The sequence below is a fragment of the Acanthochromis polyacanthus genome, chromosome 15 (assembly GCF_021347895.1).
Source record: "Acanthochromis polyacanthus isolate Apoly-LR-REF ecotype Palm Island chromosome 15, KAUST_Apoly_ChrSc, whole genome shotgun sequence".
Taxonomy (NCBI): domain Eukaryota; kingdom Metazoa; phylum Chordata; class Actinopteri; family Pomacentridae; genus Acanthochromis; species Acanthochromis polyacanthus.
The window spans coordinates 24793949-25823484 of NC_067127.1; the positions used below are offsets into that span (position 1 = coordinate 24793949).

A 1029536-nucleotide genomic window follows, 5' to 3' on the forward strand; every position below is an offset into this window, starting at 1 on the left:
GAGGTTTGGGAAGAAATGTTTTGGGCTGCTCTGTAACTTCAACAGATTGCAAAAACGCTGTTAGTAGAACCATAAATAGAACACATACCTATGGGTGTGCTTGCTTGCACATTGGAAATAGACATCTGCCCCTCTGATGACATTCTATGGCTTTTTTCTCTTTACTGTCATTGCCTTAATTTAGCATGTAGATTTTTTTTCTTGCAGTATTACGTACAGCCTATCAATCTGCTTCATCAGGAACCAAATCACATGAAGGCATTAACATGATATTTGAATGTGATGCACATGACACTTGTCTCTGAGGAAAACTTTACAGTTAGACTGAAACTAAAGTGATGATTATTATGATGACATTTCCTGAGAGAGAAGAGAGACAAAACTGTACACTGGAAAGCTTAATGTGACAGTTTGTGTGAGGCAGATTTCCACACTAAACAAATGTGATAATGATTAGAAACATGTTGGGATGTTTAATATGAATGGCTTTGTGTATGAGTGCACGTGAGCAAACTAGGTTCTCGGTTCTTATCTCCTGACCTTGAACACATCCTCACAAGACTATGTGGCATTTTCCAAAACTCATTCATCTCCCTGAGCAAGGCAGGTTTCAGTGCAGACTTCAGGCATGCACACACACATGTATTAACAGTACAGCATATGTTTAACTTAGCAGTTAGAATAGTCCCCCAGTGAGAGGTGTTGATGGATGGATGTCAAAAGGCAGTGACCTGCCTGGGTCTCCTCTATTTCGCACAGCCGCATTAACTGGGTCATCAATCAGTGTGCATGTGTGTGTGGGTGTGTTTTTGAACATAACCAAGTGCCATGTGTTTGACTACACCAGCGTTCCAGCATGTAAATTGCAAGCATGAATCCATATGTACTGGCCACAGTCTCATTACCAGCAGCGCACACACTTACACAGTGAGAGGGATAAGGATCTGTTGACCTGCAGGACCTCATTATTGCAGCCAATCAAGAGACAAAACATCGGACTGATTAGTGAAAGACTTGCACAAATAAACAGTTAAAATACTTCAGCAGCGAGAGAGAGCAGGGTGAGGGGGTTTGGGTGAAAGAGAGATGAGGGAGATAATGTAGCCTGAGGTGAGAGGGGTTTGTCTCTCCTACAACTTAACCTCACACTGCCCCCTCTGAGTTCATGTCAGAACCCTGTGGATACACTACAGTATGAAAAAAGGGAGAGCACACCCACACATGTGCAAACACGCATCAGTTTACACACTTGTTTTTCTTTTTCGCACTTATATCTGTCTGTCCAATACACACACATGAATGTAGTGGTCCTTGCAAAGAAGATCTGTCCACAGTTGAGTGGTGTTACAGCTCAGTGGCTGGGATGAATGTAGAAAATCAAAGCTTCAAATCTTATCTGGGCCTTCACTGTGCGCTTACGTGTGTGTGTGTGTGTGTGTGTGTGTGTGTGTGTGTGTGTGTGTGTGTGTGTGTGTGTGTGACAATGCCCTATGGTGAAGCACTCTGCTGTAAAACAAAAGCTATCTGGAGTGTACATGCAGATGTTTATAACAGTGATGAAATAGAGGCTGCACGTACAAAAACACTCAGAGTAACATTTTAACATACAGTACTGTATGGCTGCACACCCCTGCCACAGGGACACACTCACACCGGTGTGAATGGCATTACAAAAGCTAAGGAATCTGGCTGCTAGATATTTCCGCCATTCCTCTGTCAACCATTCATCTCTGCTCTGAGGGAGGAGGGGAGGGAAGGACGAGAGAGGTACACAGATACGCAGAGAGAGAGACGGTCTCTTCATTCATCTGCTGGCAATCAGCCAAGAACATTCTGTACTGTTTTTTTGTGGGGGAAATAGAGAATATGTTTCAAATCCTCATGAAGCTGACCTTCCTGTCTGCTTCGCTGTCCAGTTATTGTCTGTAGGATTCCCTGTCAGACTGCTTTAACAACTTTCTGCGTTCAAGCTCCTGCTCAAAGTCTTAAAGGCTCGTACTTTAGATGGAACAACTAAAATGATCACTAAAAACGATTAATATGTCTGTCTTTGTAGTTGTGTATGTAGAAGTGTGAGGCCTGCTCACCTTTTTAAAAAAAAGACAATCAGTTCAGTTTCTTCAAAACTCTAATTCAGTCATGTTAGCCAAAATGGCTACACAGGCCTAAACGTGGCACACCTGTTTCGAAGGACTAGCTCAAAGACTTTTACACAGCCCAAAGTACAAACTTAGGTAAATCTGAAAGCTAAATATAGGCAACCTGCTAGCTAGCATGCAGCCTTCCAGTGCTAACCCCGAAATTGGGAATAACTCCTTTGGAAACAGCAATGCACAAAATTAGATCAGCAAAATTAAACTGTGACAGACCATTGTGCACTTTTTCAGTCTCAACTACGAAATGCAATAATTATTTTTTTTTTAAATAAAGAAAAAAAACAGAACAATGCATTTTTTGGATCAAGCTGACTGACTAACCTCAGACCATGGACTACTGTTTTGAAGCCTCGAGCTCAGCATTTGGCAGTCACCATATAGGTCTTTTAAAACTATAAACAATAACTTAAGGACACTACACACAGTGAGTCCTCGGACATATCCTGATTTGTCATCTATTTTAAACAGGAGCAAAAAATGAGCATTTTGTTGTTTAAAGAAGTCATGAAACTAGCACCTCAAACTCTAAAGTCACAAGCAAAATGTTTACTGAGGTTGTTAATAAAGTGAGAAGTGGGGTCATTACTTTGTAGACTTTTACATAACCAGACTTGTTTTTGCAACCAGAGAAGTCGCCCCTTGCTCATTGTTAGAAAGAACGCAAGTACAGGGGACTTCGTGTTGGCTTCACTTTTGACAATCAAAGGCTACATCCATCTTTCACATAAAGTCTATGGCTGCACCACATTTGTATGATCAAGGTGGTTGCAACTTTAAGAAGAGTTTGTCAGTGGAAAAAATGAGCAGTAGTTCCATCCACCCCCAGAAAACAGTAGAGCTAGTCGTAATGAGGATCACTGTAACAGGGAAACAGTTGATTCCAAACTTGGGGGAAAATAGTTGTGTCAGATCATGTGCCACTTCATTCCAACCAAGTTCCTCATCACTGGTTAAAGGCGTGCTAATTAATGCACTCTGCTGGAGCTGAATCAAACTGCTTTAGAGTTACTCCATTTGCTCTAAAGAGATTTTTATAGTTTAATCACAGGACGTACATTAGCTGCACACCTAAGACGTGAAGGATGTGATCCTTAGCTGGAATGAACACCATCTCCATCCAGAATTAAGCTACACCGGTGGAAACATTTACCAGTTAGACTTAAGTGTTACTGCTCACTGACATTAGGGGGCACCAACTTGAGACAGTTTCACATGCCGCTTTAAACTTTGTACTAAATTGCATGACATGTTAATGGATATGTTTAAAGCATATTTACCTGTCTGTCTGTCTCTCTGTCTGTCTGTGCGTCGCTTTGTCTGTCATTTTGCCTGCATAAACCACAGTGGTGTACATGACAAACAGTCTAAACACAACCAGCTGTGGCCTGGCCTGCTGGAAGCCTCCGTCACACAGCTCGGCTTTACACACACACACACACACACACACACACACACACACACACACACACACACACACACACACACACACACACACACACACACACACACACACACACACACATACATTATGATATGCAGTTACATATATTTATTGAGTGGACTTATCTTTCAAAAGTCCATTTCTAATAGTTATACTTCTTCTATTCTTTCCTCTTCTGTTTATGCCCTAGGGCCTCTCTGTGTGTGAATTTTTATAAGACCATGTTCTTTGTGTGTATATTTATGTAAGCACATGGTGCACAAATGTCCACTCAGGCCAACAATCAGTAAAAGCTTCATTGTGAGGAATGTATTAGAAGCAGCAGACCTCTCAATTGACCTTGCTGTGCCATAAACACCACTTATTAAACTTTACAAATTGGCTTTTTCCAGCACAGATCTAACAGTAAAAAATGTATTTTCAGTGCTGCCTCTGGCTGGCGTATATCAGTAACAGCTTCTATAAGTTATTAGTAAGGGTGTGTGGAAAGACTATGATGACAGCAGAATATGTGCTGTACAGCACACAGCTATAAACATAGTATGAGCTCAATGTGAATCAGAAAGTATTACCATGCATTTCAGCACAGCGAGCAATTAGAAAAAGGAGTGGAGTTCATTTGTTTGCTGTAAGCCGAAGAAAGTCAGCCAGTGCTGACTGACAGCTCATAAGTGTCTGATTTGAATCAGTGATGCAGATGATGATCGAGGTAAAGAGTGCACGAGGGCCCAAAGAAAATAAAGTATGCACTTTTCTATGTTGTCAGTCACTGTTGACATCTTGCTGTAAAACAGCATACGTACAACTGTACAACTGTCAACCTGAACTTTTGAGACCCTTGTAAAGCTTTGACACAGGTTTCAACCATATAACTTTTATGTGCTGTTTGGTATGTGGTGAAATAAGTGATGGTGGGACAGACAGAGTGTTGCCGATATTCTGTCATATTTCAGTTTGCTATCCAAAATTGGACTACCACTCCCACTGAATGACCTCCTTTTACACACAATCTAACATGGGACTGAAGGTTTTTGTTTGTCCAGAGAAATATTGTCTTTTGTTCTTTGTTAAAGTCCTTCTCTAGTTGTTTACTAAAACCCTTAAAACTAATTTATTTGCTTCAGGGTGACCTATTTATAAGGTTTTTTTCCATGAAAATAACTCCTTCCAACATGTATGTGACTCTATAGCATTGCTTCCTCTAGATTACTGAATCTATCTAAGTCTGCACCTCTCTCTCCACTCACCCATTTGCTACTGAAGCACACCAGCTCACCTACGACTCGGCTTAAACCATCTAAAATTACTCCACAGTGCAAATAGTAATATTGGAATAAGTAAATCATACATGTTTGCACCAGAAACCAACAATTAAGAATAAAGATATGGAAAGCCCTGCCCCACAAGTTGAAAGAACTGGTTACTTAAGTGCTCAAAACAATCCTGTCACCATACATCAGAGTGGACCAGGACCAGAGCAGTAGCAGGCATGAGGTGGTACAAACATTTACAGAAACCACTTTATCATTAGTCATCTCAGGCTTTGTTTCCATTCCATGGAGGTTTCAACAGGTTTGACTGTGATTTTTTATCAATTGTCTTTGAATTAAACCAATCAGAAGAACTTTCCCCACAGCAGGTACTATTTTTCCTTGAACATTGCTCTGAACAAGCTTCTCCAGGAGCAGTTCCTTGAGTCAAAACACAATCAGAGCCTCCAGCCACGTTCAAATGGACCACAGTGAAAGAACTGAAAGCTGCTATAAAGCATTTCCTAAGCTGAGGAGTACTGGTGGATGTTTCTGTGTGTCAGTATGATTGCCCTCTGTCAGGTTACACACACAAAAATGATTCAAGGTTGATATAAAAAACATTTGTCAGAGCAATTTTAAGTTGCTGCAGTGCAGATGGCCTACAAGTGTCAGCAGGGCCAAATGTTCATGAAACTACAGTGGGAAACACTTTAATTTTCTCCCTGACTTGGCTCTGCCTTTTCAAACCTGTCTCCAACAGCCTCAGGCTGTCTACTGTTTCACAGGTAGACAGCTCATCAAAATGAGTGACAGTTGCAAGGGTGGGAACTTGACCAACTGATGGGGGAGGAGAGCATGGCTAACAATACACTTTCTGCCTTCAGGCCAAAAGATGCATATTAGTGCTTCAAGTTGTGTCTTGCAATGTAAGACCGTGAGCAATTCAGGAAACTTCCAACAGGTTTTTCTTTTTACATCTGGAATTCACAGCCGCTAATGAATATAAAACCTTGTATCTTATACCAGATGAATAAAACGAAACTTCAAAGACTCCCCGGCCTCTTAAAAACACCCACAGTTAAAAATGGATCATCAAGCTTGGTTTTATCTAGAGTGGAACCTTTGATTTTACACTGAAAAAAATCACATATCTGCCTTTAAAACCAATCCAAACAATCACACACACACAAGAGGTTGAGTGTGTAAAGGTTCCACCTTTGAACGCAGCCTGAGCGTTCAGCAGCTGTAATACTCTGCTGTTGACTTCATGTTGACTTAGCCATTAAAGGCTGTAGCAGGTCTGAAATCAAAACCTGCACAACTGTTTGGCTTGGACCAAGCGTGCCTTATAAGTGTACACTGGAGCTGCGTTAAACACTTGTACCTCTGACACAGTCCTCACACAGGTCGCTGGTGCATCTCTTAAAGAGGAACGTCACTCACATTTATGGGTTATTCTTCCATATGGCAGAAAAAAGGATCACAATGAGCAGAAAAAGTAAAACCCACATTGGGCTTCAATGACCTGAGAGCAGACTTGAGCTATAAAAAAGAAGTGTTTGTGCATGTGAGTGCACGTAGGTGATTAATTGCTCTGGTTCAGATGGAACAATAAACAGAGGAAGAGCTGGATTGTTCCCGTTAACCTGACTGTCATGTCAGACTCTCACATCTTGATTTCAACATTCCTCCATTTCACTCCTGACTCATATGTTTGTTCTCCTTGAGTCTGCGTTTTGCAAACTAAAGACATCTGAAGGACACTTCTAACCTCTTTTCTTTTCAACCTTAAAACTTGATAGCTTTCTCTCGAAACCGCACAATCTTGTTCTATATAATGTATTCACTCTGTTGTTTGGTTTTGCAGCAGATTGATACACCTAAACATGCTAACAGTGTCTAGTAACATTCGTAAAAACCTTGAAGACTGATTCCTCCACTCTGTTACATCTCAGATAGGTTGCATGAGCCCACTCATTTTTCATTTTACTGTTTTACTTTGTTCGTCTTCGTTGCTTTGACATTATAAAGATACTTTGACACATTGTTGGAACAACGTTTAAAGTTCTTCCAGATGGACCGTCAATGGATCCCCTAAAAAGGAGTCCTTGTTTTAGGGAATAAAAGTGGAGTCTGGCCTAATTAGAGCTGGGAGTGACATGAGAGGACAAAAAGGCAAGGAAGGAAAGCAAAGGAACGGGAAGACGAAAGCTTGTGCATCTTAGTTCCAGATGTCTTTTCACATCCCTCAATTTGAGAAGAACCATTTACTTTACCTGCATATTTATATTCATATTTTCATATTTGGTGAACCCCAGTCAGGTTGGTGTTGTCTCTGAAAAACAGTCTGTGTTTGTGTTGGCAGATTAGTCCTACAACAGTAAATGCAGATATCTGACATTAGTTGGACACAGGGAGTGGTGGAATAAAGGACCTGAGACAGGAAAGTGTTTCCTGAGAATCTTATCACTCATCTTATCACTCATCTCAATGTTCACTCTCTTCCAATACAAACACACACAGAAACACATTTCTCTCACTCCCATGTTCTGTGCTGGGACTGGGAATGTGTATTTTCCGCTGTATGTACAGACATTTTCTTCTTTAAAACAAAATTAAAAACAGGACAAAGTGCAATAAAAGTATAGCTGTCTACTTTTGCTGCTGATAGAGCATCTGCTGGCCTTATTGCTCAATTAAATACTTCACCTGGGGTACTTGGACCTGGAAATACTGAGGAGGAAATGACTAATATACAAACACATGAGTATGTGCGGAGAAATGTGCTATCTGTGAGGGGTTGTACTGGGATGGATTCAAAAGGCACACATCTTCTATTTTTGGAACAATGTCATAATAGATCCCTCACTACTGCACATAGTCAGCTAAATAAGTAATCCAAACCTTCACCCTAACATGCAGCAGTACTCTGAAGGTCTGTCACTAAATGAGCACAAGCCATTTGGTTCTCAGAAGTGTAGACATACACACACATACATCGTACATCTACTACTATTTAGTCTGAGTAACTGGTATTTTTGAAGTTTTATTTAACCGTGATATGCCTTGGCCCAGTGGGATACCATCTTAATGGTTCTATGGATAAGTCAAAGTGTCCTTTAAGGGGCCTAACTGCGTCTCTGGCTGGTTAAAATGCCCGTACTTCAAATACCATTCTTTGTGTGACTCCAGGGCAAAAACAAAATCGCAACCTGGGCTCCTTTGAGATTCTTTTCATGCTTCTGGCCAGACATAAGTATGTATTTTCACCATTTAGGCATTTTGCTGCACCCTAATAGGTACAACCTATCTGATCAACGGTGCGCCCAACATGAAATCCTACATGCAATAAAATACCCCCTACACCAATGAAATGCAGATGTTAAAGCTTCATGATTTGATTTTCAAGATTTTTAAGTTTGTTATGGTGAACCCAATGACATGTCTAGCAGTTAAGCAGCAACTTAAGCAGTTCTTTAGAGTCATGTTTCTGGTCACCTCATGGATTTAGGTCTAATAGTCACTGTCCATTTTTGTATTTCGTCTACTCCTGAGAAGAATCGACGTTTGGTTATGTAGCCACTAAATGCTTCGATTTGTTCACTAACCACTTAGCAAGCTAAATTTGCCCACTCTTAAAAGCTGAGAGAATAGCATGTAGTGGGTTTACTGCGCTTTTAGGTTAGGCTAATACTAACCCTAACGCTACAATAGCTGTCCACACTTACCATGACAGGAGTGGATGAGGCTGGTGAGACTAAGTCAAAATGGTGAAATTTTGGCTTACTGAGTTAAAAAAAAAACACATTCTATATAGCTGAGGGTGCAATTACCAATTCGTCACTACAACTGAAATATTTCCTACTGCACATAGTCAGTTCGTCCATTGGTATTATAAAGTAAATTGCATGTTTTTTCTTGTGCATGTCAAAGACTGCTATGAGATAAAAAAAAAAAAGTTAATTAATTCAGTTTGTATAGTAAGTTCAGAACAAGTTGTACAGGCATCCAGGCAATTTTGTGTATTTTGTGTATCCTTTATTAGCAAAAATGTCAGCATGTAGATTCAGAAACAAAATCTGGCGTGAAACTGACTCATCTTTAGAGTTACTGTGTTTTAACAACTCCTGCCAACATTTTTGCACTGCGCCTGTATTTTAGTGCATTTTCTGATTTCTTTAAAAGGCATTTTTGTGGCAGACTGACCCTAGCTAACCCAAACTTTAACACAGTCTGACAGCAATATCATAATAGTTTTTTTTTCTGCTGATCCATAGAATAATAAAATATTATTTCACCAGACACTGTTATCATTCCCCATGCAAGGCAGTTTGGTTCCAGTAGAAACAACACTGCTGCTATCTCACCGTTGTCCAGCTATCTAAGAAATAATATTTTTTCTCAATTAGCATTATGGAACAGGGACTAACGCTGAGGTTTTAACCCCTGTCCACCCTGGAAGTGCCTGAACTGGGACCAGCTGGCATCTGTGATAAAAACGCAACAGACACTATTTCATTCATTAAAGTGGCGCGCCTTGAACACAAATATTTGTATTTGTTGTCTGTCATTTCTGTTGATTTAGTAGAGCTGAGATTTATTAGACCAGGCCAAATATAATCAGTGTCACTGACTCATTGTTTGTTTATTACCCTCTAATGTACACTTTTTGTCATTCAAAAGGAAAAATGTCAAAGTTTTTCAATGCTCACTTTAATTTAGTGATGTGGAAACAGACATTAAATAATTCTCCCAAGTGTCCCGAATCCATAGAACTCAAGACTGTTCAGATTAGCCTCAGTCCTGCAGCTGTTACTGACTAAATGTAAGAAGGTTTTTCCTCCCAGGTAGAAATTTCAAAAAACAGCCTCGGGCTTTAGGGGTTAACATAACAGGGCAGCAAATCACAGGCAGGCAGACATGTCAACGCACACAAACAGGCGGGCAAGAACTCACAGGCCAAGACACACAGGCGCATAATACTGTACACACACGTGGACTGTAAGCACACACAATGCGTCAGCTGGGTAGTAATTGTGTTGAGCAGTGTAAACAGGAAACATGTCGCAGGACCTTGAGGTTCGTCATCAGACCTCCCAGAGCTTCAGTACACAGCAGAACAATACGAGCAAGACCCTAAAAATACACACAGATTTGTCAGCATGTCTGCATATACCTGCCATGTGTGTCCGAGCGCATGTGAGCATCTGCGCGAGTCCGTACATGCATGATTGTGTGTTAGTTTACTGTATGTGAGTGTGTGTGTGTGTATGTGTATGTGTGTTTGTAGTTAACTGTGTCGGTAAGGAGGCAGAGATATAAACAAACTTGTGGAGAATGGGGAAATTTCCTGTTAAACACAGCAGGATAAAACCTCAGACAAGCCGAGACAGAGAGAGAGAGAGAGAAAAGAAGAATGGGCGCTGATTTGCTTTTACATCTTCTCACTGCTTCCACAGGAAATGCTGAGGGCTTCACAGATTAAGAAGGGATCACTTTCATTTTCAGCTTCCAGAGAAGTTGCTTCTTACTTTACTAATAGTTTAGCTTAGTTTACTTTAGTTTGCAGGGACAGCGCACAATTAAAAGTAATTGCACCAGAGTTAGTGAACAGCTGATTTGTCAATAACACATAAAAATTATACAACCTTGTGAGGAAAATAAGAAGTATAGAAAATACATTGCAGACATAAATTAAAACAAGGATACTTAAAAAGTTATATTTATTTTGTTGTTTCAGTTTCAGGCTGTATTTTTCTGTCTTTAGACAGCCACAAAAGCTGAAATCTCCTCACTAGCATCTACAGCTAACATGCGGATGTTCAGCAAGTATGTTAATTGATCTTATTCCTGGGGTGTCAAATACTGCAATTTTGTCAGAGCCACTGGCATCGTAGTTATATACACAGTGCTCTTTAGCATCTGTGCCACCTGCATCAATATTCAACACAGATAGATGTATTTTTGTAGTTTCAGTGACTTGGCAGTGTCTTTAGATGAAAAGTTATTACAGTTCATCCTAGAAGGAAGTTAAAGTCACAGGAGTCATGTTCACATCTCTAGAAAGACAGGTAGCACAATGCCTGTTATTTATGGTCTAATTGAATTGCGTAATTACACAGCAGGTAACATGTGAGAAAATAAAATCAGACAGTTCCCTGTTTGTTTGAATGTTTGAATGCACGTGACAGTTAAAAACTGAACCTGGCTGCACATGCACATACTAGTCATACTGATGTAACTGGATGGGAAAGAACAATGTTATCATTCTGTCATCAGAAAGCAGTCATTTTACACACAAACATTTCTACATTGCTTTGGCTGCAGTTAACCTGCCATTAATTAATGGTGCGGTTCCTTTGTCTAGTTTGGAGTTGGGCCAAATGTTCTCACAACCTGCATGTCTGACTAACTTTCTTCAAAACAGGTTAAGATATAGGCTCTGGATCAGCCACGCATGTTCACACTAATATACGCATACACACATGCACAACTTATTAATGTGCGACCCGAACTAAAACACTTAAATCCTTACAGATTACTCTGGGGGTAAGCCCTCTGATGATTTTCATTTGAAGTGCAGAGAGCTTGTTTCAGTACAGAACATTTAAAATATTTTTAAAGCTTAATTGACCACGAACGTGACTTAAGATTTTTCTCCCTATCTGTGCGCCACTGTTTTTTTCCACTCTGGAACAAAGACGGCTTGTGTGTCTGCAAAGTCTGGAGATTATGATTAACTCTTTGATTACTACGGCTGTCTTGGGGAAAGATGGAGGGGTGAGAATGGGGGAGGAAGAGGGAGAAACAATGAGATAGATAAGGATAAGGTATTGGTGGGAAGTGTGTGGGGGGAGTGGCGAACAAACATTTCAACAAGTACTGATTTGTGTGTGTGTGTGTGTGTGTGTGTGTGTGTGTGTGTGTGTGTGTGTGTGTGTGTGTGTGTGTGTGTGTGTGTGTGTGTGTGTGTGTGTGTGTGTGTGTGTGTGTGGCATGATGCCAAAGTTTCACACCTTCTTAGCAACCTGACACCCGTTTCTATTGTTATCTTTGTTTTCCATCAGGTTTCCAGAACACACTATGTGCACGTGTGTGTATGTGTGTGTGTTTGTGTGTAACTGCTGCAGGCTGGTACAAGATTAACCCTACTGTAACTGTAACACAATGTTGTGTAAATGTGAACAACTGCACAGTGCACATATACACTAGCTGTAAACTAATGCAGAGCAGATACCATTCGAGTGCAAACTACATGAAAATACCCTGCACTCCTGCTAATTTTAGCTGTAACCAGGATCTAATATAAGTTACCTGCTGATCTGTCAGAAAAGTCAAATGTTTACTGGTCATGTCACTGTCTGCTGCATCGCTTTGAGCTCAGCAGGTGAAGTAAAGGTTTTCCCCCGAAGAAGCAGTGAACAAACAGGAGTCCAGCAAAACAGATACTGACCTGAGAGCAGCCTTTGTTCCTCCTGTAGTCAACCTAAGTATGTGTGTGTGTTTTGACAGGTACACTTTCCTTCCCCAGCAGCTTCCCATCACGATGTTACAACTCATCTCAAAATAGTTTCCGAACAAGTAAATAAATATGACAGATAAATATGCTATTGTTGGTATTTGACACTAGTCAGCTTACAAGCATAGAAAGACATAAATGAATAAAATACGTGTGATGAGACAGTCGGGGTGAATTTCCACAGAATGGTTTTATTCCAGTCCACGTCGGCTAGCTAAAGATCCCTGGAGTCTATCAGTTATCACCAAATTGGTCACAGATTTTCTTGCTTGTTTTTGTTTCACTGATGTGGGGTTATTTCATTTTTCTATACACATGCATCCTGTTTAGGGTGTATTCAGGGCCTTGAGTCCATCTCTCCATGTATTAGGGAAGCAGCATTACATGCATTTAACATACTACCTCAATCACAGAAGTTAGACACCAGGAGAAGCACATTCACACTGATTTAAAGCTGATTTAATCATTAGCTTTATACAAAAAATTATCAAATGACCATGTGCGGTGTGAATTGGGTCTTTGGTGTGTTGATGGCCCTACAGATGATCCACACAGCTGCACTTTCCCTAAACTAACCCCACTAGGTCATTTTCCACCGCTGGAAGTTGTGGTCCTTCAGAACTCTATCAAGGCACTTGTCAGGGAAGAAATTAAAAAATAACTCTAGGGTAGGTACTTCTGTCTCTGAAAAACAAATGCTGACTGGTTAAACTTGTAGAGGACAACAAGTTAAGGACATTAAAAATCCATCATCTAACATCAACAACACACAATTCACAATATGGTACAATATTATCAAACTTCCATAGTTGTGTTTCCTGTGTGTCTACAGAGCTTGACTAACGACAGTTTGTCATTGTTTTGGAGCACTCTGAGTTAATGTTACAGTTGATTCTCTCACTGTATCTGTACCTACCCTGAGTTCCTGGGAAGCCACCTATTGTGTTGGTTTTCCTCACCTAAACATTACAGTTCAAATTTACCATTCTCATCAATCTCGTACACAGATGTGGCACACAGCAGTTTTCATTGATAATCACACAGAACCATACCAACCACATTGACAGACTGCCAAGTTAACAAGTAACAGTGGAGCATTTAGCAGCTGAAAGGTCACATACTTCCTGAAGTAGTAGGTTTAGATCAATGTGGCCAGAAAAGCATCTCTAAATTCATGCTAATACATAACCTCATATATACTGGATGTTTTTAAAAAAAAAAATCTGTTTGCCAACACAGACTTCACTTTCAGAAATATTTAACATGTTTGTAAGTATTGGGATGGTTGTTCAAACAGATATCTTAAAACTCAAAACCAGACTTTTTCTGCATGGTACATCCTACTAGATGAAAGTGATTTGTAATTCAGATAAACCAACTCTTAAAATTCTGAGCACTTCATGTGTCAACCACCAAACAGGTCGGTTCAACCTCTCAGGTTTTTACTGCAGGAGGAGTCCCTCCCAATCCTGAGGCTGACTTTTGATTTATGAGTTCATATTGTTGCTGTAGCACGGTGGTATTAGAGTTCTCAGAGCAGGAGTGATGTATGCTGTGAGATGGATTCCACTCTCATAAATGTACAGATTTGTCAGATTTTTTTCTTGCCTCTGCCTTTGAACTGCGGCTCGTGTAATAAACTCTGAATTCCAGCACAATTTCCTGTCCCAGTGGAAGACGTTTTGTGATTGGAAGATGAGATCAATAGATGTGTGCAAAAGCCCACATACAATACAGTTGATCTCATATATATGTGTATGGATGCACACTCGCCCAGAAACACTTGTTATACAGGCGGCATGCACTATGGGGCCTGAGGGTATCCAGATAAAGTTTGAGGGTAGAGATAAGCATGAATAAAACTCAAAGACAACCTGACTCACTGGCTTATAGGCCAAAAGGCAGCATAGAGACAGGATGTAAAATGCAGACAGTAAATGCTTCATAACAATCGCCCTCAACCTGTCCTGCTGTGTTTCATACCTGCCTCTGTTTGAACACAATGAAAGCAATATTCATATATTTTAACATACTTCCTGATGACATAATGACACATTTTCACATTGGTCAACATTTTCGTAAATTATCACAAAACAGAAAGTGCAAGGCTGATGGAAATTACGCTACTTTTGCAGGTATTTGTTATTAAATTACAGTAATACTAGGAGTAACAGGAATGTCTGTATCAAATGTCATCACTGTCCATTCAGTAGTTTTGAAGGCATGGCATTTCAACTGTAAATAAGATCCAGAGGGATTCATTTTCTGAGCACTATGTTCATCTGCACCAAATTGTATACCAACAGATCCAATAAATAAACTTTTACCAAACCAAATCTGTCAGCCTCATGCTGAATGTAGGAGTGAAATCTGCACTCACCATCAATAAATTCAATATAACTGATTCTCTGGGGACCATGAATGTTTACAAATTGCTACTGTGTCTATCTTTCAGTGCCTGAGATCTTTTAGTCCATATAGTAGCTCACTGACCAGGCTGTAGATAGAGCCATAGCACCTGCGTTGGTTTCATTGCATTCTGATTTAAAATTACAATACCTTCTTTCTGCATTCTTTTCCACTGTGTTTAAGGCCTTAAAGGGCAGCAGAAGGTACTTTGCATGAAATCCTGAGGCGTGGATTATTCTCCGACCAAAGATCCAGACTCATCTAAAATCGCAGAAGCATTCCTCTGCAGCAGAGTGCAGCAATCTGCCTCTCTTTGTCTTATACAGAAATCTTAAAGGGCAGAGCAGATTGAAATCGGAGCGTCCCTCTATCTGATGTGTCCGTTCTTCTCATTATCACACCAGACACACCTCAGAGAAATAATACTAAAAGGACTCCACTGGGACACAAAATGCACAGCCAACAGTCAACAAAAAGTTTGCAAACTAATGAGTATGTAACTTAACTATTTTAATCATTTAATACTTTTATTCCACTCCATATATCCAAGAGGCATACTAACTTGCATATTATGCAGATTATTTTTTAAAGCAAAATATGTAGGGTTAGTCAAATCTATATTCTGTTCAATTCAGTTTTGTTTATATTGCACAATTACAATTCAAATTGTCTCAAGATGCTTTACAGAACCCATATGCCTAAATCTATGGAGCATTTCTTGAACTTGATTCAAGTTGATTTTTGATTTTCTCATTGTGCTGCAAGACATGACAAGCAATATGTCTCTGCAAGATTAGTGTTTTTGTACAATTAACAAACATAATAGTGTCATGAAAACATAAATGGCAATGAAGGGGGTCATTTCAAATAAATAACAGGTACTTTTTTGTGAAGAGTATGACTTTTGTTTATAAGTATTTTACATTTTAGGTCATGTAATTGAATTTCCAGAAAATGGGAGTTTTTACTTCCGAAGAAGACGTAAACAAGAACAGCAAAGACAACTAAGCACTGTATGTCTGATTACACTGGCTGTCTTCTAAACAGTCATGCGACTCAACCTCACCAACTCCAGTTTGAAATGTTGAATTAGCCAAACTAACTTTAACTGCATCCTCCAAAATGAATCTATAGAAACCACAGGCAACAACAGGTCGCTATAAATGCTAAACAAGGGCCCAAAAACTGGGTCTATAGGCACTCATTTCATTTCATCCTTCAGTTTTCTCTCCCCTCACCCAAACCCTCTCTCTTTCTCTCCCCCCCTCTCACTCTTTGTCTCTCTCCCTCTGTAGCCTCAGGACTTTGATAAACACAGTTGATCCTGGGCCTATGCACTGAGTACAGAGTGTTTGAAGGGCAGCCTTTCTACTCAGGACCTTGTTTATTCTGCCCACTCCCCGTCAACCGTGTTTAATGTCACCAAGGCTTTTCTCTCCCCTAAACACACAGACACACACATACACACACACACACACACGCACTCTTTCTCTCACTCCCTTTACATAAGTTGTAAAAAAAAGGAGAGAGTGGAAGAAGAGAAAGGAACAGATAGCAGCTCCCTGTGCATATGTGTGTATGTGTTATGGCAGGAGGGGAAGTAAGTCTGAGCTGCTGATTAGATCTGTGTTGAGAAGTGTGTGTGTGTTTGTGTGTGTGTAGAAGTATGGGGGCAGTTTGCTGAGCAAAACCAGGCATACCAACATCTTGGCACATGCACACAGGTTTGGCATTTTGTTTTAAGAAAAACAGCGTTCTGTCAGTCCAGCGGCTGCAGATATATGTGTGTGTGTGTGTGTGCATTATTAGGTCTGTTACAACAGACTGTAACACTCAGGCAAAGGTGTGTGATTTGACTGGTGCGTTTGTGCAGTTCATGTTAATAGCGAACCACCACTGTAATCTGAGTGCTGACAGTCTAAATCCCCAGAGGGAAAGTGGCTTTTGTACAGTTAAAAGAAAACACACATGTGACCTGGATAGCTTGCAGCAGTGTACACATCATTAGATTTTAAAGCATATAATCAAATATCATTCATTAGAATAGAGAGCTCATGATTTGGAAAAAAGCACACAAGTTATGCAAGACCAGAGGATAACCTCAGGAAAACAAATAGCGAAACTAAGGGCAGGCTTTTAGATGTTTCATGTTGTTTTTTTATGACATTGGATCAAATTATTTTGTTCTGTTTTTACTAAGCCAATTATTGCAAAGCACCTTCCTACTTTCCAAAATAGCTGCTATATTTACAGGTATATTATGCAGTATTTCCACATTAAAATGTCTAAATACAACTAGAACATTACTTCATATTTTGTTGACTTGTGCATTTGCATTATCCTGGATCCTTTGAAGAATGTTGAAATACACAATTTCATTTAGTGAAGCAATACATTTCAATTTGGTGTGTCAACACATCATGTTCCAATGCTGGAACTTACAGTTTTTGTGGGGAAAAAAATCTATTTACTCCAGGGTAGGCACTTCTGAGCAACCCTGAAAAACTGCTACATAGGTCTGGATACTAATTGGTTTTACTCAAAAATGACTCATCCTGAGTGGTAAAATTTAGCAAAGGCATCAACTGCCATTTGTGGGTTCTCTTGATGTCCTAATGGCAGTCTTCTACTTCCTGCGTGTTCACAGAACTGGAGTTACATTCAGTAACTACCATTTGTTGCTGTATTCAGAATCCCACACCACAATGGGAACATAGCCTGAAACTGACGATTACATGGCGTTTCCAGCAAATGTTTGCACCACCTCACGTCTGCTCCAAGTTCCTGCAATGGACAGCCACTTACTGCCGTTATATCCTGTCAACCCCCTGTAACCAGGGGAATATGACAAGTGCAGAAGGAAGAAGTAGGCAAACTAACTAGCAAGCCACATTTTTTCTATTTTATTGTGTGTATTGTGCACTCCTGATGGATTAGGATTCGTTTTTGAATGATTTTTTGGGGCACTGGCTGCACAGTGCTTGTGGTTAACACTGTCACCTCACAGCTAGAAGATCCCAGTCTGGGACTATAGGGTCTTTCTATGTGGAGTTTGCATGTTCTCCCTGTGCGTGCAGTATATTTTGTAATGGGGCCATTATATGCTTCCCACACCTGTCCTCTCTAATCATTAAAGAAAACACCAAAATATGGCATAACATAATAAGAAATTCCCATTTATTGTACCATAAGTGGTTGCAGTTAGAAATATTAGTTACACATGAACACAATTTTCAGTTTTTTTGTCAGCAACACAGACAACATGCTTGGTCTGATTAATATTATTTGTTATCTCTTGCATTATGGGAATTTATGGGTTAACTTTCTTCCCTTACAGCACAGCATCTCTACTCCTGGACAACTTACAATTCACCTGAATTACTATTAAATTACTTAACTATTTCCAAAAATTAACTAAATGTTGTTTGGAATAAAACTTTAGACAGTCTGCCTAAGAGCCCAAATTCCCACAGTCTGACTACACCACAAAGTGAGCAATTATATGTAGTAAGCAAGACGGTCCCACTGAAGACCTTATCACTGGGTCTCCAGGTCTGTAGACCAGTAAGAACAGTATGTGATCTTTAGAAGCTGGAGGGATTGCCTTCACTGTAGGAATGTGAGCAGGAAATAACAAATATGTCTCATAGAGAGGAAAAGAGTGTGCTAGTCTGAAAGTCACTGAGATTTACAGAATAACGCCAGCAAGCTGACGTAAGCGTCAGTAAAGCAGCAATATATAGAGAATTCTTACTAACACTAGCTGTTATAAGCTATTGGTTATAACAGCAACAGAAAAACCAGAGTCTGCTTAACTGCTAAGGCATTCACTTGTAAAACAAAGATTTCTTCTTACAAAGCTTACATAGACTAACTGACTCGCTGAGCCCACCTACATTCTTACTGCTGCTAAATAAATCCTGGTTTGTATCAGGAGCCAGTAGACAGATTTGTGTTTTTCCCACTTTGTCTCTGCACGTCTACTTGATAGAATTCTATAAATCAATGGAAGCAGCAGCTAAAGACATTTACACACTGGGTCTGATGTTTTACTGAGACCTGGGCTGAACACGCGCACACACACACACACACACACACATGCACAAGCACATGCACACACACCAGAGATGCACATGTGCATATAAAATCCCAATTGGTTCACAGTTGAGATCAGGGATGCAAGCTAGCTACACGGACACATCTGCACACACACTATGCTTGTGCACATTCAGCTCACACATGCAAACAGCCCCCTGAAGTCCCCCCTAATGTCTGCTGAGTTCACAAAGAATTTAACAGTCGAGCGGAGCCACATCTGCAAGCCATTTCAGCTGTTGTTGTTGAGTCGGGCCGGAGCGAGGAGAAGGACTGGACACTGCATCCACTAAACTCCCCCCTTGCCTCGCCTCCCTTCCCCAGGTCAAGACATCTGAAAGAGGTCCGGGGAGGAAGCGGATTGGAGGATCGAGTGTATGTGAGGGGAGAGCAGCAGGAAACCCATCCTCCCATTTCATGCTCAGGGGGACTTTATTGTGCAGGTCCGGTGCTAAACCCCTCAAGTTCATTAACAAGTTTTAACTGCTTCAAGGTTTCTGATGGAACCCCTCCACATCCACCTCCCCACATCTACTGCAACAGCAAAACAATACATCTTTTCTCAAGCATTACCATTCAAATGATGCATACAGTACAGGCCCTTTCACGTTCATATTAATGGACCATATGCATGTGAATGAGACACAATGGGGGGGGGGGACAGATCTGGATGAAGCCACTAGATATTTGCATGCTTCATTAATCTGCTAACATTTGTCCTTGGGTGGGCCTTGTGCATGTGTGTGCAGAAACATTTAAATTTTCCACTATTTTAGGCTTTCGATCTCTGCTGAATAGAGATGGCCTGTGAAACCACGAGAAAAGAAAAAGAAGTAAAAGGAGCACACAGAAAGTTTGGGTGGCCCTGTCGTATACATATAAGTGTGTGTGTGTGTGTGTGTGTGTGTGTGTGTGTGTGTGTGTGTGTGTGTGTGTGTGTGTGTGTGTGTGTGTGTGTGTGTGTGTGTGTGTGTGTGTGAGAGAGAGAGAGAGCTGGGGATCTACAGTAAGCCCCATGCACACAGACGGTCATCAGTGATGAATAGGCCTACCTGGTGAGAGAGTCCCTCATGAACTCAAACGCACACACAGCCTGCAAATGGATTACTCTGCACCGAGAATAGTCATCTTCTGTTTCATCTTTTTTTATCCCACTCTCACACATGCACACATACACCACAGACACACTGAGTGTAATCCACTGTGCATGTTTATATTGTCCACGGCACTCAGGATTACAGCAGCTAAGTGGGGAATGCTGGGAACAGCAGGTGAAGTGCTGTGATGGGGCTTCTTTCCGTGACGTGCGACTCTGAAACAGGGGAGCTGAGATGACCACAAAGACCTGCAGAGACACAGACATGAAAGCAGTTAAGGAACACTGGGCTGTTTTTTGTTTTTGTTTGTTTGTTTTGTTTTTTTTGGGGGGGGGGTTATTTAAAGCTACACAAATGAACATTTAGAGATTGACAGTGGGTGAAATGACTACAGGTGGTGAGAGAAGAGTCACCTCTAGTGACAAATCCATAGAAAATCACAACCAGATTTTACAGTTTCTCTCAGTTCTGCTAAGCGTTTTAGCATCTTTAGCTCATCATTTTAGGGTCATTGCCCAGAATCTGGTTCACTCTCACTTCTCTCTTCAATTCAGTGTGATCCAAAGAGCCCTCATAACAGCAAAATGCTAAATGTTGACACAAAGTAAACCACTAAGTTGGCAAGTATCACAAAGTTGATGACTAATACAAAGTTATTGTATACTGTAAATTTTGTGCTGAACATGCTCACTGGTGGTGGTTTTTGACTTGTTTGATTAAGTTGTGATGTAGTGAACATTGAGCATAAGTGATCTGCTGTGTCCACTTCTTTTTTTTAATCTTTGCCTCCGGACAGCATATAACATGCTGGCATAAAATAATTATTACAATTTTGTGGCCAAAATAGTTTGAACTTCTATGTTGTTTCTTCCACTCTGTTTTTCAGTCATGACCTATGTAGTTTACCAAGCAGGTAAAATATAAGTCCATCCACATTTTTTGTGAAATTTTAAAAGTTTGCCTCAAATTTCCTTGACAGTTAAAGAAACACGGTCATAGCTAGCACCTAGCACATGTTAGCAACTAGCACAAAGCTGGTCCCTGACAGAAAGTTAGTGGCTAACACAAAGTGCATGACAACAATGCTAGTAAGTTACCTGCATGTTTTCCCCTTGCAAATAAGCTTTGCTTACATTGAGTGTAAAAATCCATTTGACTGAATGACTGCCCTGTAAGATTTATTTTTAGCAATGTTACTGCATTCATAAATCTCAAAAGAAAACTGAACGAAAACACAAATGACCAAAACTGCAAAAGTCATGCAGAGAGACAAACATCCTCTCCTGCTGATCACAGAGGGCAGCGGCAGTTAACCCGCCCATCACTCGTTCCACAACCGAGGAAACTGCTGTCCAAACAAGATATGCTGTCACTCTGACACCCGGCTCTGACTCATCTGACTCATCTTCCTCGCTTTTATCACCAACAACACTTTCCCACAGCCACATGCAAAGCCATTACCGAGCAGCTTCCAGGTCAGAGGTCAGAGAGGCAGCCTGGGTCTTGTGGATAGAAAATGAGATTCTTCATTCCGAGATGACCCACAGTATCAGATTATCGTTACTACTGTCAATGGCGTAAATGTGTTACTTTTGCAGGTGCTGCAGGTGTAATGGTGGCCTTACTTTAGGCATAGAATTATCTTAGTGTGTAAACTGAGCTTGTGATACTATGTCGCCACACTGCATTAACATTTGTACTTCCTGGATTTATGTGTGAGCAGATATTGACAGTGATTCTATCCACGGCATCTCTCTTGAGTGTGAAGATGCCTGACCTTAAAAAATTGTCAGCAGGCTCAATAATACAGTGTTTTGAGAATTGCTTACCGAGCGTGCCAAGGGAAATTTATGATAGAAGGAGGTTTCTGGTTCCCAAGCCAGGCTATTTGAAGCACTGAGCTCTGTCAGTGCTGATTCCACCAGCCAATTTTTTTTTTACAAAAACCGATATCAAAGCAGCAATACCATATGATGCCTTAACGTAGGAACAAATGTCAGGTGTAGCAGAGATGCTTCAGGCAGGATTTGCTTGTAGTATGACAGCACACACCAGATTGTAGCAAAAAGAAATGTGGGAACGGTGCATCTGTGCTTGTGGGATTTGAGGAGAGCATAGATAAATGCGCCCTACATTAGTCTGAATAGTTCTTTATTCGGGCTTCCCACATTTCTATCAGTTTTCTACATGGTATAAGGCCTGTCAGTTGATGGCGGTTTTGAATTTGAAACTAAAGTAGCTTTTCAGCATTACAGCCAATCTCCATACTACCCATCATTGGTTGATTGTCAAAATCATAGAAAGAAAGTTAGATGTAATTATATCTCTTCCTTTCAAATGACAGCTGGTTGGACTCCTCCTCAACCCCCTAAAATTCTTGGGGCATCCTAGCTTAAAGCATCTGGAAAGATTTACCCCATAAAAATGTTTTGTTTTTTTTTGTCACTGAAATTCTTGTCTGAGGGTTATTTTTTGATTTCATCTTACTTGCTAGCTTGAGTTTTGTAGAAAGTCTCCTGTATAGAAATGTTCTGAAATGACCGGCAGAGAAAGTTTAAATTATGAGACACAATAAGAGAACAAATATGGACAGAAAGACGAGGAGACGTGGATGTGGCGAGGCGGCAGAGAACTGAAGGGCGGATTTGGAAAAAAGAAAGAGTGGAGAAAAAAGAAAGAAAGTGAAGGAGGGGGTTGATGGGAACAGCAAGCAGGAGGGTGGTATTCATCACTCAGTTATATAAGCCAGCTAAATGAGTCAGTGCAGAAACCAGAGCTATCAGAGCAGTGAGACAGACAGACTTGGCCGAGGAACTGGAACAATATGAGGAATAACACACAAATGATAAGGCTGTGTTTTATGGCGCTTGGCTGTTGAGTCATGATGGTTCCTGATAGACCTGCTGATCAAAGGTTGTTAATCTGGGTCCAACAGTTGCTGTAATCATTTCTGTTTCGTTGAAAGTTCCTATGTCACATGCAGGTTGTGAACACAGAAGCTGTTGCGCACGTACATGAATACTTCGACTTAAGTTTCTGGCATCTCTTTTGTGTTGTCACTTTGCCAACAAACCCATTACCTTCGTATTCTATCTTACCTTAAGCAAACATGTGCAATAAAACAAACATTGTAAGTGTGTGTGGAGCTGATTGGCTCTGATAAGGATTAGAGATAAACGTATAGGATTTCATTTCCTTAAGCCAACTTTCCGTGTGTGTTTGTGGCCCCTGTATTCATGTGTGTGTGTGTGTGTGTGTGTGTGTGTGTGTGTGTGTGTGTGTGTGTGTGTGTGTGTGTGTGTGTGTGTGTGTGTGTGTGTGTGTGTGTGTGTGTGTGTGTCTGCTGTAATGATCCGGCTCAGTTTGTTTGCACACAGCCACCCAGAGACCCAGCAGGCCCACGGATTCAATCAGAGAGGATGTGGTTTCACCTCTAATTTTGTACAGTTTCTCCTACGCTGTGGATAACGGTAGAGCCGGGATGAATGAATGTACAGATGGATGAGTAGCAGAAGATATGAGACTGTAGTATGCATTCCTTTCTTTTCCCCACTTGCATTCATGTCTGCATGTGAGGCATGAAGGAAAACGTCATTCTGTTTGTGTAAAGGCATGCAGAAAGCACAGCAGAGCGATGGTGCGGTTATGTATATGTGCTACAGGTGTATGCGTAGTATTAGTGTGTAATTCTTGTGTGTGTGCAGAACTCCTGACCCACTGCTATTAAAGCAAAGCAGTAATGAGCTTATTAGTCTAGGGATGTATTTAAAGCAGGTCACAGCAGTCTGGATTGTTAACAGACTGCGTGCACATGGACATGTGATATATATGGAGGTGGCAGCGATTCCAGCAGCAGGAACTGTAGTAAAGACAGACTTAGTTCTAGTTGTTAATGCTGTGGTTGTGCAGTTTTGCTCATAAAGGAGATGTGCCATGGATTTTCTTTTGTAATTGTAACCGTTTGGCTGTGATACACTAAAAACTATGTTTTTTGTTTGATGGAAAAACATAGTTCTTAAATGCTTGACATATATCAGCATGGAGTGAATTTCATTACATCTGGCACAAACATTCACTTGGACTCAGAACTGAACTGATTCGATTTGGTGGTCAAACATCAAACCTGCTTTTAGACATAACTAAAGAATTTATATGCTAATTAGTACACACAATATCTAATAAAATAAATTATTAACAAATCCAATTTTTAATCCAAAAGGTCAAAAGTTAACTTCACTGTGACATCAGCATATTCTGCGAAAACTATTTTCTGGCTGTTACTAAACACCATAATTTAGGGGAAAAAAGGGCTGATGGTGACCATGTTTCACATTTGGTCAGATACTGAATTGGAGACACTAATCTTCGATGTCGCATTGAAAATATGCTGATTGTTTAGATCGTCAGTGCTGCTGGGTAGAAGATGTGTGTGAAGAATTTATGTTCGAGAATTCATAGATTCTTGATAGCATCAATATTTGAAGCATTGTCTCCAGTCATGGCAACAACTTCGTCTTCTCTCAGAATCAGTTTTATTACCAAGCATGTGAACACATACTGAGACAATTTTTTTTCAGTCAACTTAGACGGTTAAATGTCTCCAATACATATGCTATGTAACTTTGGACAGACATGGATGTAAAATGCAATTAGATTGGCTAGCAGATGCAACTACATGATTCTATTTTTCTTGCTTCAAATTCAAGGATTAGAATTCTTTAAAAAGAGGCTCCACTGACTGTGCCATCAGTTCATACCTCCACAGATACGCAAATTCCTGGGTACCACATGTTAAAGTCCAACCAAATACATTTATCCAAAAAGTTTTGTAATATAGGCAGGTGTTAAATAGAGGATGATACAGTAAAATATCCTCTTTGGTGTAAGGAAGCTACTCAATCAAGCTCAGATCCAGCTTCAGAAAGGTGTGTTTATATACGTAATGTTGTTTTCCTTTTGAGGGCTATCCTATAAATCATTATATATCACGAGATGTCATGTTTAAAAAACACAGCTCTTTTGCTATTTGCTGTCCCAACACAAGGTTTTTGGTTCCCTCTGAGCTAGACTCCAGTGATGGCGGTAATTGAGTAAAAAGGAGAGTAAACACACGGGTCAAAAGTTAAAGGCAAATATTGACCCACAGACTCGACACCAGGAGGTTCGAAAAAAGAGCCCCACAAAATGAAAAAGGTGAACATGGAGGCTGTGAGACATTACTCGTGGAAAGTTTTTCCTGCTGGTTCGCAGATCTGCTCTTCTTGGACCATTTTCACGAGTAAAGAAAGCCACACCACACATCCAACTCTCTCCATTTCTATGTGAGCTTTAAGCTTTCCAGCAATGAGACAACTATTTCAAGTGCAAGTTCCTTTTTATTCCCACAGAGTCAAGCATGAGGAATTTATTTCAGCTCAGATGAAAATCGCTCTGACATTAACTGTACCTAGCAGTGCCATGCAAACCTAAAAACAACAGATCCTCCAGACAGAGGACAGTACTGAAGAAGAAACTGATGTGGTTGCATTGCATGTTACCTTATGTTGCTTCCTTTGACTTCCACAGGCTTCTTTTTTGTTTTAAAGCAGTCTAAGAAACTCAACAACTTCTTCATTCTGCTGGCTAAACTTTCCAGCTCCATCTCAAGTTACAGCCGGCTATCTCTAACATCTGCACAGAAAAATTAGAGCTTTGAAAAGATTTCCAATCTGCAGAATTGGACAAAGAACCTTATTGCCTTTCATAGTAAATTACCTATATCAGAGAATGTATATCTTAGCTATATCTTCAACTGCTTGCTTTTGCTTCCAGTGGGAATTCATTATGAAAACTCTTGTGTTTCAGCCAAGCAACTATCATGATAACGACCCTGCAGTGGAAATCTAGAGCAGGGGCCATTTTGGTTCTTCAATGACACGTAATGGAGGCCATTGAGTGGTCCCTGGACAGGAAACCAGGGGCCGTTGGGGGTCGTTGACAGGCGTCACTGACCCCTTTCTCCACTCATCTGGGGAGAAACCAGAGCCCTCCAGCTGACAACACAACGTCTCCTCACATTCAGAGCCAGCCAAAGATTTGGTGCTAATAGCTGAGGAATGATGATTGTCCCTGCGGTTGGGTTTCACAGAGGAGATATTTGCAGACAAAGGATGAGGAGGGGGAAAGTGAGCTCAGTGTCAAACATTGTGTGCATGTGAGCACCAAGAGGTAAAATCTACGGACATTTTGCAGAAGGTTCAACCTATGTAAAGTTCACAAAAGTTGAAAAACTCTCAACATCTTCAAAATAATAGATAATTCAGAGCAATACAAATTATTTCCTGAAGAGCTTAGGCTGGTCATAAAATGCAATGTGAACACAGCCAGCTGCAACATGAGCAGTACTGGTCATCTCAGTCTCAATGACGCTCAGTCTTTGACTCAAGGGAATATGGACTCAGATGAGTCCGAGGTGATCCTTCGTACATGCTGCTTGGCCCTGGTGGAGCCCAGCTGATCAGCGGAGGCCAATTTGCAGTCAGGGATCTTTCCAGTCGATCAAATGATGAGCTGCAGCCTCAAAAAATCTTGTTTATTTGCTGCACTGTGCCAGACAGTGATGGATGATGTAAGGATGGACATGATGACAGCAGAACTGGATCAAAACTGGCTGTGGTCGGTTGAGCTTCTTCAGGTGCCTCTAAAAGAACATCCTCTGTTGAGCCTTCATGTGATGCTTCTGGTGATCCTTGGAGATGGTGGTTCCCAGAGACTCTTGTCATCTACGTTCCCAGTGGTATTTATCTGCAGGCCCCTGTAGCTGCATCAGTATGGTAAGGTTAAGACCAGGGCTGAAGTCAGAGGTGGGTAGTAATGAGTTACATTTACTCTGTTACATTTAGTTTAGTAACTTTTTGAAAAAAAATGTACTTCTGAGAGTAGTTTTAGTTGTCATACTTTTTACCTTTACTTGAGTAGATTTATGATGAAGAACACTACTCTTACTCCATTACACTGGGCTACACTCCACTCGTTCCTTTTTGTTTTTTAATTTATCACATTAGATATGCTTTATTTTGACGGAGAGATGCCCCAGTGGATCTACCACATGACTGTGTTTCACCAATCAGACGCAGCAACAATAACCAGATGTCGCTCTGCGGTCACATTAGCAACATAGCGGCACAAATTCTTCACACATAGCAGACAGGGAATGAAAAAACAGAGGCATTTTCCAGAAATTTGATCTTGCTTCGGAGTCAAAAAATATTAGCATAGCGTTAGCATGGATATCTCCGTCTTTTGTCTTCTGTTTACTAACATGGACAAAGTGAAGTGTGACGTCAGGCTTGATAGGTCCGCGTGATACGGGGGGGTACAGCATTCACATACAGACTCTATGAACATGTAGGATATCTTGTCACTGGAAGTAGTTTGCACTGTTCTTCCTTACAAACGTTACCTTACTACAAGTATTTGTTTCAAAAGCTTTACCAGAATTTGCACATTATTTTACATTTTTGTCCGTCTGAGCTAACCATTTCTAAAAAATAAATCAGACATTACAATAAAACAGTTACTCAGTACTTTCAGTACTTGAGTAGTCTTTTCACCAAATACTTTTTTTACTCTTGAGTAATTTTTTTTGGCTCATCTGAGTGCTAAAATGAGTGCAACTGAAGTTTTTTGATCATGTTTCAGTTCTTATCCAAGTCTTCTACAGCTCAGAACTGAATCATTGCTTCTGTTTTAGTATTTAAATGTATTTGGACTGAAATCACTTGTGCTTAAGTAGTGTTGGTGTACAGCAAATAGCACTATTTGATGACTATAATAATCCATATTAAGTCAAAAGTTGCTCAACTTACCATCATTACTGTTAGAAAAGCGGATTAATGAGTCCAAACCTGCACCTAAAGAACTTGAAAAGGTTCTTCAAATGCAGTTATAAAAAGAATCAAAATATCAATGCGTGTTTTTAAATAGTGTGAAGGTCTTCAGTGCTGTTCTACAATGCAGAACATAGTTTAAAACATATATGTATATATTATATATAACAAGAAAATAATAAGAAAAACCTTCAACTGGGTGTCCAATCTTTTACCGTAATGCGCAGTACACATATACCTCTCTGAAAATGTCTTGTAACCACAGTCAATCTTGAATCTTGTAAGTTATGAATTCAGAAGACACAGTCATGAATCGCCACAAGACCCACATACACCAATACTCCTCTGAGATAATGACATGTGCAGTGAATCAAGTGATCAAGTGACACACAGATCCCTCTCTTCAAACACTCTCAGCCCACCACAGACGGAGAGGGAGAAACTCCTGCTTGAGTGAAAAGTCAAACTCCATCCGAGAAGCAAACAAACAAGAAGATTTGCTTAAGACAAGCGAGACCAGACGAGGATTAGTCTCGACTGCACAAAACCCTGACATGAAGGATGTACAGGAGTGACTTGGATGTTGCAGACAAAACTCTGCTTCAAGTTTCCGACCACAGTTTGAAGTGTAAAGATCTGGATGTAGATCAGCATCTCTTTCTGCCTATTTTTAAAAGGCATCCAGACCTTTCGTCCTTCCTCCAGCCACAGATATCCTACCACTTCTGCCAAGTCTTCTCTTGGATTCCATCCAGCAGGCAAGCACAAACCTCCCCTTCCTCATTCCTCCCCACCATCTTTCCAGCCCTCCTCCTTCTTCTTTTTCTTCTTCTCTCTCTTCATCTGTTGTGTAAACCTGGTAATTACAACCGCGGAGATTTTCATGTTTTTACAAGAAATAAAGTTTGACATGGCCCTTAAAGGTACAGCTAGCTACATGACCCCCAGATCCTCTGAAAGTTATTCAAGCCCCAGTGGAGCAAATTAAAAAAAAGCATCGTCATTAATCTGGACTGACAACTTTATTTTTCTTTTTTTAAGAAAGGGGTTTCTTTTTTTTTGCTTTGAAGAACCTACAAGCTTCCCATCCGTCCATCTTCCTGGCGAAGCACTATTACCACTAATCTTGCTGTCTGACTCAGGCCTGGGACCCTCCTCTCATGGACAGCCAAGACAGAGAAACCCCATATGGGTGCAGGGAACCAAAACCACACAGCTTAATGAAGGACGTGTGAAAACCCTGCAACTATCTGGGTTTGGAGTAATGAGAGGGAATCTGATGTATAGCACGGAAACATAAATGCTCCCTCTTTGTTTTGTTCTCTTGCCCGCTCCTTCTTCCTGCTCTTTCCCCTCATGTATCAGTGGATCTGTGTTTGCGTTGCTGGTACATTCACAGAGCTGATAGTTGTATCAAACCTAATTTTTTTTGGCACAAGTCAAAAGCAAATACCAGTGTTCCAGCAGTCAAGCACAACACACCCACACAGTTTTCTTTGTTTAAAGATACAACAGCATGCCTGGAGTGCAAAATTAATCAACAAAAAAAGCTGCTTTTTTGTTTGTTTCCAGTCACATATAATTGTCCACAGATCTTCATCCAATATTTGACTTGCAAGCGGGCAGTGTTTAATGTGCCTGTGTTCCTTAAGCAGAGTATGAGTATGTTTAAGTTTGGAGAAAATCTTTTGTCTCCAAACACTTCAGTCAGTGAAAGCTGATGTCTTGTGACTTTGTAAAACATGGCTGACATATTTTTATTAGTGATGAGAGTAACAACTCTGCAGACATAAAAGTCCCTGCAGTTGTTTTCCCATCACTGGAGCAAGACAGAGTTCTGGGAAGATTGATTTCAGCGTACCTTTAGTCACGCTGCACGCATGCACATGTAGTGGGAAACTGTGCAAAACTCGTTGTGGAACTATCCTTTAATAGCTTTCCTAAAAGCTCTCATTAAAGATTCATCAGTACCCTTTTAAAAAAGCAGATCAGACACCATGATGTTCAAAGTATTTCCATTTACTAAAGGCACATGTCAAATCCATTAAGTTGTAGGACAGCAGATAAAAGGACAGAGGTCACCAGACTGTCAGTAAAGATGAATATGAAGTAAACTACCGTGGGGAAGCTGGAGTGTGTAGGTTTGCTTTCGTAAAATAAAGACACATAGAGGATCAGCATGAGACCACCCATCATACAGAAGCACATACAAATGAGGCTAGATTTAAACTCCAGAGGAGAAAGATAAATGACATCAGAACATCAACATGGATCAACAGGACTGGAGGAGTCAGCACGGCTTGAAAGGCTAGACTCCCTATTGACCCTGATGTGATGGTAACTAAAAAACAGAATAAGTAAAGTCTGCAGGGAGTATATTTAGTGTATGTGCTACTTTGACAGGGATGCTGCTGATTCAAACACTGCATAAGGACCATAAATGACTGCTTTCATGCTGCTACACTGAACATAATAGGAGTATGGTTTATTTTCACATGGTTGACTCACAGATCCCATATCTGTGTTGTTATGTTGCCGTGCTTTCTGATCATTAATAACTGACAAACAAATGCTGAATTTCTACAAAAAATTGATGCATTTCTGACAATGGTATATGGAGGAGTGAACAGCCTTGGCGGAGTACTGCACATTATGAGTGCTTTTCTAGATTGTCGTTGTAACTGAAAAGTCTGTATAATTGGATTCTGTGGTTTACTCAGAACCTAAATAGCATTATGGTAACAAACTGTTGTATTTTCTTCAGGACAGATAATGGCACAGTGTGTTCCTGAGCCCCACATCTCCCTTTTCCAGGAGAAGGACCACCACACTGGAAGAAATGACTATAAACTCTATGTGTCATGTCTTGTTGTGGACATTTTGTCACGTTGGGGCTGTTTTTGGTGGTCTCTTTGTGGTGTGATTGTGGGGCTTCATGTCGCTTTGTGTTGGCGTTGTGTTTCTTGTTGGTCTTTGGGGACATTTTTGACTCTTTGTGGTGGTTTTTTGTCTAGTTATGGTCACAATGAAAAGGTGTGTTTGGCAATGTTCAGCAGCAGTTGATATAATATTTAGCTATGTGGTCAACAAAAACGGCTCAGCACATGTGGCTCAGAAATCAAAGATTCAGAAGCAATAAATCACAGCATGGTTTGAAATTTTGAGCTCCACAAGGAATACTAAATTATGTTTGTGTTGAGAGGTCTTCAGAAGCTTAAGCTAAGGTTGGACAGTATCAATGTGGTAACAAAGTCACGGGAGAGCCTAACAACACTTGGTGCTATGGTAAGTCTTACTTCAGCAACCAAATGCTGATGGGAGGTTAGTATTAAAGTCAACTTGTTCTGAATTGGAGACAGTAATAAAATCATTCCAAGAAAACAGCTTGCAAATTCGGATTTGTCTGAAGACATAAGGCCTCATATTCAAGACTTAAAGTTATTTGACACACGCTACACAATCTTCAGTACTATACACTATCATCAAAAGTGAAAGTAAGTAGCATAAGTACTGGTTGGCACTAAATGGACCATATCTGATTTTTGAATAAAAAATAATGGGCAGATACATGTATACTAAGACTTAAACATCAGTCTGAGCGTAATATGCGACGAAATGTTTAAAATGACTTTCCTGTAACACTGAAATTGAGAATGGTACTCAAGGACTCCGTATTTTCCTCTTCACACCCCACCAGCGTACCATTTACTGTGGCATTTGTGAAGTGCCATCATTAGGTGCTATTATGAGGTGAATTACAGTATATCCCCTAACACACATACTGTTCTCAGTAATACTGTCAATGTACGTACACACACACACACACACACACACACACACACACACACACACACACACACACACACACACACACTCAGCAGCTGGTGTTCAGCCCACCCCACCCCCCATCCGTACATCTCAGGCACTGATAGACCCCCATTATTTTAATATGAAAATTACAACCACATGAAATTTCTCCCATGGTTCAAACATGTAGCGGCCGGCGACCGCACTGTAAGGCAGCCTGTCGCTCCACTTCTGTGTGTTTTTCCCTCCCCTCCCTCCACTGATCAGGCACTTCAAGGTTTGCCAACCATAACACAGTTGGCACAGCATTTGCCCTCCCATCACTGCAGTGCACGCAAACGCTGTTTCACTTCTTTCTTCTGTTTTCCCTCATCATCTGTTTATTTTGGTTTTTCTTTTCTTTTCCGAATGGAAATTTTGAGGTCGATTGGTGTTGCCTGTTCCGGGCGAACAGCTCCGAGCACAAAGGGTAGAATGAGCGATGGGTGGAGGGCTGAAGGGAGACAGTAAGAAGTCACGGGGGAAATTTAGTTTCTTAACTGGCACTGAAGCAGCTTCAAAACAGCTCCCATGTGTTCTTTATTTCAGCTGGGGTTCGATGGCAAATGGAGCGAGGCGAGAGCTGGCTAGACCCTCTACCCGACACACAAGCACTGTACGCACACACATGTACATACACACACAGAAAGACATACAGACTCAGCCCACTATCCCCATCCGGCAACCACATCCACTGACTACAAACCGATGCAGAGCAGAGGACTGTACTTTCCCAGACCCGTTTGCCAGTTTGGACTTATTACATTACCTAGATTTGGTTTATGACAATACAACAAGACACTGAGGTTTACAGAAATGTGGGACCGTCTTACAAAGCCATGAATATACACATATTGGAGCTTACAGTCATCCAGGGGAGGCAATTGAGAACACTTTCTCTTTTCCAGGAGCAATAGTCTGTTTCATATTCAGTTATTTTCAGGCCTGGGAGCTGCCAGTAGACCGGTTCCTGCTTCCTACCTTGCTCAAGGGCAAACAGCTTTGGTTGATGAGAAGGAAAAGGTGATTATTCATTTCTGTCTCTTCGTCATCCTGGCTGGTCAAAAGATTGAAAAGAACACCCAACTAGCCACAACTCTGCTGTCATACTCGAAAGATTAAGTTCTTGGCCTCAGATATTAAAGGCAAAGTCAGGTTAATTACAAGTTGCACTCACATTACATTTTGCAGTTTTGTACATCTACACCAGTAAAACGGGAACATTAACTTTAAACCATGATGAATGTCTGCAACTGAAATAATTTTACGACCAGTCTTTGCTTTCTCTTTTATTAACCCCCTGAGCCCAAAACCTGCCAGAGTGTTTCAATAGTATATTTTTTCAAAAATGTTAAAATGACACCATTTATTCTACATGTCTTGATTACAACCTTGCAAAAATAAGCCATTTGCATCAGATTCTGAATCACACAAAAAATTCTGCACACTTCAGCACAACCAGGAGGACATTAGTGACTCAGTTTTGACCAACAGTCACGTGACAAAATTCTTGGACTGTTTAACTAAACTGGGTCGAACTGCAGGCTGTGTTTGCATAGAACAGATAGAAGACAAGTATGGAAGCAAATTTGTAAAGTACGCTGATAAATAATCTATAACATGTAGAACCATAGAATACTGTTAACCCCTGAGGGCACTTGGAAAAATGTTGTGCATGTTGCTGCAAGAAATAAAATAAGAAACACATTTTTTTTTATGATTTTCGGCATATTTACGATGTCAAACTGCACGGGTGACATCTTTGAGTTCCATCTACTTCTAGTCATAGTTGTGCTGTGTCCATGGAGATACAGGATTTTATACTACAGTGAAAAAGGAGCCATTATTTAACAGAATAAGTTCATTGGCCACAGTTTTCGTTGTTTGACTATACTAAACATCTGATCCCATTTGTGACATAACCTGTGTTCATAAGCAACAATCCTAACTTTGTATGAAAACGAAAATTACAAATTACAACGAGCATATTTCAGCTGTTCTTTCATGCTTGCTGCTTGTCAGGCTCTAATCCTTCAAGCAAATGTTTTGTTTCTTACTGCTAGGAGGGAAGGCAGTCATGGAAACAAGCATATTACAGATAAACACAGGAGGTGAAGCCCTCATCTGTTTGTTCTGCTGTAAACATGAAAGCACTTTCATGTTGGTGGAATGCAAGCGGCCTGTGTGCTTCTGAGTGCATATGTGTGCTTTTATGTATGAATGTATATGGAGCTCTATGTCTGTTTATTCTCAACCTCGAGGGTCGCGGCACTATTGCTCAAGCTTGAAGTATTAACTGTATCAACGCATTATGTTTCGGTGAAGAAAGTGAGCTTGTTCGCTGCCATTTGTAAGAGCAAATGTTGCAGCAGCAGGCGGGATGTATAGTTACTCCGATCTTGGCTGCTCATGGGAAATGTCGCTCCAAAGTTTAGCTGCAGCCAAGCTCTCAGCCCACCAAATGAAGAAACAAGGTGACCGTGGTTAACATTAACCAGCCAAAGTTTTGCTTGTCATTTAAAATAAATGGATTTCTTGAGGTTTCATTTGTTTATTGTGGTGACACATATCTAGCAGTCAAGGCATGTGGTTGTAAAGAGGATATAGATAGAAACAAAGATCATAAATCCATGTGTGTGAGTCTGAGAAGGTGGTTAAATGTACATTTTTTAAACATTATTATATGCCTGTCATAGATACTGCAGAGATGCCACAACACCACTGACACTGCTAAAGAATCAGGCCTGGATTATTTCATGTTTATTTTTAACAGCAAATGTAAAGAAAAGACTACAGACTGGAGCTTATATATATTGTGCTTAGAGGGGAAAAAAAATCTAATCAGTATCAGTGTGAGCACCTTTTTCCTTTTAAACAGCACAGATTCTCCTCAAAATAATTATTTACAGTTCAAGATATTTGGCAGATTTCAGTATCTTCTGCCTCTGCATGCGGTCCCAGACTGACTTCATGATGTTGAGATCAGGGCTCTTTGGAGGCTAAATCACCTGGTGTCAGGTGAAGATAGTTCTCTATGATTCTGACTGTACATGTGAGGTTGTTATCCTGCTGTAGAATAAATCAAGGGACAATCAGATGCCTGCCTGATGATGCTGCATGATTGACAACAATTCAAGCATCTTTATTTGCACAGCATTCTATATACATTGTATTTAAAAGACATATGCCTTTATTACAGTCAGCAATGGCAGTGCAAACAAAGCCTTCAGAAAAAGCCTGATTTGATCGTCAGCAGGCAGCTGAGTCATAGTTACAGTGACGATATGTCGCTATCTCGCAATGATACTGAAATATTTAACAAATCTGTGGATCCAGGCTATAAGCTGCATCACTTCCAAAATTTAATCAGGTGGTCCTTGTGTCATTTCTGACCTTCCCTGAAAAATTCATCCAAATCCATTACTCTGTTTTTGAGTTGCACACAGACAAACAGAAGGACAAACGTACTGTACACCGATCGTCACATAACTCTGCCGCACTCCTTGGCGGAGTAATAGCAATTGACTTTAAGTGGACCTTCAACATCATGGCTATAGTAAAAATTACATGGCCAAGATGAAGTGATGATCATGGTCATGAATGGAAGAAACCCCCCATGTACAGTGGTTAGGAGTCTAGAAGCAAACAGTGATCTTCTGTGTTAAGATCTGATGTCTTGTTTTCCTGTCCTGCCACCCCAAGCTCCTCCCTACATGGATTTTAGAACTCTAATAACAACAAACTGTTTCCTCCTTTGCTCCAGATAGCACAAGGGTCATGACTCCTACAGCTACTAGTAGCATTTGTTAATTTGATTTTGGGCACTTGCTGAAGGCCCTGTCACACTCTAGCGTATAGAGCCAGCGTATGAGGAACGTATGGACTTTTTGGGCATACGCTGACATACGCTGAAACACGCTAGGGGTACGCTGGAATACATTTCTAGTACGCCGGGGTACGTCGGTGTACGCTGATGTACGCTGACGGCCAAAAATTTTTTGAACATGCACAAAAATTTTCAGCGTATGCCGACGTATGAATTTTAAGCTTCTCATACGTTCCTCATACGCTGAACACACTAGAGGTACGCTGAAGGTACGTTACTCACACGTCGAGTACGCTTCTCATACGTTGAAATTGAGTGGGTCAGGAAACCTAGCGTTAGAGGAGCGTATAATGAACGTGTGTCTGACGTGTGTCTAATGAATGGCTAACGTTATGATGGTAGTTCTAACAACAGTCTAACGTACTCAACTTATGCCTAACGTGTTCTGAGCGTACAGACAACTTATCCCATGCGTATTACATGCGTATTTCCATCGTATGGGGGGTATATAAAGTCTCACATTTCCAAATCTGTATCGGTTTGCACCAGCAGTTCAGAGATGGAGGTTGCTGTGCTGCAACATCACCAAGATTTGTTACAGTTGGCAGTTGAGTATGCTAGACACAGAAGAAGAAGGTGTAGAATGAGACGTGCAATCTGGGTGAAACCTTGGATTGGAAGGCGGCGTCAATTTGGCCTTTATGACCAGCTTATGGTTGAATTGAGAAATGAAGATCAGAGAGCCTTCAGGAACTTCCTACGAATGCCTCCAGAAATGTATGATGAACTGCTGGACAGGGTTGGTCCCAACATCACCAGCTGTGTACGCTCCTCATACGTTAGGCTGACGTTCCGCATACGTTTCTCATACGTTGGAGGTACGCTGATATACGTTACTCGTACGTCGGTATACGGCCAACTCAAATACACATCACATACGCTCACATATGCTGACATACGCTATGCGTACGCTACTCATACGCTACTCATACGCTGACGGTACGCTAGGCTCACGTTACTCTAAGGGTCATTACCGAAAATCGACCTCATACGCTGAAAAGTTGTGCGTATAAACAATTTTTAGAAATATTCGATACGTTCCTCATACGCTGGCTCTATACGCTAGAGTGTGACAGGGCCTTGAAGCAAGTGGTGCTGTTGCATTGATAGGAGGACAGTGTAAATCGTAGGTTCAGATTCTGGGTTTCAGTTTTATTTAATTTTTTTACTACTATCTCATCCATGTTCTGGAATGTCTTCACAGAAATCAGACACATTGGTCATTTGGTTGAAGACCCAAAATGATCTAATGTAATTTTTTGTGACAGTTGGCCTTTGTGACTACAATTTATGTCTGTAAGAACAATTTTATAGCCCTTACTGCTATGACTGGTTGGTATCCAAAGCATCTCACTTTGACACCAAAGCGTGGTTGTCCGCACACTACTTCCTACTCAACAAGAAATGTTCCTTAAACCAAGAAAATCATTCCTTATTAACCTTAACCAAGGTGTTTTATTTGCTTAACCAAACTTCAACCACAGAGGTTTCAGAGTGCACATGTTTATTGTATTGGAAGGCAGTAACGTGACACGCCATTCTGTCATTTGGTTGGAGAGTTGGAGGATGTGTTGGCAGGTGGCTCAGCCAGAGAAAGCATCAAATACACATTTGCTCGGGTTTTTAAAAAGCTGGAGTCTGAAGGACACATTTGGCAGCTTCTACTGGAGTAAATGAAACACCATATTGGAACAAGATATGTAGTTTTCTAGAAACATTCAGAGTGTAAACATAAAAATGTTTCCCCAACAGGCTCAATGATGTCTTGATGGAGCTACTTTCTAGCCAGCATTGTCATGTTGTGCAGGGCAAAAAATTGTACAAGGTCTCCAGAATTATCGGATATCAAAGGAAAAGTCCAATACCAAAACTCTAGTTTAAACATGCATCAATTCTAGCGAGTGTTTAGGTCTGTGATTCATCTATCCAATCAACCACAACGTTAAAACCATCCATCCATTTTCTATACACCGCCCAGTTCTCCTTTGAGTGAAGGGGGGACTGGAGTATATCCCATCTGAAATAGGGTGGAGGCAGGGGACACACTGGACAGATCAACAGTCTATCACAGGACTACACATAGAAACAAACAAACACAGTCACATTCACACCTACAGACAATTTAGAATCACCAATTAACCTAAGCATGTTTTTGGACTGCATGAAGAAGCCAGAGAACCTGGAGAAAACCCACACATGCACAGGGAGAACATGCAAACTCCATACAGAATGATTCCAGGCCCAGGCTGGGAACCAGGGATCTTACAGCTATGAGGCAGCAGTGCTAAGCACTACACCACTGTGCAGCCCACATTACTACCACATGCCTAATTTTGTGTAAGTCACCTTTGTGCTGTCAAAATAGTTCTGTGTTGTGGAGGCAATGACACCAGACCTCTGCGGGTGTCAAGTTGTGTCTGGTCATTGGCATTAGATCCTTTAGGTTGTGCGGTGTGGAGACCATGGCTCTGGATTGTATAGCAGCATGCAATGGATGCTCACTCTGATTGGGGGAGTTCTAAAACTCAATTAATACCTTGGGTTCCTTGTTTTCCCTGAGCCATTTCCAGGCAGTTTTTGGTCTGGAACACTGTTTAGGTGGTACACATCACAGTAAAGTAATGAAGTGGTTTTCATGGTGTGGCAGATCAGTGCACATTCTAGTTCTCAAGCAGTAATGTTATTGACAAATATTTTTGTTACAGAAAGTACAGCAGTCTATACCTTCTATAACAAACTGTTTATGATGTTGTACGTATCCACGCCATAAATCATCTCTATATGCAAAAATGATGTCAAATTATCAAACATTTAGGGCTACTGATTGTAACTTATACAATTCATATTAATATGATAATTACACTGCGCGACAGGGACCAGAAACACAGTTGAGGATTTGAATCAGAAGAAACTAACCTGTTCATGCTCACTGTAATGTATTAATACACACCCTTCACTCACTGCTCTTTTATTTGTAATATGAGCTCTTGAATTGCTCATAAAAAATAATGGGTCACCCCAACTATTGAACTTCGTTATACTTCTGTAACAATGAGCAACCTGTGGCCCTCCAGTCTAGACTTGCTGTAACAGGTTCCCTCGTGACTCTGATTATGCTCTTAATCTCACAGAAAATGTCAGTGATCTGTGTTAAATAGCTTGACCTATAGCCTTGAAACACATATTCACACACACATACGCACATGCACCATGCAGAGTGGCCATTTGGTTTCCTTTAAGATACAGAAAAAGGTGTGGTGTAACAGATTACTGCCATAGATATCGATCAGAACGTTACATTGCTCCCCAGGTTCTGTCTCACACACATACTGCTGTTTCAGTCAAGTCAGACCCCCTTTAGGGAGATCTAACAGCAGACCAGATGTGGCTGTAATGCTGTTTTAATGTTGGACTTATATAGAAACCTCTATAGGAGTAACCTGCTTTGACCAGAGGGCCCTCAACACCTCATCATCATAGGCAGAGCCACTGTAGTAGAGCAGTTAAATCCCTTGTTTGAGGCTTCAGTTAAACCTCACTGCAGACTGCAGAAGGTACAGGAGATTTGATAGCATCATTGCTAAACATTCGGATGCTTTATCTGTCCAGAAGTTCTGCTGTCTGGTGATAATGTTTGATAGCATTGCAATGGAGATGTTGGACATAACAATTATTATCGTAACAGGAGTCATGACGAGGGAATTTCCACTGGAGGAGAGCATGTGTTGATGTGAGTGTGTATATGAATATCTGTGGAGGAGATGCGAGCAGAGATGGGAGAGATAACTGTGTGATGAGGGTGGTTTGGACTGAATCATCCTGCAGGTTGGTACGGCCAAATCTCTCTCTCTTTTCTCTCCTTCATCCATGAAGCCTAAGACTCTTTCTATGACTCCCTCTGCTTTTTCTTTGCTCAACGCTTTATCTTATGGAAAATGTTCCTTCTCTTCCTTTCTTGGCTCACCAGATACTTCATGTTCAGAGTAACTGCAATCTGTAGCTCTTTACAGGAGTAATGGAGAGAGTTTTGGGCTGTATTATCACACAATTAACAATCTGATTAAATCTGCCTTCAGCGATTGTGTGTTTTTGTGGACGGATCAATCAAATCCCTGCCTCTCTTTCCACCCATCCCTCCTCTACTCGGTTCAGCTCAGCAAACCAACTCACCAACCACTCTGCTCACTATAAAACTACTCTAAACTTTACAGTGGCAAGAGTTAATATTAAAGTTATTTGGTCAAACTAGAAACTGATCCTGAAGAGGAATAATGATACACAAACTCCAGCTCTGCAAGTTGACAGGATTGTTTCCTTTTGTTTGTTACATATGAAACCTTGGAGGTCTGAATCTGTGTTTTTAAGGCTGTCATCGGGAGAGTGCCGTTTTAAGGTGGAAATGCTCAGCCATGGTGTTGACTGCTTATTTTACTCACGTGTCATCTAGCATCTAAAAACCACCACATGGACAACAAGGTAAAAACTTTATTTTTATCAGAGGGCGTCTTCAAAGGCACTTGGCTGAACTTATATGTGTATTGAAAGTAAAGTTATGAGTAATGTAACATATTAATTTTGCTGCTGGGTTATGAGTAAAGTAATGCAAATAAATTATTTGCGCACATTTTCAATTTGCGCATAAAACGCTGAGAAAAAAATGGGCTCTCAAAAAAACAGGAAAAATATCATAACAAAGTTTTCCCTTATGGCTGACGCAGAAAGATTAGTACACATAAAATGTGCTAACCAATCTGAACACATGTATCATTCATGATGTGGCCTAAACCTTGATCATACTGCAGGAGGCTGCAGCTGCATGTGATTCTGTTTATCCTACAAACAGGGGAATGTATACACACATACGCTCCACATGTGCATTTGAAAACATGACTGACTGAATTTGGCTCAACAAAAAAATAGTCCAAGAAGAAAACAGTGTGTGTCACTTAACGAGAACAGGATCAAGGCTCTGGGATACGATACAGTTCACAGAAAAAGTTCACGTCTCGAGCACATGTGCAGTTTTGATGCTTGAAGCGTGAACAGTTTGAAGACAATCTACTCAATGTGTGTGGAGTGACGTCACCTCCCACAAATCAATACATGAAACATACAGAAATGTCATATTATCATCACGTTTTCTACATGAATTTAAGGTCTGACTGGCGATCGTTTAACTGTGTCATCTTGTGTCTTCTTCTGCAGTGGTTTCAAGGCATCACTTGCTACAAATTGTTTTTCCAACTCACAGTAGGCTAGGGGATAGAAAGTTGTCTGAAAATACAACATGGATTTGTTTTAGTTGTTACTCTTAAGGAGTTAAAATACATTTAAATAAATATATAAAATAAATGCCATTTGAAGAACTTTTGCTGAATATTAGTATCCCAAACATGTTTGTCTGTATATGTAACCCTGTGACAGACCGGCAACCTGTCCAGGGTGTCCCCTGCCTTCGCCCGAGTCAGCTGGGATAGGCTCCAGCACCCCCCGCGACCCTAGTGAGGATAAAGCGGTGTATAGAGAATGGATGGATGGATTATTATCCCAAACACCTTTTGGCAAACATTGCGTGTTTTTAGCACAACCTCATGAGCCTGACTTCACTCCCAACTCATTGCATGCAGTCATTTCTTCAGGATCTTCTGATGTCACGTTTAAATGTATTATTTTCCCTTTAGTGTCATTTTTCAATGTACAGGGCAGATTGACCCATTAAAACCTATTAATGTCACAAATAGATGCCATGAGTCCACAGGCAAATGTTCTCTGCTGGTGTCACCACTGTCACTCCTTTTCAGGATGTTTGCCTTGTTGATATTAATGTGGTGAAAGTGTCTCCATGCTACTCCCACATAAAGCACTTCAATTTGCACCCAAAGTGCCTTCAAAACTTTCATATATAATTACCACAGCAGCCTTCATAACTCTTGAGCAGAAAAGAGACAAAAGGTGCTTACAAAACAAGAACCTTGCCAAACAAAGATGGGGGGAAAAAAGTCCCAAATCAATAAGATGTTGCTTCAAATACTATCACAGGACCTCTGTGTTTGACAGAAGTTGGCTAGGTAATTTGCAGTGGAAATTTAACCCTACATGATAGATTTGCACAAAATTAAGATGACAATTTGTTTGAATTATTGCGAAACGTATAAGTTCTATAACAGCACTACTCCCCTGCAAAGAAGGTTTAAGTCTATTGGCATCAAATACTGGTGCCAAAGAACATTTTGTGTGTGTGTCTGAAACACCAAGTTCTTTGACATAAGTGCAAGCCCCAGTGATGAGAATATGTTGAGGCAATAGGCCCAAAAAAGACAAAATTGCACTAGAGTTGGTTAACTTACACCATGATGATGAATGAATCATAATATCAGACACACAGGCTGCTACTTTGTTTTCTAAAATATCAAAACTGGAGAGAATTAAATATATTGATGATTGTTGCTTTTGGCTGTCTGAACTGTTTTCACTGCAATCACCCCATTTAGTTCTTATTCAGCTTTAATTGTTGGCAAATATTAATGGTTGAATACATTGTGCAATTGTCCATCACCATTACTAAGCGTACTGCACATGAAATCCTGTTTCTCATGCACCATGCCAGAACTCTGTGTATCCTACTGTGAAGAGATGTTTGCCAATATGTCATCGTCGATGTAACAACATGAAAATCCAGATTTTTTATTGCAGTCACTGATCTATAGTGGCTCCAGTTTTGTTGCTAAACTAATGAGTCGGAGTTGCAGACAGCAGTTAGTTCCAAAGCAAACCAATGCAGACGTCGGGTTGAGTCTGTCATTCTTGTGAAATCAAGCCCATTAACCTCCTCTTATTCCTCCTCCTCCTTTACAGTAAATGCTGAAGAGTAAACACAGCACAAAGAGGGAGAAAATGCAAACAAAGAGCCTGGACTCTGCTCGGTTCTCTCCCTCCCTTCATTCAAAATTTCAGTATTCAGTTATTCAGTCCTATACTCAACCACTCTACGAAAGCTGTGTCCGCAAAGTTCGAATTAAAGCAGCATGTGTATATAACAACTTCAACCTTCAAGAATGCCACATTTGTTGCAGGACTGTTGTATCAAACTGCTTTAGTTGTAGTTAGATGCAACATAAAATAGCAACTGGGCGCACATACACTTGAAAACTAAAGCGAACACACAAAAACTTAACCCTTACACACACATAAACTGGAACAGCAGCCAAGCAGGTGCACACACACACTCCACAGCCTTAACTCCACCTCCGCCCTTATTTTTCTACCTGATTAAACACTAAATTAAAGGCCTTGGTGTTCCTGGCTCAGCTTTGGCACACACACACATTCTGGCTCGAGCTCTGCTACACATCCTGGGAAAAATCATCATGTATGGCATATACACTATTTCCATGTAGAAATCCAATGGAACAATATTGATGTTTTAAAAAGGCAGTATTTCCACCCCCCTCATCCACACACACATGGTTATACACACTGGGACAACGAGTTCATTGAGGGAAGAAAATACGGCTAAGCCCTCTTGATTGCTGGAGCGGCCTGTTCCTCTGACTCGCTTGGGTCACCTGCTGCTTCACCACCACCAGCTCCTCCCTCTCCTCCCCACTCCACCGTTTCTCTCTTTCTTTCTTTACATTGTTTGCCAACAGAGGGCCAAGAATGTGTTAATCCGCTGAGCACGCCAGCAGATTAATTGAGGGTGTTTTTCTTTGATCAGGACAGCGGTATCCAACGCTTGAAATATTTAAACCCAATCAGAGGTGATCAATTAGCAGAACAATAGCTGCAGGGTCGGAGTTAAGGAGCAGCGAGTGCCCCCTCGTCTTTTTCACCTCCTTCTCCTCCTACATCTTCTTCTTGATGTTATTTTTTCTGTCTGCCGATGATGACCCCCCGGCCAGCAATCAGAGCAGCGCAGGAAGGATTAGATGGACGTTAACTATGATTAATGGGGAAAATAACAAGGCAGCCAAACAAAGGCTCCCCTTCCACGGCATCTTGGAGCCACTTTGAAGGAGGCTTCTCTTTCTTGATCTCCTCACACACACCGCGCGCAAACATGCACACTCTGCAAAAGCACACATGTACATGCAGATACACACACGTACAAACACACTCCCCTAAGTAAAACACACACTTTTCCATCCCTGGGCCGCCTTTCGCTCTGACTGAGGACCTATAAATCAAAGCCTGAAGAAAGAGAAGGAGCCCTGGGCTTGTGTTTGTGATATAAAGGAGCAGTGTGTGTGTGTGTGTGTGTGTGTGTGTGTGTATGGGTGAGAGATTTAAGGGTTACTGTAGGGCCATAAACCCCCTGTGCAGCAAGAGAACAAAGGGCAGACATTCATTAATCTCTTTGTGCAGGCCCCTATTCTCTCCACTCCACTGGAGTACAATCAACCACACACACACACCACTGCACTACTTGTTACTACTGTGACAACCTGCCTCTTCACTGGTGTGTGTGTGTGTGTGTGTGTGTGTGTGTGTGTGTGTGTGTGTGTGTGTGTGTGTGTGTGTGTGTGTGTGTGTGTGTGTGTGTGTGTGTGTGTGTGTGTGTGTGTGTGTGTGTGTGTGTGATTTCAAATCAGGCCCATATGGAAGCATTGCTCCTTGAAAACTTTACTGTTTATCTTCCACTGATGTGGACACAAATAACTGAATGATTTGTGTGTATCCCGGCTGGTGTGTGCTGTGCTTCAGAGGGAGCTGGTGCTGCAGGGAGCCGAGCCAGAGAGGCAGGATGTTCCCATGCTATGGAGTGTCAGGCAGCCGTCTGGCCCGCAGCCAAGCCAAACCTGTGGCGGCTGGAAGGAGCGCGGCCCAGCACTGAGATCCAGTTACCATTTCCTCAATCACCGGGCAAGAGAGAAAGAGACCTGATGAGCAGTCTTTCCTGTCTACACAGAGATGATAAAATGATAGATTTGGGAGAGCGGGCTCGGCTGTGGGCAAACGCTGCACGCCAGCTGAAGATGAAAGCTCCATTTCGAATTTCACTCAGAAAGATAAACTGCCAAATCTCTTGTTTCTTCTTCTTCTTGTCCTACCGTCGTACTCATCAGCCCCCCCACCCCCTGTGGAAAAAGAGGTAAAAAAGGAGGGTGTGTGTGTGTGTGTGTGTGTGTGTGTGTGTGCGTGTGCTCCATATGGAAGCCATTCTCCCGTCCCTCCTGTATTCACTGCTGGGAATGTTTTGATGTTTTCTGGAGATGAACGCTGTGATGTCACACGCTGGCACAGGACTGCTGTGTCAGGAAAGAGGAGGAGAAAGATGGAACAGGGGGGAGGGCGTGGGGTGGTGATGGCGGTTGGGGGAAGGAGGGATGGAGGAGAGGGGAGAAAGGGGAGGGAATTGCTGAGCCGCCAGTTTCTTCTCACCACACTGTAAATTAGCGTTCCTTGATGGAAAACATTCGGGGGGCAACACCGAGGGGCCTCGAAATGTGAGAAAGCCATGTTCTGTCAGAGTGTGTGTGTGTGTGTGTGTGTGTGTGTGTGTGTGTGTGTGTGTGTGTGTGTGTGTGTGTGTGTTTGGGTGTGTTTGTTCAGGTTCTGATGTCTTTTCAATTAAAAAAGGCCGCGGAGAAAACATCTCGAGTCCCAACAGAGGAGCGAGAGCCTGAGAGAGAGCAGATGAGTCCTGCTGCTTCTAATGAAGTCTACATGCTCCCCCCTTTACGGAAAAATCAGAGGCAGAACAAACAGCCTGGCCTTGCACTCCACTGGAGATAATTAGGTAAAAATAGAAGTTCAATTTCCACTGTTTAATATTCCAGAGCTGCGGTGTTGCCCCACTGACTGATCCTTGAAGTGGGACATGCTTCGTTCTTCTTTCTCACCCTCAGGGAATCATTCAGCCACAGTATGTAAACACCCACCAGATTCACATAGAGGTATTTTAATATATTCATTCTGAAAAGTATTATGTATAAAATTACTGTGTTTAATCAATTGTCATTGAAGACATCAGTGGTTTTGGAACATCCATCACATCACAGGATCAGGTGAGGTGAGCTGCATTTCAAAGTGAACTTTAGCCAGAGGAGAGACATAAGCGTTTGTTCTGTTGCCATGTGTCTACCATGCGTCCACATGCTCTTCAGAATCAACAGTTTGTCTGAAGGCCACTTTGTGCATTCTGCATCATTAGTCCATAAGGCTACACATGACATAAATTCAGTGACCTGTCAAAGGCCTCAAGAATCCAGGCAGTTCCCTCGGCCCAAAATGTGTCACCACGTGGACATTTATGCACTGCAAGAACGCCGTCTACATGTGTCAAGAAAACAAATGGTGCTTTAAACAAATGCTTGTTATGAGGAGAGACTGCGAGGAGATTCTCCATCACCTACACCTTTACAAATAATCGTTAATAGAGTTCTAAATGAAGTAGTTTATCCAGTGCTACACCCCAAACAGAAGCTAACTGCTACAGTATATCCTGTCACAGCCTTTCAGAAACATCCACAAAAGCTCCATATATGTTCACTTTGAAATTCCTCATCTTCCACGTGGAAACCATAAATTGGCTTTAACTAAAATTTCTCATTTGAAGTACATTAGGCATCACCTTATGGAATCAGTCCTAAGTCCCTATTTTAAACAACATTAAGGCTATCATACTAGAACAACCCTGCCTACTGTTCATATACAACTACATTGTTGTTCCAGTTCCATTAAGGTGCAATGTAATCTATATATTACACAATATATATATATATTTTTAATGAATTCCAAATTGGCAGGAGGTTGTCAGGGTGGATGGTGGGTATACAAAACATGTCAAACTCACACTCACATCTGTGGATTAGGCAACAAAAGTTAGGAAAGGACTGTGGTTCTGATTAAATGTAAATAAACACGGTGTGTCCCAAATCAAGTGTGGATGTTTCCTGTATGACAGGAGCCCACAGTCTGTACCTAACATTAACCAAGTGTTTAAACAAAACCATAAAACAGTTGCATGCTTTTGTCACTACAAATGGGCATTCCTTAACAATCAAAATGAACAATCAGAACTACCAAAATAATCCTTATTGTGTTGTAGCAGTTGCTCAAATAAGCAAAAGTTGTGAATAAAAGAACAGAAGAAAGCACTGGGGTAGAGCAGATGTCTGTCCGTGTCCAGAGGTAGAACAGCTCAAAAAGCTACAACAGCCTGCATTTGGTTTATGTACTGAAAACTGTATGTTGCCAGTGAACAAGACACAGAAAGGACCAGTATTAATGTATTTACAGCTTGACAAATATGCTAAAATGTCCTCATTTTGTTAAGTGAAAGCAGTCAAAACATATTTAGTGTTGTAGTAGTCTCACTGGGGCCGGACAACATAATGATCTGGCTGCACCTCATTATTATTTTGCTATGGGGGGGGGGAACAGTCTTGGCTTTTAAACCAATTACAGTCATCCTAGGCAGAGAAATATGCGGCTTCAGTGTTTACTCAAAATAGTGATGGGTGGAATTGTTTTAGTGGAAAATGTGCATGCAGAGAGAGGACCACTGTCATTAAAATGGATAATCCACCAAAAATGACTAGCAGGGCTGCTTTACTGCACAATTCAATCCCTCGACAACACTTAAAAATTTTCAGTGTGGTAAGCTGCTGCTTGTAGCAAAGTGGAAAAAGAGAACAAAACTGTCCAGTGGCCACTTTATACCTGTGGCTTGCATGTTGCAGTGATGAAAATGATGGTGTTAGATGACACTGTGACTTCACTGGGGGTTAGATGATGAACCACTGTAGCTGGTGGCCTAACAACTAACATGCCAGTCAATATGGCACATGCCAGTCACAATCGTGGTCGCTGTGGTTGATAGCTATGTTGCTATTGAGGCAAAGTTCATGCTGTTATTCCAAAGGTGTACTTGTAGAATAAAGCCACACAAAGCAGGGGGAGTTCTGTCACACACACACACACACACACACACACACACACACACACACACACACACACACACACACACACACACACACACACCTAAATTTAAGCCATTCCCAGAGGCCAGGCCAAAGAAAGCCTCAGGAAAAGGGCCCTGCTCTGGTGCAGTGGGCCAACACAGGCTGCTAGTCTGAAAAACAACAGGAAACACATGTGCAGGGCTCGATACAGGGAGGGACAGCGTGATCGCACAGCAGCCGGGAAGCACAGATCCCAGGACTGAGACCCGACCTGACCTGGCTGGTTCCCACTGACACTTCCTCATCCGCTAGATTAGGGCAGAGGTCGGGGCAGTGGGACAGGCCGGGCAGATATCACTGCTGAGCTCAGCTAGAGGATGTGGGCACAGGCTGAGAGATGGAGGGAGTGAGAGGAAGAGATGATGAATGTTTTCATCCTATCTACAGCAAAGGTCTCCTGTGTCATGCTTACATAACAGATAAACACTGCCTCATTGCTTCATGCTCCCACAAAGCTACTCCTGCGTTATAGATCAGAGCAGCACATTAATATGTCTCGGTATTTATATACAGAGATAACAGTTACAGCAGCCAGCTGTGAGGCAACAGCAGCACCTGTGTCTCATACTGGAAGCTGAGGTGGACAAGGGTCATTCAGCCATGTTTGTTTTGGGAACGAGGCCTCATTTGCAGAGAGTGGGATTACCCAACGACCTGAACAGAGGCTGAAATGGGGTGTCAGCTGAGCTGTGTATGAAGCCTTGTCTTTCTCAGGCTTACCAGAGATTGATTGCTCTTCCTCACCATCGCCATCATCCTCCTCTCTTTTTTTTTATCTGCATCTGTTCTGCCCCGTGTCATTCATCAGCAACTCAGACGGAAAGCGGAGCAGAGTTTAGTCTGAGTTTGGGAAAACGTTAATCTCCTTTTCCAATCTATTCCAGCCACTCAGCCCACAGCCAATGTCAATGTTTAGGCCGACACAGTGAGGCGAGCAGGCCAAGTGCTGAGCAGACGGGAGTGATATCAGCTTTAAACCTGACAAACAACTGTGAATACAGCCAGTGTCCCTCATCTGTTTTCATCATGCTCATTTATGAACATCGCCATGTCCCAACAATTTTAGATCTTATTGACGTTTTTGAATATTTTTGATGTCATCCATGTTTTCAGTGGGGGTTTTTTGTTGTTTGTGTAGGTTGTACGTAATCTTCACAAAAGTTTCAATTCAAGACTGTCAAAATGTTTCCTGTGTGGCCTTTAACTGACTGATTTTTTGATCACTGTTCTGACCTTTAGCAGCAGCAGCACACAGTCTAAGCACATTTATGTTCTGAATGTTTTTAATACAGCCAGGCCGTCTTCTCATTCAGGGCCTCACATCAGTGCAACATTAGTGCCACAGTCAGTCAGAGAGTCCACATCATTTCTGTCGTTCAAGTATAATGCCAAGCAATGACTTGTTAATAAACAAAGATGTGAACATTGACTGACTGATTTGCAATACTTTTTAACTTGTGTTATACACTGTTTTTCTTATTGTTGTTTATTTTAGGATGCCAATTAACAACAGATGGAGGGACTACCGATGACAACTACCTTTTCTGCTAACCCGGGTGAATTTACATTTGTTAAAAACTGATTTATGTGCATTGTCCCTTTCTTAAAAAATAAAGAAAAAAAGAAAAAAATGCAGTAAATAAAATTATATCAGGTTGGCATGAATGAGAAAAGCAGTTTGAGGGTTAGTTAAGTGTTGAACTGACTCCAGAGTGGGAAAAACATTTTGCTGTTCCAGAATCACTATTGCTAAGGGTGGAGGGCAAGATTGTTATGACAAACTATCAGGGGATAGTTCCACCAGCTCAGCCACAGCCTCCCGGTGTAAAGGTTATAGGGAGGCAAATACCAATTGCCATTCGCAATAACATTTACGAGTGTCGTTTAGTGTTTTAGAATCCTCAGCTGGCATGTGTAGATTCCATTGTAAATACTAATGCATAGAGCAGCATTTACAACCAGCAACAGCCAATATTTCAGAATCGAATGGCAGAGAAAAATTAGAATAAGCCTCGTCAGTAGGAGAGACAAACTGTCTCCTTCACTGTGGTCCTTTCATAGAAGTTCATCAAAACTAGATGGAGTTTCAGTAGCGTCTGATATTTTGTACTAAAGAAACTTGGAAAAAAAATTCAGCGCTGCTCTGGAAGTAGAACTGGATCCAAATTCCAGCTACTGGAGGGGAAAGGAATGCAACAGCTCATTTACAACATAGCAAATACACCAATTCATAGCGCACAACATGTGCTTAGTAGTGCAAGAATGTTTTTTTTCTGTACACAGGGAATATTCTGATATTCAGCCAGAATATTTGACATGCACATTTTATATTTGCCTGCTTTGTATTCGACAGTTTAGTCTGTAGGTCAGTTTAATTTTTTTGTAACTCTGTCTACCTAGCTGAGCTGAGGCCTTGCAATATTAATTGAATTGTTTCTTAACTCTTAGATTTATAAATGGGTCAATAATGACCTGGTGAGGTCGTTTCCATGTAATATCTTTTTAATGACAAGCTTTATCATTTCATATTCCAGCTACTCTTCAAAAATATGTTTTTGATGTCATTCCATTTAAAGTTTTAAGTTATCTTTTGTACTCTTTAAGAAATTGTAATATTTGTATTAGTACCCCAGTTCCATAACACTGAGGTAAGCTAAGTCGGCCTATGTTTGTTTGAAATTGACATCATTAAAATTAGAATAAAGAATTAGCTAATAGCTGCACTGTTTTAAACTACTGTAGCTCCCTCAAAACAGAAGCTGCAGATTGTAGGTAATAACAGAAAAAGCACTCAGAGAGCTCAGTACTCCACCAAGGCTGCTCAGTCGTTCCATTTCCGACAGATGAAATCTTGAAAAAATTTGTGGCAGAAATCACCCCAGATAGCAAACTATGGGTGAATCAATGTTGAATCTATGTTGAGATCTAACGTCGAAATTATACAGAAAGCGCAAGGTTGATAAAATGTTGAGTCAATGTTTGCTTTTCAACCATAAATCACACTTTACCCAGATAGCAAAAGATGTTAAATCAATGTTGAATTAGGGTTAAGAAGGTTGAATTGTGGTTATGGTTGAAGACTGATGGTTGGATCAACGTTGATTCAACAACATTTTGTCAACATTGAAGTTTGTGTTTAAAAGATACCATTGAATCTACATTGTATTTTGGTTTAATTAAAATGTTTGACAGGTCAATGTTTAACTAATGTTGAATCTATGTTTGCAAACATGTAATCTATGTAAGCAAACGTTGACTCAACATTTTATCAACCTTGCGCTTTCTGTATAATTTCGACGTTAGGTCTCAACATAGATTCAACATTGATTCACCCATAGTTTGCTATCTGGGACATCACCATAGAATGTGTCCATTTAATATAGAGGTATCCACAAACAAAATGACCTTACGCTGAGCACAAGCGTGTGTTATGCATGTATATGTTATGTACGGATACCGAATCACATGCCCTAAATATGTAGCGGGCAGCGGGAATTGTTTTGACTCAGAAGCACCCCTACAATTTAATCAATTGTTCCTTGTTTCATCGCCGATGAATAAGTCCTGATAAGTCTGCAGCGGTGGATTTGTAGTAGGATCGCAAACGTGTGATCGTCAGCAGATAGCTGACATAGAGTTCACTTGTTGTCATTGTTATGGTGACGCAGTGCCACTATCCCTCAATGATACAGAAATCTTTAACAAATCTGTGGATCCAATCTATAAGCTGCATCACTGCCAAAATCTAATCCTTATGTCATTTTTGACCTTTCCTGAAAATTTCATCCAAATCCGTTGGTCTGTTTTCGAGAAATGTTGCTGACAGACAGACAGACAAATGGTCACATAACTCCGCCGTTCCTTGGCGGAGTTATAAGGAACACATGAGTGACCAGCAACTAACTTCCTATTACTTCCTAAATACTTCCTATTTAGCGCGCAAACTTTCTGGTCATCAGCAACAATGGGGCGCAGATGTTGTGTGGTGGGTTGTGACAGTAAGTCTCACCACTGGTCTGGGAGAAAATTGACAACAGACAAAAATATTTAAGTTTTCCCGCTTGGAAAAGACATCAGGGGAGGGACATCTCTGAAATGACAAAAAGACGCTGAATGACTTGGATTGCTGCCATTAAACTAAAGTTAATCTCTTTTGGCAATATTCCCAAGAGGATGTTCGTTTGTTCCAGGTATTTCCATAAGGGTGAGATGCCTTTTTTTTTCTTGTTTCTGCCTGTCAGTGATATTCTTAGCCCACTATTGTAGCTAAACATCTGTCAGTCCGTCTCATTTGGTTGTCACTGGACCAGCTTTTGTGCTGGTATGGATCTATCCCATCAATTAATCCTATTTTCTCCATATATCTTTGCTTCGCTTCGTTATTCAGTTTTTCCCTCTGTTTCGGTCCTTTTTTTAAAAGAAAACGATCTACTCCACCAGATGATGCTATTCGGTTGTTTACTATTGCAGGCCACAAACATGGTGGACGTATCCCATAATCCATCGCAGTATGACGTCCATTCCCGAACTCTATTTATTACTGGGCCAGCAGTTCACCCAATCTTTTCATTTCAGACTTAGAATTTACAAGTTTTTTGAACACATCTCAAATGAAATCCTAACAGATTCTTAGAAGATCCGATAACAGGGCATGTTAGAGCTTGGAGGGCCTATAAAGTAAACTGCAGACACTACTCAGGGCTCAAAAAACTTGGTCTCCTCTGCATGCTGTTTACAAATTCATTATTTCTGTTTTCTTCTTTGAGGTTTCCAGAATAGAATATTAATCAAAGCATAACTTCAAAGGTTAGTATTTCCATAATTACTTTAAATAAATAAAAATTCAGGTCACATTTCTAATTCTTTTGTCAAAGTTGTGGAAGAAATGAGGATTAGTGCTACTCATTGATGGTGTCACCCTTTCCGCTTGAAATTAACCTACACTAGTATGTTTGAATGAAATTTTGAAGGCCTGCATTGGGGTAAAATATATTTAAAAATCTAGCAGTCCACCTTTAAAACACAGGAGTGCCATGTTCATACTGTTTTAGCTGCAATGCTGTCAATAGATGCCTTGGATTGAAGAGCTTTAATAAAAAACAAAACACCTTTACAGAAAGGCATTTGTATATTTTCTTTTGTCTTCATGTTTTATTTTCTTTTTAATGCTTTATGGTAGTTATTTTTGTAGAGCACCTTGAAACTTCAGTTTTGTAAGGTGTTACAATAATAAAGTACATTTATATTGTCACTGTTAGATAATATATTTTCATGTTAAATACTCCTTATTTGCTTAAATTCATCCTCCTTCTTCATGAATACCACTGTTACCACTGCAAACACCCAGTTTCCCCACAGAACCATTAAAGTTTCATCTCATCCTAAAAGCAAACACTGTTTCCCTCCACATAATGCTGTTTGCACATTCAAGTTGTCCTACACGTTGACAGAATCATGCGTCAGAGCCTCGTGTAAAAACCCATATCGCTGATCCAAAATTATGTAGCACTCCTTATATCTACAAGTTTTATGTCTTGGGGATTATCCGTAATGTCTCCTGTCAGAACACCACGGTGCGATTCTGCAACTCCATCCAGAGTCAACAGCAGAGTCAGAGGCGCTTTGAGCTGCTGGTTCGCAGGTGTGATCCCAACGTGCCGGGACGGAGCGGCTAATAGACTACGGATGTGATCCAGTAACACACAAACGAACCGACGCGTAGGCAAACCTGCACATGTACTCACAAGCTTTCCATAGCCCTCAGCTAATCGAGATGGGAAACTGTTGATTCATCGAGTAAAAAAAAAAATCAATCACTTAGGTGCATGTTTAAACTGTGGGATTGGGGCGTGACACTGAAAGATTAAATGCATTTGGATGAATTTCTTACTCATTTGCTTTCCATCCTCATGCAGCACAGCCAAGCTATTCCAATGGTAATGAAAATAAATACAGGCTTTAGGAATCCATGTCCATTCCAAGGGCCATTCATCTATGAAGCAACCTCATTGTTATATAAGAGTCCCTATTTGGATTCAGTTCACATCGCAGTTTATTTAACTTCATTTCTCTAAATAGTGTCCTGATTGGGTTGCATAAGGGCTGCGGGTCCTCAATGGAAAGGAGGAGGGCGTGATGGGATGAATAGTAGAGGGAAAGAGCAGAGGGTGAAAGAATAATGAAAAGGATGTTTTAAGTTCAAATTTCATCTCTATTTGTCCAAGTGGGGATCTGGTTTGGCAGCGAGGACTTATACTAACATTACATGAATATGAAGGCCAGCAACCGACTGAAGGTGCTGAAAACAAGCAATGTAAGACAAATCATCTCTGTCATCAACACCACTGACAGCTTTGTCATCATCATCATCCACATCCTAACATCATTACATTGACTCCTCACTGTACTAACAGTCAAACGCCAGAGAAATAAATTATCCTTACACCTGTTTGTCTCAATAGGTCAGTTAGTCAAAGGCTGTACAGTAGGGGACCATGTTCACTCTAGCATGAATACTGCACACTGATGATGACTGCACATACCGTATCACTGAGAATGCTAATTTATGATGAGTCAAAACAAGATGAACTTCCCTTGTCAAATATGCTGTTTGTCTGCGAAGACATCTCTGACTATGAAACATATAAAACCTGGAACCAAGATTTTAGCAACTTCTTTGAGTTCCTAATCAATCAAGTGCCCTGCCATTCAGTGCAGACGATCATTCCTCTCCATCCAATCTGATCTTTTGCTTTCTGATTTGTGACTGTTGCCCGTTCCATGTGTAGTCATGATGTCAGTCCATCTATCATTTTAATTTTCTATCCGCCTCGGCCTCTCTTCCATTAATTTCTCCAGCTGTGACAATATATTCCAGGGTCTCTTTCCTCATGATGTGTCCAAAAAATGTTGCTTGTCATTTCCTAATTTTGTTCAGTAGCATATAATTTGTGTTTAATCATTTTAAAACGTCTTCATTACTTATTCTGTCCATACAAGATGTATGTATGCATGAGTCTGTAAAACCACATCTCTGCTGCAGTGATGTTGTTTGACATTTTATTATTTATGTTCCAAGATTCACGTTCATACATAAGCCTTGTATTTTCCTCATAATGTTTCCATTGTACAAGGAGAACAGGTCAGGTGATAGCACACATACCTGTCTGAGTCCTTGTTTTATTGGTTGTTCTTCACTGATTTCGTTGTTTAATCTCACTGCTGCACTTTGTTGCCAATGGAGATTTTTTTTAGCAAGTAAAGTAAAGTAAAGTAAATTCGTTCCATCTGGATTATTGCTTGATGGTATCCTGTGTCGAAACACGTGTAATTCTTGCTGTACTTCTATTGACCTTTCCATAATAGTTATTAAATTGTCTATTGCATTTGATGTACCTTTGCCTTCTACAAATCTGTTTTGCTCTTCACTGATCTGTGGTTTAATTTTGTTTCTTATTCTGACCATTATGATTCTTAATAATTGTTTCGTGACGTGACTCTACAGACTGATTGTTCTGAACTGCCCACATTCTGTTGATCCTGGTTCATTGGTTGGGAATGCGATGAACACTGACTTTACAAGGTCTTTTGGAAGATTACCACTGTTGTACATCATGTTTCGGAGAGCTGTTAATCTCTTTGCTCCAAAATCCTCACGTGCCTCCTACATTTCCACTGGGATGACATCTGGTCCAGTTGCTTTTGCCTTCTGCATGTTCTTCATAGCAGGTTCCACTTCTGCTTTTAGTATTGATGGTCCATTATTATTGTTGTTGACATGGAAAGTGTTGTCCCCTTCTCTATCTTATTATTAACCACGCCCGACGGGTACGTCGGCGGGGTTATTGCATTCGGTGCGGTATCTGGCTGGGTAAGTATGTATGTATGTATGTATGTATGTGGCTATGTCCGGTCCGATATCTCTGCAACCACTGAAGTCAGGATAATCAAACTTGGCACTAAAGATCAGTCTAAGGTCCCCTGCTCAGTTGTGGAGTTACAGGTCAGCAGATCAAGTAGGGAGGGAGATACGTATGATGATCAAAATTGATACGTATTGCATCAGTTGTATAGGGAGGACAGGGTTTTCGCCAGCAGAGAGCGTGGTTCTGCCCTCTACTGAGGGCTCATCTAGTTTTTACTCTGCAAAGGAGGCTTGTTGGAGTTACATGACGATCGGCATACGTTTGTTTGTTTGTCCGTCTGTTTGTCTGTTTGCAACATTACTCAAAACCTGACTAATTTTCAGGGAAGGTCAGAAATGACACAAGGACCAACTGATTAGATATTGGCAATGATGTGGTTTATCGTCTGAATCCACGGATTTGTTAAAGATTTCTGTGTCATTGCGAGATAGCAGCACGGTGTTACTGTAACTATGACGACAAGTAAACACTACATCAGCTGCCTGCTGACGATCACATGATTGCAATCCTACTATAAATCGACCACTGCGGACTTATCAGGACTTCGCCGTCAGAAATGATACAAGGAACAATTAATAAAATTGTGAGGGTGTTTCCGAGTCCCATCAATTCCCGCTGCCTGTTACATGATTAGGGCACACGATTTGGTATCTGTACACAATGTACACATGCATAACACACATCTGTGCACAGCACAAGGTCATTTTGTTTGTGGATGCATCTATATTAAATACATTTTTTCAAGTGGTATCAAGAAATGATACTACTGAGCAGCCTTGACAGAGTACTGTGCTTTCTGAGTACTTTCCTTGTTCTTTTATGTATTCTGACCATCTTCTCATGATATTTGTATCCATGATGATAGCACCATCCTTTCCTTTTTTGCAGCCTGTTGCTGTCTTGCTCTTTTTCTGTTTGTTACCTCTTTGATTTCATCATGAATGTGTTTAGTGTATGTTTTTTTCTCTGCAATTCTTCAATAAGTGAGGTTCAGGATTCCAACTGTCATCCATCTCCTTTTTCATATTCTTTCTTGTTTGGAGATGACCTTTTCTGCAGCTTTTGTTTTGCTATTCTTCGGGTTTCCCACTGTTGTTCAATATCCCTGATGTTTTGCAGTTGTCCATATCTTGTTTTTTACTTCAACTTGGAACTTAGTTTTGGTGTCATTGCTTGTTCTCTGAAGTCCCAGATTCAATTTTGATTCCGTTTTTGATTTTCTGAGTTCTACAAGTCACAAATTGGGTCCATCATGGATCAGGCTTGCTCCAGCACATCGTCCAACATCCTGTTGACAGTTCATGATTTAGGTGCTCATCACTGCTGACTTGGAGCATCTCACTGCTGTTCTACAGATGCTGCAACCTAGCAGTCTTGCCATAACTATTTGGTCCTTGCCATGGCAGCTCAGATGTTAAGAACTTTAAATTTCTTTCTCCTCCACCATGACAACCAGCTGCTCACTTGCTGTCCTGTATGTTCCAGATGTGGATACAGATACGATGAAGTATCATTAAATGCATGGCATAAAGATGAGACGAGTCAACTGATTAAAAAAAAAGTGTCTTTGCACCCTTTAAAACTTGGTTTTGAGCTCACTGGAGATGATAGCTGATGGCTGAGGGTTAAAGTCAATATAGTGAACCCCTGAAGGAGAAGATCAGTTCAATAACAGGCACAGACATAGTCACCTTGTAGACTCACACATGGAAAAACTAACTGTATTTTTAATTTTTGAAAGAATGAATACCACATTCATTGCTTGACACACAAAATGTTTCAGTAATAAGTAACAAAACAGACCCATGTTGCATTAATGCAAAATTGCTTCTATGTTTTCAGAAAACTTTATTTGTCCCCAGGGGGCAATTAAATAATAGCCTCATTTAGTCTGCTGTGACAATAAGTGCATATTGGTTAACCAGCTAACAGCAAACTTTACACCGTACAGCCAATATGCTGTGTGATTGTCTATAATTAAACACCAAATTAGCAAACACAGACTGAGGCAATGAGCTGTTCACTGTTTTGTAATGCCACTACTAAACACAACTATGTCGGTGGTGATTGTAAAATGTTTTATCAGTTCACAGGTTTTTTTTTTAAAATCACCTTCAACAGTTGAACATAGGCTTTTAAAATGTTCCCAAATGTGGAAAACAGATGTCTCCAGATGTGCTGACTTCATTTTAGTTTATTTACCACCTTTACTGTTGCACCCAAACATACCTCACTGTCTGTCTAAAATTACCCTCAAATTCAAAAAGCCCTCTCTTATTCTGTACCTGAAACACAGAAGGTTTCGTTAAAGACGGCAGCTGTTGCACTGCTCTTTTTCAGTCATATTTTATCCAAGTATAAATTGTAAAGTGTTTCAGGATGACTTGAGAAGGTTGAATTCCATCAGCAACTGAATCTATCAAAACAAGACAGTTGGATGCAAGCATGCCATTAGACTCTTGAATGTCAGAAAAGCATGTCCAAGTATTTGGAAATATCTGCCTCATAGAATTTCTGATGCCTTTTAGAGAAAGATAATAATCCATTGTCTGTTTTCACAAGATTGTTTAGATTTTTATGGATGTTACCCGTTTGGTTTTTCCTTAGTGCATCTACATCTGAGCAAAATATAATATCTTAAACAAGCTTCTGGCAAACATTGAGAGGAAATGACAAGAAAGTGGAGACTTAGTGAGGCTCTTCCCATGACTGCTTGTATCACAGAATATTTTTGCAGATATTTGGCCCCAAAGCCTTTGCAGTCAGTACATCCAAAATAAATTTGGAGCTGCTGCTAAGTGAAAAAAAAAGAGAACCAGTCTGATGATTTACTCAGGAAGATTTTTGACTGGAGAGGTTTCACACAAGCATAGACACAACAACTGTTGAGTCGATAAAAAGGTGCACGCACATTTCCACAGAGGGTGACCTCATGACCCGGAAAAGCCCCATCGCCCCACCAAATCCCAGGCTGGCCTGACCGCACTTTTTAACACATACCAACAGGTGTGGGTGGGGGGAGTGTGAGAATCTCTGCTAGTGTGGCAACAATGGTGAGAGATCGCTAACACCACAGGCTTAATGTATAGATTCCAAGGTCAGGCATTTTCTCCCACACGTCTCGTCTGGTGAATAACCCTCTATGTGCCATGGCCGCTGGTCCAATGGCCCATCCGGATGCCGACACGATTACCACGGGGATATTGTGGTTGGATTCTTGAGTGGCTGCTGTGACATTTCAAGATTAGTAATGATGGCTGGTAGCATGAACGACTGCTGATTGCATTATCAATGGATAGTACTGTCTGCTCTGTTTGCCCACTCATATTTAAGGAATTCTCGCTTCCTCATGTCCAACTTTTTGTCTTTGTGGTTCTTCTCTGTTCGGCCCTGCATTGGAGGGATTCCAAATGATTCTTACTTTATGTAAAAACCATGTCTCAGACAGTCTAGAAAGTATTCTGGATTTGGTTTGATAACCTTGGTAAGAGTCTGTTTGGTTTCACTGCATTTTGGATTAGGTGTAATCATCTTTGGGTTTGCTGGAAACAGGTAATAATCAAGTTTGGGTGTTTTTTCCACGGGTCCATTTTGAATCAAGTCCAAAATGTTGGTCTACTTTAAAGCTCTGATCCTCAGGGGATTACTGTATAGAGATGGACAGTGAGAACTATGCAGACTATGAGATCCTCCTCTAAGCCCCAGTGATTGTGGGATAAGGCGAAGGTCTGCCGAGGCGTCTTAGTGGAGTGCGAGGAAGCATGTTAAAACCAACAAAAACAAAACCCATCATCTCTCCTCAACATCTGCAGCCACTCACAGTTTCCATGTTCTGGCCTGATGAGCCACAACACATGTTGGGTCTGAGCAAGCACTTACACAAGCACACACATTCACAACGAATCACTGGCAGAGCTCATACATGTGTGTGTGTGTGTGTCTGTGTTTGTGTATACTAGAGGCAGGGGAGAGATGTTCTTGGCCGAAGCACAATCGGGAATCAGACATCTTTCTTTGCCAAGGACAAGTTTAACTCTATTCTGCTTATTTTTGGCAGCAGTGGCCCGAGTAAATCACAGTGCTGCTTTATTGGCAATCAGTGAGAAGCTGCCACAGGCTGCAGCCAGCTCTGATCCACTCGCTACGTCAACAAGACTCCATGCTGTGTGGGGGTCAGGGTTCGCACGGCTGTACAGCTACAGGCCAGTGAAAGGGGACTGAAACTGTAGAGCATCAATTACAGACGGGAAAACTATTTTTCAAATGTCTGGAAAAAAGTGAGACAGCTGCCCCTTTTCTCAGTGACAGACTAAAGAGGAATGTACAGTAATACTAGACTGTGACTTAAGAAGGATGCTGACAGACAGAGTAGTTTTTCCATAGAAGCGTTCAACGGTCAAGTCTCTGATGTTTGTTGTTGGACTTCTGGTCAAAGAACAGTTTAACACTTGGCGTTTATTTACATTTTTGCAGAGACTTCTATGAGTAGACAGACAACTCTCTTTCTTTTTTGCAGTGATACCTTTTATTATTTCCTCTAGAAACATCTGTAACACAGACGAGCAAAGATACATAAATACATCAAACACAAAATAAAAATGATAATAATAGTAGAATTATAACCATCATTTATAGGTGCATATATGTATGTGTGTGTGTGTGTGTGTGTGTGTGTGTGTGTGTGTGTGTGTGTGTGTGTGTGTGTGTGTGTGTGTGTGTGTGTGTGTGTGTGTGTGTGTGTGTGTGTGTGTATGTTAGAATACATAACAAGTCAGGAGATAACTGAATAAATAAAAGAGCGATAACTCAACAAAAATATACTTTGAAAATGGTTCAGTTTAGAGCCTATAACCATTTTAATAGACTACATTCTCCCCCATTACAAGATCTGCAATGTGTCCCAACCTTTAAGAAGGAGCTGTATCTTGTTGAGAATTGGACTGAAATTATCAGGTATCATGTTCTCCAGCCCTGGGTTTAAAAGAATCCCAAAGTATTTTAGACTTTTTGGCACCCAATGAAATTTCCAGTTTTGAAAGGTACGTCTGTAACAGTATTTGGAAAAAGGCGTCACCTCAGATTTGGCTCAGTTGATTTTATAGCCTGAAATGCCTGATAAGGATTTGACTAAATCCGGCAATGGGGGTACAGACACAAGTGGGTCTGACATTAGGATCAGGATATCATCAACAAAAATCAACAATTTGTTTTCCCGACCACCTGTTTTGACCCCTCTGATAGATTAAGTCTGATAAACACCACTCTTAAAAGTGAATGAAGCTACAGCCATGTGACTGCTAGCTTAACTTAGCATGACTCTGCTAAATATAAAAAGATCTTAGTTTTTTAAATCTATACAGAAAGAGAAACTGATACATTGTGGTTATGGCAGGGTTATGTGCAGGGCTGTTTGTAGGTCAGAAGCACACTGTTTGCCACTTCCTGCTGTTTTTATGCAGTTCTACCTTTAAAAAATAAGTGGCTAGTTTCTTTACCTGTTTACAATGTTTATGCAAAGCTTGGCTAACCATCTGCTATTTGCCACTTGATATTCAACTGTCTCAAGACTATTCCTTTAAGATTAGTACTCTCAAGTGAATTTGAAGTGAACTTTTAAATTGTTGTCGAAAATAAAACAGATAAAATGTGACTTAAGCTTGTATCCATGAACTACAGCTACATTTCACATGGCTGTAACAAACAGAGTAGAAGTAGACAGAAACAAAACCAGTTCACCAAAACTATGTAGAAGAACAAGAGACAATCAAAACTTTGTCCATTTCAGAAAAGTGAAAATATCATGTCCTGTCAGTTGGTATCAGTTAGCTGTGTAATCTCAGCAAAGCAAGGCAACAGAGAAGTGAAGACACAATATAAAACTGAGAGGTACTGCTATATAACGACTTTGTTTTGTAATCATTTTGTCTCAGATCTTTGCTTTTCTGTTGGAGAAGTCCATCTGCTCATCTAAAAACTGCTCATTGCATGATGTAACTGCTCTCATGTGCCACCTCTGATGAGGGCTATGAGTATGTGTTGCTGTACCCCGCATTTGGCTATAAAGGGTTACAAGCAGAAATAACTGGGTACAAGTGGATTTATTATTTCCTAAATAATGATAATATGTAAGGATTTGTAATTGTATTGGACTGTATCCAAACCTTCAACTTTGTTTTCATCTTTACATGAAAACAAGTAATGAGATGCAGCCAAAATTGTCGGCACTTTAGAACAATAGCAACCCTCTGGGCTTGAATCACTCTTTCCATCTTTTTCGACTAGATGTGTTTACTGGCTATTCAGGAAGCCGACACCCACAGCATGGAAACATCCCATTCTAAAGTCAGTTAATACAACATTTTTAAACATTTGCAGAAAATTCACTCATAAAGGCACAGTTCTGCAGCTCGTTTGTACTACCATAAAAGTGAACAAAAGCAAACATTTTCTGTGTTTGTGTTTTTCCAGTGTTATATAAAGCATCAAGCAAGCTCAGAATGTCATGTTCACAGTCAGGGGTCCTGGAGGGGTAAAGGGGTTAACAGTGTTGGTGCCTCTCTGGTGATTAGAGTATCATTACAGGAGGATTACTTGGAGGATCATCCAGGAGGTTACACTAAAGACAGCTGTGCTGTGGAGGGTGGTCTGGTGGGCCTGGGAGCTGAGGGTCAGACTTGGAGACACAGAACTACACACAATCAGGTCATTTCAAGTGTGAGAAAAGTCCAATCCCGCTACCAGCTCAGATACAGTGTTGTGTCTGGGAGTAAGACGTGTGGTAGGCAGGCAGAGGAGACCACTTTGACTTCAAACTAACCTCAGCGGGGGAGTCAAGTGTCTGCAATGTCACCACTACAATTTATGCAGAGCTGAAACCAAACCTGGTCCTTTGGGAGTACTGGGCAACCACTGCCTCCATGTGTGTCACTATAAGATATGTATGTGTGTGAAGAGGAAATGTGAGAAAGTGCAGTGCAACTCCAGAGTTTCAGGAGTAAAACATACTACACACACAATCAGATAGAGAGGTTACACTCACCAGTCCAAAATGGTGTAGAAAATCTGCAGGGCATCGCTGCATGTTGTCTGGCTTGTTGGCAGGTTTAATTTACGTGATGCTGTGTTGTAAATGTCAATGACAATTTTCATATCAAAGAAACGCATTCCACCTATGGAAAGAATAAGAGAGTAAGGAGTGCATGCTAAAGACTTAGACTTTATTATCATTCCGTATACAGCAGTGCACACAGAACAAAATTACGTTGCAGTTGGCTCAGTAAAGATTTAGCATAATAAAGAATGTGTTCAGATACAGAATTGTCACACACACATTGGATCGCACATCTGATACAACAGTGATTGAGCGGATGGATGAATAACAGCCTTGTATCAGACGTCACTGTGTGAAAAGAGCCAAAAAGGTCTCCATTCATGATTGCTAATCATAGGACTGTCGCTTAGCAACGGCAACAAAAACAAAAAGTGTTGTGGAGCAAATTAGTCTACGTGATTCAGTGAAAATTCATAAGCGAGGACATGAAGCCCTGGATGGTGAACGTTTGAGTCATGAGTGAGATGCCGTACTAAAGAGCTTTGATACAAAGCATGAACAGACACACAGAAGTAGACTTATTAGCATACAGAGTCCATCATGCATACATTTTAACATGTTTAAATATGCATGCAGCACACACATGCACCACTCTCTCTCACACATAAACATCTGTATACTATGGAGGGCCTTTACGGTTCCCAGTGGATGAAATCCCTTTGTTAGTGGCCAGTAGCCCACTGGCTGACTTTAAACCTGGCAGCGTCTGCCTGGGCCCCGGAGAGAGTGGCGAGCCATCTATAAATGTGATGATTGTTGCCCTGCGTTTTCCCCTGCGCTGTGTAAAAACCAGCCGCTGACCCTCCAACCTCCCACCCTGGCACCAGTCTCAGCATCCCACTGGCCCCAGAATGGCTCCCGCAGCAGAGCCACGAGCTCCAGTTGCCTGCACTTAACTGTAATCTCAGGGACGTTATTGGGAATTCAATAAAAATAACAGCCGCTGAATCTTTCACCCAAATTATAGGTTTGAGTGTTGTGCAGACTCGGGAAGGGTAGGGGCTGGAGGGGTGTGGTGTGGAGGGTCTTGACGAGTAAAAATAAGAGGTGGGAGCAGGAGAGGGGGTTGTGTATTGTACAGGCTGAACCCTGAGTTACGGCCACAAACTGACCGCTAATGAACCAAACTCGCACTCCTCTATGATTTGTGAGGGGTGAGGGGTCGGCCCACAACTCTCTGTCCCTGCTCTGTATCCAAGAACCTCGCAACACTGCTATTTATTTTCTCCATCCTTCAGTTTCTTCCTCCATCCACTAACACAGTGCCTCTCAATCTCGGGTTCACGATCCCCAAAGGAGTCACAGGATGATTCATGGAGTGTGAAAACATGGATCTTTAATTCACAGCTACACAGCTGCATGATTAATGACTTTCTCCATATGAAATTAGTGTTTGCAGACTTGAGCCCCCTAAAATGAATCAAATAATATAGCCTCAGAAAGGGAATATCAAATTTGGTGTTGCAAAGTCTTCCAAACGTATGTTCCCATCCACAGCAAGAGGGCTGAGCCTGGGGGTCAAGCTGAAAGATTGGTTCGATTTGGACCGTGCTAGAAAAATATTGGCAACTGAACAGAATCTGATTTGGATCTCACAGTAAGTGTTTTGGTCACTGCACTGACAAAGTAGAAGTTGCAGTCTAGAACCAAGTCAACAAGAGGGGAGAAAACATGCAGTTTAATGAGGCAGATTGTGAACAAGCCAGTTCTACTACACTATTTGCACCATTTACTACTTATATAATGGGCTCTATAGTTCAGTCCTTAGTGAGTAAACTGAAAGATTTTCTTATCATCATTTTTAAGCCAAGATCATGTTGGCGTTTATTTGTAGTGAAATTGCTCAGAATGATCCAAATTAGGTTTGGAAACCAGAACTCATCTGGTTAATGTTTTGGTTGAAATGCCCCAGTAAACTGTAATGGTTGCTTAAAAGAAAGCTTGGGCTTTACGATTTACCAAGAGCTTTACTATTTTCAAGTAGATTCTTGTAACCTAGGATTGTGCTTGCATATTTTGTCCCAGCTAAACTTTTAAGTGATCTCACCATGTTTCCAGATCTCAGCAATTCATGCCATCAATATAGTGCTGTTATTATCAAGAGGAAATAAGGCCAAAACCATGACAATAAGCCAGTATATCTAATGTGTGCAAATATTTCCCAGGAATGGTACAACATATGGTGCCGGGGTATACTTTGGCAGAAATCCAGAAGATGCACTAGCTGTACAGGGTTAGCAGTGCAAACATGTGCCACTGATGAGGATATGATGTCAACATTAATCACCTATCTAGCACTTTTCAAACATGGCCAATGCTAAAGGATTGCTTTGGTCAGACAATGAAAATAAATGTTTCATAGATATTAGATTAGACAAAAGCATCCAGTCAATTAGATGGAAACACTGACTGTACATAGAGGCGGATGAACCCTCCGTGATGTCATCCATTGGTTTCCTGAACAGTAAAGTGAAGTGTGGTCGCTCCAGCTGTTTCCATCTTTGCATCTCATGACTCCTCATAAATCCCAGCTGATCAAAAAATTTGCAGAGAGATGGAATGGAGCTAAAATGACATGGGCCATGCAAACTTCCCTGGGTCATAGATTGTCCTATGATCCCCACCTGTTAGTTAAAACTGGTACACCATTAATTATGTAATTTGAAGCCTTAATACAATTTTGAATAGGTGAGTTGTTCCCATACAGTTGTCATCGATGGGAACGACCCACACCTGAGACCATTGCTGTTTGTTTGTTTTGTTTATCAAGATGTAAAGATGGTTTTTCCTCCTGTCAAGTTTGATGCTTTAACACTGGAATCTATGGAGACTGGCCTGCTTTTGTAGGCAGTCTCAAGTGGCCATTTGATGAAGTGCAATTTTTTGGCCTCAGTTTTCAGCCCTAAACATCGCTGCTTGGACAGAAGTCATAAAAATTAAAGTGTGTTGAATGTCCTTGCGTTTGCATACAAAAAACAAAAGCCGCCACAACAAAAACTACTGCTCCATTATAAACATTATTAGGGAAGATTATTGTGTGCTCTGGGCAATGGAGGAGTTATAGGAGGGGACAATAATACCCAATAAGAGTAAAGTTGTAATAAACTAGAATGACTCTTTAAAATTATTAAAATACATTTCTAAATTGTTGTGTAATTTTAGGGGCTTTTAGAGTTTCCCACCCTGAAAACAATAAGTTCAAGCAACCTCCAGCTCAAGCGTCATCCAGAGGTGCAGTAATGTGGGACTCCCAGCAGACCGGCCCAGGGAGGGTGTTTTACGACTGGGTGGAGGCCTGAGTCTTTGGACACAAAGGCTTGCCATAAGAAATAGTTATAGCAGCTCAACAGGGACACATAACATCAGATGGGCTTAAACTACAATGATCCCTGTGAGGAGACTGGGCAGACAGGGCATCCAGTGGTCATGACATAAAAACTGATCTGGAAAGGAAGATGACAGGATGATGTGTTTGAAGAACACATCCTAGTATGAAGAAAGAATATGAATTCATTCCGTTTGTGCTGCACTTCAATCAGTGACGCCATCTCCCTTTTCTGTCCCCATTTGACAACATGCCAGCAAGTCAGTACAACCAGCTGTTTCTTATTTTTCTTCTGCGCCCCCCTGCCTCTTCGCTCCCTGAATCATTCAACCTCCCCCTTCTCCAGTCTCTCCTCCATCAGCACTCCCTCCATCCAAACATCCAGCCCCCCTCTCCCCCACATTGAAGCCACAGAGCCTACCTGATATCCACATCACACACACACTCTGGAAGGGCGGACACATTCAGAACACATATGATTGGTCTTTACCAGCATCTGAGGTGATTTGATTGGCTCGTGGCCTGCACACACAATATCACTTCTGCTTTCAAATATTAAGCAGCTTTAAAGATGAATTTGGAAATTTGTGAGATGTGCTTTCTCACATAGAGGCTGTGTATTAATGCCGCCTGTTCACAGACTGAGGTGGGTAACACACACTCCAAGGTGTCAGCAGTGAGCCTCTACAGTGACAGTGTTGTGAGGGTCTACACACACACACACACACACACACACACACACACACACACACACACACACACACACACACACACACACACACACACACACACACACACACACACACACACACACACACACAAAGCCTGTCCAATTAGCTCCTGACATGAAAAACAGTGCTTAGTGCTGTTTTCCTGTAGCTTATTGAGTAAACAGTGCAAGTAAATGAGCATCACACATGAGCCGTAAAAGGCACACACACAGCTGACAGAGCCTCTCTCACTTTCTCTCAGTCTCTCTTTAAATCACTCACTAACTCGCCCTCTGGTCCTTAAATAGAATCTCTTTATATCTAAATATTTTCCTTTTTCTTCACAGAGGAGATGATGGAATGATTCCTGAAATTTAAACTTGTCAAAATAAGTCTATGGAAGCGTGTGTGTATGTACATGCATGTTTCTCATAACGGAGATTTGAATCTCTCGGCAGTATCTCCAACTGACTTAAGGCACATATTTACTCAAATCAGGCTCATTCATCTAGCAAATACGAAACTTTTTCTGCTTTTGTATGTTATTTCTTAACTCCATTCATGCACATGCACTCTTTGTCTCAAACATAACTACAAAAAGCATCTTTGTTCTTGCACTATCTGGAGTGGGCCCAAAGATAAACAAGCATTCTTTTGGGGGAGATGAAAGAGAGCTGGAGAGAGGGAGGGAGGAAGAATGTAAAGGGGGAGATGATAGTGAGATGTAATCCTAATTATATGGGTGAGATACAGCCTTGTATTGGGAGCAGAAAAGCCTCTCCTGCACACAAACAAAGCAGCTTCTTTCTGATAGCAGGATGACAGAGTTGGTAATCAGGATGTGGGCATTGCAGCTTTTTAAGCATGTAGCTAAATACAAAGCCTAAGCCATTCGATTGCCTTTGCTTATCATGAAGTCTGAAAATAAAGAATCTGCTAGATTGGTTCTCATGAAAAATACTAAAAACCTCAGTCTGCCATTAGAACACAGCTGGTTAGCAGGTGACGCAATTCTCACAGTGGAAACTTGGCAAGATGCAAGAATCAGGGTGTTGAAAGACAAAACTCCAACTGCACAGTGAGAACAGCTGATTAAATGACTGAACAAAGCCAGAGCATTGGATTATTTATATGTGCATGTTGAAAAGTTCTTGTTTTGCATTACAAAAGTTGGTAAATTATTAAGACATATGTGAATTTTAAATTTTGAATTTCAAACTTTTCCAGACTTCATCAAGTCTAGAGATATGATTAGCAAGCTTTCTTTAAATGCAGCTTAAACTTTATCCGAACTTTTGAGAGAATCAGCAAAACAGTATTATTTAATGCCTGTTTTCCATTGACTGTAATGTAATGCCCACATGTTGAAGTGGTCTTGGGAAAGATAGTGAAGCTGAAGTTACTCCTGATCCAGACAATACCTTGCATGGCGGCGCTGTCGTTTTTGCAGAGTGGATGGGTGAATGGGAAACACACTGGTAGAAAAGCTCTATGTTATTGCAAAGCATTTAGCATTTGATACAAATAAATGGTGTGATCAAAAAGGTCTGGGATTGTTCACTGTTAACGAGCATGAAGCCCATCACTGTCACTCATGCAACATACAGTATGTGAGTAGTAACTGTCAGAAATCAGAACACATTGCCGTATCACCAGCTGAATGTGTGTCAGGTAGCTGTGTATGTCAGATTTCTTTGTGGTCTGCAAATGTGAGCAAAGTTGAAAACATCATTTTTGAAGGTGATACAACCTTCATGCAGAGGATTATTACTTGTAATGTGTGGTGGGTCTGCAGCAACCACTGAGAGAAGAAATTGCACTTTTCACAGTGGATGCGCAAGCTGTTTTCTGAACTGGACAAAGTGCTTCAGGTCAGGAGTGTACTATGAGCATGTTGTTGTCTTCAACATTCCCATGGTTGTCAACTGGGAATTATTCCTTCAGAGTCAGACTGTCAGGCTCTTCTGTTTTACTGCAACAACTTGAGGTGTCTGAGGGAGAACACTCAGCAATACTCCATTGCATTTTCTTTGGAAGAGACAGTATTAACATTTAGTACAGCCATTTGGGAGCAACAGCAACAGAATTAGCTGAAAAAATGAGTGTCTTCATAAAACGCAAATGGGAACCCTGTTAACAAGCCAGTTCTTATTTCTGCATCCTGCATGCACATTAACATGCATTGAAGTCATGTTTTAGGAGACCTGGCATATGTAATTCCAAGGTTGAATCTCCTTTTAGATGTGGTTGGATCTTTATCAACCCATGAGAAAAATATCTGGTGGTTAAGCTGGTAAATGCTCCACGATCTTCACCAGCTTGTCGCTAATTTCATCTGTCCTCACGTTGGTGTTGGGTATGTAGCGCGCAGTGGAATTTATCAGAACCTTTTCACTAAAAACAGATGCAGGTTGGTGTTCGGGGCGACACTGATGAGAGTTGTGAAAGTGGAACAAACAGTAAAGTTGAGTGTCATAAAACAACAAGCTGAAAGAAGCTGCAGCTCTCCATACATCCGAGGAACTGCAGAGTTGGGTGATAAGCAGCTGTGGTTCCATCAGTAGTGTCACCCCTCATCTGAACTCATTATACAAAACAAACAGTCATTTAATCAACTATTTGCTGGTATCTTGGGACATTGACTTAAACTGGTGTTATTACTTATGTAAAAGACTGCAAGGCATTTCAACTGCAGTGTGCAGAGTTCAGAAAGCCAACACAGCAGACATTGTGACACTGCCCTTAAAGTACTGGTGCTAGATCTTTCTGATGGAGACAAATTATACAGTATCTATGTTGTCGTACTCCACAGACCTTTAACTAATGGTTAACATTATGCAAAATTACTGGATTATCTCAGGACTCTCATAAATCCCCCAAGGGCCAATCCTTTACTATAAAACTGTTCAAGGCACACCATGAAAAGGAATTATCAACTGTCTTTGAATGGCATGTGTGTGTGCATGTGTGTTTTTAGGGCAAGGGGGTTTGAAGACAGGAGAGCAGAGGGTGATAAGATTGAAATATCTCAGCAGTGTGTTTACTTTAAGCATCAGCAGTACTGATGTAGTCCAGACCAGCTGAGAGTTCTCTGCAAAATGAGGGATCAGGGAGGAAAAACGTGTGTGTGTGTGTGCGTGTGTGTGTCTGTGTGTGTGTGTTTTACTCATGTTGTGGCAACATAAATCGATTTACACAGTCACATTGTGGGGATCTATACCTATAATATGACCCATTAAATTTTACTATGTAGATTGGATTTAAGGTTACGATTAGGCAAGTAATAATCATAGTCAGGGTTCATGTAAGTCTCCAGGAAATGAATGCAAGTCAATGTACTGTTCTCTGAAGGGACGGAAACATGGCTGTGTATGTGTGTTTGTCTGTCTTCACTCCCAAAGTATTGTACAAAAGGTCAGCAGGCTAAAGAGGCTTGCATCATATTCAATAAAAGCAGAACGACATAATATTTTTTCCTACATCTGTCTCACTCGATCTTGGATTCTCTCTCTGTCTCTTGCTCTCATTCATTCTGCAGGGAACTAGTGTGGACAACTGTGTCCCTTTGCATCCACAGCTGTCCTCAAGTCCTCTGTGCCAGGCTTGGCAGAGTTTTTGAGTTATGTGTACACAGAGGGTCGCAAAATCTAAACACATGGATGCACTTAATGCATTTGGGACAGCACCCTTAGACATGCTGGAAGCCTTCAATGGACATACAATGGTTGATCAAAAATTTCCACAAAGCATAGCTGAACAGAGAGCATGCAAAAGGTTAGCAATAACTGCACAAGTCAGAAGACTACATTAGTTTTTGTGACCGCAGGCGGGTACACATTTGCAATTTCTCCATGGATGTCAAACTAGATCACACAAGAGTATCGGTATCAGTCAGCAGCTGGAAGGAGTCAGCCTTTAGGCCGAGGAGAGAAGAAACGGCGGATTTCACAGTGGAGGAGCTGGCAGTTTCCAACACTGGACAAAATCCGTTGGGTGAGGAGTGCATTAGTGCTTTCTTTGAAATTCATGTTGCTGCGCATATTAATGTTGGATCTTAAATGCATTCTCCAGGATCAGTTTGACAGAGCACAGTTCTATTGTAATGCTCTGAGCTGTCTGTCACTTGGGGCAGATGACCTTTACTGTGGTGCAATGCCATATGGCTGCTCCAATGTACTTTCTGCCTACTTGCAGCATGGTGATTACACACTATTTTTCTATTGACAACAGCACAATCTTCGCATGCTTCTTGCTGAAATGTTTTCATGTACATATGTTGGTACCTTTAGGTTTTTACTGAAGAACAAAATGTTTGCTATCAGTGTTGCTCAGGCCATACACCGATAATTCAATTTGAAGAGTTTCAAGCTCACGCAAACCATAAAAATACCCCAACTGTCAGTCAGCTAGCATTGTCAGCTGGAACATAAGCAGGAACAACCAGTAAGTCTCTACAGTGAGAGCCTTAATCTGCACACATTCTAAATTCTGATCAGATTGTAAACGTTGGCAATTTGTATGAACTGCTGGAAAATGAGGAAACAACAATCCATTACTTTGAATTTGATCATATTTATTGATAACTGTGGTGTATTACCTTATTCAATGAGAGCAGTCGCAACTGTTACAGGAAGCAATGGAATAAATAACACTGGTTTCCCAGAATAGTGTGGAAAATAACCCTGATTTAAATTCCCAGTGCCACAACACCCTCCTGTGGCCTACAATGAATGAACTAAAGCATGCTCATTGACACATCATGATGTTCCTTCACACGCAGCACAAACATTGTTAAATCCCCTTGATTTTGGGTTCCAACCAAAAGTTCAAGAAAGCAGGATCTGAAGTGGTGCTATTTTCCTGTTTTCCTGCTCCTATAGTTACCCCCCCTCTTTACACGCTCTGCTGCTTTTCATTTTCTCAGATGGTGATTGCTGTCTGTTTTGAAGAGCCCAACGATACTTCCCTGGTGAATGGGGGCCATGATACTTTACAGATGTGTGTGTGTGTGTGTGTGTGTGATAGAGAGAGAGAGAGAGAGAGAGAGAGAGAGAGAGAGAGAGAGAGAGAGAGAGAGAGAGAGAGAGAGAGAGAGAGAGAGAGAGAGAGAGAGAGAGAGAGAGAGAGAGAGAGAGAGAGAGAGAGAGAGAGAGAAAGTGCATCAACGCAGTTTCCAATGATCTGTTATTGGATTTACGAGCTGGACTATCAGATGAAGAAAGCTCCTAAACCATTGCTGCCAGTTTCTTCTCACCACAACAACTGCGCAACTGAGATATGAGCTTGTATTTGTTTGTGCATACTGCATGCATGCACGGATGCGTTGTTCTCCTGGGCCAACAGGCATTTTCTTTCTGTCACTCAAAAAGCAGGACCCAACAAGCCTGCATTTATTAACCAAACCAGTCCGTTGGAAATCCCTTGTAATCCTCCATAACTCCCCTATAGCCCCTTTATAAACACTCCAGAAAGTTTACCTCATGCTTTAGCCTCATCAAGGATCTGCATTTCCAACCACCATAGACAAAAGATGAAGAACGCCCACCGCTCAATAATGAGAGACAGGCTGATTGAATGGTGGGCAGACTCAGAGGCAGCCAGCGCCTGTCATTTAGGACACTGTGCTACAAAAGATGAGCAGGATCATTGTTATTAAAAGACGTTTTCTGTCTGCCTATTTCTGTCTGTGTTAGTGTGCTTTTGTCCTAAATATATACAAGTTAACAATTTCAATAACATGTTTCATTAGCACTTCAATATGGCCTCTCAAAAAGCTAAATGGTAGTTCCTAATAAAATGAGCACAGACATATTCTGTGCATATATTGAAAAAATAACAGGATCAAAGTTTGCTTCCTAAGATACTCCACAAGCAAACTTAATTTTTCCTAATGAAGACCACTAAGACAGAGTGATTGACGATGTAAAAGACACTTGAAAAAGAAAAAAACATTTTACTAAATCATCTGCTTAAAGGCAGTTGTTCAGTATTGTGCAGTGCTCTCAAGCAAGATCATAAAACAGATCCCAACTGCTTACAGCAGCCTGTGTGTTTCTGTTTTCTCTGGCTGTTTGCATGGGAAAAGCTATTTGGTCTGTAATAGTAGTCTTAAAATAAAGTGTCTCAGAGCTACAAATATTGAATGTCAATTGTGCATATACACTGGTTGTGAGTATTGCAGTAGGTGTACGTGTCGCCTTTTAATGAGAATTACTGCCATTTAATAGTCATCGTCACTTCATTCATTGATTTAACGGTTGATGATACAGTTGATGATACATGCTCTTCTTTAGGGGAAGAGTGCTTCAGTGAACAGTAATCCCAGTCACATAATCATGTGTGTGTAGTGACAAACATTCCAGTCAGGTCTATGCCTTTGTCTGAGGATTAAGTGTCTCTCGGCACCTTCACCCAACTTCTGACCTCTGGCTAACAAACACATACATAGAGACACAAAATGTGTGCTGATTGCACAAGTCAAGGCCAGTTACAAGTGTTGCAATCAGTACTCACTTACTCAGTAACAAGGGTTACTTTGCACATAAGTATGATTTTACAGACACCTGTAACGTTTTTCACAAATTCTTATGCATCGGGTCTTTGTGTGGCTATATGTGTGCACAAGCATGCATAGATGCTCAAATTAAGATCTTGACTTTATATGGTTTCTTTTGCAAGTGCGTTCTCAAATACATGTGTGGATACCCAGCAGTGCAGGTACAAACATTAAAACCTCTGACAAGTGAAGTAAATACAAATGATTATGACACTACAATGGCCCCTGCTGAGGGATAGGAAAGAGATGACAAGGGAATGTAGCAGAAGTAGTCGGATGCTTTGAGCAATGTTCTGTTGGGAAATTTTGGATCCTGCATTGACGTGAATGTTGGTATGACACGTACGACCTACCTAAACATCGTTGAAGACTTCACACTACCCTTTATGATGACAGTACTGCCTTACAGCAGTGGATTCTGCCAGCAGAATATTGAGACTACATTGTTCAGGAGCAGTTTGGGAAACAACAAAGAGTTCAATGTGTGGACTTGGCCTCAAAATTCCCTAGATCTCAATCAGATTGATTGAGTACAGGCTTCGAGATGACAGAGCTGTTTTTTCAGTTGAAGGGGAACCTGCACAATATGAGGCAGTTCTATAGACAGCAAGAGTAGCACAGCTAGACTGTGATTCATGTAGGTCTGGAATAAAGCTTCTAAGATTAACGCCAACCAACAAACAAGACTGGATCAAGATGAATTGTGAGAATACATGTTTTCCATTTCCTGTCACAACCCTGCTTTGGGGAGAGCCACCCTTGCTGTCTGGAAAAGTGCATCTGAGCCTGGAGCAAGTCCACCTGTATGAAATCTGATATTTTTAAAGCTTTACTCACAATGTAAGTCATCATTACTCTCCCTGAGTGTTTAAACTTTTCTCTGCTTTTTTTTTTTTTAAGTCAAAATAACATAAACATCCAATAAAGTTGTATTTTTGCTTGATGGCTTATTGTAATTCCTCATGTCAACCACATAGAAAATGCACAAATGCTCAGATGTGTTTTTTCAGGTGAGAAGAAAAATTAAGAAACAAAACAAAATACAAAAGACTTTTAAGGAAGCCTTTATCTCAGCAAAAAATCATCATGTAATGGCTTGTAGCAACTGGCAATTGGAACGTGGCTTTAGCTGTAGTGTCTCCTTATCTGGACAGGACCTTTATTGAAGATCTGTGGTCTCCCTGTGAGCAGTGTTGCATTTCAAACACTCAGCAGTAATAAACCTTGTTGTTTCCAGGTCCACACTCTGACTGCCCCAAAGAGGGGTCATAACACAGGACAGGAATCCAACCAGTTCCCCTTATTTGTGTCGGAAGAAGATGGTTACTGGAATAGCACTCAGTGTAAGTCATGTGCAGTACCGTCTTTATTTGAAGGAGCTTCAGATTCATGCGGGCACTCCAACAGAGAGAAGCAATGAGGAATAGACTGTGAATAGATGGGTGGTGGGGTGGAGGTAAAGAGTGTCTGTAGAGAAACTGTGCGAGATAATTTAATTTCTGACATGTCTTTATGGTTGCAATATATTACCGAGAACAACCGATAAAAATACCTCATGCTAAACCAAGCACCAGTACAGCTACACCAGATGTAGACAAAACTGACTTACAGTTGGAAATTAAGTTCCAGTATAATAATAAAACAATGGAAAAAACTGTAAAGGTGAGTAGGGCTACAGAGTAAAGGGCTTTTAAATCAAGGTCACCTACACCATAACTCATTTTGTTGGTCTGGTGGCCAGTTTGACTGCACTAGCTTGGAAGATCCTACAGAACCCAGATCCAATTCATTTCCAGTGGGTGGATCTGCATCCAAGGGGGACACATTCATGTCCCAGTCTCCCTTACAGGCTTGACTTCCTGCTGTCTAAGCAGAATGAATGGAGTGTGAAAAGACCATCTGGAAAAATGAGAGGTGATCCAGGAGGGGAAAAGAAAGAGCAGAAAAGGAAAGATGCAAAGTGAAAGGGAGAATGGTGGGATATTTATCTTTTCCATCAGAGGTACAGCACAGAGACAGCTTGTTCTGCATCTCAGGATTTTTTTTAATTTAAATGCTACTTTTCATTAAAACTATTGCTTATAATATTTGGCAAGATCATTTGACAAAATTAGACGTGATATCTGGTATTACTTATAAATGGGGTGTTTTCCCTAAGTACCAGTTTACTATATTCAATATCAAGAAGGTTTGTGATTCTCTGATATGTGGAGTTCCTCAAGCCTCTGCACTGTGTCCTATCCTCTTTTCTTTTTGGTTATAAAAAATAATTAGTAAAACTTTCTGTATTTCTGAAACTTGTTGACCTTTGGTCATACAGAGAGCAAATTTAACCATTTTACATATTTCCCTTATTTCCAGGTACATACCTGGATGTGTCATAGTGTTCTTTAGTGAAATCACATCTACACTGAGGTTCTGGTCTTTTGTGGATCTCATACATCTGGGTCATAATCTGTCCCTGGTCCTTTTGGAAATACTAGCTGAACATTGATTTTCAGAAATCTTTGAGTCATCTTTTAACACCAGTTTAAATTTGAGCAATTATCTGAAAAGACTGATATCATGCTAAATCCTGGTTTTGATCGTTGTGAACATAAATATGTCCCCAGTGTTACTAGATACCTACAAAATATGAGAAAAGACCGCTCCATTGTTTCTTCCTTTCTCCATAGTTCAGAAAGTGTCTCTAAATAAACAGGTTTGCACTCTGTTGTGACGTCAGAAAGAAAATTCAAAATTGAACCCTTAAGATAAATGTGGTTTAACCCTTAGTGAGTTGCTGATCCCATATAGTCCCACCATGCCTCAACGCCCATCAGAACAAGGATTCCTGGTTGTGCACCAGAATTCAAGACTTGTGATGACCAGTCTTCTGCTGGCTGGTTTGTTGGGATACAGAACACTCTCCCTCTGGGGCTCCGATGAGCAAACTACGTTGAATGTTTTGAACTTCATCACATCACCTCTTCATTTCCAAAGGCTATTGAATCAAACAGACTAGTTTTGAAAAATGCTTTGAAATTGTGCAGCAAAATTAACTAGTCTAGTACTGGGTTGACTTTGCCCACTAAAAATGTTTGCAAACTGCTACAGTGTCCTCTAGCTCTACTTACATGCCCCTATTTCATACTTTATTTTTTAATATATGTGTAGTCTTGACTGTCGTATGCACATTGTTTTGTACAGCTAACAATACGTTTATGGCAGTTCTAAGTCAAAACCTGAACTTGTGCTAAATAACTCAACAGTAACAAAAAGTTACTCTTAAGTTTCCTGGTGTCAGAGTGATATTTAGTGTGTAGCAACGCGAGACTGTCAGTCTGCAAAAGATGTGTTATGCAAGTGTCCTTTACAAAAAAAAAATGTCAGAAGTAATTAGCTGGCAGGAACAAGTAACTGTAAAATAGAGGAAAAGAAAAGCAGCCAAAGGGGGAAGAAAGAAATTATGATATAAATGGGAACAGACAGAGAGAGCAACAGACCCTGGGTCAAATCATTTTTGAACATTTTCTTTAACCTGCCTGGAGTACCAGCAGGTTAAACAGCACAAATAATGTTAAGTCAAACTGCCAGCCACAGAAAAGTTCAACAAACTGACTTTCAAATACTTTCAAATGATTGTCTAATAGTTCTGGCGCTCACTGTATTGTTCTATGTGGCAAATCCCACCCATCTGGCACCGAAGCAGAACCAACACAAATCATAAAAATTATCGTCAAATATTATTTGGCTTTGGATTGCAGGCCCCTGGTGGGAAGCGAAGGAAGGAGAGATGGAAAAATAGCAGAGTTATCCTCTCCTCCGTGAGTCTCTAGCTCCCCCAGTGGGGCGGCTGAGGCGTCTCACAGGCCCTCTGCATCCGTTTGTCATGTTCTTATCTGACATCCATTAAAACATAATGGAGAGCAGATGCCCTGGAGATGGATGGCTCACCATAACACCCACCCACACACGTACACTGAAGCACACACAGACATCTGCAGCATCTATAGAAATAGGTCTAATTACGTAACACATGCCCCACTCTCTGTGGAACACTGGCAACCATGCCAGGCTTTTCTAAATCAAGAGATGCTTGGGAGATAAGTGACACCCACTTGCAAAAATATACAAAATGACAGCCTGATTGTATGCTCTCTATGGAAGTGAGAACGTGCACACACACATTTTCATGCAAATATGCTAAATTGATTAAATGATCACAAGCAGAAAAAGACAAACGCACCCACACAAACTCAATCAGTCACACATTCAGATGCAGTGATGTAATGATGGGGAAATGGAATAACAATTAGTGAAATGCCTTGGGAGAGCAACGCCTATAAACTGCTGAGGACGCAGAGTCATCGGCCAAGAATAGACCGTCAGAGAAAGGAAGGGAAGAGAGGAAGAGAGAAAAATAGGGGAAAATGTGCAGTGTCACTGGGACCAGACCTCCATCGTGCCTCTTCACCTGCCAAGAAAAACAGCCATCACCAGCAACACAGAGGGAGAGGGAGAAAGAGGAAGAGAAAGAGAGAAACAGACAGGGAGTGATGGAAAGAGAGGAAAGGAAAAGGCCATATGTAGAGAAGCAGAAGGACAAAGAAAAGGGTACAAATGGAAAACAAAAGGAAGCCGGTGTTAATCTGTTGGAGGTCAAGGCTAGCAGGACAATATGATTGGACAGCCTTGTGAAGGCGATGATGATGCTGCTGATTGGAGGTGAAGGGCCAACGCCTTGGAGACGGAGCCAAAGTGACCATGCGTTTACGTGGAAACGAACATTGTTATGAGTACAGTTTGTCCTCTGATGTCATCCTGCTGCTTCTCATGGCCGGGCCTTCAGCCATACCGCTGGCCTGCTGGTTAAACACACAAACACACAGTGACACACTAACACAGAAACACACACACAGATGTACAATATGCAACAGCAGAAAACACACACTTAAAGGCACATTAGCATACATGGCCAAAGCTCACACAAACACACACTCAGCCATGCAAAGGTATGAAACAGCAACTAAGACCTTATGAATCCAGCACCGCAGTGTCACTTGGACCTCCACCATGAGTCCACACAGATCATGGTGGTGATTATATGAGAGGCTCGGTTTATGGAAATGCAGCGGGTAAGCTGCTGAAAGTTGCTGAGAATTTTGCCCCTCCTTCCAAACAGAGATTTCAGGGTCTGATCAGAGACTAAGTAAGCTGGCTGTCTCACTCCAAGCCCAGCCAACGATGACTGATTCTATCTCCTTCAGGGTTTGGCAAGCGCTGACGGATCCTGTCACCATTGGCAAAGTGGATCTCCACATGCACAGTCACTAGTCTCCACCCTGCAGCCTTCTAAGACAAAGACACACAGAGAGCAGGATGGATACACACAGTCTGCTGGATTTGGGGTCGTATTAAATCAGGCTATCTAATGCAACAGATTGTTTTCCAATATCAAAGGGACATACCTCTGTATAGACTATCTACTGAACTTATCACTTGGGTGATGAGACCCAAACCATTCATTGTAATGCTTTAGCATGTAAGCGAATGTGAAACTTACAACAGTGACGCAAAATGACTATATGTTAGTACATCATGGAAAACACCTATTATCACTAGCACACTTGATAACCCGTTGTACATCAAGATTTACATTTAGAAATCAAAGCATTAGTACCTGTCTAATATAAGTTTGGTTCATTGCATGCCATCAAAACAGCTCCAGGCTGCCAAGGCTTTGACTGTACAAGAACCCTGAAGGTGGCCTTTGGTATCTGGCACCAAGACCTGGCGCTGTTGACTTGTTCCAGCACGTCCTACAACACAGTGCTGCCAGGTTATGGTATTTTCATTTTCCTACTATTAGTAGGTACTCACCACTGCTGAGAGGGAGCATACCACAAGCCTCGTCATTTCGGAGATGCTCTGATTCAGTCATCTGTTTATAAGACTTAGACCTTTGTTAAAGTCATCCCTGACCTTGACATCATGTCTCTTTCAGTACTCATGTTTATACTCATCCATGTATTTCATACATGTGAAGTAAATGCAGCTCATGGACTCTGTGCAAAACCATGCTAAATTCAGAAGAAAACATGACATTTAGTTCTTAACAGGCCTTAAATGTGCTTCTAGTGATTGCCAAAGCACCATCACACCCACTGTCTTTCTTACTAAAGAAACATAGATTCCTAAGCTGCTCAAGGTTGTTTAGCTCTGGTTGCCATCTCCACAGCTCTGTCCAAGCAGTGCTTAATCAGTTTCTCCTCATGTTCAACATCTGGCTCAAGGCATAAGGAACTTTTTTATGAGACATCTGCAAGATTGTCCTTACCAAAATATGTCATCAAGAAAGTAAGTTCCATATACGCTCATTGAACTGTTGTTGGGAGACTCTCTGGTTGTAAAATCATTTAACCTTGCTCGTCACTGGTAACAATAACATGTTTTCATACACACCAAAAGATCAGCTTAGCAGCATTTGGGAAAGTTTTGGGACAGTGCCTGCCCTTAAAATTGGACCAGCATTGGTTAGATTTTGACAGGCCATTTATCATTAGTGGGGCATCCATCCCAGAAGCAGGCATACTAGTTTGGGGTCTCTTTTGAGACATTTACTATATGCCATGTTGGGATTCTAGCATTAGGTTTAGTCAGCGACAACAAAGTAGCTTCATCTGGCAATTAAAGTGAATAAATAATTGGTGTCATTTAATACAAAACTGCCAGACTTGTCATATCGACATAGTAAACATACTGTTAACATTACCTCACCAGAGATATACAGATGTTTGCTTGCAGAAGGCAGGATTAGTCAAGACTAGGAGTGTAACTTTAATTTTCTTTTACTGTGTAGGATGGGGAAACTTGTGTAGTCTGTAGAACTCAAGTCCAGATGAACTTGTCACAAAGTCCACACCAGAGTCAGCAAGCAATCAGCACTACAAGAAACCTGTACAATACAAAACTTGCAACTAACTGCCAGGTACGTAGTTTCCCCAGCAAGGTAGCATAACGAGGATGCAGTAGTGTTAGCTTAGCACAATCTTAGTCAACAGGACAGACAACCACACTGAATATTCTTATTGACAGGAAATCCCAGTTGCTGAAGACCAGCCAGTTTATACAACTCTGCTGTAGGTGAGGCCAAGCAAGACTCTGCCTGCGTCTGACTTGAACTATTAAGACGTGACTGGATTTGTTCTTGTTTAATTTTGGCTAAATGCAACATCACTGGTTTCCTGTCACTCCATGACTGATGACATGAGCAGCGATCTTGTGAAATTTATTCATAGATTGTGAAATTTGAGTATCCTTTGTTTTGTAAGGCACTTTTAAAGTTGATATAGACATCCTGAACAAGGACCAGGAGACAGCCAAAACTGAGAGAGTTGAAATGTATTGGACATTATACACAGTAACCTCAGGGCAGTAGTTGGAGGGTGAAATTCTTACAGCTCGTAGCTGCACTGCAAAGAACACAATTACATGTCAGCCAATAGATCGACAAACTAGACCGGTGTTAAAGTCCATCTGCAGTTGTCAGTCTAACCTCTCAAAAACACATTCAAAGTTTTTCATGACAATAATCCCTTCCTGCCTTAAATGGCTAAGATGGGACTCTACACTGTTTCTTCCTTTAGAATGGATCTATGAAGTCCTTGCATCTACCTCAACCCACCTCTACCATTCGCAGATGCTCAAGCGCACCAGATCACAGACAGTTTTGCTCAAACACTGTAAAACTACTTTACAAATGTATTATTGTAATATTGGAGTAATTCAGTCATTTGTGTCCATTGCTGGAAATCGATTGGAAAAAGGATGCAATGACAGAAAGTGCCACCCATGAAGTGACTGAATTGGTGCCTTAGATTTGTCATTTATAAAATCCTGGTTGTCTGAATATGAATTTGTTTTAAGACTTTAGAAGTGATCAGTATCCACCACAGTTTCAAAGTTTAAAAAGCTCAGTAACTGCTCTAACTGCTTCTTTTGCTGATGAGACCTTACCAGCATAAAAAAAAACTATAAACAACTCCATTTTCACTGGAGGAGGTCAAAAGGAATCCCTCTGTAAGTGGAGTTCCCCTCAAGAAGGACTGTTTCTCCCTATAAGGAAGCTCTTAAGCAAAGCGCTTTCACATATAATTGTAACATCATATTAATTGAAACTAAATACAAGTAAGAATTGCCACTAAAAGGAAAAATCTGATTAACCACCACTATACGCTTAACCTCAGCCAAACTCTGTGTACTGTGTTTACATCAGCAAATGCACTGACAGATACTTAAGTGTTCTTCAGGGCCTGATTGTGTACGCCCTATGGGAAACCCAGATAATATGAGTCCTCTCATAAATTCGTGGCTTTCCGGGCTTAGTGTTCTTTGGGCAGCTATGATTGACTGCCCTTCCAAGAGTCATTATTTTCTGGGTGAGTGGCTACGTCTTAGGGGAGACAGAAAGTAACTCGTGCCTCTGGGACCCAGCTATAAATCTGCATGTGTTTGTGAGTGGACTCAATATGTGTGTATGTCTGCATTTCACTTCGAGGCTCACTTAACTCTGACGTGCAGTTCACTCTTGCTCACCTATCAATCAGTTCTCACTTTATAACAGCAGGGGCTCGCTGTTCAGAGAGAATCATGGAGTCAGGTACTTTTGACCGTAAAAGATCAGTGACTGGTGTATCCTGACTTCTGAATTCTGCAGCCACGTGAGATGATGTTTTCCACTGTGCCTATTATACAGAAGGAGAAAGATGTAATAGCAGGTGTCAATTAAATACATAATGGACAAAATACAAGGAAACAATGTGGCCATTGTTGAACTTCTTTGATGTAATTATTTAAAAGCAGGTGTCCTATTGTTCACTGAATGTGATGTAATAGAACTTATTAAATATTATGTAATCCAGCTGCAGGTGTGGTTGTTAGTTCTTTTATTCTCTTTTCATACGTAACAAAATATAGGTCTGCAACTATCTTGAAGGCAACTCACACTGATTCCTGTTCTGACTATAATTTAAAAAATACAGTTTTACAGGCAGTAATTATCATGATTAATTGTTGATGTATGAGGTTTGAACTGTTGCTGTTACACAGTTTCCAGGCAGGCTTGTTTCCTATCTTGCTTCCTAGTTTGCTATCTCTACTCATTAGCTACAGAGTTTACTATGACTTGTAAACATATAAAAGCGAAGATTTTTAACAGCTAATTTAAACATTAAAGACCTTTGACATCTACCACAGTCGGAATGTAGCAAAGTTTCAGCAAAGCTGTATACATTCTCCTCTGTTTTACACATGCTCATCTTCTGTGTGCACAACTGTCACATCATGTGAAATCCGCATAACTGACTTTACTGGTTACCAAATGAGACATGAACAGGCCTGCGGTTGGCGCAATGAGGATGACTCATTCACCCATAATAGCACACCCTGGCTGTGATTTGCCTAAATCAATCAAACCTCAACAACAACAGTAGGTCTTCTTTGACCTTATAAAATGAAGATTTGAAGTGAAGCGAGTGATGTTTGCAGTTTAACCTGTCTGCACAAAGACTGGAGACTTTCATATGACAGAAACGCATTTCTTTTCTTATGTGTTTTCTATTTACTACTGTGTGCTACTTTTGTTTACACTTACAATTCACAATTGGATGACAATTTTGTAACAACAGTGTTAAAAATCTTGTCTTTCAAAATCAGAAGTAGAGTGTTACAGTCCTATGGCACTGCAATGAAATGTTTCAGTTCTTTATACAAATGTATGTGCAACATAAGCTTGATCTACAGATGAGCCCATGTCTTTGTGCTGCAATTTGAAATATCTGTTTTTTATCTGGATGTAAAAGAAAAAAAGCCGCACAGCTACAGCATTTAATAACCATTTTGAACTAGAAAGTATCAGAAACAAGGTTTTATTTTCAGTGGCAACAATAAGTTAACTAGCCAACACTCTTCTCTACTGCAGTTTGGATTTTTCACACTATGTAGACTTAATCTGCCTGTAAATTATTATCTGAGAAGTCCATTCATGTTTTATGAGACATAGAGGTGAGGCAAATGTGGTTTGTCCTGCTTCCTTGAACTCCAGCCCGTCAGGACATTGAGTCTACACGTGTCCTAACTTGAGCATTAGTTCTAGTTTTTCAGCCAGTCTTCATGCAGGTGAGGAGAAGGGAATTCACTGTTTCACCTGCAATGAAAAACACAGTTATGTGCAGCACATTTTGTTCACATGAAAATTAATGTTTCTGAAAAGACCATGGAGTTCCAGGTGGGATGTCTAAGCCAGGACGTGTGTGAAATGCAGCCGTTCTGCTCATGTTGTTATCTGAGATCGGTTATTAATATCTCACACTGTGTTAATCACCACAGTTAGCATGACGTCCACAGCCACTGCTGAGCAGCTCCACAAACTCTGCTGTTGCTTCTGATGTCCTCCAGGTGGAATAGACTAAAAAGAGGTCATTCTCTACCAGTCAGACTTAAATATGAATGTAATGTACAAATACATTTCTTGAAGATAAATAGCTAAAAAAAAAAAAAAACTTTAATAGTTTGTAAAGCCAACTAATATGAAAAATCTGAGAGGGCACATGCCTGTTGAGATGATGTAGAATTTATCTACAAGAAAAAAAAAAACCTTGTCTGACAGAAACCTGGGTGGCCATTTTGGTTGGTTAGTCATATTATATTGTTTATTTATAGCTGGGCAACAACAATGTAATCCAAGGAAATGTCAGCTCAGTCTGTGGTCTTGTATTCCAGCTTCCACTCTGCTTCTCATTGATACTATCACATCATTATTCCTCCAAATAGCAGGAAGAACCTAAATCATTGTGATGTAGGCAGAAAGCAAGGACATGCTCTGAATGGCTCGATGAAAGCCGAAAACAACATCTCACTGTGAATGTGGGAGACCCGGAATCGAGGAAAAGCATTGTGACAAACTGTGCCTTCATGTTGTTATTGTTATGATACAGCAAGACAAAAGTGAAACATATTTCTCTTTGCAATGGAAAATCGCGCGACTCAGTGCGCTCCAGCTGCTTCGGTTTCCTCCCTCACCCGTCTCCCCCGGCAAGACGTCTTTCATGCCATTGTGGATGTGGCATGTTGGAAACACAATGAGCCCAAGCTACACTTCCCCTGGCACCAGTGCTGCATTGTGGGACCTGCTGGGAGGAGATGTGGGGTCAGGGGAAACTCAACTGAGGCCTAAGAGTTTACAGTTGAGAAAGCAAAGACAAAGGGCAGCCATGTATACATACTGACCTTTTGGCTTCTTTAACCTCGTCATGTTTTCTACCTTTACAAAGTTCATTCTTTCCATTTTACAGTCTGTTGGAAGCCAAGTATGTGGAGATTAAATGGGTAGAAGTCTAATCCATATTTAAATTGTTTTACCAGCAACAGCGGAAACAAATTCGGGATGGCAATGATTTATATTGGCAAACAGATACTAAATATACCCAACTATATCAATGACAGGGATGTCAGTGCCACCACAGTCAGAAAATGTACCATGGTTGTGTAGAATTGGATTGTGGGCTGTGGTCCCTCCATCATTTTAAATAAAGTTGTGTGCATATCCTAGTTTTTAGCAGCTGCCACTCATGGTATCATCTATAGATTTTTTTTTTTAAATCGCTGCAGGCCACCATTACAAAGACAATGTTTGTAAAACTTCTGACAGGACACCTCCAGTTGCAAATATGGCCAGTTTTTACACTTTTTATTATGAACTTTATTTCATGAACATTACAAATTTGTTAAACATCCCAAGAGCTCCGGGAAAGCAAGTGTCATTTGTGCAACATCATCTCGATGTGGGTGAGGGGCATCATCAGGGTAGGGGCCTAGCGGCTTCACTTTGTTGGCACTGCGGCATACTTTCAAGCTTGCTAACAGAGCCGAGCCCCACCACTCTTGACCCATCACATACATCATACTTTGTTGAAGCCTCGTGGCATTACATTTACATGTACTCTGTAAACATTAGTGTCATTTTTAGAGTGAAATTACATAGTCTGAAATAGACACACTAATGTCACACTAATGTCATGCTTTCCTCAACTTAAAGTTTCTATCCAGTTTTGGATTAAACCTCTAAAAAGTCACCCCAATTCATTGAAGTTACACATAGACAGGGTTGGATGTAACTCTACAGCAATGCCTACTCGAGAAAGTGCAGATCTGTGAGGTCTCCAACTCTTTCTCCACTCATCCCTCCACTTTCAAGCAGCTCAAGCATACCAGCTCACCTCATGACTCTGCTGTAAACTACTCGACGCTACACAGTTGCACATTGTAATGCTAGACTAATTCAGCTGTACACGTTAAACGTTAAGAGTCCACTCTGCAAATGACAGGATTGTTTTTCTGAGCTTGTTCTATATGAAACACCAGACGTCTAAAAATGAAATCTTTTTAAGACACCGACATGCACTGCAGCTACAGATGGACATTCACAACTATAGTGTCGAGTGCTTATTTTGCTCATGATTTGCCTTCCAGCAAGCAACAGGTCATATGGACATGTTGGGTGTTGTCAGTGGAGAGTCAGTGGTTCAGAGATGTTTGCATTGGCTATCTCAACTCCAACAGCATTTGCTGCATTTAATACAAGCTATTGGTTCGAGTCAGAGAGCTTTCAGTAGTTTTCAGTATTTTCTAATCATAACTGAAATTCTTCTCGTATATCCCTGTTTAAGAAAATGTTTTAGAAAAGGCACTTGACATATATGAGTATGATGTATTTTCACAGTTGGAAACAAAGAAGTCGATGGTTTGAGATCTTCAAAATATGTCACCATAGCTGTTACAGTTTTTTCATCAGCTCACCATTTTTTCACATTGAACCTTGGAGTGAAGACATTTAGTGGTCGGTGTTTTGGTTTAACTAAAGAAACACCCTCAAGCCCATCAGCAACACCTATTTACAGCACGTATCTCGAGCTCACCCCAGGGGCCTCTGTAGGTTGCAATTACAGCCCCTGCCCACCACACACACACACACACACACACACACACACACACACACACACACACACACACACACACACACACACACACACACACACACACACACACACGCATACACACGCACACACACGCATACACACATACACACTGAAGCTTACACCCCTAAACCCTTTTCTCCTGACCATGACCCCACTATCCACCTCCTGTATGCCTCCAGCTTCTTCCTCCTCTGTCAGAGCTCGGATCAGGTTAGAGGCCCATCTGATAGCGGTAAACACTGTGGTTAAATGTTGGACTGGGCGTGTGAGTTTGTGCGTATGTTGTTGTTAGGTGGCGAGAAGGCAGGAGTTGTAAGTGTATAACAAGAGCTGCCGCCATCCAGCTATTCTGCTTTACAGACTATGAACCCTGTTTGCGTTTCAAAGTAGATTATAGGCTGTTTTGTTTTCCTCTTCTTCCAAATTCAATTTGCAGCTGTGCACGTGGTCTGCGCTATGTGTTTAACTCCATTATCTGTTAGGTCATGGTCTGTTCAGCCGTGACATCCATACCGTCCTGCCTCTGCGACTGAGCCAGTCAATTACAGTAATACTATTGATCCAAAACACACCTAACCCCACCATTACATGTTATCTTCCAGATCGACCACAAGCAGCAAGGCATTCTCTCAACCTATACATCCGCACCACGAATAGTCTCTGATAGCGGCGCTTGATTGTTGTTAAAAATTGCATCTCACCTCCCATCCAAATCAGACCTTCCTCTGAAGCGCTTTCCCTCCAGCTCCTTTCCAGCTTTTTCAAATGTAGCTGGGACTATGAACAGCTGTCTACTGCACAGATGAGTTGGACTTATGTTTGTATGCTAACCTGTTTCAATCCAAGTAGGCTGAGGGATGTGTAGAAGGGCTGGAATTTGAGCTGGGAGTCTGTGTTTTTCTGTCATCTTCCTTATCGTTTAATGGTGTAATTACAAAAGTCTATATGATCTCTCCATATATGGGCTTAGTTTGACGTCTGAAAGGCTAATGCCAGATGTAGTCATATTTTACAGAAGGTGATGAAAGCCAATATTTATCTAATATTTTGTTTCTTCCTGCATTTTTCTGCAAGTGAAGTTGAAATGTTTTCCCTCATTCATCTATGCTTGTAAAAGCTGGAGCATTTTAAGGAGACAAATGTCTTCACTGAAAACCATAAATGGTCAAAGGAATTATGGATAAAAGTGTACTAAGAAGAATTCTGAACAAAATGGTTTCTCCGCGAGGTTTTTGTTGTTTTTTAATATCAATACATGTGTACATTCCCAGCAGCACAGAAGAAAACACAGAATAAAGAGCTCAAAAGCAGCTTGAATCACGACTTGGATTTGTTTAGTCAGTTCTCCCTGATTGTGACCATATAGGTAAATGTGTGTGGAAACCACCAGCACGGACTGTTGTAGGTGCTCCTACTGATTGCATTAGCATTAGCAATAGATTCAAGCTTTGATTAAAATGCCGTGCAAACATGCACATGAACAGCTACAGAGACTATGGATCTGTACTTGTTGTAACTATATCACCTAATAGCTAATTTGGAGTTAGTTCAGAGGACTCTGTTCAAACCATGGGTCAGTATCTCATACTAGCTGCCCCTTCAAATTTTGAACATGGATGTTTGTAGGGTGTCAATCACGTGCTTGGGGAGACAACATCATTCATGCCATGTGGACCCTAGTGGACCTTTATAAAGACATATATCCCTCATCTTAGTCCTTTGGAGTGACCATCAACACAGGACACAAGACATGGACCTGCCAATAACTGTGCTGTATTATAAGGTTTAAAGTCCTGATTGGATCCTTAAGTAAACACTGTTAAAGTCCAACCCTGCAATTTGGCAGGATGGGTTCTTTAGTTTGTTATTGTGAAATCCTGCAAGTCTGAATCCAATCATAATCCTGGCATTGCAACACTGAACTTTCAAGGTGTTCAAGCTTAACTGTGCTGTAATGACATGTCCTCCAGCATATAAAGAAAACATATGCACATGCTAACAAGGTAAAAATATCAGTTTTCACCTGACAGGGTCTTTAGGATGAGCCTGATGAACTGTACCACTAACCACAGTTACCAGCAGGGTGTTAGCTACGTGCTGACTCGTCCTCACAGAACACCATAGAATGGACTACAGCTAGTGACTGTAAAACTTAAGCTTAGCGAAACTAAGTGAGGCAGTAGCCTCTCATGGAATTCGCTCTGACTACCAGCTCTTTGTCACTGTCTATCTCATAATGATTGTCAATCAGAAGGTTAGCATGTCCTTTGTTAGCTTTCCTACTTATTATGCTTAGCTTAAGCAAACTAGCTTAACTAAAAAAGACTCTACAGCCATGCTGGTGGTTCATTAAGATTGTGTTTGGACTCAGTAGTGCTATGACCTGAATGCTAACATGCTCACAATGATAATTTTTAAATGCTGGTGTTTAGCAAAAATAATGTTACTTAAGTTTCATTAAGCAATGTAGCATGCTAATATTTACTAATCAGTACATTCCACCAAGTACAGTTGAAGTTGATTTGAATGTCATTTATGTTTTAAGTAAATGGTAAACCAAAGAATTACAAAAACCTTCGATCTCATGACTTTTAATCAGTAGTCTGAAAATCACAGAAATTGTGAAATCTAGTAAATCTAGGATTATCGAGCTGACATAGAATGACTAAAATGAAGGGTAAGTGAAATTATGCCAGTTAAATTAGCAGATCATTAAAACAAAAAGCAGTTGTTTTATTCCCCTGAAAATATATTCATTTGTTCTGGAAGACAAACAACCAAAATATTGAAAGCTTGTTACAGTATAGATTAAAAAAACTTGAGTCACCAGTTACTGTGAATTTCCCGTTTGCAAAATTATTAAATATCAAGTGACATATGTAGGTAGTTTGCTGAATATTGAAAGACAGTCCAACAGAAGCAGTGACTTGCTCTATAAACAGATAAACACTCGCAGTGTTCTTGTGCTGAGAGTTGACAGATGAGCCACATACCAGTGTGACAGGCCTGTTTCCAAAAAAAGGAAAGGAGTCCTGTGATTACCTGCTGCAGACGGGTGGGACTCTCATCTGCTCGTACAACAGCGCTGACAGATGGACAGATTGGAAGATGGGGGGCCAGATTCCTCAAACACAATCACACACAATCACTCACCTGAGATCAGATCATCACCTGCAGAGATGCACACTCACACACAGATTACACCCATCCCTCATCTACTCACACAAACGCTGAAACACACACACACACACACACACCTTCCACAGGCAGACACAGTCCACATGTACAAACCACTGAAATGAGTGTAAATTGCAATGACATAAATGCAGGAAACTCAAGGATTAAACCAAACAAGCTGCAGCAACAGGTACCAGGATTCAAACCACAGCTGTGGTGTTTGCAAAGTATTTTGTGGGGGTTGTTTCATTGCGCTGAGATGACACAGGTCATGTCAGGTAAACAGTGACATCACACAAAACTGTATGACTACTCTGGGATTATCCAAGCTTTCCTGGTAATCACTCCAAAGCAAATATATTTTTTGCCAGGTTTATTTCAGATGTTCAGTCCAGGAGGCCTCTGCATCTGCTGCTACTGGCTGAGGGGGATGTAATGTAAAATGTGCTTTTCAAGCTGATCAAGCACACATAAACACACACACGCCAGCACATGGAGTCAGGAGGCAGGCATCCCCTTGTAGGCATTTCTGTGGGCAGCTGTGGCTCATAAGTGGTCAAGGCAGACGCAGACACAGTCAGAATGAGAGCGGCATGGAAATCTAAGGCCCTCATTAGCACAGATGATTCAGCCCCTTTTCACACGACTGTGCTGTGTGTGTCTGAGTGGGGAATGAAAGTGGGCGTGAGGGCATCTTCTACTAAAGTATTACTTACAATGGAAAGGTTGCGACCCCTGGATTTTCAAACAGGCCTTGCACTTAAAATGTTTCCTAAGTAGATGCCAGGAACTAATGGTATTATTACGCTCGCTGCTGTTGCCGTCATGTTTTCCTCATCTGGGCAGTTCTCTTATAATCGCTTGTACATAAACAGCTTTAAACACAGGTTGAGATTTATATGCAGCTACTGAAGCCCCTGAGGTCAGAGGTCTGGTAGGAAGGCTGCAGGTGACCACAGGTGTGTGTCTGTGTGATCACAGAGGTGTGTTTTACTGCTGGTAGGGGTCAAAGGTATACACTACAGCTGCAACACAACACCAATAGTAAACTAGAGACACGGACTGACAGTGCTGCATAGAATAACAAAGAAGAAATTAAGTGAGTGCTTTAGCTTTTCATCCGAAAATAGAAAAAACTGACCAGACACTTATTATGCTTTTAAAGGGATTTTATTAATTAATGGGCTGCTACATTTTGATGTATTTTAATGGGTAAAAATCAAGTTAAATATACAAAATATAAACCAAACCTTAAGCCTTAAAAGAGCCTTAAAATTTCAGATATATGCCTTAACTTGAAGTGGTGTGGGCAACTCTTAAACACCAAAATAACAGCAATAATTGGGGAAAGCTGTGTAGCTATTAAAGCCTTATATCATAATTAATGGATTTAATAGTTTGGGTGTTTTTAAGGGTTTGGTGTTATCCTACTGAGTGCTGCTGCCTAATACAGTATAACTTTATATTTAGCATTGAACAATCTGTGTTTTAAATTGCTGTATAAATTAGGGGAGTTGTGTAGTAGTCTAAATTTGCTAAGTTCTTTTGAGATTAAAGTAGTACACTTTAATTTTTAAGCTGCAACGTTGTTCTTTCTATGTGCACTTGGAGGTAATGTAAGAGACTGTAAAAACAATAGGGACACGGAGCATCCACAGACAGTTTCCAAGTGACACAGAGCAACATTAGCTTTTATTAGGAGTTATGTTTCTGGCCATGTGGTGATTGTAAGTCACACTTCTCTTTGAACTATTTTAATCTGCACTGATTCTTGAGTCAAATCTCTGGCTCTTAGCTGCTAAATGCTCCGCTGTGTTATCCAGCTATAGTTGCTAACTTTGTCTATGTGCCCTTTGGTGCCAGGAAGACAGCGTGAAGTTGGTGTATCCGAGTTTTCCGCTGCTGTTGCTACTGGAAACAAGGTTGATAATAGCAGTGACATTAAACCAAAACAGTGAAATTGCAGGGCTGGAAAACCAAAACACTGAGATGAAAGGAAGCTAAAAAGCTCCACAGAGCTGAGGCAAAGTGTAGTATGAGATTCTAACTCTGTAGTTTTGTCACTGTAGCAACACCTCTCACACTACAAATAGTCATTTAATCCACTGTCAGCGTATTTGTTGGGCAGCTACAAGGTGTATAAAGGGGGTTATTAGGGGGCTTTATAGAATGCCTAATCATCTTCATATCTTAAAAAGATTCTTTGAATTAAATAAATGTCAGAATCAAAACATGAAATATCAATAATGCAGCGCGTCAAATCTACCTTGTGTGTTAAGATAAAGATCCTGTACAGGGTTTAGGTTTATCCTCTACATTAAAAAATCTTCAGTTACTTACAATAATTTGATTAGACATTTATGGAATGACAAACTAATCAAATGACAAATATTTTTGACTCCATCACATCTCTGTCCTTAACACATGAGGTTTGCCAGTTTATTTCAACTTTTTCTTTTCTTTCTGATGTCATTAAGCCGGCTCTTCCATGATTGGCTTAAAAGGTGAGACTGTGAGTTCAACTCTTGACCTGGAAAGAGCTACTAATTGTTCCAAGCTGCAGACTGTTTCCTAAGCTACTTTTTCCGCCTTTCAAATAAGTCTTTCAGTGTTTTCAGGTTAATGTAAGAAATCATTGCTTCATAGTGCTTGAAACAGGCCAGATCGGTATGAAAATGAGAGTATATTGTCAAAATACAATATCATTATCGTCATTCATGCATAATTACTGGATGGATGGCAATGCGTTCTCTTAAAATTGATGTATAATCAGATTATCCACTTTGCTTTGTACATGCAGGTGTGGACAGAAGCTTAACTTATTAAACTAACCCCATTAATTAATACAGCCTCAGTAATGATGAAAAATAGGCCCCACTGCCTCGGGTAACCTACAGCCAAACACACCCTGCCGACCACCTGAAGCATTGTGAGATACTGGAACAGCCCCCTGCCCCCAATCCTCACCACATCTCTTGTTGTCCTCCACCCAACCCCATTAAAAAACTCAAGCTCCAGGAGGAAACACCCACTTCCTCCACATTCCTGAAGGATTTTCCATACAGAGAATAGTAAACAAACCTGCGAACAAAGAGCAAGGTTGGAAGAGGGAGGTGCGCACAGACAAGTTAATGTTATTTCCTTAGCGTAGTAAATCAAACCACAGGCCGAGGAGGTGGAGCAGCCGGTTTCTTTTGTGACTTTGTGGAGGTGTTTACCGTCAGCAGCAGTGGCAGCAGGACTGGTAGAGGAACAAAGGCCTGGGCAAAGACCTGCATCACCCTCCTCATCCACCCACTTACCTTTCCCAGCTGCCTGACACACAGACAAACGCACACTGCATGGCACTGCATGGGGAAGAGAGCGGAGTTGGCAGGGGTAGGAAGGCCTTCCTATCAGCTTTCAGCATGGGAACCTCTGTGTTGTTCAGTGACTCGTGTCAAAACCTTGGCCTGAACTTGACGCAGAGGGAGCGCTTTTGTGTGACTGTGTGTGAAAGGAGGAGAGAGAAAGAGGCGAATCTGGAGAGACAGGAAGAGAAACAGTTTGTCATTAACTGACGAGTACAAACAGCCAGTCAGACAGTTAGCCCAATGATAGATGTCTGGCTTATTCCCAGTGCGTTTGACAGATAGGTAAAACTCCTGATTCGCCAACTGTTGTGTGTCTGTGTGAGATGCCAAGCACCTATTGGCGACATTTAACATTTTCCCCGACAGAGCAGGTGAGTCTTTGAATTTTCCAGTGCTGAGGGGTCATGCTGGCATTCAGCTGTTGACTTTTAAAAGCGCTGATTTGTACAGTTGTCAGACGTTTCCTGCTGGCACACTGGCACACACACACACAAAGCCTTGGCCTACACTAACCTCCAGCCTCTAAAAAAGTCAGCTTCCTTCTTTAAAGGTCACTCCACTCAGTGCTGACAGTTTCAGAGGGCATGTAAATTCATCGTTCCACCTTGTCCAGAAACAATAAAACCCCAGTTTCAACCTTAGACCTCCAAGTTGCACAAAATATCAGTTATGTTCATATATCACAGGAGGCCTGTTAAAACCATGTTAGAGTGTCATGGAGGCCAACACAAGATGTGTGAATGACTCATCTTCTATGCTGCTATCTAGCCAGGGCCCACTAAATGTGAGTCCTGACCTGCTGCTTGTTCTGACGACGTCCTTTGTTATTTTTTTTTCTTTGCTCAATCCCTCTGGCAGAGGCCGGCCTGTAGTTGCGGATCCTGTCCCGGCTTGCACACAGGAATGTACTATTGAGAAAGCGCTGCACCGCAAACCCTTCCAGCCATTCCAACCCGTAATCAGATCCAGCCTGTCATCCCCCATCCCGTCTCCAATGTCTTTCTCTCTGACTCTTTTTCGCTCTTCAATCCCCCCCCCTCTCTCTAAATGACATGCACACACGCAGAACACAAACACCCACATACACAACAAGCAGTCAGACACCCACACAGAATCATAGACATCAATTTGTAGACATGTAAGCTTGTGCAAACACGCCTCTCAAGTCAGTAGTAAAGGCAGTTCTGCTGAGAGAAATGCAGCCTGGTTCCACTACAGATAACAAAAAGAATGAACTGATATCATAATTAAATCAAATAATTCCACATTTCCATAACTCATCTGTCATATTTGTGTATAATGGAGAAATGGATACTATAAAAGGCTGGTCACACCAGAAAGTGCCATGACGAAATAGGTACGGGAGCTGGGATCATGCTAGCGCTAGTCAGTTTGATCTATTTTCTCTGTGTAACCTTTTGTTATCAAGACTGTACGAAATTTAAATCAACACAGAAATATCAGACATGACAAGTTAGAAACTTACATTAGCTTGTCTGGATTTCTGTTTTCTTGATTATGTTTAACACTGTTAATCAAATCAATCAATAGAGTTACCGAAGTGGGAACAGTATATAAAAGACAGATGAAGCCACTGGAACCTCACCAGTTAGTTTGTGGAATACTGTTCTTTTAGAGTATAGTCTTTTTTGACCAGATGTAACAAGGATGGATCTGGTTGAAGAACGAGAGGACACTACTCACAGTGACACAGTAGTAATCTGCAGATCACAAAAAAGCTAACAAGAGTGCAAATTGTCAGTTAGCAAGCCTATCACTTAGAAAGTACAATAGTTTGGTTATGACATGTGTACAGCCTGGTAAACAAAATTGTTTTGGTCTCTATTTCATGTGTCATGAATTTTTATGTAACTTAACTGCTTAAATTGTATTTGGGCTTAAAGTTATGCAAAATCAAAGATGTGGCTAGTTTGAGTGACCAGTGGGTGCATCAAAGGGTAGTCCATGTTGGAGACATTTGCATGGCTCAGCTATGGGTCACTCTTTGCTCATTTTTAGATTAGTCGGGAGTAAGGGGGTTATAATGAGATGGTTATAATGAGACTCAAAACACTGAGCTTTAAAACCTCTGTTTGTAAAATCTCTTTCTATCTTTATATACAGCCTAAAGGGAGGAGAACTGAATGCAAGATCACATGATGATGGTATAATTATTCAGATAAAAAAATCATTATGGGCCAAACTTTTATCTAAACTGACCATTAGATACCCATTTGTATCTACAATTTTGGGCCCATAAAAGATGCATGTTAGCATCTCTTTTAATCAATCCTCTATAGCGTACATGTGACTGAGATTTCCACTGTCCGAACTGGCTGACTTCCCGCTCCCTGCAGGCCAGTCTCCATCACATGATGGTGCAGTAATAACGTGGTTTGGCCTTTACATCAAAATCACAGCTCGGGCATGACTGGGGGCTTGGCTTTTCCAATGATTATCTTTTCAGAATTAATGTTTGTGGTATAAGTAGCTAGGCTACTAAAAGAAACAAAACTTGAAGATTGTTGGGACAAAAAAGCAAAGCTAATCTACAAGTCAACAGTTACCTCTGGGTTCCTCTATTGGCCACACTGATCCTCTCCCATTGGCCAATTTCATCCTGATTGAACTTTTGTGCAAGAAAGTCTGCTGATGGTCATTAGTCATCACAGTTTGAATGGCCGGAGTCAGTAACACAGAGTACATCTTTTCAGACAGGCATACACTTTCCATATGTTTTGAATTTCAAATGTGATCGACATCTCAGCCTGGTTCTGACATTTCATGAATGTTTCAGTTGACTTTCCCTGCTTTTGATAATCCACTGGTTGTCCCCTGCATGGAGAGATTTGCTAACACTTGTTTGTGCATGTGCTTGCTGTGTTAAATCTAGCTCCTTGGTGCTTTCAGCAATAATATTCCATCAGAACAAATATTTCAGCTGACATGCTGAGTTACAGTCTTAGTTGTTGTCTCAGTTAGTCATTCATCCCGACAATGAGCAGTCTCTTCATCCCTCTATCTCCAACCACCAAATCTCCTCATCTCTTTCCACCTGAGTGGTTCTGATTGCTGCTGATCCTTCCCTCTTCATCTCTCCATCTTGAGACCTCCCTCCCTTTCCTCTCTCTTTCTGTCTTTTCACTGAGGCAGGATGGGGAATATTTCTTTAAGCTCCCTTTTCTCTCTTCTTCTCTCAGGAAACTCTGACTGCAGGGCTGTTTTGTTGGCTTTCAATAAACTCTTGGATCCTGTGCCTCTCTGAGAAACCACAGCTTCGATTACACAAAATGAAGCACCACACAACCCTGGGCAACCGAAAGGTGTTTTCAATAATTACTTATTATATGTGTTTGGCGAATCAGAAACATCTGCGGCAAATTTGACTGAAAGAGCCCCAAAACATTCCTAAAATAGGAGTGACGCACGCAGGCTCAGAGACACACACTGTCTCTCTAACACACACACACACACACACAGCAGAGGGCTACACTGCGCCATTGTCAGTATGGGTCTATTTGCAGGCTGTTTTTTTAGCTGGCCACAGCTGCGGAAATGAATATCAAATGTGGTTCTGCTCCCATAAATCAAAACCGTTTGCTGTGTTCTGACTTTTTTTCCCCGTTTAAAGTCAATTCGCTGGGGCAGTGTGCATTACACTCACACCCCACGGCTTAACTCTTTCCTCTGATACAGTCACAAAGCAGCACTCAGGAGCTGGAGGTAAAGAAGACACAGAGAGGGTGAGGAACAGATAAAAGCTGGTTTTGAATGTACAGTCGCTTGAATGTGTACCATGTATTATATATAGCAACAGGAAGCCTGAGAGGGCAACACTGAGTACAGAAAGTGTGGAAAATAAGGTATTATGATTGCAGAAGAAATCATGGAAATGAGTCTGTGTTGTACGCCCACCATGTATGGAAAATAATAATTATAAAGAATAAAAAAGAATTGGTTTCTCTTCAATGATGTCTTTGTGGTGTTTGTTCCTCTGAGCTGCCACACCTTTATCAAATTCTGGTGTAATACTGTCTGGAGTAGTATTTCTTATGATGGTTGAGATTAGAAGTAGGTTGAAGTTAGAATAAAAATATTTTCATGGCATTTGCATGTGTATATTTATGTGAGTTCATTTGATATGAAGGAGAATTCCTTTCAATTTTGTAGCAAAATCAGTTCAATCGAAAACTGCAGCAATTAGCAAATCCACTGATTACATCCTGCGGGGGTATAATAAGTTCAACTCCGGCTACATAAATCTGAATACATATAATGAGTTGCACGTGCAAAAAACATTGGAAACTTATTATTGTCCTGTTAGCATGTAAGCTAACAAACATGCTAACTTATGGTACCTGCCAACAAGATTTCAAGAGACAGAATGTTTTCCTGCAGGTCATTAGCATTAAACTGAGGTTTTATACAAATCAAGACCATCCACTAAATGACCAATGGTTGTTGAGTACAGCTGCAGATATTGCAAGGCTTATTTCTATCATCAAATATTTTCAGAGAACAGTTTTTACATTACAAGAGAAAGTTTCCAAATGAGACACTTTGCTGGTCCGGTTTGAAATCCAGGAGCTGACATCCCACAAGTGAAGTTTTTGTCCAATCATGTGCAGCCATTTTTTGTTGTAAGAGTGTGTGGTCTGCTTGTTTTTCAAACTCTCTGTGTACATTCTAATCCCTAAATTACCATACTATATAATATGCCATAAAAAGGTACAGTATGTTCCTAAACATAGTGCTGTATGTGATGCTGTATGCCAAAAACACCAGGATGTCCTACCACATCTCGTCTTATTTTAGTGTCTGTGCCATTTTCTAATGTCACCAGATTTTTTCTAGTAATGGACGTCATAACTGCTAGTCATATGGGGCCCACTGCGGCAATCATAACACTGTGTGCGTGCCCACATGTGTGTGTATATGCAGGTGAAGGAGGGTGTAGCACTGAAAGCGCCGGAGGTCCTCCAGGACTCGGCTTTACCTCTGTTTTTTTGGGATTAGAGGGGATCCAACACTGTCCAAATCTTATCCTAACCTACCGGCCGGGCCAAACCAACACACACACTCCAGATCAAGCTGTGGGACAATAGACCTGGCCGTCTGTTGGTTTAGCAGGTCTGGATGCTTGCTAAAGGGGGATTGGGGAGGCCTGCTCTGATGTCCAAAGGCCTGGGAGGGTGAGGGAGGGAGGAGGGACTGAAGCATTGCCAAAGGGGAGTGTGTGTGATTGTGCGCGCATGTGTGTGTTCAAGTCGTGCAGGGTGGAGAGGGGTCACACAAGGCCGTGTATGTGAGTGTATGTTTGGGACAGTGGAATGTGAGGGAGGAGGGGGCTGACATGCAGCAAGGGCCATCCCATTATTACCAGACCTAATCTCCACCCAGGGCACCGACTATACACACTCATACACCAGGAGACTGACAGACAGACAGCCAGACAGAAGGCGGGGGGTTCATGTTTTCATTCCAAACTGAAATGGAAAGGAAGAGGAAATGTTTTCGTTCCATGTGATATAACCAACTCCTACATTTACACTGTCAGAACTGAATGTTTGAATACACACACATCAAAGTACTCTGTCCATTTGACCACCTTTTATGGCCTGATACATTATTACCCAGAAATATCAGAGTAATATACTTTCAAAAATCATTCAGTAACAAGGTACTGTAGCTCACCTTAACATGACAAACCAGTAAGACACAAGCAGTAATCGATAAACCCACTAAATAAGTGTGCATCTATTCATTATATTCCTTATGAAGAGATTTTTTTTAAAAATGAAAGACAGCTTTAGTACATTAAGATGTTGTCATATGTAGCTTAAGGAGATGACATAAACATCGATGCTGAATGTATGATCACACATGGATTATCTTTAAAAGACCAATAAATTTATTATTAATCATAGAGATCATACATGTGGAATTATGTAATACACAGAAAAATAGATATAAGTATGTTGTTTTATGTTTTAGGTTCCTCAATGTAGCCACTGTTTGCCTTCATTTGCAAACTACTGGTAGTATCTTTATTGTCTTTATGAAGTAAAGACCTAGAATGGACACTGGTTCAGTGAAAATCTGCTGTGATGTGGTCGATTGTAAGATTGTTAGTTACAGTCACCAACTTTGTGAGAGTCAGACACGTCTGTAACTGTAGTTCCCACCAATTAAGCATGCTGAAAATAAATAAGATAATGGGGTCTATAAAAGATCTATACAGTACGTTCAACATTTGTGTTATCATGGCCTGAAAAAGTTTTCAAGAAGGCTCATTTCCCATCAGCCATTTCCCAAACTCAAAACTTTTTAATACATATGTGAGTGTGGATGGTCAAATAAATTCCAGATTGCACCTTTAAACTCTATTCAGTGAAAATGACTGCTTCGCCCGCACTGTGCTGTCAGGCTCCATAAATTTCCCCTGAAAGCATGCTCTTTGAATGCAGCCTAATGTGTTTAAGCCCCAAGTCTGGGCAACATGTGCAAGCAAGTGCCTACTTGTGCTGTACTATTGCACACACACATCCCACCCCCCAACCCCTGTCACCCGCAGCTTTAACTTATTAAGATGGGCAGATTTACAGCTGATACTGGGCCGTAACTGGCAGTTCCACCCGCAATGATAAGGCAGCAGTGTCAGTTAATTGAACTGGAACTTATCCGCTGCTGTGTGTGTGTGAGAGAGAGAGATAGTGTGAAGTGTGTTGGTCTTTTTCATGCTTACGTTGGTGCGAGAATGCATAAGTCAGACTCCTTTGGTGTGTATGTGTACAGTAGGAAATGACAGAGCCCCTGTGATGTGAGCTGTGGCTCCAGCTCCTCTAAGCTGAGAATGGCAACAATAACAACCCCCTCAGCACTGGAAGGAGTGATGTCAACCTCTCCCCTCCCTTCACACGCACACAAACAAGTGACACCCCCTGGATTGCTCACATCAGACACTGGCTCAGCTTACCACCCTACCTTAGCCAGTCCTTACTCAACACACACACACACACACACACACACACACACACACACACACACACACACACACACACACACACACACACACACACACACACACACACACACACACACACACACACACAGCTTCCTTTGCCGGGCTCTCCAACCCTTTCCTCCACTGAATAGCCACATTCATGGCCGTCTGCATCGAAACATAAAAAGCTATTAATAAACAGCAAGGGCCTGCTGAGTGACACCTGCCCAGCCCTGCCAATGTACACTTAAGCTCGCTCCAGCAACAAGTGTTATCATAGTCTGCCCTGAGAACGGTGTCATAAAAAATATGTTGGAGTTTAAAAATGTAGGAAAAATAAAGATCCTGGAGGGTCGCTTTTTGTGGCTGGGGGAGGATAGCTGTACTGCACTTTGAGGCAAGGCAGGATGGCAGGGCAACAAGTATAACAGAATCCGCAGCCAGGTGTGAGTGCATGGACGGCAGGTTGTAAACACTGAGCGCAGGGCGTCAGAGGTGATAGCCAGACTGTATATAGGGCAGAGAAGAATGGTGTTACATAGAGAGCCAGTGGAATAATACCAGTGGGAGCACTTTGGTGAGCTGCTGCAGCACGGAGCCAATGGAAAATAAAGCTGTGCCATGCTAGTGGATGTGCCAGAGTGAGAGGAAAGGAGAGGAAGAAGTCCATGAATAGGATGAGGATGACAAACAGCAGATCCAACTAAAGAGGAAAATGGCTGAAAGAGGAAGAAGGTGAGGAATAGGAGTGTGCACTGTATTATAGGCTGCTGCATCGATCTGAAGTCCATATGGACTGGTTAGGTGGTGCTACATCCCATAGTTTTCACATCTGTATAAGTGGTCTTCACAATCTTTCATGGCCTTTCATGGCCCTTGTACATGGCCACCATTATTAGATAATTCCAGTTGTAAGGCTTTACAGATCATCTTTTGGTTTGAATATCCCCTTTTACAAATTCAATTTAATGCATTTCAACCACACACAGACATGTTCCAGTAATTGTTGCATTTGTAACTGAAATCCTTGGAGTGAAAATGTTACTTGCATGAATCTACACTCCCCGTCAAAAGTATTGGAACAGCGAGGCCACTTCCTTTATTTTTGCTGTAGACTGAAAACATTTGGATTGACATCAAATGATGAATATGAGACAAGAGGTTAACATTTCAGCTTTTATTTCCAGGTATTTACATCTGGATCTGATACACAAGTTAGAAGGAAGAAACTGGCCTCACTGCTCCAAAACTTTTTGAGGAGAGTGTGATTCACACAGTGATGTAAACACAAGCCTAAGTATGCTGATGATGACAATGCTTTCCTGCTTACGTGGGTTTCATTTATTTAAATAAAATTCAACATGACTTGTTTTTAATAGCAGTGTCCTTAATGATAGATTCAAATGACAAATGGGTCTTGCTTGAGAGGGGCACAAATGTTTTCCGCTCTCCAAGTGGCACATTAAAGAAGGGCTCAAACCAGAGTGCCTTCTTTAAAAACTAAACTAAAAGCACTTATTGTGACTTCAGGAGACTGATTTATTTGGTTTTAACAACACAGTTTCATATACACTGCTCAACAAAAGTTAAAGGAACACTTTGAAAATACATCATATTTCAATACGGGGAAAAAAACAAACTGGATATTAGCATTGATATGGACTGGATAATGTGTTAGGAATGAAAAGTGCCACATTGTTTGATGGGAATGAAAATTATCAACCCCCAGGAGGGCTAAATTCAAGACACCCCAAAATCAAAGTGAAAAACTGATGTGAGGCTGGTCCATCTTGCTGAAATTCCTTGGCAGCAACTCAAAATGGTATTCAGTAGTTTGTATGGCCTCCATGTGCTTGTATGCATGACTGACGATGCCGGGACAAGCTCTGAATGAGACGACAGATGGTGTCCTGGGGTATCTCCTCCCAGAACTGGACCAGGGCATCGCTGAGCTCCTGGACAGTCTGAGGAGCAACCTGATGGTGTCGGATGGAACAAAACATAATGTTCCAAAGGTGTTCTATTGGATTCAGGTCAGGTGAGCGTGGGGGCCAGCTAATGGTATCAGTTCCTTCATCCTCCAGGAACTGCATGAGTTCTCTTACCACATAAGACTGGGCATTGTCGTGCAACACAAGGAATCCAGGACCACTGCACCAATGTAGGGTCTGACAATGGGTCAAAGGATTTCATCTTGATACCTAATGACAGTCAGAATGCCATTGTCCAGTCTGTAGAGGTCTGTGCGTCCCTCCATGGATATGCCTCCCCACACCATCACTGACCCACCACCAAACCGGTCATGCTGAACAATGTTAGAGGCAGCATAACGTTTTCCACGGCTTCTCCAGACCCTTTCATGCCTGTCACATGCGCTCAGAGTGAACCTGCTCTCATCTGTGAAAAGCACAGGGCACCAGTGGTGGACTTGCCAATTCCTGTGTTCTATGGCAAATGCCAGCCGAGCTCCACGGTGCCAGTCAGCGAGCACAGCGGGCACTAGAGGACGCCTCATGCTACCAGAAGTGACACTTACCCTAGCCAAATGCAAAACTAGTGAAAAACAGTCAGAAAATATTAGGAAGGAAAAAAATGTCAGTGGCCTTCACCTGTAAACTTATTCCTGTTTTGGAGGGTGTCTCACTGTTACCCTCTAGTGCATCTGTTGTTAATTTTATGAACACCAAAGCAGCTGAAACTGACTAAAAAGCCCCTCAGTTACTTACTTGACCAGATCAGTATCCCACATGTTACACTGATTTGATGCAATAGATTAAAAAGTGTTCCTTTAATTTTTTGAGCAGTGTATATAAGTACGAGTTTCTTGTGAGTGTCTCTACATCCTCAGAAATTAATGCTTCACATGCAATTCAATACATGGCTAGTGAGGACAACAGAGAATGTCTGTGAGCATGCTCTGATGTCATCACAGCCATTTTCTCTGTCATGATGTCGATATGAAAAATATTGTAAGCTCCTCGATTGTTGCCATGGCTTCTGTTTACTACTGTCTGTTTTAAGCTGAAGTTCAGTGGACAAAAGATATTTTACCTTTTGGCTGGGGATGATGATGCCCCAGAATGATAGCAAAGATAGTGAACTGCTACAAAATGTTATCTTAGAAAGGTACAAGGATTAATTGATTGTACAAATACCTTAAAGTACATGTGATCAAATTTTTAAAAATGCAGTTGCTCTTCTTTTGTTTACTCTTTTGTTGTACATCCTTGCATGGTCAGTAATTCCAAGTTGTGTCTTTTTTTAACGTGGTGTCAGTTAGTACTACTGTACCACAGTAGTACGGATTTGTAGTGTCTGGTATCTTGTATAGTAAAGCTGCTGTTTATAGTGACCTGTTTAGTTCGTGGCATCGCAAACATCAGCCCATAATCTTCTCTGTATAAAACAAATTTGCATTCGATGAAGAAAAACACTTACTGAAACACATTTGCTTTTGTTTTGTTTCAAGTTCAAATACTTTACAAATATGAACTGTGGAATGGCACAGATGGAGGTCAGAGGTCAGATGATGACTTGGAGCCAGAAGACTTGAGTTTTCAGCCTGAGTTCTCAGCTCTGTCTCTGATGGGAAAGCATTTCAGACAGACCATCTTGTGGCGTTTTCACTCTGTGCCATCTATCAGCGCTTAGCTCTCATTGAAATACATGGGATATTGTGATTTTTTTTTCTTTAACAGATCACAGATTCTGACGTATTACAGAGCCTGAGCAGCACTATGCAGCACCTGTAAGTCCACTTGCCTCCACACACAGGCGAGGACGAAGGGGGGCTGCAGAGTTTTCCCAGGCTCAGCCAAGGTGACTATAAAGGCTGCTGTGTTCCCTCTCTGACTGCATCTCCTGCTCGATCTCTTTGAACTGGGCGGTCATGTCAGCAGCTCCCAGCCCCCAGCCACCATACCGCCCTTCATGTGCCCACGGGGAGCGATAGGCCGGGCGCCGACAGATCCACACAATATACAGGACTAATGCACACACGCGCACATGCAGTCACACATGCTGCACTGTGCCCTGTCTGCCTACAGGAGACGGTGATGCAGACATGTGCTGAACACACGAAACACAGAGGCAGGAGGAATATGGACCATTACTTGCATCTGTTCATTTAGCAAGGTACACAGGGTTTGACCCAGAGGCCATCATTACAACAGTAACATCAAATGACTTCTTATTACAATATTTGTCCCCCATAAAATAAATTACCTCCGCTACTGTCTCCTTTCTTTCCTGCTGTCAGTGTGTAATGTTTGCAAGCTAGCAGGTTAGTAGCTCATTAGCAAACACTGTGTAATTAAGCACACTGTAATGACAATTTGTGTCTGGATTGCATCTCTTAAAGCGTAGTTACGTGAAAACAGCTGTGTCCTGCTTAAGAGTGATGCTTTGAGTGATTAAAGAGAGCCAGAACTTTAAAGTATTGGTTTGAATGGAGAGTCAAAACTCACTATGAAGTTCAGAAAAGGGAAATGCAGATTAGTGCTATAAATATCTGAAGGTTCATTAGTTTTTGCATTGTTAATTCACACATTATCATAACAGCTTTATACATTATATTAATATCTTGAGAGATGGGGTTGATTGGTGTTAAATGAGGTGACTGAGGAGGCCAGGTCATCTGGCGCTGCACTTCATCACTCTCCTTCTTGGTCAAATAGCCCTTACACAGCCTGGAGGTTTGTTTGGAATCATTGTCCTGTTGAAAAATGAATAATGATTTAACTAAACACAAACTGGATGGGATGGCATGTCGCTGCAGGATCCTGTGGTAGCCATGCTGGTTCAGTGTGCCCCAATACTGTCACTAACAAAGCACCCCCACAGCATCACACCTCCTCCTCCATGCTTCACGGTGGGAACCATGCATGTAGAGACCATCCATTCACCTCTTCTGCATCACACAAAGACAAGTTGAGTGGAACCAAAGATCTCAAATTTGGACTCATCAGAACTAGGCACAGATTTCCACTGGTCTGATGCCCATTCCTTGTGTTTTTTGGCCCAAATAAATCTCTTCTGCTTGTTGCTTTTCCTTAGTAGTGATTTCTTAGGGGGCGGCATGGCTCAGTGGGTAGAGTGGCCGTCTTGTAACTAGAAGGTTGCCGGTTCGATCCTTGGCCCGTCGTGCTCATGTCGAGGTGTCCCTGAGCAAGATACCTAACCCCTAATTGCTCCTGATGGGTTGTGGTTAGTGCCTTACATGGCAGCTTCCGCCATCAGTGTGTGAATGGGTAAATGTGACATATCATGTAAAGCGCTATTTAAATACTACCATTCTTAGCAGCTATTTGACCATAAAGGCTTGACTGGCGTAGTCACCTCTAAACTGTTGTCTGCTACTAGAACTGTGTGTGGCATTTATCTGGGCTCTAATCTGAGGTTGGTCCTCATGTGAGCCAGTTTTGTCATAGCGCTTGATGGTTTTGGAGGTTTGCAAATCCTATAGGTGTCCCAACTGTTCTTGATTACTTATAACCCCCTCTGTCTGCATAAAAGTAGTGTTGGAACACACCATGGCACCATACCCTCCAGAGCATTATTTGAACAGTATTGTACTGCAGAAAGTAGTGTGTTGCTATAAAAATGGTGAGAAAAAGGCAATTAACAATAAAAGAGAAACAGACCATCAAAACATTTAATAATGGAGGTCTGTCCTACAGAGAAATTGCAAAGAAGTCAAAGTGTCAGTGAGTACAGTTTTCTTCACCATCAAAGAAACTGGAGGAAATTCTGACAGGAAGAGGTTGGCTGATAGGCGGCTCACACGACAACAGCGCTTCAAAACACAGCTAATAGTGGTCATAGTAAGTAAGTCTCAGTTTCAACTGTGAAGAGAAGACTTGGAGTTGCAGGTTTGACAGGTCCAGTTGCAGCAGCAAAACCATTGCTGACACCATATATATATATGTGTGTGTGTGTGTGTGTGTGTGTGTGTGTGTACACACAATTATATACATATATACACACACATGTCAGGGTTCAGGGCCGGAGCTCAGGATGCAGGGAATGAACGAGTACGCCAGGGACTAAGTTTAAAAGGTTTATTTGCCAGAACTTCGTATTAACAATAGCAGCTAGCGGACGGAAAGCTAATTCAAACAAACAACTGAGAAGACTACGCTCTACTGCTCCTAGAGGCAGGAGGATTCATGAACAAAAAACCACGAAGGAAAAAGGCAGAGATGAACTAAAATATGAAATACTTGATTTAACTAAGGCAAAGGCAAGTTAACAAAAGGCGAAGCCAACAGGCTTGGAACAAAAACTCATCAGACGGTTAATTGACTAAGGCAAAGGCAAGCTAACAAAAAACGAAGCCAACTGGCTTGGAACTAAACTCATCAGAAGCTTAACTACACTAATGCTCACAAAACAAAACAACGCAATACCAGGTCCTTAACACTTAGAGACGCTCGGACCGGGCTCCAGCTGGTGACTCTCCAGGGAAGGGACGCCGGGAGGGGAAGAGGTGACTTGTGGGTGCTGGATGGACCGGTGAAGACAGTAAGTGGTTTTCCAGTGGTTCTTGGAGGAATTTGGATTATTGGTTGAGGGAGTCCCAGTTGGCAGACGGCAGGTGCAGGTAACAAAAACTATGGCAGAGAGAAACCAGAGTTACTAGAGGCATGCGAAGGCGAAAACTCAAACTATAGGTGCAAGAGTGTTTACAGGTTGTGTCACAATCCAGCGTAGGAGAGCGTGTGGCGTCTGCTCTTGAAGGTAGAGGAAGTTGCGCTGATTGGCTGGGATCACCTGCGTCGATAATCCAATCAGCTGATTACAACCAGCTACAGCTGAGGGCTGCCGCCACACAGAGCAACACATAGGCTGTGTCCGAAATGGCATACTAACGTACTACATATTCAATGAGTATATACTGTATACTACATACTATAAGTATGATTAGAATGCCAACCGTTCACACTGTAGCATACTACTACATTTCCCATAATGCATTTCAAACCTCTGATGACAAAAACCAGAAGTACGGCTATCAAATATCTCGGCTGAATGCCGGCTTCAGGTCGATTTTACGCTAACAAACAGTTGCATAATTAATGTGGCAATTTCAAGCCGGCACTCCTCATGCAGTTATTAGCCAGATTATGCGAATCGTTTCAATTGTAGCTGCAGGCTACTGGAGGTAGCTGCTACTTGTTCTGTATGCAAAGCGAGCTGCTGCAACTAGCTGCTAGCATTCAGTAGCACATTGTGAGGCGTCTGACAAATTTAAAACGTTGGTCAGAAAACGTCTGTTTTTCAAATCTGTGGGGTGATTAGGATGACTACTTAACCACATAAAATAAAATAAAAATCACCCCGGTCTGGCCACAGATCCGGCGGAGGCTTCCATTTCGGTGGGTAGCTCGCAAAGCATTATGGGGCGTTTGAGTATGACTAGTGTGGTCACCGCGCATGTTGAATACTGTAGAGATGTATATTGTATTGAAATGACCACGGGAAAATAGCATGCTGTCGAGCTTGACCTTTTTACTGCAAGAACGACAAGTTGACGATTTTTACATGCATAAAACTTCCTGTATTGACGAAGGCACGTAACCAGGCGGCACGTAGCAGATCAGACCACACAGAACGATGCCAGAGTAATCAATGCTAACTTAATATTCAACAGCGCATACTTAAAAATTTTCCAGAAATAGCATACATCCGGGTATTTGTCGCATACTCAATCTTTTCATACTATCTAATGTGAATGCACTACATACTTATTTTGACGTCACACTTAGTATGAGTAGTACGTTAGTATGCCATTTCGGACACAGCCCTAGAGACAAGGAGAAAAGGGGAGGGAAGGAGGCACTTGGCGGAGCCGCTAGTGGCCGGCCTGACAATATATATATATATATATATATATATATATATATGGCATGCCGTTTAGGAAATTATATATATAATGAAAGTCGATATATATATAATGAAACTTGATATATATATAATGAAACTTGATATATATATAATGAAACTTGATATATATATAATGAAAGTCGATATATATATAATGAAACTTGATATATATATAATGAAACTTGATATATATATAATGAAAGTCGATATATATATAATGAAACTTGATATATATATAATGAAAGTTGATATATATATATATATCAACTTTCATTATATATATATCGACTTTCATTATATATATATATCAACTTTCATTATATATATATCTCGACTTTCATTATATATATATATATCGACTTTCATTATATATATATATCGACTTTCACTATATATATATCAACTTTCATTATATATATATCAAGTTTCATTATATATATATATATCAACTTTCATTATATATATATCAAGTTTCATTATATATATATCGACTTTCATTATATATATATATCAACTTTCATTATATATATATCAAATCTTTTTTTCCTACCGAGCCCCGGAAGGGACATGTCCGTATGGCGAAGCGACAACGAAGGACACTCACCCGGACGAGAATTTTATTGAGTTTTATTTTAAAATCGGCCTGAAACACACAGACATTCAAGCAGTGCGATGCGCTAAGAGTCTGCCATGCAGACCAGCGATCCTGATAATGGTAAGTTTTATTTCTCCAACATCCTGCTGTTATCCTACTATGAATACGCTAGCTACAACAGTCCCACATCAGTATTATGAACGTTCCGCCAGCTAACGCGGTCCGGACACCGGATCAGTGATTAGAGGTTGGCGTTCAACTATTGTTTGCCAGCCAGTTAGCCGCTGGTAAGCTAACAAGCTATGAAACAACTCCTTATAAAACCGGAGGAAAGCAGCAGCAATATTTCAGTCCAAGACCTGTATTCAGAACCTCCCACGCTGTTGCACAATGACCCATTAATCATATTACTGAACTATATGGTTATCATTGAAATTTCCCTTGAAGAACCAGTGAACTCTTTGCGAACACATTTTAATTTATGTGTTGATTATGTTTCGTATCAGTAATACAAGTCTAAAAAACTGATTGAAATGATCAAGTTAACACAATGAAGTAAAGAGTACTGGTAATCTGCAGCTATTTTCATAATTTCAAGGTGAAATTCTGATGTGTGATTTTCTAGCTTTGCAGATGTGGAAATCAAATGCACTGATTTCTTATACACAGATGCTTTTGGTGTTTTTTGTTGTAAAATAAAACAAGGCATTTATCACTGTTGGAAATTATTACAGGTATTATTTGTAACACTTTCTAACATTGTATGGACAAAGCAATAAATCAGTTAATGGATAAAATCATTTGTATTACAGATGCTATCAACAGCATGTCTTGTTCATTTTATTTAGTTGTCGGCCTTGGATGATGAGGTCCAGTTACCAGGAGCACTAGTCTGCAGCTTACTGGTTCCGTCCTGCAGCTCCTCCACGCTGTCCTCCTCTCTACAGACCAAATCAAGTAAGATCTGTTTAGACTATGCAGACATCAACATGATCAGTATGTTATCTTTTGACCCATCCTAAAATCACAAAATAGAACATTTACTTTAAGTTAACTGTGTTTATGAAAATAGAAAATAATTACTGACAACTAGTACTTTTTGGTGCTTTTATGCAGGAAAAGGGAACCAGGAAGCTGCTGTGGATCCTCTGCAGTATCTGGAGAGGTCAGAGGAACGGTTCTTGGAACAGATCGGAAGACACCAAGACGTGACCTCTGCCATGCTCCAGAACATCCAGAAGATGAATGAAAACCTTGGTTGCACTGATGGGACGCATGGTGTCGGTGCTGGAGCAACTGTCCCAGAATTAAACTGCATTGTTGACTATTGGCTTTTCTAGAAAATAAATCTTTTTTAGTACTTCACCTGTTTTGTATTTTACTCATGCACTTTGGATGAATGAACAGAAATTTGTGATGAGAGATGCAAATTTTGTCTATAATCTACAGAGACTTTATTCAGTGTTCAGTGCACACTTTTGTTACACACATTTTGACAGATAAGCAGTTGTGCTTTTCAAGCAGATTTTAGTCAGAAACATCAGTAGCATATGTTTTTTTTACTGTTACACCAATCTAGGTAGATAAACTGCACTACTGCAGCAGACATATTATTGAAATGTGCTTCTATTATGTGTCTACATACACTGCTCACAAATAGTTATTCAACTTTTGGGTGAAATTGATGGAAAATATAAAAAGTGCATGCTGTAGTGATATATCATAAAAGTAGGGTATTTAACTAGAAACATGCAATAGTGATTTCCTCATCTCAAAAAAAATTATTGAATCAAAAGCTAACAACAGTGGAGGGTATGTCACAATAAAAATGTCTCAGTTTGGACAGAACAGCAGCCTTCAGCTGAAATCCAGTACAATTGTGTCCCACCAGTGGCGTGATCATGGATGTGTCCAGGCAGCAGCTGACCTCTGCCTCGTAATTAGCCTTAAGACCAGCTATAAAGATAAACATAGATATTATCATTATCATCAACATATGGTGCATGTGTTTAACCTTTAAGCTATGTAGGGATGCAAATGTAGTCGAAGCTAAGTAGCTAAGCTAATGCTAACACGTTCAGTGTTCAGAATCAAAACATCTCTAAAAATTACCTGTTTTCTCAAACGTAGTCGCCATTCCCTGTGACAACCATGAAGACAGATAGATAATCACAGAAGAGCTCATCTGAAGAGCAAATGTCCAATAAGGTTCCTGTTTTTGTTTGCCATGTCCTTCCAGGGCTCAGTAGGAAAAAGTCTGAATATATGGAATGAAACTTTGAATAGATGGAATGAAAATCTGAACATTCTATATTCCGACTTTCATTATATATATATCAAGTTTCATTATATATATATCAACTTTCATTATATATATATATCAACTTTCATTATATATATATCAATTTTCATTATATATATATCAAGTTTCATTATATATATATCGACTTTCATTATATATATATCAACTTTCATTATATATATATCAACTTTCATTATATATATATATATATATATCAACTTTCATTATATATATATCAACTTTCATTATATATATATCAACTTTCATTATATATATATATCAACTTTCATTATATATATATCAATTTTCATTATATATATATCAAGTTTCATTATATATATATCGAGTTTCATTATATATATATCAAGTTTCATTATATATATATCGAGTTTCATTATATATATATCAAGTTTCATTATATATATATCGAGTTTCATTATATATATATCAAGTTTCATTATATATATAATTTCCTAAACGGCATGCCATATATATATATATATATATATATATATATATATATATATATATATATATGTATATATACATACATACACACACACACACACACACACACACACACACACACACACACACACACACACATATTAGGGCTGGGACTTTAAGGCGTTAATTTCGATTAACTAATTACAGAAAAAACGATGCGTTAAAAAAAATAATGCATTTAATCGCACCTTTCTCTGTTCCCTACTTTGGTGAACAGTGAAGGAAGACGAGATTGCATTGAGTTTATTGGGAGGAAAGGCTTCTTTTAAAAAATCTTCTTGATGGCAGCTTCAATAAAAGCGTGGTTGTGTGCAAATTATTCAACAAAGTGTTTTCTTATCACCACAGCACTTCAAGCACTTCAAATATCACCTCCATGCAAAACATGTTGCTGTTGGCACCAGAGCTAACGTTAGCTACCACTAGCTACCACATCTTGCTACTGGTAAACTCTGTAGCCATCCCATCATAGATCACTTTAGAAGACACTGAAAGTGCTTAAGTATAGAAAATGTCTTAAAATGTTGAACATAATCGCTGCAATTGCACTTTGATCTTGCAGTAATCTGTGAATGTAGCAGACAGAGGAAAAATGCAGATAAATATTAATGAAACAAACATTTTTGTGGTTTAAGTTATTACTCTGTTGAGGCTCCGCCTCCTCGGAGGAGTAGTAACTTAACAAAAATATCTGTCTTTTAATAACTTAATTATAAACTTCTTGTTTATGAAAAAATTACATAAATACAAATTTATATTCCTAAAAAAAGAAACATCAAAATCAAAAACACAAATATTTCTATTCATTGATTCAACTGTCAACCACAATTTTATTTGAATTGAAAAATTTCACTAATTGTGTCAAATATTGCTGTTTGACATAGTGCGATTAATTGTGAATTATTAATTACAAAGCCTGTCATTAATTTGATAAAAAAAAAATTTAAATCGCGTCCCACCGCTAATATGTGTTTCTCTAATGTGTTTCTCATGAAGAGCATCAAGTGACTACCCAATATAATTGCTATTTGTCATGTAATGATAAGAATTAGGAAAAGGTCCTTTTAGCTACAAAGAATCTGAGCTACGGTACTATCGCTAAATGATAACTATAGAAAATTGGTTTTCTCTTAATACAGATGAACCTTGTGTTCTTTAAAGCTGACTTCAAGCAAAATACTGGTTAAAAATCATAGGCTTTCATAATTTCCTTTGAAAAAAATTATTTTGTTTAATCATCATTTTTTTATTTGACAGTGCAGTGACCTTCTGTTAAAAATGCTTACAATCCTATTCGGCTTCTCCCAGCTAATCCTACCTCATTATTACTTTACGCATTCTGAATAAGAAACTTAGACATGCAATAATGTGTAGTCATTTTCCTCACTAAACTACACATGAGCATCACAGAGAGGGAACAAATTATGTATAAATCATTTATAAAAACATGTTAAAATATGCTCAGTCTAGTCAGGCACATGCAAATAAACATCCCCTCTTGCACAGAGTAAATATACAAACACAGTAATCAGGCGTCCTTCACTTCTTTTCCGGCCACAGCGATGGTGAGCTGACTGCACAGGTAGAGTATACAATCACACTGGCAGAGGATCACACAGTCTGCTGCCTCTATCAAAGGTCATCATTCTGTTATTTATACTATCCCTATCTGACTCATATGTGTATGTGACACAGTGAGCAAAATGGACACAATGGAGGCTTTATAAATCATCAGGTCCATATTAAAAATTTGGAGCGCTGATGAAACACACCTGACCCATGCCAAAATCTGGATTGTGTTTGTCATAGCAACAAAGCAGCAAATACACAAGTCATGGTGACTGGAGGGGAGTGTGTGTCTGTGCTTATGAGGCAGAAGCAGATGTTTTTAAGAATTTAGAGATGTTAAATATGTGTGTGTTTATCTGTGCATGCAAACTGTTCCTGGGAAAAGACAGAGCCATGAGAAGGACAACTGTGAAAACAAACGCACATCTACAATCTCTCCTCTCTTTTTGTGATGACTTTGGGTCAGCCTTGTTGGGAGGGCTGCTTGGCTCAGACTCTCAGGAAGGACCCTTTTAAGGATCCTGGCTCTCTATCAGGTCACACACTCTTAAACACATAAATCAAACACGCTCCCAGTGCTTCCCCCGCATTATTCCTGACATCTATGTGGATGGGCAGGCACATCGCAGAGGATGTGGTTGCTCACCAGGCCCTGCCAGGGCAGAATCCCAGGTCCAGGGGAGAGGGGGCTGGGATGCAAACAAACTCTCCAGCCAGGATTATAATACTCCCCATGCCGTTTTTATTTCCCTTTGACAAATGAAAGCCTTAAACCTTGCTGGGAAGATATAGGAAGTTGCAGAACTTAAAGAGTTTCAAGTTTCCTGGAAGTTATGGCACACTGAAATAGTTTCCTGGATATAAAACAAGGGAATGCGTGCATTCATGTGCACCTATAAACACTGATTCATACAACATGTTGCATATGTGACCCAAGAGATCATAAATGAAGAGTGAAGTGCTGCAAATCCTTAAAATCCACTGTAATTTCCAGAGAGAAAGAGAGAGAGAGTGTGTGTGTGTGCGCGAGACTGCAGTTGGAAAAAGAGCCAGGCTGTTGGACGGATGTTTAATTAGGTTAAGTTGGTGCAGCAGGGAAGGCAGCCAGCTTGCCTTACACACTCTTGTCCTCAACACACACACATTTGTAGACACTCCACTTCTTAAGTGCATTTGGCTCCTTGGGCTCAGCACACTGTTCACTCCACGTACAACTTGGACTACTGTATAAATTTCCAGCTCCCACCTGCTGCTGTGCTCACTTTTCATAACTCCTGAGTGAGAACGTGCAGCACAAATTACAGTAACCTGTGACATCATGTATATTTTTAGTTTCTATACAACTTAAAGTACATTTGGAAATGTTGAAGTGCATTCTTTTGACCTTTGCTTTCCCTTAAAAATGTAGTGTTTGTGCATGTGCTGCACGCCTGTGTTTACAGTATAGGGATTGCAACACAAGAGTTCTAAAAGGTAGAATCTAAACCAATATTTACATGTTCTAAGCAGAGAAATTGGATTAGTCAAACCAGAAGGTGGTTAGAAACACTTTCTAGCCAGATGTTTAAAAGGTGTACAGTAAATGCATTCCTATCAAATATAACTGTGTCCCACCGTCTGTAGGATCTGTCCCCTGTGACAGAGGCAGTTAAAGGCTCTCTGTGCACCTCCAGTAGTGCCGTGAAGCTCTGTAAGTGGGAACCAGTTTAAGGCCAATTCCTGCTTTCTGCACCTGCACAGTGGAAAGTTCTATATTCTCCAGAAACCCTGTAATATGTCAGCCCACTGTTCTAAAGTGAATCTATAACCAGCTGCTGTATTGTATAAAAACTCTCAGCCCTTCAGAAGCATCCAGAGGAGTCCTGTGTGTATTTCTGTGTTTGATAAGGAAAAAACAAAGAATTTGCATTGTTTTTGTCCTGTGACACAACAAGAAGTCTTATCATTGTCACTATATGCTCCACTGATCTTTAGGAGCAGTTATTTATGTCAAGATATGCAGCAATGCCTCAACTATAGCAGGAATGAAAGAGACTCCAAGCTAGTACACACAGAGATCAGCAATGCTTAATTTGAAAAATTATGTTTTCTGAGAGGGGGAAATGCTTCAACATGAGCTTAAGAATGCACACACAGCCCGTGTTGGTGACTGAATGTGAAGATTTCTTTTGTGTGCTCGAACCAAAACTCCACAGGTCCATCCTTCTAGCTGTTTCATTTAAGTTATTCAGTTTATACTGTAATACAGAAGGTGCTCTGTATGGTTGCAGAATTAGTATGACCTATGAAGAGATAAAAAGAGAGCAGCGGTCTGCATAGGTGACTTACAGTCTGTGATGAGAAATTCATTTGTTGTATTTTGTTGATCATTGCAGTATTACCTGTATTAACACAAAGCCCCTAAAGGCAAGTTTTTGGCAGTCATCTTGGTCTCGCCCCCCCCACACGCAAGAGATTTAAGATGAACCAGACCAGGTTCCTACCTAAGTGAATGCTAATCACAGGACATTAAAATTGCATGATCAGAATCACTAGTCAAATCTGATTAAAACAAAGAAAAACAAAAAATGCTTGAAATGTTTGGTGACTTAGCTCCAAAACACAGTTTCGTAACATTATACTTGCACCAGTAATTAGCAGGACTGGCTGGAAATTTCTGGTGCAGCTGTTAGAAAGCAGATTCTTTGCTTTTGGGGTGGATCAGTGAGATATGAGTCATACAGCTGCCATCTTTGGTGTCAGAAGATTCTCCTATAGATTTCTATCCAGAATATAAATGGTGATTCTCTCCTTTATAATGCCTTTGATTAGAACGATCCTCTGGGATGACCGTGATTTGTTGGCGAACCAGAACACAATGACAGATGCAATTGAATTATCTAGTCAACTAAAGCCATATGGACTTAACGAGCTTTGACAAACTCACATGTTTATTTAGTAATTTATATCGGGTCATGCTGATTCTCTTTACTGTATGTAATGAGCTGGCAATGCTTTAGTTGAGATGCAGTACTGGAATTAATTTTGTATTGTAACAGCGCCATTGTGTAAAGCCAGAATGTAGCAATAACCCTAAATTTGGTTTTGTTCAGATCAGCTGGAAAACTGCATTAAAAACACACTGTGTTGGTACTAGGACACTGCTGCCATAATAATGTTGTCAAAAAAGTTTGATCGTAAACATTCATCCATCCATTTATTGTCTATACAGTTAGTTAATCTATTATTTCCTAAACAATGAAAATTCTGTCCATGTGTGATGATAATCTAACTATTACTATACCAAAGAAATCTGTAATGGCAAGTCACAAGGCCACGATGATTTTCCAGGGCAGCTGTGGAAAGCATCAGGTGAAGAAGGACTTTATATCATGTGGAAGCTATATGTGATAAAATTCAGAGGAAGGTTGAATGGCTGACAGGCTGGGGAATATGGTGCCATAATTGGGTCAAAAGTCACGGGTACCTACTCTCTCTCGCGTGCGCGTAACACTCTCACGCGCGCACAAAACACGTACCCCGTGCGAGCGGAAAAAGGTCTCCACGGGCGCAAAAAACACTCTGCGCGCGCGTAGCAATGTCTCCGCGCGTGAGGAGCCTCCTACGCGCGCAGAGACATTGCTACACATGTGCAGACCAAGCTCCGTGCGCCCAGTGTCTCACGAAACTGTCCTCCTGTGTGCTTGGAGCTCTGATCTACGCGCGCGGGGAGCAGACTTTTGACCCTTTGTGGGCGGATACCAGTGCTTGCCACAACCTCCCTATGACTGGCTGTCTGCGACAGCAAGAACTCACCCCCCACATGAGGGAATAACACGGGCATCAAGTCTCGTAACACATCTCAACGTACACTCAGGAAACGAGCTAACACCATGAAAGCAGCTAAGCGCGGTTAGTAACTAACACCACAGTCCGTGTAGCAGCATTTACCACGATGCTAACAATCTCACTATTCTCTGGACGCACACATCTCCGAACACCACTCGAACACGATGATCTCCGCCACTATGTCTCTCCGCTACACAGTCTGCCGTCAACATCGGAAGTCAAGCTTGTTGGTGCCAGCATAGAGCACAGTCCCGAAGCGCCCTCCAGTGGATGAGTAAAACATAGCACCAACCGCAGCCCTCTCTACTGTGACAGGTGACGTCATTTCCTCTCTTGTATACAGTGGCATCCCACTCAGGACACCCACTCAGGACAGGGAGAGTTCTTGCTGTCGCAGACAGCCAATCATAGGGAGGTTGTGGCGAGCACTGCTATCCGCCCACAAAGGGTCAAAAGTCTTCTCCCCGCGTGCGTAGATCAGAGCTCCACGCACGCAGGAGGACAGTTTCGTGAGACACTGGGCGCACCGAGCTTGGTCTGCACACGCGTAGCAATGTCATTGCGAGACATTGCTCCGCACGCGCAGAGTGTTTTTTGCACCTGTGGTACGTGTTTCGCGCACGCAAGAGAGAGTTACGTGCGCGTGACTTTTGACCCAATTATGGCACCATAGGGGAAGAGCAGTCTTCATCCCTATCCCAGAGAAAGGCAACATCAAAGAATGCTCAAACCATTGGACCATCAGCTTGATAAGTCAAGCCATGTCAAGTCAACTTTCTTTATATAGCACATTTAAAAAACAAGCAAGGTTGACCAAAGTGCTTTAAAATAGAAAACAAGACATAATCCATGTGGAAATTTACAGAGCAAGAAAAACAATGCCATAACATGAAGGTGTCAGTGCTCAGTTACAATTGAAAGTCAGAGAGTACATATGTGTCCTCAGCAGGCACTTGAAGGTATCAAGAAACTGAGCGTTTTTAATTTGAACAGGTAAGCGATTCCACAGACTGAGTGCAGCCACAGAAAAGGCTTTGATAAGTCACGCTTGTAAGATTCTCCTGAAAATCATCAACAACTGGATGAAACAGAAACTGGAGACAGAGATAGCAGAAGAGCAGATCAGTTTTTGACCAGGAAGAGGGACAAGGGACCACATTGTCAACATTTGCAACCTTATTGAAATTGCTGTGCACATTCTATACCTCTTTACTTGTGTTTTATCAACTACATCATAATGTTTGTGTCTGCCACCAGAAACTCTGGAATATCATGGAGGAAATGGGTTTTCCCAATCACATCGCAAAGTTGTAAACTTGAAGACCAGGAGTCTGCTGTAAGGACAAGCAGAGGTGACACAGACTGGTTCCAGATTGGAAGAGGAATCAGACAGGGGTGCATCTTATCTCCACAGCTTTTTAACATCTACGCTAAACAGATCATGAAAGTTGCCCCTGGAGAATTCTGTGGATGTGTTAAAGTAGGTGGCCAACGGATAGCAAATTTAAGATATGCTGAAGACACCACCCTGGTCTGTAATAGTAGCAAGGAACTGATGGACCTGCTGAGAAAAAATCGTGGTTGTTGCCACAGTGATGCAGATAGAATCTTTTCTCTGGATGGTGATGTAATAGAAGAGATGGCATGCTTTGAGATCCCCGAACAGGACAGGTTTTTTTGTTAGATTGAACACATCTGATGGTGAGCTAGAAAACCCTCAAATCCTGGTTCGGTGCAGGCCTTAAAGCCTGGCTGCATTAATGCTGTTGTGGTAGGAACATACTGTGTCAGCAGTTTTTTTCCCCTTTTTATTCATTTTTTCCTTGAGATTCAGAAAATCTTAAACGGACATTGCATTTTGAACTTTTTGAACTGTATGATTATGTTTGTGAACTTAAAGGATTGAAACTTATTGAATTGTTACTTCCTATTTTATTTTGTAATATTTTCATTTAATTGATTGTATTTGTTGTTTTTATTCATTTATATCACTTGTTTTTGTATAATGCAGTTGGTTAAAAAGAAATTTGTTTTGTTTCATTAGTTTTCCTCCAGCTCCAGAAGCCGCACCTAACTACGCCTGTTTGTAATTTATTATTTATTTTGTTATAGGTTAGCTGTGCATATGCATATAAGTAATATTAAATATTGCATCATATCTTTTGTTCTGTGGATGTGTGTGGATTGTGTTTCTGTTTGATTCTGCAACTATTTATTACCTCAGAGGAAAGTGCTGCGTTGCTGTTGCTTTAGTTTCAGTCTAAAGGCCCCCAACGCACACGCGCACGCACACAGTGCTATCAGTTGCTGCTAAAGATGATGATGATGATAAAGTGCAAGGGAAATCCACAGTTTACCTTGAGAAAGTGGATGGTAAAAAATGTAAATGTCACATCTGGGAATTCTTCACCAGATGACCCCAAAAATTCACTTCCCCTGAAAGAACAGCCAAACACATAGCTGACTTCCCAGGAACAAAACATTATCTCATGTCCTACTTTAAACTTCTTCACCCTCCCTGGCTGTAGGTTACATCCAACACACACATAAATCTACCCTTCTGACAAGACCACACCTTTGACCTCAAAGTTTTACTGGTGTGGAGCCAGGCAAAATGACATCACTTCCTTTTGCCACTTTGTCAGGCGCTTCATCAGTGAAGTTGCTGCAGGCTTAAGAGAGCAATGGAAGAAAAAAAAACAAGAATGATAATAATTATACCTTCACACGTAATGAGCATAGAGCCCATGGGCCACAATACATAACAGCTGGGCCTGGGAGCTGTCAGACAGCTAGATAGTGAGTGAACACTCGGTGCTAACCAAAGACAGATGTGAATTACAGCTTGTGACACATAGCTGTATGGTTAGTAACGGGCTGGGGGCGGGCTTGGATCTAAGGATCGTAATATACTGCTGCAGGACGCCTTACAAAACTGAAATGCTGCACTAAAGTTTGATGTTGTGTTGCTACATTTTTGAGGGAATTTTAATGTGTGTATATCTTCCCACAATGTCTCCGGTGCAAAGTGCACTTGTGGGAAGCTATCATTCTGAAGTTGGCAGTCTCAACAGGTAAATAAATGGTGTTCATGACAAGTTTATTCATCATTTATCAAATAAAAGCCTTGGTGGTTAATGTGATATTTTAAACTGAAAAGACTACACTGATTTGTGGTTTTTTGGAGTGGTGTGTGTGCATGAAGCCAATTGATGCTGCAGGCCAGATCAGGGTTAAGATATGAGAACAGGTCCTGCTACAACAGCTACAGACTCGCAGTTACGGTGCCTTAAGGTTCTGTTTATACTCCGGTCTCTCTCTCATCACACACTCATCATCACACACTCTCTCACTCTGCCTTTCCCATCAGACATTTTTTCCAATGGCGTCTTCTCACTTTTAAATATCACTCATAGCCCTGCACACACACTCCGACAAGGTCTTTATTCAAATCATAACAAACCAAAGCTATTATGCAGATAGAGACATGATGACCCACATATTTCCCAGACAGACAAGATGTATTCCAAGTGGAATGTGTTGGTTGATATGAAACTACTGTTTAACCAATACTAACCCGTGATCTAATAATACTGCACAGGTTATTCTGACATAATGCAAACAATACCAAAAGCATGTGTAATGTCTGTATAACATTAGACTGCTGCTAGTATGACATGCACTGTCCTATTACACAACATCCAAAAATGATTTGGCAAAATTTGAAGAAGAATCCATGCAAACACTATGGCAAATGGTTTGAGAGACAGTGCTAACATTTGTGACTATAGATTCCATTGTGCGTTGCATACTCAGCTGAGTGACTCCATGCTAATTCTAGCATACTAAAAATGAATGGCAGCAAGTTCCATGCTAACACTTTAGCATGCTAAAATAAATGACAATAGACATCCTGCGAATACTTTAGCATACTAAGTGGTAGTGAATTCTATACTAGTTCTTTAGCATAACATGAAGGACACTTTAGCGTACTAAGTTAGGTGATGGTGAGCTCATTGCTAATACTTTAACTAACTAAGATGAATGACATTAAACTTCATGCTAACACTTTAGCATACTAAATTAGGTGATGGTGAGCTCCATGGTAACACTTTAACGTACTAAGACGAATGACAGTAGACTCCATGCTAAGCCTTTAGCAAGCTAAGATACATGACAATAGACTTCATGATAGCAGTTAAGCATACTAAGTTAAGTGGTAGTAAACTCAATGCTAGCACTTTAGCATACTAATACAAAGGACACTTTAGCATACTAAGTTAAGTGATGGTGAGCTCATTGCTAATACTTTAACAAACTAAGACAAATGTCAGTAAACTTCATGCTAACATTTTAGCATACTAACATGAAGAACACTATGTTAAGTGATAGTTAGCCCATTTCTAACACTTTAACATAACACGCTGGGCTGAATGACAGTAGACTCTATGCTAACACTTTAACACATACTGCGTTGGCTGTTCATCATCTATACCCTAACACTTTAGCATTTAGTAAACTGTGTAACAGTTTTTTGTCATGCTAGCACATTAGGTAGATACATTTTATAAACTTTATTGTCTGCCCCAAACAGTGACAGAAATTCTCCTTCAACAAGGCTCCAACAATAAAATGCAGCACATATCAGAACACACTGAACACACAAGCTCACAAGTAGATGTCTGAAAGAAACGTTAATAAGAAACAGCAGCAGATTAAATAAATACTGTGTAGTAAGCTGACTTCCATTGAACCCTGAGTTTGTATTCAGCAAAGTGATAGCAGGCTCCATCTTCCAAACACATTTAATTTGAGTGGCACAATGCTACACACTAACATTATAGCAAGTGTTAAGCTAAGTAACACTAGGTTTTACTTTAGCAAGGAGTGCCAGTAGGCTACATGCTAACACTAGTTGAGTGGCTCTGACCACTATGTTGAGAGGTGGCTCTGACATTGTAACAAAGCTGTATATATTACAATGACTGAGAAGTTTGATTTTAAATTACTAGGCATCAGCTGTAACAGTACTATTTCCCCTGTTTTAATGACAATACAACTCCTCTAACCCAATAGTGTCTAAGGTTGTATGTTAATGGTTGTTATCATACAATGATAACAGACTCGAATTCATTGTTTACTCAGCCACTTTCCTTTCCCTGCACTTTCACATTTATTCTAAAATGTACACAGATAAAACACATGTTGAGAGAAGATGGCTGGTTTACACTAAGAGCTAAGCGTAGGGAAAGAAGTCAGCTGCAGGAGGAGGAGGAGGAGGAAAGACAACATTGGCAGTGAAAAAACTCTCCTGCAAAAACAGGTATGCTGCAGTAATGATAGAAACTGCAATGAATGCAATGCAAGGAAAATGAACAAAGTCTGTTTGTTTGATCCGAGCAGACTGGGTAATGTCTTGAGCAGTGTTGCTGAGATTCCCATCCCATACTTAAGAGTTTTCTTGTAAAATGGTGATCTCATGCTCATTGCATCTGGCCTCAAGTGATCAGCCGGCATTGTTTCTGCATTTCTGCGTTCTTGAGCTTGTGACAGTCAGTAATAGAAAACATAACCGCTCATCTACCTTGGGGTTAAAACTCTTGTGTCTATTGACTTAAGTTATGTATTGTATTAAATCACCTCTATTGGCCCCTCTTTCCATCCTTGCATGCATAATACCAGCCATATTCCTGCAACTTTCTTGCAACTCTCATGTATTTTTGCATGCAGTAAGGTAAGATTAAACTGTGTGGAGGAGAAGCCAGATGACTCTCCAAAAAGCATATTTTCATCAACATTTAAATAAAAACAACCTCCTCAGACATCCATATGCGCAGGCTTGTGTAAATGTGCAGAGAGATGAAACACACACACAAGTCGGTAAAGTACACACACCACACACACACACAGAGAGAGAGAGAGAGAGAGCGAGAGAGAGAGAGAGAGCGCAAAAAACGGATTGTTTTCATTCAAACAGCAGAAGCAGCCAGTCAGATTCAAGCAGGAGAGAAAACAGAGCAGGGGTCCAATCAGTGGACAACAGCGGCCTCTAGTGTCGGGACACTGAAACATCATGTCAAGTTAGTGACTGTTAAACATTAATAATTTTTGCACACATTTACCCTCTATTAATCTATTCGCTTACATGTAAGTTAGTTTTTGCATTCCCCTATTAACTTTAAACCTTGTTTTAATTAGGGTGTTAACCAGATGATACAATTGTTTAAAAGAAATAATTTAAACCATTTGTAGCAGAACCGAAAAACAAACGTAGAACGACTGAACTCTGTCTACATTTTATATATGTACACACACACACACACCCACCCACCCACCCACACACACACACACACACACACACACACACACACACACACATATATATATATATATATATATATATACAAATTTAAAATAAAAAGGTAAAAAATTCTTTCATGAGACAATCTATGACTTTTTTGGACAATTATTGTTTTTTGATCATCATGCGAGATTTTATCCATATTTAACATTCTGTAAATATATATCTAGTTTCACATTATGCAAGCTGTATGCTTTCATATTTATGACAAATAAAAAATTAATGTCAAATAATAATAACTGTAATAGTTATCTTTATTTCTACGGTATAGCACCTTTCAAAACTGGAGTTACAAAATGCTTTACAACACATTAAAATATACAGTGCACTGGAAAGCATTAAAATGAGACAATAAAACAATATGAAACACTAAAAGAGCAAGCAAAAAAATTTAAAGTGACAAAATGTTTTTAAAAATATTTTTTGAAACTGTAGTTTGGTTGAGAGTCTGTACACAGATGGAGAGCTGCTGCCTCCTACTGCCAGTGAAGCTGAACTACAGTTTTATATTAAATGTGAAAGCACACCGAATCACATCTTAAATGAATAACACAATATGGCACAAATCTGTCACAAAATATGGCTGCGGCAGTTTATGGGCGTTTGAAAGGTGGCTTACGTGTTTTGAATATTTCGTACATTCTACTGCTGGTGCGTTTAAGTTTACATAAAGTCGATGTGCTAACTGAGTGATGCTTGCAGTGATTAAATGTACTTGTGGTTGCTTTTGCCACCACTATAATAACTTTGTCACCTTGCAGTGAACATGTTCTTCAAAAACTGTGTCGACATTCAAAAGACTGCTCCAGGTGAGGCTCGAACTCACAACCTCGGCATTGCTCTACAGTGTACTGTCATATAAGTACCGCGCGCTAACCGATTGCGCCACTGGAGCTCACTACGGTTGGCCCGCAGCTCGGTTTATAAACATGAGGCGGTCCGAGTTCCATCGTATTGGTTGATTTCTTTTCTTTAACAACGCTATTGCTTTATCTTTACGCAAACGTTTATATTTAGAAACAAGAACCAAGCAGCAACGCTAGACTTATTGAATAATGTCAGCTAGGGTGTTACGCGAAGCACTGCTAAAACGTGTCAACAGCGTTACCGAGCAGAGGGAATGAACACAACAAAAGCAGAGCCTCAGTAGAGCCAAATATCAATTTATGATGAAATAACATGTCTGCAGTGGCTTCTCTTAACCAGTAACTGCATAAGGTGATGACCTCGCAGCCTCTCCCTCTGACCGCTCAGCTCTTCATATCTATGGCTCAGCTCCCCGCTGATTGAAGGAGGGATCAGTGACGTCACATGTGCAGCTGCTGCTGGGACTCAGGAAACACAGACAGACCGAACCAATGATATATATATATATATATATACGTCATTGGACCGAACAGTTCCGATGGTTCCGACCGTGTGAAATGTTCTGAAAGAATAAATGATCTCAAGTGCACCGCAGAATTTAAATCCTCAAAATAATAACAACAATAATTAGTGACTGGATTCATAGGGAAGCCAGGGTTTTCATACATCATTTTGTAGGGCCACAACTCAGGCACAATCCACACCATAAATAACTATATATGGTTTTACCTCTGGGTGGTGCTGCATCAGATTATGTTTTAAATGTACTGCATAAATAACAGTGACTCAAGTACAGAAATAAGATTGGCATTACAAATGACCCTTACAAATTTTGTACTTCAATGTTTCCATTTTATGTTGTTTTATACTTCCATTCCACTACATTTCAGAGGTAAATATTGTACTTTCTACTAAACTACATTTATTTGACATTGTTAGTTGCGTTTAAAATAAAGATTTTAAACAAATGACATTGCACTATAGGATGCTATTAAATTACAACACGTTGTTCAAGACTCAACCAGCATTTTCAAACCATTTTGCCGTCTTACAAAAAGCAGTACGTAGTTGGCTCACATTTCAGATGACTTTTCCTTCAAAACATCTCAGATGGTTTAACTTAAATAAATGTTCCTATGATCCAGTGTCACCAAAACCCAAAGATTAGAGAATAAGTCCAGAAACTGAAAACAGATTTGTGTATCAGAACTTGATTTTTATTCCTTTTATCACCTGTTAATTATGTGATGGACCCTCAGATTTATCTGATGTCTGCAGTAAAAAGTAGTTCAAACCTGCAGTAACAACACTAACATGCTGCTGAAACACTAATGCTTCATTATTAGTAATCTCAAAATATACAACTACAGTGGTATGCAAAAGTTTGGGCACCCCTGATCATTTTCAAGGTTTTCCTTTAGAAATCACTGGTTGTTCGGATCAGCAATTTCAGTTAAATATATCATATAGCAGACTAACACAGTGATATATGAGAAGTGAAATGAAGTTTATAGGATTTAAACAAAGTGTACAATAATTAATTAAACAAAAGTTGGCAGGTGCATAAATTTGGGCACCCTTGTTGTTTTATTGATTTGAATACCTTTAGCAATAATTATTGGAACACAAAATTTGTTTGGTGAGCTCATTGACCCTTGACCTACATACACAGGTGAAGCCAATCACGAGAAAAGGTATTTAAGGTGGCCAATTGCAGGTTGTTCTCCTTGAGTGGCAACATGGGAGCCTCAAAAAAAACTGTCAAATGACCTGAAAGCAAAAATTGTTCAACATCATGGTTTAGGGGAAGGATGCAAAAAGCTAGCTCAGAGATTTCAGCTGTCAGTTTCCACTGTGAGGAACATAGTGAGGAAATGGAAGACGACAGGCACAGTTCTAGTTAAGGCCGGGAGTGGCAGGCCAAGAAAAAATCTCGGATAAGCAGAGGCAAAGGATGGTGAGAACAGTCAAACTCAACCCACAGACCAGCTCCAAAGACCTACAACATGATCTTGCTGCAGATGGTGTCACTGTGCATCGTCCAACTATTCAGCCCACTTTGCACAAGGGGATGCTGTATGGGAGAGTAATGTGGAAGAAGCCTTTTCTGTGCACATGCAACAAACCGAGTCACTTGAGGTATGCTAAAGCACATTTGGGACAAGCCAGCTTCATTTTGGAATAAGGTGCTGTGGACTGATGAACGTAAAATGGAGTTATTTGGACATAACAATGGGCGGTATGCATGGTGGATGAAGAACACAGCATTCCAAGACGAACACGTGCTACCCACAGTAAAATTTGGTCTTGGTTCCATCATGCTGTGGGGCTGTGTGGCCAGTGCAGGTACTGGGAATCTTGTTAAAGTTGAAGGTCGCATGGATTCCAGTCAGTATCAGCAGATTCTTGTGAACAATGTTCAAGAATCAGTGACAAAGTTGAAGTTGCGCCGGGGCTGGATACTTCAACAAGACAACGACCCTAAACACTGCTCAAATTCTACTCAGGCATTCATGCAGAGGAACAAGTACAACGTTCTGGAATGGCCATCTCAGTCCCCAGACCTGAATATTATTGAAAATCTGTGGTGTGATTTAAAGCGGGCTGTCCACGCGTGGAAACCATTAAACCTGACTGAACTGGAGATGTTTTGTAAAGAAGAATGGTCAAAAATACCTTCAGCCAGAATCCAGACCCTCATTGGAAGCTATAGGAAGCATTTAGAGGCTGTTATTTCTGCAAAAGGAGGATCTACTAAATATTGATGTAATTTTTCTGTTGGGGTACCCAAATTTATGCACCTGCCTACTTTTGTTTAAATAATTATTGCACACTTTCTGTAAATCCTATAAACTTCATTTCACTTCTCAAATATCACTGTGTTCGTCTGCTATATGATAGATTTAACTGAAATTGCTGATTTAAACAACCAGTGCTTTATAAAGGAAAATCTTGAAAATTATCAGGGGTGCCCAAACCTTTGCATACCACTGTATATATTATATTAGTCAGAGGGATCAAATCAGGACTAATACATTACTGCATTTTGCTGTTAATCGTCATGTCAGTACAATTTTTCACTGGGGACTTTTGGATCCTGTGGTTGTACTTTTTCCAACAATGCAAACAAGAAATGACTAAGTTCCCACAACCAGTGAGAAAAAGCTAAAAATACATATAGATAGATAGACAGATATGATATATATATATATATATATATATATATATATATATATATAGATGTCTTTAATGAGATACATATTAATCTCTTCCTTTGGTAGCTTGTCTGACGAGCATAAATTGTAATCTTGACATATCTAAGTAAAGCATTATCTAACATTTTATATAGAGAGAAATGGATGTAATTAATTCCACATACAAATCCACACAAGATTTTATTGTGTCTATATTTCATCATTGTATTGAAATATTACTATTGAATCCATCCAACAGCTCTTCTGATACACTGTGTTCTCTTGTTGCATACAAAATCAGGCTATCTATATATCAATACACACAATTCAAACATTTAACCAGCTGGAGAAGTTAGTTCGAAACCTTTAATAGGAGACACTTTATCCAAAATAATTACCGAGTCATCTCAAATATAACAGGAAACTGAAGAGCTGAAAGAATACAACCTAATTTTTACTATGCTTCAAAATCTCTCCAGTGTTGCTTTAGTTTAAAAGAATCCAGAGTGCCACAAGTACATGATAATGTCAGCTATTTTGTATGTGTATTTACATCATGCCTTGTAGAAAATAGTTGATACTTTGTTCTGCTGTATATGTCAATACATGAACAACTGCAGGACAAATTTCCCAGGACAGATTTTCAGTACCACCATTACAGTCTTTCGCTCTAGCTCTGTTTGAGTGTCTGAGCCTATGTATTTCAGTGCATCCAACATTCCACAGTTCAGAGAATCTCCAATTTGTCAGTCTGTCCATTCAAAATTGATAATATTTCATTGTCTTTCTTTCTCAGCATTTATGGACTTGGCTGACATCCTTTTTGAAGCAGTTGGATCTCCTGAGAATGTTACGGAACATGGAGCTGGAGTAAAAGTAGATGAAGGGGTCCGAAGCACTGTTGAGGTAGGTGAAGCTGATGCATGTCATGAAGAGCTGAGTGGACCGCTGGTAAATCTCGCATTCCGTAGGATAGAGGTATTTGATGGACAACCCCACCAGGCCTGTGATGACACTTGGCATGAAGCAGACAGTGAACACTAAACTGATCACTGCTACTGCTCGAATGGCCCTCCGGACCCTCTTTTGCATCTCCTTTTGCTTTTGTTGGTTCAGATAGCAGGCGATTCTGGCTGAGGAAAATAGTAACAAGAACCAGGGCAGGAAGAACTCTGCAACAAAGGCCACATAATGCACCATTACCTCAGGGGGAATTACTTTGTAGAAGTTGAAACTACGACACTGGGAGATGTTGCCATCCTGGTGGAGGAGGTTGGTGGTCAGCAACGGAATCCGAAGGGCAATCACAGCAACCCACGTCAGGCCTGCGAGCCAGGCCGCGTGAGTCATAGTCATTTTGCTGATCCAATGATGTGGATGGATCACTTTAAAATACCGATCCAGTGCCACGACTGTCATGAATGCAATACTGGAAGAACGATTCACAGCCAGCATGAAGAGGTTGATGCGGCACCAGACCTCTCCAAACACCCAGTACTCCCCTTGCATGTGGGTGTGGATGCGGAAGGGCACACTAATGAGGAGCAGGAGGTCAGCCAGAACCAGGTTTAAGAGAAAGATTATGTGGGGCTTCCAGAACTTCATGCGAAATAAGAAAATCCACAAGGCTATTATGTTTCCTGGCAGGCCTACAATGATCTCGATTATCATGATCACTGGCAGGAAACCTGTCCCTGCATCTTCTCGGGCGGATGGACAATGTGTTGAAGTTTCATTCACCACTGTGGGGGTTCCAGTCACCAAGGCCATTTTTTTCAGTTTTTTCCACTGCTGCTTATTTTCAGCCGATCTGCCGTGCCTGAAAATTTCAGAAGACAAAGAAGAGAAATGTACTGAAAAATGTGTATCAGACCTTAGTATTTTACTGAGCAAATAGTGAAAACTACAGTTCACCATTATGAGAAATACATGCACCTGAGTATTTGCTGTGGGTTAGATTGTGCCCCATTTATGCACATTGCTTTGAACAAAAGCATCTGCCAAATACATATACTGTATCTAAATACAAATTGTATAGAAATATTATGTCAAGCTGACTGGAAACACAGGGAAAACAGTTAGTTTGACTTTGTCCAAAGGTAATAAAATCCACCTTCCATTACCTCTGAGGTGTGCTAATGTTATATTGCATGTTATATTTCATGTATTTATATCATGAGAAAAAGTGTAAAAATTAGAGCGAGTGGTTATATAAGGCTTGTGTGCAAGAATCAGTCTTCATATCTAACTCTGCGTAAACAAATTAGTAAATGTGCCGAAAAGTCGTAGCTGCATTTGGAGCATATTTCTGTCCATATTTGTACCTGAACTAAAACTTGAACTTTCTCTATTTTCGTGTCTTAATTTGTTGTCATGTTACTGGCTATGGAGGACATATACTTTAGAAGTACTGCAAAACACGACTCAAAATGCCAATACAATTCCGCTTTCATACTGCAAAGTTGGTAAAAAAAAAAAAAAAAGATAATTAAAAATTAAAAACTGCAGTGCAAGCTCTTTGCAGGGCTAACTAAAAACAACGCAAAAAAAGTTTAGATTTCAGTACTTACCAGAAGGTAACACGGAATTACTGCATTGAACAGATGAAGACGATAGAGCGTGCAGATGTTAGTCTCCTCTTTTGACAGTGATCCGGTGAGCTAAAATCCTTCATACAGTCTTCCTGTAAAAGCTGGGCTTGTTATAACATGTAGACAGGAACAGTTCCTGGGTAAAGGTATATTGACGCCTTGTATTTCAGTTGGGGGTTATATAATGACCTGTAATACAACCTTTCCCTGGAACTGTGCAAGATACAAAGGTGTCAAAAGTATTTGCATTCATTACTTAAGTAGAAGTATAGATAATAACGTTCAAAAAGACTTTTGTAGAAGTTGAAGTATCAACTCCAGCTTTTTACTCAAGTACAAAAGTACTGATTTTAAAACTACTTAAAAGTATAAAAGTAAAAGTAATGTGAGGGAAAAAATGGCTAGAGTGCAATCATAAAACACATTTTCTAAAAGGTTATAACGACTAATGTTGAAAAATTTGGAATGCACTAGAATAGGCTATCTGTTTCCACCTCATATATGTCCATTGAAAAGGAATGCATTTTAGTAAATATATATTACAGAATCGTGTGTGTACTACTGACAATTAACACGTGTTTCATGGAGCAGCAAATATGATGACTAGTTGTTGGAATGGTGCAAATAGTAAGTCATCAGACGCATATTATCAATTAACCTTTATTGTGCCACATTCTTGGTCATGCCCATTTCTGTAGGTAATCGCAACGATTCAAATTTAAGGAGATGTAACAGGCACTTTTAACATAAAGACTGACATCAGTCAAGGAAAGGACAAGCAACAAAGAGTTACCAATAGTCTTTGTTCAGCCGCAAAAGTAGCTGGTTCTCAAAGTTTACTGAGCCAATGCACGCTCTTCTTGGCCTGAAGATCAGCCCTGCAACACTGAACAGTCTTTCACAGGCTGCTGAGGCAGGGAGTGCCGTATTAAGCTTCAGTGATAGGTGGCACACAGCTGGGAAGGACTTCATCACCTCTGTCATGTCTCCTGGGCACCCCAGGTATGCATCCAGCTGCTGGGTCTTTTCAAGGGGGCCAGTCTTCTTTAAGGAGGAAAAGAAGTCCTCTTCCTCAGATGACAGGGAGCCCTCAGAGACAGGATTCCTTTCCTGACAGCTCAAGTGGCTTTTTATGTAGTCAAGGCCTGTGGAATAAAAACAAAAATCCAAACAATTTACATTATATTACAGTGTAGTAATTGTGCCATTGATTGTTCTGTGCGTGTGTCGTTAAATGTCATTTCAAACTCATTTCACTGTCCCCAAAGAAATTACACATATTAAGAGCAAGTTGAGAGGTGAGATACTTACCAAGTTTCAAGATGTTTTCATCATTTGTCCAGCAGGTTTTAAATTTGGGAACCAGAATGGCTGCGGCTATCAGCTCTGGATCTGCAAGCATTTCTCCGAAGCGTTTTTCAATGCCAGAAAGAAGTGCAGCAATCAAAGGCTCACAAAACTTGGAGGTGACCTGAAGGTTCTGGAGCTTGGTCTTTAGTAGAGTTATGGTGGGGAGCAGCCATCCCATCTGCACACTGGTTTCTCCCTGAAGAACATCCACTGCCTTGGCCACTGGGCTCATTGTCTTCACATATTCTGCAAGAAATGCAAGTTCCACTGGAGTAAACCTGCACAAATAAAAGAAAAATACAACATGGAACATTTAGCTTACTTGATATAGAACCTTTAACTGAAGGAACTGATAATTAAAAAGGAAAATACTGTCATCTGAGACTTTCAGAAATTTAGTTATGTTGCTACAAATAACATCCAGAGTAAACATGGGGACTGCATATTGTGCATTCAAAAGAATAAAATTGTGACAGTGATTGGGTAATCTCTTTATTAAAGGCAGAAGACAGAAAAACAAACACTTACTTTTGTATATCCAGCTTACTGCAGACAGCTGCAAGTGCTCCTTCACCTTGTTCTCTTGTTATTCTCACAATTCTTTCCGCAGCGGAGAAGAATGAATTCCACCTTGTAGCAACAGGCCTTATCAGTTGGAGTGTGCAGTGGTCTTTAATCACTTCAGATGCGATGGTTGTTCTTGAACTTTTGTTCCACAGGCTAGAGCATTTGGCAAATGTGGACCTTGATATGCGCTTGTACAATGGGTTGTCCTCTGCTTTTGAAGCATCAACTGTGGACACCAGATTGAGGAGGTGGCAGGCGCAGCGATGGTGCTTGGGTAGTTGATATTCCAAGTAGTCATCTTTGTCCAAAAGGGCTCCAGTATCAACAAATTCAACACCCTCAATGCTTTCTTCTTCTTCATCAGTATCATCATTTTGGCCACCATCGTCCTCTTCTTCAGCACGCTCTCCTACAGGTTCAGGATTGTTGTTCTTGTCAGTCTTCCCATAAACTCTGAAGGCTTTCAGGAAGTTCGATCCATTGTCAGTTGTAGTGCGAATGATCTTGTCTCTGATATTGAATTCTGTGTGAATTTCATTTAGGGCACTAGCCAGTGCAGAAAATGTGTGTGACCCTTTAAGTTGCTTGCATCCCAGGGCAGCACAGAATCTCTGCATGGTCTGGGAGTTAAACCAGTGCGCTGTGACACCAATGAAACTGCGACAGTGTGCTGTCCAGCAGTCTGTTGTTGTTGCTATGAACTCAATTTCACTAAGGGCCGCTTTCAGTTTGCTTTTCATTTCAACAGCGGCATTTGTGACTTTGTTGACAACAGTATTGCGTGTCATGACATTTGTATTTGGCTGAAGATGTTTCACAAGATCAATGAAGCCCTGTTGCTGAACAATGTGCGGTGGGTGCAAGCCTTGGACAATGAATTTGAGAACTAATTTGTCCACACTTGCCTGGGAAACTTTACGAGTCTCCCACAGCTTGGTTTGTTTGGAGGGTGGGGCCAAAGAATCTTCAGCTGATGTCTTCCTTTTGAGGGATGCTGAAGTGAGTTGCTTGTACCTCTCCAGATGAGTAGGGTGTTTCTTCTGTGGAGAAAATGAATGCACAGGCACAGATTGAGATTCACATCATTGAACTCAAACCACAAACTCAGACTGTATGGGACCTCTGTTGTATTAAATGTCATTCTTGAAGTTCATGAATGAAGGTTAGACTACAAGTTAGGGAGTAGTTTCACTTGTCTATGTAATTATGTTAAGCAGACCAAACTCTCTTAGGACCACAGGCAGGTGCTGGCATTGCTGAGATAATGGGACTTTAATTAGTTTTAAACATTTTAAACACATCAGCATTTGGCTGAAAGTTGGGCCTCTTTACAATGACCCATATGACATGTCCAACACAGGCACGCGCACGTTCAAACACAGACAGAACTAGAAAAGCACTCGGAGAGCGCATACCTCCGCCATGCCATCTGTCTGTCTGTCTGTCTGTCTATCTGTGTGTGTCTGTGTGTGTGTCTGTTTGTCTGTTAACAGCATAACTCAAAAAGTCATAGACGGATTTTCACCAAATTTTTACAGGATGTCCGGAAGAGCAAGAGTAAGAATCGATTAGATTTTGGAGGTGATCCGAATCACCGTCTGGATCCAGGCGGCCATCTCTCAATTGTCCTTCGACCTTCAAAAAATTCCTGGATCCAGACGGTGATTCAGATCACCTCCAAAATCTAATCGATTCTTACTCTTGCTCTTCCGGACATCCTGTAAAAATTTGGCGAAAATCCGTCTATGACTTTTTGAGTTATGCTGTTAACAGACACACACACACAGACACACAGACACAGACACACACACACACACACACACACACACACACACACACACACAGAGAGACAAACTCTGGTGATTACATAACCTCCTGGCAGAGATAATAATTATGCAGATTCTTGTAAACTGCCTGCCTTATTTACCAGCTGCGGAATAGCTCCGCACAGTTACCTTACAAATATTGCATATAACAACAATACAAGCTCAGAAAACATTTGGCTAACGTCGAATTTTAAACCTTACACGGAGCCCACCAAACAAACTTGCAACATTGAATCATAAGCTAGCATGCAAAGCATGGCATGTCTTAGCATTTACCCAGCCATAGCAAACATTGCAATTTTACTATTAGCAGATCACGACTGAATCTTAGAACTTACCTCAATATGCTTCTTTAAATTTGATGGTGAGTTTTTGAAAGCCATTAGCTCGTGGTACTTCGGTGCGCACAGTTTGCATTGCATGCGAAAAGAGTTGTTTTTGCATCCTGTTATATCAAAAAAATCCTCCAGATAAGGCCAGGGATGAACAAGGGTTGGTTGGTCTTCCTTGCCTGCACCCTCCTCACTGGTGCTTGGTTGGGAAAGCTCCTCGTCTGCCGCCATGGACATTTTCTCTTCCACCATTTACTGTATTAACGCTTCTACATTCTGCTCCGGTGTGCGGGTGTGTAATGCGCAAGCGCGTTGCATCGCTTTGAAACCAATGGGGTATAGGAATGGTGTCACGTTGAGACTTCTCATCCAACCACAATTAAATTAATTCTATTCGGATGGCGGATTTTATCTGGATAGCCGGAATAAAAACAAGTCGAAATGAAGTAACGAGGCAATTTTTAAAATGTAAGGAGTAGAAAGTACAGATAATTACATGAAAATGTAAGGAGTAGAAGTAAAAAGTGGTCCAAAAAATAATTACTCCAGTAAAGTATAGATAACCAAAATATCTACTTAAGTAAGGTAACGAAGTATTTGTACTTCGTTACTTGACAGCTCTGGCAAGATACAATATTTCAGAGAATGTTGCACAGATAAACATACTGTCAGGGCTCCCTCCTCACCCCTGTCCTTCCCACCTGACATCCCCAATACCCCTTTTCCCATCTGGTTCCTCTCTTCCTCTCCCTCTCCTGCTCCTCTCCCACTCATGCTCTCCTCTCTCTCTCTCTCTCTCTCTCTGTCCCTCGGTTTCTGTCTCTGTCTCCCTTCTGCTCCTCTGCCCCTGTCTCTCCCTCTGTCTCTTCGGTCTCCCGTCCACTCCTCTACCCCTGTCTCTCTCTGTCTCCCATCCACTCCTCTGCCCTGTCTCTCCCTCTACAGCTCGGCGCCTGAGTGGAGTTCAGCTTCCCAGCTGACTCCACTCAGGCAATCAACCACCTCTACGGCTCCCGGACAGCTGATGGACATTCTACTGATTACACAACCTGCAATAAGAACCGGCTCATCCTTCCACTCCCTGCCCGATTGTTAAACAAGACTCCACAGTCAGTTTGCTCTCGAGCCTCCTGAAAGTTTGCTGAGTTTTTGTCACCTTTTTAACTTTGTTTCTTTCCTGCCTTCACCCAGACCCAGCTGTCCGGGATCTCCGCTGCCCAGAACCCTCGTCCGCTTTCCTCTACCCATTCAGCACCGGTTTCCCCCTCAACGGACCCCCCGTTCCTGCCTGGACCCCCTGACCTGCTTCCCTCCCAACCACCCGGAGACCCACAGCAGCAAGCCTGCTGCTCGTCACCTCCCGGAGCCTCCAGACCCACCTGGCCAAGCCCCCCACAACATCAGCCGCTCCCCACTGCTGCACCCTGGTTTCCCCCCACCGAGCCACTATTCACTCCCTAACAATAAAGCACATTCTCATTCCAACCAGCCTTGGTGGTGTGGCTCTCTGCTCGGGTCCGACCCGCTAAACCGTGATACATAATAAGGGTAGGAGAATGATTATCTGACCTAATGAGTAGATGATCAGATGATGAAGTATATTCACATCCTTTCTAAAACATTTCTCCTCATTGCTTTTTTTTTGTATAATATGTGTTTGAATCTGGGAGTATTTATACACTTATCCAGTATTTCCATACTTTCCTGGATTAGAGGGAGGGCTTGTAAACCACGCTTTCCCGTGACTAGCATTTCGTGGAAGTCTATCAAAACTACGACAAACAACAACAACAGGAGTGGAAAAAAACATTAAAATTAAACTACAGAGAGACAAAATGATGAAGGGGGAAAACAGCTGCAAAGATGCAAAATTACTACAAGCTAGCAGAAACAATTTTCTAAAAAAGACACCGAAAATTACAACAAGTCAGCATAAAACAAATTCAAAGTAATCCTAAAACGACTCTAGAAGAAAACACAGAATAACATCAAACAAGCACAAAATAATTTAAAGGACACACAAAATGTATGAAGAGGCACAAAATTACCACAAACACAAAGCATCTTTTAAGACAAAATAACTACAAAGAGACAAAAATACTCCAAAGAGATACAGAACAATGATAAAGCAAACACAAAACAACTTTAAAGAATGCAAAACAATTTTGAACATGAAGTAACTACAAAAACACACATTCTACAAAGAGAGACTAAAGAACTGCAAGGTAATACAAAACAACTGCAAAGAGAGGCAAAATTACTACAAAGAAAACAAAATGACTTCAGTGTTTTGAATGTTTTTCTCTTATCATTGACTGATTTAATCTCATCTTCAATTCACCTCGCAGTTCATCTCATGTCATTTCATTGGATTCTTAAGACCTTGTGGTAACACATTTCACTTCCCCTTATTTCACCTCACTTACATTTTTCAAATCTCACAGCACCTCCTCTCATTTTTTGTCATATTTAATACCACCTCACTTCACTTTGCTTTTATCTTCTATCTCATAACTCTTGTCTATTCATATTTTCTCTGAATCCTTTTATTACATCTCATTTTGTTTCATTACATCTCATTTTATGTTATTTCAGTGTATTCTGTCAGACCTCACTGCATCTAATTTGATCTCACCTAACATCACCACATTGCATCTCAGTATGTCTTTTCCACACCCTAATTCATTCATTCATTCATTCATTCATTCATTCATTCATTCATTCATTCATTCATTAAGGACACAAAGATGGTCCATTCATCTGATCTTATGTAATCTTTAGATACACTTTTATCTCCTGCTCACAAACTCATCCTATTCCATTTTATCAACATCAAGTCATCATTTCTCTCAACTAATTTAAAGTTAATTTATTTGCAGTCAGTTCAGCATACCAGACCAACTTTTACTAAGTGCAGCACATGAAGACTTTTCTGAGAGAGAGAAGGCTAATTTTCTTAACCAAACATTCTTTGGTAACAATTCAGTTACAGTACTGCAACACACACAGAACCCCCAAGTCCATTACTGTCCGACCTTTGTCAGCTAGATAACTTTATGGTCACTGACACTGGCACAGCAGTTCAATCACCCTCCACAGCCCTAAAGGTGTGTTTGCTGGAACCACTGGACTCTGATCTGGAGGTGTGCCATTCGTTCAATTGCTTTATTAGAGTACACACAAAACAAACACACAAGAGACCCAGAAGTGGCGTCATGTCAGGATGGACATCTGTTCTCAGTGACACTTTATGGTTACATTGTATACAGTGTATGTGTAAAAACTGTAATGTTACAGCTCTGCATCCATATTCACAGCATCTGTTGGCAGCTTTCTGAACATGGCTCCATCAGTCAGTGCTTATACTCTACTTCCTTATTTTAATAACTTTAATTTTCTAATCATAATGACATAATAGTGAGCTCTCTGCTGTACCAAAGCCATTCAGCTGGTTTGGTAAACTAAATGGCAAAACTGTATTTGCAGAAAAAAAGATAATGGATTGTTTATACCGTATCTACCAAGTAAACAAAACAGAAGTAAACATAAAGTAAATAGGAAAATAACTACAAGAAATATTTGTATGTGGGCTACAAAACTCAGTCCATACACGTGCTAGCAGCTCCATAAAGTTTTATCTATGCACTTTAGACTAAATGCTAACATCTGCTATGATACTCACAATGACAATGCTAACATGCTAGTATTTAGTGGGTTGCTTACTTTATTCACTTTAATGTGTTAGCATACTAGCTTTTGTTAATTAGCAAAAAGATGTCAAGTAAAACTGAGGTGGTGGTGTTAAACAAAGCATTTCATTGACTATTACATTCAGTTTGGAACATTAATGTTTGCACTGAATCTCATGCCATTTTATCCAACAATTATACAGACACTTTGCCAAAAACTGCAAATATTCTAGTAGCACTTAAAGGAAAAGCTGGGGATCACAAAAGTCTCCAGGATTCATTCTCTGGGAATCATTAATGTCTGGATTTCATTGCAATCAACTGACTGTTCATGTATTTTAGTCTTGACCAAAGTAGTGAACCTACCAACTGAGAAGACAGTATGCCAATCCTTAAATTTACCTGAATATAATATAAATTTTAAACATATCTCCACAGACAGTCAGTACATTCATCAATCGATATGTGTATATAATCAACCAGGCTCTCTGACACACCCAGATACTGTGTCTCACCGATAACCCCCAGTGTGACCCACAACATGACTCAGATATAGTATTATATTGAGCTTCGGTGTGACAGGAACACTGTCAAGTTTGCCTTTTGAAAGCACACGTCAATACACTTATTTGCACACTTACTGTATGTGTAAGAGAACACTGAAGCAGCCACTGTGAGATCAATACTAGTATTGATTCTACACACATACACTTTTTCCTCAGGTGGTCTGGGTTTTGCTTCCTTGGTTCCCGGCTTCAGCCTGTGACAGAGACATCACTGTCTCATTCTGATAACATGGAGCAGCTTAATGTTTAGCTCAAGATCCACACACACATAAACACACACACACACACACACACACACACACACACACGCATGCACACACATAGGGAAGCAGAGGGATTACAAAGCCACAGAGTCCCATATGCTGTCCGGGGATGGATGCAAGAAAGCTCAATGTGAGGAGAGTGCGGGACGGTAAAGAACAAGGTGAGAGTTACAACTGTTTGCATTTTGATATTATTCCTAGTGACTGCACAGGATCACAATTCTGTCATTACTGCATTGCATCCTTATTTTAGTTGCAAATAGGGAAATAGTGAAGTGATGGAGTTCAATTCAGTGCTAATGTTAAATTACTTTTTATTATTCTATTGTTGTTTGAGTAGAAATAATTGACAGCAAGCTGTCATCAAACTGATGGTTTTGTTGAATTAATGACTGTTTTCTAGTACCGCATGAAAACCTGTTGAAGATATTCCAAGCCTTTAGTTTGCTGAGCAGGGCTATTAGCCTGTTAATCCACATTAGAGCTTGAACCCTGTGCAGGGTGTCCTGTGGAAGACGCATGAAACAAGATTGTATGCACTACAGGTAGTATACTGTAAGGATGAAAATCTAGCTAAAACAACCTGTAATATTTATTAAAATCTTAACATAAGTTATGTTAAATTGAGGATCACAGTAAAAGCAAATGCTGAATAGATTTACAGGAAATTTTTTCAATCTGTATCGAGATTGTTGAAGGGATATGATTCTATGTGTTTAAAAATAGTCCAGACTTGAGATTTTTACAACTGTGTGTGTGTGTGTTTGTTTGTTTGTTTGTTTGTTTGTGTATGTGTGTATAAAATAACATTAAAAACTTTTGACATCTTACCATCTTATCTTATAAAAATAGTTATTCTATACAGTTCACAACTTGGGGTGACAACAGCATGCAAACTTGACAAAAACTATGAAACTAAAGTAAAAACCACATACACTTCAGCTAATTAAGGCTAGCTGTTATCATTAGCCAAGGCTAATTTTGCCACTCCTTCCTGTTTGCTCAATTTTTTTTTATTTTATTGCTTCACACATTAAGAATTACATTTTTTTTATACTACATAAGACCATAAATAAATATTGAAATACTATGGAGAAAAATGCAACACCAGGTAGGACTCTGTGGCTACAACCTAACTAGCCTGGATTAGCAGAGAAGTGTTAAGTCTTCATGATCAAAACTCAGTCATCTCTATGGCCACAGGAGTGGAATTCATGTGACCTGATGTGTTTTAACACATTATTTATTATATATAGTGGGATAAAAATGCACTGAGTGGCTAACACCACTTCCTGTTGTCATTCATTTTATGTATCTTAATGTAGCTTAACTTAGCCTACCATAGTAGAAGGATTGAAAGACAGCAGTTAGCCAGATGCAGTCCATAGCTAACACAGTTCACCTACCAGCTCTTCCAAAGGTCACATATGTCGTATGCTGTATGTTTAGTGTGCATAAAAATGAAACAATAAAAATGAGAATCTGGCTGTATGGGAAGCTGGATGTCAAAATTGAGACAGTCAGCAGAGACTTTAAGAAATTGTTCCAGGCAATGAAATAGTCATATAGTAAAACCACAACTTGCTATTTTTACAGTTTAAATGTTGTACTAACTAAAGAAATACATTATAAAGAATGATTTTATGCTCTTCAAACAGAGCTAGGATAGGTGTCTTCTCCATTTTCATTTTTGTGCTAAGCTAAACAAACTAGTCCATGGCTGCAGCTTCATATTTACCATAAAGACATGAGAGTGGTATTGATCTGATCTCACCAATGAAGCAAATAAGCTTTTTACTCCAAATGTTTCAAAAACATACAGTAAAGTTACTGTATACTGTACTCTTTTGTTGTGACAGGGACTGGTGTTGAAGATGAAGCCTCAGCAGAATCCAGTCATCCTCTCTCTGCTTTTGCACGTCTCTATATGTACGCGCTGCATGGCTGCCTCTGTGAGGTGGCCTTCACCGCTGTGTGGGACTGGTGCAGGACCCAGGACAGGAGACTGGCCGGTCACAGCAGCCTGTGGGCACTGCCCATGTATGCCACTGCAATCTACCTCATGGAGAGCCTGAGGGCCATGCTGCTGGCTCAGCATTACCCACTGCCTGTGCGGCTGACAGCCTACACCATGTTCATCTACCTGTGGGAGTTCAGCTGGGGGGTGGGGCTGAGGCTGCTGGAGGCCTGTCCCTGGGACTACTCAGATCATAGATACAACCTGGGAGGACTGGTGACTCTGGAGTACGCGGTGCCCTGGGCTGTGGCAGCATTTATAGCAGAGCAGCATGTAATCAGGAACACTCTGAGGATAAGGCTGCACAACTGAACAGATATCCCGATGATCTAGAATTGTGTGCTTGCAAAATTAGCAACAAAACATTTTTTGACATTGTTTGTAAAAACATCTGGCTGCCTGACTTGTGACAAATTAAAACTGACAGCTTCAATTCAACCTGTGGGCTTTGTCTCAGACCCTGTAGTAAACTATTATATTGGAAAAACTGGTTTGGTAGGTAACTTGAACTCACTGTTTGACAGCATCAGTGAAACGCTGATGAGATCTTTTGTTTTCTTGCATAGAGTTAGTTTTCAAGATTGACATCACTCTTATATCAATCTGTTAAATATGAAGACTCAGCGAGGAGTTGCAGTAGCTTGTTTTAACACAAACTTGAAAAAAGTGGAAAGAGCCTTAAGAGTTATTTTTTAAATTCTAGAGAAAGTCGTGCTAGGTGTTTCCTGCTTCTTCTAGTCTAAGCTAAACTGAGTTAGCCTAAGCTAAACCAAGCTAAGATAATTGCCCCTTGGCTTCAACCCACCAACGTTTTCAACTGACATAGATCACAAAAAATGAACATCTCTTTAACCCCTTGATGCCTATTGTCGCAAATTTGTAACATACCACTTTCATTCAGATTGTAGCCGAGATAGCAAAAAGGTTTTTTTTTAATTTAATTGTAAATAAATTCAGGCATCAAGGGGTTAAAAATGTTCCTTCAAGTCCCTCTGCAATCATTGATGAAACCCCTAAAAACTCATCTCTGTGTATCACAGTTACAAGCTTTTATCAATTAAAAACAATTTTTGTCTTAAAATGACTTAAATATAACTCCACACCGTTCCGTCCTCTAGAATGTGGATTTCTATGCTGTTGTCTTTCTCCACTTGTCCCTCCCCAAACTGCTGCAGCTCAAGCACACCAGCTCACCAACAACTTTGCTCAACCACTATAAAACTACATTACAGTTTACAATTGAAATTTCAAATATCGAGTGTTGCTAATGCGACATAAAGACTCAAAGGTTCACTTTTTGCACTTTTGAACCAAAATAAGGATCTCTTCTTTTACTTTACTCCTCTCATACAAAAAGCCCCACACTGCAAGTTGACAGGTTTTTTAAACATATAAAGCAATACCATATGACCATGTTAAAAAGGTTAAAAAAAAAACAACAAACAAACAAACAAAAAAAACACTTGCTTTTTATTGGAAAAGGTTGAATGAAAATAAGACACAATGCCTAGGTGAAGTTTGTCTTTAAGGAGACGTCTCTGTGACATGAAAAGTAGGATTTAGAACTGTTAGTACAAATCCTGTTTAATGTCATTTTAATGCACCAACACAGTTTATATTCAGAAAATCTGACCATACTGTCCTAAACAAACACCAGACCCACGTGTATTCCATTTGCATATTGCCATTTTATCTACAACACATAAATCAAAAGAACCTTAGCCTCATTAATAGCTGCACCCATTCCTGGGAGACAAGTTTTATGAATGTGTCTTACCACGTCTCACAGCCAAATCTTTTCTGAACTCATGTCCAGGCATTTGGGACTTCTCTAGAAACGGTCATTTCAGTTGAAAAAAGATTGTAAAGTGGATTAAAAAACTTTCAAGCAGAAGTTGGCATGCAACACATGGGCACCATCTGACAACAAGGTTACATTCCTGGTGCTTGTTGAAACTTGTGTTTTACATCTTCTCAGTCACCGGGATTAGTCTGGAACTACTGGAACTACAACTTTTACTTTTTTCAAAGTCTGACAACAGTAGCAGTCATTACGCTTAACGAACTGTAATTAACTGTCAAGGAGAGTGTGTGTTAAGACAAATAACCATATTGTGCACTTTCATTTCTTAAGATATATCTTTATTAGTTCTCTCTTAATGTTAATACAGAATTACATGCAGTGTCAAAATGAATGAGTGCACTTTCAGTTTCTGTTGTTTCTTCTAGCCAATAATGCTGAAAGCGGTTTATACTCATTTCCATTACCAATAAACAGAACTTAACTGAGTGCATAGTTTGCACAACGTACTGTATGTGATAATGATACCCATTGCACTGTTCACTGACCGATAGAGCTCTATGTGAAGAACAGGGGTATATTTCCACATGAGAGTCTGCTGTATTTATGCGAACAGGCAGTTGATGGTTAGGGTCTTTTCCGCTCTGGGTTTTGAACCACACACAAAGCCACAGTCCCCTCATCTCTCTGCCACTGGTATCTACAAAAGAAAAAGCCATTTTTGGTTGGTTTTGAGGAAGTAATATTTCAGTCACAACTGTCAAATCACATACTTTAAAACGACACTGGGATATCTTGGAAGCTAAATTTTAACACCTTCGATCTAAAAATTGCCTAATACTTTGATACTGAGTTGGTTAATTATTCATTAATATTGACTCACTGGCTCTGCTCGGGAACAAGCAAACTGTCCCCTGCAGAAAGGGTGAACTCCTGCTCATTCAAAGTTACTCTTGAGGATCCCTCCTAATAGAGAGACAGAAAATAAGAGAATAAGAGAGGAATAAGTTTGGCTGAGAGAAAGCAGGTCAGACACATGTCCATGTGATGATCAAAAAGTTCTGTGACTGTGGTGCCCATGAAGTGTGTCGTGCTCATGGTCATGTGACATGACACCACACTATTAACATGAAGGCCTGTGTTAGACGTTTTTGGTGACAACTGGTAGGTGTGCATTTGTGATACAAAAACACATTCTGTCATTCAGCTCCAGAGAGGATCCAGCCTTCATGTAGAAGAGCATTGTTGATAATTAGAGGTGTGTCTGTGGGTACTGCTAAGAGAAGAAAAAATAAGAGGCCACAGTTTCCAAAACTGGGCAAGACACATCAGGTCAGGAGTATACCAACAGAATGTTTTTCTCAACATTTATGTAGTTATCAACCAGGAATTAATGCTTCAGGGTCGGACTCTGTGTCCATGTCAAGACAGACTTTTACTGTTATGTCCTGAAGTGTATGAAAGAGAAGAATCAGTGCAAACAATCTAGGTGCAAGAACTGTTGCAGAAGCACCGGGAGTGCACAACCAGAGTACTTGGCCAAGGTAAAATCAGGTACAGCTGATGATTTTTACAGGCACAGTTTTGAAATTTTTGAACAAAATTTTTACATAGAGCAGCACAGGAGATGGCTGGGACACACTACACTGTACATACATACCATTTGCCAAATCCACACATCACTTTGTCGCACTGACGTCTCTGTCAGTCCAGGTCCGAACACTGTTGCCTGTTGGAGTCATAAGAGAATCTTCTTTATCTCTATTATCATCTATGATACATCTCATATGCTGATGTTGTCTCAACTGTAATTCTGCCTTTGTGTTGAAATTTATGCAGTCAAAACTTGCTGTGGCATAATCGTATCCATGACACCAGTAGGGAATTTCCACAGGCTTGCATTAGATGTTAGTTTCAATTTTGCCTTAGTACAGCCTGCTTTTTGCAGAATTCACTCAAGTGTCAAAATTAGTTAGAAACCCGAGGAACTAGGACTTGTGTTGAAATTTTCCGGTCAAAACTTGCTGTGACATTATCTCATCCACGACGCCAGTAGGGAATTTCCACAAGCTCGATATACCACTATTATCCTGCATTAGACTTTAGTTAGAGTTTTGCCTTAGTAAAGCCTGTCTTACAGAATTCACTCAAGTATCAAAATTAGTTAGAAACAGTAGGAACTAGAACTTGTAACACCATTACCAGCTACTGTACATGTATAAAAAAATAAATGCTACGTAAATAATACATGCCATTATATAAATAATACAAACCCTATTTAGAGTCCCTATTGTGTTTTGAACACTTTTTTTCTTTTCAAGGTAAAGTTTAGGTCATAACAATAATCACTTAATGCAAAAAACAGAAAAATAATGTGCTTCACAAAAGTAACAAAAATACCATTAAACATCAGAAGCAAGAAGTATGAACAATCAAAATGTTTAGTACTCTAGAGTTAGTGTGTTTTTCTTATTTTAAGAAAAGCAATCTTGAAAAGATTACTTTAAAATAAGGTACATTTTGAGACATCCAATCATTCATTGCTGAAATACAATTTACAAGTCCTTTAGCAGGGTTTCAGTCATAGGGTGAAGCAGAGGTATAGAGCTGTATGTCATCTGCATAGCATTGGAAACCGTTGCCATATCTGCAGATGATATAGCCTGATCTCTGCATCTGCAGAATGATGAATGGGGGCTTGGATTTGGCTTTACCAGTTTTCCTTCAAAGTTTTCATAACTACCAAATTCAAATGGGCCGCATGTTGCTCTTTTATTCTTGTAGCAGACAGGTCAGTAACAGTTGACTGGCTATCAGCTGTGCAACCATCCTGCATGTCCTACCAAGTCCTACTCAGATTTGGTACATTATGATTTAGGGAAAGTTATGCTGCAACTAGGCTAAGTTTGAAATTTGCAGCAACTGACTCCTGGATTTGGCCTTGAGGTGAACTACACAGAATGTTTTGTCTTTACTATCTGGGGGGGAAAGTAGTTTCTACCTGTCATCTAAAAACAAATTAAATGTTTGACAAATACTGCTGGCACTATTAAAGTTCAGAAGCTTAATATAAACCAGTTTCTCAAGTATTTTCCCCAAAAAATATCACATTAGAAATTGATCTTCTTTATATTATATATTCAACTAAAAAAGTTTCCAAACCAGCTTTGTAGGTCACTGGATACCTGACTTCTGGTACTAAATCAGGAATGTCACTTTTTAATGCCTTAGTTGAAGAAATATGAGAGTGTTTCCTACGAAAAACATTTGTAGTTTACTCTGTTCTCGATTGTTTAAACTTTATTATACAACAATAACCACACAAGAGCTTTAACCCATATAAAATGGTCAATTAAATTATCAGCAACTACATGAGGAAAGAAAAAAAATTCTTGTACCTCTGTTTCAAACTGAGCTCCAAACATGTCGACAGACTTTCCATTGCCCAGTGACGGCCTTTGTTTTTCCAGCCAGTCTTTGAAGGAGAAGGGTGACATCACATTCATGGTATTAAACTGAAATGGAGGCTCCCTGAAGACTTCATCTGTTTGTTCAAAGATAATCAATTTAATGTTTCCACCCTTTAGATCAGACACAAGACACTTTAATAAGTTTCTGAACAACTCACTTGGATCAGGTTTTCCTGTTTTGCACTGCTTAGATGCCATGAACCTGCAAGCAAAAAGTTTATAAACCAAACAAACTACAACAAAACCAATAAACTTTTCTAATGGCTTGTTTGTAAAGGCAGGAAGACGTCTTACTCTTTAATTATTGGCACCAGTTGAGTTCCTAGGTTCTGGCAGTAGAACCATTTCTCAAACAGGATGTCAGTGCTGTTGCCCACATAGTACCTGGAAACACCAACACACTCTAATGTCAATTCTGCTTTGAGTCACTGAGAATCCTACGAATCTGCCTATAGCACTGACTTTTATGACTGTTCTGGGCAGAGATGCAAAACAGGAAGTCTTTGTAATTACATTCTACAAATGCACATGTAACAATGCATCCATAGGACATCAAATAACATCAGTGCCATCATCACTACAGTTGTGGATACATCATGATTTGGGGTTGCTTTGCTTCCTCTGGTGCTGGGCATCTTGACATTATTGAAGTAGAAATGAATTACAGAGGCTATCAAGCTATTTTACTATGAATTCTACATAAAAAAAAGAAGTGATGAATGTGATGTTGCCTGTTGGTTTGTGGACTACAATGTTAAAGCATTTTTTAAAGCCTTTTAAATTTTGACACTTTGCCATCTTGGTCTTTTAGAACTGGTTGTGACAAGCGAACAATGGATCCTTACCAAGGACCTTGAACTTGAGAACTCAGGGTCAATAGGTAGCCAGGCCCGACAGCATATAGAATGCTTTATTATCTAAAGCAAGATTAGACTTTAAACTAGTGATTGAAACCATAAACTCTTTAGGAAAATCTTTACTGTGGCAATAAATCAAGTAAGAAGTAGGGTCTTTTTTATTAGATTTATGTCTTTGAAGTATGTTTGGGGTCATTGTTTGTCTTCTTGGTCTATGAACCCATGACCAATCAGACCATAGTGGAATCTCCACTGCGTTTCACTATGGGTGCAATGCATCTAGCATCAAATCGTTCTCCAGTTTTATGTGGATACAAACATGGTGATGCTGACCGAAGAGTTCAAACTTGGACTCGTCTGTCCAGAGTACCGTCTTCCAGACATCTACAGTCCAGTGTTTCTGCTCCCTGACAAATTTGAGGTGTTTTTGGATATTTGCAGGCCTCAATAATGTCTTCTTAGCACCTATTCTTCCCTTTAAGCCTTGTTCCTTTAGTGCCCTACTTACGGTCATTCTGGACATTTTGTCAGATTCTGATCTTGAAACCATAATCTCTGCCTGAAGATCAGCAGTGGCCTTTTGTTTCTAATACTTCAAATCTGGAGGTGCCTGACATCTGCTTAGCTTTCATTTTCGATCTCTCGCATCATGAACTGCTTTAATTTGGACTCTATCAAAAAAACAATAATGTGCTTTACTATTTTTTCAGTTTTTTGCAAAAGAGTACATTTGAAAATTCATGAATAACAACAATATTTTAGCATTAAAGATATCCTTTTGTTTAAAGAGCTTGCACATTGCGGATTAACCATTACAGAAACATAAGATATTTTGGTAATCAGCAATACTATAAATTTAGGGCAGTGGTGGCAAACACCTTACACTGGGTGGTGGTCAAATATATATGCAACTGGTCAAAAGTTTTAGAACACCGCAAATTTTTCCAGTTTTTTATTAGAAATTGTGCATGTTAATGCCTCATTGTACTATGAAATTAAACAATAGAACAAAAAACAAATGAAGTAAAAAAATAAAAATAAAATCAGTTTAGAAACCAAAATGTATTCTAAGCTTTGAACTTATCAATGTAGCCACTTTGGCAGATAGAACATCTGAACACACTCGTGGCATTCTTTCCACAATGGAAATCAAATCAAATCATAAATGTGTGGCACTTGTAGGTTGCTTTGCTTTCTCTCTTCTGTCCGGTTTATCCCAAACCAGCTCCATGGGGTTTAAGTCTGGAGACTGTGCTGCCATTCCATGTTTCCAAGCTTACCATTCTTTTTCCTATGGTAGTTCTGGCATAGCTTTGACTTATGTTTTGGGTCATTATCTTGCTGTAGGATGAACCTCTGACCAACTAGGAACATAGCAGAGGGTACTATATTGCACTGCAGAATGCTGTGGTAGCCATTTTGGTTCAGGGTACCTCTCATTCTGTACAAGTCACCGACCCTGAATCCAGCAAAACAGCCTCAGGCCATCATGCTTCCTCCTCCATGTTTGACAGTTGATGTCACACACTGAGGAACCATCCTTTCTCCTACTGGACAGCATACAAAAATCCTATGTGATAAACCAAACATTTTAAATTTTGATTCATTAGTCTATAATACCTTCTTCCAGTCTTCAGTAGTCCATTGGCAGTGTTTCATGGCCCAGGCAAACCTCTTTTTCTTATTCTGACGTATTAGCTATGGGTTTCTTGCTGTAAACCTGCAACTCAGAGCCTTCTCTTCACAGTGGAAACTGAAACTTCTTACTACGACCACTGTTTAGCTGTGCTTGAAGCTGTTGTCCTGTCATCCCTATTATCATTATTAATCCTTATAATCTTTGGTATTAATCTAAAATTTAGAAAAAAAACTAACAAATAAATAAATGAGGTGTGTCCAAATTTTTTTACTGGTCGTGTTTAAGCATTAGTTAAACATTAGTAAAGTGCTTAATTCATCATTAACTCATCATTTGTAACTAATTAGTTATACGTGCTTAATTAATCATGAATTCATGATCTGTATGACATTTATTATGCATTACTAAGCGCTTAATAAACCCGTTTAAAATGTTTTGTTGCTCATTGATAACCTCAGTTGTTAATACTTTATAAAGGGTTAGCAACTGTGTTAGTATATGATTTACAAACACATATTCATACTCAATGAATAACTTATTAATGCGGTTACTACTCATTAGTTAAGTATATTCCGTGAGCCCATCTAAAGTGAGGACTATCTATGCTTTATAAAGCATTTATAAATGACACAGAAGCAAAGATATACAAAGTGTCAGTTTTATTGGTCCCAAACAATACAAGCTCTTTTAAATACACACTTTAAACAAATACAATCTATAAAATTTCAAGTAAACTTGACAAACATCTTCAAATAACAACAGTCTGTGATCGTATAAAATAGAAAAATAAAATACAAGCTCTTTTAAATACACACTTTGCAATCCTTAACATTTCAAGTAAACTGGTGAACTATCTCTTTAGGTCACACACACACCAGAGGTAAGTGGCTGCCTGATTCTGGGATTCCGCCAGTGCATTTCAATGGGAAACGAGTGCACTCCTCCTCCTGCCAAAGGTAAGAGTTGCAGCAGGAGGAATCCGCTCGTTTCCCATTGAAATACATTGGCGGAATCCCAGAATCAGGCAGCCACCTACTTCTGGTGTGTGTGTGCCCTTGAATTGCACAAAGTGCTTTACAGTAAAACAAATATACCGTTTTCAAATATTGCAAGATAACACTAGATCATTTCTGCAACCTGTTTGCCTCTACGATCAGCTGCCATCTCTCCAGCGTGACTTCTGCATTTTGGAGCATGCGCACTAGCGTTTTTGACGGTAAGAGCATGCGCAGTAGCGTCCGCACATCCCAGAGTCCTACAAGTCCCAGCCTCCTCCGCGGTTCTGGAGAGCGAGACCGCGCGGTTTTTGTTTTTTATTTTTCTCAAATGCGGAAGTCGGAGAGAGAACCATATCACGCTGGAGAGATGGCAGCTGATCGTAGAGGCAAACAGGTTGCAGAAATGATCTAGTGTTATCTTGCAATATTTGAAAACGGTATATTTGTTTTACTGTAAAGCACCTTGTGCAATTCAAGGGCACACACACACCAGAAGTAGGTGGCTGCCTGATTCTGGGATTCCGCCAATGTATTTCAATGGGAAACGAGCGGATTCCTCCTGCTGCAACTCTTACCTTTGGCAGGAGGAGGAGTGCACTCGTTTCCCATTGAAATGCACTGGCGGAATCCCAGAATCAGGCAGCCACTTACCTCTGGTGTGTGTGTGACCTAAAGAGATAGTTCACCAGTTTACTTGAAATGTTAAGGATTGCAAAGTGTGTATTTAAAAGAGCTTGTATTTTATTTTTCTATTTTATACGATCACAGACTGTTGTTATTTGAAGATGTTTGTCAAGTTTACTTGAAATTTTATAGATTGTATTTGTTTAAAGTGTGTATTTAAAAGAACTTGTATTGTTTGGGACCAATAAAACTGACACTTTGTATATCTTTGCTTCTGTGTCATTTATAAATGCTTTATAAAGCATAGATAGTCCTCACTTTAGATGGGCTCACGGAATATACTTAACTAATGAGTAGTAACCGCATTAATAAGTTATTCATTGAGTATGAATATGTGTTTGTAAATCATATACTAACACAGTTGCTAACCCTTTATAAAGTATTAACAACTGAGGTTATCAATGAGCAACAAAACATTTTTAAACGGGTTTATTAAGCGCTTAGTAATGCATAATAAATGTCATACAGATCATGAATTCATGATTAATTAAGCACGTATAACTAATTAGTTACAAATGATGAGTTAATGATGAATTAAGCACTTTACTAATGTTTAACTAATGCTTAATAATGTATAGCTATTATAAAGTGTTACCGAAGATGGTATTAAGATTGTATTAAGACCCTCTGGAGCAGACACCATGCTGTATTGTCACCTGCTCCGCATTACATTAAAGCAATTGCAGTAACTGTTGTACTCCTTGTATTTCCTGCAGCCCACTAAAGATCTGATTTTCTGATTTGTCACTTAGTTCTGTAAAGTATATTTGACTTTTATTGGCATGCTTTTAGTTGGACTACAGCTCTGTGTATTTCTGAACATGTCCTGTGGTTATTTTCTTGGCATTATTTCGTTGAGAAAAGGGAAAGAGATGGAGTTACAGGGGTTAACCTCAGGCAGTCGGTCTCTGTCAGAAGCCGCCTCCTCTCTACCACCAGTCCTACAGTGTTGGCCTGTCTCTGAGGGGAATGAGGGATCCGAGCAGGCAGCAGAAACATCTACAAATTGGAAGGGAATTAATGGAATGTAGATTGTTAAAAGAAATCATCACAGAAGCATGATGCATTTCCTTATTTTCATTAGTAACCCGTATTACAAGGGGCAAGGACATAATGCATTGATTTAAAGATGGACTCTCTATATAGACAAATTCTGTATAGCTTTAATGTCAAGGTAAAATGCAATAGTAATGCATATTCAAAATATTAAAGCTCACCTCTCCCTCCTTGATGTGCACATCCTTGTGTTTGCCGTTTTCAATCACTTTCAAACACATGTCCCCCTTCAGCTGGTAAAACAACTATTTAAAACAGTGAATGGAAGACAGACGAAGAATAGCATCAGGTTAAATGTTATTCATCAAAATGTATTTGCAGGTGTTGGTAAGTTCTGCTTATGTGGTGAAAGAATGTACACTGCTTTAAAAAAAATTAAAGGAACACTTTTTAATCTAAGTATTGCATCAAATCAGTGAAACATGTGGGATACTGATCTGGTCAAGTAAGTAACTGAGGGGCTTTTTAGTCAGTTTCAGCTGCTTTGGTGTTCATAAAATTAACAACAGATGCACTAGAGGGGTAACAATGAGACAACCCCCAAAACAGGAATGAGTTTACAGGTGAAGGCCACTGACATTTTTTTCCTTCCTAATGTTTTCTGACTATTTTTCACTAGTTTTGCATTTGGCTAGGGTCAGAGTCACTTCTGGTAGCATGAGGCGATACCTGGACCCTACAGAGGTTCCACAGACAGTCCAATTCCTCCAGGATGGAACATCAATGTGTGCCATTGCCAGAAGGTTTGCTGTGTCTCCCAGCACATTCTCAAGCGCATGGAGGAGATTCCAGGAGACAGGCAGTTAGTCTGGGAGAGCTTGACAGGGCTGTCGAAGGTCCTCAACCGATCAGCAGGACAGGTATCTGCTCCTTTGTGCAAGGAGGAACAGGATGAGCACTGCAGTAGCTCTACAAAATGACCTCCAGCAGAATGTGAATGTGTGAATGTCTCTGATCAAACAATCAGAAAGAGATGTAATGAGAGTGGTCTGAGGGCCCAGCGTCCTCTAGTGCCTGCTGTGCTCGCTGACTGGCACTGTGGAACTCGTCTGGCATTTGCCATAGAACACAGGAATTTGCAAGTCCACCACTGGTGCCCTGTGCTTTTCACAGATGAGAGCAGGTTCACCCTGAGCGCATGTGACAGGCATGAAAGGGTCTGGAGAAGCCGTGGAGAATGTCTTGCTGCCTGTAACATTGTTCAGCATGACCGGTTTGGTGGTGGGTCAGTGAGGGTGTGGAGAGGCATATCCATGGAGGGACGCACAGACCTCTACAGGCTGGACAGTGGCATTCTGACTGCCTTTTAGCCTAGCCATGCTACACCCATGTTTCTGACGGCACAAGGGTCTAGGGAAGCTCGACAGGGAGGGAGGCGGGATAAAAGATTGTCTATCAAATCCCTCTGCAGCAGTTGGGTAGGTATACAACCAATCAACGCAATGAATAGGCTGACGTAGTTCCGAGAGCACCAGCGGATTGTGGCTAAGTCCCATTAGCTTCCCAACCAGCGGAGCCGTGGAGCCGCGGAGCCAACTGGTATATTAAGGATTTGCCTTATCCCGTCGGCATTAGTCCAAATACGTCTTTCTTCTCAATGAAACACTTAAGTGCCGTCCTTTGTTTATATTTCAAGTTGAATTTTGGCTTCAAATCTTTAAGGGCTGTGGCCAAAGCCGAGTCGAAAGATAACTGTTTATTGTGCGCTGGTTGTTTCTGTCAGAATCGTCACGCCTCTGTCGTCACTTCGTTACGCCCGCCTTCTGACTCTACACTTCATGGTGATTCGTCCGGCCAGTTTTAGGAGAATCCAGCCTCGAGCCTTATGGAGGGTAACTAGACCCACCCTGGCAGAGAATTAAATTCGTTGCCGTGGGTTGTCTAGCGCGGCTAGGCTAACTGCCTTTAGGTATCAGGATGAAATCCTTTGACCCATTGTCAGACCCTACATTGGTGCGGTGGTCCTGGATTCCTTCTGGTGCGCGACAATGGCCAGTCTTATGTAATAAGAGAATTCATGCAGTTCCTGGAGGATGAAGGAACTGATACCATTAGCTGGCCCCCCATGCTCACCTGACCTGAATCCAATAGAACACCTTTGGAACATTATGTTTTGTTCCATCCGACACCATCAGGTTGCTCCTCAGACTGTCCAGGAGCTCAGTGATGCCCTGGTCCAGTTCTGGGAGGAGATACCTCAGGACACCATCTGTCGTCTCATTCAGAGCTTGTCCCGGCATCGTCAGTCATGCATACAAGCACATGGAGACCATACAAACTACTGAATACCATTTTGAGTTGCTGCCAAGGAATTTCAGCAAGATGGACCAGCCTCACATCAGTTTTTCACTTTGATTTTGGGGTGTCTTAAATTAAGCCCTCCTGGGGGGTTGATAATTTTCATTCCCATCAAACAATGTGGCACTTTTCATTCCTAACAAATTATTCAGTCCATATCAATGCTAATATCCAGTTTGTTTTTTCCCCGTATTGAAATATGATGTATTTTCAAAGTGTTCCTTTAATTTTTTTGAGAAGTGTATAACACTGTAAGTCGCTACTAACAGGACATGCTGTAGTCTCCAACTGAATTGTTGGCACTGGTAATAATAGTGGATAATGCAGGTACCAGTAAGAAGGAAGCACAGAACATAAAATGAAAATATTTCAGTTTTTGCTGCTTGAACAGAACATCTTGTTTCAGTCAATATTGAGAAAACTGTGATGAAAATTTAGGCATTTTAACACACAGGGCCCAAATTTTAAGGATTCAAACGTAGCTGGACACTTTTGAGGTGATTATGTTGTTTCACTGCTCGTTATCAAAGAGCCTACCCATGGCTCAGAGCTGATAAAGTTAGGCAAGGTGATGTTCCAGAAAGAAGAACACTCTGAAGCCAGAGGGGTCTATGGGACCAGCAGTGCAAACTAAGAAGCATATTTTAGCAATTTACATTTACATTTTAGGGCAGATTTGTAGTTGAGCTGTTGTGTTCAAGCTACAGTAAATAGAGGAAGTGTGAGTGGAGAACAACATCTAAGCCATTTGAAGGCAGAAAGGAATTGATTTCATCGAAAAAGAAAACTCTACATATGCACCTCAGAAACACAGAGAAGAATTTTTTTGGCTGTTAATTAATGACCTAAGAGCTTTAGTTTTAAATTGAATGCACTGAACCACAGAGCTAAAAAAAAACAAAAAAAAAACAATAAATGCAGGAGTGTCCACCTTATCCTCTGGGCTGTTATTTAGACAGTGTAGAAGATAAGCACAACTTTAAAAATATTAAGGACCACCACTGAGTAATGACTTTTGAAAGTGGCTGTCAGCTGACACTCTGTACTTTGAAACTTCAAATATCATGGCAGACAAGGATGCCAACAACCACACTTCTTCTAAAAAACTAATAGTGGCAGCTGGCCACAATCATTTGACCATGTATTGCAACACTAGCAGAATTTGGCCCTGATGTGGAGGCAGTAATATAGGGGACTGAAAGCATGGATTAGGAAAAAGCAAGAACTGAAGGCTACATTTTGTTCTCATTCTTCAAGTTTGCATGAAGCAATCAGGTTGAAGGTGGTCTCCTGGTTTCATTAGGAGCATGTGTGGGTTGGAATGAAGGCAGGATAAATCAGTATTTCTCTCTCACCTCCTCTCCCTCCTCTATATGATAATCCTTCCTGGTATTGGGACCTCCAACAAACATGATAAGCAACTGGGAAAAGTGCCTGACAGAAAGAGGAATTAGAGACAATCTTGTAGTGACCAGGTCCTTAAACAGTTACTCTAGTTGCTCATTTCTATATGCACCAAAACAGAATTTTCAGCCTAATTGTAAAAATGTCAAATGAACTACACATTCTTTAATACATTGTGTAATCTATCATTTGCACTTACAAACAAATGTCCACTGTAATGACAAAAATATATAGCAGTTTGGCAAATATGAAAGAAAAAGATGGTACTCACATGAGCTTGTTGCACACTGGTGGTAGAAAAGCATTTTGGTTCTCTACTATCCAGTCATTCACATTTACTAGAAAAGACTGGTTGCTCATTTTAAAATCAAGTGGGTTTTGTGTTGAAGTGTTAAAGCTCTGGGACTGATAGTCTCGCTGCAGTTGTGACTGCTTTTAATACTGTAGCACTGAAAGTCCAAAATGCAGAAGTGGGTGTAAGCCAATCAGGGACTTCTGCTTCCTAGACTGGTGAAAGGTTGCTTGCATTGACATAATAAGTAACATAATGGTGTCCTGCCGTAACTCTGCAGACCACCTGATGTCCTGCATGACATGAATAGAGCTGAAATGAAAGCAGGTTTCACTGAACTTACATACATCTTGTGAAGTATTGTTCATACTGTTTATCTTGCATATATACACTGTGTGTTCTGTTGCTCATACAGTTTATAGTAGCCCAAGTATTTAAACTGGTTATCCCATTTTTTATCCCTAACTGTACATTTACACCATCTATTTAATATTATATCCACGTCTGTATATTTATGCATTGCCATTCGAAAGTTTGGGGTCACCCAGACAATTTCATGCTTTCCATGAAAACTCTCACTTTTATTCATGTGCTAACATAATTGCACAACGGTTTTCTAGTCACCAGTTTGCCTTTCATCACGATTAGCTAACATAATGTAGCATGAGAACACAGGAGTGATGGTTCCTGGAAATGGGCCTCTGTACCCCTATGTAGATAATCCATTAAAAATCAGCCGTTTTCAACTAGAATAGTCATTTACTACATCAACAATGTCTAGACTTTGCATGTAAACAACTGATGATCATTCGCCCAACACACTGAGCTTAGTCAAGGCTGATAATCAGAATAGTTTTGAGTTGACACTAGATGTAATGATTTAAACTGTCCACTACATGGAGCTATTTAACACAATAAGTCCACGGCTGTTCTGTCTACAGCTGCACCCTGTAAGAAAATTGCACCTCTAAATGCACCAAACTGCTTCACCATTCTTATTTAAACAGCAATCAGAATTTATTTCAAGAATGAACAAATTCTTAGCAACATAGCAACATACTGGTATCGTGTCAATAATGAAATCTCAGGTGATATATATTTTTTTACACCAGCTGTGGTTCCTCTTTGACTGTGAATAAAAATGTGCACCAAAAGACGCATTTACATATCTGTCTAATTATATAAAGAGAGTGAAGAATAACATCAGAACAATAGCATTTCCTGGATATAGTGGGTTTTTTTTTTATTAAATGAAAAAAAACAACCTTAAATGTTAAGTTAGCCTTTGTTTAACTCTTTAGCTTTTGTAGCTACAAGAACATCAGTTATATTTTTCTGCCAAAGCTGCATTTGATCAGCAAGCGCCTTGAAAATACTATTTTGTTTATGAGAAAGACCTAGGCTAAAAATGGCATCATATTTAATTTAGAAAAAAATATCTAAAGTCAAAATATATTATAGAATCAAGCATGACAACACAACACATGGGACAAAAGTAAATTATATTGAAACAGCTGAAGCCTTGCAGATAATTAAAACAAAATCCAGCTCAGGAACATCTACTGCTGTCTTCACTTACACATATTTTAATAACAGCTTTGAAATTTGTCAGGGAAAAAAAGTCATTAAGCTCTAGTGTGTTCTGAGGGTTACTTCAGGACCAGGGTACAAAACAGGAAAAGGCCCTTTTATCAAGTTTAAAACAAATCCTGGGCAATGTGCAAAGCAGTCATTTAGATAAGCAAAAATCATTACAGCTGGTGGCAAGTTATAGAAGATTACAGGAAAGTTCACCCAGTGTCACTTTGTATGTGAAGATAAGTCAATGCAGCTGCCTGCTTGGACAGCCAAGAAACCAGATAATAATGGACACAGTGATGTATTGTGGACACATTAAGTACAAAAAGCCCAGACAACAGGCTGCAAAAGTAGCAACATGCATATAAATAATCTCCCCATAGTCTAAAACACTCAAGACTGTTGCCGGTATGAGTATTTTACGAACAATTAAATTAAGGCAAGCCGTATCTCAATAATTAAAACCCATCCAGTATTTCATGAAGTGCATAATATTTATTCTGACAGTTACCCTGCCATCCACCCAGATACCCAAGTATTTGTAGCATGATGCTTGTTAAGTTAAGCTGTTGGTAATATCAATATCAGCCCCAGCAAAGAGAAATTTTAAATTATTGGCAAAATTCCATTGTGCCATGTCTGTCATTTATTCATGTTGTTACTTTCTAGTTTTATGCCTTTATGTTTCCTTCGGTCCACCTTATTTTTGTGGTGATGAGCTCCCTGGTGGACACAAGAACACACAGTAACATTAAGCACAACACAGCAGTTTTAATTTCCAGAGATGAGGCAAGTTTTATCAATCAGACTTTATTTGTAGAGCACTTTTCATACACACTGCAGGTAACACAAACTGTTTTGTAGGACAACATAATAATAATAAAAACAGAAACTCCCACCTTCCCACTCCAGTTCCCCTTACACACCGTATATTATTGATGAAGGCTGCAAGAAACACAGTGACTAAAGAAACACTAGAGGCAGGATAAAGTCAAAAAATACTATTGCAACGGAACAATAACAAAAACTAATTTGTGAAATGATAAAAAAAGACAAAAAGGGTTACAAATAATGCAGACAAATAAAGAATTTTAAATACAGGCTATACGGGTAAATTTTTTGATTTGCTTTTTAAGGTATCAATATTGTCATCGTGCACACAGAAATGCATTAATAACATGTCATAGTTTATATTAATCTGGTGTCTACACAACACTATAATGTGTTGCAACTTAAGTCGTCTACTTTGTTAAACACTTTAACAAATACACTGTTACTATGACATTAACACAATGTTTAATTCGTCTTAGAACCAGAATTTTGCTGGTTCTCAATAAAGAAGCTTTTAGTGGGGAAAACGTGTTGTTGTTTTGAATATACTGTAAACACATGAGCTACCACAGGCTAACAAACTTAGAGCTAATAATAGTTGTGCATACATTTGACCGGCGTGCCTTCTATGCTGCGTATTATACCTTCGCTTTTCTGTTACCTCAATTCCAAGGTAACAGTTTACTTTTGCATGAATGTAGGGCGTATTTTAGCCCCTCAGACCCACCTTGTGTCAGGTGTGTTAGCAGTTAGCGGCTAACGGTGCTGTTGGATTCATGAGCTTCAGGCCTCGCAGGTCACGTGATTTGTGGCCTTTGCGAGGCGGTGCCTCTTGGTGATGGTCGCTCATCGCGCTGCACGCAAACGGTGTTCCAAAAAAACTCGGTTACATTTGTAGTTTGGGATTTAAAGAAAAACTCCTAACAGCAATTGAAGTCGTAATTAACCACCAGCATCCAAAAATACCGTGTGTTCAACGGATGAAGTAGATATTAAAATAGTTTCAGGATTATGAACTGATACGTTATCTGTTAAGAAGTGATTCCGGGTCAGTGGGAAGGTTTGAACTGCTCTCTGGAAAGTGACCATTGTTGTAATCAGGTCGAGGCTGTTATCATTTCCACTTGCTGACTTTCTTAGTTTTTTTTACGGGTTTACAGCAGAAAAACAGTGCAAGCGTTTTAGAGTGTCATGAAAGAAATGTCAAGGTAAGTCGTGCATGTGGCACATTTTTCACTTATGAGCGTTTTCCTTCGCGTTTAACATAGTCCTGAAGAATAGGCTAAAAGCTAATGTTAGCCAACTGTCACAACAACCAAACAAGGCCTACAGCCGCTTGTTGGCTAGCTCGCATGTCTGCTGGTGTGTATCTACTGTGAATATGTCTAACGGAATGAACATATTTAAGTTGTTGGTTTAGTGTATGTGAAAGTCAACTAGTAAGAGGTCTGACTGGAGCACAAATCATTCGTTAAACCAATTCTTCCGTAGCAAACGGCTAGCATTTGCTACTTGCTAAATTAGCCAATTTGTTAGCGGTTCCAACCTGTTTGTAGCATGTCTGCTAACGTTCGCTCGCCGCCTGAGATTGAATAGAGGCACATTTTAAGCATGTTTTTCTGAACTCATTTTTCAAGATGAAATTGCTCACAACTATGAAGTCGGCGTCTGATGTTTTAGTAATGTAAATTAAGCACGGTGATGTCAGTGGAGTGTTTACACATGGATTCGCGGCAATAGTATGGAGGAACAAAACTAGCTAACTGTACATCAAAACAAATGCTGCTGACGTTGATGAATGTCAAACTGTTACCTACATGGCTAACAGCTCATATCTTTTCCAGTATTCAATGCATGTTTTAAAAGCCCTAACGTTAAAAAACGAACGTGATGTGCTGTTCCGCTTATTTACTTCATTATCCGATAGCGAGCGAAGCACCGACTGATATCCTCGATTTATTGCGGATACTTGTGTGTAAACGCTAAACAGGAAATATAAAGTAGCCTATAATCAGTTATAGTCCGAGTCATCTTGTGAATATTGCTGCTTGTGGAAATCCATCTACACATGACACAAATACAAGGCAAACTAACTGATCGACCTCCAGTGTCTGTATGCTAAATCTGGTCTAGCTCGAGCTTTGCATGCAGCCTCTGTAAAAGCTGAGAGGAGTGGACCAGATTATGGGCTTGCTGATTTATATATATTGCCCTGTTATTCAAATTGAAAATAAATGCTTAATTAAGTTGATAAATTCCACAGTAACTATATGAATTAGTCAGTCTGTCAGCCAAAACAAATCAGACTGGATCAGTGAACATCATTGACTCCTTGGCCTACATTCACTGTATTAAAGGTAAGTTGTGTTACTGGTCGAGTAAACAACTTTAAATTGAAGTGTCATGAAAATATCCAGAGTAGTGATGATAAGACAGCTATGTCAGTATCACAGGCATTGAAAATAATGAAGACCCAAAAATAATTTTACACAATACATCTAAGGATGAAAGTGGATGAACAAATACCACACCAAACTTTATGTATGTTGGATTTGTGTATTTTTTTACTATTTCATGTTCAGATGTATTTATTTTGCTGGCTTATTTATTGATATGAATTTGAATGAGGAAACATTTTGTAGTTTTCAGCATGTGAGGAATCCCTAACATAGTCCCACATGGACAAGAGTCAGTTTCCCGTGATCAGTGATAAATGTTGCCATAGCTACAAACTCTCTGTACTGGGATATTACCTGCCATATTCCAAGGACTCCATGATAGAAGTCTCTCGCCCTAGCATCACCTTTCTTGTTCTCTTCAGATCAGTTTCAGTCGCTCACACGTAGAGCCATGGTAATTCCTGTCATCTGAATATTCTTTAACATAGATCCCCGTGGTAGTATATTTAATTCCTACAGTGTCCTGTGTCAGTGATAAAATGCACATTTTCCCCAAAAGAACAGAGCTTAGATACAAATCTTTTCTTATAAGGATTGATTCCAGAAGGGAAACATGAATTGGAAGTATTCTAATGTGTTTTGGCTCATCACTAGAAGTAATCTTAGGTAGTCTTGGATATACTGCTTGTCCTTTTATGCATTATACCTTAGTCTCATATTCTGTTCCTCGCAGCACCATGCCTGGTGGGCAGCAGCCTCAGAAACACTATGGCATCACCTCTGCCATTAGCCTTGCACCACCACGAGAAATAGACCGCCAGTACACCAAGAAGCTCTGTGATGCTATGAAACCGTTTGGGGTGTTTGAAGATGAAGAGGAATTGAACCACAGGTGAGGAAAAAAAAACGTGAACTTTTTATGAAAACACAACTATTAGGCACCTTTCATTCCAGCAATCACAGCAACACTTACAAAGGGAGCACAAATAAGCATGAACAGGTGTGATCCCTTCACTGGTAATCTGAACAAACTTTTAAATTTGGCCTTTCCATGATGGCATTTGATTTTAAAGCTCTTTATGTGACACATTTTCATGTCATTGCAGTAACTTAAATATACCTTGATGCTTAAAGGACAGTTTCAGTACAGCATCTGCTTAAAGTTGTATTTTCTTTCAGACTTGCAGTCCTTGGAAAGTTGAATAACTTTGTTAAAGAGTGGATTGCAGAGATCAGTGAATTAAAGGTAAGTTCTGCTATAGTACCGGAAGCCTTTTGTGTCCAAGCCATGATTTCTGTGGCCTTCTGAGGTCATCAGTAGTGACTATCCAAGCAGAGACACTAACAAAATTGAATGTTTTCTTCTGGTATGCCAATAGAATGGAAGAAGTCATACTGACTGTATACTCTGTGCATCTGTCCTTTACAGAACCTTCCACCATCAGCTATTAGCTGTGTTGGGGGCAAGATATTTACATTTGGTTCATACCGACTCGGAGTACACACCAAAGGTATGTCTTGTGGTTACTGTTGTGTATTAACATCGTCAGTCAAATCTATTCTGTTTCCCTGGCAAATTTTACAAAGACATTAAACTAACATGGCAGCAACCGTACAGTGTATGTGCACTGTAAAAATAGAGGTAACACAACATGACTGCCACACAGCACTCAGTCCTTTCTAAGCAGGCGCGCATCATTGTTTATGAAAAGCTCAGCTCACCCTGACTACACTAAAGCACAAGGCTGGCATTGTCACATCGCTCTGCTGTTGTGTGTTTTTGAAAAGACCAGTTTTGGGGTCAGAAAGCAGGGTAAACATTGGCTGACTGTGAACTGAAGGCATCAGTGTGAATGTGTATGTAGGAATAGAATGAGTTTCCCATTGTTTTAAACAAAAGTCACAAATGTGAACAAAAGCTAAAACATTTATTTTGAAAAAAAATATACACGTACAATAGAAATGTTCATCCTGTGTTTTATAATTTGTTTTCCAAAAAAAATTGAGTCTTTTTTTTAAATTATGCAGTGTTATCAATTTATTTAAATAAGGATGTTCTAAGCTAATCTGCAAATCTATTAAGGTTTCTAATGGCAATTTTATTATTTGCTATCAACTGTGTAGTCTGATGAGTTTGGATGCTTGTTTATACCAAACAGCTATAAAGTGTTTCATTACAGTTTAGCCACCTCATTTTACTGTATTGAGTAAACTGTATAGTGGAGCAACTTACTTTAATTTCAGGACAGTTTGACAGCCTAAGCCATTTTCAATGAGCTGAAAACTGCATTTAAAGATGTGTAATTTGCTTATGCTGGACAAAAAGAGGATGTTCAAGTCCTGTCCAAGTATTTTTATAGCAATACTTTGTTGTTACTGGCAAGAAATGTCCTAATCGGTTTATTTTGTCCCAGATCACATCTTTAGTCACTTTAAAGTTAAATATTTCCCAGTACCAAGTCCGAACGCACTCTAAAGGAGCTATGGAGACCACAGAAACTTGATCTGTTCTGGACTGCACAGTAGTGTTAGATTGGAGTGTCTTCACACAAATACCATTTGGTACAATACAGACGTTGGCTGTCGTGAGGGCTCACAAATCAGACAACAGACAAATGAAGAATGAGCATCAGAGTTTCATCTATCTGTGACATGCATTTGATCTGATTTATTTAGCAGGGAGATTAAAATATGCATGTTCATTATATAATATGTGTGGATATCCCAACACAATAGAAGGTAATGATCCATGCCTGTGTAGTAATATTTGCTGTATATTTTACAACATACAGTTCAAAAATATATAAATAGTGTTGAGTGAAATTGATGGTTTGTATTACGCTAGGCATTTTTAATTGAGCTTAAAACATGACAATGAGCCAAAAGTAGAATCCAGACTAAATTTTTATTCCAGACAATTCATTTGCAACTAGTAAATGCATGTTAGGGCTGTCAACCCAAAACGGTTCTAGACTGACTGAAATCAACCGGTCACAAGGACATCTCTGATTAAATGGATCAACCACTGTTCACTTAGTACACTCTACAGCCTTACTGCCTAAATCATTTACGATATACATTAAAACCCAGCATTTGCAGCATATGTAAACATTCAAACCTGATTGTTGTGCAATAAAATGATAACATATTTGAACCAGACCAGCAGGCACCTGTCCATATTCACATGATTTCTGAAAATGTAACTATATGAACTGGGGGTTCCAGGACAAAATACACACGTGGACAAAATTGTTGGTACCCCTCAGTTAAAGAAGGAAAAACCCACAATTCTCACTGAAATCACTTGAAACTCACAAAAGTAACAATAAATAAAAATTTATTGAAAATTAAATAATCAAAAACAGCCATTACTTTTGAATTGTTGATTAACATAATTATTTAAAAAACAAACTAATGAAACAGGCCTGGACAAAAATGATGGTACCTCTATAAAAGATTGAAAACTATTTGACCAGAGTGACATGATTAACTCAGGTGTGTCATTTAATTGACATCACAGGTGTTTCCAAACTCATAATCAGTCAGTCTGCCTATTTAAAGGGAGACAAGTAGTCACCCTGCTGTTTGGTGAAAAGGTGTGTACCACACTGAACATGGACAACAGAAAGCGAAGGAGAGAATTGTCCCAGGACATCCGAAAAAAATTATAGACAAACATCTTAAAAGGTAAAGGCTATAAGACCATCTCTAAACAGCTTGAAGTTCCTGTGACAACAGTGGCTCATATTATTCAGAAGTTCAAGACCCACAGGACAGTAGCCAACCTCCCTGGACGTGGCCGCAAGAGGAAAATTGATGACAAATTGAAGAGACGGATCGTTGGAATTGTATCCAAAGAGCCCAGAGCAACCTCCAAAGAAATTAAAGGTGAACTCCAAGGCCAAGGTACATCAGTGTCAGATCGCACCATTCGTCGTTGTTTGAGCCAAAGTGGACTTCATGGGAGACGACCAAGGAGGACACCACTGCTGAAAAAAACTCATAAAAAAGCCAGACTGGAATTTGCAAAAATGCATGTTGACAAGCCACAAAGCTTCTGGGAGAATGTCATTTGGACAGATGAGACCAAACTGGAGCTTTTTGGTAAGGCACATCAACTCTATGATCATAGACTCAAAAACCAAGCATACGAAGAAAAGAACACTGTCCCTACGGTGAAACATGGAGGAGGCTCAGTAATGTTTTGGGGCTGCTTTGCTGCATCTGGCACAGGGTGTCTTGAAAGTGTGCAAGGTACGATGAAATCTGAAGACTATCAAGGCATTCTGGAGAGAAATGTGCTGCCCAGTGTCAGAAAGCTTGGTCTCAGTCGCAGGTCATGGGTCTTCCAACAGGACAACGATCCAAAACACACAGCCAAAAACACCCAAGAATGGCTGAGAGAAAAGCGTTGGACTATTCTAAAGTGGCCTTCTATGAGCCCAGATCTGAATCCCACTGAACATATGTGGAAGGAGCTGAAACATGCCATTTGGAGAAGACACCCATCAAACCTGAGACAAATGGAGCTGTTTGCTCATGAGGAGTGGGCCAAAATACCTGTTGACAGCTGCAGAACGCTCATTGACAAATACAGAAATCGTTTAATTGCAGTGATTGCCTCAAAAGGTTGTGCAACAAAATATTAAGTTATGGGTACCATCATTTTTGTCCAGCCCTATTTCATTAGTTTTTTTTTTTTTAAATAATTATGTTAATCAACAATTCAAAAGTGATGGCTGATTTTGATTATTTAATTTTCAATAAATTTTTATTTATTGTTACTTTTGTGAGTTTCAAGTGATTTCAGTGAGAATTGTGGGTTTTTCCCTTCTTTAACTGAGGGGTACCAACAATTTTGTCCACGTGTGTATATGAAGGAATGTAATGCAAACCAGTTGGTCTACCGTTTAGGTGATCTGCCGTGTTCGTTGTTCATCTGTAACGTAGATAATGTTTTTGGCAAAGTTTAGACTCTGCTTTTTGGTGATCTATTTGAACAAAATGCAGCCATGTTGATAACTGCTTTGCTACTTGAAGCCAAGTTTGAGTAAACGTTCAGTGTATGTAAATGTTTAATAAGTTGGACCTAGCAGGTATTGTTTTCATGAAAGTAACAAAAACAATTGTCCGACCAATGAAAATCTAGTGGGAAAAGAACATATTAACCAATTAGTCGACCTGAAATGTCACTGCGTTGGTAAAATACTTTTAGAGAATACTGTTAATATATCTTTTACAGTAAAAATTGAAAACCCTAAAAAATAATACTTAGAGACGCTATCTGAGCCTGATTTTAAGTGCTATTTTAATAAGATGAAGTGTAATAAAATGATTTCACAGGGTTCAGTGGAGATCATTACAGTCTAGAAAATTACGGAACAGAGATATTTAATTTTTTACTTTTTTGTTTGCATTTTGTGAAAATATCTTAACTGTAGACATTTTGTACTGGCACAGTATGTAGAAAACCATAATGAAATGTTGCACTTGGAAATGATCTTGTTTTATTCACCTGGTATCATGTCTCTAATCTGGTTTTCTGTCATAGCTGCTCTACATGTTTTGTGGAGCTTCCACTCCAAGATGTTTACCCTTAATGTTTTATCACATGACCTCTTTAACCTTGAATGCAGCAACCTTGTTAATATTTCACTGAAGTCATTCACCATTTAATCTACCAAGTGACACCAGTTAGAATTAGATTGATCAAAGTTGCTGCTTTTTTTACAGGAGCTGATATTGATGCCTTATGTGTGGCTCCACGCCATGTAGAGAGAAGTGACTTTTTCCAGTCTTTCTTTGAGAAATTGAAACAGCACGAGGAGATTAAAGATCTTAGGGTAAGTCATTTTACATTTTGCTGCCTAAACACAGGACAACATAGTTGCATATCACTATGTCCAGGTTTGTTTTTGGATCAACCCTTATGTCTTTGTGTTTTTCCCATCAAGGCTGTCGAGGATGCTTTTGGTACCAGTGATAAAATTCAAATTTGATGGAATTGAGGTGAGTTATGCTAATATCCATTGGGTGCACATTGTAGTTTAGATTCTTACTAGGTAAGGAGAGACACAGAAGCTGCGTTTCCATTACCCTTAGATATGCGCAAAATGTAAATAGTGCAATAAAAACTGGTAATGGAAACACCTGAATTTCAAAAAGGACTAAAACTATCGCTAAAAAGTTTTTACGCTCTCATGAGGTAGTTTTTCAGACGTTTCGATATTGAAAAATATCGCAAAAGCGCAATGGAAACACTTTTTCCGCAATTATACGTCATGGACGTGACGTACTGTCACATGACCAGTCTCTCGGAGTAACATGCGGCGGTATGTGTGGACAGAAGAGGGAGACCGAGACTTTTCTTGCCATTATTCTTGAGAAAAACATCACTGCCATACTAGACAGCAAACAGCCGAGGAATGCAGAGTGTTTTTAACCCGTTGCGCTTCAGTGTCCCACCTGCGGTATACTTGAGATCTGCATAAGCATTTGCTAAATGTCTGAAACTGCAAACCCGATTATACAAACACTATACACCGATGGAAAGCTTAGATTCTCATGAATCCGCCGGTATAAACCACTTTCAGATGTGATTACCACAGCGGGTAATATAAACACATCTGCCAACAAACAACGAATATCCATCCATCCATCCGTTCTCTATACACGGCTTCAACGTACACAGCGCGACTCACATTTCCGGGTTCATTATTACACACGGATGAAAATATTCCACAAAAAACGGCCATAATCCAACCTTGGACATCCAGATGAAACAAGCCAGTAAACTATTTTGTCCAAAACATGTCTTGAAGTCGGTATATACTCCACGAATAGGTCGTTTTCAAGGAAATGCACCTCGCGATGCGCGTCCAATATTCCCTGTATTTCTCGTCATATTTTTATTTACAAATAGAATATTAGCGATTTTTTTTGTACTGAAAATGGCTAGAATTGACTGCAGCTTAAAGGGATAAGATAGAAGCGGAAATGAGGGAGAAAGAGTTCGACATCGAAATCTTGCGGGATGGTATTTTACGAGAGTTACGATGCTTCTGCCCAGAACAATCTTCAATGGAAACGCGTTCAAAGCGCAAATATACTTTGTCGAAATTTTAGAAATATTGCATTTATTTTGCGAAAAACTGAAATGGAAACCCAGCTAGAGATGAGATGCGTTATCTGTCTAACTTTGGAATCTCTATGCCTTAAGTATTGTATTTTGTCTAAATCAAATTTCTCAAAACCTTTAAATAGAATCATTTTAAGACTAATGGAATGTTTTCGACTTGATGTCCAACCACCCATTATTCCCTTGTGTCATGAAAAAGGGATGAAGTGGTCCTCATCCAGCTGTGTGTGACATTTAAATTTTGTTGTGCCTCATCTGTTACTTTTCTAACCTCTGTCTTTTCTGTATGTTACTGTGCTCCGTGGCAAAATAAACATGATAGGTTAAGCTTAGCTGATGATGAGCAAATTTAGACGTTTTCATCTCTCTACTGCCTTTTTTGTCTGTCTCCGTCTCAACAGATTGACCTGCTTTTTGCCAGACTGGCCTTACAGTCCATTCCAGACAACTTGGACCTGAGGGGAGACTCCATTCTGAGAAACTTGGACATTCGGTGTATTCGCAGCCTTAATGGTAAATTACTGTGGCATTTATTTAATCATGTTCTTACAGCAGTGAAATTGATATTGCTGTTGGTGGTGGTGCTGTTTTTACTGTGACATTCAGTCAGCATCAGAGTAGAACAAGCATATCCATTTGCAGCACCTAGTTGTGGCAGGTATGAGAATTCAGACGGCAGAAGTTTGTTCTTCTGAAATAGAAACCTTTTTTTGTGGGAATTTCCACAGCTGTAAGAGTATAGTACTTGTCTGTGTCTGAGATTTCTGTTTTGTCATTACAGGTTGTCGAGTAACTGATGAAATTTTGTACCTGGTGCCAAACAAAGAAAACTTCAGGCTGACATTAAGAGCCATTAAACTGTGGGCAAAGCGTAAGTGTTCTTCACATGCCTGATGCACTTGTACACCTCCTGTTTTTGGTTGCTTTTAGTGCATTTTGTTAGCCTAGCCGTGCTAGACAACCCACGGCAACGAATTTAATTCTCTGCCAGGGTGGGTCTAGTTACCCTCCATAAGGCTTGAGGTTGGATTCTCCTAAAACTGGCCGGACGAATCACCATGAAGTGTAGAGTCAGAAGGCGGGCATAACTAAGTGACGACAGAGGCGCGACGATTCTGACAGAAACAACTAGCCTAGCCGTGCTATACGACAACAGTCGTTGAGCTCCATTAGCACCGACTCTGAATAATCTTTCTGTTAACATGTCTGTAATATACTTGAGCTTCACCCATTGACTGTATAAATAAGGCTTCACCGAACTACCGCATCCTCTGATTTCCGCCGCTCCAGGAGTCTATTCGTTGCGCTGATTGGTTGTATACCTACCCAATTGCTGCAGAGTGATATGATAGACAACCTTTTAGCCTGCCTGCCTCCCTGTCGAGCGTGCCTAGACCCTTGCGTCTTCAGAGCATGGGTCTAGCGCGGCTAGGCTAGCATTTTGTTGTATCCGTGGCTATAAACATTTGCTGCTTTGTTGTCAGCATTGACCATCAATAGATGTTCCTTTCAGTATTAACTCGGTTTCATGTATACTTAACAGACACTGTTTATTTTGGATAACGCCACCTTGCTGTAATGTATCTCCTGACTCCAGGTCGAGGGATCTACTCCAACATGCTGGGCTTTCTGGGTGGAGTGTCATGGGCCATGTTGGTGGCCAGGACCTGCCAGCTCTACCCCAATGCTGTCGCTGCCACGCTTGTCCACAAGTTCTTCTTGGTTTTCTCCAAATGGTGAGACAGTTTAATAATTTCTTATTGTCTTCTTCCACTTGATTACATCAGAATTTTCCAGCCTTGCATGACGAAAATCACTATAACTCAGTATTCCCTCATTTGATGACTGTACTTGCCTTTATGTAGGGAGTGGCCAAATCCTGTGCTATTGAAACAGCCTGAGGACAGTAACCTGAATTTACCCGTGTGGGATCCTAGAGTGAGTATGACACCAGAGTTTTATTTCTTAATGTTTCCAGTGTTGTTGTGCCTCTGTTTTGCTTCAATATTGCTGTGTAGACACAGTAATGCAATCAGAACATAGTTGTACAAAGTTGCTTGGACTGACAGCGGGAGCTTTTCATTTCTCTTATTTCATGTCTCCTCATCCCTCTGTCCTCATGTGACCATGACATTGATCGGGTCCTCCATCATGAGCTCCAATGGTCTAAACTCTGCTCGTTGGAGGCTTCCCAAAGCAGCTTGGAGCAAGGAAGACTTTTTTTTCCCCCAATGTGGATGCTGTTTATTAGCTAGATAAACCCCGTCAATAAAAACACTGCATTAGCACTTGAATGGTGCAACAGATGTGTATCTCTGCTTAAGTCGCATCAGACGAATAGAAGTAATGTATGGGGTAAAACTGAACACTTTTGCACTCCTTTCTTTCAAATTGTCTTGAAAAGGCACTTGTCCTTTATCCCATTTCTGCCTCGGTTGTTTCCCCCTGATTTTACCATTCTCTGGTCATTGCTTAACAACTGCTAATGTAAACATCGCAGAGTTATGAATAAGGGCCTAAATTGAATCATTCAATGTATTTGCTTAAATTAGTTTATTAGCGTAAAAATGTAGGATATTTTACACACTCTGTTTGGAAAACAATAAAAGGATTTTATTTGAAACTTGTTCTTGTTGCTCTGATGGTAGATGATTTGCTGATGAGAAAGAAAAATTGTCTGAGTTTTAGTATCTTTTTAATGGCGTTTATTTATTGCAAATATGGTGCACTCTGTGGTAATAAAAATAGAACAGGGTTTGGAAGATACTCGGTCTGTTATAAAGCAATAGTAGCACCTACAAACTCCTAGATTCTCATACTTGTAGGTGAAAGGTTGCTTATGATTAGACCCACGTTTGATTCATGTAAGTGAGTGTTTGTTTCACATGTAAGCAAATTGTAGATGCCAGCATCCACACACCAGGTGGCGCTGCAGAGTGGGGTGAATGTGCATCATACAGTCAAGAGTATGAGCAGTCGTTCTTTAAGATTATGTGCTCTGCTAAGACTTTGATAGATATTTTTTTTTGTGTTGTCACATTTTTCTTTTGTCTACTAATCTACGTATTCCAAACCAATTGCTTTTTTGCCTCAATTGAAAACGCTCTTGCAGTTGTAACTGCTGTGACATGTTTGTTGTGTGCCTTCAGCAATAAACAGTTTTTAACCATCTATTGGTCTGTTTTCCATTCAGTCACAGTGATGACTGCCGAGCTCAGGGTTGAAAGTTTATAATCAAAGTCTAGCCCGTTAAATAAAATTAGGAACAAAATGAATGCTAAAACCAGAGATTTCATGGCAATAACGTAGGGCATTCTTAAATAGTCATCATTTTTAATAGGGGAAAGTCAAGTGTGTTAAAGACTTTTAACTAAGCATATGCAGTATATTTAAGAAATGTAATGCTGGTTTGACTGATCTGTATGCACTTTAAAACCAGGCTTGCTATGCATTTGTTGATGCTAGTCATTCATCTGATATTAAGGAAAATACACAGTACTCATGAATTTCAAGGGAAGATTCTTAAAAAAAAAAGCTTCTGTTCACAGGTATGAGATCCAGCTGTGTAGCCTCAGTAACAGACAAATTAGTTCACATAATGTTTTTACGGGGTGCATGTCTAACTTCAGAAATTGTTACCTTAGTTCCTCCATACTTAATAACAGTTGAGGAAAAAATGCAAAGGAGAAAAATGTGAAGCCAGAAAAAGGAATTAGGACATACCATGTGTTTGTGTGATATGTGCCTTTTAGATTTATGGCGCCTTTCAATGTCGGGGGGGGGCTCGCTCTACTCTTTCAGCTTGGTGGGCAGTGTGTGCTGATATGTTGACAAATACTTAATCTTGCTTCTCTGTGCTGTTTATAAATCTTTAGGTGAATCCATCTGACAGGTACCACCTGATGCCCATCATCACACCTGCCTATCCCCAGCAGAACTCGACCTACAATGTGTCCACGTCAACACGCACCATCATGAGCGAAGAGTTCAAATACGGTAAAGACTTGCGGTACTCAACACTGTAGGATTGTAGAATGTGCAAAGACAAGTTCATTTCTTATATTCTCCAAAAACATTGAAATGAGTGTCTCGAAAGACAGCGGTAAAGGTGCATTTATGCACACTGAAGTATGAATAAGAACTTTCAAAGCTAATAGGTGTTTGTCCCTTTGTGTGTTGTCATGTACAGGTCTCAGCGTCACAGATGAGATTCTTCAGGGCAAAGCAGAATGGTCCAAACTCTTTGAGCCACCCAACTTTTTCCAAAAGTACAAGTAGGTGTTAATTTTGTCAGATAAGGAATTGATTTACTTCATTTTTCTGCATTAAGGATATTACTATTATTTAACATGTCAGCTTGGTGCATATTTTTCAAAACATTTTTTGGAGATGAGCCGTTTGTGTGACATTAACCGTTTTGGGAGGCTGCAAAATGCCCTTGTGCAGTTGAAATGAAGTGATGCAACTTTTTTTCCTAACCAACTTATTTTTTTACGCTTTTTGGTTTGGGCAGATTTGACTCATCCTAACTGTGGTCAGTAGAGTTTGGTTGACTCATGCTGTTTGTGAAAGTTTCTCCCACACACTTGAAGTATCACAGTTAAGTTTGCTGCCAGGTTCTGTTGTTGCTGTTGCACCAACTCTTGAGCTACATGAACCACCTGAGCAGTGGTGAGACAGTTCACGGTTATGCAGCACACACTCCCAGGAGTTTACTTAAAAAACAAAACAAAAAAAACCATGAAATTCCTGCTGGATCAGGCTTTTTTTTTACTTTTTATTCATGCCACATAGGTAGAACAGATGATGTACAAAAATCACACCATCACAATTTACTCACTGGATCAGGCTATTTAATGGTTAATATCACAATAGTAGTAAAATAAGGTATAACATCAGCAACATTGTGCCATATTTTAGCAAATGCTGCTTGACTGGGGTCTTGAGGCTGTTTTTCTGTCAGGAATACATCTGACAATGTGTCCAATCCCTGTACAAGCATTTAGTGTCTCTCAAAAGGACTCTCTTAGTTTTAGTTGCATAAGATTGCGACTGATGGCATGCTTTGTTTTCTTTCTTTTTTTTTGCAGACATTACATTGTTCTAACTGCCAGTGCATCCACAGAAGAAAACCACTTAGAATGGTGAGTGTCAAATGGTAGGATCTCTAGTAGATCTACAAGGGTAAGGCACCTTCAGTTTTCACTGTGTTTAAATGTCATTGTAACATTTCAACTAAGATAGCCGGCACACCATTCTTGAGTTTTGCGTGTAAAGTTCTTCTATTGTATTAGTGTATAATAAGGCTGTTCCAGTATGTGTTAAAAGTGAAACACTGATTTACTGTCCATCATATACATATAATAATATCGTAAATAATGCAGTGCCAGTAACTCTGCCGTTGACCACCTACACTGAAGCAACACACAGTACAGTTATGACTTTCTGTCCACCTCCTACTCTTGTAGTTTGACTCTCATTCATTTGGCATAAAAGAGGCAAAACAAGCAATAAACAAATTTACCATTGAATGGACTGAAAGCATCGAAGCATTTCTACAGATCTCACAATAGTATTATCATGAATTCTTCTGGCCATGATAATCATTTCAGGAAAATGTCATATTGTGACAGCTCAGCTGTTGAACCAATCCTTCTCATAATATGAAAAACAAATCTAAATCATGGAAGGAAATTGTACAACTATTCTGCTAAGATCACTTTCATTACTGGCTTTTTCCATGAATACATCCCAATGTTTACCTCCAGGATCGGCCTGGTGGAGTCAAAGATCCGCGTTCTGGTGGGAAACCTGGAGAGGAATGAGTACATCACCCTGGCTCATGTCAACCCCCAGTCGTTCCCCGGGTCCAAAGAGAATCGCAATGAGTGAGTCCACTTTTATACACGAACACACACAGCTCTGTGACACAGTAAAGCTTTATCCTCCTAACAAAATGTTTTTGTGCTGTTTGTGTGTTTCTGCTACAGGAACGACTTTGTGTCCATGTGGTTCATTGGGATCATCTTCAAGAAGGTGGAGAACGCGGAAAGTGTAAACATTGACCTGACGTATGACATTCAGTCCTTCACAGACACCGGTAGGTCCTTTGAGATCACTGAGCATTTTCAGGCTGTGGAACAGTATGAAGAAGTCACACTGCTTTTCCTTACACTCTACTTTTCCTCAAGTCTACCAACTATTTCCTACAGTAAAAATGGGCAGCACCATACTCATTGACAATATCAAAACAGTTTCTATATTAACACCTGAATATGCAGGGCTGTGTTATTTTTTTCTGATTCCATTATGTTGTTTTTCACGGTAAAAATCAGGGAACTCAAATACATTTTAGTCCAGGGGCCACATAAAGCCCAGTCTGATCTCAAGTGTGCGGCACCAGTAAAATCACAGCATTATAACCTATAAATAACCACAACTCTAACGTTTTCTCTTTGTTTTAGTTCCAGAAAGTACATTCTTATCTTTCTACGAAACATAATGAACACCCTGAAATTTCTTTAAAAAAAACAAGTTCAACTTCAACAGTATGATGCCTTGGTTGATCATTTACTGATTACAACTGCCAGATCATAGCCCATCGACAAAGAAACAAGCATTCAGTCATAGGTATCTGGAGCTGAACAATCTAGTGTTTGACTTTATGATCAAAACAACTTGTCATGGTCTGTAATTTTTGCCCTTTGCGAAGTCTTCCTGTGGGCCAGAATGGACCATCTGGGGGCCATATGTTCACACCACCTGGTAAAAATAATCGGAGTAGATGAGCCGAAGTGGTGACAAGATAGCGTACGCCGGTGTTCCAATTGCACATTAACGATGCGTTCTCCTGTTCTCTGGAGTCCGTACGTCTGAGTCCGAAAGGCCAGTACAGTTTGCGCATCGTGGAAAACAGGCCCGACATTAAAACAGTAGTTCAGATAATTAGTTCCCCATAGATGGACCTTTTCCTCCCAATCGGTTGTGCCCCCATCATGCCTCTGCGCCTCACTATTTGAAAAACACTGCTATATGCTGTGGTGTTCAGTGTATACAGTTGTGAATAAGATTAGTTGGGTTGAAGACTAAGAACTACTGAAAAAATGCCAGATGACTTTCCATCTGTTAGGGTTACAATTTTTGGCAATTTTTTTGTTGCTGCATGGCTTCAAAGAGAATTTGAAAATATGAATGTACCAAGGTTGGGTATTCAAGTTTCAGTGAGTCAAGAACTCATTTACATGACAGGATAAAGTCCCACAAACATTCATGGCAGAAGTCAGTCAACCTCAACATCACATTGTTCTCTACAGTGTACAGACAAGCCAACAACATCAACATGCTGAAGGATGGGATGAAGATTGAAGCAACACATGTGAAGAAGAAACAGCTCCATCAGTACCTTCCTCCTGAACTGGTGCAGAGAAGAAGAGGGTGAGATATCTTCCTCTGCATGACAGTTCAACATCACTGTGTATTTGTTCCTGTTTATTCACCTCCCTTTCCAAATCTGCCCTCTTTTCTGCAGAGTATAGCGGAGTTGAACCGCAGCTCTAATGGTGGGAGCTCTAAGCGGATCTCTCTGGACAGCAGTCACCTGGACAGCTCCAGAGACACAGACTCAGGGACTCCCTTCAGCTCCCCAACCAGCAAGCCCTCTAAACCTGCATTTGACACAGATGACAGGTGTGATAAGCGTCATCTAGTGCTGTGTGTTTATTTTTTACAGCTGTGTTAAATGCATTTCTTGTATCCACAGATGTTTAGTTCCTCTTTATGTATTTTTTTTCTTTATAATTCTTGATGATGAAAAGGCTCAAACCCACAATGTGATGCTGAATGTTTTCTTTCTGCTCTGTGTTTTGCAGCGTCAGCCCTCCCAAGCAGCTTTTTGTGGAGAGCCCCCCAGCACCCAGTGCAGCACCCACTGCTACAGACCAGGGCATGTCCATCCCTGTCATTGGCTCAAGTGAGTTAAAATATTGTAGGTTATCAGACGGATACAATGTATAAAATAATAAAGTAATCTTCATTACCTTAATAACACAAAGTATAATTTTTCAGTATCTATTTAACCTCCACTGTCCAGCCATCAGTTGCAGACCTAATAACAAACACTAGCTAAAATCTTGAAATCAAGGAAGCAAGATTAATTTGGTAAACAAGTACATGTTCATATTCACAGTGTCAAAGCTGTGGATAAACACCCATTACGTATTTTATTAATTTTCTTCCCGTCTGTTTCCCTCTCGCTCTGAAGTGCCTCCAGTTAAAGCAAAGCCTCCTTCCCCACCAGCCAGCAGCTCAGTCAGCACAGTGCTGAGCGGGAATGTGAAGCCCACCGCCACCAGCAGCCCCGAAGAGGAGCCCAACGGCCTGGACGACTCCGTCAATGGAGCTCCTGTCAAGAGACCACACTCACCTACACAAGAGGACCTTACCAAGAGGCACAAAGACGCAGAGGTGAGGATGGAGCAGTTTGTTGATTTTGGACTCAGTTACAGATTTGATGCAATTTGACTATCGTGTAAAAGTTGTGACATTGTTCGGCTTTTTGTTGCAGGTGGTGCCCAACGATGACTCTGCATTCAAAGAGCCATATCCAGTATCCTCTGACGCCTATACACATGGAGATGGACCTAATCTTGTAAGTGTAACTCTGTCTGCTTTTGTTAACTGTTGTTGCAAAAATGACATTTTGTCTCTATTCAACATTAGACTTCTCTGTCTGGATCAAAGGCAAAGCCCATTCCAACCATTGATACCTCAAGAACACAGGTAACCGGTTTATGTGCCTTACTAGTTTTCGATATGTAGTGGACCTGTTTTCTATGTTGTTGATATGTTTTATTTAAGTCATAAAGACAAGTCTGGTGATGTATAATGTTGCTGTTTCTTACCTCAGAGACTTCCCAGCATGGAGCTGCCAGATGCCTCCTCACCTCTGCCAGCCAGTAACAGCTGTCGTGTTGTGAAAAATTCCATTAAACTGGCACTCAACCGCCACAAGTGAGTTTCAGTTGTTTTTTTCCAAATCTGTTATGGCAGATGAAACTGCTGCTGTTACTTCTAATGTATTAACGCTGCAACATTTTTATCTTTTGTTTCACTGTACGTAGCATCACACCTCCCAAGCCTCCAGTGTCTGAGGGCGCCGTCACCACCGACGCTCCACCTGCCAGCGAAGAAAAGGGCATGTCCATTCCTGTCATTGGCTCAAGTGAGTCTCTGTTTCTTTGCCATCAGTTCTAGTAGCTGTCATCAGAAGGTTTTGTTGTGTAATCTTGATTTTTGTCAACAAAAGCATAAGACACCAAACTTATTTTTTCCAAGAGAAAAATAAAAATCTTAAACAATTTTATTGTTAGTGGAGAGCAGTGATGAGCAAGTCACGTCTGCAAGTCACCCCAGCAGTGCATCCCCTGCTGTAAGACTGTATTGGAAACGTATGTCATTGTGGTTTGGCTTAGCCCGAAATGCCGCTGCTAAAGCAGACCAACTTGGGCTAATGGAAAAACACTACAAGTTATACATAAAAGTATAGAAGAAACAGCCATCCAGACATCTCTGAGCAAACCCCATGCATCTCCATTAACATGCAGCATCACTCCAGCCTCAGTCTGATGTATCTCTGCAGACCAGGGTGACATGAACTACGTGCATGAGCCAGCAATCTGTCAGTTATACACAAACTAACAGTGCTTGTTTCACTAACCATGCAACAAGATCAACACCTGTAACTAGGGTAACTGTACAGAACAAACATGGCTCCAGAATTAGAAAAACATGATAAAAAAAAAAACATATTAAAATGTCAGTGACCAAAACCAGACTTCAGTGTTTAATAAAAACGACTTAAATAACTAAAATGTGACTACCACAAACTAAATCAAATGGTAAAATGAAAAGTTTTATGCCCCTCTTTCTCTTTGTAGAACACGTGGCACCCTCTGTCGGCAGCTCCATTCCCACACTAGTGAGCCGAGGAGCCGACCCGCTGAATGGAGCAGCCTCCAAGAGACCCCTCTCCCCCTCTATGGAGGAACAGGCCAAGAGGTTGAAAGAAACAGAGAAGGCCAGAATCCACATAGCTTGAACACACATCCAATAAACTGGATTCATACACAGACAGAGGTGGGGCTTTACAGTCAACACCGAGGGGATGACTTCACACAGGGACAGGGAGCAGGTTCAGGTTAGTGAGTCTGAAGTGTGAAGCAGCAGAACGGACCTCACCTCAAATCTTTCAGAGATTACAGATTTGCCAGTGGATAGGGGATTTGGCTAATGCTGTCTCGCTCACAGCCAGAGGGTGTGTAAGCCCACAGTCACCGAGATATGACATGAGAACTAAAGCAGCAGTTTTTTACTCCTCTTCTCCCTCAGTGTTTAAAATGTACACAGTTCAGATGGAAAATGGTCTATTCTTTTCATTTTCCCTTTTTCCAGTTTAACATGTTTTAAAAACAAAAGAAGACCCAGGACATTTATCGACGCTTGCTGCACACACTTCTGGTGTATGCTGATTTTTTTTTTTTTTTTTGTTTAGTTTTTCTTTTCATTTCTTCTCTCAAAAACTTGTACAGTAAATGTTAATGTACATAACTTTTTGTCTTAAAAAGAAGCAAAAGATCACTGTTAAGTCTTTTGACCATTCTATTGTAGTTTTATCTAAAAAGAAAAAAAAAGTTTAAAAAATTGTAATTTTTTTTTTTGTTTTTCTCTACTGCTTGTCCCAAAACAAAATGTCTCCAGCCCTGGATATTTTTTGTAGACACTGTATAAGTTTGGATACAGTTGCAGGGAGGATTTGTTGAGAGTTTGCTTGGGTATGACAGAAATCACAACCACAGCTCTTTGGACCAGCGTAACTAGCCAAAGAGGTCTCACGGTTAGTATCAGAACTGCAATGTGTTGGTGATTGTAGACGCCCAGTGACATCAGAGCTTCTCAGGTGCTGGTAAGTCCAAGAAAACATCCACATAACGGGAACCATCGTGCATTTTCTTGAAGTGTTTCATTGTTCAGCTCTTGGAAGGATTAGTACAGAACATTAGAAGAACCATATCGGAATGCTGAACGTTAATCCTTCTGTCATTGGAGCCTTTGTCACCTACTGTTCATCTTGGATGGCGAGTTTCCTCCCCACTTTTCATGGTGTCATCAAGCCGTCAGATAAGTGTAGTTGCCATAGAAACGTGAGCACTGAACAGTTCAGACAGTTGTAAGGATGTGTTTAAATATCAGTTTTGTGTATGTACCTGTGACAGATTGTCTGACACCTAACATTAACCTCAAGTCCATCAGGAGGACTAAACAACAACAACAACAAAAAAGGAATTTGTTCGGGATGCTGCTTGACCCCCCCCTCCAAAACCCCACAGTCACACCCACCACTTCAGTGGTCTGTTTGCTTGTGAAGTTTGTTCCTGGTAAGACCAAGTTTCATTTGCGAGCGCGTTTCTCGTCCGTTGGAAATTTTGTGGTGCTTTGTGGAAAAAAAAAAAAATGGTTCGAAGCTTTTTGAAGAGTCGTGCCGGTTTGTGTGTGTATGCATGCATATATGGCTGGCTGTGTGTGAGCGTGCATGCATAGGTGGTTGTGTTTGTGTTGGAGTGAGACAGAATTCCCTTCGTTTTGGGTGTTAGCCCGCTGCGCCTCCTGTGGAGGTTCTTAAAAGGCATCTCCTGGGGCCACAAGTGGTGGTGGTGGGGGGTCAGGAGACAACTTTTTACTTGCCTTGGGTCCCAACTCTCCATCTTGAAGCTGGGTGTCAGGGTTTGATTTCAGAACAGAGGTTATATGTATACAGCGACATGTAAAGTGATGCTAACAAGGCGCCCTCTTCATGGAGCAGGTAGAGAGTTGGGCCGCAGGCTTTTTTCCAGCACCAGTTTCCCCAACTAAATGTACAGAGAACAGTTTTTTCAAAATGCATATTCTTCATTATTGGGGGTTTTCTTATCACTTTATTTATATTTGCATATTTGTACCATGTGATCTTTTTTTTAATAGCATTCATAGCAGGTAGGTCTTTTTTGAAATCTGCACCACTCTGTTTCAGACAACTCATGTTTTGCTGTTTGAAAGCATTTAACAAAACAGGTCATTTAGATGTTTGTTTCTAAAATGTATTGAAAGGGTATTTTTGTATGTGTTTATCACTTCCTTTAATTGAATCCGTACATCCATTAAACCCCTAAAAAAACTATGCAGTCTGTGCTTATTTTGTTGCATCTATTATATTGTTCTGTGCGTCATTATCGGTTGCATCACATTTAGAGCTCTCCTTGCAGTAATGGGAGGTGTCCTTAATTACTTACACATCATGTTTGCTTTTCTGGGAAAGTCTTAATGCTTTGTGCTTGTTCACTGTAATAACAAAGTAAATCTTACTCATCAGAAATGGGGGAAAAAAGCCTCATAACTGTCATCTTTCAGAGTAGATTTCACATGAAGAAAATGAATAAAAGCATGTTAAATGAATTGGTGAAACAATAACCTGTTGCAAGTGTCAAAGGAATTGAAATTGTAGTTTTACAGTTAACGTGGACAAGGTGCTCTAAAGTGCTTTCAAAATGGAAATCTGGAGAATCCCATGATGTTTGTTAATTGGTCTATACAGCTTCAGAAGCATTATGAAATAGACCTTAAGGGAAGGAAAATATGATTCTTCTTCATGGAAAAGTTCTGTATGATCTGTCCATAACTGGTTGACTGGTTTCCTGCACCCATAGTATCCGGAGTTTAATCCCACGAAACCTGGAAATATCTTGAGCAATCAGGGATGTAACATGAAGTTTAGCAACTGCATAAGTCAGCCACATAGACTATATAAAAGACGGACATAGCCACAGTGATGTCACTTGTTGGTTTGTGGACTACTCTTCAAGTCTCAATTTTGGCATTTTGCCGTTGTCATGTTGCTCTTTTTGAAACCAGATGTGATGAGTGAGTGTGTGGATCTGACTGAGAACTCAGGGACACAGTGATACAATAGCAACCTGCCTTTTACAAGGAAGGCAGATTCTGTTTCACTGTCTTTTGCTGTAAATTGGACCATCATTTTCAAATTGAACCTCATGTACTAAATACGACTTGAAGCTAGCAATTGAGACTAAAAACCTATTAGCTTAATATTTGCTATGGTAACAAATCAAAGAAGAGGAAGGGTAATTTTCACATCCAGAGGAGTAAGCCCCCTTCTGGCTGTTACAAATAATGCAGGTAACTTCTGCTCCACTTTTCAGACCCAGAGACTAAGTCCATCTTTTCCGTAAAGCCTACGGTCAGCCACTGATTTCACCTTTTTCATATGAGTCTGGTCACAGCCAAGCAGCCGCCTGTGGTGCTGGAAAATGAAGCCAACAGCTGTGCTAAAAACTGCAGTTCCTTAAATGTCCACTGGAGGCTGGCTAGAACGGCAAATCAGTCCTTATAGATTCCCAAGAGGACAACTTTAGACGAAAAAAGTTCACAGCATGATATAAACAAATATTTTGACTTCATCAGCTAATTTATACATTTGAAACAACTCATATGACGCCTTTCTAAAATGGAATTAAAGCTTAAATTCATGTGTAGTCAAGGATGTGACCGCTTTGAGTGATGGGAGGGTGTTATCACAGTCTTACCCCGCCTCAGTTTCACTCACAATCCACCTGTTTGCTCATTTTTGGGTTAAACAGGGGTTAGAAGGAATCAGGGACCTGAGGAGAGGTTCAGGGAACCCAGAGGTGACATCACAAAGGGTTTGTCCTTTTTAAACAGTCTATGGTCACAGCTAACCCCAGGTTACACTTCTCACTGCATTATATTTGAGGTAGTTCCAAGCATCTGGTTTAATGAAAATGTAACAGAGATATTTGAAAAATCTGTAAGATCACTTTTAGAGTTGCTCAGAAAATATTTTCTACTTTTACAATCATCTGGATGCAGCAATATTAAGAAATGTTTTCATATTTTCATATTAAAGCATTTTCAAGGGTAGACAGTATGGGCTAGTCTGTATAAAACTTTCAGATAAGCTACTCCCCCTCCTATGCATCTGCCTTCTGAAATAGATGTAAAAACATTCTCTGACATAAATGAAATGTATTATTTGCAAGGCACACTTGACATAAATAGCTAAATAATTGTCTTCCTGTGCACTCACTGCGGAATTAATATAGAACATGGGCTGGGCCTAGAAAGTGAGAGGGATGGCCTTACCTTGTACAGCAAAGATTCTCACACTGTATTTTCATTTTTGTCTGAAATAACGTAAAAATTGTCTAATTATCAGACAGATTTCTGGGCTGGGCTGAGCTCTGTGGGACTAACTCATGTCATTCATGTTTCTATTGGAGGGTATGTGTGTGTGTGTGAGGGGGGGGGGGGGCAGTGCATGTGCTGTACATGTGAGGTATTCCCTACGTCCCCCTGGGTATCGCCTCCTCCGTGGCCGTCCCCACAGTTCCCACTCTGACCATGGAGCTCCAGCAGTGGATCCTCTCAGCTCCGTCCGCTCTGTGCTCTGACTCACGGCGCTCCTGATTGGCTGCTTCAGACGCAGCGCAGTGACGGAGGGGAATTCCCCGCCAGCCCGCCGCTCCAACAATTAACACTTTTCTGTCCTCTGTCAGTCATTCAGCCCGAGCTGCTCCAGGAGACGGTGCCCGCTGACAGAGCTGAGAGAAAGCGAGAGACTGCATCATGGATGGTGAGTAACGACACCTTTATTTACTGTACAACAGCAACAGGAAGGTGGAGAGTGAAAGGCTTAAAAATGAATACTAACAAACACACCGGTGGAACTGTGTTCAAAAACACTGCTATAGAGTGAGAAATTGCAACTCTAAAGTCTGATTGCACAATGTTATTATAAGGACCTTATTCTTCGCATTATTTACTGTTTGGCACCATTATTTTTTCTGTTTAACAGCCCAGTGAACTTCCTCTTTATTGCAATGATTGACAGTGTTATTCAGCATGGATGAAGTGGTATTATTGTGTCACTGTCTACGCTCCAGTACAGGTTTTTCTATCCAATCTGCATGTTTATTTGCCTAATTTGTTCCTACTTGTCACACTTTCCTCCTCAGTTCTTATACCCTCCATGCTAGGGGAGGATCCACACCTAAGTAAGTCCATTTCACTGCTGTCAAACTTAGCTGTAGAAGTGCACAATTTAAAGTGTAAATTAAAAGAAAAAAATCACACAATACATGCAGTCATTGCACTTCCTCATTTTGTTTTATTGCTAAGTGTTGCCTCTTCGGATCTTTGTTGTGAGCATGTATGAGAAGTAGAGTTTCTTCTAATACTTGTGTTTATAGTTTGTGGTGTTTCGACATAGTGTAATATTTGAGTTTGAGCTACATCATCTTTCGGTTCTGTGTTTGGAGCATCCTCTGCAAAATGAGGAAGACTGAACATGGGTGAGCCATTTTTAAAAATGGTATTTGGCAAGCGTACATTTCTTAATTATGCCAGAAATGTAACTTGACTTGTTTCATTCCGACCTACATAAATAACATCTGCTGCACTTTGAGTGCTTGCTGCTCGGCTGTCATGTCCGAGAAAATGACATTTTGTGTTGTTGAAGCAGTAGAAATACTGCAAACCAAAAACAGAAGTGCTTCCCATGTCAGTTTTAGTTCCTCTCTTAAACAGACATCATGTGGGGACACTTTTGCTTCCTGCATATGGGCCAAAGACCTCAGACAAACTCATTTCTTGGTGTCTTTTGAATGCACAAAGGCTGAGGCTTGCCTTCTTTGGAAGCATTTATGGCACAATTTGTAGTTTAAAACAAATAGAATGCATCTAGCTGGGCTAAAATTATTTTTAAAAATGAAAGATTTTTTAAAATGTAGGTTACATAAAAGAGTTCCTTGCTTTAGTCATTTAGACACACAGTGTTCCAACGCTCTAACACAAGCTGCAGCATCTTAGGAACATTCTGGCTGCTTTGGCACAGTCGTCTCATAGCATTAAAAGTACAGTTGTCACTAATACCATTAAACATGACTTCCAGCAGGACATGACTCTGAAATTGAAGCCGCTAAATGGAATTCATGGAATTCATTCACTTCATCATGTACACCTGTGTCTTTCCTGCTGTAGCATGTCAAAATGTCTTCTATGAAAAAGACCTTTATAGTTTGAACCTTCACATCTAATGTTTGGTGTGCAAGTCACCAAATCAATGCTTTATGGGATATTAATGATCAGAAACATGATTCTTAACTGCGTATGCCTCAGCTTGACTGGATCCAGCAAAAACCTGCAACCAAGTAGACAAAAAAAAAAAACCTTTAGAGTCAGAGTCTTAGTTGACATTGTATCATCCATTCACCCTTTCTTTCTAAATCTGTATGAACCCCTTGTCTTCCCTCTCCAGTGGCTGAACCGGCGGTTCAGATCTTCGAACAGCCCAAGCAGAGGGGAATGCGCTTCAGGTACAAGTGTGAGGGTCGCTCGGCCGGAAGCATCCCCGGTGAGAAGAGCTCCGACAACAACAGGACGTACCCCAGCCTGCAGGTCAGTCAGGAACACTGTCACCTCCTCAGCCGCAGTGATTTACATGTATATTTGTGCATAGAAGATGTTTTTCCTTGTTTTCTCTTCCTCTCCCCTCTGTTTACATCTTTCTGTACAAGTTGGCTTGCATATATGTCAATATATACACCTTCTCCACAGATCCTGAATTACTGCGGTAAAGGGAAGGTGCGTGTTTATCTGGTGACTAAGAATGAACCGTATCGGCCGCATCCACACGACCTGGTGGGGAAGGACTGCAAAGACGGATTCTACGAGGCTGAGTTTGGTCCAGACCGCAGAGTGATTGCGTGAGTTCTCCTGCCACGGTCACATCTGTCCAGAAATACTCTGCAGCAGCGTTTGCTTCGCTGTCAGTCACCATCAAGAGCAATTAACACCCCAGTCTCAGTCTTAATCATCATGCTGTCATCCAAATAAGTAATCACTCTCTCTTTTGTGTGTACACACACTGCAACATAATTGATTTGCTCTCTATTGACAGCATTTCGTGTTTCGTTTGACAGTTTCAGAAGGCATCGAGTGTAAATCGATGACCTCTCAGATACACATGAAGAAACTCATACAACAGACACACACGCGCGCGCGCGCACACACAAAGCATATTTGTCAAACCATGTCTGTGATGAAGATGGCAATATGGGAATTCCCCAAATGACATCATCCATATTTGCTGTGTGTTACAGAGAGAAAACAAAGTTTGTGTGTGTGTATGTATGCGTATTGGCGCATGTGTGAGAGAGTGTGAATGAGTCAGAATCTATTGGTGTGTATAATCTGTAAACCCCTCATGGGCTTGTGCAGTAAATTCAGGATGATTTAGAATATCAGGCAGCCATGTAAACAAATTGGATTGTTCCAGCAGACCTGGATCAGCCATGATCAGAGAATAGTTCATGAATAATGTGCTGGACTTGTTATGATTTACTGGCCAAACTGGATAGGTTAGGATTATTGCATCACCGATTCAACCTTTGCACACAACGTTTTTTTCAGATCTTTCTTCACTCAGGTGTGGCCCTGTGTGTTGTATTGTGATGAGCTTGTTGCATTAGTGTCGGTTTCTCATGTTATTGTTGTCCTATTATTGACACAGTTTCCAGAATCTGGGTATCCAGTGCGTGAGGAGGAGGGAAGTGAAAGATGCGATTCTTCAGAGGATCACCAGAGGGATCAACCCATTCAATGGTGAGTCGTTCTGCTCCCAAATCCTGAAATCTGCCTGTTTCCGTTTTTATCTCTTTCATTGAGAGCTCATATCACACCACCACCCCTCGAACATATCAAGCTAGTAAAGCTGACAAAATGCAGAGAGTATAAATGGAAGCTGTGATGACAAAATTTTAAATTGTACTTGTTAGTAAAAAGTAATCACATTATTGTACTGTCCTAAGTAACGCTCCCCAACACCAGACACAAGTGGTGCGCGAACTTCAACAGTCAGAGATTGCCATCCCAGGGCGATGCTAGCTTCATCATTTGATACAATTTACCTTAACTTTAAGAAAAAGATATCTAACGTGACTTTACCTTTAATAGAAAATGATCTTCACAAACACACGTAAACAGTCTCCAATAATGATTCAGCAGTTTTTAAGCTACAGCTCTAGCTGTGCTGACTCATATTAGCTACAGGACATTATTGAATCACTATGCTAACTCTATCCTGGGTAGCAATACATCTCTGATTAGTTGGTAGTATCAGTTATGTATATGTATGTGTATGTATATATATATATATATATATATATATATGTATAATTACACATAACAAACATGAATCACGTCGCTGCTGCTGCCTTTCCTGCTGTATTTACTGTTAAACAAGTTAAAAAAAATTTCCAAGAACTGTTTTCTTAAATCTGTGTTGACCCAGTTCTCCGGCAGTTGAGCTGATTTTCCAGCATCTATTTGAAAATCTGCTCTCCTGCCACGGCGCTATCTACAGTAATGCCATTTCCTCTCCGTGCTTTCATTCTGCGGTCCTCTTGAGAAGACAGACAGCAGTTCTCGTGTACAAACAGGCGTTGAGCTACTTCCCCATTCTTGGTCACAGTTGCTCAATTCAGCACAGTGCAGGATGCCACGTGAGAGCTGGGAATGCAGGATTCATTAAAAGGGGGAGGGTTGAACCGAGGGGGTTCCCCAGCGCTCCAAGATGATGATAAAAGTAGGGTAGGGTGCTTTACAGGTCTGTAAAACTGTGGAGGGAATGGAAGCTCTATGATCAGGTTGGATTTAAACATGTATGCTCTTAATGTTTGAATTGATCTCAGATTTTGTGTCTGCTGCATTTTTTTAAATGCACTGAGCAAAGTTGCATGTTAGTTTGAAAGTCTGCTATAAACTGCACTTATTTCACATATTTACAGTTTGTTTTGATTTATTGCTTTCTGTGCTTGCAAAAGTCTCTGACTTAACAAAAATTTGAAAGTGCAATACAGATGGCTCCTGTGTGAATTGAAACTCTGACCCTGCTGACTTTTTTTAGCATCTTGCACTGTTGACTGAGCGTCACCTGACATGACCACATCTCTATTATCATACATTATTGTTAGTTTTAGAGCTTTTAGACCTATTATAGGTCTTAGAAGACTTGAAACACTTGTCATGTTTTTGATAATGATGTCAGGCTATGCAGTCAGTTCCCTGTACCTGCTGCTATTCAAGACAAATTATGATTTTGCTTTAATACAAGCAACCAGAGCGAGAGCTTTCCGTTGGACACAGAACGGTAGCTCAATGAAGCATATGCAGTAAAGTGCCAGCTACAGATACAGGATCTGTTCGATCTTTGATGTTACTGGTCAGGAGTCAGGTTGCCATGGCAGCACCACCAACTCAAATCAGATATATTTATTGCCTCAGACGTGTGCAGTGGACAGTTGGATGTCTATGTTTTTTATGGCTCAACCCTTCCCCTCCCTTTAGTTCACTTCTGCTGTGAAACTCAGCTGCTTCCTGTGTCAGAAGAGAGATAAAACATACCCCCTCCCTCACCACAAGCACACTTGCATGACCACTTTTACGCACACACATACACACTCACACACGCATGTAAACCAACTGAAGTCACTTCATCTGATGTATGTAGATTCACTAAGACTTTGTGAAACACAAAGTGGACAGTGATGACTCAGAACATGCTGTGAGTGTGACGTCAGAATACAGAATATACATATGTGTCAGTGTTTGCTCACTTTATATGTGGGACAGAATCTGCTCTAAAACCGTTATCTTTTTGCCACATTTGCAAGTAAGAAATTTCAGTTAGTTTCTAGCTCAAAGTCGTGTTGGTCTTCATCTCCTGAGCCTCTCTATCACTTACTGTTCAGTAGTGATGAAACCTGCAAAGCCACAGCACTGACCACTAATCAGAGCCACATATTGTTATTTCCCCCCTAGTTTACTTGTGTAAATCACCTTTTCACAGACAGACTGAGATCACATTCTATTAGGACAGCTCACCTCACACAGACGTGAGCATGACGTACTAATGTTTCTGTATTACTGTCGCCTTACATTTTTACATTGTGGTTGTGTGGTGCTACACCTGTCAAATGTTTACTCCTTTCACACGGGACAGAAATCTGCTGTAACACACAGTTCATCGTGATTTAGGGTTATACATGTGGATTTGTAAAATCATAGACAAACTGGGACTCCAATATCCATGAAGATTTGGTTTTATGACACCAAATTTAAATGCTAAGTGGCAGTATTTAACAGTTAAACAACACAAGCTGACAATCTATTTAATGTAGATTTCAGTCCATAGATTTCTTCTCTGTCATTCGTTGCTTAAATCTTCATAGCCACGATAGAGATTTTTTATGAAAGCTCATTTCTCCCATTTTTCCCAACTTTGAAATTGTTTCAGATCGTCACTCAACATGCACAAAATCCTCTGAAACAAAACATCGTAAATGTGACATAGATTATTTCTGAAACTCAAATCATTGTGGACAGATGGTTTTTAGTGTCATCACCACTAGTCCCTTCCCTGATTGTCTTTGCTGACTGAAAAGGGTTAACATGAGGAAATTGTCCTTTTAAATATACCCATCATTGGTTCTTGTAAGAATAAACTAAACTGTGTTTATATCCAAACTACAATACCTTCTGTAATTTTTGTGTGTTAAAACAATTTTCTTTTGTTCCATACACACAATAGTGCCGTGAAGGTGTAGTATAGATGATGTAACTATAGTATATGACTGTGTAGTGTAGCCTTGGCCTCAGGAAGACACACAAACTCAATGTCGCATGTCGTGAAACGTGGTGAAATTGTGAGTCACACAGTGGAGACGCTCATTGTGGTGAGGCTTGGCACCTGCCTCCCCTTCTTTCTCACTCTCAAATTCTGCTCCCACACTAACACTAACCACTATACTTACCCCGCACCCCACCTAACACCCTCCCCCACCACTGCCCCCCCCCCCCCCCCCTCCTCTCACTGTCCCCCATCACCAGTGACCTCCCCCCTCTCCCTCCCTCCCCAGCAGCTTGCAGCTTCATGCAGCTCAGGATGCCTCTTGGCTCTGGGGCCTAGTTTCTTTCCACCACAAACACACACACTCACCACTCTTTGTACCTACAACCCACTTTCCTGCACCTGTCCGTCCAGCCTCGATCAGTAGCACACTCCACCAACACTCGCTCGCACACATGCAGACCAACACAGCATGTTCCATCAATATTTGCTCTGACAGTTCCGTCCTCCTTCAGTTTCTCCACTGTGTGTGTCTCTGCCACCTACAGCAGGCAAACCTGATGACCCAACACAAATCTGAAGTCGAGCAGAGCTGCTGCAAGGCTTTGTTTGTTGTTGTTGTTGCTTTTATTTAGGACACTATAACCTCTTCACTTAGTGAGCATCCAGACAGTACCTACATTTTAATGAAGTTGTGCCATATGAATAGAGTAGCTTGACAGCACCCCACACAAAACGTGCAACACAAATATAGTCAATTAACTACACATACACTTCTCACTATGCTTACACAAGATGTAAAGGTAAAGCTACTCATCAGAAACACAATAGTGTAAACATCTTTACTACAAAATAAAATTATAGTTTACTGATAGAATGATTATTGCTAAGATAATAGATTATACTTCCTGATTATATTAGATGATATTAATTTCCTGTAATGTATTTTGCAACTAATGCCTGTAAATCTGCTTTTAAACCTGCACAATGCACTTTAAAGTTGACCCTTCATATTTTGTGCAGATTTACCTCATTTAAATTAATACATACACATATATTATTCTTATCTGAGCACAACTGATGACCTGACAAGGAGGGAACTCATGATGTATTCATTTGCATCCTGTTTCCAACTCTTTTACATGTTTCTGTAGTGTTTGTCACACATTATGAAGGAATGCGTTTTTGTGCTGAGAACCTCCCCGATTACACTAATCTTATATTTAGCCAACAGATATCCTCTGTATCTCTGTATTAAAGAAAGTCTGTAACCCTTCAAAACAGTCTGCGTTATTCTGTCCACAGTCATACAGCAGACTGTCTGAATGCCATCTGATATGGAACACTGTAATAAAAATTAGAGCCAGCCACACATTTTGGCTGAAGCTGATATTCAATATCACAGTTTTTGAGCAAAGTGTGAAGCTTCATGGTGACACCAGCCAACATTCGTCACATGTATTGTATTATTTCACACTAAAAAGCATGGAGAGACATGTTAGCAGTTGTTTTCCTCCTCTTCTGTTCTTGTTAATTCTACATCTGCGGCTCCAGTCAGACTCTCAGCACAAATGTGTTGACTTCTGACTAAGCAAAATCCAAACAGATCTTGAGCCTTGGGAAGAATATTGGCTGGTGCCAGCAGCGCATGCAGAGACAGAGCAGGAAAAATATCTGGCTGGCTGTTTGCACTGAACATGTCCAGTAAAGATGAGGACTTTCCCTACACCTCATGTGTAGCTACACTGCAGTGGTTTTGATTTTGTTTAGTGTTTCTGTGCAGAAGAGCCACATATTATGGCTGTGGTGTACTTTTGGAGCAAGAAAAGAAATATTTCTGGTATTACACTGTTGGTGTTTAATTTCTGAAAAGGCATTAAACATGGTGAATAATCTTAAAACATTTTCTGGTGTCCCACCACTTTCATAGACGTCAGGAGCCACCGTGGTCACTCGTGCAGGGAGTCTCATCTCTTGCTTTAGTGTCGTGCAGACACTCACATACAGAGACACACACTACTTTCCACTTTGAGGTGACGTCGCAAAGCGTCACCGTGGCGACAAATTGTAGGCGGGGATGGCCTCGACTTGAGCGCAAAGATAGCAATAGAGAGACGGAGGAAGAGAAAGTAGGCAGATGTGAAAGCCTGGTGTGTGTCTGTCGATGTGTGGGTGTCTCTCAGTCAGAGCTTTGCTGCAAGGTGTGTGTTTGCGTGTTGCCCCTGAAGGGATGTGTGATGCTCGTGTGTGTGAGTGTGTGCAAATTAGAATGTAGGCTGAAGACGCTAGAAAAAGTTTATCTGTGACGTGTTTATGTTGATGAAAGGTGAGGTTTTGGGGACAACCTACAGATGTGACTGACACAAGCACGAGGACATCTATCTATCTATCTATCTATCTATCTATCTATCTATCTATCTATCTATCTATCTATCTATCTATCTATCTATCTATCATATTTTGCTCTAGTAGGGATTTAGTGAATGGTTACCATTCTCATAACCTGTTTAAACTCCAGGTCACACTTAAAATAATAGTGTTTTCTAAAGGGTCAATTCACCCAAATTCATGTAGGACCCCTTCTATGTGCTGACAAGCCATGCAGATAATTAGATGTCCTGACAGTTTCAAATGTACCAACTTTGAACAGAATGGTACTTTGCTTATAGCAATTAAAAATTTAAATCTCACATTTAAAGAATTGTGCAAGAAAAAATGTATCTGAAGTAAGAAGTAGTTGTAGTTAGAGGTAATCCACAGAGTCTGTATTTAACAGTTTTCTGAGAGACTACTTTGCCAGTAGAACATTCCAAGGCAGATTATTTCTGGCTAATTCTGCAGATTAAGTGAGGCATGAACACTGACTGATATACTTTTACTTTATTCCATACGTCAACTTCACTACAGTCCAAAGACTATTCTGTAAACTGCCATACAATCAATAATGCATCAGTCATAATAAATATCCAATAACAACACTGTTAATGAACACATTTACCAGCAGCACTTGAAGTGGCACTTAAAAGACAAAGTATCTTCTCTAGATAGTATTACATATTCATCTGTGTATTTTGGTGTCAGTGATCCTTTGTTTATTTTACTGATTGTTTGCGTCATGGCAGTAATAATGCCTTTTGTGAGTCACTGTTTGCTCTCATCTAACTGTGACACTGACTGTGTGTGTGTGTGTGTGTGTGTGTGTGTGTGTGTGTGTGTGTGTGTGTGTGTGTGTGTGTGTGTGTGTGTGTGTGTGTGTGTGTGTGTGTGTGTGTGTGTGTGACCTCAGTGCCACGTGAGCAGCTGCAGCAGACGGAGGAATACGACTTGAACGTGGTTCGTCTGTGCATCCAGGTTTTCCTGCAAGACGAAAACGGCCACTACACCCGAGCACTCAGGCCCATCGTCACCAACCCCATCTACGACAACAGTGAGTGGCCAAGCTCCGTCATTCACATCATCTTAGGCCTTTACAAATGATGAGAACATGAGGAAACTGCCATATAGTTGCACTTATTGGGATACAGGCTGCTTGGATCAGCTGTCCACCTTAGGGTTTAGGCGATATTGAATTTTAAAAACTCAGGATGATAATCACGTTAAAGTAAACAATTGTAATGAAACTGTAAGAATCGAGAACTTACACAAGTAGCTGTGTGTGCACCTACATTACATACGGTATGTGCTAGCTGCATCTGTGAATGGAAATGTTTGTGTATGTGTGTACAGAAGGTTTTCTCTCAACACTGTTTCTTAGTGATCTAGTTTACAGTTCTTCACACACACAGGCACAAAGGGGAAGTTCTCTAAATACACCAACCCTCTAACAACACTGTTACCATAGAGCACTTCCTCTTCTGACAGCAGGCATGTGACATGTGGGACTTCAACTGTAAACTGAACGTGTGTTTTTCTTCAAGGCTGAGGCACATACTAAAACAGCAATACTGAGTCACTCACACATTTTTATTTCCTGTACAGTATGCAAACAATCAAGTCAAGTAAAAGGCAGATTCTGACGTTATTCTTGCAGTATAGTGGAATTCTTTAGATTTGTTGCGTTGAGTGTTTATACTTTGTTTCTGCATCACCAGGGGCCCCAAACACAGCAGAGCTGAGGATCTGTCGGGTCAACAGGAACAGTGGAAGTGTTAAAGGAGGAGATGAGATCTTCTTACTTTGTGACAAAGTGCAAAAAGGTACATATTTTTTGCATTTTGTACCATGGATTTTTCCCCAACTAACTGTCATACATGTGACTATATATTGTATGTTTTCATCTACTTTGCATCTGTTTTCTCCCCATTCATCTTCATTCAATCCATTTTACTGTTCATAACCATAGAGCCCATCTCTTTGCATGCTGATTCAGTTTTCTGCTTCTGTCACCCCATTGCCCCTCCTTCCTCCAGATGACATTGAGGTACGCTTCTTCTCCTCCGACGGCTGGGAGGCCAAAGGCTCCTTTTCTCAGGCTGATGTTCATCGCCAAGTGGCCATTGTTTTCAAAACACCGTCCTACTACAACACCTCCATTACAGAGTCCATCACTGTGCACATGCAGTTGCGACGACCCTCCGATCAAGAAGTCAGTGAACCAATGGATTTCAGATATCTGCCCGACGACAAAGGTGAGCAGTGATCACCTTTTTTGTGTGCCAGCTAAACTCAAACTCTATCTGTTCTTCTGTATCTGATGGTCGGGTTTAGTAAGATCCAGGTGATAAATGGGAACATTCTGTGTTTGTTACAGATCCTTATGGCTACAATGAAAAAAAGCGAAGAAGAGAACACTTGATGAAGATGTCAGGATTGTCAGGTAAGACCTGTAGTACTGTATCTACAGCACTGCCCATTTGATATGATTTCACATGTCCATGCAAGTTCATGTGCTTGTATTGTAACTAAGGTTTCTCTCTCTAGGTGCTCCTTTTGCTGGTTTAGCTATGAGTAGGCCAAAGGCGGTGTCACAGAGTACCATGGGTCACATGCGGAAAGGTAGTTCAAACAGCAATTATTAAATCTTAAGTCAAATACAATATATTTCCACTAAATCAGGATACCACAGTCCTCCCATCACACTAAGTGCCTCTATGTTTTCCAGACCTGACGAACATGTACCTGAGGCAGAACACACCTATGATGCAACAACAGTCTGTCTTCAACCAGCCATACCAACCCAACCCTCAAAATGTAATGATGACATCTCCGGCTCCTAATCTACAAATCAACCGTTCATGGGTAAATCCCAATCCAGTACTCTCTGTGGACACAGTGACCGTCAACCCATCTGCTGGCATCAGCGCTCTACCACGTCCTAATAACAGCAGGCTACAGCAGCAAAACCGCGGGTCTGGTTACTCCAACAGAAGGCACGGCAGCTGTGAGAACAACACCCTCCCTCAGCTCTCCATACGGGACTTGCAGTGCTTGGACACAGTTCCTCAGGTCCAAGCAATGAACCAGACGGAGACTCAGCCACCCTTCCAACCACAGCATCAAAGGGAGGAGCTTGCACCTGAGACTCAGGCTCAGAACCCTATGGGCAACCAGGGCCATGGCCTCCAGACTATGTGGTCTGGTTTCAATACCCTCAATGCAGGCCAGAACACCTTTAATGGATCAGTTGGAGGTGGACAGGCGTCACAGGGACTTGGCTCATACCCCTTCCTAGAGGGAATCGAAGGAGATGATTTTCTGAAGGGCCTTGTAGGAGTGGGTACTCAGACCAGCTGTCAGCTAAAGCAGGAGCCCCAGATCACAGTGGGGCAAGAGAGCCATGCTTCTCTCATGCATTCCCCAAGGGAAAGCCAGGGGAATACTTACATCAACCTGCTTCCTCGTCCTATGAGCAATGGTGCCAACATGGATCCAATGAGACATGACGGTGTTGGCATCACTCAGCCTCTTACAAATCTGCAGAATCGTTACGGAAACAGCAGCATGGTCTCAGAAAGTCACTTTCCAAGTGTGGCTGACTGGCTGAAAGCACCTCGGCAAAATGAGTAAAAGAGTGACATTTTTGATATCGAAAAACAAGCAAAAGCAGCTTCACGGTGAACACTGATCTTGTTTAGTCTTGAAAAGTCAGGAATTTTTTTTCACCCGTACTGGCTCAGTAAGGCTTAATAGGTGTTTGCTTGAGGAATTTCCTCAGTGGACATCAGACCAAATTATTGGCAGCCAGCTGGATCCATCGCCAGATGAAGGCTTTGTTTCAGACAGTGAACTGATTGACTAGTTTCCTGTTTAGCAAAGACCTCACCAGAAACACTTCCTACTTCTGTATGGCCAAACATGTTACTTGGTAGGTTGTCTCCTGACTGATCAGTAGAACTGAGCTCACATGAGTCCAGTTGGTTTCAGCAATACTAAGACTTGTATGGCTGAACTATGCCTTAGGTTGTAATTATGACCTTACCACAGGCTAATGGCTTCCAAACCAAAAGGATGCCTTTGAAGAAGTGAATGTACTACTTTCTTTCTTTGTCTTTGTCAGGTGATGTTGGATTCACTGTCAGCATACTGTGTAATAAATCTTTGTTGGTGCGGTGGTTTGCTCTTAAGAAAAAAAAGGAGGTTGACAGATTTTTTTTAAAAGTAAAGCAGAAGAAATTGCTTATTGCCATGGATTTACTTTTTATTTTTTATTTCTTTGTAAAATTTGTCAGTTTGATTTTTTTTTTTTTTTACCAGAGCATTTGCTTTAAAGTGCGCTCTGTACATACATGTTAGCCGTAGTTGAGAGTGACAGCAGTAACCATGCTGAAACACTCAAGAACTGGCAAGGTACTGAAATTTCCATTGAGGAAGTGGGAGGACGCACATTCAGTGGTGTTTCTCCTTTGTAATGACTATGTCATACCAGCGATCACATGTTATTCAGAGTTCTCAGAGCATTTCTAGCAGATGTTTTATACGTAGATACAGACATCAGATACAGATGTCAATTTTAATGTTTTATTCATTTAACTGATGCTCTTAGGGATAGTTACCAAAAGCTTCTTGCTCAAGGACTGATGGCACATGGCTGATAATGGACAAACATTGATTTCTGTCAGACAACTTTAGCACCTCTGGCCTCACTCAGCCTAAAATGTTTTCTTAATTTTATGCCTTCTAGAGGCTTTTTTTCTTGAATGAAAGTATATATTTTGATGACTACTTTGTAAGATTTGATATTTTTCTCTTTTTTCTACAAGATCAGCAATAAACAGTCTGTTTCTACATCGTCTGCCATTCATTATGTCATATTTTTGCAAACATTAAAAAAATTCCCAGTTGTAAATGCACAATGCGGTGTTTGAATATCAGAAAATGATGGTGGGGGAGAAGGCCACATACATTATTTTCTATACTGGCACACCTCAGCAAGCATTTCCACACAAATACCATTACCACACGACACTAAATGATTTACAATCCCTCCATACAAGTTCATAAATAAGTAATATTGTGTTAATGATATAAGCATATCACTGTACTCTTGTATGAAAATTAATTGAACTTTTACTAAAATCTGTCACATTATAGAAAGATAAGAATAAGCATACAACATTGACAATGGTATAGTGATGTCAAAGCTGAAACTTAAAGGAATTGACAGAAGGTTACCACCAGGAGTGGACCCTGCAGGTTAATTTGACTCAACACGGGAAACCTCACCCGGCCTGGACACGGAAAGGATTGACAGATTGATGTCACATTTATAGCCATTGGGTGTGTAAAACAGTGCTTATATCTGGTAAAGAGATCATGTGTTGTTAACAGTCTAACAGTGAGTATATCTTTCCCACAAAAGCATGTGTCAAAAACAAAACGATGGCATTGAGCTGTATGAGTTTCCACTTTCAGTTTAAGCAACATGTGCATGTCCTCTTTCATTATCATCATGATTTTAGTTATGGCAAAAACGTTACTCACTTCCCTCTCAGTTAACACTTAAATTCCTAAAATGAAAGTCTGCAGCTCAAAACCCTGCTTGTGTGTCTTAATCAAGATCTTTATGCGTCCAATCAATCAGACAATGATCTTTTAGCATTGGTCAAGTGTATGATTGTCTCAAATGACATAAACATATCACATTATCATGAAATAGTTAATCCAAAGCAACTAGCTTAGAGATGTTTTTAATTTTTGAAGGAAGAGTTCATTATTCTGAGAAATATTTTAATTTGTTACAATCATTTGTTATAGTCAATATGTGATGATTGATACCATTTTTATTTCTGTAAAGTATAGTCGATAACGTAAGACTACAGCATGCAATTAGCCTAGCTTAGCATGCAGGCTATATACAGAGACAAACAACATAAGAACTGTTCCCTCTTGAGAAATAGTGTGGCACATAGCCAGCATAAAGGTACTACATAATTATTTCACGTTTACCTCCAATTTTTTACAGTGTTCATCACAATGTCTGAGTTAAGAAGACTGAAATAGTGCTTGGTGTATTCTCCAGCTTTAACTAATTAGCGTCCAGACTTGCATAGCAGTTTCTTTCGGGTCACCTACTCTGGAGTAGGTACTTCTTTCTCCTAAAAACTTTCCAAGATGAGGATCTACAGGAGGGGTTTCTGTGGCCAGAGCACACAGGTTTGTCCTGCTAACACAGCTACAGGTTTCTGCAATGGAAAACAGCCTGATGTCCTCTGCACTCAGATATGATCACAACAGCATAACATTCCCCATATACACACGTGGACAAAATTGTTGGTACCCCTCAGTTAAAGAAGGAAAAACCCACAATTCTCACTGAAATCACTTGAAACTCACAAAAGTAACAATAAATAAAAATTTATTGAAAATTAAATAATCAAAAACAGCCATTACTTTTGAATTGTTGATTAACATAATTATTTAAAAAAACAAACTAATGAAACAGGCCTGGACAAAAATGATGGTACCTCTATAAAAGATTGAAAACTATTTGACCAGAGTGACATGATTAACTCAGGTGTGTCATTTAATTGACATCACAGGTGTTTCCAAACTCATAATCAGTCAGTCTGCCTATTTAAAGGGAGACAAGTAGTCACCCTGCTGTTTGGTGAAAAGGTGTGTACCACACTGAACATGGACAACAGAAAGCGAAGGAGAGAATTGTCCCAGGACATCCGAAAAAAAATGATAGACAAACATCTTAAAGGTAAAGGCTATAAGACCATCTCTAAACAGCTTGAAGTTCCTGTGACAACAGTGGCTCATATTATTCAGAAGTTCAAGACCCACGGGACAGTAGCCAACCTCCCTGGACGTGGCCGCAAGAGGAAAATTGATGACAAATTGAAGAGACGGATCGTTGGAATTGTATCCAAAGAGCCCAGAGCAACCTCCAAAGAAATTAAAGGTGAACTCCAAGGCCAAGGTACATCAGTGTCAGATCGCACCATTCGTCGTTGTTTGAGCCAAAGTGGACTTCATGGGAGACGACCAAGGAGGACACCACTGCTGAAAAAAACTCATAAAAAAGCGAGACTGGAATTTGCAAAAATGCATGTTGACAAGCCACAAAGCTTCTGGGAGAATGTCCTTTGGACAGATGAGACCAAACTGGAGCTTTTTGGTAAGGCACATCAACTCTATGTTCATAGACTCAAAAACCAAGCATACGAAGAAAAGAACACTGTCCCTGCGGTGAAACATGGAGGAGGCTCAGTAATGTTTTGGGGCTGCTTTGCTGCATCTGGCACAGGGTGTCTTGAAAGTGTGCAAGGTACGATGAAATCTGAAGACTATCAAGGCATTCTGGAGAGAAATGTGCTGCCTAGTGTCAGAAAGCTTGGTCTCAGTCGCAGGTCATGGGTCTTCCAACAGGACAACGATCCAAAACACACAGCCAAAAACACCCAAGAATGGCTGAGAGAAAAGCGTTGGACTATTCTAAAGTGGCCTTCTATGAGCCCAGATCTGAATCCCATTGAACATATGTGGAAGGAGCTGAAACATGCCATTTGGAGAAGACACCCATCAAACCTGAGACAACTGGAGCTGTTTGCTCATGAGGAGTGGGCCAAAATACCTGTTGACAGCTGCAGAACGCTCATTGACAAATACAGAAATCGTTTAATTGCAGTGATTGCCTCAAAAGGTTGTGCAACAAAATATTAAGTTATGGGTACCATCATTTTTGTCCAGCCCTATTTCATTAGTTTGTTTTTTTAAATAATTATGTTAATCAACAATTCAAAAGTGATGGCTGATTTTGATTATTTAATTTTCAATAAATTTTTATTTATTGTTACTTTTGTGAGTTTCAAGTGATTTCAGTGAGAATTGTGGGTTTTTCCTTCTTTAACTGAGGGGTACCAAAAATTTTGTCCACGTGTGTAGGATAGCATAGCAAACCCTGCATTGTTTTTTGTCCTGTGGGCTCATAGATCTGGTTTTGTCCATACTACTACAATTTGTTGTTGTTTTGGTGAACTTGGAGTTAATGTTGTGCTGAAATTGATTGATCCTACAACACAATAGAAAGACAAAGGTTGAAATGCCCATTTATGGTTAAGTGCATTCCTCAGGTTCCTGCAGTGGAAAACTGTATGTAATACAACTATATGTATGTGATCTTATGGAAATGTTCTTATGTAAAATTCCATAAAATATTAAACTGTTTCCTTAGACTATTTGTTCAGCATTACCAAAGTTTCTCAGTGAACCCTAAACCCTCATAATGCCACACTTATAATCAAGACAGTCACAAGAACATTTTAGGGAACTGAATTCATTTTGTAACATTAAAGTTGAAAGGATAGTTAAACAGCAGTCTAAGAGTGTGTGAGGAAATAATTTAACAAATTAAGTATCTTAAACGTGAGGTTTTATCACATAATATGGTTAAATTTCGAAGGGTCCATTGCACAATAAAGGAAATGAAGTGACGACAGTCCCTACTGTTGAGCAATATAATTTCAGTAAGTGCTTATGATGTTGGACCCATATACTTAGAAACAGTCTTTATTCATTTTTTAAAAATTATTTTCAACTCATAACTTTGGAAATCCACACAAACTGTCATATATGAATTATACATTGTGGATTGTACCAAACCAAATATCAGAGTAGAGAATCCTAAACCACTAAGGATTTTTAATACGGTTAATACTCTTGTAGTTTCGAAGATGAGTATTTCTCCATGATCTTCTGCATATCTAAGTCTCACAAGCTTAGTTCCTCTAACAAAATGTAGTGTCATAATATAACTTTCTTGAACAACTCACGTTCTTATTTGGATTACATTTACTCATGGTTGCAACCAAAAAACAGAAGAAAATTCATGTCATGGCTCTGTAATGACTTAAATGAGCAACAGATAAAATCTTTTGAAAACACTGATCAGTGCAGTGAATTTTGGTTAGTGTGTATGACGTACACATCTGACACATTTGAAACCAAATAGTACCTCAAGGTTTCAATAATCCTTGGGCAAGAATTTAAGAAATCTCTACTGAATATAAAATCTTTAATGTCAGAATACTGTTCCTGCTCATATTCAGTGGCTCATCCACACAGCAGGTTGCTACCACAGGCCAAACCCCAAACCCACAGTCTGAAGGACAGACTTTTAAAACATGCCTCATTTGCTGTAAAGCCTTCTGGTAAATATTGAGATGGTTCCACTTGGATGGAAGAACTGTCAAAGGAAATATAAAATGTGATTGTAACACTTCACAAAGATGCAACGGAATACTGAAAGATCAGTGTCCAGCCAGACAGTGAGGACGCTGCATAACATCAACAGCTATGGACAGCGAGCAAGAAAAGAAACCCTTTTTACTCATTAACGCAAAAATAAGAACAGAGACAATTTTTTTCAGACCAGATGAGGTTCAGCATGTGGAGTGCTATGGTTAAGGTTGCATGACTGTTAGGGAGATGACAGATGTAGATAGCACCATTAATGAATTTTGGATATATCAAAATACTGACTGAAACTATGACTCACAGTCTGTCAAAGCTCGACAAAAGAAGAATATACTGGCATAATGACTGTTCAAAACACACACCAATATCAGACAAGAGTTTCTAGAGAAGAAAAAGGATAGAACTATGATGTGGACAAGTAATGTGATCTGACTTGAACCCAACAGAGCACCTTTAGGAGATTTTAAAGAAAAAGGTAGAGTAATACAACCCCTTCAGCAAAGAGCAACTGAAAAACGTCAGAACATCTGTCCAGAAATGTGGTATCTTCCATGCAGCAGAGAATAAAGTCAAAGATTGGAAAAAATAAAGATTTGAAACCCAGTAATGAATAATGTAGTTGCAATACTTGCGATGGAGCCTGCATTTTAAATATAGTAAATCCAAACTGCTTGTCATTAATTTTACATTACAATAAATACCTTACTGTTGAACTTAGAAGCAGAGTACTTACCGTGCGGTGCTGCAACTTAGAATCATTTAACATTTTAATGATATTGCACAGATGTCATAGCTAAAATAGCATGTGAAGCTCTATAGAATTTCACCTTTAAAGGAAAAAAAACTATGATCACAACCTTGGTGCAGTATGTGTTCACGTGTGATTATTGTTACAAGTGCAGTTATAAGGAATCCATGAGCTTCGTATTTACATCAAAGTTGATCATATTTTCTTCACAATAAACCAATGAATGCTGATAGGTTACAAATCAATGTTCTGATTTTAATCTTGTTTCTTGGAAAATTATGCCTTTTGGTGTCAACAACGTACTTTACAGTCAGTGTGTCCTGAAGCGTCATTACCAAGGAACCCAGGATGTATTACACTGGAGATGTTTGTTTTCTCTTGTATTGGGAGACTGAGATGAAATGCTGTATGTAGCTTCCTTCCTGTCTTGTTGTACAGAACCACACTGAACCCTGATTTCACCTCAGAGCACAGGATACTGTCTACAATCTGCTCACAGGCTATTGGTTTTGCTTTACTGCTCCCAGCTCATTTATAGACAGAATTTCCCATGAAACTTTCAGCTTCATTCTTCATGGCTTACAGTATTCTTCTGTTCTCTAACAAAAAACCATGGTTTAAAGAAAACACCTTCTGAATGTTGTGCTTTTCTAATGAATTTAATCAGCTGATAAGACAATGAATGATTTGCAGGGAAAAAAAATCAGAACACATGCCTGTGAAATGTTTGTCTTGCCCTTTATTAGAGTTCATGAGCAGATAAAATGGTGGTGATGCACACAATATGTTTGTTCCTGTAAAGCTCCTATTACTACATGTCCTTAAGACTGAACATTGATATTATGACATCTGAACTAGCGTAATTTCTGTCCTGACATGACGCAGAGTTCAATTTAGATTCAAAACCGTGTGTTGCTGAACTCAGAAGAAAAGTACTGACAGCATCAATCTTGAGACAACATATGTTTTTGTATGATTACAATATCTTCAATAAATGGCAAGAAGATCAATAATAAATGTTTTAACACTACAGGGACTGTGCTGAAGATGAAAACTGTATCCAGCCTCTCATGGTCCAGCAGTACATTTCTGGTCCACTACTAGCGCATGAAATTTGGACTTTTTACATTTTTAGCTATACCCTGTTACAAAGTTGGACTAGTATGAGTCCTAAACAACCACTCTTACACTGCAGAAATTTAAACTAGCTATTTTATATTCGAACTCCTGCCAAATCCCACTGCCTCTTGTATTAGATTTCACCATTTGTCATTTATTTAACTTATTTACTTCTGCTTTTGACGTTGCTTTGTAGTGTGTGGCTGTGAACTCACCAGTCAGGAGTAGTAATTGTGTGTGTAAAAGTGTTATGTTCTGCACAATACAATGACAGTAAAGGCTTAGCGTTGTAATCTCCCAGCTGTGTAATTAAGCAAACTATTGCAACATCAAATCCAGTTTGTGGATAAAAAATAAGAAGACAGAATGTCCTCACGTGAACAGGGCGATGTCATTCACCAGGATATTACATTTCTGCAAGCAGCTGCAAACTCTCTTCTACGTAAACTCTGCATGTGTGGATGTGTGCATGTGCAGTGTGTTGTGTCTGTGTGCACAATTACTTTGTCTATACACAGACAGTTTGTCGTGGATGCTCGAGTATCTTTCAATATTTCCTCACCATGTCCTGGAAAAGGCAAGCTAGACCTGTTTAGCCACCTATTTCCAGTAATGCCCCTCCTCTGCTGCTCTGTCTCCTCCTCCCCCCTCGCTCCCCCTTCCTTTTGCAAACTCACTGCAAATGGTTGCTGACAACACCCGGCTATGCTCCACCTGAATGAACGTGCTATCATCTCACAGAATCAGGCTGGGGTTACTACAGTGTAGTCCCGTCATCGCTGAGTTCAGTGCCCTGACAGACGTGTATTGCTGTCAGCAGTGTTAGATTTTAATGATATTTATGAGAATCACTTAAGGATTTATTTGCACATTTCTGAGCAATTCTACCTATTGTTTGACTTGTATATTTCATTTTATGTATGGCACATGAAAATAGATGAAAATTCAGAAACAGTTGAAAAAATAAACCAGACTTTTAAAAAGTGCCTTTTATGATTTTTGGTCTTACTCTGTGTTACAGATCTTTCTCATATTCTCATTTCTGACCCATATACATCACTGTCTTTTATATGATGATTCTATATTACACAGTAAAGTCCTATAAATATGTCAATATTTTTTGAATTCACTGAAGGAAATTTATGATATGTAAAGTCTGCATTCAGGCTCCGAACACCTATTTATTTTATCTTCTTCTGAATTAAGTGAATGACGCCCAAAACACATCAGGACTAATTGTAGTCTTCTTTTCCACGTGAAAAATCACTGAGCCGAGACTTGAAATATGGAGCACAGTTACTGCTTTCATTCTCTGATCCTACAATTTGCAAACTTCCTGCAGCACATTTTAATTATAGGTATTGTACCTTATGTGTTGCTAGAATGGCTCTTTGGCAAGACCTAACCCATGTTTCAGAGCAGGGAAAATCCCGCCAAGCTCTTACTGTGAGTGTTTGACCAGTCACAGAATTTACCTGTGTGTTACAGTGTTCAATAGATGTGTGTGGCCCCGTTGTTTTTACAGATCTTATTTTATAGATGAATGTTCTAATCCATAAAGAAGAAGTGGAAGAATCCCTGTTGTAAATACACACGTGGACAAAATTGTTGGTACCCCTCAGTTAAAGAAGGAAAAACCCACAATTCTCACTGAAAACACTTGAAACTCACAAAAGTAACAATAAATAAAAATTTATTGAAAATTAAATAATCAAAATCAGCCATCACTTTTGAATTGTTGATTAACATAATTATTTTAAAAAACAAACTAATGAAATAGGGCTGGACAAAAATGATGGTACCCATAACTTAATATTTTGTTGCACAACCTTTTGAGGCAATCACTGCAATTAAACGATTTCTGTATTTGTCAATGAGCGTTCTGCAGCTGTCAACAGGTATTTTGGCCCACTCCTCATGAGCAAACAGCTCCAGTTGTCTCAGGTTTGATGGGTGTCTTCTCCAAATGGCATGTTTCAGCTCCTTCCACATATGTTCAATGGGATTCAGATCTGGGCTCATAGAAGGCCACTATAGAATAGTCCAACGCTTTTCTCTCAGCCATTCTTGGGTGTTTTTGGCTGTATGTTTTGGATCGTTGTCCTGTTGGAAGACCCATGACCTGCGACTGAGACCAAGCTTTCTGACACTAGGCAGCACATTTCTCTCCAGAATGCCTTGATAGTCTTCAGATTTCATCATACCTTGCACACTTTCAAGACACCCTGTGCCAGATGCAGCAAAGCAGCCCCAAAACATTACTGAGCCTCCTCCATGTTTCACCGTCGGGACAGTGTTCTTTTCTTCGTATGCTTGGTTTTTGAGTCTATGAACATAGAGTTGATGTGCCTTACCAAAAAGCTCCAGTTTGGTCTCATCTGTTCAAAGGACATTCTCCCAGAAGCTTTGTGGCTTGTCAACATGCATTTTTGCAAATTCCAGTCTCGCTTTTTTATGAGTTTTTTTCAGCAGCGGTGTCCTCCTTGGTCGTCTCCCATGAAGTCCACTTTGGCTCAAACAACGACGAATGGTGCGATCTGACACTGATGTACCTTGGCCTTGGAGTTCACCTTTAATTTCTTTGGAGGTTGCTCTGGGCTCTTTGGATACAATTCCAACGATCCGTCTCTTCAATTTGTCATCAATTTTCCTCTTGCGGCCACGTCCAGGGAGGTTGGCTACTGTCCCGTGGGTCTTGAACTTCTGAATAATATGAGCCACTGTTGTCACAGGAACTTCAAGCTGTTTAGAGATGGTCTTATAGCCTTTACCTTTAAGATGTTTGTCTATAATTTTTTTTCGGATGTCCTGGGACAATTCTCTCCTTCGCTTTCTGTTGTCCATGTTCAGTGTGGTACACACCTTTTCACCAAACAGCAGGGTGACTACTTGTCTCCCTTTAAATAGGCAGACTGACTGATTATGAGTTTGGAAACACCTGTGATGTCAATTAAATGACACACCTGAGTTAATCATGTCACTCTGGTCAAATAGTTTTCAATCTTTTATAGAGGTACCATCATTTTTGTCCAGGCCTGTTTCATTAGTTTGTTTTTTTAAATAATTATGTTAATCAACAATTCAAAAGTAATGGCTGTTTTTGATTATTTAATTTTCAATAAATTTTTATTTATTGTTACTTTTGTGAGTTTCAAGTGATTTCAGTGAGAATTGTGGGTTTTTCCTTCTTTAACTGAGGGGTACCAACAATTTTGTCCACGTGTGTAGTGCCCTGCCAAGTAGCAGTAACTACATATTTGGTTAAAACAGAGTTGCCTTTTTGACTTCTGTCTTGCAAAACACAAATTATTATGCAATACAAAATTAAATCATTGCATCTAAGTTAAGCAGTATGATATTTGCTTTTATTTGAAATGGAAAAACTAACAGTTCAGATTTGTATATATTAAAAATGCTGACTTCACAGTATGAATTCAGTGCAACAAAGGCTAGTACACCTTTCATTACTGAGATTTAACTTCACATATTCACCATGTTGATGACACACACAGTCCTCCTCGGCATAGAGGATACCAGTGTTGTATACATTTTTTGAGAGATGATATGCCATTCAGACTCTTGTGTGGCTCTAGCTCTTCTGTAGACTGGGAGTCATCTTGTCGTCTAGTATTTTGGTATATTCACACGTGTTCATGGTGCCACCTAGAAATGTCACTGTACTTGTTCAGCCCCATACCATCACCTCTGTGCTTTACTGTCAGCACTATACAATCACTGTGACAGTCATGGCCAGGCCTATACCAAACACGCTGGACCCCATCTGAGCTTAGAATTTATTGTGGCTTCATATGACCAAAGAAACTACTCATAGTATGCATCAAGCTTCTTTCTGTTTTGTTTTTAAAATAAATTTTAGTGCAAGTAAGGATGTTTTTCTTGGATGCCATCCATTCAGGTTGACAATATTCACATTGTGTGAACTGTCAGAGAAACTCTCACTGATAAGCCCTGTGCCAGCTCTGAAACACTCGCCTGTCTGTAATTTAGAGCCACTTTATGAAACTAGCACGCTGCATGTGGTGACATTTTAGGAGCAGAGCCACTGAAGTTCTGATTACTGGTACTATGACTTGTTCAATACTGTGATTTTGAGTTGGTCACTGATCTTCATGTGTTCTTTTCCGTAACACAGTGATCATATCTGTATTACTCTGTTACACTGACTTTCTACTTTGAGGTCCATATTTTAAATACAGTCTTTATAAAGTATTTGTTTTTGATTTTTATAAGAGGAAATGCCTCAGTTTGGAAACTATGAAATAATGCAGTTGTTGCAGTGGTACGGTTTTGAAGCATGTGTTTAGGTGATGTTACACACTTACATTGTAGACTGTATAAAAACCCAAACAGAGTAACAGCACTCAAACTAGCTAGTTACATTATTGTAATTCCCACCTTGAAATATGTGCTTTGTTGATCTTACATGTTTATGATTGAGTTAATTATGGCAAATGCAAAGGGCTGTAACTCAAATTAGTGCCTAAACTGAAAAAATAACATCGGGAAAGCATCCTAACATAGTAATACAGGTTTGTAAAACATATAAAAGCAAGGTTTTACGACTTTTTACATATGACTTTTTACAAGTATCCTTCAAACTTTCAATCTCATTTTTCTCAGCATCACTGTTTTTGTAATTATGGATTACTCTTTACACCTCCAATAACAGAACTTAATGAAGTTGCCTCTATTATAACAGAAACTACAGTGTTGTGTAGCTCCAGTCTGCACTCAGTTACTGTATTTCCTTTTTGAACAAGCAGCCACAAAACCATGTCATCATACTGTCTCAGACACAGGTGTTGATAAATACACACCAAGTTCAAGTTCTGTACGTTCCACCAACATTTTTTTCTTGACAGTTCCACTTTTGTAAAAGCTCCCATCTTCCTCTTCCGGCCTGTATGTTTTGTGAAATACTCATGTACGCGGCACAGCGACAACACACACATACTCAGAGGAAGAGGGAACCACTGGGTGCAAAAAGTACCCATATCTAGTTCAGGCCAATCCAACGTGCTGCCCAGCAAAAATACAGCAGGAACACTGGAACTTCAGAATGAGTGAAGGAATGCTAACAGAGTAAAGTCACAGGACTGGTCGGACCAGTGGGCTAAACCTGAACTTAGGAATAGAAAGAGATGCGACAGATAAAGGGCACTGGGGAAAGGTTATGGAACCGCTGAATACTACTATGTCAGTCAGTCTTTTACGAGCACTGCCTATTTTGGTTTCATAAACACAGGAATATACAGGGAATGTTTATGACTACTCCAGCAACTTTTTCTTCAGTGTCTGTTAAATGTGTTACGCAACATTTGCACATTAAAATATCTGACAGAAGACTGATGCAAGGGTGTTTCTGTCAGCTTTAACTGTGGTGATTTCTTGCCATTTTAACTTGAGGGGGTTTGTCCCAGAACTCCCAGACTTCAACAGAGCTTATAGTCCTACATTTTTGTATTTCAGTGCCTTAACATACCTCAACTTTAACCAATATCATTAAATTCATGTATAAAGGAGTGATGTATTTTTAGTCTGATTTGGAGCTCATTTCATTTAGGCCTCTTAGTTTTAAAGGAACAGTTAGATATTTTGGGAAAGGTGTTTAGTTGTGTCCCTACTAAGTTAGATAAGGAAGCTGATAAGCACAAAACTCAGTCCAGTACATACAGAGAATGCAATTCAAAGTGCTTTATTAATAAAAGGAAATAAAATAGAATAGGAAAATAAAATGTATACACTACTGTTTAAATGCTTTGGGTCTCCTTGAAATGTCTTTATTTTTGAAAGAAAAGCAGCTTTTCTCAATGAAGATAACATCAGAAATACAGTCTAGACATTGTTAATGTGGTAAATGACTAATGTAGCTGGAAATGGCTGACTTTTAATGGAATATCTACATAAGGACACAGAGGAACATTTCCAGCAACCATCACTCCTGTGTTCTAATGCTACATTGTGTTAGCTAATGGCTAATTGATAATTAGAAAACCCTTGTGCAGTTACGATAGGACAGGAATAAAAGTGTGCATTTTCATAGAAAACATGCAATTGCTTGGGTGACTCCAACCTTTTGAACGGTAGTGTATATGATTAGATAATACAATACAATAAACTACAAGAGCCCATAACAAGAGCGTTCTGATGTAATTACAATACTAAAGGTCACAGTGGTATAGGACAAACCCCAAATAACAAGGCTATCCTCATCTCAAGTCTGTTCCTACACTCAACGACATCAAAGGTCGGCATTTTGGATGCCCACTTTTGGCCTGAAATCCTGACTCTGTGATGTCACACACGGCAGCCTCAGTGTCACACACCTACACAGGCATTACACAGGCTTCTGCTGTCGTCCTACCCCGGGAGAATCTAACATGACATCTGTGCACACGGCTCCCCCACCCTCCGCAATAACACTTGACATCACAGGACTCCCTCCTAAAACCACACTGTACACCTCTGCACTAACCTGCTTGTACTCAAAAACATGTTCACAGCAGCACAGTCACAGTCCACCCCCTCACAAACCCCACTGCAGGGTTAACTGCTGACATTTCTGAGAGCAAGGTAGCGCTCACAGAGGAATGCACCCCTAAACTAAACTCACACATGTCATTGTAAGTCAGGTCTCAGAGCTTTTTCATCAGCAATATAAGGATGCTGACATTAGAAGAACTAACACCTCATTTTGACAAATTCATGTTTTTGAAGACGTAGAAGCATTCTGCTCTGCAATCAAGTGTCAGTGTCAGTTTTGTGAAATGGCTGAAGTGTTTAAGATACATAAGACTTACATGTGTATTTTCTTAGAACAAATCTTCAGAGACTAAAAGACAACTGTTATCAGATAGATCATAGCACATTTACAGATAGAACCTGTGTCTTAAAAATGTATGATATAAGATATGCATTAATGGCCATTAATGTAATGACAGCGGACTTTAGTGTACTATTTTGCTTGATAACAAAAATCTTATCTCTCAAATTTCACATTTTCACTTCCTAGAGGAAACATTGCAGGTATGTAATGTAATCTCAACCTCAGGACAGTGTTTATGTTTCTCCTCAGCTAAAATTTTAAAAATTGAAGTTAAATCAGTGAAAATCTGTGCTCTTTGTTTAAACACAGTGTATAGTGTACAACCAAAGGGGGAAAGTCCCCCTTATCTTACTTACTTTAATGGAAGAGGCTGTAAAGACCATCAATCCTTTCTGATGGGAGACAGCTCCCTCTGTTGGACAGAAGTAAAAAGTGCATTTTGTTTTTTGAAAGAACAGAGTGTATTATTCATGCATGAAGAGTTGTTAATGGATTGGGATTCGAATTCACGCACTGCAACAAAGGAAAGACAACAACATTAGATGTAGTGATTTGCTAAATCTGTTTACAAGAGATTTGAATCACACATATGGATGGATTAAGTCACAGGAACTCCACTATAAACTATAGTCTACAGTCTACAGATCTACAGAGCAGTCCTGAGTGGCTGCTCTGCAGATCAGTAGCTGGTGCTTGGCTCCCCTGGTGTTACCAACTCCTTTCTGGTCCCTGCTCATGTACTGAGGCATGTGAATACTCATCCTAGCTGCTATGATGGCCGACAGTGGCTTCCATTTTGTGCAGAGGGAAGTTATTGGCCAGTAGCTGGATGGGATTGCTTCCTTCTGGGGATCCTTCATTTTCATGACTGTCTGGCCTTGAGTTACCTACTATGGGTGGGCCCTATCCATTAGCAGCTGGTTCATTTATGCTGCTAGGCCACTGTGGAGTGCAGTTGGCTTCTTTAGCCAGTACTTGTGAATCATACCCGGTATTGTTCACTTTCAGGTCTTCATCCCATTATCCTCCTATAGAGTACACTTTGGATGGTTTGGTAAAGAACATATTGTTCAGCATCTTAACTTCCAATTCTCTAGTGTCCCTCTTCAGAAATATTCGCAGTCAGGGCTGTGAGCCTTTATTTGGCAGTGTCTGGTGCCTTAGGTATGGACAGCTTGCTGCATTTCCTAGATAATCCTCCCTTCATCACACCTTTCTGTAGTTCTGAAAGTTGGCTAACTTCTCTTTGTGTTGCCTTGATCTTGGCCTCTAACCTCGTTTTCCATGGGGGATGTTGCTTCTAATGGCTAATAGTGTTCATCTTGTAGCCAAGCATATCTAGGACTAGGATTACTGTTGCTTGCTGTTGTTGTGTTTATCAAACTATTGATCTCACTGATGGTCACAGTAAGGATAGTAGAGCTACATTCACATCTTCTAGAGGACTTTCTGAAGATAGGTTTTCACTTTGGCTTGGTAAACATGACTTACAGGTATTTAGCTTAGCTTTTATCTACAATCTGAGTTCAACTGCCTTTATGTCAATTCTATATAGATTTGTATTTGTTGGGGTATGGAGTCCAATCTTGGAGTGAGAGGGTAATGATATATCTCTCCTCTTACCTGTCATCTTGGCTCACCTTTGCCATAGCATCTTTGCTGTACTTCATCAATCTCTAGCTGTGCTAGCAGTTTACTTTTACAGACTTTGGAACACTGTGCAAGAAACTGTTTCTTGTCTGATGGCTATGAATGCTATAGTATCATAGCATGTGATTCTAGCATTGCTAGTGTTTTACTTATAATGACCTCATTATTGTAATTACAGAAACTGCTTAACGTCGAACTTTTAGCATCCAAGTTAAATTGCCAGACATGAATTATTATTTGGGTGAAATAAAACTTTCAAAAATGTAATTATAGAACTACACTACACATAATCGCAATTTATGTTGTTTTGGTTGTAACAAACGTGCACATATGGACCATCCAACTCGGTAGGTGGCGCTGTCGTAAAGAACAAGCGTCAGTGAGATGTTTTTTATTTTATTTCAAAAAGTCACAGATAACATCCAACATCAACATGACATTGAAGCACACAGCGACAGAGTTAACAAAAATCACTTTGAAAAAAAAAGGAAGAGAAGAACAAAAAGAAAGAAAACCAAACAAACAAACAAACACAAAAAAGAAACAGCTGAGCAAATACAACATTTATAGCAAATTACATTTTTTACTAATGTTAACAGTTTTTATTGCTTTCTGGTTATCAGATGGGGCTATTGACTTCAAATAATATTCAAATTCTTTATGGAAGACAAGATAATTTGGCTTTTGATTACTGAATTTTGCTTTATGAATATGAAATTTTACTAATAATAATATGAGATTGATAATAAAGGCTTTGTCTTTTTCATATCCATCCTGTGTGTAAACTCCAAAAATGATGTGTTTTTAGAGCAAATCAATTTGCAGATTTAATTTTTCACTACAAAATTTAGAAATTTCCTTCCACATTTTTCTACTGTAACTACAATAACAAAAAAAAAAATGTGGTACTGTTTCTGGCTGTTCAGAACAAAAAGAACATTTTACATCTATATCCTGTTTGAACTTAGTCATATAATGTTTTACGGGATAGATTTTATGCAAGATTTTAAAGGAAATTTCCCTGACTTTGTTTGTTATCATGAATTTGTGAGGTAAAAGCCAAACCTGAGACCAAGAGATAAATAGTTAACCTTACTCTTTAATCATATATCATCAATTGAGGTAATATCAGAATTTTTGAGAGCGAATAGCTCACAGTTATTTAGGTTTAAGTACAAACCTGATGCTTTTGAAAAAATTTGGATTGCACTAATTGCAGGATTTATCTGTAGAGCATTCTTTGAAAATAATGCTGTATCATCAGCCAACTGACTTAAAAGTATGCTTCTACCAGCGATAGAGATACCTTCCAACTTACAGAATTTAACAAAATGACAAAACATTTGGGCAACAACCAGGAAAAGGTAAACTGACACAGGGCAGCCCTGTCTTACTCCTCTTTCCAAACAAAATCTCCAAGTTGTGCCATTACTCGATTTTACCAAGCTATTGGTGCCAGCATATAATGTTTTCATCACACTGCAAAAGTATGGCCCAAAACCAAACCTGTTAAGACAAGAAAAAATAAACGAGTGTTCAACTGTATCAAAGGCTTTGTGAAAATCTAAAAATAAAATGAAACTGACATCCCTAATAAGATCAGCATAGTCTATGAGATCTAAGACTAACCTAATATTATTGAAAATATGCCTGTTACTCATAAATCCAGACTGATTCTCATCGATAATAGAGTTAAGAACATTTTTAAATCTTTTAGCAAAAACAAGAGCAAGAACTTTATAATCATTGTTCAATAATGAAATTGGTCTCCAATTATCAATAAAGAGAGGCTCCTTTTTTGGTTTAGGAATTAAAGTAATCAAGCCTTGTGTCATACTTGCTGGAAGAGTCCCTTTACTAATACCTTCCGAGAACACTTTAAACATAAATGGGGCCAAAAGATCGGCAAAATCTATATAAAATTCTGAAACAATACCGTCAACTCCAGGTGACTTATTACTCTTAAGTTGCATCATTGCATCTAATACTTCTTGTTGTGCGAGAGGGGTGTCACACATCAAGCGCTCTTCCTCCGTTATAGAGTTTGTAAAATCAACACATTGAAACAGTCTATCCATTGCATCTTTGTCAAACTTTGTTTTATAAAGTGAGGAAAAGTAGCTATAACAAAACTCAGAAATACTACTCTTACTTTCAGTCACAACTCCATCAATATTCAGTTGAGACATGGCATTGTACTTAGCATGAGTTTTTTCCAGTTTAAAGAAATAGGAAGTCATTTGTTCACCATGTTCAAGCCACTTAAGTCTAGATCTAACAAAAGCACCCTCTGCTTTAACCTTATATATATCATCTAAAGTGTTTTGAAGTTCAATTAATTTTAATTTTTCATCATGTGAAAGACTTTCAGGTGCAATGCTAGCCAAAGACATTATATCTATGATTACTTTCTTGTCGTTTTTACGTCTAGCTTTGGCTAACTCACTTCCATATCTTCTTAAAAATCCACCGATTTCAAATGTAAGGAGTTCCCAATTTTTTCCATAATTTTCTTCCTTCAGAGCATTTAACCAATGAAACTGAATAATTCTACTAAGTTCATGTTTGACATTGTCATGCCTCAATAAAGAGCTATTCATCTTCCAATAAGAGAATTGCTTAGTGTCAACCATTCCTGGAAGGAGATGTAAATATATAACGATGGCTCTATGGTCAGTTAATGGGGTGGGTAGGACATTGATTGTAATATTGTCTTTAGAAAATGATTAAGAGACCACCCAGTAATCCAGGCGAGACTGTCTGGAGCCATTTTTATTACTCCAAGTATAGAGTCTACTATTTGGAAACTTATCTCTCCATACATCATATAAATCATACTTGTCAATTAGAGAATTTAACTGAACATTTGGCTGCGAGCATTTACCTGGGGGCCATCTATCCATCACCTCATTCATGACCACATTAAAATCACCTCCTACAATTAAGTAAGCATTAGGGAATGTCTGAGTTAGAATTGCAAGTTTACAGTCTCATGTATAAGCTTATCATTTTCTGATTTTGAATTATAACCGTACAAATTAACAATAATCATTGCTTTGCCATTCCAGTCGACTATTAAGCAATTAAAATGACCTTGACTGCCACAAAGGGAGTGAGAGCGTCAGTGAGATCTGGGGCCTATTTCACGAAGCAGGTTTAGTGAAAACTCTGAGTTTGTTAACCCTGAAATGAGGGAAACTCAGAGTTTTCCGTTTCAGGAAGCGAGGTACCTCTAACCAGGGAATGCGGGGTAACTCGAGCCTGTTTCACAAAGAGGGGTAACTTCAACTCTCCGTCAGTTACCGCAGTAACAGACTCTATGACTCTAACCTGCTCGCCAGCAGGTTTATCTGAGAAAACCTCGAGTTTCTCTCCGTCTCCGCCCTCTTTCAGCCACACACGCTGTTTCATTTCCTCATTCATTCAGTCAGTAAGCGAGCGAGTTTTGGCGTAGAACAGCTTTTATTAACGATCCAGTGGATAAAGGAGCAGCGTTACTGCACAGATAATTAAATATTCGTCGGTAGATTGTTATCAGACCGAGCATAAATGTTCTCGCATTTCCGGACAATTATCGGTTTGAGCGGTACCGTTTCGTAATCGTTTCAAGTCCATAATCTACATAAACAACCTAATCCGTCCTTACATTTACATTACCAGCCGCAGTCATGCTCTCACATCCAGCAGATATTGTGTGTTGCGCTGCGGTTCTTTTCAAATGAAAGTTTTTATATGATGTCGGAGATGCAGAGCACTACAGTAAGACAACTGTGTGCAGGACAGTCAGAAAAGTTTTCTGTGTGATTGGCTGCATAGATGCACATACTTCCCCATCACAGTTCCCTCGCATCATGAATAGGAAGTCCATTCACAGCATAAATGTGCAGGTAGGCTACAGGTAGACTGACTACTGTTTCTGAATGTTGAAGACTGCATCATAGTTCAACATCTGTCATTCTCTGCACTGTCCAGATCATATGTGATGCTGCATACATCATTTCTAATGTGGAGGCTAAGTGGTCTGGGTCTGTTCATGACTCCAGGATTTATGGAGAGTCTAACCTGAGCAACAGACTGCAGCGTGGTCAGCAGCCTAAAGATTTTCACAATAGAATTCTCTTGTCTCCCTCCTTTAATATGCTCTGATGTATCCACTATACATTACAGGAGAGTTTGATGGCCTTCTGCTGGATGACAGGGGTTACCATGCCGACCCATGCTGATGACCTCATACCCTGACCCTCAACCAGGCCCCCAACAGAACTTCAACCAGGCTCACTGCAGTACCAGAGCCCGGGTGGAGATGACCATAGGCCTGCTGAAAGCCCGTTTCCAGAGCCTACGTCTCCTCAGGGTGACCCCTGAGAGGGCCTGTGATATTACTGTGGCATGTGTTGTTCTTCATAATATTACCACTATTAGAGGAGAGCAACACCCTGCCCTACAAACTGAAGACCCAGATGATGAGTCCATCCACCTGCAGCTATCCAGGACAGCAGAGCAGTCAGAGGCACCGTATGCAATAATCACTTTAGAGTTTAAGTCACCATCATCACCACCACAGCAAATAAAGACATGATACACATTTCATTTGGTCTTCTTTATTTCCTACAAATAAAAGAGATAGTTCAGTTAATGTTCCAATAGTTAACATAATTCACCTGTGACCATCACCACCTCTAACTTGTGCTCCAGTATTTCAATTTCCAGATCTGCCCTCCTAATCTGTTTTTTGGATTTTTCTCAGCAAATGCAGTTTCTAAATCTGTTTTACTGATAACTGGGAATACATAGAGGACATTCAGTTATACAGTTGCACATGAATTCCACAGAATGAACCTCTGGTGTTTCCTGAACATCCATGTCACTGTGTCAGTCTGTGCAGTGGAAGATGAGGGACCATCCTGCTGCTGTCCAGCCATGCTCTGTTAAAAAGGATGAGAATGTGCAACACTTCAGTGTAGGCTAAATGTCACACTCTATATTCCACCCAAAATCTGAATGAGAAGAGAACTATCAGTAACATACCTCTATATGCCTTTCTGGATCCCCCTCTGTAAAGGCAGCAGACACAGTTTCATCCTCTTCATCCTAGATCAGTGACATGTTTCAGTAAACTTAAACTACCATTTGGATAAATCTTTGGAGTGTTGCCTACTTACAATTACAAGGTGTATATATATATATATGCATCCATGACATTTTATACCACTGTTTTATAGGCATCTGCTTTCTTTCTGTTGGCTGAGCAGAAGTCTATGTTAGTTTAAATAGGCTCAATTATTTAGCAGGACATGATATGGATGCAGACATTTAGGCTATGTGTGGATAAAACAACTGCACAGTCAAACAGCCACTTAATATTTAGGCTACTTTACAATGTAAAACATGATCAACATGAAGTACCTCCATGAAATAATGCCGAGGTCTGACCTGTTTGAACAGTGTTTTTATATTTCATCTTAAGCTGCTGCCCTGTCGGGATTTCACCTAAATGAAATAACTTACTAGGCTGCCATTCAGACAGTTATTCCCTGTAATATTATTACGATTACAAAGGACTACATTTAAACTTACGCATTGATACGGGCAGCAGTGTTCTCTACGCCGTCTCTCTCTCTTTTGCAGCTGCAGCGGTGTTGCACTTCTTTCTAAAAACGTGTTCAAACTCGCCATATGAGCGCGTTAAAAACTTCCAGTTCAAAAACGCAGCCTTTCGCTTCCCCGTTTCCATGGTGACTCGTCGAATCGGGGTTCCATTGATGCTGTCTTTTCAGACTTGCGGTGCACGCGCGTAACTCCGGGTCAAACTACTCCGAATTGATTAACCCAACTCATATCAGCCGTTGTGAAACCGAAAACTCAGAGTTTTCTATCTCAGAGTAGATCAACTCAGAGTTGTAGAAGAAACTCAGAGTTTGTAAAACCTGCTTCGTGAAATAGGCCTCTGCTCCTGAAACTGCAGAAACTGTTGCCAAAACCATATATCATTGGTGGTACCTTTAGGAGCCACGGGGAGAGTGGGTCAGAGGGTATGGAGTGGACAGTGTGTAAATACACGGGTAAATAGTGGTTAATTTGCGCATAGTTGCTAATCAGTGACAGAGGGGAAGACAACAAAGAAAAAAATATAATCAAATTAAGATGTCTGGTAGATATTAGAAAGTAAGAGACGAGGGGTCTGACACAGTAGCAAATAAAAAAATAACTGAATTGTGAATAACAGTGGGTAATGGAATGAATGAGTGACACGTGACACTAAAATGTATCTGTAGCAAAAGATGTGCTCCTTCTTCATCATCGGGCAAATACATCTACATAATAAACACCCGAGTTAAGCTTTTTGAATTGGGAAATTACGAGGAGTCCTGAAGGCAGCAGAAGAGGCAGTTAGGGACAGGGTCCGGACAGGCTCAGCTGTATTTCTATTTTTGGACAAATATTTTGAGATGGATCCACAACCTCCGCCAAAGCCATGGGAAAGGCGGATTCCGGGGGCTATGAGCGCACCTATAAACTACAGGTATCGTGCTTAAGCTCGGTCGTAGTCCGAACAACTTGTCTTGTGTTTGCTCGCTACGGTTAGCACACAGCTTTTGCTAGCTAGCTAATGCTAAAGTTGTTGCCCAAGCAGGGCCCATTATCGTTACAGTGACAAATAGTGTCCAGTAAGTGTTGATATGGTGGTTTAAAAATATTGCTAATTCTTCAGTTATATGCGCAATTGTCAGAATAAGGTGGCAGCAGCAGCCATTTTATGAAAATCAGTCCAGCTGTGCTAATAGCTAGCTAGTTAGCTAGGTCAAACAAGGCCTTGTCATGTTTTTTTTTGTGTGTGTGTGTTTATTTTAATTTAGCTTTACAAGATACAGTGATAAGTCAATAGCAATACCATTAGGTAATATTAATAAAAGAGAACAAAAAATAAAACTGACGAATAAAAAGTTTTGTAAAATTGCAACTTCAGTATAAAATTGATTAATCGTTCAGTCCCAATTTGAACATTTATTAAAATGAAACAGCATTTTTTTTTTATAGGAAAAAAGCACTGTTTGGTTTAGCTGTTAACACTTTAGACATCCTAGATCTGAGCCTGACTGTTTTTGTAAGAAGCACAAAGGTTAGAAAGCCCTGATTTAATCTTTAACAGTGTGTTGTATTTTAAAGCTTGGTGTGTTGTCCATTGTGTAAAATCTTCATCTTAAGTAACTAAAGCTGTCAGATAAATGTGGCGGACTGCAAAGTAGAATATTTACCTTTAAAATATTATGGAATAGTGGAACACTCCATACTAATAATATTGACTTCACATTTGGAAAGTATGAGCATTTTGCCAAAACAGTGTTATTTGGAATGTCCTGGTATTGAGGTCAGCTTGGTTTAGTTTTAACATCTTGCCCTGAACTGACATCTCCCTGGTTGTCTCCTGAATAAACTACCTTAAATTCACCACAGATGTAAACAGTCTGATGTCGTCTTTCTCACTACACAGGTCGACAGACTTTGGACCTGCATCAGGCCTTTCCTCTTCTGCTGGTCCTCCTGTCCTGACCAGAATGGCTCCCCCAGTGCCCCCTCGTCCCGTCCAGCAGTCCTACCGTCCATCTTACAGCTCTTTCGCCTCCTCTTACAGCCCCTATGGGAGCTCCATATACAACGGTTACAGCCCCTACAGCTACGGTGGTGCCTATGGTGGTGGCTATGGCCTGGGAGGCTACAACCGCTTCTCCCACACAGAAGACGCTGTCGCCCCCAGTCGCTTTGTGCAGCAGGCAGAGGAGAGTAGCCGCGGTGCCTTCCAGTCCATTGAAAGCATCGTCCAGGCCTTTGCCTCGGTCAGCATGATGCTTGACGCCACATTTTCAGCTGTATATAACAGTTTCCGTGCTGTGCTGGACGTAGCCAACCACTTTACAAGGCTGCGTGCGCATCTCACTCGAGTTTTGTCAGCATTTGCCCTGGTGCGTACATTACGCTACCTGTACCGACGGCTGCAGAGGCTGCTGGGACGGGGTTCAGATGTTGAAGACTTGTGGGCTGACAGCACAAGTGAAGCCCTGGCTACGAGTTCATCCAGAGCAGGGATGGATGATCATAGCGTTAAGTCCTGGCCAATCTTTCTGTTCTTTGCTGTTGTATTGGGCGGACCATACCTCATCTGGAAGCTGCTGAGCTCCACTTCTCCCTCTGAAGAAAGTGGTAAGGCCAGTATTTAACATTAGGTAATTGCAGATGGATCAGTGAACATTCACATGTTCTTGTAAATATATATGCATGTAAGCCAGAGTCACATCTGTAACTGGCTTTTTTTGAGGGTTGTTGTTTGTTAGGTAGTTTCAGTTTTGCCAGCAGGGGGAAAAAAAAGTCTAAGTAACTTAAGCCCGAAGCCATTTCTCACAATAACCTTGAGCTGTGGCTGACACTGCTCAGTATCACACAATCGCAAGTTAATAAAGTTCACTTATCTGCTATCTCATTTTGTGATTATTGAGAAGTAGGGTCATTTTTTTGACAGACTTCAAATAAGGATATGAATTCTCTCTCACTAATTCTCTTGTTCTTTGAGCTCAGAGAATTTTCAGAATTTAGACTAAAGTCCCTGAAGTGGTCTTTTTCTAGGTATCACAAAGACCAGTGTCTTTCACAGTTACTTGGAAAGACTCGGCAGCAAACAGCTGAGAAGCACCGCTTGATACAGTATCAGTTGGACTAATTTATGACTGAAATAAACAGTACTCAAGACAGCAAGTTTGTTTTTGCTGATGTTTTTGTATTTGCTTAAAACCAAATAGAATTATTCATGTCTAAATAACCAAAAGTTAATATCTTAATAATGGTCTGTCTTTGATTCCCGGCTGCACTGAGTTGAAGTGTTTTGTGTTGCTTCGTTTAGCTACTAACTGGTCCAGCGGGGAGGACGACCACGTGGTGGCCAGAGCAGAGTACGACTTTGCAGCTGCATCTGAGGAGGAGATTTCTGTGCGGGCCGGAGACATGCTCAACCTCGCTCCTAAAGGTGAGAGCTCTTTAGTGTCTGCTGGAAATCATTTTCGGGCCTTTAGTTTGTTGCACACAAAAATGATGTGTGGATGTACTGAGCCACTATGCACTGTTGGAAAATTTAGTTGGCTTCTCATCTGGTTATTTTGTCCACCTTTTCAGAACTAAAAATACACGGTGACAGAGAATTTTATCCATGTCCCACTACTCTTAGTGGTAGTTTGGCAGATTTTGTGCTGTGGTACTACAGATTAGCCCTATTATAATAAACACACATTATCACTGATGGCTGTAGAAAAATGAGTCTGGCTTGGGAGTTACTTGAATCACATTATTACAAGAAATTATTTTCAAAATTACTTTTTAATTAAAAAAATAAAAGTTTAAAGTATTAAAAAGTAGTTTTTAAATGTTTTCTTTATTATTTGGTTGCTTTTGACATGATTTTATGTTGTAACCACAAAGTTGCTAGTTATTTTTAAAATAGGTTATAAGTACTACTACGTCGTTGAAACAAAATATGATCTGGAAGCTCCAGGACTGCCTGATTTTCAGCTTAGTCTTCTTGTGCAGTAATACACTGTGATCCCAGTGCTCCTGCTGTGTTTGGAACTCTCTCAGGAAGTCTGGCTCTGTCCATGTGCTGACGTACATTTTTAAGTTCATTTCATTTCACAGTGGAGCTCATACTTGCATAGAGAGCAGACATGAAACCCTGTGTGAAACTGACCCAACCATCATGCCAAAGAGCTGAAGTCTCTGAAGGAGAAAATTTGGTGCAGATAACCTTGAAAACGCACAGTCGCTACTCTCTACTCATCTGTCTTGCCAGATTTTGCTCCCTGCAACTTCTTCCTGCTCCCCAAAATGAATTCCAAGTTTAAGGCTCACTGTTTAGATGGAACAGAGGAGATCCAGGACACATCACAGACTTTAGTTGTGTTTCAAACGTGCCAGGAGTACAGAGAGCAATGTATCACTGCACAAGAACACTACAAAGAAGGGGATGCATCCTAATTTAAATCAAGTATAGTTTTTGTTTTAAATAGGCACAGTGTCTACACTGATCACAGCTTCCACATCTGTGGGAAAACGAGATGTATTTTGCTCAGTTCAGTACAGTTTTTGATTTTCATAGGAACACACGTAGAACTCCTTAAAGCAATTTGATGTGCAAACTTACCAAATTGAACTTTCTAGCTTTTACATGGTTTTCTCTGTGAAAACTTCATCATGAAATGTTCAATAAAGGGACTTGCAACAATGGTAGTGTTTGTTTGTTTCTTTTTCTTTTCTGAGAAAGAGTTGTGAGCTTCTGTCATGTTGACAAGCTCAGATCGAAACCTTTTCTTCCTTCCTGTGTTTAGAGCAACAGCCCAGGGTGCGTGGCTGGGTGCTGGCCAGCCTGGACGGGCAGACCACAGGGCTTGTCCCCGCCAACTATGTCAAGGTCCTCGGCAAAAGGAGAGGTCGTAAGCATGCTGAGATGGAGAGGCTCGCTCAGGCCCAACCAGGAAACGCACAGGGCTCCCAGGCCACCTTGGCTGCACAACCACAGGCGGTTCAAGCTCAAGGCTTTACCCCAGATCCCTCAGCCTCTGCCTCAGTTTCCTCAGAGAAGCTGCTGGAATCAGTGTACAGAGAAACACCAGCTTCCTTTGGCCTGGGAACATCCAGCTCCAGCATCCCCTCCAGCACAGTGCTAAACATCCCTGAGAAGATGGACCTGTGATATATGTTCATGTTGGCAGAGCTTTTCATTGATCGGCTCAGTCAGTACTTGTTTGCAATGTTTGACCTATAATCAGCTGACAGTAGATATGTGGGAGGTAACACCATGAACATCAACAATCGCTAACGGTAGTTTTTGATTCAATTGACTGAATGCGATGTAGACCTTGTGATGCGGTAACTGGTTGAAAATGGTTTGCACACACAGGCTCACTGTGTTGTATTTTAAGAGATTTACCTTTCTTTAGTCAAAGCTTGTACAAGAACGTTTTGTGTATTCTCCTCATATGTTTAAGTTCATGAGGTGCACTGGTACATCATCTGTATACAAACAGTGTATAAACAAAGCCAAGGAATTTTGTTGGAAAAAGTGATCATGTAACCTGGTTTTCTGTTTCTTGCTCTCTCTCCTGAAGGCTGCCCCTCTGTATTGTCTTCTGTGTGAAGCAAATAGGATTAATCCAGAAAAAGAAGTGACTAATTTTGCACATTTTCAACAATTCTTAGTCACATAATGTAATTTTGTAAATAAATATAATTATTTTCAAAAATCTTATTTTGTCCATTATGTTATGCAGAGCTATTACTGAGTTAAAATGGGTCACTGGATCTAATAGACTATGTTTTAGCAGGGCTTTCACACAGCAAAATTGTAGGTCTTATGTAAGAGCAGCACAGTGGCAAAATCACAGTCTGTGTCAGGATGGCCAGACTGAGAACATTACTCACACTGTCCTGGTAGGCTATTTTGCCTTTTAGTGATTTATTTTTATCATTCAGTTTTCAGTAATTTGCATATGTAGGCAAGACCACCATGTAGAAGTAGATTACAGCTCGTGCACAGTATAATCGTTAGTATAACCCTCTACTGATTACATCTGGAATAGTTGTAAAAGTAATGCTTTCTGGATTGCTGATAAAGCTCAAAGATATGTAAATGTAAAACATTGTGTCTTTGTTCTGCTCAGGACACTGCCCGTTGATGCGTCACACTGTGTCCATTCAGCATTTAGTTTCTTTTGGCTTTGGTTCTGGCTCAGTCTTACATTGTTCTGCTGTTTGTGCCATTTGCTTTCAGAGTTCTTCAATGTAGATTCCATCCCTACAGTCTTGAGAGTCTGTGCAAGAGCTTTTACAAAATCTACAGCCACAGCCTCACAGGGACACATATAAAGACAATCACACTCAAATTCACACCTACGCACAATTTAGAAAACACACACATGCACACAGAGAACATGGAAACTTCATGCAGAATGATGCAAGGCCCAGGCCTGGCCTGCTAACCACCAAGTCACTGGGCACTCCAAATAAAAACTAATAAGAAGTCAAAACAAATCTGCCAGGAAAAGTAGTTGTCACTGGATGTAACTTCACCTCTATCAATGTGTGTCGCCCTCTCAGCAGGATTCACTGTTGGTGTGTGCATGGGTGGAGGTTTGTTTGATTGTTTTTGTATTGCACTAATACAATTATTAGTGTAACGTTATGCAGTTGATTGAAAAGGATGCTCTATGGCAGAGATGTTGGATTTACGGCAGCCGTCTCTAAGCAACAGGACGCCTAACCTGCTGCAGTGCGACAACAGGGACGAATAAGTGCTGCAGTTACTGACGAAACTAGCAAGCTTTTATTCGTCTGAAGTATTTCAGGAAATGAAAGCTTAGTGACAGTGTGACTTGTCGATAGTATTTCTTCCACGTACAGTCTATGCTACCGTGTTACTGGACTTAGGAATACACCAACGTCAAAGCTGAGGAGTTACTTAAGCTCGCGCTTATGCTAGCTAAATACGGCTAATGCCGCCTTCCGGGACTGTAGGAAATATTGCAGTTACTGGTGGAGTTAAGTCTGAAGGCTCCTTGAGGGCCCTGTAGTTTAGTTTTACAAAAAAATTGATTCCTGGGGATTTTTTTAGATGCATCGTGAAAGTCCCTGCAGTCCTACTTTAATCAAACATCTCGAGTAAAACAAATGACGATGTCTGCGCGTATCTTACAGCATATCCAGACTATGATGATTGAATTAAACAACCTGAAGGACAAAGTAGTATCCACTTGCACTTGAGTGATAATATTCGACTCACAACATTACTGGAGGTCGTAACGTGTGGTTTGGACCTGCTCGTGAGAAGTTTACGAGGAGTACCTGAAGGCAGCAGATCCTGTCCCGTCCCGCAAAGTTAGCTAGCATTAGCAGAGGATGCAGCTAGCCGGCAGGAGAAGACCGCAGCATCAGCATCATCCACACACAATGACATAAAATATCCTCCAGATTAGGTTACTGTACGAGACGACGGTGAGGAATTTCTCCAACACGGGATAAGTATGTATTCTTCTTGCTGTTTGAATATGTGTGGTAGAGAAACAGCTGGTTTAATTTGACCTAAAATCTTGTGGTGTTGATGCAGCAGGAGGAGGACAGGGGGACTCGGCCTGCATCACTGTTCACAGCACATTTATCTATTTTACACCATACATCTCTATTAAATGCATATATCAGTAGGTGTTTCTGCAGTGCATAAATCACGGACCTGTTCTTTGTCTATCAGCTAACATCTCCTCAGATTAAAGCTCTGCACAGCCATCAGGATGTTGTAGTCTGTGATGTATGTGGTAGTAGAAAATCATGGTAACTTTGAATTATGTCAAATATATCACAGACAGAAACGTTGAAAACCAAATTTCTATACATGTGCAAAAATTTGACACCAATTGCGATGCATGTGAAAATCACGGACTGAGAAGTTTTAACGTAAACGTATAAAAAATAGTATACTTAGTGGACGGATTTTCCGAAAAAGCTATTATTTTCTTAAACAATGTGTCATCTGTGCTTTAAAGCAAGGGAAATAATTCTTCAAATTTTCGTCAAGACAGTGCATTTGCTGGACCAACAGTCCAGAACCTGAACATGTTCGGTTTATTATCAAAAGACAAAGAAAAGCATCAAAGTCTTACGGTTAAGAAGTAAATCAAAGAATATTCATTTATTTCTATTTCTTTATATTGTTTTGTATTTCCCACTAGAGGTACACGTTTAATTAATCATTCAGTTGTTAGCTGTTAAATTGGGCATTTTGATATTTTCAGTTTGAAGAATTTTTAAAGAAAAAAAAGGTCAAAATTCTTAAAAGTGGATGTTTTCTGGTTTCTTTCCTCCTCTCTGACACCACACAGATCATCTTTTGGTTCTGGATGAAGCATGATATTTGAGGACACCGTGTTTGGCTTTGGAAAACACTGATCTACATTTGTCATATTACTGATGGAAGGCCAAACAGCTAATTATTAATCAATAAAATATTATCAACAATCAACAGTTGGAATAATTGTTGTTTGCAGTTTTGGTTGAAGATACGTTTTCAGTACATTCACCAAATATTTTATTGGACAAGAGGAGAATCAAGCAGGTTGAGATATTTATTTCTGACTCTTTGCATTGTTTATGTCTCCGTCTGTTTAGAGATGAGTCGCTTCTGCTCAGACAACAACAACTTTCCCTATGACAACAATGTCCTAGTTTTGGACATGGTGCTGGGCTCTCTGTGGGGAGTGCCTCAGCCCATAAACTGGGACAATGTGGCCAAGCTAGTGCCAGGCTTCACTCCCAAGGAGGTAACTGGAATGCTGGGTAACTATGACTGCTTCCATCCACCCACTTCTCCATGTACCCCATCCCATCCATCTGCCGCTCCATGCTTTAGTAACATCAGGCTTGACGTGTTAAGAAGTAATTCTGTGGCACTGATGTAACCCTACAGTGTGCCCGTCGATTCGAGGAGCTGAAGAGCACAGGAGGATTTCCTAACGTGGACAACCAATGTAACGCCCTGACAGAAGGAAACACTTCCCTTTCAGACGGCTTGTCCACGCTGCTAGAATCTGGGGAGGTGGTGGAGAGAGGAAGCATCCAGAGCAGCAGCAAAGTTACAGGTCTGTTAGTGCCATCTTCAGTCTTCAGCTTAGTTAGCTTAACCAACAAGAGCCAACATTTGCTTGTCCAAGTTTTAAAAAGCTCTGAAAGCAGATTTACTGCCTTAGAAAGACAGCAAAAGGGGCAGGTGCGGAAGTGCATTAATTGCACTAATTAATTAGAGCAAAAAAAATGTGTGTGATATTACATACTACTATGAAGTCATGAAAAAAAAACTGTGATGATGGCGAATAGGTTGAGTTGTCATACTTTGGCTGGTGTGATCATGAAGTGAAAATTAAAATGCTATTGAAAGATTATGGATCATGTAATGCTTTGCAGTTTTTTGTTTCATTCCATCAAAATGAGTCACATGAAAAATGGCTTTGAAACTCTTCTTAACCCTCCTGTCATCCTTTGGGTCAAATTGACCCGTTTTAAAGTTTTAAAAATGTGGAAAAATATATATGTATATATATTTTCACAGTGAAAACTTCCACATTTTCAACAAATTAAAAAAAATGTTTAAGAACATTCAGAAAAAAATCAACCAAAATCCAGTGAATTTTGTTGTCAAATTTGGGGATTTTTTATTTAAAAAAATAAAACTTTTGAGGGAGCTTTTCAGGATTTTTCTTCCTGAAGATTTTGCAAATTTTTATAAATTTGGGGAAATTTTTTCTGAATTTTTTGACTTTTTCCAGGCAAGGCAACAACATTTTTTGGTAAGGACAACACAAGGGTTAAATCAGTTGTATTTATTACTTTAAAAATCACTTACTGTCTCATGGTTTATTTTTTAAGCTTCACTTTTAGGTTGTAACTTTCAATTGTAATGTTTGAACAAATATATAGTGTAGCCCAAAGACTGTCTGTGGTGTAGCCCATTAGTTATTACATGGTCAGATTTGCTTTACAGGCTGGATAATGTAAATGTACCACTGTGTCTGTGGCTGGCCAAAAGTCACAGTATGGGTGCTAATGGTACATCATTACTGTATCATTACTCTAATTACCACAGACGTAATTAGAGTAATGACACAGTTTTATTTGTGTGAAAAAAATGAATTTTGAAGCAGTAGCTCAAACATGATCAATTAAAATTGATGAATTTAGTTTTTCTTTAACAAAAGCCTGCATCAAATCAAATGTAAAGAGTTGATTTTGACTAAGCCTTTTGCTTTACATTATATAAACAGATCAGGCACAGCTAATCTGGTAAATAGGAATGGTCTCAGACTCTTCCAAAACACATATCAAGGTTTGCTTTTTGTTCTGGTGTTTGCAGGCTCCAAGTCGACGCCTTCAGGAAGAGGTGGTGCTATAGAGAAGAAAGAGAAAAGAGTCTCAGTAGAGGAAGAAGACAAACCTCAGAAGCCACGAGAGTACGTTGAGAGATGTCTTCAGAATGCATTTTTTTTTATAACAGTGAACCCAGCAAAGATAAATGCACATTAACTCCTTACACATGATTTTTACATCTAACTGTAAAAGATGCCCCACTTTATACTGAAGATCTTTTTAGTATTTACCCTTCTTATGCACAGTGCAACTATATGGGAAGTAAAGTTTTTCAAATCTTGAATGTGAACTGTTTCCTGTAGTCCCAACATGGTCATCCACGTGTGCGATGAGACCAAGAACCTGAAGCAGGACTTCACATGTCCGAGAGATCTTCTTGTCAAAGAGATGCGCTACTTTGCTGAGTATTTGTCTGTGGACCCTCAGAGGTGGGAAGAGGTGGACATCTCGGTACACTGCGACGTGCAGATCTTCGACTGGCTCATGAACTACGTCAGGAGGAACTCTGCAGGAGAGGGGAACAAGGACAAACCACGGCTCGGTAAATCCCAGGAAAAGCCAAACAGTAAAGCAATAATGGATATCACAGTTTTACACATGCCTGAGCTGTCACTTACACCACCTGTTTGTGTAAATCCGTGGATGGCGCTTGATTTATTGGTCACTAAACGTGGTGTGTGTTTGGTGGGTCACTGGCTGTGTGTTCTGTGCTGTTTGTTGGTTGTGGGGTTTGCTTGGTTGGTCATGTGGTGTTTGTCGGTTACAGAGCCCAGCAATGTGATCTCAATCCTGATCTCCTCCGAGTTCTTGAAGATGGATACGTTAGTAAGTGTTGTGTCACGTGACGCTAGGTGTGGTGATGTGCTTCGGGCCTTTTGTTTTTCAGATGAGAAAATCAGCAGTATATATCCAAGATTATTAAGTTGCTCAGAAAGCACTAGTGGCTTGCAAATGTGTTTATTGTTGTGAGTCTCTTTTAATCCAAGAAAATCAAGAGGCCTGTACATAGAGCTTTGTTAACTTAGTGTTGCATGGATGTGAAAAGTGTAGATGTGTTTGCCTCCAGGACTTATTTAGACAGTTTCCAGTGCAATTTATTACTGTTATTGTACTTAATAAAGCTCTATATGAAGAGCTAGAATTGCAATGCTGATTAAGTAGTGTTTGGGTATTATTTATTCAAGATCACTGAAATTACATTTACCTTTTATATGAAGGTCTTTGAAGAGTTCTGTGTGTTTCTCTACGTTCAGGTGGAGGAGTGCATCCAGTACTGCCACAAACACATGAGTGCCATTGTGGCCACTCCCTGCAACATGAACTGTATTAATAGCAACCTGGCAACACGGATCGCTGAGCTCTTCAACCACAACGAGGCAGATGACATCAGGGACAAAAAAGACAAGTTCAAGAGGTAAGAAGATGGAGGTGTAAACAAGTACGATTCCAGGTGGCTGGAGTGTCAGGGTCAGTCAGAATGAAAACACCACGGGACTGCCCCAGCACCTGCCTCCAGCCTCATGATGTGAAGTCTACACGTACACGTTAACACAGCTTTTTGTCAGTGCAAGCAGTGTGCATGGCCAAATAGTGTGGAGAAAAAAATGGATTAGAGAGTAAGACAGAACGAGAAAAGGTGGAGCTAAGGGGGCTCCACATTAAATGCAACACACCCCTGGCGGAAAGTGCAGAACCACACCTCATCTGTCCATCCATCCGTTGCAGGGGGCTGCTGGCATTTTGAAAGAGTCAGGGTAAACTCTGGACAGCTTGCTAGTCTGTCGCAAGGGTAACATAATGAAAGAGGCTACTGTGCATGCTCACTCAGAATTTTAGAATCACTTATTTACCCACCATGCATGTCTTTGGAGTGTGTGGGGAAGCCAGAGAACACAGTGATTACCCAAAATGGCACATGGGGAACATGCGAACTTCATGCAAAAGCTTCAGCCGACTGCTGAGTTCATAATAACGGTCTTGCTCAAACGTTGAACATTGGCAGCTTGGCCGCATTCGACATGTCGGAATATTATTACCCTTTCCAGAGCTGATTCATGAGTAATCATAAACCTTGGGAAGCAGGAGGTGTTTTTGCATGGAAAAAGTATTATTAAAAGACAAAGACCTGTATCCACCATATTTTATGTGTGAACTGGCGTCTGTAACAGTGACAATGGCATGCAGATCGTCTTCTTGGAAATAAAGCATGTGGGAGTCAAAGTTGTTAGACCTCAAACAGCACAATATGATCGACCCTGTGCTTCTGCTACTGAGCAAAACTGGTTTTGAGTAGCTGCAGACTTGTTCTCCTTCAGCATTTTTACAGAGCAGATGTAGCGAACAACGACTTCCTCTCAGAGCCGGTGCAGTCTGCAGGTAACCCACTCAGAATACGAACCTGTAAGGAGTGGAAGAAGAATTGTGGCCATGTACTGTGCAAATAGTGCATTAAAAATCTAAAGTAAAAGCTCAAAATTGTTGGCAGCAAAATGGGTGAAAGGTATTGAGATCATCATTGTAATTATTGCCCTCACTCAGTTGCAGAAAGCAGCTGAGGTACCAGCGCTGAAGCTAGAGTCAGGCCTGTGTTGTTGAGTCATCCTTGCAAATTCAATGAATGGATTTCGTGTGAAAAAGGTTTTTCTATTTTTGAAACTGTCCAAAAATACAGCAGCATCTAATGTTTGTTTTATTTCCTTACTTCATTTCCTCGCCCTTGAAGCAAACTCTTCCAAAAGAAAATTGAGCGTCTCTTCGATCCCAACTGCCAGAACAGAGATTCACCAGGAAATGCCTCGACTCTTTACAGGTCAGAACAAGTTTCATAGTTTTAACATTAGTAGCTTAATAGCTTTCTTTGCTTATTGTTTCAGCACTTTGAAACACTTTCTGTACTACTTTTATTGTCGTTCTTTGTCATACTTGTGTTGCATCCCAGGTGTGGTCTGTGCCTTAAGCTGCTGACCAAAGACACAGAGAGGAAGATTTCTTGTGTCCCAGGGAAAATCAACATTGATGCTCACGGAGAGATCATCTATACACACACCAGGTAACATCGCAGTCTTTTAATATGACAGAGCATTGGACAAGATTCATGGACTCTTAATTGCACATAGTTACTATTTTCAAGAAGAATTTAACTTCATTTCCTTTTAAAGCGATAATTACTTTCACTTCTTTCTGATCACTGTGTGTGTTTGTGCATAATGTGTTTGTGTGTGTGTGTGTGCTTCTGTGTGTGTGCTTGTATTTGCAGACAGAAGAGCTGGGATGTGCATGAATACATCACAGGCCTGTATGAGGAGCTCAAGTCCTGGGTCCTAGTTTACTGGAGAATCTGGGGTACTATCAACTACCTCACCTGCTCCCGATGCCAGCAGGTTAGAGAGAGAGATGAGTAAAGATAATAGTTTAAATGTATTGTTTTGAGAGAAAAAAAACCCCACATTACTCAAAGTATGTGATTGTGTGTGTGTGTGTGTGTGTGCAGGTGTTTGTGTGTGCAGAGCTGACCCATTGCAAGTACCACCCAGACAGTGTGCTGTATCCTGGCATGGGTACAGAGAAAGGCTGGCATGGTGCAGGGATATATCCTTGCTGCAACCAGCGGGTTCTCCGCTTTGACCCCACTGGGATGCCCAAGGTAAAAACAAACACAGACATCCATCACTTCCAGGACATTACATTTAACTCCGCTGATTTCAAGGATTAATCCTAACTATAACTATTACTTATGTGACCTTAACCAAACTTGAACCCAGTCTTCAAAGTAAAATGTAATGAGACATATAATGTCCTCAGAAGGGATGTGACTCATCTGCATGGCCTTGGTTTGCTACAGAATAATAAAAAAGTAACTGAATTGAGCTGAATTTTTACTTTCTCCATAAAGATCTTCTAAAATGACGTGGGTATCTATTGGAAGTTGTGATAACTAAGTGGACTGTGGGGATTTTTCAAGCAGGTTTTTGTCTTTGGTTATTATCACAGGTCTCATAAATCCTACAGTCAATCATTTAGACCGTTCAAGGGGGGAAATATGTTTGGTATCATTGTGTGCAACCCTGAACATGGACCAGATTAAGAAAAAAAAAAAAAAGAATAGATTATTTTGTCATCTTCTAAAAAAATCTAATTTTAGTGAGTGACAGCAGGTTGGTTTCCTGTGTCTGTATTTACACTATCTGATCGGCACAAAAGCTCAAGAAATAAACGCTAAACAGTGTGGTTATTGTGGTCATTAATAAGCTACAGACCTTTGCATTTTAGGAATAATGATAATGAAAGAGAGACATTTTGTATAGAAATGCTTCTAGGGCATTACGGAAGGATAATTATGTCTTAGTAATGGACTTGATCTGACCAAATCCACAGAGAATACGAATACACCAGGCCACAGTTTAAAATTCACTCACATGCTGGGATTAATACGTTACCATTTTTTACCATGATTCATGTAAATAAAATAGCATCAGTCGTTTTTTTGAATGGCAAAATGACAACCAGGTGGATTTATTAGTTGTTTTGGTTTTGAACTTTTGCTAGATAGAGCCCAGATGCACTAGTTTTAAATCCTAATGCAGTGTGTGTGTGTGTGTGTGTGTGTGTGTGTGTGTGTGTGTGTGTGTGTGTGTGTGTGTGTGTGTGTTTTCAGGGCTGTAAGATGCGAGATCACATTGTGAACGTACCAGATGAGGAGAACTGTGATGAGGCGACATCTGCACAGACCAGAGTCCTCAATGACCTGCTGCTGCACAGAGATGCAGTGTGTTTGTGTCACACACCACCTGCAGAGGGGTGAGCGTGTGTGTGTGTGTGTGTGTGGATTGTTTGATTTCAACCAGTGTGTGATTGTGTGTCTATTTGTGAACATTTTACAGGGGGCTTTGTTATGAAATGTTTCGCCTGAAGTGCTCTGTGTGTTTGTGTGTGTGTGTCAGTGCTGAGGAGAGTCCGCCTGGTGCAGAAAAGGTTCAAGACTGCGACGTTCTCTTGGAGCCAACACTCCTTGGTCCTCTGAGAGGAGACGGCAGCACTGTAAGTCTGTCTCAGTGTCTGTTTATCAGCGTTTTTCCTGTTGGCGCCTTTTTCTGGTCCTTACTTCATCTACATTGTCTTTTAACCAGTTTTCCCTTTTGAAAAACTGGAGTCTTCAACTGGTAGGACTTTCCTCATTTCCTACATTATCTGTTGAGATTCCAGTGCTGATTGTTGTACTTTGAACTCATCAAGATGATTGAAAAGGAACTGTGGATGATTCTTTAAATCAAAAGTTTATAAAAACTCAAGGGTGAAACTTCCATGTTTGCTAATCAGTGTTCAAATGTTGTTACCTTTCCTCCTCCAGAGGCAGCAGTCTCTCCTGTCAGAGGATGAGGAGTACACCACCGGGTCAGAGGTCACTGAAGATGAGGTGGGGGATGAAGAGGAGCAGTCCAAGAAACAAGGTGGACAATCTTTGCGTGTTTTTGTGACAAATTAAAGTTGGATCGTGTTGCTCTTTCTGTGTTTTTATGTCTTACAGTGTAGCAATTGATTTATATCTCTGTGGGATTAGGCTACGAGTAATGCTTAAAGGAAGAGTTCCCCCTTTTGATTAAAAACACTAATTTACTCATTTTTTCAAGAATGAGATGAGAACCTGATACCGCGCCCATGTTTGTGTCAGGTACAGAGCTGGAGTCTGGACATGGGTAGCTTAGCTCAGTATACAGATTGGAAACAGAAAACGTTAATCTGGCTCTGTCCAGAATGTTAAAATGTGGCCATTAGTCTCTCTAACAATGACAAGTAGATATGATAAAGTAACATGTCGCATCTGGTTTGCTGAATCCAGTGGTGGCAGAAATACTCAGAATCTTTACTTTAGTAAAAATGGCAGTACAGTACAGTCTCTGATGCTGCTCATTTTCTTCCAATAATATTCATGAATGTGTATTTTTTGTCATACAAATACTTATGCAAATGTTTAATTACAGAATCATAACTACATTTGTCATTATTACCATAATTCTGTCTTCCAGTGACAGTTTCCTTGTAGTTGATCATAAGAATATCTTCGCAGTTGTAATGGTTTTAACTGAATGATGCATACTGTGACTGATACTAATGTAGCTTATCTTTTCTTTCTTTTTGCACTCCGCCCATGGTTAGAAAGGTTCTTATTATTTTGTCAGTATTCCCAAACATCAGTTCAGAGCCAGAGGGCTGCTAGTTTCTACTTCAATTAAATTGTCCAATAATGATGCCATGAGAGTTCTTCTCATGAATAGTGGATAAGGTGGGTAATTTTAAAATGATTTAGGCTGAGTTTAGCACAAGAGGCACTTCTGTTTATGCTCTCCACAGCAGCAGTCCCTGGTTTCATCTGGACAGTGTTCTCCAGTTTCCATTTGGCAGTCAGCTGCGGGAGAAACTTGAAAGACACAATAATAATAAAAACACGAGATAAAAGATCCTTGAGAGAGGAGAGGGGGTCAGTCCAAAAAGGTCAAACCATGACTTTCAGAGTTTTATTGGTAAATTTTGGATTGTGAGACAAAGCAAAGAGGAAAAAAAAGTTTAAATGAAGGAGGTTGAAGTTACTTTACATTTGCAAATATGTAAGTCCAAGCAGCCTGTGCAAAGAGGTGATTATTCTACACTGGGCTCCAGATTGAAACTTGAAATCAAAGTAAGGTCTGAACTGATGCCAGACTGGGGTTAGAAGGGTGATGGGAAGGAGTTTTCCATGATATGTGAAGATGCAGAGAGAAGGCCAGTCTAATCATTTAGCACACGATGACGCCTGGTTATCGTGTTCTGTGATTAATCACCTCATAATAAATGTCATGTTTACATGCATTTTGTGTCAGTAAATTTTTGCCTCCTTTGACCCTTGCAGTGCTGAGAGCAGCTTCCATTCAACACAGAGCCGCTGTTCCAATGTAGTTTAAAAGGCAAACGCAGAGTGAGGACACATAATGAAATGTGGCTCCATATATAGCACGTCTCCACTGTCCCACCCTCACTCCACATTTCCATCAACTCGTCTATTTTTAACTCGTCACTGTCGTTGCTTCCAGTAATCGCAGTTTTCAGAATGGAGAATGAAGTGATGACTCCTCTCGGCCTGCAGATGGCGTCTGATGCCTTCAGTGTCTTTCGTCATGCTCTTTGTTTTTCTGTTTCCAGCTGCTAAGAAGGCCAAGAAGGCCCACAGACCTCTGAAAAAACAAATGTCTTCGCCAAACTTCCAACGCAAAGAAAAATCTGACAAAGTGAGTCAGTGATTTCATTAATGTTTCTTTTCAGTTCCTCAGTGCAGTAAAATGACAGATGTGTGCTCTGTTGTGGTCTTATGACACAACAGAGTCTATTGTTTGACTTATAAATGATGTAAAAACCTTAAATAGAGATAGAGAGGTTAGCATAGTGACTTTTTTTTCTGTTTTGATGTATTGATGAAATTGCACTGCCACTCTGCAAGTTGTTTTATATGTTGTTTATCACAGTAAAAACAATTTCATGAACTTATTTACCCTCTGACATCTTAAAGAGAGTCATGTTCCTGAACGTATCATACAAACTGCTCATTCATGGTTTGATTTCTGTCCTTCAGGCACAGACCAGGGACAACACACCGTTCATGTAAGTTCATCAACAAACATAGGTTCCTCATTTTCATGTTAACACACTGCTCTAACTCTCAGACTGTATATCTGAGCCTACAGATAAACGATTGGTGCACATAAGCACAGTGAGGGTACGCTTGCTGACATCGGTCCATGACTGCTCACTCAAAGGTCCCCTCTGAAAGCCAAAGTCTGTGATTCTGGAGAGATTGGTATTTAGCTAGTTAGCATATTTAGATAGCTGGCATGTGTCTGGTTTGCCGTCCTTCCTGGTCCCGCTGACCCCTTTGCCCCTGTCCTGTACATGAGCACGGACGTACAGAGGACATGCTGTGTTGTTGTGTGGATCAGTCTTTCTTTGTTTCCTGTTCACAGAGCCAGGGCTGTGTAACAACACTGGATTCTTTTTCACACACAGAACGGACAGCTAGCAGGCCAGAGGTATAGACGAGGGATTCACTGAACTTGACAAAAACTGTCAAGTGTTAGAACTGCATACTCCCCTGTCCTTCCTTTATGTGAAAGTACTTTCCAAAAATGAGCTAATATGAGCCCTCAGCAGTCTGGATTCATCATCATAAGTGTTATTTGTTTCAGAGTTCCTGTCTTTTCTGTGCTGTTTTCAGACTACACGATATTTTTGTCCGGTAAAGTGATCATTGTGTCAGATTATAGAGCCAATAATTCTGGATGTCAATTCACCAACAAGAATATAATTCCAAAAACAATTATGTAAACAAACAATGATGTCTGAAGCAGTGTGTATGAAAAACCTAAAAAATAAGTCCGTCAGTGTTTGTCTTTTGCTTCATGTTTCCAGTTGTATGTGGGAAAACTGTGCTACTATTTGTCATCGTCACAGACACCGAAGATGTAGCTTCTGTTATCATCATCCACGATCCACTGCACAGGGGGACATAATTAGCTGCTGCACCTGATGCCCTGTGTCTTTCAGATGGTGTCTTGTCTGAAACCAGCACAACACCGTATTTATTCCGTGAAGTATTTTTACATTAAAGGTCTGCAGACGTCGGCCTCATCATTCACACTGAAACAACATGAACAAAAAATATCTCTTATTGCCCAGTAAGAAGTCAGGACAAATGATTACTGCAAGCAAACCCCGATTCAGTCTGTATTGACACTTCAATTTCATGTATCCATCTGACAGAAGGATTCAACACTAACACTGTGTGTTTGTGTGTGTGTGTGTGTGTGTGTGTGTGTGTGTGTGTGTGTGTTGTAGTGTGAGCGTCCAGAAGAGTAAGTGGGACAGCTCTCGCTCTATGCGCTACAACCAGGATGCTCAGAGAGAAGAAGGTAAAGGAGGACTTGGAGTCATATCAACTGAATCAGCCTTCTAAATGTTTGTTTTCTCAAATTTATGTTTGATCATTATTGTTGTTCTAACCAGACCAGCGTCGCATGGTGGAGATCGTCGGCTACCTGAATAAGATGAGGTTTGGAGAGCAGGAACAGAGTAAATCCAAGGATACTAAAGAGGTGCGTGTTTGTTTGTGGACTTGATTTGTGATTTAGTGTTCAGGAGGCTGGAAGTGTGAGTTTGAGCGGGATTTATTGTCTCCCTTCACATCATGTGATTTATGATTGGTGCTGAGCTGTCAGACCTGCTGTCCTAGTTTGTGCAGCTGCTGCCTGATGTTTTTGTTCTGTGTGTGTTTGCAGCCTGCAGGGGGAATCTACTCCAGACTGGAAGCACAGTTTAAGAGTCCCTCTCAGACCAGACAGAGTTCAGAAAAGGCACCCAGGTACTCTATAGTATTACACACTCACACCTCCTCATGTCCTGTTCAGTAATTGACCAGATTCTTTTACGTCCGCAGATCTAAAATCCGTTACGCTCAGATCCGAACAACATAAAAGACTCGATGAGATAAAAACCCACCGAGCTGTTCAAAAGGCCAGCGTCAGACCAGATGAAGAGGACAAAGAGGAAGAGGAGAGTCCTTCTGTGAGGGCTCAGCAACATGTCGTCCTCCTGGCAGCCCCTCCAGAACGGCCACCACTTATAACCCTGGACCCCTCAGACCTCCCCTTGTCAGTCCCGTTCCCTCGCTTCTCTGCTTAACTCAGGTGACTATGTATGGATCACCATCAGCTGCATTCTCTGTCGCTCAGCTCGCTGTTTATTTGTGCAGCTGTGGCCAGTCTGTGAAAAACAAGGTGAACTGTGGATCCAGCTCAGCTCGTAGGAAACGCACTCTGACTTCTTCTCAGTGTTTCTGCAGGCGTAGATGTGTGGAGCAACATGACACACGTATGGAAGTCTTTTTCTGTCAGTTAGGGAACTAAAAACAAAAGTTATTCATGATTCTAAAAATATGGCTTGATAAGTCAGAATTTTAAGTAAGGTGTGAAGTCAAAAAGATAAGGAAATTCTGATGAAAAGTTGAAATATTGAGAACAAAAAAATACAGTTATTATTATAAAGGTCATAACTGTGGCTAAGTCCTGAACTTTTCCGTAAAAATGCAAAAGTTAAGAGATTAAATTTCTAAATTACTTGTGATAAAATAATTTAAAAATGAGGCAAAAATCTAAATCATGAGATAAAAAATGTCAAAATTATGAGAAGCCAAAATAATGGGATGAGAAGAATTGTGATATTGTAAAAGTTTTTTTTAAAGCTTGCTGTATAAACAAAAACCTTTGTACCGTAGGCTTTTTATAAACATGTCTTTCTTGATATATGTACTTTTAATAATATTTTGTTGTTCTGAGAGAAATGGGCTTCTGTAGGTCTGTAAGTTGTTGTATTTCTGAAGTGACTCTAATGTTGACCTCCACACTAGTTTGAGACTGAGTTCAGAGGTGCAGAAACCTGAGTGTGTTTGAATGAACCTGCTGATGGCAGAGCTTCAGGACCTTCCACTGATGTCTAACTACTAATCCTCATTGTGTTCTGTGCTGAAGCGTCGGCTCATCTGATGCTGCACTTACGTACTAACGCCCCCCAGTTCTGGTAGAGATCTAGCTCTAGTCGTTCCTGTGTGTACTGGAAAGTGACTGTACTGTTCAACACTGGGACTAATAAAACACAAATGACACTGAACTGCACTCAGAGCCTCATTTGACAGCTTGTTTCTGGTTTTTGTCCACTTGGTGGCAGCAGATCACCTCAACGGAGTAAATGAGCTCCCAGTAATCAACTTTGCCCCAGTTTGACCAGGACCTGTCTGCTCCGCTCCAGCAGGGGGACAGGTGGTATCAAAGATTTTAAACAGCAGTCAAAGAGTGGTGAAGTGTCAGTTTCAGGCCTGTTTTGTTTTGGGTTTTTTGGGGGTCTGAAAACACTACAAGGAGCAGTTTGTGAAAGGCCTGGGTAGGGGCTGGTATGTGCCACTGGGTAGAGGGTCAGCTGGCCTCTGCAGGAGAGGCAGCGAGCGGTGGGTGTGCTAACCTGGCTCTTCCTGTCAGACTTACTCACAGGGGTATTAATAACCCTGCCTGCCCACAGAGCAGGGCATGAGGGGCGTTGAACAGGCGAAGTGGGCATTTTTTTCTCCCTGTAGGCGGGGGCTACCCCAGCTGTTCCCTCTTCTCCTCGACAGTGGATGCCGAGAATGGCTGAGGATCTCTGGATCTGGGTCAGGAAGAGAGGGAGGGGGGTCCAGTTACAGCCGGACTGAATTATAGTCCCACAGAGATGGTTAGATGTAAGAGCATTAAAGCCAACATGAGCGCAGAAATGCTGAGTCCACCAAAGACTACAGGCCCTGTAAAAGTCATACGTTGCCACTAATATGACCGGAAACCTTTTGCAGAACTCTTTGCAGCTTCAGTAGGTCCCTGAAGTCCAGGTCAACACACTGGTTTCTAACAAAATGAACCAAAGCCCTGCTGAGTGCGATAGTGAATTATCTGCCAACATGAAAGCCCAGCAGCTCTCTCTCTGGTTGCATCAGAGCCGACAGGTTGTGGGATTGCATCAGATGAGCGTTTCAACTTTCAGCGGCAGAGCATCATCGTAACCTTTAATGTAATACCAGTATGTTAACAGGGATTAGTGGCAGAGTCAGCTTACACAGCAGCAACCTTGGCCAAAGATGTCTGGGCGGAAAAGGCCGGATGCTGTGTGGCGAGTGTGACAGATGTCGTCCATCATCGTTATCATCAGCAGCAGCTTTTCTTTTTAGGATTTATGTCAGTGTGTGTGGAAGAGGCTGGCGAGAAGTTTGTTGTTTTAAAGGTTTACAGGTATTTTGAAGTTGTGCTTGGGATCAGAGACTGCAAGTACAGATGAATGTAAAAGAGAAATTTGTTGCACCTTGTTTAAAGATACAGAAATTACAAACTCATTTAGATGTTTCTTTTTCAGCTGCTGGACACAAGATTTCTACAAATCAGATAGAAGACGTCTGCTCATACTTGTGCATGCATAATTTGTGAAAGAAATTCAAGTCTTTCTGATAGATAATGCCATTAAATTTATAAAAGAATTGTTTCAAGTTCAGCTTCAGCCAGGGGCGTCACTAGGTTTTAAGGACGGGGGGCCTTAGCCCCCAGGAGATTCACAGGATGTGAGTGAACGTGTAGTTTCACAAACAGCTAACAAAAACTGAGAAATTGCTTTTCCACTTTTTGGCCAGATTTAGATTTATTCAGAGATACTTTACTGTGTAAATGTTTTAGGCCACAGTGGCCATGACTTTTGCTCACAACACAATAATTCAGGGCTGCCAACTTGTGACCAGACTTTAGAGTGAGATTTGGTTTGTGCGTGATGCTGGTGGGGGGTCTGGGGGCCCTCGTCCAGAAAATTAAAAAAATTATTGATCCTATTTCCTGCATTCCGGTGTATTTTAAGAGCATTTTGTTAAAATCTTATTATAGATATAACATTATGGGATAATAAAAAAAAAAACATTGAGCTTAAAAAAACTGAAAAAATTGTACACAGCACAACGAGACGGCATTCTTCTTGTTTTACTTTTTGCGTACACGTCAATGGAAAACACTGAAACTTTGCCCCCACTAGCTTAATGATGCAGTAGGCACGCTGCTCAGAGGGGCGTGTCCTATCTACTCTTCCATACATATCATAGACTGTATGATACATATCTATGAGCGCTACACACAGGCTTTGGTGCATCACTCAGAGACAGCCAGCCTGACAGCTGCACAATGACGGAAAATGCGGACCGGATTTTCCCAAACCTGGCGTTCTCTGGAGTAAAAACTCGAACTGGATTTCCCCAAAAGTTTCTGCTGTTAGCTAGGGGGCTGGAGCTAACTTATTGTCACTATCAGCAGTGATGAATACTTACTCTCCTGAAAACATTTCGTATATCCATTCTTGTTCACGTTCTTCGCCTCTAGTCTGTTCTGTGTGCTCCTCCCGGTAAACACATGCTGCAGGTACCGAGAGCAACCTAGGTTGCAGGGAAAACGTGGACTGGATTTCAGTGATGTGGGCGTGCTCTATATGAACAAGTGGAATGGACTGGATAACAACGCACTGGGTCGGACTCTCTACCTTCCAGTGAAGGGAAACTAAGATTTATGATCATATTTAAGTTAATAATGACTGGTTATGTGATTATTTCTTCAAACTCATATTCTGGCCACATTATATTGAATTTGTCAGCACTTTTTTTTTGTAAAAAAAAACAACAAAACTTTTAAAAAAAATAAATGAACATAAAACTATTTAGGAGGCTAAAGAATATTTTAGGGGGGCTGAAGCCCCTTCGTTTGGTCTAAAAATAACACCTGTTCCTGTAAAACTGAGTCTCTGCTGTGGAATGAAGAAACCGGAGCAAAGGCAGGGTTATAAAATTCTCAACTTTAATCAGTTCAAAAAGTTCACAACAAATGTAACACCTTGAGAAGGGAAATTTGCCATTAGAGATTGGGTGCTTATTTGGATTTATACATTCTTTCCTAATTAAACTCATTGGCAATTACTTTGCTCTGTGGACAAAAAGCCTTTTGTTTATTTGGACAGAACTCAAACAGGTACAAATGAAAAATGCAAAAATACAAAATTAAATGTAAACCCAGTCTTATTTTTTTCATTTTGCTCTAAAGGTAGTGTGTTGAAGCACTACTGCATGGTAAACAATCTAAATTAGTACAATTCAAAATCTTGAAAGCCATCTGAGTTAAGCAGGAGTTGTTATAAAGATGCAACCAACCAAGACCCCATAAATACTTCCGCCACTTCCTTAAAACATCCCATTAATGAAAGGCTCACAAATGAGCAACAATCCTCTTAGAGGAAAACAAAACGCTGATGTCGACTAGGCGACAGCACACACGCGCACACACCCACAACAAAAAGAAACAATAGAATAAAAGGAAAAAAAATGTTCCCATGGTATTAAAGATGCTATACAATTGGGATGATATGCACATATTCAGTTCTGCTTTCCCTAGAAAACCTCCTGCCTGCAGCAGCTCAGCTTTTAGGTGAAGCAGAACTCATGAGCAACAGATGCTGATACAAGAAGCAGCATCTCTCAGCCTTCATTCATTTTCCGTTAGATTCACATTCTCCCACAATGCTGTGGGGCACCAAACAAGCGGTGCGTGCACCTCTAAAGACCACTCCCCCTCTCACACCAGAGGTCTAGAAGCTTCTATGCCGACTTGACACGTAGGCCGTTTGTCACAAACACCCTGCTCAGACTGTATTTATAATATATTTATATATAAACAAAAATATGGAAGAAGGGGAGGAGCTGGGAAACAGAAGGAGGGCGGTGAAGGAAACAGAACAAAAACAAGATGGTTAACTTGTCCTAATCGTTACAATGTCATCATGCAGGTCCGGGTGGGCCAGAGACCAACAAAACATAAGCTTAGATTAACAGTTCTGGAAAGTTGTTACACAAAAAGTCTCCATAGAAAACGCAGATTATGTAAAAAGGGCCACAGGGTGACGCGGTAATCATTTACATACTATTGGCATCATTTTGGTCAACAAACATCCAATGGGTCGGCGTGCTCTGCAGACAGTGAGCAGCCTCCCACCACACTCAGGTGCCTCTTTCGGGTTTTGTTGTTTGCTGTGGTTAGGGCTTATTTGTTTGTTGTTTGGAGGACTGTACAGTTTGGTTGAGCTGAGGCTCAGTCACACATCTCCTCTGGGATTTCGTGAGGGTTGAGGATGCCCGGGACTGACATCTGGATCTTGTGTTTCTCCTCCTGGGCCTGACGGAGCGACGCCTCCCTCTCCTCCAGGAACAGGTCTGAGGTGTCCTCGCCTGCAAACTCCTGAACAGCAGCACAGGAGGAAGGAACACTGCTGTTAGCCATGAGGACTACATCACCTTTCTTTACTGTAGGACCTGGACTGAGTCCTTCACCCGTACTTTTAACACTTATGGCGAATTGATGAGTCTCTTAAGTCCCATTTGGACCCAATATCAGCATCATGATGGCTGACAAAATACTCCCTGAGTCACTGGTTATCAAACCCTCTGAACCCAAAGACCTGCTGGTGGCTTTGACAGATACGTTTCCCTCCCTCCTAAAATATATTAAAAGGATAAAAAACACAATTTGGACACAATTTCAGGGACTACTTGGCTGAACTGCAGGCTGTGTTTACACACAGCAACTTCAAGAAAATGGGAACAAATTAGAAAGACTAAGAGTGAAACAAATCCTACTTTATCAAATCAATCAATGCAGCATGGCTCAGAAACCTAGTTTTTGTTCCGATCTGTGGCATCTAACTATTCACTACTATCATGCTACACTGCAGGAGACTTATTTCCTCTTCTCGTCATGGTTGCACTGTTTTCATAAAGATGGAAGTGAAAAAGTAGTCCAGAGTGAATAAAACAGTGACAGGAGTAAAGAAAAAAGTCCATAAAACTGGGGTTTAAAGGGCTAAGTCATTGTTGCTAAATGACAGGATGTGGTGTGTGATAAGGCAGGAATGCTGGTAATAACCTGAAAAAACGACAGATGAGCTTTCAGGGGGAAACACTGTTGAAAGCTTTCATTTTTGTCATATTATTGGTTTGTGATTGGCCCCGTTAACGTAGAATTAACAGGATTTGATCCATCGGATTGGTAAAAACAGGTTAAACTTCCACCATTTTGTCTCATTTGCTGATGCAGTGTAGAATCAAAAAACAAAGAAAAGGTCTTTCCGTGAAAGATCAGGAATGGAATTTAAATTGCTGGAGGGGCTGCAACTTCACTGAAAAACAGCAGGTTGTTGTGGCTGACTCACTTCAGACTGATCTTCAATTGCTGATCAGGGAGGGTAACATTAAAATAAACACATACAGAAATAAATCACGTCAAAATGGGGCTTTAGTCAGATATGGAACTTTCCCATTAAGCATCTAAACCCCAAGCAGTTTCTGGTTGTCTTTTGTTTCTGTCACATTTTTTTTAATTCATTGTGGGATATTTTTTTACTGCACATCTATGGAAACAGAACATCCATGAAGGAGGGGAGAGAAGTCAGAATAAAATACAATTATGATGCCATGAGTCATAAAAAAAGACAAAAAAGGTACGTAAAATGAACATGCAGTTGCCACTAGTGTTACTGGAAAACATGGTGGGTGTTTTATCTTCGTCTCAATCTCTAATTTGTTTCCACACTCGCCTCCTCTCTGCTCTGTATGAACACAGCCTGCAGTTCAGCTGAATATTCACTCCATTCTGTTGGGTCTGCTGAGTCAGTCATGTCCAGTGTGCGCCAATGATGTCGGACCATCGGTCAAATCCGATTTGTGTACCAAAAGTCCGGTAAAACTTACTACATTACTGGTCTCATGTCCGGTGTAATTTGTGATGTGATGTGTGCGGCGGCGCAGCGACTTCCAATTGCTGGGCCATTTACAAATCGAACGACAGCTTGTTAACGTCGTTAGCAAGCTATCGTTAACGTCGTTACCATCTCGCGGGAGTATCAGCGACAATAAAGTGTTCAAACTTGAAATGAAATCCGCGGAAAATTCCCATCCCTGAGTACAAATTCAAGTTTCTGCAGGAGCGTGTGAAAATATCGCCAAAACGAAGCTGAGAGCTGTTTTTCTGGTCAAATTGGACGTGTATGGCGAGTAATTCAATGGTAAAAGTGGAAGGTGGTATGGTAGAATGGTGTGGGAGGGTGTAGTGACGGTGACAGTGCATGTAGATGGTGATTTACCAGGTGTATAATGAGAGAGGGTGGATGCTGAGTTAGATTTGGCTGTTGCTATGAGAGTATGGTAGGTTATTTCATGGTATGGTATGCATAAAATATTCGGTCCAGTAAAAACTGTTTCGGTCCAGTAAAAAATTACTGTTTACTGCTCCACGGTCCAGTAATAAATTGTGCCCATTCACGCAGACTGATGTCTGCTCAGTTGTGTTGACGAGTGCCGATTCTTCATTTATTTAGTTATAAATATGTTTTTAACAGGATTTGGTACAAATAGATTTTTAATTGAGACAAGCAGAATAGAGCAATTTTGATAAAATATCTTGATTTTAATCCTCAGGTTGCTTAATTATCCTACAGCTTATTAAAGTGTTTCATTGAAGAACAATCAGACAGTAAAACAATGTGGAGATTGTTCCTGATTTAACAGTTTCTAGTTTGCATAACTGATGTTATATTGGCATTTTTTTAAAGGCAGGTTTAAACGGCATATTTTAAACCAAAACAGACAGCAAGCAGCAAACACTTGCATTCGAGAATAAAAAAGAATTTCCAGTAAATCATTTCATTTGCTTTAATTAAGCTTTAATCTAGACTACATCTAAAAAAAAACACACATTATTTTTCATGCTTGCAGTCTGAAAAATAAACCTGAGTGTCTTTTGAGCTGCAGCTGGACTGAACAAGAGACACAACACACTGTGTGTCACTCACACACACTTTCTACCAACAATAAACTGGCATGGCAGCCTTAAACCTTCCAAATACTTATAAGGACAACCTGGCCATGTAGGAAAATGTTATTTGTGGAAACAGCAGCTAAGCAGCAAGCTATGTAGTCACTGATAACCTCTGTGAGAGGAGACAAAGCCCCCGCAGGAAAGACTACAAACAGCAGAGCTGGAGCTTTGCAGGGCCTGGCTCGCTCTGGTTCAGCTCATCGACAAACAATTAGAGAACGTAGACATGTGGCATTAAATTACCACAAAGTGGAACCATTGATTTTTGTGCACATCTCCCTCACAGAGCAACAATTTATGATTTTATGACTCCAATACACTGCAAAAACTCTAAATCTTACCAAGTCTATTTGTCTTATTTTTAGTCAAAATGTCTCATCTCACTTAACAAGAGACATTTCAGCAGATAGAGGGACTTGTTTTAAGACAATGCATCTTAAATATCTTGTTAAGTCAAACAATCTTGAAATGATCTTGTTTTGAGTTGAATTTTACAAGAAAACATAAAATAAGTTTAACCCTGGAGTCGTTCTGTGGGCCAAACTGACCCGTTTTAAAGTTTGAAAATGTGGAGAAAAAATATATTTTCACAGTGAAACTTCTGATGTCCACATTTTCAACATTTTCAGGAAATTTTTGAACATATTTTGGTGGAATAAAACAAATGCTAACAATGTTTCTTAAGAACATTCACAATTTTTTTTGTGAATGTTCTTAAAGAAAATATTAGAAGTTTTACTGATATATATGTAATCATTTAAGATATTTTTAGGATTTTTTGAAGATTTTAACTCATTTTTTGAAGATATTTACAATATTTTTTTTTTGCCAAATTTGGGATTTTTTTAAATTAAAACTTTTAAGAGAAATTTAAGGAATTATTGGATTTTTTCCTGAAGGTTTTGCAAATTTTCAGAAATTTGGGGAATTTTTTGGTGATTTTTTCTGACAAGGAAACAATATTTTTTGGTGCCCGTAAATGAAGACATCAGGAGGGTGAATACATCTCAAATTAGGAGGTTACATGAAATCAAAAATCTATTTTTGAGTGAAAAAGTTTTTTTTTTTTTTTTTTTTTTGCATATTTGGATTATTTTAAGACACCTAAGCCTGGCAGTCCTGGTAAAATATCGCTTAAAATAAGTTTTCCCAGCTAATTTTAAGGTCTCAATATTATAAATATATCTTATTTCAAGAAATCTTACCAAGTAATTTTTCGCTTGTTCTATTGGCAGATTTTTTTCCACTTATTTCAAAGTAAAAGTTCCTTGAAATAAGTTTTTTTCCTTGTTCTGAGAGGGGCATTTTTTCCAGTGTAGAAGCTGATGCTATTCAGTGACTGTAGATGATTTGTACGCTCTGACAAGCTCACCTTGATCTGGACGAGGAAGTCCCTAAGGTGCTCCTTGAAGGCAGGAATGTCCTGGTTTAAGCTGAACAGCCCGGTTACAAACACCTTCACCTGAGCACTGAGGCACACAAAGACAAACACAACCGTGAATGATGACAAACAAATGTGTCTTCTCCAGCAGCAGAGATGAAGAGCGCAGGCGTGAGCTTACTCTTGTAGGTGGGGGAAGGCGGTCTTGAGCAGGTTGGCCACGTACTCCTGGATGAACACCTGGTTGTTGGTGGGGCTGGTGGGGTTCAGCGCTGTGGTGATCTTCCCCTCCTCCACCAGGTTGAACATGTAGGCCAGGATGGACGCGTGCATCGTCAAGCCTGCAGGACACACACACCGACACACACACACACCTTCACTGCACAAACTGTATCTACCTTTAATTCCTCATCTTTCTAAAGCCATATTTGAATGGGATTTATTCCTCGGGGGGAGGAGGGAGGGAGTTTAATATAACCTGCCCTGGTTGGCGATTTTAATCCTGTTCTTGAAATGAACGTGTCATTTTTTCACACCCTGCCCCTTCACAATTAAATCAACTTCTGAACCAATGCGACTACAGAAGGAAATGAAAGTGGTGAGTAGAGCTCCATCCTGTGTGCTCGTTACTGTGCTGCTGAAATGTCACAACCAGGCAAATACTGCTGTCCTGTCCGGTCTGTTTAAAGCTAGCTGTTGGTTACATCTGTCAAACTGGTAACATTAAAAGGTGTCAAATTAGCAGCTCCTGTTTGCAGAGCGCTTATAGGTGTACAGACATTTCACAGGACTGCTGTGATACTGCAGAAAACCAGAAAACATGATGGTTCTCATGCAGGTTCTGATGTGTGTTTCCTGTATCATTTCTAAGCAGATTTATGGACATTTATTTGCCGTCTTCAGTAGTTTCTCCTGCTGAATATACGACTACATAAGTGACCAATGTGAGCTTAGGTGTCTTAAAGCTGCTGTCCGGAGTTTGAATCGCAGCGTCTCCCAAAACACTGGTGGTCCCACCCTCCCTCTGATTTCGCCCCTTTATTTGTGCGCGCGCGCAGTACCTGAGAGGAGTACCCGGAGTGCTGCAGCATCTCGCCTGTTTTGCTGTTTTCCACTCTTCTACATTTAGTACATTTAGTAAATAATAAAGGAATTACGTTAGAATTCTGTATTGAGTCTAACTTGTCCGAATACCAAAATAACATGAATCTGCTAGGACGAACTAGTAAAGTTTCAATATGTGATTACACTCGTGTATCCCTCTCGATGACGTTGTTTATCAAACTTAGTGCATTTACGCGTGTATATGTGTTACATTGTTTATTTATTTCTATCTAGAGTTCAGAATTGCATGACTCCTCTGACGAAGAGTATGTCCCAGACGCCCCAACATCTTCCTCCAGAGGTCGGGCATCTAAACGAAGCCGTCAGGTGGGCTGTGGAGGCCGTGGTCGGGGAGCGACGCGAGCACCCCGAGCCAAAAAACGTCCTGCAGTCTCTTGGCCTGACAAGCCGTGGGATTGGTAACTTTTCTGGAAGTTGCTGAGCCCTGATGCTCTCTCCTCCACAAGCAAAACAAATGTGCGCGCGGTTGCGTAGTGCGTAGCTCGCCCACCTCTGCATGGGCTTGCTTGCTGTGCGCGTAACCGTTGATTGACAGCATGACAAAGCTGAAGCTCGAACTTGATTGGTCGGCAGCAACCGGCGCTTTTTGGAATAACATGGGGGTCTATGAGAGGAAGGCGGAGCTCTGGAATAAATTTTCATATCGCGTTATTCTAACTTTATATTATAGTATCGAACTAGACTAACACATTTAAGCTTTGTTAAAAAATGATACATAAATTGAAAACAAACGGAAACTCCGAACAGCAGCTTTAAAATAAGCCAGACATGCTAAAAAAAAATAACAGTTTTTCACTCAAAAATAGATTTTTGATTTCATGTAACCTCCTAATTTGAGATGTATTAAATTTATTTTGAGTTTTCTTGTAAAATACAACTCAAAACAAGATAATTTCAAGATTGTTTGACTTAAGATATTTAAGATGCACTGTTTAACCCTCCTGCTGTCTTCATTTACGGGCAACAAAAAATATTGTTTCCTTGTCTGAAAAAATCCAAAAATGCGGCAAAAAAAAAATAAATCCCCAAATTTCTGAAAATTTGCAAAACTTTTAGGAAGAAAATTCCAATAATTCCTTAAAAGTTTTATTTTTTAAAAAATCCCCCAAATTTGGCAAGAAAAATCTTATAAATATTTTCAAAAAATGAGTAAAAATCTTCCAAAAAATCCTAAATATATAAAGTGATTCCATATATATCAGCAAAACTTCTCTTTTCTTTAAGAAAATTCACAAAAAAATCTAGCAAAATCCAGTGAATTTTGTTAGATTTTTTGTGAATGTTCTTAAGAAACATTTATAACATTTCTTTATTCCCACCAAAAAATGTTCAAAGATTTCCCAAAAATGTTGAAAATGTGGACATCAGAAGTTTCACTGGGAAATATTTTTTTACTGCATTTTCAAACTAAAACGGGTCAATTTTGGCCCGCAAGACGACACGAGGGTTAAAACCAGTCCCTCCATCTTGCTGAAATGTCAGTTTTTAAGTGATTTTATCTTCAATCAAGTGGGATGAGACATTCTGACTAAAAATTTTAGTTTTTGCAGTGCATATATTTAAATAGCCTTTGTTGTACTTAAAAAATGCAATCAGTTACTTTCTTATGCCTTACACTACAGAATTTGTGCACAGATATATCAACAAAGTGTAGCCCCAGTGCGTGAGCTCACCAGCAGTGTGTGACGTGTCGGTGACCACAGAGAAGATGTGCTGCAGGATATCGCAGAAATACGTCTGGTAGAAACTCTGAGCGGCTGCTTCCTCCTGGGCCACGTTCTGCAGCATCGTGTACAGAATCTGCAGACCTGATGAGCAGAAACGTGACTTCAGCTTCATACACACTGATGACTTCAACATTCCTCAACGTTTTTCCCTTTATAGAGCAGAAACGTTTTACATCCCTGAAAATCCAGAGCCCCTTAGCATGACTGTACTGACTTTTTTGCTTTTCTGATACATGATCTGACACATTTCTGAATACTACCAAGAGAAGTACAACAGTGAACCTGTAGCGTCACATTTCATCAAATTAATTGGTTCACAAGTTTTTTGCTGATAACCTGTTTGATAGAACGAAGCAATCAGGTGGTTTCTACATCAATTTGAATTCATGCTTCAGGCAATTGCCCAATCTGAATGTTAATAAATGTACGCACTAAATAAATGTGTCACACTTACCGGTGTCGGCCACATTTCTCATGGTGTGCTTGAAGGCCCAGATGATGGAGTCCAGCACTAGTTTGAACTGGGCCGGGGGGATGGCGAGGAATGCGGGGAAGCAGTGAGAGTTTACAGCTTGGAGTAAGTAGAAGAAGTGGGTCCTGTGCTCTGGGTATTCCTCAAAGTTCTGCAACAAAAACACAACAAATATGACGTTACTTCTACGACATCATGCAAGAGTTTGTCCAGCAGGCTCTACAATGTTTACATTCATATAGACAGGTCTCTCTTGAGAATGAGATTACCTGTGTAAATAAAGGTTAAATAAAATTTTATTACGTGGAGTAATGTATTACCAGTCTGATTCTGACATGGCTGACCGCACTATGAAATCATTTCATACATATTTTGGATGCAATCGGTAGGTTCAAGGCTGGATTACCAACTCTGCCTCAAAGCCCAAAGCACATTTTAGCCCCAGGGCCCACTAGTGGTAGCCTAGCCGCGCTAGACAACCCACGGCAACGAATTTAATTCTCTGCCAGGGTGGGTCTAGTTACCCTCCATAAGGCTCGAGGCTGGATTCTCCTAAAACTGGCCGGACCAATCACCATGAAGTGTAGAGTCAGAAGGTGGGTGTAACTAAGTGACGACAGAGGCGCGACGATTCTGACAGAAACAACCGGTGCACAATAAACAGTTATCTTTCGACTTGGCTTTGGCCACAGCCCTTAAAGATTTGAAGCTAAAATTCAACTTGAAAGATAAACAAAGGACGGCACTGAAGTGTTTCATTGAGAAGAAAGACGTATTTGGACTTATGCCGACGGGATATGGCAAATCCTTAATATACCAGTTGGCTCCGCTGGCTGGGAAGCTAATGGGACTTAGCCACAATCCCCCGGCGCTCTAGGAACTACGTCAGCCTATTCGTTGCGCTGATTGGTTGTATACCTACCCAATTGCTGCAGAGGGATTTGAAAGACAACCTTTTAGCCCGCCTCCCTCCCTGTCGAGCGGTCCGAGACCCTTGTGCCTTCAGAACATGGGTCTAGCGCGGCTAGGCTACACTAGTGGATTAATCTGACCCTGATTAGTGTTGCAGGTACTTTGCCACTTTAAAAGTGAGCTACAAAGCATGGGGAAGTTTCTCTGCAGACTCTGAAAAGTTTGTCCTGTGGGCTTCAGCAAAATTTTCAGCTGGGAAACTTGAATGATAGCTTTCACCTGCCACCTTTTCTGTAAACAGCTTTCAGAGGAGAGTCATACAGACATAGATCTTCTGGGACTTCAGTTAAAACTGTTGTCAGCTACTTGCAGGTAGAAAGTCCTGCATGGCTGAAGGAAAACCCTCCAACCGAGAAGGACTGGACTGAACTAATGAATTAATGGAGAAAGTACAGTACAATATTACCGTGTAAGAACCACACGTAAAGTGCTGGGTAAATGCAACAATATTTGCCTTGTTAATATTAAAGCACTTGTTTTAAAAATAAACTAAGTTCAAAGAAAACCCATCAAGAATTATGTAAACATTTTAAGCACATTAGAAGCACACGATCATCCCAAATACATTCTACAGCAGGACAAGAAGCACAAACATACGTTCAGTCTGCAAGAGATGGTGTGAACTCCACAAAGCCTGAACTCAGCATTACAGAGTTATTCTAAGATTACTTTAAGAGACAGAAGACTCCAAGACAGACAGAATCCATTCAAGAAATGTGGAGAGTTCTCCAAGATGCTGGAACAATCTACCGGCTGAGTACGCAGAAAAACTATGTGGTGGTGTTTGGAGGGCAAAGAGTGCTCACACCAAGTAACTGTTTTAGCTGTTTAATGTTTACTGCACTGAGCACGAAATCAAGTGAAGCATTATCTTTGGAAGCATCATCACTCTCTGTTTAGTGCCTAACACCTTTACTTAGTACTGTACATAAATGAACTAGTCAGTTGCGCTCTGTTTTTTAACAGTCCAGCATGTGGAAATGATGAGTGTAATAATTAGTCGTGTGATTTACAAACTGCTGTGAAGGCCACATGGTAAAGACCATTACCCCAGGGTTTCTGCAGAAATCCACCAGACAGATTTAATGCTTGTTAAGGCCATTTTAATGCTATACTGTAAAAAATTTTAATGTCACGACCACGAACTCAACAAATTACACAGGTTTGTTTTTATGTAAAAGATGATATTTATATGAAAACTGTCCCTACATGTCACTATTTCTGCATCTGGAAAACACACCTGACCACCAACGGGCTGCAGCCATTCTCTGAATTCCAAGTTTTCTAGTCATTTTTGCTGGAATTTGCATTTCCAGATTTCCCAGCTCTCCTCCACCTGGTCCAGCCTGCCGGCCACTTTCCAAACATGCAGTTTTTGACAACTGTACCCAACCAGCCGGAACAATTATCACAATGCTTTGGCATGTTTAGGCAGATGCACATATCTGACAAATAGCCCTCTATAATTACATATTATTATATTATCATTATCAAATATTTTTCTTGAAAACTGTAGAATGAATTTTTAATGTCACTGAGAATCAAATTTAATGATTTTTAATGCCATTTAAGGCCCTAATTTTCACAAAATCAGTTTAATAACTTGATGCTTTTTAATGCCCTGCAGAAACCCTGTACCTTTGGTGTAAATGAAACCGACTAATTTAACCGTTGATCACTCTTGATGCTTGAGGTGTTTAGTCATTACACTGAGTTATACTGTTAATCAATAAACAGAAATACGATGATCACAGTCTCAATCACAAGTTCAGGAAAACTCATCAGTACAAGTATCCTCTTATGACACATTAACTTTGACTGCAGCTGTCAGATTAGCAGCAGCTCATTAGGCCCTACCTTGTTGATCATGTTGAGGGTGCACTCGAAGACAGCGTCAAAGATCTGGGGTATCTCACTGGTGATGTGCCCCCCAGCTTGTTGACAATGGTTGCCATCGTGCTGAGGACCTCAGGCTCACGGGCGGCGGGAACATTGCGTTGGTAGTCGATGAGGACGGCGTCCAGAAGTGGTGGAACAAAGTTCTCTCCAACCTGGGAAGAACAACAGAAGGGATCAGCGGTGAACAACAGCAAAGAAAGACGAGAAACATCCACATCTTTAAAAACACGTCTCAGAAAGACATTTAACCAGGCGTTCTAAAAGGTTGAGTTTTGACAAATACATTACAAAAGTGCTGCAAAAAAATGTTTTTTTGCATAAAACTCTGAAAAGGTGACCAGTCCCAGAGTGCAGAGTGAAACTATGAATATTAATTATTATGCAGATGCGAACACAGTTGAGGGCAGAAAGAGCCACAGGGAAATGAAATCTTTGTGTTTGATCTAAAAATACCAACTGGATTAGTTCTACTTCTTTTCTTCTGTCAGCCGTTTCATCGACTGTCACAGTGTGTAGTGTCTTGTGAGGACACAGAAGAGCACAAATAAATGACTTCTTTTTGCTCAAGACCACATCGACATTTTTTTAAAGCACAATTTATCACCCCAGACTATGGCTACTATTCCAGTTACAGGTGTCCTCGTCCCAGCAGTGATGGGCTTTAATTGATCGATGTACCTGAGCGACTTCTTACCATCTGTGGGTCGTTCGATCGGCTGACCCAGCCTGAGATCAGTTTCAGTGTTTCTCGTTTCACCGTTCTCATGCTTCGGATCAGCGGCTGCTTCGTCACCATCTCACCTGCAACACATTAGGACAGAATGCTGCTTACCGTCAGGTTGCAAATAAAGGTTAAAATATAGCAGGTGATCTGGAGTTTGTGGCTCACACAAAACTACATTTGCACCACACACTCATGCACACGAGAAGCCCTGAGCATCTGATAAATGCTGACTGGTTCAGCAGTAATAAAAGATGAGTCTGGACTTTCAATTGTTGTATGTTTTAGCTCAGTAAATGACAAACAAGATTATGTTCAAAGGACTGTAGAATATGACAAAATGTATGCGGAGCTAAAGCATTTCTATTAAGGTATTGTAGCTCTCTCTTTAAAATCAAATGACTGGAGGCCTTCTATCTGACTGATAGAGCTGCAATTACTAATCAATTAGTTGTTAATGATTAAATTAACTGTCAACTATTCTGATAATTGATTTACCAGTTTTGAATTCTCTGACTGCAGCTTAATAAAAGTGATATTTTATGGTTTCTTTCCTCCTCTATGACAGTAAACTGAATATCTGTGGGTGTGAACAAAATGTTTCTGTCCTTTGACATTTTCATCTTTGGGGGACACTGATCAACATTTTTCACCTTTTCTGACATTTTAAACAGCAAACAACTAATCAATTTCATCTAGAAAATAGTCCACAGATCAACTGACAATGGAAATAACTGCTAGTTGAAGCCCTGCTGATAGACATACAATTCACTGGATTAGCCAAAAACTGACATTCCCAACAAATGCTCACAAGAAATCAACATCACAGCAGAGATTATTGAGGACGCACTATCAGGTGTGGTGAATCTGGCTTCTATCACCAACTCAAATTCCTCATTTCCTTCCATTGAAAAGCCATCTGCTGTAACTGTCTCACTGTCTATTTGTGTCTAGAAACAGACAACTCAGAGTCACGCTGACCTGCACGTTACTCCCAATAACCTTTTGAACAGAACTCATTCCTCCCGCACAGATTGCATTTCTTCCCTGCTCTGAATCAGCCCTCAATGCAAGTAAAAAAAAAAATCCTTGATACGTGATCATTACTGACACACCTCATACCGCACCGAAAGACTCACAGATGAGTCACCAAAACTACGGAAAGGAAAAGGATTCAGTCGAGCTCATCTGCAAACATAATGGATGAGGCTGAATGACAAAATGTCAAATGTAACAAGTACATAAATATAATCTAGAATTAAACAGATGATACAGAAATACCTTCTGTTAGCGAATGTGAAACTTGATCTTCCATCTCCAGACTCAACATAAAGTACTGACACGTGACATTGTAAGCATTTAGGCATTTTTCAAACCTGGCAATACACTGCAGTAATGCTGGATTTACTCAAAGGACTGCTTGCCAAAACAACAATGAAGCGACAGAGTCTATGCAGGATGCAGATCTGTACACAGGTTTTACAACTCACTCAACATTTTCACATATGCAAAACTCAAGATAGAAGAGCAAACAACGTCAGCCCTCATTTACTGGAGTTTTTGAGACAAATCATGGCTTGTGGAGACGTAAAACATCTCAACTTTGTCTGCTGTTACAACCTCACAGCTTTGGTCTTTGGCAGGACGTCACATTCAGGTGGTACCTTAACAATCTCCCAACATTCCCTCAATATTAACATGTCTGAGGACTGTTAAGTGACCCTCGAGTGAACTCACTGATTCACGTGACATCTCAGTGTGACCAGCAATACGAACAATCCACAGACGTGTTTCCAGTCAGCCTCATGATGAAAAACACACCCACAGCCCTCACCGTTTGTCTGAATTGCAGCAGAGATGTTCTCGCTGAGGCACTTGTAGACGTTGAGCATGTCAAGGTAAATCCGTCCCAGCTGGATGACAAATGGGTGTCCCACAGCCTTACAGGCTCTGACATTGGTCTTCAGGATGCTGCCCAGCTGTTTCACAGTCTCTGGGTCTTTCAAAATGTCCACGTTCTGGACGGAGCAGAAAAGCAATAAACACTTTGTTCTGGTTTGTCTGCAATAAGTAAAAGCACGTATGCTGCTGTCTCACCTTGGTGGCCTGCTGGATGATGCTGTCCCACACTTGATTGGGCAGCAGCATATATTTCTCTATCAGGTGCTCCTGAACAGCCTGGTCTGTCTGGGCCCCAATCATATATCCTACTGCCTCATAAAATGTGTGCACCTGCACAAACAGAAAAAAAATTGTCAGCATGTAAACTGATAGCACTGTCAAACAAGAGACACTGTGTACGAAAAGCTGTGCCTCTGTGTACTATGCACAGTGTGATAAATCTCTAGTGAGAACGCTCATGAGCGTCTATGTGCTGACCTGCTGAGGCTGAAGGTCACAGATGATGGTGTTGATGTTGTTTAGGATCTCGTCAATGAAAGGCATCACCTCTCCCACCTGAACCTGAATGAAGTGGCGTCGGCACTTCTGGGCGATCTTAATGAAGGTGTCACATGCCATGTCCTGAACTCCGTCGTGGGTCTCTGATGACACATGAAAATACAAGTACTGTCAAACTCCTCCATCATCCAGCTACAACTTCTCCATGGTGAGTTGTGGAGGGAGCAAGGGAATGACCCCAGCTGGCACAGAGTTGGAAAAAAAAAACTAACCGTGCATGAACTCAAAGAGCTTGTTGACAACCGTTTTGAGGAACTTCCAGTGGGCTCTGAGGAAGCGTGGATACTGGCCAACAATGTACATGATGTTGGAGGCTATGATGGCCTTGTTGTCCTTTCCTCTCTTCTGCTCACACAGACCCAGCAAATCCTGAAACAACAAACACAAGATTATTCAGCCTCACAAGCAGCGTTTCTATGAAACATTTGCTTACTGACAGACAGCAGAATTTACCGATGCTACCTAAACGCATCGCAGTGCAGGCTATGGGATGCTGATGAAGTGGCAGCAGTGTGCTATGACAGTTGCGTGAGGAAAAATGTTTGAAAAGAGTGATACAAAGTGCTGTAATCTCAGATTTATTCAAGATTAAACCGAGTGATTTCATCCCCATGTGTTGTTTTCTATGAGCGGAGAACAGAGCGTGTTAGTGCAGTACGCCTTCTATGAGCAGAGCGCATTTTTAAATGTAAAGACCACAGTCGATCATTTACATATAGTGGTTAGAAGCTAAAATCATGATTGTAATTAGTGATTATTTAATTTTGCAGCCCTGCTGGTGAGCTCGCCATTACAACTGGCTCGCTCACTGGTTCAGTATCTTCCTTCCTGCACCTGCACTCTGATCATCAGGTGTGTCTGACTCGGACCTCAATTTTGGTTGAGGAACGTACAACAGCACATTTTACACATCAGACAGGAACAGACTGACAGAACCACGGAAGAAATAAGTTAGATTTTCTACCACTAAGACTAACGCAGAAGCTGCCTGTGCTGGTTAAAGCAACAACAAAACAGCTGAATGATCATTATTCATGCCACCACTTGAAATTTGCGACCATCATATGGAACCATTTCGGTTTCAGTCAGGAGGACTGATCTCTACTTCAGCTTTCAAACTGCACATACATTGGAAAAGTTATGCGTTTATTTAAGTATACCTTTATGACAGTGACCAGGAACCTCTTCTCGTCCTCCTCGTGCATAGCCCCGCTGATAGATCCAATGGCCCAGCACAATGTGTTGAGGTTCTTCCAGGACCATTCAGTCCCGTTTACCTGGTTGTGAAGCTTCTCTGTCATTATGCGTTCAGTGTCTGCGTAGTCCAAATGAGTCAGGTACACTGTGGGACAGCAAAATACATTCGTGTAATTAGTCAATGTACAATACCTGGCAAACAGATATCAAACTAAATCTGACAAAAACACAAGTGTATGAACAGAGGTGGTGATTTATTGACAGACAGTGTGGTGAGTGACACTGATCAAGCCATCGAAAGTGAACTACACAAGCAGAAGATTTACACACACACACATATATATTTATTAGGATGTTGTCGTCTGTTGGAATCAAACCTATAACTTTCCCTACATCCATCCGTTATTAAAACAGCTTATCTTATTCAGAGATACAAAAGTTTCGGGCTGTCCCTGAAGACATAACTTGAACAAACTGACAGTCTGTGACCAATCGATCTAACCTGCATTTGTTTTTACTGTGGCAGAAAAGCAAAGCACCTGTAGAAAACCCACGCAGACATGCAGGAAGGCCCCAGTAAGCCAGCAGTGCCAACCACTGATCTACCACGCTGCTGAATTCTACTATAACATTTAAATATTCCTGAGATGCTAAGAAAAGCTACCCTTAATTCTTGATAGGATGAATGTGATCAACATTTATATTCAGATTCATATGAATGAAGCATTCAGTGGATGAATGCAGAATTAAAAAGCTAAGTGAAAAATGTCATGTTTATAATCAATTAAGCACGGCTTTTTAAAGACAGGTGGCAATTCAAGAAAAGAAGCTCAGAAAGTGGACGTGAATTTCATTCTTAAATCATACCAAGGGTTTCCCTCATGTTCTTGTAGAGATTGATAGAATCGGTGTCCTTCATGAACTCTCTGACCACCTCCCCCTGGTCATTCTCCACCACCAGGACCTCCTCCGGCTTGGCCATCCGACTTACCATAAGCAGGCGCACCTGTCACAAGAGATAACCTGTCAGCATGCACACACATCCAAACACTTCCTCACTTATAGGACACTTACACACACACACACACAGAGTTGAGCTTGTGCAGGCATAAATAACAATGGATAATAAAGAACAAAGTGTTCGTCTCATGTTACATTTATGCACCACACCCTATGACATGAAACGTAAAACATCACAAAGGAAGAAAAACATTTTTTTTCTATTTGTTTATGGGCTGTTGATTTTCAGTAACATTGTAACTTGTAACTATTTTGGCTGCAGTTAAACAGCCACCTGTTGTTGACCGGTGCCAACTGATTCTAGTATGACAGGAAGCAAAGACGCTGCATGTTCCATAAACTGAAACACTTCTGCACCCTCTGTGCCATCTCCACTACGCAAGTAAAGGAATGCTTCTTAAAGGAAAATTCATAAATCCAACTACAATTGTGCAAATTCACTGTCACTGACATGTGAAACAATCTGTCGTGTTGCATCATATTACACCAATAAAGCATATAGTTGGCAGTACCTTGGAGAGTACGGGCAGATAGAGCTGTCTGCGTGGTGGCACGTCAAAGTGCTGGTTTCCAGAGAGCAACGGGGACGTTGATGTAGAGAAGGGACTCTCTCTGTAGAGCTCAGCCGCCAAGTGGTTCCAATACTCGAGACAGATTTTGAAGATCTCAGTCTCTTCTACCTCTGACACCAGAAGCATGTAGTGGAGGGCCTGAAGTAACACAATAGGAATTAATTACACTTTAAATGGAGTTGTAAACAAGATCATTTTATACTGTATTGATGTATTGTTTATTGAACAATGTAACTTTCCTACATTTTGTCCTGTGTGGCCTGTGTATACAAGCTGTTACGCCATTAAGATGGAACAAAAACTGTGCTTCTGTGACAGCATTACCTCCATTAATGTCTCTCTGAGGTTGAGCCGCTTCTCAATGAGCTGCCCATGCTCCTTAAGGAAAGTACACAGGAACAGACTGAGGTTCTGGATGAAGTTCTGCTCGTCGTCTTTCCCATTGGCGTAGGCCAGTCGAATGTTGGTGTTCAAAGGCAGCATCTAAACACAAAGGTTTCATGTTAATATTCTACTGAACGACTGAGACGGGGGTAAATGTAAGAGACATTTTCTCTCAACCTAATATTTAACCCACCTGTTTGAGCTGACACATGGTCAGTGTGAAAAGGGTAACGAACTGCTCCTCATACTGGCTGACGCTCACACCGGCGATCTCCGTCAGGCACTTTAGCGTCACATTGCGGAACATGGGCACGTTCAAGAACTGAAGACAATTCAGATATCCAAATGCAGTCGGTTAATTGTGACTCGGTCAGCACCTCCAGTGTTATATGACGATTCTGTGTGTCCATACCTTATACACCAATGTGCTGATCAGTTTGGTTTCAAAAATGTATCCAAGAGGAATCCAGTTGAGAAAGCGTAGGAGGGTCTCCAGGGTGGCGTGGACCAGGGGAGCATTCTGGGAATTTTCCTAAAGTGCAATCAACGACACAGCAAACTGCTGAAGAACAAAGCCTGGTGTGTAACGGATGATAAAACATGGCACAACAAAGTGAAAAAGTAAGATGAAGATGTGTATACCATAACAAACTGACAGAGCTGGAATATCTGGGAGAATTCATTGCACATGCTGAAAGAAACAAAACACATATTAACGAACATATGCATCGAACAGGCTGATAATGACATGATCCTGAAAAAAGGAAACGCTATATGCTTCATGTAAAACATATGCTCAGTAACAATGTCAATAATCTATGACTTGTTTCTTTTGATCAAATCATTTAAAAGCTCATTATCTAACAATCAATCATTGACTATATTACATTTTCTTTGTGGAACAGCTCCTCTAATCTTTTTCCCTGAAGGGGAGTGTTTGATTTCATAAATGAGCAACATGATTTATTTTAGAGGCTATCCCTATTTTAAAGAACTGAAGAGAGTCTTGACAAATCTAAAGTTACTGTGTAAGCTGCTGCAACACTAGAAGCAGAAGCAACACTGCATACAACCTGTAGTCAAATTCAGTGGTTTAAAGAACGTGAGCTTGTTTAGGTGAACTGGAATCTGCACTAAACAGCTTCAAACAGTAAGAAAGGCTTACTTCTGCTATATAGAAAATAGTTGTGAACATTATATTGCTTTCTCCACATTGACAAGGTTTCAATCCCAATGAACAAGTCTGTGATCAACTGAATAAGGAAAGGTCACAATAAATTAAGAGGTAACCTGCACACAGTAGAGTAATGCAATGAAAACATCAACTGTTAATTGTGCTCGACAGGCAACATTTATCATTAGGAATTAAATATTCACCTTCTACATCCTACCCTGAACTATTTCTTCTACTGTATACCTGTCAAAACATTTCACTGCTAGTGTATCTGCAGGCATGTGCACACCAGAATGCAGAGCTGCCTTTAATTAAGACAACACTGAAATTACAAATCAACTGCATGATACGCCTAACATTGCTCATTGGCTTGCCAAACGCAGTTTTGTGGTAATAAAAGTGTCAACAGCATCCAGCGCACTGTAAGTTAGTTTGTCTACAAGTGTGTCGGATACAGATCACAACATTACTTTATTGGATTCACTCCCTCATGCAGGATTTTCAAATGCCAGCACGATCACATCATGTTCTATGATGCTGTGAAAGTCCTAGACTTATGTGGACCTGGCAAAATGTTGTCAGAGGAATGTTACATAAATGCTTTAAAATTTCTGGAATTGATTTAATATTTTGACATCAATCTTTTGGTTGACTTTGTAAGGGTAGGTTAATGATGGAAACTTTTTGTGGTATACTATGGGTCTCTCAGCAATGCTATCAAAACTAATCCTGCTTCCAAAGGTTTATGAAGACGCAGCATGCTGACCTGTCTTTTAGATGCTTGGCCTTGACCTGAGTCATCTGGCCACTGGAGAAGTCAAAGACCTCCTCGCTGAGCAGCTTCAGAATGACCATGTTGTTCTGACAAAGGCTCTCGCTGGTACGACTTGCCCCCACAATGTCGCTGATGAAAGTGGGCCAGTGCTTAGGCCACTCCTGCTTCAGGATCTGCAGGAACAGCAGCACATGCATGTTGGTATTACATGATTCAAAAGCGACATCATTCACTACGAAACCAAACGTGATCTGAAAATGAAAAATTGAGGGGATGAAACTGTGACTTGTGCTAAAAATAACAACCTCAAGTCAAACATGTATCCCTGCTCTGTAGAAGAATTTTCCACGAAGAGACAAAAGTGTGATTTTGACGGTTAAATATTTAAAAATGCAGGCACATTTACAAACACAACATACATGTACATTAACATTTTAAATACAGCCTCCTGAGGATGGACATAGAATCTGGAACTCTTCGGTCCCTCAAGGCCAAAACAATGATAGCTCAGCTGACGCAAGCAGTGACTCATTCTCGCTGGCATTAATGCAAAGTCACTCACGTAGCCAGTGAGCCTATCTCTCTCACTACCCAACGCAAATATACATCAGACACACAGACAAAGATGTGGTGTCAAATGGTTTTACATTCAGGAGCACCAATAAGTCGCTGAGGTTTCAACTGTTTGGTCTCAAGTCATTTCTGATTCTTCTGCAGATGAGGTGTTTAAAGAATTCATTACTGGAGTGATGATACAGTTATTAATGTCATTATTTGCTACATCATGTGTTTTGCACTTACACAGAAAATAAATAACCTCTTTGCTTGTTATCAAATAATAAGTATTGCAGTTTTTCGTTACAAACATGTACATTGTGCCCTCTGCAACGCCTTTCCTCCAGATGATTGTCTTTACAGTGATGACACCACAGTGACATTTTCTAAACAACATTTGCCTTAGCTGAGACGTTCAAGGAGAAACAAAAATTTTAATCAGGAATCCTGTTGTTGTTACTGACACTGACAGTTTTTGAGTCAGGCAGACTAATTAAGAGTGACATCTTCAGGTTAAAAAGCATCACTACAAAAGATGAAGGGAGCACTGAGGCAGAAGTATAAAGCCCGCACTTATAATGTAGATGTATATATATGAACTACTTCATATACAGATGTCAAAAATACTGAACATTTTCTGAATGCGCTGAAAATGTATTGGACCATTGATCACTGCATTGCTCTGTACATACGCCCTCGCAGTAGTGACAGAAACACTGTTAATCCATAATCCACACCTACCTTTATGCTCCTTCCTTAAACCCACAAGTAAGGTTGTGAGACTCTAACCAAGCACCTTGCTTTTGGTAGCAACAGACCAAAATGTAGTATTTTTCTGAATACACTTTGCAACACAGTCTCCAGTAAAAGTGCAGATATTGTTCTGTGTATTATGAACTTGTATGGCGTACTCTGTATCAGTAAGCCTCTTAGCACTCGTCAGTGGCTTTCAAATGTTCTAGGCAAAGATGAGAGTAGCTGGCTAGAACCGAGTTTCCTGCTGCGGTACACTCTCTTGCTGTCAGGCTGGATATATTCATTGAAACTGTTTGCTGCCACTTTCTTTGTACCTCTCCACAATTCAACTCACATGCAACACTGAGGGGTTAGGCAAACATTCCAGTTTTAAACAGAGCACAATGAAATGTTCCTCACAGCTGGTGTAACCACAGTGATGGTGAGGCTTCATCAGGACAAGACTGATCAATTTAAAAGGAAAAATCCTTGCAGACTGCCTTGTCATCCTTAACAACAAGCAATTCCTGTTTCAACAAAATAACCGTTGTGTAATGAAGGTAGGCAGCCTAGGTTTAAGGTAAATAAGACAAAGTCTGTGGTTAAAACGTACAGACCACACTCAAATATCTCAGATGTCAAAGTTAGCAATAATTAAATACATTTACCACATCACACTTACAGTAAGCACACATAAGCTGAAGTACTGCGTAGATGCCACATTTTTCACATTATGTAGTAAATGAGTTCTAACAGAGCAAAAAGACAAGGTTAACAAAGCTGTGCAGGTCTGAGATAGAAGGAAAAACAACCTCATCCACTCTGCCGTAACTCCAAAGAAAACCTGAGTCATAAAAGCAGCTGACATATGCTTCTAAAATGGTTTGGATTCTTTGATTTATCATTAGTAGTGAACGTACCTGAACAAGGATCATGTTCAGCTTCCCAATGTACACTTTTTCTTTCTAAAAAACAAAAACAAAACAAAACAAGGAATACATTACTGCTGGTTCCACCGTCTCAGTTTCAGAAGCCTTCTGTCTTTTCATCATATCATCAAAAATTTAATCTTGAACACTGTAAAAACAGAATTTCAATATAACAAAAATAACAGAATTCTGGGTTTAGAGATACAGTCAAGAAAGAGACCTTTGAAGTTTCATGTTTTGTAAGAATAGTGTGTCCCCACATTACCAATTGTAAAAAAAAAAAAAAAAAAAGAAGAAGAAAAAGAAAAAGTAAAGTTGCAGGTGTTCGTCAAAAACGTATTATGACTGTTCAAGCATAACTTGTACACCATGAATCAAAATTATCCTAAAATTACAGCCTCCAGTAAAGTAAGTGGTGAAGTCAGACATAAATAGTACTTTCTCTCACAGCAAGTTCTGGTGTTTTCAAGCTGAATTAAATTATTCTTTCCCAGTGCTCTTTTGGTTTGTAAGACTACGAAGAAAGTCGTCGTGATTGAAGATCAAGATGAAACTAGTCAGCTTGTCTCAATAACCTACATAACCTTGCAAAAGTCGGTCTGGTTAAGTTTAATTTGTCAGGTCTTGCAGAGTTACATACTTGAGAATGATGCAAACACCAGAAATCTGTCTGGGAAGTTGCTTTCTCAGCAGGAAGTTAAATACTAACAGGCAAGTGGTAGGTGATCAGATAGAGATCGGCTTCACACAGGTGGCAGCAGAACTCTGTCTTTTTGTTAATGACCATCACATGATCAAAATGAAACTTTCATTTTCTTTCAGTTTTGTTTCCCTTGCCAGTGTCATGACTATCTTTTTTTTTTAGCCATTGTATTAGTTTTCATAAACAGTAATGTTGCTGCTAATATTAGGCACTGACAAGAAAACAGAGCCTCAGTTAAAACTTCAGTGAGGTGTTGCAACACGACATATACATAACCAACATAGTCTGTTCCTTCCTGTTGATTTTATCAATTAACCATTTGAGTTTAGTACACAGTAGTGTAATTTTGCCTTTTCCGTCTAAACAACAGAAGAAGCTGGCATCCGTGTTTGTTAAATACAGTCTTAATATTTCAAGCCTCTAATTGTTTGAGTGGCAAAAATGGCGGAAAACAGTCAAGAAGCTGCTGCAGTCATCATCTTTGATCTGCTTGACGCACTATGATTAGAAGCTTTACTCATGGCTGCCCTGATACATACTAGGAGAAATGACTGTTTACCTGCTGCTAAGATGTAACACAAAAAAAGAAGACTCATAACTACTAGATCCACAGTGGTTTGTGAATATGGCTGGCAGAGTGAGCACTGCCCTAATTACGCTAAATAAAACTTCATACCACACCAGTGCAGTTAAATGTTGTCTTGACATGACAAAGATACATGGTTGTGTGGCCAAACACACATTTTTAAAACGTTAATACTGTTCTACGTTCACAATAGAGTTTAAAAAACTAAACAACCATCTAATCAGTCACAGTCATAAGCGGCTCATCTAGTATGTCAACTTTCATTGTGTTTTCTACAAGTCATACACTGATGCACCTAAACAATAACCCCAAAAATGTAATTCATGCTTGATTTAAAAGTTTACTAACCTCTACATTTGATGCATCTGATGAAGTCTTGATAATGAGTCCAACAACATACTTTTTTATACCTGGCAAATACACAAAGATATCAGAAGAAGACTGTTAGCTTGCACCAAATAAACATGTACATCAACATATCCTGACATGACGAGCTGCCTGGAGCACATTACTCAGTAACCCTAACAGTCTGCTGACTCAAAACAATTCAATCTGCCAATCTGATCCCACATTTGTACGGTTAAAAAACCAAAAACATGTGGTTGTCCTCCGTTTACATTCTGTTGCAAAACATGGATGTGGGTTGCAACTGCCACTGAACTTCTACAGGGCAAAAAAGTTTTGGTCAGTTCAGTGGAAGTTACACTTTCCTGGGAGTTTTCACAGTCAAGATTGTCAATGTGAGCAGAGCATCTTTAAAATCTGTGTTTTCAGCTCCCTCGCATTTGTTTCTGGACTGTAGCTGTACTCAGTTCTGAAAATGATGTGTTGGGATGTAGTGAGAGGAGCCGAAAACAAGGCAGTACTCTGACACAAGGGGGAAAAGACATACTTGCCGGTCGCCCTGCACTGGGTTTGCCACTTGAACAAAATTCAGGCATCTACGGTCAGAAGCAGGTAAGTCTTAGGTCAATGGAAAAATGAATTTTGAGCAAAATTATTGAAGAATGGAGGGAGGTAGAATCAACTGATTTGCACATGATTATTAATTTATTTCATTTTAATTTCTTTTTTTTTTAAGACAAAATTTTTAGGACAGTTTTCCACTGTTTTGAAATATTTAGGATGATCTCGATCAAAACAGCTTCAACCTCTAGGGTGGTAACAAACAAATGCTGAGGAGTAGAATGGGCAATTATTCAACAATTAAAGTTTGAACACTGAAGTCTTAAATTTTTGTTGCATAAATGACAAAAAAAAACCTGTCCTGATTAATGCAACACTAAGTACTGTTTGACACCCATCACCTTATCTATTCAAACAAAGCAGAATTTACCTTGTCAACAAAGACGCACAACATTTATGATTATTAAGGAACATCTGAATTTTTTCCAAAGCCCCAGTGTTTAAAATCACAAGTTTTCTGACTTGGCCGCTTTTACCGAGAGTTAGAAAAAAAAAAAGATATTGTGGCAGGGATTATCGTCTTCCAATCAGCCTTTTCTTGTTCCCCCATGGGGACAATAAGAGGAATGCACTCAAAGCACTCAGAATGTCTAATTTTTCTACAAACAAAACCTATTCCATTTAAATAATTTGAAAAATAAGGCTACAGAAAAAGTGCTCACATGAGAGCCTTAAGCCTTTAAAGTAACGCAAGAAAGCATAGTAATAACTTTATGGGTCTTTTACTTCTTCAAAAGATGCGCCTCACAAAGCTTTCAAAATCAGTGCTGGGGTGTTTTGGATGTTTCTTCTCTTAAACAACTGCTAAGTGCAGAGTCCAACCTTTCTGCAACAGCCAGTACCAGCCAGTCGAGCAGAAAACAACCCAGCATGCTCAGAGGGGGAATACTTCTCAACATGGCAACGGCACGTCACAACATTTAAAAACGCACTAACACTGACACAATTGTGAATTTTACCGCAAAATAAAGTTGTACCTTCACACTGATTCCTGGGAAGAATCTTCCATCTTGTTTTGATAACCGTTTCCAGAATCTGAAGAGCATAGTACTGTAACATGCAAGGAGGGACAAGCGTTAGGATGAAGCCAATATGACTGAATTCAACAACCAGCATTCTGTAACTTTAATACAAACCAAAAACAGTATGAAGTGGACCAGCCTGTAGTAACTTGCATTTCTAAATTGGATTGGACTGAACCATCTTTCATGCAGATTTTGTAGTATGCAGAACATTAACTTGTAGTCTGTTTTTTAAAAAATCTCTACAAGCAGCATTAAGCTGGAACACTGCAGAAGTCCTGCTGTTTCTCCCAGCATCACACCAGACAGCAGAAAAATACGCCAACCCACTAGCCAGCTTTGGCACTGATTGCTCAGAATGTGAGTCAAATGGTCTAGAAGACGGAACAAGGTTTATGCTAAATGTTCTTTTACCGAGGCTACAAGAACTATGGAGGGTTGGGCATCGAGAACTAGTTTCAGTCTTTGAACTCATCACAGTAAAGAAGCACTGTAGACCTGTTGTGACTCTCGGTCAGATTTTGCTTTAATACTCCTGAAATTACATTTTGAACCTGAGGTGTTTCTGTTTTCCTCACAGGCAGACTGTGTGTCATACAAGTATAGTACTTAAAGTAAGAGAGACTAGAGCTCAAAAGTATAGTTTTAGTTTTGTTCACAACTCAAAGATATTTAGTATATTTTCATTGAGAAGGAAAGAATTCAGAACGTCTTCACATTTAAGAAGCTAGAATCCCACAATTTACTTATTTTCTTAAATACTTAGTCACACTGGTTATATCAATAGGCAAAATAGTTAGCAAATATTTTGTAGTTGCCAACTAATGACTAAAAATCCCAACATCCAGGGTAAAGCTGAACTGAGCCTTCCTCAACTTTAGCTGTAATGTGACATCCTCGGGTCAATGTACAATTAAATATGTGCAAACAGACTTTTCAATCTGATAAGTTCTCAAACTTACAGATCTATTCCTCAAACTGGAAATTCTGGACCGCATTTCATGTGTCATATCTTAAACAACAAGCCACATTCAACACAAGCATGCATTTTTTTTAATGTAGATCTTTTAGGTATGAATGTCTACTAAGGATGCAGCAATTTGAGTTGTAGCCGTAATGACCTAGAATCAACTAATGCCACCATCTTCTCATAAAAGAGGTGGATTTTTTAAAATTTCATACCTATAAAGGAGTCAATTGATTATTAGCCTGGCTACTTTATTTAATACTCTAATTTTTTCCAGTAGGTGTTTTTTTTCCTTTTCTCCCTCGTTTCCAAAAAATAAATTCATTTGAAAATGCAGTACTTTAGTTCTGACGCAGACGTCTCTTTCCATTTGTAGTCACTAGTCTGTGGTTTTGAGCACTATCTGACTGATTGCACATCACGAGTATTAACTTAACACTAAAGGATAAATGCTGAAAGTTGTCTATTAAATAAACATCAGAAAGCTAAGCTTTATGTTGAAGTTTCTGCTACTCTAAATTTAGACAGTTTTTCATTTTTATAGCAAACGTATACTGGTGCGAAACATTAGTTATCGATCTCCTTAATTACTATAAATCAGTATGGGCACAAAAAAAAAACATACTTGTTAGCCACTAGTATTAATCTTGTTTTGTCTTCTAAAAGAAAACATACAAAATAGCTTGTTGTTTATAACAAGTTTGTGTTAGTAGCTTTGGTCCTGCTAAACATAAAAGGTAGTTTTTGAATTTCAAATGTGTTTTTTAGAAATCAAATACTATTCCAAGAAACCAGCACGTGATAAGAAGAATAAAATAATAATAATAATAATAATAAAATGTTGTCGATACCCAACCCTAACCAATAGGAGTCAGTTTTCTTAAAACAAAAAAATAAAAAGTTATGGCTCATTTCTAAGGTAAAACCAAATTGGAACCCTTTATCTGGTGTGTCATAAGGAACAGCAAGACCAGCCACAGGTTAAGTTCTGTATTAATTCATGATTGCATGAAGAAAAAAAACAAAACAAAAACATTTTATTTACAAGTTAGCCTTTTGTCTAGCATTACTTCAACTGACTGTTTCAACTGTAGGGATCATCAATTCAAGAGAACAATGATTCCAAAACATAAAAAACAAATAAATAAAAAACAATGGATGACATGTAGTATAGGATGTTATTAAAGCAGGATTAAAAATGTGCTACAGACAATGGATGCTGGAAGATTAAAGGTGAAATCTCCTTACAGGCACACTGACTGTACAGCACCCACAGGTGTCACCTGGAGAGCTGAAACACATTTCTGGTGGGTTTTATTTCACCTTTAACTGCCACACGGCACAAACCACCACGGGAGGTAAGAAGAGGAAATTATCAGCAGGACACTGCCAAATGCTTTGTAATGTTTTAGCTGGCAGAAGCACATATTTAAAAGAGGTCTTGACTAAAGAATTAAGGGGAACAGAGGGGAGAAGAGGAAAAAGATGCACTGTAAAGGAGAGAAGGGTGGGGCGGGAACAGCGCCATGATCCCTACAGGTGAAATTAAGTCATTAAAATTGCCCGTCTATAATGGATCCTACTGACTGCAGCCTGCACCCTCCCTCTGTCCAATGAAACAGATGCAATAGAAACGGATGAACAGAATTCAGTCAAAGTGAAATTTAAAAAGGGTAGACCTTGTGGAGGCCTGCCGTCAAAGCCTAGCTGTGTCATGATGCACAGGATGACACACCCCTTTTCTTCCTATTACAAGCCATAAACATAATGGAACATTGTGATTAATATCAAATAGTCACAGCTTGAATTCATTACATTTCCAAACAGTATAATTACTGTAGTAACTAAGAAAAAGCCAGATGTTCAAAGTGCTTTTAAATTATGCACTTTAAAAACTAATTCATGAAGATGAATGCAGAATTCAAGAGGTGTTTACCTTTTGTTTCCTCTTTTCCTCTAATGCCCCTATTTATTTGGCAAATTACAAATTTAAAACTAGAAAAAGAACTGTTGATACATCAACTCAGACATTAGTAATGAATGTCAGTGTTAAAAGCAATCTTACAGGCAAGCAAAAAAAGAAAAAGGCAAATGTCAAGATTACTTTGAGGAAGTTGTGGATGTATCGCACTTCAATTAAATCGTATTCTTGCACATGTTCATTTTCCACAATGAGTACAGGATTAGGCTTGATAACTTTAAATATGACAGTTTTGTTCATGCTATCGTTAATCAATCTGAACACTCTGAAAGTGACTTTACCATTCACAGTCAGCTTGCTTTACCAGCTGCGTCCGTGCACAGCAGGGACACAATACACACCTATGATCACATACTGCAAAGGCACCAGACACTAATCTGTGGTCTTCCAACACAAGCTGAAAGGATCCTGGGACGCTAACAATTTATCAATAATCCCAAGACATAAATTTTGTAAATGAAGAATATAAAACAGAAAATATTGGATGCTGTTTACAACTGTATATGTTAATAGTACCAAGGTGTGTGCAGAATAGTTGGTGACCACAGCAGGAGTGTTCTTAAAAGACAGGAAACTAGAAGGGATTAGGTTGCTGACCTTGATGACATCCTGAAAGTATTAGTCCACACTAACTAAACACCCATCAACTATACACACCTACAGCTTTTTATCTGAGCAGTTCTTGAGTTTGCCCCTTATTTTTTTTTACCACTACTTCTTGTAAAACCTACATTCCAAATCATAAATAACAGTGTGTTGCTGTAACAGCCTGCACATCTAATTCACCATGCAATATAGACATGTACCGAAACAGTACAAGGACTGGGGCAGCCCATTGGAATCCTCAACTTAATTATTTTTTTTTTAGCTTCAGGCTGTTTTACTAACACAAAACATAATAGACTTGCCAGGCATTTTTAGTCCCATCTAAATGAAGTGCAGTAAGGCATTTGAGCTACACAGAAGCATGCTTAAACTTTGGAGTTTTGTGTTGCCATTTGGAGACAACCATGATCAATTTCACTAATAATGTTGGTATGATTAAGAAAGAAAACAGCAGGAGCTCATTTTCATCTGAACAACAGGTCAGACCTTGAAATGGACTACTTGGTATTTAGATTATACTACAACCGTGACATGAAGGGTAGGGTCTATTGCTTGTGTTCAGATTCAACCAAATTCACCGTAACAGAAGGACAGAGGTCCTGTACAGCTCCACAGTTAGGGCATGAGACAAATCCTGTCAGTGCTGAGAATTCAACCATGTGCACCCACATGTACTAGCACTGCATAAAATGACTTTATAAACAAAGATACACCACACAGCTTCTCTTACAAGTATTTAAGCATGGTATAAGCAAACCACTGTGATGTAGGATAAAATGTTTTTATTTTGTTTTATGATTGTCAAAAAGACTTCTTCCTCAAAGCACAAGTAAGTGTCTCTCCAACAGTGTTTTTTGAATTTTAGCTTGCTTACTTTGGTGTTCATGTTCTGGGAGAACTCGAGGATGGTGTCCACTCTTGTCCAGGCATCTGGGTGCTCTTTTAAGTGTGTCAGCACTTCCTGTGCCATTCTTTGCTGTAATGCAAATATTGATAACACTTTAGACTTAACACTGCGATTCCAAAAAAAGTCTTGCAAACATATTTGAGAAAATACAAAAATAAATCAAGACTTGTGTGTCCTGTAGCAACTATGTGAAAATGTGAATGTTTACAGATAAACATGCTGAAAGAAGAAATCAAAATACATCTTGTTTAGGTCTGGTGTGGGTTAAAGAGAACTTGCGACATACAAAGACATAACATACCTGTGGTCCCACCCCATGATATAGACAGTTCACCACATTATCCAGCAGGTTGATATCCAGTTTCTGGTTGAAGTCCAGCAGCTGCTGTGCTGCATGGTCTGCTAACATTGTCATAATTGCTGGCATAGAGCTCTGCAACAAGGACAGCAGAGGGAGGGGTCATGAGTGCAAAGAACACATTCAACCAGCAAAGTCATGTGAACTGTGTGTTTAGAAACAATTCCAAACAGCTGACCATGTAACAAACATCCCCCAGACCCACCAGTGAGCTGTCATTTTAAGAAGTTAAGCTCATGGTGTCACATGCCTGTCACTGTTCAAAAAGCATACAAAGGGAAGGAAAGCTCTGTCAGTTCTCCTGCTGGGCTGAGTTCAGAACACTGCAAATTGCCTGAAAATGTTGGACACAGTTCACTGAGTTTACACTTGCAAGAAGGGGCACAAGCAAAAAAGACAAATTAACTTATTAGTTTACTTAGTTGCAGATAACGCTGTAAAAATGTATCCAAACTTGAGTTAGCCTAAACATTATTGGGGGTGTGAAAGCTTTTAGCAGACTGGCACTACGTTATCTTTCCAAAAACAGGCCAGTATCGATTAGTACACGGTTGAATAAACCATTCATAAAAGCAGAGTCAATGATATTTTCAGGTCAGTTTAAACAAATAGCAATTGCAAGCAATTGACTCCAACACGGAAACAAGCAGGCAATAAGCAGTCTGTCCACATTGTCTTCTCTGATCTAATAGTCAAGCTCTTCTTTCTACGTCCATATTAAGATGTTTAAACGAGCCACGTGCCGGATATACCAGGCAACGTCACGTTGTTTACATCTGTAAGTGACGGAGCACACTTCTCCAAACACTGACCAACGCCACCGACAGGCACCCAGTCTGAGAACAGTCAATAATGAATGCAGCTTACAACTGTGTTGACAGCTACTAGCATTACCTGTAACGTGACTAATGCAAACAGCACGCGCGCGCCACTAGCGCACACCATGCTAACATTAACATTAGCTAGCTATGGGGCTACATTTGCAGCTAGTTGTTAGCAGCGTGTGGTACAAACATCTCACATGTGGTCCTTCACTGCTCACTACAACCACTCCCACCAAGGATACCAGGCACAGCGTACGCTCATACATTCATGTTATTCTGTATCATCCCAACTGTTTGGGGAAGTAACGTTTCGTGTTGTGGCTGCACTCCAGAAAGACTGAAAACGGTGTGTCCCAGGAATAACATTTTAGACACTTTACGGTGCGCAGAGGAAAACTTAACACAACGGCCACAGCAAAGTACCTAGCAACATGAACTTGACATCCGCTCACATCACGCACACGAGTGATGCTGCTATGGTGGGAGAGGCACATATTTAATCATACGGCGTTTGGTTACTTATTCACCTGCAAAGTCATATATAACAGCTCAGGATGAAGTCATGATCACGTATACATTTAGTCAGGTAAAGTTACAGCAAACTGTCTGACAGCCAGCGTTAGCTAATCCTTACAAAGTGGTAAATGCTAGCTAGCGGACAGTCGAAGCCTATTTGGTCATCCCAGTGATGCTATTACATTCTGAATTAGCGTATCTTTCCATGAACACTATGACAAGCTACGTAAAATACAAGATAACACAACTTAACCACACACAATGCATTTTTATTCTCTGTACAGGTAAAGCCAAGAAACGTTAATCACAGCATGGCAGGTTTGTACTTCACCCCAGTTACCTACCTAAAGTCCAAGGCTCTGACTGAAAAGAGTGGCGTGTGCCAAAGCAGCTATAATATATAGTGAGTACTTCAGTACCACTGTTGATCAAAAAAGATTTCCTATTTCTGCAGCGTTGACTATGTCCAGCTCCAGCAGTGAGTGATGTCTGGCTGGTAAGAACCCCTGTTGTGGATTCCAAAACTACTATCACGGCAAACCCTGTAATCTGTCACTCCGATACATTTTACGAAACAAAGTAAAGCTTGATTCACTAATTAATTCGTTACTCTAATAATTTTCCAGCGGGGCGGTATAGAGGTTGTGTGCCTGCGCCTCCTCTCCTCTCTCAAGCAACTAACTCGCAACCGGTTGAAACCGGTTCAGACTGGGAGATTCCATCTCGGTTTAGTTTTCAGCCGATGGCGCCGCGTAAAGTTTGGACTGGGGTTACGCCCACACCACGCAGTGATTGGCTGCGTCTTTGGCGGAGACTTCCTATTTGGGGTTCCATTGGAGGAATGACCTGTCATTTTATTTCAATTCGCTCAAGCGCCCACGCGACTACTCCGCCCGGAGAGAAAAAGAGGGCAGACTCCCATGCAGAATGGATTTCTACATGACTCCGCTTATCAGAATAGCGAATAACTTCCCGACTACTGTTTAAAGCCTCTCCTCAGGGTTTAGTTATTTATTACCTTCATTCATGTTAATGGCAGGTAGCATTTCAGCACGCGCGTGCAGTACGAGGCGCAAAACTAATGCCATTTAATGATTTGATCCGCTTCTACTCTCCGTGGCGGCTCTGCTACTTTCAAACGTTATATTTCCCGAGAGGACAGAGATTGTCACACGCACGTACACTGTAGGGTTGAACGATGTGATAAACCGCAAGTACCATTCATTTGCCTGTTGCTTGTAAGCTGGTAATTTTCCACCAGCCACGAGTGGGAGTGGTTACATGATCATGAACGCACGGGGTTAGAAAAACGACCTGGAGGAGAATTTGTTTCCCGAATGGACAACAGTGCCAACGTGAACGGTGGACTTTATACATATATAATGACAGTAGCTGCAGAGCCAAGAAATGTAGCACCGCAGTGTGCATTTAGCTAATTGAGCGCCATAGACTCTGCACCGCTGTCAACTGAGGATGCAAACATGACAGCGTTTTTTTCTCGTCTGTGGTCACGTGGTGCAGCGCGCTACTTGATGGAAAAATACTGGATTTGGTGTGTAGTGGTGGAGACAGTACACAACCGAGTAAAGTCATTCAGAGAGGATTTTTCGAAGGGCGTCTGAATATTTACCCAGCAACACTGTCTACCACTCATTTCTTTATGTCTCTGCGACCCGTTGAGATATGCACAGGTCATTTTTTAATATTACAAGCAGTCTGCAGTTGAAAATGCTGCTTTTGCAAAGTCATCTCATATCTATTTTTGAAGTACATACTGGATTTCGATTCACAAGCAAATGTGTCATCTGTTGGTTAAAATGTGAAATTTGTAAACAAAACCTACTATTTCCTGTAGTTTGTCTGTTTTAAAATTGCACATTGCATGTGTTTATATACCCACAATGCATTTCATAATGCAATGCATGACTAATTATGAGAATCATACTTAGCTGCAGTGCATAATAATATCAGAGGCTAAAATTTAAATGCTTTTATTTAATATTTTCCATGTCAGCTGTAGGTTGTGTTATTTCACCTGTTAAGTCTATGCGCTGTTGGTGTGTCAGTGTCCTTGGATCAGCCTCACACCCCAGACAGTTGGCCTATATCCGAGCCTTTGTTATTAACAAACAAGATTTCAAAGCCTATTATCTATGTGTGGATTCATGAACGCCATTTGCTTCTCACTCCATGCTGTCACATTCCTAGAATCCTCTACACTCAAGAAGAAAGAAAACAACCATTTCTAGGCACAAACAAGTTGGTCCACTTTTCAGGAATACAGGAATTTTAAGAAAGCTGCGTCCGAAGTTCAACTTCAGTCACATCATATGTGCAATAAAATATGTATATCTACATCTGTAATCACTTCCAGTTGTGTGACACTTCAGTGCTTTAACTGTTGTGGTTTATTATTTACATGTACTGCGTACTTACAGTTGTTCAGGCTTGTGATTTTGACTGTGATATTAGCTATGCAAACAAATAAGCATGCAGCGCAGGCTGTCACGTCCCATGATATTTTTATCTAAGCGACTGCGTAAAGAATACACACTCATTTAGTCTTAAGTGCACAAACAACATTATGTGAGTGCAAGTCAACAATCCTGCATTTTCTTGAGGCAAAAAACAATACGCGCAAAAACATAAGCTATATTTTTAGAGGAAGGTTCACTAGTGTCTATTACTCAAAGTAGGCCACACTTTACAAAGTTTGCGTCACTGTGGTATAATTAAAAATAGACATAGTACTATGAAGGTCCATGTCATTTCATTCAGAGAATCAATTTGTTCACAAAAAATTGCCTTCAGGCCCTCGCTGTCCATCAGACCATCTCTTAGTGCAGTGCTGGAATTTATTGTCAAACATGTGTGAAGTTTGGAGGTAAGCAACCTCCGTCAGGCACAGGCTGGTTAAATCTTGTTCTGTCTGGTTGGGGCATGGTAGTCCATTTACATATATTATCATTGCACCACACTAGGGGGCTGACCTCCATGTGGCAATCAACTAAAAAAAACTTGAAATTTGTTGGTGCTGGCTTACACTGCTGTTGTCCCACTGCCTGAATGGTCAGCCCTGGCATGTAAGCCTGTGACTGGAAAAGGAGAAATGAACACTGGTGCACAATTTCAGAGGTATCATTACACAATAATGCCTGTGTGGTAGGGAAAATCACCATGATGGTTAAAATGTGTGTTCTCAGGATTGTTTAAAGTAATGCAAGGGCTTCATTTGGTTGTGGTTGATGATAACTGGTGCAAGAAATAATCTCTGACATCAGGTGAGGACACTTGCTGTCTCTTGATTAGCTTGCTGCTCCACTCCATACTGAAGTCTTACTGACTTAATATAAACAAATAACAGCGCCATCTTCTGCAACTAAGTGTTTTAACCTGCTGCATATAGTGTGTGATCCTGGAGCCCCCTCTACTGGGATATAACAGGCACGTTTTATAGCAAACCACAAGATATAAAGATCGTTTATCAAAGGAATTTGGCAGATTTTTTTAACACAAAAAATTAAATCTGAAATTTAAGCTAATCTCACTGTATTTAACTCAAATATTGATCATTATTTTTCTTTGGTATGCTGTTATCAGAGTGTAGATTGTCTTCTTTGTAATGTTTTGGTGTACTCAGAAGGATAAAGATGCTAACTGGAACCCAAAAAGGTCATAGAGGAACAATGTCGTGCTCCTCAAAGAACCTATTTTCTGAAAGCTCTCCATCACAGATACCTCAAAGAACCATCAATGGCTATTTTAGAAAACAAAAATGTCTCTCCAAAGACCTTTGGCAAAAACAGGCTCTTCATGGATCCATATGTTGATGCATTTCTATTAGAACACATTTCATATTTGGGTTCTGGACTGTTGGTTAGACAGAACAACATGTTTCAAGAGGCCAGCCTAGGAAATTATGTTGGCTTCTTTTTTCTTTTCTTTTCTTTTTCCCTGTTTCTGATGTTTTATAGACCACAAATGATCTGCAGATGATGTTTTATAGACCACAAATGATCTGCAGATTAGCAGTTTTGTATTATTACCTGCCACCAAATAAGTCCAATACAAATGAAGAAGCTTTAGTACTTTAAAGAATAGTATGTACTATACAAGAACCAACCTCTATATAAAGTTTTTTTAATGCTCTTTCACTGGTATACAGAAGAAGGAAACTAAATGGTGTGTGGTAGAGAAAAAGTTGCCATTTTACCAGAAGTCTGTTGTCTTTGATGTATTGAACTCATCCATCATACTATCTCTGCTTGAACTCCAAGACAGTCAGTTAGTTGGTTTAAATTTTTAGCATTTAAATTCTCACTCCTCCAAAGACAGGACTAAGTTTCTTTCACTTTCCCAATTTTTTAAAAATGTACTTCATTCTGCTTGACTCTTTCAAGACTTAACATAGTTGAGAAATGGTTCTAAGACCCAGGTCACCTTTATATGATGAAATAAAGGTTTTCCATATACCATGTCCTGATGCTAATTTTCCGAGATCCTCTTTGTTAAATGTTTTATCAGTGTGATGTCTCAACAGTTAAAGTCTAAAACTATCTTGGCTGACTAAACCACTTTGTTCCCTCCACCCTTGAAGCTTTAAGGTGAAAATTTCTTAGAAAAGTCCAGATAATTGCTCAGACATAACTCCTGTCTTTTTGTTAAAAAAAAAAATGCATCCAAGCTGTTGGGTGTAAAACCTGGATTGTAGGCCACCCAGCAGATGAACAAATTCCAAAGAGCTTCAACATTTTAAAGGAGATCTTCAGTGTGTGGTCTGTATAGATTGGGGTTGTCAAATCACTAACTCCAGCAACAGTTTGAGGGTCTAAAATCATATTTTCCCCAAGAGTTTCATGCTTGTTGTGACCTCCTGGAAAAGGTGGAGTTTTTGGAGCTTCATTCATACTTTACAGATTTTCACATCACCTGTTGATAGTTGTCAGTAATTCTGGTCTATTATTTAATCTGATAATCTGACAGTTCTAGTTCTCGCTTTTTCCAGTTTGAGGTTCAAGCTTTGATCAAACAGAGTAGGTGCTAATGCAGAGACTGCTGTCAGTTCAAAATGCTTGTTCTGTACAGCATTTTTTTTTTCCACCAGTGATTGAAAGTCCATCCACTTAAGCAGTGTATTTTACTGCAGGTATTCTACTCTATTTTTAGTGTTATAACTGTAATTTACTTTACTTTTTATTTACTGTACAGTAGAATATAAGGCTTACTGTTTAATACTGTCCTTCTGATAATGTTCTGTATTTATATTGTGTTGACACAGTAATGAACATTAATCGTTACTATAGCTGCCTGTAAATTACAACATCCATCCATCCATTCTCTATACACCGCTTTATCCTCACTAGGGTCGCGGGGGTACTGGAGCCCAGCTGACTCGGGTGAAGGCAGGGGACACCCTGGACAGGTTAAATTACAACATGGTATTTTAAAATTACCATTGTTATTCATATACCATTAATAACAATGTGTCTTTAATCTTTCTGATCCAGATTTGAGGTGGTCCTGTGTCACATTCTACAATACAGATTCCAGTGAAACACCTAAAACTGTTAGGGGGAAAAAGAATAGGCAAGTTACATTTTTATGGACAATGAACATTATTCAAAAGCAGCAATGTTTAGCAAATTGTACATTTTAGATACAGAGAAAACATAAATCACATTTTACAAAATATTTTTTTAAATGAGGAAAAAATAACAAAAATCTCCTGTCTTCAGTCATCACCATAAAATTAGTAATAGTATTCTTAGCTACCCAAATCAAGTTGCTGGTGTAAACAGTGCTTCATGAGTTGTGAACTGTTTTTACAGTAGCCTGCTGTTAATGGTCATTCTTGTTTTTGGCTTGAATAAAGGTATCACTATGCACAATTTTTAACTGTATTTTGGAAAAACAGTACAGTACTGTTAGGATTTGGCTGTTTTTTATTACAATGAAAAAAACACCACTTATATTATGTATAAATATATCATTGGTAATGATACAGTCATACAACACTGTCAGGGGGAAGTTTACATAGGTGCTAAAACCCTTGACACTGAGAGTGTATTTTATAGCAAACACTTACATATATTTCCTGAGGTAAAATATTAATAGGACTTTTACTAGCAACAGTATTTTTATAGTGTAATATCGTAGGTTTTACTCATAGTTTTTCTGCTCTCCTATTTCCCTTTCTATTAGCCTAGCTCTGTGTCAGATATTTAATCTTCGAGTCCAAACACATTCTTGAATTATCTGTTATAGTCTTTTTCAGCTCTAACCAGCTGCACTTTTCTACAGCAAGACGTTAAAACACAGCTTACAATCATTTTTACCCTTATTTTCTAAATTGCCCAACTTAATGGAAAACAGTGAATCTCACTTAACCATTAGTAGCATCCTTAGTATAGTAATGCAATTTAGAAGACAGTTTTATATATATATATATATATATATATATATATATATATATATATTTTAACAGATAATTTGCAGACATTGAGTCAAACCAATTAAGCCTCTTTCAAATTAATGCACAAAATGAGGCCTTAATGCAACTACATGGTGTTCTAAGAATCTTAATTCCCCTCAAACTCTCAGATTAATTAAATCAGTGATTCACTGATTTAATTAATTAATTTTGGACTCTTATCCTAATTAATTTGTTTAGTAGGCATGAACTGATTGAGGAATCAGGTCAGAGGAAATCGTTTCAATTCACACAAAACATCTGTGCTGGACTCCGTCTCAATTGAGGATAGTGATTTGTAGACAGTCTGAAGATTCTGGCTGAACAGGTCACTTCAACCTAACATTTGGGATTATGAGTGGGCCTTATGATTCAGACACAGTCCTAATATGATAACACTGCAGCCAGTGATTGCAATGCTGCTAGAGGCACTGTGTCTTATCTATGGCCGCTCTGAAGGCGTTTTGATTTGTCAGGTCAAAGCGCATGGACGGTACAACACTAAAGATCAGTTTGCTTTGTTCTGAGGTTTCACCTTGTTTTTTCCATTCTTACTTTCTGTTGAATCTCTTCTGGCAGCAAAGAGAAGAGACTATAGAACCAATACTAACCCCCTTTTATCACCAGTTTTATTAACTCCCTGAATTGTGGTCCACTGACTTCACTAAAGGTCAAGAGCGGCCACACAAACACATATGAACCTCCACAACATGCTGTCTGCATGCCAGAGAGAGGCTTTACTGTGAGGGCACAGCACGTTGGAAGATTCAGGCCTGACGGAGCTGCAAGGGCAGGGTGCAGAAAGGAGGGAATCCAGTGTTGTCCAGGCTTGACACTGCTTTGTCCACATTAGGATCATGGGGGGCTGGAGTCTATTCCAGCTGACTTAGGGTGAATGCAGGGGACACCCTGGACAGGTGACCAGTCTATCACAGGACAACACAGAGAGACAAAGAATCACACTCATATTCACATTTACGGACAATTTAGAATCACCAATTAACCTCAGCATATTTTTGGACTGTGCTAGGAAGCTGCAGTACAGAGAGAACACGTCAACTCCACACAGAAAGATCCCAGGACGCAAACCAGGGATCTTCTAGCTTGGAGGCGACAGTGCTAACCACTGAGCTGTGGGACCTTTAAAATAAATTTAGTATGTATTGGACAAACAAAACACTTGATGACTTTACCGTGACCTTTAAGACATAGTGATGAGCTTTTTCCACGGTTTTCTGACATTTTAACAAGCAAAGAATGCATTCTTGAGAACAACTCTCACCTCCATCTGTTTCTTGAAGTATGTACATTGAGAGGTGGAGATGCTGTCCAAGCAGTCTGTCTGTTGATTGTGCAGCTCAAACTGAACAAGGAAGAACAATATTTAACATCGTAGTACAAATAGCGGGATAGTTTTATGTCATTAAATGGTTTAAAAATCCAACTTAACATTTATTCTATGTGCTGAAAAAACATTTAGCAACTTAATTCTCGGCATGTCTGTGCCAACTTATTTACCTACTGTGTCCAACGTGACACTTTAAGTGCTGAGTGACTCTGAAAGACTCACTAATGCACTAAAACAGCTGCTGGTTTAGCAACGTTACAGCTAATAATCCATTATTGTCTAACTACCAAATATAAGATGGCTCTTACTTTTTCTGACCTGATTTCCAGAAAAAGCTATCATGTCACATTGGCCCAGTACAGTGTTCTTTCACTCCAGATTAATTAAAAAAATATCCATGAAGGTTTTTGTGTTGTTTTTGCTTTGTGCCTAAATCTTCTAAAGGTTGGAGATTCTTCTATATGAGAATCAAGTTTTTCCGAAAACAATTCTATTTTCTAAATATTCTATTTTCCTTGTAGTCAACAAAGCCTCACACCAACAGTGTTAATACATCTGTGATCACCTCCTACGCTGCAGCCCTCAGCTCAAAGCTCATTGGTTCCTGCTAAAAACAGATATCTTTAAATCAACTAAAAAGAAGGATAAGGATAAAGATAAACTTTATTGATCCCACAGTGGGGAAAGTTCACCGTTACAGCACCTCCAGAGAAAAAGTATAAAAGTACAAAGTCAGTGCAAAAAATAAAAACAAATAGAAAAAAAGAAAGACACAGTGCAAAGATTGCAGATTACATTATATACGGATGATTTTTTTGTTTTATGTACCATGTAGAAGACTACATACAGGAGGATGAGGTATCAGTTATTGCACTGATGAGGTATTAGTGATTGCACATAAGTAGGTGGATGTGTGTGTAAATTAGGGAGAGGAAAAAAGTGCAGCAGTAAACAGCATGCAGTGAAGTTTATATTGAGGCATTATATAGTCTGACAGATGCTGGAATAAATGACCTGTGGAAGCGTTCCTTCTAACACCTAGGGAGTGCCAGCCTGTTGCTGAAGGCGCTTCTTAAGGAGTTCACAGTCTGATGCAGAGGGTGGGAGGAGTTTTCCATGATGGATGATAGTTTGGCCAGAGCCCTCCTCTCTCCCACCACCTCAGTGGAGTCCAGGGGGCAGACACAAAAGCTCAGTAATTCCTTAAACAGTGGCTTACTGGGATTTATTTTTTTATTAAACAGAAGGTAGCAGAGCTTCCTGAACAGCTACTTTGTCTGAAATGCAACGAATACATCTGTTTACAGTGTTTACAAGACAGGTGGGAACTGCACCACTAATATTAGAATTACCGTATAGAACTGTAATTATACAGTGTAAACAGATTAAGTGCATGTTGCAGAAAAATGCTGATAGCTAAACCTTAGGGATTAGAACTATCACAGATCATGTTCCAAAACATTTAAATGACAGAAGTATTTAAGCTTGTGTCTGAAATACTGAGTCCTGCTGTGTGTTGCACAAGCATTTTTTTTTACACATAACTAATGAAAACCTGCATTTCTTGCAATGCACAATCTTGTTTTTTAGTCACACAAGTTCAATTTCGCATTCACGGAGGTATGAGTTTCGAGTTTCAGTGTTTCCTGGTTTCTTATGAACGAATGCTGCATTCAGCCATAAGCTGCACTTCTGCACATCAGCCTCTAGATGGAGCTTCTGTTTCTCTAAAGAAATCTTCCCACTCGGTATATATCCTAGCCAAGACACCTGCACATACACTGTTTTGCAACCATATAGACAATTAATTGAGTTTATATGACTTAATTCTTACGTTTCATTGTTCTGTGCATTCACACTTTTCTTACCAGCTCTTCTTTGTCATTTACTCATCAGTTGAAAGTCATGGCTAAAGCAAAAAAGCTTAGTCAGCTTGTTATTAGGATACAGAAACAAATCTAAGAAGATGTGGTAGGAAGCCAACAGTGACCCCTGAACTGATAAGAATGGTGGTGTGAGAGACCAAGAAAAGTCCAAGGTTCACCCCCAAGATCATCCCAGTGGATCTGAGCAGTTCTGGTACCAACATCTCAGTTAGAGACCCCAGCAGACACTGAACAAGGCCGATCTTCACGGACAACTCCACTTCTTCAAGAGAGTCCAAAACCTCACCTGGACAGAGAGGAAAGGTTGTTGTCATAAGGTAAGTGGTGAGATGAGGCAAAAATGAAGTTGTTCCAAGAGCACCATCCTCATGGTAAAGCATAGTCATGGGGATTAAATGGTTTGGGGGTGTTTTTCTGCTTGGCAGCTGTCAAAGTCAACAGCATCATGAGAAAAGAGGAAAATATTAAGATTCTGGAGGAAAATACCAGACAGTCTGCAGGAAGACCTCCAAAAAAGAAAATGAAGTGAATAATGACTTAATAACATGATATATTTAATAAAAGTGTATAAATGAATAAATAAATAAACAATCTTACTATATTTTGTCACTTGTTTGTGTAATTTCAAGCCTACTGGTCCAACAAAAATCTATGTAAATCAAAATTTTCCATGGCTAAAACATGTAAACATTCACAGTGCAGGGTGGAAAAAGTACCCCTAAGCTAATGACTGCTTCAAGAGCTAATTGGAGCCAGGAGTTGGCCAACCTGGAGTCCAATCAACATGATGAGATTAGAGGTGTTGGTTAAAGCTGCCCTGCCCTATAAAAAACACACACCAGTTTTGAGTTTGCTGCTCTCAAGAAGTATTGCCTGATGTGAACCATGCTTCATAAGACAGACTGTCTACAAATGGAGAAAGTTCAGCACTGTTGCTACTCTCCCTAGGCATGATCATGCTGTAAAGATGACTGCGTGAGCACAGAGCAGAATGCTCAATGAAGTGAAGAAGAGTCCTAGAGTATCAGCTAAAGACTTACAGAAATCTCTGGCACATGCTAACATTTTTGTTGACAAATCTACAGTAAGTAAAACATTAAACAAGAAGTTCATGGGAGGACACCGTTCTTTTTTTTTTTTTTTGGCTGTTCAAAAAAAAAAAACATTGCTGCACGTTTGAAGTTTGCAAAAAAAAAACAACACTTGGCTGATCCCCAGCATTAGTGGTAAAAATATTCTATGGACAGATGAAACCAAAATTGAGTTGATTTTAAGGAACACACAATGGTATGTGTGGAGAAAAAAAGGCACAGCACACCAACATCAAAACCTCATCCCAGCTGCAAAATACAGTGGAGGGGAAATGAAGAAGTGAAGTGAAATGAAGTTTATAGGATTTACAGAATGTGTGCGATAAATATTTAAACAAAAGTAGGCAGGTGCGTAAATTTGGGCACCCTTGTTGTTTTATTGATTTGAATACCTTTAGCACTAATTATTGGAACACAAAATGTGTTTGGTGAGCTCATTGACCCTTGACCTACATACACAGGTGAAGCCAATCACGAGAAAAGGTATTTAAGGTGGCCAATTGCAGGTTGTTCTCCTTGAGTAGAAACATGGGAGCCTCAAAACAACTGTCAAATAACCTGAAAGCAAAAATTGTTCAACATCATGGTTTAGGGGAAGGATGCAAAAAGCTAGCTCAGAGATTTCAGCTGTCAGTTTCCACTGTGAGGAACATAGTGAGGAAATGGAAGACCACAGGCACAGTTCTAGTTAAGGCTCGGAGTGGCAGGCCAAGAAAAAATCTCGGATAAGCAGAGGCAAAGGATGGTGAGAACGGTCAAACTCAACCCACAGACCAGCTCCAAAGACCTACAACGTGATCTTGCTGCAGATGGTGTCACTGTGCATCGTCCAACTATTCAGCCCGCTTTGCACAAGGGGATGCTGTATGCGAGAGTAATGCGGAAGAAGCCTTTTCTGCGCACATGCAACAAACAGAGTCACTTGAGATATGCTAAAGCACATTTGGGACAAGCCAGCTTCATTTTGGAATAAGGTGCTGTGGACTGATGAACCAAAAAATTGAGTTATTTGGACATAACAATGGGCGGTATGCATGACGGATGAAGAACACAGCATTCCAAGACGAACACGTGCTACCCACAGTAAAATTTGGTCTTGGTTCCATCATGCTGTGGGGCTGTGTGGCCAGTGCAGGTACTGGGAATCTTGTTAAAGTTGAAGGTCGCATGGATTCCAGTCAGTATCAGCAGATTCTTGCCAACAATGTTCAAGAATCAGTGACAAAGTTGAAGTTGCACCGGGGCTGGATACTTCAACAAGACAACGACCCTAAACACTTCTCAAATTCTACTCAGGCATTCACGCAGAGGAACAAGTACAACGTTCTGGAATGGCCATCTCAGTCCCCAGACCTGAATATTATTGAAAATCTCTGGTGTAATTTAAAGCGGGCTGTCCATGTGCGGAAACCATCAAACCTGACTGAACTGGAGATGTTTTGTAAAGAAGAATGGTCAAAAATACCTTCAGCCAGAATCCAGACCCTCATTGGAAGCTATAGGAAGCATTTAGAGGCTGTTATTTCTGCAAAAGGAGGATCTACTAAATATTGATGTAATTTTTCTGTTGGGGTGCCCAAATTTATGCACCTGCCTACTTTTGTTTAAATAATTATTGCACACTTTCTGTAAATCCTATAAACTTCATTTCACTTCTCAAATATCACTGTGTTCGTCTGCTATATGATAGATTTAACTGAAATTGCTGATCTAAACAACCAGTGCTTTATAAAGGAAAATCTTGAAAATTATCAGGGGTGCCCAAACTTTTGCATACCACTGTATTTGAACCCTACAGTGTTTATTCCTTTGGCTCAGTTCTTTTGGTCAAGTGAGAGCATTTGAAGTAAAGCTGAAACTGCTTCCTAGCTTATTGTAGTACTGAACAAACTACAGGAAACAAGCGCAACGTATCAGGCTTTGTGTTGTTTCTAAGTAGTTCTTGTACATTCTAGCACTATCTATACATCAGTAATAGCTGTGCTGAACCCTTAACCCCCTGTCTGTCTGTCTGTTTCAGGCTCCTTTCATGTTTACTTATCTAGTTTAACTTTCAGCTTATACCTCTTTGCTTCTGTCTGTCTTATCAGCTACCTATCCTTCTCATAGTGATCTAAAGCCTGTTGTTCTTTATCCCACGGTGATTTAACAGATACAGCTTAACTAAATTTGAGGCTTGGTAGTTACATTTGAGGGTCTGGAGCCCACTTTGATTGGTTTGACAAATAGATTGCCATCAATCAAGCTGCCGTTTAACTATGACATCGCAGCCTCCCCACACGCCTGCCGCCACATCTGCCTGTCTGCCATCTGCTCTGCAGCTACTGCAATAATAGCTTGCAGCTGCAAAGGAAGGAGGGGATGGGGAGGGGAAAGGGTTTGTGTGTGGAAGGAAAAACCCAGAGGGGTGAGGGGTAAAAGGAGGGCAGGCAGGCGAGCCAGGAGGAGGGAGGGAGGGAGGGAGGGGAGGGAGGAGAGAGGAAGAAGGAAGGAGGGGGCGGTGAAAGCAGAGCTGTGATGCAGACAGCGAATCACATGAGCAGGGATCTGTTTACAAACTGAGAGCTGTAGACGAGAAGTGGAGAAGAGAGACGAGGAAGGAGAGTGAATGTGAAGAGAAAATACAGGAGAAGAGAGCAGAGGATCTGGATCTGAATGAACATTAGCTGCATTGTGTTCCTGTGATACATACCTCCCTGTGTTCAGAGCAGGAAGCCAGGGGAAGAGATGAGGAGTTGCTTTCCACAGGAACACTGAAAGGCTGCCTGCCTGGCTGGCTGGCTGGCTGCTGGCTGGCTGGCCGTGCTGCTGGGGAACCCATCCATGTCCTTCCCTTTGTCTCTCCATAATTGGCCACGGCAGGTTTTCACAGCCAGAGAGGAGGAAAGCGACGTTTAGATCTAAAAGGACAGGACAGAGGAGAGAGAAGAAAGGAGAAGAGAAAAGAAGAGGAGGAAGGGAGGGAGAGCCTTGTGACAATGTTTCGACGGGGAGACAAAGCAAAAAGGCAGTGACTGCACTCGGCCTGAGGTTCATAACCAGAGAGTTGGATACGATTTGGACTGTATTTCCTCATCTTGTCAGTGACATTGGTGTCTTCTTGTCTACAAGACTCCACGCTGCTTTCTTTGTCATGCACTGGGAGGACACAAAGGAAAACTTAGATCTCTACCTCTGATGTATTTGCAGTTGTTTGGAAATCTTAGTTGAGGTGGATGTTTGTGTTACATTTCTGGGGGTTGATCATCACTGCAAGCTGGTATATCGAGCTGAGGTGAAGAGCTGGTTGTTTGACATTTTAACTTCTCGAGGAACTGACTTCAATCTGATGTCCTGATCCAGACCACAAGGATTTACCTCACTGTACATCTGCACCATCAACTGTCAGAGTCAACTTGAACCTGAAAGGTACCTGACACAGAGGCCAAAATTCCTCATTTTGAGTCCCAGAAAGAAATTACAGTTTGTGTTATTGGAGGTCACAATCCCAAAGGTTACCTGGCTGTGCCATCAACTGCACAATTGATGCATCCTATCCAATGGTGTAACGGTAAGTGTCCTGGAGCAAGCCGGACCAGCTGCTTCTGTGTCCTAACACAGTCTTTCAGATATGAATCACAAAACATAGCTCTTGCACAGAGATTAAGCTTCTCCTTAGAAAAACCCAGTAAGAGTCAGATGTAACTGTCAGTGAGCTGATGGAATCTCCAGATAAATCTGATGTTTGCTTGTTGAAGTGGTTTGACTTAAAAGTTTAAAATTAATCTTAATTGAAATTTTGTTGAATAAATATGTAAACAAGGAATATTGTACTTTTACATTTCATAAAAATAACCCAATGTCCTCCATTTTTCAAAACTCCAAAATGTAATGTTTGACGAGAGTTAGCTGAACGGCTAAAGTTGTTTAAGCTTAATTGGATATGTTCCAGTCATTACAATCTGCACAACTAGTGTTACTGAAACACATCTCTGTGTATGCTCAGTCACATTATTTGTCTAATTCAACAATGCCTGTTGTGTGTCTAAAACTCATACATTTAGTTGTGTTAGAGGGATTTACTACTTTTGATTGGACAGCACTACGAACATGTTCTAATGACTGACTTCTAAGGGACTATAATATTTTCTAGCTGAGAATTTCTATTTTTTACATTTTGTACATCACTACTTTGAAACTAGCAAGTAGTTACTGAGAGCTTAGGAAGGACTTTCCCCACAAACTTACCACTGCATTGATGAATATCTGGCCCAACCCAATCCTTATATTAAGTTTTATTAGAAGTTATAACAAGAGCAATAAGAGCCACAACCACAATGTATTTTTATGTCATCTACCACTGACATGGCAAATATATGACGGCAAACCTTTTCCAATATATAGTCCTTTCCAATAACCAAGTAATCTGAGGGAAGCCTTCATGCAACCAGCTTCTCTCCTCTCAACAGCCAAAACACCTAAAACCAAAGCCACCTCTCCTGCTGAACAATTTTCAGCTACAGTCCTGTCCATGCTGAATGCATTTGTAGTGTCCTACCTTTTAGTGCTCCACTATCAATGATTTACTAACATCGTGCTAAGATTACAGCTGCCTCCTCCTTCACCCAAATGTCCTGCCAAGCCTTCTCTAAACCCCAGAGACTATACCCTCCTTCACTGACCCTTGTCCATTAAGGAATGTCTCCTGAACCCAGGATCCCCACACCACAGTCGGAGTTGTTGCACTTTATCTCCAGAAAGAGTTAATAACTGCGGTTTAAGGCTGACGTGTGTCGTGTGGAAATTAAAAGTGCTGTGTTCAAGCCCTGCAGGCTGAAAAGACTTCTTTTTCCCCAAGCTCAAGCTCCAGAGAGTTAGGCCAAAAAGCAAGTGGAACACATTCCTGTGTGATGCAGGGATGGTTGTAAAAGTTCATACAAAAGTGCTTTGCAGTGTAGTGAGGTGCTTTTTCTGTGGGACCTATAACTATTTTGTAAAGATATGAAAAGATTCTCTGCTGGTTAAGTCAGTCTGTATCGTGAGGCTTGAAGCAGTAAAGACAAAAATCATTCACAAACCTCCGTTTCTATCGTAACTTTTCCCCAAGTTCAAAAACTCTGTGCAGCTCAAGAATCCTACAGTGTAAGCAGTATTACATTGCAATTTGAAACAAGAGACTTCACAGATGCAGTGTGGAGCAAGTCTGCCAGGCCTTACAAGTTACACAGATACGTACACATGAGTATGCTTTCTAAAATCCAGCCCCACTTCCTTACCATGGGGGTGGAACAGGCTAACTAGGGGGTCGGCAGACAGGTTGATGTATGATGGGGTTCTGGATGTTTGTCATGAAGACCATAACATACTGACAACCTGAGTGGGCAAATGTCCTGATACACACAAGTACATACAACCTCTTCTTGCTGTCCTACTTGGGACAATATTTACATGTCATCCCCTTGCATTTGAAACTTAACTATCAGAGCTACATGTCCAATACTAAGGCCGCATTGATTGGTGCTTTTAAACATTCTGGGGAAGTTCAACTAGCTGTACACACATCACAATCGTTTATAGTTTTATTTATGATATATTTGCTAGTACCTGGTATATATAGTACACCCAGTACATACAGAAAACATTAGCGTTCGCATGTAATGACTGCTCTTGCTCTTTTAGTCTCTTCTAGCTCCTGAGAAAAATGCCTGGCTCTTTAATCCATCCATGTTCCACATGTTTACCCAGTTAGTCATTATAGCTTTGTAAGCTGTTTGGTGCTCAGCAGGCAGTTTCAAGCTGGTTTATTATCACCTGTAGCTTGAAATAGCTATAAACAAGGTTGATGGGAGACTCAACCTAAGCAGTACAGCTGTGGGCCATAAATCCAAAAAAGGAACTTAAAGGTGCTCAGAACATCTTAGGCTGGCTACAGAGTTGGATAATAATAAAGTGTGTTTGTCAGTGACAACTGACACATTGCACCTGATCATCTGATTCATTGTTAATAAAGACATTTTGAGTACTGTAGCTTTCACTTCTGCTGTAACTAAAAAAATCCCCCAAATTTTCAGTTAATTATGTGATCGAGTCTCCACAACAGAGTGAGCCACCAGGATAGTTTGAGATGGAAAACAGAAGAAACTATTGAATAGTTAGAACATTCAGAAATACATAAAAATATACAAGCTTGTCCACATCAGCATAAAATTCACGAGCTATTTATGCTAACATCCTCTGTCTGCGTAATAGTTAATGTGTGCAGAAGAGAAATACATTCTTTCTTGGTGATTTGTGCCACATGATGTAGGCTCCAGTCCTTACAATTCAGTTATCACTGTGGCTTTGTGTATTGTGCTCTGCCTGTTGAATGTCATTTTCAACATACATTTGGAAGCATGAATGTGTATTTGCATTATTACTAACAGTATGAGTGCCTTATTCTTTGTTTAAAGACAACGTCGGCTCACAATACAGCTGGACCACACTTACATACTGGCCCAAACCAGTCTTTCAGGAAAATAATATACTGTATGCTAATATGATGCACGCTGTGCATAATAATAATTATTTGTAAAAATCCTGAGAAATAATGCATTATATTATGATGAAAGTCATCTGTGTTTCTGGGACACTGTGGTGAAGAATGCCAAGCTAATACACAAGTTCTTTTGTTGTCATGGCGGCCAAATCATGCTGATTCAGCTGTGTGAATACAGACTCTATTTGATCATCTTTTTCATATGTCCCATCCTCTCAGGGTGTCTGTGTGACCTTGGATTGCAGAACTCTGATCCCTACTGCAAGATGACGTCTGAAGAGCTCTTTCACCTGCCGCTCAACGTTTACATTATCATCCTGGGCATTGGCCTATTCATCCTCATGCTAAGCCTCATCTTCTGCTGCTACCTGTTCAGGTACAAGACTACAGATGAGACTGACTTGCACCAGTGTGTTCCTAAAAATCTTTCAGTTAATCCATGACAAGACTCGTCATTCTAGTTAAACTCCACAGTCTGTCAGACGTGCAGTGAAATTGACCTCAGGAAGCCCTAAAGTAAAATTCCTATTTTAAAACCTCTTGGAATTACTTATTATCACCTTGTAAACTTAATTAGTGACATTTCGTTTTGTTTTTTTCTTTCAGCAACCCTGTAAAGGCTTAAAATATCAATAGGCGGTGTTTCACAGCATAAGAAGAGTTTTAAGTAGCCACAATCAGGCAACCAGTTGATTAACCTACATGCAAATTACAAAATAGTACACATGCAAGTTTCGACTTGTGTTCCAAGATAATAGCATGTACTTTCTACCTATTAGGAATTGCATGACAAAAGAAAACATCAGCATTCTAAGTTACCTAACTTCTTGGCATCATTTAGTATCATTTGTCATTAATTTGGGACAGTCCAAATCAGCCACATGAAATAACAAACCTTTTGGAAACCGCTAGTTGTATTTTGACCTGGTTTCACATGTGCACGTTACACTGGCTGACTATGTGTAATAGCAGATAGCAGTTTCCTCTTTAAACTCTGTACAAAGTGAGTTTTAGTTCATGAACTGCACTCATTTTACTCAGGTCATCTGTAGATACAGAGGTTCCTCAATGTATTACTTGGAAACACCATATGCTGCGCTGTCTGTTGTCTGACAAATCACAAAGTGAATGCTGCTTAAGGCAATTGCAGACAGGCCTCTGATTAGGTCAGTGTACTGCTGTCAACTTCTAGGAGTTCTGGAAAAACCAGTTTAACCCTTGTGGATGTGGTTGTTTGTGTTTAACAGTCTGTCAGCCAAATACTTGAAAAACCCTAATGGAGTGTAGGAGTACAGTGTGAAAGGCTGGGTGCAGTAGGGCTGAAGGATTTGGGGAAAATACCTAATAGTGGTTTCTCGGAAAAATTTCATTGTGATTTGCAACATAGTTTACAGTCAAGCTTCAGTTCAGTATGCAATGTGTAATAGATTTCAAACGTGTGATCCAGCATTACCACATGAGATACCATCAAACACAACATTCTGCTGCACAGACAACAACTTAAAGACATGAATTTTTAAATGGCATAGAAAATAAGCAATTATTACAAAAGCCATGACAGTTTTAAGTTAAATAAATGCATAAGTAGTAATAATAATGAAAAAAAACTATATGAAAATCCTAGGAGCTTTGTATAAATGGTCTCTGACACTGAAATAGGTCATTGATGGCTCAGTAGCAACATCTAAGTGATACACATTCTGCAATCGGCCTAAATGGAATTAGGAATAATGATAATAAAACATAAATAATAAACCTTTGGTCAGAGGCACTGCATCATGTATATCATAAACTACAACTTTTGCAGTGTGCTTATTGCATTTTTCTAAATTGTGATTTCAACGTGAAATCGATTCCTTGTTTGACTGCTGTGTATAAAAACACCTTGAACTGAAGAGCGTGAGAAAAGGTTGTGTTGGTGTCCTGAATCAGAAGTTATATTTTGAGTGTTTATAAGCCATAACAATACTAAAAGTCTGAAAATATAGTTATGAAAGCCTGGACAGGGGTTCAGATACTTTGGACACACTTCAGATTTCACACGGAATTTCACTCACATATCTTCTGCAAAGGCATTCTGCTGACAGTGTTACCTCAATGTGAGCGGAGAGGCACATGCTGTTACTTGAATTTGGCATTGTGTGAATTCCAGGACTGCTTGAACTATGTAGTATCCCAGCTTATTCATACAGCATGACAAGACACGTCCTGAGGAAGGAGATATGAGGCCACCAGATACATTTTATTATGACTGTAAAAGACAGCATGATAACTTTGTTGTTTGTGTTTGACAGACTGAGGCGACAAGGTGCAAGAGAACAGTATGGCTACAATGAGGTAGTACTTTAATACTCCGTCCACTGTGAACTTGTACATCAATTAAATTTTGTCTTGGAAACCTGCATTTTTAACAAATCCTTTCCTGTCAACAGGTTGTTTTGAAAGGAGCAGGGAAGAAACTGAGTCTTCTTGGAGTAAGTTGACTACTTGGTGAATGTGAAGGGATGAGCACTGTTCTACAGTGGGTTATAGGGGGAAAAAGCACTGATAATGATCTAAATTCATGTGGGCAGTTTAAGACAGGAAGAGATTATTTACATGGAAAATAATTTCAAAATATGTGGAAATAGTATCAAATCTTTGGACACAACTATTTCACCTTAATATTAACATTAATTTCCTATATGATAGAATATTATAATTATCTGAATAAGATGTCAGGGGAGTACAGTCATGAAAAAAAATGCAAGAATTATGTTTTACAGCCACCAAACAAAAGCATGACAATTCAGACTTTAGAAATTCTGCATACTCTCACAATCAAGGAATTATGACAGGATATACTGCACAAAGTCAAAAAATAAAAAGGTGGTAGACATGTCAACCCTAAACACATTTCATGACCTGTCATTTTCTTTTTTCAGCAAACATGTGCGGTGTGTTTAGAAGAGTTTCGCAGCAGGGACGAGCTTGGGGTGTGCCCATGTTCCCATGCTTTTCACAAGAAGTAAGTTCCTCGGCCTTTCCTGGTAACTATGAAAATTTCATGAGGCTGGGCAACTGATTCAATATTTGTAAGCATGCAGAGCAGTATTTCAAAGTCCCAGTGAAATTAAAAAACTCCAGACATGATTCATTTGTTTAGCTGTTTCACAAACTGGTAATCATGGAGTGAATTTTATTGACTCATACATTATGTTTGAGGCGTAAGATGCAGACAGTCTTAAGCTGAAACCATATGCAATCACACACAGTCACTGTGTCTGCCAAGCCTTTGTCAGTGGCTCCACATGCATTAGTTTGAAAACCACAAATTGTTCAGCTGGCCTTGATTTTGTAAAGTTTTGGAAATGTGCAAAAATCTTGACCAAACAGTTCGAAAGAAATTACTTCATTTTATAATGGATGTCTGCCTTCAATTAAGAGCTGAAGCAAACAGACGCAGTGAAATTCCCACACACAAAAAAGAACAGACTTCGGCAGGGTTCCCTGCTGAAAACGATAACCAGATTCCTGAAAGCATATGTCCTTGCGTGTTTGAACATGAACACACCTTTTCCAACTGCATGAGATCTGTTTTGCCCTGCAGCATAGGTGTGACACTGATAGCATTGCTTTTAGACTGGTTTCTGACATTTACATTCTGTATCAGAAGCGTGCGTGAGCAGTGTAAATATCTGGTGTTTCTGTCTTTTGAGTCCTGTTTTAAATCTTAAGCTACAGTTTTTACCTGGATCCGTCTGTGTAACTTTGCATTTGTTGTCTCCCTTCTTTGTGCTTTTCTGCAGGTGTCTGCTGAAGTGGTTAGAGATCCGCAGTGTGTGTCCCATGTGCAACAAGCCCATTTGCCGCCTCCAGCCGGACCCACCGCCTGCACCTGAGCGCCCACAGAGTCTCCTGGAGGTCTGAGAGAGCAACGTACGTCCAGCAGCTCGTCACACTCTCCAGTCAAATGACCTGTCATCGCACCGGATCCTGTTCCACATGAACATCCACTGTCCAACTGACTGTAGTTTAGTAATGCAAACATTTTGAAGCAGAGCTGCTCTGGAAGTAGAAATAATATAAACATGAGACCAGACAGGCAGAGAGTCTACCTGGCAAACTGTAGGAGGGACACCATACCACTGAGACTTAGGCGGTAATTCTAATGATCATATCAGTTCACTAATACTTGACATGGCATTCATAAAACAGGACTGAGGCTAGCTATTGAAACTACATATTGGAATTTTCAACACACAGCCTAAAATGCTTATGCTAATGCACAAGTGCCTTAAAGCTGCATGTCCTCTAAAGGCCACTCAAAACAAATGAAATCGGTGTTATCAAGACAAGTTGTCAGCCAGCCAATTCCCCTTCATATGTGTGTACTGGTGACAGTATTCAAATTAGTTTCAATGGGAGGATAAGGACTTGAAGAGAGATGTGTTTGCCCACCTAATGGGTTCTCTCATTTTATTTAACTTTTTTGGCTTATACAATAAGAACAAAAACAGTCACAGTCAAATCACACAACACAGTCATGTAAGTGAACAATGCATCTACATCATGATGCAGACAGTCTTTGCTTCTGCTGAAAAATACAGTGTTCTGCTTCACCTGTCTGTTATGACACCAAATGATTAAATGTGCTAAGTCCTCGTTTGCTTGGCAGGGACCCAAAAACCTAAACTCCAGACTGCAAAAGGATCTGTCTCAATCTCTTGGTTAACATGCTGGTCCCAGCAGAAAAGCAGCATGGCTTTTTGAGTTGGTTTTAGGTTGGGCAGAACAATTCCTCTGATTTCAAATCGAAATCACAATGTGCAATCAAGGTCAAACCTGTGGAGGAAAATGCCTTTTAAACCTTATTCTGGGGAGTCATCAAATGTTTTGTTTCTTTTTATCAGATTTAACTGATCATTCTTTATATGCACTGAATTTGTAGTTTGGCTCTGCTTATTCATTTAGAAAGTAGTCTGGTCTATGCATCTATTCATTATCTATACACTTTAATCCTTAATCTTCATGAGGGCCACAGGGTGGTTGGAATCATAGACATAATAAAGAGTAGACGCCGCTCGGGCTGCTGCGCAGCGAGAAATACGTCCGCCCTCTTGGTCCGGTCACCCGCTCCACTCAGCGCTGTTTGACAGCGCATTTAATCCATCTTAACTCTGAATATTAAACTGATATTCACGCGTTTTTATTTTTATTGTTTTTGCTGCAAATGTCATACATGTAGCTATGATACAGGACAAATGGTTCAGCGTATTTTAATATTCATAGTGGGATTAACAGTAATAGAATATTCTGATATTAAGCTCGACTGTAGACAGGTATTTTGCAAACACTGTAAACACACACACACTAATATATGTTAGAGAAGCAGATAATGGCAGTAAAGTCAATTATTTTAATAATTTGAAGAGACAATATATGATTACGCTATATATACATATATAAACAAAATACTGATTAATGAACACATATTTCTATATAAAACAATAGATAGAATTTATATATCAGAGAAAATGAATATATATAAATCATAGATGGAGTATTAATATAATCAATATATCAGAGAAAATTATTATATAAATCATATATAGACTATCAATATAATTCATACATATATATTAAAAAGATATATCAGAAAGTGATTATATATATATATATATATATATATATATATATATAAATATATATATTGTTTTATATAGAAATGTGTTCATTAATCAGTATTTTGTTTATACATGTATAGACAGCGTAATCATATATTGTCTCTTCAAATTATTAAAATAATTGACTTTACTGCCATTATCTGCTTCTCTAACATATATTAGTGTGTGTGTGTTTACAGTGTTTGCAAAATACCTGTCTACAGTCGAGCTTAATATCAGAATATTCTATTACCTATTATTATTATTATCTATTATTCCCGCTATGAATATTAAAATACGCTGAACCATTTGTCCTGTATCATAGCTACATGTATGACATTTGCAGCCAAAAAATAAAAATAAAAACGCGTGAAAATCAGTTTAATATTCAGAGTTAAGATGGATTAAATGCGCTGTCAAACAGCGCTGAGTGGAGCGGCTGACCGGACCAAGATGGCGACCCCACCGCTCGTCAGCCCCAATGTACAGTAGCGGTTGATGCGGCATCTACTCTTTATTATGTCTATGGTTGGAATCTATCCCAGCTGACTTCAAGGATGGCTCCTTCATTGTGTCAGTTGTGCCAGGCCCTCAGCATGCGGAGGATGTCGATGTGCGATGCTATTGTTGTCACCGAACTAATGAGATTATTTCTACTTCCAGAGCAGCTCAGCCTCTCAAAGATGTTTGTATGACAAACTCCAGTCTGCTCAGTTTTCAGTTTGGCCCCAAGTGACATGCAGCTCCTCGTAAATATAACGTGTTTTGGTGTATTGCCACAACTTAAGAGCCTGGAGTCTGGAAAGAAGAAAACTCATCCACCAAAAAACACCAGCTATGAAGATATCAGAACATCCTATTGCTCACCGTTGCCCCAAATCTGATGGCAAGTGCAGAGACTGTAATGAAGGATGTGCAGGATTTTTACAATCAAAACAACCAGAGAGGCTTATTTAATTTAACAAAACAGGACAATTATGGACTAACAAGATGGATGCAGTGGGATATGGCTGTATCTATTGTCTCACAGTCAGTTGTACAGTGTGTTGCCAAGCTGAGTGAAGGTAGCGATGCCTTAAATGGCAAGACAGTTGAATCATACAGGATCTGACAGAAAAGACAACTATATGCTGTCACAAGCTTGTTCAGCTATAACGAAGAGTCCTAAGTGACTCAACCACTAAAAAACAACATATATACATGATTTTTAAAGTTATTTGTAAGGAAATGTTTTGTATTATAACTAGCTTTCAATAAAATGTATAGTGTGTCAGTGATGCTAAAACACTTTGGCTGTCGTTTGTTGAAATGCTGGGGGGTTAGAACCGACTCTATCGTTCTTCAATCAAATCTTAGCTCAGTGCCCAAAGAACTGCTCTGCACTGTAGTGATATAAATAGATGCTGCAGTGACAGGAAGAGCCTGTTTGAGCTGGTTTCTTGTTTGAGTGAGGTACACCACAAACATCTTTCTCTGTATGTTATATACTGTGAGCGCTGTGTAAATTGTAAATTCAGTTAAAATTTCTGTCTTTATATAAAAAGAAATAGAGCCAGTGTTCTGATAAGATCAATTTGGTCTTTTTTTTTAGTTTTCCCATGTGGGCGGTGAAGGCTGTTTTTGTATTTTTTCAATATCATATATGATGAGGTGACATTATTGTGCTGTTGGTGTCCTAATTTTGTATCCGGTAGTTTTGGTCTTATTAAATGTGTGCATATGTACAGTATTGCTACAATACTGTCACCTTTAGGATGCCTCGTTTGCTATATAAATGAGCCTGAAACAAAAAGTTCCCCTAAATTAAAACATAGTTTGTTGTTGTTCTTCAAGTAGCAGCGCTCTAAGGATTGCGACATCAGTCTGTCGGTTGGTTGGTTTGTTAGTCCTCCACTTTGAGCCATGTGGAAATATCTCAGCAGTTATTGGATTGCCATGAAATGTTGTAAATAGAATAATGGTCCCCCAGTCGGTGACTCCAATTTCCTGGCTTTTTTTCTTACGGAAGATCAAAGCATTCACATATCTACTGAATATCTCCAGATGTGCTAGATGAGTTAACCTAAAATTTTGTGCAGACATCACAAACTATATACAGTGGTGGAAAAAGTTTTTGGACACCCTTAAAATTTTACACAATCTCAAATATATCATGAAATATTTGTGGAAAAATCATTTTTGGTGTTTCAAAAGGCATGGCTGCTTTAGACACTAACAAATACAAATGATTTTTTTTGTTTATTGTTTACAAGAAAAACTAACAAACTAAATTCTTGTCAGTTTCAGTATGTCAGTTCTCAACATTGTCGGTGTCAAAGTCAACAAATAACAGAGAATGTGTTCAAAACTGAACAAAAAATAAATAAGCCATCACATTGTCAAATTAATATTTTGTTGTCCTGCCATTAACATGCAGTAGAGCTCTAATGCTGGCTGCGAGCCTTTCACACTATTGAGGGGTAATCTTGTCCCATTCTTCTTGAATTGCTGCTTCTAAATTATTTGGTTTACACTTTGAAACAGACCGCCACTGATTTTCAATGGAGCTCATGCACAGGATTGAACTGGCCACTCTAAGATCATGATACTGCTTCCGCCATGCTTGACAGTAGGTACTGTACATGCTGGAGATAATGCTTCTGCTGGCCTTCTGCGTAACCTCACATTAGCAGGAGGAAGATAAAGCTGGAAACTGGACTCATCTGACCACAGAATCTTCTTCCAATTTCTGTCTGTCCAGTTCTTGTGTGCTTGGGTCCAAAGACGTTGGGCTAACCTCTGTCTCTCATTGATGAGGGGCTTCTTGAAGACTTTGTAGGCCTTAAGCCATGATCTAAAGGTGGGCCATGTAAAGTGCAGGTGGAACACTGGACATCAGTTTGGTTTGACCACTGCTACTGAAGCTCCTATGATGTCATTTGGCAGTTTTCCCTGCACATGTGGATCAGGATGCGGTCATTTCTTGTTGAAGAAGCCCTTGGACACTCAGGTCTTGGTTTGTCTTCCAAGCTGTTGGTCCATCTGTGTTTCTGCAGAGTGTATCAAAATGCTGAAGGACTAGATCTGCACTTCCTGGCTATTTGGCGGCAGCTGTACACTTCCTGGCTGAGAATCTGCATATCTCTCTCTGAAGAACTTTCAAAGCTTTGTGCTGGCTTTATATAGGCACGAAACACAGCAACAAAAATTGTGTCTTTTAATAAAAAGCACAACCTTCCTGAATGGATCACTGCTACCAAAACGACTCAAGACTCAAAATTTCTTATGTATTTTTATGGAACCAATCAATTTCAAGTTTTTAATGTCTTTTTAGGATTTGTTTCGTATTTTGGCTGTGGCTGTACTAAAAGAAAATGCACTTGAAGACCCAAGACTGATTCTTAATGCAATATTCCACAAATGCATGGGGTGTCTGAGAACTTTTTTTCCAAGACTGTATAAGACAGACAGAGCCTCTGGGTCTGAAAAGTGAAGCCAGAACTAAAGTTGCTTAAACTTGCATTCTTTTGATGACCAGAGGAGGCGCCTGTGCTCTGGTTATGCAGAAGTCTATGAGAAAATGACCCTTCTTCTCCCTTGATATGTTACCTCAGTAAACCTTTTTCTAACCGATTAATGGTCTCAATGACTCATTTCAAGTCTTCTTCCAAAAAGCATGATGTTCACTCTGTAAACTGTGGTCCCATGAAGGATAAAATAGAAAACAAAGCATGGTTCATTTTAAGGCAAGGTTATCTTGTGATTGACATGTCGCCACTGTGCCACCATCTTAAAATTCTCAGCTGGATCCAGCTTTTGCTTGTATGTGTTATTTCAAAAGACACAGATGGCGACAGCTGAAGCCCAAACTCAAGGCTTCACAATGGTAGTCTACAAACCGTCACAGCTGCTGCCTCCATCTTTTATAGTTAGTTAATGACCCCGGTGACCCTCTGACTTTCATCTAGTGGATCGGTGCTACTTAGCAAAGGGTACCTGCTGATCGGCTGAACCTAAGAGTTCACATGATAATTATCTATCCATCCATTATCTATAGACTGCTTTATCCTCTGTGGTTTCACAGTGAGCCTGAAGCCTATCCCAGCTCCTGGACAGGTTACCAGAGACAGACAAATAAACACAGTCACATTCACACCTACAGACAGTTTTGAAGCATCAGCTATCCTCAGCATGTCTCTGGACTGCGAGAGGAAGTCGGACCAAGCAGTGAGAAGTGGCACAGGCACAAGGAGAACATGTAAACCCCCACACACAAAGACAGCAGACTGAGATTCGAACTCATGACTTTCTAGCTGTGAGGCGACAGTGCTAACCACCTCACACTGTGCTGCCCCATGGTAAATATAAGAACTGTATAACACTAGCATATTAGGACTACAAATGCAGACAGGTTTGCATGAAACTAATGTGCATGTGACGAATAAAAAAACAAATCGAATCTAAAATCTAACTAGTATTTAGCTCACAGCCTTGGTGTGCCTGAGAGCACAGCTTTGTTCTGCTGCTAACAGGGCTGATCAGCAGAAAACAGGACAATAGTCCGAAATTTCCTATTGTCATTTCTTCCGGTATTTATTAAAGGAAAATAAGATGTGTTGGACTCTTTCTGCAGTACAATGGTGTTCATGTGTGGCTCTAACATGACTGGCCCAATCACTATGCACATGTTTCAGTATTGCTTGAATTACTGTATCCTTCCTCAGACAACTCCATGAACAAATTAGATTACATCCTGAAATGTACTGCATGGTGCTTCCCAATGAACAGAGTAGTTTGTGTAACAGTGTAGTTAATCATTCTAAAATATGGCCTTTGATCAAGGCTGCACGCGTGATAACACACATAGTTGTAGGAATATGCACCACTTACTAACACAGACGTCACAAAGTTGTTACACATAGTGGTCACATGACCCTAGTTCAGACATGTTAGAATATTTGCACAAGGACACCACAAGTGTGTCATGAAAAGTTTTTCAAGGATACTGATCCTCCATTATTGAGACTGCCTAAGTAAACACTCAAGGCATAGTAAGAACAATTTGAACACAGACATCCTGTTGCAGACAGAAAGTAGCCCTCACTTCCTCATAAAGAAATCTCTTAAAAGTAAATATTTAACTACAAGAAGTTCAAGATATCTGTGAACATTCAGGGCTCTGCACATAAACTGCCTGATTAAACTAAGAGGAGGAAAGTTTAGAGGATAAAGAGGATTATCATGGATGAAGATGGCTGAAGCATCACTGCAAATAGCTTCACAAGGTCTCTCAGCAAAGACTCTTAGCTTCAACTTCAAACTGAACAAATACATATTAGTGAGAATACTGTATGCACCGTGCTGCTTGACTGCTTTTTTTCCCCTTGTCTTGACCATGGTTGTTGTTCCTGCATGTACAAACCATCATATCTCTGAGGTTCCTGAGTCACCAAACCAGTCCTCCTTCTTCCCAGATGTACAGCTCTAAGCAGCTATCTGCTGTTTTCTCTGAGTCAGCAGACAAGCTGATTTTTATCCTCCAGATGCATGATGACCTGCCACATCCTGCATAATCTGGCTCTTCTTCACTCACCAGGCAGTGTTACCAGAAAACAAAGCGAATGTTCTCCAACTTGAAGTTACAGTACAACATTATACATATCATGCTTTAATGTTTTTCCAGCCATAAAAGGGGCATCCATGACTATTAAATCTTTAATTAAGACATTCCCAATGCACTAACTCTCTGTTCAAATAAACAAAGCATAATACAAACTAATCAACTGCTATTTTTGCTTCTTAATTATTAGTTAGTAAAATCCCAGGGGAAATGAAGCACATGTTCATATTAGCAGCCCCAAATCTGACCTGATGATAAGTCAGCTCCATTTACAGTATTTCAGCTAAGCTAAATCAGCAGCCACCATCCAGGCAAAACAAGCTTGCTGTATGTTGAAAACAGAAGTAATTATATGTTGGACTTATCAAATAAAGCCTCATTATCATTATCATCTGACACAGACTCAGAGCTTAGTTTAAAGAGCTAAGGAAGTAGCACATGTTCTACCACTGCACATAAAATTCTTGCATTTGTTAGTGTAACCACCAGTCTTATATTTGACTATTTTTCTTTGCAAAAAACGACACTACACACAAAAATCATGCTGCATGTAATGTTTTAAAAAGTTCTATCGATTCTTCTTAACATAAGGGGTAAAAAGGTTGTTCTTACACATGGCATCTCTAAGTACGAACTCTGTTGAAAATTATAACAGATGAAAAGTGAAGTCACAAGAAATCATAAGTCATTAACAAGTCACGCATTCGTAATGACGCTGTTAATGATGCTTGTGGAATGGTGATTTGTTACACGACAAATGGTCAAACAGTTCTAACTGACAAGCAGCATCCTGCATCCTCATCTTTCTCTTGTCATCTGTGGCATTGTATCATTGAAATAAAGCAACATCCTAAGAGGAGCTTTATAGCCTCAGGTCAGTGGAGTGTCTGTGTGTTGGTCGCTATCTGATCATTGTCCTTTAAAACCCTCTCTGAGCAGCGTGTGGATTCAGTCAGTGGTTGAGAATTTATTACAAGTTAAACAGCTCTAAAACATTTTTGCATACAGTTGCTAAATATCGGTTTTCTAACCAGAACAACCGAAGTCGGATGAAAGTCAGAAAAATAGGACCATTTGCATCCTGTGTTAATATTTTTGCTTTGCTCCGGTGGTGAACACCTTGGGCTTTTGTCATGTGCCTCAAACTGCATTAGTAAAACTAAAGATCTTTTTCAACAAGAGGCACAGCAGCTGACAAGCTCTGTGGGTAACCAGTGATGGAGGTTTTAGTGGTGACTATAACCTGCATTGTTTCTGGTTCAACTCCAGCCAAAGAGCCTGGTTGCATGTCATTCCTCATTTCTAATTACCTGCCATCTCTCCACCACCGTCTATCTAATAACAGCACAAAATGCCTCCAAAATAATTATGTTAACTTTTCCTATTTCCTGTTCAGCTGCTCCTCAGAGAATAAGGTGCTACAGCAAACAGGGCAGCCTGCACCATCTTCACACACACATGGGCTGATTCAGTGACACTGTATGCAAATCAGACAGATGAAGGTGTAATACTGTCAGTACATTCTGATTTAAATGAGGAGTGAAAATTTACATTACACCTGCACTGATCTAATGTGCAATAGGGGTTTTATTTAGGAAAACTGAAACAATCATTTAGGCTTCCTTAGCTTAACTACAAATGTACTTGAGTAAATAGCATGAGATCAGATCATCCTGGTTTATAAAACAGTCATTAAAAACATCCATTATGAACTTTGTTTGATGAAGTGGCACACGCTTTGGAGTCTGTGACCTCCGGTTAAAGGAGTTTCATCAACTGAAACAAAAATATCAGAGCAAACAGCGATGGATAACACTTCTCAGGTAAACAACATGGTGTAAATCATGAGTACTTGTGCCATGAAGGAATGTCTGTATGTCGTGCTGCTAGGATTATGAATCTAGTGAACATGCCACTACAACAACCAATACCCAAGACTCTTGCTATAATGTTACCACGGAAACAAGGGGGGCTTTTGTTGATTTTGTTCTTTCTTTCTTTCTTTTGGTTCCTTAAAACCATAGACTGTATATATAATGGACGTAGCATCTGGCTGCAAAATTGAAGCCCACCCGGAAGTGTCAAAAACTTGCAATATCACGCCGTCCGCTAGGGTAGGCTCCAAAAAGCTTTTTCTCCATAGACCCCAATTCATTTTTGGAAAAAATAAAATTTGATAGACTGATTTTCTACAGCTCAGGATTTTTTTCCCGTTAGTTTTCATGGTCAAAATGAGAGATCAGGTGGCCGATCTTAAAATAAATCAATACTGAATTTTAAATAAATCGTTAAAGTTGGCGGAGCCAGGGGGCGTGGCTATACTTGATAGACAGCAACAGAAGCCTCTGCGGTAAAATGTGGGCAGGACAAGAGAGTCCTCAGCCAATCCTGCCCCTAGTTGCTCTCCGGTCCAGTCTGTTTGATGACGCTTTTTACGTCACTGGCTCCAAAAAATCCAAAATGGCGACCAGGAAGTAGCAAAATCTGGGCTTCATTTTCTCGATGTTGAAACCAACAGGTGACGTCACGGTTAGTTTACACCTGCTTAAAACATATTCTCAAAACATACTAGACACTATACAAAACCCTCTTGACACAGAGAATCAAAATACTTTTAGGCAAAATATCTAAATGTAATTTTTCAGACAGATAGTGTGATTGGCTTGCAATATAATTACATTTTTAAAGTCAACCTGAGTATGACTATTAAATAATGAGACTGTGCATATGTCAGCTGAGCCACAGCCTGCGTACCTGAACCACATGGTGTACACTGATGATTTGGCAAGCATGAACAACCCCTGAAAGTTTCAATCTCTTAGAATTAAATAAAACTGAACTCAAGTGCACCACGTTCTAAATTTCAGCAACTGCAAATTGCATTGTTTTACAATATTGCTTCAAAGCTGATTAATTGTTCAACCCTGCAACACACAGAGGAAAAAAATATTTCGTCTTGCTGCTCACCATTTGCAGTTGTGGCTCATGCAGGGAATGTTTGCAGTAAATGGCCAAATTCACCAGTTTTTCAAGTGACATTTTCATTTTCCCTGGGTCACTAAAACCCGAGGGCTCCGTCCTTGGCACTGTAGGGGAAATTGAATTGGTACATCTACAGACAGTGTTTTCCACATTGCTATGTCTGTGTTGGATTTAAAAGTGGAAAAATAGTCAATGTCTTATTACTGTTAATAGATAATATCAAACCTCAGTTAAGCAAAACCTTTATACAGCATCTCTTTATATTTTCTCGATTTCTTCTTTGCTGGAGTTCCATGTACACACGTGGACAACATTGTTGGTACCACTTGGTTAATGGAAGAAAAACCCACACTGGTCACAGAAATAATTTGAATCTGACAAAAGTAATATTAAATAAAAATTCTAAGAAAATTAACCAATGAAAATCAGACATTTCTTTTGAACTGTGGTTCAAAAGAATTATTTTAAAAATGAACTCATGAAACAGACCTGGACAAAAATGATGGTATCCTTAATTTAATATTTTGTTGCACAACCTTTTGAGGCAATCACTGCAATCAAACAATTTCTGTAACTGTCAGTGACACTTCTGCACCTCTCAGTAGGTATTTTGGCCCACTCCTCATGAGAAATTACTTTTTAAAACCTCCTTCCTGTGGGCACGATTTGTGTTTTGGTCTCACCTGTAGACACTTCATTGTGCCTGTTTGGAATAACCTGAAAAATATCAACTAATTTTATTTTTTGTATTTTATGCTGCCGGACTAACTGTAGTTAAGTTCTGCCATTCCCTGATTTTCTTAATTTTGTTAAATTGAATCTATTAGGTATTAGCTGTTTCATGTATGGTTTTGTGTGTATCATGTTTTTGGCTGTTCTTAAAGCTTAGAAGCTTCAAGGACCTTTGTGATTTTTGTACACAGCTACAAATTAGGTGCAAATTACATAATAAAGCACAAGCCAGTCTTTGATTTATGTGTGTAATTTATTCATTGCGTTGGTCAGGTTACATTTTTTTTATTGTGCATATATACATTATTTACAGTGTGATGTATTTACAGGGCTGCACAGTGGTCTAGTGGTTAGCACTTTCGCCTTGCAGCAAGACGATCCCCGGTTCAAATCCTGGGGTGGGCCTGGGATCTTTCTGCATGGAGTTTGCATGTTCTCCCTCTGCATGCGTGGATTTTCTCCGGGTACTCCGGCTTCCTTCCACAGTCCAAAAATATGCTGAGGTTAATTGGTTACTCTAAATTGCCTGTAGGTGTGAATCTGAGAGTGATTGTCTGTATATGTAGCCCTGCGACAGACTGGCGACCTGTCCAGGGTGTCCTCTGCCTTTGCCTGAGTCAGCTGGGATAGGCTCCAGCACCCCCCGCGACCCTAGTGAGGATAAAGCGGTGTATAGAGAATGGATGGATGGATGTATTTACACATACATAGACTTCATTTCGTTTTAACGTTACCAATAAGGAAAAAGGAAAAATAACAATAAACTCAAAGGGGGAAAAAAAACTAACAAAAATAAGTAAATCAATAGATAAATATGGCAATAGTAGACAAACAGGAGAATACAAACAGATTTACATAATTTCTTCAATAATATTACACAAGTCAGTGGATCTTTCGTTTGTTATACATTTCAATGAGTCAAAGTAATTTGTTATGTCAGTCAAAAATACAGTAAATATTGGTTTTGAGTTTGAAAACTTTGCTTTATGATTGTGATTTTGCTATTTTAGCAATCTTTGGTCAGGTTACATTTATTGTGAAGGATAAAGGCCGGAAGTTGTAATGTTGTGGCGCCGCGAGGACATAAGGAGGGAAACTAAGCTGCTCACGTGACTGTGAAGAAGCAACACAGTGGATAAAGTTAGGAAATCCTTTTATTCTCTGTTCAGTGGGATTTCTCGGCACTAGTGCAGACGAAGGCTTGTTGTTCAGCCAGACTCGGTAACACCAACGGCTAAACTACAGCTGCAATCTATACTCACATGTATTTATAGTTTTAGTAGTGCACATTACAAGCACGCTAACGTTAGCCGACTAGCCACGCGTAGCTAACTTAAAATAAGTTTACTGAAACCTCAAGTTAGCTTTGACCTTTGGACCAAAGTTCAACTTTGGCTAAAGGTAGCTATTTAGTTAGCTATTTAGTTCTCGTAACTAAAAGAAACAAAGGAAGTGTGTTGCAGTGCTGCTGGGAATGTCATCGCTTCCGTTTGGTCGCAGGAGTCATGAAGGGTCAGCGAACATATCAGACAGCGACTCTGAGGACGAGGTGCGTTCAAGCACATTTACTCACTTCAGAACTCTTTATTACATTATTTACACTGAATCTGTCTTCATCCTGTTCTGACAACTGATGGTTATATCTAGCGTTTGACGGTTGGTTGTCTTTCTCACTCAACTGACACATGTAATAACTGAAACATGTCGATGCTAATGCATAGTAGTTAGTTTTATTTAAGGCAGATGTGAGTTCTTGTGTTTAAATTGCAGCAGTATTGATGCTTTAAAACTTTAACTTTTTGCTTAAACTATTGTTTTCCACAGCCCAAGCTCCCCATCAATCAGTTTTATCCATACATCCGCTGTGCCCTGTGCTGTGGTTTCCTCATAGATGCCACCACCATCACCGAGTGCCTGCACACATGTGAGTTCCAGCAGATGTCCTGCAGCTCCTGCAGCCCTCACAAGGCTTTAAGAGGATCCAGGGGTGGTTTTGGGTCTACTCAAATATATTCCTTATGTAACTGTCTCGTGGATTGGCTCATACTAACCTGTCATGGGAAAAACTGTATTATCATAGACACATGTGTCAATAAGTAACAAGAAATTTATAACTTGGGGGTTAACAAGTTGAGAAAACTTATTTTTTCTTCAAGTAAAACTTCTTTTCACTGTGTAATTGATTTCAAATATGACCAAGAATTGCCACATACCAACAAAAGCACAACTGTGGAAGTCTCTCCATTCTGCAGCCATCTGTATTTCACCCTGAATCAGTAATAACAAGGCCAGCTTCCTGTCTAAATGAATCAATATTCATCGGGGTATAAACACTGCATATATACAATCCCAATGAAACGGTCTTAAAGTTGGGAGATTTTGCCACAAAATAAAGGTTCACACATGGCAGCCACCTTAATTTTTCACACCATTGACATGATAGCTAAGCTCTGGGTCAGACATGTTGAAAATACACCCTAAACTGCAGTCTTTTCCAATTTTCTAATTGCATTGTTTCAAATCAATATTTCAGTTTGAAATCAATTTATTTTTCACTCCTAGTTTCAGTAAAGCTGCGTATTTTGTGAAATGTATATATGCCTAAGGGCAGTGCCTCTATTACATACTCTGTCCTGCCATTTATTTTTCTGCAGAAAATTGTCCGTTAGTCTCAGTTCTTTTACCGCCAGATTCTATGGATGCTTAAAAAATGTTGGTGTTGTCTGCACAGTCCATAAAACATTTACATTTCACTGTGCTTTGTCTCCAAGTTTGCAAAAGCTGCATTGTGAAGCACTTCTTCCGCAGCAACAGATGCCCCACATGCAGCATTGTGGTCCACCAGACACAACCTCATTACAACATCAGGTGGGTCTCTGTGTTTGTCAGATTGGCAAAATTGTTCCCCTCGTGTACATGGTGAATGAATAGTTGCCTGACAGCAAAGTAGATATTTGAGTTTTGGTAATGTACAGGGGGAAACAGATTCTTTTGAAGTACAAATTCTGCTGTGACTCATCTCTCTACCAAAGTAATCTGTACTGAGGTTTTATAGTGTTTGTTTTGCTTTCCTTCAGGCCTGACCGACAACTACAGGATATTGTTTACAAAATGATTCCCTTCCTGGAAGAGGGTAAGTGTGTGTTTATATATATATATATATATATACATACATACATTATACAAGTGGATGCATGAATGTAATAAAGCACACTGTTGTTTTTTTGTATTTCATTTGTTGTTGTTTTTTTAACTACAGCTGAAAGACAACAAATGTGTAAATTCTACAAAGAGAGAGGGCTCGAGGTGCCAAAACCAGGTAAAATAGTTCACCCATAAAAGCTTAAGTACATGGGCAATGTTAGCTGAACTCTTATTAGACCCTTGAGAAAAACGCAATTATGCGATCGCATGAATTCCCGCATTAATCACCAAAATGCCGCTGATTATGCGTGGGTCAATTATTTCCCAAAAGGCCACATAATCCCTGCAAAACAGTGCATAATTTCCGCAAGAATCTCACATTTCCACGAAAGAAAAGAGGAATATGCGGGTCCTGCTTGATTTCACAATTTCCGCATAAAATGAGAAAACTATAACCAATATAAATGGAGTTGTGAGTGAGTTTTTATGTGACACCCGGCCTGACGTCATCAGTTTGTGCATTCACACACACACACACACACACTAGAAGCACGAGCTGATGCGGAGTGCGGCGCCAGTGTTGCCAACTTAGCGACTTTCCAAAGCGTCCTAGCGACTTTTTTTGTCATAAGCGACTCGCCACAAATCTAGCGACTTTTTCTGCCGTTTTGGAGACTGACAGGAAAACTCGGATCATTCTGCAGCTACTGTCCTCAACAAGCAGCAGGTGCTGCTGTGAGCTTCTCCCCCTCCCAAAGCACAGGCTGTCAGTCCAGTAACCCCGCAGCAGTCTTAGTGTCTGATTAGAGGAAATATCCCTCCGTGGCAAGACGGCAGGTGAATCACGCATATTTTTGCATATTTCAAAACTATTTGCGTACTTTGCAACTTTCCGCAATTTCTCCGCATAAAATGGCATAAAAACCCCACACATTTATTCACATAATCAAGGATTTTCGCCCGCATAATCAAGGATTTTTGTCCGCGTTTTTCTGGAGGGTCTATCTTATGACTGTCTGTGTGTGCACTGTAATGTACAATATGGCACAATAGAGAGAGATAATGACTGACCATCCTTCAGCAAAAGTTAGTTTTCCACTTGTAAGTGCATAATGTGTTTGAAATTTTATCTGTGTTTTTTTTTTAAATTAAATTAATATCATTAAGGTATTTGTGGTCATGAACTGGTAATTTAAAGATGGAACAGGACAGTAGCAAAGGCATGAGAGCTGATCCCTCAAACAGTTAGCCTTCTCCTCCCTCTGTTGCAGTGGTGATGTCCCCCCCAGGTCCTGTTGTGTTGAGGAGACAGAAGAAGGATAACATTCCCCAGTCTGTGTTCACCATTCCTCCTGAGCTGGATGTGTCTCTGCTCCTGGAGTTTGTTGGGTAAAGATTTATGCACTTCTTTGTCTTGTGTTAAGAACTGATAAATTGACCGTTAAAGGTACCCAGCTTCTTAATTGCTTTAAACGCTTAAATGTAATTTAAAGGCCCTACACAACTTAGATAAAAAGAAAAGCTTGTTTGCAAATGGATTTGATTTTAGTTTGACACAGCAACAGAATTGTAATGATTGTTTATGGAATGCAGGTCTTTTTGCCTCTCAACATGAATTAAAGCTGCAAACAGCGTTAAACACGTCCTCACACTCCCACACTTGTTGGGGTGTAGGACACGTCAAGGTGTGGTGGATATCGGAGTGTGGGAAATGTTAAGGTATTGTGATTTAGCTGACCAATTTCAAGGATTATGTGACAAAGTTTCGAGCAAGAATACATGCAGATATAATGCCTGTAACTTCCTGTTTCCAATAGCTAACTTAAACAACTTTTCTATGACTCAGTGGTGGAATGTGGACGTCTTCAGATGTCCACTTTTGTCCAGCAAATGAAATGTGGGCCAGATTGGATCATGTGCAGCAGGGATATAAACACTTAAGTTATCATGGTGTGGCCGTGCCGTCATGGTGTGGCGTTTGATGACAACTCAGTTTTCCTCACGAATCATCATCAGTGTCTTAAGGCTTATGTCAGCAGGTGGTGCTAACTGGTGGCAACAGGAAAGGACACGTTTTACACTTTGATGAGCTATTGTTAGCAAGTCAACCATATTAATGTCAAATATGGTGACAAACCTGAAGACACTGATGATGATTCATGTGATAATTGTGAGTTTTCATTAAACGATGTGCGTATGGCGGCACAGCGAGGGAACATTCAATGCTGCTTGCACCTTTTAATGAGTAGTGAACCAAACACTGTTGTATTTTGCTTTCTCATTGTTGGGAATCTCTTTGAAAAGCTTAAATGTGGCAAGTTTAGATAGTAGTTTTGCTTTTGACTGCTAGGCATGAATATGACTGCCTTCTGCTTTGAATACAAATGGGAACCTTGTTTTTAGGCATTAATTATTAATCATGCCCAACGGGTACGTCGGCGGGGTTATAGACCCTGTGCACGATAGCATGTGCTAGTTCCGGTTGAAAAACTCCGGGTGCTACAGTCACTTCCGGTCCTGCTTACAGCGCTGTCAAAATGGAAGAAGCCAGCAGTACACTTTACTTTTCCAGATGCCTAGGCAACTTGCCTAAAATTTCTGTTGACGATGTTTATCGTCTCGATGATGATTTTGCGTCAGCTCCTTAAAGCAAACGGGAAAAGGGATTCAAATTTTATATATCCCAGTACATATATAACTTTGAAGGTAAGTGGCATCGCATCCTACATAACTAACGCTAGCTTAACTGTAGGGCTTGTCAAACATGCACCTTATCATTTTATTTTCCAGTATTTATACATTACTATTTTTTGCTTAGTTAGCTACTAGAATCCACTTTACACTTTAGTCTTTGGTACTTAGCCCGTTGCGCTTCAGTTGTGCTTCAGTATCCCATCTGCGGTACACTTTGAGATCTGCATAAGCAATTTGCTAACTGTCTGAAACTGCAAACGCGATTATACAAACACTGTACGCCGATGGAAAGCTTAGATTCTCACGAATCCGCCGGTATAAACCACTTTCAGATGTGATTACCACAGCGGGTAATATAAACACATTTGTCCGACAAACAACAAATATCCATCCATCCATTTTCTATACACGGCTTGAACATACACAGCGCGACTCACATTTCCGGGTTCATTATTACACACGGATGAAAATATTCCACAAAAAACGGCCATAATCCAACCTTGGACATCCAGACGAAACAAGCCAGTAACATATTTTGTCCAAAACATGTCTTGAAGTTGGTATATACTCCACGAATAGGTCGTTTTCAAGGAAATGCACCTCGCGATGCGCGTCCAATATTCCCTGTATTTCTCGTCATATTTTTATTTACAAATAGAATGTTAGCGATTTTTTTTTTTTTTTGTACTGAAAGTGGCTGGAATTGACTGCAGCTTAAAGGGTTAGTCGAGTTCAGCAAGACATTTTATATTTGTAGTTTTGTTTGAACAAAATGACAAATGCTTGGATTTCCTCTATATTTGATTAGATGTCAAAACGGAATAACAAATGATTGAAGAGTGCACGGATTGTTGTTATAGTTTATCAGATATTTGCTGTTTGATCAGTGACTATGCATTAATATTCCCGATCCTCAGCTCAGTGTGAAACATTTTTTTTCGTCTAATTTTGGCAATCCACTGAGCCCGCAAATGCCGGTATTTTGGAAAACGGTGAAGGCTTATAGAACCGTTATAAACACCAGAAGCCAAACATAATGGTACACTACAGTACCTCCCATATCGACCTTGAACACGCTGAAATCTGATTTTTTGTTTTGCCGAGAAAACAATGTTTTTCCTTTTTGATTCCATGTTATCCATGCTGCGAAATAGCCTCCGGAAGGACCTGTAAGACCCTCCAGTCAGAACCCGGAAGTTACCATTTTTGACATGCACAGGGTCTATTGCATTCGGTGCAGTATCTGGCTGGGTAAATATGTATGTATGTATGTGGCTATGTCCGGTCTGATATCTCTGCAACCGCTGAAGTCAGGATAATCAAACTTGGCACTGAAGATCAGTCTAAGGTCCCCTGCTTAGTTGTGGAGTTACAGGTCAGCAGATCAAGTAGGGAGGGAGATGCGTACGATGATCACAATTGATACATATTGCATCAGTTGTATGGGGAGGACAGGGTTTTCGCCAGCAGAGGGCGTGGTTCTGCCCTCTAGTGAGGGCTCATCTAGTTTACTCTGGTGTACTCATTTAACATGCAGTTACATGAGTACACCAGCAGGTGGTCCTATTGTCCTACATGTACTGCTGGCTTCATACAAGAAAGATGCACTTCTCTTGACTGTTGGCTTTGTTTTCAGGGCTGAAGAGGGCATCTGCAACTATAAGGTAAGTTCGTTTGATTACAATAGTGCATTCATGACAGCTTGATAATAGCTTTTCTGTGAACTACACCCAATTTATTTTCAAAAATAGTTTTGTCCCCGAGTTCTGCATTTTTCTACCACAGTATGTTTCAGACATAACTGTTGAGTAAAACGTTTAACCCTCCTGTTGTCCTCATTTACGGGCACCAAAAAATATTGTTTGCTTGTCTGAAAAAAAATCCAAAAATTCAGCAAAAAAAATCCCCAAATTTCTGAAAATTTGCAAAACCTTCAGGAAAAATTCCAGTAACACCTTAAAAGTTTCCCTTTTAAGTTTTGTTTTAAAAAAATACCTCAAATTTGACAAGAAAATTCTTGTAAATATTTTCAAAAAATGAGTAAAAATCTTTCAAAGAAATTCTAAAAATATCTGAAGTGATTCCATATATATCAGTAAAACTTCTGATATTTTCTTTAAGAACAATATTCACAAAAAAATCAACCACAATCCAGCAAATTTTGCTGTATTGTGTTTTTTTTTTTTGTGAATGTTCTTAAGCTTTTTTTTTTTACATCTCTTGTTTTTCCGCCAAAAAATTTCACAAAAATGTTGAAAATGTGGATATTTTCACTGTGAAAATATGTTTTTTTTTCTCCACATTTTCAAACTTTAAAACGGGTCAGTTTGACCTGCAGGACGACATGAGGGTTAACTAGTTCACTATATTCTGCTACTTAAATAGTAGATTTTAGCTGTTTATATATTCTACTTTTTTTACTTGGGTCAAGCCTTTTTAGTGGAAACAATAGCCTAAGGTCTTGTGTGTGGGATCTGGAGCAGTGATGACACTGAGACGAAATAAATACTGAGTAAAAAGTTCTGTTTGTCGGCATCCCGGTGACCCAGAACAGAGGCTATAACCCCCGATGCAGTGGTCATGGATTCGAATCCAGCCCATGGCCCTTTGCTGTGGATCCTCCATTCACTCTTCTCCCTGTTTCCTGTCTCTATCCACTATAAATTCTTAAAGGTCATTTAAAAAATACTGTGTGTACTAAATCTGAAGCGCAATACTTTCATTGTCAAATGATCAGTTAATTATTTTGTTTATTTATCAATTAGTAGTTATATCTAATAAAAGAAAAGCCAGAAAGGGGTCAGTGTTTCCAAAATGACGTCCTCAGATGTTTTACTTTGTCCACAACCCAAGCATATGATTATTCCAAATTTAAGTATAATTTTAATTCCATGTCAAAATACTACAGGGTGGGGAAGCAAAAATGTCCTGTCAGGTAAAAACTATAAATGGGTATAACTTTTTTTTATTCTTTGGAATTTTGAACTGATTTCTTGAAGAACACAAATTTAAAGCTTTCAGAACATGTTTAGTCAATATGTCCTCCATCAGCCATGATGAAGGCCTCGATACAGCCTCTGAGAGGCACAGGCCCTTCTGATATCCTCCTCGGGGTAGGCCTCCCATTCCCTGGAGAATGCAGCATGTGTTAAGTTTTATTTAGTATTCTTTAGAGCTTTCAAAAACATATCCACCCTGAGCATCTTTTTCTTGTTTAGCCACTAGAGAGGCGGTATGTTCGTGTGTCGGGCGAGGCCACCATTCGCCATGTGGAGCTGTTCATCAGGAGGAAGATGGAGCTGAGCCCAGCATGTCAGGTGAGTCTGCCAGGTTTACAGCTAATGCGTTCACAAAGCTGCATGATTACAGTCTGGATTCCAGTATTTGTTTTAGACAGACTTGAAGAAGGACAATCAAAGGAAGTTGGCACTACTGAATAGTAAAGGTGTGTACAGCGACAAGGGTCACCGTGTGTGCAAGTGGGCAGATGTCCTTTTGTAGTAAGAAGACAGCCGACACAATATGGGTCTTCAGTATATTCAAAACGTATGACCTAGCAACACTAATTTATCCATATGTCCACACTGTAAGGGCAGCATTCTCCTGTGGGACATGATTTATATTAAAGCAACTGTGTGTTTGTCTTATGTGTTAATCTGCACTCTCAGGTATCTTGGCTATTTAATACAGTTAAGACGTAGTGTGTGGAGCACATCCAAAAAAACTACACTGTTGTTAGATGTAACAATAATTGTACAAATGTTTAAAGGTGACAGAATGAATCCCCATTCAAAAATTCAATTCCTTGAAAAGTACCAGAAGGTGTATTTTTAAAGTCACCAATTGATTGTCTGAAAAACCCTTCTGGTAAAATCAGCAAAACTGTGAACTAACGCTTGGTGTACTGGTGATGTGACTGAAACTACATGTGTTTTGAATTTAGTTTGATTTATTTACTGGCTAACAATGAAATCATAGCAGCGGTGAACAACGTGTAAGTCCATCCGTTGTCAATACATATCAGTGTATTCATACTGCTGAAGAATTGAAAATGTGCTTCACTAGTAATGCATCTTTTAGATAAAGCAGTAATGCGCATCATGTCCACAATAGGAGTGTGTCTGGTGACTTTTGAGACTTTTGCGTTGGGACAGTGGCTGATAACTGCTCCTTTGACTCTCGATATGAGTTGTGGTGTTTGGTTATTGCAGCTACTGGCTGATTAACCAAATGATGTGGATTACTGAGGATTTTATGTTGTTGTTTTTGTCTCTCCAGTATGGTGGACCACTGCAGGTCCTCACAGCTGGCTAAAGTAATGAAAGGTACTGTAGGTAAAGTGAAGAAGTAGAACTTAACACGCCAACATATAATTTTTTGACTTCATATTTCTGCTCTACTGCAATTCAGAAGCAAATGTTAAATGATGTACTTTTCACTCTGCAACATTTATTTGGTAACTTTAACTCCAAGTCATTTTGTATATTCAGATTAATAATGCAAAATAATTTAAACCAGTGAATAATGATGTTGGAACGTTCTGCAGTGAGTCATTGTTAGATTAAGATATAAACTTTTTGTGATTCCCAGAAATACTACATAACAGTAAAAAACATGAGCGTCAAAATCCGTGTACCTTTACCAGCTGTAACATTTAAGTGGCGAAAAACAATAAATATAGACATTTGTAGCAATGCACTCATCCATAATGAGTACTTTTTTCCTTTTTGTCCCCTTTTAGTGGCCTAATTTAAGTAATCGAGACTTTGATGTTGATGCTTCTGAACTTGTTCTTAAGTAAAAATGAATGCTTGAGTGGAGCATTTTAACTTGGAACAGTGTATTTCAACACTGCAATATTGTTAGTTTTACATAAAGACAAGATCAGAGTCCTTTTTCCATCACTGTCAGAGGGTCAGAGACAGGCCACCGTTGAAAGTGACCAGTTAAAGGAGTGGAGTTGAGCATTGTCCTGCCTCTAGAGACTCAAAAGTCAAGCAAGTGTTTCGCAGTAGCGAGCAGATGGGGTGAATCTTGAGCGCTCGTCACTGTCCCACGATAGGATAGCAGATACAGCTAAAGAAAAACAAGAATGTACCCACCTATGACATCTACAAGATCTGACTGACTGTAGCTTGTCATTTTGTGCGTGGGTGGGGGTTGTATGGATTATAGGTTTCTAATGTTTTCTGTGCTGTTTTTATTGGTGTCGTCGGTCCTCTGACTACTTTTACTGAGAAGCCCAACCAGGGACAGGAGTTGAAAATTAGCTCAGTGCTAAACACTCTATATGTAATGCATGAGATGTGTTCTATGGTAATTGCATGGTCGTGATCAAATAAATGAATAAATAATAAATAAATCACAAATAAATAAATCACAGGACTGTATTTGTGTACACAGAGCAGAACTGTTCTCTACTGGGGATGGTTTTCCACCGGAAGATGTTCTCAGTGCTCGTATGATGTTCCATGCTTTTTTTTTTTTTATTCTCACAGTTGTTAAGACTAATTAAATGCTGTAGATGACGTGTCTTTAAGGGGTCAACATGTGTCTGTGAACCCCGCTGAACAGGGCCGGACATGGGTCAGAGGCTGTTTGCCTTTGGTGAGTTGGTGTCACTTGAAGGAATGAGTTCTTTAAATATGTTTTTACTGACTTTCCCCAAAAAAGGGGAACCTAATTAAACTGAAGGAGAAATGGAAACACATAATTATGGCAAAAGGAGAGAGGTCAGTGGATGTGCACAGAGAGGTGGTGCTTTTATTTGGCCGTTATTTGATTGTTTGTCATCCAAGTGTATCACCTACACCGCTGCTGTGAACACAAATATGAATTGGTCTAACGTGTTAAATAGATCCATGTGACTTGTGTCTGTAGTTCTAAAGTGGTAGAGGCCAGAAACATGAAAACATAACTGGAGAACAAAGCAGCGCTAATAGGACTGTCCACTGGAGGGACGAAGAACTGCTGGATACGAGCAGAGCTTAACATAGAAGGGGCAGCTAGTCGGGTCAAAACTCAGCAGGAAGCCACCGTTTAAAGTACAACAGACACTCCTTCGGGACACCTTAATCTGATTTTAATCACATTATTAGTGCAGTGATACCGTATGTCTGCCTTAGAGCAGTGAATCTGCTGTATGAGAAGGTTCACGATTGCAAAGATTAGTCTTATAGTCAGATGTGTCCTTTCCTGAGCAGAAAAATGCGATCAGTTCAGCAGGCTGTTGAGGAGGTGTATTTTGTATTTAGTAACACGTGGATGAGGATTAGCAGCTTATATTGATTTTCTGGCTTCAGTGCGGCACTGCTCTGGTCTCTCTGCACAAACCTGGATGACACATTTACATTTTTACTGTTACAGTACTTTTAAAATCATTTGACACTCCCAGTTTTCCTTAACATTTTAGTGTAGTTCGTCATCCCCCTCTAGAGTTTTTTCTAAGTTGCCAAGACAGTTGTAGCATTTTGAATGTTTTTGCCAGTTGATGGTGTACCCGCATTTGGATTTTCATGTAGCAAAGCAACTAACGTAGTTTAATTAATGTAAATCAATTGCTGTAGTTCTAAAAACTTTGCGTTCTGTCATATATTGTCCTCCAGAATTTAGTAAAATTGTTTCTTTTACTTCTTTCCCATTATTTTTTACCAGATTTTTAAAGAATTAAAAAACCGTATTCTTTCTAGGCGTCACAGTACTGGTGAAGAGCTTTGTCAAGTTAAATCTCTCTTACAGTGGTCTGAAATGTTCTTTTTTGTCCTACAGGTGGATGTGGTTTGTGGAGATCACCTCCTGGATCACTACCAGTCACTCAAAGACATACAGAACTCTGTGGGTGAAGACGCTCTGCAGGTGAGAACCACCGAAACACACAGCAGGAACAGAGCTTCACAGAGGTGCACTTAAAATGAATGAAAACTAAACGCATTTAACATGTTGCATCAAGTTCATCAAAAGACACAGAAAGTAGAATTTTAAAATACAAGAAAATGAGACTCTTTGTGGCGTCTGGCTGTGTTTGGTGAGACTGACGAAAGGTTTCACTAATAGAATGGAAGTGAATAAAATGTGGTTTTGCCGTTTAAAAATGACTTCTCCAAAATTAAGCTGCAACATCTCTTCTTAGAGCCACAGTCATTTTTACTGTGGACAGTCCACATCTGCAGAATACAATGTGTACAATTTACTACTTTGGAAATAGTACTGACATTTCCAGTCTGCAGTCTGATTTACGATCCCTGACTTTGTTTAACAAGTGTCCCGACTTGCCACAAATTCCAATCAAACCCCTACAACAACAATATAAAAGCTATAACATTTCAACTTTTATGGAATGCAGGGAATAGCTACGTGTCTGAGTGATCGTGTGTTCTTGTTTGCCTTTTGCTCCAGGACGGTCTGCTGGTGCTACACTTCGGTTTGGTCCTGCCCTCCCAGTCTTGAACATGAGAGATGGATTTAGTTAATTCCTCAACTGATAAGCTATCCTTTTGGACCTGTCTTCATCAGACTCGTGTCGTAATGTGGACTTAAGTTTCTACACTGGCATAACTTCTAATTATAACTACTGCAAAACTGTCTTTGATGAATTGTTAGAACTGATAAAACTACTAACGTAAAGGTAGGCCTGCAGAACATGTGGAGTGTAACAGGAAGTCTAAGATGCCTGACCTCATCTGGAATGAATTATCTTTATCTTATATTCAGGACAGTCCTTGTGCCTGACATGAACTTGATGGTCACAGGTGACTTATATGTGATTGACTAAAGTACCAGCATGTACAAAACAAGTTTCAACTGATGACTGGACTGTAGAGGTTCTTGTTTTTACCGCCAATGTGACTTTTGAGGTTAACTTTAGTCACAAGAATGTGACTTCTGCTTTAGTTGAACCTGGATCGAATTGAGTCTGAAACTCTTTAAGGTTCAACCAGTATGTCCATGAGGGCAGTACGAGCTGCACCTGTCTAGTTTTACTGCCTTTTTGGAAACCAGGGACCTGCATCTCAGTTATTTTCTATTTATTATTTCACGGGTAGGATGTGGTTTGAAATAGTTAAAGGATTCGAAGTAAAAGGACTACCACTACCAAAGGTTTGTGAATGTATTTATATACAGCTTAGATTTCTACTCTTTTTGCTTCTTATTGATTGACACGTTTAATTTAAGAGCCGTTAACAATTGTATATTGCCTGCTGATGTTTACTGATGACACATGCTTTAGTACTACAGCACAAAGCAATTGTTTAAAGGGAGTTTGTATAAAGAGGTCTTTGATAAGGTTTGTTTAAAATCTATTTTCTACTAGCTTTTGTGGCTTTGAATAAATAAGTTGCTACATAACAGAAGTATCTGCTGATTTATCCTGGTGTGGGTTTAGAAATGTTTGAATGAGGGTGCTGAAGGAGAAAGTTTGGGAAAAGATGAAAAATATGTTCAAACTGAAGTGTGAAACTCAGCGATATAAAATTTATGTCAATAGAAGTAACATTTTTTTAAAATTCAAAAACGCATGTTTTCCAAAAACTCAACTGTGATGAATTATTTCTGAAGGTGAAAATGAATGCATTTTCAAACTAATACAACTGTGATGAGCACACTTCTGAAATCTCACCAGTCTACCAGTCAGTGTAACTGGATGAAGAAATGATGATTTATTGTTGGAAAGTGTTGTAAAGCCTACAAAAATGACACAGAAGTCAGGGAAATGGTTGGGATATGAAAAGGAACCGCTGAATATAACATTAGAAGCTGTTTTAAGCACAATATAGCCTTAATATAGTGGCAAAAATGTAGATGTTGCAGAAATATATAATGGGAGTAATGGCATCCTTGACAGAGAATGTAATCAAACTGCTGTAGGGTGTGTAATACGAGCTTTTCTGTTCTTTTTCAGCAGCCTGATTCAGCTGCTCACATGTTAGTGCATATTAGTACATGTGAATCCTCCTTTGAGACTCTTCGCCCTTCACATACAGAAGAGTGACCTTTAACACGACAGAGGAAAAGACGAAGTGCTGTCCAGAATTCAGCTGGAGCCCCCAAAAAAGCAAAGGATGACAGGAAGTGCAGAGGTTGAAATATCTGACTCTGGTATGTTCTACTCTGGTCTTTGTGTGTCCGCTTCCATACATGGGTCCACTCCAGTCTGACTGGACCTGGTAAAGATTCACATTTCAGTCTTGAAGGAACATCCTTGTGTTATTACCTTCGCCAAGGAGGTTATGCGATCGGGTCCGTTTATTTATTTGTCTGTCTGTGTGCGTGTCTGTGGACAGGATTTCTCCGAAACTACTTGTCGGATCTTCATGAAATTTTCACCAGAGGTGGATCTTGGCCCAGGAAAGACTCCATTCAAATTTTGTGTTGATCCGGATAAGGATCTGGATTCTGGATCCGGATTTAGATTTTCCGACTTTACCATCCACATCTTCCCTTGGCGGAGGTCAGAAATCTCGGATTGCTCTTGTTTGTGAATGTGCTGACTTGCACATAAAAGCACAGACAATCATTTGTCAGCTGTGTTATTTTATTCGGTGTGTTAACCAGCACAACGGAAACAATAGTTGGTAACAGTTTTCTTATGGGTTCAGACACTAACTGCAGCCAGGTGAACTGATCTGTGCTAAGTGCTGGACTACATGTAATATTTGACTTATTCAATACTTTTATTGTGCCACTGTAGGATTTTGTAAGCCTTGAACTATGATTGTGTTTGCAAAGTGGAAACCATCTTCACTTTTTTATAAGTATCTAAAACTCTATAAAACACAACACAATGGTGCAAAGACACAACCAGCAGCGGCTGTCCTCCTACATCACGTGTCTAAAGTGCTTGAAGCTTAAAGTTCTCTGACCAAACAACAGAAGACTGGAACTATTCTGGCATTTCGTTTCCTACGATATCTGAGCAAACTTCCCTTCACCAATTTCCAGTGTAGTAACAAAGTAGCAAAATGCACATTTATTCCATTAACATTCACGACTTGGTCACATGTTTACTGTGAATCAGTGTGTCCATTCTTTCTTTGTGGAGATGTGCAGAACATTACATCTAGTTTCCTCATCTAATGTTGGAGTAATGACACTCCCAAACCTTGTATTTTATTTGATGGTTTTCAAGTCTGGAGATCATCCAAATACTGAGATCTACATCCACGGTGTCAGCTACAGCCTATTTGTTATTACCATTGATTGGTGTCTCCCTTCACAAACATAATGTGACTTTAAATACAGATATACAGTATATCTGTATTTAAATGTCCCTGCCTTCAGTTGTTGGAGTTGATATCTGCCTCGTCTTTATCCTCGCTCATCTCCTTGAAGCTTTCCTTCGTGGCTCCTTCTTTGTCCCTCTGGCTGCTCCTGGAGGAGCCGGCTGAGGCTCGGGGGTGGTAGCTGTAGCTGGCAGCCCCGAACGACATCCCTGAGTTAAAGTGAGTCTCCTCCCCCTCCAGCAGTTTCCTTATAGGATCAAAGGAAACAAATGTGAAGCTGCACGCACGGAAGAACGAGTCTAGTTGTCAAGAGATAACCGTGTTTTATTACCAGTTTGTTTTTCAGAAATATGGATTTAAACAGTGGTTAACTTTAAACACATTTTCAGCTTCTAAATAGTATGAGGTTAAAATACCCCCAAATTAAGCCCCCCCTCCATTTAAATGTGTTTTGCTCGTTGTTACTTGTCTTGCTGAAGGAACCATTTAAATTTTTGATATTCTGTTAATTTTTTTACTTACTCTAAAGGAATAGATGAAATTGTAAGAATTTTTAACATAGTTACTGGATTTTTTTGTGGTAAAACTATGTCAGACAGAGGATTGTTTAAAGTAGTGGATTTTTAAACATGGCTGGAGGGGGTCTTTAAATAAGTAAATAAATAATTACAAGGAATAAATGAGTGATTTAGTGTTTAACGTAACAGCTAGGTCTGTGTTTCTTGAATCCAGTCAGCACCTGTAAGCAGCTATCTCTATGTCCAGGGCCATCTTGACATTGAGCAGGTCTTGATACTCTCTCAGGTGCTGGGCCATCTCACTCTTCAGGTCCCTCAGCTCCGTGTCCAGGTGGCTGATGGTGTCCTGTTACAGTGGAAATGAGACAGGACTTAGAGATTATCAGCTGTGTCTAACAATTCACTGCATGCACATCCACAAAATGTCTAAATCTGCTACTGTGTAGTTTTCCTGTGTTGTAGCTATTAGATAGTGATAGCTGCCTGACATTGATTTGAGGTATAGTTTCCTGTGACACTTGGAAAGCATCCTTCTAAAGTTTATCATGGGATTTCCTTTTTGTTTCAGTTGCCTGTGGAGCTTAGTTTTACCTTCTGTAAAAAGCCAGTGAGAGACAGATGGCCTTCCTGAATCCGATTTAGCAGGTCAGAGGTTAATCTAATTGACATGCACAGTCGGTTTACCAAGACCTGTTTCGGTCAGTCTCACAGAGGCTTGTTAGACTGACAACTACACACTAAAGGTCATGTCTGCACTTCACTTTAAACCTGAATTAGACATTCACTTTTACCATAAGAGACAGTCAGAATTCTTTTTAAACATTTCTTTATTCTTAGTGTCTCCCAATTGAAGACTCACAGCTTCCATTTTTATGTGAATTTGCCTGTTTTTATTGGTTGCTGACAAGGAATAGTTTGACATTTTGAAAAATAGCATGATTTACATTTTTTGATGATGTCTTGATGAGAAGTCCGATACTGCTTTGCTTTGATTAATTTAGGACTGGGATTGTGGGAAATACCTAGTGTGGTTTCTTTCAAATGGAACAACATATAGCTACCAGCACCTCTAAAGTTCATGAATTAACATGCTATACACTGATCAGCCATATAATCACAACCACCTACAAGTAGAGTGAATAACATTCATTATGTCATTAGAATGCCACCTGTCATTGTGGGGTATGTACCAGCCAGTAAGTGAACAGTCCATTATTGAAGTAAATATGTTGAATGCAGTAAAAGTGGGCAGTGTGAGGGCCAGACAGCAGAATCAGAGCATCTTCAAAACAGCAGATTTTCTACAGTGTTGTCTGTTTGCAGCAGAAAGTAAAAAGTGGTCCAATGAAGGACAACTAGTGAAGACTCAGTGATGCAGGAGAGGGGTAGAGGCTGCCCTGTGTGGTCTGATCCCACAGAAGATCTACCGTACTGTAGCACAAAGTGCTGAAAACTACCTGCTTTTGTAATAGAAAGGTGTCAGAACACACAGTGCATCTCAGCTTTCTGCATATGGTTCTGTGTAGCCACAGACAGGGCAGAGTGTCCATGCTGATCCCTCTGCAAAGCGACCAACAGGGGGCACATGAAAGAGCAGGACCACCAAGCTCTGGAGGGCGGCCTGGTCTGATGAATCGTGCATTGAATCAAAATATGATCTGTGTGCATCCTTTACCTGCTGGTTGCAGGATACAATGTGGCAGGAAGTCAAGCTGGCTGAGTGAATGTGATGTTCTGAGCAATGTTCTGCTGAACCTGCCTTCAGTGTGGATGTTAGTTTTGACACCCCTTCATGGCAGCTGTATTCCTTGATGACAGTGGCCTGGAGGATAATGCTCCCTGACACACTGAAAACATGATACAGGAATGGTTTGAGGAACATGGCTAACACTTGGCTTCTGAATTGCCCTGATCTCAATCTGATTGAGTGTCTGTGGAATGTGCTGGAATAGACTCCAACTGCCTATCCATGGATGGATGGCTGGGCACAGGAGGCTACAATCAGAGAGACAATGAGCGATTGATTTCAGTCATAAGATATTTTAGTATATGGCTGCACAGTGGATAGTGGTTAGCACTTTTGCCTTGCAGTAAGAAGATCCCGGGTTCAAATCCCGGCCTCAGCCTGGGATCTTTCTTCATGGAGTTTGCATGTTCTCCCTGTGCATGCGTGAGTTTTCTCCGGGTACTCTGGCTTCCTCTCACAGTCTAAAAATATGCTGAGGTTGGTTGGTTACTCTAAATTGCCCGTAGGTGTGAATGTGAGTGTGATTGTTTGTCTGTATATGTAGCCCTGTGACAGACTGGCGACCTGTCCAGGGTGTCCCCTGCCTTTGCCTAAGTCAGCTGGGATAGGCTCCAGCACCCCCCCGCGACCCTAGTGAGGATAAAGCGGTGTATAGAGAATGGATGGATGGATTTTCAGTATACATTCCTTGCCTCCACTGAGTCCTTGACATGTAAAAGTTGGGGACACTGTGCTGAGTCCAGTTAGCTAACAGACTTACTCAAGCTGTGACATAAGTGATGATGAACTAGACCTTGAGATCTACTCACTTCCAATCCTATTATTCTGCAAAGTTGCAGACAGTAACAACCTCCATGCAACTGTGCCAGCAGTGCTGCAGCAGCTCTCTTGCCAGCACAGTTAATAGTTCCTCTTTGAACCATTTACAGCTCTATTGCTTACTCTGAGTGTGCAGTATTTTGGCTGATTTAATCGAAATCATTGTGATCTTTCTATTCCCAAAGACTGCATCAGAGTAGTACAATATTTCTGTCTTTTACTGTTTCAGTGCCTGTTCAAACACTGCGTGGTGTTGTGTGTTCAAGTTTGGCTTTTATCTGTAGGCATATTTAAAATGTGATGGTAATTTTTGCGCATAATGTTATGCTATATATGAGTGAATTTTTCTGGTGTAATTCTGTCAAAGCAACTTTTTATACCATGAGATTTTGATGTATTTGTGCACAATGTCCTTGTGCTCATTGAGAATGTTGAGTGATATATTTAAAGGTCGTTTCAGCCAAATTATGTCCACTGATCATCCAAACATTAGGAACAGCTTGAGGAATATGACAGAGTCCAAAGTGTTGACCTGGACCCCAAACTCCCCAGATCCTGCCAATGTTCCAGTGCCAGACCTCCCAGGACACCATCAGAGGTTCTGTGTCCATTGGTTGGGGCTGAGCTCTTATGGCGACATGAGGGGATCTACGTAATACTGAGCTGGTGGTTTTTTTATATGAAAAACGCAGCTAAACCAACAAAATCCATGTTCATGGTTACCACATGTGGTGCTCTGTAGCAGAAACGGTTTGGACTTCATGTACCTTTTCTAAGGAGTCCATGTCTTTTCTTCTCCAGTAGAACAAAATTACAACCCAACACAGGGAACGGTCCCAGTGAAAACTGTTGCTGTTTGCTCTGTGCTTTACCACCAGCATCTTCACACTCTGTCTGGAAGAGTACATGTACATCCACATATAATTCCATTTACCTCCACTGGATTATAGCTGAAAAACTGGACATATAGGTGTGCTGATGACTGTAGCTACCAGGATACTTTGTGTAACTGGAGGTTATTAGTAGCACTTTGGAAGTTAAGACCGCACATTAAAATTCTGTCTTTTTTAAAGCATGATTCAGGTATTTTCCACTACAAGTCTGTATCCATTAGGCTTTTTCCCCTGGTGGTTGTCATTTTATTGGGAATAAAACAGAAGACCTTAATTTTAATGATCTGCAATTGACTAATTACCATTAATAAATAAGTTTCCTAGAAAGAGAATGTAATCTGGTGATTACTCTCAGTGAAAAGGGGGATTTCTGAGACAGTTATTGTAGTTGGAGTGTAGTCAGTCCTGTTGAATTTCTCACAAATGGAACTTGTATGAATCAAACTTGCCAAACAGATAAATGAGTAATATTGTGACTGTGGCCCTGCTGGATACTGTCAGATGTAATGCTCTGCTAAGACATTGCTGTACTTGATGGTGATTGCTTGCCTGCATGGCTGAGGCTTCAGCGTTGTGTGTATCCTCCATCTCTGTGATCTGTCTCTCCAGAGACTCGTTGGCGCCCCTCAAGGTCTCTATCTCGATGGTCTTGGACTGCAGCTGCCTCCTGAACTCATTGATCTCCTCCCGGCTGGCCCTCATGGCCTCGTTGCTCCTGGTGGCCTGCTCACTGAGGCTTGCAAACTTGCTCTTGTACCACTCCTCGGCCGACTGCAGATTCTTGGAGGCGATAGACTCGTACTGATTGCGGATCTCCTTAAGAGCTGAGGTGAGGTCCGGTTTGGTGAGCTCAAGCTCCACAGAGACCTGCTGCGTCTCCATCAAGCTGCTCATCTCCTGAATTTCCTCTTCATGCACTTTCTTCAGGAAGGAGATTTCGTCCATCAGCGAGTCCACCCGGCGCTCCAGGTCCAGGCGGACGGCTGCAGCATCATCCACATCCTTCCTGAAGGACTTCAAGGTCTGCTCAGCTTCCTCCCGTGCCCTCACCTCATCATCATACTTCGCACTGAGTTTCTGAAGTGAGACGAGAGAGACGAGTAAGATTTGAGAAGATAAAACAGGGTTAAGATGATCAGATCATGTGACTCTGACTGACAGAAAAAAAGATGTACCAAGATATGAAAAGCTGTCATTTCTGAGAGGATGTTGGGTTTGTAGCAGTAAAAACTAACAGGACACAAATTAGAACAGAAAAGGAAGCTTTTTTCTTGCTCCTTTTCAAAACTGTTCAAAATCCTCTTACTTGAAGCTCGTCCTCTAAGTTGTTCCTCTCGATCAGGAGTCGGTTCTTGTCCCTGTTCAGCTCCTCCAGCTGACAGCGCAGCTCCCTCATCTCCTGCTGGTAGAGATGAGCCACGCGGGATGGCTCGGCCTGTTTCTGCCGCAGGCTGACCAGCTCCGTTTCCAACCCTTTGTTCTGCTGCTCCAGCTGTCTGACTTTATCGATGAACATGGCAAAGCGGTCATTCAAACCCTGTGAAACAGAACCAACACTATCAGGATTGTACCAGCATACATGACCAACTTCAAACTGAAGATGTTGATTTACTGAACTTGCTGTAGAAGCTCCTGACATCATATACCAGCCACACTTAAAGCCCATCCATTTTAACAGCCTCATTTCTAAATATATATTTGCACATCCAGCATGTTTCTGGTCACCTGGCACAAGTAAATCCAGGATTTTTCTTTCAATTCTGAGTTGGTCTCCACTAACTCCTGAGGGAAATATCTGTTTCTGTCGCCACTAAAGCCTCCACTATCCTCTAAAGCTAGCTGCTAACCTTGTCTGTCTGGTGTTTGGTGCAGGTCGGTAGGAAACTGTTGAGTCACGACTCACAGTAAGCTCATCACTACAGATGATCACTTTTATATTACAAGTATTCATATGATTAGTTTTCCACATATAAATAGTAATTAGTGCAGCTTTAAATGTAGTAGATGCAGCAGACCTGAAGAAACACATTCCATCTCTTCTAAATGAAAGTCTTTTCATTTCTCTGAGTGTACTGATCATATTCCTGTAATGGTTATGGACAGGCTTAACTCTTTTTTCTAAACAGCAAACACTGTGCTCACAAGAGAAAGTGAACATCAGCAACATTACATTCCTGTTGGTATCTTTTGTTGTGAAACCTCAGATGTGACTGGTGTCACTCTACAAGCTGCTCTGGTATTAAAAATAAAACATTTTAGTTTGTGTAGGTCTTTCTGCCATTTGGGTTCCCAAAACAGGTTCCAGGCAAAATGTATTAGAGATGATCCAGGCAGTAGTAGAAGAATTAGTCTTCTTTTTTGGCATGAAAGTTTTTTTGTTTGTTTTGCAGTGTAGAAATACTCCACTAGAAAAGAGCTTTTTCATTTGTCATTTTACTGAAGCAAATGTACATAAAAAATACTTTATCAAAGTAAAAGTGTCTCTAAAGTAGAATGACCATTTTCAAAGTAATCTATTACTATCACTGACTGGATGATAAGAAAAGGGCTCCCAGGGGTCAGATGTTTTGTCTCTTTTTTGTACATTATTTTTCTGTGAATTTTGGGTGATTTTGCTCATCTTCTGGTTGTTTGGCATCACTCTGAGCCTCTCTCCTGTCAATCTGCAGCTCTCTGGGCTCATGTGGCACCAGTTTGTAGTCATTCTGAAGTAGTTTTATGTGTTTTTGCTTCTGTTTGACTCTTTGTCATTTGAATGACAAGAAAAATTAACAATTACTGCTAAGGTCCCACCCTGGATTATTGGGGTCTCCGATATTGTACCATTTCTTCCCCATCTTTAGAACATTTTCAAAAACTCTTTCTAATAATCTATCATTCTCCTCATGTCCCAGTTTGAGTCACACCTACCTGCAGCTGCTCCTTCTCGTTAGTTCTGATGACTTTCAATTCATTATTGACCACGGAGGTCTGGGTCAGGTCCAGGGAGCCGGTTGTCACCGGAGAGAAGGAAACGGAGGAGCGACCGACCCGCCGGTACAGATTCAGGGAGGATGCGCCGTTACGGGGCGCAGCCATGGACCTGAGCACCGGAGAGCCCCGGGAAGAGGAGCCGCTCATCCTGGAGGAGGAGACGGGGAACCTGGGGGAGTCCCCAAAAAGCTTCCGGTAGGACGAAGAGGTGTAGCGGTCTCCGTAGCTCATCTTTGCTGTGACTCACAGGTAAAACTGGAAGCCTTAAAGAGCTTTACAGGAGCTTAAAGGACGCAGACTGCAGGTGGAGCGTTACATTATTAGTGCAAAGGCACCTCTCTGAAGACTCACAGGCTCAAACTTCACTGTACAGGTTTCAAGTTCATGAAACTAAGGAGTAGAATCAGCAGCCAGTCAGCAAACCCCACGGTTGGTGCAGAAGACACAATTTGTGACTTAAGCTGGTGGAGATGCAGAGAGGTTTGTTGTTCTCCGTTGCTTGTGTAAGTCTTGAGTTTAAAAACCTGCAGCTGTCAGTCCTGTCAAGGCAGGACTGAGGAAATATGTTGCTGCTCAGAGGGTACTTTTTTGTCATTTGGTACTCAAGATCAGGTTCTCCAATGTATTTTGGCCAAATTTGTACAATTTCACATCTTTACAGACCTATTCATTTATTCTTTGCTTTTATTTATTTAGTTTTGGCAATTTCACCCTCAAAACAGTCCAGGGAAATACTTTTAAGGGTTCAAATTCTGCAGGAATATAACTCCAGAGATAAGAGATTTTGGTGAGAAGACAGAAAAACTGTTTCCAGCAGATCTATGTGGTTGATCGGCTCCAGCAGAGGACATTTTTTAAACAACAGTAAAACTGCAACAATTTTAGGGGAGGGTGGTAATATATTATGGTGGCTGGAGTCTATCCCAGCTGACTTAGGGTGAAGGCAGGGGACACCCTGAACAGGCCATCAATCTATCACAGGGCTACATATGCAGACAAATACATTCACACCTACGGAGAATTTAGAGTTGCCAATTAACCTGAGCACATTTTTAAACTGTGGGAGGAAGCTGGAGAACCTGGAGAAGACCCACACATGTACAGGGAGAACATGCAAACTCCACGCAGAAAGATCCAGGCCAGGACGTGAACAAGGGATTTTGTAGCTGCAAGGTGATGGTGCTAACCACTAAACCACTGTGCAGACTGGTGATAATTTAGCAAACATCACAATAAATCTGTTTATTGAAACCCACCATGTGAAGCATTTTTAACACTGAAATCATCAATAAATGACGGATGCCTGGTCTGTGGGTGAACTTCACCTTTCAAATACAACAGCATCTTCTCATGGCCTGTTTTGAATGTTAAGGTTGTCACTTTAATAACCACAATGTTAGCTGTAATCACATAACTGATAACATTAACTATAAAATAGAAACCAAAATATATCCGCTGTGATTTCTTTAATCTCACATTGACCGAGTTTTCAACTGCATCCTACAACAGCTCCGTAGAATTTACCCCTGCTGGAATGTGAAGACATTAAATGAGGCTTTGCCATTTTACATGACTAAAAATTTATCTTTTTTAAAAAAGTGAAATACATGAAATGAATCCCTCTGACTGAGGGAAAATCCACTCAGTTGTATATACCAAAATAAAGTTCCAAATTTGCCATGAGATGACAAAAAATTGCGGTCTTGGAATAAGAAACAAAGGAAGCACTTGCCCACCTTAGGCCAGAATCATCCAAAGATGCCTGCCATGGATGATTGATTAGGCAACACAGCTGCTGCAGAGGTTAAAGGCTTTATATGTACAGGTTCATTATTTGGAAATTATTTGGTGGCACTGAAACTAATACACTTGAAGACAGATAACTCCGTTTTGATAAATTTTCAGAAAACTTTTTTTATTGTTTACTTGAGATAATATCAGTCAAACTGAAGTTGAGTGGATTTGACTCAGTAGAAAAATACCTGACAAAATAGAGAAAAAAATAAATTATTAGTGTTATTATTATTATTATCTCAAGTAAACACTAAAAAATGAGTTTTCTGAAAATGGAGTTGCCTGTTTTCGCAAATGAACTCTTCGATTCTTTATCTTTACACTCTTTGTGCTGCAGATGCAAATTATCAACAGAAATAAAATAGGCCTTTATACCTGCCTTGTCACCTGTTTCTGAGGCCCCATTTGGACAGAGAGCCTGGCTCATATTGTTAAAAATCACAAAATGACACAAACCAAGAATATGTTTGATACCCTTCCTGCAGCTTTCTGTCCCAAGCTCATTAGTTTTTTTTTTCTGAAAATGTAAATCTTTTCACATGTTTTTGATGTTATTATTTAAAGGTTCATTTATATTCTCGACAGCTGGACACCAATTTTAACATTTTGGAATATATCCAGCTGAGACACTAGTGTGGACCAACAGCTCCTCCTGTCTGTCACTCTAAAACTTCAAAACTTCAACTCTCCTTAAAATGTGGCTGTTAGTCTGAAGCCCTGAATTGATCCTGTTCTGCCTGTTACTGAAACTCATCTAACCACCTTACTGGTTTAATTGTTGCTACCTACTAATTAAACAGAAAAGAATATAGCATATATTTTAAAAATACATGCAGACATGGTGCACAGTGCAATTTATGCTTCACCTGCTCTGGAGGAACCGTGTTGAAGAGTATTCTTGGGTTACAAATCTCATTTTCATCCTGGTTGTGTGTTTACATGTTACATATTTAAAACTAATTTTATTTTATCTTGTTTTTTTGGTTCCATTTCCACAGACCAAGTCTATGCTCAGGATGTATTCCAGCCCCCAGAATCCAGCACAAACTGTACTTAGAGGAGGAATAACGTAAGAATAGAGGGGCAGTAGCTGAATCAAAGCTGTTTTTCTAAAGGTCATGCTGTAAAATGCTACCAGGCTCAATAACTTCATTTGATGGCTCCAGTGAACAGTTTTGTATTTAGTTGACACATGAACTGTATATGTTCTAAAATGTTTCCACAATGAAGGACGACTGCTTTAGAAGACTTTGACAGTGACAGTGTGCTGGAGGATAACAAGATAATAATTGGTAGAATGGAGTGAAGCTGGGCAATAGTGGAGGGGGAATAATAGAGGGAATGTAAAGTGGTAAATATGAAAGAAAGGAGGACTTGATAGAGGTAAAGAGGTGATGGAGGGGGAGATAAAAGAGGGAGAGGAGATGTGGCCATCTCCAGCAGCACATCGTCGTCTTCTTCTGCTTCTCTTTCTTTTACCTTTTCTCCTTTCCTCTATGTTGCATACTCAAGTGTTTCTTCTTCTACAGTCCTTATATGCTCCTCTTGCAGTTTTTTGCTTTCTTCTTCTGAATCTTTATTGTTCTCTATTGTTCCTTATTGTTCTCCTGTATTTATTTTTTCTCCTTTAGTATTTTCTTGTCCTCCTGGAGTTTTAGATGTAACTCCTTAATTTTTTCCTTTGATTCTCCCAGCCCCCTTTTCTGCTTTTCTTTTCCTCCTGAACCCTGTTATTCTTCCCAAGGTTAGTTCTTGTCCTCCTGAAGTTTTGCTTTCTTCTGCAGCAGTTCTTTATTATTTGCTTCCAATACCTAATTATATTTCTCTTTTTTTCTAAACAAATTAACAGAAAGATAGACATAATGATGGAAATTAATTTTCATCCTGACTGTAGGATTTTGGCATGAAGTTGGGACACACTGTACTGATTGTTTTTGAAACAATCCGTAATATTCCACTTTAGGAGTTACATTACATTAATTTAAAAGCAGATGGGTTAATGCCTTCCTAAATATTTTTATACCATTTGTTTCGAAGTCCGCTACTGTTCAAATTAATTTGGTCATTTTGCATGTTTTGCAGGTTAAAAGCAAAGTCTCCCAGTGTTTGTTCTGTTCTGGTCCACGTCTCCTTCAGAGTGTCATTACACCCTCCCCACCACCTGGGGGCGCAGCAGGACAAAACATGTCAGGGAGAGCAGGAGAAAGCGGTTCAAAAAATTTTACCAACCTTCCCAGACATTCATCATATTTCTGTCATCGGGATTATTTCTGCTACATTGTAGTTTTCGGGGGAAGAAAATCACATTAATTTATTTAATTGCACATCTCCAAGGTCACACATTTATCAAACTCAACACTAAAACTGACAACATGGAAAAATTCCCTGGTGGTGTCCTTTGGTGTTCCATATGTTACCGACAACATGAGAAACAATGCTGTTGTAACATAAAACAATGTCATCAAATAAGTAAAAACAGCCAGTCCTTAGTCATATGTGACCTTTATGATGAAAGGAGAGTGTGACATGATCAAAAGACAGCAGGAACTGACCTCAGCATGAACATACATAGGTCATATGTCAAACAGCTCCACAGAAACGGGACATCAGAATAGTTCTTTTGGGAACATTTCAGTATAACGATGACGTGATGATGGTTAACTGAGTGAGTAGTCTATTCAGTTAAACCATAATGTTCACTCCTGACTGCCAGCTCAAGAAATTAGAAATCTGAATGTCAGTATACATGATCGAATAAACTGATTGAATAACCTGAGCTTAATCACGTAATGTGATGTTAGTAATGCATACACAGGAAAGTTAGAGACAGTTCAATCAGCCTGTCTTCACCTGAGGCTTTTAACACTGATTTCTGACACTGCCATGCGTTTTACAGTTGGCTGTTGTCTGAGTTAAGCTAAATCTTCAAGATGACCTCACTGATGTAAAGCTGCAGCTGGATTAAAAAAAGAACATTATTTTGATTTTAGTGATTAATGTGCAGAACAAATAAGACTTAATTCTGCTCCTCAGGCACTGAGCAAATATAATGCCTTCAGTATCTATCATAAAATCACTTTTCACATATGAGTACCACTCAACTTCTTCTTGCTGTGAGCAATAAAGAACAGGTCTGGTTACAGACTGGTTTTACCCACTGAGAGACTGTGCCGCTGAGCACAGACATGTACAAGATTGTTTGTTGTCATTTTGTATCTCTTTGGTTGCTTTGTATCCCTTCATGACTGTTTTGCATCCCTTTGTAGATGCCTTTTGTGTCTGTGTAGTGATATTGTATCTTGTTTTTGCTTGAGCTTACGTGTTTAGCATCTTTTTGTTAATGTGCACAATTTCACACAAATTCAACAGGTTGTGTTCATATCATCATATTCCCATCACAGACTTCATGTATGCATTTATCTCCTCTGGATGCTCCAAAGCTTCCCTCTGTGTCAGTGAGTCCCTCTGCTCTGATAGTGGAGGGCAGTTCAGTGACACGGACCTGCAGCAGTGATGCTAACCCAGCAGCTAATTACACCTGGTACAAGAAACATGGAAACCCAGCCTTTGAACCTCTTAGGAAAGAATCACATCTTTACCTCAGCTGCATCCACCCGGTCCTCTGAGTATGGAGAGTTTTACTGTGCAGCAGAGTGTGAGCTGGGGAAGATACACAAGACCAATCTGCTCTCTGTTTCTTTTTCATTTAGTAGGTACAGTGTTGTGAGAAAGTATTTGCCTGTTGTTTTCTATTTTTGCATATTTCTCAAACGTAAGTGTTCCGGATCGTCAAATTAACTCACAAAGTACAATTTTTTAGATGATAATTTATTGAAGGTTTGTTAAAAAAAGCAAAACAAAACCTGTATTGCACTGGTTAAAATTTAATTTCCCCCCTAAACCAAATAACTGGTTGGTCCCTTGGCAGCAACAACTACAGCTAAACATTTGCAATAGTTTGTGATCAGTCTTAGATTGCCATAGAGGAATTGTGATCCACTCCTGTCTGCAGAATGGTTTTAATTTGGCCACAGTAGATGGTTTTAGATCATGAACTACCCTTTTCTGGTCTGCCACAGCATCTCACTTAGATTCAAGTCTGGACATTGACTCGGCCACTCTAAAACCTTAATTTTGATCTTTCAGAGCTGTTCAGGGATGAACTTTGCTGTGTGCTTTGGGTCATTGTCTTGCAGCATAAAAAAGAACTGTGCTGAGCTTCAGGTCATGAACTGATGGTTTTCCAGGTGCATTTTCTGACAGAGAGCAGAATTCATGGCTCCATAAATTCAGACAAACTGTTCAGGTCCTCAGATCGTCATGCTACCAGCACCGTATTTCACTGTTGGTATCACATTCTTCTTGTGAAATGCAGTATTAGCTTTACACTAGATGTAACGGGACCCATGCCTTCCAGAAAGTTCTACCTTTGACTCATCAGTCCACAGGATGTTATCCCAAAAGTCTTGGAGCTCATCCAGATATTTTTTTTTGTTCTTTATGTTCTTTTTGGTCAGAAGTGGTTTGATCCTTGCAACTCTTCCATGGATCCTTTTCTCCCAGAGTCTTCATGTAGATGGAGGTCTACAGATCTTTTGATGTTCGTCTGGGTTCTTTAATGACAACCTAGATTAGATATCAATGCTCTTGGAGAAATGTTTGTCGACTGACCACTCCTGGAAAGGTTCACCATTGTTCCGTGTTTCTCCATTAATGGATAACGTCTCTCACTGTGATTCTCTGGAATCCCAGAGCCTTACTAATGGCTGTGGAACCCTCCAGATGGATAAATGTCAATGACTTTCTTTGCAACGTGGCATCATGTGCTGCTTGAGACCCTTTAGCTACCTCACAATATCAGACAGGTTCTATTTAGTGATGCTTAGATTCAGCAAGCCTTGTGGTAATTGTATGTGAGTGTGGATGGTGAAACTGAACCCAATTGTCAAAATTAATTTGGTCATTTCATAGATTGGTTGTTGGGGGACTGAGAAGTACCTGATGAGAGAGTAAGCAGTAGCACTGAAGAAGCACAGGAGAGGCTGTAGGGAAGTGAATATAATTACAGTGCCTTGCGAAAGTATTCGGCCCCCTTGAACTTTTCAACCTTTCGCCACATTTCAGGCTTCAAACATAAAGATATAAAATTTTAATTTTTTGTCAAGCATCAACAACAATTGGGACACAATCGTGAAGTGGAATGAAATTTATTGGATATTTTATACTTTTTTAACAAATAAAAACTGAAAAGTGGGGCGTGCAATATTATTCGGCCCCTTTACTTTCAGTGCAGCAAACTCACTCCAGAAGTTCAGTGAGGATCTCTGAATGATCCAATGTTGTCCTAAATGACTGATGATGATAAATAGAATCCACCTGTGTGTAATCAAGTCTCCGTATAAATGCACCTGCTCTGTGATAGTCTCAGGGTTCTGTTTAAAGTGCAGAGAGCATCATGAAGACCAAGGAACACACCAGGCAGGTCCAAGATACTGTTGTGGAGAAGTTTAAAGCCGGATTTGGATACAAAAAGATTTCCCAAGCTTTAAACATCTCAAGGAGCTCTGTGCAAGCAATCATATTGAAATGGAAGGAGTATCAGACCACTGCAAATCTACCAAGACCCGGCCGTCCCTCTAAACTTTCACCTTGAACAAGGAGAAGACTGATCAGAGATGCAGCCAAGAGGCCCATGATCACTCTGGATGAACTGCAGAGATCTACAGCTGAGGTGGGAGAGTCTGTCCATAGGACAACAATCAGCCGTACACTGCACAAATCTGGCCTTTATGGAAGAGTGGCAAGAAGAAAGCCATTTCTCAAAGATATCCATAAAAAGTCTGGTTTGAAGTTTGCCACAAGCCACCTGGGAGACACACCAAACATGTGGAAGAAGGTGCTCTGGTCAGATGAAAACAAAATCGAACTTTTTGGCCACAATGCAAAACGATATGTTTGGCGTAAAAGCAACACAGCTCATCACCCTGAACACACCATCCCCACTGTCAAACATGGTGGTGGCAGCCTCATGGTTTGGGCCTGCTTTTCTTCAGCAGGGACAGGGAAGATGGTTAAAATTGATGGGAAGATGAATGGAGCCAAATACAGGACCATTCTGGAAGAAAACCTGTTGGAGTCTGCAAAAGACCTGAGACTGGGACGGAGATTTATCTTCCAACAGGACAATGATCCAAAACATAAAGCCAAATCTACAATGGAATGGTTCACAAATAAATGTATCCAGGTGTTAGAATGGCCAAGTCAAAGTCCAGACCTGAATCCAACGGAGAATCTGTGGGCAGAGCTGAAGACTGCTGTTCACAAACGCTCTCCATCCAACCTCACTGAGCTCGAGCTGTTTTGCAAGGAAGAATGGGCAAGAATTTCAGTCTCTCGATGTGCAAAACTGATAGAGACATACCCCAAGCAACTTGCAGCTGTAATTGAAGCAAAAGGTGGCACTACAAAGTATTAATGCAAGGGGGCCGAATAATATTGCACACCCCACTTTTCAGGTTTTTATTTGTAAAAAAGTTTAAAATATCCAATAAATTTCGTTCCACTTCACGATTGTGTCCCAGTTGTTGTTGATTCTTGACAAAAAATTAACATTTTATATCTTTATGTTTGAAGCCTGAAATGTGGCGAAAGGTTGAAAAGTTCAAGGGGGCCGAATACTTTCACAAGGCACTGTACCTTCAACTCCAAAGACAGATTTCAGTAACTAGATTTATACATTATGTGCAGTTCAAGTCATAGAACGGATGGAAACAAGTTCATTTCTTGTTTGTTTTTTTTTTTTTTAATGTAACAACCAACATTGAAATTGTTAGAATATGTTGTTAATGAGACGTTCTCTAAATCTTTACAGTTACAAAACTATTGAGACATGTCTGACAGTAGATTAGTGCTTTAAAACCCTCCTGATGGTTTTTACGACTTTCTCTTCGGCCGCAGCAAAAGAGGAAATGCACAGAGAGGTTTAACTGCAACAAAAGATTATTTATAAAGAAGAATATGACAGTGAGGTGTGGTAGTGAGCATTAGTTGTGTGTGAGGGTGTGTGGTGGCAATGGTCGATGTGTGGTGCATGTTGTCAATGTAAAACAAAGGAGAGCATGGGTGTCTGAGTGTAAGAGGAGCAGAGCGAACTCTGGCTCAGCAGGCTAGCTTCTATAACCAGGTACAACATAACCAGGAACACTGACCAGGTGTACCAGGTTAGATGATTATTGGCTCCACTCAGTCAGAAACCTGCAAGAGGAGAGCAACCAAGAAGGCCGAGGCTCTGAGGCTGTATCAGTAGTAAAACATGAAAATGTTTTGTTTCGTACATTATTTTTACTCCATATAAATGAGCTTGCATTTACAGTTCAGTCATTAGACAAGAGCGTATCCATCACTGGCAGCTGGACTGCTCGTGCTCAGGCAGAATAAAGCTCGCTGTGAACTCTTGGAAACTGCAGAGGTTTTTAGAAATGATTATATGAATACAACATTTTTTTTCTTTTTGTCTTTGTGGTGATTTGTTGTCTCTTTGCAGTCCTTTTGAATCTCTTTCAGTTGTTTTCTGTCACTGTGTCTTGCTTTCTAGAGGATTTGCCTCCTCCTGCAGGGCATTTGTTTGACTTTCCAAGAAGATGTGTCAACAGCAAGCACGTCAAACTCTGGTCCAAGTCCCGTTGAATCTAGAACCTGTGTCCTCCACATGGCCTGTTCAATAATCTCTTCGTGGCTTTGCCTTTGTTGGGACCCAGAACAACCCCAGTCCAGGAAAGGAGCTTTCACATTTGTCATGTTTGTCACTAGTACCTGATAGACTGCAGATGGAGCATAGGGTTGCATCCAATTAATAAACATAAAATATTTCATAAAAAGTTAAGATAGGCAATCTTGTGCTGTTGATCTGTTAGCAGTGCAAGCGCCTGCATGTTAGGTTTGTAGCGCCACCCTTTGACCACACAAGTACATTTTGTGAAGCAGACTGCAACATCAGGCCAGGTGGAATCTGACCGAAGCTGGAGGTGGAGGCTTCTGCTTCAGTTGTTTGCTTGGATCTGACCGCAGATTCAGCTGAAGGATGATTCAGGTCTTTCAGGTTGCAGTTGTCTGCCAAAGTCTTCAGATGTAGGCTGCTGCTGCAGGTTGTTGGTAAAGACTCTCGGCAGGAGTCAGAGGACACTATGTAGGTGGAGGTTTGGGTGCAGCTGTTTTCTACAATCTGCAGGTGAAAGTAACAGAGGTTGACAGGTTGTTTGCAGAGGATTCTGGCACTGCACAAATGCATGGAGAAGAGGATAATATGGCATCAATAGATGTCCGAGCAGCTCATTTCTTTCCTGGTTCTTCTTGTGGGTTATTCTAACAATGCCTACTCAGAGTCATACGCTCCTTCACCGTTTTCCCTGATGAATGGAAAATGTGACCATGATGGAAGGTGCACCAGTCCGTTCTCCTTAACCAGTGTTAGTACATACATCCTGTATCATAATGAGAGATGTGTTTTATCAGCTGTCCCAGCCCCCCACACCACAGCTTTACACTTTATGTGGCTGAATGCAGTTTATCCGTTAACAGCAGTATTCCTCGGTTATTCACAACTTTTCTGTTTTTTCTTCTCTGTTTTCTGAACTAACCAGATCTTCACCAGTGAGTAGACTGGGGTGGTATGCAAGTAACTGAATAAGTTAAATCCTGTGGTAAAGGAAGAACCTTTCTTGCATTTCACTACTGCTACCTCTGTTTCAGAGCTCAGACACCTCCACCCTTCTGCAACCAAACACACACACACACACACACACACACACACACACACACACACACACACACACACACACACACACACACACACACACACACACACACACACAGTCTACATACATTGATGCTTTCAGTCGAATCAATGTTTTCATTGATTTCTTGTGAGAATTAATGCATTAATTATTTATATCTCTCAGAGGCAGTTGTACCTGAGGAATTTGTGTTGCAGCTCCCTCTGATTACCACTAGAGGTCAATACAAATCAGAAGTTATCTAATCTTCCTTGTACATGTATCACTGTAGATCGGTCCAAAGCAAATACTGCCCATTCCTCCTGGCGGTTGTGGAGCTGTGACATGTGAAATGAAGCAGGTGCAGGGATAGAAGAAAACTGGAGGGAGGCAGTTGTGGCAAAGTGTTGATTCTACAGGTCAACTTGCTCAGGTTGGGTTTAGAAGACAGAGGGCAGCAGACATTTAGAAAGTGTGTCTGTGTGTACGTGTTTATCTATACCGGTGGGGACTTCAACCTGACTATGTGCTATATAGGTGGGGACAAAAATGAGGTCCCCACGGGGGGAAACAGTGTTTTCTTGGCCATGTTGTTGTTACTGAAAAAAGTAAAAGTGCAAAAACGTTTCTTTAGGGTTAGGCATTGTTTTGGTCTGGGTTAAGGTTAGGGTTAGGGTAAGGGTTAGGGGTTAGATATGAATGGGAGTCAGTGGTGAGTCCCCACAGGGATATAAGAATCAGACATGTGTGTCTGTGTCTGTGTCTGTCTGTCTACGTCTACACTTCATTCAAACAAAACTGCCATGATAAACACAGCAAAAATCATGGTCGTGCTGTATGTGAAGCTCTTTTCCAGACTACGTTTAAGGATTCATGAACCCACCATGATGCCTCCTGTAGGTGTCCTCAACAGGAGCTTTGAAGCTCAGTCTGGTGGCTCTGTTTGAGCAGTGCCTGACTCCTCCTAATTCCCAGTTAATCCACAAATCCACAAGAGATGAGGTGTGAGTGGACTTGAGGCTGGCAATGAAAAGTTCTCTGTGCCATAAACTATCATATGATGTTCCTCAAGGCGGTCACAACTCCAGATTAGCATAGCTTTAAGTCTTCATACAATTTAAACAGCCGAGTTACATAAAATTTCCCCCTATGTGTTGCTGTCAAATGGGTAAATTACCTATTGAGACCACACTGTAAACAGGTTTATTTCTGCTATGAAGTTGGACATTTTATTATGGGGTCTATAGGAATGGGCTCACATTTGAAGCCAGTCTCAAGTGGCGACTCAAAGCACGGCAGCTTCAGGTATTTCAGTGTTTGCTTCATTTTTCAGCCCTGGAAGTTGCTGCTTGCTCTGTTTGTGACAGAATTCTGTTAACCCGCTCTGTATGGTAACATAAACCTGGTGTGTAAATAAGTTTGTTTTTTCTACAGCAGAACTTGTGGTCAGAAATACACTTCCAGTCAAAAATTTAGACACACCTTCTCATTTAAAGTTTTTTTTATTTTATTTTCATGACTATTTACATTGTAGATTCTCACTGAAGGCATCAAAACTATGAATGAACACATATGAAATGATGTAGTAATCAAAAAAGGGTAAAATAAGTTAAAACATGTTTAATATTTTACATTCTTCAAAATAGCCACCCTTTGATTACTGCTTTGCACACTCTTGACATTCTCTGGATGACTTTCATGAGGTAGTCACCTGAAATGGTTTTCCAACAGATGTGAAGGAGTTCCCAGAGATGCTGAGCACTTTTTGACCCTTCTGCCTTCAATCTGTGGTCCATCTCATCCCAAATCATCTGGATTGGGTTTATGTTAGGTGACTGTGGAGGCCAGGCCATCTGACGCAGCGCTCCATCACTCTCCTTCTTGGTCAAACAGCCTTTACAAAGCCCAGAGATGTGTTTGGAGTCATTGTCCTGTTGAAAAATAAATGATGGCCTAACTAAACGCAAAGTGCCTGGGATGACATGCTGCAGGATGCTGTGGTAGCCATGCTGGTTCAGTGTGCCTTTAATTTTGAATAAATCTCCTTTTCTGTGTCGCACAAAGACACAACAGGTGGAACCAAAGATCTCATATTTGGACTCATCAGACCAAAGCACAGATTTCCACTGGTCTAATGACCATTCCTTGTGTTTCTTGGCCCAAATAAATCTATTTTGCTTGTTGCTTTTCCTTAGCAGTGATTTCTTAGCAGCTGTTTGACCACAGAGGCCTGACTGGCGCAGTCTCCTCTAAACCGTTGGTGTTGATGTGTCTACTACTGGAACTGAGTGTAGAATTAATCTGGGCTCTAATCTGAGGTTCTGTTAACGTGTGATTTCTGAGACTGGTGACTCGGATGAACTTATCCTCAGCAGCAGAGGTGACTCTTGGTCTTCCTTTCCTGGGGCGGTCCTCGTGTGAGCCAGTTTGGTCGGAGCACTTGATGGTTTTTCCACTGCACTTGAGGATGCATTCGAAGTTTTTGCAATTTTCCTGACTGACTGACCTTCAGTTCTTAAAGTAATGACGGACTGTTGTTTCTCTTTGCTTAGCTGGTTCTTGCCATAATATGGATTCTAACAGTAGTCAAATAGGACTGTCAACTGTCTACTAAACTGACTTCTGCACAACTGATGGTTCCAACCCCATTAATAGGGGAAGAAATTCCACAAATGATCCTTGCCAAGACACACCTGTGAAGTGAAAACCATTTCAGGAGACTACCTCATAAAGGTTCATTGAGAGAAGGGTTTGCAAAGCTGTCATCAAAGCAAAGAGTGGCTACTTTGAGGAATCTAAACTATAAAACATATTCAGTTATTTCACAATTGTTGGTTTGCTGCATAATTCCATATACAGCATCTTGCTTCATAGTTTTGATGTATTCAGTATATATCTACAATGTAGAAAGTCGTAAAAATAGAGAGAAAAAAACATTGAATGAGAAGGTGCGTCCAAACTTTTAACTGGTAGTGTTGCTGAAAATCTTTTCTTTCTTTCTTTCTTTCTTTCTTTCTTTTTTTTTGTTACATGTCCATATGATGTTATCGTATACTGAAACACATTTCATGAGCAGAATAAGCTGTGACTGGTTAGTCAGCAGCGGGGCATTTCCAGCTTGAAACGGCTGTGCTTATAAAAAGCATAAAAAACAACATGCAGAGTGGGGCTTTCTGTATCATTCTTCTTCTTCAGAATGTTTTCCACTGTGAACTTCAATGGCTGAATTAGTCCAATAGTACAACTTGCAACTGTGTAGCATAAAGCAGTTATAGCATATTTTAGCAGAGTCGTAGGTGAGCTGGTGTGCTCAAGCTGCCGTAAGAGAACAGTGAAGAAATGGGATTTTATGGCTACACACTGTGAATAAACAGATTATTTGTAGAAATACAGACTCTTGATTATATTAATATTTTTTCTTTTGTTTTTACAGTCAACATGTAAATTAATAATTTTAATGACAAAATGATTTACAATGTCAGTTTTTAATATACATACATTTCTTTCAAACAATGGAATGTATCTGCAACTGTAACATAAAATATTTTTAAAGTGTAATTTGTTACAGTCAGCTGTTGTAAAAGAAGAAGTTATAATTTGAAAAAAACACTGTTTTTTGATATAGATGTTACTGACCGTTTTCACTGTTAGCATAAACAAGTGCAGTGGAATAATCTGTAATTTACAAAATGGGGAAGTTTTGAAAATAACAGGAGAATGTTTCAGAAAATCACAGTTAAAAACTTTCATAAGTGTATGCAAGTGCAAAGAACCTTTGACTGTACATGAAATGAACACAGAGTTTATCTTTGCTCAGCCAGGATTCTTAGCTGTTAAATTTAATGAGATTCTTTTTTTCTTCTTTTGGGTCATTGACTCTGATCCGGTTCATCTCTGATGTCCGCTCATCTCTCTGTCACATGTGAGTAACGTGTCCGGCCCTCTGCCTTTCATGGTCACCGGGACAGATTGTCCGTGGACCGGGACCTGGCGTCCCTTTAACCCGCACCCGGAGGAGCTGTGGACGGCTGCGTGACTGTCCGCCACCGTGCACACTTCCGCACCAGCGCCATTGGCCGCCACCGCAGTGTGGGCGGGACACGAGTCCGTGACTCAGCTGTGAGTCACCGCACGACACGTCTGTCACACGCTGCCTGCTGAGGCATTCAAGGACTGTGGGAATGCATAGCTGTTTTCTACGTCAATCAAACTAATATCTGTACAGTGAGATAAGTCTCAAACCGAGCCAAGTCTCTCCTGCTGCTTAACAACTGTGAGGAACGCTAGTAGGCTGTGTAGCTACATATATCACAGGTTTTACATGCGGCAAGTTTGGTCTTAGAGGTGTCAAATTAAAATGTATATCGTTAAGTAAAAGTTAAATTAAGGCTCCGGTGCTCAAACCTAGCAAGCTCGGCTAATATTGCAACAAGTGGAAGCTGGCATTAGCACTAAAATCTGTTTGAATGTTAGTTACGCTACCATAAAGCGTCAATAAACCGTGATTCATAGTCATATCGAAAATGTAAAGTGAGCCGAGTTTTATGTGGTGTTGACAGCCCACGCGCTCGGCAGCAGGCTTGTTTACTATCTGTCTGCTGACACGTAAATGCAGCAACAGCCCGACCGTACAGGACTTCGCATTGGCCGCGATCTGTGACATTGGAGCCGTGGGACTGAGTGGGAACGATCTGCTTCAGTTTTTAGGTGAAATAGGAACCAGACATCCCGGCAGCAGCGGACTGAGCTCTCTCTCATCACCGCAGCCCGAGAGCCATCTTCTTTCACATCTATTTTTCTACTTTAGCTCCGTGCTGGACGGATCTGCCACACAGGGTGAGTGTCTCCAACTACATCTTGAACTCTGCTGCTGCGACTCCGTGTCTGCTGGTTGCGACTGTAAGTTGTGTACGCGAAACGCTGTGCGTTCCCGTGTTGCCTCCAGAAAGTAGCTTTTGCTGTGTTAAATGCAGCATCTGTACGTGTCCAATGAATGGGACAGTAGCTGTGGATGTGGACATCAGTCAAGGCTTGCCGAAGTGGAAACGCGCAGCGTGGAATTCCCGTTACGCATGGCTATATCGCACGTAGACAGTGTACCGCAAAAGTGCATTAGGAAAACAGCGATCTATTGGATGTTGCACGTCATTTAAAGCTGAAACATGATAGAGAAAGCACACAGACTGACTTTAAATAATCACTGATGGCGCTCTTAAGTCTGACAAAGGCAACATGACTTGCTGTGGTATAATGCTACAATTTGGTGAAGGTGTTTTTTTGTGCCAACATGCTTCTCTGCTGAAAGAGACGGAGATTGGCATAAAAACACACACAGTCTGAACCAGTTTTGAAATTTTAAATGCTATAAAAATATGTTTACTCTACTTCAGTGTTGGGTAGCGGACTGTTGCCTATTGCGCAACTTGGTAGACTTTTCAGGGAGTTCAGTTTACACAGGTTTTAAGAGCAGGCAGACCTTGTGAACCTTTTGGAGTTGGATGAACTGACTGTAGTGTTCTGACTCTGAGGACATCAGAGCACATTTGTTGTGCTGCTGCCTGTATTATGTAACCAGGTTGTGTTTAAGCTCACAAACACCAACACTGACTGACAGACATATCCTGATGTGCTGCTCCCACAGCTGCACAGCCTTCCCTGACACTACTGCTGTGGCACCATATGTACAAGGAGGCATCAATGTAAGAACCAATGTGAGTTTTTTGATCGTCAGAGTGAGGACATTTACAATTCTACGCTTCTACAATTTCACTTAGCAGCCGCTTTGATCCAAAGCGACGTACATCTGAGAGTAGATACAACACAAGCAAGGATCCAGCCAGGATAAAACAACCTGGATAAGAGCGGTCAAACAAGTTCAAGTGTCTCAATTTCTGGAAAGTAAAAACCTTGTTGACTTTCTCGCCCCCTACCAGGGACTGTTTGTGGGTTACGGCTCGTATTGAGGGTCATGGTTAGAATACAGAAGTTTAAGTTGGGTTTAATTGTGATCTTTGTCATTGCAACGATAGCCATACACGTGTGCATTTGCACTGTCACGATTTTGTGAGTGAAAGGTATGTTTTCAGTGTCTTTGATATGATTGATGATTTTAATACTGTCATGAAAAGTATTTTAGAATTTTAATTTCATACTACAAATCGTGAATCTTAGACACACAGGGCCCAAACAGTCCATGCTTCTGGCAGGGGTCAAATGATGTTGCCATACTTAATAATGTCTTTTTCTCTTTGGTGTCAGTTCAGGAGTCCTTTGACATATTGCTCTCACATTCTTCTTCAGTTAGCAAAGAATGTTAAAAAAAAAAAGAAGAAAAAAATCAAAAGAAATGTCACAATTTTTCTCTTCTATTTTTTGGATCTATTAAAATCCCACCTCCCCTTGATTTCCTCTTGTGACAACTGAGTTAGAACAGCTGAACTGAACTCTTGAACTGCATATCACACAGTTGGAACCAACTACACTGAGTAGATATGCTCAAAGTTTAAGGCAACATGTGTGTCAAATGTGTTAGTGGTTAAGAGTTTAATATGTCAACAAACATTAATGTACCAGTAGCACACAGTGGGCTATTTTTCTGTAATGGTACTGCTTTTGCTTTAGATTCTTTATTTGCAGTTATATGCGGGACTTTAATTTCCTTTATTGTGATATTGAGCTGTTTCTTCCTCCCACCACTGCTCTCATGATTCTTGACAAGAAGTCCAGTATCACCATAGGATTTCTTTAGTATCTTAATTGAGTACTCAAACAGGCATGTTGATAGAATTCGTCTCACATTTGTATTAACATGCACAGCACATAATAGCTACTGCAACTGTCAGTCTGGCCCCATGTTGGTCGGGCCTGAATGAACCACTGGCGTCAAATGGCCATGGGGGCTGGCGGAACTTTGTCACTGGGATTATACAAGCAACCAGGCTTCTAATTTAGCAGCTAATCCAGATTAAGGTGCCGTGGCTCGTCTGCGTTCCCAGCCTCGGCCTCAGACGCTGCACGCTGTCTGACAGGCAAAATCAGCAGCTACACCGTCCGCGTTCATATGTTCAAGACCCTGCTACTCTCTACTTTAAAAATAGAATTTCTAAATTCAGTGCAAACCATCACCTGTGTAGGGAGGATTTACTTCCTAAATGACCAAATCTGGACTCATTTTGGCTAAATGGGCAAATTGTTTCATGGCCACACTGAACTGAAACGTAGGGTTTGTGGCAGGAGGTCCACAGGGTGATCTTACTGACTGAATGAACTGGCTTTAATAGTCCAGGGATCAATATCCTACTCAGTAAATGAGGTGCATCTGCAAGTTGAAGTCTTAATGAAGCACGTTAATAAGAACCTGACTGTGTCAAAAATCTCCAGCTGTGTGTCTGCACAAAATGTCCCTGAACTCAGTCTCATTGGCTGATTAAAACTATAACCACAAATGCAAAATAAAGTCATCCACTGTGGTGAAAATGATATTTATGTGTCATATAGGGGCATATTTAAAGTTTACAAACTTGAGAAGAGCCCTCTGTGTAAGATGAGGACAGTGTTGTTTCTTCTGAGTCTGAAAACCACTAAACTGCTGGTTAGTGGTTCTGTTTTTTCTGACCTTCTCCTTTTAATGCATTTGGCATTCAGAATGGAGAATCTGACAGAGACTGAAAGAGAGGAGAGAGGGAGAGAGAAGAAAGAGAGAGAGGGAGAGGGAGGGAGAGCTCTGTGAACTATAAATAGACAGTGGGAGAGGTGGTTGTGATGATAGCATCACCCACACATATCCTCAGTAAACTGGCGTTACTCCACTGCACTACGCCTCTCTCCTGTACAGTAAGCAGGGTTATCTGGTGAACCTGAGCCTCCGACCCTCTGCTCAGTGTCTCTGCTGCTGTATAAGCTCGTTAATGTGCACCTGTGGGTAAGGGAACATGCTTCGCTCTGCTCAACAGTCTAAGTTCAGAATAAATCCTTTTAAATTTGTAGAGTGGACGGAGCCTTGCTGGTCAGTTCGATGACAGTCGGAGGTGCAGTCATGTTCCTGCAGTGTCGTGGGCTTTAACTGCCATGTGCTGAATGACATGCTGGACTCTCCCATTAGTACCACTCACCAGCAAGTAATTTGCGCTCATCAATTTCAAAAATATTGCTCTTGACTTGGAAAAACTGGCTGTACGCTTAAAATTCTAAATCAAAAGGCATCAATGGAGTGCTCCCTGCAAGCTGGTTATTGCAGTGTATACAGACGTGACAGTTTGCAATCCCGGTCCGCCTTATTGTTGCTATGAGCTGCAAAGAAGTGGGAGCTATTTTGGGCGCCACTGGTTAGGAAGTAAGTCTCATTCATTTTTCCTATTGAAAATGTTGGCCAGAGTCCACAGCTGGACCACTGTCACTTGGAACTTCTTAACTGTCCTGGTCAATCACTGATTGATTATAACTGCGCTGCTCTATTATGAAAATCAGATTACTGTTCATGTAAATGCATCTTAGAAATGTCACATTAGTTGGTTTCACTCAAAATGATTTTAGTTGTTTGAAATAGTAATTCAGAGTAGTTTATACTGAGTCAAGAGTTCTTCTAAATTAAGTTCTTTGTATAATCATTTTTGGGTGTAAATGTAACATTTCTTAGTAAAACACACAGTTACAATTCTACTTTACAATTTTTAAGTAATGCATTTTTTTCTTTTTCAGTTGGGCTATCTAGCTAGATTTTACAGTACGGTCAAAACTCTTCAGGTAAAAATTATCTACAACTCCCAAGTTGCAAATTGATGGAAAAAAAAAGAAAAAACCCTGTGCTGATACTGTTATGTTCCAGGATTTATTTCAGTTCATTAGTTCATTTTTGAATTCTTTACGAATAGTATAAATTCTGCAGCTATAGCACAACCATAGACTGTATATAAAGGAATGGACGTAGCATCTGGCTCCAAAAATGAAGCCCACCCGGAAGTGTCAAAAACTTGCAATATCACGCGGTCCGCTAGGGTTGGCTTCCCAAAAGCTTTTGCTTCATAGACCCAATTCATCACCGGAAAAATCAAATTTGATAGACTGATTTTCTACAGCTCAGGATTTTTTTTCCCGTTAGTTTTCATGGTCAAAATGAGAGATCAGGTGGCCGATCTTAAAATAAATCAATACTGAATTTTAAATAAATTGTTAAAGTTGGGCGAGCCAGGGGGCGTGGGCTATACTTGATAGACAGTCTTGTCTGGAATGATTGATAGATCCTTTAGGGTGAGGCTTTCAGCAGTCTGGGCTTCAGTCTGGCCCGCCCATAGACTGGTCCTGTCCCTAGTTGCTCTCCGGTCGGTTTGATGACGCTTTTTACGTTACTGGCTCCAAATAATCCAAAATGGCGACCAGGAAGTAGCAAAATCCAGGCTTCATTTTCTCGGCGTTGAAACCAACGGGTGACGTCACGGTTAGTTCACGCCTGAGCACAACATCTGCTAACTCAAAATGACAAATCATTAAGCTAATACTAGCTTAATATCATGTCTCTGGATATCTTTTATTATTCCATTTTAAAAAGTAGAATCTTGTGCCGTACACTTATAACCTATCTTACATATCATGAGAAAATGCTAACTTGTCCTAAAAGTCAGGACTTCAGCAGCACATGTGGTTCCCATCAAGACACAATGCTGGACGTAATACTGCACTTATTAGCCAAGCACGATGACACACTTTTAACAGTGTTTCCTCCTTAGTTTACGTAATTGTCGTATCTTTAAACAGCGGACTGCATTTCATTTGAGTGTTACGGGAGAGAGACTCAGGATGAAGAATAACCAGTGTGTGTCTTGAGTAATACTACTGGGTGCTACACACTGCTAATCGTGAATGGGGTGTGTGTAAATGTGACCTGTTAACCCATAAACTAATGGGGTTAATTAATGATGTGTTAGTAGAACATTTATTGGGTGTCAGAATAATTGGAAAAATGTGGCAGAATTCCCTGTAATATCCCCATCAAGTTGGAATACTTTAGAAAGTTGGGGGACAGTTTGGTTAAAATATTTAATTTTAGTTGTAATTATATGGTTCACCATAGCAAGCGTGAAAGTAAAAGTGTTTGGTTGATATGAAGGACTACTGCACGAATATGATGGATATTAAGAGATAGAAGTCGATGTCCAGGTTTGAAAAGCCAAAACAGAAAGCCACCACCTTAAATTGCATTCTTTCTAGCAAATGTTAAATTTTTATTTCCAAAAATAAGTGTTCATCGCTTCCCTTGATTGGGCTTCCATCAAGTGTTGGTTAAGGTGGACATGCCACAAATTACAGGCAAGTTTAGTCCATTCTTGGCCACGTTTTAAATGCACCCTGTTTGATTTCGAAAGCCTCAGAAGACACAACCTGCTTGCGTTTAGATAGCTAGTGTTTCTCTTTCGTTAGTCCTGTTTGAACACTTTGATACATAGAGAGTTCAAAGCTTTGTCTAAATGTCTCGTTCATCAAGTGTAATAAATTTCTCAAGTCATAAGCAAACAGTTGAGGTGAGCTGTTCACTGTGACATTAAATGGTACAGTTCACAGTTTGTAGCTTTCACACCTTATCAGTAATTTTAAGAGGGGCAACTACAAAGGCAGGACATGAAGTGTATTTTGCTGCATTACTTGTCAATCCACCATCACAATAGGACGTGCAGTGTGTGTGGCAGGCAGCTCCATGTTCTCTGTGCTTTACTTTGAGCAGAGCGTTCACCATCGCCCCCCCTTCAGGCACTGACCTCCTTTTCATTATTCACACAAGCAGCACCTTTTTCTCGCTTCTTTCCTTCTCTTTTTCTCTTATATGGTGAATGTGCATCCAACTTTCTTTCTTTCTTTTTTTTAAAATCACACAGATCCGCTGTGAAGCGTTGTGAGGGGAACACAGACAAGACATCATTGTTCAGATATTTGATACTTTTTGCTTAATGCCTTCTGTGTGTGTGGATAGGAATCTGGAAACCTTTGGTGTGTGAGTGCCTAAAACAATTGTGTTTGTAATAAATGCTTCGCTGCGTGATTACTGAATGCTGCTGTAGTGTACGAACGCCACTTCTGTCTTATCTTTGAAGATCGTGTAACAGTCAGGAAATGGTTTGGGAGGCAAACTGGGAGTTGAATTTCACTGCTTTTATGATAATAGTGACATGTTAAATGTGCGCTACTATTGCTTATGCTCAAAGGCTAAAATAATAAATGAAATGATCCGGTTGTAATTTTCTAGAAATTTTAGAATACTTAAAAATTGGGCATGGAAGAAAATAAACTAAAGGTCCTCTTATTAGCTTTATCCAGGGCATTTTTAATACTGATCTTCATCACCAGTATGGGAGATTGAATTGTTTTTTAAGTAATATTTTACTTAGCTATTAACTTACAGTTTTCCCGTGTTAGTAATTAACATTATTTGCAATATATTCCAACAAGAAGTAGTCTTGAAGTTGGTTGCAATGAAACTTTTTACACTGTGCCTTGGGTCAACATTTTAGCTCTGAGGAAGGACTCAAAACATGAGAGCATTACATCACAGCATCACACCACAGCCCATGTTGTTTTCTGATGTGCTTACATTATGTTTAGGACATGCAGGCATCATGATGCACTTAGCATGTGATGACTGAAGACGTATTGCACTGGTTCACGAGATTCCGAGGAGACAAGATGAGACAAGCAGAGATGTGAGGCACATATTCTGTACATGCAAAACACACACACTGAAGCACACATGAACACAGGGATCGGATGTCAGAAAAGCAGCGTTTGCAGAGCTGGCCTCTTAACAGGAGCCAAAAAAAACAAAGCATTAATAATGGATGAGACTGCACTCACAGAGAGGATAGATAGATAGATAGATAGATAGATAGATAGATAGATAGATAGATAGATAGATAGATAGATAGATAGATAGATAGAATAGATAGATAGATAGATGCAAAATCCAAACCCTAACCCTGGAAAAAAAACTAGTAGACCTTAAGCTTAATATTTTATTTGGTCAAACTGTTGTTCCAAGGCCGCTACTAAACTTTCTATTTCGACCACATTCCAATTTAATCAGCAGTCCGCGCCAAGTGTCAAATGGTAGCTGTAGCTGTTTTGTTGTAAAAAGGTGGCATTACAAAGTGCTGTTTATTAGCTAGAGAGAGTGTAAATGATCAGTGTTGCAGTGGCTGTTGAGAAAAGGAGCAGCTCCGACCAAACAGATGTGTAGTCGCTGGGATGTTATCATGTTTCCTCCCTCAGCACAGTGACTCAGTGCTCCACTACCTGTATAGTAGTCCATGTTACATCATGCACTGTGCTGGAATACCCCTCCCACACACTCTTCCTCCCTGTCTGTAAGGCTGTGAGAATATGCGACTCAGTGCTCAACACAATGCTTTACAGTCACTCACATTAGAGTCATCAGGCTGCATTAACGCCAGCACGTTTCTTGTGTTCAACAACTGGTTTAATGTCAGTCTTGGTTTTTGGATGTGAAGAACATCTGGCATGCTAAATGCTACCTGGCTAATATAGCAGATGGGAGGTTGTCAAATGAGAGTGTTTTCAGCAAGTTCCTCCTGAATCCTAAACATCTTTTTAAAGTCAATTCCTTTAGTCAAGTGGACTTTATAAAATAATAGATTTCAACATAAGGCATCAAAGTGAGCCATTTTGATCTCATGTTTTGAATGCACTACAAACTCAAAGCATATGTGCAAAAAATCTATCAAAAATGTTGTACAGATGGGCTGCTATTATCTGATCTATTTATAAATAATACATAAAAAGTCAAATTGTAATTTTTGACAATATTGTGATTGCAATGTAAGGCATCAGCATTATTTTTGTGTGTATCAGCATTTTTAGATTTCTTTTCCACTTGAAAAATATGAAAATGTGATTTTGTTGTGGTCTTTACCAGACAAGCGTGTTTCCTTACATCTGGTGCATATATTTTGTGGACTGGTGCATCTATATATCACCACAGTGCTGTATTTTGAATATTAGGTTGTGACACATTTCACCTTAATCGAAGAACTGCAGCTCCTGTGATCTGGATATTGCATTGGCCATACTGCATTTTTGATCATTTTTCAATTAATCGAACACATGTACTGTACCCTGTCCTCTGAGCGGTATGAAGTCATTGTAATACTGCTGATAACCTAAGAAGATATCTGTTTAGCAGTATGTCACGCATAAAAGCCTACAACCACAGTAGCAGCAGCTTTGTGAGGCTGTACAGAGACACAGAGCTACATTCTGCATGCTAATATGCTCACAATGACAATGTTGATCTACTGACTTTTGCCGAGTTTAACAGTTTAGCTTTTCTTGTCAGCAATCTGGACTGGACAGTGGCTTGGTGGTTAGCACTGTCACCTTGCAGCTAGAAGATCCCTGGTTCCCGTCCCTTCTTCCCGGTATCTTGCTGTGTGGAATTAGCATGTTCTTCCTGCACATGTGTGGGTTTTCTCTGGGTACTCCAGCTTCCTCCCACAGTCCAAAACATGCTGAGGTTAACTGGTAATTCTAAATTGTCCGTAGGTGTGAATGTGAGTGTGATTTTCTCTATGTGTAGCCCTGTGATAGACTGGTGATCTGTCCAGGGTGTCCCTGCCTGGGAAGTCAGCTGGGATAGACTCCAGCCTTCTGGTGACCCTAATGAGGATTAAGCTGTGTAGAGATATTGGACAGATGCTGCCTTATGCTAATCAGTACTAAACACACAGTACAACTGAGGCTGAAATGATTTAAATCTTTTTTTTTTTTTTTTTACAAGGAATATGGTCATAAAGCAAAGTTATGGACAAATCAAAACTGTTAAGCTGTTGATGTTGTTCAGTGAAACCACGAAATTACCAAGGTAACATCTTCCTCTTCCTTTCCTCCCTCTTTTAAAGTTTCATTTTATGTCATTTTGCTGTCGAGCTGCTGCGGTCAGAATGACTAACGACTGGCAAATAGAACTATTTATTGCTTGTGGCATTTTTACATGTTGCAGTACTTCAGTTATTTATTTGCACATTTCTTGATGCACTTTTGCATGTTAGATGTTACCTGTGTTGTTCTTTTAATTAGTGCGTTATATATGCTTATATATGATGGGTGGCAGGACAGCGGTTTTGCTGCTCACAATAATGTTTTTTAAAAATCTCACTTTGTTGTATTCTGAAATTATGAGCAAAATGAGCAGTCGACACCATGGCTGAGCATTTCCACCTTTAAAGTGCAGACAGCCAATGACAGCTTTAAAAACACAGATTCAGTTTTCCAGGCTTCTATACATAGCAAATCTAAGAAGCCAATCTTGCCAGTTTCTGGAACTTTCTGTGTCTTGATTCTTCATCAGAATAAGTTTCTGTTTCAAGCATATATGGATGACTTCCTCCATTGTTACAACTTACCATTGTGTAGTCCGGAGCAGTTTTACAGTGTTTGAGCAGAGTTATGGATGAACTTGTGCTCTTAAAGAAGTAATGGTGTAGAGTTGCATCCAAGCCATTTTTAGGCAGAAAGGGATTATTTTCAAGAAGAGAACCCCATCTAAAGATGTAATTTTGATACACAGAGACAAATATTTAAAGGTTTAATCAATGACAGGAAGAACTTCCGTGAGCCCTGGAGACTTTTTCACCTTGGATTAAATGGTGGAGCTGATTTGGGGTCTGACAAAGAGAGCTGCAGACCGAAGACCTGCATTACCACCTCCTATACATTCACTAATATATAAGAAGGAGAATTTAGATTTTCATATATGCCAGTGCAGTGCAGTTGAGTACATGCTCCTTGAAAGATATTGGAATTGAACTACTATAACGAAGGATGAGGCGGGAGGGTATTGTTATAGATACAAATCCAGCAATATTCATGTGGACCACCATTCTTTCTCCAACTATGGGAAAAAAAGACTTGGATGTAACTCTACTTGATTGCTTCCTCGAGAATATGCAGGTCTATGAAGTCCTGTCTCTCTCTCTGCACACCCTCCTGGTGACCACTGCAGCTCAAGGACATCAGCTCACCTACAGCTCTGTTCAAACGCAGTAAAAGTACTCTTCACTGAAGTAATTCAGCCATATTTATTTAGAACAAATTCTACAGAAGAATCAGTACACTGCAGGTTCGAGGTGAAAAAGCTCAGCTGTAGAGTTGACTTGCTTACGACAGTCATGTTGTGTCTTATAGCAAAAATAAAGAACAGCATATGGACATGTTAGCAAGGTTGAAACCTTGACTTTCTTGGGAGGGGTTGTCAATCATTCAATCCCCATACAAAGGTGTGTATTAAGATACTGTTTCTATATTGAAACTGCTTTCTGAGATATTGAAAGTGTGTTGGCTGCCTGATACTGAAAGTGTCTACTTTCTACATACTGTAAGTTAAAATGTGTAAGAGTAAGTCTTTCTCGTACAGTGGACTGTGGCTAACTTTGTATTGCTTTAAGGACTGTAGAGGCCACACTGAAACAAATCCAGCCACGGCGAATGCTGAATGAGTGAGAGAGTGTTAACAGGCCAGCCCTGATATTGGGATATTTGGCTTCCAGCCGCTGTATGATTATGGCCTAATGATTATATACTTTGTTATACAGTGCTGTGTCAGCTTGGCAGCCATTCAAGAGGCTGATATGTGTGTCAGTGGTGCAGAGTAGCATTTGGGGAGATTACTGTTTGGGTCTCTGACTGAATGATGATGTGTGTAACGCCATAATTTGGGTTTTGTGTGGAAGCAAATAGTGTGTCCTTTGGGTGGTAAATTTACACAGCTGGTCATACCTGCACACACATACTGTATGCAGGAAATAGGTAAAATGTGCCGGATTAATGCTGTGGTAGGAAAGTGGTTTTATTCTGCTTCACGTTTCACACAGCACAGTGTAACATGGTGATTTCCAACTGGAGGATTCACAAGATATGAAAGAAAAAGAAACATATTTCTTCTGCACAAAATTCTGCCTCAGTGGTTTGGCGTTTTCTTTTTGAAAAGCAGGAGATTTTCCCTCGTCAGACCTCTAAAAAACATTAAAATAAAAGAAACACCTGTCTAACTGAGCTGCCAACTACTCATGGACATGTGCCAATAAAGGATCACAAGCTCAAAAGTCTGTGAAGCAGTGGTATGTCATCTAGCATCTGATATTTGCAGATTTTTTTCTACAATTTGTCAAGTTGGCACCATCAAAGGTATACCGAATTAGCTATTAGGAGTTCCTGTTTGCAGTATACCCATGGATATGAAGACAGCTGTTACTGAATTGGTGTGATACTGAGAGAAACTTAAAAATGTGTGGATTTTCAGGCAGGTTCTGGAGTTGTTATATGTGATTAGAAAATCCCATGAATTTTTGTTTATTTGTGGTTAATATTATTATAAAGCCACACGGAATTAAAATTTGAAATTCCCGCCACAGCATTAAAACCACCTGCCTTAAATTTTGTTGGACCCCTTATGCTGCTAAAACAGCTCAGAATTTGGAGGCTATGTCATCACCTTGGGCTCTTGGTCTTTTTCCTCAAGCTGTTCCTGAGCAGTTTTTGCAGTGAGGCGGGGATCACTGCTCTGGTGGGGGAAGCCACTGGCATTTGGAAAACGTTACAAAAGCACAAATCTAGATGTCACAGCAGATATAATGAAGGGAAAGCATGTTTCATTAGCTAAATACGAATGTGCTGAAACAAAGTAGTGCCTTAGATAGTTCATGTTTCCACCTTTCAAAAGCTGTAAAAGAAAAAACTAGAAAAGCACTCAGAGAGCGCAGTACTCCGCCAAGGCTGCTCAGTTGACGTATCGTTTCCGACAGATGAAATCTTCAATAAACAATGACCTTGTACTGGCGTGTGTTATACATGTACATGTTATGTATAGATACTGAATCGCGTGTAAATTACTCTTATAAAGGTCTGTTGATCAGTTCATTACTTTTGGTAAGTCTTTGTTTTGCTAGTGTTAAAATAACCGTTCCCTCCATGCTTTTTTTTGAAAACACATTTTTAATGTTGTGGCCTTTTATTTTGTCACCATTCCAGCGGCACAGGAAGTGTTTATCTAAGAAGCGGTTGCTTGAAATGACAGAGAAGAGTCCAAAAATTCACGTAAAGATGAAAGAAAACGGTTCCATGTCGTTGCTAGCAAACGATGTGTCTGAACTTAAAAGCACCTAGCTGGAATGGGGACAAGCTCTGACGATGTTTCCTGAAGAAGGGAGTGAAGAACAGAAAGGTGAATTTGTGCTGGTTACAGTGACGTTGTGCCGGCAGCTATATCGCCCAATGGGAAATCCTTTACAAAGCCTTGGATCCAGACTATAAGCCCCATCACTGTGAAAATTTAATCAGGTGGTCCTTTTGTCATTTCTGACTTCCTCTGAAAATTTCATTCAAATCTGTTAGTCCGTTTGTCAGTAATGTTTCACACTGACAGACAGATTCACAGATTCACAAACGTATGCCGATCGTCACATAACTCCGACTTTCCTTGGCATCAAAAAATATTGTTTTCCTTGCCTGAAAAAAATCCAAAAATTCTGCAAAAAAAATTCCCCAAACTTCTGAAAATTTGCAAAACCTTCAGGATGAAAATTCCAATAATTCTTTAAAAGTTTCCCTTAAAAGTTTTATTGAAAAAAAATCCCCCAAATTTGGCACGAAAATTCTTGTAAATATTTTCAAAAAATGAGTAAAAATCTTTCCAAAAAATACTAAAAATATCTAAAATGATTACATATATATCAGTAAACTTGTAATATTTTCTTTAAGAACATTCACATAAAAAAGCAACTAAAATCCAGTGAATTTTGGTTGATTTTTTTTGTGAATGTTCTTAAGAAAAATTTTTAACATTTCTTTTTTTTCCACCCAAAAATGTTAAACCGGGTCAGTTTTGACCCACAGAATGATACAAGGGTTAAGAGATCATTCCACAAAGGAGTGTGCTTGGTCTGTAGCAATGTTTAGGTAGGTGGTACATGTCAAAGTAACATCCATATGAATGCAGGACCCAAGGTTTCCCAGCAGATCACCGCATAGAACCAAAATGACTGATCAGTGTACATGTAATATGACTGTGGTTCCAGATTTGAATAAGGTATGACAGTTTTAATGTCCGGTAAATACCTCTGTGGGTGATGTGTCACAGCCAATGCTGCAGCTTCATCTGCTGACTGTGTTAACAATCAGGCCCAGCTACAAACACTAACATCCTGTTGTTTTCAGACCATAAATGTACACCTGTCCCTTTCACCTCATGTAGTATCTTGTATCATGTAGTATGAAAACACACCCTAATCACCATGAGGAATTTTGCTAACATATGATTTCAAATAATCTACATGGACTGTAAACGTAAGGGAGCAGCAGCACCAGGTTTCAACCAGGACAGATGCAGAGTCTGATGACAGACGTTATTGTAGTGGTGGCATAAATTTAGGAAACACTGTAAGATATTGTGTGTGTGTGTGTGTGTGTGTGTGTGTGTGTGTGTGTGTGTGTGTGTGTGTGTGTGTGTGTGTGTGTGTGTGTGTGTGTGTGTGTGATAGCTGAAGCTAGTTTTCATGACTCTTGGCTCTTGGGTGGATTTTTCTGTTCAATAATTAATGAGGAGGACAGCAAACACATCCCTCTGCTGTATAAGGAGTGTGTGTGTGTGTGTGTGTGTGTGTGTGTGTGTGTGTGTGTGTGTGTGTGTGATCAGGTGTTTGCGTTTGTTCAGGGCTGTATTGTGTTTCTTTGTGTTTACTGGGACTGGTGCTGGAACTGGTGCTGGGCCAGTTAGCAGGGCCAGACTGCCTCAGAGGGATTTGGTTAAGACCGCTGTAGACGAGATTGGGACATACCGTTGCAGAATGCGCTGAACTGGACCCGGTGTAGCTTTGAGCCAAACCAAACCGTCCCGTTCTGGTTTAGCTTTACCTCGCCTGGGTCTGACTGGTGCTAAACGACGTCTCAGCAGTGTGTTCAGACAGGATTGAACCAGATGAGTGTGGACTGGATTCAGTTCAGATCATTTTTCCCCAGTTTTCCATCCTATTTGCTGTTATGCTCCCGAACCTTCCAGAAGCGGCTCACATTCTCAGGTTTTCCATGTTGTGTTGTTTCCAAAAAAATCTCTTTTCATTTCCCCAGTATTTGTTTGTTTGAGTGGTTTGGGCTGAAGAAGCTTGGAAGCAAAGCATTTTTCTTACAGGTTTGGTTTGGCTCACAATCGCTGTGCCGAAGGAGAAAGTTAAACTAAACATTTAGTAGTCCAGTTTGTTTTTTCCCCTCCAGCCATAGCCTTGCCCTGACTGCTTTCTCTTGGATTTTATGAAGATGAATTTTGTTTTGTTGCACATTTTAGTTCCTCTGCTAAAGCTGTCCACTTAAATCAGCTGCTGTGGATCTCTGTGGATTTGTGCCTTGGACTTTACATCACAATAATAAAGTGTGATAAATAATACAAAATGCAGAATCAATAAGGATATAACAGCATGTACTGACATCCACTACCAGTCAGAAGTTTGGACACACCTTCTCATTCAATGGAACTATTTCTACATTGTAAAATAATACCGAAGACATCAAAACTATAAAAGAATACATATGGAATTATGCTGTAAACAAAGTGTTAATCTTTAGTATTAATCTACGATGTAGAAAATACATATTAAAAATAGCATTGAATGAGAATGTGTGTCCAAACATTTGACTGGTATCGTACATGTAAGATTAAACTGTCTTGAAGTGGTAACGTCAGGATTCACACGTGTCCTGGAAAACCTGGAAAATCTGGAAAATGATTGGCCAATTTTCCAGTCATGGAAAACATGGAAAAAGTGAAATGTCCTGGAAAATTATTTACCTTGCTTCTACCTTGTTAGTGAACAAAATGAAACGGGAAATGAAATAAAATGTACTTTGTAACTAATTCACAACTAGCCATAAAATATGAGTAGATAAAATAATGCAAGTTAAGGGAAAAAACATAAAAACTCAAAACAGTGGTGACAAAAAGAAATCGTAAAAAGTGACAAAATAAAATTTAGGCTATCTAAACAGTAAATCAACAAAATGTATTTATAAAAAGCAGAGTAAATAAATATTAAAATATAAGTATAAACCATAAATTTAGAATAGTAAGACACTACATAAAGCCTGACTAAAAAGAAAGCTAGTAGACAATGTTCATGCCTGTGAGTTAGAAATAAATAGATTTTAACTTCAGTATGATACAGTGGATTTAGTTAGAGATATTGGTCATCAACCTTTAATCTTATTTTTAGAAGGATAGAATAACTTGAAAAGTGCCAGCACCAGTATTGTAGTTTCAGTTATGTGACACCGGAAAACGTCCTGGAAAAGTCCTGGAAAATGATTTGTCGAGGAGAGTGGGAACCCTGGTATTGAATTTTTAATGTTTTGTTCGGGACGTGCTGACTCATGTGAGAATAACAAAATTGTATTTGTTCTACTTGTGCCACATTTATGGCTGACAAACCCACTGACTGCTGTCCGCTGGTTTGTTGCTTGTGATGGAAAGAAGGATCAAGATGATGATGACGATGATGGTGGAAGAAGATAAAAGGTCGTGCATAAGGCAAACATAGCATTCAGGACGTGTTTATTTTTTTCACTGCTCAGTTTACACATAACTCTGTTACTATGTGACTGAAGTTTCATATTTTAGTTGCGTGATGACAACTCATGTATCGCCATGATGACCGAGCAATCTCCATCCAGTGTGGAAGACTATGAGAAATGTGAAAGTTCTAAAAAGAGTCAGAAAGTGCACCTTGAGCTAAAATTTTTCACCAAGCTACTGTTTTCAAAGTCAAGGACAAACTTTTATGCTCATCAAAAAACAAGCTTTCAAAGTTTTGTGTGTGATGACTAAGCTGATTATCATCAAGTCAACCCAGTGTTTCTGTGTGTAGCTGTGAACGTGATCACATACAAGGGTTTGTACCAGATGACCAACTGCAAACATGGATAGATCCAGAGCTGCATACTTCTCACAAGAAGGGTAACTAGAATTTTCAAACAACACCGTATTCTTCCAACTGCAACACTGGTGCTGTTATACAGTTGTGTGTACAAGTAAAGAATAAATATAACAACATCATTTAAACCACTAAGTAGACCGACTGCAGAGCTTATAGGGTCAACAAGTACAAAGCCTAGTGTTTTAATTAGTCTCTGTTTTTGGATGGCATTGCTCTACAAAGACCTATAGAACAATAAACGTGCTTTGAAATTTCTTGCAGTCAACAGTAAAAAAGTACAAAGAAGACTGGAGTTATAGCTGTCATCTCTATGCTTGTCAGGGAAAGAGACGAGTTTAATTCTCCAAAAGCATGAATCGGTCAGCTGTAGTGTTTTTGTATGTGTTGTTCTGCTATCTCAAATATAATCTGCTCAGGAGCAGGTTAGGTGTGGAGCTTAAGTTTCCTAAATAAGAAGTAAACCACAGTTGTAGAATTTAAAAAGTCCATGGTTAAGCATGATGTTATATGGCTAACTTCAAATCCTGCTTGGTAGAACAGACCTCTGGTGTTCACAGACAGCTGATTTAGTTTGTTTTGTTCATTCAGGCTCTCTCCTGATATAGTGTTACCCACAGAGGTCACATTTTTTGTCACTCATTTCTTCACTCTCTCTCTCTGTGGCGGTTGTGTTTTAGGTTTTCTCAGTAGCCATTTTAAGGTGGTGTAGGATTTGTGATAAGTGCTGAGTCTCAGTGATATAAAGCTTTGATGGGAGCTCACTGTTATGACAGTCCAGCCACATATGGGAGTCCTACTAAGATACTCAGTGTGGTCTTTGTTCAGTCAGCACTGTCTGTCCTAGATCGGAGTCTTGTCGTCCACATTGCCAACCGTGCTTGGGCCATATTATGTTTAAGATATGTTGATAATGTTGAACTTAATTTGTTTTGTCAAATACAGTGTCATTAAAGACACTTAATACTTTCAAATTGCAGTGACGTGGTTTCCTTTAAAAACATCCAATGCATAACAGGAAGTAAGTCATACTGAAGATATTTAAGGAGTCCACCAGGTCATTGAAAGTAGTAAATGTACCAGTAATAGCACGTCACATTCACCACCTACTTGTCTTCCATTACAAGTCATAACGCCACAGCTGACCTGATTTAAAGGCTGAATTAGGTCTGAAATGCCTCACACATGTGAAGGTGCAAGCTTACAGCCAGGCACACTCAAGGCCGGGTCACCACTCGGGTAAAGTGCGCAGGGATTTAGTGAAGCAGTCAGGGAATAAGAGGTCCAAACTCCGCTAACACTTTTCGTATACACTGATGAGCCAAACCTATGAACACCCCTGCTCAGTAAGCTGTTTGTCCTTTGCCTGCTGTCAAAACACGGACTCTACAGGACTTCTAAAGGCTGAAGATGCTAGCAGGAGATCCTTTCAGTGCTGCAGGTTGCTGCCTTGGATCAGACCTGAACCTGTCGTCGGTTCTTGGTCTGTTCATCCTGGAACTTCTGACTGGTAGAACCCCAAGCTTCGCTGTTTGTTTACATGCTCTGACAAAGTCCCTTAGGATTTTACACAGTGCATTCTACTAAATATTACATATCAAATTTGTATGTATTGCACAAATAAAACATGGAGCAGTTGGAGCCCTCACACCTCTGTTGGATTAAAATGGCCCTGATCAGAAATTATTACAAAGTGACACTGACGCCTCTGCTTACTTACTGGAATGGTAAAAAAAAAAAAAAGAAGTATTTTACATGGATAATAAAGACAGATTTCTCATTGACTTTTTTCGGCAGAACATTCTGGTTGTCACAGTCTTTTTCATCTAAGGTGCCTTTATTGTAGCTTGATTCAAAACTGCAGCAAGTTCTTCTCTGGGCTTTGTCAAAAGTCATCCTTTGAAACTCTGAAAAACGTAACAGTAGAAGCAGCTAGAAGGAAAGTAAATAGCTACAGCAGTTAGAAGACTTCACTGCTGGAATGCGCTGTCCCATACACACCCATGATATACAAGAAAGCTCAGGACGGGTGCAGAGGGTTGGCTTTAAGTGCACACACGACCATGCAGGTTTATGGAGCTGTGATTTGCTACTAGCTACATATAGTATTAAAGAACAACAACTGCACTCTGTTTTTGTGCTCAGTTGCACTTTTAATGCATGTATGTGAACGTGGGTGTGAGGCCCACAAACGCATTTACTTTGCTCTTTGTGCCGACTTCTCTTTTTGGACCAACACATGTTCATCTGTTTTTCCCCCAAATATGTCTTTTTGTGTGTGTGCAGAGCAGAGCGTGGACAAAGGACTGGGTGTCTGGAGTGGGTGCTGGAGAAGGGAGAGGGGGATGATGGGTGGGGGACTGGAGGACGGGATGATGGGTGGGAGTCTGCAGGGGACGGCTGGCTGGCTGGCTGTGTTTATGGATGTGAGTTGGGGAGGGCAAAGGTGGGGGTATGGCTGTGTGTGTGCGTGAATGTGTGCGCATACATCTGCATATCTGTCTGCCTGTGTCTAAGAACATGCATATACTCATCTGCTGGTGAGCCGTCAGTGTGTATGTGTGTGTGTGTCGGCTGCCTGTTTGTACGCTTGTGTGTGAGTGTGTGTGTGTTCTTTTGTTTTGCTCTGGGTTGCTGGGTGATGGGACCAGCTGGGAGGGCTGAAGCCATTCACTTCCCTTCTGCTACCCTGAAGGCAGCCAGCAGGGAGGGAGGAAAGGAGAGAGAGAGGAAGAGAGGGGGTCGAAAGAATGGAAAAGAGGAAAAAAGCATGGAATATACAGAGGGGGCCTGTTTGTGTGTCATCACAATGAGATAGAAAAGCATCGAGAGCAATCAGACAGAACAGTAAGAGACTGACGGCAAAAGTAGAGAAATGAGGAAGTTTAAACGCAGCTCCGAGTGAATGAAGAGATTCATGAAGGAAAGTTGGGGGGAGGGAGTGAAGGGAGAAAAAGTGTGTCAGGCTGAATCGTGATAGAGCAGCGGAGCTGACTCAGCCAGTCTGGTCTGGTGTGGGAGGGCAGCAGCAGGGGAAGAAGTAATAGATTACTGTGCATGGAAGAGGGATCCAAAATCAGATTACCTATTGTATCAGTGTAAGAAACATCTGCATATAGAAAGATTATATCAATAAACTGATAAAAATACGTTCTTTAACATATTAACAAGAATAATCTGGTTTCAGCAAAGAAAGATGATGGTCAAATAATTGTATTGTGATTGAATTGAAAAACCGGTTCTGTCTGTGATTTGATAACATTGAATGATGGCAACTATATTTTATGATGATGCTGTTGATGTAATGACAATAAATTAGTGAAGAGAAATACAGAAGCAGGCTGCACAGTGGATTGTTGTTAGCACTGTCACCTCACAGCTCAAAGATCCCCAGTTCGCATCCGCATCCTGGGATCTTATTGCATGGAGTTTACATGTTCTCCCTGTGCATGCGTGGGTAGCACTGGTTTCTGCAGATTCCTCATACTCTCCAAAAGCATTCTCAGGTGATTCTAAATTGTCTACAGGTATGAATGTGTCTTTATGCATAGCCCTGTGAAAGACTGGTGACCTGTCCAGGGTCCAAACAGTGGCATCTTAGTATCAATATCAGTGTCTTAAGTGTGCTAACATTAGCAACCATAAGCATCTTGCATAACTCCAAGTTGTATTGGGGTTGTGTTTTATCTTTTTATTTTTTTTACTAATAATGGTAAATTATGTGCAACTAACAAAGGAAAATGTCACAGAATCAGCAAGCTGGTTAATTAATCTGCTGTCAATTACCTGCATCTCTCTAAAGTATGCTAACTTTAGCTAACCTCAGCAATGTTTAGCTACTAGTCATAGCAGAATACACAAGGTTACAACAGCTAATGTGTCAACTTTTCTTTTTTTCCTGTTTGTTTAATTTTACTTTACTATGCCGTTTTCTGCTTCAGGAACCTGTGGGCCGTTTAAGGGTATCCTCCACCTTAGTGTGTATTCTGACTGCAAGAACCACCCCTGTAGAACCTCTGTCAGGGCTGTCTTCAGGGGAGAAAAAAAGCACCTACTCCAGGGTTGGTACCTCAGAGCAGCCTTGAAAAAGCTGAATTAACCAATCACTGTCGAGATGAGCACACCAATTAGGACAATGAATGCTAGGCTACCATACCACCTCCATTACTAGAAAACTGGAGATATGTCCAGTAACAGATGACCTCTCGTTGCTTTGGAGCACTCATGGTTACTGGTGCAGTGGAAGTGTTTGAATCCTACCCCAATGAAAAGGAAAAAGCTGAAAGGGCCTGTTATGGGGTCGTTTCTTACCACAGAGTTCCTGCAGTGGAAAGCTGCTTATTGTTGTTTTCTGTGAATGTCTTAAAAGAGAAAAAAGACTGAAGAAAGCACATGAATCAGACAAGCTGAAACCTTATTATGAGTGGAGACAATGGAGACAATGCGACTCAAAATGAACATATTAAAGGAGAATATTGCATATATATTGAGGTACATTGCAGAAGTAAAAATAAAACTGCAGGTACATAGTATGAAATGACTATACCAGCTGAAGCCAGAACAGAATAGAATGAAGGAATTCCTTTATTGCCACAGGACAGTGTACAACAAAATTAAGCAACAATCCCGTCAGTGCATTCACACAATCACACATTTTTAAAAACTTAAGGTATTTCTATTACTATATTGTGCTGAAAAGCAAGTAATCCGTTAGTTGACGACAATTTTGACAATTAAATCAATAAATGGAACAATTCATTATATAAAGCATTCCAAGCATTTTAAATGTGAGGATTTTCTGATTCTCTCTTTTCACAACATTACTGAATATCTTTGGATTTTGGACTGTTGGTTTTATGAGTTTTTACAATTGAAGAGTTCATTTGCAAAACCAGATACAGTAACTCCATTTTGATAAATTTTCAGAAAACTTTTTTTTATTGTTTACTTGAGATAATATCAATCAAACTGAAGTTGAGTGGATTTGACTCAGTAGAAAAATACGTGACATAATAGAGAAAAAATAAATTATTTGTGCTATTATTATTATTATCTCAAGTAAACAATAAAAAAAAGAGTTTTCTGTAAATGGAGTTACCTGTTTTTTTTCAAATGAACTCTTCAAGTGTTTCTAGGTGTGTAAGATCCAAGTCCTCTTGGAAAATGCCATGAGCAATTTTAGCCATTCATTACAGCTCTTGGTAACAAAGACCCAAGGTGAGTCCTGGCAGTGGTGCCTCTAGCTTGCTACACTTGGTCCTAGCAGTGGTGTCCAAAAAATGGGAAGCTGGTGAGGAATCAAGTAATTTTTTCATTTTTTGCTCTTTTTTACTTCACCACTTGCCATGTTCTAGCTGGCCTCTCTGCATTGTCTTACTTCCATCTTCAAAATTACATGAAAAAGAAAAGTTGGTCACTTGAAGTAACTTATTGTACATCTGAAGGTATATAGCGTAGGGAAGACCCTCAGGGAACATTTCTATGTTTTACTACCTGGGTCTTATTCTGTATCACTGCTCCTGTTCTGACTATGTCTCATGGCTACCTTGGACTCACTTCCTCTCCTGTGAAGATGTGAGAAATGCAGACTCTTGCAGAACATCGCTAACTGGAGCAAGCAGTACCTGGTTTCACCTTTTGTACTCCAGAAGGTTTAGTTCCACTCTACTGTGACACCACGTGGTCGAGGCAGGCTAAAGCTCCAGTTTCTTACCTTTGACTCTCTCGGTCACTTTCTGTTTCAATATGACTGATCACACAGTGTAGCTGTTGCCAATGACACAAGTAGAAAACGGTAAACTCAAGAATCACTAATGCTTCTGTCGTCTCAGTCACAGTTATTGCTGTGCTCCAATGACGATATTGTGTGAAAACAAAATAAGGGAACAAACAACACTGCAATGCAAGAATGACATTTTCAAGTGGGCCCACTGGGGTGAATTATTTCTGAAAATGTAAAGATGACAACATTTTTGGATGTGGACGCAGTGTAGTGCGTGAATGAGCAGCTGAAAAGAAGAAAATCTTACCTCAAAAGTGGTTTTATGGTTGAATGTTGTTCTGTTTAGGGGACACAAAGGAGTGGTAAATGTCTACCTTCTATTTCCAGCTGACATCAAATTTGTTTTTTCAATACATCAGGTTGTCTTTCCTATTGTCCACAATATCAAACAGAACAAAAGTAAGCTAGAGGGTAATACCAGAGAGGGGAAATAGTTCTCTGTGGATCTTGTGACTGAAAGGAAGACAAGAGGTAATAAAATGAAGTTGGTAGAGAGTGGAAAGCTGAGAAAAGAAAGATGGATAACCTGCTAAACCGTAGTCGCTGTCTTCTAGCCTGTAAAGCAGAGCTGCCGTGGCTGCTTCCTTGTGTGCCATGGCTTGTGAGTCGGCTCGCTTTCTCTCGAAGATTAATGGCCTTCCTGTTTTCAGCTACAGTATCTCCCTCCACAGAGTTTTCACTGCAGTTCGCCTTGACTTGAAGTGCATTTTAAAAAACGCTGCAGAATTTATTGTTGGAGGCAAGACATCAAAGATATGCGTGGGGGAGGAATGTACACACATGAAATGATACTGGAGTGAGTGTGTCGCAAGCAAAAACGCTGAACTTTTCACTGTTACTACTACTACTACTCTTTTTACTTCATTGAGTAATATCTTTACTGCAATTAATAGCGCCACCATCACTTCCAGTAATACTTCCATTGCTACTACTCCCTTCACTACTCTATCATTCAGAATGAAACTAACCTGCATAAATTCTCTGCCATCAATGTGTTTTTGTTGAGTTTTCCCCAGTGGATAGAGGTATCTGTGTCCCATCTACTGCTAGACTAATGGTGAGTTGTTCCACTGGAATGTGTCACACTCACCAGTTTGCTATGGATGGGTACGCGCACACACACACACACACACACACACACACACACACACACACACACATTAAAGGGTTAGGGTAAACCTTTTCACATAGCCCTGAGCCATTCGCCATTAAAACACACAACAGAACACTGTACCTTATGTCTAAGATGTTATTATAGTGTCTCATAAAGTCTTGACTGGCGTAAGACCACGTGCTCAACTTCAAAACTTTCATTTTTTATCAGATTTCTTACATCTTATATAATTCTGTTGCACTGCCTCTTGCTTGTTTTTGACATTTGTACTCTGGTTAATATGATAAACAACATGGCAGTGAAGCTGGTAACTAGAGAGAGAACAACAATTCATCTCAGAGGTTATGAAACAAGGAAAAAAGAGAAAAGGACCCAAATGAAAGAGAGAGAGAGAGAGAGAGAGAGAGAAAGAGAACAACAACTTCTTTCCTGTAAGTCACCTGACACTGGAGGCGTCACAGAAGCCATGAATAAACACACCTCCCTGCTTCTCACTCTCTCTCTCTCTCTCTCTCTCTCTCTCTCTCTCTCTCTCTCTCTCTCTCTCTCTCTCTCTCTCTCTCTCTCTCTCACTCATGTTCTTAGTCAAGGCACAAGCGCCCGTCTTGCAAGATGAAAAGTTTTGTTTGGAGCGGCCTAACTATTTTCTATTTTTAAACCTATCTCCCTGAATTCTTTAGTCTGTGCACAGAAGAAAAGGGTTCTTTGTCACTGGAAAAAATGACTCAAAAATCCCTCAGCAATTTATTAAAGGATAAGACAGGTGCCATTCTATATTTTTCATTTTCTCAACAAATGCCATGAAAAGGCCCAAACCAATTATGTGTTTGTCTGTCTCACAGTAAATCCTCACTTCCTTACTCTGGCAGCCCCAAGTTGACATGTCAAATCAAGAATAAGATCTTTAGAAATAGCTCCAAATTTACACTGATCCACTACAACATTAAACCACTGAGAGGTGTTTTTTTTTTTTTTACCTTGATTATCTTGTTACAGTGCAGTATTCCGTTAGGAAACCTTGGGTTCCTGCATTCATGTAGATGCTGCTGTGACATGTATCATCCACCTACCCCGACTACTCCCTGATGCCAGCAGCCTCCACCAGGAAGACAATTCTCCACATAAACTGCTCAGAAACATTTCAAGGAACACGACTAAGAGCCCAAACTGTTACCCCAGCCACCAAACTCTTCAGATCCTAATCTGCACTGCAAAAACTCAAAAACTTACCAAGTCTATTTGTCTTATTTTTAGTCAAAATGTCTCATCCCACTTGATTTAAGATAAATTCACTTAACAGGTGCCATTTCAACAGATAGAGGGACTTGTTTTAAGACAATGCATCTTAAATATCTTGTTAAGTCAAACAATCTTGAAATTATCTTGCTTTGAGTTGAATTTTACCAGAAACTCAACATAAGTTTAACCCTCGTGTCGTCCTGTGGGCCAAATTGACCCGTTATAAAGTTTAAACAAAAAATTTCACCGTGAAACTTCTGATGTCCACATATTCAACATTTTTGGGAAATTTTTAAACTTGTTTCGGTGGAAAAAAAGAAATGTTAAAAATGTTTCTTAAGAACATTCACAAAAAATTGTGAATGTTCTTAAAGAAAATATTAGACGTTTTACTGATATTATGCAATCACTTTAATTATTTTTGGGATTTTTTTTAAAGATTTTTATTCATTTTTTGAAAATATTTACAACACTTTTTTTGTCAAATTTGGGGATTTTTTTTTAAATAAAACTTTTAGGGGAAACTTTTAAGGAATTATTGTAATTTTCTTCCTGAAGATTTTTTGCAAATTTTCAGAAGTTTGGGGAATTTTTCTGCAGATTTTTTGGATTTTTTTCAGACAAGGAAATTATATTTTTTGGTGCCTGTAAATGAAGACAACAGGAGGGTTAATACATCTCAAATTAGGAGGTTACATGAAAGCAAAAATCTGTTTTTGAGTGAAAAACTACTACTTTTTTTTTTAAAGCATGTCTGGCTTATTTTAAGACACCTAAGCTTCACAATCCTGGTAAACACGATAGCTTAAAGTAAGTTTTCCCAGCTAATTTTAAGATCTCGATATTCTAAATATCTTATTTCAAGATATCTTCCCAAGTTTTCACTTGTTCTATTGGCTGTTTTTTTCACTTAATTCAAGGTTAAAGTTCCTTGGCATCAATTTTTTTTCTTGTTTTGAGAGGGGCATTTTTTCCAGTGTGGTCTTCCATCCATGAGATGTGCCAGAATAAGCCCAATTCGTGATGGTCCACCCTGCAACATACAGGACCCAAAGGAACACCAAAAGACACCCCCAGAAATCATGTTTTAATTTCCAAATGAGTCAGAGCTGTTTGGTGCACAAGGGGACGCTTGCAATTTTAGGAGGTGGTTTAGATGTTGTGGCTAACTGGTATATAGTTCAATAGTTTCAAATGTTTTTTTAAAAAATACTTTTTGGCTTTGTTGACACCCCTGCAGTGAGAGAGAGACGAGAAAGTGATGAGAAAAATGAGGAAAGTCGCTGTGTCGGGGACTAAACTATAGCCCCTGTTGATGGGTTGCCCGTTCCACCTGTTGAGCTACCAGGGTGCCCAACATCTAATGTTTAAAAAAAGAATAAATAATCTCCTGAGACAGCTGTGCACTGCAGTAATGAACAGATGTTTCTCACACAGGAGACAACAGTGCATTTGCTGGGCAGTATTTTCAGTTGAGGATTAACACATACAATATTTGTTGCTTCATGCTAGTGAGGGAACGCCAGAGCAGTGTACTTTATGTGCAGTAAAATCTGTGTAAGGAGTTGGTGTTTGCGTCATAATAAACTGAGCTACTAGTGAATGTGTTTTTAACAGTTTTTGGACAACAGTGCAGCTTTATTACAAGGGAATAGGACTCTAGAGACATATAGTACTTGTCTATAGCGTGTATTAATTTTTTTGTTTAGGTCACATAAACTGTTGATATAAAGAAAAATACTGTCAGAGCTGCCCTTCAAATACACCATTAGTTAAATTAGAAAAATGGTTGCTTCTTTTGCTAAAATACCAGTTTCCAACTACAATTAACTTTTAAAGTAGATGTCAGCATCTACAGAATGTCCATAAATTATATGGATTTCCCCCCTATTTTATGGGTGTATACATAAAATTGCATTTTTTTTTCAGATTATTTAAAAAAAAAAATTGTTTCAAGAAATCTGTGGTAAAAGTTCAGTCAGGTGGTGTGCTACAGCCATCAGTAGTTTTGTGATAAGAAGCTGTGAAGCAGAACTTCAGCCTTCACCACGTGTCAGGACATCAGATCTGGGTCATGCAAACATCGTCATCTGAAACTGATGAGGACGAAGTTTCTGCCGAATGTTTGCATCACATACACCAGATTCTGCCACCTTTATGTCTCTTACACACTCTGCAGTGTGCAAATTCTTTTGTTGCTGGTGTAGATGCACTTTCCTTGATTTTTTTAAATTAACATGTTGATATCTGATGCATCTTGTTGCCATTTATAGATCCTACAGATTTTAAAAACGTATTTTTCACATTTTTCTATTGGATTATATACTAGTAGGTGGGTTACGCCCTTTCAGGGATGGGTCCAGGTAAAGATGTTTTGTTCCAGTGCACAATAGAACATGACTTACTTAAATCTTAATGACATTTAGCAATTCAGTATGAAGTCAGTAGGAAGGAAAAATGAACTATTGTGAGCAGACATTTGCAGCAGTCTGAAGTGTGCTGATTTAATGACACTGCATGACAAATGGGGAAGTTGTGAAATCATTTTGTTCACATTTCCACACCTGAGCAAGAACTCAGCACAGCTTTACGTACACACTGCTGCATGATTGTCGAGTGATTTTGACTAGTTGGGCCAACTGTGTTGCTCTAAAGCCTGACACTGTTTTGATCACAAACCGTCAGTTTTGTGCTAAAGCCTGGAGCAGCTGTGGTTGCTGACGCCAGTTATCTCAAGATAATTAATTATCCCGTAATCTTGAGATAAACTGTTTGTTCGGGATCGCAGCTTAATTGCCCAATTTTGTTTAGATAACAAACTTCTATCTCATGGATAATAGAAACGACTCAATAACGAAACCAGCTTGAATAGATCATGTTGTACAGAAGCCCAGTGCCTCAAGATAACAACACATTTAAGTCGGAATCATCTTTAGACAACAGTCTTTGTGATGTAGCAACAGCACAGTAATCCTAGTGTTCTGTAGTCATAGGCTTTAAAAACACTAAAAAACAGCATTTGTCATCTTGACAGACATGTAATGATATAATTAGGCCATGAGATAAAAGTCTGAAGTCAGGATCTTGTGATAATACGATGTAAATCTTTGCTTCCTGGAGGGGCTGCTTTGTGTTGTTTTGTCGTGTTGTGAAAGGAAACAGTGGAGTGCGACAGAAAAACGGAGAGAGCAAGAGGGATGATGTGCAACCAAGTCCACCAAGATGCCCCAAACTCACTTCATTTATTTTCCTGCAGCACTGACACCACAGTACCGATCAACCAGCTGTGTTCTACTTTATTTTATGTGCTCCAAACTGACTTACATGTGGTGGATTTTAGGCTTTTCACTGAATTATAGATACATTTGAATCTCTAACCAGCTGATTAGTCAGAAAATGATAAATCATTAGATTGTAAATGCATACTAGGTAAACGTAGATCCTCATCTTTGCAGTTATTTCTTCTTCTGCTTCTTGATAACCTCTGTAGAACGTAAACTCACGTAAGCTGCCATTGCCTGTCACTGTATGAGTGTACATGCTCGGATCACCTGCTTTACACGAAACCACTCGTGAGTCTCAGGAGCATGAGCGCATTTTGGGAGCATATTTGACTAAACTGGCAGCTCTGTAAGAGACCGACTCGCTTTGCTTACTTGTACTTCCCCTTTTGAAGTTTGTGAGTCAAGGCACTTAACAAGTGTTTGAAGTCACAATGTAATGAGAAGAAAGGAAGATGGTGAGATGTGCAGTGGAGGATGCGGGGAGGTGGACGGACAGAGATTCCACTTTGCACACCAACCGGCTCCGTCCCGCTTTGCAAGTGACCGTGTGGGTGTTTAGATCAACCCAAATGGCACAGTGGTAAACTGTGGCCATAATCCTGGATGTATCATATGGAAGATGAAGAAGCCTGTGTGGGTGCTTGTGACTGAGGCAACAGCTGGGGCAGAGAGGGGGGCAATGATGGACACTAATAAAGAGACTGGTAAAGAGACAAAGAGAGAGAATAGGAGGAGGTAGGGACAAAGAGGGAGGGAGAGAGAATGGGAAAGAAAGCAGATGGGTGTTTTTTGGTGTAGAGCCCTTCCCCTCCCCGCCTCCCTCCCTGTCTCCCTCTCTCCTTCTTTTTTTCTCCATGTTGGGCCTGTGTGCCACGCCCATGTCTAATGGTGTTAATAGTATTCTTTTCACACCCCCTCCTGAAATCTGCCCGCACATAAGGATGCTCATCTTTCTCTTCTTCTTCTTAAGGCAAATTTGAAATGGACACCTTGTTGAAAATACCCAAACATTTGAATTTAGACATTTTCAAAGCTGCATTATCAAAGGGGAAATCGTCCCATCTGTGCTGTCCACTGTGATTTCCCACATGTGACACAGCTTAAATATTCCCACACGCAAATCTGGATAGACCTTAAAACTTGCCTTGAGTTGAATCGACTGCAGCCATTCAGGTTAAACCAAGGTCCTGTTGTGCTACACTGTTGTTCCACTGTACAGGTGTTCATGATATTCTGTCCAACCCCTTTATCTTTACTGGGTAAACACCTACTTTTTCATAAACACAAACCTCAGAGAGCATTAGAGGAAAGAATAATTATGGATTTGAAGGAAGTACTTTATCTTTAGCTGTACTTGAGCAAGAACAGATAAACTGACTTTTTTGTGTTTGACTTTTAGCCTCTGAGTCAAGCTAAACAAGAAATACAGGATCCTATGATTCCCTATGATGCAGTTCTCTGGCATCTCTTTTATAGATCCTCTGTGTGCTTAGCATAAGTACTTCTTTCTATTCAATTATCTTGAGGCTTCACTGACAACCCAGTAATGAAAATAATTTCATTTTACAACAGATTTTACTGGCTGACTAAGTTGATTAGAAAAGTGGACTTCCCATTAAAACCAATGTTTCTGTTGATCTTGGGTGTCTGCTCATATCCCACATCTGGAGCTGAACGAGTTTAAGGACTAGTTTATGTGCGGGGCATTCAGACCAAGGATATTTATGTGACGTTTTTTGGTTGTTCCTCTCTTCTTCCAGAGATCTGTGGGGCATTTTGAGGTAGAAGCCTACATTAAGGATAATGGTTCAACATATAATTGCCATGTTTACATGAGACCTTTAATTCCTCTTTAATTCAAAATTAAAGTTAATTCCGCTTTAAAATTTCCTTGTAAACACTCAATTCCGAATTAAAAAGGAAATTCCGAATAAACTTAGTTCCGAATAAACTACCTGGTTTCTTCCGACGTTCTATTCATGTATACAGTTAATTCCGCTTTAGTTAATTCTGGTCATTCTGCGCATGCTTGGCTCCTCACGTAGCGATAACATAGCGACGTACATGTTCTGCGACCAAAGTAGTACACCATTGTCGAATTGCTGTTTCAAAATGACAATATAAAGCAAAGCGAAAAGCGTGCTTTTTAGTTGTTCCTCCGTGTTGTTGGGGAAAAGAAATGCAGCGTCAAATGGAGTTTGTTTTCTTCCGGTAAACAGGGATATGCCACGTCCACTCCCTGTCCAATCAGAATCCTTTAAAACGCCCAAGCCGTAAAGCAGAATTAAGAAAGGGAAATAAATGTGCGGTCCATGTAAACCTTAATTTGGAATTAAAAATTCAATGTAAACGTGAAGCACAAAACTTTAATTCTGAATGAGTTAATTCCGAATCAATAATACCAAATTAAAAAACTTCATGTAAACGTGGCCATTGTGTTTGTCTGCTCATGCAGATGCTTTCTGAAGCCTTGTTGTGAGAAGTTGATGTTTTCTCTGTATACCCCAGCCCACCACAACAGTAACTTCTTTCAACTTTTTTCAGCAAATGAATGAAAGTCTTACATGATCCTAGAAAATGTCTTTCAGCTTTTCAGCTCAAAATACTGGAAAGATGGTTCATTTCACTGAACTTACTTGTTATGTGATACATTTACTAAACCCTTCATACAACCAGTCATCAACCTGCTACCAGTAGTGTGGAGTGATTTCTTTCTTACTAATACAAATATGCAATAGAAGACGTGATCAACACGTCGTTCAGGTAAACAGAACTAATGAGTAACACAAAGCAGAGCATGAATCACTTCTCTGGTTGTCGGCATTTTTCTGCTCATGTATCTATCCGAATTTATAGACCCTGATAATATAAAACCTCACGGCGTGTTGTCACAGCGACTATAAACGGAACATGATGGTGGTTGATCTAATTCTGGTGGCAGTTGTAATCTCTCCCCGCGTTACCACCCAAAGGTGCAACACTGTGATGGATGGAAGCAGCATGTGGCCTCATGCGCTGGCTGATGATTGGGACCGGTGAACTCACCGTGAGTCAGGTTCACACTCAAGTTCAGACGGATAGTGACACACATACAGCCTTCGACATGTTCAGAGGAACGCAGACAAAGAGAGCGTGATAACAAAAGAACGGCACATTTACTGGCATTTTAACGTGGTCTCTTTGATGTTGGTGATGGTTATGTAAATGTATTCAGTTCATGTTTGAATTGACATCTGAACCTGAGGAAAAAATGGACAAAACAGAAGAGAAAAACAGAATCAGAGAGGCAGAAGAATAAAAATTTGGTCAAGGCAAAAGGCGAGAAAAACGTGGAACAAGCAGAATTTACACAGAGAGGGAAATAAAAGAAGAGCGAAGGAGAAATAAATAGAGATAGAAGGAGGGAGGGCCGGAGGAAGGGAGAGATGTTGTGGGTGCTGCTATCCAGTTGGTGTTGCTATGGCCCGGCCCTCCCTGTTCACTGAGCCATTTCCTGTTTTTGACCTGAAATCTTTATTTAGAGCCATCCCTCCTCGCTGCTCGGCATTCATGAGTCAACTCGGAGTCCAGAGAGATGAACACAGGACTAAAATCAGATCTCCATTCACCACAGGAGCTACGTATGCGTACACGCTCAGAACTACCTCGGATAACCCGCCTGCTAGCCATGTAGTGCAGCTGAGGTTTCATTCAGGCTAAAGTGTTTGCATAATCCTGATACATTGGGATACATCCCTGTTGCTAAGAATAACATTATGCTTCTGTTTTTTATTGTTTGACTAGCAATTTCCAGCTGCTCTGCAGTCTGCACTAATTGAGCTGTAATACTGAGTCAGTTTAGCCTGCTATAAAAATCTCATACACCGCACTGCTCACGCTTTTTGCATCTCTCAATTTTCATCTAATCACAACTTAAAGCCCGGCTGAAGCAGTGGTGCATCAGATGAACTGTCATCAGAAAATCAATGGACGAGTTGATAAAGAGTCTGCATTAGTATCTGTGTTTTGGCCATCAGTGACTTTTGAGCAACAAATTCATTTGTAGTAGTCAGCGCTCACCTGACAGCCCACAATAGAGGAACCTTTTGTGTCTTCTGTGTTCACTTTTATTTAACTTGCCACTTAAAGTAAATGACCTGCAATCTCCACCAAAGAGGAATGGTTTGGAGACATCTGTTGATATAAATATGTCTTTGAATGAACTATGTGAATCGTTAGCTGTGTTTCTATATGCATTTTTGCAAAATTTTAAAAACCTTCCCCAGTCTGGTTCACACTCAAATTCAGTTCAAAAAAGTTTTACATTCACTTAAGGTGGGTTTTGACTTTTGAAAAATAAATAAATACATACATAAAAATTTAATTAGTTAAAAATATTGCACACAGTTGGATAGAAAAACACCAATTTTGAAAACTAAGTTCTGATATAGCAAACATTGAACTTTTGTTTCCTCTTCTTTCATTGTTTTTGCCTCCAGACAGCACAAATGAATCATGAATCATTACAGACTTTTCAGATTGAAAACAATTACTTTTTTCTGTGACATTTCAAAAGTTTGCTACAAATTAGCTTGACAATTATATTTCTATATGGCTTTATGCGATTCATTAGCCATTAGTGACCAAACTCAAACTTTGCTTTCATAAAACTTCGTTTTAACTTTGATCAAACTTTTTATTGAATGTAATGATGTTCAACCTGAAGAACAAAATGTCAGATTGTCACAAACAGCACATGACGGAGCAAAAAGAAGGAACCTTGAGGAGCTACTGTCCACCTAGCAATAGCTAAACTTCTTGTGATGACTTTAAGGATCTAGAACCGAATATTTCCCCAAAGCTATGTGGATGATTTTTGTCTTAATTGCCCCCTGGGGACAAATAAAGTTTTCTGAATCTGAATTACTGCTTTTGGGTGTGACCAGGCCCTCATTAGTCATGTTTCCATATACAATGTCTGTAGAATTTGAAGTGAACTTTTGAAATGTTGCCAAAAAAAGAGAAAAGTGACATGGCTTTAGTAAACCGAGTAGAGGTAGCTGGAAAAACGAACTGTTTGCCAACTGCTAAAAGCCCTCAAAGTAAAAGAAGAAGCAACTATTCATGTGTGAGCGAAAAATGGAGGGAATCTTCAGGAATTCATTTCAGTTGGAAATGTTTTCTTTCATGTCAGCTGGTAGTGGACGTGTTTTGTACTGTCTGGAGGCACAACACCAACAAAAAAAACAGAAACAGCTTATTAGTTGTGTGGGTTAAATGTTTGCTACATCAGAAAAGATGCTTCCATCTTCAATGATGTGTATTAAATCTTCAAAAAAGCCACCTCAGAGCAGCACGAAAACTTGGGAACACTTAAAAAACGAACAAACAAAAAAAGCCATTTCTATCAACCTCTATAATGTGATACTACAAAATACACATAGAAATACATGATGGAAACACTGCTACTGTGGACTGATTTTAGTGCACCTTGAGGGTCTTAATGTTGTTTATCAAGAGAGAAGAAACTGAATGATTTTGTGGCAACGACTGCGTTCTGTAAACACTTGGCTGCAATAGATGGAAATACTTGTGACAGCAGGTTGATCAAAGGCCACGCTGAGAACAGGCCGCCTGTCTGGAAAACAGGGAGCCTTGTGCTGTGAATGTATCAGTGCACATCTAGGCGAGCGTGCAGCAGGGGGCATCAGGGCCACAAACGGTCTTAGATGCCCATGTCGTGTCCGGGGATGCTCTGGTGAGCTGCTGTTTTTGTCTCTGCTGGGTTTTGTTTGAGTTTACCGGACATCATCCTGCCATCTGCTGCAGGGTTCAGTCCACTGCTTTTTTCTGCAAACACTGACCAGTCCTGCGTTAATTAAGAAGTTAATCAACGATTACAAGTTTTCAGTGCATGTAAAAGAGGAAAAGGCAAAACAGATGAATGAGAAAAGGAACAGCACAGACCAATATAAGTGTATGGATTAAATGAGGCGTAGACAACATGAAGCCTGAAACCAGTTTAGACTTTTAAAATGTTGTTAATGAACCAGGGTTCTGCTGAGACGGACAGAAAAGAGGTACAATGTTACAGAGCATACCGTGTGTGTGTCTGTCTGTCTGTGGTGTGTGTGTGTGTGTGTGTGTGTGTGTGTGTGTGTGTGTGTGTGTGTGTGTGTGTGTGGGTGGGTGGAGGGGTGGGCGGAGCAAAGTTGACGCCGCTTCTCGGGGCAGCTGCTCGGTTTCAGCTTCTCCTGCTGCCTTCAGGTGCACCTCGTAAACTTGATAACCGTGGATGAATTGATCGAGCCCTGGCAGAAATTATGCAGTCGTTACATTAATAACGACCCCTGTTGCTGATAATTACAGAAGAGAGCCCAAAAATCAGGCATGTCTGAGAAATATATACAAATTCATTATTTTGAGACTAAATGCTATCTGCAGAGTTTGTCTCTAAGCGCTGAAGAGCAGAAATTGTAAGGAAGAAATTGTTTTGCATTAACAAATGTCCGGAATTTGAACTTTGTTATCAACATTTTATTTTTTTTAATCCGCAAAGTATTTTATAACAGATGTCAAATCTAAAATATTGATTATTCTAAAGAAAAAATCTAATATGTGAAGCATCTAGCACCAGATTCCACTGTATGTAGCTGTATTGACGCAGGAAGCCAAAACAACAACCCCTAAAAGGTTCCTTGAAGATTGCTTTTTGAAACCTTTAGAGAACCTTTTAGTTAGGACTGTTTATTTTCAAGGAACATTACCTGATTGGTAGTTTACAACATAAGGATGCTTTTTGTAATCTTCATGAAACCTGTGGGTAGCCTTCAGGAAAACTTCTGTAATGGTTCCCTGAATGTTGTGGGAACACTCTGTGAAAGTTACAAGCCACCCTATATGTTCCTTAAAGGTTAAATTCATCAAACCTTTAGGGCACATTCCCAGAAGGTTATCAGAACACTGCCAAAACATTCCCTGAAGGTTCCTTGAAGATTACAAAATGGTCACTTTCAGGGAACATTCTAGAAAATTCACCTGAGCTTACATGAAGGTTACTTTATGACAGAAATTTGCTTTATGTAATCTTTTGGAAAGATTCTGGGAACATTCCCTGAAGCTTTACATTATGATTGTTAATTTTTGTCTTTAGGAAACATTTAGGGAACATTACCTGATCGTTACTTTATGACCTAAGAATACTTTTTGCATACTTCATGCTTTTTGCATATTCCTGTAGGTGACATTCAGGAAAAAATATCACTTAAGGTTCCCTGAATGTTCTGGGAACATTCTGTGAAAGTTAAAAGCATCCCTAAATGTTTTTAAGGACAAATTCATGAAACCTTTAGGGCACATTCCCTGAAGGTTAGCAGGTCATTGTCAGAACATTCCTTGAAGGTGCCCTAAGGTTCCTTGAAGATTGCAAAATGGTAGCTTTCAGAGAATCTTGTGGATCAACACAAGAGTCTTGCAACGTTCTGGGAATGTTCTGGAGGCCACAAGTCTCCCTGAAGGTTAAATCCAGGGAACCTAAGGAACAGTCCATAAAAGTTACCTGAACCTTCCCATAACCTTCCACGAAGGTTTCTTTAGAACAGAAGTTTAATTTATGTAATCTGTAGGGAATATTCTGGGAACATTCCCTGAAAGTTTATGGGTGGATATGAATTTTTGTATTCAGGGAACATTTCAGGAATATTACCTGAAGGTTACTTTATGACCCAAGATTGTTTTTTGTAATCTTCACGGAACCTGTAGGTGTCCTTTTTGAAGCGTTCTCTGTATGTTAGGGCTGACTGGACAATATCGAGGGCAGAGGCGCACGTGCAGCTCAGCTTGTGTCTTTTGGAGCTCCGACGGTCCATGAAGGCAGCAGCGTTCCTGTGAGCGGAGGCAGCTTCTCCTACTGTCAGCGCCATTGTGTGACAGAGTCTCCGGGAGCGAGGACGGACTGTTTTTCTGTAGGCGACGGGACTGTTTAAATACCCCCTCCATGTTTCTCTTTAAACCTCCGGCGGACCTGGATGTGGTAAGACTCAGTTATTTTATCTTTCTGAGAGCGAAGTGAAAGACGCCGGAGAGGCAGCGGAGGCTCGGCACTGGAACCTATTTCTCTTGAATAATAGAGACGGGGACGGCTGCTGTTTCAGTAGCTGTGGGGCAGCGGACTGCTTGGAAAACTTTTCGTATTTAATGGATAATATTCGCCATTACGTTTCACCGCTTATTCTTCCACTGACCCTCGGTGTTTATGTGATTAAAACTCATCCCAGCGCCCAGAGCCGAGGCAGCAGCCGCCGCTTTCCTCTTTATTACTACCGAGAAAAGTCTGTGATAAACTTTTCATTACCCAAAATACACAGTGGGCTCCCAGAATACACCGAGCTATTGGCACACACGGCCAGCACCTTAAATAAACCCAGAATTACGCTCCGGATACTCTGTATTTAAAAAGTAATTGATAAATTAGGGTTTATTAAACGACATAAATTAGTATAAAATCTTAAATGTCGTAATTTAAAATGCACTGGGACCTGATACAGTGGCTCGGTGAACATATGTGTGGACTACAGCAGCCCGTAGAGAAGATGGACTTCACTCTTCTGAATGCCTTCTGCAGTCACATAAACTGCACATTTTCTCTAATAGTGAGTGAAGCATGGTGCTGGACACCTGTACAGCTGCTGTGAAGTGGTGAAAGTGCTGTTGCAGTGTACAGTGATTTGGTTTCCAGTGTTTGGGACTGTGTAAGTCAGTGTAGCTGTTGTGTGGTGATTAGAGGGGCCTCTGTTTCATAACAGGCACCACAACACAGCAGCCAGCTCCTACACTGACAGCACCTCTTCATATTCTGCCGTTCCTGTGCTGCGACCAGCACGCTGCACGTTCAGTCAGAGGGTCTGACTTTGGACCAACAGCCACAATATAGACTCACGTCAGACCACAGAGGGCTGTTTGATCAGGGCTCAGGAGCAGACAGATGTGATGCAGAGTTATACAACTGTAAGTCAGCAGATAACCACAGAGGGGAGAGGGAAGCCGAGGTTTTGCTGAGCGGGGAACCCCTCAAGAGGTCCCTAAACTCCAGGGTGCATTAAAGCACTGATTGTAAATGTCACTCTTTGGTTTCTTAGAACATTTCAAATAAGAGACACTGGTGAAATTCTGCTGAAGTCATCTTCCACTTGGTGGGCCTTTAGTGTTGAGATGAGCTAATTTGGTTCAAGCACCCAGCAGCTCTCACGTTTACTGCTGCACCGAGCTGGGAGGAAAACTTTGGATTTAGAGGTGCTGTGGTGAAAGACTTCATTTGTAGAGAGCCTTTTTATGAAAATATTTTAGTCATTGCAGAAGAGATGGCAGCAGCAGGCTTTTTATTGTCAACCTATACGGCTTGAACTTATGATAATAAGCAAGTTTATTTTAACACCTACCCTATGACAGATGGATACAGTAGTTATTACAGGTTATTTACTGTCGGCAGCTGGATATCTATAAGCATTAATTGCGATGAAGCTCACACTGCAGCAGTATGGCTTCACATGCAGTAGTGAGGCTTATTTTGCAATGATAAGGATTATAGTCAAGTAATAAGGGAGCTGCCTGCAGTAGAAATGATGACACTTGCAGCACTGAAGCTGGTGCTGCTGTAACAAGGTGGGCACTGTGGTAATAAGGCCGATTCTGCTGTGATATAGTGCATGCTGCAGTAATAAGGCAGATACTGCAGTAATAAGGTGGATTCTACTGTACACCCAGTGACCAGACATATTGACGCTGTGCATTTCTGTAGCTTCTGAGGCTTTGCCACCGAAAGTGTCAAGCTGTTTTCTCCCTCGATGGCTCGGTGGAAAGAGTGGAGTGCTCCACGGCATGTAGACACGTCTGCTGACCTAAATCTGCTCTCTTCTTCTGCCTTTTATTTATAGACTTAAGTGTGAGTGTGTGTTAGAGGGAGTCAGTGAGTTTGTGTGTGAATACATTAATGACCAGATATTTGACATGCACATAGACACACACCTTTTGTGCGTATGTGTGCCATTACGGGTTACTTCTGTGCGAGGGACACATATAAACTTAAATATGTAAAATTGTACTGGCCCTTTAACTAACAGAGTACATTTAATCCCAGAGAATAAGGCACCTGTCAGGTCTGTGGCATGATCGACTCACAGTGCTCGCTGTACTTTTCTGTGCTGAAGTTTGCTCCCTGATTCTACAGTTATTCTCAACTGCTGGTTGCACCTAGCTGAATAACAAACATGTAAATCCTCCCTGCTGTTGACTCGTCTTTCCTCATAGTGAGAAGTGTTTGTAATATTTTGTGCAGCCCTGTGCAGTTCTGTTAATGTAGGTTGGGTATATATTAGAAATCAAAACCCCTCTAGAAGCTATATGTACCAAATATACTGGCAGCTGTGTGCAGTTTTATCACGGGTCAGGAAAAAAAAGCTTTGAAGTCAGTGACTGTTGTTTGTCCTGAACTTTGCACTCCTTTCTTGCTGCGTTTTTCTTTACACTGCTTGTGATGTTAGTGATATGGCATAGAGGGAATCTCCTCAGTAACTTGAGACCCCACGTCTTGTACCTCAAATACAGCGAATCGACTTCAGAAGACTATTCATTCAAGTAAACAAAATTAACAGTAGTGCATTAAAAACTTCAAAATAATAAGATATTTCAAGCATCAGTAGGGCCTTTAGATTTGTGTTCATTGAAACGGCGTCGCTCTTCCACGTGGCTAAAGCCAACCTGAGCTTCATACTGGCCTTTACACCGGTGCCTCTTTATTAATGGGATGCTGCATGTTGCGCAGTAGGAGCTGTAGTGTTTTGTAACCAGTTCTGTCATTATGTAAGCGATCGTAGTGAATTCCCTGTCTGATGCCCAGCTGACCTCTGTCATGTGAGCATTTGTGATCACTATGAGGCAAACCACACACACACACGTTTGTGGCACACGTACGTACACATGGATGATTGGCGTATTTATTTTGGTTTGGACTCTCTTCTACCATCTGTCCTCTGTTCTTGTTGTTCCACATAAACCCATAAGAACATGTCTGGAGCAATTTTAAAATGACTGTGTTTGCCAAATTAGCCATATTGTTTGGGGTCAAATTTATAGAATTTCAGCTCATTCTTAATTGACAATTTGACAATTTACTGAAGCTCACAGTAATCACAGTCCAAGTCATATTCTGCCACATATTCATGATAATAATATTATATTTAAAACTGCCTGTAAGACTACACTTAAAAGCACTTGAGATCAAAAAGCAAATTCAATGACCTTCAGTATGTAACTGACCTTTATTCGCTACCTCCAGATTTCCTTTCAGCATTTCTCCGTTTAAATCACACATGTGAAACAAACTGTTATTTTTCTTAATGATTTGTCTTGAACAGTGTGATGGCATCACTTTAATTCACTATTATTTTCCTGGTTTGGGACATTTGCCTGTTTTATTGCAGGCGAATGCAAAAGAGAAAGTTCTAGTGGAAAAACTGGCAGCGGTGTGTTGGTGAGGATTCTTGACGATTAAGTGTAATAATTGTGGGCACGTCTTAATGAATGTGTGCAAGGCCTCAGACGTATCATAAGACCAGCACTACTACACGAGTAGACAGAGCTGTAGTAGTAGCAGCTGTAGTTGGTAGAAACAACAGTAGTAGTAGTAGTAGTAGTACTATCGTCATGGTGTAACTGTATCTTAAGTTGTGTGTGAAAGCGTAGCTGCTATTGAGTGTCGTGGGTCTGGTCAAGCGAGCACTACAACGCACTGTCTCTTCCTCTGGGTTTTGTCTGGAATGTGTTTACTAGTTCGACATTGTGTGTGTGTATGTGTGTGAGGGAGACACACACACACACACACACACACACACACACACACACACACACACACACACACACACACACACACACACACACAGTGAGTTGGACAGTGTCGTCCTCATGTGCAGAGCCGGGTGCATTACAGTGAGGAGGAACAGCAGCAGCACAGTTCCGGCTGAAAGCTGCGAGCCTGCTGCTGCTGCTCACGTATGAGCACATGCTAAGATTAATGCATGTTGTGCGAGGAGCACAGGACAGCGCTGCGTTCATCTACCTGCAGCAGTGGAGTGTGTGTCCATACTTTGTGCATCTAGAGAACCTGAAATAGCCCGATGTGGAGGTGAGGGGGAGGGGTGGATGTGCCGCTCAGGCATGGAAACCAGCGTATCCGGTTACAGGATCATAATATCACTGCAGAGTCCATCCACTAGCACTGCACTACTGCACAACACACACACACACACACACACACACACACGTACTCACTACAGCCAGCTACTGGAATACTCAGCCCACATTTCTAGTGTGTGTTTGCAGGCACAGTCGGCACGCTAATACACACTCCCATGCTTGCACACACCTGACCTCACCTCAAAATGCATAAAACATTTGTTCTTTTGTTTTTTTAACCACCATTTTGTGATTAGATTTACTCTGTGCTTTTCATTCATTCGTATTAAATTAGTCCTACTTGTTAATTAAGCTGCTTTTCCCACTTTTTTAACTCAAAAAGCCCACTTCCCTGAAGGCATCATCAGCGTTTCATGTAATCTTATTTTAACACACACGTAGCCACAAGTATGCCTGTATATGTCATGTTAAATTTCACTTTTCGATGCAGCTTTATTGTATTTTTTCCTTATCAATTGCAGTTGATCGTCATCACTCCTTCATGAAGGGGCTACGCTGTGTGGGCCTGGCTGTATTGACATTTATAGAGGCAGAGCCAGCTGCGGTTGGTTCCTGGTTTTCTATCAGCATCTCTGTTGATATTTTAGGCTGCAGGCAAAACCAGAGAAGTGTTTATTTTCAGAAATGTTCCTTTTCATGGATTAGATCACTCTGCTGGAAACAACAATTTACGCATCGATTTTCATTTCTTTTGTATCTTCGCCGCAATTTTCAAGATGTTTTTTAGGGCAAGAAAAAAGGAGGAAACTGCAAATGGGACGATTTGCACAACAAGTCTTATTGATTACATATATTGATGAAATAATGGGTGGATATTTGACTTTTATTAAGGGGAAGTCTTGTCCATTTTGCATTATCTGCGCCTGATTTGATAGACATTTGATTGATACACACTTATTTTGAAATTGATCTCACTGTTAGAGACGCTGATTCGGTCATAGATTACTGTTACTGCCATTGTAAGCACTTTTTTTGCTACACACATTGAATGCTCTTCAGTCCATGCAACTTTTTGTCAAATTTAAAAGTTATGGCCTTTGGGAAAACAAAATTAGTTAAAGTGCTGACCTTCAGAACTGCAGCTGGGTTGTTTCTAGTCAAAGCTGGTCACTTCTTTGCTTTTAAGGCCTGAAGAGAGCTTCAGCTGTATTAGCCTCATGGAAAATCTTGTGGAAAAGGTAGTTTTAAGAGCCTGCTTTGCGAGACCGTTAACAGTGATCAGCGTTAAGTCACAGTGACCTTGAGCAAAGACCATGGCTCCATTTTGGAGTGCAGTACTCCTCCACTGCTGCGCTTTATCTCCTCCACTCATTTATGATCTGTTTCTCTTCCTCTGGTGTGCTCATATCTAGACATGGCTCATCGAGTGTAGGATGGTTCTGGGCCTGTAAACTTTGACAGTCAGTGGAAGGAGGGGGGAGGGTGTGAGGTAAAGACGGGAAGGAGGATGAAGAAGAAAGATGGAAAAGAGGTGAAATAAAGTGTGAGTGCAGAATAGAAGAGGTGGAGGAGAAGGGAAGGATAATGAAGTGGAATGTAAGGGGTGGGGCACCTCTGGTATGTCAGCCCTGCGCTGTGTGTGTGTGTGTGTGTGTGTGTGTGTGTGTCTAAACACCCGCCATGACTCAGTGAGTCAGACATGCGCAGCTGCTTCAGCTCTCAATCACACACCCGCAAACTGCTTTGAAACTATCTCTGTTGCTCTCTCTTTGATTCTATGTTTCTGTCTCTCTCTGACGCCGTCTGATTCGCCATTTTCCTGGAGCATCCATAGGCAGCTGCAGTAAATGTAGAGACTCATATGTGTTTTAAGTGGGATTGCTACTAAGAGTGGTTTTTCTACCGTTTCATCCATTGAGCATTTTACTCATTAGTTGATTCATTTAAACAGTTTTCCATCAAATGGGCAAAATGATCATTTTGTTAAAGCTAATTATATATTGATAAAGTGTTGGTCATGGTATAATGCAGTGCAGTATAAAATGCAAGCAAAGGTATACATATTGAATTGCCAAACAGTACTTCAGCTGAAAACTCCAACATGATAAAAAAAATTAAAGAAGAACTTAGCATATAGTTATAATTAATTATAGAATTATAAATATAATTATATTATATAAAATTAATTGTAATTATATATAAGTCAGCACTGTACCTTGTAAAGAAATCAATTTTTTTCATAAACCCCTTAACAAAATGAAAACTCAGTCTGTATTTTACCAAAGTGCAACATGGACACAGTGGATATTTTTCCTTTTCACCTTTTTGGGTTCTCTATTTTTGGTAGTAGCATGGAAATCTATGAAAATCTTGCCATATTAACATAGCTGTTGTCTTTACCTTGTGTGTACTGTGAGTTCTGTAGAACAACGCTGCTGCTATAAAGTCAGTATTGTAGAAGTCTACAGCAGCAGCTTTAAAATGACTGAGGGTTAAAATGCCGTCTTAATGGAAGTAAGGGGATTTAAAATATGAAACTATATACAGCATTTGCTACATTCATTGTGCCCAGCCATCAATTAGGTCAACTAATTCCATCAACCTCAGTTTTACATTCACTAAGAGGACCTAAATAAACCTCTACAATCTTTTTACTGCTGTTCTGTGCTTGTTGATTTTGACTGTCTTAGTTGCTGTGTGTTTATTGCTGTGGTGTCTCTTTTCTGCGTGTCCCAGAGATCACCTGCCAGTCAAACATTTGGCGATGCTGGCGATTGTTCCTCAGATATGCAGTCAGTACTAGATATCGCTAGTGTCGTGATGCTTAACCAGGGCTAGTTTGTAGTTACACAGTACACAGCATGTTATAGTGGTTCCACGCTGCCACACTTAAAGATAGAGTGAGAAGCTGGCTTTTGTAAAGATGGGGTAGATGCAATATTGTTCATACCAAAAGTTAGCAAATGTGAATAGTGAACTGGACAGAGAAGTTCAAACTGAGTGAATTTTCTCACCTATGTACAGCTTCGCAAGAATGTCGTCGTAAAGGGGTGAACACACCCCTGTAATCCCAAAATCAGAGATGTTGGGGGTAGAGAATTTCAGAAGATATCCAGTCATCAAACAGGTAGTTTGCAGCCTCTTTATTCAGACATGAACCCAAATCAATTTACATCACACACACCTTAGTCTGATGTCAGTCCAGCCCTCATAACCTGTAAATCTTCAATAAGAACTGATGAAAACAGGACATATTCGAAAGTTATGCTAATGTACCAGGCTTAAGTAGAGGTCCTTGTTGATCCAAGCATGTATGTTATTGCAAGGATGTTTCCTATCAGGTATCAAGTGTGGAAATTACATTCACTGTTAGCAGGAAAGTAGAAATCTGTGGTTGAACTCCAGATTGTTTTCTTGCTGTAAAGAGTGTTTTTATGTTGAACTGTAGCCGTCACACTGCCTTCTTTAATTGAAGAAGTCAGAAATGATATAACTAAAGCATTTATGATCTATGACAAGAACTCTTTGACTCAGAGGTATACATTGTCTACCAGGTGATTATATTTACCTTTTCCATCACCTGAATCACATTTTATTTAGGTGATGTCCTGCCAGTGAACTGACACAGAGATCTATTGGACATAAAGAGTCCTTCAACATAAGATAGCATGAGTTCTAGCATTGCCATTTCTGTCCTTTGATTTCCTCGTTTTTTTCTGATTGGCAGAAATATATGGATGCATAGCTTAGACAAGCTAACAGCAGGCAGTATATTAAACTGCAGAATATGTCAACCTACCATTTGTCAGGCTAGTTCCGGTATTAAATACAATTAACACTATGTAAGTTTTGTCCATCCATCCATCCATCCATCCATCCATCCATCCATCCAAAGTTTTGTAAGTGCCACTCTTTGTTTTGACTGGTGAGCCAGGGTAGCAGCCTCTGCAATTCTAACAAGTGAGTTTTAAGGGCTAATAAAAGCTAATTAGTTTGATTGTGCCTTGTAGTAGCATGTTCAGCAGCTCTTACTTTGCTAAATGGGCCTGTTGGGTGTATGATTAAAGCCACAATTCAACGTTTTGACAAATAAGCTTCTTTGCAGGAGCAGCTGTGAGAAGATCAATATTATTATTTGTATGTGTTAGCTTGGGCACACGGCTAACGCAGCTCTGTGCTAAGACAGAGTTAAAAATACACGTATCAGCATCTTACAAGCTAAATAATAGTACATGTTATGACACTTTAATAACTGGAAATGGGGCGAAAGATGATGCATATAACATTTAAGGCGCTGTATGTGGTACTGCTTGGAGGGTTCTCCTAGGGATTTGTACTTTGTCTCAATCGAATAAAAGTCTAGTTAAGTCAAATCACCAGCCAAAAGGCTTTCTAGGAGAGAAATAAGGTTAGCGGTACAAATTAACCAAACAAGTTTAGATACTGAGGTTGTTATTAACAGTGTGAATCTATGTATTAAAACACTACAAAAATTCAACAAAACACTAGCTTGGAAAAGCCAAACTGAATCTCCATGTAATCTCCTATCTCCATGTTAGGAGATACAGGAGAATCAGTTTGGCATTGGGCGAATTGAATCGCGTTTCCCTCCCAGGAAAGTTTGGTACGACCAATCATAGCACGGGAGGCGGGAGTTAATGCTGCGTCATCTTCAGCGCCTGGATGACCCATAAAACACCTGAGCACCTCCCGTAACCAAACACAAACATTAACAAAGTTATTCCTAACACCACTAATCGTTCGGAAGGAGTCTTTTGTTGCGTAGCCTTTTCAAAAATAAGTGTTGTACTTGAGAGTACCCCATGCATTCGCAGATTTTTGTGACAAAAATGGCAGTAATCATTCACCGCGACACTTTCTCGGCTGCATGCCATTGTTGTTTGGACTACATGGACTTCAAGGTCGATTTGTTTGTGCGTCACATCTGTGTTACGCTGATTGGTTCTTTCTCGTTCAAGCTGCATTCGTTAGCCCCTCCTTTTTGAAATCGTCTCCTATCATCACAATGCCAGACTGCCTTCATTTGTATTTATATTAATACGTAAATAAAGTCAGTCTGGATTTTCCAGGCCAACAAAACACAACTTCACCTGACTTTAGACAATGTTAGGGACTACAAAATCATGAACTATGGAAATTAAGCAAACAAATTTACATCTGAAGTTTCAACCGTACAGAAATATACACAAAAATCCAATAAATCCAACAATTCCCGTTAAGCTTTCTTTATCCTTTTCCATATTTTTTCCTACCTCATTTTTTCTGTACTTTCTGTTGTTTTTTTATAGTAAGCTACAATAGGAAGCCAGTCTGTCTTTTCGTTCTATTCACTTTAACTGAGAACCTGATAGACGGCTCCATTTTGTACATAATCACTTCATTCAACAGCTGATGTGCTATCATGAAAGAATGGTAAGTTACTTTCATTACATATAAGGCAACAAAATCAAACGGTCAAGGATTTTTTACATCCCCTAACAACAGTAAAACATTGTTAGGGGAGAAGCAACCAGCAGCATTAAAGATGTAATTAGAGTTTAAATGCCTTGCTCAGAGGCAGCTCAGCAGCAGTTTTACTAACGGGAGGAGAGAATGTTGCTTGTTTCCCTCCCACCAGTCTCCAGACCAGTCTCTCACCTACTCCTCTACTTCCTCTTCTCACTTCTCCTCCTCCTCCTCGTCTTCCTCCTCTTCCTTCCTGCCCCCAGCACCGCCCCCCCTCCCACCTCCTCCTCCTCTCCCCCATCCCATTCTTTGTCATCTCTTTGGGTGAATTCCCAGCTGACTCTGTTTGTCATGGCAACCAACCAGTCGTGGTGACTGGGCCTGCAGCTCACACTTCCTGTGTGTGTGGATGTGTGTGTGTGTGTGAGGAGGCGCATGCGCAGTGTGTGTGTGTGCATGTGTCTGTGTGTGTGTGTGTAGACAGCGACTGGCTGCATGAGCCTGTCAGCCTGGATTAAAGTCAAACACACTGCAGCAATGCCTGCTTTCTCTTTCTTTCTTTCTCTCTTTCTTTCTTTCTTTCTTTCTTTCTTTCTTTCTTTCTTTCTTTCTTTCTTTCTTTCTTTCTTTCTTTCTTTTTTCTGCTTTACATTCTGCCTCTCTTGCTTCTGCAAATCCAAAAAATAAACTATTAAATCATTTTATTAGATGCAGAGACCTGTTAAACTATTGGAATATATATGTTATCTCTCTCTTTTCTATACTACTGTATGTTTCTTGCCCCTCCTTCCACTAAGTAACTCAATGTGCTATTCTAATATGGCAGGAGGAGGAAGAGTGAAGGGGGTTGGGCTTTAAATCTGGCCTATGATCCTGTGGTACAGCAGGGAAGGCTGCTATTACATAACTTAGTCTGTGTGTGTGCTGGGCTACGGTGCGCAGCAGTGAAGCTCCCATTGCAGCTGCTTATGGTTCCAATGTATGTTTTTTTTTTTTTTTTCAAATCCCCTGTTGCTGTAAGCTTGTTGTGTTTAAGCAGCTTCTTGAATCACCATGGTTAAGCTGCAGGGTTTCAGGCTGAAAACTTCACCGGTGATTATTGCTGTGTTTTAGTGATGGTTTGACAGTGATGGTTTTTGGCTGAGATCCAGAAGTGTCAGTGGATTCAATGTTAAAAAATTATTAAATAAAAGAAATGTCAGGTGGGAAGTTTTTGGAAAATCAAAATAGTTTGATCTTTATTCCAAGAAAAGAACAAAAAAAAAGCATATGTCAAGTTTCATTTATTTAGAAACCCCTTTAACAAGTCAGGAGGACAGAACAGTTTTTGGTCATGGAAGTGTTCTGATTTGGTTAAAAGAAGGCAGGAAAAGTTCACTGCTGAGAGGAAATCCTGTATTTAAAACATGACTAGCTGTGGAAGAATGGTAGTTTATTAACAACATTTTGAAGAGAGTTGAATTTGAATTGTCACAAAACTCTCACCGCTGCCTTCTGGCATTTTTTGATCTACCCAAAGGGGGTACATGAACACCCACAACCTGACTGAGATTTGCTGAAGCGCAGTGCCACCATGACAGATGAGTGTAAGGTGATGTAATTGTTGAGTGGGCCACACGAGGACTGTAGTTAATTTTGGAAAACGTCAAACTGAAATAATTTGTTGATGTATCGATTGGTTAGTGGACCGGAATTGAAATGATGAGTAAGAATTTGAACAGTTTCTCAATTATTAATGTCAAACATTTTGCTGCATTCTTTTTCCAAAAAACTTGTCTCACATTTAAATAAGATAACTTTTGTTTTTTGTTTTTTTTTTGTGTGTGTGTGTGTGTGTGTGTGTGTGTGTGTGTGTGTGGGGGGGGGGGGGGGGGGGTTCTACTATGATGTTTTTAATAAAGCAAATAATCAGTACAGTCTATTATCTATACATTAATCCTCATTAAGGCTGTGGGCTGACTAGAACCTAACCAAGCTGAGTAAAACAATTGTCCAACAATAAACAAATGCAGCCCTACATAATTATTGCTTTTGTATATTATTCACTTCTTTTGAACTCGTGTCCTCTGCTTTTGTGTTTTTCAGATATATGTTCGGTAAAGGTGCGAAGCGGAAGCTGGACGAGGATGAAGAGGGGCTGGAAGGCAAAACGCTGGAGGCGTCGGTGGCGGGAGGGGGACTAGGCGTTTCTCCAGAAGGTCTTTCCAAGGTGTCCTACACTCTGCAGCGGCAGACCATCTTCAACATCTCCCTCATGAAGTTGTACAGCCAGCGGCCGCTTGGCGAGCCCAGCCTGGAGCGCCGTGTCCTCATCAACAACATGCTCCGACGCATCCAGGACGAACTCAAGCAGGAAGGCTCCCTGCGTCCGCTGCTCCTTCCGCCCTCACCACCACCCGATGACCCTATGGATGAGGGTTTCCGTGAGGCACCACCATCTTTTGGTGTTCTGTCAGCGGCTGCGACTGCACAGGTATCCCAGCCTTCTGCACTGTTGATGCCGGTGATCGCTCCGCCGCCTTCACCCCACCCAATGGTGCCTCCCAACTGCCAGGCATCACAGGCCTGCTCCAACCGTGTGGAGGCCTGTCTCGCCCCTCTGGAAGCCTGTCTCACTCCAGCCTCTTTACTCGAGGAAGATGGTGGAGATTCAGCCTTTTGTGCTCCCTCCCCGCCCACTCCTCCTCTGTCACCACCCCCAGCGCAGCCTCCCTTGTCAGCACTTCTGAGCCAGGCGTCCCCCAGTGTCCCTGTGCCTGTCTTATCCAATGACGATTTCCCCTCCACCCTGAGTGACATGGAGTTGGGTCCTCCCACAGCCATAACAAGGACAGCAGCAGCTAATACTACGACCATGACTACCTCCCCAGCTCCCACACCTAGCACCCAGCCCCCACTTTTAGCACCCCTCTCCCCATCACCCACAGGCTCACCCAGAGACTGCAGGACCATGGGTGCTAAACCAGAGGCAGCTGGTGTTTTCCTAGTGGAAGGCCGCTGTGCTGAGCTCCGGTCAATGGACGCTCTACCCACACTGCCCCCTGGTGGCCTAGTAGACATTTCCTCCTCTCCTCCCTCCTCTTCTTCACCCTCGGGGTTTCTCTCAGACTTGGCACTGGACGATGTCCTGTTCGCCGATATCGACACGTCCATGTATGACTTTGACCCCTGTACGACCGCGGGGGCTGTGGGCATGACGGCAGGTGGAGGCCTTGCCAAACTGCCACAGGTTGTGACGGCAGACGACCTGCTCAAATCATTGGCGTCACCATACAGCGGCCCCACGCCCCAAGTTTCAGCCAATCAGCCTTTCAAAATTGATCTGACAGAACTGGACCACATCATGGAGGTATTGGTGGGCTCGTGACTCGAGGACACCACCACCTCAGACACAGAGACGGTTTAATCCAGAGAACAGACTGGAATGAAAATTTGGGATTGATTTTCCTGGTTGTTGTTTTTATCTTGTTTCAATTTTTTAAAAAATCTTTTCAAAGGTCGGTAATTGTAAACATCGATGGTGATGTCAGTTAGTACTACTATGACAACTACTACTACTACACAACACTGTGCATGCACTGTGCTCGCCTTTCCAAATATGGAAATGAAGTAACCGGGAAACAAAGACACACTTACATTTGTATTTCTATACTTGTGAGGACCTTCGTTAGCTCCCATCATTTCCTTACCCTAAAGGTAAACCTAGTCCTTGTTCTAATGTTTAACCTGAATCTAAATCTGAACCTAAGCCTTAACCCTGAAGAGTAACTGTAAATAAAAGAAATTAATTTGTCCTCATTCTGGACGTTTTTTTCAATCATTCTATCTTTGTCGGGACACATACTCCTCACAGGTACAGAGGTACAAGTGAACACACATAAACATGACACACACACACTGTATTCATGGCTTTTAGCAGATGAGTGCCTTTCAAAATGACCACTTATTCAATTCCTGTTTTTACAGTATTTTTTCTAATTCCTTTCACTTTAACAGCCTAGAGAGGTCACTCCTCATTGTTTTTTTTTTAATTTATTGTATTGTATTAAGCCTATTGTTAAGTAAGGTAATTGCTCATGATCAAATAATAATTATTTAATCTTTATCTTATTACAGATGCTATGTTTTATTTGTAAAGCAAACCTAAAAAGGTTTTTACGAGGAATACATTGTTTTACCAGTGTGCTAGGTTACATGTAAGCTTGGCTATATAATTGCGCTTTGGGAGTAGCTCTAAAACACATCGCCAGATTGTTTGTTTAACTCTTTTGGTAGAAGGAGATGTCTGTTCTTGTATACATCAAGTCTATTAATTCACTTTGGGACTTTTTCTTTCCCTTCCTTATTGGCAGGCACAAGTAACTGTGCTGGATGTTATTTTACATGAGCTCGGTCATATGAGCTGGTTATCATGATTCAGTTACAGCAGAATTCAAATGAGCTACACCCACGGGAAAGCTTGACGTGTTTACATTGGAAGCAACATCAGCGCTGTCACCAACTCATGGGTCCTAGTTGGATGTAGATGATCTGAAAAATGCAACCTAAGCAGAGGCTTAGGGCTCCACACACATATTTAATTTAGCCATACAGGCCTCGAAACAAAACAGCTGTCACTGATTGCAGGGAAAGTCGTTGTGGTACCAGTGTGACTCCATGCATTTCTCAGCAACTTGGGTGACAGACAGATTGTAGTAGGGCATACAGTATTACACAAACCCTGTATTTGCATGACATTTTGAGTATGTTTACTTGTGTGTAGAATAGGAGCCCTTACATGTCAAATCTCAGGGTTCTGCTCACTTCTGTACATTGTGCAGTGCAGTTTTGAGGTTGACCCAACAGCTCATGTATGTTTTAAACACATGCAAGAGCAGGAGGGCTAAATCTGTCTCGTAAATAATTTGAACACGGATATCCACTGAAGGAGGAAACCCAAACCACAGTGTTGACCTGATACTGAAACCATGCAAAAGACTGTGTTGTTTCAAACACTATCCCCCCTTGCATCGGCCACTGTGCACCATTTTTCACACAAAAAAGCAAAACTGGATGGCAGTTTAATGTGCAATTTGGTGTTAATTATCTTTGGGTTCATCACTACACACAACACAGGGCGCTTCACCATTTGATGCAGTGATATAAAAAGTATTGATGACATCTTAGACACTGTTGTAACTGTTGTGCGCTTTATCCTATAACGATACATATCTTCTACATTTGACTAGCTATTCACAGAAATACATTTTCTGCAGATATATTGCAGGGTACATCACCGCTGGCTGTTGATGGTAGATTTTTCCATCAAAGTCATTAAGAAACCCTAAACCCTTCTGTGTTTGCCAGCACAGTTTTGCAGTGGTGTAAAATGGTATGTTAATGGTATTTCTAGCAGCGTCCCAGCTGGTGGAACTTGGTAGTTGTTAATAGGACAGAATGCGTTATCTGAAATCCAGTCTGAGTCAGCTTACTGTGTTAGCCAACAGTAGCAAGGACAGGGTGAATTTCAAACTTGTTCCAGTGGCAGATCATTAGCTTCCCGGTGTGCATTTGACTTCAGCTAGTATGTAAAAGACCTGCTTTTTAACTGAATTCAAAGCAGTGTGAGCCGAGCACATAGCAGCACCAACTAATACTGTTTGTAGACAACTGTGTCTTGTTTCTTTCACTATGTTTGAATTTTGGAGTGCTTGTTTTTTTTGTCAATGAAGTTATTTATTCATATTGTTTTTTCTTTTCTGTGTAAATATATTTATTTTTGATGTGAAGTGAACATTTGGATTGTAAATGTGTGTACAGAATGTGTGGTAGGAATGTACTTCAGATAGGAATGTATCTGAGTGTGGAATTATGGGTGGAAGCCATTTTTTATATACATAGATAGTTATATTATCTTGTTTATTTGTCTGTTTGTTGCTTTGTTATTGATTTTTTTGTGGGGTGGCGGCCACAACTTTTTACATCTTTTGTACTCTTTTGTTCATCATTTTCCAGTTGAAGGCGAACAGTTCATGCAGCAATACTCAAAAGCCCTGTCTCCAACCTTCAGATGTCAAGACTCCAAAGCCTGTCATAGACGCTTCAATGCCAAATGTAATGTACATAGTATGAACAACATTCGAGCTCCTGACACTTTTTGGATCAGTGTTTGCCACCGAATCGGTTTATGCGCTGACCGAGTGTGCAGCGATTTGAACTGCAGACATAGACTGACCGCAGTTGAGGCTGATTCCCTCTACGAAGGCTGTATTTTACACAGACCTCAGAGCTGTGCCTTTTTCTATGCAATAGAACACAAACACAGAGAGAGAAACTATCAACTGATCACTGTATTGGGATCCAAAATGTGGACTGTAGAACATATATATATATATATATATATATATATATATATATATATATGTATATATATACATGAAAATGGACAGCTGTCTATGAATTTGAAACAGTCTTACTTTTGTAGTTTTATATATATATATATATATAAATATATATATAAATAATAAACTGTAAAAAGAGCAGATGTCTGTTTTGTGTGTTCATTTTATCATATGGTTTAGTCTTGCTTCTTGACATTTGCACATATGTATTAACCTTCATATTTGTATAAGAACTATTTCTGATAACTCCAGTTTGTGCTTTTGATAAATGATGCTAAACAACATCCAGCATTTGACAAAGTGATTTGAACTCATGTCCACTTTTCCAGAGCTTTCAGCCCCTTCTTACGATTGGACCCGTCACGTGAACAAATTCTTGAGTTGTGCTTAACCCTCCTTTACATGACAAAAAATTCCAACTGTTTACTGATTATGTTGTCTCATGATGCATGAAAGCAGAGTGATGTTGAGAAGAAGGGGAATGCAACCACTCGATTACTACTGCATGTGTCTGCATGTATGGAATAGGGCTTTCAAATTGAAGATTCTGGACGCAGCATATGGGTGAAGAAAAAATCTTGACACAAAGTCAATTTGTGCCCTGTGATAGACTAATGACCTGCCAGGGTGTCCCTGCCTTCACCCTAAGTCAGCTGGGATAGACTCCAGCTCACCTGCAACCCTGGTAAGGATTAAACAGTGGATGGATGGATGGATGGATGGATGGATGGATGGATGGATGGATGGATGGATGGATGGATGGATGGATGGAAGGTCAACTTATGTGTGGAATTTGTCTCATAAGGTTATGTACAGTGTATGTGGTGAGGATGGCCATAAAATGTTGCTGAAAGCTGAAAAGGGAAATTCAAACTTACCAAACTTAACTATACATTTTAGATTGTGATTTATGATGCAGTCCTATGAAGTTCATACAGTTAGGAGTGCTATTTTTAAGAAGGGCTTGTAATATATTTATTCATTCAGAAAAAATAATACTAAGGCATCAAATCAGAAAATCGAATGTTTATTTTTTAGTCAGATTCTTTTTTTTCAATTGTTCATCACCTCAAGGATAATCTTGATTTTTATGCCTCAATGTTAATAACAGCCGAGACCATAACTTAAAAATGAATATGATGTGTACTGATGACATTTATATGTCATATTTAAAAGCTCGAGGATCAAGTCTGGACAGACATGAATGTAAGCTGCAACGTGACTGTTTGACAGAGACACACGATGAGACTGTCATCCCAGCTAGTTCTTTTGCCATATTGACACACTTTTCTGCATGTGGTTTAGGTTCCGTAGATTCTGCGAATGTACATGACTTTCATGATTGGTGGATGATTATAAGGAGATGATCCACATGTTGAATCTCAACAGCATGACTGTTGTATTAATTCAGCCTTTATGAAGAAGGTTAATGAAAGCCCTGTATAAATATCAGAAAACCACTACTACTTATGTAAAACCTGTTGATGACTTACTGGACTGGGATCTTTAGTGATCATATAAACAATAAAAGAATGAGTAGCGTAGTGTAATTCTCCCTAAATGCAATTTAAAAGTGTTTTCCTTCATTTCTGTCACTACACACAGTGGAAGCTCTCCTCCCTGAATCTGCCAGTGGACCTTAATTTGATCCCGCTGCTGCTAAGATGACACATCATTTTAGAGGAATTGCACGTATCAAATTTATGTATATTGGAGATGTACGAAAACATTCATTTCAGTTCATGGTTTCATGTTTAAGGATATATAAGTGACTTCTTCAAACAGGTATTTTTGCAATCCACTAAGTTCTTAAATCTATCGACACAACTGCCAAGTTATTGACTAAGATGTCATCTCCTGTGGACAAATTAACAATAAATGAATACATCAATATATGACACTCAACAAATGAAATGGACTGTAAAAGAAAACAGACTGGCTGTTAACTCCAAACGTATCTCTGTTGTACTTTCCTGAAAATACTCTGCTACAGTACATTAGCATATAACCAGGTTGTTGTTACATAAACCACAGGGGACGTTTGCTCACTGGAGAAGCTACCGTTAATGCTAGCCCTTTAAAACCTGGAATCAATTTTTCAACTTAACCTTCTCTTTTTTTGTCAGTATCAGTGTTTGTGTTAAATGGATTTCATCTGCCATCAACATAAAGCATCAAAAAAATGTTACTGCTCAGGATAAAGAAACACAACACAATCATATACAGTAAGCTAATTAATTTTTAGCAGCACATTAGCTTCTGTGTTATGGACAGACTATATACAAAAGACACAAAAACCTAGGCTCTGAGTCTAAGAAGGGAAGCCAACACACAGTATCATTATCATACTACTGTGGCAATCAGTTAAATACTTCTTTATCATTATGTCTGGGTGTATTCATTGAAACACTGAGACAGCACTGTTACCAGGAGGTCACAAAGAATTCAACATAGTCCACCAGTGTCCAGCATACGTCCATCAGCTATCTACACTCAACAAAAATATAAACGCAACACTTTTGTTTTTGCTCCCATTTTTTATGAGATGAACTCAAAGATCTAAAACTTTTTCCACATACACAATATCACCATTTCCTTTCAAATATTGTTCACAAATCTGTCTAAATCTGTGATAGTGAGCACTTCTCCTTTGCTGAGATAATCCATCCCACCTCACAGGTGTGCCATATCAAGATGCTGATTAGACACCATGATTAGTGCACAGGTGTGCCTTAGACTGCCCACAGTAAAAGGCCACTCTGAAAGGTGCAGTTTCGTTTTTTTTTTTTTTTGTGGGGGGTGTCTATCCCAGCTGAGGTGAAGGCAGGGCACAGGGTGGACAGATCACCAGTCTATCACAGGTCTACGTAGACAAACAATCACACTCACATTTACACCTATGGACATTTCAGACTCACCATGATTTTGGACTGTGGGAGGAAGCTGGAGTATCTGTAGAAAACCCGCACAAACTGGGGACTTTCTAGCTGCAAGGCGAAAGTGCTAGCCACCAAGTCACTGTGCAGCCCAGGGGTGACTAATCTGTTTGCAAAAAGAAGTCTGACTGTATAGAATTCTATGAGAAAATTACCCTAATTCTCCCTTGGTTTATTACCTCAGTAAACACTGTCCCTCATGACTTCATGGTCTCACATGTGACTTTGAAGTCTCCATGAATCCCGGGTGATATATATATCATATATATATATATATATATATATATATATTGTGTAAATTAGGTTTCATTTAGCCTAAAACAGACAATAAAGCAGGATATGTTTTAAGGTGGGGCTACTATGTGACTGACAGCTTGATACTGTGTTGCTGTGTATAGTCCCTGACCTTATCAATCACATCCACGTTTGCTGTGGCATCCAGTTTTAAGAAGTCAAGACGGCCAAATTCCAAACTCGAGAATTAAAAATGGTAGTTTATTGGTGGATGACACCACAGCATCTTTTGCACACAGTCTGTGGTTTTATGTTGTGTAAGCTGGATACTAATGCGCTTGTTGGCACATCTTGCTAATTGCTAATGTCTGAAGCTATTTTGTTATCAGCTAAAGATAAAATCATAGCTGCCAAGTAATACTTTAGCATTTCATTTTTTTAAACAGAGAGGATACTATGGCTCTTTCATTCTGAATCTAAAAGAGTAAATCTAAAAGTAAAAGCAGTCTCCAGTTGCATCTATATTTTGTGACAGATAATGGAGTCAATGCTACTCAGAGCTGTTGCCTTTGGCTTCAGACCCTGCAATCCTCAGGTGTGAGGTCTTCAGCTGTACCTCTCTCATTAAATCTTTATCATGGCAGACATTTTGACTTGTGATAGCAGGACAAAACAAAACACTGGTGAACGATGGCTTGGTCCAGGTAGTGTGATAGTAAACAACAAAAGAGAGCTAGCATGCACAATGCAAGAACCCGGAACTGGAGCTAGCTGAACTAAATGGAACTCAGCAGTTTTAGTTTTTACACTACTCCCAATAAGTTAGGGATATTGTGAGGTCCTCAGTGGATTTCGTTCATAAGGTGTTTGTTTCACTTCAGTGATTTTGGGGATAGGGAGGCAATTGTATTAGGGTGCTACACACACCTCATTTTGTGTTTTCCATGTAATGTTCTCACTGTGTACAGTGTGCTGTACATATTGGGTCCAATACCAAAAAATACAAAAAGACAGCCCTTTTCAATGTGGCGTCAATTTCAACATTCAGGGGGTATAAAAAGCTGGTATTGTCAGGAAGTCATTCCCAGTTCATCATTCAAGCAGCCATGTACACACGACATCGCTTAACGGACGAGCAGCGCCACCTGGCCATAGCGCGCCTTCAGGTCGGTAGCACGCAGTCATGTGTTGCTCGTGAACTTGGTGTGTCTCAAAGTCAGCATCATCATCAGCAGACTTGCAGCAAGACACAGAACTAGTGACAGTGTTGGTGACAGACCCAGGATTGATGGACTGCAATAATGACCGGTACCTAAGGACCTGTTCACTCAGACACCGCTACGCAACTGCCACACAGCTGCAGGCCTGTTTACAAGAGGTGAGGGGTACTAGGGTTTCCAGGCAAGCCATTCGCAACCAACTCCACCGCTTTGGCTTGACTGCCAGATGACCGCTGCAGGTGACTCCACTGACATCAAGACACCGCCGTGACCGTTTGCAGTGGGCACACAACCATTCAGCGGTGGTGTGCCATCCTGTTCACCGATGAGTGTCGGGTCACCTTGCACAGAAATGATGGTCATCAGCATTGCTGGAGAAGGCGAGGTGAGCGATACGCTGAGGTCAACATGGTCCCCAGGGTTGGCTTTGGTGGAGGAGTGGCAACGGTCTGGGTAGGCATCACCAGTCAGCACAAAACAGATTTGGTGATTGTAGATGGCGCAGTCATTGCATGTTCTTACCTCAGAGACATCATAGAACCCATCATCATCCCGCAATTCCACCAGCACACCCCCAACTTTCTGTTCATGGATGATGATGCTCCACCACCACATGGTGCCAGAATTGTCACAGCTCGACTTCAGGAAGTGGGAGTGCCTCATATGGTATGGCCAGCAATGTGAACCCTATAGAGCACGTCTGGCACCAACTGAAGCAGCGACTGGATGCTTGTACCCCACCCCCATGTGACCTGGCAGAACTGCTGTAGCACTCGTGGAGGACTGGAACGCGTTGCCTCAGAACAACATCATGAGGCTAGTTAGGAGCATGAGACGTTGCCGTCAAGCTGTCATGGCAAATGGTGGAAACACCCGCTACTGACTTTGTCAGTTTTGGTTATTTGGGGCATCTTTGTTATTGTCTAAATTGCTGGTGTCATAAATATTACACTAATGAAAATGGTGCTTCTTCTCATTGACTAATAGTAATATCAAAGGGGAACTATTACTTATTTCATTAAAATTTAGACCAATAGGAAAAGTACTCATGTAAATAACAATATCCCTAACTTATTGTGAGTAGTGTAAATTACATCTGTGAAAAAAACGGTTTGGCTGTTTAGCTGATAGCTAAACACACCAGCGTTTTGTGCTGGTTACCAGCTGAAACTCAGATGCCCTAGCGTTACTATCATCTGCATGAAAAGATTGGCACCCTGTGCTTTTACCAAGGACGGCAGTGGAAATACAGTAGGGTTGGTGCTCATGTGTTTATCAGAATTTGTTGCCAGTTTTTCTTTGTAATAGTCTGAGAAACAGAATTAAAGCTACAAATTAGTGTTAGCTTCAATACAGTTAAAAGTGTAAAGATTTATTTTTATTTCTCCTCTCCTTTGTAATTGTTCACCTAATTTTTCTGAGGTTATTGTTTTTTGACTTGCCTGATATTCTTACATTGCTTTTACATTCTTCCAATATCTGGAGTTAATTCTTATGTTATCTATATGTATGCTGGATTAATGCCACATGATCCAGCATTTCACAGCATTTTAGGGCCTTTCAGATTCACAGAGCTCAACACTAAAATACATACAAAACAAGACAACATAAAACTCGACAAGAAATATGAAAACAGCACCAAAGACAAACAATGATGCAATGACCATTAAACTAATGGATGTCCAGTCATTTTCATGACTGTATGAGCAAAACCTTTACTGCTTTTGGCCCGTTTTGGGCCTTTACAGCACCTCATTGCTGTTTCTTTTCTGGCTACCATATGTCTCTGTGTAACAGTTTAACAGTCTCCATGGCAAAGCTAAGCCTGTGTCTTGTTTTCATTTTTTTCCTCCAGTTTACGGCGGCACAGAGCCAACCTTAGCCACTGTTGAACAGCCATGGCTCCTGATCCGCAGGCCGGTGGTTATTTCCAGCATTCAGGCCACACAGCTGTGAGGGGAAGGGGGACAGTCTGTCTCTATTGCTGGAGGGAGGCAAAGTTTAACTCAACTTAGCAACAGCAGAACCGAGGTCAGTGAGGACAACACAGACGGCTGTCAGGAACAGAGGCAGTGAGACAGAAGGCTGTCTCTGTCTCTATCTGGATATCACTTCTCTCTCATTTGGATGCATTAATATGTCGACTTTCATAGCAGGATCACTAAACCATGGCAGCGTTTTGAGTATTCTTTGTATAAAGATGTGCAGCTTATTTTACTTATATATCATATACTTATTTTTCTATGTAATATTGTTTGGTATATTTACACTAAAATCTCAGAAAATGGGAAAAAGCTGTTGCATCCCCACAAAATGCTATCCAACATCACAACTATAATTTATAAAAATCAGTAAATAACAGTCAGCTCGGTCATAGAAATGAGGTTCAAAAAAATATTAAAATCAGAATTTCCTGTTAGAACAGTACTCAGCTGATTTGGCACTGAATTCACAATTAAAGGTTGTGTATGTCATCCCAGGCCAGCTGCCCAATCGCTTCATTCTGGCGCCATCACGTGGTTACACAGCGGCGGTGCAGTCGGGATTCACACGAGGACAAATATGTACGATTCATCAGCCCACAACTCACAACAGCAAAGTGTCTATCTGAGCCCTCTGTTTTCTAAAATAATTCATTTTAAGTGAACAATATCCATTTGTCTTTCTTGATTTGCTGCCGTTTCATTCAAGGGAGCTGCCATCAAAAAGAAAATATGAAATCCAGCGGACTGCAGCGCCCTCTAGGCGGCGCAGCGCTGACCGTGGTGCTGACACACCTCTGCTTCTTCCATCACCGTCTCACTCTGAGCATGCTGGCTCACTTGCTTGAAGAATGGTGATCATAAATGGTTGTTAAAACACAATTTAAAAAAAAGAAGTCATGATCTCTTAAATGTTCTGTGCAGGATCATAATTTTGCCAAAAGTAGAATAGCAGATGATGATTTTTTTTTTTTTTTTATCACCTGCTACTGTTGCAATACAGCCAGTATAGAAATGACTGGGGTTGGGTAGCTGCAAGCTGCAATACAGAGGACGAAAGATCTGTGAAAGCATCAAATTTAATCCCATTGTCAGACCATAAAAAGTCACTGAATATACTGATCCTGGCTTTTTTTTTCTTCAGAAAACAAAACAAATCAATCATATGCATTATGTAAGTCATGCTTCCATGTTAAGACAGAGCTAAATCAGTCAATAGCAAACTAATATGATGATCAGTCTGACTGCAAGGTTCTTCTTTATATTACTATTACTAGGCTCTGTTCAAGTATTTGGATAAACTGCATTTGATGCGGAGGCATTATTGTTTCATTGGAATATCAGTAAAGCTCCATTAGATTGAAGTGATAACAGGGTTCCTCATAGAGTACAAATCATGTGTGAGTGTTAGAGAGGAGAAGGAAAGAAGAGCACACTGCATCTGAGACGGCTGTTTTTTTTTTTTTGTTTTTTTTTTTACTTGTCGTTTTAATCTTAAAAATCATCTGTTTCTCATTCAGCCCAGGAAAATGTGCCACACTGCCAGAGACCCTGGCAATTTCGCCTGCTCTTGCATCATTTGCTCTTAGTATGAAGTGCCGGCTTTTGTGCGCATGTTCCACTGGCTTTTTGTGTCGTCGCTCCCTCTCCATTGGCTCTCCTCACGCTCTGCCTCTGGCTCTGCGCTCCTCTTTTACCCCAGACCAGCCTTCACACGCCAGAGTGCGTGCGCCAAACGTGTGTGGGTGAACATCCGACCCACGCTGCCTGCAACCGGACTCGACTTCCCACGCTGCTCTAAACAGGAAAAAAAGATGGAGAAAAAGAGCGAGATCAACGGCCACGCCATGGCCGGTTCGGCGTCCACCGACCGGATCGTGGAGAAAAGCGCGCAGAAGAGCTTCAGAGAGAAGCTGCTGGAGTTTCTGAGGAAGAACCTGCTGGTGATCTTGACGGTCTCCGGCGTGCTGGTGGGCGTCGGGCTCGGGATGATGGTCCGCAACATGAGCCTGACCAAGGCGCAGATGACCTACTTCGCCTTCCCCGGAGAGATGCTTCTCCGGATGCTGAAGATGATCATCCTGCCCCTGGTCGTCTGCAGCCTCATCTCAGGCGCCGCCAGCCTGGACACCCGCTCCCTGGGCAAGCTGGGGGGCATCGCTGTCGCCTACTTTCTGGTTACCACGTTGATCGCCTCAGGGATTGGGGTGACTCTGGCCTTCATCATCAAACCAGGAGTGGGCGCAGGAGCCCTGAACACCAACAATCTGGGACTGGAGAGCGTCAGCAGCAACAAGGAGACCACCGACTCCTTCTTAGATCTGGCCAGGTACTCCTTTATCTTTCTTAGCATTCTGTTCTGGGAGCCTGAAGGCGCAGCTTGGTTCGTTTTACAGTGGTTCTAAGGGGAGTTGTACCACAGTGCGCCTCAGACACTGAGGACACTGGTTAGTTACACACATGAGCGCCTCGACGCGCGAAGTCATCCAAAGCATGCGTGCACACACTCAGCGTGTCCTTACTGAAGCACCCAAGCTATCCTCTGTTACCATCAAACACTGGGTCTGTATGGAAATGAATGCAGTGGCAGTAGTTCTGTACTGGTGCCACTGTCTCTGCAGGAGAATGAAAGAGAACCCAAAGTTTCTGGGTTAAAGTTAGTGTCATAATGAGCTATTTCAACTGTCTGACTGACTATGGAGAGCAGGTCAGTATCCTGCACTCCAACTGTCCTCACCACTATTTGTTTAGGTAAGGTTTACCGTTGACCATGTAACATACCCTCTTCAGTAGACTATTTATACAGAACCATGGTGCTGTGGAAGCCAGTTCTTAAGTTATGTTTACTTAGAAATTAACCACAAGTGTTGTGTAACTCCTAGAGTTGCTTTGATTTGCAATTCAAATTGACAGTAGACACACGGCACTGCACATGTCCCCAGTACAAGACGTTACTGCCTGTTTCAACAAGTTTCACTGTGACTGAGTAGTTATTGTTGCATGGATCAGGCACCGTTGTTACAGACTTATGTCAGGTTTAATTATGCCTTTGTTTAAACTTTAGCTGGAAGTAGCTAGAAAAAGCTATTTGCATTTTTCTGTCCACTCAGCCAATGGTGGAAGTGCATTCACTCCGGTACAGTTTTGATGTACTCCCACTTTTCTTGAGTAAAACTTCCATGTTATTCTACTTGATGCTTTTGCTATATCACAAATACTTTAGCTTAAACCACACTGCACTTAATTGCTGTACTATTAAGATATTACACGCAAAACACATCACAGTCAAACAAAATGTCATGCTTAGTTAAAGTGTTAATTATGCAAAAGTGAATACAGTACTTAAAAGTAGCTCCACCTTCACCAACTGCAACAGAAACGTGCTGCTTAATGCCTCAAAATAATCAATAGATGCAATCTGTAATACTACAACACTTCCACATAATGAATACTTTAATTACATTTTTCCTTTCTGTGCTTTTGAGTTAGTAAGTCCCTGAAGGCATCACTCTTAACAGACTAAACCTCTGAATGCTTCTTTAACCACTGAGCTCGGCATGCAGTGAAAGGCAACGTTCAAGGGCCACTTACAGTAGTTATGTCTTTTTTCTTGCTTTGTGCTTTGCGTGGGAAAGGGAAAGGTAGACTTGCCTAGTGGACTTTTGCAGGGGCATGTCAAGATCTGGCTGATTTTACACCACAAAGATTTGGAATTATGTCTGTTTTTCATGGTTTGGTTTCCAGTTAAAAAAAAAGTTTACAGTGTTCAAAGTTTTTTTGCGGTGTTTTAGAAACAGGATAAACGAAATGTCAAACCCCATTAATGCCTTTTTCATAGTTCACATCAGTGGATCCCTGACGACACTCTAAGGAGTCAGTAAGCACAAGTGCAAAATGTACTAATCTCTGACTCTAAACTGGCAAATAGTCATTGTCTATCCAGAAAACTCTTTACTGTGTAGATGGAGGTTTTGTGGTACAATTTTGCTCACTGAAGCCAAAAAGGCTTTTTTTGAGTTGACATTTGTTTATGAAAGCTCTACCGATAGCTGCAGCCTATAAATACCGGCATGCTTACTGGCCATCAGTGGTCCTAATAATAAATTCCCACAGTGTGAGGGAAAGCTCACAGCTGTTGAAAGAGTTGAGTGTATTCTGAGGAAGGCAAAGAGGTGGAGGGATAAACGCTGGCAGCACAGTGTAGAACAAACTGAACACTGTCTGCTGCAGTCAGCACTTCTCCGTTATCACAGTCACAGGTGGACACTGCTTTTATTTCTCAGAGTCTTCAGAGCCACGCTTTAGAGCCTGTAGTGGTGACCAGCTGCTCTAAACGTGAACAAGGTTCAAACCAGGAGAGGATTTGAAGTTCTGATGGAGACAGTATTTTTTTTGTGTGTGTAATTCTGAGCTTACACATTTGGATTAACGGTGAGAGTTTAATTGTCTTAAAATAAATCATTTCTATTCAAACAGAGTATACAAACACTAAGTGGTCATTTACACCAGTCAAGGCATAAAAGTGTTGACTTTTGGCAGAACCTTTGATTTTATGGCATGTTCAATGTTCAAGTTAAAATACTGTCCTAATTAACTATCTCCTCCATTCTATTAGGGGACTATATATAATTTCTCTGTCCACCACTCCCTGATTAAATTCCAGAACAGCTCAGAGTATCACTCACACAAAGCAGAAAAAGAAGAGGCCTGTTGCTGTCAGGTTTCCAGCAGGAGAAGAGTTTTGTTAATGTTTTCGCTGTGCTAGCAGCATGGCTGGAATTATGTTAATAGACAGAGACAGAGATGGGTGACAAAACTCCTCTCTTTAATTATCCTAAGTTTGATCAACACTAAAGCTGTTGATAAAAATAAAAATTGTTCTTTCTCAACTGCATTTCTATGTGTACAGTGAAGATTGTTTTGAAAATTAGCATCCAAGTGGAAGAGAGAACTTGTAAACTATAGCCACAAGTGCAACTGAAAAAGGTTAAGAGCCAGCAAACAGACAGAAGCACTTCAGATGACATGACAGTAGCTGAATGAACCTTATTTCTGCTGTCTTGAATTAAAATAATCATGCATGATTTTTGGCTTTTATTAATTAGGGAGTCAAGCTGTTATGTAACAGAGTATTAAAAATCTGTCCACAGAGAGGAGGCAGTGGGGCTGGAGGAGGGTCTATGGGAAAAGCATGCCAGCTCTGTGCTCTGGTTTCCCAGGGTTAATCCAGACCATTGCCTCAGTCATGTGATAGGAAGAAACTCAACTGCTTTCATGGAGGGAAAAGGAGTTTAAGAAGCCTTGTGTGACCGTAGGAATTTAGCCAAAAAATTACATTTGTTAGTATCATTAGGAGAAAAAAGAAATGACTAAGTGAAGATATAGTGGCTACCTGCCAGTGTGTCCAGTGGAGCTGACATATTAAACAGCTGAAGCAGCGTTTGGCCCTGAACTGAAGGCAAAGTTGACGGGGGTCATGAGGTTATGAGCTGAATTGCTTGGCTGTGGTCTGGCCATGGGAATAAATGTGAGCAAAGTCTGTATTTCTTTGCACAATACAGTGTGACCCCAGAGGATAACGTTACCACAAACACACTAATACATGGAAAAGGCCTGCAGGCTTCCAGTAATCCCTGTATGATTATCTTACAGTAGTGAAAATAAACTCAGCGTGGTGCCTATACAGACAGTCTGATAAGGAAAATGTTTTGATTACGGATTTATATTAGTGACAAAATGCCTGATGAAGCAAACCGAGTGAAAATGAAAAACCTGATAAACCTGGATAATACAATCCTCTTCATTATTGTGGCTGTTGTGAATACAGAACAAAACAGCTTTTTTCCCCACCAGATTTGCTATTTACTTCAATTTTTTTTAGGAGCAAAATGCTGGTGTTGAATATTGATTGTGGATGGTGCTATGTCCATTAGTAATACTAATAATATGTTCAATTTATATAGCGCCTTTCACAAACCCAAGGCCGCTAGTAGTCAGTGTTTGCATTTATTTGATATGCATTGACATCTGTTATCGCTGTGGTCTATGATGCTGTGGATAAATGCAAATTATGCAAGTGATGAGCAAACACAAACAGCAAAAACGCAAAATCAAACAAGACAACGGTGACGTGAGACAAACGTTTTACCAAAATGAAGACTTGACAAAGCAACAATTGCTTTGTTAGCAGCATGGTTGTTAGCTGTTTGGTTCACCATGTTGGTACACGGTGGTTTACTTGCAGATCAACTGATGTGTTAAAATAATATTTGTCTAGATTTCTAGACTGAATCTACTGCCTTGAGTTTGTTTCAGCTGCATGTGTTTGTTGTTACAGCAAATTTACGTAAGTAAATGTTGCGCCCTGATGGTAGTTCATGTAGTTCAAGTGAGGTAAAACAGTCACCTGGACACTTTCCAGTCCAAAAGTTATAAACTTGTTGTTTATAACTTTGGAGTGTTCACTCTGGCTGTAGGCCATGACTTGGCTAACTAAGTGTTATATCACATGCATGGGAATAGCTGTTTGTACATGTTTTATTGATACACTGGTCAACAACAAAAAAATTGTCTGAGGTTTTAAAGCTGTTTTAAGATAATTTTGGGGTGCAGAATTCAAATATAACATTAGTTTTGCGCTATCAGGTCAACTTTTTTAACTATGACCATTTGTTGTTTTTCACCTTTTCTTTATATATACGCATATGATTGCTTTATTGTTTACGCATCTACAACTTACAATCACTATATTTTTGGTGTATATCTCTATCGTATATTGTTTTGGATGATACCCAGTTTTTGTTTCTTGAAATGTCTTCAGTAAATTGCTTATTTTTATTCTTTGCACATCGGTGAATACCATGGCTTTTCGCAGAAGAGCTTGCAAAAATCAACCTGATGTATTCTGCTACATCTGTGGTGAATACACATTGGCACCTAACAGGAACTCTGTTACAAGCTTCATAAAGTGTGCCTATAATGCCTATTTTCGTACAAAGCTTGGTGACCAGGATAAAGCCTGGGCCCCACATATGGTGTGCAAATTATGTACTGAGTATCTGCGTCAATGGACAAAGGGCAAGAAGAGTTGTCTAAAGTTTGGAGTTCCCATGGTTTGGAGAGAACCAGCAAACCATGTCACTGACTGCTACTTCTGTGCTGTAGATGTAACTGGGATTAACAGAAAGAACAGGGGCAGCCTTACATATCCTGATCTTCAATCAGCACGTCGTCCTGTAGCTCACTGTGATGAAATCCCAGTACCCGTCTTTGGAGAGCTTCCAGATATTAGTGAGGGAGATTCCTCTAGTTACCATGAAGATCAAGAGGATCAGGTGTTTCTTGATGATGATGCTCCACATCCTTTCACACAAATAGAGCTAAATGGTCTAGTTCGTGATTTAAGCTTTTGGCTTCCCGACTGAAGGAAAAGAACCTTCTTGCAGACAGTACTCACATAACATTTTACAGAAACAGACACCAGGAATACCTCTGTTTTTTTCTCTGAGGAGAATGATTTGGTGCATTGTTCAGACATTGCGGGTCTCCTGCACAAGCTAGGGGTGCCAAAGTATGACCCCCACATATTAGAGACTGTTCACTGATAGCAGTAAGCGATCCCTCAAATGTCCATCCATCCTCTATACACCGCTTTATCCTCATTAGGGTGGCTGGAGCCTATCCCAGCTGACTTGAGCGCAGGCAGGGGACACCCTGGGCAGGTCACCAGTCTGTCACATGGCTACATATACAGACACACAATCACATTCACACCTATGGGCAATTTAGAGTGATCAATTAACCTCAGCATATTTTTGGACTGTGGGAGGAAGCCAGAGTACCTGGAGAGCACAGGGAGAACATGCAAACTCCATGCAGAAAGATCCCAGGCCCAGGCCGGGATTCGAACCGGGATCTTCTCACTGCAAGGCGAAAGTGCTAACCACTACGCCGCTGTGCAGCCCTCCCTCAAATGTGTATTTTGTAATAAGAAAGCATTCTTAGATAAGAAGTATTGGCATAACTCAGCCGTTAACTCCACAGAGGTGTATTTGATTTGGGCAAAAAATTAGATTTTCAACCAATCTGTATAGCTTCAAAACCTGACCTGATAGAGTAAAACGGATGTCATTTTCGGATTAAGCGCTACTTAATCCCCCTAAATCAGTTAAAAAACTCTAGACAATTTTTCAAAAATTTTTTTTTGTTACCCAGTGAATAATTAACCTCTTCCACTGTCGAGGTTCCTGTCCTGAGACCAGGCCATATCTGTTGTAGTAATACAACCAGCACTCTTTTTATTTTGAAGGTTGCCAAATCTCATTCTGTCCTGGTGATCAGATGCATAAGGTGCAGGAGATTTACTGCATTTTAAAATTCTCCTGATCTTTTATCGACAGAGACCAATGTTGTTCAGTTTGCCCTCAGTTTTGCAGCTGTTAGTGACTAAAACTAGGGATGTGTTTTTGGTAGAAGTTTCAAAAAGTAGCCTCGGGCTTAAAGAGAAATTACATTCCTTAAGTACAAGAACAGACACAGACAGATGAGGATTTATTACCTAAGGGTTCACTCATGAAATTAAAGAGTAGAGCAACATGCAGGAGTGGTTTTGGTGTCTGCAGACAACACGGGTCCAGATGAATGTTTCACTCATGTAGCCTACTTTGCTGATCTTCACTGTTTGTTCAGTCTGACCTTTGGGAATGCATGGTCTGGTCTGGTAGTTGTATCCTCACACCCTGCCAACACTGATTTCATGTCATGGATGTAATTTTGTATTTCTGAGTGGTTACAAAAACAGCGATGAGTATCATCTATGTTGTCTTCCAGTCTTATTGTGAGCTTAGTGATAAGCTTCACATGTGCTAGTGACTACTTTTATGGATCAACTAAAGGTAAGATGAAGCATAAAGGAATACAATGAAATCCTCAGGAGTAATGGCTAATCCCAGCAAAGAGCTTGCTGATTTGTTTCAATAAAACATGAAGTCGACAGTAGATCAGTGTCTCAACAACTGCTCTGTCAGGGAATTTAGGACGCAGTGGAGTTTATAGAGGGTCCTGGGAAACAAGCCAAAGTGCAGTGAGTGTTTGATGACAAACCAATTCAGTGAACAATTTACTGAATGGATTAGTCAAGATGATATGGTCAAGTGATTTTGAAAGATTTGCTCAGTTTTGATGCAAATGTTTGACTTGTTGTTGTATTTTTTTTAAATGTGTCGATTACAGTAGCTCACACCAGAGAAACAGTCTGATGGTTGTAATTTTCTGTGGCTCTAATTTGTTTTCCTCTTCTTTCCACAGGAATTTGTTTCCAGCAAACTTGGTGGCTGCTGCTTTCCGTTCTGTGAGTGCCAATGCCTCCCCACCACCCGGTGTTGTCTTCACTTTTTTTTAATCAACCTCCCCACTTAGTGTCTGTTTTACCTCACCACATGTGTCTCATTTAGTTTGCTCATCAGAATTTATTTCACCCACCACGCGGATGCCACTCTATGTTCATTTACAGCAGCTGTAAATTCTGACTGTAACACTGAGAGCCTCATAATGCCTCTTAACGAGGAGACGTTCACAAGAGAGACCACTGCTCTCCCCCGCTCACCCGAACGCCTCTTTTCCCTGTCCCTTACCAGCCGTTACCATGGCGAGACCATTCCATTCCAGCCAGCCTAGCAACCCACCTCGCCTCACTACTCCTGAACACGACCCGCTCCACTTCCTACAATTATGATCGCTGTCTGTTTAAGCTAAAATAGGAACCAAGAAAGTTCAATATTTGGGGATGCAGTGATACAAAACGACTATGCACACACAAAGGAAAGCACGTACACACGCTTAAGTCACGAACTCGCATAATCGGACCAGTGGCCTTAAACTTTACTGAAAGCAGGCCTGTAAATTATAAACTCACAAACAAGTCAGTTACTTCTTCCAGAGAGAGTAGTGGATTTTCAAAGCGTGGTTGGGTCACAGAGTTTAATATACCCCACCAGTCACCCTCGACTCAGTCTATACTGTGGCAGAGCCCCTGTGGAATGGGTCCAACTGTGGATTAAACCAAGAAAGCAGAGGAGAGGAGAGGTTTACACAAAATGACAGGCAGCTAGATGTTTAAACAGACATTTAAACAAACGAAGTGTAAGATTTAGATTGTGGGGATAGCTGACATTTTAGCTTTGAGACATTAATTATGCACTGTACAGCTCTGCATGTCAAAGAACATTTCAGAATCAAGCCTTTTATAAGGTCTATAGATCTGTGTAGATGGTGGAAACCTTTATCCTATCGGGCTGCTTAGAAGAAATGCAGAGAGAGAGCTTTGTTGCAGTGCTGGTTACTGAAAAGATGGTTTGACTTTAATGCACAGTGCCCAGCTGGCCCCCCAAGTCTACATGCATGCACATACTGCAAAACACACAGAGTATAACAGACAGACTCTTTAACAACCTTACTGTCAAGCTGTCATATCAAGTCTGCATTTCTTTGCACCAACATGGCCGCTTATACTGCAAAAATAACTATATTACAAAAAGAAGTTAGACACAAAAATGCGACATTTTCATAAAACTTGAAACCTGTTTATGCTTCTCTGACTGTGAGACTGTGAGCAGGGGGAAAGCTAGCATGACCTAAAATAGATGTACCAACACATTTAAGGCCTAGTTCACACTAATAGGGATTACTGACAAAACAAATATTGACCTCTGTGTTTGGGTCTCTCATCTCGGTGCAAATGGGGTTTTAGGTCACTCAAGCAGAGATTTTGTCAAACACGTTCTAAAGAGCAGATTTTTTAAGAACTTTGGTTCATCTGTCATGTAAGACAGTTAAAAGTTCACAACTTAGCATTGTTGCATCACTTCACCAGCATGCTAAAGCTACAGTGTCTGCTAAAGCTAATTAATAAACACACTGTGTCTTGCTTATTTAGTCCGTGGAAGACATAAATGTAACAAAATGGCCGTTCGTGGTTTTATTAGGGGTGTGCTTCAGTCAGCCGAGTGACTTACTTCCTATAGCTGTGTCATTAATGCGTCCAGCAGAATGGCTACATAGTAGCACTCAGAGCAAAGGAGTTATACCATGTAATTCTTCTTTAACCACACATTCTCATACTTACATTTCAAACTTCAAATGTTTTTACTTCTAGTGTTTATGCTAATCTAAATGTTCCAACTTTGTTCTCAAAACACTGAAATAACAATAACAACAATAATAATAATCTTCTCATTTAACTCCTGGCAAAAAAGTAAATGATTGTATTCCAAATATAATCCATTTCTTCTAGTAGTTTCCCATGTACACAGGGATTCAATTCTGGCATCTTTATCCATAGCTAGGATAAAATCCTCACATGAAACAGAAAGAAACCTAGTTTGTTCAGCTCTCTTTTGACGTTATTTGAACATGTCCAGGCTTCTGTCAGCATCAGTGAGGGTTTGTTGCTCTCTACTAAGTCACTTATCTCACATGTACCAACTTCCTGTCAACAATTCACTGCTGCACTTATGACTATGCTGACAGAGGCCTCGGAGATGATTTCCCATGCCACAGAACGTTCACTGGTCATCCTTGATGAACTGGGACGAGGCACAAGCACCCATGATGGGATTGCCATTGCCTATGCTACGCTGGAATACTTCATCAGAGACGTGAAAGCCCTCACCCTGTTTGTAACCCATTATCCTCCTCTGTGTGAGCTGGAGCGAGTGTATCCTGAACATGTGTCTAACTACCACATGGCTTTCTTACTCAATGAACCCGACATCCCACTGATTTCTCTTTTTGATAACGGGTAAAACAAGAGCAGCAGAATCATATCATCATTCATCACCATGTCTCTGGATACTACTACTGTGTGTTTTATACGTACATGGGCAATAAATGAGATAAACCTGGATAATGTGTTTATATGTCATAAATCCCTTGTGTTGGTGCACGAGTAAGCATGTAAATAGACTCATTTACTTCCAGTTTACATAAACAGAGACTTTTAATGAAACATATCAGGATACAGCTTGCACATTTTTAAATATTAGCATGTTGACACTGTAGCCACTGTTTCAGTAGTAGAATGGACTAAAGAAAGCTGAATTAATAAAATAAATGTGTTTCTTTCCTTTTTTTTGCAGTATGCCACTGACTATAAGATGGTCGCTGTAGGAAATGACACTAATGGGACCGTCCTCTACCAAAAGGTAAGAAAGGGTAGCATCCCATGCATGCAATTACAAACTGTATTTACAAAAGTTAAACAGTTATCTCGGTTAAATTGACTCCTGGAGGTTAAGCTCCTGTCCATCCCTGGAGCACATGTTTGGTCTGTGTGCTTTGTGCATACGTGAGTCACCCATGGGTGCAAACTCACTGAATAGGCACTGTTTGTGATACTAATGGAAGACTTTATTTTGGGACAGTGGGTTCAAGGTTGATGGGGAAATGCTGATATTTCAGGGACAGTGAACTAAATCATGTGAGCTCTTCAAACAGGATTTGTTTTATGTATTCACCATTACCAGAACCAGCTGACGTATAAATACTGGTGCTAGTAACTGTATCTCCCTTCATGACCACAGACGCAGGCAGGTCTTTTAAACCTTTGATGTACAGCATGGATCAAAAGTGACCCAAATCCAATGGAAAATGGGTATCTCCTGACCCACACTACGCATCAAAGTGTTAAAGCGGCCGTTTATTCTTTACAACCTTTGGAGCAACTTCATCCTTAAAGATACACCAAGCTCATACCGAACGACCTGCATTGTGCATGAACAGTAGCAGTACTTTAAGAACAGAATTTAGAATAACGATAAATGTTCAGACGTGAAAGAAATATATACGCAAATAAGTGATACCTCGTTGCACTGCCTGTCATGAAGGAGTTTCCTTCTTAAAGTCCTCTAAAGTCCATAAAAAGTCTCTCAAACATGTCCAATCCAGCTCAGGAAGTAAACTGTTCTCCCGTCTATGCTGTCCACCACCAGAACCAAAAACATGCAACCTTATTTTCTACATAGAAACGTAACTATTTTCACTGTTTGTAAATTGTAGTATTCCATAAATTACTTATTAACTTATTCAGCTTGTTAAATTATAACTCATGAAATACTATTTATTACATGAAATTATAACCATATAAAATTATTTATGACATGAACTTAGACCTTAAATAACATTTACAGTAACTATTTTTTAAAAAACTGTTAGAATTTCATGATGGTACAATCTGATGTTAAATAGATCAATAGGCTTTTCAAAAAGAAAAGATAAGCCACTCTTTGATACAGGCTTTTACCCACTCTGCTGCTGTAGACAAATGCAAACACATGAAGAACAAATACTGTTAGATGACATCTCATGTAGTCTGCAGAGTTCAAACACACTTTTGTTTGCATTTATCGTTTAGTACCAAAAAGCATATTAGGCTTTCAATACAGTTATCTTAACACAATACTTACAAGTCATGCACCGTGTAGTGTAAAAATGGGATATAAACCACAGGCATCATCTATGCAAAAATTCCAAAAATTGAAGTTACTATCCTCAGCAAGTCTGAGTTCGTGAAATCAGATCGGTATCCTTAACCAGCAGCTTTTCCATGCAACACTATCCAGCGCAACACAAAACTGAATTTTATTCTACCAAGACTGTAACCTACTGGCACTGATTGTAGCTTTATAAGATACCCACTAAGTCTGGATAACCCAACATCTTTTTCCCTTCAGCTGTATCAATACTGTTCCACTTTAGAAAACCCGTTCAGGGGTTTAGATAGGTGCTGTGCTTCTTTACATACAACAGCAATTATCCTCACAACGACTTCATCATCTTCCATTGTTTAATGTAGTACCATCGATATGGATGTTTTGATTGTCCAGCATTTCAACTTTGTGGTGTTTTAAGTTTTTTTTTTCTGGATTCACAGCTGGAACACAATAGAAACAGAATCATTTGGCTCTTAAGGTGTAAAAGTATACTTCAAATGAAGTAGTAAGGCTCTGTTACAATCTCTAATCTCCAGAGTGGAGATTAGAGATTGGAGATTGTTGGAGGTATCATTCCACACCTCTCTGCAGCTCAGTTTGTGGGACTTTGGTTGCTCGGATATCATCTCATCTTTACTGTTTTTAATTTTGGTTGACAGATACCAACTTTTGCCTTCAGACGTGATTGAACAACTTTTGAAGCATCCATCCATTATCCATATACCGTTTAATCCTCATTAGGGTCTTGGGGTGGGGGCTGGACTAAGCTGACTTAGGGTGAAGGCAGGAGACACCCTGGACAGATCACCACTTTTTCACAGGAATGCACATAGGGACAAACAATCACGCCCACATTCACATCTACGGACAATGTAGAATCATCAATTAACTTCAGTGTGTCTTTGGAGTATGGGAGGAAGCTGGAGTACACAGAGAAAACCCACACATGCAGAGGGAGAATATGCAAACTCCATGCAGAAAGATCCCAGACCCAGGTCCGGGACGTGAACCAGAGATGTTCTAGCGTAAGGCAACAGTGCTAACCACCGAGCCACTTTGCAGCCCCCTTTTGAAGCATACTGAAGTCCTCAGAATACATGTTTGCAAAGCTGCTTCAGAAATCTTAGAGACTGACTAAGCATTGCCTGTAGGGAAACACTTGCTCTAACATCAATTTGTGACGCCCTGTGGGGAAATCTCCCCCCAGTAATTGTACCAAAACATAAATATTTGAAATAATTACAACTACAGTTTTGGTGGGGTGTTGGGTTTAACGGGAAGTAACATTGGTCTGTAGTTCAGCAAAGGAGGTCAGAAGTACAGCCAAAACTTGGCAGCTTTAAAACAAATACAGCTCTTTTTTGTGTTCAAGTCAAAGTGTTAACCACAGTGATACAGGTCATATTGACTCAGCATATGCATAGCCACTGAGCCTGTGGCGAAAGTAATGTGTCACTCTATACCGGGAACAAGCAGCAGGCTTCCAGATTACTGCTGAGCCTCTTCCACGCCGTGATGTTGCATCATACACAAATTTATGATGAATTTGTTCACTTGTCAGCTGGAGAGACAGAAGATTGGAAGCAGAGTAACAGATGGTTGGGAGCACACAGACTGTTGAACAAAAGCATTTAGCATAGTAGTACAAAAGTCTTTTTAGGCTTCTACCACAGCAGCATCCTGTTAGCTCATCCAAGGCGTTGCACTCAGATGGTTGCTACACAGTACTGAAGGATGCTGTAAAAATGCTGAGATTCTTAAGAAATTTCATGACACAAAAAAGTCAGAGGTGTCCATACATATATGACAATATGATTTGCAAGATTCTGAACATAATTTGAACAATCTTTTAAATCCTGCTACTTTGCCCCAGTGGCCACAGCTTGGACCCATTGACCCAGTATGGGGGAACGGTTGGGGGATCTGAACTTGGCATCTGTCCATGGTATTTGTCTATCATGGGTCATGGTGGAAAGTCCTTCCAGTGCCAGGGGATGAAGCTGGTGGAGCTGTGGGAGAGCTCAGTACAATGGAAGGGGATTGAGCTCAGGATTTGTCCTTGTCCTTATTCGTTATCCATCATCCAGTTCATTGAATTCTTCAACTCTACAGGCCTACGCACCCACACACGCACACTCTGGAGTAAGAGGTGTCATACAAACTAGCGCAGACTGTATCAGCTCTATTATTCAACAAGCTTACCTTTCCATAATGACAGGGTACACATAAGTCAAAGTTTACAGTGTGCGACCATCAGTGAGCAACTGCTATTGTGTGAAAGTGTTTCATGACCGAAGAAAACTTGTCCCCTCTAAAGTCCCTCTCTGGTCATTGATTAAACCCATAAAAACTGATGTCTGTGCATCAAAGTTACTTATTTAGAAGTTGTTAACCACGCCTGACGAACGTCAGCGGGGTTACTGCATTTGGTGCGGTATCTGGCTGGGTAAGTGTGTTTGTATGTATGTATGTGGCTATGTCCGTTCCGATATCTCTGCAAGTGCTGAAGTCAGGATAATCAAACTTGGCACTGAAGATCAGTCTAAGGTCGCCTGCTCAGTTGTGGAGTTACAGGTCAGCAGATCAGATAGGAAGGGAGATACGTACGATGATCAAAATTGATACATATTGCATCATTTGTATAGGGAGGACAGGGTTTTTGCCAGTAGAGGGCGTGGTTCTGCCCTTACTGAAGGCTCGTCTAGTTTTCTTCTTTTAAATGAAAATAATCCCTTCCTCCCAAAAAATGGCGTGTCATTCCATGCAGCTTGAGCACACCAGCTCACCAACGACTCTCTCTAATTTAGTCCTACATGTTCAAACCAGGGACTAATTCTGAAGAAGATTAATGATACTTAAAGGTTCTCCTTGCAAGTTTAGGTTTGTTTTGTTTGAAACCCCAGATGTCGGAATCTGTGACTGTCCTGATGTTTTAAGGGAGAACTAGTAATGCTAGTACTGTAGATTATGGATCATTATTTCAGTCTGATTGGTCCACCACTGTTGTCCCGACCAGTCGACTTTGTACATTCATTGTCCCCAAAAAGGTTGTCCCAAGGAATCTGGTAGTAATAGTTTCACTTTTCTTCCTCTACCACATAATGAGATGAACATTTTGTTTTGGAGAATAACACAATGTGCTACAGATATTCAGGATTGCAGATCTGCTGTAACAGCTTTGGTTACTTTTTCTCTAGTGCCACCATCAGATCCACGGTCAAATTGTCTCAGAACTTATGACATTCCCATCAACTGTACTGCAGCAATAAGAGACAAATGTTAGCATGTTAACACACCTACAGTAACTACAATACTAAACGTATTTTAGTATTGTAGTTATTGTGAACACAGGTCGCTTTGTATTGCAGGAACTTTGACAGACGCAAGGTGGTACAAATATTGACATGAATGCCCCACTAAATTGGCCCTTTCAGCCTTTCTGTTTCATTGTGGTGCAGGATCCAGCAGCTACAACTGTGAAACATTAAGTCCAAGTGTGCTAAACTATGATAATTAGCAGTTCTGTGAGCATATAGGAACCTCAACAATATATGATTGTTATAAGAAAAAAAATAACATAGAGCTTTATTAAACCCAGAGGAAATTCTTGTTTTATGTGGCAAATTTTTCATGGAAGTTGGTGATCTACTAGCCATGCAGCATTTTATCAGGCAAGCTCTGAAGTACTTCCCCTTTAAGAAGTTCTACAGAAGTGGTCATTGGAATCAGAACATGCACAAAGGTTTGGACTGCACTAAAAATGCTCTCAAGTTTTGACAGCAGAAAACATTCCAGTGTTGTCATGCTGACAGATGACAGATAAGAATAAGAAAACAATAAATTCTTTTGTGGCCAAGGACAAACTCACATAGCCTAATGTGTATCACTCCTAGTCTTTTTATGTTTTAATTCAACTTAGCTATAAAAGCTTTCATAAGACAAAAAATAGACATTTTTAAACAAGTGACTGAGTAAAATTGTTGTTTACAGTTATGCTCATAAGTTTACATACCCTGGTGAATTTGTAAAATATTCTCCATTCTTTAATGAAAACATGAATGATCAGAGCAAATACAATTGCATGACAATAAATAGCTTTGTCTGAACACCAGCCCTAAATGAAAGAAAAATGTTTCCATTAACAAACATATTTGCTAAAAAATAAAGGACAATATTTCACAAATTTGGCCAGGGTATGTAAACTTATGAGCACAACTGTATGTCACACAATTGACTTTTGTCCAAGTAACCAAGCTTAGCTGCTAACGACACTGTTTGAAAAGAATGTTTTTCCTACTGCAGATGCTTGATGGTATTTGGAGAGATATGTCGACAATAAAATACAGACAAAAGAAAGTAGATTACATTGTTATGATGAAACTGTCAACAATCTGCATGACTGGTTTTGCCATTTTTATTGGAACTAATTGGAAGGATTTTGACAGCTCTCCTTCCCACAGTCTCTTCTCCATATTGAGTCTCTCACTGTGTGACTGTGCTGGGTGTTTTAGGTCCCTATTGGCACAGAAACAGATGGCATGAACATTCTTGGTCTGGTATTATTTGCCATGGTGTTTGGTGTGGCGCTGCGGAAACTGGGAGAGGAGGGAGAGGAACTCATTCGTTTCTTCAATGCTTTCAACGAGGCCACTATGGTGCTGGTGTCCTGGATCATGTGGTGAGTGGAGCTGGATGCATTTAAAGGCTCCTATTAATAAAGGTTATATATTTGAATTTAAACTGGTTATGTTTTGTGATCATTTTTAACATGTTAATGCTCAGATCTGAGCAGGCACATATTGTCAGTAAGAACCATTTGTTGCTGTCCTCACCTTCCTCCAACTGCATTCCTTACCTCTTTTGTGTCTCAGGTATATCCCCATTGGCATCATGTTCTTGGTGGGTAGTAAGATCGTGGAGATGGAAGATGTGGTTCTTCTGGTCACTAGTCTGGGAAAATACATCTTTGCTTCGATCCTGGGCCACATCATCCACGGAGGCATTGTCCTGCCTCTTATCTACTTCGGCTTCACACGCAAGAACCCCTTCAGTTTCCTGTCAGGCCTCATCACACCCTTCACCACAGCCTTCGCCACCTGCTCCAGGTATTCTGTCACGTCACATGTCTCTGATGAACTGTAAACAGCAGTCTGTGCCAGTGCTAGAAATCTGTGGCAGTTAAAAGTTACATTGACTGAACTATCAGACCCTGAATCAAAAAGAAAAGTTGTCATGGAGTAGCTACACTGTAGAGCAGGAGTAATGCACATAGTTTACTTGGATTTAGTCTTGTCACCTGACTGTTCCTCTCGTTCCACCATCTGCCCAGTTTGCACACATAAAAGACCAAACTCTGGCAGACTGCCATGACACATACATCTATCGTGTGCCGCACTCAGACACAATGTTATCTCTGCCTGCAGGGTGTCATATAATCTAATACACATATTGCCATAACTTTGTTCAGCACATTTATTAAAAGGTAACCCCTCTAGTCTAATCTTTATTGTAGCAACATCCCCAAGGCAAACATTACATTTTTAGCCTCAAAACTGGAAAGGTTTTAGGAGAATAGGTAAGTAATAGGTTCATGATAGTCATTAAGAGTAGTTAGAGGATTTAAGTGAAGCTACTTTCCACCACTGAATCTATTTCAAAAAGTTCTTGGCCTCACCAGTAAACCATCGCATGCCCTGAAGCAGCAGCAGCCAACTTGAAGCAATCCTCTCCTTTTTTCTATGGCTGTTTAGAACATTTCAGTTTTTGTGGACAGTGACATAAGGGCTTATAGTTTACAGTTATGCTCCATAATGGGAGTTTTTGCTCCTTGTTTCCCGATGAGGCCAACAACTTTCTGAGTCATGCTTTGCATTTACAAAGCATGCACCTTAGCATCTTGCTGTAATCTCTTAATCCAGGTAGGACAATGTGGACATTTTAAGGCCTAAAAGGGGTAAAGGTTGAGAGTAAAGAGTGAGGAGTAAGGACAGTAAAGACAGCACTGTTTGTCTCACCAGTTCAGCAACTCTTCCCTCCATGATAAAGTGTGTGGAGGAGAACAATGGTGTGGACAAACGCATCAGCCGCTTCATCCTACCCATTGGGGCCACAGTTAACATGGATGGAGCTGCCATTTTCCAGTGCATCGCCGCAGTTTTCATCGCTCAGCTCAACAATGCTGAGCTGAATGCCGGACAAATCTTCACCATTCTGTGAGTTAAGTTTAAGTCAAGGATAGTAACAGAAACCTACATTTTTCATCCATGAATCTAATTAATTAATTATCACATTATTGTTATTTCTAGGGTGACAGCCACAGCCTCCAGTGTTGGTGCTGCAGGTATCCCTGCCGGCGGCATCATCACCATCGCCATCATCCTGGAGGCCATCGGCCTGCCGACCAACGACCTCTCCCTCATGCTGGCGGTTGACTGGATTGTGTGAGTAAAACTTCTAAAGCTTGTGTATATATGATCTGAATTTATTCCAACAGGGCCCTGAACCTGTGGCCCCCCCATAGAGAAAGAAATGCTCTGCTTTATTTTTTTTAGAGTGCTTTGTGGTATCAGAGAAAACATGCCTACTCAACAGCAAGTTAAACATAAACAAGTAGAGATTGTTCACATCTGAAAGAGCAGTTTCAAAAATCACTCCAGGGCTTCTGCAAGTACTCATGTTCCTGGTTTTTGTTTGAAGACAAAATGTAAAGCTGTAATTTACAAGGATAAGAATGATGTTGAAATCTTTAAACTCTTGATGAAGAAATCCTGGACATTTAACTCCAGATTATATATGTAGTATTTAATAAAAGGCCCATCAATACACATAGCGAAGGAAAAAGAAAGATAATCTGTGATAGTGGTTGTTGACCCCAAATGATGAGCCATGAAAAATGATAACTCTTCCAGTCAGTACTAATTGTAGTCACAAAATATAATTTGCCATGTTTACTGAGACAAACCTTGCCTCATACAGGGACCGTACCACTACGGTTGTGAATGTGGAGGGTGATGCTCTGGGTGCAGGAATCCTCCACCACATCAACCAACAGGAGATGAAGAAGCAGCAGCATCAGGAGGAGGAGCTGGCGGAGGTCCGGGTGGAGGCGGTGGCAAACGCCCAGGCAGAGGAGGAGACATCGCCACTCGTCACACACCAAACCAAAGCCCTAGAAGCCACGCCGGAAGCCATCGAGTCTGTCTTGTGAACTCAGCAAGACTTTCTTGCTCCTTGACCTTTTGACATCTCTGACATTGCTGCTGATGGGGCACTGTTGTGACTCTGTGTCCTTTCAAAAAAGGAAAAAAGAAAAAGAAAGTCACTGATGATTTCCCTTGTGCCATAGGTACAGTCTGTCTACAGCAGAGACAGTCCACAGTGCACCTGGTGCTACTGTTGTTTTTCAGTTATGTTTCCATCAAAACATTTTAACTCAAATTAGATTTTAATGAACTTCACAATTGTTTATATTCTTCATATTTCCTCAGTTATTTAAGTCAAATTTTTAGGTATTTTTGAAACATTTTCATTGAAGGATTTTGCCATAAGCATTGCTGGAAACAAACTAAAATAGGCGTAAAACATTCCCATAAATATGATAGTTCTGTTTTTCTCTTGTGCTGTATAAGACACTCATGGCCATAAGTTTGTATATTAGAGTATCATCATGTGCATTTCTTTGTTTTTATCTTCAGACAGCAAATATCATGACCAACATAACTGTAGAACACTAACAACTTGCCAAACATATTGTCTAACAAAAGCTTGACAGTGTCTGTCAAAACCTAATGACGCAGTGGATCACTTTGTGTCAGCTGGTAGGATAGTTTGTATTTGCGTTTTACTTGTTAAGCCTATTTGCTGTTCCTTCTGGATGGAAAAAAACTAATTATTTGTTGCAAAGTCACCTTAGATTGATGTGTGGACTATTTGTTCCCACTTTTCAAACAGTTTTTTTTTTTTGCCATAATCCGGAGAGATGTTTAGAAGGTATGTGAGGACTCATGTTTGCTGACTGTCAACAGATGATGTCAAACATTAACTCTTCAAATGACAGGTTAAGTATTTGGCCTATTTTCTGGATCATTCTCTTGTAATGTATTAGGGACCCACTGGCCCAGTGTGGTAAAGCAATTTGAACATTGCACCATAAGTATTACCATTATGTTCTCTTGGGAAAACCCACTGATACAACTTATACTACTATTTAACCCTGAGTAAAGACACAAACATGTCTAATATTAGCTTCTTGGTTCCTGGCTGTTCCCAAACATTTTCAAAGCTTGTTGCTATAATTTTGTAGTGGCAGCAGACTGTAGCTGTTTTACAGAACATCTGTACACCTGCCATGCCAGTTAGCTCTCACAGCTGCATTTATGCATAAGCTCATTTTGAATCAGGAGAAAATAATATGTTTTTAGGCTTTTTTTAAAAAAAACAAAATGCTATAAAACAGTCAATTAATGCTTGTCTGTATTGGTTAAACTAGTTATTACTAGTTGCTGTTGAGAAGTCTGTCTGAAAGTAACTAGTTTGGTTTGAGTTTTTAGCCAGCTAAAGCTGTGCTAGCATGATGTGTGCATAGCTAATGTTCAGGTGTTTAGACAACAGCCATGGCTAGCTAATTTGATATGTTAGTTAAATAGTAATTGTAACAAATTCATAAGGTATAATAAGGTGTGAAAACATTAATTTATAGTACAAAGGGTATTTCCCAGTCAAAAATATACACAAAACTAACAAGAAACTGCCAAATAGGAGCTGCTAAAGAGCAACCTTATAGTGTCGCCCTGAAGTTGAAGACTTCCAGCGTGACCACAAGGATGAGTTGTTGACGCTACTGAAAACACATTTACGGTGTGTAATAACAGTTAATTTAACATTAGCTTGCAAGTACTGTACACAGTTGCTTGACATCATGAAAACACTCCAGTCTCCCTTTTTATCAAAGAACCGATATCTGATTTACAGATTTCAGTAAGTCAATAGTTCACAGTATTTTGTTTGAGAAATCACAGCACATCCATTGGAAATTTTCTCAAAAATCTAATGTTTACACTCAAATACTGGACCAAAATGCACGATGAAGTCACATCTTATTGAATGTCACTATTTTGTGAATCCATCCTATGATTTCGGGGTGATTGTTTTCATTGGTGTCTTCGAGGTTTGACGTGGACCTACAGTGGAAGTTATATGAAGTATATTTATCTTTGTATTTGGACAGTTTGTGAGAGTAGAGGTGACAGTTCAGTGCATCCAAAGTTCTGTCACATCATCTGGATCTTGTCTTTCTCACTTCCCGGTTATCATGAGCTCACTGACTCACACTCAAAGCATATTTTTTTCAATCAGTGTGATCAATGATTGTCTGTGGTTGTGAGACCATTTTAAAGGGAAGGTGGATCATTGCCATAATCACAGCTCATTTTTTAAAGATTTTTTGTAAGGTGTAGATAGTTCTCCAAATTACTGAGTTGTGCTTTTCCTTGATCTAGGAAAAAGAGAAACTTTGAGAGCACCTGCTACTGCTGGTGTCCACACAGGGCCACGTGTGGTTTGACATGAAGGACACTGTGCCAAGTCAGCCATGATTTAGCTGCAGACTGACGGGATGAGCCTGTGCTGCTCTCTAGTGGCATTAATGTGAAATTGCTTAACTGAGTGTCTTTCTTGTGTTTGTCTGGAACACCTGGCATATCAGTAGTAATATTTCCTATTTATTTCATCTGTTATTTAACCTTCGTCGGCAGCAGCTGGTGATGAGGCTGTTTTGTCTTGTGATATTTTATTGTGTTTTAAAGTGAAGACCACTAGTAGGTTGGGCATCTTTACCATGTGTGAAATGAGCTCATCCATGCCATTGTCCCCTTATGCTTCATCATGATGGGGTGGTACAGCCTTGTCTGCCGATCGCAGTTACGAATCTGTCTGATTTAATAAAGTAGTATGTTTAACAATTTCATTAAACATTTCTCAGATGACTTTTCTAAGCTAACAACTGCTCAGTTAACCTAAGGCTTCTGACTAAGTCTGTATAATATACTGAATCTGGTACAATAACATGGGATTATATATATTGTGTGACACACACACACACACACACACACACACACACACACACACACACACACACACAGAGAGAGAGAGAGACACATTTGATATTAATTTATTGTAATTCATTTTATTTTTGTATTCTTTGTACTTTCTCCTCTTAACACTTTCAGTGTCAGAATTTTTATTACGGTACACTTTTTAAAAAATAAATTCTTCTGCTAATGTTCTTGATAACCTGCTATTAGAAGTACTTTAATTTGAGGTGTTTTTTTGTTCCTTAGAAAAGCTGCTACCCTGCTTGTACCATGTTGATGTCTAACACTGTCTATTTGCTGTTGGTCCTGCTGTCTGTCAACAATAAAGCTGATTTTTTTCATGCAAGCCAAATGAGAAGAATGCTGTTTTTGTGCTTCATTGTTTGGTGATATTGTTAGTCAGGAAGTCTGTGTGAACTCGGGATTTTTATCTGATTGCATCTGAATAAAAAAGGGCAGCTTTGTCTGCTTTAGCAGGGAAAAAAGAATCCTACAAACTGAGACCACACTGACCTGTAGAGGCAAACACAGAAAAAGATGAAGCTATTGTAAGGGCTAGTCATTTTTATGATGCATTTTGACATTTTTTATGCTAGTGAGAGGTTGATAAGCCTGTTCATCAATATGTTCACACTTGAGTTACACTTTTTTTCATCTGGCAGCTCAGTTCTCCCATTGAAAAGTATTTTTTCATTACTACTTTTCTCTTTTTCTAGTTACTGTTGTTTATCTCATAGACATGCAACAATGTAATGCAGTGCATTCCAGAGATAGTTTGTGCTATGACTACTATTATCAACCACCATAATTTGACTTTAAAGTACAAACTGAGCTAATAAAAGCAGCATTTGATTTTTATTGTGTGCTATTATAGTGAGATCTATTCATAAAAGTGTATAGTAAGATTTTTTACAGTGTGGATCGAATTAATTTATTAGTAGAAAAGAGAGTATAAGGTCTCACAGCCACTAAAGTCTTAGCAGCAGTAACAAGATTGTAGCTCTTTTACTGTGTTGTGATTTTATGCTTTCAGAAGGCCAACAGGTCCTTTATATTAAAGTCCCACCATGGTCATATACAGAACCCCCAAGAACTCATCAAAATGACATATTCAGTTGTTTTTTAAAAAAAGAAAATAATCCCGTTCTGACTTGCTCAGATGTAACTGTACACGAGTGGCTCCTTTAGAATGTGTGAATCTATGAAGTCCCTGCCTCCGTTCAAGCTCTGTAAAACTACTGTGCACTTCACAGCTGATTCTGAAGTAAAATATTGATACAGAAAGTCACTCCCTGCAAAGGTTACAGAACAGAAGAAAACAAACGTTGGTGAGTGACATTAACAATCTCCCAATGACAAAATGATTCATCTTAAATGGCTCAAGGCAATCAAAGCTTTCATTGGACATGAACTGATGAAACCGATGCTCTTCGCAGACTCTGACACACACACACACACACACACACACGCATGCACGCACGCACACACATCACACGCACGCACGCACGCACGCACGCACGTGCACACACACACACACACACACACACACACACACACACACGCATGCACGCACGCACGCACGCACGCACGCACGTGCACACACACACACACACACACACACACGCATGCACGCACGCACACACATCGCACGCACGCACGCACGCACGCACGTGCACACACACACACACACACACGCATGCATGCACGCACACACATCGCACGCACGCACGTGCACACACACACACACACACACACACACACACACACACACGCCCATGCCTCTACACTGCATGCCCGCTGGCACCCGGACACCCTGACCCCGATAGACAGGCGCACTGCCACACCTAGGTATGGAACCCCACAAGCAGTCAGGCCGAACTGACACATGGACTGTAACCCCAGCAGCAGACCGGATACAGACCCCAGTGTGGAGGACCCTCCTAAGGAAACATTGGAGTGAAAAAAATAAAAATTTTAAAGAGACACCAAATGACCAAAATGAGACACTACCAAAGTGAGACACAAAATGAACAATATGAGATACTAAATTACCGAATGAGACACAAAGTAACCAAAATGAGAGAGGAAATGAACAAAATGAGAAATCAAATGAACAATACAAGATAGTTTTTCTGCCACTTGAAGCTGAAACTTGGTTTTGTGTAAATAACTTTTTAATCAGGGTGCAACTCTAAATGTAATCCAGAATTAATCTATAAATGTGATGTTGTTTATTAAATTAAATAATCATTTAATTTCATTTATTTATTTATTGAATGAAGTTTTATTTTTGAGGTCTTGACCCAGCCCAAGCTCTCTATAAAAATGAGAAAAATTTCCCCATGGAAGATGGGAAGAAACCTCTGGAAAGGCAATTCAAAGAGAGAATCCCTTTCTGTGAAGGAAAAATTGTACCAACATACAGAAGGTCATCCCTTGACCCAAATTGAAGACACACAGAAGCACACCAGCTCAGACAGACAACAATTTGCTGATAGTGCAACAATAACAAGGTTTTTTCTTTCTCTCAGTCGGTATAAGCCCCAAAGGACGGTGAGTCTCCTCAGAGTTGATACTGGCAATGCACTTGTTATGTCAATTCTCCTGAATTGAGTAAAACCTAAAACCTATTCATCTCAACATCAGCCATCTGTGTCTCCTGAGTGTTCCTGAATTCGCATCCTGGTTTCCTCACCTGACATCACAGAATTCTCTAACACTTTCCACAGACCGCTGGGTGGAGGCTGCAGGAAAGAAGGCAGAAAAAAAACAACATGAGTTCTTCTGGTTTGACAGAAAACAGCATCAGAGCAGGATTAAGTGGAAATGATGACGGTTATTCTTACAGACTTCCAAGAAGTCCACGGGAGTTTGGGAAGATGATGGTACGACACATACGTTCAACGTCGGTGCGTATGTTAGGTTTCAAATGTTTCGTCAACTTCTCAAGTCTACCAGAGTCTGTGCAGACTTGAGAAGATGAAAATACATCTTGTTTTTTTGAGAAAGCAAGTATGAGTCAGTGTGAAGTGAATTTACAGGAAAGAAAGGAAATTTTAGCACTTTAAAAAAATGACAAAAGTTACATTTCATGGATTTCCTCGTACTGAGTGATGCAGACAACTGAAGTTGTACCATCCTCTTACAAAGATTTTAAGAGTTTGTAAAGTTTTTGGGAGAGGACGATAGGATGTACACTTTCTGCGTCTACTGCGTCTGCACACTGCCTTTGTTTTGTCTTCAGTTAAACTCAAGAATTCCCAAACAGCAGAAGTCTTCGGCATCTTGTCTTGTGTTTATGCAATGAAGTGAAGCGTGATGTCAGAGTCGGCAGCCACCCGGCCATTCGGGTGGTGGTAACAAACACAAATGGATGAGCTGAGATGAGCCGAACACGGCGGGATGAGCCGAAGTGGGCCGAAGGCGAAGGGAAGAGACGAGCTTATTCCTATTTTCGTCTGGGGGGAGGAGGGGGTGATCACATAGACATATTTGTATATATCTATGTGATCACACGACGGGATGAGCTGATATGAGCCGATGTGGGCCGAAGGCGGAGAGAAGACAGTAATGCCGAATATTCGTTCCCGGTAACGTCTGACCGGGGGGCGCGAATATTCAAATACCAAAATTAATATCCGGATACTGCCGTAGCGAACGAATATTGGGATATTCGGGATATTCGGGTCCAGCGTCTACGGGAACAAATGAGTCCATGTAATGTAACTTTCATCATTCTACAAAGTCAACCAGAGTTTGTGCAGACTTGGGAAGATAATAGTACAATGTATATGTTCAACATCAGCATGTTTCGTCAACTTTCAAAATCTACCAGAGTCTGTGCAGACTTGGGGAAATGAAAATACAACTTCTACTTTCCGAAAATGCAGTGCAAGTACAATAGGGGGTGAAGAGACATGAATTTCGATGATGATGCAACTTACACTTTCCGCACTGCCAAGTCTGTAAGGTTACACGAGACATAATTTTCAATATTTTGGGAAAAGTTTCCAAACCCCATGAGTCTAGACTTGAGAATAGGATGGTACAACGTATGCCATAACGTTGGCAAGGTTATAAGTGTTTTGTAAATTTCGTCACCTTCCAAAGTCTCGAGAGTCCACACAGACATGGAAAGATTGCTTTACAACATGTACCTTCCTACAAGTGAGCCAATGAAACGCAAATTTCAACATCTTCCTTCGTTTGCACATACTCACACAGTCTTAGGAAGATCATGGTACGATGTGTATCTTTAACATCGGTGAGTACTTAATAATTCGTAAAGTTTATCACCAACCAAAGTCTACAAGATTTCATACAAACTTGGGAAGAAGGCGGTACGACTTGTTCTTTCTGCATCGGCAAATACATGAGGGTCCAACTGAAACTTCATTATCTCCTCGAGTCTGTGAGAGTTAATGCAGCCTTCTGCTTATCCCAGGTCGGGTCGCGGAGGCAGCAGGCGAAGCAGGACGTTGCAGATGACCTTCCCTGCAGCAACGCTTTCCAACTTGGGATCCCAACGCGTTCCCAGGCCAGCCGAGATGAATAATCCCTCCAGTGAGTTCTGGGTCTGCTCCTGGGTCTGCTCCCAGTCGGACACGTTCAGAAAACCTTCAAAGGAAGTCTCTCTGGAGGCATCCGAATCAGATGTCCAGACCACCTCAACTGGCTCCTTTCGATGCCAAGGAGCAGCAGCTCTACTCCGAGCTCCCTCCGGATGTCTGAGCTTCTCACCCTCTCTCTAAGGCTGAGCCCAGCCACCCTACAGAGGAAGCTCAATTTGGCAGCTTGTATTCGCCATCTTGTTCTTTTGGTCACTACCCAGAGCTTATGACCATAAGTGAGGGTTGGAATGTAGACCCCGGGGTAGACCCAGAACTCGCTACAGGGATTGTCTCATCTGGTCTGGGAACACCTTGGGATCCCCCAGGATGAGCTGGAAAATGTTGTTGAGGGGAGGGACATCTGGAACGACCTGCTTTGCCTGCTGCCTCCGGATAAGCAGAAGAAAATGGATGGATGGGTGATTAATTAATTATTTTTATTGTATTGCTAATTTTATTTATTTGAGTCATTTTTATTGTATTGCCAATTTGTATTGATTTTAATCATTTTTGTTGTATTGTTAGTTTTTATTTATTTTATTAATTTTTATCGTATTGAGAATTTTCATTATTTCATGATTTTTTTATTTATTTTTTATTGTATTGTTCATTTTAATTTATTTTATTGGATTTCCGTCGAGCACAAACGAGTCTGCATGTTTTTTTCATCAATATCTTTATTGAGTTTTCAAAATGTAGAGAACAAGACAAAACAAAAAGTCAACAAAGTGACACAAATGAGACAATGTGTAAACTCACAGGTCCTTGTTGAGTGGGGACATTCGATGAAACAGAAATATCAAAACCCTATATTAGGTTTTCCCCTTTACTCACTCTAACAGTTCAGACCAAACTGAATCAAAAACAAACAAAACATGGCGACTAACAGAGTGCTTTCGTAAAGATAGAAGTTCATGAGACCTTTCAGTTTTCCTTGCTGTACCATCCAGCGATTCTAGAATAAAGGAACAGAGTTTAGCAGAGGGTGAGTCTGCATGTTTTACTCATCTTCGTGCCGACTTGGGAAGATTTCATCATCTTTGTCTTAAATACATCTGCCAGTACGCTGCAGTTTAATTGAGATTTTGTCATCTCTCCTTGAAGAGATGAGGATGCGTCTTCTACTTTTTTTTAAACATGAATGACTGTATAATATTATTAGTTAATAATATTAGTTATTTCTCAAGTCTGTGAGACTCCGTGCAGACTTGGGAAATAATTTCCTATATCGACGAGTTTGCGAGGGTTCACATCAGTCTTGACAAAATGACAAAATGCATTCGGCACGACAAAAAACAGACGATAATTAAGGCTTTATCTGTCACGTGATGTTTGTATTGTGTCTGAGATTGGTGTTTCTATCTCAGCCATGGATGACGACGAAGCTCCCTCAGTTTGGGCCGACATTCAGGGACCATTGTGAGGCACTTTTGTAAGAAATCCTGGCAATCTGCAGAGAAAGATGAAGGCCAAAGCTGCAGCTCATCAAAGGGCCGCTGAGCATCTGCTGACCAGTTTGTTTTCTTACCTTTGGATAGTTCATCACTGATTTGAATCCTTTGGCCGAAATACATTGTGGTTTCAAATTTGTAGTATCTGTGGAGCACGGCAAACAGCACCACCCCCATTTGAAACACTGTGGTGGGCCCGGGTCGGTAGGTTCGGCGGCAGTGCCACTCTGGAGGGGCGTAATTGACAGTGCCTGAAGGACAGACAACAATAAGAACATGTGTTTTTTTCCTCTGTTTCAGAGGCTGTCACACAGAACCAGGTCACTATTTCTGTCATAACTGATTTAATGAACCATTCGCAGTTTCACTGTACTGGCTGTGTGTACTTAGACTTGCATGGCTTAATCTTTGAGGCAAGCATTTACTAATGGCAGGATCAACCAGGTTGCCCAGAGCAGTGGTTCTCAACCCTGTTCCTCAGGACCCCATGTCCTGCATGTTTTAGATGCTTCCCTGCTCCAACACACCTGACTCAAATGATCAGCTCGTCATCAGGCTTCTGCAGAGGCTTGATAACGAGCTGATCATTTGAATCAGGTGTGTTGGAGCAGGGAAGCATCTAAAACATGCAGGACATGGGGTCCTGAGGAACAGGGTTGAGAACCACTGGCCCAGAGAACCATGATGCCCCAATAATCTTAAATGTTTTCTGAACATTGCACTGACAACATTCTCCCTTTGTTAGCTACATAACCATATAAACTAAGTCATCTGCAATCAGTTTATGTTGTGCGTTAATCAGTTATAGACTGACAATGCTGTTGGCTATGGACCTTAAAAACAAGATCCTCCAAGCAGCCTACCTTCGCCTCCTCCTCTTCCTGCTAGCCTCCGTTGCTCTGCACGTAACAGAAGAAGTCTTCTAAAGGAAATGGTCTCTCTAGAACCGGGATCAGCTCCTGGCCCAGGTCATACCAGTCCAACAGGGATATCGGTGCCGATGCCCCCACCGATCCAGCCATACCAGCCTGAATCCTCAACATAGCAGCCACTTCAAAGGAGAGCTGCTTTCCACTGCGGTTCTGAAACATGAAACACAATGAAGGATGAAGGACTGAAGCTCCACAGAAGAACACAACACTTTCAGGGCTGAACACTCACCACGTTTGCAAAGCTTGTTGCTTTTTGGGACGTGTTTAATCGCCACCTGTGACACACAAACAGAGCTTTTGGTTAGTATTTTCCAACCTGAGACATTTCAGCTTCAGACAGGAACAAAACCTCTCACATTTTGTAAAAAGCTGTAAACATTACAAGTGTTTCTTCATATCTTACCGGCAAACTGTCGAGCTGATGCTTCTGCTCATTTTTGCTGTCGAATTGCGCTGAACAGACACTCATTTAGTTTTACTACAAATGTGCGGGACATAAATGACAGAAAAATTATTTTTTCCACCACATCTCTTCCTGCTGACCTCTTTGTTCCTCTTCTGACAGCTCTATTCTGTCCTGTACCGATTCAAGACTCCTCTTCAGCAGCGTCAGCAGACTTCCTCTTCTCTCCTTGCTGACATCAGCCCTCTAAAGGGTCGCTGCTGGTCTCTGCACAGGAAAAAGGTACAGGACAAGTGCTTGATTTGTTTCAGAGAGTGTGGTCACAAGTGTGGAGACGCACAGGGAAGCACAAAATCACCCAAATGGGACAAAAACAATCACATAAAGAGACATAAAATGAATAAAGTGGAAAAAATGTCCAACATAGAACAGGAAAATCCATAAACACATGCAAAATTATCCAAATGGAACAAAAAACAACATGGAAAGATAGAAAATGACCAAACCGAGAAACAAAATGATCAAAATTAAACACAAAATGATCAAAATGGGATACAAAATAAACAAAATATCGAACAAAAGTAACAGTAGAGCAAAAAAAGATAATCAAGAGGTGAAAAATAGCCAAATATGGAGAGCAAAAATACACACAGCCATAAATATACACATAGATGTACAACTCCCACGGTGCATTTTTGGTAAAAAAAAATACTGGAAATTCTCAGTTTAAATTCAGATTTGTTGGCTGGTCATAAGGTGATAAATACAAATCATTTGAACAAGAAACAAAGTAGAAAATCAGCCAGTATTTCACTACAGGTCCTGCAGTAGAAATTCTCCTTACTGAGAATCTGATCTTTAATTTTTCTACACTTTGCTTGCCAATATTTCTAATTTAAGACAGACCTAATCCTCTTCAGCATAGAGGACATCAGATTTCTGGAGAGATGTTTCTTCAGGATCCTTCAGGATTATTTTTTAGCTGCTCTTTGCAGGAGGGGTTGTGTTGCTCCACCTTTTACTTTAAAATATCTGTCATGTGACATATTTGGCATAGTTTCACTTTTCTCTTCTTTTGAAAGTCTGATTTTGGCAGGGTGCTTCGAATCATTGTCCTGCTGAAATATTCCGCTTCTGTTAAGCTTCTACAGACTGAAGCAACCTTGTCAATATATTGTATTTATCTATTTATCAGTATTTTAGTATATCTACAAATATTCCTAGTGACATCTATAAATGCCCTCTCCTCAGCACTTCTTGCATTCATACAGCCCCGTATCATTGCACTCAGCGCTTCACTGTCAGGATTTCCATCCACTGTGGGAGTTCTGGTTAGGTTCACACCAAACATGCAACAAATTTATCCCGGTCTCATCTGACAACAGAATGTATTCACCAGGCTTCTTTAAATGTTCTTAAAACAAATGTTAATATTGGATTTTTATTCCAAAGAGCAAACAAGGTCTTATAATTGTATTCATGCAATTAGGCTGATTGAAAATTACAAGCGTACTCAATTTAACTATAATACTGATGACAGATTTTAAAAGTTTTGTGTCCGTGATCACACTTGTATTCACTTTTGTTGCATTGACTCTCTACTTTGAGGCCTGAATGTTCAGTTTAGTCTTTCAACATACTTTTGCTGATTGTTCATTAAAGCAAATGCACTATCCTTTCAAAAAAACAAACAAAACTAAATAGTATATTTAGTGAGAGGTGATGGGACTTGATGTGATACTGCACAGTCACTTGTGTTGTACGCTGTTATAATCCCTATTTTGACTTCATTTTTCACGTACCTGCCTGTGCATAATAGATGTTCGCATCTGTATCTTACTGTGCATTCGTATGTAAGTTCTATCAGAGCCACTGGAAATCAGAGTGAAATTCTCTCTGCTTTTAAACTACATGTTTGATTGTGAATCACGTGAACTGTAGAAATTCCCACGGTCTTGAAGGCAGCAGGGATGATGCTGCCTTAGATCCATATTACCTTGCTAGCAGGTTGCAGGCTAACTGAACGGAGGCAGTGCAGTGCGGCTTCTCGGGGATGTCCCACCCTTTCTAACACGGACTCAGGACTCCGAGGCTTTCAGCGGCTCGACACTTTCAGGACTCACCTCCAAACTTTGTGCGACATGACGACGCGGTCGGAGAGAGAAAAAGCACAGAAACTGAACGAACAGCATCAGGCCATTCTGACCAAACTGCTGAGAGAAGAAGACAACAAGTACTGCGCTGACTGTGAAGCGAAAGGTGAGTCTGACAGTGTCGGTCATAAACAGCACAGACTCACGTGTGTGTGAGAAGATGTCATGATGAGGAAACTTGGCAGCTAACAGCTGGCTAAGGCTAGCAGCAGACTGTAACGTTATTCTGATGGGGTCACTGATGTGCAGCTATTCTCACATCCTTCTGTGAGCATAGCGACTAAATACAAAGTGTAAATATAAAATGTGTCTTTTATCGATCATATTTATGTTGTACTGTGCAAGCACTCTAGGTTATTGTTTATGCACTTAGAATTTTGCCAAAATTACCAGTAGTGAGAGACATTTGTCAAGCAGCCACAAAAATATGCTGCTAACGCTCAGCCTTTTCAAAGTAAAGCCCCTCTATTATTTGGGTATTTTGAATTATAGCAAAAGTGTTACTAATAATATAATATAATAGAATATAATATAGATAATATAATATCATGTATGTATGTATCTCAATAATGAAAAATATTAAACAGGAACCATGAAAGGAAATAATACTCTAAGAAAATTTGATTTAATTAGTCATGAAAGGACATGGATATTTTTGTTATACAATATAGTACATTATACTCCAAATGGAATTCTTGCATTTGATTTAAATTTTTGTAAGTTCACAGATTTAGTTCTGAATCATGTTCCTCTGTGTAAATGAATTTACCTTAAGATGTCAGCCTTTGAATGAGTTACAGTCATATAAAACAGTTCATTACAGATGTATATATTTGTAGGATTGCAATCCTTTATATTGTAATTACCCAGGTAGATTCACACTATACATATTTTGAGGGTCTTAACCTCAGTATCTAAGCTTGTTAGTTTAATTCGTAATAATAATTTGTAATAATTAATGGATCATGAATGATCTAATAAAATCTTATTTTTTATTTTTGTTTTTCCGATTGAGTAACAGCAAGTTTTGGATTTGATTTTCTCCCGTTGTTCTTAGGTGCATTGTTTCTTCTAATTGAACAGGTACATTTTAAAATGTACTACTTTGGATCTAATACAGCCGCCTGTCTCTACCTGTAGTCATTCTGTGGTCTCAAACTGTGTGTTATCCACCAACTATATGAAGACTTATTTATTTATTTAACCTTTATTTTACCAGGTAAGTTAGCTGAGAACTCGTTCTCATTTTCGATAACGACCTGGTCAAGAGGCAGCAACATTACACGAGTAATAGCCTTTCAACACTAAAGGATAAATGTTGAAAGGATCTCTTTTAATTAAGCATTAAACAACAACGTGAAACATTAAGACTATTCAGCAAAGTTTCATGTTAGAATTTTTCAGTCTAAATTTTGAAATCAATCATGGAAATCGTTTTCATTTTTACTGCAAATACAAACTAGATGATCAGAACCATTTTTTGAATTGCCATTATTTTATGCATTAGTTGTTCATGTAAAGCCAGTGGATAGACCAGACTAGATTATCACTGAACAGCATGGCTCCACCAAGATAAAGCAGAAAACTGTGGTCACATTGGTCTAAGAATTTCAAAGCAGTGTAGTAATTGATCTTTTGATTATTAATAATTGGTTTCACCTCTAAAAACATAATGGTCAACTCCCTGTAATTATACCCTCTGTGTACTGACAAACTAAATGCAATTAAATGAGATTTAGCATTGTGAATGTTAGGGCTTTCTTTGATTTATCAAATTTTGATGTTGTCTTTTTCTTTTTTTTTCCTCCTTGTATAGAAGCTTGAATATGTTTGAAGAAATGTTTTGTACTTGCGGGTTTGCTCTCGCAGGTCATGTTTGAGGTTTTATTTTGAAATCGAATATCCTGTAGTTCCGGTGTGAGTCACACTGTTGTGTAACTGTGTAACTTGACGCACCTGTCGGCCGACAGTATCGATGTCATGTCCTTGACTGGTTTATTTATGAGCGGAAAACGCGTGTGTCGTGTGTAGGCTGCATTCAATTCAGGTGTAGTTTGCTGAAGAAGCCGTCAGCATCACAGACTGCAAGTCTGATGAAGCTGCAGCCAACACCTCCTCTCTGGCGCCGACTGCCTTCGTGCTGGGCAAAACCACCGCCAAACTCCATTAAAAAAAAATATATATATATATTACTCAGCGCAGAATCAAAGATACAGTCTTATCACGAATGTTTCATGAAACCTTAAGAACCTACCCTCAATTCGGCATACATCCAGTGCATTTCAAACCATGTATTTAAGCAGCATGTACATTTTAATATTTGTATTCCTTTACTCAGTTAATAACAGCATGCGAAAATGGCATTTTAATGTATAAATGTTTTGCACAATAGGTCAGCCCAAACTGCCACATGATCTACAGAGCTGTCCAAGCGTCTCTGTGTGTGAAGTGTATGTTTGCCGGTCTGTGTGGAAGCGTGAATTTCCCAGCCTGGTGACAGAGCTTGAACGGCTCGTATCGGGGCTACGGGCTACCTATGACTGAGATTAAAAGCCTTTTGCGTCATCACCGCGCCGATGCTGCCCTCTGACAGCAGCAGTCTGTAGTAACAGCCTGCTGCTCTGTCAGTCTCTGCTGCTCCAGTTTTCTGGTTCTATTCTCACTCTTTATGTTAATATAACAGAACTTCATGATTCTGTAGCCATCAGACACACAGTGGAGGTGCATTCACCTAAACATAAATTACAGCCGTTTTTATTTGCAGAAAACCGTGAAGCCAACCTTTATGACCAAGCTGTTTTGCAGGACAAATAGAGGTGGGCAGTTTAGTGAAGAGACTGTATGACCATCTTTTTAGATAGAATCACAAGCACCATTCTGAAAAAAAAAAAAAAATCAAAATGTAGACTACTTACAACTATTCTGTTGACTGTTTTGAACATTTCTTAGCTCTTTTTGTTTTTTTTATTCCATGACCATGGTAGATACCATTCTCATTGTTTCATATTATTGTCTGTCTCACATCCAAAACGTGACAAAGTGGTTGAAGGTGACGCTGTATTGCTACGAATATTCTAATAAAATAAAATAAAAAAACAAACAAATCAGGTCTAAGTGAAGTTCTGATATGAAAATCCAAAAGTTCAGAAGATAAATTTACAGCTTGAGCTACTTGTTTCTGTCCTGTTTTCAGCAGCGCTTGTGGGCATATAACATTTAAATGTGACAGAATATTTCACGTTCAGTCCTCACATGAATCAGGTGTGTATGTTTTTGTCATTGAATGAAAAATAAACAAGGTGGTATTCATCAGCTATTATAACTACCAGTTAGAAACTAGTCGTCCTGTAACACCTTCTGCAAAGATCCACTGTGGACGTGTCTTTGGGATGTTTCAGTCTGAGATGGTTGAAGATGATGTGTTATGTCCCAACACTTCTCCTGCAAACTGGCAGATAATATTCAATTCCTGAACACCTGAAACTACACAAATACAACCTTTTTCAGCATCAGGGTCAAGCTGCAAAGTGCATCCAATGGGCATTGTCCTGATAGTGTCACAATCAATCAGACGTCTGAGTTCTGAGCTCACATTGAGGAGGAAAGTTTGGACAGCTTTTCATTTCTTTATTTCATGACCTGATCTGTGCTATTCCTATTAAAAGCATCGTATGCCACAACATACGATTGTCAGCTTACCCAGTATTAATTAGAAATATGTTGTTTTTATAATGAGAACGAAAATGAACCAAGATGAAGGTCCATGTTTCACTGTGCTGCATATTGCTTCCTTTTCTGGGTTGATCTGTAACCTGCTGGTTCTGGTGAGATGCCATAAACTTTACTGATCCCTCAGGGAGAAAATCTTCATGTTACAGATGAGACATGAAAAAGCAGGACAAGAATTCCAAAAGTACAATGGAAAATAAAGATATATTAAAGACAATGTACAAGCTACGATGAACTGACATTTGGATATGAACAGGTATGATTTGGGTAAGCTTAATAGGAACTCTTTCAGGTTTGGGAAGATCAGGTGAAAAGCAGTATTCTGATAGCCTAGCCGCGCTAGACCCATGTTCTGAAGACACAAGGGTCTCGGACCGCAAGGTTGTCTTTCAAATCACTCTGCAGCAGTTGGGTAGGTATACAACCAATCAGCGCAACGAATAGGCTGACGTAGTTCCTAGAGCGCCGGCGGATTGTGGCTAAGTCCCATTAGCTTCCCAACCAGCGGAGCCAACTGGTATATTAAGGATTTGCCATATCCCGTCGGCATAAGTCCCAATACGTCTTTCTTCTCAATGAAACACTTCAGTGCCGTCCTTTGTTTATCTTTCAAGTTGAATTTTAGCTTCAAATCTTTAAGGGCTGTGGCCAAAGCCGAGTCGAAAGATAACTGTTTATTGTGCGCCGGTTGTTTCTGTCAGAATCGTCGCGCCTCTGTCGTCACTTAGTTACGCCCGCCTTCTGACTCTACACTTCATGGTGATTCGGCCGGCCAGTCTTAGGAGCATCCAACCTCGAGCCTTATGGAGGGTAACTAGACCCACCCTGGCAGAGAATTAAATTTGTTGCCGTGGGTTGTCTAGCGCGGCTAGGCTAGTATTCTGACTCAGTTATATTTAAGTTACAACAACTTGTGCAAAAGGCTTGTCATCCACCTTCTTTCCCCTTTCTATCGCTCTCTCAAATACACACACATCAGAGGGTGTAAGATCTTCTTATGGCTGTCAGTAATCTGCATCATCTAACTATAAAGTAGCCTGCAGATTCAGTTTTTCTTCTAGATGTTTGGTTTTGAGGTTGCATAGTGACTTGGTGGTTATCACTGTCATCCAACAGCTAGAACATCCTTCGTTCATGTCCCGGCCTTTCTGGGATCTTTCTGCATGGAGTTTGCATGTTCTCCTTGTGCATGTGTGGGTTTTCTCTGTGTACTCTGACTTCCTCCCACAGTCCAAAAATATCCTCAGGTTTATAGGTGATTCTAAATTATCTGTAGGTATGAATGTGAGGGTGGTTGTTTGTCTCTGCATGTAGCCCTGTGATAGACTGGTGACCTATCCACGGTGTCCCCTGCCTTCACCCTAAGTCAACTGGGATAGAGTCCAGTCCACCATGACCCTAATGAGGATTAAGTGGTGTATACATGATGGATGGATGGATGTTTGGTGTGGCCTGTGAGTGGAGCAGGCATTGTGACTGAGGAGATGAACAGTTAAACTTCTCATCTTAATACACCTATAAAAACAATTTTAGTTTGAAAAGGAGGTTTCATTAGATGTATTATAAATATGGTTAAGGCATACTAACAAATCAGGGTGGTGTAGGTGTTAACAAAGCCCTGCACCACTAATGGACAGTCTCCATGCTGTTTCCATCTTAACTAGTCCTGTAACGTTGCCCCCAGCATGCAACTGTTCCATCATTAGTTCAGCATTGATGCTTGCTGTCCAACTACAACACAGCAACACAGCAAAGCTTCTCTGCAACAGTGTAGCAGAAAGAGGAGTGTTTGTGTTTTTGACTGTACTGAAGGGTTATAATCTTCTCCAACTCACGGCCCACTTGCTTTAGTCAGTGTATTATTATGTTGGATTTTAATTTATTGTTCATTATTAAAAGTGTCAAGTGATAAATGGTTGAAATTTCCATATTAATGGAGCATAAATGACCTAAATTTGAATTGGCTGTGGTTCAGCGACAAAACAACACCATTCTTCAGTGAACTCTGACTTTCTTTTGTCAGTGGTGTTTCGCTTGACACAACACAATTAAACTGTTCTTTTAAGATGAATTTTAAAAAAAGGAAGGATAATTCGATCATCAAAGCTGGAATAAACAAACCTTCTGTGGTGTCTGCAGGGTCACAGTGTGTTTAATGTGCTTCCTGCATTGTTTACTGTCAGCTCGTTTGAAACAGAAACAGTGGTGTTAATGTTCTTCATGTGACTCGACTTATTTCACTGTTCCTCTAAATCCAGATAAAGGTGTGTGTGTGTGTGTGTGTGTGTGTGAATGGGAGTGTGCTAATTACTGATTACTTAAATCAGTAGGTGTTTCTTACTGCAGCATATAAACCATAACTTTTTTCATTTTGTCTTTGCCATCAGACCTAACCTTCCTTCTGTATTGTCCTTTGGATTTTTACATCTTTCATTTTATTGCTTATGAATAGAGAAGTCTAGATACACGTGGCAACAGCATGATGCACAAGTTCTGCTTTTTTATTTGAAGTTTCATAAACTTGAATTGACATCCACATCTCCCTTTGGTACAATGCTGTGAATTTCATTCATGTATTAATTGCTGAAAGTATCGGCTCTACTCTGGTCGTCTTTGGAAAACCCCTTGAGATGAACATTATGGTGACTGTGTTTGACATTTTAAATGGGCAAACTAATATTCAAAGCTTAGGTGTCTGACAACAATAGACTTTTGCTTGAAAATATCAATCTAATGCAGACCTAAACCAGACCTGTGTGATGAAACGATAGCGTTATGTAGTGATTATAAACTCATCAATGGCAAGAAGAAAATGTAGTAGAGTCTTGATAGTTTCACTTAAATGCACCAGATGCAAACTGCCATTAAAGCACACGATGAAGAATTTGATCACATTAACAAATCTTAATTGTTTGACCCCTGTCATACCTTGAATCCCCCTCTTATTGTTCGTTGTTAAAAAGAACTACCAATCTGATGTTTTATGAGTTCATTTTGAGTCCGTGGATCTAATCAGCGCCTGTGATGTTCATTAGTTAGGAGGCTGTTGTAAACTCATGAGCTGTCGTATATGACAATTTCTCAATTTAGATATGCAATAAATGTATATTTGTAGCTTCTAAGAAACTGTGAGAGGTGCTTGACTGCAGCTGTAAAACTGAACGAGCAGCTGATGCATCTCTTGAAGTCTTTATTATTCAGAGTCGATATTAACGGGTGTACATCAGGCTAAATGTCACTTTATTTCCAGCTCAAGCGTGACTCAGCTCCAGCGCCCATCCCTCCAACTCCACTGCATATTCTTCTCTGAGATAAACCTTTTACGTTATATGTGTCCTGTCACTGCTGATTCTTATTCTAACAATCATAGCAGCTGATCAGGTAAATATTCTTTACTGATCTGCAAATAAACCCAATCTACTGATTTGTATTTTCTGCATCAATCCAGCGAATCTGCAACCTGAGGCGTGTTTCTAATCAGAGAGCAGCAGCATCCAGCTGTTTCCCGTGAGTCATACTGACTATGTCACAGCTATTTTTGATTCGAACAGTGAATGGATGTTGTGAAAAAGAATCATAAGACCAAAGTTTGAAAGCTGGAAACCCATTTTTCTTGTGCGGAGCTCGACAGAAGATACTTTCAAATGGCTTTTGATGCCTTTGTTTAACCAGGAGGTCCCACTGAGACTAGAGAGCTCCATACAAAATTTCAAAGTTATATCAAACAAATACATTTACTCAGTTATAAATAAGAGTGCAAAATGATGAAAAAGTTGCTACCAACTAGTTAACATCTGCAGAAATCACTCCCACCAATTTTTTAATGACGATAGCCAAGGCTGGAGGTATCAGGCTTTCATGTTCTCTGTCTGTCGATCCCATTCTTGTGGACACATTATCTCTTGAATTCCTTGAGTAATTTTCTTAAAATCTGGCAAAAATGTCCACTCCAGTGATTAGCTAATTAGCATTTGGCCAAAGGCGAAGGTCAATGCAGCCTCACATACCTCGCCCATAACTCTGGATTGATTGCACTAATTATGATGAAACTTCACTCAAACATCTCATAGGATAAAATTATTATTTAATAATATCCTACAGAAACACTTTTCTGGCTGCTTTTTTTTAACATCATAGCTCAGGAACAGAAGCAGAGATTGTGACCATATTTCACATTCAGTAGAATCCTGATTCAGAGAGACTGATCTGAGTGCTCACCTGTTAAATTCATTTATTACAGTCTACAAGAATGCAGTCTCCAAACCCAACAGTTCTTGGTTGCTGCTGTTTTTGTCAGCTATAATGACAGCTGCCATTCAGCTGCAGATAGTAAATGTTGAGTCTGTGAGGTGGTTAATGCTGCATATAGAGCAAGCACAGTGTTTATTTTTTTTATCTGCATGTCCAGCTCAACATGTTCATAATCTGTACACTTCTGCATGACATCTAGCCTATCCGTGCTAGACCCATGTTCTGAAGACACAAGGGTCTAGGACCGCTGGACAGGGAGGGAGGCGGGCTAAAAGGTTGTCTTTCAAATCACTCTGCAGCAATTGGGTAGGTATACAACCAATCAGTGCAACGAATAGGCTGACGTAGTTCCCAGAGCGCCGGCGGATTGTGGCTAAGTGCCATTAGCTTCCCAACCAGCGGAGCCAACTGGTATATTAAGGATTTGCCATATCCCGTCGGCATAAGTCCCAATACGTCTTTCTTCTCAATGAAACACTTCAGTGCCGTCCTTTGTTTATCTTTCAAGTTGAATTTTAGCTTCAAATCTTTAAGGGCTGTGGCCAAAGCCGAGTCGAAAGATAACTGTTTATTGTGCGCCGGTTGTTTCTGTCAGAATCGTCACGCCTCTGTCGTCACTTAGTTACGCCCGCCTTCTGACTCTACACTTCATGGTGATTCGTCCGGCCAGTTTTAGGAGCATCCAACCTCGAGCCTTATGGAGGGTAACTAGACCCACCCTGGCACAGAATTAAATTCGTTGCCGTGGGTTGTCTAGCGCGGCTAGGCTACATGACGTCCATTGTTTTTATCAAATAATTAGTGTGGTAGGAAGTATGATGGGTAGAGAGTCGTAGCTAATATGTCTTGCTATTTATCTCTACTGGTGTCTTCTTTGTATCTCCAATAATGAATGAGAGGCAGCAAAATCTTCGCAGTCATTACTTCCATTTCCACGTCACATAACCACAACAACAACGCAAGGTGTACACTAGTGATGTTTGGATCGTGTTTGACTTCATCTGAATCTACATACACACAGAAATCATCCATTTGCTACAAATCAGAGCTTATTCTTTTCTCCAGTTTAGAGACTGACCAGACATTCACATTATTTCTCAGTGGGATATATTTCACTGTAATTGGTGCACTGAGAGTTTAGTCTCTAAATTCATGCCTGACCAAAAGTTAAAGCTGAATAAAATATATATATTAATATTAGTGACATAATGGTGAACATTCATCATAGTGTCACTCATATTTCCTCGTTAATAATGTAATATTTTTCCCAACTGCTGTGAGTCAGAATGCTGTTTTAGTGACCTGACCCTCCTGATCCACAGCTTCATTGTGGTGCCCACTGATCACTATTATTGACCCAGAACCTGCAAAATACAGAAAGAAATGGCTGAACAGACATTATGTGATGTCTTTAGCAGAACGAAGACTCTTTTGATGTAACAGTGTTATGTGTGCGTATCTTATACTTTTAAGATTCAAAATGTCTTATGAGATTTATCAGCAATTAAAAAGGCATGGCTTTTGTCAGTAATTTCAATTTTAATCAACTGAAGATAAAAAAGCTTATTTTACAGTATGAATTCTCACCACCCACTGATGCCAAAAAGCTTTTTTGTTTTTTGTTAGTTTCCCCTGTGAAGGATCACTAAAGTTTCTGATTATCTTTAGTATTTGTTTTTGTCTTTCTTTGACACATTGAGGATTTGTTTTTTCTGCAGTATGCAGATATGATAAGACATATTCATCAGAAGTGAACTTCCCAGAAATGAACCTGGAGTTGAGATTGTTTTAACTTCCTAAATTTTCTTTCCTTGAGCTGGAACATGGATTCTCTGCTGGATGCAGCTCAACGCAAACACAACAGAGGCTTTTATTGATTTCTGAAACAAGCATTCACTCCATGGCTGATTGACCACTCAGAGTCCAGAGCTCTGGTCTGATTGATCAGTTTGTTTATGGGTCTGGCATGAGCAGATACTGTCTGTCCTCCATATGTCTGCTGCACTCAGGGTGTCTGGGTGTGGCAGCTCAGCTGTGACCACTGCAGTGTGGTGACTCACCTTAGCCTCTAAGCTGTAATTCCATCCTCAGTCCTGCCTTCTGCCTGCACACACTGCCCTACATTTCCTGTGTGTCTTTGTATGTGTGTGTGTGTGTGTGTGTGTGTGATAGAGGAAGAGAGATTTGGAGTCCTTATTGATTGCACTTCCATTTTCCTGTCCTCTCTGGCATCTCAGTCTATCCACTACTTAGAGTCCAGACTATAATTTTCGGCTTTCGTTTTTAATACAATCCTTTCACCAAAGTGACTCAAATGCTGCTCTCTCACACACACTCACATCCTGGCTGTGTGTCAGTGTTATGATTTGTGGTGGGGGGGTGCTCTGAGCTGGCACATGCTCTCCTCTGTGCTGGCACAGCAGATCTTGGCAAGCGCCCGAGGGGCACTCAGCACTTTGACGACCTGTCCTTGGTAGCGCTCTTCGGCTGCACACACATGTTTGTACTTCTATCTTAGTGAGGACATCCATAGGCGTAATGCATTTCCTAGAGCCTTACCCTAACCTTAACCATTACAACTGATTGCCTAAACTTAATCCTTACCCTAACCCTAACCAAACCTCAATTCATACCTGTTCTCTAAAAACAAGTCTTCACCCTCAAACATGGCTGTTTCAAAGTGAGGACCGGCCAAAATGTCCTCACTTTGTAAAAATGTCCTCACTTTGATAGTTAAATGCAGAAAATGGTTCTCACAATGTAGCAAGTACAAGTACACACACACACACACACACACACACACACACACACACACACACACACACACACACACACACACACACTCTCATTTTCAGCCAGTCTTGCATACACATGTGCAATTGTACGCACCTCAGAGGTATGAAGGGCAGGTTAGTTTTGCAGTGTCCTGTGAAGGTGACAGATGTTTGTAGGCTGCTGCTCGGTCTGCATTTGCAGTACTTCAGTGTCACATAGTTACGTGGACTTTATGCAAATAATTAGAGGTGTACTTTAATTCTGTTGTCTGTGTTAGAGCATTTACAGTCAGCATGATGCAAGGAGACTTCCACAAACACACTGTTGTGTATCTGTTTAAGTTTCAGCTAATGCTTGCTATAAATCATACTGATGAAAGACCACAACAAAGACGTGCACTTCAGGCCTCTCACTCAGCAGCTAATAGCCATGAAATTGCAACAGCATAAGTGACATTGCTCTGACATTTCTGTCAAGACAAATTCATTTTGACTGAAAATATTCATTGTGGGATTAAGCAGTGGAAAGAGTTAGAAAATGGTCAATTATTAAAATTGGGTTTTCAAGCACAAATGCCAAAATTTTCTCATTCCAACTTCACAAATGTGATTATTTACTGCTGTTCTATATTCTCTGTCTGTGCTGCATCACACTAATATAACTATCTCTGTGCTTGGGGCTGTTCGACTACCCAAAAATGTCTTTTAAAGATGTGAATTTGGTGTAGCATTTTCGTATTCTGCTTGAATAAAGCTGCTCTTCGGTATTAATTCAGATGATATTTAAAATACACGTCAAATAGGACTTATGGCTTATTGGTTAGAAATTCTTAAGGATCCAGTGTGTAGCATTTAGGGTGGTCTATTGGCAGGAATTAAATATTCATAGATGTGCTTTCGTCAGTTTATAATCATCCAAAAATAAGACTCACTGTATGATTGTCACTGTAGAATCAGCCCCATTGGAAAACATATTAATTCATAATGAAAATGGTTGAGCTTATTACAGTGAAGCCCAATGTTTGATACAAAATGTGCTGATGTCTCAAGATAGAACAGGAAAACCTGCTGGCTTTATGTATTAATTTTCATCTTAACAAGTTGAGCTAACCTAGTGATGTGCATTGGAGAAGGTCAGATCTTGTCACTTCATTGTGACCATTTAAACTAGTAGCATTAAGACGTCAAGCTAGTGGCATTTGTTGGAGCTTTCGGTTACTCTGTCAGTTTGGCTGAAGCATGTTGTTTTCTATCATTGTAATTTTCCCCTATGTTGCCTTGATCTGTAAAACAACTAAGAATATGCCATCATTTTGTGTCTCTCACGTATTACATTGAGCTACAGAGCCATGCTGTTATTAGTTTTAATAAAAAAAGGAACCAAAAGAAAGTGAAAAAGTGTAAATAACCTTTCACTGCACAGTACAAAAAAGATCTTTATCCTAACCTAATAAAGTCAACAAACATGTTAAATTATTTTGTGTGAAATATAATGATAGAATTATTTGTATTGCAAAAATATTAGAGTAATGGCATACCTTCAGTTTGTTACTACATAAAAAGTTGAACCAGAGAATGTCTTACATTTTGAGGAATGATCTAAATGAATACATGGACGATCCCTAGACCCATTAGTTAGATATTAATCCTAAATGGGTCATAAACCTTTAGTTTAGAGACCACTGTTAAATGGAGCAAATGGTTCAGTTCAGTGGTGAATTAGTCCACATTAGGTGCTTCAACTGCGTGATAATGAACTGCAGTGTTTGTGTTCATGATGATAACCATAGTATTCAGTCATTTCTGAACAATAATATAAGTCTAAATATGTTTTAACAAGCTTTAGATGGATATATAACCCCAGAGAATACTGTAGGATCAGTTTGCCTTTGCTTTGGGTTCTGTCAAAATGAACAATATGAAAAAGCACCCGCCTTATCTTCGGGTTAAATCCGCTGCACTGCCTTTTATTACCAGCAGGTGGAATCCTGTCTTCACTTTACTCATCCATCCAACAATGCATTGTTTTTAGGTGGTGAGAGGATTACTGAATGCTGGGGCCTGTAGGCTCTGTGGTGCTTCTGTTTTATTTATCTGTTTCCTGTAGAAAACATAATCAGACAAAGCACTTGGCAGATTGTGTGTTTCTGCTGGTGTGGTTCATCCCCTGTGTATATCCCTCTGTCTCTTTCAGCCTTTATTACCTCTGATAATGCATTTTATGTAGTATCCGTCTGTTCTGTTTATGGACTGTCTGGACCGTAATGTTTAAGACCAGACGATGGGAGCAAATGATGAGTTTTATTAGGCTTTCCTGTTCATTTTATAAAGTGGAGACAGTGCGAAGAGGTGAGGATGGTTCTCCTTTTGGAGCCAGTCTATCCACTCCTCCTCATCACTGCTGACACTGAATCACACTAATGGGCCAGCAGGGAGCAGCACAGTGCTTCTTTATTCTCCCCTCAGCGTCCCGCTCATTGTGCACTCTCTGATTCTCCACTCTCATCTGGTGTGTGCTGAAGATTCTGGCAGCCTTTCGATGATTTACTAAGAGGGCATTTTATTAATTAGGAAATGGAAGACGTTAACCTTCTTTAAAGGAGAATACTGCTGAATTTCAGCACAGGGATGGTCTGTTTTGTTTTTTGTTTTTTGTTTTTTTTTGCCTGTGGAATCATTCAACCTTGATGCTGTAGCGTTAGCTGCTTTTATTCCTAGAAGTGAAAAGGAGACAGACAGCCAAACACATTCAACAAGGAAAGCAACAATAGCCTAAAATTGACAGCGGTTACAGAGGTTGTGCTGTGTTAGGAAACCATAAATTTATTGTTTGAGCATGTAATGTATTTAGTAGGTGTCATTTTTTGCAAGAGTCAAAGACCAAAATTGTCTGTCTGTCTGTTAAATACTACATAGAGATTTGAGCATCCAAGGTGTTTTAGAGGACATCAGAAAAATGTAAGAAGAAATGACCTCATGATTCAAATAAAAGAAGGGAGGTGGAGTGTGGTTGTGACAGTGGCCGAGATGCATTTCTAGGTGCTGTGGTTTAGAACAGACAAAGACTGCAGCATTATTGGTCCTGGGGGATTTCTAAGAGTCAAGTCTGACACGCTTTAAGTCCACAAAGTCTGCCTCTTTCAGCCTTAAGCTCTAAACTTTGCATCTTCACTCTGTCCCAGGAGAAAGACCAGGCTTGGGTTTGTCGCTGCAGACCTCTGTTCCCTCTCATAAATATTGATTAAAGAAGCCAGCGGGAATCGCACCACTAAATTCAGATGTGCCTTGTTCGGCTTTTCTTACTTATTTGTTGCTTCAAAGCATTTTTACACCCAGACCAGCCAGCCGTGGGCATTTATTCTACAGGATTAAACAGCAGATCAGTGTGTTTTAAATCACGGGTTGATCTCTGTGGAAGAGTCTCACCTGACATCTGTGGTCACCGTTTCTATCTTGCAGTCACTGTCACACACATTTCTTCACACTCAACCGTCAGTCGTCGTCCTGACTGTCCTCAGGTTGACAGTTGGGGCTTTAATTTCATGCTCTGCTGCCTGCCCACCCCCCTCTCAGTTGGAAAGTTCCGCTGTCACTCATCAGAGCTCCAGGGTTTGTGTCTGCCTGTGTGTCCCAGCGGGAAAAACTCCATTTGTTTGTCTCTGTGTGTCTGCATGTATGTGAAAATGTATGTACATGTGTGTGTATTAGTGGACATATTGATCACAGTGTGTATGTGAGATGTCAAGTTTGTGAATATGTGTCTGCAAGTGGGTGTGTTGTTGTACTCTGACATGCGTGTGTCTTTTGTGCAGGCATGCACACTCTGCATGATGTGCTCGAATTTACCTGCATGAAAGTGCTTGAAAGTCTGTCTGTGTGGGTGAGAGAGAAAAGCTCATTTGTGTCTAATCAGGTCAGCAGTCTACAAATTAGCCCTGGTGTGTTTGTAATGTGTGTGCGTGAAGGGACTGCAGGGCTCACGTCTACAGAGAGAACTCAATTCAGCTGTCTATTTTTGTCTAACCTTCAACGCAGAACAGTTGTAAAGATGAATTATCCGCATGAGACACAGATGAACAGATACTAATGTCTCAGAGCCAAGGCTACTGCATAGCCATGTGCAAGCTCAGTTCACAGAAAGAAAGATTTCATTCAATACAGGATGGCACATAAGCAGGCCACGCAGCAGACAGCAGGTTAATAGAAACAGACCAGTGCAGCAGGTCAGGGCTCATAAATCAGGCTGGCCTTTACTCCGTACAGCTCAGGCTCCGCTTTGAAACAATTGCTGCTAAATTACACCTGACACAAAAGTTTAAGATTACACCAAAGCTCATGTAAATGGCTGTCATTTTCCACGTACGATACCAGTGAGGTTGTTTTCTTCCTTTTTTTTTTTTTGGTGTTAATATTGCAATGATTGATGTTTTTATCCATTTGAGGTCAGGGGAGGAATTTGTGAGGATGACACTGACATGTTATCAGCTTAGTTGTTTTTGGCAGGCTCTGTTTTGGTGGCAACCACTGTGTCCATACTAAGCTGGGTAAATTCCTCAACGCTGCTTTTTCTGCTTAGTTCTGGGCATCCGTCTAGACAAAAACTGCATTTATTTTCTCCTCAAAAAACTGAGCTTTTCCAAAGCAGGCTTCGGAGGATGTAAATTTGTTGAAAAGGTATCATGCTGGTTGGACAATATTTCGTTGTTTTCTCCAACCAAACCCTGAAGAAGAAGAAGAACAGCTATGAATGCAACCTTGAAACAATGTTCATACCCGATAGTCTGCAGCGTTATCAATCAATAATCGATTAATCATTAATGTGGATGAAATGCAGTCGACATGCCTCCAATTACTGTCTACAGACAACCAGGTACTACAGATAATGTACAACACATTTTCTGACATGAAATTTGTCTTCTACCTTATCAGTATGTTTTTAATTGGTTAAGTTATTAATAGTAACTAATCGATTAACTGATAATCGATAACCTTCTTAATAGCAACATTGCTTCGCTGACAGTACACTTTTCTCACTAAAATTGTAGTAATCAACAAATGATAGTGCATACAAAGTGTCAGGAATCTGCAATTTTAGTGTAAATTTCTTCTTTGGTGGTTTTCTGTGGGTGCCTTGCTCAGGTGACATGCACGCATGCCCAGTAGTAGCAGTTAGCTGTTTTAGTGTTTTATTGAAATGCATGGTGTAGACACAATATCATTTCATTTCAGCCATGTTACCTTTCCCAAACGTGTGATGAATAATAAAGTTTAGGATAAGGTTACCTGCTGTTACCTTCTAAAATCTTAGTGATGTGACGGAGCTCAAGGTTGTAGCTGCGAGATTTTACACCATTAATATAGCAGTGAATAGCTTTCTGCTGTGTAATGATATGGTAGTGTAATGGCATCCTTAGTATAACACAAGACAGAATTATATTAATCCTAAAGAAATTCTTGAAAAAAATTAGAAGCTGTCGAAACATGTCAGCAAAGGGAATACAACTTTTCTTTACTGAATTGTCGGTTTAAATAAGCAACACTATCACCGACATGTGATGAACTCTGAACCAATTGTTCATTAGTAATGAACGACAAAATGAACCTAATCCAACGGCTAGTTTACATGTTTGAGGACATCTTCACAATGCATGGGATCTCGACACGGTGCATAGAATTTGCATGAAGTTGAAGTCCAGTCTACTTTATGCAAATGAGCTGTGGCCCGCTCCAGGTAAACACACTGGGTTGCACCTGGAAACACACCGCATGTGGCATGCTGGTCCGGTTGCGCAACAGCAAGTCGATCACAGTGGTCGTTCGGCCCTTGCTTTCACTCACATTGGCCCGCCTTCTTCTTCTTTGGTGTTCGTCTCCTTTCTTCTTCTTTTGGAGTTAATGTCAGTTGGCAAACCAGCGCATTACTGTCAACTACTGAGCTGAAGTGTGGAGGAGAAGTTTGTCAGCAACAAAAAATATTTAATAATAATTAAAAGAATTTACTGGTCACACATGCGTGAGCAGATGAACAATTTACTCACACTGTCTCAAATTTTAATTACCTCCGCCAAGGAGGTTATGTGACACCCAGCGTTTGTGTGTCTGTCTGTCTGTCTGTTAGCAAGGTAACTCAAAAACGCCTGGGCAGATTCAGATGAAATTTTGAGAGGATGTAGACTATGGTAAGAGGAAGAGCTGATTTAATTTTGGTGGCAATCCGGAAAGGATCCTGGATTCTGGATCACTTTGAATTTTTTAGTATGTGGTCCAAAATATGACAAAAACATCATAGTTTAGTATGTCGTCCAACAAATTGGAACAAGGTGTCCAGATAGCTCAATTGGTTAAGAAGGTGATTCGTAAACAGAACTGTGTCAGAGACACAGGTTCAATTCCAGCTCATGATCCTTTACTGCATGGGTTTCCTGTTTTCCTCTGTATCCTTGGCAGAGGTCTGCAATCTCTGAGTGCTTTTCTAATTGTAAAATGCGACCATTTAGTCACAGTCTGGAGCCCTGCCCTAACCCTTCACCCACAGCAGGTCTCCCCAATGACTTCAGTAACATTTGATCCGTTTATCAGCTATGTCCAACCCTATGACCTAATTGACAGTTGATTTTCATACAGTAGTTAAAACTCCCGTTGGGGTACTTCAGTCAGCAGCTGAGGGAGCTACTCAAACGAGCTGCATCCACAGCACAGCATAGTAGTCAGAGGTGGTCGTAATGCTTTGGCCCATTAGTGCATACATGCTAGCTTTAACTTTAGAGGGATGTTGTCTGGATACAGCAAAACACCGGCACAAGGTAAAGAAATTGCTTTTATGTTATTATGCTGCTGCCAAAGCAATAATCATAAAACGATCAGAAACCCACAGAATGGCAAAGTAATTCTAATTTGCCAACAGCGATCTGCTTGTGTTAACTGGGTTATTCATATGTCTGATAAAGAAAACCCAAATGTCCATTCACTTGAGCTTTTTAAAATAATATTGCTTCAAGTAGGGGATGATCACATTACACTAAGTGACTCAGAGGGCAGCTGGTCATCATCTGCAGACACTGGTGCTCACCCGTCAGAGAATCAAAGAGCATCAGAGCAGATAAATGTGATTGACTGCTTAAAATAGTACAGCACAGTTTAGTATTTAGAGCATAATTTGTGTCTAAATACAACCAGAGCCTACTGCTTCATTGATTTTGTTAATAGAAATACTCAGAAGCAGAAGATGAGAAGTGTTGATTATGAAAAGATGCTCTCAAGAAGATTTTAGTGTATGTGGAAGCTCTGCAGTGCATCGAAAATTGATTTTCAGAAGGAACATGCGTATATATACATTGCATGGATATACTCGTACAGCATGCACTGTGTATACCACTGTATCTAAATAAGACCTTTGCTGAGACTGTCACATACATTTGTTCTGGAATATTTTCTGAAAGAGGTTATCTGAGAGCAGACCAAATTGAAGTCCAAAGGATACTGATAGATATCCAGCAGATCGAGTCCAGCTTACAATGGCTGAGCTGCTTGATTTAGGCTTATCACTCAGTCATCCCTGCTTTAATGCTCCTTTAGGCCATCTAGCGCATTAGTGCCACTGCATTAACACACTGATGCTCTTACCCGAGACCAACAAGCCCAGTGGACTGCGTGCGTTCCCACTAGCATCCAACTGACACTGCTGCACCACCATAATGCAGCCTGGATCCATAAAAGTTGAGCCTTTGCACTTGCTGTGTTCAAAGTAGCTTTCAGTCCTCCTATTGACAGATAGTAAGCTTCACGGTCTAGAGAGGGAAAGAGCCAAAGATGACGCGCAGGGACTGTAGCCACTAGCCCATTAAAATGATTTGCCTGTCATTTCCATGCCATCTCCTATTCATCCCCACGGAGATTTGGCTGAGCTTGGTTTGCTTTGTGCCATTTTCTACGTGATGGATGATGCATTTGGATGACATATTTCTATGTGAGGCTCTTAACCTGAGTTCACTCAAAGACCATATTTTAATGATACTTCGACAAGTATGCATGAGTGTGTTAATTATTCTGTTTCGCTAAGTTAAATGTCCTTACTGTGTCTCCGACAAATTGCTTGTTGCATTTTCTAACTGTATCTAAAAGCCACTTTTCATTTGTGGGTTTGGGTGAAGCTGCATCTGACAATTTTGTAGTTTTCTGAGTCAGAAAATTCAACTATTATGCCCACTTTGGTTTGCAGAGGTGTAAAAGCACTTCTTTTATTACATTTCTTCAAGGAAAGACTGTCTAAAGGGGTGTGTGATTATTCCAGAAGTCATTACTGCAGGACTGCAGAGAGGCTTTGATGGCAGTCTAGTCTCACCACTGAAAGTAAAATTTTTGACCTTAAGGCACAGTTGGAGACACACATTGCATGCAGCATTGTTTAACCCTAGGATGCATAGGTGGGGTCAAAATTGACCCCAGAGGTTGTTATTACTTAATATCTTTAAGATTAAAAGTTTTGATATTTTCATATTCCAGGTATTCCTCATAAAACATGTTTGTGACATGATGCCATTTGCATTTTTATTCATTTTTTCATTAATTTAAAAAAAATTCAGTTTTTGTATCAGTACCCCACTCTTCCATGGGCGGGGTCAAAAATGACCCCAAGTATTTCCAATGGGATATTTCACTTAACATTGGTTCTTGGCAACTGTGAGTGTAAATAAACATTTACTGTCCCACATACAACTGATGTCAGCAGTCCCACCACCTAGGAGGTCATTTTTGCACAGCATTATACATGTAAGTATTATCTCCATTTATGGACTTATTTTTCATTGACAGAATATGTGAATTTTATGTGAATATCTGTGAAATTTGCCTAGTTTGTGGTTAGCTAGCAATACTGTTAGCTAACAATACTGCTAGCTAACATTATTATTAGCAAACAGTATTGTTAGCTAACACAATCACACACACACACACACGCATGCACACACGCATAAACATACACTCATACACTGTTGTTGCACTGTTATTACACAGTATCTTAGCTAACAGGATTGATAGCTAAAGTATTGTTAGCTAACACAAACACACACACTCTCTCTCACACACACACATACACCATTGAATAATTGATGATCATATAATAGGCTACCTAATGGGTTAGTGTGTGTGTGTGTTTGTGTTAGCTAACAATACTTTTACCTAACAATCCTGTGAGCTAACATACTGTGTAATAACAGTGTAACAACAGTGTGAATGTGTGTGTGTGTGTGTGTGTGTGTGTGTGTGTGTGTGTGTGTGTGTGTGTGTGTGTGTGTGTGTGTGTGTGTGTGTGTGTGTGTGTGTGTGTGTGTGTGTGTGTGTGTGTGAGTGAGTGTGAGTTACTTACAAAGCTACAAATGATTTATAGTTTTAGACCGCAAAGCCACCAACTTCTGTTGGAAATGCAAAAGCCCTGTCTGCAATGGTCACAGCCACAAGAAAATAGTCTGTGAAAGCTGTGAAGAGTGAGAAGAGACATGTTTGTGTCTGAACATAAATGTTGAATGAATGTTATTGAATGTTATGATTGTTATGAATGTTATTGATTATTGTTACTGAATGTTAATTTATGTGTCCCTGTGTCTGTTTTAAAATACGGAGGAAGATTAAACACGTTTTGATACCGTTTCAGTGATTATGTGATAAAATTTGAATTAAAAGTGAAGAAAGAACATATCAAAACTGAAAATACTCTTTTGTTGAACAAAATATATAATGTCTAACCAACATGAAAGAAATGTCTCAAGTTTATTGCAAAAATGCATTGATTTCAATTGGGGTCATTTTTGACCCCACCCATGGAAGAGTGTAGGTATTGGTTGGCCATGCATCCAAGGGTTAAAGCATGCAGAGGATGCACACGGTGTCCAGCATTCATTTTTATTACATTGGTTAATTTCAGCCTGAATTTGACTTGATCCTTTCCTGAGCCCTGCTGTGACATTTGTTCTGCATTGTTAAATGACTCCAGTGGCAGATTTATCGTCAGCATTGTTTGCAACTGCTGACAGAATAATATGTTCAAATTCACACTCTACCTGTCTTTGGTTTAATGTTGTGGGTGATTGATGTGGTTAGTTGTAACAGTGTATGTATGACAGTTATTTCATTTCATTTGGCTGCTTAGCAAGCATACTTGTGTGTATTGTCAAATGACTTTCATGGTTAACCTTATACTTAGAATGAAGACAAAATGTGTGTTTGGTCGACTGTCTCAGGCCCTAAGTTCAGTAAACACAGAGCAGCTAATTCTATATGAAGTACTGCAAATTGCATGTTAGAATCCTGAAACTTCATGAATTTAAGTACTGTAATTATTTAATGATCTGCTCCATGGCCATGGAAGTAACTAATGGTTAGTGCTGTAGGTAGCAACCTACACTCAACAAAAATATAAATGCAACACTTTTGTTTTTGCTCCCATTTTTTATGAGATGAACTCAAAGATCTAAAACTTTTTCCACATACACAATATCACCATTTCTCTCAAATATTGTTCACAAATCTGTCTAAATCTGTGATAGTGAACACTTCTCCTTTGCTGAGATAATCCATCCCACCTCACAGGTGTTGTATAATATCAAGACGCTGATTAGACACCATGATTAGTGCACAGGTGTGCCTTAGACTCCCCACAATAAAAGGCCACTCTGAAAGGTGCAGTTTTATCACACAGCATAATGCCACAGATGTGGCAAGATTTGAGGGAGCGTGCAGTTGACATGCTGACAGCAGGAATGTCAACCAGAGCTGTTGCTCGTGTATTGAATGTTCATTTCTCTACCATAAGCCGTCTCCAAATGCGTTTCAGATAATTTGGCAGTACATCCAACCAGACTCACAACCACAGACCACGCGTAACCACACCAGCCCAGGACCTCTACATCCACATTGTTCACCGCCAAGATGGTCTGAGACCAGCCACTCAGACAGCTGCTGAAACAATGGGTTTGCATAACCAAAGAATTTCTGCACAAACTGTCAGAAACTGTCTCAGGGAAGCTCATCCGCATGCTCGTCGTCCTCATCGGGGTCTCGACCTGACTCCAGTTCGTCGTCGTAACTGACTTGAGTGGGCAAATGCTCACATTCGATGGCGTCTGGCACGTTGGAGAGGTGTTCTCTTCACGGATGAATCCCGGTTTACACTGTTCAGGGCAGATGGCAGACAGCGTGTGTGGCGTCATGTGGGTCAGTGGTTTTCTGATGTCAATGTTGTGGATGGAGTGGCCCATGGTGGCGGTGGGGTTATGGTATGAGCAGGCGTGTGTTATGGACGAAGAACACAGGTGCATTTTATTGATGGCATTTTGAATGCACAGAGATACTGTGACGAGATCCTGAGGCCCATTGTTGTGCCATACATCCAAGAACATCACCTCATGTTGCAGCAGGATACTGCATGGCCCCATGTTGCAAGGATCTGTACACAATTCTTGGAAGCTGAAAACGTCCCAGTTCTTGCATGGCCAGCATACTCACTGGACATGTCACCCATTGAGCATGTTTGGGATGCTCTGGATCGGCGTATACGACAGCGTGTACCAGTTCCCGCCAGTATCCAGCAACTTCGCACAGCCATTGAAGAGGAGTGGACCCCCCCACAATAAAACAAACCTGCACCTTTCAGACTGGCCTTTTACTGTGGGCAGTCTAAGGCACACCTGTGCACTAATCATGGTGTCTAATCAGCATCTTGATATGGCACACCTGTGAGGTGGGATGGATTATCTCAGCAAAGGAGAAGTGCTCACTATCACAGATTTAGACAGATTTGTGAACAATATTTAAAAGGAAATGGTGATATTGTGTATGTGGAAAAAGTTTTAGATCTTTGAGTTCATCTCATAAAAAATGGGAGCAAAAACAAAAGTGTTGCATTTATATTTTTGTTGAGTGTAGTTACCTGGAAATGCTAAGGATTCCATGTTGTGTGAGAGAAGACTGACATTACATTTTTATCATTTAATATTTTCATGGTTTTGAAAGGATTAAAAACATTCAGACAGTTCTGATTTCTAAGCAATGCTCGGGTATGAGTGAACGGTCACTTCTTAGGTTGGTCTGTTAGGGTTAGGATTTAGCAATACTGAATGTCACAGAGTATTTTGAGGATACTGAATGTTGTCTGAGAAGCAAATCAGGAAGACTCTGTTTCAGACTGACCCGTATAGGGGCAGTTGCTTGTGAGAAAATTCTAAATTTCTATCCCTCCTCTCAGCAGACATTGCACAATTGTGTGTCAGCAAGAATCAAAGTCTTGTCTTTGTCTGCCTGGAGCTTCTTCACTTCTCATAGCTCTGTGCAGCACACTCATGGCCTTCTTTCTTCTTCTCTGCCAGGGCTTTTATATAACCCTATGTTGGTTATTTTTGCAGTGGCCTCTGTCTAGCAAGCAAAAATACAAAATCTGACTTGGACTTTCTCCGAATCGGGCATTTCTGTGCCATTTGTACTGCTTTCAGAAAGAATAAATTAAGATCTGGGGCTCAGCCTATAATGGAGTTAGTGGCAATTTTCTTGTTTTATTTCAAATTTTGAAAGATTAGGTTTATAGGTAAAAAAAAAATCTATGACCCTGGAATGCTTTTTAATACCAGTTTAATAAACTTCAAGCTGCTTCGATTGAGATGAAGTCTTTTTATGACACCTTTCATATTTTGAAATGGGTTTTTAATCATAGCCACATTGAATTATAGCTATTATTCACTGAATGAAAGTACATTGCATGCAATAAAGTACAAGAATGATCATTTTTCTGATTTTAAAGACTGAAGTTAAAACAGTGCAGAAATCTGTAGCATTTACTTTGTAAACAAGACGTGTCTGCACATTTTCTTTTGCTTCAATATAGCTGTTCATATGTAGGGTTTTTTATATTTTGTGAATCCCATGGACTGTAATAAAATGATGTCCATAAGTGATAGAACATGCTACAATCCTTTAAAATTCCATTAAAATGTATTGAAGGGATTTAGGATAATACTTCCTGAGCAGTTTTGATAAGGATGTCTTCAAAATGTGTCGGGATAACCTAAAGTGTGAGTGTGTACCTTCTGAAATAGTAAACTGAGTGAGACCGTTTCACCAAAATAATGAAGGTCTCTGAATGTTTGTGCTGCTTGGATTATATCTCTTCATTATAACTTCTTGAGTTTCTGCTCAACCCTGATAGTGTACTGTAACTCCCTGTTACAGAACTTTTGAGAAATCCCTTGTCAGTCAAATAGTTTGCTGAAACTGCCACTTCTGAGCTTGAGTTTCTGTGGATTAGACTCTCATAATCTTTGTTTTCTAATAAACTCTCTCCGAAGCACGCTGATATTTAAATAGCCACTAGATTTTTGAAGACCAGGAGAACATTCATTAAGCACTTTAGTTGGAACACTGGCCCTTCTTTTGCCCTCAGAAAGCCTCATTTCTTGGATTCTGTGAGACATTGGACACCTTCCTCTCAGATTCTGCTCAATGTTGACATAATTGCATAATTTCTGCAAATTTGTCAGCTGCACATTCTTGTCGCCAATCTCCTGTTGTACAACATCCCAAAGTGGTTTCAGATCTGGACAGTGTCCTCTGTCATGTTCGTTTAACCATTTTGAGATGGATTACTGACTTGATGTACCGTCATGCTGAATGTGCCCACTGCAACCTCGGATTTCTGTTCTTGGCTGACAGGAGTGGAAAGCCAACATGGTCCTCTTCAAGGTTTCCTGCATTGTGCTTTCTAGATCAGTGTTTCTCAAACTTTTTTTGAGGCACAACAAACTTTTTTTTATTAAAAAAAAAATCTGTATGTCATCACTTCATCTGCCAATTGTGTTATCAGAGAGACTTGACCTGTTTCTTCAGATGCGTCGGGGCCAAGCATCTCCTTTACAAGGGCTCTGCAGACATGTGGTGTTAATGTCTCTGCCACACTGTGTCGCTTTTTTGATGTGGCTACGAGTTCAGCTATTCGGTAGCTGGCTTTGAGAGCTCTTTCACTCATCTTTGTGTTTTTTTTCTCTAAAGTTGTCTGTATTTCAGTGTGTTCGCGCAGATGAACAAAATGGTCCGCGCCCTTGTTTTGAAATGACGGATGTTTTGTTTGGAGATGCCGTTTAGCTTGCTTGGGACCAGGGCACTGTTGTATAGCTTTTCCACACACACCAAACATAATGGGGTTGGTGCAGTAGGATCACCGGTGAAGGTGAATGAAAATGAAAGATAACTTTCGCTGTATTGCCTCGAGTTTACTGTTTTTTTCTTTTTCTTTTTTACCAGCACTCATACTAGGGCCTTCATCTGGGTCAGAACTGTGTCCAGGGCCTACTTTGGAGTTTGTGTTTTTTCTTTCCAAGTATTTATCCATTGCTGTCACCACTACCTCTTGCGCATTACTAGTCTAGTTTTGTTGTGTTAAATTGACAAGGTCATCAGCTACCAGCTGCCACCCACTGACATGGAAGAACATTTAATTACTCTGCCAGTCACTACATTGCAGTCACGGGCATTCAACAATGGGAAATTACTTTCAGCAACTAAATAACATGTTTTTGAACTAATTAAGAAATAGGATTTTTTCCTATGGCTCACATGACGATCTCTCAGGGTACACCAGATTTTCAGCCACCTTGCAACATGGTTGAAAATCACTGCTCAAGGTGCATCTCTGCTCTCCACGGTTGTAAAGAGTGGTTTTCTGAGCTACAGAACATATTGTTCTGTATGAGTATCACAGGACATAGGCAGTTTGAAACATACTCCAACCAGTCAGTGTGAAAATGTCAGTGGGACTTGAACAGCTCCCACTACAGCAGAAAGCTGTGAATTGTTGTGGACAGTACTGTGGAAATGGGGCCTTTACTAGAACCTAGAAAAGCTTTTTTCTTTGGTGACACACCTGGTAATTGAGAACTGGGCTTGCCAATTTGGTGCTTGTGTAGCGAGATGGCAGTGAGAGTTACCTTAAAAAATGTTTTGAAGAACAGTGTTGAAGTGAGGAAGTTTTAAAGAGAAGAGTGGTCACATGCTTGTTCCTTCATCTCACTGCTGAAACTTACTCATTCTTCACCTATTGATGTATATGTTAACTTGACAATTTGAAATGAATTTCAAAGGAAGTCATAGGCTGTGTTAAATGGGAGGAATACTCTTTACTGCAGGAGTACAACTTAGTAAAACAATTTTACATAAAAATATTAACCACTTTTGTTTGTTTCTCTTTCTGTTCGTTCCTTTTTCAGGTCCTCGATGGGCATCATGGAACCTTGGCGTGTTCATGTGTATCCGCTGTGCCGGCATCCACCGTAACCTGGGCGTCCACATATCCAGAGTAAAATCTGTCAATCTGGACCAGTGGACACCTGAGCAGATCCAGGCATGTACACATAAACGGATCCATGCACACACTCTAAACACACAAGCCCAATGCACACAAGCAGGAAATGTCTGCCATAAATTCTAAACCACTTACGGTCGCTGCTTTTCCTTCCTTTTCAGTACAGTGACTCAGTTTCTGGCCTCCAAAAAAAAAAGTTACAAATGTTCCATTGATAATTACTCCCCTATGAAGTTGGAATCGGATGTTCTCACGAGGCTGATTTCAAACATGATTTACTTTTGAAATTGGAATAATTGGAACACACCATGCGGTAGAAGCAATGAAATTTGTTAGTTTGAAAGGATTTGCTGTTAAAACTACTGGAGCAGCACAATGTATTCTGACTGTAATGGTGGACGTCTCCTTCATCCTGTTGGACTGAACTGAGCCATTTTTTTGGGAGGGGAATTCATGCTGTTTCCTCTCACACACAGACATGCTGGAATCGCTGTAAGTATTTGTAGTGATAAGAATATTTTTGATATTCACTACTCACATCAATAAATTTATCTGCTTTGCCTTTAGAATCAAAGTAATCCTGGTGATCCATGGTTAAAATGAGAACAGGAGCTGCTTGTGGCTAATGCCGCATGATGCTTTTATGGTTAAGATTGTATTAAGCTTTTACATAACCTAAAACATTTATTTAATTCTGCTTTTATTTATCCAGGACCGGGTTCATTGAGAGGCCAAGACAGGCAGCCGCACAGATTAACAGGATGCAGACATAAAACTATTTAAAAATGATTTACATGAAGATTAGTATCATCAGTTGAATGATGGGAAGCGTCGGGGCACAATTGTGAAACATATTCACCCTGAATGGAAATAAGATAAAGAAATGAAGAGGAATGACATGTTTGGTCAAATCCGGCCGCTTTTGTTTTCCACATTTGCACAATTTTCTGTCTATTCCTATACATACACACAAAAACATCTAATATACAGTAGGATACCACTAGCATTTAAACTGGTGGCATTCCAGGATAACTTAGCTGACAGTATCAATATACAGAATTCAGAGAAGTGACATGTTGTGATGAGCGTGCTATGAAGGCAGTAAATCTGGCAAAAACCAATTCCATTTTTTATGGATTAAGGTGGTACATACACACTAATGCCTGTCACTGTCCCAGAAATGCAGTGTTTAATTTACATTTTAGGGCTCTGTCACACACACTGTGCATTGTTGACTTACATGTACATGCTGAGCAACATGCAAAGAGAGCATGGAGAAGTGTGATTGGTTTGTGTATGACTGTGTTTTGTTGATAACAAACATCGATTACATGACACACAATAAATCAGGGATGTGTGTGTTTATGAAAGTCACATGAGCATGCCAGTAATTTATTTAATCATCCTGTTGTTATTACATCCAATTGTTTGGTGCATGCGTGTGCAGTACAGAAAAGGTGTGTGTCTGTGTGTTTCTTTAAGGCAGTGCCTATCCATCAGCTGAGTGTGAGTAGAAAGGGTCTCACTCTGAATGTTAATCACTGTTTTCAATGACTAATTAATTCTGGATGGCTGATTATTCCGACTCCGTCTCCTCCACTTCTCCTATCATCACCCCATTCATCACCCTCCTCTTAATTTAGCCCTGACACATACGGCCACAGTGTCTTTCACTCTGAGTGTGTGTTTGCGTGCGAGTGTGTGCGTGGAAAAGAGTCGACAGGCAAATTGAGTTGAATGCAAATGTGTTGTATGAAAGAACTCGCTGTGTGTGTTTGACAAGTTCTTAAAGGCGTTTTACCAGTTGCCCTCTTAGTATTAATGATACATTTTTTCTGCCTTTCTGCCTCCTTTGTTTCTTCTTCTCTCCTTTAGAGCATGGTGGACATGGGCAACACCAGGGCCAGACAGCTGTATGAAGCCCACCTACCGGAGAGCTTCAGACGACCACAGACAGACCAGTATCCTCCTCCTGCTTTCTCTCTTTCTGTTTATTTATTGGCTTTAGCCTTCATTTCACCCCACCTTCATTTTCATAAAACCTTTGTTGAAGACTTGCCTGTCACTGCACATTTGCTTATAAACTACTAGATATGCATGAGAACTCACAGACGTATAACACTATATGCCACCATACATGTCAGTCCTGATTTGCATTAAAAGTCTCTGTATCACTGTATATGTCAGCCTATGTTTACATGCAACTCTAAAAGCTCCCTAAATTGCTTCATATTTGCATATTAACTCCCAGTGTCACCATAAACATGCATGACAATGGCTGAGTCAGGTAGAGCAAGTTGCCCACTAAACATTAGGTTGGTGGTTCAATCTCTGTCCCCTCCACATGTCATTGTGTCCTTGGGCAAGATACTGAACCCCCGGTGCCTCCAGATGGCTGGTGAGGACCTTACATAGCAGCTCTGTTGCTATTATTGTGTAAATGTCTATGAATGGGTGTTGTGCTGCCAAAGTAGAAGTGTTATGCAGACCGTCTACCCTACCACAGGGATCACAGACATTGTCTGTGAAGAATTTGGACACTCCTTTTTTTTCCTACACTATGGAACAAAACTGAAAACATCTGAACTATAAAATGAAAAATGTATGTGGTTTATGCAGTAAGCAAAGTGTTTACAAAGAGAAAATATGTTTTTAATGTAAGATTCTTAAGATTCAGGTTCATACACTGACATTCTCCAACAAGCTTCATGAACCTGTTGCCTGCAGCTTTTCCAGCAGTCTTGAAGTAGTTCTGTCACATGCTGTGCACTTGTTGGCTGCTTTTCTTCCACTCTGTATTCCAACTCATCCTAAAACATATCAGCTAGCTTGATCTCTGCTAATAGTGGAGTCCAGGTTAACGGATTAAACGCCACATGAATCTGCTTCTTTGTTAAACAGCCCTTACAGAGCCTAGAGAAGGGCCTTCATTGAAGAAGGAAGAAGCTCTGCAATGCAAGATTGTAGCATAAAAATTCTGGATACAATCCATCTGTGCTAATAAAAAAAAACCAACAAAGGTTATACAGTTGTGTTCAAAATAATAGCAGTCCATCATGACTAACCAGATTAATCATGGTTTTTGGCAGAAATTTTATTATTAGATGGCAAATAATTTACTCGTAGGTGTTGTTGAGTCACAGAAACCAGCAGACCTAACATTCATGACATGCATGCTCTTGAGTTTGTGTAATTGAATAAATAATTGAAAAGGGCGTGTTCAAAATAATAGCAGTCTCGAGTCCAATCAGTGAGCTCATTCATTATGTGACGAAACAGGTGTGATACAGGTGGCCCTTATTTAAGGATGAAGCCAGCACATGTTGACCATGCAATTCTCTGTGAAAACCAAAGATGGGTCGTTCCAGACATTGTACAGAAGAGCAGCATACTCTAATTAAAAAGTTGATTAAAGAGGGGAAAACATACAAAGAAGTGCAGAAAATCATAGGCTGCTCAGCTAAAATGATCTCCAATGCTTTGAAATGGAAAGCAAAACCAGAGAGACGTGGAAGAAAACGGAAGACTACAGTTCAGATGGATCGATCAATAGCCAGAATGGCAAAGACTCAGCTAATGATCAGCTCCAGGGAGATCAAAGACAGTCTGGAGTTACCTGTGAGTACTGTGACAATTGGAAGACGCTTGTGTGAGGCCAGTCTATGGGCAAGAAGTCCCACTGTTAAAAAAAAGATGTGCTGAAGACGATACAATTTGCCAAAGAGCATATGACCTGGCCTAAAGAGAAATGGAGAAATATTTTGTGGACTGGTGAGAGTAAAATTGTTCTTTTTGGGTCCAAGGGCCGCAGAGTCTTTGTCAGGCGATCCCCAAACACAGAATTCAAGCCACAGCACACCCTGAAGACCGTGAAGCATGGTGGTACAAGCCTCATGATATGGGGCTGTTTCTCTTACTATGGTGTTGGGCCCATTTATCGCATACCAGGAATCATTGATCAGTTTGCTTATATCACAATACTTGAAGAGGTCATGCTGCCTTATGCTGAAGAGGAAATGTCCTTAAAATGGGCGTTTCAACAAGACAACGACCCCAAACACACCAGCAAGCGTGCAACATCTTGGTTCTCGACCAACAAAGTTAAGGTTATGGAGTAGCCAGCCCAATCCCCGGACCTTAATCCAATCCAAAGCTTGTGGGGTGACATCAAAAGGGCTGTTTCTGAGGCAAAGCCAAGAAATGCAGAGGAACTGTGGAAGGTTGTCAAGTCATCCTGGGCCAGAATACCAGTTGACAGATGCCAGAAGTTGGTTGATTCCATGCCTCACAGATGTGAAGAAGTTCTCAAAACTGTGGCTACACAACAAAATATTAGTTTATTTATTCACAGGAATGCCAAATCAAACACTTTTTTTTAAGTTTGAAATGAACAGTGCAGATACTGCTATTTTTTTTGAACGGGCAAAAATATTTGTTCCTGTAATTTTCTGCAAATGATTTAAAATAGAGAAATTTCTCACCATGTTTTAATGTAAAATGTAAAGTGCATTGTTCTCAGTTAATAAAATAAAAAACTTTGAATTTTCCAAGCAGGATTTTGATCTCTACTCACATTTTGAAGAACACTGCTATTATTTTGAACACAACTGTATAAGCAATAAATAGTCATGAAATGATAATACTGGTGTGGACGATAAGTTTGGATCACAGATGTTGTCAGTGCAGGTTGTTGTGGGAGCTGAACCTGGTTAATCATATAGCAACATGTCGCTCCTCCTCCACTTCATGGTAGTAACCTCACATACAGATACCTTCACCTGTTCTGTGTCCCACAAAGACAAAGACACAGCAACTGCAGCCAAAATTCTCTTGTTTGGACACAGCAGACCAAAATCCAGGTTTCCACTGGTCTTTCCTCCACTTCTTGTTAATGGTCTTCCTCAATAGTGGCTTCTCTTCAGCAATTTAACCTGGAAGGTCTGATGCTCAGTTGCGTCTGTACTTCTTTGATCTGAGGAGCTTTTAAATGGTGATTCTGGAGGCTGGTAACTGCAATTGTCACAATGTGTGGGTTTGGACTCGAGCGGAGAACCACGCCACCAAGGCTGAATAGAGGAAAAGCTGGTTTATTGTCTGAGGGAGGGGTGAGTATGGTCAGGGGTGAAGGTCCAGGAGTGCAGCGGCGGCGGAGGAAGGGTTCCGGCTGCTGAGGTGGAGGGAAGCCGGGGATCGGCGGCCGTGGAGGGCTCCGGAGGGGAGCAGAGTGTGGCGGCAGATGGTACGGGGATCCCTGGCGGCTGATGATCCAGGAGGTTCATTATGGTGGGGCTCGTGATGGTCCAGCGGTTCCAAGGGGCACCAGGAGGCGAGGAGGGGAGGCCAAGTAAGGGGATCCAGGAGTCTCAATGACGGAGGGGTCCAGGGGGGAAACGGATGGATCTTGGCAGGCAGGGAGGAACCCGCACAGCTGGTCCTAAGCAGGCAGAAGAGAGGACAGGTTAGCAAAAGGTTTCGCTGAATGCAGAGCTTACTGTGCGGCGAGAAAGAGACTGACGGGTCTGTCAAGTACAACGATCTGGCGGAGAATGGATGAGTGAACCGGTCTCTTATTGCAGCAGCGGTGATTAGTGGAATGCTTCTCAGCTGTCCGGGCTCCAGTGCAGCAGCTGATTGTCTGAGTGGCCACAGCTGTGACGGCGGAGCTCCACACCGAGCTCTGCTGGGGAGGAAACAGAGAGAGAGCAGAAGGGAGAAAGGAGGAGGGAGAAAAAGGAGGGAGAAAAAGGAGGGAGAGGGTTTTGGGATGCCAGGTGGGTGAGGGTGAGGGGAGAGCCCTGACAGGAATGAACTTCTCCTTCTCAGCAAAAGGAACCCTTGGTCTTCCTTTCCTGGGGCCGTCCTCATGAGAGCCAGTTTCATCACAGTGTTTGATGGTTTTTGCATTGTCACATCAGGATAGAAATGATACTTGGATCTTTTCTCTTTGTGGTCATCAGTGCATCAAATCAAAGCTGGCTGCACCCACTTAGAGTTTTTCATCCATGCTATAGAGGAAGTCTGTTGCATCATAGATATCTGTTTCGCCACAGGAAGGGGCAAAATTAAACCAGTAGAATTATTATTATTTTTTTTGTTTGTTTTAATGTGCGTGTAGAGTATGTCTTGCGTGACCAATCCATATTTCACTCTACGTTTGTACAAAACTCCTTATTCCACCATTCACTTGGATATGAACTCCTGATTTCAAAGTCTTCTAATTAGATTAAACAAATACATGTTTATTATTGTGTCATTAGTAAAAGCTTATAAAAATGCAATTTTTCAAATCAAATCAAACTTTTTTTAATATAGCACTTCTCATACAATTAAAATGCAACACAAAATGCTTCACAGCATTTAAAAACATTTAAAAAGCACTTTTTTTAAAGCAGTTTTTGTTTTAAAATCCGGTTGAATTTGGTTTGCAATACTTTATTAGTAGCTGTTTTTTTTGTGATTGTAAAAGTTGTGTAAACTTACAAGGCCCAAAGTCCACAGAAAGGACAGAATATGAGAACATGTGTGATTGCATTGTACAGTATGAGAAATATAATGTGCTGATTGGACATTGATGCATGTGGACATATTATAGTAGACCTCCAACATAAAATTATTAATCACTAAATGTAAATAATATGAGCTCTTCAAAAAAATCCACAAATTAATGCAAAATTATGGCATTACTGTGTTATAGCACAAAAAATATATATTATCAAGTTTGCAGGCCTCACTGCCAGAGATAAAGACAGTAAGGACGCTGCCTACAAATGTTGGCAATTTTTATATTGATCACGACTGAGAATTTCCATCACAAACAATTGTTTATTCTTAAAATCTCAATTGAGGTACAACATGAAGTTGGTAGACTTTAGTTATGTTTTTCCTATCTGAGAAAAGTACACAATATTCTTGTAAATGTTTATTTTTTTGTTTTAATGGTGGTGAATGAGACAGGTATCCAGTACTTAGTGCACATGGCGAATCACCATACTGATCCACTTAGCCTAATTTTACATCACTCCTGCAACAGGCCCTTTTCTGTGTTGACACAGAGAAATTACAGTATCAAATCAGTGTCGATGTCAAGCTGCAGCTTCATCGGCACGCCCTTAATCATTTCGAGCACCAAATAAGAAGTGACAGGCGTGTTGCTTCAGCGTCATTCCACACATTTAACCAGCAGAGTCGATGTGTACAGTGGTATAACCACAGTTTCCAGTTTGCCCTTTTCCAGGATACAACACCAGACAGCTGTGTGGTTAACACAGCAGCATATGTTCATATTTCCACCAGTACACTGAAATAAATAATCTCCTTGTTTGAAATGCTGCTCTAATACCCTATCTTGTATCTGGCAGGCCCATTTGTGCGGGTGGTCATCATTCTTCACTCTTTTGAAGTCCATTAGTCGTTCTGACAGCAGCACCGCTGGCTGAAAGCAGCAGATAACAGATCCAGGATTAGGAGTGCTGCTGCCTTAATAAGTGTGTTTCTATGTGGACGTCTGTGTTCATACACACACATCATTTTGGCTGCGCTGTGCTCTACTTATGTATGGAAATGGCAAAAATGAGTTTAACTCCTCTGCTCTAATTGCTAATTTGTGTTCAACTCCAAAATCAGTGTGTACTATTGAATGTTTTCATATTTATAAATACACACATGCATGTTTCACATAAGTAAACTTTCATTGTGTAATTCCAAGTGTGCAGATGAAATTTAAGTAATTCCAGTAATGCAATACCCAACTATATACAGTATATTCAACGCAGAGTATAATGCAACAATGATAGTCTTCTGCATAACCACATCACAGCTTATGTCTTCAAAACATCTGAAGACCAAAAACCATCTGGGAAATAATTTTCTTGCATATCTGATCAAACCCTTTTGATTTTCTGCAGAAACAGTATGACCACATGTCCAGCATCCAGGAGCGACATCAGATTATACGGCTGTTTGTCTGCTAGGTGGAACTAAATGGGCTGTAAATCACATGTGTGTGTGTGTGTGTGTATAAAAACAAATTTTCCCAGTACATGCTTAGAAGCTGCACTTTTAATTTTAACATCAAAGAAATAGACATCACTCAGGGGATGTCTAGAAAAGTGCAATGTAAGATGGCAAACACCCATTGCCATATGCAATCTGACTGTAGGAGATGGTGAAATTCCACATGGTCCAAACAAATTGAGTGTTTTGGATTCTACCTACTTTGGATAAACCTACTCTCGGTGTTCTATGTCTCGTTTAGAAGATGAGAGCAGAATACAGCAAATACTAGTGTAATCTGTAGTAAGTTTGTGTGCTGTGTGAGGCTTTAAATATACATTCAACGGTCTTTTAATAGGATGGTGATGCGTAAAATGGACTTTCAGGTGCACAGGTAGTGGTAGGTTTTGAGTGACTGATAAGCGATTAACAGTGTAGTCCACATTGTTGTGCTGACCTTGATCTATGTACATGTGTGCAGAACCAAGAATAGTTTATAATCTTCTCAGCGACATGGCAGCTGAAGAGCAGGACCACAATAGGAAAAATTACGCACATGTATTTTCTGATTAGTTTAATTAGTTCGGGTCTTTCTGTTCACACTCAGAAAATGTTCGACAGTTTGAAATCCGCTCAGCTGTAAGACATCTCACCAAAGCTGTACAGCACTGCCTGGACCACATATGGTTTATGTCAAAGGTCTTCTTGATTCTTTCGTCATTATAGCATCCGTCTTCATCTAACACTCCTTTGTGGGCATGTATACATCACCACTGTGTCATTTAACTCACATTTACCCACCACAGGCTTGGAGCTGTGTATCTTAGTGTAGCCTCCTGTCTGCTCTGCTGTTTCTCGTCAACAGTAATAAATAAGCTGCGTGTTTGAGATGCAGCTCCAGCATCCTGCCGCTTCTAGCCTATCTCGAAGCTCCACTCGTGCGGGTGGTCATCATTTTTCAATCTTTTGAAGTCTATTACTCGATCCGACAGAAGCGTCGCTGCTGAAATGGGGAGATAAGAGCGTCTGGATTAGGCCTGATGTAGTGACTGCTTGTGATAGTGCCGCATGCTTGGAAGAGTGCGAGGTTGAGAGTGTGCGTGTGCTTGCATATCTGTTATGGTATTCTGACAAAGACAGGTTTTCTAATGTAAACATCATGTCCCCTCATGAACCATCTTTTAAAAATAACTGCAAAAGTTCACTGGCCTGTCACTTTGACTGAGCAGTATGAGTTATGTCACTGACAGCAAGAGGCAGAGAGGCAAGATCCATGTCTTGATCTAATGTCTTTTTTGAGGAACCACACTAATCATGAACTGTGGAGACAAGCATTGCCTGCCAGAAACATCATAGAGTTTGATTAATCTCCAAGAATGCCAAGAAACGGAAAAGAATGTCTCTTATATTTTTGTTTCCAAACATTTTCACTTGGTTTTCAGCATTTGAACTAAATCTGTCGCCATGTTGCTGACTTGAATTGGGAAATTTAACAGTTCTGCAGTTAAACCCCAAAATCATAGGCTTTAACATCAGTGAATTTATCAGTGACTCACAGTTTAGCAAGTGATGCAATCTGGCGTGTTCAGTGTAACAGTTGGACTGAGAAGTTGAATATCTCAGTGTTTGTCTGACATTTGCTTTATTGACAACAGCCCTCACACTGCATGGACTTCAGACAGTTGTCCAACCTTGACAATCCTTGTTCTCTCAGCATGATTTGACAATGTTCCAAAGAGCTTCTTGCCATGTCAGGAATGTTTGTTATTCTCAGTCTTCAAATGTCCATAAATGTTCACAGGGTTTAAGACAGGTTACTGTGGAGGATAGGACATGACATTCAGCACTCCTTGGTCCTCTTTAGTCTACAAGTCAAAACTTTAAGGTGTGTTTATCATCCTGCTGCAGTATGAGTCTTTCTCCACAAAGATACAAACCAGTGGGTGGAGTGTTCTAAGGAATGCAGTGCTGCTTCGTGGTCAGGGTGCACAAAGTGAAGGTGTCCAAACAGAGAGTGACAAAACTGCAGCCAACTTGAATATTCCTGGTGGTTTGATTCACTGTGACTTCAGTCTTTCCTCTGTTGGTTTCCGTACATTCACTGTTCTATTGCTGCCACTAATCTCCAACGGATATTTGTCAGTACAGGTTACTTCATCGTCCACTGTGAACTGCTGCGGTATCTTTGCCAACCCCAAATGTTTAGCCTTGCTTCCCCTCCAGAGAGGTGGTTTGGAGACACTAGACAACCTTCTTTCGACAGAACTTTTGCTGATTGAAGTTTTGTGTGAGAACACAGAGCTTAGTGAATTTTTAATCTGTGATGAAGTTGCTTTTCTGTCTCTCATTGAAAAAAGCTTGACGTATTGATCTTCTGATCCTGATCCTTCTTTGGATACAACTGATCCAGTTTCCTCAAAGTGCTTTAGAGTGATTTGACTCTGAGAAAGCTCCTCTTTACTTAGAATAACAATTTGACTTCTGACACTTAGTTTTGTTCTGTTTTCCACTATCGCAATGCTCCAGAGTGACCAATGATCTATAGAAATTTAAAGCAAGTGAACAACGGCTGGAGTTTGTTCTGGTTGAGCAAGCTTCTGATGAGCTGATTAAAACAACCTGAGTGCCATCCGGATGCTGGCTGAATGAAAGGATACAATGCAAGGCAATCTGAGTTTGTATAAAGCTAGTCATAGCCACTAATCTGCTTTGGTTGGACTGCTGATCTACAAGTAGAGCAGCGATTGAAATATTTCTTCTCCATTTTATTTCACAAATGTGTTTGAATCCTCAAGCTTTTTGGATCATTCCCAGGTTTACATGTTAATATAACGGAACATTTGATATTATCTAAAACATGAAAAACAACAACTTTAAATCTTAATTACAAAAGAAGCAAAAACTTCAGTCATCTAACCATTTTCCAATCTTTGCCACTATACTTAGTGTTTGGCCGGTTTAGGTCCAAATCCTACTTGGGGATCACATGAGATAGGAAATGAGATAAGATAAGGTAGACCTAAGTCTTTTCTTTTTCTTGTGTAGAAAAACATTTTTAACTGCTCACTTTGACCCTCCATCCTCTCAGTCTTTTTTCAAGGCTCTAAATCAGCATCATGTTGCCTTTGCTTCTGTCAGATCAGTAATTGTTGAAGCCTCTAGAGGTATTTGTCTTTTAGATAGCATGCTTTTGAACAGTCAATTTTCTCACATATCTCCACTTAGATTTCTAGTATTTAAGAATTCAGATTGGAAAGACAAATGTTCCTGCCTGAGAACTACAGTATGTTGGTGATTTTACTGTTGTGTGTGTAGATGTTGTGTATTTTGGACGACTTTGTACATGGTTTCAGTCCTTATCGCTAACCTTCAGAGCAGTGGAAGTCTTCATCCGGGACAAGTATGAGAGGAAAAAGTACTATGACAAAGAGGCTGCAGCCACAGCTCCAGTGAGTATCACCAACACATCTTGTATTTTGCATTTTGTCAGTTTATTTTATTGTTGTTATTGTGTACAGAGCTGCCATGATTGGAGGCCTTTTTATGTAACCTGTGTGCCAATGGTTGCTTGGTAACTGTTTCATGTCAACTTGTGCTTCAAGGTGGACTCAACAATGCAAGTTGTCACCACAGTTGGCTAGCTGCCTATTTTGTGTGTGTGCCTAAAATGGAGAAACAAAGTGTCCTTGACTGATCTGAACTGTCCTGTGCACATTGGGCCTTGTACACTGGACAACAGGGAACGAAAGGAAGATGGGGGGAAGTAGAAGCAAGGATGGTAAATCTTATACACTGTAACAAAATTGACCAACTAGCCAAATATCAACAGTCCATTTTCCAGAATCACAGACTCCACCTTTAAAACAGAAAACGCCATCAATGCAAAAAAAAAAAAAAATTCTGCTCCTTCAGCTTTTGCGTCTTAGCATCTATAAATGTGTCAAAGTCTGTCTGACTCTTCTTCGAAAAGGAATCTTCCCATTATTAATCAAATGTGAATGATTTCCCATCACTCATCTTTTGATAAGAAACTGGAAATGAATGCTGAAAGACCAGAAACTGTAACAAAGAGTGTTTACATGGATTTGACAGCTGCTGTGATAAAAGTTGAAATGTGCTACTTATTATATTTGGCATCTTCTCTTTGCACAAGGTTTTTTGGATGAGTTCCCGTACTGATTTTCCTGTGCCAAAGCCTTGTTGGCTTCCAGTATCATTGTCTTTCACTCAACAACCCCATAAAATCAGTATTTTTTTTTTACTGCTGTTGACCTTTTCTGTACTTTAATCTATCACACTGGTGATGAGAGCTAAGCTCAAATGCGTGGACAGGCAGTGAAATCCCTTTCAACCCTGATTGCAGCCCAAACAACTGTCTTATTGGATCTGATACCAAGAGTTGCTGCACACCGTTAGAGAATAACCTTTCAAAAAGCCTGTTATCTTCTGATACAGGTCTTTATCAGTAAGTAGCGATGTCTGTATATGTGTTTGTGTCAAGACTGAAGCTCCTTGCTCTTTGCTGCGTGGGTGAAGGAAGAGAAAGAACATGATTGTGTAGGTGTATTTGTGGGTGGGTGGGTGCACATCTCCTTGTCTTGTTTCCAGAGAGATTATCTGTGTTAGAGGTGTGCGTTTCTGTGTTTCAGTGAGTGGGTTGACTCTTTTGTGAGCTAAACAGGATGGTGTGAAACTTCTCCAAAATATGTGTGATGTAGTCTGTATGTGTGCCTGCACTGAAATATGTAAAATATGGAATTGCTGCACCTTTTTAAAAAAATATTTTACTCAGTTTTCACCCAGTTGTGACATATTTGGCAACAGGTGATCATATTAATAATTGTCATAAAACTGAATTTAATCAAATTAATCAAAGTACTATTTCAGAATCACCCCATTTTCTCCTGCCGTGGCTGTGACTTGTCATGTGGTCAGAAACAATGGTCTTTGGATCCATTCGGCCCCAAAAAGTTACTCCATCCAAGCTTCTGCTACAATGTGACTAAAGTGAATATGATTAGAACCTAGTTGCGTGTCACATCTACTGCTGTGTTTGGATTATGTGGGGAAACTATCAATAAACTAAAAAACAAAAACTTGTATGCTTCCATTCATGAAAAAGTTCAGATTTAATATGGCCATATTTATAGAACTGTTATATTTCAATTTGTTTCTGGAGCTTGGTCCCTGTCACTTCCCTAATCAATGACAGCACACATGTTGTGAAAAGCAGCATTTGCCTGTGATCAACATGTTTTCTTAAGGATGCTTGTATATCTGAGCTTTGCTGTGAACAACAAGCTTGATTAATGGCAGCCACAGTAGCTTAAGATGGCGGACTAGTACCAATATTACATTTGCGATATGAAGATGATTTTGCCTTGCAAGGTCTGACTTGATGTTAATTTAGCAAAAGTCTGTTAAACCTAAAAGTAGCAGCATGACAAACATGTTCCAGCACCTGGATCAAAAGTATGCAGTGCAAAGGCAGCAATGACGGTCTTTTTACGATTCTGATGCTGTTCTGTTCCAAAACCAGAACTTACTGGCATTATATCTGCTTCATTTCCCAGTGTCACCCTGTATGACAAGACAGGGTGCTCGAGGGGGGATTTACACAAGTGTTGGCATTTCATCCTGTAAATGGTTACATTTACATGATCCAAATTCCTGGGTTTGTCTCGATGTATTTCAAGTATGAAACAATGGCCTGCAAATATTTTGTGGAACTAGCATTGCCACATTTGTACAACAAAACATGAGAGGAGGTTGTGGTGCAGTTGTAGAAAGTGCAATTTGAGTCTCCAACAACAAATCTCTGAACAAGCAGAACCATGCAGCTTTCTGAGCCTGACTGCTCATTTTATTGACAAGCACTGGGGACCGAACAGTATCTGTCCCCAGACATCCTACTTTCTCAAAAGCTGCATTGGGGACATAATAGCTCAAGGGATTAAAGACTTAGACAGATATTAATAGATATTAATACTGGAGAATTCTGTAGACAACACTAGATAGAATGGAATAGAACGAGAGAATTTGCCATTGTTCTTTCCAGAGACCACGACCCTCCCTTCTCCTTAAAAGATGTGATCTATCTGCACACCAGCTTATCTCTGTCCAATTGGGTGGAGTTCAAGACAACAGTTTGTTCAATGGATACATGAAAAGGAAGCCACTGAGCAGGTGTTAGGCTTAAAAAAAAATGATGTCACTTGGTACTCACCTGCAAGACAATATTGTCTAATGACTTCACGGATACATTGTCTGGTGAAATATATGCAAGCATCTCTGTACTCAAACCAGTGTTCCAGCTGTTCAAACAGTCTACTGAAGCCTGATGAGGGTTACTCTGACCTCACAAAGAAAATTATAAGCGACATACTGGAGTATCTAAACACAAAGATAGCGATCCTGCTCCAGTTTAATTCCTAGTTCAACTGCTTAGATCCGCAGTTCCAGACAACTTACAAAGTACATGACAAGGTGGACGGATTTATAGAAGAAGCTATAGTCTTGATTATACTTCACTAGGTTGACACCATGAACTAGTGGTTGTGTGTTATTGTTAATACTTTCTCAACCACTTGGAAGACTCTGTTAGACACATGCAGAGTAGGTCATATCTACATGTTCCTGGCATGCACGCTACTGTCAATACAGGTGTCAATACTTCCCTTGCAGTGTAGTTGCCACACAGAAACAAATTTTGGGCTATACATGGATGTCTGCAGAGGGCAATGTGTGGACTCTCACAGATCTGGCGAGATAACAGACACAATTTACGTCACATGCACCCTAGCGGACTCTGGGTTACCCTTGGGTACTTTCTGATGCAGAAAGTATAACACTGGCCTGTTACCCAGCTGCTGTTCCTGATGGCTGTCATGTGTCCCCCTGAGTCATTCACAGCTGTGAGTATACATCAAGAGCATCCTGCTGTTCAGTGTGAGTCTCTGGAAAAGATGTCTTAGATATGCTGAGCCAGTGACAAAAAGGATGAAAACACTAGAGAGCTTCTTCAAGAAATCTGTGGCAGCTGCCTTCCAGACTTCTGAGGAAGACAAAATCAGAGCTGAACTGTTAGCGTACTTGTTGTCCCCTGACACAGACCCAGACACAGACACACTTCAATAGTGGAAACTGCATGAAGCCAACTTCCGAAGACTAAATGATTTGTGATGAAATGCCAACCCCTGCAAGTGCCTTTTTAGAGAGGGTCTTCAGTACAGATGGGAACATCATGACGTTCAGAAGAGCATACCTCAATTCTGTAGGTAAGCTTGCTTTTCTGGCAAGAAATCTGACACACTTTAAACACGAGACAAAAAATAGTAACTACACATCAGTGTGGCTGTCTGACACAAGGTTTCTTAGTTAGAATTTTGTTCATACAGCAATGATCTGTCTGTCTGTCTGTCTGTCTGTCATCATTTCCATGGCACAACCCGTCTAAAAATGATCAACATGATTGATGTATAGAGAAAGACACATCACACTGGATTTTTATCTACCTACTCTCTTAAAAATCTGAATGATTCGAAGTGAGTTTTTTCTCAGCCAAGTAATGTTTGCTTAGTTATGCTGACTGATTAATGAAAAATGACCTATAGCTAATGTTGCAGCGACAGTCATTTTAACATTTCTCACCATTTACAGCTAAAGAGATAGTTATATCTGAGTATAAGCTGGTGCTCTTGTAATTTGAGCAAAGATCACGAGGGGTGTCCTGAGGCTGATCAAGGCACTTTTTAACTAATCCGTATTGGCATTAACCTGAGCCCAATGCTTTCTTCATGCCTGCTTTCACCAAGGTGTCATAATTTTAAGAATTTTCTTGATGAGTGCGTCATTGTCAATCCAATTCCCATCCTTACATCCAAACTGACTGGGAGGTGCACAAAAACCGAACAGCTTAAAGTTTCAGGGAAATGGAAACGCTCTCACAAAAAAACAAAAACACCAAGCACTGTTACATTGATGCAAACTGTCTTGTTCACAGCAGTCGTTCTCGGGTGCATCTTTATTTCACTTCACTATCTTTTAGTTTCCCTCATTTTCTTCTTCTCTCTGTTTCTCAGCTTGTCTTCTTATTTTTTGCTCTCCCCTCCTGCCTCTCTCTCTCTGTTTTTTTCTGGCTTTCTCTGAAGCGTTGCCAGCAGCCAGACTGTGATCTAGGATCTGTTTCTGCCACCCACACAGACGGCTTGGCTTTTATATGCAAATTAATTATTAAAAACAACTCATTATCACTTTAAGCAGTTTCACGCAGATGGAGAAAGAAGAGGAGAGGGCGGTCTACAGTAACCCTGAGCTATAGTTTGTGTATGCACATGAGTGTGTGTGCTGGAATGAGAGTGTGGAATATGCTGGCCTGATTTATTTGTTGAACGCTTACAGAAAGAAACTGTGTCTCTGCATGCATCACTGCAGTTACATCATACTGGATTGTCATTGTTTACCAGCATGTTTGGATGGTATTGGCACTTATCTGAGAACTGCAAAGGGTCAGTATTCATATTGTGAGATGATGGATGCTACAGCGTGTCTTAGAGAAATGTCATTTCTATTCTGGCTGTCAAAGGAAAAGGCATTTACACTGAATTGATGATAATGAGACATCATTTTGTATTCCACATTTCACCATGATTGTTCTGAATAAGAATTTAATCAGATGTTTTACACAAAATTGACAAACACCGCAAGATGACATGTGCTAGGTCACATTCCTGTGTATAAGTATTAATAATTTGTGATGAACAACCTTTAACCCTTAGGTCCGTTTTTGACAAATTCTGATTTTACCTTTATATTTCACCTTAAAAGCTGTTGATCTTGCTTTGCTTGGTATCTTTTTTTTCAGCACAACCTCACCTGTGTGATTCTATAATTATTTAGACATTTTGATATAATGTATGGACACACTTGACCTAAAATATCAGAAAAAATACAAAATCCGAGTAGAAAAAGTTAGATTTTTTTTGCTGTGGACACCATAAACATGTGTAATGAATCTTTTTCGGAACTTATGATGTAAATACAAATTGTTTGTAATAAAATAATGTACAAATTTAGCAGTTAACACAGTTATATACCACTATTTGCACTAAAATGGAGGAATTTTTTAGGCGTTTTTGCACAACTATTTACAAAATCACGAGGAGTCACTATAAAATTTTACATAAATGAATTTGTACCATTCCAAAAAGCTTTTTCTGTCCACCACAATCTATACAATGACAAAAACAATAGAACAGTCTTTAGGACCACAGGGAGAATCCAGAGTCCTGGTGTTCTCCATTGCTAGAATATGTTTATTATGAATGTTATTATTATTGTTGTTTTATTTTTATTGTAATTATTGTTATTATTATTTTATTATTATTATTATTAGTAGTAGTAGCAGTAATATATTACATCTGAAACAAAATCTTCATTTTCTGTGCATCTTTGGTGTCTAGCAGAGAGAGTGATCTATGGCCACAGCCAGTGAAGGACGTGCTGCTCTCCCAAAGAGTTATAACTATCACCTCACTAAAAATTTTTTTTAAAAAATGATAGAAAGTTCCAAATCCGCACTTTGGCCATCTCTCCTCTGTGTATTTCTAGAACATTCCACTCTCTTACTATGAACACAGAGACTGGGGGCGTGTCTGTGCTCCCTGTCAGAGCGTCTCTGTCACTCTGCTCCAAGTTTCTCAGTCACCTCTGGGGAAATCCAGTTTGCGTTTTTTACTCCAGAGAACGCCAGGTTTGTGAAAATCTGGTCCACATTTTCCTTCCTACACCAAGCATAACTCCAAAGGTCTGTGTTTCTCACCAGATGCTTTCAGCAGAGAGGAGTCTCCGCTGAGTCCAAAGTTCAAAATTTTGCAGCGCATAAAAGACGCTGGAAATAGCTCCGGTGAAGTTCGGTAAAAAATGTGGCGTTTATTATTGATCATATCTCTGGTTTTACTTGGCCAATCAACATGATTCAAAAACTGGTAGAAAGTTCAAAATCTGTACTTTCAGCACACGTTTAAAGAGAGACTCGCCGACACTTCATTTTCCTGCTTTGTTTTGATTACCGCGGCGCAACAAGAAAACGCTCCAGAGCGTCTTTCGGGTGGCAAGTGTTAATAGAAGTATAGAAAAAACAGGTTTAGGTTGATTTTACAACTTCACTTTGAATTGAAGCACTTCAGGTCATTGATCATTTTCTCATGGAAGATGATGTAAGTAAATAAGGACAAAGGAGTCATCTCACCTTAGTACACAAGTAAAACCTGGAGTCATGTAAATGGTTTCAGGATGAAGCAGCCCCAGATACTGCACTGCAATTTTTCATTCTTAGTGACTGAGTGTAAGTTGACACAGAAACTGTGCTGGCCTCCACCTGCACCCAACATTAAGTCCATCAGCCTGTGGAGCAAGCCACTGGGAGTGTGTTGCTTAGGTCAAAGTTTTCAGATGGCGAAGCCTGTCTTAAGGCTGGGTTATGCTTTCCGCACAGAAATCCGCGTGAGAGAACGTGTGTGGCTTCATACTCCGTGCGGCATCTGCTCCCGAACTGTAGGAGCAGTGTATCGCAAACACACTACCTAGTCTACTCTAATACTGAACTAGAGTAGAAGAAGTTTGCCATTGTTTACAACACTTACAATGAGGCATTTTATTGAATTGTTGCATTTCAGCAGTTTGTTTTAATTTCACACCATGAATTGTTCATAGCTCGGTTGTCGCAGTCATCTCTCTGTGATGAATTGTATAAGTGCCTGTATTTCTGGACTTCAGCTACTAGTAGGTCCTGGTCTTCTGCCATGTGTTTCCGCACGTCTCTGTCTGCTTTCTTAGAAAAATGTGGAGGTGCACAACGCGGAAATTTTCCGAGTGAGAACGACTGCTCGAAGGGGCGTGGCTGCTAAAATGATGTAATTTGTCCGCATGGACCTCTCAGACATGGCAAGCATAAAAAAAGCTTTAATGGTCCCTAATATCTACAACTTCCACAGAGGAAGGTCCACTGACTAGCATGCCTCAGGAGACCTGTATAGAAACCACAGGGAGGGAGACAGAAGGCATAGAGACTACATTATCAACAGATGGAACAGCCTGTTTAAAATTCAGGGAGTACACTTGGGGGTTTGTTCATGCAACCAAACCTTGTGTTTTTATTATGTAATTTCATGACAGTTTGCATCTAATGTATTTAACTGGAACTAGTAAACATTCTATGAAGCAATTTTCTTACGGCTACTGATGGAGCATCTATTGCTGGTACATATCACTATTGTTGAATCGCCCACACCTACCAAGACCTAAAAGAAGTTTGACTAACACGATGAAAAGATTTGGATCAAATAAGGGAAATTACTCAACTTTTGTAACTTTGAGTAAAAATTATTGGCACATACAGTTTTACTTGCAAGCAATCTCTTGAGTTTTAAAAAAGCAGCCAGGAAATTACCTTTTGGTCACGGACATGGGCTGTGCAGCGAGCTGTAAAGACAAAGTACAAATTCCTGTTATTTCCCCTAGATGAATCTAAGTTTATCTTTGGCAGAGGTCCTGAAGCTGAGCAGAGCTAGAAGTAGCTGTTGTTGTTGGCGTCTTTTCTGGTGCCTCTGCTGCCTCATGTAATGCAGCAGGTGAGTTTTCATATTTTTTGCGAGGTATACTCCATCCATCCATTCTCTATACACTGCTTTATCCTCAGTAGGGTCGCGGGCGAGGTATACTGTCTTTTCAAAAAAAAAATTTGAAAAGATAATTTTTTCAGTCTGTGGCGTAGAACTTGAAATGCTACCACACACCTGTTCTGAGATATGTCAGTGCTGTGATCAGACATGCAAATTCCTTACCCTTTAAAATTCACTGTTTTGACATCAAAGTAGATCGCAGAACTGTGGGGTTAATTCCATGCAGTCTACCATTAGCTGGCGTACTAGTTATTCCATCTTCCATGTACGGTGGCCGACAGGTGCAAACGTGCTGCAAACGGCAAAAGCACTGCAAACACAGAAATGATCCAAAACCAAAAACTCACAAACACATAAAACGCATGCAAGAAAAAAAATGCTGCAAGAGAAACATGCTGCAATCACAGAAACGATGCAGAAGCAAAGACTATCAAAATCACAAAACAGATGCAAACAAAAAATACTGCAAATATATAAAAATACACACAAACCCCCAGAACAACCGCAAGAGAAAAACGCTGCAAAAATTCAATCCACAACAGAAGTGCACCAGACACGAAGAAGAAGAAGAAAAAGAAGGTGTGCAATTTCTTTCGGTGTGAAAAGGTATGTTTTCCTTTATGTTTTATGTTTTCTTCTTCTTCTTCTTCATGTCTGGTGCACTTCCGTTGTGGATTGAATTTGCAGTGTTTTTTCATGCGGTTGTTCTGGGGGTTTGTGTGTGTTTTTATATATTTGCAGCATTTTTCGTTTGCATCTGTTTTGTGATTTTGATAGTCTTTGTTTCTGCATTGTTTCTGTGATTGCAGCATGTTTCTCTTGCAGCATTTTTTTCTTGCATGTGTTTTATGTGTTTGCGAGTTTTTGGTTTTGGATCATTTCTGTGTTTGCAGTGCTTTTGGCGTTTGCAGCACGTTTGCACCTGTCGGCCACCGTATCCATGTGTATAATGTGACTGACATCATGTTTTGGAACCCTCACAGTTTGATTTTCTTTATGCTAAAGCTATATTAATAGGCTGATACTGTCTTCACCTCAATGTAACCGCACAGTGGGCTTCTGGATTAGTTGTGGAATACAAGACTAATTCATGAGTCAATAGTGTAGACATGTGGCCAAAATTGACTTATGTGACTTGTGGTTTACTTAAATGGAACAATTCTAGTAGCCTAATTATGTGTCAAAATGGGGAGAGTCATAAAGTCATCAAATTGATCCAGTACTTTAACTGAAAAGGAGAGGTTTACACTCACAAGTGTAAAAAAGTACTTGTTTGGTATTAATACTCAGGTCCAACACCCACAGTTCTCTTCCACGTATTTCTTTGCATTCTGCTTCTGAAATTTAGAAGAATATGTTTTTTGTCCTGAACCAAATAAATGGCATTCACAAATGTTTGTTGTTCTAGATATTAACTGAAAGTTGTAGTGTTTCTAAGAATTTGAATTGCTGGATTGTATTTGTGTACATGACTGAGACCGATGAAGAGAAAGATAGTGATAGAGAGCAGTGATCTTTTTTTGCTAAGGTGCTTGAGTGTTCTTTCTTTCGACTCCCCATCCAGCCTGAACTCATTGTTCTATCATGAGTGAATTAGTAGATGTGTGTCTGTGTGTGGAGACACACTGGAGATTATTTCAATGTTACTTGAATCAACAAGGCATCAGAGTGCATCTTGCAAACACTCTGTGATGAGCCCAGTGAGTGGCCTAAAAATGTCACAAGAGAACAGCACAGTCGCCCTGCAGGAGGACTTTGCTGATTTTCAACCTAATTTGCCAGTGTTAGTCACAGGCATGTTCTGTCTTCTATGTCCACAGCACTTACCAGTGTTGTGTGTGTTCCTGCAGTCAGCTGTGGCTACCTACTTAACTTCTGCCATTGCCTGACATATTGTCTTGGGACGCCAGTGGATGGTAGAAGAGCTACAGGGAGAATGTGGCTGATGTCACGTTTGTTGTTTCGTTGAGCAGAACAACACAGACTTGTCTGTCAGTTTTAGTGAAGCTGAATGGTTCATTTACATTGGAGACCATGACTGACACAAATTGATCTTCACATTATGACTGATTTAGTTTTTCACGTCAGTTGGTTTTTATTTGAAGAGGCTTGATGATTGTCGATGCTTGTATGCTTTAGCATGCTGACAAACAGGAGGCAGTCTTTTGAAACCGATTCATGATCGCAGCCTCTCCAGGCAGTGGTTGACCAGCTGTGTGGAGGGTTGGATCATCTTTCTGAAGCTCTCTCTTTTGAAGATTTGCAGCGTTATCACAATGTTTAGCGATTGTTGCATCAGTCCCTTACTCTCAGGGGTGTAGCTCCAAATTCTGGCCCCATGCATAAGCAGTCTCTGTGGGTCCCCCCTACTCTTTTGATCCATGTCTCACACATCTTTTGAAAATGTTTTACAAGTAATTCAGCAAACAACTGTCTGTACTGATGAATCTGTAGTGGTAGTATGGTAGTCACTGATTAACCAAGAAAATTGTTTTCTACCAGTATTTAATTGGTTTTTCCATTGAGAAAATGTTTAGTGTGAAACTATAGACAACTGAACAGACAAAAGGAAGCTGGTGTCCTTCAATGGAAAATGTCTTTTTTGAATAGCAGCCTGCCAACAAGCCTATTTTTTAGCATGATTTATCTACTGAAATAGAACCATGGCTGATGACCATGATCTCAAAACTGCAAATTGTCAGTTCTTGGTTTACTTGACCTACTCTTAATGCTCTGAATGATGCTGTGTCATCTGGAATTAACACGACTGCCTTTTGAAGGTCGTTGCACGCTTACTTTTAAGTTAGTGAAGCCTGCGTGTAAGCATATGAATCTTGAGAATGCAATGAATTTGTTGATACTAAACATGCCACAGTAGTTTACTGCACTCGCTGCTATATGTCACCCCAGGTTTGAGCTGTCTTTACTGTGAGCTCTGCGACACCTCAATGTCAAATAACTGCTTGTATTAACTTTTAGTGTCCGCTTAATGACCTCACCTTGTCTTATGTCCTCAGTGACAAATGAGTGAGTTGCCCTTCTTTACTGTCTGTGCCTGTTTCTGAAGCTGAGGTCCATGGGTTTGATGATGGTAAGCTTTGCTATGTGATTCTGTAGATATAATGTCATATGACTTTGGAGCTATGATGCTGATTAATTTATGATTCTGATTAATTCATGTTATGCAAAGTAAATATGCTCTAAGCTGCATTCCTGGCTGACTGCCTTCAATTTAAACACCTGCTGAGCTTAAGCCATTGTTGAATTGTGTGAGTGGAGCTCTCCTTTCTTTGGAAGGAGATTTAGTAAGCAGTTGTTTTAACTCAGTTTGCTTTCTGTCTTTTTACTACTTCAATTGATCTCTCCTTCTTGGGCAAAGACATGACTTCATCCTAAACAATTTGGTGCAGGATTTTAGTTTTGGTATAGAACTTCAGATTGGTGCTTTGTAGTCCAAACAGTCTGTCTGAAGTCCATTCACTCTTCAGGACCAAAATCAGCTCTGTTTTAGTTTCTGCTTACACTGTGTGAGTCAGTTACCAGATTGCCATGTAGAACGTAGCCCCAGCTCACTTTCTCCAGTGATAATTCCCGTGAAGCTTATTCAAACAAGACACCCATGTCCTCGGTGTTGACATTAAGAGAAAAAATTACTTTGTGCAGTTCTCAAGCTGAAACTGCACCGATGACTTAAATGGTTCATTTAAGCTTTTTATGAATATGTTCTACTTGTCTTAATGGACTGTTTTAACTCTCTTATTGATAATATGCAGCATTTAAGTGCATTAACTAATCATTATGGACTATTAGACACTTCTGAATATTGTTGGTTTTTGTTGCTTTCTCTGTAAGCAAAAGATCAGTGCAGATTCACATCGTCTCTGCAAGCGTATCCACCAACGGACGGGATTTCAGATGCTGCTGGTGTTACCTTTGTGTCAAATTTTGCAAGAATTTTCAGTCTCCATGTATCCCTCCGATATATATATATGATTTAATGTGTGAACCTTCTAAACGTAGACAAGGAATGCCATCAGTTATTTGAGCCTGCAACATCTGTGTGATGCTACTACAAGCTGGAATAGAGCCAAAGATGACCTTATCAGACTGTAAAGGTTTGGCTCTAATGTTGTAACAAGTGTCTATCTTTTCTTTCTTCCCAAGTGTATTCAGCTTTATGAGAAGTCCTCCCTAATCCATGATTCATCACCACAACTGAGCCACAACACATAGCTCAAGGTCATTCAGTTGACCATGACTCGATGCTCTGTGAGATCGCAGTGGGATTATATTACAGCTCAAACATCTAAAACCATCTCCCACCCTCCATAATTCTTTTTTTATTAGTCTCTGTATAACTATTCCACTTTGGCTCAGCGAGTGTCCTCTGTAAGAGTACAAATGAAGCTGTTAAAGGGCTACCCAGCAGACAAATTTCAGTTAAGATGTTAACCATCCCTCTTTCTCACTATCAGCACTCGCCACAGCAGAGAGCCATACCCTTCTATCTCCAAGTCCTAATGTCCATTCAACCTCTGCTCATCCTCTTTCACCCAGCTCGTACCACTCCTCTTGTTATCTATCCTCTTTTTATCCTCCCTCCCCTCCCTCTGTATCCCTTTCGCTCCCCTCCTTACCCTCCAGCCTCCTTTCTCTTTATCTTCATCATCAGCCCATCTGTGCCTGTTTAGTGCTGTGTCGACATCTCCAGCAGCATCAAAGTCGGAAGAGGAAGAAGTTTTGAGAGAGAGAGAAAAAAACCCTCAAAAGACATCAACAGAATAAGTAGCGGGGTAGAAAATGCTCTAAATTCACATCTCAGCTGCACTCGTTTCACCACCACAGGCAACAGGAGCAGTTGAAGGGGGAGGGAGAAGGATAGAAATGGGAAGAGATGAAAAATGGAGAAAACATTTCTCTGTTCTGCCCTTAGAAAGACATACTGTAGTCAGCGTTAGTTTCCACCCCAAGGTGGTTTAGAGAGCAAACGAGGGGGGAGATGATGGCAATGAGGAAGGAAAGGAGGTGGGTTGATGGTCGTGATGTACGGTAATCGCTTTCTGCAAATTCATGCCTGCTTTTACTAGTAGAATGGTAAGCGGTGCTTGGAGTATCCTTTCAACAGTCCTGAGCAGGACTTGCATCTTATTTCAAATTCACAGCTTTTCTAGCTGCAGCAGTGTGTGCGGAGGCAGATCATACTCAACTGCTAGAACTTTGTAGCTCGCTTATATAGCTTTTGATTGAAATCCACATCTCTGTTTTGCCTGGACAAAATGTACTTACGAAATGTTTCATTCAGTCTGATCATCATTCTACATAGCACTCTTTTCTACGTTTTTTCAAAGAGGAGCCTGAACATCTGTCATACGGGAATGCCTGCAGTGCTGGTTCATTTATTGATATTCATGAACATGCAACCAGGTGCTCCCCTTACATTCAGAGCTGACATTAGAAACAGATTGAAACCAAACAGGTGGCTTTAGATTGTCTTTGCTGAAATAATTAAAAAAAGAAAAATGCCTTATCCAGTTAAATGACAATTCTGGTTATTTCAGTGTGATGTATTTCCCAACAAAGTCTCATATTTGTTAAAGTTGCACAAAACAGCTTGTGAAGGGTGTACAGCTGGCATGAGTTTCCTGCAATTTTTACATGAATCATTTTAAAAGTTTATTTTTGACTCTGACTGAAGTTAAGCAAAAATTGCCACTGGGAATGGAAATTTTGCTAACTGCATAAGGAATCTCGCTTAATCCGGGAAGACTTACTGACTGACGTAAACACCAGCATATACAATGGCACATGATAGTTTGTTCTTGTGTGAGAGGTGGACTTTCACTGTGGGGATGAAGGCAAGAAGTCAAAAGGACACCCTGAAAGACGGTGTGCCTCTGGAAACTGGTGGTGTTCCTGCTGTCACTGCTCTGCTGCCCACTGAGAAGAAAAGGGAAGTGTTGCAGCAGAGTTAGACCATTTGATGTCAGACTGACAAAGTGTCCATGTGTCCATGGATGAGAGCTACAACTAATGAATCTGCTGATTTGAAAAACATTGCTGTCCTGGAGATGATATTTCATCTTCCAAAAATTTCATCAACTAGCTGGAAGGAAAGACCCAGACCAACCTGACTGAACATTCAGCTCTCCATATGGTCTATAAAAGTGAATGCGGTTAATAAAACACCTGTTCCAGACAAACAGTTTACTTTCAGTCAGTCTTGACAACAAATGTTTAAAATGAGTGATTTTAAAACTCTTGTTTTTTGGAAGGTTGCAGACATTCAGGCTAATTACCTTCTAAATACTGTTTCCCAAATATCTGCAACAGAGGTGAAGAGTACACCGTTAGCATGGAACTTAGCCACAATACCCACATTAATAAGATGTACATCAGATTAACATAAACCAGAATCATCCTTTAATACTGGAGGCAAGAAGACAAGGATTTATGTATATTTCTGCTTACTCCTCATTTTCACCGAGCAACAGCTGCATGATCTGAGCTTATGCATTGTCCATCAGAGATTAGCTAGGACAGACAGGACAGAATTTAGTTTATTATAAATCAGGTAATTTAACATCCTCAAATGATCCTGATAGTATGTGCAGCCTGTAAGAAGTCCACTCCTGCAGAGCTGTAACTTTGTGTCCTGGGAAGAATTTATTTGTTGGGTTGTTCAACACTGAAACATTCCTATTTATTTAGTCTGAGGTAACTGCCTGAAGGTAGCCATATATCTGACACATATATCTGTAGGTATTCTTTTTCCTTTGTTAAACGTGGGCTTGTAAAGCCTGTTGAGTCTGTAACTGTTGGTCGAGACAGTACAAAGAAGCTTGACCTTGCTGGTGTTAAGTGACAGCTGACAGTGGAAGTTTCACACAATCTACGAGATTGAACAATAAACTCACAACATCATAACTGCTGCACATCTGTCCTGAATTTGTAATGTCTCTTGATGGCAAGAACAAAGCTGTCAGTTGTCTCATCTTCGAGGCTTCTCACATGAATGAAATGGTTTAAAACACCCCCCTCTTAATACAAGTGTTTTCACCAATATTAATAATTTTCAATTAATCCAATGTCTCTATTGAAATGCACGATGCCCCTACAAAAATCCCTCCCCTGACATGCTAATTGGGCTGTCGTCTTTTGGACACCTCTGCTGTTTTGCCACATCTCGGTTGATTGCTTGAGATGGCCTCATCTCTTCCACGATAGACTACTCTGCTATCTGTGGAAGAATCTCCAACATTTCCTCCTCTCGTCTGTGTGATTGGTAATTGTGTCTCTGATCCACCTGACAAAAGGATATAATTTGACATTTTTCTGGGCCTGTGGTTAAAGTTGTTAATGCCACAGGCATCAATTTTTAATATGTTTATCTTCAGCTTGTTAAAGTATGCTTAAACCAGGAGCTGAGTTAAACTTAACTGCTTATTGTAGTTAGCGTGGCTCATTCTTTATGAGTCAGTAAAGGATTTTGAAGCCCCAAGTTCGATAACAAGCCTCCATTACTGAAGAACTCAGACCAAGAGCTTAGAAATAATTAATTATATGAGCCAAACTTGGATCACAGATAGGAGAACACTACACCTGATGTAAGTAGGCCTGATTCTTGATACTATACTGGTAAGATGGCATAGTCCTCAGCATAAACCTTGAGGAAAATAAGAACCTTAACCTTTATTAAAACATGTTTTTAGGGGTCTTTCTGTGCTGGATGCTTGTGTAACTTGCACATTAAGTAAAACCTTCCAAAAAATGTGTCAATTCTTACAAATATAACCTTTTTAGGAGTGTGACCTTGCAAATGCTGTTCATACCTACCATGCTGGTTGAGGTAGAGAAAGTACTTTAACTGAGAGATTCTGTCACGTGTCCATCCTGACCTTTAATGCTCAGAATCTGAAAATGATACATTCTTATCAGACCAAATGATGGAGTTCTTCTTGCTGTCTCTCTTGATGAATGGGATGCTCTGGACTGCTCTGCTTACTTACCTGTACCTTCCCTGTACCACACAACGACCTGCTGCTGTTTGGAAATAGAAACAAACTGCTCATTTAAAATACAAACTGTTGTTGACTGACTGGTTCAGCTTTGACCTGCAGCACTTGTTGTACCTGTGGACATGTAATGTTTTCAGTCTGAACATTTGGCTTTGTGTGTTTTTCCTGCCTTTGGAACTTTTTGCAGCTATGTTAACAAAAAAACTCAAATTTTAATACATCATAGTTTTCCTTTAGGCTGAAAGGAGGCTTTTTGTGTCAGCACAGCCATGTAAAGGTTGGTAAAGGTGTCCTGACTTGATAAAGGAGAGGGGTTATGTCACAAAACTAGGCCATGTATTTGGTGGAAATGTGCAATTATTTTTGAAATTGGTGGTCTTTGATGACAAAAAACAGAAAGCACTCCCTTTAAACCACAACCAGAATGCTTTGCAGTTTGTTCTGTCCAAGTCTGCTCCTCATACTGCTGCTATAGGCTTCATCATAAGTTCTATAGTGATGCGATATCAGAAAACAATAAAGTATGGAGTGAGGTTTGAAGTAGAACCAGCAGGTGAGTGAACAGCGAGGTGTCAGTAAAGGTAATATACAGACAGACTTCTCAAGACAGTGTGTAGCCATTTAGACAGGCAGTGTAGCATAAGCTGTACCTCAAATTCACACATTAATTCCTTCAGCAAAAGTTGCTACTTGTCATCTGAGTAAACCACATTGGCATCTTTCTATAGTTTTTGCAATGGATGAAAATGAGACTGCTGGTTTGTTGTCTTGAACCACTGGATTAGATAGTTGAATTTTCCACATTCCACCAGTGTATGGAATTCAGTTTTGCCATGAAAGTATATTCCAATCATTTTAGAGTTGTTTTTTTTCTCCCAATTTTCCCTCATTCTGATTCAGAGAATAATCTTATCAAATGGCTCACTGTTGCTTCATATGGCTCAGTGTTCTACGGATGCACTCTGTCCTTTTTACCTCTTCAACAGACTGCAAAAAGCATATATATTTTTAGTGTTTTAATGACCTGATTACTTTCCTTTCCTTTTGAGGTAATTAATCCGTTCAGCTGTTGTGTGGAGAGGCAGTAAGTGGAGACAAAGCACAGATCTTCAGGGAGGTAGCTGAAGCTGTAGTGCATGTAGAAGGCAGTGAACAGCCAGATGGCAAAGAATAAACAAAGAAGGGATAAAGATGAGGGCAAGGTAGCTTCAGAACTGTTTAGTTAAATCTGTTAACTGACGTGCCTTATTACAGGCTGAAAAGCTTTAGGAAGTTCTGTGTTGAAGTGGCTGATGGAATTGGACTGGTATGGACTTTGAAGACAAATTGAAAATGGCAGTAATTACTGTAGAAATCACGTTTTCATTTCTTGGTGCTTGCCTGCATTCATGATGGATTTTGTGTGCACCAGGCAGTGGAAGGCAAAGCTTTTCATTTACTTCATTTGAATACTCTTGAGTGTCCTGAACATGAAAGGCCATGCATGCAAATTTACTAATGGAATTGAACCTTTCTTGACTTTCTCTTCGTTCTCCATCCATTCCTCTGTATTTCTCTGTCCGCCTGGCATTGTCAGAATTTCTATTTGTGGAGAACTGCATAGTGAGATTGACTGCCTTACATTTCTGTGCACTTGATGCACAGACAGACATGCTGTTGGACTCATCAATGTTATTTTGATGCACATTTTGGTTTTCAGCACCGTTTGGTCCTTTTTTTCGTACAGTAGATTAAAATGAACCATTACTTTAGCCACCAATACAATTTCAGCTTTTAGAGTTGACAAAGTATCGCAGCCTTTCCCTCTTATTGTTACCAGCCTTCATGCTTGAATAAACATTACTGGACTTGCTACCAGAAAAATTGACCAAGGGCTTCAGGCTTATGTTCCTTGTGCGCTCCACATGGTGGCTGGTTGATTGACCAGCACAGTGTGAAGAGAGAAGTTGCAGATTCAGGTAGAATAAAGTGACGAATTATTTCTATTTAGCATATGAGGTCCATATAACTAACTAGGTGTTTTTGAACTGTGGACAAAACCAGGTTAGTGTTTTTCTTCTCCAGTCTTTAAGCTTATTTTAGTGCCCCCTGGCTGTAGTTATAAAAACAGTTCAGAGTGGAAAGACGGGATTCTTTTAAATCTGTGTGACCAGGAAAGCTAAATGCTAATGTTGTTCTGTGGATGTGTGAGCAGGGAACTTTTAGCTAAAATGCTCACCACGCTAACCTTGGAGCTTCTTGTGCTTCTGCTACCAAAAACAAAAGAAACTATAAAAAAAAAAATCAGCTTTAAATGTTCTATATTATATATATTCTATCTATTCTATATATATTCTCTATCTCTGTTCAGCAAATTAATCAGTGTGTCTTTCAGCTTAAAATACTGCAAAGATGGTTGTATGATGACTGAGTAATATGGCTGTTCTAAACGGGCTGTTTTGCCCTGAAAACCAATTAGCTGCTGTCCACGTTCCCTTCAGAAAGAAAACTTTCTCTATCTGCAATTGAAAGCCTGAAGCAAACAAGTTGACGGCACAGCTACTGACACCAGAGATTGAGACTTTCTACCACTTCTAACATTTTCTCTGAGCGGTCATTTCACAGCACAATATCACAGAATTCGCAGCACTTTCTTTTTATTTCTGGTGAGTTTGTCAAATGATGCAAAGTCCGTCTAATCAAGAGTTTAGCAGCGCAGAGCAGCTTAGAAATGACTCTGAAGTGACTGCTGTAGTGTTAATGAGCTGCATTTCAGTCACTGTTTTATACTTGTTTCAACAGAAACTGAAAAATATGTAAATGAGGACAGCTTTATTGGGAATTCAGCTATAATAAAATGTGGTTCATGTGTGCACAGAGAGCAAAGGAGACGCAAACAGATGGAAGCAACCATTCAGTTTACGCTGCATTGAAGCACAAGCAACAAGAAAACACAGTAGCTCACACAGTTCTTGTTTACTGGTTTCAAATCAGTCTTGGGTGAGTAAGGTGTATGGGGCTGCAGCTCAAAGCCACATTTTGCTCTTTTTGTCCCCTGTGCTGTATGGACGGGCACATTTTCAAGCTTCAGCAACCAACTAAAAGCTTTCCTCTCTTTGTTTCTTTGATCACTGCAAACATTTAAGTGTTTGTGGATGATGATACAAGGCTTGGTGTGGCATACAGCTATGTTGTAGAATGGAAGTTACACCCCTTGTCTCAGAGTTAGGCCAAGAACTATTTTAAGTGCACTTGTATCCTAACAGCTTTTATGTTGCACATCTAAGTTTTTAAGAACCACGAGCCTCAATACAAATGATTATGTGATGATATTAGATCTTTAATGTGCCTAAAATGTGCTTATAATCTATCTTTTTTTCTGTAATAATAATTTCTTTTGACTGAATAAGGACATAAAACATGACTAACAACCCTAGTTGTTGTTTATTCGTAAAACCTATTGTTGCTTTTTATATTGATCTGTGGGCATTTTTTTTGCGACTGTCACTTTTTTCCCTATGGCAATCCTGAACTCTATGGAAACAGCACAACCAAGGGTCTTTTCTGCAGTATCAGAAAGTTGTAATGCCATAAATCATACAAAGAAACAACAAAAATAGAATTTCTTTGAGTATTTACTTTATAAGAACTAAAAGAATTTTGAATCAATTTGTACAGCATTTTTCAAAGTGTCCACAGATGTTACTAGTACTGAAGAAAAGATATTCTTTCGTTTTCCATTTGTTTTCATTGTCTCTTATCTGTTCAACACAGTTCAGCCTGTAAAGTTTCTGAACTTTTGTCACTAATATCTTCCTGGTTGAGACAAGTAGCGCAGAATTTTGTTGTTTTAATCTGGTGCCAACACTTTTTTTAAATTTCAAAATGAGATATGTGAAATGTAGTAATTTTGATTTATATCAGAATTATAAGCTATAAAGTTTTGAATGCAACGTCACAGATGAGTTGTTCAAGGATTGTTGGAAAGTTGAAAATCCAGTGATTCTTTTTTCCTTAGGCTTTGATAAATAGTAGAATTTTGAAAATACTTTTTTTTTTGTACTTTTTTGTATTGTTTATCAATTTTAACAAAAATCCTGTTGAGAAAATAGGTTTTCATTGCATTTGCAAACTATAAAAATAAACTCATGCTATAACAATGCTCATAAGAGTCTATTGTCTGTGATCATTTATGTGAGACAGCTGATTTCGGACAATTGAAGTAACCCTTCTTTTAACTTTTCCACAGTCATAGGGTCAGAGAACCGTACGGTTGCTGTCAGGCTGTCTGATCTGTTGTTTCCTTCTCTACAAAACACTGGTGAACCGAGAAATAATAAAAAAAAAAGGCTTGTGAAAACAACCAGACACTGTTGCTGGGATACTGCAGAGTTCAGTTCAAGCCCTGCTCTTTGTCTGTCTCAAAGGTCAACAGCAGGTTAATAGAGGTCATGCCTACACTCTATAATCGTGCGTTTGTGGGAATGTGCGACCCTATTTAGACACTGTTCATTCCGTGCAGCTGTGGGGTTGAATACAACCTTGGACTACACAGCATCCACTGAAGTGAAGAGTACTCTGCTGTAGCGGAGAGAATCCTCCTTCATTCCCACTAATTAACTCAGTTCTTTCTCCGCTTCACTTTTTCTCCTCCTGCCATGCTCTCTCTTCATACTGTGCTCTCATTGTTCTCTCTGTCTGTCTTCATTTTCCTGCTCCTCGTCTCCATGTCTGACCCGCTGCCTGAAATTCTCTGTCTTCCAGCTGAAGTCATGTGAAGCTGCTCCTTCCTCCAGCTCGCCGTCCTCCCAGGCTGACAGAACTAGACATGAGGTGTGGATCTCCTCTGTACTCTGTGGTGTGCTGCTGCTGCGCTCTGCTTGTTCTCTTGCCTTGTAGTCTTGTAGATTCAGTGTGATGGTGTCATCTCATCCTGCGTCAGTGTTTTATTGGGACAGCTGAGTCAGGCAACAATAGACTGACTAAGCTTGTACATTTTTTGCATGATAATTAGCAAACACCAGTTTGGAGAAAGCCTGACCATTTCTTTCAATGTGGCCTCATAGGTTATTTATCCATATAAATTATGTCAGACATGTTTTACACTATAAGATAACATAAGATTGACTTCATTAATCCTGGAGGAAATTGTTTTGCCAGAGTACAACACAATAAACAAAGGTTAGTGGAATGTACAGGGGTTAGTAGTGAAACAGAAACCAAAAAGAAATCAAGAGATCCTTTCCAGGCCATGGGTGCTTCTCTGTCCACCTATTCTTGCATTTTTCATATAAAATCCCCTTAATGGAAATGCTAAAAATCGCCCCAAAGTTCACAATATTGCAAATCTATTTTTACTCTTGCCTGAGGTGGAAAAGTTGCTCTATCAATTAAGGCAAAAATGAAACACGGTGCAGTGGAAACAGATGTAGTGATTAAATGATGATGTACAAGAAGCATGCGACATCAACATCAACTGTAGCTTCCACTCTACTGGAGAGACATGAAATAGTGGCAGAGAAAAACATCATGTCTGAGTGGAGCAAGGAGGACATTTTCTTAGTTATTCATGAAGCATTAAAAATACTGGAAAACTGGCACCACCAGCTGTTCATTTTAATCAACTAACTCTAATATTTGCAAGAATAACAAATATTAATTCACTTTTTCGTTTGCCCATTTTCTCAAGATTTTCCTGAAATTTCTTCCACTTTTGGATGGAAACCAAGCAGCCTCATCAACATTTGGTTTCATGCATGATACAAAAAATGCAAAACTAAAATCCGTCCTTCGTTTTTGTTGCAAACAGCAAAAACAGGGTTAAAACCTGCAGCCACAACCTACAGGTTAAGCAAACAGTATCTATTGCAATTTTTATTCTGTTTGTAAAAATAAATTTGAAAATAGTGCAGCCTGTTTATTTTTATACCTTAAAAACTTTAAATAATCTTTGAATATAGACTCTGACTGCAGAGAGCACTTTCATGTTGACTAGGCAACAGCCCAAAGTCACTTTTTAGCCGTCAAGAAATGTCAAGTATGAAATTAATATCATTTTTTTTTTTTTAAATCAAAATCTTCTGCCAGCGCAAATATCAAAAGCCTTCTGACTTTTCCTGAGTATTTCTTGCATTGTTCTTTGCTATAAAAAATTCAAGGAAAGATACCTGATATTGTGTGAGCTTACTAAATTCAAGTATATGCTCACCTGGAATAGAGACATGGAGGATCCACCTGTCAACACAGGACTCCAACTTAAAAAAAATGGGCATGTTCTGAGAAACGGTACTTGAACAACAATACAGAAAATCTAATAGTGTTTTTGATTTCTACAGTACTGTACAACAACAACATGTAGGATGGCAATGGCAAATGCAGATGCAGCAAACAGCTCTGCTGAGATATATAACAGGGTTTCTGCAGGGCATTAAAAAGCATTAATAGTCATTAGGTTGATTTTGCAAAAATTGAGGCCTTAAATGGCATTAAAAATAATTAAATTTGATTCTCAGTGGCATTAAAAATTCTTTCTGCAGTTTTCAAGAAAATATTTGACAATAAAAATATAAACAATTTTCACAGTGAAACTTCTGATGTCCACATTTTTAACATTTTTGGGAAATTTTTGAACATTTCTGGTGGGGGAAAAAAGAAATGTTAAAAACATTTCTTTAGAACATTCTCAAAAAATCAACCAAAATCCAACGAATTTTGCTGGATCGTGGTTGATTTTTATGTGAATGTTCTTAAAGAAAATTTTAGAAGTTTTACTGATGTATATGTAATCACTTTAGATGTTTTTAGGATTTTTTGGAAGATTTTTACTGATTTTTTGAAAATATTTACAAGCATTTTCTTGTCCAATTTGGGGGATTTATTTTTTTTTTAAATTATTGAATTATTGAAATTTTCTTCCTAAACGTTTTGCAAATATTAAGATTCTGGATTTTTTATTTTTTTGCTGAATTTTTGGATTTTTTTCAGACGAGAAAACTATATTTTTGGTGCCCGTAAATGAGGACAGCAGGCTGGACCAGGTGGAGCAAAACTGGGAAATGCAAATTCCAGCAAAAATGGCAATTAAAAAAAGAAAATGTGGATTTCAGAGAATGACTGCAGCCCTTGACTGGTCAGGTGTGATTTCTGGATTCAGAAATCATGAAATGGAGGGACAGTTTTCATAGAAAAATCATCTTTTACCAAAAAAAAAAAAAATCCAAAATAACAAACCTGTGTAATTTGTTGTCATGGAATTAAAATTTTTACTGTATAGCAATAAAATGGCATAAAAAAACATTAAATTTAACTGGTTGATATCTGCAGAAACCCTGTATAAGGTAAACAAACAGACTGATAATTTGAGTTTGAGTTGAGTGATCAGAGTTACCAATCCTGTCGGCCTTCAGGTCAAATTGACTCGTTTTAAAAATGTGGAAAAATAGATATAGTTTCACAGTGAAAACTTCCACATTTTCAAAAAAAATTTTTTTGGTGGGAAAAAAGCAAATATAAAAAATCTTTAAGAACATTCAGAAAAAAAATCAACCAAAATCCAGTGAATTTCGCTGTCAAATTTGGGGATTTTTTTATTTAACAAAATAAAACTTTTGACGGAAACTTTTCAGGAATTTTCTTCCTGAAGATTTTGCAAATTTTTATAAATTTAGTGAAATTTTTCTGAATTTTTGAACTTTCGTCAGACAAGGCAACAACATTTTTGGTAAGGACAACATGAGGGTTAAAGTTATAGATGACCAAATGCCAGAATGCAAACGCTGTCAGAGTATTTAAAATGAAATAAGTAAAAACCTCAAAGTGATCAAAGCAGCATAAAGACAGACGTCTGGATCTATACACAGGAGAGAATTCATTATTTACTTTATACTGCTTTAAAATAAGCTAATGTTGGCTTACCATATTTTATATTGTAGAAATTGTTTTTGAAACAAAAAAAATGAGTTTATGTTGAAATACATTCATTTTTTGTTTGTTTTTGCCGTTCATCTGTTCTGAATCATGATATGAGTGCTGAATGCCAAATTTTAATTTTTGTGATCCATATTGCAAACTAACCAAATGTTAACATTTATCATTTTTAGATTGCAAATTCATATTATGAATAATTCTTCCATTCATATTGGTATTTTCTCAAGGTAAGCTAACCGATGCCAGAACAAATATATTTGTTTGTGTTGGCATGCAGACAGAAATCACGCCCTCTGTTACTCATCTATTCCGCACACACACTAGTTTACTCTATAGTGAGTAGTGATCTAATATCATTACTAGTTTTATTGTTCCATTGATGAGTTTTTTTCTATCCAGAGCACAGTTTTCACACTTGTAGTTTGGATAGGGAGTAATTTCAGACAAACTCCACCAACCATAATTCCTTGCACCTGTACACAGGGTCAGTGTTCCTTTGAGCTCCACCGGCCAACCAGACGGAAACTGATTAAATAATCCAAGCAGGAACCATTGCCAACGTGATATGTGGAGGAGGATCCCAGCTGTAATTTGCTGTGTTTTATTAGTGACGATCAGATGGGAGTATGATAGCCTGCTAATGCTGCTGAAGCAAACTGGGCAATGCTAGCCTCATTAGCTCATAGTTAATAGAGTCAGAGAGTTGGTGCCTGCCAGAGCCTCAGAGATAATATGGTCTAACTTGCTGATGGATTTGTCAACAAAAGTACATGCAAAATAAAGCATATGTGCTGTAAAATGAACGACCAAGAATATTAGTCAATTTGTACAGAACAGAGGCCAGCATCTGCTGTACTGTTCATATGTAAACAACAGCGATTGTTATGATGTTCCCCTGAGGAAATCATCAGAAAATCAAATTCAAGCAAATAAAAATAAAAAAATTCTCCTCTATGACAAGATTGACCTTTGACCCAGGCCTTTGTCTGTGTGACAGTTTTCACTGTATTTTCATTTTTAATATTAGTAAGACAGTAAGAGAATTGCATCGAGTGCAGAGACACAGACAGAAACAGACTATTATTGGTACTATATTGGCAGGAATGTAGGCTTCATTCCCTGTTCTAAAGCTTTTCTCTTTGGCATCCTGACAGTCATTAGCTAAAGCCTTTTGGCATCAGCACTGCCTCATTTACATATAACAAAGCAAGACAGAAGCATTAACCTGAAAACACTACATCAACTCTCTGCACACTAATAATGTCTGCACATTAAATCTGCATTGTAAGTACATTAAAATCACATTAAGGAAAGGGATCTAATTGTCTTCAACCTGCTATGAGGTACCGCGAATCTTTACCGCTAGGCCTCATACTTCCTCCCAAAGAATGATATAATGGGCACTAAATGGTGGTTTAATGAAGGAAGGTGCTTTCTTTCTTCTTCTCTTATGCAGTTTGCACTATTACATGATAGCAAATGTGTCAGTTCAATGGATCAGTCTGAATTTCCGTGTCCGAGGTGACTTATACAGTAGCATTTATATGGTTGAATGTAAAGACAAAAATACATTAATAAATAATGCATATTATGTTCAAATTTAGTCGAGCCCACTGTGCATTAATATGCATTTTCATTGGTGATGTTACCCTTAATTTTTAAGAAGGTTTTTAACGCTGTTGATGTAAATAATGTATTGGAGACTGAGCTCAGAATGGTAAAGCGTAAAAAAATTGATTCATTAAAATCAATTTTCATGTGTAATACAATGTACGCTGTGAGAATAATGTACAGGATTTGTAGGTGAAGGACAGTCGACTGTGTAAGGGGTTTCTTCACTGTACGCTATACTACTGTGTTCCCATTTCTTTTATTTTTATCAGCAATATTCTGCTTTAAATAGAAAATAATTCTAGCCATATACTATAGTTACATGTTAGCAACAGCAGTTTCCCTAAGTTTGTTTCTTAGAAATCCCTCATCTCAATCCTGTAGTACCCATGAGCCTCAGCTGCCTTTCTGTGGACGACAATCCAGATTGGACTGTGATTAGGAACTGCTACTCAAATCCACCAAAGCCGACCCCAAATTATAACATTCCTAATATTTTGTACTGATAAATTACCCAGGAAAATATCATACCCATCCAAGCCATAAAAGAGCCCCAACTCCAGGAGGGGTATTTATTGTGTGAATGTGACTTCAGTGGATAAGTTTAAACTCAGACAAACCTGCCCCTGTCTTACACCATCTCCTCTTTATTTGTCTACCGAAGGAGCGTGAAAAGAAGAAAGAGGAGAAGAAGAAAGAGAAGGACTCTGACAAAGTGGACAGACACAACAACACAAAGGTACAAACAGCACTCATCAATAATGGATTACCTGTAACCTGAAAGACAAGTCATTTATTGATGCTGATGTTAAATTGGCTGCACAGTGGATCGGTAGTTAGCGCTGTAGTACTTCAGCTTCTCCCCACGCTCCAAAAGCATGCTGAGGATAATTGGTAATTCTAAACTGTCCGTAGGTGTGAATGTAAGTGTGATTGTTTGTGTCTGTAGGTAGCCCTGTGATAGACTGGTGACCTGTTCGGGGTGTCCTCTCCCTTATACCCTCAGTCAGCTGGGATAGAATATAGGACCCCATGACCCTATTGAGGAGTGAGCTGTGTAGATAATGGATGGATGCTGTTAAACTGGTATACTGTAGGTTTGATTTGTGAATGAAACATCATAAAGCTCAGAATTACTGTTATCTTAAGATAAATAGAATTTGTTAAAGCTGCAGGTAGAAGAGCTTAATTCACTATCACTACACTGTACTGTTGCATAACTCTTGAAGTTATTTAGCACGTTTGAACTTGATTTTTTGCCTTTCTTTGACCATCTGCAGTATTTTTATTTATTCATTTATTTTTTACCAAAAGCACAGTTTGTTTAGTCAAAACAGAAAGCTCAAAGATGCTAAAACCAAACTTGAACTTGAGATATGTTTGGTCACATTTTGGCCTTTTTAGGTGATGCAGTTCTAGCACTACAAATGTTCCCATACAGTCACAGGCCCAAAATGTTGGACCTGATTAAATCATCCATCCATTAGCTGTACTCACTTCATCTTGTAGAGGGTCATAACAGGCTGGAGCCCACTGTAGCTGACATGACAAGAAGTGGGTAAACTCTGGACAGGCTTCCATTTCATCACAGGGCCAACATAGAGAGACAGACAGCCATGCACATGATCCAAAACAGACCTGAGGTTGACACAGATGAATTTATTTAATAAAAAAAAGAGAGACTCAGTCTGAAGGAGACTTGAGAGCAGTGAGACACGACCCAAAATAGATCTCAGGTAATCCTGACCTGAATGTATTCAACCTGAACAGACACACACCAACTAGAACACCAAGCTGCAGTGCTGTGATGTACCATCAGTTAAAAAATCTGTGAAACGATCAACACAAGTTTGATCCTATCAAATTTCAACCGAGAAGATAATTCTAAAAATGCATCAAAGACAGATTTTTTTCTCCCATATTAGCAAAATTTGGGTAAGTATTTATCATTTAATAGCATACATTTGTAGTATAGATACTAATTTCCAAAAATGTTTTCTCCTGCCAGGCTTCTGATATATGTGTTAGGTTCCAAAAGCACTGAGGAGACTCTGTTTTTTGCTCTGGTCCTGAATTTGTTGCTAACAGTGGGGTCAACCCTCTGCACTGCACTACTCAGCACTTGGCAGGCAAAATACAGAACTTGGCTGGGTTCTTGGGGACCTGTTACAATATGTAGCTCAAACTGTTCATTCACGGCTACATACACAGTTTTACTGCTAACTGTACTCTGCTCCTATCATCAGCACATACTGTTACTCCAGCTCTCCTGGGTAACCACATAGAGATGTAAAAAGTAGCTACACTGCTCTTACAACACGTGTAATCAGAGCTGATAGTGAATACTTGTGGATCCATCTGGGGTCATTTGAGGATTAGAAATACTGGCACACAGACCGGAGGCCCAAAGCAGTAAAACGAGACCTTATCTAGTTCAATTAGAACAAGTATTACTGGGACCCAGTCTGCCTTTGGAAAGCAGTGGACCTGTAAAGGCCTCTATTGCATCCAGAAACTGTATTGCGATTATAGTACACAGGGCTGTGTGCTGCCACATCACCTGAATTCAGGTAGTTGAGGGTTTAATTGGGGAACAATTAGTCAATCGCTTTTCCCCCAACGACAATACCATTATTAGTGTTGAAGGAGGATGATAACGGATATTTGGAACAGATATGCATTTGCAGTAAAACTATAAACCATAGTGTTTTGTGTTTAACTTTGTGTTATTCTAAATTTTGACACAGTTTAAACGACTTTCTGTATTTTTGTTACCGCCCGGAAAAACTCCGTTTTCCGGAAGGTATTGTTTTCAGCTGCATGGTCTTGCTTGCTTGTTTGTTTGTTTGTTTGTCTGTAACAATTTGGTTTCCGTGCGATAACTCGATAAAATATTGATGTAGCCCTACCATATTTGGCACACAGCTGTACCATAATAAGATACAGGTCAAGTTCACATTTGGTGACCTTGACCTCATTTTCAAGGTCACAGGGGTCATCTTTGTAAATGTGGTTTCCATGCGATAACTCGATAAAATATTGATGTAGCCTCACCATATTTGGCACACAGGTGTACCATAATAAGATACAGGTCAAGTTCAGATTTGGTGAACTTGACCTCATTTTCAAGGTCACAGGAGTCATCTTTGTAAATGTGGTTTCCATGCGATAACTCGATAAAATATTGATGTAGCCTCACCAAATTTGGCACACAGCTGTAACATAATAAGATACAGGTCAAGTTCGCATTTGGTGACCTTGACCTAATTTTCAAGGTCACAGGGGTCAGCTTTGTAAATGTGGTTTCCGCCATGACATACAGATGACCTCGCCGGGCGGTCCAAGTTTGGTAAAACTTCTTGTTTTAATTTATGTTTAATTGAAAAAGAACTTTTCAGCATGTATCCTGTAGTGATGAAAGGCTGTTACTTATAATGTGTGGCCAATCAGATAGCACTGTATGCGGGACATTCCTTGAGAGATAGAGAGGCAACTCAATCAGATTCAAAATAGCACATTTTAAAATTAGCTTGTTTTAGTCTGATCTTTTTTTAAAACAATAATAGCCATAATCAGAAAAATGCTGAAAGTCTGATTTGGGAATCAGCCAGGCAGTGCGTACTGCACAGTGGATTTTAAATTAAATGAATTAATCCACAGTGTGACTATGATCCAGGTCCACATGAGTAATGAATGCTCAAAGAATCTTACCAACTAGCAATTAAGACCTAATCGACACACAACCAATCACTGTCAGTTAGCCTGTTGTTAGCATGTTGTCTGTATGGTCACACGCAGAGATACAGTTGGCATCCTCCTTCCTCACTGGCAGCTAGCAGTTTTAACCAATATAACTGAACTATGAGGACAATGAAGGTGAGCCAACTGAGACAGAGAAGTAGTTGTGGGTGCACAGAAGGAAGAGCTGGTACAGAAAAAGAAGCTGCGTCAGTTGTGTGGGCTACTTTGGCTTCAGCAAACACTGCACAGAACAGAATGAAGCTATATGCAACTATTGCAATAGCAACAATGTTTCTAACTGAGGACTTTTTCACAGCAGTTAATTACACAGCTTTTTGGTAACATCCCGTATGCTAATGCTATTTCATTTATGTAGAACCTGTGTTAATACATGCAAAGACCTGCAGTAATCACATTTATTTTCAGTTCCCTGAAGCATCATGTCATACGAATCAATCCTGTAGATTTTTTTTTAAAATTTCAGCAAATGCTTAACAGGGTCAGAACCAGTGAATATGACAGGAATTTTGCACAGACATATGCAGTTTGACGCATTTCTCACAATAGAGGGGCATGGCAGTTGTTGTGTTTTGATCTGATGCACACATATGGCCATACTGTCTTTTGATAATGAGATTACAAATTTCAGGATTGTTCTGGCGATGGGTAAAAAGTCAGCTGTGTGCTACAAGTGTCAAATGTTGTGTGCCAGCTGATGTGACTGTCATGTCTTTGATCAATTCTATTTTAACGAACGATAGAAACTGCCCCAAGCTTACACTAATACTTAGACTCCAGCACCAGAAATCCAGCCAACTTGTCATTAATTTTTTTTCCTCATTTTTCTTTGGTGCCAGAATTTAAAGCACTGAGATTAGATTTCAGTTTTTATGCCATAGAGAGTGAAAATACATACTGAAATTATTAAACAGAAGTGGGAGTGTTTCAGTCAAAAACATGTTTGTCTGTTGAGCCCACACTTGAGTGCTTATCTGAATAGAGGTAAGCACACAAGAGTCAAATTTATGGATGTATACGGTTTTCAGCATCAGCTTGTTTTTTTGTCATTAATATCCTTTAAATTTAGTTAACTAAAAACTGACCTGCAAGTGAACTTATCGTCCAGTAAAAATGGTCATGCTGTACGCACATTGTTTGGTAAAGCTTTGTGAAAGCCTGAATGATGGCAAGAAGCGCTGCTTTTTCTTTGTGCGTATGTGTGCCAGCGTGGCGTTATGAATGTTCGATGTGTGACAACAAAGAGGCAGGGAGCCGCCGCTGCTGCTCCACCTGCATTCTGAGCCGAACTGTCAAGGGAAGCTCCTCATAAAGATTCATGCTGTTCACAGATGCTTTAGTTTTGCATCAGTGTGGATCATTTTTCATTCATGCACAGGGACACAAAGATAGGAGCCATAGCTCTAAAACTATGCTATCATCCATGAAAGTCTGTGCTCAGTAGTGTAAGTGAACCTCAGCTGCATTAAACAGGCTCCTAACAGACAGGCTCAAGCATACTTGGACAGTGACACAATCTTTTAAATGTACACCACTGTAGTCCATTTCAAACAAAATCAATTATGTTAGCTTCAGTGAAAAGCAACTGGAATTGTCTTTTGAGGTCTTGAAGATTTTTATCCTCTCATCGGAGAATTTTATTTAGCTAAATTTTCAATCCAGTTGCTTTTCCCTGCAGCTCTTAAGATTACCATAACATGGATGACTGAGAAACTGTCCATTTCCAGTCTCGAAAGTGATTTGACAGCTGACTGGTTAGCAATTTGATAGTCAGCCATGGCATGTTTCCCTGTAACTTCATGACAAATTCAGTGAATAAAATGTTGAGAGTTGATTCCAAGCGTTGGATTTGAATTTGGCAGCTGTTGATGAGACCTCTCAACATGCAGTCCAAGATGTGTCATTTCAAGTCTGTCTTTAGGCTGAAAACCTCAAAACAGACCAACTGGAGAGATAGCAGACACTTTAGGAGTGGCCTTTTCTTACAAAGAGAGACTACAGTGTTTCACTGGGCAACACCAAAAGGCCTTGAAGACCAGTGAAGGCAACTTAAGGTGATTATTGCAGAATTCCTTCCATCAAGTCAAGTCCAGAACACTTTCAAGGAGGTAGTCATACCATTGTCAAAGTCTATAAGGAAGAGACGTCTTTATGAATGTAAATACAGAAGGTTTACCATAGGATGCAAACCACTGCTATCACTGAAAAACAAAGAGACCTGATTACTTTCCTAGAAAACCTTAAAACATCCTTAGAAAGCTGCCCAGTTGTTCAACAAGATACTTCAGAAAGATGAACTTGTAGCAAAATGATAGTGACACCTGATCGCAAATCACCTGAGCGTGCTCTTCACTTATTGTTAAAGTGAAGGTGGAAAGAGCCACAAACAAGTAGCAACTGAAGGCAACTGCAGTAAATTACTGAAGAAACATCGCAATGGAGGAAACTCAGCATTTGGTCATTTTAGCGGGTTCCAGACTTCACACAGTCATTGACTGCAAAGGGTTTGCATTAGAAATAATCTTATGATGATAATTAGATCTGTTTGCTGAATTACTTCTAAGCCTGTGAAAATGGAGGGGTTTTCTAAATACAGTTTGTGATATTTAAAGGGTTAATGTAGTATTTTGTTAAACCCCTTGAATTAGAGTCAAATGTCCTCATTTCAAATTAATCGTGGTCTCGTTCAGATGAAGAATTCTGAAAATGATGTTGCCATCCAAATAGTAATGGACCTGAATGTATCTGTAAAAACTGTTACCCACTAAACAGTCCTCCTCATGCTCTTCAAAAACAGCATTCTGTCAGTCAGTGTAATGAGTGGAAACTTTAATGCTGGCACATTTAGCTTTTTTTAAAATGCGGATAGACCGTTAACACACCAGACTGTACCTGAGGAAGACACCCAACCATTATGAGAGAACACTTGTATAAAATTGTGATTTAAAATATAATCTGAAATTAGATGGAAAGGTAATTTTTGCTGCTGTTAGCCAAGATAAGATGGAAGTGAGTGACGTGGTTTTGACTACAATATAATTCCAGATCAGACCAACATCCAAATGTCTGGAAGTGAATGTATGCGTGATAAAGACAGTATGTCTGTGAGTTGCTGTGTGTTGGCTTTTGCTGTTAACTGAATGTATGTGTGGGCCCATTATAGCTGGGAAAGGTGCTCCTGCCTATCTCTCTGTGTGTGTGTGTGTGTGTGTGTGTGTGTGTGTGTGTGTGTGTGTGTGTGTGTGTGTGTGTGTGTGTGTGTGTGTGTGTGTGTGTGTGTGTGTGTGTGTGTGTGTGTGTGTGTGTGTGTGTGCGCACTTGTATTTATGAGACATAGAGGGGAAAAATACAGGGTTGAATGTGTGTGTTTGTGGGTCATGGTTAGTAAATTCAGAGTATTTCCATGGCCTGCGAAGCGGTGAGGGAATAATATAGCTTTCAGCAGTGTGGGTACTGCTGTGTGTGTGTGTGTGTGTGGGGGTGGGGGGGGGGTGGGGGGGGGGTTTGGATGCTCTACAGGGAACTGGAATGTAGGCTATGGGCAACTGTACCAACTGAGAGTGAAATGTAATAATACTGGGGTCTGTACTCTGTAGCGTGTCTTATTCTTCCTCCATCTGCTTTATTGCCTTTTTATTACACTTTAAAATGTATTGTCACATTTCTGTTCTGTTTCCATATTCTGTCCTGACTTGTTATTGTACCAGTCTGGTTTTCCACTTAGTTTCCGTCTAGTCAAGAACAGGTTTAACCAGCTTTTTGTACCTCATTTGAGACATTTAGCCATGTTGTAGTTACTGGTAATTGCACCACGTTCTGCACAGTCCATGCATATCATGAATGATTTCACAAAAAGCAAAGCCATCATCATTGTGGTCACTAAAGTGATAAGTTCAATTTAAAGTTGACACAGTGCTGAAGGGTTAGATTTGCATGAAACCAGATCAGTCGAGCTGTAAAGTAGCAGGTGCAAATTTCCATGTGTGTAGTATACAGCAGAAGTGAGTACACACTTTCTGCTTTTGGGTCTGAATTTGTAATATGGTCTTTCAAAAAATCTTGGTTTATTTACTTCTGATATATATTGTATATTGAAGGATTGCTATTGGTCAGAAGACTTCCACTAAAATAATCTGTAAAGTGTCAGCAGATTAATGCTAAGCAACAAAAACATGCAGGAACGCTGCACTGAACTTATTCTAAAACAAAACATAACCAATTTTTAAACGGTTTATTCTTATAAGTTGTTGTGAAATTCTACCCCACTGCTTGTCTTACTTGGGGGTTAGCGTCATTTGAGAAAACAGTCTGTGAAATGGTGTAAATATTGCATAGTGCTGATTAATATGACCAGTCCTATATTGATCACTGTAACAATAGGTATTTATTACAATTATCGAGGCAGCAAACACAATCATTATGTCCTCAAGGATACACACAGTGTGTTTTGGTGAATGAGACTGAATGAAATAAACTCTATGGGAACCTTTGAGCTATTTTCAATTCAGAATTGAATACTAAACTAGTCCAATTAATGTCTGTCTGTTCCAAATTGTCATTTATGTTTAAATCAATGATTTGATTCTGTCCACAGTCAACACGGTCAAACATTACGCCTCAGCGAGGCAACAAGAACACTGCTTTTAAATAAACCTGACACAGATCAACATGCACTGGCGGCACATATTGGCTCCTGCACATTGATACTAGCAGTTGTATTGACTTTTATGTGCTACATACAGTAATAACAGCAAATAAAAATATCTCAATTGAGGGGGAGGTTTTTTAATGGGAACTTTTTTGTAGTAATCCTCAAGACTGATCTAGTTCACTGTACTATTTATAATAATGTAGCAAGAGGGGTCATGAACAGGATTTACTTTTGTTCTTTGTTTCTTCAAATCTATAAAACATTGTTTGAAATTTCTTAATTTATTTTTGAAATTAGCTTTATACAATGTATTTGATAGTTACTGGTATTGCATTATATTTTTTATATGTGCCTCAGTGTGATTAAGTATTTTTGTTTATTGTGGTGAATCAGTCAAAATCATACAATCACAGCATCTTGTTAAATTTTTTCTTCTTCTTCTTTGAGCAGACCCATCCAATGCCCAGAATATCTGTTTTGTCAAGATATATTATTATATTGTAGTGCTATAGCTGGCAGTTACATATCAGATTCCTATTTTCCAGGTGATGTCTTTTAAATTGTGGCAATCATTCTAAAATAAAACATTTAGCAAATGTTTATTTAAGAAAGAGAAAAGCAATAAATCTGTAACAGTGGAGGTGCTTGATATAGAAAATCTGTGGCATGAAAAACACATTTTTTAAGTGATACTGTTACAGTGGTACAAAATTACATCTACTAGGAAGTTTTGTTTATTTTATCCACTACTATTTCAGACAGTTTTTAGTTTCCTCTTCAGCTCCTGTAATGTCTTGACAAACCAAAACAACCAGAAACTCAATCAAGCAAGGTGACAGCTCTGAACTCGTCTCCAGTCGTCAGGGAATCAATGCCTGTCTTTGATTTTACTGTGTATCGCTGACTCCCTATTATTTGTGTTTGAATTACATCTTTTTTTATTATTGTCAAATCTGAAATCAAAATTAAGTCATATGGAAAATCCTAGTGTTATCTCACTACTTTATAAATAGCCTGCTGGTAATCTGCCTTGTTGTCATTTGTCTCAGGTTACTGTTAACCTAAGACATGCATCCAAAGCTTGTCTAAAAAACAGAGGGATGTTGTAATGAATCCTTTCCAGTGTGAAAAGAAAAATCAGTCTTGAAAAAAGATATTGCATTTTATTATTTGCATCAGAAACAATCAGCATATGATTATTCTCAGTCGATGAAAAATGAAATTACCTCCAAGCTCAGTTTATTGTCACACGTTCTTCCCATATGGATCTGCAGACCCTCGATTTCAGAGCTAATATTAGCTTTCTTGTGTGGACTTCAAGTGGCTAACATTCACAGAGCATGAGCTTTCTTTGGCACCAAGCATTCACATGAGGCTGGGCAGATATAGTTGAAATATTTACCACTATAAAATATTTCATTCTAGTTGATTTAGATAATTATCGATAAGAGGATAATGAAGGCATCCAGACCATTTCCAGTGCTGTGGAGATAGGGACCTGGGACCTGGCTATGCAAGACCACTGCTGACATTTTTTTGTTTGTTTTTCAGTCTGATGGCACATCAGCTAAAATGTTCATTTCAACCTAACCCAAGTATTTTTGCTGCCTGCCAATAATCACGCCCATGACAGATGTGATGTCTGGAAGTTGAAGCAACAACATCAGCTGCAACAGCGAGCATAAATTGAGTTGGACCACGACGCTGTTCAATCAGCTACTGTGTGTGTGTGTGTGTCTGTGGGTGTGTGTGCGCGTGCGTTCGTGCGTACGCGTGCATGTGTGTGAGGCATGTACAGACCCTGCTTTCACTCTCTGCAGGCAGATCGTACTTACTGTCATGTGTAGCCTAAAAGCCTTATTCAGTGCCACAAGCTCTGGAAACTACGATACTGAACTAAACAAACTAAGCTGTGGGCATTCTGTTGGGCTGATGGGTTGTATACTTTAATCACATATTTGATCACTGCTCTTTGACAATCGGTTTCCCTTTTGTTGTGGAGGACCGTAATGTTTGCTTAATAATGTGGTGCTGTATTGCCCAAATAATGTTAGTTATTCTTTTTCATGGAGTGAATATCTATTAACTGAATGTTGTGCATGCATAATTAACTTACCAAGGCCTTGAGGCAAATTCTTTGCAGTGCTATAGGTCACAGAATCCAATGAGCTTCAGAACACCTGCTGGCAAAGCAGCTTCTGAAGTTATCAAAAATGACACAAATTCTTACTTCAGCGTGTTTAACGGCAGAAAGAAATTGTCATTCCTTCCTGTCGTGGACCAAGCAGCCAAGCACAAAAAACAGGTTTAAAGTTCCAAATAAAAGATGGATTTATTTATTTTTTTAAAAAGTAGCTTTTACAAAGCAAATGACTACCGGTAGATGACAGAAAGTTATAGGGCCCTTAAAAGAGGTCAACATAATGTAACTCTACTGAAAATAAGATGAACAAAAACTAAACACAAACTCAACTGACAGACCTACCAGAATGAGACAGTGGGGCAGCATGTATAGCAGTTGATCAGACCCCATGTAACACACGGGGGGAAAACTATACACAATGACACTCTGATCCTCCTCATGATGTAAGAGGTCTTCGCCTGGTTCATAGGAGAGGCTTCAGCATAAAGCCATGCATCGCCCTCAGCCATGCATTTTGTCTGTCTCCAAGCAGAAAATGCCACACAGCAGCCAGGTAACTCAAAGAAAGGAGAAATGAATTAATACAAACAAATACCAAAATGACAATGTAAACTATATGTGTGCATTCCATCCAGAAAACAGTGCGTTCTCAAAGTGCTTTTAAACAAAACAAACTGTGTGTTGTAATTTAAATGAATAAGTGTGTGTGTGTGTGTGTGTGTGTGTGTGTGTGTGTGTGTGTGTGTGTGTGTGTGTGTGTGTGTGTGTGTGCTGGTAGATATGTGGTGTTGTTCATCTCCTTCTCATCCTTATCAGCTACACTCCTGCTGTCAATGAGCCCCAGTGTCAAGGAGATATTTGAGGACATTTATTGTGTGTGTGTGTGTGAGAGAGAGAGAGAGATAGACAAAGTGAGAGACTTGTTAGCCCAAGTGTATGCTGACATGCTGAAAGCTGTTTAATCTTCACTATGGTGGAGAACATGCTGACAGCCATGTTTCTCTCTCTCCCTCCACTTTTTTCACACTTTATCTTTGCTCTCTCTTACTCTCTCCTTGTCTCACTCTTTCTCTCATCCCGTTCTCATCCTTCACTCTGCTGTGTGCCTTTTCCCGCCCCCTTTAACTGTATATCATCATGGCATGAACTCTTTTTTCCATGCAAAGAGAAGAGATGTAGCAGATGCCTGGGCAAGCAAATGCATTTATAATGCAAATACAAATTCCAAATACAATTAGTAATTTTTAAATAATATTAGATCCATTGCCTCTTCAAATGCAAATGGATAAAATATAAAAAACACCAGTTTCAGACTACTGTTAACATACTTTTAGAGGACATTGTATATGAAGCAAAACAGAATTTTATTGCTGCAGAGTTGCAACATTAAATATTTTACATGACTGACCAAGAAGAAACTGATGTGACCTTCAGCCGCTCCCCTGTACTCATGCTGTTAGAAAAAAAAAAAAAGGTCTCAAACAGTTTGCTCACCTGGTTATTGATATTGTTCATTTAAAGTAATCACTCTCAAACCAGATCTCTCCTGTTTCACCAGCAAGTCAATGCACATGTTCAGGAAGTTCTAAATGTGCTTTTAAGTCTTGAAATGATATGATAAGTTGCTTTTTGGACTTGGATGGACTTCCATTCTATGTGACATCATTAAACATGCTTGTACAAACATACACTATATTACCAGAAATATTTGCTCATCCATCCAAATAATCAGAATCAGGTGTTCCAATCTCTTCCATGGCCGCAGGTGTATAAATCAAGCACCTAATCATGCAGACTGCTTTTACAAACATTTGTGAAAGAATGGGGTGTTCTCAGGAGCTCAGTGAATTCTAACTTGGAACTGTGATAGGATGCCATCTGTGCAACAAATCCAGTCGTGACATTTCCTCGCTCCTAAATATTCCACAGTCAACTGTCAGTTGTATTATAAGAAAGTGGAAGTGTGTGGGAACGACAGCAACTCAGCCATGAAGTGATAGGACACATAAACTGACGGAGCATGGTCAGCGGATGTTGAGGCGCATAGTGCCACGAGGTGGCCAACTTTCTGCAGAGTCAATCGCTACAGACCTTCAAACTTCATGTGGCCTTCAGATTTGCTCAAGAACAGTACGCAGAGAGCTTCATGGAATGGGTTTCCATGGCTGAGCAGCTGCATCCAAGCCATACATCACCAAGTGCAATGCAAAGCCTTGGATGCAGTGGTGTAAAGCACGCCGCCACTGGACTCTAGAGCAGTGGAGACGCCTTCTCTGGAGTGACCAATCGCGCTTCTCCATCTGGAAATCTGATGGACGTCTGGGTTTGGCGGTTGCCAGGAAAACGATACTTGTCGGACTGCATTGTGCCAAGTGTAAAGTTTGTTGGAGGGGGGTTTATGGTGTGGGCTTGTTTTTCAGGAGCTGGGCTTGGCCCCTTAGTTCCAGTGAAAGGAACTCTGAATGCTTCAGCATACCAAGACATTTTGGACAATTCCATGCTCTCAACTTTGTGGGAACAGTTTGGAGCTGACCCCTTCCTCTTCCAACATGACTGTGCACCAGTGCACAAAGCAAGGTCCATAAAGACATGGATGACAGAGTCTGGTGTGGATGAACTTGACTGGCCTGCACAGAGTCCTGACCTCAACCCAATAGAACACCTTTGGGATGAATTAGAGCGCAGACTGAGAGCCAGACCTTCTGGTCCAACATCAGTGTGTGACCTCACAAATGTGCTTCTGGAAGAATGGTCAAAAATTCCCATAAACACACTCCTGAACCTTGTGGACAGCCTTCCCAGAAGAGTTGAAGCTATTCTAGCTGCAAAGGGTGGACCGACGTCATATTGAACCCTATGGATTAGGAATGGGATGTCACTTACGTTCGTATGTGAGTCAAGGTGAGCAAATACTTTTGGCAATATAGTGTATGTTGAATTAGCTTTGAGATGAGCTCAGATAAAGTTTTCACTCGTGTAACAACAGCTCTCTAGTGTCAAACTCTGGACTGATGTCACTAGATCAGAAAACATAGAACTGGAAGTGGCGAGGGACTTAAAAACGACATGCTGCTACAACATAACAATGCTCTGCACACAATACAATACAAGAACTTTATTTATCCCTGAAGGGAAATTCAATCAGTGGTGTTAAAAGAGATGGCAGTGCTATATTGTGTTGTGTTTAAAAATGGTAATACGTTCTGTGTACATATAGTCACAAATAAATACAGTTTTAACTCTTGAAAGAAGACACAAGAAAACCTGAACAGATTTTTAGAAACCTTTAATGTTTTGTTTCTGATTTCTCTGTCCTATATTGTCACTTTGGGTTTTGGATTTAACAGTTTATTCTCATTAGGCTGCCTTTTTAACATCAAAACATAGACAGAGTGAACATGTACATAAAAAAAAAGCCTTTTGGACTAAATCAGCTTTTCGAAGCATGAGGCTACTGTTACTTAGACTTGTTCAGATGCATGTTGAACAGTCACTAAGCGAATAGTAATACTGTCATGCAAGCAAAAGTTTGGGCTTGCATGTGTATATTTACCACTATGCCTGTGTAGACGTTCATGAAGCTCCACATGAACCTTTAACTTTTTATTCATCTCTACCCACATTTATGTTGGATGAGAAAAACTTAAAAGATACAGATTTTTACTTAAGACATGACAAATCTTGCATTGCCTGACTAATGTGAAGGCACCATTCACTTTTAAATGGACTGTGCTTAAAAAATAAGGAAGCCTAGGTTTTGGAAGCTGACCTTTGAACAGATGAAGCCCCAAATTGGTTGCTGATAGATACAAATTATAGCTCGGTCCTTCTGCAGCATGCAGGAATCAGAGGAGTGGGAGCAGATGTGAAGTTTAGCCGTCATTTATTACAGAGCTCTAAGGAAAACAGACATGAATATCAAAGATGGATATTTCATAGATTTTTCAAGTAAAGTGATTATATAGTGTCCTTAACCTTTCATAGCAGCTTCTCATATTTCCTTCCCCGGACTCATATTTCTTTACTGCTAATGTTCAAAATACAGAAAGTTTCCTTTAATGGTCCTCGTTAATTGGCTCTAATTAGCTCCAACAGAAAATGAGTACAAAGATGTGTACGTTGGAGTAGGGTCAAATGTACATCTATGCTGGAGTAGGGAGAGCTGTTATAACAACAAGCTATATCTGCATATTCTTCCATCAGTTGCTTCCAACTAATTTTCGATTTTGTCAGAAGTTCTGACGATCGGTTGCTTCCAGTTAGAAAGGAGCCTGATTAGTTGTCGGAACAATCAGAGATCTGACTTTTAGCTGATCAGATGCATTTCTGGCTTATCAGAAACTTGGTGGGCTGTCTTGATGTTTGAGTTGTTTTTGGTTTGATTTTCTAAACTGCTAAAGGCTACGTTTTAAACTGAAGTGCACTTTGTGTAATATCACAAGTACTGTTTTACATGCTGTGGCTGAAATTGTACTTTTGACTAAAACAGCTGTAAGCAGAAGGGCAGGCACTGTATTGTCTGTAATTTCATTTTATGTGACTTGTTGAGAAATTTAAGCTATATTGGATGTGGAAATTTAATGAGTGCTGTATTTTAATAGCAAAAATTATACTGTCAGGGTATTTAAATAGGGTCACATATTTTTATCAGCTATTTTAGCTATGCATTTTATTGGACATAAAACTATTTAAATTTAAGTATCTCGATATATAGGGTCACACTTCTTATCCACTACCAGAATTTGTAACTTTTTCTACATTTCTCTGCAAAGTTAAGACACAGTAGCTACATATCTGATCAAAAGCCCATACCTAACATTTTAATATTTCACCTAAATAAGTATTTTGACGTCATAGACATGTAATGCAGGACAGTTTTAGTTAAGGATAACTGACCCTTTAATTTCCTGTGTCTTGTATTGGTAAAATCTGCATTGATGCTGCAGCTCTTTGGTAACTAAATGTATTGTATCACACAAACAATATAAAGCAGTTGGCAGAGTTAGCACTAACTGATTCCATTTGTTCTTTACATTCTTGTAAATGAAATCATTAAAATAATATTTTTTTTAAATTATTTATGGCATTAGAACGGTCTTACACTGCATAAAGGCGTATTTGAGTTCTCTCACCTTCTAGCCATAGTCATGCTGCTTCCATACAGGACTTTACTGTATATTGCCATAAAAAAATTAGGCTGCAGTGATTAGAAATGTGACAGAAACAAAAAATAAGTTTTCAGAAAGTTAAAATTTAAAACCCTATTTTCATATCAGTGTTTTTTTGGTGAAACTGTAAGACAGTGCATATACTGTGGAGGCATCATATCTGACACTACACCTAACAATTCCAAACTAAATTTGGGATAGTACGACAAGAATGTTTGCTGTACTGCTGAACTGCTCAAATTGATGCATCTTAATCCTTTCCTACTCGGTGAGAACATTGATGACAATTAATGTGATTTAAAATAAACTTTGCTACAGCTAGCGGTGGGCAAAAGCGTTTGACTTGTGATCAGTGTGAACACCCACATCATGGCAGGTCAAGTATACAGTGCAAGCAGAAAAATCCCAGGTTCTGGTTTGGCAGAAAGGCTGATTATAATGTGCAGTTTGAGTTTATTCTGTGCAAATGCTTAATGAAAATTATTTACCAAATGCTTAATGAAAATTAAGCATTTACCAAATGCTAAACACTTACTACCGAGAGCATTTCTAATAAAACCAAGTTACTGGCATAGTGCAGGAAACAACGTGAGTTTAATTACCAGCATACTTCAATACTCGATAACAAATTGCTCTGAAGAAAACTGTATTTGCTTCAACATGTTGATTTTGTAATTAATGGTATCTTCTTTACTTCTTTAATCAAGCTTAGTAAGTGTGAATTTTTCCCCCAGCGTACTACAGCACAGGTGTGAGGACAGATGTTCGGCAGTTCCTTCACGGCACGTCAGTCCAATGTGATCATCTCATGCTGTATCTTACCTCAGCCGCTCAGTTCCCTAACAGTAGTAGCACTTGTACATTCATCTTAACAACGCTCCTCACACTGTCATTGTATCAGCCGCCCCAGATCTGCCTTTATTGCTCATAGCTCACCAGACTTCACTAGATAAGATGTCAGGACTGAAGGCAAGTCACAGATCATGGAAGATAGAGTCAGGTCATGTGAGTTGAGATTTGAGCGAATCTACAGTGCAGGCACATGAGCTACCTGATATTGTATTGTAATGGACTGTCTGATGGTCCCCAACATGAGAAATTCAAACTTTTTAAAACATGGATGCTGTGTCATGCCAGCATTCACGCTGAACACTACATTGCCTGTAGTGCAGTGGAGAGAAGAGGTGTGCCGCTTGGAATGGTTTATAGTGGTATATTGAAGTCATGCTGGAGTTCAGAGGCAAAAATGGTTCATTTGCCATCAGTCATTCCATGGATAGCATGTGTAGGCACTGCAGAAAGTGAGAATGTAAAAAGCAAAAGAAAACACATATAACCCAATCTTTAACAGGATTTAGTATTCTGTTGTTATAGAATATCACTTCTGATTTATGGCACTTTACTCCAAAGCAATCAGACCTGACATGCAAGCGTTGAACAGTTTTCCTAACTAATAACTGGCAGACTGATCGATCATTAGTCAATTAATCAATTACACCAAAAGAACTCAGTGGATATTATTCTGTCGTGCCTTCTAGAGTTGCCAGTGTTAAACAGTAAGAGACACCACCTGGTGGTGTAAGCAGGTATTGCTGCTAATCTACAATACATTTTCTTTGTCGTGTCCCCGATTGGTTGATATGTTTTTAACTGGTTAAATTATTAGTGAAAATTAATCGATTAACCAATAATTACTAACATCTCCAACTAAGAAAGATTTATTTGGGTTAAGGACACTGAATTTTTTGCACCTCACCTTTGAGTGTGGGACAGTTTTTTTTTTAGTTGTAATGCATTTATGTAAGCCAGTTGACCAATTTAGTAGTTTGTATTCGAGGGTGTTTGGAGATGTGCTGGAACAATTCGATCTGCAGCAGCTCCAAATCACAACTTCCAGGATTTAAAGGATAATCTGATGATGTCTTGGTGCCTGATACCACGGTGTATCTTCAGAGTTGCTGCCATACATTCACAGAATGCTTCTGAAATTAAGTCATCAGTAATAAATTTACCCACTACACAATACTCACTATTTTCTTGTGGCTTTGTCACGTCCCATTGTTTTTGCTCATCGGGAAAGCCACTCGAACATTATATTGACCTTCAAAACCCACTCAAATTTTATCCTCTCAGACTAAATAAGTTCCTTCTTGTGTTTGCCGCTAAAGGGCAGGCAGGGTAATGTGTCTATTAATTGACAGGAGGAACTCGGGGATATGTTGGACATTTAAATGAAAAATTAACTGGAAGCATTGACATTTCTGCCCAGCCATCTTAAATTAAATGGTAATAACAGAGTCACCAGCTGTTTTTCTACAGAAATCTCTAGAAAATCTCTTATTTGGAACCAAATGTTAGAGACATACTTACAGGTTACATGGATGAAACTGAATACAGACATAGATGCTCAGTCTCACATTTACAGTAGAATATTAAGTAGTTGTCTTTCTTTTCTCCACAGTCCAATGAACCATTTTATTCATCGTGATTGGGGTAGTCAAAGCTCAGCTTTGCCTCCTTCTCCTCACTTCCTATTCAATGTCTATAGGCACTAATTAAACTACAACACTGAACTGTCATCTTAGAATGTGTGTTATACTCTTGTGTCCTCACACAGATAGAAAGAAATTAAGGTACTTAACTACACAGTTTTTTTTAGAGTATTATTGTGAAGATATGGAGTAAAATGACGTGTGGATGGTGGTTCGGACAAATGTCTCACATGTAGATGGGTTTCCTCTTGTTATTTTCACAGGCCTGTGAACTATCTGTTAAACTGTGATTAGCTGATTGGTATTCTGTTTTGCCACCAGACAAACACAATAAACATGTATGTCTACTTGAGAAGGACCAACAATACTGGTGCGGTGCAAATTCTGATGCTCCTGTCTTCCAGGCAAATGTAGAATTGCTGTTTCGTGGTCACAGTGCTGCAGAACCTCTTAGAGAGGAGATTAGGATGGATGGTTGAGTCAACAAAGCATTTGTCTCTTCTTGTTGCCAACTGACAGTTTGCTTTATATCATGAGCACCGCTGTGTACTTGTTGTGCTTTACCTTATCTTCAACCATCTTCAGCAATAATTTTTCACTTTATACTACAGTTAAATGGACAGCAAAACCATAGTTTCTTAAAGGCATTAGAGGAGATTTAATTTCCTACGACTTTGAACGTAGCATGCGCACATACAACCTCTCCCTCACCCCCCTCTAACCTCCCCCCTCTTAACATTTACGAAGAAATGCCCCCCTCCAGAAACTTGCATAGCACTCGTGAAGTTGTCTTTTATGGCTGGGTCCCCCTGGATCTTTATCTGTCATTATGTAAAAAAGATGAGCAAAAGAAGTCGCCAGCTAACTACGAAGCTATACCAAAGCAACACATACACAAAACACGTAAGTCCAAGGCGTACGTAATCTACGTAACTAGGCCTGAGCCAGAAGATTTTTGATTGACAGGAAAGGGAGCAAACCAAACGCCTCGGTCCGAGCGCGTTGATTGGCTGATGTTTTTCAGGTCCTGCCATGTCCACAGTTATTTTTTAAAATTTTTAATTTTTTTAGAAACCAAACATACAAGTCCACTAAAGGTCAGTATATTCATTTTATGTGAATCAGACAAATTGAACAAAAAAAACCATCCTCCATAATGCCTTTAACTTTTCTATCCTCTATTAAAACACATACTTGTTGAATCAGGAAGTGCTGCAAACTGTTTTCATGATACAATTTTAACAAATAAAATGCTTCCAAACTTAATTTTCTTTGTATTTTTTACGATAACAAGAGGTTGATATTAGGGTCAAGGATTTACTCTCCACCTCTGCGAATCTGTGAAAGTCTCCAAAGATCTGTGTTATATAAATTTAGTTATCTCCCCAAGTGTGCAGGAATCCATGCAGACCTCGTCCCACATGTTCACTTGCTGCAAAAAATTTATGTCAGCAACTGCACTACAAAGGCAAAAGTAGAAAGAATACGCAGATACAATGTATTGGACATATATGGAACAGAATCATCCAAACACACTCCCATGGACTAGAAAAGTAATGTAATAACAACAAGTACTGGACTGTCGATGTAGCTGCTGTCCTTGTGCACATCTGCAAAGAGTTCTAATCATTGCTTAAGGTGTTAATTGACTAGAACTAGACTTGGAATATAAAGTATTAGATAACCTAGTTTAAATTCCAGGAACAAAATCTATTAAAACACTTAGTGGCAGAGAATTTCTGTCAGAGAAAACAAGCTCTTTTTTCACTGTCATGTTATGAATATAGAGTTAATGTTTAATGCAGATTTATTTAAAGTAGTGAAAATACCAGTGAAAGAGCAGGGACAAGTGTGCCACAGAGAAAGGACGGATTGCACTTCACACTCACTTAAAAAAAACTATGCAAGGAGAGACTCCATTATCTCTCTAGTTGGTTTCACTCTCCTCACTTCCATTCATCTCCATCTCTCCTTCATTTGCCCCCCCCCCTTTGTCTCCTTCCTCCCCTGTCTTTCCAGCTCCGCTTGTGTCTATCGCTCTCTCTACAAACACTAAATCACTGTCGTCCCGTTAGACTGCTGGCGTATGTTGTCTTTTTCTTTCAGCCCATGAATAAATTATCAAAGAGAACAAGAGGCTGCTTTCCTTCATGGAAAACACTGGCGCTTGCCTTTGTTGGCGATAGAAATAAAGCAGTGTGTGTGTGTGTGTGTGTGTGTGTGTGTGGGTTGATGCATTTGTGTGTATCTTTGTTCATTCAGTGCAGGGATTTGGGGAGTGTGTTATCGCTAGGTGCTCTGTACATCTGGACTGAGTTGGGCTCTCAAAGGTTCCCGAGATTGGATGTGACACACCGAAACACACACACACACACTGAAACACACACACATTCAGCAGCAGCTAAAGCATATCTGTGGTCGATTGGAGTTAGTTTGAGCGGATGGTGTGAAGGGCAGCCAAAGGAGCAGCGTTCTGTGACTAATAACGTGACACACACACACACACCACACACACACACCATACACACACACCATACACATAGCAAGCGGTGCTCTTTGAGCTCTAGCAGTCAAAGGATCGATAGCGTAGCCACAAGGAGGCTAATCAATAAGCTGGATTTGCGCTGCTGGAGGAAGAGAATCAAACCTGTTTCCCAAGAAAACACACACAAAGGCAGATGCAATCATAAACGCACACACACCCACCCTTCCCGACTATAAATGCACAGATGCACAAATACACCCACATGCTCCTCCTCCCATCCCTCATGTATACAGCCACACACACAAGCACATTTCCCCCCACTGTGATGCAGCACAGCCTATATACCACTGAGACAGTTATATCCCAGCTTACCTCCAAACAGAGTGAGCCACAGCCACTGAGCTAGTTGGCATTTACAAAACCCAGGGCTTTGTAATATATATCATACAATAGATTCATAGCCAATCACAGACTTGTGTCAAGGCCCTGCTGACGTGTGAAGGAGATGGACCATAAGTTATTAATTTTGACAGAGATCAGTAAATACTGCAAGTTTCTTGTTATATTATAAGTGACTCATGTAGCTATCTTACTATAAATGTCAATATCTTTATCAAATTAATATTTTGGTTGTCTGAGGAGAAGACATAATGGTTTTTTTTAAATGATAGCTGAAGAAAAGTGTTGCATTTACTGTTATAATTTATGTAACAACAGAGATATGAATCAGTTGACCCAATTGTGAAATATGGTTTTAGTCCCATTGGTGAAGGGATCAAGTTGAAATTAATCTGCTGGTGTTTATAGTAGCAGATAAAATAATACAGTGTGTGATATGAAAAAAGATTCTGATCTTAAATCTTCCAGTTCAGCTGCTGCCGTTTTTACAATTTAAGGTTTACTGTATTTTTCCATGAACTCTATGTCATATGGACAGTAAGAGTATGAGATTATTATTATTATGATTATTGAACACATCATAGTTGATGTTTTTGCTACGATTTCTTCTTAGGAGTCTGATCTCAAGTTATTGCTGACATTTCTTCAGGATTGTTAACTGTATGTACTCAGTTATAAGGTGGGTGCTTTTAGATAGGAATGAATTCTGTATGAAGGGCAGGAAAGTAATGTCCCTCTTTGTAGTTTTTCTAAAATGCTCCTTGAGGATCATTATATTTGTTTTCTAGAATCGACTATGAATAAAAACAAACCTCACCTTCATGAAAAAACATATACATGACACAGTTATTCAGAGGTGTTCAAATAATTTAATACCGAGTCTTGAAGAAACCGTACAGGAAGCTCCATGTCTGGTCTTGAAGCACCATGCTGTAAAGCAATGGCACAGATTACCGTTGTCAGGTCAGTGAGATGCTGATAAAGATGTGTTTGGAGCCTTCTGTTCATAATCCTCACTGCACAACTGCAAAATATGTGTATTTCTGCATATACATTTTCACTTGTATTCAGGTGGAGCAGAGAGGTGGAAGGAAAAAGCACTTTTCCTAAATAAAGTTCAAACAACATTTGGCATTATTTTGGTAGTGGAAGACACCATCAAAAACACAGATATCTGAAGGTTGATAGAAATAGAGTGAAAGTGTGTGCCAGCAGCAAAATATGCACAAATCTTCAGGAGGCAGAAAACTTTTGAAGAATGTTGCACAGGGAGTTTTATGCAACCAGTCAAATAAAGCCAAACAAAGAATGTATCACTTTTAAAATGCTTTTCAGGTTATGTAGGAGTAGACGCTGTGGGCTGGAGGGAGTGTTTTCAGGCATGATGTACTCAGAGCACTTAGTAGAAGCAACGGCAAGACTTTTGTTTTTGTTGTTTTCAGACTGAGCCCAGAGAGTGAATCACTGTGTTCTCAACATCAAATTTCTTCAAAGAGCATTAAGTTACACTGCCATTAATGCTAATGGTTTCCTTTAAATCAATCTGTAATATGTCTTCAAAATGATGGTTCGGATGCACATTTTTACGTTTAGTTGTCATAGCACTTGTATTGGGATCACCTGAACCTGATTTTGAATCCATCATTTCGCTCAGATAATACTTTGACTTGACTTTAAAGTGAGCATTGCATTATTCATGTAGCCATCAGTCAACTGATTTTGTATGTAGAAAGATAAAGAAACTACTTTGCTTCATTCCATAAAGCTGTACAGCAGCAGTGTCCAGATCCAAAAAATTCTCCTGGACAGCCAGATTCAATCCAAATACACTTGAGAATAATTTGACCTTATTCAAAGTGAGCAGCAACATTACACAGATTTAACTGCCAAGCAGCAGCACATGTCCCTTTTCCCTGCACTTCAAAGTTAACATTCTGCCTGCCTCAAAAAACTTGTTTGTTCTTTAATATTTATGACACAGGTGATAAGAGCAGACAATAAGTCACCTCAGATCCATTAAATTGGAGACACACAGACTTGAGTCTTGCAGCCAAAGGACAACAAGAACCTCACTGACCCAGTTCAACTGAATATTATTTGGACTCCCCTAGTCTCTGCTCATTCACTGTCAGTTCCTATAAACCAAGTGAACCTTGGGACACCAGTGATGTTGTGTCTCATAACTAAGAAGTATGATCAATAATGAATTTGTTTAAGAAATAAAAAGACAAATATGTATTAATGACAGTTTTTCACCACAATAATGAGACAAAATGTAAATGAAAGGTAACCTCTGAAAACAATAAGCAATAGAAACATAACTGCTAATGTTTACCGTATATTTATGACCAGCGTAAAATCTGTAATAATGTCTCTTTCAGAAGTGGATGTAGCCACTGGCTGCTTTAGCTATGACCTGCTGTTAATTTGAAAAATACTGAATGTCGGATGTAGTAATCAGTCGACCCCTTTTGTAGATGCTGTGTGTGGACCAGTAAACAAAGTCTTTCCTGCTAACCTCACAACAGGAGAGGGTTGTGGTCATGATGGTGACAGCTTTAGCCTCAAAATACCTAGTACAGGGTTGTCAAACAAACGGCCCACGGGCCAAAACTGGCCTGACAGAGGGTCCAATCTGGCCTGCGGGATGACTTTGCAAAGTGCAAAAATTACAGAGATGTTATTAATGGCAATCTTTCAATAACAATCACTGCTGTTTTATATTTGCCCACTGCACTGCCACAACTTTTATGTATATTTGTTGTATATGTTTTATACATTTACATGGCAGAAGGATAGCTTAACGTTCTTCTTTAGTAGTTCCCATTTAGTTTCAGGGACTGGGCTGAAGTGTGGGTCTCATTTTGTGGCTGTTTAAATATTCAGAGTAGAAAGGAGGCTCAAATGCAAACTAGAGACTTTGGGTTTATGCAAAATGTACTTGTCAAATAAGTCAAGCTCTCGTCATTAATGCCACAGCTTCATTCATGGTCCACTGTACTTCCATACTCACACACACACGCACACAGGCTCATTCACACTGATTACTGATTCACACATCCGACAATCAGATGCAGAAACAGCTACTGAAACACCAGCATGTGCAGACTATGTACATGTGCATACATACTGTAATTGCACTCCCTCTTTACACACTTTGAGGTTTCAGTTCTTTGTAAACTTTCCTAATTTGACATGGACACACTCACACACACCAGAGTTGTTTGTTGTTGAAGTCACGCACAGTAAAGTCAGGACACCGTATGTAAAACACCATAAATCCAATTACTTTATGCAAAATAGGGAAGTAGGGTTTTGCAGCAGAAACGTGAGGTCCAATCCAGCTTCTTTGCTGTTGGAATTGGATGAGCTGTTGTGAAGAGGCTAGCGAAACACTACAAACCACTCTCAGAGACATACAAATATTCCTCCTCGTCCTTGGTGTCTGCGGTTAAAACACTAAAAACAGAACGAAGATCGCCTTCGTCCCCAATAGACGGCTGGATCAGTGTTCCATGTTAGCACTAGCATCCTAATCCAAATCCTGCCTCTCTGTGCCTTCCACAAATCCAACTGTGTGTGTTCCTCAAATCCATGTGTGTGAGAGTTGGTGTTTGAGTGTGTGGCAAACCCAGTCCATCAAGTTTGCTCCTGAAAACCGTTGGCATGAGCATTGGGAGTGTGTGCTGTGAATCGCAGCAGCTGTTGAATTTGTGCATGTGTGTGTGTTCCTTCAATCTGACAAACAAATTCTAACCTGAAGCTGGCTGTCACTTTCTGAAAACCAGAGCCTAACAAGATTCTCGATGCTCTGAAAGCCCTTCTGTTTGGTAACAAATAAGATTCACTTCTGAAAATACCTGGAGATGCCCTGTTTAAATTGGGATGTGTGTGTGTGTGTTGCCAGTGTTTTGATTTGATTAGGTATTCTTTCCCCGAACAGCACCGTCACGCATCAGCCGTCAGACCACACCGTGACCTTCCTCACACTCAAGTGTGCGTGTGTCTTGTTTGTGTCTCTGTGGATGCATATATTTAAAGTGTGCATGAGTGTGTGTTTTTGTGTGTATCCACATTGGCATGCACTACTTGGATTTTTTGTTTGTTTCCCTTAAATGTGTGAGTGTGCCTCTTTTACCTGTGTGAGTCTGCATCTTGATGTTTGTGTGAGTTAAAATGCAATGGGGTCTCCATGACTGTCAGATAAATGTAACTGGGTGGAAGAGATGCTCGCGTGTGGCAGCTTAAGATCTTCTCTGTGTGACAAAACCTTTTTGTGTGTGTGTGTGTGTGTGTGAGAGCCACCAGCTGAGTGACAGATCATGTTGAATACTGCAGAACTGCAGCAGCCCGGCGCTCCTAACAGCCGCTGAGTTACTGCGGTGCCAAGCAGACACGCATATACACACACATAGACTTTGTTGTGTGTTTCTGGGTAGATATGGGGGACTGCCGACTTTATGATATGGATGTCGCAGCCTGTATTGATAATGCATTTTCAACACACTTCTCCTCACTCCATGCACCCACCCACGCACACATTTCTAACACAGAAACACACACGACATTTGGCCTCCTGCCTACTAGCTCCCCTCCTCATTCCGTCTCCTCCTGTTTCTCCTCTTGCCATCCCCACCCGTCTGTCCTTTGTTTCTCATCTTCCAATATTTTTTTCATCATGTCTTGATGTCAGCTTTCTCCTCCCTCTCTGTCCCTCCCTTCATCATCCTCTGACATTTGTCTTTCTCACATATTTTTTCTCCTGCTTCCCATCCTCTTCGTTTCCACATCCAATACTCACCTCTCTCCTTCTAATTGCCCCCTGCCCCCTGTTTCTCGCCTACCTTTTTCCTCCCTATTCCCCCTCAGTTGACCCCTTTATCGTCACTTCCCTCCTCTGTGAACTTTCTTCTTCTCCTTTTTCTTTCTTCTTCCTCGCTTCACTGCAGCTGTCTGTCTCTGGCATCACTAGTTCATCCAGACTCTGGCAGCTTTATTATTCTCTTTTATAGTGTTAATAAGGCAGCTGTCAGCCACAAGATGACAATCCACTCTGCAGTACTACAAGTACCAATGTTCTGCAGCTACTGCTGCTACTGGTGACATTGCAGTTGCCACCAATAACTGTCAAATAAAAGTTAGTATTCAAATAAGGGTCCACAGCACTATTTGACACCGTCATTACCCTTCTGGCTGTTGGAGCTTTTCTTTTTTAACAGAAAAAAAACTGTGTATTTGTGTGTAAACGTTCACTCTTGCCCTTCCTACTGTTGTCTTGGACAGTTTCTTGACATCATCAAGTAGAACGGACTAGACTCAGTTAATAAATAACTAGAACAGTCTCCAGCAACCAGCCACGTTGGAAGTTACATCCATGTCTGTCCGGTCTTGAGCGTTGACCTTTTGAATATTAAATGTTATCACTTCAGCATTTTTTCCTATTAGATATTTGTGTGAAATTTTGTCATTTGTCATTTTTGGCCAAAAACTTGTTTTACAAGGTGACAGTAACCTTAAACCATTAGGATTAGGACTACTAAAGTGTAATCAGTTCATACTTAAGTCAAAATGAGTGTTTGCACCAAATTTAAAGAAATCACAATTTTCCTGGCTTAAAGAGGTAAGATCAGAATCACAAATTTATTTTAAATGAACTAATCAACTGTGTCCTGTAGAGTAAACTGATCTTACTCAGGTGGCATGAAGTTCTCAAAGTGCAGAATATCACATGATGACAAATGGTTGTGGACACGTGAAACAGCTTCACACCAAGCTCAGTCAAAGCCAATAATAAATATGGCTAGACATTGGAACCAGATTCCATAATTCAGATTTTTATGGAATTTTAATTTTAAATATTCTTATTAGTTCCAAAACAAGTTTCACACATGCTAGTTAAGACTTTCACAAGTGGATCAGATATTTTGATGAGCCCGTTGGGTATTGTGGAGAGAGGGATCTGACAAATTCTGACCCAAGCAATGCCATCTTGATCGATAAACATCAATAAAGTTATGGAGTCCATATGTCTGCCACCTGGTGATGTCATAATATGCAAATTAGATGAGTGAATTTACTCCCATCACAAACTTTGGGTCATACTGATGATTTTTCTCGTTTACAGTTTGCCTTTATCTGTAATCATTTTCAAGTTACAACCTTTTGGAAATAGTAATATCAAAACTGAATATTTTTTTGAAAAAAGTGTGGCATCTAAAGGGTTAACAGTGTACAGCAAACATCTACTGTATTGCTTCTGCCATCTGTGTGCCCCATCACTCATGTGAGTTCAATGCCTCTGTGTCTTCCCATCTCCTAATGCATTTTTCTTAATAAATTTTGACTTGGCTAGCATCATTGTCAGTTAACCCATTTAGGCACTGCTGAGTTAGTTGATTAGCAGGTAAATAATACAAACTTGTCTCATAGCAATCACCTTAACTTACCAAATGTCAATGCAAAGTATTTCCGACAGGACTGAACTCTGCTGTTGTTACAATAGAGCAACTGAGGTAAACATGAAAATGTAAAGTAGAAAACAGACCACTGTTGTTCCAGTTCTAATTACTTTATCGAGGTCTGTGTTTCTTCTGGTAACATTTTTCAAGGTAAGGTAACAGTTCACACAGCTCTGATCTACAATGTAGCAAATAATACAAATAAACAAAAACCACTGAATGACAAGGTGTGTCCAAATGTTTCACTGGTAGTGTGTGTGTATACCTTGATAGCAAAGCAGTAAATAAATGTATACAATTGAAGCTACTGTATCTATGTAAAAAACTGTGAGTGAAACTAACCAACAACCCCTGCAATATGCCATGTATATATGTATGTATGTATGTCAGTCATGTTGCAGGGGCTGTTGATTAGTTTTACTCACAGTTCTTCACATACATACAGTTGCTACAATTGTATACATTTAATTACAGCTTTGTTGTCAAGGTTCTTCGAATAAGCCTGTCTCTGATATACTAATATTTTAAACATAAGCCTGGATTTGTCTGTATATGAATGGTACATAAAGCTGTTTTAGAATTTAAGGTCTTCTACATCCTGCTTTTAGTCATAGTATTATATGCAGCTGTCTGTCTTCTGCCCCCTTACTCATCCTTGTTTATTCTGTCTCAGTCTCCTTTTCGTCCTCTATTTCCTGTCCCTGTTGGATTTGTCCTCCATAGTTCTCCTTCCTTGCCTCACTTTCCTCACTAACCAATTTTCAGCCTTCATCTCCTGCTCGTCTCCTTCCAGACTATTTGTTTTTCCTTTCCCTCTTTTAGAGTTGTTTGTTTTTTGTTTGTTCCATCACCTCGCTCTGCCTCCTCTCTGAGGATAAGACGTTTGTTTCATCTGTCTCTCGTACTTGTGAAGGAGGACAGTGGAATACAATGTAAAGCTGTTCAGTACCGCCTCAGTGGGTCATCAGCTTCTCTGTTAAGGGTTTGAGCTGCAAGCGTCTGTTTATGTGGTATGACTTTCGTAGAATTTACTTCATTTTTTCCCCACTTTATTGACTTATTCATTTAACTTTAAATGGATGGAATTGCTGTTTTTGCTTTGTCACTCTAAATAGAGGTGGGTTGTGTCCTGTTTGCTTCCATTTGGTTGGAGTCCAACTTTAGCAAACTCAATGGATTCCATATAAGTTTAGAAATGCACCTGTTTATATGCAGCTCCAGAACTAACACTGCATTTAAGGACAAAACCCAAGCCAAGATGTTCTATGAACTATAAGGAAAACTGTGATTAGACTTAGATCAGGGCTAGAGTCTAAAAGCACTGCTAAAGCTTAGAGTGTTCCCAGCAGTACAGTGGCAGAGCAGTGCAGTCTTCACAGAGTTGGCCATCTGTCCAGACTGATTAACCAAGCAAAGACAGCCTTAGTCAGGGAGGTGACCAAGGAAACCAAGAATCACTCTAAAGGCCTTGTCACACTCTCGCGTATAGAGCCAGCGTATGAGGAACGTATGGACTTTTTTGGAATAGGCTGACATACGCTGAAACACGCTAGGGGTACGCTGGAATACGTTTCTAGTACGCCGGGGTATGTCGGTGTACGCTGATGTTCGCTGACGGCCAAAAATTTTTTTGAACATGCACAAAAATTTTCAGCATATGCCGACGTATGAATTTTACGCTTCTCATACGTTCCTCATACGCTGAACACACTAGAGGTACGCTGAAGGTACATTACTCACACGTCGAGTACGCTTCTCATACGTTGAAATTGAGTGGGTCAGGAAACCTAGCGTTAGAGGAGCGTATAATGAACGTGTGTCTGACGTGTGTCTAACGAATGGCTAACGTTATGATGGTAGTTCTAACAACAGTCTAACGTACTCAACTTATGCCTAACATGTTCTGAGCGTACAGACAACTTATCCCATGTGTATTACATGCGTATTTCCATCGTATGGGGGGTATATAAAGTCTCACATTTCCAAATCTGTATCGGTTTGTACCAGCAGTTCAGAGATGGAGGTTGCTGTGCTGCAACATCACCAAGATGTGTTACAGTTGGCAGTTGAGAATGCTAGACACAGAAGAAGAAGGCGTAGAATGAGACGTGCAATCTGGGTGAAACCTTGGATTGGAAGGCGGCGTCAATTTGGCCTTTATGACCAGCTTATGGTTGAATTGAGAAATGAAGATCAGAGAGCCTTCAGGAACTTCCGACGAATGCCTCCAGAAATGTATGATGAACTGCTGGACAGGGTTGGTCCCAACATCACCAGCTGTGTACGCTCCTCATACGTTAGGCTGACGTTCCGCATACGTTTCTCATACGTCGGAGGTACGCTGATATACGTTACTCATACGTCGGTATACGTCGAACTCAAATACACATCACATCACATACGCTGACATACGCTATGCGTACGCTACTCATACGCTGACGGTACGCTAGACTCACGTTACTCTAACGGTCATTAAACGAAAATCGACCTCATACGCTGAAAAGTTGTGCGTATAAACAATATTTCAAAATATTTGATACGTTCCTCAGACGCTGGCTCTTTACGCTAGAGTGTGACAGGGCCCTAACAGAGCCACAGAAGGCCTCTGCAGAAATGGGAGAACTTACCAGAAGAGCACTCATTTTAGTAGCACTTCAATCAGGCCTTTATGGTAGAGCAGCTAGACGGGAGCCACTCAAGTCAAAGGGATGGTGACCTGCTTGGAGTTTGACAAATGGTATTTAATCGACCCTGAGAGCTTGGCTAAAAGGTTCTCTAATCTGATGAGATAAAGATTGAACTATCTAGCAGCATCATATTGTGGAGACCTGGCGATGGCAGTTAACACAGTTCCGATCAGACACTCTAATCAGATCATATCCCTCTGAAGTTGGAAAGTATCTGCCAAGGACAATGATTTAAACAGCCAAAATCCAGGTGTTGAAAGCCTGAGAGTAGAGACCAGCCCAAGAACATTACAACACAATAAAATTTCCAAAGTGAAGGGATCTGGTTATTCCCTGAATCCACTGTACTTGTATGTTTTATTTTTGTGGCTTCCACAGGTCATCATTTATGCATAAGGAGCTGGTGATACACTATTAGCGAGAGTTGGAGTATTGCAAATAAAGGCGACTACCACTATATTTTTTTGATAACTGGCGAAGGGGATGAAATGCAGTTGGGGGCATTGCAGTTCATAGTAGACATCTTAGGAGTGGACAGTCATATGCGTGAGAAACTTTCTATCTGTCAAAACCAATTGTATTTTGTCCAAAATGGTGTTCATTTAATGCACTGTACAACATGTTCACAGGCAGGTGATTCATAGTTTTGGTGAATAAAAGCAACCTCCATGGAAACACTTCACTGTCAGAAATTTACAACTGCAATACTGCAGTGTGACTGCTGCCTCGACCCACAACGACAAACCAATCTAGTGGCATTGCAAGCACCGTTTGAATTAGCTTTAAATGGATGTAAAAAAAGTAACCATGTAGTAGAAGGAAGAACTCAGAAGACTGTAAAAAAAATGAATAAAAAAATAGAATTAATAGTCTATGGGATAAAAAAAAAAAGTCAATTAAAAGCCATTATGCTTTATGCTTGGTAGAAGTCTACACTTAAACTTGGAATCGCTTCTAAACTACTACAGTTTCCTGACTGAAGTGTCTGTTTTACACATATGAGTTTCATAGGTTAGAAATAGTGTTTGGAAGTAATCTGTTTAATGCTTAACATATAATTTTTTCCTGTATTCTTGGAGGAGTTTGGAGCCAATAATAGTTATAGACAATGTTTTTAGTTTTAATTAAAAAAAAATAATTCAGCCTTAATTTGAACTGCTTGAAAAAAGGCAGACTTTTTATTTTTACTCAGCTCTAAATACAATATTCAGGATAAACTAAAAGCATAAAATTGTTTACCCAGGTCAGCAGCACAGAAACATGGTTTGAAAGCAAGTCGGAATAATCCCTTGTAGTGGCATTCCTTTCATTGGGGGAGATACAGGAAGGTTGGTCCCTGTATTATGAATGTGATACATTTCAAACATGTAAGGGTTTGACAGACTGTTTAAATGCTTATGTCATTGCTGGGTTCAAGTTTCTGGTTTATTCAATAACCTTGGCGATACCTGTTCAAAATCATCTTTAGTTCCAGACTTCACTGATAATCCTGCCCTTTAAATTTCATCATGAAGATGAAAACCACATTATTAACTCATTATTGCATTGTTACTCAGCTGCCTTGACAGCAGGATTCTTTTGTTTTTTCTTCCACATTTTTGACCCGTTGTTGTGCATGTGTTGAAGATGGTCGAGATCTATACAACCTAAATGTCATGTCTCTCTGCCTCTGAATGTTTAGTCTGCTGTTTTGCTTTTGAGATGTCAGCCTGTGCTGTCCACTTAATATACACTGCGGCAGAAGCATAAAAGGCAGAAACAACAAGCTGCCACCTGCTTTCAAACTGCTGCTTATCATCTCATCAAGCACTTTTTATAATAGCATTATTTCGTGCTTTGATGTAATTTGGCTGTGACAGGTACCTGGGGAATCTTGGGTCCAGTTTCATGTACCTAATGAATATTTATATACAACATTAACATTTTTGGCAGGTCGTTTCTCTAACTTGGTTAATTCTTTGTATTCTGAATCCCCTGGTGTTTGTTTCCTTCACTGGTTGTAAGGTAAATTGATAAATATTAAAAATGTATTTAATATAATTTCAATTACATTCAAATCTTGTTGAATCTTTGTCACTTTGACAGCAGTAAAAATGATGGAGCCTAATAATACCTCATTGTCATTATTTGTTGTAAAAAAACAGTTATGAGGTTAAACATAGCATAGCACATCTTCACATTATTTGCTTCAGATTCTATTATCAGCAATTCATTTTGAAGCTGGATTTATGCACTTTGCGCTGCTACACACGTGGACAAAATTGTTGGTACCCCTCAGTTAAAGAAGGAAAAAACTCCAATTCTCACTGAAATCACTTGAAACTCACAAAAGTAACAATAAATAAAAATTTATTGAAAATTAAATAATCAAAATCAGCCATTACTTTTGAATTGTTGATTAACATAATTATTTAAAAAAACAAACTAATGAAACAGGCCTGGACAAAAATGATGGTACCTCTATAAAAGATTGAAAACTATTTGACCAGAGTGACATGATTAACTCAGGTGTGTCATTTAATTGACATCACAGGTGTTTCCAAACTCATAATCAGTCAGTCTGCCTATTTAAAGGGAGACAAGTAGTCACCCTGCTGTTTGGTGAAAAGGTGTGTACCACACTGAACATGGACAACAGAAAGCGAAGGAGAGAATTGTCCCAGGACATCCGAAAAAAAATTATAGACAAACATCTTAAAGGTAAAGACTATAAGACCATCTCTAAACTGCTTGAAGTTCCTGTGACAACAGTGGCTCATATTATTCAGAAGTTCAAGACCCACGGGACAGTAGCCAACCTCCCTGGACGTGGCCGCAAGAGGAAAACTGATGACAAATTGAAGAGACGGATCGTTCGAATTGTATCCAAAGAGCCCAGAGCAACCTCCAAAGAAATTAAAGGTGAACTCCAAGGTACATCAGTGTCAGATCGCACCATTCGTCGTTGTTTGAGCCAAAGTGGACTTCATGGGAGACGACCAAGGAGGACACCACTGCTGAAAAAAACTCATAAAAAAGCGAGACTGGAATTTGCAAAAATGCATGTTGACAAGCCACAAAGCTTCTGGGAGAATGTCCTTTGGACAGATGAGACCAAACTGGAGCTTTTTGGTAAGGCACATCAACTCTATGTTCATAGACTCAAAAACCAAGCATACGAAGAAAAGAACACTGTCCCTACGGTGAAACATGGAGGAGGCTCAGTAATGTTTTGGGGCTGCTTTGCTGCATCTGGCACAGGGTGTCTTGAAAGTGTGCAAGGTACGATGAAATCTGAAGACTATCAAGGCATTCTGGAGAGAAATGTGCTGCCTAGTGTCAGAAAGCTTGGTCTCAGTCGCAGGTCATGGGTCTTCCAACAGGGCAACGATCCAAAACACACAGCCAAAAACACCCAAGAATGGCTGAGAGAAAAGCGTTGGACTATTCTAAAGTGGCCTTCTATGAGCCCAGATCTGAATCCCATTGAACATATGTGGAAGGAGCTGAAACATGCCATTTGGAGAAGACACCCATCAAACCTGAGACAACTGGAGCTGTTTGCTCATGAGGAGTGGGCCAAAATACCTGTTGACAGCTGGAGAACGCTCATTGACAAATACAGAAATCGTTTAATTGCAGTGATTGCCTCAAAAGGTTGTGCAACAAAATATTAAGTTATGGGTACCATTATTTTTGTCCAGCCCTATTTCATTAGTTTGTTTTTTTAAATAATTATGTTAATCAACAATTCAAAAGTGATGGCTGATTTTGATTATTTAATTTTCAATAAATTGTTATTTATTGTTACTTTTGTGAGTTTCAAGTGATTTCAGTGAGAATTGTGGGTTTTTCCTTCTTTAACTGAGGGGTACCAACAATTTTGTCCACGTGTGTAGTAGGCCTGTAGTGTGAAATATCTGACAGTAGTGTAGGCATTTTCCAAAGGCCTCTGGAATTCCTGAGCTGATCAACCTCAGATAAGCTCTCTTTCCCCAGCACTGACCAACACCCATTACTGGAGACATGGGGATACACATGTATTTCTGTATGTTTCATCCACAGGAAGATGGAATTCCTGTGAACATTGAACACCTGGAAGAACCTTTCTGACGGACAAGGATGCTCAATTATATGCTATAGATGTCTTGTTAATGAACTTTCATGGTAAAATCCCTTTTTCTGAAATCGCGCGATAGCTCGCGCCAAAACCGGTGTTTTGGCGCGAGCTATCGTGCGATTTCGGAACGAGATTTGCTTTCTAGCGTCCTGAGATTTGGATACAGACCACAACAAATAGCGATCACCAAGTAATGTGGAGGTTTTCATTCACTTCTCATCTCTAGTATGTTGTGGGACACTCATTGAGACTATCCGAGCCGGTCAGTGTGGGGAAAAAAGCATGTTAGGGCAGACTTTGACGCGGGGGGGCAAGTTGCCCCCTACTTTTCGCTAGCTTAGCTGCTAGCTGAGCTGCGAAGCTGCCTGGCTGGCTAAATACTGGAGCTATGTCGAAAATTCATTTCTCCATCACTCACATGTATGAAATGACATATGAAAACAGATCCCAGGTTGAAAAAAAACAAAGTTCCCCTTTAATTGTGTATGTTCATACTGTGATGATAATACAAATGCAACGTATCAGTCCGTACTAGTAGCTGACTCACTTTTTATCACAACAGCGTAGAACGTAGGTCAGTTTGATTAAATACTCCAGGGAAGTTGTTCAGTTTGGACCTTAGGTTGAACTTTTTTTCTGTTTTCATTCCTAAATTCCAAATCATTTCTACTTTGCTGTTTTTTTTGTTGTTTGTTTGATGTAAAACTGCTGTCAGTACTCCACACCCAGCACTTGGAGGGAACCTCATATGTTAAGAGAAAGTGGATAAGACTCAGCAGTACCTCACTGTCCCTTACCTAGTCTGTTGAATACGTCAGGGAGAAAGTTACAGCAGGCTGTGCCCCCACTCAGACGTTCAGTGTGACAGCCATCAGATGGTGGCTTTGTCTGGTGTGTATTTGACAGCAATCTGATTTGACAGCAGTCATCAACGGGTTTGGTTTGCTCAGTGCTTTTCATTCAAACTGTCATCGCAATCAAGTGAAGACTCCTCACCTGTTCAGGGGGTTGGTTATCGATTGCTGGCCTCCCTTCCAATTTCACATTCTCTTTCTTCAAACACGGCCAACACTGACAGCCAATCACGGTCTTTTGCTAGCTGTCTGTCAGCTGCCTCACTTGGTGTCACCTAAGATAGTTAATTACAAAGGCTGTCCATTCTTCCATAACCATATTGTGGGCAGTAAAACCAAACTTGTCTGTTAGTGTTAGAGCAGAAATTTGGGCTGCATGTCATTCCAAATCCTTTGCAACATACAGCAGTGAATGCAAGCTTTTCATCCACAGTGACATTTCGGATTCCCTCATTTCTTTCTTCCCTTGTTTCACAGCAGCTGTGTGGGATGTAGCATTGAAAGCCTTTGTAATCTCAACTTTGTAACACTGTGTATGGTCTGAAATGTCTGAAATCCAGCGGACAGGCATAACACAGCATGTTTTCTGGGTGGTCTCTCCTTGCTTTATTTTGTAATGGGCTTTTCTGAAGAGAATTTCAGATTAAGGTTTTGACCAATTTCCGTTTAGGCCGATAACGATACGCACATTTTGTTATTTTAATATTGCTCTTGTTTTAATAGGAAATGCTTTTGTACTGCATTCAAAATTGTCAAATTTGTGTAGATAAATAAATTTACCTAATTACGTGGACACATGACTAGTGCACATTTCATCAGCATATTTGTTATTTGTAAGTCCATTGGTATAATGTATGTCTATTAGGGCCCAACCAATATGGATTTTGTGAGGCCAATGCTGATTCTAATATTTGGTAGAAAACAATTCCGATAAACGATTAATCGACCGATTAATTTTAAAAATACATTATGACTAAAATAGCTTCTTTTTTGGTCCCTTAACACTTACAACAACTAAGATGGGAATTGCAGGCAGAACATTTTACTGTTTTACAGTGTTTTGTCCTTTAGTATTTTTTTTAACTTCACAACGGAGCGGAATTTTCAAGAACAAAAACATGCAACAAAGCATTAAACCAAACCTCTGTGAAAATATATATAAAAAAGAGTTACTCTATGAATGAGTTATGAACTACATCTTGCCTTGTACTTCTTGTTGCTGTAAATTAGAGGTGGGATATACACTGTATATATGCTGTATATAAGTAACATAATGAGTGAAGTTACTGCCAAAACATTATTTATGAACGTAGACACTGAGCACTATTTATTGTTTAAATAATCAGTGTAGCAGGACACACCTGGGTAACAAAACATGCCTGTCAGTCACATGTTCCAATACTTTTGTTCACCTAAAAATTTGGTGTTCTCTTACAAATAGTGCTATCTTCCAAGTTGTGTATCAGATCCAGATATAAATACCTGGAAACATAAGCTGAAATGTTGATCTCTTGTCTCATCATTTGATGTCAAATCTAAATGTTTTCAGTTGACAGCAAAAACAAAGGAATTGGTCTCACTGTTCCAATACTTTTGGAGGAGAGTGTATGCGTGCTAGAAATAATTCCAGTGAATTCTATGCATTGAGGTATGCATGTTTTATATTTTAGAAATAAACACTTCTTCTTGGCAGTTACTCTGCATCCGGATACTCAGAGCTGAAGTATTGTGTTGGTATCAAGAGAGGAAAAATAGCACTGTGCATCCCAATTAAATTACATTTTTCTCACAGTGGAAAAAAAATCATCTGTGGATCAACATCAGAAAGAATTGCGCTGCTCAAAACCTTCCTTTCAAAGCAGAACTGAAGATCTCCCAATGATGGACACTTTATCAATAGCAATAAAAAAACTGTCTCTTAAGTGCGTCAGAAGCAAACTGGCATGAAAGTACACAGCAAAAACACAAAATTCAGTTACCTGAACAAACTTTTCACATGCTCCCTTCCTAGCTCATAAACTTGCCTGTACTATCTCATAAATGAACCCCCTCTTCCTACATTGTTCTCCTGATGTTCATACAGGTTTCCTTAGGCTTGCTAGTCTTCCTGCTCTTCTCGTCACCCCTGTCCATGGAACTCTCCTGGTGAAGGCTGTGACTAATGGACAACAGCTTTGTAATCTAAAAACATCCATTACCACCTCCACCAAGAGAAACACTCCTGGCAGCCTCCTCTGAGAGCTGACGGGCTTCATATTGGGGTGCTCGTTGAAGTCAAAACGGGGTCTTTGTCCAGTGACCCTCACACCAGCCAAGCCACTGGGAACCCTAGCCTCAGCACAGAGCAGCAGCTTTGCATTGGTCACCCTATGTCACCCTTAGAGTTTGTTGTTTTTGTTATTTAATGTGTATCAAAAGTCCTTGATGCTTATTTATCTTTATGTCTGCAAATCTATTTATTTGTATGTGTTTTTTTTATCATTGTGTTCTCCGTTAAGGTTGCTCAATACAAATGACTTTTTGACTACTTGTCAGGAAAAAGATCAATAATTATTCATTCACAATATTATTCAGAAACATTTTATTGTGATATTTTTGGTTCATCACCCAGCTTTAGCTTTAGTCCAACCAAATGGGAAGCTGTGTGTATGTGCAGTATGTAGTATGCAATGCTGTTTTCCTTAATGGAGAAATCTTTATAAAAATAGTATTTAGTTCAGTCAAAGTCTTCAAGTATGCTCTTTGATTAATTGGCATCAGTTTCTTTATTCGTGCGTGGCTTATTCATCTTAGCTACCAGCTGACTAATATCATCCAGTCATACTAATGCAAATCTTTTGTCCCAACTGTATTTCCTGCCCTCCTCCACAAAAGCCTCCCTGGTCTGTGCATTTGCTATTATCCACTTAACTGTTACCTCAAAAAGTTCTCTCGAAATGATCTCAAACAGCATCTCGAACTGTATAACTATCTCCTATAAAGGGACAATTCTTTGACATAAATACGTAGCTCTTACTAGTAAAGAAATATCTTGTAGATTTCCTTTTTGTCTGTTTCTGACCCTAACTTTAGTTTTGCTCCAGCTCTTCCTTAAGTTTTCCGTCATTATATAACTGCCCCTCAGTGTTGGCCGATATGAATGCACAGCACAAACCAGCCTTTCGCTGCTGAACAAAAACGACCTTCCTGCTGCGATTCATGCCGCTGCTGTTCAAGCTTTGCTGCAGTCCCAACACACATCAATTCACAGCCAATGCATTCTTGATTAGGCGTGGACACGGTAATTGTTTTCATTGCCTAGGATTGGAACGACATTGAATCTAATGTGGTCCATCGATCTTTTGTTGGGGGGAAATTGGGTTTGTTACCAGCGTTGTAGATCTCTCATGGCCCACGTGTTAACCTTTTATACTCTCTCTCCCTCGCAACATTTTTCTTTCCAGTTTCACTTCATTTCTCTCTATCCCCATCCTACTGTCTTCACTACCTTGCCTCATTCCCCTACTTTTTGACTGTATCTCCATCGTTCTCTCTCTCTTCCTCACTCTCTTTTATCTATGTTCTTCATTTGTTTTCTGATTAAAGCTCATGTAGCATAATTTGTTATCTGAAACAAATAATACCAAAATAGTATACCACAAACACCAAATAAAATGTGCATTCAGCAAATAATTTGGGTTTACTTGATATATAATTTGTAGGATGAGATTATTAATTCATTATTGGTTGATACTACTCTGCAGGGCTTTTAGATGTTTTCACCTGATTATTTAGACTTTTGCAGCCATGAACCTATCGTTGAGTTCATTCTCATTTTTTGCATCACACTCACATCCCCCAAGAGGCAACAGCAAGTGATGCCGTCTCATTCTTATCAGAGTGCGAGCCAGACATTGTTCTAAGGAGTTGGTTTAAGCCATAACAAAGCTGAAAGGAGTGGTATAGACAGAAGCATTATTCTAAATGAATAGTAATTTTGCTCCATATTTTCCTTTTGTGGCTGATATGGTCTCTGGCACAACTTTATTTGATGATATGCTGTATGTCAGTGTTTACAGCTTATTCCTCTAACTCAAATGGGCCTAAATAACCAGTATTTGATGCTGTTAGAATATAAACCCTGTGTTAAAGTCAGTCATCTGTCCTCTTTATTCATTCCATTGGCTGGTGATTTGATAATTTCCTGAAGGGTAATTTCCAACGGGCTGCACAGTGGATCCGTGGTTGGCACTGTAACCTCTCAGCTAGAAGATTTCCTGTTTGCGTCCCGGCCTGGGATCTTTCTGCATGGAGTTTGCATGTTCTCTCTGTCCATACGTGGGTTTTCTCTGGGTACTCCAGCTTCCTCCCACAGTCCAAAAGACATGCTGAGGTTAATAGGTGATTCTAAATTGTCTGCAGGTGTGAATGTGAGTGTGATTGTTTGTTTTTGTATGTAGCTCTGTGACAGACTGGCGACCTGTCCAGGATATTCCCTGCCTTCACCCTAAGTCAGCCGGGATAGCACCCCATGACCCTAATGAGGATTCAGAGGTGCATAGATGATGGATGGATGCATAACTAGCAACTTGTTTGATTGTAGTGTGAAGCTCTACAGCAGCAAGACACATCATGTTACCCATATGCTTACTGACAGATAGTTTTGCCATAAGAACACTGCATCATATAATGTCACTCACTGCCAAAAACTCCTCTGTATCTCTTCTTCTGGAATCAAACATAATATTCTTTTTTAGGTCATATTCTGGTTATAGAACTCACAGGATATACTCAGTGGTCTGTATCAGGACATGATTAAAAAAATGATCCTGCTAAATTTGCACTGTAAATGGTGTGTTGACTGTGCTCAGGGGAGAGCCCACTGGGTGACATTTAATATACTGTTTTTAATAAAGCTCTTTGTTAGAATGTTATATCAGAATTGCAACAGACAGGTCTATTTCTACCACATAATTTCCATACGTCCAGTATAATGATATTGCATTTAGGTAACATGGAAGCCTGGTGGGACAACTTAGATGTTATATGTGTATAAATCTCTCTTCTCTTTATCTTGCTCAGCAGTCGGAGTGCAGAGCCAGCCCCAAGAAAAGCACAGAGCCGGCCGTGGACCTGCTGGGTCTGGGTAAGGAATGAGCCATCTTTTTGCAGCTTAAATAACCTCTGGGCAATATAATAACTTGTCAAACTGCATTTAAATGTCTGCCTAATATGTCAGATATGTAAATTAAACCAGTTATATTGGATGATGTAAGAACATTTTAGATATTGCAATAATTGCCCCTTAAATAATGTCATTATCGGGGAAGTTTAATGCTGTCAGGCTTTATTTGAGTCATGCTCGGAGAGCTTTCGGTACATTTCGATGACTTATTATACCATCTGGCTGTTTTATTCTTCATTACAGGCTTCAGACAGCCATGTGAGCAGACTACAGGTCAATCCACCCAACAGTCCACTCATGTACAGTCATATCTAATTATGATTTAGTGTTAATTCCAAACCTGAGTAAAACTGCAGAGTGACAGGGCGATTTTGTGGGAGGGAAACAATTAAGCTTAATCCATTTTTAGCTTAAAACGCATTAAAAGACAAGAAAAGCACTCAGAGAGCTGGTTGGCTGCTCATTCCTCAATTTGTGTATTCAGAAATCATGGCAACATAGAATCTGGCTATTTAAGATAGATTTCCCTACAAACTAAATAAATAAGGAAAAAAATGACCTTGCAGTGAGCACAGGTGTGTGTTATGCATGTGTATGTGTATGTTATGTACAGATATCAAAATGTGTGACCAAAATATGTAGCATACTTGTCATAATTACAGTCACGTCGTGCTGCTGTCTCGCAATGATACAGAAATCTTTAGCAAATCCTTGGATCCAGACTATAAGCCACATCACTGTCAAAATCAAATCAGTTTGTCCTTGTATCATTTCTGACGTTCCGTGAAAATTTCATCCAATCCGTCTGTTTTTGAGTAATCCTACGCACAGACAAACATATTTACAGATAGGCAAACGTACGCCAATCGTCACATGACTCTGTTGCATTCCTTGACGGAGTAAATAAAGACGTGAGAAAGCACAAAATGCTTCTGAGTCAGGAAAAAGCGAGGCTTTGTAGTCTTGGCTGAACAATGTCAGCTCATAGAGCAACATTCAAAAGCTCTAAATGGAACCAAATAACTACTTTCCAGACTAGAATTGAACATCAAAGATATTTTTGAAATGGTACAAGAGCATCTATCATGTGTGCACGCACAAATTAGTGGTCAGATTCAGCATGTTCCATCTGGGCCCTGTGCAGTCATTGAAAATGTCATTTTGTACCAACACGTGTAGTTTCCCCGATTCCCTGATTTTGGATAAATAGAGCTCTTCCTCAAGGTGCAGTCAGCCTGAAATTTGCTCCTCATTCATTTAAGTGATGTGGATGCAAATGAATCCCTCCTTCATGCTACAGGGGCCTGTTTCCAATTTTGCACCATTCAAGCTGTAATTTGTAACATGAGATTATTTTCTCCTGCTTCTATTTTGACATGTTTCACTAATCAAAACAAATGTGATAATTACAACTCGCACAAAAGCTGTGTAACATTCAACTGTGGTTTGATATGACGCTCTTTGCCGTGTAGACAGAGCTCACAAATAGGCTTTGTGAATTGGGCCCCAGATTTTAGTGTAATTCAACTTTGAAAAACAAAACTGTGAGGTTCCACAGTGAGTTACCTCTCAGTCAATTACAATTCCCATGTCAACATGTGCACAAGATTATCACTGTTCTTTTTTCAAAAAACAATTTCCCATCAAAAAAAAAAAAAGAAGATAAGCAGAAACACAAACATCTTTAAGAACATTAGGGAGTGACCATTACATTGTCTTTAAATTTTCAGACTCAAAATTAAATTGGGCTTTTTAATTTTTATCTGTGCAACCCATTTTTCCCAACATGCTACAAACCAGTCTTGTTTTTGATTTATAAACGCTGTCATCTCTTCCATTTTATAAATACCTAGTGTAATATCCCACATCATGCTGACATGATCCTGTGACATCCTGTGATAACCATTTCTTAGTTATAGATTTCTTACTTGCGACCAACAAAACACTAGATGTTATCATGTTTTCCTCCATTCCTGTGTTAAACATCCAAAATAAAAATAAAAATTTCCAAAAGGAATTACACATTTAAAAATGTCTCGCAGTGCTCCATGAACATAGTTCCAGTACTGTCTAATAGGTGGGCAGCCCCATAGGATATGAAAATGGTTTGCACGTTGGTCTCCACACTTTCTCCAACAGATAGGAGGCATTCCATCATAGTGTGTGTTTTGACCTGGAGTGACAAAGTATCTTATCAAGGTTTTCCATCCATATTACTTCCATCTCTGTGTTTGTGCATTTCCACTGGAGCTTCCATACTGCAGTCCATTCCTCCTCTGATATGGTCATCCCTCCTTCTTTCCCCCACATTGTCTTTACTTGTTCAGTGGAATGACACTTATGATTTCTCAGACATTTAAAATTGAAAGTGGTTTGTTATTCGTTTTCCCATCATATGAATTTCTAAACAATTTCAGTAAGTCCATGTTGACCTCTGACACTGGAAAATTCACTTTCTAATAGGTTGGTTCTAACTATTTCATAGACAAGTAGATCCCTAAGGCTAGTGGTTCACAACCTAGGGGTTAGAACCCTTCAAATGATCCTAAGGTGAATCTGAGAGCTAATGAAGAAAGAAAAAACTAAATTCAGCTACTGATTTTTTTATCCCCCGCCGTGCCATAGGCACGAAGGGGGATATTGGCGTCATTGCGTCTGTCCGTATGTCTGTACGTACGTATGTACGCATTTCGTTTCCGGAGCATATCTCAGGAACTACTTGAGGGATTTCATTGATATTGCACCCAGGCCATCTCTATGTAGTATAGATGTGCTTTTTGGGGTGTATGACCTTGACCTCATTTTCAAGGTCATACTGAGGCACTTCAAATATTTTTTCGCTTCCGGAGCATATTTCAGAAACTACTTGAGGGATTTCATTCATATTGCGCACACTAAGCCTGTTAGTAATGTAGATGTGCCTTTTGGGGTGTATGACCTTGACCTGATTATTTTTATTGTAGTCACAATGTATCATTTTGTTGGTGTATCGTCCACTACAGATTATCTTGCACTTCCAGGCGCTATATATACGGCGGGGGATGTTTTAAGCGAAGCGTGTTTATTCAGGCTCTACATTAATCTGGGCTGTTTCTGAGATACATCAGATAATTTATTCTCTTTGTAAGCGAAGTTATACCACAGAGAAGGGTCAGTCATGTCAGTTTTTGTAAGGAGATCGCAACCCAGAAACGCATGGAAATCTTAGTTATGGTCTTTACTGAAGTGCTGTAATATTATTTGTAATATAAAATCTTATTCTTAAAAAGTTCAGTACTTGCCTCTGAAAAGAGATGAAGTAAGCTACCACTGCTACTATTGGTTATGATGCATTTGTTATGACGTATGTGGCCTCATCCAGCTTGAACATTGTAAAATCTCTAATCATAGAAAACAATTTTAAAAAATGCTCCCATATCCCTGATCTCTTATATCTGATATAATTTACTATCAAATCATCTAGATGTACTCAGATGAACCACAGTCATAAAGTGACACAAGAACCACTAGGAATTTTTACTATCAGTTTGCAAATTCTTAGGTGTCAGTTTAGATGCAGATCTAATCACATGGTCTCTTGAATAGACGCATTTAATGGCATTTGTGCTATACTGACAAACACAACAGCACAATAACCAGAAAGATTGAATGCACCGAGGATATGACATTCAACAAAGGTCACAAGCTGGATTCAAACCTGTGACATTTTGATTACACGATATGTGTCTTGGCTTGCTAACCACCAGGACATTCTGCTCCACGCTTGTTGACCTTAATCCTGACCGGCAACAACGCAGAAGAAGAGGCAAGTGCCACTTAAGGGTTTTGACCATAAATTTCTCATATGTAATCACACTTTCCCCAATATATGCCCATATTGTGTTCGACTAAAGTGAGGATAAGCTGCGTTGACGGAAGAAGGCGCCGGTGGACACAGCATACATCAGAAATTCCCGACCACTACGTGGAAGAATGAGTGGACGCCCTCCTATAAATAACTAATGCTACACACCTTACAGCCATGAGGAGTGGATGAGATTTCACACACATAATCAATAAGTCAAATGCGTGGCAATATGCCTTCAGCACCCCCACCTCCCCCGTGGCTCCATCCATCCCTCCATGTCTCTGGTTACTGTACCGCTGTCAAAGAGCCTCTGTCTCCCTTGGCTTCAGTGTCTGTGTGTTTCTGTCACTTCACTGAAAACATTCAAAATCATCCAGAGTAGTATTTAATACAAGAATTCGCCTTCAGTTCTTGCTTTTGTCTGCTTTCTTTGCTATAAAAAGCTTTTGATAAAATGATTGTTACCAGCAATTCCCTTTTTCAACAGATCTCCTTACAGAGCACATAAAATATATATATTTTTAAATTGATGAACCCCCATTGTTTGTTGGTTTTCAAATTCTTCTTTCTTTTCACTGCCACCTCAGTCGTTTGCTGTCATGGTTGTGACACATTACATTAACACTGGTGTTCAGAGAGAATAAACTCTATTCAAAGAGCAATGTTCTCAGTCAATCCTGGTAGCACAAGTGTCTTTGTTTTAAACATGGATCAAGCTTTTCAGTAAGAACACTTGTACTCCTGGTTGTTCATGCGGTCAGCCAATCATGTGGCAGCAGTGCAATGTGTAAATGATGAATATAGAGGTCTGGAGCTTTGGTTAATGTTCACAGAACTGTCAGAATTTAGAAAATCTCTGTAACAGTTGCATGATTGTTGGTGGAAGATGTTTTTTATTTTTTTTTAAGTTTTCTAAAACGGCCGATTTCCTGATTTAGAGTCTCTGGAGTTCACACAGGAGGGTGTAAAAAACAAAAATACCCTCGTGAGCAGCAGTTCTGTGCATGGAAACGCCTTGTGGATGAGCGAGGTCAAAGGAGAATGGCCAGAGTGGTTGGAGCTGACAGAACCTACAGTAATTCAGATATCTACTTTCTGAATTGTGGGCTTTCTAACCGGCAGCACTCCTGCCAGCCAGCAACAGAAATCTGAGGCTGCAATGGGCACAGGCTCATCAAAACTAGACGGCTGAAGACAACCTGAAATGTGTAAACATGCATCCTGGTCTGATGAATTTATGTTTGTGCTGAGGCAGCATGTCAGAATCAACAGCAAGAACCCGTGGTCCAGAGCCATGTGCCAACCGTCCTGGTTATTGCCGCTGGTAGTGTCAAGATTTGGGAAATGTTTTCTGAGCACTTCAATACTAACAGCCATGGTTTGTATTCCATGATCTATCTAAGTATTGTTGCTAACCATTGCATTCATTTATGGCCACAGATTACCATTTTCTCATGGTTGCTTCCAGCTAATGCACTTTGTCACAAAGCAAAACTAGTCTCAAACTGGTTCTGAAGCATGGCATCCTAGATCAGCTCACCTCAATCCAAAAGAATATGGGATATTGTGGGATCTATTTTTCCTTTATAAGTTTATAATTTTAACATTGCTTTTATTTGAGCTTATCTATTATAGGCTCTTTTTTGGATTTGATGGCTTGTGCAGTTATTATTTCAATAGTGGGATGTATGCCATCTTACATTGTTCTTTCTTTCTTTCTTTCTTTCTTTCTTTCTTTCTTTCTTTCTTTCTTTCTTTCTTTCTTTCTTTCTTTCTTTCTTTCTTTCTTTCTTTCTTTCTCCCAAATCTTTGGGAGGTTGGGCAGCATGAGTTTGAAGTGCAAAAATCTGTAGAAAAGATGAGAAAAATTATGTCAACATGGAGCAGCATCTCAGAGGAAGGTTGCCTACATCGTGTAGAATTCATAACACCATGAATTTAGGCTGTTTTGGCAGTGAAGTGAGGTCTGATTCCATGTTTGTATGGTGCTCCTTATTAAGCGTTCAGTAAAGGTGTATATTTGCTTTGTCTGTGAGTGGTGGTCATAAGCTTTTGTCATCATTCTCAATGAACACAATTAATTACCTCCGCGGAGGAGGTTATGTGACACCCGGCGTTTGTGTGTCTGTCTGTCTGTCTGTCTGTCTGTTAGCAAGATAACTCAAAAACGCCTGCTCAGATTCAGATGAAATTTTGAGGGGATGTAGACTATGGTAAGAGGAAGAGCTGATTTAATTTTGGTGGCAATCCGGAAAGGATCCTGGATTCTGGATCACTTTGAATTTTTTAGTATGTTTTAGTATGTGGTCCAAAATATGACAAAAACATCATAGGTTAGTATGTCGTCCAACAAATTGGAACAAGGTGTCCAGATAGCTCAACTGGTTCAGAAGGTGATTTGTAAACAGAACTGTGTCAGAGACGCAGGTTCAATTCCAGCTCGTGATCCTTTACTGCATGGGTTTCCTATTTTCCTCTCTGTGGGAATGTCAATATCCTTAGCGGAGGTCTGCACTCTCTGAGTGCTTTTCTAGTTTATTATTTGCTGAACTGGAAAAAGAAAGCATCTTAACCAGTAAGGGGTTGTGTGGTGACAGCAGACACATGTGTACATGGTTTTGTCTTTAAAAGCCCAGAGACCCACAAAATAACCAGTACTTTTGTACTTGAGGAAAACTAGTTTATTTCATTTATTACAGCTTCACTGACCAGGCTACAAGATGTAGTAATGATGCAGAGCTAGTCCGTTAACTACACTGTAACAGTTCAAATTTGGATTTACAATTAATCAAATTGCTTAAATTATTTGTCTGTGAGCCCCAAATTTTAGGGCCACTGGTGTTTCCAGAGCAGTTGATCACTAAGCTTTGACTGCAAAGGGAATGCAGCTCACTTTGTGTTATTCAGCGTAAAGGAGAAAGCAAGGGATCCATGCATGGTTGGCATGGGGCATTCATTCAAGTTACCCAATCATTCAACATTCAAAACCGTGGAAACAGGTTATTTTTTTTTTCTGCAGTACAGACTCCCTTTGCAAACCCACAATGTTCTGAGAAGTACAAGTTTGCCTTACCTCCTATAAACATATTGCTCAGACAGAAGGTAATTTTATATCCATTTTCCACCCTTCCTAGTAAATGAGTCATTCTATCAGCAGCTAATGTCTGTGATCTCCAAGCTCATGCTCCTCTTGGTGGACTCACTACCAGGCAAGCTACATTTCATGCCTTAGTTGTGAGTTTCAGAGATAAAAAGGGGGTTAAATTTACATATCTCAGGATTCATGGCTATATAAACATGTCAGAGACTATTGACAGAAAGGAACGGCATTCAAAACAGCAGTTTGACCATCAGGGCAACATCATCAGTGGACATTTTGCTCATGTATTTGTGTGCAATCTAATCAGAATATTGATTTGGAGTCAATTCACAGCTTAAGTCAGATATTTGACCCTTTGTGGTGGTGACCAAATCTTTAACATGACAGCACCTCCCTGCTCAATGAGGTCACTGTATTTTGTGAACATAGAGAGGGAGAGGGGTGTGTGTGTGTCTCTCTGCGTGTGTGTGTGTGTGTGTGTGTGTGTGTGTGTGTGTGTGTGTGTGTGTGTGTGTGTGTGTGTGTGTGTGTGTGTGTGTGTGTGGCAAAAGGGTGATTATAAAACACACCCCCTGCCTGAACCATTGGTCTGTTTCCATGGGGAGGCTAAGAGTGCTCTCAAGAAGTGTCTCCATCCCATAATAAGGGATAGCGGGCACATTGCCTGACACGGCGGTGATGATGTGGATGATGGGCCCTATTCTTCCTGCAGTTCATTTCCATGGCAATGGGTGAATGAGTTTTTGGTAAGAGAGGGGGGATTAGACTGGTAGGAGGGTAACTGATGCACATGAAATCCTGTTTTTCTCTCTTCTATTTCACTATGTGAGTAATGTGAGTCACACCTGACATTCTTGTCAGCCCCTAAAGTAATCATCCTAATAGACTTTATTCTTCAAGTATGTTTCTTTTCACAGCAATTTGCAAAGCTGCTGAACAATCACAAAAATGCCTAGCTGGTTAGAGGGCAGCAATCAATAGCCTAAATATTAGGATGGAAGTCAATCCAGTCACAGTAATTCTTTGAAAAGGAGTTTTAATAAGTTTCTTAAAAGGATGTCAAGCAGACTTTCTGGCCTCCTTCCAGTAAATGGTTTTCCTTGTACCCTGCTGTCTGGCTAAAGGGCTCAATCTTGTTCACACTTTAAAAGGGCTAAATTATGGATGTTTCATCACTGTGGTTATATATAAATGACCTCTGCTGCTTGTGTACTCGCTCTCACACTGCCAGTTCACCTTTAGTTTTCCCCTTTCTCACACTCTCTCTGCTCCCCCTCTTTCTGCCTCTTCATCACTGTCTTTCTCTCTGTCAAATGACAGTACATTGCATACTCTGGGTGCCATGGGAACAACTCTGTGGACAGCCCAGTCTTTCCTCAGTGATACTGCAGTTTAAACAATCTAAATATCAGCTTAAAATACAGTGAAATCAATACATAGTAGCATTTAATACTTTTAAAAACACTTGCAAAAAAACAATAATATAAGGGGGAAAAAAGAACAGCTATACAGACCACTCAAAGACTTTTCAGCAACGTTCCATACTGTCAGCTTACATAGGGAATTCCAAAACTGAAACATCTGAAAATATATTGAGTAATTCATACTGACTAAATCTGTTTTAGAATTATTAGAATTAGAATAGCCTTCTTAATCCAACTGAACTTTAATAAAATCATGCAAAGCTAAATCAGCTCTGTGACATAGTATCAAAAATATTTGCAATTACAGACAATTAATTAACAAGTATTACTCTAAAGTATTACTCTAAGGGCAAAAGGAAAATCAAGAGTGAAATCATTTTCACGGCAAAGCTAGCGACTGAAGGAGTACAGTCATCAAAATTTCCTTGAGGATCTTCCAATTAAAAAGCATGAAAATTGTAAATTGAACTCTGTGGGGAGCTTTGACAATGTGCGAGTGCATAAATGTTATAAATAGCCTTACATATGTATGTAAAGGTCATACTGAATAATTCTAATTGGTGTCACTGTCTTTCCTTTCATTGTTCTTCCTTCTTTTGAATATACTGAAATACAGGCTATTGTATAAAAAATGCAAAAGTTTAAACTATTAGCAAGCTTTTAGGAAGTTCAGAAAATATGAAATGAACTGTTATTCTATTCATAGAAAATATTTAGCACAGCTCTGACAATAAATAAAGCAGGTTGTTACAAAAAGTACTTGGCCAAATTATGAGTGTCAGACCTTGCAGAACCTGTTAATGTGATAAACTACAGCTGTGGTTATTCTGTCAGAGACACCTGTGTGAACCTAAGGGAAACGGGTTATGCATCCACAAAAATGACAACGACAAATGAAGTGAGCTCGGAGAAAAGGTCAAGCATCATTTGTTTTCACAAGGAAGGACACACCATTCATCAGAGCTGCAAAAACCATCCAAACAATCGTCAATCCTCCACAGTTGGGTATATTGTCAAGTAGTTCAAAAATGGAGAACTTGTGACAGAGAACAGAAAGCACACAAGTAGCACCATAACAACCAACAGCAGACTGGACTGCATAATTGTGAGCAAAATCGAGACAAACGGCAGCAAAGAATCACTTCAGACATTAGAGAATCACCAGATTCAACTGAGTTCACAGAGCACTGGAAATTAGTATGGGTGCAGTATGCAGCAGAAGTCATTTATACGTTCAAGGAATAAGAGAGCTAAGATTAAACATTCAGCTTTTGGAGATGCCTGTGATTTTCAGATGAGTCCAAATTCAACCAGAATGTTTGTGTGGGAAAAAGCCAGGGAAAAAATCAGAGGGCACGCTAAAGCATGGAGGCGGAAGCATCAAAGCCTAGGATTGTTTTTGTTTTTTTTAGAGTGGTGTAGGTGAACATATAATTTTTGATGGAATCACAAATTCTTAACTGTTAATGCAAACTTAAAGAAATAGACCAACCAATGATTCAAGCAACAGAGCTGAATCTCTGAGTGAGATAATGATACCAACTGCCTGTGAGAAAATCAGAGTATTGGAATGGCCCTCCCAGAATCCTGACCTAAATCCCACAGAGCATCCATGGAGAAAGAAAAAGTTAGCTGGTTGATGCTCAAGTGTGGATGAACTGAATGCTTTTCTGGTTGAAACATGGAGGAAACAGTAATTACAGAAGCTGGTTAGCTCAATGGCCAGATGCAACCCCTAATGGATAACAAACTAAACACTAAAAAACATACAACTGTGATCCTCAGTGAAGCCATTACTGTGGCCGCATACATTTCTGACAATTTTATGATAGTATTGTATGGTATGTAATATACATGGTACAGTGACACAATTTACAGCATTTAAACTAAAGCACATAAATAATCATAAATCTGAAAAGAATTACATCAGGTGTTCAGGTGTTGTGGTTTTTCCTCATCCGATGTGCTTGTTTGGATGTCTTTGATTCTGTCCTATATTTTCGAAGATACAAATCTCTTTCAACTTAAATAACTAAAATTAAGTTACACGTGTGATTTTTTGTTGGATGACTTAATTCTCTTCCTCAGATGCTCCAGAGGGTGGTGGAAAAAGCTCAGGTGGCGCTGTACCAATCAGTGATGAAATGGATATCTTTGGACCAATGGTCTCCAACCCTCTCCCTTCCTCCCACAACGCACAGCAGGCTCAGGTACCACGCACGCACGCACGCACGCACGCACGCACGCACGCACGCACGCACACACACACACACACACACACACACACGCTCTCTGACTTTCATCAGCTGTTTATCACCACAGGCAGGCTGCAGCACAGTCTGCAGAGACCCTCCTGATGAAAACACACACACACAAGCTTATTCACAAACACACCATCTTCTGTCCGTGGTGACACATACTCTCTGAGGATCATATCAAAGCAAACTGTCATAGACTTGCTTTCATTGAATTAATATGACCAATGTCCTTCAAAGGTGAGTGTGGGCTTGTCTGACAGAGAGCAATGATTGTGAACTATTGCAATAAAGAGAGCAGGCAGGGTTGTAGAGCTCCATTAAAAAGAGTGTTTTTGTTTTCAGAACATATCTGCAATGATTTATGCTACTGAATTTGTGCAGTACTTCTTTAAGTTCCCTTCCCGATCTATACCACAGAGTCAGAATAAAATATACAACCCAAATACTGAATATAAAATGAACATTTCAATAAATATGAAAGCACTTTTTGCAAGATGTGTTCAGCTAATGTACACAACCGATGAAGTGGGAAATGTTAAATAGCATTTTAAGGTACATTTTTAAAGCTTAATTGTCTGTGTTATATATATTAAGATCAGCACCAAGCTGTATGAGGTTAAAACTGTAGTTCCTGACCCCTAATTTTGTTTGATGAAAGTGTTGCCAGCTATGGCTGATTAATGGTAAATCTACAGCCTGAAGAGCTGTAAACCATTTGTCTGGTTTGTGCGATACTTTATACCACAATGACCACCAACCAGTTGTGTTGAATCATCATTCTACCATTACATTCAAATATGTCCATTCAGACACCTAGGAAAGCTAGGTTTCTAGTGAGTGACTAACTATCAGCTGACAGAAAATAAACAGTACTGGGAACATCCCAAACTTTAGTTAAGCACCGCCAGTTGGCTTCAATTAGTCATACTGTGACTCTGGTTCATGGCATCTGGTATTCAGTGGCAGTTGCTTTGGGAGGGTAACATTAGCTAACCAGCTAGACCATGGAATCGCTATTAGCGCCATTCCTGTGCATGACCTTCACTTCAATAATTACTGCAGTTATTGCTGAATTGGCCTCATGCTGCTAAAGTGTTCGAGTTCCACCTGGAAATGGCTCATGGATGTATTATGGAGCTGGATGCAGAGCCACCACTGAGTCCTGCTGCTCATTTTTCCCAGTGCTTAGTCCTGATATTGTAACAAAAGCAACTTCTGTGGCCCAAAAAGCATTGTGTGAAAATGTCCAATGTAAAATGCCCAAATTTACAGCAGAAATAAACATGTTTACAGATCAGTAGAAGAAACAGTTTGGGCTCTATAGCTAATTTCCAATTCGTAACAATCAAACAGGAATGGATGTTTTTATAACTCTCCAGTTTAATTGTATTTGGGCTTTAATTTTCCATAATCAAGGGTGTGGCCGCTTTAAGTGACAGGTGGGTCCATGGTCGGACTTTTTGGATTAGCTGGGAGTTAAGAGGGGTCAGGTATTGCACTGCAGCAAATCTATGAGTGATGTCCTAAAGGGTTTGTCCCTCTTACCATAAACAGCCATTATAAAACAGATGTCTGTAAAATGGTTTGCATGACATTTTCAACTTTTTGCTTTTTACTTCATTGTAATTTTTTGATTCATGGTGATCTCATAACATCACTAGTGCTTAGCAATTTTTTTATTTTTGTTGCATCATCACTGTGTAAAATCAGACAGCTACTGAAGCACAAACCAGGAAGTGAAAAGACTTTATTGGGTCAGGCATCACACATACTTGATTTATTATATTTACGTGTGCCTCATCTTTGAGCCTAGTGTCATCTTATGACACCCACGGGACAGCTGTGGTTGTAGAGATGTAAGCTAAGCTAGGCTAGGTGGATTGCTGTAGTTAACTACACTGTCACTGCCATCACTGAATGTAACTGTCATTAACTGTGAAGCTCGAATAAATGAATGAATAATCAATAATGCCACGTATGATGCTAATATGCTGATATAGTATCTTTCTCAAGGTGAACTCATTTTCAGTGATAATTCCTGCATCAGAAGCAGGTCTGCTGGTAGGTTTTGATTATGCTTTGTTGAATGTAGTCTGCAGTACTCATCATTGTATTATAGAAATAATCACATTTAAATTGCAATGGGAATGTCAGAATAGTTAAAATGAAATATTTATGAGCTATTTTCTTCAAATCATTTAGCCCTAGGGGTGACTATTTTTACATACTTCTGACAAAAGACCAAAAGCAGGGAAGATGATTAAGGATAGAGAGAGACAAACGCGAGTGATGGAAGGATGGAGAAGAGCAGAGATTGAGTTGTGTGCCCAGTGAGTGTCTGAAGCCATATTTGATGGCTTTCATTTTCTGGGTAAACAAAAACAGAATGAGATGCCCATCAAAATGAGAACAGAGAGAAAAACAGGAGAAGAGGCACATGTGATGACATATTTCACTTTGTTTTCCAGATATTTGTCCTCATTTTCCTTCCTTTCTCTCATGCCTTCAGCAAGTAGTCTCATAGGGATGAGTGAGGCTGGTTGAATTAAGTAGCAGCACACTTATAAATGCTGTTTTGGTCCTTTAAGCATGACCTGTGACCTCTGGTTTAGATAGAAATAAGGACTCACACTTACATGCAGAAACACACATACACATACATCCATATCTATATCTATGCACACAAATAACACATCCACACAGTCAAAAGTTGTTCATGCGCACTCACACATTTCTAGTTGTAGAATGAAAACAGGAAACTCACAGGTGATATCGGATGCGTGTTTTCTACCGTTAGACCAAGAAACACACATAAACAAAGACCCCTCACAGCAAAGCCTACCTGGGCTTTAAATTCATTCTTTCAGTCCCTGACCTTTTCCTAGGTTTTAAATTGTGTATCTTGCTCTCTTACTTTCTCACACAAAGACAGTCACATCTCTTTGCCTTCTGAGACAAGGCCAGGCAGTGGCTCATGGGAGACCCAGGCATGAAGAACAATTACAGGCTGCTGGAACTGCAAGCTTCCCCTCTGCCACTACCAGCTTCCCACTTGCCCTCTAATCTCCCCTCCACGCTCACCTCCTATGTCGTTCCATCTACTGCAGCTCTGCGTCTGCCTTACACTGGGGCTCATTTCCATATATCCATTAGTCCTATACTCAATCCCTCAGTCCACTTTTTTTCCTCTCAGTGAAGACCTGGTGACACTGCACATGCAGCCCCTCGTTTGGTCAACCAGTTTAAAGACTGTGATCACACTTCCACATTAAAATAACTTATTTTCCGTAGGGCTTTTTAACCTTACATGCCATATGGTATTTACAGCAGTTTTTGACTTGTAAATTAGTGATTTCAGAACCTCAGATTCTTGTAAGCTGCGGTGCATCCATCCTGCTGCATAATAATCCCAGAACTCTTTCACTGAAGCCAAGACAAATTCATACTGTCAGAACATATGTTGTAACCTCCATCTATAATCAAACAACCAACCTAAGCTGTAAGTTGGCTACCAAATATATCTACCGTATATTTGAAATGATGCCAACAGATCACTGACAGTGCCCTGTCAAACCATGCAGTGGCGCAGAGTCTTTCAGTGACATATCCTCACAGGATTCGTGACAGAGCTACTATTTGTGCAGTAGCTGGTTGTGCCCAGTTTGTTTTTAATGGCTACACGGGTACAAAAGCTTCTCTTGGCTTTGCCTTTCATTTGGCAAAGCAGTGTTCTATAAAACTGAATGGTGCAAATGGCTTTCTTTATTTTGCTTGCTCCCTCAACAGTTAGTGCAGTCCAGCTAGTCTGGAACTGAATCGTGCATGCTCTGCATTTATATAGCACCTATTAACGTCAGCAGTTGTACACAGCGCTTATTTGCACGTATGCACACTTTGACACACTTTGGCAACTTTGGAGTTAGTGTCTTGCCCAAGGACACTTCAACATCTAGAGAAGCTGGGGATCGTACCAACCCCCCACTTAGTGGACAACCTGCTTGACCACCTGAACCACAGCCATCCATGATCATTATGTACCTTCTGCGAACTTGTCAGGGGCTGTGCTGCCAGGTTTCTTTTTGTGCACGATAAAGCAGGTTACAGGGCTGCAGTCAGAGTTTTATTTGTCTATTTTTTTTAATTTACCTTAAACATACTCAAAAACACTAGAGCAAAAGTGTTAAAAATGGATGAAACAGCATGTTGTAAGCCAGAAACTGCGCTAAGTGCTTCCCACATGAAGTATGAGCCAAGCATCTACTCCAAGGTCAAGAGCCAGCATGTGCTCTGTAAAACACAAGGCCTAGATTTTACATAAGCTCTTCTCAGATATTGCAGGATCTGGAACATGTTAAAGTAACACCATTCTGTCATTCAGACATAGATCTCTTTTACATTAATGTTCCTCATGACTTCATTCATTCATACCCACAACAGTGACAGACACTGTCACAGTATGTGATTGGACAGCATAACAAGGGATGTATTGTGTATGCCTCTGTGTTAATTCAACTGAATTCAGTTGTGACTTGTGCCAAGCCTGAAGTGAAATACGGCCATCTTTTAAGTTTTTTGTTCTCAGTCAGCACAAACCGCATCATTTAGTGTCTTCTTATTTCCTTTCTTTCATTCCTCAAAGAATAGTTTTCCAAATTAAACTCAGAACAGATAAGAATTTGACAACAGTCCCATTAGTCCAGGAAACAACATCCAACAAACAATTTTTGGAGAATGGTTGCACTTGGAGTTCAGCAAGCTCTGTATCTTTCAGTATTTTTCCCTTTAAATTTATACAACAAACAGTAATGATCGCTTCCAAGCTACAGTAGCCGAAGTGTTTCAGAAGCCTTTACCAAAGCAGTGAAGCTGCATGATTTAATTGTTTGATACTTTGTCGCTGCAGGCCAGTGTTTAGCTGTAATTGGGGGGTTATAGAATAGAGCATCATTTATGTGATTTAGGTCCATAAGTAAATTTTAAACATGCTATCCAAGTTTTGTTATATGACTATACTATGGCTTTTCTACCTGCCTGTCGTGGTTTACCTTCTGTTTGACTTTTTCGCTTTTTCTCAAATTCTTGCTCCATTCTCTGTTTGTCTTCTCTTATCCCTGTCCTTCCATTTTCATATCTCTGCAGGCACTCACTATTCATTCTTTCACAAGAATATATTTTCCTTGAATCCGCACATTCAGCACTGCTCCTGCTCATCTCCCCTTCATCTTTTTAGAGGTCCCCTTCTTCCTCTCTTTTTAATCTCTTTGACTTACTGTCCTTCACTCTCTTGCTTAAGTATCTTAAGTTAACTAGGGCCTTGTCAATCAAGTAAGTAAAGAAGTAAGGTTTATTTCTTGTTCACATTAAATACAGCTTGAGATGAACAAAAAGTTGTACAAAAACAGCAATGGGACTCAATTTTTGATTTTTTTTTCCTCAGTGTTTTTACCACATACTGTCTTGCCTGTTTAACAATCCTTACAAAATAGTATCCAGTGTAAATAAAAATGTTACCTCAAAAAATAATGCTGGAAGTTCCATTTTCAGCCCTTAGTGGTGTCTGCACGTATTTCATTCAGGCTGCATAAGGCCCCATCCGTTCACTAACAAGCTTGTGTGTAGCCTGAAAGGCATGCCTTAGGGCAAAAAAAAATATAAAAATTTTTTTAAATTTCCTTGTGCTGCATGAAGCTGCTCCTTATTGCTCTGAAGGCACAATAATAAATAAAGATGACTTAAATGAGCGTATCAACATTTAGTTCTTATGTGTGAACTGTCGTAGCATGATGGTAAGTCAACAATATTCATATAGACTGTAATTTAAATTAGATTTTGCAAAGTCTGCACGACATTAGTCCTTGGTGATAAAATGATAGTGATGTGTGCAGCAATAGACACTTCATCAATAGCAATAAGAAAGGCTGGGGATTCCAGGTCAGTCAGTAGGAGCCTTAACCTCAGCGGAGTGCAGCAGCTTCACTCGGGCCACTTTCCATGTGCTTCCAGGTTTAACTTGCTCTCTTTACATAATGTGCATTACCATTAGATTCTAGTGTATGAAAATGTGTATCTATGGGTGTATTTGTGTGTGTTTGTCGTTGTTGTGTTAACATTAAAATTATTTTCTGTTTTCCTCAAAAAATAGACGAAAGTGGGTAATTCAAAATAAAGTCTCCTAGTCTTTAGGAGTCATTAAAAATTCTCAATAATTATTAATATAGACAGAAACAAGAAAACACTCAGTGTGATACTCCACCAAGGCTATTCAATCCTCCATATGACATTGTCAGAAATGCAGCCTTTTTTAAATTTTATTTTTTTTAAAGAAATGCAGCATTTGTTTATGAGTTATTGATGATCAGAAATCAATCTAAAATGTGACTATTTAATATAGATGAGCGTACAAACAAAATGACCTTACACTGAGCACAGGCATGTGTTGTGCATGTGTACGTCATGTACGGATACCGAATCATGTCATAGTTAGAGTGACGCCGTGCTGCTGTCTTGCAGTGATACAGAAATCTTTAACAAATCCGTGGATCCAGACTATAAACTGCATCTCTGCCAAAATCTAATCACCTGGTTCTTGTGTCATTTCTGACCTTCCCTGAAAAGTTTGTCTGTTTTTGAGTAATGTTGCGAACAGACAGACAAATCAATCTGTTTTCACTTTGACATTAAAGAGTTTTTTCCAATAATTTTTTTTGTTAAAAAAGCTAAATTTTATTGACCATGATTGATTTATGAAAACAATAAAAGGGTAAAACATCAAAGGGGGTGAATACTTATGATAGGCACTGTATGTATAAATGACTTTATACTAGAAAGCTCAGTTTTGTACTTAAATAAATGTACTTTCCACCACTGCTCAGCAGATTACACAATGAAAACATGCACATAATGCTGTAGGCTAGAAGAGTTATCAGATTAGAACCATTGTCACTGCAGCAGAGCTGGGTTATCTGTTAAGAGCTCCGACTCTTGCACAATACTTCATAGTCTGCAAGTGATTGTTCCACAGTGGCTGTTTGATTCCAGACAGGCTGCTCTCACATGGCCCCCTGACTGTGGCAGCACTGTCTGTCTTCTTGACTATATTATTTGAATGTCAAACAGTGCATTTTGTTTCTGCCTCAGTTCTCTGTTCAGAGGAAGGAATTTACTGCAACTCCCCACTGGGACTATGTTTTTCTTTCTGTGTGTATTAAAATACCCCCAAAGTCCAGAACAGTTCTCTCTGTGTTGCCTTAACTTAATCAGAATTTTTTTTTTTGCACCAGGAAAGATTCTGTTTATCTGAGCCATGACCAACTTTATGTGCTTCACTGAAATTTCCTGCAGCATTTAAAGAAAACGCAGTTACCTCACAGCATGTGGATAATAATTGCCTCTGGCTTGGTGTGAAGGTCAACTTGTAATTGACTCCCTTTGTTTGTTTGTGTGTAACCAACAAATCTGTCCAACTAATGGCCTGTGTATGTTCCTGCCTCAGACAAAGGAAGAACCACATTGAAGTTAGGTGACCTTATGACCTTTCCTGTGTTTCCAAACTCACAGATATATGAGTGTATGTTCTCATCACCGACTCACTCACATACATGCAAAAATCAGTAAGCAAGTTCCCAAAAGAAAACCCTAAAATCAGTAAGCAAGTTCCCAAAAGAAAACCCTATCAACCAGCATGTAGCACCAGCACTCTCACATTATAACATCATTTTTCAAATGCCATTACGTACAGGCAGCACACAAGGGCACAGTTTCAACAGTCAATACGCACCCCCTTTTTCTTCCATGCACACACATATACAGCAGGCTGAATTTGGGATTCAGCAGGCGGATATTGCTTTACAGCTGTGATTAGCTGGGTGCGTGAAGAAAGAGGAAGCCGGCAGCCTGCTGATTCGGGCAGCTATTAACCGGCATCGGGGAACATTCGCCTATCTGCGCATATGTCAATTATAAAAATGCGATTATAGCCTTGTAGGAGGGGGAGGATTTGTGTTATCCCCAGCTTTTCCCATTCTTGCTCTCTCTCTTTCACACACATTTTCTCTGTACGTCCTGTCGATTCCCTAAGTGAGGAAAATGTCGTTAAGAAATCGGTTTTACAAATCTCATAGGATCTCTAAATCACACATTCATAAATCAACAGATAAAGGCGGTCTTGGTCTCCCGGTTTTCAAGCACTACTACTGGGCTGCTAACTCGAGGGCCTTCACATATTGGAAACAAGGGAGCCTACCCGATGCTGAAAGGCAAGGTTATCTCCCTTCTTGGGTACAACTTGAGGTTTCTGATGCAGATGTTTCTCTAAGTACATATTTATTTTCTAGTGCTACTCTAAACAAACTACAAACTACAAATTTTGTTTTGAGGAATTCCTTGCCTATACTACGCCAGATTAAAGTGGTAAATAAATTGCCTAAAGATTCGGTATATTCTCCTATTTGTCAAAACTCTCAGTTTAAACCCGGACAAATGGACATGGCATTTATTACTTGGAAAGAGAAAGGCATCTCATCCCTGGATGATCTATACATCGACGGTCATTTTGCATCTTTTGCACAACTACAAGACAAATATGATATCCCAAATTCACATTTTTTTCGTTACCTCCAAATTAGACACTATGTAAAACAGACATTTGAACATTTTGAATCCATTCCAACTTCTCACTTATTTTATGATAATCTACAGCTTTGTCCTAGTTCAAAACACCTGATCACCAGGTTTGTCGAATGTTTCACAACTTCTGTTTCCACAGAACATTTGCGGTTGGCCTGGGCTCAAGATTTGAATTCTGAGGTGTCACATGAGTTATGGGAAAAAGCCATAGCACGGATTCATTCTTGTTCCATAAACAGCCGTTACCGGCTAATTCAGTATAAAGTAATTCATCGGTTGTATTATTCAAAAACAAGATTGAACAAAATGTTTTCTACAGTGTCTGCTACGTGTGATAAATGTTCCTCTGCTGAAGGAACTCTTGCACATCTTTTTTGGTTTTGTCCCAGCTTATTTGCCTTTTGGTCTGCAGTTTTTAAGTGGTTTTCTAAGTGCTACTTTATAGACATTAAACCAGACCATAACATCGCAGTCTTTGGATGTTCAATGGACTTGGGATACACAACGGACTTGTGGTTGGCGTTACAGCTAGGAATGGTTGTGGCTAAAAAACTTATTTTGCTGGCCTGGAAATCCACTACTCCTCCAAACTTTGAACACTGGCTCAAGGAAATGGTTTCTGTTATTCAACGTCTTCCTATGAACAATATGGACAGACAACATAGACACAATGCAGTGTGGGGACCCTTTCTTGCCCAATGTCAGATTACTTGAACGGTATTGCAGTTATTGTGCTTGTCAAATAATCAGTTGCCTTGCTTTTTCTTTTTTTTTGATTGTTCTTGTCTGGCAGCATCTGTTTGTTTGTTTCTTGTTTATGTTTTTTGTATTGTTATTGTAATTTTGTTTTGTAATGCATAAAAATGAAAATCTAATAAACATAATATGAAAAAAAAAAAAAGAAATCGGTTTTACCAAGAAAACTTAAAGGAATGTAGTAAGGAGGGCAAGAAGGATGGTAAAAGAAGAGATAAGCTCTCTAGTTGTCCTTTTTTGTTTTACCATGGGCCTTTCTATTGCCTCCTTATGTGTTGATAATTACATCTTAGTCTCATGTAGACAGCGGGTCAATGGTATTTTCTGTTGGCCCAAACAGTCAGTTGATCAGCAATAACATAGCAAGCAGGAGCGTGTTGATGGACCTCTTAGAATACATGCATTAGACACGATTCTCACTTCAGTGTTTATGGTGCAATGGTGTGCTGTTGTTGCACGGTGTAGCGATAACAGCCACTGTGATACCACCAACCACTTTTTACTTTTTTTATAAGTACACTGCAGCCTTATTGGTGACAGGAGCACAGGCATGGCAACCAAAGTAGATCCACAGCATTATTTTGCTTACAGCGAACATGGAGACTGAAACAACCACATCTAACCACACAAAATATCTTTTTGAGAAATTAACGGGATTTGTTTTGTAACAAGCGTTGTCGACTATCAGACTATCAGAATTTGACAAGGTCGAGGAAGCCATTGAAAACTGTTTCACTTGGCTTTATATTTTAAGCTTCCTGACCAATATGTCGACCAGTTCTGGATGCAAATGCAGCATTCACGTTGGTACCATTACCTCATGCTAGATGTCTTGAGTATGTGGCTCAACATCAGTTAGAAATGTTCCACTTGATTCATGCAGAAAGAGTGAGAGAGGGTGATTAAAATGTTCACTAAAGTACAGCTGCACTTATCTCTACAAGGCCTGAACCTTTTCTCAGCAGCAGTGTGGCATGTGAAGGTACAGAGACGTGAACACGTAAAGAGCTGATCTTCATGAAGAATTCCTGCAGCTAGAGTTGGATTTTAAAATGTATGAGCACAGTGGCGCAGTAATTCTTTGCACACCCTCCATCACCTTGCTTTGACGGTGTCAAAATATTTTCTGTTGTTGAACGATCGGCTTTGGTCTGTCTGTCTGTCTGTCTGTCTGTCTGTCTGTCTGTCTGTCTGTCTGTCTGTCTGTCAGTCATAGTTTTGATGCCTCGAAATTAAACCTCAGGCTTTTTAAGGAAATGATGGTTCTCATTCCACTGTGACTATTTTTTTTAGAAATACTTTAATTATTTGTTATATGTCAGGAACTGTTATATTAATATTTTTTTTGCATTTTTCTGTTTTATTTTTTAGCCAACTATGACAAGATATTCACCAAATCAGTACAATCCTGTGGCCATAATTGTCTGTATTACTAGGGCTGTTAGAAGAAAAGACTTGTGCAGTAACATTTTTTCCCATGCTGTATAATGATGTTAGAATAGTGTTAATGAAGCAGTTGGGGACCAAATTGTTCTCCTGAGTGCTGATAATGTATTTCAGCACCAAATTACAGTTAAACTCAAAGTTTCACTGTGGGCAGTGCAATGAACACCAGAGAGATTTTCATTTTCATCTAAAGCCGTACCTGCAGACAAAACAAGTCAGCACAGAATTTGAGGATCAGTAAAACAAACCGCTCTATTTGAAGCAGAACACCACTGGCATCTAACATGCAAAGCCATATGATCAGTAGGCTCCCTCCTCAAGACAGAGCACAATCAAATGATGGCTGGCAGAATGTCTGCAGTAAGTCTAGGAATCTTTTAGCTCACTGAAGTTTTTTTGACCCAAATGAATCAGTGCTCCCTTCTGTGAGACACGTCGGGCCTCAGCAAGAGCCACTTGAACAAACAGCTTTGTTCTTAAAACGACAGTAGCAGAAATCTGGAAAGGAAAAAACACCACAATCTGAAAAAATATACACCCCTGCTCCTGCGGCTTTACTGTGTCCTCTCTGTGTGTCCTCTTCTCCCACCACACGAGGCACATTTCAGACTCACAAACATTGAAATCACTTGTCTAACCTGTGGGACCACCATCTCCTGCTTGGACTGGGCTTTGTTTCTCTTCATAGTATCATATGTGATCGGGGTGAAAAATCTTTGCTAACTTCTACTGTCACAGGTCAGATTTCCTAAAGCCTGAAACGGAGCCAAGACCATCTGAAGGTGTATAGTTTTTTTTTTTTTTTTTTTTTTTTTAAAGTCAGCTTTAGTTAAAATATTCTAAAATGCTAATATGGACTTTTTGCTAGAATGCCAAGAAAACACTACCTTCCTCACCTTACAAGTAATGAAGGAGAATCCGCCAATTTATTTTTACTTTTTGTTGGTGCAAAAGTTTAAATCTGTCGAAGTTATGTACAGATCTGCTGCTTTTGTCTACAAGGACAAGTCCATCATCTGAATGAATTACTGAAGCAGACTAAAGTGAAAACAAAACTACTGATAAAATACAGTATACGACACCACAATAATGGGAGTATCATAGCTTGCCAATTTTATCATTTTATTTGGAGGATTTCAGCTCTGCTACCTCTACAGTACCTTGGTCTTTATGCAGATGTCATGAATGTTGCTTAACCTCTACCATCCCACCACTTTTAGCACCTGGTCTAATGCAGGACCATTCCTTCTTTATGTCTGTCACAGCTTAGCAGTTTCTAGTTACACATTAATGCCATCTGTACTCTTAATCATCTTTTGACTCTTTAGTTGCACTTTTGTTCATAAAAAGTTGCCTTGTATTGCGACACATTGGCCCCTGTGTGATTAATAAGAATATTAAATTGTAAGCTGTTGTGAGCATGTGCAAGTGTCAAGAACTACAGGATGAGCGAGAGGTGAGGGGAAGAACAAAAGATGAAGATAGACAAAACCAATGGCGACGGTAGAGGGAGACTGAAGTAAACAACGGGAGATGCAGAAGGAAGTGCAGGTGATTGCTGAAGAAGAGATGATGGTCTAGAGGAGGAAATGGATGAACTATGGTTTGTTGAGAGCAGAATGAAGAGGTTAAGGGAGGTAGGGAGAATAGAGATCGTGAACTGGTCAAGCGAGCCCTTTTTGCCTGTCTTTCTCTATTTCTTCATTATTTCATCCTGTCTTTCTTTCTTTTTGTTTGTTTGTTTATTACCCATTTTCCCTGCTGTTCCTATCTGGCATAGTCTTTTCTCTAATGCAGATTTTCCAGTTCAAGCTTTGCTTTTGTTTTCAATAAATTAGCACAAATCCTTCAGCACACACACGCATAGAACCCAGTGTGGGGTTTTAAAGCCACAGATGGTCTATCAGAGGGGAGTGTATGAGTATTTCAAGCAGTGATGGAAAACCATTGGGAGAAAGATAGTAGTGTGTGTGTGCGTTTGGCTGTAGAGGTCTATGAATAGCGACGGTGAGGAAAAGGCTGTCAGAGCCGTAATTCAGAGCTCCGGCTGCACCCATCAACACCAACACTGGGCTAGAAGAATGGAGCCTTGTTGAAGAGGCTTTCGATTACACAATTTGCTGCTAGGAGCCCGACAACACATCGCACACTATGTGGATGTTGTGTGGATGTGTGTGTATGTGCATTAATGTCAATGTAACTGAGAAAGACAAAAAGAATAAGAAAAAGAGTGGACGCACATGTGATGTACTCTGCTTTCCTTCAAAAAGAGATGTTAGGTGTGTTTTACATTGTGTACCACCTGTTTAGATTTGGCAAGAAATCCCCTGGTTTGCTTTGCCGTTCTTTTAGTACAAATGGAGCTAATGCTTCTGAAGTGTCTGGCAGTCACAGATGGTGGAAAGAATAAAAAGGCTTGGGGAAGTTGTTCAGTATAAGGCAACTACTTTTTTTGCCAAAGGATGCTGCAGTTTTACTAAACAGGCATACCAGAATGATAGAATGATATCATCATCTTCGCTGCTCCAGAGAATCCAAAACTTGAAATTGCTCAGGACAAAAGCATTTGCCAAATAAATGTAATATAACAAGTTATTTGGCAACATAAAAATTATGGTTTGGTTTGTAGCTCAATTTTGGGATCATGTTTCTGGACATTTTCAGTACAGAAGAAAAAAATAAGAAGTGAATGTTACATTTTTAGCATTTAATGTTCAAAAGTGTCTCATTGGCCATATTTTGTAGTGCATCAGCCATTAAAGTGTTCACTTGCTGGCATGTTGTCACTGGCATGCTATAGCTGAAAGACAACAGGTGGTGCACAGCGCACAGTGTTGGTGGAAATCATGCTAGTAGCAAAACAGAAGTCTGATCTAAACATTTTCTACTGAATGTTTCAGGATGTGCACCTTTACATGCCTATTATTATGCCATCAATCAATCATCAGCTCAGTATTGTTCCTTTTTACTTCCAGATGAGTCAGAAGCACAGGCTTTTGAGACATACTGACTTGTCAAATTAGGAGGAGAGCAGGTGCATCTAATGACAGCAACAATTGCTCTGTTTAAGTAATTATAGGAGGACAATGCAGCAATTACTAACATTTTTCCTTGCACTTGTGTACCATTCTGAATCAATCAGTCAAATCAAGCAGGCCTCCCCTGAAGCTAAAGCTTCTGCCGTACCACATTTCCTTTTTGTGTTACTGTCTGTTTACTTCATCTTAGCAAGGAAACAGTGACTGATAACGGGAAAAGAAGCCATGATCAGTGATGCTACGAAAAATATCCTAACTTTGTAAGATGTGCTCTTAATGTGCTCTTCATCTGTCTAACTCTGGCAGCTAAAGCTTCAATTTAATTTCACTTATGCTCTGGAAACCATTTTGGCACTGAGCAAGCATAGTTGTTTTTTTCTGCCATCGCTTCAAGGTGCATTATGAATAGACTTGTAATGGTCAGTATGGACAGGAGAAATGATTGCAGCAAACCAAACCTGTTTCAGTCTTCATAAGGGCATTTAAATATGGCTTGCATAAAAAAATGTCAATCTACAGAAGGGTGGCAAACTAAAGGAAAAAACAACATGAAGTGTCCATGTATGGTGTTTGGCCACTATATCCTGCAAGAACAGCTTCACTGCTCCTTGACATTGATTCTCCAAGTCTCTCAACTCTACTTGATGCATAAAACAGCATTCTTCCAGAACATGTATTCTCATTAGGTGTTTTGATGAAGGCGGTGTAGAGTGCTGTCTTAACACATGGCTTCAAAATCTCCCAGAAATGTTCTGTTGTGTTGAGATCTAGTGACTGTGAAGGTCCCAGCATATGATTCACATCATTTTCAAGCCACCCATTGACCCTTCAGCCCTGTGGATGGGGACATTATCGTTCTGGAAGAGACCAGCTTTCAACAGGCCACAATTGTTTCATCACAACATGAAGTTGATCACTCAGAACTTCTTTGTATTGATTTGCAGTGACTCTTCCTTGTAAGTGGACAAGTAGACTCAAACCACGGCAAAATGCCACCGACAGTAATACCAAGCCATGGAGTCTGTTATGCTGTAGGGGTCAAGCATTCAGATTTTTTTTCTCTAATTTGGCACGCATATATATCTTTTTAGTTTAGATTATTGTTGTCCTGACTTACCCTCATGATTAAGTCTGTCTGTCTGTCTGTCTGTCTGTGTCATGTGGTTGGTAGTATTTTGAGCATGAACACTGATAATTGGTTAGTTTGTTGGAAGGCTTTATTATACATTTAAGATACAACTCTACATCTGTTACTTTTTCTTTTGTCATTAGCACATCAATTTTCGTTTCTTTTGTATAATTTGTATCAGAAGCTGTCACTTTTGCAAAAATTCAAGTTGGATTGATTTCAGACTAAGAGAATTTCTTCAACTCGCATCACTTAATGTTAAAATAAGTTATGTTTGGTTGCACTAGGTTTTGCTGGTTCATAATTTTCCAGAATGCTGTTGTTAGCCTATACGAAACTATTACTTATTTAAACCGACAATTCAGGAAAAAGTTTGTTACCTTGCTGACATGTTTTGACAGCCTCTGCTGTCTTCTTCAGAGCGTCATCCGACGTTTGCTGACGTGTCCTTTTTTTGGTTTTACTGCTGTGTTGATGTCTCCTCATAATAACAACAAAAGGTAGCAAAATCAAAACACACACAAAAATCGGACAATAAAAATAAGGATTTAATCACCATTCCATATATCCGTGGGATAACCGAACCAATACAATGCATTATGAGGAGACTTAACATCAACACAGCAGTAAAACCATATACAAAACTCCGGCAGCTGTTAGTCCATCCCAAAGACAGAATAGAACCGGACAATAAATGCAATATCATCAACGAAATACCGTGCAAATCATGTAACAACACATACATTGGTGAAACAGGCAGGTCATTCAAAACAAGAAGAAACGAACACCAAACAGAATGGAAAAAGGAAACAACCGGACGCCTCACAAGATCACCAAAAGAAAAAGCCGAACAAGAAAATAAAAAATCAGCCATCACAGATCACTGCAGAAGACAAAATCACATTATGGACTGGGACGGGGGGAGGATTATAGCCTCGGAGACAAACTGAAACGATGGATCAAGGAAGCCATCGAAATCAGGAAGCGGGCGGGCCACACTATGAACCGGGACGAGGGGGCCTACATTCTCTCGCACACCTGGGACACCATCCTCCGGAGACCACGGGACGGTGGGAGGCGTGGTTGGTTTGACAGACTCTGACAGATCTGTCAAACCGACCACGTGATAAAAAGGACACGTCAGCAAACGTCGGATGACGCTCTGAAGAAGACAGCAGAGGCTGTCGAAACATGTCAGCAAGGTAACAAACTTTTTCCTGAACTGTCGGTTTAAATAAGTAATAGTTTCGTATAGTACATAACGACAAAATGAACCTAATCCAACTGTTGTTAGCCTGTTAGCCAGGCTAGTTCTTGCAGTTTTTGCTCAGAACTCAGCCTGTGCTTTTCTCCTATCCCTATCCCATCCTCACTGAATTTTACAAGGCAGATTTGAGTCTGGTTCTTCACAGCACCTCTGCTGCTTCACTGCCAGCATCACAAAGTGGTCTGCTTTTATGAAGTCACATACAGATCACTGGACTGTAAGACACTTATACACTGAGAATTTAGAAATAAAGACTTTTACACGCTGATTGTTTAAAGTGACAACTTAAATGTGTGTGTTTGACTTGAATGTTTGTTGTTGAGCCTTAACATTTAAAATATAGTAGGTCTTAATTTTGGTTTATGACATTTGAGTCTTATTGTAATTGTAGCAATGTCACCATGTTCCCCAATCTAATTACTGCTCTGTCAATTGAAATGTGCTTCTAAAATACAACATTAAAGTCAAAGGTCTGAATTTAAGACTAACACTGTAAGTTGCAAACATCACAGTTTAAGTCGTACAGTAGCAATTAAAAGTGTACACATCAGCAAAAAGTTAGTTATCACTTCTTAGTGCAAACTGGATTAGTCTTGCCCCACCTCCAGTTTTCATTGGTTCACTTCCCACATGCTCCACATGTTGCTGCTCCTTTCCAAATCTTACTGGATGATGGTCTTATCACAGCGGTTCAGAGCCGGCAGACGATGCCTTGAGTCACGCCATCCACCCCACAACACTTCTGAAAGAAGGAAGCAGAATCACCGGTGATTACCACAGCTCGGAGGATTTGAAGTCTGTTAAATGTATTTTTTAACTTTGCGAACAAGCTTAGCAGCAAATAGGCTTTGATTGAGTTACCTTATATAGCTCACTGACATCAGGCAGATCGGGTGAGGACAGTTTGCTGCCTGCATGTCCTCACCTTCCATCGCTCCTTTATACAGGAGCAAGTGTCATACTATTTTGCAGCAGCTATTAATAGCTAGCTCCATCCTGCCTCCATCAACACCTGACTCACCTTAACTGGCTCCACTTGAGAGAAAATGCACTCTGATTGTGTATCTGTGTCTTTGGCATGACCAGCCATCCATCTTTTCTCCTCAGCTCTGTTCATCCCTCCATCGAGCCTCTACCTCCTTTCCTTTTTGCTCATCCTTGCCTTAGCTGCCTGTTTTTCTCCTTACCTTATTTCTCTGCCTTCCATCACTCTTTCTCTCAAATTTCCTTCCCTACTTTTCCTTGTGCACCGTTTCCAACCTACATTATTTTTACTTTTTCCCCCTCTCCTCTCCTGTTCTTCTTGCATTTCCTGGTCTTGCTTTTCTGTCCTCTCTCCTACCCTCCTTCCAACCTCACAATATCTCTCACCATCCTCCCCTCCTCTCTACTTTTCTCCCCGAGTCAAAGGGAGTCAGCAGAGAGAGACTGAGGGGAGCAGCACTGCCTGCTAAGCAGCAGGGGACAACACACTCGCCAAGCTGTGTGTGTATGTGTGTGTGTGTGTGTGTGATTAATGTATAATTTGTGTGTAGATGCAGTGTGCTTGTGACTCTGGATTCAGTGTGTTTATTCACTGGAGAGTGGGTTGCAGGAGCTGCTGTTTATCACACTGTCTCTCCTTATCTTATTCATGAAGTCCAGCAGACTGTCGCCTCCCCCTTTCTCTCTCTGATGTCTGTCCCATCCCTTCTCACACACACCTGTGCAGAGCTCTTAAGCAGGTGCTACTTTTTTGTCAGCTCCATCCATTACATGTAATGGATGTGTGCCTGAAAGGTTCTTTAAATATAAGGTGTGTGTGTGTGTGTGTGTGTGTGTGTGTGTGTGTGTGTGTGTGTGTGTGTGTGTGTGTGTGTGTGTGTGTGTGTGTGTGTGTGTGTGTGTGTGTGTGTGTGTGTGTGTGTGTGTGTGTGTGTGTGTGTCCTGTCTGCAACAGTTCATGTCTACCTCTCTTTGCAGCCACCTAATTAATGTCATCTGTCTCACTTACAGTGACAATGCGTCTCCTCTATTGTCCCCTCCATTTTTTCCTCCTTTCCTGTCCTTTATTCACCTCTTGCTCTTTTCCCCTTCATTTTTAACCTTTCTTCTCTCTTCTTGTCTCACCCTGACATACAGTTAACTATAAATATGAGTGACTATGTTCCCAGTTAAACTGTATCTACTATTTGTTACCTGGGCAGTCTTGAGATCAAACAATAGGGAATAAAAGAGAAAGAAAATGTCAGATTTAGCTAGTGAATGTTTTTGAAACTCCACATGAGCAGCCTTGGCCAAAGAAGGTGTCAAAATCTGCCAAGTACCAGAAGGACAGAATGTCTTGTTTGCTCATCCTTTGGCATGATAGTTTCTGATTTCCCTCATAATTTAGCTGCTTTATTTGGGAAAAGTTTATTTTTTGTTTAGTAAAAGTTCTTATATGGTTGCTTGTGTTTAGATAAAACATTATAGAATTCGAGGTTGGTCTTGTTTCCTTCTACAGTATCTCTTTTGTTTTTCTCACAACTTTAACTGTAGTCCTTGCTTCTTGGCCTTTTTGTTATATTACCATCAGTGGCCCTCAATAATTTGTGCAGATTTTTCACATGAAAAGCCTGCCAGAAAAACTAGAAATCATGCCCTTTCAAGCCACTGCAAGGCTTTTAATGTAAAATATGCCTGCAGGGAGCCCCGAGTTTGAGTCAAGGCAGCTTGATGGTGATTGAAAGAAGTGTAAAGTAAAAGTGATTGGACTTTTTAATTACTAAGAAAAATATTGGGGTTGAATAATGAGGATAACAAATGTGTCAGATTGATCACATTAGTGCTGTGGAAGTGTATGCTATGCTGAATCTATCAAGATAAGAGAAAACATAAAAGGAACTGCTGAATTTGTATCAGAGACCATTAAGGTGCAGCAGGTTAGAAAACATCTACTAATGTGATAAAATTGGCACAAAATGTCCTGATTCTCTCTTCTAGTTTGGTAAATAAAGGCTTCAGTCACACTTTAAGATGCTACTTTTCATGGTACATGCAGTTATGAATTGACAAGAGCAAGTACAGTAAGATATAACCCATAAAACACTGAATGTGTTTGGGTGGACCTATACATATTTCATGACAGTTCTCTCATCCTCTCCTCTCTGTTTCTGTCTGACAGTCTAGATCCAGTACAGCACCTGCACAGGTGGATCCCTCCACCTCCTCCTCAGTCTCCTCCTCTACCTCCACCACTACCACTACCAAGGCAGAGGAGAAGAAGCTTTTATCTAAGGACTCCATTCTGTCTCTGTATGCCAGCAGCTCAGTGGGCAGTCAGCCGCAGAGCCAGCAACAGCCGGCTCCAGGACAAGGTAATGCACACCCTCACATTGGCAGTCTTTTTATTAACTCTTCCTTATCGGCATTAAGGAAACTCAACAGATTTTTCTCTTTCAGCATCTCTATATATTTACATTGTGAAATTCAAGCAAGATTCTGTCTCACAGTTGTTCTGACCTTTGTTGCAGTTACTCCTTTACTCAAATTCATCTGACCATGAGAGCTGCACTAAATAATCACATCCATCCATTCTCTATACACCGCTTTATCCTCACTAGGGTCGTGGGGGTGCTGGAGCCTATCCCAGCTGACTCGGGCGAAGGCAGGGGACACCCTGGACAGGTCGCCAGTCTGTCGCAGGGCTACATATACAGTCGAACAATCACACTCACACCTACGGACAATTTAGAGTAATCAATCAAACCTCAGCATATTTTTGGACAGTGGGAGGAAGCTGGAGTACCCGGAGAAAAACCCACGCATGCACAGGGAGAACATGCAAACTCCATGCAGAAAGATCCTGGGCTCAGGCCGGGACTCGAACCAGGGATCTTCTTGCTGCAAGGCGAAAGTGCTAACCACTACTCCACTGTGCAGCCCTAAATAATCACATCACATATACTAAATCACATACACTACCATTCAGATAATTTCATGTTTTCCATGAAAATTCACACTTTTATTCATGTGCTAACATAATTGCACAAGGGTTTTCTAATCATCAATTAGCCCTTCAGTATGATTAACTAGCACAATGTAGCATTAGAACACAGGAGTGATGGTTGTTAGAAATGGGCCTCTGTACTTCTATGGAGATATTCCATTAAAAATCAGCTGTGTGATTAGTCAACGAAGTAATTAACCCTCGGAACCCTAAAAAGTGCTGGCAGGTTTGAATGGATCTTTAATGGATCTTTTATCTTTAAAATAGTTGCTAAAATGCTCCTATTGTCAGAGCCAGAAACTGTAAAAGCAGACAGAACCATCTGATTTTCAGATTTCTGATTGTTCTTCAACTAACCACATGCGACTTCCAGTTACGCTGGAAAAAATATGCAAGCCTAAGCTTAAAATTGTAATTTTTTTCTTTAGAAATTTGCCAAAAATCAATAGCTCAGACCAATCCTGTAAAAAACAAAAAAAAATCTGCACTCTTCAACACCACAGACAGTGACTAAGCTAAAACCACCTGTAATGTGACTAAAAGTTTTAGGTTAAACTGGAGGCCGTTTACACGGAGCATTGTTTAAATACAGACTTTCTAATACAGCTCAATCTATAAAGATACTGGAAATCCAGACTGGAGCATGACAAATGTCCTCTTACTTTATGACTAATCAACTAGTCTAAACTTATATTTTGAAATTTTTAGTTTTGAAATCTTAAATGTTTCATCAGCATGGAAATTTGTCTTTAGGAACATCCCTACTTGTACTAATTGCATCTGAAAATGAACATTAAATCTATGTCCTCTTTCACCTGAACTGGGGTGTAGTTTATGCTAAAAACTTACGAACATCTTACTTTTTGTTAGCCTAGCCGCGCTAGACAACCCACGGCAACGAATTTAATTCTCTGCCAGGGTGGGTCTAGTTACCCTCGGTAAGCCTCGAGGTTGGATGCTTCTAAAACTGGCCGACGAATCACCATGAAGTGTAGAGTCAGAAGGCGGGCGTAACTAAGTGACGACAGAGGTGCGACGATTCTGACAGAAACAACCGGAAACAACTAGCCTAGCCGCGCTAGACAACCCACGGCAACGAATTTAATTCTCTGCCAGGGTCGACAACAGTCGTTGAGCTCCATTAGCACCGACTCTGAATAATCTTTCTGTTAACATGTCTGTAATATACTTGAGCTTCACCCATTGACTGTATAAATAAGGCTTCACCGAACTCCCTCATCCTCTGATTTCCGGCGCTCTAAGAACTACATCAGTCTATTCGTTGCGCTGATTGGTTGTATACCTACCCAACTGCTGCAGAGTGATTTGAAAGACAACCTTTTAGCCCGCCTCCCTCCCTGTCGAGAGTTCCTAGACCCTTGTGTCGAGCTGGGTCTAGTGTGGCTAGGCTAACTTTTTGTACTTTTACTGTTGAAATCTGAGCTACTCAACCAAAGCTAAAGTTTACAGCCGCAGTGTGTAATAAAATGTATCTCTGGACCAGGCTGCATGGTACCCAGGAGGAAGATGTAGCAGTCAGCTTTGCAGTGATTCTCAGCCTTTTCATCTCCTCCAAGTGACAGCGAATGAGGTTGAGTTTCACTTTGTTTTGCCTCATTTAACTTAACTGCGTCTGCTTTGCAACCGTTGTTGTTTTACCTTACCTGCTTTGTAGTCACAGACCTTTTAATCATGATGAGTGTGCTGATGCTCACAGCAATGCATGCAGTGACCCACAGTTAGACTTGTGGTGATTGGTGACCAGACTGAGTATTGATGATTGAGGATGCCAATGCAGAAAACTTTTATTTAGTGACATAGGTATCTCTACTACTGCTTTTTGTCCCTCTTTAGTCATTGATTAAACTCCTAAAAAAGCTGTGTGTCAAACTTATATATTTACCATGAAAATAATCCCTTCCTGCCTTAAAATGACCTAAATGTTATTCTGTACATTTGCCTTCTTTCTTATGCATAGATCTAGCATCCCCAGCTCTCCCTCCACTCACTCCTCCACACTTGCTGCAGCTGAAGCACACCAGCTCACCTCTGATTCCGCTGAAACACTATAAAACTACTCTATGCTATGCAAGTTGTAGTATTGGGGTGATTCAGCCATACATGTTCAACTGGAAACTGATTCTGAATGAGAAAAAGAATACAGAAAGCCCAGCCTATAAGCTGACAGGATTATTTCCTTTGATTTCTTACATATGAAACCCTGAAAGTCTGAATCTGTGTTTTAGAAATTGTCATCAGTACAAAGCAATGTCAGGATGGAAAACCTCAGCTGGGGTGTTGAGTTCTTATTTCGCTCATAATGTGTCTTCCAAGTTATAAAAGAACCATATGGCGATGTTAACAAGGTAAAAAAAACTTTCAAGAAGGGAGATCTTTATAGCAACCTGCTTGAGATTTATTTTCCATCTGCCAACCTGACAAGTACACTGTGTGGTCTGACCCCTGTCTCCATCGTCCATATGAAGATGATAGCGCTGATTCTAGCCTGTAGGTGTGTGCCACTCTTTGTGAGCCATGTGTGACCTCAGCTCTTCTTTCCATGTGTCAAATGTGTTTCTGCTGAATCCATGACATTCCCTTGTATATTCAGTAAATGTCCGGTAATTATAGATCATTGACTTCCTTGAGGGCTGCACAGTGGCTCATGGTTACCACAATCGCCTTGCAGCTAGAAGATCCCGGTTCGTGTCCCGGCCTTCCTGAGATCTTTCTGCTTGGAGTTTGCATGTTCTCCCTGTGCATGTGTAGGTTTCCTCTGGGTACTGTGGCTTCCTCCCACAGTCCAAAAACATGCCGAGGTTGACTGGTAATTCTAAATTGTTCGTAGGTGTGAATGCAAGTGTGATTGTTTGTCTCTATGTGTAGTCCTGTGATAGACTGGTGACCTGTCCGGGGTGTCCTCTGTCTTCACCTTAAGTCAACTCATATAGACTCCAACCCCCCCACCACCCTAATAAGGATTAAGCAGTGTATAGATGATGGATGGATGGATGGATGGATGGACGGAGGAAGGGAGGGAGAAACTACCATTCAGAAGATCCAAGCTGTAACTGCAGAAAACTTATCAGTCTGTTTTATTATCAGTATATTTTAGTGCATCTTGCGCTAACCAAAACATAGAAATCTTGACATTTGTTGAGTATAAGATGTTGAAACCTAAATCCAAATGAATTGGAATTATGCTGTGCAGGATGTGAAAATTTTTTAACTGTTTGCTAGCATTTTCACCATATTAACTTTATCATGTGATGTAAAGTTAGATGATCTGTTAATAGCCGACAGTCCACAAACATCAGTGAATGCAGACAAGTGTAAATTTGCCTAGGGTGGTGCAAGTTGGAGCAAAAGATTGTCTGCATGAGTTGAAAATAGTTAAGCTGGGGCAAAAAAGTGTGTATCCTGAGGCTTAGTGTCTGTATTTCATAGATGTACAGAGGGCAGAGGAGAGGGACTGGAGGAAAACAGCATAAACAAGTAGAGTTTTGAGGAAATGGGCTGAGCGATCTCCCAAAACCTGCACAGACTCACCCTACATACATTCTTAATGTGTGTTTTGCTATCCAACATGCACAGTGAGTCTGTTATTAGAATTTGGATTAATTCATCCTGGCCACGCCTTTACAGACACACGCAGAACAAGAACGTAGAAGACTAGTAAGCAGCCTTTTTGGACTGACATCTGACACCACTGGGAGACTAAAGCAATGTCTGTTTGTGTCTAGTTTTTAGGAGTTTCAGAAAGTTTCTTTCAAGGTTGGGGAGTATGAATACACACGTGGACAAAATTGTTGGTACCCCTCAGTTAAAGAAGGAAAAACCCACAATTCTCACTGAAATCACTTGAAACTCACAAAAGTAACAATAAATAAAAATTTATTGAAAATTAAATAATCAAAATCAGCCATCACTTTTGAATTGTTGATTAACATAATTATTTAAAAAAACAAACTAATGAAATAGGGCTGGACAAAAATGATGGTACCCATAACTTAATATTTTGTTGCACAACTTTTTGAGGCAATCACTGCAATTAAACAATTTCTGTATTTGTCAATGAGCGTTCTGCAGCTGTCAACAGGTATTTTGGCCCACTCCTCATGAGCAAACAGCTCCAGTTGTCTCAGGTTTGATGGGTGTCTTCTCCAAATGGCATGTTTCAGCTCCTTCCACATATGTTCAATGGGATTCAGATCTGGGCTCATAGAAGGCCACTTTAGAATGGTCCAACGCTTTTCTCTCAGCCATTCTTGGGTGTTTTTGGCTGTGTGTTTTGGATCGTTGTCCTGTTGGAAGACCCATGACCTGCGACTGAGACCAAGCTTTCTGACACTAGGCAGCACATTTCTCTCCAGAACGCCTTGATAGTCTTCAGATTTCATCGTACCTTGCACACTTTCAAGACACCCTGTGCCAGATGCAGCAAAGCAGCCCCAAAACATTACTGAGCCTCCTCCATGTTTCACCGTAGGGACAGTGTTCTTTTCTTCGTATGCTTGGTTTTTGAGTCTATGAACATAGAGTTGATGTGCCTTACCAAAAAGCTCCAGTTTGGTCTCATCTGTCCAAAGGACATTCTCCCAGAAGCTTTGTGGCTTGTCAACATGCATTTTTGCAAATTCCAGTCTGGCTTTTTTATGAGTTTTTTTCAGCAGTGGTGTCCTCCTTGGTCGTCTCCCATGAAGTCCACTTTGGCTCAAACAACGACAAATGGTGCGATCTGACACTGATGTACCTTGGCCTTGGAGTTCACCTTTAATTTCTTTGGAGGTTGCTCTGGGCTCTTTGGATACAATTCGAACGATCCATCTCTTCAATTTGTCATCAATTTTCCTCTTGCGGCCACGTCCAGGGAGGTTGGCTACTGTCCCGTGGGTCTTGAACTTCTGAATAATATGAGCCACTGTTGTCACAGGAACTTCAAGCTGTTTAGAGATGGTCTTATAGCCTTTACCTTTAAGATGTTTGTCTATCATTTTTTTTCGGATGTCCTGGGACAATTCTCTCCTTCGCTTTCTGTTGTCCATGTTCAGTGTGGTACACACCTTTTCACCAAACAGCAGGGTGACTACTTGTCTCCCTTTAAATAGGCAGACTGACTGATTATGAGTTTGGAAACACCTGTGATGTCAATTAAATGACACACCTGAGTTAATCATGTCACTCTGGTCAAATAGTTTTCAATCTTTTATAGAGGTACCATCATTTTTGTCCAGGCCTGTTTCATTAGTTTGTTTTTTTAAATAATTATGTTAATCAACAATTCAAAAGTAATGGCTGTTTTTGATTATTTAATTTTCAATAAATTTTTATTTATTGTTACTTTTGTGAGTTTCAAGTGATTTCATTGAGAATTGTGGGTTTTTCCTTCTTTAACTGAGGGGTACCAACAATTTTGTCCACGTGTGTACATCCTAATCTTTTTATAGTTCAATTTTTCTTTAGAAATCTAGAAAACAACTAGAGAAAAAGTTTGGACAGCAAGTATAAAACATGTTTTTCCTCTCTTTTATCCCTGTAATCATCCTCTGACCTCCAACAGTAACCTTGTGCCTATTTTTTTTAAATGCATCAGATTTTTTCATTGTCATTAGATAAATGGTAGTTGTTGAACCAAGAATCCTCAGTACTATTATTTTTGAATGTTGAATTTGACAGGCACATAAAAGCAGTGCAATGTGTTGCACATGTAAATATAAGCAAATACTACATATTTAGAGTATCACGAGCAGAAACAACATACACTATAGATGCATAAGGTTGCACATTAGGTTTTCATACATAAATGTACACACTCTTACGTACATATACATCAAAGGAAAGATGCATCAGAAAAATGGAGGAGAGTGAAGACAGATTAAAGGTCAGAAAACAGCCAGGTCTCATCCATGCTGCATTTACCAGACTCCCACTGCAGCAGTGAAAATAAAGATGTGTCTGCAGATTCACTCTCCTCTCACTGTTATTATGTATAAAGACTGAAGTGCCAGGATGTTTATGTGTTCGCACGTAGGCAAATATTCATACATACTATATGGTAAATATGCATTACCCTGAGCGTGTTTGGAGTGTGTGGGAAAGAATTAGCACTTAGCGTGTTTGCTGCATACTGGAGAATAGTAGGCAACAGATTTGTACGACAAGCACATGTGCATATTGATCATACTGCTGCATGTTTACACTGATGTAGCGAGGATTAGGAATTTAAATCAGGATGAAGGGCTTTCTGCTGCCTTATTGTCTCTGTATCCAAATAAATGCTGATGCAGATCAAAGCCCAATAACCTTGCCAGACTAATGCCCTAAATCACCGACTTTCATCCTGTGTGTACTGTATGTGTGTGTTTTCTTATTGTAGCAGGATGAATGTTACTCAAAGTTCGACTAATAATGAATTTTTCAAAATGCCAGATTACACAGAAGGCAAACCAAATTCCATAGTATTTGGTCCATTATTGGTGATATATTGATTCCGAGATATCTAATTTATACAAATGAAAGGTTTTAAACTTCTAGACTTGATATGAATTGTGCTACAAGATGCCATTTTTCCCTATAATTTTGTCTTCATTCACACCAGTGTCCCAGTTTTGAGTCTTGTATTGAATTTCCTCCTGTTCATTGTATTGTGTTTACATGGAGCACTGGCTGGGAAATTATTTTTTTCATTTCCTTGCATACATGATAAATACTGGTATCCCAGTTATTGATTAGTACAAGCTATTTGCATATGTGCCTGTGAAGCTTACAACACAAACCAACAATTTATATGACACTCCTGTACCTACTAGACTAACCCTAAATTAATTTGACTGTGGATATTGAAAACGAGGCCATTTTGGCTTATAGCGGGCTTAGCACTAATAAATGCCAGCATCACACTGCGGATTTGGTTTATCCATCTTAGTGCCAGTAATGGGAGACGGGGGGTGACAGGAAATATTAAACATGTCTTCCACTTTGACTAGCAGTCATGCTGACACTGCCACTGCATTGGATGAGGGAGCAGAGGATGAAGATGATTGGAATAGGGTCATCATGATGGAGATCTATGGTAGAGTTGAACTATATGAGCACCAACTCCAACCCCCATGAGAGTGGTAATAGTATAGTACAGAGAAGCCAGTTAGGGGGAACAACTGTTCATCATTTGAATGAAACCTCTGTGCAGGTTCAAAAACTTGATTATAACTTAGATACTTAAGTTCATGTAAATACAGTCAGTGAGGAGGCAGTCTGTAGCTTTGTTTACATGCAGTCAGAATATCTGGATAATGTCAGAAGGTTTTTATTGCCACTTTAAAGATGCTCATCTCACAGCTTCTTGAAGTGTTTCTATCCAGAATCGGGTCATGTTGGCATCAGGCTAAGTAAAGATTTCTAGATGTCCACGTCTTCAGCACCCTTTTCCACTTCTTCCTTGGTGTTTCCTGTGATCTATCCAGGCCAGATGAGCTTTGTAATCTCCAATAAGTGTACAATGGTCGTACCTGGAAAACCTTGTTTACCTCATGAGCATACAGCAGCAGATCAGCAGGTAAATCAGTGCATTGCCTTCCAGTCTACACTACAATGGTCGAGGACAATTACTGCTGACTGTGCCAGCCCACCTGTCGATCTCACACTCCAGTTTTATGATTACTGTCAACGAAATCCTGGGACTCTTGAATCGTAGGTCTTGGAGCAACAAGTCACTCCCAGCCCTGAGGGAGCAATTCACAGTGTATTGGCAGAATACTTTGGCGTTGGACTTGGAGGTGCTGACATCTCGATCCACTTCACAGTCTGCTGGAAACTAGCCAGTGCCTGATGAAGGTCACGGTCTGATGGAGCCAACAGAACCACATCGTTGCAAAGAACAGAGAATCAATCCTTATGTCCCCAAAGTGGACAAGCTTCTCACATTCTTGTCTTGTTTCAGCACTTTTCACTTTTTTCATGATGAAAAATGCCGTGCTGATGGGCATTTGGGAAACACCAAAGTAGCTAATGGTTCTCTGGATCTGGTCAAAATGTTTCAGTGAAAATAAAATCAAGAATCCATCTTTCCTCACCTTTATCTAATTCAGTAATACACTCTGCACAAGTAGTGTTCCACACAGCAGTGCAGTACACTGTTGTGTCATGTTGGAGGTGTGATTCCAGTAAGAGCTTGTAACCTGCTGCTCTTCCTCACACTGTTGCACCTTCTTCTTCTTCTTCTTCTTGAACTTTCCATTTGCATGAGCAATAATGTAATACAGCTCTGATATCTTGTTAGGAGAATGAAAAGTGAGGGTTCTATTAATCACTTAAAAGTAGGAACATTAATGTTGAAGAACATGCTGTTCAGTCTCCTGTGAATCCCCAGTGTGCATGTAGCAAATGTCAGCCAGCAGCAATGGTGGAAAACTGCTATCTTGAGAGGTAATTACTGAACATATAAACATTTAAAGGCTAGTGCAGAAAAATGTTGATACAATGAAAAATGACTTGTGATACACTATAATGGAATTTAAAGAATCAGTCTTTTCCACAGAAAGGAGAGAAAACAAGATATATTTCAGGACAAGACAATTTAATGGGCACACTGTCAGATATTATTTTTGAACATACAGACTACTTAGTGCTTTCTGCAGAAAGTGGTGCATTATGGATATCCTTGATGTTGTTGGCTTAGTGAGCCTTTTCAGTCCATTTCTAGTAAGAGTCAGTTTGTCCTGAAAGTGTTTGATTTGGTCAATTGAATTTGCAGGTCGTTCTGAAGCCTCCTGCAATAGTTCAGGAAATACTTTCATGGCTATTGAAAATGAGTTCATAGACTTTCCTGATGTTTTGTTTTGTTTTTGTTTTTTAATTCTGTAAGACAAAATGACTCATCCACCAGAGAGAGTCTTTGACTGATGCACAAATATAGATTTTACATATTCTTGATGTTTATGTTACATATACCCTAAATAGGTTGCCTGTCAGTGATTTAGCAGCAGGTTCTCCACAAACATGTGATGTGAAATAGGAGAGAGATGACCATCAACTGACCACACACCAACAGAGTAATTAGTAGTAACTCTGGACCAGCTAGAGTCGGCAGAGATTCTGAGTGGATTCTGCCTTAGAGGAGTCACAATCAAGGCGCCCCTGGAACAGAAGGTCTAGGGCCTTGCTCAAGCTCCAAACTAAGGCATTTGGCAATGCTGGGGTTTAAACCTCTAACCCTTCTGATAAGTAACCTAGAGTACCAACCACCAAGTCACCAGTTCCAAGTTATCACTGCGGTAATTTTTGTACCACCTCATAAAGCCATGATTTCATGGTCTGTATTCATACTGAAAATCAAGATCTTGGCTGCTGCCACTGTAAGCACAATAAAACAAAAAGATGAATGGATGGTTTCACATCAAAATGTTTCCATTTCAGCTGGATTGCATGGGTGTTAACATTGTTATGTTTGCATTTGAAGTATGAAAGAAATACCTTCTTGTAGAGCAATGCAAAACTGCATTCATTGAGTTTATTTAGCACAGCTCTGTCTACTTAAATGTATCGGAGAACATGGGTTCAGTACTGTATTTGCTGTTCTTTGTTCCAGCAGGTATGTACATGGGACAGCCTCAGATGCCGTTCACTCCTCAGGGCTTCGCCCCAGCGATGGCAGGAGGGATCCCTCCTACCACCATGATGGGTGGAGGGGCCATGATGTCTGGCATGGCGTTGCCGAATGGCGGCTATGTGGGCATGCAGCAGGGTGTGCTGCCAGCAAACCAAGGACAGAACATGTACAACATGCAGCAAGGACAGCAGCAAGGACAGTGGAATATGAGCCAGGTAACACATGGGACACACATTTACATATGTATTACCATTCTTAAGCACAAACAGAGTGATGGTCATTTTATGGAAATGAATAACTCATTTAACATTTAATTCACTGGACATAAACTCCACTTCCTCTGCACATTAATGTTTTAAGTAGCACACTTAAATGTTTACTATATTTTTATTAGAATAAAGAATGCTCTCATAAATCTGGTGTGTTTTTGCTCTAAAGTGCACCTCCTGTGAGAGTTCACTGTCCTTGTCCTAACAGTTGATATATGGTCTTATGGTTTCAACATTGTGCTTCCTAATTCCAAGTCCACTGCAGTAATGACCTTGCCCCTTCAATCTCCCTAAAAGCCCAAGAGGAGCAGCTTTTATCAGCTATTCAATCTTTTCACAACCCTGGTTATTGTATAATAATATCATAAATTTTCTTCCAGAATTCTGTCTCTTTCTCGTCCCTAATTCAGCTCAGTACAGTGACATGAATAGTGAGCATGTAATCTTAGAGGCAGGGTTTCTACAGATTTTTTTTCCTACAAAACACAGAATTCTATTTAATATCGGTTTCATGATCATACAGACAATGTGATCAACATGATGAATGCCTGAATGCGTTCACTTTTTTTGTTGTTGCTGTTGTCACGCATTATGGTACCAGTTGTGATTTTATCATTGTTCAGCACAATCTAGACCTGGATAAGCAGCAGAAAACAGATGAATAAATGAATAGAAGGATTAACCAATTTAAAAATAAAAGGTTACTGTTTTGAAATTACATAAAAATGTCAGCTAGCATCATAATTGTAGAACAGAGCTGGAGATTTTTAGTTTTGACTAAAACCACATATTAAAACTTTTTTTTTTTGGTAAATTTACAGCATACGACAGAGTAGAAGAATGACTTTTAAGACGCTTTAATAACTTTAACACTTAGACAAAAGCAAATCACATGTAAATTCACATCCCTTTTTCCTGGTTGAATTGATCCTTAAATATTTATTGCAGTGAAGTGTAGTGTGATCTTTCCCAGAATGCTGTTTTCCTGACTGTACATAAAACCATATCCATGTTATGATTTGTTATTAATGCATTACAAAAAATAGAGCTTTGTAATTATGTTTGTTAGGCTACCTGTTCGTATGTGCAGATCCATTCTTCCATTAGCTACACCAATTAATCCTCATTAGGGTCACAGAGGGGCTGGAGTCTATTCCAGCTGACTTGGGGTGAAGGCAGGAGACACCCTGGACAGGTCATCAGTCTGTCACAGGACTACACAGAGAGGCAAACAGTCACACTCACGTTCGCATCTATGAACAATTTAGAATCATCAATTACCCTCAGCATATTTTTGGACTGTGGGAAAAAGCCAGAGAACCAGAAGATAACCCACACATACACGGGGAGAACATGCAAACTCCATGCAGAAAAATCCTAGGCCGGGACCCGAACCGAGGATCACAGTTTGGGTTTTGCCAGATTCCAGAGAATGTCTCCTACACAGTTATGGAAAGGTATCTCTGCTGCCAGCACTTTATTGTGAAATATATATAAAAACAGAACACTTTCATCATGCATTTTTTCTTAATATAAAGGGTCATGTAAAAAAATTGCACATATTGTCATAGCAAGTGATGAAATATGTGGATAGCCAAGACTGTTCAGTAGATAACTCCATTTAGCATGTACGCATATATGGTTGATAAATGACCCTGAAAATAGCCTCGGGCTCATAGGATTAAAGGTAATTTGATATAATTGAAATCAGTGTGTTTAACTAAATTTTTGACTGTGACTGGCATGATTGGACCGATACAACATGGAGCCAGTTCTACAGTCCAGTCAGTGTTGTCCTGCTGTGTTATAACAGATGTGATGAGAAGGAAACTGGTTCCCTGACCTCCCTTATCCTTCTCAAGTCGGACTTTTGGAGTGTTTTCACAGAGGAAACTAGCTGTAGTGTAGCTGCAGCAGGTCAGTCTGTTCTGTCCTTGTTTTACCTTTCTGAAGAGTCTCCTCTGCCCCGTTTACACCTGCTATAAACACACAACTTATGTCTGTGTCCATTATCTTTATAATAACATGTGATTACTGATGTTTTCATGTACACATTTAAGAAGCATTATTGTTGTGATTCCACACACATAGTGGAACTATCACAATGTGCAAATTAGGAAGGTGGAGCAGGCCAACGCAAACTCTGAGCTGCAGAACAAGAGAAGCTAAGCTGCTGACTCGGCTTCACTTTTCTTGCAGAGCAGGTCGTCTGTGCAGCAAGGAGAGGAAAAGTCAGGTGACCCTTTGAATATGCATTTTCCTTCTTCAGATAAGACATCTAGATCACACATTTACATCTTGTGGAAAAGTCGTCTCAGATTTTATGTTTAATTTGATCCCAGCTAATGAACCAGACTCACTAATATTCAGCCACAAATTTGCCTCAAAGGGCTTAAAGTACATTTGCTCTGCCAATGAGGGATTTAATTAAATAAGACATTAATTATGAAGCCCAAGTGCAACCGTGACACTGTTAATGACAACATCAGCTGAGTTAAAATAACGCTAACAGGATATGTACGCAGTCTGTTGGTCAGCATCAAGGGAGTAACTTGGATTAAAAAAAATCATTTTTGACCCATTAGCTTGCAGTAAACTGTCGGACGATATGGCATCTGTGAAAGAAACATTACTGAAAACAGGCAGATGGAGATGCAGCGGACCATATGCTTGGTTACTACCAAAAACCACCTATGTGTTACACTAACACTCTTCACTCTTTAAAAAACAGATCCATAGAAGCAAAATGTTTTGCTGAAATGCCTGATGGATGTTCCTGATCGGTGTTAGATTGAGAGCTAAAATGTCAGAGACGGGGATTCATGGAACACAGCAGGCCTCATGATAGAACCACTAACTCCAAACTAGCTCATTCTTACGTGGTGTGAAGAAGATATTTTAGAGAATTTAATTCATCCATCAGTTCATGACTCATAGGTCATGAACTGATGGTGTTCTTCATTTGACTGGAAATCAGGATGGATCTTGTCATGTAGAATTTACCCATAAACGACATGTATTACTGAGATTAGCTAAATTTACATATAGTGTTTTGTTCTCTTTTTCATTATGACTTCACAGCATACTGAGGGGTAATCACATGTTTTTGGAGACTACTAGTGACATTTCATTGGCTTATTTTATTGGCAGTGTTATATCGCCTAATGTAGGCTGGTATATTGTCTCCATTAATACCTTCAGGACTGCCACAGCCACCTCCAGAGCACCTGCTTTGCTTTTCAAAGATGTTTTTAGCATGTCCTTTTCCTTCATTACCGCTGTTAGTTGCAGTGACACGTCACTGGCAACTGCTCTGTATGTAATTATTTTGTGTCTTGTTTTACAACTCCTGGATCTGCTAGCAGAACACACGGCCTTATATGATAATTTTTGTTGATTCAGTGATGTGCAGCCTAAGTTCGGCTGAGGAGATTCATTCAAACACTCAACCATGGACTGCCCAGTGATTGCCATTTTTAATCTGTAATCAAATTTAAACAATTGAGTTATAGAAAAATGCACCCCCTGTACCCTGTACAGTTGTCATAAATGGGAAAATGTACTATAACAACCAAAGCTGTTTTTTGTACTAGACTGTTAACATGTTTATTTCTGCTGCTGCATTAGACACTTTAACATCAGTATCCATGAGGACTGGCTCACTTTTTTGGAACAAGTCTCAAGTGGGCATTTGGGGAACTGCAGTTTTTGTGCATGTCAATCTTGCTTCTCTCTTTAGCACCAGAGGTTGCAGCTTGAGTGCAGCTGCCAGGAGATGTATTGTAAACCTGCTATAGTACTGTGTTGCTTCACAGGGCCTCCAAGGTGTAATTAGATCAAAAATGTCATTAGGAAACACTCTGCAGTCAAAAGCACAGGACAGTCCCCTTCTTCCTCACTTTGACATAGCTGTGTTGAAGAACACAGCTCCGTACAATTGTGAAAATGACTCTGAGTTGTTGTCTGGCATCTGTCCTGTTTAGGTGGCTATCTGAGGCTCACGCTAATCCTAAACTTAGTTGGGATATCACAGGCCACAAACTAAGAGTCTATCAGCAGAGAGCAGCAGTACTGGCTGATATTAAGGACGCTTGTGACAAATTAAAACTGAAGTATTGAATTGTATCAGCTTTGCTGTGTGCAGCTTCATTTTAGAGGTGGCTGGAAATACTGAGCTGTGGGTTAGACTGGTCAAGCTGATGCAACAGTATGTGGTTAAATGTTGGACAGCAGGGAACAAGGCATCTACTTACTATCACAAATAGATGTTTTATGTAACATGCATAGTGACATTAGCAAGATTACAGCTACTGTGGCTTTTTAAATGGAACAGCTGGACAACTCACAATGGCAACCCACAACATGTCAACATGTTGATATTCTGTTCTCTGAGTGCTCAGCAGTCATTATTATTTTATTACATGACTATATGAGAACTCAGTAGTCTTAGGTCAGACCACACTCATTTTCAAGCTGAATCTTCATTGTAGTACTACAAACTATACACCTGTGTAATTTTGTGACTGCATTGTGTGCAGTTGTGGCGCCAAAGTGTTGAAAAATAAAAACCTATCAAAGCTCTCATCATAGCTGACGTCTCCTGACCACATTTTGGCGTGATGAGACACACAGATGGTGTGTGAGTTTAAAAAAGTGTTGCTTATTTTATTTGATCTTCAAATTCATATTGTGCTCTGGATCTGCTGCATTGATTCGCTGATGGAAATCCTCATGGTATTACTTACCTGTATTTCGTACAATTTTAATGAATCATTGATCATTGGCCGATAACAAGTCCAGCTGTCATTCAAGGGAAACATTTGTATTCTTAGGAAGAAAAAAAAGATCCTTGCATGAGGTTGATTGTTTTTTGTTAGCTCTGTAGATTCCTGTGTTTGAAAGATGGTAAAATATGAAACGCACAAACTGACTGACGAGCTGCATCTGTATTAGAGCTTCTTCTAGGTGTGTTCACCTGCCGTTCACACTCACAGTGTGCGTGCATACGTGTGTGTGTGTCTGTGTGTGTGGTTGCACTCACCGCTCAAAAGTCTTGTCAGCATCCTGATGACAGGGGAGGTTAGTGACAGATCATAAATACACACATGGTTCTATGGCTACCTTTGTAGGCTCATTGATTAACACAATGCATTCTGTAACCTCTCACCCTAACCTTGACCATCACCAGTAAATACATAACCCCAGCACTAACCCAAGGACGAACCTAAACCTGTTTGTGACCTGAACCCTGAAATCAAGTGTGGACCCTCAAACAGCACTTTGAGGTTCTGTCCCAAACTGAGGACTGACCAGAATTTCCTCACAAAACATTAAAATACAAGAGCAAAGGCACACATCACAAGGCCTTTATGGGACAGTGAGCTAAAGAAGTAACTGCTTGATTGCACATACAGTGATGGAGAAAATTGTTCAGACACCCTAAAAATTTTACACACTCTCAAATATTAACATGACATATTTGTGGAACAATCTTTTTTGTGTTTCAATTGTTGTGGCTGCATTAGACAGACATAAACAAATGCAAATTATATATTTTTTGTTTATTGTTTACAAGACAAATTAATGAAACTAAATTCTTGACAATTTCCGTATGTCGGTATCAAAATCAACAAATAACAGAGAATGTGTTCAAAACTGAATTAAAAAAACATCACATCATCATGTTAATATTTAGCAGTTCTGCCATTAGCACCCAGTAGAGCTCTAATCCTGGCTTCCATGTTCCCCACAAGCCTGGATACTGTGCTCCTGCAGCCAAATTCTACTGGTCCTGGATGTATAGATAAGGGGCATTATCTGGATGAAACATCCAGTTTTGACCTCGATGGAACAGTGCACGTGCAGAAGGGAGCCTGTGGGTGTGGAGAATGACACAACCTTGGCAGAGTTCATCACAGACAGTGAGATGAGCAACACCAGCAGCACTCATACATCCCTAAACCATGATACTGCCTCCACCATGCTTGACAGTAGGTACTGTACATGCTGGACATAATGCTTCTGCTGGCCTTCTGCATACCCTCACATTAGCAGGAGGAAGATAAAGCTGGAAACTGGACTCAAGTGACCCCTGATTCTTCTTCCAATTCCTGGCTGTCCAGTTCTTGTGTGCTTGGGTCCAAAGACGCTGGGCTAACCTGTGTCTCTCATTGATCAGGGGCTTCTTGAAGGCTTTGTAGGACCTTAAGCCATGATCTAAAAATCAGCCACATACAGTGCAAGTGGAAGACTGGACACCAATTTGGTTTGACCTCTGCTGCTGAACCTCCTGTTGTCATTCAGTGGTTTTCCCTGAACATGTGGATCAGGATGCAGTCATTTCTTGTTGAAGAAACCCTTGGATTCCCAGATCTTGGTTTGTCTTCCAAGCTGTTGGTCCATCTGTGTTTCTGCAGAGTGTATCAAACTGCTGAAGGACTACATCTGCACTTCCTGACTATCTGGTGGCAGCTGTACACTTCTTGGCTGAGATAAGATAAGATAAGATAAGATAAGATAAGATAAGATAGACTTTATTAATCTCACAAAGGAGAAATTTAACATTACAGGGCTCTTAGAAACAAAAAACAGAGGAGTGCAAAAGTCACGAAAGTGCAAGAACAAGATAATAAATATTGCACATAATAACAACTACACAGTAGTGTTATACAGTCTGATGGCAGTGGGGACGAAGGACCTGCGGTAGCGCTCCTTCTTGCACTGAGGGTGTCTGAGTCTTGTGCTAAAGGAGCTGCTCAGCTCCACTACAGTCCGGTGCAGTGGGTGGGAGCTGTTGTCCATGATGGATGAGAGCTTGGTCAACATCCTCCTCTCACCCACATCCATCACAGAGTCCAGTGGGCAGCCCAGGACAGAGCTGGCCCTCTTGGTCAGCTTGTTCAGTCTCTTCATGTCCCGCTCTGTGCTGCCCGGGGCCCAGCAGACGACAGCGTAGAGGAAAGCAGAGGCTACCACAGTGTCGTAGAAAGTCCTTAGTAGAGGTCTGCACACTCCGAAGGACCTCAGCCTCCTCAGAAGGTGGAGGCGACTCTGGCCCTTCTTGTACAGAGCATCAGTGTTGTGGGACCAGTCCAGTTTATTGTTGAGGTGAACACCCAGGTACTTGAAACTGTCCACTGTTTCAATGAGAGTCTGTATCTTCAGGTGTGTTTCCTGTGTTAGGTTCCTTGCTTTAGCCATTTTTGTCTCTGAAGAACGTTCAAATGTGCTGGTTTTATATAAGCATGGAGCATGGCAACAAAAATTGTCTTCTCATAAAATGTGCGACCTTCATCAGTGGATCACTGGTATCAAAATGAAACAATAAGTACTCAAAATTTCTCATGTATGTTTATGGAACCAATCAATTTAAATTTTTTAATGGCTTTTTAGGATTTGTTTATTATTTTGACTGTGGCTGCCCTAAAATAAATTGCAATTGAAGACCTGAGAGTGATTCTTAATGCAATATTCCACAAATGCATGGGGTGTCCGAAAACTGTATGTCCAGAGCTGGCCACCACACATGCATATCTGCACGCATACGCACACACACGCACACGCGCACACACACACACACACACACACACACACACACACACACACACACACACACACACACACACACACACACACACACACACACACCTCCACCTCCACACACAGAGGCTCTCAGATGACCAGATAAGTGAGCAGCGCTGCACCAAAGCACATTCATAATAGATAAGACAGAATGGAAGGAGGAGGGAGAGTGAGGGATGAGGGTGAGGAATTGGCAAGTGCACTGGGAGGAAGGAGGAGGGAGTAGGGGGAGGGGGCAAGGAGCAGGGGAAGCCTTTAAGAGCAGAGGCGAAGTTAAAGAGTGGTGGATGGAGGAGAGTGGAGCTAAAGGTTGGAGAGGACCCATCCCCCCTCCAGCTGTAAAGTGATGGAATAACAGTTTTTGCTCTGATGCATTCAAACACTCCCCCTCTCTCTCTCTCTCCCTCTCTGTTCTCACTCAGATGACCCAGCAGATGTCAGGCATGGCTCTGAGCGGTGGAGGGCCAACGCCTGGCACTTTGAACCAGTCAGGCGCCCCCTCGGCTGGTTGGCCCGCTGCTCCACCGCCAGCCTCAGGCCAGACCCTCAGCACCCAGCTGTGGAAGTGACGAGGACAGGGTCCAGGGGAGGAGTTGGTGGAGGCGGGGGGCAGTGAAGGGCAGTCACATGGCAGCAAAACAGCCAAATTTGCTCCCAACTCACCCATCTCCTCACAGGTCCAAATAAACAACGCACAGCGGGGGCAGTTTGGCTGCCCAAAATGCCCCTCCCAAACCCAACACACCTTCACCGTGGTTCCTTTAAAAAGCCAAGACAGCATCACAGTGGACGGAGTGAGAGAAAAAAAAAAAGACCGGCAGCTGTCGTCTCGCGTCTTTATTTAACTGTTCTTCTTTTCTGGTTTATTTTTGTTGTTGTTGTCTGAAGAACGAGACAAAAACAGCAGAGCAGGCAGAACAGAACACTGCTGGACCAACATCAAGTGTCTGTGATACAAATATTATATCATTACCAAAATGGATAGTTAGTGAATAGTCTTTCAGTACTTACAGTAGATATGGCTATCTTGTGGTTGGTCTATGCTACCCTGTCCTCACCCCTCTCTCTGCAGTGCTTATTGTAACCCTCTCCCCCCTCTCTCCTCTCTCCTTCCTCCCTCTGTAGGGCGAGCAGAGCCTCGCAGCAGATAATTGTCAGAGCAGTACTGTATTTATGTGAAAATGATGTGAAGCCTCCCGCGTTTTCAGAGCCACAGGAGAGAAGTCGATGCTTTGACTCTGGACAGCCTCGTGTGATTTGAGTTTATTCATCTTGTGAAGCTCCATTGGGGGAAATGAAGCGGAGATGAGGCTCTCCTGCGAAGTTTAACTCTGCTAAATGAGGTCTGACTGACATGGGTTTAAAGCTGCTTATATAGAATGTGTTACTTTGCACTGACAGTCACCAAGTTCAATTATTTTCCCACAAAGACTTCCAAACTATTAAGTCAAGCTTTGTCTTATTACAATCACTGCAGGTTCAGTTTATTCCCACAGCAGCCAGTGTACTGATTATATTCACCAGTGGTTTCCAATTGCAGGGCTGGAACCCTCCTGGGTTCATAGTACATCTGAGAATTTATTGGAACAAATATTAAGAAACAAAACACACATTAGCAGCACAAATTGTTCATTTTTTTTCTTTTTTGGTTTTTGTTTTTAAATACTGTGGTTTTAACTTGAGAAAAAAAAAGAACTGGATCACTTGCAGGGCTTTGTTCTGCATATTTAAAAATTATTGGATGTCTCATGCAGCTGCAGTAATTAGATAATTTGGAGTGTACACTTATTCACGCTCTTGCTGAGAGCGAAATGGACAAATTCCTCTCATGTTGTGTTAAATTAGGAGCTTAAAGTTCGAAGAAAATTATTTTAGCTTAGCATAAAGATCGGAAAAAGGGGAAACAGCTGGCATAGTTCAGTGTAATATTTTAACGAAAACATCTTTTTTAAATTGTACACAAACAGTAATATAAAAGATGTGCAGCATCTTTGCTGTTTACTGTTGCTGCAGTTGACTGTTCACTGATAAATAGTTCCAGTTACACGTAAAACCATTTACATTTCTGTGTCTCAACTAAACATCAAAATACTCTATGCGTTAATGACTTTTAGAGATGTTTTACCCTTTAAATTTTTTGACAGAGACTTGGGCAGCAATTAACAATTATTTTATTGTCTATTATATTGGTCAATTAGCTTTCCGAAAGTCTGTGTGTCCCCCCCAGTCAGAAGATATTGAGTTTACTGTCATAGAGGAGGAAATAAACCAGAAAATATTCACATTTAAGAAGCTGGATTCCTACAATTTAGCCTTGTTTGATTAACTGTTGCAGGTTTGTCCCTGCTTCCAGTAATTATGCTAAGCTAAATTAGTAGCCTCCTGGTGCTAGCTCCAGCTGTAACACAGCTATTTCCTGAAATGTTGGTTTAAATAGAGCACACACATGCTCACTGACTGGTGTGCTTCTGCTCTCCATCACCCAGCAGCTGCCTGGCTAGCATTAGCTATATAACCTACATGGCAGGGACAGGATGAAAGTAAAAATCACACACTCTTTACTTTAAACTCATAGCTTCATCTCTCATAACATAGACATAAATGTCATGAACAGAAACACAGAAGTGCAGATCAGAGTCTTTTGTAGGTCTAACCATTTCACCGACACGTAAATTTGCTAAAACTGCCCTACTCTCAGCACAGTCTGCAGCTAACGAAGCCAGTTATCCGTCATGTCGTATTTGGACTGAAGACACCCTTTTTTAATAATTCTGTTTTTATTATGGAGACACAGTGTGAAATAAAAGATCTAATTATTTCCCTCTATTTCCTGCATAGTCATGATTAGAAATGCCTTTTGCTTAAAATGGCCAAAAGTCAAAAAGGTTCAGAACGCTACATTATTCAGTGTGTGTACTTTTATCAGCAGATGAATATTTTGGTTCAACCCTACTTCTCAAACCTCCTGCTGGTTAAAAACACCCCAGATCTTCAAATGTGTGAGTAATTGCTGGGCGGGCCCCTGGTCCCCTGGGTGTCTTTGGTAGCTTTGCTGTGATGTTTGTAAGTGTTTTAAAACTAGACGAGCTGGGTTCAGTAGAAACTGGACTCCGACCCAGTTGAGACATTCCTCGTTGTTGAAATGAGCCATTCCCGCCCCTGCCAATCGTGCTCCCGGAGGCAATTTAAGGAAGTACTTGAATCATAGCGGTTTGTCTTTACTGCACTTCACTTTATATAGCAAAGCAGGTGCTATATCTCGTGCTGTGTTCTGCTTTCATGTCTCAGATGGTTGTCAGGGAGCAGATTAGCTAACTTGTCAGTTTGCTTCCTGCTGCCGGGTCGGAAATCCAACTTTTTATTTCAAATTCTGGACCAGTGTGACACCCACAGTGTTTCTCCTTCCATATATGACGCTATAACTGTATGTTCTGCCATCCGCCATCTTTATTGTGGTGTTTTGTTGTGTGCAGTACAAGAGAAGCACAGTTACTCTACAGCAAATAAACCTGGACGACCAATCAGAGGGCTAGACTGGCAGGACGACGAAGAGGACTGGACAGTGCTGAAGGAAGGGGACCTGTATGAAAACCCTGGATGGGTCCCATCATCACTGTCCAGCCCTTGTAAGAACAGACAAGCAAAACACACATACACACTCATATGCACACAGACCACACTGCCGAGCGCCGAAGCAGAGATTCATGTCCATATACACAGGGTCCCTCTGCCATGCAATAACTGTAGCACTCTGTGTGTGAGCGACACGTAAAAATACTCAATAAATCCACGATGTCCTCCAGGTTTATTTCCAGTGTGTTTACATTTTCTGGTGCCTAGTACAGAGAAACAAAGTGGTTTTGTGCATTAAAACCGTAAATATACAGGAGTTTTTCTGTGTTCATCTTCTTCCAATGACTACTCTGAAAGTACTGTTTTATCTTTGGAGAAATTTGTTTGTTTGCTCCTTTTTTCTGTTCCTGTTTACAGGAGGGTCATTTGGAATAAAGGCTGTTGAATCCTGGATTTCATCCTGTTTTTTTTCTCCTGTGTGTACATCAAACCCATCACACACTCACTCCCTTCACACCATTTCAGTGCTCAGGACAATACTGCTGAAGAAAAGGGTTCTTCACACAGTGGAGCTGTGAAAGTCACAGCCTCTATGATGTGCTGTTTACGGACTTTTCATTCCCTGGCTGGCAGGTGCGTTTTCTTTGTCGACTCACAGACTCTACATTATTGATGGCAGCTTGTCAGGAATCATGTTATTTGTTGCGTGATGTGGGCCACTTCACGCAACATACTTCACATACATACAGAATGAGAGGACGCCAAAGGTCGCTCCACTTCATAAGATATACAGATGATCAGGTGGATCAAAGGAAAATGAAATAGCATTTAAGCATCAATAAACCATTACAGCATTAACTGTGAGACATTCATGTGAATCACTGAAGCAAAGAAGACCAGAGCTGGATGTTTCTCTCACTGTCTGGCATTTTATCGGTATGAAGCTGTGTGCAGGAATGAAAAGGATGTTGTTCTTCTAGAACAACCTGAGCTAAAACTAATTAATAAAAGGTGAAAAATAAATAAGTAAAACCCCTTGTGCATTGTTAATTTCCGTAGTGAAAGCTGTGTGGAGTTGGAGGAACAGCGATAATTATTCAGTGATTTAGGAAATACTTAACTCGTCTTCTCTCCAAGAGCTTTTTGAGAAAACGATGTCTTTTAAGTATGGACCTGGAATTACAGTACTGTTAGCCTCGCTTAGCATAAAGACTGCACGAACAGGAGAACAGCTCGCTTGGTTTCTTCTAAAGTAAAAAGAAAAATGCATCTCTGAACACTTTTAAAGCTTAGAAACATATTGTATTGTACCTAGCATGCTGAGGTATTTGCAGTATTTCTGTTCCAAATTATGTGGCAAAAACAGTAACTAACCATGTCTTTAAACTAAAAATGTATTTTTGTCACTTCTGATTACATGAGATAAAATACGGTAAAGAACAAAAGTGAAGTCAAATGATTCTAAATTTAATCACCTCAATATCTGGCTCGATTTTAAGTTGAGCACTGAGTGTTTCCTCCCATGTAAAACTAAAAACTGATTGTTTAGATTTTCTATATTAGAACTACAGACTCCATAGCAGGAACTCAATGCAACAGAAGTCAGCACACCTTTCATTACAGAGATTCAGATCTTTTATTGTTTCAATACATCAAATTTCTCTCTTTATTTTTGATAACAGACTCAATCCTCCGAAGCATAGAGGATACTAAATATCTGGAGGGATATTCTGTCATTTTTAGAGACCATGTTGGTTCAGCTGCTGTTTGTGGATGGGGTTGTGTTGATCTATTTTCTCTTTAAAATACCCCAAAAGTGTCTATTGTATTCAAGTCAGCCATCACACTTGCTCAGGTCATAGTTTGTCCTTTTTTTCTTCTTTAGAAACTCATGTTATTTTGGCAGTGTGCTTTCGATGGTTTTTATGGTGGAATATTCCTCTTCTGTCAAGCCTGTGTAGACTGGGAGTCATGTTGTCACTCAGTATTTTGGTGTATCCACAGACATTCATGGTACTGTCTAAATCTCCCCAACACCTTTTGCTCTCATGCAGCCCCATATCGTCACACTTCCACCTCCGTGCTTCATGTCAGTTCCATGCATTCACCGTGGCAGTCTTGCCAAACATGCTGGATCTCATCTCATTGAACAAATTTATCTTGGTCTCATCTGACCAAAGAATGGGGGTTTGCAATATTCATCAGGCTTCTTTTCACGTTCTTCAAAGTTTGATCTTGCAATTTTGTTCTGAAGAGCAAGCAAGGGTGTTTTTCTTGGACACCTTCCACAGAGGTTGATGTTATGAACTGTCCTTCACTCTTCCAGAGCTTCACAGAAACTGATTTCCATTGATAACCCCTGTGCCAAGTCTGAAGCAGCTGCTTGTTGTTTTTCAGAGCTAGGTTGCCAAAGTAGTGCACTGTCCATGCAGTCATTATAGGATCACAACCACTGCAGATCTGATTAGTGGTAAATACTGCAGCCACTGTGTTTCCACTGGCTTATAGTTGGTCACTGACCCTCCAGTATTCTTTACTTTTTGTGAAATCTCACAATCAAAATTTTTAATTCCTCTGCCAATTCTTTTCAAAATGGAGCCATTAGCAGACATGCAGAGAGACACAGTCCATAGATCCAAAGATGTGTTCACAGTTAATTTATAAGCATATTCAAGTAATTAGGCTGATTGGAAATCACACTTGGACTCAGTGTAGTTGAGATCACAGATTTTCTAACTTGTGTGTCAGTGATCACACATTTATTTACTTTGGTTGCATTAAGTTTCTGATTTAGGGCCTGTATGTTCAAAATAGTCTTTCTAAGGTATTTCTTTTTGATTGTTCATAAGAGAACATTTTCCATTGTTCAACTTAAAAATAACGAAATCTTTGTAAGTTGATACAGTTTAGTCATTTGACAGTTAGCTATTGCACAGGAATGTACTCACTACTGTTGTATCTTGTATGTTAACACTACAGCTTCCAGGGTGTTGAGTTATTTTAAATGCTATTTTCAGTTTGAACATTATTTCTCCCTTCTACCAGTCTCTATACAAAGCTAGCTTTATGCTAACTGCAACTGATACCAGCTCCATACTTAATTCACAGGTTTGAAATTTGTATCAAGCTTATCACACTCATAAATAGAAAGCAAACAACCATGTTTCACAAAATGTCCTTTGATTTTTGGGAAAATGTCAGCACTTCAACATTACAGTCATAAAATATGAACCCATTATCTGGCCTTCTTTCTATTGTAGTTATATCACGGTGCCACAGTTAATTTGACAGTGATGTATTAATAATTAAAAATGACATTAATGATTCAAAATGACTCACATGGTACTTTTCCGTTCAGCAACATGATATTTTACATTTAGAGTTTACTTTTTACATCAGCAAGCTGTGGATGGAGGGAGCCAACAGTCCTAGTCATCCCAGTTTGTAAAACAAACATATTCTGTGCCGTCCAGCTTTCACAAAGCAACATTTGACAGACAGCCAGGAGTCTTGAATCATGCAGCTCCTCAGAGTCTGTATCCATCGTGAACAGATTGTATTAACCCGATAAGGAGAGAAAGCAGGGTGCTATCGTTAGCCTCGGCCAAGGGATGATGGGCAGCCACAATCACACCTCGATGACCACCGTGTCTTTTCGGTGTTTGGGCTCATTTGCAAGGTGTGGTTTCTCTGTGCGAGTGTGCCAAACCAGCACCTGAAAGAGAGAAGAAGAATGAGAAAATATGCAGACAGCGGAAACACTAGGCATTTAAAAAAAGAAAGAATAGATTGTTGTGCTAGAATAAATACAGCTCTACATGAAAGCTGTTGATCCCTGACATTTTGTACCCACAAAATTTTGGTTCAGTCTAGAAAATGTCTGAAAAGCTTTTAGAAAATCATAGGGCATGTGTCATTATTATTACAGAGCAGTTCAGTTTCAGTTTTTAGTTTTCAGGTCCAGACTTCCAACCTTTTGTATTTCAAGTTACATGCATCAAATATGCAGGTGATGTGATATATACACTCCTCTAAACAGATTTAAACCAAAGGCAGTGAAGTTGGCAACAGCTAGCAAGCAAACATGGATGTGAACGTTGTCAAGTACAGAATGTTTTTTGAAATATGGGGCTTTAAGATAGTAGAAAAGGATTTTAGCTTGCCTATTAGAACTTTAGAGAAAACACTATGTAAACACCAGCGGTGAAGAGGATGTAAACAGTCATGATCAGATTCCAAGTTAGCTACGTACATTTAGCTGGATGAGCGAACGACGGCAGACAGTTAAATTAATAGTCAAGCTGTGGGTTGTAGATTTCAGGAACATTTTACCCTTGATTGCCTTAAGCAGTAGCTGTACTCCAGTGTGAATGTGCACATCAACAGCTGCAGACACCCGCAGAATTATAGCTGTTATTAGACTACTTTTCCAGTCCATCTCACAGCAGACTCCATTTCATACATGCACAGTCAGTTGTATCTTCTTATTCAACTCATACACACTGTTATTGAACATCTACATGACTGTCCTTGAAGCACAGCTGCCCTACAGACATAAATTTTGGGCTGCCCATGGACATCTGTGGAGAGGTCTTTATGTCACACAGATCTTTGCATCCTTGCAGACAGAAAATATAAACACCATTTTCCCAGTGGTCACTTGCAGTATTGCAGTATAAATCTCCTGCAGCACAAAGATCCTTTTCATCATACACTACCACTGTAATGACAAATGTTGACATGTTGAACTGCTAAAAAAGGTTGGTCTTTATATTTTCTGTCTTGAACTTTTAATCCACAGGGGTATTCTATTTGTAATGTCGATGAACTGGAATGTGGACGGGCCCAGCAAGAGAAAAACTACTGCACGTGTAGTAGGTAACACATCCGTAAAAGCAGATGTGTAAGCGAACAGATTTTCAGCTCATGTATCAGGTGAACAATTGACTTTGAAATGAACCATCCTGAAGTCCAATATCCAGGCCTTGTAATGCATCCAGACAGGTGGACTTTGTAAGTATTCTTCATTGTACAGGTTAACTGTGTGTGTTAAACTGTGCACCAAGTACAGCTTTTCAAAGAGGAACCACAAAGACTTAATAATCTGCCTAAACTGTTCATTTCTTTACAAGATGTCACATTTTGATGTGCTTCCAGTAGAGCTCTTCACAGAACTGGACACACACACCTGAATATCGAATTGCAATAGAAGTGACAGTAATGAGACCCAATCTAAAAACACATCTGATGTGAACCAGCCCACAGCATGATGCTTCATTTATTAGTGAGTAGCTGCATTTGAAAACACTAGGACAGTGGGTAAATTCAGAGATCATTACCTCTCCTCTGCCAATACAGTTGTTTTCTCCTGTGATAATAATTTCATGTGATCAGAGCTGATAACAAGTCAGTTAAGACCCTCTTGGACATCAGACATATCGACACAAACAAAGATCTGAGACCAACAGAATGAGGTACACTTCAGAGGAGGTTTTACAGATATAGATCAGAGGTGACTGGTATCAATAAAAGCCCAATAGATTGGTCTACAGTCAGGCGGGCAGTTGTGTTTCCTCTCACTGCAAACGCTTTTGGAAGAACAGGCTCGACTCTTTGATGATGCTCTGATGAAATATCTGTCCAATAAAAGATGCTGCTATATTCTTAGCAACACAGAGTGCGTAGTATCCTCTTGCTGATGAATTTCATGCTCACCAGTCTGCCAGGAGGGATTCCACACACAGGAAACAATCTGACACCTCCTGAAATGGATCAAATCAAAACCAGCGCGCACCTCACTGCAGCTGCTTGTCTTGTGTTTGCAGCCAATTTCACAGCAATATAGAAGTGAGAAAGCACTGCAATGAATGCACAGATCAATATTTCATTCCTGGTCAACTCAAGTGAGGTTTTTTTTCAGTGTTTCTTTTTTTATAGAACAATACCTAATGAGCCTATAATTCAAGTGTGTCCAAAACTGCACACACACAGACTCGAAGTAGCATGATTTATTGCTGGCTGCAGACACTGACGTCGTTTCTGGGCTTCTTCAGGTGGAACATGTCACTTTCTGCACACTGTGCTGCTAATTGGCCCACTTTGCATATCTAACGAGGCTAATGTAGCAGCCAGTAAAGCGGCGCTCCAGAGCTGTGGGGAAAATGGTGTTTGAGAGTGAGCGCTCACACCAATTATGCAGTCAGAGTGCCCTCCTCGTTCCCCCGGACCCATACACCTCTCCCTCTCTTCCTCCCAGTTTGCTCTCTGTTTTCCTCATTCATCACGTCCACTTTTTCTCTCATGGCTGTGCTCCCGTTTTTACCTCTCAGTCTTCTGGCTTTCTCCTCCTGCCTCGGGCAACTTGGAGACAAAAAGCTTTGCCCGGTCAGGGTTTTTTTTTTTTTTTTTTTTTGCCTTGATAGCATAAGGACAGAAAATACCTGTTTCTCTCCATCAGTCAGAGGAATTTGTGCAGAAGCAGTTTTACTTTAAGATGCATCATTGATGACTGTGCTGAATTTCTACTTGTATTGTTGTTACTTTGGCCATTCAGTCCACCGGATATGAAACAGCTTTTTTTTATAGCCTGATAATCACACTGAATATAATGTTTGAAACAGCTAAATCATCTTAGTTTAGTTCATGTCCTACTCTGTACCTAAAGAGCCTGGTTCTGGTTAGCTAAAAATGATTGTATTTGTAAGTTTGCTTTCAGCACTTCTGCTCCACTTGTGTACAATTTCTCCAGCTGTCATGGTTACAGATACAACCAAAGATACAGAGGAGGATTTGCCAGCACATCTTACCATGGGGCGTAACAAAATATCAACAACCACCCCACTGGGCTGCAAAGTACCTTGAGTGGCTTTCAGGAAAACAATCACCACATGAATGCACCACAGCTGGAGCAGGAGCTCCTGGACATTAGAGACGGAAAAAGCTTCAAGAAGAGCATCGACAGTCATGCGCCACAGAATGAGGACAGAAATCTCTGAGCTGGAAATGGACCTGAGAGATTTTTGTTTCATTCAGTGTGAGACAAAGAGTGAGATCAAAGACAAACTTCTACAAGTAGAAGTGCAACAAACGGGAGAAACAGACTGAGACCAAGAGGAAGAAAATCCCAGAGAGATGATGTCTCCACCCAGAGTGAGGATCCATCCATAATGTTGCCCTACATCATGGATGAGCTGAGGAAGCAGCTGCAACAGAAACAGAAGACGAAATCCTCAGACTCCAGCAGGAGATCCAAAGTATCTCTTAAAAGAGCTAAAATTCTCCAGAGAGGGACGATGCTTGAACGGCAAAACACAGAACTTTGAAGGAAAATATAGACCTACAGGAGGAGAAGAAGGCTCTTCAGAAGTAAAAGAAAGAAATGGAGAAGAATATGAAAGAGCAGGGACCAAAGACTAAACAACTGCAGCAGGGGGAAGAAGCACTTGAGGAGCACAAGAAAGACTCTGGGAAGAATAAGAAGCAAACACAAAGACTAAAGATTTCTAGAAGGAGAAGAATTAAATGGAGGAGCAAAAAACAGCTAAAACTCAAAGAGGACAAGAAAAAACTTGAGAAAATGGAAATGGGGAGGAGGAAAAATTACTAAGGAATAAAAGAATATCGGAAAATCAGGAATTGAAAGAGAAGACAAACTTGAAAATTAAGAAATGGAAAGAAAATGAGAAAAACAGAGAGAAAGAGGAGAAGAGAGTGGGCTACTGGCTGTGCAGGAAGGTGGAGGAGGCTGCTGCTTGTTCATCGGATAGACAACAGGAGCTCCTGCTGCCTCCCCCTTTTCTCCATCTTCCCTTCACCTCCTCCTCTCCTCATCCTTCCTTGCTGCTCTATCCCGCCTCTACCTCTACCTTCTTCCATCGCTCTCATCTACACCACTCGTCCCTTCCTCCATGGAAAAATTAGTCCATGTACTTGTTACGTCCAGGCTTGACTATTGCTATTCCTTACTATCAGGATGTCCCAATAGCTCTCTGAAAAACCTACAGCTGATCCAAAACGCTGCAGACAGAGTACTGATACGAGAGAATTCATATTTCTCCTATACTGGTTTCTCTTCCTGTGAAATCGAGAATAGAATTTAAAATCCTTCTTCTGACATATAAAGCTCTTAATGATCAATCACTATTGTATCTTAAAGACCTGATAGTACCATATAATATCATCCTAGCAGAACTCTTGCTCTCAGACAGCAGGCTTACTTGTTGTTTCCAGAATTTCTAAAAGTAGAATGGGAGGCAGAGCCTTCAGTTATCAGGCGCCTCTCCTGTGGAACCAGCTCCCAGTTTGGGTTCGGGAGGCGGACACCCTCTCTACTTGTAAGACCAGGTTAAAAACCTTCCTTTATAACAAAGCTTATAGTTACGGCTGACTCAGGTGACTCTGAGGTGGTCAGATGGAGTCTGCATATAATTCTTAAGTGTCCCTCAGTTATGGCCCTAGTTATGCTGCTATAGGCCTAGGCTGCTGGGGGATCTCTCTCGATGCAGAGCCTTTTTCTCATTACCTATGTGTTTACTGTATACACCATGGGGATGGCTAGTAACTACGTCATCGTGTCCAAAAACGTCACTTCCGTGTCCTACCAAACCAACGATATAATGGTGCTGTGTTGTGTCCCGTGTTGCAACAATAGAAATGATGTAAATAAAATGATATCTTTCTACCGCTTTCCTCTGGACGAAAAGGAGAAGAGAAGATGCCTGACACTGATAAGGTAAGTCGGATTTCTAATCTTAGAAAATACATTTAGCGCCGGGAGCTAACGTGCGCTAGCTAGTATTAGCCGCTTGAATCATGTTATCTTTATCTGTTACGAGGAGTGTTTGGGCCACATTACAAAAGAAACTAAAAGTGGTCGAGATTAAAGTCTCTGATAATAAGTTTATACTTTTAATTTATAAGAATAAAGTCTGCCGAGGGAGACTTTTGTCCCAGTTTTGGGGACTTCGACTTGCTTGACCAATCAGCCCAAAATACTCGACTTGACTAGGATATGGGTCTATGTGACTTGGATTTAATTGAGTCCAATACTTGGACTGACTTGTTAAAAATGTTTGGCTAAGATTATTTTAACTGTTATGGATTCATGATTAGTGTAAAGAGATGCGTAGTTATTTACATATGCAAATTAGCCATGTGCCCCCCGCACAAGTTAGCTAGAGTGTGCTGCTGGGAATCTTTATAGTGGGAGATAGTAAAAACAATCAGATTAATAAATAAGAAGATAAAATAATATAAAATAATAAGATGTCACAGTGAAAAAGGTGACCGGTTCTTTCGCTACTGCCATTGTGTTTTCATTCGGTGCGCTGCAGCGTAGGACATGGAAGTGGTCCGTGACGTCCCACTAGCCATTCCCATTATCGCATGGCATTCACTCTGTGTCCCCCTGTGTCCTTCTCTGAGTGTCCCAACCTCTCACCCCCACCCCCCTACCCCTCATCAGTTATCACCAATAATTAAGATGCTCAATGAGGATGCTTAAAGCTCCAAAATATCTGAATAGACCTCTTTTTATTCTTCACTGTACAGACAGAAAAAACTCATACTGGACACACAAAATGAGCTTTTTCAGTCCTTTATCGGGACCATGTTGAAGCTTACAGCATCTTTCATACCTTAGCTGCTATTTTCCAAAAGTAGGAAATATATTAGTTGTTGATTTTTGTTCTTTTGTACCAGTGTACTCAGAGGACTTTTTTTTTTCTCCACAGAATGCAAAATAATACTGGAGAACTTAGAAAACATGTCCTTCACGCACACCAACAGACACACCAACACTGATCAGTGATATTCAGTATTTTCTAACAATGGCAGGCTATGTCTCACAGAAAGCCTTTCACTGCTTTTCAAAATAGCAACCAACTTGTAGAAAAAGATTGAACCAAGAAGAGCGTGGTGCCTTAAATTGTTCGCTTAAAGTCTACTGTATAGTGTTTGTTGTTTTGCAGTGTCAGACAAATGTTATATTCTATGTAGTAAACTGAAATTATTCCACAATTCAAAATTTAAGCCAGCATACACTCATAAGCTCAAGCGTGAACCACCATCCCTGACTGTACAGGAAATCGCACGCAGTTGATTTAGGCAAATACCATAAAGAAATGACCAGAGAAGTGTCCATTAAGCATTAAGTCTGATTGCATCAAAACAGTGATAAATAGCAGTTGCTGGATGCAACTGCAGTTCTTGAGCACATGCACTTGATCTGCATTTAATCAGTCCATCAGGTGCCCTGCTGCTCTGCAATCAGACTAACCAATGTTGTTCTCTTAACCAACACAGAATGGAGCAAACTACCGAGTCAGGCTGAACAGATAATCATGAAACTTAAAAGAGAAAATGTGAACTTATTTTCAATTCAGCAGCAAAGGTGGAAAAATTGAGAATGAAAGTAATGTGCCTGCTTCATTGGACACGCTGCATTAATCGCATCATGTCAACGTTACAACTCATTTTATGATTCAGCTGTGGATTGTGTTCAAATTATTTCACTGTGATTAAGTGTTGCTTCTTCCAACGGTTCATATTTAATTCATTTGAAGGACAAACAAATCACGACCAGTTGTACGAAAACAAAATGAATTTACATACAACTTTGTCCTTTAGCAGCGTTTCTGACGTTTTCAATCATGCACTGCAAAAGTTCACATTTCCAGCTTTTCTGAAAATGTCAACGACTTTTTGTTTGTGTTTTTGAGACCAGTGACTCTCAGTCTCCACTCCCAAACTAGAATAAACCAGACTATCCCCTGATGGGACAAAGAGCTAAAATGCATCTAATCTTTAATTTGTAAATGCACTCAAGATGCTTTGGAGATCACATCACCCAAACCAGACCAAGTACTGGTCAGCGATGTGTTGAGCCACACTGATGCCATAAAAATTAAGTTTAGCAGGAAGCCAGGAGCCAATGCAAATGAAATAGACAATAGTATAGTCTTTCAGCCCATGGCAGCAGACCTCCCAGTGCCCCTCTACTTTCCCTTGTGCCATTCTGTCTTCTTTCTGATCTCCACTTACAATAAATCCTCCTCTCCTCTCCTCTCCTCTCCTCTCCTCTCCTCTCCTCTCCTCTCCTCTCCTCTCCTCTCCTCTCCTCTCCTCTCCTCTCCTCTCCTCTCCTCTCCTCTCCTCTCCTCTCCCTTCTTGATCTTTCTTCCTCCTGTGCTATCATCTGTCTCTATCTGTTCCTGCATTCCCACTCCTTTCTTGTCCTGTCACTGCTGTCTGTTGCCATTACTCTCCTGCTCTAACTACATTACAGATCCTGTCAGTCGTCTCCAGATTCTGACCTCAGCATCAGATGAGCGTTTCTGCCCTACATTGTCAAGGTCGGCATTCAGGATCTGTGATCTGATCCCAGATACCTTCCTCAAAATGGACAGAGCCTGGAGTTAGGGAGTGTCTCAGCTCCTGGTAAGAGCATTGTTTTAGCTCAGCGTTGCAGACCAGCCAAATTAGCTTCTTAAATGTGCCAACTCTAGGTTCAGTTCTGTCAGGATTTACCCTCAGTGACTTGCAAAACTAGGATTTGATCATTCAAAACTTTGTATCTTCTACCGCCACATTAATAAATGGATTGTTGTCTGACATATGAGAAACAGTGACATTTTATCTGACCTTTTTCACAGTCTTGGAGAAAAATTTAAAAAGAAGCAAATATCATGTGTATAATAGGCTGTGCAAAGATAACTGCAATATAATTCAGTAAGGTTTTTATTACACCTCAGCTAACAGAATCTGTTGATTTTTGATGTCATTTTGTACAGTGAAGTTTGGGATTAATGATTCCTCTCTTACATCATTGTGTATTTTCAGAGGAGATGATTCCAGGTCTCTACCTCTCCTGCCATGCACTGACCACACACTCTTTCTTCTGTCAGGAAGCACAACATCTTGTGTTGTTCTTTCCCTGTGGCTCCACTGTGGTCACTGAGTCTGTGTTTCATCAGGAGCGCTCTCTGCTTGTTCTGACAGTAAAGACACATTCTGCCAGTGTTCCAGATAAGCATTGATTAGTGATTGGAGATCAGTGCTGCTCTGAGGTGCAGAAGGACCATCTGACAGAAGGGATTTTTTTTTAGGGCTTCAGCTTTTGGATTTGTAGTCCCTGAAATATCAACATGTCTTTAGGACTTAATGTGAGATGTAACAAAAATGGATGTATTATTCCTTAATTTATAATTCTACCCTTCATGCATTGGTCGGTGTTTGGATGTCTCATTTGTCACCTTAATTACACAGGAGAAGTTAAAAGGAATGTCTTGGAATTCTATATTTTGAACGACAAAAGCTAGCTATCACTGGTTAGGTACTGCAGCATCAGATCTCTGAGTACAGAGATGCAGCTCTAACAGATGTGGCCCTAGTGAGGAAATAAAGGTGGACTGCAACCAAGCTGTTCATTCATTGCTTGAGGGCCAAACTAGCCTCTTGTCAGGTGTTCTGCTAATTTGTTACAAAGTGATAAGTGAGAGACTAGTAATGGAGAAGAAGCTTGGATGTCAAACGAGGAGTTCTTGGCCAGTAAAAGTGCAGTTTTTTTCTGCAGAAAGAATTATTCCCTTTGGTATGAACTTCAGCATGCATAAACAAGGTAAAACAACTAAAGGAAAGGGGAAAAACAAAAGCATGACGTAGGTTCCTTGAATCTGCTTTCTGTGTTGCCATGCCTCTGCTGATGCTCCGGTAGTGATTGCGTTTGGTTTGCCAGAGCTGAAGAGAGAAGCAATCACAGCGACAGAGATGCAGTAAGCTACAGCTGTGACTAGTAACAACATCACCTAGGAGCAAAAACGCAAGGTACACTGATATTAATCAGTGCAACTCTGTAAAAATGGATGATTTATTCCGTTTTAGTAAAAAAAAAAAAAAAAGTTACCTACAGTGCAGCTGTACTGTATGTTGACAATGGTGTTTGCATGGGGTTTTCCCTGTTCAGTTTATATTATTTTCTATTTCCTGTATTTTTGCTTGATTATTGTTTAACTTTAAGCTGCAGTCAATTCCAGCCATTTTCAGTACAAAAAATCGCTAATATTCTATTTTTAAATTTAAAAAATGGCGAAAAATACAGGGAATATTGGACGCGCATCGCGAGGTGCATTTCCTTGAAAACGACCGATTCGGGGATTTTATACCGACTTCAGGACATGTTTTGGACAAAATAGTTTACTGGCTTGTGTCGTCTGGATGTAAAAGGTTGGATTATGGCCGTTTTTTGTGGAATATTTTTTTCTGTGTGTAATAATGTGTGTAATAATGAACCCGGAAATGTGAGTCGCGCTGTGTGCGTTGAAGGTAATCGCATCTGAAAGTGGTTTAAACCGGCGGATTCATGAGAATCTAAGCTTTCCATCGGCGTATAGTGTTTGTATAATCGCGTTTGCAGTGGACATTCTTGAAATTCCTATGCAAATTAGTAGGTGTACCGCCGGCGGTACACTGAAGTTTAAGGGGTTAAAAAAACACAGATTAATGCTGCTCCTTTCTGTGCACACAAATCAGTTATTAATGATATTGTTGTCTTTGACTGTACAAGCTTTTCACGATGACACTGCACTTGCTATCGGCACAACAGTTTAATTGATGGATGATGATGTCACAATTGTCTAAAGCAATTAGTCATGAGTTATAAATAATGTCATAGTTAACTGTATGAAGCACTGCATTCTGCACATACTGCATGTTGTCACATCTTTTAAGTTCACATCAGTGGTTTTATGAGTGAAGACATCACATCTCACTGCTGTTGTCAGTGACGTGGTAAATGCTGATATCACGTCCTCCTGTCTGTGTGCTGCTGGTGATGACTGATGATGTCACAGCCTGCTAATAGCCTGTATTAATATCAGCGGCAGGGCACCTCCATTAGTGTAATGGGGCTGATAATGATGATGATAGTTTCAACACACTACTGTCTGCCGTAGTTGCCAGCTGTAAATGATGATCCAGCAGCTCCGGGGGTCTTCATCCTATTCCCTGCAGGAAACATTTACCCATAACCCACCAGGGAGTTATACTACAGCTACGTGACCTGCACACATACGGTGAACCAGGAAATTTGAATTTGCTGATTGCAGGTGAAACTACTGCTTACAGCTGCAGTTTTCACATTCAATATATGTAATGTTGGAGAGGCCTTAATACAAGGTGGAGGATGTGGCTACACATGTAAAATAAAGGTAAACAAAATTTATAACCAAAACCATCTTGGTGCTTATCAGACCCTACAAAATAAAACTGTCCAGGACTGAAGTGACAGCTTTGAGCCTGACAGTGTGAAATCAGTCTATTAGCAGTGAATGCTACTAGCAGCTTAAAACTGAATCATACTTGTAACACGGCAAAATATATAATGACTATAGAACGTCAGAACAGCAAATCTCCTTTCAGTGTAAACACCTGCAAATAATTGCTTGATTTAACTAAGACACTGCTGAGCTCAGAGCTCAGTGTAGCTGATCCACTCTGCTTCTCAGACTGAGGGCAAGGTCGATTCATTTATCAGCAAACTGACTGTTCGGATGACCGCTTTGCACCTGGATAAAGCAGGAAGCTTGCAGCGAGATAAGGTGCAGATCAACTTCACATTACGAAAACGAAAACAAAAAAACAGACAGCAAACCAAAAACTAAAGCAAGGCACTTAGCTGCCCCCCCCCCCCCCCCCACACACACACACACACACACACACACCTCCTCTAGCTCTCACTCAACTGCCAGCTTTTTACTGGCAGCCCATAATCAGCCCCTCAGGCCTACCAACACAAGTGTTAACCGAAAATAATCAAACACAAGAAATTCACAAAAATACAATATAACATTACTTTTAACTCTAAAAACAAATATTAAAACAAAGTATCTATTTCCTAAAAACGACTACTGGCATCCTCATCAAGCACTTTATTTATTTTATCACCTGAAGAGATTTCTACTCACCCTCTCTTCACCTACACTTGGTTCCTCCCAGAACCTTTAAAAAGGTGTTCCAGCCAAAAGAGTCCAAATAAGCTGGAACATCTTTTTTTTTGCTGTGAGGAGAAGCCATCAAACAGCACATGTTAGCCCCAAAGCTGCACTCATTAAACCTATCCAACAGTCATTGTCTGGTGTCCTATTATGTCTTTATCCCAGAATATGAACTCTCACATAGGTAATGAAGCTGATCTTCATTACACTGACCATTACAGGGGAGGTGATCACAATGTAAATCAACTGGTCTTTGAAAAAAACAGTATGTCTCCCTGTATCTCTTTTTATATTCTAAAACAAGCAAGCATCAGCTTTTGAAATCTCAGGTAAATGACGATTACCACAGAAAAAAAACCTACCCATGAAAGAAAACTACAAACATGTTGGATTGTTTTATTAACTGACCAATGCCCACGTCCAAAGTCTTATGACGTTTAGCACAAATGTCCGGTGGCTGATGGTAAACAGTGCTTGCTGCATGTTGCTAAAAATGTAAATAGTGAATGGATGATTTTTCCAAAAAGCTACTATGCCACAATATACACATGATGTGATCCACACAACATGCTATTGAGAAAATTTCTGTTCCAAGGCAGCACTTTTGTTCCTTTGCGCTGGAGACAGACATTGTCAGGCATTATGGTTTCAGGTTGTCTGACTGTCTGTACATCCCATTCTGATGAAATCAGTATCTCCTAAACACCTCCAGGTAATTTCTTCAAACTTAGCATGAACGTTTACTTTGATTCAGGGTTACACTGATTACATTTTGGCGGTCAAAGGTCATGGTCACTGCAGCCTCACACAAACACCTTTTTATCCATAACTCAAAAAACCATATGCAAACTATGACTAAATTTAACACAAATGTCTAATAAGATTAAAATGGTCAAGTGATGACATTTTATATTAGGAAATCCACAAGTACAATGTGAAATCATGTTCTGCAAAAGCAATTCTGCGTAGTTTCACTCGAAGTGGTCTTTAATATTGCCCAAATCAGAAAAGCAGTTTATAAAATTCAAAAAACAAAACGCCTGTAAATGCATTTCCACTTGAATGCTTGGTGCTTGCTTGAAACTCCGGCCGTCACACATTTAACTTACGTATTCTTTAAAAGGTAAAAACACAATAGGATCCATTTCTCACAAAAAGTCCTTTAAGGCAGCTCTGTGATGGTTGTCAAGAGGATGAGTGGCTTCATAAAACCAAGTGCCAACAGGGGCTGCGGTGATTTGAGATGGGCTGCATCGATCTAAGCTGTCCAAGCACACAACTGGAATTGATAGCACTATAACCCCATTTCTATCCAATTCTAGCTGTGTGTGTCTAAGTTTAGACTGTGCCACTAGCTTAAAGCATGACTCATGCTGTCAATGGGGGGGTGGGGGAGTGAGGGGGATGCCCCACTGCTGTGATGGTGGCCATTATTATGACTGCAGCTTCATATCTCCCCAACACACACACAGGCACGCACACATACACACACACACACAGATACGGACACACATGCACGCACAAGTGCTAGATTAAAATGGATAAATTGGGCTTTTATTCAGTCCTAGTTTGTGTCATTCACCTCCGGTATGCAGGTCAGCACAGTCTGACTTCATTCTTATTATATAACTGATCTCTTCTGCCCTGCATAGTCAAACTGAAAATGAGAAGTGAAATGGAGAAAGTCACTTTCATTTTTTAGACAATACAAACTACACACTGCCTTTGTGTTTAAATGAAATCTTAAACTTAGGCTTAGACTTGAAGATGAAAAATATGTTCCAAGCTCATGTTTATCTGCATGCAGTGTGAGTAAAACAAGAGCCATGAGCAGTCCTGCAAAACAATTTAAATGCTGTTTGCATGTGTTGATGTGGGACTGAAGGCTGGTGTCTGCATTATGCTGATTAAGGTCCTTGTCCTCAGCATGAAATTATGATCAGCAAATAAATCTCTTGACCTGCATGTGTTTCCACAGTGACAGAGGTGCTGGTTACTGACCCGTGTGCAGTTGTTGGCTTTGGGCTCCAACTCAGTGACCTTGGTGATCTGCTTGAGGAAGTCAGACTCCTGCATGCCCGGCTGGGAGCCTCGTCGTTTGAATTGCGCCCGCGGGTTTGCCAGGATCACCTGGAGATTCACTGCAAAACCTGAGGAAGAGCAGGATGAGGAAGAAGGGGGGCAAAGAGACAAATGGTAAAGAGGTTAGCCAGTATAGATTAAAAACACATTATGGGTCTGTTATAATTACAGCAGAAAATGATAGAGTTCATTCGTGTATCTAATAACTATGATAAGGCAGATAAGAAATTCATTTACCACAGGGCCTGCCATTCTCCTGTGATAATTGTACTATAGATGAGGAGGAGAGCATGAGAAGGTCAAAGGGAAGTCAAAGTGCTCATCAAAGCTGGTGAGTTGTAGCAGAAGCAGGCAGTGGCGACATTAAGCATATTTTAGGGGGGCTTCAGCCCTTCTATACTCGACCACTATTAGTACAGTCTGGTCCCCCTTCTATAAATCTGCTTGGAATCTTCCACTTCCTATTTGTCAAAGTGGCCTTCTACCTGGACAGGTTTTGTTGGAGCTCATGCAACAAACATTTTGGGTAACTGCACTTTAATGTGGATGGATGACACTGAATTAGAGTCTGTTTTAATGAGACTGAGTTCAGATGTGTAGCTCTGTCATTAAATAGTAAATTATTTCTCAGAATTCACAGAGAAAAGTCTGAAATGTTTGCTAGGTTAGCATCCCACATGTTCTTTGGCTCAGCTAAAGCTAACTCTCTCCAACTTCTGGATCTCTGAGTTGCTTGTTGTTCAAATATCTTGCTGGAGGTACTGAAGCTCAGAAAGTCTGAGATCTTTGTTCAAAATCAGCTCATTCTCAACTCTTATCTGAACTGTCCTCTTTTGTTTGAACTTTCCCTAAACTTAGGAGTTAATGACAGAGCAGCACATCCAGACTCAGTCTCATTTATGCAGAGATTAAACTTCAGTGTCATTCATTGATGTTAAAGTGCAGTTTTTCACATGGTTGTTGCACATGCTCCCGACCAAACCAGTCCAGGTGGAAGACGATGTGAAGAGAAGTTCCAGAGGATGAATATCACACATTTATGTTGGAAATAAATGTCCTTTAATTAGACATTGTCATGCAAAAGTTGGATTTCCCTTTAAAGATGTTCAAATCTTGGATTTTAGGGATGCTGGTTAAAGACCTGCTCTTCTACTCGTCTTCCTTCTAGTCGCTGTAAAAAGTCACTCCGTCCTCTCAACACCTCTTCATGACAACTTGTTCTGCCTTCGACCTCGTGGAAACTCCAGAAACTCAGGAAAACTTGTTGAGATTCGAAGAACTTGTAGGGCGGGGGAAGGGGTGGTGGGTGGTGGGGGGAGGTGGGGGAGAAGAGGGGGGAGGCCGCCACCCACTTCCCCGCCTACTCGCCACCCTGATTCCACCTTGACTCCACCCAGACTCCACCTTGGCTCCACCCATGTGGTCACTTTATTAGGAACAGAAACTACGATGACAAAGGGACGACAAAACTCTGTTTTTCTGTCTGATCTGTAGCTCAGTGAGTTAAGAGTTTGCCTGTGGAGCGCTGCAGGTCACTGGTTCAAGACCAGACCCTTCATAAAATTTATTAAAATCCTGACAAAGAAGGGAAAATGCCAGTAGTGGGTCTTGAACCTGTGACCTTCCAATTGGTAGTCTCTCTTCTTATCCCCCTGAGCTACTTGCTCAGACACCAATTTTTCTTTTTTTCACATTTATCATCTATTTTTTGTCCATTTTTAGTTTTTTTTTTTTTTTTTTTTTTTTTTTTTTTTTTTACTTGAGTCTCAACTCGACCATTTTTCTCAGGAGGTTGGACTTCAGCCTCTGTGCTGGAGGGTTGAACCCTCAGTTCCAAGACTTTCCAAAGCCTCCAGACCTCCCGAGTCCTCAGGACCTGAGCTTTCACACAGTCTGAGGGCTGAAATTTTCTAAGTCCCACAGTAGATCTCTGTTAGATTTAACTTTCAGACAGTCCAAGGACTGATATCTTCTAAGTTCCTGAGTAGTCCTCTGTTAGTTTGAACCTTTCTGAGGACTGAAGTTTTAAAAATTTCTCAGTACTTTACTGTAAGTTTGAACTTTCTGGTTAACAGAAGCCTTAAAACTTGTGACCATGAGTCTTGATTTCACATTTAGACCATCCATCTGAGTTCTTCTCAGACCTTCACCTGTGGGTTCTTTAGAAATCCTGAACAAACTTTGATTCTCTTCATTGAACAGTAAAGTTTGTGGAGATCAGAAGGTAACATTAGTTTGATCGATGCCTTCAGCTACTAGTAGGCTTTATCTGGAAAGCAGCTTTTTGAAATGAGTTCTTAGTAAATCTGTCCACAATCAAATAAAGAACATAGAAAGAGGAAATGTTTGAAGAAAGAACTTGATGTTTTCATTTCAGACTAGAAAACACTTTAAGACCTTTATCTGTTTTTGCTCTTTTTGATCGTTTTATGGTCTCTTCTGTTTAATTTGATCTTCTAAAGTCTAACTGGTGTCTTTTCAAATGTTTTGTCTTTAGTTTGATTATTCTTAAATGTTTAGTTTTGCCCTTTTCTAACCTTTTGTTCTTTTCTAATGTCTGATTTGATTTTAAAATGTTTTGTCTTTTTAATGTTTAATTGTTTTTTCAAAGGTTTTATCAGCTTGTTTTAAAATTTTCCTTTTCTTTCCCAGTGTTTAATTTTTAAATTAAATCTTTAAGGTTTTTTTTCTAAAATGTTTTACCACTTTTTAATGTTTAATTCTCTTTTTAAATGCTTCATTGATTTTCTGTTTAATTCCTATTAAAAGTTTTGTCTTTGAGATTTAATTTTCTAAATAAACATTTAATATTTTAATTAAATGTTGTCTTTGTAAAGGTTTAATAATCTATTTAAATGTTTTGTATGTTTTGTTTAATATTCTTGTTTATTTGTATTTTTGAATGTTTAATTATCTAAAATATTTCATCTTTAATGTTTAATATTCATTTGAAAATGCATAATTTCATAATTACATTTTGTATCTTCTGTTTAATTATTGAATTAAATATTTAGTCTGTTTAATATAATTTAATTGTATTTAATGTTTAATTTTCTTTATAAAAGTTTTATTGTACTAAATGTTTTTTCCTTTGATTTGTTTTTAATGTTATTTATTTCTTTAATCTTTTTTTTCTGTTAAGGTTTTCAGCCCAACCTTTAAAATGAAACAAACCCATAAATCACAATGAAAATACTTCTGTTGTCACAATCATGAGTTAGTCAGTTATTCAGTTTATCAATTCATCTTTATTTGTTTAGCACCTTTCACACAGATGACAAAACTAAACAAGCAAAGAGAAAAAACTATGATTAAAACTCAAAAACACTATAAAAAAGATTTAACATGGTAATAAAATGTGTTGTGTCCAGAGGATGGAGTTTTATTGAGGTCTTCTTGGGCTCACATGGTAAATCATTTAAAATAGAAACTTGAGATTCAGTCTAAGGAAACTGCAGAGCGACAGAAGAACCAACAATATCTCCCGTTTTCTCCTTTAATGAGTAGACTCTTCTTGTGCTTTCAGACCAAAGAACTTCAGATTCTTCACAACCTGCTCGAACTCTTGGTACAGGACCTCACCACAGGGGTCAAGAAAGTTTCTCATTTCTACTATGAAGATCACATTCTCCTGCTCCAACTACTGAAAAATGTTTCTGCTGCTCCAAAATCTGTTTTCCAGAACTTCCTAAAACCTCTCAAAGTCTCTTCTGCTGCAGGTTGCTTTGCAGAACTGTTACAGAAAACCTCACTAAACCACATGGAGGGGCCTTAAGATAGTCATTCAAATGAAACCGTACAAAAACCAAACTAGCGCAACCCAAAAGCTAAAGTCTCCTGCAGCCTACCAGAGAGCCTCTTTAAACAGACAATCAGGACAGGAACTCTTACCTTCTGGACAACCAACGTTAGTTCACAAACAAGAACACAGGATGTGTCTGACCAAAAACCTCTGAAGACTCACTACAGCCAAGATAAAGACACAACTCAGCTGCACCAAATCCACTAATCACTGCACACATTAGCACCATGGGCTAACTGTGGCTAAAGAACCACATTTACCAAGACTACTATCCAGTACAAAGCCCTAAAACTCACCAAGAAACACATTAAAGACGATTTTACTGCTGGAAGCTGCAAGCCAACGCCTGAAGAACAACCTAAGGCAACGGAGCCAAACCCGGTTCAGTGAAGAGAAGCAGATAAAATGTTTGACTGCAGCCATAAAACAGGAAGACACTGAACTGCTCAGGTGTTCCTGATAACACCAAGCAGCCACCTGGACAGCTAATAGGAACACAGCTTACTGGAAGTCCAGAGGGCTGGCTTAGTGAAGTAAATTTAGTTTAAAGTTGAAGCAGAAAGTTAACAAAGAAAGTTGAAAACCACCTTCTGATACCTGAAATCTTTGAGTTTTTACACATAGAATGCCTGAACATGTCAAACCGGTTCCATAGTAGAACCTTCACTGTAAAAACGTGATAGTATGGTGTGTTGCTCAAAAAACATTACGACCCGGCTGTCTAGGGTCGGGGCTGCACAGTGATGTAGGGGTTATCACTTGTAGCAAGAAGATCCTTGGTTCGTGTCTCGGCTTTCCCGGGATCTTTCTGCATGGAGTTTGCATGTTCTCCTTGTGCATGTGTGGATTTTCTCCGGGCACTCCGTCTTCCTCCCACAGTCCAAAAATATGTTGAGGTTAATTGATTACTCTAAATAGCCCGTAGGAATGCAAGAGTGATTGTTTATCTGTATATGTAGCCCTGCGACAGACTGGCGACCTGTCCAGGGTGTCCCCTGCCTTCGCCTGAGTCAGCTGAGGCTCCAGGCTCACATGTATTTTTTGGATATTTAATAGAGAGTTTAGTGTCTGATTGTAATTCTGTTCAGTGAATGGATAATTCTTACCACTCCTTTTGCTTAAGCACTTTTTATTGTTTAGTTAGCTGATGTGGTCAACTTGAAGCTGTTGAGTGTGCATTAGAATCCTCCAAGACAAATGTTACAAAGTGGTTGCTGGAGTTATTTCAAATATGCAGATATTTATGGAAAATACTAGGGCTGGACCCGAATATCCCGAATATGCGTTCGCTACGGCACTATCCGGATATTCATTTTGGTATCCGAATACCAAACACCACCCGAATGGCCGGGTGGCTGCCGACTCTGATGTCACGCTTCACTTCGTTGCATAAACACAAGACAAGATGCTGAAGACCGGTGTTTGGGAATTCTTCAGTTTAAGGAAAGACTAAACGAGGGCAAAATGTGGACTCGGGAGACCAGACAAACAGATCCGACTATTCGGGCCGTCCCCCCCCCCCCCCCCCCCCCCAACACACACACACACACACACACACACACACTCCCCCCCACACACACACACACACACAGGAATTAATGGGTGGCTTTCAATTATAAAGGATATTCTATTCTATTCTATTCTATTCTATCTGATGAAAAAACTTAGTAACCGTGGGGAAAACTGCTTATTTCACGCTATGTTACTACCAAAAGAACATTTGCTGACCTACATCCAGAAATATGCTTGAAGGTTAAAAAGTAATTCAGATTGTGAGATTAATGCCAAAAAAAATATTTTCCATGACTAAAATTATCCAAATGTTCACATTGTATTATTTAGAGACAAATCAAAATCAACAAACTCAACAGAGAATGAAAGCTACTCACTGCTCTGCTTAACCTCAACATGTATGTGGAGAAACACGTTATTCACACATCTGATGTGTTGTCTGACCCTGAGGCCAGACGTCTGGAGGTGACACATGGTGAGTCTGGTACATGTCTGTAGTGAGCTTAGATGACCCTTCACTGTGCTCAGAGATGAAGCTACGGACAAGAAATAGATATCCAAGTACCTCATAAAGAATGGGATCCTTTAGATAGAAACTGTCTCGATGTGGTCACCCTGTCATCTTTCACATCTTTCCTGCAGTGTAGTTTTGGGGCAAACCTTTAGCAAATATTCTGCCTTCTCTGCTTGCCAAAGTGATTCTGCCTTGCTGTTTCTTACTCTGGCAGCAGTCTGCAGTTTGTCTTGCATTGTGACGTTATTGTTATGTTAAGTAATTTTGCATTTTTAGTGACTGATGATTGTGAAGTTCAGGACTCTGGCCTCCATGGATCTTCAGCTGCCTGAAGTTGTTTTGAAAACACACACAATAGCTGACTGTTGGATTGACCTATTTTAAAGCGGACAAATGCTGGTAATTGGCAATCAGCCAACTACGTTTTCCTTTTCACACCATGCTCCTGAGAGTTTGTCTTCCACATACTCATTAGTAAGCTAGATATTTACTCTTTAATTTGATCTTTAGCCACATGCACCACAATGTAGTGTGAAAAATGTAGGACTTCATTTGAAACATCTGACTGGCTAACAAGACTTACAGCAGGTCCACAGCTTAAACCCATGTTGTAACTTCACAGACTTTCCAAAAGAATCTAAAAACAAACTTCGAGTGTCCAAAACATACATCGTTCATTCATAGTGAGGCTCAAACATCTGAGAAGAGGGACTTTAAGCATCTGCAGCCACAGTAGTAGCTTTATGAGACTGTCCTCAGGCTAATTGCTCATAGCTTCAGAATGCAGAAATTTCCACAATGACAACATGAACATGTTTAGTAGTAGCAGGAATATTTTGCACGTATGCAATGTTTGTATAGCGTGTTAATGTCGCATTTTCAAATTAGAACTGAATCCAAAGTGCAGCTGTTTTTGATGGTACTCCCATTAACTGTGCAGGTATATGGTCATAAAGCAAACCAGTGGGCAAACTGAATGTTTGGGATTGATTATATTAGTTATTAATTACATTCAGTACTTAAATCTGGACTAAAAGGATGGACTGCTAATTATTATTTGTTATTATTATTATAATTTTAAAAATAACACAATCTGTGATTCTGAGTCCTTGTCAAATAAAGAACTTCTACTTCATTGTAACTTGTAAAATAGCTCTAATATTCTAAACTGAATGTGGCTGTTGCTGTTCACAAACTGTGATATTTCCCTTTATAAGCCCAGCCTGCAGCCTAAGCACTCCCCCACTGGGCTGAGGACAAATCCCATCAGCACCTTCTCCCCTTTATTCTACCTGCTGAGTCCATAGACAGAAACAGCAGCAGAGGAAGAGGCCTGCACTGACAGATGTTACAGCTGAAATTAACCAAATGAGTGGCCCACAGTCAGGAGGACATTTGAAAATTCATACTTTATGTCAGCAATCCTGGGATATATTTGTGAGCTGTTTACTTTGAAGTTCGAGGAGAAGTTAGAGGAGACCATCTTTATCACTCTTATGTCTCTCGTGTGTTTGTTAAAGCCTGAGCTGAAGCTATGAGGTGATTAGCCTAGCTTAGCATAAACACTGCAGCAGTGAGAAACAGCTAGTCCGGCTCTCTGCAGAATGCAAATATACATCTACCCGAAAGTATGTGGATTTTTTATAAACTTACGACAAATACAGGAACATTATGCTACTAAGTTGATCAGCTCCTGACTACAGTAACATTTTGAAAGTAGCTATAACTGATATTTTTTCAATGACATGGATAAAATGACAATGTACAGTGTGAATGATTGATGAATCCACATTGATTTATGAACAACTCCTGAGCTCCTCTTGGCCTTATGGAGATTTATAGGGATTTGACTTGTTTAGCTGTGCAGCCCACAACGTTACTGTTGTGGTTCACTTTTACCACTCATAGTTTAGAGAAAAGAATATGCTTTTTTTAGAATAAACCTCGACACACCCACTGTACAACCTGCTTAGCACCAAATGACGAAGTTAAAAACAGCTGGTGAACATAGTGGAATGTTAAACAGCTAAAGAGACAGGTATGCTACATAGGAGTTGGACAGAGCTTGAACATTGGCATTACATTCCGCAGATGGCCAGAAACATGAGTTCAGATTTGGGCTGCCACCTGAATGTCAGTGCTTCCATACATCAGTTAAAGATCCTTGCTCCATTGATGATTCTTTAAGACAAGCATTTGTTTGTCCAAGAGACAACTTGTGCTAAGCTCATGGTTAAGTGATAAGAGAAACTCAAACCTTAGGTGGAGTGATATTTAGTTTTGTTTTGTTCATCTTAAGGAATGCGGTCTTGTGAGTAACCTGTGTATCAGTAGGTCCAGTGCTACGAGAAGTGAGGAACTCGAGTGTATAAAACAGGTACTAGCATGTAGCCGTAGCCACTGTAAAGTGCACGACGATAAGTTTGATAAGTGTCTAGATAACCCTAAATTTAAGTGAAACAGCAGACCTGGTTCATGCAGTGGTACGACAGTGTCTTCTACTCTCTTCCCGTTATCACTTAGTTAATCCAGACAGTGACAATGCCATGAATTTATTTTAAATGCTTTCATTTTTTTGTGTATGAATTTACACATCATTCAAACAGAACAAAATAGGCTAAAAGAGCTTAATTTAAACATAAATACTGTATATGTGTGCTGCCTGACTTCATTTTAACGAACAGCTGAATCCAATTAATGTGACAAAATTCTGATTCAGATACAACTCAAGTGGTAATGAAGGATTAGGATGCTCCATAAATGCTGAATACGTAAATAAACAACCATATCCGTACAACCCACTGAAAAATTGTTGCAGTCCAAGCATCAGACTACTCATTTCAATTTCAGAAAAAAAACCTCTCTCATTTTTATAACATAGAAGACAAGAAAGTGCGTAAAGATGCAGAGTTTCTCTCATTTTAAATTTTAACGGCCCATCTCTAAAGCTTCAGATGCTGTAGCTTCACGCTGACCTGAATGCAGCATGCCAGAGGTCTTTTAGAATGGCAGAATATAAGTTCATGAAGAAATTACAAAAGGGAAGCACACAATGATAAATCTAAACACTATGGCATGATTTCAAATCACATGATATTTACAGTATATAAGCCAAAACATTGATGCAGTCTTTAAATGCCCCAACAAGACAGTAAAAATGAAAGTGTATGTGTAGTTAAGTTTTAAGCAGAGCAGCTATTAGGGCTGCTAACGTTTCTTATTCTGAGCATGACAGGAGGATATTTACAGAAATTGCTACGATCCTCCATGCACAAGGTCTTGGCATAATTGCTGAATATTTATTTATGCAAATCGTTAGTGGGTGGCACGCCTTGGCAATCAGTGCATTAGTGTGGGAATTCACCCCTCGTAATTCAGCATCCTCACCCCCTCCAGCCCCCCTCAAAGCACTCACCCGCAGCTAAATAACATTTTCTAGGCTGCAGCTATCTGAGGGAGTGACACATGACCAGCAAACAGGACAGCAGTCCTCTGAGTACCGTTAGTGTCAGTGTGGGTTACACTGAGAGAGAAACTGTAGACATGCAAACATGTTTGGTCTATTATCTCCCTATAGGCTTTAGTTTGCTGCATATTTAGCCAGGTCAACAAACACAAACGCATCCTGATTGTTGCACATATCCAGACACTAAACTTTCTTGCAGAACTCATATTTATAGATTCAAAGTTATGTTTTCTATTCAGAACTATTATATTTTCATTTTAAAATATCTTCTTTTTGTGACACATTTGGTGATAAAAAAAAAAGCCCCTAATACTCAAAAGAATAATCGTTCAAAGGCCACAAGAAAATGCCCTCCACTTCCACACTAACTTACATCTGCACAAAGCTACACCCAAAAACTGATATAACACCTATACAGTTGTTAGGTTATGCTGGTGTCAGGCTCATTATTGCTCAGTGTGCGATACTGCAGGCTAATCTCCGAGATAAATGGAGCTCAGGTGGAGCAGATAGATATGAGAGCAATTACAAGATAGACATCTCCTAACCTGCAGCCAGCCACTATGATATGGAGATCACTGCTTATCTGAGCCATGTTTGCCCAGGAGGCTATTGTCCAGACTCTGCACTAGCTTTGTTCCACTTTACTACTGACCCACTCCAGCTGACCTATATGACTATGAATCTATTGCAAGTAAAGCCCATCTGCAAAAGGCATGACCCTGCTTGGACAAAACTATTTGCCAGCCGTAAATCACTCTATGGACCCTGTCCATACAGTAAGCTGTCAACAAGTGTAATTAGAGCTCTTTGTTCTTGCATGCTAAGACACTTTCTGTTCAGACATACTGTGTCAGGCTTTTCAGAGCTCTGGAACCTCACCTGTGTTATTACTGGAGGTACCACAGTCTAAATTTAGCTCCTCAGGTGAACTTTCCTGTTGGGATTCTATTCTCTGATAGTGCAGGAATTACTGAGGCAGAATTGTAGCAGCGGCACTGAACATCACTCACTGGCCAAACAGACCTTTCAGCTGCCTAAATTTGTACAGCTTCTTTCTCACTGTGAGTACCACTAGTATCGATTTTAGGATGGAGGTGAGTACTGGTATTTCTTGTAATGTTTACTGATGTTAGGCTCCTTGTTCAGTGTTTGAAAACTATTAATGGTACGAAGCATGAATGTTTTTATGTTTTTTGTTGTGTTTGCATGCGCACACAAATGCATGCGTATGATGTGATCCATATTCCAGTGGTTTCACAACATGTCACCAAACAGAAAGCCAGAACACAGCAGCAAAGAAGAAAAAGAAGACTTCAAGCTAATACACACAAAACATTTCAAGTAAGAAAAATGTACTTTGCAATTCATTCAACTCAACTGTGAGACCTCAAGGATGGACATGATGCATATTGGTAAGAATTGCTGAATATAAACAGAAATACTGTTTACAATAAACCTCAACCAGGACACCTTCACCAGCAAAGTTACAGTCAGCCACCTGATGAGCTTAAACAGTGTGATTAAGACAGAGAATGTGTCAAAATAAGAGGTAGAGAAAGCAGCAGCCAAGAAAGCTCATGAGTGAACAAAAAAAAGAAAACCTAATTGACGTTTGATTGATTGTGGAGACATACAAAACTCAATTTGGACACAACAAAGGGGAGTTTGACTCTCCTTTAACTACCTCTGCAAGTCTCATGTAAGTCTTTGTCTTTAGATCCATTCATTAGAGTCACACTACAGTACAAACACACAACAACACAGTGACTCTCTGTTGTTCATTGCTCTGTTTTCACTTAATTTCCCTATTGTTCTTGGCTTTGTAGTAGGAACACACACAAGGTATTTAGCTTCTGTAGCTCCTCAGTACCTGGAAGTGCAACTGGTGTTCAACAAGGAGCATTGGAGCCCAGTCACGCCAATTATTATCATTTAAAAGAATACTCCTGCAGCATTTATATTGTACTTATAATGGACCTTAGACTTGCATTCTTCCTTCAAAATCTGCTGGAAACCATATTTACCGTTCAACTATCAACAGCTTGGTTGCACATTAAAGTGTGTCTTGCTAGTTGTGGCAAATGTATGGAGTCACATTCCTTTTCTTATTCAAGATATTGATGTTTCCGTTCAAGAGTACTATTTGTTAATTTTACATTCAAATTTTATGCTTTCGCTCAAAACCCTGCCTTACTCTAACCCTTCATCAAGACTTTGCTCACCTCGCCAAGTCAAAATTTTCCCATTGACCAGCACTTTAATCCAATGCCAAGTCATCTCAGAAACGGATTGGCTTTCTGCTTATGTGGTTGTTTACATACGCCTCTCCTCCAGTACCATCTGACTCAGTCTCCGGCTGTATACATATTAAAATATAGTGGGTTAAGTGTCATAAATTGTAAAGCACATGTAGGAAATTGCATTTTAATTAGCTGTATGAGAAAAAGAGACATCTACTTTTAGATTTGAAAGATACTGCACTCATTTTGATTACTGGTTTAATTAGGTTAACAGAAGAATAAATAAAACCATACAACGTGCCTGGATAGACTGCCTGGCCTGCCCTCATGGGCTTTATTGATTTATCTTATTGTAGTGTAACCTGAAGCTTTGGCAGCCTGATGGAACCATGGGATCACACTGTTGTCCTCTCAGTCTAAATGCAAGTGTGCAGCCAGTATTTATTTTTCTTTCCTCTCTTCTTCATCCCTTCTCCTCTGTCTCTGTTCCTACCCATTGCTCTGAGATTCAATTTCAATTCAGACACTGATATGAAACACAAAAGAGTTTATCTCCAGGGCAAAAACAGATATATTCACACTCAGTAACCACAACACGGTGACTCTAAAATCATAAGGCAAGAATGAACCAACTGTTATGAAAGCTTTGTCACCATTTCATAAAACATACTGTAGTTTGTGATGTGTGGTACATGGATAGCCTTTTTATTTGTTTTGAATAATGACAAAAACATATGGTGGCCCTGGGGTCCAAAACACACAACAGCCGACAAAACACAATAACGTAACCAAAAAGGCAAAATAGTGCACACAACTTTACATTTAACAAATCCAAAACACAACACTTCCTGTTTCTACCATCTACTGCTCTCTGCAGTGTCCTTGTGTGACTTTTTGCCTAAGTTTGAAAGGATGAGAGAGGAAAGTGAAGTCATAAGGGAACACTTTAACAAAGAAGTGATTCTTGACATAACTGCCATCCTCTACACTCATCACGATCACTCCAGTGCTTACCATGCTGGTGTCAGAAACCATATGGTTGCGCCATCAATGTGCACACAGAGTCCAGAGGCCTGAACATTAAAAGAAGGACTTGGAATTAGTGGGAAAACTTCAGGTTTAACCCTGAATTCACTATGGCAACAATTCTACATACCTAACCTTCTGTGGAGCAAGTTAAATTGACATATTAGATCAACACATATAAAAACACTACCTACTGACCAAGCAGTGTTCTCCAAGTGCATGACAGTGAGAGGATTTCTTTGGAGAGCAACACTTTTTTTAGCATCTGAACCTTTGACATACACGAGAAATACAGATTCTCAGTGGAGGGAGCTCCAGTCTTCCTTACTTTATTTATTTTTTCCTTTTGACTACAAGCAGTTTCAAAACCATTTTACATTTCCATGGTTCTTTGTATAGTGATATAAAACAGACTAAAAAAACAGACTGAATAAAGCACTAAAGCCTTGTACTGATTGACCTTTTAAGATTTGCAGTCAGAATATTTGCCAATTCAAATTATGTTTTTGAATTTGATCTTTACTTCCTCGCAAGACTGTTTAACATCACCAGAGCTGCAGCTGAAAGAATAAAATTAAAATGATCTTACACATCATGAGAATAGATTACAGCTAAGAAACACTGGAATGCAAAATTGTGATTATAGTCAGAGTCTGAATAATTATACTGATAAGCCTGACAGTTGTCAGTTTTTGCCAGACTTTGTTGTTGCTTTTATTTTTGCTTTTGTTTTATCCTGTAGTGCTTTTTTTTTATTAGTTCCCTCTTTTTGGTTTAGAAATATAATTTGTTCTTTCTGTAAGAAATATGCAGCTGTAGACCTGTCCATGTTTTTCATCTGGTTCCAACACCACCCCTACTATGAGAGTGTGTTCACCCAAGGATTCTCAACCCCTTGACTTACCAGATAGCTATTCAGCTTTGTACGATCACATAATGTACTATTGTGAGGTTTTGTGATGCTAGATAATGAATAGATACCCTGGGTATGCTGCACTTGCTTTATAGTCCAGGTTCCTGATGGTCAATATTGAGAAAGCAGGGGTATATAACAGTGTATATTTGTGTATAATTCTCCTAGATGACCCAAACATATGGCCTCTGGCACCAGCACGGTAATGCTGTGGTGACGGCAAAGACTGCACTGGATGGCAACTATTCTTCCATTCTGTGTTCCACAGTGTCAGCACAGTCTTCTGGGAACAACGGCAACACTTTCACTACAGTCAGTAAAATAGTTTTTTAATAGTTCAAGGATGTTCTTTGTTGGCCCATGCTTGAGCCACATGAGTCTGTGGAGGAACCCAACTATACAGTCAGATATCCTGATGCCAAAGAGTTTTTATGTGCTATAATGTCCACATGCCACAAGCAATCTGCACCTATAGAACAGTGACTGTGTCTAACATGTCCATGATGTGTCCATGACAACATTCTGCATTGGCTCACTTCACAAACAGCTTGTTGAACAGTAGCCATCTTGACTGATCTGTTTTTAAAGACTATTTTTGTGGGCATACTCTAAATTGTCCATAAGTGTGAACATAAGTATGCTTGTTTGTCTGGATATGTGATCCCTGCAACAGACTGGTGACCTGTCCACGGTTGTGGGGGAGCTGGAGTCTATCCCAGCTGACTTGGGGCAAAGGCAGGAGACGCCTTCGCCCCAAGTCAGCTGGGATAGACTCCAGCCCCCCACAACCGTAATGAGGAAAAAACGGTGTATAGATGATGGATGGATGGATGGATTTATTTTTGTGGGCATGTTTTCGCCTTGATTTTTGTTGAAAAGTGACAGGAAAGGTAGGGGAGGACATAACCATAGGTCGGACTTCCAGTCCTAATTCATGGGTCACTCGCTCAGCCCGCTAATGGGGCATCCCTCGGTCCTAATTCTCATGTGAGTGTCCTTTGTTAAAATGGTCCCTTAAGATTTCAATCTCCTCTTCCATCCTTTCAAATTCTGGATTTTGGTTCAGTCCAGTCACAAAAAATGCTGTTTCTACCCTTTCAATAAAATGAAATGTTGAGGTTTGTGACATGCCTTCCTTTTCTGTTTTGTTGTATTTTCTGAAATACCGCTATGCTTCTCTTTTCGTTCTGTGTTTGGTTTTGTTGTTGTGTTTATCTAATTTTTTCATGTTTTTGCACCTCAGGGCCACTGTAAGAACAACTGAAAATCCAAGGAGAAAGGTGTCAAGTACCAACGACACTATGTGATTGAGGGGTGACCGCCGGGACGTGCAGTGCAAAAACAAGCACCTGGCACCAACAACAGAAAAATTCTGCAGCAAAAAACCCAGCTGAGTTATAGAATCTGCGTCCATCTAATGGTAACTAGGTGGTGAGTAGGGATGTACCAACGCATGACTCTTTGTCAGACTAAGTACAAATACCTCCTATAAGCAGTCAGATACATACCCAGAGTCAGTAAGTGCATAAACCCTTCTAAGGAGTCATTACACAGTTGATCAAAAGTAAAAAAATAAAAAAAATCCTGTTCTCTTGACATGGCAGAAAAATATCATGACTTAGGTATTAAGTATTTTTAGATGTAGCCATCCTGAAAAACCTGGAAATAAAATAAAATAAAATAAAATAAAACTACAATGCAAACTACAGAACACAACAAATGATTCATTCTGCATCAGTATTACATCTCTGGGCTTGGTCAGGCCATATGACTGAATGTACATCAAAGGCAATGTTCTGCCCTGCAAGGCATCAAAGTAGAATCCTTGAAAGAGCAAAATCCAGCCTTGACAAGATTTCACACTGAGATCACCAAGCCAATTTTCACTGACTGCAATAAATTTTCCTGAGCATAGGGGATTTATATACTTTCAGCTCCATTCTGAGAGACATTCTATGATGGAATATAGGAAGGGAGACTACAGTGGAAAGAGCACATTCATACAGCTCTAGTTACTGTAAAACCAAACACGTAACAGCTCACACTGTCCCAAAAAACAGCATATGCAGGATGCTCTGTCTGCTCATGGTCTCTGTGCTCATGTTCTGCTAAAACATCCCATAGACCACCCTGAAATGTCTGACAAGTGTGTGTTGTATGGCTCCATCATAATATGATGGTACAGAAGCCCATGACTGTTGATGGCTGCACATCAAACTGCCATCATGCTGGTCTGGCACTTCTATCATGGTAAATGATCTTTATATTATACATGACCTTCTTCTATTTGGACTGAATCCAGCTTCATTCTTGGAGATGTACTCATAAGGCCTTTCCGTTTAAACATCCTCTTGGAACACAGTGAAAACAGACCAAAATAAAGAGTTTTATGGGTGTTACAGCAGGACAGATGTTTGCTGTATATGCTTTACATTGCTTTACATACATACCAGCATATAGTGAAATGAAGTTTGTGTTTGCTGTCAGAAAAATTTTCATCCTTTCCAAATTGTACCTACAGGGTACTCTGAAGGCTTGTTTCACTCATCAACATGGAGCAGAACACAATAAGTTGTGAGAACATTGCTGATTTAATATGTCTTCCTTCAATAATCTACTGATGCGTTTTGCAGTGGAACTGCATTATTCTTAATGACCATATCGACAATGATGCCACTGTAGCATATTCTTGTGGCAACATGTGTGTCTTCCCTGCTAATGCTTATGTTATGGACATTTATTATAATGTCCACTTTCTAGCATTGTCAGCGTGCATACTGAGACATTGCACTGTATAAACTGATACACAGTACCGGACTGATACCAGATGCTTATTTCCATCCACATCCCTAGTGTTGAGTTCAGGAGACCTCCTACTGATATACCAACTTCTTTAATAAGATGTTAGTAAATTACCTATTTCCAATGACAAAATGTGCACAATTATTGAATCACTGTTTTACAATATGTTTGTTGGTTGACACTGTACCACTCTGGCCAAACAAACTGAGTGTAACAGTAGTTCAGGATCTAAGACTGAATAGTGGAGAGTTTCTGTTACTTCTAAGGAATATTGCACAAATTTTGGAGCATTAAAATGGCCAGAAAGACTGTTCTATATACCACATTATCTAAGGGAACTGAAATATTTGTAATTGCTTGTATTTTTGGTTACTTAGCAGCAGTGCTGTGTTTTGAAGTAAATATTCCCAGATAATGAGGAGACCTTCACCCCAAAAAAAATAAATGTGTCTTATGATCAAATGCTAGATTCCCTTTCTAATCATACAGTCACATCAGAAAGTAATCAGTTGCCTTCAATTTGAGCATATTTGTCATGTTTTAGATTTGATTTACAATGACAAATTTGGATTTCTTTCAATTTCAAATCAATCTACCCTGGGCAGATGTGTCTAGAAGCTAATTTGAGCCAATGACTGGCAAACTGAACTCATGGACATTGTTTAGATTGACACGTATGTGTATGTAAGGTTCAATGATTCACAGTGCATTGCAAAGAGAAAACAAAGCCATTAAACTCTGTGTAGAACCTCATGTTAAGTGTTAGTAAGACATAGAATAGAATAGAATAGAATAGAACTTTATTTGTCATTGCAACAAGTACAACGAAATTGCAAAGATGAGAGTGAGCATATAAAACCACTTCTAAAGCTCTGAGTATTCCTAATAGCTCAGTGGTCTCAATAATTGTAAAATGGAACCACCAGGACTCCTCTTAAATTTGGTCAAACAAACCTTTGTCTAGACAGACTAGTGAAAGACATCATGACAGTACCATTTGTGTGTGGTTTACCAAGTGGCATTTAAAGGACTCGGAGCACAAGGAAAGTTTTCTGATCTAATGAGGCCAAAACTGGTCTCTTTGGGTGTACCTCTGAACATAATGTCTGTTAAACACAGTTTGCTACTTATCACTTAGCTAATGCCATCCCTATGCTGAAGCATGGTGGGGGCAGCATCATACTGTGGGGGTGCTTCTCTGCAGCAGAGAAAGGAAGACTAGCTAGATTAGAGGGAAGGAATGCAGCCAAATGCAGATAGATCCCTGAGGAAAATCTGCTCCAGAGAGCAGCAACCTGAAACTGGTCCAACAGTTTATCCTTTCAGCAGAACAATGAGCTGAGACACTTTCTGATTTTCAATAAAAGTGTGAAACTTTGTCTTAATTGATATATATTGAAAATATAAAATACCAGCTTTATGATATAATTTTAAGCAAAAGGGCTAAATTATTTGCTGAAGTGACTTTACTTTTATAATGTATCACCTGAAAATAAATAAGACTTCATGTGTATACACCAGTGCTGATGCAGTGGGCATCGTCCCGGCCACACCACTGGCCTGCTTTCCCCCTGCACCTACAGCCTCATTTTACATTTAATTGAATTAACCTTGCTCAGACTAGCAGAGAGCAAAACACTACACTAAAATACATTTTATTTCCACAATAAACAACAGACCTAAACCTTGACCTAGATGTGCACCCTGGAATGTACTGATGTATCTGAGGACTTGCAACGCGCATTCTCTCCCTGCTTAATTTATAGGTTTCTTTTGAGCCACACATTCTGCTGATGTGTATTTTCACCTAATTTCAGTCCTTCAGAGCAGAGGAAAAGGTCTTCAGCTGCAACTGTCTCTATCTACTCTCTGCTCCTCTCATCTCACCAGCTCAGGAGCAGCGTATAAACACTGGGGTTGGTGGGGTTTCAACACTTTTATGTCCCCATCTCGAGCAGCTCTCCCACTGCACAAGTACCACTTCAACAAATGTACAACTATCCTTGTGCTCTCGTGTCGGTACGTGCATGTAGCTTTTGTATATACTCTGCTTGTACACATACACTCATTTGCTCTGTTTTGCGACTGTAGCATGCTTTAGGTAAGTTACATGTGTGTATATGTCTGTGGCTGTGTCCTGGAATATATACGCTTGTCTACTCATCTCAATTCAAGTGCTAGCAGGTGCGTGCTTGCGTGTCTCTCCAGTAGATGCTTGATGTAATCGTGTGTGTGTGTGCACATGTGCCTAATCACAGACACGCACACGCACTGAGGTGAATAGTGCTCCACACCGTCATTGCCGTGGCTCCATTGCGTCTGGATAAATGAGACAGAGCAGTAGATGGGAGGCTTTAGTGGTCTGCTAACAATACAGCACTGTATAACACAATACTATTAGGACACGCACTGGCACTCATTCAGCGCTCTGCAGACACCCCATTGTAAATCCCATGAATAATAATTTAAGAGTGAATAAAGTTTGAGCTGTTTGCTCAGTGCCGCCATTGTTGTCCTTGCAGAATTTAAAGCAAAAAATGATTTGTAATGCAGCTGCAGCAGTAAATCTTAGCGTTGCAAATTGACAGTGTAATTATATGGTGCAGTGTAAAAGTAAGACTGATAATTACAGTGCATGTGTGTGCGTGTGTTTGTGTGAGAGATTAGGTGGAATGGGATATTTGAAGGAGGACGGAGGGTTGAGATCTCGGCCGTGGTGGAGCAACAAAAGGTGGAGGAGGGAAAAAGGAAAGCTTGCTCTTGTTCTCATGGTTTAATTAAAACTAATCCCCAGGGCAGGATCTGTGTGGAATGTATGTCTTATGAATAATGCAAGCATGTAATCACCATTTGGATCTACCTGGTCACTTCTCTCCACAATTCATTTTATTTACTAACAAAAAACATGTTCCGTAGAGAGTCTAAATACAGTACATTATGTGTGTGGGTGAAGTGGGATAATGAGCAGTGACTAACAGGGTGTTATTTGGTCAGTGTGCTGAGTTATTTTCTCTCGGGTCAGGGTGCTGATCACGCCTCTGATTGGATTTTTACACGAGAGAAATGAAGATGTAAAAACATTGATGTGGAAGTCTGCCTTGTCTTTACTCTCCATTAGGATGATAATAACAAAGACAAATGTAGAATGCAGTGTTTCCATCTGAGAACTCACTATCCCTCCTGGATGCATTCATATTACTGCAGTAAAACATCCACAGTATTTGTAATGTGAGACAACATCACACCATAATCACCTATACTTGTGAGCAGGGATCATGAAAAACAGTTTCTGTGGACAGGACATGATAAATATGTCATTTTGAACACTTTCACATGGAACAACGAACAAGAACACCTGTAGATCTTCTGTACATACATAATTGATCACATGACTACATTTCATACCTCATGGGATTTATATTAGTTCAGTTAAAGGCCCCCTCTAGTGAAATCAATTTTTTGCCTTGTTAACATGTCCATATGGCATTTTCTTAAAAAAATATGCTGAGTGACACACGGAGTCAGATCCATGCCTGAGTGCTTTCATCCTGAAGCTGCAGTGTGCTGATGACAGTCTCAGAAACATGAATTCACACTTCAAGATGTTCATACATAAGAAACTTCAGGAAACAATCCTGTCAGCTTGCCAGGTGGGGATTTCTGTATCATGTTTCTTCTTCAGATGTGGGTTCTGCTGGTAAACTCTTGGAAATAATAGGTTTTAGAGCTCACCCTTGCTGTAGTCTTGTTCTGTGTGAAAGGGTTTGGACGGGAGGGAGACATCATTTTCATGAAGGCTTTAATCCATAGAGTTTTTAAGTGTCAAATAAATGATTAGAACAGGAATTTATGTCTCTGTCCTCACAGACCATATGGCTTTTTGTTGTCATCTGAACTTATTCTTTATGTTTTAGTGTGTAGAGATGTATTCAATGGTAGCATGTTGCCAATGTTGCATCTACAAGGCAGGGAATTTAACAAGAGGGGAAAAAAAGCAATGCAGGTAGTCAAATTATTTTCACTGAGATCAAGAGGAAAAAATGCAGATGTTCATAATGTTCCAACTCGAAATGTGGTTGAAATTAGATAGCTGAAAGTATATTTACAATATGTGTTAAAACAAATCAGATTTTTTTTTTATCTGTGAGGTCAAATTGTACATTTATAAATTCTCCAAACATTTCAGCCTCAGGAAATTTAAGCAAAAGCAACACCAGCAAGACAACGGATCCATTTACACCTGTAACTATCGTTAAAAACGAGTCTCTAACATCAGCTGATAGAAATGATTTAAAGATAGAGCCTTTTAATGATTTAAAAGCTGACAGATCTAACTGTCAGTCTGATTTAATATAGTCCGAAGCCACTGTTCTATACAGTATGCACGTGATACTTGAGTAGTGTAAGGTCAATCCAAAGAATGTTTCAGAGAAAACAGCCTCTGTTCAGAACATATTACCTGGTAAGTTTTCTGATGCTTCAAATTTTAATTTTCACTCCACTGAATTCCTTAAGTTCAGATTCTCTTGACTCCGTCACTTTTTAGCATTCAATTCAACAAGACTCTGCAATCCAATAATGATTTATCTTAGAAATAAATAGTTAAGCAAAGTAGCAGAGCTCTTCCTGTGTGGAGGAGTAACAGAACATTAAATTGGAAAGATCAAATCTCATTTTATGGTAAATTAATCCATGAAAAAACAGCAGCTCAATAGAAAAGCGGTCTGATCTCTGCAGGTAAACTCACAGTCTTTCTACTCTGATGAAAGCCAACAGGCTAAAACACTCCAACCGACTTTAACTGCCCTGTAATCAATGAACTGATCAATAAAATCTTTTGATGTTTCCACAAAGCACTAAGAACTTCAAAGAGCAGCCAGAGCTACACATTCATCTCTATTTCCTAACCAGTCTTGCAAGAATCAGATTAACAGCTATGACATTTCTACAAGGACATTTTACAAATTCATACCATCAGACTAAACATACAATTCTGTGTTTTATTCTGTAAAAATTGACTTTGCAATTTTTCTGCTGTGCTGGCTATAATTCAGCGAGGAGTAGCAAGAATTTTAGCAACAAGTCAGTGACATGTAACCAAGTCATACTGTGTATGAAACAGATTTTAGTATTTCATTCCAATCCGTAAAGTGTATGTATTCCTAGAGCCACAATGATTATACTCTTAAAACGTCACCTCTTTATATCAAAGAAATATATTAAGAGGTTTTTACCGTACAAAGCATTCTGCAGCTTCAAGGTGGAAATGCTTGATGACTGCCTATTTCACTCGTGTCCTCCAGCATTAAAAAAAGACATCATATGAAGATAAAACAATTGATTTTGACCAGAGAGGGTCTTTTTTTTTTTTTTTAAATGGAAGATAGCTGAATGAAGTAATTTCATGTGTTCATAAAAATCACTTTGGTTTAGACACTGTCCTCAATAAACTAAGATTATGCCAACGCTGGTTGAAGACACCTTATCATAAGTTACTTCAAATTCACTCTGACCAGTACAGGAGTTTCTAAGGGTAATATTAAAAAACAAATCAGCCAACAGACTTTTAGTTTTATTTTTAGCACACTCCAGATGAGATCATGAACAACTTTGATGTGGATCTATAAGATTATTTGGTTGTGAAGATGCAGACAGAATGTGATGTTTTACACAAATCAACATGACACCATTCTCTGGTGTTTGACTCTACCTGGAAATAAAAATAGTTTAGAATTATTTTGTATTGAGCTTCCTTGTTACGCTACACTCCCTACTGGCAGCAGAAAAGCTTGTGGGTTTAATCACTATGTGAGAAATTAATGTGATTCTGCGTAAGTTCATCACATACAAACACAGTAATCATTTTTCTACAATGGAATGTCAGTGGTTGAATATAGAACACAAAGCTAACAGCAAGTGCCTTGAGTGTGGGCAGAGAAACAAACACACACATGCCTTAAGACTAGAAATGAAATATAAATGGCACAAATTTGATGCCAAATACAGCAGATTGCCTGCTGCCTCAGTACCTTTAACTAGACGGAATTATTGTTGTTATTTCCTCAGATTCACACAAATCTGAATGTCTCCATTTCAAAGAAAACCTTGAGATTAAACACCTCAGCCTCCACCCTCATGGTACATAATTGGAAACTAGTCTCCTGGTAATAATCGCAGAACACAGATGGCACTTTCTTTGTAGGATGTTGGAGGGTACAACACTCAGTCCAGAACAGGATTTCAGGATATTTCTTAAAGAATTACTAAATATAACAACAGTGTCTAGACTAGTACAACAAAGTAAAAGTATGCTTCAACAGCAGAGCTAATAAAAACTGGCATCACACAACCAGCACAAGTTAAACAGCATAACCATCAAGCTTGGTAGAAAAGTTACATGCTCACTCTGATTATCATTTGTTTTCAACTACATGGGAAATATTAAAAAGCGCTTTATGTCAGCTTGTGAACTTGTGTAACATTCTGCTCTGGCATCTGTCCACCCAAAAAGTGACTGGAACAATGGTAACATAAGGTAATGTCGGCCAAAAGTAGCAGCTGATGCTCAGGTGGTGGAGCAGGTTTTTCACTAATTGCAGGGTTGGCAGTTTGATCCCCAGCATCTCTTGTCCAGAAGCCAAAGTGTCCTTGGGCAAGGAACTGAACTCCAACCTGCAGCTGATGGCAGGGGAGCACCTTGAATGTGTGTGAGTGTGAGTCACCTTCGGAAAATATCATCCAGGGTAATTTATCTTTTATTTTAGGTATTGCCAAGTAAATGTGTGGCATCTGATGACTGGACATTTTCAAGTGACCACAAATACTTTATGCATACCAAATTCAGTAACTGCTGAGTTACAGTATGTGGCTCTGGTCCACAGAACATCAAAACTGAGTGCACTACATAACAAGGTTAAACAAAAATATTCAAGTTCAGTCAGGTTAGCGTTTGGTATTGCAATCTTCTTTTGATTTGTGTCCACGTATTACCTGAGTATATCTGCAAGTTGCCTCTTACCTGCCATGTCGGTGGCGAAGGGCCGGTCCGGTCTCCAGCCGGTGTACCAGCCCACAACTTTGCCCCCAGACACCAGGGGGCGCTCATATGCTCGGCCACCCACAAATCCTACAGGCCAAACAGACACACCGCGAGTGCTACGCATCTGCAAAAAGACAGAAAGAAACAGGATGGGTTATGACATGCGGTTCATAACTGTATTTACTGAGTGTATCCAGATATAATAAGCCTGACCACTTGACAGTTATTTAAAAACAGCAGAGGCAGATCTGCTCTCTGGGGCAGTTGAAAGTATAGTTGCTGCAACAACAACAGCTGGGATGTCATAGAAAGCCACAATTTATGCAGATCCACATTCAGTTTTCCTGCTAATCACAGTACAACGTCTGCAAAAGCGAACCAGACATGATGTCTGAGCCTATGGGTGACATCTACCCTGAGGAGACGTCCAAGGCCCCAGAAAGTCAGAGAGCAGGCCAGCGATGTGACTCTGAAATGAATTACTTGTGTGTCAGTTTGCATGAGTGATTAGACATCTTTAATTTCATCTGAAATGTGGGTGAGAGCAGCATGCAGGGACTCTGTGGCTAACTGAATATAAGACTAAATGAAACTGTGCAGCGCAGAGCTGCCTTCCATTTTCACAGTGAATGAATTTGCACACAGCCGGAAGCAGTGCGACAAGAAATGAGACGGAGAGAGAGCGAGATAAAAGAGTGGCCATGTGGAGGGGGGTGGACTGTGTGAGGATGGCTGAGTTTTTGTGTAGAAGTATGAGACATCTGTATCTTTTCTTTGTGTGTGTGTGTGTGTGTGTGTGTGTGTGTGTGTGTGTGTGTGTGTGTGTGTGTGTGTGTGTGTGTGTGTGTGTGTGTGTGTATGTGTGTGTGAGATTGTGTTTTCCAGCCCTGGCCATCCTGAAGCCCGCTCATTCAGACGTTGCTCCTCATCGCTCACCCAAACAGCCTCCAGCCAGTCGCTCATGACAAAGCAACAGAACAAAGCCAAATCAGTAAGCGGCACTGCATTACTTCACTCAGACATCATACTGAGTTCTAGCTTTTAAAGCTGCGGGAAACCAAGTGTATATATAGCACAATGTATAGAGAAGATTTACAGCTCATTTGTACTTCCAAGCAGCAGGGGGAGACGTGGTGGTGTGCAAAGAACAACTGAGTGCATGATGTGGAAAATAAAAATACCCGAATAAGTTTACATCATTGAATGGGTATTTACTGAAGAATAATTTAGAAGAAATGTTACATGTATGCCGTGTTTTTCTAGCTTTCTAGTAATAAATGTATGTGTAGGCCAGTGACAGTTGTGTGAATGGTCTGTTAAGGTTAATGCTGATGTATTAGCGATGGTGGGAACTGTCAATCTGCCACTGACAGCCTAATTAATTGATGTCTGCCTCTAGCAAAATACATACTGAGCTTTGCCAGAGCTCAAGAACAGCACAATAAGCAAAACTGAAGACTGAGCTGTGAGGCAAGCAAAAGTAAAGCACTGATCATTTTAGTGAAGGTGAACTCACCACTGATTACACTGTAAAACTAGGGTGGATTTCAGTGGAAATAACATGTTTTCACATCTGCTTAATATAATTGGATAGTTAATACCAAGTTTAACTTAAAACTAGGTTTTAGTTTCAGACTGGGGGCCTTTTGACTGAATCTGAGGAGCTGTGAATAAATGCATTCAACTAAGTGATTGAAAATGTTCAAGAGGCAGAACTAGCATTTTAGCAGACTTTCCACAACGCATTGTTTGAGAGACTGTAGTTTTTGTAGTTGGAAGGAAACACATGATAGAATCTTCATGTGTGTGTTTTAAATACACATTAGGACAGGTCCACGTCAGCAGTGACACTCAAAATTACTCCTAAATGGATGTATAAGTTGAAACAACCTGCTGCCTACACTGTCCAATAAATGAACAGATCACAGTGGAACAAAGGAAGACAGGGGGTTACACAACAGGTCAGGTTAAATCAACACAACATTTACTGGTGATAGAGGAACAAAAAATGCTTAAAATGTTTTCACAGCCATTGCACAAATATTTTAAACTGAAAAAACACAGTAAAAAATTGTACACGGCACTAGCCTACATTAACTAAATGTACCAGAATGACAAAAAACTACTTAAGTTATAGAGTGTTACAACCAAACAAAAATCTTGACCAAATCTATAACACTTGAGAATTTGCCAGACATAAATATCACGCTGATGCGAGATTTGATTTTCTTATTATTTGAAATGGACTTCATGATGAACGTCCAAAATCCTGTTATCATCACATCCTGTTTCTTTAACAGGTTGATATTAAACACCAGCAGGTTCACAAAATTAACAATTATAATTACAGTATGAAAACTACATTTCTATATTTGCCACTGAAACAAGATGTGAAAATGAGAGATTCCTTTGTTCTACAGTTCATAATTACACCTTTTCAAATCACTACCCTCATTAATTAATACGTTGGGCCTTTATTTTGTAGAATACAGTATAATGTATGTTTGAAATGTAAAAACAAGAGCTGGCAGTGTTGCATGTGCTGTTAATCTTTCATGATGTCCATTCAGGACTTCTGTGCAGTGTCTCAGCTCCATCAGTAACATGTTTCCCAGACGTCAGTGTAAAAATACATCCCTTCATGTGTCCCATGTAGAGATTCGGCCATACGGTATAAAAGCTTTCAGGTCTATAAATGGGCTGAATGTCTGTTGTGTTACAGCAGAGGAACAGAGATAAAGAACAGGAAATTGACATTTATTTATATAAAGCTGTCAGAGATGGTAACTGTAACTTATTCATCTTCCAATAAATAACATGATGTGCTGCAGCTTTAGACTCAACAGAATGAAAGGAAGCGGATAAATCCAACATTTAGTTAGTATCTGACCTCACTTCTATCTCAAGAACAAAGCATTTTCTCCTATGAGTCACCTGTTTTTTCCCTTTTATTTCTCTTCTTCTTTCTGTTTCTAACACCTCTCTCCTGCTTGGACCCCAGAGCAACACCAACAGCTTTGAAGCCCCTTCCCCATTATTACTGCGGCCCCTTGAGTTTGTCCATGTGACGCTAAACCCCTTTCCCCTTGCTCCTCTCTGCCTCTCTCTCTCTCAGTTCATTTTTCAAAGACTCATTGCTTTGTGAAGATACAGATGAAAATAACAGGAAGGAAAGACGTAGAAAGGCGGACTGACTGTGTTGGTTGTTCCCAGATCATTTCTGGACTATGATCGTTATTTTGGCTTAGCGGTTAAGTCCTAGTTTGACTGCTAATGATTCACTGGTTAGAATTCTGAACCTCAAGGCTCAGTGCAGTTTGACACATTATTAGAGAGTGTTAGAATAGAGTCCATGTGTATGCAAACATATTCACAATCTGTGGGGGGTTTTACAGGGAAACCAGTTTTTTTCAATCCCAAATACTGAAGACCAGCATTTGATTTTGCCATTGAAATAATTTTTTTTTCTGCATAGCTGGCCTTGAGAAACTAGATTTCTACCAGAAAATGATGAGAAAAGATCTCACTTTTTGCATGAATATACCAGGAATATCTGTTTTTGCTGTTATCTTATTTAGGACACTAAAGCTGCATTCTGAATTTTGAAAAGAAATGTAGTTTGAGCTTTAAAGGAACATATTTTTGTAAGTCGGAAAGGCTTCCAGTTTGAAGGAAGAGGTAGAAGGGAAGGAAGGGGACATAAGTCAACCACAGTACTTTAACCAGAGACAAGGACTTACATCCCCAAGTTTGTTTTCACTTGTTTATTACTTTTGGTTTTTAATCATTAGTTGGTTAAGTTTACACATGGAAACTATATGAAAAAATATCACTCTTTGGGTCATTTTCACCTACGATAACTACATGTTTAGTTATGTTTAGGACCCCAAAATGCTTGGTTTGGTTTAAGAAATCTCACAGGTTGGGTTAAAATAGGACTCTTTGACTACTTGTCTGAAGCTGCTCCTCCATTTTCGGGTTACCAAGGAAACAAGTTCTGCCCCATCTACTGACTGATTTGGTGAAAACGAGCAACAGTGATGCAATAAAATAAATGGCAAAGATATGTTCATTAGAGATATTTTTGGAATAGATCACAAACAAACATTATCCAGCAAAAATATGTTTCCCTCAAAATCTAACCGAGAATATAATTTAGTTGTACAAGGATGCATTTTTTTGGCAGACAGAGGTGATGGCTAACAAAACAACAAAAACATTCATTTAGACTCAAGTTTCTGGAGACCTGACAAAACTGAGCCAAATATTCACCATCCATATACTTCTGTTTTGCTCTTTAGCAACACCTGTGCAAAATATCTGAAGTTAAACTGCTAAAAGTTCCACTATGTTCAGCAGCTAGTCTGCTGTTAGGTGCTGACAGGTAGAGTAGGTGGTGGAATTAACAGTGCTTTCACTAAAACATCTGCCTGCTGCTGGAGACAAGGTTGATTAAATCAGTGAGACTGAGCCAAAACGGTGAAGCTCTCATCAAACCAGGAGCTCAAAAGAACTGCAGATTAGGATTATAATTTTCTATGGGTTGATGTTTATGAGCATTTCCTTCACATGACACATATTCATTGATCCATTTGTAATGTTTTTGTTTTTTTTAAATGAGTGGTGCACCTTAAATAAGGTTGGAAATCAAACCAGGATTCTGTTATTACATTGACGCTTTTGCTTAAAATTTGCTGCTGTTTCTCATCTCTGACAATCAGAAAAGTGGGCCAGTGAGACTACAGTGAATTGAACGAATGGAAGTTTGTGCTCTGACTGAAGGAGTAAGAAGACAATAACAGATTATATAGCCCAGTTAAAATACATTTTCTCACATGAATGCCTGTTGAGCTTCTCCGTGCGGCATTAAATGAGTGAAAAAAAAACTGTGGACAGGCAGTGCCAGACTATATAAGCAGCACGTTTTACTGCATTCCCTCTTGTCGTCTTTATAGCTTTCATTTATCCATTACAAGTGGAGTGCATTCAGACTATACACTTATTTGTGTGTCCATCTAGAGTGGCAGCATCGTTAGCCACAAAATGACACTCAGGATCTTCCAGGTATCTCTATTAGAAGATCTGATGATAAAGACCTAATTAAAATGACAAGTTGATCACAGACAGTAATGATCCGGGGGTGTCCCTGTTCAGCATCATCAAGCTTGGCTTTGAAAAGATATGATATCACAAGATGATAATAAAAAGTCCTATTACACCAGCTATTCGGGACAGTTTTGGGCTGAAATCAGAATGATTCTGTATTTAGATTCTGTTACAGGAAGCAGCCGACTACAGATGTCATCTCGATTTTCATTTTCAGCGTTGGTGCAGGCCGTCTTATCAACAGCGATTCAATGTCAAAATATTTGCTGGGAGCCAAACAAAGCAGTGGGGTGACAGTGTTTCAACAGATGGTACATTATTCTGCTCGGTGGCAACTGCTTTAACACATGCTGGTTTTCATGCCACCATCTGCAGATTACTGCTGGCACAGGAAAAGTTTGCAGCACAAACTTGTAGTTGTACCTTTATTTATACAGAGAGGGCTGGCTGAGTGTTCGGTGCGTGCTGTTATACAGCAATGCCCTTTTGGGCAGGTACAGTGAAAAATAATCAAATAATGTGACAAGAGCAGACACAAACAGAATATTAACACAGCAGAAGCTTAGATAATGGCAGATACAGAGTGGAGATTGCACTGATGAGCCACAACATTAAAATCACCTGCCTAATACTGTGTAGGTCCCCCTCAAGCTGCCTTGAACCAGTAATGCCATGAATGTCTGGCACTGGGACGCTGGCAGTAGATCCTTCAGATCCTGTGGGCAGTGGGTGGGAAGCCGTGGACTGAGTTTGTTCCAGCACATTCTATGGATGCTCAGTTGGGTTGGGATCTGGGGAGTTTGGAGGTAAAGTCAACAGCTTGAGCTCTTTGTTGTGTTTCCCTGCAGAACATTAGATTGCAACAAGGTGATCAATGTGAAACACTACACCAGTCTGTGGATTTAATGTTGGGACTGATTGGGAGTTTCAGATTTTATATGCGCTCATGTTATTCCACACGTTATTCTATTTATTGATGAAAGCAGTCTTTTTTTAAAGAAGGTCAGGTAGCTTCAATTCACTTTACACCAACGTTGTAGCACTGCATAAAATAAAATGTAAAACAGCAATTTTCAGATTGGTATTTTTATGTAAATAGATTCAAATGGATATTACATCTGCATGCAGTGTAATTATCTCCAGTAATGACCCAAAGAGCTGAATGAAGACAAGAATAAAAGTGGAGGCAGCAGTGTGTCTATGTGACATCTAATCTAGACCTGAGAGTAAAACATCTTTTTTACATCTCAGAGTAAAGCTGAATTGTAAAGGCCAAGCATCAGTCACAGATTGTCAATAAGATATTTCACTGTACATTTCTCTAAGAGCTTTATACCAACATTTTGCATTCTGTGACCCTGTCACTGTGGACATGTTGAAATGACTAGAATCTGTCTGTGGATCTTTTGAACAGCATGAATTTTGATTTAGTGGAGTTAAGCACCAGTTTACTGAGTTAATGGGTGTGTTCTTTAACCGTTACAGGATAGTTTTAATTTACTGTGGCCAAAGTCAAAGCTGCAGCACCAAATATCATCACTCTAATAAATGTCAGGGGAAGAGTGATTGAAGGACTTTAGGGGTTGAATGGAATAAAAACCAGAAACTTCAATCTGAATGAAATTGCAGTTTAGATTTTACATTATATTCAAAAAACACCTAAAAAACAATATGGCAAATTCATTTTCTCTTGTATATCTTTGCATGACACTGTTGTGTATCTACTCTTACATGCAAAAACGTGATTAAACTCAATTCTACAGAAGTGTGTAGACGCTTTATTTATTTCTCGCTATTTTTTCACTATGGTGTGTGACTGTGCGTGTGTAACTGTGCGTGCGTGCGTGCGTGCGTGCGTGCGTGCGTGCGTGCGTGCGTGCGTGCGTGCGTGCGTGCGTGTGTGTGTGTGTATGGCAAACCAGAAATGTGTGTGTGTGTGTGTGTGTGTCCTGTACAGTACTTCAGTTTTTGAGAGAGAGCTGGTGCTGTTCCTGGCACAAAGAGAACTCTCTTTTGTATCATAGAGTTGGGGAAAAGAAATGTAGACAGAGACAAAATAGTATTTATGTAGTATAATAAATAAGAAATTTATTTTCTTAATATATTCTGTACCATGTCGAGTACAACTAATATTGTAGAGCTTATCAATCCTCCAGTCGTTAATAATTTTGCCCAGCGGGGTCGTTTAATTTCCATTTCAGTACCCATCACTACATGTCACAGTACACCACTGTTCTGACAACATGTTACTGGCAGCTATATAACTGTGTCATCTGATGATTTCTCATTGCAGGACTTGAAATTTTGTGATGTCCAAGTCTACTTTGTAGTCTCACATATATACATAAGACTTTTGAAAATTAAGTTGGAATTGGTGAAGCAAACATTGCCTTTTGTAGAAATGTAGGGGTGTCAGTTATGTTGATGATGGAATCTTGTCAAATGTTTTTTTTTTATGTTTCAATGACTTTAAAAAGTTGGTGCATTGTAAAAGCATAATACAACCAAGTATTCAACATCAACTGAAGCTTTCTCTGAAACTTTTGTCAAATCAGTACATGAAACAAACAGACCTGCCAGATTGTCATCATGTGTACCTCATTGTTTTTTACAGGCTCAAATGGAAAACAATGCTATCCCTTTGTTTGCAACTCTGAACAGGCAGGACAACATGAAAATGGTGCAAGGACTGACAGCGTCTAATCTTAGTGGGAAAAAAAGTTCAAAGTTGAGCGATGCTGTAGTCTCTTTACAACTGGATATTGTACTTGGAAACTGGATATTTTATCTAAACATATACATATGTTGTTATTGTACGTTCAGTACCAGTTTATTTGAAATCAGAATTGAAATAAGCAAAATAATGACAGACAGATTTCATAGATCTTGTCATGTAGGGACTTCCACATGCACTTCTGTGCATTCAGTCATTTAATACCTAAATACTAACCAGTGTTTATGTTCCTCAGCTTCGGGCTGCTGCCCAGACTCTTCACTGTCCAGTTCAGGAGGAAACCAGGAGACCAGCCTGTCTTTTATTAACTGAGTTTATTATCATGCTTTTCTCATACTAACAGAGCTAAGTCAAAACACTTAATGCAATTTCAAAACAGCAATTTCTACTTTGAGTTTGTATTGTGCTATTTTGTTGTAGTTCTGTTTGAAAGAATTTGACCAGCAGAGTTTCAAACAGTCACCAAAAACTGCAACAATCCTGTGAAAGTGTTGAGTGGAAGAAGAAAATCAATATAGCCTCGATTGTAATCCTCTGCACAGAAAGGCTTCTATTTTTGAGTGTGTGTGTGTGTGTGTGTGTGTGTGTGTGTGTGTGTGTGTGTGTGTGTGTGTGTGTGTGTGTGTGTGTGTGTGTGTGTGTGTGTGTGTGCGCGTGTCTACATTTCACTAGAAAGTAAGTAAGAATCTATATTTTTAAAGCAATGTTCAAATAGTTTTCACAGAACGAAGGAAAGTACATACCCACTCATTTCACACTGGCATTAAGCTTCATGAAATCTATACACTGCATTCATCCCATCAGATAGCAACAAAATTCTAAACTTGTATGAGGAAGAGATTTTAGGAAAGAACACAAATATATGAAGAAAGAATGACAAAGCCTGGTCTCAGTATGAATGTTTCACTACAGAGCAGGTTACCTAGCCTGTGTGAGAACACAAATAACTCACTCAGAGAGCCAGAGACCACAGAGCACACCTTATGATCAGGTTTGAAATCAAGAACAAACTGTACAGCTTCCCCACTGGGACTGCAATGGAAAAGCAAAAACAGTAAAGGTTGCTGTGAGAGCACACAGTGGAACTTTGTGGAGATAAAGTAATTTTTTTTTTTTCTAGTTGAGAGCTGCCATAACTCCAGACAAGACATCTCTCCTAGGGGTGTAAAAACTCAACAAACTCTGTGGGTCGACAATTTCTCTCAGCTTCATATAGTCTATGAAGCAGCTGCACATTTTAAATCTACAGAGAGGACTCTTATTTTATCGGTTTGAAAAATAATCTCCTTACTCTGGATCAATGCACTTCAACAGATTTTAAATGCTTAGTAGGGTCGAATCTATTTTGTTAACAAAGACCATTTTACAAATGTGTGTATCCCTCTTGGTACCAAAAGACTGCACACAATATGAAACAAATGTGGCTTTGCAGGCTCTGTAAAATCACAGAACTATCTCAAAGAGTTTTATAATCTCAATCTCAAAAAATCCTCCAACCGGATCTACCTATAAACTGAATTTGGATAAGGAACTCCAACACCCCGAAGACAGGGGTTTGATACACTTGAAAAGGAACCTGTATATAAAGCCAGCTGTCTCCAGAAGGTTTCTGTGACCACAAATGTACACCTCTGTCCATCCTCTGTCATCTGTCCTCAGTGTTGGTGAGGGCAGGCAAAGAAATTATAGGGCGTTGACTGTAAAAAAAAAAAAAAAAAGTATTTAGAAATCCTGGGAGAAGTTGGTTGTGATGTTCATGAGAATTTGTAAAATTTTGCTGCCATACAATGTATGAAGTCTTTCCAGCCTGTTGATGTTCCCCAGTAGGAACCTCCTCCACCTTCCTCTGGACTGTTACATCCATTCTGGTCATCGATCTACAGAAACTAGACAACACGTAAAACCTCTCGTTGACCTGTCAACCTGAAAATATACAAATGAAGCTTTGTAATGAGGTTCAGTAGTGACAGTGTCTATTTTAACCCAAACTATGATCATTTTCTAAACCTAACTAAGTACTTTTGGTGACTAATGTGAACCAAACGCCAATGACAAATCTAATGAAATGAGTGAAAAACAATGAAAGTTTCACGTGAAAGTAAAAATGAGACTGAAGTGAAAAAATGATTAATTTATGAGTAAATAATAAAATAGACTGACCTATGCTACCATTCAACTCTCCCAACCTCCATTAAATATAGCAATAATGACTACTGAAGGTGTAGGAATGTGGAGGTCAGAACTGGCCCAAAGGGGAATGATCTGTGATAACTAACAGCCCTCTTATGAGTTGATAATGTCCAAAATACCCAATTATATAGAGAAAAGGCCTCAGTGCTATTTTATATATAATCCAGAGGTGGAACAGAGCTTAATGCAAGAACATTTTCCAACACATCCTCACACCCAGTCCACAGGAGTGTAATATGGCACAGAATTTTTTCAACCTCCGTTTTTTTAGATTTTGGTTAAAAACCATTTGTGTACGTTTAGAGAAACATGGAGATTTTGGTTAAAATACAGAACCTTAATTACCAGGTTTTAATAATAAGCATGCAGTTAAATGGGACAGTCCCAGTTTAATGATACAGGGCTGCAGACTGTGACCAAAATGGTGTGACCATTTCTTGAAAGTGTGCGAGTTAAAGTGGTCAAGTGGTCGCATTTGTGCGAGTGAATAATGATTATTAGCTGTTCGTTGTTGCTTTAACCAGCACAGGCAGATACTGCGTTAGTTTTAGTGGTAGAAAGTCTAACTTTTGTTTCTTCCATGGCTCTGTCAGTCTGTTCCTGCCTGATGCGTAGAATGAGTTGTGGGGTATTCATCCATCCATCCATCCATTCTCTATACACCGCTTTATCCTCACTCGGGTCGCGGGGGGTGCTGGAGCCTATCCCAGCTGACTCGGGCGAAGGCAGGGGACACCCTGGACAGGTCGCCAGTCTGTCGCAGGGCTACATATACAGACAAACAATCACACTCACATTCACACCTACAGACAATTTAGAGTAATCAATTAACCTCAGCATATTTTTGGACTGTGGGAGGAAGCCGGAGTGCCCGGAGAAAACCCACGCATGCACAGGCAGAACATGCAAACTCCATGCAGAAAGATCCCAGGCCCAGGCCGGGATTTTGAATTGTAATGGCGAGCTCACCAGTAAGGCTGCAAAATTAAATAATCATTAATCACAATCAGAATTTTAGCTTCAAACCACTATACAAAGATGATCGACTGCGGTCCTTACTTTTAAAAATGTTGTCTGCTCATGAAAGTCGTACTGCACTAACACGCTCTGTTCTCCGCTCATAGAAAACAACACATGGGGATGAAATCACTCTGTTTAAATTTGAACAAATCTGAGATTACAACACTTTATCTCACACCTTTCATTTTTTTTAGTGTATTTTCCTCACACAACTGTCAGAGCACACTGTAGCCACCTTATCAGCATCTACCATAGTCTGCACTGTGATGTGTTTAGGTAGCATCGGTAAATTCTGTTGTCTATCGATAAGCAAATGTTCAGCTAGTGAGATGTTTTGCCTGTGACCAGGTGGGAGGTGCAACCAACTGACAATGTTGGTTGCACCGATGTGAGTAGTGAAAAAGTAAGTCCGGAGCCCTGTGATGGTTTGAAACACAAAATAAACAGCAGTCTGTGTTATGAAAGTCATTTGATTTGTTGATCCATCCATCCACCCTGACCTCCTCTGCATGCACTCTGTGGTCCTATAGCAATATTACCTCATTTCCTCCTTTTACCAAACTCCTGTTGTATCCCCTTCATTATTTCTGTTGATCAGTTAAGTGTAATACTTTTATTAATTTATAATTTTTGCAAATTCGTTTGTACCTCAAAGTTCAAATTAAGTTTATCCAAAGACACATCTATTGTATTTCCTGCTCAGTCAGCTGTCACAGAACAGTCAGGAACCAGTCAGAGAACAGTCAGACGACAGGAATACCATCAGTTTTCTGATGCATTTTGTCTTTCCAGATGGTTTAGCTTTCTTTCTGCATCTGCATCCTTCCTTTGTAACCATTAAACAAACAAAGAGAAAAGACTGATTGTCCTCATCGAAGTTTACAGCATAATCAACCATTGCATTTAGCTTTTTGAGTGTCCTTAGATGACAGTGTAACTGCAATGAAAGTCAGCCTCACAGGTAAACACACCAGTCAAGCTGCAAATCATTTTGGATTTCACTAAGTCTACAGTCATCAGATTTGTGACTCATGTCTGACCTGAATCTAAGCAAAGGTAAATCTCATCCATGGGTCTGCAATCCAGCAGTTCTATGGAATCAAATTTATATGTAAAACACCATATGGATGTGGGTGTTAAAGTCAGTCAAGAATGGGAGGAATTCCAATAAAATGAAGGAACTGATGACAAAACCGGCTCTCTGCTGACTCTCTACACTGTCTCTGTCTCAGTAATGAATCTGTAAAGCCCTTTGTTTTGCACTCTACATCAGTTTAGCCTGTATAGGGGGCCACCCGCGGACATTGTCATGCGTTAAGAAAGCTCCCGTCTCATTATCAATATGGATATCTTCACCAGAGGGCCGACACTGCACTGAGATAACAAATAATTCATCTTTGCTGCACATGAAAAATAATTTCATATGCAGCTGAGTTCACAACAACCTGTAAGTCCTGACAAATTACAGTACTGGCAGCTCAGTCAGTAAACGCATGCTATTTACAAGTAAACAAAAGAAAAGCTGGGGGGGGGGGGGGATACAGTGCTGAGAGGAATCACATTTCATTTGACTCGCAGCCAGGACACTCTGCCTGGGAGCGCCCCAGCTTCGTCGGGTAATCAACTCTGACTCCCTTCCCTGAAAACAAATAGGTGAGAAGTGAATTGTGTGTACACACAATGAGACTTTTAATGATGAAGTATATGAAATCCATTATGGATGTTCTCGTTTCCTGCCTCCTGCCCTGAAGAGAGAGCCGTCATTGTGTTGTTTGTGCAACGGGACGAGTGTTCGGCGACTGGGCCGGGTGTGATTTTAATCAAGCGTATTTTTATCTGTGGGTTATTAATATGCATGGCAGAGGCAATCAGAGAAAGAGAGGGAAGAAATGAGCTGGGAGAAAATGAATGAATCAAATTAGAGAGGCTGAGAACGGGCTATGAAACTGATGCAATGGTGCATGATATGTGTGCAGGTTGAATGCTTTATGGGTTTATGTGAAAAACATAATGAAGAGATAGGGGGCATGCATAGTGGGTGTGTAGGGGAGACTATCCACAGAACTGCTAATATATACACTATACAAAAATGTAGTCTCTTTGCATATGCTGTACATGCATCTGTGGATTTGTGTGTTTATTTTTAAAACATTTACTGTAAAAAATCTGCAGCTTTGTATATCTATTTTATCAAGTAATCATTTAGGCCAATGATGGACAGATCATCTTCACAAAGTCTGGTCAGCACAGTACCAGGTTGCACTTACATCACAGGGTTTCAGCTGGTTTCACTGAGTTACACTAAAGACCTTTTTATTACCACATAAAATTAAGTTAAGAGGGTTAGTTCACCATCACACCAACCAAAGATTTCAGTAAACCAGAAGGCATAATCTGGACCAGAATTATTTATCGAGTGCTTGAATTTCTTAACATGTATATCACATTTTGTTTTTCCTTTGAGCAACATACAATAATAATAATTCCTTCCAGTAGCATTCATAAATCAGTAAACATAGCCTGGGCCTGAATAAACAACAGAAAGACACTTAACCAGTTACAAAATAATGTATCTATTCAAGGTCTGCATTTGAATTTATGTAATAGGAGATGTCTGGAGTAATACCACTGGCGATTTCTCTGCTATTTTTTTGCTATAATCACATGGAAACATACTGTCTGTGGCAGGCTTTAAACAATATATAAGGCCCAGTAAATAAACTTTTAAAGAGCCCATGTTATACACATTTACAAATGACCAATTTTACTATTTTTCAAAAAGACATCATTTTTCTCATAGTGTGTACAGGTGTGTATTTCACACTGACACGTGTGTCTAATGTCATGCCCGACATGGTTACATTAGTAGCGGTAGGCTAAAAATAGAAAAACCTCTCAATATAGCACAACATTTTTGGTTCTGACACAGTTTAGGGCTTTTGATTTCTTGGGTCCAGTTTTAATTGTGCAACCTGATTTCCACATCACTAGTGTCACACTAGTGATGTGGAAGGACTCATTCAAATTTAGTAATTTGATTTACACATTACTAAGTAATCAAAATCAGTCATTTGATTTACAAATTATTAGTGCAAACCAACAGTGGCGTAGTGGTTAGCACCGGTTCAAATCCCGGCCTGGGCCTGGGATCTTTCTGCATGGAGTTTGCATGTTCTCCCTGTGCATGAGTGGGTTTTCTCCGGGCACTCCGGCTTCCTCCCACAGTCCAAAAATATGCTGAGGTTAATTGGTTACTCTAAATTGCCCGTAGGTGATGAATGTGAGTGTGATTGTTTGTCTGTATATGTAGCCCTGCGACAGACTGGCGACCTGTCCAGGGTGTCCCCTGCCTTCACCCGAGTCAGCTGGGATAGGCTCCAGCACCCCCCGCGACCCTAGTGAGGATAAAGCGGTGTATAGAGAATGGATGGATGGATAGTGCAAGACAATCCAGACAACAGAGCTCCAGCTCTATATTAATGCTCTAAAGAGACATTAGATGAACACTTTCCTTTCATTTCACCCTCTGTAAGAAAACAAGTAAATTTTCAAAAATTCTGGACTATTTCTTTCAAACCTTCTTCTAATGTTGCACACATTCCCAGCCATGGACAGCAAACGATATTTAAAACGCTGAACTAGTAGACAAAATTCATCAACTAAAAGGAGCCACAAACCTCAAGAATCAATGCCATGACCACCATCAAATGTACATATAGCTCCTAAAAACAATTCTTCAGGCATACCACAATTATGTATAATTTCCCCAGTTTTGATGTTATCACAGAAGCTCAGCAGTGAATACAACAAGCTGGGCACCGTGAAAACTGAGGACTTAGGGCTAAAGAGATAACTATCTGGACTTGCTCCTTGCAAACCAATCACCAGCCTTGAGGACAGAATGTGTAAATTTAATGAATTTCAGCTTCTGTATCACATCCATTGTTACACACAGTGGTGAACAAGGGAATAGATTTGATGAGGAAGTGGAGCAAAGGAAGGGTGTCTCATCAAACTGCCAATTCAGAAAAAGGGGAGAGAAAATAAGCAGGGAGCTGGTGTATAACACCTTTTTTACATTTACATTGGCCCTAAAAAAGCTTTCAGCTTTCTGTCACCTTCCTCTCTCCCCCATCCTTATCCTCTCGTCGACCTGACCACGGACAATTTCTCTCAGCAAGGTTTGTCTCCTTTCTGCTTCGCTTCCCTGACATTACAACCCCCCACCCCTCACTTCTCCCACTACACTATGTAATTATGATAATTGCTCATATGGGTTTGAGGAAATTGAATTTCCCATTTCGCTCTGGTTCCTTTATCCCACCAGTTTCTCTTTGTGCCGCCTTTCCCATCATCCCACTGTTCTCTGAAGGCCTGCAGTGTGCTGCTTGGACACTCGATCAAATACATTCTTCATGTTTTGCATATGTGACTTGGGAACAAAAACCAAAGCCCAGCTGATCCCCATTTGGGATGTTTGACAAAAAGAAAATATATTCATTGTGACAGTAAAGGGAATTATAATTAATTTTAAAGAAGACATTTAATGTAAGCACATGTTTTTGGAGCATTCTTTGGAGCAGTTTGATTCAAAATCGAAAAGATGTCTCCTGCAAAGAATTTCCATTACTAACACGCAATCTGAGAAGCCGTCAGAACTAATAAATGAACACTAGACCCAGCATGGCACCATCCCAGAAAGGTGTTCCTGAGTCACACTTCAGCACAGAGCATTCGCCACAGTACCTGCTCCCTAAAATAGTCGCTGTGACTGCTGCGAAGCTCTCAGGGCCGGGGGAGTTCAATTATTCAAAAAAGGTCTGACGAAAGTCTTGCCTGGCTGACAGGCTGCTGCAGCTGAATCAAACGGCTCTGCCATGCTGCCGTCAGCTGAAAAACCCTCCATCCCCAAAGTCAGCTTTTCAGGAATGAGGAGTGAAAAAAAGGCACAGCTTAATTTTCCTGATTGCTTGTTACACAACCAAGTCTTAATGGGTCGATGCGCCAAGAAACTGACTCAAGAAAGACGGAGTCGGGGTCATAATAGTGGAAATAGTAGTGAATACCCATTTATACATTAACAAAGAGGAATGTCATGAGTTTTCATGTGATGAATTTTAGGATAATATTGGTTTGCTACAACTCAGGTTGTATTTTCTTGATTTTTGTGTCATATGTCCAAAATGTCTGAAGCCTACAAACAGAGACCTTCATATCACTATTCAGCATTAGATTCTGATTAAGGAAGGCGTCACTTAGTACCATTATGACTGAAACTAAAGTAGAAATGTTGGGCTTCGTTTCTGCTGCATCACATTTGGTAGAGTTGCAGGTGAGGAACAGGTTCAATAACATCAGTGTCACTGACTGATTGTTAGAAAATTGTTATTCACTCTGCACTTTACAGATTAGAGTTGGAAAAAGGAAAACTGTTGATTTTTATTTGAGTTTTTTTAATTCTCGCTCTGGCATGATGATGGGGACGAGGAGTCTCAAGGCCAAGTCATGCTTTCGGGGTCTCCCCATGACGTAAATTTCATCATCCACCGAAGGATCTTTGGAGCTTGCTTTTACATCAATGAAGTCCTAACACAATGAGAAGCTCTGAATTATCCATAAATCCAGTGCTGTGTCTGCACATGTCAAGAATAATCACATAGACACGGTGTTACAGCCCAATCGGAAACTATCTACCACAATATATCCTGTAAAAAGAGCAAAGCCAGCCTTTCTGAAAAACATGGAGCCCCAAGTGATTTTCTGTGTTTATTATGAAGGGCAATGTGACCTACCTAATTTAGTATGAATAGAATAGAACGGCACATTCGGTGTTTGTTTTCAAAATCTGCATCCTTCATGTGAAAACCATGAATTTGCCTTCAACGTTTTTCAAAATTCTCCCACGTTTCTGATCCACAGAGGCCAAGGTTGCTCCATTTGGCCTCACAGTTGGGAAATTTTTACTGACTGAATTTGGAAGTGTTTTTCAGGTGGAAATAAAAAGAAATAGCCTGAGGCTTAAAGGATTAAAATGTGACTGATCCATATATGATAACTTAAATGGAATGTCTGTAAATTGTAGGGATTTTTCTCCACTTATGTTGATTTCAGACATATACACAAAATCATCGATCCTGATATCCTGTTATCTTCTGTTTTTTCATATTTCTCACATTGTAAATGTTCCAGATCATCAAATTAATATTGATATTTAACATATTTAATATTGATATTTATTGTATATTATACAGAGATTTATTAGAAACCGATATCACCCCTGTGAAAAAGTAATTGCCCCCCTAAACCTAATAACTGGTTGGTCCCTTGGCAGCAACAACTGCAATTAAATGTTTGTGATAGTTTGTGATCAGAATAGCTTTAATTCAGCCACATTAGATGGTTTTCAAGCATAAACTGCCCTTTTATGGTCTTACCACAGCACAAATTTTAGATCTTGACACAGCTTCCCCCAAGAGGTTCAGATGCTTGTGTGCTTTGGGTCATTGTCATGCTGTATAACCCCTCTGTGGCTGAGATCCATGCAAATGCAGTATTTGCTTTACACCAGATGTAACGGGACCCATGTCTTCCATGAAGTTCCACTTCTGACTCATCAGTCCACAGGATGTTATCCCAAATGTCTTGGAGCTCATCCAGATATATTTTTTTGTAAATACCAGATGAGCCATTATGTTTTTTTTCGATAGGAGTGGTGTGATTCTTGCAACTCTTCCATGGATCCATTTTCCCACAGTTTCTTCCTTATTGTAGAATCATGTAAATGGACCTTAACTGAGGCCAGTGAGGTCTGCAGATCTTTTGTTGTTCGTCTAGGTTCTTTTGTGACCTTCTGGATTAGATATCTAAACTCTTGGAGAAATGCTGGTAGGCGGACCACTCCTGGGAAGGTTCACCATTGTTCCATGTTTCTCCATTTGTGGATAATGTCTGTTATTGTAGTTCTATGGAGTCCCTGAGCCTTATAAATGGCTTTGTAACTCTCCAGACAGATAAATGCCAATGACTTGGTTTGGAACATGGCATCATGTGCTACTTTTTGAGATCCTTTAGCTACTTCACAATAGCAGACAGGTTCTATTTAGTGATGTTTAGGTTCAACAAGCCTAGCAGTAATTATAAGTGGGTGTTGCTGTGAAGCTCAACCTAAGTGGCAAATTAATTTGGTCATCTGGTAGATTGTTAGCTAGAGGGGCATTTACTTTGTCACACAGGGGTGGATAGGCTGGACAGCATTTTTCCTTCAATAAAGGAAATCATGTTTTCTTGGCGGCTGCACAGTAGTAGTGGTTAGCACTTTCGCCTTGCAGCAAGAAGATCCCCGGTTCAAATCCCAGCCTGGGCCTGGGATCTTTCTGCATGGAGTTTGCATGTTCTCTCTGTGCATGCGTGGGTTTTCTCCGGGCACTCCGGCTTCCTCCCACAGTCTAAAAACATGCTGAGGTTAATTGATAACTCTAAATTGCCCGTAGGTGTGAATGTGAGTGTGATTGTGTGTCTGTATATGTAGCCCTGTGACAGACTGGTGACCTGTCCAGGGTGTCCCCTGCCTTCGCCCGAGTCAGCTGGGATAGGCTCCAGCACCCCCCGCGACCCTAGTGAGGATAAAGCGGTGTATAGAGAATGGATGGATGGATGTTTCTTGGGTTGTCGCCATCTTATATTAAGCTTAGGTTGATGATCTGAAACAGTAAGTGTGACGATTAATAGCAAATATAGAAGAAATCTGTAGGGGGGCAATACTTTTTCATGGCACTGTATTTGAGGTTAAAGTTCAGTAAGGTAGCCCAATACATGGACAGCAGATTATGTTTTGCTATGAAGTTGCAAAGCAGAACTTGAAGCAGTGACAAATTTGTTGGGTTTGGGATGAGTGAATATCCTCATCTGTGGCTGATTCTCCCTCTGATGTATTCCTCTGGTGCAGTTTCCATTTAAAATGTTCTTTGGATTATGCACACTGGACGCTGTTTCCTCGATGTCTCATGCACCCACTTCAACATAGCTTTTTGTAGATTTTTAGGAAAGTGTTAATGTCCAATACATTTTATTACCATGTATAGATCCTACAAATTTTCAATGGATTTTACAGATTTGACCAGTGAATGATACAGGTGGGCATCCAAAGACATTGACATGTTTGTTGATCCTCTGAATGCTTCTGTTTCTTTCCTCGCTGCACATCCCTTTAGCAAAGTCATATCAACCCAATCCCAGATCTCAGACCTTAACTTAGTGAATGTAATGCATACTGTCGATACAGCAGTATTTTTATATTAGAAGACAACCAAAGCAAAACCCCCTCATTCCCCTTAATATTCCTTCAACCAGAGAAATCCTTCTATTGTGTAATGGGACATGTTTCACTAAAATACCCCAAAACCATCAATGAAGCCTCATTTACTGTGGCTTAGGGAATTTCTTACCTTGTAAAAATTCCATTATTCTGCTTATAAATTGAGTTTAACTGTCCAGTGGTGATTTAAGTGCAGCTTAACAAGCTTGTCTGTCCTCACAAGGATAAATTTTTGAAGAAAATGCTTAATGTACCTAAAACTTTGGAGGGTTTAGGAATGAAATTTAAAAGGAAAGACCAGTATGATTTCAACTATATAAATTATGTGGTTCAAAGTGAGTTAGTTCGCATGATGGCAGCACATTGAGGGCAAAAGTGCAATATCACCTTACCAAACCCACAGGAAACAGTGTGCGTTAAGGGCTAATCACAGTGTAATTGCTTTGGGGGCATTAAATGAGCAGTCTTGCATTTTCTGACACTCTATTGACTGCAGGGAGGCGACTCAGCCGGAACGTGTCATGTGCATAATAAACCATGCCGAACTGAGACCTGACTAATGTGTGGAAACGAAGAATACACCCTTTAGGTTTTGTCTTGTTGTTAAATGCCTTTCCACCTGACTTCTCGCTGTGACTCTGTAGCCAGAGAGAGAACAGGCAGGCAGGGAGGCCTGTTAAACATTTGCTATGTACCTATGTTTTTTCATAAGAGGGGAAAGAGGGGGTGGTTGAAACACATTTTGCTCATTACAGTGTAGTAGTTTGTAGTGCGCTCTTTGAGCAAAACTGCCCGGGCAGTTACTTTCATGTAATCAACAACCCAGAATGAGGTTGATTTTGCCACAGCTGGAGTTTTTTCATTTGTTAATTGGACAATTGCTGGTCAGAAATACACTGCTTTTTGCCCTACAGTAGGAAAAGCAGTGTAGGGGGGAAAAAAAGGTAAAAATATTGAATGAAAATGCTCTTATGTATGGCTTAATTACCATGAATTTACCCATGATATATAGCTAAACATTTTATTAATCATCAGCCATAAAATTATAATGCAGCTTACCTTCACTAAAAGGACTTGAGAATGTACATTACTGCATGATAAAGTTACCTCAATGCTGAGTTGGTGCAAAAGCTGGGGGTTGCTAGGTACAGACATGCAATGAAAAGCTGTTTCTACTTTGCAAATGTAGTTTTTTTTTCTCTAAATATATATAGAAAGACATGGGAAGAGGATACCAAGACATTATAAACAAAGAAATTGAATTGTTTAAATTTAAATATTTAAGTGTGCAGTCTCCTTGCCTTCACTAGAAACTGTATTCTACAAATAGGTTTGAATTTTTATCTGTATGTCTGACTACAATACATTGCCATATTTATAGTGGAAGATTAATTGTGGCTGTAATCTTATCATCCTCCCCATAATGACTGCTGAGTAGTTAATCTAATAAATCGACTTGGCCAATTCATCGGCTGATCATGGGCTGATTCCAGGCATGTCTCTACTCCACAGTATATCCACCAGAATCCTCTTTGTGTGACGGTAATGGTTTTGATGGTGTCTCATGTCACATTTAAGGTCATTAAAAATTATATTGCAAACTTAAATTGGTATATCTGTCAAAAAAAAAAAAATTGCAGCTACATCTTTTCCCAACATTACGCAGCCCCACCAGTAAAAGCTAGATACAGCTAACAATAAGGTGTTGGGCAACCACGTCACCAGAACAGGCAGCATACTTACAATGCCAACAAAATGGATGCCACAGCATAACAGAGCCACCAGATTCCCTCAGTGTAGGGCTCAGGGATTTAAGATTTTCCTTTAATTTGACACCTTTCTATGTCTTGGTCCCTTGTGACGAAGGTTAAACAAAAACAAAAAAAACGATGCAGCCCATGTTAAAGTGCATACAGCATAACTCTTTTGACAGTTTGGTAACAGAGTATCAGCCTATTTGATTATGGGATGCCATTTTCATCTTCCATCTTCCAAATTTTGGTATTTTTAAAACTGATTACAAATCAACTAAACGGGTAAAAAAAAATGTGCTGCTTTGCCTCTGATGTAACCGTCTCTCTTGGTCACTCTGGTCTCCAGCAAAGTCCTGCCCACAGCCTCAGATTGGTTCTACATCATGAGGAAAGGGCAATGAAAACTAAAGGGAAAATGTTTAAAACTTCTAATTAAACATGTAAAACATAAATACATGAAGGGATTTCAGCAAAGTTCTGTGTCGGATGATTTTTTTTCCTGTAAATGAATACCTTCCAAATCTCAGTCATCAGTCTCCTTCATTACTAACAATCTGTATTGGCCTTGAGAAGAACATACTGGACGACCCCTGGTTTGACCTCCTTATTGCATGTCCCACTGCCTCTCTTCTCATTCCTGCCTTTATATTTGCTTCAGCTATCAAATAAAGGAAAACATGCCAATATATATATATATATATATATATATATATATATATATATATATATATATATATATATATACATATATATAAAAACACACATACAAATGTATATACTAAAACTCATTTTGGCTAATATGTCACTGTATGGTACATGTGTTGTCATGAACTGTCAGTTATTAAATGTATTTTTACATATTGACTCTGCTTCTGTGCACAGTGTTGTGTAATGAGCTGTGAGTGTTGCCCAAACAATACTGTAGTTATCTATTTTTATATCCATATGGCATATTTGTGCATTATGTCTAACTACCTGTGCTGACCAATGAAGGCCTTCACTTTCGATGTGAATATACAGAACTATGGTGTACAGAGGAAACAAAATAGAATGAAGCCTGTAGGGTTTGTGCAATCACACTATGAAGCTTCTACTTCACGTCCAGCGTGGCAGCACTGTATTAGGAAAGACTTGATAAAATCCATACCCACCCTTTAATGCCTAGTTTTACACAACCACAGCTGGCACAAAATTAAAAACGTACAACGGATTACTTGAAGAAATATTATTACCAAGGGTCATGGTAAAATAATATTTAAGTTGCTTAAATGTTACCTCAATCATTTTTCTTCCTCAAATGATATAAGGGTTTCTAATGTGAAGCTGCCACATACTGTAAGCACAGTTACTGTCATCATTCTAAAGCCTGCAGACAGTTTCTGCAGGTTATTACTGCCGTATGACAGCCTATTATCTCTCTATGACAGGCCATTACCTGCACAGAGGAGCTGGGTAATGAAATAGGAAGGAGGGCAGAGAGAAGACAGTGTGCTATCAACAAATCAAACAGATGCTCTTCACACTGAGTCACAGTCATCGAATCCAACACCAGAACTGTGCGTCGGAGTAGGCCCAGCTTCTGTACTCTAGGTCGAGAATTTTTGTCCGAGCATTCAGAGAAGCTACACAGGATAAAGCTCTCTACAGTCAGCAGCATTTAAATTAAAGCAGGATTTCTTTAGCCGGAGCTGATGGGGAGATTTGATTGATTGGATCTATAAATTGCTTGCAACTAGATGACGGCTGAATTGATGGCAGAGACCAGAATGACTCCCTTGTTAACAACTTAGCATTTATGTCATCAACATGATGGCATGATTGCAGAGTTGGTTGTGTGAGTATTAGAACGTTATACAATGACAATATGATGTGTGTGAAGCTACAGTGAGGCATCGGTATTTGTTTCCTAGAACTATATTAGTGAAGTTGCACTTACAACTGCCCAATATGTTTTCTCAGTATCGACATTGTGAAATAATCATATTGCAGGAAGTGCAATATGAAGTGAGGCAAAAGAAATCAAACGCATCATGCTATAACTTGCATGACTCAATGACTAACCTGCAAGAGAAGTCTGTCTGATAGAACATCATTAAATCTGATTTAAGGGTTCTTGGATGCACTGACACAGAGTTAGTTGACATGTAGGCTCCACATGACAGCAAAATGACTGAGGAACACAAGACAAGTACTGAAAATGAAGGTTTGGTTGGAACAATTCAAAAGCAGCTTCAGTTGTAGGGTTGTATAATTAATGGAATATTAATGACAATCATAACTTTGATGCCGCACAATTAAATGGAAATGACTGACTGTGATATTGACATTTAAATTGCCTTGCTAATATAAGACAGCCCGTGTAGATAATATCACTTGGTTTAAATTTGGCTAAATCTGACACCTTATTATACTATTTTCAAAGTCATGTTTGGTCACACAAATGTCTGGACTGCTACCTTGCAGTAACTGACTGGATTTGTGTGAGGTTATGGAACATCAGTAAATGGAAGTGCCTGTCAAAAAACGCTACATTCTGGTGACGAAGGACCTTATTGTAGCTGATCTGAAATTATTTTGGAATATAAAAATATTATAAATACTAATACACTGGCCCAAATAGCCAATGAATAATTGTGATAAACAGGCTAATCTTGACCCCAGTTTTGATGAAAATTATGGTGATTATCCTTTTGGTGCTAGCCTTGGACGCTGGTCAGTTGTGTGGGAATATTTGACTGACAGAAAGGATGATGTTGACTACAAACAGGTTCACTGTTGGTAGTATCTTGCAATTGTTGCCACAAGAGGTTAAAGAACTAATTCAAAATTTGAAAGCGATCCAAAGTAAAAAAAAAAAAAAAAAAAAAAGTTTTGTACATCTCTTTACCAGCATATGAGAAAGGTCCCAAATGGCTCTCACTCAGTAAAACATTTTCACAAATCACTTAAACTTTTTACAAGTGTGAAAATTTTCCATGGGGATTTACTGTTCTATAGTATCAACCTCATATTTCTAGAATGAATAATTACAAATAAAGTTATTTATGTCATCTGGTGCAAATTCTTGTATTTTTCCATTTTGCAATATATTCCGCAGAAAAATTAGATATCACAATGTCAGTTTTTTTTAGAGTTCATGCAGCCCGAGTGGCGTTATCAGGAACCTTGGAGGCAATTCAATATTCCCTGTCATAATCATGACTTGAAATCTGACATTACCAACCATTTACAAAGATTCCAGAACTAATTCAATGCTGTTGCCAATATGATGCTGATATGGAGGCTGCATTAGTTTTGTTATGCTAAGCTAGGCTAACCACAGTCCAACATCAGTTCTGTACTTTATCTTCACAAAAACAAGGACCATCCATGTCAGCACTGTCACTGTGAGCATGTTAGCATGCTAACATTAGCATTTAGGTGAAAGCACCAGTGTGTCAGAGCTGTCTGTTAGCTTGGCTAGATTCTACAGTTACACACACACACACACACACACACACACACACACACACACACACACACACACACATATATATATCACTGTAAAGTGATTTAAGAAAACTGTGGTAGGCATTTTTAGGGATGCTGATTTTTTACCGCTTTTCTCCAAAAGTGACACTGTCTGTCATGATGATCATGAAGGCTGCACAGCTCAAATAAACAATGTAAATGCATCTTGGCCTTTTGCACAGCTGCTTTCAAAATCAGATAAAACAGTAATCATACATTTTTTTATTCTGCAAAGATGTGCAGACAGAGGAAATCGCATAACTATACGGATGTAGCTTTTACTGTAACATTCAGAGTTCTCAGCTGATTTGCAGTTCATCAAAATGTTCTGCATTCTGAAAATTGTGTTTCTGGCACAAACTAATGCAGTTTCATGTTTGGGGGCAGCTCTGATTGAATAGCAATAATCAGAGTGAGGAGCAATCAGCAATCAGAAGCATTCTTCCAATTTGTTTGTGCATTTCTGAGAGTGTGAGGATTTATTATTTGCTTCTGATGCTTCGATTGAATTTCTCTTTATTACCTGCAAGTCTGCTCTAGTTGAAGGCAACAGCATGGTATCAATATGAACAACAACTGACTGGTAACGGCACCACATGCACACACAAACACATCAACACACTCAGACCCAGAGCTGGTTTACATGAAGGTATTAGTTTGCTAATAATATCAATACTGGCATATCATCTAGTCCAATTTGCAGCCTACAGCTAGTCAATATGGTTTCATGTATCAGCAGACTGTCAGAGCCTCAAATTAGTCTAAATGCTGCCGAGACAGTTTTACATCTTGATAAGGAAACAAATTAAGGAGTGTAAAATATTCTAAGTTAATATAAATATATAAAAATAAAAAGCAATCAATCCATTCGGCATCACCATTAGCCCTGTCTCACCCTGAGACTCACACAAGAGGAAACTAAATAATCACACACAGTCCTACGTACTAACTCAGGCCCGGCGAATAAAAAAAGATAGCAATACTGTTGATGAGATAAAGATTTGTAACACCCGATCACCAGCTCCACCACAGCCTCTTCCACCCTCCTCATCTCTGTCTCTCCATCACTGCTCACTCTTTGTCTTCGTCTGCATTTTTTTCTCTCACTCATTTTTCCACTCTCTCTCTGTGAACAACCTCCTGACCAGTTTCCCTGTTCGAGGGTCTGCAGCCTCCCCAGTGTGTTTAAACAGGGTTCCAGTGGGATGCCGTCAACAGGAAGAATCTGAGAAATTCCATGTTTGGATTCCTTTGAAATAACCCTGCTTGGGGAGTACCTAACAATGATTTCTGAGTGCAGTGGGATGACTACAGTGCAGTACTAACACAGTCCCACATGTTACCCTGACAGTGTGGATGCTGTGAATGCCGTTGCATTATACAGATTCCTAATAACTGCATCTGTGTGACAGAATCCACATCAGGACTTACCTCCACATGGAAAGCATGACAAGTACAATTCTGAGGAAGCTTGCTAAAGCTACTACTTACTTAACATGGTAAGATCATAAAGACATAAGATATGATGCAGCTGTTTAGAATTAAACAGGAAGCAAGTAAATTAGTTCAAATTAATTAAATTTACATTATAATAGGTGCACAGTTTCGTGTTTGAAACATTATGTTTGGAGATCAGTGGCACTGACCACAGAGACAACCGAGGGTTGACGCTTTCACACCAAAGTGCTTTAACTGAATTAATCTGAATTATGAAAAGTCAGAGATTATGTGCTATTTGTGTGACAGCCATGGTGAGGGCTCCACTCTCAGACCCATGGTTCCCCTGTGATAAGGCTAAGTGGTGCCCGGTGAGCAGAGGGAACACGGTACCTCTTCGAACAGCTCCAGGCTGTACGTGTTGTCGTCATCTGCGAAGAAAACCACCCCGGTGTCCCGCCTGCTCCGGTGCTGCCGGAGCCACGCGAGAGCCACATTCCTCTGTTCGGTGGCGCGTGGCATCCCGGCGCGCTTGAACCTGCGGGGAGTGAACACATGCAGGTGCGTGTACGGGACGCCGCACCGGGCCAGGAAGCGCGCCACCAGCTCCGTGCGCGCCGTCGAGTCCTCCACTACGATCCAGTGGAACCGGGGCACCTGGCGGAAGGCGTGGGCCAGCCGGGTCAGCTCCGCTTTCTGCACAGGACGGGTGTAGGTCGGAGTGATGGCGTAGATGACCGGCAGGGCGGACTGGTTCTGGGTGCCGCCGACCCCCGGTGCGCCGGTTCTGGCCGTCCGCTGCGTCCTGCCGGTCCGACCACCGACTGGAGCCCGTATGGTCCTTTTACTGTCGATATCGATCATGATGATGACAATCAGGACCCAGGGCAGCAGGATGAAGAAGCGGCTGAAAAACACTGATTTCATGGCGAGTGTGAAGTTACCGTGCGCCCTCACTCACTCCATCACAAACAGACAGGGACGACCGACCGCAACTCCGAGAGCGTTCCTTTATATCCCGTAACCTCAGTCTGCACAGCCACACAACACAAACCAGAGACTTGAGTCCATTCCAAACTATGAACCATCCGCTGCGTCCCCCGTCCCGGCGGGACCGTTTCCCCGGAGCCCCCCTCCTCCTCCTGCCGCGCTGCTCTCGGATGGGACTTGAGTACTTCTTCGTCGTCCTGCCCTCCTTCGGTTTACGCTCTCGCAAGCCCCGTTAAATTCCCATATTCAGCCGCCCTTAGGTGCGTGTTTTCCGGAGGAGAACAACAAACCGAAGCGGTCTTCCCTGCAGCAGGCGCTGAAAAGCCACCGATGTGCGCCGCCGAGGAGCATCACTTGGCGAGGACGGAGCAGTGCTCTGAGTGTGAGGATAATAAAGCAGGAGGGGAGGAGCAGGTGCAGAGCAGAGGAGGGGAGACGGGATAGAGGAGAGAACCTGGAGAGACAGAGAGATGAGGAGGGAGAGAGGGAGAAAGACCTTGTTGTGCATCAGTGTCCGCTGAGAATTAAGCCAGCTGATAGAGGAAAGAGAGAAGCCTGTAGAAACTCTCGCTGTGTTTGTCAAGAATAAATTATTAAAGCAAAATAAGAGGACTTGATATGTGGACTCGCGGGAACCACGGATCCTAAGAGGCACTCTGGGGGCAACAATGTGAAAAATATTCATTTTAGAAACACACCGAATGAATTATGCTTTTCAGTCTCATCACCGCTCTTAAAGTACTGTGAAGCTGCAAGCAATATTTATTTTCATTATCAATACATCTGATGATTATTTTCTTTTTATTCGGTGTATAAAACGTAAAACAAATACACATTTTTCTGACTAGCAGTTAAACGCCCCAAATATTAGTTTGTTATTACAGATATCATAGAAGCAAAACTGATGTCAGTTTTGTTTTTGTTTTGATTTTGGTAATCAGGTTTTTTAAAAATCCAATTTATATATATATATATATATATATATATATATATATATATATATATATATAAATATATATATATATATATATATATATATATATATATATGGCATGCCGTTTAGGAAATTATATATATAATGAAACTCGATATATATATAATGAAACTCGATATATATATAATGAAACTCGATATATATATAATGAAACTTGATATATATATAATGAAACTCGATATATATATAATGAAACTTGATATATATATAATGAAAATTGATATATATATAATGAAAGTTGATATATATATATAATGAAAGTTGATATATATATAATGAAAGTTGATATATATATAATGAAAGTTGATATATATATATATATAATGAAAGTTGATATATATATAATGAAAGTCGATATATATATAATGAAACTTGATATATATATAATGAAAATTGATATATATATAATGAAAGTTGATATATATATATATAATGAAAGTTGATATATATATAATGAAACTTGATATATATATAATGAAAGTCGGAATATAGAATGTTCAGATTTTCATTCCATCTATTCAAAGTTTCATTCCATATATTCAGACTTTTTCCTACTGAGCCCTGGAAGGACATGGCAAACAAAAACAGGAACCTTATTGGACATTTGCTCTTCAGATGAGCTCTTCTGTGATTATCTATCTGTCTTCATGGTTGTCACAGGGAACGGCGACTACGTTTGAGAAAACAGGTAATTTTTAGAGATGTTTTGATTCTGAACACTGAACGTGTTAGCATTAGCTTAGCTACTTAGCTTCGACTACATTTGCATCCCTACATAGCTTAAAGGTTAAACACATGCACCATATGTTGATGATAATGATAATATCTATGTTTATCTTTATAGCTGGTCTTAAGGCTAATTACGAGGCAGAGGTCAGCTGCTGCCTGGACACATCCATGATCACGCCACTGGTGGGACACAATTGTACTGGATTTCAGCTGAAGGCTGCTGTTCTGTCCAAACTGAGACATTTTTATTGTGACATACCCTCCACTGTTGTTAGCTTTTGATTCAATAATTTTTTTTGAGATGAGGAAATCACTATTGCATGTTTCTAGTTAAATACCCTACTTTTATGATATATCACTACAGCATGCACTTTTTATATTTTCCATCAATTTCACCCAAAAGTTGAATAACTATTTGTGAGCAGTGTATGTAGACACATAATAGAAGCACATTTCAATAATATGTCTGCTGCAGTAGTGCAGTTTATCTACCTAGATTGGTGTAACAGTAAAAAAACAACAACGTATGCTACTGATGTTTCTGACTAAAATCTGCTTGAAAAGCACAACTGCTTATCTGTCAAAATGTGTGTAACAAAAGTGTGCACTGAACACTGAATAAAGTCTCTGTAGATTATAGACAAAATTTGCATCTCTCATCACAAATTTCTGTTCATTCATCCAAAGTGCATGAGTAAAATACAAAACAGGTGAAGTACTAAAAAAGATTTATTTTCTAGAAAAGCCAATAGTCAACAATGCAGTTTAATTCTGGGACAGTTGCTCCAGCACCGACACCATGCGTCCCATCAGTGCAACCAAGGTTTTCATTCATCTTCTGGATGTTCTGGAGAATGGCAGAGGTCACGTCTTGGTGTCTTCCGATCTGTTCCAAGAACCGTTCCTCTGACCTCTCCAGATACTGCAGAGGATCCACAGCAGCTTCCTGGTTCCCTTTTCCTGCATAAAAGCACCAAAAAGTACTAGTTGTCAGTAATTATTTTCTATTTTCATAAACACAGTTAACTTAAAGTAAATGTTCTATTTTGTGATTTTAGGATGGGTCAAAAGATAACATACTGATCATGTTGATGTCTGCATAGTCTAAACAGATCTTACTTGATTTGGTCTGTAGAGAGGAGGACGGCGTGGAGGAGCTGCAGGACGGAACCAGTAAGCTGCAGACTAGTGCTCCTGGTAACTGGACCTCATCATCCAAGGCCGACAACTAAATAAAATGAACAAGACATGCTGTTGATAGCATCTGTAATACAAATGATTTTATCCATTAACTGATTTATTGCTTTGTCCATACAATGTTAGAAAGTGTTACAAATAATACCTGTAATAATTTCCAACAGTGATAAATGCCTTGTTTTATTTTACAACAAAAAACACCAAAAGCATCTGTGTATAAGAAATCAGTGCATTGGATTTCCACATCTGCAAAGCTAGAAAATCACACATCAGAATTTCACCTTGAAATTATGAAAATAGCTGCAGATTACCAGTACTCTTTACTTCATTGTGTTAACTTGATCATTTCAATCAGTTTTTTAGACTTGTATTACTGATACGAAACATAATCAACACATAAATTAAAATGTGTTCGCAAAGAGTTCACTGGTTCTTCAAGGGAAATTTCAATGATAACCATATAGTTCAGTAATATGATTAATGGGTCATTGTGCAACAGCGTGGGAGGTTCTGAATACAGGTCTTGGACTGAAATATTGCTGCTGCTTTCCTCCGGTTTTATAAGGAGTTGTTTCATAGCTTGTTAGCTTACCAGCGGCTAACTGGCTGGCAAACAATAGTTGAACGCCAACCTCTAATCACTGATCCGGTGTCCGGACCGCGTTAGCTGGCGGAACGTTCATAATACTGATGTGGGACTGTTGTAGCTAGCGTATTCATAGTAGGATAACAGCAGGATGTTGGAGAAATAAAACTTACCATTATCAGGATCGCTGGTCTGCATGGCAGACTCTTAGCGCATCGCACTGCTTGAATGTCTGTGTGTTTCAGGCCGATTTTAAAATAAAACTCAATAAAATTCTCGTCCGGGTGAGTGTCCTTCGTTGTCGCTTCGCCATACGGACATGTCCCTTCCGGGGCTCGGTAGGAAAAAAAGATTTGATATATATATAATGAAAGTTGATATATATATATAATGAAAGTCGATATATATATAATGAAACTTGATATATATATAATGAAAGTTGATATATATATATAATGAAACTTGATATATATATAATGAAAGTTGATATATATATAGTGAAAGTCGATATATATATATAATGAAAGTCGATATATATATATATAATGAAAGTCGAGATATATATATAATGAAAGTTGATATATATATATATAATGAAAGTCGAGATATATATATAATGAAAGTTGATATATATATATATATCAACTTTCATTATATATATATCAAGTTTCATTATATATATATCGACTTTCATTATATATATATCAAGTTTCATTATATATATATCAAGTTTCATTATATATATATCGACTTTCATTATATATATATCAAGTTTCATTATATATATATCAAGTTTCATTATATATATATCAAGTTTCATTATATATATATCGACTTTCATTATATATATAATTTCCTAAACGGCATGCCATATATATATATATAAATATATATATATATATATATATATATATATATATAAAACAATCTAGTTTTTTTTTTCAAAATGTTGACAACTGCTTAAATCGCTTATTCAAGGACTCGCTTTACCTCTAGAGCCCTGCTCTGTCTGGGAAAGTGATGAATCTGTGTGTTGTGAGAGTCATTAGGGGCACCACAACAAATTTGCACCACTGGTCACCGGATCAGTGGTCACCTGGATCCAGACGGATCACCGTCTGGATCCAGGATTTTTTTGAAGGACTCTGTACAATTGAGAGAGATGGCCTGGATCCAGACGGTGATCCCGATCACCTCCAAAATCTAATCGATTGTTACTTTTGCTCTTCCGGGCATTCTGTAAAAATTTGGTGAAAATCCGTCCTTAAATTTTTGAGTTATGCTGTTAACAGACAAACAGACAGACAGACAGATGGCCTGGCGGAGGTCTGCGCTCTCCAAGTGCTTTTCTAGTTTAAATATGAATTGTGCTCAAACATTTTTTACATCAGTTAACTGAGTGATAGTGAATTAAATTGTGACAGTGTATATTGTCAGTTTCCATGCTGCTTCAGTCACAAGTCAGTGAGAAAATTCCTAATGTGAGGATCATACAACATCAGTCTGACAATGGCCAGACCTGACTGAGGTGAGGTGTTGGGATTGAAAATGAGTGCTGGTCACAACAGTTGCTCTTTTTAGTTTCTCATTTGGTGCCACATTGACCAAGTTTTACAATTTAAACATCGAAACGTCCTCTGCTCTAATACCTTCATAAATACGACTCCATCGTTCATCTGTGTTTTCTAAACCTGCTACAGATCATTGTTAAATAAATGAAGGCATTTAATGTCACAATGAATGGATAAAACCTTGGCTATGTTTAAACATGAAAACAAAACTTATTGTTTTATATTACAATCAATGCATTCGGATGTTATTAAACCATGAATTGTGCATTATCATTGCTGCTTACTCCCATATATGTGGGCCAGTACTCCACCATTTAGAAAGTCAGAGAGTGAGTTATCATCCATTCTGATCACTTATAAACACAAACTAAACCAGATTTTGTGGGCTATATCTTCCAGTCGTGAAGTAAAACATAAAAAATTGAGTCTTTGTAACTTGATAAACGTAACAACTGAGTGCATTTAACTCAAACCATGATGATGATGATTTTGTAAACACAGTACTTTCTCTGCCTACACAGTACAAGCAAACACCTGCAAAAATATGCATATGTAAGGGAATGATGAGTGATCAATAGGCTGTTCACATCTGACACCAGTGGCTTTGATAAGGAGACAGGGGACACCGTGATGTGTTGGGTTAGAATGAATGCTAAGGTTAGAGGACCCGCCTACTTTGTCATGGTTACAATGTTGTGGTTGTCAGAAAACCAGCAGTGACTTTTGGGCCCTTGTTTTGTTGACTCATCCATTTACACCAATACCCAACTGCTTTTGGCCTAATTCTTACAGCTCACTATGCAAATGACTGATGCTGGAAGGATGCTGCCAAAGATATTGTGTAGGAAACTACAGCGAATGATATACAATAACCCTAGCCTCATGTCATTACCCCCCATGTTGTTGTCCAAGGTCAGATCAAACAATAGCTGAATTATCAGATGCATATAAAGTTCCTTGAAACATGTGAGTGCAGGAGCTGCCTGTCTTACTGGTATTCTTCACTTCAGCAGAGAAGCTAATCATTGATGGTTAATTACGCACACAACACAGATCAAGAGATTTGTCTGGAGGAAAGGGAGGAGAAATCACTGAGGCACGCTAATAGAGTTGGTTCACACTGAACTAATTGCAGCCAAACAAGCTCATAATTTCACAGGTTGAAAGCACCTTTTGAATATTTGAACTCGATAGCGACCAGGGAAGGCTGATGTTTATGGAGGGCAGTCAAAAGCAGCAGTACATTTTAGCGCTGTGTTTGCTCCTTTGAGACTTATTGAGTATTACATTGTCCTCAAACAAAATGACTTTTGGAGGCTTAATCAATCTCATGCTCAGGGATTTGGGGTGAAAACCCAGTAATGGGCTTATTCAGTGATAAATCACTTTTAAGAGACTGATGTGACGATAGCAAATGGTTTAATGGGCTCTATTCTAATATTAAATTGTCACGCTTTGTCAACCTTGAATGCGTGTTCTTCCATCTGTTCACACACAATGAGCAATTTGGAAATTAAGATGATGCATCAAGCAAGATGTAATTTCAAATGAGATCATTTTGATGAAAATTGCTTCAGATATTATTAGCAGCTAACACAGAGGAAAGACAGCGCTTTCATTTTATGCTGGACAACTCATTTCAAAGGGTTGTTCCAAGAAATGGATATGTACATGTTGGATTAGCTTGTCTGTAACCAGTATTGGGACAAATCAGTCACTGGCCCTTTAATGCCAGGGTACAATGAAAACCATTCTTGCTTTTCCTTTAAATCCTGCCATCAAAGTTGTCCATATCATACCTGTCAAGTCATGACTCCAGTCCTAAGCCAACAATGTTTGTAAAATCTTTTCCCATCTCCTCCTCCTGTCAGGCTGCCATACCTGTCAGTCACATGTCAAACTGTCTTGCCAGTCACGTCTCCACATCATAAATGGTGTTTTATTCATGAGAAGCGCCCACCCGTTACTGTGTGTCAGTATGTAAATGACAGCACAACTGAAAGGACAGTAGGGGCCCAAAATAGACATGTTGAATTTTACATAACTGTAACCTTCTATCACACAACCAGTCCTGATGCTGATAAAGGAAATGCAGAATGCCCTCAGACATAAAGCAACAGCACTGAACCTCAGCTTTCAAAACAAATTAGCCCAGCATGTTGTTAATTCTCACAGCTGAGGAATGCTTTTCTAAATTGAACGATAATTTACAATAACAAAAGCTTTGCTAGATGATAATATGCAAATTCCAGTGCTCAGGAGACATAATTAAACCTCAATGGGCAGACAACAGTGTGTAAAATTAGACATACGCCGAATGAAGAGCAAAGGATAAAAGACGGGAATAATGACACACTCTCATGCCACTAACAACAATGTAGTCATAATTAAGTTTGTTTTAGCTATGTAGCCTTCCACTGTAAGCTTCCCTTAACATTGGTTATGTATAAAGATGCACATGACCACTACCCAGAAGTTAAATATCTCAGTCAGCCTCACAGTTTAATAACTGATAGTTTACACCAATCAACCATAAAACCATTAAAGCCACTGACAGATGAAGTGAGTGATATTGACCATCTTCTTACAGTGCAATGTTTTTACTGGGACACCTTGGGTTCGGACATTCATATCGAGGTTACGTTGACATGTACCACCAAACTCTACATTCTTGCAGACCAAGCATATCTCTGCCATGACCTTAATGACAGTTCTCTCCTCGAGCAAATCTGTTCTGCCAAATTGCAAAAAACTGCTCAGAAACATCTAAAGGAACACGACTAAACGCCCACAGCACTGACCGACAGCTCCAATCCAATCTAGTGTCTGTGGGATGCACCGTAACACACAGCATCCATGGAGGCCCTGCCACACAACACGCTGGACAGAAAGGATTTGCTGCCTACAAGTGACCCGCAGAGGTCCTGAGTCCATGTCAGGATGGGAGATGAGATGAGAGCTGTTTTGGAGGCACAAGGGGAACTTGCAAAGTTCCGTGGATGGTTTTAATGTTGTGGCCAAGTGGTGTAAGCTAGCTGGTCAACCAAAATAAATTCTACACATATTTATGATTTAATGAAAAATATACATCCCTTATACAGTGCCCTCCATAATTACTGGCACCCCTGGTTAAGTAGCTCCTAATAAATTCAGTTTTTTTCTGAATAATATAGGACCACAATGGAAAAAAGAGAAAAATCCACCCTTTATTTCAAGTGCATTTATTCAGTGGGGGAAAAAAATCACACATTAAGAAATAATTCTTTTACATCAAATCATATGTGCCACAGTTATTAGCAGTCCTGAAGCTAATACTTCGCACAACCCCCTTTTGCCAACAAAACACCACCGAATCTTCTCCTATAATACATTTTTCAACAATTTTTAGTGTGAAAGTATGAAAGTATGCTTCTGCAATAAAAAATGACTTTATTTTAAGGCTTTCAACACATCTTAACCAGGTTATATATATATATATATATATATATATATATATATATATATATATACACACACATGTATGTATAATAGAAAGTCATTATTGTCATTGTACACGGGTATACAACGAAATTGGGAGCGCTGCTCCATTTGGTGCTTGGAAAAATATATACATTACAATAAAGAAATAAATAAAAATAGAATAAAATATGATAAAAAATACAATAAAATACAGTGAGAAAGAGAATTGCACATACTGATAAAGTGGCTTTGCATATTGTTCTTGGAGGTGAGCAGAGATTCAGTGTGAAATGAATATGGCACAAGATATTGCACAAGATTGCACTCTGGCAAGATGGCGGCGCGCAAGGGTGCAGCGACTCACAGCTCTCCAGTTTGGTGTTTTCTTTTTTTTTTGCTATAGATATATATATATATATATATATATATATATATATATATATATATATAAATTTATTTTTCTGTCCTATCAGAGCAGCTAAGCAAATTAGTCTCCCAACACTGACAATATCATGTCGCAAAATCTGTCATAGCTAATGTGCTAGCTGATACACAACAACACTAGCTTTTGTTTGAAGTAGTGCTGACTAAAGTCTACTGAAAGCTGCCTGTTGGTCTCTGCAGACCCCTGGGGTACATATCGAACTTTTATAGGTTGAAGTGCTATGTTTGTTAGCAATTTTAGGTCCAATTTTATTTTCTATTTTTTCTTTACTTCCCCTTGGTATTTTAATCCAACACCAGTGCAAGAAGGAGCGCTACCGCAGGTCCTTCATCCCCACTGCCATCAGACTGTATAACACTACTGTGTAGTTGTTATTATGTGCAATATTTATTATCTTGTACTTGCACTTTCGTGACTTTTTGCACTCCTCTGTTTTTTGTTCCTAAGAGCCCTGTAACAGTAAATTTCTCCTTTGTGAGATCAATAAAGTCTATCTTATCTTATCTTATCTTATCTTATCCTTTCATTTTTATGCAGATGACACACAGATATACCTTCCACTGAGACTTGTTGATCCAAGAGGCCTAAATACTGTTTTTAACTGTCTCAGGACAATAACTCTGGGATGGCTCAAAACCTTTTTCAACAGAACAAATCAAAATCTCAGGTGTTACTTTTAAACCCTCCGAACTACACAGCAATCTCACCGCCAGTAACCTCAGTCCATTATTCACCAACATAAAGCTCATTGCCAGAAACTTTGTTTCAGTTTTGCTTCCCATGTCTTTTTACCCTCCATCTGATTCTTTTATTTTTAAACTACCTAGTTCCTTTGTTTGATATGAGTGCTAATCTAGTGAATTATTCATGTAGTTTATTATCATTTTTACTATTTATTTTTAATTGACTGCTCTGCCTGGTCTGCTTATTACTTGCTTTATTGTCTGTGTTGCATGTTTAAGTATCATAGCACTTTGTGAACGCTATACTCAAGTGTGCTATATAAATAAACTTATTATTATTATTGGTTGTAGTAGTAGTAGTAGTAGTAGTAATAGCAGTGAGTAGGTAGCTAGCACCTCTCCAGCCTCACTTGTTGGTTGTTTTAAAATGTACTATACAATACTGCAGATTGTGCAGTCAGAAAAGTTGCTTACAACAGAAATGGAGTTTATGCATAAAAACAACTGGAGGAACTGCATTTTGCTGCATTTTCAGATCTCATACACTGTTTTGCCTTTCATTACATACATTGACAAGTTACACAAAGTTAGTTTTACATATTTGTAGCCACAGATATGAAGCCTGCCTCACAGGGTTTTTAGGATCGACACACAAGACTGGATTTAATGTGAAATTATTGATGAGTGCAGTTTTAATGTGATGTATACATTTAGTTGTTAGCCAGTTTGCAGACTTGTGCCTTGTGCTCAGAGAAAGGTTTATAAATCAGTGTTTTTTTCCCTCTTTTTCCTCCTGAGCAGCTCTGAGAAATGTTTGTACAGCTTAAACTCCAATCTACTCAGCATTACCAGAGCACTTTGTCAGAGCACGATAGGAGTAGATACTTTTTTTTTTCTTTTTTTTTAAAACCTTCTAATGTAAACACTTGCCTTGGGTCAAGCTCTCTGTATTGTGGCTCATACTAGCATCCCCAGTAAACACACTGGTCCAAGGAACATCAGCTTGGTTGATGTGTGTTGCATTCGTTCTTCACAGACCTGAGTCTGCTGCCTGCTACCAGTGTGGGGTTGAATTAGGAGACGCTGTTGGTTTGAGGCTTCGCTGTTGTGTGACATTATGTCAAATGTCAGGAGTCAGTGTGATTGAGTTTAGCCTGGGACATGCAATAGTGACACACGATGACGAGGATGCATGAGGTCTTGCCTGCTAGTGGCAGAGTGCAGCTACGTGACAGAAACACACACAGCAGAGTCTGCAGAGGAGACTGCAGACCCCTGTCAGCTTCATCGTCATTCACTTCTCACATTTATAGAAAATGGGGTTGGTCATATCTGTTGTACGCTATTTTTCATCAACGTGGTTTGTTTACTGGAAAGTGGGACATTTAGGTTTTGGTGTAAAAATTATGAAATGGAAAGATCCATACTAGTGAATCTCAGCATGCAGATATATGCATATACATACACAGTGTAGTATAGTACCAGAACAGTATTCAGGATGGTACACTGGAGCATAGAGACAAAGAGATGGAGAGAAAATGTGTCACTGCCAAGTACAGCGATAGACAGTAAAAAATGACTAAGAAGAGAAGATAAGTGTTCACATATGCGTGTGTGTGTGTGTGTGTGTGTGTGTGTGTGTGTGTGTGTGTGTGTGTGTGTGTGTGTGTGTATGTGTGTGTGTGTGTGTGTGTGTGCATGCTATGAAGGAGGCAGATCTACTATAATAACCCTGAGGGTACCCCACTGTCAAATACTGCTGAGACAGATGATGGAAGATGCCAAGAACAAAGGAGCAAGTGAAAGCATCGCTGGCAGGGAAACTTAGAGGGGAAAAAAAGGCTTGGAATGAATGAATGAAAGCAAGTAAGACAGGAAGAGGAAAAACGAACAAATGAGTGGGGAGATCAAGAAAGGGGGTGGTAAAGACTGATGTTTCCTGGTGAAGAAACATCCTGACCTGTTTAGAGCTGCAGAAATGCCATGACCAGCTAACTGGAGCACACCAGCGCAGACATGCACATAAATCATGGCTGAGAATGCAATTATATGATAATTCACAGTACAATTCAATTCAGGGGACAATTCAGATCCACTCAAAAATGGCAACCCGATCACAACACATTTGTCAACACCATTAGCATAGAAATAAGTTTCTGTCCAGCACTTCTGCAGATTGGTGGGTGACTTAATACATTCTGTGTTGGGATGAGAAGTCTTCCAGAGGCGTCGCTTGACATTTGATGGCATCAGCATGAAAAAAGTCAAGAGAGTAATCCAGGGTGAGATGTTAAATTGGTCAGTCTCCTGACTCCTGACATTCTCTTAAATATGAAATGGAACTGTGGGCCATATTACTCCACCAAGGAATAGCGGTGTTATGTGATGATTGGCATATGTTTGTCTGTCCGTCTGTTTGTTTTTATTCATTTTTTTAAATTATTTATATTTGTCTGTTAGTAACATTACTCAAAAACAGATTAACGGATTTGGATTTAATTTTCAAGGAGGGTCAGAAATGACAAAAGGACCAAGTGATTAGATTTTGGCAGTAATGCGGCTCACAGTCTGGATCCACAGATTTGTTAAAGATTTCTGTATCATTGTGAGATAGCGTCACAGCGTCACTGTAAATATGACTACAAGTGAACACTACGTCAGCTGCCTGCTGAGGATCATGATTGGTTCCATCGATTCCTGACGCTATGAAATGAAATGCTATTTGGTGTCTGTACATAACGTACTGTACACATGCATAACACACGCCTGTGCTCAGCGCAAGGTCATTTTGTTTGTGGGTACATCTGTATTAAATGGCCACATTCTATAGTGCCGCGGTTTCTTACACAAATTTTTTCAAGATTTCAGCTGTCAGAAATGATACGACTGAGCAGCGATGAAGAAAATAGAGCAACTTTTGCCGCTAGTGTCATGTGCACCCTCTTAAAGGAGAACTTCGTTTTTTTTTCAAGCTGGGGTCTGTTTTCATATGTCATTTCATACATGTGAGTGATGGAGAAATGAATTTTCGACATAGCTCCAGTATTTAGCCAGGCAGGCAGCTTAGCAGCTCAGCTAGCAGCTCAGCTAGCGAAAAGTATGGGGCAACTTGCCCCCCCCACGTCAAAGTCCGCCCTAACGTGCTTTTTTCCCCACACTGACCGGCTCAGATAGTCTCAATGAGTGTCCCACAACATACTGGAGATGAGAAGTGAACGAAAACCTCCACATTACCTGGCGATCGCTCTTTGTTGTGGTCTGTATCCAAATCTCAGGACGCTAGACAGCAAATCTCGTTCCGAAATCGCACGAGAACCGGTGTTTTCGGTGTCGAAAATTCATTTCTCCATCACTCACATGTATGAAATGACATATGAAGACAGACCCCAGGTTGAAAAAAAACGAAGTTCCCCTTTAATTCCATTTCCCACGGTTATTCACATTCTTTTTTTGTTTATTGTTATTGTCTGTCAGACCTCCTCTTACTCTTTGTTGTCACACCTTTTCCATTTGCAACTGTTTGGCAGATCATTTGATTCGGTTAGTCTTTTTCTTTTTGTCTTGCCATGTTGGTTACTGATTAGCAACCCTACGTAAATTAACCATATTCACCCTTGTATTTGCATAGGCCCTCCCTCCCTACCCTCTTACCCACTCTCTGACCATCCCTATAAAATGGTAACTCTCCAAATGCTCTGGGTCAGCTTGCCTTCGCAGACTCATGTTCTGTGTTGGTAAGCCCACCGTATACTGGAATACCAATAAACACCCCACTACAGCAAACTTCAAATGACTAAGAGTGAAATTTCTTCAACAGCAGCCTTGGTGGTGTTAATTTTACACTTTGTTTATTCTTTTGCAGTGTCAGATTAACTCTAACCAAATTTGTCTTGTAAGTAGCTAAATAGTGAGTACAAAGCACAATCTTCCAATAGCATACATTTAACAACTTTCATTTTCTTGTCAGGCCAAAATATCATTAGGCAGAAAATACAAAAACATGTTCCAAGATGACAATGCCAGGATTCATGGGGCTCACATTGTGAATGAGTGGATCAGGGAGCATGAGACATCATTTTCACACATGGGTTAACCCGCTGAGGACTCTGTGGAGTCCAGACCTCAGCCTGGACTCCACAGAGTCCTCAGCCCCATTGAGAATCTTTGGGATGTGCTGGATAAGACTTTGCATAGCGGTCCAACTCTCCCATCGTCAGTATAAGATCTTGGTGGAAAATGAATGCATCTCTGGACAGAAATAAATGCCTGTGACATCGCATAAGCTTATCGAAACAATGACACAGTGAATGAGTGCCATACTCAAAGCTAAAGGCAGTCCAACAAAATATTACAGTGTGGTTTGGTTTTGGTTTTTTGCCTGGGCAGGGTATATTCATTAAGAGCAATATAGCATTGTCTATTCTGAGTTTGTTTAGCTTACCAACACTCCTGAGGTATGTCAGTACTTCATGACTCTCTCTTATGACTGTGTGTGAAAATTTTCAGTCTCCTTCCCAGTGTTCCCACTCTTCTCCTGCTCCTCTCCTGTTGGCCTGCTGCCTCAGTCCTCCAACCTTCTCACCAGTGAAGCCGAATAGCTGCCTAGTCTAACCTGCCTAAGTCTTCAGTGAGATGACACTGACGGGCGGTTCTCTGTCCTTCATGTCAGCAGTTGCCACCTTCCACTGGTACAGGTGTCTCATTTCCATGTGTAGTTTAGCAGGGACTGCCTAGAAGCACATCTGTTTCTACTTTGACACTCATTTTGCTTCAGAAAATTCCTCGACACTGCTGCAGGACTGCTGGGAAGTAGTTTTGAACAAAGTTTATTCATCTCTCACTCACAAGCACCTTCTTCTTCCCCCAGGCCTTGCACAGAATCCTCTCGTCCTATTATTGACAATGGTTTGTTCACGCTGTCCCTTGAGGGTTTAGGGGAGAGTGCCTGGTGCACTGTCTTGTTAAGTGTCATAGTCAGGGAACTCTGCAGCACATCTCAGAGTAACTTCTTAACAAACTCCACCACAGATAACCTTTAGGATCATGATATATCCTTATATTTTCCTGGTGGGATTGCCTTTCTCTTGAGTACTTTACTTTCTTGTTGCTTCCTCATTTTTGTCTTCTTGCTGGGAACTTGTTCCACACGATGAATGTGGCCTTCCATCTTTTCAACTGCAGTTTCTGCCACATTGGTTTAATACTGTTTAATTGTTTCATATTTTCTGAAAAATCCCATATTGTAGTGCAATATTTTGGGCACAATGTGAGCAAAAGATGATGTAAATATGACAAATGCTATTAAACAGAAGAATAGAGTTAAGAACTCCGTAATGATGAATATTTATTTGGAACTGATTGATGTTTTGATGGTTTAGTGTGTGTTTGTGAAGGAGAAATTTAACAATACAGTGGTCCCTTGCCATATTGTGGTTCACTTTTTGTGGTCTCACTATTGCGGATTTTAAAATTGTATTTAATTTAATAATTATTTTTGCAGTAAAATAAGCATTTTCTAGCCTAAAAATAACATAACATCTAAAAAATAATAATAATTAAAACATATTAAAAGAATATTAAATCAAAATAAAATGCATAGTACAGTGCTGGATGCTGATTGGCTCAGCAACCATAGCATCAGTCTCATCCGTCTCCATGAATAGCATGTGTTCAGCATCCTCTCCTTGTACATTCTCACTGTGCAGTACAATAATCTGATCGCCATCAGTACTGCACAGCTAATTCATCATCATCTTCATCATTTAAGTTATAGACGAGTTACCACTATTTATAATGGTATAATATGCATAAAATCTGTCATAGAATAATATAGGTAAAATGTGTAGGGGGGCTGTAGCAGAGTCTGAACATGTCCAAACATGTTCTCTGTGAAACATGACCTGATGATATCCTGATCTACACGTCCTCTGTATGGTGTGATGTAGTGCTGAAATATGATAACCTGATGTCAACATCTGACCAATAGAGTTAAAAATGTATATATATAATGGTGTCAAAACTGACTCTAAAAATGTGCCCTATAGGTGTGGAGAAAATGACCAAGTCTCACAGCATAAAAGATGCACCACTCAGTACGCCTGTTTTTTGTTGTGGTATTATCACTACTCCTGTATTTTTTTTTTGTCAACAATAAATCCTGCTGCCCTTGAATGCTGGCTTCTGGTGATTCTTTGAAGATCTTGAAAGAAGTTTTTAGACATTTGAACACACTGAAGTCTTAGATTCTGGCCCATGATTCAGACAGTCTCCATGTCATTATCACCTCCAAAACTTTTATGAAACTTTCCACTTTGTTTGGATGAGGGTTAACAGTTTCTTTCCCATCTTGTGCCTGTGTAGGAGAACTGTGTTTCCTTTAGTTTTAAGGCTCTTCAGTTTTTGTTGTTTCCGTTCTGCTTTCCAGTCTTGGCCTTTTACCAATCCAAGAATTATCAAGAAGCTTTGTTTTTGATGAGCAAGTCTTTTTGCAAAAAAAAAAAAAAAAAAAAAAGTCAATAAAAAGAAAAAGAATACTTCTTATCAAAAGTCTGAATAAAGAAATCATAACGACAGTAGGATCACAGAAAAACACCTCAACATAACAACACATACATGACTTTCCCCATCAACCTTCATTCCAGCTTTCAGATTTGTATGGAGAACACCGGTCAATTGTAATGCTTGATGCCGATGGCTGTTTTCTATTTTTTTCAGATTTCAAAATTGCTAATAAAAGAACAACTTCAAATTAAAGGTCACATAGAACATACGACTGTTTTAGAGCTGAGGGCAGAAAACCAGCCTTGGATAGACCGACTGCTTGAAAAAGGCTCTCTGGGGTTTTCCTTTTTCCCTGCTTTTTCCCAAAGTCTGCAAAGCATTTTAGCTTCAAATGTTTGCCCACAAAACCAGCCACACAGACCGTTGCAAATGTGTGTTTTAATACATTGTATTTTATATTCATTGCCCAAAAAGGGGGGAAAAAATATCATGATGCAATCCAATACAACAGCCCTGTAATGAATGGTTCCCTCTGTTAAGCGAGTGAAGCTCAGCTTTTCATCAGCTTTGTGTTAATTCAACTCTGTGGTCATTTTGATTGGTTAATTTATGTTGTTGCTTCTGGTTTGTATTTTACTGACATGCTGCTCGATAACTAAAACTGTAATAAAGGCCACAGAGTTCAATTTGTTTGTGTCTGACAGTCAAAGCAAACCTGAACATTGCAAGCACTGCTGATGCAGAATATATAACAGGACAGCTTTATTGGACTTCATTACAGTGCGGGAGAGGCTATATTTTTGTATTTGATGAAGATTATTGACATTTGGCAATGTGTCAGATTTAAGAGGCCAATATAAAATCCTCTCCGTGCATTGTTAGGTGTTTGGAGTCCAAGTATTTTTTCATCCTCAGGCAGCTGCTGTTTGATACTTGTCCTTGCCAGGTATGTTAATGACAGCTAGTTATTTTGATCCTTTTTATTGGCAAATCCAATCCTCATATGTATTACAAAAAGAGCCCCAGTTGTGATGTGTGCATCAGTAGTCTGTGTGGGCTGGCACACTCTTATTATTTTTTTGGCCAAACCTATAATGGAAGTGAGGAACAATATAACCATTTACACAGCAGTAACAATAACAGAGCATTATCAGTGTTGGGCATAGGCGTTACATTTAACAAAGCTATTAGTTGACTTTTTCCAATAATGGCCACGTAACTTGACTACTTTCAAATGATGTAATTTTTTACGTGGGAAGCTATTTCCCTAAGTGGCAGGTTAACATGACTCAACAGTACATTGTCACAATTTGTTGTGTTCACTGTGTTCCCAGGTTAGTTTATTAAATTACACTATCAAACAACAATGCACTAGATGTTTGTGGGAGACAGTAAAAATACTTAATGTGAAGCTGAACTGAGTGCATAAATACGTATAGCCTATAAACTGCACATAGCCTGAAATGTGCAGCTTTTTCAACATTTGAATTAGACTACCAACGCAAAAGACAGTTTTTGGGCCAAATCCTAATTCCCCAACTTGGCACTTGGCCCTACTCCTCCGCTTTGTGTACTGCCATGTAGGGTAGGGTGTCCTGTTTCGTCAAGCCCTCCAAATGACGTGTAGATTATCACTACGCCCTGATCCTCAAAAGAAACATTTCATGTAGGACCCCATAGTAGGGCCAAGGGAGGGAATATAGACTATATGAAAGATTCATCGTAGCATCACCCAATTGGGTTGTCAAGTGTCAGTTTGACGATCACCATCCTGGTTATAATGCAACATTATGAGTGAGGGGTGGATCTAATTGAGAATACACTGATATGGTACCAACCGGTCAATCACAAGGTAGCCCTGAAACATAGAATGCTTTGTTATTTTTATTACTACTAAATAAACATTACATTGTACTGAAGGAGACCTAAACCTAGTGACTGGGGCTACAAACTTACAAAATGCTCACTGACATCAAATGAGAAGTACGGTCATTTTCTCCGAGTTTTCTATACAGTTGCTCTTCTTTTTGACACCAGAAGAATTGCTCCTTGCTGGAGGTGGCTCTATCAGCTGTCAGGTGGCTATGATGCCATTTTTTTCACTCCAACTGCAATCCTGTAGGTACACTGTGTGTGTGCTGAGCATTCACACTGATTACACTTCTACTGTAATCATAAAAAGTGGCTACGCCAGGCATGAGAGCAGTGCACAAGTGGAGCTGCAAATGTAAAAACAGACCAATCTTGAAATTACAGTATGTATTGTCTGGAAGGTGTTTGTGATGCTTTTACTCACAAATGGGTCATAAAGTGTCTATATGATTTGAACAAACCCAGCGGTATAACAGAAATGACTCCTTTGTATCAGATAGGGCCTGCACTTTGGAGTCTTGATCACCCTGGTGGTACTTATTTGCCAGCACTCTGCCTCTGATGGTTGCTAAGTAACTGTATTCCTTCCAAAGTCTATATAGTTTGTAGTAGTCAATTTTCCCACATTTCCCATACTTTGTGAAAAACTTCACATTTCACTGGGCCCAAAAAGAGAAGTCACAACAATCCTACAATGAAAGCTCACAGTCTGGTTTTGGCACAAACTTATGCTGTACTTGCATTGCAGGTGTAGCCAACAAAAAGACACATTCTGCAGTACATCTGCTCTTCGAACTGTTCACATATGTTCAGTGTAGACCCCTATAAGTGTGGTCATCCACAACAAATATAGACACCTTGGCCACAACACAACATAAGATGTGTTACAGCACTGGTAGAGAGACTCAAACGCAGGACGACAGAGACACGGCAGACAGGGATTTGGAGTTAAACGATTTCCAAACCAGCAGAAAACTACAACAGAAAGTATTACTCATAAACCACAGAACTGAAAAGACATACGGATAAACAACAGAAAGCAACTAACCAGGACTAGGTATAATTGAGATGGGAAACTACAACAGAATACACGAATAACAGGGAGTACTAGACACCAAACCGAAGAAATAGGAAACTTAATTTAAACGCTCACAAAGAAATCCAACTACTGATCTACAAAACTAAACTGATGGTGGAGAACATGTGAAGAATCCAGGTGATTGCAGATTGGCAGCACCTGCCGACATACCACACACCACGCTCACACCCACCTGGAGAGAGAGGAGAAGGGAGAAGGAAGAGAGAAAATTTGCCACCACCTGGCACCAGAGGTGGATGATGTGACAAAATGGATCGTTTAAAATCAGTTTAAGGAGAATTTACGGACAACCACTGTGCTGCTGATACCTGGAAATCCTACGTGGACAGCACTGAACGTCTGATCCTCATCAAAATATTTGTTGTTGATTTCTTGGTACGTCGACTGCTTTTGGAGATCTTCAGCGAGGACTAGATGTCAGACATGTTTAAATGTTTAACAAAGCCCCCTACCCCTTATCAATTAGAGCAGCACAACTAAGGTGCTTTTTAGTCATTTTGTGTTTGTTCTTGATGTGTTTGTTTTTCATATTTTGGTTTGGAACACTTTGTGGTCATTTTGATAGTCCGTGTGGTCCACGCGGCCATTTAAGTTTTTCGTGGTGTTTTTTTTTATCATTTTGCAATAGTTTTGCTTCATTTTGTGATCCTTTTGCAGCTGTTTACAACATTTTTTAGCATCTCTTTGTAATGATTTTGCATCCTTTAACAAGGACTTTGCATGTGTTTATTGATGTTTCAACTCTGATTTTGCTAATATTTTGTCACTGATTTGTCTTTTTAAAAATTTTTCTATCAACAATTTATGCCTCTGTGTGATGATTTTGCTTTTTGTGAAAAAGTTTCATTTATTTTTTGCAATTTTGTCTCTCTATGGTTGTTTTGCATCTGTCTGTTGACGGTCTGCCACTGCTTGTGGTTGTCTTTCATTTCCTTGAGGACACGAAATTGACCTGCCAACAAGATGTATCCACTCTCAGATGTATGTCGCTTTGGATAAAATCATCTGCTGAATGAAACTGTTGAATTGTAGAAGAAATGTTCACAGTTGTTTCAAACAGAGCTTGTGGAACCCCATGATCATTTAGGCCCCTGGGCCTGAAGGCAGCACCTCTTCATACTGACTGCTTCTCTTATGCTACTGAGTCTGAAAGTTAAAAAAAACCCACCAACTTCTAACTAGGGATTCTTTAAATGAGCTTTCAATGGTCACATTGTATCAGTAGCAGTCACAGTTCAAGCTTTCCTGAGCAGCAGGACAATGCTTGTTGGAAACATGACTATTCATTAGGTGAACCAGGCTTCAACCACAAAAATGAGGAAGACATACTCAAAATACAGTGCAATTCAAATATGTGTCACTGGTTAAGCAAACAAGTTCTCTGTTCCTTTTCAGAGATTTTTTTTGAATTAGACATTGCAGGTTTTACCATTATCCACTAAGAAATACATCTATGGATTTGATACAGTTGACTTTCTGGTGATAGATTGTTTGAAAGCTGAACACTATTAGACCTTGTGAGAGAGACCATAAAGGGTAAAATTGCCTCTTCTGTGTTCCTATAGTGTACTGAATTTACTCTCTGCTTCTAAAATCAAATCTCCAAAAGAATAACTCTGTTTGTGTGCTTCCTTTCTTACCAGGCAGAGTGGAAGAAAATGCAATAAAGATTTTTTCTGTCTGTCTTTACTGTTTCTTTTTTTTTGTCTCTTCCTTCTCCTTGTGGCTTTTGGGTTTGTTTTCCTGCCTCCTATTCCATCTTATTCCCTCTTTTCTTATTTCATTTGATATTAATCTCTCTTCCTCGCTCTCTCTTTCTGCAAGCGCTGAAGCAATCTAAGCTGATTTGTTTGAGAAAACAATGCAGTTTATGGCGACAGTACAGTGCAGGGGTCTGAAAAGTAGACACACACAGTAGTCAGTTGAGATTCATCCTAAAAAAAAAGCCCATCAGCAGCTGTGAAGGCATTGATTTAGGAGACTGAAATTGATAAAATTCCTGTCAGGAGACTTTAAAGTGTTCATATGTAAGCCCAGTATATGCGTACGAAGGTGGCAAAATTTTCCTCTTCCTCGATTTGTGTCTCTAACACTCCAGGCAGCGATACACTCCATACTTCTCACTGGGACTACATTCTCTGCTGGCTCTTCGCCTGGCCTTTTCTTTTGTGTACTACACAGGACCAGACTCGGAAACAAATGCTCCATCTCGGGCTGTCTGTGAAGTGACATTGATGGCTGTAGCTCCGCCAGCATGCTGTCGAGCCAGGACAGGAAAGTCTCTCGAGCGTGCCCAGCAACCAAACAAACTGCTGTTTGACTAACCTTGAATTACTGGCAATATCTAGCCCATTAGCATAACAGAGGAGACCTTCCCTTTAGAAACAGCGTCAATGTAAACTCTGTGCACTGTGAGCGCATGTGATGTTAAATGCATGTTGGGGATCAGCTGAGCGAAAGCTCACAGTTCAGCTCTGTGTCTGCTGAAGAACACGTTAGTTGTGTGTTTTTTATACAGAATGAGATAAAGACAAGTGTGTGGTTGTGTGTGTTTTAGTAGTACTAGAAATGATACCTTGGACAATATCAACACAAATTTGGGAAATCCATAAAGCTACCAATTAAGCTACTACTTGTAAGGACACATTTTTGTGCATTTCAGACTCAGGAAACCCTAACTCTAACCTTAAACTTCCAACAGCTACTGGTGGTGATATTTCAAACAAACAAACAAACAAAAACCCTCTGTCAAACACTGCAGACAGCAAAACTGGGTTTACTTCTCACCATCATATCAAGAGCAGGAGAAGTCTGTGTCGTGTTATTGATGATTATTTTTTCAGTTTTTAAAATGTGCTTTTATAATTACACCATTTCACTTCCTTTGTTGGAAATTTAAAACTCAATCAGCTGTGCACTTTTTCATAGTCTAACCTTTGGGGTTAGGGAGGGTAACAGTAATATTAAACTTTTTTTAGTGCTTGGTTACACTTTTCAAACGTGCCTTACATAGTTGAACCAAAATTCAAACGTTTCAGGGCTGCAGGAAATAAAACTAAGCACAGTAAAGCAATATTGAATTTAAAAGAACTACAAAAAAATGAAAATGAAAAAGAGCATTGTTGAGTTTTGTATGTGTTTTAACACAGTTTTGCCCAAACTTGAAAAAAGCCTGTTTGGCCATGAGGAACACAAAGGGACAACTGGGTCTTCTTTCTTTGTTTTATTGATGATGTTTGGTTTAAAGATGGAATGAAAGTTGACAGGTTGATAACCTTCAGTACAAATAGACACATTAGTGTTTTCAAACATCATATGTTCTTTAAACCAAAGAAATTAGATTTACACATTTACTAAATAAACTCAAATTGACATCACCATTTTCCATTCATGTAGTGGGAACATGTCGGCAATTAGTGAGAGAAAAGTCTGTGAATTTCATCCTCGTGTGCTTGATTCAACCAGATTGGATAGTCTGTAGTGTGAGCCTGCCTTATTATGTATTTTATATGTAATTTTTGAGGAAGTATGCAACAGAAAAAAACAAGGTAAAATCAGGCAGAAGGCCTTAAACAAGCCTTCTTTTGTGCCCATAGGTTTCTACTTTAAAATGCGCTTTTTAAGGATTTGCTCTGCCAAAGACGAAGGCACAGAATGATACCATGCCTTGCAAGACAACGCACAAGGATCAAGCAGGACATCATGACCACCTGGCAAATATTGTGTTGTTCCCCCTTTTGATGGATCAGACATGTTTGTCCAGCACATCCCACAAATGCTTGATTGGATCAAGATCTGGGTAATTTGGAGGCCAAGTCAACACCTCAGACTGGTTGTTGTGCTCCTCAAACCATTCCTGAACCATTTTTGCTTTGTGGCACAGCACATTATCCTGCTGAAAGAGACCACTGCTAATATGGAATTCTGTTTCCATGAAAAGGTGTACATGATCTGCAGCAATGCTTAGGTCGGTGGTACATGTCAATATCCACATGGACGGCAGGACTCAAGGTTTCCCAGCAGAACATTGTCAACACAACTGCCTCCACTGACTTGCCTTCTTCCCATAGGGCGTCCTGGTGCCAAGTGTTGCCCAGGTAAGCGACGCACGCGGTCATCCACGTGATGTACAAGAAAACGTGGTTCATTAGACCATGACACCTTCTTCCATTGCACTGTGGTCCAATTCTGATGCTCACATGCCCATTTTTGGTGCATGGACACTTTGGTCTGTGGCTGTGCAGCCCCACACACAACTGTGATGCACTGTGTATTGTGACACCTTTCTATGAGAACCGGCATTAACTTCTTTAACAGTTTCAACAACAGCAACTCGTCTGTTGGATCGGACCGCACGGGCCAGCCTTCCCTCCCTACGGGCATCAGTGAGCCTCGGCCACCCATGGCCCTGTCACTGGTTCACCACTGCTCCTTCCTTGGACCATTTTCGATAGATATTGACTACTGCAGACCAGGAACACTCCACCAGAGCTGCAGTTATGGAGATGCTCTGACCCAGTCGTCTAGCCGTCACAGTTTGGCCCTTTCCAAATTCGCTTAAATCCTTACGCTTGTCCATTTTTCCTGCTTCTAACACATAAACTTCAAGGACAAAATGTTCACTTGCTGCCTGATATATCCAGCCTACTAACAGGTGCCATGATGAAGACATCAATCAATCAATGTTATGCACTTCCTCTGTCAGTGATCAGAACGTTAATCCTGATCGCTGTATATTAGATCACTTACTAGTTATTTCAACAGGATTTGACTTCTACATACGAACATTCCTTACATTAAAGCTTTCTCCGAATGAGTTCACATATTGCTGATTCAACCTATTAACATCAGGTACAGCTAATCGTATTTCACAATATACCAATGATTTAAATCTGGTGTTTGTGGTAATGTTTGTGCACTGGCACACCAGCAGAGATTTTACATCAACCTGCAGTTGTTGGTTTGCCAGAAATGAAGACGTAGCAACGGAAATGGAGAAGGCTACAGCAACTAGGGCAATGGCAAAGCCTATGGCAGAAAAAAATAAGTGGTAGTGTCCAAGAAAGGCTTCTGATTCTCCAGATGAATAAGAAACAGGAACAAATATGGATTACCATTGGTGTGACTTTTCCTCATTTGAGAGCTGTAAGAGGTGAGAGGGAGCTGAGGGCAGATGCCTCCTTATTGCTCTTGGGTAGGTAGGTATTTCAAAATATTTGAAGAAGGCAATGTAGCTATTACATTCACATCATAAGCAAGGTTTAATAGTGTTTGTGTAATTGTTCTCACTGCCAGAGGGGAGAAAGGAGACAAAAGTTCTGAACTGCAGGTTGAGGTAATAATAAGAAGTGCAATTTAAATGTCAGTGATTTGGATTCAATTTTGTCCAGATAATAACTGATAATTACTCATTCATCAGGATGCCGTGCTTCCAGCTCCACTGGTCCCCTGTTCGACCACCTTCCAGCTGTCTGCGTGTTTCACTGTCAACCAGTGTAGCGAGAGCTGAACTAATCCATCTACATTGTGTCAGCTGTCATTCTGAGCAAGCTGAAAAACTTCCCAACGTCAGCTCAGCTTATCACTTTTAAATTGCTATTCAAATATGGAACTAAAAGATTATTTTTTTAGGTTTTAAAAAAACAGAGTAAAGCCTCGGGTACTTAGCTGGATGCTATTTGAAATGCATGCTTTGGAATGATTTTAGACGGAAATTCAAAAATGATTTGATGGGTTCCATCACCCCAGTAGTTATTAAACACTGCTGATGATTTAATTTTTGGCTAAATGAATGATTTAATTTGTTATTATTAATACCACACTCTTAGTCTTGTTATCCTGTTGTTGTGTGGGAAGAAAATCAATATTTAAGTATTCAAAACTTGTAATCTATGTTTGATTGAATTAAAAGGCTAGATTAATTGGTTGATGTATTGATTTAGCACCATTTTGGGCTGGTGGCTCTTGTTCATTTGCCACCAGTTCATTTTGGAGCCATTGTGGATGAATGATTTATCACAGGCAACATTCACGCCTGTAGCTTTTAGTGTCTGTAAACAGGTCAGGGTAGACAGCAGCCTCATCTGTTACGCTGACACTTAGTCGTTAGCCATGAGCCAGACTGTTGGCCTGAGAGATTAGCTGTAGCGCACTGCTACTTAAAAGCTCCGGGGGAATAGAAAATAGAGGTGAAATTCGACAGTATGTGTTTGGTGCAACACTGAATAGTTAGAAGTGAATGTGAAGTCGCAACTGACAGATATTGGATCCATTATTTAATAGGAGGAAGTTTACCAAGCATAGTTTTTCATCACTGCTCATTTCTCACATATACATGCATGTCAGATGTCTTGAGATCAGCTAGAGGTTCTAATTACCGAAGTGGAGCGATAGTGTTTTTCACGAGCTGTAATCTGTGCTGATTGCTGATTGCTGATTGTTAATCCTAAATGACCTGACGCAGCGCTCTCAGATTGTGATACTCATTTGTGACTGTTCCACATGACGATAATGGTGCAGCTGTTTTTCACTCTAGCAAAGACTCCAACTTTTTTGTCCCTCTTTATTGCCTCAGAGCCATTGTGATTTTCGCAGTGGATAATTACAGTACAAGCTCAACACATGAAAAAAGGAAAAGCATATCTTCTGGATAGGGAGAATGCATTGAACTGTTGAACTTATTTAATCTGCTTTGTTTATTTTTCATAAAGAAGAAGCTGGCATATTTTATTTCCAGCAAACAAACACTACATATGTTTTTAAGTATGCTTGTAGCCCTCTTCAGTTCTAAGTATCTGCATGTGTCTAACCACATCTGATGTGCTCAACAGTGGACAACGGGTTTAGTTGAGTTTTTCACCAAGATTAGTTGCACTGAGAAAACAATGGGTCGAAAAGTACTGAAGCGCCCAGCAGAGCTGAAGATCACAGCAGAATTTAGTCATATATTTCTATAGGCTCATATATAACAGTGAACCCTTTTTCACAGGACATTGGATCTCACTCAGCCCAAAGACTTTACATTGTGATTGTGTTACAAAATGGAAGTATTTTGAAGTGCTACAGAGATGAACACCATGCTTTATGGACCACATTTTTTTCTCAGCATGACTGAAAAGTGGCCCCATATCCAGCCCTTTTTAATGTTATGGGACCATAATGAAGAGCTTTACTTTAACATGTTCAGTTTATATGTCCTTGTCCTTGAGATGCTGACACAAAAGAACATTTAATTTTGGTTGGATGTGACTTGAATACTGTATTTTACCATTTCTCCAGACAATAGAATCAAGTTTTATTAATTCCTTAACATGCTTTATCATTAATTAATTACTATTGCATGGTGTGCCTGTAGGTTAAATGTAGATGACCTCTGTCCTGTTCTTACAGCTTCTGTAAACTGGCACAATGGTTTGTGTCAGCTGTGGGGTTTGATGTAAAAAGGTCCAACACTAGTATTAGAGAAGTCATTTTTCAAGCTGCATAAGCTGGAGTGTGTTTAGCTGCTGAATGAGTGGGCGGGGGAACAAGACAACTAGCTGGGCTGTCGAAGAGCTGCTGTCCACCCAGAGTGGGAGGTTGATTTATTTGAAACAGCGTGCCGACTGCAGACTGTGGAAAGTCTGGAGGATGAGTTTGCTGTTTGATCATTTGCGCCCAACACTTATGTGATCTTCACAACACCTGTCTGGCATTCAACCGGCACTTTGAGGAAAAATACTATGGCATACAGGATACATGATGTATTTTACATTTTCAGCTTGACAGAAATAACCGAAAAAGACCAAAATGTTTAGGATGGCATCACAGTGCAACCAGTTTAAATGACCGGCCATCTCCACTGAAGCTAATGTAACATCACCTCCCTAAAGCTCCTCTATAACAGCAGCCTCATCACATTGCTGGCACAAGAGACCAGTGTGCTACCAAAGATGAACTCCCCTCTCTGGGTGAAGCCCTACATTCAGAGCAATAGGTCTTATTCCTGCCAGCAAGACAAACAGCAGCCCCGCAGCATCCATTGAACCAAGTCAAAAGGCCACTTCTGAAGTAGCTGAGCGATAGACATAAACACATTTATCTCTGCGACATCAATAATCTGTGTTATTTTTCATTTTGAGTTACTTGAGGACATCCAAGGACATCCTTAATGAACACAATAGCTGCAGAAACAATTAGTTACAATGAGGCTTACTCTATCAGCCTGATCATGTTCTGCTTGTTCCAAAACAAAAGCAGTCATTTAAAGCATTGTTTTCTATATTATATAACATTTGATTTTCCTGGGAGAAGTGTTTTTTTTTTTTTGCCTTGTTTAAGTTGTTGACAGTGTGCATTACATTTTTGTACCACCAGTGAATCAAACCTATTATGTTTAATTTGCAGCACTTAGAGGAAATAGTACTTACTTAAATTTCAAAATCTTCTAATTGGATGTGCTCATGATTAATGTCCAATCTGAATTTTAATAAAGTGTGCTACAGACCATAATGTCCAGATTTAATTTTTATTGTGCAGTCAGAATGTTTTGAAGGTTTGCTATTAAGACAAATAGCATATGGTAAATTGAAATATGCAATTCTCAAATTGTATAATGGCTGTAGTTTTGTGTTTGTGTAACATGCATTAGTGATCTCCACCAGCTGAACACAGACCATGAGCTCATGGCAATTCAGAGAAAAGAGCAGCTCTTACAGACATCTCTCCATCAGAAAATCAAAGGTTACCAATGTCACACTGGCAGACTGGACACTCAGTTTGATTGGCAAGTGACCTCTGGAAGTCTAGTGATAAAAAACACACTAATAATGAGGTCTTGACCCAAAAAATGTTTAAATAAAACTCCACCGAGTGACCAGTTTAAGAAAGCAAACTGTGCCTGGTTTCTGCTCTCATTTCGAGGGCTGCTGCATATCAGCACAAAGGGAGAGTTTCCCTCCTCCAGTCTGCTTCCCACCTTCATTTCTTTTCACTCCATTTTGCTATTGCAAAGAGGCAGCTGCTCAGTGCTTACAACCTCACACAGACATTCTGTATGGTCGTTACGGCTGATGGCTGGTTTCTCAGTGTCAGCTCAGGTAGCTAGCATGCTACTAATGGCTATGTTAATCCCTGGAGGAACCCAACAGCTTTTAAAACATATACCCAAACTGCTCAGCAGACACACAATTCTGAGCAGCTCATTTCTCTCAGAGGCAATTTCCTTAAAGAGCACATGTAGCTTCTGTGCTCCAAACTTTAACAGCAGCCCTACGAGTCTATGAGCATTAATGCATCTCCATATTTTATCACAGCCCCTCCACCTCCGGGGATATGAGCCCACACACACACACACACACACACACACACACACACACACACACACACACACACACACACACACACACACACACACACACACACACACATACATGTTTGTACTTCTATCTTAGTGAGGACATCCATCGGCGTAATGCATTTCCGAGAGCCTTACCCTAACCTTAACCATCACCAAAACAGTACCTAACCCTAAAGAAACGTTTTTGCACTTTTACATTTTTTATTAACAACATGGCCAAGAAAACACTGTTTAAATTTGGGGGACCGAAATGAGGTCCCCACAAGTGACATTGTTTTCGGTTTTCCTACAGTTGTGGGGACATTTGGTCCCCACAATATAGCAAGAAAACGCACACACACACACACACACACACACACACACACACACACACACACACACACACACACACACACACACACACACACACACACACACACACACAGGGTGGGGAGGGGCTAGTGAGGAAAGAAGATGACAGTATTACATTGAAAACAGTGCTCTCTGGTGGTAAACACACTATAGGTACAGCAGAGACCAGAACAAACAACCAGTCTGTCTTGGAGGCCGAATCCGTTATCTGTTTATTTCTTCTCTTGCCGTCATTGTAACCAGTAACTTTACATTTTCATCTTACAATGAGACTACAGTTTATGTCCTCTCACAAACAAATCAGTAGATTTAAGTTGCTTGTCGTGTGAGATGGATGTTCACATTTTATCATCCCACAAAAATGGGAATTCCAAAAATTCATGTGATTTTTTGTAACATTATAGTTTCATTAATCTCTGCTTGCTTCAGGTCGATGTTCCACAACAGTGTAAGGACTGCAAACACACACACATACATTAGCTGACATAGTACATGTGTCATAACATGGACTGATAGACTTTTTATAGGTAACAGTAGGAAAAGATTTGCTGCTAACACATCCAGCAGACACAGAATAACATTAGCATCGTTTGGATTTGTGGCTCTGGACGCCTGACAAGTCTGCCCTTGACCTCTTTGCTTTGTTTGAAGAAAAATATCTGCTTCCTTAAGCTCTAAATAGTTCCAACACATTGCTAGCAGTCTTGTTGCTAAATGTGGACTGCAAAGCTGGGCGATGACTCTCCATGGGTTGGATACTACTCATCACTCTTTTCACATTACGCATTTGAACTCTTGTTGATATAAAATTATTGACAGTGCAGCTTTAGCTAACATCTATGTAATGTAAAACAAATGGACTACAAAAAAAGCTGTACAACCTCTAGCTGTGCTTAGAGCAGTCACAGCTTGACAACGATAGACTAAATATGCTGAAGCATTGCAAAAGTATTATTTTATTTTGTGCTTCTTTGCTTTGATTGCCATTTATGAGCTTATTGCATAAGGTCCAGATATATGATAGTGGGGTTCAAAGTCAGAGACCACACTGTAAATCTCTAAATAATCAGAAAGTCTGAGAAGAGAAAAATACTTTTCTCAGAAGTTCTGACATGTGAAATAAGAACAAAATATTTCAGACTGTGCTGTGTTTCTAGATCAGCGCTCTGATTGATCAGATTAGTGGCAATGATCAGATTTACTTGAGTCATATCCTTTAATTGAAACAGCGTTCAGATGACATTGATGGACTGATAAGAGGCTGTTCAACTAAATCAAACTGCAGCTGTTGTTCACCTGTAATAAGTTTCCAACACAACATCGCTCAGTGAGTGACACTGTGAGTGGGAAATGCACCATCAGAACTAAGTGAAAGTGTCAGAAGTCAGGTTGCTATTCTGAGAAAAGAAAAGCTCTCTCACATCAAATCCTGACTAGACGGAAGGTTTGTCAGCGGACAGCACATGGCACTTTAAAACACTTTGTGGAAGCTGGATCAGTTGTATCCTAAGCACGAACAGCACTAGAAGAGTGAGAAAGACAGACATGCCTGGCATGACAAGAAGCTCTTCAGAACATTGACACATCATGCTGAGAACACGACTTATCATGTTTAAACATACTGGCAGAGTCTGTGCAGCTCAAGTGCTGCTCTCATCCATCCATCCATCATCCATTCTCTATACACCGCTTTATCCTCACTAGGGTTGCGGGGGGTGCTGGAGCCTATCCCAGCTGACTCGGGCGAAGGCAGGGGACACCCTGGACAGGTCACCAGTCTGTCGCAGGGCTACATATACAGACGAACAATCACACTCACATTCACACCTACGGGCAATTTAGAGTGACCAATTAACCTCAGCATATTTTTGGACTGTGGAGGGAAGCCGGAGTACCCGGAGAAAAACCACGCATGGACAGGGAGAACATGCAAACTCCATGCAGAAAGATCCCAGGCCCAGGCTGGGATTTGAACTAGGGATCTTCTTGCTGCAAGGCGGAAGTGCTAACCACTACACACACTGTGCACGCTGCTCTCATTACAGCAGAAAAGATGTACATGTACATTCTGAATGAGTTTTTACTCAAAATACTAAACTGATATTGAAATTTATTTTTTGATGTTTTAAATATCTCTATATTAGATTTATATATTTATGTACGCTACTAGTCAAAAATTTTAGAATGTCCCAGTTTTTTCATTTTTTTACTGAAATTCTAGTAGTTTAAGCCCAACAAATAGCTTAAAATGGTACAAAGGTAAAAGGTGAACTACCAGAGGTTACAAAAAAGCAAGGTTACCCAAAACTGAAAAATAATGTACATGAAAAGAATTACACAAAAAGGCGTTATTTTTAGGGAACAAAAAATGGATTGCAGCAGTGGAGGTTGATCAAGCTTTGAAAGTTGGTGCCACAACTTTAATGGGAACTTCTGCAACAGACCTGGGAAGAACTTTCTGAAGAATATTTGATTTCCATTGTGAAAAGAATGCCATGTTTAGCTGTTATATCTGCCAAAGTTTAAAGTCCAAAGTTTAGAATAAATTTTGGTTTTGAAATAGATTTTTTTTAAAACTTAATATGTTTGAAATATAGTCTCATATTAAATTTCCTATAATGACACTTAAAATACCACAACTGCACCAACACTTCAGTTCCTGTATTTACTGACACAACAGAAACTCCACTAATGACAATGTGTGATACTGTGATACTGACTCTCGATTGCCTCATTCCGCAGTTTCACTTGATTTCCACATTTCACAGACTTTTCTTTGGACCAGCAAAATGACTCTACCCTGACTTCAGTGAGGCTATTTTACATTTTGTTTCACCCAGTGCAACAGCTGGAGGGCTTCTGATCAGAGTCACATCAATGTCACAGGTGTCATTCACACTGCCAGGAACCTCCCCTCCCCTCCAGGTGAGTCCTCTTCCCAGTGTAACGGTGGCCAACATACAGGGCAACTAACAATGGTTAGTCAGTGTGTGACATCAGTTGTCAAACATGGAGGAGGAAGCGTGATCGTTTGAGGCTTTTTGCTGGATCCAGGGTGGGTGACTTGTACAGAGTGAGGGTTACCCTGAACCAAAATAGCTACCACAGCATTCTGCAGCGCCATGCAGTACCCTCTGCTATGTTGCTAGTTGGTCAGAGGTTCATCCTACAGCAAGATAATGACCCAAAACATAAGTCAAAGCTATGCCAGCACTACCATAGGAAAAAAGAACAAGATGGTAAGTTTGGAAACATGGAATGGCAGCACAGTCTCCAGACTTAAATCCCATGGAGCTGGTTTGGGATGAACCGGACTAAAGAGTGAAGCAAAGCAGCCTACAAGTGCCACACATTTATGGGAACTTCTGCAACAGAGTTGGGAAGAACTCTTTGAAGAATATTTGATTTCCATTGTGGAAAGAGTGCCACGATTGTGGTCAGCATGTATATCTGCCAAAAGTGGCTACTTTGATGACTCCACAATTTAGAATGCATTTTGGTTTCTAAATATGTTGTTTTCAACTGAATTTGTTTATTTTTTCTATGCTTTCATTTCAGAGTATGATGACACATTAACGTGCTTAATTTTTTAAAAAATGGAAAAATTGGAGTTTTCTAAAGCTTTTGACTGGTAGTGTGTATTAGAAATGAATGCAAAATAGAAGAATCTTCACAACTGGTCTCAGTCTCCTGGTTTCCGCTGTATGTGTTGAGCACAATGTATATAATAAGAATAATTTTCACAACACTTACAAATACACTTTGTTATTGTGCTTCTTTGGAGTAAAGAAGAACTCCAGTTGATTCTTCATTTTGGTGGTCTCCTTATTAATGCGACTGGTTGATGTGATATCATATAATTTCCACTGTTTCCACAGTCTTTACTAACATAGAAGTAAAATGAACCATTGTGCTAAAACCTCAGAGACAAATTCAGCTTATAGATATAAATAAACCAAAGAGGGATCAAAAGAGCAAAGTGCTGTTTGTTGTTCTCTCAGAATTTAACAGTTTCAGCATTAGACTGTCAAAATTACTGACTGAAAATTACAGTTTTTTACTATTTCCTGGCATTAGATAAACCAAACTATTCTAAGTAACTCTTGAAAAGCAAATGCAGATGATTTGACAATGAAATTTATTGCAGCAGTGTAAGCATCTTCTGCACACTGTGAAATAATGACCCTCCTGCTGTACAGTGACAGACTCTTGCCAGGAAACTTCAGAGGAAGCAATGAAGTGCTTACTGGCAGAGAACTCCTCCGTCACTGATTTAATATGAGCGCAAGAAAGCCATAAAGGTATCTCTGTATTGTCACATGTGGCTCCTAGAGCTCATAGTTAGATGAAATGCTGATTCCTCCACAGGCTGTTTCTCCATCTTCAGATTAGGAAAAGACTGACGTACATCGTGAAACAGCCAGCTTCAGAACACTTCAGGAGATCTCTGTACTCAAATGTGTTGTGGTTGATTTGATTGCAGTGATCATCTGACACTGGGATTTCTACCAACAACAATAACTGATTCATGGTTATGAGAATCCATGTGTGATGTGTGAGCAATCCGAAAGACAACCTCCACAATAATGAAACAATGTTCTGTTCACTTCCACTTTATAGATAAATTAGGCACAGAAAAAAACAACAGATAAACATGAAGCATTACAGTGATGCAGCGGTGAGAGTTATTTATGTATCATACAGTGCACTCTATGAGGCTGTTTCTGATTTAAATATAGTCTCATAATCAATGTCCTATAATGGCACTTAAAATACCACAACTGCACCAACACTTCAGTTCCTGTATTCGCTGACACAACAGAAACTCCACTAATGACAATGTGTGATACTGTGATACTGACTCTTGATTGCCTCATTCCACAGTTTCACTTGATTTCCACATTTCACAGACTTTTCTTTGGACCAGCAAAATGACTCTACCCTGACCTCAATGAGGCTGTTTTACATTTTGTTTCACCCAGTGCAACAGCTGGAGGGCCGGACAGACCTTCTGATCAGAGTCACATCAATGTCACAGGTGTCATTCACACTGCCAGGAACCTCCCCTCCCCTACAGGTGAGTCCTCTTCCCAGTGTAACGGTGGCCAACATACAGGCTTAACAAAATGTGAAACACCTGCTAGAGCTGGATGTCCTTTTTGAGGTTGAAAGTGATACATTTGCATTAAAGTTGCTTGTAGTTACTTTTAGAAAAGTTTTATTTTGAACTAAAAAGTTATGATGATACTGCTCTTAGTAAACTATGGAAGGTACACATTCTGTCATAAAATGTTCTCTTTTACTGATACATCATTGGTTATTGCAGGGCATTTTACAGCTGTCTGCTTGAGGTGAAGCTACTTCTAAATAATCTTTATACAAATTAAAGGTTCACAACCTAGAAGTTGGGTCCCATCTATAAGATAAACCTTATGAGGTCGTGGCATAATTAATGGGACTAAAGAAAAACGTGCAAAAGAATGTTTTTTCTGACGTTGTAATTTGTGAATTTTTCTTGTGATACATTTTTTTTTTTTTAGAATCTCTGCTGTTTTGGCCTAAAATAGGACATAGAATGAAACCTTTAACAAATCTTAGACACCTGAAATGTGTCAAGTTAGAGAATCACAAGCCACAAACTGGTGGGAACCACTGGTTTAATCTTGAATGATATGTTTATTAAACTTTTTACTGTAGATATGCTTCTGAAAAGTAGACTTGCAGGAAGATACTGGAGAGTTCATAATTCTTCCCTGAAATGTAGTGAAACAACAAACCAATAATCAAGTACCTCATAACTGCACTTAAGTACAGCCGTTGAGTAAATGTATTTTGTACCATGAGCAAATTATTATATAAAAAACAAATCTAATTGAATTACCTTACACTACAATATTTAAATCAAAACTTTGGAGTTTCTTTGTACAACTAATACAGTGTTTACAATAATTAATGACAATATAATTACTTCAACATTGATGAATTACAGAATGAATTAGAGTAATTTTGCAGTAAATTTGTAATTATTCAACATCATACATGTAATGTTCAGCGTTACAATTGTTTTACTGGATTCTTTTTTCTTGGTTTCAGGGTTACCTGAAAGGATGTCATGATATGTTGCTGTGAGATCCATTGGAGGAAATCGATCATTTTATCGCCTCACCTGACAACAATGTGTTCATGGAAAGTCCCAAAACAGTAACACAAAGACCAGTAAGCTGTGCATTTGCAGGGCTGTTTTTTTGAAAGAAGAAACCACAGAGAGCTTCCAGCTACTGTGTCATGAGAAGGAAAGAGCAGGTGCAAATGTGAAACCCAAGCACAGCAATAAAGTGGGAAATTCCTGTCTCCTTATACCATCTGTTTTCTTAAGTCAGAGTTCTTGTTAAAAAAAACCAAAAAAAAAAAAAAACAACAATGATGCAAATGTTATATTCTCTGTCAAATATGGAAAGTGACACCTTAAACAACTAAGTAAAGTTTTTCTAGGAACAGGTTAATTGTCACTGCTAGCACAACAAGTATCTCTGTAGCACATGTGACTTTTACTGAGCATTTTGATTGTGTGTGTTTGTGCCAATGTAATTCTCATGGGATATGTCCATAGGATATGTCCAAGCCTAATTTTGTATATTTTGGAAGGTGCGGAAAGTTAAAAAGACATCTTTTTAGATCTATCCTTTATTTAACTAAAACCTTGACACAATAAAATAGCAATATCAGTTGAAGTGCTCAAAATAGGAGCATTTCTAAGCCATCACAGATTCTTTTTGCTCCTGGAGTGACATTGATAAGCTCTGTCCCAGGATCACGTGATGACGCTCTGGTCCTGATGCTGACTGGTATAGGAGGTGCTTAATGCCACACAGGAACAGGACAACCTGTCAGCCGGATGGTGGACACCAGAATATTTGCTACAAATAGTAATGGTGCCTTCAGAGAATGAAAGATGACAGATATGACATTGGTACATTCTACAAAAAAATACAATTAAGGGTTGATTCAGACATACTGTTTTGATGTTGAGAAAAAAAATCCAAACTAGCCCTGTAACATTATCCCCTTTGGTCCTTGTATTTTTTAAAGTTTCCACCTGAAAAACAAACAAACATTCTAACAAAAACCCCACAAACATACTAGGGCTCTGTGGACAGGAGATGGGTAGGAAAATTCAATTGCAGGACCCAGCACAGGGCTGTAAAAGTTTTTCAATGAGTTTGTGTAGTGTGGATAAGTAGACATCTATAGACTGCAGTAGACTATGTAAGGGATCAGGGTGCTAAGCAAAAATCAACTGGTATAACAATCAAATATACGTAACACGATCAACACTCCAAAGTTCAAGCTCTGTTAAAAGCAAAGTAGTTATTTCCTGTATAGCAGTAGCCTAAAAAATACACACTAACTTAATGACACATTTCTGTGAAATTGGTAGCATACCACATTCACTACTTACATGCTAGTACAATGTCTGGTGCCACCACTTTCACTGATTACAGTAAAAGCATAGTGTCAAGGCAGTCGCTCCATGAATGGCCTGCATGTGCTACACAGTGTAGCAATGGAGTACATCTTTGTATCTCTCGTCACCACACCAGAGTAAGATCTGAAAAACTGAAGTATGACGAACTAGAAAAGCACTCGGAGAGCGCCTACCTCCGCCAGGCCATCTGTCTGTCCGTCTCTCTGTCCGTCTCTCTGTTAACAGCATAACTCTAAAAGTCATGGACAGATTGCATTGAGTTTCAACAGTTTGTGCAGAAAGCATAACATGCATGCACAGTGTAACAGCACAGTGTTTTGTACGTGGCGCCGCTGCACGCACGTACCGTTGCACGCGCGTGTGACGGTACCGCACGCGTCGCCGCCACTTCGTTTCATCGGTCCCGACTCGCCCGGGAAGCCCGAACCTGCCGCGGGGGATTCGGCCGTCGCCCGGGATCGTTGCAGTGACCTCTGTCTGTACAATTGAGAGATGGCCGCCTGGCCACCTGGCGGCTATCTCTCAATTGTCCTTCGACCTTCAAAAAATTCCTGGATCCAGACGGTGATTCGGATCACCTCCAAAATCTAATCGATTCTTACTCGTGCTCTTCCGGACATCCTGTAAAAATTTGGTGAAAATCCGTCCATGACTTTTTGAGTTATGCTGTTAACAGACAAACAGACACACACACACACACACACACACACACACACAGACAGACAAACAAACTCCGGTGATTACATATCCTCCTGGCGGAGGTAATAACTTTAGCAACACTGGCATGCCTTCATGATGGCTGTATGGTTGCATTTTGTCATTGCAGCAAGCCTTTTAATGTTAGAATTCCACCAAAGCTCAAGCTTAAACAATGAGCTGTTTTTTCTATTTTTCTATTTTAGGATTTACAGGTGTCTTCATGATGTTTTAACAGTCCTGAAGAGGTTTGATTGTTGTAATAGTCAGAAATCCCTGCTGTATCTTTAAGACCTCCTCCTGCCTCTCCACTGCGGCACTAATCACCTGCCATACAGAAATACGCATCATCGCTGCTGATCTGGAATTTCCCCCTTTTCTGCCATTTAAAGGCTCCTCTCTGAGTGCAGTGTGAGTGCACCGCCAGAGAAAAGAATACAGGCTGGGAGCATAAATATGTAGCATTTAATGTAAAGAAGAGGATAATAGAAGAAGGCAGGTGTTGCATGTGTTTAAATGGGAAACCTGGTGGGCAGCTGGCGCTTCAAGGAGCCGAGCACCGTTGAGGAATGCGACTCGACGTGGGGGTCGGACTCGGAGAGCGACGAGCCGGCGGCTGAAGATGACAGCGGCATCTCCGACTCCGTCAGCCAGGCGGAGAGCGAGCGGGCCGCGGGACACGCCGGAGACTCGTCCCCGCAGGTACGGTGACGGTTTGTTGGCATAACGGATGTTAGGCAGCACGGTATTGACAAGGCCAGGACACAGTAAGGGCAGCCGTGTAGCCTCCATGCATGCAGCTGACGCCAAAGTTCATTCAAAAATATGTCAATTTGTTGTAACCTTGATAATAGGCAAATATGTCCAGTCACATGTGTGAACTTTACTGATGCTGTGCTGCTCCCCACCTCTGTACACAGAGCTGTCCAGATAAGCTGAGGTCTATTGTGTGCCATACGAGTGTGTGGAGATGATCAACCTGCTGACATGCTTACTGTCATTTAAACAACATTTTTTTGGGGGTTATTCAGATAGCTACTACTCTGCCTGCGTGCTTAGGAAGATTGAGTAAAATGTTTGATTTGATATGGCCTCATGAATATGATCCACCTGGCCTGGATGCTCAATGTAGTTGACTGGATTGTTGATATTAGACTATTTCGCACTGTTATTTAATAGTAAAACCAGCATTTTCTAGCAGGTTGTAAAAACCTGAGCTCTTTTTGTTTGATTATTTCAGCTTTCTTAAACCACATGTCTCTTCTATTTGCATTTTTGTCCCCTAAAATTGAAACGCAGTTTGCAAATTGTTGCAATGTGATGTTGTTGATCAGATTAAAACACAGCAATTAAGTAGCATGATGCACTATTTTAATAGTCTGACACCTGTGTTTTGGTATGACTTATACACTTACAGTTTATGTTAAAAGTGAATCTAACGTGATCAGACCTGGCAGAACACTGCAAGGCTTTCTGACCAGTGGAGGTTAGCATGACCCAGATTAGATTTAAGAATCAGATCTAGTTTCTGCCATCGTTTTGTAGCAATTGTACAGCAGTGCTGATGTGAATTGTCCTCCTTTGCTGGAAGAAATGGATGGTGACAGCCCTCGACCTCAAAAGCACTTTCAATGCTTTTAATTCAGCTGAATGGCAGATGAGTGCTACACTGCATCTGTTTAGACATGGGATGTTTTATATCAGACTTGCATTTGAACCTTTTTTTTTTTTTTCTTTTTTCTTTCTATCTGTCTTTCTTTCAGCTGACTGACTCCCCGGAGTCTGTTCCAAAGATGAAGAGGAGTTTCTATGCCGCCAGGGACCTCTACAAATACCGTCACAGCTACCCGGTACATTCACACACACATAGACGCTCCCCAAAATGTAGACAGACAATATATTTCTTTCTCTCTCACACACACACATATTTATGTTGGCATCCTGTGTGATCTCATTACTGTGTGTTTGTGTGCAGAATTATAAAAAGTCCCGGCAGCCCAATGAGTACCGTAACCTGCGCTTCTATCTGAACAAGATCCCTCTAGTACCTGATGGTAAGACTGAGACACACACATCCATGCACGCACACACACACACACACACACACACACACACACACACACACACACACACACACACACACACACACACACACACACACACACACTATGTATGCGGACCTCTGAGCACTGGAGAGAAGTGATGTTGGTTCTGGGCTCGCTGAGTTTTGTTTGGCTAAAGGTCATGTTTGATAGAGAAAGCCCAGGAGATTAGCTGACTGATCCAATGTTTAAACACACTCACACACACTCACACACACACACACACACACACACACACACACACACACACACACACACACACACACACACACACACACACACTTTCTTTAGAAGTGTGTGTACCAGCTAATTAGCTCCTGTCTCTTCTCAGGTATCTACATAGAGGAGATTCTTTCGAAGTGGAGAGGCGACTACGACAAACTGGAGCACAATCACACCTACATTCAGTGGTGAGACATTTCAGCAGTCTGTTTGATGTTCATGTGCAGCAAAATTGTTCAGGGCAGAGTACAAGAAAAAGAGACTGCTTATTTTTTTCTGTTCAGTTGTCAAACAAATGCCAACAGAAATAATGTGAGGACATTAAGCAGAAGGAATTTGAAATTGTCTGTCCACCTGCTGTGAAGCTTTATGTTTTCATCGCATTCTTTTTGGAAGCAGTGGGCCACGGATTTAAGACGTTGGCAGAATTTGTCAGTTCTATCTAGCTAACATTTGCTCCATGGGTGGGCTGAAAGCAATGTCTCTGTGTGACTTATTAATGTATTCAGCTGGCCCTTTTTAAAACATGAACCTTTTAAGTTAAGGTCAGTTCATGCTTTTTGCATCAGCATGTCTGCCCGCATTCAAGTGGTCTGCAAGGTAATCCATGACATGGAAAATTCAAAATGCATTGCATTGTCAGGCTTGATGGTCTTGATTTCTGGAAGTCCAAACTAATAGCAAATAGCAGGACAAAGCTGATATCATTAGCTTCAACCCTGATACTGTAGGAGCAGTTTCCATGCAATGAGAAAATACATTTACAGAGTTTTATTGAAATGTAACTTGGAAACCCACAAACTACAGCAATCAGCTAAGTGAAGCTCTGTTACGACTGTAGGTAGTAAAGTCATTTTTTGAACATGCTAACACCTGCAGCCTACATGCAAGCAGACACATTGTCTCCTACACTTTTGCTTTTGTTTTTGGGAGATAGTGTCTCCCGGAATCTCTGAATGCAGAGTATCGCTCTACACATTGCAATACACATTTCTCCACAAGTCACTGTTCAGGAGAGGCAATAGTTTCCTATCTGTACTTTGCACTGTGAGCTGCTATGACAGATGCTGAGAAATGACAAAGTGACAGTTTAAATTATTTGGAAAGCACGTGTTTTCATCCTATCCATTATATCTTGTGCTTTCTTATTCCCTTTTTCGTGTGCCAGGCTGTTCCCATTAAGAGAACAAGGGCTCAACTTCTACGCACACGAACTGACTCAGGACGAGATTAAAGTAAGTAAAACACAGTGTTTTTACAGTGCATCAAGTCTGCACGGGTTAGCAGGCATTGTGCTGCATTAAAACATGAGGACATCAGGACATGCCTTTCACCTGCAGCCTCACAGCAGGGCATAGCAGCGCCACGCTGTGCTACTGTGGTCCTGCAAGGCAGCAGGGCTGACCATGGCCAACCCATGCTGGTCTCCTCTCCTCCGCTGTCCTCAGTGCCAAACATTACTGCAAACTACAGAGATGTCTGTTTTGTAAGGTCTCTCTGTTTTCAGATTTCAGTATTTTTGCAGCTTCTAATGTGTCGTCTGGAGTTTCGTTTCACTCGAATGTCTGTGTGTACAATCAGATTTAAGTCTTATTTTATTGTTTACTCATGGCTTTATTAGAGTCACTACCAAATATTTCCTGCAGTGTCAGCCTAGCACCGAAAGTTTTCCACTGGTGAAATGATGGGGTGCTTTTATTTTGAAGAAGATGTAATAAATGCAATGTGTTTATCACAGTTAGGAGCATCTTTAAGAGTTCAGGTAAACTCTAGTACCTGTTTGGTAGTACACTGGAAAAACCCTTGAAACTAACCCAGCAGTACCCCTCCTCACAGTGGAAAAACCCTAATGGACAGATTATACAGTATCTGTATCCGGACACAAGTTTTACATGCCTGATTTGTCTGCACTTCCTGATTGTGTAAATGTTTGAAATGGTTGAGTGAAAAGACAGTTGTTGTACTCAAGATTACAGTTGTTCATTCCTCTTTACACAAATCACTCAAGCAGGGACAGAAACAAACTGCTGGCGTGAAAGAAATGCTCTGGGAAATACTCATAGTGTTTTGGCTGTTCATAAATTTCACATCAGTTTGAGCAACACTGATGTCTTTGGGAGTTTCCCTACTCAAGTGTTTATGTCCCAAGTGTATTTGTTCGGCTTTAAAGTTAGTTTTTCTGGGGCTTGTTTAGAAATTCATTTATGCTTCCATTGTTACTTGGTGCAAATCTGTCTCCAAACCAAATTCAGATGTGGTTTGGGTGAGACTAGAGAGTGTTTACACATAGCTTTAATGTCCTTCTGTTCCATCTGATTACCATCTAATTACCCAAGCAGAAAGATGCTGTTTGGGCGGTACCTGTCTGTTGGTTACTGACGTGTTGCATTGAATCTTGTCAGGAATTCCAAAGCACTCGGGAAGCAAAGCGAAGATTTCTGGCAGCCTATTCCCTGATGTTGGACTTCTATGGCATCAAACTGCTGGATAAGAGCGGTAATGTTGCTCGGGCTCCCAACTGGCAGCAGCGCTTCCAGCACCTTAATGAGTAAGTACACACACACACACACACACACACACACACACACACACACACACACACACACACACACACACACACACACACACACACACACACACACACACAAAACCACATTGTGAGCAGCTTCAGGGTATAAAATTGCATCCAGATTTTGTGAACTTATCGCTTGGTTGCCAATTGCTGCTTTTGTGTCTTTAGCAAGGCAATCATTCTAAATCCTGTGCAACCTAATTGCTCCTCTATCAGCAGCCAAATGGGAAACAGCACGTTTTAAGCCAGCAAACAGATGGTTTAAGAGTAATTTAGAGAAAGATTTTTTTTCCCTTCACATCCTTTTTTTGATGGTTTCTTAGCCTGAGATAAGTCATTGTGTTTTCTTGCCAAAGTGCCACCTGAATATCTCATTTTATAGTTTGTACTGAAGTATGTGTTTCTCTTTGTATCCAGCACAGTCTCAGGGCTGTTACTGCAGCCTCCTCAAGTCACAAACCTCCCCTAAACCTAAGTGTCTTATGGTAATTGTTGCCGTTCATACCCAAACACATGAAAAACAAGAAATTCTCCACCATTAAACAGCTGCTCAGTACAGTTTCATTTCACTGTCTTGCTTTTAATTCCCCATTAAAAATGCTGGAAAAGCTCTGCATCTGGTTTCTAGATTTCTCTCAGGACAAGTAACCATCTTAAAAAATCATTAAAGAACAGGTATTCTTAAAGACCCAATCAGTCATCCTCCTTATGCCTTCATTAAGACCAAAGGCCAGCCACTGCTTGGGTCACTCCATTTTCACTTGCAGTATTTTATAGTTCGTAGTCAGGGCAACAACATACGTGACTGATACCTTCTAAATATTACCAGTAGATGTGGGATTGTCCATCTTCCTGTGTCTCAGTCCTGTGATCGACTAGTGACCTATTCACCGGTCGGTCTTTGACGGGGTATTGCAGGTTTTTTTTAACATTTAATCAATGAGTTTGACTGTCTGGAATGATAATTACAGACTTCAATAACATCCTTTTGACTAGTTGTACTAACACTGTGTCAAGTCAAATTTTCCTTCAGATATTTATCATTCTGACTAGACGACACAACAATAAAAGATGAAGTGAAAATAATAATTGTAGAAATGTCATTAAACAAACATTATTATGACTAGTCTGAATTGTTGTGCATGATGCTGCTCATACAAGGCTTCATATTGAATTTTGGCCCAGCCAAGCATTTGAGCAGCATTAGAAGAGGAAATGGCAGTTGCAGTAGTGGATAAAGTCGTTAGAAAAGAATATGTGATAGAATGACCTAATTAGCAAGGGGGTTGTGGAGATCGAGAGCTTTGTTCATTAGAGAATTGTCGTCAAAACTTATCACATCTTTGCCCTGACATGGCAGCAAATTCTCTTCTTATTATTGATTACGGTTGAATTACCATAGTATGTTTAAAAAGTTAGTAATCCTCGCCTCTACCTGCGTTATGCAGTAGCACTGGACATCATTACAGGTATCTACAACAATCCCTTTGCTGAGTCAATACTGTAATTCAGGATATCTGTAAGTTTGACTGTACAATATTCCACTTTGAGATATCTAAATGTGATTCTGCGTAGTTCTGACATAATTTAAGATATCTTAAAAGACCAGTGTAGATATCTTGAATTGAGGGCCTTTTTAATCTAAAATCAGAATGAAACTGCAGATATTTGAAACTGGATGTACAATTATCATGATAATATTTGGAAATGTCAGAAATGAGAAACCCCACACTTATGAAAGATAAAAGTGGAGTCCATTCTCCAAAGAAGAATCATGACATGGGTATCTGAAATGTTCTGAGATTTGTATATATCCAGTTTTGCTATTAAATGTTAAAATGTACAAACTTAGTACGGACTGGAATGGGTACTTTAACTGTACCAGTCTTTATATCACAGCAGACATTTTGATTTGACACTATTAATGAGGCCTCTGTACTATTCATGTGTTTTGGTAACTCATGATGATGTGACAGTGTGCTAGCTTGTTGAATACCCCACCACTGCTTTTACTATTCTGACATGTCAAAATGTGTTCTTGGAAAATGTCCTGTTACACACCAATAGATCATCCCGATTCATCGTATTTGTTTACCTACTCTTTTTCATTTGAAGATCCCACCACAACTACCTGCGAATCACTCGCATCTTGAAGTCCCTAGGTGAGCTTGGATATGAGGCCTTCAAAGCTCCACTGGTCCGCCTCTTCCTGGAGGAGTCCCTGTGCCATAACACCCTCCCCAACATGCAGCACAGCATCCTGGAGTACTACGTCTACACCATCCGCCTCCCAGCAACCCGCCGTCGCCTGCTCCGCTACGCCCGCCAGCACTACAGGCCTGCCCACGCCTTCCTCTGGGGTCCACCACCAAAAAGGCGAAGTGGTGGTGTTGGTGCTGGGGGCAGCTTCAGTGCTGGTGGTAGTGGGATCAGAGCACCTGCTCCAACACCAGAGCAACCGAGAAGGGGGGAGGACAGCACCACCTCCACATCTGCAAGTAGCGGGATTATTGTGTCTTCCCACGATGCCATGATGTGCCAGGACCTGGCTGGAGGAGGGCTCAAGGGCTGTGCAGGGCTTGGTTCCAACATGGCAGGACTGGAGGGAGCACTGATGTTGGCAGGAGCTAGAGGAGAGAGGAATGAGTACAATGAGATTGTTCCTTTGTAGGGAATGTGGTTCTTAAAACAGAAAAAAACAGCAGTTTTTAAAATCAACCCATTTAATTGTAAGGTAATAAACTTCTGAAGGACCCCATAGGTCATGTAAACCCAGAGTCCGGGCAGTAATAGAGGAATAGTTATTTTGACTGTTAGAAACACATCTTTAGAATCAGTTCAGGTTAAGGGCTTACCATAAACTCTTATAGTACATCATTGCAAAAATAATCAGCTTAACTGTATTCGGTATTATGACAGTGGGCTGCAGCATTTGTGGAGGTGGGCAGCCATATCCAAAATCCCCAAACTATCTGAACCAGTAGAGACCTAAATTTGTTTTATAAGGCTTTTCCTCATCAGGGCGAAGATCACAACACAGAAGACTGCCTTATTTACTGTTTTAGTCTGGAAATGAAATGTGATGACTGATTCTAAATACCATTTTAGAACCAAAGATATCTGCTTATTGACAGCTTGGGGTTGCAATGGTTTTGGGAAACAAAGTCCTGCTTATTCATCAGCGGGAGCTCCCTACAGCAGCAGGCTGAAGTGGGTTCTCTGTGCAGGTGCTGTAAAGAGAATACTGTGTTGTATAGATGTAGATCGGAAAGATTTTTTTTCATTTCCTTCGACAGGAAATATTGATGGCAAAAGAAAAGGCCTAAATATCAGCAATATTTTAAAACTGGGCTTTTTAAGATTGACTTGAAATTCTCACATTATTGTTAACAGCAGTCACAGTTCAATTATGTATCTCCTCTGCAATTTTTTTTAAGTATACAGCAAAAAATAAAACCTGTTAGTGATTTGATTTATTCAAGAAACACTTAGGAATAGAATGGCTTTTGGTGACATAAATACCTGTAAATTGGAACTGGCAGCACAGAGGTCCACTGAAAAACTGGCTGTGTGAAAAGCGAGGGCTAAATATAATATATAACAATGGGCTAAAGACAAAGGCAATGCCTGCTGGTCTTTAAAAGGCAAAGGCAGACTGCAGTAACTGTGGAAAAGGTGAAAATTGTACAAGAGATTTTCCTGCCATAAATTCTTAATTTCATGCTGTTCAAGACAAATTTTCCATCATCAGTGACATTGCATTAACGTTATTTAAATACTGCTCTCTGTGTTTCAGTTTAAAGGGTGCTCGTAAATGAAGTATTTACTAACAAAATATGCAGTACCTTAGCCTTGTTATTCATTTGAACTAACAAGATAGGTTCACACATTGACCTTTAATTAAATCAATTTAAACGCATGCTTTAAAGACAGCTTCATTACAATACAAAATAATACAAGAAACAATGCACAAGACAAACTATATTACAACAAAAGCATTATTGGTGGATCACAGATTATTATTTTAGATTCTTCGGATCTGCCATGCAGAGATCTGTGTACCTGGTCCACCTGCAGTGTACACACAAGAGTGAGAAAGCGCTGCATGTATTTAGATAATCCAGTGTAGATAATGAACTGTACTTGCTATAAACCATTTCTTTGTGCATGTGCAACTTAAAGCAGCAGTGACAGTTAGTGCTGCTAGCTTTTACCAGGACCTCCTTCTGAAGAATTTGTCTGGTATTACTTTTCTCTCTGTGGCCTAATTAAAACGATTCAACTGCTGTAATATTTGCGTGATATTACAAACTGAAATACTCAAAAGTTGGAGCTTCGAAAATGTTTTTGAAATACAGGAAACAAGAACATTAGCCGCAGATCATGCTATCTCACCAGCTAGCTGTAATTAGCCAAAGCGGAAGAGGAAAATGGCATATTTTAATGATATCATAATGTTTTTGTGGTATCTTAAAATATATTGCATATTAAAAAAAAGTCTGATTTACATCCTTACTTACTTTTCTTTAAACCAAATATGCAAATACGATTTTTAATGAACAAACAAGCTAATTTAAAGTCTGTGAATATGCTTTAGTTTCTACCTCTTACAAGGGGTTCAATTTAAGCTATATTAGCTAGCTGGTGTTAGCAGTAGTGCCAGCAAACTACTGTAGTTTAAGGTTGTAGCTTGCTGAGAAAAGTCAATTATGAATAAATAAGACCTAATACATAATAGTTAAAAAATATTCAATATGCCCCTGAATATTGAAACACTCAATTAGCTAACGAGCTAATTTAGTCAAAGTAAAAATGGTTTCATATGCTGTTAGTGTGGTGCAAATGAAGCTACATTAGGTATCTAATGTTGGCAATCAATTATAGTTTAAGGCTGTAATTTGTTATGAATAAATAACAAGTAACACATTGTGTAGCCTAATATTAAAATATACTGAGGAATGGATGCTCTGTACAATAGCAAGCTATCAGGTGCAGACAGTTGTGTACTAAAACAGCCCTGTTTTCATTAACTTTGTTCTATTCATCTGTGGTGCTAAATTCCACCTATTTTTCTCAAATGGTTGGTTCAGTGATTTTTCTGTTCGGTGAGGCTAACTAATTCCCTCCATTTTTGAATTAATGAAGTGCACAAGCATATCCTAGTTCACTGAGCCTAACAGGGCATGCAGTGGATCAGAATGTGTTTAATGAAAGCTTTTCACTGGAGTTATCGAGCTGTCCTTCTAAACCATGAATAGTGAACAGATCATTACAAGTCATATATTATATATATAGTCATATATATAAATGACAGCGTTTCAGTGGTTTTTATGGCTAACACACTGATATTTTTCACGATGCTCGTTTTGATAATATGTGAGTCACAGCCACAGACTGTTGTGTCACCTAAAAGCCTTCTATACTTAAGTGAAAATGGTAATTCAATGTGGATTGTGACTGAAGTTAATGTGATCAGACAGGTGATGTGTGGTGTGTGCTGCACTTTTTGGACAATCTGTGTCTTCCTGTTAAAAGCGCTGTAAGTTTCTCCAAATGGCTGCGCATCATTAACATAATAGATTGTTCTTATATTGTCTAATCTTGCAATAATTTGAATTAATTACATGTAAAATCAAACATTGTATTATATATAGTTTTCAGCCATAGTGTAACCTGTGAATTTGACACTTAAAGACATCTAGGTCTCAGTTTGTAGAAGTCAGGTATTCAGTATCTTAAGATTAGGTCATTTGCTTGTCAAACAGTAATAATCCCACACAAAAATAACATTTCACAGCAAACTGCACTGTTGTAAGGGTGCAGGAGTCATGTAGAATGTAGAACCCTACAGTGATTTAACCCTCCTATGATATCAGACTTTTTTTCAGGTCTGCAGTGTTAAATAAGATCATGTCATTACTCCTTAGCAGTACTTTGCTTGCATTTTTTTTTTTTTTCAAGAGAAGGTCCAACACATCAGGAGCTGTACAATAGTCTGGCCTGTCAGGTGACACAGACAATATAAGTCTGTTTTTTTATTTTATTTATTTATTTTTATTGTAGGTATCATTTGAAACAGTTAGATGTGTGTTCCTGGTTGCAATAGATAGAAATCTGTGAAATTAAAAGCCATGTGAGGTGTATGACAGATTGATCGGGGTTTAAACACTTCCTCCTGACTTTGTCAGCTGTTCTTCCTGTGGGATATGGCCTTGTTTATAATTAGCTGACAAGGTGTCTGCATTGCTACCCAGCCAAGTGTATCTGATATAATTGTAAGAATACTTTTCAGGTGAATTGTATGATACCATGGGCTGAAGTATTTGAATTTTTAGTATAATGTACATGTACATATATATATGTGCGAGTGTGTGTGTGATATTCTTAAGTGCCTCTTTTGTATTTTTTATTTGTATCTGTATGCTGTAAGAAGTGTCTTTCCCAACTTATTTCCTGTACAACCTGTTTTTTGTACAACATTTTGATATTTACATTATTGTCTGCATTATAGTCATATACAATGTGAATATTAATGTACACTAACAGCAGGAATTAATCCTATAATAACTGGTATAGAGGAGAGGTTAATACTATGTAATACTTGAAACTGTTTATATATGGTTTATTCAATAAAATGTGATTGTTCTATAGATGAATATTCACTATGCTTGCTGGAGACACCAGTGTGTTTTTTCAATAGACTGGCCACAATAACTGGACATTTGCCCTAAAATGTGAATTTTGTCACACTTAATTCCAATAAAAATGGAGATGTGAATCAAGAATTTTGTCATTTGGATGTGTTTCACGAACCATAAATAGCATTGTGTATTGCATTACTACAGAACTACTCTGAAAGTTGGAATAATCCTATTGATTGAGCTAAACCTCAGTGGTTGGAGCCAAAAGACCATAGTTTGTCTGCCGAAGGCTTAAAAGATATCGCTGTTTAGCTCACAGTAGAGGATTAGACTTAGCAGAAGGAATCACCTTTAAATACTCAAATAACAAATTATCTTCCTGATCCCCGAAACACCACTGATGTCAGAACCTCTTATCTTAGTGGAACTAATGCAACATTGATTTATGCACACTGATGCCACATGTTGTAATAAGTACCATAAAAGAAAGAAGATAGCTCCAGAGAAAAGGGACAAATGGTTTCATGTTTGAAGATATGTGCTGGCTTAAATGCACTGTTGCTAACTGTTGTTAACCAGATAGCCCTATTTAACTCAAGCAAAGCACCCACTTCTGAAATTTTGTTTTACCATTTAACACATATAATCCCGTATTTCAAAAATGCTTGAAGCAGAAATGCTCAGGAGGGAGGGTGAATTACTCGGTGACAGCTGAGGAAACTTGATCCTGATTTTAAATGAAGGCTTGAATGGTTAATCCTGCTATTAAAAGTTACCTATACCCAACAGTTATTTTGACATTGTCTATTTTAAAGTCCAACTAAAACTGAACTTTTTTTCTCTATTACAACATACATAACTTCTCCTGTACTATGCTCAATTAAGAACAAAAACCTGAAACAGAAAGTGAATATCATGACCTACTGTGCATTGTTCATTTAGAATGATGTTAGTTTTCAAGGCTGTCCCAAGCTGAGGTTAGCTTAGCAACCACACTGATGTCTGTAATGCTACTTGACTGTACAAATAAGGCACAAACTTAGGGGAAAAGTCCACATTAGCTTTCTTTTTAACTAATGTCTCCATATCTATAAAATAAAGACACATTGCATCTATTGTCTTGACATTTTACCAAAACAAACAAGTGGACTGATAAGACAGGACATTTTATTCGGTTTAGCTTAAAAGTGACGGAAGCATCTTAAAATGTTAACAATACATGCGGTAAAGACTAGACTGATCAATTTTTTTTAAAGTTTTATTTTTATTGCGAGAAAGTTTTTAACACAAGACTTTTACATTCATTATTCTTCCCCCATTTTTTAAAACTACTGAACAACTGAACATACAGCAGGTATCAGACAGAAAATAAATAAGTAATAAAATGAATACAAAACCAATAATATAAATAAAAGCACAAACAAGCACACCAAAAGTTTACCCCTCTGCACCACCAAAGTGTCAATTATTCTTAAATTGACTGGAATACTGTTGACTTAGTAAAACAGGGTCCAGGCTAAGATGTGTCCATATTAGCCACATAGTCCAGAATGGGTCGCCATATCTTAATAAATCCTTCAGTATTGTCATGAAGGGTGTAGGTCAGCTTTTCCAGAGGGAGTATTCTCAGGACCTCCCTGTACCAGTCCTCCACCATAGGGCTGTCCTTTGATATCCAGAATTTGAGGATTGTCTTTCTTGCTATATATATATACATATATATATATATATATATATATATATATATATATATATATATATATATATATATACAATATGCTAGTGGCTAATTGACGAACCGTAAAATTTAGCTTACTATCAGGTGGAACAACACACATTTTGGTTCCAGTAAAATGTCAGCTAGATGCTGAAAATACAGCAAACCATTTTAATATTTATTAGTTAGCCTGGATATGTAGGCTACTGCAGATATCTATAATTTTGTTGTTGACTCCAAAGCTCTGATTCTCCGAAAATTTCTCACTGATGAGCTATGGTAGTATAGCCATTTTCCAACAGTCTTGTTCAACATAGCATTTGTCATTGCTCCTGCTAATGCTGGTGGATTCTTAACTTGTCCAATATCCAGCGGGAAGCCTGAGCAGCATCATGTACTACAATTCAGACTGGTTATGATGACATTTGAGATATCTGCAAATATTATTTTGACTAGTACAAAGTGGGCTGCACAGCGGCGTGGTGGATAGCACTTCTGCCTTGCAACTAGAAGATCCCAGCCTTCCTGGGATGGAGTTTGCATGTTCTCCCTGTTCATGCGTGGGTTTTCTCCGGTTACTCTGGCTTCCTCCCACAGTTCAAAAACATGCTGAGGTTAATTGATTATTCTAAATTGTCCGTAGGTGTGAATGTGAGTGTGAATGTTTGACTGTATATGTAGCCCTACGACAGACTGACGACCTGTCCAAGATGTCCCTTGTTTCACCCCAAGTCAGCTGAGATAGACTCCAGCCCCCATGCAACCCCAATGAGAATTATGCGGTGTATAGAGAATGGATGGATAGTTCAAAGTGAATTACAGATATCTTTGACTGTTGTTTTGACTGATCATAGTTATCTGTGATAAAAATTCAGAATAATGTAATTACATATAGTCCAAATGACCATGGTTTCTATCATGTGTATTTTTTGTTCTGACAATGAGACTCTGCTATTAAATATTTTAAAGTTTTGCCAAATTAGATGGAAATCCCCTTTCATAGAACATTAAAGCTTCCCCCCCCCCCCCCCCCCCATTGTTACAAGTAAAAATCTATTGTGCCAAAACAAACAAACAAAAACCCTCTGTAGTGGGAGAATGACATGTTGAATTAAAGCTAAAGTTAAATCTATGAGGGTTTAATGCATAAAGTGGAGCTTTAGTTTGGGCCACATGTCACACAATCAGCATCTATGGCATTACAGAATTCTTTCCATAGATTTCTAGTCAGGATTCTTGAAGTGGCAAGTCTCTGCCAGTACAGGGCAGTACTGGCTTTTAAGGCATCTCAGTTACCTTTGCTAACAGTAATTCTAATAACAATGTTTTTTTTTTGCAATATTTCAGCAAAGTATAACTAATTTAGCCTTTTCATTGTATCTATTTAGCTATACCATTATTAATTCTACTACTTGTGCACATCATATGCATGTCGAGGTGAACTTCAGAAAATCAATATACATCGATCACCAAATGACAACGCCCAGGCTAACATTTCATGTTCCACAGTGTGTGCTGTAGCTGTACCATCAGCATCTGTTACAAGCTGAAGAGTGTCATCTTGAAGATCTGTTACTGTATGTCTCACTTGTGGTCTCAGCAATTCCGAGCTTGCATTAATTACTTATGAATACTATTTGTGTAAAACATTGCTAACTTACACTATCATTCTTCTGTGGTTGCCAGACAAGAGATAAATTACCCCTTTGGCAGGCATAAAACACCAGCGCACATGCCTACGTGGTTAAATTATACTGTGACAAACAGATTGGCAAAAGAGGAAGCAAATTAACAACAGCAGGGCTAAAACGCAGCAGACGGCACAGATTTTTCCTGTAAAGGCCTTCACAAAAATGACATGCAGTGCTGAATTGTATTTGTCTGGAAACTTGACAACCTGTATTAAAGTATCAAATGTAGTTCATTGGTACTGTTAATCATTCATTATATACAGAACCACTTCTGAAGCCTCTTACACTGGTGCCTAGCCTTATAGAGCTAAGACAAGAAAGAAATACTCTGTTTCTTCAGTACTAACAACACATCCGTTGTACCAGATCTGCCAGCTGAATAACAGGATTAAAATCCTCTGTAAAGGGAGTTGGAGAAGGAGATGTACATAATGTGAATAGGAAACCAACTGAAGAGCCCTCTGTGAGAAGAGTTTTCTTCATATAGCTGCTGGAAGATAACAAGATGGATTAGATGAGAACACTTGCTGCCTTAGCAGAAAGATGTGACGTCCAGAGCCATCAAAGAACATCAGCTTTGTTGTAGTGCGAGTCATCTCGCTCCTGCTGAACCTTTCTTCTTTTTTCAATCAGTGACAGCACTTATCGAGCTGCTCATCTTTGCTACTGTTGATGAGGCTTGATGAGAAAAGCCTAGATTGGAGAGAGGAAGCTTCCGGCAGCAGTTTTACTGAAAGTCAATAACAGATATGATCTACATGATGCAGGTTATAAAGTACAGAGGAAACTGAAATTTTAGGTTGATTCTTTCTGTATAGAAAACATTTTTTTTCTTAGCCTTGATTTGGCTAGGATTGAATAGCTGGCTAGATACAGTTATCCTTAGAAAATCATCATGTTAAGATCAGTGTGAAGGCTTTTGGAAGCAGATGCGCCACAGTGTACAGGACAGAACGATGCGTTCATTGTAACTCCAACCACCACAGATAAAATATGTAAAAGATCAGTGGTAAAGTCACTGCTATATGGAACACAATAGATTGTCAGTGAGGGGGAGGATAGAGAGGAAGAAAGGTGCAGCGTGCCTAAGTAACTCTGTCTCCTTTAAATAACTTCTATAGATTACAGAATCAATTATTGTACACACCTTTTTTCAGATAAATTAAGATTTGTTCATCATTGCTTGACAGGAGGATCTTAACACTGTACGTACCTGTTAATAATGTAATTTATGTTCAATTAAGACTTTCATAGAGATCATAACTTACTGCAAAATGTGTTTCAAAATCTTTGTAAAGGGTATAAGATGTGTACTGATGATTTTACTGTCACTAAAGCTAAAATTCATTGCTGTTATAGTGAGCCAGGAACATACACAAACTCACTGTTTGTTATGGATGTTACAGTGGATAGCATTGTTGCCACACAGCAAGAAAGGTCTGTGCTTGAACCGACTGGTCAGTAGGGAGTTTGCATGTTCTCCCACTACTAAAACACTTACCAGAACTTAACACCCACATAAGAGGTTTCAGTCAGAAAAGCTATGCAGTTGCAAAGCACACAAAATGAGCAAAAGTGTGATCAGTGAAAATGAAGCCAATGAAACTATAAACTAAAGGATATACACTATAACCATTTCAGGTGACTACCTCATGAAGCTCTTGGCTCAAGCCAAGAGTGTACAAAGCAGCAATCAAAGCAAAAGGTGACTATTTTGAAGAATCCAAAATATAAAACATATTTTGACTTATTTCATATTTTTTGTTTACTATATAATTACTCCACCAAGGAGGCAGAGCCTTGGCAGAGTTACAGTGCCCTCCATAATTATTGGCACCCCTAGTCAAGATGTGTTCTTTAGCTTCTAATAAATTCAATTTTTTTCTAAATGACATAGGACCACAATGAAAAAAAGAGGAAAATTCCAACCTTTAATTCAAGTACATTTATTCAGTGGGGAAAAAAATCACACATTAAGAAATACTTCTTTATATCAAATCATGTGTGCCACAATTATTAGCACTCCTGATGTTAAAGGGGAACTTTGTTCTTTTCAACCTGGGGTCTGTTTTCATATGTCATTTCATACATGTGAGTGATGGAGAAATGAATTTTCGACATAGCTCCAGAATTTAGCCAGGCAGGCAGCTTAGCAGCTCGGCTAGCAGCTCAGCTAGCAAAAAGTATGGGGCAACTTGCCCCCCCGCGTCAAAGTCCACCCTAACGTGCTTTTTTCCCCACACTGACCGGCTCGGATAGTCTCAACAAGTGTCCCACAACATACTAGAGATGGGAAGTGAACAAAAACCTCCACATTACCTGGCGATCGCTCTTTGTTGTGGTCTGTATCCAAATCTCAGGATGCTAGAAAGCAAATCTCGTTCTGAAAGCGCGCGAGAGATCGCGCCAAAACACCGGTGTGAGAGCATGCTTCTGCAATGAATTTATTTTAAGGCTTTTAACGCATCTTAACCAGGGGTGCCAATAATTATGGAGGGCGCTGTATGTGAAGATCGACGTTGGCTTGTCTGTCTGTCTGTTTGTTAGCTACATTACTTAAAAATGGACAAACAGATTTGGATGTAATTTTCAGAGAAGGTCAGATATGACACAGGGACTAAGTGATTAGATTTTGGCAATGATGCAGCTTATAGTCTGGATCCACAGATTTGTTAAAGATTTCTGTATCATTGCGAGATAGCCAGGGCCGGACTGGGAAAGAAATTCAGGCCGGGAGATTTCCAATCAGTCAGGACACTTCCGCCACCGCAAGGGTTGTGCCACGTGGGATAATGCACCAATTTTTTTTTTCCTTCCAAAAATATGCCTTTTACAGTTATGTTATAGCAATTACAACACTACTAAACAGACAGTAAGTCTATTAAACACAACCATAACGACAGCTCCATACAGTCCAGTACTTTTCTCTTCAGTAATCTCTTCACTACCCTCACCAATTTTTCCAATGTTTTCCTTTTCCTATTATTTATATAACATGTGGAATTAAAAAAAAATATTATTTTGTCAGCAAATCATTTAGATGTTAGCTGGTCATAGCTAATAGTATATGCAAACACCAATGTTCATTTTATAACTGAAAATTGTAAGTCAACTGCCTATCCTATCTGAAGAGGGGGTCTCAAACGTTTTCAGGCTTCCAGCAACCCACCTGACACCTGTGTAGCTTATTTGGGCCAGACATTTTTTATTATATTTTGGCCTTTGAAGTCTGATGATGCATTTGTGAGAAGAACCGACAGTTTGTAAACTTACTTGAAGTAAGAGTGCTCCATAATCTCCGCTCCTTCCACTCTCTGGTCTCACTCTCATATCACCGCTCTGCAGTTCGTTCTCGCTATGAAGGGGCGGGCCATAAAGCAACTAACCAATCATGGCACGTTTCTTCTAAAAAAATGTCACTTTGACCAATCACTATCCTTCTGATTTAGAGCTCAGAGCACTTGCTTTGTGTGAGTGACAGGAGGGTGGGCGTGTACTCTGTAAGGCTTCTGGCGCTGCTGTCTCTGGCCTGTCTGCCAAAAAGCCGATCAACTTTTTTTCACTGGCCTGCCAGTCCGTGGCTGGCCTGTCCAGGCAGGCCAATAAGGAGGCAGGCCACCGGGTAAAGTCCCGCCTCTCCCGATTGCCAGTCCGGGCCTGGAGATAGCAGTAGCCTAGCCACCCTAGACCCATGTTCTGAAGGCACAAGGGTCTCGGACCGCTCGACAGGGAGGGAGGCGGGCTAAAAGGTTGTCTTTCAAATCACTCTGCAGCAATTAGGTAGGTATACAACCAATCAGCGCAACGAATAGGCTGACGTAGTTCCTAGAGTGCCGGCGGATTGTGGCTAAGTCCCATTAGCTTCCCAACCAGTGGAGCCAACTGGTATATTAAGGATTTGCCATATCCCGTCGGCATAAGTCCAAATACGTCTTTCTTCTCAATGAAACACTTCAGTGCCGTCCTTTGTTTATCTTTCAAGTTGAATTTTAGCTTCAAATCTTTAAGAGCTGTGGCCAAAGCCGAGTCAAAAGATAACTGTTTATTGTGCGCCGGTTGTTTCTGTCAGAATTGTCGCGCCTCTGTCGTGACTTAGTTACACCCGCCTTCTGACTCTACACTTCATGGTGATTCGTCCGGCCAGTTTTAGGAGAATCCAGCCTCGAGCCTTATGGAGGGTAACTCGACCCACCCTGGCAGAGAATTAAATTCGTTGCCGTGGGTTGTCTAGCGCGGCTAGGCTAAGATAGCAGCACAGTGTCACTGTAACAACGACAACAAGTGAACACAACGTCAGCTGCTTGCTGATGATCACATGATTGTGATCCTACTTCAAATTGACTGCTGCGGACTTATCAGGACTTATCCATGATACAAAATGATATGGTTGATGCAAGAGGTACGGACCCGTACCCGTAGCATCTGTACTAGAGGTACGGACTTGTTAAGGTCACTGAAGAGCTGGCGATGGTTAACTACTATTTGCTGCACATTACAGGCAGTTTATATGAATGACTTTGACGGCGAACATTGTATAATTTAACTAAAAATACACCGTCTCCTCTCACACTTTAGACATTGCAGTTTTTACGCTTTTAGACGCCGTGTCTAAATTGTTTGAAGTCCAGTTCCGATTAATTAGTTTACCGCGTTCAGTGGTGGAAGCGGCTGATGAACTCCATTGCAAATGTTCCCATTTAATTTCAGACGCTAATTTACAAGATAAAGTTAACCCTTTACGCTTCAGTGCGTCGTAGGTGTACCGCCGGCGGTACACCTACTAATTTGCATAGGAATTTCAAGAATGTCCGACGGCTGCAAACACGATTATACAAACACTATACGCCGATGGAAAGCTTAGATTCTCATGAATCCGCCGGTATAAACCACTTTCAGATGCGATTACTACAGCGGGTGAGAAAAACACATTTGTCCGACAAAAACGAATATTCATCCATCCGTTCTCTATACACGGCTTCAACGCACACAGCGCGACTCACATTTCCAGGTTCATTACTACACACAAAAAAAAGATTCCACAAAAAACGGCCATAATCCAACCTTTTACATCCAGACGACACAAGCCAGTAAACTATTTTGTCCAAAACATGTCCTGAAGTCGTATAAAATCCCCGAATCGGTCATTTTCAAGGAAATGCACCTCGTGATGCCCGTCCAATATTCCCCGTATTTTTCGTAATTTTTTTTATTTAAAAATAGAATATTAGCGATTTTTTGTACTGAAAACGGCTGGAATTGACTGAAGCTTAAAGGGTTAAGGATGTCAAATATGAAACAAACACTCGTGAATGGTGAGGAGCAGCTCTTTAATTCGGCATGAATTAAAAAAACCCACAAACTCGATTTACTGTGATATTGTGAGATTTGTTTGTGGTTATGTAACTTAGCCATTCAACAGAGTCCGCTAACATTAAAGTGACTGTTACAGGGTCTGTGTTGACAGTAGGGATGGGAATTTCGACTAATTTCCGAACCGACTAGTCGCCAATAAAATTAACGACTCGTCGGTTCGGAAATTAGTATTGAACTTGCAATTTAACCCTTTAAGCGCCAAAGTCGCAATATTGCCACAAGCAACATTGCTGAACATAACAAGCCATAGCTTCAAATATACTGCCTCATGTGCCTCATGTACTGTACACCAGGAGATGGCGGACATCTGGAACTTCAATCTGAGCATCAGTTGTGGGCGTGTTTTCATGCAAAGTTTTGGAGTTTACAGAGTTTGAAAACCGAGGAGACGAGACTCACTGTCGGAGCGTATCAGAGCGCAAGACGGCCCATTTTAGAGTGAGAAAACTCACCGTACCGAGAGGTCTGGTCAACGCTGACAAAGTACTTTGTCAAGTATTGGCTTACTCATATTCTGAAGAAGAATATTCACCCTCTGATGAAGATGTTCAGCCGTCCACTGAGACAGAAAGTGCCGCTGCGTCTGTGCGTAACGGCAGCGGGTCGGTGCGCCATGACAGTCCAAGCAGCACATAGTGGAGCCGATGCTCGGCCGAGCGTAGAGCTGCATGGTGGCGCACAGTCGGGACCGGGGGCCGCGAAGCGTGGCTGTGCGGGGGGGGGGGCACACACTAGCGTTTGACTGACTAGTAAAATACTAACCGTTTAATAAATGAGTCGACAATTAACCGATTAAACGACTCGTCCGCACATCCCTAGTTGACAGACGCAGAAAATACGTCAGGGTTTTGTTTAGGTTGTTAATATGTAATAGTTTGTCGCTACTTTTGAAGGTAAAAAAATACTTATAGTTTGCTGGCTGTTAGTTCCGCCATTCATTCCGCAGATTCACCTCGAATCATGGAAGCGCCTTCATCAGCGTCGCCGGCTCATTGATATTTATGTCCGTCGGATTACCAGCCAATCACGAAGCGCGTTCATCAGCCGGCTCATTAATATTTATGTCCGGCTCATTAATATTTATGTTAAGGGAAAGTGCCGTATCCGTAGGCCACAGGCTACGGGTACGGGTCCGTATCTGTAGACACTACCAAATGATATGATACAAGGAACAATTGATTAAATTGTGGGTGTTTCTGAGTCCCATCAATTTCCGACACCCTCTACGTATTTAGGTCACGCAATTCGGTATCTGTATATACCGTACACATGCAGAACACACGCCTGTGCTCAGTGCAAGGTCATTTTGTTTGTGGGTACATCTCTATTAAATGGTCACGTTCTAATGGTGCCCTGATTTCTGCCACGACTTTTTTCAGCCTTCGGAAATGATACAATGACTGAGCAGCCTTGGTAGTGTACTGCGCTCTCTAAGGGGTTTTTCTTGTTCCATATGTGTTCATTCATATTTTTGGTGCCTTCAGGGAGAATCTACAATGTAAATAGTAATGAAATTAAAAAAAAAAAAAAACATAAAATGAGAAGGTTTGTCCAAACTTTTGAATGGTAGTGTCTTACACTCTAAAACAGAATGTTGGGCTCAACAAGATAGTTTTTGTTTTTTTAAATTTTTTTTTAACCTGACAAAAGTGGCACCTGGTGTGATCTTCAACGGCTGTAGCCCACCTTTTTTAAGGTTGGACATGTTGTGCATTCACAGATTGTATTCTGCATTCCTTGGTTGTAACCAGTGGTTATTTGAGTTACTGTTGCCTTTCTATCTTCTCCAATCAGTCTGCCCATTCTCCTCTGACCTCTCACATCAACAAGGCATTTTAGTCCATACAACTGCCACTCACTGGATATTTTCTCTTTCTCAGACTATTCTCTGTAAAGTCTATTGATGTTTGTGTGTGAAAATCCCAGTAGATCAGCAGTTTCTGAAATACTCAGACCAGCCCATCTGGCACAAATAACTATGCCACATTAAAAGTCACTTAAATCCCCTTGCTTCCTTATTCTGATTCTCCGTGTAAACTTCGGCAAGTTGTCTTGAAGGCATTTGCATGCCTGAAGGCATTCAGCTGCAGCTATGTGATTGGCTGATTAGCTGTTTGTGTTAACAAGCAATTGAACTGATGTACCTAAAAAAACCCAACGCTAATATATATAGTTTTATGTAGCTTTATATTAAATTCCAGCGCATTGTTAATCCATCGGCTTCAAAAATATACCTAAACTGCCATTAGAACAGCTTTGAGTCAGAGCAATGAAAAATCTGTTGTACACTTAAAAACTACTCAGTGAACAAAGCAGACCATTTTGCAGTCGATGAGCCAGATAATTCCCTGAGGGGTTGGTAGAGACCAAAAATTGAGCTAAAAGAGAATTATTGCTGGCCATAAATGCAGCTAACAATGCTGCTTATCTCCTCAGCATGTGAAAAGACTTGCTTTGCTAACAGATTCATTGTGTCAGTCAGAAGGTGAATATAGTTTATCATTGTTGTGTTCACAACTTGTTTCTGCTGCCTCCAAGTGGCCAGAATTATTTGTTTAAAAGTTTGCTATTTCAGGTTTAAATTAAGCTGCAGATCCTATCCTTTTTTCTTTTTTTTTAGCAGAACAGTTTTATGTTGAGTTTTCAAACTCATTTGTTCATCATTTTTAGTAACTTCACAGGGATACATTTCTGCTTTGACTGTAACATTGCTAATAGGAACAATGGATGGAGCATTTCCTGTTGAAGTACAAAGATGTCTGATAGAGCTCTACATTGCAACAAATAAAATAAATGGTACAAGCAGCAGGTTAATACATAAGTTAAATAAACTGTACAAATAAATAAATAAATAAATAAATAAATAAATAAATAAATAATATGCATTTAAATCAACATAATCAGCCGTAGAATTGTGTTCTATGCAACAGTGTTGCATTATTCCAATAAAACAAATAGTTTTATCATTTCTGCATCCACTTAACCTTCAGACATCAGGATGGTTTCTGAGATTTTGTTATCCTCTAACTATGGATGTAAACAGGAGTGCCTGCTGCTTTTTATAGACAGCAACTTAGAAGCAGATCTACATCATGCATTTTGTCACAGCCAGTTACATATCCATTGAACATACATCACACATACATTGTGTGATGCTATGCAAAAAAATACTTTCTATTATCATAACATAAGAGAATAATCATGTTCAGTGTGATGCTTTTGAATGTGTGAAGCCCTGAGAATATTCCTCAGTAACAACAGTTTTGAGATACCTAATAAAAGTACCAAGTTTAGTAGCTAAAGAGTAAAAAATGAAATAAATTGCACTCTGAGCATCACTTGGAAACAATGTTTGCGGACATCTGCATCACATGTGAGTTAACGGCACTTTGCAGTAGCATTTTTTGAAGTAGAACACAGTTACCTTCAACCTGTAGGCTTTACACACAGTGTCAGTGCACTCCTGTCTAATATTACTTGTAATAACGATTGAAAATTGCATCACCCTTCAATTATTCTTTTTTGATTTTTAAAGATGTTTACGGTCTTCTCATCTTTTTTGGATCTTACTTTGCCACCTGTTTTAATGTTTTACATTGCATTCTAAGTTAAAATCCTTAAGTGTTGACGCATCCTTTTCAGATGAACACTTATTCACTGTTGATGTCATCTGTGTTTGCCCCATTTCCCATTTTCTTTATGTCGTGTGTGTGTGTGTGTGTGTGTGTGTGTGTGTGTGTGTGTGTGTGTGTGTGTGTGTGTGTGTGTGTGTGTGTGTGTGTGTTTACAGTTTGGCACTTCTTTTCTGCATTGTTGCCCAACAACAGATGGCGTCTCCATGTGCTTCCTGTCCTCTCGTCTTCCATTTCCTCGCAGCATGTTGTGCAGCACGCTGCTGTGGCTTTAAAGAGATATTCCACATTATTCTCCTCTCTCATTCTCGAGGGCAGATCACAAGAGTTCTGACACCGTTGGAGACCAGTGATCACCAACACTCACTTATTTTCACAACAGTCTGACTAAAGGCCAGATCTGTACAAAACAGCGGTGCCTTTTGTTGTCAAGTTTTTGACAAGAACTTATCTGTTCCTCTTGTCGGTCTGCAGATGTCAATACTGAGACTGAGAGATGAAGCCTGAAGGCTGCTGGTTCTGGCAGACTGCACTAACCAATTGGAGAAAAATGAAAATCATAACAGCATTTTCTGTCTCTTATTCCCTGACAACACACTCTTATGTCAACCAGTCCCAGCCAGTGGATGTTTTGTAAGGTTTTTTTTGTGATTCTCAGTGGTGCCACCACATCAAATTAAGCACTCTTGATGTCTTGTGCTTAATTTTTCCCTTGGGAACCCGGAAATCTGGATTTCAGTGAAGCTCTGGAGGGTTTGCAATGAAGTTCGCCACAAAATGTGCCAGTAAAGGCATCCACAGCTGAAGTGCATCCAACAAACTCTAAAATTAGAGTTCTCGTATGAGTCAGTTTTATATGTATGGCATAAAGACACATCTGCAGGTGATTAAAACAAATCTAATCAACATTTCATTCTTCAGGGTCAGTTCAAATAGTGATTCTTCTTTTAATAGAATTAAAGTATGGTCTGTCTGACTCAATGATGTAAAGACAATTCTTCCTCAAAACTTTTCATGGTTGTAGAAAGTTGTGAACTGGTGTGTCTGAAATCCTTCCATCATTTATTATTCCTTTTGGGAGAAACACTGTTTTAGTGAGGTATAAACTGAGGATTCAGACATTTGCCAATACTATTATTTTGTTTGGCATCTTTAAAATAAGGTTGTATGAAATGTTTGCATTGCAGGATTGTTAGCAAAAAGTTATCTATTCCATCATGATATTTTCTGAGGAAAATACATAAAGCATACATTTCACACTTGATCATGCAAATAAAATAAAAGCTGTAACAGTGTTCTTCCTATCATGATAAGGTGATGTCAAAGTGTACTGATAGACAATGTGCATGACTCTTTGGTTGTTTTTCTTTTGGTTGATATTTGCTAATTAATTACCGGTATTAGCTAGCGATTTGCTAATAGAGTATCTGCCAGTCTGTTTTCTAGTCAGGGCTCATTCATGATCTTTGTGTCCATGTGTGCAAACAGGTGCAGGGTTTGAAAGCTACTGCAACAGGTCATTCATATCATAAGCAGAAAAGCACTTGGGGCTCCTGCAGATATTCTGAAAGGCTTTGACTTTGCTCTCTTCACAGGAAAATGTAGCTGGATACAGACCGGACTGCAGCACCGTGTCAGTTATCATTCCTCAGTGTGCTGGGTACAGTGAACCGACATAATACAGCACTTCAGGAGAATTTAGAACGTCCTACTGTGTTTGGATGTCATTAATAGAAATCCTGAACAAATCAAAGCTCCTCTTAAGTCCTACAGGAACCGCTTCAATTACATCTCTTTTTATTGAGAATTATAAAGGTGTGGATTATAGAGAATCTCCTATGAACAAGCAGCAAGTACCATTTGCATTCCTGACAAAGTCCACTTTGTACCATGGACAGTGTGTGGGGTAACAAATTCCGGGTTGCAGAAGTGAAAAGCCTGAGCTGGCCTTAACACATAATTATCTCCTATATAGTCTTGGATTCAGAGTTACTCAGGAGCTACTCATTAATGATTCATTATGTATCAGGTCATTTCTCACTCTCATCCTTCTGAGTTACTGGTAAATGAATAAAACCACACATGCAGACATCTGTGGACAAGACACTATAAAGAGCTATGAGTTGTAACTCATGACTATAGAATGCTTCATAGGTTGTCCACATGATTCTGGCACTCTCAGAGGTTGGAGCATTTGACTTTGCTCAAATGAAATTCCTTTACCATTTATAAGTAGGGTGAAAATAATTTATGAAATTATGTTCAGACTGAGGCTGCACAGGGAAGTAGTGGTTATCACTTACACCTTGCAGCTAGAAGATACCCGGTTCGTGTCCTGGGATCTTCCCGGGATCTCACTGCATGGAGTTTTCATGTTCTCCTTGTGTATTAATGGGTTTTCTCCAAATACTCCAGCTTCCTTCCACAGCCCAAAAGTATGCTGAGGTTAATTGATTATTCTAAATTGTCGGTAGGTGTGAATGTGAGGTAGGTGTGAATTGTTTGTCTGTATATGTAGCCCTATGACAGACTGGTGACTTGTCCAGGGTGTCCCCTGCCTTCGCCCCAAGTCAGCTGGGATAGACTCTAGGGTTAATCCACACACTGTTCTTCCATGCTTGGCTCAGTGATCATCACAGTCAACTGGCCATCGATCCTTACAACAGCAGTAATGCTCTGTTCTACTGTGTGCACTTTGGAAGACACACTGACGTACTGTTGTGTCTGAAAACTCCTGATTCTGCAGTGTTTTCAGAGAGCATGGTGGCTCTGTTTCCAACTCGATGACAGACTGAAACTGCAAATTTTGGTTTCAGGGGCTTTCCCTTGTGGTAGAAACTGGAGCGGAGACAGAAAGTGCACTTCTGCTTTCTGATATGCAGAAAACAGGAACTTATTATTTGTCATTACTTGTTACTGGCCCCAGTTTCTGACCCAGAAAACTACTTGCAACCAGAGCATGTCTGTCCCCAGGATACTAATTATCAACACCATGCCTTTGCACACACCAGTTCACAGAGCTATTATCCACACTGAATTCTAAGAGACACATTGATATGCAACAAGCTAAGTCTTTATTAGTCATAATTCATTTTTATTCAACCTGAAGTTCAGTCAAACATAATTAGATCTGATAGGAACTGAACCCGTGCAGCAGTGACGGATCACAGTAGGTGCTGTTATTGTGACACTGTGGCTCCATCTTATGGCAAATGTTTGCACTGCATGTTACAGAACTCCTCCTTGCAGACCAACATGAACATCACATTTGTGCTTTTGTTCTCTATTTGTTCACTGTAAATAAGCCATCCATTATCTATACACCGCTAAATCCTCATTAGGGTTGATGGGAGCTGGTGTCCCAGCTGATACCCTAGACAGGTCACCAGTCTATCTCAGTGCTACATATACACACAAACAATCACACCAAAAGACAAATTAGAATCACCAATTAACCTGTTTTTGGACTGTCGGAGGAAGCTGGAGAACCTGGAGAAAACTCACACATGCACAGGAAGAACATGCAAACTCCATGCAGAAAGAACCTGGGCCCAGAATGCGAACTGGAGATCTTCTATTTGCAAGGTGACAGTGCTAACCAGCAAGCCACAGCCCTAACTCATAACGGCATACAGGATATAAGAATAGAACATAAAAACAGAAGTACAAAGTGAGAAAATTCAGCACATGTGACATGAAAATGTAACAGTTTACAATACAAATAACATGAAACACAGACTTCCTATATACACAATGTGAAACATGGAGGGGATCCACACATGTAAGGAGAGACAAGTCTGTTTAGAGTCAAGGCAATGTATCTGTGTTACCTTATTTGAGAAAGATCTATGCATTTTTTTGTTGTTTCTGTCTTGTGATAAAGACAAATGTCTATTATGACGAAATAAATGACATTGAACAAATGGGTTAAACATACAATTTTAAACAAAAGTTTACATCCACTTGTAAAGACCACATGAATCATGGCAGACTTGGTTTCCAATGACTCCTCTTCATTTTCTATGATGCTTGAAATACACACGTCTTTGTCACAATCATGTATTTTAGTTCTTTAATAAATGTATTACAGGTCTTCTAGAAACATGACGCATTCTGCTATACATACAGCAATTGCAAAATTTGTTCCATGTCCCCTTGGCCATTTTCACCTCAATAAGACACTTTCATTAGCTGTCTACAAGTCTCTGCCAAGCTTCTGTGGTATCTTTGACCACTCGACTTTAATAAATTGTTGGAGATAGACTAAATTTGATGGCTTTTTGACTTGTTTCTTCACCATAGTTCACAGGTTCTTGATGGGGTTTAAGTCGTAAGGTTAAGGGCCGCACCACCTCTCTTCCAAATATATTTCTGGTCATTGCGGCCAAATTGTGATTTTTTTTTGTTTGTTTCATCTGAGCACAGAACTTTCTTGCTACAGGCCTACTCTTTGTCCATGTGATAAACAGGAAACTTGAGTCAAAGCTTTAAGGTACTGCTTCTGAAGGAAGATGATGTAAAACACACTTGACTGTGGGCACTGTCACTGAGTTCCAGCAGCTTCAAATTCATTGCGGACCTGATTTTTGGTGATTCTTCGTTGCTTTTTGACCATCCTGACCAATTGTCTCTTATCCGCAGGTGACAGTTTGTGTTTTCTTCCTGATCGTGGCAATGACACAACTCTGCCACGTGTTTTTTTACTTATAAAGAATTCTTTGTATACATGATTTGGGGATGTTTAATTGCTATGAAATGAATTTCCCTGACTTCTTCAAGTCAGTGATTGCTCTTTCAGATTGGTTCTGAGGTCTCATTGTAATTACTCATGAGAATTTAAGAGTTCCTGCCACTAACAAAGGTTTATCAACACATCTGTCTTCCTCACCCAAATGGATAATTCAAGGTGCTGTATGTATATTTTTGACCCCACAGATTTTGCATTGGAACCAAAATACATGATTGTTTTTTGGAACAAAGTCACACGCTTCATTCATTCCATCACAGACAGTTAAGAGCTGTAATTATGTAAATAGTCTTTACAACTGCTTATACCTTTTACTCTCAGTTGTTTTTGTGGCACTGATAATTTTCTTTTTTTGACACAGGCTAAATTATTAGTTGGTGTATGGCAAAAATTCTCTACGCAGGAAAAACCTGTTTATAATTTGAGGCTGTAATGATTCTTGGATTTCCAACTGACTGAAGTTTTGTATTGAATTTTGCCGTGTAGTGGCAGTCATTCCCCTTTTAGCAGCCACATCTTCCCACTCTATGCGTTTCTACAAGATGCTTAAATGTATATAGAAATGTGTAGTTTAAGTTCGAGAACAGATTTGCTGCACAGACTACACCCAGATTCTGCTTCCTCTGTACGTCTTTCCTCCTACTGTAACTGAAATCATGATGAACCACACACACACACACACACACACACACACACACACACACACACACACACACACACACACACACACACACACACACACACAGGGAGGTTACAATATGACACAAAGAACCACTGATATTAATGTTTAAACTTTATTGGCATTTTTTTTAGCATTCACAAGTAAACACATCGATGCACTTTCATAATAGTTCTGTTTTTGCAAAAAGATTTTTTTTAAAAAACGATGAGCTTATTTTCTGTCATTATTCTATCCACCTCCTCCACTCATTCCTTTTCTCTGGACCACCACTCTCTGAAGTGTGTGAGTGTGTGTGTCCAGGCCCGGTGGGACAGCCATGACCGAGGTCGCTGGGTCAGGGAAACTGGCCAATCAGAGATCAGCCGCTCCCTGTTTCCTGTCCCGAATGGCAAGCATTCCCAGCAGGCCAACTGAGGATGTCAGAGGAATTCCACAAATCCTTTAGCTGAAACTTTAATAGCTTTATATTTACAGAAACTGCCGACCGCTTACATCAAGTTACATTTAACACTGCTGATCTCCCTTTTAATGTCGCAGAGAAAATGGCACAAATGGAAAAATGTGATACGAAAGTCACTGCAGGCCTAGGGTAGTGCAGTAAAGCTGTGGCCTGGCAGAAAAACTTTTCAGAGCTCTAAACAAAAGAATTTAGTTATAAATATGGTGCATTTAACTGCAGTGAGATCAGGTAATAGCTGAAACTAGTTAAAACTTTCAGACCAAGTTTATGTAATGTGAAGTGTAGAAAAGACTCTAGTTGGCTGTAGAGTTCATGTAGAACAGAGAGAACATGTAAAAACGAAGGTAATCAGAGAAAAATCTGCTTCAACTTTCCTCCACTGCTGGTTGAGAAACTGAGCCAAGCAGTGCAAACAGTCCCACTCCCGGCCACCAGGGGGGGGATGCCGAGAGTGTAGGATGTTTACACTTCCTGGAACTCAGAGGTCAAAGGTCAGCTCTACACTTACTCTCTAATCATGTCCACATTTTAAATGCATTAAAAAGCTGAATATCTAATTTACTTTTCTTAACATATAGGTCTTAGACCATATCACTACAAATTGCAATACTTTAAAGGATACTTTTCATGTTCAGATTCTCAGTCTTTGGCCATTGTCAGTCATATGATGAAACAAAGTCAACCTGTGACCACTTGTCATGTCTATGAGCTGTCAACAGTTTAACCAAAAAGTGATGTTTTTCCTGGTTTTATCTGTTTAAATTTTTCAGCCTGAATAGATCAAGTTATACAGTTATTCAATAATGTAAAAAGTATGAAAATACAAACATGACTTTACGTAGCAGAAACATGTTTCCTTCCCTATTCTTCAATATTCATTCAGGACTTGATTTTAATTTACTTTATCCTTTGACAAAAAATATGTTTTATTGAAATGTGACACAAAAACTTAAAGCATTTTAGTATTCCTGAGTGATGTTTTAGTCTCATTTTGAGTTCTTAATGTTTATATCCTCTACATATTTTGAGGAGACAGCTGTCATCATGTTTGTGTATCGCTACAATCCTTACCGGTGTTAGTGACCAGAGGTTCATACAAGTCCGTCATCTCCAAACTCTGAACAGAAGTGCTGTCTCTGTCTGTTATGCTCTTCTATGATAATGTATGAGCATTACCTTTATAACATTTTCTGTCCACTGAAGAGCAGCAGCTCCTTCAGAACATCTAGACAATGATTTAAGCCTGTCACTAATCATGGAACTGACTCATTCCTTCTGACAGTCATTAAACATATCCGACTAAAGTACCTTTAACATTACACTTGTAGCGTTACATTAGCAAATGTCAGCTGCATGTTCATAGTTTGTCTCAGCTGTCTCAATGTTTGTTGTTCTGTTGTAATTCTTGTTTTTGTTTGTAGATGAATTTAATTCATAAATCAGTTTCATCAGTCTCCCGACCCCTGGTTTGGGAACCCGTGGAGTAGTGCTATCAATCCAAGTAGATTGGTTTGAAATAGCATAAATGGACTGAACTTACATAGTGCTTTTGACCACAGTCTACAAGTCTGTAATGATGTTTTGTGTCTTTCTCTCAGTCACACATCAATGGCAGCAGATGCACTGTGAACCATTGTCATGTAAAGATACCAGAGATCCAATCCTGTGATTAGTGAACAACCAGCTCTACCACCTGAGCCACTGCTGCCCTACAAATACCAACCTGTTTCCTGCTCCTGTTTCCCCCCGATGCAGAGGAATTGAAAAGAATTAAATATATTTAACAGCATTGAAAACTTATATTTAAATAAGAGTGCATAGACAGTGTTGTCAACAGTCGTCACTAGCTCCATTTCAGCAACAGTCTTCAGCAGTTTCCTTAAGCGCAAATCTTGAATGACAACAAACACCATACAAATATGCACATGGTAAGGCAGAAGTTAAAAAGTTAGTTTTGTTGGGGTGACTCAACCAATGGGCAGCATTTTAGCAGAACTAAACCATTCCAGCATTAATTGTTGGAGCTGCAATGATGTTGTTAATGTTCCCAAACAGGAGTATCGCTGAGAAAAAAAAACACATTCCAACCGACATGTACATTTTTCTCTTCCGGGACAGATTTGGCAGGAAATCTGCTCAACGCCTTCTTTTCACATAAACTGTTGCAGAATTTAGTTACATCTAAATGCAGCAACAAATGAGCTGCTGAATCATCTTTAAGTTGCTTGGTGTGACTGAGCTGAGCGGCCTATTTCCTGGCTTTTCCAGCACCAAGGAAGGAACACTGAGACTGTTTAGACAGAAACTGCAAGAAGCACAGCATGTTTTCATTCATGCTATGATGAATGTGGGGGTGGGGGAATCTGTAATATTAGAATGCTTCCTTCCTTCCTTCCTTCCTTCCTTCCCTGTCTATGGTCCTGTAGTGTGTGCTACACCCACTTCCCCTCAGCTCAGGGTCATGAGGGCGAAGAGAACTCAAGAGCAAACTACCCAAACACAGTAATTTTCTTCTCCCCTCTGTTCATTTTCACCTCCTATCCCAAAAGTTTCTCCTTCCTCCCATCCTGCATGTCTTTGCCTTTATCCTCTTCCATCCCATCCTCCCCCCCTCCTCCCCCCTCGTGTCTCAGGAGAGGATGAAGCCGCTCCCATCCACTGGGAACTGAATGGCCTGAATGGAGACAAGCATCAAGGGCAGCTGCTTCACACTGATAAACATTTACTTTTGCTGTGATTAAATGTAGTTTTACTCACTGACAGCCATGCAGCTTTCAAAAGCTCCGACAAGAAGTGTTTATTGAGACTGTGATTAAGGCGTCAATGTCAAAAGCTGAAAAAGTGAATCACTAATATAAACCAAGATCTGAACTATAATTCACATGACTGCCATGCTTAGTACTCTGCATGCTGCGACATGGGTTTCAGTTTGTGGCTTCATCCACTGGCTCTATCAGTTAATACTGTACTCACTGGAGCTGCTTGAAAAACACAGATGAACCAAGTAGTTGCCAACAAATTTAATTGTTGATTAGTTGGTTACATACTTGCACTTGCAGGTTGCTCCTGTTTGAAGACATTCACACTTTCTGGGCAGAAGCATGTCTACCTGATGAAAGTCACTGCCTGATGGGATGATGTATAAACGCGGACAACCCTTTCCACTGTCTCAGGAGATATGGATCGAGTTTATAGCTGGAGGAAAAACGCATGAACCAAATACATGACCATAGGTCCTACCACTTCAGCGCAACAGCAGCAGTCATCTGGGACTAAGCATTAGGGAAAGGGCTTTATTCAGCTAATTAAACTACAGTTACAGTTGGGCAGCTCAATTGAAAAGCTCACCAGTTACATCTAACATTTGTCCAGTCTGCAGCTGACAAAGAGCAGCTAGCGAACAACTCCTCCCTGGTACAGCTGCGGTTTAGCACCAGCAACCAGTTCCAAAGTTCTGATTCTGAAGGAATCAACTAACAACTTTAAAAGTCATTTTACTTGCACTAGTTTATATACTGAGGACTGAAAACATCTACTACGTATCTACCACTATCTGTTTGCACTACTGATCATCTGAGCTGAATGTCTGCTGATCTTCCTGTCTCCTAATAGATTTATTTTTGGAAAGTCACGAGTCTACATTATTTTCAGCTCATTGAGGCTTTTTACAGCTAACTGAAATGGCTTTACTGCTGGTATAGTGACACTTTATTGTGACTGCAGCAACATACTGAACATTTTCTGACACATCGGGAGAGATACATGTTACAACAAACCTACTAATCTATGTCACCACCTTCATTAAAGTGGAGGTGCAGTCAGCTACATAGTAACCATATTATCTTATATAATTACCAAGTGTTTGTTTACTTTGATAGTACTCAGATCTTAAACACCAGTAAAAGTATGAATACCACACTGTAAAAATCCTGAACTCAAAAGGTTACTTAAAGTAAATAGTATTGATGTACACCACCAGTCAAAAATGTAGATGCACCTTCTCATTCAGTGCTTTTAATGTATTTGTGTTATTGCCTACATTGTAGATTAATACTAAAGAGAAACACTTTTTTGTCTGCAACATTCTTCCATATGTATTCTTTTATAGTTTTGATGTCTTCAGTAAATGATGAAATAAAAACCACTGAATGAGAAGGTGTGTCCAAACTAAACTATTTTCAACACAACAGTTTCATACTGAAAAGCACTTACTTTTGATTTTACATCCGAGTAAAGCAGCACTGTCAGCTTTTTTACAGTTGCTGTGTTTGTTTCCCCACAGGACCCATGTAGAGCCACTTCACCATGTTCCAGGAACAGTGTGTTGAACTGTCATGTTCCTATAACCCAGTTATCATTTATATCTTACCTGTCTTTCATATCTTCCATAAATATTCTTTTAATGAGCAATTGTGTGTGCAGTCAGTGTGACAGTGTGCAGCAGCTGAGCTGTAGTGATGGTACTAGCAGTTGGCTGCTGCAAACATCCGACTGAAAGCCCCAGAACCTAACACCAGCTTCCAGTCAAGGATGTTTACAGTAGCCCTGACTGCCAACCGGCCTGGAGATGATGGAGCTCCTGCGAACACACGCACACATTTTACTTAATCAATCAACAGCAAGTGAAAAAAAATGTACATTAGAGAAATTTGCAGTGAACAAAAGTGAATGATCAGAACTGAGCTGGTTTTCTCCTTTCACCTGTTCTACTCATGCCCGCACCATCATCTGAATATCTCATAATCAATGATCACATTTGCTATCAACATGAGAGAACACAAGTACAGAACTCTACTGGAAAGATTTGCTTTTTGTCTCATTGCCAACTTAGACTCAAAGAAAGTGCTTCCTGTCTGTGTCACTTCCACTCTCTCTGTCGTCTGTTTCTATTCTCAAACTAGCACATGCCCGCTCCTCGATGGAGAGGAATAATCTGCAACCACACAAAACTACAGGAAGACTTTACAATTACACCGGAGCTGTCCTGGAAAATATGTAGTAGGGTGCAGCCTTTAAATTTAATTCCAAAATATGAAAGTTTGCACTTATATTCTCTTTTGTATTCTATACTAGTTTAACTATAACTTTTGACGAATGTAATTCTGTTTATCACCGTTGCATAATTGTTTAACTACACACGTGGACAAAATTGTTGGTACCCCTCAGTTAAAGAAGGAAAAACCCACAATTCTCACTGAAATCACTTGAAACTCACAAAAGTAACAATAAATAACAATTTATTGAAAATTAAATAATCAAAATCAGCCATCACTTTTGAATTGTTGATTAACATAATTATTTAAAAAAACAAACTAATGAAATAGGGCTGGACAAAAATGATGGTACCCATAACTTAATATTTTGTTGCACAACCTTTTGAGGCAATCACTGCAATTAAACGATTTCTGTATTTGTCAATGAGCGCTCTGCAGCTGTCAACAGGTATTTTGGCCCACTCCTCATGAGCAAACAGCTCCAGTTGTCTCAGGTTTGATGGGTGTCTTCTCCAAATGGCATGTTTCAGCTCCTTCCACATATGTTCAATGGGATTCAGATCTGGGCTCATAGAAGGCCACTTTAGAATAGTCCAACGCTTTTCTCTCAGCCATTCTTGGGTGTTTTTGGCTGTGTGTTTTGGATCGTTGTCCTGTTGGAAGACCCATGACCTGCGACTGAGACCAAGCTTTCTGACACAAGGCAGCACATTTCTCTCCAGAATGCCTTGATAGTCTTCAGATTTCATCGTACCTTGCACACTTTCAAGACACCCTGTGCCAGATGCAGCAAAGCAGCCCCAAAACATTACTGAGCCTCCTCCATGTTTCACCGTAGGGACAGTGTTCTTTTCTTCGTATGCTTGGTTTTTGAGTCTATGATCATAGAGTTGATGTGCCTTACCAAAAAGCTCCAGTTTGGTCTCATCTGTCCAAAGGACATTCTCCCAGAAGCTTTGTGGCTTGTCAACATGCATTTTTGCAAATTCCAGTCTCGCTTTTTTATGAGTTTTTTTCAGCAGTGGTGTCCTCCTTGGTCGTCTCCCATGAAGTCCACTTTGGCTCAAACAACGACGAATGGTGCGATCTGACACTGATGTACCTTGGCCTTGGAGTTCACCTTTAATTTCTTTGGAGGTTGCTCTGGGCTCTTTGGATACAATTCGAACGATCCGTCTCTTCAATTTGTCATCAATTTTCCTCTTGCGGCCACGTCCAGGGAGGTTGGCTACTGTCCCGTGGGTCTTGAACTTCTGAATAATATGAGCCACTGTTGTCACAGGAACTTCAAGCTGTTTAGAGATGGTCTTATAGCCTTTACCTTTAAGATGTTTGTCTATAATTTTTTTTCGGATGTCCTGGGACAATTCTCTCCTTCGCTTTCTGTTGTCCATGTTCAGTGTGGTACACACCTTTTCACCAAACAGCAGGGTGACTACTTGTCTCCCTTTAAATAGGCAGACTGACTGATTCTGAGTTTGGAAACACCTGTGATGTCAATTAAATGACACACCTGAGTTAATCATGTCACTCTGGTCAAATAGTTTTCAATCTTTTATAGAGGTACCATCATTTTTGTCCAGGCCTGTTTCATTAGTTTGTTTTTTTAAATAATTATGTTAATCAACAATTCAAAAGTAATGGCTGTTTTTGATTATTTAATTTTCAATAAATTTTTATTTATTGTTACTTTTGTGAGTTTCAAGTGATTTCAGTGAGAATTGTGGGTTTTTCCTTCTTTAACTGAGGGGTACCAACAATTTTGTCCATGTGTGTACTTATGGACTTCTCCTGCACAAGCTTTTACCTTGAATCTGTACTTCCATATTCTGGTGTCATTTGGGTCATGCCATTTCCAGATTTCTGCAAACTGCAGCTTTAATACATTCAGAGGTTCTTTGGTCAGCATGCAAGAACACTGAGCCTGAATTCCCAGTGAATTAGTTCTACTTAAAATAATCAAAAGCTAAACGGCTATGTGCAATGAATAACTTTACACATCCAACTAAAGTCTAAAGACATCAACAGAAATGCTTCCTTCAGGACCAGTGCAAATACAAATGACTAGTTATCTAGCAGACTGATAATTAATGTTTGGAAATGACAGACATTTACAGAAATAAATGAAAATCCTGGAGTCAAAATTTGGAAAGACACCATCTTTAACACAAAACTTTGATGAAATGCTTCATTCTTTACATTTGTTTAATGAAAAGAAACCCTAACCTTCAATAGGATATTACTTGTGCTGTTAGACAGTGCAGTAGGCAGGACAATAATGTGAACCACAGAGTGATGATTAGAGACAATCAAGAGAAGTGACTGCATCAGAGCCAGAGCAATTTTTAATCATTTAATTTATTTCGAAATAGGTTAACACATAATGATACTTAAAATCTGACAAATGTTTTGATAAGACAACTGGCCAAACCAATAGTCGGATGACTCCTAATGTTTTGTATCGTTACATGGTTACACGTATTTTGTTCAGTCTTATTTTCCTTTTTGTCAGGTTTATGATTTGGTGAACTCTATTTGTTGGTAAGTACAGGCTTTGGTGGTTGACTGGATAACTTGAAGCGTTTAAATAAGTCAGTCTTTATTTTTTGCGAAACTGTCTAACTTGTATGAGAATAATAGAAGATCAACTTTTAGAATGGCCTAAAACCATACTGTAAATCAGTGCAAATTTTCTTTGTTAAACAAGCCCAAGGTGTGAGGTCCTGCTGCTCTTCATCATCAATAATTACTTTGCCAAGGAACGCGGCGTAGTTATGTGACCATTGCCGTGGCTTTGTCTGTCTGTTTGTCTGTTAGCAACATTAGTCAAAAACGGACAAACAGATTTGGATGAAATTTTCAGAGAAGGTCAGAAATGTCACAAGGACCAACTGATTAGATTTTGGCAGTGATGCAATTTATAGTCTGGAGACAGATTTGTTAAAGATATCTCTATCACTGTGAGATAGCGGCATGGTGTCACTGTAACTATGACTACAAGTGAACACTACATCCGCTGCCTGCTGGCAATCACGTTTACAATCCTACTATCAATCCACCGCTGCAGAATTATTGGAATGTATTCATCAGAAATGATACAAGGAACAACTGATTAAACTGTGGGGGTGTTTCCGAGTCCCATCAATTTCTGTATATTTAGGTGACGTGATTCAGTATCTGTACATAACATATACATGCATAACACACACCTGTGCTCAGCACAAGGTCATTTCGTTTGTGGGTACATCTATGTTAAATGGCCACATTCTATGTTGCTGTGATTTCTGATCATCAATAACTAATAAACAAATGCTGCATTTCTGACAATGCCGTATGGGGGAATGAACAGCCTTGGCAGAGTACTGCGCTCTTTTGAGAGCTTTTCTAGTTAGTTTTTGTTTGTTTTACATAGAGTCAAAAGAAACACAAGTAAACTGTATCTAATGTTCCTGTTCATGCATTCAAAAAGACAAAAAAAGTAAAAGTCTTTAAAAACCACCTGATGACAGCTCTCTACACCCCGGACCTGCAGAGCTGCCACCTTCATTCTTCCTGTTTTACAGTGCAGACTGAGCACTGAGCAGCATAGTTAATGGTTTCCACTATGTTTTCTTTGTCTGGCTTTGTTGTCCAGTAAGCATTCTATCAGCATGTGACATTCCACAACCTTAACTCCCAACCCACACATGCACACACACATACACACATATTTACCATGTAAACACAACTCAGCCTTTCTGTTTAGCCATCATACACACTCCCACAGCTCAGCATACGGACACACACACACAAATCTAATTACTTCTTCACACGCAAATGAATGTGGAGGACTCCCATAGTGCCCTGTTTGACCCTCCTCCCCAACCCCAAACACTCACTTCCTGTTTCTTCCACTCTCAGCCTCTCGTATCTTTTCTCCATAGATACGAGGATGACATGGCAGTATCGATAGCTTAGTTAGCTGTGTGTGTCTGTGTGTGTGCGTGTGTGTGTGCGTGTGTGGGTGAGTTAGAAGGACAGCACAGTGCATGTTTAACAGTTTGCATGTCTTTGTGAGCATGAATGTGTCTTTGTGTGTGTGTGACTGATAGACTGAAAGAGCCAGAAAGCATGTAATCACATGTGTGTCCTGTGCTGAGATAAAGACAGGAATGCCATTTCTCCCTTGCTATCCCCCTCTCCCTCACCAACAAAGAACTCAAGTGTCGAACTACTGTAAAGCAGGCAAGGCCTTTTTAACCAGCGTGTACTAAAACTGAATTTAAGTGGCTGTAAAGCCACTTGGAGCTCCTGACATTTTCTACAGCAGCCTGTTTAGAAGTCAGAGGTAAAAGGTGGGTGAGAGCATGTTGTTTACTGAACAGCTTTCGAGGGGAAAATGTGGGATTCTAGATGTCAATGCCATTCTCATTCTGGTTTCTGCAGACAGCTGCAGCCCGTATATATGAAGACGGACGTAGTGACACACATTGGTTTTGTACATTGTAAAGCCTTGAGTTTGGCATCAGGCCATTGCCTTTTTTTTTCTTGAAACTGGATGCAATGAGAGTGGTGAATCTGACTGAAGCCTGAGGACAAGACAGTAGGAACCTGTCAATCACAAGGTAGTACTGCCTTTAAAGGGACTCTGTTTTATCCTGAACACTTACTATATTAGAAGTGCTGTATTAAAAATCCTGAAACTAGCAACCGAGTTCATGAGCATATTAGGAAAATGTTTACTGAGGTAGCAGGTCAAGGAAGAAGTAGGGTCATTTTCTCAGACTTCTATACAGTGCGATTTCTTTTTTTACATCCAGAGGAGTCTTCCCCTGCTGGCTGTTAGAAAAAGTACAGGTTTAAAGCTACATACCACAATGTGGACACATGCACACAAGAAAACAAGAAAGCGACCTCCTGACTGGCAAAAAGAAGAGCAGTTTTGCTTACCATGTTTGGCTGGACAATGGGGGAAAAAAAGGTAAAAAAGTGTAACAAGAACAGTACAAAGGATAACTGTGCAAACAAAGAAGTACGAGGCACAAAACAAGCATCCAGTTTACATTTCTGGGACATACACAGTTGGTGTGTCTCAAATTCTGGGCTTGTTTTGGAGCCTTGCCACTGTACCATTGTCACCCGTTCAAGCAAAAGGAGAGAAAATGGATCACTTGGAAACTATGCATTGTTCATGCACACTTTCTTACACACTGTCTTTTAGGATTTTCTTGCTACAGTTTCACATGGAACCCAGAGAGCACACGCTTTACGGCAGTTACATTTAAGTGATTAATCCCCTTTTTTGTTGTGTTCAACCCAGTATAATAGCTTTTGGGGAATGTTCCCCACAGTGGATAAATCTGAAAATGTAAACCTCGCATTTCAGCTTGGTGACATGTAAGCCTGCCTTGCCTGTTGTTTCAGTGAGCAGACATTTTTACAAAAACATCCGGAAAAAGCGACAAATCTCTGCTGTGCCCTTCAAGTAATCCTGGGTCCCACAGTGTTTGACTGGTCTTAACTCAAAGGCAGTCTACTGTAAATCAGCTTCATGGATGGTTTGACAATGCGGGGTAAAGATGTGTGAATGCTTCAGGAATGCTACTGAAGCATTCCTGCATGTTGTTTAGCTCCATTTACATGCTACATTCACAGTACATCTCGGTAACCATCTGCGTCCATGCTCTAGTGTCTTTTTGTACAATAACAACATGGTCATGTGCTCCTATGCATGTGTGTGGACTGTTAATGTGTCTGTGTGTGCGTATGTGTGCGTGTGTGTGTGCGTGTGTGTGTGTGTGTGTGTGGACTTATGAGTACTACTCTCTCTGTTTCTCTCACTCACTCAGGTCACTTGGGGAACAAAGCAAACTTTATCAGAACATTGCAATCCTGCATTCCCCAGATTCTTAGCACTTGGCAACCAGCTAACACACAGAGCGAAGAGGGAGAGACAGAGAGGAGGAGGAAGGCAAGCGGAAGACAGAAGAAAGAGGAGGAAGGCAGGAGAAATAAAAGCAGGTGTACAGTACACACTAACTTGCAGTCTTTCCTCAGTGTCTGCTAGCAAGTTTGAATATAATCTGTAGAGTTGCTTAACAGAGTGGTAAAAAACAAAGAAAGTTTTGTGTTTTGGCCACACAAAAAGGTGAGAAAAAAATCCTTTTGTCCCATTGTGATGATTGTTTGCAAATTAAATTTGCTAGAGTATGTGATTGTGTGCGTGTGTGTGGTCCAACAGTGTTCTTTCTCTAAATCAGAGGCATGTCAACAAGCACATATTACCAAAACCTCCAAACAGTTCCTTCTTTGGAGGAAAAGGGAACAAGTTCTATCAAATTCTAACCTTGTAAGACAACACTGATAGATGTGGACGAACATTTGTTTAAAAAAAACATAAGTACGTAAATATGTAAAAGTTCCTTTTCAAAGTACTTAAATACAATTACAAGTAAATAAGTAAGTGCATTGTTGCAAAAATGCACAATCCACTTCAGTACTTCTACCATCTAGAAATATGACTGAATTTTTTAAAACCTAAATTGCGAGCAGCACCAGTTATTGCTGCACTTTACCGTACAAACTGTGACGTAAAAATGGAAGTAATTCAAAAATCGGACTATTTAACATCTTCTGTTTTATCAACGTAAGTATACACCTGGAAGAACATGACTAAGAGGTAGTTTTTCAGTTTGGCTTTCATGCAATCCAGCCAGCAGCTCCTACTTTGATAAAATCTCAACTCTTGACACCACTCGCTACCAAAACGGAGGTGGCATTTTGGCTGGACAAAAATGCTTCAAGTGGCTTTAAAAAGAAAGTGTCTTTGAGCCATAGAGCAGTGTAGGGGATGTATTTTTCTGAAAAGCTGGGAACAAAATGAACACTGGCATATTACTGAATAGAGTTTAGTGTGACCTTCAGTGGGACAATTTCAAAGCTTCAGGCTCACTGAAGTGTGCATTTTGAAGGCCCTCAACAAGGTCTGTGAGGCAATGTCATGTATGTGAAGGGGACATAATAGCAGGAAATGCGCTTATTCATTTTACTTCCGACAGCTAGATGAGATATTTGATACTGTTGCCATTTTAGTCTGTTAAGTACAGAGCTGTAACATACACCCTACTGTATGTCAAGATGGACGATATGACAGCTCCACAGACATGAAGCCAAAATATCTGAATCATGCCTTGGTGACAGCTGGTGACAGCACAGGTCACAAACCCCACCCCCTCCATGTTGGACATGATCCAAACTAAAGAACCAGAGCACATCGAAATTTTTTTGCTAAATATGGTTTCTGTCGCTGCCCAGCATGGCTACAATTGTCTCAGACTACAGGCTGGTCACTCCACACATGAAGCCTGTTGGAGGCTTACATGCATGTCCATACAGCTGGAGTTAGAGCTTAACCCGAATGTAATTTAGATTCTAACAATCAACAGTTACAAAAGCTTCATTTGAAAAAAATAGATGTTTTTTTTTTTTTAACATGACAGTCATGCCTGCCCTGACATTTAGAAACAGGTAAGCTTGCAGCAGCAGAGCTACGTGAAGTTTTCATCTTGATCAGTGGTGTAGTCCACGGCGTATACCCACTTATTTTTCAGTTAGCATTGCGTATACCCACTTCTAATGCTCCCTGGTACGCATCATTCAGTAATATATGTGTGCCAGGTAGCCCTCTTTTCCTTAAGGATGATGAAGCCATGAACAACCCTCCTCTGCCTGTAATTGGCTGGTACATGCTACCTTCACTGATTCGATTGGTTAACTTTAGGGATGAGCCAATCAGAGGCAGAGTAGGGCGGGTCATACAGAGGAAAATTTTGCTAACACCTCTGTGGCACTCCAGTTGATTGACAGGTCTGCTTGAAAGATGCGCGGAATAAACGCCTTTCAAGTGAGTGGCACGTATCGAGCGAACCTACTTTCATGGACGATATAATTCTCAGGTAAGTTTTAAGGTGGTTTCCAAATGAATCATTGTTTTAAACTCCTGGCAACATGACTGCACATTTCAAGGAGAGGATATTTTGTCGCCAGTGGTTAAAGCTGCAGTCAATTCCAGCCATTTTCAGTACAAAAAAAATCGCTAATATTCTATTTGTAAATAAAAATATGACGAGAAATACAGGGAACATTGGACGCGCATTGCGAGGTGCATTTCCTCGAAAACGACCTATTCGTGGATCATATACCGTCTTCAAGACATGTTTTGGACAAAATAGTTTACTGGCTTGTTTCGTCTGGATGTCTAAGGTTGGATTATGGCCGTTTTTTGTGGAATATTTTCATCTGTGTGTAATAATGAACCCGGAAACGTGAGTCGCACTGTGTACATTGCAGCCGTGTATAGAGAACGGATGGATGGATATTCGTTGTTTGTCGGACAAATGTGTTTATATTACCGCTGTGGTAATCACATCTGAAAGTGGTTTATACCGGCGGATTCATGAGAATCTAAGCTTTCCATCAGTGTATAGTGTTTGTATAATCGCGTTTGCATTTTCAGACATTTAGCAAATTGCTTATGCAGATCTCAAAGTGTACTGCGGGCGGGACACTGAAGCGTAACTGAAGCGTAACGGGTTAAACTGAGTGTCGGGCCGAGTCTGACCAACATTTTGAAAGGCTAACGTTATTCTAACGTAAGTCTGAAGCTAGCTAGATTGGGATAATGTGGGAAAACCTCTAGGCTGGTAGTTGATTTTAAAGTAAGTAAAAACACAAGAATGGGGACAGGTAGTTTAAGATTCGACCTAAAACAATATTGAGGTTTTATTCATGATGAAATATGAACAAGGATGCACTGTCAACTTCATATTTGAAGTATTTTATTTAAATAAATGTTCAAAAGTAACTGAAACACCATGTTTGCCTCATGATAAATACATGTTACATTAATCCAGTTTGCTTGTGTGACCAGTAATAACTACAAACTGCTCCTAATCAAGTCATGATAATTTTATAATAGTGGGCAAGTAGAAATGACTGAATAAATTGAACAGAGTAGTCTTCTATGTCACTGTTTCTAAAACTGGGTGGTTTTCTGGACTAATTAAAAAAAAAAGGTGAAAATTAAGAGTATACCCACTTCTCCAGGGACCACTACACCACTGATCTTGATTCTAAAGTCTCCACCACAGACTGTAGATAAAAGATGAATGTAAAGCACAGTGACATCACCCATTAGTTTGTACACACATGGTGATATGATACTGACCTGAGAATCACAGGTAGCCCTGTCCTAAATCATACTCAACTTTATTGTCTATTTTACTCTAAGTGGGAACAAATTTGCAAAATAACCATCAGTCTGTATTGAAGGAGACTTGAAACTAGTGACTGAGACCATAAACCCACTCGGAAAATGTTTATGGAGGTAATAGATCAAGGGGGAAGAAGACTCATGTTCAGATAGACAATCTATAGCTATAAAACTGTAGAATGTTTTAACAACCAGAGGAGTCGCCATTTACTGGCTGTTTAAAAAATTTAAGTCTGAGGCACTTCTGCATTAGCTTCACTTTTCAAAACCAGAGGCAATGTCCAGCTTTAACAGACATTCTGGGCTATCCTCCTTCTGGTCACTACTGCACAGACTCTGGTTGCAAATGACGGTACCAGTGCAAGAGGCCACCTTCCATCTACGCAGGTGACACATTGTCCATATCTATATAAAGTTTATAAACTGGAGCAAGGCTAGCTTAGCAAAAAGACTCAGGTGAACAGCTAGCTGGCTTTCTGCCATCCATGCCTCATCTGGACATTGTTTGCCGTGAAATAGTCGCAGCACATAACTTAAAGTTCTTTTCCAATGCAATGACTGTTCCAGGAAGCAGAGTAAAGGAAAATGTCATCTGGATTTTGCCTGATTTCTCGCAAAACAAACGTCACTGGTGCGCGGTACAGGCGATGTATCACGGTCTGATCTGTGTACAGTAAATATGCGACAGTGACAGTGAGTTCAGAGGTGATAGATGAATGTTTAAAAATGCTACAGAGGAAACCTTTAAAGTACGGCAAGCACCGTGTCTGTGTGTTCTTTCATCCACTCAAGAGGCACTTCTCTTACATCACAAATACACCAGCACAATGAGGGAGCCACGGTGTGCCCGGCCAAATGCTATTAAGGGCGCAGTATATCAAGGACCCCGGCACTTCACATGACCTCTAGCTGTGCTATGAGCCAAAGTGAACCTTTGAAGTCCAGCAGCTTTTCTTCAGTTTCATCACCTGAAAGTATAATGCATTCTGCTGGCCACGGCCTGTTGTTGATATTTGGATTACAGTCAGAATTCTGTTGGTTTCCATGTGTGAAACTGTTCTTTGTTGTGGATCTTTACCCTCTGGAAGTAGGAGTTATTTTCACTCTCTTTCTCTCTTGTTGCTAGTGTCCCTTTTCTTTCTTCTTTGCTGAAACCAATTTGATCTTTAAACTGCTTCACTTTCTTGACCTTAAAACCAAGATCTAATTTTAGACTTTGATTTTTAAATTTTGCTTATTTTGGCTTACACTGTGCTTCACATGGTGCATATTCCTACATAAATGATGGGAGACATGTGAAAACCTTGCTCTTATTCCAGGCCCATAAATTATCTAAGGCAGTAACTTTATGACCGTAAAGTTGTTTTTTTTTTTTAGTATTTTGAAGTTTAATGGAAAAGATAGAACATTTTTAAAAAATTGTCAGCTTTGCTCGAGGTGCTTTTAAGCTTTTTCTGAAAAGTGAAAACACCTTCTCTGACACAGTAAACATCTAACTCACATGGCTTATCAAATGTTCCTGCCTCTAAAAAGACTAAAACTAAATCAGGTGCCAAAATGAACACTGGTTTGAAGTTCTAACTGACAACAGCAGCCACCAGTTCTCGCTTAGTGTTGTAGCACCTGACTGCTGCCTGAGGTGTAATTGGTGACTCAGTACCTGGATTCCTGGATTATCGAAACCTTCGCTCAGCTGGTTACTGCTGAGTTTAGTAGATTTTACAATTTACAGGTTTCCTTCCATGTCTCTGATGTCAAATAACTTCCTACCGTTAAGCTAGAAGGCCTCCAAAAGCTACAGGAATTCACACAAGTACATCATCTGTTAAATGCTCCAAACAATCTAAACACTCTTACCGTAACTATCACCTTTTTCAAATCACCACTCTGAGAATTAAGAGTAAACGAGTGCCTTTTTTAAGGAGATTACAACAGAGCTTCTAATCTTCACTCACAACATCAACAATTGCCACAACCTTCACTTCAATGTGTGAGCGTAGCTGGAGTTTTCCTACAGTTTTCCATTCTTTATCTGATAGTTCAGACCCTGCCCTTTCTTTACCACCCCCCTTCCCTCACCTTTCGCTCAGCTCTCTCCCTCTCTGACAAGTTGACCTTCATCAGTCTCTGTCAGCAGTTTAACGGACCAGAGAATATTCCGATCAGGGCCGTGAATACTAACAGAACCAGTGGCCCGTATAACCAGAACTCTGATTATTAACACTGTTGACTCCTAAAGGACAAAAACGGTGGGTTAATGTTCCTAGGCACCTTCAGGTGCAGAGTACCAGAGGCTTGCAGTTCACTCTGTTTTACAATGAAGTTGGAAAAGTTGATAATAAACCATCTGGTCTTTCATACTTATTGTGTATTCTGCTAAAACATATAAATGCTATAGTTCATGTATTTATATCTACTGTCACAGTGATGTGCTGCTTTAAGTTTAAAGAAGTTGTTCTACATTTTTGGAAATATTTTTATTCATTTTTACTGATAGTGAGAGAAGTCATGATGGCACTGCGTTGGCTACGGAGCTGCAGCTGTGGTTAGCTTCCCTAGCTTAACTAAGAGATTTGGAAACAGCTAGCCTGGCTCTGTCCAAAGTTCAAAAAACACAACCAGTAACTACACTAAAACCCAATAATTTACAGTTGTGTGTGTAATAATTAAACAATGTCTACAAAGTGTTAATTAGTCAGCTACAGCAACCACAGATTGGATTTAGAAACTTTGGAAGAAGCATAGCTAGCTGTTTTACTCACAAGGTATGCTAGGCTCAGAAAAACCCTGTGTTCATCATAATACTTTGCATTGACCCCCTCAAAGTATTCTGACTCTTTTTTTAAATTCTAATATTTAATTCAGTTAATTAAACCAATAATATTTCTCTAATGCTGAGGAATTGGCTATCTGGAGGCTAATAGCTTAATTAGCATTGGATATGAGGTCAGATAAAGTTCTTGACCTGACAGTAACGTAGAAAGCAAGCTAATGAAAGTTTTAACTTTGAACCTACTTTACAGTAAAATCAATATTGATGACTAATTCACTACAGCAGTGTGGCCTAATACAATGTAAGTGAACTAAACAAAGTGTTGAATATATTGTCTGTATTCTTTTTATTTTATACTTAACAGTCTTGCTGCATTACTTTATATGTCTTCGAATACTTCTAAGTAAAACAAAAGTGTTTTTCTCCTTCGTCCCTCGTTTCCACCCCAGTCGTGAGTTCGACTCAGATCCCCTGCCTTCTAATGTATTGCGGGATGGGCCGAGAATTCAGGAAGTGGCTCCTACTGTCTCTATGGCAACCCTGAGGTCAGCCCCGTGAGGCCGGAGACCCCTCCTCAAACACAAAGAGCTTGGAGGCCTAGATCAACACAAACAACCAGCTGGAACACACACACACACACACGCACCCACATACACTTAGATGCACAAAGGCAGGGAGCTCACAAGGACATAAACTCTGCTAACTAACGCACTTCCTCTGTAATCTCTATGGCTACAGCACATTTTCAGTGCTCAACATTAAAGCTGCTGTAGTACGCTGGTGAAGATCTAGGTCTGGACTGCAGTCATGCATTGTTACTTATATTACTAGTAAACAAACTGACTGTACAGTCATTGCAAAGCTCCAAGTAGATGACTGCCTCTGCTTCCACATGCTAACACCTTACACTACGTAGTACAGAATTCATGAAGTGGCATGTTGTGAAAAGTAAGACTATGAAGACATGACTGCTTGCACATTTATCAAACCTTTGTGCTACAGAAACTGCCAGTTTTGCACAGGAAGTGATAGTAGTGTGCCACCAGAGACTTTGGATAAATTAGATCCACTGGTCAATCGACTGCACAGATTTTGGTTCCCCAGTTCTCATCACCCACTGAACTGACAGAAAATAAGATATGACTTGCTACTTTGCTATGAAGCGGTCAGCCCTGCACTGTTAGAATAATACATTTTCCTCACTGAGGAAGTTTTTCCTCTCTTTCATTTCTGCCTGGGAACCAAACTGACCTTCATCCCCAGGGAGGAAGGAGACGGGAGAATCGGCAGCGATGAGAGCTTCGCTTACATCCAGCAACATGCAATTTATTACAGATTACCAGTTAGTTTAAGAGCTGACTAACCAGTGATGACATGGTTGAACTGTGACCTCTGGTTGGTGATTTTCACAACGCAAACAACCACTAATACCAAACAAACACTGATATATATATATAATGTTAAATATAATATGCTGTAAGGCCCTGTAACCTTTGATGCACCAAGTTCACACAAGCTCGTCCTCCTCTACATCTCTTTGTTCTACTAATCTACCGATTTCTATTAATGTATGACCTGATTACAGTACTTCACAGTATTTTTGGAGTAGCCTACTTGAACTTCAAAAAAGTTCAGAACTAAGAGCTATGTATAGACTATAGCTCATGTAAATTCATTTCTGTCTCCATAGTCAAACTGAAAACCCTCTTTTCATCTTTGAATACAACTCAGTGTAATCAGATTACTCCAGGTCTTAGCAGCAGTATTCCCTCTGCTGCTACTGCATGCAAGTCTTCAAAAAGATAAATAAGCCTAATTTACATCAAAACATCATCTGTGCAGGCATCCAGTGGAAACCGAAGCTGATCTACATAAATCAAATTTAGGCCATTATATGGAGGTCTGAATTTGTGTTATCTAATAGCCCGAATACCTTTTTTCCTTAATATTCTAAATTTAGTTGTATGTCCACGTTAGAAATACTTTCTCCCACCAGAATGAGCTGACCAGTGTGTTCTTCAGCCCAATTTCTGTAGCTCTAAACTTGTGGCAGCAGCAGAGGTCTAAAAGCCCTAAACTTCACTGTGGAATACACTGATGGACGCTGGCACGGCCTTTAAAGATGCTCAATACAAAAAAACATTCCGTTTAAGAGTGTTTTGTTTATCAGCACAGTTACATCCAACTTACAGAAAGAATGAGAACATAGTGAGATTATAACGTGTTTCTTTATAAATCGGCCTATAGATAATTCACTGAGTAGCTCTTTTCCCTGTAGATCTGCCCTTCTTTCTACATTGCTTGATCGCTCTCAGCGGCTCATTACGCGGGTTTAAGTTGTGAGAAAAACTGATTCAAAGTTTTTTTTGTTGTAAATTAGTGGAGCTTTCGATGCTACATCTATTCCGAATTTAAGAGCGGTGTGCTATAATATTGAAAATACTTCGTCGACTGTTCTACAACGTAGGCAAAAGCACTAAACGCTACAATATCTAAAATTTCGTAAATTTCTAAATGGAGTTTGGCATCATAGTGATCCCGTATTGGAGACAGCAGAACCAGTCCGGAGGTAATTCAACTCAGCAGCAGAGCAGCTTTGCAGCTTTGCAGCTTTTCGTATTCCAAGATTAATTTAATTATCATCGACCATTCCTTATGACCTTTGACAAACACTGAGTTAAAAGTTAAAAGATCAGATGTGGGCCAAATAAATCGGTGCCGGTCACTGGTCCCCAGAGGCTGCAGCGGAGCACGGATTAACGTGGTGAGAAGAAACACTTTGTAAAGTATAGAAAAACAGAAGATGACATACCTTTTCTCTTTGCTTTTATTCTGCGGTGCCTATTTTCCCCTGTCGAGACTGTAGTCTGTCAACTCTGAGGTTTTTGTAGGAAAAAAAATTGACGGAGTCCGGCCCCCTTTTCTGCTGACCGCTGTCAAGTTGGCATAAGCAAGTTAGCCCGCAAGCCTTTAACGGCGACAAAAGCCCGCTTCCGGGAATTCTCTTCGTTTTAAAAAGTAGTGCAGGTAAAATTGTACACAGAATTCAGAGAGAACGCACTTATTAATGCGTTTTTTAAAAATACTGTATTTGTCCAAAATGTATTTTTTTAAAATGCAGAACTGCGTATTTTTCTAATTAAATCAATGCTTTTGTTGTAAAAGCTGTAAAATTACTTCCGGTGTTACTTTGTTTAATGTGTCTAACTTACTTCAACTTCAAGAGTGGCAAAAAGCCAGGAAGCTGCTGGACAGAGGAGCCAAATCTCACCTTGCAGTCAGAGACTGGCACACACACACACACACACACACACACACACACACACACACACACACACACACACACACACACACACACACACACACACACACACTGCTTGATGGACAGTTCATTTTAACTAAAAACTTTAGATATCCACTTCTACTTCCTATACCTGTGCAGACATTTAGAGTGCCCTACAAGAAAATTGCTTTAAAGGACACTCAGGTCTGACTGTAACTCCAAACAAAGTTTGCCAAGAATCACCTTGCAGAGGCTGCACCAACCTCCACACTGTACACTGATGTTCTTTTCATTCCCCACGGATCAACTCAGAAAGTTTCAGTCACATGTCTCCTTTTATGTGCAGAGGTTCTCTGACTTCTTGTGTTGGTTCAGAAAAATCCTTTTGTTGTACTCTAAAGACACCCTCTTTAAATTTCTTGTATCCGCTGAGCATAGACATACCCAAACGAAAGGCTCTGCTCCTCTGTCCATTCAAAGCAACTCATATTCGACTCTGCTCAAACATTGTGAAATTACATGATGGCAAGTCATAATATTGAAAAAGTTCAGCAGCATGAGTTTAAAGCTAATTCTAAACAGGATAAAGACATGGAATGTCCCACCATCCAAGCTGATTGAAATGGTTCCTTGGGTTTGTTACATATGAACCCCTGGAATGCTGAATTTTGAGACTGTCCTTGGTAAAGTGCAGTTTCATGGAAGAAATGCTCAGTCTTGGTGGTGCTGACTGCTTATTTTGCTCATGATTTGTCTTCCAGTGCAGAAAAATAAACACCATATAGAAATGTTAACATGGTAAAAACAAAAAAAAAAACCCTTGATTTTCACTGGAGGGGTGTTAAGAACCAAGACGCATATAAAAGACTTTCCACTGAAAGAAGTCGTGGTGCATACATTTCAGGAATGTCTCTCTAATTGGCCCTTTCAGCCTTTCTGTTTCCATTGTGGTGTAGGACCAGACAATGTTAACTCCCAGTGTGCCAAAACAAACACAAATAGTTGTTACCGGACATAACTATATTTATGTTAGCATGTAGGAAATAGAACAATGACGGTTTATTATGTTAGTCTGCACGACAAATTTAGATTGAAGATGGTCATAATGAAGAAACACAGCTATTCAACAGAGACACTTTGACCGGTCAGCTTTAAGACCTGCACAACAGTTCTTCAGGGCAGCTCAGGATTACCTACTCTGGAAAAGGTATGTTTTTCTCCCTTGAAATTGGCCTTGATCAAGGTTCTATGGGGTGGATTCATGCTCAAAGGTACAGCCTGTCCATAAATGCATGAAAGAACATAATATATAATATTAGACCTGAAAACAAGTATATGGCATTCCATGTGCACCATGCAATTCTGAACTGAAGGCTCATTGACCCCGAATGTTTGAGTGTTGCTGAAGAAATATCAAAGAGTTTCCTTCATTCTGGTAGGAGTCATACATGCATGTTTTTACACTGACTGTAACTGCAGCAAGCAAAATGAAAAAGCCAAACCAACATGTAAGCATTTTAATGAGTGGTAGGATAGCATTCAGATCCTTCACTTTAGTAAAGGTAGTAACATTAAACTGCAAAAATACTCAGTCACAAACAGAAGTCCTGCACTAAAAATGGTATTCAAAAAGTTAAAGTGTTAATAAAGGGAAAGGCATTTATATTAAAACTGAAGATATGCAAGTAAAATAAACCAAATTTGTACTTAAGTTCAATAAATTTACTCAGTGATTTCCACCACTATTTTCCTAAAACATGTATTAGTTGCTTTAACCAGATTAGACCCAGCCGGACCAGAGCATCAAGCTGTGTGATAGTCTCACAACAACTAACCTGCTGAGAAGGTGATGGTCCGTTGCTATAAATTTTTCACCAAATACCTGGAAAACATGCTGTACCTCATGAATCAGCCCAGAATAAACAATTAAACTGTTAAACTAATATAAGTAAACAAAGACCATGGTGACCCATGTGACACTTTCAATGGCCTACTTTGAGCCTTCAGGCCTGGCTTTGTCCAAGCACTGCGTGCTGTTTGGGTAACCCGAGGCAAACCAGATCCTAACCCTGAACTGGCCCCTGGAAGAAGGGAGGGCCGACCCAAATATCCCCACTTCACAAGCACTTTCTCACTCTGAAGAATTACCTTGGAGTCTACTATGCATTGTGCACAAGAACATGCAACTGCTGTACATCTCGAGCTACTGTACATCCCACATTTTCCACCTCATCGTACACTAGGCTGTTTGCTTTTTCCACTGCCCTCATTATTGCTTTGTTTAGGGTACAAACTAGAGCAGAGACCTACTGGTATCAGGATCCAAAGGCAGATAAAATGCCTCAAGGTTGACGAGCAAGTGTTTATACTCAAAGCACATAAAGATGTGGGAAATAGGTAGGAGAGTTGACACTCAAAGCAGAGCTGGGATGTGTGATCCATCAACAGTTCACTGTAAGACATACTACACAGTTTAAGAAGACATCCATTCACCATCATGTGACAGTTACTGATACAGTCACTCATGAATGAATAATGTACATACATGCAGGGTGAACATTGTCAGACTTGTTTTTTGCAGAATCGATGTTAACAGAATGCTAACTGTGTAGCTGTAATGACTGTCTGTCAGTCCATCACTTTGGTCACAACCAAAATGACTCAGTGTGGACTAAAAGTTTGTACAGGAATTCTTGAAAAGTATTATATGAAGTGAAATAAGTTCATCCCCAACCCTTCTTCTACAGTGCAATACTGATGTCAATAAGTCCCCATGTTACAATATCAGTTTGGAGGAGTATACCTGCAAACTGACACTGTAACATGCAAATTAAAAAAATCATTAGTAAGCTGACTCTTGCATTGCACTTGACAGAGTAAAAATCATAGCTGCTAAAACAGTCAGCATTGCTGTCTAGGACAATACAATGTACCTGATTATGTACCAAAGATGTCAAGATATAAAAGAATAGGAAGTCAAATGTGTCAGTCACTAGCATATACTAAAAAATTAGCAGTGTGTGCTGTTTGCAAGGATGCAGAGTGGACATTTCCAGTTTTATGCCTGCATTTCAGCAATTTATTCATACTGTTTTAAATAGTTATTGACACACAAGTAGCACAAGGGTGACTGGAGTTTACCATTGACTGTAAAGGTGATTGAACTATCCATTACATCACCCACAAGTTTCCTGAAGTACAGTATTAAAGTTAAGGGTGTGTCTCAGTACACATAGTACCATACAGCATAGTAAGGCAGAAATGTATTTAATGTGTCATAATTAGGATGACAAATGCAATGCATCAACAATACCAGGATGTCTTACTACATCCAGTCCCACTTTTCAGGATGCAGCCAGCATGCTTCTGTGGCCCTTCTGATCCACAATCCTCTACACAGAGAAAGATACATTGATATGGTGTCTGGCTTGAGTCGAATGTTTGAGCTAGTTGAGGACACAAATTGTGTAATTTCACACTACAGACTGTGATGGATATGTAAGACAGTCACTGTTTAAAGAGCAATATCACGATAAAGTAGTGTGTTCCAAATGTATGAATACTGCATGCAGCAGTCTATACTTTGAAAATGTAGCTGCAGGGCATACTGAAAGGAAAACAAAAAAGTATGAAATTTGGAAGTGGAAGAACACCATGGTGGCTCCACTTGCCAACATCTTTGTAGTGCCGGACTCCTCCAAACTGACACTGGAACATGGAGGCTTATTGAAATTGACTTGCTTTCGGAAACATATGAGAAACTTGTATTTGTAGCTTCTTTGCTGACTTCATTCTTCAGCTCTGGAGGTTGCTGCTGGATATTTACATACAGTCTAGACCTTTGTCCATATTCTGTGTGTAAGCAGTAATGATCTAAGGTATGACACCACAGCCTCTATCAGAAGTTGCCCACCTTTGTTGTGTTTTCATATATTCCATTGCGTAGACTTGTGTTTCATCTTTGATGTCATGCTCAGTCATGTTTCATGTAAGTACTTTTGTCTGGTTTATCATTTTCATTGTCCCATGAACCATTAAGAGAATGCATAAAATACATCTCTATCATTGTTTACCATTCTTTTTTTATGTTTAGTTTGATGCAAGACTTTTTCGTTTGTGGTAGACCAGGCAGAGATAATTCCTTGAGATCTTCTCTATCTGGATCCCTTCAGCAACATGATAGTTCCTAGTCCATGTCACCATGTAAGATGTGATTTTTGTTCTTTGATACCCTCACGTATGCATCCTTCTCTACATTTATTAACAGAATGGATAAAAATTAGAGAAAGAAAGAAAATCTGTCAAAAAAGGTCACAGAACATTTGTGTTGTGGATATGTTAATATTTAGTGGAATAGTGCCCTCTAGTCAGCCTATCGGGTTAATGTATACAGTCAGAGCCTGAGGTCACACATCAGTGCACTGCAACACTCAGGCTTCATGGGCAAGTAAGGCAGCAACATGCAATGCACAGGGATAAAGGGATTTATTGCCTTTATCTACATTAGTAATCATGCAGCAGTGGAATGTAAAAGATCATTTGTTTTCTTAAGACAGTGCATCAAAATCTTTCAACAGTGAAAGCAATCCACTCTCAGAAAGGAAAATGATTTACAAGAAGAACAATCTTTATAGATGTTAGGTTTGCACATCTAAGCAAATGTGTTTCATATACATTGAAATATAAACTTGGCAAAGGAGAGAGTTGAGGGGATGGAGGTCGCATTTCACTTGTCTCATAGAAGTGGCAGCGAGCAGATAACAAAACACAGCTTTCTGCGGAGCAGTTTGACTGTCACTGAGGCTCATCCTGCTGTGTGTAAAGTGTGGGTTGTTTCTCTGAGCTGCAGCCCAAGTCATATGGAAGGAAGAGAAACAAGACACCCAGAGGCCTATGGGTCAGGTTCTTTGGTGCCAAATAAGATTGATCCAGAACCGTGGAAAAATGTGTTCAGTCTTTATGCAAGATTGTTCCAAGTGACCGATTCTTACATGTAAAATGTCTCCAGTCGAAGATTAAACCCCGAAAAATTAATCTCTGTGTATCAAAGTTATGTAGTTAAAAATGCATTCCATGAAAATACTTCCTGCATTAAAGGGGCTTAGATGTGACTACATTGTTGCTACCTGTGGAATGTGTAGCCAATGCCTCTCTCTTCACTCACTTCTTAACACTCGCTGCACCTCAGCACACCAGCTCACCAGTAACTGTCTCAAAATGTAAAATCTCAACCTGCAAGCTGACAGTACTGGCTCTACAAATTAGTTTCGTGCAAAATTCTGAAAGTCTGTGTTTTTGAGATTGTCACAAATACAGTGCAGTTTCAATCTGAAAATGTTCAGCCCATTCACAAGATTAACAGATTTCACCAGATCAGTCTGCTTTGGAATCAAGACTTATAGTTTAAGCTGGCTTATCAAGACTTTCAAAACATGGAAAAAGGTCCCAGAAATTTACCAGAGAACTACTGTACAGGAAATTTTTAGAGATAAAAGCTCCATTGGAGTATAGTAATTTGCATTTTATTTTGAAAGATTACACAAAGGATTCAGCTAATGTATCAAAGGACTGAAATTTTCTCAGAAATTTCCCCTGTGATAGAAATGCAGGTAGACATCTATTAGAAAAGTTCACCACTTTCTCCAGTTTAATGAGATGATTGAATGGTACACCAGCAACCACATTTTATGATCAATCATGAACAGAGAGGCAAAAATCTTGTGAGTACTTTATAGATAAAAAAAAAAAGAAACATATATTCAAAAAGTTACAATAGCATTTAGTTATCAAGTATCCTTTCTGTAGGTCCAGCTTGACATATTCATGTCAGAAAACAACATGATGTCACGGAGACAAAGGCTGCTGTGGTGATTTAAAATGTCTCCCGTTTTACTGGGATGGCAGCAAAAACCTCTGATACAGATATGTCAGCATCAGAGCTAATAAAACAATCTGTATGGAAAGAAACAAGTACTGTGAAGACTGACTCTAAAATAAAGGAGTAAGAAGATAACATGGTTTAGTGCAAATGTGTTTATTAGTTCTGTTTGTATTAGGTAGCAGAGAAACTTCATATTTCTAGCCAACAGTAATGCTGCAAACTGTAGGAACAATTAAAGTGTCTAGTTTGTTTTAGAATAGTTGTATGTCGTAAAAGTTCAGAACGGAACATGTGCAGCCAATGTCTCTGAACAACAATTACAGAACGGTAGCCTTCATGAACCTACAAAGACGCTGTAAAGGAGAGAATCGCCACTTACAGAAACTGGATATGCACCTGAACATTTCGTCTGTTTTTATACAGAGTAAAAATCAAAGCAAAATGGCTTCATTTGGAGGAGAATCACCTCATGAACAGTTTAAACTTGTGTGCGCTGAGGTTTTTCAGGGTTGATTCATATTCAAACAGCACCATCTAGTGGATGGAACACGTGCAGCCAGAGTTTAACACGTGAGTGCTCCTCCACACACAGACTTTAGGGGGAAATGAAGCATGAAACACACACCGTCCAGGGATCAGAGGCATTTATTGTACTCATCAGTGTTTCCCTAACACAGAGCTTCAGCATCAACAACCATCATCTGATCATCAGCACTTCACAAACACTAGTTGAGGCTCTGTGAGTGGTGGAAGTGTTTCATCTTCCAGTACAGTACTGGTACGAAATGTGCAATGAATTCTCTGTGACGAGGAAAGACGAGGTTCAAATCAGCAGCACTCTAAAAAAGATTTCAAGTACTCCATTACATAAGACAAAGACGACTTTTAAACAGCAGTAATAATAGTAAAACATGGCTTGTAAATAAATGTGTTATTAGGTATTGAAAAACAAAATCTTTAAATTTAAGCCATATTTTTGACAAAGAACAACAAAACTCAACAAGAAATTGGAGGAACATATTTAAAGATCACCATCAAAACCATTCTTATGTTAAAAAATGAATTTACTATATTATATATATTAATCTAAATTAGTTTGGCCTACTAAATATCAAATGAACTGTCTCAGCTATAGTTCACACATTGACATGTCTTGTTTTCCACAAAGAATAGCAATAAAATGCTTGTAAAATGACTAAAATTGTTAACAAGATAGCTGCTGATTGTTTTTGTGTGAATCCACTATTACATTAATAGCTAAATAACATCTGCTGTGTGACACAATCAAAAGGAAAATATTTTTTTCATTGAACCACATCAAAGAAATAACTTCAGGTTAAAACCGGTTTAATTCAGCAGTTTTAAGAAAAAGAACGGGAAATTCAGTAGTCTTTCCAGATTGACAGATAGGATGGTGTGCAACATTTTGGGCTTGATCTGAAAGAAGCTACAGAATCTATTTAGCACTGCCCCTACAGATATAACAAACTAGAAAAACCAGGTACGTGGTTGAAAATGCCAGTAAGTGAACATTTAATTTATGTAAGACTATTGTGTCAAATATTCTGCTTTCAAGCTCAAAACAAGTGTAGAAGCTCTAAATGAATCTGAGTTTTACTTAGTTTCAGCTTCAATAAGATGCTACCCAGCTCAGGCTGCAGTTTGATTTTAAAGCTGCATCACATTCACCTGAGTTTTAATGAATTTTCATTTATCTACATAAGATTGATTTTGTTAAAATTAATTGTCTTAACGTTGATATTTACCAAAAATATGTTTGAAATTATGAAGTTGGATTATCCAGATCTGAAGTGTGTAGATTGTTCTGTCAGTGCACCTTCAACTGTATATTATTTAAAGTTGTATTAGTATTTACTACTATTAACATACTTTGTGTTTGGTTGCATCAATACAAAAGCTCATCCCTAAAAAATGTAAATCTCAGGAGTTGTAATCGCTGTCACAGAGGTTCATCGATGCTCTGGGTGAAGTGTTCTCCACCGTACAGGCCGTAGTGCAGCATGTCTTTCTGGGCTGCAGCCCAGGACATTTGCTTGCTGGAGAAGCGAGCAGCCCAGTGGCCCTGTGGGTCCACTGTCACCACCCCACCCAGAGCTTCAACTCTGGACTTCATGTAGGCCAGGCCCAAATCACTGGCAGCCTCTGGTGAGTGACCTGAGAACGGGGAACAGAGAGAAGAAACTCCTATAAAAAGCCTGGTTCGATAGCATTTGTCAAACAGTCAGTCACCTACTCTGTGCTTTTAAATCAAAATAACATTTTGTTTGGTGCGATAGGGGCCTGAAGTCATTTTTTTCTTATTTTAACAGGTAGTCCAACACTAAAGCGACATTTCATCACCTTTGCATCCCCTTAAAACACACTACCATCTCTCGTATCTACTGAGCTAAAAGAGGAATGCCTGCAGAAACGACTGCTGATATGGAGTCCTCCTGAACTCATTTGTATAAAACACAGTGGTGAACATTTGTGTTTTTAGTTGTCTATTTTTTATCATTTGTTATCAGTTAGTCCAAGGATCACGTATCGACAGAAATGGATCGTTGGCAGCAGGAACAGAACCAAAAATCTATTCTCTGGTAAACAGCTGTTGTGTGTGTTACCTTGCTCCATGTGGAACAAGATGAGTCTGGCCAGTGTAACTTTCATGATGGCTTCTCCGTGGCCTGTAGTTGACACTGCTCCCATCTGGTTATCAGCATAACCTCCACTTCCTGTTAAATGCAAAACATTGCACAAGCCTCGCACAAGCTCAGCGTTATTTTGGCAGTCTGCTGCCTGTTTACACTTCCGGTCGACACAGAATAAAGTCATTATTTAGCTACTCATGGTAATAAATCGCTCTTTGTTGCTTCTGCAGCCATAACAGATTTTAAATTTATCAAAATGAAACTCTTATACTGTCCTGGACCAAGGTAGTACAGGACAGATTGTAGAAGTCATTGTCTTACTAACCCCATCCCAATCTCCACCCTAACACCAGCATTCACAAGTATGCAAGGGTCTGTGTGACATAAAGCTTTTGACCATGTGCATGTCTGAAAGTGTGTATAATCACGGCTGAAGGCACAACCACTGAACCCTCACAGACTTCACTGATGTCTGCTGCGGTGCCAAGTGTGAGTTCGTAAGGGATCAAAATGGTATTAAAAAGCAGTAATGGGACGTGTTTTAGTGACAGCATAAAATGCTTGGAAACAATGTATTGTCATAAAAAAGGAAGCTGGACTTCTGCTTCAAGGCACAAAATAGTGTTGAATAAAGTCTCCATCACAGCCCTCACTCCCTTGTTGGTTTGACAGTGGGACAGACACAAGACCTCACGCATAAATCACGAATATGCCTCAGAGTCCAGCAGTGCTAAGATCAGGACAGATCAGGACAGATACTAAGAAAACACTGACACTGTATTGCTCCGATCTTGGCTGTCTTGTCAAATGAATCCAATTTTGTCTGCCATTCTTGGCTTCCAAAGTCATCATTACTACAAGAACTAGCTTTTACGCAAAAGAGGTTCATAAATAGATTAAGAAAACATTATTAGGAAGATTCTGCTCCGTAAAGACAGCCAGAGACAAGATAACCGCCTTCAAATGTTTGCTTCGATGTTCTGTGAGTTTGCATCCTTAATCACAATTCCACAACACAGACTGAATTTTTCAACTTTTTATTGCCTTTCTTGTTGAATTCATACGTCTGATTCAGAAAGTGAGGCTAAAATCTGCCAAGTCATGATAGTCGAATCACTCATTTACTGATAGTGACCGGTTAGACAGGGCCGACACGCAGGCTAAAATCCATTTGCTGGCGTTTACTAAACTGGAATATGATTTAACCAATGTCACATCAGTGTACACATTTTGTGAAACCACAGTTCAGATTCTGACATAGCACTCATGCAGCATTAGGTCATTAGTATCGGCCAGGCAGTGCTGTCTACCTCTGACAGAATGAATAAGAATTGCTCAGCATCACACTTGACATCAATTGGACGCGATTTTGACAAGACTCAAAACAAATATGTGCTATTTCTTTCTACATAAAAAAAAATTAAAAAATTAAACACACTAACATGAGTCAACACAATGCATGTTTTGTGTCGGAAAGCACAGAGCTCACAGTCAAACATTAACCATGTGTGCTTTGTTTACTAACTAACCATACATATCAAACTTCTTCTGGTCAAAGGTTAACACACTGGGAGCACAGAAACAATCATTCTTCAAGGGACTTCACAACAGACTTAGATAAAACATATATTAAAGCCAAAACTATTCACAGCCATACCAAATTTTAATTCATAGTGAATTTTCATTTGACTGTAGGTATAACTGTGGACGGTCTTCATTTTCCTATACAGATTCTCAAAGGGACTCATGTCTGGACTGTGGTTGGACTGTTCCAAAATGTTGATATTGCTTTCTTTTACCCATTTTTGACCACTTTAGCTGTATGTTTTAGATTATTCTCTAGTTAGAAGGTTCAATCCAGCCCAAGGCCAGACTTGTTCCAACATACTGCCTGATGTTTTCCTCCAGATGGTAATGTTCTCGTTTCTCATGCTTGGTCATGGGCAGAATTCATGGGGTTGAACACTCTCTCTCTCTCTCTCTCTCTCTCACAGTGTGCAGGGGAGGGTCTTCACTAAGCTCTTTAGTTTCAGCTATGACTTGCAATTATCCAGTAACTGACTAAAGACCAACGGCATCATCTGCTCTCACTCGATGGTGTGTTAGAACTAGACGTGGTAGCAACAACTAGAATCATTTGGAATGGTACAGAGGCTGTGTTTTCTCAAAAACAGAAATCATTTGCAGGGATATGAATAATTAAGGACATTGTAGCTTCAGTTAAAAAAGAAATATTAACATATCCACAGTGTTAGAACATCTTCTGTCACTTGTTTCTGTTATTTCCAGCCAAAAGAAGCCAGGTGATCAAATAAGGCCACTATCAATCAAAGCTTGGCATGGGTAGGAATACATTTGGGCTTGACTGTATGATTACAGACAGAGAACAGAGGAGAGGACTGACCTATGCAGGGAGTGTCGCCGACCCGTCCTTCCATTTTGTTCAACATTCCGCCAGTGGAGGTTGCACAAGCTACGTTGCCCTCACTATCCACTGCCACTGCTCCAACTGTTCCCATTTTCCCCCTGCAAAACAACACAATCCGTTTTTATTATAAAGAACCCTAAATGACTAGTATCATACGAGGAACACTGCACCAAGAAAATCCTTTAGAGTAATAGGTCACAGCCAGTTAGACTTAAAAAGTGTCTGTGTAACGTCCGTATGTTTTGCGGTAGGGGCAGCTGAGACTCACAGCAGTGACAACAAATTCCAATGATGGCCCCACAGTCAGACCCTGTCAAAACATCTATAGACGTTTTCAGTGTACTTCTATTGCACATTCCACTTTACTATCGTTAGTTTGTGTGCTCAGTGCTGGTGCTTTTCCACCAAAAGTTCCAGGAACTTTAATTTCCCAAGAACTAATGTCCAGAAACAGTCCCAGAGGTAAAAGTTCCTCCAGCACATTGTGAGTGTTTCCACAGCAGAGCTAAAGCCCCAAGAAGATTAAGCAAATTAATCCGCTGATGTATCAGAACCACAACGGTCTCAAATTCCCTCTGAATGTTGTCCTCCATCACAGCCTGGACTTTGTAGTTGGTCCATTGCCTACATAATGTATTTGACTGCTGAATTCTGCTTACTGTCAGCCACAAACTACAAAATGTCGGGTATGATGCTCTGCTCGGACTCTCATCCCACCAGTGAGACCACAGACCCAAGTCTTCAAAAAGTTCAGTTTTGCTGTGAAAATACACTTTTTTGAACACAATGTCACTGGGGCCTCCATAAAATGACAGCAGATTGACTGAGGATGTGTCCTTTGGTAAATACTCCTCTAAACACCAACTTTTGTTACATACGGATCAAGAAGAACAGTGAAGTGCATTATGTGACAGAAGTTTCTTGATATATTCTGACAGGCTACATACTACAAGGACTCATATCTCAGTAACTTCCTTTGAAACAATCACAGGATTTTTGGAACAAATGTTTATAGGTGGAAAACAATGTCTCACATTTGGCACTCCACAGGTTTGGCATCAGCTGCAAGGTTCTTTCTCCAACGCATGCGGGCGTACTCAGTGATGAGGGACTCCATGGGCACTTCTGCGACACCCATGGACCGGGCGAACTTACTGGCACCCTCCGCTGTGAGACACGTATGACTGGTCTGAAGTAAAGATCACAGTTGACATCTGTAAACAATTACAAAGCAGTTTTACGCTTTGAATATATGAAGTGTGCTGCGAGGTCAAGCAAACTATTCTTACGGTTATTTTTATCCCTTCAACATACACATAACAAGATATTTTGGTTCTTAACACAACATTCTGTGTGCCTGCTTTTCCAGCTACACTAAGTATAAAAGAAGTGCTCTGCATCACACATTTCTGTAAAAGTCCAGGAGTTTGTAGTTGATGCTAAAGTGTTAGTAGTTACACAGTGTTAAGATTGACCCATCCCATTTGCAGAAAAAACATCATGAAATCATACAGAATGCGTACCTTGTCCATAACCAGTCTCGCTAGACAGACAGGGTTGGCTATGTTTCGTACTGCAGACACTGCACCGCTGCCTAGAGTTTTCCCATCCATCACAATGGCATCCATCTCCACCTCTCCCTTCACGTTCAGCACGGACCCACACCCTAAAAGACAATTAGTGAAATGATCTGATACGCCGTTGTCTCTGGGGATCAAGAATCTTTGGTGTATATGGGATGTATTTAGCCTGTGGGTGGAAATAAACTGCATCTAAAATAAAGAATGACTCATCTCTATGGTTTTTGCAGAGAGCATGCATTCATCCATTCATTACACAGCCCATGTTACTATTTTTAAAAGCCTGATTTAAATCATCTGCAAATTTACGAAGTAGTTTTGCCATGAACATTTTTTATACAAACAAAATAAACATAACTGACTTCCACAGGACTGTGGAAGTATCAACAGAGAATGAAGGCAAAGAATGAACTTTGAGTTTCAGCAAACTCAAAGCAGAAGTGAAATGTAAAGAGTCAAGCTGAAGTTATTTTAATTTTTGTGCATTTAGAACAAAGACAGAGGAGAAGTAAGTTCTCCAGAGACTCATTTAGACACATTTTCAGCTCCTTCACACTTCTGTCTGTCTGGCCCTCCCCCACTCATTGGACACAGGCAGTCCTGAGAGCTACAGCCACATGAGAGCGCCTTCACGTATTAGCAACTCTCTGCAAGTAGGGAGCTAAAATCTTTCCAAAAAGTTGCCGATTTACCACTAGAAGTGTTTTCTTGGGAAACAAAACATAAAGAAGAAAACACTAACATCATATTTTAATGCCACTCACTCTGTTCTGCCACCTTCGGAAGTTGAAAAAACAAACTCACCCAACTTGTAAAATGATTGCACTTTACTAGCCACAAACATCACAAGGTAAAGCATTAAAAAACAAGTTATTATCAAGTACAATGAAATGCATTTTCCTTTCCCAACCACTGTTTTCTTAGGTGTCAAAAGTTCATGTTGAACTTTACATTTCACCTCTTGGCTATGTCCTTCTATCAGAGCCAATAATCTTACACAAAACCAAAACTTTCAAAAATTACATTTAAGGCCTTGAGCAAAACCGCTCACGTTACAGTGCAGAGTGTAATGTGCTCACGAAAGACTTTTTTTTTTTTAAATTGGGAGCACAAACAAGCAACATGAGACCTCAAACACTGGTTGATTTATCATGAGACATGTACAGCCATCTAGTCTTTGAATGAAGCCGGCAGTACATCACCAGCACCTTGATCGATGTCGAAAAAAGTGAGATCACATGAATAAAACATGCACACGACCACAGTCACAGTGTTAAATTGATTACTACAGACACCGGCAGAGTAGGATTTGAAACATTTATAATTTATTGCAAATGATTTTGAGAATGTAAATAAATAAAAAAGGGAGAACTAATGACAAAAACTACCTGGATATTACTATATCTTAGCCAGTAATAGTATTTTCTGTGTCTACTAGTATTATCTACAAATTGATTTCATTTTGGGCTGCATGGTGGCTTGGTGGTTCACACTCTAGTGTATGTTTTCTCTTTTTCCCTATATTTTTTCAAGTTTTGAAAGATCCTCTTTATCACAGTGCAAGCTCGGAGATATTTTTGGGCCAAATTACATTAATGTTTGTTGAGTTTTCTCTTTGATAAATGCCAATAGACTATTCAATATTCTAATCTGACTTCTATTAGCTGCAGTGCGGGCAGTGTAAAACAGACTTTGCAGCAAATCACAACCATTGAAAAAACATATTTATACATTTTCTGCATTACTGACTAAACATACTAAATACATGACATTTGCTGAACGTGTTTGTAGATATCGTGTGTTCTCTCAGGTGAAAATCTGCATCGCTCCTACTGATCATCATCAGGAAAAGAACTGGTGACAACTGGTCATTTGAAAGTGAGACACCCTTGAGGAATTAAAAACCTCACGAACCCGTTAATCTTACTTTGTAGTTCGTTTTCCTGTGTACCTTGTTAAATGTTGGAAATGATAGATAATACCTGTGTTGGTAAAAGTTTTTCCTAAACTGGAAGCCACTGACTTGGTGTTGGAGACAATAAGACACAACTGAGCAACCACCCAGCAGCTCTGCTTTTAGGCTGACAGATACAGTAGGTTGGTTAAATGCTCACATGGATGAACAGCACATTATGTTTATAGAAAGTGACATTATGCTACACTGAGTTCATCACATTACAGTACTGTGTGTTTTTACATTACCTGCATTGAAGGCGGGGTTATTCTCTAACTGGGTCACTGCTTCTACCACAGCGTCCATGCTGCTGCCCCCTCTCTTTAGGACGGCATATCCTGCCCGCACTGCTGAGCACACCCCCTCCATGGACTTTTCTGCCCGCTCCTTTGGGATATGGCCTGCCCCCCCGTGGACCACCACTACTGGCAACATGTCAGGCACCTAAGAAGGAAATTTCATTAGCTGCCTTCAAATACAGCTTGGTAAATCTTTTAGAGTAAAAAAAGTTGAGTCTGTAAAAGTATAAAAATATGGCTTCTATTTGTGCTTCATTGCTTGGACTCCAAGATGACGCACTGTTATTTGGAGTGTCTGGTTGTTGGAATAGTGTTATACAGCAGCTGTACAGAGAAAACAGATAAAGATTAAAATTCCCAAACCTCACAATGTGTTTTTCCATAGGAACCCTGCAGCAGAACTGCAACACCTCAGGCTAAAACCTTGGATGTTCTGAATGAATAAATGCATCTATTACAATGTGGCCATTAAGTATTTCATTTCTTTTTTCTTTTAAAACAGCTTGCAACATTTCAAGTGAAATTATGAGCTGTTATTCAGTATGTCCCTTTTGTTCTTTTAATTAACACACTTGACGTGGTCCAGCCTTATAACTGCATACTTTAACTGCAGCTTCAATGGATGGTTTTCTACTTGGGTACCTCTGTTGCATGTCATACTCTCCTCCCTTTGCCTTTATTTTTATTTTTTGTCTTGCTACATTGTCCACAGTCAAAATATCTGGGTTTTTCTGTGCTCAGAATGGGCCCTTGTTGAAGAGTGACGTACAAGTCAACAAGCATGACCTGTCAACAAAAGCAATGACCCTGTTGTACCTTATTTGACAGAAATCAACACATTTTCATGGTATTTGTGACCATTTGATAAAGGAAAATGTCTTGTAAGCCTGAGTGAATGAACTCCTCCTTCCTATCATTTTGGAGCTGGTGATTTTTCCTTTGGGCCCAGTGGTGACAATTTTTACAAAGGTAGTAAGACCAAGAACACCACTCGCATTGGGGTGGCACAATGTTTTATTAATATTTTTCCTCAGCAAATCACTGTATGCCAAATACTCATTTTTGGTACGTCACTCCTATCATTTGCTCATAGAGGCTAAACTGCCATGCTGAAGAAAATGAGAACTAATAAAAACTATCTTTAATATAAATCTCTGTAGAAAAGGTCAGGAGCCAAGGTCTTTATAAATAATGGATTTAGCACTGCTAGAACTTTGGAATAGTTTCACATAACCACTGACCCCATGAGCAAGCAACTGAAACATCTGCAGTCAGACCAAATACGTACAACACTCTCTACTGATTAAAATCTGGAGTAGTTTCTAAGGTATGCATTTCTGTGGTCGATATTGTTATCATGCATCAACGACTGCAGCTCCTTAGTGGCAGGCCTCTCCAGATGCACGATCAAACCTCTGCAGATGATCCAGAATGCAGAAACAGATCATGTCACCCTACAGTTCAGATTGTTTCACTAGTTGTCTAGTTGCTGCCCACATAAAATTCTAAACTCTGACACTTGCGTACAAAACTACAAAGAAAACCGCTGCCTCCTGCCTTAAATCTCTCATTCAGGTCTTCGCCTGGCCAACAAAAGATGTCTGATACAACCACAACAACAGGGCCAATGGATAGCTAGATTCTTCTCCTCTGTGGTTAACTGGTAGTGGAACGACTTACCGAACTCTGTTCGATCTGCAGAATCCCTCCCAGTCTTTAAGACTAAAAAACAGCTCTTCTTTGAACACCTCTGCACTTGACACCATGCTCCTATTATCACACTTGAACTTGTTTTATGGCTTTAAGCAAGTTTGTTTTCTCCTGACTAGATCCTTGCTTGTGTTGTATGTACTCTCAGATGTATGTTGCTTTGGATGAAAGCATGTACTAAATGAAATTGTGGAATCGTAGAATTTAAATAACATGAGTACATTTGAGACACAAGGGTACCAAAAATTTCACTACGGAAGAAAAACTCTTCAAATAATGACAAAAAAAATATTTGAATGTGCTCTGTTTATGAGCATATTTTGATTGTGTCATGAATAACAAGAATTTCAGAAACACTCACATTTCTTTTTATCTTTTCTGGTGTTAAATACAAAAATACAGAAACACTGATCGGCTTCCTGTGAAATAATGACAAGCTAGATGGCGTGGTAGTCAAGAGAGACAACAAGCTTCTGTCTGCATATTCTAAACTAACCTCTCTATTTCAACACTTGTGTACAGCTAAGCTATTAAGACAGCTCTGACACATCAGCTGTTTCTTTGGTTAACCACAAAATAACGTCAAACTTTAACAAACTACGACATCTTTGTTTTTTCACTGTGTAATGACAGTTGGATTCTGTGTAGCGCCGCCTCGTGGTGCAGTAACTCAGCCTGAGCTGCTTTATTAATACAGCATAAGAACACATTAGAACACGTTTTAAAGAACACCATGCCGTCACAGTGAATACACCGACAGTTTACACGACAACACGTGAAATAACGCAGTGACCAACAAGCCGGACAGGTTCAAACAGTCTGTATAGCAACGCTGTTTGGGTAGTAGCGATCAGCTAGTCTGACAATTAGCCGCTAAACTGCAAACTATCACTAAATACTCGATGAAAACAACCAGGCTAATTTAAAAGCCGACTATTTACATCATTTGCGTGCATTCTCACTGGACTGACCTGTTCTTGCAGCTTAGTGGGGCCGATAAAAGCTCAGAGCTTTAATACCTATGGAGATAGAGGAGTGAATGTAAGACGACATGACAGCAAACCTACATATATACACTCTTTGCCAATTCTACAGTCAATTAAAAACACATACAGCACCTGAAATGTCTGTTACTCACCGAAATATCAACCACAGCCGTAAAGCTACAAACAAGCAGCACACCTCCGGGAAATCACAGCGACACCTTCAAAATAAAATGCGGCCGCTGATGAACGGAACAAGATTACAGTGTTAGTTTTATTCCCCTCACAGCTAAAATGAGCGAGAATTGACTATATTTGTAAATTACATAATTCTTGTTTTTTATGTAATCTACACATTTCCTTTGCTTTTACTACAAATAAATGTCAATGGTTTGTTTTACAAACGAGAAAATCCAATAAAGACATTAGTCAATAATATGCCTTGCAGCAACATTTCAAGCACCATTTACTTGCAACAGAAGTTGTAGTACTGGTGTGTTTCCTGATTCCACTCAGACAACACTGTTTTCCTCTACAACTAAAAAGGATTGTGTTTTAATATGAAATCAAATTTGGTTCATTCACTTTATTTTTTGGGTTACTTGATGAAAACCTGACCCAATTCCATTTACCTAATGCACAGGTCATTGCAATTCCCAGTTCTCACATGGAGCTAACTTTTAGAGTCTGTGGAAATATTCACAATTGTCAAATGACACAAAACTTTGTGTTAACACAAAAACACTTTTTGCCAGCTTGTCGCTTTTAAATAATTTATTAAACACTGGTGAAAGCTAGATAGGACTGAGGTGAGGTCCTGTGATACAGCTGATTTATGTCAGGTGTTCTCTTTATGTTACTGCACTGGACCAAATTAAAAGTTTTGTGTGAAAATTTGTTCCAGTTACACCGTTAAGTGTGCTGGGTGTTTTGGGTTTCACAGTGAAAGGTAATTATTGTGCAAGCAACCATACTCAACTGGCATAGCCCAGGAAACACGTTGGAAAGTGTCTTTAACATTTCTATTTTCTTTTCATTTTCTGCCATTGTGGGAGCAAGTTGCTCTGTGCCTCCTTGAAAAATGAGATACCTGAAACAAAGTTACTGGAAAAGAGATAGTTGGGTGTGTAAAGTATTTGAGATTGCTGCCTTGAACTGGTGCCAGACATACACAGCCGTCTATGGCCCAAGCTCTGGAACAAGTCAGGCAAGTAAGGCAAGTATACGCCCAGAGTAATGTTGTGGGAATTACTTTTGGTTAAGGCTGGGTCCTCTCTTGATGCCTGTTCTGTCAACATGCTGCTTCCAGACTTGCAGTAACTTGTGCTACTTTTTTTTTTTTTTTTTTTTTACCACATGGAAGCATGGCTGCTGTTCAGTGAGCTGACCATGGTGCTGAAATACAAATCATAGCTGATGTTGGATTTCACTCTAAACTCACAGTGATGCTGTTTGACATTAACTCAGATGGTCAACAACACACTCAGTGGAGACCTAGAGGGGACCAGAAAATGTGTCATAGTCTAATTTTTGTACAAAATATTATTATATATAAATGTATATAAAGCTGCTCATTTATCATTTTGCACAACTGTGTTTATATATTCTTTTCAGATGTGTAAATATCTATATGCTTTTTAATTTTTTTATTACAACTATAATTTTTTCTTTATTTTTTCTTCTTTCTCTTCTTCTTTCTATAACTATTTTATTATTCTTATTCCTTATTCCTAGACTGACACCAACAGCCAAAACCAAATTCCTTATATGTTGTGTACTGGCCATTAAAGCTGATTCGGATTCTAATTTCTGACACAAACTGTGGCTGAAGATCTTTGGTACCTAAGAACTCAATTTTTTATTTATTTATTTATTTTTTTACCAAATCTAGATCAGTGTCTAAAAATAGACCATTCAAGCAATTTTGTTTCTAAATTTAGTCCGCTTTAGCACACGATTTTGTACTGTGCACTTTGAGTGATCTACGCTTCCCATCTGTGGCTGAACCTGCTGTATGTGAATGACAATGACGTTTGGGAATCCCTCTCCAGACCTCACAGCCTGTAATTAAAATGTTGCACACTGACATACTGTAAATGTCACCCTATAACCATACATGTGTATGGCTGTGTGGTAGACCTCAGGCTCCCTTCAGATTGTTTCTCTGCATGAGGAACTAGTGTGTGTGTGTGTGTGTGTGTGTGTGTGTGTGTGTGTGTGTGTGTGTGTGTGTGTGTGTGTGTGTGTGTGTGTGTGTGTGTGTGTATGTGCGCGCACTGCTGGAACGATGGATAAGGAGAAAGGACAGAGGGAAGGAATGGAGAGAGAGTGACAAAGAGGGAAAGAGAGAGAGGGGAAGAAGGAAGGAAGGACAGAGGGAGAAAAAGGGGGATGCGCGTCATTCAAACACGCAATCATTGGTGGGAGGGAGGAGGAGAGTCCACACACTCTTACTGTAAAGGGTTTCACACAATACTAGAAAATGATTCTTTAGACTTTCAGTCATTCTTTCTCATAATAGGATTTTTAGTTTTAATCTGCTACATGAGCCACATAGTCCTACATTTCCTTTTCTGATCTGTTTTGAAATCATTGTTGTTCATTTGTTGTTGTCTTGTCACTTTGTCTTCTCAATTTACATTTCTTGTTGACTGCATAATATATACCTTTTGCTCTGTTACTCCTTGATACACAAAAACAGTGACTATATGGGTGTATAAAACTCCAGACTATTGCTTGTTTTATTTCAGAGCCAATTAGGTTACATTAAATCAGCAGTAGAAGTGGGACCCACAGTTTTAATTCTTTCAGCAAAAAGGTATTACAACTATACGGCATCATACACATTAAGAAATCACATTCTTTTCCCTCCCTACAGTTCTTTTCAATTTCTGAATAAATAATAATGTAAATGTTAAGTGAAACTTACAAACATTCATGTAAATAACACCATGTGTTAATGGGTAACTTTGTAACTTAAATCTGGATTGATTTTTTTTCAATTAAAGTGATAATTGATGGCTATTTTTGTTGTTATTTAAAAACTCTGAATATATTTAGACTAATTAATTCATCCTTTAACACAGCTCATTTCGGGGGCAAAGACCTGAAATTGCATCTTCACTGAAAACAATAAAATGGAAATGATTATTTGGTAGATTTGACCTGATGAAAAACATCTCTGTATTTGTAAATTACAGGTAAAATTTTCATGTTTGCCCTTTAAAATTCACATTCTGTCCACCCATCTATTACTTTTCCAAATATAGTATCTTCGAATATATCTATGATTATGTATACAAGCTAATATTGCCCCATTAGGGAGAATCCTGTCAATTACACCATTCAAACGCATTAATAGAGTGTTATTATTATTATTATCAATTTCTCCATGTCTACATTTCATCTCTCCAAATTAGCTTAAGCAAAACAAACAAACAAACAAACAAACAAACAAACAAACAACAAATAAACAAAAAATGAGCCACCGTGTTTTTTTTGTTTGTTTGTTCGGTTTGGTTTGGTTTGGTTTCTTTTGGTTTGGCTTGGTTTAAATGATTCATAGCTAACTACAGGTTTCACGTTTGGGGGCGATTCCGTAAACTCCACAATGAACCCTTAAATAACCCTTTATTCTCTATGTGTGCTACGGGCTGCCGAGAGCGCGCTTCTTAACGGTGAGTGGAGCCCCCCATTCTCAAATGAGGGCTGCGCGCTCCCGCCGCAACAGAAGTGAACGCGCTTGAGGGGCTGCGGTCCCATTGACGGTCCTGTCTCCCTGACAGCAGCATCAGCATCAGCATCAGCGGCGGCGCTGGAAAACAAGAAGTCGCCGCCTCGCCCCGCAGCCAAACAGCCAGCCCACCGGACCGAGACCCGAGCCGCCTTCAGGGACCCCCCTCTCTGCCCGGCCCTAAGGAAGGAAACGAGATCCCCCTCCCGTATGCCATCATCCCGACCGACCGCCGGTGATATGGGCTCCCCGTAAAACGGAGGTGGTGGAGGGGAGAGGCGGGCGGGCGGGCGGTGGGAGGGGGGTGGGGGGAGAAGACAGCGGAGCAGCAAGCGGGAGAAGGAGAGGCTGAAAACGGCAACCGGGAACCGAAGCACTACAGTCACAGTCATCGCTACTACTACAACAGCTAGCACCGACACTGCTGCTGCCGCCGCCGCCGCCGCCGCCGCCGCCGCCGCCGCCCTGGGTGCCCCCCGCCACCGCCATGGGAACTCTGCATCAGTCGCTCCAACCTCAGTTTTGTCCGTGGGCCATGTCGTGATCCGTGGGCTCCGCCAGCGGGTTTTCTATCGGTGATCCCGACTGAGGCGAGGAGGAGGAGGAGGAAGAGGAAGGGGAGGGAGGGTGGGAGGGAGGGAGGAAGGGAAGGTGGTGGTGGTGGGGAAGATGTTCGCCTCGGTGGGCCCTCGGGGCGGCCCGCGCCCACCAGTCGCCCCGGCCATCCCGGAGCCGGACCTCAGCCATCTGACGGAGGATGAGAGGAAGATCATCATGGCTGTGCTGGCTCGGCAACGGGAGGAGGAGGCAAAGGAGGAGGCCATGTTAAAGTAAGGGAGGGAAAACAGAAACATAGTGTGTGTGCGTGCGTGTGCGTGTGCGTGTGTGTGAGAGAGAGAGTGTGAGAAAGAGACTGGGCCTGGGCTATTTCCATTCTGAAAAAGTCCATCCACCCCTGCTCTCTCTTACGGATGAAATGTTTCAGCATCTGGACCTCTGCTCCTCTCCACTGTATCTGACCATGCATGCATCTTGCAGGTCCCTCCACACACAACTCACTCACTCACTCACTCACTCACTCACTCACTCACTCACTCACTCACTCAGGTCCAAATAGGGTCCAGGTCTCTGTGCCACAGCAAACATGCACAGGCCAGTGTGGGCTTTAGGTTCACATCCAGTTCACAGATTGTCACTGCTCCAATCAGAGGCCCAAAGAGTGTGCAGGATCAGGAGTAACTTGCTCAGGGGGCAGGAAGGAGGGGATGGTTGGAGGATGAAGGGGTGTGTCAACATTCCCCATCACCATCATCATCATCATGAGCGTCACACTCCACTGAGATGAAAAATACCAACTAATTCTCATCTGCACTAATATCATCACTATCATCCACACCAGCGCTTGAGCCCGGTGCAGAGTATTTGTGCTGTCGCTGAAATATTTCATTGATAGATGCAGTGGGAAATTGCAGAAGGCTCAGTGAAGCCTGGTATTGAGAATAGTGAAAGTAAAGCCCTCCCTGTTGGATTTTATCTGTGCAGCATCCATCTCAACAGCTGCTGTTCTCAGCTCTGGGGTGCGGTTGAGCCTTTCCCAGCCTTATGCACTGTATGTAGGCCAGTGCTCTTGCAACAGACATCAGGCTGTTATAGAAACAGTAGGCCTGTAGCAGGGGAGGAAAAGGTGCCTGTGTAATCTTATTTTGAATCAAGAGTGACTTATATTCACTGTGTGCATCCACCTCCTCCTCCTCAATATCACCACCACATATGCATGGAGAAAAGTCTGATTTGTCACCGCGATCAGTACAGAAATGAACCCATGTCCACCTCCTTCTCCTCCAGGACCAGAAAATGCATCAAGCTTGAAACTGTGCCTGTCTCATGTTTTCTGCATGGTCTGCATGGAAGCTGCATGCATAGTTGTGCAGATAGATAGATAGAACGACCCACCTAAGCGAGGCGCTCCTCAAGCTTTACGTCCCTGTTCTATTTTAAGCCCTCTGTGCGGACTGATGGCCCAGCACTGGAACGGAAGATCGATTCATTGCATCTAAAGAAGGAAATGTCCAATATATAGCTCCGGCTCTAAGTGGCTATGCATCATTTTCAGTAATGTATTAAAGAGCCGTGGATTCACTCATGTCGTAGTGTAACGACTGCAAATAAGGCAGACTGTCAGCACATACATGTCATAACCTATATTGGCTTCGGCACCGTTTCCTCTCACTACTGTTTGGAAGGAGATTGCTGTAGAAAAGCTGTGTATGTTTGTGTATGTGTGCGTGTCCTTACGATTGGGTCTGCACTGAAAAGCTGCACTGGTTGACTAATACATGCATAGTGAGTGTACTAGGAGTAGGGTAGTGTGGGTTGTAATGCAGAGAGGCAGTCCACTTCTGAGCTGTTTAAGATACACATGTCAGTTTTCTTGATATTAAAGGATACAGGATCACAGTATGCATGCCAGCTTCATTGTAGGTAAAGAAACAATGCTCCAGTGGTAAAAAAAAAAACAAACAAAAAAACATTTAAACAATGCTACAATCTTCTTTTAATGCCCAAAACCCACATACAAAAATGGATAGCTAAAGCAAGACAACATGGCACAGCTACATACCTATAATCAATTAGTAGTACTCAATTACTGCATTCTAAACATAAATTTTCACTTTAAATAGCCCCAAATAGTATAACTGTGCATCTTAGGTTTAGCAGGTAGGATAACCCTCTTCACTGAAGCAATGGAGGGATAAGTGTAGCCTTACTCTCTGGAAATAATGAACAGTGTGTGTCTGTAAACCTAAACCCTTATTTTCATATCTCAGAAAGCTTGCATATGTTACTGCCCTCACCTTAAATACAGAATACACATACATACACTGTATGTAAACCATAATGCTCAAGAATGTTTTTTTTTTTTTTTACTGTTACTGTGCGTCATGCGCTTTGCTGTTTTTTCTGAACTAGGATTCAAGATGAACTGTAATGCAGCTGTGCCATTTATGTCCTGTACAGTCTTTATAAAATGTGTTAGCTCTGCCAACACAGCCATAATGTATTTATTTATTTATTTTGGCCTTTTCAAGGTTTTATTGGATAGGAGAGACAGGAAATGGGGAGAAGAGTTGGGGGAAGACATGCAGCAAAGGGCCACGAGCAGGAATCGAACCCAGCCCGCTGTGTCGGAGCCCAGCCCCTAAACATGGTTCGCCTGCTTAACCCATTGAGCTATGCAGGCACCCCTAATGGACTGTATTTATATTGTTTTCTGAATGAGCAGATACAGAGGACCAATTCAACGCCAGCATTTTCCCTGCAATTACATTGCCTTTTTTAATCTACAACCAATTTTTATGCAACATAAGGTCATAACACTAAAACGTTCTTGTTGTGGATGAATTAAGTGATAATCAACCAATTGATATTATCAGTTTAGCCTTGGTGGCAATGCTAAAACTCAGATCGGTTTGTACATATTTATCAAATATGATGCAACATTTACATCACAACTAACCATTTGGTAAACCACACTGACAGACATTTGTTGGCTTTCTTTCATTTTTAGACAATATTAAAGTATATTAGCTGACCAAACATTCTGATTTTAAGTCAACACAGTGCAGACTTTTCAAATCAATCTGCACCTGAATTTGTTGAAATAATTTTCATACCATACAGAGGTGGACAAAAATTGTAATCTTCAATTTATAAGAAATGCTGTGTCCGCTACCAAGGTAACCCACGGATGTCAAATTTACCTTGATCTCAATTGTATAATGAACATCAGCCAGAACAAGAGATATCCTCATTCCTTATGTGCCAAAAATGTCTTATAGTACGCAAGCTGGGTGCCCACAGTATTGATGATAAAAAGACATGTCTTCTGTTTGGCGTGGGTGTTGGTGGGGAATTCTCTCTTGAGTTCCCAATGTGATCAGACTGATCAGGGTCCACTGTTCCTGTTTATGGATGAGATGGTTTTGAATCACACTCTAGATGTGTCAGTGGACATACTGAAAACATGTCATTGTTATCTAAGGCCTGTCATGGATGTATCTGAGATGCTGCAATGAGAGATGGAATGAGGATTGTTTTAAATTTGGTTTGCATTTTTAGCATTTGTGGCTTGTAGTCTCTTCAACAGTCCTCTGTTACCACTCATGAAGAGTGAGAACATTATCTGAACCACCTTGAGTAAACATCATTTAAACACAAGGTTTTACTCAGATAACAATGCAATGATTTACAATCAGTTTAAGCTAGCAGTTCGCATGTAAGCCTAGTGTAAGATCAAACCAGGTGTGGGCTAATGCTTATATTTAGTTGTTCAACTTATATAAATGCCAAGAAGAAAAGTTAAGACATGTCTGTCAGAGTTTGTAAAAGTTACAACAGCAAGACAAAGGTCTACAGGATCCTGAAGCGCTTTCAAATTGTACTTAGTTACCTTTTGAGACCAACTGAATTATCGAAACTTGATATTGTTGGTTGTAAACTTAGCAATTGAAAGAACAGGGGAGGTATTAGAAACAAAACCAAAGTAACCGTAAAGTGTTGCACTAACTATTTCTCTAACGTTGTGTGTTTCAGAGAAGAGAAGCCCATCCAAGCAAGAACGGTGAACCTGGTTGGGCAGAAGAAGCCTCCACAGCAAAATGACGTCCGGTGAGTGACAACAATTGTTGTCTAACTGCCAGCTCTATACCACCCAGTTCATATGGAAAGTAAAACTGGCACAAAGAGTTAAAAATGCAAATTAACAGTTGCCTTTGCGTCACATTAGCGTCATTTCAGTCGCACAAAACAACCTTCCATCAAGAGTCTGTTTGTATGCCTCATATTCATGTATTTGTAGTGAAATCCAGTTTACACCTCGGATGAGTCAACAGTATAAAAGATAAACCAGCGGCGTGGTGACTATCTTTTCCAAGTGTGACTCAAGCCATTATTATGCAATTTGTATGATACTCTAAGTGGAAAGGAATTGCACAGGCACCTTATTTAGACTTTTAAATTTATATTTAGGAAATATACCTCAGCTGATGTCATTGAAACTGTATTTTAGCAAGCCACACTTACCTCCTGAGCGACTTTATTTCCTGTTAAACACACACAGCCTAGTAGCTGCCTGTCTGCCAGACAGCTACTGCATAGCTTCCGCTGTAAAGATGGACGTGACAGCCTGATAAGTCCAGTCCATTGCCGGTTGAGTCACTAGACTAGCTGATGTTGTCGTCCTCCGTAGAGTTGCTGGCTTAAGACTGGATTCAGATGCTTCTTACTGTTTGCTTGGATTGCCTGCCAAATTGCTTGTCTGGAGGAATGACTTCTATCACGTGTTTGTGTGTGTGTGACATGTTTCAATTTGAATTCTTCTCACATCCATCTGGAATTTCACATGGAAAACAGATAAACAATGCAGTATGATTTATAGCAAGGTGTCCATGAGTCTGGGTGTCATTTAGTGCTTAAAAATTACACTTAGGCTGAAATCCACATTTCTAAAGTCTTAAAATTGAAATGGCAAATGAAGTTTATGTTTAGTCGGTTTTTGTTTTAAAATTAAATATGTTTCTATGTCTGAAGATTTTTGGTTTCAGTATGGTGTAATTGCTGTAATTCTTAAACAATGATTACTTTGTGAGCACAGACGAAACAGCTCCCATGAAAGAAACTACGAGTGTGGCAGCAGGCAAAGAGCTTTGGTGTCATCTGAATCTGTAACACTCACCAACGCTTACCAACAAAGTTTGATTGTTTTTTTCTGAATACTGCCATATGTACTGTTGAAAGGCTCTGTGGTCAAGCTGTATTTTCCATATATTTTCCATTTAAATTTCACTGAATAGGTGGATTTGAAAGAATTGATGGGTGGATTCATGCTTCTGTGATGATACCCAAAAATTGTGAGCTACTTCAATGTAGAATCTGGAATGTAACACCATTAGTGCATACTGACCGATGTGTTGCTTGAACTGATGAAGTACTGTGGCTGGTGTTCTGCAGTGGTGGTGACTTGCGAGCTAGCTAACGCTTGCATGCCATTCATAATCAGTTCCAGTTCTAAAGTAGCTGCCTGATAGTTAGATTAATTGCTAAAGGAACAATGAAGTTTACTCAGGAGATCTAGCTGTTGTACTATTGTCTCTAGTTTCATAAGCGATGTACTCTGACGGTGCTGAGTTGAATCACAAAACGAGATGATGCCAGTAAGCCTTAATACCTTCTTCTGTTATGCACGAAGTGATCCTTTATCTCAAAGATCCACATGGTGAAGCCATACAACTGACCAATAACAAGATTTCAAAAAGGTTTTAGTGGAAACAAAAGCTTTTTGTACAATTTGTGGCTAGTTTTGCTGTTCAGATACTGTTGTGACTGAGACTTTGTTCTTGCTTACTAACTCTTTCTGATTCCACATATGAACAACAGCAAACTGAAGCACTATCAACAGAGATAGTGTACAAAGATGCTTGACCCTTAGAGGATCTTAATTTTTCCGTTGCACACCTCCAAAAAGGGTCGCTATGTTTTTTCCACTTTGCACCAGATTAAAGTAATAGACTTTTTCAGCCAGATAGTGGTGAAAAGCCGTAAGGATTATGTTGGATACCAAGGGTTGTGAAAGTAAGACTTAATTACTCTTGAATAGCCATGAGTTCAATCACCAGTTACTGTATGAAATCTTTACTAGCGAGGTTAGCAGTGATCCCTAAGCAGCATTGTGCTAAGAAATTTCTTATTACAGAGGTTAGCATGTGCTTTCTTGTCAGAGATCAGGACACTAAGGAATTGTGAGCAAGCCTAAACAATCTTGGGTGGTTCAAGGTAATTTGACAGAAGAAAACTCAGAAACAAAGCTGAAGTATCTCTTTAAAATGACCACTAAAGCCAGCAATAAGTTCACGGAGACTTTATGTGATGACAGACGAAGAGGTTGTTGCTCAAGTTAACTTTAAAATGTAAATATACCCTGGGAAATTTACATTTGGTTTCAGTGGTGCCAACCTCTTCCTTCTACATTCCACTAAACTCGTAAACTGAATGCTTCTCTTCATTTGCAAGCTTTCCAACTAGCATCATATTGAGAGTGCAGGTGGTTAGAGGTTAGCTTTCTCTGAAAAAGCGCTTGCTATCTCACCTCCAATTGGTGGGGATTGGATGCTTGATGGGTTGGTCAGGAGCAATTCTTTATAATGGAACCGCTCAGTGATCATCTTTCCTTCAGCACTGTGTGTGTGTGTGTGTATGTGTGTGTATGCAGACTGCTTATTTGATCAGTGGTTGTTAATACAGACTTCAATTGCCAACGTTCCTTGAAACAGACTCTGTCATTTTTGCTCTTTGATATTATATGATGACCTCCGTCTCTGCTGGCCTATTTGCGCATTGAAACGCAAGTTTCCATGCATTTCTGTTCACATCGACTCCAGCAGCCAGTAATGTCTTTTTGGCTACACAATGATCAACGAATAAAGCTTGTTTATGTTCTATTTGTGAGCACTATATATGTGTATCGAAGTGTGTGTTTGTATGCGTGTGTGTATGTGTATGCGTGTGTACTGTTGGATCAGTGAGTGAGGTGGGATTACAGAATAAGTCAGCTGGAGCACATCTGCTTCTCTGAGGAATCCCACAATATGGCCCCCATTTATAACATTATACAATCTGTGCTTTTTTCTGTCAGTATTCCCCACATTATTCCTTTGAACACCAGACACTACAGTTAGTATTCTTCCTGCCAGGGACATTGAGCCTGGACAGAGATTATTTCACGTCTATAAAGTGGCTGTAATATCGACCACAGCAAATCTGGAAAACTGTTGGGCTCCTTGAAATATCGCAAATGTGTAATTTGTGATATTGAGCCATGTTAATAAAATGGAAAAATAACTGTTTGCCAGTGTTTGTACTGAAAAAGACATTTTTGTCAGCTATGGTTTAACTTTACTATCTTAAATCTGCTCTTTGGCTCAGTTTGCTAACGTAGCGGTTTCATAGTTCTAATGTTTGAATGCAGGCTTAGCATGATGTTTCAGTGTTACCTTCTCACAATACTGGGCTTTAATACTCTTCTATTCGCAAATACACAATGGGTGACAGGTACGCAGTACCAAAGTATAGAAAGTACACAAAGTATACAGATGTATACTGCAGACATTATTAAACAAAAAACACAACAGCAAAAAGACAGATTTTGTTGTTTTCTTAATATTTGTCAGATGTACTAATTAGCTGAACAGCTAACAGCAAGAGAACTTCAAAGGAGCTCTATTATAAGTATCATATTAATAGTACATTCAAATAAAAAACAATGGTATTTTAGCTTCTAGCTTGGTACTTGTGAAGTTGTTTTTAACTTGTTCTAGTTTATACAATTGCTGGTGAGGTTGTTATCTACTAATTCATCCAGCTGAATTTTGATTGTTCAGGGAATCCCTTAATGGCAGACATCCACTGCTCGTTGTGTATTTCTCGAGACGTAGCGTTTATTCACAGAATTGTTGTAACACCTGTAGGAACTAAAATGGGCAGGAAAATCTGGCTGCTGATGGTCAGCTTTTGCCAACCGTTTGTCAGGTTGATCGGCTGAACAGAGACAGAAATGGACTTCTGGTGAGCTGCTGGCAATCAGAAAGCACTGTGGAGAGGCTGTGGCTTGTTTTAAACTTGACCCCTGTGTACTTTTTGCATTGGTCTCTTGGGGTTTTTAAACTTTTAATAAGACCAGGAGTTGTAAAAGTTTCTTAATCTGTAGGGGAACATGTAATCCTTCAGCTGTAGCTAATCACTGTATGCAAGGCCTCCAAATGATTATATCACAATGCCACAATGTGTGCTATTAATGACCTTGAGTGATTTTAAAAAAGCATTTTTCCTGTGATTATATTGAAATTCATGCAATGTCCGAAGATTATCAGTTACAGTAATAAAGTTTTCATGACAATAAAGCAGTATTTTACATATTGATGTTTGCATTGAGTTGATGATGTTGTTAGGTTTGTGCATTTTTGGACAAGCCACTGAAATAATTACATGCCATTTGAACAGCATATTGATATGGTAACATACTCTCCATAACACACTGTATCAGTAGAAGATCCTTTCCCAGTTAAATATAGCAAATACTGATTAAACCAGTTAATTAATGCCTTTTTTGTGCTGTTGCAAACTGGTCATGTTTGTTCTCTGACATCTCCATGCCTGCTCCTTCCTTAATGCTCCTGTAAATGCAACATGGATGCAGTGCACTGTAAGGATGTTTACGCCTCACATCAACAAATATGATTGGCCAGGTGTCCCCTGATAGCAGGGTACCATGGCAATGGCCCAGCAGCCCCGTAGTAACCTCGGTGAGCCCTGGGATTGGCGAGGAGTCACTTCCTCACTTCCTTCAGGGATTGGCTGTTATCCTGGTCTTCCCATGAGTCTCTGCTACAGTGGGGATCTGGAAGGGACGAGGCACACTCACATTTCTGTATGTTTGAGAGGGTTCCGTCTTTACTGGAGACAACGCACAATGAGCATCACGTAATTTTTGTTATTTATGACTGGATTTTCTTATGAAGTAGTAAACAGAAAAGAATGACAATTCTGTGATTTGATGTGTAACCCTAATGTAGACTTACAAACATGAAACTATGCCACCCCATATCAATTTAGAGACTCCTTTACGGATCATCCATTTTTTATTATAATTTAGGTCTTATTTTTTTGTAACTGGACTGCCTGAAGCATTGCTAAAAGTCTAGAAGCATAAGCAAACACTTGATCTTAGCTTTTTAACCAAACCTCAGATTAGCAGGACTTGTTTGGTCGAAGAATAATTGAACTATGGAATTATTACTGACTCTCTCCACAGTTACTTGTCTATTTCTGCTTACTCCACACTTTTCCTGGGTTTTTGGAGAGAGTGTTCATCATGAGTTTAATTTCTAAGAAATATTCTCACATGGATATTTTTTGGATGATCTTTTCATAGTTTTAAAGGAGACTGAGCTTCAACTGAAGGGATCCTATCAGCTCCTTAATGCAAAGAAAAAAAGTCTGAAAGAATGAACTCTTTGGATCTTTTGATAGTTGAAGACATAAGCAACTTATTTACTGATGCCTTTCCCATTTCTTACAGCAGCCACCACCTACACTTAAAAAACTCACTCCCATACAATCCTTTATAATCAGCTACTACAGACTCTGCAAAAAAAATAAAAATGCAGTCGCTTGTATATTTAAAGTTAGTACCTTGTGTTGGTGCATTTAAAACCATAGAAGAAGAAGAGGGTGTCAATATTGGAAAATGAAGTGGACAAAGTGATGGAAACAGAACATTTGTGTTTTGCTGAGCTGTTTTTATACAGGTGACTGGAAAAGATTCAAACTATTGTACAAAGTGATCTCAGTCAGCTCAAATAATTGCAATCAGGTCATTTTGTTTTAATTATGAGGAGCCTAAATATTGCAAGTAGGGCTTTACTGTAGCGATGTTGCCACCTCCCCAGATCTCTGAGCTTTATTGTGTATAATGTTATCGTAAGCAATGGAAAACATGAATATAGACTCCTACACAATTTGCTGAATGGAACCTGGTGATTGGCACACAGTGCTAGATTCTAACATACATCTTTTGTTTGGAATCCATCTATAGAGTGAATCCAAGACAAAGGTGACCTCGTTTTCCACCCCAATGAGCACCTTATGGACAGCCACAGTATTGGACAAACATACCAGTTGGGATGATTAAAAACATTGAAGCGGTTCTTGCCATGTCTTCATTCCAGATCACACAAATAAAAAGTGCACATAATAAATCAGTGAACACAGCTGAAGGGAGTGTCACCGAAAAACTGTGCACAGACCAAACAAGCGCTCCCCTTCATTGCTTGTGTTTGAAAATTTACGTGCAGCTTTTCGAGCTGGATGAATCTCTGCTGCAAACATGGCAAGCTAATACAAAATTTTCAGTAGTTTTTTTTTTTTTTTTAGCAAATTCGAGCCCTTAAATAGGATTTCAGCATGTCTGATGAAATGGTTTTGTGATTTTTTGAAAGAGTGGAAGTTGCAGGGATGTGCATTGCAAACGAGCCTTGTCTCTAAATGTTGTGGTGTGGAGCTGCGGTGCAGGCTATATACTTGTCCCTATACAAATAAACTTTAAAAATCCCCCTTCAGACTGAGCTCTCTACATGTGTGGGTACATGGTAATTAATGTGTGAATATGCACTACGTGTGCGAACTGGATTGTTTGTGTGGAGGAGTATTTGGGTACGTGTGTGTATACATGCTGTGTATATGTGTGTGTTTGTGCTGCCTGGCTGTGTATGGCATTGCCAGGCCATATGGAGCGCTGTCTGGGGAGCACACTACCCACTTAGCTCTGCTGTTGGCTCTGGTGCTCTCTCCATCTGTCCCTCCTCTCTCTCTGTGTCTCTCTCTATCTCCCTCATCCCTCCCTCCATCCCACCCTCTCTCTCTTTTTTCTCTTTATCTTTTGTTCTGTCTTTTATTTTTTTTTATTTCACTGCCTCCTTCACTCCTCTACACTCTGCGCTTTATCTCATATTAAACGGAATCCAAGAATAGTCATCCATGCCTATTTATCTAATTATAAGCGTGCGTGTTTGTATGTTAGCGTGCTTGCTTAACTAATAAGGTTGTGTGTAAGAGCCAAGTGCCTTCTCATCGCTCTTCTTTTCACACTTTTACATTTTTTTTGCCATCTTCCCACTGCTACTGTGCTTTTGAACATCCCCTCAGCTGATGATGATGAGCTGCAGACCTTGATGAGCAGCCCTGAGCCACAGTAGAGAACACTCTCCTAACGGGTCCCAGACTGCTGCTGGGCCACTTAACCAAAGGCCAGGTTGGGAGTCTGGAGCCAATAATCGATTAAATGACCGGCAGGTGGTCTGTTGTTGTTAGCTTATTGACTTCCATTGGTAGCACAGTACATATTTTGAGCCACTATGTTACTCCACCCTAAACCTCTCCTCAAAGACCAGGTGACATGCTGGGAGGCCACAAGTCCTGGAAGACCGCTGGAAGTCTTTGACTGTATAACACTGAAGTCATCTTCAGTATAATTCAGGGATCGTTATTATTATTTTTAGTTTGACTTCATTTGAAGCAGTATTTAGATGAATTGATGAACGATAAGGGAATTACAGGCACTGAGCATGTAAAGTATGGACTAGTGACAGAGAACTTCACGCTGTGGATCAAACTATGAATTCTCCCATAAGTAACAAAAAAAGAATCGCAAAAAAACTCCAAAGATATGTCTGAAGTGGTTAGTTTGAAGAACTCATTGTCAGCATCAGCCTTGCTCCAAATTATGTAGAAACCACAACTGAAGGACTGTCAGTCGTATGTGTTAAAGAATATCACCCAATACGTTGTCAGGTTTTTAAACTTCATAGTGAACTCAAAGATCCAGTTTTGGTTGGGGTCAGTCTGTGTACTTGTCCCTGAATGCAGTACCAAACTGTCTGAATATACAACACATTCTTAATTTTTGTTTGGAAAGAAATATAATTTAGTTTGGAAGCAATTGTATTTTCTCAGTGAAAGGTAAGACTGGTTTAGTAGGAAAGGGTTCCAGTTTGAGAGAGCCATAATGTCCTTGTCAGGGGATGGAGGGGAGCAGTACAATAAATGGTAAGGTTATGTCAGTTATAAAAATATATGTCATATGTCACAACAGTTGTGTAATTATGCAACAACTGTAATTTGAAAGAAAATGCTTCTCTTAAAATGTGTTTGTGCACGTGGTTTAGTTTCATAGGTACCTAATTTTGGAGAGACATAAGTGGAATATGTCATATTGTGACTGTAGGTGTAAAAATATGAATGAGTGACATATGAATAATAACTAATCATACACGGGCCATCATTGTTGTGCCACCTAAAATTCAAATACAGCTGCTAAATTCCATTTGCCTGTTTCTGTAACTATGAAGGTGTGTTCAAAGGGAATTTTTGCATTGTGTTGCACCAATTTTGAATTTAAAAAGCCAATGTAACACACCAAGTACCGATGTATTACTAGCTAACAATGTGTACACTGATGTGTTTGTATGGTTTTGCTAAGTAGCGATAATGTGTGTAGAGTCTGAAACCAGTCATCAATTTTCTCTTGTCTGTGTGTTAAGTTAAAATATGTTCGAAATATCTGTACTGATTGAAATTCTATAACGACAGCCTCAGTTCTTCGCATGAATAAGATGAAATAAATATTACAACACTGCAGAAAAGAGACTGCTTCATTTGCTTAGCCCAGGGTGACGGTCCTTCCAGATATTCAGAGGAGAAAGACTATTTAGCCTTACCTTCCATTAGCTATGTTCATCTGTGTTTCCCTGCTGCTGGTTCCATCATGCACATACAGACTTTACATTGTGATCAAATAAATTAAATAAATAAAAGTATGGGGAGGTTTTACAAATGTAAACTTCATAACAGAGAAGGAATAAAACCTGACATTGTTTGCAGTTGGATTTGTGCTGTAGCTGTGGTCTGAGGGGAAATGCGTTTTGGCTTCCAGGTGATTTTTTTCATTGCAACACTACAACTGACCACTGGGACAAATTGACTTCTCTGTAGATAGATAGATACATAGATCCATCCATGCTGGTAATGCATCATGTACTTGCTGCGTGACTGCTGCGTGACAAACTTTTTCAGTAGAGCTGCTTAGTGGTGACATGTCCATACTGTTCACATGCTTTTGACCCAATGCAACTTTATGAATTCCACATATCCTATGAATGCCATCTCAACAATCACTCAGTAGCTCACTGAGGAGTAGTTAAAGTGGAACAACCAAGTTTCAGTTTGGCACAGCCGCTGACATGAAAGGATATTCTGTCTTTGTAACTGTAACAGTGAAGAGTTTGTCTAGGTGTTGGTGCTTTTGCTCACCCTGCTGGTGATGCGTTGGTATATCGGCTGTCAAGTGGCTTTTTACAGTCATATTATTCATGTTTCTGCGTTACTGACATTTCAGTTTGGTTATTTTTGCACCAGCTGCCACTGTTTGATATTCAATGTTAGCTCACTTTGAATTTTCAAAGCCACAGCAACAAAGCAACTGGCATTAGCTGCTTCCCATTCCAGTGCCAGGAAATGCAGAAGGTGTGTGGTTATAAGAAAGAAAGTTTTTGTCTTGAGCTCATAAGAGGGAAAAAAAATGGTTGAAATCCAGAAGACATAACATGTTTCGGCTGTTTTGTCCAGCCTTTGGTGAACATAGTTCATTAGAAAGAATACTGATGTGTCCCAGGATAATTGTGAACCAAGGAGAGAACCTATTTACACTATAGCAGAAGGCCTTTCTCTGCTGCTCCATGCTTTAGAGACAAAGAGAAATTAGTGAGGAGAATCGCAATAAAATATATCTAGAAAGACACTTTTCTTGATAGCAAGATGAGCATAATTTCGAAAACAGAAGGCACCAAAGAATGATAGAAAGAGAGATGGAGTGAGAAACAAAGAGAAAGAGCGAGAATGAGGCGTGAGTGGGTGGGAAGGCAGTCAGGGAAGTGTATCGAGAGAAAGAGGAGGAAGGGGGAGGTGAGAAGAGGAGGAAATGAGGAGAAAAGAGAAAAATGATGATTTGATGAGCTGAGAATCATCACATACTGCACACTCACACTGTTGTGTATTAAATTACAGCTGTCAGTTTTAACATGAATCATCACTTTGTGTCTCTGGTGGGGTTTCCCAAAACCCTAATGTGGTCTTCTTCACCAGATATTACACCAAAACTTTCACTTCCAGTGCTTCAAAACTGTGATCTTGTCTCTGGTAAGTTGCAAATACTACCAGAAAGTGGAGGGAAATAGGAGAGAGCGTGATATAAGGAAAGGATGGGAGGATAGACGGATGGATGAGGGAGTGGGGGAGGTGAGAGTACACCCAGGCAGCTCAGCATGGTGAGTTCTCTGACGGAAGAGAGGGAGGGGAAGGGATGGAGGAGGAACAGCAGAGCTTGGCACAGAGAGAGAAAACTAGAGAGCGAGAGATTCTCCATGTCCCTTCAGCCATATGGTGAGCAGCCAGGCCATAGCACAGCACATACGTGACCTAATGGAGAGGTAGGCACAGTGGACGGACCATGAGAGCCAAAAGATTCTACCTTTGCATCAAAAGCTGCTTTAATTTCAAAGGCGTTTGTCAATTCGGTAAAGGCACCAGGAAAAAAAAAACAGCTGAATTGTACTTCGTCAGGTTGGGTAGGTCTTGCCTTCCTGAAGTGTCAGTTTTAGCAAAAAGTACACCAGGCCATGTCCATGTCAGGAATTATGGACGAGAGCAGTCAAGATTGAAATGTCAGTAAATTACAAAATAACTTTACATCATACTGGCTTCCATCATGCTTTTCTTGGAATAGCAGAAGCCTCTGAACAACAAATGTGTAACTGCATACATTTGCAAAGTGACGTTTTATTCAGGATGAGATTTCTTTGGTTTGGTACTACTTGTGATCCAAACAGTTACTATCAGGGGTCTACATCTATGTATATATTTTTGATCTGTACAGTCACAACTGAGAAACAGAAATTTAATAGCCCATCTTTCACATGAACTGTTTTGGCAGTGCACCAGCTGTTGTCTATCAGCTATAGCATGCTACGTAGGCTAGCCATTGCAGCGGAATACAGGCTGGATGATTTCTATTCACTTTGCAATTTGACTATTTCAATGAAGTTTTCTCTAACGAGACTGCTGAAACTGCCCTGCTTGTTTATAGGTTAACTTGAGTTCATTGTGAAGATGTTGCACTCATTTCAATGGACATTAGATAGATTTTTCAAAGCAGATGATAAAAATGTTATTTTGTGAATTTATTTTGTTTGTGCATACTGAATTGTGCATTTTGTGTACTGTCAGCCTTAGTAAACATTGCAGAAGCCCCTACAACAACTCTCTGCCTTGGTTAAACTGACCCTCACGCTGATGAAGTGCTTTGCAAAATGCCCCCCTTGGCATTTTTCATGTTTTGTTGCCTCACAACCTGGAATTAAAATGGATTGTTTGAAGGTTTGCATCATTTTATTTAGAGAACATGCCTACAAATTAGAAGATGTGATTTTTTTTATTATTGTGGAGCAAACAAAAAAAAGGACAAAATAACAGAAAACATCAATGTGCATAATTATTCACCCCCCTAAAATCAATACTTTGTAGAGCCACCTTTTGCGGCAATCACAGCTGCAAGTCGTCTTTGATAAGTCTATGAGCTTGCCACATCTTGCCACTGGAATTTTTGCCCATTCCTCATGGGAAAACTGCTCCAGCTCCTTCAGGTTTGATGGTTTGCGCTTGTGAACAGCAATCTTTAAGTCTGATCACAGATTCTCAATCGGATTGAGGTCTGGGCTTTGACTAGGCCATTCCAACATATTTATACGTTTCTCCTTAAACCACTCAAGTGTTGCTTTCGCAGTATGCTTGGCGTCATTGTCCTGCTGGAAGGTGAATCTCCGTCCTAGTCTCAGATCTCTTACAGACTGCTACAGGTTTTGCTCAAGAATATCCCTGTATTTAGCACCATCCATCTTTCCCTCGACTCAGACCAGTTTCTCAGTCCCTGCTGCTGAAAAACATCCCCACACCATGATGCTGTCACCACCATGTTTCACTGTGTGGATGGTGTTCTTGGCGTGATGAGATGTGTTGGGTGCGCGCCAGACATAGCGTTTTCCTTGATGACCTAAAAGTTCAATTTTAGTCTCATCTGACCAGATCACCTTCCTCCATACATTTTGGGAGTCTCCCATGTGCCTTTTTGCAAACTCAAAACGTGCTTTTTTATTTTTAGCTGAAAGTAATGGCTTTCTTCTGATCACTCTTCCATAAAGCCCAGCTCTATGGAGCGTACAGCTTATTGTGGTCCTGTGGACAGATACTCCAGCCTCTGCTGTGGAACTCTGCAGTTCCTCCAGGGTTACCTTTGGTCTTTGTGCTGCCTCTCTGGTGAGTGCTCTCCTCGCTCGGTCTGTGAGTTTTGGTGGGCGGCCCTGTCTTGGCAGGTCTGGTGTGATGCCATGTTCTTTCCATTTGCTTATAATTTTTGATTTGATGGTGCTCTTCGGGATCATCAAACATTTGGATATTTTTTATAACCCTACCCTGACTTGTACTTCTCTACAAATTTGTCCCTGACTTGTTTGGATAGTTCCTTGGTCTTCATGGTGATATTTGTTTAGTGGTGCCTCTTACTTCGGTGTTGCAGCCTGTGGGGCCTTTCGGTGTGTATATACTGACAGATCATATGACACGCAGGTGGACTTCATTTCACTAATTAAGTGACTTCTGAAGGCAATTGGTTGCACCAGAGCTTTTTAGGGACTTCATAACAAAGGGGGTGAATACATATGCACATGCCAATTTTCAGTTTTTTATTTTTAATTTTTTTATATATATAAATTTCTCATTTGACTTCAAAACTGACTATTTTGTGCAGACTCATCAAATAAAGCTCAGATTTGTAAAAAAAAAAATATTTAAATGAGATTTTGTAATGTTACAAAATAGATTAAAAGCCAATGGGGGTGAATACTTTTGCAAGGCACTGTATGCCTGTATCACAATGGCTCTTTTAATTTGCATTCTGTATGGAAAAAACAGACTTGAAGCTGTCTTTGGAAAATTGAAAACATGGAGTACTCACTAACAGGTACAAAGCCTATGTCCTGTATGTACACAATTCTGTCTCCATGACTGCATAGAAGCACTTCTAATACCAAGTAGATGATGCTTTTGCCGTACTAGATAGACAATGACGAGAGACAGGAACATGGGGAAACAAAGCAGAGGAATCACATGCAGTAAGGGGTCGAACCAGTTGTGCTCATGTAGAAAGCTACCAAACCACTTAACAGGTTGCAAAAGACAAAATATTGTATTTGACACACAGTTCTGTGCAAACATTTTACACATAATCACATAATACATTGGGGAAGGACTCAAATTCAAAATGACCCCGAATGCACTGCAATATTCTGAACCCCAACTGTAGCAAAAGGCTTGGAACAAAGCATCAGCTACATACTTTGAAAAAATGTGGGTTTTCAAATATTGAGCCGACTGAGGGTTTGTCTGTTTGTTGCACTTTGTATGAAAGTCATGGAGTTACATTTGAGATCATCCTCACTTTTATTGTCATCTGTATTAATTGCTGTTTAATAGCAACATGATTCATCTTGATTGTTGTTGAATAGTCAACATTTGGTTCTTAATCACACAATCTGTTTGATTTCAGTCAGTGCTTCTTCTGTGCACGTATGAAGCATCCTCTTTGACCGTGTATTAAAACACTGTCTTTATGTGCGTTTCATGTCTATTTTGTGCAGCCAAACCCTCTGCACTGTATGTGAACAGTTTCATAATCTAGATCATCAAAGGTTTCTATCAGCCTGCAAAGGAGATAAACTATTTTCTGCAAATAATAAGGTGTTAAAGTGAGTGTAGGAAGATCTATTTTGCATGCACACACACACACACAGCTGGTGCAAACTGGAAACCCGCTCCTAATTCTGGCATGCATTTTACCTTCCATTCAATTTCACAAATAGCATGAGAAACTTTTTTAATACTCGTCTATTATAGGACACTGAATGAGTTCCAGTCAATCTTGTAAATGACTCTTCTACAGTGTGTGTGTGTGTATGTGTGTGTGTGTGTGTGTGTGTGTGTGTGTGTGTGTGTGTGTGTGTGTGTGTGTGTGTGTGTGTGTGTGTGTGTGTGGACTAGATTAAAGACAGAAGCGAGAGAAGGTTGCGGGGAGGAGAAGAGGATGCTGACAAGTTTGAAAGTTGGAGAGACTGAAGCCTCTCACAACAGAACTGAATAACAAGAGACTGAAGTTACTTTAAAAATAAGTGTTGGAGAGCAAATGAGAAAGTTGGAGTGCTTAATTTCTAAATGGCTGAGAGGTGATTTTCTCTGACACTGACTCATTGTTATTTGATTCATGTCTGCCTGCTTTTTTGAATATCGATCCCGGAACTGGAGGAGTGACTCATATTCAGCCATAGAGGCCTGAGTCACTACAGGAAAAGAGTCGGAGCTGGCTCCCAATCCCAATCTGATGCCACTGTACTTTATGAAAGCCCAGGACTGGGGAAAGCAGTGCCAACATTTGGCTTAGCAGCAGTAATGACGCTCAAGGACTGTAGGACTCAGCTATTTTATCTGCCTTATTTTTGGACACATCTACTGTATGTCAAGCAGGGGGTCTTTAACTTTTCGAAGTTGTTTAAGTTTAATTGAGGCTTTGATGGAGGAACCAGGTTCTGGCAGAGAGAGAGGTCAAAAACCATTTTGGAACACATTTATGGAAACTGAAAGGCAGAAATAACTGGCCATTAACAATAACCATTAGCAAGAGGTGAGAATGAGTGAATTCACAGTGAGAACGTCTGGTTCAAACTTAAGAATATCTTCATTATTTCCAACCTATGTTCTTCTAAGTGTAAGTGTAAGTGTGCACATGATAGCATTTTTTATGATAAAATTCTGCCAAGTGTGGTCTGTTGCTCAGACGAACATCTTCGCTGTTTAAAGGCCAGGCTGACGTGAATGAATAGTTGTCTTTCTTTCAATTAATTCCATGAAAGATTAACGTAATAATGGGTTAGTCTACCTTTCAATTCTTTTTCTACCCATCTGCGGCACCCATCTCTAAGTCCTTTGGTTCCAAGTGTAGATTTCCAGCCAGCCACAACATAACAACATAACATAATATAATACAACAATAATCATAATAATAACACAACATAATATGTTGTGGCTGAACATGCTAAATAGTATGCAGGTCTCTCTAGCGCCAAAAAAGACTGCTCCAACCCATTAGGAGATTGACATGGGATCTCTGGGGGCATCCTGTGGTGTCTGGCACTGTGATGGAAGCAGAAAATTCTTTGGATCCTGTCTGTTGTGGATTGGACTTGTTTCAGTGCATCCCACAGATGCTTGATTGAATAAGGATATGGGTAAGTCAAAAGGCCGCTGCTTAGGGCTCTCTGTCTTGTTCTTTGAGTCATTCCTGAGCAGTTTCTGCAGTGTGGTGGGGTATATTGACCTGCTGGGGGAGGCCACTGGCAGTAGGGAGTGCTGTTGCCATGTTCAGCAGACATACTTGGTCTGCAACAATGTTTATGGGGGTAATGTGTGTCAAAGTGACGTCCACACGAAGGTGTGGACTGAAAGTTTCCCAGCAGAACACTACTTTGTAAGAAGATGATAAATGTTATGCACTTGTCAGCATTTTACATTTTTTAAAAACAAAAACTGAACCGTCTCTTCACTGTTGCTCAACAAATATTAGTTATTGGTGCATTTGTTGGGGTTATGTTTTACAGTGGACAAATCCATATTTGGTGAGGTGCTGATTTGACAGTGTGGGTAACTTCACTCTGTCTGTAAAGCTGCAAATGCACTTTGGAGTAATTAGCTTGGATGATTTATGACTAGTCTAATAAACTCAAGGACTCCATTTAAATTTTTCCATTTTGTTCTTCTCCTGGCAGTCCTCTTCTTTCTTGACCTTTGTTGACATAATGCAGCGCCAGTAGATCAGTGGAGCAGAGTGAAAACACTGGTGATAATATACATGCACAGCCTCCTGCACATGCATGAGAACAAGTCATATGGAGACCCACTGTAAAGGCACCGCTCTATAATGCTACTAGAACACATGTAATGACCCCTTAACTCATAGTCTCCAGAAGAATAAAACTCGCAGAGTCAACCAGTAACAGTATGACATCTTAGGCCAAAATGAACAGCTTGGTTTTATGGATCAGAGATACTGGAGAAATTTTGAAATACAGTTTGTCACGTGGTTTTCATCGCCATCACTGAAGTTCATCTTCAGCAGCAAACACTGTTATTTCTACCTCTACCTAATCAAAACTGTAAGTTAGTGTAAAAAAAAAACAATCTCATACCAATGATAGTGCTATTGATAAGCTTTGGGTAGGGTAAGAATTCTTGTTGATTTTGCTGTTCTCAAAAGATTTGCTGAAAGATAAAATATCACAAGACTTATCCTATAACTGTGAGTTTAGAGTGTGGTTGTGTATCTTGGTGCCTGCACAGTGCTTGGCTGAGATGGTCCAGCAAGGCACACAGGCTGATTAACTATTACACCTACAATACCGGACACTCTCAGTGTTGGACTGAGCCCATCTGGTGAGCAAGTGAAAAGGTCAGTGACCTACATAACTGTCATTTCAAAATGACAATCAAACTGTGAACATCAATGAAATAAAAACTAGAATTTATGTGCTGAAATCACATTCCTCTTATTGATGTTGTATTCTATTGACTTGTAGGGACATTTTTCTTGAGGATTACACCTGTATAATACAAAATGTGTAATCACACCTCTGGATGTAGAGCAAATTCAGAATTCACATTTTAAACACTAAAGAGTAAAACAGCAACAAGACACAGTCCTGCAAGATACATGGCAGGGCGTGTGTGTGTCCTCTCCATTTGTCCTTGCCAGGTACAGGCCCATGCGCTGTCCAACTCTGAGTTACGATGCATCGTATCTGTCAGTGTGCTATAAAGTTAGTCCGGAAGCTCCTCCCCCTTTTGCTCCTCCATCCTTCTTCATCTTTTATCCATCTGTCTACTTTCTGCCTTCAGACCTTCTTAGTATCTAAAGCCTGAGATGTATCAATCCTCTCGCCCACAGAGCTCTACTGTCATCCAGCAATTGCCACATTAAAACCTCCACTGTTCTACTGGGTGACATATTCTTTCATTGACATGAACACACACGGTAGTTTATGTTGGCTCAGTCCCACAAACACCATCAGGCTGCTGGAAATACTCACTAGGAGAACAGATATGTGTTAATTCATAAGAAAAAATAGTCCCGAATGCAGCACTTCATTTTGTTTGAGTCATACAGCAGTTTTATAAAAATTACTAAGCCTTGTAAAAAAATGGGACTGCATATGTAAGTTTTTTTTTTTTTTTTTGAAGATTCACTGAATCAGAAAGTAGGCTTGTGCCTCTGAGTGGCACATGGTTAACTTTGTTCTTTGGTGGTAATATATAGCCTTTACCTTTAACCTTCCTAAGGTAGGAGGCATTTTGCAATGAGGTGTGATCATTTTTCTTGTTTCTGGAATCTTTACTCAACACTACAAAATGTACTGTAAAACTGACAGTTTATGATGTCAGTTTGCATTAGAAAAATTAAGTTATTTCTCTCTGCTGATGCATTTATCTCCACAGCAGAATAAATTAGCTGTTGGGATGGATCCTTTACAGCTCTAATTTCATTTCATTTACACAGTCATAATTACAATGCTAAGTTTCTCACCAATTTACCCATAAACTGCAAAAAATCGCAGTTTGAGCAAACCTGTATTTGGACCATTTTTTCCCCTTTAAAAATTCCCAAAAGTACAGTAATATATTTTTGCATGGCAGTTGCATTAAAAACATCCTCCTTACTACTTGATTTACTTTGTCCAAAAAAATATGAATTTTACAGTTTAGATACAGGCTAAAAATGAAGGATTCTATTTATTTTTTTTTGCAGTGTGTGTCTGTGGCATGTGATCCAATTTAATTTACATTCTCACTGACAAAACTTTGCCTTCTCTTTGTGTGTGGAGTCAGAGTGCAGAGCTTGTTAGTGCTGCACAGCTTCATTATGAGACACTTTATGTTAATGCGGTTTTCTGCTTTGAATCATGGAGCCTTTGTTGAAAATATGTATGCAGCCACATAAACACACATAGTGAGTTTGTTGTTCAGCTGTCCAAGAGTGAAGGCACTGAACGTTTTGATGGGAGCGTGGAAAAAGTGTGTTTGGAGTATGTGTTTGCATAAGAAAGCGAATCCTCACATTGCTTTAACCTTGTGTCTTGCTAGATTTGAATATGGATATTTTCCTGCATTTTCTTAATGAGCTCCCTGCTTCTCCATCACACTCTCCGCTTCTCTCTGATCTCTGTCTCTCTGTCTCTCTGGCTCTCTTTCCCTTCACTCCGCTCCATCCTCCTCCCTGTCTGTGTTCTCATTACAATCTGCCACCCCCCGCCCTCCGTCCATACATTTCCCGACACTGTTATTTGATGTGGTAAAGATTTTTTTTTCCTCACCTGTGACGGAGGATGTGATGACTTGTTGTGCTTGGCTGATTTGCGGAGAGCTACTTGATGTATTTCCTGCTCCTGTTGTCAGATTTTGCCACTACAGTATTATGTCCTATTTTGCCACAATTGCAACAAAACACACACACAAAACCACACACAAACAAGTGTAGCACAGCACATTTATGTCAAACTGTCCGGTGGCTGCCTGCTTTCTGTTGACACAAGAGAATATAGACACCAAATGATACATGTATCCACAGCAGATTGTTGGCTCCAGCATACTGTTTTGTTGTGTTGAGTGATGATAAGCATGAAAGTGAACTTTTGTAATGTGTTGAGTGATAGTGGGTGCCATAACTGTTAGACACTATGTTAAGTTGAAACATCATGTTAAGGGAAATTTAATGTCAACATTAAAGAATATCGACTTCAGTGAGTGATGGTTATAGGCTAGTGACAGTGTAGCATAGGACTGAACTTTGGAAATAGAACTTGACAAGCTGACAGTGAACATGTAAAATCTGTTAATCGTATTGAGTTACAGTGTTAGCTATCAGTTCTGAATGCTAGCTGGTGTAATGCTAATTGTTTAGCTGTGTTTGAGTTTAATGTTAGCTTGAAGACTCGTAGGTTCCGAGCTATAAGTTGTGTCCGTGTCAAAGAAAAATCCCACATAAGTTACTTGTATGCCAGTTATTTAACATGTGAGTGAGCACATAAGCCCTGATTATAGTTGCTTGTCTTGTGTATGGACAGATGTGGTCATGTGCGGGAGGGTTTACTAATCTGAGACAGACTGGCGACCTGTCCAGGGTGTCCCTTGCCTTCACTCTAAGTCATCTGAGATAGACTCCAGCCCCTCCACGACCCTAATGAGGATCAAGCGGTGTATAGATAATGGATGGATGGGTCTACTAGTGCCTACCTGAGGTTCTATCTACATATTCCATGCATTCACACAAACATAAAGTGCAATGTAGATTCAAAGCTACGTCACAAAGGATGGAGATTAAACACACTACGTTGAGGGAATAATTCTCTGGAATGGTTGTGCAAGGTTCTAGTTTAACTACTCCTGAGCAGTTTTTGCAGTGTTTCAGAGTGCATTGTCCTGCTGAGGGTGGAAACTGGCCTCAAAGACTGCTGTTGCCATTGAGGGTGGGGGGTTGGAGGGGTTGCTCGACCTGAAATGTTTAGGTGGGTGGTACATGCCTAACATCCACATGAATGTCAGGACTCAAGGCTTCCTACCAGAACATTGCATTATAACAAGATGATCAATGTCATTCACTTCGCCTGTCAGTGGTCATGATGTTGGGGCTGATCAATATACATTATGTGTATACAACTTATCGTCCTCATTTGAAGAACGAAGACAAAACATTAGTGCCTTAATCCAGTATTCTTCCTGACACCCAGCAGGGGGCGACTCAAAAGGAAGTCTGATGGCATAGAGGTCTATGAGAAAATGGCCCTACTTCTCACTTGATATGCGCCACCAGTAAAACTTTTTAATGAGTTATCAACTCAATCCAACCCGGTCTCACGGGGATTCGTGAAACTGTCACGTAAGTTTTAGTTTCGGTTTCGTGCACACCAACACGATTTCGTCATGTTTTTCGTGCCGCTCACCACGAAATGTTTTTCGCTGTGGTAATCACATCTGAAAGTGGTTTATACCGGCGGATTCATGACGATCTAAGCTGTCCATCGGCGTATACTGCTTGTGTGATCGCGTTTGCGGCCGCCGGCCGCCGGACATTCTTGAAATTCCTATGCAAATTGGTAAGTGTACCACCGGCTTATGGTTAGGTTATGGTTAGGTTATGGTTAGGGTTATGGTTAGGGTTATGGTTAGGGTTATGTTTAGGGACGATGTCATGCAAAATATAGCGTTGGATTCGCCACGGTTTTACATTAAAAATATAATTTACACATTCTTTTGAAATACGTTCTGAGTGGCACGAAAAGTCCGCCGTTTAAAATACATTGGTGCGCATTTCGTGGTGAGCGGCACGAAAAACATGACGAAATCGTGTTGGTGCACACGAAACCGAAACTAAAACTTACGTGACAGTTTCACGAATCCCCGTGAGATCGGGCTGCTCAATCACTAGTTTTAGGTCTCTGTCAGTGCAGCACAATGTTCATTTTATGAATTATGGTCCCATTTAAAGTCAAATAGATGATAAAGCAGGGTATAATACTACACAGCTGCCTTGTGTCTGGTTTCAAAAGAGCAAGATAGCGACAGTCAAATGCCAAACTTAAGGTTTTAAAACAGTAGTCCTCAAGCAAATGGATGATGCTACATCTATCTTTTACACACGTGGACAAAATTGTTGGTACCCCTCAGTTAAAGAAGGAAAAACCCACAATTCTCACTGAAATCACTTGAAACTCACAAAAGTAACAATAAATAAAAATTTATTGAAAATTAAATAATCAAAATCAGCCATCACTTTTGAATTGTTGATTAACATAATTATTTAAAAAAACAAACTAATGAAATAGGGCTGGACAAAATGATGGTACCCATAACTTAATATTTAGTTGCACAACCTTTTGAGGCAATCACTGCAATTAAACGATTTCTGTATTTGTCAATGAGCGTTCTGCAGCTGTCAACAGGTATTTTGGCCCACTCCTCATGAGCAAACAGCTCCAGTTGTCTCAGGTTTGATGGGTGTCTTCTCCAAATGGCATGTTTCAGCTCCTTCCACATATGTTCAATGGGATTCAGATCTGGGCTCATAGAAGACCACTTTAGAATAGTCCAACGCTTTTCTCTCAGCCATTCTTGGGTGTTTTTGGCTGTGTGTTTTGGATCGTTGTCCTGTTGGAAGACCCATGACCTGCGACTGAGACCAAGCTTTCTGACACTAGGCAGCACATTTCTCTCCAGAATGCCTTGATAGTCTTCAGATTTCATCGTACCTTGCACACTTTCAAGACACCCTGTGCCAGATGCAGCAAAGCAGCCCCAAAACATTACTGAGCCTCCTCCATGTTTCACCGTAGGGACAGTGTTCTTTTCTTCGTATGCTTGGTTTTTGAGTCTATGAACATAGAGTTGATGTGCCTTACCAAAAAGCTCCAGTTTGGTCTCATCTGTCCAAAGGACATTCTCCCAGAAGCTTTGTGGCTTGTCAACATGCATTTTTGCAAATTCCAGTCTCGCTTTTTTATGAGTTTTTTTCGGCAGTGGTGTCCTCCTTGGTCGTCTCCCATGAAGTCCACTTTGGCTCAAACAACGACGAATGGTGCGATCTGACACTGATGTACCTTGGCCTTGGAGTTCACCTTTAATTTCTTTGGAGGTTGCTCTGGGCTCTTTGGATACAATTCGAACGATCCGTCTCTTCAATTTGTCATCAATTTTCCTCTTGCGGCCACGTCCAGGGAGGTTGGCTACTGTCCCGTGGGTCTTGAACTTCTGAATAATATGAGCCACTGTTGTCACAGGAACTTCAAGCTGTTTAGAGATGGTCTTATAGCCTTTACCTTTAAGATGTTTGTCTATAATTTTTTTTCGGATGTCCTGGGACAATTCTCTCCTTCGCTCTCTGTTGTCCATGTTCAGTGTGGTACACACCTTTTCACCAAACAGCAGGGTGACTACTTGTCTCCCTTTAAATAGGCAGACTGACTGATTATGAGTTTGGAAACACCTGTGATGTCAATTAAATGACACACCTGAGTTAATCATGTCACTCTGGTCAAATAGTTTTCAATCTTTTATAGAGGTACCATCATTTTTGTCCAGGCCTGTTTCATTAGTTTGTTTTTTTAAATAATTATGTTAATCAACAATTCAAAAGTAATGGCTGTTTTTGATTATTTAATTTTCAATAAATTTTTATTTATTGTTACTTTTGTGAGTTTCAAGTGATTTCAGTGAGAATTGTGGGTTTTTCCTTCTTTAACTGAGGGGTACCAACAATTTTGTCCACGTGTGTATATACTGTTTAAACCATACATTATGTTAAGTGGCAACTTTCACATAAAAACCAGGGATTCACATCCAGAGGCCTGTTTAGAGTCGGCCTTAGGCAGCAAAGTTTAATTAAGTACAGGAAATGACTGTAGTTTTGATTAAATATATATAATATGGTTGTGTCTGACAATCCTGTGAACCATAGCAGACCCGATCTTTCACCATCCTTATTTAAGTGCTGCCAGAATCTAAAGATACACAGAAAATTAGAATAATTTGTTAATAATAACTACAAGTTGATATCATAATGCAAGACCTGGCATTTGGCCGAAAAATGACATTGCCAGTGAACATATATCTGATACATTCACTGTAAATGCATTTGTGACTTGTTAAATACATTAATCAACAACATTCTTCATTATGCTGAAAACAGAATCTGTAGCTTAGAAGATAACCTTAAATAATCACAATTTCAAAAGGTACAAGATGCTATTTCACCCAGTGTGTTGGTGATAATGGAAAGAGCTGCTCAAACATAATGATACAAGCATGTTTTATTGAAAGTACATAATAAACAAGGGTTACGATAGAACAGAAAAAAATACAGACAAAGGCAATGGACAACCAAGCAGGAAGGTACAAGGAGAGGAAGTAAAGTGTTTTGGAAATAATGAAAGAACCGATGAACCCAATAATGGAATGATATTAAGGACAGAGGCAAATGAGATATACTAAGGATGAGCAAACGCACCAAGTTCTTCTATGCATTAAATAATCAGTGTAGTTACATCCAGCCAACATGAATTTATTAAACTTAATACCAATAGAAGCTATTTTGGATTAAAGCCACCTATCATCAACAAAAATGCCTCTGAAATCACAAAAAAGGTGCCAATAATCATAATAAACCCAAAGACAATCTCACCAACATCACAGATGCAGTTCTGTTTTAAGATTTCACATGGGCAGCCAATGTAGTATTGATCAATTTAACAATAAACATCTAAACAATCACTGTGGCTCCACATATCAAACCGTTACTGTAGACCGGTCAAAGTATTAGCAGGGAAACAGAGATGGGGTTGGGACAGACTTAGAGAGAGTCGTGAATCAGGAAGTGATTCCTGCTGTGCTGCAGCAGCAGGTAACCTCTCTGTGACCTTTGGCTCCCAGGAAGTGTGTGTTTGCATGAATGTGTGCTACATTGTGTGTATGTTAGTGCTGTTTTTTGTGTAGAGATTACAACAATGTAATGAGTGTATGTGTGTGAGTGTGTGTGCACGTGTGTGTACATGCATGGGTGTGTGTGTGTGTGTGTGTGTGTGTGTGTGTGTGTGTGTGTGTGTGTGTGTGTGTGTGTGTGTGTGTGTGTGTGTGCGTGCAGGCAGGTGTCTCTGAAGGGTGTATTTAGAGGAGCAGTTTGTCCTGTTACACACAGAGGTGCAATGTTGAAAACTCAAGCAAACAACTGGATGCTGGACTTCCTATTTTACGGCCTCTACTGCTGCGATTTGTAGTTTTTAACAGCTAAGCTGATGGGGGAGGAGGCTGCACCGCTGGCCCCCAGTCTGTAAGTACTGTACTGCAGTTAGAACTATACAGTGCTGTGCAGATCGTGTCACATTGGTACTGTTATAGGCAGTTCTGTGTTTATGTTGCATGCGCCGCATACTGTGTGCACTGTGTCCACACTCTGACTGTTTTGAATTATAGGAATCACTTTTGCCAGCTTTCACATTTCATTTGTTTTGTTGGGTAGTTGGTGTAAGGGGAAAAATGTTAAAGGAGCAGTTTATCTTTATGACATAACTGGTACAATTAAATATTTGCTGTCTTTCAGACACATCACACTTTTACCTGGCTTCCTCTTCATCTTTTGTCTTTTCCTTCCCTCTACTCTTTTCCTCCATACTCTCCTCTCCACCTCTTATCCTCTTCCCTTTTACTTTCGCCTCTCTTCTCTGCTTTTCCCTCCCTTTCTTCACTCCTGTCTTCTAATCTGTACTCCCCTCTACCTTTTCCCTCTATACTCTCTGCCTGTCCTCCTCTCCTTCTCTCTCCACTGTCTCTTCTTTTTCACTTCAATATAATCTTTCACATCTTCACTTTCTCGCTTCTCCTTTATTCTATCCTACCCTGTACTTTCCCTTCCCTCCTGTTTCCTCTCCTCTTTTCTTATTTATCCTACTTTTCTCTCTCCCATCCTCATTTTATCTACTCCCTCCTTCTCCTCCTCCTCTTCTTTAACTCCTCTTCCTCTCTCATTTCCTCTTCCTTCTACTCGTTCACATATTACTCTCTTCTTTAGGAAAACCATTTTCTGTCCTCTTTTTCTGTACTCCCGTCTGTCCCTCTATATTCTCTTTCCCTCCGTTTCTTCCCTTCCTTCTCTTTCTTTTCTTACTTCTCTCCTTTCAATTCTCATCTTTTCCCGTACCATTTTCTTCTCTTCTTTCTTTCTGTTTCTTCTCTCCTCTAACACTGTTTTCTTCTTCCTTTGCTCCTTTTCCCCTTCTTAGATCTGTCCTTTCCTCTCACACCCTCACCTTTCATTTCTTCTCCTTTTTCCCTCCTCTATATTCATTCATTCTCTCTTCTCTTCTTTTGTCCCCTTTTCTTCTGTCCTTCCCTCCACTTTTTCAATTTCTTCTCTATTTTCCTCTTTCTTTTTCTTTTCCACGCTTCTGTCATTTTTCATCTTCTCTTTTGCTCTCTCTTGTGCACTCTCTGGCCTTAAATTTTACTTCCACATCATGCAAATATGACACATGATTGAATTATTACCCTGTATGCAGAAAGTGAATCACAATGCAACACTTCATATAGGCCACACTAACACAAAACACCTGAACAAATGATCACCAGAGACTGCACAAAGCAGAATATAGGAGGTGTGGTAAGCGCAGACATTCTTAGCTGCTTTGAGAGCTATTTTGCTGTTTTCCCCGCAGGGTGGAAGAAAGTTCACCCTCATTCGTGTGGTGGGAGATTTCTCAGCCGTCTCTTGTCTCTTGGTGGCCAGTCCTGTCTGTGTCTACCTGAGGCTGTGCATCATCTGTTTTCTTCATTTTTTTTTCAGCTGCTACATTAAAAATACATTCAGATACACCTAAATTACATGCCCAAAAGAAACACATTTCCACTGGTCAGGTAACAGTATGACATAGACAAAATGTTTCAACTTTCAAAGAGCTACACAGTCAGCGTTAGGAGGTTGGAGGAGTGCTGGTGTCATAAATCCAACAGGACTTCCACCCTGTAGATTAGTGGTTTGCATCCCTTGTGGCGCCATTATTTCTAGACTTAAGTTTCATTTTCACTACTCTTTACTTTTGCTCTCCCTCACTGTTTGTTTAGGCTCCCAAACTAATTTGTTCCTATCAAAAAATATCATGGCTTGAGTTCAAATACAGTCCTCTTACAGAATAAAAGCTACATGTTATTGCTGAGTATGCTGAAATGTTTTATAACAGTTGATACTGATAGTTAATGATGAGGCTTAATTGGAATTTATCTACCTTTGAATCTAACTGTTTTTAGCCTATTTGTCAAAGTACAGAGGATAAAGGAATAGAATAGAATGATCTGGCCTTAGTACACTTTAAATAAAGAAAGCAAGTAAAACCATAAGGAGGGTGACCAGGGTGAAGCTTCTGATTAAGATACACACGTGGACAAAATTGTTGGTACCCCTCAGTTAAAGAAGGAAAAACCCACAATTCTCACTGAAATCACTTGAAACTCACAAAAGTAACAATAAATAAAAATTTATTGAAAATTAAATAATCAAAAACAGCCATTATTTTGAATTGTTGATTAACATAATTATTTAAAAAAACAAACTAATGAAATAGGGCTGGACAAAAATGATGGTACCCATAACTTAATATTTAGTTGCACAACCTTTTGAGGCAATCACTGCAATTAAACGATTTCTGTATTTGTCAATGAGCGTTCTGCAGCTGTCAACAGGTATTTTGGCCCACTCCTCATGAGCAAACAGCTCCAGTTGTCTCAGGTTTGATGGGTGTCTTCTCCAAATGGCATGTTTCAGCTCCTTCCACATATGTTCAATGGGATTCAGATCTGGGCTCATAGAAGACCACTTTAGAATAGTCCAACGCTTTTCTCTCAGCCATTCTTGGGTGTTTTTGGCTGTGTGTTTTGGATCGTTGTCCTGTTGGAAGACCCATGACCTGCGACTGAGACCAAGCTTTCTGACACTAGGCAGCACATTTCTCTCCAGAATGCCTTGATAGTCTTCAGATTTCATCGTACCTTGCACACTTTCAAGACACCCTGTGCCAGATGCAGCAAAGCAGCCCCAAAACATTACTGAGCCTCCTCCATGTTTCACCGTAGGGACAGTGTTCTTTTCTTCGTATGCTTGGTTTTTGAGTCTATGAACATAGAGTTGATGTGCCTTACCAAAAAGCTCCAGTTTGGTCTCATCTGTCCAAAGGACATTCTCCCAGAAGCTTTGTGGCTTGTCAACATGCATTTTTGCAAATTCCAGTCTGGCTTTTTTATGAGTTTTTTTCAGCAGTGGTGTCCTCCTTGGTCGTCTCCCATGAAGTCCACTTTGGCTCAAACAACGACGAATGGTGCGATCTGACACTGATGTACCTTGGCGTTCACCTTTAATTTCTTTGGAGGTTGCTCTGGGCTCTTTGGATACAATTCCAACGATCCGTCTCTTCAATTTGTCATCAATTTTCCTCTTGCGGCCACGTCCAGGGAGGTTGGCTACTGTCCCGTGGGTCTTGAACTTCTGAATAATATGAGCCACTGTTGTCACATGAACTTCAAGCTGTTTAGAGATGGTCTTATAGCCTTTACCTTTAAGATGTTTGTCTATCATTTTTTTTCGGATGTCCTGGGACAATTCTCTCCTTCGCTTTCTGTTGTCCATGTTCAGTGTGGTACACACCTTTTCACCAAACAGCAGGGTGACTACTTGTCTCCCTTTAAATAGGCAGACTGACTGATTATGAGTTTGGAAACACCTGTGATGTCAATTAAATGACACACCTGAGTTAATCATGTCACTCTGGTCAAATAGTTTTCAATCTTTTATAGAGGTACCATCATTTTTGTCCAGGCCTGTTTCATTAGTTTGTTTTTTTAAATAATTATGTTAATCAACAATTCAAAAATAATGGCTGTTTTTGATTATTTAATTTTCAATAAATTTTTATTTATTGTTACTTTTGTGAGTTTCAAGTGATTTCAGTGAGAATTGTGGGTTTTTCCTTCTTTAACTGAGGGGTACCAACAATTTTGTCCACGTGTGTATACTGATTACTCAGAATCTTTTTTGTGATACAGTCCAAACTGTTTCAAACACTTCTTGAGATTGCAGTGCAGTGGCTTAGAAACATATTTTTCAGGAGACAGAGCTCTGTACAGATCCTTTTTAAGGTCAAATTAAGTTTTGGTCGTGATTTTGGTCATTTCAGCTGAGCAGGTAGGGCGTGTGTTATTTGTCTGGGTCCTCAGTCCTGATGCGTGTTTGAGGATCATTTCTTTTTTCCTTCTATTTCCTCTCTCTCTCTCTCGTCCTTTATTTCTATGACAGCAGGATTCTCTCACATCCTCTTTTCTTTTCTCATTTTATCTCCCCTATGTCCTCCTTCTGACTTCTCTTTGCTTTTACTCTCCTTTCTTTTCTTCTTCCCACTCTGCCCTTCTCCTTTCTCCTTCCCACTCCTCCTTTCTTTGCTTCTTCCCTCTTCAGCTTCCCTCCCTCTTATTGCTGTCTGGACTAGTCTCCCTATTGTGCTATACATACACTACCAGTCAAAAATTTGGATACACCTTCTCATTTAATGTTTTTTTTTCATGACATTGTAGATTCTCGTTGAAGGCATCAGAACTATTAATAAACACATATGGAATTATTTTTTCAAAAAAAGTGTAAAATAAGTCAAAAGATGTTTTAATTTTTAGATTCTTCAAAATAGCCACTCTTTCTTTTGATTACTGCTTTGCACATTCTTGGTACTTTTCATGAGGTAGTCACCTGAAATGGTTTTTCCGACAGTCACGGAGGAGTTCCCAGAGATGCTGAGCACTCGTTGGCCCTTTTGCCTTCACTCTGCGGTCCATCTCATCCCAAACCATCTCAGTTGAGTTAGGTCAGGTGTCTGTGGAGGTGAGGCCATCTGACGCAGCACTCCATCACTCTTACTCTTAGTCAGACAGCCTTTACACAACTATACACAAATACAAAACATGTTTTGACTTATTTCGCACTTTTTTGGAATTAATACATAATTGTTCATTCACAGTTCAGATGCCTTCAATGAGAATCTACAATGTAAATAATCATGAAAATATGGACAAACCATTAAATGAGAAGGTGTGTCCAAACTCTTGACTGGTAGTGTATATGTCATCATACAGAGTTTATATTGTGGGATGGATTTTGTTCCCTTCCCAGTCATCTCTAAATAAGTATTTGTTTTCAGCTCATCTGCCTCCTCAAATGAAACAACCCCGACTGCATAAAAAAAAGATGGATATACGCTGTGTCCTCTCCCCTTTTGATTCTCAGCCCATCAGTTCTTCTCTTCTTTGGTCTGTTTCCCCTCTATTTGCTCTCTCCTCAATCTCCACAGTGTGAAATCCAATTAATCAGCATACTGTAACGTCTCAGATAAAACCAATACTCTTCCCCTCTCTTTCTCATATAGATTTGAAGAGTTTCTTGTCGGCAAAGCAGCCTGAAACAATAGCACGTACAAAAAAAGTTGATTGCACCAAAACACACAAACTGTACAGAGAACAGTGATATCGACTGGACTTAATGCAGCGATTGTCTCCTGCGCTCTCTAGTTTCAGTTTGCTTCTCCTCCCCTTTATTTATTATTTATCCAATGTAGCAGTTGCTTATTTCTAATTTTTTTTTATTGTGTCTTATCGCTCTTTGACTCGTGTGATTTGCAGTCATCACCAGTCTATGGAATTACTGCAGAAGGCTGAAACTAATTGGATCAAAAGCGTGGTATGGGGTCATGTTATTTCATCCCATTTCTTCACAACAGTTGAACTCCTTCAGAAGCAGCATGATGTTTATTTTATGTTTAATATCTTATCCACACTGCTCACAGGTGTGGCAGTGTTGATCAGTTGGTCCTCCACTGTGATCCAGACTATAATATCTCAATAATTACAGATGGACTACCATAAAATGTGGTACATGTGTGGTGACAAGAGGATAAATCCCAATAAATTAGATGATTGTGTGATTTTTCTGTATGCATGTGGATTTTTGAATTTGTATAAAACTTCACAACTGTCAGATAGGTTGTCATATAATTTAGTATAAATATTCATGGTCTGCAGAGTTTAAACTGTAATACTGATGAACCACTATGTAGTGCTTTCTTGATCTCCTGACCTTTTTGTATTGAGTTTTCTCTTATGTTGTGAACTGGATAGATAGATAAATATTGGTAAAACCATTCATTCTCCCCTGAAGATGAACAATTGTAACTTCAGTGATCCTCTGACTTTTATTTAGTGTAGATTGCAATTAAATTTTTACAGTCCTTTAGGTTTCCCTCTGAATAAATTCCAAAACCTTTGGTAATCATCCTGCAATGTCATTGTAATTAGAGAAAAAATCAAAATGAATACTTTAAACTTTCCACATCTGCAAGTGTATGAGGGTCTGCTAGGGTCTGTGTAGTCTTGCATAACCAGACCGTGCTTGAGCACTGACACAGCACCATGTAGAATGGTCTGGCTACACCTCATTATCTGCTATCATGTAATAAAAGCTCTGGTGTGTTTGTATTTCTTTAAACCATGCTTACCTAAGGTGGTAAACTTGGCACACACTATACCTGGTTAATAATAACAGTGTGCTAGCATGCTAACATTAGCATGTAGCTCACAGCATTGTGTGCATGTATAGGCTCACAGACACACCAGCATGACTTCTGACTCTCAAGAAACAAATATAATCAGAATTAGCTCGTTTGTATGACATATATATTGCATCGCATGTATTACGTGACCACATCAGAAAGCGCAAGTGTCGATAACTTGGCACAGTGACATGGCGGCCGTCGTACGTGAGAGACAAGACTTCATGTACTCTCTTGGACAATCCTTCCTCAAAGGCATCTGACTAGCATAACAGTGTGAGAATGAGAAAAGCTGGAAGAAGCCCTCGCTGTCTGACTTAACTGGTTCTGTACTGCTGGCTGTTTGTTGTGGAATGAATGTCATGTTGTTAACTTTCAGAAAGTCACAAAACTTGTCAGATGTGACCTCCTGAGTTTCTACACTGGTGACCTATAGGTGAAGGAGGTTTAAAGTGCTCTTTAAATATGCACTTCAGCCAAAGCATACCTAGGCCTGTTGTCTTTGTCATGAATTTCCACACTAAAATGCAATACTCCTCATGCTTCCACCCTATTTTGTTGTTTTTCCAGAGGTATCCAGCAGCAGTTGTCCAGCTACAGGGAGACGGTGATCAGGCAGGCCTCGGCGGCGGCAGGCTCAGCCGTTCACCGGGATGATGCACCGACCTGCGGCATCTGCCACAAGACCAAGTTTGCAGACGGCTGTGGGAACTTGTGTTCATACTGCCAGACCAAGTTCTGTGCCCGCTGTGGGGGGCGAGTCTCCTTGCGATCTAACACGGTGAGGAAATCTTCTCTTCAGGCTCTTTACTCTGATTTGTATCCTGTGAAAACCACAATAATAACTCATGTTTGCTTTTCACAACAAAACCACAGATTTCTGTTTTTGTCAAAAACCACACAACAGTTTATATAATACATGTTAAGTGAACATTTAGCCAATTCTTACTGACACATACGGGGATGGACAAAATATTGGAGACACTGCTTAGTCTATAGCAGTGCATTTAAACAGCAGTACAGCTTCCATAATTACCATTAAGTTGAATTAGCCCCTTACTGTGGTAGCCAACTGGACGAGTACAAACAAGATAACTTTTTCACTAATGTCTTAACCAACTATTGCAAAATGACTTAACAAATATGTTTATTCAAGTTTTTGAAATAAATAATAGTATACACAGACAGGACATTGTTTGTACTGCTTATTTTAACATGCAACTATTATATAGGGTTATATCTATGTTATGGATATGACTTGGATCTATCTATCTATCTATCTATCTATCTATCTATCTATCTATCTATCTATCTATCTATCTATCTATCTATCCTCATTAATTAAATAGATTTAAATAACACAGGTGGGTCCTATCCTATGTAAAGCACCAGTAGTAAGGCAAAAAGTATCACACTGACCACATGAACAGTTAGTACCTCTGAAGTTGCTAATAAATGGACACAAATAAATACATGGAGTAATGTAAAAATACCATAGTAAAGAATAGTAGAAAAACAGCATTATGTTTTTATAATTTGTATATGATAAAATGATAAAATAAGCCTCATATTTGTTGCTGTCAAGAGCAGATCTCTCTTTTTTGATCTGAATGAATTAATTAATTTAGATTTTTTTTCTGTGGAATCATCAGAACAAATGTGTGTGCACACAAAAATTCTGTTTCCTACACTCAAAAATGTACACAGCCACAAGGTTCGTACCATCATGGAGCCAAAAATCTGCTCTCAGTGCACTTCTAACACATGCAGCTGTTCACAGAGGTATATACTGTACGTCATTTCAGGCCTCAGGTGGTGGAACTCAGGTGGAGGTGATGAGCCATGGCACATATGTGTGTGTGTTTGTGTGTATATATACACACACACTCTGTATATATACATGCTCTGGATGTGTGTTGATTTGTTCTGTAGATGAGATCAGTGTGTGTCACTGTGTGCTTTTGTGTGCCTCCACCCATGTGTGTGAATGTGAGCTATGGCTGCATGTGTATGTGACCCAGGCAAGGGCTGGTAAAGGTTAATTGGGCATTAGACTGAGCTGTGGACAGAGGGGGTGGTCTCCCACTCTGTCTCAGTCTCCCAGGGGTCCGGAGGTGCCCTATACACACTCAGCGGGGTATACATGTAGGTGTGTGAATGTGTGTGTTGGTGCTGCAAGGCGAGTCTTCCTCTGAATTAAGTGATGTCCTGTTTCTCATCCCATTCCCCTCCCCTACATCACTGGGGTGGCATTTAATGACCTCACACACACGCACGCACACGCACACACACACACACACGCACATGCAGACACTCAAAAGTACATCCTAATTAGTTAGTGGCTGACGTGGGGAGAGTTCAGCTGTGGGGTTGGGTGGTGTATTAAGAAAGGGGCAGCTGCATTCAGTGGAGAAGCTCTTTGAAATGTGGATTTAGCTCATGTACACACACAGGCAGGATATATTTCAAGCAAACAAAGCCTTCACAGGGTACTACTTTTCACTTTATATTTTTTAATATCATGCTTTGATTATTGTCTAATGGTAGCTGTGTAACTTGTAACAGTTGTTTGATACTGTTATTTATAGGGATGTAAATGTTAACCTAAGGAAACTGGCAGCGTTACTAATCAATAATCATTTTTTAATGAATGAAAGACAGTGTGCAGGCATTCTTCTTAGGCTAATAAAAATGATTACTGCCAGTGGAGTTCATATCATTGTGGAAGTACATTACAAATCTGAAGAAATAAATCTGAAATTAAATAACACAAAGTATTAATTTAGAATAAAATTGCAGAGTTCATGCTTCTATCTATTGCTGTACAATGCTGGTCCCAGACAACAGCTGCACATAAATGAGATCAGACTAGAATTCTGACCCATTTTGCAGCTGGAAACCACTGCTCAGTCTTAAGAAATGAGCACCTATACTGTTGCATCAACTTTATCAATCCAGGGATTTTGTCAGTATTCACTGGTACGGCTAGAATACAGACAGGTCGTATTAATTTTTTCATTGAATTCTTTGAAAGAAATTCAATATGAACAGTAAATTAAATAACAAAACAAAAACAATGACATCACCAACAACAACAAAAAAAAAAAAAGCAGTTCAGGTAAAGCCCATTCAACCAAGTTTTGTCTTTGGCTGTAGAGTTTACAATACAAAGCGTGTGGGGCAAAAAATGTGATTCAGCTCTTTTACAAAAAAACATTCTTTTCCACCATCTTTTAACCATAAAGCATAAACATTTTACGGAGGTGTCAATAAGACATCACTATGGAGGCGTCAGGCCATATAGTGACTTATAGTCTTTAGTTGTTGGAGATTATGTATTTATTGGAATAAAAGCAGACATGTAAAATAGAAATCCATAGCATATTGTTTTTTGTTTGGTGAGAGTTCCATATGTTATAAGAAACAAAACTATTTGTGTGAGAGTGTTTGCTACTGGCAGGGCTGTAAGATCATTGCCATGCTTTCAGATATCATCTTTGCTCACATTCTCTCTGTCTTTCTTTTCATTATACATGGATGGCTGGCTGGGCTGCAGGAGGAGAAAGTGGTGAGTGCTGTGTTCTTTTTCTTTTCTGGACTGCATCCCTCTGCCTGCAACCTTTAAGACGATGTATCTTAATGGGTTCAGACAGTATGCATATATGTGTGTATGCACCTACGAGTCTTTTTGTCTGCCTGTGTGTCCGTTGTTATTATTGCAAGTCGTACGAGGTGTATCACTAGTAGCAGAAGTAGTGGAAGTAACCTTAATGTTATACACACAACATGTATTATCATTTAATTAATGGTATCATTGTACAGTGATCTTGCAGACTAAATTCCAGTATCATTATCAACAAAACATTCATATATTTTCTAAATCTAATGGTGTTCCTTTATTGTCACCCAGCAGGTAATTAGTACAGATACACAGACAGATTTGTTTTTCAGGGTGAGCTCTATCTTCATTAGTATATAGCCTTTTAGCTTGACATATCACCAGAAGCATGTTTAGAGGTAGTTAAACAATATACTAACTGATCAGTGGATTTCATTAATTTACCATAGTCTCTCTGAAAACAGAACAAAAAAACAGCAAAAAAATACTTGAGTCAAATCTTGAATGCATGGAGCCGAAGAAGCACTGAATAGTAAATGGTCTGCACTGAAATAAAGTTTTTTGACCTTAAACTCAAAGGGCTTTCCAATGTGTTTCACACTCACCTACATGAAGTAAGGCAGAGCTGCCATGCTAAGGCGCTTACCTGCCCTCAAAGTGAAGCATCAACACTACATTTAAGGGACAACCCACTCTACCATCTGAGCCCCATTCACCCGAGCAAACTATTTGAAGTACATTTTTCACAATTAAACTAAGTCCTAATTTAAACAAGATATGTTGTTTTGAATATTACTTGCTGGTGTGTCTGTTGCCGTTTGCTTTATCCATGGTCATACGTCTCACGATTGTTATTGACTGTCATTTTTGTTGCTGCAAGTGTCAATCATGATCAGAATTTGTGATCTGTCCAAAATGCATGTTTTGATGGACTCCGTCCTTGAACACTCTTTTCATGATATTTGTCACCGTGTCGCGATTTCCATGTAGTGTTCTGAAACTGACGACTACATTCACACCAACCTCACACCGCAACTGGCTGGTTGAGCAGGCATGAATCTGAAGGCAGGGATTGTACCTTTCTTTCTCACACTCTTTCCTCATTTGCCATTTAATTATTTGTGGCACTACTCATGTTAACAACTCAATGCAACCCTATCAGTGTCTGTCTAAACAGATTATCTAAAAATGTGGGCTGTTATCCCTGTTGCTCTATATCATGTCTTTCTTCTTCCTCTGACAACTAGCTTTTCATAACACTTTCTTGCACAGCTGCACTTTTTCGAAAGTGTTGCCCAGAGATTGCATGCACGATTTTAATGCAATCTATATAGATTTAGAAAGTTGATTTCAATCTCTCAAGGACCAAAAACTTTAGCTTTTAGTTTGACTAAGGTAACCCTTTCAGTATAGCTGTATATGTACGAACGTTAAGTTGTTGTCAACACAGTGAAGTCTCCAGACAACCAGCAGCGACACTCTGACAACTTTCCAAGCACCTAAACAAACCATAGCCATTTAGTCTATTTCACTGCCACAGTAGGATACACAAACCTGAATGCTTGCTTTATTTTCACAGTTGCAGGACATGCAGTGAATGATCAGATATTACAACATGGGGCTGAAAAATCTGACAGCCTATCTAATACTTTGGAGTTAGTGTTTGGTGTATTGGTTGCTTCCTGTTACTGTAAAGAAGACTTCCTCATGTGGCCTTGTTAAATAAAAGTTAAGCAGAATCATATGATATGATACTGTTGGAAAAGCATACCTGGCAAACATGCCTTTAACACCTTCCTGTGCTTGTGTAGTTGTGTCAGGTTTAGAACCTTCCTTGGCCTTGGCTGCCTTCCCTCAGGGCAGCTGCCAGACTGGCACTTTGATGATACTTGGCTGGGCCTAAACGCCACGGCTGTCCAAGAGTGCTTTGGTGTGCTGTACATAGCAGGCTCCCACTTTTGCTAAAGCTCCGTACAACAATCACTGGCTCTAAAGAGGAAAGTTTTGGCAGAATGGAGACCTTATGTAGCATTAGCTGTATAGCTGGACAGCAAACTGGGTTGGAATTACTGTTTGACATGGATTCATTTAATTACTTGGGGATTGATTAATCTTGCTGGCATAGTGGTCTAAAAGTGCAAAGTTACTCTGCCTGCTTTTTCCACTCCACTCAAAGTTAAAACGTTGGCTGGGGTAATTCTGGCCCTGAATGATGTATGGTTTAACACCGTGTTGTATAGTGCAGGTCTGTTTTATAATACAGTACTCTTTACACTAGGGTTCTAGGGGTATTTTGGGTCATGTCATGGGAATATGTAGCTCACAAATTTGTTAACTTCACTTGTGTAAGCCCTTTTAATTGACATTTAGCAGCACAGTTTGTCAAATAATACTGTAAGTTGGGCCCTTATCTTAGTTATGAAAGGGTTAAAATGGTGTTTGTTCAAACTTACTTAAAGAATCTGAATATTTTTTAAACTCTGTGAATCATTTGCATTAAAATTTCTCTCTGATTGAACAGGCTGACTTTCTGCTAGCTCTTTGCACATGTTTTTGTACTCGATCAATGCTATTTTAGACTTTTGGCATGGCAAGCTGATTCATGTAATAACTGAGTTTGCCAAACCAGAATTAGTTTCAGTATTTTTATAATGTTATTATGACCAGTCAAAGGGAGAGTTAGAATCATCTGTAATTTAATTTTGACCAGTCAAAATAAGACTTGCAGATATCTCAAACATCATTATGACTAGGTGAACTATTGTGTATGACATTATTCATGCAATGATTCTCTTTGAATATCGGTCCAGCAAAGTCTTTGAATAGTGTTAGCAGAAATATTGGTTGCGACTGTGTGGTGAAAAACATCATTACGAAACACCTTGAAATAGGAAGAGTTTATGAAGAACAGTTAAAATTCTGACCAAAAAAAAAGAGAAAAAAATGTGACAGTTGCAGTGCTATAGTATGTGTGTTTGAAACTCAAGCTACCTCTGCATCCTACTTATTTTAGCTTCTGAGGTAACTACAGATATTGGCAATGTAATATTGTTATTCAAATAAGGGCGAATAATAAAACCTATTGCTTGTCAGAAATTCAATGTATATATATTTGTGACATTAAACATATTCTTAGTTGCTTTGGGAAAAAATCTTTTTAGACCAGTAGTTCTCTTGGAGTTTGTGATTCCAACAGTGGCCTCTGCACTAATTGTGTCATTAGCCAGCTTGCTTTAGCCGAGATGGTAATCTGTGTTGTTAGCTTCTCTTGCTAATGACACCGTTTGTCAATTTTATTGTCTATAAAATATGACAATATTACTTTAAACATGATTTTTAAAGTTTAATGGGTAACAGTGCTTTTACAACAGACGTAGTGTTGATATTATCACTGTGCTAGCTGTTGGTCCATTAGCTTATGCACGTCAGTGTCATCTTACATAGATGTGGATTTCATCTGTTAAACATGTCTCAAGGACTCAGTACACTTTACAGTATACAATCCCAATATATTCAATCATTGTGATTTCAATAAAGTTGAACAGTTTTTTCAATAGCATACAAAATATATCTTTTATTTTCACTAGTCCAGCTATGCGTAAAATCCTTTATTGTTGTTGACAGTTTCGAACTCATTTAAATTCATGTTTTTTTCTTCTGATGTCACCTTTAAAACTGTTCTCTCTCAGGTCTCAACTAATTTAACTGCATTTATAGAGTCATACCTGAACTAACAGTGGCCAAATGCTTTAGCTGAGCTAACAACATTTAACCCATAAAGGCTTGGGTTTTTTGTTAAAGCCAGCTAATATTTTTATTAGCTTTTCTTTTTCAAGCCACTTTAGCTCTCTACATAAAACTAAGAGGAGAAATAAACGCTTAATTGTTGCCATATTTTTTTCGTAAGCATCATCTTTTCTGTTTACTGGATTCGGCATGTACTGAACTGGGATGAGAGAGCTGTCTTTTGAAAGAATGTGTTTGAAAGTAGATGGATAGAAACAGATAAATAAATTACCAGGCGCTAGGACATGCAGAGTGTGGTGCATGCAGCCTAGCGCTAGCGTGTTGTGCTAATGATATTCAAGGTTCATTATCTGTAGCGAGCTGAGCTCTAGTGAAGAGATGAGTGTGTGTTGTGGCCATTTTCATTTTTGACGTCTTGATTCCTCTTCTCATGGGGGACTAGGCCCACACGCACAAACACACACACACACACACACACACACACACACACACACACACACACACACACACACACGCACACACACACAGCTATGGCGTCAGAATCGTGTCAAAAAGCGTGCGCAGCTATCAACTGAACGTGTCACACGTGCGCGTACTTTGACGCCTGTGTGCCTGACGCGTAATGCAGTTTCCCCATTGACTTATAATGGCCTCCCGTTCACGCGTGCGTTCACGTGTGACCATTGCTGGGCGCCGGCTATCACACTACGCGGAGCGGTCACGTGTAAAATTCATGCGTTTTTTTTACAAACGCACGCATTAACGCTCACATGAAGATAATAGAACATTTCGGTCACGCGCTCACACGTACGCGGAAATGACGTGCGCGAACTCTGTCACGCGTAACAAGAAGCTGCGCGCGTATGAAGCAGCGTGTACACGCCTGTCTGTCACTGTTTGACAAATACTTTTACGCGCTCACACACGCGTGCGGTCGCAATTTCTGATTGTACACAATAGTTGTTGATCTATGGCGTCAGAATCGTGTCAAAAAGCGTGCGCAGCTATCAACTGAACGTGTCACACGCGCGCGTACGTTGATGCCTGTGCGCCTGACGCGTAATGCAGTTTCCCCATTGACTTATAATGGCCTCCCGTTCACGCGTGCGTTCACGTGTGACCATTGCTGCGCACCGGCAATCACACTACGCGGAGCGGTCACGCGTAAAATTCATGCGTTTTTTTACAAACGCACGCATTAACGCTCACATGAAGATAATAGAACATTTCGGTCACGCGCTCACACGTACACGGAAATGACGTGCGCGAACTCTGTCACGCGTAACAAGAAGCTGCGTGCATATGAAGCAGCGTGTACACGCCTGTCTGTCACTGTTTGACAAATACTTTTACGCGCTCACACACGCGTGCGGTCGCAATTTCTGATTGTACACAATAGTTGTTGATCTATGGCGTCAGAATCGTGTCAAAAAGCGTGCGCAGCTATCAACTGAACGTGTCACACACGCGCGTACTTTGACGCCTGTGTGCCTGACGCGTAATGCAGTTTCCCCATTGACTTATAATGGCCTCCCGTTCACGCGTGCGTTCACGTGTGACCATTGCTGTGCACCGGCAATCACACTACGCGGAGCGGTCACGCGTAAAATTCATGCGTTTTTTTACAAACGCACGCATTAACGCTCACATGAAGATAATAGAACATTTCGGTCACGCGCTCACACGTACGCGGAAATGACGTGCGCGAACTCTGTCACGCGTAACAAGAAGCTGCGTGCGTATGAAGCAGCGTGTACACGCCTGTCTGTCACTGTTTGACAAATACTTTTACGCGCTCACACACGCGTGCGGTCGCAATTTCTGATTGTACACAATAGTTGTTGATCTGCACCGTGCGCAGCATAACGCGTAACATGAGCGCGTTGTGTAGTTGTTCGGTTCCAGCTGATGGCGCTATTGTTCCAAAACACGGGGATAAACTTACCCAGTTTTTATTATTATTTAAATTAGGTTCTCAGGCTTCACAGCCCCGAGCCACTAGGCTGCAGTTCTTCTGACGTTTATTATTATTCCATAATTCATTTAGCTTAGCTACTTAGCCTCAAATACGTTTGCATCCATTACATAGTGGTTAAACTTCTTTTCCTTTCGGCTTTTCCCTTCAGGGATCACCACAACGAATCAATTCCCTCCATCTAACCCTGTCTGCTGCATCCTCTTCTCTCACACCAACTACCTTCATGTCCTCTTTAACCACATCCATAAACCTCCTCTTTGGTCTTCCTCTAGGCCTCCAGCCTGGCAGTGGGAAACTCAGCATCCTTCTACCAATATATTCACTCTCTCTCCTCTGGACATGTCCGAACCATCTCAGTCTGGCCTCTCTGACTTTACCTCCAAAGCCTCTAACATGTGCTGTCCCTCTGATGTACTCATTCCTGATCCTATCCATCCTGGTCACTCCCAAAGAGAACCTCAGCATCTTCAGTTCTGCTACCTCCAGCTCTGCCTCCTGTCTTTTCCTCAGGGTCACTGTCTCCAGACCAAACAACATGGCTGGTCTCACCAGTTTTGTAAACCTTTCCTTTCATTTTAGCTGAAACTCTTCTATCACACCTGACACTTTTCTCCAGCCGTTCCAGCCTGCCTGTACATGCTTCTTCGCCTCTTTTCCACACTCTCCATTGCTCTGGACTGTTGACCCAAAGTACTTAAAATCCTCCACCTTCTTGATCTCTTCTCCCTGTAACCTCACTCTTCCACTTGGGTCCCTCTCATTCACACACAGATACTCCGTCTTGCTGCGGCTAACCTACATAGCGGTTAAACAAACACAATAAATTGATGATAGTATCTATATTTACCTTTATAGATAATCTTAATTACGAGACAGAGGTCAGCTGTTGTCTGGGAACATCCGTGATCACGCTACTGGTGGGACACAACTGTACCGGATTTCAGCTGAAAGCTGCTGTTCTGTGCAAACTGTCATGAGACATTTTTATTGTGATATACTCTTCACTGCTGTTAGCTTTTGTTTTAATAAATTGTTTGAGATGAGGAAATCACTATTGCATGTTTCTACTTAAATGCCCTACTTTCATGATTTAATATCACCATAGCATTAATTTTTACAATTTCCATAAATGTCACCTGAAAGTTGAGTAACTTTTTGTGAGCAGTGTATGTAGACATGTAATATAAGCACACTTCAATAATATATCTGCTGCAGTAGTGCAGTTTATCTAGCTTGGTGTGACATATGTTGTAAGAAACAACATACTGGTATGTTGCTGATATGTTTCAGATTGAAATCTGCTTGAAAAGCACAACTGATTATCTGTCAAAATGTGTGTACGTAGAAGTGTGCACTTAACACTGAATAAAATCTCTGTAGATTAGAGACAAAACACGCATCTTTCATCACAAATATATTTGTATTCACCCAAAGTGTAAGAGTAAAATACCAGTGTACTTAAATAGCTAAGAAGGAAAAGAATTTATAAAAAATATGATTACTTTTTCTAAAAAAGGTAGGAATAGTGGACAATGCAGTTTATTTCTGTGACAGTCGCTCCAGCACCGACACCATGTGTCCCATCAGTCCAGCCAAGGTGTTTGAATTTTCATCCGTCCTCTGGATGTTCTGGAGCAGGGCAGTGGTCAGGTCTCGGTGTCTTCAGATCTGTTCCAAGAACCGTTCCTCTGACGTCTCCAGATACTGCAGCAGATCCACAGTAGCATCATGCTTTCTTTATCCTGCATAAAAGCACCCAACCAGCATTAGTTGTCAGTAATTATTTTCTATATTCATGAACACAGTTAACTTATTTCCTCCGCCAGGCGGTTATGTAATCATCGGAGTTTGTTTGTCTGTTTGTCTGTTAACAGCATAACTCAAAAAGTTATGGACAGATTTTGGCGGCCATCTCTCAATTGTACAGAGTCCTTCAAAAAAATCCTGGATCCAGACGGTGATCCAGGTCACCTCCAAAATCTAATCAATTGTTACTTTTGCTCTTCCGGACATTCTGTAAAAATCTGGTGAAAATCTGTCCATAACTTTTTGAGTTATGCTGTTAACAGACAGACAGACAGACAGACAGATGGCCTGGCGGACGTCTGCGCTCTCTGCATGCTTTTCTAGTTATTTCTGTTGTAGAAGTGTGTATGTGTGTGTGCGTGGCTGTGTGACTGTCTGCGTGTGTATGTGTTGATAGGGAGTATGATGGGAGTTGAGTTGGGAGGGATGTGGGGCATTGTCTTTTTATTGTTTGTTTTTAACTTGTTAAGCACTTAGTGCTACTTTATGTAAGTAAAGTGATATAGAAATAAACTTTGATTGATTGATTAAAATAAATGTTGTACGTTGTGATTTTAGGATGAGTCAAAAGATAACATATTGATCATGTTGATGTCTGCATAGTCTAAACAAATCTTACTTGATTTTTTTTATTGTAAATGTATGGTGTTTATTAATTAAATCAAAATCTTACTTGATTTGGTCTGTAGCGAGGAGGACAGCATGAAGGAGCTGCAGGACGGAACCAGTAAGCTGCAGAGTAGTGATCCTGGTAACTGGACCTCATCATCCTAGGCCGACAACTAAATAAAATTAACAAGAAATGTTGTTGATAGCATCTGTAATTTAAAACCATTTTCTCCATTAATTATTAATTTGTCCGTATGATGTTAGAAAATGTTACAAAAATGCCTGTAATCATTTCCAGCAGTGCTAAATGCCTTGATATATTTGAGCAACAACTAAAAACCATCATAGAAATCTATGTATAAGTAATGAATGCATTGAATTTCCACATCTGCAAAGCTGGAAAATCACAGAACAATCAGCATTTTACCTTGAAATTATAAAAATAGCTGCACATTACCAGTATTCCTCACTTCATTGTGTTAATTTGATCTTTTGAATAAGTTTTAGACTCGTATTAATAATGTTAAACAGTTTATTGGTTCTTCAAGGGAAATTTCAATGATTATCATATAGTTCAGCAATATGATTAATCGGCCATTGTGTAACAACGTGGGAGGTTCTGAATACAGGTCTGGTAATGAAATATTGCTGCTGTTTCTCAGGTATTATAAGACGGTTTTCATAGCTTGCTAGCTTAGCAGTGGCTAACTGGTTAGCAAATAGTCGACCTCTGATCCTGTGTCCGGACCACGTTAGCTGGCGTAACGTTCATAATATTGATGTGGATCTGTTGTAGCTGGCGTATTCATAGTCGGCTAACAGCAGGGTGTTTAAGAAATAAAACTTACCTATCAGGATCGGTACTGCAGCCTGCATCAACTCCTGCTCAGCTGTTGCGTTCAGGGACCCGGTTGGAATCACGGAATGCAGCCGGAAAAAATTGGGGCTCTTTTTGGCCAAAAACTGCTGCATCCCGGCTGCCTTTTCTGGTTCTTGTAGTCATTTCTGAACTTTTTAGTTGTTGAGGAGTTAGTCAGGCTCCTTTCGTACAGCTGTAGCCATCTCCCACTGGATTGTTTCGAACACTGGTGTGGTCCAAGAGGCTCCCTCTAACTTCCACTGAATTTCATATGAAGACCACAGTTCCAGGAAGCTTTGGGTCTCCTCCTCAGACCATTGCTGCTTGGATTTTGCTTCTACATTTACCGGTTTTTAAAACACAAACACTGAACATTACTGCTGCTCGCTCGGCTGTTTAAAAACGGCGCTTCTGTGTTTCCGCTGTTGACGGTCGGACTGTAACCCCAGCCCCTGACGTACTGGGCTCTCACCTCGGGCCACCTCTGGCCCAGCAACGAGTTGGGGCCGGTGCGAGTCCCAGTTTTTGGAGCCCGGAGGCGGCCCACCCCCTGTCGAAAAACAAAAAACCGGAGCCGAATCGGCCACCGACTCCAACCTCGAACCGGAACTGCCTCGGTCGAAAAGGGGAGACTCTTCTTTGTCTTTCTTCTTTTCCGCCAGTATGGCTCACTGCTGCCTCCCTTGGCTGACTAAAATGAAAAGGCCAACTACACGACACGCTCATGTGAGGCGGACTGGTACGCACGGTGCAGAAACGTTCTATTGTGTATGGCGACCGCACGCGTGTGTGAACGCGTAATAGTATTTGTCAAACAGTGACAGACAGGCGTGTACGCGCTGCTTCATACGCACGCAGCTTCTTGTTACGCGTGAAATACAATCTGCACACGACAACGCACGCACGCACGCGTAAGAAAATAATCATGCGTGTACAGACACGTTGCTGCGAGTTGCTTTGATTGTTTTGACACGATTCTGACGCCATACACACACACACACACACACACACACACACACACACACACACACACACACACACACACACACACACACCTTTTTCACCCTTTCTCTCTCAAATTGTAATGTCCAGGGCTGTATTTGTATTTCTGTGCTTTTGTCTATAGCTCACACTGCTGGTAGATTGCTGTTTTTAGACCAGTTCTGATTCAGAATTACTGGCAGTGCGGCTTCATCCACTGGCGTTTTCAGACCTTTGATGCTGTTAGCTAGCACTGTAATGTGGCTTTTATAGATATACTCTATTTCAGAACAAGGCATTTTCCTGTGTAGGAAGAGTTGGAGAAGATGCTGGAAACTGTCTAATTGAAATGTTAGAAGTTCTAAAAGTAGATGGTTAGAATGCAGCTCTTTTGTATATTTTCTCCTAAATCAATGGAACATTTAGTGCTTTAATAATTATTTTCATGATCTATATTTCCATTCATTTTTTTATTTAATCTATTCTGTCTACAAAAACATAGTATAAAACTGAATTGATACAGGGGAGAAATTGGGGGTGAACCTAATCTTAAAAATACCATTTTCACTGCAGACATTTGTACTTGTCAAACACAGGCATAAATGAAAAAATAATAATTGCTGTATTGGACTGCAACATTACAAGAACGAGGCCATTATCAATATTATTAGCCCTTGCCTGAGCTTTTCCTGTTGTGACAAGCCCAAATGTCTGGTGTAAAAAATGATAAATGAGTGACGAGGAAGTTGGCAAAGCTATTAAGATTCAGTTTGGTCTTTTTAAAAAAAAACACAAAATGTCAAGTATAAGATGGACAGACCTTTAAGCTAATTGTATCCAAGAAAAGTTAGTCAAATGTGTAAGTGAAGATCACTGGTTGAGTTGGTATTTAACTTATTGTAAAGGAGGTGGATTTTATCTTGTAAAGAAGACTATGACAGAAGATGTAGGGACTCACTGGGCATCAGATGCTTTTTGAATTTATTTTTATAAATATATGTGTTATTTTAAAACATGGCAACGCAAATGCAAGATGTATTTCTGTTGACAGACAGCAAATGATTCATGAAGGTCATTACACTGATGCAAAGTAGTGTTAGTAGCTGAGTAGTCTTTTGTAGGAATATGTGGTAGCCCAGCAGTCGTAGTTTTGCTTAGTATATGCAGTACTGTTACAAAGTATCTGCCCCCTTCCTGATATCTTATATTTTTGCATATTTCTGACACTTAAATGGTCCAGATTACCACACTAATATTTATATGTATTGACTATTAGATAGAGATAACACACACAAAACACACAAATAATGATTTATTGAAGATTTATTAAAAACCATAGAGGAATTGTGATCCACTCTTCTCTACACAATAGTTTTAATTTGGCCACAGGAGATGGTTTTAGATCATGAACTACCCTTTTCTGGTCTGCCACAGCATCTCACTTAGATTCAAGTCTGGACATTGACTCGGCCACTCTAAAACTTAATTTTGATCTTTCAGAGCCGTTCAGGGATGGACTTTGCTGTGTGCTTTGGGTCATTGTCTTACTGCATAAACCATTTGTGTTGAGCTTCAGGTCATGAACTAAAAGTGGATTCTTCAGTTGGATTTTCTGACAGAGAGCAGAACTCAAGGCTCCATCAGTGATGACAAGTTGTCCAAGTCCTCAAACCATCACGCTACCACCACAATGTTTTACTATAGGTGTCAATTTCTTCTTGTGGAATGCAGCATTAGGTTTACACCAGATGTAATGGGACCCATGTCTTCCAAAAAGTTACACCTTTGACTCATCAGCCTAAAGAATGTTACCCCAAAAGTATTGGAGCTCATCCAGATTTTTTGTTTTGTTTTGCAAATACCAGACAAGTCTTTATGTTCATTTTGGTCAGGAGTGATTTGATCTTTGCAACTCTCCCATGGATCCATTTTGTCCCAGAGTCTTCCTTATTGTGGAATCATGGAGATGTTGACGATTGCTGACGTTCATCTGGGTTCTTTTCTGACCTCCTGGATTAGATATCAGTATTCTTGGAGAAATGTTGGTCCTTAGTCCACTTCTGGCAAGGTTCACCACTGCTTCATGTGTTTCCATTTGTGCACAATGTCTTTCAATGTGGTTCACTAATGTCCCAAAAATGTAGCAATGGCATTGTAACCCTCCAGACTGATGAATGTCAATGACTTTGTTTCTTATCTGTTCTTGAATCTCTTCAGAACAAAGTATCATGTGCTGCTTTTTAAGACTCCTTAGCTACTTCACAATACCAGACAGGTTCTGTTTAGCGATGTTTAGATTCAACACGGGTTGCATAGTGGAGTAGTGGTTAGCACTTTTGCCTTGCAGCAAGAAGATCCCCAGTTCAAATCCCGGGGTGGGCCTGGGATCTTTCTGCATGGAGTTTGCATGTTCTCCCTGTGCATGCGTGGGTAACTCTAAATTGCCCGTAGGTGTGAGTGTGAGTGTGATTGTTTGTCTGTATATGTAGCCCTGGGACAGACTGGCGACCTGTCAAGGGTGTCCCCTGCCTTCTCCCGAGTCAGCTGGGATAGGCTCCAGCTCCCCCCACGGCCCTAGTGAGGATAAAGCGCTGTATAGAGAATGGATGGATAGATTTAACATGCCTGGCAGTAATCATATGTGGACATTCCTGTGAAACTGAACCCAACTGACAAATTAATTTGGCCATTTGGTAGATTGGCAGCTCAGGGAGTGATTACTTTTTCACATGGGGTGGATGGGCTGGACAGCATTTTTCCTACAATAAATGAAATCCTAATTTAAAAATTGTATTTTGTGTATTCTTGGGTCTAATATGCAAAAATAGAAGGAACATGTATATAACTGTAGAGGAGAAACAGCTAACCTGGCTTTCTGTTAATCCACTCCTGAATGTAAAATGACAATAGTTTTTATTTCACACAGATTACAGTTCTTCTCATACACACATAAATAAACTTTTTGCAGTTAACTACACTATGTGCCCACCCACTAAATACATGTCAATAATACATTAGTACCTATAATCATTGTGGCCTTGTCAATGCCCTCCTTTCTTTTGTTTCTTTTCTCCTCAGACTTGTTTTCCTCTCCCTAGTTTTGTAGCCTGATTGATATTCGTCAATGTAAATATCGCTTTTTCTTATATTAAAAAATAGTAAAGCAATTTCATCATGTCCTGACTTACTGCTTAATACCACTTTTATGTCATATCGACAGACTGTATGTAAAATATGGAGGTTGAAATTTTATGTGGCTTCCATCTGTATTCTTTCTAACAGACAACAGGGGCAATTCCTCGGGTTTTAAAAGGAGTACAGAAGCCTATGAGAAAATGACCCCACTTTATGACTGACAAGCTGCTATCATTCTCACCATGCATGATATCCTCAAGTTCAGATTCACCCATCAGTCGTTAGATCCAGTTTCAAAAGTGAAACCAGAATGCCTGACTCACTACTTCCATCTTTCATATACAGTCTACTGCCATACCATAGTTATTCTAAAAAACAATTTCCCACCGGAATGCATTGTACATGACATTATCCAAGTCAAAATAATAACTGGTAAAGTTACATTTTCATCAGGCTGCAATGTGTCTGAGGTGCTGGTAAAAACAGCAGCACATGCAAGCAAACAAAGTTGTCAGCCAAAGCACATTGTTCAAGGCCATAGGCTGAAATTTAATAGATATAGCACTATATGAAACAAGCCATGTTATTTATAACTCTCACATGTCTAATTCTGCAGTAAAACATCACTCAGTGTTATTACACTTTGCTTGCTTACACTCCTGCAGGCATTAATAGAGTTTTTAGCAGTATTTATTATTCAACATAGTCGGGATCTCCAGTAATGAGTGAGAAATATCAGCACAGAAAGACTGACAGCTACAGTCTTGAGCTGTCTAATGACGTGAACAATCGTAAACATGGGAATGTCTCCCATCATTACCTTCCCTCCCACATGATATGAATATGGCTAATGCACTGATGTTAAAGTGGTTTCGGCCTTCTCATCTCACTCCTATAAAGACATGCAAAGGCGTGTTTCACAAATGTTGAGCTGTTGCGTTAAGTCACTGTCAGTCGGCTGGACAGTCTGTAGAATCTGATGCAGCACATACTCTTACTGCTTACACCTCTGCTCATAGCCTTCTGTTGGCTTTTAGCTTTACTGCCAGTATCAGTGTAGTTTCACAGCCTCCTCCAGGACTTGACCCATAGAAATTTATTATAGGAGGCTCAGAATGTTCATTCATCACACGTGTCCATTTATCTTTCATGTTAATATAATAGTTGTGAACTACACCCTTTGCCCTGTGGGGTGGTGTTTATGGCCACAGACACATGTACAGTATGTGTCATGCTTGTGTAAATTTGCTCAAAGCAGCATGCTGTTGTTAGGTGAAGAAATGTTCAGCATGTAAGCTGACAAAACTTCCATTTGTTGACCACTGTGACAAAAAGTTAGTCTTTCATCATGAGAGAAATGAGCTATCAAGTGAAGGCAAAAAAACCTAAAAAAATCTTACTATGTGCCTGATACTTGAGTAAATGTATATCTATTGATCTAAGCCTGCAAGGAATTATGGCTTTGTGCTACTTTGTGTCGGTGTGCAGCGCAGCAGAAAAGCCTGAGCAATGTGTCATCTGCTGTTAACGCCACAGCGCCTCATGATTACTATTGATCGCCAGTCTCGCTAGCTGCGTCCGTCTCCACGTCCGTCTCTCATTGACTGGTCTTAAGGGGGCCATCTTTCTCTTGGTTGTTGTTGCACACACCCTTATGAAAGCGTCCTTACACACAAAAACATTCACTGTACGTTGTTTGCTTGCACATACAACCACGAACCGCAGTGCAAACAAGGAACACACATTCACATGCTCATGTTCAAACGTGCACGCGTACATGTGCACAGAGAGTGCCCAATGCTGTCTTCATTTTCTATATTCTATACCATTCAACAGTGTACTGACATTGCATCTGGGTCTCAGAAAAGGTTGTAAAAGTAAGTAGTTAATAACCACAGATTATTAGTTAAAGAAATATTTCTTTCCTACTGTCCCTCCATATGATTTTCTATGTATGTTTTATTTTCCTCATGTTCCAGCTCTGGCTATATGTCTTTTGGATCTGTCTATATGCATAGTTCAGCTTAGTAATGATTGGTATCTTTGAATTACGCTTCCATAGTGTTTGAGGCTAGCCTAGCCGAACTAGACAACCCACGACATCAAATTTAATTCTCTGAAAGGGTGGGTCTAGTTACCCTCCATAAGGCTCGTGGTTGGATTCTCCTAAAACTGGCCGGACGAATCACCATAAAGTGTAGAGTCAGAAGGTGGGTGTAACTAAGTGACGACAGAGGCGCGACGATTCTGACAGAAATAACCGGCACACAATAAACAGTTATCTTTCGACTCGACTTTGGCCACAGCCCTTAAAGATTTGAAGCTAAAATTCAACTTGAAAGATAAACAAAGGACGACACTGAAGTGTTTCATTGAGAAGAAAGACGTATTTGGACTTATGCCGACGGGATATGGCAAATCCTTAATATACCAGTTGGCTCCACTGGTTGGGAAGCTAATGGGACTTAGCCACAATCTGCTGGCGCTCTCGGAACTACGTCAGCCTATTCGTTGCGCTGATTGGTTGTATACCTACCCAATTGCTGCAGAGTGATTTGAAAGCCAACCTTTTAGCCCGCCTCCCTCCCTGTCGAGCGTTCCTAGACCCTTGTGTCTTAAGAGCTGGGCTAGTTTGAGGCCTCATGATGATAAAAATCTATGCCACAGATGTGACGATATTGCTGAACGTTACTATTTTCATTTCAGTTGATATTCATAATTATTGATAACATAATTTTCAATTAGCTATTTTAATAAATCCAGGATAAAAAGAAAACATGTACTTTGAAAATAATTAATTATTCTTTAATAACAGCCAATTTATCACTGCATGCTAATAATTTGAATGTTAACACATCCATGAAGCCTACATACACGCATGCACGCACATGCACACACACACACACACACACACACACACACACACACACACACACACACACACACACGCAAAATGAATACATCATGTTCGAAAAATTCAAAAGGGCAGATGAATGATCTCACCTTAATTCACCTTACATAGTGAAAACTAGTAGAATCCGTAGGTGCAAGCAGAGCGACCAGACCAGTACGGAGGTTGACGTTCTGGTGGTTGAACTGGCCCTCGTGTCACCAGGTGGGGACCCACACTGTGCTCTGTATGCTTGTTGAGCCAAGTCCGTCAGCAGGACGCTGGAAGTGCATCACCTAGGTAAAGGTTGTGGGCAACGCAGTGTCATGGGTCATCTGGTTCTGCTGTCCAGGGATTATGAGAGGCTCAGGTAGCTGCAGACTAGTGTCCCTCTATGGAGAGCTCAACGGAGGATGGAGGGGCTCCAACATCAAAGGATATGATGGATTGTTTATGAGCCGTGAGGCAGTATGCTTGGATTTGGTTCATGCTACTGAACTTCGCGTTTTCATTTTGTCCTTTCAGCAGTTTGCTTATAATACATTTATGTGAAACTAAAGGACATTCTTTCCAACTATTTTCTTTTTGCTGTTGAGGAAGTGTCTATTATCAGTATGTATCACCACTGTCATATCGCCCAGGTTACATTTTGATATCCTGTCATTCAGTCATCCCTGTGCTTCCACACAGGAGATGTTTTAGCCATGTTTTTCAGTCACACATCCCATGTGTAGGAACCCACTGTGAACACAAACTGCATAAAGGATCGAGTATCACCTGTGATACATGTATCTAAGAGTATTTTTACACTTCAGTCTCTTTTCCTTCCTTTGCTGATGAGCTACTTTCACTCAGTGAGTCCCGTAGGCATTATATTAATGTGGTCAGCTTTAGAATCACTGAATCTTACAGGGGCTGCACAGTGTATTGGTGGTTAGCAGTTTTGCCTTGTAGCCAGAAGATCCCCAGTTTGCGTCACAGCCTTCCCGTGATCTTTTTGCATTGAGTTTGCATGTTCTCCCTGTGCATGCGTGGGTTTTCTCCAGGTTCTCCGGCTTCCTCCCACAGTCCAAAAACATGCTCAGGTTAATTGATGATTCTAAATTGTCAGTGAAAATGTTGGTGTGATTGTTTGCCTCTCTGTGTAACCCTGTGGTGACCTGTCCAGGTGTCCCCTGCCTTCACCCTAGGTCATCTGGGATAGACTCCAGCCCCCCTGCGACCCTAATGAGAAAGAATAGGATAGATAATGAATGGACAGATGAATCTTACAGTTACTTTAATGTAACTTTTTTGAGTGTTTTTGTTAGATTCACTCTGGTTAGACATTATTCAAACATCACAACCCCAGTAATGCAGGCTTTTTACCTCCAAACACAAGTTACTGTTCACCAGTGGAGGGACTGCAGGAACACACTTGTGTTACATATAGTACACTAGATCTACAAGTAACACAAGTGTGCTTCTTCATTCTGGTCCCATTTCCTAAATGTCAGTGAATACAGAAACATGTGACTTTCTGGATAATGTAGTGACACTATATAGGGTATATGTTGAGGCCACTCATTTGTACTACTTCAATTATATTTGATATATCCTGTTTTGTCCGTCAGATAAGTACTCGAAGTACTACAGTACCCATGAGCCTAGGGCACTGTTGCTATGGCAAAGAATCCAGTCAGAGGTGCAAATCAGAACAGTAGGGAATTCACAATGCTTCATTGTGGCAGTTGTTAACAAAATCTATTCAAAAGTGAGCTGATTTAAGCTGCAGCTTGTGTTCCCAGTTTTCTGAACAGTGTAATCTTTAGGGTTGTGTCACCCTTGGGCACTCACATGACAGAGTTTTCAGCTCATTCATTGGATGTTTCTTGCTGGATTGCACATCAATAGTTGGTCTTAATTTCTCCCTCAAAAATTTTATTCATGCAAACTTGGAAATTTAATTTTCTTGATTATTTGGGGTAGGAAAGTTTAATGCCAATCCAAGCCGAGGAAGAGCTTCCACAGTTAGTATTACAGCACTGTCTAGGGGGCAAAAGAGTTTTTTGGTATTTTTTGGAATAACTCCTCCTACTTTGCTATTCTATTTCTGTATCATGATGTGTAAAATTGATGTAATGTCTGTTCAGAATAATGGTCTGTCACTCAGTACGACCTTTGTGTAAGTTAATGGAACATGATTGCAGAACTCACTCACTCACTCACTCACTCACTCACTCACTCACTCACTCACTCACTCACTCACTCACTCACTCACTCACTCAGACAAACCTGTGCTATGTTTGCGAACTAGAGACATTTAGTGGTGAACAAAGGGAAGTACAGCATCGTTCTGACCTTCAAGCCCACTACTACAACTACTGGTGTGTGTGCAAAGTTTAGAGTAAGTGTTTGTGCGTGCATGCATGTGTGTGTGTGTGTGTTAGATCAGGCCCTTGGACAGAAGCCCTCACATGGCCTTTCTATATTGAGCCAAAGTCAAATATTTACAGTATTGATCAACTATTTACTGTTCACCTGGGTCCTGTCTATATGTTGAATGTAGGTATGGCCCATGTGCATGCATGTCTACTGTATGCGTGTGCAGGTGAAGATGTGTGTAACCCATCATACATTGTGCTTGCTTGTAAGACTAGTGTTTTGTGTGTTACTGTACAAATACAATGCACTTGAGTGCCCGCAAATGCATTTATTTGTTTGAGCTTTCTGTGCATGTCCATGTGTGTGTACTGTGTGTGTGTGTGTGTGTGTGTGTGCGCGCGCGTGTTTTGCTGCGGGTGCCGGGTTGTGCTGATATAGTACCTCATTAGCTGCTGTGGACACTAATCTCCTTTGTGGCAGTCTTTCATCCTTAGCACAGGATTTATAGACGCCCTCGGTTACGGCACCCGCCTCGCATGCTGCCGGTGTCATATGTCAAACTGTCATTGGCTGATGCTACTTTCTAGTCCCGCCCCTCTTCCCACTCCCTTCCACTCCCTTGGGGTAAATGTGGTATTTGTCTGACCTGTTTGGTGCGTTGAAACTCAATTTGTTAACATGACAATAGTTCATATTCAGCATAAACTGTGACACAACTGGCTGGAGACACGGAAAGAGATTGTGATAGATGCTGATATGTGTTTGGCATTGGTGTGAAACTGCCCAAATTAACTAATGATAGGAGGAGGAAGGAGTTAAATAGAGGAACTGCTAGGAAGAGTCTGAGGGACAGCTGATCACACAGCATGTAACTTTTCAGGTATTGCCTCTTATGTAACTTAAAAAGTATAATAAACTTCTCATTTTGCAATTGCTTCCTGTCAAATACATAGTTTATCATTTTCAGAAATTCACTTGTTCACGGTAATTTTTTGCTGAGAGTTAGATAGCACAGAACATATCTGTGTATTGGGCTGCACAGTCGATTGGTGGTTAGCACTTTGGCCTTGCAGGTACTTCATCCCCGGCATCCCAGCCTTCTCAAGATCTTTCTGCATGGAGTTTGCATGTTCTCTCTATGTATACGTGGGTTTTCTCCAGGTTCTCCGGCTTCCTCCCATAGTCAAAAAATATGCTGAGGTGAATTGGTAACTCTAAATTGTCCGCAGGTGTGAATGTGAGTGTGATTGTTTGTCTCATTGTGTAGCCCTGTGATAGACTGGTGACCTGTCTAGGGTGTCCCCTCCCTTCACCCTAAGTCAGCTGGGATAGACTCCAGCCCCCCATGACCCTATATGATGATTAAGGTGTATAGATAATGGATGGATGTCTGTGTGTTCTGCAGTAAGGTGGAGCCAGGAGATCTTAGGCTTTGGTCCTCCGTATTGCCACACAGCAGGATTGGCAAAAAAGACAACAGCAGTCTAAAATGCCGTGACAGGACCAAAAGATGAGTCATAAATGAATAGTAATGAATGCTTTATTTTCAAAAAAGATACAACACACATCCCAGGTTTAACTGTTATCTGCAATCAAGCAATCATCTTAAATATGCATCCTACTTCATCAAATCTTTAGAGACAATTTTAAGTAGAAAGCCAAATTCTAAAATATTTTCCTTGTGTCTAATTTTTGTTAGTACACCACGTTTTCAGCTGGGTGCCTACAGCATGTATCCCTGGATCCATATTCCTAAAATATTTAGCGCCAGATGGATGACACCAATGTTTGTTCTCAATCAGACTCAAACAAAAGTTGAAAATGATCATGTTTCATTCAAGCTGCAGGGAGCTTGCACTTTTTGTCACGACATATGTTGTTGTGTGTGAATCTCTGCAACGGAGGTACAACAATTACATGACCTATAAACCCACAATAGCTATGTTAACGGGAATGACGTAAGGTTTAAAAAAAGCAGACATACTTTAACTGCACTGGCTCACTGTGATGTCCGTTGCATTTTTGCCTGCAGATAAGTGTTTCCATGTACTCTGTAATCAAAACCAGTAAAAAATAATACAGCAGATTATAGTAATAATAGAAACATCGAAGTTACTGTCTCACTTGCACAGTCCACAGGAATAATTTCATTGTTTTGCAGGCTAATTTAGCTAATAAAAGGGTATATTCTGTTATTGGTGTTATGTGTTTCCCCATATTCACAGAGTCTTCTGGTGCATTTAAAGAGATAACTGTTTTGCCTCTCTCCCCCACCCCCCCACTACTGACACTGACTTAATGCATTGCATTAACACACAGCTTTAAATAGAATTATTATCCTTTTGCACATTTCAAGTTGTTCACATTACATACTGTGTAATTTTGCACATTCTCAAGTGATTCATTTGCACGATCTACACAGCTGTTACACTTAAGTCACACTAAATATTTCTGTTGCTTTTACAACACCTTGAATTGCTGCACTTGCTTTTTATTTGACTTGTCAGATTTATTGTTTATTTAGCCTGTAACTTGTGCTCTCCTCAAGTCAAATTCATCACATGTCAAATACCTACTTAGCAATCAAAAAGATTCTGGTTCTGATTAAATTCACCGAAAGGACTACGGTGTCATAACAGTGTTGCTTACCAACTACAGTGCCAAGGTGTTTTTTTTTAAACTTCCCAGCCACGGACAAATTGTGTTAAATGTATTTGACTGATACATATAGATAAAGTATATATCAGTTATTTTATGTTGAGAGTAAAACTGATCTGAAAATGTGAATGTAGGCACCATTATAGTGCATACACTGGGAATTAAACCTCCCACTGTTTCACTCCTTGCGTACTGTACAGTTTGTGGTTACCCATAAATGGCCTACTCTCTCCAGGAAACAAACTATCCATGCAACTTCAAGATTTCATCACTGGATTATTCATTGTTACACTGTATCATGCAGACACAAGCACCCAAACGCACCGTATGCACATGAGCGATGATGCACACATGCGGCTGCACAGTCCTACTCCTCGACAGATCCGAACAGACACATATACGCAGATGGACACGCACGAACACACGCAGATGCAGCAGGGCGCAAAACAAACACACACAGGGGTTTGGTGTCCTAGTTTCCATCTGTGGAGAAGCTATTCTCTCTCTCTTGCTCACTCCTTCACTCAAAACTCATCTCAGGAGGGAGGGAGGACGGGAAAGGGGGGAGGTGGTGGTCCTGCTGTGGTCATGTGACACATTGCTGCTGTTGCATTTGGTGTGTGGGGGGAAAAAAGCAGGCATTTGAATCTGCATATTTGCATCGCTGCTCATGTGCATGTGTTTGACTGGATGTGTGCCTTTGTGTGTGTGTGTGCAAGCTGCCAATATCTATATCCATGTTTTGTGTGTGTGTGTGTGTGTGTGTGTGTGTGTGAGAGAGCTGTCAGGCTGCTCTCTGCCTGCCTACGGTTCCTCCTCTCCAGTGCTTGTTTCACCATCAGAGTGTGATCTAATACAGGGATTACTATGGGATTAAGTGAGTCTCTTATAAAATAACAGCTCACCGCTCCATATCTCCACAACACTGGCCATTTGTTCTGTGGTATCAGCACGCTCTAACAATACCTCACAAGGGTGAAGCACAATAACTGCTCCAGAAAGGAGTGAAATGAGAGCACCAACGGGAAAACTGACCAGTGAGATAATTTACCCAAATATGTTGTATTCTTGAAATCAAACAGTATATTTCCCTTGCCAGTTTATTTTTTCAGAATCTGCATGCAGTTTTAATTGATTGAACTTTTATTCTTTAATCTGGACTGGTCGGCCTATCAGCCTGAACCAGGAAAAGTATACTGTGATGTTTGGTTTAAGTAGAATCATTAGAAGCTGAGAAAGCTGAATGACTGTAGGATAATAAAATAACACACATCATGAGTTGATGTTTTTGGCAGTCATTTTTATACATGATTCTATTGTGCAAATATGCAGTTGCAGTCATGAATGCAAAAGGAAAAACACACAAGCACCGAAAAGGGGATGACATTAAGGTAATATTTAGTTTTTACTCATTAAGCATGATGCTTAAGAAAAGTGTTGGTGTAATATGAGAGGTCTTGCTTTCACCGATGAACCCATAGAATATTATTACCTCGTACTCCAGTTTCCCTCACTTCTACTGAGCTTTGTAGCACCTTTAGGCTCATTGTTTTCTTTGCATAGCCCACCTCTTTAATGTTTTCATTCACTGTCACCAGCCCTGTGTCACTGAGGAAGCTGTTCATCTCAAAGAATGCTCAAATAAACCCACTGTGCATCTTCAGCCCAACTCAAAAACAACAGAGTAAGCCTCCTGGTGAACACTGTGGACAATTCTGCAAACACCAATCAGCCAAAACATTAAAACCATTTAATAGATACAATTAAACAAGCCGGATCCACAAAGGGCTTGTCGCACATGGCACTTTGCTGTCTTGGTGCCAGACAGCAAAGGACACCCCGAGAAGTCCTGTGTCCATGGCCTGACAGGTCTGAGCTGATATGGTGGCACAAGGGGAACCTACACAATTTAGGCAGAATGAGATGTTTCCCTTTCAAGTTTGCAGAGATCAACACACAGTTATTATTGCTTCTTTGTTGTTCTGTATCTGCTTAACAAGGAAAAGCTTGCGGAACTTCACTGCTGATAATATGACATGGTTGTGTTGTTTCTGCTTCTGCTTCTGCTTCGAGACCAAAAAAAGCCTTTCATGCATATAATGATAAAGCAACTTCTGTCAGAGTATACAATACAGAACGTATGCTGAATAGTTGTATTCACATCCCTTTCTTTTAAACAGTTACATCTGGCAAAAACATTTTCATACCCAAAATGGAGCTTGGTTTACAATTTGAAGAAGTTGTGTTGTGCCTAACGCCTTCACAGATTTTTTCTGTGATGAAAATTGTTTGTATTTATTCCTTATGGTTAGTCTAAATTTCTGTTACTGAAAAATCAGCTTTCAAAGGTAACATCTCTTCAGATGGAATTATTTTATTGTTAGGTTGGAATAACCTCTATCTTTTGTGTATTTTATAACTAAAAGGGTAAAGCATTTTATGAATTTCAATTATAATATTAATTAAACAATAACACTAAAAATATGTTGGTTCCACGTGGCATTCAAACACAGCGTGTAGTGTTAGCTATTTTGACAGAAGTTATATTACAATACGAAACAAATGTTAGGGCTACAGTATGGAAATACGAATATAAAACTAACACAGCCAACAACAATGCCACTGTCAGCAGTGGCACCTCAATGGAAGGGTTGCAAAGTCCAGTGAATGCAACTACAGTCTCAAAGTGCAAATGGAAACAGCACTAGATGATGTAACAGCTGTGTGTAGCAGCAGCAGCTACTGTGCACTCCATCTAGAAACATCCTAGAGAGTGTAAAAGACACAGTCTGCATGCCTTTAGTGGATGGAAGCGTACACACACTTCTAAATGTTAGCAGGGACTGAAATATAGTTTGTTGCTTCCAGCACTTTGCATGACCCTTTCCTCTGAGTTTATTAAATACCTGCAGCATCAGACATCTGCTGTGTATGACATATTGCACTGACGTTGAAATTTTAATAAATCCTTTCAGAACAGACTTTGATTTGTGATATTCGGAGAGGCACAGTGAAAGTCCAACAGGATTTATACATGTGCTTCCAAAGAGAGACAGTGTTGTGCATTTTCACTCAATACAACACGACATGCCGGTAACTTCAGTATTAACTTAAAATCATAAATTATCCCCAACATCTTTTTGTAACAGTAAATAACACTGCGTACTTTTCTTCACCTCAGACAGGTGAGCATTCGAACACAGTCACAGTTTATCAGCTGCAGTTAAATCGGTTCTGACTGCTGGAGCTTCATCACAGCTGGGTATTATTTTACCTTAAAAGTCTGATCCTAAAGTCAAAGTATTTTCCTGTCATATTAAGTTTTTTACTTGGGATTTTTTTTTTCTGTTTCACAGCAGGATATTTGCTGTTGGGATGGCAACATCAGCCAAGTAACAATGAAAACACATAATACTGTATCATAAGTTGCTGTGATTGGATCAGTTATCTTTACACCTTGGAATCATATATCAGATATATTGATGTATGGATTATGGGTAAACTTTTCCCCATAAAATAACACAGCATCCTTCCTCTGCACTGTTTTAACCAGTGGTCTCCTAATATCCAAAATGCTTATTGTACCTGTCTTAGTCAAGACACAGCAGATAATTAGTAAATAAATTAAATAACGGACTCCTGTGGTCTCTGTTGCTCAAGTCATGTTGATTCACCCTGCACAACATCAGGAAGATCAGACCCTTCCTGTCTGAGCATGCTGCACAACTCCTAGTACAGGCTCTCGTAATGTCACGTATCAACTACTGCAACTCCTTACTGGCAGGGCTCCCCCACATGCACGGTCAGACCTCTGCAAATGATCCAGAATGCAGCAGCACGTCTGCTTTTAACCAGCCAAAAACAGCATGTCACTGCACTGTTCAGATCGCTTCACTGGTTTGCAGTTGCTGGCCGCATAAAATTCAAAACTCTGACACTTGCATTCGAAACTACAATGAAAACAGCTCCTTCCTATCTGAGCTCTCGTTTAGCTCTACCCTCCCTCCCGTTCACTATGCTTGGCCAACAAAAGGCACCTGATAGAACCAGAACAGTGCCGGTCCATAGCTAGACTCTTCTCCTCTGTGGTTATCCAGTGGTGGAACAAGTTACCAAACACTGTTCATTCTGCAGAGTCTCTGTCAGTCTTTAAGAAAATACTAATAACCCAGCTCTTCACTGAACACTTTTGCACTTGACAGACTGCAAATAAAATAAATAAATTGAAAGAAAAAATTCCTCTTACCTGCTGCACTGCCTGCTTGTAGACCCCACGTTCCTGTTATCACACTTGAACTTGTTTTGTGGCTCTAATCCAGGTTGTTTTCTCCTGACTAGATCCTTGCATGTGTTGTATCTGCTCTCAGATGTATGTCGCCTTGGATGAAAATGTCTGCTGAATGAAATTCTGAAATTGTAAATTAGATATAATAATATGCACTACAGATGGTGATTTATGGCTCTTTGAAGAAAGTCGGATCTTGAGGAGCCATTCCTTTCAAAGAGCTGTGCAATAGACTAGCTTGTTGTTATATTCATTTATTTTTTAGAAGTCAACCAGGGGCAACTCATTTTTATCAAGGAAACTGGTAACAGTTGTAAGATATGATATGGATCAGAATAGTTCAAATTTCCACTTCCCACTAATATATACTCTATTGAGTTCCATAGATATTTTTATATGCATATATACATTTTATTATTTTATTATTATTATTATTATTTATTATTTTATTATTGTTTATTATTATTCATTTTCTCTAAAATTCTACAGTAACATCAGATGATATTGTGCATGGTGGTAGCCAGGATGACCCCTAACAAGGCCACAGTGAGAGATCTTTGTCACCGCCTAAGGATTTGGAGACATGCACAGTCAAAATCAGCAATTATGGACAGAGGCGATTGAAATTACAGCATACTTTGACATTAATTTTATCTAAAATTCTACAGTAAATCAGGTGATATTGTGCACGGCGGTAGCTGGGATGACCCCTGACAAGGCCACAGTGAGAGATCTTTGTCACCGCCTAAGGATTTGGAGAAACTGAAAGTCAAAATCTGAATAACAGCATGTATTTGCAGCGGACGTCTCTCAGCCTGGCTGCTCAGCGCCTGTGATAACATTACCGTATTACGCGGAATAGCCGCGCAACGCCCAGCGTACGGGCGGCTCAGCTGACCAGGCGTCGTCGAGTCAAAGGTCAGGCTTCCTGTCGAGCAGTAAGCAGATGGTGAAGTGCAGGTTACAGTGAAATTAACGCCGACGAAGATGTCACACAGACAGGTGACCGTGTTTCAGCTGGATGTGGATGGAATGTATGAAAATCTCACATGGGATGCTTGCTACGCTGTCCGCTCCACAGAGACTCAGTTCTCCGAGGACATCGACCTGCCTCCACGTGCGACGGAGTCCGAGGGGGACGCGTAAGTGAGCCACACACCAACACTTCTCTTTCTACCGAGTGCTAATTTGAGTTTCGTCCTCAAAGTGAGCACACGCGGGGTGCGGTTTTATACATCATTATCCATTATTGTATATTACACTACTTCATTTCGCCCGAGCTTTGCAAAATGTGTTCACTAACGTCACGTTTAAACGACATCGTCGTCGTTCTGTTCTCTGCTTTAGTTAGCGTTAGCCGGTTGTGGAAGCTGTAGCTAGCTTAGCAGCCACTCCGCGTCACGTGTAAGAAAATATGTGCTACAGGCTCATAGCTTCTAGTGTCAGTGTATAATTTTAGCATGTCTCGATCTATTTGTGTGACAGTATCAAGCTAATAGTAGAACACATAAGCAAATCTAGTGCTAACCCAACATTGTATGTTAGAGATATAAGCCAATTATAGTAACACCTAGCGAATGTTAGCCACTGTAAACAGAGCTACATACACACGTGGACAAAATTGTTGGTACCCCTCAGTTAAAGAAGGAAAAACCCACAATTCTCACTGAAATCACTTGAAACTCACAAAAGTAACAATAAATAAAAATTTATTGAAAATTAAATAATCAAAAACAGCCATTACTTTTGAATTGTTGATTAACATAATTATTTAAAAAAACAAACTAATGAAATAGGGCTGGACAAAAATGATGGTACCTCTATAAAAGATTGAAAACTATTTGACCAGAGTGACATGATTAACTCAGGTGTGTCATTTAATTGACATCACAGGTGTTTCCAAACTCATAATCAGTCAGTCTGTCTATTAAAAGGGAGACAAGTAGTCACCCTGCTGTTTGGTGAAAAGGTGTGTACCACACTGAACATGGACAACAGAAAGCGAAGGAGAGAATTGTCCCAGGACATCCGAAAAAAAATTATAGACAAACATCTTAAAGGTAAAGGCTATAAGACCATCTCTAAACAGCTTGAAGTTCCTGTGACAACAGTGGCTCATATTATTCAGAAGTTCAAGACCCACGGGACAGTAGCCAACCTCCCTGGATGTGGCCGCAAGAGGAAAATTGATGACAAATTGAAGAGACGGATCGTTGGAATTGTATCCAAAGAGCCCAGAGCAACCTCCAAAGAAATTAAAGGTGAACGCCAAGGTACATCAGTGTCAGATCGCACCATTCGTCGTTGTTTGAGCCAAAGTGGACTTCATGGGAGACGACCAAGGAGGACACCACTGCTGAAAAAAACTCATAAAAAAGCCAGACTGGAATTTGCAAAAATGCATGTTGACAAGCCACAAAGCTTCTGGGAGAATGTCCTTTGGACAGATGAGACCAAACTGGAGCTTTTTGGTAAGGCACATCAACTCTATGTTCATAGACTCAAAAACCAAGCATACGAAGAAAAGAACACTGTCCCTACGGTGAAACATGGAGGAGGCTCAGTAATGTTTTGGGGCTGCTTTGCTGCATCTGGCACAGGGTGTCTTGAAAGTGTGCAAGGTACGATGAAATCTGAAGACTATCAAGGCATTCTGGAGAGAAATGTGCTGCCTAGTGTCAGAAAGCTTGGTCTCAGTCGCAGGTCATGGGTCTTCCAACAGGACAACGATCCAAAACACACAGCCAAAAACACCCAAGAATGGCTGAGAGAAAAGCGTTGGACTATTCTAAAGTGGCCTTCTATGAGCCCAGATCTGAATCCCATTGAACATATGTGGAAGGAGCTGAAACATGCCATTTGGAGAAGACACCCATCAAACCTGAGACAACTGGAGCTGTTTGCTCATGAGGAGTGGGCCAAAATACCTGTTGACAGCTGCAGAACGCTCATTGACAAATACAGAAATCGTTTAATTGCAGTGATTGCCTCAAAAGGTTGTGCAACTAAATATTAAGTTATGGGTACCATCATTTTTGTCCAGCCCTATTTCATTAGTTTGTTTTTTTAAATAATTATGTTAATCAACAATTCAAAAGTGATGGCTGATTTTGATTATTTAATTTTCAATAAATTTTTATTTATTGTTACTTTTGTGAGTTTCAAGTGATTTCAGTGAGAATTGTGGGTTTTTCCTTCTTTAACTGAGGGGTACCAACAATTTTGTCCACGTGTGTATTGGACATTCACAAGCAACAATCTCTGTATTATAATATAATATAAATTATATGATATAATATAAATATTAATTGTATTATTATAATATAAATATTGATGGCAGATTTTGACTTGTCATAGTAAGAAAGACACAGCAATGGTCCACTTTCCCCAAGTCAGGCCCAGGGCTCCAGACTTGTATTTTCCACTGGTAACACTGGGGCTGGGTAGCCTTACATATGTGTATATTAGTACTGCCGTGGTGATTGAATTTAGTACTTTTCTATAACAGATCATCATCTGGTGTGTCTTAAGTCAGGACCTCTTCCCCACCACCATCTTCCCCCTCAAGCTCCTCATTTTTGTTTAAACAAGCAACTATCGCTGGAACATGATAATATGATAAATCAGTGTCATAATAAAGTCAGTAACGTAGAAAAAAAGAATATTTCCAACCACAATAGCTAGCACTGTACCCACCTGTGTTTTCTGGTGGGACACTAACATGAAATTTTGTTCAAATGCATATACATTTGAACAAATGCATATTGCATATACATATATTTGATTGCGGTCTGGAGCCCTGCAAGTGTCAACATAAAACCAAGACAGAAATTACCACATACTGTGGAATTTGTTGACCTAAATGGAATGCAGTTGTGTGTTTAGTATTTTTGCAGGGGTTTTTCTAATTATGACTTGCCAGATTATCTGCTGTGTGTGATAGTTCTCACCGTATCCTTCTTTACCTCATTGATACAGTTTGTTAGTTCAGTTTGAATTTTCTGAAAGAGAAAAAAAGACACATTCTGTCACTGAGAAACAGACACATAGCTAGGAAAGAAACAAAAAAAAAGTAGAAAAGTACCATGCAATTTGTTACTGCCTGCACAACCCCGTCAATGTTTCATTTTGAGGTTTTCACTGCGTACATGTCTAAACCATGTAAATGAAAGAATACATATGTATCTAACAAAATAACTGTTGATATATATTCATTTATATATGTAAAAAAGAAGCTTGAAAGTAGACTTGAGAGATGGCATAGGGATTATTCAATCTGTGGGTCACAGAGTCCCACTGATTAAACTTGCTCCATATAACTGATAGGATGGTTATCGTAAGCTACCTAAACACTAAATATGAACAAGAACTGTTGAAGACTGTGATGTCAAACGATGTGTATGCACCTTGTTTTGTCTAGGTAAATGTTTTTTCAGAAACAGTTTTCAGTCAAGCACTGTAAAATTCTGACCCGCTTCAAGATCTGTTTTGTTTTAGTCTTATCTGTTTGAAAGAATAGATATACTGGAGATGTGCAACCAGCATCTATATGGACTGTTACAGTTTGGCTTTGACAGCATTAGTTAAAACACTGCCTGTCTGTGTGAATAGTTTAATTCCAGAGGAGAAGGATCCTGTAGATCCCGAGGATAAGGAAGACAGGCTGTCTACTCCTTCTTCCACTGTGGAGCAGGGATCCCGAACATCATCCAGGTCATCATGTCAGATATCTCAGAGAACAAGGTCTGTCACCCAGCTGCGAGCCCAAAGAGCTAGGAGAGCTGCTGCATCACCGCCCAACAGAGCTCAAGGCTACAATCGATCAAGAGCACGCATTTCTACGGGACATGGGTGTGTCTGCTGCTGCTGCAGCCAAAGAAGATACAGGTCAAGAAGATATGTGTCAAGTAATTACATGCCAAGTGCAGCATTATGGGAGCACCTACCTGTCGTCATCCAGCCTACCAGGTGGTACCAGGTTGTTGGGAGTATGCAATGTAGCTACTGCAAATCCCAGGGCAGGCACAAGATGACGTCTTGGAAATGCCAGAGATGTGAGGTGCCGTTGTGTCTGTTGCCATACAGAAACTGCTACACCAAGTGGCATAGCCAGATATGTTAAGTTGAAGAGGGTGAAGTCACGTTTCAAAGTAGAGATTGGTCTCCCATATTGTTCTAGAGTAGAGTTCTTGTGTTACCACAAAATTTGTTTTTTTTTTCTTTTTTCTGTTTATCCTTATAATCAGAATCTCAAAGCAGACTAGTGTAATGCAAAATATTGTTTTTGGTCAGTACACTAGTGTGGTGAATATGATTTAAATGTAAGAAAAATAACCTTTAACATTTAAAAAAAAATCCTTTTATATTCCAGTTGTTGTAACTATTTGTTTTAATTTTTCAGTAAAATGTTCCTTCTTACACTAACAATTCTTTGTTTATTCAAACCTATTTGCAACCTATCTCACAGCAAATCTATTTCCCTGCAGAACTGACAACGTGATACATGATACAGAGAGCAGAAAGCTCACTATGCCTACTAACATCAGTGCAGTTCACATTTAATGCAACTGTGGGTTTTTACATCATACACTCGGATGAAGAATTCAGATCCTTTAGATGAAAAATTGAAAAAACCTTGTAAAATTAAACAAACAAGCATGATATTCTTGGAGTTTGTCAGCCAAACATACTGTATGCAGAGGTTCAGGTGCCTACCTAAAGGAACATCACCAGTGCCAACGTGGTAAAAATGAAGAATTAGAATTATTAAGAATTTAAAGTTTTTTCTTTAAATTGTGGTTTTATTTACTCGAGCATAATAGTTGCGTTTGTTCATCAAATGGGTCCAAAAATGACAGGTAAATCATAGATTCATTGTATTTACTGCACATGGACCCGCCATGCTTACTGTCATGCATAATAAACCCTCAAAGGTGCATTACAAGGTAAGAATGCCCTGATAATTATTTTATCTTTAAAACAACAAGCTGCATTTGAGTGTTATAACTGGCCTAAAGGAGTGCAACATCAAAGTGCAATACAAGTACCGTTTTTTCCGCACCATAAGGCGCATCCGATTGTAAGGCGCAGTTTCGATTACGGGGTTTATTTCTGTACTTAAGCCATATATAAGGCGCCCCATTTTATTGGGCGCATGCTAAAACAAGGAAACGGAAGCAAAAACAGTGAGTTTGGTTGAATTTTATTCTACTACGTATTTAAAAAATACACTCACATTATTTTTTGATCAATCTTTTGTCACACATCCATAAAAGTCCTCATCTTCTGTATCTGAATTGAACAGCTGGGCAATATCGACATCAAACATACCGGGTTCACTCTCGTCATTGTCGGAGTCGGTCTCGTTGCCGGGTGGCTGATGCCTGCAATGATGCCGAAGGAACCATAACTGATTGAATGAGCCATTTGCAGTTTCACTGTACCGGCCGTGTGTACTTAGACTTGCATGGCTTAATCTTTGAGACAAGCATATGCAACTGGCAGGATCAACCAGGTAGCCCCAGACGGGACGAGCGTGCGGCGCAAGCCTGAGCGTAGAGCTGCGTGGCGGTGCCTGGTCGGGACCAGGGCCGCAAAGCGTGGCTGTGCTGGGGTGAACGGACAGACGGTGTGGCTTGGAGAAATGACCTTGTCGTCCGGAGAGTCGACCGCTGCCTGAGCGTGACGATGCCAGCAATGATGCTGGCTTCCACGAAAGCTCGGACAATAGTCAGTACTGTACGTAGCTTTATGTAATGTTCTCTAATAGGTTTATCGCTGCCAGCGTGTGTCGTGTATGTATTATGTCCCTATGTCGGTGGGAATTGGTCCGACAGTCAGGTTTTGGAACTCAGTGCACACATAAGACGCACCGGGTTAAAAGGCGCAAAATCGATTTATTTATTTATTTTTTTTTTTTTTTTTTGAGAAAATTTAAGGCTTGTAAGTGCGCCTTTTAGTGCAGAAAATACAGTACTTTATTTTATACTGACATACCGTACCAGTCAGAAGTTTGGATACACCTTCTCATTTAATGTTTTTTCTTTATTTTCATGAATATTTGTATTGTAGATTTTTGCTGAAGGCATCAAAACTATGAACACATCTGGGATTATGAAGTGCACAAAAAAGTGTGAAATAAGTCAAAGCATTAAAAATAGCCACTCTTTGATTACTTCTTTGCACACTCGTGGCATTCTGTCGATGAGCTTCATGAGGTAGTCACCTGAAATGGTTTTCCAACAGTCTTGAAGGAGTTCCCAGAAATGCTGAGCACTTGTTTACCCATTTGCCTTCATTCTGCGGTCCATCTCATCCCAAACCATCGGAATTGGGTTGAATCAGGTGACTGTGGAGGCCAGGGGCCTCATTTATAAAACATTGCGTAGGATCCATACTAAAGTTTGCGTACGCCGAAAATACGAAAAGGGCGTATGCCCCTCGCCCCTGATTTATAAAACTTTGCGTAAGCACAGCTGCATGCAATTTCTTGATAAATCAGACACCAGCTGGAAGATTGCACAGGTGGATCCACCTCACATTCCGCCCACAACACACCCACATTTTACCATGAATGGTCAATGCAAAGTAACTCATGAATGTATCTGTATATAAATAAGCTGCTGATCCACGGCATTTCACGCAGCGCCGGCCGGCAGTCTTTTCACTGCTGTGCGTCAGGATGAATGAGTCATGTGTGACCCAGGCCACCCTGCCACTAAATTTGTTATGATCATGTCCGATGTACAAATAATTTGCACACTGATTGAATGTGCATTTTTTCGGTTCACATAGAGAAATTCATCTTCACTTGGGAGTTGTGGTGTGAAGCATGTGTGCCTGTACAGGGCTGATTAATGGTTGGACGCTCATCCCATTCGGCCGCATATGGTTAAATAAACAAAATTCTTTACTTTTTTTTTGCCTTTTTACTGTGATAGTTGCAGTGAAGAGTGACTGGAAATGGGGAGAAGAGTAGGGGGAAGACATGCATAAAGTGCCGTGGGCAGGAACCGAACCCGAGCCACTGCGTCGGAGACCACCCCTACAAATGGATGAGCCATACAGGCGCCGGGTGATCAGTAAACAAAATTATTTAATAAAGATCACCGCACCGGCCCCAGATACCGGCCCTTCGGTCAAACGACCGAATGAAATAACGTTCAATCCGCTCCTGTTAATATATGAACATAGTTCTGCAAATACAGTCGTCAGCCGAATGGCGCACTATATGAACATCTACAACAATGAGGGTTTATGATTATCCGGCTCTACAAGTCTAATATGTGATAACACTAAAGGTTTGAGATCAGTCTGGTTTCAATTCACCACTTCACCCTCCGGCACTGCCGTTCCCTCTGTCTCCAAAATGTGCTTAAGCAAGCATCAAAGTTGGCGCACCGGTGCGTACATTCTCACGCCAGGTTTTTTTTAGAAATCACAACGAACACAGCGTACGCCACTTTCTACGTAAAGTTTGTGATTTACGCCCTGTTTTGTGCGTAAAGAAGCATCAAGAATCAAGGTTGGTGCGCCGGTGCGCACATTCTCACGCCAAGTTTGTTTTTATAAATCATAGCCTTTGCGTAGAAAGTGGCGTACGCCACTTTCTAGCCCTGTTTTGTGCGTACGCAAGCTTTATAAATGAGGCCCCAGGTCATCTGACGCAGCACTCCATCTCTCTCCTTGGTCAAATCGTCCTTTCACAGCCTGGAGGTGTGTTGGGGTCATTGTCCTGTTGAAAAATAAAAGATGATCCAACTAAATGCAAAGCGGATGTGATGGCGTGTCGCTGCAGAATGCTGTGGTAGCCATGCTGGTTCAGTGTGCCTTCAATTTTGAATAAATCCCCAACAGTGTCAGCAGTAGAGCACCATCACACCTCCTCCTCCATGCTTCATGGTGAGAACCATGTATATAGAGACCATCCATTCACCTTTTCTGCATCGCAAAAAGGAAACAGCAAGTGGAACCAAAGATCTCAAATTTGGACTCATCAGACCAAAGCACAGATTTCCACTGGTCTAATGACCATTCCTTCTGTTTCTTGGCCCAAATAAATCTCTTCTGCTTGTTGCTTTTCCTTAGTAGTGGTTTCCTAGCAGCTATTTGACTATAGAGGCCTGACTGGCGCAGTCTCCTCTAAACTGTTGGTGTTGATGTGTCTACTACTGGAACTCTGTGTGGAATTTGTCTGGGCTCTAATCTGAGGTGCTGTTAATGTGTGATTTCTGAGACTGGTGACTTGGATGAACTTATCCTCAGCAGCAAAGGTGACTTGGTCTTCCATTCCAGGGATGGTTGTTGTGTGCACCAGTTTCGTTGTAGCGCTTTATTTTTGCGGGTGCATTTGGGAATGCATTCCAAATTCTTGCAATTTTCCTGACTGACTGACCTTCAGTTCTTAAAGTAATGATGGACTGTTGTTTGTCTTTGCTTAGCTGATTGGGTCTTGCCATAATAAGGTTTCAGCAGTTGTCAAATACGGCTGTCAACTGTGTACCAACCGGACTAAGGCGCAGCACAGCTGATGGTCCCAACCGCATTAACAAAGCAAGAAATTCCTCCAGTTGATGATTGATTAGCGAATGACTCAACCTGCAGGAGAGCTTAGAGTGTCCTTTGATGCTCCAGCAGCAGCAAGAGGAGCTAAAAACTTCATGTTTCATTCAAGTTGTGATCCTTTTATTATTCTTTAAGATATTTAAAAGTTGTGTTTGATCTAAAATATGTAATAATGTTAAAAGAAAATGCGATTAATGTAACACACACACTCGTATCAATTGATTTGTGTCGCTGATATGCCATCATGGTCTCTCCTTTCTATAGATTCATCTCTTGTGGCGGACAAACAGTGGAAACCTGCTGCACAAGCCCCAATCAAACTTACCAAAGGCTTTCTTTTAAGCCTAATGTTACTTTTAGTTTAGCATATCATCTAACTCATTCAGTTAACTTACTACAACTGCCTCCCACCAAATAATAAAAATTCTGTAGATTGACAAACTCAAAGTGTTAGATGACATTCTCTACATCACGTTTTCATTTTCATACTGAACAATTCAAAGCGTGAAGTTGTCACTTATACAAAATTTAAAAGATGACTTTGCGATGCGTGTGTTTTCAGTTAAATATAACGGTGGTAGCTGATGTTAAGACGGTATGTGTACTTGTGCTTAAGAGAAAGGAGTTAGGTTAGGGTCTGTCACTCAAAAGCAGAAAATCCTACAACAACCAGAATGCTTTGCAGTCAGTTTCTTCCAAGATTTTGCCCAAAGCTGCTGGTATTAGATAGGCCTGATCCTGGTGGAGGCAGGTCTGCAAAAAATTGGAAGTTAAGTCTGGATCCAGGAAATGAACTGGGATCTTTCAGTCCAGGAGGAAAGTAACCCCTTTAAAAAGTGCGTACTGTTGCATGCAGTATCCATACAGGTGGAATGTACTAACTCATAATAATATTGCACCCTGAGCTTTGACCATCTTGCTCATACTTTTGTTGCTGTGTGTGAAGTGAATTGTCATCTGTCAGCTCTCAGCAGCTTTTCCATCCACACACAAGGCATTGCAATGTATGTGACATATCAGTGCAGAGGTTTGTCGGTTAGAACTGCCAGAAAACCTTCCCGGCTTGCGGACTTCAAAATGCTACCGGGGCTGGTAGGTCATCCAGGTATTTTGGCATACTGAATATTAGGACATATTAAATGATTTTCTGGCATACCACAAAATACTCCAGTTAAATATATGTCCTATTTTCTAAGGAAAGAAAGCCTGCTGGAATCAGTGAGATCACTTTTTAAGTGTTGGGTAGTACATAATAAAATTTAGAACCATAGAAACCCTTCATCGTGTGAACTATAAGTTGTGAAAGTGAGCCAGCATGAACAATACGAGGACCTAGAAGCTGAAGAAGCTAATGGTTTGAGACATTGTTCATTTTATTCTTTACATGTGTGATTGTGTGCGTAGTGCATAACAGAAAACAAATCAAGGCTATTTTGATACTTGTCTCATTACTTAGGCCAATTATCAGTGATTAATCAATGTAGAAAATAATTGCTTCTTAAACAATACCCATAATAACACCAGAAAGGTCTAGATGAGATGAAGTATTAAATAAAGAAGCTCCAGTAATATTGCTAAATAACACATTGTGATTCCTATGTAACCGCATAGCATGTCCCCCTGCCTGTAAATGTATGTACAAGTCGACCAGCACTGCAGTGTGGATCTGGCAGCTGTCCACCTTGTCGGTCTGGCTGCAGAAAATCACAGATTGGTGGATGTTTTCACCAAAGCTATAATGTCCCACATGAGGCAGTGTTTTGCTTTCTTTGCTGTGTGTGTGTGTGTGTGTGTGTGTGTGTGTGTGTGTGTTTGTGTGCGCACACGTTTTCCCTCTCTCCCTGGTGGTGCTGGGGTGTTTGGCAGGATAAATATAGCTGCGTTGGTGTAAAGCTGTTTTCTCCTCGGCTTTTGTAGCTTTAATCAAAAGCAATCTGGAGGAGGGAGAAATGGAAGGGAAAGTGGGGGTGAGAGAGAAAGGAGAGCGGGAGGAGGAAGAAGAGGGTGAGAGTTGGTAAGAGGAAGAGAGTGGGGGGGAGAAGGAGGGGAGGGGATGGCTGATGCCAGAGTGTTTTATTTTAGCTCTCTTTAAAGAGTCATTGGGGAGTGTTCAGGAGTAATGAGAACCCTGGTGGCTGGAGGAGTGGGACTGACTCTAACCTCCCCTCGCTCTCCTCCTCCATCCTCTCACTGTCTCTTTATTTGCCGCCCAACCTCACTTCCTCTGTCACCCCCCCACCCATTCTGGCTCTGATGTCAACACAAGACTATGACTATGGCTGCATTCACACTGCAGCCCTTCATGCTTCTCTGTCTTTCTACTCTAAGATGCAACCCTACATCAGTTACTGAATGTTTGAGGCATGTGAAGTTGGACTTTAGTTGTGCAGCACTTCTTCAGAAAATGCAAGAGGTGTAAAGATAAGAGTATTTGACCTAAACAAATCATTTCACCCTAAGGTCCTAATAATGAATGACAGTCAGTGGACATTTTTTTGTACTATTCACAGTCTCTGAACAGAAATGTAAGTGCTGCCCTTACTGTCTTTGCATTGCACCAGATGTCTATCGGCTATAGCGAATTAGCACGGTCAACTTTTAAAGGAGGACAGACACTTTGAGATTTCTGTTCATTTAGTGCAGTGTGTTAACTAACTCTTCATGTTTTAATCAGCGCTTACATAAGTACAACTACACCTGTATTTTCAATGATAAGTAGGTGGAACTAGACCATTCTCCAGTGCTGATAGCGCTGTTTTGATAAATCTACTGACTGACAGTCCACCATGTAGAGTTCATATAGAATGAAATCAGCCCCAAACTTTTTTCTCTGCTGTACTGAAAAGGCACTGAATCATCACACCACAAACTAAGGTGCACACCAAACTCTTCATTTCATGTAATCTTCCACCTCATAAGAAATATCAGTGTATTGTAGCTGGATAGTTGGCTGACTTTCCAGTATTGCGTCTTTTCATCATCTGTCATAATGTAAAACAAGTTGCTGAAAGAAAAGGTTTAAAATTGAAATTCTCAGAAATCTTTCAATTACAAGTTTCATTTTTACTAATCTTATGTTATGACAAGTTCCCTAAAGCCATAGTAAGAGGAAATTTTGTACTACAACGCGAGCCTTCACAATGTAAATTCAACCACTGAGGTCTGTGCAGTATGTATGAATGTCAATGAACACCGACACTGATGTTTCTGTCAGGAGCATTTGTCGATGTTTGCATGTCACACCGGGCTCAAGAACACATGACACTATCCTTAAGGAACAGAAATCTTATTCAAGATCAGGGTACCAGATATTTCCTGGACTGTATTACATGCTTGGCAAAACGGCAAAATTGTATCTGGTGAAGAGGATTGTGACAAAGCTAAAAGAACAGGGAATATTGTATGTTAGTTTCATGAGCAAAAACACAATGTCAGGTCATGGCAGTTCACCATAAGGGGAAAATATGTCAGTGTTGTGTTCAGAGCTTGTTTCTGCTACCACCAAAAAATGGACAAAACGGTCTATTATTGCATATTTAAGGTTTAAAAAAATTCTAATTTTTTATTTGTTTTAATTTTGTTCAAAGCACGGGGGACCGGAAGTTGTAATATCTCCTTTAATTTACACTGGATGGTTAGCGCTGTCGCCTCACAGCTAGAAGGTCCTGCGTTTGAATCTCGGCCTGTGGTCTTTCTGTGTGGAGTTTACATGTTCTACTTGTGCCTGCCTGTGTTTCACTGCGTGTTCTGGCTTCGTCTAAAAATCCAGAGACATGCTGGGGATAATTGGTGATTCTAAATTTTCCATAGGTGTGAATGTGAGTGTGTTTAGTTGTCTGTCTCTGTGTGGCCCTATGCTGGACTGGTGATCTGTCCAAGATGTACTAACTGGTGTAGACTTCAGCCCCCCTGTGACCCTACAAAGGACAAAGCAGTGTATAGATAATGGATGGATGGAATTTACACTGGATGATATATCTTTTCGATTAAGACTGTAAAGTGTTCATAAAATTGACTCTCTGAAGCTGTACAGTAGAGAAAGTTAACATCAACTGCTTTTCCGGTAGGATTTTTTGATCGTAACAGATTTTGAATGTGATTTCCAAGGGGCACACACGGTGCAAAATATGTTCAAAGCTAAATTTGAATTTGTTTTCACTATGAAAATATAATGTGATATCAGATATATGCTAATCCTGATTTTTTTATGTAATTCATTCAACTGTACATCTGAAGTGTGTCATGAGTTGTGAAAAATCTGATTTTGGACTCTCAGCTGCAGTGTGTGAACTCAGCCAATGTATAGTCAGCGTGCATATGTGTGATGGGACAAATAGAAAGAAGACAGGAGACAATTTTCTGGCAGGGAGTTGAGTATCCTTTCATTATCCAGTTGGCTTTGTGTTCCTCATTTGGAGGCCAAAAGCAGCCCACAGTGGAAGCCAAGCTGCTCCCTGGTATAACTGCCATGATGTTGATCTTAAAAAGCTTCCATAAAAGCCTTTTTCTGGATGACTCGTTGGCATCAGCGCAGCTCTTTAGGAAGTGCATTGTTCCATTTCCTGTTTGACAGGCACAGCGATTGAAGCTGGGCCTCAGATTAGTGGTTGGCAGAGTGGTTGGCTGGGATGGTTTTCACTGGCTGTAGTCAAAAATAGTTCTTCCTGTTGGACACCTTATTGTAAAACGAATGTCAGTAGCATTGTGCTCGCCATCTCCAGTTCTCAGTGAGGTTATGTAAATGCATGTCGATTATTATCTGATCTGACTGTACAGAAACTTTACGATGACAGCTGGTTGCCAAATCAGCTAATAAAGGTATGATATTGAAAGTCCAGACATTTCATGTGTCTGTAATTGTAATCTCTACCCATGTTCCTTCTTTCCTAGGTGATCTGGGTGTGCAATAACTGCCGGAAGCAGCAGGAGCTCCTGACCAAGCCAGGTGAGTGGTTCACTGGTCCTGCGGGGAAGAATGCCGGCCTCGGTTCAGCCGTCAGCGAGCCGTCTGTGTGCCAAACAGCCGGGGATAAGAAGCTCCGATCTCGCTCCCAAGCACCCCCGGGCTCCACCACTGCAATCCAGGACCCCAACCGACTGAGCACAGGCGGGACTCTACTTGGCACGGATGCCCGGTCACTTAGCGAACCACCACGAGACACGTAAGATGAAACAATATTGTAGATTTTCTGCTGGAGGAAGAAGTGACACAAAAGAAAGATAAAAGAAATATTTAAAATCTTGTTACACCTCATATGTTCACCAGTTTTGCTGCTGCCCTTTTCACCAACTTTGCTGAAATCATTTTTGATCTTCCAGATTGATGACAAATTAAAGCAAAAATAAAATGTGTCTGGATCTTTGCAGGAGGCAGACACAGTTCTTCCAAAGCATTCCCTCCATAGGTGTTCTGATGATGGTACTAAAGTGCACAGCCTGAAACCTTTGCAAATGTGCAGTGCACAACATGACTTTATTCAGTTAGTTCTTTATGTCATTCAACAGCCGTTATAGGTGTCCATTATGATTTTATTCAGAGGCCAAATATGGTTGAAAATTAACAATATAAAGAAAGAAAAATATGTTTTATGATGGACCTTAAAAGTAATTTTGCTAAAGGAGCATTAATTAAAAACAATAAATGACTGTGAGGGACTCTCACTCCATCTCACAGTGAAACATTTAATTAATTGTATCACGAGTTTCATCATGTATTAGATTTTACATTTTGCTGCCTAATGTCCAACTGTGCACAGGCATAGAAAAGATGTTCAGTTGAAACTCCAGTTTAATCTGACAGAGTGTGATCTGACATTGAAATGTCATGGTTTGTTCCACTGATTGCATAAGTGAAAATAATGAATGGTCTTAGATGTGTATTTAATCTTCATCTGTGCATGCTCACCCTGTGGCTTACGGTAATCTGACAGCATGCAGTTATGGAGACCAACATTTGAAGTTGCTGACACATTTATAGGTGCATGTCTGTGAAATGGTCAGCACTTCAAAATCTTCCATGCAGTAGATGATCAACTAGTTTAAAGTCTGGTGTATGAAGGCTGTAGCTTATGGGTCACCATTACCTTACCACCCTGTGAATCTTTTTCTCAGAATTCCTCAAGAAAAAAAATCCAATTGTTAGAAAGGGCTGCTTGCTGGCTGGTGGAAATTAAAATAGACATTTTTTAAAAAAAAGAAAATGCCATGGGCAGCTATTCTGATATTTAGTATTGATCAAGCTCTAAAAACTTGGGACCTAAAATTCCTACCATGCATTTTATTACTGCCTTCTTTAGGCTCTTCACTGTGTGGTTTCTAAACTACACTTCTCTAGTTTATAATACAGATATTTTCTACATGCTGATATTCTACAAATCCAGGGTTCTCTAGGAATATTAAAGCTCCTCCTAAGCCACAAAAAATAGAGGAAGAGTAATCATGACAAGTGATCTGAATGTGTGAGTGAGTGCCCCTTTTAACCCGTGTCATCTCATCCACCAGAAAGAAAGCAGAAGTCCTTGTAAAATATGTTAATACTTGTATTATTGATCATTATCTGCAATCCTTAATCACTTTCTTTATACAATAGCAGAAAATGTTCTGAGGCATTGTTTTTTTTATGCCATTCAGAGTGAGAAGGAGGCATGCAATCAGTCCCAACACACTAACTAACTTACACTACTACTAGTAGTAGTTTCATTATTTTTCACTTGTTACTTTTTTTAATCAGTGAGCAGTAATATTACAAACGCCCTTCTGTGAAAATCTTCTCTTTTAATCTTGTTGAAATGTCCATATGGTGTTTTTTATATGCAAGATGTGTCATGAGCGTAGTGAGAGCATTTCCACCTTGAAGCTGCAGTGTACTGATGACGATCACAAAAATACAGGTTCATTCATCCAGGGCTTCCAGACATAACAGACATAAGAAACCAATCCTATTAACTTGCAGTGCAAGACTTTCTGTATCATTGTTCTTCTTCTTTCTATTTGGAACATATCTAGTTAAATCTTCCAATATTACAATATAGCATAGAGTAGTTTTACAGGGTTTGAGGTGGGGACTTCATAGAGCGAGGTCTATGAGGACAAACTTTGAGAATGAACTGATAACTGATGCAAAATGACACCAGTGTCATTTGTTCTATGTGCATAAACAGTTATTGTAGGCATATTAAAAAAACAAAAAGCTATTCCACACATCATGTGTTAACCATATTTTGTTATTATTACTTTCTAAATATGAATAATGCTGAAACAGTTACTCTATCATTTAGTTGACATAATATTAATCTACTCACTACACACTAAACCTTTTTTAAGCAACAAATGTGATATTTTCTGCCTGTAGACCATTGTAAAGAGAATAGGTTTGGATTTTAGGCTCTGTCAGACACGCTTTTTAGAGGTGTCATCCTAGGGTTTGTCAACTTTTCATGACCATTTTTTCACACCATGCTTTTTTGAGTCTTTGGACTAGATTGAAGTGTTTCAAAAATATTTTAACTAACTTTTCATGCTAACCAGAACATTAAAATGTGGTGACCCTCTGAACTTTCCTCCAGTACCTCAGTGAGACAGACCTTTGACCTTCTGACAAAAAACAAAAAAAAGTAAATCTGGTATTTCAATCTCCCATTTCTTTGATATGCTATATATGACTAAAAACACAGATACTATTAGCAAACATCAGAATGATAAAATATCAGAAATGAAATGTCTCATGTCACTATGCCCTGTATATCACTGGAGTCACAGAGGCTGCCATTGTGAAGTTTCTTACTGAACAGTTTTCCAGGCCTGTCAGTGCATATCTACAAATCTCACTTGTATTCTTTACTTTCTTTCTTCATCTCCATTTCTCCTGATTGCTTCTCAGGAGAAATGGACGGGGTGGTGCAGGAGCAGGAGGGGGGGAGCGGCGGCAGGGCCAGCCCAGGCTGCAGACGCAGGTGTCCATGGACCGGGACCTGCGGGGGGAGTCCAGGGAGCGCAGGGAAAACTGGCGGCTGACAAAGGGACGCTCTTTGGAGCATGATCCTGTGGGTGGAGGTGGCGGGGTAAGGCGGACAGAAGAGGGGGGTTACCACCACATGGACCACAGCGGTGGCCCCCCTCGACAAGCAGGGCAGGTCCCTCCTGGAGGCAGGGGCCACCCTGTGTCTGGGCAGGGTCGTGGTATGGGCATTGGGGAGGTCGGGGACGGCACACGGCCTGGACAGAGGACGGTGGGTGGGGTAGGTGGGCCGCATGAACACACTCTTTCGCAGCAAGGCCCCCCTGAACTCCGAGAGCCTTCTGGTTCAGGCCCCGGCTCAGTACCCGGCCAGGGACCTGTAGTGAGACGGACCAAACGGGAGAAGGCTGAGACCATGCTGCGCAATGATTCCCTAAGCTCTGACCAATCAGAATCTCTGCGTCCTCCACCACCGCGTCCCCACAAGTCAAAACGAGCCCTGGGGGCCGGAGGGAAGAGACAAGCCAGTCTCAGCAGTTCAGAGGAAGAAGGAGGGACCACGCCTGAGTACAGCAGCTGTGAGGATGCCGAGATCGAAAGTGTCAGCGAAAGAGGTGAGAAAATATCAATCATCACCTTCTGCTCATGAAGAAACCGTTGTTGATTTCGGCGAGAGAGTATGGAAAGTATTGACATGTGTCTGTTCATTCATCTGTGTAGTCATCCATTACATGACACATCTCAGACAGTTTTCAAAAAAATGTGAGGAAATGATCCATCTTACCACTGCTGTATAGCACTTAGGCTGAGTAAGTACTTTTAGGGTCAACATTAAAAATCTTAACAGCCACTTCTCTCTTTAAATACACATATTCAAATGACATTACTTTTGATGAATGCTTTAAAAAATAATTAGGATGATCATATTCACACAAAATCTATATTTTGAGGTGTCTAAAAATGTTTTCAATTTTCCTTCTTGCTTCTGAGCGACCAAACAGCCATCACTAGCCAGGCTTAATATTGAACATAACACACAGTCTAGGATTCTTATTTGCTGTATAGATATCTACAAGCAAAGATTAACAGCACAAAGCTATTGAAAATCACTTAACTTTTGTTTGTCACGTCTACTTCTCAAACATGAAACTTTTCCAAAATATACTTCATTTTCTTCAATGGAATTCATTGTGGAACACCAGTTTATATCTTGAAAATCGAGTGTTTTTCTTCCAGTTTGTGTACACAGTTGAAAGCCTGTTAAGAATGAGTGCATACAGTATGCAGTGTTTCAGTGGGACACAGCAATAAATTGTTGTCATAGAATAGACATTGCTGTATATCTTAAGCAACATGCTTCTTTCATAGCGGACACAGAGAAAAATAAATAAACCATAAAGAGATATGTTGGCTTCATGTAGAGGGATTGTACATGCTTTAGGGGACCATGCACTCCCTTAATGATGAGCCACTAAATACTTAACAAAAGCTTTATTGCTGTGGTTGCCTGCTGATCAATTTATATAAACAACAAGCCTTGTAAAAGACTACAGGTTTAGGTAAGCAGTAGGTGAGCATTACCAATTATGATAATGTAACAAACTGACTTAAAAAAAGAACAGAAAAAATACTTTTAAACCAATCAGCAAGCAAAAGGCACTTAAACAATTAACAAGGCCCTAATTAGAATTACTTGAAGCTAACATGTGGTCCAAAGAGTGATCCTTGAGAACATGTTGTTTAATTTAGGAATTTTTTTTTTTAAATTACATTTTTGCAAAATAGCCAGGACTATGAAGTCTCCAACAGCTACAGTTCACTGCGTGAATCATCCTGATTAGGTCATGAACACTTTTAAAACACCTTGCTAACATAGAATATCCATCTGTTGATCCTTTCATAACCTTTTCAACCAGGATTCAGTGCCACAGTAGTTATACTTTAAAAACTAATGTTTGGTAGTCATTTATTTCTTGTGGTTAATGTGGTATGTGTGTTTATAAGGACTGAAGCATTGCATTTTCTGTGTGTGTGTGTGTGTGTGTGATTGAACGCTCCCACTGAACACTGTATCATGGGAGGTGAATGTAAGAAGCAGAGAGAACTGTTTAGTCTCAGTCCACTTTCCTTATTTACACTCTGTGAGTTTGGGGGCATCTCTCTACTTTAACTGAGTGTATTCACTGATTACAACAGGTAAGGCTGGTCTGATGTAACTCAGTACTTGGGGTAAACATTGCAGGTTCATGCTATATACACTCCTGATCACAATTTTAAGACCAGTTGAAAAATTTCTAGAAATTACATTTTGCACAAAATTGCCCATTAGGACTCTGCAAGGAGCACCGTACCTAGGACATTTAAACGTGGACGAAAGTTTTGTTCTTTGACCAGAAAAAAAATTAACCTTGACAGTCCTGATGGCTTCCAACTTTACTGGCATGACAAGGAGAACCCACTGAAAATATTTTCGCCACAGCACAATGGAGGGGGTGCCATCACAATCTGGGGTGCTTTTTCCTTCAATGGAACAATGGAGCTTCAGGTTGTCTTAGCGGCTGGCTATGTGGAGATGTTGCAGTGGGCGTCCTCCATGGCTGAGGGCTTGCAGTTTACAACGCCGGCCTGATGAAGGACTTCTTCCAGGAGAATAACATCACTCTTTTGGACCATCCTGTGTGTTCCCCTGATCTAAAACCAACTGAGAAGATTTGGAGATGGATGGCAAGAACAGTCTACAAAAATGGACATCAGTTCCAGACAGTGGAGGCCCTTCCTGAATCCATCTTAACCACATGGAGCAACGTTCCCACCAGCCTCCTGGAAACACTTGCATCGTACATGCCTAGACAAATTTTAAAGTGATCCAGAAGAACGGTGGAGCTACTCATTACTGACTCTTTTTTTTTTGACACTTATGTTTCTGTTTTGAGGGTGTTTTTTTTTTTTTGGTGGGGGCAGGGGGGGTGTTGAGTGATGGTCTCAAAGTTTTGCTCAGCTGATGAACAGCCTATTTCAATTTAATTCTTGTTTTCAATAAATTGCTCACTCAGTTTTTTTTTCTCTCGCTCCCGTATCTTCCTTCTGCATTTTAAAGCTCGACTTAGAACCGTCTTAGGATCCAACACTGCAAAATGCAATTTCTTGCAAGTTTTAAACTGCTCTTAAGATTTTGATTGGGAGTGTATTTATACACCGATCATCACTTCTGTATAAAGTGCTAAAACATGAAGTGGTACACATCAATCTACTTGATAACATTCTCAGTTTTCTAAGCTCAGCATTTGAAATGTGTTACCTGTTTGTGTTTGCTGAGACACTGCAGCTCCTGCAATCATCTCTTATGTTTCTGTACAGAGCATGCAGCAGGCTATAGCTGGCAGTTACAATGTCAAAGTGAACAGCTTTGCAGTAAACATATTAACAAGTCTGCAAACCAATGTGTGCGTATCTGAATGTTTTCATGTATACCATATTATTATATTGTTTTCAGCTTGGCCCCCAGGGAGGACAATCCCACACTGAGCGTACATGCATGTGTGTGTTAGTGTGTCTTCGATGGGGCAGCTTGACCCCAGGGTTGACTTTGTGCGGCCTCACATAGCCAACTATGTCCCCCAGCCTGAGAACATACAACTGTTTACACTCTAACCTTGTCATGTCCAAGCTGGGTTCTGTCACTTCACTGCTAACCATTCCAAGGCATTCAGCTTGCTCCTATGTGTCCAACTGTGTTAAGGAATAATGCAAACAATTAATGAATAGCTACAGGTAAAGCAATATTTCAGTTTAATTCTTCCTTCTGATCACCAGTCCAATCCTGTTACAGGTTTGCTGCAGTGCTATATGCAAAGAAACAATTTCACTGAATAAGGCTTGTGGTTACAGCTGGGCAATATTTCAGAGACAAGATAAAGTATCTGTGATTTTGATGTCTGTAATGTTAGATTTTAATAAACTGTGTGTGTGAGAGTGCAAAAACACATTTTTATGCAATTTTTAAAAATGTATTGTACTTTTATTATCAGTTGAAAATGGCCCTCAGTGATCATCATGTCAAGTTAGGATTTCAGCCTTTTATCTGTTTAAAGGAACCTACATATGTGATCAATTCAGAGAATTCATATGGAATCAAAATTAGTTCTTAAATCTTGTGACACTGTTCTGAAATAATCCCAGCTAAGTTATAACTATACAGCACTTTATGACTTACTGTTGCTGCAGATACTACTGTTGGTGGAATAGTGATTTACACTTTTTTGAACATTGAAGATCCTCTGAGTTTACATTTTGTTATATTGTGTTGTAGTCCACATACCTGCAAAACTAATTATGCCTTCTTCAACTTAAACTGTGAATTGTATTTCCAAATGATAGCGTGCTAACATGCTAGGCTGACAAGTTACACTTCATAAACCCACAAGAGATTAGGTCTTCAGATTGATGTTGTGCTCATGGTATGATGCAGAGCAGCTAGCATAGCTGCACACTTTATCTTGTTGATTTACACTTTCCAAGAAAATTTGTGATCTAAAACGATTTGTACACTTTGAGGATGCATTTTGTTCATTAAACATATTGGTCAATTTTTTATATATATACATTGAATGATCATATTGTTGAGCCAAGTGAAGAAGGTTCTGTTGTAAACCTAAAAGTAAATTTTATTGCCTTTTAACGTTCACATATTCAGAGTCAGAGTTGGCTCTTTTTATTTTCAATTACATGATAGTTCATGTTGTTTTAATCACTACCTCATAACCTTGACAGTACAAAGCAAACACTGTATCTCACTGTAGCCATACTCCTGCTACACTGAACTTTCATTCACTTTCACCGGAAGCTGACAACGATGAAGTGTGGTGCATTCTTTGGAGCAGAGGGTGCAGCAGCACCAGCCTGGACCCAGACCAGAAGCTGTGACATCCATCAAGTGGAGGTTTAGGATCAGAGTGTTCTGTCAGGCCAGGTTTTAAACACATCGCTGTGGCAGCGAGACGCCGCTTCCTTTTTTAGCTTGAGACTGAGACCGGGTCAGCCCTGAGATGTGGTTGCTGGCAGCTGAGAGGCTTCCAGGCATGTAAATCATTGAAAGATCAGTGCAGGAAAACACACACACACACACACACACACACACACACACACACACACACACACACACACACACACACACACACACACACACACACACACACACACACACACAGTAAGTGCATTGTATCCTTCTACATACAAACACATAGGACTAACTCATCCTTGATAAGGAGGAAAAGCACTACATACACCGTACATGTGAGCGCTGATTCACAACTTTCACCTTATAACTCATCCCAGATGTTTTTAACCTTAATTAATTTAATTTAATCTGAAAATTCTCATCTACTTGGTAATATGTAGCTTGGAAAATCCAAACTGAATCTCCATGTAATCTCCTATCTCCATGTTAGGAGATACAGGAGAATAAGTTTGGCATTGGGCGAATTGAATCGCGTTTCCCTCCCGGGAAAGTTTGGTACGACCAATCATAGCACGGGAGGTGGGAGTTAATGCTGCGTCATCTTCAGCACCTGGATTACCCATAAAACACCTGCGCACCTCCCGTAACCAAACACAAACATTAACAAAGTTATTCCTAACACCACTAATCGTTCGGAACGAGTCTTTTGTTGCGTAGCCTTTTCAAAAATAAGTGTTGTACTTGAGAGTACCCCATGCATTCGCAGATTTTTGTGACAAAAATGGCAGTAATCATTCACTGCGACGCTTTCTCGACTGCATGCCATTGTTGTTTGGACTACATGGACTTCAAGGTCGATTGTTTGTGCGTCACATCCGTGTTACGCTGATTGTATACTACCACAAGTCTTTTGCAGTTAATTGCTGCCTGAAGTATGGGAGCCATGGACATCACCAAAGACTGAGTTTCCTCCATTGAGATTGTTCCTCAGCTGTTTACTACAGTCACCTGCAGTTAGTGTTTGTTTGTGGCTGTTTCTGACTTCGGTTTTGTTGTCCTTCAGTGAAAAGCAGCTCACGTTGGTTGAGGTCAGCCAACGTGAGCTCTTACCTCCGTTGGCCTCTTACCTCCGTTCCAATTATTAGTATTAAGAAGCACTTGAGCTGCGTTGGCAGTTTGTTTCAGGTCAGTGTCCATCTGTATTTTAAGATGACATCCTGGCCAGTCTTTTACTGGATCAGAGCAGAACAAAAATTGTAAACTTCAGAGTTCATCCTGCCGCTTGTATCAGCCATCACATCATTAATAAACAGCAGTGACCCAGTTCCATTGACAGCCATACATGCACATGCTGTAACACTGCTTCCACCATGTTTGACAGATGATGTGGTGCTTTAGATCATGGCTCTTTCCTATTTTGCTTTATATGCTGCTCTCCCCATCACTCTGCTACAAGTATGTCTTCATTTCATCTTTCCAAAGGATCTTGTTCTTGAACTGGGCAGCTTTTTTTAAAGATGCTTTTTAACAAATTCTAATCAGGTTTATGAGTTTGGAAATATTACCAGTGGTTTCCATCTCAAAGTGAAATCCTTAAATAGCTTTCTTTGGTTAGACCAAGAGTTCAAAACCTAAAGATGTGTGGTTTTATAAAAAAAATAACTGTCAGAATGTATCTTTGTTCTTTTAAAGACTAGCTTAATTTTTTCCTCAGTTAAATGCCTGATTTGTTCTGCTTTCAATACTTTTACCACTGAGTTACCATCACTGCATTGGGAACTATAGCCACTGTTGATGGGTCGCCCACTCAACCTGTTGAGCTACCGAAGTGCCGAGTCCTTCCTTTTGAGAGGTTTCAGCCTAATAACGATATCCTGCACATAGCTTAGCTTAAACTCTGATAGCATCCAGGTCTAGTTTACCATACCCTGTTAGATAATGCACAGTATCTATAAAATTTAAATTTTTAATTATCTTAACAAACATTGGCTAATGAAAAGCATTGTGTCTGCTTGATTTTGCTAGCCTTTCTGTATTACATTATGTCAAGTCAAAAATACTTTAGAGCAGAAAAAATTTCAGCAGTGATAACAACTGGAGTGTTGTCATGAATACTTTTTCAAGTAGTAGACTGGTAAATGCGGTAACTTGGAAATGATGAGAATGTGAATGCTGTCTTCTTTATGTGGGCAGTAAGCTAGATACCTGAACATATCTAGCAATCATGCAAGGCTTGCAGCTGATTTTGGGCAAACACATGCAGTTTAATCCATTCATTTAGAGGGCATGTAAAAAGAAAAAGCCAAACTCTTCCTTAACTATTATTAGAGTGTTACTTTTCTGAGGAGGGAACCATCTCTTGACTTTAAATTGACATTACTGGTTAACGTGCAGGTAGTCCATTTTATATATTAGCTAGGTTTGGGTTCATAGACTGTATGTAGAAGACGGAAGTAGACCAAGGTCTACTAGGTCTGAGAATTGAAGGCAACACCGAGGGACTTTACAGCTTTATTCTTTGTAACAGCCAGGAGGCGACTCTTCTAGTGTCGTAAAGATTTCAGACTGTATAAAAATCTGTGAGGGAATTACTTTACATCTCACTAAATCTGGTACCTCAGTAAGTATTTTCCCAATAGGTTTATGGGCTTAATTGCGAGTTGAAAGACTTTTTATACCGCATGGTGTTCTTTTTTAAAAGATCTGATCCACTTATTGCTACTTATGTCCAGATTCAAAATATCCAGATGGTGACTCTTACATCAAACTATCTGTTTATTAACTTTCAAAGTCCGATAGCACCCAGTGTTCATACCCAGTGACTGCACATGGTTTCCTGACCCTATGGTGACTCTGATCGCTTCTTCTTTTTCTTTCAAATCTTTGTAGAAACACAAGAAAACACACACACCCATACAGCTCACTCACTGCTCAAAATTACATTCGTGCTCGAGTCATGAAACTTAGAACTGGGGTTGTCTATCGCCAGAGCGTTTGCTTTAAGATTACATAATGTCACTATAAGTTGTCACAACTCATTAACCTCATAGCCTCCTGGCTCCTAGGAACGCTTGGCTCTGTTTTACTCCGTGTCATAACAGTGTCGTTGAGGTCCGACACACATTGCAGCACCGCCCGCCGGCCCATGTGCACAGTGGAGGCTGTTGGATTTGGACGAAAGCACGAGAGCTGAACCACAGGCTGAAAATATTCAGAGAAAGAGATCATTCAACAAAATTCTCATTGGAATGTGTTGGTATACATATCGTATATTGTAGCATTATAGAACTGAACTGAAACTATGCGACTTCCCAAATTATAGTATCTTACAACAATGTAATTTAAAAACAATCCTCACTCAAGATCCCCTCTTTAGCTTTCGGAGCTTTCATCAGTATTACACTGTCTTCCTCTTCAGATGGAGTTGGTCATTTGCCATGAGAAGCTCAGAGGCTGCACAGCACTTTGAGGGTTTCAGCAGTCGAGCATGAGCTGATAATGTTTAGTCAAACCGCTCTTTCCAAGGTCCTGAATGAACTTTTATGCATATTTAGAAAACAGTCTATTTATTAGTCAGATTTGGTAACTTTCTAGCAGGGTAGGATCTATAGATTTGGGCCCCCCAACACTGAGAGGTTCAGTGCAAACTGCATAGGGACAAATGAGCAGCAAGTCCGCGGTGAGATTCTCAGCTGGCCAGACTATTTGCTCTGTATCATTCCCCTTTTCTTTTTCCTTGTATATCTCTTTTCTTTTTGTATTTATTGAATATTGTTGAAATGGGAAAAAAATTTAAGAATGTTAAGATTTAGTTCAATTATAGAGCAAAGGCTTAAAACATATACTTGCTTAGCTTAATTAAAAATATCACAATTCTGTTTTTTAAGTTTCTGTTAGTAATTTAAAATTTAAAGAGAGAAAAATAAAACCAAATAATGATAAAGAATTATTTTTTTTCATTTTCACTAGCACATTAGCTAATTTTACTTTAACACATACACAGTACGTATGTAATTGTTGCTCTCTGGTTAGTTAATGTGAAAAATGTATTATTAAAGGCTTCTCTGCCATATTAATAGATTGTGGGTTGCTTCACAGTGATGATCCTATGAGGTCATATGTGACCAAAGTTTTTATTTAGCCTCACATCGCTGGGTTACCCCCTGGAGTAAATCCACGACATCTAATCTGTAAAGTATCTGTGAGGGATTTAAAGCATTTTAAAAAGCTTAGCTATCCTCTGGCATCATCTCTGTCTCGGCGGACGACTTTTTAGGCTGAGTGCTGCCGCTGCGGTGATACATTTCTAATTCCAGCCCACGCTTAAATATTCAATAAACTTAACCCTCTCCACTATAAACAAATGCCCTCTAAAGAGCCCCCAAATTTGGCTGAGCTGTGTATGAGAGGACGCAGGCCGGTATGTGCTGTGTATACAGTGTCTGCTGTATGTGTGTGTGTTGTGAAGGAGGTTGTCATTTCTGCCGCTTCATCTGCAGCGTCTGAGCCAGTCTCTTTTCTCTTGCAGGCGACTGGGAGGGCTTCCCACATGACCCCAATGTTTTTCATGTAAGTCACTGGTTTTTATTTCTATTTCGTTGCTTTTCATATTCAGCACACGAGTTTTTAAATCACCGAGAAGGAGCTCAATTTATTTAGTTTTTTTTTTTATATCAAAGGGAGTACTAGGTGTGCCAACACTGATGTGCATATACAGTATGTGTTATTACCGTGGCTGCTGTCAGGTAGTCATCACGTCAGTCCCTCTGCTGCTTTGCTCCCATCGTTTGCTATCTTTCTGCTACACGTACTTGCTAGTTACTACACGTGCTTAGTTACCCATGTATTCCAAAGACTCCACTACTGCGAAACTCATGACTTCTTGTGCAGCATGTTCCCAGGAACAAACTACCAGACCTTTGATGTTTATAGCCACAGCAAGCATAAAAACTAGTTTACTGATGTATTATGTGCATTCATGATTATGGAGAGAAAACCTATTTTAACATCATTGTATGATTTAAAAAAAAAATGTATTTACTTACTAGCAAATGTATTTCTAGGAATTTGCTGCAAATGTTCACATCCTTCAGTCCAGTATAAACCTACTGTAATCAGATGAAGGGAAACATTATCTTACCCCTAATTCATGCCAGTTGTTGGCTGATGAATCTGATAGGTCAGATTTTTTTTTTTTGATCAATCACTCTTATTTGCTTAGGTAGGACTGCCTTGTAGAAGTACTTGATAACTTATGTACAGTATAATAAGGTTTTTCTTATATAACCCTCAACTGTTTAAAATCTGTTTAAAATCTTAATTGCTGTTAAAGCTCATAGGATGCTTACAATGTATATTACAAAAGATAAGTACATGTAAAACTGGAATGAAAATGTTCTGCTCAGGACACCACCTAGTTGACTCATCACACTGTGTCCATCCAGCATTTAGTTTCTTTTTTTGGATGTAGGTTCTGGCTCATTCTTACATTATTCAGCAGTTTGCGCCACTTGTTTCCAGAGTTCTTTAGAGTAGGTCTCATCCCTTTTTTTTGTTTGTACTGGATACAATAAAATACAGTAAAATGCATCTGTACAGGGAACGGTCCCAGAGAAATGGTTAAGCAAGACAGGTCTGTTGGCATAATGGTAATTAGTGGATGTAATTCCACTTCTATAAGTACATGTGTAGTCCTCTAACGTGCTTAATTTTTTTGGTCTAAACTTTCAGTTTGCAGGGGAGAACTGTCCTGTTGTGATGGATGAAGTCTTTTCCGTCTTAACTGTCATGCATTTTCAATAAATGTTGGCAAAATCTGAAAGGACCTCATGCAAGGGACAGCATTACATATAACCTTAAGACAACCAATCAGGAGTCTTTAATTGACTTTTGACGCTATATTCTCAGTACGCATGAGAAAGTTATTCTCCAAAGACTCAGATCATGATGACCACATAAAGTCATCTGCTCTTCATTAATACTATTGTTACCCCAACACAAGGACATGAGCTAGCAAGGACATCCCAGTTCTTAAGTGAGCACACAGTGACTTCTGCCTTTCATTAAATTGACTTTTATATATGATTATGTGCAGTATGGTATGTAGGCAATTGTTAAGCTTTGAATAATTTTAATTTTCCTCATGTAGCTTTAATAATTTGCATTTGACAATATTTTTTATCACACTGCAAACTATTCCGGACATGATCAGACCTGCATTTAGCCACATTATTAATAAATCCATATGAATGTGTAATGACTATATTAAAAGGAAAACTTTTTGCAGCTAAGAGACAAGTGCTACTAAGGATTAAAAGGCTTGTAGAATTCTAACAAGCTCATATTTCTTTAGTAGTACCACATTTGTGTCTTCTTTTTGTGCTTGTGGTTTATGCTTACATACATTTCAAGTTTTGTATATGTGTTCTGAGTGTCACTTAGTCCATCTTTGAATCTATCTCCTTTTTCCTGCTCCAGCATCCTGTAACCTGGCAGCCGTCAAAAGAGGGAGACCATCTGATTGGACGAATCACCCTCAGCAAGAGGAGCGCCACCATGCCTAAAGAAGCCGGCGCTTTGCTGGGGTTAAAGGTCAGAGGATACAGACATGCAAAAAGTTACTCATGTATACTTGTGATTTTGTCTATTTGGTACAAAGGACTTCACCTCCCTTCCTCTCTCTGTCTGTTTCCTTTTAGGTAGTGGGAGGCAGAGTAACAGAGTCAGGGAGATTAGGTGCCTTCATCACCAAAGTCAAGAAAGGAAGCCTGGCTGACGTGGTGGGACATCTCAGAGCAGGTACAGACTAAACCATCACAGCAGTCAAAGCTATTTGCAAAGTGCTTACACTGGGAAATGTCTTCATTGGCATTTCCTGAAAACTCTTGTATTTTGTTTTCTTTCCTAAAATGTCTGAAATAGATGCATTTCATGGTGCCCCCCCCCCCCCAGTTTTATGGTTGTGACTTAAAAAGCACAGGGCTGACACTGTTGCATGTTTTTGTAAATGTCTACCAATCTCATAAATGATTCAAGATCATACTATAACTTCTCCCTCTGTGCCAAATAGTCCCTTGTCTACCTCCATGCTAAAAACTACAGTGACTACGTTTATATGCCATTAATATTCGGGTTAAGGTCAATATTCCGGTTTCTGAAACATTTGGAATAACCCGTTTACATGCCTAAACAGAGTTACTCCTGTTTACATAATCAGCGTAATCAATTGGGATATTCCCATCCAACCCGGGACGCACAGACAACGTCATGACGCAAACTGCGTCATTTCCGTTTCTTCTTCCTGTTCCCAAAGACAAAAACAACAACAGCAGCAGCATCGGCAACGTGATAGATAATGAACTTTACTTTGCTTTTACTTTACTTTGCTTTTACTTTCTGCCGTCAATGACAGACATTATATTCATGTCTTTCACAATGCTAACAAAGTAGTCTGTTTCCTCCTCGCTCCAAAAGTGTGGCGCTGTGCTGCCATGTGTGGGTTTCGCCATGTCTGTTTACCTCTCCTTGTGTATTTCCGGTGGGTCGCGTGCCAGACGCGGCATACAAGTAGTTGCCGTACTCAAAAGACCAAGATTCCTTTCGGATGAAACATGCGCAGAACGCAAATTAATGTTTCTTTCTATGGGGATATTCCAGTGCGCATTTATATTACGAGATATTCGGGTTAGAAAAGGAGTAACCCAGGGGTCTTATTCAGGTTTTTAAAAACTGGATATGAGCATATTTGGGTTTTTGCGGGTGTTTACATGGCTGTACGCAACCGGGTTATTGCTAATATTCCGGTTATGAAAGGGTTATTGACTGCATATAAACGTAGTCACAGATGAGCTTTTTCAGATAATTACTAACTCTTTTAAACAATCAAACTATATACTTTATATATACATCACCGTTTAAAGGTCCTTACACACCGGGAGCGATGTGAATAAACGATGCGAAATTGCGAAATATTCGGATGCGAGTTTTGATGCACCTGTCCATACATATCAAGCACGATGCGTTCTTGCGACTTTCCAAAGAGGAGGAAGACGCGTCCCAGGAGGAAGCGAGCAGTCGAAAATGGAGTCTACTTCAACTTCAAGTGATGGCGAATTGTTACTCGTTTTAGTTTCAAAAAAGAAAAAGAAGCGCAGCACATGGGAGCACCCAATACTACAAAAAAGAAGAGAACTTGGTGAGTTCCACTGCTTGGTTCAGGAGCTTAAACTATACCACGGTCGCTTCAGAACTTATTTTCGGATGTCCGTCGGCCAGTTTGAGGTTCTTCTGAAACAGCTAGCTCCAAGTTTGAAGAAGCAAAGGACTAATTTCAGGGAGCCGATTGATCCGGAGCAGCGACTGGCCGTGTGTCTGAGGTAAGCAACAGTTGTTTATAATGTGCGGATTTAATGAGCGGAAAGTTCTGTTTGATTGTTCACAGTTCTAGCTGCGTGCACAAAAAAACAAAATGAAACACCCCGCCATTCTGACAGTTTCTTTAAAAGCCTACACATGTCTGAATCTCAGAGATCACCGATTGTAAGCAGAAATCCAGTGTCACTGACCTGTCACAGCAGCAGCTGAAGCGGAGCTCTCCACAGAGCACATGCGCCTTTGCGCACACTGGCATCATAAACAACTAAACATTAATTGCCAGATCTGCCGGAATAACAGCATGTAAGTTAGCACCAGTATTGGCAACTTCAAGTTCAAGAAAACAACCATAATTACTGCCAGAAATGAGGTTGAGGTTGTAAAAAACAGCAACGGAACATTTGATGAATTCATGGCAAAACATACGTAAAGGTGAACGATTTCAGCACCGCAGACAGCAAATTGATGAGCACTTCCGCGGTGCTGAAATCATTTGCCTTTGCCTTGATCTCATGTTAAGCAGCACAACAATGAAAATGTTATATTGTCTTTTTTGCAGATTTCTGAGCACTGGTGACAGTTACACCACAATTGCTGCAAGTTTTCGTCTGGGTACCTCCACAGTTGCTCAGATAGTGCGGGAAACCTGCAGTGTCATCTGGGAGGAAATGAGAGAACTCTACATGCCGCGTCCAAATAGGGAGCTGTGGATGAATTCTGCAAAGAGATTTGAGGATCGCTGGAACTTTCCACATTGCATAGGTGCACTGGATGGAAAACACATTGTAATCCAGGCACCCCCCAACACAGGCTCAGAATTCCACAGTTATAAGGGCACATTCTCTGTGGTTTTGCTTGCTCTAGTAGATGCTGACCACAGATTTCTTGCTGTTGATATTGGGGCTTTTGGCAGCAACAGTGACGGAGGCATTTTTGCTAATTCGCAGCTTGGCAAAGCCCTCCAGGCAGATACACTTGATGTCCCACCACCATCTCACCTACGTTCTGCACCAGAGCTGGGGCCATTGCCACACGTTATTGTGGCTGACGAGGCCTTCCCCATGAAGCCCTACCTCCTCCGGCCCTATCCAGGACGCCACCTCCAGGAGGATCTGCGCATCTTTAACTACCGCCTCTTCAGAGCCCGCCGTATAGCGGAGAACTGTTTTGGCATCCTGACGCAGCGCTGGAGGGTCTACTGTCGGAGAATACAAGTCTGCCCTGAAGTAGTAGACAGTATCATCAAGGCCACTTGCATTCTTCACAATTTTCTGCATTCTGCGGAGGGGGACCAGAACCCAGACGATGATGAGCCAGGTGAAGAAGTTGGAGAGAGCATCCTAGCTCCAATCAGGAACTTGCATCTCCTGCATCTTAATTTTGACCCAGGATTGCCTTTCTAGGCTCAGGTGCCTCATTGATGGTGCCAAACTCAACAGAAATAAGGTCACCTCATCTCTCTGTTGTGCTCTCTCACTGCTCCTCTGCACTTCTCTGGCTTCCTTCCTCTTCAAATACTCCTCAAGCATGCTGTCACTTGAGGTTCTCTTTGCCCTGGCTGGTCTGGGAGCTACAGCATCACCCTCTCCATCACTCTCTGCCTGGTCAGATGCCTGCTCCTGTGCACCCACATTAACCTCCTGCTCCTCTCCATCCTCCAGATTGCTCTGTGTGCTATTGAACAGCAAGAAATTAGTACTGTGCATTTTAGTAAAATAGTTAGGATCTGTCTGTTGCTCATAACATAAAGCATGGTGTGGAATGTTAGACAGCAGTCTGCAGGAAGTTGCTGTCAGAGCGTGTAAGAAAGGTCAGCAAATATAAAAATGATTATCACGGGAAAATGATATCTGATGATACTTTTCAAATTGTCCTGCAGCAGTCTTTCTACCATTAAAGCTATTGACAGTTAGAGGTTGAAAGGGGTTGTAGCTAACCTCCTGAATGAAGTGACTTCATCTAGGAAAGTCATTGCCGTCATGTATTTCCACCTCTTCTTCTGTTTTCCGCCTGCCTGGCCACTCCTCGTCATTTCTCCCTCCTCTCTCTTCTTTCTCAAGTACGTGTCCCTCAAATTCCTCGACATCTTCTTCACTTCTTCAACTATAAAGCATGAATAATAATAATATCTACCATATGCCACAGATACTAAAAGCAGAAAACACAACACCGGACGGATTATTTTCAGTTCAGATTAGACGTGTTGCGATGTGTTTCTGTCTTGATATCATGTACTGTAATGTGAGTCGGGGCCAGTACTGGGTAAGCACAACATTAAACTATAATCCATAAACATAAGGTAACAACCAAGACCTAATTGATGACTGTAACATCAACACAATTGACAGTAAAAAGTATGTTGTATCGCAACAGCTTAGCTTACGAGCTAAAGTTACTTACCATAGACGAAAATTAAAACAAAGACATTTAGTAAACTTTCCAGCACACACACACCATCATCATATTCAAGATCCGACGCAATGACTCTCCACAGGTTGTCCTTTAACTCGTTATCTTTGTAACTTTTGTGCTTTTTGTCAAAGAGCACTCGGTTCTCCGACACGTAAACAATTAGCTGGTCAGCCATGTTGGATATGCCAGTGAATGGGACGTCGCAACAACACGCAATCTGATTGGTCAGAAGTGGTCACAAAGAATGCGAAACTTTAGAAAAATCGACCATGATGTGAAAAAATAAATGCCGCAAAATCGCTGAGCGAGAAAGCGAGAAAACGTTGCCGATGTGAACGTGTGTATTGACAGGATACAGGTTCGAAAAAAAATATTGACGTCCGAAAAAAACGCACGTAAAAAACGCACCCGGTGTGTAAGGACCTTAAAACTTACACTTTTATTCATGTGCTAATGTAACTGCACAAGGGTTTTCTAATCATCAATTAGCCTTTCAACACCATTAGCTAACACAATGTAGCATTAGAACACAGGAGTGATGGTTGCTGGAAATGGACCCATGTACCCCTATGGAGATATTCCATGAAAAATCAGCCGTTTACAGCTAGAGTAGTAATTTACCACATTAACAATGCTTAGACTATATTTCTGATTCATTTAATGTCAACTTCATTGAGAAAAAAATCTTTTCTTTAACAAGTAAGGAAATTTCTAAGTTTTCTAATTTCTCATTTTGAACAGTAGTGTATATTCGTGACCATTCAGTTGGGATTTTCGACTGAGTGGGGAAGTCTTTTTGTAGGATTTGGTAGCATTTTGATCTTTGAACTTTTACCTTGAAATAAGTGAAAAAATCAGCCAATAGAACAAGTGAAAAATGGCTTGGGAAGATGTCTTGAAATAAGATATGATATTTAGAATATCAACATCTTAAAATTAGCTGGGAAAACTTACTTTACGCTATTTTTTTTTTTTACCAGGATTGTGAAGCTTAGGTGTCTTAAAATAAGCCAGACATGCTAAGAAAAAAAAACAGTAGTAGTTTTTCCACTCAAAGACAAATTTTCGCTTTTGTGTAACCTCCTAATTCGAGATGTATTAACCCTCCTGTTGTCTTCATTTACAGGCACCAAAAAATAGTGTTTCCTTGTCTGAAAAAAATGCAAAAATATCTGCAGAAAAATTCCCCAAACTTCTGAAAATTTGCAAAAAAAATCTTCAGGAAGAAAATTCCAATAATTCCTTAAAAGTTTCCCTTAAAAGTTTTATTTAAAAAAAAACAAAACAAATTTGGCAAAAATTGTTGTAAATATTTTCAAAAAATGAATAAAAATCTTTTAAAAATCCCCAAAATATTTAAAGTGATTGCATAATACCAATAAAACGTCTAATATTTTCTTTAAGAACATTCACAAAAAAATTGTGAATGTTCTTAAGAAACATTTTTAACATTTCTTTTTTTCCACCAAAAAATGTTTAAAAATTTCCCAAAAATGTTGAAAATATGGGCATCAGAAGTTTCACGGTAAAAATACATTTTATTAAAACTTTATAACGGGTCAATTTGGCCAATAGGACGACACGAGGGTTAAACTTATTTTGAGTTTTCTTGCAAAATTCAACTCAAAGCAAGATAATTTCAAGATTGTTTGACTTAACAAGATATTTAAGATGCATTGTCTTAAAACAAGTCCCTCCATCTGTTAAAATGGCACTTGTTAAGTGAATTTATCTTAAATCAAGTGGGATGAGACATTTTGACTAAAAATAAGACAAATAGACTTGGTAAGATTTTGAGTTTTTGCAGTGTATGCAGCCCTCATGCTGACCTAGAGGTAAAATATGTTTGTTGTTATTGTAAAATCTCAGTAATAAACAGCTGCACATGTTCTGGACGTCTGATTTCAGGGGATGAGGTTTTGCAGTGGAACGGGAAGCTGTTACCGGGAGCAACCATGAAGGAAGTTTACAACATAATCCTGGAGTCTCAAGCTGAACCTCAAGTGGAGCTAGTGGTATCCAGGCCTATTGGGTAAGTCAGGAATGAAACACATTAAATACGCTGCCAGCGCCATATTTGGCATAAATGAGAAAAATTACAACCCTCTAGTGTCATTAGTCACCAGTCTATGTTTTGCTTTGAGTTTAACCCTTCTTTTACTAGGCAGCGTTGACTGAAGCTCTGACTCAGAATTGGCTGACCTCAGATAAGACAAGAGACTGGGACACATATTTGTATTCTGACAGTGACTGTGCAGCTGCATTCAAAATATTAAAAACGGCCAGCCATTACCTGCTGCTGGTGTGTGCCAAGTTTTGGAACGGGAAATTTCCAATTTGTCTCATGTGTCCCCTTTAAAAAGGCTCTTGCGTTTATTTGTAGGATGGTATAAGGTGAATTATTATTGACCAAATAAAATCAGCTGCAAGCGCCATAAAAGACAAGCAGTGACTGCAGACAATATGTTTGGTTGATGTCTTGTAAAAACCCAACCATGCTGGTCATGAACAATTTTTGAGGGTAGCATAAATGGCCCGCTGTTTGCAAATGATGGACTTGATTTTATTCTTATTATGACTGTACACTTTAGAGTGTTAAGTGTGATTATAAAAATCAAATGCTACTTTATATGTTCTCTATTATGATGCTAGTCTATCAAGGTAAATTCTCCATGCTGATTGAGGTTTTACTGACTGCTGCTTTTCAGAATGTTGTGGATGTCTTTGCTCTCATATCAAGAAGCTTTCATTATTCCATCTTAAATGAAAGTTTTTTGCACATAGTTGAAATACACATGCAAGTTGGTTAAGGTTACTCTTTAGAAGATCTGGATTTATCTGGAAATGTCTTGTTTTCACACTTAGATTACAACCCAATCAAAATGTCACACTGTACGTCAAAAACAGATATCATGTGTCCTTAGAATATGCTTTATAGATGTGTATATATATTCTAAATAATATCATAATAACTTCTTGGAAGTTTTCATGAAAGAACCATGTCGCCTATCCCAAATTACATGGGAAAAATCCTTGATTGAACTGCTCTATTTAAAGTGAAGGAAATATTTGTTCATTACTCACTCTGTATACTTACTTAGGTGCTTTCTGATGGACAGTTTTCACATGTTCTGCTGGCTGGCTGTTCACTGACTTTCTGCAGACTTTCTAGCTAACTGTAACAATGCACTGGGATTTATGATTTCAAAATGCTGAAACTGAAAACTGCCTCCATTCCCCTGTAGTTAATAACAAATTGTATAGTTCTTTCCTGTAAACTTTTTTTTATTAGAATTAGAAAATTAGGTAATGGTTTATATTAAGTGCCTTGTATTTTTCAGCTGTCTTGATTGTTTCCTTAGAAGTAACCTATAATTTAGCTGTAAATTACTAAAATAGTCCCAAACAAAGTCCACAGAATTTGGTAGTGATTATAAAGGTACTGGGGCAAATGTTTTACAGTGGAGACTGTGTTTGTTATATTTGAGTTGTTAAAATACAAAAGAATCATGCATTTGATCCGTGAAAAATAGTCCTTTTTCTTTCATGTTTTTTTGTTTATTTTTTTTATTAGAAAAACTGACAATCGTAAAACACTGAGTCATTTTATTTTCCGGTTTCTGAAAGTTAGGCAGAAACAAGTTTGCAGGTATACCTCTAGATTTTTTTTGACACTTTCTCCATTCCCTTCATAGTTGATTGCAACTTGTGTTGTACTTTTTGGGCATTTCCGTGTAATTTACTGCTGAAAACCTGATATTTTGATACAGATTATAAGAAATGGTTCTATAAAATTAACTGGAAGGTAACTTAACTGAAAATCCTTTGAAATCCTTTGAAACGGATAGACAGCACTACGGTGGCATTTTACACATTTGAATCAAACATTTCATACCATGTGATCAAGGATTAGATGTATAATGTGAATTCTGTTGTACACTTTCTCATATTTTAAATTTTAACCTCATTTGCTTTTAATGGAAAAAAAAGTTGAATGTATTAATTTCTCCCCAAACACTCACGAAGGGTGTATAGAAAATATCAGTAAGTAATCTGCACATTTTATTAGGACTCCTTTAATCTTTTCACGCTTATGGAAACACCTTTAGTTTTGCTTGAGCAATTTTGCATCCCAAAATGAACATCCTTGAATCCTGCTTATTAGCGATGTCAACTGATGGAAGCTCAGATTTTTGTGAAAATATTTGTATTTTATTCTTGCCATCTAAATTAAACTGGAGTTCAGTGATGGGATGCAAAATGGCCAATGGGAAACACCCATGACTGTAGCAATGCTTTTGCAAGCTTTGAAACCTTTTGCGCAACATCTGCAATTCCTCTTTTTCATTTCTGGTGAAGTCTGAGGATCCAAAAGTAAAATCCTGCTCATACAGTATACCTGTTACTTTCGTTCTTAGGGATTCAAGTTGGGACATTGGGATTCATAAAGCAAGCTATATTTGTTTTATTTCATTTACATGTTTACAATTTTTGAGTTTGGAATGGGCTACAAAGCAACCTATGTTCTGTGGAACATTTATCAGTGTAATATTTGAATTTAAAACTAAAATTGAAATATAAAAACTTTCTTTCTGTCCTAGACTTCAAAAAGAAGATGATTTCACTCTCATGGTTGTACATTCAGTACAGAGCAGGAGCTGGGTTGTGATTAGCCTAGCTGTTAAAGTCTTTATGCTAAACTGAGCTAGCCAAGCTAACGGTCTAGATTCCAGCTCTACACTAAATACAGAGACATGTGAGCGGTATGATCTTCCTATACCCACCTGTAACTCTTAGACACGAAGTGAATGATTTAAGGAATATTTTGTTGACTATCAGTTTGTTGCCCCATCGGTGATGTTAGATTTTTTAGCACTACTTCCTTCTGTGCTACATTTTAACACAAACCTTCGTGTATCAGTGGTGGGGCTGCAGTTTTAAGATGTTAAAGATTTTCCCTTTTTAAAGTTTAAATTTAAAACGAGAAATTACTCTGATAAGTGTTGCACAGATCATCATGTTTACTTTGTGTTACATCGAACTGGAGCAGTGGATTCTGGTGTTTCCCATGGGTGATGGTTGATGAGAAAAGACGGTGGTGTGGTCAGAATTGAGCTATTGGTTTCCAGCTATTATCATTTTAACTCATGATTGGGCCATCACAAATGTTTGAAAGAGTCTGGGAAACACTCCAGTCTCGAGAAGAGCTACTCACATCTCCCCTTTTTCTTTGCCATGTTTTTTAACCACATAATCTGAGCATCCAGATAACTTTCAATTCCAGTGCTACTGTCACCCTGCGTAATAACTACTCTGTCTATGCATGTGTGCTTGTATGCCAGTTTTATTTTTAACATTATTTAATCCAGTGTAGATGCCAGTATGAGAGTGTCTGATGTGCTGTTGCTGTTTCTTTTTCAGTGATATCCCAAGAATCCCCGACACGCCCCACCCTCCATTAGAATCTAGTAGGTATCTCCTCTGAGATATTGGGATGTCTCTGTATTTGTATATCTGTGTGTCGACCTGGCTAATTAACTGTCTTATAGTGATGATTCATTTTTTAATGTATGAATTAGAGTTAGAAAGTCAACATTGCCTTTTTGTGTGTAGTGTGTTCAGATTCAGATGTCCACTTACAAGCCAAACAGCAGCTGTACTTTTAGGATCTGCTCTCAAAATAGTATATATGTTTAATGCAAATACTCAAAACCTATAAAGAACAAGGCTTGATTGTAAGATCAGTGATGGAAAAAGATTTGGGAGCTTTTCCATCAGTAAAGTAGCAGTATTTCACTTGAAAAATAGTCAGATCTAACATTCATAATAATTCATTCAATAATTCATAATTTTGCCTATGTGAAGTACAGAGCTATCAGAAAAAAATGCACTAGAGGAGCAGACTTAAAAGTACTCAGGTACCTGTTTATATACTCACACTGCCTCCACTGACTTGCTTTCTGTATTAGTCTTCTAAAGTCTTACCTGGTTGAGGTGGAGGAAGTTTAATGTATATACAGTTGAGTAGTTTAATGCATAACAACATTCATATCTCAGTGTGTTCCAGTTTTAAATGTCAAAAAATGAATAAATTAATGAATGTGGTTTTGTAGTGAAGTCAAATAATTTAAAGATTTTGCTTTAAAAGTATAATCAAATGTAGTTAAGTAGAAGCATTATGTAGCAGAAAATCAGAGTACTTAAATGAGTTTCAGTTAATGATTTGTACTTAAGTACTGCACTTGAGTGTCCTAAGTTACATTGCATTACTGCTGTTTTTAGTGTGAACTGTTTGCTGGAATTACAGCAATGGCCGTATACTGAAACTAGCAGCTGTATCTGACATACATCAATCAGGCATAACATTATGACCACCTGCATGATATTGTGTTGGTGCACTTCACCTGTCAATGGTCAGAATGTTATGCCTGATTGGTGTATGTGCTGTATAGCCAAAGACAGATGGATTCAATTTTGATTTGAAATTTGTGAGATTCAGAGGTGATTGTTGGTTAATTTTTCCTGCTCATTGTCTTATGCTAAGGTAGGCTGATTTCCCAGTGGTAATAATAATAATAATAATAATAATAATAATAAAATTATTTGTTATGCACTTTTCATTTAGGCATAAATCTCAAAGTGCTACATTTAAGATGACAATCATGTAATAAAAACAGAGCAATCAGATAAAAATAACAATAGAAAAAATAGAAACACTTAGGGGCACGTTCAGTTAAAAGCTTTGTTAAAAAGAAAGGTCTTTAGGCCTTTTTTAAAAGCATCCACTGTGTGTGGAGCTCTAAGGTGCTCAGGGAGAGAGTTCCAGATTTGAGGGGTGGCTGCGGTGAAGGCTCTGTCTCCTATAGTTCTGAGTTTGGTTCTGGGCAGGCGGAGAAGGTAGCTGTTATTGGTGCGGAGATTTTTTTATTGATGATTGATGACAGATGAGTTCTTTTATGCAAACTGAAGCGTTACCATGAATGGTATCAATATTTTAATGTAATTCCCAGGGAGACAAATAAATGTCATATCCCTAAGAATGCTGACGTTTTTCCATTTAGTATGACCCTTCTAAGCTTTCGGTTGACAGTGGTTTTTAAATGTCAGGGACGCCTGTGATGCAACTGTATTTTATGTCAAGAATACATGTCAAAATAGGGAAATGAGTTTCCATATGAGCAGTTATTTTATGACATTTGATCATAAAACTACTTACAAAGTATATGAGGCAACAGCATTGCTAAATAAAAGCCTCTTGGACTCAAAGTAGGGCAGACTGTTAGTAATTTGTCATCCTGACAGGTTAGCAAAGGAATGATCTGTTCTCCTTTTGTATTAAGTTTTCAAAGAAAAGGAACTCTTGAAATGAGAAGCTATGTATATATGAACACACTTTTGGATTTGCACTTGTACTAGATCATTTTTCTACCCTGACTCATTGTCAGACTCGACTTTATCCCCTGTGAAATAGTGCTGACATTTCTTTTTGATATTTCTGTTTTTTCCCTTTTCATAGCAGGTTCCAGTTCTTTTGAGTCCCAGAAGATGGAGAGACCGTCCTTAAATGTCCTATCTCCCTCCAGTCCCGGGATGCTCCAAGATGCTCCACAGTTAATGCCAGGGCAACTCTCAGTGAGTGTGTCTACTTTGACTATAATGGGCTCTGTTGATTTGTGGAGTTGAAGAGGAGATATTGCATCAGATTTGTTTGTTTGTTTGTGTGTGTTTGTGTGTGTGTGTGTGTGTGTGTGTGTGTGTGTGTGTGTGTGTGTGTGTGTGTGTGTGTGTGTGTGTGTGTGTGTGTGTGTGTGTGTGTGTGTGTGTGTGTGTGTGTGTGTGTGTGTGTGTGTGTGTGTGTGTGTGTGTGTGTGTGTGTGTGTGTGTGTGTGTGTTTCCCGCCCAGGTGAAGCTGTGGTACGACAAAGTGGGTCACCGGCTAATAGTCAACGTGCTGCAAGCTGTGGATCTTCCTCTTCGGCCTGACGGGCGGCCCAGGAGCCCCTACATCAAAATGTACTTCCTCCCCGACCGCAGGTATGACAGCCACGACTTCACAGGGAGTGCTACTCACAATAAATACTAAGTTATACAGTGAAGCCTGCTTGTGCACATTGTGTTAAAAGAGAATCTATGTGGTCAGACTGGAAGTGAAATAGAGTTCAAATAAGCCAAAAATAACCAAATAACCATGAAATGTCAAGTAGTTACTTTTCTAGTCCACAGATTGTAAGAATTACTATAGTGCACAATCTTTATCCACCAGGTTACTGAAGCATGACTTTAATACTTCCTGCCAGTTTTTTCAGTTGTTTGGAAATATAGAATCTATGTTTGTGCAAAAGGAAGAAACTGTCTGTGATGATGACAGTCTTTTTCTAGCCATATCATCTCCTTGATAAAAGAATACTTTGCACACTTACCATCTCCAATTAATTTAAAAAATGAGCCTGTGACAGGTTGTTTAAAACATTCAAAGGGCTTCCTTTTTTAAAGGGTACAGTGCTTAGAGAGCTTATTTCTTACAAACATCAAGTGCCCATGGAGGACATGCAGGTTAAAGCAACTTAAACAAAAAGTCACCTGTAAATGCATTCCAAAATGGAGTGCGTTTAGATGAATTAGACACAAGCAGGTTTGTGATTTTACTTTTAGGAAGGTTTGGTCTTATTTTTTTCTTAATAAAAAGACCTATTAGAAAGGCAGGTGCTCCTGATAAGGAAATTCTACTGACTGAGTGTCTGTATTTTTTGACAGTGACAAGAGCAAACGGAGGACAAAAGCAGTGAAGAAGACCTGTGAGCCCAAGTGGAACCAGACATTCATCTACACTCACGTCCATCGCAGGGATTTCCGTAAGCACATGCTGGAGCTGACTGTGTGGGACCAACCCAGGTCACCAGAGGAGGACAGCACTTTTATGGGAGAGGTACCACACACAGTACATGTAGAATTTGAATTGCCGATATTGAGGAGGCAACTGGAATTCTACCAGCAGCAGAGAGCCGTTTCACACTAAAAACCTTGTGTATGCTACATATCCAGAACCATGGCAGATGGACATTTAGTGATTAGCTGCTGAATATAGAATGGTACTGTTTGCTGTGTTTGTATCAAAGTAGATGTTGTTTAACTGCCCCTCAAAAGTCATGCAGTGCAGCCCATTCCTCATTAATAAAAAAGTATTACTTTGACACATAACATAAATTGTGTGATTTCTTCTGAATACTGACGAGTAGCTGTTTAAGCAGCAAATATTAACACTTTCCTCTTATATTTACATACCACCTTCAACTGTCAATCAAATGAATGAACAGCAACAAGGTCTTTATTTACTGCTTGTATTTTGACTTGAACAGATCCTGATAGAGCTGGAGACGGCCTTACTGGACGACAAGCCTCACTGGTATCCACTCCAAACACATGATGTCTTATCCATACCGCTGCCTCGACCATCCCCCTACCTGCCCAGACGACACACAGATGCCCCTGGCAAGAAACTCCAGCGTAAGTCTGAGTCTGTGAATGTCTTTAATTTTGTGTGTTTATCTGTATAAGTTCTTTCATATCCTCTGTATGTGAAAGTGCGTTCATCACCGTAAAAGAGAAATAGGTCACGAATAGGCTGCCGTCAATGAGCAAAGAATAACATGTATGTTAATGTCTGTCATCACTGCCTTTCCTTAATACTGCATCTGGATGTGTGTGTGTTTATATGTGTGTGTATATGTATATATATATATATGCATCTACGTGTGTGTGTGTGTGTGTGTCTGTGACCGTTTAGGTTCTCAACGGGTAACAGAGGCTGAATTTGATGAGGGTACAGCAGTAGTGTCTAAAGGTGGGTGGGGACATGTTCCTAGTATGACATGCAGTGTTTCCCAATGCTTGTATTTTTATTTGTGGTGTGGTTTTGCGGGTTTCTTGTCAACCAAAAAAGTTTGATCTCTCTTTCATTTCGCTTAAATGTCTTCCATAAATCTTACTGCATTGAGATGAAGCTAGAAACTCTTATCAATGCCGACCCCATAAACTTTAAAAAAAAAAAAAAAAAAAAAGCTCAAAAAGCTCTTCACGGGACCCCAGCTCTTAAATCTGTTTTCAATATTTTTTCAACTGAACTGAATTGAAATGCAAAACAAAACTGAGCATCCAGAGAGTAGATATGACTGACTGACTGGTCACCACAAATATATCAATGCATGGGGATCACTGTCATGTTGTGGACTACGTGTTGGCATGGGGCAGAAACAATCGGCGTCCTATGCACCAATCAGGCAGAGTTCTGCTTTGGAAATGAGTTGCATCTAAAAAACAACACTTTGATGGTATGCGTTTCCTCTCGCAGCAGAGTTAGTGAGTGTAATACTACCAAGCAGAGAATCATGTACTACCATGTATGCTGAAACATAGATTTTTTGTTTCTGTGTGCATTAGTGCACCACTGTATCGTGTGAATGTATGTGTCTGTTTATTGGGTTAGACTGGCATATACATGTGTTTTTGTGTAAGCTGAAAATTTATTTAAATTAACTAATGTTTTGGTCATTTTCCACACCCAAATGTGGATGAAAATAGTTCTTTCTTTTGAATAATTGCCTCTAATTTCCAATATTTAAACAGAAGGTTGAGGCAATAGTATTTTGTGATCTAAGTTTAAGTACAATTCCGTGTGTAAATCTAATGAAATTCCATATCAGTGCAAAAAAAAAAAAAATAGAAATCCTGATTTCATTGTCAGCGCTGAAAGAAACTCCTCAAATTCGGCTCACGATATCTCCTATAATCACAGAATATCTGCTATATCAGTCAAACACAATTGTGTATCTGTGTTTTTTGTTAATGAGTGCCAAAGTTAAAAAAAGAACCTGGAGGAATGGATAAATGGATCTCATTAGTTTGACCAACTTTTTGTTTTATTTCCATGCATGGTAGGAATGAAAGAAAAACCTTGGTAGCTCTTTCCAAAGTAAAACTAACAGCCCACTGTTGTGCGCTTTGAGATGCTTTTCTTTTGAAATTGAAGCCAGTGACCTTGGGACCACTACAAAGCCTGACACAGTTGCACAGATCGCTTCAAGGCTGATCAGTCTTTCTATTTCTATTTTTACCTGCAGTTCTGCTACCACCAAAGAAATATGTTTTTTTTCAACTACATTTTAAAAATACAGTGCACAGTAATGAAAAATAGTCAGCTGCAGTTCTATTATTAGTGTAATCTTTAAATAGTTTGTATCCGGGACACAGTTTGTCTTCTTGTTGTTGTCTTGCAGTGGCATCAGTCTTCATACTAACCTATTAGCATGTACATGATTTAAGGTAATCTCTCCACTAGCACTTTTGGAAACTATACTAAAGTGAGGTAGCAACATGAATTTAAATGTACATATTGTGAGGTACCAGGGTATTAGCATGATTTTAAAAGCACATCTGATGAGGCAGCAGGGTGTTAGCATGACACTAATCATAAATGTTTACTGAAATTCCCCTCTTGGATTAATAAAGTATCTCTATTCTATGTTTAGAAGTAGCAGACACTTACCATAGGTTACAGTGGTTAGCTAAGGGACTTCCAGGGCCTGTGGTGGGGTGGTGTAGACTGGTAAATAAAAGCAAAATGATGCTGCAGAATGATAAACTTTACTGTTACAGCTCTTCCTCCACCAACAACTTTTTACTACGTCCAGGCCCACACATCTTCCCAGTTCAGAAAATGGTAGTTATTCTCTATTTTTCAGCATAGTTCAGGGACTACAAAGCAGCTGAGCTCTGGACAAAGTGGTCTGCAGGAATCATGCGTTTTATTTTAATGGCACTCAATTGAAGCTGGAGCATGGGGCTTGACAAACCAGGGGTTTAAGCTGTTTTGTTCAGACTGAGTTGTCCTGCTTGATGCCATTAGCATACTTTCCCCATATTTGTTTGATAATAATTCCTACTCTTACCTAACATGATACAGTGGAGATTTTTTTTCCAGTGATAGTCTTTTTCTGCCATGATTAAATATACAGATTTACACCTGTATATTTTGTCATGTTTGACATTAATATGTTGATGCGCTCATCCACATTGTGTTTGTGCATGTGTGTTGCAATTTGTCCCCAGCAGCAGATGGGCGGGGCAGGGAGAGGCAGCGGGAGTCCACATCTACCCTGGCGGTGCCTGAACAGCAGAGGACACCCACCCATCACATACGTTCCCGTTCTGTCTCCCCGCACCGTGAGGAGCAGGGGCGCATCCGGTCGCGGCCGCCCAACGTTCCCACCCAGAGGTAAGGGCAGAATAAGATAATACACTTCTTTGTGTAAGGACCGACTGCTTTTCTGCAAGTATGGGGGGCATGGTTTGATGTCGGATGATGATTGTTAATAAAAGACCAATATCAGCCTGGTGAGAGGATACTGGTTACTTTTAAGAGTGCAGCAGAGAGAGAGAGAGAGAAGAAATGAGGATAGTTTGCTGGAAGCCAGCAAAGTGAGTCCATCTACTAATGAAATGTCTGTCTAATGCAGAACACACAGTGCTGCCAGCTTTGCTTTTACTCGCTGAGCCAAATGAGTCTGCCCACCAAGTCTGTCGCAAAATTGCCTGAGCACTAACCTGACAGTCTTTCTTTCTTTCATCTTTTTGTCTCTTTTACTCTTTCTTTCAGGAGTCTGGATGATGAGCTTCCTCACACTCGTCGTTCTCGTTCTCCAACACGCTACTACGACCCTGCCAGAGGAGGTCGCCATCAGGGAGAGGAGTACCTGGATGACAGGTTTGTGCCTGTCTGTGACCACACCTGCACCACTTGTTGCATTATTAAACTAAATGTTAGCAGAAGTGCTTCCACTGTTTGCCCACAGAAAATATTCTCTGAATCTTTGCTTGTTGTGGTATGAGGCTATTGATCATTGTGAAAAGTCTGCATCTGCTGCAACAGTGTGTGGTGTGAATGCCTGTGGTCAGTACTGCTAAACGTGATTTTATCGAACAACCATTCACCATTATCTTCTTTTTCATATTTCTAGGTTTTTTTCCTGCCTTTTATTTTAGCAAGTCTCCTTTTTTACTGTTTCTGTTTTCTTTGTGTCTTGGCAAGTGTTCCATGCTGCTGCTATCTGGAGATTGTCATATTATATAAAGTGACCTTAGCGCTGTGTTTAGAAGAAAGTCCTTGGTTGCAAAAATCTGTGGCATTTCTAAATATGTGTGTGAGTGTGTGTGTGGTGTGCATAGAGAACAGCGACAGTTTCTCTTTCCTATTCACCCTCTTCTCCCTCTGCTCTTCTGGTTTTTTGACTGTTGTTGATTTCCTCATGTGTCATCCATCCCCATGGTAACCACAGTGAGGTCATCATGATCCACCAATCAATGCGAGGCAAAAGTGCTGAGTGCCTGCATACCAGGTAAACTGGCCAATCACGACATGCTGTTTACATTTTGGTTTTGTATTTGGGCTTTGGATGAGGCATAGCCTAATGTGCATAGTGTTCCTGTCAGACTGCCTTTCACTGCAGTTTTGTTAAAAATTCTGAAAATAGGACTTTTAATAGGATACTTTTGGAGTAACTTTTACTTTGCTGTAAAAGTTTGTAAGTAGGTCATTTAAATATTATATTGTGTGTCATCTAAACTGCATACAGAATACACATGAAAACACATTAAGCTGCAGACAGGGCTGGAAAAGCTGATTTTTGTTGTCAATAATTCCCATGAAAATGTTGCTATCTGTAGCTCTTAGCCCTAAACCCACTCGTTTCTGTGGAAAAGAGAAATACAGTAAGCTTTGGATGCACATACAAGGCTTGTTATCAGCATACATTTAATGCTGGTTTGCATCTATTTATTGGATTTGCTAGTAAGAAAAATGTAAAGTTTAAAGAAACAAGAAAATGCCACTTTTAGTTGCCCTTTAAATACAAGATGGAAAGTCATCTTTAAGTTATATTAAAAGAAAGAGGCCAAGCAGCTTATAAGGAAGTACTGTGGTAATACAGTTGTACTACTGCCTCAGATCCACAAGAGGACACTACAGTGCCATGCTTCTATTCCTTTTGATGCTTTTTTTCAACAACCAGGCCAACAACAGTATGGCTTGCTCTTAATCAGCGCAAGTTGTTTGCTCAGTGTTTGCCCTCTTGTAGAAATCAAGACTGGAATTATGTACACTGTCTTTGACTATAATGATTCAGAGATCTGCTCCCTGCACACAGTTACTTTTATATAGTTTGAGATATCAAGACCTACTGCTGTGTAGTAGTTGTTGTGTGTCACATGTGCCGTAGTCATATCCACATGGGTCTTAGATTGCTATTTCAGCTCACAGCCAAAACGGTAAGTTCCGCTCTTGAGAATACATCTGTGTGTCTCATTAGATAGGTAGATGAAAGTTCTCCCTATACAACCTGGACTCTGATAGATCTATGATAAGCTGGCAACTCTTCGGTTGTACATTCTATACACATGGATGTGTTTGACAGAGGAGGGCGTTTTTAAGTGTGTCTGTAGAGATGAGAGTTGGCTTTTGATGATTGTATGCTTGTCATGCAGTGCTGTAGTTCTACTTGCTTACTCTGCAAAACCTACAAGCTTACCAGTGATTTTAGCAAGGAATGCACTATCCAGGGAAATTTTAGAGAACTGTTTGACTTGTGAAGACAGTCTTAAAGCATAAAATCTTTCTTGCTATAAAACAGATTAAAGCACCCAGCAGATTGATCCAATTGAATGTCTTTGAACAAGCTCAACATAGCTTCAGATGCTCTAAATAGTCGTACATAGTAAATAAAATCACTGGATAAGTTGCCACTTTTTTGTCTGTTGTCCAAGCACTCCTACGCACTTGTTTTTTCTGCTCTTACGCCCATTTTCCTTCCATTTCCTACTTGTGTTTGCTGCATGCATGCTCACATCAGGAGATCTACTAGGCACAATAACACACTGCCCCCTAAGATGCCTCTTTTGTTCAACGGTATCCACAAACAGACAAACAGGTAAGTCTTAAGTTATGGGTTCAGTATGCTTCAAATGAGCAAGGGTTTAAATCTGGAAAGGTTTCCCACATTTTGTTTTCCCGCTTCAGTTATTTTTCTTGCAACAATTTCCTCAGTGTTACTGCAGATATAAATATAGAACATGTTTTGTTCATCGCTATGGCGCAATATATGGGTGTAAATACTACATTATCCATGAGCCCCAACTCCCACTGCTATGGCGTTAGAGGGATGAATCAGAGATGTAGATGCAAAGTGGTTCACTGCAGCTTTGCACACAAATTTGAGCTACAGTTGCTGAATTCATGCACGACTCACCCAGACAGTGAAAGTGAATCAATTTAAGTTCCAGTGTGTACAGCCAGTTTTCTCAACAGTTATTTTTGGCTGTTAGTGGTTTACACAACAAAATTACAAACTTAACTTCACCTCACCTTATACCTTTAATGTTTTTTTGTTTTTTTTTTTAAACCCAAGATACTGTCTTACACAGTAGTTCTTTTCGGACCGATTATTCAACCACAAGAATTTCTTGTCCATACATGTCATGCTAGTATCCCCAACTCCAAAACAAAGAAGTTTTTACTTTCGCTTGAGGTGGTTCTTTCTATATTGTTGTGGATAGACAGCTTGCAACTTGTCCTGTACCACCTGAAAAATACACATTTTTTTATATATATTTTTTGTCAAAGTGTTGTTTGTTCTTTTTCAGGGTTTTTATAGCAGTTAGTCTATACTGCCACCTTCTGACAACACTATGCAGCATAGTGTATTTGCTAGAAAACAGTTAAAAGAACAGCCTAATTCTCTCTCGTTTTTCATTTAAGAAAAAAACTATCGACAATTGTATGGAAACACATCTTATGAAGTAAAATAAACAGAACGTTTACTTCTGGGAGCAAGGACATTAAAAAAAAGCCAGTTTTTTTTTTTTACCTGCCACCACTTAACTCCTTTCTTCCACACCATTCCTCCTACAAACAAATGTAAATCATTTGTATAACATGTGATTCTGGCAAAACAAGTTGTACAAGTCAGGATAATAGTGCATACTTTCAAAGGAAGAATAAAGTCTCAAAAAAAAGCACAAAAAGTGCTTCTCCTGCGTGCTTTCTGCACACTTAAGCCAGCGGCTGCATGAATTGGATGTTAGTGTTGATTGTCTGTTTCAGAACAGAACAAAAAGAGTTTGGCTCAGCCCTAATTTTCTTTAAAAAGGTCCTTTAAGACACTGTTAGATGATCTGATGAGCACTTCACTTGAAGCATACTGAGGCCTTTAGATGTTCTGATGGACCAGTGTTTCTCAGCCAGTGTAGAGGCAGTTAACCATTACTGAGTAAAGGCATTCACAAAATTGTGCATCCTAATGGTAGAACAAGACACACAAGCTTGAATCTTTATAAGGTTGTGAACACCTTTTATATGACTACTTTCTACGGCAACAAGAGCTTTGTAAAGTTTCCAATCTCACTTTTTTCTTTTATTTAGTTTCATTTTTGAATGCTTGCTCTTTTTATTTTTCCCAATTTTTTATCTTGTAACTAGTTCCACGCTGCTTGCATGCCAAAAGATAAGCTCTATCACAGGATTGAAAAAAGTCATGACACCACGCCACTCCTTGACACACCGCGTTGTAATGTCTACTGATGAGGGAACACTTGGGTAAGACACAAACTCACACGTACAGATGATCATTCACGGTTAAGTTTTCCAGGTTTTGAGGAAAATGCACAGATCATTCCATCCAAAGCTATAACAGTTGAGAGGCCTGTTTTCCGCCATACTCCATCTCCATGACAGCCATGACAACTTAGACTCTCCCATCCTGATGCCAGTCCGTCAGTTATGCTTTTGTTCTTGGAGTAGCATTATCATTTTGGGAATCTAACCGGACTTTCTTTTGAAATACTTATTCTGTTTGTCCATTGATTTTCTCTTTGTGTTTGTTTCTGTCCTTTCCTCCTGTCTCCTCTTCCTCTCCTCCTCCTCTTCCTCCATTGGATGACATGTTGTGCTGTGGTGCATCTAGTGATCTGCAGCCTTCTCTGGACAGGGTTAGGAGCGCTAGTGCCAACTGTCTGACTCCAGACAATCATGCCCCCTCACCAAAGACTGAAAGGTACCAGCCTCTGTACCCACCCCCTTCCTGTAGTCCTCCTGTAGTTTCTTGTCTTCAGCTTGTCCTGGTCTTTGTAGTTTCTTCACCTCTGAATGACCCTGCAGTAGCCAAATAATAAACCCCCTCCCCTCGCTTCACTCACACCACCACTGTGCACCACTCTACTCCTCCTACTGCTCCACCCAGCAACTCCCATACTTTGCCTTGATCCTCAAAGTTGTGTATGAAGGTGCAGCGATTTTCACAAAGTATAACATTTAGCAGGTACCAGTCTATATATTGTATATGCAAACTTTTAGATTGGCTACTTTTTAGTAAAATGTGTTCAGCAATTTTTTGTGCTCAAGTATGAGCTATTGTGCAGCTGGTGTAATTGATCGTCTGACCACAGAATCGGTGCACCTCTTGTTACGAAACACACCAGTTGCTATAGCTAATAATGAAACTTCATCACCAAATCTACTTTATCTTGTTTGGCATCACACAATCCAGTCTTCTGCACAACCAGTTGACTTGTGAACTGCTCATTTGTCAGTAATATCAGCATAATCATTCCCAGCATCATCAAGATCTGTTTGATCAGCTGTGAGATCATAGGTTTGGATTTATTCCGTATAGAACATGAAAAGCGTGTGATTCACTGCATCACGCATCCTGTCCATGCTGGTGTGAAAGTGATTCCATCCATAGTGTGACCATACTGTAAACAATTCCATTCAGTGGGTGCCTTTTTTCTAAAAGTCACATGTAAGTTTGTTGTTAGTGTTTGTTGAAGCAACAAATCTGCATACGATTGACGTTTTTCTTTCATCTTAACAATGAAACACAGGAACGTAAAAAAAATTCTAGTTAAAAGATAACAGTGGAAGTTATTTGGGTACTTTCCTTAGGAGTTAGTGGAGACCCGAATAGAGGTAAAAGGAGGATGTATAATGGGCTTGCATTTGTTGTGTGGCCGGAAACACAACTCCAAATTAAAGTTGGTCCATGTCATCCTAATACAATACAAATTCCCCCTTTACCTAAACTTTAAAATTGGTGCAATGTGCACTCTCCTTCTGGTCTTAGTTACAACCTGTGCTGCTGAATTTTTAAGTAGCACAAGTGGAAGTATTATCTTCATAGAGAGACCATAACTGCACATATCTGCAACATCATTTTGAATAGTCAAAACTTTAAATCAAGACATCTGTACTTCCATCTTGACTTGACAGACTTCCACTTTACCATGTCTACAGCATCATTCTGACTAGTCAAAAATCCAGTCCAAGATTTCGAGTGCGACTCACATTTGTTTAGGAACCATTATGCAAAATTCAATTACATTTTCTTAATGATTCCTTTAGAATCACAAGTTTGGAACTGGTTCCTGATGCCCAACCAACTATATGAAGTCATAGTATGTCAGTATTGTATTTATGGCTTGTTCTGTTTCGTCAAACTTGTGTAAATATACCAGCAGCCATGGCAGGAAAAACAGATTTTCACTATGTGCATACCCATTAATGGAATAAGTCTGCTCTCTGATTTAGTGATTTTTGCTGATATGGTCATGTGGGTGATGTATTTTGTATGTGTACACATAGAAAATCTTTGTCCCATTCCCTGCCCCGAAGACGTCCAGCAAGTCCCAGGATTCTTATCCAACATGCTTCCCCTGAAGACGACAGGTACCCTTTTGTGGACCCCCCCAATCGCTTCTTCTTGGAGCTTGACTTGTGCCTTGAAATCTGATACCATTATGACCCAGACCTTAAAGTTTTCTGATGAATCACAGAAAAACAAGACAGGAGAAAAGCTTTCCTATGAGGCAAATATTCACCCAATGTCTCACCTTTTGTCAAGCTTGTTTTTTGTTTTTGTTTGTTTTGTTTATTAATGCTCCTAATAAGTTATTGATTTTTAAACCTTGGAAATCTTTCTGCTTCGGTTGGGTCTTACTGGGTTCAGGCAAATGTCAAGCTCTGCTTCATATTTGCACTAATCTCTTTGCTGATATTGCTGTGACTAGCTGGTAGTGAATTTAAACTTTTCCAGGTCTCCCTATTCTGACGAAGTGTAGTGAGTGACATTATCTTGTATCATATAAAACCTGTTTTCATCAAACCGCTTACAACAAGAAAGTGGATGTTTTTTTACTCATCTTTTAAAGAAATATGTAGACATTTTGGGAAATATATCATTCATGTCACCTAAATTTTGGCAGGTCAATTTGTAGCCAAGCATAATGAGTTAAGATGGGAGCAATCAGCTAGCCTGGTGTTGTCCAGATGTACAGATTAAAATGTGAGATAGTGCTTGTTGACTAATAAGCTTGAAAGGTTCTGATAGGCAAACTTTGTCTGCTTAACCTTACTGCAAGTGTGTATGCTAAACTATGTTAACATGCTCAAACAATAGCTGCACATTTAGCAGGCAGATTGTCATATCATCAATGCTGTCATTTAAGTCTCAACAGGAAAATGATTAAGCATTCTTCCTAAAATGTCAAAATGTTTCTTTAAGCTTGTTTGTAACTGAATTTATTATTTTTTTAGAAACCAATTACCTATTTTTTTAAACAAATACAAGATAAAATCACAAGCTATTCTTGTCACTTTTTGCCATTGAGCTGGCTATTTTAAACTGTGTGGTGATAGCTGAGCTGAGCACAGTGAGAGTGAATGTGATATACCATGTAGAACTTGTCATAATGAAAGTCACAAAGTCCTCTAGGCATCGACAAGTTCTATTTTGTTTTATAATTTGTCACTCACATTGTGTAAAGGGTTGCTTGTTTGGTTTTTAATATGTAGCTTGTGTGCTTCTGGTTTGTAGTTTGAGTCGTAGGAACATCTTTGGTTGTGATGTTGAAGTAGTTTTGTTCTGTTGAATTTCTATCCTTCCTTCACAACTTTTAGTGTCAGTTGAGCGCTTTTTATCTTAACGTAGCTTGTACTGGCTATGGTGTGAAATCCTGCCCTGTTACGTTTGCTACCTGCAGTCTACTTTTTGTTGTGGGAATTTGCATCTGTAGCTTCTTTGTGCTTGCCTACCCCTTCTTAGTCTTTGAGAAGTTTCTCTCTTCAAGGCTTAGCGTTCGGCAATGACTTCATAATATCCGTAATTCATATCATAAGTGTGACTGTGCTGTGTGTGTGTGTATGTGTGTGTGTGTATGTGTATTCGTGTGTTTGCGTGTGTGTGTGTGTGTGTGTGTGTGTGGTACATGTATCATCCTTGTCATCTTCATGTCCGTGAATGGAGAATATGGATGCTACTTCCATCTCAAGAGACTTTAATTCACTTCAGTTCAAAGAAGAGGTACTCACACTTATGTGCACACAAACACACACATGCAGGCACAGTTACAAATGAAGCATGGGTGTGTGACACCCCTTATTCCTGTCACCATCATACCATCCATCACAGCATGCCTTCTATTTCCTGTTTTCCAGATCATAAACTTATAAGGCCAATGATGGCCGCTGACAGACTCAGGCTCTTCTAAATCTAAATGATTTATCCACCATCATGCTTCCTTCCATCCTCTCATTCACACATCCATCCCTCTATCCATCTTCTTTTCTGTTTCGTGTTGTTCCCTTTGCTCATCCACCATTTTCCAGGCAGCCTCGGACCCTGGAAACACCTGAGTGTCAGACTCTTGGCAGGAAGCTCTCTGAGAGTGGCAGGTAAGACATGTACTGTAAACTCAGCACATGTCAAATGTGGTTATTTACAGGCAGAGCTTGGAGCTTCTCCACTTCACTGGCCAGTTTGAAAGAAGACAGTTTTTGGTTAGTGTTTAGTACTAACGGGCAGTTTGTAACTAAATGAAATAGGTTTATGTATTCTTTGAGGCCTTTAGTGATTACTTAGAGTTGGGTCCCATTTCATTGGGTATCTCTCCCTGTTCACGGTCAGAGACCCCATAAATACGCTGATTTGTGTAGAGATGTGCTGACTGTATTCACTGGCCTACAATGACAATATAGTACATCATCTTACAACAGATTGACAGGGAGATATGTGCATAGTATGTCAATATGTTCTGTCTAAAGGCCCCATGTGGCCTTGCAAGCATAAACATATTCTGTAAATCAATGCCATGTGTCAACTCTGTCTCCTAGAAATTAGCTTTTTATACAGCAATATGTTTTTTTCAGATATATTTTGGAGGACAGGTATAAATTTCGGTTTTCATTGTTAATAAAAGATACTTGATATATTTTTGAAGGTTCAGCAACCACAACCACAAACAGTTGAGGTTGATTTTTTTGTTTCTCCTAACATGCTGCTGTTTAAGAGATATAAGACATTGCTATTATTAGAACCATGCAACAAACCGTGATTGATCCCTAAACTCAATTCAAATAAACTGAGCTGCCTAGACATAACAATAAAAAGATGAACTATACTTTAATTATCATTAAAACTTATCTGATGTTGCAAACAAATAGTATATAAATATTATGTTAGGAGACATGGTTTGACGTGTTGACATTGGTCCTTTAGCATAAACCATTTTTGCACTGTTTAGGCGGTTTGGACTTCATGGTTAAAATTATCTAACAAATTAAGGTTAATGGTACATACAAAATACCATTTTGCTAATTGTTCATACCATATAATTTCAATGTTCTCTTTTTATTATTTATGCTCTTCTTTTCTCTTTTTTTTTTTCCATTTTTCCTTAAACCCATGTTTTCAACCCCATCTCCCTTCCTGCATGCTGCTGCTTACACACTGTATTGTGGGTCTTTGGGTTTGTATGGCATTTGTGTGATTGTATGCACTTGTGTATATGTGCACCAGAATCAAGCCCACCTCCATCTTAAGGGGCTCCAGAGGAAAGAAGGCCCCACTGCGGCCCCCTGGTAAGGGGATTCCTATTGAATCATCTTCCCTCTAATCCACTGACACAGACACAGATCTTCTCATTTGCTCTAGAGATTGTGGTAGAGGAGAACAAAACAGAGCTGCTCTCTCACACCTACATAGTTTTGTTTTTTTGTGTATGTGTGTGTTTTTTGTGAAACATCAGTGCCATGTTACAGTGCTGGATGGTGTTTGTGTATTTGTCGTAACGTAGGTGGTTTTTGTGGACCTGAATGTGTAAGTGAATTGTCTGTTTTGTATATTGTTGTCTGTTTGAACAATACTCAACGCATTTTTTATAACGGGGTAATTTGTAAAACACAACATTAAAGGGACCATAATTTCATAAATAATGGATACATTTTACAGCAATCATTAGATTAATTTGCCTGAGATGGGAGATAAATGCAATCGCTGGTCAGTAAAGAGGCAATCTGAAGGAAATTGTCTACAACAACTGAGCTAATGATTTATTCATGTGCAAAAAATATGTTTGCATTTACAAACATTTTGTTTTTATTGAACTAAGAAAAAAGAGATTAGCTGTTTTTCTATTACTGTTTTTAAAAAAAAAAACACGTAATCTAATTGGAGCAACACAGCAAAAACATGGAAATGACAAACTAAGTTAGGTTCATTCACAGTTGAACAGAAAACACAGGTTTTATGAATAACCCCTGTTCTTGGATCTTTTGTGAGAATGGATGAGATTGAATGAATGTCTTCAGACATGGTGGGGTTTGCGCTTGAAGGCTTTCACCTTCTCTGTGTGTTTCACTCTCTGAATCTTATTTTGCTGCTCTTTCTGGCAACAGGATCCCTCACTATCAACCCCTCAACAACCTTCACTGCGCTTCACTTTGTGAATATGATGTGGCCACTGATATTGTTGCTGTTCTCTCATATCCAAAACTGATGCTTTTCCTGTAGATGCATTCTGCCAAGTTGTTTTTTTTTTTTGCAACTTTAACTTTATTGTTACCCATCTCAAGTGAAGAAATGTGAACTCACATCAAGTTTATGTGTGATTGTCTGTTTTTCTCTCTGTTTTGTGCCCCTTCATGTGAATTTGAATGTATTCTTGACTTATAATGTGTAAATAATACTTTTTGAACAGGATGAACTCAAGAAATGTGATGTTCGACCAGCAAAGAGCCGATACTGCAGTGTCCTGGACCACAAATACAAGGACTTAAACATAATTCTCTCTCCTTTTTATTCCCACTCTTTTCATCTTTGCTTCTATTCACTCTTCTCTCCCTCATGTCACCCTCTCCCCTGTCTGTTTTCTTCTATATCTGTTTTACTCTTGTTATTCTGTGTTAGGGGCCACCTCCAAGGTGGTGCGTCTCTTTCCTCCTCAGTGACGTCCTCCTCAGCCCGCAGAGTGAGACAGCTCCCACAGCTTCCCCCCAAGAGCAGCACCGCAGAACAAGGTATGTGGAGGATATGCTATCATTGGTTAACATGAAGAAATTCTGAATAATACATAGATGTATAATTAATACACCTGGTATCTATCCACCTTGAGGAGATTAAGATGCTGAACTCTAAGACTAGACACATCCATGAGACCACTACAGGTACCTCCCTGTTCTCTGTGGACTTGTCCATTGTATTTCAGGGAGACATTTTCGTTGCAGTCAAATAATCATGCCCTCATCTCTACAATATACATGCTTTGATATATAAAGAAAAAAATATACAACAACATGACATAAAAGATCCTCTTCTATGGGCAAAAGTTAATTATTTCTGTCATTCTCTGATATATATTTACATGGTTAGATAAACAAATGGATGACCAGTCATGATTGACAGTCTAATGGTAGACTCCCTTTAAATTTGAATGGTTTACTTTAGGAGTTTGCATGTTCTCCCTACCTGTCCAGGGTGTCCCCTGCCTTCACCCAAGTCAGCTGGGATAGGCTCCAGCACCCCCCGCGACCCTAGTGAGGATAAAGCGATGTATAGAGAATGGATGGATGGATGGTTTACTTTAGCCTTGAAAATTTGAAAGTGAAGACTCTTTTTGACTGGGTTGCACCAACTGTTTACAAAATCCATCCCTAAGTTTATGTCTTTAATAACCACTAGCTATTTTCAAGCTAGCGAGTTATTAGGTTATGATGTAAATAAAGTAACATCACATTTCAGCAACATATCCTGTTAAATTTAGTCTGACAAGTGTTTACAAATGTTATCTGTGGATCCATTATCCTGCTCATGGCGGATCCAAAATGGTCAGAAATATCCACATCATTGTGACCATCAAGTTGCTGTAATCTGTCATGTTTCCCTTTGATGGCAAATATTCTGTCTGTTTTTAGTTACCTTGTCTTTCAATGGTCCATGTGATGCATCTTTAGGACTCGTGTCCATGCCATGAAATTGACGGAATTTCTTCAAATTTGCTACAATCATCCATTTGGACTAGACGATGGACTGATCAGATTTTGGTGGTCAAAGGTCACTATAACTTTACAAAACACTTTTTTGGCCATACCTAAAGAATTTGTATGGTAATTAAGTCAAAATTGCATACAAACATCTAATGGGATAAAATGGTAAAGTAGATAAAAACATCAAGATCTGCAAAAACACTTTTCTGGTGTTGCTGTTTTCCAGTTTTCTCACCAGCCGCAATATCTAACATCATTATCCTTGCTGTATATAGGAAGAAATTCTGGTGCAGTGTCTGATTAAGTGGGAGCTTAACACGCTTATGTATCTTGCGTTTGTTTAGCCCTGGTAGCAGAGGAGCGTGTCCGTCAGCTCCAAATGAGGGTTCATTCCAACCGGGTGTCAGCTGCTACCACCACCAGCCAACAGGACCTGGACCGAACCCTCAAGAACAAACGGGAGGTGGGCCACAATTTTTTTTTGCAGTTATTTTGGGCTTCATCTAGCCTGATGGTTTACTTTTAAACAAATTTATCAGAAGAGTGGACATGGACAATAAAGGTACCAGCAACAGTCTGAGAAAGTAATAAATTATCTTACGGTAATGGTGAAAAGCACTCAATAAATGAAATGGTTCCAACTGGGCAGTCACTCAAGAATTCACCTGACACATCAAATACAGAAATGTATTATCCATACTGGCTGGTTTTCCTGTCCCTAACTTGCAGAAAACAATTTAATGGGAATATCGGGACTTTTGCAAATATGAGCATACCGTTAATTAAAGTGCTTTTGTTTGAGTGTTGCAGTAGATTGTCCTGCATTTGGCTAACTATAAAATGATATAAACCTGAGGGTAGAGATCATCAGCACAAACTATATAAAGCAGTTCACAAGTACCAGTTCATGCTGTGACAGAGATAAAAATGTGCATAAAGTAACAGCAGACAACAAACACACATTTTTGGTGGAAGGTGAATAAGGTTTGAATTGAAAGAAGACTCCAAAAACTACATGTATTTCACTATGAAACCTAAATCATAAATGTCTGCAGAAATGGAAAGATTTGTGTGGGACAGTAGAAATTTTGAAATGGGCAGCAGCTCAAACTTTGTGGTGATTCTCTGAATGTCTGACATCTCTCTTGCTGTATTTTTCTTTAGCTGAACCTGTTACGGACGTTAAGGGTCCCATTGTTTCATGGAGTGATGTCACATAATTCCCAATGTAGCTCCACAAAGAACACATTTTGTGTGCTAGAAATGCAATTTCAGGATGTAACAGTGTTTGACTACTTAATGAAGCCACTGTTCAGTCTGCAGGCAGGTCACTTTCTCAATAGATGAAGCCTGTGACCCGGTCTTTAAGCTGCTGTATCTAAATAACTAATCTCTCTCACAGTAATTTTTCTGACAGTTAACCCTATCATTTTTCACACTGCCTCTGTCAGCTCATCATCTCTGACAGCCGAAATCCTTTGACAGATTATGTTCCCCTAATTTATTTCTCTGGTACAGTCATAGGAAGACTATTTGAAACCATTTTCCTTCATCGTGAATTGATTTCCACTTTTGCAGCAAAAAACATGAACAGAGATTTGAAGACACCTGCCTGTCTAGCAACATTGAAGTTACAAACAGCCCATAATGCAACACACTCTGTGGAAGATCATGTTTACTATCTGAGGACATTCTTTTCTAGTTACCAAATGGAAGATGACCCCTACGTACATCCAGACCAATATGGTGTTCTGTGTCTCCAGAGCTGTAGGAAAAAGCCTGGCTACTGCTGTAGTCAAAATAGCATATTCTTCAATATGGAAAATGAGACAGATGATAGCAATACTCAGTATGCATCTAACGGAGTTTTGAGCATGATCAGTGATGCGTAAATTTCTTTGCCAGTGAGTCAGAGTTTGTCAAGTGACAATTTCACCCAAGACTGCCACTAAAGTCAACAAATAGCTGACTGGCACACACACACTTGGACATGTCTTACAATTTATAGCAGATGTACACATTTACACATCCAGCAGACATAAAGCAACTTCATACATGTTTAATGATTCAAGTCCTGTATTCACTTTAGTTAGTTATGTTTTGTTTCTCAGCCAGACAGCTGCCTGTGTGTTTTTTGCACTAGAATCTGCTTCTAACATTCAATATGTGGCTCCTGCAGATCTACAGGGACCAGAGGAGGAATAGTGAAAATGTTTCCCATAAGTCCTCAGACAGTGATGTCAGCGACGTGTCAGCCATGTCTCGAACCAGCAGTGCCTCTCGCATCAGTAGCACCAGCTACATGTCCATCCAGTCAGAGAGACCCCGGGGACGCTTCAGGTACACACACACGCACGCACGCACGCACGCACGCACGCACACACACGCACATTCAGTGTGTGTGTGTGTGTGTAGACTAGATGAATTAATGAATAATGTTAATGTAATAAAGTTAGCTTTGGGTGACTTTATTTGCTTGCTGTTGTAAAACGTGATGATCAGCCGAGCCATGCGTGCATCGGGTCGCCACATGATGAAGAGCACCAGCGTGAGTGGTGAGATCTACGGCATGGAGCACGCCGATGGCAGCCAATCAGATACGGCGCTCGGGAGCCTGGGGAGTGGAATCAAGAAGCGGCGCTCAAGCCTCAGCCAACGTGTTATTGCCATCCTGCCATCCAGACGGAGTCGGAGTACCTCTCAACTTAGCCAGACAGGTCAGAGAACAGACTGACAGACAGTCAGAGCAATCATCATGCAAGCCCACAGAGGCAGGAAGAAACACAAACAGAAGAGTCAGAGCCACAAAAATTCTGGGAGAAGAAAAACTATTGATTAATATTTCTTCCTCTCATCTTCTAGCCAAACATTACAAGTAGTATGTCACCTATCATATCTCCAAGATAACACTATTTTTTAAAGCAATTGCATACAATATCAAAATGTAGTATGCTTATAGAATCATCTTAGCAGGCCCACTTATCCTGCAGATCCTACACTACGTGGCAATGCCAATCACAAGACCCTCAGCAAAGGTCTTTAAAGTTGCTGTGTGTATCCATTCATCAGAGAGCCACCAGCACAATCATTAGTATAATTACAGTAAATAAATACCACTGCCAAGAAGATTGGCAGCCTCTAATGGCATCTAGTCTGTTTTATATTGTGTGGTAAATCAGTCTTTCCTTTTGGCAGATGATGGACAAAGTAAAAGGGTTAATATAAAATATTTATCAGTAAAGCTGAAATGGCAAGCTTTGCTTGAAAGGCATTTTTAAGAGGAGAGAGTGGCATAAAGTATATCTGAATTACCAGACTGATAAGGCAGTGTTTCACTGCCCCCTCTGGTTAGAAGTTATAAATGTTTTCGTTACTAGTTCTATGAAGCCTGATAGTCACTTCTACATCGCTGCAACAATGTAAGCAGTTACTACAACTACTGGAGTCCAGCAATAGTAAGATTTTCAGCTGGTTTATATTAAAACCAGTGTATGTTAGAGGCTAGCAGCAATATTTTGCAGATGGTGTGGCTTCATTATTACAAATGAATAATATGACTTGTATAACAAAATTCATAACATAATCATTTTTTAGCATTTTCCCAAAGATGCATTTAATTAACAAATGCACTACAGCTAATCTGAATGAACATGTATGATTTTAGTTTATTTAAATGCTAAATGTTGACTGGAACTCTGCAATTAATTTCAGATTTGTAGTTTTTTTGTGAGAGACTGTGCTGAATCTTGTAAATTTAATCTTTGGGAGACAGTGCAGTTATATGATGTCAATATACTCATATGCACTTAGACTGGATTGGAAAAACTGGTATTGAATGCATTGTGGGGGATTTATTTGATGAATCCTTATTTGTACAAAAACAAGTGGCCTGATTAATTGGAGTAATTCTACAGGGATTCAAAACAATGCACACACAAAGTATTGAAACTACGACTACTGCACATAGACAACAGTCAGTGAGTCCTGAAGAATGATTCGAAAAAATAAAAGAATTTATCAGTGTATCTAGTGTGTTGATATTGTTGTTGTTGTTGTTTATTGGCTTTGTTGTTGTTGTATGTGTTATTTCAGAGGCGGCGGGTAAGGCGGTGGACAGACAGAAAGGTAAAGCAAAAGGCAGGAAGTCAGACACTACAGGATATTATAGGGAGAAAATTAACCCGTGACAAGTAGCATGTTAAAAGAGGTGATGCTTGTGAGGATTCATAGTTGCCACATACAGTACAGTATAATACATAGTGAGTGTATGATAATCTTTAAAAGAGTGTGATACCATATTGTACTAGACATTTAGAATGTAGTGTAGCAACAGTTAAATACAACTTTTCTGATGTTTCTCTAATTATTTTGTCAATCTTCAGTTTGCTCATAGCTTTACAAGTCATTTTTAAAGCATCACTGTACACTTTTTACAGACACAGACAAAACAGACTAAACTCAGGCAGACAGGGATCTACAGAAAGAATGAGCACATAGAAAAGTTGAAGAGTACTTTTGTTAGAAAGATAAATGTTCCCAGCACTCCGTAAGCCCTTCCTGAACTCTGTCTCTGGCACGCTTCCTTACTCCACCCTCCTCTTTTACTATTATCTGTAAAGGCTGGTTCAGTTTCTGAAGAAGCCTGGCTGAGTTAATTAAAATATCCTTGGAAGTAGTTTGGTTGATGCAGCACATGGGGCATATTTGCTTTTTAATTATGAATACAGATACAAAATGTAGCTAAATCCTAAAGAACGTTGTGTTAATGATAAAAACAGCCAGCATTTATGAGCTGAACTCTTCCTTTACGGTTTAATGTACACCATGCGATTTCTTGAACCCTTACTTTTTCATCCCTGCTAAATGTTCAAAGTATGAGTGGACTGACTGAGACCGTTTTTTGTTTGTTTTTTGCTAATTTCTTTAAAAATTCAGGTCTTCCTGCAGTGACCTCATCACCTTAAAGAACATTCGCTATTTCAGCCAATTTCGACTAATCCAGTTATTATCTTTCTATTTTCATGTTCAGATGTTTTTCAGGTGTGGTTGAGGTCACCATAGGATCATGTTTTGCATGGGTTGACCTGCATAGAGATTAATCTCGACCTATAGTTATCAGGCTTGCCAAAGTTGACAATTTGGAGCTACACATTAAAAAAGACTCAACTAAACCCCTAAAACGTGTAATCTATTTACCTGTTGTACCAGCTTGAATTTGGGATCTATATGTCAAGAGATGCCTGATAACTAATAAGAGCCTTGGTGAAATTTGCACATGCAAGGACAAGTAGCTAAACTTTCTTTTTTTCTTTGCTACAGAGGCATCAACAGGCAAGAAGGTGGGTAAAGCAGGCAGCAGCAGCATCCAGAGGAGCGAGGAGACGGGCAGGGCAGTAGAGTATCCACGAGGAGGATCAGCCATGAACCGACAGGCCAGCAGAGACTCGACTGATGGCAGCATGAACAGTTACAGCTCTGAGGGGAAGTATGTACTCACAAAAGAATAGTGCCGATATGCAGCAAAACACCGACACTCAGGAGCTAAAACATTCTGAGGACTTGCAGATGAAATGAACAACACTGATTACCTCATAACAACACTGCCTGTCAGGGTTTGGGATGTATTTGATGATAAGCAAAGAGTCAGTTGCTAACCCTATAATACAACCAAGACTGCCCGTAACATAAAACGCTATGGAAAACATGAAAATTTAGCCAACTCCATCTGCTGAGGAAGATCATTTGCAGTGATCAAAGGCTTCAGAATAGCTACTAAAGGCCAGTGAGAAGAGAATTGTTTTTTTTACCATGTTTTATGGTCAGCAATTGTAAGGAACTTTGAAGCTCAATTCAGTGTGTGTTACAGACTTTCTGTTACAACTTCGTCATCTTCAAGCCTAAGCCAAGATAAGCCTCATGATATAATGCAGGCTATTTTTTTAGAGTTGAGAAAATTCCTCCACAGTCACAGAAGATCTGGAAGTGTTTTCACAGGCCGACTAGAACTTGCAAAAGAGAAAATTAGTAGGGTTGCGCTACTGCACAATACTGGTGTAAAAAGTTCGCAATGATACACTGTGGGGTCTTATAATGATTACTGGCATAGTGTGAAGAGGACAGTGAATAATTTATGCTTGTATGTGTCAGTTTGATCTTCTCAGGGATGAGGTTGGGTGCCGACAGTCAGTTCAGTGACTTCCTGGATGGATTAGGTCCCGGTCAACTGGTGGGCCGGCAAACTTTGGCAACACCTGCCATGGGTGAGTGACAGCTCCATCAGATCTGCTCTACATTTTAGACACAGTGTGTGTATATTTATATTCCAGAAAGAATAGTACATTTGTCAGGTTTTATTGTCCTCATTAAACTTGAAGATTGAAGAAAATAGTGTTTCAACAGCTGTTGTTTATCTACAGATACACTCTATATGTCCTGCTTTGTTCAAAAAGTAGACTGATGTTTTTACATAATTGTCTAAATGTTTCCATAGTCAGTTTTTAAATTAGTGTTGTCACTGCTCTTTTCACAGGTGATGTTCAGATTGGTTTGATGGATAAGAAAGGCCAGCTGGAAGTGGAGGTGATCAGGGCACGAGGCCTTACCCCCAAACCAGGCTCCAAATCCCTCCCAGGTAACAATCACATTCAATCTGGAAACTACACTTTTACCCAAACGCTGATGGTGAAATTCAGATTGATGCAGCCTAAAGTCATGAGATCTAGTCACATGCACAGCCTCCCTACTTCTTCTTCAACCCTACTCCCTCTGTTCATATGTCTATTTTCTTTTCTTTTTTTCTCCTTCTCCTGTCTTCCTACTTTCTGTCTATCTTCCCTTTTAACCCCTCTCCCAGCTCCGTATGTCAAGGTATACCTGCTGGATAGTGGAACATGTAAAGCCAAAAAGAAAACAAAGATTGCACGAAAGACCCTGGAGCCGCTCTACCAGCAGCACCTGCTCTTTGATGAGAGTCCCCAGGGCAAGGTGCTTCAGGTAAGGACCAAGCACTTTTCTTTACGTACTTTATCATGAGAAAACTCATTAAATAAATAAATAAAGATTAAATCATAGATTTTTATTGCAGTAGAGAAAATTTTTAAGGTCATAGTTGAAGTCAAAATGACCTTGCTATACTGCGATTGTCAGTGTGTTAAAATTTGACTGCATCAGAACTGTAGAGTCGAGACTTGGACTTCATACCGACTTAGGTCACTAAGCTGCCAGCTGATTTGACGTAAGACCTACAAAGCAAAAAAAGTGAAAATTTGACATGGAAGAAGTCTGAAACAGTGAAATTACTTGATCATTGCAATGTAAAGACACTCAGCAGAACTCTGAAATGTAAGAGCAGTCTCAGTATACAACATTGTGAAAAGGTATTCAAATCGCTTTTGTGTCCGTTTCTTACTAAATTGTATCAGATCTTTAAAAGAAAATCTAACATAAAGTTAAGGCTACCTGACTCAAGACAAAATATGCATTTTTAATAATGACTGTATTTATTAAAATAAGAAGGTTGTTAAATACTTAAATGACCAATGTGAAAGAGAGAGTATTTTCCAGCATGAACTGCTATTTTTTTTAAAGTCCTGCCACAGGATCTCAGTGGAGTTCAGGTCCAAACTTTGATCAGATCTTTTCAAAACTTTATTCCTTTGAAGTCATTTACAGGTTCACATACTCTTCTGCTTAGGATCAGTGCCTTGCTGCATAATACAGTTGTCCTTGAGATTCGAGCACAAGACTGATGCCTCAGGATTTTCTGTCAAAGAGCAGAGTTCATGTTTCCCTCAATTATGGAAAGTAGCCCTGTATATTGTGGAGATACACCAAAACATTCCAACTTCATTACTCTACCATCTCCATGCTTGACCACAGGTCTAGTGTCGTTTTTGTGAAATTCAAGTCTGGGACTTGGACTTTTCTTAAATAATTTGAGACTTAAGGTATTAAGACTTGCCCCTAATCACTTGAGACTTGTCTTGAAAACTGGTCTAAAACTTGTTTGAGTGTACTTGACTCTAGGCCTGGACTTGTTTTGAATGACTTAATGACTTGCCATTTTGCTCTATTGTTTCTCTAGATATTTTTGTAGTTACTTGAGATTGATTGGGAGTTCTCTTAAATGTCTTGAAACCTAATATGGAGAACCCTTAGAAACGACTCTGCAGTGCTGACTTGCCCATTTGTCTAGTCTAAAAGCGTTAAGTTTTGTTTTGAAGTCTTGAATCTGAAGCATCTGTCTTTTTCCCCAACTCAACATTTAGTCATTTGAATCATTCTCTCCTTTAGGTGATCGTATGGGGCGACTATGGACGATTGGACCATAAATGTTTCATGGGTGTAGCACAGATCCTATTGGAGGACCTGGACCTCTCAAGCACGGTGATTGGCTGGTACAAACTGTTTCCGCCATCTTCATTGGTGGACCCTACATTAGCTCCGCTCACGCGGCTGGCGTCTCAGACGTCACTGGACAGCTCAGGACCGCCGCCAGGTGTTCGGTCCTAGTGACCGGATGGCGGCTGCCTATCCCCCAATACCCCTTAAATGACAAAATAATGGACCACAGCTACTGGACCACAACTGAGCAGAGGGCGAGAAGACGCCCCGAGGACGACAACAAGAAGCCCTCAGTCAACCAATGAAAAGCCAGACGGAGAGACAGGGAATGAGAGAGCGAAAGAGAGAGAGGGAGAGACAGAACTAGCCAATCAAAGCTTAGCTGGAGTCTGACAATCACGTCTCACACCTTCCCTCTTCCTCCTCCTTACACCATTATGTTTTCAAAGCTTTTCTTTCTTTGTTTTCTCCCCTGAGCTGCAGCAGTGGAGGTTTCTGTCCAACATTCTTCACCTCTCTCCAGTGTTTCTTTTATTTCTCTTTACTTTGTTGTGCAGCCCCTATCAGAGCACTCAATCAAAGTGGAGTCCTCCACCTAGTAGCCCTCCAGCCAATCAGAGTAGAGCTTACTGCTAGGCCACAGGGACAAGTGGTGTAAATGATGTGTGGGAGATAGTAAATAGCAAACTGTTGCAGCTTCATGTAACTATTGTCTTGAGGTTGGCTGTTGTCTACAGGTGTTACCATGGGACCAGTTTCGTAGATGAGGGGCAGTAGTTTGGCTCAGTCTGGTAACCTTAAAGGAAAGGGAACTTGCACATGCATGTGCACATTCTTTTGTGCACAGCCTTGCTGTGAGATATGAAAGGAAGCACAAGAAAAGCTTGACTCCTTCATTCAGATAGAGGCTAACAAAAACTTTTCTCTGTGTTTAAACAAAGAGGAAAGAAAACAAAGGCCAAATCAATTACTAGCTTATTATTTTTCTTTTGGAATATTTTTTTCTGTCTTTGTTTTGCCTAGAGTTCAGAATGGTACCACAAGGTGCAGACTCCCTCTGTGTACGTGTATGTTTGGTTTTCGAGTGGTGGTGAGCCGACGATCAAGGTCAGGTCACATTTGCTCGAACACCCTTCGCCCAAACCCCACCCCCCGTCTCCTCAACTTCCTCACCCCTCAAACTCCCCCTGTAGGAGGGAGCAGCATGACTCGGGGACGCCCCGCCCCGGCCCCAAGCTGCATGCACGTTTCTTTTGTTCTGTTTGTTTCGTTTTTGTTCCGTTCTCTACTTTTTTGTAAAATTGAAAGATGAGACAAATTAACAAACAATTCTCAAAAAAACAAAAACTGAAAAAAAGACTAGACTATGTGTGTTAGTTCCACATACTTTTAGGCCAGCTTGTATGTTGCATGTTCTTGTACAGTTTGCTCGTACTGAATATGAATACAAACCGAGAAAAGCCAAGCCATCCCTGCCCCCTGACAGGAGCGGACCAATAGGGGGGATCAACTCCACCCAGGCCACGCCTACCACTCTGGGTCTAAATATCCATATTAGGAAGTCTCCAAAATATTGTCTTTGTTTCAGTTTTTTTCTTTGAACCCTTTGAACAACAGTGCTGTTCTGTAGTACTGAGCATACTCGAGCCCCTGGCGTATCTGAGGATGTAGGTGTCTAAACTGTAGTTTAAGACAGTCGGGGCTAGAGGCAGAGATAGAGAATGTGTGTATAACAGCTAAATGTATATGAAGTATCATTATGAGTTTGACAGAAATTATAAAGATATAGATATATGAATATAAAAAGAGTGTATCTGACTGTACACCCGTCACCAACACACACACACGCACACTTTGTACATACAAATCAGGATGAGCGGCTTGAACTTAAGTTATAAACAAACAAAAGATCGCTGACACACAAACATTCCTGGTCTTGTTGAGGGGAATTTGCGTCCGGTGCTTGAGCCGCTGAGCGGTATCGAGCCACGGGGGACGCTAATAGGACTTTATTTTTCTCCCAGTTGCAGAAAATAAGCAGAACCAATTGGAACTAAGTTTACTTTCTTCTCCTTCAGTCCCCCGTTCCCTGTTTATTGCTATTGGTTTGGACTGGACTTCTAAAGCCAATAAGAAATCTGGTTTTGCAGACATATTTTGCAGACGTTTTGTTGAAACCCTTGGCGGTATGGCCGACTGCCCTTTCCTTTGTCAGTATTACTCCAGGAATACTGATTGTTTACAGCCCATGGCTCCCCACTCCCAAACCACGATTCTAGACGAAAGATGAAGTATTCACTGCAACAGTTCTTGTTTGTATAACAGATGTGGCTCTACTGATGTGTATGTTTTATATTCAAGAGTTCATTTTTATTATTTACAAATAAAAGACTGTGTGGAAGAAGATTATGGCTTTTTTGAACCAAGTGGTCTCAAGTTATTGAGGTTTCATGCATTGCTAACGGTTTTGACAGATTTTTTAAATCACTACAAATATTCCTAGAAAGCAAACCTTTTGCATGTTATGCTAAATGCACTTGTAGTGTTTTAGTTGGATCACCCATTTCATGAGTGAAGGTAAGAGAAGAGCTGCAGAGGAAACAGGTTTGTACAACTCAAGTTTGTGTGTGTGTGTGTGTGTGTGTGTGTGTGTGTGTGTGTTGCTACCGTTGCTATTTACTGTTGCTATTTATTTGCTCTATGGGAGTTCTGACTAAATTCAAATTGGTTTAAGGGAAAGGTATTAAGTGCGTGCTGACAGACAGTAATACATGTAAGTGAAAGTGAAGATGTGTGATTTATCAAGTTGAATCTTTTTTTAATCTGACCTTGTATCAAGAGAAATTATACTGAGAACGTATGATGAAAGAATGTTATACTTGTCAGAAAATAACAGTATTAACAGCACTATAGAGAGTGATCAGTAATAATAATACATTTAATTTAACTTTGAATTTGAGCAGAGTTTTGCAGTCCCAAACCCAGGCTGCTACTGCCACCTAGCGGTGTGTCCAGGGATCATCATCAGTTCAGTGCTAAGAAATGTATGTATTTTTTCAAACTAATGCACATTTTACACATAGTCCCTCCTTTTCTGATGTGTGCTGCTCACTTCAGAACACATCAGTATGTGTGAGATTATCAGTCTGTTGACTCACTTTTTGTGTTATATTTCTGTCATTTAACAGATGCATTTTATAGGACGCAGATTTTAACAGCACTAACTTGCTACATTGCACCTCAAAGGCACATGATTGGTAAAGTTATTAGATATGTGGACATTTTACACCTTTCATCAAACTGCTGCATAACAGGATCTGAGGCAGTGAAAAAGTGGATTTTCTTGCAAAACATCATTGACAATATCCTTCATTTAGTTGGGTTGGATAGGTGATAAAATGTAACAGCACAGCTTCAGAATTATCTTTGATATATAGTTGCACAGTTTGGATGCTGAGAAGCTCAGGACATCAAAACGCCATTCAGAATCTGAGTTTCTTCCATTCTGTCTTCCAAAGTGAAGATGGGTTAGTTTCATTGTGTTCTGTGATTGTAAACACAACATATTTTCATTTATGACTGTTGCTCAGAGAAAATGTTAGGCAGTCTAGATGTGTTTGTATATTGTGTTTCATAATTTTCTGACTTTTTGTACACTGAACAGTCAATTAGTAATGAAGAACGTTGCTGATTGCAGCTTTACAGTTCTTCCACACTGCAAGAATATGACTTGTTCAAGGCTTCCTGTGTGTCAACAACTTAACACAAGGAATGAAAGCACTTTAATGAACTACAACTTAATAACAGTGGTGTAGTTTGTTTATAGCACTGTCACCCAGTGGCGTCATTAGGCCTATTTTTATATTCTTTAGCCCCCCTAAATAGTTTTATGTTCATTTTTTTAAGTTTTTTAACAAAAAAAAAGTGCTGACAAATTCAATATAATGTGGCTAGAATATGAGTTTAAATACATAATCACATAACCAGTCATTGTTAACTTAAATATGATCATAAATCTTAGTTTCCCTTCACTTCATAGTGGAAGGTAGAGAGTCTGAGTCAGTGCGTCGTTATCCAGTCCATTCCACTTGTTCATATAGAGCACGCCCACATCACTGAAATCCAGTCCACGTTTTCCCTGCAACCTAGGTTGCTCTCGGTACCTGCAGCATGCGTTTACCGGGAGGAGCACACAGAACCGACTAGAGCAGCATTAGGTGAAGAACGTGAACAAGAATGGATATACGAAATGTTTTCAGGAGAGTAAGTATTCATCACTGCTGATAGCAATAAGTTAGCTACAGTTCAGCAAAGTTGGAAAGATATTCACAGATTTGGACTTCTGGCATCAGTAACTCATTAGATATAGGTTGTCAAAACATAAATGATGCCTTTTCCCATCATTGAAAGGTAGACAATGTGCTTCAAGCCCAGTTTTATCAAAAGTAGCTGTCTTTCAAGTTGCAAGAATAACATTGGTGTCAACAATAGCCAGTTGAAGGCTGCAGTGATTTGGTGACACTTTAGAGTATCATAGTGAAGTTATTGAATATTTGTGGCTGTCTTCGCTGTTGCAGTGGTTTTGCAATTTGCAGACAGTCCCCGTGCACTCCATAGACACCAATGATAGACCATAAACCATAGATTATTCAGGGATGAGAATTTTCCATGGATCCGCGGAATTCCACGGATTTTATCATTGCCAGGGTCATTCTTGTGAATCGTCTAAATTCAAGGAGAAAATTTTTTTGGGGGGGGTGAGGTATGTTTATGGTCGGCGAGTTGTAATATCGAACGGCTGCTAATATCCATAGAATAATAGTTCATTGCACAAGTAAAAGTATAGTAATTTGTAAAATTGTTCAAATTCTTATATGTTGCTAAAAGACAACAACAAAAAAATAAAACAGAAAAAAGTCAGAGCAATATGTCAATTAAAAAAGCCTATAGTATAGCGTGTCACCCAACAAACGTCATAGTATGGCCTTTGGTCCAGAAAATGTTGTTCTGTCCTGGCTGTCTGAAGTAGGTGAGGAACAACACAAAAACAGTCCAACCGCTGGTTTCCAGAGGGTTAGACGAGTATTTATTTGAAAGAGTAAGTTTGCAACAACATAACGTGAGGGGGTTAAAAGCAAATGGGTGTTAGTAAAATAAAAATAAACAGAACTAAAAGTGAACTTCACGTTGACATTGATGGGCATTCCAACGCAGGAACAAAGAAAAAGATAATCAATACGGAAAAAAAACTCTTACTGTTCACCTCTTAAAACCCAAGAACACACTGCAGTACCACCCTAAACTAAAACTACCAATAGGTTCCCTGTTTTCCTTTCTGAACAATTCAAAGGTCCCTCTCTATCTCCCCACACATCCACCAACCACTGGAACACATCTCCAAAGTTCTGCTGAAGCTCAGCTTCTCCTCAGATGATGTGCTGCTAGATGAAGTGGCCTTTTGAGAGGCAGCTGGCATCGTGATTGGACGGTACTTTGGTCTGATCCAATCCAGCTTCAGCTCCAGAGACGGCAGGCGGGAGGTTTTGTTGGAGCTCATGCAACAAACATTTTGGGTAACTGCACTTTAATATGGATGGATGACACTGAATTACAGTCTGTTTTAATGAGGCTGAGTTCAGATGTGTAGTTCTGTCATTAAATAGTCAATTATTTCTCAGAATTCACAGAATGTCTGAAATGTTTGCTAGGTTAGCATCCCACATGTTCTTTGGCTCAGCTAAAGCTAACTCTCTCCAACTTCTGGATCTCTGAGTTGCTTGTTGTTCAAATAACTTGCTGGAGGTACTGAAGCTCAGAAAGTCTGAGATCTTTGTTCAAAATCAGCTCATTCTCAAGTCTTATCTGAACTATCCTCTTTTGTTTGAACTTTCTCTAAAATTAGGAGTTAATGACAGAGCAGCACATCCAGACTCAGTCTCATTTATGCAGAGATTAAACTTCAGTGTCATTCATTGATGTTAAAGTGCAGTTTTTCACATGTTTGTTGCACATGCTCCTGACCAAACCAGTCCAGGTGGAAGATGATGTGAAGAGAAGTTCCAGAGGATAAATATCGGACATTTATGTTGGAAATAAATGTCCTTTAATTAGACATTGTCATTCAAAAGTTAGATTTTCCCTTTAATGATGTTCAAATCTTTGTTGAGTGTTTTGTTGATGTTGGTTTCTAAATGTTGTCTGACACTCTGCCCCAAAGATTAAATCCTTCTACGGCTCACAAGCTGCAACAATTCACACATTATCAACTATCTTTCTGACCAAACTAAGATAAAAAGTGAAAAACTGCCTGATTCCTGCATCATGAATGTAAATCTTTTTGGTTTTTATGACAGTAAACTGAATATATTTGGATTTGACATTTTATAAACCAAAACAAGAAATGAATTACTGCAGTAAACAATCAACAGATTAATGGACAAAGAAAATTTGTTTTCCAAAATATATGATTGAATTACTCCAACATTACAAGATACATGCAATTTAAATTCAATTTTATTTGTAAAACGCCAATTACAGGTCAAATTGTGTCAAGACGCTTTATTTTTATATTTTTTTTGTCATATTTAAAATATGACAAAGTAAGAAATTTAAATTTCTTGACTAATCCAATTTATTATTTGTTTTTTAAGAGACTAGTGGACAATTAAACTAACTTTCTCCACTAAAACTAATAAGCATAAAGTCAAATAGAAGGAACAGTTTTAAATCCTGCAGTCCCACAATGACAAGAATAAAGTTTCTCAACAAAAACTAAATCTGCTGGTGGATTCCATTAAAGTCCTAATAAATTATAATAAAGTATGATACTAAAGGTTTGTGGTGCTAAAAATCTCAAAGATATCAAGTTGAACATCTGGATGGAGGTTGTTAAAAGTTGACCTCCCTTCATTTCTCTGGAGCTGACTCCATGGATTTTAGGGATGCTGGTTAAAGACCTGCTCTTCTACTCGTCTTCCTTCTAGTCGCTGTAAAAAGTCACTCCATCCTCTCAACACCTCTTCATGACAACTTGTTCTGCCTTCGACCTCGTGGAAACTCCAGAAACTCAGGAAAATTTGTTGAGATTCGAAGAACTCATAGGGCGGGGGAAGGTGTGGTGGGTGGTGGGGGGAGGTGGGGGAGAAGAGGGGGGAGGCCGCCACCCACTTCCCCGCCTACTCTCTGCCCTGATTCCACCTTGGCTCCACCCATGTGGTCACTTTATTAGGAACAGAAACTACGATGACAAAGGGACGACAAAACTCTGTTTTTCTGTCTGATCTGTAGCTCAGTGAGTTAAGAGTTTGCCTATGGAGCGCTGCAGGTCACTGGTTCAAGACCAGACCCTTCTTAAATTTTATCAAAATCCTGACAAAGATATACAAAGAATAATGCCAGTGACAGGCCTTGAACCTATGACCTTACACTTAGTAGTATCTGTTCTTATCCCCCTGAGCTACTTGCTCAGATACCAGTTTTTCTTTTTTTGTGTATTTATCATCTATTTTTTGTCGTTTTCAAGTTTTGTTTTTTTTTTAAACTCGAGTCTCATCTTGACCATTTTTCTCAGGAGGTTGGACTTCAGCCTCTGTGCTGGAGGGTTGAACCCTCAGTTCCAAGACTTTCCAAAGCCTCCAGACCTCCCGAGTCCTCAGGACCTGAGCTTTCACACAGTCTGAGGGCTGAAATTTTCTAAGTCCCACAGTAGATCTCTGTTAGATTTAACTTTCAGACAGTCCAAGGACTGATATCTTCTAAGTTCCTGAGTAGTCCTCTGTTAGTTTGAACCTTTCGACAGTTTGAGGACTGAAGTATTAAAAGTTTCTCAGTACTTTACTGTTAGTTTAAACTTTGTTGTTAACAGAAGCCTTAAAACTTGTGACCATGAGTCTTGATTTCACATTTAGACCATCCATCTGAGTTCTTCTCAGACCTTCACCTGTGGGTTCTTTAGAAATCCTGAACAAACTTTGATTCTCTTCACTGAACAGTAAAGTTTGTGGAGATCAGAAGGTAACAGTTTGATCGATGCCTTCAGCTACTAGTAGGCTTTATCTGGAAAGCAGCTTTTTGAAATGAGTTCTTAGTAAATCTGTCCACAGTCAAACCAAGAACATAGAAAGAGGAATGTTTGAAGAAAGAACTTGATGTTTTCATTTCAGACTAGAAAACACTTTAAGACCTTTATCTGTTTTTGCTCTTTTTGATTGTTTTATGGTCTCTTCTGTTTAATTTGATCTTCTAAAGTCTAACTGGTGTCTTTTCAAATGTTTTGTCTTTAGTTTGATTCTTCTTAAATGTTTAGTTTTACCTTTTCTAACCTTTTGTTCTTTTCCAATGTCTGATTTTGAAATGTTTTGTCTTTTTAATGTTTAATTGTTGTTTTTTCAAATGTTTTATCAACTTGTTTGAAAAATGTCCTTTTCTTTCCCAATATTTAATTTTTAAATTAAATCTTTCTTTTTAAATGTTTTACGACCTTTTAACGTTTAATTTTGTTTTTAAATGATTCATTGAATTTTGTTTAATTCCTCTTTCAAGTTTTGTTTTTAAGATTTAATTTTCTAATTAAACCTTTAAATTTTTTATTAAATGTTTTGTCTTTTTAAAGGTTTAATAATCTAATTAAATGTTTTGTATTTTTTAAACATTTAATATTCTTGTTTAATTGTATTTTTTAAATGTTTAATTATCTAAAATATTTCATCTTTAATGTTTAATAGTTTTGTTTAAAAACATCATAAGTATGTTTTGTATCTTCTGTTTAATTTTCTAATTAAATATTTTGTCTGTTTAATATAATTTAATTATATTTAAAGTTTGATTTTCTTTTAAAATTTCTATTGTATTAGTTGTTTTTAATGTTACTTATTTCTTTAATCTTTTTTTCTGTCAAGGTTTTCACCCCAACCTTAAAAAAAAATGAAACAAACCCTGAAATCACAATAAAAAATAAAAAAAAAAGTACTTCTGTTGTCACAATCATGAGTTAGTCAGTTATTCAGTTTATCAATTCAGCTTTGTTTGTTTAGCAACTTTCACACAGATGACAAAACTAAAAAATAAAGAGAAAAAGCTATGCTAAAACTATGATTAAAACTCAAAAACATTCTTAAAAAAAGATTTAACTTAAAATATGTTGTGTCCAGGGGATAGAGGGAGTTTATTGAAGCCTTCTTGGGCTCACGTGATAAATCATTTAAAATAAAAACTTGATATTTAGTTTAAGGAAACTGCAGAGCAACAGAAGAGCCAACAATATCTCCTGTTTTCTCCTTTAATGAGTCGACTCTTCTGATGTTTTCAGACCAAAGAACTACAGACTCTTCACAACCTGCTCAAACTCTTTGTACAGTACATCACCACACAGGTCAAGAAGATTTCCTTCTCATTTCTACTCTGAAGCTCACATTGTCCTGCTCAAACTACTGACAAATGTTTCTGCTGCTCTAAAGGCTGGTCTCCAGAACTTCCTAAAACCTCTCAAAGTCTCTTCTGCTGCAGGTTGCTTTGCAGAACTGTTACAGAAAACCTCACTAAACCACATGGAGGTGCCTCAAGATAATCATCCAAATGAAACCGTACAAAAACCAAACTAGCACAACCCAAACACCAAAGTCTCCTGCAGCCTACCAGAGAACCTCTTTAAACAGAGAATCAGGACAGGAACTCTTACCTTCTGGACAACCAACATTGGTTCACAAACAAGAACACAGGATGTGTCTGACCAAAAACCTCTAAAGGCTCACTACAGCCAAGACAAAGACACAACTCAGCTGCACCAAATCCACTAATCACTGCACACATTAGCACCATGGGCTAACTGTGGCTAAAGAACCACATTTACCAAGACAACTATCCAGTACAAAGCCCTAAAACTCACCAAGAAACACATTAAAGACGATTTTACTGCTGGAAGCTGCAAGCCAACGCCTGAAGAACAACCTAAGGCAACGGAGCCAAACCCGGTTCAGTGAAGAGAAGCAGATAAAATGTTTGACTGCAGCCATAAAACAGGAAGACACTGAACTGCTCAGGTGTTCCTGATAACACCAAGCAGCCACCTGGACAGCTAATAGGAACACAGCTTACTGGAAGTCCAGAGGGCTGGCTTAGTGAAGTAAATTTAGTTTAAAGTTGAAGCAGAAAGTTAACAAAGAAAGTTGAAAACCACCTTCTGATACCTGAAATCTTTGAGTTTTCACACAAGGAACGCCTGAACAAGTCAAACCGGTTCCATAGTAGAACCTTCACTGGAAAAACATCATAATATGGTGTGTTGCTCAAAAAACATTACGACAATCTCGGGTCGCCGAGGAGCAACACCAAAACAGGACAAACACTGGTTTCCAGGGGGTTAGGAGGCTATTTATTTGAAAGAGTAAGTTTCCTTCAACACAATATGTGAGCAGAAAAATCACGAAGTCTGTCTTTAGTTCAGCTGAAAATATTAGTTTTTGTTTTTTTTATTGACTAAACTTTTCAGGACGTAGATGTAGAATAATTAAAGCTCTCATGTAGAAGTCCAACTTATTTTGGATCCCTGTGGAGAGTTTAGTTTTAGAGCTTGTAAAGCTGCTGGGTTTTTAGAATCACATGGATTGTTTTGACATTTAATAGAGAGTTTAGTGTCTGATTGTAATTCTGTTCAGTGAATGGATAATTTAAGTTATGAAGTTATGTTTTGCTTTTGCTTAAGCACTTTTTATTGTTTAGTTGGCTGATGTGGTCAACTTGAAGCTGTTGAGTGTGCATTAGAATCCTCCAAGACAAATGTTACAAAGTGATTGCTGGAGTTATTTCAGTTATGCAGGTATTTATGGAAAATACCAAAATATGTTGTGCTCATCCAGCCACAGAACTTTCATCAACTTTCATGTCTTAACTGAGTGATTTTATAACTGTTTTGTATTTGCTGCTGCCTATCTTGGCCAGGACTCCCTTGAAAAATAGGCTCTTAATCTCAATGGGATCTTTCCTGGTTAAATAAAGGTTAAATAAATAAAATAAAATAAAATCCAGATTTTACAAGAAGAACCATTTTCAATACTGCCTGCCCTTGCTCCGTTTTTTTCTGTTTCTTTTAAGCTCAATGTTTTCCTTAATCTCTATAATAATATTTTAAAAAGGATAAAATGCTCTTAAAATACACCAGAATGCAGGAAATAGGATCCATAAATTTCAAAAAAATTAATTATACATTCACTCACATCCTGTGCATCTCCTGGGGGCTAAGCCCCCCTGTCCTTAAAACCTACTGACACCCCTGCTGTCACCTCACAGCTAGAAAGTCCTGGGTTTGATTCCTAGCCTCGGGTCTTTTTATGTGGAATTTGCAGGTGCTCCGGTTTCCTCCCAAGACATGCATGACTGGTTATTAAGTTTTTCTGAAAATTGACTGTATGTGAGTGTGAACATGCCATGTCCAGGATGTACCCCATCCAATATCAGCTGAAGTAAACTCCACCTCTCACAGCCCTTTGCAACAAAAAAAAAAAAAAAAAAATTAAGTTAATGGATGGATGAACAACTTTACAACAACTAAGCTTGATGTCAGCTAAAACAATTCAGCTCCTACAAGTACATTTTCACAGAGTCATTCTGCAAGACAAGAGCCACAATGGAACCTGGAGAACCCAACATAGTTGATATTTACTTTGGAGATGCAATTTTTTTTGATTAACTAATACACCCAAAATAAGTAAATCTGACTTTTGAGGCCTCTTTTGACGAGGTCGAGGATTTCTTGACTTATAGAGAATGGTCTGAAGACGAGAAAATGTTCAGTGAGCAGCAGTTGTATGGATAAAAATACCTTATTGATGTGAGAGGTCAGAGGAGAATGAGCAGGCTGGTTGGAGATGATAGAAAGGCAACAGTAACTCAAATAATCACTTGTTACAACCAAGGAATGCAGAATACCATCTCTGAATGTACAACAACCTTGAAGAAGATGGGCTACAGTATCAGAAAACCACACCAAGTGCCACTTGTGTCGGCTAGCAACAGGAAACTGAGACTACAACTGGCTTAAGCTCACCGTATATGGACAACAGAAGACTGGAAAATAATTGTCTGTTCTGATGAGTCTCAATTTCAGATCCAACATTCAGATGGTGGAGTCAGAATTTAGAGTAAACAACATGAAAGCATGGATCTATCCTGCCTTGTATCAATGGTTCAGGCTGGTGATATAATGGTGTAATGGTGTGGGGGATATTTTCTTGGCACACTTTGGGTCCCACAGTACCAGCTGAGCATTGTCTAAACACCACAGCCTACCTGAGTATTGCTGCTAACCAGGCCCATCCCTACAGTATACCCATCTTCTGATGCTATTTCCAACAGGACAATGCATCATATCACAAAACTCAAATGACCTCAAACTGGTTTCTTGAACATGACAAAGAGTTCATTGTACTCCAATGGCCTCCGCAGTCACCAGATCTCAATCCAACAGAACACTTTTGGGATGTGGTGGAACGGGAGATTGTTGTCATGGATGTGCAGCTGACAAATCTACAACTGTGATGCTATCATGTCAATATGGACCAAAATCTCAGGAATGTTTCCAACACCTTGTTGAAAGTATGTAATGAAGAATTAAGACAATTCTGAAGGCAAAATGGAGTCCAGCCTTTTACTAGCAAGGTGTACTTAAAGTCGTCAGTGAGTGTAGGATCACAGTCAATATATGTGGTCTAACGTTGATGTTATCTTTATTGTCCTGAAGGTAAACTCAGACAGAATGCACATAGAAATATACAAAAGACACATAAAACATAATATCAAGTGTCTAATACAAATCCAGCAAATAAGCTCAAATAAAATAAAACCGGTGAGAGGAGCTCTGAGGCTCCAACTTGAGGTGAAATATTTAAGCTCTTTAATGCCATCTTGTGGTGAACTGAGAGAAAAGCGTTTGTAAAAACGGTGGAGACAGAATTTCATTGTCAGTCCTCCACTCAGATTTACTTTCCTCCATCAGTATGATAAGTGCATGCAGTGATGTGTTGGAAAAGGATTGACAGAGGAAGACATGTAAATAAAAGACAAAATTAAAAAAAAAAACAAGCCTAAAAACTGAATAACAAATAATGTCTGTTCACAGTTCATATAGTGTGTTCTGTATGTACAGCACTTTATATGTTATGCTTGTGTAAATATACCTTTGTGATAGTTTCCTTGTATTCTCCTTCAGTATAAAAGCAGACACCTTAGTGTTTGTATGTAAACAAAGCAGGGGAGAATATGAGCCTGCTGTTAGGTATACAGCAAAGTGATCAGTCGTGATTTTTATTTAGCATTGCTTCAAATGAAGTATGAAATGTTTGTTTTTATTGGATTCATCCTCAGCTTAACCAGACGGATCAACGTGCAAAATATAAAAAGTGAATATAAAAACAATACTAATCTAAATGACACTTACCACCACCATTACAATACTGAGGGATGTCATGAAATTGTTGGGAACTGTGGAACCTGCAGACCTTCCCACCTTTACCTGGAGTAGATGGTCTAATGCATTTTCAATTAAACACATCCTCATATGATCTACATCAGATTGTCTCTCTCTCATGTCTTCACTCCTCCTGGATCCTTCGAACAGCAATGTTTGAAGTCATTTCAACTCGAGTCATTTTGTGTGGCTGACAAACTTGTCAGGCTGTGATTTTCAAAAATGGAATAAATGCACCAATACGCAGCTGAGGTGTAGCATCCAAACCAGTGTGGAAACTCTGACATGAGAATGAATTAGATGACGACCAGTGGGGAGATTTATTGTCCCAAAGAATGACTGCTGTCCCTGGTGAATAAAATCATCAACAGTCACATTTAATGTTTTTATCATTGCCTCTGTCCTTCAAAATAAAACTGTCACCTGATGAAAGTATGTCATGAAGAATTAAGGCAGTTCTGAAGGCAAAAGAATCCCCCAACATTTGCAGAAACTTTCCCAAACTACTAAATCACTCCAAAATCTGTCATTTGATAGGAGTTTAGCTCCCAAAACCTCAGGATGTTTGTCCTTATGCTGAGTAGCTGTCAGCTCGATGTTGCAGAGTAACCTTAGAGCAGAACAGATGTCTTTCTGCTCAGGTCTTTCCAAAAATAATAACTACCCAATTTTCCTGGGCAACTTTGAGAAAACAAACACCATGGAATCACTTCTGGCTTTTCATAGTGATGAGCTTTTCTTTTTTTAACTTCATGATTCGTTTTTTATTACCAAAATCACCAAAAATATTCAGTAAAAAAGAGCCTTGTGTCTCTCTTTACAGGCCTGAGAGCAGAATCCATGCAGTCACATCTTCAGCTTGTACAAAAAGCTGCAGACTGCAAACAAGAGGGATCACACAGCTCCCATTTTGGTTTCCAGCAGAGATTTGAAACTGATTTTAAGGTTTAACTCGCTGTCTTAAATGTGGCACCAGCATGAATTTGTGCTCATTCCTACCTGCTCAGGCTTAGATCCTGCAGTCCGCCAGGCTCTTAAAATTCTTTTCTCCACACCTCTGAGACATCCTCACTGAAAACTTGTCTTTACGCACCTGCACTCTCCTTTTTGTCCCAATTATTTCTTCTATTTCATTGTTTTTGCATGATTTTGCTGTTCCATAATCGGCTCCTGTTCTTTGCTCAGGTGAGACATAATTATTACACATTTTGCTGTAATCTAAAGCATAGCCCAAGTCAGTGTGGTAACCTGCTATACTGTATGATGTGTGTTTTAGGAAAATAACAGTGAGACGTTGTTTTCAGGGGAGAGCTCAGGAGCAAGTGTCTCTGGTGGTGTATAATGTGACAATATAATGTGTAATTGAGCACTTATGATAATAATATGTTGTCAGAAACAGAAACAAGTTTTGCAGTCAGCTGATATCAGACTTGAGGCTTTCTGGTTAACAGCACACTGAAACAGAAGGGTGTCATGTCAGATTAGATTTGTTATGCCCCCCACACACACCGCCTCCCCCAGTGTTAATGGTGTGTGTGTGTGTGTGTGTGTGTGTGTGTGTGTGTGTGTGTGTGTGTGTGTGTGTGTGTGTGTGTGTGTGTGTGTGTGTGGCAGCGCTTCGGAGCCCATTAGAAACCGTGCGCGGTGATAGCAGTCATTACCGCAGTATTCCCCGTCCGTCCGCCCGCAGCCCGCCCGGCCCGCACCGCCGCTTAATCTAATTAGATAGCCGGGCTCCTGCATGCTTTCCCCCCTTCTTCTCCTTTTTTTAAAACCGTTTTTTTCGTCTATTGATATTCATTAAAAAGACATGATTTATCACTAAGCTCTCGGAGGAGCGGCCCGCTCAAATTTCCCTCCGAAGGTAGAAGCAGCAGCTGAGCGAAGATTTACTGGATCCAACTTCATTTACTGACTCTGTTCACTGCGGGATTAATAATCCTCACAGCCAATCAGAGCCGCTGTCTTTAGCAGCCTGTTACACTCACACAGACTAATAATAATAATAATAATAATAATAATAATAATAACAATAATAATAATAATATAGCAACAACGAATAAATTATTGCAACATATATAGATGCATTTTGTGACAGATTTTCACACAGAATGATAAATAGAAAACAAAAATTACATCAATTTTAAAAGCAAATAATTTACCTTAAATAGTCTGAGACGCACTTTTTTCTTAGCCTTGCCATAAACTTCTTTTTAAAAAATGCTGCAGGCTGCATTCCACATTTCAACACGTTGTAATTTTCTTCTATAAAATAAACATTAACGCTGGAGATCAAATGTGAACGGGAGGACAGGTGATATTTTGCTGAAGGATTTTACGGATTATTGAGGATTTCATGGGTTTTGGTTTCATTTTGAAACACCAAACAGTTCCCGAATCAAAAAAGAAAAAGAAAGAAAACAAGAACAAAGAGTGACAATTATTGTTACCTTAAGCAGCAATCCCAACCATCAGTTCTGACAAACATATCAGATCTGTATCCAGTAAAGGCTTTTGTTGAGCTTGTTCTCAAATCCCTTCCAATACCAGATCAAATTCTTGTTTCATTTTAGATAAAAACGTATCTTATGTTAAATTAACCATTTAAACGTGTACATTTCAAAATTATGTCATTTCTAGTCCGTCCCGGAGCCCGGTGCTGTCCGGGCCCTGCGGAGGCTGCGCTCTTCAACGGGGCCCCGCGTTCCGCCTCCCTGCGCTCTCACGCTTTGGACACTAGGGGGCGCTGGAGTCCGTGTTTGGACACGAACGCACAGCGTCTCCTCATACGGAAGCAGTGGAGCTTTTAGATTCTCCGGTGCTCTGTATATGTTATGTTAAATGTGATGGGGCTAATTAGATGACTTTATTCACTACAGAGTGCGTCAGCTGGTGCTGCCGATGTTCCCTTGAGCAAGACAAAGTGAGTATCAGGGAGACTTCTGTGCTTTCGAGCTCCTCAGACTGCACTCAACCTGCATCCATACTGGTTTGCATTTATCTAATTATATTTCGAGTTTAATCTAGTTTAAGTTTTGTGTTTTGTGTCCAAAAGCCAGTTAAAACTTTTCCTCCAACCTGAATGAAAAAACCTGCTTGAAGTGATCTCAGAGAATGTGTCAACTCTCAGCAGTCTGACCATGATGTGTTCAAGTAGCCTACATCTTTACAGCACAAATAGGCCCCTCCGGACGTCTGCTCCCTGACATCTCCTCCCTTCACGCATCCCTGTAGCTGCACAGCAATCCTCTCAGAACAGAAAAATGCCCGGTTGTCCCAAGTGTATCATCCCTTTCCTGCCATTCATCTCCATAACAACCCGTTTAGTGTAAAATTAACAACGACTTAACTACGGCGGCCATAAACACGCCTGTATATTATAGATGGGAGGAGGGATGGATGGATATGGATTGTGGTGTGTTGGAGAGCGGAACTATGGCTCTCTGTATAGACACCAGACACCGAGCACTGTGCGGATGAGGGGTTTGTGGTCTGGGGTCCTTTTAGAGGTTTCCAAATGGTCCCAGTGTTGCAAAACAAGGGAGTCACTTAATGTAAAGATCCTCTCGCTCCATTGTGATTCATACATCACCACATATGTGAGCTATATGTGGATGTGCAAAGTTTGGGTGCCCCTGGTTTCTGCTTTAAACTCAGCAGTCACATCAGGGGCACACATCAGACAGAGGAAGAGGGGGAGACTGGAAGGTGGAGGGTGTGAGGGGGGATCTGATAATTTGCTCTATAGCCGTGTAATCCCGCCTGATTTCATCTAATACCACCGGCCCGACGCAACGGCGTGCGCGCACATCCCCAGATGTGATAATGGCACGTTGTGAAAAAACATCCACCCCGCTCCCGTTATTGTAAAGCTTTTCGGATGGAATAGTGGAGCGTGTGTGTGTGTGTGTGTGTGTGTGTGTGTGTGTGTGTGTGTGTGTGTGTGTGTGTGTGCGCGCGCGCGAGTGTGTATGTGTGTGTGACGACTACCAGAGCCTGAAATTCCTCCGCAAAATAGCCAGGGAATAGATTTAACAGGGATTTGGAGCTAATTCCCATCGGAAATAAACACACGAAAAACCGAAAACTGAGAAAACTGGATTTCTTTTTACCCGATCTTATGTTTCTCCTTGGTTTATTTGTTAAATAATTATTATTTTTGTTATTTAGCAACCACAAATGAACCACCTGGGCATTTTAAAATGACTACAGCTGAACAACAGGACAAACAGGTGCAAACTAGAGAACTTGAAAGCCGAACAATTAATTGTACATTTATGGGGGCCACAATGAATGTCTCTGACAGCTCAGTTGCGGAAACTAATATTATGTTTGGTTCCGCGAGCCAAACATGGTCAGCGAGCCTCAGCGATGTTAAGATTTTTAAACGTTGCTTTTTATGTCTCTAAATAAAACGCTCTCCTATGTAAATTCAATAGATGTCCGAGTATAAATTATTTTGAACTGCCTGATTTTAGTCAGTGAATGTTTTGCTTATGTTGATCACAGAGTGGAGATCGGATCCTTTAATTTACAAAAACATGGCTGTTAGGCCGCATCCACCGCATGTTGAACACATGTGATGCAGCCTTTTAATTCTGACTTTGTGTAAATCGCCGGTAATGTCAGTTTACGCCGCACGTTTTTACGCACGGGTTTGCATGAGGAATTATGACAAAAGCAACAAAAGAGGCGACTGGAAAGACACACAGAGAGATGGAGAGGGAAAAATGAAGGTATGAAGAGGAGCTGGGGGGGGGGGGGGGGGGGGGTGCGCGGAGCTGATTTATCTCAGGAGCCCCCCGGTCATTTCCATATATTGAAATGCACCCCCAGTCCCTCAATTTACCCGGAGCTGTCGTGCGTGCAGGGGAAGGCGCGCATGTGACCACCGCCAGTCTGATGCCCTGTAGTCTCTCCGCTCTTTTCACGCTCCTTACAAAGCCTAAATTCTCCCCTTCACCGTTTTATGAACCATCATCAAACTACTCCGCTGTCCATTCACCCAGCGTCTATACGCACTGAATATATAGGCTGATGGAAGTTGTAGCCGCCTTAACAAGCGAATAAAAGTGCTGAATACGAGGAATAAAGTTAAAGATGGCAGAGTGTGGCCTACATATGGAGCAGAAAATATACTGCAATATCACTTTTTTATCTGTGCACACACACCTGAGCGCGGCCTGTGGCGCCGAGATTTATTCCTGGCGATCTCTTCTAATTCCTCCCTCTATAATTTGAAGATCAAGATAAAGTAAAATAGCAAATATGCCATATATATCCGCGCACACGCAAACATGCACCCAGGCTTTGCTTCTTTCATGTATGCAGAATGCTGCTGCTGCACCTCCACAGCATTAAGCATGCAGCCTGACTGATTTATGACGGAACCAGGCGACGAGCTGCCATTTACATATAGAGATTCCCCTGCGCGCTCTCCGAGTCCGAGCAGCTCTGCGGGCTTTGATCAATGTCCCGCCTCGGCTTGGAGTGTGTGCGAGTATGTGTGTGAGGGAAAGGTGGAGGACGGAGAGAGGGGAGGAGGAGATGGGAAGAAAAGAAAAGGGGAAAACATTCTTTGTTGCCGACAGATGGAGAGGGGTGTAGCGAGAGGTCAAGGTTAGTGCTCTCGGATGTGCGTGTAGGTTTTAAAAACGAGGGGCCCTTTAGGTGTGGGGACGAACTGGGGGATGTCACGGACCCTTCAAACCAGCGGAGCAAGTTTTCCTCACATTCTGTCTTCCTTCAGCACACCATTTACAGTCAGTTGTTGCTCCATTCTGTGCGTAAAAGCTGGTGGGGACATGATGGTCTGGCAGTTTGATTCAAAAATGATGCCAATTTTTACATTCAGTCCCTTGCTGATAAGAAGTCAAATAAGTTAATAAATACCAATCACATGATAAAGTCTCAGCTTCCTTCTGGATGTTTTTTACGCGGGTGCACCTCCGAACACTCCACCGTGTCACCCGGGCTTCTAGTGTTACTGGATCAGGTTTACTGGATGCGGTGGCCGCCTGTCGCCATCCACACAGTAGCAGGCCACCCAGGACACCCGATGCCCGGAAAAGAAAGCTGAAATCCCCCCGTTTATCCCCAGCTACGCTCTATAAAACGGACGCCTCTTTACTATGTCGTTTATATGGATCTTTAAATCCTTTCACGTTAAAGGAGTATATCTCCATCACTGACATGGCATTTAGTTCTTTACGCAGTTTTTGAAAATTAAAACTGAGGCATTAATTACATTCACCTGAAATAAACAACTGCAGATCCCTGAAATCAGAACAAACATGATCTTTCATTGCGCGCACTGCAAAGTGCACAAACAAGGCAAGAAAATCTACCCTTAATAACGTTCCATAGATGTGCATTTCAACCGATTTAGGTGCTGAGACTGAAATAATATCACATCTCTCTATAATCTTACACCCTGCATTAAATGGACTCCTGATTGCTTGTCAGCGGCTTCCCGCAAAGAAAACAAATTATGTCTCAATATTATAAACAATAATAATAATAATAATAATAATAATAATACTGCACTCATAGTCCCCTTACAGATAATAGTTAAAATTAGCAGGTTAGGAAAAAAATGTTCTCAAATTTACTAACATTTGAATTTTGACTTTTGGCTTTTCTGATTGTAAATGCCACCAGTGAATAAAGAATTAAAATCCTCTTGTTTGTGGTTCATAAGTCTGAGCCCACTTGGAGTTATTATCATATTATAAACTTTAAATCAAACACACATGAGCTTTAAACCTGTCTGAACTTGGACACACTCACACACGGGATAATCACTCTACGTGGGATCATCGTCATGCACGCGCACCACAATTGCGCGCGCACGCATACACCGGTCCGTCTAATAAGCCATGCAGCGAGTTGCAACCTGCAAAATATTTCACTCACTGGTCATGCATTTTTCCCCCTTGACGTTGAACTTCCTCCTCCTCCACTCCTCCGGCTTCTCTCTCTCTCTCTCCTCTTTCTCTCTGTCTCTCTCCCATCACTCCCCCTCTCCTCCTCCTCCTCCTCTGTCTTGCCTCCCTCCACCACCCCCACCCCTCCTGTATTAAGTGCGCGTCCTCTTCGGTCAGTGCGCGTAACTCCCGGTCTCCGAGGCACCCACTGAAGTCGCCGCTGCAGCCGTCGAAGCAGCCTCTGCCGCCGCTGCTGCTCCTCCGCCGGGCTCCTGCTCTGGAGCCGCTGACGGAGCTGCTTCCCGGGCGACTCTCTCCGTCTCCCGCTCCCGTATCATCCCTTCCTTCTCCCTTCAGTTCCAACGCTAGCGTCTCTCTCTTCTTCCCAATTTGCGCCGTGTGTCCTCACTTGATAAGTGCGTTCTTAAAGCCCCGCATTTGCGTCGGGCTGCGCTGCGCCTTCGCTGTTTTAAGCCCCGCGTCTTATATTACCAAACCCCCTTTATTACAAGAGTATTTACAATCTCTTCCCCCTCCTCTTCTTCTTCGTCTTCCTCCTCCTTCTCCTCCTCTCCACCTCCCCACCGCTACCACCAACACACCCTCCCTTGTACCGTATGCGGCTCGAACCTGAGGCACATCTGAAAGTTATTACACCGGGCGCTTATGGGCCCGCTCGCACTCCCACGGTCTGTACGGGGCTGCAGTTTGGATTTCAGAAAGACAGACAGACAGACACCTCCACACACTCTCAGATGAAAGATTTGGACCCTATAATGCCCCATCTAAATTGCACTGCACCTCATCTCCCACACCCCACCACCTCCAAACACACACCTCCACTGGTAAAGACAGTATCCACAATGGGAAGGCGGAATTTCAATTTGTAGAACTGATGTATGTAAAAGTGACCCAGACTTTAAGATCAGACGTGAATTCACTCCAAAAGTTTCTTAAAATAGAGTCAAAAAATATGAACCAGTGAACCTATGCCTGCAAGTTGAGCACGTTTTTCCAGTACAGAGTGGTGGTCTGGTTCATTTGACACACTTCTAACCATTTTTGTTCCAAGTTTCAGTTACCATAATAAAGATAATTACGCAGCCGGGTGTTGTATAATGTAACTCATCATCAAAGCCAATAAATCCTAATGAATACGTGCAGGAAACTATATTTAGAAAACCTAAGAGAAAGGCATTTAAATAAAACATTTCCAGACGTTCAGAGTAAAATATACTTTGTTTCGTTTGATTATTTATTATTATTTGTGAGCAGAGCAGAGCACTGTGTGCTTTATGGAAAGCATAAGGGAAGCCACCCAGGTTATAGCCGCTGTCTATGTTTCTGCTGCTTGTTCAACCTGTCTGTCCTGTTCGCTGTAACCGGATAGTTGCTCCTTGTCATTTTAACATCTTTCTCTCTCACACGTCCATTTATGTGCAAACCTTTTAAGGGTGCACGCACATCCGTGCACGTCCAGGTGAGCTTGTGGCCAGCTCTGTGCGCTTTTATCGGACTGGAGCAGCGGCCACCACACGCGACAGACTTTATCCACACACTCACACGCTGCTCCGCTCTCTAGTACATATGCAGCAGTATTATATCCGCCCCCTCCAGTGAGCTCCTGTCCGCGGCTTCCCCTGTTTTGCGTCCACCTCTCTCTCTCTCTCTCTCTCTCTCTCTCTCTCTCTGCATATTGCTTTCATTAGACATCTCTGTCTCTCTCTCTCTGTCTCTCTCTCTCTCAAACACACTCCTCCCTCCCTCCAAGTGCCTCTTGTCCGGCCCCCCTGATCTCTGTGTCCATTGGCTTCCACCGGGTCTATTTCTCATGTCCAGCCCCCCCTTCCTCCTCCTCCTCCTCTCTCTCTCTCTCTCTCTCTCTCTCTCTCTCTCTAATGACCGTCCATTGGTGTTGTTATTGCGCGTCCCGTCCGTCCCTCCTCCCACTCCCACTCCCACTCGGGTGCCTCGGCCCTGCCCATGTTTTTGTATGTCGGGTGTCCGTCCATCGCCTGACGTTCAAGTTCGCCGGGAACGTCACGTCCGTGCACTTGAACTTGCACAGCTCAGAGGGGGGGTGAGGGAGGGGGGGTGAGGGGAGGGGTGGCGGGGGGGAAGAGGGGGGGGGGCTTTTGCCATTTTTTCCATCTCTCTCCCCTTCTCTCTCTCCATCCACCTCTCTCTCACTCTCTCTCTCTTTTTTCTCTGCTCTCCTTTCTCAAAAAAGCCATGACGGCGATCCCGCGATCCATCTTCGCCTCCGCGCCATCTTTATATTATTTCTAATTTATTTTATTTTTTTCTTCTTGTGGATGTCAAAGGCGTTGGATGAAGATATTTTTTGCCCCACCGGAGTCTCCTCTTTAACCCCGGCTCTCCCCGATGTGATCCGCGCTGAACGCCGCCGCCGTCAGCCACCATGTCTCGCCGCAAGCAAGGCAAACCCCAGCACTTAAGCAAACGGGATTTTTCGCGTAAGTAGAGACGAAAAAAGAAAGAAAAATGTCATTCATGGCTGCCTTTCAATTCATTCAGCAAAAGGGGGACAGGGCAGCAAAGCAGGAGCTTGTGGACACCGGACGCACCGCTCGGACCCGCGGTCAACTGGACTTAACAGCGTGGCGAGAAAGTGCGACACCTTCGTGCGTAAAAGCCGCTCGGAGATTCCCCCAAAGCCCGAAAGAGAAAAAAAAGTTTGCGTGTGGGTATAGAACCGTTACAGCTTCTCTGTTAGACGGCGAGAATGTGCATTCATAGGCTGTGAAATGCACTCACTGTGGCTCCGGTGCCCCCACGGTCGCTCCGGTCAGTGGAAACGCGCAGGGCTCCCGGTCGTAGAATGCGTCCTCTCCACGAAGCTTCGTGGAGAAATCACCCACCGGAATATCGCTACCTGATAGTTCTGCAGGCAGCTTTTTCATCTGTTCTCTCGTTCTATTTTTGGATTATTTTCAGAAAAAAAACAAAAAAAAAAACTTGGAGGTGGATTTTTGGATCGAGGGGGGAAAAATCTCGTGTCCGGCTGTTTACAACTACCTCCCTCTAACAGCAACTCAGCAATAGAGACAACACAAATCGATTTACTGTTACACATCTTTTAAAATCCTAGTGCCTCTTATGTAAAGGCTGTTTACTGATGTTTAGTTTAGACGAGGTATCTTCCTGAAACAGTCAGCAGATTCTCTGCAGCTGAGTTAGACATGAAACACAGCAACAGGACAGCAGCATATTTAGTCCACTCTTTATATTTTTCCCCACAAATGAGGACCAAAGACAAACAAACAAACAAAAACAACACAATTCCAAAGCTTCATGTACAGTTAAGGTAAGAAATGGACATCAGCTTGTTGGTGTGTTGCAGCTGCGGTGTGTGAGAAGCGACAAGATTCCAAAAAAATGTTTGAGTCCGAAGAATCCGTCTTTACGCACGGCGTTTATTTATCCTCAAATTTTTATTTACTTCGGGTTAATTTGATTTATTTACACACACAAGTCCGATATATCACGAGAAAGCAGATGAGTGTGTTTGGAAACTGCAGGGCAATTGGCAAAGTGGCGTTTATCACCGCACCATGTGCCGTACTGTGCGCCACCTCGCAGCGTTTCAGCGTCTCTCCGAGTGTTCGCAAACATAAAACAAGAAGATATTTGGGCATCTTTACGCATCAGTGCTTAATTATGTTTCGGTATGTTGACTGGCTGTCGCCTGTGTTTGGTTTGGAGTGAGAGAGAACGTGTGTGCGTTTGTGTGTGTTCACATGGGTGACAGCGCAGTCACCATGGCCATGTGCCGTCGCTAGGAGGCAGAGCGCGATCAGAAAATCCGGCTCTGAAATTGAACCTGACGAGTTTCACCGCCACCCCTATCTACACGGGCTACTATTTGGCGATCTCTTTAGAATAAAGAGAGAGTGTACAAGACATGAGGAAGGGACGGGGGGGAGAAAAGAAGAGAGGGAGGGAGGAGAACCTCCGTCCCCATCTACAGTTCCTCTTCATCACCTCGAACCCACTTTCTCTCCCTGTATCTCTTCTTTGTGGATCACACTTTTACATATATGCAGGCTGCCGTCAGGACCTCTGCTCTAATATGCCGGCACACTTTACCTTTTACCCCCTGAAACCCCACAACACACACACACTTTTCTCTTTGCACTCACAGTCAAATTTGGCAGTGATGGAGCTCAGATTTCGGCCTGTCGCTGTAAAGCAAACATTAATCCCTGATTAGTTCTTGTATTCAGCACCAGTAATTTTACTTATTTTTCTCACAATTCTATATTTATAGCCGACATTTTAAAGTATACAGCATTTGCAGTGCTCCCTTTTTAACAGTACTGTCAGGGTGAATTTAGGTAGTAAAATGTAAGAAAGACCAACAGTGTATTTTTCTGCTTGACATTTTCATCTCCAGATTAAATTTCATTATTGGTATTTTACACATTTTTTCAAGATGGATATATTTTTTATGTAATTTATTTTGGGGGCAGAGAGCAGAGAGCCCAGCAGTTAAGTTTTCAAATCTCTTGACTCACTGTTTAAAATTTATCTGACATGTGGAGCTTCAAAGATGCAGTTTTCTGAAATGATTTCCAATTGATAGAACATTTGCACCGTCATTTTAGTGTAATGTGTTTAGTGTAATTGCATTGTTCTGCATGTTTTGAGGTATGATTTTTGTGCACAGACACATAATCCTTCTCTTGCTGTTTGTTTCAACCAACAGATCTGCTCTAAAAATAGACACAAATGAGAAATTTATGTACATTTCTGTTCTATTGAAATTGAACTTTGCGTAAAGACCTGCTTTGTAATTTTTTATTAAAAAAAAAAACTTATTTAGGTCTCCCTGCTCATGCTCCATAAAATCTAACAAAATGTTTTTCACACCCCAAATATCCACTCTTGACTTTAACTTGTGAGGGGCTTACGCAGCTTTCATTAGATTTTTTTCTCTATTGTTGTTTTATCCGGTGAATTTAATGTCCCCCAACACCCCCACCTCCCCTCCTCCTCCTGAGAGTTGTTGTGTAACTTGCGTGGCGTTGTGTTGACGTGAAGTTAAATCAAAGAGGAGAAGGGTTTGGAGGAGGGGGGGGCGGGGACAGTATGAGGAGGAGGGGGTCCGTTGATGGGGTAGTGGTTGGTGCAAGCCGGGAATTTATCATGTTATCTTCATGTCCCAGTTTGTGCACAGATGTCACGCAGGATTGCGGCATTCAAATGATAGTTCCTTGAGGAGATGTAGTTTGTATTCAGCCCCCCTTCTCTTTCTCCCCCCTCTCTCTCTCACACACACTTGCATGCATTCCCACACACACAACCAGCTACATGCACGGGAGCCCTATCCTATCCCTGTTATCAGACAAAATCTGTACCAATCACCCAGACAGTGAAAATTAAAATCTATTTTTTGATTCTCAGTGGTCTTAAGTTCATTAAAATGTGAAATTGGCGGCTGAGTAAAGAAGGTCAACATGCATTAGGCGGCTAGCACAGAGTCAGACTCTTCACCTTGGACTGGAAGATTTTCTTTAAAAGAGGGACAGTAAATTATGTTCTCCCGTTTCGCTTCCCTAATTCAGCCGACCGCTCTGTTCGCTCTCCTCTCCCTCCACTGCAGGACGAGTCTGGGCCCTACAAAAGGCTTCTTAAAAAAAGTAGTCAGGAGTTAATCCGGCCTTGGAGGGGTGAGGAATCGGGTTGAACGGCTCATTTTGGGGTGATTTCCCGCTGTACAAGAGGCTGGTATCTAAGAACTATAAGTCAGGCACATGTAATCGAGGCATAGGGAGAGTTTTTCCTCCCCCAGACACACACTCTGTCTGTGCCGCCTGTGTTCTCTTCCCCTTCCCCGCCACATATGTTGGACATGTTTGTGACGGTTTTCCCTTCTGCTGATTATAGGATGAGACCCTGTACAAACAAGGCTAGGCAAGTCAAACTCATCCACATACTGAGTTTTTTGGTGAATGCTGTGTTTAACCATCATTTTCTAAGCTGCCTCTGTCATTGGCTACCAAATTGTTATCTTTGAGCCATCTGATTGGAGCTTTGCATCTATTTAGGATATTATTTCCTGCCATTTATTCGTATGATGTGTGATCCAGATCACCTTCCGCTGTAATTATTTTTCTTGCATTACATGCATTTCTATCATTACAAGGCACATTTTCTCATCCCCTTTTTCTGTGTACCGCATGCCATTATTTAGCTTCGTCTGTCTCGCTCCGGTCCTCTATGTGACACAAGGAAAAAGGTTTTATGGACTGTTCCTTGTCATCAATTCCCACAAATAGTTGTATCAATAAGTTCAAATTACAGGAGAGAAAAGGAAAAATGTAAACATGTGGTTGGTCCCTTTCTGCTCACAGTAAGCATCACCTTCTAATTTCTTCTCTTTTCGCTCCCTCTTTCCTCCCACCCCTGTCTTCTTCTCCCCCTTCCTCCCTGCTTGTTCCCCCCGTGCCTCACCAGCAGCCGAGCCCCTCTCCACGGCCGTCGTCTCGTCGGAGGAGCTGTCGGAGCGTTGCTCGGAGCACTCGGAGGAGAGCGGCAGTCTCAACGGGCACCACCCAGGCTCGACTGTGGGCCGGCTGGCCCGGCTGGGTCACGATGCTCACCCTTCTCTGGAGCAGGACCTGCTGACCTGCGGCCAGTGCCAGGCCACCTTCCCCCTGGCGGACATCTTACTCTTCATTGAGCACAAGAGGAAGCGATGCCACGGGCCGCCCTGCCTTGCTGTGGGCAGGGGGCTGGACAAGCCCCCCTCACCCTCTCCTGGCTTGGCCCTCACTCCTTCACCTGCACTGGGCTCCCTGCGAAGCCGGAGGCCGGTGGAAGTGGGCGTCCAGGCCACGCTGGCAGATGAAGATGATGACCGGTTCTCATCGCACCGGGGGATCTGCCCCAAACAGGAGCCCCTCCCAGGTAACCAACACACATCACCTTTGTCTAGATCTGAACACAGCTGCTCTGATCTGAAACAAAGAGGCAGCAGCTTTACTGAGGCAGGGATGTCTGTTTATCGGCTTGAAAAAGCAGGCAAATATAAAGCAAAATCAGAAAGAATACCAAAAATAAACAATATGTAGTTCAGTCTTTCTCTTAAACATTTTCAGAAATGTCACTGATCGAGACATAAAAGAGGTCCTACAGCTTGGAAGTCACTTCCAGTATCCAGATTGTCCCTGTGTGAAGATTCTGGGCTTGCTTTTTGCCCTGGATGGGTGTGCATCTGTGGATGTGTGTTTTTTCCGCAACATCAGGCCTTGTTCTCATATCATTGACGTATTGAGCCTGTGTTGTGGTCCGAGAAGCCAGCAGAGTCTACAGTTTAGCCTACATGCTGCCTCCACCAAACCCCCAAACCTTGAAAGGAGTTGTAGTTGTGCAAACAAGAGTTTTTTGGATGGCATGTGCTCGATGTGTTCAGGGGTTTGTCAGGCAAAGGACAGACAAAAGGACGTTACAGGTGAGGAGGAAACCTGAGAGAATACCCCTCTGTTCTGACATGCACTCTGGTTTGCTTTAGGATGGATTTCTCTTCATCCATCTGTGTGGATAGTTGTCTGTTTTTATTGTAAAGAGGTGTGTGTGTGTGTGTGTGAGAGATATATTTCACTATCTACCCTTAACTGACCAGTAGTGCTTCCACTGATCCACTGAACTCAGTGCAGAAAGTTGTGCCAGTAAATGTGTGTGTTTTCCCAGTTTGCCCAGTTTGGCCACACTGACCAAATCCCACAGGCCAGTGGCAAAGAGACGTGGGTGACCTTGACTTTGTGGTTCCACTGGTCAGTGTTGGTGTGTGTGTAGATGGAATCACTGGCTGAATTGTGTGTTGTTGTGCGACTCTCAGTCTGGGGAGTAACTCCAGCTTCTTTCTGGGATTGGGTGCACAGAATGTGTGTTCTTGCATAACGTGTGTGTGAGATTTTTGTGTGTGTGCGTTTCCCTCTCATGTGGCCCTTAGCAGATGTGTCCTGCTCTCGGTGTGGTTTCCCCCTCTTCCACTGCCACATCTTACCCGACTAAATGCAGCCCAGCTCTCGATCGCTTTCATTCTTTCTCTCTCTTTTACCTCCGTACCAAACTAGGTAAAATTTACAGTTTTGTTCCAGTTTTATCGCCTTTTCTTTTCTCAGTGCACGAATCAAATGAGAAGCGAGAGACGATAGTTTAAGTTTTACTCATAGAGGGAAAGTCGTTTATTTAAAGCGTCTTAACACCACTAATTATTTGTTGCAGCGCCATTTATTTTCTTCCTTGTGCATTTTAATTAGCAGTAGTTTTTAGTGGCGGGCTGCCTGTACTAAATTAGCCGTTACAGAGAGAGAGAAAGAGGGAGATAAAATAGAGTAGCGGAAACACACAAGCAAAATACACGCTTCATCATTTTGCGCCTTGAACGCAGCTCAGGAATCCTAAATGTTGCAGTTTGTTTCCCATTTTGCCATTTGAGGAAACAAGCACAATAAGCTTCCAAAGGCTCCGCTTGTCATTTCTTGCAATTTAATGTCACTTCCCACAATTAAAAAATACTCTTACAGAAAGTGGAGATGAGGAAAATTGTTGCCAATTTAAGATGTGTTTGACCTTTGACCTTTGCCTCTGGGGTACTAGAGTCACAAGTGAGTGTGTGTGTTTCTTTTTTTTAGACAGTGTTTCTGTCTATATGTTTCATCACCCCCCCCTCCACACACACACACACACACACACACACAGACACACAGACACACACAGACACACACACACACTCAGACACTCAGCAGCTAAACTGGGTTATTAGAGCGATTTACATCATAATACAGGCGTCTGGTTGCTTCAATAGCGTTGTGTGTGGGAACGTCTTGGTAGGAACAGCTGTACACTCAGACAGGAGAAAAAAACAGGACAGCAGCGTTATATATCTTGTCTGATGTTAACGTCAAGCAGAACAGCAGACAGACTGAGCATTATTAAATATCTGCCGTTTGGAATTTAAGATTGAAAAGGAAAACACCAGCCTTTAAACTGTCCATCTGTTTTATTTGCATCTATTCTCTTCAATCGAAGCTTTTCAAAAAAAATTATGGAGGCTTTCTCAGCTGCTGGACACACACCAGCATAAACACCACCTCGCATGCAGAATTTTGCAACACGTCCATTCCGATCGCTGATAATTAAAGCCAGTGTAGCCCTCCTCCCCTCCAGCCCTTCGACCCCGGCTTTCATCCTAATTGACCCCAAACTGTCACGGCGAAGTAAATACACCCAAAAATAATAAAAACTTGCTGGAATTTCAGCTGTGACTGTAGCCATCCAAAAGCATTCCTAATGACAAAAAAAAAGAAGGCGTTTGAGGAATGCATGTGTGTTTCTTATTTGTGAATGCTGGCTGGGTTTCTTACAGTACGTAAGGCCTTTGCTCACCAAATGAGTACCAGTGTAGCGGCAATTAATTACATATTCAGAAGGAGTAAACATCTGCCAGTTTCATACTAGTGATTTGGAATTTCTCACATTTTTTGCTGGGTTTTAGATTAAGTATCCATATTCTTCACTCTTAATTGAGTTAAATCTGTATGAATGTGACATTTTAAAAAATGTTGTATCTTCTTGTTATTTATAATTCCAATAAGAAAAATATGTCTTTCTCTGTGTTCTTTAAAAAAATGGGTGAATAGTTTTTGCTTCTTCCTGCAGCAATTTTCAAACTCTTCCCTATGTCTGTGCATATGTTTTCCTGCATGAATCTGCCTCTATAATGTGATGGCTTTATGGCTGCTTGTTGTAAAATATGTATCTGCCTCTGTGGTCAGAGAGCGACAGAGCTGCTCCGACTGCTGCGATGCTCAGAGAAACACAAAGCGTCGGACTTGTGCTGGAACGCTGCTATTTACATATCAAACAGCTCCGACCGAGGAGAGCCGAGACATTACCTGTGAGTGTGTGCGCGAGAGAACACTGTACAGGCAAAATGCCCGATCAGTGATGCAAAAAGGCAGCGTGCCCGCCCACCACACCACACACAGACACTCACACACACACACATGGTTAGTGCTCTCTCTCTTGCCCATTTATTCTATTAATCCCTGACTGAGATGAAAATTCTGATTATAATCCCTGAGGCGCCCCTCATTCAGAAACAGCATCGCTAATGTCTCAAAAGAGAGGCGTTTGTGTGTGTGTGTGTGTGTGTGTGTGTGTGTATACGTTTCTGTGTGTGAATGGCCATGCCCTACTCGCTTTTTCCCCCACCACATTTTTTTTTTTTTTTTTTTTACCCAAAAGTGATTATGGTTGAAAAAAAATTCTTGGCTCGAAAATTGAAATTTAGAATGAATTCTTTGTGGATTATTTCTACAGTAAATACAATTGCTGCTGTCCAGTTTGCCAATTGATTTCACATAATTAGCATCAAGAATTTAATCCTTCCCTCGACGGAAAATCAGTCATAATATGTGTGTTAATGAGCTTGACTTGATATGTGGCCAGTACGAGGAATTACTCATCCTGCTGACCAGTGATTTCTATGAGAAATATTGGCTGATAAGCTGCATTAGCCTATCAATATTAGCTCATTAACACAGATATTGTCACTACTAGAGCGTGATGATAAATCAAAAAAAATCTTGAGACTAATTTATCAGCCACATTCATAAATTTTGCCCAAAAAATCTCGTTGTTCTGGTCAGCACACTGAAGAGTCATCCTGGCTGGAAGCCTCGTAACAAGAGTATTGTTAGTCTATGATCTACTGATTAGCAATTAGCTTATCATCACTGGCTAACACTGCCCACCTCAATACACATTAGTGCATTTTTAACACCCATTCATTGTCTGGCTCGGTGTCAGATCGCTCTCTCTCTCCATCTCATGTCTGTCCTCTCCCTCCTCCTCTTCTTTTTTCATTTTCTCTTTTGGCTCGTGCATCTCTCTCTTTCTCTCCCTGCAACATTAGCAGTCAATGCAAATCCAGGACAGCCAATTGATACTGAATCAATTACAGTATGTTTGGGGTGTGTGTGTGTGTGTGTGTTGTGTGTCTATGTGCACGCGCGCCTCATGCTGTGCCACATCCCAGCGAGCCTACAAAGAGATTTCACACGCTGGCTGCCATTACTAATCTATTGTCGCTCCCTCTTTATGTCTGTCTTTCTTTATTTCTCTACATAAGATTTTATTTAGTGGACTCGAGTGCAGCATTTGAACAGTGGGAATACGGCTGTGTCGGCATTTTAAACGAGCTTGCAGAATGTAAACATGGTGGTGTGCGCACAAAGCATCAGTGGCAGGGTAGCTCGTACAGTGTTCTGCTGCAAAAGCTAATAATCTACCACCAAGGCCAACAGGCTACATTGTGTTTTATATTTAGCACTCACAAAAAGAAAAAGAAAAAAAAAACTCTGCATATTGACAGCATGTCCAGGCGGAACCAAAAAATGTGGAATTTGCTGCTGACAGCATCAGGCAGTAGTAATAAAACAAAGCTGGAAATAGAATGTGGAGCACTTCATGTGAATTTTAAGACTCAACCGGCAGGCCTGTTGATTTATCCTTTATCCTGTCTGGTAATGCTCACGCAGACACACATATGCACACACAGCCACGTTTTGTTACATAAGGTAGTACTGGGGCAGCAGCACTGAATCGCTAACTGAATATCACTGTGTTTTGTCATTTAGAGGGCTACTGTAGCAATTTTTTTATCACGCTTTTGTAAAGCTGGGGGCCAGCTCAGCAGCAGCTGAGCTATCCTGGCAAAAACAATACAGTTAATGTATTTTAAAGGCACCCTATCAATCCAGTTCATAATGCAGATGTGTAACCTGCAGGCCCAAACTGATGACGTCACAATAACATCACCAGTTACTTGTGACTCTTTCAGAAACATTAAGGATATTATGCAGCTGATTTCTCAGGGTGTGTGGTGCTAATAAAAAGGCAAGACAATTGACTCATATTAAGGTCAGGGCTGCTGCTCTGAGTGTGACCTTTGACCTCTCTGTGCAGTGGGAAAGATTAGAGAAGAGAGAGTTTCCTGTGCTGATCGATAGATTCTCACTTTAGTCTGGCAGTCATTAAAAGGTGGTTACAGCAGAATAACAGCAAGTTGTTCTTATCATTTTTTTTAAAATGATGTCCTGTAGTTGTAATGGTGTGCTAATTGCTATTAATTATGCAAAAACATTTTGCAACAGTAGCTGTTTTTTTCCTTGCACAGATGCATTTTACATTTGCAGTGCATTGAGAATAAATAGGAGAGGAGCAAGGCGAGAGTAAATGTACTTACTCTGACTGTATTTACTTTCTACCTCTGCATATGGAGTAGGAAGAGTGAAAAGAAAGCTGCACAGTGGTAATCAACACATACATATTCATCAGTGATTATGGAATCACAGCAGAACAATAGTGAGCTGAGTTTTTTTTACAGCGGAAATTAGATTAATTATAGTCGGAAAACGTTCATTGAATTGATATCATAAACTGACATTTTTGATGACAGTATCTGGTGAGTTTTCCTGGATAAACACCCTGGTTGCACAGAAAGTGACATGTTTCACATTTGCTGCCATTTTAGAACACATAGAAGAAGAGCAGGGCACAAGTAAAGCAACTTACTTTTTCTTGATTTACTTTCCACCTGTGTAGAGCCACTGCAGAGCAGAAAAATGATCATCAATAGGGTCATTATTTTAGTCACAGTTGCAGGATAACAGCAAGTTGTTTCAGCTGTCAGGTTTTTCTTTTACAGTGCAGATTAGGTTTGTCATAGCAGAAGATGCTTTTAAACAGGTTTGAAAGTTTTGCAGCATTATCCATTGAGTCTCTCTGGTATAAATTCCCGCTTGCCCAGGATGTGATGTGTTTTACATCTGCAGTGGCTTTGGAATAAGAAGAACAGGGCATGGACAGCAATCACCACCACCACTACCACGGATGAAGAGACAACAACAACATCAAAGACTTAAAAAAAAAAATCCAAGGGAAAGACGTCACGTTGCCCACACATTTTGATTGACAGCTGAGCCCTGGGAAGTGCGGCGCAGACACAGCACCACTGCAACGATGGCCAAAGATGGAGACAGATCTGTTGAAAACAAAACGAGATCTCCCAGATTACTGCGGCTGGCAAACCACTCCAAAACAATGACAGCAGCAGAGCACAATGAGACATTAAAGGCGCTGCGTTATTTCCCCAGTTTGCAGTATTTACAGCGGTGACAGTGTGTCAGTGACGTCTGTGACGTCAAGTGGACTACTGTACGTGTTGCGTGATGGAGGATTGTTTATTGATCTGGCTCTTTGTGTTTATGCGAGCGATTCGACATCCATGCTACATTTACTCCTTCGTGGCGAGAGGGAAAGCTGCTGTTTCTGGCTCTCTTGCTGCTTGCTCTCTGTGTGTGTATGTGTTTATTCCAGTTCACTCACGCACACACACACACACACACACACACTCCACTTGGTCTGCTCAGGGGGTGCACATGTAACTCAGCTCTCTTATTATGTTGAAGGCAGTTGAAGGCCTGTTCATAAAACTGTTTATACACTACAAAGCTTATTTATATAGGCCACTGGATTACAGAGTGGCTCTATACACCACACACACACATATGCACGCACATACACACGCACACACACACACACACGCACACACGCACACACACACACACAACATTCAGATCTTACTGGCCAGATATGTGTTCATTCATCAGTGCTTCCCCTTGTGCTGTATGTACCTGTCATTACTTACAACATGCCTACATGTGTGTTTCAGTGTGGCACAACTGAACATGAAAGTGTGTGTGTGTGTGTGTGTGTGTGTGTGTGTGTGTGTGTGTGTGTGTGTGTGTGTGTGTGTGTGTGTGTGTGTGTGTGTGTGTGTGTGTGTGTGTGTGAGCTGGCAGTGTGGATGCAGGACATCCCCTGCTAAAGTGTGCCAGAGCTGAGCTGGCAATGTGTGTGTGTGTGTGCATTTGTCTACATGTGTGTGTGCGTGTGTGTGTGTCTGCATATGTGTGGAAGGGCCTGGCTCCTAGCTCTGGTTTCATGTTCCCCATTTGGCTGAACTGCTACTACAACTGCAGAAGAGCAGCGCACGCACGCACGCACGCACGCACGCACGCACGCACGCACGCACGCACGCACGCACGCACGCACGCACGCACGCACGCACGCACACACACACACACACTCACACTACTGCTCTCTAGCTGTGTGAGTGTGTTGATAAGTGGAGCACACACTGTTTACTATACATGCACAGCTCTGTATGAGTGGGTCTAATCTTTTATTTTGGCATTGTGAGCATCAGTCTGTTTCTTTCTGTCACTCCCACCTCCTTTTCCACTTTACATCCTTCTTCTCAGCAAATTAACGGCATGTTTAGTGCCAAATAAAGTCAAAGCAGGAAACTTATGTAATTCCATTTTTTTTTTTTAACACACACCATTCATTGCAACGGTGCAAGGCTAGACAACCATAAACTGTTTGAGTGTCTCACTGCTGCAGTCTGAGATCACTGTGAAATACAAGGCGCCAAAAACAAGCTCAGTCAATTACAGCCGTGGATCTCCATTTATAAATTTGTAAAGGCGGTATTATAGTCACTTTGCAGGAAAAAGGTGCTTTTTTAAATTTTCTGAATAATATTAATCTTCAGCCATAGCTTCTCAGATGTGAATATTTGCTGCTCTTCTTTTTTGTCTGTAGTAGTAAAGCGATTATTTTCTGTTCATGGCTCCCAACATGAGTTTCTAGTCTATTTATTGAATTATTTATTAGTTGTATTTACATGATGTACATCTACCTTCACATGTGGTCATGCAAAAAGTTGTTAAAGAGTAATTCCTCTTACTCAAACCACAAAACATCCCGCTCCATCTCCACCATGTGTCCATTACAATCTCCAAACATACTCTCACTAATGGGCAAGAAATAACGCTGATAATAAGTAGAAGATACGGACAAAGTGCATCTTCCCAACATCCACGCAATCTGAAAACACACATGTAGATTTACACAGCAGGACTTTCACATCCATCTACACATGTCCAGTCAATACAAGTTACAATACAAACTTAATAAGTCACAAGATGAAGCTTTACAGGAAAGAAAAGGAGCTTTTTATTTGCTACTTTTTTTTTATCAATTACTGGGCACTTTAATATGAAAAGAAAAATATCTCTCATTGTTCATTTCTGGTGTACATATAGATAACCGGTGACGCAGGTATTGCTTCACTTTTTGGGTTACATGCCAAAAAAAGTTAGGAACCACAAATGTATTTCAAGCAATAGATTTAACTCTTTTTTTGCATCCCAACATGGGCTGTAGTGTTTCTACTCCAGCAGGAACATTTTACTGAAGGAAATATTTCTATTAATAGCTTAAATTTTTTAAAATTAAAAAAAAAACGCATTGCAATAAATTAAATAATAATCTGTGTCTTGTGATGTTACAAACATGGGATACTTTTAAGATAAACTAAAAAACAAACAAAACCAAACTGTAATTACACACGTTCGATCTTCAGACGTCGAGGAACACATCATTTAATAATGCTTAAAAAATCACACACATAAACGCACTCACAGCATGCAGAAGGAACTCCCCCATCGCCACCAGCCGCAGCAGCACTGACTTTTCCCGATAATTTGCGGAGGCTCATTTGAATTTTAAGCGCTACTTTAATCTTCAAAGCTCAAATAGCTTTATGAATATGCATGCAGTGGGCAGACTTTAGTTCATTACCTAGTTGTAAATTCTAATGACCATTAGGTCCTCACAGTAATTGCCAATTGTTTTGCATTTTTGATTGGCCTATTACCATGCGCATTCGCGCCGCACATCAGCCACGCTTGTCAGAGCCGGCATGTCAAGGGGTGTTTGTGTGTGTGTCTTCATGCGTGCATGTGTGTATTTTTTCATTTGTGCCTTGGGTTCGATATGTTTGTGTGTGTGTGTGGGTGAGCTGAGTGTGTTTTTTAGGCTAATATAAATGAAAGTGGCTTTTTAAAAAAATTGTGTGAAGATTGAGAGGCGAGTCAGAGATTGGACATATTTAATTTACATGATGTCTCGTCTGTTCCCTCATTACACTGCTTGTCTCTCACAAATACACACACACACGCACACACACACACACACACGCACCACGCACACACACACACACACACACACACACACACATAGACACACGCTCACAAAGTACACCCAATGTAAACCATCTGGCTCTCTCCTGTACGTGTCGGTCTTGACATGGTAAAATGATTTCTCAATGCCCATCTCTCCTTCTCTCTCTCTCTCTGTCAGCTATTCATTTTTAGTGTCACCCCCCTCTTTCTGTTTCTCCTTGAACAAACAGATGTCAGATACCTCTCTTTTCTCCCTCCTCGTCTCTCCCTAACTCTATCTAAGGCTGCCATTTTGGAGACAGTGATTCGTCTTCCTAAGTGAGTTTCTCTGTAAACATGGATGAAAACTCTTTAAAAAAAAAAACTGAAAATGAATTCCATTGTTCTGCCCTCGGCAGAAAAACGCAGCTCCTTCTGTGTGTGTCACACTGTTGTGCATACACACAAAAAAGCAGGCACCTGTGCAGAAACACTTACAGACACACATTTTATGTTACCTTTGTATTCAAAAAGCTTCGTCTGGAATGTTTTTTATTATTATTATTTTGTGAAGGGAAGACAAAAGGGAAAAGTCAATAAAATAAATCAATTTTCATCTAATAATGAGCCGGACGATTAAGACAGACAGAACAACAAACAAGAACAACTAGTGCACAGGCGCTAATCTTTATGTTTTCTTCTCTGGTTCCCTTTGTTGCTTTTTTTCCCCTCATCTTTTCACCCTCCTTTTCCACCCCCGAACACACACACATACACACACCACACACTCTCTTTCCTCATGTCTTCCCAGTTTGTGTACAAGCGCTGTGAGGGAGATATGTGAACCTACATAGCGATGAAAAGGAATTCTTAATTGCCCAGAAATGAGCAATGTTACAAACGGCGGTGTAATGGACGCAGCCGAGTGGAAGGAGTGTGTATGTGTTTGTGTGTTTCGAGGGGTTGTCTCCGGTGGGACTCACGAGGCCTGTTTCCTGAGGTCTCTTTTAGCCCCCTTACAAATACTCAACACACACACACACAAACAGACGCACACACACACACACACCCTATATACCTCTGGCTGCTGTTACTCACTTCAAAGTTGTTAATATTCAGCTGGGAAACTGTATCCAGAACACAGCTAAATTATTAAGCGTATGAACTTTTTAGGCAGTAAGATGAACTGATGGGCCACATCTATGAGATCCTCCTCTTCTTCACATGTGTGTGTGTGTGTGTGTGTGTGTGTGTGTGTGTGTGTGTGTGTGTGTGTGTGTGTGTGTGTGTGTGTGTACATGCCCTCTCCTTCTGCCCGATGCTTGGTCTTTGGCCAAGGGCATGCATAATTGATCTCATGCCCGCTATCATTTTCTTCATGTAATTGCCCCGGTAAGATATGATGAAATCTAATGGATAATTTATCCCCTCAAAACGGATAAAGAACCGCTAAAATGTACTTTTTAGGCATTTTTGTCTGGGACTGCCTGTCTGAGTAGCAGTACACTAATATACATAAATATTTCAGGTGTGTGGTCAATGTGAAAACTGATTTTGCTAGAAAAAATCAAAAATGAGTGTTTGTGAGTGTGATTGTGAAGGAAAACTCACTAAATCTGTTAGTTTTTAATGCTGATAGCAGTCTTTAGTATGTATATGTAACATATATATCTTTGCTGCTGCAAAAGCTTCATAAGAATAAGGTTTTTAAAGAAGAACAAACATGCTCTCTAGGAAAAGAAAGTATTTTTTTCTTGTGTTAAAGGCTATCTGAAGGTTACAGTTTAATTCCTCCAGTAGGATGTTCGAAAATCAACTGTGTTTTCAACATCATAAAAAGCCTCTGGAGTCTTATGAATTTGCCAACCTGTAGCAGAATCCTACAATCATTTAACCCCAGGTGAAACGACAAAATTGCCCTTAAATTACACCGGCCATCACAGCAGCAATATTCAGCGCGTGCTAATGGTCACCTCCCTGCAAATATTCAACTCAACCTGCCCCCCCCCAAACACAGCCTCAAAAAATCTGTGTACTTAAAAATAAAGACATCACCTTTCTTGTTAAATAAATATTGAAGTGCGAAAGAGGCTGTAATTCCTTGAGCTCTTGCCCTGCAACAAATAAGCCAGGAGGAAAGCTGGTCTTTTGTGTGCGTCTGTGTATTTTAAAAGCTAAGACCAAAAAGTGCCTTCACCTGCTCTGGATGAATTTCCCTCTTTCCACTCCCTCCCTCTCTCTCCGCCTGTCTTCTTCTTCTCTTTCTTTGTCAATCTCCCCCTTTGCTTCTTTTTGTTCCCCTCCTGCTGCAGCTTTCCATTGGAATACAGATGTGTTTCAACATGCTCTGGACTGTAGTTAACACTGCTGCTCTCTCTCTCTCTCTCTCTCTCTCTCTCTCTCACACACACACACACACTCACACACACACCCACTCAGACACATACTGGTACTTTCTATCTACTTTAATTTAATGGAACCTAACCCGTCTTTTGGCCTTTGTTTGATTCCTGTCTTTTTTGTTTCTAGCTCGTTGAAAAACGTCTGTTCAAAGGTACTCTCTTAAGACCAATGTGTGTGTTTGTGTGTGTGTGTGTGTGTGCATGCAACACACCCCGAGCACCGTCTGCCGACAGACAGGCAAGACAAAGGGACACACACACACTGTTTATCTTTGCTGTACAAGGGAAATGCAGGCCTCAATCTGCAACGCTGGGAGAGGTGTTGAGAGAAATGAGGGGTGAGGAGGGCAAAAAAAGGCAGAAAGGGAGAGAGATGGGGAGATGAGGAGAGGGCATAGGGGTAGAGTGCCCTGGGGGGATACGGGATGTGGGGGAGAGAACAGGGGAGAGAGGGGGAAAAGAGAGGTAGGAAAAGCTGGGTCCTGGTGGTGACTGTCCATTAACAGATGAACTTGGCCGACATCCAACTGTTTGATGAGACGGGTGTCACAGGGCTGTGTGTGTGTGTGTGTGTGTGGGTGAGTGGGTGTGGGGGTGGCACACACACGATTATATGCACTATCTTTCCTCGCCCCTGCTCTGCATATTAACCCACTGCTGGTGTTCAGCGTAAGCTTTCGTTCCCATTTTTATCTACCTGCATACACACCTTCTCGCTCTCTCTCACACACATAGTTCAACGGGACCAGTTCAGACCGGTTTGCTGGCATGGAAACCGTGCCACGCAGGGTTAAAGCAGGAAAGTAGAAAAGTGGAAAAGCAACAAAAAGTTCAAATAGACACAGAAAAAGAAAAGAAAAGAAAAATTACATCAGATTTCCAGTAAAGCCCCTGACCTGCCGAGATCTCCACTTCAAGAGGCAGAAAGATAGGAACAAGGAAAGCCGCACATAGAGAAAGACAGATGGGACAGCGAAGGAAGTAAAATATACATATTTTTAACCTTTTGTGGAACTGTTGCTTGTGTAACCGAGTGCGAGTTGACAGTGCAGGAGCACATTTATATTTACAGCAGCAGCCGGGGTCAGGATGTGCAGCAGGAAGGAGGGAGGGTTACACACTTTCTGTAAATTTACAGTGCTGAGCTGCTGCTGCTGCTGCCCAGCAGGTTCAGTGGGTTTGATGCCTTGCTTAAGGGCACTTTCATGTCAGTTAGCTGTCTGCTGGTGGGAAAATGGTTCAGACTAGTTTCAGCTGTAGCTGTCATTATGTTCTTTAAATTCTGATTGACGTGCCTTGCTCAGTAGTGAAAGCGTCTATTTCTATTCGTGCACTACTTTAAAGATGGGTGCATACCTTCCCTAGTGCCTTGTTCCAGGGTGCATTTGTAGCAATCATTTTTCTAGGTTAGTAGTAGTTTTTGTATATTTTACAGGTGGTTTATGACTAGATTTGGGGTTTGGACTTTTCTAGACTCAAGCATTGCCACATACACACTGCTGTTACATACATTTAACATGATGTTTTTCTGCCAATATGATAAACTATGTTTTCCTTTCCTCTCTGCCATGTACAGGACACACTGTCTGATTCACCCTTCACTAACAAGGATCAAAGGTGACATGGGGAGAGTTGCATGACTAAAATATGACTCTAAACTTGCAGAAACGGGGCCATAAAGTCTACAGTTACTGACTTGCAGGGCACGCGCATTTACACTTACACCTACAACAAGATGACAGCAAGGCATCAGTTGAATATAGGGGGTCACCATCAGCTTTAAGAAATGGCTCATAAAGCATTATGAAACTTTAAATGTCATAGCAATAACTCTGAATAAGGATGTAGAATTCCGGTCTCACTATTGCTGAAAGTGATGCAGAGGAAACAGAATTGAGGTACAGTTCGTGTGAGATTGCACTGGTTGGAAACATGAGTTCTGGACTCAACTTTCTGTAGTTGTGTAGGAAGTTTAAAACAATGTCCCGATCTTTCACTTCTTGGAAATAGTTTGGACTGTATGTTCCGCTACTGGATGCCCACACTGAACCTTGTGGTCAGTACTAACACAAATCAGAACTTCTCAAGAGAAAGTCAAGAAGATCCTCAGGGATATCCACTAAATATTTGGTGACCACACATACATGCGAGTCTAGACGTACAATAATTTTACTGGTCTGCTTTAAACTCCTTAGGTGTCACATGTTTATGTCATTTACCAAGGGTCAGTGGGTGTATGCTGAATGTATGAGTGTGTGTGCCATATGATAGGCCAGGTGATATGTGGACTTTATGTTTGCTCTGTGCACCCTTACAGTACATGCAACATGAACTGCGAACGTGACACCATGACCTGCACAAACTGTACAAATGTACAGAACACGTGCAGCAAATACAGTATAGTCAGCTTGAGCAACAGGCCAATCTGAAGGTCCAATTAGTCGTTCATCTTATCACTTACAGTATCTTATTCAGTGCTCAGATCTTGATATGAAAGTATTAAACTGACTTTCCAGCAGCTTCACTTTTAAGATTGGCCAGTAAATGTTTGTATCGTGTCCTTCATAAATTCTTTCTAAAGCACTGTTAACTGAAATGTGAACAACTTGTGGCCAGTCAGATGAGCTGTACTGATATAGTCACTTGTAAAGTTTATGTCCCTATTTGGAGTTGTGTATCTGATTACCTGAAGTATAATATTTAATATCCTTTTTGCTCTGTTTTTGGTCTCCACCTGCTAAAAATACCTGTTGTTAACTGTCAAGACCTCCTATCTAAACCTTTTCAGTAGAGAATAGGCTTGTCTTATAAAAGCCTCTACCTTCTATTTCTTGAGTATTCTTGCAGTCAGTTATTTTGGACATTTTATTTAAATGTTTCCTTCCTCAAGTGTGACATTGTCGTAGTCACTGTACCTTCCCCTCTGTCAAAGATGCACATTGGAATTTACAGTTTTAATCCTCCACAAGCAGATTTTATATCACAAAGACTTCAGTTCTTGAATCCTGACTTCTTGGGATATTTTAGCCTTAAATGCTGTTTTGACTTCTCATGTTCTCGAGGTTTCTCAGGAGGGTATTTGCATCAAGGTATTGGCACTGTGGCTGAGATCAGTGACCACCGCTGCAAATCCTCTATAGGCAGGCCACTGCTTCCATAATTTTAACACACACACACTCTCCCTAAGGCTTGTAAATGGTGTTACTTACTGGTTCTACCTTTGGCTATATCTCTCCCCAGCCCCCCTCCCCTCTCTCCCTCCCCTCCTGCAGGCTGTTTGTGGCTGCATTCGCTGCATTAAAAATGAGAGCTGCTTGGCTTGGAGCTACCATATCGGCTACCTTCTTTTCTCCCTGCGCTCTAATCTTATGTAAACACAGAAATCAGCTCCCAGCTCGCTCTGGCAGATGCAGGCCAGCAGTGATGTCCCACTGTGATATATTCCTCTAAAGCCTGGATTAAAAGTTTGGAGGCAGGGGGCATTTAGGGGAGGGGAGTTTATGTAGGAGTTGGAGGGGGGCAGCTGTCATCTCTTCAGTGTATTTATACCTGAGAAAACAGAAAGAAAAAATGGAACGAGGTCAGAAGTTGTTTGAAATCCAGGTGGTTTATGTGAATGTGATCAGACTTTCTGAGAAAAAGTCTAAAGAGAAAGCTATAATTGTTCAGGAGTAACAAATGCTCGCTCTCCACAAGGTTAGAGAACAAATGAGAAAGCCAAATCTATTTTTTCATTAATGGGAGGGTGGCAGGGCTCTGCTTTTAAGTGTCTCGCCTGCCAGAAACCCACAAGCAGAAGTGAAGAGTGAGGGGGGAGATGAGCATCCCAAAAGAGAGACAAAGATAAAGTGGAATAAAGAGATGGAGTGAAAAAGATATCTACAGCACGCTGAAAGAAACATGTTGTGATGTGACCCGTGTCCAGCTCCGTGTAGGCATAAAAGCATCTGTCTTCAAAGATATATTTTATGTATGTGCGCGCGCACGTGTGTGTTTATGTGCGTCCATGGCTGTCTGTGTGTATCTGTGTCTGTGAATGATCTATGGTTTGTGTTTACCGTGCCATATTTCGGCCTGGCCTGCCGTCACCAGCGTATGAATGATAAATTGCGGATGTCCATCGGATTCACCCGAGCACCTGTGGTCCCTCGTTCCCCCGGCCATGTGGAAGGAGAGGGGAAATAATAAATAAATAAGCAAAGTGGGAGATAAACAAAAAAGCCTCTCAGGGATGCATTGGACGTTTTGTCACTTTTTGGCTTGTTTTCCTTGTTTATGCGTGCTTTTTGGTAAAACTGCATTTTTTTTTTGCACTTCTGACCCGAGTTGAGCTTTTAATTTTTTGGCGTACCATAGATAAGGAAAACCTGACTTTGAATGAAGATCTATATCATTCAGCCCTGAAAAGAAAGCCTGGGTAGTTGGAAGTTGCTAAGGATTATTTACATCACAGATTCATTTGAACTGAGGATTCTCTGTATTTACCTATGGTTCTTTTTGTTCTGAAAATGTCAAAAATGCACATTATTTAAATAGTTTGTTGGGTAACCTACAGATATTTATTTGAAATGAGCTAAAAAAGAAAAAAATCAAGACGTTTAGATCTTTTCTGCAGGAAAAATGACTTCATCATTTCACTGACATTAAGTCAGACATGAACAGCCTTTCCTTTTCCTCTTTTCTTTTCTGTCCCTCTATCTCTTCACACCGTACTCACCCTCTGTCTCCTGTTAATCTACTACCCTGTATTACAAAGAAACACTCTTGGACACTTAGTCATCAGTTTATCTTCTCACTGCCTTTATCAATGGTTTATGAAGTTCCTTAACTGCTGATAGAAGAGATTTCAGCTCCTCACTGAACCAGCAGGTTGCTGTTTGATTGGCAAATGAAGATTATCAGGCGCAGATTGAGATAAAGTCAGTTAGAAAGAGAGTGTTTAATTTTTATTGTAGAGTTGGATAAACTGCATGTGTGAGATTTGAAATTACAAAATAGGCTTCTGTTGAAATTAAAATGTTACACCTTTAATTAAACCAAGATTAGAGGTCAGATTTAAGATTTATATAGTTTCATTTGGACCTTAAATGATCATCGTGAGAGTGAATGAGGAAGGAAACTGCTATAAAGTGCAACAGTCATATCTGGAGAGGGAAAAGTCAGCAGGGGGAGTTTTTAAGTGCAGACCAACTGGTGAGACAATGTGGTTTTATTTCTTGGTTTCGATATTATGGAGATGATTTGGATGTGAAATGAGCAAGTAGGTCGGTATCACGGCGCAGCTGTCGGGAGTGTGTAGAGTTGAACGGGACTTTGGTGTTTTTGGGTCACACTCCAATTAATTTCTGATGGATTCTGCTTCGTCATCCACACAAGAACTCCAGCACACCTTTTCTGCATTAGAACAGAACCATTCTCAAATTGTTTTACATCTGCTCTGGCCTGTACTACCTCTGGTAGACATCTGCTTGCATGCTTTTATGAGAACATGTGTAGTTATTAAACGTGTGTTTTTTTCTAATGAAGTTTCTGTAGTGTACAGTTGCCCGAGGTCTGATTTGTTTTGCAGAACTGACTTGTCAGCTCTGTTTTTACCCTTTAAACACATGTCCAGTTTCAATTCAGTGTGTGTGTTTGTGAGTGTTTGCGTGTCACACATGGCTGCATTCTGTTGACCACTGAGGCCTTCACAACAATGCTACCTGTCCTTTCCCTCTTCCACCTCTTGGTTTCTGTCTCGATTTCTCCTTGCTGTTTCTCCCAGTCTCCCTCTAGATCTCTCTCCCCTCTCTCCCCCGTCTCTCTCTGCTGTGTTGGTGTTTTCTCGGCCTGCTTGTCTCAGTAACAGTAAATACCCTTGCTACCTGACACAGATCCACCTTTCTACTTGACCGCGCACACAGAGAAGGGCAGCTGTGTGCGAGTGCGTGTGTGAGTGAAAAAGTGTATTCTCCAGTGACCCTCTGCCCTCTGGTTTAAAGGGACTGAGTGAACACACACACACACACACACACATGCTCACACATGCTCACACACACTCTCCCCGAAGCAGCCCCCTTCTCTGAGATAAAACACAGGTTTAATCTTTGACACTGTGTCCAAACTGGCCTCTTTGCAGGTGAGGAGAGCCTCCTGGGGAGTGTGTCTGTGTGTGTGTGTGCGTGTGTGTGAAGCTGTTAGTTTCGGCATGACCTAAATGTGGAGGACAATAGCCTGGAGGCAGTGTGTTTTTGTGTGTACGTACTGTATGTGTTGTGTTTTTGTTTCCTCTGTGTGTTTGTGTTCCCGTTTTTTAGTTTTCTTCTCTGTCTGCCTCCACACTTTCTGCCCCAATCTCTATGACGCAACTATATCAGACATCAGCTTTTTATTGGACTTTTAATAATGTAGATTGTGTGAGCTCGTCAGTAACTGTTTTTAAATCAGTTTGTAAAGCTGGCTCACCGACCGTAAAGGGTTGGTTCATCAAAATGACGAAAAATAAAACCTCTTTTCTCACTTTCCCCCTGTGAGGTGTAGCCATGCAGATACTGTAGCTTTGGTTGAAATATTGCGTTAAAAACAGTCTCACTGTTATTCTGCATATTCCACAGAACACATCGGCAACAGTTTCATAAAGACTGTGAAAGTAGTTCCAGTAGAAACTCATTATACTGATGTCTGCAGGTTACACACAGTAACCAGGCCAATATTTCTGGAAATCATTTTTACAGCATTTGTTTTTTTCAAATGTACTTTTTCAACACTGTGAACAACACTAAGCATTCTCTGTTGTACTAAGGTTGAGACATACATCTCAGAAATGTATGGAGAGAAACCACTAGAGACACTGTAAGTGAGAAAATATCTGTTTTTAGCTGTGAAACCACTTAACATTAGAAAATATTTTTATTAGTATGGAGATTTTTTTGTGCCCTGTAAATACACTGCACAAAAATATAAAGGCAGTATGGAAATGATTCTCTTTTCAGATTTTTGGTGAACATTAATAATTCCATTTCTATTGTTATAGTTGCAAAAAGGTTACCTTTAGTCAGCTGTGCATGAAAAGCATTTGAACTGTTCTTGATCACTGAGCTGATCCACACCCTGAGTAGATGTGGTTTTAAAGGACAATGATCTGATAGTCTGAGCACACACACGCTCCAGTGACCAGTGACTTAGTGACTCTTTAAAACAGAGTTTCATTTGAATGACATGATGCCACAACTGACAAGAGAGAAAAGAACCAGCTGTTGGGTGCTGGATGCTGCATGTCAGTTTAGAACCAATGACACCCGAATGTTCACAGCTTCACTCACTCATCCCCAGATTGTCCACTAACTTCACCAACCACTACAGAAAGAACCGCATCAACAGCATCTTTAACTGTTTGGTAGCAGACATGTGACTTGTTACTAACTTGGAATTTCAGGTCTTTGACCCCACTCTTCATCTGTCAGTTATAATTTCAATAATAGTGTGGACTTATTCTGTTGTAGAGATGCCGTGTGTTGGAACTACAAACACTTCTTACCTTATGTTAAAAAGAATGAAAAGAAATGGCACTATATAACATGTTGCTTTTTCATTTTTGTTCAGTGTAACCGGTGTGCATGCACTGATTTTGTACACAGAATGACCATACATATAGTAACAAAAAATCAACATACTGAATTCACAAATCTGTTTGGAAACAAAAGGACATGTGCACCAGCCGTCAATAAAGAATTCTACTGCTGATGAATCTTAAACCATCCAATGCATTTCTGTTTTCTGACTACTCTTTTTTTCTGCAGCTATTTCACCATCATCTACTAATTGTTAATTATTATTTTTTGCTGCTGTAAGCATCACCACCATTTCCTTTCTGCATTGCATTATGAGATAATATTCTCCAACATCACCACCAACACACAAATCAGACCTCACATGCTCTTTCAATGTGTCACAAATAGGATAGAACAGGGAAAGAGTTTAAGTTGATGTGCACTGTTTGTATAGATTTAAGTGTGTGGTCATCTTGAATGCATGTTCAGCTCATGCTTAAGCGTCTTAATCCGTTATCATCACTGAAAATACAGTCTCGATATACTCCAGTGCTTTACAATAGAAATACACAGAATTACTTTGCATAAGTACCAAATAAAGTTAGTTTCACTTTCAGTTCTCTTCACACACCCGCTGTCTCGCAGTCGCCCACACAGTGCACTCCCATTGTCTCTGTCTGCTTTGCTCTGTCTCTTTTTCTTACTCATTTTTAGTCACCTATTGTATTAAATAAATGACCTGAGTTAGACCAGCTGGTGTTTACAACTTAAACTTAAAACTAGAAAGTTGAAATTGAATGAATTTGAAATCACTTAAAACTCTATATTTGAATTGATGTGTCCAGATTGGTTGACTCCATGAAATGTCTACATGATGTTTTACATTGTGGCAGTATTTGATTGGAATGAAAACAGAACAGGACTGGACACCACAGGCAGTACTCGTCAGGAATTTGTGTGTTTCACAGCTTTAAAATCAAATTCAGTCCCTCACATGTTATGCCATCATCTGTTGGACAGCCACAGGCTGACGCTGACTCATTCTGAGGTGGAAAATCTGTCCTGCTGGCCAAATCTTTGCTATAATAGATGCCTAGAAGTAGTATTTTGTGCCCCTGGCTTCTGTAAAATCCCAGAATTCCTGTTTCTATTGCAGCGCTCTGTGATGATGGTGATGTTTCAAATGGAGATATTGACCTTTTAGGAATATTTACCATGTAATGCAATTATACCACTAATGGATTTGGCCCACTGATCTTTTTATGCACTGTGTCAGTGGGCCAGTAAAACATTGCTGGCTTTATTACAACACAGACACACACACATGCACACACACCATGCAGACCAGTCGGGCCCTTTGCTCATTTGCGTGTGTATGTTCAACATCTATAATCCTCCCTCCCCTGTGCAATAACACACAGGCTCAAATGCACATGCATGCATGCGCTCACAAACACAGACACACACGTGCACACCAGACCCCTAGCGAGTGTGTGTCTGCCAAGTCAGACGGCAGGCTGCCAGCAAAAAAGGGGGCTGTGATTGGGGTGAAGGCTCATCTGCTGGGGTTAGCCAGCTATAGCCACACACACACACACACACACACACACACACACACACACACACACACACACACACACACACACACACAATGACCCTGTGCCCATTCAGATTAACAGGGTTTATTAGCTCAGGCCCCCAACCCCTGGCCGCTGGTCTCAGGCTGGGCTTCCAGGAGTGCTAGCTGTTTGCACGTGGAATGCTAATGTTCTTAGCCACCGCTGTCAAACTGGTGTTGAGCTTCACTCTGCTGGTGCTAATTAGTTAAATATATACCTTCATCCTCCATAGGTGCAGCCCAATATAAGCATAGTTTCAGTTGGAGCCCATCCCAATCACAGATGCCATATGTGGACTGATAAGTAACTGGGGCATGCAAAGGCCAAAAGAATACCGATAATTGCTGAGTCTACTTATGCCGGCATAAGCTGCACTTTTCATAGATCTGAACCTTTTTAAAATTGCAAATAGTAGATGGACTGCACTCTAATTCATCCACTCACATACACAGCAATGGCAGCAGAACACACTGAAAGACACTTCAACATGGAGAGAGGAGGGTTTAGTGGATGACCTGCTGCTCCTCCTGTGTCTCTTTAAGTTATTACAAATGCAACTAAAGCAAACTGTCATTGTCGATTAATCTGTTAATTTCTCAATCAACAACCGGTTGTTCGGTCTGTAAAATTTCAGAAAAGAGTGAAAAATGTTAGTCAGTGTTCCTCAAAGCCCACGACGACAAATGTCTCATGTGTATGCAGCCTATTCAGTTTAGGGCCACAGGGAAGGCAAGGAACCAGAAAATAATGAAATTTAACAAGCTGGAATCAGAGAATTTAAACTTTTTTCCTATAAAAAAGTCAAACGGATTAATTGAATATTGAATTGAACTGAATATTATCGATTTAACAGTTGATAGCTTATACTCTAATCGAGCAATTAGTGGCATTCCACTAAAAGAGTTAAAAAAAATAATAAAAACCTGCACTTGCTGAGATGTGGTTGACAATAGCCTATTTTTTTTTTTGTCAGACTACATTTTTGTTGTTTTTCAATTAGTCATTACTGAAGTGCAGTTTACTGTTCAAATGGACACTCTTCGTGTTTTATACATGTATGTTTTGAGTTCACTCATCATAGACGGTATCGCTCAGCCTGCAAACAATTCTTTATATATTGGGCTCTAGTTTCAGTTAAGGTGATCCGGTACTTTTCTGTGTGAGGCATTTTTTTTACAGTGTGCAGTATGTACTGTATGTGTAACTGTGTGTATATTTAAAGTATATGAGCCACCTCTTAACGCTCAGCAATATATGACCTCACAGCTAATTATACACTTCCTAACTCACCTGAAAACAGAATTTGAGGAAATGATCTTAACTTTAAGTTGCTTTTGGGAAAATAATGAATTTCCCTCTTCCACTGAGCTGCTGGAACCTCAGTAGTACTTCCCCATTAAATCAAACCAGGAGCCGTAATTTGACTGACTGCTAAGCAGACACCTGCCCCATCAAGCTTGATCACACGTACTGGTCAGTTCCTCTTTCACACATCTTTTACATTCATGCTGCACATCTGTCTGCAGACCTGACGAAAACAGGTAGTGAGAAACGTGAATGTCCGTTGAGGCGAAACGTGTCTGGGACTGATTTTTGCATGATTTGTGTATGAATGAGTATATTTGTGTCTGTGCATATGTGTGTGTCTGTAATCTCTCCTAAGTGTGTGAGTCACAGTGGTTTGTGTTCTGTGCTCTGGTTGTCTAGTCTAAATATACCAGCAGACCATGAGAAAGATTCTCCCAGTTTCTTTTTTTATTGTGACCACTAGCCTTCTGACACATATCACCATTGAGTTGCCGCCTTTCACTCCTGATATTACACCATTTCTGTGGGGGGAAAGATTAAAATAGGAGCCATTTTAAGGCCAGAAACTGCATTTACAGAGCTGTGATGGCCGTCAGGGCTTTTTTTTTTTTCTTCCTCAAGATATTTCTGCTGCTTTGTTGAGACCTTGAGGCACTTTTAATGGAGAGAAGAGGAAGAAAGAAAATGGTGGGAGGTTACAACCAAGACTGTAGTATCAACCAGGCAGAGAGCGACAGTTTAGGAAAAATGACAGCAAAAGAGAGGACACGCAGACGCACACTGAGACAAAGAGGGAGGGCAGATGGTAAAAAGAGTTGGTGCGATGTGTGAAAAGCAACAGTTAGTCTGTGTCTTCGCTGTGTGCCAGTCTGGCCTAAATATGGCGTGCTTTTGACACTTTCTCCCCTCACACACACAGTCCCTCTCTCTCGCACACTGTTTCTGCAAAAAATAGAAATATATCTATTTCTTCAACTACATTCACACGATTTCTGCTCAAAAATTACTCAGCTACATAATACAAGTGTCAGGTTAAAAGTGGTCTCTGGTTTTCGAGCATATTTTAGGACGGGAGCTGTAATCGCAAGTTGACATCACATTAGTCTGCCTCAGAACGGCACAATTATATTGTATAACAGTAACAGAAACGCTAACTGTGCCTCACTTTGCTGACACCGTTGACTACATGACATTTAAAAAATGACCAGTGACAGTGTTATTACTGGCCTGTGATAAATGCTGCTCTAATAACCAAAACAGACCTCTGCATTTAGTCTCAGCAGTCGCACTGAAACATTTATAGTTATATGACACTTTAGTCAGTCATGTAATACAAGCTCAATAAACATGTGTTCAAGCTGTGATACTTGCAGCATTATGATTTGGAGAAGACTGATGACTGAGCAGGCCTAACAGGCACATCAAAGCCTGCCCTAAACCAAACCCTATTGTGGCACAATGTATCCTTGATTTTTGATCATTTTACTTTTTTGACTAATAACTAAATTAACCTGATGCAACATAGTTTTCATCACCATCACATATATCAAATCCTGGTCTATTAATTAGCCTTGTTTCAAGAATATGACACCTTTGACGCTGTCAAAGTAATTGCATATTTATTTTCAACAACTGCAGCTCCAGCACATTTCAGGCTGGCTTCTATGACAGTATGAAATTTGTCATGCTTTGTTTGTATAAATGTTGGCGTGCGGTTTATGCCGTCAGTGTGTAAAGAGTAACTCAACTCCACTTGTTTTGTGTTAGTCACTCTCGCAGTCTTTTGATACCGGTGCCAGTCTATATTGTAATGTGTTGTTTCATTGTCCCAGAGAAAGTCAAATAATTCTACCCTGTAGACCAAAAAAGTTTGACTTGTGCTCATTTTGAAGTTAAAATTGGATGTTAGATTGCATTTTAATATGTCAGCGTGTACTGAGGCAATGTGGGCAGTCTGGGGAACCAATGGGAAAGCAACATGGATGCAACCACATGAAGCTTTATGCTCATATTTAGATTGATTGATTGGGTATGAATTAGTTTTTTTGGTGTGTAATGTGCTGAATTTTGTCTCAATTTGTTGAAAATGATTAAAGGCATCTATGATAGTAATGTGAGTTCAGATTACAGATAATGTGATAGAGAATTTTGCCCGTGACTCCCATTCCTATGGTCAGATTATGTGACTGCTTTTTTTTTTTGCTGATCTCTTTTAGTCAGCACTTAAATGCATATGCAATATAACACATAGTTCGCTCTTTCTTTCTTTCTTTCTTTCTTTCTTTCTTTCTTTCTTTCTTTCTTTCTTTCTTTCTTTCTTTAAATCTGCACACAGCGTGGTTAGTTTGTCTCCCTGCACCACTTGAGATAAGCGTCCAGGATGTGTTCCTTCAACCCGTATGACCCTGACAGATAACACCAAACTTAATCCCACATACATGCACGCCTCCGTCCCCTCTGGCTCTTCCTCCTCCTATAGGCAGACATATAGGGAGGTGAGAAGGGGGCGGTTGGGACACATTTTTTGGCAGTGGTTAGTCGGCAACATACAGTATTTATACACACACACACACACACACACACACACACACACACACACACACACACACACACACACACACACACACACATATGCAGAGCTATGTTTCAACTTGATTTACAAGGCTCAGCTGCAGGGAATGGGAAAAAGAGAAAGGGCGGGGGACTTAGACAGACACAGAGAGAGAGAGAGGGAGCTGGGGGAGTATTGCATACAGGTAGCCGGTCTGGGGCGAGAAAAAATATAGTGATTGTGTAAGTCTTTTAAAGAGAAGTGGTGCAGGATTTTACAGGGTCAGGGAGTGGCTGCCCTCTAGTAAAAATGTAATTTCTGGTTAGGATATATTCATTTGTGTGCTTGACTCATTGGTACATGGTTTCCATATGCAAAACAGGCATGTAAGTACCTGTGAAAAAAAGTGAGTACAAAATTTAAAATAGCCACTTCATGCAGTAATAAATGCTTATTTAATGTTATATAGGAGTGGTGGTAGTTTTGATTTGTGTCCAGTTTTGACATTTTTGTCTCCTCCCCGGTCCAACAAGTGAAAGGAATTCAGCATAAAAAAAACAAAACAATCACAGTCCACATGGACATGTCTTTCCACAAACAATGGATTTTTATTCAGGATAATCCAAATAAATCACTTGAACAATTTACACAGAAACTACTCTATCTCTTTAGGAAAAAAGAAAAGTGTTTACAGTGATTATCCAGAGTAAAACACCTTTTTACTGCAGACATTTTGACGTGTCGCAGCAGGAACAGCATCACTCCATTTAAAACTGTTAAAGTGGGCCAACACCTGTACTTTTCCTGCAACGACGGGCAAGGATGTCTGCAGTGATTCTGATGATAGTGTGAATGTTTTTAAATTTCAACTTTTTAGTGGACTCATATGAAGCTATTAATTTAGGATGTCAGCAGGACTCTTAGATGTGCTTTTAAAGGGAAAAAATTCACCTTTTAATATCTTTAATACATGTTTCAATTAATCATTCATCTAAATTAGCACTGTAAATAAGAACTATATCTTTTTTAATGACACCAAATATATGCTTTTGCATATTAATTACTGAATATAATGAGTTGTCTGCATTTTCTGTTTCAGCTGTAGTTTTTGGGTTGACTGCCCAACCATATACTGTCCTGATAGTGGACATTTATACAAAACCCTGCATAAAATGATGTTTGTGATGTCCATTGCCAACAGTAACTGCCCATGATGACTGCAGTATGGCTGAAGCTAGGCAAAGCTTGCGGATATTGATATACCAACATTAACTGTTAGATTATAGTGTCCCCAGCTGGGATGCTGTTTTTCTGCCTTAATATTACAGTACTCTGCCCTGGATCAATACGACTATGACCCTAAAACATGTAAGATTCCTTTAATAAAGTTACACCAATCCTTTCTGTGAGATTTTTGAAGCTCATCTGAAGCCTTTCTTTTGAGAAGCCTCTCATATAAGGGATTCAGGAAAAACATGCCTCTGTTTATTTACCGTTAACCCATTTTGAGTTGACAAAGATAAAAGGGTGGCATTGAAATGTAATGTCAGGATAATCATAAAGTAACAGAGAAGTATATTATACATATTATCACGGTATTGTTAGTAGTGTCATAACATGTAAGCACAATTTTACTTTTAATTTTTAGCTTTTTTATATCAGACTGCAACCAATGATTATTTTCAATAGGATCAATCTTTTGATTCTATTATTGATTGATTGCTTGGTTTGTAAAAATTCAGAAAGAAGGCTGTTTAGGTCAGGCAGAGCCCACAGTGACACCTGACTGAAAAAAGGAAACGTAATAAAGAAAAGCTGAAACTTTGAAATGTTTTGCAGTTTTGACACTTGGCTTATTACCTCTTTGTTTTACCTGCATAGCATCCTGGCTACATTCATCTTTAGCAAATTATCTCTTTTTTCATGAGTTTTGTGTGTAAAAAATATGACACTGAACACAAACAAATCTCAGCAGTGTGCGGACAATTCAAAAGCAGCAACTGAGGTTATTTTGATGCTGTGACTCCAACTATCTTATCTCAGCTGGTGGCTCCTAAATGCTCTGCTTTTTCTGCATGTGTGGCCACTCAGAGATTCTGCAGGATTCATGATCAGCAAACAGTGGCAGGTTTTTCTAATAGGAAGACTGACCTTCTGATCAGGAAGCATTTTTCTAAAGATTGCCTAACAGCTGTTATGAATATGATGGCCTTGTGGGTTATTAAAAACTAATGAGGAGGAGAGAGCTATCCTACCTTAAATGTGGTGTGTGTGTGTGTGTGTGCGTGCGTGCGTGCGTGCGTGCGTGCGTGCGTGCGTGCGTGCGTGCGTGCGTGCGTGTGTGTGCGCGTGTGTGTGTGTGACTTGAGGGGGCCTGAATGGTTCCGCTTTCTTACTTGTGTTCTTTCATTTTCTATTATCACGAGGCCATGGAAACACTGTTTAAGTGCTGAATGACCTGCTGTTCGCGCTGAATACGGCTAAACCTGGAGTGTGTGTGTGTGTGTGTGTGTGTGTGTGTGTGTGTGTGTGTGTGTGTGTGTGTGTGTGTGTGTGTGTGTGTGTGTGTGTGTGTGCGTGCGCGCGCGCACGCACATGTAGGTGTGTGTAGGTGTATTTGCTCAATGACTACTGATGTTTATGTTTTGTCTTTCTCTCACTCTCCTCTGTTCTAAAGGAGACAGAGAGAGAGACAGAACTGAAAGAAAAGACAAGAAAGGGAGGAAGCAGTGAAAAATCAGGAGGGATAGTAATAAACAGGTATGCCAAGCCTTCTAGGAAAAAGTTGCGTCAGTGAATTTTTAGCTCTAAATCGTGTCTGTACCTGACCTGTCGAGATTCCCGACGCTCTCCACTTGTGAGGAATGGACCCTGTTTACCCTGGAACCACAGCGATTTTCTCCCTGTCAGGAGCCTCTATGGTGCCTGGATTCAAATCTCAGGCCTTAAAATGCAGCACATATAGCTTAAAGTGCTCAGTAGTTTCAGCTGTATCTAGAAGTGTGACATTTTGGCTATGAGAAAACAAAAAAATCTGAGAAAGAGAATAGAGATTTTTTTAAACCAAGGCTTGATACAATGAATGAATACAAGAAAAAAAAAACAGGCTGTTATTGCAAGAGGGTGTGTAATCCAGAAAACAGCCAAATTTTGGAGTCTGTCCAAATTTAGAAGCACAAGTTGTACATAAGCAGATGTCTAAAAGGGAAGTCCAAAAGTGCTAGAAATAAAGTATAGCATTCTGGTGTGAATTAGCCCAGTTTGGGAGGATTTAACTGTTTAGGGAATGATGCCTGAGTTTATCTTAAAGTTGTTGAAAATAAAAGAACTTGCTGCATTCTATAATGACTTTGAATGTGAATATTACCGTAGCTGCTATAGTGAAACAATGCATTAATGCGTCAAATGTGAGGGGGTTACACTGTCATAAAATATCAGCAGCTTCAGAGTCAGTAAAGTACAAATATTACAATGAACAATTTTGAAATATGGAGCACAGATGAAAAGACATAAACAATGCAAGACACCACATCACATCAAATATGTTAATAATAAATAATTACTTGTTCAGCTTAAACAATTTTATAAGTAGTAAGCTAAAACAGGACAACATTTTGAAATCTATTCTATTTTAAGGGTTTCTTGAGTAGTTTTTACAGCAGTGAACTGAACTGGAATTAGTGGAGAGGGTAATATGACAACTGCAGGCCATCATGTCTCAGTAACAGCAAACCATTTCCAACTGGACTAGATATTATTAGTTTAAAAAAAAGTTTAAAAGAGCTAGATTAAAAAAAAAACAACTGGTGATTTGATTTAAAAATTCATCATCACTGACCATATGTGATACTTAACTCCACAAAATATGTGAAAAATGTCCCCAAAACACTTAAAAGTTCATAGAGCATGGAAACTGCAGCACACTCTTCACTTTGGCAGACAGCAACATGTGGACACTCCTCTACCTTTATCTCAGGGGGGGAAGCATGGTTTCTCAATTATCCTTGTTTGGCTATCCCCTTCCGACCTGTGGCTGTATTTACGCGAATGCCCATTTTATCCATGGCTTTTAATGGCATATAAAAAAAAATCACTTCCCCATCAAAATGCCCTCTCCTAATAGCTTTTCAGAGTTGTTTGGGAGCTGTTTGGGTTTGGTCATTAGTGGACCGTGAGTGTGTGTGTGCTTTTGTGTGTGTGGTGTTTTGGACTGACAGGCGCTGCTGGGTCGTCCTAGGTGGGGTAAGGGTTGGTGGAAGGTGGGAGGGTGGGGGGGGGGGGGGGGTGCTGCATCCAGGCTGTGCCCATAAGGGTGGGGTTGGCTCGGGTTTAGGAGTGTGTGTGGGGCAGCACTTAGGCCATACTGGGCCTGATGGGAATGCCAGGCCCCTACACCACTTTCCAAATCACTAATGGAGCATCTTTGGGCTCACACACCCACACAAACACACACACCTAAAGACACACACACCCACGCTATAGACAACTATGTAGACGCTCAGAAACAAGAAAAAAACATAACACACTCTACCTATTTCTGTGAATGCTGAAAGAAATATTCACATGCACATCTTAAAAATTTACACAAAAACTCCAAAGTACTACTGCATGCATTATCATCACCTTCTCCTTCCACCCCCTCCTCCTTTGCTTTTCACACTTCTCAATTATTTACTGGCCTTTTTGTCCTCTGCTGGTGGCCAGGCCCCAGGCATATGTCACTGTGAGTGTGTGAGTGTTTGTGTACGCAGAAACGAACACCGCTTCACACACAAACACAAGTCTTTTATCATTCAGAAATGTTGTCTGTGCCATATGCTCATGCAGGCGCTGACCAGTCACAGGCACACAGAAACCATTTCTCCCAGCCACAGTGGTGACACACTGAGAAGACGGTGTGGTGGCACTTTGGGGTATTTTTGGTTAATATTTTGGGGGATTTTTTTTCACATTTCTCACTGACTTTGATGCATTTATCCCTCTACTGCATAATACTGACCCCAAGGACAGCAGAGTTTGATGGGTTTGTGCTTTACACTTTCCTGTGAGTAAATGCTTTTTTTCTTTCTTTTTTCTTTTTTTTTTTTTTTTTTTTTACAAATTGTAGTGTCTAATGTCCTGTTTCTGAGAAGTCAGATGAGCAGCAAAAGTGGATGATGGTACATTTTAGGGTGGAACCTGAGGGGAGAAAGGGTCAGATACCATCAGATACTCTATATAACTATGTAAAGTGTCTTTGAGTATTTTGAACAGCGCCATACACTGTAAATGTAACCATTTAACCCCATTACCGGAAGAAAACTGCTTGGAATATGCATGTAAACCTCTTGAGAAGAACAGTTTTGTATGGCATATGTTCCTTCAATTTAGAAAACATTTTACACCAATGTTTGCTCAAAGATGAAAATACAGTGACACAGTAGTGACAAAGAAATGAAAAGGCAACAATGACATGCAGCCGTGTTGCTTTCAGATACTACTGAAAAACAGATTTTGCGCTTTGTGTGACTCACACAAAGGCACAAGTGCACACAATGCACCCTGTTCAGAATACTCACGTAATGAAAAAGTACTATATATAAATTCAGCACCACTCAATTTAACATAAATAAACACGATACAAAAATTGTATTATTATTTTCAGATATATAGGCTCCAGCCCCACCGCAACCCTTATGAGAATTAAGCGGTGTATAAATAATGAATGGATGGATTTTCAGATATACTGTTGTAACTAAAAATGTAACTTTCAAGTGTTTACTAAAGAACAACATCTGTCAGTGATTCTAACCATAAAGACATATTTTATTATTTCTACTGTGTCATATATATATGTGTGTATATATATATATATATACATATGTACACGACCATAATAGTGTGTTAAAAGTCCAAGTCTGTCTTTGTGTGAAGATAATGCACATATATTTTCTGTTCTCGCATACATTTCTCCACAGAAAGAATTTTTCATACTGTTTTTATATTTTACATTACCATGGCAACAAAAAAAATCTGGATGAGGCAGTGGTCTTGATCAGTTTGTTAACTTCTCAGTTTTGCAAAAGATAATGGGCGATATTTGCCCTTAAGCCATTCAGCAGAGGGTTAATATAGCATCTGAAGTTCTCCTCTCATTTCTGATTGTTTCAAGAGATCTACCATCACTGTGTAAAGGTAGTAAAGTCAACTGTGCAAATAAAAAAACGGAGTGGAATGAGTTTTGCTGGGTTGACCAGGGTAAATCTCTCCCATACTGAGGATGAGGTGAGCTTTCAAAATTCTAACCCTCTCTGTCTTTCCAGTGTATTTGAATGCTGGTTACACGCAAACCAAAATTCTCTCCATCCCTTGACTTCGGTTCCAGCTCATGCACACCTTGTTTCTCTTGGAGGGCGAAGGATTTCCTTTGGCGATGAGCAGGGGGGCTTTTCTCTCCAGGAGCCGTCACAGTCGCCTTGCACACTAGAATGAATTTAAAGAGGCAGGTAAACTGCTGCTCGCTTCGCATTAACAGAGCCATATATTCAGCCTGTCTCTCTGAGTTTTTTTTCCTCTAGCCCTCCTCTGTTTCTCCATCTCTCTTTTCTCTCTGCTCTTAGTTTTTTCCCCGGCCTGTAGAAAACGTCTGGGGGGATCGATAGGGCTCTCAGGGTGTAGTGACTGCAGCTCTAATGAATCAAGCCTACAGTGTTTGTTAAGTAGACAAGGTTGTGAAGGAGCGCTGAAGGGGAGTTTGTCTTCGTGCTTTATCTCATCGCAACACTCCTTTTGCTGTTTGTCTCTGGAAGTAACAGAACAGTGGCCAAATCTTCAAACTTTGATAGGGAATTTAATATTAAACTCCTCATGGGTATATTTATGCCTTCACCTCTGTTGCCATTTGGCAGGACAATTATTTATGGATATACAAGTGTCATTGAAGAGTGTCCAAGATTGCCTTTTAAAATGCAAATTATGGAACTCTGAGAATGCATAGTATGTGAAGTATATCATGCTGCTGTGTTAATGGCACAATCAGCCTCTGTTTTTGTATTTTTGCCCAGCTGAGGAGCGTTTCATCAAATTCAAATTTGTAAATAGCCAGTTGATATAATTATTTATTATGGCTGCCAAAAGTTGCTGCTGTGCTGGAGTCCATCCCGAAATCCTCTTGTGAACTGTGCACTAAAATCAAATGCCTAAAAAAAAAATCTCTTAAATCCACCCGAGACCCACTTGAAGTTAAAGCTTTGTCTGAAAAGAAAAAGAAAGAGGAAAAAAAAATCTTGAATTCTCGTGTTTTAGTTGCAGCTTAAGCCGTATCTCTCCAAGGTCGGGCAGTGAGACTGTGGGAGGCTGTTTGTGTTAAAAGCAGGATGGCTTGTATTTCCTCTCCTTCCTCCTCCTCCTCCTCCTCCTCCTCCTCCCCCTATCTCTCTTTCACCACAAGCAAGAGCTATCTAGGAAAAAAAAGGCTTTTTATCGCTGATGGCTAATAGTCATAAATTTGTATTAAATATGTCCTCTATCGATTGGCCTTGTCGGATGAATACAATTAAAGAGACGGCACTGAGTGCTTCCCACCTGGGAGGAGAAGATGGAAGGATTTAAGGAGGGGAGGGATGGAAGAATAGAGGGAAGAAAACAAGGAGGGAAAGTGTAAGGGAGAGAAAGAGAAAGAATAGGCAAGCAAGAGGTTTTTTGGCAGCAGCACGGCTTCTTTGGTCGAGTTGCAGCTTGTCCACATGTTGCCGTGAATGTGTGTGTGTGTGTGTGTGTGTGTGTGTGTGTGTGTGTGTGTGTGTGTGTGTGTGTGTGTGTGTGTGTGTGTGTGTGTGTGTGTGTGTGTGTGTGTGTAGGCGGTAGGGGTTGTGCGAGACTGTTTGTGTTTATGTGATTCAGGCTCTCACCGCCTCCTCCCCTCCTCAATTTCCATGATTTCCCCTTTCCTCGCTTTTTTCCTTTTTGTTCTATTGACAAATCTTCAGGGAGAAAAGAGCCAAGTAAAGAAATGATGGCTGGGGAAAAAAAAGATAGAATGAAGAAAAGAAAAGGAGGTATGGGAGTGATAGAGAGGAGAAAAAGGAGAGAGCCACCTGTATGCAGTGTTGATGGACAGATGGAGGGATGAAACCAACTGGGTGGAGGAGGGATTAGATGAAGAGAGGAAGCAAAGCACTGTGTTTGTGTTGTGTGTGTGCACGTGTGTGTGTGCACGTGTGTATGTGTGTGTCTGTGTGTGTGTGTGTGTGTGTGTGTGTGTTTGTGTGTGAGTGTGTGTGGGCCTCCGGCCAGCTGAGGTGTTTGCTCGGCTCAGAGTGATCTCCCACTGTGGTCACTGCAAGACTCACACACACACTCACGAACACACACACAGCGATGACTGAATTGTCCTGCTTGGCCGCTGTTGCAGGTCCCTGTAGATCACTCAATACCAGGCTGCCTTTGTGTATGTATATATATGTGTGTGTGTGCGTGTGTCAGTGACCATCAACCTCTTGCTTGTGGCGCTAAAGAAAATCTGCTTCCTCTCAGCGTGTGCTCTTGTCTCATCGGGGATTTTAGACACAAGTGTGCATACATCTGCTTGCTACCAGGAAAAATAAACCACATGTGTTTTAGTAATAATTAAAGAACTTTTTCTGGTTTGTCAAATTTTGTTAACTCACTGGAATCATATTTTTGGACTAAATCTACCGCCAGATTATTGAGTCTACCTTCAATTAACAATTCTATATGAGAAACATCTTCATAAACTTGCATTTTGATAGAGCTTCACATTGCAGTAAAGTCTAATAAACAGCATTTCAATCATTAGACACTGAAATCAGTTAAATTCAAAGTGATCATATAGACCACTGATTGGCACCAGAACAATTAGATTACATCACTTTATTTAATTACAAATCATATTACTGATCTAAATTATTTAGTTGATTTAATGTTAATGAAACATGTCAACTCGGTGTCCACTTGCTAGCCTTTTCTGTCGCTTTCAAGCCCTCACTTTTTATGTTTTGACCAACAAGTGGACCCATATATCATTTTAAAGATGTGCTCATCTCTCAGCATGCAGATGCTCAACCCAAACAATTTCCTCGACACTCTCTTGGACACTGTTGCTACTTCCTTTGTTTAGCACCACCCAATATGATTGTGATTGGTTAAAAAAGAAATACGAACAATTCACTTCTTTCCCCCTGTAGCAGAGTGATAATGGCAATTCTCCAACACTGCTGCAGAGGCTTGACTATGCAAGACTATAAGACCCACAGCAGTATTGTAACACCCTCTCTGGAAGATGGCTGATGTTATGTCCATCAGTCTCCAGAGTCCAGCTGTGAGACAGAGAGTAGATTCAGATCGGCTGACCATGCAGTATGGTCACTACGTTTAATAATCAAAAGTGCCATAATATCCTGTTTTGTAACCAGTCAAAAGATGAAAAGAGTAAACTGAGTCTAGTGTCAGGTAGTCCTCTAATCTGAATGGATTGGGAGCTTTCACATAAAATAAGGATAATTCACCACAATCATGTCATACTGATCAAAGCTACTAATCTCACGCGCACGGAAAAATTAGCCTCAGTTATTTGTACTGTGTTATTTTTGTTATATTGCTTGTTGAGATTTTTCATAAGAGATGATTCATCATGAAGTGAAAAGAGTATTTTTTTCATCAGCAACAGATGTATTCTTATATTTACTACACTGTTGCAAGGTTTCCATATATATTTATCCTTTTTTTGTCTATGTTGTTTTGAAAATTTGTTTTGTTGCCTTCAAATAATCAAATCTATAAACATAACATAAAAAATACATGATATTCCTTTTGTCAGCTATGGCTGTACAAACCCCTGTTTGTCCTTTGTTGCACGGTGTCCACATGTGTAGGAAGCTAAATAATTTTCAGATTAAACAAAAATGAATTTCAGCTTCAGCACAACTTATTGTAATAAAAACTCTTTTCTGGACAATGGGACGTACAGTCACTAGTGAGGAGAACTCCCGATCTGACCAGTGACAGTGATGATTCGGCTCGAGGTTTTAGTGACGTACTGAACACTTCCAGTGGCAACTGGACAAGATCCTGAAATAGCTGGGCATTCTAAAAGTGTGATGCTTCAGGTACTGGTCATACAATAAAACACTGTCCAGGAAAGCTTGACTGACAAATCCAGTTTAAAGGCTTATCAGATGCTCAGTGGATCAGTGGATGCCAGACTCTTGAGAGTAATGCGACAACCAATTTGCCACAACCAGCAAATTAAACGCAACTACCATATTTATGGAGGAATACTCTGCCAAAGCAGTGCACTTCTGGAAAATGCTGTTTTTTATGGACAGCAATGGATTTTTCTGCCATAATCTTCTACATATTGCTGCATCACACAGCAGTTTGATTTGCCTAAATGTGCAGACAAGTGTCACATGACACGAGAAAAATACTGTGTCATGCACTTTATTTACTGCACCGTCTGGAGGTACTTCTGTCCTAAAATCATGAACTAGTTATGATCATCAGCTAAAGCAAAAGATACTGGAGGCTCTGAAGTATGTACAGCATGGTTTCCATGAAGTATGTGATCAATAAAATAACTGTATGAGCCCCGCAGCTACAGTTCCTTCAAAATCAGCCTGAAATGACCACATGAAATCTGCCTAAGGTCAGCAATCTGCAACAGATTAGAAGTTGAAAGGAGCAACATTTCTGCATTCTGGGTTTTAAGTAGAAGTCCTCACGCTGAGTCACTGAGAATTTTGTGTGTGTATGTGTGTGTGTGTGTGTGTGTGTGTGTATATCAGGACCAGGTCTCCTCTTGCAAACAGAGTCAGTCACTCTCTCTCTCTCTCTCTCTCTCTCTCTCTCTCTCTCTCTCTCTCTCATAAGTGCTGTAATTTGGATGCTCTGTAATTTCACCATGGTGGTTTAGGGTTAAGTGGAGGCTGTCCCTGCCATCATGAGTACCGGTCTTCCAAATGGACACACACACTCACTCACACACACACTGCATCAGTGCTACAGTGTGCTTGGATGCTTCTACAAAGGCCGGTCCATTTAATTACATTTATAAACACAGTTTAAGGGCCCAGGCTGTGTCATTAGAACAGACTTTACGAGATACATTACTGCGTGTGTGTGAGGGTGTGTGTTTGTGTGTGCCACAAAGACAGAGAAAAGGAAACTTTGTCACATGGCAGCTATAATGGGTGGTTGGATGGACACACACACACACACACACACACAGACACACACACACACACACACACACACACACACACACACACACACACACACACACACACACACACACACACACACACACACACACAAAAGTAGACTGGTGAGAGAGTTGCAGATAGCACAGTCTGTAGCCCAGCAGGGGTTCCAAACACAGAGACAGAAGGTATTGATATATCCCATACGCACGCGCACACACACACACACACACACACACACACACACACACACACACAGATAGGGACAGACGGTATTGATATTTTTGCTCATCCGCCTAGACTATATAGCTGTTTAGCGGGATCAAACTGTGACACAAGCACACACACACACACATGCACACGCACGGACGCACGCATGCACGCACGCACGCACGCACGCACACGGCATGTAATCAGACAGGGTCAATAATTCATTGTTGTTTTTGGTAATTCAAACACCTTTGCAGTTCTTTGTTCCATAAAAATACCAGATCGTTATTGTCAGGTCTGGAGATTTCTATTTGCAAAAGTTGTCGGGGGCTATTTTAAGTTCAGTTTATTAGTTTTTGCCAGTGACAGTATTTTTTTTTTTATTTTCACCTTGATTAAATATCTATAAATCTGACAACTTCTTTGCCCATCGAACTGCTTTTTTTGAAGATGAAAAGAAATGGGTTTTTTCTTTTTTGCCATTTTCAGAAGTTCTGTCTTCACTGCAAAGCTAATAGTCCTTGGGTTTTATATCGACAATCCCAAGATGTTCTCAGATACATTAGGGTCTTGCACTTTCCAGTTGGTGTGAATGTGTTTTTGAATATCCTGTTGACATGTTTAAGCTTAGGAACATTACACCACTGATTCAATCAAAAAGTAGTAGATCCACAAGCTAATTCAATGTGCATTGCTGACACCCCTGATTCAAATGATAGACAGATTTTTTATCTTTAATCAAGATGAGCGATAAACATAAAGAATACAAGTCTTTCAGAAGAGTTAAATGAAACCATGACCAAGACAGTCAAAAACATTATCATAAAAACTGAATCACAGCAAAGATGATTCTTGATCACAATCCTGGATGATGATGAATAACTAGATTATTCTATGTTACTTGTAAACATCATTTTCTAAATCTGATTAAAGCAGAACAAAAGAATACTAGCATGCATCTAAGCATACTTGATGATTCTTACCAGGTAAATAGAGTAACCGAACAAAAGGTGAGCAAGGCCATGAATCATTTCTTCTTGCAGATTGCAGTGCATCCTGATTGTTCAGTAGGCAACAAACAAGAACGTACTGAAGTATTGTTGGAGAATGTCTAAAGGCAAAACTCTCTATAGCTGTTCCAAATGGCCACTTTCAAAGCAGCTTGAAAACCTTGCCTTGCTACATTCCTTCGCCTCCTTGTTCTGTTTCCAAGAACCCTGTTACTTCTGTGTCTATACATCTTGAGTATCAGTAGTATTGAGGCATTTAATCATGCGGTCTTCAGTTCTGAAAGCATTCTTGGTGTTGTCCTTGGTTTTACACATGAGAAGTGACATACACTTTCATGAACACCAAAATGAGGTCAAAGCAATGCTGTGCTGAACCCCCTGGTTACCTGTATGTTGTTTCTGTTTTCAAAAAAAAAAAATCATTAGATGAGGCCAAAGACCTCCCTGACCAGTACATACAAGCTCCTGTGAATGGTTCGAAAGTCTTTCAATCTTTCCTGAGGGAACAAACAGTTCAGGATGTGGTGTGACTGCAAAATGAGGAATGCTGATCGCTTCTCCTTATTCATATATTGTAAGGCAGTTATTGTTGTGTCCACCCCCTCTATGATTACACAACTATTCTTTGCATCAGGACTAGCATACTCCTCTTGTAACGGCAGTGTTTGAGGAAGTTGCTTTGATCTAGCCAGCGACTCACAGCCAGTAATAGAAGCTGATTTCCTTCCAAGCAGAGCGCTGCCTTTTTGAGCAATTTCAGTCATGTTGTTATTTGACTGCATCGCTCCCTCAGTGAGCGGACAGGACACCAGCTGCCACTGTTTGCATTCCAATTGTTTGCTGTCCAGTTAGTCAAAAAGCTTCAGCATAGAGGGGAAAATAATTGGGGGTGAGGAGGATTGTGTGGCAACCGCATAGGAAGTTGCTGCGGGATTTTACTCTGTGCATTGCTATGACAGCTTATGATGCCAAAATAGCAATTAGAGGAATTTTGGGGGAATGTAACAGAATGCCACTCACACATGCAGCAACACTAGTGTTTTTGTTGTTCTCCTGGATTTCATAAAAGCCTTGTTTTTAACTTGACCACCTTGCATTTTTGAGTTTAACGCACATGATTTTGAAATGGTTTCATTAAAAGCCCTTGGGTGATTGACTGTCCGCAGCTTAAACAGGAACATGCAATTCTAAAATTTAAACATAAAAAGAGCCATAATTAGGGAAACAAGAATTTCACATGACAACAATAATATGGTTAAGTGCATTTGGGATGTATAACAGACATTAAGAAGCAGCAAGCCACAACTGTTGCACTTTAGCGATGCATGATGGGGGAAGGGAGACAGAGGAATCAATAATGTCCGTGTCTTGCTGAAGCCATTCGAAAATCTTTTTTTCTGCTATAGTTTGGTTTCAAAGTCACCAAAGAGTTTTTATTTAAGAAGGCCAGTGTATCAGTTACAGTAAAAATTTATTGTGGGAGTCATGAGGTATGAGTGTCTGAGTGCTGATCAGCCAGCAGTTACACCGTATGTGTCACTGAAAATGCATGTGGATTAGAACAGATGGAGTGTGAGGGCAAAGGTGAACAGAGCTCATTATAACACAAATACAGTAATTGCGTTCATAGAATTTCACTCATTTCCCCCTAATTACACGTATGTATGTTTTGATGCAGTATATGACATCAATTGCCCACAGTAATCTTCCTGTTTTAAAGGAACAGGATAACAATCTCAGTGGGACTTCATTTAGTATTTTGACCAAGCATGTAGAGAAAACCATTGTATTTGACCTTTAATTGTCAGGTTCAGTGGTTATAATAAGTATTTCTCATTGAGCTCCATGAGTAATGTCAGCTCACATGATCCTAGTAGTGTGTTCAACTAATTACATTCTGCTTGATGTCGTTCCTGTCTTTTAAAGGGGCATAAAAAAGATTTCTTTCCTCTTTTTGCCACAACATTTAAATAAACAACAACAAAATGACACTGCCTTTGCTATTAGTTGTTATTTTTCCTCTTCACTCGATACTCACTTAACTTTTACCTGTTTGCTACAAACTGATTATTCCCACTTGCTTTTGCATACACTTCATTACTGGACAAGAATTTTTAAAAAAGCGAAACTAAAAGATAATTATCACCAAAAAATAAGCAGAACTCTCCTTACTTTACAAGCAAGCCTGGTGAGGAATAATAAAAGAACCAAAGTTATTAGGAAATGTCCAGGTATCCCTTTAAAGTAAAGCAGGGGGTGATCAGGGGTGAGCAGCGATGCCCAGATGTAAATATAAGCAGCAGATCCTGAAAGCCTGAGGCTCAGATAGAAATCCCAAATTGTATTAAGGGACATTGTCCCTCACTCCCAGTATGCGTACCTAATCCTGTTTTAGCGATGTTCCATTACCTCAATTACTATCATCTCACCCAGAGGTGGACCCAGCCAAGGACACCACCAGAGAATTACCGGTGGGTGGAAAGAGAGGGGGAGAGGATGGAGGAGGAGGTAGGAGGGAGGCCCGTAAAGGAGAGTCCTATATAGCATGAAAAAAAGTAGGATGGAAGAGAAGAGACAGAGAATAGGGAGACAGAGAAGGAGGAAGGCAGCTGAAGAGATAAATTATAATAAGAAATGGAGAATAAAGGGGAACACATTCAGACTGTAGAGATGGATGTAATTCATGTAAGGCCAGTAAGATAGTTGTAGGTCTGTCTTAGCTGGTAGCCAAGACCTGGCTTCCATTTCTGTTTCCCAGCTGGTTGGAGAGGAATGTAATGGTGGCAATCCAGCTAATTTACAGGACAGAATGACTGGCTGGAGAACAGACAGCTATACAGGCTGACATTCTGAGGTGGATTCATTAAACAGATTTGTCCAGTGTAAATGTGCTACCATCTCAAAGATGCACTCTTTAAGTGCTTTGCATAGTGCAGCCTGCACAAACACAAATGTGCAACCTGAACACAGATAACTACATTAATTTGCCTCAGTTTTCAGGACAAAGTAACTTTGTTCGACTATGTGAAAAAGAGTCAGTCCATAGCATTTTGAGGTTTATCTCACCACGCAGTTGTGGCAGTGTGACCTGTAGAACAGAGCTACATGCATCTAAGTGCTGGCATTTCATAATGTGTTTTAACGGTGGCAAATGCTGTAACCTCTGTTGTTGTTCTTTCTGTTCATAGTTCTTTGTATAGAACAACACCAGAAAGCCAACAAGTTTAAGGTGTTAATTAACTAAATCCGTAATTCCATTGGAATTTGTCACTATGACTAGAAAGAAAGGAGGGAAAAAAGAATACAGCACATAAGAAATTATGAAATAAAGGGAAACATTGTTCATCATGGCAAAAATAAATTTAAAAAGATACATTGTTAAATAAAGTACAATAAAAGCTTTCTGATTCAGCCATTCATTGCGAAATGTGTTTGATGCTTCCAGTGCATTTTGGCCTTAATGAATGCCTTTTTTTGGATGTACAGTGTGTCTCCACAGTTTGGTGCACTGGCTGTGTTTCAGCTCCTTGGACAGCCATTGGATCAGAGTGCTACACTTCCTTTTGAGAGGGATGGATAGAGCCAGGGGAACTTGCACACTCACACTCTCTCTCACACACAAAGGAGTCGTGAAACATGAGCCAAGCTCCCATACTGCCTCCCTCTCCCATCTAGCACCACATAAGTGTCCAGGCAATGCCCTTGGCTTAATAGGGCTTAATGCCTGTGCTTGTCACTGTAGCATGGCTGGTATTGAGTGTTAGGACATTTCTGAAGCTGTGCGTGTGTGTGTTCTCTGGAGTCTCACTAGTGGCTGCACAGCTTTGACATTTACTCCAGGTAAAGAACCGGATGCTATTATTTACCCCCACCTGTCCTCCCTCCTTTCCTCCCTCTTTCTCCGTCTCTCCATATACCTGCTGTATCCTAACTCTGAAGTTGTAGGAGGTATTTGTCACCTCTATCTAAACTTAAACCAGAGGGATTACTTCTATCTCATCTCTTTCTTTCTCTTTGTCTGACTCTATCTGTCTTCATCTCCTGTTCTCCATTCTGCTTTCTCACTTCATTTTTCTACCTTGGAGTGGTGGAGAGTTTGCCTAATGAAGTGGCTGATGGGAGTATATTACAGGGAGACAGAGTGGAGCGGTCGCCTACTCTAAAATCCATTAACCTTACAGTTTCAATCAGCGCGCAGACAAGTCTGAGCTACGAGTCAAAAAGGAACGTATTAGCTTAAGAGTTACACCACTGTGCCTTGCACTTGTTTTGCTTAATATTTTGACCACATCTTTGTCTGAAATCCTAAAATGCTTATTTCAGTCAGTGTAATAATAGTGCTGTCAACATAATACAGTACTACACAGCATAACAGTTCACGTTTTCATTAATTGACTGTGTCTTCCTAGGTGACGCAGATATACACCGATCCGGGACACAGCACAAAAATCTGCAGCCTCAGTCAGCCCCTTAGTTTTCATCCCTAAATACCCGAATCACCATGTATTCACGCAGTTTCCAGGGTATTTTCAAGGAGTCCAGTTTCAGAGTCAGCACAATCTCATATTTAGAACCAACATATTTTTTCTTGCAAACTCAGAAGTGCGGTCGTTCCCGAACATTTGGTCATGAGACTGACAATCCAGTACGTCAACAGATGATAAAACACATGTTAGAGGAAAAGTGTGAAAAATCAAATTTACTTTAATATTGTAGAGATATGTTATTTGGTCAGATTTAATTTCAAGTAATTTGTGAGGGTCCCAATTCCAGGCTGAGAATCACTAGAATGAATGATATGCATCTTAGAATGCTGCTGCAAGATTCAAATATTGTTTTCCATACAAAACATTTTCTAACCATTTTCTTAGCAGAGAAGAAGAATATTATACTTATTTGGGCTTCTTCCATAGGAGCAGCTATATTTTGAATAATGGGGTGATTGCCACAGTTTCATTTTGACTTTCAATACATGGTAAAATGATGTCCTCTGTCACAAATGAAATACTGCATGAGAATAACAGCTTCCAAAGAAAAGCTGGGCAGCTATTACTGTTCAGCCTGTTGTTGACATTGTGTTTGACGCTGTGTCACCCAGCAAGTTTTTGTTTCATTCGTATGTATGAAAATTCAGATGTCACATTGGCACGTTAGCTTCAGTGTTCAGAATTATTGTTTGGGAACATGACTGCTTAATTTAAAGCATAAATAAATAAATAAATAAAAGACAAATTCCACATCATATATGTGATCAACAAAGAAAATGATTGCTGGATAAATGGGCTGTTTTCCGATTCAACCAAAAGTAGAAAACGCGTTATTGTCAGCACTGTAAGTGTCCAGGATTAGAGCTGATCAACCAGAGGAAAAAAGATGAATAAATAAATGAAGCCTCCCTGGTCCTGATAATGCAAATGATATTCACAGGTTAGAGCCACTGCAGGTGCCTACAATTAGTGGTAATTTGTGCCGATTTTAATGATCCATAATTTAGCTGCCTTTCCAAGCGGTTGGTCATACGGGATGTGTGTTTGTGTGTACAGAAGGAGAGGAGAGGAAAATGAAGGAAGATGCAGAATCTCCTACCAGACGCTGAAATGCACCAACAGACAGGATCCTCGTCTACATATATTGTGACACAATCATGTCTACTTTACGACAGCACACTATTTTTTCACGCTTCATTGTCGTCTTTGTGAATAAAAGCATGTTTTTTGTCAATTTAAATCACTGTTTGTAAGTCGCATAGCGTGTGGGAAATTACACCTCTAAAATAAACTAACAAGCGTGCGCACGCACACACACACACACACACACATTTTGTCTTTGTGGATATTTGTTGAAGCAGTTTTTCACTTCAACCTCTGTGACTCTCTCTTTCTGGCTATTAGAGGTAAATTGCAGTCTGCTGATGTATAAAAGCTTCCATGTAAACCATGACATCCTTTTAGTATCACTGTTAATTTGTCAGATTTGTTCTGCCAGTAATTAGCAGGTGATACGTCCCAATTTTGTGTGTATTTTTACAGCCCACCTAACCTGTTTACATATTAATGGGTTGTTTTGTAATTTATTGTCCACGACACGATACAGCAAAATAGCTTTTAACCAAAAAATCATCGGAGATAATTAGCATCAATAGCACGACCTTGAGAATGACACCCATTTGTTTTAGCAATAATATTGCAAAATGTTTCAGTTCATGTGCTACAACTTTTTCACACTTTTATTTTTGTTACAGCTGGGGTTGTTATTCCATAAATAGCTGTATTTCTGTTTGGGAACAACAGAAATTACCTTAAATGCCATATTTTGGTAGACAATTTTTGGTAGTGCAATGTGCAAAAATACAGAGGTATAGAGTTAATTTAAGCCATATTACAGCTATCTGCCAGTATTTTGGCCCTCCTGACAACCTGCTGTAACATTTAGTGTGTATGTAAGCATGCATACTGAATGATCAGTTTCTCACACAAATGATTTATTCTGTAAAGCATATTGAGAAAATACAAACTTGTGTAGGAAAATTCCAGTGACCTTCTTTCACAGAAACATTTGTACATAAATATTTTAGAATATGCTTTTGTAAATGTGTAGAGCTGCTTATTTATGCCTTAGATTGTGTGTTAGTGTCTACATATGCGTCTCTCCTTGTTCACGTTGTCAAATGCACCCACATTGTACAGTGCTTTATAGTGGCAGCGTCTGAATGGCATCGATGGGGGTTCGTTTGCCATCTAATCTTGTAAACGAGCTGATGGCCGTCCATTCGGGCCTCTAATGAGATTATACATGCATTGTGGGTCCCACCACAGGTCATCGTCGCCGAGGCCATTCAAAGGCAATTATTGTTTTAAATGTTGCTCTCGTCGCCATCTCAAAGTGACTCTGCATGCTTCACTGAGAGAAGAAGGTTTGAGGCAGACTGAAAGAGTTATTTTTCCTCTCCAGCTGGAGCCTAAATGTTTTTACACTCCTACTGATTTACCTTCCTCGGGCAGCTCAGGTTCTCTGATCTGTGTGTGAACGAGCGTGTATATGCATTTGTCTGTGGGGTGATAGGCGTTTGTTGAAGTGTGGGCAGGACATAAGAGGATATGACTCTAGAACACAGTTTGCATTAATACAACTTGCATACATTTGAGCTTTATACTTCTGTTGTCAAAATACAAAAGGAAGGAGTAATTTAAAGGTTTGAAGGATTCTTCTCTGTTGTCTCCTGTGTGTTCGTCTGTGTGTATGTGTATTTGTCAGCGAGCTTATGTTTTGGTAGATCAGTGGGAAGTGGTAGTCCACTGGGATAGCCCTGTTTCTTTGTTCTCCCGCTGACAATGGAGGACTCAGTCAGTCTAAAGGGACAAATTATGTCCCAGAGCAGTCTGGGAGGAAAAGAGATACGCACACACACTACTTCTCACATGCTACTCATGTGGGGCATGACCTCAATAAGAGCTACTGTTGTATTTACAAAGCCCTCAACACCATGTGCCGACCACTTTTAAAAGCTGTAACAGTTAGGCCTACAGTTCAAATAAAAGATTGGTTCAGTTCAGGCGAACAGAATTGTTCTTCATTTATTTAATTCTGTACACAGCACTGTTCATGTACAACTGTGTTAATGTTTCCAAATGAACAGCACTGCAGCATTTGAAAATCCTTTAGTTTTCTTCAATGAAAACTGAAATGTTTCATAGAATTCCAGACACCAACCAACTTGTTTTATTCAGTAATACATAATATAAGCTGCAAATGCTGTTAAAGGCATTGAATAGATTTGTCAGTTATTGCTGTTCCTAAGCCAATTCTATTTTCTCTGTCTCAACAGGCAAGGAGGAGCCCACCACCTACACCTGCACTACATGCAAGCAGTCGTATGGCAGCGCCTGGTTCTTGCTGCAGCATGCTCAGAACACCCACGGCTTCCGTATCTATCTGGAAAGTGAACATGGCAGTCCTCTCACCCCACGCATGGGTGGGCCTTCCTCCCTTGGTGGAGGTGCAGACTGCCCCTCTCAGCCTCCCCTTCATGGCCTCCATCTGCCTCCCGATGCAAGCCCCTTCAACCTCCTCCGCATCCCTGGCTCGGGCTCAGGTGGAAGGGACAGTGTCGGAGCAGGAGGTGGTGTTGGCGCTGGTGGCATTGCTGGTGGGGGCCATCATCAGCGTTTTCCTCCAACACCACCCCTCTTCAGCCCCCCTCCAAGGAACCACCTGGACCCCCACCATCTGAGCCCAGAGGAGCTGGCGCTGGCAGCCCACCACCCGAGTGCCTTTGATAGGGTGCTGCGCCTCAATCCTCCTCTGCCTCTGGATCCTCCTCCAACAATGGACTTCTCAAGGCGGCTAAGGGAGCTGGCGGGCAACACCTCAGGGTCCACTCCCCCGCTATCCCCTAGCCGGCCCAGCCCCATGCAGCGCTTACTCCAGCCATTCCAGACAGGAGGAGGAAGTGGAGGTGCAGGAGGTGCAGGGGGCAGCAAACCTCCATATCTTGCTACTCCACCACCTCTTCCAGGCTCCATGCAGTCACCTGTAGGTTCTCAGACCACTCCTACTACCCCCTTACCTTCAGCAGGGGCAACTCCCTCCTCCACTACCCAGATGAAATCAAAGTGTTGTGAGTTTTGTGGCAAGGCCTTCAAGTTCCAGAGTAATCTAATAGTGCATCGGCGCAGTCACACAGGAGAGAAGCCGTACAAGTGTCACTTGTGTGATCATGCTTGTACACAGGCTAGCAAATTGAAACGCCACATGAAAACACACATGCACAAATCCTCTTCGCCAAATACAGGCAAGTCAGAAGACGGACTCTCAACAGCCTCATCTCCAGAGCCTGGCACCAGTGAGCACATGGGCAGTGCAAGCAATGCCCTTAAGTCAGTGGTGGCAAAGCTGAAAAGTGAGAATCACCGCATGCTACGTGAAAATGGGGAAGAGGAGGAGGAAGAAGAGGAGGAAGAAGAGGAGGAAGAGGAGGAAGAAGAAGAAGAAGAGGAGGAGGAAGAGGAGGCAGAAGAGGAGGAAGAGCAAAATGGAGAGAGGGCAGCCAGAAGAAACAACAACAGCTATCACTTTGGCTTGAACCTTGAAGCAGCACGTCAGCATGAAAACAATGGTGGTATTGGAAGTCGACTGGGAGGAGTGGCTGATGAGGGGTCCATCCCTCGCTCACTGCCAGAAGTAATGCAGGGGATGGGCCTGGCTGCGAGCATGCAGCACTTCAGTGAAGCTCTACATGCACACAAACGAAATGCCATGGCCCAGGAGAACCACTTGCACCACCATCTTAACCGAGACCATCACCATAATCGTGAGCTGTGTGATGGAGACTCAGTGCTGGAAACAGATCGTGTGGAGGAGGGCTCTGTCTCAACAGTGAACGGGCGAGGAGCATCCCCTAATGAATCTGCCTCTGTTGGTCTCTCCAAGAAACTGCTTCTGGGTAGCCCCAGTCCCCTCAGTCCTTTCTCCAAACGTATCAAACTGGAAAAGGAATTCGACCTTCCCACTCCCACAATCCCTAATACAGAGAACGTCTACTCCCAGTGGCTGGCTGGATATGCCGCCTCCCGGCAACTCAAGGACCCTTTTCTGAACTTTGGAGATTCCAGACAATCGCCCTTTGCATCATCATCTGAGCATTCTTCAGAGAATGGCAGTCTGCGTTTCTCGACCCCTCCGGGGGAATTGGACGGTGGGATGTCGGGTCGTAGTGGTACAGGCAGTGGGGGCAGCACACCACACCTCGGGGGACCTGGGCGGCCCAGCTCCAAGGATGGCCGTAGGAGTGATACTTGTGAGTATTGTGGCAAAGTGTTCAAGAACTGCAGTAACCTGACAGTGCACCGGCGCAGCCATACAGGGGAGAGACCATACAAGTGTGAGCTGTGCAATTATGCGTGTGCCCAGAGTTCCAAACTTACTCGCCACATGAAGACCCACGGTCAGGTGGGCAAAGACGTGTACAAGTGTGAAATTTGTCAGATGCCCTTCAGTGTCTACAGCACCTTGGAGAAACACATGAAAAAATGGCACAGTGACCGTCCTTTGAGTACCGAAATAAAGTCAGAGTAGAAGGCCGAACAATGGGACCTTTTCCCCACAGCTATGTCCGCCATCAGTCCCCTGTTTATTCTCAGCCCCTTGTAGATTTACCCCTGTCCCAACACTCCACTTTCACCAATCTGGTGGAAGCTTAAGACCATGTGCTCTGCACCAGCACACCCCGTTTCCATTACCCATTGAATGCATGATCTGTATCGGGGCAATACTCTTGCATTGACGCAAAACTTCGAGCCTTTCTCTTGTGCAATAATTTACATGTTGTGTACTATTTTCTTTTTTGAGTTTTCCTTTTCCATTTTTAAGAATTAGTCAGCATGCATAGTATGTTTTTGCTAATCAAAAAAAGAAAAGAACTTGTCCCTGGTTGGTTAGTTGTTGAGTAAATGTGTTGCTGTTTTTCTCTTGTTCAGTTTTTTCTTTTTATTCTTCAAAAAGAGAAAAGACAAGAAAGATACATCCATGCTGCATACATTCTGTAACACATATCATGTACAGCTTTGTTTTGTAACATGGAAAGTGAATAGTCGTTGACTTGACCCTCTTCTTACAACCCTGGAAATGCACTTATCCTGATCTTTCAAAAAGATGCCATGTTCACACAGGGTTTAAAAAAATCATACATTGGCTTGATAACTAAACTGAAAGTGATGACAGCCTTCAAATTTCTTTCAAAAAGACAAGGGTGTGCTCAAAATTAAATTTGTACTATCATTTGGTAGAAGATGAAAGAGTGCCTTTGATATCTCAAGACTGCATTGGCCATAATCTTATCTGGTATAAGTTTGGGGTCACACTAGATAAAGCTAGAAGGTTTAAGCCACCCAGTAAAGGTCCTTGCATCAAGCACCTGACTGCTCAAATGGACTGTGACAATTCATGATGAAAGATCAGTGAGTTCTTGTTAATCATCATTTAGCTACCTATTACATGTTCAATAGGCTATCTTTAATATGAGGATTTCATGGCAAGCATGGTACAAGCAGTATTGTGTATATCTGAATTATTTGTAGTTTTGTTTCTGGTAAGGAGGTACTTTTGAGATAAAGGTAATCTGTAATGTACAATCCTGAACTTGAGGGATACGGCGCATGGCTGAGAAGTGTCATGTATCTGCGTTAGCACAAACTTACAACGCTGCTTCAATATGTCAGTGTGTGGAACAATGCATAAAGTAATATATGAGCTCCAAGTAAGGCTAACTTTATTTGAGAGCATTGAAATAACTACAAGCTAGACAGACAGAAAGCTACACAGAACTGGAAGTTATGAACATATTATGGGGATCAGAGGCAATGTCTTTCACTTTACATTTCTATTATCAAAACAGGGTCAATAAATATAAATTGCAGAAAAAGAAAGAATTGCAAAAAATATATCTGTACTCTAGGGCTCTTAAAAAAGCAAAATGTGATCATTTTAATCAGTATGCATAGGCCAATGCAGGGCACATTTTTTTGTTTGCTGTTGCTTTTTAACCCAAAAGGAGAGTTTTTTTCCCCCCTTGAGTTTCATTCAAGCTGTTCATACTATAGCACTTGTCAATCCGCCTGAAAGTAAAATCCGACATCTCCATTGCATTGTTCCACACTGATGCAATGTTGGTACATGGGTCGAGTCGAAAAGCTAAATTGTCATTTATAAGGACATGAAGTGCACTGTTTCAATTTTCCGAGTTTACAAGTTTACGCTGAAAGGGAAACCTTATGGAAATGCTGTCAGATGACAAGGGTCCCATTCTAAAAAGCAGTAAAAGATGAGACACATAATCTGTTGCCAGCAACTCAAGCCACATGACCCTTGACCTCTGTACCCTTGCCATTCACCTTTGACCATTTGTCAATTTGTTACCCCTAGAAACCCCAGCACTTAGTTTGGGAGGAAAATTCACCCTTGTCAGCAAGGTCTGAAAATTATAAGGTTTGCTGTGAGTTACATAAGTAACCAAAGCTCCTACATGGCTGCAAAATGGATGCAGTTCTTGTTCCATCTGGCCACAAGACATTCACCTTCTGTAAGGAGCTGTATATTATCATCGTTATCACTGACACCTAAATAATCTACAGACCTTGCTGGCTAGACAACAGACACTCAAATATTGTTGCTCACACTGCAAGAATCTGTTTTTGTATAAATCTTCCTTTAATTATAGATATGAAAATAAACGTTTTTTGCAAATAACACTTCACTATCTTTTAGGGGAAACTGTATTTAAGTTTTGTTGTCGTTTCTCTTTTCCTCAGCGTCTTGGTGGTGTTCAAGACTCCGATCACAGTATATATGAAATGATAAAAAAAGATGAAAAACAAACAAAAAAATCTGTGATGGTTTTGTATTTTTTTTGTTCGTTTGTTTTTTTGTTTTTTTTTTTGCCTTGGCTCTTCACAGCTCTTCAGGTTGAAATACAATTTGCATTGGGGAAAGGATTAAGATTATATATGAATATATAATAAAGAACTTAAAATATAGGAAAATGCACACTCATGTCAATTCCTATGCTTAAACACATTTATGGTCTACTTTTTCTGTATTTCTAGAATTGTATTTGAATTCAATGTTCACTTAGAGTAGGCACTATAGTATTTATATTGAGGCTCGTATTTTTAACTGTTGCTTGTTCTCTCTAAAGGTATTTATCATACCTTTTTTTGGTAGTGGAAAAAAAAATCCCAAGCTGCCACGGTATATTTTTTTAATTTGGCAGGATAATATAGTGCGAATTATTTGTATGTTTAAAGAAATAAAAGGAAAAAAAAACATTAAAAAGCAGCTAAAGTATGTGGCATTGGGAGGCGTCGTAGGCCATCAGATGGCCGCCGCTCTGTTTCCTGTCCACAGAGGTGGTTGTACATATCTTCTTTGGCTTTTGGTTCGGACCTCCTTCCCCTTCCCCCCCACCGCTGCCATTCTTGTATGCAGTAATGCAAGCTGACGTTGGCCTGTTCTGTTGTGTGCTTATGTCTCTCTCACCCCTCCCACCTGACTACATTCCAACATCAAGAAGAGGGAAAAAAAATTATACAAAAAACTTCATATGCAGTACATGGATTACAAAAAAAGCGTCAAACTAAATACATTTTAAAAGAAATTAAATGTTTTGCAGTTTTTTTTCATTGCCAAATACTAAATGGTGCTTTATATTTAGATTGGGTATACTTTCATATGCAAAGCATATTTAAAAATGACCCGGGGGATGTGGAGAAGCCTGCTTGAGTTGAGACTTTTTTGTAAATGGCAATGCGGAATATTTTGTTATCAGCCTTTTCTATTCCTGTTCTGAGAGCTGTTTGTTGTAACTTGAACTTGAACTTTATCTTTTACTATGGGAGTTACTATTTATTATTACCTATATGCTCTGTTCAAAACAGAGACATGGAATGGATTCTTATTTTTGGTTTCTTTTTATTTTATTTTTTATTTTTGGTTATAATCATTTTTTTTCTTTTGTAATGGTGGCCGATGGTCATTGGACAAACCAAGCTCTTTAATTTCTGTTGTACTTGTTTGGGGTCTCTGTTCAGTTGTATTGGGAAAACCACTGTCTGTGTTTTCTGGCAGATGTCTGCATAATCCTGTTCACACACCCATTTTGTCCCTTTATCGAAAAACAATTAATAAAAAAAAAATGAAAGTATAATGGCACTTGTCGCTTATCTCCAATGTGTGTTTCGACTTATCTCAAGTGTGCATGCATGAGTGTGTGTGGATGTAATTACCCCCACCTGACTGATTCTGAATATTTTTACCTGCACATTGATCTCACTATTTTTTATCTATTTTTTCAATGTGTGTTTCTTAAAATGTCTGTTTCTACTGAATCACTTCAAATAGCAGAGTTTTCACAAGTCCAGACAGCCAGCTCAGAGCCCCCTCCCCCAAACAGTATAAACTCTGTATGTGTGTGCATGTGGGGTCAGTGGTGACCTGTGCAGGGCGTTTCCTTAACATGCTTTTTCTAATGAGGCCTTACACTGTTGCTTGAACTCATTTAACTCAGCCCTCCACCCCCAACCTCACCCTAGCCTTTGGCCTTGTACTATACTATATGTGTTTTCATTGTCTTGCCCAGAGGGACTGGGAGAACTCCTGACACCCATGTGTCTGCATTCAGTGCCATCCTATCTTCTGATTTTAATGCATTATTATAGTCCGTGTGTGTGTATGTGTGTGTGTGTGTGTGTGTGTGTGTGTGTGTGTGTGTGTGTGTGTGTACGTGCATTACACAATTTTCACTCAGTTTGCACACTGTCTCCAGACACATGTGTACTTTGTATGTCACTCCTCAAAGTACAGTGTGGTATCTGTTGCTGATATTGGCTGTCCCCTGTGTGCCTTTCACCCTCAATCTCACACACACATGCACACGCACACACACACACACACACACACACACACACACACACACACGTACAAGCATCCACATATACATTCAGTATATGATCACATATACACTCCTACTTTCACAGAATGTACTTAGGTAAACATCATTAAGCCTCATTGTTTGCTCAGTAGTCACAAAGCCTCATAAAGCTGTCAGGATCAATCAGCATTGTGTCCTCTAGACACCACACCCCTCTGTTCAGCTTTCTCACACGCACTTAAGTGTCCTTAGAAAGCATCAATGCCCCTGCCATAAAACAATCACTCAAGACAGGAAACTTAATTATTTCACCATCATAAAAAACAACTAATGTACATGTACAACACACATCTCTAAAATGTTACAAATAACATCTCTAAGAAGAACTATTGCTGTTCTTTTTTCTTGGTAAAGTTCATCTGCACACATATACAGCATGCTGAGCAAAAAATTCAAGGAAACCTGCAGTGCTGTCAAACATACTTGCATGTCTTTGCTAATATTTGTGTATTCTTAATTTAGCCTTAGCAAGCGCTACAGTTTATGCAGTATTATCTTGTTTATATGATATTATGCATAATATAGGATATACTGAGAATATAATAAGATGTTTATGATTAAGGGGGAATTACAACCGAGCTTTTTAAGTTTCCAGTGTTCGAAATGGTCAGTTCAGATCCACACTGGACACATCCATGAAGTGTTACAGACTTACAAGCAATTACAATTAGAAACTCCCAAAAAAGTGTGGAATATCATTGCTTTAGCATTAAAACACTTCCAGGAATTGAGTGAAGGTACATTGTGAAGAGTGACCAGACATGCGAACAAAGACAGCACATCCACAGCATGAGATTACCTGTTATCTGCTCACACAGTATACTCTGCTTGCCCTGTTGCAAGTGACAGCCAAAGGTTAGAATACTCCTGCTGACTTGCATAAAGCATTTCTGGTCTCAATTCAATTATGGTGATGAAATAAGAAACGGAAACTATCAGAAGCAGTTTTTCCTTTCTTTTGGGATAAGTTTTACTTCCTCCTCAGGTGTTACGTTGTGACACATGTAAGTGATGAGAACAGGAGCTGTTTACTAGACTTAGATGGTGAAGTAACAGCTTCTTCTGCTTCTGTTCAGGCACCAACACAGTGAATCCTAAGAGCTACAGAGAAGTAGAATGGATAACTTTGGTTGTACTGGATAGATTTTAGGGATAAAGGTCAAAATTCCATTCAACAATAAAGACTTCACAAGGGTTAACATGCATAGAACATGCATAATTCACATTAAAGGAAACTATTTTCTCATTTACGGAACTTTGATGCCCTGAGAGTCACTGTCTTAGAAGATTCACGGCTGTGAGAGGTTCAGCTGTATTGGACATGAGAGGACTGTCTGACCTGCGAGAAGCGGTAGTTTAGTCTGTGCTCCCTGTTGAACAACTTGCCACGAGCAGTGCCGCCTGGTCAAATAAAACAAATCAGCACCATATTCTCTCTCTCTCTCTCTCTCTCTCTCTCTCTCTCTCTCTCTCTCTCTCTCTCTCTCTCTCTCTCTCTCTCTCTCTCTCTCTCTCTCTCTGATAAATTCATTGAGTTATAAAACCGTGAAGCATTCAGGCCTTTTCTGCTTTACTGGGGCTCTCCTGTGCTGGTTTATGTGAAAAGCATAATGCATTTGTCACCGTTATAAAATCTATACAACCATGACCTGCAGTCCCCCATAAAGTCCCATGGATTTGTCTTTGGCCTGCAGGATTTTAACAATAAGAGATTCTCCAAAGACCTTAGAAAGCATGTTTTCACACTGCTTTTGTCACTGTATGGCCTTGGCGCAACACTGTTCCAATGGAATCTAGATAAAGGAAAGGAATGTATGTGTGTGAGCAAGTGTGTGTGTTTTGTCTGTCTTACTTCCAACTCAGTGTACTTTGGTATCTGTGTACATACTGTGCTATGCCACAGAAGTGCATTTTGTCTTGGCCAGCCTCTATCAGCCATAAAGAGAAGGAGCTATTTCTATACATATTGAGCGGTTTAATACACACTGACCATTGCGGTCTATAGGAGCTGACAGCAAAGTAAATGCCGCTTACTGTAATGGACAATCATTGAACATTACTTAACACATACAATGACCACAACACCCATCCACTATGATAAAAAAACTGCTCTTAAAGCCAGTGAAAGAATAATGACCACCTCTGACCACAGCACACATAATGCCCCTGCGTACGAGCTCAGTTTAAAGCACTGTCCTATGAACCACAGAATAATTCAATGTGCAGTTATTTAACGTAAAAATAGAGATTGTCTGTGACTTGTTTTCACTTTATGGTGGTCAGGCCATTTGATCAATTTGAAAAACATAATGTTTGTTGAATTGCAGGAAGCAGGATTGACCAGTAAAATGTAGAGGGCATATTTTGCAAAAGGCAAGAAGAAATCTACAAACTTTTGCAGCTATGCTTATTGTCCTGCTTTTCTGTCCTTTTGATCGTCACTGCTAAATCGAGAGAATTCTAGGAATATTGTTAAACTGGAGTCAGATAAAGAAACATAATTAGTCAGATTGAAGCCAGGAGTTGCCAAGTAAAACCAAACTGTCTTTGCACAAAGTAAAGAGAAATATGGTAGTCTAAACAAAGAAACCATGATGGAAGCATAAAATTAACTGGTTGGGCATTCATAATAATGTTAGCCTTGATTTCTTCTCAGTGCCTTACTAAATGAGAATTCAGTTAAAGCACAAGTGCAGACATTTAGAGGCAGAATTAGAGTCTGAAGGCTACCACTGAACAAAGGCTTGATATTACACAAGAAAAGCTTTTACTGGTGTGGACTATCGTTAGGTGGTCATTCATTTTACCTTTTGTTGCATCCACCATCAGGTAAACATTGCAAATTCAGTGTGGAAAGGCAAACTATCAGGAATGTGTGTTTGCATGTATTTGATTGGCTAACACATCTCCTTGTTGAATGACGTTTGCAAAACCCGTGCCATGTTTAGTACTCTAGTTGGACACCTGAAATATTTATTTTATTTTTTACAGTGTCCATGTTTGTTGGCACTGATGTGTCAACGGAGTGGTCTCATTTAAAGGCATTATGGAGGATGTTTTTTTTTTTTTGTTTAATTTGTCTGATTCACATAAGATGAATATACTGACCTTTAGTGGACTTGTATGTATTGTTTCTAAAAAAATTAAAAATTAAAAAAAATAACTGTGGACATGGCAGGACCTGAAAAACATCAGCCAATCATTGCGCTCGGACCGAGGCGTTTGGTTTGCTCCTTTTCCTGTCAATCAAAAATCTTCCGGCTCAGGCCTAGTTACATAGATTACGTACGCCTTGGACTTACGTGTTTTGTGTATGTGTTGCTTTGGTATAGCTTCGTAGTTAGCTGGTGACTTGTTTTGCTCATCTTTTTTAACATAATGGCAGATAAAGATCCAAGGGGACCCAGCCGTAAAAGACAACTTCATGAGTGCTACGCAAGTTTCTGGAGGGGGGCGTTTCTTCGTAAATGTTAAGAGGGGGGAGGTTAGAGGGGGGTGAGGGAGAGGTTGTATGTGCGCATGCGCATGCTACGTTCAAAGTCGTAGGAAATTAAATCTCCTCTAATGCCTTTAAATGGTTTCCTGTTGTCCCTCTGAATATGGATTAACCTGGAGGTGGTGGAGTAGGAACTATTTAGATCCTTTACATGGGTCAACTAGCTCTTCCAATGCAGTAAAAATACAGCACAACAAAAAAGTAAAGTATAAAGTATAATGTACTTAAGCATTATTTTGTAGAGGACTAAAAAATTAATAAATTATTGAGAAATGCCATCAGAGGTTAACAGAGGGGTAACTTCACATTGTTTTGTCATAAAGCAATAATCGAGAATAAAAATGTATTTGCAAAAAAAAAAACCCACCCAAAGACAAACAAAAACTATAAAAAAAAATATGTACAAGGAAAAACAGAAAATCCAAACACTGTAAAAAAAAAAAAAAAGCCCAAATATAGCCAGTAGCCAGGTAGTAATAATTGGGTGATTTCATTCATAACAACAGGCCCAATGAGACAATAATGAAGGACTGAGGCTATGATCAGAATGGATATGAGTATATATATGGATATAAACCTGAAAGTCGTAGTGAGTTTCAAAGTCAAGGTGCAGAGCAGCTAATGACTCTGGTAGCTGCAGTGCTGAGTTAAAAATTAGGAGAGGCAGCAGAGCATCATAGCAAGCTCTTTAAAACACAGGAAAGGGTGCAGGGATGGACAAGGTCTGAAAATATGAAGAAGTTTACAGGAATTACCAGAGAGAATGGCGCTGCACTCGTCAATGCCAAATGTCAACAGTGTGCGGATAAGAACTTCAGTGCTGCGCTGAGTGAGGGCAGGATGAAGCATAGAAGTATAACAAAGGTAAAGTAGGCATGATGTAAAACATTATTGATATGGGGGTTAAAGGAAAGTATAGTGTCCAGTATGACATCAAGACCTTTGATTTGGGTTTGATTTCTTTTCTGGGTTTTGGAAAGAGTGATCGTCTCCTTCCGATGTTTCTTGAATTTAACCAAATCTGAAACTGTAAAGTAACTGCAGATAAATCTAGTGGAGTCAAAGTTCAGTAGTTCTCAATATAAAAAAGTATACGTAAAGCCATAAGATCAGATAAATTAAATCCTCTGTCACAACATTATCTTCTGATCTATGGATAAAAGACTAGATAACATGAAAAAAGTGCAGCTAGGTGATGGAAATGTGCCAGATTCCACTGCTACTCATCATAAATGAGCTGACATACAGAACCGGGCCACAGGTATGAAGAACAGCTTAAGCTGACATGTAGTATCTCTGTCACTAAACAATGGCATGCTAAGCTCTGCTGTTAAAACACTGATATCACTGAGTCAAGCTATTATTGCAGCAGTTGTGTTGATTTTACAAGAGGATTTCAAGTTTCATAAGCCTCCAAGTGTATGAATCCTTTACAAAAAACATTGCTGTGAATAAGAGCTGAGGAGATAGAAGATTTAGGTGTTTAAATGCTCAATTTTTTAAAAATGTGACCTTGTTGATGTTGTGTCATGGTGTTGCCACATAATCTGCTTAGACTATTCAGCCGACACACTGAAAAACATATCCGTGTTAACAACTTATTCAATCTTGTGTTGAACTTTAAAATCTTTTTCCTGCTGCCCCTGCCTTGACTGTATTTTTGGCATGTTTCTAAAGGTTAAAATGATTAATTAGAAATATGCCACTTTATTAGGAAAGGTTTGTCTGCAGAGTAGTTGCTTTAATCACTACTCTTACAGATAATATTAGTATAAAGTGCTATTTGAAACAGTCTTAGGAGTAGAAATCCCACAAGTGCACACATGCTCAGACACAAAGCTGAGGCATAAGAGGTCAAAGTCTATTGATAGACCATCAGTATTGGAATGTAAGGTGTAGAAAAGACAAATCAAATAGAGCAGGTGATGACAGGTGTGGTGATTTGTTTTGGCTGTCTGTGTTCCACTGGGATCTCTTGCCAGCTTTGCCATGCTTAAAAACTTCCCATGTTGTGGATTTTGTAGCAGTGAATGTGAGGAAAGTAGGAGAGGGGGAGGGATATCTTTTCCTGTGCAGGGTCATAAGGTCAGAGAGTAGGCTTAGAGGAAGAAAAGAAAGCACCCTCCCTCTCTTTTCTTCTCTTTTCATTATTTCATTCTTTCAGTTCACCCCCGAACCCAGTCTGAAGTTCAAATTTATTGTCAAAGTGAATAAATGAAGGAGTGAATGAATGAGAGGATGGGGGAGGGTCAGGGAGGGAGTAGAGCAACATGTGTCAAATGGCCATGCTCTGAATGTGTCTATGCAGCTGGTAATAGATGAGCATCTTTCACAATGTTCATTAAATATCTGCACTTGATGTGTATGTACTGATGAAGGCTGTTTTAACATCGAGACATTTCGGAGCTAATTTGCCATAGAGATTTTACGTGCAGTTTGAAAGCCCATTGAAACCCTAGACTTCTAAAAATAATCATGCAATGAAAATATCAGTTTTAAAATGATAGGATGATGTGTGTATGAGTGAGAGAGAAAAGTGTAGGTTGTGGTTAAATGTTTAGTTTAGCTCAGTTTTTATATTGTATCTTTGTCCTGTCTTGTTTTTTTTTTTGCTTAATGTCCTGTATGTTCTTGTTTTGGTGGTATGTCTTTTATCCCATGGGACAACAGATGGAAATTAGCCTTGAGCTAAATCTGGCATATTTACATTACTGTATGTTCATTAATATGCACTGTCCCATTCAAATAAAATAGTAAATGAAATGAAAATCAAACAACTAAATTAATCTAAGCATTGTGTCATTAACTTTATTGATGTTCCATAAATGATCCAAAACCTTAAATCATTTGCATGTCTTTATGACTTGCTGCTCCAGTTATAACAATTATCAGCTGCAATGTATGTAAAGCATTTCTGGTGCCTTATAATATCTTATGAATTCCACTTCAAGAACAGTTTTAACTGCTGAATATTTTGTCTGGTTTTGTTGTTATTAGAGAGTGACACAAGGACAAGGCTTTTTATACTGTGCCTGAATGACCCTGTCTCACTCATGGACTGTAGAAGATGATGTTCTGCCTTATATCATCCTCCCTGACTGAGTTCTAACCCTCCTGACCTCACAGTGCAGCAATGGATGATGGGCTTCACTGGACTTGGATTCTCCAGGGTCATGAAGGGCCTCTCTCTGATCTCTGACCCCAGAAAGAGGCCTCTCAGCCTGGCCAGGCCAACGGAAAATCCCTGGGACCTGAGCTGGATAAAAAGGATGTCCAGGAAAGGCATGGATTATCAGTGCGCATGTGTAGGTGTGTGTATGTGTGTGTGTGTGTGTGTGTGTGTGATAACATGCCCTGGAGACTCATGCCTGTCTTGTGTAACCAAGTTCAGGACACATAATCTCTAACACGCACATACACACACACACACATACACTTGCACACACACAAAAGGTTGTGGAGGTTAATTGCAGCTACACAGATGAGGGGGTTGGGTCACCTTTGTTAGAAAGGAGTGTGTGTGAGAGAGAGAAAGAGAGATGGGGCTCTGAATAAACTCAAGATGTACTGTGTATGTCTGTGTGTGAGTCCAAGAGATATCGACACACACATGTGGGTAAAGGGACATTGTGTTTTACGTTGTTATGTCTAGGACCAGTGTGTGTGTATTTCTGTGACCCTCCTGTGCATCTCGAAGCCACCCCCACCCGCCCACACACACAGACACACAAACACACACATACACATCCTGTCTTTTAATCTCCTTCACTGGTTTTCCTCCTGTGCGTTCACATGTGAGTGTGTGTGAAAGGTTAAAGTTCAACCTGCGGGTTGGAGGCTTGGGCTTCACATGACTAAACACCTTTGTTGCTGACTGCAGGGGGAAGACTGAATGTATGTGTGTGTGTGTGCGTGTGTGTGTGTGTGAGAGAGAGAGTGTGTGTGTGTGCATACACGGTTGGAGTGCATCTAGTATGTTGTGTCTAGTTCAGAGTCCCAGTGGACAGACACACTCCAACCTGCAGGCCTGCCTCCCTTGTACAGGTCCAGGCCCCTTGTCTTCTGAATGCTGTGTGATCTCACAGAAATGTGCGAACGCCTCACATGCACAGTCCCACAAAATGGGCTCATGCTGATTTGGTTGTTTTCTAACAACAGCTGTAGTGAAACTTGACTCACCCTGCCTCCAGGACCTGGACAAAGAATTTAATTCATCTGGCTTTCCAGGTTTTAAAGTGTTTGACGGGGAGAACTGGTACATTTCTGCATCTGTAGTTCAAATAAGAAAAGATTACTTTGTTTAAACAACTACAATCATACAAATCTTTAATTTAAAATGTCATTCTTTAGTTTCTTAATCTTATTACTGTGAGTGGCTGCCAACCTGGGGGGTCAGGACCACTAACAAGGCCTAAGATAGGTTTTGATGGTTTTAAAAAGTAAAAAGTAAGATTCAACGTTGTTTTAGTTGTGGTTACCATGACGACAATATTGATTTTTCAGTTGTCTGGCTTTGATCAAGACTGAAATGTCTCAACAGCTACTGGATGGACTGTAATGAAGTTTTGTAGACAGTTTATTTTCCCCAAAGGATGAAAGCCAGCGACTTTGGTGAATACCACCATAAAATTCACATTTGTGGCTCCGAGTGAAATCCCTCCTTGTTTGCTTGGTACACATAATTATATTTCCCTTGAGGATGAATTTTGTGGTAATGGGGATCCCTACAAAACTAATGTCATTCCCTTCAGTCCAAGTTGTACTTTTGGAAAAGTGTAGCTTGATAATATGCATTATTAAAATGACAAGCACAGAAAATATTCTATCAGATTAAATCATCAGTAGTAACTCTGTTATTGTGGCAATTTTGCGCTTGCAGTGTGCTTTGACTTTCGGAGCAAGACGGCCGCGCTTCGTTCCTTTGCACGGCGCGATCGCGTTATGTGGAAATTTGGTGTAACCCCTAAATTCCACATAATGCGAAACTGCCACGCCACGCCGCACTGCGCCACGCTGCGCTCTTGAATCGTACTGCGCAGCACTTAGAACCCATTCTCTTCTATCAGACAATTTCCACTGCACACGCTGCGGAGCGCCATCGCCGCGTCTCTGAAGCGCCGGCGCGCGCCACGGCGCTGGAGATTCACTTCAGGTCTATTTTCTGCGCCGCCGCTTCAAAACCTCGTAAATTCACTGTCGTTGAGAAAGCACCAGACAAGAATTTAAACCGGAACTTTCAAAATAAAACACAATGCACGACCTCTCGGACGTAAATTTTTTCCTATATGTTCCGGAGGCATGAGCATCAGGTCAACAGGGTCCCAGATACAACACGACGCCATGGGCGAAGAGAAATTACCTTTTTTTATATAGAATAAACCATACAAAATGAACTATTGGATAAAGAAAATCACTCATTTGAGATCGAAACATAAATCATGTACTCAACCATGCTAGAAGTACTATAAATCACAGAGCAATGTGGCTGGGTCAAGCAGAGCGACCTTGTAGAAGCGAAATGAGGTGTGGTTTATTTATTTTCTGTTTATATCATGTGTTTTTATCGCGTGATATTGCTATTCACACGAGAGCCTCTCTGAGGAGCAGCCCTCCCCATCCGGACGGTGCGCCGCTGCGCTGCGCTTGCAGTGTGCTTTGACTTTCGGAGCAAGACGGCGGCGCTTCGTTCCGTTGCGCGGCGCGGCGCGATCGCATTATGTGGAAATTCGGGGTAAAGCTAGCTGTAGTGCATTCTTATGCTACACTTAGACTTTTCTTTTTCCCTAAAAGAAGTGAGTATTTGTATTTTCAACAAGCTCTATTTTTGACTTACAGGTGGAGGGTGAACATGATGAGGTGGCTTTTTCTGTTTCTGGGTCACAGAGGAGAAACAAAAAGACAGAGGGAGTGTGTGTGTGTGTGTGTGTGTGTGTGTGTGTGTGTGTGTGTGTGTGTGTGTGTGTGTGTGTGTGTGTGTGTGTGGGTGTGTCTGTGTGTGTCTGTGCGCGCGTGTGTGTGTGCGTGTGCGTGAGAGAGAGAGAGAGAGAGAGAGAGAGATGTACACTGTAAAAAGGTCGGTCTCAGTAAATCACTTAAACATTCTGATTTGTGTCCTGCTTTGAGTTTCTCAATGTTTAAAGGTTTAGCCGTGAGAGTAAACTCAGCAAAGCATTTGGTGTGATAAATGGGTTGCATTGCATTGTAAGTTACAGAGACAAACTTCATCAAGTTCTTACTGGACAACTGAACTTTAATTCTTGCAGGCGAAGGCCATTTCTTGGTTTCTGTATCCCTGTGCAGAGACTAAAGTAACAAGACAGTAGCTACTTCATTTACAGCTCTTTGAAGGATCAATAAAAGGTGATGATGACACTGAATCTCCTCACTGAGACCCTACTCAAAGGCTACGTTCAGACTGCAGTGACTCAAATTCGATTTTTTTGCCCCTATGTGACCTGTATCGGATCTTTTCATGACAGTGTGAACGACACAGATCCGATTTTTACCTCCGCCAAGGAGGTTATGTGACACCCGGCGTCTGTCCGTCTGTCCGTCTGTCCTTCACCCAGCCCACGTCTGTCTTGGCGAAGGTGTGCACTCTCTGAGTGCTTTTCTAGTTTCAAATGCGACCCAGGCCACTTGGATATGTGGTCCTAATTCCGATACGTATCAGATCTTTTGTCATGCGACTTCAATCTGAACAGCCAGGTCACATTTATCTGACCTATACGTCATTGGTACACGACAAACATCACTATTCTGCGTTCAAGCAAAACACGTCTTCGGGCTGCCCACTACTCCTGGCTGCGACTCCTCACCCACACAGTTCTCTGGACAGACATTGCTGCCACTGCCCCACAAAACGACAGGGCCAAAATCCTGGCTGTCTTCCTTCTTGACCTTCTCCTTTAAACGATTAAGTCATAAATATGCTGTTAGCGTCCATGTTTACTTCTGTAAACACTGAACATGCTCTCTGTGTGTGTCGTTGTTGTGTCCTCTTCTGTGCATGCGGGAACCTTTTGGGTCATGTGAGGTTCACACAGGAGATCACATACAAGTCGCATTTAATTGGAAATGTGAACAAACTCGCAAAAAAATCCGATTTTACAAAAAAATCGGAATTGAGCATTAAGCCCTGCAGTCTGAACGTAGCCAAAGCTAACTTTCTCAGAACCATTGTTTTCCTGACACATGCTCAGTAGTTCACTTACAGTGCATACAGTCATGGAAAGCGTGAAGTGACCTTAAGTGTGAGCCCTCATCTGTGAATCTGCTGCTTTATTTGGCATACTTATACTGGAGATGACCCAACTGTTTCTTTGTTTTATCGGTGAAGGAATGTTGACTTGAACTGGTAAAGTTCCCATCACCCACCAAAGGTATATCCTGTTAGGTTTCTGGCATTGCGACCTCTGTCTCGGTCATGCATTTCTACACACACAGATGGTGGGCTGGTTGACTGTGGCACCTCTAGGTGAATCTGCTAACTACCAGGTGAGAAAAAGTGCTGGGTGAAGGTTAAATCACACATGCAACTTTCATAGACCAAGCACATAGTTAGCAGAGACAAATTTTGCAGCAATTAGTAGAAAACCAAGAGAACCAAATAAAATATGAGCAATATCACCGAACATAATAATATTTATTACATGTTTTTAATTTTCAAAAAAACACTTTTTAAGACGTTAATGTAAGCCCAGTACATTCAAGATTTTGAGAAACCTGCTAATGTTTTTTGTCTGACATCCAGTTGACAAGATTTGACCAAATACTACAACTAGAAAAGCACTCAGAGAGTGCAGACCTCCGCCAAGGATAGAGAGGAAAACAGGAAACACATGCAGTAAAGGATCATGAGCTGGAATCGAACCTGCATCTCCGACACAGTTGTGTTTACAAATCACCTTCTTAACTAGTTGAGCTATCTGGACACCTTGTTCTGTTTTGTTGGACGACATACTAACCTATGATGTTTTTGTCATATTTTGGACCACATATTACAACGTACTAAAAAATTCAAAGTGATCCAGAATCAAGGATCCTTTCTGGATTGCCACTAAAATTAAATCAGCTCTTCCTCCTACCATAGTCTACATCCCCTCAAAATTTCATGTGAATCTGCCCAGGCGTTTTTGAGTTACTTTGCTAACAGACAGACAGACAGACACACAAATGCCACGTGTCACATAACCTCCTTGGCGGAGGTAAACATCATTACCTCCGCCAAGGAGGTTATGTGACACCCGGCGTTTGTGTGTCTGTCTGTCTGTCCGTTAACCAGTTGAGCTATCTGGACACCTTGCTCCAATTTGTTGGACATTTTGAGTTATCTTGCTAAGAAGGTGATTAGTAAACAGAACTGTGTCAGAGATGCAGGTCCGATTCCAGCTCATGATCCTTTACTGCATGGGTTTCCTGTTTTCCTCTCTATCCTTGGCGGAGGTCTGGACTCTCTGAGTGCTTTTCTAGTTTTTGTCATATTTTGGACCACATACTAGAACATACTAAAAAATTCAAAGTGATCCAGAATCCAGGATCCTTTCCGGATTGCCACCAAAATTAAATCAGCTCTTCCTCTTACCATAGTCTACAACCCCTCAAAATTTCATCTGAATCTGCCCAGGCGTTTTTGAGTTATCTTGCTAACAGACAGACAGACAGACAGACAGACACACAAACGCCGGGTGTCACATAACCACCTTAACGGAGGTAATGAGATTATTGGCTCATAGTGAAAAACATCATGAGACACTTTTTGCAGTGAAAACGACAGAGAGACAGTGAGAGACAGACAGAAAAGGGGTGTACATGAATGGTATGCTACCTGTCCTGTCGCCTCTGGCTGGATAAGTTCAAAATGCTTTCTCTGTCTCTCTGTCTCTCTCTCTTTCACACACACACAGCTGCACACACACACCCACTCAAAAACACCTGGCTGTTTGCCATTCGTCTTTGTGTTCCCAGAAACTGTCACAAAGACACACACACACACACACACACACACACACACACACACACACACACACACACACACACACACACACACACACACACACACACACACACACACACACACACACACACACACACACACACACACACACACACACCATGCCCCTAAGCACTGGTCATATGATTGACCTGTTCTACTGGCCCATCTGCACCTTTGTACACACACAAGATCACACATGCACACACACACACACATACGCAAACACACACCTGTTATCAGCCACACCCACAGGTAAGCGATGTGTTGAGTGAAACTACAGGGCTGCTGGGATGCTCGCTGCTACAGCAAGCACACACATACATCTGACATATGCACTCAGCTGCATCAAACTGAAAAGAACAGAAGCTCATATATGTCTTGAATTTACCTCATCAGCACAGGTCAGTCAAGAGCATTTGTGCATTATTGTCATTCCTAGACTTATTTGTGTGCATAAATGTTATTGTAGTTGGTAGTTGCCATCAGTTTTTGGATGATTGATGATTTTAATCCGAGTCCATTAGGCTGCTAAGGGCCCACATGTTGAAACTTGTTAGGATTATCAAACTATACACACACACACACACACACACACACACACACACACACACACACACACACACACACACACACACAGACAATATGTGAACATTTCCCTGCTTTCATCTCTTCTTTCCAGTCGTCCACCCATTGGGCCTATTAAAACACAGTAACAGAGTAATGATAGATTGATGACAGCCTGAGCTGATTGTGTTTATTTTCATCTGCGTGTGAGTGCATGTGTGTGTGAGTATGTGTACTTCAAATGAGCTGAGGCCAGCTCAGTAAACTCGGCACTATTTCACTGTAATAACAGTAATCAGTTTGGCCCATTTTAAATAAGACCTAACTGAGTGTATTGTTATGCTCAATTACTGCTTGTGGTTTTAACATGTGCAAAATACATACATGAGTATATGCTTAATTCAATCACTCCGTTTATGCTTTTTATCAGTCTGACTACACAAATGTAGGGGTTAAGACAGAATTTTATGGAAATAAATGTTATCCACAAAGGTGGGTACACTATGGTCAATTAATCACTATAAAAACCAAACTTAATGATATTTTCTAGGAAGATGACAGCCCACGTCATGGTGAAGGATCCGCTTTGGATATGTGAAATTGGCCCGTTATCACAGCTCCTAAGAACACAATACCCATCTATCGATTTTCTTCTGCCCAGCGACACTTTCCACCTCTTCCTGCAGAATCCCAAGACATTCCTTGGCCATATGAGATACATAATCCAGAGTGCAATGAAAATCTCCAAACAAAGGCACCTAGGCATCCTAATGACTGGCAGACAGACAGACCTACAGACAGACAGACAGGCAGACACTGTACTCATCCCCTCCACTACAATACCCGACTTCTGGGCTTCTGCCCAGTGGCTCAACCACCTGTAGGCATAGGTGCTGGAGTCAGGTATACTGTAAGCTGGGGATCTGACAAGGGTCGTCAAGACCCCTGGCATGACAGACTGCTTCTACAACATGATATGAAAATGATCTTATTTTTCCCTTTTCTGCTTTCGGTCGGCAACTCGGGTGTTATTTTTTGCTAAAAGAGTGAATGATAAAGTTTCCAAATTACTGTACAGTACAAATAAACAAATCAAACATCTCTCTTCATTCCAGGATTATCTTGTCATTGTACAACTCAGCAGAGTTCTTTCATTCTCAAATGAAAACTTAAACAGTCCTTTTTGTATTTGTTCTAAAGTCCCATCTTGTTTTTTCTAATACCAGTAAACTTTATTTCTGCCTAAAAGGCAGATGTACAAATGTTTTACATGGGATAATTCTGACAAAGACAATTAAGCAGTAGAAATAAGGTTACAACAGGGTACATTGTACAATACCTAACCTGTAACCTGTAACTTATTCAATATATATATATATATATATATATATGTATATATATATATATATATATATATATATATATATATATATATTTATTTATTTATTTATTTTTTTTTTTCATTTTTCAAGTATGGCCTCAGCAAAATGAAGACTCCTAGTTTCCTGGCCTCTGGTAAAACACATATATTTATACTTAATTTTAATATGACTTAAGACATTGTTTGTTTTTTGCTGTTTTTTTTTTTTAACACTTTCACAAAAGCCATTTCATTTTACTTACTTGGTTCTTCTTTAAATATCAGCATTTGTAGGAAGAATATGTGGAGTTTTCTCTATTTTTGAACTGAAAACAGGCCTTGCATTTTGAGACGTGTAGTCAGTACTTGGTGTTGGAAGGCTTTTTGACTTCCTCCCACTGAAGGCCAGTTCATTTGGAATGGCGTTGAATGTGGCAGACCCTTCATGCTAGCACGCAAACAGAGCCAGAGTGTGTGGGGAGAGGATGTAGGAGGTGGAATGGAACTAAGCCAGCATCTTTACCATTGTTCTCCTGCTTCCCAGGTGTGTAGCACGAGTGGCTAACTACAAGTCAAACCAACAAGCAACGTGTGACATGAGTTTAATTTCAAAGCACACATCATAAAATGCAGACCAGTGAGAGCCTCTGTGATGGTCCATAAAAACAAATTTTGACATTCAGCAGTTTTTTTTCTTTTTTGCTTATCAAGTGATAACATCCTCAGATTTGAGAAGGCTCCTTTACAGCCACAGTAGACAAGATGGTGCCGACTGAGCGGCAGCCAGTTGCAGCAGCTCTGACCCCTCTCTTTTTTTTATGGTGACCTTTTTGCACTTTTAGCTTTTCTGTACTTTTTTCTTTTCTACAGTCATGGCTCCTGCATACGTCCTTTCTTTGGTGTAAAGCTGGTGAGACTGCTGTTGTGTTTATTACTGTTTTCCGGATTCTTAAATGCCACATCAGCGAGCACTCTCTACCGTAGCCCAGCTGCTGTTTACATCTGGGAGCAGCTGTTAGCTCTTAGCCAAGTTAGGCTACATCCCGAAGCACGACCTAGATCCCCGCCGAACTACGGAGGAGAAGAAGGGGATGCAGAGCCGTAGTAAAACACCGCAAAAGGAGACGACAATATAAACCATGGCTTCCAACTGTTATCACACGAAACGTGAGGTCTCTCCTAAATAAGATGGATGAGCTAGCAGCGCTAACGCGGCTACAGCAGGAATACCGAGAGTGCTGTCTACTTCACTTCATGGAAACCTGGCTGAACAAGTTTACATTGGACTCACTGGTGCAGTTCGATGTGTTTCATCTCATCAGAACGGACAGAAACATGAGAGAGAGTGGTAAAAGAAGGGCAGGGTAGTAGCGATGTTTGTGAACAACACGTGGTGCAACCCTGGACACACTTATATTAAGGAGCAACAGTGTACCAGGGACACTGAGCTGCTAGCGGTTAGCATCCGTCTGTACTACCTGCCAAGGGAGTTTTCACATTGTTGCAATAACAGCATACATCCCTCCATCGGTCTATACCAACTCAGTCTGTGAGCTCCTCCACAGTGTGATTTCACAATTACAGACAGTGCATCCTCAAGCCTTCTTCCCCATCACCAGGGATTTTAACCATGCTTCCCTGTCTGCCACTCTCCCCACCTTCCATCAGTTCGTGGACTGCCCCACCAGAGACAACCAAACTCTGGACCTGCTCTATGCAAACACAGGAAATGCCTTCCCCCTCCCCCCGCTTGGCCGCTCAGACCACAACCTGGTCCATCTGCTCCCTGCTTAAACACCTTTGGTGAAGGAACAGCACCCAACCAAAAAGTGTGTGAAGCAGTGGTCTGAGGAGGCCAGTGAGGTACTCAAAGACTGTTTAACACCACAGACTGGAAGGTGCTCTGTGGCCCACATGGACAGGACATTGACAGTTTAACAGACTACATCACAGGATACAAAAATTTCTGTGTAGAAACCACTGTGCCCACTAGGAGGGTACGGTGTTTCTCAAACAACAAGCCATGGGTGACTCCTGAGCTGAGAGCCTTGCTGCTGGAGAAAAGGCCTTTGAGTCTGGTGACTGAGGAGGGTACAGAGGGACCCAAAGAGAAAGATCAGGGAGTGCAAGGCCAGCTGCAGGAGGAAAATGGAGGTTCAACTACAGAGTAACGACACAAGAGAGGCCTGGAGAGGACTCCAGACCACATTAGGACAGGGCATAGGCAAAAAAGGGGAGCCTGAACCTGGGGACACAGACTGGGCCAACAAGTTATACCTGTTTTTCAACAGGTTTGACACTGGTCTGACACTGGTTTGACTGGTTTGACACTGGTTTGACCCCTTCCCCCTTCAACCTCCCCCCTGTCCAACCTGCCTGCAGCTTCTCTTGCCTGCTCACCCTCTCCCCCTCACCTCCTTCACTACCACCATTTCTGGAGCTCTTCTCTCTCACCGCACCTCCTCCTCCTCTCTTCACACCAACAGCGGATCAGGTGAGAATGCAGCTTAGGAAGACCAGAGCCAGGAAAGCCACGGGTCCTGATGGCATCAGCTCCAGACTTTTCAGGGACTCTGCAGACCAGCTCTGTCTCAGCTATATCTTCAACTGAAGCCTGAGACTGGAAAGAGTTCCTGCCATGTGGAAGACTTCTTGTGTGGTTCCAGTCCCAAAGACCTCGTGCCCCAAGGAGCCCAACCACTTCTGGCCTTAACCTCTCACCTGATGAAGGCACTGGAGAGGATCGTCCTGAACCATCTTCACCCCATGGTGAGCCCAGACATGGATCCCCTGTAGTTTGGATACCAACCTGGGATTGGGACAGATGACGCCATCCTCTACCTGCTGCAGAGATCCCTGTCTCACCTGGAGGACACTAGAAACACCATGAGAATCCCGTTCTTTGACTTCTCCAGTGCTTTCAATACAATTCAGCCCTCACTGCTCTCACTGCTTAGAGTGAAGATGAGAGAGCAGGGGTCAGTAACCAGCTGGCTGCATGGACCATGGACTACCTCACAGGCAGACTGCAGTACACGAGGCTACAGGACTGTTTCTCTGATGTGGTGGTCTGCAGCACATGAGCCCCCCAAGGTACAGTACTCTCACCTTTCCTCTTCACCCTCTACACATCAGACTTCTGCTACTCCACAGACAGTTGTCATCTCCAGAAGTTCTCCAATGACACTGCCATCATAGGATGCGTGTCAGAGGGGAATGACTGTGAGTACAGGAAGGTCATCCTGGACTTTGTCTACGGGTGTGAGCAGAACCACCTCCAAATGAACGCCAGCAAAACAAAGGAGATGGTGATCGATTTCCACAGGAAGTCCTCATACACTCCACTGCCGAACATCCAGGGACTTGACATTGAGAGAGTGAGGATCTATAAGTACCTGCGTGTTGACTTAAATAACAAACTTGACTGGTCAGATAACACTGATTCTCTTTATAAGAAGGGTCAGTGTCATCTATACCTGCTGAGAGAACTCGCATCATTTGGTGTGAGCAGTCCACTGCTGAAGTCCTTTTATGACACTGTGGTGACATCGGTGGTCTTCTATGCAGTGGTGTGCTGGGGGGGAGGGATGCTCTGAGCGTGATAAAAACAGACTCAACAGACTGATAAAAAGAGCCATCTCAGTCTATGGCTGCCCTCTGGAATCGGTTGAGGTGGGAGAGGGAGTGCGCTGACCAAACTGTCTTCTATCACAGGAAATACCTCCCACCCTCTGCATTAGACTGTGAACTCCTTAAGAAGCGCCTTCAGCAACAGACTGTTACATCCTAAGTATAAGAAGGAGCATTTCCGCAGGTTGTTTATTCCAACATCCGTCAGACTTTACAATGCCACCGTACAAACTGGTCTACTTCTGTTATTGCTGTACTTTTTTCCCCTTTCATATGCCTACCACTTATGTAGCCATTATCACCACCAGCCATTATCAACAGTGGAACAGAACCACAGCAGGGTTTTGTTTTTCCCCCACCTGTAGCTCTGGAGTCCGGCTCCCCTTTTGATTAGCAAAGCAAGAGGGACACCAGGAAACCACGCCAGATGTGGAACATGTCTGGCATGAGGGTGCAAAGCACCAAGTCAGCAGGAAGTGAGCACAAGAACAAACTTTAAAGGATTCCCCTACACAGACCTCCAGGATGTGTATTGGGCCTGTCTCATCCAAAAGATTGGTCTAAAGCCCCGTCCACACGAAGACGAAACGAGGTCTAAACGCATAAGTTTCTTGCTGAATCTGCGCATCATCCACACGAAGATGCCGTTTTGGGGGTCTGTAAACGATCATTTTTGAAAACGGGTTTCAGAGTGGAAAGATTTTGAAACGCCGTTTACGCAGCTCCGTGTGTACGGGCGATCCGCTGCTTTTCAGAAATGCTTGGGTCATAGTTTCGTATCTTCATTGACACACATGCGTCACACGAGGCCACAACAACAACAATGGCGGCATACAGTGTAGCAAATGTGCTGATGAAGCTCTCTGTTTACAGCTCTTGCCGCAAGTGCGCATGCCCACAGTTTTTTTCTTCTGTTTGCGCGTGTTTCTGTCATATCGTTACAGCACCCCTAGAGGTCTGGCATGTGTTTTACAGCATTTCCATGCGTATCGAGTGCATTCGTGTAGACGCATACATCTTCTGAGATGCCTTCGTCTTTACGGCGATCGTTTTTGAAACTGTTCAGCGTTTTGTCTTCGTGTGGACGGGGCCTAAACCCCCAGTCACTACCAGGTGTACAAGGGACCAAATGGTCGCCAATAAACATTGTGTCTGATTTCTGAGCCATTGAATGGGAGAGGCTCAGGAACCTTGAGGACAACTTCAAAGACATTCTGCTTGCTGACAAAGGAACTCTGAACTCACATCAGAACTAACAAAGACAATCATCACACAATTCTGGACTCAGCTCCTTTATATGTACATTCCTTTCAGAGAACAAATGAGTTTTTCAATAACTTAACAGTCAATTCACATTAGGTCTTGCCTGTAATCTTTTAATTCTTCTGATTGGTATCAATATGATCAGTGGCGGCTGGTGGTGAAATTTGTTCGTTGGGCTAACAAATGCATAATACCGATTAAATGGTTAACACAGCCGCAAAAGCAACATCACCTGTGATACACACAGTTACATCAATTACAGGTACACAACCTCACGTTTTTAGTGCTCTACATCAACACTCTCTCTCACTCACACGCACTCACACACACACACCACAACAAAACGTGTTCCAACTGCAACGACTGCCCACAGATATCCTGCTGCAACTGTCTTATTACAACTGTTTGACAACATGTAGTGCAAAACATGCCTTCAGTACAACAGATGACCTCAGCAAAAACAATGTGTCACAGTCCTTTAACAGGTCAACATGGGCCTGCCTTATTTGAAAAGAAGCTCACATCGACGGCCGATGTGATCCCAGTCTCTTAACTTCCAGCTTTTCCTCCAAAGACATTGAGGAAAATGGACATGAAAGCAAATAATCCACCTCGTTCATGCTAACGTCCGCCATAGCTTAACCTTTTCTCCCTCCTTCCCAACTCTGACACAAATAGCAGCACCGCTGCGTCAACTCGTTGCTATTGGTCAAAGTCAAGGCCTGTGGGCTGACTGAAGTTAGCCCAAATGATCAGTAAATCATGGGGGCGGGACATGACACCTGTCAATCACTTACAAGAACGAAATGAATGAAAGCGGACTGTAATAAGCCCATTTAGAGATATTCTATGTTTTCTTTTTGACTGATTGGTGCTGTTGCTACCTTTGTTTTCACCTAAACTTAAAACAATCTGTTGTAACTTATTTAAAAAATAATTTTCTCATCTTTTTTGTGTTGGCCTGGGAGGGCTTAGCCCTGTGAGCTCATTTATACCAGCCGTCCCTGAATATGATAATTCAAACATGTCTGTCATCTACATGATCATATTTGGTTTATTTCTGATCCCCTATCTGTCAGTAAGGCAATTAGGTAAACCGTGTTCACCATCATATCTGCAAATGTACTTATGCGAGGGACATCTGGACTTTAGCCCTCCCCAACAGAGATTGGTCCAGATGCCCCCTCCCTTAATGGGATGCAAGAATTCATTTAAAAAGACCACGTCTGTTGAAGTCTACTTGCTATCCATCACTCCGAGACGCTACTCTGTCCTCCGTTGTTCCGACCTGCTTCCACAGGCCAACCAGACCATCCACACCATCATCAGCTTTGTCACTGTCTTCATTGTCATCCTCATCACTGACACTCAAGTTCCTTCCAATCACTGAATACTTGGTGCATTCTTCTAAATTCTTATAATTCCTAAAACCATTGATTTGGCAAAATTTCAAATTGGCATTCCCTAAAAATTAGGGCTGCTTTCAGGTGTGGTCTCCTAATTCCTTCCTCCTGGAGCGCCATGTTACAACGTAATATTCTCCCAATATTGCGTCTTAATATTGGGCTCTATTCCTTTCCTTCCCTGTCTTTCACATTCCACTCCTTGTTTGTTTTGTGTTAATGTCTTGTGTTGTATATGTATTGTTGTGTTCTTAATTGATAGGCGTCATTAATCATGGTTAGTTGTTGTTGCCTTGTTTGCTGTTACTAAATAAATGTTTTGTAACTCAGTCCAGTTTATTCAATTGTTTGTTGTTCACATTTTGGTCCCTAACCTGTATTGATTCCAGCTACCGAAATTCTACGCATAACCTGATTGAGCTAAAACAATTCCCTTGATCATTTTATGAGACTTTTCTTGTCTGCAGCAAGAGATGTTTCAGATGCTGCACTATTATATTTAGCCTAACTTAGATATTTCGCTGGTCAAATACCAGTTAGCCTACTTAATAATTCTGCACAAAGTAATATTAACCCCATTTACCGTACATTTCATAATTTGGTGGAGAAAACAATTTAAACCTTACAAACACATTAAAAATATTCTGCATTTATGTGCAATAACTGTTTCGACAACATCCTCATGTAAATAGTATATATAATGTTCTCTGCATTTTTGCAGTGTGTTTCTAATTTATTCTGTACTGTCTTTATATTTTTTCTTCTTCTTAGAGCTGCTGTAATGGTGAACTTTCCCCATTGTGCGATCAATAAAGTTTATCTTATTTTATCTTATCTTATTGAGATTTCCTACAGTCTCCAAGTGGTACTCCTCATGACTAGAAAATTGACCTCCAGGTGAAAAATTGTTATGCTTTAACCCTCTATAACCCAATACCTGTAGGTAGGTTTGAAAGGCATGTTATCTAAAAAATAATGTCAAAATTACACCATTTATCAGAGCCAGAAACAGTGAAAATAGAAAGCATTGCCAGACTTTCAATCTTTATATCATCTGTTACATGCTGTTCTATTGGAAAAATGTATGAAAACTTCACATAAAATCATATTTCATAAAAATTCCCTTATTCTATATGTGTAATATTAAAATATGCCAAAAATAAGCTATTTGCACAAGATTCAAAATAAAAGCCCCCAAAATGTTGTGTTCCTCAGCACAACTGAAAAGCCATGACTGCCTCAAGTCACAAGAAAAACAAATCAGAGTTTTCAGGAGAAGTTCAGGCTGCTTTTACACAGAGCAAATACAAAGCTAACATGGAAATGAACTGAAACTGTATGTAAAATATCGGTGACATGTAGATTCAACATTTTGTCCTCAGAAAACACCTTTGGATGTGGAAAATGGCTTTACATCTTGAATTTAGGCTGTTTCATTTGTTGTAAGACCAATGAATGCTGAATTTACAAATTTATTTTAGCCTTTACTTTTTTGTGATTAATAACACTGTAGCTGTGCCGTAATGTACAGAAGACATCCTCTCTACCTCTAGTCATGAATGTGTTGTTTCCATAGAGGAACAGGACTTTATGCAGTGAAAAATGACACCACAGTGAGTAAAAATGTACAACGAACAATATCTAGACAAGCAATGAAACACATAGAAACTGGTTGAGGTTCAGAGGTTTAAAAAGAGCTTTGGATCACCACTGTTCTTGCTTTGGCTTGTGTTGCCAGTACAGAGCATCACAATCAGAGTGGGCAATCTTTGATGTGGTGAAGATTTCATTTGAAGCCCAAACATGGCTGTAAATCAGCTTACAAGTCAAGTACACAGAATACGTGACAGTATTTCAGGCGAACTAATTTGTAGTTGAAAGTGCTGACTTGTTTCCCCACTTAAAGATCAAAAACAGTACAGGATCATAAATACTATGACAATGGAATGAACAAGTGGGGAAACACTTGTGCATTTTAAGATTTCTCCCCCAAACCAAACACACTGATCATCCTGCACCTCAGAGTCATGGAGGGATTGCAAATTTCTGTTTCTGGACTTGTCTACACCTTTACTCACCAGTATGGTTGGTTTTAAAGGAAGAAACATTGAGCCAACAGCCTCAGATGGAGATTTGAAAGTCTCCTGAATTAATTTTAAGGGATAGTATGGTCCGAAAATAAGACCAAAAACGTGCTGTGTGAGGTGTGTGTGTGTGTGTGTGTGTGTGTGTGTGTGTGTGTGTGTGTGTGTGTGTGTGTGTGTGTGTGTGTGTGTGTGTGTGTGTGTGTGTGTGTGTGGTTCAGGAGCGGTCTCAGTGTCCTGGGGGCTGTGGAGGTTTGAATGTCAGTTTCTCTAATAACGGGAATCGGTGAAAAGGTCAGACCCAGTCGCCTGACCACACCGAAGGGATGGTGTGTGTGCGCTTGTGTGTATTTGGGTGCATAAGACAGTGTGTGTTTGTGTGATTCATATTCTTATTTGCCTTGTGAAAAGGTGTGGGTCTGTGTGTGGTGTGTGTGGTAGTGACAGGGGGCGACGACCATGCCTGGGGCAGAAATTGATTCTCTGGCGAAGGGGAGGAAATGAGGAGAAAAAGAAAAATGGCAGAAGGTCGCAAGGTGTAAGAAGAGCAGGAAGAAGGAAAGGAAGGAAGAGGGAAGGATGAAGAAAGGAAAGGAAGAGGAGAAATGAAGGAGAAAGAAAAATGAATGGAAGCATAAGATGGTGTAGGAGAAAGAAATAAGAGTGAGGCAAAGGGATTAGGAAAGGGAGAGATAGTGGCACAGAAGGGGAACGAATGGAATGAAATGGACAGAAGGGAAAAGTAAAGGTTTGTAGAATTAAGTAAAAACAGAGAGCAAGGAGGTGGAGGTGGGAGTGCAACAAGAGACAAGGATAAGATGGAGGAAGAAAAGGCTGAGGAAGAATGTAAAAGAACAAGAGCAAATGTAAAGATTAGAACTTAACTGAGTAAAAAGAGAGGATAAATTGAAGCTTTGAGAAGAACAAATGTGACACACACACACACACACACACACACACACACACGCGTGCGCGCATATATACAAGATATGCATCTACCACTGAGGTCAAATCCTCTGCATTTTTTTTCAGAAATGTAGAATGATCCTCAATGTTTAGCTTTGATTATTAATTATATTTGTCTTTGTAATTTGCAAGATCATTTCCTGGAAAAAAAAAATCTATTGTTCAGTATTTATCTGAAGACAAGGTACTGAGATAGTTATCTAAGCAACAGTTGAGTTAGTTGTGTTGATTTCAGATGGAATTTTGGGAAATGTGCAAATGTTCTATTTAAACAGAACTAAACAACAATAAAAAAATCTTTCACAGTTACATGTTTAAATGTTTATTCCACAAAACAATCCCCTCCTACCATAAAATGGTTGAGATGTAACTCTACACTGTTGCTTCCTTGTTGTACAGTTATATGAAGTCCCAATTCTCTCTCCACCCAGCCCTCCTCACTCACTGCAGCTTGAGCCAACCACTTGCCCTATGACTCTTCTCAAACCACTCTACACTACAGAGTTGACCAGATTGGTTCATTCAGTGTGTCACCTTTGACATCGAGGAACTCTGAACCTGTTTCTGAGACATTCACTGGTGCTCTGCAGAGTCAAGGTGGAACAACTCAGTCATGGGGTTGAGTGCTCATTTTGCACATGAAATGTCTTCCAGCATATAAAATGCCATATCATGTTAAAACATTGTTTTAGGTTTTGTTTTTTTTCCTCACTGGAAGCGGCTTAGATTTTTTTGTTTTTTCTTTGATGTCAGGAGGGGTGAGAGTATTTTTAAAATCCTGGCTTTGAACACTGGATATGTGGAACTGCAGTAAAGGGTAAACTATAATGACTTAATTCCTGCATAAATCACTCTTGCTTGTAGGTATCATTTGAGTGTAAATGAAAGCAGAAAATACTAAATCATATCTGTGTACTGTTGAAAAACGTGTTTTATTGACAGAGCTACTACATGACTATGTTGATCATATAAAAAGTCCCCTTGGCCAACAATCTGCTTCTTATCCTCGCTTCACCAGGACAGCCACGCCAGTGGTCTGCTCTACAATGTGCAGGAGACACAAAGGAGGGAAATTGCATTAATATTTGAAATAATGAAGCAGTGTGGTCATTAGACTGGTCTCCTCTGCTTCCATAGCAATACATTAAGGCTAGACAAGCGCCATGTATTTTACATGGTCCTGTCAACGCAAAAGATGGATCCTGTGGCATAATGATGTCCTCTTAAAAGGATCTGTAGGTAGAAAGAAAGGAAAAGAAAGACCGGAGATGGTGTGTGTGTGTGTGTGTGTGTGTGTGTGTGTGTGTGTGTGTGTGTGTGTGTGGGTGTGGGTGTCAGACACCAGACTGCTGCCTGTCCCCGGTCACACGGCTGACCTGATTTGCCTTTTAAAGCCTCAGAGTTAGCTGTCTGAGTGTACGCATGCTTGTACACAAGCTTGTTTTGCACTATTCCCAACACACTTAAGTACACACTTGTTCATGAAACACACACACACACACACACAAAGAGAGAGAGCGAGAGAGAGAGAGAGAGCGAGAGAGAGCGAGAGAGAGAGAGAGAGATCTACAATGTGATGACCCTGATTCACCTTTCACCTCAAGAGAGATTTTGGTCCAAATCCCCCCGTGTGGGACTGTCTGAGCCACTGACCTGCATGTGATCCTTCTTCACCAACATTACTGAACACTATCAATGTGGCGGTGGACTGTAATGTGCGTGTGTGCCTGACAAGGAAGTGGAGGAAGTACAGTGACGTCCATGCGATTATCAATTAGTAGGTCTCAGGGTTCAGTGTTTATCGGTTCCTTTGACCTAATGGGTTTCAGATACAGACCGCACACACACCTCGATCACATTTTGTGCAGCCAAGATGGATTTCTCGGGAAATCTGTGCCATGTTTCATGGCCCGACCACAGGAACACAACTAAAGCCAGGAGTATTTTAGGCAGTGGCAGATGGCGGTAAGACAAAGGGATAATTTTTCCAGGGAAGCATAAATCCTTTTTGCAAAAGAAGCCCATAGGGTTTATGGGTAACGTAGTTTTTGTTTGAGAAACATTTCCCCTTTAACAGTTGTTGAAAGATGAATTATCTTCTCTTTTTAAACTTCAAGAGCTTAAGCTGTATTTCTATTAACAATATATTGCAAACCCTCTTCCCTTTTTCTCGTAGCATCCTAGAGTACCCTTGCCCTGGTCTGACAAGGTTATGTCAGGCAATGTGCTCAGAGGAGCTATTGATTTCCCCTCCAACCCCTCATTCCTTCCCCTTGTTTGTACCATGGGCAGTGGGAAACGAACAAACAAAAAAACCTCTTTTAGCACTCACATTTTTCAGCACTTATCAAAAAGTAGTATCCTGTCCAAATGTCATGTGTCTGGGTTTCTTTTCAAGTACATTTACAACAAAAGATGACAAATTAAAGCAGAAATATGAAATTGAAATGCGAAGTTCTGATTCTTTTCCATTACTGAAAAAGCTTTGCACACTTTACAAATGGAGTAAACCCATTTGTTTGTAGTGACATTTGTGTGGTAAATATCTGTTTACTAAAATTTCATAGAATTATATGTATTGTTTTTAGTGTAAATATCAGTTTAAAATGTGCTGTTTCAATTTTTGTCTTGAGACTGAATATGACAGTCAACTTCAAAACAGCAGCTCAGTAGCCATCCAACTATTCTCTTATTTTGGACAAATAAGCAAAGATGAAAAAAAATAAAGGCTTTTTTCAAGAAGTCATGATTTATTGTCCCTTGCTGCTGTATAATAATGAAATGTAAAAATTGAAAATAAGTTTATGAATGTTCTTTAGTGCATGTGAGATCTGGGATTTATTAGATGTTAAGTGTTGCACCTCATAGTGTAAGTGCTGGATGTGGGAGAAATAGACAACAGTAAAGATATAGGTAACTTTGACAAAGGCAAAATCATTACAGGCAGGCAACAGGGCTTGTAGGAAACTCCTGATAAGCAGTGGTGAGAGCCCACCCCAAGTGGTCCAAAGAGGCAGACTATGAACCAAGGTTCACAGTCCGACAGGAAGTTGGAGAACAACCTGAAATAAGTCTGATCCACAGTGACTCAGGGCCTACAGAACTTTCTGTCTAACGTCTTGGGAAGAGATTCCAAAGAGCACCCCTATTTCTTGTAGAGTCCATGCCCAGTATTTCAGAAATGACGTCCATGTTTGCATGTTTGGTGATTTTGCATCCCATGATTTTTGTTTAGTGGCTATGTACTATATGCTGGTTTAAGAAGTTGTCGAGCGTCTCTGACTTTCATACCGGAAACTCAAAATTTGTCTTCAGTTACATAGTTGCAGTTAATGTTAACTGCAGCCACAATCATTCCTTAGCATCGCTAATTTTTTTGGCTGCTTCTCTAAACTAAAAGAACATTTGCTTTATACATTTCCGAGTTTAGCTGAAACATCCTAAACTAACATGATTATGTGTTAGCTGTAAAATACAGGTTCGAACTCACTGAGTTAAAGGTGTGAGACCTTAAACTCATCTTTTGTGGGTGTCTGTTCACCAGCAGATGAGGTTCAGTTTTGTCTAAGTTTGTACAGCTTAGGATGGTTCTTTCCACTCTTAATTTGTGTTATGTATTGTTTCTATACTTTTTTACAGATTGTACAAATCAGTAATTAAAAGATGAAGAGACAATGAAGCTATTATTTGGAACAGGCCAGCACAGAGCTGAGAAGATTTCTTAATCTATATGTCCTAAAGTAACCTTTATATTTTTGGATCAATTGTGAGCATCATATGACAAAGCATTTCTTGTAGTTCTGCAATTTTTTACCGAAATTGTAAAAAAAAAATAAAATAAAATAAGTAGAGATTGTATTTTTTTGTTGCTGAATTTGGGAGATAATCTGGCACCAATTATTTCCTCGCAACAGTTACAAACTTTAAACATCCATACCAGACTTTTACAATCCATGTTGACTCAGAGTAAAATGTAGGAACAATATATTTCAGTTTTGTGATTGAATACTCCCCAAATTTCACCCCGCTCCAAAAACTTGGCCTGTTTCCATAAGAAAGGGCTTTGCTAATGTGATTGCTGTGGTCATGGGCCTGCACTGATCTTCTTTTTATGAAGGAAAATGAGGTCTGATTGTTGGAGGCGCGTCTTGTGTCGAGGTCCCACAGCTAGAAAGACAGACATACCGACCAGCCGACAGTGGTGAATGAGTGGCAGTGTGCCAAAGCCAATAAGAGGCAGCGGTGGGAGACAGGGGGAGGGGAGACACTCATGTATTATTCATAATTATTCGAATAATCCCCAGACAGTGGAGTGTGATGGGCTGTGTGAGTGCTCATGTATGTGCGTCACGGTGATTTTAGGTTAAAAAAATAACAAGTTGGCCCTCTTCTTTGGGTTGTTAGCTGTTAGAACAACTAGGAATTTTATTTGTAATTAATTTTGTGAGACCATACAGAACCAGTGAAATGTTTCCCAATCATCTATAGACTATTCAGCCAGTCCTTGCAGTAGACTGGCACTGGACTTGTATGTTGTTTGTATTTTAAAGCTGCTAACTTTAGCTCTTCTGGCTTTTAGCTAGTTTGGGGGGCGGTCTGTCGCTCAGTGTGTGCTGTCAGGGAAACTGTTTGACCTTTTTGCAAGCAAAAACTTTTAACTGACTGAATTTTCTTGCTGTCTAAAGACTTGCAAGGATCTGACCAACCCTTCAGGTTTACACAGTTTAAATTCAGAGGATTACAAAACTATCATAATCCATTACTTGTTTGGTGACACAGTCAAAGCATTGCAGGTGGGAATTTAGAATGAGTATTTCATCTTCTTACATAGCTAGCTCAGTTTGTACAGTTTCTTGCAGTACAATAAAATCCCTTGAAGCACAGTCTTTTCCTTACAGATCCCTATAACACATCAGTCACATCCACACATCCATGACCTGCAGTACACATGCTATGGGTTGAGAGGCTACCTGTTACAAGAAAGAAGCCAGAAGCCTGACCTTAAGGCTCGACTGAAGATTGCTGCTGATCACATGGACACAGAAAAGATCTTCTAGAGTAAAGTTCTGTGGTCAGACGACAAAAAATTGAGCTATTTGGCCACAATGACCAGCTATATGTTTTGAGGAGAGAAGGTGAGGCCTTCAACCCCAAAACCCCAAACCTACTGTCAAACATGGTGGTGGTAGCATTATGCTCTAGGCCTGTTTTTCTGCCAGTGGAATTGGTGATTCACACAAAATTAATGGAATAATGAAAAGGGAGGATTATCTCTATATTCTTCAGGAGAATCTAAAGTCTTTAGGTAGAAGGTTGGGTCTTGAATGCAGTTTGGTTTTACAACAAGACAATGACCCCAAACACACATCCATAAGAAACACATCCACGGTGATTCAGTGATCAGTGTGGTAAAGAAATGTCTAAATAAGGCTAGAATAAAGGTTTTAGACTGCTCTCTCTAAAATCCTGATTAAACCCATCAAGATCTTGTGGTCTGTGTTGAAAACTGTGTCTTTGTCAGAAAGTCAACAAATTTAGTTGAACTGCAACCAATTCTTTAAAAAGAAGTGGTCAAAGATGCAACCAGAAGATTGCCAGAAGTTAGCAGATGTCTCCCAAAAGTGCCTAATTGAGGTGAAAATAGTCCAAAAAATTAACTACATCTTAGCATTGCTCCATGTTTATTTTTGTCACTGCATATTTTGTCATATTCTCAGAAAAATCGATATAAGAACCAAAATGCATGGTTGTTTTTTTATGACAAAGACATGTGATTCCATCATAGAAAATTAAGAGTTATAGGAAATATTGGAAATCTCCAGATTTTGTTGATCTTCTTTAAAATCTTAAATTCAAGTAGAAATCACTGTTAATATCACAGACCAGTGGACTCATCACCCTGGTAACCTGGAAAATGGAGGAGAGGCTGTAAACATGTTGTGAAAGAGTTGTGTTTTAACTCAAACCATGCTATTTTCCTAAACCTAACCACACAGTTCTAACCAAACTGTGAGTCAAAGCAAAGCTTAGGTCTAAGAATAATGGTTCTGCATGGGACACAAGCCCCAGTCACTTGGTTGCAAATTCCTGTAACTGAATTATATCTCAGTCCTCCTTGGACATTGTGGTTCTTGAACCCCAGAAACCTTTCTTCCAGCGTCATAGTCTGCTCTGGCTAAAAAAACTTTTTTTTTTCAAAAATGTAAATTAGGGGCTGTAGTCTATCCCAGCTAACTTAGGGTGAAGGCAGGGGACACCTTGGACAGGTCACCAGTCTGTCACAGGGCTACACATAGAGACAAACAAACACACTCACATTCACACCTATGGACAATTTAGAGTTATCAATTAACCTGAGAATGTTTTCAGACTGTGGGAGGAAGCCGGAAAACCCACGCATGCACAGGGAGGACGTACAAATTCCATGCAGAAAGATCCCTGGAAGGCGGGGACACGAACCGGAGATGTTCTATCTGTAAATTGAAAGTGCTATCCACCAAGCCACTGTGCAGCCCTAATATGTTAACATGTAGATCTGAAAAGCCAATCATTTGTTGGGGTGATATAGATGACTTTGGAGCCAATGTTCTCATCATTTCTTAAAGGTTAGCTTGGCCAACAGGTCAATCTGAAACTACACATATATTATATTACTTTAATAGTGTTCCTGTTTCACTGCAGGCTTCAGACAAATGAACGCAAAAGAGACAGACTGGCAAGATGACCTCAGCTCCATTCTTATGCTAAACGTGGGTCAGTTTTTGAATAAGCAGAGTCACTTCTTGGTTTTCAGATCTAGCCTCTTGTTAACACAGATTGCCATTATCATAATCAACAGCTCTGGCCTCTGGTCTGCAATCAGCTAAATCAAGGACTTTTTACAGCAGTCAGGCTGGAGCGTGTACACATTACTCTACAGAATCACACTTAGCTTCTTTGATCGCATGTTCCTAAAACTGCAGCCATTTTACATTATTACATGTATTACATGTTAGCATAGTGATCATTAATGGAGTGTAATACACAGAGCAACACTGGTGCTCTTAAAATTTAGAATGAAGACAGCAAATTATAATTGAGAGGAAGAGTCGTTTATCACACTGTTGATGTTAACACTGTTGTTTGATTTGTCTGCTTTGTTATTAAGCCATCTGCCATTGTCACCTCTGTTGTACTATTAGAGAAGCTGCATATAACTTTTCCACAGAAGTTTCTCGCCTATCATGTCAGTAACACTGACTTTAAATGAACTGACTGCCTTTAAGGACAAACTAACTTTAGCAACAGTGACACTGCCATTCACCAGGACTTGAACCTAACAGTGTGTGGCTTCAATAGCAGCATCACATATGCACATCCTTCACCATCATTGTTTGAATTCAGGCTTATTATGGAGCATGTTGACAGGTTCATTTGAATTGGTGTTGTCTTTTAACTTACAGATGGGACCCCACAACCATTTTTCATTTTACAATCGGGCTCTAAATCTGTTGTGTCCCATCTACAAGTTTAAATGTGTGCATAGAAGTGTACGTAGTGTCTATATGTGTCTGCTCTAAATACGAATGACCTTTAATGACTTAAGGGGATCCCAGTACGGCTTTCCCAGACACACTGACCTTTCAGCCCAGACAGGGCAAAGGGAAGGTCTGATTTGTGTGTGTGTGGGTGAGAAGGAGACAACAGAGAAGGTGTTTGAATGTGTTTACAATGAATTAACTTATTAATATGTAGAGCATACATCTAATGCTTTGTCTACAGAATGCTATAATAAAGAGTCAACTCAGCCAATAGGCAATTATTATTATATTATAGTTTGTGGTAACATTATGAGATATTATCTCTGAAATTTCTTTCATCAGTATAGTTAAGGAACACAGAAATGTTTACATGGAACCTCAAATACTAAAAAAAATATGCTGGAGAAACTCAAACAAATTTTTTTCAGAACAGTGTCTTGATTATTTGGATAATCCAGAAACGTCAATTTTCATTGGGACATACTATCAAACAGTCACAAGCTATGTTTCAATAATATGTTTTTATGTGTATTTTGAAGTACTAAATTCAAAAAAGACATTTGACAGAGCAAAATGTAAAAAAAAAAAAACACTCTCCAATTTCTCAAAAAAGTTTGTATACTTGTTTCAAAAAAGAGTGAATGTGCATAATGAGTGATGTAAACTCATTTTTTGGATAAATCCTGACATATTGAACATGGCACTTACATTACTGGTCAACTGTTCCCACTTCTGTCATTGTCTTCCCAGTATAAAACAGAGTCAATACCACCTGACACAAATATTTACATCTTGCTCCATTGAAACCATTTCCAGAAGACTTCCCTCCATTTTTCCTCTGATAGAGGATCAAAGTTTGATTTGTCTATTCTTCTTCAATTTTTTTTATGCATTTAAACAGATGGTTTTGTTTGCACCTTTCAGTGCTCTATTTAGTCATGTGTAACATAGCAAAAATAAGAAAACAAACAAAATTAATATTTTCTTTTCTTTTATTCTTTCTTTCAACATTCAAAAGTTCACTTCAAATTTGCTTGACAATTTTTTTGAAACATGTCCACAGTCTGAAGAAATTCTACAATTAACCAGCTTGAGATGTGGACCATGAAAATGCACCAAGTTTCAGAGAGCTGACAAAGTTCTGCTAGTATGCACCTGAGACCCACAGTTCAGGTGTTTCAGCATCCAGAGCTTTCTATCATATCCCTCAGTCTTCTTCAATAGATGGAATTTTCCATGTTGTCATGGCTCATAGATTCCATACAGCTTTTTTTTCTGAGCACAAGGACACAAGGACTTATGCATATTCACTTAAAAGTTGAACCCGACCTCAGAAACAGCAATCCCATGACCTTCCTGAGGACTTGGTGTCTGGACAGACACATCATACAAAAAAAGAAGTTTGTTCTTGACCTTGTAAATAGTAGCTTAGAGAGCCATATCAAGACAAGGTTAAGTAGCTGTTCTGAAGCTTTCAATCATGTCAGATGGCGTTCCCATTGGTCACTGTAATGTAGATGTTGATGTTCTGTGCATATTGGCAGGTCTTGTGGTACCAGGAAATACTCCAAAACAGGTACTACATGGACACTAGATTGAAGACTACTGCCTTCAAGGTCAAAGTAACTTTAACTGTTAACTCTCGAAGACGCATTAAATGTCATAATGATGTGAAATAATATGAGCAGGAGTCTGGATTTGTATTTCAGCTAAGATTAATTTCCACACATAATAAAACATTGTGGCTTTATGTCTCGACTGTCCTCTGGCTTGGTGTTTAGCACTTTCACTTTGTTGCTACATGATTCCCGGTTTGCATCTTTGACTGTGGCCTAAGATCTTTCTGCATAGTTTAAATATTCTCCCTGTGCATATGTGAGTTTCTCTGGGTTCTCTGGCTTCCCCCCACAGTCGAAAAACATGCTGAGGTTAATTTGTAATTCTAAATTGCCTGTAGGTATGAATGTGAGTGTGACTGTTTGTCTCTATGTGTAGCCCTGTGATAGACTGGTGACCTGTCCAGGGTGAATCCTGCCTTCACGCTAAGTCAGCTGGGATAGACTCCAGCCCCCCTGGGACCCTAATGAGGATTAAGCGGTGTATAGAAATGGATGGATGTGTTTTATGTCTGTCTTTAAATAAACCGTGTTAAAAATGTCCAAAACCTTGTTCCTGTTAAACCTGAGTAATACTAAGTGCTGTTTCTAAAAAATGAGCAGAACTTTTTCCGCCTGACACTAATGTCACCATGTCATGCCACATCAAAGGCAGCATTAATCGAGAAGCACTTCAATAAACAATGCATCGCGCTATCGATACATTCATTTTGCATGTCTGTATGCTTTTGGCAGGGCCCTCCTGTCCTAAAATGAGCTGGGGGAGGGCCAGCTTTCACACCCATCCTCCCCACACCTCCTTCCCTCTCCCTTTCTTCCTCTATGTGAAACGCCTCGAGCATCCACGGTGCTGAACTGTCTCTAATCGATTTGTCTGTGAAGGCGAAGCGTCACACTCAGAGTACCACAATGCAATTCTCTCTCTCTCTCTCTTAGTGACATTGTGCCCCCACCCTGAGCACCTAAGGGAGCTTGAGTGACGCTGAGAGACTCTTCTGATGGGATAAAGAAAAGGAAGACACTTCAATTCACCCCCACAACCAACAGCAAATATAACTCATACTAGTATTATTACAAATGACCACAATGCTGTTAGCATAACTACTGTAACACTAATGCCACTTTAGATAATGCTGGTTTGAAGACAAAGTGTATTTATCCTTTATAATGTTGCATATTTCTGAATGAAATTACTTACATGGGTTTACTTTTGAGAAGGGATTTATACAGATAATGCACAACTTTGATCCCCCAAAAGCGAAGTTACTGCACCTCTATCATATGTGTTATTTGATCAGATAACCATGTTTTCTAGACATTCAGTTCCCATAAAACTAAGTTGCAACAGCAAATATATAATTGCGATTATGTTTCCTATCAACATAATGTGGAATCACAAGTTTTACCAGGTTAGTTATTTCTAGCAGGTATAGCAGTACAATATCTATTTGACTATGACTTTATTAACTGATATAAGGTAAGGTGTAGACGCTTGTTAAAGTAAGGGAGAGTATAGTTTTGTTTAATAGAGAGAACATCAGCCTTGATTTGAGGCCAGACACATTTATGCACATTTCATCAAAACCATATTTCCCGCATTTTTCATATTTCTAAGAGAAAATGGATGCTACAGGTGGATCATTTCTGTGTTTTTCTTTCAGTCAGACTCAAAAACAAACATTTAAAATTCTTGTAAATCGCATGTTTTGGAAAGCTGCAGTGAAGTTGCACTTGTTGGTGTGATATATGTGGTTTGTGTCGGACAGTGCCTCTATAACTACATTAATAGGACGTACGCCACACTAAAATTAACCACAATTCGTCATTAACCAAAGAGATTTTGTTGCCCAAACCTGATCACAGACGAAACTTTAAATGCAAAATTCCCATACACAATAATGCTACTACTACTACTTTGAAGGAATGCAGAGGCCTCATGCTTTGCTAAGCTCCACCCATGATGACTGTGTAATGGGAGAAGTTGGCTGGTAACTCCAAATCACATTATACTGGAATGATTCATCTGTAATTGTGGGATGAGTCAGCTTGTCTGGGATTAACCTTTTCTAGACAAGACAAGCATGGATCACAATGCTTACAAAGCAAAGTAAAAACAGAGCTGTGACACCATGTTAATTGCTATCCTGAATATTTGCACCGACCAAGTTTTAGCAGGGACTGTTCAAATATATGAACTCAGGGAAAGAAATCAATGAAACCACAGATATGTTTCACCCATTTGCCATGTGTTTTTTCATCTTTTTTTTATATATTATTTGTATTGATGTAAAAGAGAATATCATGTGTCAAATCTGAAGGCTGTTTTTGTTATTTATGGAGAGCTTATTGCAACTGAATCCAAATGTATCGTCAAAAATCTCATGGGTCACTTTACACTTAGCATGCAGCTAAGTGTTAAGTCTACCAGAAAGGGAAAAGCTTGTTACCATCTGCAGACCATGTAACGGTGTATCATAGGATTGCATGTAAATAACATGGCACTTCTGGCATTTTTCACATGTATGCACATTGTAAGTAATTTTCCATATTAAAACACATTAAAAACCAGAGGACTCTTAAACTTTGAAAAAGATAAATATTTATGTTACCCAATATAAAATAAATACTAATAGGAACAGATTCTAGTATGTAGGAGAACAAAAAGTATTGGAAATGTAATTTTTTTCTTTTTGCCATATTTTGGCCTATACTGAGACAAAGCAGAACATTCAAAACAGGTACAAATAGTAAAGGGACTATATTTGTATTACACTTCATTTTAAACTAACTGCATTTGCAGTGGATATATGGACCATTGTTTACTTCTGTCTGACTACTACTCTCAAATGTAGATTAGCATAAAATAAAAATACATGTTTGAAGCAATAACAAATAACAAAAAGAAGGACAGAGAAAATAATGTTCTCACTTCAGCCAAGCAATAACATCCACTTTTATTAACGTCTTGTGCTTGCATGGCTACTACTATGGCTGCAATATGTGTGTGTTTGTACGTGTGTTAAGGTCAATGAGTAATTACAATAGCTGTGTACCCGCTCTTTAACAAAGTGTTACCTCAACACACTGGTGTTAATCTACGGTGGTAGCATGCTGAGATACACAAAGCCAACATTGACCTGCTGTGTACAGCCTGACCGAGCATCTGTATGCTTCTGTTTGTGGCCACCCGCTGTGTGTGTGTGTGCGAGTGTAGAAATGTGTGTCTCAAGCACACACCTGATGGGCAGTATCTCCTGTTTCACAGCAAGGTCACAGATGGAACAGGCTCACACACATATGTTTACACACACATACATGGTATGATATTATGATATTACTGTAGAGTTAACCCCGAAGGGTATGTCTTGAAAAAATCAAAAAGCACATAAATATGTCTTTAGTAGGTGCAAATTGACACAAAAATATTGTGTAATTTCCTTTTTTGTGACACACATGCACACAAAGCTTTTCACACACTTCCCATTTTCTACATTCGTGGAGCAGTTTAGCAGGGCTCAAATGGATACATGGCTAGCTGGTGCAGGAGCTGATGAAAGCCCAACTACAGCTTGGTGTGCGCTGCTCATAGCAACATGGGGATCGTCACACTCGATGTGGAAGCTTTGTAGTAGGTAGACATAAAGGAAATTCACAGGTCACTTCAGTTCTTTTGCAATAGTGATCGTAAACATAACACTTCTTTTGCAAATATGGAACATCCATCCATCCATCCATTCTCTATACACCGCTTTATCCTCACTAGGGTCGCGGGGGGTGCTGGAGTCTATCCCAGCTGACTCGGGCGAAGGCAGGGGACACCCTGGACAGGTCGCCATTCTGTCAAATATGAAACAATAATAGATTTGTTTTTTCTGAACTGATTAAACAGATCTCTTTATGCACTCATTTATTTGGAACAAAAACTTGCCAACTATAGATATGTATTCTGAAATAGCACAAAAACAGAATAAACATTTGCATATTCTGCCTTCATTTGAAATATACTGAAACTTTAAGTTCCGGTCTCACTCTCTTCTGTCGCACAAATGAAACAAATCAAAATGTGAGTTAAAGTCAAAAGAAATGTTGCACCATTTATAACACAATTTCAGCTCTCCAAGATTATCTCATAGTAGTCTTATGTCCTGCCTTCTTTTTAGGAAATCATTTTTCATCCTCTGGCCACTTTGCTTTACTTAGAGGTAACTGTTAAGTGCAGGTGTTGGGTAAAAACAGTGGATCACCAGGCTGGGTCAGGATTTGCAAATTCTTTTTTAAGGCTCGTTTTAACCTACTTAGATGCAAGACACATGTGGTGTTGCAGCAGAGAACACACTGCAAGATTCTACTAGTAGAGAAATGCACTTACACTTGCAGTGCAAAGAAATGCATATTGAAGATGGGTTTGTGTACTGTTGAAGGAAAGAAAAGGGCAAGAATGATACCGAAAGACTGAGACAGAAAATGCAACAAAATGCGAAAGACAGAAGTGCCAGGAAGAGATACTTGGATAAACTTGGATATTAAGCTGAAAGAAGGAAAGAAAGAAAGAAAGAAAGAATAGAATGGGGATAGAGTGGACAAGAGAGACAGGGAGCCTTTAATTGCTTGGAGGGAGCATGACAATTGAGAGAAGAGTAGAGGGAGGAAAATCTCCAGCAGTATTGATCAGTCCAGCTCTTCCATTTCAGTCGCCTCCAACCCCCTCCTGCGTCTCCCCCTTCACCCAATTTGCACCCGTAATTTAGATTGGAATGTGTTTGTGTTTGTGTTTGTGTGTGTGTGTATGTTGAGGTCATTTTGCACAGTGTTTGTCCTTCACTGTGTGCCTACATCTCTTTTGTATTCATTTACTTGTTAATGTGCCTGTCTATCACGTGTCAATGCAGACGTAGTGCAGCAAACGTTGTCCAAATCTGTGCTTGGGTATATACTATATGTATTAGGAGCAAAATGTGCTGAATTGTGTCAAAAGTATGTGTGTGTAATTAGATGTCTGCAGACATTTGAGGTTCTGAGTGTATATTTTTGTGAGTATTAAATGTGTGTAGCAGGTGATGGGCATGCTGGTGGTGGCAGTGGGGGGTATCCTTCCTGATCGATCTCCTCTCTCCCTTTAGAGTGACCCTGCACCTCCTCCTGCGCCTCCTCCTGGACCTAATGAGACGCACCTCATCATGGGACCAACACATACACACACTCCTGAACACAAAGCCGCATCTTTTATCAAAAATACACAGATATAATTGGACATTCCCTAAACAGCAGCTACAGCAGCATTCAAAGGACAATCAGAAATGATCGTATCCATCTGAAAATTCTTAGAAATGATTACACAAAGGTTAAAATAAAACACACACACACAGGTTCACGCACTGATTCACTGCTGGATGGTGGGGTCACCATCAAGGCTACGACCTTCCACCCCTGTCTCAGCCCCAGACTGAATCAATTCCTAACCAGACAGCAACCCACCCCACCACCACCACTCACTCTCCAAACACAATGATCAGAGCCCTGCTGGTTCTGCAAACAATAGGAGGGACCTCCAGAGTGTGTGTGAGCCTGTGTGTGACAGAGGAAAAGAAGGTGAAATGAAGCATGTCCATTAGCAAAACACTTAAACCCAACAGACCAATAAAGTATTGTTATTATAGTGCGTCATTTATGAAGTTATGGACTGAAGGAGAGTTTTTCTGCTATAGTAGCAGGGTTTCAGTTGGATGATGGTGTGGTCCAAAACATGCTGTCCGCACCAGTACTGGCCAGATATTTGTTTCTGTGGGATGTTCATGCTCACAGACAAGGATGTCTGGTAACCCCCTAACCTTTCACCCACTATCACCATCAGGTCACAATATCCCTTTACAGTCGTGAAAAAATAAGAAAATCCTGTGGAATATTTTTGTATATTTGGCCAACTAAATATTTAATGATATTTGAAACAATACTTACAAAGGTGATGTACTCAAACACATGGAACTTAAAATTTATATTTTGTAGTTCTTTTTATAATTTAAAGGCATAAAGTGATCAGTTACATGGAAAAGGTAAGCGCACCCCTACATTTATCACATCTTCAAATTTATCAACTTAAAATCAGAATTTCCAAATTAACTGCTGAAGATTAGAACCACCTTCCAGTGTGACAAATGGAACCTGCCTTATGTAAACCACTTATATCTAAGGCCTGCTGTTCTCTTTGCTATTGAAGAGTGTGGTGTCATCACGCCAAAATCTAAAGAGCTCTCTAAGGCCTTCAGAAAAGAGGTTGTTAATGCCTTATAGTCTGGCAAGAGTTTTAAAAAGATCTCCAAATGATTTGGAATAAATTATTCCAGAGAAAAGAAAACCCTTCATGAGTAAGGTAGATTTCAGCTGTTTGGCCAGTAGCAGTAGACATGCCTGGTGCAGACCAAAGACAGCTCTTTAGGAGACAAAATTTATACCAACTGTGAAGCATGATGATGGAAATATTATGGTTTGTAGTTAATTCACTGCCTCAAGAACTGGAAAGTTTGGAGTCATCAATTCAACTACGAATCCTATGTCATAGCAAAGAGCGATGGAAGAGAATGTGAGGCCATCTGTCCAAACAGTAAATCAGAAGTGGACCTGTCAACATGATAACGATGCTGAACACACATTTAAATCCACAAATGAATGGCTCGGACAGAAGAAATGGAGGGTTATGGACTGGTACCAGGTTTCACTCTAAATGTTGTTCAAAGACCTGAAATGGACAGTGCATGCAAGAAAACCTTTAACCATTTTGCAACCAAAGATATGTTCATGTTTTTATGCAGTTGCAGTTTATGTTTATGAAGTTTTTGAAAGTCCAGAATTTTTCTTCAGCTAGAGTGACTGACTTGTTAAAGTATACTAGAGTTTTTGATACATGCTATTTTCAAAATAACATGTTCTTATATAAATTATACCTCATGCAGAATTATAGCAGGACATATCAACTGGCAAAAGCTGCATTGACACACTGAGACTACCATCTTCATATGTAGTCACAATTTCAACAAGGACCAAGTGTTTGGCCAAATATGACAGAAAAAAGTTAACTATTTGGGATTTACTTTCCTTTCAGATGACTTTATCCATGGCAAGATATTTTGATAAACTACAAGGGGAATTTCCAAAAGATCTGCTGTGAACGCTATTGCTACCCTGTCCTCTATTTTTTGATGACCTCCAGCAGTATCATCAGGCCAAACATTCCACTTTTTATACAGACAGCAAAGTTTAATGGAAAGACGGCTGGTCACATTGATACTCCCACAGAGATACATCTTTGATTCTAATCACACAATGGCCTTTTCTCCATCGCCACCCTCGGGGCAAACATTTTAATTAAAATAAAACATTTGAATTTAAGACAGCTACTTGGTTAAGGGTCAATAAAGATATTTTTTAAAAAGTTGTTTGTCCTTAGTTTTGTCTAGTGTACTGACCATAAAACCTGCAGGGCCACTCACACAGCTATAGAGTTTTAATTAAGTTAGCTTTTCTAGTGGTATGGTTTTAGGGATTACAAAGTCTATTGAAAAAAGGGGCGGCATGGCTCAGTGGGTAGAGTGGCCGTCTTGCAACCGAAGGGTTGCCGGTTCGATCCTCACCCCGTTGTGCTCGAGGTGTCCCTGAGCAAGACACCTAACCCCGAATTACTCCTGATGGGTCGTGGTTAGCGCCTTGCATGGCAGCTTCCACCATCAGTGTGTGAATGGGTGAATGTGATGTATCATGTAAAGCGCTTTGGGTACCTTGCAGGTATAGTAAAGCGCTATATAAATACAGACCATTTACCATATTGTTTGGTTGGTTGCTCCACCACTGTAGTCTCCTCAGAAATATCTCAACAACTGTTGGGTGGATTACCATTTGTGTTCCTCTAAGGACAAACTGTCCTTTCCATATGTTATGACATCTCCTGTACCTCCACTGTGATGTTGTGGTCTTGAATCAAATGTTTCAACAAAACCGACTTTGGTCGGACCAAGTACCTACTCACATGTCTAAGTGTGTTTTGTGTTTGCATGTTATAACACAAAGGGTTTCAGACAAGCTGAAGCAGCGCTTGCTCTCTTCATTTTTCACACTGATGTCCAAGGAGGATTTGATGAAGTTTTTGTAGTAGTTAATGACATTGTTCATCTGCAAGTAGCTGGTGGCAGACATGACCTCAATCACATTGTGACTGGAGAGATCCAACTGGCCCGAGTAGATGAAATCCAGGATGACGGTGAATGTCCCTGGGCTGAGGGTGTCGAAGGAGGCATTGACGGAGTCAGCAAGCATGAAGTATGCTTTCTTGCTAACCTAAAATGGGGAGCATAATAAACATCATCCTTGTAGCATTTGCTTGGCTATGTATCCCCAGTGGACTAGAAACAGATGGGTGAATGTGAGGATTTTGTGGAAATGCCCACATCATTGGGAGAAACAAGGACAATTGCTGCAATCACAACCACATGCAATGAGATTTCAATATATTCTTGTCTCTGATTTCAAAGAAAGATGGAACAAGGATAACTGTGATTGCAACAACGTTCCAGCTGGAATAATTTCTAATGATTTAGTACAATGTTAAATTAAACAACATGTCATTTAACTAAGGGTTGTCTCAAAGCCCCTTAACATGCCCTAAACTCACTCAATTAACCCAGTTTCAAGATGATGCAATAGCACTGAAGGTCTGAAAAAGTGAAGTCAGCGTGGGCAGCACTTCTCTCACAACAAAAGTAAAGATTCTAATAAAACTATGGGAATAAAATATGACCAAAATGCAATGCTAATTGACATTGCAAAATCTGACTATTTTTTTCCCAAAATTTTTGGTAGTAAGAAATGCTCTACCATTAATCATTTGGTTTACATCAGGGAAATTTCAATATCTTTTATCCTCTACAATGTTATTTTTCTTGACATGAGGACCAAAGATGAAGCCCTTTTCTAATGATCCAGTGAACATGAACAAAATGGATGCAAGGTCACCTGACTGAAAACATCATATATCTAATAAATTTACCATAACTACTGACAGCTGGCAGAAGTCTGTTTGTTTCATTAGGAGTCTGACCAGAGAAATCAGTCCAGTGTGGTGTGGGAGGATATTACATAAGTGCATAGAAAACTTGCTGTAAAGACCATCTCACCCTGCCTTAAGAAGGTGTTGAAGTACCTAAAACTATTTACCTGTCTGGTTTTAGTGTCCCATGATGATTTAAAGGCTTTTTCACCCTTTGAGTAGAGTTACACTTGTGAGGGAATGCTCAGAATGATTCATGCTATTTTTTCATTTTGCTTTAAAAAAAACAAAACAAGAGAAATACTGTATTCTGACACAGAGAATAGAGGCAGTCAGAGGCAGATAATTTCTAAAACATTATATTACATATTGCATATGCGACCTATATTTACTATAGTGTAGTGTACAACACCCCGGTATGCATATATACCGGGATCTATATATGTATACACTTGTCGTTCTTTCCCCAATGTTAGAAGGAGTAATATTGCAAAATTTCCTTAAGATCTTTGTGTGTATTTGGTTTTTTTTCACTTTATCGTTGCCATAATAGTTTCTTAGTTGTAGTGGTGCAGCGCAGACTTGAAAGGTGGGGTGAACCCAGACGTCTTGTATGTATGTGTGTCGGTCACCACTGTGTGCAATGTACAGCAAATACTGTATGGTTTGATGTGGTCTACTGATAGCACAGTTCGTAGAAGTGAGGAGGAAAGACAAATGTTTCCACTGTGTGTGTGTGTGTGTGTGTGTGTGTGTGTGTGTGTGTGTGTGTGTGTGTGTGTGTGTGTGTGTGTGTGTGTGTGTGTGTGTGTGCGAGACCTCACTCCATACACAACTGAACAGCTCTCACATGACAAATAAATAAAAAGAACTTGTCTCTATCTCTGAGATATGTGGAGAAAAAGGTCAAAATAAAAGGATGCTACTGAATGGTCAGAATGAAAATGAAAACAAGGTCAGATTGCAGGTTAAGGAAGGTAAAGCACAAGAGAAGAACAAGTCCCAAGTCAGCTCCAAGTCTTAACCTGCTCAGCCCGAGGCTATTTCTTTTTAAGACTCTGTCTGGAAAAACTACATTGCACTTCTGCTTACCCGACATGATTTTCCATTTGTTGTCACAAAAATGAGCTGATTTTTCCTGTTCCACATTGCTTTAATCTCTGGAACTGGACACGTTGTAAAACTGAAGTCACAAATTATTGTTATTCAAGTCTAAAGTCATCAGATTTGCTCCTCATGTGACTTTAGTACACTGTTTCATTACTTTACAATAACCACACATCATGTTCTCATTTATGCAGTAGTTACAGACACTTTTACATACTTTGATGACATATGCTTTTTTTGACTGGTAGTTCTGTTCCCATTGTACCTTTAATTGTTCTACATGACTTTGCACACTGGTATATGTAGTGAACATTTTGGATTTTATAATTGTGTGATTAAAAAGAAATAGCAAATTCCATATGAGTTTTCACATGAGAGAGCAATAAAGCTGATGATGATAGAACACAAGGCTATAGCTACGACAGTGGAAAATACTTCAGACGTGAATGTTGCTGCAAGGAAGGTTCAAATACTAAAGAAGTTTTTGCTTTTTTAATGCTTTTATCAGAGACAGGGATTACGCACAGCAAGCGGTTGTACTGGAATCAAACCTGGGCTGCTGAGGTAAAGATTTTAGCCTCAGTACATGAGGCACACTAACAGATGAGATTGCAAATTCTGATACATAGATGCTTCTCACACAATTTCAACTCAGCAGCACAGATGATGTACACAACCAGCCTGGTTTCAGTGCGACATCCAAGATCACCAAATGTAAAAAAAACAAAAACAAAAAAAAAAACAAAAACAAAAAAACAAAAAACATGATACAGCCCCCTCTTTTATTCCTGAGTTTTGGCATGTGAATAATGGCCAAAACACTGTGACGCCACAGTGAACTTGACATTTGACCCCTTGACAAAATTCTAATCACTTAATTTCTGGGTTAAAGAGGAGATTAAACAGCTTCAAGCCCTTATGTGGCCTAAAAACTCACTTCTGTGTATCAAAGTTAGAAGTTTTATCCATGAAAAGAATCGTTCACATTTAGAAATAGCTTAGATGGAATTGCACACATTTGCTTCCTCTACTTCATGCAAATCATTGAAGGCCCTGCCTCTGTCTCTACCCCGTCCTCTCTCACTGCAGCTGAAACACAAGAGCTCAGACACTGTAAAGCTACTGTACACAACATAAATGCGAGTTGCATTATCAAAGCAAATTAGCCATACATGTTTATACTAGAACCTGATTTTGAAGAAGAAAAACCATGCAGGAAGCTCCAATTTGCTAGTTGAAAGGATTAGATCCTTAGGTTTGTTCCACTCAGTCATGGTGGTGACAGCTTAGTTTACTCAAGATATCTCATTCAGCTACAAAACACACCATATGGACATGTCACCAAGGCGGAAAGCTTGATTTTCACTAGTGGGAGTCTTTAAATAGAAGAAATTGACTAAATTCTGATTAAAACAGGTAGTTCACACCTCTCACCTGCTGTTCAAAAGACTGATTGCTTTTTATTTTTGAAATATCTTTTCTCTGTGTATGCCATCGCTCTTAAATTAATTCCGTGATTTCACCTCTAAAAAATACACCTCTGTCACTTTTTTCCCCTCGTAGTTTACAAAGTAGATCAGGCTCTTTCATTGCCTTAGAGCAATCTTATGAATGCATACAGTCCACAGCATGTCTACGGGTGTGAACAGAATCCAAACCAAAAAGTTTCAGATGAGAACATGATAAAATTTCTGTTTGGTACTTGGTGGGCTCAGACAAAAAAGAATGTAATCAAATAAGATCAGTTAATTTAACCATACCAACATTGGACAATGCAGCAGTGGCTGCCTCTGGTTCAATTGGTAATAATATACTGGACAAATTTTGTTGTGGTGGTTTGGTGAGCTCATGTCTACAAAAAGTGATTTATTCCAAAGGAGAAAAAAAAACCCATTCCATATTGAGCACCTTTCAGCAGCCTCTTTAAAACACTTTGGTCCTGTTAAACCATGCAGTACCTGACCGCCCTGCTCAAACTGTTTATTTGACTTGCTGCTGAGGGCACTGCTGCTTGTGTGGAGGCAAAATGTGTGCACATGTGTGTGCACTTTAATACGTTTATACATGTGCATTCAAGCCTGTGCAGTCATTCTGGTGTGTATGTTCACAGTGGCGTTAGGCCTTGCTTCCTTCCTTCCTGTTCAAGGGAGCCTGGTCCCTTTACCCACTAACGCTTCTCTCCTCTGGGATGACAGTTTCAGTGTGTGTGTGTGTGTGTGTGTGTGTGTGTGTGTGTGTGTGTGTGTGTGTGTGTGTGTGTGTGTGTGTGTGTGTGTGTGTGTGTGTGTGACACTTGGCTGAGCAGGGTGGTCCTAAAGGACTAGTCTAGTTCCTGATTCTCAGAGACACACATGCACACACCTGCATCATTATGCCAGGCAAATGCCCCAAATATAACCTAAACCATGTGACACATACTGGCTGACCCGCTCTTTTTTTTTCACATCTGTCCTTCCCTCATTTCTTTCGTTTCCTTTTCTTCCTTGTCACTTTGCAAGATTTATTTGTCTCAGTCCTTTTCAGTTGCTAAATGATAAAGTTATTTCCTTCTCTTAAGATGCACAATGGCTAGACAATGAACACACACACACACACACACACACACACACACACACACACACACACACACACACACACACACACACACACACACACACACACACACACATTCAGTGTCTCCTTCCTTGTTTCTCAGACACACCAAGAGCTGTTTATTGGGTTTGTGTGGGAGCACAGGGATGGTTTCAATATTGCATCATTGGGATGCGGTACGTCTGTGTTTGGGGTCAGAGCACTATCATGTTGCCAATCAGCAAGGCAGCTCAGAGCCCTCATCAGCTTTTGATTGCATTTAGAATGGCTAATGAAATAAAATATGACATTATGTAAATGTCTGTGTCTCTGCCATATGGCCCCAGGCACTGCCCCCCCACACCCACCCCTCACCCCGCCCGCTGCCTGCAGCACACCAGGGGCAACCAAGTGTGCTCTAGATGTGTTTGTGTTAATGCACGTGTGTTGACGTTGTGAGTGAAAGTAAGGGAGAGTAACCAATATGGTGGTGGGCTGACCAGACATGGATTAAATTTCTCCAAACCTGCTAGTGTAACAAGTTTACATTTATTCACTTGTTCTTTTTTTCACAGTTTCATTTTCTGTGAAAGAGTATGCAGTGTACAAAAGGCCCACTGTATATATTTTAGTCAAATCTGAATTTGCTGCCTATAGTGGACTGTACATCACATAATATAATGTTTCTGGAATCGGACTTAGGCTGTATCAGACTGAGTATGGAAGAAGCATTGTCTGTATCTCAGCAGGTGATAATGTGCCTTATTTGTCTGCTTTTAAGTGGAAGAATATCTCAAAATAAAAGGCAAAACAAAACAAAACAAATGAAAAAACAACAACAGATGAAGGATCAGTTCATCTAAATTATAGGAAAAATTGAAATGCATCCTTGTAGATGTAGTTTTACCTGCCTGCACTCCTACTCTCTGATGCAAAGCATTAGGCATACTGATATGCCACTAATAAACAATTTCTAATCACTTAAAAAAATAGTAACTTTCTCCTTTATCATTAGACATACTAACTCTAACCCTATGATAATGGTTTAAAACACACAGTCCTTCAATGTGCTGAAGTACAACTCGGCAAGAAACTGCCCCTCCAAGTTTCTTCTAATGGAAAGCGAGAACTTTGCATGTTTTTAAGTGTGCGAGTGAATGGGTGAATGAGAAACACACTGTAAAGCTGAAAGTAGCAAAAAGGTGCTATACCAGTGCAGGCCATGGACCATATGTGAACACGTTCCACACATGCAAAGTAGAAAACTTAACACCAAATAAAGCTGCTTTGTTTATTGTGTTTGACAAGACATCATGAAAAAAATCAAAAAGGAAAAACAACATGTGTTCAGTCACTCAATAAAAACAAGAAAAGCACTTGGAGCGTGCAGTACTCCGCAAAGGCTGCTCAGTCGTTGTATGATTTCTGACAGATGAAATTTTTAAAAATATCGTGGCCTGCAGCAGTCGATTTATAGTAGGATCACAATCATGTGATCATCAGCATTCAGCTGATATAGTGTTCACTTGTAGTCATAGTTACAGTGACGTCGTGCCGCTATCTTGCAATGATACAGAATCTTTAACAAATCCATAGATTCAGACTATAAGCCACATCACTGCCAAAATGTAATCAATTGGTTGTTGTGTCATTTCTGACCTTCCCTGAAAATTGAATCTAAATCCGTTAGTACATTTTTAAGTAATGTTGCTAACAGACAGACAGGCAAACAGACAGACAGATCGTCACATAACTCCACTGCATTCCTTGACAGAGTAATACGACCAAGGATGTGGAGATGTCTTGAGTTTTATCTGAGGTAATCAAAGTCATTTCAAAATCATTTGAAAAACAGAACAACTTCAGTTGTGTGATTTTAGGAAGCAGTTTCTTAGTTATTCAAGACAATCCACAGATTTCACTTCAGATAGTTTTCACTACAACTTCTTTCTACCATTGAATTAAGGTGACTCTTAAAGAACCACTGCTTCTGCCAATGTTTAAAGGCAACAGTGTTTACAGCTGTTCCAAACACATTTGAAGGCGCGACAAAAAACCAAGCCATTATAGAAAAGGGAAAAACACAATAACCATCTAAATATGGGAATAATAGTGCACAGTTTTCAACAGTTGTTCCAGGGGACATTTGCAGTGGTGCAGCTGACTCATGAAAAGTAAAATACACACACACACACACACACACACACACACACACACACACACACACACACACACACACACACACACACACACACACATATATATATTTAAGAAGGAACTTGAGAGAGACATTCAAACCTTGTTACTTTCTGGCTGTGATTGTTAAACTGAAAGTAACTCCGTTCAAGACTTACATTTTAAAATCTCAGACTGTGAGATGAGCTGAGGTGGATGTTGCATGATGAGATGCCACTACAGGGATGCGAGAAAAGTGTTTTGTGTAATTTTGGTGGACTGATCCTTTAGTATTTTGCAGTGAAATTTAGTGACATAAGACCCTCGCCTAATGAAAACTGATGTGTGTTTGGTACAGATTTGCATTCAGGTGTGAATTCAGTCATTTAATAGAATATATGAAATGTAGAGAAATGAGAGAAGTATGCTGCTCCTAAATGATCCATTTCAGAAAATGACTCATCCTTAAGAGGCTGGTTATTTTTGCTGGGATCACCACCTGGAGAGCACAGTCAACTCACCTGTTCACACTGCATCACTGATAGTGTGGCAGGGTAACCACTCATTTCTTTGCAAAATGTGCTCAGACATAACCACTGCCAACAAAATGTGAGATATGCACCCACTTTATTCCTTCTGACAGAAGTGAAGTGCAGCTAACCTTTCAGTTAAGACACCATCACCAGCGTTTTACCTTTCTTTATAGTGTGAACTCAAAATGGCCATTTCCTTGATGGGTTGCAGGTTTTCTTCCACTGGCTTCGGCTGTATGTGCATATGTCTGTGTATATGTGATTTTGTGTGTGTGTCCAGGGGGTTGCTGCCTGTCCTAGTGATAAGGCATATGGAGCAGGCATAGTGTTACCAGGCCAGTCACACATACAGATAAGAACAGATAACATTCACTGGAAGAAGAGCTGCAGGCTCAACACAGCGATGTACACAACACACATCAACACACATTAACATACTGTGTGTCTTTTATAGCGGTTGTTTGTGTGTGTGTAGACCTATAGTCCTGTAAACTGTGTACATTTGTGTGTCTGGGAGCAATCTTTTGCACATGGGTTGTGAGCGTGCCTCTCTAGAGAAGATTATGAGGGGTTATTACTGTAAAAAGAAAGTTTAAAAAATGCTTTGTGTTTGCAGTTTACTGTGCTGCATTGTACTACTGATTCAATAAAGTACCAGTTCTACTGCTACTATTGCAGGACTCACTCAATAAGCGACCTTGTTAATGTGTACGGAGCCCCTCTCATGACATGGTAAAAAAATAAATAAATTGTGGCCACGATATAGCTATAACGTGCGCATGAAATACTACTTCATTCCCACGAAGTAGGTACAACGTGCGCTCAAAATACTAATTTGTGGTCATGAAATAGGTATAATGTGCCCATGAAATACTAATGGGGATGGCTAGTAACTACGTCATCGTGTCCAAAAACGTCACTTCCGTGTCCTACCAAACCAACGATATAATGGTGCTGTGTTGTGTCCTGTGTTGCAACAATAGAAATGATGTAAATAAAACGATATCTTTCAACCACTTTCCTCTGGACGAAAAGGAGAAGAGAAGATGGCTGACACTGATAAGGTAAGTCGGATTTCTAATCTTAGAAAATACATTTAGCGCCGGGAGCTAACGTGCGCTAGCTAGTATTAGCCGCTTGAATCATGTTATCTTTTTGTGTTATGAGGAGTGTTTGGGCCACATTACAAAAGAAACTAAAAGTGGTCGAGATTAAAGTCTCTGATAATAAGTTTATACTTTTAATTTATAAGAATAAAGTCTGCCGAGGGAGACTTTTGTCCCAGTTTTGGGGACTTGGACTTGCTTGACCAATCTGCCCAAAATACTCGACTTGACTAGGATATGGGTCTATGTGACTTGGATTTAATTGAGTCCAATACTTGGACTGACTTGCTAAAAATGTTTGACTAAGATTGTTTTAACTGTTATGGATTCATGATTAGTGTAAAGAGATGCGTAGTTATTTACATATGCAAATTAGCCATGTGCTTCCGGCAGAAGTTAGCGCTAGAGTGTGCTGCTGGGAATCTTTAGAGTATACTTTTCAAATCTAACATAACAACTCTAACAAAGCCAAGTAAACGACATTTAACCTCACACAGATGATAAAGCTAGCTTTATTTCTGACATCCTGTGTTTGTTAGCTTACACTACTTAGCTACTCACCTCAACACTGTACGTTTTCCTTTTCATTGACGCCTGCACTTTCCCTTTAAAACCACCTGCCAGCACACTAACTCTTACAACTCTGTTTGAGTTGTAAGAGTTAAGACCTCGCTTTACCGACTTCGGAAAATCCGCAAAATAAGATGTCACAGTGAAAAAGGTGACCGGTTCTTTCGCTACTGCCATTGTGTTTTCATTCGGTATGCCGCGGCTTGGACACGGAAGTGGTCCATGACGTCACACTAGCCATCCCCATACTATTAATATCATTCCTGGACAGCTGGGTAAGCAAATAGAGCGCACCCTCTCTACAACCTGTAATAATATGTGTACGGGCTGTACCTACGTGATCCTAAAATGAGTGTCTTTTCTGAGCTGTGTAGTCCATATCTTGTTATCCTGCATTTAGGAAGTTATTTATTTAGGCCAGTGTTTCATACTTTGTTGCAATGGGTAGCCTATCTGCTGACGTGTCACCCGATTTACAAACTTTTTATCCTCATCCTGTTACTACACGTTGTTTTGTTGTGCTAATATGTAGCCGTAAACTCATTTGTGTCTGTAGGAGCTGCAGCCCTGCACACATATCAGGACATTTTTCATGAACAGCTGAGAGGTGTAGGCATACTACTAAGCCAGGTATGTTGAGCATAAAACCGGAGTTTACTGTGTCACGAAGGTGTCTCTGTTTTAACCTGACTAGATCACCATGCTAACTTATGCTGCACACCAAACCTGGTCTGGATCACATTCTGTTCAGAGTTTCAGCTTGAAATCGTCTTCAAAAGTGCATTTTTCACTGATCATCTCCTCTGAAAGTAGCATCATGTGTGTCAGACTCTCAGCTGAGGGAATAGATAGGCTATATGAACCGCAGCGTTTAATGATGCTACCGGACGAAGCCGTGCAGTTACAGTAGCGCTCTCTGTATACGTTGCCAAGGGAACCAGTAGCCTATCAGTGATCAGTCTGATCAACAAAGTATCAAATACAGGCCTAAATAAATAACTTCCTAAATGCGGGATAACAAGATATGGACTAGAACAGCTCAGAAAAGACACTCATTTTAGGAACATCACGTAGGTACAGCCCGTACACATATTATTGCAGGTTGTAGAGAGGGTGTGCTCGATTTGATTACCCAGCTGTCCAGGAATGATATTAATAGTATTAGTATTTCATGGGCACGTTATACCTATTTCGTGGCCTCAAATTAGTATTTCGAGCTCATGTTGTACCTACTTCGTGGGAACGAAGTAGCATTTCGTGGGAACGAAGTAGTATTTCGTGCGCATGTTATAGCTGTATCGTGGCCACAATTTATTTATTTTTTTACTATGTCATGAGAGCGGCTCCGTACATATGTATATTTCTTGTTTTGTTACTTTTTTTATTTTTATTTTTTACCTTTTTCAGGACAAATGCCAATAAGCATCATGTTGTTCTTTAAAAGTTTGGGGGAGCCCAGTAAAGCTAAAGATTCTAGTGGTGATGATGAAGCAGCTATTTTAGAGGGCCGAGGGCTTTAGTATGTCACTTTAGGGCACAATTTAAGGAGTGCAGTATGTCAAGTTTCCAACTCAAATTCCCACAGCCATCATTGGGATTACAGTCCTTTACTGGCATTGATTCAGAATAAAACACTTTTTCACTGAAAAAATCTGTTCAGAAAAACACAGGACTGTCTAATAAACAGTGTAAGGTGAATGTAGATGGGTTTTCTGTCAGTACATGTTGCAACAGTACAGCAGTGTGATTAGTTTAATTCAATCATAAGAGCTATAAGAGGTTACAGTTTTCATTAAGTAATTCTATTGTTAATGCTCTGTGTCTTTGGAGGTCAGTTTGCCAGCTGCCTCACCAGGATTTGAATGACTTGTGTGTCTTCAAGGGTTGATATCAACCATGTGTTAAGTGGACCTGGATATGGACATAGTAGTTTAGTGAGCACTTGAGGTAACAGCAAAGACCTAATCTCCACTGTAATTAAAGGAATATGTCTTCTAGTAAGTCCAGAATTTACTTATCTATATTCTCTCTCTTCTCAGCTTGCAAGATAGCCTCCAGAAACTAAGTAACTGAGTAAAGTTGGCCTAAGTTAGGTGATCCTTCTGAAATGTGGATTGGTTGCTTTTTAATTTGAAAAGACATGTCTTCTAGTTCTACACCTGTTAACAGAATACTTTGACATCTTTGGAAATATGCCTTTTGTCTTCATAAACGATAAATGAGAGGACTGATACCAACATCATATTATATGTTGTAACTTTACTGACTCTGTGATATGTGTGTGTCAGTGTTTGTGGTGTCTGTGGGACTGGACATGCAAATTACAGGTGCGGTAGATAATTGATGGAAATCTAGCGGGACATGGATTAAGAAAACAGTCTCATGCAGAGCTCCACTTGACTGCTTTTCAGTTCTTTTAAGAATGTGGTAAGTTATTACTTTTGCCTATTGTTAGCCAAGACATATTTCGAAATGTTTGCTCTGTTAAACAAATAGTTTTTAGGATTGTAAGTCTCTGCTTCTGGGATTTATGCTAACTTAATGGTCTCCTTGTTGTCACTATCTTTTTAATACAAAGAAAAGAGACCACTAACAAATTTTTCATATAACTTTTATCCAGAAACTGAGAAATCATTTCAAAAGAAGAGCAACATCAGTCAATTCAGGAAAATAACCCAAAGCTACATATGTTTCCATTCTCAGGACAGTACCCTTACATTACTAGATACATTACTATGGAGCAAAATATGGCATAGAGAGGAGGTAGAGATTGGTAATCAACAAACATTGGACTTTCACACGAGAGACAGTTGTTCATTTCCCGTTTCAAACTGTCAGTGTTGTTTCTCTCGACCATGACCTTTCCATAGCTTTAACCACACGTTATTATTGTAACCATGATGACGAAGATCCTCTAACCTTAATGAAGTCCTTATTTTAACCCAAACCTTGATCTTTCCAGAACCTACCCAAGTTGTTTTGTGGCTAAACCAAACCAGACATTTTCCATTGCATTGTCACATTATAAAAGGTTAGTTTTATCTTTCAGACATGATTTTAACAGTTTATTAACAGTTTGTGAGTTTGTGGCATATCTCCTGCTGCCAGTATGTTCCTGTGGGTTGCATCAGAGAGTAGGGGCAAGTGAAACATATGGTTGATTAGGTTGGATGCTTATTGGAACCATGAAGACAAATGTTCCCTAACCTTAGCACAGTAGTCATTTCAACTCAAAACACAATCTTTCCCTAAACCTAACCAAACTTTAACATAGTGTTGTAACATCAGAAAAGAGGGTGTCTAGAGGGTATGGACAGACATTGTATTTGTCCTTTGATTTACAGGACATGTTGGAAAGTAAATAAGCACATTTCCTAAAATGTCAGCTGTTTGTTTAAATGTAAATGTAACATGTGGGTGTGGAGGCTTTGGAGTTGTTGGACGGCAGTCTTTGACAAAGACAGACTGACCGAACAGAAAGCAATGTACTGTCTCTGTTTCAGCTCCTAGGGATCTGAACCATTCAATCATAAAGCAAATTCTTCAGTTTCTGTGTCCTAAAGGGATAAATATCTGCTAGGTTATTAAAAAATTTGTGTTTGTTAGGACACTACTTTCGCCCTTTCTCTCTGGTTGTCAATTCTCAGTCTTGCTTGTTATTTTTCGCCTGTTCTACTTTACTCACTTTTCATAACCCAGAGAACGTTCTCTCTCTCTCTCTCTCTATCTCTCTCTCTCTTTCTCTCTCACCCTCTTTTCCCTCACTGTCCATACACTATAACCAGACCGCAGAAGGGGCTGCTGCAAAATGAGAGAGGTTGTGGTTGGCATACATACGCCCAGAGGGGCCCAGGCCTGTCAGCTCAGTAGCCCACATTGGAGCCTCCCGCTGGGCCAGCAGCTTCCCTCCAGCCCTCCTCCTCCACCACCACCGCTGCTCCCCAGAGAGCACCAAGCATACATACCACACACACACACACATATACGCGCGCACAGGCACACACTGACAGGAAAATGCACACTTGCCACACTTCAGCACCTCATTTGCACGCACCTCTACAAACAGTTGGGTGTACAGAGATACACATATATACATACCTATATGAAACCTTCTCACACACAAACTAGGAGACACACACATTAAACTCTAAAACATTATGCTAATCTACAGCCGGCGCAGAGGATGACACTCTGCTCAGCCTCATGCCAAAGTCCCTTTCATTTTTACAAGATTAACCAGGAGGAAGAACAGAGAGAAAGATAGATCTGCTATGACAGAAGTTAACTGGACAGCAACACCTACTCTCTCACTCTAATGCTTCATAGCACCACTGAAACATCTACTGGAATAAATACAATGACAACACCATTACACAGTTGAGTTAAACAACCAGGTCAGACTTTATGTCCAGCATCTGAAGACTTATCTGCATGGAGCCAAGAATAATAAAAAGCACTATTCAGCTATATTTTGGGTTTGATTGATGGTGATTTTTGAAGGCCATAACCAAAATTTATCAGTACAGTCATTCAAAACCCAGGAGGGTAATACTTTAGTTCTTTTGGTCTTCCTCTCCGTTTGTGCTCAATCTAATCTTCTCTTTTTTTTTTTTTTAACTTTTCACAGTTTCTGTGAATCCTTTGAACTATGTAACCTTCTCTCGTAATCTTTAAAGTGTACGCTCTCAAAAGGCTGGTTCCTGAGGGTTGATCTCTGTGTTTACCTGTGTCTTCAGATCGAACTTGCTGAAAACAAAAATTCTGAATATGGATCGTTTCTATGAAATAAAACAAGCATTTTAGCAATTTTATTTCCAGTTTAATATTTTTTATTGTAGAAAATCCTCTAGAACAGTATGCTGACCATGATGACACTGGGTTCTACAGTGAATCTACATCAATCGACCCCAAAATTTAAACCACTGACAGGTCAAATGAGTAACACTGATGCCAGATTGTCTTCACCGTGAATTTTGAGATTAAAGAAAACTGAGCACGCCTGGATTATGATTCTTTATCCTGAAAACTAGTCTGCATTTCAGGTACTGCACAGACAGCAGGAGAAGGCTGACCCAGGAAGTTGGTCAACTAAATCTAACAGACAAAAACACTGATTGTCACTGGAAACAAAGCATCCATTCTTCCATTATCTGTACACCACTTAATCCTCATCAGGGTGGTGAGGGGCTGGAGTCTTTCCCAGCTGACTTAGGTAGAAGCAAGGGACACCCTGGACATGTTGCCAGTCTACCGCTAGGCTATATATACAGACAAACAATCACACTCACATTCAGACCTACGGACAGTTTAGAATTACCAATTAAACCTCAGCATGTTTTTGGACTGAGGAGGAAGCTAGAGTACCTGGTAAGAACCCAAGGGTGCACAGGGAGAACATGCAAACTCCATGCAGAAAGATCCCAGGATGTGGACACAAAACCGGGAATCCTTTGAGCTGTAGGCAACATTGCTAACCGCAGAGCTACTGTGCAGCTCAGCAAACAAAGCAAAGAATGTTAATTATCTTGCAGCTGCGGTGCAAGTCCAGGTCTGGGATATATTGTATGATAAGTGAAGAATCAGTTGTTGTGGTTTAGCTGTCCTGTGTTCATCCCTGAACCCCAAAATTACATCCATGTACAGCTAACTGCGTTCTCAATTGTTGTGAAAGAAATTTTTTCTGAAAAGTGTCATGGTACGAGGGGGCCTGAACCCAAAGTGAGAACACACAGAGAGGCAACAGGAGGCAGATCCAATTGAAACAGGTTTTTATTGCAAAATAATAATTTATCCAACAAACCAAGGTGAGAACTCACTACTGGAAGGGACGGGGGAAGGCAGGCTCCTGGTGACCGACAATCAGCGGAGAGCAATGGCGGGAGCCAGGAATGAAGCTGGGTCATCTCTATCTTTATGGAGTGAGGGCCTGATGCCCGGTGAGCGGCCAAGTTGACCAGAGCAGTCTGGGGTTCCAAATCCTTTGTCCGGAGGATGCTGCTCCAGTGACCCTACCGTGTTGCAGAGTGTAGTGACATACAGGAGGATCTCACACTGAGTGGAGTGCAGAGCCAGTTCGGATAGCAGTGGTGATCAGATGAACTGCAGGTGTGCAGGTCCAGCAGCTGCTGATTGCCAGCAGTGCAGAGTGCAGCAAGAGGGAGGGGCGGCAGGAAGGGAGACCAGGTAGGGGCCATGACAAAAAAAAGACTATGACATACATGAGTAGGAAATCCTTCTGGATGCTTCACTCACCCAGGAGGACAGGGTTTCAATCCAATTTGGGATCTTTATAATTAGACTTGAGTTGGGTTTCACTTAGTATTTAGTTACCAAACTACTTGCATAATTGTGGGCATGGATGAAATTTTTTGAAGCTCTTTTCCATTTTCTGGGTTACCAGAGTGATGAGCCCCACTCCATCTACTTATGTTTGGACTACTGAAAAGGAGAGACAATAAAGCAATAAAGTCAGGACTGACATGATCAAAGCAGGAGAAATGAATGACAAGAGTCAAATCATTATGATGGGAAAGGAGATCCACAGCTGCCAGGTCTGTGGGGTGCTTTTGGTGGGCAGTGGTGACTACCTAGCAATGGTCATTTGAAGATGAACAAACTAGAAACTGATAAAAACGATGTTGGAGAATGTGTTGATCCACAATGGCTCCAACTTATGACTTGTGGGACTCTTAGGGAGGATATACTGCAAACATCTATTAGGAATGATTAGATGTAGTTCACCCTTGGAGGGTGGGACCAGTTCTGGCAATAAGGACTCAAACTACATTAGGCAAATGTGGTCAAAATGTTTTTACTAATCTAAGACGAAGTAAATTGTAACATATTTTTTTTGTGGTCCAAATACCTGGAGCAAATGCTAGGCTTTATTCTTTTTTTGACAAGGCCATGGTAATGGCCAAGTATACAAATATATGATCCATGTTGTAAAACCAAGACATTTAAAATCCATGTTGTGATCAAAAAACATCTACAAATCATGTTTGTGTGACATAAATCAGTGATGTTAACGGAGAGAAGATCAAAATATATATGCAAATGATTGTATACGCAAGAGGAAAACTGTGAATAATCATAATAGAATCTCTAATGTATTACATACACTACTGATAACAAGAAGCAGGAAGCAGGCAATAGTGCAGGTGCTGTGGGCTCAGGCGGTCAAACCTACAACCCTCCATTCTCCCCCGATACATGAAGAGCAGAGAGAGCCAGCTGAGGGCCAGAGCGCACCAACTCATTGCCAGTCAGTGTGGCGTTGTGTGATGATAATAAGGATAACTTCCTCCAGGATAATGGAGCCGAAGCATATTCAGGCCTCAGTGTGCGCTGTCCCCGAGGATGGCCTTGTCTGCTGTGAATATTCTGCATTAAATGGTCCATTAGAAGCCAAACAACACAGACCAGGCCTCCATACTAATGACCAGCGGGGTCCAGGGGTGAGGCAGGGCACCCGCCATGTCTGTGTGTGTGTGTGTGTGTGTGTGTGTGATGTGTGTGCACTCGTGCTACTATCTAAGTGTGGCCCAGGCGTCGTTACACATTCACCAAGTGTGGCCCTCATTACCAACAGTGGCCCATTTCCGGAACCCCT

The 1029536-nt window shown here is 40.1% G+C and overlaps 19 protein-coding genes, 7 long non-coding RNA genes and 1 other non-coding gene across 57 annotated transcripts; 14 read left to right on the forward strand and 13 right to left on the reverse strand.

Moving 5' to 3' along the window:
• Nucleotides 1-105757: 105757 nt before the first annotated feature.
• Nucleotides 105758-107204, reverse strand: LOC127537446 (uncharacterized). The gene is made up of 2 exons (XR_007947070.1): nucleotides 107050-107204; nucleotides 105758-106323 (listed from the first exon to the last, which is right to left on the reverse strand). It is a non-coding gene; the product is annotated as an uncharacterized LOC127537446 (long non-coding RNA).
• An 822-nt stretch (nucleotides 107205-108026) lies between these two features.
• On the forward strand, nucleotides 108027-109556 carry LOC127537423 (uncharacterized). The gene is made up of 3 exons (XR_007947046.1): nucleotides 108027-108311; nucleotides 109040-109148; nucleotides 109308-109556. It is a non-coding gene; the product is annotated as an uncharacterized LOC127537423 (long non-coding RNA).
• Nucleotides 109557-123559: 14003 nt separating this feature from the next.
• trnai-uau (transfer RNA isoleucine (anticodon UAU)) lies at nucleotides 123560-123653 on the reverse strand. The gene is made up of 2 exons: nucleotides 123616-123653; nucleotides 123560-123595 (listed from the first exon to the last, which is right to left on the reverse strand). It is a non-coding gene; the product is annotated as a tRNA-Ile (tRNA).
• Nucleotides 123654-127015: 3362 nt separating this feature from the next.
• hcar1-3 (hydroxycarboxylic acid receptor 1-3) lies at nucleotides 127016-134090 on the reverse strand. Of its 2 annotated transcripts, none has more exons than XM_051959596.1 (4): nucleotides 133492-134090; nucleotides 131289-132367; nucleotides 130722-131038; nucleotides 127016-130555 (listed from the first exon to the last, which is right to left on the reverse strand). In XM_051959596.1, exon 4 carries the CDS (start codon nucleotides 128734-128736, stop codon nucleotides 127612-127614), a length of 1125 nt encoding a protein of 374 aa, XP_051815556.1. In that variant the 5' UTR covers nucleotides 128737-130555; nucleotides 130722-131038; nucleotides 131289-132367; nucleotides 133492-134090; the 3' UTR covers nucleotides 127016-127611. The 2 variants fall into 2 exon arrangements, with proteins under 2 accessions (XP_051815556.1, XP_051815555.1); XM_051959595.1 differs by having other exon boundaries at nucleotides 130057-130555; nucleotides 133492-133854.
• A 3749-nt stretch (nucleotides 134091-137839) lies between these two features.
• Nucleotides 137840-140458, forward strand: LOC110950505 (transmembrane protein 229B-like). The gene is made up of 2 exons (XM_022193119.2): nucleotides 137840-138164; nucleotides 139863-140458. Exons 1-2 carry the CDS (start codon nucleotides 138113-138115, stop codon nucleotides 140330-140332), a joined length of 522 nt encoding a protein of 173 aa, XP_022048811.1. The 5' UTR covers nucleotides 137840-138112; the 3' UTR covers nucleotides 140333-140458.
• A 1017-nt stretch (nucleotides 140459-141475) lies between these two features.
• On the reverse strand, nucleotides 141476-154666 carry haao (3-hydroxyanthranilate 3,4-dioxygenase). The gene is made up of 10 exons (XM_022193139.2): nucleotides 154499-154666; nucleotides 154179-154257; nucleotides 150687-150770; nucleotides 150362-150468; nucleotides 145586-145675; nucleotides 145450-145493; nucleotides 145220-145365; nucleotides 143482-143550; nucleotides 142705-142787; nucleotides 141476-142521 (listed from the first exon to the last, which is right to left on the reverse strand). Exons 1-10 carry the CDS (start codon nucleotides 154585-154587, stop codon nucleotides 142449-142451), a joined length of 864 nt encoding a protein of 287 aa, XP_022048831.1. The 5' UTR covers nucleotides 154588-154666; the 3' UTR covers nucleotides 141476-142448.
• Nucleotides 154667-157742: 3076 nt separating this feature from the next.
• Nucleotides 157743-178559, forward strand: LOC110950519 (poly(A) polymerase gamma). Its single transcript, XM_051959687.1, is given in 25 exon segments — nucleotides 157743-158136; nucleotides 160061-160219; nucleotides 160507-160573; nucleotides 160757-160838; nucleotides 165061-165170; nucleotides 165282-165299; nucleotides 165301-165336; nucleotides 166867-166978; nucleotides 167247-167336; nucleotides 168063-168201; nucleotides 168331-168403; nucleotides 170341-170461; nucleotides 170655-170739; nucleotides 171556-171609; nucleotides 172234-172353; nucleotides 172456-172565; nucleotides 173779-173899; nucleotides 173996-174151; nucleotides 174334-174434; nucleotides 174726-174928; nucleotides 175029-175112; nucleotides 175184-175243; nucleotides 175371-175474; nucleotides 175585-175685; nucleotides 176401-178559. Coding segments are annotated over 25 exon segments (2484 nt in total). The 5' UTR covers nucleotides 157743-158119; the 3' UTR covers nucleotides 176562-178559.
• A 2511-nt stretch (nucleotides 178560-181070) lies between these two features.
• Nucleotides 181071-194444, forward strand: rel (v-rel avian reticuloendotheliosis viral oncogene homolog). The gene is made up of 11 exons (XM_022193135.2): nucleotides 181071-181166; nucleotides 181549-181587; nucleotides 182850-182989; nucleotides 183149-183297; nucleotides 184104-184195; nucleotides 190507-190647; nucleotides 191312-191416; nucleotides 191630-191848; nucleotides 191971-192036; nucleotides 192141-192215; nucleotides 192322-194444. The coding sequence occupies exons 1-11, from the start codon at nucleotides 181160-181162 to the stop codon at nucleotides 193224-193226; spliced, it is 1938 nt and encodes a 645-aa protein (XP_022048827.1). The 5' UTR covers nucleotides 181071-181159; the 3' UTR covers nucleotides 193227-194444.
• Nucleotides 194445-213809: 19365 nt separating this feature from the next.
• On the reverse strand, nucleotides 213810-215195 carry LOC127537412 (uncharacterized). Its single transcript, XR_007947034.1, has 3 exons — nucleotides 214802-215195; nucleotides 214253-214315; nucleotides 213810-214149 (listed from the first exon to the last, which is right to left on the reverse strand). It is a non-coding gene; the product is annotated as an uncharacterized LOC127537412 (long non-coding RNA).
• A 376-nt stretch (nucleotides 215196-215571) lies between these two features.
• Nucleotides 215572-220508, forward strand: pex13 (peroxisomal biogenesis factor 13). The gene is made up of 4 exons (XM_022193134.2): nucleotides 215572-215747; nucleotides 216717-217423; nucleotides 218118-218240; nucleotides 219592-220508. Exons 1-4 carry the CDS (start codon nucleotides 215674-215676, stop codon nucleotides 219954-219956), a joined length of 1269 nt encoding a protein of 422 aa, XP_022048826.2. The 5' UTR covers nucleotides 215572-215673; the 3' UTR covers nucleotides 219957-220508.
• Nucleotides 220509-221518: 1010 nt separating this feature from the next.
• On the forward strand, nucleotides 221519-235858 carry sanbr (SANT and BTB domain regulator of CSR). 2 transcript variants are annotated; one of them, XM_022193132.2, is made up of 21 exons: nucleotides 221520-222280; nucleotides 223421-223572; nucleotides 223719-223890; nucleotides 225159-225255; nucleotides 225475-225713; nucleotides 225939-225997; nucleotides 226426-226586; nucleotides 227895-227981; nucleotides 228111-228221; nucleotides 228429-228552; nucleotides 228663-228815; nucleotides 229827-229969; nucleotides 230113-230209; nucleotides 230299-230331; nucleotides 230520-230619; nucleotides 232346-232431; nucleotides 232773-232801; nucleotides 234032-234105; nucleotides 234200-234288; nucleotides 234472-234554; nucleotides 234630-235858. In XM_022193132.2, the coding sequence occupies exons 2-21, from the start codon at nucleotides 223423-223425 to the stop codon at nucleotides 234664-234666; spliced, it is 2124 nt and encodes a 707-aa protein (XP_022048824.1). In that variant the 5' UTR covers nucleotides 221520-222280; nucleotides 223421-223422; the 3' UTR covers nucleotides 234667-235858. The 2 variants fall into 2 exon arrangements, with proteins under 2 accessions (XP_022048825.1, XP_022048824.1); XM_022193133.2 differs by lacking the exon at nucleotides 230299-230331 and having other exon boundaries at nucleotides 221519-222280.
• A 2713-nt stretch (nucleotides 235859-238571) lies between these two features.
• On the reverse strand, nucleotides 238572-270924 carry xpo1b (exportin 1 (CRM1 homolog, yeast) b). Its single transcript, XM_022193129.2, is given in 26 exon segments — nucleotides 238572-240024; nucleotides 244031-244127; nucleotides 244221-244380; nucleotides 246838-246972; nucleotides 247346-247514; nucleotides 250193-250269; nucleotides 250272-250386; nucleotides 250929-251035; nucleotides 252790-252973; nucleotides 253053-253187; nucleotides 253335-253498; nucleotides 253628-253784; nucleotides 254576-254757; nucleotides 255480-255618; nucleotides 256145-256342; nucleotides 256529-256687; nucleotides 256782-256910; nucleotides 257001-257120; nucleotides 257231-257279; nucleotides 258529-258710; nucleotides 260748-260792; nucleotides 262394-262455; nucleotides 263989-264061; nucleotides 268462-268563; nucleotides 268796-268927; nucleotides 270537-270924. Coding segments are annotated over 25 exon segments (3213 nt in total). The 5' UTR covers nucleotides 268922-268927; nucleotides 270537-270924; the 3' UTR covers nucleotides 238572-239877.
• A 12549-nt stretch (nucleotides 270925-283473) lies between these two features.
• Nucleotides 283474-294433, forward strand: LOC110950513 (RING finger protein 122-like). 2 transcript variants are annotated; one of them, XM_022193127.2, is made up of 6 exons: nucleotides 283474-284536; nucleotides 287723-287879; nucleotides 289798-289840; nucleotides 289936-289977; nucleotides 290428-290510; nucleotides 291292-294433. In XM_022193127.2, exons 1-6 carry the CDS (start codon nucleotides 284512-284514, stop codon nucleotides 291410-291412), a joined length of 471 nt encoding a protein of 156 aa, XP_022048819.1. In that variant the 5' UTR covers nucleotides 283474-284511; the 3' UTR covers nucleotides 291413-294433. The 2 variants fall into 2 exon arrangements, with proteins under 2 accessions (XP_022048819.1, XP_022048820.1); XM_022193128.2 differs by having other exon boundaries at nucleotides 283475-284394.
• A 9106-nt stretch (nucleotides 294434-303539) lies between these two features.
• pcgf6 (polycomb group ring finger 6) lies at nucleotides 303540-316650 on the forward strand. Of its 2 annotated transcripts, none has more exons than XM_051959677.1 (10): nucleotides 303540-304010; nucleotides 304286-304385; nucleotides 305233-305329; nucleotides 305539-305594; nucleotides 305721-305780; nucleotides 306877-306994; nucleotides 309936-309963; nucleotides 311518-311616; nucleotides 315068-315154; nucleotides 315695-316650. In XM_051959677.1, exons 1-10 carry the CDS (start codon nucleotides 303936-303938, stop codon nucleotides 315743-315745), a joined length of 771 nt encoding a protein of 256 aa, XP_051815637.1. In that variant the 5' UTR covers nucleotides 303540-303935; the 3' UTR covers nucleotides 315746-316650. The 2 variants fall into 2 exon arrangements, with proteins under 2 accessions (XP_051815637.1, XP_051815638.1); XM_051959678.1 differs by lacking the exon at nucleotides 315695-316650 and adding an exon at nucleotides 312578-312624.
• A 1163-nt stretch (nucleotides 316651-317813) lies between these two features.
• inaa (internexin neuronal intermediate filament protein, alpha a) lies at nucleotides 317814-325700 on the reverse strand. The gene is made up of 5 exons (XM_022193118.2): nucleotides 325407-325700; nucleotides 323803-324033; nucleotides 323046-323573; nucleotides 319259-319383; nucleotides 317814-318766 (listed from the first exon to the last, which is right to left on the reverse strand). Exons 1-5 carry the CDS (start codon nucleotides 325698-325700, stop codon nucleotides 318574-318576), a joined length of 1371 nt encoding a protein of 456 aa, XP_022048810.1. The 3' UTR covers nucleotides 317814-318573.
• A 14909-nt stretch (nucleotides 325701-340609) lies between these two features.
• On the forward strand, nucleotides 340610-392578 carry sertad2b (SERTA domain containing 2b). Of its 2 annotated transcripts, none has more exons than XM_022193124.2 (2): nucleotides 340610-340870; nucleotides 388145-392578. In XM_022193124.2, the coding sequence occupies exon 2, from the start codon at nucleotides 388149-388151 to the stop codon at nucleotides 389424-389426; it is 1278 nt and encodes a 425-aa protein (XP_022048816.1). In that variant the 5' UTR covers nucleotides 340610-340870; nucleotides 388145-388148; the 3' UTR covers nucleotides 389427-392578. The 2 variants fall into 2 exon arrangements, with proteins under 2 accessions (XP_022048816.1, XP_022048815.1); XM_022193123.2 differs by lacking the exon at nucleotides 340610-340870 and adding an exon at nucleotides 376258-376436.
• Nucleotides 392579-400451: 7873 nt separating this feature from the next.
• slc1a4 (solute carrier family 1 member 4) lies at nucleotides 400452-422735 on the forward strand. The gene is made up of 8 exons (XM_022193122.2): nucleotides 400452-401140; nucleotides 408118-408160; nucleotides 410946-411011; nucleotides 416810-416976; nucleotides 417170-417403; nucleotides 418316-418510; nucleotides 418604-418738; nucleotides 419274-422735. Exons 1-8 carry the CDS (start codon nucleotides 400626-400628, stop codon nucleotides 419503-419505), a joined length of 1587 nt encoding a protein of 528 aa, XP_022048814.1. The 5' UTR covers nucleotides 400452-400625; the 3' UTR covers nucleotides 419506-422735.
• A 4929-nt stretch (nucleotides 422736-427664) lies between these two features.
• On the reverse strand, nucleotides 427665-431598 carry LOC110950523 (uncharacterized). 2 transcript variants are annotated; one of them, XR_007947053.1, is made up of 5 exons: nucleotides 429926-431598; nucleotides 429612-429657; nucleotides 429314-429532; nucleotides 428528-428701; nucleotides 427665-428449 (listed from the first exon to the last, which is right to left on the reverse strand). It is a non-coding gene; the product is annotated as an uncharacterized LOC110950523 (long non-coding RNA). The 2 variants fall into 2 exon arrangements; XR_007947052.1 differs by having other exon boundaries at nucleotides 429612-431598.
• Nucleotides 431599-431771: 173 nt separating this feature from the next.
• smap1 (small ArfGAP 1) lies at nucleotides 431772-587936 on the forward strand. Of its 8 annotated transcripts, none has more exons than XM_051959653.1 (11): nucleotides 431772-432044; nucleotides 457938-458071; nucleotides 459908-459993; nucleotides 469398-469473; nucleotides 490464-490531; nucleotides 495897-495975; nucleotides 535496-535556; nucleotides 546055-546176; nucleotides 565631-565823; nucleotides 576042-576277; nucleotides 584335-587936. In XM_051959653.1, exons 1-11 carry the CDS (start codon nucleotides 431927-431929, stop codon nucleotides 584479-584481), a joined length of 1320 nt encoding a protein of 439 aa, XP_051815613.1. In that variant the 5' UTR covers nucleotides 431772-431926; the 3' UTR covers nucleotides 584482-587936. The 8 variants fall into 8 exon arrangements, with proteins under 8 accessions (XP_051815613.1, XP_051815616.1, XP_051815614.1 ...); XM_051959654.1 differs by having other exon boundaries at nucleotides 431773-432044; nucleotides 490464-490532; nucleotides 495901-495975; XM_051959650.1 differs by having other exon boundaries at nucleotides 431773-432044; nucleotides 535493-535556.
• On the reverse strand, nucleotides 460006-564243 carry LOC127537427 (uncharacterized). Of its 2 annotated transcripts, none has more exons than XR_007947049.1 (3): nucleotides 563347-564243; nucleotides 563088-563227; nucleotides 460006-463466 (listed from the first exon to the last, which is right to left on the reverse strand). It is a non-coding gene; the product is annotated as an uncharacterized LOC127537427 (long non-coding RNA). The 2 variants fall into 2 exon arrangements; XR_007947050.1 differs by lacking the exon at nucleotides 460006-463466 and adding an exon at nucleotides 481398-482410.
• Nucleotides 587338-655456, reverse strand: b3gat2 (beta-1,3-glucuronyltransferase 2 (glucuronosyltransferase S)). Its single transcript, XM_022201996.2, has 4 exons — nucleotides 654333-655456; nucleotides 627854-627998; nucleotides 604477-604625; nucleotides 587338-591200 (listed from the first exon to the last, which is right to left on the reverse strand). Exons 1-4 carry the CDS (start codon nucleotides 654864-654866, stop codon nucleotides 591114-591116), a joined length of 915 nt encoding a protein of 304 aa, XP_022057688.1. The 5' UTR covers nucleotides 654867-655456; the 3' UTR covers nucleotides 587338-591113.
• On the reverse strand, nucleotides 632475-638795 carry LOC127537433 (uncharacterized). Its single transcript, XR_007947057.1, has 2 exons — nucleotides 637501-638795; nucleotides 632475-637411 (listed from the first exon to the last, which is right to left on the reverse strand). It is a non-coding gene; the product is annotated as an uncharacterized LOC127537433 (long non-coding RNA).
• A 1907-nt stretch (nucleotides 655457-657363) lies between the features above and the next one.
• LOC127537411 (uncharacterized) lies at nucleotides 657364-658991 on the reverse strand. 2 transcript variants are annotated; one of them, XR_007947033.1, is made up of 3 exons: nucleotides 658609-658960; nucleotides 657772-657880; nucleotides 657364-657612 (listed from the first exon to the last, which is right to left on the reverse strand). It is a non-coding gene; the product is annotated as an uncharacterized LOC127537411 (long non-coding RNA). The 2 variants fall into 2 exon arrangements; XR_007947032.1 differs by having other exon boundaries at nucleotides 657772-658991.
• Nucleotides 657537-895537, forward strand: LOC110956487 (regulating synaptic membrane exocytosis protein 1-like). 15 transcript variants are annotated; one of them, XM_051959565.1, is made up of 34 exons: nucleotides 657537-657540; nucleotides 763940-764123; nucleotides 767887-767961; nucleotides 798804-799014; nucleotides 801790-801801; nucleotides 841619-841890; nucleotides 844608-845299; nucleotides 854171-854211; nucleotides 856120-856233; nucleotides 856341-856440; nucleotides 862336-862459; nucleotides 864454-864471; nucleotides 865849-865895; nucleotides 867944-868059; nucleotides 868331-868461; nucleotides 869182-869353; nucleotides 869784-869931; nucleotides 870212-870268; nucleotides 872533-872698; nucleotides 873080-873187; nucleotides 873759-873818; nucleotides 875328-875405; nucleotides 877437-877526; nucleotides 879113-879196; nucleotides 883713-883822; nucleotides 885133-885251; nucleotides 886968-887128; nucleotides 887291-887505; nucleotides 888881-888913; nucleotides 890108-890273; nucleotides 890936-891048; nucleotides 891318-891419; nucleotides 891642-891781; nucleotides 893081-895537. In XM_051959565.1, exons 2-34 carry the CDS (start codon nucleotides 763963-763965, stop codon nucleotides 893297-893299), a joined length of 4455 nt encoding a protein of 1484 aa, XP_051815525.1. In that variant the 5' UTR covers nucleotides 657537-657540; nucleotides 763940-763962; the 3' UTR covers nucleotides 893300-895537. The 15 variants fall into 15 exon arrangements, with proteins under 15 accessions (XP_051815525.1, XP_051815526.1, XP_051815527.1 ...); XM_051959566.1 differs by having other exon boundaries at nucleotides 872536-872698; XM_051959567.1 differs by having other exon boundaries at nucleotides 867947-868059.
• ogfrl1 (opioid growth factor receptor-like 1) lies at nucleotides 692271-703616 on the forward strand. Its single transcript, XM_022201997.2, has 7 exons — nucleotides 692271-692637; nucleotides 693699-693785; nucleotides 693911-693989; nucleotides 694369-694447; nucleotides 695428-695494; nucleotides 696662-696807; nucleotides 698947-703616. The coding sequence occupies exons 1-7, from the start codon at nucleotides 692452-692454 to the stop codon at nucleotides 699500-699502; spliced, it is 1200 nt and encodes a 399-aa protein (XP_022057689.1). The 5' UTR covers nucleotides 692271-692451; the 3' UTR covers nucleotides 699503-703616.
• asrgl1 (asparaginase and isoaspartyl peptidase 1) lies at nucleotides 748585-761086 on the reverse strand. The gene is made up of 8 exons (XM_022201999.2): nucleotides 759716-761086; nucleotides 759549-759596; nucleotides 756817-757012; nucleotides 754558-754700; nucleotides 754069-754223; nucleotides 753011-753132; nucleotides 750580-750690; nucleotides 748585-750130 (listed from the first exon to the last, which is right to left on the reverse strand). The coding sequence occupies exons 3-8, from the start codon at nucleotides 757001-757003 to the stop codon at nucleotides 749916-749918; spliced, it is 933 nt and encodes a 310-aa protein (XP_022057691.1). The 5' UTR covers nucleotides 757004-757012; nucleotides 759549-759596; nucleotides 759716-761086; the 3' UTR covers nucleotides 748585-749915.
• Nucleotides 895538-915646: 20109 nt separating the features above from the next.
• On the forward strand, nucleotides 915647-971153 carry bcl11aa (BCL11 transcription factor A a). Of its 2 annotated transcripts, none has more exons than XM_051959586.1 (3): nucleotides 915647-915993; nucleotides 920000-920449; nucleotides 965275-971153. In XM_051959586.1, the coding sequence occupies exons 1-3, from the start codon at nucleotides 915939-915941 to the stop codon at nucleotides 967521-967523; spliced, it is 2754 nt and encodes a 917-aa protein (XP_051815546.1). In that variant the 5' UTR covers nucleotides 915647-915938; the 3' UTR covers nucleotides 967524-971153. The 2 variants fall into 2 exon arrangements, with proteins under 2 accessions (XP_051815546.1, XP_022064480.1); XM_022208788.2 differs by having other exon boundaries at nucleotides 915648-915993; nucleotides 919997-920449.
• The last annotated feature ends 58383 nt before the right edge of the window (nucleotides 971154-1029536 follow it).

Coding starts and splice junctions, on each gene's coding strand:
- hcar1-3 (XM_051959595.1), bottom strand. CDS start 133,737: ATGGTGGAAGAGAAAATGTCCATGGCGGCAGACGAGGAGCTTTCCCAA. Junction 132,368..133,491: donor ATTTAAAGAAGCATATTGAG/GTAAGTTCTAAG, acceptor TTTTCTCCACAG/AAGAAACACCCTACTCATCT. Junction 130,556..130,721: donor TGAAAACATCTTGAAACTTG/GTAAGTATCTCA, acceptor TTTATTCCACAG/GCCTTGACTACATAAAAAGC.
- LOC110950505 (XM_022193119.2), top strand. CDS start 138,113: ATGGATGCAAGAAAGCTCAATGTGAGGAGAGTGCGGGACGGTAAAGAA. Junction 138,165..139,862: donor GCGGGACGGTAAAGAACAAG/GTGAGAGTTACA, acceptor TTGTTGTGACAG/GGACTGGTGTTGAAGATGAA.
- haao (XM_022193139.2), bottom strand. CDS start 154,587: ATGAGCAACCAGTCTTTTCTAGTAAATGTGAATGACTGGATAGTAGAG. Junction 145,366..145,449: donor AACAGGAAAACCTGATCCAA/GTGAGTTGTTCA, acceptor TTGAACAAACAG/ATGAAGTCTTCAGGGAGCCT. Junction 143,551..145,219: donor GAGCTCAGTTTGAAACAGAG/GTACAAGAATTT, acceptor TGACTCCAACAG/GCAACAGTGTTCGGACCTGG.
- rel (XM_022193135.2), top strand. Junction 182,990..183,148: donor GGACGTACCCCAGCCTGCAG/GTCAGTCAGGAA, acceptor CCTTCTCCACAG/ATCCTGAATTACTGCGGTAA. Junction 183,298..184,103: donor CCAGACCGCAGAGTGATTGC/GTGAGTTCTCCT, acceptor TTATTGACACAG/TTTCCAGAATCTGGGTATCC.
- pex13 (XM_022193134.2), top strand. CDS start 215,674: ATGGATCCACAACCTCCGCCAAAGCCATGGGAAAGGCGGATTCCGGGG. Junction 215,748..216,716: donor AGCGCACCTATAAACTACAG/GTATCGTGCTTA, acceptor CTCACTACACAG/GTCGACAGACTTTGGACCTG. Junction 217,424..218,117: donor TTCTCCCTCTGAAGAAAGTG/GTAAGGCCAGTA, acceptor TGCTTCGTTTAG/CTACTAACTGGTCCAGCGGG.
- sanbr (XM_022193132.2), top strand. CDS start 223,423: ATGAGTCGCTTCTGCTCAGACAACAACAACTTTCCCTATGACAACAAT. Junction 227,982..228,110: donor AATGCCTCGACTCTTTACAG/GTCAGAACAAGT, acceptor GTTGCATCCCAG/GTGTGGTCTGTGCCTTAAGC. Junction 234,106..234,199: donor GGATGCTCAGAGAGAAGAAG/GTAAAGGAGGAC, acceptor TGTTCTAACCAG/ACCAGCGTCGCATGGTGGAG.
- LOC110950513 (XM_022193127.2), top strand. CDS start 284,512: ATGCATCCTATCCAATGGTGTAACG. Junction 284,537..287,722: donor TCCTATCCAATGGTGTAACG/GTAAGTGTCCTG, acceptor CCATCCTCTCAG/GGTGTCTGTGTGACCTTGGA. Junction 287,880..289,797: donor TTCTGCTGCTACCTGTTCAG/GTACAAGACTAC, acceptor TGTGTTTGACAG/ACTGAGGCGACAAGGTGCAA.
- pcgf6 (XM_051959677.1), top strand. CDS start 303,936: ATGTCATCGCTTCCGTTTGGTCGCAGGAGTCATGAAGGGTCAGCGAAC. Junction 304,386..305,232: donor CACCGAGTGCCTGCACACAT/GTGAGTTCCAGC, acceptor TTTGTCTCCAAG/TTTGCAAAAGCTGCATTGTG. Junction 311,617..315,067: donor AGCTGAGCCCAGCATGTCAG/GTGAGTCTGCCA, acceptor TTTGTCCTACAG/GTGGATGTGGTTTGTGGAGA.
- inaa (XM_022193118.2), bottom strand. CDS start 325,700: ATGAGCTACGGAGACCGCTACACCTCTTCGTCCTACCGGAAGCTTTTT. Junction 323,574..323,802: donor ACTTAGAGGACGAGCTTCAA/GTAAGAGGATTT, acceptor GTCTCACTTCAG/AAACTCAGTGCGAAGTATGA. Junction 319,384..323,045: donor CTGAAGCCTCAGCCATGCAG/GCAAGCAATCAC, acceptor CCACTGTAACAG/GACACCATCAGCCACCTGGA.
- sertad2b (XM_022193124.2), top strand. CDS start 388,149: ATGTTCGGTAAAGGTGCGAAGCGGAAGCTGGACGAGGATGAAGAGGGG.
- slc1a4 (XM_022193122.2), top strand. CDS start 400,626: ATGGAGAAAAAGAGCGAGATCAACGGCCACGCCATGGCCGGTTCGGCG. Junction 411,012..416,809: donor GGACCGTCCTCTACCAAAAG/GTAAGAAAGGGT, acceptor TGGGTGTTTTAG/GTCCCTATTGGCACAGAAAC. Junction 417,404..418,315: donor GCCTTCGCCACCTGCTCCAG/GTATTCTGTCAC, acceptor TTGTCTCACCAG/TTCAGCAACTCTTCCCTCCA.
- smap1 (XM_051959650.1), top strand. CDS start 431,927: ATGACGACGCGGTCGGAGAGAGAAAAAGCACAGAAACTGAACGAACAG. Junction 565,824..576,041: donor ACAGCCGGCTCCAGGACAAG/GTAATGCACACC, acceptor TCTTTGTTCCAG/CAGGTATGTACATGGGACAG. Junction 576,278..584,334: donor GACAGTGGAATATGAGCCAG/GTAACACATGGG, acceptor GTTCTCACTCAG/ATGACCCAGCAGATGTCAGG.
- b3gat2 (XM_022201996.2), bottom strand. CDS start 654,866: ATGAAATCAGTGTTTTTCAGCCGCTTCTTCATCCTGCTGCCCTGGGTC. Junction 604,626..627,853: donor CTTCGCCACCGACATGGCAG/GTAAGAGGCAAC, acceptor GCTCTTCCTCAG/GTTTTGCAGTGAATCTCCAG. Junction 591,201..604,476: donor AAGCCAACAACTGCACACGG/GTCAGTAACCAG, acceptor TCTCTCTTTCAG/GTGCTGGTTTGGCACACTCG.
- ogfrl1 (XM_022201997.2), top strand. CDS start 692,452: ATGGGAAACCTGGTGGGCAGCTGGCGCTTCAAGGAGCCGAGCACCGTT. Junction 694,448..695,427: donor AATCACACCTACATTCAGTG/GTGAGACATTTC, acceptor TTCGTGTGCCAG/GCTGTTCCCATTAAGAGAAC. Junction 696,808..698,946: donor CGCTTCCAGCACCTTAATGA/GTAAGTACACAC, acceptor TTTCATTTGAAG/ATCCCACCACAACTACCTGC.
- asrgl1 (XM_022201999.2), bottom strand. CDS start 757,003: ATGTTGCCAGTAGTGGTGGTCCACGGGGGGGCAGGCCATATCCCAAAG. Junction 754,224..754,557: donor CGAGACTGGTTATGGACAAG/GTACGCATTCTG, acceptor TCTTTACTTCAG/ACCAGTCATACGTGTCTCAC. Junction 750,131..750,579: donor CTTGTTCCACATGGAGCAAG/GTAACACACACA, acceptor CCCCGTTCTCAG/GTCACTCACCAGAGGCTGCC.
- LOC110956487 (XM_051959565.1), top strand. CDS start 763,963: ATGTTCGCCTCGGTGGGCCCTCGGGGCGGCCCGCGCCCACCAGTCGCC. Junction 767,962..798,803: donor CCACAGCAAAATGACGTCCG/GTGAGTGACAAC, acceptor TTGTTTTTCCAG/AGGTATCCAGCAGCAGTTGT. Junction 891,049..891,317: donor TTTGGCAACACCTGCCATGG/GTGAGTGACAGC, acceptor CTCTTTTCACAG/GTGATGTTCAGATTGGTTTG.
- bcl11aa (XM_022208788.2), top strand. CDS start 915,939: ATGTCTCGCCGCAAGCAAGGCAAACCCCAGCACTTAAGCAAACGGGAT. Junction 915,994..919,996: donor AAGCAAACGGGATTTTTCGC/GTAAGTAGAGAC, acceptor GTGCCTCACCAG/CAGCCGAGCCCCTCTCCACG. Junction 920,450..965,274: donor CAAACAGGAGCCCCTCCCAG/GTAACCAACACA, acceptor CTGTCTCAACAG/GCAAGGAGGAGCCCACCACC.